The following is an 891,699-nucleotide window of genomic DNA, read 5'->3' as shown; positions in this document are numbered from 1 at the left end:
TAACAAAGTGTTCGGCAATCTTTCTTGTTCCCCTTCTTCCTGTTTGTATTAGAGTATGTCAAGAATCTCTTTTTCTGCTTGCTTTTTGTTGCTATGTAATCTACGTTGCCTGACTTGATTTCTTCTTTCTTTCTTTTTTTAATGCATGACTTGGTGTCGCCGATTTTTATCCTCTATTGGTGGATATGATCATTCCTGTATGTGATGTCGGGTTAGAAATTAGAAGGCCAAATGGCTGGTGGTAATTCCAGCAGCCATGCATCCGCGTGGATTATCTCACTCATCATCATGTGGTCTACGAACTTCTCTTAAAAAAGGCGAACAAATAAGAAAAGCCCACTCAGCGGGTAACTAGCTATTAGCGAGTCACGTAGCGAGAAAAAAAGAACAGGGAAATGAGCTCTGTTAATTTTTTAATTTTTTTTAAGACACCTGTTAACTTACATGTGGCAACTCGCCCACTTTTCTCAACAAAAATTTAAAAAAAAAAATAAAAGTTTATGTGGCTAACAGCTCACCTACTCGGTAAAAGAAAAAAAGGTTATAGGTATCGATATTTTTTGTTTGTCCTGTTTATGATATTTCACTAATGTGAGGTAATTAGTGGAGCATAATTCAATCAATCAAATTGGAAAAAATAATTAAGGTTCCAAAGACACCTTGGCTCGCAGTATTGTCGATCCAATTCACGTTACAACCCTCGGAGCTGATGTCGTGGAGCTACGGATTACTAACTATCCAATCCGGAGGATAAATGCTCGACACTCACAAGCTGTGTTTAAGATCAGGAATACGACAGCTTCACCTTACCCACTGCTCTATTAAGTGCGCTCATGTTACTCGTCGGATAAGATAACCATCTGCTTCTCCAGAAAAGATGCATCATAGGCAATCTATGCAGGACTGAAATAACTTTTGTAAAAAAAAAAAAATTAAAGAAGAAATCAAATTATATTGAATACCAGACAGCCTTTTTGGAAGCAAGCAAACCATTTTTCCTTGGCTTTGGATGTTAAATTATTTATCCGCTGCCTTAAGTGCAGGGCTAAACAAAAATACATGAAACGTTTGTGGGATGACAATTCGATGTATGGTATCATCACATACTGTCTCTGCAGCTTACTTATGAACCACATTACCTATGACAATGAGCTCAGAAGCACAATAAGTTAAAAGGCTGGATGTAGAATCCTCACACTCCTGTCCAAGAAGATCAATAAGTTGTCAGCATTTAACATTGGTACTATGAATTATAATTAGACAGAAGAAGAAGCCCCACAGATTTGTATGCTAATCAGATCTGTGGTTCCCATTGCTGGTAGGTGACATGGATCGCTCCCTGCGCCTTCTATGTGATTCTCTTGCATATGGTGAGTGCGACCGCTCCCTCCGGCCCCTTGAACGGGAGCGATTCCTTTCCCTAGGACGATAAGGAGAGTAACTGCGAGAACGTCTGCGGTCACGACCTAGAAATTTTCATCATCATGTGACAATAAGATTAAAATTTTCCAGAAGTAGAGAGCAAACTATAGAATAAAAATACAAATACTGGACATATTTACCTAAATCATAACTGCAGAAGAAAAGGTAAACCAATTAAAAGGAAAAGCAACAATCAGTCGCACATATAGCTGCCACTAAGCGTGAGTTTTTAAGCCTAATCCAGAAAAGTTAATTCAACCTATTGCATGTTGTTACTGTATCAAAGCAAGCTGAGGTAAGCAGATCAACTAACATTAGTGTTGCACATAGTCTCATACCTCAATGATGTAGAATCATAGTTTCTTAGTAAAACACTAATCCCTGGTAACAACACTGTGTATTAGAAGAGCCGCTAGGTACATAACTCACTAGCAGTAACCATCCTAGACATCCAAGTTAGCTTCTCATTTGGTTAGCATAATATCAGATTTTGAACTAGTAGTAGATTTTATTGAATTGATGGATCCTCAAGACCTATCATTTGGTAGTTAATATACAGGTTCCTACTTTGTAGAAGTTTTTTAATAATTCAGACTTCTATAATATTCTTTGGGCCCATTTATCTTCTGCCTAATTGCATTTAAAATTTATCCAGAAAGAGAATGTTCAAAACACTATAAAGATGTAAAACAAGTTACATTCTTGCATACCTCTTCTTTCTCTTGCTCCACAGTACTTTCCAGGAGTTGGTGTCCTGCCACGTTTTCTTTTTGCCTGAAGTAATTGTGTAGAAAGAGATAATTTGCAGAACCACCACCAGCATATGACAACAGATTATAATGCCACAATAGTAAGAAATATTTTCAAGGGTACTATTGTCATATTCAGGATTACATCAATTTAGTCAGGGTTTGCATTATCAAATGAAGTTGGCAATGGTTAGCTCAGGTAGTTAGCCTTGTTGTGGCAAGGAATTCTATTTGCTTTCAAGAATGACTGCCAAACAAAGAATAGATCCACTAATTTCAAGTTAATGGCCACAATAGGTAGGAGTTTTACAAGGCATGTCATAAGATCTTACTTAGCAGGAATGGAAGGAAAAAAAAAAGGAATACAGAGCATACAATCATCTGTAATATAGTCGGATTTTGGTGACTTTGGTATGTCGATGCAGAGCTCATGTCGAGATGAGTGAGGTACAGACTGTTAAGAGCATAGATTGAGATTTCGACGAAGCTACAGACACGGAACCTGATGCCAAAAGTTATCAGGCAACATTCATACACATTAAATAAACTACCACACAAGTGTATGATATTTTGTGCCATAACCATTTTCACTTTTCCCTTTTAGATCAAACAGATCTTTACCTTCTCCACCGTGATTAGGCGACCTTCAAGTACAGAACGGTGCAGATACTTAATGCAGCGATCAGCATCTTCCATTGTCTCCATTGTTACAAAGGCAAAACCACGAGATTCTCTTGACCGAGGATCCAGAACCACATTGCATTCTTGAACCTGCAAATAAGATATTCTTATAGGCAACCCTTTATTTACAAGAAATACATTAAACAAATATTAAGATATAAATCAGAGCGACCAAATATATAATCTAGCAACTTCTACTTGCACATATACTTAATGAAAACTCCATATCTAGTGATAAGGCATGCATAGCACTCTGTATTCATGGTATAAAAATCTTAATCCTAAGGTGTTTATATCTCCTTTGGTTATTATGTCGGAGTGTTATCAACTTCTCATTCCTTACTATTGTCAGAGATTGCTCCAAGTAAATTATCCCGACATCTTTATCTAATTAACATGCAACCTAATAAGAAAACCACCCAAAATATACCCCAAGTCAGTTGATCTCACAATTTTAGTGCTGTTAAAAAAATCTTCACTTACATAGTTTCAGAACAGCACAGGCAAATGAAATGAAGATCTTTAACAATGAAACAATATTGCTTAACTTTGAGAATGAAAGTAACTAGCAGCTAAGCAGAAAGTCGTACCCGTCCTTCTTTACTGAAAAACTTTTCAAGATCACTGCTAGTAACTCTTGTGGATAATCCTGTCACGTACAAGTTATTTCCAGGATTTTTTGCTTCTGGGCTCCTGCCTCGCATATGCAAGTGTAAAGGTAAATAAAAGAAAGAATTTAATGTGGTTACTACCTGACAGTCATTACAATTTTGAATAAATCCATTAAACAAGGTTGCAGTCAACAAACTAATAATTAAAAGATGTTTGCACCGAAAAATAAAAAATAAAAAAAGAACAGAGTTTAGTGGACATACCTAGATCGGCTCCTATCCCTTGATCTTGATGGTGACCTATCTCTTGATCTTGATGGTGACCTATCCCTTGATCTTGAAGGTGACCTATCCCTTGATCTTGATGGTGACCTTGATCTGCTTCGCCTAGTTGGAGGAGGTGTAATGGATCGAGAAGTATACCTGGAGACATTATCTTGTGAACAAAATTCTATAGTTGATACTTACAGCTACTAGAAATGGTATTGGAGACCACAACTAACCTCACTTCTTTTGATTGTGACATCTATCAAGAACAATAAAATCATAACATCAGAATCTTGTTAAATAAACAAAGAACAATGGCAGTTAAATTGATCTTTTATGATTTTATCTACACTGGCCGGTATTATATCAATAATGGCAATGTTATGCAAGTCAATCGGGCAAAACAGAAAACAGTTGTTGCATACTAAACAAAGGACGAAGGAGAGAAAAACATGAATGCAACCAAAGAGCCCTGATTATAGAAGTTGTATATGGTATTGCCTAATGAATATAAGAACTTAAAAATTCCATGTAATTGGACTTGAAGACAAGTCCTGGATACGTTATATATTCATGTATGAAGCATTAGACAAGAACTCTAGGGGGATCTCTTGCAAGAGTATAGAGGGAAGAAACAAGTACATTAAGGAAAACAATGAGAAAGAGTTAACTAAAAGATTCTGATCTTTCATATTAGAAAAAGGAAGATGAAGGCATAAGGACAATGGGGCAAGGTGTACAGAAAAGAATCAAATACAAGATAACTTGAGCTAACAGGATGTGTTGCTTAATCAGAAATAAAGAAAAGACTTGTATAGCTGGTTAAAACTAAGTCGTTCAAAAATAAAAATAAAAAGAGGCTGTTAGATAAGATAATTAGCTTTTAGTCAATCACATCAAAGCCAAAAAGGAAGGGCTGAAACATGAAATTTCAAACACAAGCATCATTTATAGGCAAAGGAAGTGATTTGTGTAACATAACAAATGTTGACTATAGGTGGTTTTCATGTTCAAGAAGACATTACTTTTGACCAAGATAAAGATATTTACAAAATCAAATAAACATAATAGATAATGGATAATCACAGACATCGTAAGAAACATGTAGATTAATAAGAGAGAAATAGTAGCAGCACATCATCATACTCACAGATGACCAAAAGATTAAGAGGTTCAATGCTACCTTAATGATTCTAATGCATTATTAAAAAATGATGAAATCATTATAAAGAACAAGCATTTATGGAAGCAAGCATCATGAGGGTAGAACGCTAGAAAACACATGTACAAGGATCATAGTAGAAGGAAATGGGGAGAGAGTAACTGGATAATCTCGGCAAAAACATGTCCTCAAAGCAGAGCGCCTCAATTACCCCTCTAGTGGCCATGGGCTGAAGTTCCTCTTGGTCAATTCCCTTTCCAACCGATGGGCGGGTTTGAAGAACCTTACTCATCTATTCCATTTCTAAGCTAAAATTCCCCTCAACCCAAGGTACCAAATTTCTAAGTCCATGTTGCCGCTAACAATCCACTGCTTCAATGGACTAAATATGCTTGTCTAGACTATGACCGTCCATTGACCCAAATAGTTGAGAGTAAAGGCTCAGTTGTTATTCTTGTTGCTATTGTTAAGACTGAAGTTTTACTTCTTTTCTTTATACCCAAAACTTCTAAATTTTCCCCTCAATTTACAAGCCCATTATCACCAAATGAGTGCTAGTTAATGATCATTTTTTAACATGCGATCTTACAACATATACTCGTTGAAATTGACCAACAGAAAAAACAAACAGTAATAACACATCAAGCAGACTACACCCTGAATTCTCACATCAGCCACTTCCCAAGTAAATGAAAAGTTAAATTTTAATCTGTCATTTAAAAGTCCTTTGGCAATAATAATTTACTATCCCTTAGAGATCATAAGCTCCGCTCCGATGACCAAAAACAACTTAATAAGGGGGGGAAGACTCTATCCACCGGATAAGAGAAGTTACAGCTAGGATACCGATTCCAGCAAGAGAGATTCAAGCAAAGGAGCTTTAATTTTAGAAGAAAAAAAAAATGCTCACATAAATTCCATGCTCTCTACAATCACTCTAGTGTTACATCAAAGGATTGGAAGAACTACCAATCGACTAGTAATTCGACTAAGAAAAAGGAAACGATAATATCGGGCGAAAACTTTACTATGATTTTAAAAAATAAGGAATTCTAAAAACAATTGATGCGATCATGCGAGGTAGGAATCGAGGCGATCGGTGGAACAGATGAAACCCTAACCCTAGCTGCAAGGGAGATGGGATCGGAGCCTTACCGCTTGGGGTCGGGAAGAATAGGGATCGATGGATCTGAGCTCTCGAAGCCGACGAAACCCTACACGAGCACTTCTATCAGGCAAGTCGATTCGAGTTTGGCTCGTCGAAGTCCTAATAAATTCCTAAAATTATTTTTTAATCCTTTTTTATGCGTTGGATTCATGCATCTCGTCACTTCACTCCTCCTGGGGGTAAACCAGCGTAGACCTATGGAAATTTACATATAACACCCCTATGATAATAAATTTGTGAGTGGAACATAATATTCTCACTATTTGTCTATTTCCGACAAACGTTTTGTTTTGTTTTGTTTTGTTTTTTTAATAATTTTCAAAAACAAATTATATTGTTTGGTCTTATATGGGCCTTTTGGGCCGTAGCGCTTATTTTGGGCCTGAATTAATGCACCTTATTCTAGGTTTGCCTGAGAACTGCTAATATGTAGGATTTTCTAGGTACCAAAAATAAAAGTATAATAAATAGAAAATTATGATTAATTATTGAAATATTAGGTATAATCATATAGACCTTCCCATTTGTTTCTTATGATAGCTAAACTATTTAATACATCTCATTCATCTGACAGGCATAGATAAAAAAAATGTTGGGAGACACTAATTTATATTTAATTTATATTTCTTTCTTTTTTTAAAAAAATAAGAGTAAGACAGTTATCAAAGTACCTAAATTTAATCATGTGATAGTCACATAATATGTATTAATCAAAAGAAAATAATTAATTAATTAATAAAAAAAATGTATTCGGGAGATCTTACATAGTTAAAGGGGTTGAAGTGTCGAACAAAATAAATAGAGTTGTAATAGTTCAAAAAAATCTAAATGTAATTATTCTTAAAAATATATATATATATATATATATGTTGTGTTAGTTAGGATAAGAGTATAATACTTGAAAAGAAATAATTATTGCTTAAACTCAAGAAAAACAACTCTTGAAAGAGATTACGGATTGATAAGAAAAGACTCAACTCTGTTCTCTTTCCAACCTTCATGGTTTAGGCTCAAACACCAAGCAAGATGTTAGGCACAGTCATTTAAACTGCTTGTAGTCCATTTCAATAAATTGATCTAATGTATAAGATTTATAGCTTACCATGAAGATATTAGACAGCAAATTAGCTCAAAAATAAGTTTTTAGGTACTAGACCAATTATCTATAGCATGCATGTACCTTAAAAGATCATAGGACAGGGCCTATATTTTACTACTTCTAACTTAACATAGCAGGTGATGAAATAGAAAATATTATGTTACTTGTAAAAATATATATACCTCTCCATTAAGTTGTCTAACAAAGGGGTAAATAGGCTAATAGGGTTGTACTAGTATGATTAGTGAGTGCCTCTCTCTAATCACGGTGAACAGAGCTCTCTCTCTCTCTCTCCTGAGGTGAGACAATTTTACGAGTATTATGAGTTTGAATTATAGTGGTATCAGTTTAATTAGATGTTATTAAGTTTTAATATTTTTTTATTAAACAAAACTACTGCAAAAGTGAGTATGACAGCTGACTTTATATAAATTTATTACAGTCCCTTTTACTAACCCAAGCAAAATATACGAAGAAAATATTGAGCACTTATTTTGCCAAAAAAAAAAGATAAAAAAAGGTTGAGCACTTACTTAGTAAATTTAAAAATCAGGTATGTTTTTATAAGGTTAAATATATTTTATTATTATATATTTATGCATATAATTACTATTAAATTTACAGTCTTATTTTAATTATAAATATAGATATTAGTTTTATAATTTAAAAAGTGTATAGAGATAAAATAATTATGAACATAAGTATCGAATAGTAAAATATATCTAATATATATTAAATGTAGTATCGTCCTAATGATCTTGGTTCATTGAATGCACTGTGGTTTGTGGAGTACGTATTGATGTGTCGTCCTTTTTTTTTATATCCTTTTTCCTATGTTGACGTTCAAATCAGTAGCCATGCATGATGCTGATGCATCTCCAGGGGGACAGATGCATGAATGGCCTCCAGAATATCATGATAATTTTGTTGGCTACTACTTGTACCAAACGCAACAAATCCTCAGAAATTTCCTGTACCTATAGCCAGTGCTCAAACTCTATTATTGGCTGCACAAAGAAAATAAGTTCAAAGTGCTTCATCTATTTTTGGGTCTGGTCTCATTGCGAGGGTAAACCCCAAATTTGATTAGTTAGTCTTAATTTTTTTTAAAAATAAATTTTGTTACATATGAAAAAAAATAAAAAGATATTTAGTTACTAATCTAGATTAGGGGTCCTGAATCAATTCAAGAGGAATCCCTAAAAAGACCGATTATGAACCAAGATCATTAGGAAAAAAGACCGGTTAACACACCCCTTTGGACGATTAGCATCTTGACCTAACCTAGTATGTGTGCTCTCTAATATATAATCTATTTGGAAGAGATATATACGATGGTTTTAATCTAATTTTAAGTAATCTTATCTATTATATTTTGGAGGCTATTGACAAATATCTCTTGGCTTTGGACCAAATATGCTGAATTAATTTTTTATTTATTATTTCTATATCATCTCAATGCTCTCAAAGAAAGATAAAGTTATTAACTTTAATGATTACTAAAGTTAGGAAATAATTATAGAAAGTAGTATTTCGTGAGTTTGAGTGAGCAATATCTCATGTACATAATCATGGATATCGATAAATAATTTACAAGTCATTCCTGTCATCATTATAGTTACTTAGAGTTTGGGTCTGTAATTTTTTTAATTTAAATTTTAAAAAAATTCAAATATTTATTTTTAATTTCAAATTATCCCTCTACGTTTGTCGTTCCGTATATTATTATCAATCTATAGTGCGGATCCTGGTAAATGTTGGTCTCCAAATTTTGTACGAAGGACACGTGGCGTCACAGCGTAGGTTGAAGCGACAATGACACCGGATAAGGCAATATGTCTGCATTCAGACGTGGCAGTCTCGGGCATTCCCTGAATCTGGTTCATTTTTGCCAATAGGATACATGTTCTCCATGCACCTTTCTTTTGAATAAAAAGAATAAATAAATAAATAAATATATTTGTTTATTCCTAAAAAAGGAGTGGGCGGTTCCAAAAGTGTATATGTCACTGCCACGTCACGTATCATCCAAATCCAGTCTAGGTTCTCCTCATGTCCTCGTTCAAAGGATTTGGTCCCAATAATAATCACCTGCCCGTGGGCCCGCGAGATGTGTCCTATACTCATTTAGCCCAATAGTTTATCTCTCAGTTAGATCATAAAGTGGAAATCAAATCTTTGTCAGAAAATTTTCTTTTTCCTAATCCTAGATTCGTCTGCTCTCCCGAGTAGATAAAATTTTTTCTTATTATTATTTTTTCTATTATATTTAATACTTTGAATAAAAACAATAACGGTTTCAGTATAAATTTTTCCCACACAAGAATTGTGAACGTTAGAGGGATGGAAACGATGGAACTCATATATCTCCTTGTGGTTGCTTGCGTCACCACATTCTCGGATAAGAACCCAAAACGCATCGTCCAACAAAGGACGAAAACAATGCATCTCGATAGAGAAGAGAGCAAAGGTTTTGGTGTCTTTTATTTATTTATTTATTTATTATTAAATGTTTTGGTGCATTGAACGTGACAAGGAAGTGAACAAAACTGTACGTCCAACCACGCACGTGGATGTGTATATTTGCAGATCAACCTTAAAAAAAATAAATAAATACTATTCGTGATTTGCCGCTTGTCTCACTACAATAATCGCTTGCATCCCAAGTTTAATAGATGATGCTCAAACTTAACTTTTTCTGGAAGAAAAGGAGCATAACATATTCAAATCATAGGCATATAATTTATCCAGTCAGGTTTTGAAATTTTTTTATCCATCTTAATATTTATCATTCATCACGATGCTATAAAAAAATTAATGATATTTATTGTTTTATATACATTAATGACATAAGTGGGTCATACTAGGCCACTAGATACTGCACTCTGCCTATGCTCAAAGTAATTTAGCAACCTTAATATTTAGGCTATGTTTGATTGAATAGAATAAGTAGGTTGTCCTTGAATAAATCTCATTTATTTCAAAAAAATTGATGTCAAATGGGATCTCTATTGAATTCTTTTAGGTGGGATATTTAAAATATCTCACCCACTTATTCTAAAATATAAATAATTAATTAATTTGCGCTCACTTATTTATGTGTTACTTATAATGATATATTGTGGATCAAATTTATGTTGAATAATCTAATGTGATTATAATATATTTAATGATATATTAGAATACATTGATAGTGAAAAATATTGTGATATAAAATATTCATTTGGGACGCTTTTTATAAGGGTGTTTATACTGTGTAAATTATGTTGAATTAATTTGAGCAAGAATTGTAAAATAGCCATAAAAATTATTTACAGGTATTTCCTATCTCAATAATAATATATTCTATTTTATGTTAAACTAGAAAAAGGTTAGATTTTTTAACTCTAACTATAACGCCTAGACATTATTTTATCTTGTATTTTTATTTCAGTACTTAATACTTGTTTTTTTTAACAATCACGCGCCAAATTATAATTAGAATAAATTATTTCTTATAATACCCCTGTAAAGATGCGTACGGGTCGCAGGGACGACAAATGGCGACGTGACTCCTAGGATTTAACTCATAAAGAGGCAGAGAATAGAAGGGGCCCACTTCTTTGGTGGAGGAATGGGGACGGCGTGGACCACAGCAAGCCTGTGGTTGTAACGGGAACTGCAAAACTCAACGGCTACGAGTGCCCACAAGTGAAGTTTTTCTTTTTTCTACGGTCACAGTAATTACGGAGAGTAAAGATGGCGAATTTATTATAATTAGGTATACAGTTTCTGTTGCTTTCTTGTAAGTTCTTCTGTTATTTCTCCTCGAATCGAAGGAAACTGTAGCAAAGGAGTCAACTTTTATTTATTTTGTTTCTTGTTTCTTTTTTTCTTTTTTCTTTTTTCCCTTCTTTCTTTTGCAGGGAATTGGAGCTTTTTCAGGAAGTGGGTCAGTTGGTTTTTGCCGGAATTCCTTCTGGTTGACGTGCGACTGGGAGATCCACACACTTGATATCACGGGGTTTTTTGTTGTTCTCAGGCTTGATTCCAAAGGTTTTCATCTTTGTCATTGAGTCCCTTTGTGTTTGTTCATCTTGTTTCACATTTTTTTGCGATGATTTGAAGAGTGGATTTGATAGTTAATAGAATGATTCTTTTTATTTGTGCGTAGTATTTTGGTGGATTGATGCCGTCGTGCTCAAAGAAGTGATGGATTCTTGTTCTGATAACAAAAGGAGAGTAGAATATATCCTGGAAAAGACGGGGGTTGGTTCTCCTTTGCGATATCTATTGCCTGGATGATGCCTCCATGTCGAAATGGTAAATGCCTTGTGCCACGGGCTGTTGATACTATCTCTGCTCTTCTTCTTTTGTGCCGCTGAGATCGAATTCCCGCACTGCAACTGCGACGGAGAAGGCTTCTGGAGCGTCGACAGCATCTTTAGATGGCAGAAAGCCGGCGATTTCTTGATCGCCGCCGCCTATTTCTCGATCCCCCTTGAGCTCTTATACTTTGTGACATGCGCCAATCTCTTCCCCTTCAAATGGGTCCTCTTCCAATTCGGCGCATTCATCGTCCTCTGCGGCCTGACCCACTTGCTCAATGTGTTCACCTACGAGCCCCACTCCTTCCTCTTGATGCTTAGCCTCACCATCTCCAAGTTCCTCACGGCTCTTGTCTCATTCTTGACAGCAATCACACTCTTAACTTTGATCCCTCAGCTCCTCAGGGTGAAGGTGAGGGAGAATTTGTTGCGGTTGAAGGCTCGCGAGCTCGACCGGGAAGTAGGCTTAATGAAGAGGCAGGAGGAAGCGAGATGGCATGTGCGGATGCTGACTCAGGAGATCCGTAGATCGCTAGATAGACATACCATATTGTACACCACTTTGGTTGAGCTCTCGAAGACGCTGGACCTGCAAAATTGCGCCGTGTGGATGCCAAATGAGGAGAGGAGGGAGATGGATCTTACACACGAGTTAGTACCGAGATGCTCTCGGGGTGAATATGAGCTTTCCATTCCGATTGATGACCCCGACGTAAGAGATATCAGGAATACTGAGGGTGTGAGGATACTCCTATCGGAATCGTTGCTTGGCTCTGCAAGCAGAGGGGAAAAGGATCACTCGGGCCCTGTGGCAGCAATTAGGATGCCTATGTTAAGAGTTTCTGATTTCCATGGGGGAACACCTCAAGTAATTCAAACGTGCTACGCCATATTGGTTCTGGTTCTCCCTAGAGATGACTCTAGGACTTGGAGCCCCCATGAGCTAGAGATTGTTGAAGTCGTCGCTGATCAGGTTGCTGTCGCCCTATCTCATGCTGCAGTTTTAGAGGAGTCTCAGTTGATGAGGGACAAACTTGTAGAACAGAACCGGGTGCTGCTGCAGGCAAAGCAAAACATGATGATGGCTAATAATGTGAGAAATGCATTTCAGAGGGTCATGAGCCACGGAATGAGAAGGCCGATTTACTCAATCCAGGGTATACTGTCCATGATGCAAGAGGAATGTTTGACTCCTGAACAAAAGCTTATTGTCAATACGATGGTAAGAACTGGAAATGTGGTTTCAACTCTGATCAATGATGTAATGGAGATATCTACTGTCAAAAGAGAACAATTTGCTGTGGAGATGAGGCCTTTCCGGTTGCAATCGCTGGTCAGGGAAGCTGCTGCTGTTGCAAGGTGCCTCTGTGATTTTAGGGGAGTTGATTTCAGGATCGAAGTCAAGAATAAGATCCCTGATCGAGTTATTGGTGATGAAAGATGGATTTTTCATGTTATATTGCATATGGTTGGTAACCTTTTGCACGGTTGCGATAAAGGATACATCACATTTCAGGTGAGTACTGATATGGAACCAGAAGAATGGCAAGGCCGGAGATGGATTCCGTGGAAGAAGACATTTTCAAGTGGTTTTGCTCATGTGAGGTTCGAGGTCGAGATAAAAAGACCAGAACATTTTGATTCCATTTCATCAGTTCATCTGGCTAGGCGACCAAATAGCGAGGCTTTCAGTATGGGCCTAAGATTCAGCATGTGCAAAAACCTTGTGCAGGTAATTTTTTTAATTTATATCTTACTTATGATTTAGACATCAAAGATGATTATTAAAAGGTTCCGGGCACACTATCAAATTGTTCCGCCTGGATCACGCGAATACTTGTGATCTCAGTTATGAAGCTACCTCCTATTGTATAGGCATAGTATGTTAGAAGTTCTGTATATTTGGAATGAAATCTTAAAGCTTTGATAGGTCTAACTTCTATCCTGGAACCTTCAAGTAATGACGGAAACTCTACTCTTAGTATCTAGAGTGATTACATTCTTTTCTCAAGCGTATTCTAGCATATGTTGTGTAAAGACTTGTAAATTGAAATGTAAGGAGTCTTCCCTGTGGTAGTTCATATAAGTGATGGCTGACTGTTCAAATGCACCTGGTCTTTCATATTAATGTAGGTTCTATACTGTGAAAGTTTGTTTAAAAAGTTGAGGATGATTTACAGCTAAAAAACAACCTTTAATTGGAAATAATGGATTTATGCGTATTCTAGCAAGTACTTCCTGAACTCGACAAAATAAAAGGTGGTATACTTCAAGTTATGCCAACCTAATATTGGTTTCTATGGAAGTCTGACAATTTTTGTTGTCTTGTTTTGTCATTGCCATCTAGTAGTGGCTTCTTCAATACCATCCATAATTTTCTTTTTCTTCACATCAACTAATTGTGCGTGTTTGTGTGTTTTTTTCAGTTCCTATTTCTCTTTGAACACATTCTTTTTAGTATATCACAGTAATGCTGTTCACAATTTTATTTCATTGATTTAACGAAGTCCAGAGTGAAATTGAAGAATCATGTCAAATTAGAAGCTGGGGAAACCTCTTATTTCTCTCACACAATTCTTTGTTGTTATGTGCAGTTGATGCAGGGTAATATTTGGGCAGTTCCGGACTCCCAAGGCCTGCCAGTAAGCATGACATTAGTTCTTCAATTCCAACCGCAACCTCCAACAGCAATCTCCAATCCAGGAGGAAGCTTTGAGCACCAATACGTATCTTCCTCTCTTTTGAAGGGCCTCAAAGTTTTGCTCGCTGATGACGATGAAATTATCAGTTCTGTGACACAAAAACTCCTTGAGAAATTGGGTTGTTGTGTCTCCACTGTTTCGTCTGGATCCCAATGTTTGAGTTCCCTGGATGCCTCTGTTATGCATTTTGAACTTGTTATTCTAGATCTCGACACGGCCAAGACAAATGGCTTTGAGGTGGCCATGAGAATTGGGATGTCAAGAGATGGGCGCTGGCCTTTGGTTATTGCTTTGACTGCTTGTGCTAAGGAAGATATGTGGGAGAAATGTATCCAGTGTGGCATTAATGGCCTGATCCGTAAACCAGTTATGCTGCAGGCAATGAAAGACGAACTCATTAGACTCCTGCATTAAATAAACGGCTTCCTTGCTGAGTCACTCAGATAAAATGCAGCAGTTTTGCTTGGTCAAATTCCTTCAGTTCTGGTCGCCAAATTTTGTGGCATATGAGAGACTGACCTTTTTCATTCGACCGATAAGAGAATAGCCCATATGAAGTATGATTTTATAAGTGGTCTGACTATGTTCAAGATATTTGTTGTGGCCTGAGCTTTTGATATGATAAAAGCCCTATTTACTAGATAACATTATCAACCACCACCATTGAAGAATCAGAAAATGGTGATCTCCATATTAGTTCATTTTGCGAGCAGTGCACTGAGAAATAACATTGAAAGGTAGGTTGTGTTTCTGAAATCTGGAAATTGGTTGATGAAATAGAGGGCTCTATACCTTGAGGCCAGACCAACTTCTTTTTGAGTATACCAACTAAATCTAGAGTTCCTTTACGGCAGGTAAATTTCTACGGCCTTCCTGACTTCCTTACCATATTTGTTGACAGAAAAGAAGGCCATACCTGAGAACTAGATCACATAAAACGGCATTTGGTGTTGGAGGAAAGTTTAATCGCGAAATGTAATTCCAGAAAAGTTAACATCGACTAATTTACTTTCATTTGCAGCAAGGAACATAATTCTTGTTCTATATATTTCCAATGTCTTATGATTGATCTTTATCTATTAAAACAGAGAACTCTGTAACTGATATCTGAAGGTATTATGCAGTGTTTGTTCTTTTCAGTGTCAAACAACCAACAGCAGTGGTAGTTTAGTAGGAGTTTGAGTGAGATTACAGAACATGGGGTATCCTACAGTAAATAAAAAATTTGTAAGTGCTCTGCCAAAGACTCATATTTATGATGCCAAGATAGAGTTTGATTCTCTAGACTTTTGTGCAGTTTATCTGAAGAAAGAAAGGTATCATCCAATGCAAGTTAGTTCACGAGGTGCAGGCGTCTTCTCCGGACCCACTTGGATGTAAAAAGATATAATTGTTCCACATGAAGTGATGCTCAGCTCTCCAATCACTGGAGGCTGCTCCCAGACCATTCAATTGGTTGGAGTGGAGAGAGTTGAGTGGGATTGTGGTGGTCAATTGGTGGATCTGGTTGACTCTTTTAGGTTCAAATAAGGATGGTGATACTATATAAGAGCAACTATAATATCATAATTCTGTATAAAATTGATCTTTGTGTACTGGAAAAATGCTTCCTCTTTTTAATATCACAACCATGAACCATCTAAACTTTTGGCCTTGGGTGTTTAGTCTGCAGATTAGTCTAATATCATGAAGTCCACAAGCAATGCTGACATTATAATGCTGAACCAGAACCTTTGTTTACACATCTCTAGCCTATTTGATATGAAACTATCATAAAGTTTGACAATGTGAGGCATAATATCAGAAAAAAAAAATTTGTGAAAAATAATGTACATTTCACTTTTTAATGTCTCAAAAGCATCTTGGGTTAACTTTAGCCTAAAATATTCCTCAGTCGATTTTAAAATCTGGTTTCTTTCTCTTTTACGTTTCTAATAAAAAAAACTTACTATAAAAGCATTAAGATTATTTTCTAGTTTACAGTTAATTTAACCGATCTATATAGGAATTATCTGTAACGTATTAAATATGTATTTAGTACGGTGTGAATAATAATAAAGACAAAATATAGTGCCTTTTATAATATTATTGTTGAATAGGATTATCCGCACGTAGAGATAAAAAATATAATATATAATATATTAGTAATAGGGTTTTTTGATATAGAAGAAAAATGGCATTGGGTCTCTCGTTGAAAAACTTAAATATCCACATAAAACTTATGACTTCTGTGATTAACCACAAAGCATGATCTTAAATGGCTTAATATATGTATTAGTTAATACTCAACGAGAGTGTAATGCATGAGAAAATATTATGTGGTATTTAGATTATATTTTAGTAGGGGAATCTTGCACGTGCATACTCATCCCACTTTAGGAGTGTAAATGACCTTTTAAGTCAGGCTCAGCTCAAAATTAATTTCAAGTTCTACTTTGATGTTTAAGCTCAGCTCAGTTCAACTCGAACTAAATTAGACCGAACCCGAGCTTTATTAGAGTAGGAGGCAAGTATGGCGGTGAAGTGAACTATGGTGAAGAAGTCTGATGCTAAAATCATTTTTAGCTTCTCCCTCGAAACATCATCTACAAAGCCAATTAATCAAACTAAAATACCAAATACTCTAAACTCACCATCACATAAATCACCAACTAAGACCAAAGAGATCAACAAGTCACAAGTCCAAATAGCAGATCCTCCATGGAACCCTCGACTCTCTTCTCCTCGTGTTTCGGTGGTGGTAGCAGCGGCGGCGATGGTGGATGAGGGCAGTGATGAAGAGCTTGGAGCATACTACTTCTGCTTGCTCCTTGCTTAGAGGGTTTTCGTTGGCGAGTTTCTCCTCCATCGGGATGATACGCGGCTTGCTAATGGAGGACAATCGTCGCCTGGATGAGGAGGCGACGACGATTTGTTGAAGGAGGAGGAGGATGAGGTTTGCCGACGGCGAAGGAGGAGGCAACGAGGATGAGATGACGGCTTGAGGAGGACACGGCGGCACGACTGAGCGAGTATAAGGAATTGAGAAATTTAGAAATAGAGATTTAGATTGTGTGAATACTAAATAGTGCTCGGTTATATATACTTAGCCTATCGAGCCGAGCATGAGCGAGCTGGCTCAAGCTTGACTGAGCACACGGTCGAGCCGAGCCCGCGCGTTAATTTATTTTGACACCCCTATCCCACTCTTTGTACGTGATACAAATTGATCTCCACGTGTCCAATCGTCGTGGAGTACGAAATAATTTGAAGAGCGTCGTATGCAAAAGATCTCTCACCGGATCAGGACCCAAAAGAAAAGTTATTTCAGAAGCCGATGGAAGCCGAAGGTGACGCGGGGAAGGCGTTGGGAAGCGATGGCGCGCTCGTTTTCGAAGCTTCCGCCATGGTGTATCGAGTTCCATCTCCTCCATTGCAAACTCTAGCCCTAGATCCACCTTCCTCTGATCGCTACGATCGCCTTTCCAGGTTCGTCTGCTCTCTTCTGAGAGTCCGATCTATTCCGATCTCGATCGAGATTCTTTGTCCCCTTCTTTGATAATTCTTGGATGTTTAATCGCGATCTGCTGGTATTTAGAGAGGGATTTAGAGATGGCGGAGGTGGCGAAGCTACTCTACATTGTGGTGGTGGATGATGGAGAGGAAGGAGGAAGGAATGGGGAAGAGAGCGTCTCTTTCCGGTACACGCGGCCAGTGCTGCAGTGTACGCTGCAGCTAATGGGATGCAAGGCTCGTCATGCCTTCAAGGTTCGATCCTCCGATCTCTGGATTGAGTTCGACTACTTGGTTTTGGTCGATTTATGCACTAATTTAGCATGTTTTTACTTCGTAATTGTTGGTCTCAATGTGTCGAGATTGATGGATGGATCTACCTGCGCGATTGTTCTGCTTGTTCTATTCTCTTTCTTTCACCATGGCAATCTTCTTCTGGTGTTGGATGTTAGAAGATCTCAATCGATTATGAAGCTACTAATAAACATCCATCGCAATATACTTAGATACAACATATTCGGGGTCTTGACTTGCAAAGGCTTTGCTTCATTCATTTTTTGTTCATCTATGCAAATTCACTTGCTATTATTATTTTGCTTACTCTTACAGTCTCACGTTATGTTTCGTTCTTCCACTCATAGGTCATCTTGCATCTTAATCGAGTCCTCATTGATTAACCTCATAATCCTTCCATTCTCATGTCATGCTTGTTACTCAGCTTTTGCATAATTTGTTTTCTAATTGCCTAGTATTTTGATCCATAAACCATGTCTGATCTTAATGGGTATATGATGATTCACCAAACACATGAAAAATACTTGCCCCATTTAAGCAATCCGGATCTAACTCTATGCGTAATTTCCTGATGGATCTCACCTTCGCTGAATTGGCAACATACTTTGCTATTTTCAGTGAACTAGATCTCTTCAGAGATTATTGTTCTATTGTTGTGTTATATGTTCAGCTTTTTGAAGGGTGAAGATGTAATTGAGTTGTCATTGTGGTCTTTAAAATATTATGTACACATATTTTCTGTCTTGCTGATTACAGAAAGTACTATCCTTTTCTATAGTTCATTTCTATTTTCTCTACTTTTTAATCTAGGAGCTACTGCCGATTTAATTTTTCTCAGATTAGCCGAAGGGTTTTTGAAGTAATGAGGAATGAACACTCAGCTAATGAAATGGCCCCTTGTAAATCAAGAATAATGGCCAGTCCTTCTGGTAAAGAAAATGCTTCTGATCAGACTGGTAGCTTGGATGGTGGAGAGGCCAAAAATGATCTTGATCAGACTGGTAACTTAGATCATGACGAAGTCGCTGAGTACTTACCTCGAGAGAATGTAGAAACTAGTGTGATACTATTCGAGCTGTACAAAAGACTAACCACTATTGTTGTTACAAGGGAGAAGTTCCTCAATGTTGTTTGTGATGCCCTGTCTGTATATAAGTATGTGGGTCCAAATCAGAGGGCTGACTTGCTTTTGGCATGCAGGTAAGAATGTTTTCTGTTTCTTCCAACATCATCTCTACTTGATATCTATCATCTTAGAATAGTAAGTCTATAACCTTGATTTTTGGAGTATCAAATTGACCTGTTTCTCTGTCCCTCTAGAATTCGAGAAAGAAAGGAGTCTGTAACTATTCTTTTGTGTGGCACAAGTGGGTGTGGCAAGTCTACACTATCTGCCTTACTGGTACTTAACCCCCATCACTTTCTTTTTAATGAATATAGGGTTCTATGATTTTACTCATGAATATATCATTTATCTTTTATGTAAATATCTGTGGAAGTGTAAAGGTTTCATACTTCTATGCCACCATATTTTAGTTTGAACAGTTTACCTGGCAATGGGTGTAAAGCTGAATTATTTTACCTAGTACCTATCTAGACCCCGTTTTGGTGGGAGCCATGGGGCTTCTAACACTAGGAACCCATTGGTTGCAGGACATGCTTATTTTTACAGTGGTTGGACCTTTTGTAAAAAGAAAAGGATTCCTATAACTTGCCCATTTTGAGATATAAATCTTTCGTATTATCATTGTAGTGATAAAATGGTATTTTCTTATTGGAGTAGCTTGTTGAGGCCTTTAATTATAAATTGCAGTCTTATAATGTACTTTGAGTTATTTGCCTTTTGAAATGGTATTATTTCTTTTTGAGAACTGCATTGCTTTTATTTTATGAAATTTTCTATCACATGGAAAGACACATAGTTGTAAGGTGGTCTGTGATCTATCATCATCTTTATGCATTGTGTTACTTCTCCTATTTACAAATCCTTGACATAAGAAGTCAGTCAACTTCATGTAGGTCTTGTGATCAATTAAATATTTTTAGTTGTTTATTTTCATTAGCTGTTAACTGACATGATAAGTAGAGAAAAGAAAAGGTATATGGACTTTGTGTATGCCACATATTTTCCAAATACATATTGCAGTTTCACTGCAGATGTCCTTATATTTCCGTGGGTTTGACTGTTAATTATTTTCCAAGCAATTCCACTAGTCCATTTTGCATCACATGCAGCATGATATAAAGCAAGACTTTTGGCATGTCAATCTCTTTATCTAAAATATCTTTCTGGTTTATAGCTTTACTAGCTTTGTAATAACATTATTTTTAACAGGGAAGCAGATTAGGCATCACAACTGTAATTTCTACCGATTCAATACGCCATATGATGAGGAGCTTTGTGGATGAAAAGCAAAATCCCCTCCTTTGGGCTTCAACGTATCATGCAGGAGAATGCCTTGACCCAGTGGCAGTTGCCAACGCAAAGACTAAGCGAAGAGCAAAGAAGCTTGCTGTTGTTTCAAGCTCCACTATCAAGCAAGAGATAGAAACAGATGTAAACGAGAAATCTAATGACAGATCTTCAGATCTAATTCCTGAAATTGAGTTGATCAGCAAAAAGCAAATGGCTATAGAGGGGTTTAAAGCACAAAGTGAAATGGTCATTGACAGCCTTGATCGATTGATTACTGCATGGGAAGATCGAAAAGAATCTGTGGTTGTTGAAGGTGTTCACCTAAGCCTCAATTTTGTGGTGAGTACTTTCTCATTTTCTTTAATATGTACTTTTGTTGTTAGAATGGCAATGGGATTTCGTGGAGAATTACTTGTACTTCCCTATTTTGTTTTAATGTTAAAGCAGTTTGATAATTCTTTTTCTTTTTTTGATATGTTGCATTTGTTAGATGGGGCTAATGAGAAAGCATCCTTCAATAATACCTTTTATGATATACATAACAAACGAGGATAAACACATGGAACGATTTGCAGTGCGAGCAAAATACATGACACTAGATGCTGCAAAAAATAAGTATGTCAAATACATCCGCAACATCAGAAGTATCCAAGATTATCTCTGCGACCGAGCTGATAAGCATCTCGTGCCTAAAATAAATAACACAAATGTTGACCGGAGTGTGGCAGCTATACATGCCACAGTTTTTAGCTGCCTGCGTAGGCGGGAGGATGGAGAGCAGCTGTATGACCCAACTACAAATACCGTTTCTGTAATATATGAAGAGTACCGAAACCAGTGTGCCGCAAACTCCCTGAGCTCCAAGGGTATGTTCCAATTAATTCAGAGACAGGGGTCCTCAAGGCATCTTATGGCTCTCTTCAATAAAGATGGATCTGTTGCCAAGGCTTGGCCCATTGAGTCTGTTGATGGAAATGGGAGCAATCCTATGTATGGTCCCTTACAGATCGGAAAGGCTGAGCCAGTAAATCTTCAGTTTGGTAATTTTGGGATTAGTGCTTGGCCTAGTGATACATGTAGTACCAGTCATACTGGGAGCATTGATGATTCAAAAGCTGATGGTACAGACACAGATAGTAGATGCTTTTCGTCTTGTTGCAGCTCTCCGAAAATGTCAGATGCACCTGCTAAAGAGGTACGTCTTTTCTTCTTTATGTAAAATTTTCAAGTATTATGTTTTATTGGGGAAGAACCCTGCATCTTGCCACAAGCGATCTGCATGTGCTTGGACTTTGCTGAACTTCCAAATTTCTTTCTTCATTCCAATCATAATAAGTTGATCTCATATGTTTTTTACCATCCTACAGTGACCCACTATTGACTTGTCTCAAGGTACGGTAATATCTGATGGTTTTGTATTTTAATGTTGGCTATTTGACCTGAAAGATAAGGTCGCTAAGACAGTTGACCTAGGGAGGATGTAAAGGCTTCTGATACTGTTAGTATGACTTGTTTTTTGGACCATTAACCATGTTCTAAAAATCTATGATTACTTTTCATAAGTTTGCACACTGCTAACAGACTAAACTGCTGCAATGCTGGAACTTAATGTCAATATTCTGTTCGACATTATCTACCCTTGTTTGCCAAATGTTGTAAATCTACATCATACTGTGGTGAATTGCATTGAAATTATACTTCTCTTTCTAAGTTCTCAAGAGCCTCACTGAAATCTTAACGAATGACCTCCATGTCTATCTCATTTATACCTTGCCATTTCCAGCTAAAGGAGGAGGTATCAGTATCTGGAAGTGAAGAAGAAGCTGATCTTCCACCTGATGCAGATAGCGAAGAGGATCTAAGTGATACAGGGAACAAGGAAATCCATGAGGAGGTAAGAAAGTGGACGGATTGTCAGATCCTTCGTCGCATAAATCTTTATCCCTATCTGCTTCTATATTAGCCTTTGATGTTCATCTGAAGTTAAATGCAAGTGCTGATATGGACATGCCACATCAGTTCGACATATATCATTGGAGATTTCCAGGTTTTATATTGGCCAATTGCAAGTTAAGACCTTAGATTGTATTTCCTGGCAGTTCACTGATGATGCTCTTTTCTCCTTTCCTTTCCGTTTTAAAGAAGTTATTAATCTTAACCTGATTTTGGCTGATGTTTGCTTTTGCAGTTGGAAGGATCTGTTGATGAGAACTCAACCAAATCTGATGAGGAATATGAAGACTTGGCCATGCGAGATTCCACAAAGGATGGTTATCAGACAGATGATGAAGAGTCGACAGAAAGAAGAGCTTTCAACTTAAAGAGTAAGGGATGATATCATGGCAGAGAAGTCATAAGGATAAGCAAAAGTGATATCAAGACTACGCTATGTTCTCTCTTATTCCCAATCGATTCCTAGCTCTAGTGGAGTGTCTTTAGAACTCAGGGAGGCAAGTTACCAGTAAGAGCTGCAGTGTCAAACGGCCGAGATCTCTCTCTCTCTCTCTCTCTCTCTCTCTCTCTCTCTCTGCTGGTTGATTAGGAATATAAATAGCAGGGGAAACAGCATGCATCTACGTCTTTAATATTGGAGAGTTTTTTTTTTTTTTTGGTTGAATTTTGAGACGGAAGAATTCATTTGTTGACGTTTTCGAAATAAGATCGTGTGTAATGCCCCATATTCCTTCGTTGGCTAGATTTCAACTGTAAATATCTTTAATTCATACAAGCTATTTTACTATTTATTATACCTGAGTGACGTCTGTAACACAATAGAAGTCAAGGCTTCCTATTGGCTATTGCTTATTCTAAATAGTGGTCATAGTATGCGCCGACAGGCGAAGGGCCAGCTAGTTTGAATTTGACTTTGTCCTGTTCTCATTCCCGGTACTCGAAATTTTCCTACTTATTACGTGTGGAAAGTCAAAAAGTCTTCGGTCGGCCAGTTACATACATAGATCCAGATGAATTGAATACATTTTATGTTTACCTTCTTCAAAGCGATAAAACTGATTCAATCGTCATTCTCAATCATCTTCCGAACATCATCAACGATCAGCCATGCTTTATGTCCACCGATAACTTCAGCTTGCCTTTTAGAGTCATACCATAACTGTCACAAGCATCCTGTTTGTCAGTGAAGATGCATGTAGGTATACAATTTACAAAATTCTACATTACCTGAACTGTCGGCATCCTCTGCTCAAATTCCATGTTACATGCACATAGAAAATACAAAAGTAAGCCTCAGGACTTTCGCAATAGTACGCATGCTTGTTTTAACACTCCACAAATGGAAAGCAAGTGACAATAATGAAATAGCCCATATCAGGACATCAAGTTCCAGAAGAGCCGACATAACAGGCATGCTATTGGTTAATGGCATAGTGATCAGATGGTTTAAGGGATTCATATTGTATGAGTGTTCCCGAATTTAAATCCCAACATGATCGGTTTAACTAAAATACCATTAAATTCTCTTCTTTTTTTTATTTATTAAAAAAAAAGGCATCCTATTGAATTTAACTGGACAATAGTAAGTACTAATAAGGTTGGGGATATTAATCCCAACCTGAGAAGGCAAATAAAATAGAAAATTGAGTATATATATTGCCCTTTGGATCCAAAAGGGCAAAATTAATAAAGGAGAGTAACTCAGTATATAGTACAGTTGTGGAAACATGGATACTAAATAGCATATAGACCCATTTTCATCCTGTTCTGCTTCAAAATATTACTGAGAATTACTCTACCACCACTCCTCTACATGTTAGTGTGAAATCTCTTCGAAGTGTAAGCTGCAGGGTGACCAATTATAACCAGAAGAGCTGTCACAGACTAGAGGAACGAGTTACAATCTTGGAAGAGAACATGAAAACTAGCTGTCTTCAGATTTAATTGTCGATAGCACACTCCATGTCGCAAGCAGCAGAGGGAGAGGTTGTGAATACTGTGGAGGTAGAGATGAGAAAGAGGAGGAAGTCCTCCACGGCAGCAGGAAGGGGCCAGGTCAAAAAGAAGAAATAAACATAAAATAAGTACTGCACTATGAATTCTAGTTAAAAATGCCTACATAGAAAACAGACTTCTGCGTCTACATTTGATGGCTCAATATAGATGATCAGAATCATCTAGATTAGGATGTCTAAACAGTCAGAATCTCACTAAAACTTCCACAATAAATGCACTTAAAAGAATCAGCATTAATGTCTCTTTACTTTCAAAGATAGAAATGGGCAAGAGGGTGTGTTTAAGATTGGACTTACAGTGATTCCAGCACGACTTACAAGCCGTTGGGAAACTGTGTTCACATCAACACAGTAGAATCTTAATCTGCAACACATTATAGCATTTAGAACATTAGAACTATCTAATGAAGCACTATTCAAGAAAAAACATCAACAACGAAAATAACTATAATCATAGGTGCCATAAAGTTTATAGCAATGATATGACAAGGTCAATCTGGAAGGAAACCATTTCCCTACCTTGGATAATAATCTGCTGCCAACTTTTTCAATTTGGGTTTCAAATATATGCATTTTCTGCACCAGTGTGCCATCCTATATTCCAAGAAAAAAAAATAGATATATCATTTGCTGAATTAAATAACATCCTTATGAACACTCTTCTATAGGCTATCTCAAGGTAGGTCCAAACAAGGTATAATTTGCTGGAAATACAAGGTATTGAGAGATAAAACACATGCGAGAATATAGTACTACATCAGTAGATAGAAGGCAAAAATGAGTAATTAGCTTTCCTACTGATAGGTTCTAGAAGCATCTAGCTTTCATGATTTTAAGTCTTTGACATATTAGCCAACCTTCTATAAAAAGAAAATGAGAGAAGATCACCAAACACAAAATATTGAAGGTGAAGTGTCATCACCATACATCATGCAGGCCTCGTAGGAGAGGTTGTGAAGCCAATTTACAATTCAATCATGTGCAGGTCATAGATGTCGTGAAAAATACAAGCAGTTCTTGAAAGTGAGCAAACACAATTCTGCGTTTAATTAGATCCATTAATCAAACCCCTCTAAAATTATCTAGAATATAGAGCTCTGAGGTTGTATATTTAGGCTTTAGGTTACTATACATGCACATATGAAGCCAGCCTAGTGTCTATTCTACATTCTACCACCGTAGTAATGTCTTTTTTGCAAATAACTAGACAAGCAGAAAAGGGGGTCAAAGCAACATTGATGCATGCCAAATAGGTAATACGTCGTAGGAACATGTATATCCCAGCTCATAACCATATATCTGGTGATGCCAACCTTCAAAAGCTCTTTCTTTTGCTGCTGCATGATATTCACATAATGTCCCCATTTGGGGCATATCGCTAATGAGGTGTTACAAATCCTTAGTGTTATAGGAGATTTGTTGAGCTTTCCAGCCTGAAACACAATGTCCTCTTACCACTTAATCTCTCAATGCGTACTGCTGACTGACGCAGAGACTTGATATCTAGGTTGACCAACATACCTCTAATGCTTAATCTCAATTCCTCAATTTCATTTGATTCAAATATCTTATTAGTTATTTATTCCATTTTTTGAGTGATTCTATTCATGCCGATCAGGCTTAAAAATTAGGTCTGAAACAACTAAAACTACTCCTAGAGAGGGATCTAATTTTTGGTCGGCAAAGTTAAACTACTCAATTAAAATGGCAATACTAGAAAAGTTGAGCAAGTGCATATCATATCAGGAGTAAACAAGAGTAACATCAAATGAAGCATAAACACAGAAGGAGTTGCCCTAAATCGAACCAGAGCACGATGACGGATTCCTCGAGCTGCTGTGCCTCGGCAACGATCCGATCAAACTGCTCCTCGCTTGCGATCGGAATGAGCTCGATCGAAGTCGGCGCATCGTCATCGAACTCGGCACGATTCTCCGGCCGCGGCGCCTCCTCCACGCCGCTGCATGCCGCCGTCGCCGCGACAATCGCCTTCGAGAGCCTTCCAGAAGTAGAGACGGAAGCCAAGCAAGAGGAGGAGGGATTCTTGGAATCGAAGCGGACATAGGGAGAAGAAAGGCGAAGAGATCTCGAGGAGAGTGGTGGGAGACGAAAGCGACAAGGGGAGGTGAGAACAGCGTCGTACATCGCGAAGAGCTTACTTCCTTCCGTCTATCCCTACCACCCACCGTTACTAATCGTACCGAGGGAGGAAGTAGGTGAATACGTGGCACCGGCACTTTTGCGTTTGGGTATGCTTTCTTTACAATGTCGCCCCTGACTATAACAAATTTATATCAGCCTATATAAACAATATATATTAACCGAAATGCCCTCCTTTTACAAGAGAAACATCGATCTATTTAATTTCAAAACAATAATAATGGATCGAAATACCCTTCTATCACCGTTCTTTCCCTTCGTTTTCCTTCTCTCCCTCCATTCTGTCTTATTTTCCCGTCCTTCTCTTCTCTCCTTTCACACCCCTCCTGATGTTTACCTTTCCTTTTTGTTGAACTGCTATCTTTGAGTTGTATATGGCCCTCCACCTTTGTCATCCAGTTTCGTAAAGACGAAGCTCAGATCTTTGCATTCTTCCTCTACACCTTTTTGTTGATTTGGATTCTTATCAAATCTGAACTCAAAAGGAGGATACATGTATTTCAAACTTCCTTCAATCGGAGAGTCTATGAACATTTTTTGCAAGGACTGGAGATCCATGATCTCCTTTGAATTATGTTCTCTAATGTTTGGAAATTAACATGTTTTCTACTAAGAATTGGTTAATACCATCGAATTGAACAAACAAGGAGAGCAGATGCCAACAGAGACATAATTTTAAAATAGATGAATTTCTCTCTCAGAAGAAATAAAGCATCAGAAATATCCTAAGGTAACATTTTTGAACCTGTCTAGATTTTATGGAGTATAGCAATGCATCAGGCAAAGCTATCTATGATGAAAGTGATACCACAACCACGTTTTTGCCACCACTTACGGGCAAAACACGAATAGAAACCTAGTTTTTCTTCTTTTTTTTGGATAAATCGTTAGAGTTTAACTGTATAAGTCATCATCATCTGCAGCAGCTCCAGATGTAGCAAATGGATCAGCTCCAGTAGTCGCTGCACCTGTCTCGGACCGCTCTGAGAATCGGAATTCACTACCAAACCCCCTCGACTGCTGCAAAGTCTGTGCAAATGCCTGATATTTGCGGATGTCAGCATCACTGACACTCCTCCTAGCAAACTTCATCGATTCTTCAAAATGACCAGCTTTGATCTCTGCAACTTCATCAGCAACATCTTCCTCCATGGCTTCTGGGTTCTCGCTCCTCTTCCTCTCCCTTTCTATATCCTGTAGCATAAAATATGACACCAAATAAGTTTTCCTCGAGAGAAATGTATTCAACAATACATCATACACCAACTTGTAAGCAGTAAATCTCATGCAGATTTCATTCACGATGTCCATAAATTATGACAAAAGCATGCAACAGCCTTCTAATGAAGAAAGGGGAACACGATTGCGAGAAGAATTTAATCAACAGGGAACCCAGAGAAAAATTTCTATGATTTGAGTGAAATGTGTGGACTTGTAAATATGCAAGTGGCAATTTAGGATCCAACCAACATAAAAATTAAGGAATGAAGCTTGATTCATAATTCAGAGATAACGAATCAAGAAGAAGAAAAAAACTCCACTAAAATTCTAGTATTCTTCTACAGAATAGACACTGACTTGTGGAAAATAACTTCCACGCATATCTCATGCCTGAGGTTCACGTATTCTAAGGAAAAGCTTGCAAGAGTGTGGTAATTGGAAGTCTGGAACAGGATTAGGAATGGAGAATCAACAGGGCAAGATCTGAGTGAGACATGGATTAAAAACAGTCGCAGGATAAAAGGCAACATCAACAAACTACTGGAGTGAAGCTATAAGTCAGAAAGCCCAGAATGAAATTGAATGCAATGACCCTGAGGTGCCAGAACACTAGCCAACTGACAGAAAAAATTATATCGAGATTAAGATATAATAGACCTCTCTAAGCATATTGAAGTGACTCCAGTAAAAGCCCAGGATCAAACTTACCTTCTCAATATTTTCTCTGATAGCATACTTGCAAGCACGTTGACAAATTTCAGTAATATCTGCACCACTAAAGCCTTGAGTGTACTTGGCAAGAACTTTCAGATCAACATCTTTTGCAACAGGGGACTTCCTTAGGCAAGCTTTGAATATCTGGTGACGAGAACCCTCATCCGGCAAAGGAATATAAATTAGCTGGTCAAGACGGCCAGGCCTAAGAAGTGCTGGATCAATAATATCAGGCCTATTAGTAGCTCCAATAATGAAAACAGTTTTCTTAGCTGACATGCCATCCATCTCCGTCAGAAGTTGATTGAGAACCCTATCAGCAGCACCTCCTGCATCTCCAACACTGCTGCCTCTCTACAACATCGAGTACATAATTACAACAAGAAGAGAACAAAATGTTACAAGCTAATAGCGTCTCTTGGTCTATGCGTATCTTGCTTGTGTATATAAAACTTAAACCAAACCTGAGTTGCTATGGAATCAAGTTCATCAAAGAAGAGGACACATGGTGCAGATTGGCGAGCCTTGTCAAATATTTCACGAACATTAGCCTCGCTCTCACCAAACCACATCGTGAGCAGTTCAGGACCCTTCACACTGATAAAGTTTGCTTGACATTCATTTGCAATTGCCTTGGCCAACAAAGTTTTTCCACAACCAGGTGGGCCATAAAACAGAACTCCTTTAGAAGGTGACATGCCAAATTTTTCGAACTTCTCAGGATGCTCAACTGGATATTGGACAGTCTATGAAAAAAGGATCACATACAGATACAGTTAACAATTGCACCACCAAAAGTCAGGAAAACAAATGCCAACAAATGATGTACCTCTTGCAGTTCCCTCTTAACATTGTCGAGACCACCAATATCATCCCAACTTACATTAGGCACTTCAACAACCTGCACAATGAAGGCAATAATTTTAGTCAGATTATAATCAAGTCAAGAGAAATAAATACTAAAGCAGAAGCAGGGAAAAATAAAACTTTTAACTTACAGTTTCACGAAGTGCGGAGGGGTTGCTGGTTCCAAGTGCTGTCTTGAAATGTTCATTTGTAACTGCCATAGAATTCAGAATCTCAGCATCAATAGATTCATCTTCCAAGTCGATTATGTCCATTTTCTCTCTTATGCACTGAAGAGCAGCTTCAGTGCATAGCGCAGCCAAATCAGCACCAACGTAGCCATGGGTGTCCTTAGCAATTCTTTCCAAATCAACCTGTATAGACAAAACAGGGTTAGAGACACTGTGTGATAGTACAAACAGAACATAAAATATTCTAAGAAATAACAAGGGTTCTTTTTAAATTTTTACATCCTCAGCTAGCTTCATGTTCTTTGTATGAATGCGCAGAACTTCAAGACGTCCAACTTCATCTGGCACCCCAATATCAATTTCCCTATCAAACCTCCCAAACCTTCTAAGAGCAGGGTCAATACTGTTGGGGCGATTTGTAGCTCCAATGACAATTACATGTGCTCGAGATTTGAGGCCATCCATCAGAGTTAGGAGTTGAGAAACAATTCGCCTCTCAACCTCCCCATTTGTTTTCTCTCTCTTTGGAGCAATGGAGTCGATCTCATCAATAAAAATGATTGATGGTGCATTCTTTTCTGCTTCTTCAAAAGCTTTCCTAAGATTGCTTTCACTTTCTCCAGCTAACTTTGACATAATTTCCGGACCATTTATGCAGAAGAAGAATGCACCTGTCTCGTTGGCTACTGCTCTAGCAATAAGCGTCTTACCAGAACCAGGAGGGCCATATAGTAGAATCCCCTTTGGTGGTTTTACACCAATTGATTTGAAAAGTTGAGGGTGCCGAAGTGGTAGTTCAACTAACTCTCGTATTTGTGCCATTTGCTTGCGCACACCACCAACATCATCATAGCCTACTTCGTCAAGTCTATCTTCATCTTCTCTTTTCACAGGCTCACCCTCACAAAAGATTTCTGTGTCAGGAGCCACAACACAGTATTCCACTGGATCTGTCTCTATAACTTTGAATTCGACACTACGCATGCCACCTCTTACAAGGAAAAGATCGCCTTTCCTTACAGGACGATATGCCTCTAGGAAATAAGCTATAAATCATATAAAAGCAGAGGTAATGGTCAGCAGAGGATCTTAATGTTAATAGTATGAATAATGACAACTGTTGATGTCTAATAAAACCATACCAGAGTATCTTTCTACATTACAATCTGAGATAGTATAATGCCACGATTTAAAGTTCCAGAGGACAAATATCCACACAATCTAGATAATTATAATTTTTGGAGTTGCTGAACTTTCCATTCTTTAATAGAAGAAAAGAAAAGGAAAACATAGAGGCGGATCAACTTCATTTAAAAATCTCTTTTAAGTTTCATCCATGTTCAATGCAAGAATTTCACAGAATAAATATGATGGGCAATATTACAATAATTTTATTCTACAGAATCAATCCAATAAGCTGTCACCTTTTCTCATCATTTTCTTGTACTTTTTTCTTTTGGTGCTTGGCACGTGGGTAGAAATCATTCATTTGCCTACCCAATAAAAAAAATGCAAAATCCTCCAAAATGTATTGCAAATTGAAGGCATTGCATTTCCTAGATTTTGTTGTCAAACAATACTTAAACAACTTATTCTTCTGCAGTGGCCATCATAAAAGTTAGAAGAAAAAACAATGAGAATAAATAAATGTTACATTTGTCTATAATGAAGAGTGACTAACAATGATATATGCACATCGTTACAGACCAAGCATTCAGTCCAAGTACTTGAAAAGTAAAAAAGAAAAACCAGCTTCATAAGTGTTTTCCACTATCAAGTATCTTGTCACTATTGAAAAGTATCTTGGCACTCTTAAATCAAAGAACACTAAGGTCAAGCACTAAACAGGGATGAATCATGAATGTTCCCCAAGTTCATAAGTGTTTTCCACTATCAAGTATTTATCTGTCAAGTCCTTGCAAATTGCATCTACACTGAAATGCCTATTTACTACTTCGTAGTGAGCAAATAATTCTACCTCCTAGGGCTACAAGTCTCTCCTCCTTTCTCACAATATTTACTTATTTATTTTCAAGAAAAAAAATGCAAACCTCAAAATAATATGCCTATTCATATACCAAATTTGAGCTCACTTCTGCAGAATCTATCATCAGAAAAAAATAATATATATCTTTGTTTGATGATCAGTCAATGCAACATCAATGCAACACAGAAACAGAAAAGCACACTCACCATAATCAGTTGATCACAAAAAGGCAGAGCAAGCCTTGCTGTTCTTAAAAGCTCATCAGGTATTGCTAAGTATCATGACTAACCTATGAAGCCAACATATAAAAGAAAGAACTTCAGAAGTTGACAAGGTTTTCTCTTACTTTAAACCTCCCCGGTCACTATTGCCATGTAAAGCCCCAATTTCGTTTAGATGACACTCATGAAAAGGTGATATGTTACTTTCACTAACAATAAGGTCTCATCAACTGGAAGTAAATGCAATGATTCCACCAGGAAAACAATAATAATCATCAAAATCAAGGTATTCATTACTTGGAAATGAACAAATAAGAAAGTGGTATAAACTGTGTGCAGATGCATCTTCCACCCTAGTGTAGATTTTATAAGTTATGATATATAGAAGTCTTAGAGTGCTTGGTTGATCAGCAGGAAATCGAAAAACAAGGAGAAAATAAACTAAAATATCAGCATGAAAAAGAAATCCATCTAGGATCTGTAAAGCATGGAGGACAAAACTTACGCTTCAAGTATGCATCAAACAAGTTCCCTGTGACACCTTCAATGGTATCATCGATAGGCAATATATGCACACGCTTTCCATACTTAACATCTTGGCACTGATGGACAGAGACCACATCACCAAGCCTCACCCTAAGATTTGACCTGACAACTTTATTCATTCGTATTTTGGGCTCCTCACATGTGTCATCAGCAAGCGCAATGCAGATCGTATCTTTCCGTTTCTTGCCCTAAATTTGCCATGAGTTAAAAGGAAAGCTTAGAACTCATCAACAAATTAAAACATCTTCCTATTTATCAAAAATTCAAATAATATTTTTGAAATAAATTTAAGTGAAGGCAACTCAACAAATTCTTGTGCTCAGACTAGATAGCTAAAGCCATTCTACTATAGCTTAAGCTTGAGATCTAAAGTACATAATAATTGTCAAGTCTCATAATAAAGGAACCATATGTGACGATAATACCTAATAAGATCCATAGATTCAACTAAAGGCATTAACTACGATAAGCTTCCATATGAAGTCCGCATAGTCAACACTATATGATATGATCCAAGCTATCTATAATTCCATTAAAAATTAAAATCCAATACCTTAACCAAACCTTAACAACATATCACATCAGAAACCAGGAACAGTCAGCTTACCTTAATCAGGATCGTATCACCACGAAAAAGCTGCAGCTTTTCCATAGTCTCCGGGTGCAAAGCCACCACAGAATTATCATCGTTTGTGGCCTCATCAACAACCAACCGATTCGGTGCCTTCTTCTTCTCCAAGATCGCCGTGCTAAAATCCCTCTTTGTGCCCTTGCTGCAAAGATTTTGCCCCCCAAAATCGAATCAAGGAGATCAAATTTAGAACCCTAATTCCAAATCCATTTCAAAAATCTGGGGCAGATCGGGGAACTTACGGATCGGAAGAGGAGGGAGCGTCGCTTTGGTTCGCCATCAGATCACAAGAGTAACGAATCGAAGAAGAATAGAAGGGCAAGGCAGAGATCCAGGGATAGGGGAGATACTTATGCCAGTATTGCTTCGCATTACTCTCCAAGTTAGGTCGGAGAGTTTATAGAGAGGGGATCGTCTGCAAACATGACCGCAGGAATTTGATGCAGTCGGTTAGTTGGCAGATACAGTCTAACTGGTTGGCCAATTATAAGTTTTTGTTTTAAGTATTAAAGCTAGATATGTGCTGAAAAATAGCCAACCCTTCCTAAATAAAGAGTAACTTGGGCAATATATTAAGCTGTCTTAGTTTAGACTTTAAGTCGCGTACGTCACACCACCGAACCATTAACTGAGCGAAGCCATTAAGCTAGATAATTTTTAATATAATAATTATTTGAGATTTATAGTTGGTCTAAAGACCTCCTTATGAACAGTCCAATAAAGAACGGAAGAGTAAAATAGTTAAGGTGATTTGCATCGAAAACAAGAGAGAGATGTGAAATACTTTAATACCCCTCTAAAATTTATAATTCAAATCTAACTATTATAATAGTCAGTTTTTATAATCCGTATTAATTTTTAAAAATTATTAGTTAAAAATAGACATATTATTTAAAAATATTAAATTAAGTGGGCCTAATTTTAGGCTCCATTCTTTCCATTAAGATCTCTCTTAGATATCATTATGATATATATGATTAGACCTTTAAGATATCATTTAATACTAGACAATTTAAATTTAATTATTTATCTTTATACGAGATAGATTTTAATTTAAATTTGATTCTTTATCTCTATATGTTATTAAAGTTTAGTATAAATCAATCTTGAACTAATGAAAGATATATATAAATAATTAAAAAATTATTAGAGAGATATAATTTTATTTAACCTTAAAGCAAGTTAATTATAAAAGATATCCATTATATATATATATTACTTTGATATATTATTAGAAAAATATAATTATTAAAAAATAACGTGAAAGATAATATATTTTAAAAATAAATAATTAACTAGTGAATCGATTTTTTACCGTTTAAAATCTTAACCATTAGATCTCTATAGCTCTGCTTCCATACTTGTATTTTTCTAAGTTCTGCACTAATTTATAGTTATTAAACAATTGTATTTTTTGAACATTTGTATTACCTATTTCGTAGTTTTATTATATACTTCGTAGTAATTAAATACTTATGTTTTACAAATTTTATTGTTAGTCTAGTTAGTTTTAATGCGTAATGGTTAGTGTAGGTTATAATTAATATAAATAATTTATATTTTTAACTCTATTAGTTAGTAATTGTCCACCCATAAATTATTATAATAACATTATATCAACCAAAGTGTGACGTTCATAGTTCAACAATCTAGCCTGGCCATTTTAATAATGTTTCAAGTACATCAATGAGGTGTACTACTGTCTACTGCATCTGGGTATGGGCTTATATTGTTTAATTGATCAAAAATAAAAACTTTCCAGTGTTAATATTTTTCTAAGATTTTTTTTACTATTCTTACTTTTTATATTTAGTGTGTAAAAAATTTATCAAAGATTTTTATCTTATATAAAATACATATTTTTTTTCCTTAGACTATGATATTTGTAAAATATTTGATAACTTTTAAATTATTTTTAAACAATTTATACAAGCGTAAAATAAATTATGTTATTTAAGCTTGCTTTCAATAATGATTAATTAGGTTTATCTAATATAATGCCATTTAAAAGAGCATATTAATTTGGTGGCTATTATTTTTTTTTAGTAAACTCTATATTTTCACTATTTTTTAATTAATACTTATCTTTGAAAATTTTATAATTTAAACCTATATTATTTTTTTCTATAATTTCTATATAACATTTCGAGTTAACCTCCAAACTGAAGGGTATAAACAAATGAATATTTGTTAAAATATATAGAGTAATTTCTAAAATATTTTTTTTCTCATCTTTTAATTTCATTCCAGGGCTAATATAAAAAAAAAGTATTTTGTTAGGATGGAGTATAATTGATTTAGAAAGGACTTAATCTAGTGTAGTTCTAGATTAAAAAAAATTTAAAGGTATCTTAATAGTTTAATTATAAATCATATAATAAGATTAAAATCAATTAGTCAAATTAATGATAAAATATTATATAAAAATTATAAGAATAAAAAAGAGTTAGAATTACAAAATTCACGAAGACAAGAAGCAGTCAAAGTGTAATATTAAATGAAAAAAACTAAATATAATAAAACTGTAATAACCCGTGCATAATTTTGTAATCCTCGTACTTAATATAATTCGTTAGCTTAGTGGTTTAGGACATTGTTTTTGATAAATATAATTACTTAGTTAGGATTTATAAATTAATCATAATCATAAATATTTACCCACATAAATATTCTGATTTTAATCGTATATATATATAAAGTATAATTCGAGTTTTATTACCGTGAAGACTAGTTCTAGTGCAAAAGAAAAATACTACCAAACAACGACTGCCCCCATTTCTCATTCGTTTACTTTTCTCCGTCGTCGGCGAGAAGTTCTCTTCTTCAATTCCTTTCTCTCTCCTTCCTCTGCTCCTCCGATCTCATTTTCTAATTCCACAACCAAATCGATCTCCGCGGTCTAATCCATCCCCTCCCACTGATCAACGTGATGAGTACGACGGCGGACGAGGACGAACCGGTGACGTCCGCCACCGCCGCCACAGCCGCCGCGGTGGATGCGGTGGCGCGGATGGTGGGGGAGATCTCTGGGCTGCCGGAGAGCCGCGGCCCTCTGCGGAGGCTTTGCGGCGACCTGGCGCGGCGGGTGAAGCTACTCGCGCCGCTCTTCGACGAGCTCAGGGACGGCGGTGCCGCCTCGCTCGGCGAGCGCGAAACCCTAGCCATGGAGGCGCTACGCGAAGCTTTGGTCTCGGCCAAGGAGTTCCTCCGCTCGATCCACGATGGTAGCAAGCTATATCAGGTGTGGAATTATTCCCTTCGATGAGAAATTTTGTTCATTTCCTTGCTCCGCTCCCCCATGATCCAGCGAGCTCGAGTTTGGATGCAATCTACAATAGGTTTATTTACTGTACTGGAAATTGAATTTATAATGGAAATTTGGTTCAAAATGGTATTTTGTTTTGGATGGAGAATAGCGAAGGATTCGCGAAAGACAATTACTCCTGAATTGATTGTGATTTGGTTTACTGAAGACAGTTCGATTATGGAGTTGTGTGTATCGGTCTATAGATATCTTAGTCGGTCCTATGTGTCTCGATCTCTCGGTTAGCTTAACGGTGTGTCTGAAATTTTTCTCAGCACTCTCTTAGAATTTGGCGTGATTTGTCATCAGGCATTTTAAAGGAGTCGAACCCCCATAAAAAGTTCTCTAGAAACCATAGTTTTCTCCTATATATATATATATACTCTACAGTAATTCGCGTTATGCATGAGGCTTCTAAAATCTTGTAGGAATGTGATCTTGCCATAGCAGTACTATCAAGCTGGGATTTCCAGTTAACATGCTGATAAGCCAAACCTGCTATCATTACAAATTGATTTATTTTAGGCTATCCTAAGCTAACATTTCTTCATGATATGGCATGACTAAGTGAAACCTAGAATAAGCATTTATCAGCTAGTCAACCATTATAGGTCATTGGTTGCTTATCTAATGAAACCTCTGTTCTTTCCTCATAGTGGGCTAATTTATGATTGGAGAAGATGACTTTTTGCAGTTCAAAGCAGATTATTAGAATGATTTTGAAAAATAGGAGTCTTAATATCCTTAGTTGTATATCTGACCGTATGTTCTTGGTAAAAGTTCAGTTAGATAGCCATGAGTTATTCTAGTATGAGCAGGGGCCTTTTAGATGTGTCTAGACAATGAAGACGCTGAACCTATATCCTTTTACATGTTACATATTGCTTGCTACATTATTTTGCTTCCTTTTTCTATAAAAAAAACTAAATATTCTGTTGCAGGCACTACGTGGAGATAATTTTGCTGATAAATTTTTAGAGGTAAATGAACAAATTGAGAAGGCATTGAATGATTTGTCGTATGAGAACTTTGATATTCCTGAAGAAGTTCTAGAGCAGGTACGTCAAGAAAATTTTCAGATTTATAATTTTTTGGCCACCATGCTAGAAACAAATAATTATGTTCAAGAGTTAGTAACTAATTGTTTATGTGTCGATCTGAGCTGATCATATGCGTTTGCCTTGGTATTATACAAAGTTTTCCTTTGTTTTTAATTCCACTGTTTGACAAGCTTGATTTTGCCATGCAGTATCATATTATAATCCACATTTATGATGCTCTGTTTTTTCCGTTCCCTATTAACGCAGACTCGTTGAACGAAGAAGCACCTTAATTATGCATGAGTGAGGAATTTAAATGTAAAATAGTTGGCCTGCAAGAAAAGAAATATTTATCTATAATTTGTTTTTTAAAGTGTATATTTTGGAACAAGATATCGAGACCTTAAAATTCTTTTAAAACATACATGGCTCTTTTTCATTTTATATGAATGTGGATCTTGGATACCAAGATGGTAAATAAGTGGCCTTTATCCTGGCTTGAAATAAAACCGGAATCCTTGTACCATTTCTTATTGTAATACACTAATACTTATAGTCGTCCTGCCAAAATCAGGCATCTTTCTTCAAAATCTTTGAAGATCAGTAGTGCACAGTTGTGTGGTCCTTGGATTCAGCCCTTCAAAGAAAATGCTATTGTTGGGGATTTCACTGCTTGAATTTAATATGCGAAAGAAACATCCTCATTGGTTTCATTTTTCTTTAACAATGTGATTCATTAAACATGTCGACTGTTCTTCAATCCTCTTCACTTGTTTGTAGTTTTTGTAGAAAATACATGTTAAATTGGATGAGATGCAGCAAAACCCATCTCATTGGTGCCAAATAATTACTAGAGACATATCCTTTAAAAGGTTTTCGGAGCCTTTTCAGCTACAGCTTTATGAAATGGTTTTACTGGCACAGTAGATCAATTACCGTAACCGCAAGGTGCCTAGGGAAAATATACTCAGAAACACCTTGAAAATGCCATTCCATTTGTGGCTTGTCTTTAAATAAAAGATTGGTGGGATTTGCTGTCCATTTTCTTGCTGCCTTGGTGAAAATTGGGATTCTTTAGTTTTCACAGGGGAAAGGGTTTGGGGGCCTAGTGTTCCTTTTCTTGCCTTGCTGTGTAGAATGGGATCATCTAATTTGACTAGGAAAGGAGGCTAAGCTAAAGAAACAGTTGTTTCTCAATTGCTTTTCATTGTTGTTGCCATTGAAACAGAAAGAAGATATAAAGTAATCTTAGAAGAATGTGCTTCCTTAACATGATATCAATCAGACAGTTTATTGTACCAGTAACAGTGATCTTAATATATGATAACTTAAGTGGCATCATTCTTTACATAATTTAGGTATTGTGTATTCCATCAGTTTGTAGAAATCCTACACCTATTCCTGGCTTCTGCATTAGTCACTTATTCCACTGCATAACTCAAATTGTTCATGTTATGCTTAATGTGATTTGAACTTTGATAAGATGACTGAGGGTGATTCGAATCTTTCAAAATTTTCCAGGTGGAACTTGTGCATGCTCAGTTTCGAAGAGCAAAATGGAAAATGGACTCACCTGATACAGTATTTCCCAAGGATTTGGATAGAATGCTGAGAGGAGAGCCATGTGACCCTGCAACCCTGAGAAGGATATCTGAGAAATTGCAACTAAGAAACATGAACGACATGACTAGAGAATCGGTGGCTCTGCATGAAATGGTAATTTCAAGTGATGGGGCGCCCGATGACTACCTGGAGAAAATGTCATCCTTGCTGAAGAAGCTTAGAGACTGTGTTCTCAATGAAAATCCAATTACTGACACAACACAAAACAAAATAAGCTCGATAAAACATAGATCTCCTGTTATTCCAGATGATTTTCGGTGTCCCATATCTCTTGAGCTGATGAAAGACCCTGTCATTGTCTCTACTGGACAAGTAAGCTTTTCACAACCTTAACCACCTTATGGAACTCTATAATATGATAATGAGTATAAACTTTTTGCAGACATATGAGAGATCATGCATCCAGAAATGGCTTGATAGTGGACACAAGACCTGTCCTAAAACACAACAGAACCTTTCTCATACTGCTCTGACACCAAATTTTGTCTTAAAGAGCCTAATAGCACAATGGTGTGAAGCTAATGGCATTGAACTGCCAAAGAATAAGGTAAGCCGAGACAAAAGATCAATGAAAAATTCTGACTGTGATCGTGCTGGTATCAACATGCTAATGTTAAAACTAAAAAATGGAAACCAAGATGAACAACGAGCATCTGCAGGAGAGCTCCGACTGCTTGCAAAAAGAAATGTGAATAATAGAGTATGCATCGCTGAAGCAGGTGCTATTCCTTTGCTTGTGGATCTCCTGTCATCTGCAGATCCAAGAACTCAGGAGCACGCAGTCACAGCACTTCTAAATCTCTCAATTCATGAGAATAACAAGGCTAGCATCGTTGACACTAATGCAATACCAAAGATAGTAGAAGTGCTAAAAAGTGGGAGTATGGAAGCAAGAGAGAATGCTGCGGCTACCCTTTTCAGTTTGTCAGTTGTTGATGAAAATAAAGTGACTATAGGTGCTGCTGAGGCAATACCTCCACTTATTGATCTTTTATGTCAAGGCAGCCCAAGAGGTAAGAAAGATGCAGCAACAGCAATCTTTAACCTCTGCATATATCATGGTAACAAGGTCAGAGCAGCAAAAGCAGGGATCGTGGTCCACTTGATGAAGCTTTTGGTGGATCGTAGTGGGGGAATGATAGATGAAGCGCTCGCCATTTTGGCAATCCTTGCAAGCAACCAGGAAGGTAAGGCTGCAATTGCTCAGTCAGAATCTATCCCACAGTTGGTGGAGGTGATGAGGACCGGGTCCCCGAGGAACAAAGAGAACGCAGCTGCAATTCTATGGTATCTGTGTACTGCTGATGAAAAGCAGCTGAAAGCAGCGAAGGATTCAGGGGCAGAGGAGGCACTGAAGGAACTAGCCGAAACAGGCACAGATCGTGCCAAGAGGAAGGCTAATAGCCTTCTAGAGTTCATGAACCAGATAGAAGTGGCCTGAGGTCATTATTTCACCAACATGTAAATGTCTGCTACATTGATTCCTTACAGAACACGGTGACCTAATATATGTATGTTGTGCACATTTGTGTAACACGGTAAATTGGTTCGTAAAACAATCATCCAATATCTCATTTGAATATGCTGGGTAGTGCTGTAATGGATAAGTTTGCAGAATGAATATGTAATCTTTCTGAATTAAGTTATTATACAAATTAACTATGTGTCAATAGTGAATCTAACGGCTCTAGTCTTGCAGCTGACCCATAATCTTTTTACAGTTTAGACCAACTGGTGTGTCTTAGATGTTCTTAATCAAATGGGAAGTATTAATCGTGCAAATCGCCCATGTTTCTGATTACATGTGAATTATTTGCCCGCAGCAAATTTAGGAGAAGTGATACTCCATCCTTGCGACTCTCCAAGAATGAGTAGTCCAAATACGGCAATCTACAAACTGAATGATATGGCAACAAATCAACCTTGATTTTTCTCTTTCACCTCACAACCATCTCCATCAACATACATGATGGTGCCACATAAACACTCTTTCTAAAATTTTAGTAGGTCTGGAGGGCTTTATTCCTCCAAGAATACTTCTACTTTTCCAGGTAAGGCCATAACTCAACCACCTTCATTGGTAAAATGCAACTGTTAGAATTGAAGATGCATTAAAGGACCCGTAGCACTACACTTATCAACAGGAAATACAAGTCTTGATTGCAGCATTTGACCATCTGTACCTGACTATCAATATTCAATAGATAAGCTATGAAGATGACAGAACCTGCCAATGTCAGGGAACCACGTTGAACAAAATCAACGAAAATATGATTTGTAGCGAGACTGACAATAATTTTTACTCATAATGATAGACAAAATAAAATAAGACCGACAGAATGCAGAGATATCAAAAAAAAATTATAGACTTTCTGATCATAGTGTAAGAAAGTATTAGGCAGTTAACAAAACAAATATCTTAAATGCGATCATCACGATCAAACAGAAGAAGCATAGTAGTATAATAAATTTAAACTTAGACAATACTAATTCTCCGCAACAAAAATACTTAATCAGACAAGCCAGCCTTGTTCCTGAGATGCACCTTGAAGTCCATAATGTCACCCTTCCACTTAGTCACTGCTTGATTTTCGCAAACCCAGATCTCTTCAGCCACCTGGTTGATCAGTCTGAAGTCATGGCTCACCAAAACAAGGCCTCCATCCCACTCGTTCAGCGCTTCTGCCAGGGAATCAATAGTCTCGATATCCAGATGGTTTGTCGGTTCATCGAGCAGCAGCAAGTGTGGAAGCCTCCAAGCTAGCCAAGCGAAAATAACTCGGCTCTTCTGTCCATCCGAGAGGTTCTTCATAGGCATAACCTGTGCCTTCCCTGACAAACCAAATTTTCCAATTGCCGCCCTCATCTTCTCCTCCTCATTCCCTGGATACTCCCTCATCATGTACTGGAGAGCCGGCATCTCCAAATCAAGCTTCTCTGTTAGGTGCTGATGATACTGGGCAATCCTAAGGTGATTGTGCCGTCGGACCATACCATCCAAGGGAGCAAGATCACCTGTCATCAGCTTGAGCAGTGTGCTCTTCCCTGCCCCATTAGGGCCAACTAAAGCAATCCTAGAGTCAAGATCAACTCCAAAATCAAGGTTCTTGTAGATAAGATTATCTGGTGTATACCCAAAAGTAACTTCCACAAACTGCAGCACAGGCGGTGGGAGTTTTCCTACATCTGTAAAGCGGAAGACTAATATCTTGTCCCTGACCACTTTTTCTGTAAGCCCACCCCTCTCCATCTTAGCAAGGGTTTTCTCCTTGCTCTGCGCTTGGCGTGCCAACTTAGCAGATCCATGACCAAAGCGGGCAATATACTCCTTCATCGAAGAAATCTGCTCCTGCTCCCACTTGTATTGCTTCATCTGATTTTCTTCGAGCTCTGACCGTGTCTGGACATACTGGTCGTAATTACCAGTGTAAAGCTTAAGCTTCTTGTTCTGCATATGGATGATGTTCGTACATACACCGTTGAGAAAATCTTGAGAGTGTGAGACAACCACGAGTATCCGTTCAAAGTTCTTCAGTGTCTCTTCCAACCAGACACATGCTTCAAGATCTGTACAAGGGCAAGATATGAAACTAAGCTTGACTGACTCCAGAAAAGAAACCACTAACAATATTTGATTATTGTTCCCACAATGCTAAGAAATATGACACAAGGTATCACTCATATCAACAAATAAGCAACAAGGGAAAGAGAAGAGTCTGAAAATCTATTAAACATTGACACCACAAAATTTACCAGAATGACCAACAATAAGGTACGGGGATTTCATCACGAGCTTGCAGCATTATGGTTTCTGCAAGTAAACCATTTTCATGCTACAATAATTACTCTACCATGATAATTGATCATTCTTTATCCTTGAATGAACAAAGACAGCATCATGTACTATGATTAAAAGTATTGTGATAATCAAGCCAATAAACATTTCACGGTCAGTTTGGAGTGATAGAAATCACGGTTACATATCAATGAACTCATTACCATATTTATTGTGCCATTTCTACAGCCTGAATCTATGTACATTCATCATAGCCTTCTATCGCAATTCGCAACATCCAGAAAAGGCAGTTTTAACTCATAACCAAGCCCACCTAATGTAAGAGGATTACGGTTGTACATTTCAGCCTTAAAATAATATATTTTCCATTAGACCTATACCGTTCAGTTGCTTCCAGCTGGGGGGTAAAGTTTAACGAATATTTTAAGAATATACAGAATTATTTAGGTGTCAATGTGATTTGACATTCATCTACCTTTCTTTTAATAGGAACAGAGATTAAGTGAATAGGGCCCCAGATAGCCAACAGCCCAATAGACATAAAATAGGAGTATAAGAGTATTAACTAAAGTTTAAACTTGTATGAAATTCTTTTTAACTATGAGATTATTAGATTTCAGGGAAAATTTCAATCTTTCCCTCTTTTCAAACGAAATCTCCAAATTTAGACCTCCAAATTTCCTGAGTTCCTTCCACTTCTATACATGGTCTCATGCCCGCTACTATTCAAGTCTCTTTTTATGAGAGTCAATGGGTTGATATCCCCTTCCAAACTATTAAAATTCACATATGACCTATACAAAGCAGAATGATTCCAAAATATGATACCAATTAACACCAACAGGGAAATTAGAGAATTCGATTTATTCCGAAGTTAATACTCCTCATTTCTTGGCTTAGTTAATGAAGGTTATAATTTCTATATCTTATTCTGCCGTAAATTCAGTATATTCTCAAGCACAATATCCATAATGGACAAGTCAACAGCAACCACCTCATCAGCTTGTCCTGAGAAAATCCAGATCATAAAGCACCTAAAACAAATATGAGCTGACATAAGGTTGGAGCCTCATTAAACTTGCTCAGTTTTTCTCAGTCAATAATGCCAATTCAGCAAATAATATCTATATTTCGGAGACCAGATGGTAGGAAGATATATTCAAAATTGCATAGTTAATGATTTACTAATATCTAGATCAAAGGACAGAAAAATTTACCAAGATGATTAGTAGGTTCATCAAGCAAAAGAATGGTCGGGTTCATGAATAGTGCCCTTGCCAATGCAATCCTCATACGCCAACCACCAGAAAAATCTCGTGTTTTCTTTGCTTGCATTTGCTTATTGAAACCTAATCCAAACAAAATTTCAGCTGCACGCTTCTCAGCAGTAGATGCATCAAGAGCATCCAACCTCTCGTAGATACGTTCCAAAGCCTCTCCACCACCTCCATCCTAAAATATTATTTTCCAACTTTAGTCAGCACGTATCTGAATTATATATGCAACAAAGAGGAAGAGAATGGGTAGAGGAATCTGAATTCAGTCCTAAAATAAGAATATGATAATAGGCTTTATACCTCAGCTGCTAATATCTCTGCTTCTTTTTCCAACCTCACCCTTTCTTCATCACAGCTGATAACTGCCTGTAATGCTGACATGTCTGAAGCTTCAATCTCCCGGGTGAGGTGATAAATATCCATGTGATCAGGAATTGGGAGTTCTCTGCACCCTATAGCTGCAAGGAGGGTAGACTTCCCACAGCCGTTCAAACCAAGAAGACCATATCGCCTGAACATGCCAGTGCTCAGCTAAAATGAATTCATTATATACAATAAAATTATCCATCAAAAGGTAATGAGTAAATATCAGGTATACCTCCCATAGTTGAGCTCCAGCTCAGAATCTACTATGAGGTCATGTCCATGAAAGGTTAATGATAGAGACTCTATCTGAAGTAGTACAATGTGCAGACGAGATTAGTATAATAAGAAAACAGAAGTATTGAGGGAGAAACCACATAATACACATGGTAAGTGAACTATCACGTGATGTCTTTAGATCAAGATTCACCAGATCTTCTTGACTACTAAGCACAAAACAGACTAAAAAAGGTGTTTCTCTTCATGAATTAATAAAACAAGTGTTTTGACAGATAGAAAGCTGAAATTTCCTAATACAAAACTCCCTTGTTCTATATTGACCACCAGAAAATCATCTAATTAGACACACCAACTTTACATGTAGAATCTCACAACTTCGTTGGAAAATTTTCATTGTTCCCAACAGTAATTTTCAATATTTCTAAGAAGATGGTTTTATATATCTAATTACATACAAAACTAAGTTATTCCCACTTCCATATAAAGGTATCAATATACACACTGAAAGACAATCATATAGCATCCATTGCCAAATAAAAGCTATCTTCTTTAAGCAAGGAAATAAAGGATCAGCCGATCACATAAACTGCAGTAGCTGAAATTGGAGCAAAACAATAACTTTTGTAATTAAAGAACGGAATTGGCCTTGTATTCTAATGAGCAAAACAATAACTTTTGTAATTAAAGAACGGAATTGGCCTTGCATTCTAATACAGTGCTTTAACTCTTTAAAGCTGAAACAAAGAAAGAAAAAACAAATCCATTTTACCCTCAGACGCGTTAACCAAATAAAGTTGGAAAAACATCCAATAGATCAGATCCCTAATTCTCGTTCATCATTGTATCGCAATCAAGATTTTAATCCAAATGAAAGGAAAATAAAATAAGTAAATAAATAAATCAAGCTCCACTTAATTTGCACGCAATAGATTCAGATTCAGATTAAAAATAGGAAAGAACAGCTACTTACATGGATATCTCTAGAGAGGGGATGCGAAGCAAGAACTCCAGTGCAAGTCCGATCCGATAAATGAAGGGATCCGACTCCATCGGCTACCTTCTGCGCCTCTGCAGCGGCCTTCGACGACGAAGTCGCCGATGACTTCCCTCCTCTCTTCACCGCAGCCGCTGCTTTCTTCGCCGCCGCCTTCTTCTTGCTCGCGTCCGAAACCATTCTCCTGATCACCAGCAACCAAAACTAGTACCAGAAATCCTAGAAGACTAAATCGAAGAACTATAAAACCTAGATCGCGGAAGAAAGGAAAAAAAAAACTTACGAAGATGGAATTAAAATCCGAGAGAAATTTGGAGGCGAGTGTCTGTGGGAGATGGCGAGCTAGGGTTTGTGACTAACCTTGATTAGTATCGTGTTGGCTTTATTTTGTTAAGAGAAAAATATTAGATAATACTAATTTGTTATATTTCCTTTCTCCGGCAAGAGAGGAAAGGAAGTACCCTGAAATATAGGGTTCGAGGGTTCGCAAAGAGAAGAGAGGGTCAAGTATTTATAGGCGGAGAATATTTACTTTTACTTTTTAGCCCCTAAAATTTTTGTTTTTGTTTCTTGGATACTTTATTCGATTAGACTTTGGAGGATCCTATTGTTAAAATCGATCACATATGAAAAAGAAAAAAAAAACACCAGTGGAATTTGATTAAATCCAATCACTTAACCACGAATAATTATCGAAATTATTTGGTTAGTCTCCCAGCTTAATAATCAACCAGCTCATTCTTTTGCTACTCTAGATAAATAAAATTAGCTATACGAATAGCTAGTTAATTTCATACAGTAGTCGATTTAACAAGCAAGCCACTCACTAGTTCTTTTACGAAGCATTTATGGACTTTTATTTTTCTTTAAAAAAGAAAACGAAATTTACATTTAAGACCCTAATTTCACCCATTTGTGATTTACACACACTGCCTTAATATTTACAAATCGAGCGATTTATTTTATGTAAGGAGATCTAAATTTACCTGAACTCTTAGATTAATTTAGTACATTAAAAATATTACTAAAATACCCTTTTACTTAACCCAAAAACTCAAAATGCATTTATCAAAATATCTTACCCGAAAATTTTTATCCAGAGTTAAAAAGATGCTCGAAGAGAAGAACCCAGTTTAAATTTTGGCCGGATCTGAGATGCTCTATTTTATTTGAGATTTAAAGTTTGGGAAGAAGTAAGTCGATGGAACGTTCTACCCAAATAGTGTTAGTATTAATCTAATTCAAAATATTTTTCACACATATATTTAATAAATAGACGGCTCAATTTACAAATATAAAAAATGTATAAAAATTTCTCTGAGGAAGAAAAAAAAAAAACCCAAAACTTTGTTCTTGCTTGTGAAGTTGGGCCAAACTTTGATCTGAATTAAGAAACTCTATAGGCAATTTCTTTTGGGCCGGACCAGTTTCTTTACATAAAACTCTGTTTAATCACAGGCTATTTTATTTGTGATAGTAACAATAATATGTCACTAGGTGTACGAAATAATACGTGGAGAACCTCGTAATGTAATTTATGCAACTGAGATGATAGGAATTGTAATAAGCTAGTATCCTCCAATCTACCAACTAAGCTAAAGAAGCCAAGTTACGAAAGCATACCTTCAGTTTTTGCTCCATGGTCTCGAACGGGTATGAAACCTTCCCCCGACACACGAACTACGCTTAAAGGGGCACCATTCATTGTGAATGTTAGTGTTGATGATCATGCTGCCATATTAAATGTGATGTTGGAGACCACGGGGAAATTAATCTGATAAACTCAGCATAAGCCCCAAGCAAGTGTCAACAAGTTAATCCAAGTGATTCAAATGCACAACAGCATGGATTGCATTGAAATTAAGCAAAAAGCTGCAAAAGAAAACCGCGAAATACACGAGAAGATAATTAATACTGCAGTGACATCTAAGGAAAGTCCTCAGTTTGAAATAAACTGCTGAAAGCTATCACATAAACAACCTGAGAGCCGCAGACTAGTGCTCCAACTTTCTCAAGCAAAGGGTGGAGGAGTAATTGACTCATAACTTTGTAAGAAAATATTGCTAAAGACGCAATTTTTCCATCAGCAATGCAAACTTGTTACAAACAGATCACCAGTTTCATAGACTTGGCAAGTGCTATTCCTAGAGGGGAACATATTCCCTCACAAGATTTTCATAGAAAGAGTGACATGGTTAGTACGGCGCAAGTGTATTGACATCGAGTACCATTTTGTTGCTAATACTAGCATCAAAACTTGATGACCATTTCATCTTCACATCTTCCTTCTCAGTCCCATGAAGCTTCAATTTTTCCATAAGGTCCTGCCACCAGAACAATTTTAACTATATCAGAAAGCCAAAAGAAAGTGGAAGCAATCTTGTTAAACAAGAAACTCCAAACATAACCCAACTCAAGGTATCAAGGCTTAAAAGGACCCTGTAAGGATGAAGGATGTAGCCTTATCATCGGCAGGTCTTATTTGCATGGATCATCTACCCAAAAGGTTTCACGATAAACAGATCTTTCATCATAGCCTATGCTTTATCATTCAGTCCAGCTTGTCTAGTCAGCAAGTTCAAAAGCATAGGCTATGACAAAAGCTAATAAAGCCTGAAAAGCCTCATATTCTCAGGTTAGATAAATTCAAACTTAATCGAGTTCACCAAAGTTGCAACAATAGAGAGATTCTTCAGAAATCCATTCATGTAGCATGCATGCTGACCTAACATCTCCTAGTTCTCACTTCTCACTCAAACCCAAAACTGTTTGTGTGAAGACTGAAGATGCAAGTCTTACCGTCACACTAAGTAACCTTCAATGAAGGGCTTGCTCAATATGGTGAAGCATGAATATGCTCTAAAGACCTCTTTTAGATTCTAGCACGGAAAATAGAACACAATTAATTTGCTGTATTTTTAGCTTAACAGTTAACATGCAGGATTTAACATATATAGGCCTGTAAATTAGCAAGAGTGTTAGCAGAAAATTAGTCTAAACAACATAATTGGTATTATGTAACAAGTGAAACTGTAGCAAATAAAAGGAAGAAATAAATAGGAGAAGGACAGTATGATCAAGAGAAGGAAAAGAGACGAATTAATTTCACTGCCCAGAAGATGGGGAGAGGCCCCATTAGAAACTCTTTCGATCTACAGAGATAAAACAGCCATAAACTCTAATCATAACAGGAAACGAAATTCTACATATAAAACATGGATTACAGAAATAATCAATTCTATTCCACATTCCATTCTTGAAACTAAAACTCATTCAGTATTAGTTCAGCTGACCAAATTTGGGCCTCGAAAAGTATATTATAACTTCCGTTTGGAGCAAAATAAAAAAGTTTTCTGGGGTTTAGCAACAAGGCATCAGGTTGGTGTTGTAAAATCCAAGAGAAGGAAATATGATTCAGCACATCTATAATATTTTGATGTCAACTACAAATAGAAGATCCCGAACCCTATCACAGACCAATTCATGATAACTTCTCCCTTCGATTCCAATCACCCGGAATGAACAAATTCCTAACAATAATAGATTCCGAGCACTTGGAACTTCAAAGACTTGTTTTTCTATAGTCTTCTCCATAAGAAAGATGAGAATTCAGCACATAAACAAGAGTGAAAACATACCTTCTCTACTCGTCCTCGCCGCTCTCGTCGCTAAAATAGCTCACTTTCTTCTCCCTCTTCCTCTTCCTCTCCTGCCCCTCACCTCCAACCTCCTCCCTCTCCCTCGCCTTCTCCTCCGCTCCTCTCGTATCCACCACCGACGCCCAATTATCATCATCGAACTCAAACCCCGCCGCCGCCTCCTCCTCCTCCTCCTCCTCATCCCCCCCGCCATCCGATGCCACCACATCACCGCCGCCACGGCGTCCTCCCTGCGATCCCCTCCTCTGCTTCTTCTCCACGGGCCTCTCTCTCGGTCCCAACTGGTTCCTAGGGCACTCGTACGACAAGTGCCCCTCCTCGCCGCACTCGTAGCATCTGGACTTGTCCTTGTACACGCGGCGGCGGATGAACTCGGAAGCGCGGCCGTTGTCGGCCGCGATGGAGGCGGTAAGTTTGCGTCCATTGAGGATCTTCCCGTTCATGGCGGCCGCGGCGGCGGATGCGTGGAGGCGGGAGACGAAGAGGACGAAGGCGACGCCGCGGCTGCGGCGGGAGTCGCGGTCCTTTAGGACAGTGACGCGGGCGACCTTGCCGAAGGTGGAGAAGAGGGTGTGGAGGTCGGAGTTGGTGAGAGAGTAGTCAAGGTTGGAGACGTAGACGGTGGATTTGGATGGGGCGAGGCCGCCGGAGCCGGTTTTGGACTTGGATTTGGAGGAGGAGACAGGGTTGGTGGCGGAGGTGGAAGGGAGAGGGTAGCGGTAGAGGAAGCCGTCGTCGTCTTCGTCGTCGTCGTCGTCGGTTTGCTTTCCCCGGCGAACCATCTCTCGTATTCTGCCAATCGACCGACCGATTGATCCAATCGTGCTGGGGATTTGTTTTGTTTTACAATTTACATCCTTGGGAGCACGTGAGAAGCACGCGTTCATGCAAAGAGAAGCCGCTGTAATTTTGCACTTGGAATCTTGGATGGATATATTTAGACTGGAATCAGGATTTGGTGCCGTGCGGGACCGACTGGTGCCGCTTGGATATGCGCCGATGCTTCGATGTCATCGTCTCACGTATTTAATATTTTTAATGATCTCGATATGCTCAAATTGACTAGGGTAAATTAGCTTGCATCGAACCCCCGCCCAATTAAACTGAGCTCAGGTTTGGTACCAGTGCACCATGTCCATGTCTAGACAAATAGTTCCGCTCTTTCGACCCTCACAAGGAACAGCAAGTTTTTGAGAGAAAACAGCTTGGTTTCGATCATTATACCTATATAATGATTTAGGAGCCAAGATTAAAATTAGCAATCTTGCTGGTTTGGATCGATATAGATTAGTTTTGATTTAGTCAAGAGTACCAAAAGTCCGTCTTTTTAGAGTCCGGGCTTCTATCAGACTAGGCCAGAAAATCCAACAAATCTTAAAAGCAGCGTTCTCAGATCTTAAATGATAGATTAAAAGCAAGCGTGGGCTGATCGCCTCTCTTAGTTTTGAAAATATTTAGCTTCGATTACGCATTAGATCATCATATCACTCATGAGCCGATCACCCCGAATTTTCTACATTTAACCCAACCATATTCCAAAGTTATTTACCTATTTGAGCCTTCAAAAACTACAGTCTGCAGGCAGTAGTTGGACTGCCATTGTTACCAGATTCAAAAAGGTGCTCACTTCACTTGAAACAATCAGAATTCGATCTAGAAGACCAAAAGTGAACAAATAGGCGCTGCTTCGGAAGAGCTTGAGCTTTAACTGGGCGGGAATTGTACAGGTAAAGGATTTATAAGCATGAGCATATATAACTCAGCCACTCAGTAAAGATGGTCATCACGACAAACATACTAGATGCACTGTTGGACGTATAAAAAACATCCAGATGAGCATGGCAAACATAACATTTGAGTTCAACAATATCCACCATATAAATTGTTTCAAATCAACATTTTTAAGTTTGTAAAACCCAATTGGACCAATAAGATAAATACCGACCAAATAAATATTACGCTCAAGTATCATTGACTACATAAACCCCAAGCCCCGACAAGCTTTCACTCAAAGACCATCCACAGAAAGAAGGGAGGGCAGCTTTACACACCAGAGAGGATTTTACCTATATGACTCTGGACGCTTGGGTTTGCTTTGCACTATTGACTCAATCTTTTCAAGCACATCAGGTGTCAGCAGGGGGATAACATCAATAGCCTTCATATTCTCTGCAATCTGTTTCAAAAATTGTGAAATATAAGTAGACAGAAACATTGTACTAAGAGCATGTAAATACTGCTAAAAGCTATGGTTTTAACTAAGGAGATGGTATCAGGACAAGGTAAAATATATCTACTAAACAAGCTATACAAGCATGCTGAACGATTCAATTGACTGACAAAAACCAAGATGCCTTCATCTCATAAGATAATAATCTAAAACCACCTAGTAGCACCTTTTCTTATTAAGCAATTTTATTTTTTGCTAAAAAACACCAGAAAAGCAATTTATCAAGTTTCAAATATATTAAAACCTTGAGAAGTAACTTTGTTTTAAAAACTAAACGTTCAAATAAATAATGTAAAATTTCAAAGTTTGACTCAACATTTCTTGAGATGGTACGTGATTAAATCTGTATACCTGGCTCTCCTTAGTGGCTCCAGTAATTACTGATGAAACATTGGGATTAGATGCACACCAAGCGATGGCAAGTTGAGGTAATGGAACACCCAGTTCATCAGCAATTGGCTTCAGTCCATTCACCTTTCTAAGTACATCATCAACTAGTGATCTGCTTGCAAGGTTCTGCAAAGAGATATGCTAGTTGTTAGTAACATACTAACAACATGAAAAAAAGTATATGCCAATATATTTCCACTGATACTAGAATTATGCTATTAAAACGGTGTCTACATTTGAGACCCAATCAACCTTATATGCACATCAAATTTGGAAAGGTTGACAATGTTCATATCTGAGCATTTTTCCATTGCTTAGCATGTGCCATTAACTAAACTTAATCCAAAGGGGAGATATAATTCACTACTAGCATCACAAAAGATAAGGTTCATATCATTATTTGTCCATTATGTGCTCATGCACACATGATCAAACCAAACAGTGTGTAAAGAAAGACTACAGATAGATGGTGTATCATCATGCCCTTGCCTTCACCTCCAACATGAGACTATAATTCAAGAGATGAACAGGTGCTTTTACCAAGTACAAGATGAATTGGATGACTTTGGTTTGTTTGGATACACCGAAAACCAAGATTAAGACCATTTATTCCTTGGCTGTAGCTAGCTTTTTTCACCCACTCCTAAGTAATAGTAATCATGCTTTTTAGTCAGATGAATCAATTAGTTCTTACAGAACTGAAATGAAAGGAAAAAAGAAATCCATCACACAAGCTGATCCGGTTAGCATCAAAATCATTACAAGTGTCTTCTCTAAAACTGCCACTACAACATTGTTTCGATTGACATGCAAAATTTGATACTAACTAGTGGATGTATTTTCTGTTTTTTGGACACTTGGTAGGTAAACTAGTTAAATCACTATAGAATCATCTAATATCCAAAAATTTCCCATTGTTGTGATTTCACCTTCAATTAATTTCTTAAATAAGCCACTAGTATATGGTAAATCCGATTTAGTTAATGGCAACATAGTCAGCAAAAACATGATGCCATAGAAGTTATACCCTAGTAGTCATAGCAAAGGTCATCCAGCAATTAAGAAATAAAATCATCCAAAGACATGGAAAAGGTGGTTCGGTAATATTGATTAGCCAGAGGACATAAAATGGGAATCCTTCACGACATAAACAATAGCAAAAGAAACAACAAGCATACAATTGGACGCTAACGGATGATGACATAGATTCACATTTCATGATAGTCCGAGTTTGCTTTGCAACAAAGAACTATAAAGTGAAGTTCACTTGAATACAATTTGATGTGCATCAAAACAGAATCTCAGAATTGGAATGGCCAGTCAATCAATTGCGTATCACAGCATATTGAACCCTGAATTTCTGGATTATAAAAATCCATTTTGGTTGTGGCAGAATTAGGAAGCTTGGAACAACAGAACAAGAGACCTAATTCTCATTGTGGTTGTATCCTTGATTTTTGGTTGAAATTTTGGTGATTGTTAGAAGAATATAAATGGACAAAATAGAGAATAAAATAGTAGGGTGATATAAATAGGGCTGACACAGTCAAACACAATTTTGAATTTTTAGGTTGGGAGACTAATTCAGCCTGCAATAATAATCATCGCCTTATGACCAAAAATAATTCCTATTTGTATGGATAAGCTTTTAATGCATGCCTTCTCCTGCCTAATAATCCAAGCAAAGAGAGTCAAATGCTTGCAATTGATTAAATAGGACGCAATGACAACCATTCACTGTTAATGAAAAAGACACCAATAAAATATGACCTTAGATTTTATTACATCTACAGATTACCCATAGTGCACGCCAATTGGCCTCAAAGACTTACCTAGATGACCAATTGATTGACGATATGGTCAATCTCTGAAAGATACATGTTAGCAACAAATTTGTAGGAAATTAAACTAACATATCTGGGACTCTTCAAGACTGATTGATATGAATTTTCTAGTAACTAGAGCAACTTGCTTATAGATCAATACTACTGGTGAAGTCTGTAATAATAAAGAAGTGTTGACGGTGACATGAGGAAAATTATGGTCTAAGTACTAAAAACTAGTATAATACAAGTAAATCTCAAGAACATTGATAGAAGCTCATAACCAATCAACTCTAGATCACGTGTCAAACATTACTATTACATCATGAAAGTTGAGATACCCAATTAAATGCTGACTCAAGTTGAAAGCCACATAACACTACATTACCTTATAATTTTCCAAGGCAAACCTACTGTCAGGAGGTATGTTTCCCTTGCTATATTTCCCTGTCAGAACCCCTGAAGCGAGAGGACTCCACGTGGTTAAACCCAAACCATAGGTGCTGTAGAGAGGCAAATACTCCACCTCCACCTGCAGCAATGCACAAAAATCACAACCAGATCCAGATCAAAGAAAGGAGGATGCAATAGATCAATCATCAGATCGAGATCCCAAATCAAGAGATCTGGATCCAAAAGTGAGCAATCACCTTGTGCCGGGAGAGCAGGTTGTACTCCGGCTGCTCGACGATGGGTCCGACGAGATCGAGCCTATTGGCGACCCCCCAGGCCTCGGTGATCTGCTGCGCGGACCACTCGCTGGTCCCCCAGTAGAACGCCCAACCCTTGTCGATGACGTAGTTCATCGCCCTAACGGTCTCCTCGATGGGCGTGGCGGCGTCGGGGCGGTGGCAGTAGATGACGTCAACGTACTCCATGTCGAGGCGCTTAAGCGAAGCCTTGGTGCCTTCGACGATGTGCTTCCGCGACAAGCCCTTGTCGTTGGGGCCGGGGCCGCCCCAGAAGATCTTGGTGGAGACGACGAGGTCCGAGCGCCGCCATCCGAGCTCGCGGAAGGCCTGGCCCATGATCTCCTCGGCGCGGCCGTTGGCGTAGACCTCGGCGTTGTCGAAGAAGTTGACGCCGTGGTCGCGGCAGCACTGGAGGAGGGACTTCGCCTCCTTCACGTCGATCTGGTTGCCGAAGCTGACCCACGAGCCGTAGGAGAGCTGGCTCACCTTGAGCCCCGACCGGCCGAGGTTCTTGTACTGCATGCTCGCTGCTGCTGAGCGATTCGACACAGGATCTGAGATTGGAACGGGGAGGGGAAAGAGGTTGGAATTTTTTGGGAAGCTTTGGGATGTATTATTTAGGAGTGTTTGTTTGGGGGAAAACAAAAAAAAGGGGGCGAGGAAATCACGTGAGGAGATTCTCTGGGAGGGGGAATGGGGAAACGTGGAGATCGGGTGGCTCCGCCAGCTGGGTGTGGCCACTTTCTAGGTGGGAATGGGGGAGGGAGGGAGGGGTCGGTCGGTCGGTCGGCGGCCGCTTTAGACGGTTGGAGTTACTCTTGGGTGCTTTAAGATTCGTAAACGACGGTGGATGAAATTTCCAGATGCTCCCACTCCCACAGAGCTATACCAATTTCCATTTTCTTTTAATTATTTCTAGAAAGCAGACCTATTTCAATCATAATAAAAGAAAGATATTTTTACATAAATTTGTCCCTAAATATTTTAAACCATCAATTGTCAACAGATCACTGAGCACAGCTAGTTAAACCTAACTAATCAAAATTAAAACTAAAATTAACCAAAAAAAAGATTATTTTATCCTTATTTAAACTACTCAAAATAGTTCGAAAACTACCTAATGTTAACAAATACCATATTACAACAAGAAAAAAAATCTTTCTTTTTCACATTAGAAAGTAAATTATTAAGATATTTTACTCATTTACATATGTTTGTTAACTTTTACAATTATCATTTAAGTATGAATATTATATTTAAAACTAATCATAATGACAATCTCTCTTAGTCAAACAGAATCTCAATGCTGAGTATGATATTTTAAAAAAATAAAATAATGGCAATTAGATATTTATTAAAGTCTGCAATTCTCATTACTGACAGGAATTATTAATAAAAATAAGCAGTTATAACAGAATAAATCGATTTATACAACAAAAGGACTTACTAACCCTGTAGTATATCTCACAAACTTCTTACAGGTTTGTAATGTAGTAATGAAGAGAGTATGGTAAGTAACAGGTTGAGCTCCTCTTTTTGTTTCTCTTTTTCCCCTTCGATTTTAAAACTGGATGTATCAACAAAAGAACAAACAAAAAAAAAAAGATTCAAGAAGTTGAAATATATCAAGCTTAAATCACCAATAAAATCCCAGTTGCCTGATCTTTCTTCCAAAATTGGCTGCATAGCTAGCAGCTGTACGACATTGCCTATGGACATCATAAAGCATGGAGCACTAAAAGAGCGAAAACTTCTTACATTCTCAAATGATGTTCTTGTTTTGCCATGGCCGTTTGCCTGCCATCAAGAATCTACTCGAACATAGGAAATAGCTCTCCAACAAAACACTTAACATCCCATTAGTTCACTGCTATTTCTTGAGGACTGTTGTCGCTCTGAAAAGAAAACAAAATTGAATCAATTTCCTCGGCATCTTCAGATACTGCAGGTCCATCATGGAGAAGAAATCATTTCTGCTCCTATATTCAAATAGGAATCTCTTCTTACATATCCAAGAAGGACCATTCTTGACCAGTGAGTTGGTGGAATTAGCTAGGAAAACTTCTGAGGCATTATAAAGATTGGCACATACGACCTCAGAGAGTAAATAAGAAGGCAGGATACTTTTATTCACTATGTCAACCCATGCTTGCCTGGTAACATCTTTATGGACCTTCAGCAAACCAACTAGCTTTTTAAGGTTCAACAAGAAAGCATCAAGACTGGTATCCTATTTGCTGCATCTCTCAAAATAATACTAACTGGCTTAAACAATAGCACAAGACATTTTGGACAAAAATGGTAAGCTATGACATTTGCATGTGGCAACACAACTGCAAAGCCATTCTATGAAATATGCTACGGCCTACTGTTCCGATCATCTGATATCGTCTCCTCAGAAGATGCATCGCTATCAATAACAACCAAGTTAGTCGGTTCATTGGGAGCTGAACTGTTCTTATTCAAATCCAAGACATCATTCAGTCCAAAACCTGCACTGACAGAGACAGGTTTCTGAGAATTCACATCTGGAGTAGGAAGATCGAGTAGTGATTCCATCGATGGTTCACATATTGAACCGTCAATAGCTTTCACACTACTGATCCTACTGCCAGATGCTGTGCTCTTCCTCTTCAGTATGCCACGCCTCCGAGTGTCCTTAGGTGGAACAGGTGATTCTCTATGATCAGGAATAGAAGTGCTACTTCGTGGGTCACTGTTAAGCAAACCCCTAGAATGCCCAGGCATAAGTGTTGAATTACTTGGCCCACAACGCTTGCCTAACACCTCTCTGAGCCAATGTGGAAGATTATCAGTTGCTGATTGAGTATCATTATTTTTACCAATTTTTTCCAAAGCCTTCTGGTGTTCGATTCCTGCACAGGGGTAAGTGGAACCAACTGGCAAGCTGCTTAAAAATGGATTTGTCGATGAACTTTCACTAGCAAATGAACTGGGTATGCTCAGGCCTGATGGACGATCCCAGCTTCTATTTGGGGCGTGATCATTCTGCAGGTATACATCTCCAAGAGAAAGTTTAGTCTTGTCTGTAAATTTTGGAAATTCCAGGTTTGCAGACCACGCCCCATTTCCACCATATTGGCTATTGGTTGCTCGTTTCGCTAACCAAGCATCATGTGAAACAGGAGGCGGGGAAAGATTTAGTCTAGATGGTCTTGTTGGCTGAAATAGGGTATCGCTCAGAAGTTTTCTTTGCTCAATCTGCCACCTTTCAGCTAAATCTTCCGCAACTCTTGCCTTTGAGAAGCACAATCTTGGATCCGCCAACATCGCATTCCAATTATTTACGCCATATCTTCTCACGCCAATCCAGAGAAAATCCAGTTCATCCTCTGACCAATCATTTACAAACTTCATATCTGACAACCCATCTAACTTTTCTTTCAACGTCAGGGAGCCACTTCTAACATTTTCGAGTAAATGTTTGTGCCTTGATGAAGATACATTATCAAAAGTGCTGTTCCAACAGGGGCCAATATTATATCCACTAACAATGTCTTTGCCAATGCAATGGGATGGTGGTGGCATGCTATAAGAACCCTTATAAGAGATAGCATGGCCTCCAGAACTCAACGGCAAAGATAGATCAGGAAAATTACTACGAGAAGACAAATTTGATCTCTCTACCTGCTGCTGTTGTTTAGAGACAAAATCTCCTAAATCTGTCAAAAGTACTCTTTCCTGGAATGACTTTGATTGGTTCAGAAAGTCCTGAGAGCAATTCTGGAAACAATTAATGATGACATTATAAGATTCTAAACTTTCACAATAACCTACATAAGTACACTTAATGCTTGATTGTTTATCCTATATCTGTAAAAGGATTAATTAGCAGAAAACTCCTAAAATGATAGGCACACACACATGGAACTACATGTTCAGGAAGTTAGAAATGTTCTCAGATTGCAGAGAAATCTACAATATCAGGGCCAACCTAAAGAATTGCAATTATTCGAGAGAAAAAATAGAGTCGAAGCCTAGTCACCTGGTTCAATTCAGTTCGGACAGATGAGTTAGTTGGGAAGGTAGGGGATGGCCTTTCATTGATATTAATCTGCTCTTTGAACAAGCATGTTTTCTCTCTCTTTTTCTCTTGTAATTCTTTATCAAGCGTTTCCAACCATTCCAACTCTTTGTCAGTTCCATCAGCATACTCATCACCCAGAACTATGGGATACCCTCCTGCCGATGAACCTTGGGATTCTAGAATATTTTCTGCTGCTGCTGCTGGTTTACTTGAATCCATCTCAGTTGATATGGGCAGGCAAACAGATAACTCCTTATTACTTGGTTGTTCCATCTTTTCTGGAACATTATTTAGTGAAGTAGTTTTCTCGGAGTTATTCACAATGTCAGCCAATTTATTTCCTTTCTCCTCCCTAATAATGTCTGTGTGACTTGCTTCATGAACTAAACTAGGATCTCTGCTTAGATCAGATGATGGTGCAGCCACTAACTTATTCAATGGACTTTCAGTAACATCTTCTACAGATCGAGAAGGAACTGGATGATGAGGGGCAATATTCACACTTTGTGAGGTAGGAGGACATTGAAGAGGTGAATCTTCACATGCATGTGCACTGCTGTTAACAAAAGAAAGAGCATGTCATATCTCCAGAACCAAAATAAGTAAATAACTACTGTAATAGGCCAAAGTATTAAGTATGCATACCTTTTCGGTTCAGGAGGGCCTTCGGCAGGTCTGAATCCAATTACAGCATCTTTTCCAACATTAATCATCTGTACAGCCATTCACAAAGTAGACAATTTCTTTCATTAGCTTGAAAGGCACTTATTGAAATATATTAGATAAAACATAGGTAAGAACATGAAGTCTAAACACTAAAGTTCTAAATAGAGAGTAACATATGAAGTAAACTCGATAATGAGTCTTAGCATAAACAGAAAATCTTATGCCAGTTTGCTCATGGCTAAGGAGACATATTGGAATGCCTAACTAGTACAGTTTATCAAGCACAAAGAGCCGTGTCCAACTTAATCAATACAGGGCTCAATCGCCTTCAGGAAGATTGCATAGCTAATCATCCCCAAAGAGTCAGTAAAGCAGGAAATACAGAAGCATGGTACATTTCTAATCAGTAGTACATAGAGACAGAGAAAGCAGCATGAGGAGAATTCGTAGCATATGTGAACATTCCTATTGGCTGGCAGACAGTGTATAAAATCCAGCATAACATTACAACTAGACACATGAATCAGAAGCTAGTAAGTTGCATCCATCAACAAGTAATATTTCTCACATATGTGGACATTTCACCTTGAAGACAATGAATTTGGGTAAAGTTATATCAGATTCTGCATGGAAATTCCAAACTGCTCCTCCACATGTTACTTCAAAGACATAATACTAACTGAATGGCATTGAAGTGTTAAAAAGAAACATCAAGGAAGGGCAAATTAGTAGTATGTTCACATGAAGCTTGTAACTAGGTCGCTTCTTGCATGAGCAGCATAGACTTTGCATTTCTGCTGAGATAATAATACATTTATTTTTTTTTAAAAAGACAAATAAATGTTTTTGATTAGATATATATGAACAAAGAGAACTACCAATCTGAATTTCATCAAGAGAGAGAAAAAGGACTAAAAACTTGCAGGACTATTTAGTTTCCTCACCAAGTTATCTTCATCAAGCTGCTGATTTTGGGTTTCAGATTTAGTTTTCAGACTTGACCTCTTCGGAGATACCTCGCTTGGAGACTTTGAAGATGAATCAGCTAGCATATCATTTGATAAATAGGGCTGTGATGAGAAACGCTTTCGCTTGTAAGTTAGTATCACCTTATTGCTCATCTTCTTCACTTATGTAATCAATCTCTACCAATCCACAAACTCTGTATTGACACAGTCCCTGCATATGGGAAGTTAAGCATCGGATGCTCAATATCTACTCTCACAAACACACCAACATAAAAAACTCTTTATTGAAAAAAAAAATAGAACAAAACAATAAAACTAACCCCGCAAGGATAAAATTCCCAACACCACAAGAAACATACTTGTAAACATATCATGCATGCTGAAGCAGATGAACAAACTTTTTTTCTAAGCCTTTTCCCACATTCATTCATTCCAAACTAGGGTTCCATCATCTACTAGCATAAACTTCCTTAAAAAAAATTTGACAACATTGTCATATTACACTCCAAACCCATCAGTGAATTAAGAAAAAATAATCTGATTAATCCCACTACTTCCAGTATCATTTCAACAACAAGTTACTAAAAGAAATTGCAATCACTACATATATACTACAGGCTACAGCTTAGAAATCAGTAACAGCTGAGTAGACTTACCATCTCTCCTTTTCTCCATTTTTCATATTATCATTCAAAAATAATGCTAAAAAGAATGCAAACGAGCAGGAATTATTACCGAGCATGCCACTTAAACTACGACCGCCTCCCCATTTGATGAATTAAAGACGCAAGGCATTAATCGGATAAAATAAGTGAGATTAAACCGTCGGAATCGAACAGGATGGAGAAAGTATCTACCCGAATTTCCAAAATTTTCCAAAGAAATAGAGGAGAAAAGACGAAATTTTTGGGGGAGACTCAGAGAGGGAGAGAGAGAGATGCCTCTGCTGCCTCCTGTCTTCTTTCTTTTCTAGTAATATATTTTTTTCTTTTTCTTTTTTTTTCTGGAGTGAGAGGGAAATAAAAGCTCCACTGATTGACTTATGTACCCTCATCTGTTTCGCTCAGGTCGCTTTAAAAAGGGGGGCTTTTTCGTCATTTAGAGCCGTCGATTCTTACGAGTCTCCCGAGGCGTTGGTGGCTGTGCGGCTCCTCGCCGGAGTCCTCGCGCCTTTCCGTCGAACTACCACGCGCACAGCACGTGATATTAGTACTCTACACACACGTATAAATTGTTTCCAATATATGGAGAAGGATTTGGACATTATACCCTGCCTAACGTTGCCTTTTATATTTACTTGTTTCCGGAATTAGTTTGAATTACTGGATGTGCTCAAAGGATACACTCAATTCAATTAAATGGACAATTCAAAGGGTAGTAGTCTCTAGTATTATTTCAGCGTAGTGGCTGAACACATTACTCTGCGGTGGCTGAACAAGTTACTCTGCGACAGAATGTTCTGAAGTTGAATCCCACACGATATAGAATTATAGCTTCTAAATAATTTAAACACGCTACTATAAATATCCGTAGGTTCACGCTTAGCAATAACCTTTGCTACGTGTTTGATCATCTTAAGACAGCCCATGCATACATCTCACTAGTTAATAGACAGGCAAAATCTATTAAATATTTGTCGTTATATGTCTATTAAGTATTTGTCGTTATATGTTGTTGATCAGACAAGAAGACTTTCATATTTCCAAACATTATCAATTATTTAAAATTTTCAAAAATTTACTTTATTATCTTATATTTTACTTTTATTATTGTTCACACAATTACTATATAGTATTTATTGTTCATCTCCGTATTTTAATTTTATTATCTTAAAAATTATATGAATTAAATTTAGCTTAATAAAGATTGACGACAGAGTGACTATTCAAAAATAACGTCTAACACTACTATGGACTTGAGTGCGACAAATTTATCCGTAGAGATATAATTAATTTAACTCATCTATATAATAAACGTTCATTAACTAAACTAACTTAGCAGTTCTTTTTATATAGTAAAAGCAAAATATCAAAGTAAACAACTAAAATACTTCAAAGCAAAAATTGCCTTAGTATATACCAAAAAGAACACCAATACTATAGCAGTGCAAGTGTGACAAGTTTACCCTATGCAATGATATAATTAATTTAACTCGTCCATATAATAACCGTTCATTAACTAAACTAACTGTAGAATAATTTTTATATAATAAAAGTAAAAGATAAAGATAAATATCTAAAATACTCAAAGTTGTCTAGCGTCTTAAAAGTGTTACAAGTTTACTTATGGAGGGATATAATTAATTTAACTCATCTATACGATGATAATCGTTCATTAACTAAACTAATTATAGGGTGTTTTTAATGCAGTAAAAGCAAAATATTGGGTTAAATAATATTTACATATGTTAGGGTATGAACATAAGTAAAAATAAAATATACGATGTTTTTAAAAATTTCCCAAAATTTCTTAGATATACAAACCGTGTTACTCCAAATTCGGATCTAAATCTCCTGGTAACCCGAATCCGTAAATCTATCCACATTATCCACTCGAAGAAAACAAAGGATTGGAGACGACTACTCACCACCGTCGAGCAAAAAAATGGCGACGCTTTCGTCTCTTCTTCCCTCCTCTCTCTACTCCAATTACTCTCAACTTTCTTCCCCTTCTCCCTCCTTCTCTTCAATCGCCTCACTTCGATTCCCGCGATCCCTCCCTTTGCTTCGGCAATGGAGTTGGAAGCCATTACCAACTCCTCGTGGAATAGTGAAGGCAGTCGCAGCGGAGGAGGAGGGCCCACCTGCCGGCCAACCCGTTTCCGTCCCCATTTCGCCTTCCGACATGCTCACCATGTTCTTCAAGGCACGTTTCCCCTCCCTTACCTCTCTTAGGTTCCTCTTCATTTTTGGAATTTTCTTATGGTGGTTTGGTTCGTTGGGTTGTTGGTATGAAGGCCGAAGGAACCATGGATGAGTCCGCAATTCATGCAGTCGCGAAGGCTCTTGAGGTTTGTTTGGCAATTACCCAATTGTTGTTGAGATGATTGTTTTCTCAATTGGGTTTTCGGTCTTGGTTCAGGGAACAGAAGGCGTAAGTGATTTGATGGTTCAAGTTACGGAGGGAATCGCTAGTGTGGAGGTGAGATCGGCTTATTTCCTTGCATTTTTCTTATGCTTGAATTATTTGAATTGGATAGTCTTTTGTGTCAAAATTTGTTTCTTTTACTTTAGGACTTTGGATTTGATTGTTTATTCTTAAATCATTTGAATTTTGTTTAGTTATCTATTCAGAGTAGGATTTAAGATGTCAAGTCGTATTAGGCCTTGAAATTTACTAATATCCGAGCAATGCTGTTGCCTCAACGTTCACATTCTATATCTATATTGTGATATCTTTCATTCCAACCAATTCCTGTGAGAGGTTTCTTCTTTGTGTTTGAGCAAGCCTTCATTTAGAAGTCTCACATAGCTTTTAAGATATAATATATATATAGCATGAATCTCAAAAACTATTATGAACTTCTTGACAATTGATGCGAATGGGGATTGACAATGTCTTATTCTCTGCCTGTCTACCAAGTACTGTCAATTTTTAAGTTATAGGAGCCCCTCACTTCATCTGGACAAAATGGTTCAATCATCAGATTCAGAGTTCAACCATAAAATTCAACTTGCAACTCTTCAGTTGGGAGTATTAAAAAAAAAGCTAATGGTTTAACTCTGGCAACTCATTCCACACCTTTCACTTTTTCAAGCTGTTGAGTTAGAGAAGACCTTGTTCTTTTGTATAACCAATTCCTTGCCGATAGGCATTACATGCTTACAGAAGACCTTGTTCTTTTGTATAACCAGTTGTCATTGTAGTTAAACAAGTTAATGGATTAAATTAAAGAAACATACTTAGAATTATGTGTTGCCTGTTAATTAGCATAATTTGTGTCATGACTTCTACTCAGAGTATGTAACGGAATCCATGTATTGTGACACTGCAAGTCCAAAGCTATATGAAATCTAGAAAGAAGAAGCAAATATTCAAAAACCTTGGATATACTTGTGGGCTTTCTTGGTAGTTACTCTTACTCTTTCATGGTTAACGAACAGATTGCCCGAGATAAAAGAAAAACATATAAAAAGATGCAAATTCTTTTTTCCATGTAACAGTGGCATTATAATTGGAATTGATCTTCTTGGTGCAGTTAACTAAACAGACTACCGTGCAAGCAACAGGGGTGGCCTCCAATTTGGTTGAGATCATCCAAGGTTCAGGATTCAAGTTGCAGAATCTGAATCTGAGTTTTGAAGATGAAGAAGATTCCATCAACTAGTCATATACGGCGATGGATATGCCTGTTGTTGATTTTAGTGCTAAGCATCTCCCTTTTTCCTCCCTAATTTTCCCTCTGCTGGTCTCAATGTTGTCATCTAGGATACAAGTAAAATCTCTTGCAAGGATCTGATGAAGGTTTGAAGGATGTATTTGGTGCACTTCTATATGTAATCTGTGGTACTGGTATTCAATGTGATCAGAGGAGAACAATGCACATTCTGCTGAAACTAGATTCTTCTCAAATCTTTTCCAAGAAAAAAGAGTATTCAATGTGTGATCAGAAGATAGCTCTGCACATTCTGCTGAAACTACATTCTTCTCAGTTCTTTTCCAAGAAAACAAAAGGACAAGAGGAAGAACTATTAGCTGATTCATCACATCATCCAAGAATCACTGTCTCTTGTTGACTGGAAATGTGATGTTTTAATAGTTATTTTACATATGATAAAGAGCAAACACTTCTTATTTTCGAAGCAAAGTTCTTACTCACTAAAATGGTAATCACAATTAGATTTTTCCTTGGCCGCTCAATAAAAACAAAGTTGAAAGAGAGAAAAAAAAGAAAGATCTTATATACAAAGAAAAGGATAAATCTTTGGCAGTGGATCTAATGATCTTATTTTGTGGTTTTTGGTCGCTGCAATTGATTGCTTTTCTAGTTTTTCTTAACCATTGAGCGAGAAATCTGGTCCTACTTATAGTTAACATTTTAAAATAGCAACTCCTGAGTCCTGGCCTGGAGTTTTGTTCTTCAACTTAATATATGAGACGAATAATACAATGGTGATTGGCAAGCGACTAGTTATCTATAGTTACTAGTTACTAATATTTAATAGTAACGGGTCAGGCCCATTAACTAAATCGGGCTAGGTCTCGTCTCACCTTTAAAAAAAACCACTACAAATATAGTTGTTGAGAGTGGGATTTGAACCCACGCCCTTTCGGACCAGAACCTTAATCTGGCGCCTTAGACCAACTCGGCCATCTCAACAGTTGGAAAAGATAATGAGATGTTGGGGATAGTTGAAGTAATTTATAAATACTAAATCAAATATTCCATAATACTGGGTCAAACAACCTGAATATTCGCCATCAAACCATTTACATTAATAAAATCATGTAAATCTATTGAATAATTAAAAATAGTCATATGTCTGATGAAATAGATACATCTTTCTCTTTCTCTTCACCGACTTTATTCATCATAGAATTTAGTCGTCATCTGTCGCATTCTTATTTTTTCTAGAAGCGACCTCTTCTTTCCCTTTATTTTATTCTTTTCTCTAATCGCAAGTATCCCTATCCCCATATCATCTATCTTTCATCACCATTATGAACTCCCTTCAATTCAAACACCCAAGCTAACCCTCTTATTAGTTCGGTTCGTAACATATTTATTAAAAAAATATAGAAAAATAACTATTCTATTTTCCCAAGATATTAACTATTAGTTTTCTTTTACCACATAAATCTTTCTAAGGTCTTAAATAAGAGCGCTCTAATTTAAGATCTAATTTAGCTATTCCAATAATTGTCTCTCTAAAATATAATCCTAGCTCCACCACTGCTCAATGCACTAGTAAATTTTAAAATTATGTGATGCCTCATGTCATCCTGCCACTACTTTTGCCTTGCCTTTCTTACTAAAAGAATTATTATTCATTTGCAAGTGAAGTCCTAACAAGTTCTAGTTCCCCACTACATGAGCAGAATTAGGGATCATATCCTTTATTCAGATACCAATCAAGCATCCTTGCCATGTTCTCCTGGATATTCCCTCTGGATCTCTTTAGCTTTTGCTTTTCCAATTTAAAAACCTCTCTGTCTACTTAGTTTACTCCCAAATGGCTTTGTAATGCTCTGCATATATATGCACAAGTAGATGCACAGATGCAAAGGGTGATACACTTGTTCAACTTGCTTGATTTCAAGGCCCACAAACAGCCTTGAAATATCTTCCAGAAAGTAGGCAAGTCACTTAGTCTTTTTTGAGATGTTTGGCTGAATGCAACTTTAATAATTAACAATTGTTTCCAACTCCAAGTGCAAGTAGCTGAGGAACAAAATCCTAAATCAAATTTATTTATACAGTATGCATTCTTAAGGTGATTTGGATCCCAATTAAATGTCGTTGGAATCCTTGTGGAAAATTGATACAGAGTATAGAAAGTGAGCTACTGCATGGCTATAGGTAGCAAATGGTCATGAAGAGCAAAAATACAAATTTGATTCCGAGAGTTCTCATTTGCATAAAATGTCAAAATTATTTTTAATTTTATTAGATCACTCTAAAGATTCGGCGAGGGAGTAAGATATTTATTAGAGATAAAATTATAAATAATTAAATAAAATTTATCGCACATTATAATAGTATATATCATATTTCAGATATTAAATATATATATATATATTATTTGCTATGTACAATTTTATTTTTAATAAATATTTTTAAATTCGATTTGTAAATTAATTAATACGATGTAAAAGATAATAATTTTAGTATAAATATAAATTTTATTAGGAGATGAAGTTAATTTAGGTGTCTAATTATATATAAATTTTCATAGTTTCCTAATTCAAACTCGAGGTGATGTCACGACTCTAATAATGCCGTATCTTGTAGCCTGACTGTAGTAGAGAGGAGGGATCAGTGTGGGCCCGCCCTGCTGACTGCCAGTGTGACTTCCGGGACCGCCGGTCCCTCTATCGCGCTTGCCCATAGTATAAAGCTTTTGAGTAGTTTTCGGTGAGAATAAAAAGGCTCACCCCTACCAAGACGAAGGGGTGACAATCGGGATCAAGTCAGATTCGGGTCGAGTTAAGATAGTACTAACACGAACACGACCCGTTTAATAAACGGGTCAATTTTTTTAAACACGAGCACGACCCGTTTATTAAACGGGTAACACGACACGACCCGTATAACTCATTTAATAAATAAATTATATTTTTTATATAACCCGTTTAACTCGTTTAATAAATATATTATATTTTTTATTCAACTCATTTAACCACTTGTTTAACCCATAAATACAACCCATTTAAATTTACATCCATTTAACCTGTTTAGAGTTAATCGGCGTAATACATCACCCACACAGATAAACTATCACAAATTTACACAAATCCAGCATAATTTACAATATTGTAGGAAAATTGAGTAAAAATAAATTCAAATTGTCTCAAGCTTCAACGTTGGTGTTGACAAAGCACAGCGGTGGAGGCAAGGCTCTAGGAGCTGGCTCCCATGGCGCGAGCTCCGGATCTGCCAAGGAAGACGAGGTGGTCGGTGCGGCTAGGGACGGAGAGGCGGTTGGAGGAGAGTGAACGCAGCAAAGAAAGGAGAGGAGGGCAGGCGGAGACGAGGAAAGGGATAGAGGCACTATGGCAAGCAGATACAAGGACGGAGGCACCGTGGCAGACGGTTGTGGCAAGCGAAGAAAGAGCGGGGGCGACAGGCGGAGATTGCAGCACGGCGGCAAGCGAAGACTGCAGCACAGCGAAAAGCGAAGACAGGGAGAGAAGGAGAGGAGATGCGGCAAGCGGAGAAAGGGAGCGGGGGCGGCAGGCGGAGATTGCAACACGACAGTAGGCGGAGACTGCAGCACCGCGAAAAGCGAAGACAGGGAGAGACTCGGCGGTGGGCGGTGGGCGGTGGGCGGTAGGCGAAGACAAAGAGAGGAGACGGCAGGCGGAGATGCAGGAGATGGGGAGTGCAGATGGCAGGCGGAGACGCGGGAGACACGGGAGACGCGGAGTGGAGACAGCAGGAGGTAGGCGGAGATGCGGGAGGCGGCAGGTGGAGACGCGGTGGCAAACGATCGCCGTTGGAGAGAGAGATTAGAGATGGGGGCAAAAAATTTAGAAAGGCAGAGGCGGCTAGAGGAGTGGAGAGTGGAGAGGGTTAGCTAGGTTAGGTTACTTTATAATATATATATTTGAGAGAGAGAGGGTTAGGTTTATATATATATATATATATATATATATATATATATATATATATATATATATATATATATATATATATATATACGGGTTGGCGGGTTGACCCGACCCAACTCGACCCGACCCGTATAATTAAACGGGTCAAATGGGTCAAAACGGGTCGGTTGTATAAACCCGAACACGACCCGTTTATTAAACGGGTTAGGCGGGTTGACCCGTTTATGACCCGAACCCGATTATACCAAACCCAAACCCGATTAAATGCCGGGTTATCGTGTCGGGTTATCGGGTCGGGTCAAATTTTGCCACCCCTACCAAGACGACAAGAGACCATCGAGGACGGTTAGGGGTGCGTCGCCGTGTCGGCCAACTTAAAGCTCACGTGCTGTGAGCATAACGCTTGAATACTTTTATTAGTTATTTTTTTATGTTTTTTTTATAGAAATTTTTACTGGTAATTTGACTATGAGACAATTAAGACCATTGCTATCGTTACTAGTATTATTATTTTTTACTATTTTTTTCTAGTTATTTGCTGCTGCAAGTTAAGAATATTATTTCTCTCTCTCTCTCTCTCTCTCTTATCTTTAGTTTTGTGAAAAAATTAGCTTACCCAAGCTATATTTATTTAGGAAACAGGAGATAGAAAGGCAGTAGATAAAAAATAGAGGAGGGAGAAAAAGTCCTTCAAAGACTTTTACTATAGCTCGAGAAAGCTAATCAAGGAGCGACAGGGGAAGGAGAGCTTCCAAATCTTCCGATAGGGAGATTCAAACTTCAAAGGTCTAACAAAATGATTTTCTACTGTAATGTTGTTTCCAAACAAAGTCACCGGAGCGCTACCACTGTGACCAATAACCATTAACCGACAGCGAGGTCGATGATGGCACATCTAGCTTTAGCTTGGGAAGCAATTGAGAAGGAGATGGCTGAGCGTCACTGCCAAGGGGACATAGAAAAGTTCTTTGACTAGCTCCCTTCCTCATGAAGATATCATCCAACAACAGAAAGTCATTATTTTTTCTCGAGTTAGATAGAGCTAGGGAGAAGAAAGAAGCCCCGGAAGTTGATAATATTGGGTAGAACAAACAATAACATCCAAAAAGTAGTGTCCTTTTGGGAAGTCAAGTGTTCTTTTGGGAAGTCAAGTGGCTCATGATATTTTTGCTGGGAGGAACTGAACTTTACTTCCCCACTAATGTTTTTTTTTTTTTTTTAATATTATTTTTATAATGAACAAATGCTTGCTCCCCAAAACCTATGGGTTTCCATTTATGGTGTAATTTTACACAGGCATAGCATTCTGTAACCGTCCCATCAACCCGGGAAAAACCTAACCCACTTTAGCGACTTTTTACGAATCAATATTCTCTGCCAAAATAATTTTGTAAATTAAATCCACTTGTCGCTCTATCCTTCCCTCCTCACCTTTTTCATGTCTATACCCTCAAATATACAATCCCGTGAGGAATTGGTGCGGACTCGATTCTAGAATTCGGTTAGATGCGTGCATAACATAATTATCATCAACATATATCCATCCAACTACTACACACACATCCGCTTAAGATGCAATCAAAGCCGTAGGATGCAAGTCGATTGATGCGTTGGACCTCATCCAACGGTGCTGAAACCATGCTCAACCCAATTTCACCCTCTCCCTTGCTTTTAAAACAGCCCTTCTCCCTCTCTCATGCCCTTCAATTCCTTCCTCACCAACCATTCTCTTTATCCTCTCTCTCTCTCTCTCTCTCTCTCTCTCTCTCTCTCTCTCTCTCTCTCTGAGCTCAAGTTACCAAAGAGTAGGATGGATCGGGAGTCAGCTTGGGATCGGCTCAGCTGGGATCTGACGGAGCTGATTCTAGCTCACCTCCCCCTCCGCTCGCTCGTCCGCGCCGCCGCCGTCTGCAAGCAGTGGCGCAACGTCGCCAGCCACTCGTGCTTCCCATCCAGGGCGGAGGCGGCGCGGCGCCGGAAGCCCTGGTTCTTCCTCTACGGGCAGAGCAACGTGGTGGCGCGCAACAACCGCGCGTTCGGCTTCGACCCCGACGCAGGTGAGTGGGTGCTTCTCCCCCACGCCGGATCCGACTGCTTCTCCGGCGCCGGCGGCTTCTTATTCGCCTCCATGTCGTCGTCCTCCCGCATCGCCTACGCCCCCATCCTCCGCTCCCTCCCTTGGACGGCAACCCCTCCCCTCTCCTTCTCCCGATGCAACCCCCTCGTCGCGGTCTTCTCCTCCGGCCGCAACCAGCAGCCGAACCTGATCGTCGTCGGCGGTGCCCGCTACGTCGGCGGTCTAGTTGACATCGAGGACCGCCTCGCCGTCGAGATCTACGATCCGGCGGCAGGGAGCTGGGAGCTCTGCCCCCCTCTCCCCGTCGACTTCAGATCTGGTAACTCCTCCCAGTGGCTGTCGTCGGCGCTCCTCCCGAAGCGGCGGCTCTTCTTCGTGCTCGGGATCTACTCGTGCTACGTGTCGGCCTTCGATCTGGGGCGGCGCGCCTGGACCAGGGTCCACACGCTCCGCCCCCCGGGCGTCCTCTTCGCCTTCCTGGTCGCGTGCGGCGGGGACCGCCTGGTGCTCGCGGGGCTCTGCAACGCCGCCGATGGGCTCCCCTGCTTCTCGATCTGGTCCGTGGATCACGCCACGTTGACCTACACCGAGATCGGCGTGATGCCGAAGGAGCTGCTCGGCTGCCTCTTCGAGAGCGAGGACGACGACAACCGGTTCGCGAGCCTCAAGTGCGTGGGGCTCGACGGGCTCGTCTATATCTTCAATGAAGACCACCACAAGGCCTACCCGGCTTGCGTATGCGAGGTCGTCGACGACGGGTGGGGCGTGAGCTGCACATGGAGAAAGGTGCCGTCTATGCCCGTCCCGGTGAGTCGATTCCACAAGGTGGTCGCTTTCTGCTCCCCTGTGCCTTTGAATTCCGTCATCGGCATCGATGGATTCCGCCAGTAATTAAGCCTTTGATTCCGCCGTCCTTCGCTCTTGTAAACCCCCTTTTTTTTTATATCTTTAGAGGCGTCGGATCCTATAACTCTTTACCATAACCTTTTGAATTCATGACGGAGGTTAGACTTACTAGCCTGTGGACTTCTTGCAGTTTTTTGGTTTCTGTTTTTTTTTTAAAATTTATTTTCCTGCTTCTTAGTATCTAAATCTATCGATCAAACTTTTCTGTTTAAACGTTCATAAGATATTTTAAAAAAATTGGTTTTATAATGTCTGTCCACAAACACTTTATGAATATTCTAAGTCGTCACGTTAATACTCACAAAATATTAGTATAATTTTTTTCCCTTTTAATTTATCGTATGCTGCTCGAGTTCCGAGTGGTGGAGTTGGATGTTCATAAATGCAGTGTCCCCAAATCCTTGCCCAGATGTGCTCTTCCAGAGGAACCATTTCTCTACTCCTTGACGATGGGCTCTATATCCCAAAGGAAACGCCCAAATCTGCGTTCCATATGAGCTTGAGAGGAGATCGTCTGCACGCCCAGACAGATGTAGGATTCTTAAAATGCCACGCTTACCTGGTTGTTGAATAAAACTGCAGCAAATTAAATTCGTACGTAATAGGTGGCTTATATCCATCCTAAAAGGAGATCGGTCAGCATGGGGAGTGGGCCAATCGTGAAAGAAGATATTTATATTATGTGCTTGTCGTTTTCCTTTGTTCGCGAGCCACCATCTTACGTAGATCCTTTTAAGAGTCTTCTAGATTTAACAACATGCTTTATCCTAACAATTCTTTTTCTCTGCATTTATTAACGCAATGGGATGCCTATCTCGGAAGAATGATAGAGAAGCGGAAAAATGGCCAATAAACCAAGATATAAACCATAAACAATTACCATTAGGACGACTCTTCTTACAACAAAGAAACAAGAAAACTTTTATCCCAATTTTATTTGAATATTTGGTTGGAATAAATAAATAAATAAATAAGGGACCTGTCTTTTATTTCGGATAACCAAAATGAAAAATATTAACCCCATTAAGTTTGGAGACAGCAACGCATATCTACTAAACCTAGAGGTGCAGTTGCTATTAATCAAATTTTGCAAAACTAAATCCGTTCCTGGAGTGGTTGGATGAGAGCATAAATGCGTGCATGGAAGCATAGGTGAGTGGTAAAATGATCATGAATCAAAAGAGGAGATTGCAAGCAAAAGGTGTCATGCTTGAAAGGTGAGTTGGTGGGTGGCAACACCGTTTAACAAACACTGAAGGATATCATTTTAAAAACGATACAAGAAGAATTTAAGTTAATTATTCTTTATTACAATAAGAAAGGAGAGTTTAAGCACGCGATCATTTTTCCGTTAAAATTACTCACGCTACCCGAACAAAAGGTTACTTTTATGACGGCTAAAATAGTTTAGGGGAGGTGTTAGTGTCTAATTTTTTTTATTTTTTTCCCTTCTTTCTGTCTCAGGTGTAGTTTAACCTACAAATTAACATATGGAATGGATAATTGAAGACAAAGAATTTCCAATTTGTAAACTAAGCAGAGTTACCATGTCAAGAACTTAGCTGAGAGTTGGTAGTTTAGTCATTAAATAATCGTCTGAGGAATTTAATCAAACATCTGATACTCACAAAACAACGCCGCCGCATGAGCCAAGGCAGCAAAACGCTCAAAGGGATCTCCAAAGCAGGAGACGTCAAACCGCGCGATCGAGTCGTGAGATTTGGATGAGTATCAGATGAACATCAGCTGTTTGATTCTTTGCACCAATGGGTCTCACGGAGTCGGCCGGGCCCAAACACCTAGCCTACTCCTCCGTCTCCTCCCCTTTCTAATGAGAGAAGCTTAGTTAGTCCATGGGCTTAGCGTAGTAGTTACCTATTGGTTGTCACAGGCTTAATTATTACGCAATTCCTTCTGGGCCTATTAGGAACTCAATTGCTCCCCCCGCCCCCGGGTAATCATGAGTGAGGTAATTTATATATCACACATTATATTAGGATTCGCACCCTATCTTTGACACGTTTTTTTTCTTTATAATTCTTGCTTAATAACCTAACATTATTTTAACTAAGTAATATTAACTAAATTACTAAAATACCCCACGTTACTATTTTTCCTCTTTCTACCTCTTCTTTGAAGAGGCATGAATAATTTAGATGTTTAAAAAATATTTTGTATATTATAACGGAATATTTTTTTGTCGGTACCGTTTAAATTAATAGAAAGTTCTAAGTGAGAATTATAAGAAAAAAAGTAACGGTCATATAAATATTTAAATTATAAAATATAAAATAGATAAAATATAAAGTATAATTTATAAAATTTCATAAAAATATTATAATTATTACCGCATTGTTTAAAATGTTATAATCGCTATAGATATTATTGAGCTATTTTGAATATTTAAATTGAAAAACAACTATTTTCGTTGTTTCAAAAAGTATCTTGTGTTAACCAAATCATAAGGTAAAAAAAGAAAATTATTTTTTTTACATAAAGAAAAATCGGCAATATATGTTTTACACTCTAAATTTTAAAAAGTAAAAGTATTATAGGTAATTATATGTATTTACTAACTTTAACAATTATTAATTATGAATATTATGTTAAAATACTAACTATAAAGATAATTCTAAATGAGTTAAAATATTTTAATGTCAATTCGTGACAGTTAAAAAATATAGGGGCAATTATGATATTGAGAAGTTTTTAGTGACAGTTGTGTAAAAGAAAGCCTTGGGTTATTAACACCGAGATCCTTGAACTACATACATTTTTATATCGACCTTATTATTACTATATTATTATAATATGTTAACCTTTTAACTCTCTAATATTTTTTATTAGGGCCAAAAATAAATGAGCAACGTACTGTGCTCGGCTCAAATCGAAAGTAATTGAGTCCGAGTCTAAACAAATGTTTAAATTCTATGAGGCTCCGAATCTAACAAATAACTAATAGAATTGACATTTGAAAGGTTTCACAATGATATGAATTTGACACGAAAAATAAATAAAGAGATCTATATAATTTAAAGAACTAGGAGTAATTAACTAATTATCTCTTTTATTGTATGATCTAAGGAGGAATGTTGACATGTGAAACATTAGGTTGAGGAAAGATTCCGTAATGGACATGAATTGTTTTAAACTTTTAATTAACTACCATAAACCCTCTTTTGTGAACCAACACTTAAGTTTTATTAGATATGAATTTTTGATATCACCATCTTTGTATTCGTATTCATATTAAAATATATATATATAGAAAAGTGAACTCTGATATCTAATAATATAGCAATCAATTCATAAAACAATTTCTAAACACATGGAGGGAAGGAGAAAAAAAAAAAACGAACCCTTAGTGGTTGACATGAACTTAGACACAGCAAGGCATGACAAAATGCGAATCAAAATCAAATCAATCTCTCAGCCTATGATTCCAAATGGACAGCAGAGAAAGCCAAGAAAAGGCCCTTCACATGGGAGGCAAAAGAATATTAAGCTTGTAAACAGGCAAAGTCATGCCCAATAATGGCAGATTAACATCTTCTTCTCCTCCTCCTCCTCCTCCTCCTCCTCTTCCTCTTCCCATCTAATGGATGGAAGGTGCTGAGTAAGAGGCCTTCACATGCAACTCCATGTGTATCCATGTGCCCTATAACTATCCATCTTTTTAATACTTTTGTTTAGCTAACCATCTCCATGATTAATTGCATGTTGATGCCTCTCCCTCCTCTCCTTTCTTTTTTATTTTTTTATTTTTCCCCTTTGTTATAGAAGATGTGAACAGAGATGAGGTGTTATCTTTGTACTGACACCTCAACCATAACATGGAAAGATTCCTAGATGAAGCCAGTTGAGATATGAGATTGGTCTCAAGAGTGCTCCTCCCTCACTCCTTGTTTAATTAGCTGCCAGACAAGTGAGCATAAAACTAGTTGAGGTTGGAGTTTGGAGTTGGTTGTGGGGGTGGGGGATTATTGACTTCCATTCGGGGACAAGGGTCGTGGTAGTTCTTTGTACTGTAGAAGACTTCCTCCTTCCTCTTTGGTTGTTCGACAACTTGAGTTAAAGTAAAGGGATTACAATTAGAGAGAGAGAGAGAGGATTAGGTGAAGGTCAGAAGCATAATGAGATGGCATGTCGCAGTGGAATTTATAAATTTTTAAAGGATAATAGAAAGTGTTAATCATTTGTTGTTAGACCGCCAATGATGCTTAAATATCACATTCCACTTTGGCAATTCGATTTGCTTGCCATCCAGGGGATTGTTCGAAAAGGAATGGCATAGGCTCCAATACTTCAAGGGCTTGTTTTGGAGCTCCCTGAGAAGAATTCGCAACTGTTGTTCGGAGAAATTGTGATATTTGCAAGGTGCTCAGAATTGGACGAAACTCGGTAGGCGAAGAGAAAAAAAAAAGAATGAAACAAATTTTGATATGCAATTTTTTTTTTTGATACAATTTTTTCTTTTGATATGCAATCAAAGAAATTTAGTATATTCGTTCCCTCTTCTTATATTTTGTCTGATTTTTAAGCTTTAATGCATTTGATGTTGTCTTCATACTGAGTCGTCGTATAGAGAAGAGTTTTGTACCCAGCAATCATTTGCCAATCAAATGGAATTCAAGCTTTGGTTCTCAGTCGTACTTCGTTGCATGAGATTGCTTCTATGAATCATATAATTTAGCTTTTAGTTTCTTATTTAACACTATAGATCGAGCATCTTAAGATGCAAAAGTTTCAGATCCAGGTAAAAGCAATTGTACAGTGAAGGTTATAATTTAAACCCTCCTCTCTCTCTCTCTCTCTCTCTCTCTCTCTCTAATCAACTCTGTAATGCCAAACAGCAGATCTATTTAAGAGCTCGCTTAACTTGGATTTAACTCAATTACTTTACTTATCCTCTGTTCAATTCCTGTCATAATAAAACTAACTAAATAACTAACAATATCTTAATCTTGCACAAGTGATGTATTCTCATCCACCTGAAGCATTGTGCTTGCTGCTATTTCACCTATTCCCAAAAGAAAGAAAGAAAGAAAGAAAGAAAGAAAGAAAAAAAAACACCAAAAGCAAAAGCTTAATTGGTTCATGCATTCCTTCGCTTCAAAGCTACATTTTGGACGTCAATCTTTAACCCTCCTCCGGCCCTCCCTCAAAGAACCTCCATCACTTTCCTCTGAGCCCAAAAAGGCGATAAAAAAACAACAATATTCCTGTGATAGCCTCCCATCACATTCTTGATTCTCTTCTCCCCATGCCTGATGTCGGCCTAAGTTTTCTAAAATCCAAAAACCCTTCCATCCAACACATCCAATCCATCCAATCCAAAGCTTCCCGTCATTGAACACTCTCATTTAACAGCCTGTTGGCTGTTGCAGAACCCAAGAGCCCACGAGCCAACTCTTAGTTTTTTTTAAAAAAAATTTTGAAAAACAAATCCGGTTGCCAGTTTTTATTAGCAAGTGCGCTTAAACATATAATAATATAGACTTTTCTTCTTCTTCTTCTTCTTCTTCCATCTCTGCTGCTTTCCCCCACTGCTCTCCTGTTGTCTTCCAGAGGAGCGAGATATGAGACTGAGCTAAGTAAAGGAGAGGAAGAAGAAGCGATGCGGCGAAATCTTGTGTTTCTCTTGCTAGTTTTGGTGTCTTGTATTGCTTGCATTGCGAAATGCAATGCGGCTACTAGTTCCAGTGATGAGGACGAGATGTCTACGCTTTTGGCGATCAAATCTGGTTTCGTTGATCCTTTGGTGGCTCTCGGCGATTGGCGAGCCGCCGCGCCGCATTGCAACTGGACGGGAGTTGGGTGTAACTCGCTGGGCTCTGTGGATAGTCTAAACCTCGCCCGCCTGAACCTTAGCGGAGTGATCTCGGACGACCTCCTCCGCCTCCGCAGCCTCGCGCGCCTCAACATTTGCTGCAACGCGTTCTCGACTTCGCTCCCTCGGACGCTTGTGGGTTTGTCCAAGCTCGTGGTGTTCGACGTGAGTCAGAACTCCTTCACCGGTCACTTCCCCACCGGGCTCGGCGAATCCCCGGAGCTGACCACTTTGAACGCGTCTGGCAACAACTTCCTCGGCCCCCTGCCTGAGGACATCGCCAATGCGACGTCGCTCGAGATCGTCGATCTCCGAGGGGGTTTCTTCGGTGGGTCGATCCCGGCGTCCTACGGGCGCCTGCAGAAGCTCAGGTTTTTAGGCCTCTCCGGCAACAACATCACCGGGAAAATCCCAGGAGAGCTCGGCGACCTTGCGGCGCTGGAGAAGCTCATAATTGGGTACAATGAGCTCGAGGGGGTTATCCCGGCGGAGTTCGGGAACCTCGTGAATCTCCGGTACCTCGACGTGGCTGTCGGGAACCTCGACGGCGGTGTACCGCCGGAATTGGGGAAGCTGCAGCTATTAACGACACTATACTTGTACCGGAACAATCTCGACCGCGAGATTCCGAAGGAGATCGGAAACATGTCATCATTAGCCTTTCTTGATCTATCCGACAACCTCATATCCGGTTCTATTCCGGCTGAATTAGCCCAGCTCAAGAATCTCCAGCTACTAAACCTCATGTGCAACAGGCTAAAAGGGGTAGTGCCGGCCGGCATCGGCGAGCTACCCCGGCTCGAGGTGCTGGAGCTCTGGAACAACTCCCTGACTGGACCGCTGCCCGCGAGCCTCGGGCAGAACTCGGCTTTGCAGTGGCTTGACGTGTCGTCGAACTCGCTGTCCGGCGAGATCCCCGCCGGGCTCTGCGACGGCCGCAACCTCACCAAGCTAATACTTTTCAATAACGTATTCTCCGGTGCGATCCCGGCGGGGTTGTCGACGTGTCCGTCGTTGGTCCGCGTGCGTATGCAGAACAACCGATTCAACGGCACGATCCCCGCCGGCCTCGGCCGGCTGCCGAAGCTACAGAGGCTGGAGTTAGCAAACAATGAGCTTGAAGGAGAGATACCAAGTGATATCACCTTATCTACCTCGCTCTCCTTCATTGATCTCTCCCACAACCACCTTCAATTCTCTCTGCCTTCTACTATACTAGCCATTCCTACGATCCAGAGCTTCATGGCATCCGACAACCAGCTCTCCGGAGAGATCCCCGACCAATTCCAAGATTGCCCGACGCTCGCTGCGCTCGACTTGTCCAACAACCGCCTCTCCGGGAGCATCCCGGCGAGCTTAGCCTCGTGCCTGAGGCTAGTTAGCATCAACTTGCAGCACAATAGCTTCACAGGGGAGATTCCCAAGGCGATCGCCATGATGCCGGCGCTGGCCGTTCTCGACCTGTCGAGCAATCTCTTATCTGGGTCGATCCCGGATAACTTCGGGAGCTCGCCGGCGCTCGAGACGCTGAACTTGGCCTACAACAACCTCTCGGGCCCTGTTCCCGGAAACGGCATACTAAGATCTATAAACCCAGATGACTTAGCGGGGAATTCGGGTCTCTGTGGTGGAGTACTACCTCCGTGCTCTGGGCTTCTCGCTGGTGAATCGTATACTAGGCTAAGGAGTACGCATTTGAAGCACATCTTAGCTGGATGGTTGGTGGGCATTTCTGTTGTCATAGCCATTATAGTTGCTCTGTTTGGTGGCCACCAACTATACAAGAGATGGTACGTGGATTGCAACTACTGCGGCGGGGGATTTGGCGAGGAGAGCGGTCCGTGGCCGTGGCGCCTCACCGCGTTCCAACGGCTGAGCTTTACGAGCGCCGATGTGCTCGCCTGCGTCAAGGAGGCGAACGTGATCGGAATGGGCGCCACCGGGATCGTCTACAAGGCAGAGCTGCAGAGGCCGCACACAGTCGTCGCCGTCAAGAAGCTGTGGCGAGCCGCGGCGGACGCAGACGCAGGGAATTCGACGCTAGATTGCGACGTGGCGGCGGAGGCGAGCCTACTTGGGAGGCTAAGGCACAGGAACATAGTCAGGCTGCTCGGCTATCTGCACAAGGAGTCTGAGGCAATGATCTTATACGAGTACATGCCTAATGGAAGCTTGTGGGAGGCACTTCATGGCCCGCAGGCCGGCCGGACGCTCGTCGACTGGGTGTCGCGGTACAACGTGGCGACCGGCGTGGCGCAGGGGCTCGCGTACCTCCACCACGATTGCCATCCGCCGATAATTCACCGCGACATAAAGTCTAACAACATACTGTTGGACGGCAACATGGAGGCGAGGATCGCCGATTTCGGGCTGGCGAGGATGATGGTCCAGAAGAACGAGACTGTGTCGACGGTCGCCGGATCATACGGCTACATTGCTCCAGGTCAGTTATTATCATAGTGTCGTTTGAATCAACTTAAGCTTTTAATTCAAATCTACGTACTAAAGGGAGTTGTTGTTTGCATGACAGAGTATGGCTACACTCTGAAGGTGGACGAGAAGAGTGACATCTACAGCTTTGGAGTGGTTCTCATGGAACTTCTCACTGGGAAGAGACCAATAGAGGCGGAGTTTGGGGAGAGCCAAGACGTAGTAGGATGGATCAGAGAGAATCTGAGGAGCAGCAGAGGGCTGGAGACGATACTTGATCCGAACGTCGGCGGGCAATGCCAGCATGTGCAGGAGGAGATGGTTCTGGTGCTCCGGATTGCGGTCCTCTGCACCGCGAGGCTCCCCAAGGACCGGCCGTCGATGAGGGACGTGCTCACTATGCTGGGCGAGGCGAAGCCCAGGAGGAAGAGTGGGAGCTCTACGGCTACGAGCAATGTGGTGGACAAGGATAAGCCGGTGTTTAGTACATCGCCGGTCGCCGCCTTCGTTTAGCCTCCTCTGTTTCGGTGCTTAATTATTCTTGTTCTGTATGTAGCATTCCTGTTCCAACTTTTGGACTGTAACATTGTTGTAAGCATGTATCTGATAGTCTGTAGATGATGTAATGATAATTTCAGGAAGAAAATAATGAGAGAAGTGGATGTTAAATTAAGTTATCTACAACTAAACAACGATGACGCTGTTAATTGTACACACACAAAAAAAAAGCAAAGATATGGGCAGAGTAATCTTTCCAAAATAATGGAAGCAACTCCATGGAAAGTCTTCTAGAGTACGGAGGGAGAAATTGAGTAATGCAGCAAATTTCTACCGAAGTTCATCCTGTTCTGCCCAACATAAGGTATCATCAGGCGTGGCATCGGCCCCTAATTGCCAGCACTGTCACATGAATAACCGCACCAGGTAGAATAAAATTAAAGAAGCAAAACCGAGATGCAAAGCCAAAACAGAGAACTGTAGAGCATATAATTTGATATGCATATATGAATTCTTCGTTCAGCACAAAAGAGCAGAAAACAGATGGGATGTGAGTAACAGAAAGTAGCTGAAATCGTACCAATACATGACAGGATCAAATTACACTTTCAAGGCAAGCTTGAAGAGAACAATTGACCTGTGGCTTTTGTAAAAGTGGCCACAGTTCCACATTGTGTTTGTATACATGAATTGTTTGTACTGCTGTTCAAGAGAAAAAGAAAAGGAATACAGTGATAGGAGCAATCAACAATTAGTGTGCCCCGTAACAAAAGCTTGTATCTCTGCCCAGCTCGATACTGTATAGAGAACACCAGATGTCCCCTTCCAGATAGGCGAGTCCTGTCTGTCGAGTTGCCGTTGCTTATTTATTACACCGGGGAACAATGGAACAAAGGAGACACCGAAATGCTTTCCTACCCTCCTCAAGCTTGTGCTTGATCCAACCACAATCCCTATATCTGCTTCGAGTAAGCAAAGCAAATCTCCAACGGAGTCCCCGATATAAATGGACAAATTCTTGCCACTGCTACCATTACTGCTGATGATACTTTTGAACTTTTGAACTTTATCCAATGGAGACTCCATCTTTCTGACAATTTCTCCCGTTGAAACAGCTTCTTCGTAGGCAAACTCATTTGAATGTATGATTAAATCATCAAGGCAACCAACTGAACACATGATATGGAAAATAGGAAGGAAAAGGAGTTACTAACAGCATCTGGAAGAAAAACATTATAACGGTTCCATGTAATATGCCTAAGGAACTATCAAGTTAATTCTCGAGGTAGGTATCGCTAAAAATATCAACCCTTTGAACAAACTGTTACTTTTAGATGGGCATGCAAGATATCTTCTCACTTTTTAAAGAACTATTAGATAGCAAAGGGTGTTACAATGCACATACTGGCAGCTAATAGCATATAATCTATTGATGACAAAACTAAACTGTAAACATAAACTGAGCACTCCCCAGTGGGAGCAATCAACTGATTTATAGACCATATTGTCTTACAGTTGCACTCTCCAACTGATGCGACTCTAATGGGAAAGAATTGGATAATGGTGCAAAAGTTAAATAGTTGCTGAAATAAGAAATGAAAGGAAAAAATACCAATTTGTAAACTAACCTTCAAAGTAGGCACAATTAAGGTGGAAACACGTCTCCACTTTACGGAATGGTATGAAAGTGGACTTTTGCAATCCTCTAAATTACATTAAACAGTGCAGCCTATCAATATAGATGTCCAGTCACATGGTTTTCCCACAGTGAACAAGAAAATCAATTATTAAGTGGGCACCATTAATGTCCCACTGTTCCAGGCAAAGAATATATTTTGTGCAACCCGTAGAAAGAGCAATGCCATTATGCCAATCAACCATTATAGCCACGTTAAGTCATGAAGAAGCAATACTTTGAAAAGTTGACAAAGATTATATGAGATATGTAATACCCCAAAAAATAAAAATAAAAACTGACTGACTAGAGAACTACTAGACCCCTAAAGTCAAAAACAGATTGTCAAAGACTCAAAGTTTGCATAACAGGGACCACTTAGTTGTTCCAGGAAAAGGACAGCAATACTTTCATGTTTGTGTATTTTCGCCAAAAATCCAGCGTAGCAGAGAACATTCTATACGACAATAAGAATATGTCAAGAAATACGGGAAAACTTGCCTGATGAAAAAGCTGATCTTATGAGATCTGCACACCAGCAATACGAAAGAATGTGGAGATCCACGTTCATCTTTTCCTTTAAATTTATGAGTGCTTGAAAGAACTTTTTACAGCCATCTTGAAGGGCCATACGTTCCCCAGCTCTTTTTATGTCATCCAAGTTCATTCCCTTTAGCACTCCTGATTCAACAACTCTAGAATTTGCCTTTTTTTCAAAATCAGAAAGCAGCTGCAAGCTTTTAAATAGGCTTTCATAATCAAATTCCTTAGCTGAAAATAGGAAAAGAAAGAAATAAAAATCATCAATATGAAACTTAATGTTTTCGACAATCCTGACTAGATAACTTTGTTACTCATCATATAAATCTAGCACATATATAATACAGTTACCTTCTTCTGATAGAAGTAGGCTTTCCATGCATTGCTCATACTCCTCGGTATAATGTCTAGAGAGAATATCCCATGAGTTTTTCATATCTGATGATGAACTCCGAGTAATCAATCTATCACTCCCACTCTGATCAGCCTTTGCTGCAGTTAATATTGCAATTTCTGCTAAAATTGAACAGGAATCGAGTGCGGTGCATGTCAAGTCAAAGTCAGAAAAAAGAATGAGTTGAATTTCTGGATTATGTAGCTTTATCAATGGAACTACTACATGTTGCACTACTGGTTGGGCAGTGAAAAACTCAATTTCTAGCTTCATAGCTTGGTGATAAAGCTTTCCAATAAGTTCAAGCTCCTCGCCAGTTAAGGAAACACTAAGTTTATCAAGCAACTCTTCTATTTGTGTCGCAGTATCCTGTATGGAAAACACAAACGTACAGGTAAATGAAACTTATAAATGCTGCGGTAGAATATGGTTCAAGTGATTCGGAAAAGAGAGAAGTTCTAAGATTTGGACCTTAAATAGAATACCTCAAAACTACTAGAGGAGTAATTCTCAATCCACTTCTTATAGGGATGATCATTTGCATCCTGTTTAAGATACATTTGAAGCTCTTTACCCAAGTGTGCATAAAGCCTCATGCAAGGGGTCATAGCACCTATAGTATATGCAGCAACTTTCGTCCTTTCAAAAGGAGTTGCAATTTTTCCTGGACCTTTCTCTGTATCAACTTTTCCTGAAGCTGTTGCAATCAAGAAATCTATATACTTTGTTGTTGTCGAGTTAGGAATGATCTCCTTGGTTGGATCAATTCCCCATTCCTACATATTATTTCATTTAAAGAATTTGATGGAAAAGGTACATCCTCAAGTCAAGTAATATATGGTTAAATGAACAAACAAGGCAATGCAGCAAATAATAACAGTCATAGAGCAACAAGGAAACGAATTTTATAACAACAAGAACTTACTTTTCAATCACAAATATATCAAGCTATGATTAGCACGAATTAATTAAGAATAATTGCATAAATAGGGGCGTAAAAAGGAATAAAATAGAATGTGAGTTTCCCATGGTCTTCACCACGGCATCAATAGTAGCAAGAACTACTCAGAACTCAACAGCCCTCTGCTGATCTAGCTGGTAAAGAAAGGATGTCCTAATGGTTAAGAAAAGCTCGGTATGGTACTAGGCTGCAAGATATGCACATTAGATAGGAAGACTAATCATTTAGATTACTAAAGAAAAATTGGCCAATGGTGGATTTCAAGTACTAAGAAGATTTATTGGAAGGCAAGGGCATCCCAAGTAACCCTAGTGTCGCCTAAGCAAGACAATCCAGACATCTTTTTGCCATGAGACAATGCGGTATTAAATATAGTGAGAATACAACCAGCTAATTCTTAGTAAGCAATTAGATCAACCATGTCAAGTGCACATACTGATTTTGAATAGTATCTTCTACCATTGACATTAGAAAAATAGACGGACGGCAGTATCTACTTCACACATCTAAATATAGCTCAACTTTTTCCCTTACAAGTATCAATCGAGAACTATCTATGACTTCAAATGTCAACAACCTTCTACTAAGTTACGGTATCATCAAGCAATAAAAATATTGAGTTATACAAACATCAAAAAGAAAAGTAACAAAAATATCTTTACCACATCCCTTCGAGATGACAAACAATTAAGTATTAATAACACTCAGATATGGCAACAAAAATGATTTTGCAGAGATGCTGACATAGACATCATCTTGCTCTGAAGATCTTACTTGGACGACCAAACTGTGCATTTTTAGTTCATCCAAAATCGCATTCCTCAGCTCAGTGATTGCAGCCTTGGCGTCATCATCATCGGCACATTCCTCCGCCATCTCATACCTAAAATGGTCACCGAAGAAACAAGAATTGAGACAGAAACATTATACTACTCCACCTCTAGATTCCAAAACCCTAATATGGAACCAGCTAGAACGACCAGAACAAAACAAAAAGGCACTTACGCTTTAGCGAAGGCTTTGAGGAAGTGAACGTCCTGAGCTACGTAGCTTTTAAAGGTCTCCATGTCCAGTCCCCCCGCCGCTAAGCACACGACAAAGGGGGTGTACTCCGCGAACACCGCCTCCTTCCGAGACTTGTTCCAGAACCGCTTCGCCGGAGATCCCTCCTCCACGGCCGCCGCCACCGACACAGGCATGGCTCCTCTCGTCGAAGAAGGAGACGAATCCGCCGATCGGAACCTCCGCCGGAGTCGCAGCTTGAAGCGATCTCGAATCGAGGCGACAGAGCCGCGGTTGAGGTCGAGGTCGAGGTCGGCGAGGGAGAAGCTACGGTTTAGGAAAGGGCTTCCTCGGCGGAGGAGGGCGGAGAGGAATCGCATCAATGGCGAGAGAGACGAAAAGGTGGGTATTTATAGGCGGGATTAGATTGGGTGTTAAGTAAGAAGAAGAAAGCCAAGCCGGTCGCCGGCGCGATTTCTCGTACATTTATCGTTAAAAAATCGCGGCACGGGAAGTCGGACTCGGGCCGGGTCGGTGGTTGGAAATTGGGCCTTTTGTGAGTACTTGTCACTGTTCTATTCCTCAGCATATCCTATTCACACTTTTACAATTTACACCCTATAATTTCAGTACTGCATTTCTATTTCGAGGCAATTATCTGCTCAAAATAATATCAACCCGCCCGAAGAATATTCTATAGATATTTCGAGAAATACTCACATCTCTCCGAACATAGATACTAAAAAGATAAGGGTGTGAAGTGTAAATTTGTAAAACAGTAATGTGCGAGATATTATTATTCCCAGCTTTATCCGCGTAAACCGGTATGAACAGTGCATGTATAAATGTGCATGTGGACGGTTGTTAATGACGTTATTAGTGAATGAATTGAGATATGCGGAATATAACTTAGTGGATGCTTTACGTGTAGACCCATTCATTCACCCCTTTCGAATGAATGGACTGCAAGGTCTTGGAGGTCACGTAATCTTCCTTTCTCCTTACGCCGTTTACTAGAGAGTTAATTTACACTTAATCCCATTGAATATATTCTACTCGAATAAAAGAGTAAAACTTTGCCATTAACTAGTTTTCCAAATTAACGGCATTTTTCCTGTTCTAAAGCATGATTACCCGTTCCAAAACCTCCCAAATCCGAACACGTGGCAGTCTCTTCCACCTTTATTATATAAACCGGCACGCACAAAGCGAGAGTAATTAATTAGCAACTACGTTAGCAATTCCGTTTATCGTAATTAAGTCGAACGAAGATGTCGAACACTCAGCAGATGTTCAACTCCGGGAAAGCCCACGGGGAGGGCGAGGTGAGCTGCCTCGCGGCGGAGGGGAGTAGTAGGTTAAAGCTCTGCTTGCCGATGCGCCGTGCTTTTATAATTAACATGTGTGTTTTTTTTTCCTCGTGATTCAAGCAGGGTAAGGTGGACCAGTGGACCCAGTCAGCGAAGGACACGGCGAGCTCGATCAAGGGAGGCGCGTCCCAGTCAGCGCAGGAGAAGAACGAGCACGCCGCCGGCATCCTTCAGCAGGTTGGTAGTATCACTGTATCAGAGTTTCTGACTAATTGAAGGCATTGCCATTCTTCTTACTTACCTCTCTCTCTCTCTCTCTCTCTCTCTCTCTCTCTCTCTCTCTCTCTCTCTCTTCTCCCCGTTTGAATTGGTTGTTAGACTGGAGAGCAAATGAAGCAGATGGCCCAAGGAGCTACAGGTGCCGTGAAGAATGCTGTTGGGATGGGGAATGCGAATACCGGCGGCACTGCTGCTGACACCACCACTGTATTCAAGCAATAGTTTGAAGCAATTTCCATATATTTTGGTAATTATGTGAGCAGCAGTAAGAATTGCTCATGTTAATAAGCTAGCTGTGATTCTAGCAACTGTGTGTGTGTGTGTAAGAGAGAGAGAGAGAGAGAGAGAGAGAGAGAGAGAGGTCGTGTCTTGCTTTCTTTTTTGTTATGTTGATAATGGTTTCTTCCGATTATTGTAAGAAATTTTGCTGATTTAATACAGCATATATTCTTCAAGTCTGGTTATGTAAACTGAAACTAGTGATCATTGAAGTTGATGCATGCAATAGCACCAATAACATGGTATGCTCTGACTCAATAACATGGTATGCTCTGACTAATATTGCACAAACGAGTAGCTTAAAAAGTTACTCCATTATAAAGTCAAATAAAATCATTCCATAAAGATGAATCAGAATTGTTCTTCACTCTTAACAGATAATTCTTCACTTTATAAAATGCTCAATACAGATAAGTAGCAAAATCCAATTGGTGCCTAAGGCCAAAAAGGACAGAAGAACTAATAGGAGTTTCAATAAAGCAGTTTAGTAACCACCCTTGAGATCATTAACCACATCATAAGGAATAGGAGTGACTGTCTCCAATGTAGCTCCCTTAACCATGAAACCAGGTTTCGGGCCCTCGGGTTGGCGCTTTGTGCTGATGACTTCCCCACGCGCCTTTGCTTCCGCCTTCAGCTGATCGTTCTTTTTCTTTCTCAAACGAAAGTCTTCTGTGCACCGCGAAGGGATGACATGCTCCACTCGCACATGAATCCTCTTCCTGATAATTCTGTTACCGACCTGGCCATAGAAGTATTCCGAGCCAAATAAGCCAGCAAGTTCAGCAAATAGGTAACTAATAATTAATATGGATTACTATCCAATATCTGTAAGCATCATGAAGAGTAGGAAATCTCATCATAAGAATACAAAAGCTTATGAAGACTACCAATGATATGCTATTACAGCTAACAGTTTACATATTTTTACTTTTCCTCCAAGGGAGCCCCGACCGGAGGGAGGGCAAACTGTTTGAGCGAGAGGGAGATCGGACTCGGCCCAAGTGAGTCAAGTGTTCATTAACATTATCCGTTTAGCAACATCAGTTGTTTTCCACCTATTGGACATACAAGTGTAAGGAAGACCACAAAACAAATTCTTTATTATTGTGAGAAGGTGCAGTTTGAGTCTGTTGGTAATTCCAATTTTCTCCCTTAAGGTAAAGCATAACTCATTGTGGGTTGAATTCTTCCATACTTCTTGAGATTTTCTTCATTTAATTTGTGTTTGTTTATCCAATTTATAAACTAACATGCTTTAAATATGAAACAAACACTGTAGGAATACGCCTTAGCATTTGCAGCTAACAGTCCTACAACCCATACACTATGTATCAGGTCGCCACATTACAGATTTCCACACCTCAATCAACTTTAACTATTCTAAAAAATAATTTCCCATAAAAATTTCAATACAACATCAGCTTTTGAGAAGATTAAATCTTAGAACCTCAAGCATCTATTCTACTTTCCTTTTTCTTTTTCTAATAAGAACTTATAGAAGTTTTTCCTCAATAAAATCTACAACTAGCATCTTGCATCTGCATGCCTTCTGAGATATGCAAATCTTTCGCAAGCTACCTAGTGAAAGAGATGCGAATTAGTAGTTGTACAATCCGAATAACATGAAGTCTGGATGAATCCAAGATACCTTTGGTTCCACCTAAGAGAAGCACAATCCTGATCCAACTATATTTCACTTCTTTAGCTCTAGAAAAGATTGCAACCTTGCGTGATGTAACAACAGTAGCAAGTAGTGACAAGTTTCAATATCATCCAGTTGTGGTGGATTTCCATACTCTAGCCACTAAAATATCTCAAATAGTTACAATAAACTACAATGCAATCAGCTGATCGGAATGTAAAAACCAAAAACAATAAAATACAACACTAATAAATATACGTATATATACCTGCTTATTGATCTCAACGCCAATGGCGCGCTTGGTAACGTTCCAAACTTGACCGGTGCGGCCGTGGTAGAACTTGTGGGGCATCCCCTTGTGGACGGCGCCGTTAACCTTGACGTCGACGTAGTCTCCGATCTTGTACGTCCTCAGGTACGTCGTCAAGGGGATGTAACCCTTCTTCCGAAAGGGGCGTGCGAAGAGATCTCGAGTTCTAGACCGCAACCCATGGCCCGCCGGCATCTTCGCCGCCGCCGCTCGTCTCCGGCTTCGGCTAGGGTTTGAGAAAAGAAGAGAGGATCCACTGAATAGTCTGTTATGCCCCTCACTTGGGCTTTAGTCGGATCCAATCCTATTGGACTAAAATCCGATTTAGATTTTCTTTTTTCCTTTTTTTCGGGTAAAGAATTGGGATCGCTCGGCATATGCGGATACAAATAATGATTAAAAACGATAATAAATACTGGGGTTAATTACACCGACACCGGACCTATAGCCCATTTTTACTGCTATCTTTTTATTTATTAATTTTTGTGACATTTTAACCCTTCTCAATTATCTTTATATCTCTTACACTTGTAAGAGTATTAATAAAAAAAAAATCAAACAATTACTATTCGCTCAACTTTTTTTTTTCTCTTTCTTTCCTCTATTTTAAAGATGATAAAATAGTCTATAGTCCTTATAATGACTAAATTTAATCACATGATATTTTTTTAATGAAAATCTAATGAAAGATACATTTTGGAGATTTTAGTTAAAGAGGCCAATGTGTCATGAAAGATGAATTCAGAGGTTCTACGTGAAAATAAACAATAGTTTAGGAGTCAAGTTTTAATTATTTCTAAAAAAAATAAGAACTATTAGACCAAAAAATATATAGAGATATGCATTAGTAAGGCATCTCTCCACTTCAATTAGACCACACCAAAAATAAATAAATAAAAAATCTCCCTGTTCTCTTAGCAATAACTGCCATATTGCATTATTGGCTTGATAGATGAAAGCCATCATAAGGCATTACATTACATATAACCATGATATCTCTTATTGGAAAATAAGAACGCCACAAGAATAGTGTAATATTACATCAGCAATCATTTGAGAATCTAAGAGTGAAATTCATCGTAAAGGCTCCTTTGTTGACTTTGGATGGAAGTGCCAAATGAATGCTAACTTAATATAAATGAGTGACGGCAAAAAAAATTATTGTCATGAAACAATTACTTCAAGAGAAAATTGTTCGTAGTTATTATGGAAAAACAACTTGCTACAAAGAAAGATAGCAGCACCAGCCACCAGGTCTTGATTGACAAGTTGTCCTTAACCTGAGTAAAATTACGGGATTCTTCCAACATGACTACTTAAGAGAGCAGGGGAATAGAACTTTAAAGACAAATCCAGAGCACCATTCTGGATGAAATCTGATAGTAAATGAAATATTCCAATCAGGCACAAAAATCCTAGTACAAATGAACTCCTATATAACGTGTACAAATAGTTTTCCAGCATAGGTTTACATTAACTGCTATTAGATGGTACAGATAGGTAGCAGAATTGGCATTTGACAGATTAGGGTCCAACTCAACATTTAGCTAATATATTGAAGTAGCAAGTTTCAATTAAATTATGAAATGAAAATATATAGAACTTAAAAGTATAAGACATAATTTGATTCCAAGTGTGATGTCTCAGACCACCGCTCAAGCTTCTATAAAATTTATAATCATCACAGTCATAGGTGCTTATGTAAAGAGCGCAGATATCAGTAAGAACTCTCATTTAAGTAGTGCCAGACATACTACTGGGAAATAAGAAAGGAATTGATAGAAAGGAGGCAAAAGGTAAATACCAAGGAATATGAGCACATGGTTAATACGATTGTAATGATCGCTATATTTCAACATTCCATGGCATATTTTGATATCTACAAAACAGAAGGTGAAGATTAAATAAAATATTTATCTCTTGAACAACACTGCAGCCAGAACATGACATGGACCGGTACTACAACATTATGCAATCAGGAACGAACCAACGACAAACAACTTGCACAGAATGTGATCAAGATAGGTAAAAGAAATGCCAGGAACATGAGCAACATTCCAATGCGATGGAATTTAGGATGATATAAGCAGTTAAGCATGAAATGTCACTGACTAGTTAAGCATTTGGCTTATCTAAAAACAAAATATATCCTATACAATGCCGGTGAAGACTTATGTTATTAGAACTGTGTGTAACCTAATTAAATAATCAATCATAACATCAAAATTCAAAACAGTTAATTCATAAGAAGAAACCACTACTTGACATCTCAATTTTCTTGATTTTCTATTCCGTAAATTTGTGAGGCTCATATTTTATGCCTTGCACTTGCTTAATGGATCCTCAACTGTTATGCCGCATATGTTGGTTTCAGTAGATATGGATATTCTTTTGTTTCATTACACTATCTAAGAAACATGATAAATTGATAACGCCAATGCTGCATTTTTCATCACCTAGACATGCCAAAGAAAGAGACTCAATTTGCATTCAGATGTTCGCATAATGCATAACTAATCCAAATATAAAGACTGACAAATATGCCCTTTTAATGATTATTTATGGAGCACGTTAATACATTATATCTTAGAAGGCCTAAGCATATCTGATCAAATGCGCACTCACTGATTAAAAAGAACCACACCTTTTATAGTAAGTTTCAAGAAATAATACAAGATAAATTTGTTGCAATCTAAAGGAAATGATAGTGCAAGCATCTGTTAGTATTGTAGTCGTGTTATCAATATTGAATGGGCACAAACAACAATCAGCAATGATCAGTTACTACATCTTCTGTGTTCCTTTTCGGGAATAATCTCTTCTATCCATCCAGTTAAATCCTTTTAATGGGAACATAATTATGATTATGTTCCTTATTTCTTTGTCATGACATTTTATTGCAATGATAATTCTAGAATATCATTAGGTTAGTAAAGAGATTCTGACTACGTCTGCAAATGAACTTTTATGACTACATGAACACAAGAACAAATAAGAGATTGATAATCTCATATTAGAGGGTAAAGGGGAGAATAAATAAAAATTCCTGGTATGCAGAAAGGCAACCTAAAATGTTTACCTCAAGGAAAAAGTTTGGCCCTTAGCAGCTTGTGTCAGGTGAGCCATCATACTGAAGAATCCTGAGCTTCCCTTCCTGCATTTTACATGAGAAAAAATAGGAAAGTCAAAAAATGAAATACAGGTTTATCATTATGATAGCTTGATACTCAATTGTCACCTTAGTTCCATAAACAAGACCTCCTCCAGCTAAAGGATGAAAGCAAGCAACATTAACCTCATCTTTGGCACTAGGAAGAACTTTTACAAGCGCCATATCTGAAACTCTATATACCTGGAATCAATTTTGACCAAATAATTGTGAAGCAAAAATGCCAACTGCTAAGAAGAACTCATGCTAAACTAAAAGGGATCCAGAAAATCAATATTAGACCTACTTCAATATCTTCCTTCTAGTTCCCATTTGGAGAAGAAAGTAGAGTATTATATCTTACTAACAGAGAGCTAATCAGTTTGGTTTTGGTCGCAGTACATGTGCTTTAGGAAAGATCAAGCATTTTCTAGCTTAGTTTCTCAAACAAAAATTATGGCAAGATTTGTAGAAATATTTAATAATGATGTGCAATGCGGAGCTGGACACCATAGAATTAAAATTTTGGTGGATAAATTGTGATAAAATTTTCTTATCCCTGATGCTTTTATAAATTAAAATATGGTTCAAGTATTTCAACAAAATCTGATCAGTGTATTATTACAGAAAGAAGATCTGTGCATTGCACATTTGGAGATTAGTCAAAATATGATAATTTAGTGATAAAAAACCGGCGACCGTTTACCTTAGTATCTACAAACATCTAACTTTGTAGTTTCTGGTTAAAACATAAAAATGCAACTACAATAGAAATAAATTTTACAAACAAAATACAACATATTTAAATACACAAAACTTATATGAAATGATCACAGGATAAACGGAAGTCCACTGTTAAAATTATAAACCAGATAATGAAGTAACAGGATGGAAGAAAATATGGTACTCTCTCCATATGATGATAAGCATTAGTTACACTATCCATACAAGTGAATATGGCAAGTTAATAATATCTACCTCCAAGATTGTGTATATATGTATTGCAGTCTCCCCTTCAAAGACAATACTCCTAAGAAGTGAACTTTGGCGACGACCATATGCTAGTAGTATGTGTTCGGATGTAGGAGAGAACTACAAAGTAAGCATGAGAACAAGATAAAGTTAAAAAAAAACCCCAAGGAAGATAGCATGGAGTATTAATAATAGCAAGAAACAACCAGAAATATATGTGTAAATTTATAATAAAATCAAAATATGAAAAGATGCTATTAATCTAAATCTATTGCCACATGCCATGGATGAAACAAAAAGCACATTCATTTTAATAATGTACCTAAGCACAATAGCCTCTAAACTCCCTTCACTGGTGGGGTCATCTACCTAGGCAAAGTTGATCCTGATATATTAAATTATTCTAAAGCTTCTACAATTCATATAGACTTCTTCTAAGGGCTTGAATTGTAAATCATGGTAAACTGATGCATTGATTTGTCTCTAGTATATCTCCATCTTTAAATCTGATTGAAGAGAATTTTAGGCATAAAACCCTTATACTCCATAGTCCATACCACATTGCAACTGTTAGATGCCCATTAATAAAGATGTCAAAAGACCAAATTATTCCTTCCAATTAACTTTGAGATAACTGCATCTTTCCAATCTCTCTCTCTCTCTCTAGCATGCATCTTGCTGGTGTACAATCCTTGCATAAGAAGAAGAATGTGCTGTTTTATGGATTCTAAGGGCAGTTTGTTCTTTGTTGTAAGGCTTTTGGGAGGAAATATTGGCACCAATGTACCATATTGATTCCAGTTGTCGCACCATTACATTTGGATGAAAAATCTAACCATTGAAAAGTGATATGGAAGATAAACGGGTTACATGCTTAAGTTGAATGTATAGAGGTAACTTGCAATCAGGGTTAACCACATGGAGGTAAAATGTGTCCCCAAAAATAAAATATGCAAAAGCATATGCTCATCCTTTCGACATTATAACAAGGCTAACCTGAATGGATGTCAAGCAATGAGCAGCCTTAATTACTCTGGAAGCAAGCACCTTTCCAAACCTATAAGTGACGGAGAATATCAGGCAGAATTCTCTTTAGCATAAATCAGGATAAAAACTCATGCTGATATATATGACCAATTAAGTAGATGTTGTCTTACGTTGCCTCTTCAAGAGAATATATGCGAAGCTCATATATAACTTTGTGAGAGGAAAGCGGGTGGCGCGTGGGAGATGTTGAAGACACTGTAACATGATGTTGAACTTGTGATTGAACTCCAGGATCATCTTCTGTATGAGGCAGCAAACATGCAACACAAGCTACCAAAAATCGTCCACATGGGGAAAAATGGGCACCCATTTCACTGTCGTCATGATGCACACAACTTTTAGCATAAAAAGTTAAAAACCATTGTTAACCAAAAACAACATATCAATTCTGAAATTAGCTTCATTCTAAGCAACATGAGAACAATCAAATATTCTATTACAGACTTCCATTATATCCATCAAACATAACTTCTAAGACATGTGAATTTGTAATAACTTATCAATAGGCTGCTCGTCTTAGCATTGAGTAAAACTCAGAAAATGCCAAACTCTAACATGTTTATCATACTACAACCATGTATGAAGGTCTCAAGATCAAGTAAAAGTTGTAAAATGTTACGGAAAATAAATATTCTCCAAACAAATAGAGCAACTGTACCTGCAAAGGACAGCATGTGATATTGTTAGACGGCATGTCTCTGGATTTAATGAGGCACACGGATCTTCTACATCATGCGGCCAAATTCTAAGCTTCACAGTACAAGGTATTTCAGAAGCTCCTGTTGCAGCCAAAGATGTGGGAAGTTCAGAATCAACAGCCCTGGAACCAAAACGGTTCTCAGCTTCATCATTTTGAGTACTCCTAAATGAGCCTTCTCCAGAACCCACAGAAGCTCCTGGATGGAAACGTGACAGCTGGTGCAAGTTTGATCGTCTAGTGGCCCTTGAAATGCTAATAGCAGTTACCATCGATGAGGAGGACATCAGATCTTCAACATTTTCTGTCCAGTAATCAGATCCGGTCCCACGATGATGGGATGAGTTCCCCTGAACTGTAGTGTTGACAGGTATTGCCGAGCGTGAACCAGCATTACTTTGACTCACTAACCAACCCTGCAGAAAGGGAAGTTCCCAACATGACGGACCGCTGAAAGGAATGAGCTGATCAATTTGTTCACCATCTACATTTCTTAGGAGCAGTTGAAGTTCAGAACTGTCAAAAGTGGTCGAAGGACAAGTAACAGGAGCAGCATTGGCACCAGGCCTATATTGTGCATCAGGAGTTGTTGTTGCCATCTCAGGCCGAAAAGAACTGGGACCTGCATTTTCTGTTATCATATTAGAGCCAGAAGGATCTTCAAGAGAATTTGCTAACCGGTCATGCTGGTTTCTTCCATCTGAACTTGTTCGATGCTGAGTTAAAGATTCTGCTCTCTCCTTCCCATTGTTGAAACCATAGTCCCTGCCACTCCTCTGTGGATATATTCTGTCATTGTTATTTAAAAGAGTCGGCCAGAACAAGTAAAGGTATAAGAGACAAACCTCTGATGGATGACGGCGATTTAAGTTGGGGTTTGCAAAAAAGACAAATGGAAGAGGATAGTGCAAATAACCAGAAGATGTTGCATGTGTCAATGGCGAATCTGATGAGTCAAGATTATTAATCTGCAAATGAAACTCTAAATAATTCTGCTGATAGAGTAAAAGAGAGCAGATATATGTAAATTAAAGTTGAAAAGCTCAACCTCAGCAGTCAACAGAAATGGAGCAGCAAGGGGATGAAAATGAACAGCTCTCAATGAACGGCGAGTTTTCAGTACAATCATTGGCGAAGAAGCCTCCCCTCTCCTGTTGTAGTCCCATATAAATAGCTGGGACATAGATTTATTTCAAATTTTGAACATCAGATTAAGTGCATAGAACTTTCAGATGGAACCAATGCATGCAAAGAAACTACTGAATGATTTTCCACATATACGTATATCATGAATAACTCACTGTAACACCCCAAAATAAATAAATAAAATAAAATAAAATAAATCCCTCTGACTGACGCACGCGCCGAGCACGTGCGTCAGCCCTGCCACCCTGCCCGCGTCCCCTCTTCTCCTTCTTCTTCCCTTTCCCTTGCCGTGCACGCCACCTTCCCCACCTCCTCTATCTCCTTCTTCCCCTCACCGCAGCCATCCCACCCCGCCTCTCATCTTCTCCTCCACCTCACCTCTCTCTCTCTCTCGCGGATTGCCGAAGCCGGAGTCGACGAAGTGCCGTTGCCGCCGAAGCCAGACCGAGAGCTGCCGGGCCTGCCAGCCACCCCCCCTCGGTAAGCCTTTCCCCCCTGCCATTACTTTTGATAGTGTAAACCCCCCTCCCTCACCGTCATCGGAGCCCACGGCGGTCGACGACCTCGCGTCTAGCCGCCGATCCGAGAAGCCCCGATGGAGGGAGAGAAGCCATCTCTGGGCTTCGGGCCCTTAGTGATGGGGGGACGATGGACTCCCCATGGCCGCCGGCCATGGAGCGCGGTTGTCGTCGTCGAGTCCACCTCCTTCCCCTTTTTTTTTCTTTCCCTTTTCCCCTATCACTTGCCCGTCGGTCTCGTGGCTGTCGCCGGCCTTGTGCTGCGCCGCCGGCCTCGTGGCCGTGTCGCCGACCTCGTGCCGCGCCGCCCGCAGCCCCGCAACCCCGTGGATCCCTCTCGCCGCCTCGACCTCCTTCCCTCAGGAGGAGATGGAGTGGTAGGGTGGGGGTTTAAACCCCACTCATTCCCCCTTAGTGGGCTGCAGTGGTCTGCAGCCCACTAAGCTAGCTTTGGGTGGGCTGCGGGCCGTAGCCCACCAGCTCGGTCTGGGTGGGCTGCAGGGCGCAGCCCACCTAGCCTTGGACCCGGATGGGCTGCAGGCTGCAGCCCACTAACCCATTGTTGGGCGAGCTGCAGTCTGCAGCCCACTATTCCAACCTTGGTGGGTTGGGCCCCCAGCCCACCAAGGCCCTCTTGCTTTTTGGGTTGGGTTTGAGCCTACCCATTGCCTCTAGCCTAGCCTACCCTATAACTCTGATTATCTTTTTCACCCGATTTAATTAGCCTGATCCCTCGTAATGACAATCTAGTATCATGTGAATTTTATGATAACATAAGACTCGCCCTAGGAAACCCTTGACTCATGTATTTGCCAAACATAAATGCGCTAATAAGATAATTAATTCTATTAGTTCGCTAATCTTACGTATGGCTTACTTGCGTGAATTAATAGGATTGACATCGCGTGAAGAGGATTTTGGGATTCCGGAGGAGCGAGCTGAGGAGTTTTACCCCAGGCGAGTAGAGTTATTATACAAATCTAGAATAACATAATTAACATAATTACAGTCATTATACCTGTCATGACACTGTAGGAAATGTCGGTATTAATGCATGCAGTTAGTACACCATGTCATATCTTTTGCATATGTAGTTATTGATAACCTGCTCATCATAATATTATGAAAATGTTAATGTAGCATAAACATTAGTGTGAATATGTTTTACATGTGTCCTGTAGGGTATACTATTGCATAGATGTATGATTGCTGTGAATATAGAATGGAATGATCATGATGACTATAACATGCTTTATACACTCATAAACACTGCACCACTTCCACCTATCATTAGTAGTCGAATTCTGACTAGGCAGTACCCTTACTCACTCAGCCCAGGGTTAAGGGTAGAGTGTATCTTATATGACTATAATATTAGCGGCCTACACCTGAGGTCGAAAAGCCTGTGTGGCATTCAGGTAGTTATACTACATAGTTAAGACTAGATTATGATGATAGAAGAACATAATTGTGAGACGGGGATACAACTCTAGCGGTACCCGATGACGCAGGGTTAGGGCGTCTGATTATGAGCCGAGGGCTCCTGATTCTCCCGCCGAGGGCGGTGATGATTTAGAGAGAGTGAGATATGGGCTTACGACCGGGGTCCTTAATCTGATGGCCACAGACAACCGGTCACATGTAGTGTCGTCATACACGTGTAGGTGACATTACCGCTAGATGTGTATATATCCCCCCTCGATGTATGAGATGATGAATGATTATGTGATGGATAATTGTTTCTTAATAGTACTTACCCTGTGTGGTGAATAGCTCGGTGAGCGATGATAAGTATGATTAACGCTTTGGTAGGCATGAGATGACTAAACTGCTATTTTAATTGCTATGCATAACATGTGAAATCTATGATTGAGATGTGTACGAATAAGAGATTGTATCAAGCTTTATATCTGTGTGAACTTATCATAATACGTTTAGGAACTAGCATGTTCCAGGATAGTGACTGGTAATCTTAATCAATTGCATTGACTTAGTAAATTATGGTAAGTCATTTCAACAAGCATATCGTTATTGCTAGCAAATATAGGCATACATTGGATATACACATGTGATTTCATTATTTTAAATTGTATGGATCCTACTCGCTGGGCTGTAAGCTCACAATCTCGTGGTGGCATTATTTCAGAGCTAGGGGACGTAGGTGTGAGTAGCGAGGAGTAGTTGCTTTTCCTTTAGCATTGTATTTTTGATGTATATTTGGAAGGCTTGTTATGGCCTGTGGAACTTGTATCCAGACTCTTATAGTGAGTTTATTTATGGTGAAATTGTGCTGTTGTGTGCCTTGTGAAATCCTTGTATTGACAGGTCATGTGAAACACTGCGTGGGAGGATTTACCCACGCGGTTTACACATGTATTTGGAGGTTTGGGGTGTTTCACTCACCTTATGACCTGAAGCTACTGCAAGTAGTTCTCCTTGTGCATGAAAAGCAATAGATGCAATTGGACGATCTGCAATGGGAAGAATGTGTATTTGATATCTTTCACAAAGGTCAGAAATAGCAAAACATAAGGTAGGTAAATCAATAACTATTATTGATTTAAAGTATCATGCTATACAAGATATAATGTAAGAGATTTTACAGAAATCATGTGACCCGATGCAATTTGCTCTAAGAGCATCCCAGAGACGAACTTCATGATCCAAGCTGCCGCTAACAAGTATTTCCGAATGCAGAGGATGAAATCTGACCTGCAGATGATCAAGCACATAACACACCGTCTCCAATATCCCACAATAGAGGAAAAAGTAATGGAAAACATCCAAAATTAATTATGCGAAGGCCAAGAAACAAACATCAGGAAGTGATGACCTTTTCTAAGCAAACAAATATAGAACAAGAGATGCTTTTAGCAAGAATTCAAGTTTGAAAATCAGAAGTGGCAACAAATATTAGATTTCTTCAAATGTAAAGAAAAATAAATACTAAAAGACGACATACTGCCATGGAAGTACAAAGCGGATAAGTGTTTGTCTAAGGACTTCTTTGGGACAACCTCTGAAGAAGAAGGTTAAGAAAAGATTGAGCTATATGAAACCCTGATCCATCACCCAATCCAGTTAGGGCAGCAACTTTAAAAAAAAAAATTGGTCGGGTGAAGGATTAAGAATCTTAAAGTTGTATACGAGCCAATGGAAATGAATGAATGCATATAGGAAGCTCCACATTCAGGCATGTGAAACTTCTGACATTCTTACAGCGACCTGTAACAGCCCCACAAGAATAATTGAAGTCACATGTTAATTTGAAATAGATGTAACACATACCACCCAAGGAGTGCGCCTATGGCCGCTCAGAACCTTCAAACAGTTTCCAGTTTGGCAATCAATTATCTTCACAGTGTGGTCACCACTGGATAAATCCAGTTAGGTCAATCATTAGTCAGAGAAACAGGTAGAGCAAGACAGTCAACTTACTGTGTTGAAGCAAGCTTCTTTCCATCAGAACTAAATGCTGCTGCAATTGTAGATCTAGGTGGTGGCAGAAGGGGACAGTACTTTGCAGACAAGTTGCGCAATGACTCTGACTCAACCCTGAGAGAATGATACTTCATATAATCAGCCATTCTTTTTCTTAGTAACATACTATCCAGTCACAGAATCAATAGCTCAGCATTTGCTATCACAACATAACTCCCAATTACAAGTACAATTAACAAGGATTCAAGAGAGAAGTTCAAGTTTATACATCACTATGAACAGAGGTGCCTGTGGTACTAAGCTGATTTTATGCAGAAAAGTTCTGGTGTCATTCATCATAATAATGTGTAGTAGGAAGATTCCTTACCAAGAAAATAGAGCATGTTTAGCATCTGTTGTTTCAAAATTTAGCCCAGTGAGATCTGCTCCATTATTTGAAGTTCCTCCCCAGAGACTTTTGCTACAACGGTCGGCTCGAGGAGAAATCTCCCTCCAAGCTAACAACCGAAAGACATTTCTATCACAAGGGACAAAAGCATCAGCGGTCAACAGCAAGAGAGGGAATTATGCAAAACAAAAACATTTATAATATAAACTAATTAAAAGAAATCAGTAAATTGTGCAAAGTATAATGCATAAATCCCATCATTGCAATATCAGCTCTTGGAAAAGAAAAACGAAACATATGACTGGATCAAGAAAGTGACAAAACCCTCAAAATGCACGTCTACAGTCACATAAAGAACCAATTGAAGTACTAAACAATGTTCCGAGGCAAGCATTCTTTTTCACCTGCGCTTCAAGCTTGCACATGATGAAGGTTGTGGAAATGCAGGACGGGAACTAGAATATGAAACAGATTCTAAGAAAAGCTTGCCATCATCCACCTGCGCCTGAGTCATTTCATACTTTTAACATGCTGCTCCTGAAACTATTTGAAAACAATAATGTCAAAGTTGCATACTTGAAAACATAAAAAATTCTCTACATTTGCAGCAACTTCTTCGGAGACTGGAAAAAGGAAAATGATCAGAAGAGTAAAGCACAAGATTCCAAAAATCCAGGCATGCTTGTTATTTTGTTTACACTAAAATAACTCAGTTCACAATTAGCAAGGATTAAGGGGATACCTTGAGAAGATATTGGATTTCTTATAACAAACATAAGACCTTGGCATACCAAGGACCCAATAGAATGGATTAACCTAAGCAGGAGCACTTCATTAAATGTCAAATGTGGGGCGACCGTGCCAAGTAACAGAGAGAATACACCAGTAGCAGGCAAATAGATCGCATATTCTTGCCAGTAGAAATTTAGAACAAGCAAAAGAACAGTTTGTGGTAAAAGATAAAATAGAAGAATTGATCAAGAAAAAACACTAAATCATCTGATTACCTTTAGAATCTGATGCAAAATCCGAACAAACCAATGAAGTAATCAGTCTACGAAATAATATATCATTCAACGGAATGGAGCTTCTAGCTTCTTACTCGTCAAGGCCGACAACGCAATTCCGTTGTCTCATCCACCTAATTCTTCCACGTGACGCAATTTAACACACCAATTCCAATCTCTCCTCACACGAACCCAATTTTAGAAACACAGAATAATCACAGCCGGAAAATGATCAAAAAGGTAGGAGAAATCATCGTAATTCGAATAAACGACAAGTGAATCCAGATAAGGAGCAATTCTATCAATAATAAAAGAAAGACACAAAGCGATTACCAAAAATTGAACGAAAAACAGCACATGGTGCTGGATCACGGGCAGGAAGCACGGAATTCTCGCTCCTTCCTCGTCTTTCAGGAGATTTAAGAGATAGCCGTGATCCAAAACGACATTAATAGAGAATCCAAGGAGATAGGGTTAGGATTCTATCGAGGTGAAACGGCTCCGCCCTCCAACCACAGCAGTAGACGGATTTGAAACGGAGGAAGAAGAGAATGGAAGTGAGAGTGAGAGGGAGAATAAGAAAACCAGATGTAACAACCGTCGGATAAGGATCGCGATAAGCGGGCAGATATTTTTGACCGTCCATCAGAACCGGATCACCCAGGTGGCCGTGACCATCGAAGGAGGTTATAAACGAATGGCATTTTTCCGTGTTTACACGTGCGTGTTCGCGCGAAAAATACGTGTTAAAGTCGAATTGATCAGCATCTAAGTATGGCAGTAGTATTCTCTGTGGTAGAGCTTGGGAATTATTAAATACTATTCCTATCGTCTTTTTTTTTTTAAGCTACTTAAGCCACCCGATGGAAGAGATTAGCAATTAGATCATCAGATGTAAGAAGTGACTAGAATATATTACTACCATTCAACTTAATGTCCAACATAGTCACCATAGATGAAACTAGAATGATGGAGAGATGATACCAAGACTCCCAAGATGCAAACATGGTACAGGGTTCTATCCAGCAGTAGCATCCAAGCAGAAGTCTTCAGGTAGATTAAGAAACTTGCAAGCAAAACATACAAAAGCAGATACGAGTATCAATTAGAATATGCATCACCGTTTCATCAAGCTCACTTAGATGGTTCGCAGACCACATCCGTAAGGACAAGCAGAAGGATCCCTCATTGAAGTTGAATAACATGTCGCAGATCGAGTCGTCCACATTGCCAGAGAGATTGCCTTACTCGTGCAGTGAAAGCACACAGCGGAGGCAAACTCCTTCATGCATTAGATCAAATGCTTGGTTTATCGCTTCAAGGGTCATGGTGTGGGTAATGTACTCGTCCACCTTAATTTCCTGGAGCAGTAATTGTGTCATCAATTGAGACCAACAAAGAGAAACTAGTTAATATGCAGATAAATAAATGTGAGGAGTACCTTATTCATGTACTTGTCAACAAGCCATGGAACTTGAGAACGGCTCTTGAAGCCGCCAAAAGCAGTTCCCTTCCAGACACGGCCAGTTACAAGCTGGAAAGGCCGAGTTGATATCTCCTGGCCAGAAGCTGCGACACCAACAATGACTGAGGTCCCCCAACCCTATAGAGCCAAAGTACAGTCGAGAAGGAACTTAGGTTAGTTCTACAAGGAGATAACAAATCATTTAAATAACAATTAGTAACTATCATAAGGAAAAATATCATCCTATAACTTTGGGGATACTATGGAAATTTGACCATGTTAGACAATAAATGTGGAAATTGATTTACTTTCTCACTGAAGTCTTAGAATCTAGGGGAAGAGGGAAAGATCTTCAAGCCCCTAAAGAAGGTCATTCTTCATGAAGCTGACAAGTTACAGTAACAATTTTCATAAGAACAATCTAAAATAGACTTTTTGAAGACTACAGAGATTAGTTTACCGGGCACAGGCAGATATGAATCATGTTCTCAGACAAAACTTTTAAGATCGAATTGATCAATAAAATGAATAGCAGCACTTAAGCAATGCTGCTCAACTTAGATGGCATAAATTCTGTGTCAATAAATTTGTTCTCCATCGTCCAACATAGACTAGCAGTTTTAGATCCTGACACGTCAAAGCACAAAAGTGACAAAAGAAATATCAAAGGAATAACTCACCTTGTGGCAACATTCTAAGGCTGCCCTCATAACACTAACATTACCGATACATTCAAAACTGTAATCAACACCACCATCAGTGAGGTCCACGATGACCTGCTGTATCGGCTTGTCATAGTCTTTTGGATTCACAAACTCAGTAGCTCCAAAGTTCTTCGCTGTGAACATGATGCATCATAAAATGGCATCAGGAATCCAGTTTGTATGAAGTAACAAAAGCCTCCTCAAGGACAGTGCTTGCAAAATGTAAATTACCAAGTCGAGGATATATTTGTTTCCTTCTTCTTACTTAAAGGTAGCAGAGAAATAAAGCTTCCAAATGGAGATTCAGAGTACCAACTATTTATGTTGTGCAGACCCTAACAGAATATAGCCGGTCATAATGTACTCTGTCAATATATTCTGTGTTCCATAGCATAAAAGACATCATGCCCTATGTCCCACAATTTGGTGTCTGTCTCTGTGCTTCACATGAAGGTGTTGTCCCGCTAAGACATAAAGATCTCATAAAGAAGCCTAGAGAACTTTTTAACATATGTATGAATGAGGGGAGATAAGGATGACAGAATACACAATTGGTAAATGTGAAATAAAAATTAGTATCTCAGGCCCATAGATCTTGAATACAACATAATTTTCAAAAAGACAACAAAAGAGAAGCATGTATCCAACATTTCAATATTGTTAGCTTATTTGATTAAAGAGCATCCTTTTAGCGTACTACAAGAAATAAAATGGTGCAACTTACTTTTCCATAACTTATACAAAGATTTCCTTACAGAATGGCACCAGAATTCTCTTGAAAGAATACACTAAACAAATTTAATATTAAAAGAGTAGCTATTATAAACTATCTTTCTCAAGTGTAAGGCATACCAGTATCAAACTTTTTGCTGTCAATATCTATACCAATAATACGAGAGGCGCCGGCAGCCTTTGCTCCCTCTGCAACCTACAAGAAAGGTTTTTTCTTAACTACCAAGACATGGTCAATTTTACAAATTTACAATAAATACCATGCAACAAAAATATGTCAAATAGTTAACTTACTGCAAGTCCAACGGTACCAAGGCCAAAAATTGCAACAGTGGAACCTGCTTCCACCTTTGCTGTATTCCACACTGCTCCAAGACCTAAAGAAACAGTAACTTGCAATATCAGTTTAGGAACAGAAAATCACATATATTGATGTACACTGCAAAAATGTTCTATGATACAAATTTATACCTGTGTCAGTAACAAAAATGAAAGACTGGTTGATTGACTAATCCAATCAACCGGCAAGAAATCACATGATCTATCTAATAAAACCATGAACTACATTTGTCGTAAGATACTAAGAGTAAACTTAGAGAACAGGTTTGAATAAATATGTAGACCACAAAATTAAAGTTTGAAAGTGATTAATTGGCTAAGAAATTATTAAATGAATGACTTTTTATATATGTTGCTCTGACGCCTGAATTTTTTTTCAAATTGAGGCAGGTTAGCATGAATATATAGAATCAAATTAGCAATTATAGTATCCACATGATAAAAGTTTACCTGTAGGAACACCACAACCAAGCAAACAGACTTTCTCCAAAGGAGCCTGTGGATTTATTTTTGCAACGCTAACATCATGTACGACTGTGTATTGGCTGAATGTTGATGTTCCCATGAAATGGTAGATTGGAGTCCCATTTATGGAGAAACGACTCTTGCGGTCATTCATCATAACACCAACACCAGTAGCTGCACGGACTTTACCGCAGAGATTTGTCTTTCCTGATTTACAGAACTTACATTCTCTACACTCTGCTTGGTAACAAGGTATGACATGATCTCCGGGCTGAACCTCAGTTACACCTTCACCAACACTTTCGACAATCCTGCGCACATAAATTGCATGAGAGATCACTCAGTTATATTAGTTAAAGAACTGTTAAATCTTCATTATGTAATTTGTGCATACCCTGCAGCCTCATGGCCAAGAATGCAAGGAAAGAGACCCTCTGGATCCTGCAAGACCAAAAGAGTTGCTTCAGATATAAGCATGAGCACAAGGAAAATAAACATTAAGCAACAAATGATGCATACTACATGCTAGTCCGAAATTGTATATATTGACTATTCAATAGTCTTATCATTTCAATAACACAACATTTAATAAGAGAAACAGATTCCACCATTTAACCAATAGATCATTTAATACTATTATTGAAAAAAAATGTAGAGAGTCAAGTAGAAGGCATACAACCCCCGCCCCCCCAAAAAGTAGAAGGCGTACATGGTTCTTTTTTACCTAAAATAAGTGTTGATCTTTCCAACAAACCGATTTAAATATGGCCTAATGATTCAAATTGACGGTTGAGTCAATCAACCAAATATTCTGAAAGCAATTGTAAACAACTAACCTCATAATGTTCCTGCTAAGCGAGTGGATCGGTGTTAACATATACATCTGTCATCTCAAAGGCAAAATGCTACCACTACTTGGATCTCAACTAAGCGACACATAAGACTACTAAAGAAATAAATAGAATAAACCAATAAAAAATTTCAAGAATGACGGAACAATATGATGGCCATACCTTGCCGCTCCAAGTATAAGCATCGGTGTGGCATAAAGCGGTGTAGAGGACCTTGATCCTGACCTCGCCGGCCTGAGGCGGAGCCACCTGCACATCCTCGATAACCAGCGGCTTGTTCGCCTCCCACGCCACCGCAGCTTCTCATTTCCAATCAAAAAGGAGAAGAAGAAAAATCCCATCGTATAAGAGATCGGACAAAGAGAGCCAAGAAAGCCTAGAAGAGAACTTCGTTACCTTTGCAAGTGATGACCTGACCCTGAGTCGCCATTAGCACAAAGGAATGCCGTCGCGGTTCCTCTACTTCTATATTTCTTCTCACTCTATGACTATGAGCCCTGGGTAGATAGAACAGCAGAGGATATAAGAAGGGGGATCTTTGGGATCTGATCACACCCGGTGAGTGGTAAGTGGAGTCGGCCACTGAGCGGTCTTGGTTCGTGACATGATTATCGTGTAATAAGGAACTAATAATTAATAGGACCACAGTAGGCAATCCAAGACCTCGTGGGCTGTCGTTTTCTTTTTCCCAGGTCATTAGGAGGATTACGCCCTACGGGGCGATAGGATAAAAAGATTAGCTATCCTCAATAGATACGGTGAACAAATTAATAAGCTAACTGGAATCTATGTGGTAACTTCGGACTGTAGATCAATTGAACAGCAGGGTATGTTGGGTTCTTTGGTTCATATTGTTAATATTATTTTCAAGTTAATAAACAAGGTAAGCCCTCTATAAAATCCAGTTTCGATCATTGGATAGGTCACGAGACTCCAAAAAATTATTTGAGGCTTAAAATAGGGGATTGTCCCGTCACGTGTGATTAAAATAACAATACTGATCACACTGCCTTTCAGTCTAGGCATCACCGACCGCTTATATTTGGCAGTGCAGAAATATGCTATGATAACACTAGCCAAGAGTAAGTTTGCAACTGAAGAAAATTGCAGCTCAAGCGTGTATCAATCATATGGAAGATTGGGCCTGTTCAAACTGGAAGTCCAAAATTTTCTCCTCATTTCAGATGAACAGAATTCAATGACAAAACAAAATTCAAATGCCAGAATAAAGTTGCACAATGACAGAATCAAAGTATGCTCTCTCTCTCAACCTAACTCAGCAAGAAACAATCCAGACTGATACAACCAAGATGATGCTCTACTTGATGCCAAGTCCAAGGTGGCACAATTGCTAACAATGTGAATGCTTAATTTGCCGCAGCAGCAGCACCTTTCTTTCTCGGTGCAGCCTCAGTTCCTGCAAGAAGTGGCAAAAGGAAAATCACAATTTTGTTCTATGATGAATTCTCTTACAAATAAGAACACATATCGCATCAATACCGCCATTAATCAAGCAAACAATCATGCTTATGCTGCATACAAAACCATTAATACCAGACAAATTTTGACAGTAACAACTAAGAAGTCAAAGCTGCAATACATCAATTCAATAAATAATTTTATTTTTTCAATCAGACCGAAGTTTCTCAATGGATTAAACATGTTCTGGTCTTGAGACCAACAAAAGAAAAGCCATTTATTAGGAAAAAGTGTGACCAATACCTTCTCTGAAGTTGCTCTTGAATCTTCGAGGTACATGACGAAGATACCTCATCCTTCCAGTGCCAGTGGTCTTCCTCCTGATGGCCTTCACACTCCAGTTATCTGATTCAACATTTAGGATATAGTAAATCAGATACAAGGTCATAGAAAGATTAAACTAAAGTAGATGGAAGAAAAAAAAACCAACTACGCAGCAAACCCTAAGTACAGCATTTCCCACTGTTAACTGTGGATAGCATATTGTCATGCAATATATTACAATAAAAAATTTCCAAACATCAAGCATGTGCATCCAATTGTCAGTTCCAAGTCATACAACAACCTACAAGTTTGAGCAAATACATGGTCTCTTCAAAAACTAAGCAGTACAGTGGCATATACATCCAGTCCCTATGGGTTCACAACTTAGCAAAATAACTATGAGACTTATATATTGACTAATACAAAAAAACTGAAATCAAGACTATTTCATGACATTTGCATGCCACCCATGAGAACCTCAAAAAAAAAAAAAAAAACAAGAGCCAAAAGAGCGTGGTACAATTCAAGACTAGCAAAATTCGAGTGCATCAATTTTCTTGACAGATAAAGATCATATCTATATGGTCAACATGAAATGTCCCAAAAATTTATTTCATGGTATGCTGAGATAACCTACTTTACATGAAACATAACATCTCCAACAACTCATCCTTGATAAGGTACTATTTGATCACTAGATATCATGTAATTTCAGAACTTTAACAGCACCTACTTATGGTATTTCTTTTCGGTCTATCAATAACACATCGAACAAACTAATCTAGATTGTCGAAATCAAATCAGCTCACAGGAACACCCTGCATAGAGGAACATTATTTAAGAGCATAATTATAAGAATTACAGTATCCAATATCAAATTTTCTGAATTATGATAGACCACCAGTAATCAAAATAGACTAGCTGAAAAGGCTGACACTACTCAAACCCATGATATCAAACCTTTGCATCCATCGATGATCAATGCAGGAAATGGCAACCTCCACAAAAATAACAGCCTTAACAAATCTACAGCAATGTTTCAGAATAGAACAATACGCTAACTTCATCTAGAATGAAAAACATAATAGATTTGCAACAAAAGAACAGCGTCGGACTACAACAAGCCCAAAAAAATGTCAAACATAAGAATACCACCTAAATCTGAAGTAAAACTAAAGGAAAAGAAAAGGGAGATGGGAGACGCTTACACTTGCGGATGCGAGCAGCAGGGTAACCGCACGATGAACAGGTGCTTTTCTGGAGGTGGAAGCTCCTCCGGCCACACCTCACGCATAGTGTGTGGGTCTTGTTCCTCCTCTTGCCGAAGCTCCCCGTGCCCTTCCCCTGCAAGGAGTGGACGAAACCGATATCAGGACCCTTAGGGTTTCCAAAAGAGGAGGATGGAGATGGATCAGATACTTACCATGTCGGCCCAGTCCTCTCTTCGCTTGGATACTCTGATCAGAAGGAGCGGCGAACGAAACCCTAGGGAAGAAGGAGAGCTTATATACCGCCTCTTACGCAGCCTGTGAAATTACCTCGTCGCTCAAGCGTGCTTGGCACGTGGGACATATTTGGATGATAACTCGAACGACTTTTCTAATCCGATTATTAGTGATTATATTTGCTCTTTAAGTTAAACGGGTCGGATCGTGTGTCATCTTGTTTATGATCCGATAATTAATTTATAATCAACTACATAACTATTTGATTGTGGGGAGTATGATCAGCACGTATAGTGATTACTACGAAAAAAGCACTTCTACAATGTCCCTATGAAGTATGCTGTGAGAGAGTGAATAAGTCATGGATAAAAAATAATTGCAATATTATTTATAAATTATATTATTCTTTTAAGTAACTGAGGCATGAAATAGTTAACACGAGGATTTCCTCTTATTTGAATATATATAATTTTAGAATATAACATATAAACGAGAAAGAAGAGCTAGAGAAGGATAGAAAGATAAATATAACAATATTCTTACGTAGACATTACAATAATTATTTGACTCAAGCCTAATTTACCTTAAATAAATGTAAAGCCTAAGAACACTGACAGTTTAATATGAAACATAGTTATGGTAAATTCACATGTGCAAGAAGCCTCGAGTTAGCTTATGATTTCATTTCGATTCAGGAGCTTAAAATACAACATGGCGAATATTTTAAGCCTAGAGAATCATAACTATCAACCCGGGAGAATCAATAAGGATACACATAACACTCACTAACGAAGGCTCGACGAAGGAGTGGGGAAGAAAGACCCCCTCCCCTCCTAAAGGAGGAGTTCCATAGGATAAGAAGATTACATAAAACCTCACCTTCCTTGCTGCACTACTCACAACCAAAGTCTAAGGTATTCATTCTTGTTATCCTGAACTGTGAATGAAATCTTACGTGCTTACTGTAGGTTTGGTGGCGCGTCTTTCCTTTCCAAACAAAACTGTGTACATATGTACGTATGTTTCTTTTTCATGTTTGGGGTGCTTGCGTGTTGAATTTATGTGATGTTAATGATTTGTCTAATTTCACGCTTGGCATCGTATGTGTGTTTTAAGTGGAATTTCTGTTCGAACTTGGTCAACTATTTTGCATTAATGAAGCAAAAGGTAAAATCTAGGTTTTAGTGAAATTTTAGAGCATCAGTTTGCATCTTATCTGATTGTCAACAGGTGCAGGTACCTCGGATTGATTTCGCTATTTTATAGAGCTTCTTACTATATCTCCAGAAAGATGTAGTAGTGCTTTCCTAACTTGAGTTACAGGATACATGGAAAAGAGGAGTGATAGCAGGGATGCTGGATTTAAGATATGAACTCGCTAATAGCTTATTTGAGAGTTGCCCATAATTGGATTCAAAGCTAATTCTAAGAAAAGTGGCATATATATCGTTATGTTCATGGTAAAGCTTCCTTCTCTTTCCCATTGCTTGCTAACTTCTTTTTTCCGATTCCTACACTCAAGAATCAGTGACGTCACTGAAAGAGGATTAAATGCACTTCTAGCCTTCTATGCATGGTATATATTATTGTTGCTGTGACCATCCACTGCATAAATCTTTCAGGTTTGTTATTCGGGACAGAGCATCCATAATGGAGTCTCCAGTAATATCAGCATATGATGCTGGCATCCAGAGCACTTTAAAAAGCTTTGGAAGAGAAGGTGGAAAACCTTATCAAACCTGTGACATATTTATCCAAGTACAAGAAGATAACCAATTGTTCTGTCCGTATTGTGGAGGGAATAAAAAAACTAGTCTTACAGTAGGAAACCCGACACCGGAATCGGTATCTGACAGAGTTTGTTTCACTAAGAACTCATCTATCATCAGTATCTTGGAGCTGCACAAAAAGATCGACATGCATTTCAGATGTGGCAAAACATTATGCAATAATAGTAATTAACTAAAAAGATAGAGCAAATTGACAAAAGAAATCTATCATAAATTAAGCCAATCTAATCATTGGAAGGTAAAGCCAAGAAAAACCTATAAAATGAGTTTAAAGAACGAGCCTACCTCCACCAAGAGTTGCTTCAGGTAGCCGTTCTATTGAATATTTATGCTGAGTAATATACATGATAGGCACCCCAGGAATCTGTCAAACAAAAAATATAACAATACTAAGTCTTGTAGGCAAAATTACAGAAAGTTTTCATGAGTACATATAATTGAACTAATCAGCCTACCTTGCGTATCCTTCGTTTTAAGTCTCTATCACATGTAGCAACAATGTAGCACTTGTGCTGTTTAAGAAAAGATACTTTTAGATAGAAAAAAGAAGACACTTGATAAAGGACGTCCCCAAATAATTATCAAGGGTGATCCAGGATCTTAACTTGATTCTTCTATTATGTTAGCACTTAATACTTATTTCACTCTAATTAAATACTATAATGTGACAATTTATTACAATGACAACAAAAATAGAAAAGGAAGAGAGGATCTATGTTGTTCACGAAAAAGAGAATCTTATTACAAGAAACCCCTGAAACATTAGGAATAAACAAAAATAAACTACAACTGTAGCCTAAAATAGCTTTAACTTCCATCACATCAGCAGTCAATATCTATATAAGAGGGATGCTTGCAAAGGGGCAAAATAACTGGAGGTTCTCCATAGGCCAGGATGTCAAAAAATAAGTGACAGTCAGGAAAAAAAGATTTACACACACATACATGCACATACACACACATACCAAAAAAAAACATGAAAGCATGGGTATTAAATATTCCACAGTGAAATAGGAAAAGGAGAGGGAATGGATAACAATGAGGGCAGCAGCAGTAAATATATTACGAAGGTGAGTTTTTCTTTTGGACTTTCAAAGTTTCAAAGATAGTGAAATATTCTTGAATGCTGTGGCAAGTTGGGTCAACCTTTCATTTGGAATAAAAGGTAAACGTATGAGTGACTCTGGAAATATAATGTTGGGATGTTTCTACCTTATGAAAGCTAGAAGCTGTATATAGAATTCTATGTGATCTCAAAAAAAAAACAAAGAAGGGCGTCCTCAAAGATCCAGACCAATTTTGAATGCTCCCGCCAAATTGGGGTTTTAAGCGGAAAGATATAGGCAGTTGTACCCTCTATACAAAGAGGTAATTTTCATGTCTTGAATCACAACATCTTAAATGCAAGGGCAAGCCTTACCATTGTTATAAACCAAATGATAGTCAAAAGAAATCAAAATAAATACTGTTATATAGTAAAAATGAAGTTTTGAATGAAACATAAGACCACAAACAGATAAACAAGAAAAGGGTAAAACCTGGGTGACCCTTTCGACGATGCAATCATCTGCGTATGTTCCTTTATGTGTGCATGGTAGTCTCTCAAACCTAGGATCTTTTGCAATCCTGCCATATAAGCACAGATAACAAGGTAGAGGAGGGAAACTATCAGATTCTAGAAACCATACATATATCTAAAACCATCATAATAGGGAAGACAACATTAGTTGAAATGGTAAAAAAAGAAAGAATTAAACAGGAAGTTGACAGATGGATATTAAGAAAAAACACGTTACACTTGCATAGAGGAAAAAGCATTTGCACTGTAAGATACCTTAGAGCCACACGGTACTTCTGCCCCAGTTTTTCAAGCTCGGCCATGACACAGTCAGTGATACATGGAGTGCCTTTTTAAGCCAATAACAAGGAGTTAATTCCAACATCACCGAGAAGGAACAAATAAACAGCCAAGAGTAAGTTTAACTAGAATCAAAGATAATATGATAACTACTGACATTTTGCATACAGGCAGTCCATCATTCCTTTCTCCAGATCCAACTGCATAAAAAGGAAAGAAATATAAGCCATATAAAATCAACTTTGTAAAGCAAAGAAAGAATCATTCTTACAGTTAGCTCTCAAAATGTTAGCAGTGCTTCAAGCATGAAAGGAATCATTAATTTTCAATACTTCTTAGACTTTTACTAAGTAATCAGAATCTAAAAAATAAAATTTATTGTCAGATAAATTCTTTAGACCTTCATGTCTTATTAAATTAAGAGAAACGGTTGCATCAGCTTATTCAAATAAAGTTCTACTAGCTTACTGAAGAGTCTTGCTAAATTTGGTAGTATGGAACTCATGTAACAGCTTGACAGTTCTATTATACATAAAATGTATATTTATATTCTTTGAACACATATGTATACTCATATTGGTCGACAACACGTCAAAGAAATCTCTCCAAGACCAATAAATCATAAGAAGAATGTTATAGACAAACTCAAGTAAATAAGATACTGCCAGGCTCCAGCCAAAATGAAGCAGCAGCCAACCCATGAAAAAAAAATTCCCCAACTGAGTTCAGTTTTAAGAAGCCAATGCTGATTCTGATTCAACCTCTTACAAGAAGGGATTATCAAACACTTGCTTTCTTCAGATTTCTCACTTAACTTGCATGCAAATTCTTTTAAGATCTTTGATAATATGTAAAGATCTTCATGATTTAAGATAATCTTATTATGTTACCCAACTTCAAATAATGTAATGTAGTAATGCACATGTTGTCCAGAGACTTTATTTGTTAAGGGAGAAACACCAAAGATTAACAAAAACACTTCTCATTTCCCAGTCTTCTGGTTCACATTATGTCTCTTTATCAGTAAACTGATTACTACATATGTTACAACTGGGTATCATCATTGGTTTAACTCAACTATTTTAAATTTGTCGTATACTGTTCCCATAAATTATACAAAAAATAAACAACTAAAGCAACTGAAAAAAATATATCTGCCCACTTTATTACACATTATAATTTCTGAGAAGAAGCCATTAGTTGCTTGGTTCTATAACCCAGTTCAGGTGATAAGGTCTAGAATGTTCAGGAAAAGAGATCATTATAAGAAAACAAAACCAACTTGTAGAAAAAACAGCATCCTAATGCACTTGGGCAAGCAAGTCGGATGCAGCCTTATCTCCATTGTTGGGGGGGTTCTTTACATAGTGTGGACCAAAAAAATTAACCACTTCGATGCAAAAAAAAAGGAGCAAACCTTAGCATCACACTAAGTGAAACCTTCCTAAAAATTATTAATGAAGTAATGAACTCATGCGCAGTACACCTTTAACGCGATTATAATTTATAACAGCCAGTGCATGAAAAAAATAACATTACAAAACTATTAGTAGGGTCTAATTTCCAACAAAAGAATCAGTTTAAAAATACAACCACACATTATGCTGAACTGCTGATTGTTTCTCCCTTAAACTATATAATTCAAAAGGTGCACATCTGGTAATCATCAAATGCTAATAGCACCTCCTATCGCTCAAAGCCTGTATAACAGATGCCTTAATACTACAGAAACCAGAAGGCTAATAAATTTGCCGACAACTAGTCATTCATCTACCGTGAAGACATTATAGGGCCTGAAATAGGAAAGGAATGACCGAACGCAGACACTACATAGTCACTGGGAAGGTAGCCAACCTGATTAAACTTGGTAATGATCAGAATCACTATCCGCATGAATAGAGATACAGAAGCTAGATTAGCCGCCAAGTCGAATGTCGAGCCATCTTAAGATTATACAATCAGAAGATATCATCCTTTTGTTTGTCTGGATTCATAAATTTAGTTATTTTTGCAAATCACTGCCAATACAGAGATGGACCTTGTTATGGTTAGCCCTCCCCAATACAAACCTCTAAGAAACAGAAGAACGAAAAGTTAAGATATCTTCTTCCCAAAACCGTGATGGTTCATGAAACCGACAGCTAATAATTGTATTTCACTATACCAAGTAATCTCCGCGATAACTTTTCAACTTTTTTGCACCTAATATTAGGCTATCCTAGATATATCAAATCATCGATACAGAAGTCAATAAAAGCACAAATTTGTTTATCAAAACTCGCCTTATTCTGGATGGAGAAGTTGATAAAGTTGGTATCCACGATAACCATATAAGGCGGGCCTAGAGCAGTGTTGTACTTGAAGAAGAGCGCCGAAGAGACGGCCGGCCTAAAAAAACCAACCGAAATGTTAGACGCAAGCGATAAATCGAAGTAAAGCGATGAAAAGAGGGCGACATAACAAAGAATACTCACGCATTACGGGGGAGCTTCTCCTTCTCGAGATCTTTCTTCTTAGGGTTCAGGACCTCCTCCTTATACCTGTGAAATACGATGATCCTGAAGCTTAATCACATTGGACGAAGAAAAGAGGACAGGAGGAGACGAAAGGAAACTCACTTTTTTAGGGTTTTGGAGCTCACGAGCTTCTTAACGACAGCAAACTTTGGGGTCTTCTTGGCCCTTCCCATCGATGTGAAACCTTACCGAATCTTCTCCCCGATTTCTATGTTGGATTTGAGAGCAGCACGAGAAAACTAATATTGAAGACAAGGGAGGAGTAAGAAGTAGAGACCGACGAGGACGAGACAAGACGCCGCCGCCTCAAAAGAACCAAGCAGTGATCGAACCAGTCATCCGACAGTGAAGCACGAATATGGATTGGAATACAGCAATACGGATACAGATATACGGAAAAATATACAACTATATGCCAATAACTAATAAAAAACAATATTTGCAATCAATTGTCAACCAACATAACATATAGTAAAAAAAATGCATATCATTACATCCACATCATAGCGCCAAAAATTCATAAAAAAACTCACTAATCAAATTCTATTGTGAGTCAAATTATTTAGTTATTGATAGTTCGGCTTTATATAGCTTGATTCGGCTCAGTTTAATGGCTTAGTATATTGTGTAGACTTGAAGGAGCAATCCTCAGTGGCTTTCGTCGTAGAGTTTATATTTAATGATTATATCTGTTGGCTAAAAACTTAGTATACACTTGAAAAATGTGAATAAAGAACACGGGCATTTCTTCATCAATTGTATTTTGCATTTAGCTCTTAAACGAGTAGTACAACATGCATTTATCTATTATTCATCTCTAGTAACCTACATCTATAGGAGAATATATCTCTGGTAGAGATAAAAATGGGTCAAATTATATCCAACCTGACTCGATTCTGCATCCTCGTAAGTCTGAGTACCATAGCAATATTGCTATCTACATATGGATCTGGATCCATAAACAGGTTACATTTTATTTGGATTCGGAATCAAATAAAGGATATCCCTTTATTCGAACTCTAATGTTAGTAATTGGATCCAGATGCAGATCCATATCTATGCGTTTTCACAACTAATAATCAATTGTTAATGAAAACATCAAATAACTATTTTAACTCAAATTTTTTTTATAAAATAAGGGATAAGTTATCTATAATAAAGGATCTAAAATTATTCACCTGACATCATATAATATTTTTTAATAAAAAATCTAACTGAGAGTCAATGGAAATGACATTTTGAAGGTTTTCTATAATTAAGGAATCAATGTGTAACTTAAATTAAACGAGGGGTCTATGTGCAAATATACAATAGTAGAGGGCTTAGATGTAATTATTCCAAAAAAATTTAATCCTCACATATAGATGGTCCAGTTATATATGTTATATATGCCATAATGCCAAAAGGAAAAGGTAATTTATGAAGCCATTGTCCGGAGCACTTCCGTAGCACGTGACCACCTCAGAGACCAAATCGGAAATCCCCTTTCGTAACCCTACTCGACTTCTCCACCGTCCGATCGCTCCATCTAACGGTCTAACCCCTCCATAACAAACGAACGAAAGCATCCTTATCTCCCCCCCCCTCTCCACCTCGAGATATTTCCTCCGCCGTCGCTGCCTTCTCCTCCAACCTCTTCCGTCTGCTCTCCTCTCCTCTATAGAGAGAAGAGTTTTTATTCGAGATCGGAAGGGAGAGAATAGTTTAGCTATCGGCGGCGATGGATTCCGACCAGGGGAAGCTATTCATCGGAGGGATATCTTGGGAGACGTCGGAGGAGAAGCTGAAGGAATATTTTGGGACGTACGGTGAGGTAACGCATGCGGTGATCATGAAGGATAAGGTGAGCGGGAGGCCGAGGGGCTTCGGATTCGTCGTCTTCGCGGATCCTGCCATTCTCGATCGTGTTCTCCAGGACACTCACACCATTGATGGGCGCACGGTCTGTTCATCTCCAGCCCCCCTTCCGTCGATTCTCGCATAAATTGTTTTTTCTTTTTTCTTTTTTTTTGTTTTTTTTGGCGATTCTTCGATGTTTCGGTTTGGGGGTTTTGTTGGATTTTTTTATTTGCCTTTTTTGTAAAAAAATTTATCGATCTTTTGGATTGTGCATGTTTTTTCCCCAGTTCCTGCATCTGTTTCGTTTATCAGTGGCAGTTCTCTTGATTGATAATCATAGGAAGGAATGAATTGGGGTTTTTTAGTCCTTTATATTATTTTGTCTCAGTTGTAAGTGTAAGTATACCTTTTGATGGTGCTACTGTTGATCTCTAGCACGTTAGTGGTGTTTAGGTAACGAGATCAATTGCTAGTATGTTAACTTGTGATGAGATCCAGTTTGTAACGGTAATTGGAGACCTATATATATTTTTTAAGGTGATCTTCATTTTGATGCTGTGATGCTTGCTCTTCGGTTGTGTTTAGTTGCGTGTAATTATTTTCCATGGGTTAGTTGCAGTTTTGTTAGATGGGTGACGAAGCATTTTTACTGTAAAGCTAAATTCTATACCAAGTTGGTGTAGTAGTTTTAGATGCTCATATGCCCATGTATTATTTCTTTTTGTATGCTTCAATGTTTTTGCTTGTGTGTGGATGGAAGGTTTCTTCCCTTGCACTTTTCGTTGTGTCCAGGGAGTGTCAAAACTTTTTAATAGTGCGTCAATTCAGTGAACTTGTGTATATTTTGATAAGTGAGATTGTATCATTTACTATGACATGTTAATGTATGTTGTTAATGGGAGTTCGGATACAAGGTTAGAAAAATTTAATGGGTCAATGTATTGCAATGATACATTTCACATTGTTTTCTCAAATCATGTTTTGCATGAATTCATTATACATATGTCTTGCTGTTTTTCTTCTTTATGCTGTAATGCCTGCATTTCATGATTAGGTTGAAGCTAAAAGGGCTCTCTCTAGGGAGGAGCAACAAACCTCTGCCAGGTCGGGAAACCCCACCATGGGGAGAGCAGCCGTGGGAGGGGCTGGTGCAAACATAAAGACCAAGAAGATATTTGTGGGAGGATTACCCCCAACTCTTACAGAAGATGGGTTTCGCCAGTATTTTCAGAACTATGGGAATGTAACAGATGTGGTGGTTATGTATGACCAAAATACCCAACGCCCTCGAGGTTTTGGATTCATTTCTTTTGACACAGAGGATGCAGTTGACCGAGTGCTGCACAAGACCTTCCATGAGCTTAATGGCAAACTTGTGGAGGTCAAGCGTGCTCTTCCCAAAGATGCAAATCCCACCAGTGGAGGCAGTCGATCTAGTGGTGGAACCTATCATCCTTACGGTGGTTCTGGTGCTAATACTAGTTCTTATGATCGTAGAACAGATGGAAGCAGGTACATGCAGCCACAAGCAGGAGGTGGTGGTGGGTACCCAACATATGGTTCTTCTGGTTATGGTGCACCAAGCTATGGGTATGGAGCAGCAAATAATAGCGTAGGTTATGGAGGTTATGGTGTTGGGGGCTATGGAGGTCCTGCTGCCGGCTATGCCGGACCTGCGGGAGGCTATGGTTCAAGTGTTCCTCCTAGTGGCTATGGAAGTGGCCCTCAAGGTGCTCCAAGGAGCCCTTGGGGTAATCAAGCTCCAAATCCTTATGGCTCTGCAGCATATGGTGGAAGTACAGCCTATGGAGGAAGCGGTAATGGTGCTGCTGCACCCACCGGTCAATCGCCAAGTGCAGCAACGGGGTATGGCAATCAAAGTTACGGTTATGGTGGATATGGTGGTGCAGAAGGACCATATGGTAGCCAAAGTGGATATGGTGCTGTCGGGGGTTATGGTGGTGGTGGTCCATCTAGTAACCCTGCTACTGCTACAGGAGAACAAGGTACTGGTTCTGGTTACATGGGTGGTCGTTATGGCGACACCAATGGAAGCTCAGGTTATTCAAACACTTGGAGGTCAGAGCCTTCACATGGAGGGCCTTATGGAGATGCTCAGGTTAATGGGCCTCCTGCTGGATCAGCTGGTTATGGCAGTGGTTATGGCGGAGCTGGCAGACAGCAGTAATCATGAGAAGGTTATTTTAGTTGTTTGCTGCTGTTGTCTGATGTAGTTGGTTTTACCTTATTCTGAGGATTGTCTTGTGTGAATGGAGGCAGATCTTTTTGACTAGTTGTAATGCTCGTATCCCAGTAGTAGTATAGCTGCAGTTTCTACTTTGCTTAGCATATTTATTAGTATCTCTCTGAGGGTTACTAGGACCTCATATTAGTATTTGCTTTTAAAGTTCATATACTCTTAAATGTTTCCCGCAGCTATATGTTCTAGAGCTTGATTCTAGCTTTGCCTCTTGGAAGAAGCTAGACTAGCTTATCTTAGACATTTCATATGTGGTATTGATCTTTATGTTTTATGGATTCTATGGTTTAGTATAATATTTGCAGTATTGGCTTACATAAGCTTATCACTAATATCGACAATGATGATTGATGATTCTTACCTTGTCTATTGCTACTTCTTTTGTTTATTTTACATGCTAAGAACTAGTACGATCCTGTCATAGCTGGATGATATCTGTGGTGATAGATCTCGTCGCAATAACATCAATTTGTTCTAGTCATTTAGGAGCAGAGAGTGTTTTTGTAGTTCTCCATTATCACATTCATTTTTTAACAGAGCAAAGTAGATGTACTCAGAATGCCTATTAAGCAATATGTAGTATCGAGAATGCGTATTAATCAATGGAAGTATGGAGAATGTCTCTTACCATTGGTTGCTAGAGTTTCTCTTATTGCACAAGGAGAAAGATTTATGATCTTGCTGTAGCTGCATAGTATCTTTCAGTTCTGACATCATTGCAGTAGAATTAGTTATATTCGGTTTAAGATATGAGTTAGAGATATAATGAGTAATGGTGACTTATTTTGGAGATGGAGTAACTGTAGGGCAGTCTGCCATTCGTAATAGTTTAGATATTTGTCAATGGCATAATCCTTTTCTCATTGTACCTTTTGCACAGGGGAAGCTGCTCTTTCATAGTGCCCTCTCACTTCGCCCATCATTGAAACTTTTTACAGGATGAGGCAGATGCATCAAATGGCATATGATTTTCTGCTTCATAGTTGCAAACAGGGACTTCAAGTACTGGTGTCCATGAGTTCCTCTTATCTCTTTGAATAACCAAGCGCATTTGATCTTGCATATGATGACATGTGGTACGTAAAAAAATGAACCCATTTAGAAGTAAAAGATCTATGATGTCTCATGATAGATAGCTCAAACTTGGTCTCTGACACATCTTTTGATCAGTAGTTCCATCCTATTACTGTGAGGTTCAGCTAGATATATTTCTTGATGCCTAGTATAAATTTGAGTTGGATAGAGCGATATGGGACAGTGAAGTATACTTTCATTAAGAAATATGCCTGATCTTTTTGAGGAAATGAAGTTATTCTTGATGTTTATTCAATTTGCTGAAGATGCTAATGATACTAGTAAGAAGATCTACATAGAGCTTGAAGTCTTTTATCAAAAATAAAGTATGGTTTGATTGTTCATAAAGTTTTCTAGGATGATGACCTTTTCCTATCCTCATGTAGACCATTGGAAAGTTTGCTTAGAGGTTCCAACATGTCTAGTTAGTAGTAGTATTGTTCTTTTAAAATACTTATTCCAGTATAGGAGCAACCTGGTATTTTCCTGCAGGTAATTTAAGCAATGGGGGAAGTTCTGGCAGTTGTTGATGTTGTAATAATTTTCAGCAAAATCAGGAGCTGCTTGTTGGCCAGAAAGGAGGTCAGGGCCATCAATTGAAAGTAGTGCTTTGAAAGATCCAAAGATCCAATAGGCATATGAATGATGTGTGCTGTGTGAAATGCACAACCAAAATTTTGTTAATCAGCAAAAAGGTCTTAAGCTTCTTCCTGCATTCTTACTGTGAGTTTGGAAGAGAAACTACTTGGGTGATACCAACAAAACTCAAATGCTCAAACAGCAGTGCTCTTGATCTACATGTGGATTTGCAGTACACTTTGTGAATGATATTGAAGTGTATCGTGCTACAATGCTTGTTTGCTTTTTCTATATCCAACTGCATTGTGCTGGTATTCAGTTTCTGATAAACTTTTCATTAGTAGGCGAAGTGAAAATACAACGGATGTACAAGTGATTGATCTCTTTATTGCTCAAACTTTTTTCTTCTCTTAAATACTAGATCGTATAATTCCAAAATGGGAGGTAAGAGGAAAAGTATTTAGTGGGTCTAGGACTTGGATTGCCTTTCAGGATGGCGAAATGCTATCCTTTAATCTGTGGAAAAAGTAACCGAATGACCTTCCACTATGGCACATAAATTATTTTTGTTAAAAGTTTGTTGTAAATTAAGACCTGGGAGAGAATCATGCATCCTATTCTCATGATTTATAAGCACACTCTATGCCAGGAAATTCCTATACACGTTGAATTATTACCAAATCATGGGTACATCACTTTTCAGGTGCTTTTAATACTATGTACAAGGAGACAAGTAGTACTGTGCCTTTGCCAAAAGTCCTCTGAAGCAAATGTTGGACTGAGAAAGTTCCCTACCATATGGAAGAGATCCATCTCTTATGCACCACTTCTATTTAGAATTTACTAGTAAGAAATTCTCTCTACTAATGCAGCAAATGATCAGAAGTCCAGTCCAGTGATCTTAGTTTAGTCACAAATTATCAAAAAATGGTCAGAAAATTGTTGTTATGGAGGCTTCAGAGTCCTTTCTCCAAAGCTCCCTTTGTGCAAAATGAAATAAAATTTGTCCATCATATATACATCTGAGTAGTTAATTCATTGCTGAGGAGACCACCAAAACAAACACACATATATATAAAGAAAAGGAGATGCCCAATGAAAACAAAAGAGCTCAATTTTTGCAACAATAATACAAGAAATAAAAATCCTGATGATCATGCTAAAAAGGAGATGATGAGGATGATGACAAACACCCAGCAAAGTTACCTGTTAGAGTCTGGGTTTGGGCCACTGGGGACTTCATGCTTGCTTGCATTCAACTTGGAGGAGGAGATGGAGTTGGAGCTCTGCGGTTGCAACTTCATGGATTGAGATGTGGAACTGTAAGTGGGCATGGAGGGCTTCATCTCCTCTGCTGGGTGAGCTAAAAATGGGAGCAGGATGAGGCAAAGGAGAACACCATATACAACTACATTTGACCTTCCAAGGACTTGATCTAATGCCATGCAGGCTTTCCCCTCAAGATACCAGAAGAGATCAATTTCCATAAACCACTCGAACAAATCAAGAAGATTAGAGGGCATGAGAAGAAGAGGACATTGATGAACACAAAGAAGAGATGAGAGGAAGAGGCCAAACCTTTGAACTTGAACGCAAAATATCACAAAGGAAGACATTCCACAAGGATATATGAAATTACATGAGTACCCTTCTCTCTCTCTCTCTCTCTCTCTCTCTCTCTCTCTCTCTTCTCTCTCAATTTTCTCTCTTTTTTAATGGATGGGTTTGGTTGTTAAGGCTCATTAAATGTTTCTAGATGACCATGTGCCTCTAAAGTATAGCAGCAGTCTGCACTAAAGAGCTGACACCTTCTACTCTGTCAACAAAGTATGAACCATTTGAAAGGTTTTAATTACTATTAAAATGCTAAGGATGTTGAATTAGTCTTACTTCTATTTAAGCACGTCAGCATGGAAAGCGACACGTGTCACGCGTGTATTGAGTCCCAAAAGAGGAAAACTGGATCCATCCATGAAAGCACAGTGGAAGATTTGCTTTGAAAAAAGAACCCAAAGCTCTATTGAATCAGAGCTCATTTCACTTTACCTTAATTGGAGGACATCTATGGGCATTGTTGTTAGCCTTTCCTAATGGAGCAATACAAAAGCCTGACCAAATTAGACCTCTTTACTGACTTATTGATCCAAATGACTTATCACCTAAATTTATTATCTAAAGATGTCTATTTTGAACACATTAGTTGTCATTATATAAGCTCAGTAGAAAAATGCATATAAGATTTATTGTTTTTTTAACGTTGGATATAAAATATTAATCTCTTCGGCATTCTATCTCAAACATAAAAACGATGATAATATTTGTCATTACGTAAGAATTACATGTTTACGTAAGAATATGCGAAGAGAGAGCGAAGAAAGAGAATATTTTATTTGTATTTATTTTATCTATATTTGAATTCAATAATTTTTAGTTTAACTGTAATCTCTAGTTTATCTAATTAATAAACACATATAAATCAGAAAACAATATTCTCATTCTCAATACTTATTCTTAAATAGCAATAAAATATTAATTAATAAAGTACTGATATGTTCAACATTTTTCAACTGAGACTATAAAATAATAGCTAATGTGTCTATAAGTTTATAAAGAGGTCCAGTTTGGTCAACAACCCATACAAAGCCTCCCAAACTGGATTTAACAAAGAAATCAATCTAGTCTTCTATCTGTCAACACTGTGAGAATCTAAAAAAGATCTCCCTCAGCTACTTCCTCTCTCTCTCTCTCTCTCTCTCTCTCTCTCTCTCTCTCTCTCTCTCTCTCTCTCTCTCTCTCTCTCTCTCTCTCTCTCTTTTCCCTTTTTCTCTCTTTTTCTTTCTTTCCTTGTCTTTTTTCGAGCCTCAGTCACTTCATCTAAATATATAATCTAGTGTTTAAGATAGTAAGGGCAGCAAGTAACCTGCAAACAAGGAAGAGACAGGAGAGTTGAAAAATACTGGGCAATTAACTGCCAAAGAGATGCATGCTTTGGAGTTGTGGGGGTAAACCCTACATGGGAAAGATGATAGGAAGGGTTAAGCATGCATGCTTTTTCCAAAGACACAAAAGCAAAGGGTCCTATTCAAAGTGCTTTTCTACCACAAATCTGTCATTCTCCAGGGGTTGTCTCTTCTGGTGGGGTTGCAGATGACCCTTCTACATTTATCTCCACATATAACAAATAGTGTGTAAAGCTGCAAGGCTATGCATTGCAATATAATTGTTGGTTAAGTTTAGGTCCATTTTACACCTGGCCAGCCCTACCACCTTTGGATGCCTTCTATGTATGCCTCCTCTCTGGTCAATTTCTGGGCCATGTAACAACTTTATTTATTTTTGGAAAACTTGGTAACTATAGTATGGCATCAATCTTAGGTCTAGATGAGTTTGAATATAAATGAATGACATCAATCAGCTTTACTAACGTAACTTTTTAGAGTAGCAGGTGAGCTAATATATTGTTAGAGCATAGAGTTCTGAATTCAAATCCAGACAAATTTATTTCTATATAAAAATCTCCGTCCAAACATCAGTATCCACATATTAGACCTATTAAAGCATATCGAGTCTAAATACGAGAGAATTTGCTAAACATGAGAGCGCATATTAGAGATGATATATTTTGCTTTGCTTATTCATGGAATAAGTTTATTCTAGCATAAACCTATTTATACTATTATAGCTACTAAATAATAACTAATTTTAATATTAGTTTTACTTGCTCTCTTTCCCTCCTCTTCCATTCAATTTTTATTTTTGTATATTTGTCAATTACCAGTCACTCTTCAAAAGACATCATTTTAATCAATTATTATTTTAATTATACTCTCATTTTCTTTAATCTTTCTCTTCTCTCCTCTTCTCATTCATCCATTAGAAAAATATATTTTGGTCATTTATCAAAATATCTCTCCTTTTATATCACATTAAGAGTTATACCATTATACTGGTTTATAACTATTAACTATAATAATTTAAACCGACATAAAGTTTCTTATGTAACTATTAAAAAAAAAAAGTAAGTTCCATGCACACAAATGAACGCCCCTCTGTAGTTTGTTCTGTTTTTCCACCTTTCTTCTATTTCTTTTCTTTCTACTCGTGTCACATGCCTAGGGTGTTGCAAATTCCTGCAGCTTGGGCTGCAGAGAACCCTGCAGCAGTAGGATACCTGTTCGGACTTAAATCTTGCACGGATCCAATCCGAATCCGATAAGATTCTAAATTTAAGTCCCCGCTGCCTTCCCCTCTCAAACCTATCCCGCCCTTTTGGTCGTCTCGCATGAAAAAGTTTCTTTCTTTAATCATTTAAGAGCCTCTGCCCTTTTTGTTTTGAGATTAGGAAGTCTGAACTAGTATAACTTTAGATTCAATAACTAAATATTTTTTTTATTTTTCTCATATCTAATTAAGTTTAATTTTAAAAAAATTAAGACTAACTAATGAAGTACAGAGCTTAACATAAGGATATGGGTCGAAAAAAAGATCAAGCTTCTTTTGATATAAATACACTTAAATCTCGCTAAATTTTTAGCTAACAAATATAAATATACATTCTATATGCTCTAGATCATTGTACCAAGAGGTAGACTTAGAACTCATTACCTTTTAATATCCTAATATCCTAAAGTTGGGTGTTTGTATGAATTTTTTTTTTGATCATTCATGAGCCCGAAGGCTAAATATAGGCTACACAAAGGGCCAACCCTCTTTAGATACAGAGGCACTTTAGGCCCTACCGAGCTTTTAGCTGTTTAGTCTAGGCTTTAAGCCATATGCGTCGCCGATCCAAGCCGTTGCGTTGTCAAGCTATTCTTCCAAGCTAACTGTACTGCCGAGCCATCAATCGAATCGAGCTAAGCCACCAAACTTACCAACCACCAACCACCAAATAATTTCTCCACAATATTGCTTAGGACAAAGTATCTACCAACTCTAATAATTTATCCACAATATTGCATAGGACAAAGTATCTACCAACTCTACTAGACAAGAGGATGAACAATTTTTTTTTAAATGTTACGGAGCTGTACCCAGCTATGTATTAGTTAAAAGTCGACATGTAACCGCGTCGACAGCGATGAGATTACATAATTTTAGGGGAGCGTGGCTTGTCCGCTCGATAGAGCTAGTGCGAGAGGCCACGCTTGCCTTAGCAGCTACCTAGTCAGCTACTTTGTTTGCCTCTCTACCTACGTGAGTAAGCCTTACATCCATACACTTGTTCGCTAGCTCAACACATTCCTGCACCAGGTTATGAACGCGCCAAAGAGCTGAGCTCTATCCTCTTTATGCATTTGATGGCCTCCAGGCAATCAGTTTCGATCTCCAACCTGCATTCTCTTCCGACCGCCTTCAGTCCCAATCTGATGGCCCATAGTTCTGTTTGTAATGCCGAGCTTCCCGGACATGGCTCCCGTAACGCCTGGACAAGCTCCCCATTTTCGTCGCGGAGGACGGCCGCTGCACCACCTTGGTAGGCGCCGGCCCTTAGCGCGCCGTCCGTATTGACTTTAATCTACCCTGGTTGCGGTGGTTCCCATCTCTTCCTACTCACCTCTTTCTGTCAGTAGGGGGATGAGATTCCCTACAGAGGAGAGTGTAGAAGAATTATACAACCGGGGTACTTAACAGAACCTGATTGGCTGACGGGTGTCTTCTACCGCTCTTCTCATCCTGCCCCCTCGCCTTTGGAAATCCTTCGTCCCTCCCGAAACCCAACCTTCGACATCCTAGATCTAAGCGACGACCTTAAGGTCGCTGCTTTCCGAGATCCTCCATCATGGATGTCCGCGTCGTTCTAAAGCTCAATCTAGTGATCTTGGTGTCGTTCTCAAAGCTAGGGTTTGTCTTACCTACCGTTACCTCTCCTCCTCGATTTCGCTATCCATAACGGACTTTTAATTCGATTCCCAATTCCCATTTCAGCTATTTTAATCCGCGGAGTCGTCATTAGATATTATTCAATCTTTGAGGATTTTGAACGTCTAACACGTGTTTTTAATCCAGGCAGAGAACTGCCGTTCTGTAGTATTTATCGACGGAGCTTCTAATAAATATATTCGGAATCAGCCGTCGGATGGAGCAGAGATAGAGATTTATCGAATATGTTGCTTTTCCGGATAAAGTAAATCTCCTTTTCTATTATGTGCTGGATTGGAGAATGTCTTCTTTCTGTGATTTTTCTTTGTTTTCTGTTACAATCCAATGGCCTTGGGCCTAGTAATTGATATCTAGATCGATCACACGTTATGCAGCTAACATAAATGTGGATCCATCTCTGCTCATATTGGAAATTTTCTTTCGTTAGACTTAAGTTTGTACTGAGAACGAACCTAACTATACTGCAATCGATGATGCACTGTTGATTACAACTGACCTTCAAAATTTGAGAGAGAACAACATTTCGTTGAGAGTAATGTGGCAGCGAATGCCACATATTTTTTATTCATCCAAAAGTTGTCTGTTAAATGCATAAGCTTTGAGAAAATAGAGCATAATCTGGATACATGCTTGTAGTGTGGATAAAGTTCTGTATAGGCACAGCTGCCGTGGTTTTTCTTTTAACACCAGCTTTTTAAGAATAGCAAAGGCAGAAGATGCAGTATTGTAGTTAGGTATGAATGTGATTTTCTTACAGTAAATCTCCATCTGGGACAATGTTTGCAGAACCCGCAAGGAAGGGTATGAAAGAATTTGGATGCTGACATAGGGATGCATCAGTATTCAATAGTTATAATGATATCAACATTAGTGATGTAGATCTGATAGTCACCTTACTTGGGACATAAAATTATGTCTCTCGCCTTCAGCATAAAAAAATATCTTTTTTAATATGGACCATAGATTGTTTAGATTCGTCCTGTGATTTCTCATAGTTATATTACACATAAATGGTATTAGCAGATCAGTAGTTCTTTCTGAACGTCGTATAAAATGACATTTTGGGAGTTGAGGCTTATTATCAGGTGATACTGTTCAAGATAAAGTTAAAGTTCAATGCTGTTATCCGTGTGAGCTTAAGATGAACAGACCAGTAGGTAAATAATTATATACCTTCTGCCGTTGTGCATAATATGTATGGTTATTAAGCCAGGCAGAAAATAACTTTGAGCAATGCTCTTTCGTCGCTTTTTAAATATCTCCAGATTACTAACAGAGTATGTTGAACAATATAGAGAAACTTTTGTCTATATTTGATCACTGGTTTTAGATTATACAAGGCATGTCAAAGGTCAAATAAGGGAAAACAACATGAGTGCTGTATTTGCATATCTCCATTGACAATTTGACTATGTTTTTGTACAACTTGAATGGCTTGTTCTTTTCATTCTCTCTGCTGTTTTCTTGAACTGACTTCTGCTATAGTTTTTCAAACTTTTGCTTAACGGTCACTATTGTATGTGGTTGTCTTGATTGAACCTCTTTTCTTGTTTCAGACAATTTCAATTTCATTAAACGAAGTTGCTGCAGCTGTATCAGTCTTACTTGGTTTGGCACCCCCTCCCTCTCTTGCCACTGATTCTTCATCTAAGGTGCTTGCTTACCCTAGATACTTATATAATTGTATTAATACGAAGCGCTGACAACTTTTGATGGCATATGTCTGACAATTAAATGAGGTTCTTCTCCCGAACCCTTTTGAAAGGCCCCGTTCCATTTTTATGCTTGAAGTCGAAGGATATGATGGTATCTTTGATTTTTATGCTTAGAGTCTCTAACAAGTTACCTTTGTTAATATGCTCATATGACCGTGATATTCTGTGAGTTGCAGATCCATTGCTGCTTACTGACAACTCAAAAGCCAAAGTTGGTAGTGTATTCAAGTGCAGGGTTCAGGATTCCATTAAAGCTGAAATACAACTTCCAAGTAAATGATGCTCGGTAGTCTTCAGAGTGACAAATATGAAATACCACATGCTACAATTATCTTCTATATTTTTGGCTGTTAATGTCAGCTGATCCCAAACAATCTACACATATGGTAGGTGAGGATGAGGTTTCTATTGCTCCTCTAGATGAATCTCTAACTGCTGAATGTAATGTTGCTTGTCTTGACAAGGAACTTGGCAATCTTGTAAGCTCGTTGTTTTTGTTTTCTCAGCTACGAGTTGTTTGATGCTCTAGTTACCTATAAAGTTAATAAGGATTTTGTGTTTGATACAGGCAGACTTGCTGGGGGGATCATATGTTGGAAGTCTAGAATCACAAGATGGGAAGTTGACTCTTCCTGTGGCCAGTGGTAGTGCCCTCAAGTTACATGTTAAAAAGGTCTTATCTCTCTCTTTTTAGGTGTGAAACTTAGCGCAATATTTATTTGCTCTTTCTGTTTTACCTGCTATTGCCCTAAAGTCTGGTATTTGCTAATTATTCTTTCTCATATATTCTGTGGAGAAGGTATTTTGCTGTTAAGTTTTTATATGGATGTATGACACACGTATACATATACTTACATGTTTTCATGAATGTAATCTATTCATGTAGACAACTATGTGAAACAATGTAAAACTTTGTCTATCCAATTGATCCTCTTCCATTGTGAAGACTGATGTTCTCTCTTACATCATGTTGCAAAACCTCAGCTTTTCAGTCAAAAGGGTTAAACACCTAGCTGAATGAGAAATCATGGCTTAACAAATTGTTCTCAAGTAATTGTTGACTGATGTAGATCATGATGAATGGTAAGCTAAAATTAAGAGAACCCAAAATAAATTCTCTTGCCATGAACTTCTTATAATGATCTACACTTCTAGACTTTTTTTGGTCATTTGGATCGATGTCATTGTTATAACATAACAGCTGCACGTCGAAGTACTGACAGTAAGAATGGAAATGTCTTACAGGAAGCAGACAAGATTTGCATCCAATCTTATCTCCCTACTTAGAAGTATTAAAAAGGGTGCGGAAATTCATGAAGATTTTGCTGGAAACATTGTGAGTCCTGCAGAACTATTGATAGGCCGTTTCACAGGCATCAAGGTGATCTTACTTCTCTTTAGTTTTTAGCTGAAAATTAAATCTGAGTATTAAATATGGCCTGGCTGATATCAGAACACGTATGTTTTTGCAATTCACTGTTACTGCTCTATCACTCGTATCCTTTTCCTTCTTAATGATATTTGATGAACTTTGACAAAGTTAGATAGGCCTGTAAGTAGACATGTAAAGCTTAAGTTTTATCTATTGTTTTGGGCAGGGTAGTGTTTGTTATAAGTTGAATGATTTACAGCTTTTTTCGCAAGCTTATGTATTTGAATTGCCAATATATATAAGGGCATGATTCTGTCAGAAGTAGATCTTGTTAGGTCATGCTGTCTACAGTAAACATATGTTACAAATATACAACTTACATTAGCATTTTCCTTTCAGTTGCGATCACTAAAAGCTTATGCCATCTACTTTTTTCTCTTTATATTCTGATAGTCTGATGAATCTAGTACAGACTTTGGAAGATGAGTATGGTCCAGGGGACATTGTTAGTCAAGGAACAGAAGTACTTTGTGCAGCACTTACAAAGGCGTTTGATCTATTACAGAAGGCCTATGAAGGTCAGTGGTAATTATAAACTTGTCAAATCTAGAGCCAAAATTTCCTCAGTATAAATTTGTTTATTTACTTTGTAGACTTGCAGACTAGATTTGTAGAGCTTTCTAAATTCTAATTTCAAACTTCTAGTTAAGCTAGTTGGGCCATTGTTCATAAATTGTTGGATGCTTAACTAATAGTCCAAGTTATTCCTGATGATTATAGGTTGGGCAAGGTTAACCATTTTATCATTGCCCTCTAGAGATTACCTTAGCATCTCCAAATGAATGGGAGTGAACTGTGTTCTTCCTAAAGTTGAAAAATGGTAGTGCCACTATAAGGCTTACCATAATGTGCCCCACGTGGTTTGGATCATAAAAATAGCATCGCCAGTTATGGGTGGTGAAGTTGTGTATAATTTGCATGCTTTAAGAATCATGGATTGTCATGCCCATCGGTACAGGTCGATACATATTTAATGAATTATGGACACAAATATGGAGAAAATATCTTGATACTCCATTGTGGTCAACCATGCCGATGCGTGCTTCAAGGAATTGAGTATATCTCAATTTAAACAGATCTAATTTAGGATCTCTTTGAGGATTTATCTTGTGTGCAGACCTTTTATCTTCTCCCACTCAAGAAGTGGAAAATGAAAGGAAGATCTAAGGAAGTGAAAAATGAAAAGCACCTTTTTTGCCACTTGAAAAAAGAAAAGCAGTCAGCCAGTCATTAATAATGCTCAACCTATATAAAGTTTGCAATTCCTGTCCACTGACAAAGGTGGCAGTTGAGTCGCAAGATACGACTTTACAGATTATATTGTTGAATTTGGTTTCAGCTTATTGATTCTTTATAATTAATCTTTTTGGCTTATTGATTTTGGTTCTGGTATTTATATTGTGAATGTAGGAAAATTTGTTGGAGTTGTAATATACAAAAGGGATCCTACTGCATTCTCGAAACCCATGATAGATGTGACATATCCATCACAGGTTGCAATTACGGAGGTTCTATTGGTTAGACGGAGTTTGGCCTGGATTACAGGGATTATTCTTGTCATCTCAACTCTCATTGGGGTGAGGACTATTATTCATAGATTTCAGTTAAATTTTCATACTTGAACATGGTTCAGTTGTCCTTATCTCTGAACAGTGAGTCTTTGTAATTAGATTAATTTGATGTAGTCATTATTAATACTTAGTTTGGAACAGAGGCAGAGTTTGGAAGTTTTAGACAGAAACTCGTGATAGAAGATTGTTAGATCCTCTATGAACCACTTCAAAATTCCCAAGAAATGTTATTCATAATTGTAGCATTAGAAGAAACTGTCCTTTTTTCTTCTCCAAGGCATCCAATATCATATGATCCTCTATTATTTTTCTCAGTGACAGCAATAACTTTGCATGCCTTACTCTGTTGATTTTGCCTTTCTCCCTTTGACGCAATTCTTTGCATGACTTTGATGATTTTGCAGGTTTATCTACTGCTGAACATGCCACTAACGAGGGACATCCTTCTCTATTCAAATGTCAAGCTTGATTAGTCACTAAAGCTGGAAGAGGGTTCCTGAGATAGAAATTTCGAAATAAACTTTTGGTTTTCCATTACAATTATCTTTTGGTCAGCCCTGGCAAAATTGGACAACTCCATCTGTTATATAAAACCCAACCTTATTTATCTCTTGCACAATAGCTATATAATTGCAGCTTTGTGCATTCGACCTGTATATAGAGATGGGATTTACCTTACTGGATAAACAGATTTTAATCTGCAAATTATGTCTCATATTGCGACTTCCTAGCTGTACAAAACATGGTATTGAGATTTGTATTGTGGTCAATTAATATTCTTTTTTAACTTTCTGAATACTTTTAGGGGGCCACTCTATTGAGTAGATTGTAGTTCTGAAGAACCAGGATGTGCACAAATCGTAATATGAGCAAATTTGGAACAACTTTCAAACTAGTTTAGTTTAGAGGATATTTTTGACAAATAATCCAAATGCACTCCATGTGAATGGACAAAAAGAAAGAATAATTAAAAATAATAGTTGATTAAAATAAAGAAAGTGTCTGAAATTTACGAGTATCAAATATAATAGGCAATTAGTCTTGCTACTTTCGAAAAATAAGGATTGAAAAAGTAAAGATCAACTACTGTTTAAATAAAGGGGTAAATATATTTCAACTCTCTATACTTTGGACTAATATCATCAGTCTAATTTTTTTTTTTTTGTATCACTAAACTTTCTTTACACGTTTGACTAAACTATGAATACGAATGCCATTAATAAAGATGAGAACTTAGATGACCGACCCTACTTAAGATAATTAACTCTGGATAAAAATTCCAACAATTGCAACATCATTAAAAGTAAATTGGTATGTAATGCAAATCAAAATTCAGGGAAGTATAAAGAGATGAATTATATTTAACCCTTAACTTGAACATATCGGAAATATCTCTCAGATCAACTGCTGCTGCTGCTATTACTACTACTAGTAGGGCAGCACTCCAAAAAGCACATAATAGGCATAAATTATTTCGAAAATCTACTGATGTTAAAGAAACAACCCAACAAAGAAAAGAAAAGAAAAGAAAAGAAAAAGAGCCACATACAATACACAAACAAACAACCCAAGACTAAAAAGAAAAGAGACAAGCCAAGGTTTCAGGATAAATTACAGGCTTTGTCGTATTCTAATAACTAAAACAAGTACCTCCAAAACGCAGGGCGATCTCCTGAGACGACGAGAACCCTTGATCCCAAGTAATCAAACGTAGGGCAGTACAGATCATCTGGCCCAATACTTTCCTTCACCCCTACGGTGCTTCCCCTATCCACACACAAAGCTTGGGATCCTTCGTCTTTCTTCGCATCAAAAACAAACAGTCCCATCCCACAGATACCCATCACGAGGTTGGAATTGCCCCACACCTGAGTGACGCAAGAGTGGTGGAAGTGGGTGTTGGATTCTGGCAACTCGTAGGTCGTAACGAGCTTTCCTTTCCGCAGGGAGTAGTGCTGCACTCGCGAGTTTGGACCACCTTTTATTGGCAATCTTCCCTCGGTGCTACCGATGTAGATGGAGTCCCCACGGGAGAAGATGGAGTGTGGTATTGCTCCTTGCCTCGATAGTTTAACTCCAACACCAGTAGGTAGACGGAAATCGAGTACGTTGACACTCTCTTGAGTGCAGAAGACACCATCATTGCCTTCAACTTCAGATGAACTAACTCTGGCAGTGAGGATGAAACAAGTATTAGTGAACTCGGCTCTGATATCATGTTAGATAATCGGTTGAAAGGAATCAGGTAAATTCGAGACAGTTTTTGAGATGATATTATACTGAGCAACTTCAAACTAAATGATGAACATAGAAATGGAATTTACCTTTGACGAACACCACCACCCAACTCAGCATCAGTGTTATTAACATGAAGAGAATACACTCTCTTACCAGCGGAAGCAACAGACACAAGAGGCTGTGGGTTAACTGAGTTCACATCCCATAGACTGATTGCATCCGTTCTTGCAATGATCATCTTCCCCCTGCTTCGCCATTGAATAGGGCTCGAGTATTCCATTCCCGCGACAGGGCTATTCACTTCCCACTTCATTACTTGTTCCCCGTCGCGGATATCATAAGCAGTCACTACCTTTTGCCCGCTTGCAGTGGAAACTAGTAGAGGCCCACATGGCCTATACCACCATTGTTGTCTTTCCACAACAGGCATTACGCATGAAGCACTTCGTCGTAGTAAGCCTGCATCAGGTAAGGGGCCAAGCACCATCCTGGATGATGAAGTCGAGGAACAATTGGAGCTTTCATCCTCGACATGGAATGCTTTGACATCTCTTGTATAAAAATCCCATGAACAGAATCCTGAGTCCAGAGTATTTCCCGCTGAAGCTGCGACGACATATCTTCCAGAGCAACCATCTGCACCGGGAGCGCGAATCAACCAGCAATCGCCCCATAAATTAGTTGATACTCCTGTTGGAGGCTTGTATTCTGCCTTGATCTGTAGTAGAGCAACCAAAAAAAAAAAGACATTGAATTGGGATACAAGTTGATACTAGTGCGGGATACCGTATGGGTTGTATTCATACACGGTGTATGAATATCTAGAGGGAGTATAATCTGAATAGCATGCAGCTAAATTATTGAAGACAGTAAGAAAACATTGGTTACCTCATAGTTTGCAATGTCGTAGTAAGAACAGGAACCATCATCATGAGCAAGAAGAACAGCTTCTCCTTCAGAGACAAACCAACCACCAGTTGATGTCTTGCGTCCTATCTCATGTAATTGTTCTTCACAAATTTCTTCTGACACCTCTTTTACCGTCATTGCGGCTCTGTTTTCCTGCTCGTCAAATTCCTCTAGTTTTTCCGTCGCCAAAAGTTCAACTTCCCCCTTGGAGTAACCACCAATTTGGTCCGTGGAACCGCATTTTGCTGCTACAGAAGTCTTCTCTGCTCCCCTCTCCAAAACAGAAGCATATGTTGACGTCAAGATCCTACCGCACTTGCCAGCCGCAGCTTGTTCTTCATTAAGAGAAGCCAAAAATTCCAAAGCAATGGGATTCTCATCAACGGAACCATCTTCGACCCCTCTGTCGCCGTCATACTTTAAAGTATCTAATTGTTGTTCTCCAGCAGATCCAGATGGTCTCCGATTCCTTAACAACTTGTGATGTGGAAAGAACCTTGCTTCTAATTCTTCATTGTTCATGTCTCTAGCTGAAGATTTCATCAAATCACCAGGTTTCCCAAGTAAAACAGTCTCCACGTTCATACCTTTGTCAGTTTCTTTTATCTCCGACAGACCCAAATGAACTTTGGTCCCATCCATCACATGCCCCACAGCTTTCTCGATACCGGATATTTTGTTCTGGATGTCCGAAAGAATAAGCTTTGATTCGTCTGGGTTGTTATTGTCCAACAATTCCTTGGTCCGCTTGATCTCTGAAGCAATCTTTTGAACCTTACCTTCTAGCATTGCCAATTTTTCATGCAACTTGCTTGAGCCCTTGTTGATGATAGCAACACCTTTAGCCTCTTCATTCGCCCTCTCAAAAACCTTTATCTTGTCTGATATTTTCTCACCAATCTCCCCTCTACTCCCGCCACGAGCCGGCGCCGCATTATTTGAGCCATCTGAATGGGAGGCCAATAAATCTATCTTTTTGTGATCAACTGCAACATCTACAACTTCTTTAGTCTTTCCATACGCACCGCTTCCGTCCTTGACATGATTAGAAACCTCGGCACATCTCCCATTAGAAGAAGCAGAACATGGAACCAGAAAGACTTTTTCTTTAGCTATCGCTAGACTGTTCACCCCGTTGCTATCTTTCTTATCATCATGGCCTTCGGTGATACCATCACCTTCTTCCGCATCAACAGCAAGCAGCTTTGAATAAAAATCCTCCTTTTTACCGGAAATTTCCGAGGCACTAGTAACTTTCACAGCCTTAGCCGCAAGTTTTCCCATGCTTACATTAGCCTTAGATCTCTGAAACACTTTAGCACTGTTCACCAATTTCCCATCTTTTTCCTTGCAATTAGAATCTAGAACCCCCTTCCGCTGCTGACACTTTTCCAAACCCCTAATCCCAGTGACGCTTCTCCTCACGTTAGCGTCGGCATGGAGATCCTTCCCTACGATTCTCGCCATACGGTCCGCGCCGGAGACCCTAGCCAGTTGATCACCCCGTAGACCAGAGATGAGCTTAGAGAAATCTGACGGGTTCGGGGCCTTACCTCTCGGCATCGACGACGTCGACCACCGGACTCCGCCGGGAGCGGCGTCCGGTTTGTCCGCGAGCTTTGGGACAGGGTTCAGACGGCCGGCGGAGATCTTGCCACAGGAGAGTAGTCGCGCGTTCTCCTTGCCGGAACCGATGGGGGTCCTCCGAGCGGTGATTCCTTTCTCCTTGGGAGTCGATTCTGGGAGCGGTCTGTGGGACTTTGAGGCCATGATCTTGCCCCCGCCGCCTCCCCGCTCCTTAAGCTTCGAAGACATCTTAGAGGAGAGAGAGCGACAGAGATGAGAGAAAGAAAAGATAGTTTCTTGCTTAAGCTTTGCTGCGTTTTGGTGATCTAGCCAAGAAATTGGCGGGAAAAGTGGACGGGATTTGAAATTCGAAATTTGTTCTTTTTTTTTGGAGGGAATAGTTTAGACTCTAGAGACGTGGAATCTCGCGAGAGGCAACTAAGCATATCCACATATGCTCTCTGGAATCTCGTGGTAGAATCTTTTGCAGTCCAGAACGCAGGAATTTCCTACAATCCGTGTAATTGATAATCCTCGTTAAATAGTCTTTTAATAAATTATTAATATATATGTATGTATTAGTAGTCCAACGATTTGTTTTTTAAAAAAAAAAAGTAGTAATAGTCCTTCTTCACACTTAATTGGTACAAATTTGAATGAAAATATACACATATCGATACATGCAAACTCTTTCAGAAGATCATAATTTAGATCTCTCAAATCTTACCAAACTTATTTTTCTCTTAGCTTTATCCCTATAGACGTCTAGAAAATTTACTAAACTGAGTTGGCCAAGTCCCGTCCAACTACAAGTTTACACGTAGGGTTGTGTAAATTAGGAAATATGCACCCGAATATTATAACCATGCAAAACTAATACTTTTGTACGATAAACGATAATGATGGTCTACCTCGCACTGGTTCAGCGATAAATGATAATGATGTGATTCCAGCTATAGAGAGACAGAAACTTCACTTAACGTGCGTAGCGCGAAGAACTATAACCCGAGTCTAAAGTACTCATAATAATTTATATGGGGATCTCCAATCTGAACCGTAAACCAGTACAAGGTTAGATGTATGAACGGTAGATCCCATAGCTCGCATATGACTACTATGCAGAGGGACGGATAGGAAAGGGCTTTAAACTGCTCGCCAGTCGGTACACAACCCGTCGGCTGTGGCATCTGTGCGAATCGATCGTATCAAAATCTCGATCGTATCCTTGGAAGCCCAATGTTACGATCTCTCTTTTATCTCTCTAAGTTTCTTATTAGGCCAATCCTAGTCGATTTCGGAGAAATTTTTATCTCCGGATCGATCTCTATCTCGATTAATTTTCGGAATTAAATCCCCCGCAGCTGTTGGGAGTGGTGAATCGAATCGGAAGAGAGCTCTTATGATTCGATCCGGTAGTAATCTGGATATCTTGTTAGCTTGTGTCGTGTTCCGGAGCAGAGATTCCTCAGTTGTTCTTCGCTCAAATAGTTTGAAGGAATCGGATTATGGCAGTGGATTTGATTTCCTTGATATAATCACCGCTCGGGAATCGGTAAGACTTGGTGCTTTTTGATGGTGGTGGAGGTGTTGATGCATCTAATGTAGCGATTTAAGATCTGGAATAGCTAATTATAGAAACTTTTGAACCTTGGATTGAAGGGAAGACTTCCGGAAGGGATCGGTTCTGCTTCGTGGAAGTAAATTCATACTAAGAAACTTGACGATGGATCACATAGTCGTCGGCGGGATGTTCAAGCTGGGGAAGAAGATTGGAAGCGGATCTTTCGGAGAACTCTTTCTTGGTGCGCTAAAATCTGAATCTGTTTACATAGATCAGTTTGATCGATTTATGGTCTTCTTGGAACTTTTGGATTTTAAATTGGCTCTTGATTGTCCTCTCCTTTCTGCTATGTGGTTCAGGTGTTAATGTACAGAGCGGAGAAGAAGTGGCTGTAAAATTGGTATTTTGTTTATTTTGATTATTGAAACATATTCAATTTTAGCTTCTTGCTATATGCTATATTGGTCAGTTGTCACAAGAGATTGGAGGATAAGAAAATTGATAAATTGAATAAAGGTGTTTACTACGCTACTTGCTCAACCACCACGACACATTCCCTACTATAGATTGAAAACATCTACTATACGGAATCAGAAACTTTGGGAATATGTGTTAATTTTGTTGAAGAAATCCATTTTTTAATTTGAAAATTTTGAGGATGCTCTACAACCTTATTGCTTTGATTTTGTCTATTGAAAGTTTGAAACATTTACATTTAGATTGCGGAGGTCTATTTGAAGGTTGTTGTATTAATAATAAGCTGAAAACCTTCTGTCATGGAAAATTGGAAACTATAACTCTGTTCCTTGTTACATTCCTTCTCTAATCTGGCAGGAACCTGTGAAGACGAAACATCCTCAACTTCATTATGAGTCGAAGCTGTACACTCTACTACAGGGAGGAAGTAAGTTTGTAGCTTGTGGTCTGAATGTTTGTCTATTTACCTCTTTTATGGTTATTTACTTTTTGAAATTTTAAATTGAAGACGGAATTCCCCATCTGAAATGGTTTGGTGTGGAGGGAGAGCACAATATCATGGTTATTGATCTTCTCGGTCCTAGCCTTGAAGACTTATTCAACTATTGCAATAGAAAGTTCACGTTGAAAACTGTGCTCATGCTTGCTGATCAGTTCGTAAGCACATTGTTCTTTTGTTCTTTTTTATTCAAGTCTTCCTTTATTCAAACAATTAACGACGACACACTAAAGATGTTACTTTTTAATGCTAATGTACTTGTAGTTTTACAATGTTTTACACAACAATATTCTTGCTGATTCTCATTAGATAAATCGAGTTGAGTACATGCACTCAAGGGGCTTTCTTCATCGAGATATAAAACCAGATAACTTTCTTATGGGTCTTGGTCATAAAGCAAATCAGGTACATCATCTTCTGTTAAGTGTGCTTTCATACTGTTTGGTCCACATCATTGATCTCATTTGTGCAAAAAAACCTGCAAATTCATGATTGAATTAGGTTGGAATTTATCCCTTATTAGTGTTTAAGAGTCATTTTACATGTGTTATGTGCTGATGCAATTACCATCCATGAAGTCTTTGCCATCAGATTTTGTTGGATTATATTGTTGCTTTAGCAACAACTGAAGGTAATAGGAGAGTAGGACTAGGGAATACTGCTGTCTTGTTTTAATTTAGTTTGCGACTGCAACAATCATAAAAGAAAATTGATGCTTCTAATTTATTTCAGTGAAGTTTCTAATCAGATGCATTACTAAGCTTAATTAGATGTCTTTGTTAACTTGTTTAGAATTTCACTAAGAATTTGTATAATTTCTGTTCTTGTAATCTCCAAGCCTATACACAGCTAACAAGTGATTAATGTATCTAGCCAGCTTAATTAAAAAGTGAAAGTTTTATAATCAGTAATTTGCTGAAAGAAGTTCTTGAAAAGTTTCAAACAGATTGGAATATGTGGAGGCAAAGAAATTCTAAAATACAAGAAAGACAGAATCTATTCTTGCCTTCTGTTTCATTCTTATTAAAAAATGCTCAGGTTAGAAAACTTTTTTTGTTGTGCATTTGCTTTTGTTTTCTTTTCTCTGAATGGTAGGTTGTGTGCTTGCATGTTTGTCTAGAATTATGACATTTTCTGTCAATTGGATACAACTGCTCCTACTTACAAATTCAGTCAAAGGTTGCTTTGTTGAAAGTTTTCTCTTCGTGACAGGTGTATATTATTGATTATGGCCTGTCAAAGAAATATAGAGATCTTCAAACTCATACGCACATACCATACAGGTAAAGCAAGAGTTTCTTTCATGTGTTATCAACAGCCTCAGAATGCAGCATATCTTGTCTGTCAAATTTTGTCCACCTTTGAAGTTTGAAATCAATAATCCCTAAAGGCCAGATATCAATTGATTTTTGCGTCACAGATAAATTCCTGGTTGCTCCTTTTCATCTTCATTTTTTGTTTTGTTTTGTTGTATACAATTATCTCATTTCAGTATCTGTGAATGCATCCAATTTGATATTTTTTTGCTGAGGATATATAAGTTTGCTTTACAGGGAGAATAAAAACCTCACAGGAACGGCACGTTATGCAAGTATCAATACGCACCTTGGTGTTGGTGAGCTTTGTTGCTTTAAGAACTATTTATTTGGCAATAATCTACGTGCTCTAATATGACCTACATCTACTTCACTTCTTACTGGAGCATTTACTGTTTTCATGCAGAGCAAAGTCGCAGAGATGATTTAGAATCTCTTGGTTATGTACTAATGTATTTCCTCAGAGGAAGGTTAGAATCAACATCTATTGCTGCTATTTTTTCCCCTTTTCTCTAGATAAAACTTAATCATTCTGGTCCCATAATATATTTTTCATGTTTTTCTCTGGATGTTTGTTCCATGCACCAGCCTTCCTTGGCAGGGACTACGAGCTGGAACAAAAAAGCAGAAGTACGATAAGATAAGTGAAAAGAAGATGCTTACACCTGTGGAGGTATATCCCTTTTGTACTTTATTTATCTCAAGGTTGTTATGGAGGCTGTCTTTAGGAGGGACCTCTAATTACTTGATAAGTTTCAAAAATATAGTGCTCATAGCCTTATTTTACCCAAAATACTCATAAAAGTTAGCATGTAAGATATTATTTACCACTATAAGAGCTAAAATTTAAAAGGGTTAAATGCATTTTATTATCATGTACTTATATTTAAAATCACTTTAATCTCAGACCAGTCTATGTACTTATGATTAAAGTTGGACTGTTAATTTTTCTGTCAAAATTAATTAGTCACCATAGTCATTTTGGTCATTTAGGGGCATCATCTAAAAAATCTGCATATCTTGTATAACAAATACGATATGATATTTTGGTCATTTTGACGTTTTTCAATTAAGTTTAACCGAAAAACTAACGGTCATATTTTAATTATAAGTATATGAACTGGTTTGATACTTTTTAAAGTAAAGAGAGTAAAATAATTTTGGGCATAAGTACACTGTAGTAAAATATATTTAACCTAATTTAAAAAAACAAACAAGAAAGCATGATTGTTGTCATATTAGAAATCTAAGATTATTATTTCATCTAATTCTCATTTTGAAATGCTATTTAAATTGTCGACACAACCCACTTTTCTAACCTTTATTCTTTTTATCCTTTTTCTTTCTTTCTTGGAAATATATGGCCATAAATAGGTGTCACTAAGCCAAACTTTTGGCTTTTTTTTTATATAAACATCACCAATTGCTAAGTCATTAAACCTTGCCTAGAACGCTGGTTAATGTTCTAGTTCTAGGCAGCAGGTGTACTAGGAATTACCTAATTTGTGAGTGTCTAGTAGCTTTTTTGATTAACCTTACATTGTCTACTTTGAAAGAGAAAAATTAAATGTCTTCTTTTTTTTTTCTTATCAACATTTTGCACTAAAATGGAACTGTACTATATTTTTTTTTTGTAAATCAGGTTCTTTGCAAATCATATCCATCAGAATTTGTATCTTATTTTCACTACTGCCGATCCTTGCGGTTTGATGATAAGCCAGATTACTCTTATTTGAAGAGACTCTTCCATGAACTCTTTATTCGAGAAGGTAGATTTGAGTATAATGTTGTCAGACATGCTTCAATTTTTTCTATAATTTAAGCTTCACATAGTATTCCATTTTTTTTCTGTGGAAGAAGTACCAAGTCTGTGCTTTCAGGCTTTCAATTTCTCTATGCCACATTGACTACAGCATTATTGCAGGTTATCAGCTTGATTATATATTTGACTGGACAGTCTTTAAGTATCCTGAGATAGGGCCAAATCCTCGTCTGCGGGTATGCCATTTCTTTTCCTATTATTGTTGCCCTTATTTTTTAGCCATCCTGTTCTTTTTATTGTTCTATTTTTTCTGCTTCTAGCAGCCCAATGGAAGAAGTGGTGCTGTTGGACCCTCTCATGAAAGGGCAGAAAGAACTTCAGGTTCTCTTTTTCCCCAAAAATTCTTGGAGATAGTTGTCATCTTAATAGTGGCCATCATGCAAAAATTTACATGCTGGTGATTGACAGATTGAACTACTTTTGTTTTGTAGTTGGGAAGGAGATTCGTGAAAGATTCTCAGGTGCAGTTGGAGCATTTTCTAGAAGGAATGCCTCTGGTTCTGCTCATTATGGTAATAACTCCAAGTACAAATCACCCAATGAAGCAGCTGTCCCATCCAAGGAAGCTGTAAGTTATATATTTCTTAAGATGCAAAATATTCTGTTTACATCTGGCAGAACTTGACATGTACCATACATCTCATTTAAGCTGTTGAAAACTACATAAGTACCTTGAGTCTTGATACCTTGTCATGTCCTAGACAATGTTTCTACTCATCAGAGCTGTTTAGGCATTAGAGTCGGAATTGTGAAAACAGTTGCTTGGCTGCCATTGCAAATTTACATATTTTGGGATTCTATCGAACTTAGGAAGCATAATGAATTTTTCTTACGACCCAAAGCTTGTTGTAGGAAGCCAATTACATTAGGACTTATGACCTTATTCATTAGCTAGCAATGTTGCCATTACCAATCTCCAACAATACAGTTGGGACAAGTGGCTGTGGTAATGGACTAGTCAGGGTAGCGCTGATGGTCGTGGAGTAGATTGTTGCCACCAAAATTGACTCTGCCTCCAACACCATCTAATGCACCTTCTAGTTTTACCACCATGCTCCACCTCATCACCTATGCTACCTCTGTTATCTCTGCCAGTCACTTTGTTGTTGTGCCAAATTCATTTCTCATTGAAGCAGAGTAGGTGCTGGTTGAAATGATCGTGTCATAATTTGAGGAGGGCTGGGGAAAAGTGTAAGGGGTCAAATGGAGGCTTTGAGCAGGGTGGCAAGATGCTTGGTGTGGAGCCACAAAGAGGCACTGGAGGCAACAATATAAGACTAGCTTTAGAATCCAATATTAGACTTAGCTTTTGGAATCCAGTCAATCTACGGTATTGAAACTCATTATATATATATTAAGCTTTTGGAACACCCCCATGATGAAGTACCATTGAGAGCTAGACAATGTATAGGTGCCTGCCTGGATTCTGGTTATAGATCAATCTATATTTCACTATCTGTCTAATCTGTGTATTAACCAATTTAACCAATACATATCTTCCTTTGAACTTTCTATTTATCGAACAACAATGGTTCTAGAATTAGTTGTTCCGAGAATTACTGATACCAGCGTGAACCTTGCTTTTTAGTTGGAACTTAAAAGCAGTATGCAGCAATAGATGGGAAGTCGATCCTTGCATTCTTATGCCTTGACTGCATAGCTCATTAAATAGCTTCTATCTACTTTTACTGATGAGCATTGGCTTCATCTAGGCTTCAGTTCCTAGAGTTCAGTTTAGTTTGTTGTCAGTTCATGATTCATAAGCTGAGTCAGGTATGCATACTTTACCAGGCAGATAGATTTCATCGATAGGTTGTCTCAAGCATGCACACAAATCAAGTGGGGAAAATCAGGCATCCACACAAAGTGGAAGCTTCATTAAATATTTTCCTGCTCATGTTTCAATGCCTATATCATTTTCTTTCTCTATCAGAAAAGTGGAAGCTTCCCATTATGTTTGTGCTCAAATTATTTCTCTTGTGGCACTAACAATTATGCAATTGATATTAGGTCCACAATTCAGAAAGGCCACGATCATCCTCCCGTCACACAAGCACCTCAAAGAGAGCCGTTGTCTCAAGCAGCAGGCCTAGTTCTTCTGGTGGGCCTAGCGAGCAGCAATTCAGCAGAACAGGCCGGTTGTTTTCTAGCAGCAGCAGCAGCCGCCCATCCAACTCCCAACGAGTTAATCTGCCAGGGTTTGAATCCAAGGCGTCATCTCTCTTCTCTCGAACTGCAGGGGTTAGAAGCTCCCGTGATGAACCCCCTCTCCATACATTCCAACTCCTGTCAATTGGTGCTGAGAAGAGGAAATAAGAGGAAAACTGTACAAGTGATATTGCTGTTCTATGAAGGACTATATATCTTTTGCCATTTAAATCAACTTCGATGAGTGCCTCATTACATGGTATGCTCTGACCATGTTCTTGTCCGCTGATGGTGATAATCTGTGTTAATAAGCAAAAAAAATCTCAATCATGCCCATGGCAAAGGCAAGGCCTCATTGTGATCACTTGTAGGTAAGCCACCATAAAGCAATTCTGCTATTATTTTCTAGCTCTCAAACTTTGTGTACATCTGAGGCTAAAGGCAAATGATGATAATCTTTTGGCTGTCTTATTGTGTGTCACTGGCTTGATAAAATCACGTCCTGCTACTGTGGACCATAGTAGCTACTTTGTGGTGGCTTTGGATAAAGTTGATGCAATATCTTGCATACGAGTACATTTTTCAGTATTTTCTCTGGCTCTGGCATCACAATTCCTAACCGTGCAGCCAAAGAGAAACTGCCATCCAAATCTGCTTGCTTTAGTGTCGTAAAGATCAATTTCATTGACTAATTGTTTAAGTTTCAGGTGAACTGTGACAACTATTTTCCCTATGCATTTAAGATTAGTTCATACTTCATACTGTGGTCTGTTTCAACAGGTGTTCCACCAGACTGATCACAAAAGTGGTTGGTTTTTTTATAATAGAAATAATTACATCAAGAGAATTATTACTTATTTTTCACATGCATACTCTCTGCCTTTTTATTTTGGTATATATTGATCTTCTAAATTATTAAAAAAATCTCTCCTGTAAAAATTAAAAGAACTATTTTGCCCTCAATTTTCCTTTTCTTTTTCTATTTTAAAACAAAAGTAAAATAGTCTCTAAAAAGAATTTAAATTTAATCATGTGGCAGTCACATGACACAGTTTTTAACTAACAAATAATTAACGGAGCAAATACTTTAAAAGTTTTATATAATTAAAGGAGTCAATGTCACAGAAAACAAATGAGAGCGTCTAAGTATAATTATCCATTTAAGATGCTAAGATATCCTCTTATTGGATTGGATAGAAGCAAAAAAATGTTATACAGAAGAAAATAGTGAAGGCCAAATAATTCTCTTGTTCAATTATAATCCGTCTTGTGGAATATTCTAATCATCGACTCCAAGTATTTGGACTCGAAATACCATAGCCTTATATTCGGCGTCGCAAGTGGTGTTCTGCCAATCTGACATACACATACTCCAGAACCAAAGTCTGCAACGGGAGGAGCTTCTGCACAGACACCGACACCGGCACCGGCTTCTGGTCAATAAACGCCGCCGCGCTTTGCTCGTTAAATACCCCCCTATCTCTACGCATTCACAAGAATCTCGGGTCCAAAGTAAAACGTCAACTGTTTCAACTTTGATGGATCCGGACCTGTCGGTTTGAATCCTTCCTCTGCCCAAAATTAGCTCCCTCCTAAATGCTTTTTTACGTTTCCTGATCAAAAACCAAGAAGAAGAGCGTTTCTATCTTTCTTCTTTGCTTCACGTTCATATTGGTTTCTTCTTCCTATTCTTTTCCTTTTTGTTTTGTTTACGTGATCGCCAAACTTATTCTGAGCAATGTTTCTGAGTGAGATCAAGAAGCAAACATCCTATTTCCTTCGAGACAAGTACAAGACTGCAAGGCTGGCGTTGACCGATGTAACGCAGGCCGAGCTGTAAGCTAAACAAAAGACTTCTTCTTCTGAGATCTCTACGCTTATTTCAATCCAGATTATTACGTGATTTGCTCTTAATACTTTCTTTTATCCTCGAGAATCTCTTTAGAAATTTATAAACTGATGAATTTTGAAACTTCAAACTGTTTTTGGATGGAAAAAAAAATAATAAAAAAATTCAGATTGATAGAAGAGGCTACAAATAGTGACCCTTGGGGTCCTGATGCTAAGACAATGACAAGAATATCTGAAGCAGCATTTGATATCGATGATTACTGGAGGATTGTCGATGTTTTGCATCGAAGGTGATTCTTAAATCTTAGACAACTTCAGATTTTTATTTTATTTTATTTTGATGGTAGATTTGGAGAAGGGATCTCTTTTTCTCATGCATGGCTAATTGGCTATCCTACTTATTATTGATTTAGTCATAGAGTACAAAATCGTGAAATATGCAGGGATGATATATTATTCTGCATACAGAGTAAGGCCAACATGTTTTCCTGGTTACAATGATCCTTCTTAATGCATCAGAAGCACCAAGAAAGTCGTCGACGATCACGATGTAGTCTTTTAGATTGAAATATATATATATATATATATATATATATATATATATATATATATATATATATATATATATTCAGCAAGTAATCGAAACAAACGTGCTGACTTGAAATGGTTTTTCTTACAGGCTGCGCTCTATGAATTGGAAGGAATGGAGACAATTATACAAAACTTTAATAGTTTTGGAATTTTTTCTAACACATGGACCAGAAAGTTTTTCTGAAGAGTTCTGTCGCGACATGAATGACATCCGAGAGCTAGGGAATTTCAATTATGTCGATGAAAAAGGGTAATATATTGTGAGCGAAATAATCACTTATATCAGCATGATTTGGGTCTGAAGTTTCAATGGCAGGAAATGAAACTATTTTTTCCCTTCTTCAGGTTCAACTGGGGATCATGCATGCAGTTGAAAGCTGAAAGGATATTGAAGCTGCTGGGTGATAAAGAGCAGCTAAAAGAAGCCCGTTCCAAGGCACAAAAAGTTTCACAGGAGATTCAAGGATTTGGAAATCTTATAGTCTCTTCCTCCTCTTCTTCCTCTCAAATCTCTAGAACCTCATCCTTTGGCTCTTACTCCTTAGATAGTCCTACATGGAGTGCACAAGATGAGCCACTTAAAAATCAAGAGCAATGTAACAAATCTACTAATGAACTTTTTGATGATCTTAAACAAGGACCAGCAAAGAAGTTCGCCAATGACACTATGCTTAAGGAAGAAGTGGAAGGACTACATCTTTGGGACACTCCTATTGCGGAGAATGCCAATCTCCTTGAATCATCAGATGAAGAGGAAGACGAGAATTCAAATGGCTGGTCTGCTAGGACTTATTCACCAGTTTCCACAACTAACAATCGAATTAAAAGAGATAACAGAGCAGTGGCATTACGAAGTTTATCGAATACGGGAAAGACGACGAAGAAGTTTGAGAGGCAATCCTCATGGGGCTTTTGATTTGAATAGATTTTATATATACATATATTGGTTTAGTTCCAAGTCTAATATTTTCCGTGCATGTAACGATGTATAGTATGAATAAGGAAGTCTATTTGGAAGTACAGCAAGTTGTTCAGTAAACATCAGACTTATACTACCATTGCGAATGACAGCAAAGGTTAAGGCATTTCTTTGTCTTTCTGCGTACATTCTTTTCAGGATCAATGAGTTAATAGAAGATAAGCAATGCCGCTCCTTTTCTTGATGACTTGATCTTAGTCTTTGTACCAAAGAGTAGAGAACAAGAAGATGAGAGTAGAGAAGCAGAATAGAGTTTTTTTTTTTAGGAGTTTAGGGCTCCTATTTACGAGAATATATTAGGAGAGCTCATCTATCACTCGCGTAAATATAAGTTAGAGAGCAAGTTTGTCTTTTTCATTTCCTTTTTTTGTCTACTGATCCAGGAGTGAGCTTTTCAATTTTCTTCTCACTTCCGAGCTCGATGACATACGTACTTTCTTCTACGGAGAACTCGATGTCGTTCGTACCTTTTCCTACTACCTCGCCATCTCCAAGTTCGTTCCCTCTCACAAAAGGATATGTCGCTGTCGTAAGTTAAAAAAATGGGCAATAATTTAAGATTGTCAGTGGAATTATCCGGAAAAAAGTAGTCTAAATGTAACTTATCCACCTTTAACCGAAAGCAACGGATAAACGTTATCGAGTCTCTCTCCTCTCTCATCAAGGTGGGTCCCTGCCTGCGGCCACGTGGCTGCCTCCTTCGGACGCTCAAAATCTTCCTTTTCTCTATTCGAAAAACTCTAATCCAGCAATCGTATTATCTTCTCTTCTCCTCCCGATCCACCTTATCCTCCATATCGCAACCTCGCCGGGATTCTCCTCAACTAAGAATCCAGCATCTCTCTTTGGGTCTGGTCACCGATGTGTGGTGGAGGTGATTTGAAGAGATCCGAGGCTTGATTCTGTAAGGTTTTAGGAATTTTTTTTTTCTGGTGTGTGCATCGGATTTGATCGGCGATGGATTGTTGCGGCGCGAATGCGGTGGATATGGGAGAACCTGATTCTTTCTACGAGATCAGGGCCGAGTACCGCGATGATGTCCCAAAGATTCGGTTCAAGCCCAGGGTCGGTTTGATTTCTTTGTTAGATCTCACGTTTTATCTCTTCCGCTCTAATTTAATCTGATTCTCTGGGTTTTGATGGTAATATTGCTTCAATGGATGGCGGCGTAGTAGTTTCAATTTGTGATTAGACGTCCAATAGGATGTCGACCCACATTGTGAGACATAAGTCATAAAGATTGATTCATGTGATACCATGACATATTGCTAGCTAATATGGGGAATTGAGCAGTATTTATACTTTCTTTTCAATATAATTTTAGCTTACATTTAAGAGGGAACCAGGATTTAGCAAAAGAACTGAAAGAAGAAGTAGCTTCTCTTCTTTTTTAGACGATTTCCTCTTTGGGACTATTATATTCGTTTTGTAACTTTTATTTTTATTTTTATGGAATACAATCATTACTGAAGCCCCTTATTCAACTCTGTGATATAATGGCTTTGAATTTCCTAGCTGTATTGAAGCTAAATTTCAGTTCATTTTGTTTGACCTATGATTATCAATGAGCAACATCATATTCTATCTATTAGTTGGAAATCTTTGGGATTTCTTCATCTAGTTGGATAACCTTCTTTCTACTAATGTAGCCGGGCAAGACTCTTAGCGCAAGGCGATGGCATTCTTCATTCTCTGAGGAAGGTTATGTGGATATAGCCAAAGTGCTTCAACGAATACAACGTGGGGTAAGGGATTTGTCATTTCGTCTTTCAATATAATTAGTCTATGGGGAATTTCGATATGCCAGATATAACACAAGCTAAATTATGGAAAGAAATGATTCATGTGACATGAGGACTCCCTAATAATTGGAAATGATGCTTTGTTGTTTTCCTAATTGGGAAAGAGGGAGAAGGAAAAATAGAATATTTCATAAAAAAACATTAGGCATTGCATGAAGTTCTGAGCTGAAGAAAATGGGAGAAGGAAAAACAGAAAAATGTTTAGAAAAAGCATTAGGCGCTGAATAAAGCTCTGAGCAAAAGAAATCGAAGGAATAATGCATTTAAATAATTTTCTCATATCAGTATATGCATGATTGCATAAATGAATTCTTTCTTGCTTATTTTTGTCCAAGTGCCAAACTCATTTTTCCTTTGTTTTTATTTTAAGGCTGTGTATCAGTGCATGTGATTATTTTGTATCTGTTCCATGCATACATTGTGTCAAGTGAGGAAGAAACATTGTCTAAATTTGGTCTTGTGTCAAATGGTAAATGTTGAACCCGGCTAATGTCGACATCTCATCAAATCATAATAGCCATGTCAATGGGCTGGTCCTGGGTCTGTTTCAATTCTAAGAATCTGGTCTGAGCCTTGCAGCCTACATAATACTATGGCTTGGCGGGGCCAGGTTAAAGCCAGATTGGCATTTCTAGCATTGCATTTTCAGCCAGGCCTGGTTTGTTTCCTTTCATCTAGTAATTTTGGGCCAAGTTGGCCCTTGGCAGGAACTATATGGGTATGATCAGGCCAGTTTGGCCCTTTCACACCCTAATTTAGCCTTGGTTTACAGTTGGTTTTAGGCAGGCAGAGATGTGGACTCTTGAGCCTGTCTTGCTCAGAGATGTAAATTATCGGATCTCAAATTTTGTGGTTCCTGCAAAGGTAGGATACTGTAACTGATCTGATTGACTGCTAAACCTGCTGTTGAAATTTAGTAGCCAATAACAGAAAGACAGAAGGGAGAAAAAAAGTGTAAGTAAAGAAAGAAGAAGGATGAGGAGGTAGATAAACCACTAAAGCCAGTTTTACTCAGTCAGCTCACTAGCACTGAAAATTAAGCATTGAACATTAAACAAAGTATCAGAAAATAATAAGGCATTGTGGTAATCTATCTTCGCAGGGTTTCTAGTTATCCCAGAATAACCCAATACCTTTATAAGGATATTAAGTAATTAAGGTACCAAAGAAATACCATAAGATCAGCTTTTACAATTCGTGGTACTAAAGTTCGAATAGTATCTGAAATAATTCAGGTGGCAATATGCCAAATTATACTTCTGCTATAGAAGCTCATTCTTTAGCTCCTATGTGGGTGGGATGAGGATTTTGTGGACTAAGGAAACAATCTCTTAGTATCTAATATAATAAGGAATTATATTGCATCGTATATGCCAAACCTCCAATTGTGTAGAAGAGAAATCTCGCTGCACACCTGCAACAGTTTGGCACCTTCAGTTTGCTGAATTGGTTAGTGAAGAAGTCTAGTTTTTTAACTTCTGCACATCCTATGTATATAAAGCTGAAACATAAGCATGAAACTCTTTTTTTGCATCAAGGATGTGGTATTTTTGGCTTGATGCACCGAATTCATTGATGATAAAGCGAACTGATGGACAACTTTCATCCGACAACACTTCAGTTTTTCTTTTTCTCATGTGTATCATCTTTAATTGATAAATTCTTTAGCGAGGGAACCTCCATGATCTTGCTCTTCTCTTTTTGAATTATTATGACAGGGTGTTCATCCAACAATCAAGGGAGTGGTCTGGGAATTTTTGCTTGGGTGCTATGATCCTAAAAGTACTTTTCAGGAGCGAACTAAACTAAGAGAACATCGAAGGTAGTATTTCCTTTCACATCAGTAATCATAATATTGAGCATATGAGTAGAGACTGGACTGTCTCTTGGCCACACATCACATCAACATGCATTGTGTTCATATACTTTATATGATGTTTCTTTCTTGGCAGGTCAGAGTACGAGAAATTAAAATTCAAGTGCCAAGAAATGGAGAAGGCAGTTGGTAGTGGAAGGATTATTACAATACCTGTAGTTACTGATGATGGTCAGCCTATTGAGGACCCTGCTAGTGCTGCTTTGCAAGAGAATAAGCCATTTGATACAGCACATTCCCCAATAGAAGAGCAACAGATCAATAATGCACCTCTGCACAAAGAAGTCACCCAGTGGAAGCTTACCCTGCATCAGATTGGTAAATGTCAATGGCAATAATATTGTGCCATCCTTGTTGATTTCGTCCCTACAAGCAACTGCAGATTATTCTTGTAGTACCTCATCTACTTTTCATCATGCTGCAGATCAATTCCTATACATGCTTCCTTATAGTAAATTTTCTGGATATGTTATTAATTTAATATTCATAGGCTGAAAATGTACTTAAAAGTTGCATGTTGGGCTTGGCTCTCAGTTTTAAACATCTTTGTTTTAAAGCAAAATCACATTGAACCTCTGTAAGTATCATTCGAAACCCTAGGTAAAGGTCAAAATTGTATTCTTCCTTTTGTATTAATATTTTCTTCAGTTTAGTTCATCTCCTATTACACTTGCAGATCTCATTGATAATTTTGTTCATCTTCCTTTCATGCATATCTCATCTTTACTTCAATAAATGTGAAAGTATAACAATGCAACTCTTGAATAAGCCACTGAACCATCTTTACACGACTTTCACTCACAACCTCACATAACAGCCTATAAACACCATGAAACAGAGCTGCATTAGAAACTATTGCTTTGTAGATTTCACTCACTTTGACCCTAGCTGGACTGTACTGAAAAAGAATAAATATCTTAAGCACATATCAGGCCAGAATGTTAGTCTAATCCTAACAGATAATGGAAGATGAGTTGTTGCATGTGCTTAGACAATTAGGTCTCATTTACTTGGTGCTCTGATGGTAAGGAAGTATGCCATATATCTTATGCACACATTAGGCCAGAATGTGCTTGTTTTTTTTAGTTTTATACTTGTGTCTTCAGTACTGGTTGTGACTTTTTGGTGAAGTCAACTAATCAATCAATCATATATTTTTTCTTAGCACTCCGCCCTGGAGAGAACACTAAGCGGATTTGCTTAATAGTTCTATGGATCTTATTTGTCATGGTAACAAGCTGCTCTTTCACCCCTCTTACTGGTGGTGAATTTCTCAAAGAATAACTGACTAGAGATGAGCATGCATGATTTCCAAATGATAGGGTAGCAGCTAGAAGGAAGCCTTAGTCAACTACTTGGCTCTAACTTTACTTTGCTCATTCCATGGATATAATGGGTCTGGAGCACTACCAAATTGTCTTAGGTATTTAATCTGATTCCCTAATCTAACCATAGAATATTGACTGACCTTATCTTCTAAACTAGACGTAAGTTTCAGTTTCAATCAAACTTAAACAAGCACCTATGGCAGAGCTAAAATTGAAAGCAACTTGGAGAAGCGAGCATCTCCAAAGCACAACCATGGAAGTGCCAAGGTAGCTGAAGAGATATGTCAAAAGCTATGCCTGAAATCTCTAATATGGAAATCCTCTATCACGCCTGAGCATCTAATATATAGTGAAAACTGAAAAGTGGAAACAACAAAACAGAGCATGACTAACATTAAGAAGCAAAATAGAAGATATTTGGAAATAGAGGTTATGATTGCTGATCGGAGTTTTACCTGCTTTTAGAGCAAAATGTCTTCATAAACATCTTGTTCACAGATGTATGATTGATCTTCATGTGTAATTGGTAACAGGATTGGATGTAGTTCGGACGGACCGGACACTTGTATATTATGAGAACCAAGAGAATCAGGCAAAGTTGTGGGATATACTCGCAGTTTATTCATGGATTGACAGAGATATTGGTTACTGTCAAGGTGGTTAAGCTGACAAAATTAATGATCAGAAGAATATGACTTGTCTATTATTTGGATCTATCATTCTGATGTAAAGTTCTTAAGCAGGAATGAGTGATCTTTGTTCACCAATATCAATCCTTATTGAACATGAAGCAGATGCTTTTTGGTGTTTCGAGCGTCTGATGCGTAGACTGGTATGCATCATTTTCCTTTGACTCCTGTTTCACTCATGATTGCACGATGTATATGTAATTTTAACTCTCTTCTCCTTGTGAAATCATCTCTCCTGCTAAGGTTATAATGCTTGTTTTTCTTGTGACATATTTACTTGACAGAGCAGCAAAGCTTAGGAGGTGAAGTAGAATTTTATGATCTTGAAATAGAAGTCTCTCCATGAGTACAATTTCAAATGTGTCTAGATAGAGCAAATGAGCAATAGGGAGTTTTGTTTCCTTTTCTTGTAGAGGTATAATGTTTTGCTGGAAATGTATCAGGTAGCCATTCACATTGTTTTCATTTCATCTCTCCTTTCAGTTGTTCAGCCATAAATGGTTAGATTTTGAATCATACTATTAATGATACCTACTTTATTTTCCTGTCATTGCAAAGCGAGGAAATTTCAAAAGCACCACAACTTCTATTGGAGTCCGGACTCAGTTGAGTGTATTGTCATCTATCATAAAAGCTGTTGACCCAAAGCTGCATGAACATATAGGTATAATATCCTATTACTTGTATTAAGCTAAAAAATTTAGATAATGTTGCTTTAGTTATTTATTCAAAGTTCTAATTTGTTGCACTTTGGTAATCTGCATCAGGATAGTTCTTTCAGATCCCTGGGTTCCTATTCCAAGAACATACTGTTGTGAACTTTCTTTATTATGCAGCATTTGCTCATGACCATGTTTCCGCTACGTTTATGTTTGTTTCATTTTTCACTAAATTGTCCTGATAAGTCATTATGTGCATAGTGGCATTAACTTATCAACTTATCATGAGTATCAAATACTAAGTTTCAATTTGGTAGTGTATAAATCTAGAAGTAGCATGAGTTTCTGGACCTTCACACTACATTCTTATGTAGAGTGTATGTAGAGTGTATGAGTTTCTGGCGTTAACCCCTCTATTTTTGGTAAAGTTCTGATTTTTTGAAATGCATCAACTTATCTTTTCTGGATGAACGTTAATGATTAGAATGCAATGAATCATTTGAATTTTATCTTTTGGAACATATATTTCAAAAAACCGTACAGTTTCAAAATATATGTAGTGATAAATGAGCAATTATGTGCTTGAGAAACTGAAGATATTTCATCTTAATGACTTGTTCACTCACTGTTTCAGTAAAGTATCTTTTTATGTTTTGTCCAGACATATTTAAAGAACTAAGGAAGATAGTCAATGTTAATTGTTAAATATTCCAATGATGCTTCCATTGAGATATTTGCTTATATTCCATACAGAATTTTTAATAAGCATAAAATATTTTGATCAAATGATGGAAGTTCACATTTCTAAAATCAAATTTTCTCTTTGCCATAGATTACTTTGATATGTGTTTCTCCTTTTCATTCCTTCTTTGGAGTACTGAATTTCCCTTCTTAGCCTCTCCTTTCCTTCCATGCTTTCTGCTGAGAAGTTGAAAATCATAGAAGCTAAGGCAGATTATCTAACCAATTATGTGGGTGGTGTAGCACCAGCTAGTAAGCTAGAAGCACCAAAAGGTCATATCTTTTGTTCTTGAGGAGTTCTTCTGCCAAGAAAGTTGAATTCGTCATCTTTTTCTTATCAATCCAATCAGTTCCTGAGTAGGTTTTTGACGTAGAAAATTACAGAAAAATATAGAAGAATCCCTTTGCTTTTTGGATGCAAGGTTGTAAGTTACATTCACTGTCAAATTTCAACAATTATTATTTCTGGCTTCAAGCAGGTCTGATGCAGAAATATCTAATGTTGGTCAGAAACTTATAGCGCCTGGTATTTTCTGCATGAGTGCATCAGGTTATGGGTTGCCTCATGCTTTATAAGAATCAAGAAGTGTCAAAATATTTATAACTGGCTGGTTAATATTGTTGATGAATAATCTTCAGTATGGTTGTCAAATGGAACCATGTCCATATATTTTATCCTGCTTCTTAGCAACTCCATTGTTTGCATCGCTATTTGAACAACAGCCTAACTCATGCTACTGAAATTTATCTTTGCTCATCCGTTTCTTCTAGCATTACTCTCATGTCTAAGAAAGAAATCAACTGATATATCATCTATTGTCCAAGAGTACCTGATTTCCTGCTCTATCTACTTCTGTATCTGTGCTCCATCACATCATCTATGAGCAGACAGAAAAAAGTAGCGTGTGGAAATCTTGATATTTCTGATAGAAAATCATTAACGCAGAAAATCTAGATGGAGGGGAGTATTTGTTTGCCTTTCGCATGTTGATGGTCCTTTTTCGCAGAGAATTCTCATTTGTGGACTCATTGTACCTTTGGGAGGTAAGATTTCTTTGTGTAGACACTTTTATATTTTAAAAACAATTACCATTCATAGCTAATTTCCAAACCTTGAAAGTTAGTAGTCTGTAGTTGCATATACTCAACATCTATCTCTTTTCTTTTATTTTTTTTCCCTTTCCTCAGTCAGACAAACTGTAATCAAATACCGGAAAAAGATTCATGTAAACTACCTCTAGCTCTCAGTTGTTGCCTCCTTCATTGTTGTTTGTAATGTAATTGTCATTGTTGATGTTGCTGCTGCTGTTCTTATTATTCCTGCCTCTAGTTCACAGTTGTCACTACTCAGAAGGTTGTTTATCTCCTAAAATTTCAGCTTATGTGGTCCATGGAATATAATCCCAACCTTTTCTCGATGTACGACTCTGATGCATATGCTAACAGAAGGAAGGGAGCAATAGGAGACAAAAAAAATATGCTGGAGGAGTGCGGCAAGTTTGAGAGAAAGAATGTCAAAGCTGGTCAGAAGGATCATCAGGCTCCTCTATCCATCTTCCTTGTAGCCAGTGTTCTTGAGGCCAAGAACAAACGACTATTAAAGGAGGCTAAAGGTCTAGATGATGTCGTAAAGGTTCTCTCTCTCTCTCTCTCTCTCTCTCTCTCTCTCTCTCTCTCTCTCATGTGTATGTGAGTGGATGCACATGCGTGTTTTGCTTGCCTGTTCTGTGTTGTTTTTTAATGTGTTTTAGATGTTGTGTAAAGATTTGCATATCAGAGTACAATATGCTAGTTGTAACCATTAAAGCAAGAGGTCTTTGATTTAATTATTGTTTAACTCATTAATTGATAACTTAATGCATGAGTTGATAACTTGCTACATATCCAAGCACTTCAAATCTAGCATGTCAGAACTTGTTATTCTAGGCTAAAATGAATGTGCTTGCTCCAATCTTATGGTTGCTCTCAAGGAACAATGTAGTTGTCTGCTTGCAACTTATTAAGTCATCCCTCACAAACGTATACTGTATGCATTTTATTTAGCTCGTCATCAAATCTGTAACAGATCTTGAATGACATTACTGGAAATCTGGATGCAAAGAAGGCATGTGACGAGGCGCTGAAGATTCATGAAAAGTACTTGAACAAAGTAAGTCTTTTATGAATCTCCGTTTAATTCCTTATGATCAGGAACTTGTGATGAATCTACTAAAGTGAATAATATTCTCTCTTGCAGACAAAAGTATCCTAGTCTTTCTTCTTTGTATTTAGATACATAGCCAGAAGAAGCTTGAGGATTGCCAAAGTGACGTGCCATTTGGAGGCTCTCCTCTCATGTTTCTTACTTTCCTCCTTGAATTACCTCACAATTCATTCATTCTTTTTATTCTTCAGACACCCATCCGTGATGTAATGTGGTTGTATCACAAAAGGGAAAGAAAAATGTAATGTGGTTGCATGCCTACCTTGTTATAATACAATGAAGGAAATCATTTTGAGTGTAACCATCTCATGTAAACTGATTGTGATCACTTATCTTCCTCGTTCTCTTCTTTTTTCTTCGTTACAAAGAGAGTTGACACAGTTCGTTGCTAAAGCTATACATATATATCCTAAAAAAGCAGCACAATATTGTGGAAATTCGTGCAAGTACCACATATTTGCAAGCTATGTTTTATACAAATGTGATGATGCGACGTTCATTGAAATCTATTGATGGCTTAACATAGAAGAAACTATTGTTGCATGAAGTATAGCCCACAATACCCTAGAGATGGCAACCAACTCGATTGGGTATATTTAACGATTCGTCGGACGTTGATGTCAAAATTATCTGGCCGACTTGTGAACCCAACGTGCTCTCTGGTTTTAATCTATTGTTTGCTAAAATAGCTCCCTTTGGACCTTCAAGTTGATGTGGTCTGATGAGTTGCTGTAAAGCTGACCATCTTAAGCTAAACACTTCTATAAAAGCAAGCACTTCGAAGCGAAATACTCATGCTGCTGATGTATAAGCTGTTCTCTCACCAACCAAATCCTATGGAATTATTTCATAACAACTTATTCTTCTCAATTAAAAATCGTCACTTCCTTCCTATCTTAGATTATCTCCATATCTATGGTTGATTACACTCGCTATCCAGCTTTAATTTTTTTTTCTCAATAAATTAACAGTAATTTCTAAATAATTAACATCATTCGATAATGGATGATTAAAAGCTGTCAAACGTTTGCGGTCCTTTTATCTTTGAGTCGTGCGCTAAATTATCCCATATTTTCTAAGAAAATGTTTGCATGATGATATGCAAGAATACAATTTTCTAACTATATACAACCTAAGACACTCTGGAGTACATACGATCCAGATTAAGGGCGGCAATTTTAAAATCCAACCATGTAGCCCATCCTGACCTATCGAAGTAACTTTACATATATATATATATATATATATATATCTAAAAATGGCCCATTGGAAACTCAATACTCTCTCACTATTACCCTCCTACCCCTGATAGAGCCATTCCGGGACTCCCAATGGCTCAAGCTAGAGGGCCAATTTAGACAATTCGGTTGACCCTTTGGGGCCTCCTCAACTGTCGCCCTTCAATTATCCCGTCCGCTCCTTCCCGCCCTTCACGCTTAGACCCGTTAAAAATAAAATAAAATAAAATAAATAAATAGTACATAAAAAAAAGAAAAGAACAATGTTGAGTTAAATTAATTAGAAGGAAAATTTCACATCCTTCCATCTCTCACGAGTTTGCGATTGCTGTGGGCTATCCCCGTCGAAGCCGGATTCGGCTTTAAACGGGCGGAGAATCGCAATTGTTGTTTTCCCTTCTTTCCCTGCTTCTAATTAATCCATCGGACATTTCTTCCAAGATTCAGGAGGTCGTGGAGGAAGATTAGTTTAGGTTTCTCTCGATTGAAGCGGAAGAGAGACCACCCGATGACGACACCATCTTCAATGGAGTTGATGGAAAGAATGGAACAAAGGAAGGTGCTTTGAGCTTTTCTCAGCATTGGAGTTAGATTAATATATTGCCAAAGGTATTGGGTTTTCTTTTAATGATAATTTCTGCACCATAGTTGGACCATTTTGATAATTATAATTATGGCTTTTATTTCTCTTATAATTTTGTAGCGAATCCTGAGGGAAGGAAGGGGAGGTATTGATGGGGACCAAGATGAAGGGCCTCCTCAAGGGCCTTAGATACATTTCACAAATCTTTGGTAATTAATTCGTATTCCTTTATGTATGCAAATGCAATCTTAAATCGAAATCTAATGGAGTATTACCGTTTTCCTAAATTATGATGATTGATGCAATTTAAACTAAACTGACGTGAGAAGCGATCGGGAAACTTGCCTGGCAGACAACAAGGAGCAGGAGATGCAGATCGGATATCCCACCGACGTCAAGCACGTCGCCCATATCGGATGGGATGGTCCTTCCGTAAATAATGCACAACCCGCCTGGGTAATATAGACCAAGTCTTATCCTCTCTCTCTCTCTCTCTCTCTCTCTCTCTCTCTCTCTCTCTCTCTCTCTTTTCTCATCTTTTGCACGATCTTCACCATATGATCTCCATCTGACGGCTGTAATCTTCTGATGGTTGTGTTGAAGCAGATGAACGAATTCCGATCGGCCACGCTCAGCGCCAGCCTCAGCGGAGACGGCGGGGACGTGGCCGTACGGCTTAACGGAGAGGGCGGCGGAAGTGACCCCGTGGCACGTGATCTGCAGGAGAGGAAGCCTTCCCGAACGTCGCGGCGCAACTCCTCGAGCGGCTCGCCGAACGCCGAGTCGCCCATTAGGGAGCGGGAGCACTCCTCCCGCGGGATCCGGCAATCGCGGCGCCACGTCTCCGCTGGTACCGAATCTCTCGACTCGCCGGACGGATCCCGGCGCATCCGGACGAGCCGTAGCGTCGCCGGAAGCGTTGGATCCCCCGACTCCCTCTTGCAGGACGGACCGGCGTTGCCGAGGCAGTCGCGCCGCCGGAAGCCGAAGGGATTCTCTTCCGCCTCCGTCATCGCCGGTGGTGGATCGTCTCGGTCGTCGCGATCTAGGGCTCTCGCCTCCGTATCGGATCCCGGTTACGAGGAGCGGAGCCCGAGTTACCCGCCGCCATTAACTCCCGCAAGAGAAGAAGAGGGATTCTGATTTGAAAAGCTAGACTTAATTCTTTTCTCAAATTTTTTTTCAAGTATATATTTCCCACCAATCCCGTCGTGATCCCATGATCTGTACAAATAGAGAGTTGCTATGTACTTCGCCGCTCTTTGATATATATTATGTGATGATCTGCTGTTACCAAAGAATAAGAAATGAGAAAAAGAAAATTTTCATTTACCAACTTGCAATACTAAATACCTCTACAAGTTTCATATTTCCCGGGTTTCTTTTTCCTCTACTATGAACATAAGTAACGCTCACCTAAACCGCTAAAAATTAAGGAAAAAAAGAACTGGAATTAAGAAGAAACATGAGGAAGAAATAGGTGAGTCGTTGAGAGGGGAAGCTTCGGAGGAGAAAAGAACAGGATGGGGAATTTCTGTTTTGTTGCACGGGGCAAGATAGCCGAGATTGCCCTTCGTACTACTACTCGCGGGGCCCACAAGATCCTCTCCCAGGCATAGGTGAGGGTTACCCCCCAGCTTAAGCTTACCTCCCATCCGACCCACGAAGCCGGCGGAGAACGGGATCCGACCCTGGAGCGCGTTGTTCTCCAGGTTAATCTCCCTTGCGGACATCTCCAGTCGCTTAAACTGGTCCGGCAGCTCTCCCTCGAGAGAGTTGTCGTTCAGCGCCAAGTAGCTCAGCCTTTCCAGGAATAACCCCATCGATTGCGGGATATTACCGACGAGCCCGATGCCGGACAAGCCTAACCCCAAGAGCGCCCCAAGCTTCTTCCAAACTTCCGGGATTCGCCCGCCGAGGTGACGGTTACCGCTAAGATACACCTCCTTTAAGCTCGTCATCTCGCCCATCGCGGTCGGGACACCACCCGTGAGGTGGTTGTAGCTGAGATCTAAAAACTCGAGCCGCTTCAACATAGCCAGCTCGGAGGGAACCGGTCCGACGAGCCGGTTCGAGCTGAGGTCGAGCTTTACTAGCTGAACCAACCGGCCGACCTCGACCGGGATCCGCCCGCCGAGGCGATTACCGCTCAGATCCAAGATTTTAAGCGTAGTAGAACAGCCACCGATCGAGGTGGGGATGTCTCCACGAAGGCGGTTTCTCGACAGGAGTAGTTGCTCCAGGTTCCGTAACTTCCCGATCTCGATGGGGATAGAACCGGAAACCCCGGTGCCCGTGACGACGAATCGCCGGATATGGGGGAGATCGCCGATGGAGATGCCAATCCGGCCGACGAGGGAGGGGTTCTTGATGAAGACAAGCTCTTCGAGGGAGTCGGGAAGGCTCCAGGGAGTAGTAGGGAGGGGAGCCTTGGAGTCGGTGAAGCAGTTGTAGAAGAAGAGCTTGCGGAGGAAAGGGAAGGAGGAGGCGTAGGAGAGGAGGAGAGGGGCGACGGTGGCATTGGGGCCGCAAGGGGGGTTGGGGGAGAAGTCGGAGACGTAGCCGAAGTTGAGCTCGACGATGTGGGTATCTCCGGCATCGAATAAGTCGCAGACGAGGCCATGGGGCCCGGAGAGGCAGAGGTCATCGGGGTAGAGCGAGCGCCATGCGACGTCAGAGTTGATGGACTCGAGGGCGAGGTAGGCAGCTTCCTCCTCCGCCGGAGGAAGGCGGACGGGTGGCATCTCCGCCGCTTCTTCGAAGGCGGAGGAAGGGATGAAGAGCAGGAGGACGAGGAGAGAGGAGAGATGGAGCCCCATGGTAAATGAAGCTTCTAAGACGGCGTTGCGAGGTTGGGTTTTAAAAAGGCAAAAAGTGGAAGGTCTTATTTACACAAATGCCATCAATAATGTTCCAAATGACGAGTGGGTCCTAAAGGGAGGAGAGAGTCTGCGGCGAAAGGCTGCAGAGGTATCAGGTGGCAGCGGCGTAGAGTAGGACGGCAGGACAGGAGAGTAGTGGAATGCTATATTAAATGACCATTTTAATCCTAGTCCTTATGGTCCGGTAGAGAAGAGCGGAAAAAAAAAACCCCAGAGTGATGCCACAGGGAGTCTACAACTTTCTATTGGCACGCTGCAACTTTCCCATTCTCTTGCTTGCAAACCGCGATGTCTTTAAACCTACTACGTATTTGAGAGCATTTAATGGTTTTTGGTTCTCAGATTGCAGCATTAGAAGAAAAGGAATATATAGTACCCATTGGAGTTCACGATTGTTGTACCTTTCGAACATTAAGTCTAACAGAGCTTCAAAAAGAAACAAATCCGAATGTTCTCTACGCTTTAATCAATCTATTTTCTTTTGTCTTTGGAAAGAGTGCGCCTGCGCCTGCGCCTGCACCTGCCTAATTTAATTGCAATAGACGACGAGCTTTTCCCATAGCACCTCCCTCGAGGGCATTGTTGGATATTAGAAGCTTTTTCTCTTTGGCAGCCATGGGGACCACGGCAAGCGAACAGAGTACGCAGAGGAAGAGACAAATACTTAATCGACTCACGCAATGTTTGTGAAGTTCCGGATTTGATTAGTTGGTGACTTTTAAGATGCGACCGGGGCTCAAGGGGACGACGGTTAAGCGGATGTCGGGAAGCGTGATCGGAGAAGACACGTGGCGGAGAGGGAGAGGCCCTCGGGTCGTACGAAGGGTAGCTCGTAGCCGCCGACAGCCAGAGAGCAAAATCTGCCATTACGGATCGGTCGGGGGGAGGGAGGGGGGGGGACCACACGACCGCCGTACGAAGGCGAGGTCGCTGTCGTTCATGATATCGTTTTATTCGTGATGCGTCGACGTTCGCACGTTGTAGGAGGGTAGAGCGATACCTGGCCGTGTGATGGGATGGGAGTGGGACGGCTGGGATCGACCTGGTGAAATTGACGTCCTTTGGGCGGCTTCTTTTTTTTTTCGTCTTCTATCGTTGGATGGAATTTAATGATTGCATTTTTTCCGGGGTGGGAATGGCTTCAGAAGCACTCATCTGGACAATAATGGAAATTAGGTGGGTGGATAAGAGCGATGTGATGTTTTGGAGAGGTGAAATGTAGCGATCAGTGCGGCATTTATAAGTCGTCTGGGGGCTATTTTTGTTGTTTAATTTTCTTCCACTTTGGGGGGAAATCAGAAAATTATGAAACAATTATGAATGAGAAAAGAGATAAGATTGGTAATAAGGGTACAAACTGCAAAGGTAAACACCTTGACAGCAGCGATGATAGGAAATTTGCCAGAACAGGTATGATAAACATTAAAGATCAATCATCCAGCACCTAGTTTACAAGTTAAACACTCAGGATACATACATGCATATACACTTATAATGTGTGTGTATATATACAGACAAATAGAAGCAGAAAGAGAAACAAATATAGCACCTAGCTTACAAGCTTGCAATATACTGCAAGAACCAAATTGGCAAATAGATAATTTGTATTGCCATTATTATTACAAGGTGGGAGAAAATCTTTTTGAGTGTATTACAGATTGGATGAACATTAAGTGGGAGTATCTTTTGAGCGTATTACAGATTGGAAGAACATTAATTACGAAGGTTAACATTTCATCATAACTGACTGTTTAAGAGAGAAAATGAATGGATTAGAAGGTAAGAAAACAAGCTCAAATATAGCACCCCTGAAACTTTCAGTCTCTTGACAATCGGACGAGTAACCCAGTGGGAGTTTGCACAGTTTTTAGATGACCAGACCCTATTAGATCGCGAAGGTGGAATCGCATGTCAAGTGGTGAAAATCTTAATCGTTTCTTCTCAAAAGCAGCAAGCATCATCTCTTTGTACTTCGTACGTTTTAAAAATGAGAGTATCTCCTTCCTTCCCTGGCCATTACACAAATGATATATCAAAATATATACTTGGTTCGCCAAAAAATGGTTGTAAGCATCAGACCGATTTGTCAATCATCCATGAAATACATAAGACAAGGAGAAAGATTCATTCCCCTCTAAAGTTTAAAACATATTCAAAGCCAATTGCTAAGAAATGCAAGGATATTTTGATTGAATTGGAGAAATGAGAGACTTTTCATTCATCTCTAAGCAATTGCTAAGTCTATAGTTCATCACTAAGCATTTCGCTATGTCAAATATTAGGCTGGAATTTCACCTATATTAAATGAAATTTTGCAGTTCAATGCCACATACCTGTGAAAGACTCTTCCATATGGACCCAATATTTGGAATTGCAAACCAGTACATATTTGGATCAATCAGTTGACGAGTCTACATTAAAAGGTTATTATGTAAGAATAATTAAATAAGTAAAACATTATTAGCTGTCCAGTATAGAGCAAGTCCACTAGATGAGTTTAAACATCAAACGTTACTGCATTACAGTGGTGGACTATTTGGAAAAGTAAGAAGAGATGGTCAACATCCAGAAATAACATATTGATCTATTTAAATTCTAGCAATGAGTATAAGTAATATTGTAGTTCATCCAAGAAATAATCCAGATATTCATAATGACAGAAATTTCTTCTAGCAAAGGAGTTATTAGATGCCAATGGAAATCACGGGAAAGAATATTGTATGCACATAAAACACATCCAGTTTTTTATAATAAAGATGAGTCATAATGAACTACAAGTGGCATGTGAATGCCATGCACAAACTAAAGACATGGAGAATCCAAAAGGAAACCTGATAAAGTGGATGCCAGAAAAATATCCAACCAGCATGTGACACTCTCAATTGTAACAGGGTGGCCAATTAAAATAAAATTAACCAACACCTTCACTACTTTGGTTAAGCCATAAGAGTACATGGAAATATAAAGTAATATTTGCTCCTTTAGAATCATGTTTCCATTAGCATCAGAAGAAGTATGGGCTTGTAGTTACTTCTGCTGGCCTTGACTTCTTGATTACATTTATCTGATTGTTGTCACGTCAAAGTTGGCTAGTAAGAACATGATAGAATCAGAATATGAACTTGAATACATAGATTTTCTCTATTTTCTCCTTTAATCTTAACCTTTAATTTTATCATAAATAAAAGTACAAGTGCAAAGCTTTCCAGCTAAGCTTTTAATTCTAGCACCAGAATGACTTTGGGCAGGGTTGTTTGTCCAAAGTGTACCTTTTTATTTATAAGTAAGACCGTTCAAATCCTTGTCTAACAAAACTTGTCATTAAAACTTTGCTAATTTTGTATTTCTCTGTCATCTCAAAATTTGCGTTCTTCCTTACACTAGACATGTGGTGCATATTCTGCACAGTAGTCATGGCACTATACAATTTACAACTTTAGAGAGAAGTTCCAGTTATAAATAGTGCAACAGTTAGATTTATCCCTCCACCCATAAAATTTAACTTTCTGCAATATAATGACTTCTCTTAGATTTCTATTATTTCTCAATATCTAAATTTTTTTCAAGCAGTTAGATGACATATTGAAACCTTAATTGCCTTCTCCAGAGAACATTGGAATATCTAGTTCAAGATGTGATGCAGGTATTATGCATGTCAATATAACCATACATATTTCCTAAGTAAATATAACTGGAGATATCAATAGTTCCATCTTTTTCTTAATCAATCAGAAAATAAAACCTCAAGGTTATACTTACAAGAAGACCCGCATTGATTAAAAGTGTGACATGCTTGTCTGTCACATCACCTCCATATGATAAGAGCGAGAACTGCAATGCAGCAAAGGGTACCAAACTGTGAAGGAAAAATACCAAGTGAATTACAAGTTCACCAGAAAAAGAGGTATAAAATTATCAATATTCTTGTCTCTCAACATTTAGGAACTACAGTTAGATTTCAAATGAAAATGCAAAATCTACAAATGTGATGACCCCGCTTAAAAGTGAAAACTAGTACATATATTATCATCTCAATAATGAAAAAGATATATCAGATATCCTAACTGCTAAGAACAAAAAAATAGTTGGAGCATGCTTATATTAAAAAAGGCTACATGAACATATCAAGCAGATAACTGTGACTGGTTCAGTGACCTGCAGCTATGATGATCCAAAGTCTCCCTTAACATTGCTTTTTCTGTTCTGTGAGATAATGATTCAAAAGTGTAATTGGAACAATGACTATCTAGAAGAACATAATTGATTGAAGTACCAACTCCAGATATCATTACAATTATGAACTTCAAAATTGAAAGAAATACATAATTGATTGAAGGACCAACTCCTAGATATTTCTACTCACATGACTATCTTGAAAAAAGCAGAATGACCTGTCTAGAAGAACATAATTGATTGAAGTACCAACTCCAGATATCATTACAATTATGAACTTCAAAATTGAAAGAAATGCACACATAAGAAATAAAAATGAGATACACCCACATAAAGAATAACTCACCAGCTCCTGATGATGTATACTAACATCCAGCTTGGAATCAACAACGTATGCCTTGAACCACTCGAAAATTTCAAGATCAAGTTTGTTTGGGATCTCTAACCTTTTCACAGCAATTTCCATCTGTAAATATTAAAAAAGAGTCATCTAACCACTAAATACATCACTTAAGAAAGAAGGTAGCACACAACTACTAAAGTTGCAAAGCAAGAACGAAAAATTATTCGTGACCAAGAACAGAGTTGTCTTATAAAAGAGTACATGCTTCTTTTGCACAGTTACCAATAAATAATCTGATTTGCAATTTCTTGAGTTGAGCTAGTCAAGTGCAACATCAGACAAAGTTTAACTTGCAAAAATGTTGCCTACATATCATTAATTAATTTGACTTGAGTTTAACACAGGTGATGGATACCTAAGTTACCTGTCTTAAATAATCATCCATGAACATTATGGCATGATCATCCTGCCCAGTGTTAAGTTTAAACACGCGCAAAATTTTGTCTTTCTTCAAGGACTGCAAGGAAAAGGATTAGTATGAGCTGAGACAAAACCAAATGAAAAAGCAAAATATCTAGAGAAAATAAAATTGACAAGGAGCCAGAAAATTTTAACTACAGAACACTACCAATTAACTGGGATTGATCTCTGTATCTCGTGATAGGTCATTGCTCGTAGCAACATTACATGTTTAACTAATTATCCTGCTTTTCCTCAAGGTGAGAAGGATAAGAGGAGTTCAAAAATGCCAACATCGAATAGCAAGAAATTTCTTTGATTGCTAGCAAATGCCAGAGGCATTTGCAGACCATAAAGTGTGCAGAATAGATTTACTTTAAGCAGGAGACACAAATGAGGAAACAGAACAGAACTTAATAAAATGAACTGATGTATTTATAAAGTGAAAGAAGGGCAGTCAACACTCTTAAGTAGAAGTATCAAAACCAGACCTCCAAATCTCTATCAACTTGTGTCCTGTCCTTCACGCTACTGTATAACTGTGAACGTAAGATAAAAGGCTGCACTACAACCTGTAACATACAGTGTAACTCATCATGTCGTATCAAATTCTATGGTCAGAAAAAATTTCTGCTCGCAAGAGCAGCTTAACTTTACACAAAAGTAAGTTGAGAATTGAGATAGCATGTAAATTTGGTTTAATGCAAATTAGAACTAGAAGTAGAATTTGCAAGAGAACTCCCGAAGAAATAAAAATGAACCAAGCGTTGGCATTATGCCATCAATAGTTATTTACTTATTTTCATGGACAAAATCAGTAAGCATTCACAAATTCAGATTTCTTTGACAGAAAAATAATTTACTTGATAATGCCAGAATGGAAATATATAAATAATTAAAGTCGATATTTCTAAGTAGCCCAAGGCTGAGGTGTCAAAAACAAAACTACGTATTAGTAAATCTACACAAAAAAATGAAGAAAAAATTGTAATGAGGGTTTATATATAGATAGAAAGTTTTTATGTACATAAATTTGGCTATACGAGAAGGGAGATCAACAAGAAAACCAAGCTTGAAATAAAAGCAACATAATTGAAGTGGAGCTAAGTGCTTCACTTTTTGTAGAATGAACATCAGATACCACCTAAGTCAAAGGGAAGGTCATATAGGGCTTCTATCATGTCAGTCATTGTTTGTGATTCAATTTCCGCAACTAGAAATAAAAAATTCGGAAAACAAGTATGATTCAGATCTAATATCTTGAGCATTAATTGCAGAGTTACCTTCTCTACAATTGGAAACTGTTCCCGCATCATTTGAAGAGCTATCAAGGTATCACTGAAGGTAAGATCGTGCTCTGCATATTGATAATAGCGAGAAAATTACATAAAAGTAATTTGCAAAAATGAAGGATTGGGATAAAGATATCTATCCAATTGAGCAATAAATACATCTATGCGCATAAAACACATGAACACAAACCCTAACAACTACAATCACTTGCATACAGAGACATCAATAACACATCGTATCGATCGAATTAGCAACTAGAGAAAAAGAAATTATAGGAGAGGAGGGTACCTAGTCCTAGGGTTTCTCCGGCACCGGCGCCGGCGCAGGCATCTGCATCGATCACTTCGACGCGAGCTCTCTTCCTTCCGCTACCTCGAGAAGTTTCCGCCATCGTCGTCGACTTTAGGAAGAAGGGCGGAGAGGGAGAGAGGAAGTACCAAAGAATTCCGCGGCAGCGATCAAGCCAACTCGAGGATTGGGCGCGCGCTTGCGCTTCGTGTCGTCAATTAAAAGATCACGATGACGAGGTCACGTGCGGGGGGATAAACGGGTCGGGTCCGTATCCTTTTACCCGTTAATCTTATCCGCTTTTATTTGTACCAAGTCTACAGGAGACCCAAGTACCCAACGCAGGCTTCGACTATTACGAGAGCCCACCAGTAAATTTTGGGAACATTTTGTCCAATAAATAATTCAAATTTACAATTGCTGGACTAGTTTGTCTTCATTCCAACGGTAAAGGAACAATGAACAATATAAAACCCAGGAGTCCTGGGCCGGCCCATCTCGGGGCCCACGTAGTCATTCCTCTGATCGACGGCTCTGATCGATGTACTTGATACGCTCGTGGGAGCGTCCTTTTGTGTCGCGAGATCTCCATCATCGCAATCACTGGGGGATAAATCATGTGGGGGTGCTCACGGACGTACGACTTGGTCAAAGCATGGCCCCAAAAATAGTAAGGAGGTAAAAGAGGGGAAAAAAAAGAAAAGAAAAGAAAAAGTAATAAACCATCAAACAAAGAGAAAAATATTGTTTGATACCCTCACCCCAAGATGTGAATGGCTTCCAAAAGTGTACGACTTAATCGAGAGTGTGTGTGTGGATTGTTTTCAAACATGGGGGGAAAGGGGAGTGAGAGTATCGAACTCCACCCCACGAGGAGGAACGGGAGGAGGAGAGGGGAAGGGAGTGGGGGCACGATGGCGAAGTCTAGTCACTTCTCGCTCTCGAATTTTGGACGATGCGACACGAGACGTTCTCCACTCCAGTACGGATGCCTTTCATCTCGCGCCACGTGGACCCCAGCCGACACCAAGGACGTGGAGCCACGTGGTACACTGGTACGGCAGAGTGCGCGATTGGGTGGCATGTCTCGCCCAATGAGATGGGGGATGTGGGGTTGAGATTTCAGGGTGGGGTCACATCACTATGTCCTTTCACCTTTTCATCTTTAATAAAAACATTTAAAAGTGCTTCGAAATTTTAAATTTAAACCAGCAAAGGTACTTCGTAGAAAGCACAGTTATCGTCGATAACGTCATTCACCCTTCTATTGATGGCTTTTCTCAACAAGAAAAGAAGAAAAAAAAAATGTTTTTATTATAATTAATAAATTTAAATCTTAGCCAAGAAGACACTGTTGAGGTTCTACTATCCTCAAAAGGGAGAAATAGAGTATAATTAAAGAAAGATGATTCACAAAGGCGGAGATTTGAGCGAGTTATTTATTACCCACGGACTCTCTAACGTTGGAATGAATATGTATTCCTTCTGTGAGGATTAGATGAACCATTTGGATATAAGAATCTCAATCCCTGATGCTGATGCTGATGCTGATAAAGATCAGCAATGGAACAAGCATACGCATCGAGGGGTTGAGGGGGTATTCATGGAAACTTAAATTTTAGCTGTTCGTTGTCGTCTATAGTGTTTGATCTTGGAAAAAGAATGCATAGTGCCACGCGAATTCTCTATTTCTATAGGTTGGTAAATAAAAGTGGTGAGAATCTCCAAAAAGAAAGTGCATAGCAGAATACATATAGTCGAGCTTATTATGATCATAAGAATTTAAAATTTTAGTACTAAAGTTATTGTTTTGTTGTTTGATAAAATCATTTGTTAGACTTATATGTTTATCTATACACTATATGCTGAGCTTAAACTATATATCATAGGAGATCGAACATTAAGTTTACTAATAGATGTGATATAGGCAACCTAACATCAATCGTTGTGCAATCACAAAGTAATGCAGTTCTGTTCTCTATCATGTTAAAATTAAGGCAATTAATTGTAATGGATGATCAAATCATATTCAATATCTAGAATTTTAAATTGTGAAATTTACACGAACTTGAAGTGGATGAAAGGTTGTTAGTTCCAGTCGAATGTGTATCACAGGGTACAGATTATAATCTCATCAATCCAAGCTATAATGCCTATATGCCTGAGTAGCTACAGAAAGCTATACATGCAAGAAGCCATGTCCAATTAAAGTTAAACTCCATTTCAATCTTTAATATATAGTAGACTCACGGAAGGCAACAATTCGAATGCCTTGAAGGAGATAAAGTCCAATAACTACTGACATGATATATATATATATATATATATATATATACGACCACTTAAAGACAGAAGGACTCGAAGGGGAAAAGTGGGAACTGCTTACATGGGTGAGAAGCAGCGAGAAGTTTCTTCCATGCATCAAAATTTCATCAGCTTTGCGATACTCCGGTGGAAAATACGGTTCGCTTCTTTTGTATTTATCTCAATTATTCTTCAAGAATTTCTAAGTTGCTTTTCAGAATAATATCATAAAGCTTCTCCATGGCAGAAAGATGTTCGACCAAGCACACTATAAAGAGCTCTCAGTTCAGTATATGAAGCTCAACACATTCCTTATCCAATTCAAGAATGAATACTGAATAGTTTTTAGATTAATCGGATCATCTACTACTCTTCAGGAAGATTTACTTGTATCTAATATGTCTAAGTGTATCTGCAAATAAACTTAGCACGAAGAACATGCGATGCTGATGCGAGTGATAGTTAAAATCATTACTGCATGCTATGGAGGTACCATTGTTACCAAGTGGTGTATCATACTCCACCCAAATCATCAAATCATAGATCTATATAAATGTAGTATAGAGGAGAAAAAGAAAACATCAAACTGTATTTTGCTTTGAGAATTTTCTTTTAGCTCATTAACCTTAGCCACATATTTCTTATATATCAAACTTAATGTCACATTTATTGATGATGAGCTCTCTAAGATATTGATCTACTGCTCTAAGATAAAGCGAGACAAATCTGTGTACTTATTCACGAGATCCCGCTGATTCTTTTTCAATACAAAAGGCGAAGATTGATAGAAAGAAAAAACACACTCATTGGGGGAAGAACAAAATTCTTTATCTAATGCAGAAAGTAAAGAAAATAGTAGAATGGCAAACATGCAAGATAGCAGTCAGTGGAACAAGGATAGCAAGGCTGAAATGATCCTTATGAATGTTACTAGGATGTGGTACTCCAATACCTCAGTTGCAAGCATACACAAGATGACTTATATTAGTCCAACATCCAGGTTTAAGGAACCTGCTGCTGCTGTTTTACCCAGAAGCATTAGCATCAGTCAGATTAATCATCAAACTAATTCGAGGAACTGTCAAATCCTATATTGCATCTTTCACACCTAAGAATAGATTTATATGATCGACTACCCTCTACTCGTTAAACTGCATAATTGAGGAAAACTTCACATTGCTATATTCAAGAGATGACCAAATAAAAATAATTAACAGACAAATTTGAGAATGTGCAGGACTTTTATCATTTCAAAAGAACATCGTACTATTTTTATATGTTCGGAAATTCATAAAATCTGCATATCTGGATCGTCCATCATTTGGCTTAGTTGAAAAACCCTAAAAATCTTAATGATTTATGAGAAGTATGTCACTTATTTCATTGGCATGCTTTGAGTTCATGTCATGATTATCTAAAAATTTCACAGACGATACACCACACACACACACACACAAACATATATATATATGGATGGCCTCTTAAACAGCCAAAATTTACTTATCATTAATTGAGAATTTGATAAGGCAATAATCAGAAAGACATACATAATTTATTGATGGTGTCATCTTGCACGTGTGCTACCTTTAAGAAAAACTTTGGAAATGATTGAACGATTAAAAAAAGGCAGCAAGGTGAATGTTACTGGATTTGCACGCATACATGTGCATCATAGTTTTGAAGAAATATTAATATATACCCATTTCGATTGACATTCTACTGAACATATTGACATGCATGCGTCTCTATGTTCCTATATATGATCCTGCACAGGTACTGCGTTTAAGACAAACTTTGGAATTTGTTGAATGCTAAAGAACAAGTGTTTGGGGGCTTTAAACTTTCCTTTTTTCCTTTTTGGTCAGGATTAAGTACTGGACAACATACTTTAACACGAAAGTTCAGAAGAAAATAATTGGTGAATGACACATTGAATTAACCTAGCAACAAGAAAAAGAAAAAGCAAAACACCCACTTACTTAATTGCTTTCTTTTTCCTTGGCGACAAAATTGAGGACTCTGATAAAAGTCCAATGTAGCACTCCAATGCAATCTATGCCATCACACTCTATAAATAGTAGTGATAAGAATTCTGACATGATACACTTGGCAAGAGTTTCCTTAAGAAGCTCAGTCCTTTCTCACAAAAAAACCAAGATTGGAACAAGGTTGAATCTGAAATGCAAAATAGCTAGACATGCACCAAAAGATCTAGTAGCCAAAAGGGGTTTCCCCAATCCAAACTATATAAAAACATCTAACAAGTCCTTACACTGGCTCTCATATATAGATAGATATATATGGCCTCAGTACTCATATATATAATATATAATATAATATATATATATATATATATATACCATAAAAAGAAAGTAGAAGTATCCTGCCAGCTGAATTCAGATGTGAAGTACACTGCTGTAAGCAATGAACTATCAGTTCAAACCACAGTAGTACTACTAGTTTCTCCATTTGTCCATCACAAAATACTACCATCCATACTAAAAATACTACTACTTGCTAGCTGGTAACATAACACTAACTTCTGCTACTACGTAAAAGAAGTAATTATAAGAACTAACCGGAGACAATATACCATTAAGTAGATGGGGATGGGGTAGTAATTAGATTGGAGTTGCACCATGAGATGATGTGCCGGCGCCGGCGCCGGCGCCCGGTAGGGCTGGTTGCTGCAGAGATAGCTTCTTCCTCTTCTTCTTACCATAGGTGACGCCCCGCGCCTTGGCCTGCATCTCGCGGACCTCGCGGAGGTAGAGGCGGACGGCGCGGGCGCCGAAGGGGTTGGCCTCCGGCTTCCCGCCGTTCTCCTCGAAGGCGGCGCGGAGGCGGCCGATGAGGGCGTCGAGGGATCCCCAGGCCTGCCGGAGAGGACACGGGCAGGGGGCCGGGGGGTTGGGCTGCCCGAAGAAGGGGCACATGGGGAGGTGCACCTTCGTCTTCCCGAATTGGTCGAGGTATCGGAGGAATTCCAGCACGTGCGCGCCGCTGCACCGGGAGAGGGACAGCGGCGGCCGGTGGTTCTTGAGGTACTGACCGAAGGTGTGCCAGTCGCGGCGCTTCTGCGACTCGTAGCGGCTCGGGGAGGCGACGGAAGGGTTAGCCATAGGGCTAGCAATAGGGCTACTGGGAGTCATGTCCATGGTGGTGTAGCTCAACACAAATGCCTACTTATATGTTAACAATAATCTTGGTTGTGTATAATATTGCAAACTTGCACTAGTTGAGGTAGTGGTGTATATATAAATATATGTGTGATGGTAATGGTTGTTATATTTGGGATCTGGTGCTGATGAACTTACTGCATGCTAGCTTAATTCGTACTTGCCATGCCTATATATGTCGTTAATTTCTTGGTCAAGATCAAGGATTTAGCTAGCTTCCCGTTGGCTGTAGTAACCTTCAGTTAGATCGTCTTCCTGGCTGCAAGATTATAAGCAAAAGTTAGAATCACATAGTAGTAACAACAACAACAACAACAACAACAACAACAACAACAACAAAAGATGAAGCTTTTAGTCCCCAGTATTTGGGAAGAAGTTGAAAAGAGGAGAGAAGATCTGGATTGGTGAAGAGGGATCCAAGTGGGGGACATCTTACACTTGCCTTTTGTGTTGTTCTTTATCTGGTTACTGCTCGAAATCATGGAGGTCACTGGGAGTATTATGGTTTGCCCTCAAAAGAGTGGGGGAGATGAGACTGCAACTCTCTGTAGCTTTGATTTCACTTTGGAGAGAGAGAGAGAGAGAGAAAGGGTTTCGGTGGCAGTGGAAGAGAGGTTGACAGTGTTTACAAGATATCACATGATGGTGACAGGGGGAGGGGAGAAGTAAAAAATATCAGTAGTGGATGCAATGAATGCAGCTTTAAAATGACCAAAAAAACCCTGGCCAAACTATATACCAATCATACTTGGAAAGTGATTCAAATGTTCTTAAAATTTTCTTTCCACTGACCTTAATTAGCAAGATTAAAAAATATATATATACTAAGTTACTAACCTAGTGATTAGTATTAGGAGCTAACTAATAAGGGAGGGAGGGAGGGCCATATGCACTTGGTACTAACTTCAAGCTAAAGACAAAGGAATTGCATTAAAGTCCAGATGCAAAGTTACTTATGCTACTAATCAATGTAAATAAATAATTAAGATAAGCAGAGTGCTCCAATTCTATTGGACATGGCAATCTTTTCTGCAAAGGGCATATATATATATATATATATATATATATAACTGGATTCACTTCCTTTTTGCTTTAGGTAAATCAAGATATGCTTTCGAGTCTCCTGCCACGTTTGATATTTGTTTGAATCCAGCAATCGAAAAAGCAAAGGCAGTAAAGCCGGCGCCGAGGCAGCTCTGCTGCCGCCTTTAGAATGAAATCGCGCTGCGAATCCCCTGCCGATGCCGACGATAGCTTTATACGAGTCGTAGGGCAGGGTCTCTAATCCGAAGTGCCTCGGAAACCGTGTTGACCCGACCCTTTATCCGGTCGTCATCCAATTTATCGGAACACCCTATACCTTTTAGAACCGTATAACTTCGGAAAATACTGGATCCTATTCCATCCAATTTGTATTTGTTCCCTTCTTCCTCCACCGCCGCCCCAATCCCGACCACACCCTAAACCCTAGAATCCCTGAAATTTCCACAACCATGGTGTGCATCCGGCAAGCGACGGTGGAGGACCTCCTTGCGATGCAGGCGTGCAACCTGATGTGCCTCCCGGAGAACTACCAGATGAAGTACTACCTCTACCACATCCTCTCGTGGCCGCAGCTCCTCTTCGTCGCCGAGGACTATGGCGGAAAGATCGTCGGATACGTCCTCGCCAAGATGGAGGAGGACGCCTCCGAGCCCTGCCACGGCCACATCACCTCCCTCGCGGTCCTCCGCACCCATCGCAAGCTCGGCCTCGCAACCAAGCTCATGACCGCCGCCCAGAACGCGATGGAGTCCGTATTCGGCGCCGAGTACGTCTCCCTCCACGTCCGCCGCAGCAACCGTGCCGCCTTCAACCTTTATACCGCCACCCTCGGTTACAAGATCCACGATGTCGAGGCGAAGTACTACGCCGATGGCGAGGACGCTTACGATATGAGGAAGCAGTTTAAAGGGAGGCCACCGAAGCTGCAGCATCAGCACCATCATCACCACCACCACGGTCCGGGTGGATGCTGCTCTGGGGAAGTGAAGACTGGTTCGTCTTCGTCCGCTTCTGCACCGGAGGAGAAAAAGGTCTAATCTTGAAGCGATCTTTTGAATTGCCTGGAGAAAGATTGAATATTATCGCAATTACTGTGTTTGTTAAAAACCTATAATTTATCCTGTCTACATGGTTATCAGAATGACTGGTTTTGGAGGCTTACTATTCACGGTTGGATCTGACATGTGGCTTCGATTGGATTTTGGAACTTTGTTTTAATAGATTTAAGAGTTTTATCTTGTGTGCGATGAATTGTTCACCTTTCTACGCATAGGTAAAAGTTTCAATTGTTCTTTTTTCACCCCTTTGTTCGCCATTTGTTATTTTAGGGCAGCATGACTACAACTATTTTTTTTAAAGTTTGTTGTTATAGAACAAATATCATCTGAATGAACCTGAATAGCCTAAGACTTCAACTCTGCAGAATCGAGTGACTAGATTTCTTTTGTTGGAGTTAGCATTGATCCCTCTGAATAAACTCAAATTTTACTTGTGGAGATTGTTAGATAGTTCTCTTAGTAGCTGTGAATTTTCTTAAGCTTATTTGATTCTGTTTCAGAACTTTGATTTCTCTTGTTACAGTGAACAAGGTAGAGTTTTAAAGGCCATTGTTTCTTTATTCTGCTATCTGGTTATCAATATGACTGGGACTGAAGTTACTCTCTGTGGTTGGAAATTTCTGATATTTTGATCGTAGTGTTGATTCTGTTTGCATACATTTCTCATGGGTCGATTACAGATGTTAGCTACTTTGTGTTGTTGCATTTACTATTGATTATTATCATAGTTCGAAGTTTGGGTTTTGGCTTAGTTAAAAAAATGAAATGTTTCGGTTTATTTTGATCTGTTTCAGTTCTAGTTTCATTGTATTGGTTTCAGACTTCTTTTGATAAATAATCTTATTTTTCAATGTGTTACACACAATTTAATAACATTTAAACAATGGGATTGATATTGAGTCAGGTACAAGTTGGATTCAAGTCAAATTCAGTTTTGAAATTTAAAACATTTATTAAGAAAATGGTTATTATGGTTGTTTCGGTTGGACGCTAGTTTCGTGAGAGAGTTTCAGATTGGATAGGACTGAAATACAAAACGTTTCGGTGAAACCGTCTTGGCTTCCGATGAAAGTTCATACCATGCTTATTATTGATGAAGGATTTGGTACTACAAATCGTTTTAGTATCTTCCTTTTTGAGATTATGTAGCTCTTTTCTTTGTGTCTGTTAAGACATATTTAGTTTCTGGCATAGATGTTGATTGTTGTGCTGCACCTTCAGAAGAGTATTGGCTTTTTATTGTCTATTTCTTATAAAATTGATATTTACCTGAGCTAAGCAGAAGATAAGCCTTTTTATCGGCTTTATCCCTCCTCTTTGAGTAGCTCTGCACCTCCTTATGTAGACTCACATTTCTAAACCAGATGGGAGAACACTTAATACTTGTGCTACTCACATATTCATGCTTTGCTCCCTTTTCTTATTTTCTTTCAAAGTCTTGATCGAAATCGCATTTGTATATATTGATCTTATGAAACATTTGTGCACAAGTGCTTCTAAGTCTTTTAAGATAGCATTACTAGGACAGAATGTAGAAGCAAATCTTTTGCAATTACTATTGTCGTACTGTTTTAGCAACGCTTTTTATTCTTTACCAACTTCTTGTCAAGGTTTTTCTTGTGGATTCAAGACATCCTCTTGCGAAATTCAGGTTTTTATCCTGTGGCTGACAGTAATTACCTTGTGCTGTATAAGTTACATAATTCGGACAACTTACTATGTGAATATCCATTCTAAAGTTTCTATTTTCTGTGCTATGTTAGAATTTACTCTGTAATTAGAATCCATGTGAATGTTTTGTGAAATGGCAGATAATCCACATTGTAAATTTCGTATCCATTTGTTTTGTGTTTTGCTTATCTGGATCTTATGCGTGCAATCTGCTTGCCTTTGTGAATTTATAACCAGATAAGTTGCTGTGTTTTTAGTTTAATAACAGTATTTGCCATCAATGCAACATATGGTCAGCAGCTTAAGTCGCAGAACAATATGTCTAGCAATTAGAGTTAGTATGCATATATCTCGTCTTCCTAAAATCCCTTGTCATCATAAAGTGATTAAGTTGGTTGCTTGACCCAAAGTATCTAACATCACTTGTGGAATAAGCATAACTTATTCTACGCATAAACCTCTTTATCTTAGTACATAACTAAACAATAGTTATCTTTTCTTTTTATCTTTTCTCTCCTCTCATCTTTCATCCATTATAAAAAGTATTTTATAATTTGTCAAAACATCTTTATTTTTTATGTTACATTAAGTGCAATAACTGTATTACTATATTGAATTACAACTAAACATCGGAGTAGCTTAAATTGGTATAAATTTTCTTATACAAGTTTAGAAAATTAGAGAAATTTATTCTGCAAACCTCCGTTCATTTCATAAGTTACTTTTTCTTTATTTTAAAATACAATATTAATTTAGAATGATACTTAAATATTAGAATATTTCTATTTTAAAATATAAATATTATTTATCAAAATTATATCTTATACGGCACATTAATCTCATTACTAATACTCTTTATTGTAATTTTATAAAAGACAATACATTTTTCTCATTCTCTTTTATTTTATATTATATTAAAAATAATTATTACATCATTATTTAAAATACTAGTGAACATAAAGAATATTTTTTTCTAAAATAAATGTGTTATTTTAAGAGTAATAAATATGAATACCTATTCTAGAATTACAAAATAAGTGAATGAGCTGATGGAGTTCATTACCGTAAAACTGTAATTTATTCTCACATTCCTGTGAAGAGGAAAAGCTTCCATCATGTTTCATTTCAGCAATAAGAAAGAGCAAGACATTTTAAATGATCATAGTATAGATGGAGAAAAAGATTGAATTCGCTGAACTAGGAAACCTGCTTGAATCTTGGTACCAGAGCCTATGAAGTTTGCACAAAAAGATGCTTAATACAAGAGCATGCGAAGTTTTGACATGTGTTTGCAGGCTGGACAAGTCTTTCGGCTATCCAGTAGGATTTTTCCTCTTTAATATCAATCAACAATATCAAAAGTTGCATGAGAAATTTACCAGTCCACAAGGATATAACTGAAACAAGGATATCTATATTACAAACTTTTTTGACAATTCAAAAACTAGATATAGACTAGACAAAATGAAATGCCAATCCCCTCTAGATGCAAGAAGACAAGTGCTATAAGAGTAGTATTAGGGATCCTTTATGATGTCCCTCTTAAATGCTACCCTTTTTATGTGCACTACCGCTCGTGGGATCAGACTTTCTACATCTCCATTCAAAGAGTAGAAGTAAATTGAAGCCAAAATTCGATATATAACCTATTTAAATGATTGCTGGGTCTTTGTATTTTTTGAAAATATTCTCGATGCCATCAGTAGCTTCAGGTGATAGCGGTCGTGTGGTTGTAGTAAATGCATCAATGTCCTCTTTCAGCTGATCCACAGAGGTAGCGCCAATTATTGTGCTCGTTATGAATGGACGATCACGCACATATCCAAGCGCAAGTTGGACAGGAGTTAGGCCATGCTTCTTGGCCAGCTGGATATATTGATCAGTTGCCTCCTGAACAATGGAAGCAGTGTATATAAGCTGAAATCAACGAGATGCCAGACTATATATCAGTAGGACAAGCTTCTGCAGAATCTTTCTTATGAAGTTTATTTGCAAAGTTACTTCTTTTGATAGGTGCAAGCCTCCCTTGTTTGCTAGTCAAATGAACAAGCACAAAGATCACCAAAACCTCTCAAGAAACATATTCGAAGATAACAACCCAGATATCCAAAAATTGAAGAGAAAAATGCATCAAGTATGGCACAAGAACCGAGTCCGTCAACGCTTTCACCAATTTGAAATAACAGAATTGAATGATCGCAAACAAAAAGAGCTACATGTAGTGAATGTGTACTCTGTCCATGAGCATTTACTCGCTTAAAATAAAAAGTGAGGAATTCAATTATGAAAAAATATACCTTAGCTAAGGACCTGTTGTATCTCTCCATGTATCCTGGGAAAATGCTTAGCCTACTTTTTTTTGCAGCTTCAGCGTTGGCATTTAGGTACTTCCCTGTGAGTACCCCACCAGCCAATGGGGAATATGCAAGGAGTCCAATGTTGCAGTTACTGGGATGACATACTTCGACGAGATCAACTGTCACACATAACATTGATGGGAAATTAATTGTACAAAAGGGGACCAACAATATCAATATTGATAATCTCTGGACATCATAAACTCCATAATTGATAGTTTCTTGCGAGAGATTTACGTATGCATGCTCTAAAGATCAGCAGTAAGGAGTAACCCAAACTGGAGAAGATTCTAAAGAATAAGAAACTGCAGAAGCTATATGAGATAGATTATTTTAAGAATAACAATATGCCTTCCCACCTTTCTGATATTGATATTCTGCTCAAAGAAGCATTCCAGGAGTTAAGGGTTGAGGTTTACTACTTAGTAGCCAAAACAATACTTTAAAGATTTGCAACATCACATTGACAAAGGATTTAGTATAGCAATTAGCAGTTAAATTAGGTCAAAATCATGTAGGTTGTACCTTCAAAACGGCACCTAGTGATCAGATTATAGCTGTTTTGAATGCTGATAATCTTCGGAAGCCCTTCAATCTTTGCAGCATGTACAAATTCCATTACTCCATAAGAAGTTTCATTGGAAACTCCAATGTACCTCACCTGGAACAGAGAACAGAATGATGATGCAGGAAAGTATGATCGAGGATTGGAATCCTTTTCAGAAGTCAGACCAGCAAAAGGTATGAAACAGAGAATTGCTCGATGAAGAGCTGCATACTTTATGGATGACTCTTGTTCATTATTATTATTATAAAAGAGGGGCATACAGGAGTAAAGCCCAATGCACCATAAATAGTAATGCCACAAAAGTCATTTATGTTTACAGCAGGTCAAAAATCTATAGTGAGACTTTTTTTTTAAAAGTTATCATGACCAGATCCCTTCTGCACCTTCCTATCGAGGGCTAATTTTAATTTTATCTAGCCAGGAAAGGACTCCCTACCACCTCAGTAGCCTTTTATATTTCATGAATGTCCTTTTGCCTAGAGCTTATCTAGCCAAAGCTCAATTCAGACTATTGCTGGCTCAGTATCTGAATTAATTCTTCTCCAATCAGATTCTGAGCTGCCACCGACCCACAGTTCATGGAAATGCTTAAATGAAGAGATTCATTCGTGTCTGCTCAAATAGAAGCCCACTATGTACTCCCATTATCTATGTTATGCTTAAAATGCCTAAAAAGACCTCCACAGAAGAAAGAAAGCATACACCAATAAGGAGTACAGCTGTCAGCCTCTCATCTTGTGACAGTTAACCCAACTTAGGAATTAGAAGTTGATTGATTGCCTGTGATTAAACATCCTTCCATTTGCATTTAATGATTCAGAGAAATCATTAATTTTAAGTTTAACTAAATGAAGGTTTCCACATTTAACAGCTACAACAACAGCTCACGGGGCATTACCTTTCCTTCATTGATGAGTTCCTGAAAAGCCCTGAGTTGCTCAGCAAATGGCACACTTGGCCTCCATTTTGCTGAATTATATGAGAATTCACCAAATAGCGCCACATAACGATCTGGCCTAAAGAAATACAAACAATTTTCAGATATCCATATTATCAGAAAATCAGGAAACTGTAAAAAGATATTTATTATTTCAATGCGGTTTTTACTCGACTAAGTGAAGCACGAGGGCTTCCAATCATAACAGGAGAACATGAATCGTTTCCACAATCTGAACCTTCTCCACCAAAGCACGCTGGTGTTAGTCCAAGAGTTACCGCCGCACTAGGTAATGCCCTCAAAATACAATAAGAGAACAGGAACAATATTAAGAATATTGGTTGTGACCAGGGAAAGGGTAAGATTTGTGTTTGGTCATGAAAGATTGGAGAAGTGAGAAGGTCATTGACTAAACAAAATGACTCTTCTACAACTGGGGGAATGTTCAGTGATTTGCAGTTTGTCTGTCTCAAGTTATCTCATTTGCCGAGAGGAGTTGATCTTCTTGAAGAGCTAAGTCGATTTTCAAGACTAAAACAGATTAGTCATTCAATCAATATTTTATGAATAAAGCCATACTGTTTTGTTTACCACCTCACCATAAACTGATAAAGCATTTCAGAATGAGCCCAATCATGATGCACTTGTTACATATTGAACAAAGAAGCAGAAGTATAATACTATCAATTAGCATGGCAAAATTGAGGTGATAGGACACAAATCAAGAATCAAGATAACCGTGTAAAATTGAATTCCTATAAGGATATAAAAGATGATCATTGAATGTTGCCTGCTTAACTGTATTAAACAATGTGAAAGTTCGTCCAAAATGTATGCCTAAATGGACTAGTGTAAGTTGTTCGTAGATAAAGGAATACTGACCAGTGTATCTGCAGTAAATCAATGTAGTCTGTTGACAGGCGCATAAGACTCTTTTCTACGCTCTCTTTTATGTTGGTAGCATCAACACGAAGAACTTTTGCATTCTCGCGTATATAGCTAGATCGCTCCGAGTAACCACAAACTTTTGTAGCCAATATTACCTACAGCATGCAGTAAAACTATGAATAATGATATAGTACTCTGGAAATCCAAATATCCTGCTCCATAACTTCAAAATGCTCTCTAGCGTGCATGCTTTAAGATCTAGTTTGTGATTCAGTTCACAGAATAAATGGCAGAATTGTGACGAAAAACATCAAACTACACTTCTTTGAAAAATTATAAAGTAGAATTTACATATCAACTTGCTATATTTCCTATTCATTCACACTTTTGGGAAATTTAAAGCTATAACCACGGACAGTCCAGGTCTATATGTTCAAGCAAAGGTCAGTAGATATCTATCTCTACAAGATAAAATATTAAGACATATCTATCTCTACAAGATAAAATATTGCGTCTATAGGTTCAACTATAAATCGATGGAGCATGTCCTATAACTATGCTCGCATACTCTCAGTTAGCTAGTTTGCCTTCAGTGTATTTTGGCCCCAAGATCCAAAACAAGTGAAAAGCCAATGACCAAATAGGTTCAACTGAAATGCAGTAAAATTCATCACATTTAACTGCATGTTTTAAGAGAAACCATTCAGGAAACTTAGATAAACAGAAAATCAAGCTTTACATAGATACCTTATCACGGGGTTTAGACTTCATCCAGCTACCTATGTAAAGATCGGTCCTTCCCTGAGTTTCCTTTTCCATTGGAACTGGGTACTTCAAAATTGAAAAGGAAAAAAAAAGCAGGGAAATCCACAGTGTTAAAATAGTGCAATAATGTAACATTAATATCTGGAACAAAAGGATTCACAGGAATTAACAGAAAGTCAAGAAGGAATAGTCAAATAATCAAATGAGTTATAATAACTTTATCAGGTGATCCTGCAACAATGGCAGGTCGCCAACATTTTCCGATTTCCATAATTTCTGAGGAGGCTGCTTCCAAGATTTGACACTATGACCTCTCGGATGCATGGGTAAGCATTAGTGCAAGATACGGATCAATTTTACTACCTAATTACTAGTACCTAAAAGAAAAATGCAGCAGTCCAATTAGAAAAGAAGTTAAAGGCTCACTGCTTCCGCTGTATCTATGGCATTAACGCCGTGCTCGAACGCATAATCGAGCATGTCATGAGCTTCCTTCTCTGTGTTCTGTTTCCCAAATGTCATCTGAGAGAGGAGTAGCAAAACGAACCCAAATCAAAATCTTCGACTCATTTCAAAGCGCAAATCCATTATTCGCAGCTTCCTCCTCTTAAAGATCAAAATTTTAATGGGGAAGAGACGGAAACCGTACAGTTCCGAGGGTGACTTCGCTTATAAGGAGATCCGAATCGCCGAGCTTTCGATACTGCAGCTGGTTATCCCCAAGCTTTGCTCTGATCGGAGAAGCGGCGAGACGCCTCCTCCTCTTGCCATGGACGTCGGACGGGAGGCAGCGCCTCGAGATTAGCTGAGCAGATCGGGAGTGTAGGCGGAGGAGGAGGAGAGAGGAGATTGGCGAAGGAGGAGCGCTCGTCGATGACGCCATTGCGGTTGGGCTGAGGCGCGCCGCTCCTTTCCCTCTATATTTCGAAGCCCAAGTCTTATCCTTGTAATGTGGCAAATTGCGAGCCAGGTTCCGGAGGGGCGGGGGTAGAAGTTTTAGTCCCACATCGGTCAACTTAACAATAACTACTTCGCCGTAGTATTATATAATGACCTTCGAGTCCATAGAAATAAGCACGCAGCTGCGTCGTGGGCACAGAGCGAACTATTCTTTCGCCTTTTACTAAAGAATACCGTGCGCCCACGACACACAGCAGCATACGCCTGTTTTTGGAGGGTCACTTTTCCTTTATTGGAGTCGGCCCTATTAATTCTAAGATTATAAAGCTTTTAATGAGAAATGGGCTGCTTTAAAGTTAAAAGGTACCGCTTGGTTTACACACGAAGGATGTTTATTTGTAAATTAGGATTTTATTACACATATTTTGGTTAAATTTTATATAAGATGAGCTTTATTTATAATTAGTAATTAAACACAAATTTCTTGTATAAAATTATTTAAAGTAATTATTATATTTTACAATCAAATAATAAGATATAAGTAAAATTATAGACTTAATTTATATTTAAAATGTGTGCATAAAGTTAATTTTTTAAAAAAATTATGCACGCAAACTAGACCTAAATCTATTATTTATGAGATCATAAGAGCCATGGTAATCAATTTGTATCTTTCTCCTACTGCAGACCGAATCTAATTTATGATAGTAGTGATTCTGAAAAGATCATCTGAGAAATAAACCATAGGGAGAGCAAGAAATGCTCGTAAAAGTACGGTCCAGGAGTTGTATATAGCTTTCAAATCCAATAGTGCATTATATCATCAGGTTGATGATTTATAGTAATCAGAGATATCAGTAACTCTCAAACGCTGGCAATCTTTATAAGCAAGAAAGGCAATTTAACAATGGACTACCAGCTTCTTCATAATACTATTTTGTTACAAGATGTGCTAGCTAAATAGTTTTCTTTCAATTATATCTATGGATATAAACAGAAACCACCTTTGGCAGCTTCATTTATAAACACAGACTACCTACACAAAGTTGATGTTCACTGTAAGTATTGATTCTTTTCCCTCCATGAAACCACGGGCACACCTGTTTCAGACAATGCTGGCGGGCAGATGACGGTTCAAAATTGGAGAAACCAGACGGTCTCTGCTCCATGTCAAGAGTAGCTGGCATCACGCTGTAAGGAAATAGGCCAATTATTAGCTGGTAGATCTATATTTCTCTAGTACCCTGCCGATGACTAATAATTTCATGGTCACAAAGTGCAAGATCATCTTACCAGCTTCATCTGGATTACTTGATGTATCTTGCATTTGAGAAGTAGAAATCTCGGGAAGATTTTTTAAAATGCGCTGCAGATAAAGAAAAAAGAAAAATATATTGGTAAGACAAGATAGCCAGCGATAACCATAAAAATTGAATCACCAAGTATTATCATCTTCATGCAGCCTATAAAAAGCAATAGTAGGTATGCTATGATAGCTAGGTTTCAGCCCCATATTAAAAAAATTCCATGAATAGTCCTGCTTCCAAAAACTCTATCACAGTAACAACTTCAATGGAGGTTATGCTTCACTGCCAGGCATTGCTCAAGATTTGTGAAGCATCATTGGCAAATGATGTTGGAGATAGAAGACACCACCTTCCAGCACAAGGGACATCACAACTACATTAGTTCAAATTGCCAATGCTGTGGGGCAAGTTATGAAATTTTCCGAAAATTGTGTCCTATACTTCCTAGGAAAAAAGAAAACTCTAAACACAACGTGGACAAAACTAGACAGTACAATACAGGGTGAAACCGAATAATATCTATATATACCTGCTCCTAGAATTATATACTCCAATTAGTCTAATAAGCTTATAATATATTGCTTCCCCAACTATTTCTGTAAACTGGCATTATGGCAATTAGACCTTATTTGGAGTTTGCTCTGTCAGGGAGGCTGCCCCCTGTCAAGGATGAGTTCAAAGAAACAATCAGATAGTTCCAATACTGCCTGCCTATGCACCATTGACTAGAAGGAAAATCAAATAATTTATATATTGCATCGTTATAAACAATATTACAAGTAGCTCCTAGCAACTCGGATCCAAGGGTTATTTTTTAGAGGTTTTCTGGCAACTGCAACCTTAAAGAACTAGAAGATGATCCAGGTTTGCTAAATGATAGATCAATTTATGAGCAAGTAGACTATCCTGAGTATCTTCTGAATGAAGTGATTGCAGATTTTTCATTGCTGATTACCGATTGATCTGAAGATAAACAGTAAAATGAGGAAAAACCTTATTTGCCCACATTAGCCCACAAGCATTGCAAAGTGTTCTTGGTCCACTTGGTCCTCGACGCATCATAGGAGTGGAATCTCTACTAATTCCACAGTGCAGGCAGCTGCATGAATCTTACCAATTAGTCTCAGCAAAATATAGAACTGCAAATTCGATATTCTTAAAAAAAGAATAAAATTGATAAGAAGCTATTGATCTTGTTGATTATTTATATTCTTTCCTATGGCAGTTGTCTTCATTTATGAAGCACTAGAAGTTTTAAGTTATTTGTTCAACCAACAAGACACCTGTGATGAGCCAGGAACTTACAAAGGATGCTGACTCGTCTCTTCTTGACAGTTGCCAGAAGTAGGATCCCCGCCTAAGGGGTTTGACACTTCTTCAGGAGAATTCACCTTAGATGATGCAAACTGACCTTTATTACGTTTCATCCTGTATTATCATCGCATGAAAATTAGCAGGTAGGGCTTAACAAGTCAGGAAAATTCCAGTACAAATGTATAACTATGTTATCTGACAAAGTTCCCAGTTCTCAAAGCTTCATGGATGAATTGGAAGAAAGGAAAATAACCATTGGATGCCCATCTCAGGATTTTCTGTGGTTAGTTTATATCAGCATTTCGTAATCAAGTAGAGACCATTGCTTAAAATGTTCTGACTAGTGATGTTGGAGCATAGAAGCATAGAATATATTCATTCAAAAGAAGGAAAAATACACAGGCAGTTTCAGAAATAGCAAGTGATGTTCCTGGAAAATGTTTCCAGCTTGTTACCTCTTAGGAAACAGTAAGTGGTTCATATAAACAAAACTCATTACATCTAATAGGTGCAACGATGTGGTGCCAGGAGCAACAAAGAAATGGCCCTTCAATAATAATCAACTAACGTTCATAGGCAGTATATCAAAAAGAAAAAAAAGTATGAAAAAACTGAGCAATCATAGCACTGGCGTGCTAAATCACACCGCCACAGCAGATGCAGGAATCCAACCTATTCCATATCATGAAGATCATTAGATTGTTCTGTGCTATTCACTAAAAAGGTCACTTCGGGTGAAGTTATAGGAGGACCAAATCCACAAGATTATAAAATATAAGTAATTTGATTTAACAACATTTATCCGATGATGCATTTCAGTGGAAGTTATAAGTCTCCTTGGCTAATATAAAGATGGTCGGTACCTTATACCCAAGATCAAAGACATCGTATAAGATATACCTGGAAGCCACCTCCTTCCTAACACTATAGAGTACTCTTTTATCAAAGTTGAGGTTTTTCTTCTTTTCTTTGTACCGCATTAGAGAAGCATGCCTGTGAGCATTTGTAGACCGTGGAACTTCACTTTGCCCCTGTCAAACAGAAAGATAATATAGAAATCAATCCGCCATCAACTGATATGTAAGACAAAGAAATTACTGAAAAAGATACCCTCTGAGTTAGCTGGTAGGATGAGACAGCACCAGCATCATCAGAAGCTAATTCTTGCCCACCTAGCAACAATAAGGCTGCTTGGACCTGTAACAGTGTAACAGATTTCCTAATTAGAGAAACAGCTGTTCTGTGAAGTCTAATAGCTAAATAGCAGTATGTTTCAGCCCAAGAGAAAAGTCAGAAGATAAGTTAAGACGTAAGTTTCACCACAATAACTGACAATCCCAGCTACTTGAATTTCAAGTTAATGTTACCGCATACCTCTTCCTTAGTATTAATAAGGTGAATGTGAGTAAATACATGTGTTCTTGAATATTAAGGCAAACAATATTAGCACCTCACAGAGAATAACATGAAAACATAATACACAAAGTTACAGTCATAAATTTCTTGAGAGTTTCATGCTTTTGTTTTACCTGCATTAGCAGTATATCTAATATTATGTGCCGCTTTGGTTTTCCCCAAGTGATTTACTTCAAGAATAAATAGGATTCAATGGTTTCATTATAAGGTTACAATTTCTAGTGGGAAAGAATCTTAGTTTATCAGGTTTGCAAGCTAACTTCGTGTTTTATACTTTTATTGCTTAAGAAGACACTTTTGGCATGAATAGTTCAAGGGGTGTGGTCCTCCCCACCCTACCATCTTTAAACAAGAAGCTCAAGCCCAGATTGAACTTAAGGAAGATCGAACGGCTATAGCTGGAGGAGAGAGCAACACCTCCCATAAAGGAAGAAGCTTTTGCCACACCTCCAGGCTTCATTCTCTATCCCCTTTTTCCTTAATTTAAGATAATCTCCCATTAATTCCCCTTCTACTGGATGGTTCTTGTTATCTATTTCCATGTTATTTTCTAATATTCACAAAATCCGCCATGACAAATCCAAGTGTACCGTGCAGACGATTATGGTTGAATACACTCCTATATTTACAGAGACAATGCAGTCACCATAAAAACAGAGAAGAGGTAAGAAGGTATCTAATCTGGTTACTCTTTGCCCTTCTTTTTTTATAATTTATACTGATAATTCCTTTCTTGCCTCACCAAAGTACCAGTATAAGGTACAAATTCCTCGGTAAACCCTTTCCTTTCTACCCTCAATTTCTTTTTGCACTAATCACACTAACGAAATTAAGACCGTAATAACAACATGAACACATAATTTTAGATCGTCTGATTCTATATCACAGCGTACATAGTAAAAGTTAATAACTCAAAGAACTATACAGTAAGAAGAAGACGAAGAGAAGACCAAAGTGCAAGATCATCAAGAAAATAAAATTGCAGATACTTCGCATGCAATTGAAAGCCAAGCCAACTAGTTACCCAAAAGAAACAGAGGGAACAAGATTTAAACATCGACCTTCTCCGGGGGGACGGAGTCGAAGACATACACATTTTCCCCATAAGATAGCGTGATCTGATTCGAACCCGGCGCCTGGACCTGCGGCGCCTCCGGTTCCGGCGAGACCCCTTCGTCTCCGAAGAAGTTTCCGTGCCCCGCAAAAGCGTCGTCGTCGCCGACGATCTCGCCGGGGAGGTGTGGCGGCTGCATGAAAGGATCGTCACTCCGATGCATCGATCGCAACCCTGACCTGAACCCTAATCGCGGATTCCTTTGTTTTAGTCGGAGAGAAAAAGGAAAGAAAGGGGTTTTTTTTTGCGACTGTGACGAAGAGGAGGGGGAAGAGAGAGAAGGAGCATGCGTGGAGAGCGACGTACGGCGCTTATTTATAAGAAACAATCTCGACGGCTGTCTTGTAAACAAAAGAGCCTTCTTGACTCCGAGTGCAATTACAATTTTGCCCGTTGAAAGGGATGTCTACGTGGAGCCGTACCGATGATGTGGAGGGAGACTTGTAACATCGTGGACCGTGGAGCACGCCAGATTGCATACGGTCAAGTCAAGTGAACAGAGGAAATTTTCTACATGCTTGCTTTACTTGTTGGCTTTTCTTTTTTTTTTTTCCTTTTTCTTTTGTATTTTTTGATTAAAACTTATTGGTTTTGACTAGTACTCACTGCCCTAATTTATATATTGCCGGAGTCTAATCATATCTCCATAGCTTGGTACCCATGCATGCTTGCAATTACCGAGTAGGAGTGCAACAAAGTTCATGATATTATTTTACTAATAATGCTTGTAAATTGCAATACTTTTACACTTCTTGGAGATGGCTTATCGTTAAACCAGGACGCCATAAGTTTCCATCATCACTTAAACTGCTCTATAATCAAATCAGATTATACGTATATCAAAATTGAGCCAGAATTCAACAAGCTTCACAGGATATTACGTTATTTGCATCCTTTTTCTTTCAATTTGATGAAGAAAATGTGAATAAGTTACCCACTTTATTCAAGAATCTTTGAGTGATACAGCAAAAAACTTCTCATCTAGAAGTACTGGTAGTATCTCAACCAAGAGAATTCAAATCTACAATAGACCTTAAAGACTAGTATACAAGTGACCATCTTATTGTGTATGACCCTTTATTCCAAAACAACTATCCTACATTCCACAATTAGCTACACCAAAAGATACACAAAACCACCACAATTCTGGAGAACACCAACATCATTCCTCCTGCAGGCATACGGGTTCTTCGATCTCTGGGCCATGGTCATTGTCGTCTGCATCTTCAAACTCATGTTTCTGCTATCCTAACCAACAAGCAAAAAAGAGCTTCAGTAAATCTGTCAATTGCTTTCATTTAGATCCTACTTGAGATTTAGCTTCATGTTCCATAGATGATGCATCTAACAGTTGGATCACTCAGATACAAATCAGTTTGAATTCAGATTGGACTGTCAAACCAAATTAAATGTAAATCAATTCCACAAATAATAACATAAATTTCTGATCTATGTAATCTAACATGTAACTGATGTGCATATATTATTTAACAGAATATACATGAAAGTAACAAATCACAAGATAGTGCCATGAGTCACATCCTTTTGAATAGCATTGAGGATGCCTAAGTGGCAAGGATAAGCATAGGAAGATGGTTTAGTAGGGGTAAAACTCTAATACATAGGGAAGCGGTAACCATTGAGTAAGCTACATTCTCAATTATAAACCTGCTTATAGCCAATCAGTATGATTTAAAAGGATGTTATAAAGTACCTCAAGAAATTTACTTGACATAATAGAACAGATATTCTGCAGATAAAGCAAAAAAAGATGATATAGATAACTTCATTGGGAGTGCAAAATATGGAAGTTCTAACGCTGACAATTTTAATACTTCCTCAATAATCTTTCAATAGATTTATCATGCAAAAACACATTTCACATTACAATGCTATATGAAGCCCCAGCATCTTGCAATTATCATATTTGAATACGTATGATTCTTCCACTTGCTTAACAATTTGGCATATAAACAATTGAGAAGACGCAAAGCAAGATTCTTTTTCTGTCGAACTTGGATTAGAAAAACATTCATGCTTACAGGAAGGAATTAGTATAAACTAGCAAAATGTGGCACTAATTGATGAAAGATGCCAACCAAAATCTATAGGAATCACATACTGGGAAACCTACAGACTTGGAATCAAACAAAATTTGCTTTACTACAGAACATCATGTAATGGAAGTTATTTGACATACATTACTTAGTTTTGGTTTGGCTTCCCTTCATTAGGTCGGGGGATCCTCTTGTACTGATAATTGTCTATGTCAACCTTCTGTTGCAAAGCCTGCAGAAATATATAACTCCTCACTGAGCTAAGCAAAGAATAACTGCATCACAAGGATAAACTTGAACTACCAGATAGAAAATCCAGGTACCTTTAGCTCTTCCTCCAAAGAAAGCTTCTTCGGTTTATAGCCTTCCATGGGTCCAGTTCTACTCAGTGCTTTCGTTGTTTCTATGATCTCCCATTCTAGATCATCTTTCTCTTTTGTCACTTCTTTACTGATCAATTAAGCCAATAGAGAATCAGACATACATAGTAGTGCTTAACAACACGGATAAGAAATGTTATAAGAACAGAAAGAAAGTATTGCTCCTAAATGGAACAAAGAAGATATTTAAAAAAGTATGATAACTCACCTGCCTTGTATAAGATGAGCAAGGCCTAAGGACCCTAAAACTGTGAGGGAAATAAAGGGCAGACCATATCGGACAAAGGGATACTTTTTGCCCCACCGTTTGAATTGGGATGCAATATAAAAAAAATTAACTGGGGGAGGTACCGGATCAACTTTCTGCGCCATATTATCTAGTTTATGTTCAATTGCCATCGCTCATCAGAATCAGAACCTCAATGTCATTTCCACTGCTGTAATTCATACCATACAAATAGTTAGAAAATAATAAGGATTACCACATTAAAATAAAATAAAAAACTTGATAAAATAATAATAATAATAATATTTGTTTATGGTCATTCATCTGGTAACCAATGTAGGCTCACAGTTTGCATACAGACTTGATGCAGAGGCATGAGATCAAATTACAAGTCTAATAAAACTATTGCAAACTATAGAGCAAACTAGATCTCTTCGTAAATATTTCAAATTTACTTATTTTTCCACTCTCACAGATGTTAACATGCAGATGGTTAGAAGTAATCAACATTCGAAAGCTGGTTGAGATACAAATTACAGGCATTTCCAGACTCACGTATCAATAGATAAAAGTCCTAGCTGCTCTCAATAGATTTTAAAAACAACTCCAGACTCATACCTCCTCAAAAAAGAGAAATCAACACATACTGTGGAGAAGGGAGGGGATCGTCGCTCGCTTGCGCGCACAAGACAAATAGAGCAAAAGATAGATACCTCTCACTGTTCGCACTCACGAGAAAAATGGAGAGAAACCGCTGCTCGAAGAGAGGCGAGGATATCACAATTAGGAATATTTCTCTGTAAGATTTTGTTTTGGGTTTGATTAGTCATTAATGTACGATTAACTTGTGGCCTGCTTTACCAATTACCTATCCAACCCGCTAACCAAGCACCAACATGGCCTGCCAAAAGGCCCAAAAGGCCAAAACCAACTAATTTGGCCCAATCGCATAATAGGACGTTGATGGAATTAGTAAAATAAGAGTAGTGCTAGTAGGATGTCCAACGTAGCAAAACTAAAAATGCAGTACATCAAAAGGTGGTGTTCTAGTAGGTTAGGTGCGATGCATGGAAAGATAGTGGCTACTTTTTAACCAAATAATTTATTAAATATCTGACATGTGGGGCATCCAACTAATCGCGTTCATTTACAAGGAGATTGAAAAAGATCCAAACCATGTCCCTTATAATCAAATGAGATAAAGTCGAACATTGTAACGTAGTAATTAGGTCCTATCAGCCTCTAACAAAAGGTTGTTGGTTCGACTCCCCTCATGGGCATTAGAGTTGATATTTAATAAAATTTTTATTATAATAGTATAGTATATGCACATAGTTTGGGCTTATTCTAACTAGTTTTTTAAAAGGGTTGATTTATTTGTCCAAACTATATAGCTTGTTTGGCTAACCTCTAATTAGCCTACGGATCCATAATCTTAGAATATTATCCCTAGAACTAATATGAGTCCATTGGAGTTATATATCTTAGCAATCACTTCACTTATTCCATGAAACATGTCACCTAAATGATTAATGCACGACACAGTAAGCAATTTAAACTCGGTTAAAATTCCCATATTCCAACTTTTCATTCCAATATTGAAGTCATATTCTATTCTCCTAGGTAGAACTAGAGTCCAGTTGTATGCACTTGCATGCCAGCCCACAACTCCCAACTCCTTTAGCTTACGAAAAAGAGAGTCTATGGATACCGTACCGATGTACATAGGTTAATTAAGTAATTCAATAACAAAATTGAAACCTGGAAACATTTGAGATATATAACTTTTCACTCAGTAGCTCACCAAAATTCTTGATAGAACATTCTAACAAATACATCGAATAAACTTATTTTATTGGAAGAACGTGTCATTGGTTTGGTTATATGTAGTTGTCTTGTTTATTATCTTCTGCAATGATGGATAGTCTACTTTCAGTTTTTAAATAGACAATAATTGTTAAGATGGCAATGCAACTAAAAAATACAAGACATATAGATAAGAATGTTAAGCATTACAAGCCAAATCTCAAATTCTAAGTAATATATCAATGCTAATTCAGACTCAAGCAATGAAACATAAGGAAGCCACTGAGAGGCGTACTCTGAGTAATGGACCTGCAGAATCAATGTAACAAAACCCTGAATTTCACTTCCGACATATGTAAGTTTTGTTGACAATTCTAATACAAGATGCGAAAGAGATTAGAAACAGAAAAGGTATGACCTTACAAGAAAACTCAGTAATTTAATTTAAGAGATTCGCATAATCGGTTCATTCTAAATAGGATTGCGACTGAGAAAAACATCATATCATGAATCATATTCCTTTAACAATGAACTGGAAATTGAAAATCTTCCGAATCAAAATATTTTCAGCTTAAAAATCCAAGTCCCTATCCACATGACCGAGAAAAGGAAAACCAGGAAATCAGCTAATTTCTTCAATGAATCCGTCCAAGAAGAAGGATCTACCTAGATCGAGATGCGAGTCCTCACGTAAAGATACGCAAAATAAAGAGCAAACAAGATTGAAAAATAACCCAATATCTAACGAGCCGGGAGAGAAATCAAACTGACCTAATAAGTTAGCTATATCCGACCGGCGAATGCTACGAGAGAGTTGGTTTTGGCGTCAGTGGGAAATGGTAGGTCGCCCTTCTCTCTTTTGTGTTCGTTGAGAAGATAACCAGGGAAGGTAGTCGGTGCGGATAGCTAATTTATCATCATTTTAATGGTTCAAAATTAACTGGAAAATATGGTAAATGAGAGAGTGAGATTTTGAGTGGGAGGCGGTGACCGCCGGTGGGGGTAGCGAGAGAGAGAGAGAGAGAGGACCGACCGTGCGCCGCTCGCAACAGCCGCCGTGCGCCGTCCACCTTTGGAGAGACGAGAGGATCGAGAGAGTACTAGAGCACGAGGGTGAGATGTTTCTTTTACTAACCCTAAACCCGTTAGGCCAGCCCGACCCGGTAGCCTGCTTATGCGGGTCTGGGCTGACACACTGTACCCAGATTGAGCCCTAAATCCTCAGCCGAAGAAAAAGGCCCAAAACCAACTAATAATAGGACGTTGATGGAATTAGACTAATGACAAATGTTTACTGGTTAAAAACCTTCCATAAATATTAGAGTTGATACTTGGTAAACTTTTCGCTAGATCATTATATACATATAATTAATTTTTAGTTTATATATCTTAAGAGCGCTATTTTTTTAGGTTTAATTACACTTTGCTCCACTATACTTTGACTCGGTATCACTTTACTTCATTATATTATAAAAACATATAAATACCCTCCTAAACTTTTGAAAATCTACAACTAAACTTATGTGTTAAGCCTTCGGTGAGTTAAAACTCACATACTAAGTATATGAAAAGTATATTTTTTTTAGTTAGATTAAATTACTCTCATGAAGGTAAAAAAATTAATTTTTAAATAATTTTGTCCTCATTCCCTTCCTTATGCTCTTCCTTTTTAAGCCATCTCTTTTCAATTATTTTTTAGTTAGATTTATACTTTTGAATTTATCTCTTATTATATAACTTTATATATAAACGAAAATATCTTCGTCAAATTAAGCTTTCTGCAACTAAAAAGTAAAACAGAAATGCATAAATAAAATACCTACAATTTATAAAATAACTTTTAAAATTACTATTAGATGTTGTAGCAACTAGGTAAGCAATAGATCGAGCTTAGTTTAGATTCCATGAGATTGAATGAGCCGAGCCTGACATTAAACTAAGCTTGAAATTAATTTTCGGCCAAGCTTAATTATAAGATAATTTGCTCAAGCTCATCTCAATAAAACTTAGATTATATATATATATATATACACAAATAATCTGTGACAATTAGATCATGATTTTAAATTAGTTCATATCTATCTCTAATTTGATTTAAGCTTGTTTAAGCCCCGCTGGGAATTAAATGAGTTTAGACTTAAGAATTAATTTTGCTTCGAGATTAACGAGAGCAAGGTTCGCTGAAGGCTCCTTTATTCCACGAGCATGTGACCTAAAATGGTGCAATTTATTATAGCAGGGTCAAAATTTCCACGTTCCAACTTTTGATTTCCATCATTGAAGTCATATTCTATCTCACACCCACACCCAGCTGTACGCACTTGCACGCCAGCCGACGACTCTCAAAGTCCCCAACTCTTTTATCATCATCATCATTATTATTATTATTATTATTACGTTTATTTTTACCTAACTCCTTTTATATTCATAATACTAAGCTCTGCCACATATATTATATATCAAAGTTTATTCTTCTGGGAAACATTTGAATTGGATAATATTTCACTCAGAAGTTAAAATTAAAATTCTCGATGGAACATTCTAACGAATAGTAGTAGTCTTCTTTTATCAGCGGAACGCGTCGTCGGAGGTTTGGTTATACGTAGTTGTCCAACCTGGTGCTATGGTGGATAGTCTAGGCCCATCACTTGGCCCACTCATCTCTCACCGTTGGATGCGATGCGCCTAATTTATATTATTTATAAGCTATATTATATTATATTTCTCACCGTTAAATTAGATTTGATTGGGTTTTGGCAAATATATACACAATCATTTAGAGAAGTTTTCAAATGACGCCCTATATTTTAAATGATTTTTAGTTACTTTAAATCACTGCTCATAATATTTTTAAACTCCATAAATAAAAAAGTACATAAATAACTCAAGAGACAAACTTTCTCTTCACACTGTAGTAGTGTCAGATTTTCTATCTTTCTTTCTCTTATTTCATAGTCTTTTTTTTCTTTTTAATTTTTTTTCCTATATTTATATTTATCTCTCTTTTTTCTCTTGTATTCTTTCGCCTTTCTCCTCCTCCGCCTTCTATCTCCGCAATCAGACTTGCAACTATCGGTAGCAATCAACCAACTAATTAACTAATTGTAATGTTTTGGTTTGAAATAAATATCTTATTACCTTTGGGCTTCCTTAAAATGAAAGGATTATCCTATTTAGGTATCTTTTGGTTAGAAATTGGTTAGTTTAAATTAATGTAGGGTGTGTGATATTATAATTAAAGGCAGAAGGTGAGAGTGGGCTACAAATAGCTCAGAGATAGGTCTTAATCATAAAATCACTAATATTCGGGGTCCTATTTGAAAATTTTATTTAAATTTATTAATAATTTCCAGTTAATTTTGGTCCATTAAAATAACATAATTACAAGATTAGCTACCTTCCCTCTTTTTTCCTCTATATTTTTTCCGCACCCCCTACCTTCCCTAATAATATTCTCAACGAACACAAAAGAGAGAGAAGGGTGACCTACCATTCGGACGGACGCCAAAACCCAACTCTCTTGTAGAGCATTCGCTGGTCGGATCTAGCTATCTCTTTAGGTTAGTTTGATTTATCTCCCAGCTCGTTAAAGATCGGGTTATATTTCGATCTTCTTTACTCTCTATTTTGTGTATGCTTACATGAGGGCTCCCATCTCGATCTAGGTAGATCTTTCTTCTTGCACGGTTTTATTGAAGGAATTAGCTGATTTATTGGTTTTTTTTCTGGTTATTTGGATAGGGATTCGAATTTCTAGCTGAAAATATTCGATTTGGAAGATTTTCAATTTCCGGTTTTTTTTTTGTTAAAGGAATACAATTCTTATGATGTTATGATTCCGATTGAGACTGACCCAATTATGTGAATCTCTTAAACTACTGAGTTCTTCTAGTAAGGTCATACCTTTTCTGTTTCTAATCTCTTTCACATCTTGTGCTAGAATTGTCAACAAAAGTTACATAAAAGTAGAATTTTACTCTTTATCTGATGATATTATCTGTATATAGCAATTCATGGTTTTGTTGCATTTATTCTGCGGATTCATTACTCGGAGACATAAAATTAAGAGAAGAAAAAGAAATTGTTGAATCTTATTTTTTCAGATCTCGTCACAATAATATACATAATATGCCTTTCAGCAGCTTCGTTAATGTTTCACTGCAATGTCTCAATTACCATTGATATATTACTTCTTAGAATTTGACCAACATTTTTTGACCAACTATTACTTAGAATTTGAGATTTTACTTCTAATGCTTAACATTCTTATCTATCAGTCTATTATTGTATCTCTTGATTGCATCTCCATTTGTATGATTATTTGCTTTCAGCTTTCATAGTTGCCACCATACTAGTAGAAGAATTCACTAATAATCCACATATCCTCTTATCATGGTGTCATTTTGATATGCCAGCTTCTAGTATAGGGCATCTGGATCTAATATTGAGTTCCCTTTTGCGAAGTTCTTTCACCTGGTCTCTTTCTCCTGTGCTTATACTGCTACCCAATTTTGTATAATTTTTTATCCTTATGAAGTTTGTGAAGTTGTACCATTTTCACACCATATAAGTGGCATTGCTAGTATCTGACATTGTTTTTTTTCTCGTGACTATCTCTTTATGTAGTGGTGTTCTGGACTCTTTTTGAAGGGGGGTAGTCGCTGATCAGAAAATTACACGTGCTCCAAGGGAATCATGAAGAAAGCTTTTGACCAAACAGTTCGCGACCTGTATGGAACTTTTCTTCTGGATGCTTGCTGTCTTATTTCTTACTTTTAAGTTGAATTTATCTCATTATACAACAGATATTTGGTTATGGCATGTGGGTCTACTGTAAATTGGTTTTGATGTTGTGCAGAAAGCGAGAGGTGAATAAAAAGGTTTTGAAGGTCCCTGGAATGGAACAGAAGGTAAACTGTTTGAATTGTATTATAATTTGTTCGTTCATTTTTTTCCAGAAACAATTTTCTTTTCTGGTCGCATCACATGGTGTGATGTCTTTAGTTATTGGCTATGCACCTTGGCGATGCATGCTCTAGTCACTGAGACAATGTATCCATGAACAGCAGTATAGCTATTTACAGTTTGCCAGTCTCAGGCTCTTCATTGGCAGAGGCCTTGTGCTCTAGTTTCTTTGTCTTTTTCTTTCTTTGCCATTTCCCTAATCACCAGTTTTTTGGTAGTTTTAGCTGCATTGTTCTTTACATGTTAGGCAGTTGACTTAGGATTTTTATCTTTTCCTTTCCGTGATGCTCTATTAGATTCTTGATGCCACAAGCAATGAACCATGGGGGCCGCATGGCTCACTTCTGGCAGATATTGCAGAAGCAACTCGAAATTAGTAAGTTTACAGTTTTTTAATCATAAAAATTTATGATGTTTCTTCATTTTGAGATTAATATATTATGTACATGTGCAGTTATGAATACCAGATTATTATGAATGTGATTTGGAAGAGGATCAATGATACTGGGAAAAACTGGCGTCATGTATATAAGGTGCAGCCTGCAACATATATATATATATATATATGTATGTATGTATATATATATAGTTCTTAAATTCTGGACCTATCTTTCATTAGTTACATTCAGTGCACTTGGAATGTGGAATCTCTATGGTTTCTGTTATTTTCTTTAACATTTCATTGGAAGTTTATTTACCATTTCATTAGGAGTTTTAGTTCTTAATTTCTTTATCACCCCTTGGTAACTAAGCATTCATTCCATTGAACTGCAGTCATTAACTGTTCTGGATTATCTAGTTGCACATGGATCTGAGCGTATCATCGATGATATCAGGGAGCACGCCTATCAGATATCGGTATTATTTGTTGTCTAATTCTTATCTATTATTTTCTCTAAACTGTATGCTTCACCTTGTTGACAACATCAATTACTATGTAAAATTTGATTTTATGTTTTCTTTAATTTCAGACCTTATCCAACTTCCAATATATCGATTCTAAAGGCAGAGACCAGGGAAACAATGTTAGAAGGAAATCGCAGAGTCTTGTTGCACTTGTCAATGACAAAGAGAGAATAGAAGAAGCTAGGCAGAAAGCCTTTGCTAATAAAGACAAGTGAGTATACTACATGGAGTTTAAGAAAGAAAATAAAACAATTACATGAGTTGCCATGCGTAGAAAATCATAATATGTTGTTGTTCTATAGGTATCGCAGTAACTTTTCAACTGGTGGAACACATAGGCCTAGTTCTTATTCCAGCAGAGGTGGCTATGGTGATCATTACGATGATGATCGTTATGGTAATAGGGATGGCGATCGAAATGGGTATGGAAGGGAAAGAGAATTGGGATACAAAGACGAGGATAGATATGGTAGAGATAGAGATTCATATAGTCGAGAAGGAGACCGTTATGGTAGGGAATCTGATGAAAATTATGGGAAAGACAGTTATAGAGAGGAAGAATATAGAAGATCTAATGGCAATGATGATTATCCGTATCGGGCAAGAAATAGAAGCGTCAGTAGAGAACGAGACCGTCCTTTCGATGATGAGGACCGGTATTCATCAAGGTTTGTTTTTCGTCCTGCCCATACCACAAATACACATTATTGCCAATGAAAACTGTTCATTCTTAATTTATGTAGTTATTCCTCTTCCTCTAACCTAGATGTTTCGAGGGATACTAAAAACTTTATTGATGCAGAGTGATTTATATTTTTAGATTGTCTATATTCTTCTATTCTGTAGTTGTTGAACAGACAAGTATTCATCACAGTAAATGCCTTGATGTATATGCTTTTAACAAATATACCACAGATGATTTATTACCTAAGTATACATAGCTGCTTCTCTTTTTTTGCAGAAGTGGTGGTGCCAGAGCTGATGACCATTCTCAGGATGGAAGGTGGAATTTTAACTTCCTTTGCCTTTGTAAATAGCATAGTGGTTTTATTCCAGAAAGTGATGACAAAGTTCATTATAAAATTGGAGGTGCAATTTTTTTCTTTGGGACTAACATAACAATGCATTACCAGGCGGCTTGAGCACAAGCTTTCTGAGCAGAATGTGGATGCGCCGCCCAGCTATGAAGAAGCCATTAATGATGCGAAAAACCGTCCACTGGAAGAAAGGTAATTTTTTGTCTCCTCCTTTTATATACTGTATCAAGGATTATGCAAACTGTTCTTGACAAAACTTCCAATTCAAGCAATGGAGGAAATGGATCTACGACTGCCAGAAAATCCTCTTCACCATCTGTACCCAGATCAAGCTTTTCTGGAAATGTAACTCAAGGCCCTCAAGGCCCAGAGACAGTTGTGGCTAGTGTTTCTGTACCAATACAAACTGAGGAAATTAATAGTTTTGATGAATTTGATCCACGTGGCTCTTTTTCAGGTATTTTCTATTCTGGATTTTCAATTACTACATGTTAAGCTATATATGTAATTGCATAGCTTTCCATTCCTGTGCAACCTAAGGATAGTGGCAGAAGTGTTTGATCATTCTCATGGGTCCACTAGAATAGTTTGTATCTCTAGCCCTTGATGTGATGTTAGGTGAATTCTCTCTGATTGCAACAACATCTGAAAGAACTCAGGGTCTAACTAGAAATCCGAATTCTGGAATACAATTTTATTAACATTACGCACGAGAATTAAATGTCTTGTACCTGACGTGCTGTTCTACCATCCTCCAGTAAGATTTGGAATGATGTCTCTTATCATCTAAATATATCTGCTTGTGCATTATCTCAATATCTTTTTGTAGTTTGGATGGTTTAAATGTGTAGGCTCTTGCACGTTGGCCTAACAAACTTAATCTACTTAGTGGAGCTTGTGAACACTACACGACAAATTTTGATGTTAACAATTCTCTTACTTTGTCATAGAAGAAAAATCTTACAATGAAAAATATATTTACCCTAGTTTCTTTCATCAAGCAACCCTCAATTGAAGGTTTGTTAGCTTCTTGTATATTACTTCAAGCTGATTGCTTTACTTGCATTTAAAATCCTCTAGAAGAAAGCCCAAAAAGGTCTGCTGATATTTATTATTATGTTGGCAACTTAAAGAAAAACTCCACAATAGGGCAACGATTTCAAGCTCATTCTGTTAATTGCACACTTAATTGGTGGGCATGAATGATGTGTTGCATTGCAGATGGTATACTTGGGAGCAATTATATTGGTTGAGACAGACTAATTGTGTCTGTAGATTAGATTAAAATAGACCGCAGATGATACGTACAGGTCCAACAGATATGATGTGATGCTTCACAATGCAGAGTTCTTTAAAAAGTAACATATGATCAAAAGAAAGGAAGAAAGTAGAGAGTGATTGAGCATAAAACTCAGTAGCAATAGTGAAAATAAGCACCCACACCCAAATCCCTAAGAAAATTTTGCAAGAATAATTAGTGTCTATGATAATGATTAATATAATTACTGGGAAAAAACAGCTGTGCATGATTCAAGTTTTGGTACTTTACTATTATCTGCCATCTTGCTGTTGGTCCTTGGTAGTACTTAAACAGTAACATATATCAGTCGGTAATGTGAGTTTATTCTTTTTCCCTTCAGCTTCAGCACCAGCTACAAGTAATCCGGAGATGGACTTGTTTGGGTCATTGACATCATCAGATCCTATTAATTCGTTGGCTTTGGTCCCTGTGGATTTCACAAGTACCTCCCCCGAGGCTGAAATTCCAGCAAATTCAAGCTTTGGGACAACCAATTTTGTAGCTCTGTCATCAGTGTCCAGTGCAATTAGCCAGGTATGGTTGGCCATTTAGTTGCAAGTTTTTCCCTTTTTTTTTTCTTTCTTAAGGCATATGATGCTTCCATGTTTGCACCTTCTCATGTAATCACATTCAGTTGATTTCAAGCATCAAATAATAAACAATTAAAATCTAAGCCATATACATCCTCTAAGATATATAAGTATATATTATGTGGAGCTAAATTAATTGGAAGGTTGTTATGTAGCTTTATCGGAATCTCATTGTGGTTCATGCGAAAATATAGATTTGACCAGGGCTCTGCCATTTTCTAGTACATCAATACATCATGTACTCTGTCCAGTAACTAGCGATATTTTTGTTGTCAGTGGTGGTCAACCAATCATGACATCTTTCGTTTGATCTTTGATGCAGCCTAATGATAATCCTTTTGGAGATCCTCCTTTTAAGGCTACTCAAGAAGGTATATCATCTCAGCGACAAAGTTCTGCACCTGCCTATTCCTTCCAGACTCATGATTCAACTGGAAGTGCTGAAGCTCTTCCACCCATGGCTCCAAAAATTGAAAAAACCACAAGCTTGGATTTTGGGGGTATTCTTGGTGATATCACTTATACTCCAAGTATATCAAGTGGTCTGCATCATTCATTTTCAAGTCCAGCATTTTTGGCCCCAGAAATGCCTATTGCACACACGGGAGTTTATAATACTGGTTCACTTCCTCCACAACCAGTATCTGCAACCAACGTTCCTTCACCAGCAGCTCAACCTTTCACGACTGCAAATTTGCAGACAGGCCATTCTGACTTTCTTCAGCATTCAGGTCCACCAGCTCCACTAGCTTCACAAGAAACTACAGTTATTTTACACGCAGCTCAGCATGTTTCTTCGACAAATGTACAAAAATCTAATGTGAACCTTCTCTCAGATCCAGGGTTATCCAGTCCATTTTCCTCAGAAACAGCTGCTATTTCAGGTTTGCAATCTGAGAAACCTCAGCCAATAAAAAAGTTTGAACCAAAGTCTACAGTCTGGGCTGACACATTGAACCGAGGTCTAGTCGATCTAAACATTTCTGGACGTAAGTGCTTTCTCTTCATGTCTCATCCCTGTTGTCTGATTATCATTTTAACATTCTTGTTGGTCAATGAGAGCTCCTCTACAGCTGCATTATTTTGCTGATTCTTTAATATTGATATAATTTACAGCTAAAATCAATCCACATGCTGACATTGGAGTTGACTTTGACTCCATCAATCGGAAGGAGAGAAGAGACGAGAAGAAAAGCTCCACAGCTCTTGTGACATCCACCATTACCATGGGCAAAGCTATGGGGGCTGGATCTGGTATTGGTCGTGTTGGTGCGACTGGCCTGGCACCGTCTTCAAACCCCATGATAGGATCTAACATGGGCATTCGAATGGGTGTTGGAATGGGCATGGCTGGCGGTGCTGGTATGGGAATGGGTGCTTATGGTGGGAGTATGAATCAGCAAACTGTGATGGGCATGGGGATGAACGTTGGAATGAGCATGGGGATGAACGTTGGAATGAGCATGGGTCAGGGAATGCCTATGAGGCCGCCCAACGGAATAATTCCTGGTGGAGCTGCAACGCCTGGTGTTGGCTACAATCCTATGATGAGTACAGGGTATGGTTCACAACAGATGTACGGAGGCGGGTATAGATGAGCATATGAGATAACCTCTCAATGAAGAAAGTTTGAGAAGTAAACCACTATTAAGATTTGGTCATGTATATTAGTTTACATTAGCCCTTTTTTCAGTATGATTCTGCTGTCTAAGTTGGGTCTGGATGTAATTATCAGTTTATATGAGTAAGTGTGATATCAGTGTGATCTTTGATTGGTACAACTGGAAGGCAGACCTAATTAGTGGAGCTGTCTGATATGGTGGTGTAATGGATGACCAGCAGACTTGCGCTGCTTGTTTTGTGATCTATTGGTATGATTTATTACAGCATGTTTGCTGGATACCTAATAAAGATGTATTATTCTTTAAAAAAATGTTGAAGAGGGAATGATATTGTCTTGTTTAAGATGATGCCTTATTCTTTATCTATGCAGGACAATATCTCCTGATTCTTTTGCTGACAGATTAATATCTGCAATTAGTCTCTTTGACATTTTACACACAATGATGGCCATTTTGAACATGATTATTCTAGAAACTTAGTGTTTCCTACACTAGCATCAATGACCTCCCTATGTTAAGTTGTTTTATGGCTGGTTTGAAGTCAAGGTTGAACATTTTCAATATATTGCACACATCACTTAATTGTGACTTTTTTTCTCTCCTCTTGATTGATCACTAACCTTAGGATACCCTCTCTTATACGCATATAGTGTCATAATAAAAATTTAGTAAGATACCAACTCAAGTAACGATAGGGGCTACTGAACTCATCCCTTATCAAACTCACAATCTCGTATTATAAATTAACAACCGATACAGATAATTTTTCCTCTCTTTTCTCCTTGCTTCTTTCTCTTTTCTTTCTCCTCTTCTACTTTTATCATTCTTGACCACGGCCTTGTCGAGGTCACCAAGGCGATCAACGTCGCGGTGGTGGGCAGTCGCCGTGATTGCTGCTAACGTTCATTCACTATGGCCCCTCAACCTCCTCCTCCCACACTGTTTTTTTGGTTAATTTATAAAAATCTACTCAAGGCTCTCAGCACATTCGCAAGGGTCATGCTTTATTTTTATTATTTATTTACATCCTCGAGTTTATAATATTTTATTTTATTAGTAATAGTTTTGTCCGTTTCTCTCTGAATACGTATCAGATTGACCTTATTATAATCTCCGTAAAATTAGTAAATCGTCTATGGGCTTCCCTAGAAAGCATTTTGATCTGACAAGAACCTTGTGAATCAGAAAACCTTTCCAGATGATAAGATTCGGAGTGTGACTTTGATTGGATCTGACAAGGATCCAGCCGCATGGAGTATAAAAACTCTCTTCTCCATTCCAGGCGTGAACCAAAAAATACACCTCAACTAGTCAACTTGTAATCCTTTTTCCAGTCCACACCCGCTGTCGTCTGAATCACGTTACTTTCGAGGCTGGCTTTAGCTGCTCATCCATCCATCCATCCATCTGGATTCTGGAAGAACAATGAATGACGAACACGAATCTTCCACTTCACATGCATGAATCCCACCGCTACCTACTTGTACCCATTGCTTTAGTGACGTCATCTCTACCTTTACACTGACGACGGTGTTGACGCCATGTGTGGAACTTCTACGACTCTCCAAGCGACACGGCAGCGAATCCTCTGCAGCTCCGACTGCACGAATTTTGTTTTTATTCAAATACAACTTTGTTCCGGTATGGGCCGATAAGTACTTGGGTTGTAGGAAATTCGTGCAGTCGAAAACAAATGTGAAGCGCTGATTAAATATCCGAATTATTCCCTTTGAGAAAAATAAAAAAAAAGAAATATCTAAATTATTGGACAACTGGACGCAGATCCGCCGTTAGTTAACCCAAACCCGGGGTTTAGACGCCCACGCCCTATAAAAAGTCGCTTCCTCTTTCTCTTCCACCATTACCATCTCCTTCCTCCTCCTATGCTCACATGGAAGTGGGATACCCTGCCGACGACCATTCCCAGCCGTCCGATCTGTGCTCCCCCGCCTCCTCCACCGTCACCGACGCCTCCGACGCGGCCGGCTCTTGCCTACCGTTGAACGAGAACGACTCGGATGACGTGGTCTTGTACCAGATCTTGAGGGGGGCGAGCTTGAGGGCGTTGGAGCCGATGGCGGCTCGCCTCGATCTGGAGCCGAGGAGGAGGCCTGAGCCGGTGGCGACGAGGACCAAGAGGCGCTATCGAGGGGTGCGGGAGAGGCCGTGGGGGAAGTTCGCCGCGGAGATCAGGGACTCGGCGCGTCGCGGCGCGAGGATCTGGCTCGGCACGTTCGAGACGGCCGAGGGAGCCGCCTTGGCGTACGATCGGGCCGCTTATAAGATGCGCGGCTCTCGAGCGCTCCTCAACTTTCCGCTTATAGCGCAGACCGGAGGAGCCGACGGCTCAGAGCCACCTCAGATCGCCTGAGTTGTTTATTTCGACTGCCCCATTCGTTGCTGACGTGTTCTTCTTTTTTCTTTTTCTTTTTCTTTTATTTAACAACCATCCACGTATAAAAAAAAATCTAAAATTCAAAAAGAGTTTGGCTGCCTCTTTGTATTTATCAACATGAGACGTATTTTTCCGCCCAAAGTTTGCGAGTTTGTAACCTAATACTAATAGGTTATAAGTTCTAAAGTCTACTTGTAATATGAGCTAATCTTTTCAGATGCAAGTCTCCCGTGTACTCTATTCTATTCTTAACGGATCTCGACCCGATCTAAATCCGGGCCTGGCCCATTTAGGATCGGCCTACGTAGCTTAGACCGAGCCCTTCAGGGCACGTGCAGGGCTCATGTCGGGACCTTAGCCCAGCCCAAGCCCGTACATGGCCCATGAGCAGCGAAGTAATTATGATATAACCTAAAATTATAATAATTATAACATGCGGAAACAAAAGACAATGGCGCAATTCTGATCGACGAGACCCTAGTTCTTCTTCTCGTCCTCCTTCCTCGAGCCCTTTGTTTCCTCGCATAGATCGCAGTTGGAGAGAAGGGTAATCTCATCTCGTCTCGTCTTTGTTTTGTTCTCTTTGATTTCATACGGAAGCATATATTAGATTATAAATTCGAGTTCGAGTTGTTGATCTGGATAAGTATATTATTTCCCATTGCAACGTTTCCCTCTATATGCTACTTGAGTTTGGAAAACGTTGAAATCAGAGATCAAAAGAAGTGAACGGAGAGCGATTCTCTTTCTCATGATTGAAAAGTGTATGGTATTAATCAGAGTAACTAGGTCATCATGCATTATTTGCTAAGTAGTTTTATTTTTGTTTCTTATTCTTATTTGAATGTGCTTTTAATTGCTTCACTGATTCGATCGTAATGAGGTATTGCTCTTTCACATTGTTATTAGGGATGCAAGTTCGATGCCTGGAGAGCTATTCATAGCTTCTTGCACTTGGGAGGATGACAGTGGTGCTTAGAAAGCAACATGAAGTACTAGATCAGAACATTCCTTTTCAGGTGATTTTTTTTTTGCATAATTTAAAATGAAACTTATGAAATACCTTGTTGTCGTTATAAATGCATCTTCTCTCTTTGAATCCCATATTTGAACACAAAAATTTGTCAACTTTTTTTCCTGGGATCAGGATAATATATTTTCCGTCATTTGCAGATATCTACTCTTTCCACATTCTTTTTGTATGTCTAAATTGACTTTATGCATGCCATTTGCTAATTCGGCCCTGATAATTTTTTAATATTAATGGATAAACACTAGGTTTCATCGTTGAAACTTTTCTTTAAGTATTCATTCCCCTGATTTTTGTGACTCTGCCATTCTTACTATGATTTCACTCCTATTTTCATGCTTGCTGAGCCCTTGATGTTGGTGTCTTCAGTTTTATTCTTCTTTGTTGCTTGCATTGCTTAATTTTTTGCGGTGACCAATCCATCAGAAAATTATAGTAAGTTTGCCTGCAGGTAGACAGAGCACACAGAGGGTAGGGCATGCACTTTTGTACTAGTTTATCAAATCAACTGTGCTTATTTGAACTTCAAAAGACTTCCTGGATTGCCACATTTTGTAGTGTTTAAGTTAGGCTTGGGAGGGATGGTCTCTAATCTTTTGTTGCAGAACTTTAGTTAGGTCAAATCTTTGAGAGTGGGCTAATGACATTTTATTTTCCAGTTTCACTTCAAAAGTTTTATTTTTCTGTATAATTAGCACTTCATCTAATTTCATGATATTAATGCAGTGATTTCATAGAAGCTAGAGAAGCATTAACAAAACTGAATCAGGAATTGCAGCAATCACCTATGATCAGGAAAGATCAGAGGTGACAACAGTGACTAGTTCTTAGGCCCATGCTCCATTCTTGGGTTGATTTACCATTTTAGTTTCCGAATGCTAAAGATTGAGTGAAGCTAAATTTCAAGAAACATAGTTGTACTTAAATGTCACTGCTTACCTCCACATGTTTTGCCAAAAGCAGAAGAAAAGGGAAACAAGCCCAAGTCTTAGTCATTGTTTATTTGCCCAATTCATGTATATATTGGAGTGTGCGTTCTCTTGATGCCAATCAAATGACTGTTGGCTAAATTATGTGTCAATGAACTTCGAGTAATTAATGCAAGATGACTACGTGTAGGTCTTGTGCATGAAACCACTTCAATAAAAATATGCATCTAATTGTTTGCTTCAAAATATCTCTTCATTGGCTTCAATGAAGAGATATCCAATCCAAAGCTAAGCAACTTTGATCATTTCGTCATGGTAAAGTAGCACGATATTATTGTGACAGTTTCTCTTTTTAAAGTTTAGATATATAAGGAGAAAAACTTGACTATTGTTAAAGGTTTGAAGATTGGGTGCACTATGATGATCATCTCTGCAAAAGTTAATGTCTTTCCTCATGAGGGCAGGGGAATGCTATTCCTGACAAGCCAAACTCTATTTATTTGTTGTTAAATTAAAGTTAACATTTTTATTTACTGTTTATCATGGTTAATTTAGTGATTAGTGTATGATTCTATAAAACCAACATTGTTTCATGAATAGAGAAGCGCACTTTTATGCCCAAATTTATGATAATAGTGTCAAAATTGATGATGTACTTTTTTTTTCCCTTTCTCCTGCATGCAGAAAACAAGGTTACGATGATAATTTAAACTCTGGTCAGCAATGTTAACCGAAGGATTCAAGTAAAATGCATTCAGGTAAAGTTATTCCTTGTCGTCTAATGGTAAAGTAATAATGTAGGTAGCTGTAAAAATGCAAACTCCTTTATTAGAAATCAAACACTACCAGACTACCTAATAATGAATTAAACTGCAAAAAGAATACAATACACTGAGATCCAATATCAAACTAAACTACTCCTGCTAAAACTGCTACTAATATAGCCCCCTTTTCCCCCCCTCATTACTCTTCTAACTAAGACGTCTTCAATGTTCAGCTCTTGTCTTCAACTAATTCTAGTGCCTTGCCTATAATCTGCCCCATCCTCACCTTCCTCTGTACAAAATTAAGGGGGAAATGGATCCAACCAAAAGAATGAAATTTTGAAAGAAGTCCTACGAGCTAACAACACTATTATATATCTTATTCCTCCTGAATCTGAATGTACTGGAGTAGGTCACAACCGCTCCGAGCCGAAGACTGGTCCGCTTTGATCCGCATCTCGACGACCTTCTTATGAGAGTTGGAGTGGAGTGAAGGCACGAAGGTCGGGCTCGCGGCGGGGCGGTACTCCGGGAACAGCCGCCCCGACTTATAGCGGACGCCGCAAGCGTTGCAGAGGGTCTTCGGGCCCATCGGCCCCGCCCTCCACTGCGGCGTCTTCTCTATCCCGCAATGCATGCACTTCCTTATTCCAGCAGGTTGCACCTGCAACCTCGCCGCATCCAGCTCCTCCCCCGAGGCGACGGGGGAGGCCAAATGGGCCTTCTTCCTCTTCTTCATCTTCTTCCTCAACTCGCCAATGCTCTCCGGCTCAGAAGACGTGACTAGCGGGTTCTGTTGCGCGTCCGTGGAAGGGGGGAGGAAGGGGGCCGTGACGTGGGGGCGCGGAGAGAAGGTAGTGGGCCTAGGCCTCTTGCTGCGAGCGCGGGCGGGCACGACAAAGATAGGTTCTGAAGCCAATGTGCTATCTTTGCTGTTCCCTTCAGAGGAGTTGGATGACGATGATGCAGAAGAGGAATCCGACCCATCTCCACTGCTGTCGCTATTTGGCTCTAGCACTGAGAGAGGACTAGAGGCGCGAAAGAGGGAGTCATCTTCCGCACCGGCGATGGTGTGGGTGGTGTCGGCGATACCAGAGTCAGAGCCTTTGAAGGTGAGGGAGAAGGAATCAGTGGTGTCTCCGAAGAAATTGGACCACCATTGAGCCAATTCAGCATCCTCAGGGCCCTGAAGTAGTTGTATCACATTATTAAACTCAGTCAACCATAACTCTCAACAGAGAGAAATTAGTGTAATACACTTATAAATGATCATCAAAAAGTTGCACCAAAAAGAGCGTCATGTCACAAATTGGTCTTTGAGACTTACGGGCTCGTGCTCTTCTTTGTTCAAGCTTGCTCCAACGCTAGTGTCGCACGAGAAGGCATCGGGCAGGGGAGGTGCAAACAAGGGCTCGGCAAGTGCTGGAGTCGAATCCATTTTGTTATCTATCAGCACATCCTCTTCGATGAACAAGTCGACCAGGTCTTCGATGTTGTCGAAGAGACCACCGCACGGTCCAATGTCGCCTCCCATGAACTTCTTGTTGTACATCCACGGCGGCGGCAGCAGTAGGCGTCGTCTCTTTCTTCACCTGATCCAAGTATGGACTTCATATAACTACATATCCCATCAATATCTCTAATTAAGTTGGTTAAACTTATCGCCTTTATCCCTTAACAGAAACGATGACGACGATTTCACAGGGGTCAAACTTTATCCGAACCAAACGATCCGAGCGGCGATAAAGATGACTATCTTTTAGCGCTAATTACTGACCAAGAAACCATCGGGAGGGCGGCATTTGCACCGCAGTTTCTTGAGTTGGACATCCAGCAAGAGCGAATTTTGGAAATACCAAGCAATTGTGAAGAAAATTAGCAAGAGACGGAGCAGTAGGTATACCTGATACTGCGAGCTATTGAGAGAAGAGCTCTCCTCTCTCTCTCTCTCTCTTTCTCCTTGCAGCTTGGTAGTGGAAGGGAGTAGGAAGGAAGTTAAAGAGGTGATTCTAGTTGAGAAGCTTCTACTCTACTTATCTCTCGCTCAATTCTACTCTCCTCTTCCTTAAGGGAAGCTTTAAACCATTGTGGCGATGGGTTGTCAGAAAAGGAAAAGAGATGGGATGGAAGAGCCAAAGTGAAGAGGCCTCTCTGGTTTGGGGGAAAATTGGGGACGGGAATTGGAATTGGAATTGGAATATGAATGGGAATGAGATGGTATTCCAATTCTACAAGTAGCCAACTTATTTTATTTTTAAGGTCTATTACCCACCCATAGATGCAAAATGCAAAACGGTAGGTGAGCCTTCTTCTCTCATTGCTAGCTGTCCTTGCGATTAATCCACACTGTCGTCACGTTGAAGTCTCTCGCCCCCCTCCTATTTGTTCAAATTGGGTGGGTAATCGACGGGCCCCACGCGCCACCGCTCTTCCTCTCTCTTTACGGGCGTCCAGGTTGGTGTTTTTTTGCACTTTTCCCCCCTCTCTCTGCCACATGATTTCTTTCGTCTCTCTCTCTCTCATCGGGCGACGTAAGTAAAAAAAAGTTGAAATGGTTGTTTGCTTCGTATTTTTGACTTGTTCTATAGTCGACTTTTAGAGAAGGAAAAAAGAAATGGCAAAAGAAGAAGACGTGATCTAACTCCGGAACAATCTTTTTCTTCCGTGGGTTTTGATCTCGTCATCGAAATATATTCTATAATTTTACTTTTGTTACGTTGGTATTTTTTTAACTCCACCTATCATTGGTTTTTAAGGGTAAATTTGGAGGGGCAATCGTACCTCTTGCTCTTTTCATAGAAAGTCTCTTCCACTGCATATAGATTTAATTCCCCTCGGTGGACCCACCTGTTTCCAGTCCCACCTTTGGGAAATTGGAGGGCTTTAAAATAATACTTTCGGAATGGAGTGGGAAAACGGAAAAGAGAACTAAAGAGCAAAAGTGACCGCACAACCCATCGTTGTTTTCTGCCCCCTTAAAATGATGGCCAGTTTCCTCTCCTTTTTTTTAACTAACTTGAGTTGCACTCCTTGCTTCAATGATCAATCTCTCACTCTCTCACTCTCACTTTCAAACTTTCTCATTCTCTCACTTTCTCAATTCAATAAATGTTTGTTGGGATGCCATAGACTATCTTGGGCACTTGCTTATGAACTCAAGCATTAGTGAGATAAGTAGCTTGAGGTGCACTTAGTTTTACTTAAGGGGCTTCTCTTTTCTTTTTTTTTCTTTTTTACATCATCAACAGAAGTTAAATAATAATTCCAACATTCTTAAAAAAAAAACTAAAAACCTATAAGCTAGAATGACTCAACCACTAGTGACCTCTTATTAAGAAAGAGGATTTGTAATTAAATAAATAACACTAAAACTATGGCTCTGTTTCATTTCAAAACTAGACTCAAACCCCTGTACAAGTGTACCACCAACCAAAATTCAGCAAACCGTATCAACACTTAAATAGTTAAATGCCAACTTGTAATTGTCTAGTGTGGAGACTTGACAGTGCTTAATTTTCTACCAACTTAACTAATTGTTTGCTATTATTCTTTAATTTAGCCCGTAGGTGGAGGATTTGGAAGCTAATCAAAGGCTACTAAGCAGTGATCACTTTTATTTCAAAAATTAAGACCAACTCCAAGACAAGGAACGCCAGGTCCCCTTCTCTTCTTTGTCCTTTTACGAAAGTCATCACGTTGTAGCACCGACAAGATTCATTCCGAAGCACGCTTGTTCTAAATGCCATAAAAGTTTATAACCTAATCCTCTTAATTCAATCAACATTAAGATCGTCTAAGTAAGCTTAAATCTAACGCAACAACTCATGCTCCCAGCATGCAGCATGCACGTGCAGCCACCCTGGGAGTAGTACGATTAATGTAACTGTTCGGTGGAGCCACATGCATCTGCTTTTGTTTCCAAGTGTATTGTTATTACTTTCGTCATCTTGCCTTAGATTTTCCATTACTCAAATTAACAACACTTTTAATTTTTACCGTAATTATTGTTAGTTTAATAAATAATAATAATAATTAATGCTTTGCCTTTGCGCCATGTGGTTGCAAGCTCATCTTTGGCTGTTGTTCGTCTGCTGCTGTTCCCCCTTGCATTTTACCAGACTACCCTTATCCTCTGATGGAGGAGTCGGGGCGGCAAACAGCTCGTACGAGAGCATTTCGGTCTAGTCGTTATCCCCGCAGCAAGGGGGTTATGCCGTCACATCACAGCCGTTCAGAAACAGGGGATGTTGTCTGATCAACCACTAAGCGTGATCACGGGCGTTCGATCTCCATCCTACCGCGATGCGGGCGGATCACAAGGACGCGTTTCGGGTAGGGTCACCAGGCACGTGACTCTAGCGTGAGTCGCGGCACGCGGGTCCCACGGATCATGTGGTGCAGCACGACGTGCCAGCTCGGCCGCGGTTCGAGCACGTGGTCCACCTCTCGTGGGTTCTCGATGCCTTTAGATTCTCGCCAAAAAAAAGAAAAAAAAAAAAGCGTGGATCTTTCACCAAAGGATCATATTAGTTTCAAGCTAATTAACGTGCGCTGGTATCCTTTGTGATATATTAAGTAAAAATAGTTAAAGTCATCCTATTTTTTAGTCATTTTATATCATACGTTAGTGCAAAAATAGCTTTCAATGCAAATCATAGCTTATTCTTCCATAGTTTGACTCTATCTAACTTCAAAATTAAGCATTTAATATCGGTATACCCGTTAGATATTCTATTCAAAATAAATAATATAAGTGCTAGAATCTCTGTATGTAGTGACACTGTTCTAGCTGACAGTATTTTTGTGTGGATAATTAATTCTCTTCATATTTTTAACTGAGAGGTGCGTTAAAGTGTCATTTACCCTAGTTTTTATAATAAGGAAACATTTCATTCAAAGAGGTAGAAATTTCTAGAAGATAATTAGTTAGGTGCAACTTCTTCTATGGGATTAGGTGTAACGTAATCTCGCACCCTGGTGATGGAGACGCACTACTCTTTTCTTTTCCTGCTTGTAGCACCGACGTGCTACCAGATTTGAATCCGACGGTCCCAGATTTTTCTGAATAAAAATATATTATAAATTAACAAATGCGATCTCTTGGATTCGACCCACTTTCTGTCAGTAGGTTTATTACATGCCTTCCTAAGCAGAGGAGAAAAAAATATTTATATCAAAAGAGAAGAATGCTCGTAGAGAGCGTCGGTGACCGACACGATAAGTGCCGACAGTGTTACCGGCATCAACCGGTCACGATAATTTAATGCCACACCAATTATTTTTACTTTTATTTGAGAAAGAAAAATAGAGAGTAAAATTATCATTTAAAAGTTGAGGAGATTAAACTGTGGGAAAGAAGAAAAAAATTTAAATAAGAGAGTCTTTTTGAAAAAAATAATAATAATATCACAATAGTATAATTAACCTTAAAAAGTGGTAAGTTTTTGATAAATTAATAAAGGGTGGTTAGATCCGAGAATAAAGCTGAAGGCATTCATTTTTAAGAATACTAGCATACGATAGGAGGGGAGGCAAGACATGCATGCCCCTAACCATGTGACATGTTCCCTTCGACCAGGCAACTTCTCCCCTACGCTCATATACCTTCATACATACATACATACATAAATATATATATTATAGTTCTTGCCCCCTCAGACTTGGATCAAGCTTAATTTGAACTACTTTATGAACATTGAGATTAATATTTGAGTCCGTTGTGATTCGATTTCTTCAAATAAAAAATAATAATATATACTTACTATGAGTAGACGCACTGCTTTTAAAAATTAAAGTACTTGCCTGCAGTAGTTTTGCTTCCCACTTTTTGGTTATATTGGGCCAGGATTGCTCAAGGTTGGCCCAATTTATTTTGGGCCTACCTTGGTCATTCAAATTGCCAAGGTTGGCCCAATTTATATTGGGCCTAATATATAATTGTTACGGTTCCAGAACTCCTTTTTGCTTCTTCTAAGTTTAACCCCAAGATTGTCCTCTCTGGATTCACAAAATAGACAAGCATCATGGATATGCACACTAAAGCAGTGAATGAACTAAAAGTGAGCCCTTTATTATTATTATTATTATTATTATTATTATTATGGTTTTTTTAGGTGTATACTCTTTAAAATTCACTCGTTTACTTATATTATCTGCATAGATACTTACTCGTAAGTCTTAATAATTTAATATAAAGAAGATAAAAAATGCCTTTAATTAAGAAACTTTATTAAACGTTAGAATAAAGATAGTTTTGTGTTTTCTGTCTAAATTATATAATTTATATATTAAAGAGAATTAACTTAATTTCTTATGATTAATTTAGTCTCATTATCTATAAAATAATAGTCGTCAAACTCTAACTCCTCGAAAATAGGGAAATTAACAATTTCTTGGATGGGACTTTTTTTTTTGGTGGGATCCATTGTTCAATAAGGAATTATATTCATTTGGGGAACAAATCTTTACTAAGTTTTCTAGTAAGGGTATGTAGAAAAGGATTAATTTTTGGTACGCACTAAGAATAGTTAAGTTAGGATGAACAATTCATTTATGCCATCAAAATATTCCGATCTCATTAAGAAAGTTCAACTCAAAGACTTGTCCAAAATAATATTTTAATTTGCGTTCTGTTTTCAGATTATGATGGTCTTAAACCCAATAACTTTTCCTACTTGTACGTGGTCATCTCTTTCTTTTGGAGTTGTTGACCATTATAGATATTTTTTTAATAATTTATTAAAATAAATCACATTAATATTTAAATATTTAAATATATTTATTTTAAATAATGCTTCATGTTTCTAGGAAGCTTTTTGCTTTAAAAAATGCTTAGCTGTTAAGCATTTTTATTATGTCTAGAGTCAATTTTTTTTTTATATTTGAATTTAAGATTAATCTAACTTGGTAAATAATCTTTAAATTAAATGTAATTTGGTCAAAAACTCTTTCTTTTGGGAAAGCTCAGGTTAGTTGGAATTTTATTTTATTTATTTTTAAAAAATCAAACTCTCCCTAAAACATAATAGCAAAATTGGGAAAAAAAATTTTAGACGGATTAAAACTGATTATTTCTTAAGCTACATTACTGGTCTGAAATTTTATTATATCACTTTCTTAATCAGCGATTTATCTAGGCTTTTATCCACTGGCGTGGTGTTTACGTAACGATAATTATAATATTTTCAGTAAATAGTTTGAGGACTATTTATATGAGAATACTAGATTGGTCAAACACTAGTAGTTATGCAAAGGCCCTTTACGCAACTATCAATGGTCCACAAAATTAGTTCTTGCCATAGATAAATTATAATTTATAATTAATTTTAAATCTAATATTTTATTTGTGGGCAGCTCAGTTTAAGTTAAAGCTCAGCTAAATAAGATATGAGGTTGAATCGAACATATTTTCAAGCCAAATTCAGATAGAGTTAGTCCGAAATAAATCTATTCTTAACCCGAGAACTTATTCTTGGAACCGAGCCTATCAAGGCTATGTTTACATTAAAGGAGTAGATATTCAATACGAACCTAAAAATTTGTTTTATTTTGACACCCCTAACATTATTCGAGATATGGAGACATGAAGTGGATTTTTGGGACCATATTATTCTTACCAATATATCTACTCCCTAATAACCTCCTAACTTTCTTGTTTGAAATATTTAGTTAGTTAATATATTTTCTATTCGCCTCTCGCTTTCCCTGCTCTCTTCTACCTTTTTCCCTCTTTCTCTTCTCCGATTTCTCTCTCTTTTTGCGTTTCTCTCAGCGATCACTTTGGCGATTCCCGATCGTTTCCATGGTGGGAAGAAGAAATTAGGGTTTCAGTGAGAGCTCCGAGTCGTTCGTGACTCGGTGCTCTTCGTCGGGGAAGAAGAAGTGGAGATAAGAGGATATGATTACGATCTCGTGACTCGGGATTTAGGGTTATGATCTGAAGAACCGAGGTGTAGAGAGAGAGATAAAGAGAGAGAGAGAGAGAGAGAGAGAGAGAGAGAGAGAGAGAGAGAGAGAGAGAGAGGTAGCTAGATGTTTGTGAGTCGGCCGGCGGTGCATCCCGTGGAGGCGCCGCCTCTGACGGATGCCGCCGCCGGCGAGAATCCGCCGCCGAGGGTGAGGATGAAGGATTTACAAGGCATGCCGGGGACCCCTGGCGGCCTCGCGCTTCGGCTCTCGCAGTTCGTATTCGCGGTCGCGGCCCTCTCCGCCATGGTCTCAACAAACGATTTCACCTCCGTCACCGCCTTCTGGTAACTTTCTTTCCTCTTCTCGGCAACCTAATCCTTTTTTTCTTCTATTATCCGTTGCAGAAAATTTCGCACTGTCAGTGGTGTAATTGACGAGCAAGTGAATGCTCTTGAGATTTGTCTCAACTTCTTGGTGATCAGCAGTGAATTACACCTACACCCGCAGTTTTCTTTTCAAATTTCCACAGAATAGTAGCAATCATGGCATTAAGATGTCCTTTCTGCTGACGCCCATACTAAGTTAGGACCCGTTAGTGTTAGGGCATGCTCTTTTGTTGCTAATTTCAAGAATAGTAGCATACAATAACTTTGGGTAGAATAAACACCACGAAGAACATAGGAAAACAATAACCCATTCAATTGACTGCAGTATGACATAAACAGTCCAGAAACTTCACACTTGTTTAGCTGCACATAGAGACCTTCAAGTGGAATAATTTGGTCCTCGGGTAGTTATATACATCTGTGTCTCATTAGTATACATTTACACCCCTGAATGCTAAGTATATTAATTGATCCTCATGTAGCTATATGCTTTTATGGCAACAGTTTGGTGTTTAGTTTTCACGATCCATTTAGATTTGCTTAATGGGTTAAGCAATACTATTATAATTTTATGTATCTAATTCAACTTCATTTACTGTCTCACAAGCGCTCGGTTAATCTTTCACTAGAACCTAGTTTTTCTTCTTCTTAGATTTGTCGAAAGGATTCCTATTGTCATTTGATATGATTTTCCCTACATGATGCGGCTGTTTTGATTCTCTGAGTTATGAAAGTATTTCCTTCTTTTTTAAAAAGACTTCAAGGTTGACCTTTTTATCTGTTGTGCATTTGATTTATAAAGTAGTTTGTAGATTTAATTGTTTTAGAAATTTTTTTTATAGACAGGAAATATGTGATTGGGACATTTGAAATTTTGTTACTAGGGGCATAGACCTGTCCAATATGATTAGTTAGGACTCGTGGTTGAAGGTAACATCCTACCTGAGATGTTAATCTTCTGAATAATCCTCCCATAATAACCTTGTTCATTCTCTCTGTCTTGATAAGACTCTGCAAAGCTTTCCATTCTAACGGTGCCTCCATTTAATTAACAAGGTAGCTCTAGTACTCTCTTTCATGACCTTTATCAATGCTACAAGGAGATGCAGTATGCAGTTAATTCTACATAAGAAGAGAGTCAAAGAATTTTCAATATATATATATATATATATATAGTTATGATGGTAGCTGAATACCGTCAATAGATTAAGATCTTCAAGTAACTAAATCACTACTTATGCTCTTGAGAATGCAATGTTGTGGACTTAATTCATTAGAGTTCCTCTGAACTTTGTTGTTCATCTTATCTTTTTGCAAATACTATGCTACCCTAAATGATTTTCTCAAATATTAGTGAACTCGGTCTCCAACCTTGAGTGAAATAAGTTCAATTATGGTTCATGTTTGGAACAACAGTTCTAGGATTATGAAGATCTTATGCAGCATCTTCTAGGTAAGAATTTACTTACTTATGGGCTCAAAATATCCAAGTAAAGATTTGAAGGAATAATTTTATTTCCTAATTCATAATGTTGAATAGGTGGACATTTTCGAATGTCAACAGGATGGAAGGGAATGCCACATTTTCTAAAGCTTTTCCTCCATACCAATAGAGTAGAGAGCAGCCCCATATCCAATTCGGATCTGCACTAGCAATCCCATTTGGACCTGCTTGCCTGAACGGGATGAGAGGCATATCAGGTCCAAAGGTGCAATTCTAGATTATTGGAAGTGGCTTAGTATCACAAATATTGCACTATTCTTATCATTAAACCAAGTGTGTGCAAGAGAATCTAATAGTTATCGTTAGGAAGGAATGATTTCAGAACAGTGAGTTTGGATCTAAAGGTCAGGTAATTGAATTTCATAGCTCCTTTAGAGGTCGTTTGGTTCACGAATAAATGACAAGGTTTATTGAGCTTTTATCTGCCAAAAGGCCTCAAACTGGAAGCAAATGAACCTCCTGTCCTAAATTACAATGAGAAACAAGTCCTTACTACCCTTTCCTCTTTTGCCAAGTAGACAAATTACCTGTTTGATGAACAGAATGAATTAGTAATCTTTGATATGCAGCCTATCTTGGAAGAAGAGAATTGAGCGAGAAAGTGTTAGTATTCGATACTGCATTATTTTGACATCTAGGAAGCTTCACTTTAGCAAACGTATAATTTGGAATATTCTGTCTTTTTTTTTGAACTCATGAACAAGTATCCATTTACTCTTTATGTAACAAGATTTATTTGCCATTCAATAAATTAATGTCCGTTATTTAGGTTAGTGAATTATTTTAATGTAGTTAATAAGTCAAACAATTGTACTTGTACAGGAAGACCCACTTTATTCATTATTTTTTATTGCTTATTACATTAATGATAAATTGGATTTTTGTTTGCTCTTAGTATCCTATCTCTAGGGTAGAAAAATTATTTGGAAGGTCTTTTGCTTAGGATTTCAACATGATCAATGTTCTTTGATGCAAGTACCGAACATCAAATTTTCTGAATATGTCCACGGTTATATTCCTGTCTTTTTGTTAATAAATTGGGACCATGCATCTGTGTAGTCGGCATTCTAATAGTTATAAGTATGTGTATTCTAACTTCCATCAAGAAAACGTTTACAATAACTTTTACTCACTATGTAACTTTTCCTTAATATGATCCTGCTGTTGAATAACACATGCTGACTTCTGTCATTGCCTATCTGGCCTGAAGATAGAGCTGACTGACACATATGTATCAAGGATCAATATATTAACATCCATCAAGATACTCACGGATTTACACATAGTTTCCAGTTTCGGCCGATCCTGAGTGGGATCGGCCAAAACGGATCAAGATCGGCTATAGCCGATCCCGATCCGGGCCAAAACCAACCAGTTGGCTGGTTTCAGCTGTACAGGTGGCTGCTAGCAGCCGCCTACAGCAGGAGCTGTCTGCTGCTGCTGACAGCAGTAGCTAGAGAGAGAGAGGAAGAGAGGGGGAAAGAGAGAGAGAGTAAGGGAGAGAGAAAGGGGGAAAGAGAGAGAGGGAAAAAGGAAGAGAGAGTGAGGGAGAGAGAGGGAAAGAGAGAGAGTGAGGGAGGGAGAAAGGGAGAGAGAGTGAAAAAGGAAGAGAGAGTGAGGGAGAGATGGAAAGATAGAAAGAAATAGAAAGTATAGAAAATAATGGATATTTCAGGCTAATAGTTAAAGGGATAGAAAAAAAGAAAGGGAGGAAGAAATGTTTTTAATTTTTTAGTTTTTAGGCTTTATATGTGAGTAATTATTATTTCTTATTTTCTTATAATTTTTTTGAAGTTTTTAGGAATTCCTCAACATTTTTAAATAATATTTAGAATTTTATTTAATTAAAATAATCCAATCCGATACAGGCGGCCGATACGGCCAATACGTATCGTTTTTCCGGACGGCCGATTCCGATCCCGATACTAATTTTTGGAACCTTGGATTTACATGATGGAGAGCTTCTATCATTTTATGTGACTTTGATGTTCTTCTTATGATCTTGTTATAATAATTTTTGTAACTTGCATTAATTTATTCTGGAAGAACTTCTACTTGTCCTCTGCAAGTATATATTGTTCTACACAAACAGTTTATGAAGCAATTCATTAGCCATAGAAAGAAAATTTATGCATGATAGCATCATTTTTATTTTTCATGCAATGAGTATTTGTAAAGTATCCCTTTTTGTTATCACATTATTTACTGTTGATGTTCACTTTAAATTGAAATGCAGTGATGAAGCTAACATAACATGTCATGTTATGTTAGTAAGACATTATAAATTCATGTAATTGATTATTTATTTGATTCTCTTGCGTCAGTGTATACTGATGCTACCTTTGTTTGATTCTCTTCATACAATAGTTTATACTATTTCTAGATGCTATTTATATGCCTAATCTTTTATTATCCATGCAAAGCTTTAGCATTTGCAGCTTTTCAGGAGACAGAACTGATGCTAACTTTATTCTGCAGCTACCTCGTTGCAGCAGTTATCTTGCAGAGCTTGTGGAGCCTTTCACTAGCTTTTGTGGATATTTATGCACTTCTTGTTAAACGCTCGTTACGGAATCCCGGGGCGGTCTGTTTATTTACTATTGGAGATGGGGTAAGGAAGATTTTACATGCAAATATATAAGCATGAGATACGCAAACAATATTTCAGGCATCTGAATGATCCTTTACATTAATGGTGGCTTCCCATTTCGTTGACCAGAATTTTTGTGTTCGTGTATTTCTCAGAGATGAATAAACTTTCTTTTATTGCACACACAAGCTTGCTTTCTTAAATTTAATTGGTAAATGATATGTATTTTATCACTGCAGATTACATACTCTCTCACCTTTGCAGCAGCGTGTGCATCTGCAGGCATTACAGTGCTGATTGGTAATGATCTAAATATCTGCGCTGAAAATCACTGTGCAAGCTTTGAAACTGCTACTGCCATGGCTTTCATTAGCTGGTTTGCACTTTTGCCATCATTTCTTCTCAACTTCTGGTCACTTGCTTCCAGGTGAAAAGCCGAAGAATAACTACTCAGAGCTGCTTGTGGTATGGCTTGATTTCAGTATTTGATTGTTATCAACGGTCAAATTCTCGTTATTATTTGATTGTTATCATGGTAACTAGGATAAGTTATGCCACAAATCAGGATATTGGAATTTGGAACTAGCCATCAGCCAATGCCTGTACGTTGTGGGTGTTCTGCATGAAACTTTGAGCTGTTCCAGTATTGGGGATTCTCTTGTACATAATTTGTTTTGTCAGATGCTTTCATGTGAAACGTTCATTATTTTTGTAATGGTCATATAAATATATGAGGTTTTTTCTTGCCAACTGATTCTAAACCCAACATTATCAAAATGATGCTATCTTATTTTGCCGTTTAAGTAAGGCTACTGTACATAACTAACAATAAACTGAGACGTACATAGTGTAACACTGAATTATGAATTATGATTTGTGAGGGATGAAAAGTTCATTTTGCGTTTATTTATGGAATAGTTTCATACTTATTTAGCTATGCTCAATTTTTGAACTTGATTCCGGTTGTAATTATTTGGTGCTGGGTTGTAAACTAGTATAATTGTGCGATTATTATATTTAATGTGATATAAAAAGTAAAGATATTTTGATAAATGATTAAAATACATTTTATAGTAGATATGGATGGGAGCAAAAGAGAAAGAGGAAAGAGATGGGAGAAAATGATTGAAATGATGGGTAATTAAACCGACAATTTTTTAGGATAAATAATTAAATAATAAAATACAAAATATTGGATGGAAGAGGCTAGTATTGCAATAAGTTGTTATTTAGTTACTATATTAATGTTGAGACTTGAGAGACTCATACTGAAATAAGCAAATTAAATGGATATCTTTCAATTTTAAATTATAGGTAGGCCTAATTGGTTCAATTCCAGCTCCCAAATTATGCAGTATAGATACTTAAAAAACCCCAACACTGCAGCTAATGAACTCAGATAGGCATTCTCTATGTGCGGATTGAGTAAAACGGAAAGGCATCATCGTATTGAAGGTTTTAGCTAGCATCTGGGTCCACATCGGATCCAAATGTTAAAGCCATTAGATCTGGATGCTGACATTGGACCCAAACAGAAGAAAACTACAGAAGAATAATCATTCCAGTTAAAGTTGAATATAACCTGTTATTTGCAAGTAGCGAGAGACTATCACATATTATATTATTTTATTCCTTTAATTGAACAAGCTCAATTTTGCTAAAATGCTCACAACCTAGTCAGCCGAAAATGTACATAACAAGCTTCTCTCAAGCAACTTTTAATTTGAAAAATTATAATTAAAGATAATACCAAAATATGATACTAAAACAAGAATTGCACCGTATTTTCCAAAAACAAAAGGAAAGAAAAAGGAGAGAGAAAGGAAGTAAACAGGCATTGCACCACTCTATCAATCATCTATATCTGCATATCTTCAGCTCACTTCATTAAATTCTCCATCAAACTTCTTTAACAACCAACCATCTTACTAGTCTGGTGTTATCATTCATGCAAAGAGTTGCGCCTGCACCGGCACACATATTCAGGTATTGGTCCCTCATCTCCTATCACCCAAGGATGCTTAGCCACAGCTTGCAAAGTTATACGGTTTTGGGGATCTATCAGCAAGCACGGCAACAGAAAAGTAAAACAAACAATTTGGTAAAATGGAAACAGTTTCAAATAATAGCCGGCGAGTTATAATTCAGAATTGCTAGAATTTACTTACCTTTGCAGAGAAGCCTTTCCAGCAAGTCCTTCAATTGGGGAGTGATGTCATCCGGTATGAGCAAAGGTTTTTTTACAATCTACTAGAAAGATTCGCAAAAAGTTAAGCATACACAATTTTAAATATATAAATATGTAGGAATTCTTAAGAAATACCACTAAATAGACAGCACCTTATCATAAGTATCGTGCAGAGTATCTCCAAGAAATGGATATTGACCCAAAACCATACAATGTAAAGTAACTCCTAGAGCCCAAGTATCAGCAGCTCTACCATGGTAGGTCAAACCTGCAAGAAGATACATAGATAAATTGTTGAAAGCATCGTTTAGTCAGTGGGTATTAATGATCCCCAGCAAGCAAATAAGCCCCACGACCAAAGACCTGATGACTCACCTAAACAGCATTCCGGAGCAGTGAAAACAGGAGTCCCTGGAGATCTCCTTAGTACGTCATTATCATCCTGCAGATGAGAATGAAGTCAGGTGGGTACGGTGCACCAGCAAATTGAGAACTTATTGCATGTACTCTAGAAAGTAGAAACTGCCATACTTAAATGAAGTACAATAGGATTTAAAGTTATATGGGATAAATATATATTTGACTCAAAATTAGATGGGAAAGAAAAAGAAACCATGGCAGAGAAATAGGACCAATCATAACAAAAAAATATTGCTCTATCAGCTAGTTATGAAATTTTCATCATTTTTGTTTGAGAGAAAATACATGGGAGACAGATATGCTCTTGAATTTACACTGATGCCTAGATTTTGAGACACCAAATTAAAAAAATCTGAAACCTGCCCATTTTATTTGAGGGAGAAAATCCTTAGGGTAAAAGTATTTACTACATAACGCCGTGGTAGAAACACGTATTCATTTACTTAGAATACTGTTTTCAAAGAATAGAGTGCAGAATATCAAAATTACCTCAAACACCTGGCTGACACTGAAATCCCCTATTTTCACCATACCGCTGCTTGTTACCAATAGGTTATCGGGCTTAATATCCCCGTGAATAATATTCTGTAGAGAAGAAAAACAAAAACCAAAAATATAATAAAATTATGGAATGCACAAAGAAAGAACCTTAAGGAGGAATAAGTTACTTTTATCAATGACGTCATTAACCACTAACAGACATGAACAACACTCTTTAATGAATATGGAGCAGCTAGAAATAGAACCCTTCAGAATACCTCAAGGTTTATCAGTATTGCAGTCAATTTTTTCAGCAGACCATATATTTTACATAGATTCAGGGAAGAGAAACCCATAGATTCAGTAAATGGTTACAAATCAATCAAAGCACTGTTTGGTGTTTTGACTTGCGACCTTGACTAGCTTTGACAGGGTTGGAACTTATCCAACTGCTTCTAACACTTCTAGAGGTAAACATCCAGAAATTCTAGATTCAAGTCTAGGAAGCACTGATAATAACACTCTAGTAATATGTGTTCCATGCACCATGCCAGATACCCCATTAAAAAAAAGAAAAAGAAAAAGAAATAGATAAAAAAGAAAAAATAAATGAGAGGTGGATTTCAACTTTCAAGGACTATTAAATTATGATTTACAGTCTGATGAGAATTTATAGATAGAATTTGCTTGGATAAATTTGGTTCTTAAAAATGTGCTGTCAGCTTCTTTGATTCTTTATGCCTATGATTATTTATTCTTTTTTTTTTTTTAAAGTTGTTCTTTGGCAATGATGTGTTATCTACAAAGTGTACACATTGTTCTGCATTAAAAAATAGCCCATTCAAGCAGTTATAAGGTGATCTTGATTAGAAAAATGCTACACCTAAAAACTATGAAGCATCGACACAGATATATGATACAAGTGTGATAAAATAGAGATAAATCAACATGTCAAACTTGAAGAACAAAGATATGATACGTTGTATAATATACACATGCTTATTTATGCTTATACACAAAGTGATATGGTTGTACAATAAAATGGAACATAGATCTAAGTGAATGACAAAGAAGATATCACATGGTGAAATATGAACTTATGATATACTCGCCAACTATAAAGAAATTCAAATTTACAAGTTGATGCATCATGTGCATCAGCAATCTTAGTTCAAGTATTTAACATAATTCCAGATGTAAAAAGATGAGAACTTGCAACACTAATATAAATTGAAACTATAACTTCCCTCCAAGCTTAATAATGACATGAAGCAACACATGTAATAAAGATAATAATATTTCTTTATTAATATCTCACATGGGAATGGAGATACATGAGCCCAGCAACTATGTCCCGGAGGTATCTTCTAGAAGTGTTTTCTCCTAAACCACCAGTTGGACCAGAGCCTTCACAAACCCATTTGCCTTCCACATATTCTAGAACTGCCAAAAAAATAAAAATAAAAGAATATATCCACTTGCAGCATCTTATAAAGAAAAATTGAATAATAAACTAGCTGGTGAATTAAAAAAAAAAGAATCCTGCCACCAGTAGGCTGAAAATCTGCAGTAAAGAATAAGTGTGTACATACCCATATAGAAGTTATCTGCGCTCGGATCATCAATCACTTCAACGAGGTTAACTATATTAGGATGATCCAACATTTTCATGATGGATACCTGTGAAAAGATAAATAAATGGTTATAAACTTTCGCAAATCACAACTATCTGATAATTGTCACACAATATAATTTTTGGAGAAAGGATACAAGAGTGGCTACCATAAAGGAAGGACGCAACTAAGTAGAGCAGAAACTCATAAGAGAATATCCTCAGCTATGAAAATTAATTACTTTATCTATTTATTCAGCAGAGAAAGTTCTGCTTCTAATATTTTGTTAGAGTAAACATAACTAATGTTACATGAAACTCAATTTTAACCGACGCCATTCCTCATCAAACAATCGTGCCATTCCTGATGCCTTTACAAAGCCCCAAAATCTTTTAAATCAAGTATATCTGGTATTTAACTGTAGCTCAGTACTGGCGGCTTGAAAGAAATTCATTGCTGCCGCATATGCTGTATCTTGTATCTGATATAAGGATACCAGCCAGACGGAAGTCCTTGTCTCTGACACTTTCTTTTTCTTACAACTTTTTTTAACATTTGACAATCGGCAAAAGACACTATTGTGATAAATGAAGTACAACAATGCAGGTATTTGAGTTGGTCGAGAGCATGACATAAGTCTACCCATTTACAGGAGAAGATTTTAGAGATCAAGTGTAGAAAATCAACCATTTACAAGTAATGTATGCCACTCATAATTTGTCAAAGATACTAAAAATCTAGGGTCAGTTCTATCCATTGGAGATATGCTCATAGTTCAGGTCCAGCATATTCACTTTTATGGTGAAAATCATGTCTCCTTTTATTAGCTATTCTAGCTAACATAAAGCTACCTTGACTCAGCATCCTAAACATTGCTTGTATATTGTCATGATGCTAAGGTCTAAACCCCTGTATTGTCTAGTATTGAAATGAGTTGAGCTGTCTCAAAGTGTATCAATTATAGGCCAGAAAACTGGTTTACACTATCAGCTCTTCTTGTCTCATGGGTACTTATGGTTTCGACTAAAATAGAGAAAAAAAGGTTGCTTCTTGCAAAAAGGAGAATAGCATCACACATCCAACTGTGAACATGAACAATCCATTCCCTCTTATTTCAGTATGAGTCACTACAGCATCATTCATGCAAAGATCCACAAAGAGTGAGCTAGATCAGTGAACCTATAGCATTGTTCAAATGAGGACCACTATCATTTATGTGAGGATCCATATATATATATATAATATTAAAGTGTCATCTTTGTCTGTTCTCCAACTCACTAGATGGAAATTTGTTTAAGCATAAATAAACAGATTGTGCAATCTAACCACAAGTTAATCACTGCTTTAACCGCAGGAGCTCGCATTGTTCAACCTATAGAACATTTTTAACTAATTGAAAAACTTAAAAGAAAAAAAAGACAAAAAAGCATAATGAAGAACACTTTTTGTTACATTACATAATGTGCATGTATTCCAGGGAACAAGTGCCCCTTGATTGAGACAATCACAAATGCTGGTATCATGCCAATAAGGAACCTATGCAACATGTATCGTTGAACTAACTCATGATATATACTAAGATGGAATTATCAAATACCTTTGTGTAGCTTATTACACCCCAAATACTATTGAAGTATTTGAGCATCAACTAACATATGAATAAAATTATAAAATGATTTCTACATGCCCTGCAGTCTTATTAAACTTATTAAAATGATTTCTACATGGTATTCCTAGAAAGCTCCTTGAGCCTTATTGTTGACATACTTTGTACAGACTGAGGAACAAAGTCCTTCCAAGGCACCATAATAGAACAATAAACTGACATATTTCAATTGCTTGTACTGCCCAAAACTTTGATTAAACTCATTTAATGGAATTTTCACTGGTAGGTTTGCTTATCCTTCCTTCTTCTGAGTATCTTCCAGGAAGGCCTTTTAATCTTGGTCCAAGGCTAGAAATTGGAACACAAATCTGCTTGTTCCTGTCCTTCAACGGTTCAACCTAAGATGAATTCTTCTCACTTTACTAGCTCATATTGATAGTTCTACTATTTATGCCACATTTAAATTCCGTGCAAGTAAAAAGAATAACCTACTTCTTGCAAAGGTAACTCCTAATCTAACATTAAACTTTCAAGATGACATTATAACCTTGCCAAGCAAGACTGGGATAGTAAGCAGTCTATGAAACCTATGTCAAGTAAAGCATCTCTTTGGTTAAGCACTTGTTTGATCAAAGAATTTCAGGGACTTAAAATTCTTAACCTTCTGAAGAGCCAGAGACAAGGAAAGGTAGTATATGTAAGCCATATATAAAAAGCCAAAATGTACTGACCTCACGAAGAACATCAGTCATGGCAGTTTCAGAAGGGCCCACTCGCAACTTCAATAAATATGGTTTATGGAAAACCTGTAAAGAATTGCATTAGCTACAATTACTTCAGCCAAAAGTAAGGAGTAATTCATAAAGTTGTCAGGATATTGAATAGAGAAATCAGGGTTATTCTAACACCTATAATTGCTGATATTAAAGAAATCAGAGTTAGCATGTGTCGTACCAAAGCAATTATTTTTAACAATGACCAAACCTGATAAATCTAACAATTACAAAATATGAACACAAGAAGATTGCTTATAAAAGAGTCATATGACCACAATAACACAATGTATCAACAATGTCAAAACTTCCACAAGAATATGTTTACTGTCATCAAGAATAGGTTGAGAAGGCAATGAAAAGCAGTAACGTCACCTTTATTGCATATTGCTTTCCGTCTTTAACACTTTGATACAAAACCTATTCAAAGGAAAGAAGGATTAATTCATTTATTTCAACTTCAGTATCTAATCTCAGCAGTAGCACTTACCACTTTACCATAGCTACCAGATCCAATCTTATACAGGCGAACATATTCGTTAATCATCTTGTTACCATTTTCATCCTGAAGCATGTTCAATGATAAAAGTTATATTATCACTAAACATGACATACATGTAAAGCAAACACACAATAGTTTCCTTTTTAATCTGTTAGAGAAAACTTAGATAAAAAGATACCTCTTCCACGAACGTAATAACTCTTAATGCATTCAATCAAATAATGCAACGAACTACAAATAACAAGAACTGTGCCAAGAGGATCTTTAAAGAAATTGGTAAACAGTCCATATTTCTAAAAGAAAGAAGTGGAACCTTGAAGGCTTGAACATCCAAAGCTGCTCATGTTTTAAATATAAATCATCCCCAACAGGCCACTAATACAAACATACCAAATGTTGACAGAAACCAAGCTCATCTGAACATCACCCTTCTATTACAGGCAAAACTGCTGATTCAGTTGTGAAAATTTATAATGCGCAAAGATTTAAGGTGCTAAGATATAAGAACTAGGAAGTACATCATAAATGTTCCTTCTTATCTCAAAGCTACTCTAAAAGCTATGCATAATTTGTTAGCAAGTTATAGATCCTAAGCAGTGACAAGGAGAAGCATTGACTATATCGGATTCAATTCCAACATAATCATCAGAGTATTACAGCCTTCCAGCACCTGTGCCAGCATGACTAAGCTTACAAGTCATGAAGACATTACATAGTTTTACATATACAGCATGTTGCTAGAGATGTATAGAGTTATTTATCTATGAAAATTGAAAAGTCAACCTACAATAACAATAAAGATCAATGCTGTTGATTATCCTCATTGGAAACAAGAATGCATCATGGCACAATGACAAATGCCACAGAGATATAGAAGATTTTCTCATTTACATGAGAGAGGCAGGACCTTGTACGTTTCAATGGACCATTCATACTGTATAGATAGATCAACAATTTCTACGATAGCCATATAAAAACACAGTAACAACCACAAAAAAAGAAAACTTTATATAAATTTCCCAAAACGATGAGAGAAGAAACTATTGGTGTACCTCAGAGACAGTACGTTTCTGAGTTTCCTTAACTGGGACTTCCCTACATATTAAGCCATTTCGAGCTCTAGCCAAGAGGATCTCTTCGGAACGCTTAACAGACCGTCGGGAACCATTATCACTCTCATGCAGCAAGCTTAGATTGTCTCCACCGTAGAAGCTGCTGTCAGCATCCTCCGTGCCTTCGGGCAGTAGGAAGTCTCGAGAGAAGGGGGCAGTAGGGCTTCGAAATGAGCCTAGGGATCTTCGGGGCTTCCTAAAAAACCCGAAGCAACCACAGCAGCCCATGTCTGTCAGGTCTGACATGGAAAACAAATCCCCGCACATGCAGACCCTCTGAAATCACAGAAGGCATGGGAATTAAGAAGAAACCCCTTGAGAAATACCAAGATTTTCCATTGTTGAAAGGCTTCACATCAGATGAGAGATTCCTTCTTTAAACCCCATTATTTGAGAAGGGGCTAAAAATTGTTCCAGCTCAAAAGATTCCACCTCTAATCCCTTTTGCTTAATAATTGGTGGAATAGAACAATCGAACATAATCAAGGCATCAAATCAGACAATTACCTCGGCGCAGGAAAGAAGGCAGCAGCGGAAGGACGGCTGGGTGCTATAATCCCAGGAAGAGGAAGAGGGGATGCCACTCGGAAAGCGGGAGGAAGGATGTGATGATAAGATTAACGCCTCGGCTATCCAACTCCACCATCTCAAGAAGAAGTTCCCCTCCTCTCTCCTCTCCCCTCCCCTCCCCTCCTCTCGCAGATTTCTTCGTCTCCTTTCCCGACCTCAAACCCTTATAACGCCAAACAACATCCACCTATATCAAGACGCATACCTCGTGGGAGGAGGTAAAAACCCCCCAAATTGCTTGATGTATTCGTGCGAGAAGCAAAGAATTGAGAATCAAATATAGACGAGGAGGAGGAGGAGAAGCAGGAGAAGGAAGAGGAGGAGAAATTGGAAGCTTAATCGATTAATTAGGGAGGATTCAGAAGGGAAAGGAGCAAACAAAGGAAAGGGGTAGGAGGAGAAGGTAACCCTAGATCTCGAATACGGGGATTCCGTCGAACGCGCGAAAAGCGAGCGAGCCTGACAGACGGACAGCGGACCGAGGGAGGATCGGTTTGTCCAACGAGGCAGGAATTTAACAACCCTACTATAGCGTATCTTGTCCTCCAGTATCAATTACATGGAGTCCATTATAAATAACTCTCCTTTTGTTTTCTTTAAAAAAATAGTCCATTATGATAGATATAGCCTTTTTAATTACATTATTGAAGTGTTCTTTAATATTTGCCACTCAAAACTTTTCAAATATTATAGTTATACTTATATTCGTCAAAATATTTCTGGCAGGTTAAATACCAACCATAACTAAAAATTACAATATTAATGAGGTTCTATTGTAGATTTATTATTTTTTAAGTCATAACATTCTGCAACCTATATCGAGTATACTATTTGTGTAAATGATTTGGGAACTTGTAGAGTAATTTAAGATTATTTATTCGAGATCACAAGATTCACAAAACAACGTGACAGCTATGATAGTTGACTCTTTGGTCAAGGCTTTTGAAATATACGGGCTGGATTTGGGCCTTAAATTTTAGCCCAGATAAAGATGAAGCCCATGTGGCCCAAACTTTAGGCCCGGGCCGACCCATCCCGTGGATAAATCTCAGACTATCCATCCCAATTCCCGATAAGTGAGAAGGAGGAGAATAAAAAACTTAAATTGGAGCACACCTCGTTGGAAATTATTCAGTTCATCCGACATCGTCGGCGAGGAGGAGTGTGGTAGGGAGCCAAGCAATGCACGGCGGCAGTAGCAGCCATCTCCCAGCATCCGTGAGTTGGATCGATTCGCTCTTGTTGATCTCTTCTTCTATCTATTGTCTCATCATCTGGATCTCAGATCTTTGATCTTTCTTTTTCTTATTCATTCGTTCCGAATCCTCGTAAAATGGATGAGTGTTTCGCTGGGGAGCATGGGAGATTATTGCGGTGGCGGCGTTTGTTCTAACTCTGAGCAAGATCGAAGTGTGGTTTTGGAGTACCCTAGTATGGAACTATGGGTTCAGATCTAACGCGCCAAATGGTGGGGAGGAAAGACAATAGAAATATGAGATTTTAGTAGATGTCATAAAGAACGAAGGGAAAAAGAAAGATGGATTAGAAAGAGCGTAGGATAGCATAAGCACCGAGTTAATACAAATGCATGTACATATGAAGCACAAACACTGAGTTGGCTTTGAGATTGCAAACTTTCGAGTTTCAATTTGGCATGCTTGTAATTTTTCACAGTATCGTCATGTTTGATTGGGAAGTTGCTTTCTGTCAACTTGTGAAGTTTCAATGTGGATCGGACTTGAGTTCCTTAAGCGAGGTATATGTTGATGAGGATAGGAAGGATGGGTCCCATGATAAGTGCTTAAGCCTCGAGTTGTTTGAATTTTAATTAGAATTTGATCAATTAAATTATGAGGCAGAGCCCCTGTTCCTTTATCTAAGCATAATATTTTTTATTTATGTATGTGTGTTTGTGTGTATGTGGAAGTCTTAAGCACTTCCCTATCTTTCATTTTGCTCTGCCTTTTATTTGCCCGTCAGTGTTAGTGACTTTCAATAAGAATAGAAATTCATGAAATTCAACTATAAATGCTTGTTCCATGTGCCATTCATTCTGTTTTTCTGATAAATAATCTTGTGAGCCTGCACTTAATCTTGGATACTTGTGAAGTGTTTGTTGCTCATCAAATCTTCTACTCATAATGTTCACACTATTTCATTGCAGGGAAGTACCTTTTTCGGATTTACCAGACTGTGTAAAGGCCTCGGGGTCATACTTCTTGGTGGATATGTTTTACTGCAAATCTTCCCTTGGGCTTCCAGTTATCTTGCACTTATTCCAGCAAAGTTCAGTTTACTTCTTAAAACATGACTAAAATGCAGCTTTTATAGCTACTTTATGCTTCTGTTATCACTAATGAAAGTCTCTTCATCTGTTAGTGCATCCATAGATACTCTGTTGTGTTTAGCTACAGACGGTAACAAATAATTTCAACTTACAAGGGTTGAACAGTAGGTTCCAGTTTTGACTGTTTCAGCAAATCATTAGATTCGAGTTTCAACTAAGTGGGAAAACTTATGAAACAGATAAAATGAGAGAAAAAACAATAAAATTAAGCATATAACAGAGTATAGAGTACCATTTTGAAGTTCATAATGCTTTTTGTGATAGGTGCCGTTTTGAAGTTCATTATGCTTTTTCTGGCCTTTAGGTGTTGTTGTTTTCATTTTTGAAACATCAGCTCTCTAAAGAAGTCACATTGCAAACTGATACTTCTAGGATCCCTTTGGATGCTTTTGAGAGTTCAAATGTAAGTCAAATTGAAAATTTTCTGTTACATCATAAACTTTTATTTGTAGTATAAGTAGGCCCTAGATGTTATCCTATTGGGCATGTTCTTTGAATTTGTAGGAGACCCATATTACGCTTTCATATTAGGCTTTAAATCAGATTTCTCTTCTTTGATTTTGATATTATTAACTAACAGTATTGTTATAATTTGCTATTTTTGCTGGTGACTAAGAGATGGGTATATACTCACAATTAAAATAAAATACAAGCACAAACAAGTAGATTCAATATAAACATTCAAGAATGTATCCATAGCATCATTCTCACTTTCCAAGCTTTGCTACATCGTGTCAGACCTAGTCAAAATACTGTTAAACATCAACTACCTCAATTTTGTGTATAGACATTAGATAATAACATGATAATATAATTTATATAAGACCTAATTTTATCTATGCAAGATATAATTTTATTCTCTTCTGTAAAAGAGCAACTTCTAGTATTTTAAATACAAATACATATTTCTATCTGAGTTGTCATCATCAAAATCTTATCTTCTTTTGTTATGCTTATGTTGTAGAACTATCCCATTTGCATGGAACCTGATCACTGCTGGTTACATCGAGCAATCTCTTCCTGGGGTATGTTTTTGTTTGTTCCTGCTTCTACTTTAAGATATATTCTGTCTACTGATTCTTTTATCATCTACTTATCTACGTTTCATGAAAAATTTCATTACGTGAACAAATGGGTAACCATATCAATGTGGTATTGATCCTGTATGATAATATTAACTTCTATTCATAATGCTCTTGCTCTAAAGACGCAAGAAATCAATCTTCTACAGTTCTACTTTCTGGAGGTTCTATTATAATTTGTGAATTAAAGTATATTGTAACTTGTGAGTTGTGACTGCATTTGCGATAATCTCTCTAGTTTGATTTCAGTATACATGGATTAATTGGAGCTGTGTAAGAAAAGAGTCTCTTAGTATAAGAGGCTCTAGTTGATGTGGGGTATAGCAGCTTACATTTATTCAATCAGTAAGGATTGCTGTGCCAATAAGCCATTGCAAAGTGGCACAAATCTTAATAAGATCAACTTTTAACGTTGCCATGTGGTGGTTTGCAACACAAGAGCAACATTCCCATCATGTTAACCTGCAGGACAATTTATGTCCTTATCCCCCATTACTGGAAAGGTTGCTTCTGTCACTTGGACCCAGATCACCATAGTGCAAGGCGCTATGTCTTACTATCATAGAGGATTGGTATGATAAACAACAACAAGAAACTGAACCATTTGTGCAATTTAAAATGAATCTGTCTTACTCCTTCAGATTATCTTGGGAGAAACTTGATTGATTAGTATGGTCTTTTAATGTTATGTACTCGAATGCTACAAATTATCAAGTATTTATGATGCAGGTTGCAATCAGCACAATTGGCCTTCTTTTCTTTGGGAAATTGTTGGAGCCATTGTGGGGTTCGAAGGAGTTTCTGAAGTTCATATTTTTCGTGAACTTTTTAACTTCGATCAGTGTTTTTGCCACTGCTATTTCATTATATTACATCACAAGACGAGAAAGCTACCTGTAAGTATATAGTGTGCATGAAGAATCTTCTTTTTATTTATTGTTCCAACTTCTTTAGGATGCATACTTGTCACATTTTGTGTTTCTTATTGTTTGTAGAACCTCATCATGCATTTTGCTATGGCATCTTTAGATTTTTGGTAATTCTTCTAGAGGCTACTTGTTGTAGTTGACCATTTATATGGTTATGGAAATGAATCCATACTGTTGATAGGAAGAACCAGAGCTGTGATCTGAACTTTTTATCTTTTCTGGTTCTCATTTTTCATCCTACGCTATCGTTTGTATGCACATTCAGCATTTGACATCCTGTTAATCTTACTTTACAGTTATACACCTCTTTCTGGTTTCCATGGGGTTCTTTCAGGATTCCTGGTTGGCATTAAGCAAATTATACCAGATCAAGACTTCAGATTATTTTTTCTGCTAAAGATCAGAGCGAAGGTAACCTTCCTATGTATGATCTCTTGACTTAAGTGCCAAATAGTTTTATCAGAAGTACGACTGAAACACAATTACATTCTTTTCTATGATAATTCCCAGTGGCTGCCTTCTCTTGTCATATTGTTCTCAGTGGCCATAAGCTTCTTTGTAACAGAATCTATGCCTTACCTTCCAACAATATTATTTGGCATTTACATGAGTTGGATTTACCTTCGGTACTTCCAAAGCAAGCCAGAAACGAGCCTTAAGGGAGACCCAAGTGATGAGTTTTCCTTCTCCAGCTTCTTCCCAGAGTTTTTGCGGTAGAGTTCTGTGCCTTTAGTATTGCTTAATAAATATTCTAAGAGATGACATTAATTAAGGCTGCTTGTTTTTGTACTATATTGTAGGCCAATTCTAGATCCTATTGCTTCAGTATTTGATAGGCTTCTTTGTGGAAGATCTGAAACTTCAGGTGACTCCAGAGGCTACACGTTAGGTGGATCACCCCTTCCTGGTTCAGATCCCATTGAGGCATCCAGAAGAAGGTATATTCTTGGTTGTAAACACTAGATTCACTTTCACTAGTATAACTCTTCCTTGCTGGTAAGAGAGGGTATTGCTAAAAGATGAACAATTTCTTATGGAGATAGGTTTTCTGTTTTTTTTTCCTGTAGAAACTTGGTTGATTCAATTTTTTATGAGCTTTCAAATGGTTAGTAGGCGGTGGCATATGGATTAAGTAAATGTATTCACTATTTCCTGATTGATCATATTTGTCTTTGGCTATTCTATTTGGTTCCTTCACCAACTGTTTAGTAACTTTAGTTGGCATCCAGTTAAAGCTTGTATAGGATGTGTTGTTTGGTGAAAAGAGTTGCTTTGGCATCGATATAGACTTTAAAATTGCATCACATAAGATGGGTCAACTTTGACACACGTCTATAAATAGTCTCAATCAGAAACAATGTAACCAACCAGGGCGAACAAAGACAGAAACACACACACATGTATAGATAATGGTGACTTGGTAGTTTATCCAAATATTACTTTACTACTAATCCTAGAATATAAATTGCCTTTTTAACCATGCTGCAGGGAAAGGGGAGCAAGGGCATTGGAACAAAGATTAGCAGCTGAAAAATTATCTACTACTCCAAGCCCAGAAGGAAATGAAGATGCCACTGAGAATGTCTGAAAGCAATTTTGCTTGGAAATTATGTTTGCCTTTTCAAACAAATCAGATTGTGTTTTTGAGTACTCACTTTGTGACGAGTTCCGATATCCCTGAGGATGTCTCAGAATTTTTCCTCAATGTTGTCTGGAAGAATACCTTATCAAGTAGACTTTTCAAAGATATGCCGAAATTTCTGTAAGACAGTTGTTGATGCAGTTACAGTTACTAAGTACGAGCATTTGCTCTATCAATCTAAAAGCTAATCATGCTAACTCTTTCTTGGGGTCATTAAAAAATTGTATCATGTGATACACATTCTTGTTTTCCGAGTATCTTGTGTTGTACTTCAGTAAATGATAGAAATGATGCCAATCTCGTGTCTTTTCTTGTGCCTCTCTAGCACTTTTGAACTTTTGTCTTTTGATTAACTTGTAGTTGTATACCACATGATAAAGATTCCTGCCAACAATCAAATAGTTATGCTACTATGGGATTGTTGCTATTGTCGTACGTTTCAGAGCGAGCCATTTGTTCTCTCTCCAAGTAGCAGCATCACGAAAATGAATAGAATAAATCATCATTGTTCGTATTTGCCTGGTACAAAAAAAAATGAATTTCCACTCCTCTCTACACATTATTCACTGCAGCGATTGCTGCAGTGAAATATCTAATGAAACAATAAGCACACTTGTAATACATATAATCTTCAATTTTATTGTTGGACATCATAAATAAATCAGTTCGCTGCACTCCATCACGATGATTTTTAATGGAAAGAGATTTCACAAAAATTTCCATCTAATCCACTAGCTCAACAATTTTAACAACCGAAGCGTCGCCTACTTTTTGGCACACAACGACACGGTCATGTTCCTTTAGTATTCCGGTTGCCTTGCCATAATCAAGGGTAACTCTCAAAACGGACTCATTGCTACCACTTGTAGACTCAGCCTGCCAAATCATCAAATGAGTGTATTAGGAGAAAAACATCTATTGACAAAGTCATTCTGAATATGGGAACAGTAACCCTCTCAGTTACAAACTAAGCAAATTCTGGGCAAGTTATTTAAACAACAATTTTCAAACTAGAAAAAAGAAATGGAACATCTAGAGAAACATGTATCAAAATAAAACTAAAACAGCGCATTCTGGATAGGATTGTTCATCGAAGTAAGCATCTATGCAAATATATACCTTAGAAATAGCATCATAATTATCTAAAACTCATTAGATCACAGAGCCAAAGGGTTTAAAGAATGATAATATCCACTTACAGGATGACGAGGATCAGCGAGCATAGGGAAAAGGCCTCTGACAATGAGTGACTGCCTGGCCTGCATTTCATGAAAAAAAAATATTGTCCTCAAGTGGATACACATGCATAAATGGAACTTCAAAAACAATACAGGAAGACCAAAATAGTAGCCTAACTTATACAGGTCGAAAGTTCACTTACTTCAAAAGCACCACTGAAAGTCCACCGAATTTGGTTTGATTTCACTTGGGGGATGACAACAGATAAAACAGGCATTGTAGGACGGTACTTTGCGATTAACCTACACCGTGTAGATATTTTTAGAACTTAGGTATATAGTATGCACTATAATATGGGAAGAACCATTTCAGTCTGATCTATATGCAGTACCTTGCAGCTCTTCCAGACGAAGTAAAGCAAATTATGAGAGATGCGTTAACTTTGATTGCAGCACGTACCTAGACAAGGAGCATCAACGGGATGGAAAAGATGAATATATGGATTAGATACAGCTAAAATGGTGGATCAAAAATGAAAGCTTATGAGTATGGACTATTAAAAAGGGAACTGGATAAAGACGCACAGCAGAGGAAGCAATAGATTCCAGGTGTGACATTGGTTCTCCAACATACTTCACTGTATTTTTGAAGTAAGTGTTCTGATTGAAAACCTTCTCTGCCTGTAAAAGTGATTTTGAAATGCCTGTCAAGTAAAATATTATAGAAGACCAGCGACATGCACTATGACTTGAGAAACTAACATGATATTAACAGAAGTCAGACTTCCTCTAAGTTGACAAGTCATAGATGGTAAAGAAGGTATTTCAACTACCAGAAATCAAGATTACAATTTAAGTTGGCTTTTTCCCAGATAATTTAACTAGATCTATGATATATAAAGAACTATGTGGATTCTAAGAAACTGAGGTTTCCCAATAACTGAGACAGAAATAAATTACTGAAAAAGAGAATATTTTGTGATTGAGGACTACATATTCCTTATATTTTATTTGGGAAGCCAACAACACACAGAAAATAGTCATAAAATCAAGTATAACATGATAAATTTTTCCTTAACCTAAGAAAAAAGTTTATTTTATATCTGTAGTTTTAGTGCATAGATGCATTGTTGACGCTTAGAAGAACATCTTGGCATCTCAAGCAAGTAATTTGAAGCTCTGAGAACAGGTCTCTGGATAAGTGAAAGTACCTCTGCACAAATTTTGCCCACAATTGAAATAGTTTCAACTGGGTACAATCCTCGGAGTGTTTCAGCACCTAGAAATACCGCATCACTTCCTAAAATATTGTATGGAGTACATCAATGAAAAATTAGTTATAAGTACTTCCAGTAGAAAGGATGAAACTTGACAAAGGGATAGACAAACAGTACCATCAAGTACTGCATTGGCCACATCAGTTGCCTCTGCACGAGTTGGTCTCAGGTTGTCAGTCATACTATCAACGACACGAGTAACTACTGCAGGCTTCCCAGCCATGTTACACTTGTAGATAGAAGCCTTTTGAAACAAGAAGACCTGTCAAATGCAAGAGATTATGTGAAGACATTCATAACAATCAGAATATGACAACAAGGAAGAATATAATTTTATAAACTGAGATAATTTTTAATTGAATTACATAACATTTTGTATTGCAATAAGATTGAAAGTCCTTCCAAAAACTCATATGAGAAAGTCATTTGGTATGATTGCAAATTCTTCAATTTCAATCTCTCATTGGTCAGATAAATTTTGCCTTTAACAATGTTTCTAATGTTGTATAGACATTTCTCCAGATCAATTCAACTATCTTAATTATCTACTTCGCCAATGGAAAAGCAGCAAAAGATAATATTTGGACGACAATGTCCAGAAATAACTTCCGCTCTTTTGGAATACCATTTTTATCTGTCAACTTTGTTGAAAATTTCCTCACCTTTTCAGGAGGGAGATCAATTCCCAGATTCCCCCGTGAAAGAATAATTCCATCTGCTTCTTGTAAAATCTCATCAAAATGGGTCATACCCTGCAACACATTAAAAAAAGTTATAACATTAAATCATGGAAATTAGTTCTTGCGACAATATCTTCTCATTTTTCCTTTCTAACTTGCCTCTATGTTCTCAATTTTAGCAAAAATCTGAGTCTGCCGAAGATTACGAAAATTTGCCAGAAATTCACGTGCCTGCATTCAACGATGAGATTCACAATGTTAATATAAAATTAATAATAGAAAAAGATTCTCTTGCACTAGCTCAACAAAGTCTAAACAAACTATCATGTAGATAACTAACCCCCACGAATAGCAGATAAAGCAACACAAAGACAAAATGCATGCAGAAAACAAAATTGAATTAGCCTTACATGTCGTACATCCTCTGCATGCCTTGTGTAGGATAATGAGAGGAAATCAATATTATTACGATCACCCCACTTACTAATAACCTGAAATAAGAAATGAGTGTTCAAGGGAATAGTAAGTATGATGATTATTCGATATGACAGTCTGAAACAATAATCTGCAAAGAAATCAGTATTTGCAGCAAAGAATAGCTGATGTGAATTTGATAGTCCTTCAAAGAGATTTAGCCGGATCATCAAGCACATTAATGGTAGAAAACTATAAAATTTGGAATTCAACATTGTAATGTAATTTACCGAAATCCAATGCAAAAAAGTAAGACAATGAATGAACAACTAATCCTTGCATAGTTAATTTTGAGTTTTGAAGAAAATAAAGCACTATTCAATTGAAGCAAGTTTCATAGGCTAAATTATTAGGTTTATAGACGAATTATTAGGCTTTGACGAAAATGAATGAACAACTAATCTGTATATTCCCTACAAATTATTAGGTTTGTATACAAATTTTCACCTATTAAAATAACAAATTCAAGTGAAGTGTTTCATAGGATTTAAATAACAAAGGACAAACAAGGATTTGAATATTCCAAATGCCAATGATAAAATCAACTTCAAGAATATAATAGTTACATCTTTGTCCTTGTCAGAAAGTGTAGGCAAATCAACATGCATTCGAGAAATATGTAGAGTGAAGAGTGAGCCGGCCAAAGTAGCAGAATTGTTTATCCTACAAACGACATCTTCCCCATTAATGGCAGTGACCTGCAGCAAAGAGGTGAAGTGATCAATAAGGAGGTCATGTCATGGCAATATGAAGATGATGTTTATGAAGGACATGAAAACTCCTATGGAAGGATTTGGATTACAACTTCAGAATATTCCAAGCTCTGATTTAGCTCGTATGAGATAGAAATGAAACAACTAAAAGTAAATCTGGTTGAAGACAATTAGATTCAACAGCTATTGCCTACTAAACAAGCCAAACTTATCCGCATGCAGTCTTGAACAGTGAACCCAGAGAACTATTAAGAAGCTATTAAAGGTTTAAGGTGCTGATTATAGTTAGATCTATCAATGATCTTACCTCCAGCCAAACTGAAGTAGTTTCACTTCCGGTGAATAGATACTGACCAATGAATATAGTGTCTCCAGGCTTCACAGACTGCAAGGTACAAATTAGATGAATATGATAAGATAAATAGAACAACTGAGCCGTAGGTAATATAAAAATGTACGACAAAATTGTGAGCATCATACTTACAACTTTACCATTTATAGAGGGAATGGTAACAATCTAGAAATTATTGAGTTTTATAATTTATACATTGCTTAATTTACAGAAAAATTTTCTCACCATTTTTGTCTCCTCAGTTTACATTTTTTTATTTCCGGAAAAAAAAGGAGTATTCGATGTCTATAAAAGCATTAGATTTTCTTAAACAATTTAAACAAAATATTGTAGTCTAGCTTCATATATGTATGCAAGTATGTATGTGTATTTGAAGGTTGAGATGGCTTGCCTTGGACAGCCCACCAAAGTTTACAGGTAGCAGCGCAGGAGAGGCTTCCTTGTCTTGGTCCGGAGTGAGGACGACAGATGCATTATTCTCAAGTGAGATTGCACGTTCGCTTTTATTAACAATCTGCAGCTCTGGGCCTACCGTGTCTAACATGAGCTGAAAGAAAGAGATGAAACATACATAAGAACGAACATGCAAAGGGGTTCAATTTAATGAACAATTGGAGATAAGGAGACAAATAGTTTCTTGGTGATAATCGATCAACTTACAGCGCAGAGCTTCTTGGTGCTCTTCACTGCCAACCTCAAGTTGTCAACAGTCTGTTGGTGGTAATCGATGTCTCCCCACGAGAAGTCCAAGCATGCCACTGCCACAAGAACATCAAGCTGCATTCTTAGGATCAATTCATCAAGCAGAAGCTAGACACACACAAAAAATCTCAAGTTTTTTCAAGTTTAAAGATCTAATCGTACCAGACATTCCAGCCCTGAGGCAAGCGGAGAGCACATCGACGCTACGGGACTGCGGGCCGAGGGTGGCGATGATCTTGGTCATGGCCGGGAAGAACCTCTGCATGCGTAATTGGTAAGAAACCCAACGGCTTAGTCTAAATAGAGCACACGTGTTACCTACCGGCTTGGAATGCTCGAGGATGGAAGCCATCCTGATGGGCTCGTCGAACTGCACGTGATTCGAATGCATCTTCTCCTTCGATCGATTGCTCGCTGCTCTGCTTCGTTGCGTTGCCTAAGGCGGGGAAGAGGGGAGAGAGAGAGAGAGAGAGAGAGAGAGAAAGAGAGAGATCAATGCCTCGTCCTGTACTCTTCTGGTGGTGAGATGGTGGTATATTTAAAGCGAAGTCGGAAGCAAAGAGAGAAGTTGATCTTTTTTTCCCTTTCATGAGATTCTACTCAAGTAGCTCTTAACTCTATGTGCGCGTCACGAAGTACATGAACGTGCCGAACCCATTTCCCCAGAAACCAGAGGAGTAATAGTGGGCGGTTTGTCCCCCCATTCCCCCCTGTTTTTAGTTTTTTTTTTCCTGTAAAAAGGAAAATGCGTGTCCGACTCGTAGATGCCCACGTATAAAATTAGTTTAGTTTACTTTAATTTTTTAGCCTCGAAGAGTCCCGAAGCTGAGATAGATAAAAGAGACATTCTTTCTTTCAGTACCAAACACTTGAAATTAATCAAGTTTTAACCAACATAATAAAATCCCTTAGTATGTGTTTTAAAACAATTAATACCACCGGCCGTGATAACGTTGTTCCTCCTCTAAGCCACTACATCATATCATGGAACCAAGCCACCACACCTATTAATTGGTACTGTAACTACAGTCCTTTCTTATTTATTTATTTTATTATGTAAATATTTATCATTTTAAGTCTGTTATAGAAAAATTACCTAGAAGTAAAATGAGTATTTCAGATAGATATCTTTTTATCTGAAGGCAAACCTAATAATTGATAGTTGGGCTCAAATGAGTTACGGAGGCCCACTGGAACGGAAGGAAAACTAAGACGAAATCGCAATCTATTGTTGAGATAGATTGATAGTTGAGCACCTACACTATAACATACACACACTACGTTTCCTTATAGTTGAATATTAGAGACTATTATAATTATATAAAGAAATCGCAATCTATTATTGAGAGACGAAAAATATCACAGCTCGATCTTATACAACATTCTCGTCAAAACAGGCCAAATCTAGATTCCAAACTTTGACCATGCCCGTTGTAATTTACCTAGAGCCAAATCTGAATACGAATGGAATTTCCACAGATTCCGTCAACAAAAAGAAAAGCATAGAAACTAACGGCTATCAAACTTGATTAAAGGCGAAGGTCCAGAGCAAAGGAATTTACTCATCCGTATTAGGACCATTCCACTATTAGTACAGAAGACAACCTGTCAGACCACCACCAGGATAACGAAAAATGAGACAGAGATCTACTATCACAATCACCAGTTTTGTCAATCAACTTTCATGTGAAGATTTTTCCCGATGAACTACTTGACATCCGGAACACAGATTTCATCAGCCATAAGCATCAACAACGAATAATAGAACCAGAGAAATAAAAATATATAACTTCAGAAATAGAACATCTCAAGACCATCACAAAATCATTTACTAAATCCTAATCAACAGAAAGACCCAATCCTTTTCTAGTTAATAGTGATGAAAGTCAGGTTGCCAGATGGAAAATCGAAAAGACCCAAAAATACCACATGATAATGACACCTTTAATCAGGTAATCATTTCCACAGGCACAACCATGCAGAACTAACCAACTCTAACATTAGCTACCATCCGTCGTAGAGCTGATGTTCAGAATCTCACTTAGCAGCGCTGTGCTTTGCTTTTGAATGAGCTTGAAGAGCATTTTCACTGTTAAAAGACCTGAAATGAGAGGGGCGCATTACCAATAATACCAAGTATATTCCAAAATACAAAGTGGAAATAGAAGTGTAGAAACATACTTGGTGCATGACTTGCAGGTAACAGAACCACCAGATTTTGGGGTCTGCTGCTTAGATTTATCATTGTTTGCAGGTGTCTTTCCAGCCTGTTTTGCAGGGTGAGGGGTCGCAGTATGGCCGCCTTTCTTGCCATCACCACCTGTTAGTACATCCTCATTCAGTATGCTTATGCCGGTGATTTCTACTAAAAGAGCTTAATACAGATTTAACTTTATACGGAACGAAGTAGAGGTCTTCTTTTATGTTAATTTCCACAAAGTTAAGAAAAGAGCACCTGTTTTTTGACCTGCAGGAGACACTAGCTTTGCCTTCTTCTCTGGAAGAGGTGTTTTGGAAGCAGAGCCAGCTGGTCTCTTGTTGCCAGCTCCAGCCTATAATAAAAGGAGCACCTCTATCAGAATATATGCGGGAAAATTTTCATCAGAGAGAAATGATATAAGACTATGGTAACACCTTTTTGGGAGTGGGAGTGGCTTCTTCATCTTCATCATCAGAACTGTCATCTTCATCTTCGTCATCACTATCATCCTCTGCTTCAATCATATCCTGCATGAATGTATTACAAAACTGTTAGGATTCCACATCCAGGGACAAAACTGGAATGCCACTAAAAATCAGACTCAATTTGTAATATGGCCCTTCAAGAAGGCCCACTATAAGCATCATGGAAGCAATCTGCATCAACTAGGAATTGACAAGTCCAACTTTGGAAGATGAATATATTATTGGAACCAGATAAACATAGATAGTAAAATGATGTTAGAAATTAAAAAAAAAATCTGAAAACAAAATAACAATAGGGCATAAGTAACATGCATCTAGATGGCCTAGAATATAACAAAATATCGTGCACCAACTAGGAATTCCCAGTAAAGAGTACCAAAGACGAGGCATCAAGTTAGTGCCTATCAAGATGGTCTTATTGTAGACACCAAATAATTTGCAGTGAGTAGAAAACCTGAACAAGTATATCACATACAATCATAAACAAAGATACAAAATATAAGAAAATGAAAAAGACCTTCACATTGAAATGTCAAAAGCAAGAAGCCTTGTATTAAGAAGGTAAATCCTCAGGTGAGAGGGATAGTGAGACTGCACTCATGACACGAGGGGGAGAGTTTAAGAATGAGGGTCAAAAGAGAAGAACCAAATATTTTGGCCTATAGCATACCTCATCACCCTCAGATTCATCTTCTCCAGACTCTTCATCATCATCCTCGTCAGATTCTTGTTCATCAGCCTTGATTGGTTTGCCTACTTTGGCTTTTGGCTTTGTTGCAGCCATATCTGCATTTGCAGTATTATCCTTAGCTGCTGCAGCCTTTTTCTTTTCATCCTTCTCCCCAGGTTTGCCTAAAAAACATTAAGATAATGAGAAAATAGCCTTCTACCAAGTAATTGTTGATATCAAACTGTACTGTTAACATAAGAGCTGCTAAAAATAACTGAAGTCATGGCATATGTAAGGGACCACAGGCGTGTTGTATTCTACTAAATTATGTACACGGAAACACTGAATTATGACATTATAGAGCTGAAGTTCGTAAAGGCCTACTGGTTTACAAGAGAAATACCATTTGATTTGAGATCTAATGGAATCTCCTCCTCCTCAGAGTCAGTATCTGGTAATAAGACATCATTTGAAAGGTATTATGATTGACAATCTAAACGATTAACTACGAAGCTAAGAGAAGAAAATATTGGTAGCAAAAATTTACCTGAAAAATCCGACGGCGTGAAGAAAATAGAAGGGCAGAGTCAAGGAAATCATCTGAGACAAGAAGTTGCAACAATGGTATATATTGATGTAAAATTATTTAAAATAGGAGAGAAAAGGATATTCATTATCTTCTGCAACTATAGTCTTATAACCGCAGAAATGGACACTAGTATTCTTTGAGCTGTGAGATAGTTCAAACTCCTTTTCAAATACTAAATCATATTGGATTTGAGCACATTTCTCCATGGATAATGTTCCAAGGACTAGCTTTTGGTTGTTGAATTTCACAAAAACTGGTACATTCTCATTTCCTTTGTCCTTCTTTGTTTCCCCTAGAGATGCCTACACAGTTAAATAGAGAACTAGTTAAGAGATAAAGATGCACTAGCATGGATATACATGAATAGGCCGATTAAAAAATGAACCTGTGAAAGATGCAAATATCTGTCCATGCCCGGTTCACATTTGACAGTCTCTCCAGGTTTGACTTCCACACCTGAACAATAAGTGCAGCAGATGAGAGACAATTGATATGCAGCTTTTACTTAGAATGAAGGCTACAAATGATATAAAAAAAAGCCTTGGAACGCTCAATATGCATAAAAACCAAGAGAAATATTTTAAAAAATAAAAAAAATGAACCTTTAAAAGAGAACAGCTTCTAGTCATTGTTTTCATTTTCATTTCTACAGTGCCATAAAGATTACCACCATTAAGTTCAATATTGTCATCTCGATTCTCTCTAAAAGGATGCAGCACAACTAAATGCCTACTGAAGAAGATTCTTCGTACGAGAAGAACACAAAAGGAGAGCAATCTGCAAATTTTTACGATTTCCATTTAGTTATCTTGGTTATCCTACCTAGTGGCATAACAGCAAGTTGCTCCTCTTTGTCTTATCCGTTCTGGTGATGCAAAGATTTCTAATTAAACTTATCCTACATGATGAAACTAGATACATACGTCAACATACCATATCCACTGATGAGATGATACCATCAAGGAGTAGGAAACCGAGTAGAAAAAATAATTTCTTTAAACCACCATCAAGGTGTGAAAGCAATCACGCAATCATTTGCTAGACTAACAATAAGCAGGAAGAACTTAATGCTTGAAACACGCACAAAATGCTTTGGTTCATCGATCACTCGAAAACAGCGAAAAAAACGAAACACCTAAAAATGATAAGTAAATCACCAAAACGACCACGAAGTGAACAGAGAAGAAGGAAACACGAAGTAGTGGAGGGCAACGTTTACCCCAAAACTCCATGGCGAACGAGGAGAAGAGGAGGCTGGAATCACTGAGAAGGGGCGGCTGGGAGAGAGGAGACGAAGAGAGCTTGAGAGGGTTTAGGGTTGAGGCTTTGGAGTCCCTTTTAAAGACATTCGAAACCCTTCGTCCCTTTCCATAATGAGCGCCGAGAGATACTTAGCGGGCTAAAATCTGATCCGTTAATGGTGCCTTACGTTCGGTTGATGGATGAGATTTCAGCCCATGGACTTATCAAAATGCATCTAGAAGTTTCTTTTTTGATTATTATTATTATTATTATTATTATTATCCCATAGAATTACCATAGGATTTCTTTTTTTTTTTTATTTAATTTGTTTTTCTTGAGTTTAACCAATCTCATGTCCCCAAAATACTACCTTATAATATTATTTTTAAATTATTTATTAAAATACTATAGTTGTTGTCATACAAGCGACCACATCAGTGAGGTAAATTTAAAAAGCCAGTTACCAAATTACTTCTTAGAACAGTGATTCATATAGTAACGTATTTAAAAATACGGCATTTTATTGTCCTAATGAAGTTGTTTTAAATCAATAGAAGAAGTTACTAATTGAGAGAGTAACTTTATAAATCGCTTTATATAAAAGTAATTTTACTTTTTTTAAAAAAAATTATGTGGTGGCTTACTTGATAAAACTGTGGTAGTTTGGTAAATTATTTTAGAATTATAGTAAAATGGTGGTAAGCTTGAGGAAGAATAATAGTTTGATCACTCTGCATTGTGTATCTCCCCTCAAACCCTCTACTCCTCCACAATATTTCGTAAACAAAAATAAATAAATAAAAACCATAGCTCTTTTCTTGAAGACAATTCCACACTTAATAAAAAGAAAAGAAAAGAAATATATGAAGAAGAGAATACCGCCTGAGCTTTTCTGGAGGCATATGTTTACTCAAAGCAAAAGGACATAGCAGGAGGAATACAAATGAGATTATTCATCTAAATTCAGAGCATTTAAGTTAACATGTTAATTAGAACACTAGCTCTCAAGAGTTGGAGCTCAAGAATTTCATCTAAACCTTTACACCTCCAGTAAATCTCAAGCTTCCTCATCATTATATAAGCTTTGATTTCTTTTTTGTTTCTCTCAACATTAGCAATGAAGGGATAGGGCAGCTGCAGTTTTGTTGACATGTTTAAACTTCCATAACTACTCAGAAATGGATCACAGCATAGTGAATTATCAGAACAAATGCTACAAAGTTGCATGACTATAAATCATACAATTCTGAAATATTATCACTTGTGGTCGATGGATAGCATCTATTATTAAGAAACTCTCTGTAGAATCAGCACCAAAAGCGAGCAGAAAACCTTACCTGAATTTCAGAACATTAGCGAGCTTTCCAAGGGTATAAGCATCTGAGAATATTAGACATCATTCCATATCTCCTTCTCATCTCCTTATGCAAGGATCAGCAAGGATAACAACATCACATACGCAAGGACAACAATGGCACCTATATTCTGACTTGCTATAGGGTACACCAATGCCTTCCGTCTTTGCAGCAGGTAGTTTGCAAGGAGTCTTGCTGCCAGATCCAGACTATACATCAAAAGGGAACGAGCACTTACATAAGAAGAAATACAGGATAATTCTGATCAGAGAGAAGTAATATTAGGCTATGATTTTCTGAGATTTGCTCATTCATGTACCTCTCAGAACTTCCATGTTGATCTATACCATCACTATCATCCTCTGCTTCACAACTCCTGCATGAAAATAAATATACACAGAAAAATGAGCATCCAACATGCAGCAGCAAAACTGACCACTGATCTGAAATGCTAACCAATGCAATGATTCAATTTCTAATATAGCCCCATCATCACGAAGTAATCTTCACCAACTAGGAATCCCATTAATCCATTTGGAACATAAATATACTGTTGGAAATGAAAAAGATATGCAAGCGTGGAAAAAAGAAAAGATGTTAACATAAGATAACAAGATATTTGGTTGGAAAGCAAATGCATGGAGTTGCATCTCTAGATATCTATATCAGCACTTGCATATTTTGACTATCTAGATGGGTCTACTTTTAGAGTTAGATATCACCATGTATTTGGCAGATACTAGGAATCCCCAGCGAGTATATTTGAGATAGGATATACTTATCAATGCATTAGTTTGAAAAGGTAAATTCACAAATTAGTGCATGTCTGGATGGTCTATTATAAGAATAGCCAAGTAAATTACGTAAGTACTAATCCGCAACAAGTTTATAACATCATCTGGAATAAATAGACAAAACAAGTAGATCTGTAACACCTTATCATTTTTACCGTTGTCATCTTTATCTTATCAGCCTTGTTTGGTTTGGTTTGTTTCTCTGTATTTTTGTCTTGACAGCTGCCACATCTGCAACACCTGCTGCTACATTTTTCTGTATCCTTCAGCTGCTTTAGGTATTGCCTGTTCATCCTTTTCCCTCGATTTGCCTGAAAGATCATTAGGAAAATGAGAAAACTACCAACAACAAACTATTAAAGATTCACATACCAGCATGACACCTGAATTCTTAAGGCTCCCAAAAAAACCCTGGTATCATGAATACGATAAAATATGTGAATTTTCATAAGTTTAACGTTGATGATGCATAGTCTGAATACTACCGGAATCCCTGGTATTGCACAATGTGCAATTAGCAAATTGATGAACACATTTAACACTATTGATTAACATAGCCTGAAGAGTACTGATGCGCAGCGGAACACTGTCAAGATGCATTTATGCATCAACGGCACCACTCAGTGACAGCAGGATACTTGCACATATATTACATGCACGTCTTATCGCACCAAAAGATCACAATAGATTTGCTCAATTACATGAAGGGGGCATGCCCATTCTTCATTACATGCTAACAAGCCAATATATTCCCGAAATGATAACAAGCAAATATATTCCTAAGACACAAAATGAGGGGCTATGGACATACAAAAGCATCTAAGAGCCAGATGTTTCTTGATCGCAAGATCTCTTATTGTGTCCAAAACCATGACATTTTGAGCATTGCTTTTGCCTTTTAGTTTCAACCTCCCCAACTGATGGTTCCCTACTTTCACTCTCGTGAACTTTCTTCCTTTTAGTTCCGACCTCGATGACCGATGGTTGGCTACTTTCCTCCCCACGAACTTCCTTAACTGCTTTTGCCCATGCACGATAGGCTTTCCAGTAGGTAATAGTCACGCCATACTTGTCTTGTATAAGTGTTTGAATCATCTTTGGTGTAAGTTTCTCATCAGCAATAACTTGCTCATGGACTTCTTCCGAAACAAAATCACTCGTCATCTGTCTATGGCTACGTCCCACTACTGATGTGTTACATGTGTGTCGATCAATAAACTTCTTTATCCCAAAAGTTGCAACACCAAGTATTTTTCTAGCTTTTATCATCCATGGACATCCGTGAGAGCTACAACGAGCTACAACCTTATCATACCCAGATTTCACAGGCTGATACTCGAATCTGCGTGTAATAGCATATGCTCTCAGAGCCCTCTTGAATTCATACATCCCTTGAAATTGTTGGCCAACATATAAATCTGTGGATGAATTATGTGCCTCACTCTCTGCTTCTGTCGAATGAAATTTGACAACATACTCATCGCGCAAGTCCTTAAAATGTGCCTCCGATGTATTTGGACCATTGCTTGCATCAATGCCTACGGATAGATTCCCCTGCCCTCCTTCACAATCATGCAAAGGATCGAGCGAATCAAGAGGCACAGTCTCGGGGATTGTTCCTTCACAAACTGTGTTGTCCGATCGAGTTTCGGTGTCATCTCTTCGATCCTCCGACCCTTGTCTACGAAAATTACGTCTAAAACAAATAAAAAGTAAGCACATTGCATGACAATTTATGCATCAAAGCAAGAAACGAGGCAATAAATGGTTGCATACCTTACGATCGGCCTATTGAGTCTTCTCGCGAACATCCGGATCACGGTAGATGCCTGCGAGCACAAAGAGAACATCGCAGCCGCGTCCCTGTCATCTTGCACGTCGACGAACGATTCGAATGCCTCGGTCGGATATAGATATCTCAACTCGACATCAAAATCCTGCTGATCCCCGTGCATCAACTCGCAGAAATGCGATTTGAGCTGCTCGTACGAGGTGTCCCTCGGGACATCCAAAAGCTTACAGGTTCCCCCAATGTAGGTGACCTTCTTCTCCTTCGATTCCACCTTTCCGTCGAAATGGCAAAGGAGTTGGACCGTGCCCATGAAGCAGGGGAGACGAATGAGCTTTCTTGCACTGGGCGGAGTTAGGTCAAAATTTTAAGTGCCCGACCGTCCCTTTTCTGCAAATTAAATTGGAAAACAACCTGTACTTGTAATTCAAAACGAAAAATAGAAAAGAATTAATGGCGACAGATGAAGGGAAGAAGAAGCGGCAGCGGAGATGGGAGGTAGAGAGAGAGGAGGCGGAGCGATAGAAGGGTTTTTTTTTAATATTTTGTTTTGTCTTTTAAAGAGACCGGTTTAATATTAACTCATTTATATTTAACAAGTCACTGTTGTACAGCTTAAACCGGCGTGGGTTCTGACAGCAATACTTTGCCATTCGTTCTAATCTAATTAGAGTGAGTGAGACGGGAACCGAGATCAAGATCTAAGTTGACGGAAGCGAGAGCGAGAGAGAGAATCGATGGAGGTGGAAGCTGCTACGCTCGCTGCGTTGGTCCCTTCCTGGAACTCTGTAAGTGTACACATAGCGAAGAATCCCTAGCTTCCTCTCTTTGCGTCACGGTTTCTTCTGCATCGCTCTATGGTTGCAGGTTCTCCTTTTGGTTTCGTACCTTGGGTACTTGGCCTTCGCTGCCTTGGTCCTCCCAGGCAAGGTTGTTCCCGGAGCAGTTCTAACCGATGGCTCTCGTCTCCGCTATCCTTGCAATGGTGCTTATATATTCTTTCTTTGAATCTTGTTCTTTCTCATTCGGCTTCCCTGGCGCGTATTGTTGTGTATCTTGACATGCTCGGTTAGTAATAGAATTGAAAGACTCCACTGAGGTGCCCGTCGCTTGAGTACTAAAGGTAGCGTTACCTCACAAGGCGTGCTGACTTTGGTGTGTCGGAGAGTGCCCACCAAATGTTTGTGAAATTATCCAAAAGGTCCCTCGACTGATGGTCGATCAATTTCAAGTTTGTGACTTCCGTGATGAAATAAGGCTGATATAGTTGGTAACAGGTTAGATATCGAATGAAGTTTCCAGAAGGGCAGAAGGGTGTGCTTTTTGTTACTTTTCACAACTACCGTTTCAATTTTGACTTTTGAGGGCCTTTTTGGCAGCTAAAGATCCCACAGGATCACAAAGGAGTCCCTCTTTCCTTGGGAAACTCCTACATGTGGGAATTTCTTTTTTTAATACCGAAGTGTTTGGATGACCTTTTGTGGGAAGACTTTCTCATGAGGGACAATCTTTTCCTAAGGAAATGAATAGTCCACTCTCAGCTCATTTGTTTTCCTATCCTATGTTTTGGGTTGAAGAAACCTCATACCTTCTCTCTTTCTATCTCACCCTCTCCTTCTCACCCCCACTCTCCACCTCTGGTTCATAATGAGAAAGCACAATTATGATGTTTGGTGATTGTTAACATTTATTTAGAAGAGTACTTCTCAATTGTATGTTCTGTGTATATTTTGAACCTGAAATGTGAGAGTTCTAATTTCACAGAATCTATTTCAATTAATTTAAGATTGTTGTTGACTTCTTCTTTTGTGACGTCATAATTCAAGTTCTTCTATATATAAATAATGTTTATAGTTTTCTTGCATTAATTCAGTAATTTGTGGAATATCAATTCTCAACCTTTTACCCTCGTCCATTGCCTTTTCTCAGGACTACTAGCGCTCTTTCTGTTGCTGGCACTTATAGTCACTGGAGCTTATATGGAATGGATGTCTATTACGGTATATCTCTCCTCACTTACCCAGATGTTTGAAAGTTATGGAGAATTTAGTTAATAACAGACCCTCTCCAGCGTCATCAAAACTTGAAATTGTTCCTAGTTCTCTCTTGGAATTCATTTCTTTGAGGCTATGTCCTACCTCTAGATATTCAAATGTAGATGCAGACAATCATCTACTAAAGATGTTTCGCTACACATGTTCCCTAATAATCCGCATACCGAGCTTATTCTTCATTTAGATCCATGGTTAAATAATGACAACGATGAGCACTTAACCATACCGGTAATTTTTGTCTTTGAAGTTCAAGTCTTACAAGTCAACATTTAGCTGAAGTTGTCTTGTTCATAAATGCAGGTCATAGCTGACAAGGGACTCGAGCTGTTATCGTCAACTTTTATCTTCAGCCTTTTTGTGAGTTTTCCACAGGATCAGAATTCTGGTTTTATGAAATATCATTTGGGTCATTTAGGCAAATTGATTAATATATATTATGGAGATTCTAAATTAACCTCTATGATGGCAATCTCATATCTTTTTGTTCTACTGAGCCTGATAGACAACAAGACAAATCTACCTGATCATCTGATATCATGCTAATGGCTAACCATTAGACTTGAGGAATAGAAGTGCACAGTGATAAATCCATAAGGATTCACATATGGCTTAGCATATTGGTTCATACTCTGGGATAAACATTATGCGATGCATTAATTGTTGTTATGAGTGAAACATCCTTTAAGGTTTAATTGTCACCTCCAGATTTCTGGTATGTTTCCTGGCCTGCATGCACTTAGCAATCACATTGAAATCTTGTTCAACTCTACATACTAATTAATTATGGATCTGTAGCTCAAAGGTAATCTCTCGTGATAAATTTTAAGATTTTGACATTCATCTTAGCAGCCCATGTTTGGTCTTCACTATTAGGCCTGCCTATATCTACTTGACTTTCAGAGATTTAATTGTTCTGGGAATAAAGGACTTATAGGGATGCATTTTGATGTCAAAAGATATATGAAGGGAATAGGTATAAAGGTAGGCACATATCCAGTTAAGTATATTAGACCATTTGAAGTTGAACACTTGAATGTATTTGCAAAGAAGCCCATCAAATGAAAGGAATTAAATCTCAATGCTACTGTACCTAAATGTTGGTATGTTAACTGTTTATGTCATGAGTGCTGTTGTGTCATGTTTGGCAGTATCACATAAGCAAGATTTGATATTTGAAATCCAGCTCCCTATGCTGTTTAATGCATGCATATTGACACAATAAACTAATGATATTCAAATGTGAACCAAGTTAGTTCCATTTATTACAGGTGAACTATTTTCCTTCTAGGTAAGAGCTAATCCTCTTAAACAGCTTAACTATCAACGGTCTTATATGATTGATAAACTTGAATCAGGTTTCTTTGGTACTTTATGTTGCTGGCTCCAGTTCCCGTAGTCAGAGTTCCTCTTTAAGGCCACATGTTACCGGAAACTTCATACACGATTGGTACTTTTAAGAACTGTATGTCTTAATTTGTTCTCTTACTGCTTACGAACCTGTTAAGGACCATTTTCAGTCTCTTGATGAAAAGGTTGGTTTACTTCCCTTAGTATCATGTAACATATTCTCATTGCAAATTAGCAATGTTACAATGTTTTGATTTTGTCCCTTGCCATGCCTGTTATAGTTTCTGCTGATGGTAGAATGTGGCCTTCCTAATATGCCAAGTTGTTACTTGTATATCTAGTTTCTTATTGCAATTTCTGGAGTACCCTGAAAGTTGTAGTAAGTAGGACCTGAATGTTGCGATCCGGACTTGATGAGGAGGGTGGAAGGGGCTTGGCAATAGTGGAATCGATTTGGGGCTGAGATAGATTTTGGGTAGAACTTTAAACGTTGATTTTAGACAATTTAGCCGTTGGATGGACCTAAAATTTGGGTTATTGTCGCTCTCGAAGATAGCTTTTCAATGAATCCAAGATCGTGAGAATCAGATGGATAGATAGTGAGATATTGATCAAACAATGGACGCTGGTCGGAGATGGCAGATCAACTTGAGGTGATATCTAGAGTTTCTTTGAGGATTTCATAGTAGAAGTAGTAGAAGGTTGGCTTAGGGGAGAAAGGAGGAAGAAGAAGGGGGATGGGGTCCAATCCTCGAGGGGGGGAGAGAGGGTTCAGACTAACGAGGAGGGAGGGCGGCGCCTCGGTGGTGGCCAATGGCGGTGGCTAGGATGAAGGAGGAGGGGTAGGTGAGAAAGAGTGAGAGAGCTGACTAGTGAGAGCTTAGAGTCATTGTCAATATCCCTAATGTGGGTGCTCATCACACTATTTAATGGCAACCTTAGATCCAAGTCAGTTAGGCCCATGACTAAGGAGCCTAATTATATAATGCAGAATTTAACATAATTTAACCCAACAAGTGTAGAAAATAAGTAAATAACAATGCAGGAAATAAAATAAAAGTGCTCGATTGAACTAACTAGACCCCTCCAAGTTGGGTCATAACATTGAAGAAATGATCTTCTAATTTATGCCTTTAGAAGACTTGAATAAAGATTCTTTTGTCTATGTTATATGCAGGTGAAATATCCATCAGTGTCATTTGCTTTTGAGCCAGACATGGTTAATTTCTAATCATTTTGTGGAATTTACTACAAAAGCCTTTTGTTTTTACAAATGATATTGTTGTGAGGATGAATCTGACAATTAAGATTGTTATAGTTTTCATAGAGAAGAACTTTAACTTGATACAAATAGGATTAGATATTATGTAACTTGGCATCACACACACATACACTAACCATCTTTCACAACTCTAAACAGAAATTGTATGTGCTACTTCAGTTACTTTTGTAGTTCTTAATCTACTGAAAGAGGAGACATATTTAAATGTTTCTACTTGTCCTCACCTCTCTATCTCTCTTTCTCACACATACACATGCAAACACTCTTTTCTTTTTTTCATTATGATCTTCTATCTCATTTATCCAACTTCTCCCTTGTTTTTTAGAAAAAGAAAATCTAGAATAGCCAAACTGGCCCACAGGACATCCTTCGCTTGGATCATTTGTCCAACAAGGTTGACTATGCTACTTCCATCAAATCCACGATATTTCTCATCTAATATTCATCATCCTTCTTCTCACTTTGCTTCCCGCTGTCATTCCTCGTAATGGTTCCATTTGTTCCCTCTCATCTGACACTTGCCTTTTGCTACTTGAATGAAAGTTCCTATAATGTTGACTATATATATATATATACACGCGTGCGTGTGCGTCTCAAGTAACTTTTTAGTTATCTAAGACAGTGGTCAAGGGACAGAAGAATCTTTTCCCATTTGACCAATATTTCATGATATCATTAAGATTTCTTTCTACATCTCCAATAGGGGAATTCTATGGTAAGAGATGATGTGATGGTGTCAATTTTCTTTAGTTTCTGCATGCATGAAGTTTCAGAAGATTGTTGCTAATTCCAAATTCGACATTGTGTTTCATAGGTGGTTTGGGGTACAGCTTAATCCTCAATTCATGGGAGTTGACCTCAAGTATGTACTCTACTCTTTTCTGTAAAGAGGCCTACTCTTTTTATCATCTATTAAGATTTGTAGTAAGTGACGAAATTGGCGATCTCCATCAATAAGCATGAGTACTGTAGCTTCTCTATTCATGGAACTTTATACTGTTAAACTTTAGTGGACAAGTAGTGATGCAAGCATGTGAGATGATCAGCAAGACTGGTACTGCATTAGAGTCTTTGACCATTCTGATCATGAAAGTTTTGGCACTCCTAAACTTAGAGAATCCTCCATCTCATCTATGTGGCATTTTGACAAGCTGTCTACCTGGATTCTGACCTTTCATGAACTCAACAAGTAGTTTTGTCCTAAGTATGATGTTAAAAGTTGGGGCTTGTGGCATATGTTTTTTGATTGGCTTGAATTATATATAGAGCTGGATATATAAAAGATATAATTCGTTTTCCTGTTGACTACACCATTCGGCTTGGCTTTAGGCCCTGACTCACTTTCTGTGGATGAACCTTGTATATATATTTTTTTTTATTTTTCTTTTTCTTTTTCTTTTTCCTACTTCCATGCAGAAGATAACCACAACGGGTTGTGTTTTTTCTAGCTTTTGTTCCTTCAGAAATGGTAAGATCTTTGGCACAAGAAGAGGCTAAAACTTCGGAATTCCTCATCAGGTTCTAGGAAGCCATTCATATTGCTGGCTTGATTTGGTTTATAGGAAAAATGAAAATTGAGTATGTTTATCGAGCTTAGCTAGTTCTGGCCTATAATAGATCCAAAAGTTGGGTTCTAGTGCCTCATATTTAGACCTCTGCTTTTTGTTTTTTTTTGTATTTAAAATTATTATAGAAGTCAAATTAGAGGAGTCAACCTTTTTATCATTCTGGCTAATTCTATTTTCCACAAGAACTCCCCTACAATATCGTCATTGTCTGGAAATCTTGCCAGGTCAAACTTGGTTTGACATAAGCCATGGCCCTGCCAGCTAGGGAGCTTTTGATTTCAGTGCCTATTTTATCTTCCAAGTTTAATTTTGTTGATAATGTTACAACTAAAGCGGTAGTGTAGAACCTTCAAATTGTAGAGATGCTTTCCGAGTTCCAACTTGATTACTGAAATAAACTTCGGATGCCTTAATTTCTAACTATTGTCATTTCATGCCATTTATTTACTTATAATCAGTGGTAGCCAAATCTTTCCCTTACCTGTATGGGAGCAATAATAAACAACAGAACAAGGAAACCCATTTTGGTCTACCTTTTGTGATAATATATATTTATGCATTCATATTTTATCTCAGTAACTATAGCTCATCTTTTGTAGGTTCTTTCTTATTAGAGCTGGGATGATGGCATGGTTATTAATCAATCTTTCTGTGTTGGCAAAAAGCTATCTAGCTGGCACTGTCAATATCTCAGTCATTCTCTACCAGATTTTTTGTGCGGTATTGCAGGATCTACCATTTCATGTTGTTAAAAGATTATGTCACCTCAATTTACTAAAACATTACTTTTCTCTTTTCCCTTGTAGGTGTACGTGATAGACTACTTCTACTATGAGGAATTCATGACTTCCACGTATGTGCTTCTTGTTGGCTTTTTTCCATTATAAAGAAGTCCTAATCACTTGCTAATTTAATGTTTCTGCACAGTATTTGTCCATGTCCTATCAAGAAATTGAACCAGTATTTGTACTGTTCTTACCTGTGGTCTAATGTGGGATAGTGGTTGTCCATTAAAATATTTCCTTCAGGTTTATTTTTTTGGCATTTAGCAAAGGTTTCTTCTGAAAGTTGATGGGTTTTCTTTATTTTACTTTTTCATTATTAATAGTGATAAATGATAATGTTAAGAACCCTGAACATTTAGAGATACTAACTAGATCATCATTTTTAAGTTCAAGAAGGTTCCTATTAAATATGGAAATAGACCTAGATAAACAGTAAAGAGTTATGAACTTAACAACTTGCATTTACCTTTTGCAGATGGGATATTATTGCAGAAAGGTTGGGCTTCATGCTGGTGTTTGGTGATCTTGTTTTTGTTCCTTTCACGTTTAGTATACAGGTACATTTGTATTCACTTTGCCCTTTTTAACAGCTTTGAACATCTCGATGATTAATTTGTTTGATTTAGCTGTTAGTATATGCTACAATGCAAATAATGATTTAATTCAACTGGATATTGCATACCCTCGGACTTGCATCAAATAACTCCTGTAGCTTAATTATATGACGATGGGCTTCAACCTTATGTTGCATCTTTTACTTGAGTATGTTGTAAAGGCAATTTATTTAGCACTAATTTGCTATCCCATGAATCACTCTGCTGGTCCAGGGTTGGTGGCTTTTAAAGAACGAAGTAGAGTTACCAAAAGTTGCTGCTGCAGCCAGCTTCTTGGTTTTTGTGATTGGGTAGAATCATACTGTTTCCTTAGTTAATATACTTGGTTTTAAGTAATACATCTCCTAATATTCTTTTGTATGATCTTGTGTTTCTTCACATGCAACACAGCTATCAAGTGTTTAGAGAAGCTAACAAACAGAAGTATGTATTCAAGAAGAACCCCAAAGCTGACATATGGGGCAAACCTCCCAAAGTTATAGGAGGGAAGTTGCTTGCTTCTGGTTACTGGTAATTTCCTGAACAGTGTTATCTAAGGTCCTCTTAAGCAGTATATGTTGCCTTTACTGTTTAATTATTGCAACCATATTGAACATGTCATTTGAGGAAAGTTAGAGCTTATAATGTATCCCATGGCATCTCTATTTTGTGAAATCTTGCTCATTTAGAAATTGACATCATCTTTGAATACCCCTGTTCTAGACCGTTTCAGTCATTTTTAGGGCGTAACTTGTTTGTGTGTGCCATCGATGTAGTCTGTATAGAACTTTTTTTTGTTTTTGTGAAAGGGGAGGTGTATTAATTAAGAACCAGGATTACAGTCAAAATCACTGGCCTCAGCAGTTAAAGCCATACCAAAGGGTCCGGAAAGACCATCATTGTAGTCTGTATAGAACTTGGAACTCCTGTGTTGTGTACTTATATATCAAGTGTTCATGGATATACTCGTATTTGAGGGTTCATATTGTTCTGGTTTTTATTCTGGATGGTATACATTGCTAGTATGTGTTTCCTGATGGTTAAAAAGGTAGTTATGTTTTTTTAATTATTCTTTGATATCCTACCAAGTTGGGACGTCGGATTCCAGGAATACAAGGAAAGCGTAACAAAAGTGCTTGTGCTAGACAACAAAACCTACACATGTTCAGCTGAATAAGCAAAATCAGATAGGTTGAGAAAATTAGACTCATGTTAAGGCTTGAATATACAAGTGGCTGAGTCTTATCATTGTAAAATGAGCTGGGTTGGGATATCCTAAGTTTTGCAAATGGGTCAAGCTATGAGTTTGAGGATGTTTGACATGACCATAACTTGGGCCGACTTAACCTATTGCGACCTCTAGTTATCAGTTTTTGAGAGAATACTCTGCTCGCGGTTTATTACTAGGGTTACGTGTTGATCATTGATCATTGTTTGGCCATGAACTTGTTCATCTGATGTAGGGGAATTTCAAGGCACTGCAATTACCTTGGAGATTTAATTCTAGCTCTTTCATTCAGCTTGCCATGTGGAGCAAGGTGAGTCCTTCACCCATTTTTCATATTTCTCAACTTTGTGACAATATAAACTATAAGATTAACTATTGCCTTCTTGCAGTTCTGTGATTCCATACTTCTATCCAATCTATCTTTTTATTCTACTTATATGGAGGGAGAGAAGAGACGAAGCAAGGTGCTCGCAGAAGTACAAGGAAGTCTGGGTAGAATACTGCAAGCTCGTCCCATGGAGGATATTTCCCTATGTGTATTAGAAGCATTATCTTGTTGCTCATTTGTTGAGAAAAAATTGTACCGCTGAATATTCAGCAAAGGCTTCCATTTATTGGCATTTTAGAGATGAGCAATGAACACTTATTAATAATTAGATCGTGGCTAAGAGTTTCTGACCAAACTAGACCTATTTTAAACTTTATTTGTCAACATAGATTACACTCCAAACTTAATAATAAATAGAGTCTATTTTACTATAACTTTGTTTAAAATACTATATTGTTAATTGTTTTATCCAGTCAAATGAGAAAACACCGTTCATATAAGCATTTTTTTTTCAAGTAAAATGCTGACATAAATATGGAAAGTTACGTATTTTATTATTAAAAATATTAAACTATTTAATATTTTATTAAGATGCTGAATTATTTATTTTTGTAGATCATGATATTATAATTGATAATTTATTTTAGTTATAAAATATTTATAAGTTGGAATTATCTAATCATTCTTTGTAGCTAACTACGCTTAACATCATTAAAAAAAAATATAGCTCCTTTAAATTTTACTTTTAAATTCTTGTTCAGTTTTTCCTAATAAAATGCTCACCTCATTAGCATTTAATTTTAGTAACATTTTACTTAGAGATTTTTTTTGGTATTAAGTTTAATATAGAGTCTATTTAAACATATAAGTTTTGAACGAGGGCTAGTTTGGTCAAAAACTCGGTGGCTAGGTCAGAACATTCACATCAAGAACAGATGCAGGGAAATAGTTACTTTTGATAGAAGATGCATGGAAGTCATTATTATTATTATTATTACGCTAGGCTTGCTTGACTACATCACAAAATTGTCATCCTTTATGATTAGTCGTCTTCGATTCTTTTTCTTTCCATGTGCCGATGCCCAATGCATCTGATACGTTAGAAACAAATACTAGTGAAGGCTGTCACTAGTTTGGACCCAACCACGTCATAGCAGCAGTTACGTTAGCTGTAAACTATTGACCATGATTACCCACCCGAGTAAATGTTCATGAGTTTGCATAACTTACGAGTTAAAGCAAACTTTTAATTTGGTTCAAGACTTTAAGACGGGATTCAGCCTTTAAAAAATAGAGTAATGGGATTTGGTAATCTTAAATTTTTTTTTTTTAAAGGATAAAATTGTAAGTGTTTCGTCCATTCAAATATATGCTTACTAGCCTAATCCATATATATCTGTGAAATAATAATATTATAAGAAGAAAAAAAATGAGGGATGGAAGAATAGAAAGATGAGAAGAGAAGAAATGATAAATTCTATCTTAAAAAAAGGTAATTAAATATATAAGAAGAAGATGTGGGTCAAAAGCTCCAGTTCAGAACCAAACTGTAGGTCATAAATTCCAGTCCCTGAGTCCTTTAACTACGCTTTCTATATCATCATCATACGGAGCCGTCTCTCATTTTCTTTTCTTTTTCCTTCTATTTCAGCATCCATAGCTGCTAGTCTACGTGTGGGTTTCCAGAATCAGATGAGTGGACTGGTGGGGGTTAGAAGTCAGAAGTGCGTACAGTTTGAGCTCAATCTAATCTAACTCGGAAATCTTTTATTCCGATTAGTAGTTCCTTCGAGTCTTCGATCGATCCCACCACCACCAAAAACATCACAAAACACGACACGACAAAATGGATGGGTGTGGTGGTAGGTAGACGTGAGACTTTCCTTTCCTTTCCTTTTTATCTTTTTTATTTATTTATTTTTTATTTTTTAATTTTTAATTTCTCCTCTCTCTTGTCTTCTCTTCTCTTGTCTTCAATTGACTGTTCCTCCTAACTTTGTACATTTTCTTTGTACCACCAACCCCCACCTCTCTCTCTCTCTTCCTCCTTCCTAACGCCCCCCTCTCTCTGCTGCCGTATAAAATTCTCATCAATCCCCAGTCCCTACTCTTTTTCTCTCAGCTTGAAAGGGCTCTTCTCAAGCTTGCCAAAATCCACAATACTAATAACAGGGGAAGGAGAAAATATATTTTAGTAACTTCTTCTTCTTCTTCTTCTTCTTCTTCTTCTTCTTCTTCTTCTTCTTCTTCTTATAGTTATAGTTAGCTGTTCCTTAATAAGTATTCTTCTCATGCGGATGTCGCCGCTCCTATCCTCTCCGCCGAATCGGGCGGCGGCTCTACCAGTAGCGGGTTTGTGCAGCCATAGAAACCGAAAGATCCGCTTCCAACAAATCCGATCCATCTACCATGCCGACTCCTCGTCCTCGTCGGCTTACTTCCCGGGCGCCGCCATCGGCTTCAACCGCATCCAATGGCAGACCTCCTGTGCCATCCTGGCGAGCAAGGCCATGGTCTCCCAGAAGCAACACGAACACGACGGGAACGGGAATGGGAATGGGAATAACAACGACAAGGAGGAGGAGGAGGGGGAGGAGGAGGAGCAGCAGCAGCAGCAGCAGCAAAACTTGAAGACGATTCCGGCGAATTCGATGATTAATGGTTCATCGTCGACCTTAGATCTGGTGCCGGTTTCGAATCTTCCTCGTCCACTGTCCATCGCCGACCTCTCCCCAGCCCCGATGCACGGTTCCACTCTGCGCGTCGCGTACCAGGGCGTCCCCGGGGCCTACAGCGAGGCGGCGGCGGGGAAGGCGTACCCTAACTGCGAGGCCATCCCCTGCGACCAGTTCGAGGTCGCCTTCCAGGCTGTCGAGCTCTGGATCGCCGATCGCGCCGTCTTGCCGGTGGAGAACTCCCTCGGCGGCAGCATCCACCGCAACTACGACCTCCTCCTCCGACACCGCCTCCACATCGTCGGCGAGGTCCAGCTACCCGTCCATCACTGCCTCCTCGCCCTCCCGGGCGTCCGTAAGGAGTACCTCACCCGCGTCATCAGCCACCCGCAAGCCCTCGCCCAGTGCGAGCTCACCCTCACCGCCCTCGGTCTCAACGTCGCCCGCGAGGCCTTCGACGACACCGCCGCCGCCGCCGAGTACATCGCCGCCAACGTCCTCCGCGACACCGGCGCCATCGCCTCCGCCCGCGCCGCCGAGCTTTACGGGCTCCAGATCCTCGCCGACGGGATCCAGGACGACTCGAGCAACGTCACCCGGTTCGTGATGCTGGCCAGGGAGCCGATCATACCCCGCACCGATCGGCCGTTCAAGACGAGCATCGTCTTCGCTCACGACCGCGAGGGCACGTCGGTGCTCTTCAAGGTCCTCTCCGCCTTCGCCTTCCGGGACATCAGCCTGACCAAGATCGAGAGCCGGCCGCACCGCCACCGCCCCATCCGGCTCGTCGACGACGCCAACGTCGGCACCGCCAAGCACTTCGAGTACATGTTCTACGTGGATTTCGAGGCGTCCATGGCCGACGTCCGAGCCCAGAACGCGCTCGCCGAGATCCAGGAGTTCACCTCCTTCCTCCGTGTGCTCGGTAGCTACCCAATGGACATGACCCCGTGGATCACCACCACCAACAATAATGGCAATAATAATGGCACTTCATCATCCCCTTCATCCCCCGGTTGATCGATTTGTTCTTCTAATTTGCTTCTTAAATGAAGTATTAAAAACTTTAAAAAAAGAAGAAGAAGATAATTTATGGGCCGCCGATTCCAGGATTTCGTGGGATCGGCGAAACGAGTTCTATACTCTGTTTTTCCTCCTTGTATGCTGCTGATGTTTGTATAATACTTTTGCTCGCAAAATTTGATAAGAAGTGCATCAATAATAGTTCATCGTTTTTTTTACTTCCTTCTTTGAATCCGACTGGTTGAGTCTATTTATTTTTCTACTTGAAATTTTCTCTCTGACAGAAGTGTGTACTTCCAAATTAAATTTAAGAGATAATAATAATAATAATAATAATAATAATAAAGAATGGGAGAAGAGGAGGAGGATCACACCGAGTGTGGTAGGTGGTAATTTGGTAGGTAGCAGCTGCCTCGTTGTAAGAATTATTAGGTGGAGGGGGGGGGGGGGAGTTGCACGAGCTGATACTTAATTAACCATTTACAAGAAAGCTTAGTGCAGGATTAGATTGTCATCCACGTCATAGCTGACGTAGAGGTTAGCTTTAAACCCTTTCTGTTTTTATTTTTTTAATCTTTGGTTTCGTTTTATCTGTTTGTCTTCTACGATAATCTTGACGATGTTGCTCGCATATGACTAAGAGGATGTTGATTATTTTAGAACTCAATCAGTCAACTTGGAGGTGAACTTCCCATCCCACTAGTTAGTTTTGCTTCCGGCCGTGCTTTGTTCTTAAAGGCCACTTTAACTTCAAGAAGTTGCAGTGCGAGATTAACGGCTACTGCTCAAAAGGCTTTGTGAAGAATAAAGTAGGACCATAGAATAGAAGCAAACGAATCCTTGCACATTAAATTTGTGACAAAAAGTAACTCTTTATACCAAGAATATTACAGCCGCTGCGATTCTCAAGCACAAGTCCTATGCCACCAAATTGATCAAAAAGAAAAGATACTGAAGTGGCAGGTATCTATCTATTTTACAATGTCAAAATTTTCTGGCAAGAAAGTGAGGCATGAACATACATTGTTTCTTCTTCTTCTTTTTCCCCCATGCCTGACGTAGAACTGGATCAATGAACACAAAACACGCAAACTACATCAAACACCTTTGGCAAGTGACTGGAGAAGGCAACAATTTGACTATAGATCTCTTCCAGACATAGACACATACACGTGGGGGGTGAAAGACGACTGCTCATTTTCATACGCAATAGAATATCCCTGTTGCCATGCAATGCCATAGGTCAAGAGTGTCAAGAGTAAGCAAAATCTAGTAGATTTGATTCCAGTTCCTGGAACTACTACTACATAGTGGTACACGTCTCTCCGTAAAATATCAAACAGAACTGCAAGGAATAAGAAAGAGGGAAAATATTATGATCAATAAAAACTTAAAGAAACAAGAGTATTTTTTTATATTTAGAATGACCATCCATCCTATTGGTCAAAAGTTCATGATATTAGAGGATAAATTGTGAGCTTTGATCCTTCCAGTAATGATTCTTTTTTGAGAAAAGCTTTCTGTTATGTTTCTTATGCAGTGAAAATTTGTAAATCATAGACAGTGGCATGAGAACATGCCAATTAGTCAATTGTAAGGTAAATGCTGGCATGGCACAATGGGGACACTGTAATCGGCAATTTTGGCGAGCACTCTCAAATTGTCGGCATGATTGCGACATGCCACTGCACAATGACCAGGGCATGTCGTGACCAACATTGCAATCCATGACTAGAACAATCTTAGTTACAGGAGCCAGAGAATCCAATTTGGCGTGCTCTGCATAAGCTTGCTTAAAAATGTGCCAAAAGGTTGAGCATTTTTTTCCCAAATGAGAAAAATCTGAAGGATGTAGAACAACTAGATACTCCATAAATGTGACGAGATGACAAGAAATGTAATGCAAGATCAAAATAGGGTAACTAATATAGAACATACCGCAAAATCATGCTCCCACTTCTTCCATGACAAAGGATGAGCTTCTAGATATACACTTGGCATGCACAATAGGTACCTGCCCTTCAGTCTCATCCATGTCTGCAGTAATATCTTGCATAATTTGTAACTTCAAGAAAACAGCATCTTTATACATCCATTCATCCCTTTCAACAGAATAAAAATCTTCAAATGGTTCTCCACATAATGCACATATAATCTGGTTTTCATCTGCAGGAACCATTCGTTCACAATGTTCTTCCAGAAGGCCTACATCGTCCAGAGATGCGGTCAACTCCATCTGTCCATTTTTTGGTCCAACCAATCCAGCAATCCACTCATGTGTATCCATATACCATCTTCGGCACACACTTCTAAAATTACTCCCTTCAAGCTTCTTATGCCCATGCCATTCCAAGTGGCTATTAAGCTGCTCATCAAATCTGAATCTTAGACCACATATACTACATTGATAATTTAGGTTATCAAACAGGCTATATATTACTTGGGGATGGTATTCTCGCAGTGTCTCTGACTTGAAGTCAAAGCCAATGAGGCCTGCTATTTCAGTTGAAGCAGACTGTGACAAAGCAGCATCTGCCAGAGAGACTGATTCAGAAGCCGAGGAACCTCTTTCTGTAAACGACTCAATGCTTGTGGTAGTTGAAGTTGGAAGAACATGCTTTGAGGTGCAATGAACAAGGCCACTGCTCTGGTTTGGAAGTTGATCAGGCTGAGCTGAACTTCCAGCTTTAATTTCCGATGCTGCTGAGGATATTAATCCTTTTGCAACTAAAGAACTTAGAAGACTTGAAAGTGGATCTACAGTGGAACTGGAAGTGTTAGAGATCTGACAGGTTGGAAGTACCAAGGATGATGGCGGCGGTGGACCAGGTGGCAAGGGTGGAAGCACTGTGCTCATTAGGGGCAGCATCAGAGTTGGTATCTCACCACGGGCTGTTGACAGCAATACTGATAAAGGAGTGACTGCAACAGATGAAACTTGAGTAGGAAGAGGTCCACTTGGCAGGGAATGCTTTACATTCAAGTTCTGCAGACTGCTCACTTGATTACTAGGCAGAAGTCCACTCCTAATAATAGCAGCCAATAAATCACTTGTGCTAGGTTGTCCTGAGGTTTCAACAGCAGGATTATTTAAATCACCTCTTCGATCTCCTATTTGTTGTGCTCCACAACTCCTGGGCAGAGAGAACTGAACAGAAGGTTGACACTGCAGGGTCTCTTGCAGTGCTAGACTGGACTGTGATTGATGAAGGGAGGGAATATGTGGCTTAAGGTGTGCATAGTGTTCTGAAGATGCGGAAGCAGATGGGTTTTGCACGTGTTGAGAAGGCTGTGGCAGTGTTGCCGTTGGATTTATCAGACTGTTAGGATTCTGGACAACATTTTGAGCTGGATTAGAAAAAGAATCCACAGCAACACCTGGTTGCTTTCCTTGATTCGACTGAGCTTGAAGATTAATTGGTTTTTGACCCATTTGAGAAAAAGAGTTGGAATGAAGATGTTCATGTTCTGCAACATTTGATAATTCAAGATGAGGAAATGGTGAGGAAGATGGAGGTAGATGAGTGGAGTGTGATGGAGGTAGATGAGTGGAGTGTGATGGAGGTTGCAAATCATGCTGCCTTTGTTGCGCAAATGTTTCATCTGGTCTCGACACTATATTACTTAAACTTCCAAAGTTTGAAGATGTACTAACAGATAGAGACCCTGTAATAGGTAAAGATGAAGATATACTCTTCGATAAACTACCACCAAAAGATTTGGGCCTCACCTGTGATTGACTAGAAAACTTTGAGGTTATCTTATCCAATCCAATATCTGTAAGTGGTGATGCTGATGCACATGGGACCCACTTTGAAGAGGTATGAGGCTCTGAGACATATCGTTCAGATTGTAACTCTGCAGAACTTTCTCTATCAATTTTTGAGTTAGCATCATGCTTAATTTGGAGATCTGGAAGATTAACTTCATGGTCCTGCACAAACAGATATACATCAACCTCGATGTATCAGCTGTCGTCAGTGATAACACGATGATCAAGTTAAGAAGTGAAAGTTACCATATGCCAGTAAAGTAATTGAAATGAATATCATCGGTTACCTTTATTTAGGGGTGAAAGCAGGTCGGATTAAGTACGACCCAACCCGAAACCATATCCGGTCTAGTTACCTTTATTTAGGGGTGAAAATGGGTCGGATTAAGTACGACACGACCCGAAACCATATCCGGATCAGACCGGATATGGGTGCAAATTTGCTGCCTGTCCCGGATCTAGATCCCGATAGAGAGGAAAAAAATCAGATCCGGATATGGTTTTATACAATTTAGTCGTATTCGGGTTCAGGTATCTGTTTACCTGTTTATATATAAACAATTAAAACTATCTACCCCTAACCTAGCTATTCATCCAACATACCTCACTCGGCCACCACGAAAGTTCCATGGTCTCCTTTTGCCAAGTGTCCACCTATCCCGAATGCCTCGTTCTTGCTGATGTCAACTCCAGAGAGTCCCTCTCCTTCCTCTTCCTTTGCTCTGACGCGCTCCATCTCCTCTCGCTTCTCCATCTCCAAGGGCGATATTGTTCCCTTCCTCACCCCCAACTCCCTACATTTCCCCATCTACTTCCTTTTCATCCTTTCCCTCGAGATTGCTTTTGTGACAAACGTGCTTGATGCTTCTTGTTAACAAATCATAGTAGGCTATCATTTGATCTGTGTATTTTTATTTTGTTATATTTAATGTGTTGCATAAATCTAGTATTTGGAGCACTTTGGATGTAAATCTGATTTATCATCAACTAATTTGACGTCTCTCTTGATGAAACTGAATTGGGATTAGTGATTGTCACATTGGTAAAGCCATCGACAAAATCTTATCCAAGATATTGAAGCTCATTAGATGAATGGAGCTCATTGAAGAAGCTCATTCACCATTGTCACATTGCTAAAGCCATCGGCCTATTAAATACGGAGAGCTTGTCTCGTACTTCTTCTATTGTTCTTAATCTTTGTAATATTTATGAATCAATGTCTTCATTGCAGAAAGGAGGTTCTGACCTTGAACCATTTGCATTTGTGACTTTAGGTCCTTAAATTTTTGTTTATTTTTAAATTTTAGACATGGGACAGTTCCTGCGGCAATTCTAAATGTAGAAAATTAGGACTATAAGCTCTCAATTGTTGATCTCTTCTAGGAGTCATACTTCTTAATGTATTTGTTTTAGGAAAATGCTTATACTATTAAACTTATTAGATCCATACTTTGTGATTTTGATTTTAACCAGCATTTGGCATTTTCAGGACATATAATGGTTCAGATCTACAACAAGCTTTCTAATTCTAGTGAAGGGTCACTGCAGAAGATGATTCCATCTGTCCTTGGTTCTTCGCCCTCTTTTAACAAGACTAATTTTGGTTGATTAAATTCACCTATTTGACAAATATGAGCAGTCCAATTTGGAGTTATATGCACTAAAAATTTGTGTTATAGTTCTTTGTTATATGCTGCAACTCTTATCTATAGGTGTAGTATGTCTATAGACTGAACGAATTATAGACAAAAATGTATATTTGTGTAGATTCATCATTTCACATCAGCATACAAAATTGTATATGTGCAAGTGCATTTATACTTGTGTTTCAAAAAGGAGAATTCCTTATCTATTGAGCATTGTGTAATTTTATTTAATGACTCGGTTCATATTCGTGTCCGGTTAATATTTGATCCGTATCCGTTTGATTTGTATCCAACTAATATCCGTATCCAATTAGTTAGGATATGGTTTTAATTTTTGCTAACTGTCAAATATCTATGTCCGGATAAAAAATATGGATTCGGATGTTGGTTGAGCACTATCTAATCCGTTTTCGCTCCTACCTCTATTGCATTCATTATCTTTGTAGTTTGGTGCAATTACGAAACCAATTACATCCAATACAGTGGAAATTTTTTTAGCAACCTACGTCTTTTCTGCTTGTGTTTCTCTAGAATGTACTCAGCAGCTTCGCTAGCATATAAAATGCATTCTATATGGAAAAATTACATGCAAAGAAGAGAAGAATAGCTTCTACTACAGCTAAAAATAGCTAGCTAGTATGTGATTCAGATTTAACAACAAGAAATTAAATAAGAACTTAAATAGATATATACCTTAAAAGGTGGAACTTTTCCATCCTTTCCTGTGGCCTTCCCAGATCTAGAAAAGCTCTTGACATTGTTCAGATGTGATTCTAGGTGCTGAGTAACTGGAGGCATCCACTTGTTCCTTTGCAAATTTGAAAACTTATTTGCATCTTCACCGTTCCATTCACCTTTCTTTACACTGCAATCTGTTTCTTGAGAATTCATCTGATCCCACACATACTCTTCTTCTTCAGAATTCTTCCATGTTTTAGATGACGATCTGCTCCTTCCTGTATTGTTTAGATGACCCAAAGGCAGATGGCTTTCAGATTGTGCAGATTCCAAAGACTTACTTATTCCAAAATGGTTCCCTCCGATCACTTGTGTTTCAGAAGAATCTATACCAGTAACATAATATGGTTTTTCATATCCATCTCGCTCTCTTAGTGTCTGGCTAACCCTTCCAACTCCCAGGTCTGACTGCTGAGGGATCTCAGAGGAAAATTCAGGACCTCTGAAATCGCTTACTTCTTTTTCAGGTATGGGATTATTTAACAGATCCCTCTGAGGGCGTTGCACATTCTGCATTTAATCTAAAACATAAGTCAAAAGGGAAAAAAAAGGACTTCCACTTTTAAAGAAAAATGTAAGTTAAACCTTCCACTTTTAACTAGAAGTGGCTTAAAGGGAAAGCTACAAAGGAAAATTGAATTTAAACATCTCTTTCATGGTTAAATATGCAAAGAATCAAAGGAGGAGCAAAATGCATACAGGTCTATTGCTCAAAATATCCGCCCACGGCCGTGTACTTCTATCAATGGCTCTCCCATCAGACCTCTCTGTGACAACACCATAATTTACCTTGGTACTGAGGTGATCATTTTTTCCTACTGGTCCCTTCATAAATAAATAAATAACAGAAGCTGATCAGCAAACCAAAATGACATTGAACTGCAAACAAAAGAAAGTTAATGAACTACCTTTAGTAAGGATCTCATCATGCACTAAAAGAAATAGTAGAAACAAACTTAGAGATTTCACTCACCTTAGTTGACTGTTGAAGCCGCTGTTTTGCTTCTAAATATTTTGGATTCACATGAATGCTGTTGGGTGTACTTTGCGACTGAGAATCAGTTCTCGGGATTGCAACTCTTGATGAACCATTGATGATTGGTTGGAAATTCAATTCTTTCTCAATCTCCTGAAGCGATGAAGGACGAAAAACTCCTTTCCATGTTCCAAAAAGGTGTCTCATACTAGAATGCATAGAAGGATCAACCTGTTTATAAGCCTTGCAGAATACCTACAATGTTGCAAACAAAGGAAAAGAAGAATATAGACTTCTGAACAAAGGAAAGAAAATTAACTTGAAATTCAAAGTAAATCAAATTATATGAAAAAAAAAACTGTTCAAGAAATATATATTAAGTTCTTAACTATAATCTCGTAAAGATAATCAAAGTCAGAAAGTACATAGAAAAGAAACAATAAACTCTCTCTCTCTATGTATGTATGTATGTATGTATGATGTTTTAGGTAGTCCTACCTCCGGCAGTCTTGCAGCAAAATATTTAATATAATCTCTTCCAATATTCTTGACAATACTATCAAGAAGATATAGAGACGGCAATTTTTTATCACAGGGGACCTGCAAGTAAAAGTCAACATTAGATAAATGCACCAGAAATATTGCCACAGAGGGACAGAAAACAGATGATAGTCACTATCCATGCTTAGATCTGCAGAGAGCATCCTATACTGAACCGTTCATTAACACTTCCAAAAATACTGAACTATTCATGGATGGTACAAGTTTGAATACAACTTATCATCACAGAAGAAGAGTCTAGAAATCCTGTGGTACCTAATACTTTGACAGAAGTAGAAATGAGAAACTGCAGTTTCTTACCATAATCCAGATATAATATGCAGTCCAAAGCATTACAACCAACTCGAAAACCCAACACCAAAAATTTAGAGAAAGAAGGAAAAAGTCAACAAATTTCAGTGGAGATAACGGTGTTCCACTACAATTTACAAGTACTTGCATATCGGCACAACTCAGAAGTCATCTGTCCAGAACTCGTTTAATTGGAAAGGCGAATTTCTCCAAGTTCACAACTTACTTAGTAGACAAAGAACGAGTGCACAAAATAAGCTGCCTTTTTTTCCTATTACAACAGAGGATTGCCTTCCACTACTAAAACGAGAGATATTACATCGCAATCACTCGATTGCAGTACTAACTGCTTCAAGTACAAAAGAGAAGAAAAAGGAATCGAACTTTACAGAAGCTTGAGTACATAATTGATAAGAAAATTCTAGTAAATCATGTCACCTCAAGAACATTGGCGCAGATGGTGGCGGCGATCCCCTTGGCAGCGTGGACATTCTCCCCGGCGATGATGGTGAGATTCGTAATGATGGGCTTCGAATTGAACGTAAGCTCCGCAAGCGCCGTCTTGTACTGCGCTACCAGCTCCTGCTGTTGCTGGTAACTTCCTCCTCCTCCTCCTCTCACTGAATCCTCCTCTCTTGACCTGGAGAGCAACGCCTGAGCCGTGGCGGACCTCGACGACGACGGCGGCGGCATCGGGAACTGGCTGTCACGGTTGACGGCCGCGGTGGGTCCTTGAGCCAGTCTAGGCTTCTTGAGGCTGGGTTCCCGGGCGGTGGTGGATCTGCGTGAGCTCTCCATCTCCATGGGCCCGAACCTCTCGTTCTTGCCCTAATTCCCTCAACGAGATGGGGGGTTAAAACGGGTAGAGATCACCGGTCCGACTCGCGTATGGATATCCGTCTCCGTGACTCGTTACTTTCGGAGTCCATAAAAAGTAGTTGCTCGTATTGTATACTATTAATAAATAAAAAATCCTATTATGCACATATATAAATTGAGAACTATTGAACTATTATTCAAGGTCAAACAAGAGATATTCTAAATATTTTAATTTCTTTATATTCAAAAGAAATGTAATATTATCTATTATGTTAACTAATATTATGGTAAAATTAACCCCGGGTGTAAACGATAATAAAAATAAATGGCACGGTGTCTTAAATGAATTTACTCGTTATATTATTGAAGAAGTGGAAAATATATATGGAAGGGTAAAATCATATAAGGTCTCAAAAGATACTCGAAAGGAGGAACTCTAATCTTTCTATATCTCGGAGAAGTCGTTCAGGTCTCTATCCTGAAAACACATTGATTCTTCTTATTCCATAATAACCATCGGAACAAACCAAAAAGACGTTTGTGGCTTACCAGAGCCTCAAGCATAGTGAAGTCATCCTTCAAAAAGATCAATACTATGAGATTAATGGTGGAGAGCAAAACAACCACATACTAGGAAAGAAAGCATTCCAAAAGGGTACGATAAAATACGCTAAAAAAAATGTTAAAAGAATCCCAACAATTAACCACAAAAAGGCTACGAGAATGGGCATGAAAACCCCTTACAAAAAAGTCTTTATCTTAATGGGTAGGAAACTTTTTCGAATGCCGGCAATCCAACTAAGGCCATAAGAACCCCAGAGCAACAAAGAATAAACGAAGTGGAAAATATATATGGAAGGGTAAAATCACATAAGGTCTCAAAAGATACTCGAAAGGAAAAACTCCAATCTTTCTATATCTCGAAGAATGGAATTTCATAGGCCTATAGTCGTCCAGGTTTCTATCCTGAAGACAAATTGATTCTTCTTATTCCATAATAACCATCAGAACAAACCAAAGAGTCGTTTGTGGCTTGCTAGAGCCTCGAGCATAGTGAGGTCATCCTCCAAGAAGATCAATACTATGAGATTGATAGTGGAGAGCAAAACAACCACATACTAAGAAGGAAAGCATCCCAAAAGGGTACGATAAAATGGGCTAAAGAAGATGTTAAAAGAATCCCAACAATTAACCACAAAAAGGCTACGAAAATGGGCATGAAAACCCCTTACAAAAAAGTCTTTATCTTAATGGGTAGAAAACTTTTTCGAACGCTGGCGATCCAACCAAGGCCATAAGAACCGCAGAGCAACAAAAAATAAAAGAAGACCTTTGAGAAAGACCCCAGGGTTGAACCTTCAAAAGTAGCGTTGGGAGTGCTGCCCAGTGTGCTTATGTCATGATAAAGCAGTGAAGCACCCTTACTTGGTTAACCTTGGCTGAGATATTTCTATCTAGGTCACCACAAGCTAACGGTGCCCCTAAAAAGAGTCAAGCATCTATTTACTTGCGGAATAAGAATTGATTTTTTCAAAAATAAGCATAATTATATTGGTATAATAACTAAGCAATCACTTAGACTTATGTTAGTGTAGTAATTCATATTTCTCTCTCCTCTCATTTTATACCACCAAATTAATAATTTAAAAAAAGTATATTTTTTCCCTTGAGAGGCTAACACCTAAATTAACTATTATTTTATTATTATACTTCCTCTCTCAAAGTTCGTATTAGTATACTCTCCTCTCTCTCTCTCTCTCCCTTAAGTACAAAAAAAGTCCACACTTCTCTTATAAAAAAGTATACAAGTAAAAATTAATTAAAATATTATTTATGTATTAGTGCTTATTTCTATCCACTAAAACATATTTTAGTCATTCAGTACAAAATATTATTCTTAATACAATTTTACTATTCTTAATTATTTTCCTATCAATTTCATATCACATCAAATATCTCCCACTGTACAAGGTCTAGCCGAAAAGCACCACCCTAAGAATTACTCTCCAGAACAGCGATCATCTTCCCAATTGTATTTGATAACTTGAGGATCATATTCATGAATATATATATATAAGAAAATTGTCATCTCTAGTAGTATTCTTCGGTCATATCAAATCCGTTTGGACTCTACATGCCCCCATTTAGAGCATTATAACAACAAAGAAACAAACAAGTAAAATTATAAATGGCTTTACGATCAAGTGTAAGTTCATCTTATTCGAGTGTGCAAAGTGGTTTCCGCAAAAGCATTGGTCCCTATTAGTATCGGAAACACATTGCAGGCCACTGCATCTTAGCAACACCGTTGGAAAAATTACTCGAATAGTTTAAGGGAAAAATATATTAGAAATATTAATTTTTATAATGTTATTTTAAAATAAATAAATAAATTTGTGAATAAATTTTTAGATAAGACTCATTTTCATAATTATAAATAATTATTTATTATTTAAAAAGCATCCTCTCAACTGCATCTTTTAGTCTTCTAACTATTTTTTAATTATATAACAAACTTTTCGGTTATGACACCTTTTAATTAGTGTCCATTTATTTTTATAAATAAAAGATAATATTTTTGTTTTGATATATAAAAAAGAGCTTAATAATTACTGTTTTAATTACTCTGATTTAGATCAAAGTTTAATATTACGAGTTCAGCTTAATTCGTCACGGTATCGTATCCCAAAAATATATTATTTTTATAATTTTCAATTGCAACAAGTGGATGATAAATTTTTTTAAGAGATATTTATCTTCACCCTACCATTGCAAAAGCATAATCGTTGATTACATTTATCACCACTTTTTAACGTTCCAACTAAATATAAACTTGAGAAGAATTGAAATGAATAGCAAAATCATAGATCATGATCCTAAAGCTATCTACCTTTAGCATCATTCAACTTATGGTCAACGAACTTTTCTTTTCTTATCCAAATAACTCTTACACTACCATTCATGCAACATTGTATCAAACTATTGCCTATCTTTTATCACTATTCTGTGTGGCATTGATACATGTATACATAGAGCACGATAATGTACCTAGAGAAGTGATTTATACAAATTAGATTTAAACAATAATAATCATCGCGGGAAGATGAATCCCTCTATACCCGCTCCAAACAAATATTGACGCTAACATCGGTGTTGTTGATCGCATATTAGCTCATTTTCAACAATGATTTGTTTTGGCCAAACAAACTGTACATGTAGAATTGACAGGCAACTGAATTTCATTGGCAATGGAAGGATCACTGAGGGCCATTTGACAGCAGTGCTCAAATCATCAGCAGCTTGCCACTCGCTTTGAGACAGCAGGAGGAGAGCAATGAACCTGGAAATACATGACACGGTTTTCAAAAGGATTCTAAAATGTAGCAGTTGCAATTACATTCCCTAAGTTATTTATGTTAATAATTGAACTGATTACATGCACCAGATATTACGCAAGATGAGAATCATATTTTGATTTTTGTCTTCTAACATGACTTCAGTTGGAGCACCACATGATTAATGGTAAACCCATTAAAGGGTCAAATGACTACTCAAACATAAGCAGGAACCCAACTATGATAACCTCTCACACAAGTTATAAACTTAATACTATTTAGACCAATAGATCAATGAAAGTGAGTTTCAGTCAGTCCACAAAAACAAGACCAAAACCAAGACAATAACATGGAGTCAACCTAGTGAGTTTTTCCATCCATTTGCCATCATTGAGACTCACCAATAGCTCTCTGGAAAACAAAACTGTTGAAGGTAACAATCATCTTTTGTGACATCTTTACTTCAAGACAAACCAACTTGGAAGAATGGGTTTAAAAGCTGACTACTCGTCGTTTCATTACAATGACAGTTGGGGGGAAGTAAAGCCTCACTAAAATTCAATTATTCCTCAAAAAGCAATAAACTCAAAAAGAAAATTCTAGAACTCCATGAGTTTAAAACTGATAGCATACTTAGCTAACACAAGCATAATTAAATGAAGTTGCACTTTACAGTTATAATCAGCTTATCCTATTTAAAATTAGCTATTTATGGTAGTTATAACACAGAAATTCAATCAAAATATGGAGGAGCATTTAGTGGCCATTGTTTTCATTATGAGGCAAATTATAGCTGAATTACTTGAATAGTCTTGCAGATTTGTACCAGCTTATTTACCTTGCAATTAAAGGAGTGCAAACCTTAAATCTTCATGAAACAGATGCATCTTTGCTTAGTAAGAAACTGTTATAGTAGCATTTTCAGAATCTGGAATATAGTCGTGCCACTAAATGAATATTTTTAACAACAGAATGTAACTTACCTGATCAAGTTCCAAATACTGTGGCCCTGGTTCAGGTTACTCATGCATACCAGAAAGGAAGGAGGTTGCTGTTCTAGTGGAGCAATTTAGGAAACCTGTGGCATATCTGCACGAACTTTCTGGAGTATCGGAGACTTAATCAGAGGCTTCAAGGATTCCATGATACTGGAGAATGATGGTCTTTTCCAAGGTTCACTACAGTATAGATGGTATGCCATTATCATAAAGCAGAACAGCAGAGCATAGCAAGACAAAAGAGAAAACTACAACACCACTTACTTGGCCCAACAAGACTCAATGATAGCAGCTACCTGAGGATTCAGATCAGTTGGAACATCAAGCCGTCTTCCTTTGAACCCTACTGCAGCAACCACCTATAGAGGAAAGAGCGCTATAACTAAATCTGCAGCATGCTCCAAGAAAAATTATCATCTTAAAGTCGAGCGAATGAATTAATTTTTGCTTGACCATATTGGTTGCTAATGAAAGCCTGAAGACAGATAAACAGGCATAGGATACTGCTTGGTGAGGATATTCAGTAATCAATTGTTCGAAAAATCCAAAATGAATAAAAAATTACTAGAGTACACACAAAGAAACTTTTCTCAAGGTGCATTATCTTCAAGTATTGTCCACTAAGTGCAGAGTTCTGGCACACAGATGAAAAGTGCACACATGAATTCAATGGACTGTCACTATATCCTGCACAAACAATTATGAACCTTTGTTGTCTACAGCTTTTGTTGGATCTATAGGCAGAATTTTCCTTCCAATCTACTCAAGGATCCATGATTAAAAAAAAATTCCCTTATCCACACAGAAGAACTATTTATCAAGCTACTGCTTAACATCCAAATGGATTTAGGAGCAAAATAATTCCGATTATCCCCTTCCTGTGAGCAGTAAAAAGGAAAAAAATATAGTCCATGGGATATGTGCACTGACTGTTGATTAAAGTGATTTTAGAATATTAAGCAATATTAGGATTATCTCCTTAAGAAACCTCATAAATGAACTCAATTTTCTTGCAAATTACAAGTCATAAAGTAGAACTACTTGCCATCAACTAGTGGCCTTCACCCTTGGATGTAGGAAGTTAACTACAAACCTGAGCTGGATTTAAGTTAGTCCACGGTTGTTGCAATGTCATAAGTTCCCATAGGATAACACCAAAGCTGTACACATCAGACTTCTCATTTGATGGTTCATCTCGTAATACTTCTGGTGCCATCCATTCAGGCTAATGTCGAAAGAAAGTGAAATTTTAGAACCAGAGAGGCCCATAGTGTTCTCAATAAATTGAAGATGCAGGCAAGCAACAGATTGAAGCAACTTACAGTTCCTGCCAGAGACTTGGAGGATAAAAACGTACTTGCCTTTAATCGTGAAAGCCCGAAATCACAAACCTTGAAAGTCATAAAATAATTTGCAATTAAAATTGATGGAAACCTAAATACTTCCTAACTATGATATAGAAATAAAATGAATGAAATATAACAGATGTAATAACCAGAACTTTAAAAAAAACATAATAAATTGGAAGGTGACGTGCAGTGCATATGATTCTCCTTCCCTCCCTCTCGTCTGTTACGCAACGAGGGAGATGATGACAGCCTTCTCAGCCGATATCACCAGTTTGCAAATCAACAAAACCTAGAAAAACCTTATCTATAAAAACTAGCTCTCCTCTTTCACCCACCCCACCCCAAACCCCATCATCTCCTTTCCCCCTTCTTCTTCTTCTTCTTCCTTTCTCGCCGAAGCCACTGTCGTTCGAGGCAGCCGTCGGAAAACCGCCGAAGCAATTGGAGACTATCCGACGACTTTTTTGTGAGTCCTCCTTCACCTTCTTATATTTAATTTGAGTTTAGTAGAGTAGATAGTTGTGTACCTTCATTAATATGTTTGAGGCTCCATGGGGTGAAATGCATAGGCCAGGGATTTCAAGTTGTTGTCAGATAATCGAAAAAGCTTCGCATGGGAGGCCTAACATCATTGATGCCTTTAGTTGGTGCTCTCACGGCTCGGATCACCGAGGCGGTGATCTCCATGGCCGTCAACCATGGAGGGAAGGATAGTTCACCATCGACCACTCTAGCCGACAAGCTAGTCCTTTCTTCTTTCCTTCCTCGACTCTTTTCACCTTCCAGCTTAGCCCAAGTGGGTTTTGTTGTGGGTTTTGACTTATTATATTTCAAATTCAGTTAGGTCAAAAAAAGAACCAACCCAAATCAATAGGTGTTTGGTTGCGACTCTACGTTTGTTCAAGGAAGTTGGGCCGCATAACCCATTTATTTAGATAGGTAGGCTCAATTCGGCGTAGCCCTAATCTTTGGGATCAAATTTGGCACAAATTTAATTTGTTTTAGTTTTAAAAATTATGTATATCATTAAATTAAAGTATAAATTTATTTATGGATAAACATAACATTTTTACTCATACATGGATTATCGATTTGAGTTCTTCCACATAGATCACAGATGGATTAACCTATATTTTTATCCGTCTCGTACTTTAAGAATATATGTATATGTTATTATGCTATCAAAGTTACCTTTGAGCAATGTTATACATCGTGAAATGTTGTTTTTCGTGCATCAAGCGAAACCTAAATTATGAGTAGGTCGGATGTCTCGGCTAGATCAGAATCTCCCTGTGGTGATTCAAGACTATCTTAATCATATACTAATCAATTTAAGTGACTTTAATGAGGTTAGAAAACAATTTCATCCTAGACCAAAAATCTCCTTTAGATGACTCTAACCAAATCAATCATAAAAAAAAGAACCGAACGCTATCTCGCTAGTGACATCTAGTTGATGTGGATCAATAGGCTCAAGGCTGAAATGAGAAATGACATTTTAGATTGAAAAGCTCTGCAAAATGAAACTTAAGCATACTATCAGTTTATGATAAAATTTTAGATGATAAGATTATATTTACGAGAGAAGATGGCACCCAACGATATCTAATTTGTTGGAAAGGACAACCTACATTTGATGACACATGGCTCAATCACTGTGATTCAGAGCGACATGACCTAATATCCTAGAGCAATATAAGAGCAGTAGAAGGACATATTCGACGGAATCGAGTTCTCTCCCATTCGGGGAGAATGATGTGGAAATCACTGACAGGACATATTGGCATATGTAGCAGTACAGGAGGCACTGCCAGTTGACGATACCTCCAATAGAGATTTTGTTTTGATTAGATATAATATCCTTTTTTATTATGTGGTGGTTAAGGCCATATTTATTTTTTATTATTTAGAGTGTTTTTCGCTTATTGTCATTGTAGGCCTATGTTAACACCAATCGTTTTCCCATTTGGGGTTGATGAATAATTTGAATTTTGTCTACATTGTGAGATTTGGTATGAAACCATTGTGATGAAGGTGTGAAACCTTATTCCCACTTTTCTCACATCTTTCATCCACCACCTCCCCTAAAACCACATCCAACTCATAGTTTTACATCGGTTAATTAGTTGCATTATGAAGTATGCCATTTATTTTAAATCTGATCAGCATGGCGAAGAACATGGTGCACCGAGATTCGGTCACCTCCTCCTAGGATTTGATTTTTTTTCTCTTTTAGTTGCATTAATTGTTGCTATAAAGACATTGGTTGTCTAACTTGAACATCTTTATTTCCTTGAGAGTTTTTATTTATTGACTTAAAATTATATTACATTTAGCTTTTTTATATTGTGGATTTTGAAAAGTTAATGTTAAAACTTCGTGAATCTCAAGTTCTGTTGGGCTACATAACATTCTAATTCTAGTCGTGACAACAGATAAATATGCATGTAGAATTGAATCCTAAGGGTGTGGTGCACAAAAGCAAGAAAAGACAAGCAAAGCACATCAAATTTGAAAATTAGTAAACAAATTTTTGGAAACAACCTCCTACAGTTTTCATCACAAAGGTGTAGAAACCTTTTATGGAGCACATAGCTGTAACTAAAAATTGCTTATGCAGGAGCAGGAAAGTGTCAAACAGATCACACCATACTTGAGATTATGAAAACCAATAAACCTGTGAAACAACCTCTTAATTTTTTAAAACCTAAAGGTATGGAACTCTTTTATGGTTCATGAAGCACATAGGTGCAAGTAGAATTTGCACTTTTACTTTGCTTTTGCAATAAAACTCCTTGGATCCACTAAACATTTAAGTAAAATTAGAAAGTCTAGGCCTCACAAATTGATGTTTGTCTCTTACAACAATAAAAGCATGGACACCTGCATCCAGCCTTCTGTAAAATTAACCTTAAATCCAAGATAACCTGGCAGATTTGCAGGTCTTAGTGCAGTTGCCACCTGCTAATAGGAATCTAAAATTGAAGAAACATATTTAACCAATTAAAAACTGCTCTACCATTTAGATTATGCCAAACTCACTGGCTTGTATCTGCTAGAGCTTATATAATTCTGCCAGATCAAAGAATGTACAAGTAGGAAGTTTGGAAACCTGAATCATGCCAAGAGATGCACCTTATCTGTGGCCTAATGTGTTTGTCAAATTGTTGAAAATAAAAATAGCTTCATCTTCTAATAAATGCCAGATGAATAATCCATAGGAATGTAAGTAAAGCTCATATCAACTGTTAAGATACGAAAATCATTAAACCAACAAACTGAGCAATTAAGTCAACCAAGAGGTGCAAAAATTTCAATGGGAAGAATGGAATGCAGAGGCATCAAAGAAATAACCAGTGCTAACCAGTCCCAGCAACAAGAGACCAGGTACTAGTTTCAATATGTTAAAAGGAAATTATGTATCTTACTTTCACTGTGTACTTCTTGTCAACCAGAAGATTTGGAGATTTCAGATCTCGATGAACAATAGGAGGATTCCGTCTATGAAGATAGTTCATTCCCTTTGCCTAAAAAACCAATTGTCCATTACTCATGTATTATTGAGTTCAAGAATGGCTGCATGCAATATGCAACTCATTACCACAGAAAATTCCTTAAAGCAAAAGACAGATAGATATCACAACATATACTATGTCAACAAAGGCATACCACATCAAATGCCATATTTAATCGACGTCTCTCATCTAGAATTTCCCTTGCACCACTTCTGTGTAACAGCCTATATAAACTGCCTCTGCAAGTCAAAGGAAAAACATCTAGACATAAAAGGCAACAGAAGCAGGGCATCCTCTGTTTAGTTTTGCAAAGAAAAGATCAAAAGGGTTTAAAAAGAAGATATAGGAAAAACCTTGACAAATATTCAGTGACAATGGATAGGTTTGGACGTTCAGTAACAGCACCCATGAAAAGAACGATATTTGGATGCCGCAGGCTTTTCATTATGGCGACCTAACATACAACAGAACAGCATTGAGATTAAGCCTACATTTGAACAATAAGTAAACCAAATTCCATGAATTGCCATTACATATATACTCCCAAAACATGAACAAGATTCTCCTTCTAGAGGGACATTTTTCTCACAATCCTGAACAGTGAACATACGACAATTTATCGGCTTATAGGAAACAAATAATTTTCTTGAAGTAGCAGGTTGCCTGGTTATGTATCCCAGTAAGACTGAGATCAGTAGTCTTCAACAAATTTAGATATCCTCTTATGATTATTATGTTTCTGTCAATAGCTTTTGCAAAATATTTGAACTTCCAGAAGAAGCATATCACCAACGGTACTGTGCCATTAATAGATAAAACATTCACAAGGTTTGGTTCTTTCATAAAACAGTTTCCCATACTTAGAAATATATTACCATCTGGAATATCAGTAGAGTTATTGCTGAATGCTGAATTGCATACATCTGTACTTTGTTTACCTCCCAAGTATTCACTTTGTTTCTGTACATAGTAAAATATGGCCTAGATGGCTGCCAAGTTTTGTCTCATGACTTAACATGACCCTGTATATATATATATATAAAACCTTTCCAGGAGCAATTAATAGTTGTCATCTGATTGTACTACCACTTCAAATATATAAAACCTAGCAACATCTCAATCTCTATCTCACAAATAACTTACCCTCTGCTTATAACTGAATCAATTGAGATATTTGTAGCCCTGTAAGGTTCAGTTGTTCAGAACATATAACTACAGTTCTAGAAATTGGCCTAGTAATGTTATGCCTGAACGGCTGAACCTAAGTGTCTCCCAAGGATGTCCTTCAAAGAACCTCAGCTTGAAAGATCTTATTCAATGATGCACAATGCAAAGGTTGAATGGACAAGATCTTTACTCCTAATCTCACTCAGATCACTCTAATCTGGCATTGGAGAGCCAACCTAGAAAGAAAAGCTATCAAATGGAGATTCTCATCTGCTGTGGAGGAAGATGAGGGACAAGAGGCATGCACTACATGCTAGTTTCTACTTTCCAGGATAGGAAACCATGGAACAATAGCAGACTTATGACCGCACCATATATCAGATTATCAGAGAAAATGTCAAATGCGTGTACCAAGGGCCTCAACAACATGACCTTTAAGCAAGCAACATAATTATTCACATCATATTTCCAGCTTGATTATTCATAAAATCCATGTACTCCACAAATCAAAACTCAATCCCAACACAATTAACGCAAAGATTAACTTATATATGCTTAATCACAAGAACCTATAAGCAAAAATGGCTATGCCGATAGTGACACGACACTTAGCACGCGGACTCCTATGGAGCTTTTTTTTTTCTATCTCCATCAATCATCATCAAATCAACTATAATTTCCGTGCATGTTTAAAATTCATGTCATATCATACGAGAATATTCGTATGAAATATGTAAGACGTTGTAACAAGCAATACTATCAGTGGATGAGTTTTAAAAATTATCGACAGTATTTAATACAATATTCTCGTGTTATTCTTGTGCCGGCAAATAAAGTATTTGGTTCTCCTCGTCATGTTATACTCAACTAGACATTAGTTTTAATTATTGAATTATTATCACTTAATATTATGTGTTCAATTATATTATGGATTGTTCAATCATTAATATTAGTTTTGATAAATGTATTTAATCATATTATGTGTTGAACAATATTTATATTTAACTATTATTTTATCTTTAATAAAATAAAATATTTATAAAAAATAATCTAAAGATAAAACATTACAATGTAGGTTTTAATACATATATTTAAACCAAAACCCAAAGCCTGATACGCCGAGAATACAAAAACATCTCTAAATATCCTAAAAAATCTACGGCCATCATTGCCTATAAGAATGAAATCATGCATAAAGTTGAATGATCAGCGATTAGTTAACTATCAGCTACTTGGGATCGACAAATCATCTAAGATTCCAACTAATATAAATCCTTATAAAAACTTGAAGAGATGAATACAGCAACAACAATAAAGAATGGCCAACAAAAGATGTCTCCTTGAGCATACCTCTCTCAAGAACTCCTTAAGGTGCTCTGGATGGAAATCTTGTTCCATGAGTATTTTTACAGCAACATCCTGAAGATATCATGCATTACTAAGTTAAAAAAAAGACACTTACAATGCTAGCACACAAATCAGAAATGATACAACTTCATTCAAAATTGACAAAGCTCATGAAAGAAAAGATCATGAACATAAACATGATGATGATTATGCTAACAACTTATAGACATAACAGGATGTAAACAATTTTAAGTTTCAAAAAATCAACAAAAAGAGTAACAAACACTAATGCAACGTCAACCACTTAGTGTATCTATTTGGGATCACAATAAAATAGATCCTAATTTTCATCAAAATAAAGCGCTTTTTCATTGCACCTTCTGTCTACAAATCTACATCTATTATCTTGAAAATATGAAAGGTTATTGTCAGTTGGCGTCTTTTCAAATGTCATCTAGCCGTTCTTCTCTTACATATTGTTTCCAAGATGAGAGCCAGTTGATACAGATATCAACTTGATAGAATAAAATCAGTGTATTGAAAGATTACCACGGATTGCAAGTGGTCACCTCATTGCCTAGCGCCTAGGCAGAAGGCCCGCCAAGACGATATAGTATTTTATTATATAAAAAATTAAAAATAATTATATATAATATATTCTAATATAGCTAAAAATCAATACTAAGATTACAAGTAGCTAAAATAGAATCATAACTAATCTTTTTTTCTCATTTAACAATTACTGAGATTCTAAAAACCTAGAAAATTAAAAAAATCCCCATACTACCCTTCAATACTACTTCAAATGCTAGCCTGTCATCCATTTATAGCAGGGGTAAAATTGGAAACATAGAAAAAAAAGCTCAAAAAATAGGGAAGTAGAGAGAACAAGAGATAGTTCAACATCTCATTGCCAAGGAGAGAAGGCCGCAGCGGAAGAGCGGGATGGGCAAGAGATGCAGATGAGCTCATGCTATCGCTTGCCGCCGCTCGTGCTGCTGTTGCCGCTTAGGGCAGAAAAAGATGATCGAGTTAGAGAAAAGACTGAGGAGATCGATGTCAATTTCTTTTTACGTTAGCAAGAACTTGACATGTGTCTATCGACTAGACTTGCATCTAGCAAGCCGCCAGGTGCTAAAGCGGCCTGCCCCGAGCGCTAATGCGGATTGCCTGCCTTTGGCAGGCCGCCAAGCGCCAAAGCGGCCTGCCCCGAGCGCTAATGCGTCTTGCCCGCCTTTGGCAGGTCGCATTGCTACTTTGCGAGGCAGCCGATGCGTCGTCCCGCCATGGTGGCTGCCATTACCGCTTTTCAAAACACTAGATAAAATTGATTAGAGCAGTTTGAGACTTGAGAAAACAACCGCTTGGGTTAGAGTTTGGGAGTTTGCAATTGCAATTCAGTCTCTTTAGGAGTAAGTCTACCAGTAGCAGCTGACTAAAATCGCATCTAAACAAGGCAGATATAAATGTTAAATATTATACACAAAAAAAAAAAAACAACTAGTGAGGACCAAATGTATAAATCTCCCTTCTTTCGATCCAACCAATTCATTCAACTTTTAAAATATTTAATTGTACAGATTTGTAAATTGTGAGTTCCCTATCATTGTTGAAGGAAGACAGACGATATATATTTCAGTAATAGGCTGAATCTTCATATTAAGACCTGTGACATGGACTTTGGTATGGGTAAGATGTAGGTTCATGTCCAAATGTTGGACACTTCATGAGTCATAACCAAAATACTAGAAAAACATAAATAAGCATCACAGAGATAAATATCTAACTGTTAAAACTTTAAAAAAGTAAATTAAAATCAACTTTAAGCTGTATATTATTGTTTAAATAACAGCTGCAAGAAGCTTTAGGTGTTCCCTTGAGAACAAGAAGAAATTCTAAAAATAATCTAAGAAGCAATCACACTGCTAGGAAAGGAAGGAATCTAGTCCTCCACATTCTGCACTTCTAAAAATATTGTAACTGAAAGAAATTAAGAAAGATTTGAAAGCCTAGATCGCTTATTAGGCAAACCCATTGAGCATGAAGGACTAAAGATTGTACAGTCCTGCATTCTGAGTATAACAATGAGAGAATTCTATTATTAGAAAAAATGAACTTATGAAAGAAATATTAGGAACCCACAAGAGCAGTTCCAGGCGATAAAATATTAGATATTAGGCGTATGAAGCAAGGATAACACTTTAGCATGAAATGGAATAAACATACCGAGCCATGCCAGTCAGCACGATGAACAGTTCCAAAAGAACCTGAAAATTAAACCACCCGATTTTTAACATGGCCATGAGAGAAAGAATATCATATGTATTATGTTTATGTTCTCTGAACAAATTATGCTAATAATTTGTACCCAGATATCTCCATGCATGTATCTTTGCATAGGTATGTATAATGTAGTGTATATCATAAGCAAAGAAATGACCTGTCTTACTAGTTCTTAGTTTTTACTAGTGAAATACAGAACAGTACAAATTGTGTTCTCTACATGAAATTACCTGCTCCAATCTTTTCCTTCAAGACCAACTCGTTCCATGGAATATCCAAGTCATCGACAGCAAAAGTTATATCACTGTTGGATCTATTTCGTCCTCGTTGATGATCCTCCACAAACCTGAAATCTTTCTTTTTATCAGACTTTAGATTAGAGGAAGGGATGAGCGGCAAAACCTTCCCATGCCCATCCAGTGGACTAAATTTTACTTGTGCTTCATCCTGTCTCGTAGGTTCAGAACTCATCAACTTCTGTGACAGGTCATGCTTTTTGGGTAAATATGAAATCACTTCTGGACAACTTGGTATAACAATCTTTGGAGCATCTATTTGGGGCAGGTTAGAAATTTTTGTTTCGCTATTTGTTCCTGGTGGACAGTAGTTAACACCTTCATACATTTCATCTTGACACTTAGCAGAAGACTGATCATCTTCTCCACCAACACCAGCACCTGCAATAACAAAAGATGTGATTGTCCTGTAAGGCACTCAATTGGCAAATATCAAATTCATTTGAGGTACTATAAATAACTGAGAATACACTGTCATATTATGGCATGATCAAGAACCAGATTTAGTTCCTACATCTACAAGATCTTACGCAGAAGTAACTTATATAGTTAGTAAATGTGATTCCTGAGCATGTCTCTTGATTTTTGTTCATTCTTGAGATTTCAAAATGGTCAAACCTTCTGCTAGAGCAACACTCACATTTGAGAAGGATCCTAGGGGAATTTACAACTTCTCGCAATGGCTATTAAACATAAATCAACTGTCTAGAGTCTATATTTGATGACAAAAGCATCACAAACATTATCAGGCACAGGAGACATTAAATATAGTTTCTTCAATGGAAAATGTTGAGGAATACAATTAAGTATTTTGCAGCAAAGATTGAACTTTCATATTGTAACCTGAAGAACTAATCAATGAGAACATCCAAGAGAATTGGAATTTCAGTAAATGAAGGGAAGTTCACAAAGAAATGAAGAATAGAAAAAAGAACATAACGAAACATGCAAGTGCAAGCTGAAGTTGTAAGAGAGTGAAGGGCTTTCTAAAACTGATCACCTGCAGAAGCATCATCAAATATGAGATTAAGTGACTGGCAATCTAAGAAGTATTGCTTGGCCAAAGAACTGAAATTCTCAGTAGTCTTCACCGATTTGAATTTTGGAGGTCGCAGAGGTGATGATATTGAAATAGAGTAAGGACCATTGAGGAAGGAATCAGGATCAGACAAATGTCCTGGATCCCCAATCAGATCAACTAAACACTCCCTGTCAAAATAGAAATATATGACCTTAGAGATTCATGATCTTATAATGAAGAAAAAAACGTAAAAACAAAAAACAAAAAAAGATCATAAAAACTAGTGCATGCATAGCATCTGCAAATGAAGAGGGGCAAAAGACTAGGTCATAATGTATCGCAAGTCGTAACTCCAGTATGTAGCGCACCTTTCGAGACCGAAGCGCACAAGACAGGAGGAAGCATCATCATTTTTACAGTACTTACAGCCCTTGGCAACACGGCATGGCAGATTCACTGCATCCGCTAGCATCTACAAATCAGAACAGCAGGTAGGTAAATTTTATGAAGCAAAAGAAAATCATGATCAAATTTGAAGTGATCCTCTGAACCAAGTTTCCAGGAAACAAACAGAAAAGAGGTCTAGAAAATCTGGAAGAGAGAAAAGGCAAGCCAAACAAAACTTGATAGAATACTGTGGCGGAGTTTGAATGTACTTGTGAAGAATCAAAATTTCAGTAAGTCATGTTCTTGCAATAAAACCAAGAAGCTGGAAAGAATTAAAAGATGAAGTAAGATTTACTTTAAATAGCACGGAACGATGCCTGCAAAGACCAGCAGATAACTTTCCCATCTGGAGTACAACAGAACTAGTACTCGACTTGAGAGAGTCACTGCATTCCTTCCAGCGGGGGAGCAGCTCTTCTTCGTTTAAAGCTGCATCCCTTATAGCAGAAATGGGAGTTTTGTTAATGAAGCGAAGAGAAACTACCTTTCTGGCCACACATAAATAAATAATGTTGTACTCACCCCAGCCTAGTACAAACTAGTTCTGCAATCTTATCCACCATATCTTTTGTTGAAGGACAACTGCATGAAAAGCTAGATACTGTACTTTCTAGGTGCCTTAGATTAGGATCAATTCTTCTATCTATAAGAGCTACTTCAATTGATGAATTGTTGGGGTAGACAGTTCTTAGTGACTCAATTGATGGTATCCGACTCTCTTCTTGCACGTCAGTGCAGAGTGTCCATACAAAAGGATCAATTCCTTGAATCATGTAAAATCCATCTGGAATCTTATCATTGTACGACAAAGTACCATTCACCTGGTAGAGAAAATACGAAAAAGATAAGAATTATGCAGATTATGAAAATATCAAAATCACTATGCAAAACAATAAAATATTTTCTTGCGTATTATGAACATAGATCTCTCAGGTAAGTGGCGGTGACAGATTAAACTTGCTACATACATGAAGTATCTTATTATAGGAATAACGAACTTCTACAAAGAAAGAAATGTAGCACAAAGACCGTTAAGTAAAGTTAGAGGAAATCGGCAACGCAATCTGGAAAGATCACAGTGACAAAAGGAACTCATTTAATTCCATGCTAATCACCCTAAATCTCTAAAATTATGCTATAAAGGATATCTTTACTTAAATGAGAAGTCAAGAGCAGATCTAAAAGGCAGATGCTTGTTAAGACAGAAAAATTCATGTGCTCAATGAAGCTTTGAGACTTTCCTGAAGCTCCTCCTTGAAACTTCTTATGTTTCCTATCTGAGGAGGTTTCCTTATTCTCCATGAGATACGTCTTTCAGGAGGGTTAATCGTCCTCTTGTCAATCCAGTCATGAAAAACTTGCAGTGACCACAGCAAGCAACCCATCATTTTATTGAACCACAAGACCATACAAGATTTGAGATAAACCTGCCACTAGCAACATTCAAAACAATGAAGGACGTATGACTTTTCTGAAGACCCTTTCACAAAGAGAAGTCCTTCCTGATGTGACAATGGAAAGAGGAGAATGAAGAAGCTAAAGTGCTAAAGATATCACACACTACATGTTCAACCACATACGTCTCCCAAGATTTTCTTCTGCTATTTAACCTCTGTGCTGCCTCCTCCTTCCGTCATAAATATTATCGTTCTTCTATAATTTGCATCATGCACCAATGAAGTTATCTCATGATTGGCATTTTTAATATGTCAATACACTCATCTCTGTTATGCATAGTACAATTTTCCTTTAGCTATTTTTAACTTCAGAGTAAGGATGTTATAATCTTTGTTTTGTAATTTGAAGCTAAAAGAGAAGCCAGAATTAAGAAAGAATCCACCAAAAGTTTATTCTTCTTCAACCTAACGTAAATGTGGTCTAATAATTGACCTATGAAATGCCTCATAGGAGCATATTCTACAGTTTGGTTCAAATGTTGTTGATGTGCAACAAAGGAAATGGCACAAAGCCACCTACCATTCATGAGCATATATGAATTTTATCTCTTTGTCATCCAGAAAGTTGCTACACAATAAGAAGAGTACCAACAAAAAATAATAAAAATGGAAGCACTTCTGAAGAAAAGTGCAGATGTGAACAAGAAGATGAATATGCGGTAGGAAGTTGAAACTTGAAAATTAATTTAAACTGAAGAATACTACAAGTTGAACAATTGCCTATATTTCTAAGTATTTTAAAGATGATTTAAACTCCAAAAGACATTGAAAAAGAACCGGACTAGAAAAGGTAGGTCAAAGCAATGCAGAGAGGAAAGAGGGAATAAATATAGATTGGTCTACTTGGGAAAAGTATTCCATAGCTTTGCATAACTGACTAATTGATGAATACATAAGAAGGATCTAGTTAATCAGTGCAAACCCAAGGTTCACCCGCTATTCAAGACTATTTCCTGCAAATCTCAATATCCCATTCAGAAGCCTTAATTGGATATGTGACAATATGTCAGGGTAAATTTAGTGTGATAACGTCTTTCTTTGTACAGTTTCATCGTCTTAGATAATATGTAGTAATCTCTTTGTAATGTATTATAATCTCTCTGTAATGTATTAGAGGCTTCCGGCTCTAGTTATTGTACTTCCTCATTCTCCAATGCATTATTTCCACTGTCTACTTTTTTCTCTTTTGGCTATTTGCTCGACTATGCAAGTAATTCCCATTACGGACACTATCAGATTCCAACACAATTGACTATGTTGCCTCCTCTTCGCCAGAAAATTTGTCGCCCATATATGCATAAAATTCTCAAATCAAAGGGAATGGAGCAAATTTCAAAAAATATGATGCGTACCCAGAAGCGATGGGAGAGAGACTCGGGCGACGATGAACCCGTGGTCGATGGGCCCATCTGGCTCCCGAGGTCCAAGAAATTGGGATCGACGGCGCAGGTGGCCTCGGAGCAAAGCCGAAGGGCCAAAGCAAGCTGGAGCTGGTACGTCTCCTCGGCCTGCAGCGCCCAGCTCTTCGACGAGGCCGCCGACCCGACCCGCCCCTCCGCGGCCACGGCGGCGGCAGGAGCCAACCCCGGATCGATGCCTGCAAGCGACGAAGAAGGGATGTAGTGCCATCCGTCGCCGGAGAGGGAGGAGCTCCCCCCATAGCTACTTCCGCTCGACTGGCGCTGCAGCACCGACGGCAACGGCATCCTCACCCCGCCGCCTCCGTCCCATCCTCCGCGGCTCCTGTCGGACGGCGGGGAGTCGTCGGCGAATTGGCTGAGGAGGGAGTAGCTCGATCGCCCCCCAGGCATTTCCATACGTGGATAGAGAGAGCGAAGAAGAAAGAGTCAAACCCTAGAGCCCCTTCCTTTCTCTCTCCCAACTTCTCTTTCTGTCCCTTTCTCTCTCGTGTTTTCTTTTGCGTGGGGGTTACGTGTAAAAACGTGAGGGAAATTGACGACGCCGACGACGGACGACTTTAAAAATAAAAAATAAAAAATAAAAAAAAAGCTCTCACGCTCGTATAATCTACATCACTACATGGAAGGATGAGGTTTAAAGTTTATACCATTCTTATGTCTGCTTGCTAAATATTATATTATTCTTATTCTATACTTAAAAACCATGACTTATATCTACCACACTTATATAGTCCACGTGGGAGTGAGGGAGTGATTTTCTTTAACAAATACCCACTTGATTTATATAATTTTTTAATATATATATCACGTAAATTTAAATTTATAATTCATTTGATTTGAAAATAATGTTTGACGAGAAGATTAAAAGCTCCAAGACAGATTGAAGCGCTGACTTTTTACTCGATTATTTTCTAAATTTAGCAGCATAATTTGTGCCTACAAGACATGCCACGCGAACCGCGGCGAATTGTAACGGAAAGGGTACAAAAATCTAATCTATCAAAAAGGCCATAACTTTTTCTATTATTATAATTTGCACCCTCCACCGATAGATAATTGGGCTAATCTTTCTAAGAAACGAGCCTTAGGGAGTTTCTATAGGCTGGACCCATGATTAATTTTAACCTAATAATTGTAGAAGATAAAATTTTATTACAAGCCTAAAATCAAATTATCTAAAAAAGAAAAAAAAAATACCGATAAGTTTATCATATTTTTCTTACATATAAGACCGGTAATTTGATCAGTGTTAATAAAACTTACTTAAATTTATCGATGTATCATTTGAAATATTTTAAATAAACTATCGATAGCTTAGGCTTTTTAATATTTTATTTCATTAATTTATAAATATAACGTTGAATTTATTAATATTTTTATTTATCATATAAATTAAGTTAATTATACTAAAAAATATTATAAAAATACTCTCAGTCAAGTGATACTATGAATATTTTAGTTATTTTAGAAATAAAATATCTCTAATTAACGAAATATTCTTATAATATTAGTTCAAATATAATACAAGATATTTTCTGCACGCATTCGTTAAATCATATAACTCAATTTGTAAATAATAAAAATGTAGAATATAAACTATAATTTCGTTAAAAAAAACAGGATGTTAGTTTGATCAAAAACTCTTTAAAAGTGCAGTGTTTATGTGTTCTCTTTGGAGATTGACCTTTGCTGACTCATGTGAGGAAGAGAGCGACCAATACTAAAAGATTCTTATCAAGACTTAGAAGATAAAAGATAAATGGTTATATATTTTTATTTTTTATTTTGATAAATTAATGGCTCCCGGTAAGACAGATGATGTCAGTTTGCTCTTTTTTATAATTAGATTGGAGAAGTGAGTCAACTCTTTAATAGAAATAGGTTAATATTTTTAACCCTTAATTACGGCCTTAATGGTTATAAGTTACAAATCTTAACATCTCATCTATATGAAAATGGGCTAACCCTTTGTGAGGAACTTAGGGCCCAGGGCCCATCAAGGCCCATCAAGGGAGCTCAAAGATAGAACTCCTCTCTTTTATTTTCTTTTTTCTCCCCTAAAGATAGAAGATTAGAAGGCTTAGTTGGTGTCTTCGAACTTAACAATTATTCTCAAGTGTGGATGAGCAATCGATGTTGGGTGAGCGAGCTTATGTTAATTTGAGTTTACGTAACTTGTGAATAACATAGTTTAGGTTAAGTGAAAGGCCGGCATAAGAGAGAGTTTGACTTTTTATCCAAACATAAGAGGATTGGTAGGCAAAAGATGATCTCTCTTTTGTTCTCACTTCTGGGAGGGTTAAAGCATTGTCCATTCTTATTTGGGCCGCTCTATCTAAGTCAATTCCAGCACCCGTCAAATATACACGAATACAAGTGATGCAAATATCCTTATCCGAATTTGGGGTCATATGATAATTTGTATATATACTAATTTGTTCAATTAATATTGTAAAGAGAGAATTTGTCAAGTTCAACTTATCGGTCAATAATATAAGGAGACTACTACATTTTTTTTCATAATATCATATTTTAAGAGAGAAATAATATACTTAATCTCCTTGATATGATATGTAGTAAATATCCAGCATGTACTCTCATGATTCTTGGTTGCATCTCTCAATTGCAAAAAAAGATACTTCTAAGAGGAAATTACCATCTTACCCTGTCATTTAGCTCAATTTAATTTGCCAGCTTCTTTAAGTCCTCTGTTCTTCAATTTTAAGCATTTAATTCACTTATAGTCTACATTGAATTTTAATTGTTATATATATATTTTTTGTTTCATTCAAAAGTAACATTATTTTGTTGGCATCAATATGAATAGATCATAAAATAACTAAATTATATCTATAATTTTCAAATTAGATTATACTTATGTGGAGTTAATGAAGTCTTTTTTACATCGTAGTTACGGATTGACTAACAGTTACAACTTAACCAAATAAATTATAATTGGAATTAATTTAGATGCCAATTTGCTAGTGCCTAAGTGGTGGTCAACACTTCGGGTCGTGGTCAGCTTGGATCTTTGAGATCACAATGAATCTCATTTCTCATAACCTTTGAAAGGTGCAACTTCCTTTTGAGATGGAAGGTATTCTTATTGACTATCTATAGACTTGGCATGTTGATTTCAAATTGTGGATGCTGCTTTTGACTTAATCCTCTTATAATTGCTTGATATATATATATATATATATATATATATATATATATATATATAAAACTCATTCTGCATGCATCATTAGCATAAATATTAATAAAGTTACTTAATGTGATCAAAGGGGTTGGTGTCACGAATTATCTTCATGATAAGAATATATATGATTCACAGTAGTGCTGGACATGTTTGATCTAAGTTTGGTCATTAATTCCTCGAAATTTTTTTTGTTAAAAAATAATATTTGAGTGGGCACATATGTAATCAACTTCAGGCCATTCTGGGATCATTTTACTCTTATTTAAAAAAAAAAGGAGAGAAAAATAATTTAATTTTACGTTAAACTTTTATAGTTTAGGGGAATCAAAGTGTTGATAACAAAGAATAAAAGAATTTGTATGAGAAAATAGACAATAGTCTAGGTATTTTAGTGTGATTATCCCTATTTGGTGTCAAGAATTTATAATAATGACAACAATAATGTTGTTCTTTAGTAAACAGTGTTCACCAACTAAGGTAATAATTAGCAAGAGTATAACTATATACCGTCAGGCTTTTCCTTTTATTTTATAAAATCACCAATGCGGTTATAAAAATAAGAATTTTGAGGTTATACGACAATGGTTCGTTACCTAACGCATTAATTTTCTAAGGTAACTTTATGAATTTAAGATGATTAATTGATGCTACTAAGCAACTTCCTATAGATACTATAGTGCTTGTCATTTTCCACCAACAGCTTAAATCCACCGAAGAAATCAAAGTAGCCGAACAAAGATTGACTCGAACTTAGTCTTACCACCACTTACGGGACTTAGTCAACGTTGTCAACTATTATTTTAACGAGTTAGTAGGAGGCCATTAATAACCACGTCATAATATTCATTCCCCTCACGTTTGTTGTTCCTGGGGGTTGAATGAATTGAATCGATTTCAATTCTTTGTGACGCACATGAGACGCCACCTCCACTTTCTATGATCCTATCATTTAATTTACCAACCTGAGAGCCATCGATCGATCGATAGATCCAGAGATGTTCTTTGCCTCCCTATCCAAATCCAATAATCCAGTCTAGTAACTGATATACATGCATGTTGAGCGAAAGGAGAACTACGTCTCTGCAAGCGACGACGATGAGAGACTTCGCCTCCTGCTTCCCCGACGTCTCCTGCTCGGCCGCCGGCGTGATCGGCGGCTCCTTCGCCGTCGTCCACACCAGCGTCTACAAATCCATCCTCTCCACTCGCAAAGAAGTGCACGTCAAGATCTCTTGGTCTAAACCTCACACTATTACTACTACTGGTGGTAGTAGTACTATTGCTGCTGCTGTTGCTAGTTCTCCCTCGTCTCAGCTCGCCGTCGCCATTGAGGACGGCATCTCCTCCCGCCGCTCTTCGAAGCCCAACGAGACACAGGTCTTGAATAAGAGAAAGGGCAGCCGGTCGTTCGTGACGGAGAACTCGGTGGTGGGGCTGTACTGGGACATCAGCGGGGCCAAGTACGGGTCGGGACCCGAACCCGTGAAGGACTTCTACGTGGCGGTCATCGTCGACGGCGAGTTCAGCCTGCTGCTGGGCGACATGAGCAGGGACTTCGTCAAGTTCTTCGAGTCCGCCATCCCGATCGCCAAGTTCTCCCTCCTCACCCGCAAGGAGCAAGTCCGCGGCGCGACCACCTACTCCACGACGTCGCGATTCCGCAGCGACGGGAAGGAGCACGAGATCTCGATAAGGTGCAAGGGGGACGAGATGGACTGCAAGGACTCGGAGCTGTCGGTGAGCATCGACAAGAAGAAGGTGGTGCACGTGAGGAGGCTCAAGTGGAACTTCCGAGGCAACCAGACGATATTTATCGACGGCTCCGTCGTGGATATGATGTGGGACGTCCACGACTGGTGGTTCGCGAATCCGGCGGCCGCCGGCTGCGCGCTGTTCATGTTCAAGACGAGGGTGACGGCGGAGACGAGGCTGTGGCTGGAGGACGAGCTCGCGAGGCATGGCCAGGGGAAGTCCGGCTTCTTCCTGCTCATCCAAGCCTTCAAGAAGCAGCTGGGAAATGGCCGTTGACCTTTCGTTCTTTTTCTCTCTCTCTCTCTCTCTTTTCTTCTTGTCGTTGACTTCTCCTCTTCTACCGCAATGCATCCATGAGCAATCGTTGACTTTTGATTTACGGTGTCATCTTTTGCGAGCTTAATTTCCTTGATCCCTCCTGCGACTGTATGAAAATGCTATTTTACCGTTAGATCCTTACCTTTGGATAGAACTATGTACTTAAGAATCAAGAAGTGCATCGAAATTCTCAAACTATGGAATTTCGCGATTAAGTACAGATAACTGTCTTTAATTATTGTACTACATAATAAGCTTGCATGTTTGATGTTTCACGTACGTATATATGCAGTTGGTGGTGCACAGGTGACTTGATTGGACATCGCATCAAACAAGTGGGAGAAGGAAGAAGATAGAGGGATGAAATTATTCAAGCTACTTCATAGCATAGCATAGCATAGCATAGCATTTTTTTTTTCTTCTGACATGCACCGTAGAAGAAGCTTTATATTTTACTGTTTGCCGCCTGAAAAGTATAAAGTGAAAGTAAACAATGAACAGTGTCTCAGTATAGCTCTCAAACAGTGGCCGAATAGAAGAGATAGATGGTTCCAAATTTGTTGATACGTTGGGGTTCTTTTTTACATTTTGCACTCTGTATTTTCAAATTTACTAAAGATAGGGTGTGAATTATAATTTGTTCTAAATTAGAGAATAGTATGATTCCGTTTAAACAGTTGTCGTCGTCTCCTGGGAGCATATCACGTGAGGGCACGTGAGATTCGCGTTCGAACCACCGGGGCCCGGTTCGTCCCCAGGACGGTGGGGCCCACGTGCGGCAGATGTCCCCCCGCCCCTTCTCGTGCGCCTCGATCTCTGACAGCCCCCCTGTCACGTGACGCTTTTTTGTTAGATTAGGTGGAGTTACGACCACCGGAGCTGCAGATAACACACGGAGGACGCTCGGATCCGCTGCTCCTCGCCCAACACGGAACAGCATCAATCCATTTCACACTCTAACTATTAGACTAATCTTCTTTATTAAAGACTACCGACATATATTAACTCTAATTACTTTTTTTTTTTTTGACAAAAATAAATTAATCCATACATATTGGACTATATACATCAGCAGCAGTTCAAATACATATAGATATATCATATCTGTAAAAAAAAAAAGAGAAAGAGATGGATCTAAAGAGGTCAGAGTGAAGGGTCACATCAGGATCTGGTGGTGTGTGTGAGCTCATCACTCTTTGACAACAAACAATGAGATGATGATGAGGATGGATGGATGGATAGACGGGTGCATGGGGTCCTCTTCTCAGAACCTTTCTTTTTTTAAAGTCAGAACGACGTACTCTTTCTCCTCCTCCTCCTCCTCCTCCTCCTCCTCCTCCACCCCAAGATGTGAAACCTCTCCAACCCAACACAACTCCCAAAGCCCAACAACTCCTCGTGCCAGAGTTCGTCCCTCTCTCTCTCTCTCTCGGAGTCACTGGTCAATGGTCGATAAATGCATGCCACCTGGGCAATCCCCCCCCGTCTTCTTCCAGATGCCTGCGTGTCCCCCTCTACATATATATGTATATACGCACGTTAATATCTCGAGTCCTGATAGTTATTAGAAGTTGCAGAGGAAATGAAGCTAGCTCCAGAGTCCAGATACTGGAAACTCTGCATGTTGTCTACTTCGTACGTACGTTAGCAAATCTAAGCAGCATCAGCATCTAAATGGGAGAGATCCCGTTTTGGAATTTGTCGGCGCGCCGCACAGCTCTCAGCTAGCTCGATCGGCTCCGGCAAAGATTCCATTTACAAGGAACTTTTTATGTTCTCCTTCTTTAGAAGTGAGTCAGACTCGGACATCATAATTACTACTATCTCTCGCTAGAAATCATCTCTCTTATGAATAAAACATCTAGTATTTGATGATTCACAAACTGTGCCTGACTGCCTACTCATGGAGCTAACCTCAAAAGGCTAGGGAATGGACTTAAAGATGAGACACGGACTTTTTCCAATCTAGGGTAAAGTCTCATAGCGTCCAAAGACAGAAAAAAGAAAGAGGAAAGTACTGTATGGTTGTAATTTAGTTTTTGACCAATTTGACCCGTTTCTCAACTTTATTTATCACCGTAAATCACCGTTAAAACTTAATGCTAAAAAATAATCTATTTTACTATAGCAGTTAGTGAAATGATAGAGTAAAAGAGTTAGAATAATTAAGACTTTTATTATTTAAAATATTAAATTATTTAGCATTTTATTAAAAAGCTGAACTACTCAATTTTGAATCATAGTTTTCTAACAAATAATTTATTTTAGACAAAAAATTTATCGTTCTAATTTTAATCAAAACTTAATTCGACCTTAAATGAGAAAGATATAAGTAAAACTAAAAATAAAGAATTTAAAATATCGTAACTTTGTGCTCAATTTGTTATTTTAGTTATATAATATATTATTATGAAAATATTAAATTTTTTTTATGAGTTATGGTTATTTTCTACGGCAAACTGTTTAGATTCTTAATAAAAAGGCTGACAGCCATTCAAATTATTTAAATTTTGTTCAGTTTTTTTGTTAATAAAATGCTAGATTATTTAATGTTTTTAAAAGAGTAAAATGTTAAATAGCTAAGCATTTTTTTTTTTTGACATAATAAAATACTGATAAATTCAATGTTATGCTGATAACTATTATAAAATAGTCCCAATTTAGTACTAAATTTAGAGTATAGTCTATTTTGATAAAGCCTTGCTTGAGTTCAGACTATTTGACTGGAAATTAAGTACTAGTTTTATTTTATAGATTATGAGCTCGTATACTAATATTAGGCTAGACTAAAGAGCTAATATCTTCTAATATACAAGTTAAATAGCAAGGTCAATCCTCTTAAAAAATAAGCAAGAAGAGACTCAAATCATACACAAAAGTTCACCAAATATCAATTCCAACTTACCGTAAACACAACCAGACTAAGATATGGCTTCAGCTGTTGGGTTTTCTTTTCTAGAAACATGGGTTTGTTTGTTTTTCGCTTGATAAAGCCAGCCACCTACAGCTTTCCACCCAGTCCTCCTCTCCTTCTCTCCTTCTCCCAAAGCTTCCTCGCAATAAAGAAGAAACCAACTATCCACATCTCTCTCTCCATCGCATTATTGTAACAATTACAGTTGTTCACTTCCCAACAAAGGAGCAACAGGTGGCAGGAGGAACTCTCTACCTCCCTCCTCCCCTACATGATAGGTTTGTCTGTCTGCCCTGTCCCTATCCCAGCTCAGGTGCAACAACTCACTCCTCCCCCCTCTGCACAAATGTAGTAGAAGCCTAACTAGATAGATAGAGCTTGGTAGGTTACCTTGGCTGAGCAAGAACAGGAGAGAGAGAGAGAGAGAGAGAGAGAGAGAGAGAGAGAGGAAAGAGATCCTTCTTCTCTTCATTCTTGCAGCAGACTCCCTCCCATCCCATCAATAACAAGAAAACAAAGGCATACAAAGGAAGCAGTTTGGCTTTCATGGACTCCCATCAATGGAGAGACCAGCAGCAGCCACCTAACTCTGCTCTTACTCTGTTTGCATGTGAGCCAGGTAGCAACGCCAACACCACACTCCAAAGTCCAGCACCTGCAGCAGTTCCCAGTAAGCGATTTTGCTCTATTAGATAGTTTCTTCCTCCCATTTCTGGCAATGTTCTCACTTGGTATTCTCTTATCTTGGTTTGTGTAAGGAGTAGGGGGTTACTTCAGTTTGGCACAGTGGCAGGAGCTGGAGCTGCAGGCTTTGATCTACAAGCATATGATAGCTGGCGTCTCTGTCCCCATGGAGCTTATTCTACCCATCAAAAGGAGTATCCTCACTGCGTCTCAGTACTACCACCACCAATCCCAACTTTTCCAGCATTACCAACCATCCTGTGAGTGCATATTAAATCTTCTTTCCAGCTTTATAACCCATCTCTAGTGTCTCTGCTTGATTTATAATAAAGTTTCTTGAATATCCTGCCTGTTTTCTTGCTCGAGTATCACTTTAGGAAGCTTGTTGGTTGGCACTTCAGAACACATTCACTGTGTGTCTCTTCATCTCTGAACTCGGTTTTTTTTGCTAATTCGAATGGCAAACTCATCACTTGCATTGCTGCACGGTTGTTGTTGTCGACAGTGATCCAGACAGGGTACTGGGGGAGAAGCGCCATCGATCCCGAGCCGGGGAGATGCAGAAGGACGGACGGAAAGAAGTGGAGATGCTCAAGGGAGGTGGTGGCCGGGCAGAAGTACTGCGAGCGCCATGTCCACCGAGGTCGAAACCGTTCAAGAAAGCATGTGGAAATCCCCACGCACACCGCCGGCGGTGTGAAGTCCACCCTTTCCTCGCCTCTGCCGCCGGTGATGAACAAAGAATCCTATGCCACTCATGCTGGCTCATCACCTCCGCTAAACATCCCCCCCCTTAATCAGAGGTAACATGCCACTTGCTGAAGTTAAGCACCTTTTGAAACATTGCCATTGGTTGGAATACTCATTAATGGATTCTTATATTGTTGTTTAGATCCCCAAATGGCAAAACTGCTGATCATATTATCCCTGAGAGCAAGGGGAAAACTGGCAGCCATGTGCTCAGGAGATTCTTCGATGACTGGCCGAGAACACAAGAAGAAGAGCACAACACTAGTAACAGCATGTCCAGTCCTTCAACTTCCACCACTCAGCTCTCTATTTCCATCCCCACAAATCCATCATCAGATTTCTCCCTCAAGCTATCAACAGGCAATGCTGAACTACATGGGTTGGGCAGCGGTTGCAGCAAAGATACAAAAGATGAAAGGCTGCAACCTTCTAACTGGTGTGGGTGGGTACACCATGGTGAGGCATCCATGGGCGGTCCACTCGCCGAAGCACTCCGTTCATCAACTTCGACTCCTTCCCCTGCAAGTGTGTTACAGAAGCTTAATGGATCAGTATCTGAGACTAGTAGCATCAGCACCTGAGAGGCTAGATATTTCACATAGCTCTGGAGCACCAGTTTAAGTATTCTTGGTGTGCTCTTCAGGTCTACAGAAGATGATCAGATACACCGCCCCTCGTCTATTCTCCAGTCCAATCATTCTGTGCTTTGTGAAATAAGAGTCTTCTTCTTCTTCTTCCCCATGTTCACTGTAGAGTAGTAGCTAAGGTGCAGATTTGTGTTGGTAAAAATCATGAAGTCAAGAGTAGTTGTTTTCTAAGAGTGTGCTGCTTGGCATGTCTCATGTATGTGAGGTCTCAGGTTCCTCGAGTACTATCAGGTCAGATCCAGTTAGTCGTTTGATTTCAGATCATGGTCTTGTATTCAAGCTTTCAAGTCTTGAATTTAGCTTTCATCCTGTTATAGGGTCATAGTGTACTATACGGTAAAAAGAATGATGTTAATCATTAGAAAGTTGGAGATCAATCAAAATCATGACTTCTTTCGTGTCAAACCAGTTCAATCAGCATACTCTAATATCTAATATACTTATTTCAGGAAAAAGAGGAAGAACACGGTTACAAAAAGCACACTTAACATTAGATATTAAGTGGATCTTGAGAAGGCTTAATATCTAATAATATACTGAGCACATCAGAGAATATGTTATACAAAAACCATCACCTTTTATTATATTAAACAATCATAGATTAGCAGATATGAAAAGTGAAACATAATAAAATTGAACTATGCAAGATCTTCACTAAATGTTGAAAGGAGCACCAAATAGTAACCATTTTTTTCTTATTATATTAGACTAGTATGACATTGGACTTGGTTTTCCAGGTTGTAAGGTTTATAACTCTTTATGGAATAATATTGACCTTAAACTTGATGTACTAGTTATAAATTATTTGATACATTGTGTACTAAAATAAATCTGACAGGATCTGGAACTCTGATATTACAGACTCATCAGACAGGATTTTCATGTTCATATGATGTAAGAGTTTAGAAACAATGTTTCATGCTTTAGATGTAGGTTGTTTAATCCTCTGCAACATGGCACAACCTGAAATTTCATTTAACCATGCATCTCTGGATACATGGATTTATGAACCGCTGATATGATATAATCGAGAAAGTCGAAAGGAATATATGTTTTTACATGCTCTGTTAGGATTTACAAGAGAAGGAACTCTAAACAGAATTATTACAGTTCTCCACGAGGATGCTGTCGAGTAATTCCCCACAAGCATCTTCTAGTAGATCCAAGACCTGAAAAACAAAGAGTCTCTCAAACAAATAAACTAAATGAAAAAAAACATTTCCCTCCATATATCAAATTATTTTTATGCTGGCATTTAGGGCATAAAGTGCATATTAGCATGGATCTATCTCAAGCAGCAAAACTATTCTCCTGAGTAGCAATAAAGAGTTTCTTTGACAAGGCATAGGAGGGTAAGAAAGAAATGAAATGGATGTATACCCTACTCAATACAGTATTAGACTCTCTTAGTGTATTGGAAAAATAAATGAATGCCAATTAGGTTATACAAGTCACTGAGGAATAGATTGAAGAGATCCGACAACATTTCTAACTTACGTTTTCAAAACCCTGTTGGCCACCATAATATGGATCTGGAACTTCAGTTACTTTGTGTTTCTTGCAATAGGAGCATATCAGCTTAACCTGCATGGCAGAGAAGTGAATTGCTTAAAAGTCCAAAGTCATAACTGATATCCAACCCCTCATCCTATGCCATGGCAAGTAGTATAGACAACATCTATCATATAGTAACCCATCCTACCATAAGACTGTAAGAGATGTGATGCAGAATCTAGAATCTTCCCAAATTGTATGAGGCAAATGAGTAAATGATTTAGGAGGAACTTTGCTTAGTCCAATATCTTGATCTGGTTGGGTGTAAAAATTATTGATCTAACGAATGCTATAACACAAGAATAAAAAGAGCAGCAGAAAGATATCTATGGTCATATTTAGAGTTCCAGCACTACAACATTTGGAGCTTTTGAAACCCAAAGTTAATTCAGAAGCAGATGAAGATCCAAACTACTTCATTCTGATTAATGTTTTCACCATCGAAAGAACCAAAATTTCCTCTAATTTTCAAATTTTGCTTCTTACTATCTGTTCTATTTCAATTGAATTAAACGCTCTATTTCACATATGCACAGCCTCCTTAAGATCCTAACATCTACTTGTACATTTAAGCAATAACTTCTGAAAACACAAAGCTAATATATTTTTGCCATGAGGGCATACTTCTAGCGCAATAATACAATAAGTGGTACAAATAATACGATAGGATAAGCAAGAAATTCTTGCTGAAGTAGGAACTATATGAGTTTTAGTTCACCAATAGCATTGTAGCACTATCATTTAAAACCACATATTAAGCAGAAATTTTACTACTTGAGAATGCAAAAGCTAGATTTAGTAATTACTAACCTTCTTCGGTGCATCATCTGGGAGGGGCTCCTTGAATCTCCACCTCTCAAAGGCACTCAATATGTCATCTAATTAGAAAAAAATAAAATATTTATATGCTACCCTTAAGTTCATCATATACTGAAAAGAGAAACGAAAAAGAAAGGATTAATCCGGTGGCACCTTTATTTTGCATGTCCATGGCAAGAATGAGATCAAACTCACGGAAATCTGATGGCTTTATCGGTCTCGATACCGAGGTCACCTCGATCCCCCGCCTCTTCGACGCAGCCCTCATCCGTGAATCCGCTGGGTCACCCTTCAGAGAAATCATAAAACCAATTAACCCATCAAATAAAGACCAAAAGCTATCCAAAAAGAACAACCTCATGGTAACCAATGGTGCCGGCGGAGTCAATCTTGAAACTTGACTCCAGATTTCTCCTGCGGACAAGGTCTCTGAACACGGCCTCCGCCGCAGGGCTCCGGCAAATGTTCCCTAGAGGATATTGCCATCAAATTGCATCCACATTTCGCGGAAAAAGAGCTTCCTTTTTCGACACAAGAGTTGGAGGATTACCGAGGCAGACGAAGAGAACGGAGAAGGGCTTGGGTTTCTCCGTAGCCTCCATGGATGCTGCTGCTGCCCTTGGTACAAATCGAGCGGGAAGGGGAGAGATGGAGATGGGCGTCGGAGAGCGGAGACGAGGGAGAGGGAGAAGAGACTTTCTAAAGACGAGAAGGGATTTGTTAGTGGTAATGAGGCACAGGAGAGGAGAAGGAACCGAGTGGCAGGATCGTAAATTCGAACAAGTCGTGGCTTTGCAGAGGAGTCCACTCATGTCCGCCCTCAGCCAAGCTCGCACCACCGCCGATATCCGATTGGCTAGTAACAGCAACCTCCAAACGAAAGAAGAGACGAAGCCGAAGGCAAGATTAGATCCGATCCGTTTATTCAATGCACCGTAATATATTATATCTATCCATATCCACTTTATTCGGATCCAAATGTCTACCCGATCCATTTCCAACACCACGCAGGTCCGATAAATATCCTACTCTTCCTTCCGAAAGGCAAAAACCCTCAAACAAAACCCTAGCCTCGTATTCTTCTCCAAGCTCGTCTCCTTTACATCAATGGCAGAGCACGTGAACGAGAACGAGAACTCAGCCGCGGATTCAGTGGAGACTAACGACGGCGAGGAACCGTTGATAGGGCCGGGACCGGTCGTTCGCTCGCGGCCCAAGAGGCCTCTCCAGTTCGAGCAGGCTTACCTCGACGCCCTCCCGTGCGCCCACATGTAGGCCAATGCATTGGATTCCAAAGAAAAATTGGGAGTGTCACTATGTGATTCGTAGTATTTGTGTTTAATTAGAGGTGCCTTGCAGGTACGAGAAGAGCTACATGCATCGGGATGTGGTGACTCATGTTGCTGTGTCGGCGGCAGACTTCTTTGTCACCGGAAGCATTGACGGTGATTACTTCTGATAGTCCTCTCTGATTAATTTTCACCTGGGTTGACATGCTAGGTAGTAGTAGTCAGTGAGTTTTAGCAACAATTTTGGTTCATGAATAGTTGAGTAGGCCCTTTATTGATTTGAGGATCAAAGCTACCTGAATGAGTTAGTCAAGGTCATTTTTCACATCCTTTTTTTCCCTTACCTCTTTCAGTTTAGTGGTATCAAACCTGTTGGATTTTAGCAGTTAATCCTGCAAAGCTGTAAGTTGCAAAACTATTTTATTTTTGGTTCTTATATTTTGCACAAATCTATAGTAACAAAAGCTGAACTATCTGGCTAAAACAAAAAAGAGAAACGAAGGAGAAAAGGGAAAAATGAGGGAATTCTTGACTTATAATTTGATTAGAAGAATTTTTTGTACCTTCCCAATAAAAAGCTCCATCTTTGACCTGCAGTAGTTCTTGCATCAAGGACTATGTACAGGAATTTGTCCATTATCTTCAATCTATAATAAGTATTCAACTTTGTAAATTCCAGCTATAAAATAATTCATGTCAACTGATTTGACATCTGGAGCTCCTCCCCTCTACTCCCTCTTGCACAGTGATAAAAATGACAAGGAAAAGGAGAAGGGAAAGAACATTTTCATTGCTATATGTGATCACAAATTTTCACTCTGTTGTTAGTACGTTGATTTACTCAGTGAAATACATTTTTCTGTAGGGCATCTTAAATTTTGGAAGAAGAAAGCTATTGGAATTGAATTTGCTAAACATTTCAGATCTCATCTTGGTCCCATTGAAGGCCTAGCTGTGAGTACCTATCTTGTTGTTATTCTTGCACAATTGGACTCATTTAGCTTTCTGGGATTTGTCATAATTAGTTAAGATTTTATGTACACTGACATGTTGAGGGTGCAAAGCAATCCTTGCTTATCAGTCAACAATTTTCTGGCCTCCATAATGCCTACTTCATCACTTGTTAAGATTATTTATTGTTTTATTGATAGATTCTGAAGATTTAGCAATTCCTTTTGCTATTTGGTACTGTTAATGTAATATAAAAAGTACCCAATTCTGAGGATATTACTATTAATGTGTTGTTACATGCTCTTGCTTGATCTTTCAATGAATTTATTGACACTATGAGAGAGATGTTTTATTTTGATAGTCCTTCCATGCATCACTATTGAAACATCGATTTACTGTATAACTTAGTAACTCATGAGTATCTTGTGGATTTTCTTTATGTCTCAAATATTCTATAATGCGTCTAATTGATTTCTATTTTTTTTCTAATGATTTGTTAACCTTTTCTTTGTTCTCACATTATTCATATTCAATACATGCCCTTTGACAGAAATCTTTTATGTATATATATAACTCATGAGAATCTTGTGGATTTTCTTTATCTCGTAAATATTCTATAATGCATCCAAATTGATTTGGTCTCACATCATTAATATTCAATACATGCCCTTTGACAGAAATTTTTATGTATATATATATATATAATACACAATTTTTATGAGTTGTAGTTTGATGCACAGGAATGTTTGATATGACAGTGACATATGCAAGGAGTTGAAAAAGTGGTTGAAACTAAAAAGTGTTGTTTGAAATAATTATGTTACGATTACTTGCCTCTTTTTGTACACTTACAACTATGTCTCCAGCACCATATTAGATAAATTTCAGTCCGAAGTGTCATTTACACATTTATTTGTTTCAAAATTGCCAGCACTATTCCTTATCGCCTGGTTTTTCAAGCTTTACAGCCATATTTTATTCAACATGACTGTCAGCCTGATTATATAAGTCCCATGGTGATGCTTCATCATGGAACAGCATCAGAAGTCATCTCCACCAAACCATAGAAGTAATTGAACTGCATAATACCAGATAAATGACAGGAAAGAGTTACTCAGATTGTTTATATCTATAACTCTATTTAGTTCTCTCAAATCTCGCTACATACTCTCTCTACTCCTTGTAATGTGAACAACTGCCAATTATAGTGTAGTTCAGTAATGCAGGTCAGTGGTGATGGCTTACTTTGCTGTACAATCTCTAACGATCGGTCTGTGAAGATATATGATGTTGTTAACTATGATATGATGGTCATGATGCGCCTTCCGTTTGTTCCTGGTGCAATTGAGTGGGTCTATAGACAAGGGGATGTCAAAGCGAAGCTTGCCATTAGTGAACGAAATACATCGTTTGTTCACATATATGATGCACATGCAGGTTCAAATGAACCAATCATCTCGAGAGAGGTTTGCTGTTCTTATTTTATCTTTTTACTTTGTCTTTTAAGAATTGCCTATGTTAAGCTTATTACAGTGGAAGAATTGATCCTGCATTCTGACTGAAATACTGAAATTGCTAGACGTGGTAATGCTTGTGGTTTCCTAAGCCTTCTACATATGAATCAATGCATTTGTTTTTTTTACTACAGATTCATATGGGTCCTGTTAAAGTCATGAAATACAATCACATTTATGACATTATGATATCCTCTGATTCCAAAGGGATCCTGGAGTATTGGTGTCCCTCGACACTAAATTTTCCAGAGAACGGGTATGTATTCATTACACAACATTGTGAGAATCCCTATGTTTTGATTTTGAGCAATGCATGAATTTAATTATTTTTGAAGTGATCAAATAGACATTGATACCCCTAATTGAGTGTTTTCTATTTTTCCTCCGTAGTTTGGGTGATTTGGATCAAAACCACAGTTAAAGAGATATCTATTCATCAAATCCGCTATCCCACTAGCTTTACATGTTTAGTGTCTACCTTATGAGAGAGCTATCTGCAATACCATTGCCATTTTTATCCTATTCGGGAGTACGAGATCATGTGAATCAAGAGTGGGAATGAGTCAAGAAAATGTATCCATACATGAGAAAATTGACATGACCGTGTTGTTGGATATAGAATAGCTCAAATTCAAAAATGCTTTTGCTTCTGAGATGCACTTGGTGCTGATGGGACAAAAAATTAAGCAGTCATATGTTGTTATGATATATTTTTTTTCTTGAAATTTAGCACTCAATTGATAATTTATCAACATGCAACTCATTCTGATGTCCTTAATAAATATTTGATAGAGTTCTATTTGTCTTTCTCAGGTAGAGATAAAGGCTTTGTTATATCTTTTGAAATTGATATTTACATTGGTATATTGTATGCAGTGTGACTTTCAGGTTGAAAACAGATACCAATCTCTTTGAAATTGTCAAGTGCAAGACAACTGTCTCTGCAATTGAGGTAATATATGTAGATTGTATTCTGGCTTTATTGTCCTTTTTTTTTCCTGAATGTGCTGGAAGTAGAAATATATCTACCAATTCCACCTTCATTTGTGCTAGTTTTGGCATAACCTAACATGCATTATTTCCTTTCTGGAATTGTCCAGCAAAAAATTGACTGATAATTATTGAGAGGGAACTTCCGTATGTAGTTACTTTTGTTGTACTCTATTTTGCACTTCTTTCCCTTAACACAATTCCTTCGATAAGTTGTCATTATGAATTCCTTGACACATTCTTAGTAACTGATCTTTTGATAGTTGATATTATCACCTTTATGCAGCTGTATAATAAGCTGAGTACTGCTAGAAAATTTATGCTAGTTCTTTATGAGATTCTGAGAATTTCTCAAGCTACTTCATGCATTTAAATCTATGACAGTTATTATAACCATGTGACCTTGTGTTCTTTTGGTTATCAAGTATGAAAAAAGTTTGATCACTTTCATGACTTGAAATTTATGGGATTCAGCAACATGCCATAATGGAACTTCTATTTGCCAGGTGAGCATTGATGGTAGTCAATTTGCAATAACCTCTCCTGATCGCAGGATCCGTGTATTTTGGTTTAAAACCGGTAAATTAAGGCGTGTATACGATGAGTCTCTTGAGGTAAAACGGAAAAAGGTTTCTTTTTCCACTGAAAAAGTTCATCTTTGATAATTCAGATTCAGATTCTTCTAACTTGCTACTATTTCTAATAGGTGGCCCAAGATTTACAGAGAAGTGATGCTCCACTGTACCGGCTTGATGCTATTGATTTTGGGCGAAGAATGGCTGTTGAAAAGGAAATAGAGAAAACTGAAAATGCTCCACAGCCTAATGCTATTTTTGATGAGAGCTGCAATTTTCTTATTTATGCTACCCTCTTGGGTATAAAAGTAAGCATATCATGATAGTTTTCCACCTTTCCTCTTCTTTCTTTGCTTTCATTTCTAGTCTGATTATTTATATCTGTGTGTTACTCCGGTCACAGTAGACTGAATATTCCTGCCACCATATAGGTTGAATATTTCAGCATCATACACTTCTGACACATGGAATAGGATAGGATTATCACTGTATGTACTTAAAGAAGCATGTGTACTACCAAATTCCCCTTGTTTTCACTCTCTCTCTCTCTTCCTCATTATCTCCACTTCCCCCCCAATCTACACACACAGAAAAATCTCTCTAAGCCACCTTATTGAGAAATTCAGCCACCACTATTCTCATGGGGTTGGTAGCTTCTGCTGGCCCGCTCAACTGCTGCTACAGCTGCTCATCATACTTTTACGTGAGGGTCCTTGATTGCCCTTCCCTCCTGCCTTTAGTCTCTCTCCCCCAACATGCGCGTAATTTCTTGTGTCAAGATGAATCCACAAGGCATACTTCATTAGTGGTATGTTATAGACTTATAGCTGTTAGATAAGCACTTTTTTTTTTCTCTATAGTGAGATTGTTCCTGATGTATTGCTCTCTTGATCGTGCCTCACTATAACTATGAATAATTCACGATTAAAGAAACTATCCTATACAAACTTTCCTTTTTTCTCTGTTGATTGTATAAGGTGGTTTTATGATCAATAACATGCATCATATATTAGTGTCATAAGTTTGTTGATTTATTCCACATCTGCTGTAGTGATTAATGTTTTTCATTGCTTTATTGCTGCAGATTGTGAACTTGCACACAAATAAAGTTGCCCGAATACTAGGAAAAGTGGAAAACAATGATAGATTTTTAAGGATTGCTTTATACCAAGGTGACAAGAGTAATAAAAAGGTTAGGAAGATACCTGCAGCAGCGGCAAATGTCAATGAGAGCAAAGAGCCTTTGATAGATCCTACACTTCTAGGCTGTGCTTTTAAGAAACACCGTATCTATTTATTCAGGTATGAAGTTTGAAATCTTGCATGAAGGGTTTTTTGATTAATCACCTCCATGTAAACAATATGTCATCAATAGTCCTTCCTAAGTGCAGTGCTAATTATATGTCATGAGACTTGAAGTATATTCTCTGGTTATCATTGCATATCTCTAAAGATTTTTTTTTCTATTGTCTTAATCCTTAAAACAGCCGTAGAGAACCTGAGGAACCTGAAGATGCGACCAAGGGGCGTGATGTTTTCAATGAAAAACCACCTCCTGAAGAGCTATTGGCGGTATCTGATTTAGGAAAAGCCACCACAACATCACTTCCTGATAGCCTGGTATGTTATTCCCTTCTTGATGACAATGAGCTGATACAGAGTTATACACAACATTTTATATTTATATTTTTACATTTATATCCTTTTACACAGTTACACACACCCTTTTCATGGATGTAAAATGTGGGAAGTTACTTTCCATTAGTATTTGACATTTAAACCATACAAAGAAATCTTTTTCTTATTCTTGATTTGCAGAGCGTGTATGTGCTTATGGTAAGTTTGTCTAAGAGACCTGGAATAATTAAATCTTTTGGATCATTTTATGTATCAAAGGGGAAATTATGCATACATCTGCAGACACTGCATTGCAATATAATTGTGCATTAAGACTCCTACTTAATTTAGGATCTGATATCCCTTTTGTTATAATGATGTGCAACCCCATTGCTCAAGTTTTCTTGTCTCTTAGACACTTAACAGGATTGCTTTTTGTTGTCAGGTCATGCACACGTCGCTGGGTGATATTCACTTGAGGTTGTACCCGGAAGAGTGCCCAAAAACTGTGGAGAACTTCACAACTCATTGTAGGAATGGATATTATGATAATCTCATCTTTCACCGAGTAATTAAAGGTTTCATGGTTCAGACTGGGGATCCTTTGGGAGATGGCACTGGGGGACAATCTATATGGGGAAGAGAATTCGAAGATGAGTTCCACAAAAGGTAAAATGCAAACAAGATATCTATGTGTGCATTGTGTACATATGTATCTGCAGAATGTTAATGCAAGTGTGTGTCTAAAATAATATAAATGTATGTATGCATTTGTGTTTATTGTGTAGCCAACTGTGTCCATGTTGCCATATCTTCCATGTCTCATGGTGGCCTTGAAGTAACTGCAATACTTTTTGAAGTTTTCCATTAGTAGGGGTGGATATTGGAGGGGATGCATCCTTCTATCTATAACCTAGACCGACATTTTGTCTTCTACTTGATGTGCTTCTTGGTACAAATTGATAGGACTGTTTACCATCTATTGAATGTAGTTGCTTTCCTGCCTGTCTTGTGGTAAACCATTTTGTCTATTATGGTGATGTCGTTCTATTCTTGTAAAACATGTGCATTTCTCACAACGCACTCTGCATTCTTGCAGTTTAAGACATGATAGACCGTTTACACTGTCAATGGCAAATGCTGGACCTAATACCAATGGCTCTCAATTTTTTATCACCACTGTGGCAACTCCGTGGCTAGATAATAAGCATACTGTTTTCGGTAGAGTTGTGAAAGGGATGGATGTTGTTCAGGTGACAAGCTTCTGGAGAACTTATGTAGAAAGTGATTATTTCTTCTATTATCTGATGTTGTGAGACTTAAATTATGATGTGCAGGCAATAGAGAAGGTCAAGACGGACAAGAATGACAAACCATATCAGGATGTAAAGATCCTGAATGTTACAGTTCCTAAGTCCTAAATTCTTTGTTGCTCAGTTATCCAGGTGTTGTGCTTTATAGAGGTATAATTTCATTTTTCTCTATTTCCTGGTTTATATGTTACTTTTCCTTTTGGAGATGAATATGATGCACATAATCATTCGTCTTACCTATGATTTTGTGAGTAAATTCTTCTGCTTTTTTTGTTCTGTCCCTATGAAAACTTTGATGTCATCCACATGCTAATACATAATATTGTGATTTATTTAATCCAAATAATTTGTTGGGATCCCAATCCACAGTTCAGTGAAGCTGATACTTGATTCAATCTGTTGGCTTTAGTTCTGGCACAATCTCTGTACCTGTTAACCTTCAAAGCACACATGCCAACAAGATCGTCTTGGCACACTGCAGCACATGCTATCATGCATAAAGTGCTATTGGCTCGAATGGCACGTACCAAACTGACATTAGTCAGTATGGGATGCTATGAATTATCAGATACGATATAGTCTAGTAATACATTGTTGCAGTATATATTGACTAATGATTCTGGACATGCCAGCTGGCAATCAACCATGCGCACTGATCAAATGTTTGTTGGGTTGGACTTGAGCTTTTATAATGGTTGCTCTCACATGGAAGTCAGTAAGATTATTTCTCTGTGTATGTGTTTTTAAATAATGTTCTTTATATGACTGTAACAGTGGAGGCCATTTTGCTTTACATTTTCTAATACATAGTAACGATAGGATTTAAGCAATTTTGATATGAAGTTTCATAAAATGGTCTTACATTACTACAGTTTTGCATGCTAGATAACAGCAGCTATAAAGGAACATGGATGATTACACTGATCATATATCTCATAATTAGGATATTTGTACTTTAAATGCCATAAGTTCATGATAATAGTCGTGGAGAATTTCCGACTTTTTTTTCTCTCAAGCAAATTTAACTTGCTATTTGATTTTTTGTTGCAGAAGTTGCTTATGTACCTGCAAACCTTGCCAGCAGAAAGGGCATCAATGTAGTTCAGACTTCAGACATCTGGTGATACAAATTGTATCCACTTCTGTCGCTTGCAGCAGTTTATCTCTACTTGTTGTCCTCCTGCACAATATGATAACCTCCTGGCATCATTGCAGTCACCTTCTGATTTGGCATTTCTTTAGCATAGGCAGTTTTCCAGTTTGAATAGTGTATGAATATGTATCTTCATAATTTGTTGAAGGATCTAACTTTCCAACTTGTCATGGAGAAATAATGTGGTTGAGCAAATTATACGCTGTTTCTGTTTCGGTCTCAAAGTTGCAATACGTTGCAGGGCTTTGATAACACAACAGATAAGCAATTGCTGATTATTGTGCTGGTTATACGGGTACGACCAGAACTTTGAACTTTGATCAGTTATCTTCACTGTCAATGACCGGTGATTGAGATGTGTTAATCTGAAGATTTTGATTGGATGCATGTGATGTTTGTATTGGCTAAGACTGCTCTTGCTATTAATCAGGTGACAATTGCGGATTTTTCAGTTGGACTTTTTGGATTTTTGTTGTTGTTTGTCCTATGAACTATAAGTACTCCTCACTTGTTTAAACTTCTGAAAAGTTTATTAAAAAGTTTAAAATTGATTCTATTCAGACTAGATGGGCTGTTGGGACCTTTAAGCTCTCTTTTTGTTGGTGTGATGTAGTAGTGGATGTCTTGACTCCGACTGGCTCGGCTCATTGCTGACGTAGGACAGCAAGAACTTCTAGCTCTCTCCTGATTGTTCCAGAAGATGACCACAAAATCACTGCCAGAAGGTCATCCAGAGTAGTCAAATTTTAAATTTTCTTCTTAAATCTATCTGGTTCTTGTACTTCCTTCTATCTTTTTGACCCTTTTTATCATCTAGCACTCTGCGTTAGGTAAAAATCGACCATCATAATGGCCGTTTAAGTTCCCCCTTGTCTCAAGAAGAATTGACCATCATAAAATACGCTCGACAAATTCCGATATGTTTTGTATATATGGTAACTTGGGATACGAGACGTGGCCCGTGATCCATCATATCAGCTAGACGGTTCACATAGCGCCACGTGTATCGACGCTACGAAAATTTGGGCCACCCCCGGTTCCCACCGTCCCTAGCCAATGACGATCTTTCTCCCTTCATATATATATATATATATATACCATCCATCTGCTCTCCTAACTCTCTCTGCTTCCCCTCTTTCTTTTTACCGTACGAAGAACATCTCAATCTTCTCTCTGTGGAGATCATTTCTCCTTCGTCTTCTTCTAAACCATCCATGGCGGAGAAACACTTCAAGTACGTCATCCTCGGTGGAGGCGTTGCAGCCGTGAGTTTTCGATCGCCCATCTCATCTCTCTCTCTCCCCTCACCGTCTCCCTTTCTAATCCATTTCTGGACCTTTTTTTCTTTCTTCCTCTCGAAATCTAAGAATCTGCATCTATTGGATACCTCCTCCTTTTGACTTGTGCTCGAATTCGACCAAGTCAGCGCCTATGACTTTGGATCAAAAAAAAAGCTTGCAATATTCTTTAGGCTCGCTCCATATTAGGGGGTCTTGCTGGTAGCTAAGTTGCTGGATTCCTCTTCTTTTTTGTTTGAGCTGGGTTGGTGATAACGAGATTCTGGTTTTGCATTTGCAGGGTTATGCAGCAAGGGAGTTCGCCAAGCATGGAATTAACCCCGGAGAGCTGGCAATCATATCAAAGGAGGCGGTATGAGTAATGCGTTTATCAATTGTAGAGATTGCTGGCCTTCTCGTTGTTTTTGCACTTGATGTACTATTCACATTAGCAAGTTTGGCAATGATATGTTGCGTCGCTTGCTATTCTCGCTAGATTCAAGAATTTAGTGCTTAGAAGCTTCAAAATTGATTAATTTTGATGATTGTTTCAAACGTCAATGACCATGTACTAAATTTGGTCCTTCAGTTACCACCATAGACATCAGCATTACATGGCTGATCATGATGCTTTAAGTAGTCCACTACTGTAATGATGTTATTCTTGGTTCCTTTTCCCACCTGTAATGCCATAAATTACTTTAAGTGCCATAAGAAAACTTACACGTTTATAAAGCCTGTTACTTCATGCTGTAGAAAGATTATTTATTGCAACGGAAGTATATTGCTTTTCTAAAGTCTATAGCCTGCATTAGGAAGATACTATTTCATGTCTTCTAATATCTTATTCTCTCAACAGGCCAAAGAATTTAGTAAGGTTTTTCCCTTTGAACATTTATATAAAACAACTAAGATGTTTCTTTATAAGCTTCACAGTATGGAAAAAAAAGTTTTGCAGAAGACTGTTATTACAATGTAACCATATTGAGCTTGCTTTATCAGTATATTATGACTATTTTATTCTGATATCAAATTTCTCGATAATCTCATGACAACTGGAAAACGTGACCTAAAGATTCAGTTGATTTTTCAAGTTTAGGAGATTTTATATGATTGGTGATTCCTTGCCATATAATTTGGAACGCTGGCGATGCATACCATGATCCATTGCACTGATGTTTTCTGTCTTATCTTATTCTTCTTAATTTCCTTTCATGCCTTCTCCTCTGTATCTTCATTTGCACTGAAGATAAAAGATGACTATAGAAAAGAAGAGTGCAATGAATTTTTAATGAGCCCATTTTAACTTCTGTTCTCCCATTTCTTTCTAGCGTGTTTTCCTCAGAATTATTTCACATTTCAGGTGGCTCCATATGAACGTCCAGCACTTAGCAAAGCGTACCTTTTTCCTCAGGGTAAATCCTTCTTTTTGTTGGTTGTTCTTAGAACATATGTAAATGGAAATGGTTTATCTAAGGGAATTTTACAAACAAACTCTACATTTTACCTATTTTGTAATTTAGACTCCGTCTTTGAAGATTTTGTAATTTGACCCCCTTTTTTTTCTTAATTCTTATTTAACACCCTGGGTTAAATTGGACGGTACCAGCAAAGAAATATTTCATTATAATGTACGAAGAATTTATAAATATGTAAATCGCCCCCGTCTTCTTCAGGAGAGGGTTAGAGATGAGTGAAGGTAGAGGTAAAAGTATTTTAGTAATTTGATCGATGTCGGTTAGTCAAAATAACGCCGGGGTATTAAATGAGAATTATAGAGAAAAATAAGGGGTCAAATTATAATATTTTCAAATACGGAGTGTGAATCACAAAATAGGTAAAATATAGGGTGTGCTTTATAAAAATTTTTTTATTTAAACCATATGAACATATGGAAATTGTTTATTTAAATTTTATGTCAGTTGTTCATTGCAAGTGCTTGAAATTACGAGTTTTGCCAAGCAGGTGCTGCAAGACTTCCAGGCTTTCACGTGTGCGTTGGTAGTGGTGGAGAAAGGTTATTGCCCGAGTGGTATTCAGAAAAGGGTAAATCATGTGTTCTTAATTAGTTGCGACAGTCCCTTCATCCAGTCAGATGAGTCTATATTTTTATGTTATCAGAATGTGGTCAATACGAAGATCAATTGTCTTGAATTCAATGCCTCACTCATATTACTTACATTTTCTTTTGAAACTGGCTTCCACAATGAATTGATTTCATCCTGGGTGGCTTGTTATTTGTTGTGGCAGGCATAGAGTTGATACTCAGCACTGAAATTGTGAAAGCAGATCTCAACTCAAAGACTTTGAGTAGTGCAGCTGGAGCAACCTTTACATATGACATTTTGATCATTTCGACGGGTTCTTCAGTAAGAAAGATCTTTCCCCTTACCAAGTGTGCCTTTACATTTGATATATGTGATGGTGGAGAAAGATTTTTCCCATTATGTCTTTTCTAAAATCCAAGACAATAGTCATTCCTTCATTCCTCATATTGTTTTAATTTCCAGGTCATTAGGCTCTCTGACTTTGGTGTTCAAGGAGCAGACTCTAACAATATATTCTATTTGAGGGAAATTGAGGATGCTGATAATCTTGTTGCAGCAATCCAAGCAAAGAAGGATGGGAAGGCTGTGATTGTTGGAGGTGGATACATCGGTCTGGAACTTAGTGCAGTACTAAGAATGAACAATTTTGATGTCACAATGGTGTACCCTGAACCTTGGTGCAGTAAGTTTTATATATTGCCATGACTAAATCCATTCTAGACCACAACATCACAACTCAGTTGTTGTAATTAAATTATTAAACTAGTTACAAGTTGATATATGTGATGGCTCTTGAGTGTCCTAATATATTCCTTGTTTCCTCTAGTGCCTCGGCTTTTTACAGCTGGTATTGCTGCTTTCTATGAGGGTTACTATGCCAACAAAGGAGTTAAAATAATCAAGGGTACAGTAGCTGTTGGATTTGATTCTGATGCCAAAGGGGATGTAAGTGCAGATAGATATTTGAATTCTGCATTTAATCAGGACTCTTCCTTCTTTCACATTATCTGGTTCACTTTGTACTTCTCAGGTGACTGCTGTTAAACTGAAGGACGGAAGAGTGCTTGATGCTGATATTGTTGTTGTTGGTGTTGGTGGGAGACCACTAACAACTCTCTTTAAAGGCCAAATTGCAGAAGAGAAAGGTGGAATCAAGGTCAAATTTTGTGAATTTTTTCACTATATTTTCCTACGTATATACCTTTTTGACATACATATTTAATCATTTTGGAGCCTAAGAATATAGAAGCTCCACAGAAATTGACATAATTACTGTCCACCATATCTGTGCCTGAAAAAGCACTCTAGTGAAGTGGCAGCGTGTCAATTAATATTACTAACCATGGACTGCATAATTCCAAGATTTTCTATCTGCTTGTTATAGAATCTAATAGATTACTAATACCAGTTGATGGGATCTTATCAGAAAGAACAACTAAATAGTTGTTCTTATCTCTTGAAAAACAAAGCAGCTGTGGTTCATCACAAACAATTGAGGATGATCGTGTTCTGCAGTGAGACTTCTTCCCATTTCTTGAAGTAAATGAGAAACATTAGGAGATCTGAGTGAATTATTCCAGAGCACCTTAGTTTGTCTACATTATGCATCATTCTATCCTGTGAAGCTACCAACAATTAGTCCTCCTCAAACACGCTCCGGCAATCAATCAAGTTTAATATCAAATTACAGTCTCGTTGGTCTCCTTCGCTATTGTTGCTTAACGTTTGATCAATCTTATGGCAGACTGATAGTTTCTTTGAAACAAGTGTTCCTGGAGTATATGCTGTTGGTGATGTAGCTACCTTTCCAATGAAGATATACAATGACATGAGGAGAGTTGAACATGTTGATCATGCCAGGAAGTCAGCAGAGCAGGCCGTAAAGGTAACCCCTTATACATGATATCTTTTAACTATCATCGACAGTATATTATATCTTTTGACCAGCTTAGCTAATCATAGAAACTAGTACTCACCTAATACATTTGGTTAATTCAGGCAATCAAGGCTAGTGAGGAAGGCAAAACTTTAGAGGAATATGATTACTTGCCCTATTTCTACTCCCGTGCCTTCGATCTGTCATGGCAATTCTATGGAGAAAACGTGGGTGACACAGTTCTGTTTGGTGACAGCGATCCTGCATCAGCTAAGCCACACTTTGGGTCTTACTGGATCAAGGACGGCAAGGTGGTTGGTGCTTTCCTCGAAGGTGGGTCTCCAGATGAGAACAAGGCTATTGCCAAGGTAGCCAGGCACCAACCAGCAGTAGCAAACTCGGAAGAACTCGCCAAGGAGGGCCTTCAATTTGCATCCAAAATCTCGTCTCTGTAAAGTTGCTACCTATCATGCACTATCGCTAGGATTGCCATGCACATTGTAGTGGTGCTTATCTTTCTCTTGTGTCAATCTCACTCTGATGTCCTATTGCTTGTGAACTCTAAATTGAACAGATTGTCTGCTATGGTTTAAAATAAATAATGCATAATTTGTTTCAGATCAACACCATAAATTGGTCTTTGGTTAGATGCTTTTTTTTTTCCTTACATTCGCCTCTACCGCAAGGGTTATAGAACCGATTTTTATCATCTCGTACGTATCACTTGCTTTGTGATCCATGAGCTTCAGTTCTTTTTTTTTTGTCTTTCGATAAAATCCTGCCTTCATTCTGATCAGACAGCGACATGCCATGTTGGAGAAAATGCTTGAATTCATCTGTTCTTCCCTCAATAAACGAGGCACAGCAAGCAGCCCAAAGAGCTGACAAAGAATAGAAAAGTCTGCAAGTGTTCAGCATTTCAACTCCGGGTCTCATTTCTTAGTCTTACTTTTTAGAGAGTGAACTTAGATAAAAATATATATATTTAATTACTAAAACCAGGTTAGAAATCCCAAAATCTGTTCACGGAATCATTCCGTTAACTCAAAAGCAAACGCGGCTTTAGATGCCAGCTTCATGCTTTTTAATCGTCAAAGTAGTCAGTGGAAGATTTGCCGACGCAGCTATCTGCAAGCATAATTTTAGAATAATGTTCCACTCACCTGCAGATAATCCAGGCCTTTACAAATACAAGAGAATATGGAGTGAAGAATATCCAGCGATGGTTATAGGAGCTAGTTGAACTGTTTCTCACTTAGCATGAAATTTTTGAACACACATTCCCGCATAAAAGACTAGAGTTAATAAAAAATATAAAACATTAAGCAAAAGAAAACTCAATTAAGGACTTATAAATATCGCCTGGTTCGACCAAATGAAAACAATAATGATATGAAACCCTCCAGAAGTTATGTTTAACAACTAGCATGCCAGACTAGAAACTACACGCTTCCTGGGGGCACAACACGAAAAAAGGGGATCCGCACCACTCAGTCAAACAAACTGAAGCCCATATCCTGCAGCAAATTTAAGAAAAATAAATGGATCAGACATCATATTAACAATAAAAATACTAACTTGACCAGATACTATCTTCCAGTTACCTAAAAGTATAACTGTTTGACCACCTTTCATGGTGTAGAAAAAGAAATAATCCTCCATATAAGAAAGAGTGCAAACAATTTTCATGAAAACAAAAATAACAAAAGTAAAAGGATGCTCAGCAATAGGAGTGCAGCCAACCACCATTCTGATTAATCTTTTGTGTCACACTGCAAGGGGCTTAACTGCTTTCCGAGCTCAAGCATGAATAGATTTTATCCTTTTTTGTCGCATGGTAAAACTAGATTACCCAATTACATCTGACTGAAGTGAATTGTGGTAAAACAACTAGTGAACGGCAGAAAAAAATACTACATGCAGTCAAAAATAGTGGTAACACTAACACCAGCAGAATACTTGGTGAGATCTGTTGAATACCAATCTATCTATGCTCTGATGACTATAGAATAAGCTTGGATGTATGCATTAACAGGAATGCAATGCATGGGCAACTTGTAGGTGCTCTATATCTGGATCTAAGAGTCCAACATAGGCCAAAGGATGGTTCAAAATATGATATCTCAAAGCTATGTAATATGCCAATATGAGTGCACCGAGTTTATATGGTATTTCAAGTGATCTTACATCGTCAGATTCCTCCTTCTCTTCAACTTTCTCTTCTTTCTTTGGCTCAGGTGCAGCAGGGGCTGCAGCACCACCACCACCTCCAGCAGGTGCAGCCACCGCAATGGCACCACCACCAGAGGGCACAGAGGCAAATTTCTCCCTCCCAGATGCAATAAGCTCTGTTATGTCCTTACCTTTAACTTCAGCTAAGAGGAACTCAATCCTATCATCATCAACTTCAGCCCCCACTACAAAAGAGAAAAGAAAGTGTTATCTTGTTGATAGCAAGAAATCCAACATGAACAAAATCTTCTCTCCTCTCTTTCATGATATGAAAATTGTTAAAAAGGAAGATAAAATTCCAACACAATCATAATCGTAAAATTCAGGCTCTTGACAAAAATGAGACATCTCTCTAGGTGATGTCAAACCGTTTCATCCTGTTTTCTATGTATTAGGGGATTAAGAAAGTAGGAAACTACTCCATCAGCATATGTGAGGAGCAAAATCCTATAATTTGATCCGCTGAGATCTCTCACAAGTTTGCACCTAAAGTAGATGCAAAAGTGCCAAAACTTATAAATGACTACATGGATTTTAAGAAAAGATCCTATAATTTGATCCGCTGAGATCTCTCACAAGTTTGCACCTAAAGTAGATGCAAAAGTGCCAAAACTAATAAATGACTACATGGATTTTAAGAAAAGATCCTATAATTTGATCCGCTGAGATCTCTCACAAGTTTGCACCTAAAGTAGATGCAAAAGTGCCAAAACTAATAAATGACTACATGGATTTTAAGAAAAGATCCTATAATTTGATCCGCTGAGATCTCTCACAAGTTTGCACCTAAAGTAGATGCAAAAGTACCAAAACTAATAAATGACTACATGGATTTTAAGAAAAGATGCTCGAGGATCAAAATGAAGTACTGATGAATGACAGATCCATATGAAGCACTTAGGAATGTCAGATGGTTGAGGAATTTAGTCCCATTCTTCCATCAGTTAAAAGTACTAAAAAATTTCAAGCAATAGCCCAATTAACATATCAATTATACAGAGAGAAAATGAGTGAAATAGAACATTAATCATTACGATTGCCAAAAATCAAGAAAAAGAACTAGATAGCAGTAAGAAGCAGTGCATACCTGACTCTAGGATATCCTTCAGATTTTCTAATGACGGGTTAGTGTTTCCACCAAGAACCGCAAGAAGATAAGCAGCTATAACCTTCATTCTGGAAACAATAAAACTCTATCAGGCGAGAAAACAATTTATCATCCATTAAAATAATGAGACTGGGAAGATAAAGATCATGCCTTAACCCTTCATGCAATCCTACATGTGCATGATGAGGAAAGTCATAGAACAAATGTAAGAATGATTCAGAGAGGAACTCAATGAATATAACCGAAACACAGCCATAGTTTTAGCCTAAAAATTTAAAAACCACTGATATGCTACATAGCCATAACTATAGATTACAAGCTATAAATTGGTTTTGATGTCATGATGATTTGGATCACTATAATGCCAATGCTGCAAGTGCAAGTCGTGATCTTTCCAAGATTAGCACGTTCTAAAACACGAATCACTCCACAAAAAGCATCCGTTGCAGATCAAAAAATCAACAACTTAAAAAGAACTATGTATCGCGTAGATACATATCTAATGAACTAGAGGCGTAAAGATGGCAGAAAGTACCTTCACGATGGTGGTGTAGAGGAGAAGAGATCTCGCAGCCACTCCGATCCGATTCTATCGAAAACTTCTTCTTCCTCTCTAGGGTTTTAGAAGAGAGGCGGGTGGCCCATGCATTTATATTTACTGAAGTTGCATCTAGACCGTCCATAGTGGATCTGACGGTGCCCAAAGAATAGAGCGATCGATTTCGAATCCGTCCGCAGTCCGCACCCAATAAGAGAAGTTGGGCCGGCCCAGTAACAATTTAAGCTTTTTAGACCTTTTTTAAATATATATATATATATATATATATATTAAGTTGCTAATTTCTTTATGAACGACGCTCGGCCATTCATTTGTTGGGGGGCTCCTCCTCCATAACTCTTCTCTCTATCCCTCCTCTAATCTCTCCAAAATCCAAAAAAAAAAAAGATTAAAAGAAGAGAAAAGGAAGATAAAAAAGGCAATGGCTTCAGCAACGGCGGCTTGTCGTCTTCTCTACTCGAAGAGTTGCTCTTTTCCATCGAACCTTTGCATTCGGAAATGGCGGGTGGGAGCCATCCGATGCGTGGACACGAAGGAGTACTTGGAACGCCGGGTCACCGTCGGCGACTCGCTGGAGATATGCCGAGTGGTTAACGGGATGTGGCAGACCAGTGGTGGATGGGGACGCGTCGACCCGGACGGCGCCGTCGACGCCATGATTAGATACGCCGATGCCGGACTCACCACCTTCGACTTGGCCGACATTTGTAATCTCTCTCTCTCTCTCTCTCTCTCTCTCTCTCTCTCTCTCTCTCTCCTGTTAACTTGGGATAGTGAATGCTACTAACTGCTAAGACGACGTGTTATCTCATGTTAACACCTTTTTTTCGTTCCATTGCTGATGAACCATAGCTTACAGTAACGATGGCTTCCTAATTTTCGTGCATATTTTTTTTCTTTTATCTAGTCTATAGGCTAAGCAAAAAAAAAAAAAAATAATATAAATGATACGCATATAATACTTTAATAAAAATCTATTAGATATCAGATACACACACACAAAAAAAGTATGTGGCAGCATTCGGACCGCTTATACTAACACTTTGCGGAGTGAGTCCAAATGTTTCTAGAATGTTAAGATTTCCAATATATAGAAAGAAAAGGAAAAAAGAGAGACACTCTTAGCTTTATCCTCCTCGCGCGCGCGCTCTCTCTCTCTTATCCTCGGGTCCGTTGAGATTGTGAAATGTCGGCTTTCGCGGCCCATTCCCGCCTCCTCCTCTGCGGCGAGTCGGCAGTATTCGCCGATAGACGGCGGGGGCGCCTCCGCCGCCACTTGAGGCCGGGGCCGGTCCGATGCGTGAGCACGGCGGAGGAGACGAGCGGGCGGGTGACCACGGTGAGCAACGACGGCGACTCGCTTGCGATTTGCCGCGTCCTGAATGGGATGTGGCAGACCAGCGGCGGCTGGGGCCGTATCGACCGCAACGCCGCCGTCGAGGCCATGCTCCGTTACGCAGACGCCGGTCTCACCACTTTCGACATGGCCGATCACTGTAATCTCCTCCTCCTGAATCTAATATTTCCATAACCCTGGTCCCCAAAATATCCAATTTTATCAAACCCTAGACTTCCATGGTCACTCTATTGAGAAATAGGGAGAGTGCAAGGTTTAGAAATGTCAGCAGTAGTTGTGTATGCATGTATTGTTACTGAAATGGTTCTTTTCTTTTTGGCAGATGGACCTGCAGAGGATTTGTATGGCATTTTCATCAACAGAGTTCGACGAGAGCGTCCTCCGGAGTTGCTTGAAGAGGTCAAGGGGTGAGTATCTCTTTGCATCAATAATTTTATCCCTCATGTTGTATTAGAAAACAAACGATTTTCTTTCCCTCATTTCTAAATTGAAAATTAGGATTACTCTGCAACTTTACACTCATAATTCGTAAGAGGGACTCCGTGTGAAATTATATTCCGATTTAACAAGACCATCTCGTTGCTGAAGGTCATATTAAGCATCAGTGATAAAAATGTCTTTCTTTTCCTTCACGGAAAGGAAGGGAACTTAGTTTAGCATGCAATGCATGATCTTCGTAGATCTCCTGGCGTTCTTTTTATTAATGGTGTACTTACTTTATTAAGAGATTTCTGACAGCCTTACCAAGTGGGTGCCGCCTCCAGTGAAAATGACCAGCAGCTATGTGCGTGATAACATCAACATTTCACGGAAGAGGATGGATGTTACGTCCTTGGACATGTTGCAGTTTCACTGGTAATGTGTACATTCCTACAGCATACTTTTAACTTTGGCAATGGGAAGACCGACAGATCTAATGCTTCCTTGAAGTTAGATACTTAAAAAGAAAATTGAAAGAAAAAAGTAATTTATTTTTATAGGCATCACAGTTTGGTTTGAAGTTTGTTGCTCTTAGTGTTTAGTCTTTTGTTATCTTGCTTCCTCCATTGGTAAGATGTTAGTTCTTCTTCCGTATTTTTGTCAACATGCTCCTGTAGAATTTAAATGATGGTCAATGAAGACGAATCTAATTTTGAAGATCAATTCGTGGGCGATTGCCATGCTGCTCGATAATTTGAAAGCATCCAAGAGAAATTCAACCTGATATCTCCTGTTATTTAGATACACACAAGGAGTTTAGATTCGACGACACCAATTTTGTTTGGCATTATATAAACTGAATTAACTATCTGAAAGGCTCTGCGGAGATTGCTACTTGCCTCATTCATAAATTTTCTCAACTACTCCCTGCCATCTAGACGATTTTCAAGATGTTTGTGGTAATTTGAGATGCTTTGACTCATTACATTGTGAGGGTCCACAAAAGAGAAAAATCTTTGAGGGAACTTGTTGTGGATATCAATTAATAACCATGGCTTTCATTTTGAGGACACTTATTTGTGAATTTTGATTGATAATTAAGCCAGGTTCTTCTATAGGACCTTGAACTTCTGTGAATTCTCATATACTAGCTTGTATATTATAAGCACAAACATTTCATGAACTTCTAGGATTTTTTGGTTGTGGAAAATAAAGGCTTCGCAGAAAAGAGTTGGAGCATTACTTTGAAGCATTCTTCTTTTTTAAGGGATTTTAGAATCTGCAACATTTAGCCTCACTGATACCCTTGAGAGTTCTCAATCAGTGGTATAGTACCATAGGAGAGAATGGATTTTATCCAATTATGTAATAGCCATTGATCATGCCAAAATCCTCAATGAAAAAGTTGCTTATTAAAGTTCATAAAATCTTTTTCTTACTGTGTTTAAAGTTTGTAACCTTTTAGGTTACTTTATTGAAGGAAGATAGATTACAATATTGAATTGCTCATCATAGAATTTTGTATCATCTCAAGGTTTTTGTCAAAAAAATCGTTCCTGAAACAGGTGGGATTACGGAAATTCTGGATACCTGGATGCCCTTAAACACCTTACTGACCTAAAAGAAGAAGGTTAGATTGAACTTTTCTCCTAATTTCAATGACAAATATTTCATTCGTTCTTTCAACTCTTGATACCTTCTTAAAACCATGACCATTATATCCTGATCTCACAATATCTTTTTGCTGAAAAGTATGCAGGTAAAATTAAGACGTTGGCTTTGACAAATTTTGATACTGAACGATTGCATATAATACTGGAAAATAAAATACCAATTGTTAGCAACCAGGTACAGATCCTAGGTTATGGATGAAGCTTGATTTGCTTTCTCCTTTTGTTTTCCTTAAATCCATTGTTCATTTTTACTGTAACCAAATGGTGTTGGCAGGTTCAACATTCTATCATAGACATGCGCCCACAGCAAAAAATGGCAGAACTTTGTCAGCTTACGGGAGTTAAACTTATAACGTCTCTCTCTCTCTCTCTCTCTCTCTCTCTCTCTCTCTCTCTCTCTCTCTCTCCTCTCTCTCTGATCAGATCAACTGGATACAGGTATGGAACTGTGATGGGTGGTCTGCTTTCTGAGAAGTTTGTAGATACTAATCTCTCGATTCCCTTTGCTGGTCCTCCTCTAAATACTCCCTCTCTTCAGAAGTATAAAAGAGTATGTTATTTGTAGATAACATGATTTAGATACCCTACTGCTAAATTCTGAGGACACCACACTAACGGTTCTTTATGCCTGTGAGCATATTACAGATGGTTGATGCTTGGGGTGGTTGGAGCCTGTTCCAGGGATTGCTCCAAACACTCAAGAAGGTAGCTTTAAAACATGGGGTTAATATCCCAACTGTTGCTGTTAGATACGTACTAGACCAGGTACCGATGACCATTCTCTAATTTCTATAAATCTTAGCAATAAGATAATAATCCCCGTGGAGATTAATCTTCTCTGGTTTGTTTTTGAACGAGCAGTCATCTGTTGCTGGGTCAATGGTAGGTGTTAGACTGGGTCTTGCCGAGCATATACAGGACACAAATGCTATATTTTCACTTAAGTTGGATGAAGAAGACATGAAGAACATTACTGAAGCATCGAAGAAAGGGAGAGATTTGATGAAGATAATTGGCGACTGTGGTGATGAATACCGTGCTTAAAGCTGTACAAATGTATAATGCATTTTGAGTGTAATAATTTATTGATACAGCCGTACTAGCACTGGACCAGGATCTTTCACGGTATGCTTCCAAAAATACACAGCCTTTCTGAACTTTGCTCCAAAACTTAGCAACTTTTATCTTTCCGGTGAAGCTACGGAGCGAGGTGTTTTCTTGTATAATTTATAGTGAACATGCAAAACATTGCAACTCCACCAAGTTCCAGAATAAGGCCACATTTATAGAGGGAATGGTTTTGATCATTCATGTGTTCATAAAACCATGAAATAATAAACAGCAGCTAAATGAAACGTTTGGCAGACTCACGAGTTCCTGATCAGTTAGATTAGCTTACAAAATAACAATGCACAAAGGTGATGCAGCAAATCCTCTGTTTCAGGAAAGTTCAATTAGTTTACACCAGTAGAAATGCCAAATCAGAGGCAAACTACAGTTCTTGTCTCGAAATCCAGGAAATTCTAACTTAATTTAAAAGCAAGGTACTTCAAAGAAACGCCTTGCATGTATAGACAGATACAGTTATTACAAGGTTCAAACTGGATGTTCTACAACTTAAAAGGAGCTGAGACACCATCTGATCTCATAAAGAGTCAACTTTGTAACTTCTAATTTTGCTGTTTAGAGTCATAAGCTTGGATTCTCTGCTCCAGCTGCATTACAGCAGAAAATATTATGTCAGCAAACACTTTTATGAGCTGGCTGTCATAGACAATCTTAAAAGTGGCATGCATCAGGGCATAATAGCAGTACAAAAATATGCTCAACATATGTACTGTATAAATATACAGAATTTCTAACTGTATTGTCAAACCACAAATTCCTGCCTTAAAAGTGTGGAAAAGTGCTGAAGTGCGAAACCATCAAAACAGCTCAGCAGGTCCCAATTCCCAACAATCTAAACTGAATATCTAAAATATGCTAACGATTAGAGTGCCAGACATCAAAAGCTAATGACTACATAGAGAAGGAAGTAATGAACTATCATATATATATATATGTATGTATGTATGTATATGAAGAGCATATCCTTTAACCTCTCAGACCACTTGTGCCAATACAGTAAGGCTTTCATCGGCAGAAACTGCGCAGTCAGAAACTAACCACCTAACCGTTAAGCTGGCAGCTAATGAGCACTATATAGTGGCCAGTTGGCCATGTACCATCACACCATATATGCACACATTATTAACAGGTGTGCACTCATGCACATGCCTGAGAGGCAGGTCACATGAAATCCACATTTTCCTGACAAAACGATATGACATCTTGGCACTATTCACTAAACTAGAGATGAAGTTTATCTCACTATAAGCAATCTATAAACAACATTATGATGCTCCTGTATGCACTACCCTTTCTTAACCAGATAGACTTACGGACATCCAAAGAAAGCGTGGGCTCTGGAAAGTTCTGCACCCTAAATGATTCAGAACTCAGAAGTCATGAACTGCGATAAGCATAGGACACTATCAATCAAGTTTATTATAGTTTTAATAAGCTCATACTTCATACTTCTATTAGGCCACAAACAGAGCTACTAATAAAATTAGCTAATCAAAGCAATGCAATAAACCAAAAGTAGTCAATGTCTCTATCATGAAATTAATAGTCAGTTGCTGCCCATTGACAAGAGTTCATTTTGCTATATCACCATTTGAAATGTCTCAGCATGACAATTTCCAGATTGTTTAAATCAAATGGGATTATCTAGAATTATTATCTCAAAAGAAATAGCAATTATTTCTCTTTGGTCAAGATCATGATGCATGTAATTCCATTATGAATAAAAAATCAAGCTAGAAAATTTCCTTTGGCCTCAAATGATTCTGAACATATGATGATAGTAATGTAATATACTACAAATGAATCGGTAACCCCAAAAGTTCAAAGAATCAATAGTCTTCTCATCATTTCTACAGTAGGCAAGAAAATACTATATTCAGGATTCAATGGCTATAAGCGTGTTTCGGGTACAGTTGGCTAGAAATTATATTGTTTAATCTTCAGCAAAGTTCCAATTAAATACATTAGCTGGCTCTTGTTGCAGACCAGTAATTATACCGGATTAAAGAAGAATACTAGCCATCACATTTCATCAGGATAGCTTCACATTACATCTCCCTAGTAGAGCCTGTATGTGATGAACTTTTATCCAAATGAGAGCTAAAACATCCAGCTTTGAAGTCAGCTGAGACAATGAATGTCCACATGAACTAACCCTGAAAAGATGAATGCTCCAACTTCCATGTGTGTATTGCTTGAAAGATCAATATAAATATGAAAAAATTACCTGGAGCATTTTCTCAAATTTGTTTCGTAGATGATAATATTCATGCTTGACCACATTCAAGGCCTGGATACACCTGGTGAGAAAATCATTGCTGTCATCATTGGTGGAGGCCCTCAAACAAATTAAGAGGGATAGCAAGACTTCCATCCTAAGCAAATTTCAACTTATAATATCTAGAATTTAAAGAAATTTACTTTTCAGATTGAAGGAAGGAAATAGAATCTAGCAAAAGAAAAAAGTGAAATGCAGGGAAAATATGATTAAGAAGAACACAAAGAAAGGAACAATATAAAGGCCCCTCAATTGCAACATATATTTCGTATCTATATCACTTGGGATTGTGAACTCACCAACTAATCTAAAAATTTAAGTTGTTAGAGAATAATAGTTTTATATTTATATTTTAACATTCTCAGTCACTTTTTATCAGAGATATTTAAAGTGGACTTGATTTAAACGGATAGAGGTTTATAAATTTAAATAACAGGTTTTGTTTTGATAGGACTTAAACTCAGGACTTTTGCTTTATGTTAACTTATCAACTATTCTAAAAACATAAACTTTTAGAAAACGATGATTTTTATATTTAATATTCTAATAGGGATTACATAGAATAATAGTCTTCTTCATGAATATCTTAAATTATCTCTACCGTCTCATATAGTTAAAACAGTATGGCAGCATATAGATACATCAATGTGGGAACATTACAACTGACGTCATTCTTCCAATTTATTTCAGAAGCATCACATGAATGCTGAGAAACAAACTCAATTTTCCTAACTAATGCAATTTTGACAAAAACACCAGACATTTAACAAGGGTTAATGAATCTATGGCCTATGAGGTCAATGAGTCTTTGAATTATAGAACCTTTTGTCAAATAGATTAAAACACACTCCATAATCTGTGTTTATTGCGTATTTATATGAATAGTATGGCATTACACAATAATTTGGAGGAAAAAAATCCATTGCAAGGCCACCCACAACCAATAACTAATCTGGCAATTTTGGCAAAATGACCACAAATATACCTATATCAAGAAGAAGAAAATTACCATATGCTGAAAGCTACTAGAACTGTAAATTCTAAAATAGAAGAAACAGTGAAGTACAGAGGAAAATGCATATACAATTTTTATAGAATATCTAGAGAACAATGATGTTCGTAGACATTTGGCTTAAAAATGAAAATTGACTAACCCTTCTTTATTATTCTCCTCGCAGAACTGCCGGAATTGAACACAAGCAAATTTTACATTTTGAGCTCCAACACTGGGATATATAAATGCCCAGTCAAAAGGTAGGATAAAGCTTTTGAAATAATAGATAATAGACGAATACAAAGCACATTGGAATATTCACAGGGCTTTTAGGATAATCCAACTCGACAATATAATCAACGTTATTCGACTATCTAAAATGGTCCTGCTTTAAGTCAATCAATACATAACATATTAACATGATATAAGAATTAATAGAACTATGCCAGCACCAAATAAGAAAATTCTACTGACTTAGACTATACAATTTTTAGAAAAAAAAATGCTTAACCTTTCCCTACTTTATTTTGTAATGCCATACATGTTCAAGATCCTTGAAAGAAAAGAAGAATAAACAGAACAGCCTACAAGCCCAAACTTAGTAGTTGAAAATACTAAATTGGGAAGTCATTATGATCGTAACAATGCATGTGTCATTTTTATTTCATGAAAATACAAGTCAGATCGCTAAACTTGATAATGATTCTATTTAGTAAGAACTGCAGAAGGTAATTTTCTGATGTTCCTTCAAGCATTCCCTAGTGTGCTAACATTATTAAAAATGCCCTTGTAAAATCTAAGCATAACAGTTTCTAGTTCTCTAAATGACGTGACTGTAGAAAGCCAGGAACTTCCATATGCTGGTTCACTTGAAATGAATGAGATTTCTTTCCAAATGCAAAATTAGACGCAATAGGCAACCTTGAGCTGCTTCCCTTCAATTGGTGAACATAAGCATCCAACTTTTGGTAATCAACGATGGTTTGTTCCCTGAACAAAGCATAAAGCCCAATTCAAGGTCACTGAACAACATAAAGAAGCACACAGCCTATTAAAAGAAAAGATCACAGGGGATATAATCTAGCACATACAGTACTTTCGTCAACTCAGTTAGTATCCTCTCAGAATCCTCACAGAACAAGGTGATCACTTCCGCGACAAATCCAGGACTGCCACTATCCTGCAGCATCTGAAGCTGCTGGAACTGCTGATCCAACAAACCCTGCGGATAATACGAGTCTTCAAATCCTAAGTTGATTCCACTTCTCTAAATAAAATAAATAAATGGCTCCTAAAAACAATTTGAAAGCTTGGAGATCTGAAACATTCTCAAATGAGAACTAAAACAACCGTCGAAACAAAGAAGTCAAAGACAAAACACGAGCAGTAGAGAGAACAAAGAAAAAAGGCCTTTATTCAACAAAATCGAGTATGTTCGGGAGGATCCGGAGTACCTCGGTGAACATGGAGGTCAGCAACTGGTTGAGCTGCTCCCGTAGAGCCACTGAAGCCATTGAGAGACGAGTCGTCGTGGGAAATGGGAGGGGCCAAACCCTAAATAGAAGAGGAGAGGGAGAAGAGAGTGGTGGTCGGGAATTGGTGAGGGGAGAAAGACGCGGAGAGGAGACGAGATGGAAATCCTCGCCTGCCTACTTGCAAATTAGAAGGCCGCGATATTGAAAGGAAACAAAATAAATAAATATATATATATATATATATAGAGAGAGAGAGAGAGAGAGAGAGAGAGAGAGAGAGAGATGGGTAACATATACGCGATGTTGGGATAATGCGATTCTCTTCTCACGACATGCAAGGAAAAGTCAAAAGGTTCCGATTCTTTTTTCTTTTCTTTTTTCCTTCTCATTTTCTTTTTTCTACTTTGGAATTAAACATTTAATTCGATTATAAATTTGGTTAATAATAAGATAATTTATAATTATATTCTTATTATATAAGTTAAATATTATACTATTATGATTTTAAAATTTATAATTATGTATAAGTATATTCAAAAGTATTATTTAATAATAATACTACTTTTTAAAACGTGCCTATTTTTATGGAATATTGAAATTAATAGACATTAGATTATAAATATATTTTTATTATGTCCAATTAAATATAATAATATTAAGCAATTTGTAATATATATACTTAATTTTAAAATAATAATATTTTCATTTTCATTTTTATTATATGAGGTGGTATTATATAATATAGGTGTCTAAGAGCGAGATGAGTGATGAATTATAATAAGACATTGATAAAATATTTAAGAGATTTAATAAATAAAATTATAATAAAAACTTGTAGTCAAATTAATAATTAGGTTAGTATTTATTTTTAATAAGATTATTTTAATATTTGAATGAGGTTGTAGAAGAAGAATAGGTGACTACTTAGGCTTATACTACTATAGCAATACCTACTTCTCTCCCATCTCATCTTTCATCATATATTTTTATATTTTCTAATTACTTTTGTACCCTCGAAAATACTATCATTTTAATCACTTTCTCTCGAGTCTTATCTTCTCTCTCTTCTTCTTATCAGTCTATTATAGTATTTTAGTCGTTTGTTAAACTATAATTTTAACTATTCGACTAGTTTATTATCCTATGGATGCATTACTCCGTAGTGTTATTTGTTATTATCTTTCAAATTTTGTTGTCTCCTTTGCATAAGACAGAATCAAATCAATTCATCGAAAATATTGTTATAAAAAATAATTAAAAGACCCACAATGAGATAGTAAAAGTAGGGATTAAAAATTTTAAAATGATAAGATTGAATCCTTATCCGCATCTTATAGGGACTATTATTATTAATATATATATATATATATACATGCTCAGTTTCAAGAGCCTTTACCACCCCTAGTGCATTTAAATTTTGCTCCTAAATTAATATCCATTGTTAAGAGTAAAAACTAAGCAACCCTTTCCATCTTGTATTCTATTCGATTGCAAAATCGCACATTAGATTCGCTCTCCATTTTCTAATATATATATATTAGTAGACAAAGGGCACAGAGCACAGGCATTTATTTATTACAAGGCAATGTATCAAGATTCAAGAGAAACTAGATGCATGTATCTACATAGATAATATTTTATATATTGATAGATTACGATCTCATTGGCTAATAATAGATTAGATTAACGTCTTTTCCGATATAAATATTGAACATATGAACTAAATATATCATGAAAATGGACATATGCACACAGTCACAAATTATTTTAATTTTTTTTTAGAGATAATTATATTTAAACCCCCTAAATTATCATCATTTCTCACCTATCTCTTCTTCTTTTTGAGGCCTCAAATCTACAGCATTGGTGGGCTCTGGGCCACTGGGCCTTTATTGGGCCTAAGCCCAACCCATATCATGGTTACTACTCAATTGGGAACTTAACATTGTTAAGAGGATTCCAATTTGGTCATTCTATCAGGCACAAAATTAGGAATTATTTTATTTTATTTTATTTTTTCGAAGCATCTTGAGAAATTCTTCAGGTTCTATCGACCTTTATAAATAAATAAATATTTCTTAACACATAACTATAATTTATTAATATTTCACCCGCACATTTTACTTTAAATATCTCAAAAATACTCGTTAAGTTAATTTTAACCTAATAAAAATTAACAAAAAAAGAAAAGAAAAAGTGAAATAGCTAAAATATTTCTTCATAATTTATCTCAATAATAAATTTTAAAAAAAAACCTATTAAGGTCGTTTGGTATTTATAGTCAATTTACCTCTATATGTAGTGTAACTTATCCATGAAAAAGAACTAATGCCAAAGAGTATTAGTACCAGGCCATAGTGGCAAAACGCAGAGTAATTTTAATAAAAACTCTCTAGTGTTTGACCCTCCAAAGAGAGAAAAAAGATATGGTCATGAGTGACTCATGATGACATGGCAAAATTTTGTCTTCTTTGTAGTGGCCCATGAACTCATATGGGTGTCATTGGAGGTGGACCATCATCTGTTCTTAGATTTTTAATTTTGTCTCTACTCCTCCCTCCATCTCCCTTTTAACTTCCATCCCACATTTGGCACATTTGGTTCCAAATATATGCACTCATAAAGATCATAGACACTTAGGCCTAGTTCCTAGTTTGATTCATGATATAAAGTTTTGTGATAATTCTACTCAGACTTTTTGAACTATCGTTATATTTTAAACTAAAAAGAATATCTATATATACCCTTTTAAGCTACGAAAAAAAATGACTGTACGGATCTCTAGGCTAAAAAATAAAATAATTATCTATATTATCCCTAGAGTTATTTTAAAGATAAATTTATATATATTTCCTAAATATAAATTAGGAATATCTATAATTTTTACTCATATATTATTTTTTAAAATAAAATAATTACGTTGAATATAGTTAGTTACTAACGGTAAGTAAATAAGCATGTTAATTGTAATAGATATCTTACATATTAAATCGCGTAATCACACCTCTCTATCTATCATAAAATTTGTACATAACTTGTCACTTACCTTATATAAGTAGCATTTATGCATAAATCAAACGCTATTTTAAACTACATGTTAATATATATAAGTAAAAAAAAAACTAATTGCATCTCACTAAATATCAATATTATTGGAATTTGAATTGAAAACTTTAATACAATATAAGCCTCTTTTAACTAATTGATCATTATCCAATTAGTATATATATATATATATATATATAATGTATTGCCTCCTTCCACATGTTCTTGTAGCTTATATTACTATTTGATATTTTTTTCCCTCACCTATTGAGAGATGGTCCCTTTTTAAGTAGTTTAGGTAGCACAATCTAGTCAGGCATTTGCAAGATTCGCTTGTACATATATTTAAATGCATGTCATTATCATAGAAAAAATGCTGCAATGTGCTATGAGAGATCTAGTTGTATATATATATATATATATACATATAACATAGTTTATTTTCCCCTAATTTGGAACTTAGGGTCATATCAAAAGAAGGTATTCGATTAGTCTTTGTTGCTCATCAACTTCTAATAATTCAATGCAATCCCAAAACAAAAGAAGAAGGAATCTTAGCTCTACCTATCTCTTGTTTTTTTTTTCTTTGATAATATTTTTTAAGGGATGATTAACGAAAGCTATTTGTAACCCAATCCTTAATTTTTTTTTCTTTTTCTTTTTTAATTTCCTATAGCTAGTTGCACTAAGTTTACATTTTTAAAATATCTTAAATACTCTCTGCCTTCTTTTACCCCTTAGGGATAATTTTATTTAGAGTCATATATCACTGTGTTACATGTATACTCTTCGAAATTTTTTATTATCGAAGAAATATATTCATATATACCTCTTGAATTAAGAAAAAAAATTTATATAGACCTCTAAATCAAAAAAAAAAATTAGATCAACGGGTGTACGTGGTTTTTTTTTCCTTTTTTTGCAATTTCAGTTGTAGAGTCAAAAAGATTTTATCTAAGAAATTTGCAATATTGACTTTAATCCTAAGGAATTATTATGGAAAAAATTATTTCAAATCCAGACGAGAGACGGCTTAGTATGTTTTAAAATTCGGTGAAGCCTAAGTATTTTTATATTAAAAAAATAGCATTTTGTTCGGACTATTCAACGAATATCTGGTCTTCTAAACCATTAGTTAAAAAATGAGAGATTCGAATGATAAATAATTCAAAAGCACTAAAAAAATATGACAAATGATTCAATATAAATTAACCCCGGGCTTCTCTCTCTCTCTATAATTATTAGTAATAAAATATAAGGTGTAATATAATACTGACTACTTTTAAGAAAGGAAAAATAATATTAAAAAAAACAAAAAATTATCATCTTCTTCTTCTTTTTTCCTTTTCTTATGATGTGTTTAAATATATTTGAGCACTTTGGAAACACTGAGGGACACTTCCATCAACTTGTTAGGTTGACACTCCCACCTCAAAAACCATGTCCACAATAAGTGCTCATTGCGACAAAGATCGATAGGCTCTGATTCAAATTTTGACAACCCCTCGTAATCCAATTTTATAGTATTTTTTTTCTCCTTTTTTTATTTATTTTTTGGTCCGAACAAATCACTATGATCACGAGAAAGAAGACGTCACTAAGTTTGCCCTTTAAATTTACGTGATCGTCATCTATAGGAGAAGGATGGTGATTTTTTCCACTACCTGCATGATGAGAATGGCATCTCATGCGTAGTAGATCATGCAGAGGAAATTATTATTTTTCTTAAAGAAAATCTTAGGCTGAGTCATATTCCATTATGGTTGGCCAACTTTTTAATTCACCCATAGAAAATTATAATATAATAGAAAATCTAACAAAAAGAGAGTTTAAGATATTTTTAATAATTTAACGGATCTAAATATAGTTTTTTTTTTGTTTCTCTCTCTTTAGAATATATCAATTAGTGTAGGCAAATCTAGAGATCACTAGCTATAAGGCTAAGTTCAAGAGCTCGACTCCTACAATTGCATACAAGCATTAATCATTGACAACTAGATTGAACCATTGCTTAATTAGTGGCATATCTTTTTATTTTATGGAGGTTGTTTAAAAGGGAAGATGTGTACATGCAATCTTATTTTTTTTTTTAACAAATTTATGGTTTACATTCTGTATCTTAGCTACTTGCAAATTAAATACTATAATTTAGCGAAGATATGCAGAAAATTCTATGCTGTTAGATAGTCATTCATAACCTTCGAACGATATTCATGAGCGGGGGTGCATTTAATATAACTTTAATACTTCATTGAACATTATAATATTACACCGTACTAGCTCAAAGACATTGGTGGGCTCCTTTAATTTCACATTGATGGCCAAGCAATGGCTCTCAGCATAGTCCTCCAATCTATTTTAGACATTAGAGTGTGACCCATATTGAGATTAAGATGGACTCTTTTCTTCTCGTCAACATCATAAGAGTCATCAATCTCTCTCCTTGGTTAGTGGACAACATCATTTAAGGCTGTCTTTACATGTGTCTTGTGTTAAGTTCAAGCATATCTACCGCGAGGCTAACAAATCTATGAATCGATTAGCCAATTAAGATAAAAAATAAAAATTTGGTTGCACTTGAGAAGGGTTGGTCGTGGAGCCTCTGCATTTTCAATTAAAGTGAAACTGTCAATTTTTTAATCAAAATTAATACAATGTGCTTAAATAATTAAAATGTCTCCATCTTAATTTAATGATCTCACTTTAATCGTACCGTAAGTATAGAGACTGATTTGAGATTTATAAGAGTAAAATAATTTTAGACATAAATACAAGAAATTAAAATATATTTTATTAAAAAAAATAATACAAAGGAATCTGAGGGTGTTAATAGCACGTGCAGGACAGTTGTATGCTAACCACTGCTGTATATATCGACCATCATAAGAAACTTGCATGATCCCTATCATAATATATATATATATATAGAGAGAGAGAGAGAGATAGATATGCAATGCATGAGAGAAAAAATTAATATTAAAGAGAAGCAGCCCATAGTAACATTGCCATTGGTCCACAGTCTCAGAGGAAAACTCCAAACCTTGATCCCCATAACACATGCCGCACTGCTATTGGATTAGATATACCACTATATATATATTTATTTATTTATATATTCTCTGAGTGCTATTATCTACGTACTGTTATCATGTTATAACTATGCGTGTAGAATGGATGACATATTTTGAAGAAATTAATTAGAAGAGACTAGCTAGTTTTGAAATCTTAATATAATTTACATTAATTAATCAATTATATATGAGCTAGCATACATGAATATGGATTCATACATTCTCTATACACAAAAGCAGGAGATAAGATTTGAGTAATTCCGGCGATGAAGTATTAATTAACAAATGCATGCAAGCTAAAGTAACTGACGTCGTTCCTTCGGCGAACGCGAACCGGTAAACCGCCGCCGAGAGACGCAGTGAGCCCGGGCGCAAACTTGGGCGATCGGCGTCCGTCTACGACGTCGATGTCGAAGCTGCTAACGACGGCGGTGATGACGGCCTTCATCTCCATGAGAGCCATCTCCTTCCCGACGCAGATGCGCAGGCCGGCGTGGAACACCGGGTACTTGAACGGGCTCACCGGTACGAAGGCGCCGTTCTGGAGCCACCTCTCCGGCTTGAACTCGGCGGCGTCCTCCCCCCAGAGCTCCTCCATCCTCCCCATCGCGTAGGCGTGGTATGTCACCCTCGTCCCCTTCACGACCGGCGTCCCGTCGGGGAGCACGTCGTCGGCGAGGCAGAACTTGGAGTCGAACTGTACCGGCGGGAACAGCCGCATGCTCTCGAAGATCGCGGCGTGCAGGTAGTGCATCTCCTTCGGCTTCTCCCCGCCGACGCGGCGGATCTCGTCGCGGATGGCGGAGGCGACGGCTGGGTTTTGGGAGAGGAGCTTGAAGAAGCAAGTGAGGGCGGAGGCGACGGTATCCCGGCCGGCGAGGAGGAAGCTGACGACGATGTCGCGGAGGAGGCGGTCGTCGTCGACCGAGCCCATGAAGTGGGAGAGGAGGTCGTGGCTCGACGCGAACCCCAGCTTCCGCCGCTGCCGGATCACCTCCTCGGCGAGCCGGTTGACCAACCCGATTGCCTCCCGGAGCTCCCTCTCCGACCCGACGTTCAGCAACCTCTTTATCTGCCACACAGCTGGCACCGTCGCCGTCGCTCGCCACGCCGACAGCATCGACGCCTTGTCGAACGCCGCCGCGAACTCCGACATCGGCAGCGACAGATGGAGGCAGCCCGGATCTACCCCGAATGAGATCTTACAAATATTATCGAACGCGAACCGGCGGAATACGTCTTGGAGATCTAATATAACGTCTTCGTCTGCGGTGGCGGCAGAGTCGAGGAGGGGGAGGAGGCGGCGGCGGATCTCTGCGTCGACGATGTGCGAGGCGAATGCCCGGACGGAGCCGCCGGCGAGCTCGGCGAAGGCTAACTTCCGCTGGAACTGCCACAGCTCGCCGTCGACGTTGAAGATTCCCCGGCCCAAGAAGTCGCCGAGGATGGCTGAGAAGGGCTTTCCTTTTGGGTAGTTGTCAAAGCGGGTCTTGAGCATGTGCTCGACGTTGGCCGGTTCGGCGGTGATGACGTTGCCTAGCACGTGGACGTGGATGGTACGGGTGGGGGATTGCTTGAGGAGGTGGGTGTACCAGTCGCACAGGTTGTCGAACTCCGACGACCACGAGGAGGCCACGTAGGACTCACACACGGCGCAGTTGCACCACCCGCAAGGGCGAGACTTGAGAAGGCGTACGATTAGGGAGAAGAGGAGGAAGGAGATGGCGAAGGAGAAGAAGAGGAAGGTGAAGTGCGACCGGAATCCCTCTACTTCCATGATCTCCTATCTTCTTCTTAGTAATTTTATTTTTTAATTTCTTTTATATATAAAAAAAAATCTCTCTCTCTTCTCTTCCTATGTGTGTGTTTTGGAGATAGATAAGCTTTGGGTAATGGAGGAGGAGGAGAATTATATATAGTGGGGGTGGAGAAAAGGGTTGTTTTATTTTAGTTACCGCTGTTCTTCTGTTAGTGGTGGGCTACGGACATTACGGAAGGCTGGTTGTACTTTGTTTTCCTGCCAAAAGCTTGCGTTCTTCTTTTCTTCGCGGTAAAAATTAATGAATTCCTTTTTCTTTTTCACGTAAAAGACAGCACTGTTTGAAACTGTGTGCTCGGTTAGATCGAATACAACTTCTTCTTTCTTCTTCTTTTTTCTTAAATAAGATAATAAAATAAAATAAAATAAAAGTTATTACCAGCACTCCAGCAGTGCAGTAGAGTTAGCTAGGAACAGTGAGTTAAATTTGCGTTTGAATACGAGTCGGTCCAGGTCCTGCGCAATTTAATACAAAGTTTCAGTCCCAATCCCGCAACGCCATTATTGTCACTGTGCAAGTGTGAATGCACAATCGCATTACCGTGGTCATATTAGGATTAGGTGGATGGACTACAGGGGGGTGGGGCCCAAGATGGGAGAAGAAAGGGATTTCTTTAATACTCTAACTAAAGCCATCCCAACAGATAGACACGGTTATATCATGCTCCATTTATATATATATATATATATTAAGATTAGGAGAGGGGGAGAGAGGGTGAGAGGGAGAGAGGTATTGGTAAAGGAGTCACGGGTCTCAACTTGACACTTGGTGGGATTTATCCGTTTTCAACCCACGTGCGCTCTTTTTCCGACCATTTCCTCTCTTCTGCATCTAGAACGCCCAAGCCCAAGTAGGGAGGTCCGTGGTATCTTGATTTCCCACCCTATGTAAGGTAGCTCCTGGAATAAGGACAGAAAAAGCTAAACCTGCGAGCCGGGATTAGAGGACTAATTATGGAGTCATGACGGAAGCTAGTTAATAGGGTGAGGGTTAATCATGGAAGCATCCGCAATATAATAACAGGAGCTGGTGGTGTGCTGCGTTGGATGCATTCTGGCATCATCTAATAATGCAAAACAATTAACCCCAATATTTGTATAATATAATATAATACTATGTATGTGTATAAAAATACCGTAATTAATTGACATACTTTTAAGGGAACAGGGGAGCCCACCCATGTGGATTTGGATGTAGCTAAGATTGTGGGGGATGCCTAATAAACTAAAACGGATCTATCGTGGCTTCGTGTCACTTACCCTGTCAGGGCTAATTGAGCTCGTGCGTGACGTGTCGAATAAATGGGAGAAAAGAAGAAGAAAAAGGGGGGGGAGGGGGGAAAGGAACTACTATTTTGTTTTATTTATTTATTTGGGTAGCAATGCAAAGTGTCGGGTTGGTATATTTATTATCTATCTTGGGTTTCTGAGTTCTATCTAATCTAATAAAGTTGGGGGGTTGGGATTAAATATATAGTTATTCGCTTTGACTGATGGGTTACAGGGGCAATTAACTACCGCCGTTGTCGTTAGTTAGTAAGTTTTGATTCGGGTTTATTAGTATAGAATCTTTCCCGGATACTTAACCGAGGTAAGGATTTCTAGTCCACACACATACACTGTTTGATTATTCTCCCAAGTGGATGTCTCTGGCAGTGAACAGGAATGCTGGGAGGAGTCCTCTTCTCAGATTGCAGATTCCAGTCACAGAAAACAATTTGATTAAGCCATTTGATGTCGGCCAATGGAAATTCTGCCAAAGCTTGGAAACTAGGCTTTGTAATGAAGTATTAGTAGTAATAGTAGTAGTATCTGGATGGATTTAGACTCAAACGAAGAGAAGAAAGACAAGGGTGACAGGAATCGTATGAAGGCCTGCTGGCTTTATGTGCTATGGTCCCCCACTTTGTGCCGACTACTCGTCCTGGCAGGCATATTGACAACAAGGACAAGCGTCAAATATCAAAACCCTGTGCCTCCACCTCTCTGGGACATTCTGTTTTTGGCATGCAAAAATGCAATCTATGCCACACAATCAATCACGATAGGATCCAGGAGGAGATTAAATCTGTTGTTTAATCCGTTGGTCCAACTAGGAGTGAAGAGCCTCTCCTCTCCACCTGTACGTTGTTAATCTCATCGTCGAATCGGACCTGCGACAGATTTTTTTTTCGTTATAAATTTTTGTATTTACAAAAGTTATTCGTACCTACAGACAAGAAATATGACAGCCAAATCCTGGTCCATAGGAATGCTATGAGCTCTTCAAGATAACATCTTTCCAATTATTTCATAGTAACAGGATTATTTATTAGAAATTTTCATACACGAGTAAAGTATTAAAAGAAGAAGAAGAAGAAGAAGAAGAAGAAGAGAGAATAATGAATAGAAGATTATCAGCCCATTTCAACCCCAACTGTGACCAATCTCGTATGAGATTTAAAAAAAAAAAATAGATGATCAGGATAAGATTTCTATCTAAAAGAATGACCAAGGAGAGCAATTTGAACAAATTCAATATTATGAGAAATAATAATCATAATAAACATAACTACTATGTAATTTCCTAAGTACTATATCACCAAAAAAACAGATTTATCTATAGCAGTGTATCTTGCCGTATGTATGGTAACCCATAAGCTTAAAGGTCAATTGAAACTTTAACTTATGCCTTTGGCTTCAAGCTTGTTGGTCTAATTCTCAGAAAAACAAAACATGACTATGCCAATTACTAGCTTTGTAGCCATGTATCTCTATGCCCATATCATAAATCATTTTGAGCCTGATCAGGGAGAATACTTGCCTTATTAAGAAGCTAAACAGAACTTGAGTTTGGGAAAACCAAAATTCGACTAGCAAATTAAAGTCAATTCCTTGGCTTATAATGATGTCCTTTTGATAGTAACAGAGATATGTGTTTTTATACGGCAGACTACTTGCTAGATGCCAAGTATGAAACAAGGAGATAACTATCACACAATAAAATAGCTAACGACATCTTAAAGAAGATAGTTAAAGATGGGTAATAATGTCACTGTAGGTTTTCAAGGCAATTGCAGATTGCAGATTTTCTCACATGTAAACATAATAGAAAGTTTTTTTTTTTTTGGCATATTTTTTAAAGGTTTCGAATGAAAACAACATCATGTTTGTGGTAGTTGATTAGTTTTCTTCAAGTAACTTACGTCGGCTCCACTTCATAATGTTTCTGCTGTCATGAACTTGAGCTGATAGTGGAACGATTTACATAATCTTTTACCCCATGGAAGGGGATCTGAATCTTTCCATAGACGGGCAGTGGTGCAGAATATATTGGAGATTTGGACAATCTTTAACCTCATTCTCCTTCAAGCATATCTAGCTACCAGTTGCTGCCAAACCAAATGCCTGTACTGATTGAAGTAATTGCTTTCGTTAGAGATCATATATAGCTCCACTAATAATGCAGGAAAATGGCAAAGATAATTTTTTAAAGCAACACAGTGGTTTTAGAAGTCACCAATAAAGACAACATATAATGAACACAATGGGGATAAATAAAGGTCTTCTGCACTGGAAGATTGAATTCAGATGCTAAACAATTCTAGCCACCCATCACATGACAAAAATCTTTGGATATGCTCATGCGACACGTCATCTCCTATCATTGTTGCTTGCAATATTCATGATTGCAGACATTATGCCTCAAAAAGTAGACTCTGAAATGAAGGACATGGACATGGGCCATCCAACATCCTGATAGCGAATGATTTTGCTATTGGCTGCAGTCTATATCTGTTGAAATGATGATTATATAGCTACTGAAATCACTGAGAAAAGCACAACTTGACTTCAAAGAGAACATGTTTTTGATAGACAGCTTAAAATTTCATCAACTACTTTGGATAGAGGGATACATGGCAACTGTAAATTATCTGCTGATAATAATCAAGACCTACCAGTCTTTTCTTTATCTTGTTCCAGCTTAGTTCAGCCAATATTTCTTTGTTCACTCTCTACGCTTTTTTCCTTTAATCAGCTACCAACTTGCATCCACTGCAAGATCGACCAGATATGGATTAGACAACAAATATTACTTTGTGCAAGTTGCAATATTAAGAATACATCTAGAAGACCCATATAAACCTTGACATCTACCAAAAACATACACGGAAACTCTTTGCAGCATTCTTTCCTATTGTTTGTAACTAGTCAGTTGCTCTTCAAACTCATGTCCTAAAGAACGATATCTGTGAACTGCTTTCCATGTCCTACTGAAAGGAAAAATAGAATGGTTTGTTGAAGTGCACAGAAAGGAAATTTTTTCATACATGTATAAAATACAATTACTAGTAATTTGTAACATTTACCTCCAGTAGTGAGGGCCAGCAATTCAGCATCTATGTTAGAAACAAGCTACAAAATTACAAGTGGCAGGAAGAACATGACAGGCTTAGCGCTTATTATATAGACAACTTGGCAGCATAAAGTCTACCTAAGACAGAAACTTTAATTTAGTCTTTGGAGAGGATAACAATCCACCACCTAGGAACATGCATATAGCCACATACACGAAAAAAAAAAGATCCTTTATCAGGTGCTCAGGTTTCTTAAGTAAGCAACCTTCATGAAGGGATTAAAAACACAATGCTGCTAACAATGCTCAACTTATAATATTTGTTTTCCTTTTCTCGGCCGAGGCTACTACTTATTATAAGATAGCTACTTGATATCACTGTGGTAATTTGATATTTGTTTAGGGGACAACTGGTTCAGAGGTTACCTTGGTTTATCAGAACTACAAAGAGAACTATCAAATTTAAGGATAAATAAGGGGTCTTCATGCAACATTCCAGTGTTACAAAATGGTCTCAAGACCAAAGGTAACCTTATATATGACAAATATAAGGAAGAGTTTAGAGTTTAGAGTTTAGAGGGATATGAAGATGTCTATCAGAGGGTCAGACACATGTCCTAGAAATTATTTAAGTTAAAATTAGTTGATTTTTACTTAAAGATTGTTCACTAAATTCAAATGTATAGAAAGAAGAAATTAAACTTAAGAAGCCAATGACAATGCATGAAATAAACTTTTTCTTAAGAGAGATTCTTAAATGCATAAATCTAGCAAGAAGCCCCTGTAAATTCTACACAAAAAATAAATTATGTGATCAAATCTCCACCTCTCTAGGTCCAATCTGATTCTGATAGATAATAAACATAGAATATGGTGGCATTCACAATTGTCCCAAACTCATAATAGGCTTATATACGATAGTTCTTTTTTATTCTTCTACTTTATTTTTCTTCTTTGAGGAATCCAAAAAGGTCAGACAAGCTCGAAATGAAGAAATTCATAGATTATCAAACTAATCTAATTGAAGCAGTAATCTCAATGCCAATGCTGATCAACTTGGTTTTGAGTCCAATTATGGCAGATCTAGAGTTTTGGATCTTCGAGTTTATTGAGGCTATTGTTGTTGAAAAAAAGATAGCAATCTAAGGCAAAGATGTTTTACTAAGGCAAGAGGACCTGCAAGACATACATGTCACGTAATCTAAGGCAAACCTGATTGCATAAATCTTTACTTGATCAATATGTAAGATGGGAAGTTCTTAAACCAGAGAATTATAAAAGTTAGGAATAGGATGCACTTAAGAAAAGTTAAAGGCCGTCTTTCAAAAAAAGATGTTTTACTAGTCAAGATTGCTTTTAACTATTCATATTATTGGCTTAACCAGTAAACAGAGCTGATTAAGGAATACTCAAATGCCACATACTGTAGAAGTAGAACCTTGTTGATGTGTTTCATGAAAGAAAATGAATTTCATAACCAACTTAATGAGTGCATTCATTAATAGTACTAGATATAAATAAGTAGTAAATCTATAAATTGAATGCATCTGTATATTATTATCAACTCTAATGCATCAATAAGCCTTAATCGCTATCGACTCTCAATGTCAGGAAATCCAATAAATCTACCTTTGCACCAAAAACATCTTACAAACTTCCTAGTCCCTTCCACAAGGCAATATCATATCTGCTCATCAACATTACACTTTGCAGAAAAAAAAAATTATGTGCCATACTGGCGACAGAATATAATTAGCTTTCAATATCTAGCCCCTTCGTGATTCCACTCGTTGATACCACTCACATTCCACGATCAAGTAGAATCTGAATCCTATCTGAAATTCCAAAGAGCACCAATTTGCCCTGATTCTAATCGAAGAACAACCAAACAAGTGGCCTTCATCCCACACAATATCTAAGGAAGAGGCCACCCTTTTTTAATCTTGACAAAAGAGTCTCAGCTTCATCAAAATTGAAAACATTAATCTGAATCATAGAGTAAGATCAAACACAAAACATATAATAATATCCCAGAAACACTTTGACCCAAGACTAGAAAACACAAACACCTACCAGCAACATACCGAATCAACCAAAACCTTTTCACAACCAAACAAACTATAACAACATAATAACCAAAAAATTCTAACAGCAGTCCACATAGAACTGAAACAAAAAGAAAAATGTCACTTACAGACATCCATACTTACCATCAAAAGCAACAAAACAACACTACTGAGCAAACAAGAAAAGTCTACATGACAAGACATAATCAGCTTCAGTTCAGACCCAGAGCAGCAATCAATTGTCCTCCAGAATCAACATATCTACCGATACTCCCTACATCAATCTCCTGGCCCTCTTGAGCGCAGCTTCTCCCTGAGCCCTTGCCAAGAAAAAGAGATGTTGCATTGTGAGACAAACTCTCCCAGGTCTTAGAACAATGTTTAAAAATTCTATTATTCCTCTTAAGCCAAATGTTCCAAATCAAGGCCGCAAGGCAAATCAACCACCATTTTCTCATTTCTTTGTTCAGATTTTTTATCAACCCCAAGAACCGATCTTTTAAATGCTTTGGATTTTCTTTTTAAATTCCAAACATCCCTTTTATTTTCCTATAATCTTTTTCACACGACCACATTTTAGAAACATGTGTTCTACTGATTCATTTGTCTAATAAAACATATGTTGAGAGCTCCCAGACCGCTCTTTCTTCAGCAGGTTATCCTTAGTTAAAATCCTGTTGTGACATACTAAGTTACTAACCACAAGAAAGCTCTCACCTTTAGAGAAATATTCATCTTTTATAACTTAGGTATACTCTTATTATTCAAAAGTTTGTAAAGTGACTTCATAATAAAAATCCCATTTGTGCCAAATCTCCATTTTACTCTATCCAAACCACTCCTTTTCTGCACCTTACCAGTCCTTTTCTGCACTTGATTGTTCACCACAAGATTCACCATGTGCAACTCTTCTAAATGCAGCGTATTAGAGGCAAGGTTCAAAAAATCAGGGATAGACATCGGGATTGGCCTCTTGAAAAAATAATACGTATATGCCAAATCGGCCGTATCGATCACTCGGATCAGATCGAGCTATTTTTAATTACATAAAATTCTAAATATTATTTAAAAATGTATAAAATTTCTAAAATTTTAAAACAAAAATAAAAAAATAAAAAAATAATAATTATTCACATATTAAGCCTAAAAACTAAAAAAAGTACTAATTTACTTAAAATTGCTGCAACAAAGGAGAGAGAGAGAGTGGAAGAAACGAAAAGAAAAAAAACTCTACCATAGTAAATGAGAGAAAAAAATTATAATGAAGAAAAGAGAAAAGAGAGAGAGAGAGAGAGAGAGAGAGAGAGAGAGAGAGAGAGAGAGAGAGAGAGAGAGAGAGAGAGAGAGAGAGAGAGAGAGAAATAAAATAAAAAATTCACATGGCTAAGGTCATCGGAGTTGGATCTACGTCGGTAGAGTTTGCCCGAGCTGGATTTTTGCGTTGAGAAGCAATAGCTTTGATAGGGAGAGAAAGAGAGTGAAAAATAGTGAAAGTGAGAAAAAGTGAGAAATAGTGAAAATAGAGAGAAGAAGAAATAATGAGAGAGAGGAAAATAGTGAAAGAGGATCGGTGGGGATCGGCTCAGACGATCCGGATTGGGATCGGCTGATCCTTCAAACCATGATTAGAAGTTTTCTCTCGTACTACAAATTCTAATTATTACCATCCCAAATATCAGCAATTGAGATTGCCTCATCCCAAACAATCTCGAACAAACTAAGAATCTTGTTGCAAGATTGCACTCGTCTAACCATTTTGCACAGCCAATTTAAACCAACTTAAAAAACATCCTGTCTCTAAAGTACCCCTCAAAAAAGAGGAGAAATTCTAATAGAATTCACCAACTTAAATGATTCAAACTTAACTCTTTTTTAATATCTTTGTATCACATGAGAGTTTAAAAGCCTGTACCACCATTTCACAAGAGGGGCTTTATTAATCTTGCAAATTGACAATGCCCATTCCACCAAACTATTTTCTTATATACACATTCTTCCAATTAAAAAGAGGATAACCTTTTTTTTCTTCACTTGTGCCTTTCCAAAGAAATTTTTCCTTAACTTATCAATTTTATTTCCGACCCACACAGGAAAGTTGAGGAAAGACAAAAAGTACAGTTGAACAACACTAAGTACAAAATTTATCAAGGTTATTCTATGTCTCAAAGACAGCATCTGGCTCCTTCACCTCACCGATCTCTTTTCAATTTTATCAATCACTGACAACCAATCTTGCTTTTGAAGATTTTTATCATGAAAAGGCAGTCTCAAATATTTAATAGGCAACTTCTCTGCCCTACAGTTCAGAATTACTGCCTGCTCTTCACCTCTCAGAGGCCTCCCCTTTAGGAGAAGCTAATCTTAGTATCTCCCATCAACATGCACATAAACGATACCCCTCGGATCAAAAGTATCTCTGAGCAGAGGGTAATATAGACCACCAATTGGGGAAAAAAAATCAGGAAGAAATAAACCAGAATGCGAGCTAATAGATACCTGGTGGAGTGAACGTTGAAAGAAGGAACATTGTTGAATCACGCGAGTTGGACATACTGTCGAACAGAAGAAGGGCATTGAATCTCGCGTGGAAAGCAGAGCGCGGTAATGATGGAAAACAATGGAACAAATGTTGAAAAATAGAGAGGCGCGGCGGCCGATGAGTTTGAAATAAAACAAATATTTAGCGGGGTTCGAAGTAGTCGGCCGGGGCCTGGGGCTGGGGCCTGGGGGACGTTAACAAGCTAACGGGCACAGTGAGACCAAACCCGACCCGATCCGCCCAGTGATCACACATCTTGGAGTGCTTATTTTTATAAATGAAGTTCCTTTACAATCGGACGGTTAATTTTGGTTATCGCAAGATCAAACGGCCAGCGCTATCGCCTAAACAAGTTAATTGATGCACGTTTGCAGAAAAACCCCCTTCAACTAGATATATTACGAATTTTACCGAAGTTTTCATTTCACCCTTCCCGTGTTCTTCGCATTCTTGCAGTAAATCGAAGGAAAAAAAGAGAGAGAAATTTGGCTACTCTCCTGTGGAAACCCGTGATCTCTTCTTTTTCTCTTTACATTTTTGTTCCTGTTGATCTCCTACGCTGATTTCTTCGAAGTGCCAGTTCACTTCGTGATCATTCTGAGACCAGACTAGGGTTTCCCTGTAAACCGTTACTTACAGATTTCGTCGTTGAATCGAGGCGAGTAGGGTAGATAAATGCAGTTGTGTCCCCCAGAGAGCAGTGGAAAGAAGAGATGATCACAGAGAAGCCAAATTGGATTAGGCATGAGGGTTTGCAGATCTTCTCCATTGACATCCAACCAGGAGGTCTTAGATTTGCAACTGGTGGAGGAGATCAAAAGGTGGTCGAATTCCCTTGTCTATTCTCAGTTTTAGTTAAGCATATAATTTAGCTCATGTTTCACGTGTTCCCACTATTCTACCACCTGCCTACTTGATTTAAGTGGTAATGCATTTCTTCAATTTTATCTGTGATTTTTAGAGTAAAGTTTGTCTCCTACTGTCATTGTTTTAAGTTTTAACTTGGTAAACGCAAAAACATTTTCTATTACAACTTTTCCAAATTATGTTAATGCTGCATTCTCAGTATTTACCTTGTGAGCATGCTCTTAGCTGTCCAACATTTTGTCTTTGCCGTCGTTTTCTATCTTTTGTTGTGTTTGATTTTTGTTTACAATTAGGATGAGGAAGCTTCTTAACTTTGAATGTTTGATTGCACTGATCTTATAAAATACTTTCAATTTTTAAATTGCATGCCTTGATACTTTTGTTAATTATTACGTCAGTATCACATTTGAATGTCTGAATTGGATGAGTTGGGCAAATTTATGTGATTTGATGCAACAGAGATCACAAGCTTGAGAAACTTTTCTTTCATAATGTCTGTAGCTAGTTCCATTATAATGTTTTTAGCTAAATCCATTGCCTGCTATCTTACATTCATTACATGTGTGTATATCATGTGCAACTGATATTGTAACACTAGATAAATTTACATATCATTTATTAGTAAATCACACTTAATTGACAGTTCTTGTTAAAGTTGTAACAAACCGGCAAATTAACTGCTCAATAGTTTCTTGTTCTGCTCTACTTTTCTCATTAACACAAATTCTTTGTGCAATAAATTACCCATCAGAAGTTTGATAATATGATGCACAAGCTTGTGCATGTACATTTCTATTATGTTTGGCACATTACATCCTAAGATTCTTCGATTGGCTAATTCCTAATATAGGTCCGAATATGGAATATGAAATCAGTGGGAAAGGATCCCGTTAATGACCACGCAAGCCAAAGGCTGCTAGCTACTCTCCGTGATCATTTTGGATCAGTCAATTGTGTGAGGTGGGCCAAGCATGGGCGTTTACTTGCTTCAGGGTCTGATGATCAGATGATTTTAATTCATGAAAGAAAAGCTGGATCTGGCACGTCAGAATTTGGCAGTGGAGAGCCTCCAGATATAGAAAATTGGAAGGTGGTTATGACTTTAAGAGGTCATACAGCAGATGTGGTAATTACATGCCCACTTTTGTTTCCATATCAACCTATTTGTCACTTGTTCAACTTATAACAATCTATCGAAATAATCTCCCCTTTCTCTTGAATATGTCTAACTGAGAATTTTCTTTCTTTTCTTCCCAATGCCTGAAGTAGGTGGATCTTAATTGGTCCCCCGATGACTTAACTTTGGCTAGTGGCAGTTTGGATAATACTGTCCATATCTGGAACATGTCAAATGGTATTTGCACTGCTGTCTTGAGAGGGCACTCTAGCTTAGTTAAAGGGGTTGCTTGGGATCCTATTGGCTCTTTTATTGCAAGCCAGTCAGATGACAAGAATGTCATCATCTGGCGCACCAGTGACTGGAGCCTTGCTCATAGGACAGAAGGGCATTGGGCAAAATCTGTATGTCGTGAACCATTGAGCTTTTTTAGCTTTATGTTATTTGCAATAAGAACTTTTTTTGCCAAATTCTTGCTTACTGAAAGTGGGCCTTTTCAGATTGGTTCGACATTTTTCCGACGACTTGGTTGGTCTCCTTGTGGCCACTTTATCACTACAACTCATGGCTTTCAAAAACCAAGGCATTCAGCTCCTGTGCTAGAAAGAGGTGAATGGGCTGCAACCTTTGACTTTCTAGGCCATAATGCGCCTATTATTGTGGTAAAGTTCAACCATTCAATGTTTCGAAAGCATTCCTCTAGTGGTCAAGATGAAAAGCTTGCACTTGCTGGATGGACCAATGGAGCATCAAAGGCAGCAGCAAAAGATTTACAACCATATAATGTCATTGCTATTGGAAGTCAAGATCGGACCATCACTGTCTGGACAACAGCGAGTGCTCGACCTTTATTTGTTGCGAAACATTTCTTCACACAAAGTGTTGTTGATCTGTCATGGTAAGAACTCTCACTATTTCCCCTATTCACGATAATGCATCTTTATATTAAGTGATCTTGATCTTAAGCTAATTACATGTGTAATAGGAGTCCGGATGGGTATGCACTTTTTGCTTGTTCTTTGGATGGAACAGTTGCTACTTTTTATTTTGAAGTGAAGGAGCTGGGACACAGGTTAAGTGATGCTGAGCTAAATGAGTTGAAGAGAAGTAGATATGGTGATGTTAGAGGAAGGCAAGCAAATTTAGCTGAAAGCCCTGCACAGTTGTTGCTAGAAGCAGTTTCTGCAAAGCAATCATCTAGCAAGAAAGAAACTTCCAGTATCCAGCAAAATATTTCTGTGGATTTGGAGAAACCAGTTGTTAGTCCGCCAATTCAAAAGGATCCTGAAGTCCAACCTGAAGATGGGAAGAAGGCTGGAGGGGCTGGTGCTGATGCCTCGAATAAAGTTCCATCTGTCCAGTTAAGTAGTCCTGTGAAACAGAGAGAATATCGTCGTCCGGATGGTCGGAAAAGAATAATTCCAGAAGCAGTCGGATTTCCAACTAATCAGGAAAATCTCTCTGGCGGACCTCAGAATCAACTGGTGGACTTTTCATCATTAGCCTCGAGTCAGCAAACGGATGATCATGGAATGCTTCTCGGTGATAATAGATTAAAAGAAGCTTTTTTAAAGAGACCATTTAGAGGAAGTGCTGATGCGCATAATCTTGCTGGTAACTGTAACAATTGTGGGGTTAGGGAGTGCTCTGGTATCACAGCAAGGGCTAATATCATGGAAAGTCTTATTATTGAGAAGGCTTCAACCTCCACTAGCATTGATGGAAGGATGAATATAGTACACTCAGGATCCATAGGCATGCTAGGATCCTTGAGTTCCTGCAGTTCTCTTTCAATTCGTGTGTTTGATAAGAAAGATAATGAGGATACCTCATCATTTTATTTGGAAGCTAAACCTGTAGAACGTTCTGTGAGTGACATAATTGGTGTGGGTAATTCATTTTTATCTAAAGAAACTGAAATTAGTTGCATAAAGGGAACTCAAACACTTTGGTCTGATCGTATATCTGGAAAAGTAACTGTCTTGGCTGGCAATGCAAATTTTTGGGCTATTGGTTGTGAAGATGGCTGCCTACAGGTACTTAAGAAGATCTTGTGTATCAAATTATATTTACAAAATTTTAGTTAGCTCTTTAAATTTCTGATTCAAGCTCTATCTCGTCTGCTAAAGAGGATTTATTAAGTTTTTTCTACTTAAGGATTGAGAAGTGCAGGATTGCTGATTATTTATTGCCCAAGTCATCTAATGCAATGTGCACTGAGGAAAATGGTGCCATAAAATAATAACCTTCTTTCATCAAATTTAGTGTTAATATCACTCTTTTAATCTGTTAACTTTTACAATGACTTGGCTCCCAGATTGGGTGTGGAACCTGCTTGACTGCCTAACTGAAATGCTTAGGCTGTAGCATGAACTTCCCAGTGCATTCATCTGACCTTATAAGAATTACATCAAGCATCAAGTCTGTGCAGAACTGCAGATGCAGATGCTTCTTTAATATGTGGAAAGCGATATACATGGAATGATAGGTAATAGCAGCATGCACTCTATCATGTATTTTTTTAGGACCCCTCACTAGTATACCAGTTCATCTTTCTTTAGCTGCTCATACCAGATCATGGTATTTCTGCTTACTTTATAGAGATCCTTTCGTCCATCTCAAGTGGGTTTTATGATTCAATCTCAACAACAAAACTCAACATAATTTTGTAGAGCTATCAAGAATTTTCTAGACAAACTTCTTCTCTTGTAAGTGTTTCTCATTCAAATATTTATTCAGGTTGATAGTTTCTCCTTCTCGACTATTCTTATATAGACATCCACCTTCAACTGAGACTGTAACGATCGCCTTCTAAACCTCATGATCACTGCAAGTCTAAATCTGAAGACAAAATTATATTCTGACTCATGTAGAGAAAGTTAGGGTTGTCGCGAATCTCCAAAGTTAAGAGTGAGCTAGAGATCCAACGACTGGATGGTAGAGTACTTTTGGGATTGCGATAGATTTGGAATGGAGAACGAATATATTGGAGTGGATCGTGGAAAGGAAAGGCCCATGAGGTGTGGTGGTGAACAACCTGGGGTTATGGCAAGATGATGGAGATGACAATGATGGAAACCGATGAAATCGGTTGAGAAGGGATAGAGAATAAGTAGTGTTGCTCCTTGGAGTTAAGGAGGGGCGGCTAGATGAAGAGAAAGACAACAATGAAGATCCTAGATTCCAAAGCTCCTTGGAGTTAAGGAGTTGGCTAGGATTCCAAAGCTTGAAGGTGGTCGAACAAGGAGGAAGAAGACGATCTTGCAAATTAACTTCAATAATCCAAGATGATTATTCAGGCGCACACCATATTTATTTATAGGCGACTTTCTAACTCGATTAGACTTGGTAATAGGATCGAACATGTTTGAATTTTATTGCCTAACATAAGCAAAAACACTTAAAATAAAACACCTAAACTAGGATTCCTTGCTGTTGGGTGTTCGAACGCCTAATTTATTTTCAGGTTCTCGGGAAAATGCGTTTGAAAGCCTGTAGGGCCATTTGAACGCCTATTTAATCTTCTTCTCTCGAAAATTTGCGTTCGAGCGCCTGAAGGACCGTCCGAATGCCTATTTAATCTTCTGCTCTCGGGAATTTGTGTTCGACCGCCTGAAGGGCCGTTCGAACGCCCAATACCGAAATTAGTTCTTTCGGTTGCTGAAACTTTTATTTCCTTCATAAGCAACTACTATCTAACCATTACAGATATATTCCTGATTTTCTGTATCTACTCTCCTAATTTATTTGCTTTTTTTATCTAATTGATTTTTGATGGCTCTCTTCATTGCTACCTATGCAAAATTCCTATTCTATGCTGCACTATAATTTGATATGTTTTACTAAGTTTGTTGTCCCTATTTCGACAACATGTCTGCTTCAAGATCCTCCCACCCCATGTACTTCATTTTCCATGTTTCCTGCAAGTGCCGAGCATTTAGATATAGACGTAGGAATGCTTTAAGTTGAATGACTGAGCATCAGCTTTTTAATGCCTTCTACTATACCAAAACTCCTGTAACTCATCCTTTGATTGCATTTGTCCTATCGGTTCGTCCCCACTGGAGATGTTTCATTCATACATTATAGGGGAGAATCTTGTCTTCCAGCTGTTTTTAACATTTGTAGTGTAGGTTATGATGCCAAAAGTTGAAGGTTTTATTGGTGGATGACATGCCTATTTGTGGAGGTAATAAGCAGCAATATATACTTACTGGTCCCTTTTCTGATCTGAGCAAATGGCTTGCATTTAAGTTTTTCCATCATCTGATTAGTGATTAACCTTTTTGGTTCAAAACTTGGTAAAAATGTTCAATTGTATTGGCATATTATCGGATCTACAAAATGTAACCATCTCTATAGAAAATAAATTGTTATTTGGCTGACATTTACTGCTTCCCTTGATATTTTGGTTGTTTTAATTTCCTTTGTCATGGAACCATAATATTTCCTTCTCAATTAATAAGGTGTACACAAAATGTGGAAGACGAGCAATGCCAGCAATGATGATGGGGTCTGCAGCAGTTTTTATAGACTGTGATGAGTGTTGGAAGTTACTTCTTGTCACAAGAAGAGGGCTGTTATATGTCTGGGATCTTTTCAAGAAGACATGTCTTCTGCATGACTCTTTAGATTCTCTAGTCAACTTACAGGAGGATTTGTCATCAAAGGATGCTGGTATGAAATAACTAATTTCTCCCTTGGTGTCAATTAATATAACTATACTTAATTCTGGGCAAATAAAGATTTATCTCATCTTTGAACCTGTAAAAACTGTTGTTCTTTCTATTTGAAAATATCCTTATTGTGACATTGTCAGGCACAATCAAAGTTATATCTGCAAGGTTCTCAAGATCTGGTTCACCATTGGTTGTTCTTGCCACCCGACATGCTTTTCTTTTTGACATGAGCCTGAAGTGTTGGTTAAGGATAGCTGATGATTGTTTCCCTGCATCAAATTTTGCCAGCTCCTTTAACCTGGGTTCTGTTCAAAGTGGCGAACTCGGTAAATTGCAGGTTGATGTAGGAAAGTTCATGGCTAGAAAGCCAAGTTGGACCAGGTTTGTGCATTCCTTGTATTGTGAGTTATCTTATGAAAACATGTGGGGGACAAAGTTTCAGAAAATCAGGGAACTGATGTAAAAATGTTACTGTGGGTATTTGCTGTTTTAGAGTGGCGGATGATGGGGTGCAGACACGTGCTCACTTAGAAACTCAGTTGGCTTCATCATTGTCTCTGAAGTCACCTCATGAGTATCGCCAATGTCTCCTATCTTATGTGCGGTTTTTGGCAAGGTTACTGCATCAAAACTTATTCTGCTTTACTTGCTTTATTTTATCACTCAGCTTGACAGCTTGTCACTGCATTTACTATTTTGCAAAATTATGGACGATGCTTTTGTGCATCTTAAAGTAAAAAAATTAAAGTTAAATGGAATTTACTGAAGTTGCTAGGATACATATATTGAGTGAAAGATTCCAATTGAAATGAAAGAATTCATTGAGTAATTCCTCCAAATGGTTCTTGTTGTTCTTTTTTCATCAAATGGTACAGTGTCCGCTAAATCAAATGGTACAGTGTGCTCTAACACACTATGTTGCACTAACACGGAACTTCAAATGAAAAATCTCTTAAAGAAATAAGAAAGCTACAAGTTTAACTCCTAGATGCTTTTATGCCTCAATTCTTTCCAGCTATTCTCTTCCTTATTATTAGGGAATATCTATACTCTGGGGCTATGTTGTGAAGTGGAATTGTTGGGGCAATTTATCCTTAGCTTATTTGTTTGATTGGTAAAAGAGCAAGATTAGCAGGGAATAAATAGGGGGATGAAGCTAGTTCTGCCCATTTGGTTGAACTATTTGTCCCAGGAAATAAGGATAAAAACAACTTTTTGTTATCAAAATGTTGACTCTGTCCTTATCCTGTTCTTCTCAGTAGGCATCTTTTTGTAAAAAATTTAGGAATAAAGGGCGATAAAGGTACTTATTCCCCTTACCGGAACAGCTTGAGAGTTCCATGATTTTATCCTGCAATTACAGGGTTGGTCTTAGACTCAGATTATTGACACTAGAGATTTTAATCATGTATATCACCTGTACTTTGTTATGTGCAAAGCTGCTAATGTTGCTCACTATCCTCAATAACCTATGGCTAGTTTTGTCTACTTTGGATGGAAACAAGGACTCCTTTGACAGACACTAAAGCTGCTTCTGAAATCATTTGTGTAGGCAACTAAAACATTCTTATTTTGTTGTGTCGCAGAGAAGCAGATGAGCATCGTTTGCATGAGCTTTGTGAGGGCTTTCTTGGCCCTCCAATGAGCATGGTTGAGGCTGCTTCTCTCGAACCAAAAAACCCAGCCTGGGATCCCTATGTTCTTGTAAGTCCCTCCCCTAGTGCTTTTCTAAATATGCTATCTTCACTACTTGAAATGGCAGCAATAAGAATCCAATTTATAATCATTTTCTTGCTGCATTATTATTTCAAATTTCATCTGACAATACATTATTAGGAATCTGATAGCATGCATCGTGTTTCACATGGCAACAGAAAGGGAAAAAAATTGTTCCATTTCCCTCAAACCTTGAAAACAAAAACTGAGAGCAGTGCTCATTTTGCAAAATATGGTCTATACTCTTGCACACCTTAAAGGAAAGTTTGAAGTTAAATTGGAATTTATCAGCAATTCATAGTTTGTGACTCTTTATGTATATCACCATCTGATTGAGAGAGATAGGATAAGCATGGGTGTATGTTATTTTTGGTATCAAATATCAGAGTTGCCCTTGTTGAGAGCACAGAAAAGAGAAAAGGTGATGCAATTTATGGCCTTTTGCTTTATTACCCATCTTACCATGATTTTGCAACCAAACAGACCCTTCATTCTGCATAGAACAGTAGCATAAGAGTTCTCTTGTTTGGATGATTGCCAACCACTCTGGAATGGACTACGAGTGCAATGCTAGTCTTCTAGAGACATGCTATTAGAAAGTCTTAAACACTACTCCCACTATTGCGTTAACCTTTTATTATTATATCCTGGTTATGATTTTCATCTACCCCCTCACATCTCAACTTAAGGATTTTCGGATGATCATAATTGCAGGGCATGAAAAAAAATAAGCTCCTCCGGGAAGATATTTTCCCAGCCATGGCGTCAAACCGGAAAGTCCAACGAGTGCTTAATGAGTTTATGGACCTTCTATCAGAACGTGATGCCGTGGAAACAAATGCAGCTCAAATGGATGTGGTTCAACCACCAACAAATGCTAACATGTGACAGTAGATGTCTTGCCTATATGATTACTTACTTTTTGACTTTGATACCGGAGAATTAGTAACACATGCCAAATCATAGCAAGGAGAAATATCAAACAAGTTCGTTTTGTCACCACATGTAACCCGCAAAACAGAGAAACCACTTTTAACCTGCACAGCTCTCTGTTCTTACCAATGTGCTCCATCAATTGTTGTCGCTGTAACAGTAGACTGAGCCGCAGGATGATTTGCATGTAACAGAAAAAATTTATAGTAACTCAATAGACCTGATATTACTAGGTACTCTTTTGTGGAAAGGAGAAATATTTAACAATGGAAGGAAGGTGTATACTCTTTTTTGCTGATCTATGTATCATCTCAGCATGATTAAGTTAACTTGAATCAGCAACTGGATTTTCTCATTCCTATGACAGAAAGTTTAATAAAATTACTCCACTTCTCTTGCAATTTTGTATTAGATTATGCTCAAATTTTGGAGGACAATGTTGCTTTAAAACTCTCATACAAGGAAACTATTGAAGCTTTTATTTTCGAAAGTGCAATTGAAGAGAGACAACCGTGAGATAATCTAAAGTCTTTAAACATGGCAAGCTTCTGCATGCAGAATGCCAATGTTTATTGACTCACAAGCACATAGTTGAGCCTCCTAACAATGATAAACCATTAAAACCAACAAATGTGAAAGAATAAACTGAGGTACAACTTAGAGGGACAAGAACTGGGTTATTGGGCCCTTGAGGGTCTCAAAAACTGCAGCCCATCCAGCCTGAGTGATATGGACATCATCCCAATAGAAATGCTCCTCTGGATTGCTACAGAGAGTGTACTTCGTATTCCCATTCTCATCCATCTGCCCACAATGTCCATCTTTGCTAAAGCTCTCACAGCATGGCCTCTTAGGGCTCTTAAACTTCTTTGCACCACTCACTGCAGAAAGAAAGAAATGATAGAAATTCAAGAAAAGAATAATGAGCTGATAAACAAACACATATAAATGAGCACCTTGATGTACTATGCTTTGGAATGGATCATTGATATTGAGAGAGAGGAAGGTCTTATTGCTTGGGTCTAACACCTTCATCATGGATACAAGAGCAGAGTTGTGATTCCATGAACCAATATTTGCCATGGCATTGCAGTCTGTGTAATTTAATTCCCTGGCAAAATAAGGGGTGCATCCAAGAGGATGCATGTTTGTAACCATCACCTTGGGCACTCCAAGATCATGCAAACGCTTCAAATCTACTTTGATCTGGCCAACAACCACTGGAATATATTTTGCAGCTGCCTGGGAGCATTGATTATTTTTAAACTCTACTCAAAAGTTTATGTTCTCTTAATGTATATGATTCATTTGATGATCTGTGAAAATGACTTGGATCTATACATGTTCTTCCTCTAGCTTCATGACTAAGTTATGCTTTTTTAACTTTAGAAAAAGTTTAGCTTCCATAACTTTTAGAAAAGAAGAAGAAGAAGGTGGTAGCTAATTGATAAAGATTATATGTAACACTCACCTTAGTGCTATTACTCTTCTCTGTTACATAAGAGTAGTCGTTACCAGAAACAACCACCAATGCAACAGAGGACTTAAGATCGAATCTCGAGAAGATCCCTTCGTTGATCAGACCGACAAATGCATCGATCTGACTGCTGACATTGCGCTGAAAGTTCCCGGTGTCGAAGATTCCAGCCCCACCGACGGCGAAGTTCATGCCATATGGTAGAATTTTGTAGCCTACCTTCCTGTACTTGTAGGGAATTGGAGATCTGATTCCCAGAAAAGAAGCTGCCACAGCATAAGGATACAAGAGCTAGTGAGCAATTGTGTGCTGGAAAATGGATTAGGTTAAGGGTTTGAGTTTGAGCCAGGGATTCAAAAGAACCAACCAAGCTTAGTTTTATATTCACAGACAAAACTTTTTTTTTGTTAAATTAAAAGTAAAATGCATTAGGAAAGGGAGGGGTAGTCAGACGTGGAAATATTCACAGACAAACTTAGGTGGTGAGCATACGCTAATGAGAAACTTTCACAGATAAAAAGTACAAGTTGTAGAAGTGCAGTGTCTAATGCCTGGATATCTTTATGTTTAAATTTCAAGGGAATTTTTTTTAAATACCGTACCTTTTTTGCTTTTATTATTATTCACATCCTACTTTATAAATATTTATTATTCGACACCTTCATTTTACTTTTAGTATCTTATAAAAATATTATGAGTTAATTTTACAGAAATAGAAAAATATTTCATTATTTTTAAAAATAAGAAATGAACATGTTCCTCATTTAACTCTAATCTATTTATATCTTTTTTGCCCTACCAAAAAAAAATTATTGAAGGATATTAAAATCATTTTATATCGTTAGTTATTTTAACTCATTTATACAGTAGTATATCATTAAGAAAACTAGTGGTAGAACTTTTTATTTTAAAGCATTGCAAGTGAAATATAAAGTAGAGTGTGAATGGTAATAAGACACAACATAATCAATATCCTTAATTTGAAAAAAAAAAAAGGAAAAAGAAAGAAAAAGTTTGATAATAAAGGTGATCACATATTGTAAATTTTAACATGTCAGACTGAGAGATCCTCAAGAGTAGGTAAGATGTGCATAAAAAAAAGAGATCTCTTTACCACTTTTATACCATAGGATATATATATATATATATATATATGTATATAGAAAGACGTAAGTAATATCATAATTAAAGAACAGCTTTAATGCTAAAGATAAAGATCAAGAGAATCTAAGATCAAAAAGCTATGCAGTGCGATCATACATCTTTTACAAATATAAGGAGAGAGTTAAAGAAGAGATGAAGATCTAGTACTAGTGGAGACAGACGTACGTACCGACGAAGTCCGTGAGAAGTCTACCGTCGGAGAAACGACCGGTGGGTCTCTTGGGGAACGTCGAGCCGTAGGGATAATACCATGAGCGAGTCAAGTCTCTTCCGAGATTGCCGAGGTTTCCCGTGTCCGCGTAGGAATCCCCAAACACGAATAACTTGGAGAATAGAGCTGCATGTGCATTGGGTCGTCGACTTATACGATCATATTCATATCCATCCACCTTGGATCCTGCAGTAGTAGTACGTAGTAGAAGAATAAAGGAAGTAAGCATATGTAAGAGAGATGGCTTGATGCATTAGAGGAGATAGAAGAAGAATATATAATGAGTTACTTGGGTACTTATCACGAGTTTATCCGTGGTTTTATCCACGTACCTAGAAGAAGAAAAGCGAAGAAAATGGTGTGGAAGTGTAGATAGGAAGAGTTGGTGTCATCCATGGAAGAAGTAATCGTGTGCAGAGAGAGAGAGAGAGAGAGAGAGAGAGGGAGAGAGAAGAGAGATGGTTATAAACAGCCACAGGGAGGTAAAGGTATCGTCTGGGGAGGATTTGGGTGGGGAACTTTTCCTTTCTATAGGAAGATTCTTGCTACTATAAATTGTTTCTTGAACCGTGGGTGATGGTTATGCGGTCATGGCATCCAAATTGTCAAAGCTATTACTCGAATCTAAAGAAAAAAAAAAAAGAAGAGGATGAATCTATTTGCGGTTTACACCCTCAATATTTTAATATTTTCAAATTAAGCCTTATATTTTATCAAATGTGTACTTAAAATAACTAAAATTTCCTCCCTGTTTTTTTCCTCTTCTTATTCTTTTAGGGCACATAATTGATTTTTTAGTTTTCATTTAGGCAAGAGATCTCAAAGAGAGCAAATTAACTAAGGTTGGATATAGTTTGGGTAAGAGTATTTGTATAATTTTATTAGTGTAGTTAACTTAACTTAGTCTAGGAATTTTATAAGTTTAGTTAATAGATTTAACAATAGCATGTTTCTAAGTATATTTTAATAAAAACTTAAAGCTTGATTTAATAAATATTAAAAATAGAGAGTGTAAACTGCAAATAGGCTAAAAGGAAAGGGCTTAAATGCATATATATATATATATAAGGGTATTTAGGACATTTCATGAATCAAATACCTTTTCTATTTACGCCCCTCACACATATGCTCTTTCATCTTTTGGCGACTTTACTAACGCATAATTCTCTGCGCATCACAGCCGTCCATTTTTACCTTGTAATATTTATCGTTTATCTCTCTACACAAATAACGATCACAGCCGTCCAAAATTACTCATCTCAATTCTCACGCCATTTTTATCCGCAAATAACTTCCCTCTAGAATGAAGATGATATCAAGGCATCTCGCAAAGCAGACGCCTCCCTGCCAAACGTTCGATAAAATTCCCCTGAGAAGTAGTGGTAGCCAATGCAACCACCTTTTGTTCCAATTTGCACGAAACAATCATAACCGAGAAGCATTGAGTCTCTTCCTGCAGACCTACCGCTTGGGCGAACCCATTGATGACTCCACTCTCTCATGCATCGTTAAAATTTGCGGCTCCCTATCGGATAGAATTCTCGGTAAGCAACTGCACAGCCTCTGTGTCAAACATGGATATGGAACGTCTGTTAGCGTTGGAACATCTCTCGTAGACATGTACATGAAATGCGATAGCATTATGGATGGAAGGGGGGTGTTTGAATGTATGCCTGAGAGGAATGTGGTCACGTGGACCTCGTTGTTCACAGGGTATACTCAGGGTGGCTTCCATGACATTGTGCTGGAACTTTTCTTCCGGATGCAGATTGAGGGAATTTGGCCGAACCCGTTCACTTTCGCCAGTGTTCTTGCGGCGGCTGCCGGACGGGGAGCGCTCGACCATGGAAGGCGAGTCCATAGCCAGCTTATTAAATTTGGGTATAAGTCGACTGTATTCGTGTGTAATTCCCTTATTAACATGTATTCAAAGTGTGGACTGCTAGAGGAATCCTGGGTGGTCTTTGAGAAGATGGAGGACAGAGATGCTGTGTCTTGGAATGCCATGATGTCAGGTCTTGTGCTGAATGGGCATGATCAGGAAGCACTGGAGCATTTCTACCGGATGAAAACTGGTGGTGTGAAGCCAACTCAGTCGAGCTTTGCTACGGTGATTAAGTTATGTGCCAATCTCAAGCAAATGTCTTTCGCGGCACAGCTTCATTGCTGTGTTGTGAAAGATGGGTTTGAATTGGATAGCAATATTATGACTGCTTTGATGGTTGTCTATAGCAAATGCAGCAAACTAGATGATGCCTTCAGGATATTCTCTTTGATGCCAGGAGCTCAGAATGTGGTCTCTTGGACTGCAATAATTGGTGGATTCGTACAGCATGGAGACACCGCTCGAGCTGCACTTCTCTTTAGCCAAATGAGGAAAGACAGTGTTGAGCCAAATGATTTCACTTTTTCGATTCTGTTGACAGCTTCGCCATCCATATCACCCTTTGAAGTCCATGCTCAAGTAATTAAAACCAATTATCAGCATGTCCCTTCTGTTGGAACAGCTCTTCTAGCTGCCTATGCTAAGCTTGGAAGTACCCAAGATACCCTCTCTGTATTTAAGGAGATCAACAAGAAGGATATAGTTGCATGGTCTGCGATGTTGACATGCTATGCCCAAGCAGGAGACCCTGAAGGGGCTATGAAGCTGTTCAGGGATATGGCCATGGAAAGAGTGAAACCAAATGAGTTCACCCTTTCAAGTGCAATCGATGCCTCAGCTAGCCCAAATGCTGCTGCAGACCAGGGTAGGCAATTTCATGCCATGTCAATCAAGTACAGATATCAGGACGCAATATGTGTGAGCAGTGCGCTAGTCACTATGTACTCGAAGAAGGGCAGCATAGAGAGTGCTCAGAGAGTATTCGAGAGGCAATCTTCAAGGGACTTGGTCTCATGGAACTCAATGATATCTGGATATGCTCAGCACGGCTATGGTAAGAAGGCTCTCGAAATATTTAGAGAAATGGAAGCTCTCGGCATAGAAATGGATGGCATCACATTCATCGGTGTCATCACTGCATGCACTCATGCAGGCCTCGTAGAAGAAGGCCGCATATACTTTAATTCGATGGTCAAGGATCACCAAATAAGTCCTACATCAGAGCACTATGCTTGTATGGTCGATCTATATAGCCGAGCGGGTAAACTTGAAGAAGCCTTGGACCTGATACAAGGGATGCCAACTCCAACTGGTGCAACTGTATGGCGTACACTCTTGGCAGCTTGCAGGGTTCACCGTAATGTTGAACTTGGAAAGCTTGCTGCAGAGAAGCTGATATCACTTGAACCGCTGGATTCTGCTGCATATGTACTTATGTCCAATATTTATGCAGCTGCTGGCAGATGGAATGAGAGGGCTAAAGTAAGGAAGCTGATGGATGATAGGAAAGTGAAGAAGGAAGCTGGGTGCAGCTGGATTCAAGTTAAGAACAAGATACACTCATTTGTAGCGTCTGATACATCACATCCTTTGTTGGATAAGATATACACAAAACTCGAAGAGATGACAACCAGATTGAAGGAAGAAGGATACTGCCCAGACACAGATTGTGTGCTCCATGACATGGAAGAAGAGCAGAAGGAAGCCATGCTAATTCGGCACAGCGAGAGATTGGCCCTTGCTTTTGGATTGATAGCCACACCTCAAGGTTATCCTCTCCAAATTGTGAAGAACCTTCGCGTCTGTGGCGACTGTCATACAGTGATAAAGCTGGTATCAGCTATCGAGGGAAGGGAGATAGTTGTTAGGGATTCAAACCGTTTCCACCACTTCAAGAGTGGGATGTGCTCATGTGGAGATTACTGGTAACTGGAATGGCAAAGTATCACTGGTTCACATGACTTAAGGTGATTGAAAGCTTTCAGAATGTTGCATGTTTGGTAATTCTATTTGACTACCAAATGCTGAGAGGATCAATCATTGAGGATAATGTACTATCTGCATATTCAGGTCTTGGCCAAGTACATCTTAGGAAGAATATCATTTTCAAACAATGGAGTTCTCTTTGCAAGCCCTTACTATCACTCACTATGGTGCCATTCCTCTGGAAGTTAAGAGGCTTCTAGCAATTTCATTAAATAAAGAGGAGACAGAGTCACAGAGGGGCTGGATAGCTGCCACAGTTGCTAAATGCCGAAATATAAGTCCTCTCTGCAGCCTATAGAAGGATAATCCTTTGGATAAATTGGCAGTGCAATGGGATCAGCATTGTGCTGTCATAGTCTCATAGGTAGGGATAATCTTGATTTCCATTGTGGATACTTTATCAGAAAGTTGAAGATCCTCATCTTCCAGCTGCTCTGGTGCATGACCAGAAAGATGATTAATTTAGCTGTCAGTTCTCTCATCTCTCCCTCCTGATAGAGTTTTCATCTTTACGAACTAAATGAACATATCCCCTTTTTCTCCTTTACATTTTAACTGTTGGCCTGATCTTGGAAGACAATTTTCATAAACGAGGACTGAAATGGAGTTTTTAACTGATCGAATTTTATGCTGGCACTTTATCATAAGTAATAACATGTAGCAAGATATATGCTTATGGAAGTAGAAAGTGTTCTAAGAAGACCCTCGGTGATTTGCTAATGAGACTCAAGATTCCAATTCTCTAACAGGATGAAGATGGCTTGTTCTATACATAAAAGATCTGTCAAACTGAGATATAATTGGACATCAACTAGTGTTGTTCTGGTTACTGTATTTCACGAAAAGAAAACCAAATCATCATATTCCATGTTCCGAAAAAATAGTTAGACAACCACTGGCGTGAGAAGTTCGCCTTTCATGATTTCATAAGTGGCTCTTTGACAAATGAAAAAAATCCTAGGCAACCTCATAGTCTATGCAACTGAGGTTGATGGATAGCTAGACCAATGGTTACTTGTATTCTACCTACGACAAAAGTGTTCTTGGCAGTGCACACAGTCAACGTAGGAAAAATAATATCCTCATTTTATCTATTTAGCCTACTCCATCTCACCATATCTTCATAGAGATTTTTCAGTCATTTTAGAAAAGAATTTTTTTTTCGATAGTGCTTTCGTTTGAATGAACAGCGCAATAACAAAAGCTGTACTCTTTTATGTTTCCCTATTTGGAGATACTTTATTGCAGCTAATTGATATGTACTCAACCAACAGGATAAGATTTTGATATCTGTTCTGACAGCTGTCCTTACACTGTGGGGATGAACAAAGCCTCAGTATTGTTGTTACTGGTGTCTTGGTTGATGTTATCTTTAGCAATTCACTGAATATTTCCTCACGTGTCATCTGTGTGCTGCAAACCATCTCTCGGAATCCACTGAAAGCAAACCACTAGACTAAGTTCAATTATGAGGGAAGAAGAAACTAATCAAGCAAAAGGAACAACGATGTGAGAAAGATCCTTTCTTCTCAAATCCTCAATTCAGACTGAGCTTCTGCATAATGGACAATATGGTAGAATAACTCTTGTATTTGTTAATAAATCTTTGATATAACAAGCAACTATCCAGATAACAATTACTGCTGGATAGGTTTTTGGGTCAAGTATCAGTGATTTCTTATCGATAACTAATGTAAAAGGATGAGCTGCTCTGGCTTCTATATCTTCTTGAGCTTGTTGACTGGACTTGTACATGGAATATGGCTGGGACTAAGAACCAAATGTAGGATTAAACATACTGCAGTCTCAGAGTCTAATAGTCTTGTAGGGCTTCTTTTGAGCTTTGCTTGCTTTCTGCATCCTCTTGGGTCTTTTAAAACAGCTCCTGCGGTGAATTTTCTTCTGTGAGCTGTTCATATTGGATGGTCACTTCCTCGCCATTAGTGGCTGCCTCAGTTTTGGAACCATTCTCACTATGAAAATAAGAAACATCATACAACCATCAGATTCAAATACATTTGAAAATCATATTAATTTTGTCAAAATAATTGCATTTGGATTTTCGCCGGCTGCAAGGAATCTCCTATTCATGTTCATGTATGAATTCAGAAGGATGTTGACAATTAAGTGTGAAGATGTCTTGGTGGAGCTTACTTCAGTGAGTAGATGATCAGCCCAATAGCCACAACCCCAAATGCGAGATAGTATAACCAATCTACCTGTGGTGGAGTTTAATTAACTGTGAGCACAATAATAACAGAACTGATGGTATTACTAATCTGAAGGTCCAAGTCAGTTTATTTCACCTGTTGATGGTAAAAGAATATGCGAATGAGAACTGCCCACATGTCAGACGTCAGAAGAGAAAGATTGAACAGAGTTGCTCCACTCATCTGTATGAGATATTCTCATAAATTCTCAGAGCAGAAAATTTTATCCTCAAAATTTTGTCTCTGGTGAGTTATACGGCCACCTAATTATTATTCTCATTCAATTCCAATAAGTACATGCAAGATGCAATTTTATCATTTTTAATAGGAATGGATTATCCTACTGATTGTAAGACACAATCTAATTAAAATGGTTACATATCTGTACAGTTTTTTGCTTCTATTAAATGATTGCATATGGTTATAATCTCTTAGAACCTATTATAAATGGAAATTGTGTGCTAGGAAGCAAACCTTCAGGACAAAAGGAACAATAGTATAGAACAGAAAAGTTGCTGCTGCAAAACCCACAAACAGAGATATCTGAAAAGAAAATAAAAACAAGAGCAGTTCTCATCAATTCTGCCAGATCATATGGTAATTAGCACATGAGAAAGAATAAAGAAATGGAATGACAGAGAGAAAAGAAATAAACTTGATAACAATTTGGTGTCTCCATTCTGCTTGCCAGACAACAAAAAATTTGGTAAATAGATTTACAAGATTAAAGGATAACATATCATAATACATTCCTGATTTGCAAATGAAACTCTAATTTTCAACTTTAATGATTGATATTCCATTCTGTGAATGTATTTCAAATATTGGCCTTAAAAGAAACAGAATGGTAAGGTTAAAGTTTCTTGCAGCCTTTTTAAACTTTGGCATGATAATAACCAGGATGTGCATGCTGTTGTTTTGTGTCTCTATTACAAACTAGTCAGAAAAATTATGAATGTGTAAGGATACAAACTGCAGCTTAGGATTGGTAGCATAGCAGCTATAATTTTCAACAATTTTCTGTTTATGGTTTTGGGTTCGCACTAAATACTCAATGCTATGTTACATAAGACAGGCTAATTTATCATGTCTTCATTTAAACCTTTCATTATCATGTTTGGATTATTCTTTTGACATATTTCTTTGTGATTTTTAGCACCATGTATTTCCAGTAATCCTATAAACATGAAGTATAGTCATAATCATAATATAAGCAAAGGACCTTAGTATGAGTTTTCTCCTCTCTTTTTTCTACTAAATTATTCATTAGTTCAAGCTCTTATCCTAGCTTCCGACATGGCTACTGCAAAATTTTGTCAAATCCCAAAATCTAGTCTGCAACAGTGAGCAGTCCGTATATATTTAATGCCGGCTTTAATTGATTGATTAAGTTCAATCAATGATCGAGTTCATAGTGTAAATAATCAATTAATTGATCTTATATTCAATCACTGATGGCCGAGGCATGTCATTTTCTAGATGTGGTACAGAGGAATGTTTACTACTATCCTAATTATATATATTTCCTGGTTAGGAATATGTTGATATGTTTAGATCACCAAAATTGTGATTGCTGAAGCTAGATCATGAAGAATTCACGAAACAAGATTTTACGAACCAATCCTGAAATAGGATTCAACAACTCTTCCATTTTTTCTAGGCTGCATTTTTGGCAACCTTGCTCCTCTTCAATCAACAATACAGTCATTTTAGGACTTCTAAATTCTACATAGGTCTTGTCAGATAACTGAGGTAATCATAGAAACCATATTTTGAGACTAGGAAAGTAGAGGAGGTTGTTCAGAGACTTGAACAGAAAAAAAAATCTCTGAAGAAAACTGACCATTGTTGGAGACCACTTCACCTCTTGAAGATCCTTCCTTTCAAAAACACATCTGTGAATGTTATGAAACTACACATTGATTGAGAGAATGTATCTGTCAAGATACCTATTAAAAAATAAACTACTGCATTGAAAATCTTCAAGTAGTTGGTGCTAAAAAGAGAACAACTACTTGTAAGCATCTACTATATACATCCACTTCAATGTTGCCCAAAGGATACATCTCAACTGCACTGACCAGCACACCAAAAACTCCAAGCATTGCAACAACTTCAACTCGGTCCTTCTTCTTAACGAAAAATTCCTGCAAAGTCAGCAGGAGAAACTCTTATGATCATGGGGATTATATAAATCTCTATTGGCAATTGCCAAAAGTAAGAATGCGCAAGTATTATAGGATAGTACTAACCTCTCCAACATTACTGAATGCATAGCAAAATGTCCCTGCAATAACAAGTGCATCACCTAGAATAGGTTTCCTCCCACCTATACGACAACCCTTGTCGTTAGTCCTTCTGAACATTATGAGGCTTATTACTTCATCAGCTTTATCACAGAAATAGAGAATTCCAGGGAAAGTCTGTTAAAGAGAATCATGATTCTCCATTTAATTTGTTTAGAGCAAGAGGGTAAAGTTCAAGAGCATAGCATTTATATCCTGAGGCTAGTTTCTAACCTTTGAGTGTTACATTACATGATACTGCCTCATTGTTAAGGGAAATCAGGAACAAATTTGTAGTGAAAGCAAAAGGCTACCTCCTCCAGAAACTCCAGCATCTGAAAGAAGAACTAAACCTAGCCCCACAACACAGATGCCTGCGCCCAAGAACTGCCATGGGGAGTACTTTGTTCCTAATGCTAACCAGGTTAGGATTATGACCCATGGGATAGTCCAACAATCCAGCAAGGTCACACTTGTAATTGAAGAGTACTGGTACGCCTTAACAACTGCATCAGAACAGTGATGTTCATGAGTCTTTATATCCAATGCTTGGAAATGAAAGAAAATTAGAAGCATTTGGTAGCTATTCTGCAGATTCTAGTCTTAATCAGCATTCAGCAGAAACAACAAAGAGTGAATTACAGAATATATCAGCAGAGGCCTAATGCCATTGAATTATTTCATATAAAATTTCCAACTAGCATTAAGCCATGGATGTTGTATGACAAACTAAATAAATTGCTTTGAGAAGCTTTCCAGATTCTTTAGGAATACTTCTCAAGTTCACTATGATACATCTCTAGGAGAATAATGCAATTTATCAGAAGCCTATGAGGGCTTTCCTTTGATTGAGAATCGGAACATTAGGCACTACATTATGTGCTAAAAATGATATAGGATTATGCTTCATATGGTATTAAATAATGATAATAATTGGTTCCTATATTATCTTTTCCAGATGGGAAGAAGAAAGGAAGCATGTAATACATCAGCAAGCAATGCTGATATCACTTTTTGCAGTCTTTGGATTTACTTTGCGGTCATTCCAACGAAACAATGTCTGGTAATGCAAATTTTTTAAACTTTTGGTTACTACTGCACACAAAATATTGAAGATTGGGAAATTCTGTTGCAGGTGGCTGGATGAGGACTTACCAAGAAAATTTCCCTGCACATCAACAATGGCCAAAGCAATGTACCAATACCAAGGAACCTGCAAAAGCCCAGTAGTTATCAACCTTTAGCACACCAAAATGCTCGATTTTAACTTTCGCTTATTACGTGGTAGCAATGCCAAAGCATTCAAATAATTAGCGAAGCAATGATCTGCGTACTAGTAGTTTTCGACGTCGATGGAGGAAGATTGCACCATAGACAAGAGCAAGAAAGAGGTATGTGAAGAAAGACTGGGTGAGAGGTGTATCAGTACCTTCCAATGGGCAAATACACAACAAGTTAACAGCACACTTCAAGGAATTAGAAAGGTTGCTCTGAATGCTTACCAAGATCTGCTATCAAAGAGGAAGTGAAGCTGGCAACTGCAAGGCATAAAGATACGAGCTGCCCCAGGAACAACAAGAACACCAACCTCCGTATCTCCTCCCTGCTCATGGCGATGGAGGAGAAGCTGAAGCGTTGAGAGAAAACCAAAAGTTGCTGCAAAAGAAAGATGCAAGAAAACTGAACTGGGAAAAGAGATGCATACCACTTGGGTTTGAACAGGATCTCACTCTATATTTTATTCTCTCTGGAATGCTTGGTGTGCAATATACTAGGCACGAGGTCCCAACTACCCAACATGTGAGAGTGAGAGTGAAATAGACTGGTAACAGAAAGCCCAGGGTGTTAAAATGTAAGTTTATGTAAGTTTTGTACCTACATTTCAAGGCTAATTCTTCTTATTTTTTGCCCACTTTTGCATAGCTTGTAACCAAACTAACTTTATTTTACTAAAGTAGGCAACACCAAAACTTAAATATAAGAAATAGTCTATTTTACTGTAGCTCTAGCTAAAATAATTAATTGTTAAGAACTCCTAGGCCAAGGGATATGAACTAATATCTAAAACGTTTCAATAAAAATACTGATAAAATTAATATTTTATTTTAAAAAATGTTGATTTTATTGGCATTTTACTTGTGAATATAATAAATTAAACTTGCCATTTGCCATTTATTTATAAAGAAAGCCATCTATGAGCTGCTTTCTTTATTGCAAGAAGGCCAGTCACGTTTGATTACACCGACCAATCAAGTATAGTTTATTAGAGTATATTTGACTATTGGTGGGCACCACGGCTTAGGCCATTTCTGTAAGTCTAGCGGTCTCGGTTCGATATACCAGCTCATCAGAGAGGTTGCTTATTAAATTAATTGCCAACTAATATTAGCACATGTTGTTGCCTAGTCGTCCGCCTCAACAACGCCCGCGTCGCTGGGTTCCGCTGCCACGTGGGCTCAAAGACCCACCTCTCCTTCGTCAACAACAACATGCTCCACCTATGCTCCTTCCGCGGCGGCTGCCTCTGCCACCCTTACGGGCCCGCCGTCCCCATCGTCCTCTATATCTGCCCTGCCGCCCCGCTTCTCGTCACCGACCCTCGCTTCGACGTCTTATGCTCCCGAATCGTAAATCTCTACTCCTTAAAGCTGTTCGTGGAGGAGACGGGGAGGCCGCCAGAGGAGTGGCGGGGCGGCGCACGACGCGATGATGTTCCACTACTCGTCGGGGCTACAGGCGGCGATGCTGGCTGTGGGGACCTGCGAGAAAGTTTGCGTCTTTGGGTTCGGGAAGTCGGCGGAGGCGAAGCACAATTACCATACGAACCAGAAGGTGGAGGTGGACCTGCATGACTACGAGGCAGAGTACGCGTTCTACCGCGATCTCGCCAAGAGGCCGGAGGTCTTACCGTTCCCTAAGGATTCCTGATTCAAGGTTCCCCCTGTCGTGTTCTACCATTGAGATAGGAGGGAGGAGGGAGGAGGGAGGAGGGAGATCATAAGTACCGGCAACGTAAATTTGAACTTTCCTGGACTGTCAACTTCTTTTAAGATGACAAGCCTGTAGGGCTAATAATTTCATTAATTTTAATTAAAATTTACAAGCTTGATACACTCAAATTAATTAGAGGGATATTTTGAAATACCTCGTTACCGCACAACACGAAGAATCTTAAAATAGTCACTGATCAGCTAACTGTGGCTTCGTCGTGGTCGTTATGAATCTTAAAATAGTGCAGCTATTATGACCTTGTAGAAACTAGAAAGAAAGCAAACCAAGGAAGCAAAGTGACTCAAGACGACCACCAAAAAGACACCTTCAATGTCAATCCTAGCTGAAGCGGACGGAAGTTGATGCGACAAGGGTAAAGATAGCAATTAATGACATTGATGCAGCAAAGGAGGAGTGGTGAGGGTTGCGTGGCAGGTGCGATGAGGACGACGTGGCGATGATGATAGAGTGGATGATAGAGGAAGAGACAACCGACAAAAGGCCGGACCAGGCTTAATCCACCACACCCGAAGCCACCAGAAGTAGCTCAACTAATGCCGCTGCAGGCCTATGGGTGGCATAGCCAAAGACTCCACCCTGAAAGCTACCAGTCTGTGGGTCGACGACCACTACCAATCCAAGACGAAGGAGGAGAAAAAAAAAAAAAGGAGATGGTTAGAACTTAGAATGATGGCGAGGGTGCAAGATCGGATAAGAAGAAGGGCAATTTGGCGGCGTCAACAAACGAGATGGGGAGGAAAAAACAAAGGAGAAACAAGGGAGAAAGGAGAGAGTAGATAGTTAGAAGAAGGAAGCCCACGGCAACGTAAAGAAACCTTACAGACTTATTTGGTTTGAGTTTAGAAACTTCGGTGACTTTTAAACTGATTCAGTAATCAATTTTATTTTTAATTTTTTATATCTAATTAATTTTATTTAAAAAAAAATTTAAGACTAACTAATTAAGTTTGGGACTTAGTCTCAAACTAAACAAAATTTTCATGATTCTTTTATCCAATTAGAAGTTTCACAGTTCTCCTAGCTGGTAACTGAGTAAAAATTATTAACTATGAGTGGAGATTATTTTGCTGTAAGCTTGCTAATCTATTGCGCAAAAATCAAATTAGAGAATAAGTAGAATTAAAGGGGAATATGAGCAAACTCAAGCTAACACACAAAGTGATCACAGCTAGATTGAGGTTGCAACTTGCAAATGCAACTAAAACCCAACTAGATTCGTATACAACTTACGTACGGCAAGAATAATTTGGATCATCTTCTACCCAAGATAGGAATAAGAGGATCCGAATCCGTTACTGCTAGTATTATTCGCTCTTCCCGAAACGCCCCTAAAGATATCCGAGTCCGTCTCGGATAAAGGCGGGGTTTCTCGGGATTTTACGAAAGGAGAACCGAAAGGCCACGGCGCGTCGCCCATACCTTTCTCTCTCTCTCCCTTCCACTGCCCTTGGGCCTTAGATTCGTTCCCTGATCTCTCTCCTCTCCTCCCCCCCACAAACCCTAGAGCTAGATCCCCTCCATCTCTTCCTCCGGCTCCTCGATGGATCTCGCAGCGATTAAGCTTAGGGCTTCTCTTCCCGTCCCCAAACCCTAGCGCGGTGTGCTTCTTCTCGCCATGGAGGGCTCCGCGGAGGATTTGGCCGCCCCCGACTCCTGGGAAATGGCGGATTTGGACGAGACCATGAGCCGATTGCTCCTCTCGTCTCGGAACACTCCGGTCGCCGTGTCATCGTTGCCGGATTTGTCAAATGAGGCGGCGCCGCAAGTGTCGCCGGCTCCATCGTCGTCGTCTTCTTCTTCTTCGCGGGAGCGCGGCCGAGAGGTCTCGGAAGAAGCCATTAGAGAGGTGGACCAATTCCTCAGGGAGGCGTTGGAGAAGCCCCGGGAACGTCTATCGAGTAAGTGCCTTGATTGAGCTCTTGCTTTTTTTTTTTTTGTTAAGCTGGATTTGCAACATGTACGTGATTGTAATACTTCTAATAGGGGTTAATTATAGTGGATTTAAGCTCTTGGAAAATGAATCTCATTTATGTTGCTAAGGGTGAATCAGAAGCCTGCCTCTTTGTCTTGATCTTCAAATCGCTTTCCTAATTTTTTTTTCAACTCGGGTTGAAATTTCGCATGCTGATGGAGCAAGGCTAGGATATTGATTCTGCTAGTACTATCATACCAAAGTTTAAACTTTTGTGAGAAAAGGAGAAAATATGACTTTTGCTACTTTGACTACTTTGTTTTGCAGAGGACAGATAGGCTAGACCCGTTGTTGGAGTAAGGTTAGTGTTGTGTGAGTAGAGAATTGAGGTTCAGACAATGGAATTTTTAGATGACACAGATTATAGAAGGATTTGATTGGTTAAAGGATTATCTATTTGCATGAAAAACAACATTTTGAAGAACAACGTGTGAGTTTTAGTTCATTCTTGCAGATATAATGACTGACATGATTGTGTTTAGACCTGTAGATTGGAGGGTAGCAGATAAGTATTTCTACAAATGATACATGGCTCTGAATTTCAGATATGTTCCTGTTGGGGATAATATCAGTTACAAAGTGGTTCTATATTTTTAATTTGGACAGTTCTTATGTAGGATGTAAATAATGAACACTAATAATAGTATATAACACTTGTAACCTTGAGGACTTACATGTGGTTGTGAATAATCAGAAAAAATTCCCACCTGAGGAGCATCAAATAGATTTAAGAAGACTGTCTTTACAATCATATCTGAAGGAAATAATATAGGCGGTGGACATGGATAAAGTTTGATGACTACTTGATCTCCTATATGTCCATTTGCATATGTATGTGCGCAACATTGGAAATATTACTAGTTAGATCAATGTAGCTAAATTGAGATGAAGCTGTTAGAGATCCTTATGAGAAGAAATAATTGGCATTTGAAGTGTGTATAATACTTGATATCTTTTTATTGGAATCTATTCTCTTGCAGTGATATTCAAGTATTCAACCAATTGACGTAGTCATTCTTTTCAGTGTGAACCATTTGGATTCTATTTTGAAAACTCAAACCTTCTTGATTTATTTCTTCCATTTTTACTATGATTATTTGCAATGAGTAGATAGTACATCAATTTCTAATTCTTTTAAAAAAAAATTTATGCAATTTAATTTTATTTTCTTCCTTTTTTTGAATGTCTGTATTGCATGCTAATGTAGTCTACCAACAAACACCTATGAGCTTTTACCATGCATATTTTCCTTTGATTACTGCTTAGCAATTAAGGAGATGCACTTTGGGTGGTGCTATGACTGTGACAAGGGAAATTATATTAACAAATCTGATAAAACGATCTTGAGCCATCAATGCATTTATTCTTCTGTTGCCATGCTAACTATGATATGTCTCTGTTCAGTTTTAAGGATGGAGCAAGACATCGAAAAGTTTATTAGAGATCCTGCTCAACAACAGTTAGAATTTGAGGCTCTTCCAACTTCCTATTTACGGTTGGCTGCACACCGTGTGGCACAGCATTATTATCTCCAGTCACTTGCATTGCCGGACAATAGTTTGCCTGATGGATCTGGTTCACGTATAGTGCTTCGAAAAACTTCCTATGAGTGTCGGTTTCCTCCAGTTCGTCTTGCTGATATTCCTGTCAACCTGCCACAAGAAGATACCAACAATGTCGTGAAAGTCGCAATTAAGCAAAGACCAGAAAAGCACTTACATAATAATTCTAAAGCAAATGCCCATTCTTCTAAGGCAAATCATCAGAAAAGTGTTGAAGAAAGAAAAGAAGAGTATAACAAGGCACGTGCACGGATATTTAGCAGTAATAACAGTAGCAGCAGTAGCACAATCTCGAAAGCAGATGATGAGCCAAAGTTTCCTCATAGTATCCGTTGCTTTTCCTTAGATTCGAGTTCAATTGAGAGCTCATCTTTAGAAGGACCTGAAATTACTCATGGGAGGGTTTTGAGTCACTCTTCTTCGGGTGGCAACTTATCGAATAGGAACAAGAGTGACCCAGAGCCGCAAGTTAGTAGACACAGAGCCAGCAGCAGAGTAGCTATATTCCGGGACCGTGAGGTGGATCGTAAGGATCCTGACTATGACAGGAGTTATGACAGGTTTGCTTTTAAGACTCCACTTTCGTGCTATTATTATGTTGGCAATCTAAACTTTTTGCTTGACATATTTCTGGAACAATTTATTTATTCCTGGAAAAAATATGAAAAGATTGATATCTATGTCCTGATACTGCAATTTTCTTTCATCATTTTTCTAGCTTTCTTGGTAAGGTTGAGTTTTTCTAATTTATTTCCTTGAAGCACTACAGATTGGTGACATTTAACAACTTATATGTATCTATTAGATGACAGGTCATTAGTCAAGCATCCCGTCACAGCTTCATTGTCACATTTATCAAATGCATGTTTGAATCATTTTCGCAAAGGGGAAACATAACCAGAAATAAGCATGTTTGATGAGTTCAGTCATATACATTTAATCTTTATTCATCAAAGAGAATTTCTCCATAAACTTCTGAAGTGAAATTCTATTTTGCATACATCAAGTTGCATCTGTTTACATCAGATTCATGGTCATATCAGCTCCAGTGTAATCCTACAGAGTCGTCCGTTGAACATTAACTTGCACGAAATCATGAATTTGTACCTTCCTTTTCTCTTCTTTGGGATGAAAGCATGAATTTGTATTCAGTCATCATAAAATGTGCATATATCTTCAGGTACGCACAAAGATTTGATCCTGGGTTTGGATTCAGTGGAGGGCCTTACACCATGCAGCCGCTATATTCTCCTGCTGTTAATTACAATACAGAATTTCCTCAGCTTGGATCAGGGCAGAGGCCTCAAATCACTATTGAGCAGCAGCCTCGGTCCATTCCTCAGCACCTGCATGGACATTGGCCAGCAGCCCAAGCACCTACTGCAATGGGTTATGGACCTCCAGAAGGCATGGTTTCACCATATAATCGTAGTCCTATTGCTGCTTCTTCCACATCATCTATTTACATGCCATCTTCTCAATATTCTGTCGCTCCACACCATGGAATGTCATTTGTTCGTCCACATGATCGCATGCAACCCTTTGTTCAGGTGGATATATCTTTCAGTACATTTTTCTCTTACCATTAGCTTTATATGTTATAAATTTGTTTATGCTGTGTATTTGTTTCTTTGTGGATTCATGTTCAGTTATAGGGTTAATGCATGGCATAACCATATTACTATTCCATGATAAGATATAGAGAATGTGTACATATTGGAGCTATATTATTATAATGTCCTAACTTTTTGCTTGCTATAATGTGGTGCTCCTAGGACAAGGCATACAAGCATAGAATGTACATGATTAGTGTCTTGTTTTTCATTGCCAGAACCAAGTTCTCGTACAGATATACTTCACTTTATTCTAAAAGGGGAATCTCAGATCTCCTAGTAATGATCTGGGTGAATTGAGTTAAGAATGATTTAATTTCAAGAATACTTTGTTTTCTTTCTTAGTAGCAAGATGGTGAAATTTTTAACTTGTGATGCCAATTCAGTTTGGAAGATTCAATTTCAAGGTTTAATGTTTCTTTATACTATCTATTTGTCTAGCTCTCTGGATTCTGTTACTTTTTACTGTTGGAAAGTTGATTTCAGGAAAAGCAGACAATCTAAATCTTGAGAATTTTCATATCAAAATGTTTCTAAATGTTGCTGATGTAAAACTAACTTATCATGCTCTGCCTTGAGACATCAAAATGACTGAAGTATGGATTTCTTGCAATATTGTTGTAATATTTGAATATTTGAATATTGTTCTTCTATCTTCCTTTGGATTCATGTTCAGTATAGCCCTGTGAGATTTTGTTGTAATATTTGAATATTGTTCTTCTGTCTTCTTTACTGAGTATGGATTTCTTGTAGACTCATCAACAACAACCTGAAGCGAGTTTTGGATTAGCCCGGCCCCGCTAAGGGGCCTGGGCATGCCTGCACGTGCCAGCATGTACTCTAAATCCTGGAGATATAGACAATCACAGATGCAATATTTGTTATCTGCTGGCAGGGCGATTGCAGGCATTAAAGAACCGAGATTGCTTGAGCTTTGTCTGTTGCTAAAAATTGTCCAACATCAGCTTTCTCGGAGTTGTTTCCTGCACCATGATAAGCAGGAGTGGCATCTTAGCCTATGGAGTGACCAATCGATTGTTGACAGACTCTATAAGTGTTTCAAGGATGCAGAAGATGGAGAAGGAGTGTGTACAGCCCGGATGGAAACGGAGAAGGAATGCGTACAGCTCGGATGTAAACGGAGAAGGAACGCGTACAGCTCGGATGTAAATAGCTTATCAAAATGGAGGTTTGATATGAAAAAACTCTATTAGCGTTGCTGCTTTCTTTTAAATGCTTGATACACCTCTGACTTACATATATTAACTCCTACAGAAGCAGCACAGGCCTCTGCCTCTTGTTATGGCGTACTACTGAAGTCTTGTGCCAAGAGGGCTTGAAATGAACTGAAACCTGCAAACTGAAGATAATATGTTATGCTGCTTTGCAAATTATGGTGCTCGACAGATAGGACTTTCGTCGAAACTTCGTAGTTTAAGATGCCCAGAGAACAAAATTTATCTCATGTGTTAATTACTGTAATCATCATATGTGACATTATACATCACATTGACATGGTTAGAACGGACATGATACTGATATTTCTAATCGTACGGTCGGGTATGTCTTCTCTTTAGTATTTGCCGTTGTAGTTTTTGTTATACATGTTAAATTGCTTCATGTAATATCACAAATGTTTTCGTAGTACTCCTGTGACGTGTTACGTGTATATGTTTTGTCTTTTTTTCTGGATCTTTTAGTGATCTTGTCTCGGTGTGTTCTAATTTTTTATTTTTTTTTATAAAAGAGATCAAAAATTGTAGTTGGGGTTGTATTGTCGTGCCCCCTATGTTAAGACTGCATGGGGAGCTCACACCTTGGTGTCGTGAAACTATTGGTGCTGGACTAATTTGTCAGATCTCTCTACAAACTCGACGACAAAATTCAATCTTACGGTGGCTGGCTGTAATCGTTTTCCATGGTTGGAACTGGAAACAAGTCATTTTGAATAGTTTTGTTTCTCGGGTTCTTTTACACTTCTACAGTAAACTAAGTGACTTTTCTTTTAAAAATAGAAGTGAAATTTACATGACACCTGTTTTTTTTTTTATTTACAAAATTACAAATATACCTTTTATATTTTTGTTACTTATAAATTGAGCTATATGATCTAGTGAATATATTTAAGTAAATACTCTGGGTTAGATTTAAATTAATACGGTAAGAATATTCTGTTAAGTAGAGATGTTTTATTTTTAATTAATTAAAATATTTTTATTTTTAAAATGACTAAAATACTCTTAGTGTATGATTTGGTTGAGAGTATTTTTATAAATTTTTTTCAGTATAGTTGACTTAATTCGTTTTCTACTCATTTGCTAATTTTCCTAAAAAGAAAGTTAAAAGAGTGAAATTTATATTTAGTAAGCAAAGAAGTTATTTATTTTTGTAATTAATTATAATATATATAATTTTTTTGGAAAGCGAGTATTTTCTTATTTCAATTTCTAGTAATGGAACACTCCACTTAACAAATAATCGTCGAAACTTCTAAGATTAAGTTCACGGTGCACACCAAATAATATACCTGAGTCAGCTAGTTATAAAACGTATTTATTGCACACACCAAATTATATACATGATAGATGTGTTATAAACTTCTTTATCACACGTTTTTGGTCATGGAAAGACCACATAACATAATATGTATGGATTTCTAAAAATTACTATCTGAGTTAGCATTAAATAATAAACAGATTTTTCTGTGAGCAATTTTCCGTTGCTCGTATGTAGTTTTTAGCATCCACCGGGAATAAAAGTCACCCACTAGCATAAATAAATTTATAATTCAACTATTTAAGTATAATAATTAGTGTGCAGACCGAGCCTATTATGGTCAAAAACTCCTCCTTGTGTACTAGTTTTTGTGCCAGAAAATATTCGATCTGTAGTCAATCCTTGGCAGTAGAAGATAGTCTCCCTGCGTTTGTTTTTATGAACCCCTGTCTTCATCTTGTTCTAAGAGAAATGCTCGTTCCAAATGCAATAACTTGGGATTGGTCCTCTTCCTATTTTACTTCTCCTGCTTTTGCTTCTATGGGCTATTACTTATTCACAAAACCTTTTATCTTATGGAAGAGCAATTACGAGAACGAGTCGATCCAGATGCATAAACTACTGGCCACTATTCGCCTCCTGTTTTCTTCTTTTGCTCACTAAAACCTCTCTACATGATCAGTTTATAGAATAATACAACTCTCTCTCTCTCTCTCTCTCTCTCTCTCTCTCTCACAGTAGGACGTTTAAAAAGTCTCACTGGCGTAGCCAATTAAAAGCTTGAAAGCTGGTGCTGCTGAAGTTGATGAATGTCTTGTAGTTCTGAGACTGTGTTACCGATCAAGCTCCTGCAACAAGAGACAAGCAAAATAGTCATTATCTGACACAAGGACGAATACCGGCATTAACTGGTAATCTATCAGTGTCTGAGAATAAATTATCCTCCACTTCGCATGATGAAGTGGATTACTCATGCATGATAATTTTGTCTCAGAAAAGTTTAGACATCAATGTAGAAATTTTACTCTTGTGGCCGAGAAGCCCAGAGAGAACTGAGAGCGCGAAGGCGGCTGTAGTATTCACCGATCGTTAGGAAAAATCTTGCTGCTTGTCGAATAGTTAAGATCCGGCGCATTTGATGCAATGTCTCTTGTCTCATTCTGTCAGCCTACACAATCACACAAGTCAGAGGCTTTGACCACAACTATTTTACTTGTTGTCCTCTTACAAAGATCACAAGGTTTGCCTTTCGCTCTTTTACTAATTGTACCTATTTATGAACAGGATTGACCCTTTGGGCTTTGGCACTCTACCAATTAATGTATATGCTTTTACTTATGGCCCATGTCCATGAAAGTACTGGAAAGTTTAGGTAGCTGTGACTGTCTTTATCTTACTGGGGATTGAACCGGCCAAACTTGTGGAAGGCATGGACCATTACACTAACGATGATTTAAGCACTGTGATGTTTGTCTATTGAAGTACCAACAAGAAAAGCAATGATAAAGAAGGCCAAGTTTTTTGTATCAAGAAAGCAATCAAAATATTATTATCTACAGAGAAAGTTTCAACCTTCTTCTTTTGACTATAGACACATACCATAGGTGTGACTCGAGAAGATTCAAGAATGGTGGAGTGGTACCGCTGCTCATAAATTCAACAATTTGCTGAAAAAGCTAAAGAACTTGCTTTTTTGTTATCTTCCTATCGACGATATTGTTTTCAGTAGAGAAGGAAAAGTTCCAAATTTAGCAGAGCTTACCATCTATAACATTAAGCTCTTCGGATCAGATGATTGAATTTATCTTGAGATGTTGTGTTTACCAGTTTTTATATAGCTCATTGTGTATTTATGATCATGAATTAAAGAAGAGGATAAGAAAATGACCTGTAGGACGAATCTTTCGATGTTTTCAAGCTTGTCGAGTGCCATTGCCATGTTGCCCATGTAGTTTCCAACATTAGATCCCTCGCCAATGAATCCACTTGCAACCATTTCGGCCAATGATTGGTGGAGTTGTTCTAGGCCTTGTGAGAGAGCCTCTTCTGCCTGCTGAGATGACTGCTGAAGGTTGCAGATCGCCATTAGCTGGTGCTCCCTCAATGGATCCATATGAGGCATTATTATCTGATCCAAATTTTTTGACAAGAAACAGGTTAAATTTCACTATGTAATATGTATAACACAAATGTTAAGGCAATCTACTAAAAGACTTTTATTCCACATATAAACATTAGGAGAGAGATATTTATCATCCCTAGTACTAATGCTGCAGGATGCAGAGTTTGATCAGCAGTATTTAAGCATAATTCTGTAAATCGAATATACGAGAAAGCAAAGAGGAAACAGCTCTGCAACTATAGTAATTGCATAGACCCTCATGTTATATGTAACCAGAACAGACTCACATTGCACTAGTCATGCATTCAAGATAGAATTCTTGATGTAACACAAGATGTGAGCAAAAGATGTGCAAAGGAGAGTTCAGTTTTAAGACCTGAAGAAGCTCAGATGGCCTAAATCCACCTATCCACATGAAGCGTCGTTCGACTGGACTACTCCACATTCCAGTCAAGAGGTGGAATACATCTGCTTTCGCCGCCACTGCTTTCAGTCCGAACAGCTTGTCATAGTGCAAGATGCACCTGTCTACTATTAGACCAAGATTTCTCTCAAGCAGGTGGGCCTGCAATCCCGCTCGGAGATCAGACAAGTGCTTGTTGTTATCGTCCAACCATCGAGCATGCTCCATGTCAAAAGTAGATGCACCTTCAATACATTCCTATCAGCAAATGTACTTCATAACTTGCCTAATTATAATGTTTGAGAAGGTAGAGGGACTCCTTCTTACCAGAACTGATTCCCTTAACTGTATCACATCCTCCTAGAGATATACCCTAAACACCATAAATCTTAATCATCTGACTGAATGCTGATACTATAAAAATTGCAAAATCTGTAACTATATGTATGAAGAAATATACTGTTAGCATATTTGAACCTGTGATCGCGCTCTTTGGAGATCTAGTTCTAGTTGTTGAAGCCTTACTCTACTTGATTCTAGTTGCTGCACATAAGCCTATGAATCAAATTTGAAAGGTTAATTGCAAAGATTGGAACATTCACATAGCCATCCTGTATATTAGAAAGTATCTCGGTCATTAAAATCTGGCATACCTTTTTCCTCAGCCTGCTCTTCTTTGCTGCCTCTCTATTTTGAGCTAAGCGTCTAAAGGTCTGATAATCAAAGACAACTTCTGTAATTTTTTGCTCAAACAACAGCATCATATAGTTTCTTCTTCTTTTTTTAAAAGAAAAAAGCAAATGGAGGAACAAATATACGTAGACGTTAGACATATCTAAATCAAGATGCAATTACTCATGACCATAGATAAATCTATAAATAGTTATAAGTAAGGATTCAACTTTGAAAACAGTTAAAATAGTTAGATCAGGTCTCTTTTTAAAGAGAAAATCTGTATTTAGTCCAATTGATTAAATAATTAAGACATAGTAGAACTGCGTTTTGGATGTATGACACATCTCCAATGATGTAGGCATGAGAGAGAGAGAGAGAGAGAGAGAGAGAGAGACCTTGGCATCTAGTAGTTTTCCATCTTTCCTTGTATCAGAATCAGCAATACTTCTCTGTTAAATAAGAAATGTATATTAGTATTTTAAAAGGAGAATAATTGATATATCTTCCTTTCCTAACAGCATCTGCTAAAAGAATGGAGAAAAAGGACAAAAGGTGTGTGACCGTAATGGAGACCAGAACTCAGAACATAAGAGTTTGAGAGAGTTTTCTTTATAAGCCAATAGAGTACATTATTATGAACCAGAAAACCAGAAAACCAGAAAGAATGGGATCTCTCATTCAATAGTACATGCATTTAGATGAGTGCTTTGGAGAAAAACACAATCCAATTAGATATGTAATGAAGCTTGGATTCACCATGGAGGCTTAGTACTGAACTGATCATTTGCACAGTTGCATACTTAGGTACTACTACCACGTACTTCGTACATATAAAAAAAGACATGCGTCGACACAGTGCACGAGACTCCCCCCCCTATGTGTGAGCCTGTGCTAATTTTGGATTGTTAGCTATGAAAGAAAATATAAATCAGTACCTTACACTGGTGTCTAGGTTGATGATTTGTAGCTGCTCCTGCCATGGAGGCATTATTTGCCATCACCTTGTGCTGCTGTTGGTCAGTAGACTGTTCCGAGGAGGTGTATCTGCTCACTAGAGGCTCTGACTCCAGCTTGGATCCTACGGTTTTAGCTAAGCATGAATCAGTGCTCCCTGCTGACTGTGAATTCCCCTGTTGGCATTAAATAAGGCACTATAAAGTCAGTGTGGGGACAATAACCATCCATATCCTCCTTTTCCTACACTACTCTACTCCCTCTCTCTCTCAAAATTTTAAGTCAAAAGTTAAAAAACCATACTCTTTGTATTTTCTCAAATCTCATTGGCCATGGGGAGGGGAGGATATCAAGCCTTGAGGGCTTGGAGCTGAAAAAGGCTGCAAGAATATGAGATGAAGAGGATTAGAAACAATCTTAAGCACCGGTAGCATGTATGAATTTCCTCTGCAAGGCAGTGAAGTGAATATATATACTTGGTAGTGCTGACATAAAGCAAATTTTGGTAGGTAATTTAGGTTGGATAGAAGGTGGAAGAGAGGAAGAAGGAGAAAGGATTACACTGTCTGTCTCCATCACTCCTTAGGCCACTAACTTCCTGCAGGAGAGACTCTTCCAACTCATCAAAACAAGCAACTTCTTGTTGGTCACTAATCAAGTAAACAAAAGTCCATATTAGTGGGTTGGATTAATACTTTACTAGTGTAAATAAAATAAAGGAGAGGAGTAAAGATAACACCCATGAATGGATCAGATTAAGCTTTATTAACTTGGTGTGTAGATGTGTAATCCAACGAAAGATTGGCGATTACATAGTGGTGATGCGTGAAGCACTTCTAATACGCGGAAAAGGAAATATATCCACTCAAGGATTTGAAAATTAATAACTCCAATCCACTAACTAATGGTCATTCGATCTCAGAGCCATTTAATGATCTATAATGCAATATGTAATTGTAAGCATGGCGTGAAATCTCCATAAAAGCTAAAGAAATCGAGAAACTGTACAAGATATCGGTAGCCAAAGGATTGGAGTCCTGGATTCCATAAACAAGAAGCTGGTTCAAAGGCGCAGAATCTGGAAAGCCAGTTACACCAACTCTATAGTTTGCCATCCAAGACTCCACTTCTTCTCCTTGCATCATGGTGAACATTTCAGCCAGTTAACCTTGTCTCCTCAGAACTTCTCTCAGCCTTCTTCGCCGCAAACTCTTCTCGTTGCTCTGTCGATCCTTATAGTAGAAGAAGAAGAAGAAGAAGCGATGAGAAAGCGATGAGCTTTATAGAAAGGTAGGAGCTGTCTTCCAAGTATATAAAAAAAGTATACATACAGTAGATAAAAGGATATGAGCTTGCGCAATATTTGTGGGTCTCTCTGCTCTTGTCAAGCTAGACAGTGTTCTACTTTTCATTTTCCTTCCTTTTTGCAAATAGGCAGGTGCAAATAATGGTGGGGATCCTCGCAATAACTGCGCCTCTTGCATTGGCTCAGTCTTGGTCTCTTCCAGTCTTTCAGATACATGAAAGCAGAAAGACAATATATATATATATATATATATATATACATGTATGTATTTATAGATTGAAGTGGATATGTTTGAGATAATTATCTTTTGTTTAAATCAAGCCTGCTTAATTGACTATGAGGTCCTTGTAGTTAAGCATTAATTGATGCTGTGGAATCCTTTTAGATTTAAGAAAATTATTTGTGGGTAGAGAATGTCAATGTAAATAGTAACTTGTAAAGTTGTAATAACATCAGCATTTTAAAGTAAGCATCCACTTAAAGAAGAATCATTTGAAATTAGTGTTTATAAACTCCAGTTTACCTTTTACTTTCTGTAGCTTAAGATCTATGTCAGAAGTTAGAACTAATCCTATCCTCCATTGTTAGGATTAACAGAAAAAAAAAATTCTTTTTCTGTCTTTCTAATATATATACCTATATATATATATATAGAGAGAGAGAGAGAGAGAGAGACTTGGTATGACTGCTAGATGCGTGTCCACACTGTCACCAAGTATCCCTACATCCTGTGCCACGCAAGCATCCCACTAGATCGGAAGCTTCCATCCCATTGGCTGAACTTTCCCAACCGCACACAGTATTAGATTCTCTCTCCAACCACAAGATTGCAAAGAGGCATGTGTCTCTCCACATACCATTCATCTCTCTCTCTCTCTCTCTCTCTCTCTCTCTCTCTCTCTCTCTCTTAGGTAGACGATATATAGAACCATTACCTTCTTCTCTAGTAGTAATAATAGTACTAGTTGAAGGAGATGCTCTCCCAGAGTTATCCTGATCCGGCGGCCCAGGCGAGCCCGATGGCGGCGCGTGCCGGGAACGGAGAGGGGCGGCGGGAGAGGTTGAAGAGGCTGAGGGTTGAGATGGGGGGCGGGAGGGTTTGCATACCAGAGAGCTGGGGGCAGGAGAGCAGGTTAAAAGATTGGGCGGATTGCGCGGCGTTCAGTGGGTCGTTCGCCGCGGCCGTGGCGGCGTCGGCGTCGGCTCGAGATGCTCTGGCCGAGGAGTGCCGGAAGGCGAACTCGAGTAGAGTTGAACTGGAGAATAGATGCTGATGCTTTCCTCTTCCTCTTCTATACATATGGAGTTGGGTTCTTTTTTATGCATCAATCTTTCTTTCTTTTTTGGGGGGGATACTTTTAGGGAAATGGATAGCGAAACATATGGATGGTTTGATATGTTGTATTACGATCTCTGACTCAAAAATTTTAAACTGCTAGTAAAAAGAGAACAATTACTTCTATAATGTGAGCTAAATGCTCTGTTCTTCCGGCCGGTTTGGAATCACAGGATGTGTGGATTTGGAATTATAATTTCATCAAATTCGTTCTTTTGGAAAATCAGGGTAATTACGATTTTAATTGATTCGGAAGATTCATTATTTTCTAAATACCAGCATTTATTTTTTAAATAAAATCAATTGAATTTTCTCTTAATAAAATTAATTGCATTTCAAAGCAATAATATTATCTCTATCATGTCCGACCCTTCCGTACGATTTAATTTTAAAAAAAAAATATTTCTCCCAGTCGGAATGAAATTTCTCTCCAAATAATTCTTTCCTAGTCTATCATAGGTTGGTGATTTTGAATCTCCCAACTTCTAGAGATTTATAAAAAATAGTGTCTCACTACATAATCGTAAGCCGACTCTGCGCCCTCAAACTTATTGTTTTGTTATATCTATAGTTCTATCTAATTTAGATCAAATACGAGGTTTATACCAAAGAGTCGTCATCCTGTCATCTCACATCCAAATATTAGATCTAGATGTTTCACCCTTTCTTAGACATGCTTCCTCTAAACTAGCTTATCAATTTCTTAAAGTAATTCTAATTTGACATGTTATAAATCCATTTTAGAATAAAGACTTTTCTTTGAAAATTAGCCTAGGGTCACTTGCTGACTAGATAGATCCCACCTCTCAGCCTTTGGGCTTGTCTTAATACTCGGCGTCCCGTCTACTCTGTTGATACTTGAGACCATTGACTATTTATTCTTTCATTGTAGAGTGATCACCACCACTCTTTGTGAATTTTCCAGGGAGACGAATTGCTAAAATTGAACAGAGCTTGGTTCAAAGGGATGCAAAGTCGTCTTACTTTAGCAAACAATTATATAGCTCAGTTATTTGTCGAAAGTATTAAGCCCACCCACCCCAACTATCGTTCTTGTTCGTTGGGAACTTCTCTCACCTTGATAGGTTAACATTAACCGGTGTTGTGTGGGGGCAAATTTAGACTACTGGTAGTCCTATCTTTGCAGGTTGTAGATGCGGGCCGTATGAATCAATGTTGATTGCAGAGCAATGAGAGAGGCGCTACAAAGTATTGCACATAGGAACTTATCCAAGGTGTGGATTGAGATTGACTCTACTTTTTTCATTAACATTTGGAGGGATAGTCTTAGTCAATTGACTCTATTATTAATAACATCAAAATTACATAATTTTAACAATTATAAAGTTACACATATTAGGCTTCGGGTGATACTCTTCTGCACATATGTCAATTTTGATCGCTAACGACTTCTATAATTAGTATATTTAATGACCATATGGACTATTAAAAATGTCTTATAAGTTATAGGGGGGGTTATGAACAAAAATTTCTGAGGGTTGAAAAAATAAAGGAAATTATCCTACAAAATTATCAAGCCCGAAACGAGTCTGAGGCTAACTTGAGTCGCACGGCCCAACCCGAATCGTTGCATATCTTGGACTTGGACTTGGACTTGGGTTTTTCTTTTGTGTTTCGTTGGAAGGAAGCGAACGGAACAATCGAGATCTCATGGGGTTGTGGGAAGGGCTCTACCGCGTCCTCATGCGCCGCAACTCCGTCTACGTTACCTTCGTCGTCGCCGGCGCCTTCGCCGGGGAGCGGGTTTGTCTCCTCTTCCTCCCTTCCTTCCTTCTCTCCTCCGTAGCCATCGATTAGGGTTTCTGACATCTCAATGTATTTTTTCTTTTGTGCCTCATATGGGTTTCTATTGGATGCCATGGACGCCTATGTGTAACTATTCCTTTTATTTTTATTTGGTTGCAGATGGTGGATTACGGAGTTCACAAGTTGTGGGAGTATAACAACGTGGGGGTAATGGTTTTTGAACTCGGTCTATTGTTGAATTTATTGCATTGATTTGTATGAAAATATTGGTCTCAAATTAAAATTATTGTTTGATGTGATATTTTGCTTATACTCCAAATCTATGGATTCTTCACTCGGATAGCTTTAGAATTACCTTACCTTGGAGCTCTTGCATTGAGAAAATATGCCCAAGCCTGCTCTTCAACTCACTTATTCTAAAAGGCTAAAGAGAACCAAGAGACTCTTGATGCCGTTGTAATAGCGTGCTCAAGATCAAAGTGTTCGTTTTATTGGGAAACTATCCCCGAGGGAATCGAAAATTGACCCAATTAACCAAACTACATATGCTAAAGTCCAGTAGAGGTTAGGGAGATATAAGCCCGAATTGGTCTATTGAAGTCCAGCAAAACTAGTCAGTTATTGACGAAAAAAGTGAATTTGCAACTATAAACTTTGCAGCACGATCCATGCTGTTTCTAAGCAGGAGTTTGCTTGATATATTGATTCTATTGAATCTTCCTTCACATTTCTTTCTTGTATCTTGTTTATTGGAGGGAGTTTCATCTGGTAAAGTGTGGATTACATCTCGAGAGCCATTATGAGCTGACTCAATATTCATAATCATTCTTCCCTCCACAGTAAGTCCCATTTTGCTTTCTGCTGTCAAGTGTCAAATGGAGCCATAGACATAATGGTTGCTGTTGCCCTTCACCAATGAGAAGAGTGGGAGAGCAAGATAATTAATTCATGTAAGAGGAGATGGAGACTGGAGGATAAAGGGATTAGGAATTTAGGAGATAAAATAACCTCGTTCACCAACCCAAGGTGATGGTATAGTTTTCGCCAATAAAGAAATTAAATTAGAAATTGGTGTTATTTATTGGAACATCCATTTCTCTGGACAATCCTTGGGTTTCATTTAATGGTCAACTACATTTGTTGTTAGCATGATGCCACGATCTGCTCGGCGATGTTTATTGTCCAAAGCTTTGAAGTCACTGAGGAGTTGATTTAGTTAAAGTAAAGACATATTCAGAGCAGTATCTTAGTGCTTGTTCAGACTTCCTGATATCTTTTGGAATTTTATGTCTAATTTATTATTCAAGATTGCCTCTGCTTCCAACAATTCATAAGAAACTTTACTTGAAATTAAAATAACAATTCTGTGCTCCATCCTTTGTTCATGTAATTAGCATAGGACCATCTGTTCCCTGGGTCTTGTTTTGACTTGAATTCATCTGTGATGCCTACCAATTTTATGTTGCCCAGAAAGCATTCCAGCTGCTAACAAAATTTTTGTTATGGTGCAGTGCTATATTTGCATCATTTGTAAGCCACCTCGAATGATGTTATTCATACAGTTTCTTTGTTTGAAATGCAGAAAAGATATGAGGATATTCCAGTGTTGGGGCAAAGGCAATCTGAATGATGATTGTTGGAGGTCTAGCTTTTTGCAGATCTTGCATTACATTGAGCTTAGAACAGCTTGTGGAAACACTTCTGTTGCGCAATAAACATTATAAATGGCATTGAGCCAAGACTCATTTATTAGCATGATTCTCACTTGAATCTTAAATTTAAAGGTTCAAGCGTGAACGGAACCTCTTATGTATTGTGCATCCATTTTTGGGTTGATCAAGATACCCCATGCAGCTACATCTCTTTTCTTGCCTCTTCAACATTTCTATGATCTTAAATACAGCTACGTCCAATCTGAGATTTTTCCAGGTGGGTTGAATACTTGAATCAATTCTTCAACATTCTGAACAGTCCCAAGTGGTTTAAAATCATTTGAACGACATCTTGTTCGTTTTCCAGGCTAAGGATCAAGTAACTGTAGTCTTTTCCAAATTTTAACCATAGATCATTAAATTTCTGTCATTCTGCTTACTGTGACAATGTAGAGCGTCTCCATCTGTCCGGCTGTAGTTTTTAACAATCAATGCCTGTCTGTTGGTAGGATCAACCCTGTTTCTACACCAAAGCAACACACTTGCTCCAGTTAAATATACCTTGTTGCAGCCTTTCATAGGTCCCCTGGATTACTAAAGTTGAGATAAGATATATATGCTGTTTCACACACAATTCCACGTGCCCTATACTACTTGGTTTTTTCCTTTTTCTTTTTAATTATTATTTTTATTTATAAAGAGAAGTCATAATATAATAATAGTGTCGTAGTAAATATTGATGACCCTTAAAATTCAAACTCGAGTGTCCTCGTACATTGACTACTTTGGTCTATTTTGTTTATTAGAGAAATGAAAACCACGCTATTTGCATGAAAAAAAGCTCATACTTTATGATAATTGATAGTTTCGGACTCTTTAATTTTAGAATATCAAATTTGGGCTCTCTTAGTCGTTTAGCCCTTATTAAAAGTATATATTTAAATACATACATTAGTAACATTAAAAGCGTACGCTTCACAAATCTTTTGAGTATAATTTATATAGGTGATGCATATCATTTTTTTACTAAATTTAAATACATACATAATAAAATTAAAAAAAATATTTTAACATACAATTTTAGGACATGACAGTTCTTTTTTTTTAATTTTGTTGGGGCTAAATGAAGAGATCCTTACTGGCTATTTTAAAACTAAAGTGCCCAATATTGTGAATACCATAATTAAGAGATTGTTTTTTCATGAAAATGTATTGATTAAAATATATTCTAGAAGAAAGTTAAAAGAGCTCTTGTATGAAAAATTCCTATATCCAAATTACTCCTGGTTATTGGGCCTCTGTGAGTTAGCCCATATCTTTTATCGTAACTAGTTAATTGGGCCGACTTAAAGCCCAAAACACCGGCCTCCCAGATCCAACGGCTGTGAACAAACGCGAACGTTTCTATGATGATCTAATCCACTCTCCTCGTTACCTATATATATGCATATATATGCTGCTTCCCCGATTCCTCTCGTGTTAGGGTTTTCGTCTATCTCGCGTGAGCTCTCTTCTCTGTATGAATCTTCTTCGCGCCGCAATTATTTCTCTCTCTTCTAACCTTCGTCACCCTCATCGCTTTCGTCTTCTTCGGACAACGAGTTTAAACTCCTGCGGTTATCTCTGTGATTTGCTAACGATCTCATCTTTATTTGCTTGTAGGAGGCGGCGGAGGAGGCAAAGTGAGCGGAGGAGGAACCGGACGCTACAATGAGGTATTATGGTTGTTTTGCAAACATTAGATGTTTTTTACTCTTGATCTGTTTAATGTTGGTGGAGAAATATATTCTGATCATCTGGTCGGACGGTTAGATTTTAGGCAATGATTAGCAAGAAGTATATTTTGAAACTCTTAATAATCCTCATTTTTAATCCGGGATTATCTATGCCGCTATAATTTTGCAACATTTTATTCCTTTTCTTGTTTGAAGATGGATTGATTTCCATGACTCTTTTTTTACGTTATTTCTTCACCAACCGTGAATTGTTATGGACTTCTGTGTCTCTTTACCAATATATACTAAAATATATGGCATGATATATAAATCGTTTCTTATGAACTCATAAATTAAGAAGTATATGTAAGTCTATTTTACATGACTTATTCTATTCCTGATTTACTCATTTAACATTAAATATGTATAATCTATATTATTTTCATGTTGCAGCAAGTTACAAACCGAAGTTCTGAAAGAAGCAATCACCCAAATTGTTGGCGAGTCTCGGGAGAAGAAGCGAAAGTTTACTGAAACAATTGAGCTGCAGATTGGGTTGAAAAACTATGACCCTCAAAAGGACAAGCGGTTCAGTGGTTCTGTTAAGCTGCCCCATATTCCACGCCCAAAGATGAAGGTTTGCATGCTTGGTGATGCTCAACATGTTGGAGAGGTAAAGAGATGGTTATGTGCATTTTTAGTTTTTACACTAGATAACTGTGTTAAGGATAGATAATCTCCAGTAGTCCTTCCATGCAAGGATCCGTTGTAGTGTGTGCTTTTCTTGGTGGTTTTGGACATCAGATACAATTGCTATTGGTATTTTTTTTCTTTAAATTTTTCACACACTGTCCAAATAATTTTGGTCATCTATATCTAACAACATAAAAATTGCTTAAAACTGTCTTTCTTATATGTAAGTATATGCCATCATTTATTGAATGTGTTTATTATGTTGATTTGATAATTGATACTATCTAATCTACTCTAATTTATTAAATGATGTTGTTGTTTTATACTTTTCGATGTCCCTAACTATCATAAGTCTTTAAGTTACTTATGCCTTCAATTTCTGGTTGGAAGTAGGCAAAAAATTTGTTGGACTCCATCATTTTTCCTGTTAAATTTCATTGTCGTATTGCCTGATAGCAATTAACATGCTCTTGCAGGCAGAGAAGATAGGGCTCGACTATATGGATGTTGAAGGGCTTAAGAAGATGAACAAGAATAAGAAGCTAGTCAAAAAGCTTGCTAAGAAGTACCATGCTTTCTTGGCATCAGAGGCTATCATTAAACAGATTCCCCGGCTTCTTGGACCTGGTCTCAACAAAGCAGGCAAGTATTTTTGTTCTATCTTGTGAGTCTTATTTTACTTGTGTAAGCATTTAGACTTGCAGTTCTTATGCTGTTTCCCCTAAGCTGGGATTACTGCCTAATGGAAAGATTTAGAAAGTAATGCACTAGATCCCGGAGATATACTTGTTATGATGCAAGCAGTGGAATTTCATGTCATATATTATTGTTTTGTTGTAGCATTTTGAGTAGATGATGGTTTTATATATGGAATCTGTTGCTTCCTCTGGGCTTTTATGTTGATCCACTATTAGTTTTTGGTGTCTACTGTCCTTTAATGATGATGTACAGGTGATAGATGTAGTATATGTAGATGAATGCCTGCTTCTAGTAGCGCATGTTAACCTACTTGCCTTTAATATTCTTTTACCAGTAAAAGGATATCCTATATAATATCTGTCTCTTATCTAATAGAAAAGATGGACACTGAGGATTACTCTACAGGACTGCAACTTGATGGGCAATTTCACTTTCTTTTGTTAATTTAAGCTCTCTCTGTGTGTGTGTGGTCAAGTGAAATGGCGAATATATATAATTATGTTATACATGCTTCTAGTATGCTTATTTGAATAGATCGGTTATGCAGGTAAATTCCCAACTCTTGTAAGTCATCAGGAATCCCTGGAGGCCAAGGTTAATGAGACAAAAGCAATGGTGAAATTCCAACTCAAGAAAGTTCTCTGCATGGGTGTTGCTGTGGGTAACTGTGGAATGGAGGAGAAGCAGATCCAACAGAATGTGCAATTAAGCGTGAACTTCCTTGTGTCTTTGTTGAAGAAGAATTGGCAAAATGTGAGCTTTTCCTTGATTTTCCATATAGCTTCTTGTTTCTTTCAATTTTTAGAAAACAGTTCCACTGTCTGGTAAACATGTTCAATTTAAGACATTTGTTACATCTGAACTCTGAAAGGTTTGAAACTAGTTAAGTAACTTATCTTTTTTAGCAATCTCTAATTAACTCCTTTGATGTCACTTAGGTGAGATGCTTGTATCTGAAGAGCACGATGGGAAAGCCATGTCGCGTATTCTAAGACTAATACTGTTCCGAGAGAGGAAGGTCGTAGGCTTGATATCTTCTCATTAGTTGCTGCTTAAATTTGTTCCGGTGCCATCCATCCGTCTGTTTATCAAGAAATTCATGTTTGTTTTAAATTTTTGCTACTGCAATTTTGGTCAGCAGTATCGATTATGTTTTCTTATGGAATGGACTTTGATCCAACTCCTCATCTTTACTTTCATATCCTGAATGTCAAAATCCATATACTTTGCTTGCTGCCTGTGAGCACATTTTGGCAAAGGCAGTTTACAGGTTGAGCTTCCCGCTCCTACAGTTGAAACCAAGCTGTGAGGCCAAATGATGAACTGTGTGTGTTTAACCAAGTTTATATTCTATCTTTATCCTTGATGCTTCGATTTATGAACAATGGATCAGCTCTATCCAAATTAATACTTACTGCGTCACTCAAATCTGATATCATAAAAGTTGCTATGCTCAAAACAGTGTTCCTGTTACTATGAGCCCATTTCTTTTAGTATGAGGATAAGATCACTTGATTTTGGATACGTATTGTTCAATTATATAAAATTAAAAGTGTATTTATCTTTTATAGTCAATATATATATTATATTTATAATAAAGTGTACATGGAACACATTTATTATAAAATATAATAAAATTGTAAAAGCTGATAATATAAGATGAAGAGTTTTGTAATTTAATTGTAGTAAAAATTTTTAATTTAGTATATAAAAATGAATGCATATCTTTTTTAATAGTTGATATACATTTTGTTAAGGCGAAGCCAGGCTCTATTTGCAAATAGTGAAAGTTATAGATTCTATATACAAAATGTGGATGTTATTTGCAAATTTACCTCCTCCCAATCTTGTAGAAAGAGAGGAGACTGAGTAGTTTTGCTTAGAGACGGAGACGAGGCGGCTGCCTTCCATCGTCTCTTAGGGCTATGTCGCCGGTTCTAAGCCTCCCCTTCGCTTTGCGGACGCCTCTACGCGTTTGCCGCAACGCTCTCCTCGTAAACCCTAACCCTAACCCTAGATGGGAAGCGCTCCAGAAGCAGTTCGCCCGCAAGGGTCGTAACTCCTGCTTCTTTTCTGACGGCCGTAAGCAAGTAATCCTCCTTCCCATCTTTTCTTTCTTTCGGGAATTTTCTTTCCTTTTCTTTTTAGTTTCTGATGTTCAAATTCCCTTTGTCAATTGAATGGTACCAAATGAGCTATTTTTTGGTGTCATAGGTGCAAGATAAAATGGGGGTTTAGGTTTTTGGAGGTGGAGAGTAACACGAATAGGAAACAATCACTTACTGTGTAAGTAGGTTCAGAAATCCGGAAATTTAAATTTCTCTATGAAATATAATCAGTTAAAGAAGGAGAGCAAACTCCACAAAAAGTGGACAAATTTATATTTTGGAGAATTCTCTTACAAATTAGAAGGGGAAGTAATAGAGAAGAACTCTTATGTAGTAGTCTCCTTGAAAGTGCAGTTGTAGGCTGTACTTAAGGGGTCATCGTTACTGATCCATGGAGGATACATTTCCATGTTTAGTCTCCATAAATGCTCATATAAACATGACAAATAATATTTATATGTATATAGTTCAGAAGTATGGTAGTGAGGAGCTGCGAGCATGGAAGCTTGTGTTTCGCCTGCATCTGGGTTCTGGCTCACATTGCTGCACTCAAGCCCTAGAGAATGGCTCCAATAGTAAGTGAGTATTACTCAGAGCTTGCCTCTCACCTTTATGACACAGAGGCTTAAGGGCCTTAAGCATTTCTACTAAGCTAAACAATGAAGCCTTTATGAGAATGCAATTAATGGCAAGCGTCCACATGGTTAAGTATCTACTAAAGGCATGCACTTTGTTGCCTGGTTCGCAACTTCACATCCTCTATTTTTCTAGTTTAATGTAATTTTTTGAGTCTTTTATCTTTTCTTAGAAACTTTAGGATGAAGAAGCTATTCAAATTTGTTCCATTACAAGTTGTATTAGACATGAGTGGCTTATGTTCACTAACCACTAAGGGAGTCTTTTAGCTTGTTGGTTAGTATGTATTCTCTTTTCAGCTACAGTAGTACTAGGCTGAAAAGAGTTCGCTTGTGGTGCTAATTGAGGAAAAGTTACATGGGCCAAGTTTTCTTTGCTCATGTATAAAATACTAGTGGAGAGAATTATGGTGATGTAATATACATATTCTTCTGAATAGTGTACAACTGTCTTCCAGGTCAGTTACAGTGGGTGTTTTGCAAGGCTTATTGGTTATTTTGTGGTGGGACGTATGAGATGCACTTGTTATCCTCCCTTATTCTGGTGATTGAATTCAGGATGTTGAACATTTGTTGTGTTTTGGGTCCACGAAATAAGGGATCTTGTCAATCAGTTGATCAGTTGCGTCGTAGTTAAGGTCTTAGAAAACTCGTGGCGGTCAATGTTTTCCTCAACAACTGATAATTTCCATGAACTCCTCTCTCATTATTGAACTCCTTCCTTGGTGCAGGAACAAGCTAAGAAAGCTCTAGAAAGTGCTCTAGGTACAAAGAAAACTGAGTTTGAAAAATGGAACAAAGAAATTGAAAGGCGGGAGCAAAGGGATGGTGGAGGTGGGGGTGGTCAGGGAGGCTGGTTTGGAGGTAGAGGATGGTTTGGGTGGCTTGGCGGTGATAACTTCTGGGAGGAGGCACAACAAGCAATTCTTGCTATCATTGGCATTGTTTCATTGGTAAGAAAGATTGCATTTCCCAACTTCTGGTTGTTCTTTGAGTAATCTGTATGATTTTTATTCATTCTTTTCCACAGTATCTCCTGATAGCGAAGGGCAATGTAATGTTCGCCATGGTCTCCAACTCATTGCTGTTCTTGCTGCGAAGAGTAAGGGATTGGTTCACTTTCCTGGCATCACGTTTTCCTCGGAGGACTATGGTACCTATTTCTGGACCTGGATCGACATCTGTAAACGATGCTTATCAGACTCCAATGTCGGCTAAGGAAAGGGTGGTGCGAAAATGGGGAGCGGATTAAAACTTTAAACGCCTTAAATATTCTTCCCTCGATTGAAGTAGGAGAAGGAAATGCAATTTTAGCGAGAATCAATACTGCAACTTGCAGTTATTGTGGCTGAAACCACATCTGCTGTTCTTTATAGAGTTTTGTGAAGTATGTAAAAGAAGAGATTCCCAAATTTTGTGGCTGAATTCAAACTGCAGTCTGAAATTGCTGAACCTCTGCATTCGGGATGTTGGTTTGTAGATGAATATTTTTTTTTTCCACTGGAGCATCGGTTTAAGATTGAAACAAGCAAATAACTGCATGCTTGTAGAATCCTCCTCTGCACGAATCCTAAAGTAGCAGAGAGACGTGGCTTTCTTAATGCAGGTTACATCCTTAATCAAATGCCACGTGGACTGTTCCACGTGGCGTCGCGAATTAACTATGACGAAAAGACGTTCGAGATGAGGCCATAGCCCTTAGAGATCGTTGAAAAGACGTCCCCATATGGCAACAAGGGCTTTATGGTAAATTTCCAGATATCCTCCGTGGCTTCTTTGTATTTATTTCCAACTTCCTGACCCCTCGCCCACCAAATAGCCGCCTAACTGCAGTCTTCATATAGCGAGATCGGGGGGAAGCAAACTCATCTCTTTGTTGCCATCCAAGGGATCGGGGGGTTACAGGATTGGTATCTATCTCTTGCTACTCTTTCTATTCTTTTTCTTTCTCTTTTGAATCGTTCTGTTTGATCTGATGTCGGAGCAGAAGTACCATAGTGAGGCCAACTTTTGTGAAATATTTTATTAGAGGGTTCTCTGTGTTGGTTCTTTTTATAGATGTTTGGATCTATCAATCATCGCATGCTTGACGTTTCCCTTGATTCTTGAAAGTTTTCTGCCTCTGCATCTAAATCTTATTGTACTTCATGAGCTTAGTTAGTTTTTTTTATTTTATTTCGTGTTAACAAGTTGCAGATGCATTTCTCCACTTTGCAGGGCAGTGATTTACCTTTCATCTACTCCACAATGATGCAGATTCTTTGACCTTATTGTTTAATTACTTGCAGAATTGTTTGCCTTAATTCTTTTCTTATTATGGTGGATTGCCTGTGCTATTCATTTGTCTCCAACTGGTATTATATATTCTAATATTTATCTTGCAGCTACTCTTTCAGTCCTTATCATGATGCTAATTGTTGTCTGTCTGAAAAAAGATAGTAACCAATTTTAATATGCTTGAAGCACATGCTGTTGCCATATCACTTGTCATTATTAACTAGTACATTCTGTGTTTGATTCTTTTCTTTTTCTTTTTGGTTTGAGGCTTTGAGCTTGTGTCAGTGGACTGCATAAAATGGATATCAATGAGATTATTGATATTAATCACATAATCTCCACCTAAAAAGATCCCACCTATATATATATTTTTTCCCTGGTCAACAGGTTACAAGATGTCAACTATTACCCTTCCAGCTTCCTACACTCTCAAAAGCAGCATAAGAATTCAGGCATCCCCTGTGCAGATTAGAAGCCCTTCCTCGCTGAGCTCACTAAAGCATATCTCCAAGGCATCTAGCCTAAAGGTTTCCAACAACTTCAGGGCATCTGCAATGGCTGTCTTCAAGGTGAAGCTAATTACGCCGGCTGGAAAAGAGCACGAATTTGATGCGCCAGATGACACCTACATCCTAGATGCAGCTGAGACTGCAGGAGTGGAGTTGCCTTATTCATGCAGAGCTGGCTCATGCTCCACCTGTGCTGGCAAAATGGAGGCTGGCGAAGTCGACCAGTCTGAAGGATCATTCCTGGATGAAGCACAGATGGAAAGTGGATATGTGCTGACTTGTACATCTTATCCGAGGGCGGACTGCATAATTTACACTCACAAAGAAGAAGAACTTTATTAGTTTGCGGAAATGTCAGAAACATGTCAGAATTTGATCCTTCTCTAAGTTTGATCCATTGCCTAAGGAAATGTCAGAATGATTAGCTAAGTCTGTTTGTTGTGATGTTTTGCATTCAATCTAATGCGGTTATGGAACATACGAATAGGATGTAATCTATGAAAATTTTTCCTTTTATTGGTTTTCAATCTTCTCAATGATACAAAGGAATCTATGATCTCAAAAATTGACTTATTACTTCAAGTAGATGCTTGTCACAATCATCATGCCTTTTAACTCTTCTATAGTGCCTGCTCATGGCGTATCTATTATAATCGTATTTCTCTCATGATCCATTCATGATGCATGGCATTACTTGTTGTTCTTATTCTCAACATTGTACCTGTGGCCAATTATCAATTGATTGAAAGTGCAACAGAATAAATGATAGTAGTGCTAAGGGTATCGACATTGAAAAACATATTTTCCAGAATATTTAGAATAGTTCATGGTCATTTATCAACTTCCATAAATCACGAGTTGATTTATGGAATGCATCTATCAAAATAAGACACCAGTTACAATCTATCAACTTCCACGATCACGAGAATTCATCTATCAAAATGTCTCAAAGAATATAGATGGAGAATGTTTATTACATGAACACACATCCATAAATCAATATCTCTATACAAATTCTTAGACAACAGATGAACAGAATCAAGAATATATATTACATGAACACACATCAATAAATCAATATCTTTATACAAATTCTTGGACAACAGATGAACAGAAAGCAGCATGCTGAAAAAAGCAATGACAACACCATACAGCAAACGATGAGTACAAAAACATGCCCAAACTATGGTACGATGAATGGAATGGTCATTAACATGAACACATCATATGTAAAGGTTACCGAACCACTAACGCAAGGGTCTTTCTCTTTGAATTTATCTGTTAATCCCTGAAAGAAAATTAAAAAAGTAAAATTCACAGAGATATCTATATATACTGTGTAATCTCACTAATGCAAGGGTCTAGGACAACCTATGTGAAAATAAATTATCTGAAGGCCAGTAGAGACAGATATATCTGTTTTACTGGCAAGTAACCCACAAACATCACAGCCATAACAAGTTACAAAGTCTCTGCCAACCGCCAATTTACAGGAAATTGGCTCAATGCCCAGTGAGGTAGGATGCAAATAATCATGCACACACGGCATGATACAAGAACATGTGTGTGCACATGCATACGCAGGAAATGGCTTCTCCTGAGGCTCTGGGTCCTATATTTGTATGTAGCAACAAAGAAATGTGATCTACCAACAACTTGATTTTGCCTTCAGGAGCCAAGTTTATACTAAGTTACTAACTGTGTGCACTATACCCTCAGGCACTTGCATCACAACACGCCAACACAACAACTGGGATTAGCCGTCCCTTAAAAGACATAAACAAAGATTCAGGTTTAATGCTGCCAACATTTAACTTGGGTTAGGTCTTTAATTCATTCAAGAGATCAGGAGAAAATTGAGACATACCTTTACAATTACCCCGCACCTATATATTCAATCAAGCAAGTAGTTAGATTATCATTCAATGAAGGTGAGAAACCTCACACCAAAAAATATACTTACTCGACAAAGTTATCAAAGTTTAGTCCACCCCTGCCATATCCTCCATCATTGTAGTTGGATATTAGAAATTGAAGAACAGAAGGTGGAACGGCATATCCAAGACTTTGAAGTGCTTCTTTTAACTCCTCAGAGTCCATTTTTCCACTTTGGTCCCTATCAAATCCATCAAAGATGGCCTGCATAAAATAACAGAAAACCAGTTAAGTAAAGACACTACAACAGCAACGAAAGTAGAAAGCAAAACAGGTAGAATGCAAAGGATAAGGAGGAAATATATTACATTCTGGAGTGCTCTCATGAGTTAATTCACATTCTTTCTCATTTTGAGGCTAACCTTAATAGCAATAATAAATTATAAGCATGATAAAAGAAACTTAATGCAAAAAAATTCTGATATAGACATGTATGTCTTAAATTTTCTTTACTTAGTTGCAGTATAAATTAAATTAAGCTAACTCAACGTGAGGGTTCTCAGTATCAGTCTTCTCTACCCTTTGGATCATCCTCTAAATGGCAAATTGGGTGAAGATGTGGTGAATAAGACCCTGATTAGATCCAAGATCTGAAAGTGTACAATATTGTAAATTCAAATATCCTAAGGCTAAACACTTTATAAATTTAGAGGATAAATCTACTACTATCACTTACTCGCCATTGCCCAAGACAATTCCAGAGAGCTGCGAACTCAGCAGGTCCTGCAACACCAGTTAATCAAGTCAAAAGAAACCCTTAATCAGAAACCAGCAGCACTTGCATAAACACAACTGGTGGGTAATCTAAAGTTAACATTTTAACTGTCCTGATTCGAGCATTTCAACAAGGAAAATGCAAGCAACTTAGAAAGAGAAAAAAAAAAGGACGACATTTTGGAGAAAAAGAAAGGAAAACAATGATCTCACGGACCCAATTTGGAGGGGTCGACGGGATTCTTGTAAAAGAACATTAGCATCCGAATGGTCCGAATGCTAAACCTTTCGTGGCCCGACGAAAGCGCCGCCTGCAGCTCCCACTCGTTGATGGAGCCGCTCCGATCGTGATCAGCGGCCTGGAAGCTGCGGATGACCTCGGGATGCGTGCCGGGAGGGAAACAGTAGCCGGCGCTGTCCCACGAGGAGTAAGAGGAAGAATACGAACGCGAATAAGGAGGCAGATGAGGGTGGGAATAAGAACGGTGATACGGGCGCTCTGCCGCCGCCGACAGGGGCGGGGCTGAGGGCGCCTGAGATGAGTATCGATTGAACTTCGCCATGACTTATGATTCCAGTACGGCGCTAGGGCTAAGGCTATATAGAAGGAGGAGGAGGATGAGGATGAGGAAGACGAAGGTCTTCGCTATCCGCCTGTAGCTTCCCTTGGTTTAAGTCTGTGGACGCGGGGTGGAAGAATTGGTTGGCGCGGCCCGTAACAGCGAAGCATGACGACATTACTACATAGGATGGTAGAATAAGGTACTTATTTAAATAGGCATTTACTTAGGTTAATATAACAATAACATCAGATTATACTTTAGCTCATGTGATTTAATTTGACTCGATTATAATTTTATTTACTTATTTGAACTTAATCACTAATATACACCGAGTTGTAATTAATTAGTCAATTATTAACGGGATGCGAAAAAATTACTTTCTTATTTAAAAGTATAATTTGATTTACATCGATAGGAAAAGTTTTAATCAATAATTTATTTATACAAAAAATATTAGTGGAATTAGGTGCTTAAATTTAAAATATAATGATAAATTAAACCTAGATTAAATTATTAAATACCAAAGAAAAAAAAGGCACCACGTCTCCTCTCCGATCATATATTTCGCGCCATGTAAAAAGTCGCTAATTTCCTCCCACCTCACACGCACGCTCCTTTCTCTATCTCTCATCAGATAGCGAGAGGACGACGATGGCCGGAGTTCTAGTGCCCCGTCCGCCTCTCCCCTCCCGCCCACTCCACTCCTGCTCCATCAGATCCAGTCGCCGGATTAGGGTGTCCGCCGAGCTCCAAGAGACAGTCGAGGTAGGAGGAGAGAGCTCGAAGCCAACCCTGACGATCTCTCCTCCGCCTGGATTTAAAGCTCCCGAGCCGAAGAGGTTCGCCGTGCGGCCGGATAAGTTTCTCGACATCCTCGGAGCTTCGCTTGCCTTGCCCTTCCGGCTCGGATCCGGAGTTTTCACTCTAGGGTTTGGGATCTTCCTCTCTATGTTTTGTATCTTACTAGGCTTCGATTGATTGAGTGTTTGCTAGCTGTGATGTTAAAAACTCAAAATGACAATCCATTCTTTAGTTTAGATGAATCTTTTAAGGTAATTCGGATATTTCTCCGTGTGTTCGTGGCCAAAATTATAGCGCCGAACTAGCTTCCGTTGTGGTCACATCAGTTTATATATTGAACGAAATGAAACTAAGGTTTGTGAAAATTTTAGTGTGCGCGAGGCCGCGAGCTAGTTGGCTGGAAGCTCATAAATTCAGCTAAATATTAGCCAAACTTATGAGTCACTTTCGACTTGGCTGGTTTGGGATATCTGTACTTTTATTCTTATAAGTACTATTGAGTGTGGATTTGATCAAAGTGGTAGGATTTTTTGTCCAAAAATTAAAATGTGTCAGACATAGAGTGGTACGGAAAATTCTCATGAAAGTTAATCATGCTAGCTAATAGATTCAGGGAACTAGCTCTATACTTCTTCAAGGCTCATTTTGTGCTATAATTTGTTACCAGAGATGATAGATTTAGTAAATTCTAACTTAAAAGGCTGTGCTTTGCTAATGCTTGCACTTGTAAGGCCTGTTTATGTTATGCATTTGAAGAGTTAGTTGCAAGCAGAGCAGTACGTACTAGAGTTCTGATTATCTTTTCATATTTATATATATGTGTGTGTGTTTCTGGCAGATATTCTGCATCCTTTGTATCCGAAGACTCGATCCCATCAAGTGAATATGCCCTTTCTATTGCAGGTGATGTATTAAATTCCTCTTCACTGTTTTTGGTAAATGTCCAATCCTGGCAAAGATTCAATATTTAGTCCAATCTTGAGTATTTGAGGGATCAAGGAATGCAGACTTAGTAACTTCCATCAGTCGATACATTGTACAAAAATATGATAGCTGAACAGAAAGGTTTTAGAATTATGCTGACCTGTCTACTTCTCTTATAGAATATTAAACTTCAATAGTGAAATGAAGCCAGACTTATTTATCCCTTCTATTAGCTAGTTTCTTAATCTTGAAGACCTGAAAAATTAAACTTTACCTTAAAACAATAGGTATGAAGCTGAAAGAGACATCAAAGTTAGGCCCCCGTCCAGAGAAACCAATTGAGATTTATGAATTTGAAAGGTACTTTTGTATACATGTCTGGTATCAACTCTTGATTTATTTGTCATTTTGTTGTGTAGGATGTAGTTTGATTTTCTTATAATGCATTATGTTTTAAGCACCATTGACAGATATACTTACTGACCTATGCTTATTTTGCTTTGTACATGAACTTTTGATTGGTGATGAATAAACTTCAGCTGTCCGTTTTGTCGAAAGGTAATGCTACTTCTTGAATCTTGGAAAAGATAAGCTCCTTATGAGAAAAGTCCTTTTTGATATCCTATTTCTTTCTGATGTGGTTTAGGTTTTCAGTTTTCTAGGCTTTGACAATTTATGAAATTAGGGTGTCATTCTGTTATGACTGCTGAGTCACTATTCTACGCATACTATATTATGTGACTTTTCCCTCAAACCAACTTTCTGGGAAGGAATATTTAAACATTTAGATTTTCTTGTGCTCTTACAATTGTAATAAAATATATTTCTTTTATATTGATTGTTATGTCATAAAACATACAGGTGAGGGAGATTGTAAGCATATTGGATGTAGATGTTCTGTTCTATCCTTGCCCAAGAAATGGTCCGAACTTCCGTCCTAAAGTCCTACAGATGGGTGGAAAACAACAATTTCCTTACATGGTCAGTAAGCATTACTTAAGTTTTCTAGTGTTGCTAAGATCAAGCATAGCAAAGGCTGTCCTCCTTATCTACCGGTGAAATATGGAGTAATTTGTGATATGAAGGTTCATAATTTGCTGTTTTCTTGACATCATTTTGTGTCCTCTGGTTTTCTTTCTTTTTGAAGGCAACTGTTGACTCAAGCTTTCTCAGTTTTATTAGTATCATAAAAATTACATTCCTATACATGTTGAGCTGCGATAATGTGAGATGGCTGCAATTCTTTTTCGAACGCATGTGTTTTCCATAAGCTGACTTCCAATGTGATGAACTTTTATTTTCCTGAAATTTATCATGATTTTCTGGAACACTATAATATTCCACCTGTTCTGTACCTTATGCCAAATAAAAATTGCAAAAGGCGTTTGCATTTTATCTTTTGATGTTTTATTGTCTTACACACCAAAATGAAGAAATAAAAATAATTATCCTTAATTAAGCTCTATGAAAGTCACAGATAGCTGGGTTTTGCTGTTCATTTCCATAATGGTTTTAAAATATCATATTTCCATTGCAGGTTGACCCAAACACAGGCGTGTCTATGTATGAGTCGGATGACATCATAAGATATCTCGTGAACAAATATGGTGCATCTTCTTATACCTTTCTGAAGTGTATTTAACATTTTAGTTGCCTAATTACAAGAACAACACATTACGGTGCTCTATTGCTATTGACATCTTGTCATATGAATATATAATGTATTCTTCCCTAGTTATTAGTTATTTCTCTTGAGCATGGCTTGGTTTAGGTTTTTCCCAGGAAAATCTTTGTTTAATCTATATGAACTTTAGGAAAGCAACAAGCAAAGACTACTTTTTGCATTATTTCTGAAGAAAACTTAGCAAGCAGTTGTTATTAAGTTAGAAAGTGAGCCTTACTTGCTGATCTTTCTTTGCAGGAGATGGAACAACTCCTCTAATGCTATCACTTGGTCTTCTTACTGTAAGCTCTGCAACGTAATTTATTTCGATAGTTGAACTGTAACATTTCCATATTACTCCCTATTGCAGACAGTTATCTTTATTGGTTGCAATTGACTGTCTTATTCCTTTTGTAGACTCTAACAGCAGGGTTTGCTATGATTGGTCGTATGGGGAAGGTAAAATTTTGGACTCTCAATTCCTTTTACTCTTATGAGAACTTTCTGTTTGTATCCTCTAAACATGTCTTGGTGCAACCCGGTCATATGGTGAAGGAGCTACTAGAATTATCCTTTCACATGAAATGGGCTTGCTAACATCATATAGTTTTATCAAACTCCCTCATTAGCAGCCTCTTTGTTTGACATGTTTTCTATGTAGGGTTCTTCTTACACTGCTTCAAAACTCCCATCTCTACCGCTTGAATTCTGGGCATATGAGGTCAACCATGTTTCTTAAAACTTATTGAATATATATATTTCTCATTTCTATTCTACATTTTTTTGATATAAACTTGAAATTTAACCGGTACATGTTTTAATTTGTTAGGGTTCTCCTTTCTGTAAAGTTGTACGTGAAGTGTTAGTCGAATTGGAACTACCCCACATTCTACGCAGGTGCTTTTTCTGATTCTTTTTCTGATTCTCAAAGTAAATTTTTCTACCTTCATAAATAGTTGAGCTAGTTGTATGGATTTGAATGAACCAAACCTCATAAGTTTGAAAAGTACTTCAATATCCATGAGAGTTAACAAAGCAAAATTTTGCTTAAAGAAACTAAAGTTCTCTTGTTTTTCTTTCGTCGATCATGTAGTTATCAGTAGTAAAGATCTATATACAAAATGTAAAGGTTGTGTAGGCAGGTTTTGGTACTTGCTTTGTGAAATGCTAGCTAGAGCAGGAAACGGAAGCCATATCTTTTATAAGCAACTGTAGTAACCTAGTTTGTCATTTCGTCACTTGTTAGTTATAATGTCTCCTACTGATAATTGACATTGCAGCACGGCACGAGGCAGCCCCAAAAGGCAGATTTTATATGAGAAAGCTGGACATTTTCAGGTTTTCAGCTTTGTTCTATTGTGATTTGCAAGCTCTGCTTTAATTTCTTCTTCTTTTTTCATCGTAATGACCATCTGTAATTTATTAGCAGGTTCCTTACTTGGAAGATCCTAACACTGGTGTGAAAACGTTTGAAAGCGCCGTGATTATAGACTATCTGAGAGCAACATATACAATTTAACGTGCTTTTGCCCCTTTCTCGACACTGCCTCAGCAGTAAGGGGTCACTCAAGCAACTTAATCCGCAATTCATCTCAATGCGTTGGCCCATACCTTCAATAATTTAGAATTTGTATGTAGAAATAACACCAATTTTTTATGATAAAATGAAACCTGAGTTTGCATTTGATCATACTTAAGCATGGCCTCCTTGAATGCAGCTTCTTTTACACCTACGACACTTCCGAATTTGAGTTATCCTAATATGATGGTATGGAAGTTACTAGAATACTTGTGGATTTTGAGATCAGATATGTGAATCATGACACTGAGGCAAGATTCAAATGTAGGGTGCTTAATTGATGCAAGATACAGCCATATATAAGCAAATAGATATCCGCTATTCATCAGATAAAAGCAATTCACAACGCAAGATTGAACTTTGAAACAGATAAAAGCAGCTAAACTTCCACGCTGAGAATCATTTATCAACTACACTGAAACAACGGCCACAAAGAAGCAATTCAAAGTACAATAATAGCCCTTTTGTGTTTTCTGGAATATAGAAGTAAGCAACGAACCACCAAGGAAAAAGAACAAGGAACAACTGTCCTAGAACTCAGATCTTTTAAGTAAATTCCCTAGGTATTGGTGGCCCTAGTGTAGATCTGCTGGCTGGAGTGAGCACATATCGCTCTGATTACACCCCTAGCCATCAAGTCCTTGATTGCCCTTCGAGCCAGTGACCCATTAATCTGGTCACAATCAAGTATGAACAAATCAGTATAAACATAGATAAAATGCATTACCTATGCATGCACAATGATAAAATTCACAAATCCCCCACCATTCACTAAATGCAATTCAGGTTCTAATATCAAACTACAAAATACTAAATGTACTTGATTTTGCCAACATAGGAGGACCAGAATAAAGCTATGCATTTTTGTGGCTACTACAAGATTGTACACAAGACAGCTAATACTGTGAGGATCCAGAGGTCCCTTTCGCAGGGAGGCTGACATCATGAGAGTTGAACAAGCTTGCCTTAAAAGAATAAAGGTAAGAAGCACAAAAAGATAATCTGAAGAAATAGAAGAATTCAAATGAGATCCTGTAAGAATATCAGAGATGCAACTCGTACAGGTTTCTGGCACAAGATGCAGTGGCAAAGAAGAGCACTGTTCTTGGCTTAAGCTCTCAAAGTACAACTGATGTCTAAAGGAAAAGAGCAAGCAACAAATAAAGATAAGGAACATAGAGCAACCATCTAAAAATACATGCAAAAGTGTGGGGGATGTACTCAGTACAAACAATCAATGACATGCAAAAGTATGGGGATGCAATCATAAAAACAATCAAGATTTTGCAATTATGATATCTTCTTAATAAATTCACGCTAGTAGAAATTAACAGATTAATACAATTCTGCAAATTTGATGCATAAGTAAATCCATCAGTATACTCACAATGATGGGAAGACATAATAAGAACCCACTCATGATGCTTCCTACACCAAATATTACTTTGCTGCCAGCATAATTATATTTAGAAATCACAATGACCAACAATGAAGAATATATGCCATAGTAAATCCGAATATTGCGCGCATCTTCCAAAGCATGAGGATCCTACAGCCTATCAAGCATCATCGTAGCAAAGAATAACAAATAGCTATTTGCCATCTTAGGCCATATAAACACTGCGCAAGGTGTTAATTGTCAACTTGGGGTAGCTACACATCAAGGTTAATCACTAGCTTCAATTATGATGAGTATAATCTTCTATCTGACACAAGCACCATGAGTAGTGCATAAAACCTAACAGACTATAACCTTGCAGACCATCCATCTAAAATGTCTTCTTTCCCTAAGCCTCGTCCTAATCTACAATTCCAGCAACAAAAACTAATTTATATTAAAAAAGAAATTGACTGAATAATTCCTCAAAGAATCTCTCTTTGAAACTATACATAATAAAGCGGATCAGAAGTCGGGAGCTCGTACCCTCAATCTCTCGGACAGCACCGAGGGAGTGATCTGCTTGTACTTGGGGACCTCAATGAGCATCTTATCGTAGGTAGCCTGATCAAAGAGCACCGCGTTGTTCACCTTCTCCTTTTGCTTCCCCTTGCTCCATTTCTACATTTAAAAAACCCTAGATCAACATCCATACTAACCACCACAATGCACTCCAAAAACCAATCCATAACCCCAACCCTAAAAGAAAAACATCAGTTTACCTTCTTCTTCTGCTTCCCGCCGCCAGATTTGGCGGGCTTCGAAGACGGTGGCGGGGCTTTCTCCTTCTTCGGGGCCTGCAGGAAAGAAACCAAGCAATTTGATCAGTTAACCAACGAAAAACCATTAGAGAGATGGAGAGTAGATTATTCCATTACCATCTGTTCTCTAGGGTTTTCGAGGAGATGAGAAGAGCCGCCGCGTCGAAAGAAATATAAAGCGATTACAGAGGTAGGGCTTTGCTTGCCTTCGACTAACGTGCGCTGAGGGTGTATGTTAAGTATCGAGACCCATCTACCGTACTATTCCAATATTATTATATTATTATTATTTCAGGCTATCATTTTTGTTCAAATTCCGTGTATATGAATGCACCATGTCCTAACGTGCGCCATGAGTAAGATGAGAATAATCTTCAATACTGTTCGTCGGATCACTATCGAACGGTTAGACTTAGATCGCTCTACGAAGCCCCCCGTTCTATTCCTTTGCTCCACCTATAAAGAAAGCTGGCATCGCAACCGCACAATTTGGGGAAAATTTCTCTACTAGCGATTGAGAGCGAAGTCGAGGGGCGAGAGAGAGAGGTAGGTCGTCTTCTGGGTTAGGAAATGGCGGCGAGGATTGCGGCGAGGTACGTGGCGAGAAGGCTCTCCACCGGCGGCAAGGTCCTTAGCGAGGAGGAGAAGGCGGCGGAGAATGTCTACATCAAGGTAGTATACTCCTCGCAATCCGATTTGATCACTTCTTTGATCTGCTTCTTGCTTTTGATTTCTTATGCTTTCGACTTTTCTATCTCTGTTGCTTGCTTTGCTAGGATTCGTCGTAAGGAAAATGGACGCTAAAATCTTGAGCTGTAGAAAAAGGAATAGGAAAAGAGTAGCCTCTTTCGAAGTAGAACATTGAGATCGATTGTAAGAATAATTTGATATATTATTATAGGAAAGGAATAAAATGATAGAAAAAGGGAAAATGAGGGAAATTGGAGAAAGAGGGTTGTGAATAAACTTACTTGTCATTTTGGGTTTACTAGTTTGAGTAGAATAACGAATTTGGGATACAGGAGAGAAATAAAGAGTGTAAGTGTTTCTGGTAAGTGAGGAAAGGAAATAGTTACTTGGTTGATGCCGAACAGTCAGCATACTATGGTTGATGCGTGATCATCAGGATGTGTTTGATGATCTTCTTTTAATAATGGAAATTTATTGCATCTTTTTAAGAACTCCTTCGTGTTGCTTCAAGTTGTAAGGTCATGTAAGCAAAAAATATGGTTATCGTCTAAAGGGAGGGTAGGATGAAAATGATCAATTACTGTGGAATTGATTTCTAAGGTATTGATGTTGGCCATTTATGAAAATATAGTTTCTTTCTCATGATGTTCATCCAGGTTTCTTGCTTTCCATATTCTAAGGTATTTTGGTGTTTAATTTCTAGTTGTAAAACTTGCCTCCACCAGTGCTTCTTTGCTATAAATTGAGGACAATAGGATACCAGTAATGGACTTTTATATGTAATAAAATGAAGTTCCTTGTCTATACTTGCAAAGTCCTGGCCCACCAAAAAATTGTACTTTTCTCCAAGTCCCATTTGTCACATTAATGTTTTGTTCATTAAGCTGAAGAGTCTATTCTTCGTTGATTTGCTATTTTAATTCTGTTTCCAGCGAGTGCACTTCTTTGTTCTATAAGAAATATTTGTGTATCGATCTATGTTGTATAAAAATAAATAAGAAACATATAACTAACAACATAGGGTGAAAATTCAAAAGGGCTGCAAATGGTAATAAGATGCAGAGCAGGAAAAGAATGCAAATGGTAATTCATGAGTGCTGCTTGGGGGTGGAATTATGTTTTCTATGTTAAAGAATGTAATTTTGCTTAACCATAAAATAATTAGTTGCAAAATTTTACTTGATGTTGCTTTCACATTGGCACTAAAACAAGATTTGTTGTTGCTGCAGAAAATGGAGCAAGAGAAGTTGGCGAAGCTTGCAAGGAAGGTATGAAAACAACTTTAAGTTTCACCTTTTCCTGCCATTCTTTGAAAGATACTTTTAAATCATTTTGTTTTTACTATTCAAGGAACTTGGTCTCTTAGACTGAAGACAACCCAAAATTTGGAGAGAAAGATAATTGTGAGCCTTTTCTTTCATTTTATGAATATCTATCTTCTTGTGCATCCTTGTGCGTCCTGCCAATAGTAAAGTGTACTTGGAGGAAGACATTAGAGTTCACTTGTTGATTCTGAAGAATAACTAAAGGCACTGCTTTCTAATGATCTTAAATCAGTGGAACATCGGCCAATTAAGTTCATTAAATGAAAGTAGCAGTTAGTTTTGTTCCAGAATTTGAGTGAGATGCATAAAGTTTGCTTTGAGGGGCTTATGAAGAATTCTGAAAGTTGGGACAAGTCACAAGATGTTGTCAAATAACACTCACCTAGCTGGCTAAAGTGGCAAATACATTCAATGTGATAGTTATCAAGTGAACATATTATCAAGTGAACATAGACAGTTGGCTTTAAGGAGCTTATGCATTTCAGAAGTTGCAATGAGATTTTCTTTCCTCTGATAGACATAGTAGTTAGTGTTCCTATATCCAGCAAAATGAATATACCTTTGCTGTTTACAGAGTTTCAACAAAGTTGTGTTTTCTGCAGGGCCCCAAACCAGGAGAGCAAACCCCATCTGCACCTGAAGCCCCAGTGAGCGATGCGAAGCCAGGCAGCCCACCAGGATCATCGTCTGGTGTTTCAACTGACACCAATCGAAACTATGCTGTTGTGGCTGGTGCAGTCGCTGCTGTTAGTGCCCTGGGTTGGTATATGTTATCCAAACCCAAGAAATCTACCGAAGTAGTGGATTAAGGGTAGAATGAAGATGTGGACACTACATGCATCTGATTTTCCTTGTTACTTGGCAGATTGCATCTGCAAGTTGCCTATGAAACTGTCTTTCCTGTTGAGTTGATCACTACTCTTTTCATTCATGTTGTGTAGTTGGTCTTCGATCATAGTGCTGGAAATAATTTGTGCACGACTACTTCTGGGTTACCTGCATCCATTTCTAATTCAAAGGACACTGATGTTGTTTGGACTTTTGGAGGTTTTGTTTTTATTTTTATTTTTATTATTCATACACAAGCCTCTCGAGGTCAGTTAGATTGGTGGTTGCAGTTTGCATTTCTCGCGAGAAGCAGCATATCTGTGAGGAAAATGATGCCTGTCAAGCATAACTCACTCATATTTCCCAATACGCTTATCAAGAGATATAAACGTTAATTTTTGCTAATTAATTGTGCTGCCGTTTCTTTAAAATCTCAGTAGCAAAATGGTGGATTGTGATCAGAAGACTACATGGTTTTTATGAGCCCTTTCTTTGAATTCATCTGAATGGATTTCTTCATATTGCTCATGACTGCGCTTTGTAGGCGCACACCCGCTCATTTATTAGAAGCTGCAATTCATTCATGCTTGTTAGGCTGATACGCAGCACAAAAAGAAGAGGAAAAGCTGACAAATTAATCTGATCACCCCCAAAAAAACAAAAGCAAAAATCTAGAAGAGAAGGCAAAACATTTCAATTAGAATGGAGATTATGCTGCTCATTGTTCCAGTCATATCTAATAATTCTTATGTCTCTTTCAACTTCTTGGTGACGAAGAAGGCTACTCCGATGGCGGCGACAACCACGCCTGAGATCATGAGAATCGACGTGATAGTGCCGCCGATGACACTCTTCTCAGCCTCTGCCTTTGTCTTTGCCTCGCCTCCTTCCCCCGCCTCGATCTCGATCTCGGTCTCGGTCTCGGTCCCGGCCTCGGCCTCCTTGATTGGAAAAAAGATCAACAGGTTAATATCCATGGGTAAAAACGTTTAGTAAAGAAATAGTAACAAAAAGTTGAAGATGGAAATACTTGGTAACTAACTACGTTGGATTCTTTGGCAGCAGCAACGTCGGAGGAGATGGGATCGTCAGGGAAGCTCTCAGGCGCGCCGTGGTTGATCTCGGAGTTGTCCATGGTTTCTTCGATGGTTGCCATCTTCTTCTTCTTCTTCTTCTTCTTCTTCTCTCTCTCTCTCTCTCTGGCCTCACGAGTCTCTTTTAGGAATAAGAGAGGGATCGTCGGCGACGGTTTAGGAGAAGAAAAGGCGGAAATAGTTGGGGCTTCCTGTGGTTATGGTTAATATCGGAACTCCACGTACATATGTGAATATATATATATGATCGTTCCCCTTTATGCGCTTAGGTTTATCACATCACATTATATCCTATCTAAAGCAACTAGAGTTGTTGATAATTACCATTTTCGTATCCCTGGAACTCCTCCAACAATTTGTTGGGACTTGAGAGATGCTAAAACTACATTAGAATTCAGTACGGCCAACTCCATTTAAAGCATGGATCAGGCCGCACTAAATACATGCTTGCATTGTTCATATAGGTCTCCTAGAACTGGATCAGAATACTTGAATTAGGAACTCATGAGCTCAAGAGGTCTTTGGTATCTCTGTTGCTCCTATGGAAATCAAACATGAGATAAATTTGACATAGGAGAGCACGACATGAAATTGCTAATCAATTTTGTGTAATGAAACCAGTTCCTGCCAGTGTCCATGCAGGAATTTACAGGTGAAATTAAGTAGCACTCATAATCCAAAAATAAAAATGTGTCATGTGGTATAGGCTTTACCAGGTATCCACACCCACAATTCATCAATAGACATGAAAATTACGCTGTCAATCACAAACTGAAAATGGACAGCTAGAAGAGTGATAACTTCAGCCATCACAAAAACAGCGTTACATTTGCAAGGTAAACTAACAGAAGGTCAAACCCCAAAGGGAGAATTAAGATTACACTCTCAGTTGGTTTTGCGTATGATCATACACATTTATTCTTCATTATTGCCAATTCACAAACAGCAACATAAGTGCATAAGATTGCACAGGAAAGGGACTCCTGATGTCAGGACTGCTGCATTAGCATTAGTGAGATTCATCCGGTTTCTGTCAACAATGAAATGCAGATAAAGTCAACTAGTCAGCAAATTTATGTAGGAAAAGGATGATAAGTAGCTAAGAATTAATTTCATCTAAAACAATACTTGAAAATGCTATTCCTTGCAAAGGTCACCAAGTTACCCGGTTTCATTAGGAGGATGCTCTTTATCACAACCGCTCTCCAAGGAAAGGCATTTTACATCAAACAAAATGAAATTTTTTAAGGTACCATCTGTTTGTGAATATAAACAGCTTCACATTCTTATTAGTTGTTTTAAGTAAATTATAATAAAATCTTGTAAGTTGTAGCGATATTGATAGTGACACAGATGATTGACTCCAAAAAAGCAATGACAGTGCGGAAAACATGCCTTACAAAGCCACTTACTTAATTAGTAAAATACCATAGAAATGATATTAAGATAGAAGCTCCACCTCCATATTTCTGACTAAATTACGCATATAAAGTAGCAACTGTGCCAGAATCAACTTTCTACCTTAGTTTTAACCAGCTTCTTCAAAACCCATGAAGACTTAAATCTAGCCATCTAATATGCAGCTGTAATTGGTTGTGCAAAGTTCATAATTAAATATCAATATTTTTGTACCACGTTCTAATCTAGATTACAAAGAACTTTGAAAGCTGACTAGATATCTAAACAAGTAATAGGAACACATCATGAAATGTCACCCACCCACCAGGAACTACTCTAAGATAGTAGACAGACCTTTTGGGTTCATACTTTTGTAGGAGAATATCCACATCTATGATGTCATGTAGCATGAAGAAATTTGAATTAATTGATGACATGACAGAAGTTGACATTAAGATTCCAACTGTTGCTGTTTTACAAGAGTATAGGTTTATTGTTTAAAAATGATTTCCAAACTCTCTAGATATAACTCATTGCAAGATATTTCAAATCTAAGTCCAGTACAATATAATTGGTTACTTCCTGCAAGAAGCATGAAGATAAGAAAAAGAAATAATAGAGATAATCCTTATGAGAATTTCCTAATACATAAAGCCTACTATAAAGCTTGCTTAACCTCATATTGATCAACAATGCACTAGGAGGAATTAGAAGTTGATTTCCAGAACCTCTGAAACTGTGAACCACATAAGCAGAACAATAGTAATAGTTTATGAGACGATGATGGTGCATATTATTGTTTTTGAAATGAACAAGAATAGCACCTAGTGAAAAATAAACTCGTCCCATGGTCTCAAATAACAAAGAGTAACATTTCAGTTATAATAGGTGTTAACCTTGTTAGCTTAGGATCCACTGACTAATAATACCTCACGATTGATCTAACTATAAGGCACATTAGGATCCCACAGCACAAGCTGCAAAAAAAAGTTAATTTCTAATCTCATGACAAGGTCACAAGAATGATAATTATAAAAGGCCAGTATGCCTTAAGATCCATGGCCTTAATAGTATCCTTTTTACAATTTCAATTTTTTTTTTACGCCAAGAAAAGAATGCTACTTCTTTTAAGGCACCTTCTTTTCTGCATTTTACTTGACTTCACTGACTCTTGTCACAATCTTATCAGACCCAACTTTCCAATCAAACAAGTATGTTAGATCCATCAGCACTTTCCTCCAAACCTCATATCAGGAGTCGTTTTCAAGCCATATAAATCTCAGAGGTTTCATGCAGAATGGGATACAATAAAAACTTCAAACAACCTAAATAATCATGTCACGTAATTGTTGCAATTCCTTTCCAATACAACTAAACTTTTTCTAAATCTTCTACCAGAGAAACAAGAAAACCGAGGAAAAAGGGCGTCAATTGATAAGAATTTGCTATCAGTACCTTCCCGGTCTTCTCCTTCTCTGTCTCCGCCTTCTCTTTCTCGGCCTTCTTCTTCAGCTTCTCCAACTTCTCCCTCTCCATCTTCTACTCACCAAAATAAAACCCTAAAAGATCAGGAGAAGTCCACCGTCCGAGAGAGATAAGAAACGAGGTTTTTGGGGGCGATCGGATAGGACCTGGATGTAGATGTTCTCCGCGGCTCTCTCCTCCTCGCTCAAAACCCTACCCTTGCCGCCGTCGCTGAAGAGCCGAGAGCTCGTCCGGATGACCCCTGTCGCCGATCGGGACAGTCGAGGAATTGATGCGAGCGCCGATCTCATCGCCATAGCTGAGCTCCGCTCCGTGGTCTCCTCTGCGAGGGAAGGTAGCTAGCTTGTCGGTTTAATAAAGAGGAGAAATATTCGGAGTATATGCGGGTGGAAGGGTTGGATCCGACCCGCTTATGCGAGTCGAATGCGGATCTTATATTTTGACCCGCACACCGACCCGTTTTGCCCCTTTCCCCTTGTTCTATAAACAGCGGAACAGAAGCCAAATCCAAATCGATCTCAGATCGACAAAGAGGAGGAAGAAGGCGAAGGCGGATAGATGTATCACCCTTCGAGAGGAGGCGTTCGAGGCGGACGAGATCGTAAGCTCTCTTTCTCTTCCCCCCTTTCCCACGTCTTCTAGGGTTTCTGCGCCAAAAGTGGTTGCTTTTCTTCTTCAATCTCATGTTTTCTTCTGTACTTTAGGATAATTTATTGAACCGAACGCTCCATTAGTTTAATATTCACTCAATTTCGGGTGTAAATTTGGTTGTCCTCCTATTTAGGTAGTGGAAATTGAAATTTTTTAGCTCAATAGGCCGCATAGGAAAAGGTTCAGGATAAGTACTTGATGCAATTTTTTGGATGGCAATAAACATTTAGTTGGGTATGGGGAATGGATAGTACTTAATTGAGAATTGTACAGAGCTGATAAAATTCTTCTTTATCTTCAAAGATATATCAGTTGTCATGAAGTGTAGGAAAATCTGTTGGTGATGCATCTTGGACAACTTATGGTATATCTTCAACTGATATGTAATGATCCACTTGTTTCTTTCTGGCTTCAAAACATGTTGGTTTGCTATGAATCCCTAGTTCCTTATTAAAGATTGGTACATACCTTTCTTCCCTTGCTCATTTGGATAAAGTTCAGATGCAACAGTGGCCCTCTTGTTTTATTTCAGTCTCCTTTTCTTCTTGAATTGTACTTGGATAGGAAGTAGGAACTCAATAAGATATTTCAGATATCTAATTTCAGGTTACAATTTGATATACTAGTGTGCCCCCATGATTAGTAGGATCATTTGACAGAGAGGTAGCCAGCTCACTCTTATGATGAATTGTACACGTCATTTTCACCATTAGATGTGTCTGCATTAGAAAGGTCTGTGTCGTGCATCTGTGCTTTCTACATCGTTATTATCCTTTTTCCCTTTGTTTTCATGTGAAATAACTTGTAAATTAGTAGAGGGCTCATTGGACCAAATTAACGGATCAATTTGTTTTTCATACAGAATTCAAGTGGGATGATGTAAAGGTTGACAAGCACCGAGAGAACTATCTTGGTCATAGCATCAAGGCCCCTGTTGGTAGATGGCAGAAAGGTATTATCTGTGTTTACATGTCCTACCTTGGCTTATTCTTTTATGAAGACTAGAATTCTTACATACCTGGTGCAGGTGTGCGTCTGTGTCTCTTTTGGTACTTGTAACTTGTTAGACTCCTGTTATTCACAATACGTGTTGAGTTATAGTTTGTTTGTGTTATTGTTCGTGCTGCCTATAAATAATTTTAATGATCCGCAAATGCCAATTTATTTATTTCTCATCTTAAATTTAAGATTCAGGCCTTAACTTCTGCCTTTAGCACCACCAGTAGCATCCGAATAGAAGCCATAATATCATTGATTTGCTTTTGCTATCTCACAAGTCACAAGTCACAAGTCACAAGTCACAAGTCACAAGTCACAGATAACTGGGTTGTGTCTGCACATTCTGGCTGTGGTCATAATAGGAAAGTTATCAAGCTATATTGTTAAATTATGCTAGTATTTGCTTATATAAAACTAGTAATGGTTATTGGGGTAGGATTTTTTTTAATCTTTTTCTGTTTTAGCAAAATCTGTTGGCTGTTTATATATGTGCAGGTGATGGATTTATTTTACTAGGTCTGTATAACTATTATATGGCATGCGGGAAGTTGCATCATAATGTTTTGCTTAACATCCTTCTTGCATCTGAAGCCTGAAGGTGTTTCACTCCATTCTAAAATAGTGATACTTAGCTCATTCAGCAAGATGGTGATTTTTCCCATACAAGCTGTCAAGATACTCTCTCTACTAAATGCAAACCCCAAGGTCAGATGCATCTCATCATCCAATAGGTTATACATATATATGAAAGAATTCTGTAATTGAGATCCATCTTGATTTTGTTAGAATGAATTCTCTCTTTCTATTTTCTAGATAACCTGGCAAGATTCTCTACTGATCACAAACTCCATGTATTCCATCAGGGAAGAGCTTACAAACCTTAAATAGTACATCTTCATGTATGTTATATGTAGAGAGACAGTAGAGGTGTCATTTAAAATAATTTTATGTCACATCTTCAGCTGCAAATTGATAAAGTTCTTCAATCCATCATTTTTTAGCTTTTCCTCCTGTTTTAATATTTGTTCCATACCGTGGGCAGGGTGTTTGTGCTTCCATGTATTCTGAAACCTTAGTTTAATATTTGATTTTGGTGACCTGTTCAACTATCCATTTTTATTCTAATCATTTCAAAAACCATGTCCCTGTTGCTGCAAAATTATGTTACACCAGAATATTGTTTACCCTTCACCTTCTTTGCCAGGGAAGGATCTATTCTGGTATACCAGGGACAAGAAGTCCGCGGACGCAGAAGCAGAAGCTGCCAAAGAGGAAATAAGAAGGATCAAAGAAGAAGAGGAACAGGCCATGCGTGAGGCTCTTGGCTTAGCTCCTAAACGTGCTAGCCGACCCCAAGGTAATAGACTAGATAAGCATGAATATGCAGAACTTGTGAAGAGAGGATCTACGGCTGAGGACTTGGGAGCAGGCCATGCTGAAGCAGCACAAGTTCAAGGCCTTGGCTTATACAAGTAAGATAATCACATAACAGATCCAAGATATTTATAAACATATGAGAATGCTTATGTAGTGTGGGTGGATATGTGGGTTGGGGAAACTTCAGACAGCGTCTTAGTTCACTAGCCTTTTCTTTTTCCTTTCTGAAGCATAAGCCATATGTTGTCTGTATGGTTGCAGGGTGCCTAACAATAGAGACGAGTCTAGTTCTTTCCAAGGCAAATTGCAGGAAGTAAAGTCAGATCTTCAAACTGAATCAGCAAGTGAGGAAGAATACACGGAGGAAAAGGAAAGCAAGAAGAAAAGACAGCATGATGAGGAGAAGATACGAGATGAGCATGCGAATTTGAAGAAGAGACGAGATGAGCATGAGAACATGAAGGAGAGAAAACGAGACAGGCATGAGAAAAAGCGGTCTCGAGATTCAGATGACAAGAGGAAGCGCCATCATAAAGAGAGAGATAAGAGGAGGCACGATTCTGATTAAGTGGAATCAATGGTTATTTGGTGTTTTGTATCTCTAAGTTCACTCTGATCAGGTTGGGAGGAAATAACTATTCATGACATAAGAACAGTGTACCTCTGAAATTACTGGATTGCCAAATGATTTAGAAAAATGGCTTGTTATTGAGGTCTGTAGTTAAGTAGTATTTTCTGTTCTGATGCTGCATCTGAGATTCTTTTCACCTTGAGGAAAATTGTAGTTTTGCCTAATTGTGGTTAGCCATATTCACAGTGACTAGATTCACTTAATTGTTTCGTAGAATCCAGTTCAGAAATAGCAAAAGGGTTGCTAATATTCATGCAAATGGACATGTAAATAAGGTAAGAATCTATGGCTGCAATCTTAGTCCAATATTGTTGCCCGGATAAAGTAATATGAATCCTCCAGATCTCAACGATTTATTTGATCAGGATACTTCACATCACTTGTAACATCATTATAGCACATTGATTGTACTCCTACAGTAGTTCAGTGATTGAATTCTATTATTCAGAACAAAAGGTCTCTCCTCAAAAATTAGAATTAATAATTAATAAATTTTATGAGGATTAACGTAGTTATTCAATCTATATATTTTATCTAACTTACAAGACTGAGTCCGTAAAGGAAAAAAGAAATGCTTTCTTAACCACCATTCCTACTTCCCCTTCGAGCTAACAGTCGAGTAATTTTTGGGAAACTCTTTATCCCTCGATAAAAGGATTATATCTTTTTATTTGATATTAAAATACTATTACTTTTTTTATAATAACAAAATTAAGTTTTATGCATATCTCCGGTCTAAATTATGCGTATTCTATCATTATAATATATTTAAGTTCGAATTTGATTAGTTAGTCTTAATTTATTAGAAACTAAATTTGATTAAATATAAAAAAATATTTAGTTTCTAAATAAATTTAGGAGTACCTAAACCTAAACCAAAACCAGATTAAGAATTTTTAAACTCAACGCCAAAAGTTTTTTCTTTCCTTTGCAAATGTCAACCTTATTCCCTGGCTTATTTCTGCCTTAAATGTTTCAGTATATTTCTAAACAACTAATTTCTGGAACTAATAGTCAAGATAGGACATATTTGTAATTTTAGTGGAAAGGAAACAATGAGGAAGTTTAATTAAAGGAACTTATTAGAAGTACATTATGTAAGCGTAGCATCTCGCCAACAAATTAATTAACCTACTCGAGAGTCGAGAGAGAGAGAGAGAGAGCTTCGAGGCGAAGCAGACCAAATTAGGGTTCACGCAGGATCGCCCGTCTTATAGATTCTGGTACGGGAATTTTTTATTCATGTGATCTTTAATTCTCGCAGTTTCTTCTTGTACGCCTCCTCACAGCCGAGGAATTCTCTCGTTTTCTATGTCTCATTTCCCCATTTGCGACGAGATCTAGGTCGTCGATGGCGAATTTTCTCCAATTTTGTTCTGTTCTGTTTTAGTGGAACTTAACTCTATTTATACAGGATCATGCTTTATCTCTTATTCGTGAAGATCTTTCATTTTGGATTCATTCAGAACTCCGGATTATTCGAATAGACGATTTCTGTTTGATGTTTTTTCCTCTCATTCCAATCGATTCAAGGAGTGTTTGCCTGATAAGATCAATAATTATGCATCTTATATTGTGAAAGTTTAGATCTTTACACCTTTTTCTCTTTAAATCTACAGATTAGTTGGAAGAAATTGATACTGAGCCTGTGAGCCATGAGTAAACAACCATTGGTGTATAGCTTTGTGGCCAATGGTTCTGTTGTTTTGGCGGAGCACACCTCGTTTTCTGGGAATTTCAATACCGTTGCCATCCAGTGCCTGCAGAAGCTTCCTCCAAATAGCAGCAAATTCACTTATGCATGTGATGGTCATACATTTAACTTCTTTGTTGATAAAGGATTTGGTACGAGCTCTCTTAGAAATTTGTATTTTTACTTGCTATTTTTCTTATTTCGAACCATGTTGATCCTTCCATCTGGTTTCTTGCTGCTTGTGTAGTTTTTCTCGTTGTAGCGGATGAAGCAATCGGGAGGAGCATGCCTTTTGTGTTCCTTGAGCGAGTCAAAGATGATTTCATGCAGCGATATGGATCAAGCATTGGTGCGGGAGGTCCACACCCGCTCGCTGATGAGGATGATGATGATCTGTTTGAAGATAGGTTTAGCATTGCTTATAATCTTGATCGGGAATTCGGGTATGTAAGAAATATTTGAGGTTCTCAAAAGCCTGACCTTCTGAAATATCAGATGCATTAAGTACTTAGCTTTCTGCAACAGTCCAAGGCTGAAGGACCACATGCAGTATTGCGCAAACCATCCTGAAGAAATGGGCAAGCTATCCAAGCTTAAAGCTCAGATTACTGAGGTCAAAGATATAATGATGGATAATATTGAGAAGGTGAGGATTACTATTGTTACTCCTTGTTGTGAGGATTACTATTGCCACTCTTAATGTTACTTTGCAAGTACATAATTATAGATTACATTTAAGCTTCTATAAGAAGGAATCAAAGAAGGCTCTATTGATCTTTGTTTTCCACAAACAGGAAGACAAATCAGGAAAATTACGGTCATCTTTTGGCCTGCTTGACCTGTGAAGAGAAGTTATTCTTATATTAGGGGACTCATTTTCTGCTGTAACATAAACCTTTTATCTTGTCATCTGGATGTGTAAATCAAGCACAAGTCATGGTGGGTAAACATTAGATTTTTTTGATGTTAAATTTTCACATGAAGTTGAGGGCTAGAGCTTAGGGGCACTTTTTAGCCTTTATGGTAAGTGGTCAACTTAATTCTTGAAGCACTTTGAGTAATCAAACTCGTGATATTGTCAAAGAGGGTGAACTACTTAAGGAAAATGGAATTACTGCTTTATCTGTTCTGTAAATGATCTCTTTAAGAACTAAAATTGTCTTAAGCTATAAGTCATTAACAACCAGTTAGAGGCCTTCTTAGTGATAAGCACAATGAATAAGTGAAGTGGCCATGAAGAGGTGAATTTTTTTCAGCCATAATGTTTGATGAGCTTAATGTTACTTTTTCCCTTTTTCATTAGAAGTCCCAAAAAGAGCTATAAATATTCGATGGTCCAGGATCTCAAATTTCCTTCGAAACAAAATCATTTGCTACTAGATGTGAGGACATGATATTTTCTGATGGATGCTTGAAGTTTAAACAGTCCTCATTCTGTAGTATTTTGACAATTTCTTTCTTAACCAATGTTTACACTGGAGAGGAGATGGCTTCCTCTTCTTGGAAATAGTATAATACAGCATGCTATGTTGCTCCATGATGGAGCTTTGGTCTTTAGTTTATAGCAATATTAGGGATTGATGAAATATTGCAGAATGGGGACTGGTCAAAATTCAAGGTTTATATTAATGAATGTGGTCATTTACTTAGGTGATGGGGACAATTTATTGTCTTCTACAAGCAATCTGTGAATGTTGCAGCAAACATATATATTCTAATGAAAACATCATCAGTCATCTGCCTTACATTTGACAGAAATCTTTTATGTTTCATCATCTTCCAGTAATAGGTCCTTAAAATGCATATGGAAATTGGTTGGAGCACTCAATGTAATGCTTAAATTTTTGGAAGTTTGTATACCTATTGGACTCTTTAAGCTAATTTTGTGAGTTTGAGTCGTTGCTCAGAGGGGGAAAGCACCAATTCTTCCATACTTAACCATGTCCTATAGGATGGTGAGTTCTTTGCTGATGTGTTTGGAGAGAGTATTGTCTCATGCGTTGCCTTGTTATGAAATGTCCTATACTTAACCATGTCCTATACTTAACCATGTCCTCTTGATCCTGTGTAACCAGTCTGTAGCTCTTGTTATGAAATGTAATTGACACTGTGTAATATCCGTTATAAGATTTCAGTTAGTTCGTTGATTGGATATTTAATGGAAAAGGAGGTGAAAAACTAAAAACTACCCTACTTCTGTAAGAAGTCGGACTGAGCTATTGTAATGTATATGTTAGAGGCTTGACTTGCTTATTTGTATAGAGGTTCTTATTTATGTATTGCTCTCCTTTCCATACTTTTATGAATTGGTGAAGCAGTTAAGCCTTTTCGTGGTGCAAGTCCTTATGATTCATCAAACATTTTTTGACAGAAATGACATTAATGCAAACTTTTAATCATTGGGAATATCTACTTGAATGCAAGGAAATAGCAGTACCAGGGAGCAACATTCCTTGTTGTATGAGAAATTTAAAATCTATTTCACCATAACTCCAATAGTAATTCTTCTTGGATGCCACCCCAATTCTACATCAACCAGAGAATTTGGAATATGACATCCCATGGTGTGGCTGGAAGGTTATTAGCTTATTCAATTTCTTATTATTACTCAAATCTGATCAGCAGTGAATTTTTTGTATATTGAGCATAAATAGTCTGTGGGATCACTGGATGTTCACTTATAGCTTGGTCTTTATTAGGTTCTTGATCGGGGTGAGAAGATTGAACTTCTAGTGGATAAGACCGAAAGCTTACAATTTCAGGTACTATCCGCCTTTGATATTTCAGTATCATTTACAGTTGAACTTCTGTTGCCTTAGTTTTAAAGGACAAAACAGAAATAAAAAGTTAATTTGAACATCCATAGTTGATCTTTTCTCTGGATTTTGTTTCAGGCTGATAGCTTTCAGAGACAGGGCAGGCAACTCCGGCGTAAGATGTGGCTCGAGAACCTCAGATTGAAGCTGATGGTGGCTGGTGCCCTCATATTGTTCATACTTATTGTGTGGTTCATGGCCTCAAGGGGTTCAAGCGACAACAGTAGGAAGACCTAAGTTCTTTCTTTTCTATATCATGAATGATGACATGTGCATAGGATATTGGTTATCAAAGCTCTATTGACATGTTGTGCTGCCACATATGCTGGATATAAATCTACGATATCATATTTTCTTTTTCCTCATTGTTGTATCTGTGAGAAGGAGGACATAGTTTGGCAGATAATGAGCCTGAATAGCAATGCCTAATAAAAGTTGGATTTGTCCTCATGAATGATTTGGTTTTCCGTGTATCTATTTGCTGGTGCTTTCTTTATTATAGGTGGAACTATCTTAAATTCAATCTACTTCCATTTGCTTATTTCTGAAGCACAGGTGGACACACCACTTCGTCTGATAACCTTGTTCATATATTAATTGCAAGATTCTCATTGTATCTGCCCTGTTGCATTGAGTGAGAGTTGGCATTCTTAATTGAAGCAGTCTCTGGCCCTCTTCCAGATTTACGACTAAGATTCTACTGTCAACGACATGGATCCAATGTTTGCAATATGATTGAAAAGCTTATGAATGATAAGAGCGATAAAGAGGAAATCTGCTATTATCACACACTATACCAGAGGCGTTGCGATTTGCGAGACGAGAAGCGAAATTGGCTTGCTTAATTAGCATAATTAAGACTAATAAATCACGCACATCGACGAAATCTTCTTACTTCACTTCAAAATAAAATATTCGGTTAGAAAAAAAGCGTTCATCGATAATGCCGAGGAATTCCAAAAGTCCAAGATTAATTAAGGGAACAATGTACAAATTGGACGGCGTTCTCAGGCGAGGTAGACGTGCGTCTCGGCACGGTTCTCCTGCTCGATGACGTCGAGGAAGACGGGGTCGACGACGACGTGGCTGTCCACGTGGACTGAGAACCTGTGCGCCCACCAGAGCACGTGCGCGGCGCCGGCGATGTCGACGGAGGCGTCGAGCTCCATCTGGCGGCGGGTGGCATCGGCGAGGATGGCGGCGACGTGGTGGGCCATCTCGATCCCGTTGAGGCGGGCGGGGAGCTGGATGAGCCGGCACGACATGGCCGGCTGGGAGCCGGCGTGGAGCTGGGCGGTGCCGAGGTGGGAGCCGGCGTAGGAGATGGAGACGGTGGCCGGGGAGTAGTGGATCGGGACGACGTTGGGGTTAGTGACGTGGACGGTGAGGGTGAGCTCCACGTCGAGGAGGGGGAGGTTGAGGTGGAAGGAGGAGAGAGCGATGGAGATGAGGTGGAAGGTGGGGCCGCGGGGACGAGCCCAGATGGCAGCTGTGGCGGCTGTGGCGGAGGCGGCGCCGATCAACACCGAGCCCCAGCTCCACCGCCCGCGGGAGTTAGCGCCTACGGTGCTGCCCATTGAAGTGCGCCGCCTCTTCTGCCGTTTAGGTTTTTTTTTTCTTCTTTTAGTGCAATTTTGGCGTTTAGCGAAAAAAAAGGGCAGAAGAAATAGCACCGAATGGGCAATCAGATCGTGTGCAGCCCCGACTGTAGGAATTTCCTGCAGAGCCCTTTCCCACTCCGACTCTCAATAACCAACAATAGGAGAATTTCCCTCTTCTTTTAACGGTTAGTATTCCATGTTCAAATTCAAAGAGTTAGGCCTCTCCCCTCATTCCAATGAACCCAACAAGGCCTTCTTCTCCTCAGCTCTTGCAGCACTTGACACCATTTTACCTCAGCAAGATCTGCACCAAAGGCCATTGCCAATTCACCAAAACCCAATTCCAGATACCCGCTTCTTTCCCATCTCCCTTGATCCCAGATCATTTGTCTCAGCCCTCGTTCAATGCCGCACTCCGGCACAGGTCAAACAAGTCCATGCCTTGGCAGTTACCACTGCAATGATAGAAAACCTTGGCGTCGCAAACAAACTCTTGTATATCTATGCACAACACAAGCAAATGGTTGATTCCCATGCTCTATTTCGTCGGATGAGACTGCGGAATAACGTCTCTTGGAGTGTAACGATTGGTGGTTTTGCTAAGGTTGGAGAATATGATACTTGTCTAACATCTTTCAGGGAATTTCTTCGTACTGGCTCTCAGATTGATAACTACACACTGCCGCTTGCTTTGAGGGCTTGTAGGGATACGATGTCACTCCAATTGGGTATAGAGATACACCATCTTGTGTACAAGGCTGGGCTTCAGTTTGATGTCTTTGTATCTGCGGCGCTTGTTGACATGTATGCCAGATGTGGGAGTGTAGAGGATGCTAGGAAGGTGTTTGATAATATGCCCAAGAGGGATATGGTGACTTGGACTGTCATGATCTCAGGGTTTGCAGAATGTGGCAATCCAGCAGAATCGCTGGTCTTATTTGATAAGATGAGGGAGGAAGGAATTGTTCCTGACAAGGTCACGATGGTGACGGTCGTTTTTGCCTGTGCAAAGCTAGGGGCTATGCATAAGGCTAAGATGATCCATGATTACATATTGAGTATAAATATGTCCCTCAATGTGTTCTTGGGGACAGCAATGATTGATATGTATGCAAAGTGTGGGAGCGTTGATGCTGCCAGGGAGATATTTGATCAGATGATGGAAAGGAATGTTATTACGTGGAGTTCAATGATATCAGCTTATGGGATTCATGGTCACGGAAGAGAAGCTCTAGAATTGTGTGCTCAGATGTTGCATAGTGGCATTCGTCCTAATCATATCACCTTTGTCTCCATCCTATCTGCTTGTAGTCATGCAGGGTTGATTGATGAGGGCCAAAAGTTTTTCCATTCAATGGAGAGAGATTACTTGATTAGACCTGATGTGAAACACTATACTTGCATGCTGGATCTTCTTGGTCGAGCAGGAAGACTCAAGGAGGCAATAGAATTGTCTGAGAGGGTAACGCTAGAGAAAGATGAAGGTTTTTGGGGTGCATTACTGGGTGCTTGCAGGATTCATGGCAATATCGGGTTGGCAGAGAAAGCTGCGCAAAGCCTTCTTGAGCTGAGACCAAGAAATCCTGGATATTATGTATTGCTTTCTAATATATATGCCAAGGCAGGTAGGTGGGAAGATGTGGCTAAAATAAGGGATACAATGAACAGCAGGAGACTTAAGAAAACTCCAGGTTGGACTTGGATTGAAATCAAGGACAAGATTTATCAGTTTAGAGTTGGTGACAAGACTCATCCTCAGTCAAAAGAGATCTTCGAAATGCTGAATGTCCTGAGAGAGAAGTTGGAGTTGGCTGGCTATGTACCTGATACAAACTTTGTTCTGCATGATGTAGATGATGAACTCAAGGCTGGGTTCTTATACTCTCATAGCGAGAAGCTGGCTATTGCTTTCGGTCTAATTGCTACACCAGAGAAAACTATTATAAGGATAACTAAAAACCTTAGGGTCTGTGGTGACTGCCATACATTTACTAAGAAGGTATCAGCAGTCATGCAGAGGGAGATTGTTGTCCGAGATGCAAATAGATTTCACCACTTTAAAGAAGGATCTTGCTCTTGTGGAGATTATTGGTGATAACCTGAATTACTGAGGTTTTTCTTTCCTTCTTCTGTTCTTTATATTTACATGTATCAGCTGATTCTTTTACATCCAAAGAAAATGCACAAGCATCAAGGTTATGTACTTGATCCTATTGTTTTCACAATGTATTAACTTCCATCTAACTTAAAAATAAACGCAGTCATAAGAAATACAATTTTTGCATGGTTGGAATGTTTATTTGGTTGTATTTTTTGGATATTTACTTTTTGCTTTGTATACTTGGAACATGGTATGCTGCTTAAGACAAAACATGCTTTTCTGCCATTTAAAATTTTTTCTTACTAAATTGTAAATAGATCTTCGGAACCTGGTCCCTCTTTAAAATCTAGAAGTTTTTCACCATATGCATCAATTTGTCAATTTTATCAATTAGTAGATATTGCTGTTAAGATGTATCATGTAAGGACATTTGTTTACCATAATGACACTCTTTTCATATCCACTCAAAATTCCATTACTAGCTTTAGAAAGATACATGATTGGGAGATATAAAATTACTTCTATCCCTTAAACTATTTTCTCTTGTTACATCTATGCTCTGCACTTACCTGTCTTGATATTTCTTCCTCAGTAATTCATTAATATTAGTTTATAAAACATCAAAGTACTTTTACTTTATACAACATGATCATATAAGTAATATTTGAACCATCTAACTTACTAATCCATTCGTTGGAAAACTTAGATTCTACTCTTGTTGTAAGAAGGTTAACATTATGGTGATCCAACAAAATATAACTAACACTAAGAGGAAAAGATGAATAATTGCAACATTTGAGATTCATTACTTTTCTTCAGCTCCACTTGTAGTCTTTCTCCATACTCTTTTTCTTGATACCAGCAGATATAAAACCATAAATAGACCCCAAAGAAAATAGACAGTTGTGTTAGAAAGTACATTAAATATTTTCTTAATCTAATTAAAGCTTATGAGGCTAAATTAATTTGCTGGCAACAGACGGATAGAATTTTGTTTCGTTGATTTTATCAGGCATTGATAATTCTTCGTTCCAGGGTGTGAAGTACAATGCTGGATATTCCTCTCCTTCACTGATGACACGAAACTAAGATCTGGTCATAATGAATTTATCAATTATTTTATCTGGATATCCAATTTCTCCTTTCTGTGCTCTTCCTTTTGATATCTGCAAATGTATGTTTGACCTGATTTCAAAAGACAAGCTAAAATATTTTTGGCCTCTTCCATCATGTGGCCCTCATTGGTGGTTTCACTAGGAAGGTGCCTCTTTTGGACCATAACTTCACAGGAAGCCAATGAGGAACATAAAAATTGCCTTTTATTTGCTTAAGCCAGCCACCATACGGTAATATTTCCATAGCATAAGGAAGGGTTACAAGCCACCTAATCATATATAAGTACCTTGATTTTACAAAGTTTTCTACAAGCCAAGGCTCATATCTGATACTACACATGTACTATGAGAAAATTAACAATGGCTTCCAATTTGTTCAGTCATGCCTTGGTTCTTTTTGCTACTAAGTTTTGCCACATCACCTTTGGCACTTGCCAGTGATCCAGACATCACATCCAATTTCATCCGACCAACAAACTCCACAGTTGTTGATGGAAACTGGAAACTTCTTCACCTTCATTGGCATGCATACTGTGGTCAAATCAGCCCTCCGAGTGCCTTCACAGTTCTATAAGCAACCATGGTACTCTTGAAGTCGGATTTGTTGACACTGCAAACAAGCTCTACACTCAGATACCCTGACCAGGGGGATATGTTTGTATATCCTAAGGGGCTTGTCCACTACCAGTTCTGCAGCAGCCAAAGTCCAGCAATCACCATTTCTGCCCTTGGAAGTGCTAGTGCTGGTACTGTGTCTGTTCCTCGAAGCGTCTTTACAATCGACATTGATGATACAATCCTTGCGAGATCTTTCATGACTGTTGCCACTATTCAGAAGATTAAGGCTGGTCTTGCACCAAAGAACTGATGTTGGATATCTTTGCTAGATTTTTTTTACTGAAGTCCTACTGACTAGCTGCCTCTGATCTATATTATAGAAAACATTTATCTTTGTATTCTTTGTCAACATTATCTTCTTTGAAAAGACTACCTTCTATGTCTAAATCTCCTTTTAGTTTATTACTTCCGAAATGCTATTGTATATGTGGTTACATGACCAATGCCGTAGCAAGAATCCAAAAAATTACAGATGATTTTGTCATATCTCATCCAATACAACTATCATCTACTAAATTTGATTCCAGTGAGAGTAGTAAATTTGTTAATCATTGTCATTGTATTCAATGTGGACATCTGGGATAAAATAGTATGAACGTATGAAGCTATATGCTTTCAAATTGATTGAGTTTTTCTTTGTATGAGTTGTAGGATGCCAAGAAATTTGATACGGATTATTATATTATCTAATTAACTGAAAACACATGAGGGCTGTAGGCTGGATAAGCAATATTTTGCTAAAATAAATTGGTGAAATGGCATTAGCTGTAACAACGACAGTTAGAGTTGATCAGAATTCTCAAAATAGCATCAAATAAATAACAGAGACATAAATTCATAACATAAAGCATCGAAAGCACTTAAAATCTTAATCATTTTAAGTAATGTCTACAATTAATCATCAATTTGTTATTGTTGTTTAGGTGTCTGAATTTAAGTATAATTATGTTCCCCAAAATGACAGAATGACCCTTGACTGTATATATTCAAGTTACAGAAGAAATTTTGTATATTGTGGCAGCCGAAAATTAAATATCAAATCTATTATTCTGTTAATATAGCCAAGGTACTTAGCAGCTATAATTGAATATCAAAATGAGTTAGGATTAACTTCAGCGTTGCTGTCTTTGTTTCCGAAGAAAGAAAAGGTAGGAGTAATTTTGTTGATAGTGCATTAAATATTTCATCTTCATCTCATCAGAATCTATGAAACTATACTATGTTGACTCTGCTGAATAAGTTTTGCTTCGTTGATTTTATCAGAAAATTATTACTTCTTCAACTTCAAGGTATGAGGTACAATACTGACTATGCATTTTCTTTTCTCATAGTACATAATTAGGGGATTCTCATGAAGCATTTATTAGATTAGTTTATATTGAATTATAGTTTCTTCATTCTTGCTGATCTCTTTGATATCTACAAATTTATTTTTGATTTGATGGTCTATGGACTAACTTGCAGTCCACTATGTGAATTATCTTATGTATGGCATTAGAATAGATGTTACATTTGGCATATGCTTTCTTGTGGTTTATACTTTGCTGGTCCTTATTGGTGGTTTCACCAGGAAGGTCCCTCTTTTGGCCCAGACTTCACACAAAGCCAAAGAGAAACGCACAGGCTGTCTGATATTTGCTTCAGCTGGCTACCGTATCAAATTACAGTTCCAAAGCATAGTCAAGGCCTGCTATAGCTTAATCATATATAGGTACCTTGCTATGTGAAAGTTCTGCAGAAAACAAAGGTTCGGATCTGATAGCACAGAATTATTCAGACTACCTAATCATGGCTCCCAATGTGCTCAGCAATGCCCTCCTCTTTCTACTACTAATCTTCGCCACTTCACCCATTGCCCTTGCTGGTGATCCAGACATAACTTCCGATTTCGTCCTACCACTGAATACCACGGTTGTGGATGGCAACTTCTTCACCTTCACTGGCATGCGCACTGTTATCAATTCAGGCCCTCCAAGTGCCTTCAAAGTTCTGAAAGCAAGCATGGCAGAATTCCCAGCTCTCAATGGCCAGGGCATCTCTTATGCTGTTCTGGTGTATCCTTCAGACAGTGTCAACCCCCCTCACACTCATCCTCGTGCTGCTGAGCTCCTATTCCTTGTTGATGGTACACTTGAAGTCGGGTTTGTTGACACTGCAAACAAGCTCTACACTCAGACACTCCAACCAGGGGATATGTTTGTATTTCCTGAGGGGCTTGTCCACTACCAATTCTGCAGCAGCCAGAGTCCAGCAATCGCCATTTCCGCCTTTGGAAGTGCTAGTGCTGGTACTGTATCTGTTCCTGGAAGCGTATTTACAACTGGCATTGATGATACAATCCTTGCAAAATCTTTCAAGACCGATGTTGCCACTATTCAGAAGATTAAGGCTGGTCTTGCACCAAAGAACTGATGTTGGATCTCTTTGCCAGATTTTCTTTTACTGAAGTCCTATTGACTAGCTGCCTCTGTTTTACTTTATGGAAAGCATTTATCTCTGTATTCTTTGCCAATATGATCTTCTTTAATGAAACTCTCATCTATGTCTAAATCTATTAAACTATCTTCAATATCTAAATCTACTTTTAGTGCATTACTTCCAAAATACTATTGTATATCGTGTTACATGACCGATACATTAGAAAGAATCCAAATAATTACAGATGTGATTTTGTCAGATCTCCTCCAACACAACTATCATATCCTAAATTTGATTTCAATGAGGGTATTTAATTTGTTAATCATTGTCATTGTACTTAACATGGATAACCGGAAAAAATTTAGTATGAATGTATGAAGCTATATGCTTTCAAATTGATTGAGTTTTTCTTTGTATGAGTTGTAGGATGCAAGAAATTTCTTACAGATTGCTATCTTATCTAATTGACTGAAAACACATGAAGATTTTAGGCTGGATAAGCAATACTTTGCTAAAATTAATCGCAGATACGGCATTAGCTGTAACTATGACAGTTAGAGTTAATCAGAACTCTCAAAACAGCATCAAATAAATATAGAGACATCAATTCATAAGATAAAGCATTGGAAGCAGTTAAAATCTTAATCATTTTAGATAATGCGTAGAATTAATCACTTAGTTGTTGGTGGTGTTTAAGTGTCTGATTTTAGTATATTTCTGCTCCCCAAAATGATAGAATGACTCGACTATAAATATGCAAGTTACAAAAGAAATGTCTTGTATTGTGGCAGCCTGGAATTAAATATCAAATCTGCTATTTTATTAAGACAGCCTAGGTATATAGCAGGTATAGTTTAATATTAAAGCAGTTAGATGTTCTTTAATTTAACTTCAGCAGTCCCTGTCATTGTTTTCCAGGAAAGAAAAGGTGACATCATTTTGTTGCTAGTGCATTAAATATTTTATCTTCTTCATCTCATCAAAATTTATGAAACTATACTATGCTGAATCCGCTGAATAAGTTTTGCTTTGATGATTATATCAGACAATCATTACTTCTTCAACTTCAAGGTATGAGGTACAATACTGAATATTCCTTTCCTTTTCTGATAGCACATAGCTAGTAGTTTACATTGAATTATAGTTTCTTCATTCCTGCTGTTCTCTTTAATATCTACAAATTTATGTTTGACCTGAGTCTATGGACTAACTTGCAGTCACCTATGTGAATTATTTTATGTATGGCACTAGAACAGATATTAGATTTGCCATATGTTTTGCTGTGGTTTTATACTTTGCTGGTCTTCATTGGTGGTTTCAGCAGGAAAGACCCTCTTTTGGCCCAGACTTCACACAAAGCCAAAGAAAAACACACAGTTTATCTGATATTTGCTTCAGCCGGCTACCATATCAAATTACAATTCCAAAGCAAAGCCAAGGCCTGCAACAGCTTAATCATATATAAGTACCTTGCTATGGCAAAGTTCTGAAGAAGTCTAAGGTTGAATTTTTTTTCCCCAAAGTACTGCTACTGGCAAAGTTCTGAGACAGTGATTTCTCAATTGAGCGGCGTGACGCTTAGCTGACAAAAATTATTAGTAGTTTAGAAAATAGTTTGAGTAGCGTTGTACTTTGAAATATATAATTTTTTGCAGTTTTTTGGGGGAAAAACTCAACAAAGGTTAGATCTGATGGCACAGAATTATTCAGACTAGCTAATCATGGCTCTCAATGTACTCAGCAATGAACTCTTCTTTCTTACTACTAACCTTCAACGCCTTAACCGTGGCATGTGCACTGTTATCAATTCAGCCTTCACAGTTCTGGATGCATGGCAGATACTTGGAGAGATCTCCATTGCAACCATCTTTATGTTTTGATTTGATTTCAGTGACAGGAAGACAAAAAATTGATTATGTCCTCATTGTATTACAACATGGTTTTCCGAAGAAGGAGATATTGGAATCATTGTATAAATTTTTTTAGCTATGTTTAATTTGTTAACATTTCTAAGCAGAAAATGGAGACTTTCTGAAAGAATAGATGTTAGGGTATAAATTAACTGAAAAATGGATTAATTTCTTCATTAAACAAAAATTTACCACCACAGTATTACTTCAAAGTTGAAAATTGATACGAAAATTGAAGACCATAGATTCGCAACTTGAAAGTATTGAGCACCATCCTGGAAAATGGAAGGCAATCAAGATCAAATCAATATTTTCTCCGTCCGAAAAGCAACACAAAAGTAGCATTAAAAGGTCGCGTTACAGGACACTAGTACTCCAATCCAACTTCTATCATCCCCGGCCATAGCCATTAAACAATTGCAGATTGCAGCTTGACATTCGAATTCCCAGCTGATCCAAGGTTAATTTCACCATCAAGCTCCAAAAGAACCAAATCGTATCAATACTTCACTTCATCTTCTTCTTAGGTCTCAGCTGGAAAGGGAAAGAAGACTCATCAGGTTAAGCAAAGAAATATAAATACAAGGTGCCGGAAACTAAAAGGTCAAAAGTAAATTATTCTCTTGTTATTTTAGTTTATTCTCCAATTCTCCTTGGCCATGCTAGAGAAGAAATGGAAAGGAAGAGAAGTAAATAGAAGATATCTCTACTAACGCCACCTTTTCTCTCCACAAGTGTAAAGAGGAAGGGAGAGAGGAAGGTTAATCTCCACTTGCTTTATCTTGTTGATCCAAACATAAGGAGAAAAGTCTTATCTTCTTTACTCTGCTCTTCTCACTTTTCCTATATATTCTTTCTCTTCCATTCTCGCCATCCAATTATGTAAGGTTCAATCCAAAAAGAAAAGAAAAAAGACACTTTGTCCAACTTTCATCCTATGAGAGCCCAAGGATCTAGATTCCTAGAACATGCCTAATTAACCAATTTCCAAAGTAATATAGCAAAAGAAAGTTACAGCACATAAAGCTTCTCCTTCAAATGAAATCAACTGCAACTAGAATCAGAATAGTCGAGAAAGTTAGTTATAGTCCCCATGCCTGTCTAGCCCAAGCGAAACCGCAAACTTGAAATCAAACAGTATCGAAGATGACAAAATCTCGACAGAACAAGCTATTTTCAGTCGCAAATACTAAAAACTGCCATTTACAAAAAGATGAAACATTTAAGCAAATAACAGACAAAATGAGATCGATCGATACTTGCTAGAGATCATCATGTCCTGGTTGTACTTCCTGGCGAGAGCCATGAGAGAGGGCTCTATGATTCCACCTCTCAGCCTCAGTACCAAATGCAGCGTCGACTCTGCTACTACCACAACCACCATCATTAAAGCCAATGCCGCAAAGATCTCAACAAACGCATTAGATCCAAACAAGAATACGATATAAAAGATGGACCTTTCTGGATGTTGTAGCTAAAAGATTAGACGCCGCTAATCCGGCTGGATCCCTAAGACATGGAAGGCGGAGAAAATGTAGAAACTAAATCAGATTCCACCAAAGCATCGAGTCGGGGGAATCGAGTAGAGAGGAGAAGGGGAAGGGGAAGGGGAATGGGAAGGGAGGAGACCTTCCTTGTCTTGGATCTTGGCCTTGACATTGTCGATGGTGACGCTGCTCTCGACCTCGAGGGTGACGGTCTTCCCCGTTAGGGTTTTCACGAAAAATCTGCATCTTTCCCAAACTTCGGCTGCTACCGTCTCTGTTCACCCCCGAGTGCGGAGACGACGACGCATTTATAGGCACGTCCGCTTGCTAGAGTTTCCTTCTTCCTGGAATAAAATAAATATACGTAATTGCCCTGGGATTTGCTCGATCCACACAAAATCTCTATAATTCAATAAATTAATTAGAAATTCTAGTTTTTTTTCAAAACTACTATATCTAACCACTAGGTTGAGATTTCACAAAAAAAAAAGGAGGAGGAAAAAAGAAATATGATGATTTGAGGCTCAAAATTTGTTTTTTAAATTCTATAAAAACTAACCCTCTTTTAGTTAATTGATTTTTTTAATCTCCGAACCAAACAAACCTAGGATGGAATGTCGTTAGGATTTATCCAACCCGAGTCGCCGCATCCGAGTTGAGAATTGCGATCCACCGCCCAACTCTTCCGCCACTCGGCGAAGCCAGCGGTTGAGATTCGTTGGTTACAGAAACCGACGGCAGATACCACCTCATCTTGTCACTATCTTACTGAATAAACTCTCCATCCGAACCTCTCGTCTCCCACTTGGCTGCCAGTCAACTCTCCACACGCTTCCTCCCATCTCTCCTCCGCTCGCGCCGCCGAGTCCAAGCAGAGCCAATATGGAGCGCTTCCTCACTCGCAGGTCTCCCGGCTCCGGCCGCTTCTTAGCCGTCTTCGCCTCACCCCAATCAAATGGCTCAGCTGGCTTCGAGCTCCACGAGGACGAGCTCTTCGCCGCTGCCGAATCCCCCCAGCCGGATCCTCCCTCCCCCCTCTCCTTCTTCCCCAACCGTAATCCTAATTCCATCATCGCCTCCTTCCGCAGCCCGGCGCAGGCGGACGGCATCCTCGCCGCTCTCCCCGGCGACGACCGCCTCCGGTCATCCTCATCCTCCGCCCGAATGATTCCGGCGGTCCCCAAGCCGAAGACGGAGCGCTCTGTTTCCGTCCCAGGCGGCGGGATCCGGCAGCAGTCAGCGCCGGTCAACGTCCCGGTGGTCCCCATGAGGGCGAGGAGGAGAAGAAACGCCGACGAGGTCGAGGAGGACGACGAGGAGGCAGGCGACGAGGACGAGATGCTTCCACCACACGAGATTGTGGCCAGGGCACGAGCGAGGGAGTCGCCGATGACGACCTTCTCGGTTTTGGAAGGCGCGGGGAGGACGCTCAAGGGGAGGGATCTGAAGCAAGTGCGCAATGCGGTGTGGAGAAAGACAGGTTTTCTTGATTGATACTACTTTGTTTCTTTGAATAAATTTTGTATCTTTTTGGTGATTCTGGATAGGATACTCTGCTTCATCTGTCATTTTGGTCATTTACTTGCTTGTCCAACTTGATAGAGAACTTGGAGCCTGGATGGAGAATAGGTATAATAAATGGATTAAGCTTGTTAGATGCTTTTCTAGTAAAATTCCTATGTGTAATTATGACTTTATTAGTGGCAAACTTGATGTATATTTGTCATGGTTAATGATACTGTATATCAAGCTTCTCTCTTGTGGAACTTCTAAATTGCATCTTTTTCAATTTGATATTCTCCTTTTAGTTTACTCTCTTTGAATATTATTTCAAGCAATAAAAGATTTGCAAATTGTATAAGGAAACTCGGTGGCTTGAAGTGCAAGGGCTTGAAAGATCAGTAGGAGGAAGCATATGGAATGCAACTTCAACAAAAATATAAATAACTTACTGAGTCTTGTGACAATCTATGAACTATTATGTTGGTCAATGGCTAGGTGTGAGAAGATATATGTGATGGAATTGAAGTAGGTGGATGAGGAAGAGATGTGCTCTAGGATTTTACGTGTCTGATTCAGATGTCAGCAAATTAAAGAGGAGTTGTCCAAAGACTGAAATAGTTGATGCATAGGTTTAAGCTAAAAAATGCGAACAACAAAAGAAGAATGTAGAGACTCGGAACAGTTTATAAGGCACAAAAATTCATATTCAATTTAGGCTTGTAAGAAAGGGAATAAAACCATTTGAATTGGTATTGGATGCAAAATTCAAGTTGGTTCTGTTAAGAAGGATTCATAGAATAACAACAAGAGCTGGAAAATGAAGGGAAGACCTAAGCTATTCTCTGAGGATGCAGTAATCCAATTTGAAAAGTTCCTTTTAGATCTCTATAAAACCCATTTCCTTTAGAGTTTTCTGCGCAAAGCTCTCTGTTACAATGTGGAGTCGAATTTGGGAATTTAGGACAATGCCGCATGATTTATCTGTTGGGATGTCACCTCTGAACACTTTAGGTGTTACTTTGTGAGAAGACTATGATTTAGGACTTAGGAAATCTAGACAAGGATTCCTCTTTTCTCATCAATTAACAATCCTTGTGTATCTGACGTTGCAAGACTTATTTGAGAGCAGAAGCACTACTGATATGCGAATCAGACATTCAGTAAGGTGCTGATGACAAGATGGTTCCTGATTAAGTTTGGAGATCAAGAAAGAGGATGCGAGAGGTCAGGTAACATGCCCAAGGTTGAGGGAGTTTTCAAAAGGCATATGGCAGTAGAAGCTGCAGTCAACCTCAGAGAAATTTATAAAATTGGTTGATGAGGATTCAGAGAACTATTTAATTCACTGGGATGAGACTTTGGGGTTATGGGCTTATGGCTACATTAAATACATGCAGCCTAGTGAACTCTGAAGCATCTCTTTAATTGCTTTTCATTTGTGACGTGCTTACATCATTTGTTCTGCTGGCAACAGCTGCAGTTTATTCTGTTTCTTGACTTCATAGTTTTTAGATTAGTCAGGTATTTCATGCAGCATCTGAAAATGAAATGTCTATGAAGTGTGAACAAGGAAATAGTAGTCTGTAATTCGAGTGCTATCACTTTCTTATATGAAGACACTGCTTAGGTGTGTGGTCCTGATGAGTTGCAAACAGATTTTCTTCTTCAGATCCCTTTCTGCTACCATCAACCGCAAAGCTACGAATGCTTGGTGAGGAATATAGCCTCTAAATTTTCCTTACCAGCTTCCATGCTGGCTTCTGAGACGATTTTCCTAATCCAAGGAAAAATTTCAATTTGAAGGCAACTGTTTAGATATGTGGTCCAGATTGAGTTGCAAGCAGAATTTCATCTTCAGATCCCTCTATGCTACCATCAACCACAAAGTTACAAATGCTTGGTAAGGAATATAGCCTCTAAATTTTCCTTACCAGCTTCCATGCTAGCTGTTGCCGATTGTTAGATGATTTTCCTGATCCAAGGTAAAATTTCAGTAGTTTCGCAATTATTAACTTGTCATGTTTGTTTGTTTTCCCTTATCGGATTTCTTCTCAAGGTGTGAAGGTTGTACTATGATCCAATTAACTAAATGTAAAATGGTACTAGAATCTATTTTATCCCCGTTGCATCTGTTTGTGCATTTTGTTAATACTACACATTACACTACATTTATCCATGTATTCTTGTTGGTAACTGTAGTTTAACTATGCCATATGTATGGTTCGTAGTGGTTGTTTTGCGTGGATGAGATTTTGTAATGACTTTTAATGTAGCATAGAATCTCCTCTTTTGAAAAAGATCTACTAACTAGACCGTGAATGATAATAAACAGTGTCCCAATGCATGAATCTCCCGTCTGGGAAGGGCAACAGGTGAATGACTTTACCCGCACACCAAAGTCTCAAGGTGAAAACTTCAAAGTGCAACACTAAGCTCTGTTCACTTGTGAAATAGAAATAGACTTTATTTTAAAATAAGCCTCCTTATTAGTAAATAAATAATATATTATCTTATTTTAGTATATTAATTCAACATTCTCTTTCCTTTTATTTCATATAAATTTTTAAAAATTATTTATTAATAATTTAATATTATTATTTTACTCTTTAAGATGACAGCATATAATTACTAGTCATATCAACTATAGTTATTATCTCGTCTCTCTTTTCCAAATGCAGCTCTACATACTTTCATAGTGTAGGATAATACCTCACACACCTGAGTGCGAGATTATAATCCTGCACAGTATGGGGTTATAATCCTGCACACTCAAGTGCGAGATTATAATCCTATATACTCATATAATGCGGAATATTTTTTGAAATATTACTTTCCGCCGGCTCAAGGATATTTTCGTCACTTGGATCACAAGAAATGTAACTATTACTCTTTATATTAGTATTGAACTAAATATTAGAATAACTTGTACTAGTATTAGCTCTCTTTTTTAATATTAAAAATTATTTTAATTATAGCTAAGCGACTATATTCAAAGTAAATAACAAGTAGTAGTTCATATTGTTTTTTACCTACTGCTTTGAAATTTGAAATATTCCTTCACATCTACAAACTTCCCCCACAAAAAACTAGAATTTCAAGAATTCTTTTCTTCTTGAATCATCTCATCCCTGTATAGTTCTGAATAGATTTTCTAATACCATATATTACGCGTGATACTTCCTCATAGATTTATGGGTATTTAGAGTTCCATCAGGAAAGGAACATTTTAGAAGCTTCATAATCCGTCCATATGTATCTGTTACTCGGTCCTATTCAATATCTTTCTAATAGATCGAATCTCTCTGCCATTGTATATTGCACGGCAAATCCACAAGTTATTTTTTTATTTTTTGAAATTAGATTATGAGTTTAAACCACGTACTCCGACGAAAAATCCGTCAAATCCATAACCCTTTGAGTCATAAGCTAAATAGTATGCATTAAAATATGTTCCTCTAAAAAATATTCATGATTAAGAAGTTTTAAAATAACATTCTTGACTTTTGATTACAGAGAGAAGGACATTCTTTCTCTCTCGTCTGATGAGCTGTGGGGGCACCTTGAGAAAAGACTGGGTCAGATATCCAATGCCGTTGGAAGAATTAATACTAACCGTGGGAGGTCCACTCTCTTTTGATCTTGGAGAAGGATATGGAAGACAACCGAATCCCTCAACACAGCTGCAGGACGAATCTCTCTCTCTCACTCTCCTTCCCCCACCCTTTTTGGACTCCACGCATCATTTGATTTGGATTGGATGTCTTCTCTTGGCCGGATTGATCACGAAAGCTACAGTACGCGGTTCTCAAATTGAAAAAGCGCGGAGGAGGAGTTTAACTTGGTGGGATAAGCAAAGATTTCTAATATATATATATATATATATAATATCAAAATGGGCCTGAGAATATCTTTTTTTTTTATCGTTTTAGTCTGTTTAGCGTTCGTACCCATTCTGATAAAAATAAAAAAACTCAAGATAAGAGGTGTGTTTATCCTTTTTTTGACCCGTTAAAAGTTTGCGAATACATCAGTGTGCCGATGGAATAGAGTGCATCCGTGCTTTTTATTCCGTGCGATGCGTCGATAAGTCTCGTCAATGCTCTCCTCCGCTTGGGAGTTCGGGCGATTATTTCGCTGTTACCAGTCACGCGCTTGCCGGAGGAAATGCGACAGGAGTACGTGGCACCTCCTGGTTGGCTTCAAACTTTTAAAAATTCAAAAGTTTCCAAAACTTTTTGCTCTTTTACTTTTAATAAATTTTTGGTTAATTACTGAGATATTAATAAGACTGAATATTTAAAAATTAAATGGAACTCTTCTTCTTCTTCTTTTTTGTCGGGCTTCCAGTTCATAATTTTTTGCACAACTCTGAGGTATCTTTATAAAGTTACTTTCAATGAAATTACTCTATATAAATTATAGTATGTCTTTTTCCTACACATCACCAACCTCGTCTTACTTCTTTTAATTTTTTTCTAATTCTCATGTATAGAGAGATAGTGAGTTCACTATCCAAGCTGACCTCTTTTAAAAATATATTTAAAATAAAAAATAAAAAAAGCTGAATCCATTGAGAGCCTTGGGGGGGAGGGGACTGACCAAGTCCTCTTCCTCCCCACTCATCAACCCTTTCCATTTTCCACAAAAGTCTTTGCACGCCTTTTGAAATTTCCACAGAAAGCTGCAACTCTCACTCATACCTATATATATATATATTCTCCTCTCTCATCTGCCATCTTATCAATAAGCTCTTCAAATCTTAATTGTCTTTTGAGAGAGAGTTTTGAGGGAAGGAAAGAAGATGAGCAATTTCCCACCGGGTTATAGATTCTATCCCACTGAAGAGGAGCTGCTGGGCTTCTACCTCCGCAACAAGCTGGAGAACAAGAGAAACGACATGGAGCGCGTGATTCCGGTCGCCGACGTCTACTCCGTCGATCCATGGCAGCTCCCTGGTATTAATCTATATGCGAGTGCGTTTGCATAATTGCATTGCGAATTAAGCTCCGCTCCCTCGTATATATCTCATATTATATTATAATTAAATGCAGATATAGCAGGAGATGCATGCATTAGAGACGGCGAGCAGTGGTTCTTCTTCTGCCCCAGGCAAGAGAGAGAAACCCACGGAGGGAAGCCGACTCGCACCACGCCGTCGGGCTACTGGAAGGCGACCGGCTCGCCGAGCCTCGTCTACTCCTCCGCGAACCGGGCCATCGGCATGAAGAAGACCATGGTGTTCTACAACGGAAGAGCTCATTCTGGAACCAAAACCAACTGGAAGATGAACGAGTATAGAGCGGCAGTGGATCAAGACCATATCACACCAAATTCCGCACCAAAGGTATCCATTACATGTATTAATTAATCAACAGCATATCATGCATCGATCAGTACGTACATTAACATAATAGCTTAGACTCTTTCCGTGCAAGTATATATATCTCTATCTCTCTGAGAAAGAAACCTTCTTGAATTATGAGAATCTGATCTGATTCTTTGTACGCAGCTAAGGAGCGAATTCAGCTTGTGCCGGGTTTATACGAAGTCCGGTTGCCCCCGGTTATTTGATCGCCGTCCCTGCGTGAATACTACTACTAATTATGGCAGCCAAAGATTAATGAATCCATCATCGTCATCGACTGGTGGAAAAGTACTGGAACAAATAAACACCACTATATCTCGTGATATTTCATCGGAGGAGGACGAGGGGGAGGACGGCGGCGGTGGTATCGGCTTCGCAGCTCGGTGCATCGCCGACGATCGAGGCTTCGATTCCGGCGCGATAGAGGGGATCGAATGGGACTTGATGGATTGGTAGTCGTTTAGTTCAGACGATTATGTAATTCTTTTTTCTTTTTCTTTTTTACTCTTATTATTTACATTAATTCAAACTATTGATTTTTTTGACATTAATTAACAAGTAAAAAAGAATTAAAGGAGAAGTATGATCGCTTTTTTTTTTTTTTCCTTTTTCTTGACTATCCGTGGAAGAAAGTTAAAAATCTCGTGCTGTGATCATCGGTCATATGGTCCACGTACGATATTGTCATTGCATACGATCTACCATTCCAGGTTGTCGTCATCTTTTCGTCACACCTCACGAAGCATCATCTAATATTTCTCAACTAGCAACAAATAAGCTCGCGAGCTTGAAATGGATTCAATCTTGCCCCAAAATAGAAGAGTTAGGATCAACATAAATCCTTGATACTAATGATATATATATATAGTTGTGTTTGTGAGTGGCTATAATGGCATAGTTTTATTAAGTGGTCTGATTCAAGTTAGACGAGGTGACTTGAATGATCAATTCAATAGCGTTCTAACTTAATATTGTAACTCAATATGATGATTAGCTAATATGACTCAATTTTAGGTTTATATGTCTTTTTTATTTTCAGAGGACTGACTTTTTTTATCTAGCTTACAAATTGTAATTAAAAAATAATAATAAATAAGGGAGTTGGAGGATAATATCCCGTATTGGTCAACAATTTCCTCTTAAAAAATTTGCCTGGACTAATGTTAATAGTCAACTACGTGCAATTCACCGAAGAGAGATGGAGATTGATATCATGAACAGTAGGATGAAGGGGGGGGGGGAATTGTGTACTTCTGTAGATATTAGTTTTTAATACAGAGCTGTTTGTGAATAGTTGTAGTAATAGTATGTAGGAGAAATTCGAGACTCAAAGTAAAGTATATCTTGAATCTTTTGCAATCTATCTATGAACTGAAAATGAAGTGATTTTATGTGGATTGGATGATGCAATTCATTTAAGCCTGGTATACGAGAAGGGTTAGTCTAATATTATATAATTCACCTATTATTTAGCTTCGAATCAATTCCAACAAATTTGATTAAATTATATCCCTTCCACCTTTATTCTAGATTCTAAGACTCTTTTCTAAGGTCAGAGACTACTATTGCGTTCAGAAAAGCTTTGAAATCAGGTATCATAAAATTTATTTTCTTTGCGCGGATGTCTTCCAAACTGCAAATTTATGTATTAAAAAAAAAAAAAAAAAAAAACTGATGTCCTACACTTGATTTATTCTCTAATGGATAGGATTAAAAAATGAATAAAAATTGATGTAAAATAAAAAAGATTTGCTAGCTTAATCTTGCAAATCAAAACCAATTCCAATATGATCATGCTGAGATTAGATTGTGAAGTGGAGTTTGGTACTATAATTGAAAGACAGTGGCATAGTAGTAAATAAAGTGAAATCAAGGGCCAGTAGATTTCAAAAGGGAGTATTAATAGGGAAAGCGAAAAACAAATAAAAAGTAAAAAGAAAAGAGAAAAGAATACATAGAGGAGCAGCAGCAGCAGCGGCAGTAGAAAGAAAGAAAGAAGGGGGGGGAGAAAGAGAGCACCAAAGAAGAAAAAGAGGGCAAAAAGAAAGTGAAGCCTCTCTCCCTCTTCTCTCTCTCTCGGTCTCTCCCTCTCTCGCGGTCTCTCCCTCTCGTCGAAGCCCTCGCCCGCTGGCACCTTCGCTTCCGACCTCGAAACCCTCGCCGCCCGCACCCGTGGCGGCGATCACCAAGCTCGCGGGCCTTCTTACTCCAATGTGAACCCCGAATCCCTAACTTTATCCTCCTACTTTTTTTCTCGGATTTCAGAGTTGGGTTTTTATTCATGGTTTTTTTATCGTTGGCTCTGTGAGTGTAGGGTTTGTAGTTTATTTTTCATGTATTTCCCCGTGTTTGATCTTCTTTTTTTTCCCTTGAAACTTTGTGGGGGTTTGATAGGGGTATAGTATGCGGGCGGTGGTTGTTTATGTAAATACTTATGATATTGGGGAATTTGAATGCTTAAGTTGGTTGGTGCGATTTGCTAGGGCTTTGCAGTTGAGTTATACTATTGCATCGATGACCTGAACGGAATGATGTTTGGGTTGGCGCGTTTCTGCAGTCTTTCTGAAGTAATGTTGAGTGAAAAGAATTGATTTTGATACTCGAACTGTTTGAGCTCTCTTTTAGGGCCTTTTCGGCATTGAAGGTTTGATGATGAGAGTGTTAATTATTTTCTACGAAAGCCTCCCTTTATTGACTGCAGTTTAATTCATTCAATCTTGAATCGTTGAAGCTAGGTGAGAGTGTAAAATGTGAATTGTTTTATAATTTTACAGATAAGATTTTAATTGACCAACAAGTTCACATTATGTTCGTCGCCCTAATTTCAGGAAGGAACTAGGCAGTCTGTAACCACTGGTACAGAGAGAGGCAGGCATAGTAGAAAGAGGAATGGTGCTGTCTTGGGGAAGGACTGAAGGACCGCATGAAAATTGATTGATCACCAAATTCTCACTCTATCATCTCTCATAAATTTTATAGGGGAAATTGGCAGTTGATTACCAATGGCACGGACGGAGGCAGATGCTTGTAATGGGAAGGAAAGGGACGGTACAGTCTTGGAAAATGACTGCTCAAAAGGAGTGAGGTCATCCTTAGATGCAACCACGCCCACAAGCCAAGCCACATCAGTTAAGAAAAAGTACGAAGGGAAGGATCCCCTCTCATATGCCAACATTCTTCGGTCGCGTAACAAGTTCATCGACGCTCTGACACTGTACAACAGTGTCCTTGAAAAGGATAGCACCAACGTTGAAGCCCTGATAGGCAAGGGGATCTGCCTTCAGATGCAGAACCACACAAAACAAGCATTCGAGAGTTTTTTGGAAGCCATTCGGCTGGACCCTCAGAATGCATGTGCTCTTACACATTGTGGAGTAATATACAAAGACGAAGGTCACTTGTTAGAAGCTGCAGAGGTAGCCTTTTCTTTTCCTCAGTGACTCACAACGTCGGTCATGATTGATAACTTTCTTGGATGCTTTTTAAAAAAATTCTTCTTTAACTGGCAATGATTTTAGGACTTCACCTGTCCTTTCTGATATTTTGTCTGCCGAAATATCTGTGTTTTCTGTGGATGACCCCATCATCGCGCTGTAGTTTATTCATAGCTATGATTCTCGAGCACACAGGCCTCACAGGCAGGTTTTTTAATATAAATCCTAGAAAAATTAGTTCATGCTGAGTCATGCATGTCAATGGCAAAGTATGTATATATAATGACACTCACGATGATGATGCTTTTATTGATAGTATCCAACTAAGGATATCTGATCTTCGATATTTCTTTCTCTTATGTAATAGACTGCAAAGAGATAAGCAGTTGAGAGGATGTATGTTGCTTTTTTTACATTAGCTCAAAAAGAACTTAAAAGAAGCATGACTAAAAGGGCTTATATGAGATTTTATTTATCTTTGAGACAATCACGTCTTTCCATATTTGTACCTGACAAGTGGGATTTTGCTTCAATACATTTATTTTCCACCATCTTTTATTGCTAGTTTACAAATTAATAATGATGCTGATATTGATATTCTCTCTGATAATCAAACCTACGTGGGATAATTGATGCAGTCTTATCAGAAGGCTTTAAAGGCAGATCCTTCCTACAAACCTGCTGCAGAATGCCTTGCTATTGTATTGACAGATTTGGGCACCAGCTTAAAGCTTGCTGGTAATACAGAGGAGGGAATTCAAAAGTATTGTGAAGCTCTTAAAATAGACAGTCACTATGCGGTAAAGTCCTGGATGCAAATGCTGTCCTGATAACATCATTATTTCTTCTTCTTTTCTCCAATTGCGGACTTATAATCGTGATTACATGTCAACTTTGGAGCGCAGCCTGCATATTATAATCTCGGAGTGGTTTACTCTGAAATGATGCAATATGATTTGGCTCTTAGTTGCTATGAGAAGGCTGCCTTGGAGAGGCCACTGTATGCAGAAGCTTACTGCAATATGGGTGTCATATATAAGAATCGTGGGGAGTTAGAAGCAGCCATTGCTTGCTATGAGAGGTATGTTAACTATGTCTTGCTCTGTATTGGCCTATACATATTATTAGTAAATCATCGTGCGAGAAACAGCTGTTAAGGTCTTGTCCTAATTTCATGTTATACCAGGTGTTTGACTGTATCCCCGAACTTTGATATTGCTAAGAATAACATGGCGATAGCCTTGACAGACCTAGGAACAAAGGTGAGCAGAAATAGTAACATCTCTGAAGTAGTATTATGAACATGTGCTGATTTGTTGTGCATACTGTACTAAATTTTGTCGGTAGCCCTATTGATTGATGAAAAAGTTTATACAAGTGTTTCTTACTTAATTAGATCTGCCATGCAGTTTTTATTGGTATTGTGGCTCCAGTTCAGTAGTGATCGTATCTATTGTGTTGAAGGAAAATTATGTCAAAGGATCATCAACCATTTCTTCATAAAGTAATAATTCTCTTTTGGTAATTGTATTTGTTTTATTTAAACATTTCTCATGAGTCTAACAATGTTCTAAGTGGCGACTATCGTAAGTGGTGAAGGTACGACTTAATCTCCTCTTGACATTGGAATCACCTTAAGCCCATAATTTCCTCGACCTTTTACCTCTACGGTAATCGTCTCTGATAATATCAATTGTTGTATTCCAATAATATAATGAAGTTACCAACATACACCTACAATTGTAATTGCTGAGCATTTTTCTTATTATACTTGCAATTTTTTTCTTATTTTCTTATTATAAGTTTCAACTATTTGATTCAATTATTGAATCCTTTCTAGCACAACAAACCACTAGAAAAGTAAAATAAATGACAAATTTTTCAGAAGAGACGGTGTGATCGATGAGAGATTTTTACGGGAGATGAGAAGTTCAATGTCATGGAAGGTCTGACAGTCCCACTATACGAGTTTATGAATTACTTATTAATGCAAAGAAAAGTCCCTTTATTCATTTTCTACCCTATGAATAATCTCTGCATTACAGAAAGTCTATGAGCTGAGGTTGTTGCACTCATTTGCACTTCCACTCTTATCTTTTGTTATATTCTTATATTTAATTTGTGGAGTGGGGGCACTTTTCCTCCTTTTCTCTGTTGTTAAAGGGTTCTGCACCTAAACTTTTTACCTGTACTTAAACCCTTTTGGCACTTGAGATTGAAACACATTCTATCTAATATTTTTCTGATTGTATTGCATGTTTATTAGTTCTCAGTTCTCACTTTATCTCTAGTTCTTTTTCTGTGATAGCCACCCAATTGACATATTGGGTATTTGGGTGGTCAGCTGTGGTGCATTTTTTGATCTTATATTGTTATCTAAGTTCCTAAAATATGTACTTATCGTTCAAGTTTAATCCGTTCTTATGTTGCTATAAGCTTATTTCATTCCATTATTTTTCTTCTTGCTATCTCATGTCAGTAACTGTGATCCTTTATATGCCTAATCTCAGATACTCCTTTTATCTTATGACTTCTGTGGAGATCTTTTTCTTTTCCTTTAGGTGGATATCTGCATCTTTGGTAACATGATATTTTGTTCAAACTTCACTTTTGCGTCTTTATAAATTATAACAGACTACCATGAACTCTTTCTATCAGTTTGGCCTGAATAACTATATGCTATGTCATGTTTCAGGTAAAACTTGAAGGCGACATCAACCAAGGTGTTGCATACTACAAGAAAGCTTTATACTATAACTGGCACTACGCTGATGCGATGTATAATCTTGGTGTGGCGTATGGTGAAATGCTGAAGTTTGAGATGGTCAGTTGAAGAGAGATCTTCTGAATTCTCTGAAGAAAAATAAAATTAAATCAAGCTTAGTTCTCTCATCCAGTAAAGGATTCCTATTAAGATGAGGACTTTCCCTCCATATTAATGGACATATTCTAAAATATTCTCCTCGGTCACACCAATCTGCTATATATTTTTCTTGCTTCTAATTGCAAAATATGGTCTTCATCAGCTTTTAATTTTGTTGAAATTTATGTATCTCATCCTTTAGCTGAAAATAATGAACTATTTATGTAGGCAATAGTTTTTTATGAACTTGCGCTGCATTTCAATCCTCATTGTGCGGAGGCTTGCAACAATTTAGGAGTAATTTACAAGGATAGGGATAATCTTGACAAAGCTGTGGAGTGTTATCAGGTGAGTCTATTGATTAAGTAGTGTACTTTGGTCGGTATGATTTCTGATGGGCAGTATGATGATTAGTTATTGCTGTGTATGTAGATGGCTTTATCGATTAAACCAAGTTTCTCTCAGTCATTAAACAATCTCGGGGTTGTTTATACTGTTCAGGTCTTTTCCTCTATTCTTATGTGCATCAGATTTAACAACTCAACTATCATAGTCATCAACTATCCCATTGGCTTACTGGAATTTATTTTACAGGGTAAGATGGATTCTGCTGCAAGCATGATAGAGAAAGCCATTGCTGCAAATCCTACATATGCAGAAGCATATAATAACTTAGGTAATGGTGCATTCAGCTATTACTATGTCATCATCTTAATGAGTTAATTCACCTCCCAATAGGTTATTTTCCTTTATCACTTTAACTGGTCCTCTAACTAAACAATTGAAAAAGTTCATTATAATACTCGGAAACTCCTCTGGTATTTTAAAAACAAGCAATTCTTCTAAGAGCCTGGTACTGGCTTGCTGATTTTCTTGACTATATGTTGGCACAAGGATGTTGATAGACAGTGTATACTATCTGATTTGACTGCTGAAGCATCTGTATGGTGTTCTGTGCATTCTTGATTTACATCTGTTAAATGGTTACTTTTTTTCGAATGGTTAATTTTAATTGACTAGAATAAGTTCTCTGCTAGAATTTTGGATGTGCCATGATTTCTCTATTTGACATTCAACTAGGCCCCACCAAAATTTGAACATGTGAGACCTCCAAGAATCGTTCTCGTCGTCTTATTTACCCTAAATGAATAACATTGCATAATATAATTTACTTCTAAAACATAATATCAGTTAACTGGTCCCTCCAAGGGTGTTACTGTGTATCTTGCTGCAATCATGTAATGAATGATAGTGATATATCATTTATTATTGTAATTATATAATGTGGAGTTTTATTTGTTATTGTAAGCAGAAGTGGAATGTTGAGTCTTTTGTTTTAATGCCTGTTATAAATGCTTGGGTATGTAGGAGTCCTCTACAGAGATGCAGGCAACATTACTTCGGCTATAGAAGCATATGAGAGGTGCCTGCTTATTGATCCTGATTCACGTAATGCTGGTCAGGTACTACTTTTTGTTCTTTTAATTTGATATTTTCTGTTTGTTACTAATTGCCTAAAGTAAGTGAGCTATGCTAAAATTTCTGGCCCTTCAGTCTCTTTGTAATTTCCCTTTAAATGTGATAAATGCCATCTAAGAGTCTCCATCTCATAGGCAGATTATATTTGTAGATTTCCCTAGTTTTTAAATACGACTAGGTACTGAAGAGTGCAAATCTATAGAAGCTTCATCTAGCCTACTGCTTATATTCATGGTCATGGGTACTTGTTATTATTGCCTTCTTGTAACTTACCTTGATTCTTCAGATCTTTGTACCTGAATACTTTTATTTGTTGTGCCTCACATGTTTCACTTAGTTTTCTCATGTATTTACCTGCCCTTGGCTGTTTATTCTCTTATTTCTATTGTGCATCATTCTGTCACCACCATGGCTGCTACCTTTGTATTAAAGGCGAGTAACATAGATCATGAGCTCTGTCTACTAGATTGCTTTCTCATATCTTTTATGAAATATTTTGATTAATTGTTATCTCATACTTATAATGAATTGAGAAAATATATGCTGCAAACATCATTCTTTTACCTTTGAGAAGACAATCGTTCTTTTCTCAATTCGCATAGACAATCTTACGAATTTATTGTTTTTTTAGTTCTCATTCTCTGCGAGTTAGTAGCTCAGACCTTCTTCTTGTTAAATACTTCTCTAATCTTCATTCTTCATCTCTTCATTGAACTGAACCTTTTCCGTCTAACGCCTTGGCCTCTTATTGTTACAAGTCTGGATTTTCTCAAAGGATCCATGGCTTATTCTTATTTGTCAAATTTCTTATCTTTGTTACTTGCTACCTTCTGCTTAACCTCTTTACTGCCTCTATCCATCATATTAGAACATACTCAAGTAATGAGTCTGTGTAGAATTTTGGCAAACAAAAGTTGATCAACTAACTTTGGATTTGGATATTCTTGTCCTTAATTACTCCAAAAGATGATCCAATCTCTGGATTCCTGTCAACATTCAGGAGGGTTTTAATCAGGATCTGATTGTTACTACTTTCTACATGCAACAGCTTGTATATTTGTTTTAATAGAGTTGATACTTCAATGTTGTGTTCTTCATGTTATACGTATTTTATAGCTTTCTTTAATTCGTTTATACTAATATAGAGAATTTCTTACAGAACCGATTGCTTGCAATGAACTATATAGATGAGGGCTTGGATGATAAGCTCTATGAAGCTCATAGGTACTCATTATTACATGCAGGAAGCTTGGTCTCCTATATTTATATATTTCTAGTTTGTAAATCTTATAAGTGGGTCAAATTTATTTGTTGTACTTTCAGTTGGCATCGTTAATGTAAGTTACTCTACAGAAGTTTTTTGAAGCTATCATGTCTTAGTCACTTTGTTGTAAAATGTGGATCCATGTCAATACCTCAGTCACTTTTCTTTTTATCAATTTGATTTTGACTTTCTTAAATGCCTTTACATACTATTGGAGCAGCGTTTTGAAATAAAAGTTGTAACGGTCTCCATGGCAGACTCGCCCTCTAAGCGCTACATTATAGCCGTTGCGGGTTGGAAATGCATTTTAAGACTATGGCGGCCGCCTTAGTGGGTAACGGATCAGCATATCAGACTAAACGACTCATTTTACTTCTTTGAGCGCCAAGAATAATAACTAAATTATTCTCCCCACTTTGTCAGTTTGTACTCTCTTGATTCTTAGTTTAAAAAAAATCAATTTTTATCTGAATTTCTTATCTTATGATAATACAATTCTCTGAAATCTGCAATTGGGATATAAGCTTATCTTAATAATGGTAATAACTGGAAATTCTTGTACGAAGGGCTGTAGATGATGGCAAAACTTTCCTTTTTTTATTTCTTTTTCCTTTTCATTTTGACTGAGATACAAGAGATGAAGACTAGTACATTCTGTTTCCAAATTTTTACACAATATGTTGACTATATCTATTATGTGTTGGATATTGATAATTTGTCAAATCTGTCCTTTTTACCTGATTATATTACCTAGATAGCTTAGAAAAAAGAAAATATTTGTAAAGTTTTTATGTGAGACCCGTCTTGTCACCCACCATGTCATGAAACTCCTTGGCCTATATTTGTAAAGTTTTTATGTGAAACTCTTGGATTTATGTCACTTGCCATCCGCCTCATGCCATGAAACTCCTTGTCCGCTACATACTGCGCGCTTTTTAGAATGTTGTATTGGAGTACTACTATTTATGATGTTCCGAAATGTCATTATGTGATGTTTCCTATTTGCATTAAGCATGCTGCACTCAATGCCACTCATAGATCATAATACTATTGACTTCTCTTCTACTAGTTGTCTGTTTACAATATATCATGCTTTAGAATCTTTGCTTTCCTAAAAACATTTTTTATTTTTTATTTTTGCTTCCCAGGGAATGGGGAAGGCGTTTTATGAAGCTATATCCACAATACACTAGTTGGGATAATCCCAAAGATCTTGATAGGTCGCTGATAGTTGGTTATGTATCGCCTGATTATTTTACTCATTCAGTATCGTACTTCATTGAAGCACCCCTTACCCACCATGACTACACAAGCTACAAGGTTATTGTGTACTCTGCGGTTGTAAAGGTAGAGGAGATCCTCACATTTTCATCACAAGTTTGCTCTTTGTATGTTTTGTGAATTGTTTTCCTTGTCTATTTTTTTTTCCGTTTTCTTTTAATTTTCCTTATCGTCTGGGAACTAGAGAATAAGCTGAAGTTTGCAAGTGTCAATTTTTTTTCCTTCAAAAGTTTACTGAAAAAGCTCATGCTTTATGCGAGACAGGAACTTATTTTTCTTCTCTAGTTGCATAGAGTTCCTTTATTTTCTGCTCATTTTCTTCTTGATAAATATTTAGGCAGATGCTAAGACCCATAAGTTCAAGGAGAGGGTTCTGAAGAAAGGTGGGTTATGGAGAGATATTTATGGTGTAGATGAGAAGAAGGTTGCCAGCATGGTAAGAGATGATAAAGTTGACATATTAGTAGAACTTACTGGTCACACAGCGAATAACAAGTTAGGGGCAATGGCATGCCGACCTGCCCCAATACAGGTACATTTTTGCCATTTCATTTTATAGCAACGCTTTGCTAGGTTTTGTGCAAGTATGTTTGATTCTATGTCCATAGTGTAAAAGTTGTGTTTTTCATTTTTAGTTTTTGTTAGAGTGTGATAGCTAGGTGCTTTCTGTGTCTCTTAATATTACTATTCTTTTCCTTTCTTCCTATAATAATTTTGTTTTTGATTGTTTTCTTGTTACAGGGTTATTTTCTGATTTTTTGGACATTAATTTGCTTTTGATGCAATCTGCATCTAAACATTTGAAAGGATAGGAATATTTTGCCTTTTGCGATAATTACAACACCTTCCTATTGTATTGGTGAACTGTGCTTATAGGCTGGTAACATAGACGTCAGGTTACATGGATTGTATTATTTGTTGATGTTCACTTAAATTTGTTGGTATGATCTGTTGAATTATGAATAGTTTATGTAGATATCAAACATAACCTATTTGAGATTTTCAGCCAGGACTAGGGCTTTCTGATACCTGCAAGATAGGCATTAATGACTCTTCTGCTTATTCTTGCTTTTGCTAAACTAACACGATGTTTGATTTTCTTCTACTCACAGGTAACTTGGATTGGTTACCCTAATACAACTGGTTTGCCTACAGTTGATTATAGAATCACAGACTCATTGGCTGATCCACTTAATACGAAGCAGAAGTAAGCCTTCACTCTTGTTCAAGTTTACATATGTCCAAGCTAATCAGCTGTTGCAATTTATTTTATTGAACTGAGCACTTGACAATGGCAATTTTATGCAGGCATGTTGAAGAGTTTGTGCGCCTGCCTGGAAGTTTTCTATGCTACACCCCTTCCCCTGAAGCTGGGCCAGTTACACCAACACCAGCTCTTTCTAATGGTTTTGTCACTTTTGGGAGCTTTAATAATTTAGCTAAGGTAATGGAATATAAATTAGATATCATTTTTAACGGTTATTATATTTTTCTTCGTCAATCTTCAATCTTCTTTTTACAGATTACACCAAAAGTTCTGCAAGTTTGGGCGAAGATACTATGTGCAGTCCCCAACTCCAGACTTGTGGTGAAGTGTAAACCTTTCTGTTGTGATAGTGTCAGACAGCGGTTTCTTTCAACACTTGAACAATTGGGACTTGAATCTTTACGTGTTGATTTGTTGCCATTGATTCTTCTCAACCATGACCACATGCAGGCATACTCTCTAATGGATATCAGGTTAGAAGTAATATTGAATTCCTCCTTTTGGGTGATTGTTTTGTTGTAATTTATGTTTACTTTTGAAGTTTCGATGCATCTCTGCATATTTTATAACTTTTCATAGCTTATAAGATAGATGGTATTCATACCTTTTCTTAGATAAGGTTTCTTTCCTTAGGACTGTGCTTTCAATTTCTCAAACTCTCCTCTGTTATTGGAAGTTATTGTTCCCCTGACCAAAATCAGGGTATATGTGCTTGCTTTCTGGCCATGCAACTTAATCTTCTTTTTCTTCTTTTATATAACTGGACCATTAATTAATAACAATATGACCTTTTTAAGATTAGAAACTCCTAGTGAACCTACTGCCAGGGTGTATTGGCTCTGTTATTAGGAGGTTTTCCCTGACATGAATCCATGTGGGGTGAGCCTTAACTGTCATGTGAAGTGAGTTTCTTTTTAATTAGATAAGGTTAAGCAAGTAGTTTTACTTATATTCCCATATTCATTTGGGTTAGAGTGCAATGTTCATTTTTGTCCAGATGTTCCTTACATGTGGTACTATTACAGCAAGTTCCTTTTAGCCATCAGGGAAATTTATGAATTCCCACCAAATTGGGAAAAGTAAAATGGTTTGATAAGAAAAAAATTTGGAATCTGCTATGAATATTCTCCATGAATCAAGGAAAACTGATACCTTTGATGAGTTTGATCTGGTGGAGATCTATTTAACTTACTGTTCCAAAGTGGAGCTGTAAACTGATTAGCATATCTTATGTCATGTTTGTCTTTGTAGCCTTACTATTATAGTATGGCATGCCATATAGTTAAAAGTCTCTTCCTCCATGGTAACGTCAATAGTCATTAAACAGACTAGCTGTAATTTGACATCTATCTTTATAAAGTTGGTTCTTCTATTGGGCATAATTAGTGATTACTTTTGCCCTGTGTAGCTTGGATACATTTCCATACGCAGGAACAACCACAACTTGCGAATCTTTATATATGGGAGTTCCATGTGTTACAATGGCTGGTGCAGTACATGCTCATAATGTTGGCGTGAGCCTTCTCACAAAAGTTGGTACGTGACAATTTAATATCTGAAGTTCTGAACTCTTTGATCCCAGCCCTGATTATATATTTAACTCCACATCTTTGTTACCCTAGTTCTAATATCTAATCGCTTGCTCCCTTCCTCCCTTCCGTTTCTTGGACTGCCATCATAAATATTGGTTTTTGAGGCTATCTGTGATTCTAACATCATATTTTATATTATTTTCTTTCCATGTTCACCATATGATAGTGAATTTACCCTATGGGATGCTGCTTACTCAGCCTAGTAATTTTATCCAAGAAGATACTTCATAAACTATAACTTCTAGTGTCTCCATTTCTGATTATTAAAATTGAAGTATGTAATATAGTAGATTCAAACACCTCGGGTATCTAGTTTTGCCAAGCTTTGTAAATGAGAAGGGAAATAGGTAGATTCATATTAAAAGTGGTTGGGGAAAACTAAAATTGAGCCACTCATGTATATTTATTGCATATCTTTACATCCAATGAACTTGCAACTATACTAATCAGCCATTGCATAAAAATCAACTGAAAGCACTCGGATTGTATTTACGCAGGATTGGGACATCTGATTGCCAGAACGGAAGATGAATATGTCCAATTAGCATTGCAACTAGCATCTGATGTCTCAGCTCTTCAAGAGCTAAGAATGACTCTTCGAGAGCAAATGTTGAAGTCCCCAGTCTGTGATGGAGCAAAGTTTGTATGCGGGCTGGAGTCTACATACAGGAACATGTGGCACAGATATTGTCGTGGTGATGTACCAGCAGTTAGAAGGATGGAGTTGTTGCAGGAACAGCAGCCACTTTCTGAGAAGCTCTCAGTAAAGTTTACTGAATCCAAAACAAGCACTGCCACAGGTGAAAATCACTTTCCACCATTAAAGCTGAATGGTATAAATTCAGTGCCATCGCCAAATATTTCCAGCCGTGAAGATGACGGCCACTGAATTACATATAGAGGAACATTTAAAGTCAATTACAAGTAGTTGGTGAATACTAATTTATACTACACCAGCAATGCACCATTGATTGCTTGCAACTGGTGACATTTGATCTCTTTTCATCCACACCAGCAGCTTAATTCATGCCAAATCTGCTGCTGCTGCTGAGGAGATGGCAGTTGAAAGAGGTCTTGGCCGATGTAAAACTTGTACTGAGAAGGGTTCTGAGGAGAAGTGCTTCTAAATATTAGTTTCAATTTTTACTTTTGAAGCTGAAAATGAGTCCCTGCTGGGTTTTAGCAATGATGAAGGGATGACTATTACGGTGCCATCTCCAAATTGAAGTTACCAGCTTTGTAAATTCACAAACAGATGGAAAAGAGATCTTCTAGAATGAATGAATGGAGCCATTTTCGACCTTTCGGATTTTTGTCATACTTTTGCTTTCTATATGATAGTATTTTTAACTTTATCTTACGTTGATCTGTAACCCACAAATTTCTATGGCAGAAAGAAGAATCTCATGGTACTAATATATTGAAAGGTGCTCGGTTGAACAATAATAGTAAATCCAGTTTCTTGTGTTAATAGTAGTAAGATTGAATTATTAAAATGAAATATATTTATTTTTTTATATTTGATGTATATATTTTATAATGAAATACACGCGATTTTATTTTTTATTTAAAAAATAAGATGTGCATAAAATATTATTTTTACTATTTTAAAAATTAAAGAGTATTTTTATGTAAATGTCCATACTATAGGCAATTGATAATCATCTACTGGAATAAAAGATAAAACTCGATATAACTCTATTAATTTCGAAATATACATATATACATACGTATATAGCTTAATCTAATTTTATGCCATCTTATAAAAATTAAAAAGCCATTATAATGCTCCAAATTGTATGCGCATATTAGAGCCCGTGGGCGTGGGACAATGCGGCATTGACTCCATCAACTAAACTGCTACGGCACCGACTTCATAACTAAACCTCTACGGCACCGACTTCATCAACTAAACCGCCACGGCACCGACTTCATCGAACGTGCGACATTAATTTCCATCGTTGAAAAATTGCTGCTGATACCAGCTCCTTCTCACTTCACCTCTGCTTCCATCCTCCGCTTCCTCCCTCTCACCCCTCTCTCCGAGCCGTTAACTCCGTAGCCAGATCCCAGAAGAACCCCGCATCCATGGCGGAGGAGGGGACCGTCCTCCTCGAGCGCACCGCTCGACAGACCAGAGGCAAGAGGTACCAAAACTCTTTTTTTTTTTCCCTTCCAATCCGAAACCCTAAGACGTATACCAGATGTGTGAGGTGGAATCCTGGAGATGTACTTTTCGTTGTGGTTAGAGATATTTTTCCGCTATATGCTGGAGTTTATGGTCTGAGCATTTTGGCCTCTATAACGGTAAGGGAAAAGATTCTAATTTTTTTTTATTGTTCTTGTGAATTTGGTAGAATGAATAAGCTTCTGGATGAAGAGGTTGAGCAGGATGAGATGTTTTGGAATCAGGATGCTCTCAAAGAGGTATTAAGGATGCCGTATTTCGTATATATATTTTTAGTTATTCCTGTAACTCTTTCCAAAAGAACGAATATATTTTTGATTAGCATTGTTTGGATGAAGCAACTGGTTTATAAGATCGTATTCCTGTAAAAGGAAAAAGAGGAATGGTATTCCCATTTGGAATGACATTTTAGTGTCTTCGTGTTAGATATAAAATGTACAATTCACATCTTTTGATTTAGTCTTTCCCCTTTTTTCTCAGGAAGAGGACGACGTTAATTATGAAGAAGAGGGGGAGGTTGCTGATGAATTTGACAGTGATTTTGATGAGGACGTGAGATTTGCTTATCTTGGTTTTACTTGCTGACACATGCTAAATATAATAAACAATGTTATGCTTTTTCTTCTTTTCTTTCCTTTCTCCTGATATACTCGGAAAGATGTTTAGTCTTTTACTTCACTTACTGTTGTCATCAGGAGCCTGACCCTGATGATGAAGCTGAAAATGATGCAGAAGAGAGGTACAAGTTACATTAGTTGAAATGCATATACTATATATCTTTGATCTGGTGTCTTATTTCAATATTTTTCAATTTTTGCAGGTTGCCAGTTAAGAAGAGGCTATTTTTTCCAGGAAAGCAAGCTACAAAGAAGAAAAGCAAGAAGAAAGTTCTCTCAAAACTAGAGAAATCCCCTAAAACTGAGACTTCTGATAAGGCTACTGGTTCTGAACAACCGGACATTCCTGATGAGTTGGAGGTAGAGAGAACAATAAGGAAGTCAACTAGAACATCAGTCATTGTGAGACAAGCAGAAAGAGATGCAATACGTGCTGCACTGCAAGCAACAATGAAGGTAAATTTTCATTGCTATAATCTGTTGTGGTCCTATAACAACTGATTTAAGAATGGAGAGAGGAACCTTTGGATTGTACAATCAAAGAGAATCTTCCTCATAAAGCAATGTGAGGAAGATTGCCTTTCACAACATCAAAGAGAATCTTCCTCATAAAGCTATGTGAGGAAAACACAACAAATGAGGAACCTGATCTTTCTATAGTGTTGACTTTCAATTGGATGTGAAGTAAATTGCATGTCTTCTTTTCAGAAAAATGTTAAATTTCTGAAAACATATATATGAACATGTGATTGAGCTGCTTCTTCTACATCCATATTGCTCACTCTTCTCAATTTTATATGATAGATGCTTCCACTGTAAACTAGAATAATACATTTGGATTTCCTAAGCTCTCATATATTTGTTAGAAGTGCATTCCAAATATAGAGAATTGGTTGATTATTTTGATTCAGGAGTTACTTATGTTAGAAAAACTTGAGAACTATTCTTACCGTTCTTTTGTGTGCTAACATATTTGCAGCCAATTAAGAGGAAAAAAGAGGGGGAGGAAAAACGTATAACACAAGAAGAAATGCTCCTAGAAGCAGCTGAAACAGGTTTGAAACTTATTGCTCGGTTCAAAGGCATTTATAAGGTCGTTGGCCATGGAACAATTCCGGATAAGCTGCAGTAATGTTTTTTGCCCTAGAAATTATGAATTTGCGAAACTTGGAGCGTGTATTGGCAAGAGAAGAAGAAGTAAAAAAACGAGCTATTGTTCATAAAGCAGTTTACACTGGTCCTCAGATATGTTTTGCTTCAAAAAATGGCAAGTATTTGTCCCTTATTTACACATATTTCATCAGCTGTATTTGCAGTGCAGCATTTCCATATTTTAGTTCTCATTGTCTGCTTGATTGATGCCAACTGCAACATAAAGAAGCATCCAAACTTTGTTCTATTTCATTGAACTTTGTGTGCCAATGGATACTTATCTAAATATTTAAATAATCTCTGCACCAGGAAAATCATATCTAGAATTTAGCAAGGGGGCATCATTCGAATCAGAACTCTGTACGACATCAGTTCCCTGTAAGTATATCTGAGATTTTATAAATTGAATTTCATGCAAATATTGTATCTAATTTATTTATTTTGGTAATTATTTTTTATGATACTGTAGTAACTTGTAAGCATTTGGATGATAAACTTGTCCCATTATTATGATCGATCAGTGTTCTTCATTCTCTTTCAATAATTGTTTTCTGTCTTTTGCATAATTATGTGGAATGTTGGCTTTTAAGGGCTGCATATTTACTCTTGAATAGAATATTTTTACGGGGAACCGGTGTTCCTTGGGCATTCTAAATCTCTAGTATTTTGCTATTTGGACTTTGAACACTTGGACTGTTTGACATCCTGCAGTGTTGGCAATAAACCTCAATGATGATGACATGATGATGATACATATTTAACATCATTAGTTCTGCCTGATATTTATCTTGTCTATAGAATCTTTTCTTAGCTTCAGAATTGAACAGGGAATCGAATTAGAATTTAGAACATTGCCTACTTCTCCATTCTCTTTTTAAAATCCTTTTTGCTCTTTTTACAGATCCTCTTACAATCTTACCAACTTGTCTCATATTGATCAGTTGAAGATGAAGACTTTCCCACATAACACTACTTCATATTGCAACTAACTTGTCTATTGATCAATGAAGAGAAAGAATTGCGGATTTCATTATATACTCACTACAGTGCGATATACTTGTCATAGTTCATGCTTAAATGCCATAATTGCATCTCTAACATTCCTGTGTCCTAAATAAATATGTATTATAAACATATACTGTAAGCAAATTTAGGCATGGAAAATTATTTTCCCAAGTTCTAATGTTAATTGCAACATTAAAATCTTAAGCCAACTATTTATGACAAATTTTAGTCTCTAGGCACTTGTTAGTAGTTTTCTTTTATGTATTTGAATGTGCTTCTAACTCCTGGCTTTCTATTTCTCTAAAAGCCAGAATTCATTCATAGTTGATGCATTCTTCGTTGTACTTTTTAAATTTATACTATTCTACTTGGGTATATATACAGATCCAGAGAAATCCTTTTGTGTGGTTACTGGACTTCCTGCCAGGTATGCCCTCTGAAGCCTTGTGAGTGGTATTCTTTTACTAATTGTTGTGAGATATGCATCAGCTCCCTGTTACTGATTTGCTCTTCAATACTGTTAAAACTGAGTTTCTTGACAATTTAGAAATAGATTATGCATATAATGTAGTGCGGACGATGGAAACATAGTTTGTTAAGATAATCTTGGGGTATATGTTAATCTTCTGCGTGGACATCATTGGTGAGCTAGTTTGTTGGATATTTATATCTGCTTTTGCTGTTAATTTTCTCAATTCTCAATTCTCAATTTAGATGACTCATGACTTTCTGCTCTCATGGCTATGGATAGGATGGTTGGTTGAAAATGTATGAGGCACCTGTTGGCTGTTAGACCTTGGTTGCGTAATTATTTTTTCTTCAATTAGCACGAATTTTAATTACTTCTTGAACTTTTAAACTAAGAAAATATAGGGAGTTTAATGTGTCCGTAAGCCAACCATAATCCAGGGTTTTTTTTTTTTTTTTTTTGGCATCTTCCACCCATGGTCCAATGGCAGAGAGCATAGCTAGCATTTTTCATGACTGTCTTTTAATTTATGCACAGTATATGTTAAAGAAAATTTTAAAAAAGAAATGATGTGATTTGACATGTTGTAGCAGTCCATCTTTTTAATGCTTAGATTATTGATTAAGCTTTTGGAACCGCAGGTACCGGGATCCAAAGACAGGACTCCCTTATGCAACAATGGAAGCCTTTAAAATAATTCGGGACCGGTAAATAGTTCTGCTGTTGCCTTAAGAATGTATATGCATATTATACATATAATATTTTTTTGACTATGAAATGACATTTATGCTTTTACAGCTCAATTATACCTCTGGAGTCTCCAGTTTGTACTATTTGGATGTTATTTGCAGGCATGAGTGTTAAACCTCTAGTTAGCAATTTCTTTTTCCTTTTATTTTTGTACTTGGAAAAGGTTAAATCCTATATCAGTCTCATGGATTGCTGTTCTGGGGATGTCGACCTATATGGGCCAGCGATCTGCACACTCATATACAGAAGCAAATTTTCTTTAAAAAATGATTTGTGACTAAATTTTGATTATGCCTTCTCTTTCATCCGTTGTAACTACATTTTGACTATGTTAACAGGCTCATTTGGTGTCATATGTTTCAGTTGATGTCTATACATTCTAGTTCGTTTCCCAATGCATCGAGGCTAAATGTTCTCTATTTCAGTCTTTGTTCTTTTCATCTTAGAACAACTTTTTTCTTGTAAGTTGTGGCATGGTTAGCTGCAGGATGTTAATTCTTCATTATGGGTTTTCTACAGTTTCTTGAAAGAGGAATCCGATAGGAAGAAGCCGAAGAAAATGGAAATGGGAGATCTTTTTGATTCTTTGTCTGGTGAATTGTTTTCAAGTAAGAAAAAAAGAACGGGAGCTGGGGCGACAAACAAATCACTGGATCTCCGATTGGGAGCCCGTTTTCGAAGAATACCAGCTATTGATGCTTTGGATGAGGATTAAAAAAATAAAATATGATGGTATATGTACATAACTTTAGTGCAAGACTCAAGTATTCGTCCTCTTTTTTGATGCTTTTTGTATTTGTAAATTTGGTAATTTACATTTTACTTTTGTTACTGATCTTTATCTGTCCAAAGCATAGCCTAGAAGTTTGTTCTCATGAACGTGCTTGCTATCTGTCTTTCCTGTTAATTGCATGCAATTCGTCTTGAGTTTGAATAAGGATATAATCCTCACAAGAAAACCTCGCAACTGTTCTTTGAATTGATTTTTTTTTAATTTTAAAAAAATGGTCTTGTTTCCTTTTAAATATCAGTTGGTATGAGCTATTTTACTTTGATAATGCGTAAATTACAGTCTATTCCTATGTTTGGCTTAATCTCAACTTCCTTCTATGTATTTAACTTCTATATAGTCTATACCAAATTACTATTGTTAATCAACCATCAATGGAGATGTACTAAAAAACTTATTCACTCCCATAAAAATATAGTTTGATTATTTAATATAGTCGTTTATGTCTCTTTTGATAAATGGGAACGTGCTATAATTTGTAGCTTGGCAAGAAATATTGGTACCAATGAATCGTATTGATTCTATGAATGCACAGTACTCATGACAATACTGGATGAAGTCTACCGATTTCTTTCCATGTTGAAACATCCTTCTCATCTCTTATCTGTGAGTTGAGCTGTTAGAATCCTTCAGGACCTTCTGCACATATATCTTTTGCAATATAAACGGTAAGACTGACAGTTTGATTTGGTCCGGATCTTTCTTTCTTTTCTTAATCTCAAACAATTACCTAAAGATACGGATATGTCTTCAATTCTATTTGAATCCAAATCTATAGAAAGATATGATCTCCAAGTTTCTTGACTGCATAATGCTCGTATCCATAGCAAGAACAGTAGAAATCGATGTAAAATGACACTCTCATTTCATCCCTGTTAACAGACTCCTTTGCACCAAATGTCCTTGCAGGGAAGACTGCTGTATTTTGTTGGCAAATGCAATAGTCTCGCTAAATGTATTCCTTGCATACTGGTATGTTGCAATACCATATTCTAAAGATTGATGAATAGGAATATAAAGCTCATTTCTAAATTGATGCTGTCAAAGTAGTACAGTTAGCTAGTCCAATGTTCTTCTTTCCAAAGAATGTACCCGGATGATATTAGTGCAGAATAATACATATTTGCTGCACGAACGTTTATATGCACAGTAAAAGTATGCCCATATATCGTATGGATGGACACGGAGAGAAATATGAGAATTTCCTATTTCCGCTAGGAGAAGTTTATTAAGATATTGAATCATATTAGGTAGAGCTGGCTAAAGGTAAATAAACAAACAAATTAATGAGATCATATGACATTCATCCCTGTTGTGATAAATATAAAGATGCATCGGAGATCAACCTTAAAAATAGAGAAATATGAGATTCACCAACAAAAACAACTTATTGACAAAAAGATCAGGTGCCAAATCATCAAATAGCAGATAGCAGAAAATAATGGGGAAGATGAAATCTTATGTTCCCATTTCATATCTCTTATAAACAAATGTTTATCCAGCTACAGTAGACCATAACAAGCTTCCCCTACGTATATCAACTTTCCAAAAGGGTTGTCAAGAAGGAAGAATTGCGCAAGCAAAGAGAAAAGGAAACTTAAATCCCAAGACCACAAATCATGATGACAGCACATATGCTGCAATCCATCAAGACAGCCCTCATAACCTTCAGGATCAACAAGCCTGCCTCCAAAGTTTTTCCAATAGTATCTGCCAAGTCAATTTCGCTCTTCTTCGTCTGCACTTTTTCATCATCCCTTTTTTGAATACGTTTGGTTAACATTAGCATTCCAAGGATTATGGTTGCATCAGTCAACAAAAGAACAAAAAGTGGCCTAGACCCAATGATGCCTTTCGCAGTTACACTACCAACACTATAATTGTTCAACAGAACTACTAGAAAGGCAATGGTAATGGCAGATAGCAGGCGGATATTCTCGGAAGCTGATATGGCACGACTGATTTGCTTTGATGAGAAATTCCAGGGATTCTTCCTTGCTGCTCTGGATGGGGCTGTTTCAGAAACTCGATCAGATGGGCGGTCAGCTACAGAAGTGATGAATAGTTCCACACTAGATGCGGCTCCATTGCTGGTCTCACATACGGGGTTTTCTTCTTGTACGATTTCATCGTGAGGTTTAGAAATTTCACTGGTGGCTCCAGATATTGGAAACATATCTTTCCTATCGCTTGTCATAACGCGGGCTACATCTTCATTCCTTATTTGTTGGTTGGGCAACTCAGCTCCAGTAGTATCATCCTCACAGACTGAAGCAACAGCATAAAAGGCATCAGTCCCGACATTCAAGGTGCTCAAAATCAACAACAAGCAACAATTACACTTATTTTTGCAGGTTATTATGTCTATATAGGTTTCACAATAAAAATGTGTTCAACAATCAAACCCAATTAGTCAAGTAAGGGGGATATCTACAGGAATCTGAATCAGTTCATAGTCGAATCCATTAATTAGTGCCATATACTATCCGATCATAGCATCTCGGCACATTCATCTAGCTAGGATCAAATCCTAATAGGTCGCACCAGATATAACATGAAGAACAACATTAGATGCAGATAGCCTAGATTTTTTTTTCAAAATCAGGTCAGCATGATCACTGATATTTCCAAGTCAACAGTATATAACCAATGCAAAACAAACTCCAGCTACATAATCTCTCACAGGAGATTCATAACGACAGACTAAATGTGGAAACTTGAAACAATAATATGAAGACACATCTGTAGAGGAGTATATGTAAGAAGTTGAAGCAAGCCAAGCACTAGATTTCAGGCAAGACCGAAAAAAATTGGAATTCTCAACAACTAGGTCAGTCTTGAATGAAGCAAACAGGCAAGATAACTATCTTCAGCATCATTTTAGAAAAAAAAGACGTTAACTTGTGGCAAGAAGAATAAGATAGAATGCAAGCTCCCTAGGATTGGAGACCTTGACCGGAGAAATTTCAAAGGATAGAGCTGTTTTATGTGTTACCGGCGGTGACGGGATTCTCGTCCCGCTCTGGAGGTAGAGTTCGGGCTTCCCCGGTGATGAACGCCAGCCGATCGGATCCCCTCTCGATTATCCGACGGCGTCGAGCCTCCCTCGCGCTCTCCATTCTCCCTCCCTCGCTCGCACCTCTCTTCTCCTCTCTCTTCCCTGACCTAAGGAAAGAGAGCTGGTGCACCGTTTCTTTAACCCGTGGAAGGGTATGACGTGGTGAAATCTAAGACGCTTGTTACATAACCAACGGTTAAGATCTACACAGGTCGACAAACAAGTCACGTTCGGCTTAAAACATTTTTTGTTTCTTAACGTGAACAAGGCCCAGCTTAATTTTATTAGCCTCGATATATCTCTCTTAATTATCTAAAATCCTCGACTTCTTTCGTTTTAAATTAATTATTTATTTTTCACCTCCTAAACCAAGGCTAAAAATAAAATTACGTAAATTACCAAATTACCCCCTTAGTTATGCACTTTCACTTGTATTGAATCTATTAACCTTTTATTCATAAATCATAATGCATTTTTAAAATTCTTCTATCTTCTCTAATATAAAATTACAAGCCTAAAAAAAAAAATTTGAATTATTGATACTAAGGGTATTATGATAATTCACACTTACATCGTTAGTTTTGATGAAAAATTTAACAATCCTATTATTGATCAGCGAGATAACATGATATTTTATATAAACATAATTAAATGGATAATAAATAATAGTTCATAACTCTAGTACGAAATAAGATTATGAGCTTGCTTTAGCTCGACTTGTGTTTAAAAGGGACATTTTGTTCTTAAAGAGATAGTTAATTACATCTTAAGTTAAGTTTAACATAAGCAATCAAAGTGTTAATTACATCATTTTCACATGAATATTTGTCCTACCAAGTTGCCATGTTTCTACTTCTCACATCTCCAATCTATTTCGTTTTGTTTTTTTTAAAATCCAATCCCATGGCATTCACCTACTTCTTTTAATAACAATTGGGATGTTTGGTTGGGATGTCATAGTTCTAACAGCAAAAGCTCATATATATATATATATATATATATATATATTTTAAGTTCTGGTATCCTAAAACTAGGGGAAATCTAATAAACTAATAAATGTAGTTAGATTAATTTAATAAAGGATAGGGGTCCTACCTGTCACATTATTTCCTTTGGAGATATTTTTATTTTCTTCACACAAAAACAAAGTTGAAATAAATGAAAATTTTGGTGGATTTTTCTTTTTTGTTTTGTTTCTTTAACTTGGAAAGTTGTGAGATTGAGGATTAGATTGCGGATTTATAAATGCTGACTTCAGCAATGACATAATCGCGGGATTAATTAGTAATAATCATGGAAAATTAAGGGGCTTGGTCTCCCCTCTGTCTCTCTCTCTGTCTCGCTCTCTCTCCATTCCGCGTTCGCTCGTTCGGTCAAAGAGAGAAGAAAAAGACGAGCCTTTTTTGGTTTTTTTTTTTTTTTCACTGAGAGACCGACGAGTTCACCTCTCTCTTTCTCTCGCCCTCTGTCGATCGAAGAAACCCTAAGATTCTTATTGTCACTGTCCGAAATTCCTGTCGGATTAGAAGATTAGAAGAAGGAGAGCCCGATCGAAGCGTAGGTTTTGCCCTCGATTCATCTCCGAGCTGGACGGAGGCATTCGTGGCGCACCGTGAGTTTTCTTTCGCTGCCTTTGTTGATCCCTTTGCCGATTTCTTCTATTTGGCATCCCGAAGTAAGTAGGTTTCTTTTCGAAATTTTGTTTGGAGTTTGCGAGTGCTTGATAGGGTTTGCTAGGGGAAGGGGTAGCAATTTAGGGGCTTTGAACTTGTGAGGATCTGCAGTGAAAAAAGAGAGGTTTATTGCAGTGTTGTGCCTTTTTTTTTCCTAAGCAAATGACTGAGGTTTCCTTGTTTCCAAGTTCGTGTGCTACAGAAACAAAAGAGTGATTTATAAAAAAGATAACAGTTTTTCAAATGATGGTGGAGATTTCTCAAAATTTATCTCCTTATGAGCCCTGAGATGGTGATTTTCAAGTCTTATCTCTGGGTGGATGACTTGATAATATTATTGGGGTTAGCAGGATCCAGTAATCAAACTCTTGGGAATCGTCATTGGCAGGTTATGTAACAGTTGATTGGCGATGACTTCACGGCCTATTGTTCTCGTTTTTCTATTGATGGTGCTTATCATCACATCCCAGTTTGAGTGGAAGCAGCAAATTGGTGAAACTGATGCAAATCCGTCCATTCCGAGGCGGCGGCAACAGATTCTGGACAAGGAAGAGGCTGTTAAAGAAAAAGTAAGTGGTACAGGATGTCATGTCGTGAATTTTGTGACTTATATCTTATATTCATCAAAATTCCCCTAGAAGCACTTCATTCATTAGCTAAACTTATGTTCGTTTGCACTAAAATGCACATATCTGACAATGTATCTAAGACTTTAAGTACCCAGTATTATCTCCTATCTCCATCATGTGGCAGACCATGAATTTTTAGTGTTTGTTGAGCATAGAATTTCTCATAAAATCAGAGTAAGATTTTATTTTAGTTGATTTCTAAAAAGTTTGAACATTTAATTTGCAAATCATTTTAGTATTTTTGAGCTCTATGCTTTTAGGATCTTTCCTTGTGGGCTGTGTTTTCAAACACGTCAAGCTATGCTTTGTGGGAATCAACTAAGAAAAGATCCAACGATAGATGGTCCTCACCTTGACCTGGATAGCTCTTGATGAAGGATCATACAATATGATAGAAGCAGTAATATAAATCTAATCAAATTATCACCTTCTCCTTGCTATAATCTACTGCTCAGAAATAGTGTAAACTACAATTTCTTATATTTATTCTGTATTTCCTTGAAAAAATTTCATACATTTATTCTGTATTGTTTGGTCAATGTTTCTAGATAGTTCAAACTTTTCTAGTAACAACATAGGTTAACGAAAGGATCTCGGACGGCCCATCAAAGCATGAAAATCAGGATCGTTTAGAAAATTGATTCCTATCTGAAGGAATCCTTCACAATATCTGGAGGCACTTCATGATCAAGGATGAAATATTCAACTTGTCATGCACAAATATTCTCACAACATTACATGAGAGAAAACACTCACCAAGCAATCTGAATATTGTTAGGTGAAAGTTCTAACTGTTGGTGAAATACTCCAAATACATTAGGTCATCTGGAACTTAGAAAATGAAGCAAATGTGCAATAGTGTTCCATATGAGCAAAGTGGTTTTTAGTTTCTTCCATTAAATGCAATTTCAGAGCAGATACTGTAAGCTCCATTATTTAAGATATTTCTTCCTTTGAGATTATGTAATTAATTTAGGATCTGACCTTTCAATTTGAATCTTATCTATACAAAGATCCTTTCTTGCAGCGAAGGATGCAGAAAAACACTATATTGACTTCCTAGTCTTTTGAACCTTCAAACTAGTGATGTAAACATTCTTTCTGGAGAAAGTGTGAGATAATAGGCAATTTTATGACTCGTTCTTCATCCAACGTCATAAAGATGGTCCTGGTATATTTGTTCCTTCTAGAAGAAGCTTTATAGTGTGTGAATTGCAAATTGGTGATAGATGTTGGAGCATGTTGAATTAGTCTACCACTTGGTATTCTGCTGACCAACTCATGACAAAAATTGATCTGGTCAGCCAAAGAGTTTCACTTTTGTAATTTTCAATTTAAAAAAGTTCCTGCACTACAAGGAAGAACCTACTTCAGAAAAGTGATGTTAGCCTTTGGATTCCTCGTAGAGTTGTTGATCATATATCTTTTTGAACTTGACAGCGTCTTACTTATAATAACTTAGACCTTACTATTCCGGCTAGTGAAGATAATCCTCCAATATCCTATATGATACTTCAGGTTCATTTTACTACACCTTGAAGAATAATTGGAAGGATGAGTTTGCCTTTAAAGCTTCAGAAATATTATTCCAGTTGATTTGACTAACATATTGTACAGTACTACAATCTCTGGAGTACCTTCTTATATGTATTACATTAAGATGTCTTCTACTAGACATGATCTTTTTTGTTTTTTATTGCAGTAAATGTTATCCTACCCAAATAGCTTTCATGTCTATTTGAATGAGAAAGCTATCTATGTGACTTGTTGACAATCTGACATTATTCATCCAATTAGATTTCGTGTCATCCAAAATGTATAAATATAATACATAAACCGGCTCTTTGAGTGCCACTATGTTACTCTCAACTATTTATTTATGAAGATTGGCAGTCAAGTTCATATAATTGTATTCTTCTGGTGCAACAAAAGCTAAAGTTATACCCCACTGGTTCAACGACAATTCATTAAAATTAGACTGCTTTATATATTTGTGCAGATAATACTATCTCAGGAAAAGAATATTCAGCAACTTAATGAGCTTGTGCAGAGCCTCCAGCGGCAGTTGCTGCACTGCCGAGGCATGAACAACTCAATACGTGGCTCTGGGAGCTCCTTAACTGAAGATTCTAGTGATATGAAGAAGCAAGTAATTCTTGAAGATTGATGTCTGGACTTGCAAAAGATCTTGATATCTGATATACACCTTGTGGACTCAAGCAAAGCATTGAGAGCCTATGAAACACATCGTATATAATGATCAATTGACCACTTAACATGCGATCTCGGCTGTTCTATAATCCTGCATTTGTGCTCAATGTTTTCAAGTCCTAATCCCCTGAATTGTTGTAGTTTATTTACCGTTCGTTAAGATCAAGTTGCAATTTATTCTCCAAAATATGACTTCAGGGGCTTGCATTAATTATGCCTTTCACCCTTGTCAGGCTTCAAGTAATTGTTAATTCTGATATACTCTGACTTTGTGGCACACTTAACACCATGGTTAATCTTTTTATTTATTTATTTTTATTTTTTATTTTTTATTTTTTTATGTGAGAGAAGGTTGATCAATTAAATTCTGGCTATGCAGTATATTGCTGACCACAATTTTTCTGATCAAAGAAGTCTCCAATTCACTCAATTCAAATTTGTTGTTAATGGATGCATCGATAGTAACATAACTAGAGAGTTGTTATCATGCGCAAGCAAAAAGGTGGCTGTTCTGGTAACCACTGCATTGTGATATCCTTGTTATTTTTAGAGCTATACATGTTCTCTCAAGAGGAAGTCCTTTTCTTTTCTTCTAATATTCCCTCTCCTCTGCTCTTTTTTTTTTCTCTTTCTCTCACGGTGTCGTCGTCCATCCTTTCTCTTTCTTTTTCTTGTCGTCCATCCTTTCTCTTTCTTTTTCTTTCTGCTTATTTTAAGCTTGATATACTGTGCTATCATCCTATCTTGCTATGATGTGATTAGACTAAAAGAGATGATGGTATGTTAATGTTATCCAGTAAGTTCTAGTGCTCTATTTAATTTGTAATTCAAGAAACAGCTAAGAAATGATTAGCCATTCCACACACCTCTCTTCAAGGAGATGATTTGCCATGTTGGAATAACATTTGATGGAATTCCAAGTTCAAGCCTCAAGTATTAGGATTTTGCCATCCCTAATGCTGCATCTTGGTAATATGCTGAACCGTAAACTAACCAATTCCATAACAATACAAATTTGGTATTATAATCAAAGCAACAGCAACTTTTTTTTTTTTTTTTTAAGTTGTGCAAATTCTTGTATTATTTTTCTTCATCATAATGGAGTTTGGATTATGGTGTTTGTTATTCACGAATCACAACCCAGGAGGAAATGGACGGCTAGGATTATATCTGGATAGATTCCAGAACTTAAACACACAACCCCCCACCCCCCTACTGTCGTCTTCTTTGTTATCCTCGAGACCAAAGCTCTATCGCACTCCCTTCTCTCCTCCCATGGAAAATACCACCAATTAAAACAAAAACGATAAATTAATCCATGGATTTCCTCTCTCTTCCCGCCTCTTTCTCCTACACAAAACTCCCACTAAAATCCCTCAAGCCTTCCCCTTCACTCATCCTCTCCTCCCGGAAAGGCTCGCCGGAGACCGCCGCCTCTCCGCCTCTCTCCGGCGCAGTCCGACGACCCTTAACCCCTCCCTCTCCTGCCTCTCCTCCGGAACCTTCGGTTTCCTCAGGTCCCCAAAAGAATCCCCCAAAATCCCGAGTCCCCAATCCCCTCTCCTCGAAGCTTTGGCTTTCGAGCAAGCTCTCCCCACCACCACCACCACCTCCTCCTCCTTTTTCGCTAGAAGAAGAGTTAGAGGAAGAATCCCCAGGAGTTGATATTGGCGAGGCGAATCCCCTTCCTGATCCCGCATTGCCAAATGCTGATTTCCGGCAAAAAGGCAAGATCTTTGTGGGTAATCTGCCGCTCTGGATCAAGAAGAACGAGATTGCCGAGTTCTTCCGGCAATTCGGGCCTTTGAAGAAGATCGAGCTGATAAGAGGACATGAGGATCCGGAGCGAAATGTCGGGTACTGCTTTGTGATCTATGGCGGCCCCACTGCTGAGGACTCAGCTGCAAGGGCGGTGGAGTTGGACGGCGTGGAATTCCATGGGAGGGTTCTCACTGTTAGGATGGATGATGGGAGGAGGATGAAGGCGAGGTCAGAGGAGAGGGAGAGGTGGGTGGCAGGTTTCGAGCAGAGAGAGTTCCGGTCGGAGTGGCACGAGGAGAGGGATAAAGCTTGTCGGAGATTTCGGAATACTTTGGAGACTCAGCCGGAGAATTGGCAGGCAGTTATATCTGCCTTTGAGAGAATACAGAAGGTATAACTTGTTCAATGTTTTTCTGAGAGCTTTTTGCCAGTCTTCTTTTAAATTAATTGCTGCATTTGTGATACCTATATCAAATATTTGATTTTTGTTCTGAAATAATTGGCTTAGTCATTAGATGATTGTGCTGAAATTGCCATTATGTTTTATAATTTATTTTCAATTTTGTTGCATTCTGGAACACGTTTGCCAAGTTCAGGGGAGAGTAATGAGATGATTTATAATGATGGATGGAGAGGAATTAGCTTCGTAAACAAGATCACCTTGAAGACGTTAGAAGTTTCTTCCCCGCTTCAGCACTTCTGTAATTCTTAGAAATTATGGATGCTAATTTGAACTTTCAAGTTAGTTATGGGACATAAATATAGAATATTGCAACAGAAGTTATTTCCTACTCTGGGTTTCTTGTGTTGAAAAGAAAAAGAAATGAGCTTGGAGATACTCATGCTGTGTTTCTGTTAATGCATATGTAACATTCACATAAATTCAAGAATCCTCCTCTTCTATCACTTTTTGATTTTATTCAACAAATATTCTACATCATCTCCTTGAAATGCATTGTGCAAACCTAGTGTCATACATATCTAGAGACTAGAGACTTATACTGATTTCTATTAGATACAATTTTACATCATTTATGTTAATCCTATTCTATACTGCTAAAATTTTCTTTTTTGATTCAGCCATCTAGGAGGGAATTTGGCTTGATGGTTATGTACTATGCAAAGAGAGGGGATAAGCATCATGCTCGTGCTACCTTTGAGAACATGAGAGCGAGAGGGATAGAGCCGAATTCATATGTATTTACGAGGTTAGGATGTAACTATTCTGCTATTTGGTGTGTCTTACAGTTCTTATCTTGATTTACCTGTGCACTGTTGCTTACAAGTTATCTAAGTTGGAGAACGTGCATTGAATACCGTTTGAGTACTGTAACTTTATGCCCAAGGTGGATGATTGGATCTAGTATCTAGCCAGGGTAACAAATATTTATTAGAAGTTTGTGAACCAATATATATATGTATGTATGTATATGTATATATGCGCTGATCAGAGAGCCTCAGGGAAATATTGACCATCACAGGTTTGAAGAAGCGACATCACTTGATGATTTCTTTTTAAAATATGACAATGGTTTCTTTAGATCCATAATTAATCCATGTGATAATTTCTTTTAATCCGTGAGAAAATTTTCTTGAGCAGTTATAGGACCCTAGGTTTCTTTTAATCCATGACAATGATTTCTTTAGATCCGTGATTAATCCATGAGAATTTTTTTTGAGCAGTTATAGGACCCTAGTATTCTATTGTTGGTATTTAGCTGTTAGCATCACAAATGTAAATCAAGGAGAAAATAGATAGAGCATAAAGAAAACAACTGTCAATTTGAGAAGATTTAGCCTATTTACTTCCATAGAGTACCATGGCCCATAGTGCTGTACATATAGATAGATTCCAGTGACTTGTTCTACAAGGTTAGGGAACTCAAATTGGAAATGAGGATAATAAAACTAAGCTAATTAGATTTAACTAGCCAAACACACTATTAGCAATCTTGATAGGGCTACGGAACGATTCCTTCAAGATCTGAATTTATTGCAGAAAGCAGTCCACGCAACCGAGGGAAAATATTCATTAGATATTCTTTCGTAGTCAGAAAATTACGAAACTAAGTGAAATTGATCCGCAGCTCCCTGATCTATGTTTTTCGTATTTACGCCCTTCGCAGATTCGAACTGCAACTGGGATGAAAATACAATATATTGCGGATAATGGTGGTGGTGACGGGTGGAGTGGAAGTTAGTGTTATGGATGATAATAGAGATGAGGATGGATGCGTGATGTTGTTTAAGGGATAAAGACGAAGGGGAAGAAGTGGTCGAGATCCCAAAGAAGAGGGAGGACTCGACAGACGAGGGAGATTAGAAATTAGGAGAAACCTTGCCAACGGTAGAGGTGGTAGGTTGGTGAAGAGGGAGAAGAGAGATTAGGTTAGAGAGAAGATAGAGAGACAAGAAACCAATATTCCAATAGTATAATAATTTTGGCCGTTATCCACATCTTTATAGAAGCTAGCCAACAAGCCCTAATAACAATAACTAATCCTAATCCTAGTGGAATCCCGCCGATCGCGTTCGAACGCACTCGATAGCGTTCGAACGCATAAAAGGCGTTCTCTGTATGTGCGAACGTGATGTAGGCGTTTGAACGCACCCCGCGGCGTTGGAACATGCCTTTCGCGTTCTCTGTATTTGCGAACCTGATGCAGGCGTTCGCAAGGGCATTTGAACGTGACCACTTTCGCGTTCGAATGCGACCTACATAAATTTTATTTTAATAAAAATAAACAACTAATGCAATAAGAAAAGATCCTAACGAAATGTATCAAACCCTAATTTAGATATTCCTTTGTAGTGCTAAGAAGGAATGCAAGAATACTGAACTAATCTAGTTATCTCTACACCTAATCCACTTAATCCATTATAAACATTTTCTTTTTGGTGCATCCATTTGATGATTTGAGCTTCTTCAAACCACACAAAGCAGAGATGCTTATTTTGTTCATATTTTTCAAATTTGGTAGCAAATTAGAAAATTGATATTATTCTAGATTCTTTTGAACCGAAACACTTAGTTTTGCCTGTAAAAATCTTCCTCAAATCCTAATATAGAAACTAGAAAGAGAAACTGGGAACCTTTCTACCTTTTATATGAACATTGATCTTCCAAACAGAAAATTCTAATCTATTTTTTTTATCTCCTCATTATTTACTCCTCTTTTGTTTGTCATCTCTTGCTGATATGAACTGATTTGTCAACATCATACATCTATCATACTGTCTTCATTAACATGTCATGCAGCCTTGTTCACGCTTATGCAGTTGATAGAGATATGAGAGGGGCATTATCATGCATTGAAGAAATGAAAGCTGAGGGCCTTGAGCTGACTGTAGTGACATACAGCATCCTTATTGCAGGCTTTGCCAAGGTTAATGATGCCAAGTGAGTAGTGTTATACATTGCCTACAATTTCTTTTGTGTGCTCCTCTTGCTTGCTTCTGATGAATTAATATCGCTGCTTCTACATATAGTTTGATGTTTATATTCAGACTGTCGCACAAATAATGGTAAACGGTTTAGGTTACTAAAATGATCTAAATAAGCACATGTTTTGGATCATGTTTCATGTTGCCTTGACCATGTGTTTATTGGAATTTGAAGAGATAATTACATTGTTAAATGCTCAGACAATGAGTAGCTGCTAGGTTATATTGTCTTTTGAGTAACTTTCTGAATGTTATTGGTCCTTTTATTTCACACTCTTGAATTATAAAAGGTAGTCACTATTGTTATGTAGATGTTGCTTGATAACTATATTAGAATATATTAGTCCTAGTGTATCTGCCATACTTTTCTAACAACTTTATGTTGCTTTGGAAGATCTGCAGATAACTGGTTTGAAGAGGCCAAGAGGAAGCTTGAATCACTGAATTCCATCATATTCTGCAACATTATATATGCTCATTGGTCAGTATATTAAGATGACACTCATTTTGTTTTAAGTTGTTTTGTAGGATGTAAGCATGACTCCTTTCTAATAAAGTCTAGACCAGGAAGGTACAATTTTAGTTCTATCATTTCATATGTTCTTCGTTGTACAGAATACAGATAGGCAAACTATGAGAAGATTTCCTCTTATAATTAATATGGAATTTTTAGTAATGGCAGCAACATATGTAGAATGGAATTCTATTCATCAGGTTGAAACAACATCAGTTAGCAAAATAATTGAAGTTTTTTAACCTATGCAGTCAAGCTGGTAATATGACTCGAGCTGAAGATTTGGTCCGGGAAATGGAAGAAGATGGGATAGATGCTCCTATTGATATATATCATAGTATGATGCACGGTTACACAAATATTCAGAATGAAGAAAAAATTCTAATTGTTTTTGAAAGACTAAAGGTATGTTGATAAATAAAATTATTTCTTCATATTATTTGTAGTTTTAATTACATTACTTCTTCAAGTACTAATAGTCTAATACTATTTACAAAGAAGAAAAGATGATAATTGTGCCTTTCATGACAAGTTTAATATTTGGAATTTAATTGCATGTTATTGTCAACATGTGATTAATTCATGTTGCCTTATTATTTTCCTCAACTATATGTTAATTGACTTATAGAATGAGTGAGTGAAATGGCTTCTTTTCCATGTAGTTACTTCAGTTACCCAGCATATACAGTCAAATGACACTTTTGCTAGTCTTCTGCCATCTTTAATAAGAAAGAACAACAGAAGGATAACTAGAAAATCTCTCTTGACTGGTGTGGTCTGTCTGAAGATTTGTGTTAGTGGGTTTCGTACACCCTATATAAGCTATCTTGAAACTGAAATTATGTAAATTGGAGATTTCTTACTATGCATCGTCTAAAATTAATTTAATTGGTACCTTTATTTTATTGCTTGATTCACAATTTAGAATTTTCAAGGATTTGGGTTCTATTTCTAAATTATTTGAGATGTTTAGAATTTAGATTTGAGATCAACTGTTTGGAGTCTTTGGATTTGCTATCAAAATGGTATATAGCAGAATTTGGCTAATTAGTTATATTTAAACCATATTTTCTGCATACACTGATCTCCGACAGTTAATGCAAAATTTTGAGGAAGATTGGAAGATGATATTTAATTCAACTGCAGTGTTAGATCTTACTTGTTTGTTATGATTTTGTATAGGAATGCGGATTTAAACATTAATTCAATTGCAATGTAGATCTTACTTTGCTTGCTATGAATTTGCACAGGAATGTGGATTTACACCTTCGGTGATCAGTTACGGGTGTCTCATCAATTTCTATGTAAAGGTAGATATTCACTCTGTCCTGTTGCATTATTTGTAGATCGAATACTCTCCTTTGTTATGGTATATTAATAACAGATAAAAAGATTGTTTTTAACCTTCTGTTGATTAATAAGTTCAAGATGCACATGCATATTGGATTGAATTTGACCCCTACCTGACCTATCTCACAAATATCTAGACTTGGTGAACCAACCAAATTAAGAAAATTAATGTTCAAGAGGAGATTAGCGAAGGACATATTATATCATTTGAATGCTGGAAACATCATATAATTTTCTTCTGATGCTAAACTCTGTAACTGTGCTCCATATATAACAATCATCCATATAAGGATCTTACTCCTAGTGTAGCTTACTTCGAACTTCTATTACATTTTTCTGCCACTGCCACTACAATAATAATAATGTTTTTCTCATCTTTTCAGATTGGAAAGGTCTCCAAAGCCTTAGAGATTAGCAAAACAATGGAATCATGTGGCATCAAACATAACAGCAAGACTTACTCAATGTTGATTAATGGCTTTATCCAGTTAAATGACTATGCAAATGCTTTCAGCATTTTTGAAGAAATGATAAAATCAGGGTTAAAACCTGATCGTGTCATTTACAATATACTGATAGAGGCATTCTGTAAGATGGGTAACATGGAACGAGCAATTCGTCTTGTTGACAAAATGCAAAGGGAGAGATTACGACCTTCAAGCAGAACATTCAGGCCTATTATAGATGGCTTTGCAGCTGCTGGAGATATGAAAAAAGCTATGGAAACTTTTGATCTTATGCGACAAAGTGGTTGCATTCCAACTGTAGAAACATACAATGCTCTTATTCATGGGCTTGTTAGGAAACGTCAGGTAGTTTCAAAATTTGAGTAATTAATATTTACTTTAGTCTTCCCTTTTTAACATTAGTGCACATACTCTACCTGTTTTCTAGCTGGAAAGAGCTGTTGATGTTATTGGGAAGATGTCTTTAGCTGGCATAACTCCAAATGAGCATACCTACACAACTATCATGGGAGGTTATGCTGCTGATGGTGATATTGGGAAAGCTTTTGAATATTTTACAAAAGTTAAAGAAAATGGCCTGAAAGTTGATGTTTTCATTTATGAAGCATTACTGAAGGCATGTTGTAAATCAGGGCGAATGCAAAGTGCTTTAGCAGTCACAAGGGAAATGAGCGCACAAAAGATACCGAGGAACACATTTGTGTACAACATCTTAATTGATGGGTAATTGTTGTTTTTAATGATACATCCCAAATAATATGAATTTAGATTCTGTCATGTAAAGATTTCTTAACTTTATGCAACATGGTTTTCACATGTAGCTCTTAAAAATATCAATGGCACAGTGAATTCAGTATTCATTTACACAGAAATGAACAAAAGTTCATTTGGAGGTTTTACATTCAAATCTGAAACCTTGCTCTCATATCCTTACTATAAGGAACATGTAGTTCAGTTGGTGATATCTTTATGTGATTCAAAGCATACTGGATTTGAATATTTTATCTGGCATTAAATTTAGAAATAGGGAAAGATATTCACATGGCATTGAATTACTGAAGGTGTGTACTGATCAGTGTAGATCTTTCTTCTATTGTATACATTATGTATCTTTGGACCTTAAGTTATAAATTCTGTCATTTTCTCATAAAAATTGTATTTATAATGTTATCAACTCCTTCCTAGAGGGAAGTTAAGTCATTATTTCTTGGTTTATCATGCAGATGGGCTCGAAGAGGAGATGTTTGGGAGGCTGCTGACTTAATGCAGCAAATGGAACGAGATGGAGTTTTCCCTGACATCCATACATACACTTCGTTTATAAATGCCTGCTGCAAGGCTGGTGATATGGCGGTACCCATTCTTCTTTAATTTCCTTGATATAAATTTACCATCTAACTCAACAGCATTTACTTTCGGCAGACCATTATATGTTCTTCTTGTAAGTTTGACAAAGATCTGGATGTGACCATTTGTTTTTTAATCGTAGAAATTTGAGATCACTTGTGCAAAATCTTTCTTAGCACTCATCAGATTAAACTATCTTATTAGCACTCATCAGATTAAACTATCTTTGTAAGGCCTTTTAGCTGTAAATTTTTCATGATGTTGAATGGTGGCTCTCTGCTTTTCCTTCTTCTTGCTTGATGTTACTCTGTTGATGGTGTGTGAGACCTTTAGAGTATTGGTGTCAACCTAGTTCAACAATAATGGTGGGACTCCTAATTAATATTATTCCAACTCTTAGTTTAATACTATCTTGATTGCTTCTACTTTTTGTATATTTAGGATGCTTATTGATTATGTAGGTTGAGACACTCTAAGGCCTCTCTCTTATTAGTAGTCCTTTTCTCCATTTCCTGTTTACCTACTGGTTTTCTTTTATTAATACATATAAACCTATAATACAGTCTCATTTTCATCCTATCATCTTTGCAAATTTATATGAACCGATCCACAATGAATCAAAACTTTTAGAAGGGTCCAAAAGAGCGGATAGACTTTCTACCACTGTTTATCAACCTGACATTAACTCCAGTACATAGTTCCTGGTAGAGGTAAAATCAGACGAGAGGGACAGTTGACAGGTAGATTTATCTACTTTCCTGATTGCAATTTAGGCTCAATGTAGTCATGAACAACCCTCTGAGAATATCTCACCATTAGGAATGCTCTAGATGAATGAATAAGAAGACAGTCTAGATTTAGGGATCTATTTTCATCTCATAACAAGACAAAGAATTTAAGTTGAATCTCTTGTACCCAAAATACAATTTTCTGAATATATTTCTAGCAAGCACATGCATGATTTAAATCTCTTTTCTAGCCTTTTATATTGATCTTTCTGTTTGTAGAGAGCAACAAAGATGGTAGAAGAAATGGAGGCTGCTGGAGTGAAGCCTAATGTTAGAACGTACACTACCTTAATTAAAGGTTGGGCAAGGGCTTCACTTCCCGGGAAAGCTTTGAGATGCTTCGAAGAGATGAAACTAGCAGGATTGAAGCCTGACAAGGCTGCATACCATTGTCTGATGACCTCTCTTCTCTCAAGGGCTACTATAACTGAGGAATATATCTACTCAGGAATTTTGAATATTTGTAAGGAAATGGTGCAGAATGATTTGACTGTTGATCTCCGTACTGCTGTTCACTGGTCTAAATGCCTGCACAATATTGAACGAACAGGGGGTGAACTCACGGAAGCACTGCAGCGAACATTTCCTCCCGCTTGGAATTCACATGATGCAATTTCTGATTCTATGAGCAGTAGTCATGATAGTGACAGGAGTGATTCTGATGTTACTGATAATGACGAGGATGATGATGTAGACACTGAAGCTACTATCGAAACATTTTGAATTTTGTCTGGGAAAAGAGAACAAAGATCGTGATTCATATATATATATATATGAATGTTGATCTGTGTACTTCTGTTCACTGGTCTTAAATGTTGAGACAAGAGGGGATGAATTCACAGAAGCAGCGCATTGCTCATTTAATCTTGCATGGAATTGACACGAAGTGCATGATGCAAATTTTGATAGTGTGAGCAGTAATTGTGATAGTACCAGGAGTGTTTCTGATGAGGGTGATGGTAAAGCAATGGAAGTTGCTATCTGAATGGATCGACTTTAATTTATAGAATGAGCAAAAGGATCATGACCCCATGTTGATTGATTGGTTTTGCTGCACCGCATCATTGTGAAAGCTAATTCAATTGAGGTCTGAAGGTAGATTTGAGCTATAGGTGTTCTGCGAAAGTCTTATAATTGACCATTCCTTTAGATAACAAAAGTATGGTGCAACGATATCCATTTTGTTCCATTGTAAACTTCATGGGATTCACTTTCCAATAGAGGTTGCTGTCTTTTTTTTTCCCACTTCATCTGTGAATGCCAGTGTCCTTGTAATTTTAGAAGCGCATCGCCAACTGGACAATGCCTCTCTTTTTTTGAATGTTATGAATGACAGAAAGAGAATGTAGATCTATGAAATGGTGGATCTTGGATGGTTTAAACTTTTACACTTCTATATAGTTGACCCTGAGGTCAGTTGAGTAGTCATAAGACAGGTAAAAAGAATTGAAGTCTGTTCTTCCATTATTTCCCCAGTAATAGGTTGCAACAAGGATTGAAGTCTGTTCTTTCATTAGTTCTGCAAATTGATCTCCTAGTTATACCAAGGTTGGTCCATGCCAAATGGCAATACCACCAAGAATTGAAATTTGTAACTCAAAATTTGCTTGGCCATGCATCATGAGGACACTATATTAGGACATTAAAGGAGGAAAGAGATCTGGAAATCTTTAGTAGGTTGACAGGAGATCTCCTGGACCTGGGTACTGGGAGGATAGTGAGGCAAAACAAGTTATTGGAAAAAGCAAATTGATTGTTGTACTTAAAGTAGTAATGGGCATTGAAATGAGCTCAGATGACCTGGGTCCAGATTTACAGGGAAGAGTAAAACTAGTAACAGTAATTGCACAGATCTGATCAAACATCTCAAATAAAGGAGCCTTTCAATGCTCATAAATAGATATGTTTAATTCTTATAATGTATGACAAACAAGTTGGGTTGGCATCAACACATCACCCTACATCATTGCCTTGTATCAAACATATGTTTTATCTGTGCACTGCAGCTGTGTGTATTTATCTGTCACTGATTTAAGTTTGTAACATGCGTGTGAATTATCCTTCTTGAGTATTACTGGACAAAGAAAAAGAGAACCTTTGGAAGTTATTATCCATGATTTTAGAATCACTCATTTCAAAAATCTTACTATCAGCTCAGAAGTATCCTACTCCCCTGATGATTTCTGAAAATTTTCTGGGCATATTTTATTTTGAGAACGTGAACTTGTCTCCTGATGGTGGTAGTAAGTGTGATGATAAGATTTGCCATTACCATGTTATCTGATATCTATTAGAGTCATGGAAACAATCTCATCAGGTTCTTTGCTTTTCTTTCTTTCTTTCACCTCCTTCTTTCCTTCTTTCCTTTATTTTTTGTTTTTGTTTTGGAGAATGTATTTTTCTATGCTGTTCACCTCAAAAATTTCATAGCTTCATTCAATTTTTTTCTTTCAAATTTGAGGTGTAGTTAGTTTTCCATTTCTTTAGCCCTATGCAGTATTTACTAGTAGCATTTATACTTCTCAGAACAGTATACCAAGGACTTCTACTATTGGATTGTTTGATTTAGTAGTATCCATCCTGTTACTTTGTGTACAACATTATTGAAGGATTGCTTTGCTTCATTGACCATATTCTACTCTTGCTAGTATCCCCTACTACACTCTTCCTCTCAAGCACTGTGGATCTCCCTATAATTGATATCATCAATCCTGCAATTAAATGGATACAGACTTCTCCAATTAACTGGTGAGGATATCAAAATATATCTTGTTAACTTTACCTTTCATTTCATTAATCTAATTACAATAATCGCAATCTAAGATTTTAACTCAACCTTGACGTAAAAGGGTTCCTTTTCTTAATCTTATCTGATAAGGTACTGCTGTCTTTGACGTATTTTTTTGTCGATTAATTCCTCTTTTCACGTATATCACTTTTTCACTCATTAATTCAATATAATTTATGAAAATATTATATATTTTAAGTACATGTACATCGTCTGGTTCTTTTGCCAGAAAAAGAAAAAAAAAAGAAACAATATAATGAGAACGTTCCCTCCTTTGCAAAGCTTTTGCTATTTAACATTTAACTTTTTTTGATTCACGGTATAAAACTGAGTGCATATATATATATATATATATATATATATATATATATATATATATATATATAGTTGACGCATATTATATTATATTAGAATACACATATTTTACATATACAAGTATACAATGCATACAACTGAAATTTCTTTGATAGCGCCGGCCCTAGCAGTTCTCTTCTAGGATTTGGCGATCTCCTCCCCACTTTTTTTCTTTGCTAAAATTTTTCCTCGTCAATTGTCACTGACATTTTCTCCCTTCTCTCTCCCCCAGTCTGAGGGCTAGGCGGAGGGGAGGAGTTTTTCCTCTGCTAGTTGTGATTGGTGTTTTCTTCCTGGAGCTTTTCTCCGCTGGTCGTCACTAACATTTTCTTCCTCCCTCCTCTACCACTTTAGCTAGGTAGAGAGGAGTTTTTTTTTCCTCCGTTGACGCTTGAAGAGTTATGCGTTCTTCATCCTCCCTTTTGTGTGGATTTCCTCCGTCGACCTTCACTAGGTCTCCCCTCCCCTAGTCGTTCGGCTGGGAGGGGAGGAGTTTTCTTCGTTTTCTTCCTCCTCTCTCTACATCCATCTCTTTTCTCCTCCCTCTTTTTTTCCCTTTTCACCCGATGCCCTTGCTGTTAGTCGATGCTTCCTTTCTCCCCCACCCATCCTTGTTCTCCTCTTTCCCTTCCTCTTTTGCTCTCGATTGGCCTTCATCGCTAGCATCGTCAATACTGCCCTCCTCATAGTGCCAAAGCTCATTTGTGAGATCGCCTCTCTCCTTCAGTCGTCGGAAGTCGTCGAAGCCCACGGTGGCCAACCCCTTCTCGCCTCACAGAATCTCATCGCTGTCCTGATGGGCTATTCTCACTGACCCAAGCGAGATGAGTTCCACTCTCATCTCTGGACTTGGCCTTTGCTGTAGTCATCACCAACACTACCGTTGCTCTCCTCTCTCCACTAATAGACACCACAATCTCTGTCACTACCGTCGCCTTCATTCTCCCCTCCCTCAGCTTACTAAAGACACTACCTCTATTGTGGTTTTCCTGTCACCCGGTGGTTAGGGTGGTCTCCCTTTTGTTGAGCAAAACTTTGTTTGTTAGGGTTTGTTATTCTTTGTTTTCGTAAAGCATTGCTTGTTGTGGGTTCTCTTGGTGGGAAGTTGTTCTTTCACTATTAGACATTTTGGCTTAGACAACATTATCTCTTTATTATTTTGTGTTGCAGTTTTTGTTGCTAGTTTGCAGGTTCGTATTTCAGGTCTACTATAGTGTTGATTATGCTATAGGACATTGAATCACCTCTGCATGCGCTACCCTTTTAAGCTTCTTGATGCTTTTCTTTGTGGTGCTGCTAATCAAGTGAGAGGCTTATTTTCAAGACTATTATCTTATCCTCTCTTTTTTATAAGATAGCTTGTATTATGCTTAACTTGATACCGTGTTTTTCGTAGTTTAGTCTATTTATCGCCAAGAGGACTTGTAAAAAGGTTGTCACTCTATATTTCTTTTCTTTTCATTGTATCAAATTGCACTTGCTAAAGGGAATGAATAGTCAGGAAAAAAAAAAGTATACAACACATACTAAAACCCATTATTATAAATTAAAAAATTTAATGCAATTAAATTATAAAAGTCCCGATGTTTTCCAAAAATATCTTAAAAGGAGTAAATATGCAAATACATAAAAAAAAGAAGTTTTTTTTTCACAATAAGACTAAAACCCTAGAAAAACAAAGTATCACCACTAAACTTATCATACACATACACATAGAAACTCTCTTTGTATTCTCTGCTCCTAATGAACTAGTTAGATTTTTCCCCAGTTGTCAGAGCTCAAGTCTCCTTCAAGCACCTGAGCAGAAATAAAGATGTGCACATGGGCTTGAGCACAAATACCAACTAATTGCAACTTATTTATGTAGCTCAATAACTAGCTACATCCAATTTTTACCTGCCTTGGTGCTTGAGTTGTGACAACACCAATTGAATACCATTTATGTTGGTAGTTCTAATCAAACTTTAATACTTGGTATTAAATTGTTCCGCTACGGAATCAAGACTGGGAGGTGGGGATTTTAAAACTTGTATCCAATTCTGCAGCTCAATACATTGACTCCAATTGGGCTGCTGTCATTTGGTTATGCAATAAGCTTCCTGCAATATAGAAAAGATGATAAAAGAGCTCCCAAATGGATAAGATCCTGAAACAAGTGCATCTTGTAGTCCTGGTGTTTGAGTCATTGAAACATCCTCTTCAATTGTGGAGATAAATCATTGTACACTTTGCGCTAAGGCTACGGAATTCCTCTTCCCTGTTTCTCAAAAAGAAAAAAAATGAAAAAATAAAAATAAAAATAAAAATAAAAAGCTAAATTACATTTTACGTACTTTTACTTTATATCGGTTTGCTCCCCTTAAAACATAAAAGTGTATATATAGCCTCCTACAATCTTTCAAACACTGTTAATAAATACTGTGAAATGAACTTTCCATCCCTCTATAGCTTGAGAGAAAATTTTAGATTTTTAGGCTTAGTTGAGAAGTTAAATTTCCAAACTACCGTTACATAATTTTGATTGATCATGTAGTAGCCACTCTCATCTCTGTAGACTCCTCTCATCCCTAGAACATTGCACAATCATCTCCCCTTTTCTCTCCTCTCTTTTCTTATTTCTTCTCCTCTCATCCTAAAACATTACACAATCTTCTCATCTTCTGAACCCTCTCAGCTTGAAGAATACCAATGTTGAAATCACATAGGAGAAAAAGAATGATGCTGGGTTGGAGGACCATACGGGGAAGTTTAGAAAAATCTGCTGTAGAAATCTGAGATGGAAAAATTGAAAAGTAGGATGGAAAAGTAGGGGATAGTAGACTATTTTTTAAGTAGGAGAAAGGAGAAGCCAAAATCGTCCAAAAAGTGCTTTTCTACTTTCATGAAGATAATTTAGTCTGTATACACAAAACTTAATATGCAGATACCATTACCAAACATCTGACTTCTTTAGTTAATTTAACTCACAATAGACTAACAGATAGATTTAGCTGTAGATTTTCAAAAGTGTAGAGGGTGATTTGTACGCTTTTATCTTTTAAGGGAGCAAACTAATACTGAGTCAAAAAGTGAATTATACTAAAATAAAATAAAAAGATAAAGAAAAGAAATATGCTTTGCTCTCCCTGGAGCCTCAAGCATAACACCCTCTTTTTTTTCTAACACAAAGTTAAATATATAAGAGATTAGGAAATAAGAAATTGAAACAATAACTTCTCGTAGCTTAATGTAAACCAATTGCAAAGACATCTTTGGCAGTAATTATAAATTAAATAAAGTGCACACATAATGATCTGGACAAAGATTGGAAATTTATATATCAGCAATTGATGCACCATCATAAACTCACTCAAATTTCAAACCAAAAAAGCATGCTCAGCTTTAACTGGCTTACACATATATACAGTGTTGCAGATGCCATGAAAAAGCTAAGAGTTGAATTGCAGATGTGCACACATCTCTGAATCTTACTATTAGCAGAGACATCATTCAATGTGTGAAAGAATCTGACATTAATATGTGCTTATTAGTAATAATTTTAAAACAAAGGGATATGAGCTGCAAATCTAGCTGGCCTGTATCATTCATTGAATCAAAAGTAAAGTCCATTTACTATAAAGTAGCTCCATTGAAGTCCCAACTACTAGACAACAATTGCTTCATTTACTACCCAAAATCAAGTCATTGAGAAGACAAATCCCTTAAGGAAATTGAGATGATAAATTCTCATATTTACTAATGAAGAAACATAACCATTTTTGTAAGAGAGATTAGGATATTAGAGGTGAAGAAATGGAAAAGGAGGGGGTTGGGGTCTTTATGTCCCCATCATTTAACTCACGAAGTCTTGCATCCAAGCCAATACGCACAAGGCAGAGGAAGAAGAAAGCTGGATTGAGAAAAGGTTTATCTTCTAACAGAAACAGAAAATGATTAATAGAAAGACAGCATCCACACTTTGAGTCTATTTTCCTACAGTCCATACATTTTCCTAGTCTCAATTTTCACTACTTATCCATTAAATCCTTCAATTCTATCTAGCAAACACCTCTCAACTTATTGCCAGCATCATAAAGAAAATGGAAATGAGAGAAAAAGTAAAAACAAAATAACAGAAAAAATAATGAGACCCTACTAAGACTCTTGAACTATTGCTCATTTCCATATGGACGGCCTAATTTATTTTTCATGAAATATTAATTCTCTTAATTATAAAAAATCTCTGAAATATTAATTCTGTTAGTTATCTACTAAATTTTTTTATTATATGCAGTCTTGCTTCTGATGCTTGGGTTGTCTTTCCGGATCTCTGCTTCTTGTTCTGAAATAGCATATAAGTGTCACATGATCAATGTTAAGCCTCGTAGAGATCAATTTATTCTTACTTTAGAGAAAAGAAAGAGATTAAAATTGAGGATAAAAAAAATTATTTGATGCTTTTTGTTAATATCATCAGGATGAGAAATTTTTTATAGTTTAGGTCTTTAGGAGATTAACATGTACAAAAAAAAACAGAGAGAGGGTACATATAGAAACAGATAACAGTTTAAGGGTCTTAGTGTAATTATTTCTAAAGAAAACCTTCTCTTACCCCACCTCAATCCGCTCACTATATAACAATATGGAAGGTGACACACCATCACCCTAACAAACCAACCTACATGCTTGTAATGGTGAAGCTTCAGCAACTCACATCCAACCCATAGAATTAGCCTTCTCAGTTGCTATGCCACCATATTCAACCTGAAAACACTGCTCCCTCCATTTCGTTGCCTTAACAACGCAGTATTGTCTTCTTCCTTTTCATGCAGTTCCAACATTAGTCTCTACTTCATATCAGATGAACATTATGCTAAAGGTCTTATTATAGCAGGGAGGAGATGAGCCGAAGCAATGGAAAAAGTTCAAGGCTGGAGCTGCAGTTAAACCTATCACGGGTAAGAGGGGGGCCTTCAACAAGAGCTGCAGCTGACGGGGAGTCATCGTCGCCATCATCAACCTCACCATCACCACCGAGCTCCTGCGTGTCATCAGATGGCGAACAGAAGCAGTCAAGCAGCCCAGAGGCAACGTCGATGGTGTTGGTTGGATGCCCTCGGTGCCTTATGTATGTAATGCTCTCTCAGGAGGACCCCAAGTGCCCCAAGTGCAAGAGCACTGTGCTCCTGGACTTTCATAGGGATAGCAGTACTAACAAGACCAGAAGAAGCTAAAGATGGTCTTTCTCATTCCTGATTCTTAGCTACAAGTTCTACTTTCTAGATTATTTCTAATAGATCTTGTTGTTTGTGTGCATGTGTCTTTGTGACTGACCAACCCAAATTTTCTCAACAAGGTCATATAGAAATAAATCACCTTCTCTACTTTCCTCTAATCGCCTGATAAATAGGGGGAAGCTTATCAGAGATGTACTTTATATATTACTCAAAGTACATCAAATTACTGAAAAAAAGGAAGTCACTAGGAAAATGAGAAACAAAAGCTTGATGTAATTGTGATTGCCTTACGTCTAAGATGAAATTGAGGTGAAGTGTACAGTTACCAGTTTAAAAAAGAAGAGTAAAATCCAAAAGATACAAATTATGCTTCTAAATACCCCACATGCACCTGCAAGTTATATGAACATATACACACTGTCCTGTATTATAAGAAATTACACTTCACAAGTCAACAGCGAGTCAGGATATAAGGTCGCCATGCACATTTTTCCAATAACAGGCATTATGTTCAATTAAGAAGCCGTCAAGAATCTTTCCTCAAGAAAAGGAGGGAAAAAAAACGTGTTGAGACTGTTGATGTGTTTAAAATTAATTGGTTAGACAAGCGAGTAGGGGTGTAATCGAGATGAGCTTGATTGAGCCGAGATATGATCAGGCTTGATTTGAAATTAATTTTGAGCCTGAATTCATAATCAAGCTTGAATTGATCCAATTTTAATTTGAGCTAATTTTGAACTCAAGTTAATTCAAGCCTAAATCAAGTTTGGATCAAGCTTGAATTAGGCTTGATTCAGCAGTTTGTATGCAAATAATTTAGCCACAAAAATGTAGAGATTACAAAAACCTAAACTAATAAGCAATAAAAAAAATGATTAAATGCACACATGGATCAATATTTCCTCCTATTGTAGTCATAACATCACTAAAAGATATATCCTTTCTAGAAAAACATTGCTAAAAAATATAGCCCTAGAGTAACTAATATTACGAGCCTTTAGATCTTGATCAAAAAGTTCATATTAATTATATTATTATATATTATATAATTTTTAAATATTATATTATTATTCTCGAGTCCTATCAAACAGAGCTTGATTGACATAGCTCATGATCAAGCTCAGCAATTAATTTCAAGCCTGGCTTAGCTAATCAAACTAGAATCGAGTCAATTTCGAGCCGAGCTGGATCAAGCCATAACAAGTCAAAAAACTTGAGCCGGCTTCACTATTCTGATTAGAGAGAGAGAGAGAGAGAGAGAGAGAGAGAGAGAGAGAGAGAGAGGTGGTTAGAGGCATTAAAAGGACAGGTCTATTTTGGATTAGATATAATAAAATCAAATAAATGCATGAGTAATTGAGATGGTTGAGAAAAGAGGAATAGAGATGGTGAAGAACAATTTATGAGCATCGTCCTCTCTCTCTCTCTCTATTTGTGTGTGTGTGACCTTTCTCCTGATTTTATACAAACATCAAATTACTATTGTATTGCTCCATCTGGGCAGAAGCCAAAAAAGGAGGCCCTCACAGGGTCCTCTTCTCAAACAATGCCAGCCCTTCCTATTGATAGAAACTGATCATATTGGACGAAAATGAGTAGAAGAAAATGGGTAAAGGAAACAAGAAGAGAATTAACACAGAAAGCTGCAGGACATGATCAGATTGGGAAAATGAATAAATATTAACCCATAAAGAAAGGAGAACTGTGAGATAGGATCAGATTCTAGAAAACATATAGTTTGTAATGCTTTTCAAGGTTCATTCTAGCCCTGCCATGTAGATGAATATGAACATTTCACAACTACAAATCAACTAGTTTCTGATGTCAAAACATATAGAACACTAATGGTTGTCATTCCTCCTCAGTAATTATCCTTGTATGCTTTGCAATATCCTTGAGGCACATCCTACAAGCAAGCCACTCAAGCAAAATGCTCGGCTCGATTATGACTCACCCAATTATTTCAAATAGCATTGATTTACAACTCGGTTGACATCTTTGATTGATAAATTACCTGAGCTTGAGCCTTGAGCTTGGCCTTCACCTAGCTAGCTATGGTCTCAGTAAGCTTAAATATGGAAATGAACAGAGATAATACTTAGAATGAAGTATCTTTTCATACTTAGCTTATAGCATTACATCCTTAACTGTGGGGACTTTCTAAGTTAGGTTCACCTTGTGAGTATTATGGAAATAAATGGACTACCAACCACTTACCTTAAACTTTTGTCTAGAAAGATCAACTTGGAACATTCGCAGCATTCAAATATTATGCTCCAGACGGAGAAAGGACAGAAACTGCTCATGAGTTCAAAGTTGGTAACAAGGATCATTGGTTTTGGTTGGGCAACAAACAGGCTGGAAGATGAAAGAGACTAGAGAAGATGAAAAGTGAAAACATTCATTGCGGGTGGTGGATGTGTATGTTTAGCTAACAACTGTATGTGATATGGAAAAGAATTAATTATGTTACTTGGAAAGGTTTAGATATTAAACAACAAAGCAGTCAGAAAAGCTCATTAATACGATCAAATATGAAATTAAGATGGTGGCTGCAACAACCAAATAAAAGCTTGTGATTCAGTTGGCACTTACACATCCATACTAGGTTAGCTAGTATTCATTGATTTGTAGATTTTTAGCACACTCGGTACAAACCAGAGCATCATTCTTCTAACTTTATATTTTATAATATCCAAGGGCTGTAAGCTGTAAGAACTTCAGAGATCATTATATGTGAGATCAAGTTTGTTTAGCATCTGTAGTGCCAAGAAAGATAAACTTGTGAAAGAACAACACTTTACGCAGCATAGTTACAATACTTGGATTTAGAAAAAGATTGATTATAAGAAATTCTGCATTGCACAGAAGCAGCAGAAAATAAGTAGATGGCACGGCAATGGCATTGTACTTGAATCATGTTTGAATTTAAATTGTTACTTTCAGAAAACATGACCGTGCATGCACATTCCACATGTGGAGATGTGGTGCAAGAATCAAAAGACATCATCATTGAAGAATTGCGCCCCGACAGTTTATGAAATTGGATTTTGAGCACAACAGAAAGTTCAGAATGCCGCATAAGATGACTGCAAATCTTTGACTAGATATCAACCTATACCCGAGCATCTAGAATTTGATCCTATTGGCCTTGCACACAGCTGATAAAGCTCAAAGGATTCTAATAAGAATATTATTTCTTTCTTTATTGCATAAAATCTAGCTATCAGTAATCCTACTATAGTTTTGGAGCCAAGTTCTAAGGCATTGACTGATGAGTCCTGAAGATCTGAAATGGTAAAAACCATTGCAAATAGGTTTCTTTAGGTAATAAAAATCACAGCTAAACCAGAAGTTCAAGATCATCACTACTTGCTTGAGAGCCAATATGAAAAATAATTACCTACTCTGTGCTGAATTCAATTTCTGTAAAAGTGCCATCAAGATGTACTGAGTCCTTGCACAAATTCATATAAATGCCCTAGTATTGCTAACTGCTGAATAATTTCCACGATATATCCTCAAACAACAAAATAATCATTTCATTTTTCCTATTAAGTATGAGAAATTAATCAATGTAATAAAATAGCAGCAGGTATGTACCTTGCCAGTGAAGCAATGGACAAAAGAATGTGGTAAAATATAAGAATTGAGATACTCGATGATCCAGGGAAAGAGATTACATTGAAAGAAGATCACCGATCTCAATCTAGTAAGGATAAGAAAGAAAAGAACAGAGTGTCTTTTCATCTTATAAAAGATGTGCATATCTGCACATTATCCAACGTAAATTCCCTATAAATGTTTTATCAAATAGCCATACCAAGAGGACATCCAATCTCTAGGTCTGGAGCCAAGTAACTTTGTTGAGTTAGTCCACTGCCAAAACAAATAAAAGGACAGCACAAAGAGGGTAGAGGCAGTGGAAAAGGGAAGGAGCAAAATTTCAGAGTGGCTCCTAAACTTTACTTTGATTACATTATTGGAAATAGTTCAAACAGCAAAGAGAACATAGTAATAGGCAGATTAGGCAATCCCACGCAATACCGGAGATCAAAATTTTCTCGTAGTTAACAAGAAGATATGGCTAAAGCCTGAAGGTATCATCAAAGCTACAGTCAATTCAACTGTAAGCTAACAAATAACCTTCTAATTTGTGCAAACTACACCGAATCGTACCAAAACCTAATATCTAAAGCATTGTACACTAAATCAATAAATCATAAAACAACTCCCCAATAAGCTCAAATCTATCATGGATTCCTCATTATTCTGAATAAAGCTAAATTGCTCACAAATAAAGGGGGGAAAAAAGATCAACTTGAAAGATTTAGCATCAGGGATTCCCATGCAATACCACTAAACGAATTCATTGTGCAATAGCTAACAAAAGCAAATAGTTCATTGGAACCCTACCATAAAAGCAATAATATTTGTTAACTACTCAACAAAGATTGGACTACAGAGGAAACGAGGGGACTACCTGGAAGAACAGTGTATTAGAACAGCAACCCCATTAACTTTTCTCTTCTTCTTTTTTCCCCCTTTTTTTTTACTTCCTTCGTAACCTCTTTTTTTTTTCCCTTTTTTCTACAGTGGACGAAAACCAGCCGTTTGATTGAAATCAATGGGTTCTAGATGGATCTCTGTATACACGAGTGATTCCTTTAGCCAATGAAAGGAAGCCAAGTAATAGAATGTAGTAAATCCCTGTATTATATGCTGCAGACGATCAGAGATAAAAGATGGATTCGCAATGCTCTGACTTCATTTGGACTCAATGGTGGATTACTACTTTATTCTATTCCTGTCTCGATAGTTGATTGCCCTTTATTCCTACTCTTCTCTCTCTCTCGTTTGCTGAGATATCTGTGAGCTATGACGATCGGCTCAGGGGGATCGAGTATTGTTGGTAATGCAGTGATTCTTTTCTATCAATTTTTAAAATTTTGCGTATAGTGGATCATGCTTTGTTTCTTTTGTTGGCTAGTGAGATCTATTGCTATATGTATGATAGACGTTTTAGGTGAAAATGTCTAGTTTTGGCCAGTTGTTGATTGATCTACAAATATACACAAGATGATTTCATGGATTTTGATATCCAAGTGCTGTTTTCTTACAAGGCAGTTTAAATTGCTCATTTTTTCCTGCCTTGGTTTATAATCATTTTTCTATGAATTTACGGTGAGTACAGTTTGGAAGTTTTATATGTTGAGTTTGTCCTGAATACTTAACGAATTGAGCATGAGTATTATCGTCGATTACATTTTTTACGGATAGTTTTGCTCATTTAATCATGAATCTCCTCATGGTACCCACAAACATAAAAAGCCCTGAGGCTCTTGGCCTCTTGGGATTGTGAGGATTTCACACTTGCATATTGAGCTAACACATGTGCCTAACAATGCAATATTTGATGCTTTGGTTGATTCAGATTAAGATGTGATTTTGGACAATTAACTACAATGGGAATTGGGAACAACTATGTCTTCCACCCTTTTGTATGTAAATCCAACAGTATAGTTCAGTACATAAAATGCTGAGTAAATGTTTGCTCCCTTTCATTCATGAGTCAAACAGCTTACATTACGAGTTGATGCTTTCAATTTTACTCCTACTTTTTCCACGGCTTATTGTTCAAGCTTCCAAGTGCGTCTCGTTTCATGTTGAAGGATGATACATCTCTTTTTGGTGATGATAAACAAGAAAATAAGCATGTTTGACCTGCCTTATCTACTAATTGTAAAATCTTTGAGCAACCAACGTTATTCTGGAAATATGAACAGAAAAACTGAATGCCTCGAGAAAGTAGCATCAAGATAGAGCTATTTCTATGCCTAGAATGTCAAGTTCATTTAGTGTTTGGATCAAGTGTCAAGATGCTCAGTATTTGCCAGGCTAGAGCTCCATGTGACTTTGCATATAATGCATTCTTTTCTGATAGGGTGGAACTTTTATGTGGCTTAACTTGTTATGCAGTACCTCGAAATTTCAGATTGTTGGAGGAGCTTGAACGTGGAGAGAAGGGTATTGGAGATGGCACAGTTAGCTATGGAATGGACGATGGAGATGACATCTACATGCGCTCTTGGACTGGGACCATAATCGGCCCTCTGAATGTAAGGTTCATTTTCTTGCTGTACAATTGTATCATACTCTGTAAATAGTTAAATACTCATCTCTCTCCTTTACCTCCTTTGTCCTACATATTTTGAAATCTGAAATTCATGCCTTGATTGTGCTCAGTTCAGCAGGATTGTTTTGTTATCCTTTTAGATATGAAACAAGCATGTGACTAACTTCTTGTTATTTACCAACTTTAAGCAATCTTACTATCCTTGAAGTTTGGAGTTCGGACAAATAGATTATTTCTATAGTCATTTATGATTGACTTGAACATGGAGGTGTCACTCTGATCTGGTCTTCCTTTTTTTTCTTTTTCTTTTTGCAAGTGTGATAGTTGGAAGTTCACGCAGTGGACCATAAGATTGTCAGTCAACCAAATAAATTTATCTATGTTTAGTTGGCGAAATGTTATCATGTTGTATGACAGTGCCATTCTTATTTCCGACCTCTCTCAGTCCTAGCTAATTCATTGTAATTAATGCTTATATTTTCACATGCAGCTATATTTTTTTTATTACTAATTATTTACATATGCACTAGAATGACTCCCAAGATCTTCTGGATACAAGTTATCCATACAGTTTCTTGTAGAAGTGTACAACTGAGGGTGTTCTCCCTGATAGAATTGTGTTACTGACTAATCTAAATAATAAATAGAGAAATCTAATACTGCGTAGCTTTTGACAAAGATGAACTAGTCCATGAAGTTCGATTATTCTCTAGTTATTTATTACATTTGTGAGGTGAATGATTTTCTTTTTGTTTGTTTGGTCTTCCATGGTTCTTTTTGCATCTGCTTGTTGTTCTATGTTCTGATGTGTTATTGTTCAGTGCACTTATCCCATGATCTTCACCCATAGATTCTTTACCCATACTTATTCAATTGGAATAGGTCATCTTTGATCCTCAGTAGAAACTATTTAATGATGAATTTAGACGCAATTACTTCTGTATGCAAGGGTGCAAACATGTTTTTCTGATATAATTGCATGGTAAAAGGGCATCATAAGTAAATATACGGACAAGATAGTTCCAAAATTATCTTATAAGTTATATTGGGCAGTCCTACTGGAGTGAATCTGATATTGAAAAGATATATAATTGATTCTGACTTCCAAAATTTTGAACTCTGCGAAAGTAAGAACTTTTTTGGTTAAATTTGCAAAACTCTCTTCTTTATCATTACTGCAGTCTGTACATGATGGGCGGATTTATCAGTTGAAGCTCTTTTGCGATAAAGATTACCCTGACAAGCCCCCGAGCGTTCGCTTTCATTCTCGGATCAGCATGGCATGTGTTAGTCCTGACACTGGCGTGGTAAGTGGTAACCATCCTAATCCTGTACTTTTACTAATAAGCAGTTCCAGTTAGCAGAATACTGCTGACGCAATATAGCTGTTTATTTTCTTGTCATGGCAGTCTTCCTCCTAACTTGTGGGTTTTCACATTCACCAATTGATTTTCTCTTGAACTTGAGAGTTTTACTATCTATTTCTGATTGGACACTGGACCGACCTGGACATCTGATCAATGATCTTGATCTTGATCTTGAGTAGATCTTTTATCTCAACAATGGAACAATTTGATCCCTTTAAACCAAGTGAAATATTTGAGATGCAAGTTGAAGATTATTCTAAGAAAATGTCATCAATACCAAGTGGGAAGAATCTTATCAGAAAATTGATAGTGTTCCAATTTTTCTGATTATTTACTGTCACACAAGTAGAAGCTAAGCTGTTGTGCACAAATCTTAGACAAATAAAAATATTATGCTTGTGTTTCTGGAATGATACCTTGAGGTGGTGAATTTTCCAGGTTGAACCCAAGAAATTCCATATGTTGGCAAATTGGCACCGAGACTACACAATGGAGGACATTTTGATGCAGTTGAAGAAAGATATGGCAGCACCGCTAAACCGCAAGGTTGTTCAGCCCCCAGAATGTACCTTCTTCTAGTAGGTGGAAGCTTCGAAAAATAAACGAATCTGTCATAGTAGTAGTAGTAGTAATATATATAGTATGTTAGACGGCCCTAAAAGAGTAAGAAAATTTGGGGCAGTCAACGCTACCCGATATATTGAATTGCTGATACTGTCTTCTCTTGGAAAATAGTGTCAGGTGTTTTATCTAATCCGGATTGTTTGTGTAATTGTGAAATTTACCATAATGTTGTTTCTGGATGCTTACAAGATATATAAGTGTGTTCTTTTCTCAATGAATTATTAAAAGTTCATGAAAGCTTTTACCCAGGTCTGGTTCCGAACGAAAGTTCTTTCTGATCTTATAAGGCTGGGAGTCAATGCTCATTCTTATTCTTTACTCTATATATGGAACTAAACCTCACGTGTGATTACCATTATTCAATATTATATCTACTTTGAATGTTCTGGACCAATTGGAGTTTGTTCGTTCCTTTTCTCGTGGTTGACTTTTTTTTAGCGGAGTATTGAACGGACACGTGGATAAATATTTGGTCAACATTAGACTGTTGAACGGTTCCTCCATGCGACCGCTAATCTTGGACCTTTATATGGTTCAAGGCAGCAATCATTTAGGAAATGAAGAGTTTGATGACTAAAACCTTGGTTGACCTGAGCCCCCCCCCCCCCGTATCTGCTCCACGGTTGAGTTCTCAGTCAACGGTTTACTCTCCGGCAGGCAAGCCGTTTGACTGATTTAAAATGGATTAGGAGAAAGTAATTTTTAGGAAAATAAAAATACATGTTGACTCCTCATAATTGTAACTTTTACATATTCGTCTGACAAACGTTGATTTTAATAGGAAAGGACACAAATATTCTTTTATTTTTACAAAATCAATTGGAAACATAATTTGTTTTAAGTTCTTTAGTCTTATATATATTTTTTTTCTTCTAACTCTTTTTCACTCTTTTACATTTTGGATATTATAAATCTTTCAGAAAGATATAACATAAAAAAGGCATCGCCTAACCACGGGGTTATAAATTAATTTATAATAATAATAATAGTTATTATTATTACTATTATTATAGACGTAAATACAAAATATTAAACCGCACTATTTTTGTTACTAATTGCTTACATCTATAATCAAAACTTCACTTAGTTGCCTTGTAAGATGACTAGATGATGACACGACTACTACGCTTGAGGACTACTGCCTAATCGAGCCGGCTTGGCTTAAGATCAAGCCTAACTCAAGGACTATTAGTAATACATTAGTGCTTTGAGTTTTATGGAGCAGAGCTGAGCTAAATCAAGCCGGTTCAAGATGAAAGCGTTAAGCTCAATTCTGATAAACTTGGATTGGCTCTATTTGGAGTCGATCTAATTCGAGCCGGCTCAACTATTTTTGACGGCGTAGCGGCCACCAAGCAAGGGTGAGGCATCTCCCTCCCCCTGAATGAAATAGAAATAAAAAGAGAGAAGACCAAGTCCCTTGAACAAATCATCCACCACTATAGTCAAAATTCACCCCCCCACTCCCATACAAAGAACCGAACCCGTCACTACTACTCTAAACTACTCATGGGGTCCCACCTCTAGTCTAGTGATCGCTAGTGGTGAACACGGCACACGCTTTCCACGTTGATGCCGACTCCCGTACTCTTATCCTTTTACACCAACCAACGGCCCGGATCCCTCATTCGCCGACATGGGCGCGAATCTTGAGGAGCCTTTTAAAATGGGCCCCACCTGTCCAGAAATGGAAACTGAAGGCGGCGGTGGCCCGTGGGAAAGGAAGCCGGGTCCTGGTCTTCTCCCTCTCTTCTCCGAAACATCCCCCCCTTCCCCTTCTCGATCTCTGTTATATATAACTCCACCTCCTTCTCCACTTATCCTCACTACTAAATCCTAGGACGGAATTCTACAGACCAAAATCGATGCCTTCCCTCGACGATCCTAAGCCGGCGGCGATCCAGGTCCGGTCCGTCTGGGCCGACAACCTCGACTCAGAGTTCGAGCTGATCCGCGACGCCATCGACCGGTTCCCGTTCGCCGCCATGGACACCGAGTTCCCTGGTGTCGTCCACCGACCCCGGAAGCATCCTTTCCACCTCTCCCCCGTGGAGCGCTACGCGCTCCTCAAGGCCAACGTCGACGCTCTCAAGCTCATCCAGGTCGGCCTCACACTCTCCGATGCCAACGGTAACCTCCCTGACCTCGGCGGCGGCGACGGGACCACCTACGTGTGGGAGTTCAATTTCTCTGACTTCGATCTCAGCAAGGATCGCTACGCCCCGGACTCGATCGAGCTCCTCCAAGCCAACGGGATCGATCTCGAGAAGAATCGCGCAAGGGGGATCGACTCGCGCAAGTTCGCGGAGCTAATGATGTCGTCTGGATTGGTGTGCAATGACTCCTCGGTCACTTGGGTCACCTTCCATAGCGCCTATGACTTCGGATATCTCGTCAAAACCTTGACTTGCCGCAGATTGCCCAAGTCAATGGGGGAATTTTTGGATTTGGTGCGAGTTTTCTTTGGTGATCGGGTGTTTGACATGAAGCACATGATGAGGTACTGTGATTGCTTGTATGGGGGATTAGATCGGGTGGCGAGTACGTTGCAGGTGGATCGGGCGGCGGGGCGGTGCCACCAGGCCGGATCGGATAGCTTGCTCACATGGCAGGCGTTTCGGAGGATGAAAGAGATCTACTTTGGGAAAGATGAGGGAGAGAGGCATGCTGGAATTCTCTATGGTCTAGAAGTTTGCTAATATAAAAGAAGATACTTTTCTTCATCCTATTTCTTCTCTTCTTCTTGTTTAACCAATATTTCATTCTTTTAATCCACTATGTGAAGAGAAGTTTTGTGAATACTAGTAATAAATAGAAGGTAGATTTTGTTAATTGATGGCTAAATTTGCTGATTGTCTGAATTATGGATGTTTAATTCTATAACATCAAACATAAAAGAGAATTTGATAAGAAAAAAGAGGCATCTTTGATAGAACAAAGATTAGAAGGAATTAAACATCACCGCTCCCTGGTTGGGATCAGGAGGACAGGAGTAGAAATCAGAGGAGGCTTTCTGAATGAATCACAGAGAATTCTGAATAGATTGTTTAAACTGAGCTGAAGAGTATACACCTTACTCTAAATGGGGGAAGCAAGGCATCAAAGTACAAACAAGCTCAATCAGAGGTATTAAAAAGGTGAGCTACCTAGCAAAGAATCAGTTGCCGGTCATTGATTTGCTTCACTTTTTTCCTTTTTTGGTTAGTGAAGCTTCTCATTGCTAAAAGTTTGGATAGCATGAGACCAGTATCACTAGGTTTAATAGGTAGTAAATTAGTTAGTCTTAAGATTTCAGACTTAAATAAGATTTACTACATAGATGCATTTCCCAAGCTTGCAGTAAGAAGAAACTAGTTGATTGTTATTATATATGTTAAAGTTTTTTGTGGAGTACCGTTTTGTTAAAAAGTTGGTACAGCAAGAGGACAATCCATCTGTAGTTCTGCAGGAAATTGGAGGAACTCCATTATTTCCTGCTGTTAATTATTTGAGATTCAATGCATGGACTCCTCAGAGAGCAGGTTAATTTCTCGGTTCAGTGCATAGTAAAAATCCATTCTTTTGTCGAGTAACTTTGTGCTTCTTCTGAAAAGCTTTAAGGATAACCTTTCTATCTTTTGATGTCAGAGCATTGATATGTCTGGTTTTGTAATTATCTAACTGAAACAACTCAGCTATCTACATTTTATTATTGCATCTTATAACAATTAAAAGCTTCAGTCTTTTTTCTTTTTGCCCTTTCAGCGTAAGAAGTTAGAGCTTGAAATCAAGGTCTGGATCATTAAGTGCTGGATTTATTATGCTCACATACCAAACATTCTCTTGATCTTAATCTACTAATATTTAGATTCTGTACCACTATCTAATCTTCATAATTATTTGATGATTTCTCTTTTTTTTTTTTCTAAGATATTACTATCTTACTAACTTATTAACTTACACAGAGTTTGATGGAGCTCTTAACGAACAACTTGCCTTCAGGTGAATATCTGATAGAAGTACAGAAAATATGCTGTATGTTGTATATTACCAGGTATGAGATAAGTTATTATTTGACAATGTTAGGTAGGGGTGTAATTGAGCCGACAAGCTTTGATTGAAATTATTTTTAAGCCTAACATAAAATATCAAGCTTGAATTTATTAGATTCATTTCGAGCCTAATTCAAGCCTATATTGAGCTCGAGCATACTTGATTATTTTGACAGCCCTACTATCAGGTGGATATTTAGGAATATGTTTACCTCGAGTTCTATCTGTAGTCTCTGCAAACATGACTGTTATTTATATAGGTTATGTTTCAGATTAGGAGCTTAAACCCTCTGTAGATGAATCTGAGTTACTTATCTTTTCTGAATTGCAATAACAAGAGGTAAGCTTGCAACGATTTCAGAAAATAAGCTAAATAAAGCAAAGGAACCCTTTAAGTGAGTTATACGGATGAATACAGTGTATGCTACTGAATTTATGACTTTTTGTATCTTCCTGTACATGGTTACAAAAAAAATGCAGCATATTGGTCATAAGTTATTACATGATGTTCAAATGAGAAGACTTCAAAACTTGATTAGTTGTAGGATGCCTGTCATAACGAGGCGTCGGAAGTTTGACTTTGCAGAAGAGAAGGCAAAAGATATCATGAAAACATTAAGCTACTTTTTTTAATCTAGTTGCATAACTATGATAAATTAGGTTCACAGACAAAACTTGATTTTAGAAGAATTAAGTATATGCTGTATCAATTTTCTGAATGATATTAAGCTTAACTGCAATCAGTACATCACATCTGATTGCGACCCAACAAGTGTAGGTTGCTCTTACTTCACATCTCTTGATTAACAGCAAGTACTCTTAATTAACCTATAGTTATGAGCTCTGCTCATTTATATTTAATAATCAATTTGATATCTAAATCTTTCCGTTGTACTATCTTGTCCCCCTTCAACTAATGAAGATGCTCATGTTGCCTTTATTTTATCTGATTCTATAATAAAAGATTGGGCCTCCTTGTTTAGGTTAGGCAGCATAAAGGAACTATCCAAAGATAAATCCAAGGCTATATAACAGGCACGACTTAGTCAATAAACAGCATGTGCAGTTGAGACACCGCAGGAGATAAGGACATAAATACTGTTTGTTGAGACATATTGAATTATTGTTTCGATGCCTTTGGCTGCCTTCATAATCCATGGTTAATCATCAAATAGGAGCTATCTGTCTTCTTTTTATCTTCTTTTATATTTTGTCTTGACTTTTTGCAACTCAGAGATTAAAAAGCAGAGAAGATGGTTGTGATGTCTAATGTCCATCAGTTATAAAATTCATGTAGGATTTTGTAATCTCCTCACAAATCATACCATGCTAGTAGGTAACAACTAGAGATAGGCCATTCTTAGAGGATACTGGTGCTGATATTAAATCTGTTTGACAGAATCTCTGTAATGTGTAACAGAGACAAGATTGGCTCCTCTGTAAGCTAGGTATTTTTCTTATGGGGAATAGGGATTGTATACAGATTGATTAGAGATATACAATAAACAGCTCTTGGTGTGTGAAATGTGTTGCTGCATATATGATCTCAACTGCAATAAAACTGTAACAAATGGATGATAAAAAGCTGGTCACATGAAGTTGCACTAATTACTAGCTTCCAGAATTAAGAGAAGATTAGAAGGAAGTGAGCATTAATGATCAGATAAAAGAAGTACCAAAATAAAGGAAAAGCTATTCAAGAGGGCAGTCTTGAGTCTACTCCAATAATATCAAGAAGACATGACCACTGTAGCAGCAGCAGCTATTGGTACCTCCACTGCAGTAGCAAGGTAGCCACAATTCAAATGATTGCACATGCAGGAACTGTCACTTACTGTAGGATTGATGTGTGATATGTTTCATGGTAGAATTATAGTAAAAAGGGTGTTTATCTTCTAGGCATTACATGAGGGAGGACACAAACAGAAATTAATTTCTTTCTTTCTTTCTTTCTTTCTTTCTATAAATGTATTCAAGTTAGGTGTTTAATTATCTCATTGTTAAAATTACTCCTTGAGCTGAATGATCCACAAGATTCTTCCGAGTATTTTGTTGGAAATTGGTCAACTCTTATTTCAGAATATTCTATAGTTTCTCTTTTACTAGTTTTCTTGTGCCTATATAAAAGTGAAACCTTGATTTAATACTGCAAACAGGAAAACAACACTACACCTACCAAACTTGCACATACATCCCATGGGGGGGAAAAAAATTAATGCAATCAAACACCCTGACATGACAGGCAGCTTGAGTTGCATACTTGCATGTTCTTAGTATACAAAGTTGAGCAGGCCCTATCACAAACCCCAAATAGAAACTCTTTTGAGTGATACACCACAACACCCACAACTTGCACAACCATAACCAACCTCTCTCTCTCTCTCTCTCTCTCTCTCTCTCTCTCTCTCTCTCTCTCTCTCTCTCCCCCTCTCTCTGCCTCTCCCCTTTTGCTTTTAAGAGAACCAAGAAGTGTAGTCCTCATCCAACAGTTGATAGCACCTCACATTGCATATCGACTACTACATCCAACTCTGACTCTACTCTCTCACAACCTCTCCTCCCAGAGGAAAGAGCCAAAGGAAAGATGATTAAGAAACTAGGCTTTACGTCTCTCTTCTTCTTCTATAAGAGTAGAGATAGGAGTAGGAGTAGGCATCACTCTTCCTTCTCCTCCATTTGTGCTCTTCCTGCTTCATGGCCTTCAAGCAGCAATGGTGCAGCAACTGCTGAACTCTACAAGACCAACTCCAACGACTCATGCTTGACCAATTCAGTGGTGGCTGATTCGGAGAGCTTCTCGACGGTGTCAGAAGTCTCCGTGGATGATGCGGTCGAGGCGGTGGTGGTTCGCGGGCTTAAGTCCGACCGGCTTTTCTTCGAGCCAGGTTGCACAAGCTCTATACTGGAGGATGCAACCAAGGCGGACTACTCCACAGTGCCGCTGGAAGGCAGCGTCGCCATGGCGGTCGACTCCGAGGACCCTTACCGGGATTTCAGAGCGTCAATGGAGGAGATGGTGATGGCCCACGGGGTGGCGGACTGGGAGTGGCTTCAGGAGATGCTTGGTTGGTACTTGAGAGCCAATGGCAAGAACAACCATGGCGTTATCATTGGAGCTTTTGCTGATTTACTTCTAAATCTATCTTCTCCTCCTCCTCCTCCTCCTCCTCCTCCTCGTCCTTTCCCTTTTGAGATTGAGGAGAAGATAGGATCTTTTTAGGTAAGTACATGTGATAATCAATCAATGATACTACTACAATAGTGTATGATATATCTATCTATCTATCTATCTTCATACTTCTAAATCTTATAAAACTCTCTCTCCATATATATATATACATTTCTCTCTTCAACTCTTCTAGGCGAAAATAAACAACAACAACAAGAAAAGTCACAACTTAGTTATATTATCTTCCGAGTATAAGATGTAAATTAAAACTAAGCTCTCGTAGTTCTATTTTTTTTTTATTCATTCTACTACCTATTGTTGAGAAAAAAAGAGAGAGAGAGAGAGAGAGAGAGAGAGAGAACAGGAAATGAGAGCAAAAAGGAGAAGAAGGATTTCAAGATTGGAAGGCGATCATTCTTAGCTCATGGATTTGGCGAGTCAAACAGGGGAAATTAGATGGAAACTATTCGTTTTGCTGACACTAACGGCAAGTCTTATCACAGCATAGCAAGCCATGTTTGTCTGCTTCTTGGTACATCTACTGTCAGGGTGAGTACATGCCAGCTTAGAATAGTATCATATAATTATATAGATATATAGTACCATCGTCCTACAGTGATCCAAACCGTTAGATTAATAGAGTAATTAGAAACCTAGTTACTACCAAGAAGTCTCCTAGATGATAAATTCTATGGGCCGGATAGGTTAGCGAAAACTCAACGTCCGCTATGAAAGTGTACAATTTACCCCTTTTATGCTTATTATCTAAAGTGTAATTTTATAAGGTAGATATTGTAAAAATAAAATTAACCTAGTAAGACCTATTAATTAACCCAATGCAAATCTAACATCTAATAATTGCTTACCTGTGTGTGTGTGCAGGGCTGGGCCTATTTAGAGTTGAAATATGTTTCTCTTCTCTGGGCCTACTACTAGTACCCTCTCTCCTCCTCCTCCTCCTCCTCCATAATTAGAGTAATAGTATATTTGGATGGAAGAATTTATTGACTAAATTAACCCCTATTTAAGTACCTGATAACTAACTAACTAACTACTTCATGGATTTTTTTTTTGTGTCCAGTTGATAGCTCTTTACCCTATTGGAGAAATATATAAATTATTTGAAGTATTTTGCTTGAAATCTAATCAACCTAGTCTAGCTGAGACACTATACATGAGGATTCTGTTTAATTCACCAGTCACAATTATATCTTTCCCCACTCTATGTTTTCTACACCATTTTATTTTTTCTTGAATGATTAGAATCTTTTAAGGCCAAACCCTGTCAGATTGTAGGAGTATTCTTGAATTTGACCGGTTTAACTGGGACATTCATTAAATTCTCATTTATGTAAAAGAAAATCACCATCATCACAAACACCAAAGTAAACAGTCATACACATCGTAATCAATCCACAGTTGCCACAGCCCTCCTCAATATCCCATCACCTTGGGTGAGATCTAGGAAGCGACAACGAACGTAGGCATTAGAGACAAGGAGAAGGAGGCGAAAAGAGGCTATTCCATAGGTCGGCAAAGGCATGGAGGATAAGCTTATGATGGCGAGGGGAGTTCAAGGACAAGAATTGGTGCAAGAGATCGTTGAGATCATCCCATGCATAGATCTCCTTCTCCACCACCATCTGAACCATCGACTCCCGGAAGTCTTCGTAAGGCTCGGATGACTCCACTGCCACTGCAATGCTCTCTAAAGCCACTCTCCCTTCTTCTTCTTTCTTGTTCTTCTTCTTCTTCTTCCTCTTCATAGTACTACTGCTTCTGCTGTCAATTTTCCCCTCGTTCGGTACTATACTTGGCGGCGGCAGCGGTGGGGGTGGTGGAGTGAGTTCTGAAGAGGAGGTAGTGATGGAAGAAGAGTTGGAAGTTTTGTTGCTTTTGGTACGAGAAGAGGAGGAGAAGAGAGAGGAGGGCTTTCGCCTGCCGCAGCTGCAGCCGACGTCGACGGCTACTGGGTGACGAGCGGAAGACATGGAGAGGAGGTTAAGGGAGGAGAGGAATGAGTAGAAGAGGAGAAGGATGGAGGGGGTGGAGTTATTAATGGGGCATGTGAGTGTTAAGAGGTGGATGGGGAGGAAGCTTAAATGATGTGTGAGGGATAAAGATGGAAAAGAAGAGTAGAAGAGCATGTGATGTGAAGAGAAAAGTTTTTGGATCTTGGATCAAAATTGGAGAGGTTGTTATGTGTGTGTGTGTGTGTGTGTGCGCGTGTGTGTATATATTTATATATAAGAGGGACGTCGGCTTTTGGAGTATTGAGTTAATGATCATGTGAGGGAGGTGAACGTAGGAATGGTGCCAAGTAGCAGCTTTTCCTGTGTGGGTTTTATGAGCCTCAACCTCAAGGTAGGAGTGGAAAAGGATCAGATGCGAATCGAATTGATGTAAAATTATATGTATTTTCTTTAAATAGAACGAATATTAAACTTAATTATCATGTCTACTAAGTACTGTACAGTACATTCATAGATATGTCCAGATGTCGGATATTAATCGTGTTAATGTTGTTAATCCATAAGAACTTGAGATATAATGCAAAATTAGTGAATAACTGAATACATACTATAAGAAGATTACACTAGATTTCCAATAAAAACTGGAAACAATATCTTATATCACTATTTTAATAAAGTTTTAAACTAGACGGATATAAAAATATTATTGGGTGCAAAATTTTACCTCATCCGCATCAACATAGTAATCTGATTTGTGTTCACCCCTAATCTCATAAATAAGCTGGTTGATATCTAGACACATCTAGCAATATTCATGAATAACAAGGACAAGGGGTTTGTAATAGTAAGACAAATATATTAGAAATTTTTTAGTGACTGGAAACATCTTTTGTGCCGAGATGGGGCTGTCATGTGGATCCATTTAACCATATATTTGAACAGCTCAATGTAGTCGCTGCAAGTTGGCACGGAAGAAACTGAATTGAAAGCACTCATAAGCCCTCTAGTCAAGTGGCAGAGGAATCCACATCTCATAAACATATTGAAGGTTCATGTACTGACAGCTTTTAATAGACCTAAATGTATAATAACAAAGATTGATATATGAAACTGGGTCTATAATCTACAACCCTGAGCTTTTAGATTGGATAAGAATCCATATAGGTAAATGAAATCCTAATTCCATTGACATATTAGTTGCCACCCAAAACTAGTAATTAATAGCACAGCCACATGCCACAGTCAATGCCTAAGCAGTGCCAGCAGCACAAAAGCATGAGATGTTGAGGAAGCTGACATACAATGAGATCACAAGGAAAATATTAATGACCATGTGGATCCAGAAGAATTTAACAGCTAAAATAAAGAATTTAACACTAACAGTAAGATTCACACGAGCTTAGCATCGATATTCCAATCAAGGGGTTTGTAATGCATTATTCTGAAGCTATTAAGAAGTTGTCATCTCTTACATGTGACAGTACAGAATTTAGTCTTCTCCTGAGTTCTCTGTTGTACCACCTGTAGTATTAACTGTTATAAGTAACTAGAACTATGATATATAAATAATATGAATGACTAAGATCCATATGGTCCAGAGTAAAAGATATCAAACTAACAGTTACCCAACTCCAGTAACTCACAAAATATATCTACTGAAAAGTATCTGCTTCATTTTTATTCTCAACCCCAGGTGTAACAAGACAATCTGTATAATAGCTGTTATTAACCTGTACGATTTGGGCTCTGTAGAAGTAGGTTCCATTCTTTGGTGTGCAACAAAAAGATATACTGGAAGTGCAAACCCACATGAAATAGGAAGTGGACTACAAACTATATCTACAACAATCTATTTATATCTATACATATATGTATACAGATATAGCAAGCGGACTTTAAGCTATATCTCACATGGAGTTGATGTTCTGAAACAATTCTTTTACACCCATTTAATCAAAAGACCACATGACACCCACAAAATAGATATGATATGCCAGGTAATCATCTTTCCAATTTCCACAAACTTATGCAGTAATGATGAACTAGGGCAAATATAAGCAACAATCAAGTATTTATCTCAACTATTTGAGGTTATTTATATGGATTCTTCGCCTTCAATCAGTTCTATTTAGTATGCCAGCTTCTCTATCAAATCAAGTTTCAGTATATCAGCAAAAGTTTGTCAACTGCTAATAAATGGATAGTGGTTTGTCAGGGTGTCACATAAATTTTTGACATAATTTCTTGTGCTAGTTTCTGCTAATTGTTTGTGAATAGTAGAACAGTACAAGCATTCTTCATCATATTTTTCCATGCATGTGCTAGCTTGATATTTTCTTTTTGTACTAATGGTAGTTTGATATCACTATTCTTATTTGTTCCACATTTTGCCAGTTCTTTTTATAAGGTTTACAAATACTTGGCGTGTTGTACATTACATATCACTTGCAAACTGTATGCTTTTCCATTATTTTACTTTCCTAGTGATACATAGCACATCACTTTCGATGACTCAATAAATATTGGCGTTCATTATATCTATGTACTATTTTCCATTTGAATCATATTTCATTGACAGTGCAAAATTGCAATGCCACTAATCTCAAGAAATTCTCTCCGACTTTTCTCAAACTTCGATCTGCAGGTGAAAACTTGTAAACAATATATGATTTCAATAGTTTTCACTTTCCAAATTAATAGTTGTACCTGCAGTCATCACTTACTGATGGGAAAGTTCAATGTCACTCATTTGCCTCATCCTATATTATATTTGTCCCTAACCAGAATATATACTAATCCAAGAGTAAGATATACAACAAAGAATAAATCTCTCCATTAAATTGTTCAATTTTGAGAAATACTATAACCTGTATTTCCATTTTTCATATACTCACATTGCCATATAACATTAATATGCAGTCCAATGCATATGCTAAAACAAAAACAAAAAAAATATTGAAGCTGTTACCAATGATTCAGGGAAATTTGCTCTTATATTAAAATAACATTGTGCGAGATGTCTTGTAGCAGACTTCTACAATATAATATTACGAAGAGAAGCTAACCTTGAATTAATCTAAAAATACAGAAGACAACAGAATGCAGTATTACTTGCCTGATGCACTTGAACTTTAGAGAAGCCTCAAAAGTGTCAAAACATTAGAGAAGCCTCAAAAGTGTGTTTTTTTTGACAGCTAGCTTCGAAACTTTGCCCACCTCATATAGCTAAAGACATGGAGAATCTAATGTTTCTTCTTTATAGATTTTTTAAGAGGCTTCTTCTTTGCCTTCAATTTACTTGACGCTGAAGATGTTTCCTTTTCTTTCTTGCGTTGTTTTTCCTTCTTCACATTGAACATTGTAACTGCCTGTTTCACAACTAACTCGAGTTAAATCACAATCTTGCCAGTCAGCTTAATGAAGAAATAAATCAGAGACCAAAATTAAGCACAAAATCATATTTGACTTGATATTTATGAAATGGAAGGCTTGCCTTGTTGACATCAAGTATGTCATGAGAGCTTTTGGACATAAGCTGGTTAAGAATTTTATCTGTTTGCTCTCTCTCTTTTGCCCCCATCCCTTTTCCTTCAACAACCGGGAGAAACTATGCAAAAGAAAATTAAAGCAGTGTTCATCATTATGAAAAACATGATGAGCCAGCAAAGAGAATTTTGGTTTCATTTTTAGTTTTAAACCTTTCTGAACTTCCCAGTATGCTTTGGAGGTTTCTCCCCTGGTAATTTTTTGTCAAATTTCCCACCACTTGCTGTAGCTGCTGCAGCCATCCCGGCTACATTCTCAAGATCAGTTTTGCTAGCCTTCTTTGATGCCTCTTTCTGAGTCCCTCTGATTGGTAATGCTGTTGCAGCAAGTTGTATATGACTGCATATGGAAGAATGTAAGTAGAAAACTGAATGTTAGGAAAAAAAACACTGAAAAATTACCAATAGCTTACATAACAAGGTTAAGAGAATTCTATTGTTTATACAAATAACATAATATAATTCATTCACGCTATGGATCCAAGATAGTAAGGATGCAAATAACACTTGTTTAAACATGACAAGGAATGAATTTTCATTAAAAAAAAGGACATCACATTTATGTTTCATGAAGTCTATCTTTTGCTGATTGTCATACAAGGCTCTGATGTCACTGTCGCTGTTGGAAAACAGTACATCATACTAACATATATGAATAATATAATGATGTTCTTACAAAAGTTATATGAAGCTAATGGACAAAATAGACAATGGACCTGAACAGTGTATGATACATATGATATCAATTATCATAAAGGAGAGTAGAAGACTGCACAAATATGCAAGGTTACAAATTGTCAACATTGTCTCACCAATTGTTCTATGGATATTACAGAGACAAAAATGCCAGCAAGAAAATAAGACATGAAGCTTATGACTAAAGATAAAACAGTGTGCCACAAGGTAGAGACAACCTGGGCAAAGCACCAGCTTTTGCAGCTTGCTTTAGATTCTGCAGTCTGTTCTTCTCTTGCTTCTCAACTTGTTTCTTCTTTTCAGCCTTCCTTTTAGCAAAAGGATCCACTCCAGGCTCTGCAACAACAGAAGCTTTCACGTCAGTAAGAGGATGTAAAAATAAAGAAACCAAATACCTAAATCATTTACATCTTTGTACATCCCAATATAAAATCACACTATTAGAGATTTGAGAAACAGCACTTTGTTAACTAAATGTCGTTCCCCAAGAAGTCAAACTTCTACCCAACTCTATCAAACAATTCCATCAGAAAAACAAGCATGTACTTAATAACCCATCGAACAATCACGACGGAAATATGCCTACTCTTTGTACACCACGGAACCTATCTTTAAACATATAGACCACCATTAACACAGTAACAAATAAGTACTTTGAGAGGATACTATCTATCGAGAATAATGCCAGCAAAATGGAACTGGACCAAAGGGAAGATATCCAAAAAGGATGTAGAAGTTGCGTTTAGAGGAAATGTATCTATCAAGTCCAAGCTAAGAGTCTGAGACCATTTCAGGCCTTGATAATAGCAGAATAGGCTACTGCATTTCAGAACAAAGAAGACATTCTGTTAGATCAGCTATTGACAAGATTTACGTCCACGCTGTGTATACCAACTACCCACCAGCATGAATCAGAATGTAAATTACCAATGCCTTCCAGAACCAGCACAGAGTAATACCTTGATGCTCCAATGTGGAGACTGCCAACCCATGTAGCCCTGTGCAAACCCCTAGTGCCTTGTGTCACACCAGCACCACCAAAGTATATTTTGACATTGGAATGTGAGCACCAGTTGGAACATATCATGGTGCTGGTTTTGACATGATCTGAAGTTTCTGATGAAACTGGTAAGCATCAGCCAGACCAGTTATGGAGACATCAGACCCCCAAAACTAAGATCCACTATATATGCCCACCATAGACTCAAATTGTAAAGTGATGCAACACAAACATTTTTATTGGCAGGGTGATCTCTTTTCATATCTCAACAATACAATGACCACCAATATTCCACTAATCATTTATCTATGTTTGCCTAAGTTTCCCATTTCTCTTCTATTTATGTTAAAAAGGAAGACCCAAAGCATTTTGCTTTCTCAGAGGACTGGAAGGTTTCAGGGAAGTGTTGTGCCATGAAAATCAAGTCTTTATAATAAAAAGGATTTCTTTTTAATTGATAAAAATGAAAGGAAAGAAATGAATCACAATAGGGGAAAAAAAGAAATAAGAGAAGTAAAAGATGGGGCTAAAATAGCCATAAGATCAATGACTCCACCAGTCCTTTCACATTACAAAATTCATACTAGTTTTGTGCTAGTGACAATCGGTTTTCCTTTGGTAATCAGGAATCTAGAAGGTAAATTAAATATGAAATTATAAATTCACAAAGTTCAATAAACAAAAGATTACCATCAGATGGTTTGGCCTCAATGATTGGTATGTCCTTATCATCATTAACGCGATCATAGCCATGGGTTCGCTTCCAAGTACCACTTTGTTCATCAAAAGCACGCTTATTTTTATTCCGATTCTTTATTCCTGTAGGGTATAATATAGTTAAGAATGTTACAAGCATATCAATATAATGGACAAAAAGTTAAAAGCAGGCAAAGGTCACTCTAATAGCCAGAGTCAACTCCACTGGAAAGTATCCAGAATGGCTAACCTTTCATTTTTGCAAATAGTTCCCACTTAGTAGGAGGTTTTGGCTTTGGAAGCTGTGAAGAGGGAAAAAATTCTGTTATATACATGAATGAAACAATAATGCTAATTTCATAATAAAAAAGGATAAAATTTAAGTTCCTCAACGTATGTTATTCAAGAATATGATAAAACCTCCAGTGTAGAAGTCAGCAGAACTATCAGATAGAGTAGCTAAGACGAATGATTGTTCATCTTCTTAAGAAAGAGCAAAGGTAAGCTCAACTAGACAAATAAAAGTGCCAAATTTTGGAAGTAAACCATAAATTCTGACAGGAGAAACACATTAATGACTTTATCAAGTGAATACTTTTCCCTATAAGTGGACTTATATAAATTTGCTAGAGGGATAAAAAAGCAAAGAACAATTATTAGGCTCATATCAATAATTACACTCTCAGAAGAATATGCTTATAGCAACTTACTGAAAAAAGCTACTTAGATGCAGGTCGGGATATCATGATAAAAGTTGGAGATCAAAGACAGACAAATATTAACTAAATTATTCGAGAAGATTGATATACACATGCTGGATACTTACAAAGAAAACCAGCTTAAAATTCAAGATATTACTGGCAATCAGCCTTATTAGTTTTAGAGAAAACCAAAAAGAAATTTTTCAATGCAATATGTACATTTAAACAAGCTTATGATCTATTAAAACCACATCACATTTTTCATGCACAATGATATAGTTGCATATAGTTGAAGATTAACTCAACCATCCAAGACAACAAGAAATTGGAGTCCAAGACGTACATGCTTCTCCCTGGGAAGTCTCGTTGACGGCTCCGGCAGGCGAATGATGGGACCGTCCGGGTCATCGGTGGAAGGCAAGACGAAGAGTTCATCGGCAATGGCTTGCACCATCTCCGTGCCCTTCTCTAGGCACTGCTTCTTCAACTCTTCCCTTAAAAAAAAGAAAGCATCACGCAAGAAGCAACCAACTTCAGATTCAAGTAAATTCGAACAATGAGAAAGAAATCGATTGAAGGAAATATAATAACCAAAAATCAAGAAAAATCGTTTTTTTGTTTGTTTGTTTTATATTGGGTGAAGCACCTGGAAGCAGGGATGGATTGGAACCGGTGTGTTGGATCGTAGGCCATGAGATTTCCCAAGTCGATCTGACACGCTCCGCCCTCCATCTGACGATTACTTCTTTACTCCGCCGCGGAAATTTCACAGAGAGAAAGGCGACAGCGAGGGCTGAGAGACGATTTGGGGAAAAGGAAGGAGGGGTTTACGGCTTCGGCGTATATCTTAGGGTTTATTCAGATTGACGCCCGCCAACCCGAAGCCCACCCGTATCCGGCCCGAGCCCGAGCCTGAGCCCGAGCCCGATCCCGATCCCGATCCCGAGCAGGCTTAAAAGTTAACCTATGACTGCAGTGCAGTGCGATGAGCAGTAAGTATATAACCGAAGAAAGCATATGATAATTATACAATTAAAGGAGGCCGCGGTAATGGAATACTGTTGGGTACTTGCCTTGGTATTGTGTCATCCGTGACCTATCCAGCTGTAGACTATAGTTTGGTCCATCTGATCCTCATCTGGTTGCATACCAGCCATGGGAATACCGAATATGGGATGGGATCTAGCTTGCTAGGCCCCCTGGGTACCTACCTGCTTTCAATCGATATTTATCTCATAATTAAGAAGGTTATAAAATAAACTTTAACTCTAAATAATTATTATAATTTAAATTAGTTGATAGCTCAATGGAATAGTTAATTTAAAAGGAGCTGCTCGACAGCGTATATCAGCGATATTTAATTTAAAATAATTATTCGTATATTTACTCTTCGAGCTCATTAATTTTATATATATATATATTTAGCTGCTGACGTCGCGGATTGGTTCTAACGGCTAGTAGTAGTGGTTTTGATTGCGGGTCCCGGCAGTGATGGTGCTTTGCTTGAGAATCCGTTGGATGGATCGATGCTTTCTTTCTTCTTTCCGCAGCCTGTCCACCGCCCCAGCTACTCTTCTTCTTCTCTGCTAAGCTTTGCAATCAGAGATTCTTCCTCCTCTTTTATTTTTTTTCACTCTCTCTCTCTCTCTCACTCTCTCTCTCTCTATATATATATACATATACATATTCTCTTAAATTTTTTTTTAAAACTAATTAGCATCAGCTGTGAGTTCGTAGGAAGTCTATGTAGACAGAGTGAGGTGCTGCTCTGTTAACAGACAAATTAGTCCTAACACTAACAGGTGGAGAGACAAAAGCTCCAATCATCCCACCAAGCCTCTTCCCTCAAGTTGATAATATATGCTTTTTCCGGGACCCACCGTCTTCCTCCTTTCTTCTGTCACAAAGAGCGGTGTGTGAATGTGATATTGTGATATCCACCCATTTCAAGCATCAGCATTGCTTCTTTCTCTAGCCATTTTTCCAACCATGACTTTAATTCTCTTCTTCTTCCTCTTCTTCTCATCAATACCTCTCTCCACTTCCACTTCCACTTCCACTTCCACCACCACTTCCCTCCCGCTCCGCCACCATTTACCCCACGCCGGCGACGACGGCAACTTCCACCTCCGCCACGTCGCTGCTTCTTCCCTCCTCCGGGCGGCGCACCTGAAGCACCCCAAGAAAAAGCTCTCCAACTACTCGGTCTCCCTCTCTACCCGCACTCCTACGGCGGCTACTCTCTCACCCTCTCCTTCGGCTCCCCTCCCCAAACCCTCCCCCTCCTCCTCGACACCGGCTCCCACATCTCCTGGCTTCCCTGCACCCACTCCTATTCCTGCCGCCAGTGCTCCACCAACAACACCCCCATCACACCCACCTTCCTCCCCAAGTCCTCCTCCTCCTCCCGCCTCATCGGCTGCTCCAATCCTTCCTGCCTCTGGATCCACCCCCGAAATTTCCTCTCCGATTGCCTCAGTTGCACCAATTCTTCTTCCTCCTCCGATTGCGCTAGGGTTTGCCCCCCTTATGCTATCATCTACGGCTCCGGCTCCACCGCCGGCATCCTCCTCTCCGATTCGTTGATCCTCCCCTCGAGATCCGTCCCGGGGTTCGTCTTTGGCTGCTCCGTCTTCTCTGACAGCCAGCCCGCCGGAGGAATCGCCGGATTCGGCCGCGGGGCTCCGTCTCTCCCGGCGCAGCTGGGGTTGAGGAGGTTCTCTTATTGCCTCATTTCCCGCCGGTTCGACGACGACGCCGCCGTCAGCGGCTCCCTCGTCCTCGGCGGCCGCAAGCAGTCCGCCGCCGCAGACGGTCTCCGCTTCGCCCCCTTCCTCCCGAACCCTTCGGTTTCCGACCCGTTCTCCGTCTACTACTACGTCGCGCTGCGTCGGATCACTGTCGGGGGGAAGAAGGTGAGGTTGCCGGAGGAGATTTTCGTTCCCGGCCCATCCGGCAACGGCGGCGCGATCGTCGACTCCGGCACGACGTTCACCTACATTGAGGCGGCGGCATTTGAGCTTCTCGTGGCCGCATTCGTCAACCGGGTCGCCGGCCGGTTCAACCGCTCCAGCGAGGCGGAGGACCGGACAGGGCTGCCGTTATGCTTCAATCTGCCGCCGGGGAAGGCGGCGGCGAAGACGGAGCTGCCGGAGCTGGCGTTCCACTTCAAGGGCGGAGCGGAGATGCGGCTACCCGTCGAGAACTCCTTCGTCCTCGCCGGACCCTCACCGGCTGCGGCGCCGCCGCCGGAAGCGCCAGTGGCAGAGGCGGTGTGCCTTGCGATCCTATCCGACAGTGGCGGTGCCGGAGGCGGCGGACCGGCCGTTATAATTGGGAGCTTCCAGCAGCAGAACTACTACATGGTGTACGATCTGGAGCGGGAGCGTTTAGGATTCCGGCGGCAGTCGTGTCTCGCGTCGTAGCGGGAAGATTAAACGATAGTAATAAATAATATGGATTAGATCTTAATGATGCGAATCATTACTAACTACTCATTTGTTGGATCTATCATTTATATGGGGAAAGAAGAGGGAGAGGGGAGCCGTTGGTCGTAAACTGGATGGATTCGATCGATTGTTTCGTTGGGTGTTTAAGGTGGCTTTTCCTTTTTGTTAAAGCTTTTGTATCTTTCTTTAATGGACGAAACTTTGGGAAAGAAAAGACCTACGATTACGAAGAAGGTGGTTCGCTTTACACTTTTCATGGGCCAAAACCCAAAAAACTATAAAGTCTAAACTGTAAACATAACCTTTTTGTTCTTTACGTCCACCGAATAAAATACCGTTTATTCGCCTTCTATTATTCACCTCAATCCGTGATCTTAGCCGTTGTTTAATGTCGTGAGGATAGAGAGAGAAATCCACACCGCGCATTTGTAAAGGATTCGTGTTGACAACTTTGAGGAACTTAATTTGGATTAAGAAAGTATGCAGGAAATATGTCAATGTTATATATAAGTATTTTTCATGTTCTAATTCTAACAACATTAATTTTATTGAAACACGGCTAAATTCTTTCTTTTTTTAATCCAAAAAAAAGAGTATTAATGGATACAAATAAGCAAGCAGTCGAGACATTTGAGACCCTATCAATACTTTGACATGAGAGCTTGGTAAGATATGAAACGGATTGGATTCTCTGTGCAGCCCTGCCCCTAAAATCACTAAATGAGCCTGCTATAAGAAAAGTAAAAAGGTTTGGAAAAGCATAATTAAACTCAATCCATATATATTCTCTCATCATCATCCGGCCAAGCCACCTCTTCAAAGCCTGCCAAGTGATGCAGCGATATGCCTCGCAAGTCTTTGGCGTTGGTTGTAGCTGGAGCATCTACCTCTCTCTGCATGCACCAAAAAGAAAAAACTCGAAAAGATGATAGCCAACCTGAAGGGACAAACGGAGAATTATGTCATTCAAGACCCAGAAGTGTAGGAGTGGTACAGAGCAAAGAAGAAGTTTTCAAGGAATGTTATATTCTCAATGTTTGTAAAAGATGATAACCAAGCTGCAGATTGGTCAAAAACTAGTTTCCTGCTGACCTTGTTAAACTTGTAAAACTATTGGCAGAGATGTTCTTACCCAATACAACTCATCTTTTTTCTAGAAAAATAAAAACTATATCAAAAACTTTGTCCACATTTAATTTTTTTTTTTTTTTAAAAAAAACTCTGTCCACACGATGACGAGCATAGTTGACCTTAGAACCCTGTCAGGCAACAAATTGTCAGCTAATTGGCTGTTTATCATTTGCCATTTTCAAATCGTAGCCAAGCAGAAGCTGCCAGGTTGCAAAAATGCATGAAGTTATTGCAATCTAGGATGCAGATGATCGACTAGAATATTAATTCTCCTTGCACCATTAACTTATAACCTCTCCAACAACTCTCTATATAAACACTCCTTCTTCGACCATAACCATATTAATTATTTGTACTCATTCAATACCTCCCTCAATCCAATCATCTCTTCCTCTCTCGAGTGATGCCTCGCCGTGGTTCGAGCTGCGGCATGCGCTGCCTTCTCTGCACCCTCTTCAAGTACATCTTAACCTTCGTCGTCACCTTCGCCGTCGTCGCTGTCGTCCTCTGGCTCGTCTTCCGTCCCGGCGACATCAAAGCCTCCGTCGACGCCGCCTCCCTGACACAATTCACCCTCTCCTCCACCACCGCCAACAACCTCAACTACAACCTCACCCTCGACATGAGCATCCGCAACCCTAACAAAAGGACCAGCATCTACTTCGACTACGTCGAGGCCCAGGCGCTCTACGCCGGCTCCCGCTTCGGCTTCACGACGCTGCCTCCGTTCTATCAAGAGCACAAGACTACTAAATCCATACATCCTGTGTTCCAAGGGACTCAACTCGTGGCTGGGGGTTCAGTTGTGACAACGTACGAGAGGGAATTGGGTGAGGGCTACTTCTACATCGACGTGAAGTTATATACCAAGCTCAGGTTGAAGGCCTGGATAATTAAGATCCACCGTGTTAAGCCGAAGATCCACTGCGCCCTCAAGTTACCGGTGCCGGGGAGCTCAAATGCGGCGTTCAAGGGGACCAAGTGCGACGTGGACTTCTGATCATTATTTGCATGGATTAATTGGAAATGGATATATATAGTTCATTTGCATGAGACTTGATGGTTTAATTTGTCCTTCTTCTTCTTCTTCTTCTTCTTCTTCTTCTTTTCCGTTGGTATGTAGCACCGTACATATATAGGCTTTGGTGCACTTGTTTTTATTATTGCATGTATACACGTGTGTTTAATATCTTTTATAGAGTCTACGTACCTTATATTCTACTTAGAACTATTATGTAACTCCGAACTAATACATTAGATAGAATGCGAGTTAAGCCGTCCATCTAAACCGATTAGTGTTGACTGTTATAATGTTAGCAATATTAAAGCTAGAGAGCTTGATCTTGAGCCAGACTGCAGGGAATTGAATTCTGAATATGAACAAGATCGAAAAAGTTTGACATCATATATGTATTATATATGCCTATAGGGTGTGGCATTAGTGTTCTCATTAAAATAATTCCAAGTGGGAAAGATGTTATTAGCCAAAGAGCTAGCTCTTCTTCCCTACTCTTTCAACCTATCTATCCTTTTACGAAGAAAAGAGATATAGCTATTGATTTATGTAAGGGTATTATAAGAAGATTAACAAGTTAAGTCCTACAACTGGTTCAATAGGTGACTGCTTATTTCTAATCTTTAATTTCCATATTAAGCTAAAGTTTTTATTTTTGTGCATATATACATATTATTTCTGAATCTAGTCTAATCCCATATGTCTAAGAGTTTATGATTGATTCAAACTAAAATTGGTTAACAATGCATGGCCGAGTAAAGTTTTACTTACCAATATCTCCTATTGCAAATTTAACGATGCATGGCGGACTTCACCAAGCTTAATGTCGTTATTTATTAGTGGCTTAATCTAGGAGATAAACTTTCAGACTTAAATTTGCATCCTACTCCTGTGATTTAATGCGCAGTTAACTAGGGCAAATAAGTATGATCCATCACAAATTATGCTGATTTGGTAACTGGATTTGCCTAACTAACTTTTGGCAATCTATGGCATAGTATTCTCCTCGCATAATCACTTTGCAAAAACACTAATATGCCCTTAGGTTGAGCATTAAGGGCTATTAAACCGAGCACTGGGAATAGAGATAGGTCTCACCGGTTTTTATAGTTGTTATATTAGAATTGAAATTTATATGGGTTATTGAAATATTTTCCATATTAAACTGCATAAAAAATAAAATAAACAAGCAACAGAGGAGCAGCAAGCAATTGACCGTCTCCGTGAAGTTTGACGATTTCTCGCAGGGGCGCATGCCGGACGATATTCTAGCCAAGGTCAAGGGTCAAACAGATGATTATGTTATGCCGGACCTCGAGGTGCTAAGGGAGTCCAGAGAAAAGTGGAAGCTATGTTTGCTTGGCAAATTCCTCGATAGAGGAATCCCCATTGTTAGACTTAAAAGCATTTTAGAAAGGCTATGAGATGATATAGATGGATTTTTCGTATTAGGTATGGAGGATGGTTTTTTATGTATTCCGATTGGTGAACTCTAATTTTGATCATATTTGCATGCATGGAAATGGATATATAGTTTGCATGACACGAGATGATGAATTTAATTTTCACCATTTACATAGTGTAGGCATTCGTGTTCTTGCATATATGTATGTATGTGTGTGCCTTGTGACTACACTTATTTAGAAACGAAGTTACCCTACTATACAAGCAAATAAAAAGAAAAATAATAAAATTTAGAATGCTGGAATTAATCGAAACACCAGTAGTCGAGTCGATCAATACTTGACAACACTGCACTTGGTCCTCTGGAAGTCCCTACCGGCGTTCCAACTGATCCCCGTTGTAATCAACTGCAACGTCAACGGACACTCGACTCTCAAGGAGTGACTCTTCGTCACCACTGCGCCAAACCTATACCGGACCCTACCTTCGAGCCGTACCTCGACGTTAGACAACCCCGTCCCGTCGTCATACTTGAACTCTTCACTCTCGATCGGCATGTACGTGTGCCGTTGCACGATCGCCGTCACGATGTCCGTGTTCTTTTGCTCCTGTTGTTAGGATCAGGATTAGTTGACTCAAAAGCTTAAGTTGTTAAATAACAAGCTAAGTGATGACACACCTGATAGAAGGCGGGTAGCGTTGTCCATCCAAACGGCTCGTTGTTGCGGAAAGCATCAGCCTCAAGCCTGTCGTAGTGGATGCCGACGAAGTAATTGGGGTTGCGGAGGGCGACGGTGAGGGAGAGGTTGAAGAAGGTGCAAGAATTCGGGGTATCTGAGACGAGGGTGAAGCGGGTGAGGGAGGCGGTCTCGACGATGACTTGCATCTCGTCGGGGTGGTAGAAGAGGTACAGTATGAGAGCGACGAAGCCGAGGACGATGAGGACGACGATGAAGACTTTGACGAGAGTGGAGAGGAGGTGGAGGAAGGAAGTGCGTGGCGATGACTCCGTTGGCGTTCCACTGTTGTTGGTTTCATCCATAGTTGAGGAGAAATGAAGAAAATTAACTCTAGATAGACTAATAGAGAGAGAGAGAGATAAGAGAATTAATATACATGATGAAATGCAATGATCTCAATACCAAATAATAAATTTCTATTTTATTAATTATGGTTCCTTGATTTTTTTTTTGATTTGTTCCTAAATTAGAAGAACACGTAGATGTGAATCTCTTTAATCAATAAGAAAATTATTTGAAAAAATTTAGGGTTTACAAGGCCCATAAAGAGTACCTAGTAGCCCCTGGCCCACCATTGAGCAAGCCCATTAGCGGAACCGCCGTTGTATGACCGCGTCCCGTTCCGTTCTCGAGAGACAACCGTTTCATCTTCCTGGCCCGAACGATCGCGGCCGTTGGTTTCATCCTCCTCCCTGGATTTTGACCGCCCACTGCTAGAGGTCCAGGAGTGCCTCGACATTCGTGGAGATGACAGCTCGGCCTCAGCTGTTCCACCTCACATCCCAAAGAGTTCGTCCATATCTTACGTGGCGGCTACTGGGTGGTTGCATTTTATTATTATCCACTACAAAAGTAATCCGTCGTGGCGAAGAAAGAAGTTTATCCCGCACGTGCCCCGAAGCTGTATAAATTTGATCCTGATAATTATATTATCCATCCAACAACCGCATAGTTCTCCACGAGTTTTATTCTCGGTCAAATCACGTTTAACGTTGTCTGGGCCGTCGATGCGGGTAATACGGACGGCTGTGATCTCACATTATTGAGTCATATTAGTCGGGCGACGCCTAGTTTTCTCCTCTGACGACGGTGTTAGGTACGACAAAGGAACCCAATAAGGCAAGGTCAACCTTATAATAAGGCGACTTAATTAGCCCTTTTATTACTAGTTTAAGACGAAAACTATCTTATAATTTTTAATAAATAAAATAAAAGTGAATTACGCGAGACTGTCCGCCCACCAAGTACGCCTAAAAAAACCATCGGAAAACGTGGTGTCACGAATTCCACGTCACACCGACGCAGCTGTTGCGTGGACACGTCATTTCCAGCTGGCGTTATCCATCTCATCCAGTGAGGCTCCGTCACGTCTCCCACCGGAGCAAGTTCGTGTAGCCAGAGCTGCAGGAGAATCTCTCGGCGCGTTCTTTTTTTTTTTTTTTTTTTTTTTTGAGTCAAAGACCCAACAAAGGATAGGAAAGGCTAAGGAGGGAGGGAGGGGGGGGGAAGGAGGACTTAATAATAATAAGTCGGCTGGCCAACCTTATCCTGTTTCCTCCTCCTTTCCCTCCAACTATCTCTACACATCAATGCAACAGCGCATAATCGCATATCCCTCTCTTCCTTTATTCACTATCTTCCTCTATTATTCCTTATCCTATCCGTTCCTTTTTATTCCACAAATATCAGAATTAAATCACGCAACTTATCCCTCCTTATTCCTCCTCTCCTTATTCACACAAAGCAGTTACCGGAAGCTCGTCTCCGCGATCGAGCTCCTGGGTTCCGATCGGATCCGAGAAGTCCGAAGCAAACGATGATGTCGAGATCGTATACGAATTTGCTTGATCTCGCCGCCGGGAACCTGACGGCGCTTGGTGGCGGCGGCGGCGGTCTGCGGCGGATGTCGCGGGTGATGACGGTGCCGGGGACGCTCTCCGAGCTCGACGGCGACGGCGACGGCGACGAGGTGTCCTCCGACGTGCCGTCGTCGCTGTCGCAGGATCGGATCATAATCGTGTCGAACCAGCTGCCGATCCGGTCGAAGCCACGGCCCGACGGGCATGGATGGAGCTTCTCGTGGGACGACGACTCGCTCCTCCTCCAGCTCAAGGACGGGCTCCCAGCCGACATGGAGGTCGTCTTCATCGGCTCCCTCGCAGTCGACGTCGACCCCGCCGACCATGATGACGTCGCCCAAACCCTACTCGACCGGTTCAACTGCGTCCCCGCCTTCCTCCCCGATGACCTCTTCGACAAGTTCTACCATGGGTTCTGCAAGCAGTCGCTCTGGCCGCTCTTCCACTACCTCCTCCCCTTCTCCGCCGACCACGGCGGCCGCTTCGATCGGTCGCAGTGGGAGTCCTACGTCCTCGCCAACAAGCTCTTCTCACAGAAGGTCATCGAAGTCATCAACCCGGAAGAGGACTACGTCTGGATCCACGACTACCATCTCATGGCGTTGCCGACCTTTCTCCGCCGCCGGTTTAACCGGCTTCGAATGGGATTCTTCCTCCATAGCCCGTTTCCGTCGTCGGAGATCTATCGCACTCTTCCCGTTCGCGAGGAGATCCTCAAAGCCCTACTCAATTGCGATCTGATTGGGTTTCATACCTTCGATTACGCTCGCCATTTCCTTTCTTGCTGCAGCAGAATGCTAGGAATTGAGTACCAATCCAAGCGTGGGTACATCGGATTAGACTACTACGGCCGCACAATTGGCGTCAAGATCATGCCGGTAGGAATCCACATGGGCCAGCTGGAATCGGTTCTCCGGCTCCCGGATAAGGAGTGGCGTGTCGCAGAGCTCCAGCGGCAATTTGAAGGAAAGACTGTTCTTTTGGGCGTTGACGACATGGATATTTTCAAGGGGATGGATCTCAAGATTTTGTCTTTTGAGCAGATGCTTAGATTGCATCCTAAGTGGCAGGGGAGGGCTGTTCTGGTCCAGATTGCCAATCCTGCGAGGGGCCGCACAGGGAAGGATCTTGAGGGGATCCAGTCTGAGATACATGAGAGTTGCAAGAGAATAAACGATGAATTTGGTCGCCCTGGGTATAGCCCGGTTCTGTTCATTGATCGCTCCATGTCGAGTGCAGAGAGGGTTGCATATTATACAGTTGCTGAATGCGTGGTGGTTACTGCAGTGAGAGATGGGATGAACTTAACCCCATACGAGTACATTGTCTCTAGACAGGGGATATCTGAGCGGGAACAGGGTATGGAAAGTGATGGCCCCAGGAAGAGCATGCTGGTCGTGTCGGAGTTCATTGGGTGCTCGCCGTCGTTGAGTGGTGCAATTCGTGTCAATCCGTGGAATATTGAGGCGACAGCTGAGGCGATGAATGAAGCCATCTCACTGTCTGATGTGGAGAAGCAGCTGCGTCATGATAAGCACTACCGGTATGTGAGCATTCATGACGTGGCCTATTGGTCAAAAAGCTTTCTGCAGGACCTGGAGAGAGCTTGCAGGGACCACTCCAGGAAGAGATGTTGGGGGTTCGGTTTGGGATTCGGATTTAGGGTGGTTGCCCTTGACCCCAATTTCAGTAAGCTTAATGTGGATGCCATTGTCTCAGCTTATAAACTGTCTAAGAGCAGGGCTATATTACTTGACTACGATGGGACAGTGGTTTCACAGACATCCATTAACAAAGAACCAAGCCCTGAAGTTATAAGGATTATCAATACACTGTCCCTGGATGACAAAAATGTAGTTTTCATCGTTAGTGGGAGAGGAAGGAGCAGCTTAGGTAAGTGGTTTTCTCCATGTCGTAAGCTTGGCATTGCAGCGGAACATGGTTACTTTTTAAGGTATATTTCTTCATTTTATTTGTTCTGTTATTTCTTTACCTTAGTTGTTTACAATTCATATGATGGGCGTTGAACATATCCTGTGTTCTCTAAGTAGAAAAATTTCATGCTAAAATAGTGGGATGTCATTACACCGAACACATTTTACCTAATATTCATGAAAGTATGAAATGCTTAAAGATTATTTTTTGTTGTTGTTTGCATCTGCATATATCCATATCTATATTGGTTTTTCTCATCTAATGGGAAAAGTCAAGAATATGACAGCCATCCTTGAATTGAGAGACTGAGCGACACGAAACAGCAACCTCGACTAAAATAGAGATGATGCCTGAAGAAAAGAATAATTGAATGGAGACTGATCCTGTGTTCGTCAATTTTCGAATCTGTTTTTTAGCAGTTGTGAATTGATAATGATAACTGTTACATGCTGATTCAATCTCTTGCTCCTGAGAATGTGTACATTGCCAAAGGGAATGGAGGAAAGCTATGTACTAATATATCCTCCCTTACTCAACATTTGCAGGTGGACTAGAGATGAAGAATGGAAAACGAGCAGCCAGAACTCTGACTTTGGATGGATGCAGATGGCAAAGCCAGTAATGAAACTATATACAGAAGCCACGGATGGGTCATCTATTGAACCCAAAGAAAGTGCTTTAGTGTGGCACCATCAAGATGCTGACCCAGGCTTTGGATCTGCACAAGCAAAGGAAATGCTTGATCATTTAGAAAGTGTACTCGCTAATGAGCCTGTATCGGTGAAGAGTGGTCAGTTCATTGTTGAAGTAAAACCTCAGGTGTGTCTTGCTTTGACATTATTCTTCATTTCATATCATCTGTCTCCATTTGATTACGTTGGTTTCTCTATCTCATTTCTACTGAAGTTGGTCGCTGTTTCCATAAACTTAAGCTATTTATATTTTTAAGCCATCTGCGATCTTCAAGAGGCTACAATTTTTTTTAAAAAAACTTTTGGCCTTAGTTGTTTCCCCTATAAAATCCATTTGGTTGGTGCCAAACTACTTCTGCAGAAATACATCATCTAACATACACATTAATTTTATTGGTATAGCTTTTACAGCTGTTGTCTTTGCTTCTTCTTGGTGATGTGTTGCAGGGAGTTGGGAAAGGATTAGTAGCTGAGAAGATCCTCTCAACAATGACAGAGAATGGGAGGCAGGCAGACTTTGTGTTGTGTATCGGAGATGACAGGTCAGACGAGGATATGTTCGAAGGCATTGCCGACTTCATGACAAAGAGCTTGGTCACACCCAACACGTCGTTGTTTGCTTGCACGGTTGGGCAGAAACCAAGCAAGGCCAAATATTATCTGGACGACACAGCTGAAGTCGTAAACATGCTCGGAGCACTTGCAGATGCCTCTGAACCCTCCCCTTTGATTGAGGCAGGAGCAGAGCCATCCCTGTCCACTGATGCAAAGAGTTAAAGAAACATAGTGATATAACATATTCACAAGTCTAACATGGAGAAAGTTTCTTTGTTCTGATGGGTCTGGAACTAGCAGTATCAACTAATTGTTCTGGAGCTATCAAATGCTTATCTGGTAAATAGCTAACATTTTGCATTTGTTGTTGAGAACAAATTCAATCTGAAAAATGGTATACATCATTGGGAAGGTTGGTAAGTTGGTGGTAGCTGCAGCAAATATGTTCGTGTTCATAACTAACTTGGAGCTTTTTGCCCCTTTTTATTCTTCTCTATATTGACATGTTGAAGAAGTGATGTTTACTAACAAAATCTTTGCAACATGAAAGGTGAAATTTGATTCGATTGTTTGCCATTTTGTTATGTCTGTTCTTCAAGCATTTTGATCCCATGTGTTCTCTGAGACACTTCCACCCTAATCTCCAAGCTTTCAATGAAGACTGAAGGATCATTTTAGGTTTACAGGTTGGGATACATAGGCATTCAGCTGCATAATGGTGGTGTGAAGCTGATGTTCTTGAATTATCTGGAGAGCAATTCAGTTTTGAAGCAAAAGCTGGTACTCAACAAGCAAATCAGTTTTGATTCACATCTTATCAATGTGTCAGCAATTTTTTGAGGTATGCTTAACATGTAATTGAGTAATTGAGTGCCAGACTTATCTTATGGCTTCTGAACCTAAATACAATTGTGTTTAATGCCTTGTTGTCATCTTAGCCTGTACTATCTAATTAACTTTGTAAGGTAAATATATAACTCTCCTCATCTATAAGAATTGTTCATGGCTTCTGCATATGGATTTCACTTTTATGTTATGCCCTCTGCAGTGTGCAAGTATCCCCTTTCCATGAAAATAACCAGTAACTTACTTTTTGTTGGCGTTGGTCAATTTATTGAAAACTATTTGCATCTCCTAATTTGATATATCTCAATGCATCTTCAAAATTAATTTCTTAATTGCGGATGAAACATGATACAGGGTGAAAGGATTGAAGGAAACCTGGGATGAATGATAGGGAAGTCACCTTGTCAAAGTATTTCAGATGTAATGGTGATATGAGAGAGTTTGGAAACAAAATATCAGAATACAATTGGATATATATGCTCCATTCTCTCTCTCTCAATTAATTAATTGATCCTAGGACTAATTTTTGTAGTCATTAATCTCCACAAGGTTGCTTAACGTGTAATCATCTAAATACAATTTGAAAAGCTTCCGAGCTTTGGAAAGGTTAGTCATTGAAATCATCACTCTCCCACAAGATTCCAAGCTTTAAAGAAGGCGGATAAGAAAGTCGAGATAGCTTTTCTTTTTCTAAAAGATCTTTTTCACCACCCCCCCGACTTCGTTTCATGTACAGCTTTTCTAAAGGTAGTTCAGTTTTATCCATTACACTTTGCTAATTCATTTCATGACATCTAGCAAGGTCGGCAACCTTCACTTTTATGGCACTATCTTAAATAGCCAATATCGATAACTGTATGCATCTCTAAGAGCTACCTGCAACTAATGAAAGAGAAAGAGAGAGAAAAAGAAAAAGTAAAGGAAAAAAGAACGATGAGAAAGGAAAACGCACACAGTTTGAGCAGAGGAAAGAGGATTCCTTTTTTTTTTTTTTTGTGTGTTAAAAAGACGAATGCATTACCTTAAGAAAGGGCACAAAAATACTTCAATTATCTAGAGTGATGATACCTAGAGCATCCGATTTTAACAAGGGCAAAGCCACCCAAAAAGAAGAAAAACATTGAATTCTCTCTATATTAGCTAAACCATTTGCAGCATGATTTACCTCCCTATAGCAATGGGAGAAGGAAGAGATATGCATAATATTAATAAGGAAAAAAAAAACATTCAGGAAAAAAGTGATGCCAACTCCAAAGGTAATTTGACTTGTGCATAAGGACGTGAATGAGATTTGTGGAGGCCGATTCGATTAGAAAATCAAGCAGATTATATTCGTGCACTTTTTTTTTAAAGCAATCAGCAACGCTTCGATCTCAAGCTTGGAAAGGGTCTTGAAAAACAGCATCAAAGCACCAGCGTAGATTTCTAGGACAATAACTTATCCTTTTCAAGCAGAGTCATCCACAATTACATTTATACCAATAATTCTCAAGAAAGGGGATTAAAAGGACAAAAGAGAAGAAATTTTTTTTTAATTCTAGACTAAAGTCACAAACCACACAGTAAACCATCCAAGGTCATCAGGCCATCTAATCAAAATACATACTCGGTGACACTTCAGGTGGGTAATCACAACAATTACCTCCCTATTGGCAAAGTTTTATTAAGGCTGATGTAAGGAGGAACAACTGCAGAAAAGTGATAGCCAAGAAATTTCACCACCAAAATAAAATATGCACAAAATTAGTCCTAAGGCATGAATTACTCCGAGGAGTTTCTAAAATAATTCCAAAAAGCATGAGAATCAACTTAGTCAATCCCTCATGATAGCCAGAAAACCAGAGGAATATTGCCTATCTTGCATGGTTATTCAGAAACAGTGAAGCACGACAGCCATCAAAGTTTACACACCAGAGAGAATATAAAATAAACATGGAATGCCTATGTACATTGATCTGCGGCACAACCTTCCCAACACAAATGCTACAACACTTGCAGTCATCAGGAGTGGCCAAAATAATGGCAGGCAGCATCATAGTACCCTAAGCTGAGCAAGGAAGTTGGCACACAAGTCCAGAAAGAGGAACTGTGGCCCATTGACCCTCTGCAGGTCAAGGAGATACTTCTCGTCTCTCGTCTTGTAGAGCTATATGAAGTGAAATAATATCATCATTAGATGCGTGATCAGAAAAGTAAAATTTTGTGCAAACTGAATATGATAAATATCACAAGTAAATATCATAAGTTCAACTCAAAAATATCATAACTATCCGAAACAACAATTTATATTTTAGAGGAAATTGCAGAATAATGAAAATGCCTCTTTGAGCTGAATGAAGCAAGTTTCCTACACAAATACTAGTAGGCACATGCACAATATGTCAAAACTACCAAATCAATAATGCACATCGGAATAACAAAACCAGATTAAAAGTAGACTTATCTTGCATACACTATATGCAGATTTTTGCAGAAATTGTCTTGGCAACATTTTAGCACAAAGGACCCTTTGTTCTAATTTAGGAGAACTTTTAATCTAATAATTTTTAATAGAAACTTGTCTAATCCTACAAAGAAATTATACATATGATTGCAAATTTGTAAAATTCTTGTACTATCACATATTGACTACGTCCAGTCAAATTAGATCAGATTGGCTGTTGCCTTCTCTGAAATTGAACTAAGTGATAATAGAGAGAAGTTATTTTATAGAGATGCAGCCAAATGCAACTTTTAGCAAATGAATTCAAAAAGATCAAATGTAAGCAATAGATAAACCAGAAACAAAATAAACTTTGAATACGTTAGCCAGTCTATGCATTTCTAGACCAGGAAACTTACAAAAACCAAAATAGAAACAAAGAATAGGAATTTTGCATTCTCCAGCCAAAGGTTGAATTCAGAAAATGCTTAATGCATGATACTATTGTATGAAATAAAAAGAAACCTTGCAAATTGCATATTGCCATCCTAAATTAGATGTGCATTAGAACAAAAGATCCAGCAACTGTAGTTTTATATCAAAAGGTTATAAAGATAATTAAGATATAGGGGAATAGATACCTGAATTTCAAACTTGACTATGTTAGATGACTTCTCATCAATGTCATCATTTTCGACAATGCCAGATTCCTCACTGAAGCCATGATTGAAATGAAGCACGCTTTCAGCATGACCTGGAAAACCAGGAGACCATCTGCATTTCATGTTGTAGTGTCCAATCTTTTTCCAACAAATGCTTAATTCTTGCAGTGCTTGGAGGACCTCCGTCATTATTTCACGAGGATGAGCTCGAGACTATAAAGTCAATGAAGCAATAATCAAAGAGAGAGGGACAAAACTGACAAAAAGAAACAGAATCAAAATGAAAGAGAAAATTCAACAAAACAATTAAATGACCTGAAGTCCAAGAGCCCATTTTCTTTCAACAGGAAAATGTGGCCTTAATCCGATCCCTTGAGGATCCATATATCCTGTCATATGATGTGTGCTTGCTGAAGTCGGTGAATCATATGGAGTCGTATGAGAGAAACTAGAATCCTAGATAATACAGCCACTTATACTTTTTAGACAATGAAATTCACATGGTTTTAGGGGCAATATAACCTAATATCCAAATTTTCATCAAAAATGGGTATGTAAAACTCACCATAGCTTCTTGATACTCGGCTCCAAGATAGCCACTTGTGGCACGAAATCTATTGTCCAGAAGTAAATAATATGCAACAGTTGCCTACCATGCTTTTGCAAAATCAGTTACAATTCCAAGGAAAACATTGTTTAGAAAATTTCCACACAAAATACCTCATTCTGCAGTCTGTTATGAAGAGATTCAACCAACTGGTTCTTGTCGAAACCCATCTTAATTACATCCTGAAGAGTTTCTTCATCAATCTACAAGTGACAGTATATTGGAAAAATTATTTTTTGAAGGTACAAGTAAAATAGCAAATAATCAATATCCACATTTCAGAGCATTAACTATGACTCATTTATAGATGCATAGAAAGAATATTGTCCAAATCATCCTTCTAAATAATGCAAAAATTAATGGCATAGCCTTACTAAAGTACAATGTACGATGCAAAAAGCTCATCAACAAATATATGGCTTTAGCATACCAATCTGATAAACCACAAGAAAACCAAGGGCAGAAAGTTGGACTGCATACTCATGTAGAAACAACACTTCCACATGCATAATAAGATCAGACACCCTATGGAGATGAAAGAGATAACAGACATGGAAAGGGCCAAATCGAGCAACTATGTCCAACAAAAGCATCATACCTTTTTAGCTTGCTGTATTGTATTAGGTGGGGGAACAGCTAAGTAGCGTGGAAGTCGAGCTTGGAACCATGGATGTTCACGAATTTCACGAATTGTTATTCGTTTCATGGGATCAACAACTAGCATCCTGGGAATCAAATCCCTCGCTGAAGCTGACAAATGGCTGGGAAGGGTATAAATCCCACTCTAAAAGTGACCCCAAAAAAATCAGATCAGATTTCTGAAGAACTTTCCGCTTAAACAACTGCAACATCATATATACCAATATAAATTCTGGCAAATGCTACCTCACCTTTATTTTTTTAAACAAGTTAGGGATGTTCTCATCATCAAAGGGAAGAGTGCCACAAAGAAGGGCATATAGAATAACACCACAACTCCAAACATCAACCTCAGGACCAGCATATAGTTTACCAGAAATCACCTACAGAGAGGAAAATCTGGTATGTTACTGAAGCCATCTTCACACAAGCATTTTTAGTGTACATCAAAACATGCAGAAACAACATTTCTCAATATGTGGTACTAATTAAGTACCTCAGGAGCAGCATAATTTGGGCTGCCACAACTAGTCTTCAGAAAATGACCATCACGCATAACATTGCTTAAGCCAAAATCTGCAATTTTAACATTACATCTGGAATCCAATAATAAGTTCTCTGGCTTTAGATCACGATGAACTACCATATTCCTGTGGCAGTACTCAATACCAGATATGATCTGTTTCAAGGAAAAAATTAAAAATCTATCAAGAGAGTGAAGAAATCATATCCTACATTTCTATGTTTTCAATATATATTGTATTTCACATGCAAAGGAATGACTAGGAAATAGGAAACATTAGCTAATGCAAAATGCATCTAAAACAGTAACGAAAGAGAGCGGAACCTCCGTGCAGACCTATTAAGAAATATAGGATATGCAAATTCCTGCCAATCTAAGAGAACCAGTACAGTAATTTTTCAGACTTAGGAGTGTAGAAATGCATATGCAGAGAAGAAGGAACGGGGCTGAATTGTTATAAACATACCTGCTGAAAAAAACGGCGAGTCTCATCCTCTTGTAACCTACCCCTCTCTACAATGTAATCAAACAGCTCCCCTGACTTGACGTACTCCATCACAACAAAAATATCTGTATTTGTATCTATGACTTCATAAAGTCGTATTATGTGGGGATGCATGAACAATCTTAATATCTTGATCTCTCTCTTAACTGCAATACAAAGAATTAAAAAGGTTAGATTCTACATGTTAAGGGCCTGACAAACAGATACATTCAATTTCAATTTAAGTGTCTTGGTGTCAAGTTCTCAACCACTAATAGTTAAAATATCACTGCTAGAGGGGAAAGTAAGGCAAAATCTCACTGGACAATTTGGGTATGTAGCAATTCACACTAAAGTTGTACAGATCCAAAAGCAAATGCAAGTCTACAAGTAAAACTATCTACAGCTATGAAGTATCACAATCTAATGCTCAAGGAAACATTTATTCATAGCAGTTGAATGTATATATGACCAACCCGTATAGGAAATAACACTACAAAATGCTATATTAAGAAATAAAATGCTAAGTAGCAAACATCAAATTTGTTTGAAGACAAAAGATAGATGCAATTTCCCAAAGAATATACTTGCTAAGTACCTTTTTCCTCCATTTCCATTTTTCTTATTGTACGACGGTTGAGGATCTTGATAGCAACCTTGTGACCCGTCAATATATGTTCGGCAATTTTTACCTTCCCAAAAGATCCAATGCCCAATGTTTTTCCAAGTTTATAATTTCTTAGCAGCATGTCAGCATTACCACCTCCTCTATTAGATCCCTCCATTTTCACTCTAGAATATAACACGAGGTCAATTAGAATAATAGACAGCATGACAAAATTTGTGCGCAACAATCACAAAGTCAACATAAACGTAGTTATGTCCATGCTCAAAAGAGTTACAAAAGCACATAAAGCTGTGTTAGACAGTCTACGATTTTACTAAGTTTATTATAGATTACAGGGAGCAGCTATAGACACCAAAATCCCATAAAACCAAAAATATTTTTCCTGTCTAATGAGGAGAGGACGGCAGCGTGATGACTTATTTGATCAAGTAAGCACAACAAAAAATGCTGCTAATTCTTAAAACTCCATAAAGAAAAGAAACAAGTCCAATCAACAGAAGGTTACTAGTTCAAGTTTTGCAAGCTCAGAGATCTAAAAACACCTCGAAGAGAGAGAGAGAGAGAGAGAGAGAGAGAGAGAGAGAGAGAGAGATATCAAAATGAATCCCCAAAACTACAAAAGGTCGCAAAGCTTCCGAATTCCACACCGGGAACCAAGAGTACTACTAATTAAATTTGATATGCGATCCAGATCTAAATTTCAATCGCCCTTGACGAATCCGAGGGCTTCTTCCCGGATACAGTTACAATCAAAACAAGTACCCGATGCGCAGCCGTACAAGAGTAGAGAGGGAAAGAGGTGATGGGAGGAGAACCGGCCTGATGACCCGGCGAACGGCGACAATTCCCCGTCGGAGAAGGAAGGGAAAGAGGGTAGTTGCGGGAAGACGGAGATACGATGGCGAAAGCAATCGAGGTCAATTTTGTCTTGTGGGGGTGGGGAGGGGGTGTGAAAGGGGCCTATCTTTTTCATGGCCACGTGCTCACATTTGATTGGCTTCCTGAAAATTCATGCGCCCGGTTCTGCAGACGATCCGACTCCCAACTATGAAATATTCGGCTATAAGAATAAGATACACGAGAAACCCTATAGGGTTTTCTCCGCCCCATTCTTCCCTCTTGCTCTCCTCTCTCCTCGCCGAGCCTTAGTGGATGCAATTGGTGTTTAATCTTATCTGCTACGTTTGCTAGTGGAGTTCGATGCGCACTTTGGGGTCTTGTGGTTACTAATGGAGTGTTACCCTCCTCCTTGGTACTTGTTTTAGTTCTAGTATGCATGCTTTAAAAGCCCTTGTTTTTCAATTAAACTTCATGTTATTGATTTGGGAGTACTCGAAGTATCACATTGGAGTTTTGATGTTGTAGATAAAGGAATACATAAATACATAAATAAATAAATAAAGCAAGTTTCTTGGTGTTTCTTGAATCAAGTAAGCGCATTTTTTAACATGGAGGAATGTCAGGGAGGAGGTGGAGGCTACGAGCAACCAATTTGGAAGAATTCTTATAGAAAAACCAAATCTGGAAGATTTTGGGACATTGCTAGTAAATATCAATAGTGGAAATTGTGTTTTTCTTTTCTAAATTTATTTTTGGTAGAAAAATAGCCAGATGATGTTGGGACATTGCGCAAGGGCTTTGAGCAGCACAATTTATTATTATTATTATTATTATTATTATTGAGCTGCTACGAGATAATGTCATTACAATCCCTTCTGATGGCAGTTGTGTGCTGTATTTATATAATTTTGATGTACTGTAATCCTACCGTTTTCTCTAATTTCTGTGCGTATTTTTCCTGCATCAGACTCTTCTTTAGCATGACACTTGCATGCATTAGTAAAATGGCTATGTTTATACTGTTGTCTGTTTTCCTTCTAGAAATAAGAATGTTTCCATTAGAATGGTTGAAGAGCAGAAAGTTAGCAAATTTCATTGAACAATCAACTTAGAAAGCAGGGCATGACGCCAATGGGATAGTGTTAAGTCAGTTATAGGTGCTCACATTGTATGGATATTCTTGAGTTCGAATCCCAATGGCATCTTTAATTGGAACACTGTTAAATTCTCATTTCTCTCAAACAAAAAAGAAGGGCATGTCATGGTATCCCCCCTCTATAATTGCAAGTTTGCCAGGTGATGTTGGGATATTGCGCAAGGGCTTTGAGCAATGCATCTTACTTGCCCAATGCAATGAAATAATATCATCATCCTCCCTTCTGATGGCAGTTCTTAATTATGGTAGCATTTACTTATTTAACCCTCTTGGTTTTACTAAATTTAATGGGTTCTTCCCTCCTGAAACTCTTGAGAACTAATTTTTAGCTCCTCTGGCTTTTCATATTAATGATTCTAGGTTTTAGTGTGCTTCAACATCTGCAAACATGCCCTCCTTGGAAGTTCTCAAATTGATTGCAAGTTTAAATTACATAAGTATGTCTCCTGTTGAACAAGGAACAGAAGCTCAAATTAAGATTTGTTATTCTTCCATTGCCTTGCTGCAATTGGGATTTCAATTAGGACACCAATATTTTTTTCTTGTTTTATCCCAATTTTCTGTTGTATAGTATTATTGATGTTAATCTTTAATGCAAGTTGGAGATTGAAGTAACATAGAAGGTATTCTCCATTGACTTAGTTTTTCATATGGAAGACTAATGCTTGTTTGATCATTCTTAAAACATCGGAGTTGTCACTCACACTTGCAATGTTAAGAATCTTCCTTTCTTTTTTAATATGTTTGTTTTGATCTTAATTAAGGGCCTCAGGAAGGAAAAGACCAGCAAATTTGGTTGGATTGCCTGGATTCATCTTTGCATCTTCTTCATTGATGGCTGGTTTTGCTCAAGCATGCTTGTGGATGTTTCACAGCGATCTCAAATTTAGAGTGAAATAGTTTTTATTGGTTGCACTTGCAGGCAGTACAAGTTCATGTTAGAAAGTATGAGAATTCAAATGTATCAGATATATGTTGCACTGCTTTTCCAAAATTATGAAATTGTTGTGCTGCTTAAGGTTGTTGTGATTGATCATACTTGCCATATCTGATTTTAGTATACTAGAGTGGTGATTATGTTGGTCCTGCACTTATTAATGTCTTCATGCAGCAAATGGGATAATATTTTGTGGGGCTAAGGTTCTTATCCCTTTATCCTGGAATTATCCCAGGGGAATCCAGATTTGCATTTATCTATTGTTATTGTAGTTTTTTTGAAGGAAAAGTTTGCAGTAGTATGAGCTTGAATGTGTTGAATATATTTGTTTTCACATGGTGTTGGCTATGCATCACCCTAGAGATTTTGCATGACTGAATGATAAAAAAACAAACTACTAGAATTTGTTGTAATGGATACTAATTCACTAGAAATGGTGCTGAATTGGCTCAGATAGTAAAACAGGAACATGGAAACTACAATGCAAGCAAACCAGTAGTGTATTTACTTTACAGAGCACCGCGAGGGAAGAAATGCAAATTTTTGAGATCAATCCTGATACAACATCAAATATACATTCATGAATAAAGCCCACTCACATAAGCAATCTACCTGGAAACAGGGAAATTTCATAAGAATGTTTTCTTCTAATACAAATAAAGAGAAGCCCGTGAATGAGGCCAGCTTACCCTTGTTGTATATGGACAAGAACATCAAGAAAACTCAGCAAGTTGAGATGCCAGGACACTTTGAGAGTTTCCTAGATTCATGTTATAACCTTTTTGCTATGTATCTCTTGCTAGCGGTGAACACCAAATTGTGAGCTCTTACAGAAGGTAAGGAGAGTAATGAGCACAACTGATGCTCATCTAAAACTTCTCTGTTTCCATTGCAGAACCCAAAACAAGGAGAGTACAAAAGGTTTGCATTATCTATCAGCAGCATACATAAGCAAAGTATGAAGCAAAAAAATTAACATGCAGTGGTTTCATTATAAGCAACAAACTAGGTTAACAGCCTGTGAGGCAGAAAAACTTTAAGAATTGGAGCCTCTGTTGATATCTCAATTATATCTCCATGCTGGATTGAGTAAAATACATGCGAGCCATCAATATAGACAACCCCTTCTTGACTATACCATGCAACATGCATTGATTGATCTGGTTTAACTAACCCATGCATCAGCGGAACATCTGTAGCCCTAGGAAAGATGGGTTCTCTTACCATATACTGAAGGTCATGACTTGAAATAGGCATGGGAAATCCTCCAGCTGAAAGCATGGCAGCTGTTGATCCTGCAGCTGTGGAGACCCTGAGACCACTTGATCGACAGTTAACCAAATGCAGGCTCCTTTGACATTCGCTCTTGATTCTGAACATAGAAATGAAGATGTTACAAGGAGATAATTAGTAAAGGAAAATTCCCTCACATTGGCATATACCTAGATGTTACAAGGAGATAATGTACCTAAATGAGAATCGCGAGACTGACGCTGGACAAGGATGTGACACCAAAATATCATTCAGAGCAAATGTTGATAACTGCTGACCATGTAAGTTCACTGATAGCCTTGCTAGTTCAGTAGGATGTTTATGGCCCTCAAGGATTTCATCTAGTACCTGGATAGTACCATATGGCAGAAGGTGAAAATTAAAGGAGGAAAAGAAACTCCAATATTCTAATATTATATAACAAAGATAATTAGCATTTATGTAAAGTAATTTTCATTAATGTAAGATGACAGATTAATTTCCAAAGTGGATACCTGCTCGAAGTTTCCTGCAGTAGCAGCACAGAGATAACCTGTGCTTCTTGTTGCATCAAACTCATCATTTAACTCATCAACCTGCAAACAAGAACTACAAATCCTTACGATAAAGTAAGAAAGTAGAAAATCAATCATCAAGCATGTCTTTGTGCTGGACAGAATGTGGAACAGTAGAGGAGTAAAGGATAAAAAAAGAGCAATTACTGCAGTTGATACAACCACCTAGAATGGCTATAACTCAAATACCTCTTAATGATTGAGTTGTAATTGAAATTCATGGCTTGGTTATACTGACCTCTTCGAGACGTGTAGGGTCTGAATTAACTCCTAAAACTGGAATTGAGCCATCCAAAAAGTGACTGGCTTGTAGAAGAGTGCCATCCCCACCAACAGTAATCACAAGATCAGCATTGCACATTGGATGAGACAAGTGGTTACGCAACAAAGGCTTCCAGTCAAGAGATTTTCGTTGCAGAACACTCTGACAGAAATTGATTGTATCCTTATGAACTCTACATCTGTCGTCTAAATAATTTAAGACCTGACAAAACCAGAAGAAAGAAATTGATAAAATATTGAAGTGATGCAGGGGAAAGATCTGCAGCATGAGGGAGGGATAGCTTCACGAAACCGATCAAGCATTTAATGGAGTGCATGTACATCCCAACAGTTTAATGCAGTCTGCAGCTAAGGGCATCAAATCAGAATTTACTCTCATGACTATCTTTTGGAGGGGCCTTTCCAGACAAGCAATGGTAGCGTGCCTCTCAGCCATCTATTCCATGACATTCATCTGGTATATATGCAATATGGAATACAAAATTATCAAAAGGAAAAAAGAGGTGGGCATAATTGGATAACCTGTATACCTAGAAAGTGCTAAATATATATATGGTCAGACCTGTTTCAGGAAAGACTCAGCTCTTCCAACCTCAGGGTGAAAGATGCAAACAATTTGTCTTCCAACTTTATATTCACATTCTTGCATTTTATCTTGTGCACCAAAGATTCTGTTTGGTAATGAACTCCAGAACAAAGCCAAAGGTTGTCAATTTGGCTAGATGATCCATATAGTAGTGTGGACCCTTAATATGCAAGAGCTGGAAGCACCTCAGAAGAAGTGTACTTTAGTGTACTAAGCAAGGAAGACTGAATTTGATAAAAAGAAGATGGAGGAAGAGGAAAAAGGAGAGCAGAGCAAGAGTGAGTGTGAGAAACTAAAAAGGAAGCAGAAACGGCATTTTATAAGTTTTATAAGTGAAAAGGAAAACAAAAAGGAAAAATTAAAGACTAAAAACTATATCCCACCAATCTAATACACGAGACTACAGAATACGTTAATACGTACATTACCCAGTATGCTGTAAACTAGTATAGGGATAAGGATCATCCCAAGTTCCTAATGATTTTACCACCACGCATTCCTTCTAGTAAGCTATCCTAAAGGGAAACATGTAATGAAACACAAGACAAGTAGTCTACTTTATTGGCGGGTGGCGAGGTGCTTCATTTAAATCTGGGCATAAGACTCAACTCAGCATGCCTAAAATGTTTTTTTTAATCTTTTTGGGATCAACAAAGCTACACTAAGTGAAAAAGAAAACAAATAGGACGGTCCAAGGAAGCCTAATAGGAGGTAGCTGCACATGAGTATCAAATGTACTAGTAGTTACAAGAATAATTGAAATCTCCCCAAGCATACTATATATATGACCATGCACTTATCGAAAGTTAACACTTTTTCTCCCCTCTAACTTCAGCCCTGAACTATATGAAAGAGTATGGACAGCATCACACTGGTGCATCAATTTTTAAGATATTACTACAAATTTTGACGAAATTCTAAGAATCCTTCTTAAATCTAATGTAGAATCGAAGTGAGTATCCAAGATTTTTGCTAGTTCCCAAGATCAAAGAAGTTCGTCTTTCACAATGAAGAGCTTGCGAGAGCGAGCGAGAGAGAGAGAGAGATGAGTACCTTGGGATTGGCGGCGCGAGGTGAGGAGGAGGATGGTCTCGGGGGATAGACGTCGAAGGGCTTCAGCAACAGCAGCACTCGGCGCCGGGCCATGGCCTTGCAGGTAGGAAGAAGAAAGCTTCGTGGTGCGGCCTGCCTCCGACCCAAATCCTACTTTGATCTAATACCTATTCTATTCCCCATCACTATTCGTCTTAGCTCTTAGGCCAGAAATGCCATTTTCCGATATTGTAGGGGCCGACCTTACAATGGGCCTTGTGGGCCTCTTCCACTCCTCTCATCAATTTCGTTTAGATAGAAATTTTGAGAGCGATTGGGGGAGAGAGAGAAGAAAAAACTTCACTCTTTTTTCTTCTTTTTTTCCCTCTCAAAAAGTCAAGAAAAAGGAAAAAAAAATTTCTTCATTACTCTACTGTTTTCTTCACCCAAACATAGCCTAAGTATTAATTTAGTCCAAATATATATAATTATTCGATCATCAACAACATTTCTAAGGGATTCCTCCAAGCAAATCACAGTATCGAATAACAGAGAGGAAAAAAATGTGAAGTTTAATTTCGTAAATATTGAAATTAATATAACTCTTTAATTTATGAGCTCGTAATATATATATATATAAACCCACAGCATAAAAAGGTCAAAAGCCATGGTGTGGGTCCCGATCCACGTCTACGACGATAGAGTCGTTAACCTTTCCCTCTTCCAACGGTATTCTCTTTTCAACTCCCCTCGACTCACAGCCAAAAGGAGGAGGCGATCGACCCTTCTAGAGCTTCTCTGAGTCCGGGTAGGGAGATGGAGTCGAAGTTGACCCACCGCTTCAGCCTCGGGAAGCAGTCATCCATGGCGCCCGATCGCGGCATTGCGGATCCCGAGGATGCGCTTCTCGGCGTCCCCGACGAGATCGGCGATGACATCCGCCTCATGTACCTCGCCAACGAGGGAGACCTCGACGGGATACGGCGGCTGCTTGGTTCCGGCGCCGATGTCAACTTCAGGGACATCGACGGCCGGACGGCGCTCCACGTGGCGGCGTGCGAGGGATTCGCCGATGTTGTCGAGTTGCTGTTCGAGAAGGGGGCGAAGGTGGATCCGGAAGACCGATGGGGCAGCACGGTATGTGATTTACCCGTTTTCCAATTACTATTTTGCTACGTTTACTATACTCTTTTTTTTTTTCTGGAAAGAGAGAAAAAGAAAAGTTTAATTGATCTAAAATGTGGATGATTCCGTTTGTTTTGTGCTCGATTTATGATTTCTTCGATGAACTGTGGGATATTCTTAGATCAAGCAGGGAAACTAGAAGAACTAAGCGGAGGGTCCTTTTTAGGAATAAAACGAAAATATAGGGCTTAAAGTAGAGATGTTGAAAAGATATTTATTTGTCTACCTTGATTGCAAAAGAATTGGTTCGGCCGCGAATATATGGTCAGAAGGTAACTTAGTCTTTTTCGTATTTATTAATTATTTTACTGTTAAGCTGGCTAATTGAACAAAAGAGTTATAAAGTATTCAACATGCACAGAGTATCTCCTGAAGTGGCATATGCAATTGAAATTTTCACTTCACTTTGTTAGATCTACCACAAGTTAACTACGTGAATTGTATGTATTGTTTGATCCTTTAGAAGCTTGCATAGAGTAGAATGATATCAGGTGATTTTAGACCAAGATTTTTACCATTGTTAAATTAACAGCCACTTGCCGATGCAATACATTACAAGAAACATGAAGTAATAAAGCTTTTGGAGAAGCATGGTGCTAAGATTAAGGTATATCCTGCAACTTTCTTATGTATCTCTGCTGGATGAGATATTGGACAGTTTCACCCTGTTCTTTTATTGAAGATACAACTTTAACTTTTCTTGTTCTGACATTAATATAGATTGCCCCTATGCATGTCGACAGCGCCCGCCAAGTCCCAGAATATGAGATAGATCCCAGTGAACTTGATTTCACCGATGGTACCAATATAACTAAGGTACTTATGATCTTTTCCTGTCATTACTGTGTGATTTAGAAGTAGCTATTTTGGAAATTATAGTCTGTATTTCTTGCTTGTCTGCTACTTCCGTAACTGGAAATAATATACATAAAGGCACACACAGGAACCATTTAACAGCAGTTTGATGCTTTTAGTTACCCTATGTGACAATACACCTTCTTGCATCAATTATTTGATTAAGCCTTTAATCAGCTAACAGAACAAGAGTCTAGAAGTTGAGACAGAGTAAGAAAAAAAAAGGAACATCCCCATTCTCTTATATTAACTTTTCATCAGCAGAAAATCTATATCATTTCAAACTGATTACTTACTATTTCTGTTCAACCGACTGAGGAGCTTAATCTTTTAGACCTACTCTTAAATTCATTTTGTGTTTGATCATGTTTAGTTTTTCTTTTATTCTTCAAATTTGTCAAATAACACTTCCTTACCTGTATGCAACGTATTCTTGGCCTAAATTGATTCATGAATTTTAATTTCTCTTTCCCGAATCAACTGTAACTTTTCGTAAGGCTTCCAAACACTTATACAAATCTTTAAAATGTCAGCCATTATAGTTTTGCTTCATAAATTGATTCATGAATTCTAATTTCTCTTTTTCGAGTCAACTGTAACTTCTCATAAGGCTTCCAAACACTTATACAAATCTTTAAAATGTCAGCCATTATAGTTTTGCTTCATATCTAGCTAATGTTGGGATTTCTTTAATATAGTAAAGTAAATCTAAAATTATTTCAAGCATAAAATATAATTAGTTTCTTTAAAACCACCAAAGTTCCAAAGGATAAAATGCAGTTATTTATTTAACTTTTCTAACAAGTTGATAATATAATCACCTTCATTGCATTTCATGAATTAGAAGAATTGTCTGCTCTCGTACTGCTGAAATCCTGATTTTAGATGCTACTCAATTAAACTCTATTTTAGGTTGCTATGTTCACTGGCTTTCATGTGTCTTCTGTAATTTATTTTCTCTTTTTATTTTTCTTTTTATTTTGGCTCCTCTCTCCACAGGGAACATATCGTATAGCAACATGGCGTGGAAGTCAAGTTGCTGTTAAAAAGCTTGATGAAGATGCAATTATCGATGAGGATAAAGTGTGGGTTGGGTTTCCCTTGTTGTTACATCTTTTTGGCCCAATTAATTTTTACCTTTATTTCTTCATCATCTTCGATAAGCCAATTAAAACATGTTTTCTGATACTGCAGAAGGGCTTTTAGAGATGAGCTTGCCTTACTTCAGCAAATACGGCATCCAAATGTTGTCCAATTCTTGGGTGCTGTCACTCAAAGTAGTCCAATGATGATTGTCACAGAATTTTTGCCCAAGGTTGTTGAATGTCTGAGTAATTGTTTATATTGAATGCAAATAGCTTTACTCTAGGTACCATAATTTCTGCCCGAGGTTGTTGAATGTCTGAGTAATTGTTTACATTGAATGCAAATAGATTTTCTCTAGATACCCATAATGTTACTCGTTCCATTTTAGTGGCAATATATAATTGCATTTCATTGTCTTCCTTGTTGAAGTTTGGCTCATATCAAGCGTTCCAAGCTCCATGTGCCAAAGCATTCGAACAAGCCTTGGGGGCATTTAAACGCCAAAGCCTAAGAAGATTTGCTCATTGAAGAACTCCGTGGGTGTTGAGATTGTTTCCGCACCTTCCACCCATTTGGGTTTAAGCACAATAGACCTTTCTTCCCATTATCTCACAAAATTTCATATAGCTAAGTCACCTCTTCGAAAATGTCATCCTTGAGGGATTAATTGTGTTTGGTCATCACCAATAACTGCATATAGTTTCTGTTGCACCATCGACCTGACAATTTGTCATCTCATTAAAAGGGAGCTTTTGTTTATTGCATGGCTTGGCAGAACTTAGTTAATAATCCATATTGCATGGCTTGGCTGAACTTAGCTGATAATTCAGCATGCATTTGATGACAAGAGTTGAGATCTTATCATTCTTTTATTTCAGATGCAGCTCCACATGTAATTTTGCTTTCAGCAATGCATTCTGCAGTTTATCTGTAGATTGTGAATTTACAGGCACCTCTTATTTTGATTTTTGACTTGCTTGTATGAGTGTCCTTAACTTTCTGTTTACAGCTTGCCTTTTCTTTAGAGACAACTTATTTTATCTAATGCATGAGAGAAGTATGTAGAACAAGTGTTTAATGGAGGTTTTTGCACTTTTACTTCAGATATCTGATTGTCATCACTGTCATTAATTTCATGTTTTTATAAAAAATTTCATCAAAATTTAGTTATGTTTCTTAGTTTTGTTGCAAATTGCATCTGACTCTTTGATTTGGCTTTTTGAATTCCAATGGTACGATCCATTTAATTCTGATATGCAGGGCGATCTTCGTGCCTTATTAGACTGTAAGGGAGCTCTAACGCCAACATTAGCAGTTAGATATGCACTTGATATTGCAAGGTTTCACATAAATGTTTACAATCATTTCTACTTTTCTTCGTTATCGTGAATTTAGCAATTGGTTGTTATAGTTTGCTCACTTAATTTCTGTTGCATTCTATTAACCAAAAGTTATTTTCATCTTGTAAAACATGCCAGAGGAGTGAATTACTTGCATGAGCATAAGCCACAAATCATCCACCGCGATCTTGAGCCTTCGTAAGTGTTCGCGTTATATACTTATATCTCATTCCTTTTCTTGGTTCTTCACTGATGAGTTGAAACAAACTTCATACTCTTGCTGTATGAGCTAACTGAATAGTGTGCATTTTCTTAATATGAGTTTCTTTGCCCATTGTAAGGTAACAGAAATATATTGCAAGACGATTCTGGGCATTTGAAAGTTGCTGACTTTGGTGTTAGCAAATATCTGAAGACGGCAAAAACAGTTAGAGAAGATAGACCATTGAGCTGTCAGGACACAGCCTGTAAGTTCATCTTTGTTTTTTCTTTTGCTAGATTGATTGACATGTAATATTTGGACTTTCTTGTTCTGCACTAACTGATGATATTGGAACTTAAAAATAGTAACAAGTGATGCTACCTGAGAATGTGATTGTCTATAGAAGGCAATTTTCTAGGTAAGAAGACTATCTTTTGGATTTTAAATTGTATTACAAGAAAAATGTGAAGATGAAAACCTACTGGTTTCAGTCTCCATATTCCATGGTATGGATTCCAATGAATTTCTCAGAATGCATAGAATCTAGTAGCCAAAATTTAATAGAAATCTGGCATGTTGTAACAAAATGGAATGTCTTGCTGATGTATATCCTATTCAGTAGCATATCTTTTGAGATGTAACATAAATTTTACATGATTCTAGTAAAACATTTCCATAAGGAGCATAGGAAAGAATAATGTTGTATTGGGCAAGATATGGCCATTAAGAGGCTAGCATGATGGTTGACTTGAACTATGGTCTGAATCAATCGAGGGAATGCAAATTAGCAGAAGCAAGAGTGCAAGAGTGCAAAAAGCTCTATCTAGGATCCCTTTTATCAATTTCTTTATCACAATTCATGCATGATAACCTGAAAGATAATAAATTTAGCCTTAGTTTCTATCTTTTTAAAAGTTTCTGCTCTACAACTGTATGAAGGTTTCAGTGCATTTTTTGCCTAATAGTTTATGTTAGATGACGATGCCTGATCGTCATCGTACATTTTCACATTCTAAATTGTAGTTTCAGCCAATACATTTATAAGTTTATAACCAGGCAGGTATGTGGCTCCAGAGGTCTTCCAAAATAAAGAATATGATGCAAAAGTGGATGTCTTTTCATTCTCTTTGATTCTGCAGGAGGTAAACCTTGAGACTTTCACTCCGTGACTAATAACTATGTTTTCTTAGGTTCATCTGAGTAAATATATTTATTTATATAAACGTATGTAGCTATCAGTTGATTGCTGTGCAAAAGAAGAAAAATGATCATGCTGCCCTAATGTTGATAGATGCAAAATTTACAATTTTCTTTTCAGCTACTGTGTAAAATGATGTGAAGCTTGAGTTTAGTTATTGCTATGTATACTTCTGATCAGCTATCATTATGTAACTTACTTTCTGCAACTAGTTCTCTCTCTCTCTCTCTCTCTCTCTCTCTCTCTCTCTCTCTCTCTCTATACTATATATATATATATATATATATATTGAGTTGGTTGGAAGAAGTGGTGAGAGGTTCTCATATTTAATTTATTGCAGTTGATGGGCACATACATGAGGGTGGTTTTTCGACGCCATACCTTTCTTAGCATCCTAACATACAGAAAAAGTAGTGATGTACATTGTGGCATATCTGTCCATAACAACATTTGAACATTATATTACATAATAATATATTCACGTCAAACTTACCTTAAAGTTTTGACTTGATTATCTGCTTGATTAGTATCATCATGTACTTAGAACACATGTACACAATGCAAATAAATGCATGCCCACTAAACATGAAGCAGTTTTTCAGTACAGGACCAAGAATGGTAGATTCTCTGATGGAACATATGAGCTGGATTGGCAGTTCTGTTGTGCTTTCATTTGCCAAGATAGGTAGATTCTCTGATGGAACATATGCGCTGGACTGGCAGTTCTGTTGTGCTTCCATTTGCCAGTAGATGGTTTTGTTAAAATGAAGTATGAAAGGGAAATTGTAGTTCGCGGCTTCACACTTATATCTTTTACTAGTTTTAGTGCATGTGTTGTAGTTTCTAAGGAAAAGCTCTCCTTGTTCCTTAAACCTGGTCCAGTCTTTGTCCTATTACTTGTAGCTTGCATTTCTGAATGTCATCATCATTACATCTACATGTTTTCCGTGGTAGTGTATGTAGCTAAGTGACCATTAACATTCACTTGAAGTTCTTTTGGTAATATCCAGATGATCGAAGGGTGCCTACCATATTCTCAGATGCCAGATGCTGAAGTTCCACAGATATATGCTTCTAATGAAAGGCCTCCTTTTAGAGCTTCACAGAAACTTTATTCATATGGATTGAAAGCGTAAGTTGTTCGCCAAATGCGGTGCCCTCACATTTTTAACAGAGCTCGTCTTTGTCTATTGGTTTGGTTCAACACACGCAATTGCCCATTTTATTGTTTAATGTTTAACCGTTAGGGATACAACAATTTGTGTGCTACCATAACAGTGACATCTTTAGGATTCTAATTATTATAGGCATCTATCATGGAAAAGTATATCTTTTTTCCTATTACATGGAGCCAGCTTCACTTTACTGTATGTATGAACTACAAAGGCCAGAAACTTTTGTCACTTTGCAATCAGGGTAAGAGAATATGTGCTACTTTGCAATCAGGGTAAGGCCACATTTTCTCTGTTATGTATGTCACTGCTTTCCAACTAACTTGTATTTTCTTATATAGCTTAATGTTTACAATTATTTAATTTAGGATTCTTTGGGCACTTGCATCTTTCTATTGTTTACAAACATACTGATTTCCTGATGTGCACAAGGTTTTGCCTGGTAAATAACGGCATTGATTACCCATCCTGTTGTTTAGCTCCAATTTACCTTATATCTCTTTCTGCCATTATAATAACATGTAGCTTGCCTTGAAAGGGTCTGTAATTCTGTATAACATACTGGTAGCAAATCTGTAACCAAGAAATATAATTTTGTTGTCATTTCATTGTACATTTTAATTGCACTGTTTTCCTATGTCTGCAGCTCATAGCATATATATATATATACATATATATATATATTATATTCATAAATAATTGTCATGCTTTCTTATAGTCCAAGAACCTTGTTACTGCTATATTATGTAGAGAATTCATGTGCTTTCTTTACAGCTGTTAAATTTCAACTTCCTTTCTTTCATTCATTTAGGAGTTCATGTCCTAGATGTCATACTGTGCAGGTTAATTGAGGAATGTTGGAGTGAAAATCCTGCTGACAGACCTCCTTTTACAATGATAATTGATCGATTATCATTGATCCACTCTGAAATTGCTCGGCATAGACGCTGGAAGGTATGCTTCTATATTCCTTATGATGATTCACTGCACACTTTTGAGTACAGCTCTACTTGAGTTTGTTGGTTCTTAGATGGCCTTGTGCTGCATAAAGTAGCTCAAGCATGAGCACTAGCTTCCATGCTTGAAATGAGATGTACCATAATTTGTATTCCAGAATCTAGATTCTAGAATTTCTTTTCATTTAGAGAGAAGTACTGTAGTATCTAGATTGAAGAAGAATTATTCACTCAGAGATGCCAGAGATTGTTTTGTTTTATATTTCACTAGAAGTGATCTACTGATTGATTAAAAAGGTGGAAGATTTAACTCCTTTCTTTTCCTACAGAGTAATATGTTCAATACAAATGTTTACCTGCTGATTATCTGCAATGGACTTGGTTCCCTATGATTAGAAATTTAAATGTGAAGTTGGTTCTCTATGATTAGAAATATGCATTGGAAACTGCAATGCAGCTAAAACTGCAGCATGCCAACATATAATGGTTCAATGTTGCTTTCATCCAGATAAAGATGCAAATACTGTACTTATCATTTTGGCATGCCTCAATCAAGAGGTGCAATAAAAAAAATATTCAAAGTTTGATTGGACAATTTGTTCAGAAATGCATCACATAGATGTACCAATCTTAGGGCTTGTACTAAGAATTCCTTACTAGATCACCATGGAATCTTTAATAAATCTCAGCTGTTTCACTAAATGTGGTCAAATGTTTCCAGATCAACATTTCGCTGATGCTCCCTCTTATGTGCTTTCTCCAGGAGAGAGCCTCAAAATTTCTCCAGAAACTAGAATCCATGTGGAATAAATATCACTACAACCTTAGCAGCAGGCCATCTCGATCATCATGCTCCTATATCTGAACTGAGGAATTTTCCTTATCAGAGATGAAAAGATTGCTGATTTCAGGGAGAAGAGCTAATCCAAGATGCTAGATGGGGAAGGGCTGTATTGTCTTTGTTGCTACAAATTTGTCAGCATATCTTATTGCAGGTTTCACTGAGAGTGGCTGCTTCTTATTACTTTCAGATCGTCCATTTGTGAACATTTAGATTAGTGTATTGAAGATGTATATTCCAAATGTTCATATACCGATATCATGTGACAAACATGTGTGTTTGGGAGCAGCTGGTGGCTTTTCAAAGTCTAGTAGTTTTGTCCTTACGCACTTCAACAAAATCTGATATATGTGATAAACATGTGTGTTTGGGAGCAGCTGGTGGGTTTTCAAATTCTAGTGGTTCTGTCCTTAGACACTTCAACAAAATCTGATATTCATCTCAATTGATTGTCCATGTCCACATATTGTTCATACTTGATATTGGATTACTATTTGATGCACATATCTTCTGCTACAATTGACCCTTCTCAATGTATGTGATGGTGCAGGTCTCATGTCATGCTCCTTTTGAGAAAATATTCTGGATAGCTCTTATCAAATTATTACAGCCCCATTGAACCACAGAATCACACACAAAGATGGATGCAAAACAAATCATAAGTTTCATGTAGCAAAGATCATGGGAGACTCTCATGTTTGTTAAAGATAGAGAGATAGAGCCACATAGTAGCATCTAGGATGCCAACTTTGGGGTTCTGTGGTGATGAAGGAAGACAAAATTGATACTTGATAGGACTCTGCTAGGTGACATGCAGAGGCATCCTATGCTCCTTATGTCCCTCATATGTTGGCCTAAAAGGCCAGATATCCCATTTGCTCCTCTCCATAATCTGGAGCTCTTTTTACCTTGTGATGCTCCTTTTAATTGATTTGTTTCTAGAAGGATTCTGATGATCTTCTACTTTCCTCCTCTCTTCTTTACTCTTCTCTCTTTTAATTTTCAAGCCTTTTCTTCTATTATTAAAGTTTCAAATGAAGGCCCTTCTTTGGTAAATTTCTGAGAGTGTTATCCTTAATTTATTGTGATAGCCTATGAAGTATGAAAGCCTTTTCTCACTTCTCTCAACAACAACAAAAAAGAGCCAGCAAGATGCACATACGGGTGAAGGGAGTGATACATTTATTCATGGATGCACACAATAGTGATTAAAAGATTGTATCTGGGAAATTTATATATATTAAAAATTGCAAGAATACACAATGCATATGACCAATTATATAATCATTAGCTATGAATAATGTTGCAAATCATCGAGATAGTTGATCTCATACTGTTCTGCCATCAAATCTAATAAGAAGGGGGAAAAGAAAACATAAAAGAAGAGATAGAAATTTCAACAGTTAAAAACTACTGCTAGTGATGGTGGCAGCACCATGCAGTAGTGACATATCCACTGCCTTTTTTGCACCACTCTGTAACTGCTCACGTATATATGGATGGTGAAAAAAGAAGAAGAGAGTGGTGATTCACGTTTTTTTATATATTTTTATTTGAGGGAAAGAGTGGTGATTCACACGTTGGGAGAAAAGAAAAAGCTAATGGCATTTGATTTGGTGGATGACAGTTCATCCTCTCAACTTGCACTAACCATACCGAATCTACACAAATCCTTCCTCTGTCTCTCACCATTTGACTACTTTTTAGTCAAAATGAAAGACTTTTTATCTAACTTTTATCTAATCCTTAGGCTCTAAAATGGTTGAGTTTATCTTCATTCTTCAGAGGTCCCATGAATACTCCTCCAAAGTTAATATTTTGCAGGTATGTTTTTTCAAAAACCTTTTAGTTTTTGTGTAATAAGTTTTAAACCCTTGCTTGATTCTATCGAATCTAGATAAATATAATACTATAACTTTTAGATAAGTTGGTGAGTTAATAAAAACCGTCCGGTTTTAAAAAGTGACGATATATGTGCAAAACAAATCCCTAATATGGTTTAATCTCTACAAGCTACTGTGTGCATCTTATGCTAACTCCTTGTTAAGATGATGATTAGTATTTGTTGTAAAGTTTTTGAGATTATTCTTTTGGATGGTAATCAAAAGATGGGCTAAAAACTTTAAAGATCCATTTGAGGCAACAAAGTTAGAGCCTTTTTGCAAAGACAACGAATGTGATGAAAGGCTTTGGGGGGTGGCATCAAAGCCTTTTGGAAAGCGTAAGCAACAATTAATGATGGCCAGCTTCTGCACCTTTTAGTTAAGCTAACTATGGCGAGCCTAATGCTCATTAAAGTATAATTAACTATACACTAATGACACCATTAGAACCTTAGCTACAAAGGAAGAGGAGCTACGGCTTCTCCTTGCTTACATGTGATTACTTAAATAATCTTCTCTTCTCATGTAATCCAATCAAGAAATTAGTAACTAGTATCTTTGGCTTTTCGCAACCAAAAAAAAACTTATATAGTTCATATGTTAATTAACTCTATATGTTAAAATTACTTGAACTTAGCTCTGATATCAATTGTTATGCAAATAGGGCGGCTAACATATATACACATGTCCGATTAATTAAGGTAAACCTTTAGGGATGAGATAATGATGCTTAATTTCCATCCTTAAGTGTGATAATTTTCTATAAAGATAGCCCATATATCCCAAAGCGATGAAAGGGATCTTTTAAAGATGATGGTCCACAATTCCACATACAAAAAAAAGTTTACATATATAACACATAATTTTTCAGTATCAGATTCTGGTCTTTTCATTCTCTCTCTCTATATATACACATACTTATTCTCCTATTCCAAAATAAATCTATTTTATTCTAAAATAAACATGAAAAACACGGGATAGGGTGGCGGAATAGGAACATAGAATAAAGTAGTATCCTTATTCCGAATATCTCTCTATTCATTAGGATAGAAATTTTAGAGTAATTCACTCACTTATTCTAAAACCCAATTGACTTATTTGTCCTCTTGATAATATATTAGAATATAGTGATATATTATAGTTTAAATTTGATTGAATATATAACGTGATTATAATATACTTAGTAATGTATTCGAATATATTTATAGTGAAAAATATTTTGGCATAGATTGTTCATTTTTTATGTTAGTTATGATGGTATTGTATTTTGTGCAAATTATGATGGATTAAGTTATATTATTTTTAGCCAAAAATTATAAAATAATAATGAGAAGATAATATGTAATAGTTGAAAAATAAAAATAAAAATTCTATTTAATTTTAAACCTATTTCCTATAGTTCTCAAAATAAAAAAATAATAATAAATACTTTTTTCACATTCAACTAGAAAGAGAGCAATAAGATCAATGTAATCATTTTTATCCCTTATTCCAAACTATTACAGCCAGCCACTATCTTACCTTATATTTTTATTCCTGCATTTATCCATCTCTTTGCAACCACCAAATTAAAATTAAAATTAAAATTAAAATCTCCCCTGGAATAAATCCTCTTTTTCTTCCAATTCTATTTTTATTTACTCTTATTTGGCAACCAAGTGGCCCTTAGTCAATATGAAAGGCCAGCATCTCTTTCTCATCTTCCAAATTAGCCTCTACGCATTTATATATCCATCCTTATCGTTATAAATATAATTATTAATTCCAAATGGCACGAATATTTTATCTTTATCCTTGAAAAAATAAAAATAGAAATCATTTTACTTTCCCTGGTGGTTGATATTATTTTTGCAGTCTCTTTGTGAGAAGAAAGAAGAATTTTACAGCATCTACATGGTCATATTATTTGATATGTTCTCATTAATTGCATGCATGTCATATCTAAATAGGTGTTAAATATTAAGATATTTATTTAGTCAATATTTTGTATGTTAGATTTTGTCCAGTTTCACAACAAATATTTGAAGATCTTTAAATATTTTTTTTTCTCAAGGAACTGTGCATGGGGATAACTAATCAAAAGGTAAGTACAAACTTTTTTATCCTTCTCCTTTTAAGCTCAGCCAAAAGTTTCATGATGTCAAACATCAAGGAATAAATTGACTGTGACAACTAATAAAAGTATAGGAAAATATCCAAATTTATTAATGCCATTGCAAAGGTTTTCCAATATGTCTACTACTTTGTATTAATTAATAAGAAATGTTATTCATCAACAGTATTTGTTTTACGACAAGCTTCTATATTTGAAGAAAAGAATTAAGAACAAAATTCATGACTATTAAACAACTTTGTATATATATATATATATATATATATATAGTTGGCCTTTGTGCTGCTACTGGCATAGCTTTTTATATAGATGTTCCATTAGCTTTCTATACTATAAGATTTTGTTTCTTGAGGTAGACTCTTGGTACAAAAATGACCAGTCATTGGTAGTGGGCATCAAAGAAAAGCAAGGTAGCTATGAGAGCATCAAATGTATATCCATCTGCTGGTCTAAAGTCTGCCAAATAGTTCAGCATTAATTCACTTCTATCTATAAAATCCTCAAGGAATAAAGCTACTTAATTCCTCCACTTTCCTTTCCTTTCCTTTGTTTTTGTTTTATTTTTATTATTTAAAGACAGTCATCACTTTCCTTAGTCACTACTACTTCTTTGATCTTCTAATAACATCAGAGAGTGCATGCAGGAGACTTGAATGAATTCAGCCTCTTGAAGAGAATTAATTCTCAACCCGATTAAATTGTCTGATGAATAAGAACAAAAGTATAGAGGAGGTGGAGAAGAGGAGATATGAGTTAGAGACAAAGACTGATATGAATGAGGAGGAGTGAGTAATAAATGAATGAGTGGGGGGAGGGTAGCTGAAGTAGTAAAGTGAAGCGAGCAAGGGGTGTATCAAATCTTCCCTTGTTTATATTATTATTATATATGGTGCCTGTCCTCTGTTCGCCAACTACGCACACTTGTTTGGCGTTGTCTTGGACTTCCATTCCCCATTCCCCATTCCCCATTCCCCATTCCATCTCTCTCTCTCTCGCTCTCGCTCTTTGGAGTACAGCTGTGTTTTTTTATTTATTTATTTCAATTTCACCCCCAATTTAATCAACGAAACGAGCTGCTCTTCTTTATTTATTTATTTATTTGTTTGGTTTTTTTTTTTAAATTCACACTCCGGAAATTCATAGTCCCACTCCTCCGGGACGCCCGACTGCTGCAAGAAGTCGACAGAGCCAGCCAATCGGGTGGGGGCAAGTAGGTGGAATGCAGGGTCTTCCTGCAGGTGAGGGTTGGAGGGGATCCGATCAGGTAGTGGGAGTACGCGTTGCTATATTTTTAAGTCGGGGCCTGGAGTTCGAGATATGATGCTATATAAAGGCGTGTGGCACCTGCATGCGTTCTTCGCAGCCGGTGAGAGCTATAAAAGCGGGGAGTTAAGAGAGAGAGAGAGGGAGGGGAAGGAGGCTTCTCTCTCACTCTCGAGTGGAAGACGAGGCGGTGATCTTCTCTCTCTCTCCCTCTCTCTCTCTCTCTCTCTCTCTATTTTGCTGTCACTCCCTCTTCTAATTTGTTTATTTGGAATTTGCCATTTGCTGCCGTTTTATATACGCGTTTGTTAGGGTAAATTTGACGGCTAGATCATCTTGATCCGAATCTAGGTGGTGATCTCCTTCGATCCGAACCCTAATCCGTTCTTTTTTGTTGGGATTTCGCAATGCCGATGTATAGTTGTTACGATCTGCTTGCTTCTATTTTTTGTGTGTGTGTGTATGTATTGTTCTTTCTTGATGTGATTTGTGAAGTTTAGTTTGATCTGGTTTATTTTATCATAGTGCATGGATTCGTTCTCAAGTCGGTTCGTTTGTTTTGAAATGCAGAGGAGCTGTTAAATCAAGTGGTGGACGGATTGCATGAATCAAGACGGCGATCGCATGCCGGGGAGCAAGTACGGGGGACGCAACCCGACGAGGGTTGAGCGATTGTTGCGGGATCGAGAGCTCAGAAAGTTCAACAGGGTGTTCCAGAGCGATGACCCCAGCAGCAGCGGCTCTGGTGCCGGCGGTGATGGCCCTGGCAACGATGCTGACGTGCCTGAGCCGGTGGTGAATGGTGTCGGGAGTGCCAGGTGGGAGGGCGACGTGGCCGGCAACGGGAGTGCCGCTGAGGTGGCTTTGACGACGGTGAGGAGTTCGAGGGAGGGGAGTAGGAGATCAGGAGCGAGGATCATGAAGCAAAGGTTACTGGTGGTGGCGAATAGGCTGCCAGTGTCAGCGGTCAGGCGGGGGGAGGATTCATGGTCTCTTGAGATTAGTGCGGGCGGCCTAGTCAGTGCTCTTCTTGGTAAGTGCTAGATTTGGACATTGTTGCTATTTCTATAGTCAAAAGATTGCATTATTTTTATGTCAAACAGGAGTGTATCTATAGTAGCTGTAAGCAAAATGTGATACCAATTGATGAACAGGGTAGGTCAGCAATTTCAAATTTTGGTGCTGTTTTGTATGTCTAAGGAGAAATAGTTTATTGGTTCTTATCGTTCATCATGCAAACTTGAGCAATTGTTTAACACTGCAACTTGTAGTTGCCATTCTCTGTATGCATTTTAATTAGAGAAGTAAATAATTAAGAATTCTGATTCCTTTCCCCAGGTGTGAAAGATGTTGATGCCAAATGGATAGGATGGGCTGGTGTAAATGTGCCAGATGAAGTAGGCCAAAGGGCACTGTCAAGAGCTCTCGCTGAGAAGGTCTGTCGCAATTAGAATTGTCGTTTGCCGAGGTGTCTCTATTTCATGCATTGAGCATTTCTCGGTCAATCCTCTATGTTTTCTTGTTCAATGTTAAAAGCTTATATTCACACGTTTTCTGAACCATATATTGTTATGTTGTCCTTTGTGCGAAAACAGAGGTGTGTTCCAGTTTTCCTAGATGAAGAGATCGTACATCAGTATTACAATGGTTATTGCAACAATATCTTGTGGCCACTTTTTCATTATCTCGGGCTTCCACAGGAAGATCGACTCGCAACTACTCGAAGTTTTCAATCTCAGTTTGATGCATATAAGAAGGCAAACCAGATGTTTGCTGATGTTGTGAACCAGCACTATCAAGAGGGAGACGTTGTTTGGTGTCATGATTATCATCTCATGTTTCTTCCTAAATGCCTCAAAGAGTATAACAGCAAGATGAAAGTTGGTTGGTTTCTTCACACACCTTTTCCTTCTTCAGAAATTCACAGGACTCTGCCATCTCGATCAGAGTTATTAAGATCTGTTCTTGCTGCTGATTTAGTCGGGTGAGAAGATCTCTTGTTTAGATACTATAGCATAAACAGTGCATGTCTTGGGATTTCAGAAGCCATCTCCCATTCTAATCGCAACATGTTGATGTATAATAGTGAAGTTTGAGAGAGAGAGAGTTAGCACCAACATTAGTCTCTTTCGCTTTCTTTCTTCGAAAAGAACAATAAGAGAAACGAAAAAGAAGGCATTATTTTGTTTCTAGATACACTTGCAACTTTGTCATACATAATCTGTTACTAAATACGACATAGAAGGATTCTTCTAGCTTACTTTCTTCTTTTATGATAAATCAACTCCTTTGTTTCTTTACTTGTTTGTTCCCTGGCCTAACATTCTCCTGGAATATTTTAAAATTCCTCGTTGGTTATCTGCATATGTTTGACAGTTAGATTCTTTGTTTTATATTGGTGAGATGTTTGCTTATATCCAAGTTAATTACTTCTGTACGTTGTCTTAATTGCAAGTCCCATCTCATTTCTATGTTTTTTCAGGTTTCATACTTATGATTACGCAAGGCACTTTGTCAGTGCTTGCACCAGAATTCTTGGTCTTGAGGGCACACCAGAAGGAGTAGAAGATCAAGGAAGGCTGACTAGAGTTGCAGCAGTATAGTTTCTGAATCTGAATAGTTTATTTGGTTCAAATGATTACAGTTTTTAGTATTTTTCTATCATATTAAGTTATTAACGTCAAACTCTGAAATTTTCTGTCTCACTTCCACTGAAGTTACAAATATTGTTTGATGCTCTCAAGAACTGTTCTCCTTTCTTATATTTATTACTTTATACTCCATTTTGATCTAAGATTTGCCAATGTCTTGCACTCATTTTTGAAATAAAATCTTCAGTTTCCTATTGGTATAGACTCTGAGCGGTTTAAACGAGCAGTTGAACTTCCAGCAGTTAAAGAGCATATCAATGAGTTGACACAACGATTTGCTGGCCGGAAGGTAAAAGAATAAAATTATTTTATATCTTATGCAAATTCCTTCTTTAATGAAGTTTACTGTAACTTTAGAATTAGCAAGTAATTAATGGATAAACTATCTAAGTAAAATATTTTCTCAGTGGAGGAGAAAAACTGCTCATCTGTAGCATTAAGCAGTCCTTACATTTTAGAAAATGTCAAATATTGATGTATATAACATCTAAGATTATGATCCTCATGCATGTACCATATTATACCCTTTTATATAGGTTTCCTTTTGAAAAACTTCACAATCTTCAAATGGTCCTTTGCCCATGGAAAACCTTTTGCCTTCCAAAACATTATCACTGTTCCAAAGTTCCTTGGCAAGAGGATATATTCTCTAGTAAATGGTTCATTTAAGAACTCTACATTTTTTTCCTTGCACATTTTCTGTGTGTGATCTGATCTAGACATAGTATGGCTTCTTTTGTAGAACTATTTTGAAATATCCCTTGCTATCTGGAAAATACAACCACGATTCACAGAAGCTAAGACTTATAAAGTATATTATGTGCTTTTGTGAAGGGTAAAATTTTTTGTCAGTGCATAGATATGCATGCATGTATATATTATGTGGATATAGTTATCATATGTTGTCTGCCATGTATATTTTAGGGACTATAGGTTCTGTGACATCTTGATATTTTGAAAGTTTTGTAAGTCATTTTAACGAAATGAAGTGCTTGACTTTTGTCTTATATGCATCTAGTGGAAGAACAAAAGGTATACATGTAGCTATTGTTAAATATGATCTACAATTCTACATCACCTAAATTGCATAAGACCTATAAATGAAATGATTGTGTTTTTTCTGATATGCATCAAGTGCAAGGATTATAGGCCAGGATTCTAGAACATAGATCTTGACAGATCCAAATATTTCTGAATGTAGATCAATTGTACATGCTTCATGCTATTAGAGGTGTCTATTTTGAAATCGTATTCATTAATTTTTTGACATGTGATGTTGGGATTATAAGCTCTTTTGGTGGAGTAAGGGGGTCATTTTGTGTGACGGTTAATGCTTTCACTATCTTTACCAGTAGTATGTATTTGTGGCATCAGAAGTCCTTTTATATAACGGGGAAAAGCCTATGTACAATTTCTTGTCTGCGGATCCTGAACTGTCGGAAGTAGTTTGTGACTAAGACCCCTTTTAAACTTTTTAGATGGCGTAATAATTTTTTTGGCAGCAATATTAGATCCTCAATCAGATGTGCAGACTGCAGACTTTTGAATTTTGATTGAGAGTCCTAAATTTCCTCAAAGGCAATATAAGCTTAACTCTCTCTTGCTATACAGACACACTTGTACATATGTATTTAAACATTTATAGACTATTAATAAAAAAAACCTAAGTATACATACTATGATATCTGCCATAAGCCCATAATTAGGGCATTCATCGAGATGATTTTGGATGTTTTCATTAGGGAGATCAGTGGTGTATTACTAAATTCCCACATGATGGTGGTACTTTTGGGACCTCCAATGTAAAAATGATTCTGTTTGTGACAGTTCTCGTGAAGCTTCTGGTTGATGGTTTTGTTGTACTTGTAGGAAGGCGGAAAAGCTAGTCTCACGAGGCAGTTGACATCAGTTTTTGTACAATTGACATAATCTGTATGCATCACCTTGTCAGCCATGATTGTGTTGATGTCAATAACCTTAATAAGGCAAGGCATGCTTCATCCTAAGTCTGACTGAATTTGTTAACTATTCTGGTTGTGTAGCATCCCATTTTATTACATACCATGATGGATTGGTTTATATAAACGTGATGCTTTATATCATTCCTCACACAATTGATTTTAATACAACAATTCCTTGAGGAACATTCCGTTTTGGGAGTTTCCAAATAATGAGTGGATAGTTAGGTTTTAAATTTTAACCATTTTGGATATGTTGAAATCCTTTTAATCTTAAATAGAGTTAAGTTATTAATAGTATTTAGTTTGAAATTAGGTTCTTTTCTTTTCTCAACTTCATGAGTTATCTATCTTTTTTTTTATGTATTATTCATTTTTGTAATTCGTGTTAGATTATCATTTGCTGGATATGCTTTTTTTTGTCTCTAGTATTGCTTCTAGCCTGCACCTTTTAACTTAGTATCTTGCATATGTCTGCATTCATCATTCTTTATCAACATTGTTCTCTATTTCCTTTGCGAAGTGTTCTACATACCGAATGAACTTACATGATCTACATCCATCAGGAAATAACTGCTCCCTCCCTGTGAGTCGTCATATTGTTATTTTAATTGGACTGAAAATTCCAATCTCATTTGATTCTGTGAACTTGCATAATTGATCTACTTTCCAGGATTACTTGAAGAAACTCTATAATTATTATATTTAAATTTTGGTAGTACTGTGGATAATGGAAGTTAATTGTTAGTTGTGAACTTTACGTATTTACATTTTGTGTAATTGATTTTTCTTCTTCCTGATTAACTTTTTCTCCTTTTTCTATTTTTCCGAATATGATAGGTTATGCTGGGTGTTGACCGTCTTGATATGATAAAGGGGATACCGCAAAAGATATTGGCTTTTGAAAAGTTCCTTGAGGAAAACCCATCATGGCGTGACAAAGTAGTATTGCTACAAATTGCTGTACCGACAAGAACAGATGTCCCTGAGTGTAAGATCTACCTCTATAGCTTTTGTGTCTATTTTCTATAGGATTCATCTTTAATGAAATAGTATTGCACAATATAAATCATTTGATTACGTAAGCATGTAACTCTATTAAATAACTGCATCTAATAGTTAGACAAAGAGTTTTGAATATGTACTGAATATGGGTAACCCCTTGAAATAAGAAACATTTTAATTGAAATTTTACCATACATACAGTTTCAGTATTTAAACTTTGGAAAGATAAATATTGTTTATTGCGTTTATAATTGACCAGAAAATGAAACCTTGAAAATCTTGTATACAGCAAGCCTACTTAGAATGAGAAATCTTTCTTTCATTTGCCCATTTTTGTAGCTTTTGTATCCTTCAAACGGTTCTCACATTCGGGAATTCATCCTTCCCTTGTTGAAAGTTGAAACAGTTCCAGTACCTATTTTAATGATTCTTAATTCTTATAACTGGTACATATATAGTGAGCAAAATCACATCTATTGTTAGTACAAATTTGTCTAGTAGATACTCGTAAATTTATATGCTCCTTTCAGAAGATTTTTGCTTCTACAGTGGTATAGTTTCCAACTTAGATTATAACATAAAATTTAATGGTGGAAAATTGAAAGTAAATGATACAGATAGCTATGAATTTTTTTTTTAATAATTGGTTGAGATTAGATGGTGAACATGATGCAAATGTAATAAAATAGCAACATACGCTTCTGAACATGATGGGCTGCACATATGATCCTCATTTACTTCTTTTTTGGTAACCAGATCAAAAGCTTACTAGCCAAGTCCATGAAATTGTGGGACGGATAAATGGCCGATTTGGAACACTAACTGCTGTTCCAATACATCATCTGGTCTGTAACTGTGCACCTGCCCTGAATCAAGATTTCTATGATGCTTATGTCTTATGTTCTCAAGTTTTCTAATTGTTGTCCCTTTTTCAAGAGAGAAAATTTTATTATTGTTCTTTTACATTCTTGAGGATACTTACAGTGATTTATCACTTACACTGCTTCTTCAGTTACATGGTCTAAACTCTAAAACTACCTGAAACATAATCTGAAGCGCTAAATTAAAAAAAAAGGGCAATGTCTAGTAATTTATCTTTTTCTGATTTTAGTTTTTAGAGTACAATAAAGTAAAAAGAGATTGGAAGAATGGAACATCATTATTGGCTGTAATATATCAACATATCTTTTTCTTATTCATATTAAGAACTACTACATGCTTCATCTTTTGTAAATTGTAATAATTTATCCAGTGTTACTGTCAATTTGGGCACTCCCAATTAGTCCTATGATGAACTTATGACACTTGACAATGAATTGGATCAGTAAAAACCTTCTTCCTAAAATGTTATAGAGTGCCATGAATTAGCTTGAAATATGAACGCTTAAGAAGGACTGTTTAATTAGATAATGTTTCATCATAATTGAATCTGACAATATTTTACAAGATTTAAAATTGTAACAGAGTTGAAAATAAATAAAAGTATGTTTTGCGACTCGACCTATACATCATAGTAATCAGGCAAGTGAACTTGATTTTCTTAATTCTCACACAACAAACCTTAATGATTATGAAAGACCCCCAAGATAGGAATGAATGCATGAACAGGATCCCCCATGTACCTGGCCCCAATTAACTTGGACATCTCTCTCTCTCTCTCTCTCTCTCTCTCTCTCTCTCTCTCTCTCTCTCTCTCTCTCTCTCTCTCTCTCTCTCTCTCTCTCTCTCTGGGTTGTGTGTGAGTATCTATCTGTCTATCTATAAATATATGTGCATGTGTGCGTGTATAAAGTTGCAATGAATTCCTTCTTAGATGCTTGTCCAAAACCTTTAATAAATATAAAACCTATATAGCCTTGTTGTATTGTTTTCAGGTTTTATCCAGTACAAGTTATTCCAATAAAACTCTATTAACTTCAAAGATGTATATGTTACTTTAGGATTTCCTATGGTGATCACATAGCTGTTCTCAGTTTGTTTATGTTATGTTCTTTCATTTTAATTTTCAATCATTAGCTACTTCTTGTTTTCTATTTCTGACCTTGAAGATATCAATTTTTCTTAAAGATAGTTTCTTACAGGACCGATCCCTGGATTTTCATGCGTTATGTGCTCTATATGCTGTAACCGGTAATCTTCTTCTGCCTTCTATTTTCTTCTGTTTCTATTAATTTCTGCTAGAAATTTTAATGCTAGTATTCTGTCTTACTTTAATTTTGTTCAACAAGATAAATATAGAAGTAATAGGAATTCTTTGAGTTAGAATTAATCACCCTATTGTGGAACAACTCGGCCATGTCCATGGATTTTTCAGTTTCCATTTTTATTCCTCCCGACAAGTATGAAAAGATGAAGTGTTTGAGAGGATGTTCTTTCAATGCTTTACTTTCTCTCAGTGCTATTGACAGCGATGGCCTGGCTCAACTTATATCATTATAGAAGCCCCTTTGAAGAGCCCCAACGGATTAGAACATACGGTTGTGATGATGTTGTGGGGAAAGGATTTGCCTGTGGTAAAGAAAATTGATTTATTGGAAAAGTAGAACTTAATCTGTCTGAAGTGCTATCAAAATTGTAACCTTTCCCATTAGCTTACTGTTTATATACCAGCATTTTCTGTATTTGTAGATCCTGTAGAAAATTAGAGTTGATGCATTTTTTATATATCGTAAACTGCTTCTCTACTTACATATAGAATTTAAAGTTGCCATGTGTTGTAATATTTGGTGTCTACTTTTACACCGCCACTTCTGTTTTTAGTAATAGTGTGTGCTCTTATTATTTGACTATCATTTTTATTGTTCTTATCTAAATGTACTCTTTTTCTCCCTAATTTAGATGTGGCTCTCGTAACATCACTGAGAGATGGGATGAACCTTGTAAGCTATGAGTTTGTGGCATGTCAAGGCTCAAAGAAAGGGGTTCTTATACTAAGTGAAGTAATCACCAAGAACATTGCTTATTTATTGCTTAATGTTTTCTTGCATTTGTGGACTTAAAGTTTATATTCTTCCTAGTCATAATTTTGAAATATGGCTGTCATTTAAGTGACCACTGACTAGCATGCTTTCATTGGAAATCCCTAAGAGCTTTTCTTGTACATAAAGTTTTGCCAATATGTATCTTTATAGTCCTTGAGCTGGTTTGCTTAGCCTTAAATCATCTCCAGTCTCGTTTCAGATGAAGCCTTTAAGTTGTGTCAGATTCCAACACCTTCATCCTTTGAAATCACCTTTGTACTTAAAAGCTGATAATCTATAGGAGCATTGCCAGGATAAGACAAAATTAGCTTCATGTTTTGATGATTTAAAATTCATCGGTCTTGAAGGTTGCACCATACCAGTTGAGGAGGCAGCTAGCGCTTTTGTGCCAGGAAGTACAGACACTTCCTTGCCCCATGTGTATTCCTATTGTGCAATTTGCTTGTAGAATACTTCCAATACATAGTAATACTTCCTTATCAACAGAATATTTGTTGTATGCTTTCACGTACACATGTGATACTTCTTTTAAATATCTGATTTTGTAAAATAAGAAATATTGTGTACTATGAGTATATATCCTTGTGAGCTTGATCTGCTTAGCTATTTTGGGTTTCTATGCTTGGATTATGAGTATGTGTCAAGCTTGTTATAGATTGCCTTTTGTTGTTATTTGAATTACGATAGTTCACAAGTTTGTTAGTGTAAGAGGTCATTCAGGCTAAATAGTTGTAGGCCATATCCATCAGCTTTGGTAGTTCAGTAGACACTGTTATACTTGAACTGTTCTGTAAGTCGTCTTCACATATTACCATTATAGTATAGCGATCTATCCACAAATTAGATGTCGGTTTGTAACTTAATTTTATTTTAATTTTAGTTTGCTGGAGCAGCACAATCCCTTGGAGCTGGTGCCATTCTAGTAAATCCATGGAATATCACTGAAGTTGCCGCCTCAATAGGCCAGGCTTTGAATATGTCTTCTGATGAAAGAGAAAAACGACATAGGCATAATTATGCCCATGTAACCACACATACTGCGCAAGATTGGGCTGAAACTTTTGTAAGGTGATCTCTGGCCTCAGTTAATTTGAAGTTTGATCTCCTTATTCTGGTCTTGCAACAAGCATGCTTGAAGTCGCCGCATATTTTTTATTTAAACTTCTCTCTTTGTGATCCTGTTTATGACAAGTTTGAACACTGGAAATATAACAACCATCACTCCTTGGATAGTCATCCAACATGTGCAATTAGTTTTCCAAGTCATAGTGACAAGGAATAATGCTTGTTGAAATTCATAACATGAAGAAGATAGCATAAAATTAGGAGAAAGAAACTGTATGAGTGTATATCAGATTTTAGTTGAAATTCATAAGATGGAGAAATAATATATTCACATCAAATTGCATAAAATTAGGAGAGAAAAACTATATATTAGATAAATGTCTACTAGTTCTCATCTGGGGTCTACAACAGACTTTTAAAGTCCTCTTTACTTTTTCTTGCTGGTTGCTATTTTGCTATTTTTTGTCTCCCTTCAAAAACTTTTTAGCAACCTGTCTGTAATGCAAGTATGCAACACAATATAAAAAGTAAAACTGCTTCATTTAATCATTGTATTCATTTTTATGTACTTCACTTTTGAGATTAAGAAGCCTGATCTGAAGAATGTGGTATCTTTTTCAAGCTTATATTTGCTTCACTGATTGATCTGGTGTATACTGCTTATTTCATTAACCCTTTTTTTCTGTGTTTTTGGATAATAACTTTCTTTATTTCTTAAAATTTATCTTACCACATTCTTTTGCCTGTAGTGAATTGAATGATACTGTTGTTGAAGCACAACTTAGGACAAGGCAAGTTCCACCGTTACTACCTTCTGAAACAGCAATAGAACGATATTTGCAGTCCAAGAACCGGTTGCTCATATTGGTATTCTCATCCCTTTATCATCGTTGGTTGTATGCTAATTGCAAGTTTCACTTCCTTCCTTTCCTTTTCTGTTCTATTTAATGGATCATAAACAGAGGCACTGAGATATGGTAGTACAACTTCAAAATATTAAACGTGTCTATTGCTTATAATATTTCTTATTTGACGCTTGTTTAAAGCTAAGCTGCCCTGACTAGACACGCAGCCAGCTCAAAACTCAGACAAGAAAAGCACTTAATATAGGAGATCACTTTTTTCCCTCTTCTTCCCTTGGATCCAAAACTTCATTCCACGTTCATTCACCTCTCACTTATTGTTGGGAATTCCAATGGATGAGATCTTCATCCCCTAGCTTTCCCTAATGCTGGAATTTCTAACAGATGAGAAGTCTCTTATGCAGTTATGGAACAGAGATATTACATACCGGGCATTTGTGTTACTGTTCATTTGATTGGAGAAAAGATAGTCTCTGAATGTTGATATGCTAGATTAAAATAACTGGCCTCCGATAATTGTTCTTATTTTTCTTGAATGTGCAAATCTTGTTTTTGTAGCACTCGAAACTGTTGATTTGTAGTACGAGTTCTTGATATCAAAATAGTGATGCATGGGATTATTAATTAGGTAACAGATTCTCTTGAGATATCATGAATCTCTAAGGTAGAAGATATACAAGGAAGACTGTTGTTTCTAATGAAGCAGACACAAGCTATGAAGTCGAATCTCACTCGAAGGATGGAGCCATAGCGTGGGGAGGAGAAGTTGCCCTCCCTGGATCTAAAACTCTATTAGATATGCTTGCGTTTAAAGAGTTCTTATCCCCTGTCACTCAGAAGTTAAATAGAACAAATTATTAGATGCACAATATTTCAGTACCTTTCCTTTTGCAGATTTTATCTCCAATTTGAAATTGAGGACATGTTTGTTACATTCATAATAATTATTAAATAAGTACTATACTACTAGGTTGTTATTGTATACATATGGGTACAGTAACAAAATTTTAATTCATAGTTGCCATCCCTCAAGTCTTCATTCTTCTGAAAAATAGTAATGCTTGATGATTTTACCAAGGATCATGTGCCTCCCTATGCCAATATTTGTGTGGGATGTCACTGTCTGTTGTGTACAGCGAAACAGATCCCATGCCAATTTTAATGATCCTCTCACAGTTTAGTCCTAAATTTTTTATCAGACGCTCTGTGACTTTACCTTGCAATTGATTATACCTCAATTTGGAATTATCGAAGCAGCCTTGCTTATCTATGAAGAACTGTTTGTATGGAAAGAGTCAATTGTTAGTGTTCCTTCCATTTCCATATCCCCTGGTGTGGTGAACATTAAAAGAAGCACAAATTGTCAAAACTTAAAAGTAAACTGCTCATTTTTAAAGATCAAAGAATTAGTGGAGAATGATAGATCAACTTTCAGCCAGTTAGCAATTGCATGGATGTATTTCGTACTGATGGCCTATACTCTATGGTTTGTCAATATGTCCTCTTTATGTGATTCTGACATATTTTCTTTATCTGCATGTTGCCAAATATTAGGGTTTCAATGCAACATTGACAGAATCAGTTGAATCCTCTGGAAGAATAGGGGGTGATCAGATCAAGGAGATGGAACTCAAATTGCACCCAGATTTGAAAGCATCTTTGGCAATTCTTTGCGATGATAAACAGACAACTGTTGTTGTACTCAGTGGAAGTGACAGAAGTGTCCTAGATGATGTACTATTGTATATTCATTCTTTTGCAGTCTCCAAAGAAATATATTCACTGCATTTTTGCTTTTCCACAGAACTTTGGAGAGTTCAACATGTGGTTGGCAGCAGAAAATGGGATGTTTTTGCGTCTCACAGATGGAGAGTGGATGACGACAATGCCGGAGCATCTAAACATGGATTGGGTTGACAGTGTCAAGGTGATTATATGTTTCAGGCCTTTTCTTTTCAATTGCAAAATTTTGATTTATTATACTTCTAATATTAACTGAATTTTCCAGCATGTGTTCGAGTATTTCACTGAGAGAACGCCTAGGTCTCATTTTGAACACCGTGAGACCTCACTCGTGTGGAATTATAAGTATGCAGGTAAGCTTCTAGCTCATAATGGAATACTCTGGTAACCTTGTTATACTGTATGGTGCGCAAAGTCAGGATTCTAGACCCCCCTCCTCACCGTTTCAATCCTCTATAATATGACTTGTGCAGATGTTGAATTTGGAAGACTTCAAGCAAGAGATATGCTGCAGCACTTATGGACAGGCCCGATTTCCAATGCAGCTGTTGATGTTGTTCAAGGTAGCCGATCTGTTGAAGTTCGGTCCGTTGGTGTTACCAAGGTTTGCGACATGCTTACTCTTCAAATAAAAACTATCAGAAGATTTTGTCTTCATGTAGGTGACATTTCTTGAGCTGATAATATTAGTAGTAGTATTTGAAGGATTGGATCCGCAGATAAATTGTTTTTAGGATCTGCAGAAAATGTGGACATGAAGTTTATCTTGAATATGGTAGGAAAACTTCTGCACCATTTGTAGGTTTGGTTTTGCATTCCCATTAAGCAATGACATTGATGTGCAACTAATATTTACAAAGGAAAAGCTCCATTGGTATGCTCCTCACCGCCGATCAAACTTCGATGCTGCTCATGATAGGCTCACCTTAAGCTGCTAGCATTCAGTTTGCATAAGTAAAGTCCCCTCAGTCGGTTCGCTCAGGTGGTCTTCTGAAGGGGAAACAAAGCCACAGCATGCACATTGTTTCTCCAATAATGACTACTTTAGGTCATGCTACCTTTGTCATACAGAGTCCAGATTTGTTGTATCATCTCTCTTGATTGCTGGATGTTTAATACATGTCCCATCTAGTTGTTGCTATTTTATATGTTCCTTCTTCGTAGCCGAGGAAGCGGTTATATGAAAGCACTCTTAAGCATCTCAAATCTTCAGTTGATCAGCCTGGTAGAACTTCTTTAAATTATTTCTTTATTTTTCATTCCATCTTTTGTTTTGATATCTGAGAGAATTTAGAAGATTAAATGCTCCTTTTATTCTATTCTGATAGCATTTTCATTTAAGTTTCTTGTAAAGCTACAAACTATCTGCTTTGTTTTTATTTTTGATTTCCAAGGTTCTTTGCAATTGCTCCCAAAATTTGCTACCTGGAAGTTTAATTTTTAGATGTAGCTTAAATCTTAAGCTAATGTGCACTTATCCTGCGAGGTGTAGAATACGACTTATAAGAAAGGGCTTATTTTTGTGTGTCTATTATCTGTGCAGGGTGCTGCAATTGATCGCATTTTAGGGGAAATAGTTCATAGCAAATGCATGGTTACTCCGATTGATTATGTTTTATGTGTTGGCCATTTCCTTGGAAAGGTAATCGCAGACAACTTTAAGCTTTTTGAAGATACTCTTTTTCTTGCTATTTAAGAAATTAATAGCAAATCCAAGCACAAAAAGTGTGAAGTGGGGGAAGAAATGTAAGACAAGAATTGATCCTTGACTCCTCCAAATGCCATGGTCTATGATAAGCTGATGATAAAATAGCATTGCTTCTGCAATTTTTCAAGGTTTCTATTATTTACCGGCAGATTTTGGAGAAATCATTGCAATATATGATGGTAGAGCTATTGAACAAATCAAGCTTTGCATGAATAGCTCAACCTCAGTCAATAGTAAGATTCATTATGCTCGACTCGAAACTGAATGAGCTGATCTTGATTATAAAAGTTCCACTGAAAATAATTTTGGGGCTGAGCGGACTCCTGACTCTACCAGGCTTGGTAACTGTTAATTAATAGCTGTAAAAAGTTTGTGAACATATTCATATGCATGCATATCTTTTGGATTGACCTATATAAGTGTTCATTTATGGAAAGATATGAAAACATATCAAGTTATGTAGTGTTATATAGTTCCTATCAACCTCTTATTCTGTTCAATTGAGTAGAAAGGCCAAATCTCGGTATACTTGAGCTAAACAAGATGAGCTTGATTCTAATTTTTAGGTTCACCATAAGTTTCACAACAACCATAATTAGTCTTATGTTTGACCAATATCAGCTGACTCAGGCCCCTAGCTGACAGTATTTCGTGATGTTTCAGAGAATGCTAATTGCCTTTCCTCTTGGTTGTCTGAAATACATTTACATAGCCATGACATACAACTGGAGGTCGTTTTAGAGAAATATAATCAGAATTACATCCTACCTTTACATGCACTTTGCACTCGTCAGTGTACCTCCATTCCTCTTTTGCATATTGTTCTTGATGATATAATCTGTTAGGTGCTGGAAACATTTCTTTGCTGTGCTAAATGGTGTTTTTAATTTATTTGAAACATGAAGGGGCAAACATATCCCTGTTTAGAATGTTCAAAACATTAGAGTGATCTTTTATTGCTTCAGAATGCTCTCATCCTCTATGCTAATTTTGGCATTTTTATCCTTAGGAAGTGTTTTATGTCCGTGAAATAGTAAAGGTTTGTAGTTTAATATTTTATTGATTTATTTTACATTACAAGTTTTCCTTGTAAATTAGTACTCACAAAAGACCATGCAGTAAAACTTTGCTGAAAATCGTTGCTTTCCTAGTGTTAAATTACAAATTGCCCAAGTAATTTCGAAATCCTCTCCTGTCTTACATTGCCATCTTCAAACTATATTCTTTCAACATGCACCTATTGTAACTCTCGAGAACATAGGATTTTTGAATTGTGTAAAGCATTCTTGATTCATTGTTTGAAAATGAAAAATGAGAGATGCTGCTCAATTTCAGCGGCAGACTGATGAAAGGCGTGTCTTTCTTCTGCAATGAACTCCGATGGCATTCAACAAAAACATGATATTGGTAAATTTTGTTCAGGATGAGGACATATATACATTCTTCGAACCAGAGCTTCCATCAGAACCTGCAAATTCTTCAAAAGGTAAAGGAACCGAGGGAGGAAGGCCATCTCCTGATAGGAGGTGCGGAAGGTCGTCATTGAGCAGGAGTAACTCAAGAAATTCACAACCTAAGACTCAGAGGATGCCATCTGGATCAGAAAGGAGAGCGTCAATGAACCATAACACCTCAACTGGATGGAGACCTCCCCAGGAGATCATGTCGTGGCGTGAGGGATCTTCTGTCCTTGATCTCAAGGGTGATAACTATTTCTCCTGCGCCGTTGGGAGGAAGTGTTCTAATGCAAGGTATCTGCTTAACTCATCTGACGATGTGGTCACGTTCCTCAAGGAGCTCTCGAAGGCTGCAGGCCATGGTACCCCTGCAGCAACTTACCACGACGACGCCAATCATAGGTTCCCAGGTTGGCAATAAAATCTAGCTGACATGTTTATCAGAGGAGACCCACAAATTTGTCTCTCCGGGTTGGCTCAAACTCCAGCTCTACGTTGTTAAATATGTGTAAATGTTATCTTTAATAAGGATCAAGATTTATCAGACGGACATATTTATAACAAATGTGACGTCGTATTAGAAGTTCATTTTTCTTTGCTTCCATACATATATATATAACCTGCATGTTATGTAAAGAGGCCGTCCATTCATTCTCTAGCTCTTCTGCTGTTTTCTGTTCCTGAATAAGGTAAGTTTTTTTTACTGATCTTTCTGTATTACCAGTAGCTTTTTGACAATGCAATCCTTTTTTTTTAATGATATTGCAGCACTCTCTGTAGAACAGCTATTGAGGTATCTATAATTTCATGTTATTTGTAACACAGTCACACAATTCAGTTTGAGCTATATATTATTAGTAACTTAAAATGTGTTGGTCTTCTTATTATATTTGGAAAATAAAAGGTTTTGTAGGCTTTTTTTGTTTCCCCCGAATTCCTTGCGAATATGTTGACCAAGTAGCTTTGGTATTTCCCCACATACTGCATAATTGAGTCAAAGAGTTTGAATTAGACCACCATGTTAGCACTAATCGTTGGCTTCTATAGTTATCATTCCATTGGTTGGTAATTAAGCTTAGCATAAGCACACGGTTCTCTCTGCACAATTACCATTGACCCCTAACTATCTAATTGAACACCTTTGCCCAACCACACGTTTCTCTCGACGGCATCTTCTTCCTGCTAACTTTGCATCAACACTAATCTACACTTTCTTTTAAAAACTCGTCATTAAAATATTGCCTCCTCTCATTAACGTGCCTAATTGTGCTATCTCAACTTCTATCCAACGTGCAAAGCAAACTAAATAAACCTGGTCCGTTTTCCCACAACCAAGGGCTTTTGGGGGCACCGGGCACCGCATGATGATATCTCATTGGGCCACGTCGCCCGTGTGAACCCACCTATGCTCATGTCTGAGGTCTCCGTCCCGGCCTCCCCCATTCTCCAAGCGCCTGGTATAAATCCAATACGATTCGTCTCTCAGGGCTTGGAGACGGTCGATAGCTTCATTTGAAGGTAAGTGGTGATGCACAACCACGGCCGTCCGGTTGGACCCCACGCCTCATCGTCCACCCGATCGACCCCGATAGATATCCCGAATAGCGCCGGGATAGCGAACAAAGGGAGCGGAGTAGTCGTGGAGGAGGAGCCGGAGCGCGAAGGAGAGTTTATTCCACCCCATGTTGTGGTATCCCGCAGGTGGACGGCAATAGGGGAAGTGATGGCCTTCTCGGTGTGCACCGGACAAGGGAGGACTCTCAAGGGCCGGGATCTTAGACTCCTCCGCGACTCGGTGCTCCGAATGACCGGCTTCCTTAATGACTGATTTGGGATTGCGAAAGTGCAACCGCGACCGCGAGTGATCAGACCGTGTGAAATGGAGCGAGATAACCTTTCGAAATATGTCTTTTTGGAAATATTAATTCAATATATTAAATGCATAGAAATAAAAATAAAAATAAAAAATTTCAGAGCGATGCTATACTTCTTATGTATCACGATGAGATCATCTTATACACATCATGCTACCATGTCATCATGCCCGATGGATGCATACGTATCTACATATGCCGGCCTGGCCCACTAAAACGATATTATAAAAGCCGGGACATGATGGGCCATAGCCCCATACGGCCTGTATTCCATTTCTATCAAATTTCCACCGTCTGATCGTTATCGAGATCTGCGTGGGCCTGCACGGCCTTTAATAGAGAACCCCCAGCATCTAAGGCGGTTTAATATGCCACGCGGACCCAAAAGCTTCGTTCCTGGAACCTCCACGTGTCCGTTAACTGTAAAGTAGTACAGCCGTGCCCCATGGATGATCCCTCTTTTAGTTGCTTTTCTGTGTGTTTGGTGGAGATAGTGATAGAGATAGGGATGATGGCTTCTAAAGCTACGTTTCTTCTCATCTTCATGGCATTAATGGCTTCCGCAGAAGCTCATGTCTTCTACGTTGGTGGGAGGGATGGCTGGGTGGTTGACCCTTCTGAGAGTTACAACCATTGGGCTACAAGGAATAGGTTTCAAGTCAACGACACCCTTGGTATATATATTAATTACAGCTACTTCTAGTTTTCTCCTTACCTCTTTAATTATATCAAGGATTTATAGTTCAAATAGTTTAGATATGTAAAAAAATTATCTCGAGTGCAGTATTCAAGTACAAGAAAGGGGAGGACTCGGTGCTGGTGGTCAACGAAGTAGACTTCGACGCATGCAACGTGAGCAATCCGATCCAGAGACTAGACGGCGGCGACTCGGCGTTCAAGTTAGACAGGCCGGGTCGGTTCTTCTTCGTCTCCGGCGATGCCGACCAATGCCGGAAGGCCGAGAAGCTACTGGTGGCGGTGATGGCTGTGAGGACTAAGCAACCAATCATACCTCCATCTCCCAGTACTTCTCCACCTCCATCTTCTTATGGTGGTGGTATGACTACTTCTTCTCCTCCATTGCCTCCATCCTTGCCTCCCTACATTGTGGGCCTCTCGCCGGCGCCTTCTGCCTTTGTGCCGGAAGCGACCTCCTCTTCCTGTGCGTTGAGTATGGCAGTTGGACTGCTAGTTGTGGTGCAACTCATGTTAGTTGGTTCCATGTCGATGGTTGTTTGATGTGTTCTTCTACGTACAAAGGTTGTAACTTGTAGTTAAGTATAGTAACTAGAGACATACGGTGTTGATACTTAGCTTCTCATCTTAATTTATCTTTTGTTTATATTTGCATGCATGGTTTACTGGTTCTTTGCAGACTGTAGGATTATGTATGTAAATTGATGATTAAGATTGGGAGTTATTTTTTGATATATTTGTGAATAACAAGGTGCAGGTCACTTGTGATCAAATATATATATATATATATACCTACGGCCAAATACGGTAAACATTAGGTAAGATTATATTACCGTCTTAATTTGAGTCATTAAATCGAGCGTTATTATTTCTACCTCTTAATTTTGTCGATAAAAACTAGATGAGCCCATTCCCTTCGTTAATATCGCTCTTTAATTCTGTTCACATGGTACCGACACCCACTGCGGAAACCCCCATCCCGGCACCCGCATTCGACCGAAGCCTAAATCCTCGCGGCCCCACGCTCTCATCTCAGGTACGTTTAATTAGTTCTTAGTTCTAGTGCGCATAAATGTACCCCTGAAATTGACCGCCACGTGGTACTCTGCGGGGCCCACTTTCCTCTGCGGAAACGCCTCGCTATAAATGGCTTCGGTCACTATCTCTTCTTCCCCGATTCAAAAGAGCAAGAGAGAGGAGCTTTCTTTTCTCCGATTCTCTACTCCTTCCGCGAAGATCCCCACTCCTCTCCCTCAAAGATCTCGCTTTGTTTTTATAGCTATACTTTGAGAGAGTGGACAGAGATAGAGAGAGAGAGAGGCGAGGCATTTGACTCGAGGTAAGGATTTGGTTCTCCCATTGCTTATGTTGAATCCTCGATCGTTTCTCTTGTTCTGGTGTCGTACTTGTTCCTGCATGCTTGGATTTGAGATTGGATTGTAAGTTAGTGGAGCTGGGGAAGATACTAAGGCGTAATTCTTGTGGATCCAATCGCGGATCTTACTCCTTTTTGTCGGATCGGAGCTGGATTCTCCGTCTCAAGTATTGTTTTGTGGGCAGAATGTGATCTGGATTGTTATTTCTGGATTAGAATTGTTGATTTTCTGGTGATCACATGGCTTCTCTATAAAATTGTTGCAAAGGTTCGATCTTTTTTGAATCCTGAGATTGGGTTTGGTCGGAGGATTTTTGAGAAATTAATTAACCTAATTGTTTCTGTTTGGGGGTATCGTGCAAGCTGTAGGAGCTAACGTTGTACAACTTTGACTGCTCGATTTGACTATTTGGTACAAGATTAACCTACTACCGTGTAAAGGAGAGTAATTGTTAAGCCAGATAAATTTTAACAAATTTCCATCTGAACCATTTCCTGGTAAAAGTAAGGAGGGCCCATTTGATCCCTCTGCTGTGAAATGCTACCTGACATGTATAACAATGTGCCTCACAAGTATTAGTTTCAGAATTCTGATAGGTTATATATAAACATGCTACTATGCTACATAACTCCTTATAAAGGGGCTTGAGTCAATAGATGAAAGGAATTCACTGCCCTATTGAAGATCTTAATACACCTTTGTTATAAAAGGAAGAGAACCAAGATCCTCTTACAAGTCCGAGATCTTAATATTAAGGGCAGCTAGCTATCTTTATTCCCTTGCTCTTTCTTTTCTCAGGAATGCCATTCCTCTTTTCTGTATGTTTTTCCTTGATACTTCTTTGCATCTATGTGCCTTTTCCAGCTAGTACGTGCAACGCATGCATGTTATTCTGTTCGCCATCACTCTATTAACTCAATACTTTTTCAGAGGCCATGGTTGTGGAAGTTCTTGAAGCTGATGTTACTGCAGAGGTGGTCGAGGTAGTCAACACAGAAGGAAATCACACCCCTGAGATGGAAAGTAAAGCTAAATCAGATTTGGTTCAAGACAGCAAAGAGTCTGTCAATTTAGTTTTGGTTGATAGCATAAACGAAACAAATGTAGAGACAAAGGAAGTGGATCATACTGGTAATGCCAATTTCCCAACAGATGTTGTGGATGAGTGGCCTGCACCAAAGCAGATCCATACGTTTTATTTTGTTAAGTCCCGGTCTTATGAGGACCCCAAGCTGAAGGCAAAAATTGACCAAGCTGACAAAGAGATCCAGAAGAAGAACCAAGCTCGTTACCAGATAACTGAAGCATTAAAAGAAAAGAGGGTATGCCATGCTTTAATGCTGTCTGAGGACACTGAAACTCTTTGCTTATTGTTACTTGCTATGGTCTGAAAGATACCATATTAAGTTCAATTTTTCTAATTTTGCTATAATGTAGTAGTCTGTTCAACAGCATCCTAGTTAATCTGTAAAAGGAAATTGTCATCCATTTGATAACAAACTATTTCTCTTATGCAGTCTGAACGAGCCAATATTATTTCACAGCTAAAGCCTTTGACTGCAGAAAACAAACAATACAATGAAGCTGTGAATGGGAAGATAAAGGAAATGGAACCTCTTCAGACTGCTTTGGGAAAGTTCCGTAATGCAAATAATGTTGTGAGGGAGAAGGGCATGGGTTTGTGCTATTCAGAAGAAGAACTTAATGACCTTGTAAGCCTGAATTATCTCATTGTTTGGGTATTCTTTATTGTGGTGTTCTATACTTCTTGATGTGATGACAAATTGCCTCTTTGGACCAAACAGATTAAGAGCCTGCATTATCGCATCAGTCATGAAAGCATGCCCTTGGATGAAGAGAAACAGTTGCTGAGGGAAATTAAACAGCTTGAAGGAACAAGGGGAAAGGTGATTGCTAATGCTGCTATGAGGGCTAAGATACAAGATACGGTGGGTCAGAAAGAAGTTATTCAAGACCAAGTTAAGGTAAACAATTTTTTTAATGCTTTTTTCCTATTCCTTGCCTTCATAATATCAATATGTTCAGCTAGAAACATTCATTATTTGCACGTATGTTCTTTCAGATAATTGGTGCTGATATTGATGGAGTTAGAAAGGACCGACAAGCAGTTAGAACAAAAATCAAGCATCTAGAGGATCAACTAAAGGTCATTGATGCTGGGATTAGTTCTTTACAAGAGGAACTTGAATCCGTGAATGAGAAAAAGTACAAGGCATTTGAGATTCTGAATGAACTGAGAAAAGCACGCGATACAGTCGTAAGTAAATCTACTATAAAGATAAAATTTTACGGTGATAGACTGGTATAAGATGTAAATTGTGTATGGATTAATAAGCTCGAATATGGCATTATAGGTCACAACTTACCATTACAGCCGTCATAGCCGGCCATGTTCCAGTCTGCCATTTTCCATCGGGCAGCTGTTATGACCTTTTAACAGGACAATGACTATAAGTAAGCCACCTTCTCATAGATGCACATAAAGGTTATTGTACACCCAGATATACCTTTTTAGCTATCAAATCTGAGAATCATTGCTAGAAAATTGCTGCTGCCACTTACTAGAAGTACTTCTATGTCTTTCAGTATATCTGGAAGAACCTTCAACCAATGCGTCTGGTTGTTAAAGTGGTGAACCTCATTTTTGTCGCTAGAAAGTTAGGTTAACCTCATTATTATACACCCAGAGGTACCTTTTTTAGCTAACCAACTCTGAGATTCATCTGTAGAAAATTGCTGCTACAGGTTACTAGAAGTATTTCTTTTTCTGTCTTTCTACATATGTGGAAGAACATCCAGAGCGATGCTTCTGGCTTGTTGAAGTGGTGAACCTTATTTTCTTCTAATATTCCTGCTATATTGACTTGCCACAGTGCTTAAAGGGTTCATGGGAACCCCTTTAGTAATCTGATTTTTCCTTCACCACAAGTTCGCACTGAATTTTAGATGGTTGATGTCTTCTGGTTGTGGGTTTGTCATTTTTCTTGGTGTATCCCTTCCTACTTTGAGTTGTCTGCTAGCTAACCATGTATCCATTGGAGAAGACTTCGATGATTGTTGTCTTTTTATTCAATTGTAATCATAATTGGGTGATAAACTGTTAGATGTCATTACCAAAGACTTGAGTCCAAGATTTTTGTCCATCTTACACTTCCAATTCTTAATAGTTTATTTTTAAAGCTCCAATTATAAAAGATCAAAATGAAGTACATATTATAGAACTACCATTAATGCCCTTGTTTGTTTTCTGAATAATTCAGAATGCATGTTATTACCAAAATCGTTCACTCTTGAACAATGCCAAGGAACTTGCTGCAAAGAAGGATATAACAGCATTGGAAGGGCTCTGTCACAGCGAGGTGTGTCTGCAATACTTTCATTTGGAGTTTATCCAGCTTTTTAATATTTGTATGTAAGTTCTCTCTTTTTGCATGATAGGTAGAAAATTTCATGTCAAAATGGAGCAGTAATAAAGTCTTCAGGGAGGACTATGAGAAGAGGATATTGGCATCACTTGATAACAGACAGTTATGCCGCGATGGTCGGATGAGGAATCCTGATGAAAAGCACATTATGGAGACACAACAAGCCTTGGTGCTAGAGACTACACCAGCAAAAGTGAATGTGAAGCAAGCAAAGAATATCGTCAATCCTATTTCAAGAGCTGACACTGCCTCTATTGACAAGATTCATGACCAAGAGATTGCTAAAGTTGCTGAAGCTGACCTGAAATCAAAGAAAGCTCACTCAGATAATACAGCAAATAGCCATGATACTGAAAATTCTCAGAAAGAGTCAAGAAAATCTAAAGAGATAGATGCTGAAAAGTTGAGAGAGATGAAAAGAGAAGAGGATATTGCGAAATCTAAGTTGGGCATGGAGCGGAAGAAGAAGTTAGCTGAGAAATCAGCAGCAAAGGCAGCAGCGAGAGCTCAGAAAGAGGCTGATAAAAAACTAAAGGTTAGTGGTAATTTTGCAACCTCCAAACCCCCCCCCCCCTCAATCTTTGGATATGAGGTCTGACACATTCACAATCTTAACAAAAATAAAAAATAACAGGACAAGGAGAAGAGAGCTAAAAAGAAGGCTGCTGTGTTAGCACCTACTATGTCTGATGAGCAGGTCGAATCAGAGGTTGTGGAAGTTGCAGAAACCGATGGAAAGGTGGATGCTCCAGCTCCAGAAGAAGGTAAACAACCAAAGGAGAACATTAGGCATAGAAATTTCAAAAAGGGTCAGAATCAACTTCCAAAGGTCATACTGAAAAGAAAGAAGTCTCGTGCCTATTGGTCATGGGTCGCTCCTGCCGCAGTAGTTCTTGGGCTTACTCTGGTGCTTGTGGGTTTTGGATACTACTACTTGCAAAAGGGTACTTGAAATGGTTAGTGGTAATGCTGATGGTGATGGAACAATTTTGCAGCTGAAGAGCACCATGTCACAATGATACGTGTTACCCGTGTTTTGTTGCTGTTTTATTTCTCTCAGAAAGATCAAGCTATTCTATGCATCTTTAGAGTAGCAAAGTGCAGCAGTCTTGTAATCTTATAGAAATTTCACCATCTTTTTAAAGCCTGTAGCTCATGCACCTGATATTTATGAACAATTACATTGTCAAAGACAGAAACTTGAGAATTATCCTAAAATACTGTTGGTGAATAATATTTCCTACTAGTTCAGGTGTGAGAGTGCCGCGAAGGTGGTTGGTCCTTGTCAAAACCCTACTCACAGTTTTAAATCTCTGGTTACAGATGAAACACCAGGGATCAACAATAATTTGGATGAATTCCGAGGTAACCCAAGCATTATCCTTTCAATCATAACTGTTGCTGCTGATGCTAGTTACTTGGACTGCTGAATGTGAGCCTCAGAATGATCTGCTGCATTATCCAGGTAACATTTATGAAGACTACTCCAAAAGATAACGTGATTCTACTTTGTTTTAGGAAGATTAATGTGTTTGTCACATAAGTTTAATGTTACATCTGCCACTTGCTCTCATCTTTACATGCGTGGTTGATTGTTATATAACATATTCCAGGTTGATACTACTTTAGTGAAATCCATATAGTCCAGGTTGGTCTTTTTATCCTCTTCTTGATTAAAATCTGATCCAGCTGCCCAGGTTGTTTATCACTCCCTCTTTCTCAGGGAAAAGAAAAGGAAGTCAGCAATTTAAGTCTAAATCGTGAAATGTCGAACTAAAGTTCTATTTGAGCACATGATTGGTTGCTTCTCACTTAGTACTGGAACAGCCACCAGAGATCTGCGTTGATGGCAATTATGTGCTTTGATAGCACTTTTGTGTGAATTTAAAAAATAGTAAGTACCTGCATTATATTCTTTCCATTTAATGCTGTCTAGCTTGTCGATCCTAACGAAAATTCCTCACTTTTCTCAAAAGAAGAATTAAATATATGGATTTGCCTCATAAATTTCTCTACTCAGCTTTTTGACAAAATGTGCAGGTTGAAGACATATCTACTGCAGCCTAAAGGTAAGGCAACTGAATCTTTTTCTGGCTACTCATCATCAACCCATGATCCCATAATTCATGGAATATACTGCAATGAAAGCTTGATCCCCATCTTTTGTGGCAATGTTTTATGTGTAATAAATGAACAAGTCAATTCTAATGAATTGCACCTAAGAAGTAAAAGCCTGAATCCTGTCTCATATTCCTAATAATATGCAAGAAACAGGAATATATTCTTGTCAGCTCATAATTGGCTGCAAAATCCTGAGCAACAAATAGTTGAAGTAGAACAAAACAAAAGAAGTCATCTCGCAGAACTGGAATTACTCATTTGGTCTAATAGCAGACAGTTTTCATATGACCTCTTCTGTAAGGCAACTGTCTCTGTCCCACCCATTAAGCCAATTTTTGAGTAGGTATCAATAGGCTTAAGGGATTAAGGATAATATTCTCCTATTTGGTTCTCTGCATCAATTACAACCCATCATCTCTATGACATACATAGTAGAAAGGGAACATGCCAACTTGGGATTGAGGAAAAAATATTATGAAGAGATAAACTCTTCATAATATTTATTCAAAATATTTAAATGGATAAAAGTCTCCTTATCCACATCGCCTTACCTAAGAGATCCACTTTGGGAAGAAATAGATCATCCGCATACCCAGACTGCAGGAATTTCATGCAATCAGGGTGCAATTTACCTGGCATATAATTTACTTCTTAGTTTGAGTTTTTTTTTTTTAATCAAACTAGCCAAATTTTATTTACTGAAATAAATTATACCCGAACTTAATACTAAATGTAGTGAATTGTTGTCAGCTTAGTTTTTCATATCATGGAGTAAATCAAACCTTAAACTGATCACATTTTATTACTTATAAAATGAATTGCTGATAAATTTAGTATTTGCTTATCAAATAAAATATTAAAACGTTCAACATTTTTTTTCTTGGGATGCACTATATTCAATTTTAAAGTTCAATATATTAAGTCTATGTCTTATTAATTTCTTTTAGATAGTTGCCTTACGACTTAAGAAAAATACTGATCAGTTTCAGTGTTTTATTTATGATCTTATAACATAGAAGTTGAGCTAGACTCATTTTTTGACATTTAGTTTGGATTGCGGTCTAATTTTGTTTGAAATAATAGACTGTGGTCTAATTGGCTAAACAAAATTTGGGGAAGGACGAGATTGGCATACCTGAGTGTAGGAAATTCCTGCACCGGGGGGGGTGCAGATGATCTGGTCCTTGCGTGAAAGGCACAGGTGTTGTCAAAGGAGCAGTCACGGTCTGATGGTACAGCTACTTGCCAGCTAATGCCAGAGAGAGATTTCATATTCTCCCATCCATCCATCTATCTATCTATTATTACTTTCCCTATTAATTTTTCAGAAGAATTTAAGTTGAATACGTCTGACTCCTATTTTGAATCAAACCTCAAGTTTTTTAGTTTACTAATTATCTAACACAGTCAATTCTTTTAAATAATAGCTTATTCAGTTTTTTTTTTTTTTTTTTTTTTTTTTGGGTTGATTAGTTATACCCAACATCCAATTACTAAATTGACATGAGAGAGAGAGAGAGAGAGTCAGCAAACAGTTGTTGTTATGATCCTTGAACACAACACGAGCATCAATGGAAAGTTGCAATGGAACATACCCAATTTCTCTCAGAAGTTTCCAAGGCTGACAGCCAAACATGCCTCTGGATCCAGCAGGGTTCTGCCAATCTCTGGTATGCTGATTGCCAATGATTGATTGGCTACTATATATATATATATACTATTGATAACAACTAGATTTTTCTATAAAAAATAAAATCTATAATTAACTTATATTTATTATTTTTGACCTTCAAACTCCTAGAAAATTAAAGTCATCGAAACACATACAACAACCTGAGATTAATATCTACTCGCACATCGAAATATAAGTAAGAGAAATAAATTTATGCTATTATAACGACACCCCCACCCCGAAGTTAGCCGCATGGAGTCTCTATCTAACCGCAATCGAATCTCTCGCACCTGGCTATCTATCGTTTTCACCACGTAGGAAAAAAAAAAATAATAAATAAAAAAGGAAAGCAGCACTTCACCCGTCTGCTCCTCTCTCTTTCTCGAGTCTCTCTACCCAGTAAGTAGTACCCACCATAAGATAGATAGATCCTAAACCATAAAAACAAAATAAGCCGAGGGCTAAAAGGAAAAGAAAAATAAATTAATAGAAGAGAAGAAAAGAATCCTCTTCTTCTTTTCCATGGCTCGCCTCTTCAAGCGAGACACCAACGGCGACTCCCTAAGAAGGCTCTCCTCTGGCGGCCCCATGGCGTCGTCCTCTACTCTCCCGTCCCCCTTCGGCAACATATCCACCTCCCTCTCCGATCCGGATCTCCGTGAGACCGCGTACGAGATCTTCGTCGCGTCGTGCCGCTCAACCGGCGGCAAGCCGCTCACCTACATTCCCCAGTCATCGTCCTCCTCGTCCGGCGCCGGCGAACGGTCGCTCTCGCCGTCGGTCTCCATGTCTCCCTCGTCGTCGATCTCGCCGTCGCTCCAGAGATCGCTCACCTCCGCCGCCGCGAGTAAGATGAAGAAGGCGCTCGGGCTGAAGCCGTCGTCTAAGAAGAGCCCGGGGAAGGATGGGAGCCCTTCGAAGTCTTCCCCCGCGAAGAAGCCCGCCACGGTTGGTGAGCTGATGAGGGTGCAGATGAGGGTTTCGGAGCAGACGGACTCGCGGATCCGGAGGGGTTTGCTTCGGATCGCTGCCGGGCAGGTCAGCTCTCGAGATCTTTTTAGGGTTTCTTTCAGTTTCCTTTAGTGTGAATTTATGTGAATTTTAGTTTATCTACCGGTTTAGATGGTTCTGGCTTAGATCTAGCTTGGACTGGGTAACACTGAGTCATGACCAGATCAATTTTGTGAATTCCTTTGAGTATTAGATGTGAATCGCATTGTTTTAGAATTTTGCCTATTTTTCTCATTTAAGTATAAGCTGTGACTTGTACTGCTTGGATTGTTATGGATTCATCTGAATTTAGTTAAATTTCCAGTGTAAATAGTGTTCCTTTAGATCTAGCCTTGAGTCTGCGTTTTCTTCTAGATCTTGTCTTAAAATATGCTGAATTGAGCTGGATTATGTGAATAATTTTCTCTATCAACTGGTCATGGTTCTGTGCTTTTGTACTATCTTTTTTTTTTCAATATACATGTTAGCTCTTCTCCTGCTTCTTGTATTCTCCTACATATGCATTCAGAAGTGAATCAATTGAGATCTTTTCCAATATGAGATACCCGTGTCTCCTATCAATATTTTTGCTTGGAAAGCTGGAAACCATCACTTGGACTTGCTTCTTAAAACATTTAGGTAGTTAAGAACTGTGCGTCTGTGACAAAATAACAATTTCTTCATTGCCTAAAATGAATGTCCGTTTCATGAATGGGAAATTATAGAAACTATACTGGAGTGAAGAACAAACTGCTGGTATATGATTATTCAGGGGTCTCAGGATTTATGTTTTGACTTCCCATTTCTATCTTCCTCCTCCCATGATAACAGCTTGGAAGGCGCGTGGAGTCTATGGTTTTGCCTCTAGAGTTGCTACAACAGTTCAAGGCATCCGATTTCCCTGATCCACACGAATATGAAGCCTGGCAGGCTAGAAACTTGAAGCTACTTGAAGCTGGATTACTCCTACACCCTCTTGTTCCATTAGAAAAATCGGATGCTTCAGCACAACGGCTACGGCAAGTCATACGTGGAGCTTCAGATAGGCCCCTTGAAACTGGAAGGAACTCAGAATCGATGCAGGTTCTACGCACTGCTGTTATGTCTCTTGCTTACCGATCCTTAGATGGATCTTCTTCAGATGCATGTCACTGGGCAGATGGTTTTCCGCTTAATCTCCATCTGTACCAGATGCTTTTAGAAGCTTGCTTTGATAACAGTGAAGAGGGCTCGATAATTGATGAGATTGATGAGGTTTTGGAGTTGATAAAGAAGACTTGGATTATACTTGGAATAAATCAGATGCTCCACAATCTTTGTTTTACTTGGATTTTGTTCCAGCATTTTGTTTCCACTGGTCAAGTGGACAATGATCTGTTGTCCGCAGCCGATAATCAGTTAGCTGAAGTTGCAAAAGATGCTAAAGCAACAAAAGATCCAATTTATTCTAAAATATTGAGTTCAACATTGAGTTCAATAATGGGTTGGACAGAGAAAAGACTTCTAGCTTACCATGACACCTTCAATAATAGTAACATTGAGTATATGCAAACTATTGTGTCACTAGGAGTATCAGCTGCAAAAATTCTTGTGGAAGATATATCTCATGAATACCGTCGTAAGAGGAAGGAAGAAACTGATGTTGCTCGCAGCAGGATTGACACATACATAAGGTCGTCACTCCGTACTGCTTTTGCTCAAGTAAGCTCATCAACTTCATGTTTAACTCCCTATTATTCATCAACTTCTATTTTTTTTTTTAATTTCTTCTATCTTTGCTTGATTAATTTTCTTTGCCAGATCTAGTAGATTTAGCTGAATATGTTTTGGAGTTTTCTCTTTTAAGTATATTGAGTTATCTATGTGCAGATTTGTACTGTCAGTATACAAATAGTTCCTTTAGGGCTTTACCTATTCTTTTTTCTTTGACATATTTATTAGACCTTTTCAGATTGATAAAATAACATAAAGATGATATCTTGATTTATGCAGAAGATGGAAGAAGCAGATTCAAACAGGCGATCGTCAAAATCCCAGACTACTACTCCAGTTCTTTCCATTCTTGCGAAGGACATTGGTGATCTAGCAAGCAAAGAAAAAGAATTGTTCAGTCCAATATTAAAGAAATGGCATCCTCTAGCTGCTGGAGTTGCTGTTGCAACTCTTCATTCTTGTTATGGAAATGAGTTAAAGCAATTTATAGCTGGTCTGGCAGAGTTGACGCCAGACACAGTCCAAGTGCTTAAAGCTGCAGATAAGTTAGAGAAGGATCTTGTGCATATTGCTGTTGAAGATTCCGTTGATAGTGATGATGGTGGTAAATCACTAATCCGTGAGATGCCACCTTATGAGGCTGAATCTGCTATTGCTAATCTAGTGAAAGCATGGATTAAAACAAGAGTAGACAGACTTAAGGAATGGGTTGACCGGAACTTGCAGCAAGAGGTGATTCTTTCCTATACTTTTGGCTTCCTTTTAGCACTCATTGTACATATGTCAGATTACTTCATGTTTTGGGGGCTTCAGTTTCCTTTCTTTATTTTGGACCATGTAATGGTCAACCCATAGATAATATCAGTTGGTGATGAGTGTAGGTGTATGATGACGGAAATCTTTAGGAACCATTCATGTGTGGCTATACTTGCGTCATAGGGTGTTGTGTGTGGTTACATGCCACACTTTAAAATTTAAATATTACACAGTGATTTATGCATAACGAATCAGCTCCACAGTTTCCAAGATAATGTGGACCATTTTCCATTTACACTATTCTAATATTGCTGAGCTTCTGGCCTTTAGAATGCCTAATCATCTGAATCATTTTAATAAATTCTATCATGTGTCCACACAAGTCTTAATGTTTTTACTTTAAATATTTGTCTATGGAAGCATAGTATTTTCTTCAAATACTCATTATCTTCTGTCACTTTCCACTTCATGCAACTTGCAGATAGAACCCTAGCTCGATATCTTGCTGAAGTTTGATGTAATATAATTATTATTTTCATACGTTTCTTAATCAAGCAATTAAGGCCAATAGTTTGCTTTTCTCACGATTTGTTCATCTCTAACTGATGTGATTACCTCTACTTTAAATTATTCTAGCGCATACTTCCTCTTTCTAGATCTGAAGGAAACCCCAATACATGCATGCTATGCTCTGCAAAATTTTGCAGCTTCTGCACTATCCTTACTCTTTACTCACCGCTCACCATCCTTATTTGATTATTAGTTCCCAGATATACCTCTCCATATTCTCATTACATAGGTTCATCTCCACCCAGTATTTGTGCCTACTGCGTAGTATTGATCTGTTTTCTATTGTTTTAGAACTACCACACAGTCTCTCGTCATCCTGTTTCATTATTCAGCCCATTTGTTGCAGAACCACCATTCTTGCCTTCTATGCAATTCTCCTACCTTACATTGTAGCCCGCGTCTCTATGTCTATTAGTTGTAACCACATTTTCCTGACTTTCTTTACTGTCTTTATTTTTTTTCTGGTATTATTTTTACCTCATCAGTGATTGCCAAATTCTGTGCCTGTTTTAATACAAAGTCTATATGCCTCATAGTTCACATTGCAAGATATTTTCATTTACCCTTCTAAAGTGGAGTAGGTTCACTGTTGGCATTGTTAGCAGTTGCAGTTTGGTTTTTCCGTTGAGACCTTCACTGAGAAGTAGGAAGAACATGCCACTATGAGCATTAGACTACATTTGAATAGATGTTACAAAAAGCTAAGTGCACCTGCGCCTTCTCCTACTGGCTTGCAAAGCAAGGAGAAACTTGAGGTTTTAAAGTCTGTTGCTACCTGCAGTTTTTTCCCCTAATTAGGAGTTGGACGGCTTCTGCCTTAGACACTGACTGTCTAACCATCATATCTCTGAGGAATGTTCAGATTGTGATTTGCATAGATGTATGCTTTTGTCTGTTCTTTGTGAAGTTTCATCATGTATATTTATCTTACCATCTTAAAATTTGTTTGGTGATCTCCAATTATCTCACACAACTCCAGAACTTACTCTTTGTACCTTTCTTGTCAAAATGGTTTATAGAGTTCTCACTGTCATGCTCAGAAGAATAAGAATTGCTTGTTTCTTTATGCAATTTATGTGTGCCAGAGTTTAGCTTTCCTTGGATAGCTTGTATTAGTGAGATCATGGCCAAGTGGTATCATTGTTACAAATATTTTTGTTCCATTTATCTACTCAAGGTGACAACTCTCCATTATCAATGAAGAGGAGAATTGATTTTAATTCATTGATGGTATGATATTATTATCCATTTTCAAGAAATTTTGGATTGGTACTTTGCAGAAATGGAACCCAGGGGCAAATAGGGATAGTTGTGCTCCCTCTGTAGTGGAGGTTCTGCGGATAATAGATGAGACTTTGGATGCATTCTTTGAACTACCTATACCAATGCATCCTGCCTTGCTTCCAGACTTAACAGTTGGACTCGATAGAAGTCTGCAACATTATGTATCTAAAGCTAAGTCTGGCTGTGGTATGTTTGATTAAGTTGAAATTGGTCGTTGCATTATATTGCACAATAAGTTGTAACTAATGATTAATCTTTATTTCTTAGGAACACGAAATACTTTCATTCCTTCGCTGCCTGCATTAACAAGATGTGAGGTTGGTTCAAAGTTATGGAAGAAAAAAGAAAAGTCAAACAATTTGCAAAAGCGAAGGTCACAGGTTGGATCAATGAATGGAGGTGATTCTTATGGATTGCCACAACTATGTGTACGGATGAATACGCTCCATCATGTCCGAGCAGAGTTGGAAAACCTGGAGAAGAAAATTGTTACTTGTTTAAGGAATGTTGAATCTGCTCAAGCAGATATAACAAATGGATTGGATATCAAGTTTGAGCTTTCTCTAGCGGCATGTCAAGAAGGAATCCAGCAGCTGTGTGAGACAACAGCATATAAGGTTATCTTCCATGATCTGAGTCATGCTCTGTGGGACAGCCTCTATGTTGGAGAGACTGCATCTTCCAGAATTGAATCTTTTCTGAGAGAACTTGACCCGACCCTAGAGACGATATCCAACACTGTGCACAACAGAGTGCGTAACCGTGTAATAACAGCGTTAATGAAAGCTTCATTTGATGGGTTCTTGCTAGTGATTCTTGCTGGAGGCCCTTTGCGTGCTTTCTCTCGCCAAGATTCTCAAATAATAGAGGATGATTTCAGGTCTCTCAAAGACTTATATTTGGCAGATGGTGACGGTTTGCCAGTGGAATTGGTTGAGAAGGCTGCAACACAAGTGAAAAATGTTTTACCACTACTTCGAACTGATACAGAAAACCTCATTGAGCGGTTCAAACGTATGATTGCAGAGACATATGGGTCCGCAGCCAAATCTAGGTATCCACTACCTCCTACTTCCGGGCATTGGAGCCCGACCGAGGCCAATACAATCTTGCGAGTTTTATGCTACAGGAATGATGAGGCTGCCACACGGTTCCTCAAGAAAACCTACAACCTTCCGAAAAAGCTGTAACTTATCAAAACAGTAAATGTGTGGTAGATTGATCAGTTAGTGCTTGCAGTGTAAATTACCAGGTTAGACTTGGTACTACTTGGTCTTTACTGATTGCACTATGTAACGTGTCTTTGTAAAGGTATTCAGAGGAGTCTCCTTCTCATGGGAACATTTTCTATATGCCAGATCACCATTGCAGCCTTGGAGATGTATCGAGTTGGTTGAAAATTCTAACGAATGGTGAATTTGGTTTGGTTTGTGGTTTGGTTTGTGTGAGTTGCTGTCAGTAGAAAAGGAGGATGGGCATCTGATCAATCTTTCACGCAACAGGGTCTGTTGGAGGTTAAGATATTACTCTACGATATTTAGAAGCATTCTTTGGGTTAGCTGGAGCTTTTGGTTACTTTATTATTCTTATGTTATCTAATCGAGTTCTTTTTTTGTCTCCTGACCGAATACTGTGTGCATTGGATAAGTTAAATGACATCTGCTGTGAATAAGTTCCTTTCTGTCGTGATAACCTTTTACCTGTTACTGCATCATTGTATTAAATTCTTGGGTGGTCCTTGATATTATTAGTTGTATGTTAATACAAAACTACTGATGTAGTAGTCTTCTACGAGCTATATCCTTCGTCTTATACTTTTTGGGAATCTTTTATACTTTCAGGATCCTCAAGTCTTTCAAAGGTTTATGTAAAGCTTTGGGTGACGAGGGCCGCGAGATTCCGGTTTTCTCCTTCCCTACCAAATTTATGAGGTTTCCTTTGACTTAGGGGCATCGTAGCTGGCATGCCAGTCTTTTGCAAATTTATTTATATTTAAATTTTTTATTTATAATAACAGACTAAATTATGTGCATCCTATTATAACAAAACTTATATCAACAATAAAAAAAATATTTAAACCCAATTTTATATACTAAATTATAAAATCAAGGTCCTAAACAAGTTACCTACACCATGTATATAATTAATTTGCAAATGCCCCCTCAAGGTCCTAAACAAGTTACCTATATGTAAACTATAATTAATTTGCAGTAAAAGGCCGACTTTGCAGTGGTGGTTTAACTCTTACTTCAAGAACGAGATTACACTCTCTCTCTCTCTCTCTCTAAAATTGAAACTCAATACCACGCATCCTACAACTATCCAATCACTCAATCCAAGCTAATGCCTTTTTTCTCTGTTGCCCGAAAGAAGGATGCTTCCCAATGCTGGTGAACAGAACAGGCAGGGCCTTTTATATTACAAGTACTTGAAAGAAGTGAATAATCTGTTGGTGAGATTTCCAGAGCACCTTGCCAAGCAACTCTCCAAAGAAAACCTGCTGAATAATCTCCATAGAGTCACTCAGGTTCCTGTTTTGTGGTTTGGGAGATTAAGCTACTCAGCAATTTCGGATAAAACTGATCAACAGCTTGAAAATAACTAGCTGCATGGGAGAACATATACCTGCAATGATTTCAAGCCTCTAAAACATGAATGCCTCAATAATCAAGGGTAAGAGCACGACTCAAAGATCAAACAATAGCAAAGAGTTAAAAGGGACATTAAAAGCAAAGAAATACTTTTGCCCAAACGCAAAATATGCAATTAGAACAAATTAAATAGTTGAGAAAGTTATGAATCGACACAAAACATACCTAAAGGATGTTTCACTGGTATCTTTCTCATGGACAGCTTTCACAAGCTGCATTCTTCAGCCCCATCATCATTTCTTGAAATTGCAAGCGCTTGGCATTTCTAATACTGATGATATCTTGCGGCATTGGCTCAAGATGACCATTTTCTTCAACCAGCTGAAAGAACTCCTTCTTAGTAAGACTTTTCTTCTCAACTAAAAGATCGACCACAGAATCCATAAGCTTTCTATTTCGCTGAAGAATCTGAAAGAGATAGGTGGTATAAGATGAGTTGGACATTCTGGTTAGGAATTAGCAAAAAGAAACTAGTACTTACAGTCACCATATACCTCTTTTGCTCGTTCATAGCAATTGTTTAGAACACGGAGTGCCTCCAAATCAATTTCCTGATGGAACAGACAATGTCATATACAGCACAGAAAAGAGAGATGCACATTGCAGAAAATAACTGCGAACATAGTAGCATACGTTAATATGATCTGATACCCAGAAGTCAGATATTCCATAAAACTTCTCAGAAAGACCACCAAGAACATAGTTCCGTGCAGCTGACCTGGCATTATCTGCTGTTTCTGCCCAAATTGTACTCAGCTGCAACACATTCCATTTTGTAACCATTAAGGTAGCAGTACATTTGCTCCCAAATAACAGATGAGCCATAATGATAATAAAAATGGTACCAGAAACATTGTGTTACACACCTGACCCTCACCATACCAAATTTCATCAGCAGCACGAGGAGCAATCTGAACAGTAATGTGGTCAAGAAGAGACTGCCGGCTGTAATGATATAAAGATGTAGACGAGTATTTATATCCTCTTTGTTCAAGAGAGTGCAATTTAACTTCAAGACTCAGCATGAAAAAAGAAAATATCTAAAGCCCACTCCCTTCTGAACGTATAGAATATCTTCAGTCTAAACTAATTAATGATTCAATCAATAGACATTCAGTTGGAGATCTTGATCAAAGAAAGAGAAGAATTCAACAAAAAGTGGTATAAGTACCTAAGCATTCCTTCTGTAAACTTCATGTGATCCATTTTCACTCGCACATAACCCAACTCCCTGCCAGCTCGAGGTGCAATTGTGACCTAGGAAGATTGATCAAGAATAAACATTGTCACCAAAAGTTTGACACGGAAGAACCAGAGAGGCTCTTCATTGTCTCATTGATGAAAAGAAAAGGTAAGCTAATTAATTATCATGATATGTTGCTATAAACTACAGAAAGGATCAAGCAACTCGTTTTGATGTAACCTGACCTGGAACTTTGATAAGATTTCACTGAAGGAAATCCCATTTTGTCAAGACTTGAAATGAAGATTATCTAAGTGGACTGGCGATGTCAACCAAAAGGAAAATAATATAACTATTAAAAGGAAATCGGATAGAAGTGTTCTATTAATGAGGTTATAAACTAAAAGATAGCAACACAACTTCCATACTAACAAACAAAGTTAGTGAATACATTATGATTATATCATCAACTCCCTAACAAAAGCCACAAAACCATAATAGAAAGTGGGAGAGAAAGATCAGTACAGAACCAAATGACTAAAAGACGAGTTTGTTTTATTCTACTTATGATGCCTTTATAACCAAGAATGAAATGAACTCAACCAAGTTGAACACATGGACACAGTAATCTATGACTGACAACAGCAATGTATCATTAGCAGCAAAGATGAAACACATTATTTTGTTAAAACTCAGGACAAGTGAAAGGAGATGCTACTTGACTTAACATCATAATGCAGTAAAAGTCTTTAGCTATTATGAAAGACCCAACAAGAAGAATCTCTTGCATATTGTGACATTAAAAAGGATACTAACACCTGAAGTGCGATTACATTTTATTGTTACCAGATATAACATAAGCAGAAGATAAGTTGGTCTAGAGATAATGTATCAAAGAGATGTACAATTAAACAAGCAAGTTTAAAGAGAGGTACTGGAAAAACTGGATAAGATTCTTAAGATTGAAAATAAATAAATCAAAGGTGTTATGCAAGATTGTATGATTATGTCAGGCCGCAGAGTATTGCAGAGAGGGAACTAAGCAGAAAATGATTGACTTGGCACAATACTGAGAAAAGTAAATGCAGCGAGTGCTGGGCAATACAAACTCAATATTCTTGATATCAGGAAAGTTCACAGCTACAACAGCCATGGCTGCCTCGTTAAGAGCCAGTCGTCTCCACATATCCAGACTTCTATCCTTTTTATCAAGCATTCCTCTTTCTTCTATTTGTGCAGCTTGCAATAGGTCGTCAGTAGTTATCTGTACTACAAAAGTCATCTTCATTACTATCCATATGTCATGAAACTAGTAATTATTATAATAAAGAGAAGGTATAAGCAACACCATGGAACTGATGGAAGTTGCACAGCTAAAATTGTTGATTCATCGGTAGGATAAAACTTAAGGAAACAGCATAATGTCTAGCTAGTTAAGAAAATAAAGATCTGCTGCATTATGCAAATGTTTGATCCATGGAGCTATGGAAATTCTGCACAGCTAATGTATAAACTATCTTCTAAAATCCTTGTGATGTCAAGAATCATCTCCAAATAGTCAATCTGTCTTACAACAAAAAGTGGAGAAAATGGCAAGTAACCAAAAGAGTAATTGCTACTCCATCTATTCAATTGAATCAAAATTCCACACAGCTTTTCTTTACTTCTTTAACTTCCGAGAGAAACAGCTAAAGAAAACTTTAGATCACTCATAGAAGACAAAAGGTGGCTTACCTCAGATCTCCCATCACGCATCATATTTATTGCAGCAATCTCTACTATATTTGCTAATTCAGCACCAACCATTCCATCAGTCATACTAGCAACTGCCATATAATCTACATCATCAGCCATTGGCTTTTTCCGAGCATGGACCTGTTAATGGCAATTTGCAAAATGTTATTAAAATGGAGGTTAACTTTATTGCTATGTGTACTTGTAAAATTATATAATTAGTCACTTATATGCAACCTAAATCATCATATAAAAGTCCGTCGCTGTGCACAAGGCTCCTGCCAATGGGATCTAGAGAAGAAAGAAGTATGCAGCCTTACCCTCATTATATGAGGGCCAGTTCAAGCAGCTCACAAACTTTAATTATGAGCTTCTAAAAATATGCTCAAATAAGAAGATATAGTAGAAGTACAAAATTTCATGCTTTCCAAGCAACAACTATATTGTTAATGGCTTAATGCTAGCAGCTTAAAGCATATACTATCAAATTCCAATTTTGAGTCATAATGAACAATCAAATCACAAAACCAGATAGTAAGTTTTAGAAACTAGAGAATTACATAGGAGAAAAAGGAAGGACCAGAGGACAAAGGGACAAATATAGTAGCAAGACATCAGAAATTAAAAAACTTTCCCTAAATCTCAGCAAAAATATCTGTAGGACAAAATGGTAATGCTTAAAGCAATTCTAAACCAGTACCTTGAGAATCTCAACACGACCGATGAGGCTAGGCTTTGGAATATAAATTTTCCTGTCAAATCGCCCAGGTCTCACTAGTGCTGGATCAAGAATATCTGGTCTATTGGTTGCAGCAATGGTGATTACATCTCCTCTTCCTTCAAAGCCATCCAAGCACACGAGGAGCTTCAATGAATCCAGTGAAGCAATACGTCAAATAAAATGAATATTGTGGACACACCATAATGTTACTCCTTACCTGATTTAAGGTAGCATCTCGTTCTTGTCCACCAGAACCCTTAATAAGACCACGTTCTCTTCCAACAGCATCCAACTCATCAATAAAGACAACAGAAGGGGCCTAGAATATGTAAAATACTATCGATGATTATACATAATCTGGAGAACTTTCTGGTGAACACACATTATTATGAGTTCACAAATTAAGACCATTGCAAGATATATGATGCGGCTATTGTTTCTTAAGATGTAATTAGCGTTATCCAATTTTTGGAAACAAACAACTTCTCCAAGTAAACCATCAAAAGTAAAGTTAGCAGAGGAAATCTAAATGGAAGTAATAGCAACTTGACAAATCTTACATTCTCTTTTGCTTCTTGATAGAGTGCACGAACACGAGATGCACCAACACCAACATATATTTCCACAAATTGCGATGCCGAAATTGAAAAAAAGTTTACACCTGCCTCACCAGCAACAGCCTTTGCTAGTAATGTTTTTCCCACACCAGGAGGTCCACAGAGAAGTATACCACCTAAATGAAAAATAATTATTCAGTATGTAAGGAGATTTTAATGAATCCTTTAAGAAATTAGGGGGAATTATAAGGAAAAGCTTAATAGGACATTTGATGACAACTGTTAGGAATGTGCATGCTTTTGAGCACAAAAATCAGATCTTCTCTTCTGGACTTTCTTTTGAAGCACTAAGCTTTGACTTATCTTCTAGATGTTGACAGGATATAGCAAATAAACTCATCGAACAATGCAATTATGATTACAACTAGACAATGAAATTAAGTTTCCCTTTAAGCACACGTTCCACATTTGGTCACAATTTTCCTTTCTTACTTGTACCTATTGTATTTCTCTGCTGATCTTATCTTATGCTTTCTCTAAGCCAATAAGAATCATATGTAAGCCTCTCTTTCCTGAATATTCCCATTGACTTCCTCCATAATAGGGCCATATGGTCAATCTCCCCGGCATCAATATAAGCATACTTGCAGGAACAGATATTAAAACAAAGACGTCAATTTAGCTATCATTTTCTGATTGTACCAAATAGAATGAAAATAATGTAATATTTTTGCTAGAGTAGAAAATTTGGTTAGTTTTGCATAGTAAGGCTCAAGTTGTTAAAACTTAAAACATGTATCACAAACTGGATTAATCAGATGACTGTGGATAAAAAGAAGGTAAGGTGTAGTCAGCTCGTTAGTTCATCAGAGTAGCACAAAGATGATTTTATGGGAATATGCTTTATTTGATTTATCCAATCCAAAAAGGCTGAGCTATGAGAAAACCAAACAATCCACCAAACAATGGAGGATGTAACTATGTTCTCAAGAAATTTCTTGTTACCTGACCATAATTAAAGATCAGTCTTAGTACCTGTTTATGGGTTAATGCTTCAAGGACAGCATCTGACTTCCAACGATATCAAATGTAGCATATGATAGTAAAGAAAAGTTACCCAAGGGCATTGTATTGCCTACTCTCATGTTACCCTAAACCTAATTCATTCATAGTCAATTAAGAATTAAGAGAAACTAATCATGGAATAACATGTGCAAGATATTGACCTGGAATTTTCACTCCTCGCCTCCGATACATCTCCCCCAATGTGAAAAACTTAACAATCTCCTCGAGCTCCAGTCTTATGTTCCCAAGACCAGCAACATCACTGAACTTGACATCAACACCCCTCTCCATGTACTGCGGCAGCCTCTTGCTGTGTGCACGCCGTACCCGGGCACCAGATTGCATAAACTTCATAGCCATCTTAAGGTAAGGGTTATCCTCACCTCCTTTTTCCTCACCCTCGTCGCCCCCGCTGCCCTCAAGCCCCGCCATTTCCCTTTCTAACTGTCTTATCTTCTTCTGCTCTTCCGCCTCAGCCTTCTCAATCTTCAGCCTATCTTCATAATCCTTCTGCTGCTTCCGGTAATTAAGCACGACCGTCCTATAAAAGATGTAAAATATCAAAAGCCCAATCCCAGTCGCAACATTCTTGTCCCTCGCCATGTCAGCCCACATGTTTGCCATCTGCTGATAGTTCTTCCTCGCCTGCCGTAGCGACAGCTCATAATTGGCTTTCCTCATCTCAAGCTTCTTCCTCCTCTCATCAGCCTTCTTCTGAGCTTTGAGAGCCTTCTCCATCATCTCCCTCTCCCGCCTCACCTTTGCAAGCTCTGCCCTTCTCCGCTCTGTGAGCTCCTTCCTTGCCTTCTCAAGCTCCAACAAACGCTTGGACTTGGGCTTCGGCTTTAAAACCGACAACAAATGGATCGGCACATTCGCCAACAAACCCAAGTATGGTGCCGGAACATCTGGCTTTTTGATCGGTGGCGTGTAGGCATTAATACAGACAGAATTCAGCTGCATTCTGTCCCAATTCTCCCAAAATTTGGCATCCCTCTCTGCAGTGGGGAGCACGGCTCGGAAAACCCTAGAATCTTCCAAAACGACCAAGACCGGGTCTGCCCGCTGCCGCAAGCTAGAAGACGGGAGCTTTACAATGTGCTTGAGCTTGCCCTCTTCCTTAAGGATCAAAAGCTCCGTATAGGGGATCCTATCCCCGACAGTAGGGAGACCGCGGGACCAATTCTTGAGGTCTTCCGCCGACAGGGTGGCATCGGCAGAGGCGGTCGATCGCTTCGCCGCGCGCTTCTTCTCCGCGACCTTGGCCTGCGCCGCGGATTGCGGGAGAGAGGAGGAGACCACGGTTAGTGTCACGGAGAGTTGCAGCAACCTCGAAGAAGTAGATCTCTTGGATTCGGACTCCTCCTCTTCGTTCGATTCGTTAGAAAGTATCGAGTTGCGAGGAAGGATAGGTTTAAGGCTAGGGTTCCGTTTGGCTGGGTGGGTTCTTGATGGTGTTGGGACGAGGGAGAGCGGACAGAAGAATAAGGAGCTCGAAGCAGCGAGCTCCATGGGAATAGGAGGAGAGAGAGAGAGAGAGAGAAGAAGGAATCAGAATAGGGTTTGAAATGGGTGTTTGAGAGGAGAGGAAAGAGAGGGGAGCTCAGAATTGGCGCTCGCCATGGGAATAGCTCCGAGAGCTCGGGCGGGGGATATGGATAGAGCAAAGTCGTTTTCCCGTCCCTTAAACTACAAGGCCCATCCATTAGTGGGCCGATAGTTAATTACTTGTTCCAATTTGAGATCCAACTCCAATGTCATCCAAAATTGCCACCAAACCCACGCTATATTAATTAACATTGCTCATGTGTGGAAAAAAAAAAAACACAACAAAAAAGATAAAACGTTAAAAAAACGCCCACCGTGGGGCTCGAACCCACGACCACAAGGTTAAGAGCCTTGCGCTCTACCAACTGAGCTAGACGGGCTTTTTAGGGACGAAGCAATGTAGTCAAATCAGGGTAAAGAAAAAAAACTACACCGAAACCGAGGTAGCTTCTCCGAGATCCAAAGTAAAGTAGCGAATAAAGTAGGTCGTCCACAGACAGCCATATATGTCTTAATCGTCGCTACAATGGCTTGGTGGATTTGGGCCCTTTCTTTCGAAAGCTGCACTGCACTGCACTGCACAGTACACAATGCCAATGCCAGTATGAATGAGGCCGAGAGAGTGTGAAAGACAACAAATCACGCAATGATTTAGTGGGATGTTTGCGTTTTTTAAAAGCGCACTAAGGTCGAAGGAGGAAGGACCAAACCCCTTTTTCACTTTCTCCGCATCCAAAAAGTTCCAAAGATTTTAACTAAAGCACTACTCTCTGATCAACTTTTTATTATTATTTTCTTTTTTGTCTCCAAAGTTTGTAGTTTTTTTCTTCTTTTTTTCTTTACCTACTCTCTCCAGTAGTCCATTGATGGACTCCCTTATGAGTTATGACCTGACTTATGTTGCTGTATTGTATTGTAGGAGTACTGCACTGACGTGATAGGTAATAAATAATATATTAATCTTACACTCATATCGCCGCGTTAAAGCACCACCTTAAAATACATTCGTTGTTAATCCACACATGTATCATTAATTAAACGTGTCTGTGGCCGTGTTCGTTGTAATTATATAGCATATATAACTTAGATTAAGCATGTGTACTGCGTGGATAATTTGTAGCAATTTCTCCAAGTTACATAGACAATAAAGAGACTCATATATTTTATATATGTCATGTGAATATTTGACCAAAAGGAAAGAACTTGTTAGATCCTTCTCAAGCTTCAACTCAGGCCATTTGGCTACCACCCACTGTTTCATAGTAAAGTGGCAGCATATGGAGACTGCTTTAGAGGAAAGAAATGAGATATTTTGAAGTAGGAGAGCTATCAATTTTTAGTTAGAAACTTTTTTTTGATTTTGATGGATGAACAAATATACCGTTGGTTTGTTCCGCAAACTCATGATTAGGAGGTGTAAACGAGCAGAACTGATCTGACTCTCGACAGTCATATTTTTTTTGACCTGAGCTTGAGTTGAGTTGGAAAAACTCGGCTCGGTTTGGCTCGCCTTCGGCTCTATTAGGCTCGACCTCTGCTCAATAACTCGAGTTAAAATATCAAATTTCTCATAAATATGATCAACTTAAACTAAATTTCATATATTAGAGAAAGTGAATTAGCTTATAAGGGCATATGAATATGAGACTAAAGACTAAAGATATCTTATAAAAAAAATTAACAAAAAATATTGGAGTATGCTAGGATTCAAACCTAGGTTAAGTTGCCTAAGCAACCTTAACTGACTATATTAGATAAAACTTATAATATTTATATGTATATATAATATATATATATATATATATATAATAATTTTATATATTATATATTGAGTCTATTTGAGCCGAGCTCAAACAAACTAACTCTAGCTTGACTTGGCTCAATTAAAAAATTTGAGCCCCATAAACTCAACTTAGCTCATTTAGAGTTTGAGCGAGTTTGGAGACCTCACGAACCGACAAACTTTTTTGACAGCCCTATCAATAATTACTTTTTTTAAAATAAAATTGATGATTAATTTTAATACTTTCAGAGAGTTAAAGCAAGAATATATTTACCATTTGATTTAGATTCCTTTTTATCAAAAAGATATTTTACTTTTTGTTTACACTTGTTAATGTAATATTTATGTATATAAAGTATGATCTAAAATCAATTGTGGCCTTGCTGTTAACCCTTAAGCACTAGACTAATCCACAGGGGCCAGTACTTGTTGGGTATCTTATTTGGATCTTGTATCCAAATGAAGATAAAATACAAGGTGGGGTTATTATATATCTTTCCACCTTTTTAAAAGATAAAAAGAAGGATACCATCCCCACAATATAAAGTAGAAAGTATGGTAAACTTCTAACATGAGAATCAAACAGAAAAACTTTTTGACTCTCTATCAAAATAATTCAAAACTAGGAAAGGACTTTAGGTATGGAGTGAACTTATGACAAGTATTTAAGATAAGATAGCTACACTTCCCTGAGGTCCAAACCAATAATTTTGACTCCACTATCACTTAACGGGTAACCCGTTTCCCGATGGATCCCCGCTTTGTTATTGAGGTAGGGTACCAAAAATTTCGACTCCGATACTTAGATATCGGATCAGATTTAATGTATATATCTAAGTTCCAATCAGATAATCAAGTATGAGAAACAGAGTAAAAATACATAATAAGACACAAATTTATGATCCGAACCCGACCCGATAATTGCAATATACACATGTGCATCAAAAGTTAATTGTTTATATAAGTCTATTGCCATTATAATGATGCCTAATTCTCTCCCATGGTAATTTTCTTAATTTTTTTTCCTTCAACTATATATTATTAGGACACTTTGGAATCCTATTAGTTGGATTTGGTCCTTGCCTAATCCCAGTGGAGGACCCATCTAACTTTTCTTTTTCTTGTCCTGTTAGGCAATTGAGTGATAATAATTTAATTCGTTATAGATAGGATGGCCAGCCAAAAATTATATTTGAAAAATAATGCTCCAATATGTTGTTAAAACTATTTCTTTTGATTTGTATATTTTTTTTTGTCATAAGGAAGTTACCAATTCTTAGTTAATTTATTTCATTCTTTAATTATTTTTTTGTTTGATAATAAAATGAGTATATTACTTTGTGAGTTAGTAAAGTATTAGCCACAATAAGATTGCATGCACTCATATGATCATATCCTTTTGTTATATCAATTAAAATTAGTTAATATTTTTCTTTCAAATCAATCATATATATATTAGTATCATTTTAAAATCGAAGTACAGGAGAAAGGGAGATAAAAAAAAAATGATGCCAAGGTCTCAAAAAAGATTGATATTTTAGTACAACCCTTCCACAAAATTTTTTTAAAAAAACTTTCCGTATAAAAGTTAAGCTAGGATTAGCCCAAAAAAAAAGAAAAAAAAAATCCTACTTGTCCCTCACTAATTGCAAACAGTGGACACATTGGTTGTCTAAATGAGGTATGTTATAGGCCACTCTAAATCAACTTTCCATTGTGTGTTATAATTTTATCATATGGATGGAGACTCAATGTTTTAAGTAATATTTACCCTCGTCTGAGGGGCACCAACCCTACTAAAAAGACCTGCCATTATTTAGTGCAAGGTTCTCACTTATGAGGAGCCATGCAAAGACAAACTTGTGAAAGCTTTATTTACACTAATGGAGAGGTTATTCTCATGACTCAGATCCATGATATTGGTGTATCAGTGGCAAGTCTTATTGTTCACAAAGTGAAGCCCTCAATAATAAACTTATTAAAATATAGAATTTATTATTTTCTAATAGTTTAATTTGTTGGAGTAGATGATGAGTTAATAATAGTATCGGCATTTGAATTTTACTAGATATATTTGTTATTTAAAATATAAAATCTTCACCCATTTAAATAAAATTTATTTTCTGAGCTCACTAAAAATGAGAAAAAGTGTTATAATATAAAAACTATTATTATCTTATAGCTTTAACTTTTAGAGCGATGATAGCAAAACTAACCTAATTAATTTTGAATATAAAAATAAGAGATACAATAAATTAGTGCATCTTTAGTTCTAATATCTACATCACAATTCACCATATAATAGATGGATATTATATTAACTCACCGATTACCAAAAAGTTGTCTCTTTAGATATTCAATTCCATCACTCTCCAAAGCACATATCTATCTATCCATCGGCCATCTGAGGTCAAAGAAAAGTGTTTATTTTAAAAATAAATAAATTGGAAAGCTTAAAAAAGAAGAAAAACCCATGAACTCCGTGGAAAGTAATAGGAAGAAGGTGTTGTAAAGAAGGACCATCTTTAGTACTAACTTTACTTGTAATAAATTCATGGGCATGTCCAAAGTCCATTGGAGGCCCCCATCAGTCAATTCAGGCCAGCGTTCGCAAAGGCCACTGGTTGGCTATTTATACCCATGCTAGTGGGGGTTCTAAAGCCTCTTGTGTTCATTCCTTTCATCTCTTGCCGCCTTGTCAACCTAGGAGAAGAGATGGATACTGCTCCAAGGAAAGGAGAAGAAAGTAAGAGTAGGGCGCATGGGATGTTCAGGTTCGCCGACTCCGTAGATGTTGTTCTGATGCTGATGGGCACCATAGGAGCTATTGGAGATGGGTGTTCTACCAACTGCCTTCTGCTCTTTGCTAGCAATGTCATGAACAGCTTAGGCTATGGAAGTGCTCAGAACAAGGATGATCATTTCATGCATGAGATTGAGAAGGTTGAAAACTAATTGCATGCCGGCGCCGTCGATCGGCTGCCCTTCCAGTACTAGATTAATCTTCTGTGACTGAAGTTTATCTTAATTCTTTGGTTATTTTTGCAGTCATGCCTCTACTTTGTCTACTTGGGATTAGCAGTCATGGTGGTTGCTTTTATGGGTAAGTTCTGATGACCCAAATATTAATCTCCTTCCACTGTACATGTAGTTCGTTTTGGCTATGATCGATTTTTGACGAGGTAATTAACTGTAACTGCAGAAGGGTATTGCTGGAGTAGAACAAGTGAGAGGCAAGTGCTGAGGATTAGATACAAGTATCTTGAAGCTATCCTCAGGCAGGAAGTTGGTTTCTTTGATTCACAGGAAGCAACTACGTCAGAGATCATAAATAGTATATCCAAGGACACCTCTCTCATACAAGAGGTCCTAAGTGAGAAGGTATGAAGCATGTGTTTATTATCTTATCAACCTTTCTTTTTTCCTTATACTATCATGATAGGTCACTGCCTATAAGTGTAAGGTTTTGACATAGCATTACATATACTTTTGTCATATCAGAAGGCAACTTCTTTTAAGAAAATATATATTTGGAAAGCAAACAACCCTTATGATCGAATTGTATAGGTGTTAGAGTGGTAGATCGAAGGGAATATGAAATAATAAAAAGGGAATAAACCATAAACTTATGATATGACTGGAATGTTAAGTCTCCTAAGATATGCATGCATGTATAATGTTTCAGAAAGAAAGAAACTTTAATGGCTCATTTCTGAAGTGAGTAATATATTTTTCTTTTTGACATGGAGAGAAAGAAGTGCTCGATGACAAAGGCATTTCATCGCTCTCTGAAAGAATTTAGAATCATATTTCTTCTATGAGCCAAAGGGTAATTTGAAGTTAAGATTCTGACTAACCAACTTGCGTACTATCTCTTAATAGAGAACAAAGTCATGATTCCCCGCATGTTTCAAACATGGGGAATCGTTACTAATTTTGGATGGGAATCATGGATACTGCTGTCATTGAATATGATTCCTCGACATATCATACGAATTTGGCTGCAAATTGTTAGGAAAGGATATAATAGTAATCGCTTTCACATTCTCATTCTTCCCAGGACTTGACCAAGAAATAAACTAGTCTAGAGAAAGATGAAAGAATAAGATTCTGCTAAAGAATAACGAATTCTAGTACCGACACTTTGTTTTGGGCAATCCATAGAACGCGATGGAATTTATGCTGGCTGATTAATAAATTCCAACGTATAAAGCATTAGATTTGCATTAGTTATGTTGAAGGAAAGCTGAAATGATACACACTCATTTCTGCACTGGAATCACTTTGTTTGAAGAAAATTACATATGACACTTTATTTGCAAATAGGGAAAATTCTATTTCTCGCTCTAGCTGTAAGTCTGTCTAGAAAGCTTATGGCATAATTTGTAAGCAGTGAAAATATAGCGCGTGGACTCTAAATAATGCATTAGACCACGATAGACTCAATATTCTCTGCACAATAATAGTTTTTCATGACTATGTCACCCTTTGCAGTATACTGAATTCCTAATTTTTCGCTTCCTTTGTAATATTTGAAACAGGTGCCAATATTCCTCATGCATTCTTCAGTCTTTTTCTCTGGCCTTGCCTTCTCTATGTACTTCTCATGGAGACTCTCCTTGGTAGCCTTCCCACTAGTCCTCCTCCTGATAATTCCTGGCCTAATTTACGGAAAATACCTTCTCTACCTCTCGCAAGAATCCCGCAATGAGTATGCGAAAGCAAACACTCTTGTAGAGCAAGCTCTTGGCTCTATCAAGACTATATACTCTTTCACTGCAGAGAAGAGGATTGTCGATGGATATGCTGCCATTTTGGATAAGACCATCAAGCTGGGGCTCAAGCAAGGCATTGCGAAAGGTCTTGCAGTAGGCTGTACAGGGCTCGCGTTCTCCATATGGGCTTTCCTTGCTTGGTATGGCAGCAGATTGGTGATGTATCATGGCGAGAGCGGAGGGCGCATCTATGCGGCGGGAATCTCCTTTGTCTTGGGTGGCCTGTATGTAGTTTTTATTTTTGCTTCTCTTCTTGGCTTAATTTATGCTTATGTAGATTATTTTGGTATTATTTACATTCTCAAGAATAGGAAACATGTCTCATGATCAAGCGTTTGAGTTCACAGGGATTCATAGCAACCGTGCCATGCTTTATTTGTACCGTTAGTCAATTAGAATCTTAGATATGTTAGTCTCTTAATTGGATACTGGGACTCACTAATAGTAATATTATAAAAGAACAGTCTGAAAGTTTCTGAATTTGATTCTTGATGCAGATCTCTTGGAATGGCACTCCCTGAGATGAAACACTTTACTGAAGCATCTGTTGCCGCCACTAGAATCATCGAGAGAATCAATCGCACTCCACTGATGGACGACGAAGATCCAGAGGGCCTCATGCCAGACGAAATCCGTGGTGAAGTAGAATTCGAGTCGGTCCGGTTCACCTACCCCTCAAGGCCAGACTCGCCAATCCTCAATGATTTCAACCTTCGAGTTCAAGCAGGACAAACCGTCGCGCTCGTCGGCTGTAGCGGTAGTGGGAAGTCGACAGCCATCGCATTACTACAGCGGTTCTACGATGTTGATGCAGGGACCGTAAAGATCGATGGCGTCGATGTCAAGAAACTGCAATTGAGATGGATCAGAGGAAAGATGGGGCTAGTTAGCCAAGATCATGCTCTCTTTGGCACATCCATAAAGGAGAACATCTTATTTGGAAAGCAAGACGCAACCATGGATGAGCTATACGCAGCAGCCATGACAGCAAATGCCCACAGCTTCATAAGGCAGCTCCCTGAGGGGTATAACACAAAGGTAAGGGTAAAAGAGTAAATGTGACAGTTTTGAATGGGCAACGGTCAAGTGTTTTTAAATGAATGGACGAGGGAAAGTATACCGGTTAAGCTCTCTTGACGAAATTACCCTCATACTACGAGTTAATTTCTGTATGTCCTCTGTTGCAGATTGGCGAGAGAGGAGCCCTTCTTTCCGGCGGCCAGAAACAGCGCATCGCCATCGCCAGAGCCGTCATAAAAAACCCCGCGATCCTCCTCCTTGACGAAGCCACGAGTGCGCTTGATTCAGAGTCGGAGAAGCTGGTGCAGAATGCTCTGAATCAAGCATCCATGGGAAGAACAACTCTGGTATAATAAAATTCAACACATCCCATTCTCGATTCCTTCTTGTAGTACTTCTTGACATGATTATGTGATATGGAACCATTGATCAGGTGGTAGCTCACAAACTCTCCACCGTCAAGAACGCGGACCAGATCGCGGTAATGGACGCCGGCGTGATCGTCGAGATCGGTACGCATGATGAACTGATCAGCAAGAATGGCCAGTACTCTAGATTAGTGAAGTTTCAGAAGTTATCAAGCTATAACGATCAAGAAGCCGAGCTCTTTCGGCCTTCTTCCACCGCGAGGAGCAGCGCAAGCCATCTTAGCTTGACCCGAGCCAGCCCCTTGTCCTTGTCCTTCCACTCGCCGTTCTGCGACGAACCGCCTTGCCCCGTCTCTCATCCTGCGCCATCCTTCTCTAGGCTCCTCGCCATGAACTCGTCGGAATGGAAGCAAGCCACCATAGGCAGCGTCTCCGCCGTAATTTACGGCTCCCTGCAGCCAATCTACGCCTTGTCGATCGGCGGTATGATCGCCGCATTCTACGTCCAGGACCACGACGAGATGAAAGCAATCATCCGCCACTACGCCTTGATATTCTCATCGCTGTCGGTGGTCTCCATCCTTGTCAATCTCTTGCAACACTACAATTTTGCCTACATGGGCGAGCATCTAACCAGAAGAATCCGAGTTAAAGTGCTGGAAAAGATCCTAAGCTTTGAAACAGCTTGGTTTGATGAAGAGACCAACTCAAGTGGAGCACTATGCTCTCGGCTAAGCAATGAGGCGTCTCTTGTCAAGACTTTAGTTGCAGATAGGATCTCCCTACTGGTTCAAACTGCTTCAGGGGTGGTGATAGCAATGACCATGGGCTTGGTTGTGGCGTGGAAGCTTGCTCTGGTCATGATCGCAGTGCAGCCATCAACAATGATATGTCACTATGCCAAGAAGATCGTGCTGTCGAACGTATCGCGAGACTTGGCGAAAGCGCAGCATCTGAGTACTCAGATCGCCATCGAGGCGGTACACAATCATAGAATGGTTACTTCCTTCGGGTGTTCGACGAAAGTCCTGCAGCTCTTCAACGAAGCCCAGGAGGGGCCGCTGAGGACTGCGAGGAAGAAATCATGGGTGGCCGGAGTTGCGACAGGGTGCTCGCCCTGCCTGTCTTTCCTGACATGGGCTCTCGACTTCTGGTACGGTGGGAAGCTGGCCCAGTCCGGCGAAATCTCCGCCGGCGACGTGTTCAAGACCTTCTTCATCTTGGTGAGCACCGGGAAGTTGATTGCCGAGGCGGGGAGCATGACGTCGGATCTCGCAAAGGGGACGAACGCGGTAGCCGCGGTTTTCGAAGTGCTAGATAGGGAATCAATGACTCCACAATTCTCCAAGGTACAATATTAAATCTCCATTCAACTCACTCTTAATATATATATGGTCACATTAATAAGTCATATACTCAAACATTAATTCGTTGATGCAGATGGATCACCACAACAAGGGATCAACTAAACCGCAGAACAAAATACAAGGGAAGATAGAGATCAAGAAGGTCGATTTCGCATACCCAAGCCGGCCGCAGTGCCTAGTCTTGCAGGAATTCAGCTTGGAGGTGAAGGCAGGCACAAGCATTGGACTCGTCGGCCGAAGCGGCTGCGGTAAGTCGACTGTAATCAGCTTGATTCAGAGGTTCTACGACGTCGATCGAGGGGTTGTCCGAATCGACGGTACCGACATCCGGGAATTAGACATCATAAAGTATCGCGGATTCACCGCACTCGTTAGCCAAGAACCAGTGATGTTCTCAGGCAGCATTCGCAACAATATCGCCTTCGGTAAGCCTGAAGCCTCTGAGGATGAGATCATGGAGGCCGCAAGAGCAGCCAACGCGCACGAATTCATATCGTAAGTTCTCTCAAAATTTAGAATCACCATTCTCTAATATATTAAGCTTCTGGAGTAATTTATAATAGCATTAGATTAGAAAACTATACTAATTTTTATATTTTATGTTGTAATATATATATATACACACACACATCAAAGTATTAACATCTCTTTCCTCTTAGATCTCTGAAAGACGGATACGACACCGATTGCGGTGAGCGAGGACTGCAACTATCAGGAGGCCAAAAACAAAGGATTGCAATTGCAAGGGCAATCATAAGGAATCCAACAATACTACTACTGGATGAGGCGACAAGCGCTCTAGATGTGCAGTCGGAGCGAGTAGTGCAAGAGGCCCTTGATCGGATCATGGTCGGGAGGACGACCGTCGTGGTGGCTCACCGCCTGAACACGATAAAGCTTCTGGATTCGATCGGTTTAGTCGGCGAAGGGCGGTTGGTGGAGCGTGGGACTTACGCGCAGCTCATGAACAAGAAAGGGGCCTTCTACAACCTAGTAACTCTTCAGAAATGAGATGATCGTATGAAATAGTAGATATATATTTATATATATCTAATGTAGTTGAATACTAATGCCATGTCAATCCTCCAACCTTGTTAGAAGCTGAAGTATTGAAAAATTGTATTATGTAACTAGTTACTATTATCTAAAGCCGAATGTATATGCATCCAAGTCATGAACATTTTGGTGAACTAGTTACTGATAAGCGGTAAAGAATAAGGCTTTCGTAATTTAATTATAATTATTTTTTAATTTATAAGATTAGATTTTTAAAAGCTAAGTAGATATATTTTCTACGATAAATATATATTTTATTATAATAAAATGCATATAATTTATATATGTTAATAAATTTAATTACTAGTAAAAATAAAATAAAATATAATTAAGTTGCAAAAAGCTTGTAACGACAGCAACAATAAAAAGAGGTTGAAAACATCTAACTAATTCATTTTTTTGAAGTCAAGGAGCTGTTTCTAGCTTGGTATTGCTACGCTACCGACCCATTAGTTGCGTCGAACGCAATGAGGTTACAAAACTCTGGGGGCATGTCCTAATTGGTTGAAACAAACAGAATCGGAGGATACACTGGCTCTAGCCGCTGCTCAGTCAACAACAGCATTATAATTTCTTCCTACGTGTACAAACTTAACTTCCAAACATTCCTTTCCTAGCTTAAGGCATTCATGCACTATGTTTCTAGTGTGCCAAGGACTATATTCCACGCTCTGCAGGCATTTGATGGCCTCCAGACAGTTCGACTCTATAACCACTCTCCATTCTTTGCAGGCCACCCTCAAGCCCAGTCGGATCGTCCACAGTTCTGTTTCCAACGCCGAGTTCCCCGGGCACGATTCCCACATTGCCTGAATAAGGTTACCATTATCGTCCCGGAAGATTGCCGCTGCACCGCCTTGGCTCGCTCCCGCTGGCCACGCCCCATCAGTGTTAACTTTTATCCACCCTTTTTGAGGTGGTTCCCACCTTCTTTACTGGTCTGCCTGTGCTCTTTGGCTAAAGCTACAACATCTAACTAATTCAGTAGGCTTAACAGTTATGTGATTTAAACATAGAGATGGTTATTAAAAGAGTAACGCCTATATTAATGTGCTTATATTGTGGTACCCGGAGAATAATTTAATTGTATTGATTTTTTCAATTTAGTCCATGTAATATTTTATTATAATAAATTGTACATAATTAACGTATATAATACAGACGAAACCCCCACATCACAGCTGACCACCGCCTTAACGGTATTGGCAAAATGCATGTAAATTGTAGAATTGATTTGCAAATACACATAATGCAGGGTGTCCTACGCAATATTACAATATGGCATTGGCAGGGAGATGTATTTACAAAAATACCCATACATATATTCGCGGCCGTCTCATCTCATAGTAACGCCGATTTCTCGCGTTCAGCAACATTGGCGGAATCGGCCATGAGGACTCGCGCGTCCACGACCAACGGACAATAGTCTCCTCTCTCCCAAGCAATTCGTGAGCTCCCAAAACCCTAGATAACTCTTCCTCCACAAAACCCTAGCTTTATGATCTAATTCCACGATCTCTTTGCAGGTCATCGACATATTCCTTAAATTAAATTTCTAGGTTTTGGCGGAGTTTTTGCTTCTAAAAACTCTATCAATGTGCTAATAAGTTTTCTTGTTTCGCAGAGCAAAACCGGGGATGCTGCAAAGGCTGGAAGAAGAAATGAGCATATTTTTCATTTGCTTTTGTTGTACCACCCTGTCGGATTAATTGGTCAGGTAATCAAATTTTAATTTACCCCATCTTTTAGCCTTTGATGTTTGAGTTCGATATGGTCACCCTAGTCCATTACCTAGGCAATGTAATAATAACTCCACACTTCATTTCACGATTTATTAATCAAATGGATAGTTTTAAAAGTATAACTGTCCAGACAGAGTTTTCTGCTAAGATTTATGCTCTGACCGATTTGTTGATTTCTTGTTGATCATAAAAATTAAGAAAAAAGAATGACTACTCCATGCAGTCTAAACAAAGTTAGGGCTTAACATTTAAAAAAAACTCAAACTATCTTCCATATATTGTAATGATAAGTATTCGAATCCATAGCTATTTATTATTCACGTTGCCACATTACCCTAGTAATTGTACTTCTGGAGAATCGGACTATTCTTTGCAGATACAAGCTTATGAGCTTAGGTCCTATTCTTCACCGCATTCTTTAGCATTGTCGATGGGAGAGAAGAATTTGGAGTGATGGCTTTTCTAATCTTGAATAGGTTCCAAGCTGTTCCAACAGCATGGCCTGCAGTGGCGAATACATCTTCAGTTGCCTCTCCTGCACTCTCTCCAAACCTATTAAACATGAAGAGTAATATAACTATCAATGCAAGAGAGAGTAACTGACACTAGATAATTTAGTAGTTTTAACCAAGGTTTCGAAATTCGGTATAGGGATCGGGATTGTCCGTAAAAAACAAATGATACGTATCGGCCGTATCGGCTGTATCGATTATGTCGGTCGCTTGTATCTAACCAGACTATATTTAATTACGTAAAATTTTAAATATTATTTTAAAATACAAAAAATATTTCTAAAAAGTTATAAAAAATAACTTAAAAATATAAGAAATAAAAATTAATCACATATGAACTTTAAAAACTAAAGAAAAAATCCACTTAAAACTATAATGAATTTTAACTTGAATTAGACAAATTTTTATGTTCATAAATTAAAAACTAAAGAAAAAATCCACTCAAAACTATAATGAATTTTAACTTGAATTAGACAAAATTTTATGCTCATAAATTATTACCGCAGAACAATATGAAGAGAAAGATATCTCATATCTTTTCACTGTTGTTTTATGGTAGTAAGAAAAGAGAGTTAAAAAGTGAGTGAGAAAGAAGAGAAAAAAATGAGAAAAAAAATTCATTCGAGTTCACCAAAGTGTGGATTAGCCAAAGGGGCTCATCGGAACGACCGCCAAATGAACTCGGTGAAATATAAGAGTGAGAGGAGAGTGTGCATGAGATACAGAGAATAAAAACTGAAAAAAAAAACAGTTGATGACATCAATTATTAATGTCTTTTATGTTAAATATATTTTAGATTCAGTCTGGAATCTTAAAAAGACTAATTTCAGCCAATACGGTCGAGACAGATTGGCCGATATAGCCGAAACTGGCCGATACTGGCCAATACTGGACCGAATGGCCGATTTCGATCCGGATCGTCCGATTTTGGGATCCATGGTTTTAACTAGATTGACGTTATTAGGTTGTCATGCTTAGAGCTCAATCTTTGTCTCGATCTTGTTTAAATGTTCCTATATATATATATATATATAAGTAAATGGATAGGATACACCAGGGTGTGCTACTGGTTTGTGTTTATCGTGTTACGATAAATTTAGTTAACAATTTTGAACAGTTTACCTCTTGGAGACTGCACCTGCAACAACACCGGAAGTAGCAGTAAGAGTTTGTCTTTCAGCAGCTTCTACTGCATCCATAACTTTGTCTGCATTTACAAATGCATGATCAGATCAAGGAATAATGTGAATCTCCACATGAGAAAATTTAAATCTGAGAGATTTTTTTCGTGTTTGTATTTTGTTGAGAAATTACAAGATAATATTTTTTGATACGTTGCAGTCCTTGCTGGTTTAATTAGGTTGGTAGTCAGAGTGAGAGCTTGATTACATAACAATGCAGTGCTCTTAAGACTTGGTAATTAGTAATGGAATGCTTACTGATGGCATCCAAAGAAGCCAGGAGAACTTGTCCAGGGACCATAGATAGGAAGGACTTTCCAGTTTTTGATTGCAGCAGTGGTACTGCAATAGATCCAGTAACAGTTATGACGACATTGAGCAAAGATTGGCTCATCTTCTCTGTCATCTCCGATATCTTCCTCACCCTGAATACTCCAAGATGTTCAATTCTAAATTTTGTCACCAGGTTACACTTATGTATATAAAAATTTCTGGTGCTCAATAGCATTTCATGAGAACTCTTGGATGATTAGTACCTTTTTATGCTATTATTGATTTCTCCCCTCTTCCTGTTGGCTTCCTTCCCATCTAATCCAGTAGCCTTTCTGCCAGCAGCTTGAGGCTGAATCAGATCTGCTCCCTTACGAACCTGCAAAATTCCTAGAACTTCTTGTATCTTATCTTAGAAAACTATTTATGGACAGAAGACCAACACGAGGTAAGAAGTTTGAACAGATCCGCAGTTGTCAAGAGTCTGTTTCACTTGTTCAAGTTCTTGAAGAAGAATATTTGTTTAACCTGTTTTGGCTATATTCTTTTGAACCTAGATGTATGTATGTTACTATGTTTAAATTAGTTTAAAAAAACGAAGAGTAAATTAATACGTTACACATCCCTAGAATTTTTTTCCTTTTAATTCTCAATTTGTCTTCCTATATATTTCCTTAACTTGAGATGACTAATTGACCAAACAAGTGCAACAGAAGAACTCTCACCTGACTGCTGTAGGCGTTGCTGCACATGAAGATCCCTTTTACAATCTCACCTGTCCCCCCAGCAATTGCCTTCGCCAACAGTCCATTATAGTCTTCGATCTTAGGTGCGTAATCCTTCCATTCAACTCCATAAGAAGAAGACTTACCCTTAGATGACGAAGACTTGGCAGTAGCAGTAGGCAAAGGAGTAGAGAAGCATGTATTATCTTTGAGGAACACATCAAGAGAAGCTAAGTCGCCATGGCCTGCCATGAATGAGACCCCATAGTTCAAGAACTCGCCATCCTTGTCGGGCAAAGTGAAGAGGTAGTGGAGATCATCTATCTTGACGACAGGCTCATCTTTGGTCAGAGGCCATCCAAGGTCATGGCGGACTCTTACAACAGTTGCAAGTACTGTGTCTTTGTCAGTGATCCTTACGACGGTAAGATCTCCTCGTGCAAGCTCAACAACATCACCATCATGCATGAGGTGGACTACCGCTCCTGGTATTCGGAGAAGGGTGACTTCGTTGATGCCTTTTGGCTTTGAGAAGTTCTTGGCTCCGCAGCAACCCATGGCTTTGTTTTCTGGTCTAAACTGTACTTTAGTTCTTCCTGCTGATGCTAAGCAGATAGTTGCCAGTTATAAGGGCTCCTACCTTTCCTGTCGAAGAGATGTTATAATTGTAATTTTCTTCTTCTTCTTTGCTACCCTGTACAGGCCCTTATTTGTATGCTAATCTACCCCCTCTAAATTGGTATTTCTTTGTGCCCTAAAAACTATATTCTTCAAGTTACTTTCTTGGTACTCAATTGTTAAGATTTGATATACTTAGCACTAGAAGAACAGAAATGATGTTTTCCTCTCTTACTTTAAAGCAATATGAATGATATAATAATTTTAGACTCTTGTAATATTTTTTTTTTCTATTCAGGTTTTCACTGTTCATTAGTGCATTAATTCTGAAGGGATATACACAAAAAGAGAAGGTGAAAAAACTATCTTTTATAACCCCAAGAGGCCTGCAAGGTATGCATATACTTGAAGGAAGCTTGCACTTCAGAGAACTGGGAAGCATCTTTGGTTGTGTAGAAAGAATGAATGGAATAATTCCCTTGCCGATAACCCTTCCTTTAGCTTTCTTTTCACGGCTGGTGCCTTTATTCTCTTCTTTGAAGAATAATGTCTCTATGTTAGAGGGATACAATATTTTTGTGGCTTGAGGAATGAGGTATGAGAAGGATGTTTATTTTAGAAGTTGCACATGAATATGAACACATATAATGGAGGAAAAGATGGATTATAATTTAGAAATGCAACTAGGAACTATAGGCGTTACCAAAGTGCCGACATGGAGAGTTCAAAAGATTTATATGTTGATAAACGTTTAACTTTGTGATCTACACTTCTCACATATCAAAGATTGTAAATGAACAAAACTAGCCTAAATATAAGAGTTTAGATTCACTGTTTTCAACTGCTAGAAAGTAGAGTTTAACAAGATGCCTAACTTCAGTAAAGTAACTATCTTATTTTTAAAAAATAAATTAAAAATAGGACATTGAGCTATTTTTTGGTAGGTAAAAAAGTTAATTCTAATTTATATTTTGCAATCAAACATTAAAAGTTTAAAAAAAAAAATTTAAAAGTGAGGAGCCAATGGGATGGTGGTCGAATGGTTAAAGAGTATACCAAATTTTAAATCCTAACATCACTGGGACTTTATTAATTTCTCATAATTTCTCAAAAAAGTTTTTTAAAATGGGTACTTTCTTCACCCACATTCAAGTAATTAAAACATAATATACATTTGGAAGTTTTAGTAGGGTCTTAAATTTTAAGCCCGGCCCAGCCCAGATCAGCCCAGCCCAGACCAGCCCAGCCTGGCCCGATAAAAGAATTGAGCCTGACGGTCTGGATCGGATCATGGCAGTGAGTATGTTTGGATTTTCCAACGTGCCCTAGAGCGAGCCTAGAGGCTAGAGATAAGGTTGTGATCTGGATGACCCAATCGACGGCTGTGAAGAGAACCGCGACGACGGTTCTTTGACCGAACGCATCAAGATTCGCGCAATCGACCCCGATGGACTACCTTAACAAATCCGTTCCGCGGGATACGTGAAACGGGGAGAGGTCTCGCCGCTATATATAGTTTCAAAGGTTACCTAGGGTTCTTAGCAGCTTACCGCGGCGGCACTCATCTTTGCTCTTTCTTCTTAGGTTCGGTTCTTTATCTTGATGCCGTATGTAATTTATTTCTTTTGTGATTTATGTCACATACTTCGGTTTAGAGTACAAGCGAGGATGGGTTTGATTAAGTATTGTAGATCTGGTGTTAGTCCTGGTGGTTGATTAGATCTCTGAAGTGGTACTGATTCATCGCGATCTTCTTTTTGGTTGTTCTTATCGTTTGTTATCATCGTCATAGTTCGTCAATGATTTCGTAGCTTAAAATTCACTTCTCTTTTAGAATAAATAAATATAACACTGGAATGATTGTTTTCTGATGATTTTGGTCCTTATGTTGATAGATCTGTTCATATTAGATGTTCTTGTTGGTTCCATCTATTGTACTTACAGTTATGATCCATTTGGTAAGTTACTTGTCTGGAACCGTGTTTTCTATATTATCTCTTGGTTGGTAAAGAGATTGCTACGGGGACGAATTAAGAAGCAATATTTCTGTTTATTTCGAAGTGAAGCAGAGTATTCAGGTAAGTACTTTGATTTCTTTTCTAGGTTGATAAAGGGAAAAGAATAGATTATTCATGCATGTGCTAATTGTCCGATTATAGAAAAGCTTATTGTGGGTCTCAAAGGAGTTCTTGAAAAATTATTATGCTGTTATCACACATATGTATCCGGGTTCTATAACTAAACAAACTCGGTAGGGTATCAAATTCTATCCGTATGTCGTCCTGGTACTAATCATTTCTCTTTTCCTTTCCTTGTTTTTTAAGAAAATGTGAACTTGTATATTCTAATTAGAAACAAATGCTTCCTAGGTTGTTTCCTGACCCCCCTGGTCAATAAGTGGTTATGTAAGTTATACCTGGTTATCTGTTGCTGCCAACCATGGGTGCTAGAGGAAGGCTAATGTTGTATAGATGCTGAATTGCTAGGCGAAATTAGAATTATCACCTTTCTTTTTGCAAATTGCTTGTTTCATCTTTTTTGTATGGTGTTTTTTGTTTGATACACTGATCTTTGTTATTTAATTTTGCTAAATAAGATGCTTTTGAAATTAGCAGGAACATCTTTAAGGTCTTTTTGTGATCTCCCAAGGCAGCCAAGATGGTGAAGTTCACAGCTGAGGAGCTCCGCAGAATTATGGACATGAAACACAATATCCGTAACATGTCTGTCATTGCACATGTGGATCATGGTATGAGAGTGTACAATTTTCCATTTCATCTAATTTATGCAAAAGTGAAATATATAGTTCCAAATTTCTTGTCTTACTTTCCTGGCACATTAGATTATTGTAAATTACTAGAGATGTACTGTGTCTGGAGATAGGACTTATTTTCTGCATTCACCATGCTAGCTGGCTTTTCCTCTATCTTTTTATCTGATGTATCTTTCAGGATTTTTATGGTGTTGTACTGTTAAATGCTGTCAGATTAGTTAAATCATCATTAAACGTTTTGTTTGCCATAGTAACAACAGAGAAACTTATTTTCCTCCAGCCCAGCCTTTTTCTTGGTTGTTCTTACAAAGAAGTTCCAGCAGTATGATTGAGTTAGACAGTGTTCCATTTAAAGATAGAAACCGGGTTTTTTTGTGGAAGCCTCTTAGCATTTCAGAATTTGATTATAATATCCGTGGTTTGTTAAGTTTGGTTTTTGTATTATAGGAAATATCTTCTCTTCACACATTCCTCGTAGGTAGTGTCCTTTAATTTGCTTTGTGTAGATTAGTTGAAGGAATGAAGAGCCTCTATTAGTTAAATGCTGTCCAGTTGTCTTAAACTAAGATATTGTCTGGCTCATTTTTATGTGCTGAAGATTAATGTAACTTTGGGTTCCTATGCTTTAGGTTTCCTCTCTATTATTTGCAATATAGAAGTGTAACATCCAATTTTTCATGGATTTTGCAGGCAAGTCTACCCTCACTGATTCACTTGTGGCAGCAGCTGGTATTATTGCACAAGAAGTCGCTGGTGATGTTAGGATGACTGATACTCGCCAGGATGAAGCTGAACGTGGTATTACAATCAAATCTACTGGAATCTCTCTTTACTATGAGATGACAGACGAGTCACTGAAGAGTTTTAAGGGCGAGAGAGCAGGAAATGAGTATCTCATCAACCTCATCGATTCACCTGGGCATGTTGACTTCTCTTCGGAGGTTACAGCTGCTCTTCGTATTACTGATGGAGCACTAGTTGTTGTTGACTGTGTTGAGGGTGTATGTGTCCAGACTGAAACGGTCCTCCGACAGGCTCTGGGAGAGAGGATCAGACCTGTGTTGACTGTTAACAAGATGGATCGCTGTTTCTTAGAGCTTCAGGTTGAGGGTGAGGAGGCTTATCAGACCTTCCAACGTGTCATTGAGAATGCCAATGTCATCATGGCGACCTATGAAGACCCCCTTCTGGGTGATGTCCAAGTGTACCCGGAGAAAGGAACTGTTGCTTTCTCTGCAGGGTTGCATGGTTGGGCTTTCACCCTCACCAACTTTGCCAAAATGTATGCTGCCAAGTTTGGAGTTGACGAGTCCAAGATGATGGAGAGGCTTTGGGGTGAGAATTATTTTGATCCAGCCACCAAGAAGTGGACTTCAAAGAACACAGGCTCGGCTACCTGCAAACGAGGCTTTGTTCAGTTCTGTTATGAACCAATTAAGCAAATCATCAGCACATGCATGAACGATCAGAAAGACAAGTTGTGGCCGATGTTGCAGAAGCTCGGTGTGACCATGAAATCTGAGGAGAAGGAACTCATGGGTAAAGCTTTAATGAAGAGGGTCATGCAGACTTGGCTTCCTGCAAGCAGTGCCCTTCTTGAGATGATGATCTTCCACCTTCCATCTCCTGCCACGGCACAGAGGTACCGTGTGGAGAACTTATACGAGGGCCCACTTGATGATATGTATGCAAATGCTATCAGAAACTGTGATCCAGAAGGGCCTCTCATGTTGTATGTTTCTAAGATGATTCCAGCTTCTGACAAGGGCAGGTTCTTTGCATTTGGGCGAGTCTTCTCTGGAAAGGTCTCGACAGGTTTGAAGGTTAGAATTATGGGACCAAACTACGTGCCGGGTCAGAAGAAAGACCTATACGTGAAGAGCGTACAAAGAACTGTTATCTGGATGGGAAAGAAACAAGAGTCTGTGGAGGATGTGCCCTGTGGGAACACAGTTGCTATGGTTGGATTGGATCAGTTCATCACCAAGAATGCTACACTAACTAATGAGAAGGAAGTTGATGCCCATCCAATTAGAGCAATGAAGTTCTCTGTCTCCCCAGTTGTGCGTGTTGCGGTACAATGCAAAGTTGCATCTGACCTTCCCAAGCTTGTGGAAGGTTTAAAACGTTTGGCAAAATCAGATCCCATGGTTGTATGTACTATTGAGGAGTCTGGTGAGCACATTATTGCTGGAGCCGGAGAGCTTCACCTTGAGATTTGTCTGAAGGACTTGCAGGAAGATTTCATGGGTGGAGCAGAAATTGTCGTATCTGATCCAGTCGTTTCTTTCCGTGAAACCGTGCTTGAGAAATCATGCAGGACTGTTATGAGCAAGTCACCAAACAAGCACAACCGTCTCTACATGGAAGCACGGCCATTGGAAGAGGGGCTTCCTGAGGCCATTGATGATGGACGCATTGGCCCGAGAGATGATCCCAAAGTACGAGCAAAGATACTCTCTGAGGAGTTTGGCTGGGACAAGGATCTCGCTAAGAAGATTTGGTGTTTTGGCCCTGAGACCACCGGTCCTAACATGGTGGTTGACATGTGTAAAGGTGTTCAGTACCTTAATGAAATTAAGGACTCTGTTGTGGCTGGGTTCCAGTGGGCATCGAAGGAAGGAGCACTTTGTGAAGAAAACATGCGTGCAATATGCTTTGAGGTGTGTGATGTGGTTCTACATGCTGATGCTATTCACAGAGGTGGTGGCCAGGTTATTCCGACAGCGAGAAGGGTCATTTATGCATCACAACTTACTGCAAAACCTAGACTTTTGGAACCAGTTTACCTGGTAGAGATTCAAGCTCCCGAGCAGGCACTAGGAGGCATCTATGGTGTTCTTAATCAGAAGAGAGGTCATGTCTTTGAAGAGATGCAGAGGCCAGGCACTCCCCTTTATAACATCAAGGCTTACCTCCCTGTCATCGAGTCTTTCGGGTTCTCGAGTACTCTGAGGGCTGCAACATCAGGCCAGGCATTCCCTCAGTGTGTGTTTGATCACTGGGATATGATGTCCTCTGACCCATTGGACCCTACTTCTCAAGCAGCTCAGCTTGTTAAAGACATTCGCAAGAGGAAAGGCTTGAAGGAGCAGATGACCCCACTCTCCGAGTTCGAAGACAAGCTCTAAATTTTCTCTTCACTGATATTTGCGCTGGTGCTCTTTAATTATCTTCCGTTTCACTGTCTTATTGTTGAGTCTGCCCTGTGGGATTCGAGAACTTAATTTATTTTCAATTTTCAGAAGTGTCGTCTGAACGAAGTGATGATAATGTCGGATTATGATATTTTCTACGCTCTATCAGCTAGGTCTCTCATATTGCTTAGCTTATGAACTATTTTAGTTGCTTGGGAGTTCTTTTTATTAATCCTGCTTGCTCTCTGGTTGTTGTGCTTCTTTTGAAGTCCATATGTTGCAAAACTAAGAAATGCTTTTTGTTTCTATTTCGCTTTGCCACAGAGCTTGATTTTCCGATTCAACTATATTTCTCCTGGAATTAAGTTGTGGATGAAATAAATATTATTTCACAGAAGTTTCTTATGCTATTTATCTCTTGTATATTGAGTTGATTCTTTTGGTAGCATCACACCAAGGCAACGAATCTTTTGATTGCTCTCAGAAAAACATAGCTCTTAAACTTGAGCATACAAGTTAAAGCCTGTCTTATTTTTATTATAGACAAATAGCTAGAGCTGTTTTAAGTCTTAAACCATATACATATAATCTCTTAATGAAAAATTAAATTTATAATTTTTCTAAGCCGATAGAATTCAATTATTATGCTACTCGAATAAATTAAAAATAGATGGGAATGGCTCTTTTGTGCTATAATGATCTATTTGTGGTGTAATGTTGTTTGAGAACTTCCAAATTGAGAGAATCATTGGATCAAGTAGCTTTTGGGATTCTGTTCTCAAATCCAGGGGTATAATCAATTGAAAAGAGATTTATCTCCATTTGCTTAACCAATTCAAAAGCAATAAAAGGCATGATAACAAGTAATTACTCAAGATAGCTATCCATAACCGTGAATAAAAGATTACCGCCCTAACCGGGACAGGTACCTCCTTATCCATTGCTTTCTTTTTCCTTATCCATCTCTCTGAACTTTTCGACGATAATGGACAGCACAATAATTGCCATGGCCAAATAATACCAAATTATCTGGACACGGATAGGGTTCTTCTATCCGGATAAATCTCGACCGTTCGATCTCAGCGTGCATTCACCTATTCGATGCCAAGTGCCGTATGACGAAATTGCCCTTACCTCGTCACGCTTCGTTCGCAAGACGCGAAGGATAGCTTCGTCATTTCAGGCAGGAGGAATAGATTAGTATTCCCGAGATGGGAAGGAAGGGATTAGGTCGTCTGCAACCATTGCGGCTAGGGTTTCTCCGTTGCCTCCTTTTGTTTTCCTCTCCTATATTTCTAATGGGCGCCGCCACAAAACCCTAATCCTTGTTTTGTTTTCTTCAGAGAGGCGCCTCTCCGCCGTTGTTTCTAGGGTTTCCATGGCGATCGAATCGCGGAGGAGCTCCTTCTAGTACTCGTCTGGCCTCCAGCCCCCCACGAAGCGCGGCTCCAGTTCTTCTCCTCGGAGATGGCGACGGCGAACCCCTTCGATCTGCTCGGCGACGTCGATACCGACGATCCGGCTCAGCTGATCGCCGCTCAGCAGCAAAAGATCGCCACCAAGAAGCCTGCGCCGCCGGCCGCGGCGGCGGCGCCTGCGGTGGCGAAGCTTCCGTCCAAACCGGCCCCTCCGGCTCAATCTGGTGAGTTATATGCACCTCTGCTATGCATTTACCTTATGCTGTTAATCAATCCTTGATTAGTGTGTGTCTGTGCCGATGAAGTTTTTACATTATGGATCTTTCTTAATGTCTTATATGTCTTTTTATTATAGTTTCTTCTTTTGAAGGAGTTGTTATTTTGATGGGAAAATGCAAATTTTTATATATTTATCTCCTTATTATTTGTGTCTTTGTCAGTGAGGGAGGGTCGGGGCAGCACTGCACCGGCTAGAGGTGGATCTGGCCGAGGCGGATTGGGTCGTGGTAGAGGTGGACGAGGGCAAGGCAGAGATTTTGGGAATGGAAATGTGAATGGATTTGCCGGGGGATATGGTGGTGGTGCTAGTGGAGGTACTGGAGGAGAAGATGGTGACATGAATAGAACTCAAGACAGAGAGCGTGGGCTACGTCAGCCTTACCGTGGTGGCCGTCGTGGTGGATATGGAAATGATGAGGCTGGAGCTGAATCTGAAAGGCCGCTGAGGAGGACGTATGAGCGCCGGAGTGGCACCGGTCGTGGCTATGAGTTCAAGCGTGAGGGTTCAGGACGTGGGAACTGGGGAACTACTAGTGATGAGACACCTGCCCAGTTAAGTCATCTCTTCTTTTCCCTTCCTGTGATATAAATTTGTAATAAACTGTGATTTGAGATCAATGTTGTGAAAGTTAAACAATGATAATTGGTTAATTGATTAGGGAAACTGAAGGAACAGCGAAAACTGAAGGAAACATTTCAGTGACTGAGAAACAGACAGAGCAGGAAGATGTGCAATCATCAGAGGTGACTAAAGACAAGGAAGGTGCTGCTAATGAGACAGAAGAAAAGGAACGAGAGGAGAAGGTACACAAAATTTGCTTCTCTGTTAGACGGTGCTTTGAATATATGTTGGTCTACTGGCTGTGAGGTGGCATATCTAGCTGCATTTAGATTAACTGATCACTTCTTTCTTATGTCCAAAATAGTTACTATATTCTGAAAGTTATCATCAGCAGCATGCTGTGCAGTTTTCATTGTTTGGAAGAGAAAAAAATTGACAAAACATGAAGAGAAAAATGCTTGTCATTTTTTTTTTCCAATGTTATTTGTATGACTCGTGTTTGTAGTTAATAGAATGACAATACACGCCGTCAATTTGTGTTTAATTTATGTTTGAATCATCGTAAGTACTTCCGCACATAGCTTAAGTGTTGCATATATAGGAGATGACTTTGGAGGAGTATGAGAAAATAAGGGAGGAGAAACGGAAAGCCCTACTTGCATTGAAGGCTGAAGAGAGGAAGGTTGTAATTGACAAGGAGCTGCAGTCTATGCAGCAACTGTCATTGAAAAAGGGAAATGATGATGTCTTCATCAAGTTGGTAGGTTCACTTAGGCAGTTTCTATTTTCTTATCATTACTGCATGTAGGGTGAGATATTTCTGCTGATCCTTGCATTATTATGTCATTAGGGTTCAGATAAAGACTCTCTGAAAAAGAAAGAAAATGCTGAGCGTGATGAACGTGCCAAGAAGGTACATAGTATATATCTTTTCTGTCATCATTTTACCATCCTGCTTCCTAGACGATTTTAATCATGACCAGCACTCTCTTTGCTAGTCTCTGAGTATCAACGAGTTCTTGAAGCCAGCTGAAGGTGAGAGATACCAAGGAGGCCGTGGCCGTGGCAGAGGGCGTGGTGACCGTGCACCATTCCGAGGTGGTTTCGGTGGGGGTGCAAGAGGCCCAGCTGCTGCCCCTTCAATCGAAGATCAAGAACAGTTTCCTACACTTGGTGGGAAATGAAGGGCATGTGTGATCAAACATTGCTTATCTTTGCAGTCTCTTAATTTTTGTCCGTTTCTAATTTGTGTCATGACGAACCTATACAATAATTATGCCTGTTTAATTTCTTTCTCCTCGACTATGTATATCTGAGCTAATGTGTTGCCCTTAGCAATGCTTAATTATATCTTAGCACATCTAACCAAGAGAATGAGTGCATGAATGTATCGTCTGATACATCTCGTGCCTACTCTTCTAAATAACTCAGTTGCCATCGGTTCAGATGCAGTATTTGTCTGCTGCTTCATAATTTTGAATTTTTCCACAGTACACGGTTTGATATAAATGAAGTTGGATGAACATATCTTGCATTGTGATGTTATACATGTCAGGTGTATTAAAGGTTGGAAAGTAAATTTTGAATCTGGCTAGCAGGTGATTTCAGGATTGGTTTAGGGTTTTGGAGTGAGAAGGTGATCAAGGAGGGTCAGACATGGTTATGTAGCATTTCTCCTATGTGAGATCCAAGGTGCAGGACACATGGAAGATTGTAATGTTAAATGCTTCAGTAGGTTTATCAAAATAAACAAAATTTAGCAGAACTGGATATGCCAAGACGCAAGATTGAACTAATTTCTTTTTTCTTCTGAAATTTGATAATAAAGGCATTTCGATGCTCAAGAATAAGCTATAGACAATCTAGATATTCTGTCGTAGAACATAATACGATTAACACAGTTGCTTATGTCATCCATGATGCAGATCTTGGAAACGTCAGTCTGCAGTTTCTCCTAATATTCATCAAGCTTTAGTTCGCTACTTGAATGGACAGGAAAAGATTTCAAAACTATAACAAATTGCAGCAGAATACAGTAATATGTTTCTTGAAGCACCATGATGTGTGCTAGTGATGAATATCCTCCAAAAATAAAGTATGAATCTGCATAGTGGGAATTTTCTACTTTTCTCAACAGAAAAAGAGATTTTCCTACCCCTCTTCTAGCAAATCATTGCATCTGTTTACCGCATTTTGTAGTACTGTGTTCTCGAGACCTGGCAATGCTGGCCATTTAAGGAATACTTGAGCATTATATCTACGTCTCGCGGATTCTTTTTGTTTTGCTCGACAGTCATACTCCCTGTCAGTGCTTCTCCCTCACAGATAGATAGAACTTCTTCAAGGTAGAGAACTGTCTGCTTCCAGTGAGTAGTTTTTGATCTTGGTCCTGTGGAAAGAAAACATCAAATATTCCAGAATACAACATGGATGCATTTCCATTACATGCTTGGGGAATAAATTTACAATGACAGGAACATAAGCAGATGTGATAACAACTACGGGGATTTTTATCATAATTCAAAAGATGATGGTAGATATTTATCATATATTCCACAAGTTAGAAATTCTGGCAGTGGGGAACAAAACATTTATGTATTAATGAATATGCAAGATAACCTTACTGTATTATCATTGTCATTCTTCTCAACGACATGTGAAATCATATCTGACCGAAGGAGGTGAACGATAACAAAGAATCCTATGTTTACACAATAAAACCTACTACTACAAGATATTCTACCTATAACCCACCAACTCCATTTACTAGACAAGTTGGTAGGTAGTATGCCTACAGTACAGCATATCCCCTTGGCTGCAATGCTGGTTCTCTGATGCGATTTAAGAGGAACAAAGCTAACTGTATCAATACTACCACAATCATTGAGGGTCACTGGTACCCTAATTTTGTTTCGAAATAATCGGATATGTAAAGGAAGTACCCGTACCCATGAAGTATCTAACAAGTATTGCAGAAACAATGATCTTAAGCCAATGAATTCCTATCTTAATTGCAAAAATTATGGTTCGAACTTTCAGTTTTGGTTTTGACCCAATAGAAAAAAAATGAATATCTTAAGCCAAAACTATTGTGGTACAAAATAAATGGCAAGACCAAAAATCTTGATAATTTCTGCCTTAACCAATGAGTATAGCTTTATTTTGCATTAAGTTTCAACTATTACTGTTTCATCTGGGTGCAATTACAAAACCATGCCAGAAAATATGTTATACTCAAGATCTAAGTCTATTTCAGTCAACCGAGTCCTTAAGCATGAAGACCTATAAGTAAAAGCGTTAGGAGGGAAATATAAAGTTCAATAATATTCTTAATGTATTTGAAATAAAAATATGAGATCAACAATATCACTTACCGTTGCTCAGTCCAATCTAAGAATGGAGTGAGAATGCGGGATATCCAAATGTTCCATTATAAATTAAACAATGTTAAAACCACTTCATGCTGAATATCATATTCCCTACAGATGCAAGCTTCCATGCAAGCCTTGTAAGCCATAAAATTGAATAATGGAACAACATAATGCCTAGAAGAAGATAGAGAACCTGTTGAGAATCCCATCAATTTGTGACATCTGGTGAATGAGACATCAAAGTAAGCCACAAAAGCATGGATATAATCCTTGCGCTCTGCCACAAGTTTAAATGGTGCTGTGAAGGAGGCATCGCCAGGATCCATTTTTGAAATATCCATCATCTAATTTTAATTAGAGAAAGCAATTGTTTAACTATATCTCATTTACAGCCAAGGGAAACAGAAAAAGAAGCTGATTGAACTGTTCACCTTGAGCAGCTGGCAGTTGGTGACTATTTGTTTTTGGTCCACAGTATCTACAAGTGGTTCTATCAAGGCCTGTTTCTTGATGCAGCCCATATCAAAACCATATACGTCATTCCAGACTACAAGAGGACACATGATTGTCAGAAGACATCTGGAGTATACACAGAAGATGTTGGTATAAGAAAAGTTGGTAGGTTGGCAATGAAGGATCTGGAAAAACATTTTCAGCCTCAAGCAAAAGAAAGAAATGGTGCTTTGTACAAACCCAAGTGCAAAAACAGTGCGAATAAAATCTCACATTCAATCTTGTCTTCTTTGTATTCAGCATCCTCAATTGCGGTTAAATACAGGGATGCCTTGTCTGGTAAGACAATTCCATCATTAACCTACAAGAGGAAAAATGAAAAAGGAAATATGTTATCCTCTTTTAGAGCTTCCCTTAGAAGGTTCATAAGAATTCAGGAATCAGACATCAAAATAAGATATTCATACGATACCTCTAATACCACTCAAAAGAATAAGAAATCAACTTCAGGAAGAATCAACAGGTTCTCAGTTATTTAACAAGCTACATGATAATCACCTCGCTTTATCCGAACTTTGGTTTCCATCACTAAATTCATCACTTCAAATCGCTCAAGTACTTTGCAGGAACTGAGGTTGATGAGGCTAACACCAAAATCAACACCAATATGACTGAGCCAGAGAATGTCTCTGAACTGAAATTTGTGTCTGAAGGTGTGCTCAGTGCTTGCTTACAAAACTTGTTAGTACTTAGTATGGACATTGTAACCATTGTTAGTACTTAGTTCGGACATTGTAACCATGATCACTATAGGTTATTTGTATTCCATGCATGATTTGCAGCTTAGATATCCTTGGCCCTGTATCCTTGCTGTCTTATACGGTCTATTCGCACAAATTGTCATAATGATGCATCTAACAAAATTGCTAACAGATGCACCATATCCCAATAAATACATATGACAAAGATAGATTGAGAAGGCCTTCTCATGCAGAAGATAGTTAATTTGGAGTATGACTGATGCTCTCCTGTGCCGTATAAACAAGTTCTCACCTATTCTTGTTTCTTTCTTGCCATTAGACCATATCATATAGTCACCGACATAGCTAACTATCTAGGAGTAGTTGGGTTTGACTTTGTAATCTGATTCCATTGTGCTAATCTTCTTCTTGAAAAAAGAAACAGAAAATATCTATAAAAGGTTTTATGGCTCCATGTTGCATTACCATGATGGTGGGATGTAATTATTGGCATCTGTATATTTTAACAAGAGTTAGTGTAAAAAGGTTCTCTTGAGGTACTAGATTTCATTATTGAAGTGCTCATGCAATTTTTGCAACATATACCTAAACCACAGTATTCTGCACTTTAAATGAATGACCATCTTTTCCTTATAATCTGCTATTAGCACAGAGATAGTTTTCTTACTATTGGGGCAAGCTCTACAGTTGTAGTTAAGCTCTTCTAGAAATCGATAGAGAAACTTAAGGAGTTTCATGAAATTTCTATGAAATTGTGGAACTCATTTATTCTCATGGCTGACTAGTTTCCAGATATCTCTCCTTGTGGTATAGTCAGGGAGGCAAGAGCACGTTTAACTTAATGTTTACTGCATGTTTGGCGCTGTCGTAACCCTACAACAAAAGCCCACATGATTCAGGCCCACACAAATGTTAATATTAGCAGGTTAATCCTGTCTAAGCAAAACATGACAAACAAGACAAGTCCCAAGCTAAAATGTATTAGAATTGCTATCTCAATATATGCATTGTGAAGAATCACTTACAAGCCACTTGTCGCGTGCATACAAAACTGTGTTCAACATATTCTCAAACAGGAGGAAGTATCCCATCCACTCAGAAATGATGACATCTACGTGAGTGACTGGAAGTTCAATATCTTCAACCTTCCCTTTCAGTACTGTTATCACTGTAGAAATAGCAGAACATAGCTACAAGTTTATGACAAGCTAATAAATACAGAAACATCCACTAGAGGAAAGAGAATGTAATCACCACTAGAAAATCCATTTGTTTGAACAATTTCTTTTGCCATGTCAGCCATTTGGGAGCATTCTATCTGTAGAAAGGTTTTGATATTACTAAATCAGTATAACAAGATGATCACCAGCAAGTGACTAAGCATAAATCAACAACATTGTGCATAAGGGAAAATGGACACAAGGTCCATGAAATATATAGAAAAGACAATCAAGAAATGAAATCATAAATTAACAAGGAGCATTTTATCTGCACAAATGTTTTATAATACTAATTCAGCATAATAAGATGAATTCATCAGCAAGTTACTAACACAAATTAAGGAAATTGTTTTGAAGGGAAAATGAACATGTAAGATCCATCAAATATCTGATTGCTGAATGCAGCATACTAATATGAAATTAGTGGGCATCTTCATAAAATACGCTGACTGATAAGACCAGAAAACTTGACAATTAGAGAATGAATATCTAATTAGATAGACGTTCTTCAGCTATGGATTATTATGGCCGATGTTGGAAGGACCTCTTGACAGATGTAGCTGTGGCAAGCTGCTATAGAACTCCTATTCACGATATATAGGTAGAGAATATTCAGTTATCCACCGCAGTTTCCTGGGACATTTGATCTAATATGAATGAATACAATTGCTGATAAAAAAAAGACTCATCAGCAAGATCATTGGCAAAGAGGAAAGATAAACATTATAAAATGCTTCTTGGAGAAGTCACATATAATCAAACTTATGTGTCATTTCTGCTAGCAGTTCAGGTGCATATCTTGTTCAGGTCATAGTACTTGTTACTTGCTAAATTCAGATTCCCTCATCAATAAAAAAAGCTAAAACCATAATAAAAAGGAAATCTTTTCATGACCTTAGCAACTAGGAACAAAGACTGACCGCATATACATGTTTTGCTCCTGCTTTTGCACAAAAAAGAGAGAGGATTCCTGTCCCCGCACCCACATCAAGGACCACCTTGTCCTTGAAAAGAAAGTTATTATGGTATATAGCATTTTGATATGTCCTTGTCCTAACAACATCTTTCAACATTTCCTGCAAGATGGATGCAATATACAAAGTTCAGAATCTTATGTTGATTAAGGGTGCACTGTTATATGAAAGCACTTAAGCTTATCCAACACTTGGAGTATCATTAAGAAGATCAAGAACAACTCCCAAAAGTAACTGAAATCAGAAGCTCGGAACATAGTTATTTAAACATAACAGTCAAAACAAATAGCTTTTTGACATGATAGATTTCTCCCATCCCAGCAGTGAGATAATATGAAAACAAGAAAAGGAAATTAATAAATGATTGGCACTACATATGAAACCAATGTGATTCCAATGCAACCTGGATTCCAGTGCGATGATCAAATTTTTACACTTCATGAAAAAAATCTGAGTAGGCATACTTATAAAAGATAGGCGGCTCCCTTGAAGGAGATCTGGTTAGGCTGTAAATATATCAGTATCTATAATGCAATGTAAAATAATAGTTCTAGCAACTGGGTGAGAGGGAGAGACATAATATTTACAGTTCATGAGGACCCCCTCCATTATGAAGGGTTCCAATAAGAAAAACAAAATTAATCTTTTGAAACAAAATATAGCGCTAAACATTCAAGGGAAGGATAGAAAATATCTCCTTTCCTGACATGTTTATGATTCCACGGAAGTTTGTACACAAATTACCAACCATAACTACCAGCAAGGCCTCCGAAACTTGATAGCAAATTACTTACTTCATGAATTCCTGCAAATTTGAAGGAAAAAAAAAGGAAAGCACCATAAGCTACTGTGGCAACAATCGCATAAAATAAAGACAACAACCCAGTGTCCATGAAAAAGGTACCATCAAGAAAAAGAAAAAGAGCAATATACCAACATAAATCATAAGAAAATAAATTCACAGGAGAGTCCGAATGATATAGTTGTTTTAAAAAACACAGAATCAGCCAAAACACAAGAAAACAACTTTTCTTTTCTTTCCTTTCTTTCATATTTGGAAGACAACTGTGATTTTTTTGTCCAAAGCTCTGGTATCTTACTTCATACACTTCAATTAAGTTATATACTGATTCTCCAGACCAAATAAATCAGTACGAGAATGCAAAAGGTTGAATTTTTAGTAATGATCATCAGCAGAAACACTCCAAAACACTCAACAGACCACTCTAACAGAGCCAATAGCAAAAAGAACAAGGAAATCGAGCACAAACGAGTCCATACCGAAGTGTGAGTAGGAGTCAAAGTAGTAGTCGGCGCTTGTCTTATCACTTCCGACTAGGCTTGGTTCCTCCTGCAAATCCTCGAGGTTGGAGCTCTCGGTCCTCGCCTCCATCACCACATCGACCCCCTCTTCCTCCTCCCCACCGACACGTAGCCTTGTCGCCATCTCCGGTAGGCCATTGCAGCTCGAGCTGCTCGTCTTCTGCCATCCCATTTCGCGAAGGTGTGAACAGAGGTAGGATTAGGGTTCGAAAGCAAGTCGATGTAAGAAGGCAGCTAAAGAGAGGGAACGGCCGAGAGGTCGAGAAGTTTATATACGAAGACGGCGGACGCTTTTACGAGGGGAGAACGTTAAGTAGTTTTTGGATTCGGATCTCCACGAGGTTGGTTAACGGGTTCGGGCTAGTGGTCAAAATGGGCCGGACCCGTATTGGCTCGCGGTCAACCATGTATAAGAATATAGTTTAAAAAAATTATAATAATATTTGTAAATAAATTGGATATGAATAGAATATAGTTTTAAAAAAATTATAACAATATTTGTAAATAAATTGGATACGAATAGAATATAAACTGAAAACCGACCAAATCTATCCAATACCAATAGATTTAAGTTAGATATTTATAAAAAAATATATTTGAATATGTATCCATATAATCATATGGATCCAAAATTATTTTTCAGAATACTATGCTTGGTTAAAGTTCGTGTGATCTATTTTTTGAGAATAAAAGTTTCTGTTATTTATTTCAAGCTGCGAAGCAGATCAAAGCACACAATCCTATAGATAAAACTGGATAGTCATGAATAGTAATACCACTCGGTAGCCCCTATTGTAGACTTGTAGTTTACTTATCCGCAGTTTATTGGATTAAGGTTTATTTTGTTCATTTTTAGATTAAATTATGCAAGCTATATAGTTTAAATGGTCCTCGAAGCAATCCAAAGTGCACAAATTTAATTGGGGCTGCGGAGAATATCTCCTGTTGTACATAAACAAAGAAAGAAAGAAAGAAAAAAAAAATCCATAATTAACTATCATTCAAATTGGAAATGTGACTGACAACTGAGTATAAAAGGGCAAAGCATCAATCATATATGAGATGAAAAATATGAGAATAATATCTGCAAGCCTCAAAATGCATGTCCTAATGATACAATAACATGATACAGGAAAACCCTTGTGAGCAAGGAGACAGCCCTTCCATTTGATTGTAGGAGAGCTACAATCATGTCTTAAAAACCTGAAAGAAGATTGCAAGGGGAGAAGGTGGATCACCCCCCCAAAAAGAATCAGAGCCAAGCTGCCCTCCAGGGAATAAAATATGAAATACTTCCTCGTGGATTTAGACAGATTTCTCTGGCCGCGAAAAGAAGAAGTGCCATAATCTAATGACACACCCTCCAGCATTTTTCTGCTCGGTCGCGAGAAAAGCAAAATGCTTTCACCAAAAGCGATCACTCAAAAATTTGTGTATCATTGATCCTTGTCCTTTGATGCCACCCCTACGCGTAGTACATGTACAGGCTGTTGGCAGCAGCACAGGCAATGGAATTCTCGGTTGGGTGCCATGCTAAATGGAGCAACTTTGTAGTGAAATCGTATGAGTTTCCATTAGTGTCAACTGCTGGGCTTTCTGATCCTGCAAAGATGTCACAGCATGACAAGATTACCGATACTAACTAGAATTAGGGGATAAGAGCAGTTCAAATTAAAAAATTTATAATAGAGTGATAACATCTATTAGGCCTACCTCGTCTGACAGCACGTGTCAAACTGCTCAGGGATCTTGCAGGCCTTGCAGGGTTTTGTACTTGTCTCCTAAATAGCGAATCAGACGAACTGGTCAATACAATGAGCATGGATTTTCAGGATATAAATTTCTGTAAGCTAGTAGTGAAGATATTATCCATTTCTTAGTTATACCACACGAAGTAACCTGTTAAATTCAAGTTAATTCACAGAAACACATCAGCTGATGAGTTCACAAATAGATAATCTTCTTTTAATTTAACATTGATACCTACAGACATGCTGACACATCATTTTATGAGTTCCCAAACATACAGTGATCTTACTTCTTTTAGAATTAATAATGATCATTAATCAATTGTTCAAGACTATCAAGGATCATACCTCATAGGATTTTTAATCGCTTCTAGAGTTGTTGCCTCATTGCTTCCGGCAACACAACCAAACACGCGGAAAAGGTTGCTAGCGGCAAACAAAGTTGTGGCATTATTATTAGAAGGACAAAATGATAAAGCTGTAAGTAGCCAAATATGAAAGTATACCTGTAAGAACCGGTTGCTACTCGTAAACCATCTCCACTTAGGCAGCACTCAAATTTGTCAAAGATTGAGTCATTTTCATACAAATCACAAAGCTGGAAAGAGAAAACAGCATTACTGTGAAGTGTAAACAACATATGCCATAATTGTGCTCCTAGTGACAATCAAAGTATGCTCATTTAATCATGAAAGAAAGCAACTCACCCTAGGCCTTAAATACTCATGGACCTGGAACGTAGCAACAGGACCAGTATCCATGTTTATGTCCCATAGCTGGATTATCATAGGGAAATAAGCAGGTTAGAAAGAGAACACTTAAAGGATAAGGAAACAAACATATCCATATACATGCTTGACAGGAATTTTGAAAGATCCACAAGAATGCAGAAAATTCCTACAGAAAGATACCACAGCAGGTGTGCTGGAAAATGTTAAGAGTATTTAATTAAAATACTTGTGTATAGGACTGGACAAATAGAACAGCAAAGATACCATAGCACATTAGCACATTCTCTCATCGTGTGTGGGCTATCAAGGGTAGATTTTGCATAATAACAATAGAAGCAGTGAAATTACTGAAACCAGCTGAATTCAACCAGATTAAACTAGATCCAAAGGCAATATAGGACTGGACAAATGCAAGTATAATTCCATTATTGCAGAAGCAAGCTTGACAGCTGGCGCATAATTCGTCCTTAAGCATGGCTAAAGATAAGAAAATTGCAGTTTATAATTTTATATAAGAAGCAAAAACTTCAGTTCTGGGTTATATGTTTGGCAAATCAGCATAGCCGGAATCAGATGATACAGCAAATTAGAGAAATAAAAAGTGGACTGTTTTTCAGATTTAATACTATTTTAATAAAAACTTAAAATAATAGCATCTTCTAACTATCTACAGAAATAGGTCTTTTTTTCTTTCCTTGTTATTTGCCACCTCATCAATCTCTGTCATGTCATCATCTTCTCCACCCTTTCCCATCTCTCCTCTTTCTCACCCAACCAAAACCACCCTCTCCTAATCCCGCCCAAACTCTCTTTCTCTCATCCTTTCCCCACTCTACACCTACCTCTCTCCCTTCCTCCTCCTCCCCTTTCCCATTCCAGTACAGCACCACCACCGCTCTCGTCATTCTCCTCTGCCGCACTTGACCCGGTCGGCACTGCCATTCCTCCACTGTCTCACATTGTCACTCTCCATAGAGTGACGATGGTTGTCATGAGATTAGAGAGAGAGACACCTAAGTGTTACTTTGGAGGGGAGGGGAGGGGAGGATGAAGAAGAGACGGTTTTGGTTGGGCTGGATGAAGAAGAGGAAAGGAAGGTGGAGGGATAAAGATGGAGAAGATGATGACATGGCAGAAATGGATGAGTTAGCAAATGACTAGGATTGAGAAAACCTAGATCTGTAAATCATTTAGAAGTGCTACTAATTTTGAAATTTTATATTAAAATAATATTTAATATAAAAAATATAAAAAAAAGGTGTTACAAGAAAATGCAGCATGATATGCGGATAAATTCAAGATTTATTCTTAATAGGATGCATGGGCTTTGCAAAAGGTTGCTGTAGTTTTGAGTGGTTCTAACTGGAACCAGGTGACATGACAAAAGTAGGATTCCATAAACGATTAGAAGGACCAACTGTTTTGCAATTGCTTGTCAAATAATAATAAGATTCAGCCCTGCATGTGTATGAAGAGTAACCCATTAGAAATGACATTGTATTTACAAATATGATGATCTTACATATAGGCATAATGCCCTACAGGTCCACGAACCAACATCAAGACATTTTCAAAGTATGCCAAAAGTATTATTGCACAAGGTGATTTCCACTTCATAAGTTGGCTCAGGAGATAATTCTTAGCTTTCATCTCCCAACAAATATTCTTGCTTGCGAGGTTGTACCCATTGCAGCCATTAGAAGATTAATTTTTTTAAACTGCGAGTAAAATTATTAACAACAGATACCACTTCAATATTTAAGTTTTAACCATCAAATATTTATGTCTTTTATTTGTTTCTTCTTGGAGGAGAAAAAGTTTGACTTTTCTCTTCACGTATGCCCTTTCCATGTATACAGGAACTTGCAGATGTTTGCTCCAGCTAGTATGAACAAGAACACTAATGGACTTGTGGGTTCCATGGCAACCAGATTTCTTAATTCAGCTGTGGAACTAGGCACCAATATCTAGGGGTTAAACCCAAAGTACAAAACTCACCAATTTCTTCTGTGGGAGGAGGTGAGGGACCACCCCCGTTACTTCCCTCAAGCTTCACAAATAACATCCAAAATTCAAATAATGCCTATTGCCTAGGTGCCTCTCCTGAGTCAACCACTTCTTTGCTAACCGTACATCAACCACCTCTCCAAATACCATTCCAGATTATATATACAGTGAGCTCTAGTTCATCATGATCTTCATTTCTTTCTCCATGAAAAATCTAATAAAATTCTGAGCAGCACATTCATCCGAAAAATTTCTATAATATCACTTTGGAATCAACTTAATCTCATACAAGAATAGCCATTCTGCACCTTGACATTGTTTAACTGCTCAATAAAGCACCAATATAACCTAACATGCATGTTACCATGCAAATTTGCATTTCATTAACCATGAATCAAGAACATAACTACCAAAAACATTTCAAACGACACAATGAGCATCAAAATAATGTAATATTCAATGTATCTAGCTAAACCACAATTAGGTTCAAGGGAGATGGATTTTCTCCTTTTTATTGATAAGAGATGTTCCTAAACATGAAAGATATTAAAAATTCAGAAGGCAAGCATAATCAAGTTAACTGAGATTGACAGAGTAAAACCTGAACTAGTTAAAACAATATTAAGGATGGAAACTACAGACCTTAAGAGTCATGTAATCGCGACTGAGAATATGCCTTCCGTTCTTCGCAAACTTGATATCTGAAATTGAGGCAATAATCTCAGTGAAAAAGGACCTCGAACCTGGTGCCTCATGCTCCTCAAACCTGTGAGGACGTGATATTAGCTATTACATAAGACACAAACAAGACTTTATTAAGCTATATGTACTTATTTGAAACAAGTAGTAAAATACAGAAAGCAGATCTAAAATACAAGATTCTTATTGGAGTGCAGTACAAAATAGACTACTTACAGCTGGGAATGATTATCGCATAAAGCTGATTGCCTCAAATCGATAAGTCGTATAGACCCCTTTGAACTACTATAGGCCAACATGTTACAATGAGTAGGATGAAACTCGGCGGATGTTATCACCTCTGCAAATTTAAAAGATAACTTTTATTTTTCTTCTGTCCATTCAATAAAATGAAAAGAACTTATCGCAATCTAAATGTAAAATTATCAGGAAGAAAAAACTTATGGCAAGGTACTTAGGCGAGGATATATCTGACCCAAAGTATGTTCCAATTGTAATGCAGATATATTAGTTCACAGACAAAACAGTAAAGACGCCAACTTCATATAGCAATGTGAAGGAAGAAGGTTGGTGCGGATACCAACAATGATTGAGCATATCCATAACATCCAACGAAATGCAATAAGCAATTCCAAACCTTTGGCCACAATAAATTTGATCCACAAAGGCTGTTCAGCATGAATCTCTTTGTTTATAGTCCTATAAACAGCATAAGTATCCGAATCAAGGAAAACCAAGCTATCATTAGTCTTTTTTGGTTCCTCCTAGAAGTAAATAATAGTAATCCTAGAAGTAAATAATAGTAACTCTTGACATATTTTAGCTCACATGAGATTGGCCACAACATGGATAGAAAACAAGATACCTACTTTCTGCATAACCCTTATCTCGAGAAATCATAGCATGTTATTTAAGTTCAAGTTTTGCAAATATTAGCCATGATACATCTGCCAAAACACTTAATCTCCAATATGCAGCATAGCTTGTAAACTAACTTAATCTTCAAATTGATACCATCTGACTTGGTCAAATCTAAGAAAATTTCAGTCATTATCAAAACAATCCTGGATGTCAAGGTAAAAGTTGTCCCTTTCAAGCTTTTTCAATCCAACAAAAAGTTATCAAGTTCATATACCATTAATTCTCCTATAGTAGGAACTTCCATGACAACACATCTAAAGGAGAATAAAAGTGCAGAACAATTTGAGACAGGTAAAGCTAGAAAATAAAAATGCTCCTTCAATATTACTTCAAATCTAACTGGATTGTTCCACATCTCACATATTTGACATTGGAGATCATAACAAGATAACTGTACTTGTCCTTACCCATATGTAACACCAAGCGAAAAATTAGTCATCTGCTTTTCCTCAACGGAAAGATGAAGAAGATGGGCAGACTATAAAGAAGACTAGCAATTCATATATAATTTAATACTGAAATGAGGATGTCTAGGCAAATGCCTAGAAAACAAAATTTGAATCACATACATAAAACAAAATTTTATTGTATTTCTAATAAGAACCATATTCGCCGTTGGAATCTATAAACCTAGCAACATTTGCCAAAGTTTGAATATCAAGAACAACCTACATGCTTTAACATGATAAAGATTTCTTATCCAAGCAGAACAAAGTGGGCCAAGGCATACTCCGTCTAAGGCAAGTACCTATGTGATAAGGTGGTCATTAGTTTCCAAACAAGGTTCATAATTGTACTTCTTTCTTTTTTACTGCCTTGACCAGGCATCTTTTAAAGAATCAATCTAGCACCAAAACCTGACTACTTGTCTTCTCATCTACTTATGATAGTCTTCTGGAACATTGGTGGTTGTTAGACTTGAACAACTATTTATTGTCACTAATGGAATAACAAATAAGCCAAAAGGTCAATAGCGTATAAACTATTGCCATGTCAAATGCATTACAGTAGTTGCAGGACTGCGTGCAACTTATTCATCTTAATTAATCCAGTTCTGTCATTGGTGTAGATTAAGAATATGCACCTGTAAGATCCTCCATGTTTGCAGGCTTAACATCAACAATGTTAAAACTCTGGTTGCTTATTTCCAAGTTCCAAAGATTTATACGCAAATCATCTGCCGATATGAAAGTCTCATCATCACTGCAAAAGGAACAAAAAAATATCAGGACAAAATAATTACAAAGAAACACTGTCTTGACTGATTGAGATGACAGCAAGAAAGATAATCAGTTAGAAAATTTTAAGAACATGAAGCTGATTATAAATTTGTATTTTGGGTAGACGAATTAATAATAAAGGAAATAAATGTAGACCACGATCAAAAAAATATTATGAATGATGTCAAGATTCATCCTTGCAATGATGAAAAGTAGTACAAAGTTAACAGAATTATCTTATGTCAGCATCAAAAAGTAATGTATCTTCACCTAAGGCTGTAACCATGAAGAAACATCCAAATTAGCAGAAACCTATCTTTTCTGAAAGGATCAATCCTAGACGATTTATTTGGGCAACCGATGGCATGGATTGTGATTCACCACGAGAGGGTTTCCCTTGCTCTCACGTTCGAGTATTTGCTGGGGACGGGGAGAAGCAACATGCCCGAGCTCCTCTTGGCTCTCAGATCTTAGTCATTGAATGAATTGAGGATTAGACCCTGCCTGAGAATATCATAGTTGAAACAAAATATCCATCGCGCTTTCCAGGTCCATCCAGAATTGGGTCAATAACATTTGTTAGAAGTTGACAAAACATTAATTCTCTCTCCGTCCCAAAAACCTTGTGGTTACAACTTAAAATTTTGTATTCATGGTTTGAACTGTGAAGTGGTGTGACACTGGATCGTGATTGCAGGTACACTATATGTTGGCAATAGAACTTGTGCCTCCTCTCCTGGAACAGCAGCAAATGCTCAGCCAAAAATTATAGAAACTTCCTTTCTCTTTTCTTTGCTTTGTGTGCTTATTTGCAATCATCCCACCCCTTCTTGTAGTGAGCCATGTTTTAGCCATTGCATTTACAACCGCTGCAAATATCTGCAAAAGTGGTTGTGGCCATAGTTGCAGCCGTGTATCACATGTTCCACCATGAGATGGAGAGGTCATTTTAAAACCTTTTTGGCAGATGTTGTTATGTTAAATTAACAGGGGTGATCTAGGAGCATTCTCCATAAAGGCAAGGCTCAATTTAGAAAATTTGAAACAGTAGGGCATATGGCCTTTTACTGCTATATATATAGCTTGGAAACACAATTGTTTGCTTTTTGTTTAATGCAAATCATAATTTTCAATATCACATTAATTTGAAAAAGGAGGTTCTAAAAAAATACTATCTCATTGAGCAGTACTTTAACGTAAATGATAGACATGTCCAACATAATTTTTTGTTATTTCTAAATGAAATTCTTATTAACTACTTATTCTTCCCACTCCCTCCACCCAATAGAAAAAAAATCATATCCTGCATAATTGATGTCATAGTAAGTTCATGGTGACTCTAACTTCATTTAGATAGAAATAATAAAAATACAAGTAAATGTACTTGTATGATTGAGTATGACGACATCAGTAATTAATACTTACTACTGCATGTAGCACAAAATATTCAAACATATTTAAAAAACTAAAAAACTCCAGATAACACAGATAGCATATGTTGTTTTAAAATTAAAACAAGAGAAATAAACAGTGTAAGGAGTGTGGACCTGTTGTTTGAAATGGAATTAATGTGATAATCATGTGCGTGAGCGTATACTCTTCGGCATCTAGCTACGAGGCTTGTTTCCTGGCTTGCTACCTGAACATACAGAACACCATGCAAAATATATAATTAATCAGAACATACGAAATTAACTATAATTAAACAATCTCTCAAAAAGACTATGATTAAACAAAGAAAGAAGTACCGCATAAGACAACTGAGATAAAAGAAATATGCCAACAATGTGACAAGGTAATCAATTGAAGAAATTAAGATGTTAAACAGTATGCGACATTTATCTAATATCTACTGGGCAAGCTTAGACTGATAAGTATCATCTATTCATCACTGAAACAAATGAAAAGTAGAGCTGAATACAACTACCACTGGCAAGTGTAATGATGAAAATCCTCCAGGTGGGAATGAAAATTCATTGCTTGTGTAATTGCATGGCCTTTCCGAACATCCACCATTTGGAAGATATACCCTAGGGCTAGTTGTGCTGGAGCTAGCGGTGGTACCACTTCTAGGAGAACGTGAAGAATCAAAGTTCATCTCTGAAATCTTTTTTATCTTCTTTTCTTGCACCTGTATATGAATGACAAACTTGCAGGTTAACAAAATAACAACCATGTGAAGATAGTTTTGACTTAAATAAGGCACAGACGTCAACATAGAGAGAGCATCAAAGTGCTCCAGCTCTAGTTTCCTCGAGCAAACATAAAAGATGAGAGGTACTTAAAGAAGTACAGGAGAAGATGAGGCTAAAAGAATGCGACAGAACTGAAATATCATAATAAATCAAACTAAAGTTTACTTGTGATCACTTATACATAACTTATGCAATCTACAGTAAAGGAAAGCATTTTTTTATCCCAACAAAGGCTCCTGCTATCTATTACAGAAGAATATTACAACTTTATGGAGATCAATCCCCATAAACAAACTATGGAATATCACAAGTTAAAGGAAACAGAACTCAAAAGTGCATTCAAAGGAAAAGACCATCACATATCATAAGACCATAAAACAGAAAGATTGACTTCTGTAAGCTTCTCAAAGGTTTGACGAATACCATTTAAGCAATAACAACATATAGTATAGCATGACAAAAAATGTTTGAATCAAACAAGATCGCCTTGTAATTTTCGGTCTAGTGATTGTAACATTAGTACCAGAAGACGTTTTTGGCACAATTTCTAGTTATAGACATTATGAAATATTGAAATTCAAAAGAAAGGGCATCCATGGGTCTTCAATCCATGTGGTATCTGAGAAGGCCAAGATGTTTACCTTACCACCATTAGAGAGGCTATTTTTCAACCTTGAACCCATGGCAACTTGGATGTGCAAGAGGCAAACCTTACCATTGCACTAAGTGACTCCCTTATAATGAGATCAAAGGATAAATAAGAATATAAGGTACATAAGGATAAACTGCAGACCATTACTATGCACATTTTGAACATACAAAGCAAGCAAGAAAATGTACAACTTACAAAATATTATGCCTAGTAAGCAAAAGTGCTTTTGCATCTCGATCTCAATGGTGGTTGGAATTAATCACCATAGCTCACTAAAGGTGTCATGACCAAGAGGTAACTGACGCATCAAAGGATCTGCCATAAGTCTATAACTGTTTGAAATAGTTTTACGAGCTAGAAGCAATAACCCAGACCAATAAGTCCTTTTAAACATAAAAGATAATATAAAAATTAAAAAAAAAATAAGTGCAACAAGGTACTTGGGAAGGGGGGAATACATCACCAACAACTACTAAAGAAAAAAATTCCAATCTGGTTGTTCTGTGCAAATATTTTACAAATTCACTTCTCAAATCATCATAAGAATTGTTTTCCATTTTTCCTCCATGAGCAATAAATATGAAACATTTGATGTATAGAAAAGATGCAATCTGATATTGTACTACACAGAGTCATATATACTGGGAGAATGAAAGCTGACAGGCAGTTTATTGCAATAATGAAAGATCTATAAGATACACAATGTAATACAGATAAATCATTACCTCAAATGCTTAACATTGAGGCTTTCATAAGAAAATATGAAACATTCACCATAATACAAAGAATAGAAAAGGAAAAGTGAAAAACAAGATATAGTTTGTATCTGATATCATGAAAATACTTATTACCACGACAAAAGGAAGTCAATTGTGAGTACATTGAGTACAATATTCCCTTCTAAGGATACAGGAATAGAGGGAAGCAAAAGCACCATATTACAAGAAACTCCACGTAAGAAAGGAGGAGAGACGGAAGTAGCTTTATACATTCAAAATATGCATTAACAGACAAAATGAAAGATGATCAAGAAAGTACAAACCACCTTCCAGAACTTGATTGTTTTGTCATTCGTGGAAAGAAGAAACAATGCATTATTGGCAGTTTGACACCAGCGTATCTTGTTAATCTTCTCTTCTATCTCCAAGCTCTTAAGGTAGTCAAACTGATTCCAAAAAGTGAAGCTATATCACAACATAGGAAGATAAAAGAGACCTGGGTTAGCATTCACAGAAGTTTGGAGATACAGTACCTCTGGTTCATGACTTTGAAACTCGGTTCTGTAACGGAATTCAGGGTGCCTGCTAATTGCGTAATCTTCCCTTTCTAGATCCCTTCTTTGAACATGCTAAAAAAATAAAGAAAATAAGTAATAACTTGGGATAAAAATATAGGAAAAAAATGTTGACAATAGATTTTAGAACTTGTGAGTTGCATCCCCTACATCCTTATGATCCGTCCTTTCAAATAAAACTACACGCCCTCCTCTATCTCCAGTGGCTAGATGATTTCCAGATTTATCAAATTCTATCGCTGAGATAATGTCAACTGCAATCAGAAAAAAAGGTCATGGAGGTCAGCATAATAAGATAGTCCGCTAGAAAGTTAAGAAAGATAACATGTAGATCATGAATAGTTGTGCCAGTTTGAACCATTGACCCATGCTTGATTGCACCAAATACCAATAAGCTACAAACCAACAAGTCAAAGGGGCTGCAGTGTTGAGCAAACCCTGTTCTGCAGCATGCAAAGGTGATATGCTGACAGCCCCATGGCAAGACTGTTTTGTGGCAAGCTGGCAGGTAAATCTATGTCTTAAGGTAACATGTATGAGCATCACAGTAAGGTAACACTAACTTGAGAAAAGGAACAGTACAGAAAGGTAACGTCGGCCAAATCCAGTCAAAAAATTAAGAGTTTAAATAAAGTATATACGATATTCATACGTGTAAATTTTGCCATGTATCCTCTGAGAATATTGGTTAAACAAAAGCATATGGACACAAACTAACTTGCTATTTGGGATCACTTAGAATGGTATCACGTGTAGGGGCAAGTGCAAGGTGACATCAGCAGTGTAGAGGACTCTGGTTGCCATCTACAGTTGTACTACTAGCTATAGTTGTAGCACCACAGACACACCCACCACCTGTGACAGCAAGGTGTTGCTGTTGATGCACTACCACTCCGCAGAAGCTACAGCTACTACTCCAATGCCACACTTTTCACTTCATAGAAAAGTAAGAGATGATATGTCCATTCTGTGGAGCACATTTCTCTTATAAAATAAGTGAAGTTCGATACTACTTCAAAAAGGTTCATTTATATGCTAAAGATCAGCAATTTACCATAAAATTAAAAGCTGCAAAAGTGAAAAATACAACATCTAAACCCATACAGTGAAAACTTTCCAAAAGACCGTGACATGCAACATTTGAAAAAAAAAACACTCAGCTGAAGTGAAAATAAGTACATTTATGATAAATTTTAGTGCACACGACTTTGAGATAATTGAATTATACAAAGATCCAAATACAAAAGAGTATTTTAGTATCAAATTCTCATCGAAAGATCTACAATAAAAGGCAATTCATTGCAGGATGACTAAATCTTCTAAAACGTAATCCTGTTAATCTGGTTGAATAGAGTTTGACATAGTGTTGCTTGAAAATACTACAATGAGTTACTGCTTCTTCTAAGTTACATGAAGTGACAAGTTGGCACATGAAAGCTACAAAGATTCCCGAAAGCATGCAAAAGAAAAAAAAAAGACAATATATATATATATATATATATATATATATATATATATATATATATATATATATATATCGCAGACTAATTAATGCATAAATTAACCTGTTAATTAAAACCTATGTAGCAAAACAAGAGGAAACTTAGGAACTACGAGAGTGACACGACACACACCAATTCAAACAGATGACCCAAAAAGACAGTAAATTTCTTGCTTTAAAGGAAAAAGGTAAATAAATAATCAATCTAACACTCGATTTAAGCGAACAGACAATGAGAAGCCACGGAGCCCTAATTATCTAGCGGATCTATACCAGATCAAAAGGAGGGGCAAGAAAGAAGGGAAAAAAGATCGCACCTTCCTGTACTTCCTCTCCCGCAGTCCGCTCGCCGAAGACCTGCGAGAATTTCCACTCGAGCGGTTCCGCCGCCGCCGGATGCGCGACGTCCTCGGCCGCCATCGAGCTCATTTGCGGTGAGAATACCGGCGAGATAGAGATCGGCAGCGGAGATCGGAGCTCCGGGAGGCGAAGGAGGTCACCTGCGGAGAAGTCTGGCTCGGTTCGCAGCGGCGACAGCTAGGGTTTCCGCCATTTGAGATAGAGGAGAAGAAGAGAGTTTGGGGGCGAAATGGGGGAATACGGTGAGAGGTGGTGATTGACACCGGAGGTGAGGGGAAGGAAATGGTTTCTTTCTCCTCTCTTTGGACCAAGCGAGGGGTGACGATTGCCTGCAACCCAAGTCGTACGAAATGCCTTTTATTCGCTACGGCATCCATTAAAAAGCTACCGAGTATCCGATACATCAAATTCCTACAGCTAGAATAGACACAATTTCTCGCTCGTAACGAGTATTCTTCTCCTTATCCCCCCTCCCCCCCCAAAAAAAAGTCTTCTCTCTTCTCTGTGAATAATTTTTCGGGCACTTAAAACTTTACCTAGAAAGTCGAACTAATTGTTTCACTATATTGGACGATATATTAGTATACATTTACTGAGTACCCGTATCAATGCCTTTTCATTTCTTTCTTCACTTTGGCGTAGGTGGGACTTTTGGAAACTGACTTACCTGGTGAAAGTGCTAATTGGCCCTTGCAGTCACATAGGATAGAACAACATTGCTCATCTCAGGGAATGTTGGCTGGATTTCATATGAAAAATATATAATTCTTATTATTTGGAGAACATTGCCAAGAAATATATAAATGTAGTTTGATATGTGAGTGACTATATATACATATAATATATAAAAAAAATGGTTTCATATTTATTGGAATAAAAAGCAGTATCAATTACTGGCCACCCCCTGAATTTATTATGTATTATAGTGGGCCTATTTCATTTTCTCTGCAAGATGGCATTAGTTTGTCATTTTCTTTTTTGTCCAGAGAATGAGAGGGCTAAAAATTAAATTTAATTCAAATCGTGTCAATCTTTTGCTTGTCTAAAGAATATCAATTATATACTAAAAGAAAATGTGTGGATTATGCTCTTATTTGTACATTATAAAAGTAAGTTTATTATTTTTATATTAGGACTTGGGCTTGGGCTAGAGAGTTTGGATAAGCCCAGACTGGCCCAGCCCATGAACATCTCAAGCTAGTAGCAGCACCAAGTCACCGACCCCCACCCCCCCCCCCTGCCGCTCATATCCCCTCCTTTTCTTTGCCAACGTCTCTCTCTCTCTCTCTCTCTCTCTCTCTCTCTCTCTAAATCGGGCGACGGAACCCTAACGGCCTAAGCCTACCGAGTCCATGGCTCTCCTCCCGCGCACCGCTCGCCTCGCGCTCCTATCTGCGCAGAAGACCGCCTTGATCCCGGCTGCGGCGACGCCGTACTCGTCCGCGGCGGCCTCCTCGCCGTCGCCGGCCCCATACTCCCGCCCCTCGCCTCCTTCGGCGATCTCTCCCGCTGGGATCTCGAAGACGGCGGAGTACGTGATATCGAAGGTGGACGATCTGCTGAACTGGGCCCGTCGGGGTTCGATCTGGCCCATGACCTTCGGGCTCGCGTGCTGCGCGGTGGAAATGATGCACGCTGGAGCAGCCCGCTACGATTTCGATCGGTTTGGGGTCATTTTTCGTCCTAGTCCTCGCCAATCGGATTGCATGATCGTTGCAGGAACACTCACCAACAAGATGGCCCCTGCCCTCCGCAAGTAGGGAATCCCTGGCCCTATACTTTTACACAATTATTCATTTTTAAGATTGATGTTGCTGTGGATTTCATGGTATTGGCTGCTTTCCTTGTAAAAATAGTTTTTGGTTGCAAAATGGTTCTTTTGGAAGGTTTCCGGTTACTAGATTTGAGAACTCATTTCCATAAAATTTGTTCAAATTTCATGCTCCCTTCTAGGCAATAGTTTCACCACTAGGTAATCTTGTGCCTGTCTATAGATTCCTTAGATGGATATTCTGCTGGCCTTTCTTATGCTGTCAAGTAATAAGCTGAGCTATTACTAGCTAAATTTTCCTATGAAGGAAGAATCTTATAGGCTGCTCTCTTGTGTAGTTTTTTTTTGGGGGGGTCTCAAACTTGCGAAAAGAATAATCTGTGGTGAGAGTTTGTTTAGGAGCAGATGAGATATCGCCACTGACTAAAAATTTAACGGGTTTCACCCCTTCAATAGTGGAATTTTCGTTTCATATCTATGGTATATGCTGGGTCTCCATGAATCTCCTTCCGAGCTCATGAATAGCTGCTGCTTTGATTTTGATTCTATCATCCGCCATCCAAGACCTTGCCAATCCAATTGCATGGTTGCTGTAGGAACACTCTCCTGCCATTCACAAGAATCTCTAGCCTGTTATTTTCTCTAATATCAATTATTAAGAGTGCTGTTGTTGTGGATATGATGATATTGGAGGACAATGCATGCATGAAGTCAAGAAGGGGAAGGAAAAATTGTGTGTCTGATGGAGTTAAAGTTGAGGAAGTGGGCCAAGTGGAGACCAAAGATGATTCAATTTTGAAGGTTCTTGGTTGGAGGTGGTGAGGAAAACAAGAAACAGATGGTCTTAGGGGGTTTGGTGATAATGGGAGTAGTGGATGGGGATCAGACATATGATGCTAATGAGTGATGTAATGGTGCATGCACCCACATGTCCAGAAATTGCCCTTGTACACCCCACACAAACTGTATCAGCGCAGGGCCTAGACACAACAAAGTTAGATAATGCGTACATTGAGCAGGACATCCTGCTGCCATACATTTTGGGTAGATATAAGCAATGACTAGTTACTTAAGTACTTGGATATTTAATTATTGGAGGTGATATCAAACTGTTGTTCAATTTTTAGTTCTTGTTTGGATATTTATTTTAAATTATATATCAATAATTTTATTTGTAAATTGTATTTGCGCCCACATATGCACCCACCTACATATGTGCGCAATGTGGTGACTTGACAACATACTGCATGTGCTTGTCACAACATTATGACAAGTTTTTCCGCCATAAAAGAAAAGGTTCATTCAAGTTGATGTTTATGTATCTATGTTCCAAATAAAATTTAATAAATCAAAAAGCTCTTGTATTTACAATCTATCCAACAAGTATTTGTCACACAAAGTTGGCATCCAAAGCCTTTTCTGCCCTGCAACTTAAATGGGATAGGTGTTGTCCAAAAAGGTCTTCAACTATTAACCGGATTAGAACTCAATCTGCACCAACAAGGACAAAGAACACAAGTTCCTTCAAAACTATGCAATATGGCATAACCTGTTTACTTTAACAGCTTTGCCACTTAGTATGACTTATATCTTTAGCTTGTCCTAGATATATACGTCCTTTGATATTTACATAGATGAATTACTTCTGCCAAGTTTGGGTTTTGATGGTCATATCTCGATTATTTTAGAAAATATCAGAACATTTGTTAAGATCACGAGGAGGAAGAGAGAACACTGATAAAAGTAGCATGCAACTGAAGATAAGATGCTATTATCTGGCAGCATTTGTTCTTTGTTAGTCTGTATCACATTATATATTATTTATCTTTTTGTTGAGTTTGATCAGTCCATCTCCGTTATTATGGACTGCCACACACATGTTGAAACTATTGAATTTCACGAAGAAAATTGTTTGTCAATTTGATTACTGTAATATCTGGGATGTGTTCTAGAAGACGGGCTTATCTTTGGTTCATATTGTATTCCCACTGATTAGAAACACCATCGAAACTTTATTTGATCTACGCAGGGTTTACGACCAGATGCCTGAGCCGCGATGGGTCATTTCAATGGGCAGCTGTGCAAATGGTGGTGGTTACTATCACTACTCATATTCTGTTGTTCGTGGCTGCGACCGCATTGTTCCTGTTGACATTTATGTCCCTGGATGCCCACCCACTGCAGAGGCTTTGCTGTATGGTGTCCTCCAGCTCCAGAAGAAGATCAATAGGCGCAAGGACTTCCTTCTCTGGTGGACCAAGTGAAACCTATTAATCAACTTTGTTCAGTTAAATGTAATTGTTTCCTGGTTTAGTTGTGTTTGCCCAGAATAAAATTCCATGTGCTGGATGCCACAAACTTTTTTTATGCTGTATTAAAAATCACTTTTAGATCCTTGATGTCTTGTATCTGAACCGGTTGTTTTGTTTTGATGTTCAATTTATGAAACTGATCTGGTATAGTGTATTAGATTGATTTAAAAGGAAAGATATCAGAAGGATGAAGACCATTCTAACCACGCTATCCACTGCCATCCTCAATGATGGCATGATTATGATCAGCATTATTAGGCTCCATGTTCCCGGAAATTCTATAGTTTTTTTAAAGTGTATTTTTGCAAATTATTCCCCAGGCTGATCAATTCTTCTGAGAAGGCTCGTCCAATTTACTCTCTTTGTAAGTAGTAGAGATATAGCTGTTAAACGAATGCTTCTTTTAATTGTCTGTAGGGGTTCATTTGCATCAAAAATTTCAGCAAGTTTTGGTGAGCAGTCTTGGAAATGCTGTCCATCTTAGAGGGATATATATATATAAGAGATTTTGAAAGTTATACATATAAAAAAAAATAACAATATGCATTGAGATACGTGATGTTTTTAAGTCGTATAATTTATACAGGAGTTGCTCATAGAAAAACCCAATCTTATATTATTGGTTTGTACTGGAGGTGCGCATAAGAGATATTAGATTAAGTCCACACCAGTTGGTCGATTCACCCAACAAAATAAACAAATATGTAAAGAAGATTAATGGGGTTATTTAAATCCCAAAATATTCTGATAATAAGAATTTCACAAACCTCAGGCAAGGTATAATACCTGAAGATATGGTTGATATTAGTCATACAATTAGTTATAATTGGACTTCTTTTCTTACTTAACCTAATTAACCTGGGGCATATGATATTCGCATGAAAGCCCTAACGAACGACGCAAATGACGAAACTACCCTCATCCCACCACCGATGAGAAAAAAAAAAAAACTCTAAGTAGCCTACCCCCTTTCTTGTTCTGCCCTCAAAACTCCTCTAAGCTCTACTTCGATCGCCTCTTCCCTTCTCCTCCACGCTTCTTAGCTCTGCCCCAACGAGGTAATATCGTACCTTCTTCTCAATCCATCTCCGTGTCTCAATTTTCTCTCTCTTTTCGCTTTAATTTCTCGTCAAAGATGGGATTTTTCGTCCTTTTTTTTATCCATTACTTTTAATCCCTCACGTATAATTGATGGGTGTTTGTGTTGATATGTTTCCAACCCCCCTTAGATCTCATGTTCTCTTACTGCAAATATTTCTTGATATAGATCTAAGATTTATTAGTCTTATTGAAATGAAAACTGAAATAAAGGAGCGCTTCTTTTTTTTCCTTTTCTTTTTGTGGCGGAATCGATTTTACCTAGTAGATGGCGTCGAAGCTGCACCAGCTTCGATCCAAGGCCGGTCAGGCCTCCCAATTTGTGGCGAAGCATGGATGCACGTACTATAAGGAGCTATTGGAGAACAACAAGAAGTACATTGTGGATCCACCCACCATCGAGAAGTGCCAGGAGTTGTCAAAGCAGCTCTTTTACACCCGTCTTGCTAGGTCGGTATCCGTTTCAATGCCTGATGTAGATTTAGATGCCCTAACTTTTTGTTTTTTGTCTGTATGTTGTTGAGTTCACTGGCCTAATTTAAAATTATAAGCGGATTGGGATTGAGAGCATCTCAGTTGGCTGTAATAGTAGTAAACAATAGTTTCCGAAGCCTATTCCGTGGAGTTTTCTTGGTGAAGAACAAATTTAGGTTAATTATGTTGCTTCTAGAGATATAGATCATTTTGACAAGTTGTGTGTTTCCATGAGAAAAATCTTCTGGGTGTATTTCCTTTTCTTTTCTTTGGCTTCTAGATTTGGATGTTAATCTGCTTTAGTGTATTGCAGTTGTTTCTTATGTTTGGAAGCTCCTCCTAGTTGTTAAGTTCTTGTATTGTCCTCTTCTTTCTCTTTTTACCTCTTTATGTTCTAGTACAACTTACTTGGGTGTCTCAATATGATCCTTTTCCATGGCGTGCATTTTGTAATATAATTAATTTGTTTCAGATTTGCTCTTCAGATGCGATTTTATGTTGTCAAGTTTTTCTTTGCTCAAAGTAGAATATATCTCTTATGATTTTCCCTGAGCATACAGATTTGTTTATGATGGGAGAGAGTAAGAGGAAACTTCTTTAATAGATTATGTCTCAACATGTATTAATATGCTTATAATTTATTTCTCTAGATAACTTATCATTTCTTTCTTTCTTTCTTTCTTTCTTTCTTTTGTTGCTTTAGTTCAATATTTTGATAAAATTTCGTGTAAATCAATTCCATGGAAAATATGATATCATTGGCGTTTTGTCATGTTATGCTCTGAATGCATTTGACCATTTGTTTTTTTGAGGTGGGTAATGGTAATAATCATTTAGCTTTAGTGAATCTCATTTTTTGTAGGCATTGTTGTCAAGATTGCTGCTTGTTATTTCGGGTGTGAAAAACATCATAATTTTTTTAAATTAGTTGTGGATCTCATCCCCAGTGTGCAATTTGTCAAGACATTGAGGGGGAAAGTATCAGGGATATGGTCCCTGAATCCAGCATTGTCTGGGCTGGTAGAATAGTGCTTTAGAATCAGAAAATAAGATATAGAAGGAAGTTATCTTCATTAAGGTTTTCATTCCTTTTCCCGTGAGAAGTTTTATAATTGTTTTCTGCATGCTCTAAGTAGGCACTGTTTAAATGAAAAGTTGTTATAGGGATGCATTGGTAAAAGTCAGTAAAAATTATCAACCTAAAACAGGGAGCCGAATTGTAACCTAATTGGTGCACCAACTAGTGCCAGCTTCCACTTAATCTTGGGAAGCTACTGGAAGTAGTATTTTAAGACACCAGCTGTAGCAAAAGTCTGGACATGCCAATTAAGTGAATTTCTTGGATGAAACAAAAGTTGTCATTGACATGTGAATGGATATGATTCCTGTTAATCATGCTACTTCCATGGATTGTGAGATCATATTGAGCTCAGCAATTATAGTATTTGAAGTTCACCTCTCATTTCTTGTGAACAATATTATCCAAACTTCTTGTCAAATGTAATTGGAAATGGCATAGTTCGTTTATGATATATATGTCAGTTACTCATTGTGGTGATTGAGTGCTTAAATTTGATTCTCTTTTCTTTTCAACAACAGTCCGAACATCTTGAGTAGTATCTTTGAAATTTCGTAATTAATATGTCAGTTATTAACTCAAATGTCAATAATCCAGTTTTTATTTGCATTTTGTAATTGTTAGTTGTGTCAATAATAAACTTCTTTCACATGAATGTTTGATAAAATAATAACCATGCTTAGTTTGTCTAGAGTGAGCAACAGAAATTAGTTCTCTTTCGCAAGAAAACTTATCATCGCAGCAAGAAGTTATGACTGCTTTACTCTTTTGCATTCTTTTACAGCATTCCTGGTCGTTACGAGGCATTTTGGAAAGAAGTTGATGGCGTGAAGCACATCTGGAGAAACAGGAAGGATCTCAAGATTGAGGATGCTGGCATTGCAGCTTTGTTTGGGCTTGAGGTGTATGCGTGGTTCTGTCTTGGCGAGATCGCCGGAAGAGGATTCACTTTTACTGGCTACTATGTCTGAACAAGTACCCTTGTGGCACTGATTAGAGTCCTGGTATACAATTTATATCTATTTAGTTTCGTTGGATGATCAGGTATCCAACCTCATGCCACATTTAAAATTTTTGTTTCCCTAAAATTTTTGAAGCTGGTTGTCAGCGAGACGAGCATAATTGCCTCAATAATTTGCCGGCATGTCTCTTGTATTCTTGTATCAAGCTTGTTTATGTCTTTGGCTTCTCATTCCAATAATCCCGTCTTTTCTCTTCATTTGCTAACATAGATGAACAATTGGAGTTGATCTCCTCCATTAAATATTAGTTGCCAATATTCGGTATATGATAGCTTGGGCTGGGGAATTGTTGTGCTGAGAACTCGATGCTGGTGGTATCATATCAGTTTTTGTTTTCTTTTCTCTCTCTTTTTGTTATTTTTGTTTTTTAATAGATGAAACAGCAACATGAACTGGGTGTTTCTGGATATGTGAATAGACATCACAATATATAATTGTATGTCAGATCATTTAAATTATCCAAATGAGACCAACTTGCCACTGTTTCCACAGTATTATGCTAAATGTTAAGCCTCATATACAAATGTTGAATTAGTATAACAATTGAAACTAGCATCCTAATAGAGGCCCACTATGACCTCAAACATTAATGAAAAGAACTGACCATTAACAATTAAGAAGTAACATCACAACAGTTACTGAAAATTTCTGGTCTGATATTGCAACGATAATTCTTTGAGTAACATTAAGAAAATATAGGAAAACGTAATATTTAAATAGTATAGGAAATAGAATACGTAATTTGATGTAGACAACTTTAAAATATAAATTATTCTCTAAAATAGAAAAATAAATTGTCAAAAAAATTTAAATTAGAGAATATGACAATAGAAACTGATGCAGATGTTCTAAACATCTTAAATGGTCTTTTTTGCTTCTAGATTCGTAACTTTACAAAAGTCACCTACAATAAATATTGTCAGCGTTTTAGAATAAAAAACAATAAGGTAGAAAACTTTTTTTTTCCTGAGTGAATAGGAATATAGGATTACGTACTTACATCGGTTGCATATAGATATGAAAAAAGAGGAAGCCATTTGTGGAGGCTTCCCTGGATTTTGGTCACTTCTAATCTATCTATTGCTATATAATATTCTTAATGAAGAAAAAAAAAGCCATAAACCTCTCCAAAAAATATAGAAATTATAGGTTCTTGTTTCCTTAATTTTAAAGAGAAAGAAAGAGAAAAAAAAGTTGCCAGTTTGTAATAAATGTATCAAAGCAAATGGAATAATTTGGATATTTGATAGTCACGACTCACGTGTTGGGCATTTATTATGTAATCTGAGATGGCAAGGCGGAGTAGAACAAGCAGCAGCTTTAGATCTCTCTCTCTCTCTCTCTCTCTCTCTCTCTCTCTCTCTCTCTCTCTCCGACTCTCCGTCCTTGTAGAAGTCTTAAAGTGGTTAGTTGTTCTTTCCTCACTCTTTAGATTTCTTCAGTTTTGTTCAATTATTTTTGAATTATTTTGCTTTTTGCTCCGTTTCTCTTCCTTCTTCGTCGGGGAATTGGGTAAACTTGATGAATTCATGGGTTTTATTCGTTAATTTCGTGTACAACTTGCCTTTTTTGTTACTATCAGAGCCCATTAGTACCCAATTATGTGTGTAGTTCTTGTTTTGTAAAGTTATTCTCTTGTGATGATTTCATTATGTATGTGCAGTTGCGCTTATGTAGGTAAGCAAGATGTATTATGTTTGATGGTGGTCAAATTGCAAGTGTATAAAAGATAGCACCTTTATATCATTAGAGTGGATTCATAATTGACAAGTTGTCTGTACTTTAAAAGATAATGAGGGAAACTTGTTTATAACACCGTATGTGGTAAAAAAAAACAAAGCAGAAATGTTGTAATATTTCTAAATTTTAATTTTCTTCGCTGGTTCTGTTTGAACTTTGTTATACTCACCTGTGACAATTAGTTTTCATATGGGAAGGATTAACATGTGGCAGAGATGATCTAAGATTTGTAAACCTAGTAATAATACATGAAATCTAAAGACGAAGGAAAATCTAAGCAAGGATAATGATTTTGCATCAGCCCCTCAAGAGAAAGAAACTTACCAACTCGTCCATGTTTAAAGCATTATGTTTTGCAAATGCTTAAAATACAAGGTTTGAACGACAAAATCGCATAGGAATAGGGCATGATATGCAAATTCTATATTTTATGGTAAGAAGAGGATCTGCAAAATAATATTATTGATTTTAGTCTGTCTTGATTTGCATGCTTTTATTCTTTCTGTGGTTGTGAAATTAAACATATCTTGTGGAAGTCCTAGATTAATAGGCAGTAAATATAAATTTTAAAAACTTTTGAGGGTTGAGACAATTACTATGGTTCTATAGCCTGCTATCATTGACAACAGTTTTTGTTTATGATAAGTTATAACTTTTGCAGAATTATTTCATGATTATCATTTATTCGCTATGAGAATCCTGCTCCTGGACTGATTTACTAATAATTGAATGTAGGGGAAGTAAGATTGTTTTGATGTCAGAATGATATTGCTCCATGCCATTGTCCAAATGCAGGATGCTCAACACCTACTCAATTGAGTTTATTCGGTGCTAAACTTTTATGAGCATTGTTGTATTTACTCTTTACAGGTTTACATGTCTCAGATATTATTGCATCAAATGGGAATCTTGTGGAGGGAGAAACTACAGAACCTTAGAACGAAATACTATCCAGGTGACGACATGTTACTCATATGAAATGACATCTCTCATAAAGCATTTCAATATTTCATCTTTTCAGTTTTCAATATATGAACAGGTGATCATTATCTCTAAGTGTAAGCAAGTCTTCAACTGCTGCACCATCAGCTGTAATGATCTTTTCTGCTGCTTTTCCAAAATTTTCCTCTGCATCGTAAAACTCAAATAGTTATATTCTTTTATAGCCTGAAATACTCTTGATTGCTGCCAAGTTTAACCTTAACTAAGTTCAGTTATTGATAAGAAAAGGTAGTTGATAAACTCTTGAAGGCTGAAGCATTATTTTGTTTCGACTTTCGTATAATATCCTTGGTTAATGTGTCAGTCAGAAATTTGCTACAGTAATAAAGAATCATTGTTTATTACAATGAAGGCGCATAAACCCAATGGGACTAACTTATATTTTCAAGGCATATATCCATATGAAAGTTTTTCTTTTCTAGAGTGGAAAAATAGTTGATAAATTTGTTATGTCTGGACTTCTATTTCTCTGTCATTTCTTGATCAGGTTGTAGATCTTCACACCATAAATAATCTTAAAAGTAGTCAAGCACTCAAGCCAACCATTATTCCTAGCATATGATGTAGCATTTGAATCACAAAATGTTCTTGGCTCTTATAAGTAATGCATCTGAATTATTCTAGTGAATCTTTTTGTATACTTCCTCTAACTCGAGAACTTGAGGCCTTGCAGATTTAGCCACAAATAACTGCAAGGTTTTCACTCTATTTGTAGAAAAAGGTATCAGTTATATGATATCTCATGGTTGTAACATGGTAAAAAATCTCACATGCTTCAAACATCCAGCAAAATACAAAATATTTTCATAATACATATGTTGAAATGTTGGATAGTATGTGTCATATATTTAGTGATAGTTGAAATGTTGGATAGTGTGTGTCATGTATTTAGTGATAGTTGATGTCTTCTTTGTTGTTATCAAGATTCTCTAATCTCTTAAAATGGAAAAAGAGAGACTCCTAAGCAATTGTTTGATTTTAAGCTTCAGGATTTATTTTCCATATATGGTTGATGCATCTTAAAGGTCATTAACATTTTGATATGACAAACAACTAGTCATTGGCTTTAGTATTCTTACAACATATGTTTTTCTCTGTGTTTACTGAGGAAGAATCAGAGAACATTTCGATAATAGTATATGACAAAATATACCATATTGTATGAAAACTTTGATCTCAACATACCTGCCACTTTCATTAGTTCTTCAATTGAATCAGGTAGATGGATAACTTTTCCTGGTGTATGGTCTTCTATTTCATGATCTTCATGCGGTTGATGTCCATGAATTATCAGTCTCATGGGTAAACTGCTTGGAAATGGATTAGATGCAGTCTTTTCAGGTCCTGCAGGGTAAAACATGAATGGGGCATCAGTAATGTGTAAGTTTGATGCTTTTATCTATGTTAACTCCTTTAAACTGTTAATAGTCGGAGACCTTCTAAGTTCAACTTGTCAGTTGATTCAATTTTATAGTGGTTAACTACCAGCATTTCTATACATAGAAAATGCATGAGTTTTATACATACTTCTACGAACAAATGCACGTCTCTTTCTGACTTAGTTCTAAACTAGGTGACTATTCTGTGAAAGCTAAATGATGAAATTCTTTGTATGATTCATACCTTCATAAAAGTTATCTTCAATATTGGTGTCCTTTTCACCGGAAATTGACACATCATAGTCTTGTAACCCTTCAGTCATCATAAGATTCTGCTTAACAAGAATAAGTACTGTTGCTATGAAATTTTTTGTAACAGTACCAAATTAAAAGCGAAAAGTAGTGTACTGGGGCTATGTGAAGCTACTGAAATAATGAAAATGGTACTGTAAGTTCTGGTCATAGTGTTTTATGTATCTTTGCTTGTCAGAGATTTACTCACAATAATTTTTTTATTGAATTTTAGGTCATTCAATATTCTGTAATTCAAATTATTTTTTGTAAACTCGCACCTTATTTCCTTGAAACATGATATTGAGAAGCCACCCACAAGTCTAACATTCAAGTTGCCATATGAGGTTCATCAAATTACTTTTGATTTCTCTTGCCCCAGGTATTGTCACTGAAAAGTGAACCCTTTTAACTCCAAAGAAGTTATGCTGTTTAATGCTGTCTATTATCTCGTTATATAGAGCTATTGCTAGAATATCGCTGAAGATGCTTTGATGATTGCAGGTTATCTCAATTTAGGTGTAGTTTCGTTGGACAATTTTATAAATGCCTTAGCTTTCAGGGTAACTAAAGAACCAACTTGCATCCTGGCATCTTCTTAAGTTGGATCAAGATAGTGGCTATTACTAGGTGATTGGCCTGGGAATATCTGTTGTTTTTTCTGTGTGTGATCGCAGATATAGTCACGTATGAGCTTCTATTGTGGTGTTAGAAAATTCACCTCATTGATGTCGCTAAGCAGCTCTTTTATAAATGGTATTTCCTCCACAATTTCCTCCTTTTGACATCTGAGGAACTGGAAAAGCAAGAATCATTAGTAGGATTTTGCAAATTGTTGTATGTTAGAATATGTAGGAAGTTTCTCGTGCATCTGATATATTGAAGAAATGATGACCTTGTTTGATACACATTAGCTTCTTTTTTATTTCTTTTCTAGGTGGAATCAACTTTGGAAACATGGATTTTTTATGTTTGTTGGAGAGTGCGAGACTGTTGATACTTTTTTATTTCTGGGAAACCTATCAATCTTGCAGTTATTACTATTTTGTAGTGTGTAATAAGACACAAAATGCTGCAGTTCCATACAAATTTGCAGTCACAAATCTCCATGTGGACATAATGTTTACAGTAAGGTTGTTTTGAAGAGGAAAGCCACCTATCTGCCGAACCTATTAATCTTGGAGGTACTAATATTTTATAGTGTGTAAGAAGACACAAAGTGGCCTAATTGAGTACTATGAATATAACTTTGCCATCATAGGTCTCCATGTGGACACAATATTTACAGTACGGTGGTTTTCTGCCATTACCTGTTCCTAATATGTCTTCTCCTGACAGATAGTACTAGGATTTTCATTTCATTATATTTTGATGTTCATAAAAACAATGATAGTCCATTTAGGCATATGTTTCTGACTTAGTGGATTTTAACAAGATTTTTTCTGTGAGTGCTCAAGTTTGGTTCCATACCTGAAGAAAGTTTGAGAGGATTAGTTTCCCGTCTGCGCTGTGTTGCTGAACAATCTGCATAAGATGATGATGGCTTATCCGAACAACTTGAGAGAGTTTCTTGGTTCGTACTGTGAAAGGCTGCGGAATATTGAAGATTACCCCAATCTCCCCTGCCATATCAGCAGGACCTAATTTTGATAAAAACTGAAATTTTACCTTGTATCAGTGACCTTGGTTTTATGACAAATGCTAAGGAGAAGAAAGACAGTGCTAATAATGTTTTCTTATAGTTACTTTAGAGTGGTATTATTTGAGTTTAAGTAGCATGTGAACTAACAAGCTATATGCGTGGAGACAAAAGTTCCTCATTTTCTAAACAAAGGAATAGAATTTACTTGTTTCCGTATTTCACGATTTTTTGCCACAAGAGAAGTGTAAGGCCATGTAATACATTGAATGCCAAAAATAATGTTTATATTCTGATATGTATTGTTTATGTTGGCTTTATTAGTATCTTCAACTTTATATATTTCTTACACCAGCATGTATCTGCATGTGTAGGGGAAGTATGTCTTTTTGTCAGTCTTAAATAGCTGATTGGTATTTAAGCAGTTCATTGCACTTTGTTTCTTTATATTGTTTGTAGGAAAATTGTCAGGTAAGATTGTTTAGAGATACCTTCTCTGCTCCGTTCTTGTTAGTCAAGATGTCCTGCAAGATTCAAACAATTCCTAAAATTAAAAAGAAAAATGTAAAGAAACTATAAGATGTGATGGACAATAATGGCTTCATATTTTTACCACTGTCCCTGATACAATGATATAGCAGTCTGTTGGGATCTCGTTCTGTAGAATGATGTCCACTTTAGGTGGAAAATATTCTGCTTTTATCTCAGAAACCTGGAGGGAAGAAAAAGTAGTCAACAAATTAAGCTGAAAGACCTAGAAAGTTGTTCTTGTCCAGCTTACTAAAACAAGTTGCAAGTCAGCTATTAAGTCTACTTCTGATATTTCTTACTTCCATCTATTACATGTTTTGCCAAATTTGCATAAATGCCTTCCCATTGGGAAGCTTTCTAACTGTCATAATAGTACTCCATTTTCTTTTATTTTAGTAAGATGTTGTAAGATTTCAATTAACCATTCTATTATTATGGTAGATTCATGTCGGAGGTATATGTGTGAATAAGCATGAAAGATCTAAAGCATTTATATGAGAAACATTGAAATTCTAAATGCTTAACATTCATGTTTAGGTGCAACCTCTTCGTAGTTAATGTATTTATGAATAGGAGGTTTGCAAAGCTTTATCATGTAGTAATGAAAATGGTTACCAAGTGGACCATGAAGTCTTCAGAGATGCCTTTGAAGAGGTATGTTGTTTGAACTGTTTGTTGAAACAGGTGCTGCGCTATGCTTGATCTGACTGCCTTGGGCAGGTCAGTGAGTATTTCCTCTTGCTGCAGCTCCATGGTCTTAAATTTGAGCTGCATGTGTGCCATCATCTGTTCTCTCAGCCCATCAGGAAGTCGGTTTTTGCTTGCAAAACATGAAACTTGATTTATTGTATCCCTCTGCAAGGCTCAATCATTTCATGAATTTAATCATCAATAATTACTTGCAGGGTTGATGTGTTGATAACAATGAGAACATGACAAGTACCAGGACAAAGGTCCGGATTGCTCCGTGGACTATGAGGTTGGTCATGTTTCCAATGATGTAAGCAGTGAGGCCAATGTTGAATAGCATGAAGAAGATGTTAAACACCTTCTCGCCAGTGTTCTGTGAATGCAAGTCTCCATAACCAACTGTGGTGAGGGTGGTGATGGACCAGTACATTGCATAGGTGTAGCCAAGCCAGATACTTCGGTCCATGAAGTTGCTTATCTGGCTGCCAATCCAAGTATGCTCTTTTATCCTATAGTGGACAGCCATCCAGAAGTACACACAAGCTGCTGAATGCAGTACAAAAAGTGTTACCTGATCCAAAATAAGGTAGCCTTTTTATTTGTTCTTCCAATTTTCTAGTTATTGACTGATAAGAACTAAATTAGAATTAGTAGGTTTGATGCTACCAAGTAGGAATAATGATCTTTTGCAAATTCTAATATGGAATTTGCATAAGAAGGAATCTGAAAATTATCAGGTGCCTGTGCTTACACAGATGAGCTTCAGGTATCTTGTCCAGAAGTAGCTGATACGAATATCTTTCTCCAACCTGCAGGGTTTAAGAATCTCTCTTAGCTTTTGAGTTGAACTAAGAACATTCTGAAGTTGATATTTATTAATCATGCTCAAGCTTTAATGAGGTAAAAAAGCCTCCATTGTTTTGGTGTGATCATGCAGTGGAGTGTCATTATTAATGAGACCTTATTGCTGGATTGCTAACAAGCAACTTTAATTTAATTATGTAAGTATTTTGTTTGAGGAATCTAAGCTGTTGGTTGTTGGTGGTGCAGGTGTTTGGAGCAATGGAATGGAAGGAATTATTATTGTTATAAATTATATTTGCAGATTCTGATGGTACTAGGAGATCTGATGATTATGATAGGAGATTCGGAAAATTCAATTGGCGTTAAGAGGTCTGATTAAACGAGATCCAAAAATTCCATGAATGACGACAAAAAGTCGAAACATACTCAATCATCTAAAACATCAATGGTTATTCATTTATTTGTGTTTTCAATTGTAACTCGCGGGAGAGATTAAGAACAAAAGTTCTTCCATGTAAATATTACTTGATTCATCAAGGAACAAAGAGAGGGTTCTGAAAAATAAGAAGTTTGAGATTTGGCATCAGAATAGCATATTTATCGAATGGCATTCATCTAAGATATGCACAGGAACTGATCTATGGTCTTCATTGTGGACTATTCATAGGCCAACAGCATTGTGAGGATGTTAACTATTCTATGTCCTGATTCATGCAACTTGATAGATCAGTTAGAATTCTCTACAGCAACTAGAAAGCAATGGATCCTGTTTCTTGTCACTTGATCTGAGTCAAAGCCTACCCAAATAGAATGGCTATCTAGTTGATCTAATATTACTTTATAGTTATTAGATTGAGATTCAGATTCAGATCACATAATTGCATTTATTTAATCATAATAATTGATCCTTATTTGTCTCTTCTAACTAATTATCATATAGAATAATGATATCATTATGGCCTCCACAAACAGTGAGAATTGATCAATATTCCCCTCCAACTAAATAATCGATCCTTTTTTCTTTTCCTATACGACCAAATGGTGATGTTGCTGTCCTTATCTCTATAGTCTATAATCTATATTCATGTCGACCAGAATGATCTATTATTTCTTGAATAAATCTCCATAGTAGTCTCTCTTAACAATCTTCTCTCTCAAAACAAAAAATATCCCTAAGAATTCATTAACCGTCAAAAGCTAGTATTGGTAGTCTAATTATTTAGCTGCCTTGGAAATCGTGCACTAAGTACCCACCTACACTAGATACTTTTTAATTCCAATTCATTATCTTGCATTATGATATTTGGGAATTACACAAGTACTATGCCTATGGTCAACACATCTAAGGGGCTCTAATCTCCTATATTTTCTTTATTTTTTTCCCAATGCCCCTCTACTTCCTTCCTACTTTCTATATATATTTTTATCAAAAAAAAAAATATTAATACTATAGCATGATACTTTATTTTAATTTGGTGCCACCAAACACTCCCACCAATAAACAAAATTCTTTATCCAACTTCTTTTGTGTTACTATAGAATTCACATTGCATGTGATAACATGGCTTAGGGTTCGGTGCGCACCGGTTCAAATTTTACGACTCAGATATTTGGACCAACTTGCATGAGTCAGCTCACATTGAATTCCATAATTTAACGTAGCTGGTCCTAGGAATCTTAGGAAGCCCTTATTGTATGAGAAATTAAATATCTTAATGATTTTATGAGATGTTTACATTATTCTCACTAAAAACTATCAAAATTTTATAATCACTGCTCAGGTAGTTAAATTTAACTATCATAGTTAAAAATTGGACTTAGATTCAAGAAAGACTATTTTTCTTTTGCATAAATTATTTAAATTAATTTAAAAGGTACTCAATGTTTATAACACAGAAAATATCCATTTTAATAGAGAAAAAAGTTATCAGCAATTATGTAAAAAGAATTTATGAATTAAATATGTACCTTGCGAATAGACTGCTGACTCGTCTGAGCCGCCACAAACGTAGCAGATTAATGAACCCGAAGACTGAACCCCCGTTCCGTTTGCCCGACACGATCCGATATATCACCTGGAACGGTATCGTCGACGCTACGTCCATCACGAACCAAGGACTCGTCGCGTACCTGCATAAAAAGAGGAGAAGAAGAAGAAGAAACCACGCACGCACGCACGCTACGTACGTGTGAAGGAAACCCCGCACGTGTAAGAAGGTATATATAAGATAGTAATATACCTCATGCTTATCTTTCTTGGGTCGTCGACTAGGAGGTAGGTGGAGGTGTCCAAGTAGGCGACGAAGAAGGAGATGACGATGTCGATGGCGAAGAAGATGTCGACGACGAGGTCGGCGATGAGGAGGGAGCCGGAGTCCACCTTCTCGAACGCCAGCTCGAACGGCGATACCCAGGCTGAGTAGATCACCAGCAAGATGAGAAACATCTGCCACCACCTGCATGCTCATGAAGTAATCATACTACTTCACTATCTAACATATTTATGATTGACATATATTTGACTCTCCTCAGTGATGGTTTAATGATTTAAGCCTTGACTTTGAAATTTAATTTGGATCCTGAGCCAAAAGTTTGAGACACTAACCTGTAGCGTTGGTCATATGGGGCTATGACAAATCTCCTTAAGTCATAATGGTAAGCTTGCTCCATGCCAGCTCCAAATGAAGGGAGGAGTCCACTTGAAAGTGCTCCTAAGTTCCTTATCCGGCCGCTCGACGCCCGTCTCGCAAACACCTGCGGCGTCGCCGGCGGCGGCCTGTCATCTCCTCCATCACCCGGCATGGCTTTTAGCCTTTTCAGGTATTACTTGTGCTCAAAGAGAAAGAGTGAGAGAGAGAGAGACAGAGAGACGTAGAGATGTATTAGATAGAGAAAGAGAGAAATAAAGAGATTCTATATCTAGTTGATTGGTCCAGAGGAGGATGAGGGGGGGTACAATAATGATAGTTTTATAATCCCATTTGGGCATTCTAATATTTAATATTAACGTATTATTATTTTGCGATCATCGTTATCTCTTCTACTTCTTTTTTCTTTCCTAAGATTCAAAAAGATCTTTTTTCAACTCCTCTGCAGAGTCAACGCCCACCAGCCTCAACTGTAGCTATCGTGGGCATGGTTGACTTCAGATTCATTAAACCCCAAATTAAGGCCATCTTATTTTAAATTATTCTTTATAATATCATGAGAGCCAGTTGGTTAATTGGCTATATATATAGGAGTGTCGAGACCTATATCATTCCTATGAGAATTACATTACGAATTAAGATTGTATCCATCTGCCGACAAAGCGATCTGATAAGTTATTTGGAATTAATTTATTTCTACCATCACGATTTCTGGCTTCCAGGACTTGAATGCTACTGTGAACGAGAGTCCAAAACCATGCATGGCATGCACGTAGTTAGCCTACTATGTTGGCACGTGGCGAGTTTAGGGATGTATAAAGATGTGGTGCCCAACCTAACCTAAAATTGAATCTAAGAGAGATGGGTCTATCTTTTACCACATGTGTACTGCTCAGTGCTAGGTTTTTAGACCGTTTTATTTTCTGCGCACCAATGTATCGATTATATTATATACTGTATGCATGTTCGACTGATATGACCATATCTAAAATCGAATACAAAAATGATTGCGTGCAGTTATGTAGTATGTGAACATGTAATTAGAGTCTGCCGATTAGAGTTGGCAAAAATTGACTCGATTCAATAACCCGACACGATAATTTAACTATTAATCAAGTTTACGTTTAGTCTAATCGGATTCAAGTCATAAACATGTCAACTTGTCTAACCTGATTATTAATTGGATCGTATTCGGAATTATACCTCTTATCTGCTTGACCCGTTTAACCCATTTAAATAAACGGGTCGAGTTGGGTTAACCCGCCAACCCGCTATATATATATATATCTAAGTTTTTGTCGATTGTCGCCCCCTACCCCTCACTCCTCACGTCGTCGTCCCTTACGCCGTCGCCCCTTACCCCCACTCCTCATTCTTTACTCCTCGTGCCGTCGCCCTTTACCTCTCACTCCTCACTCCCCATTCTTTACTCCTCATGCCGTCGCCCTTTACCTCTCACTCCTCACTCCCCACACCGAGTAGCGCCGTCGGATCTCCCCCTTAATCACACCGTCGGATCTCCTCAATCGGTCACTGCTCACGCCGATCACACCGTCAGATCTCCCCTTCACTCACGACGAAGAAGGTTATATGGTTTTGCTGAACAGTGAACTTATATGGTTTTTACTTCTTTTAATGTTTTCTTCTTCTTGGAGAAAATCTTGAGGAAGATGAAGTGAAAGGAGTATGCATTGTTTGAGAAAGTCTATGGAAAACATGGCCAAATTTTGCTGTCAATTTCAAGAAATATAGGTATGTTTGTTTGCTTTTTTTTCTTTCTTTTTTCTTTTTGATAGATTTGAAAGCTGAATCTTAATAGCTCCAGTTGTAATTGTAACCTTTTTTCTTTCTTCATCAATTATTTCCAGATCTAGTTGAGAAAGATTTGGACAGTATTTAAAAATCCTCCATGTCAATTTGTTTCTTTTACTGGTTTCTTCTCCTTCGAGAAAATCTCGAGGAAGAGTAGGTAAGAGGAGCATGCCTTGTTGTTGTTGGCTGTCAAAAAAAATTCATGGAAAGCCTGAGCAGATCTTGTGATCAAATGCAAGAAATATAAGGATGTTTATTTCGATATATTTGTATTTAGGCATAAGGAGAAAGTTAACGTTGAATTTTGGTAGCTCCAGTTGTAATTGTTATTCTTCAATTATGAAAGATACTCTTTTTCCACGTTCATCATCGATTGCTTTCAGATTTGATTGAGAAGAATTTGGACAGTAGCAATTATACTCCATATCAATTTGTTTCAAGATGGGAACGATGTGAATATTACACTAATGATTCAATTAAATAGTTGGCATTTTATACCCTCTGTCTTTCCTTGTTTTTCCCTCCTAGTGATTTATGGATGTAATTGTGAAGATATATTTTTTTTTAATTGCAATTACCATTAAGTTGTTACTTCCTAATTAATTGTAATCTCGCAGAGATTTCTGCATACCAATTTACAGCTTGCTTAAATTAATTTAGCATGCTCGGTAAATTACAATAATTATACAAAGTTTTCGATGTATATTAATCAAAGGCCCAATATAAATAAAACGTTGGAATATTATTTCATTCTTTTATGTGATAATTAAGTAAATATTGAATTTTATATATAATTTGTATTAAACATGTTAGACGGATCATGTTAATGTGTCGGGATTAATACGGCCATTTTAAGTATATGGGTTAGATGGGTCGTGTTAGCGTGTCGTTTTAACTCAACCTGTTTATTAAACGGGATAGGCGGTTATTAATCGGATCGTGTTCGTGTTTACCAAATGCAACATGTTTATTAATCGGATCGTGTTCGTGTCAAGGTAAAATTGACCCGACCCGAACCCGCTTAACATGACCTGATTGCCACCCCTACTGTAGATTAGTATCTAGTGATTGAGATATTGGATTTCGATTTCATGAGATTCCGACATCCAATGGATCCATATAAGAATGCCTATCAAATAGTTTTTTATTAGATGGAGATTCCCAAACAATCATAGAATAATTATCTTTCTTTCTTTCTTGCTTGAATATAATCCTTCTCATAAACCCTAATGGACCTCCATTTAGATGGGGGCCCAATAAATTCTTCTAGAACACACTAGTTCTTGTAATATGAAAATAAATTAAAATTATATTGCTATCAATGTAAATCACTTGATTTTTTATTTTAAAAAGAAAACTATTTAGGATAAATTACATTTTTATTCTTATGGTTTAGTCTGATTTTAATTTACCCTTATATATTTTAGATTAAAATACTTAGTGGTACCATGTACTTTAAACTTAAACACTTAGTTGTACTATGTACTTTAAACTTAAACACTTAGTGGTCCTATGTACTTTAAACTTAATCACTTATAATTTTTAAATTGCAACACAACATATAAAAGTAAATTGATTACTCCAACAAAAGATATTATCTAATTTAATGATAATAGAGATATTTTAAATAGTTAACATCAGCCAACAGTTTGGTCAATTTATATCGCTTGTTTTGAACGAAAATTCAAATTGAAATATAGCAATATAAGTTAAAATCAAATCAAATCGCAGTGGATAAAATGTAATTTGCCAAAGTAATTAAATTTTAAAAGGGCCATGAGATGGTTTTGGACTATATAAGTTACTGTCTTGATAGTAATTGTCAATCAATTGGACTCCTCGAAATCAAGTCCAATAGCCATCTTTAATTACTTTGGATCTTGTGTTGAGGTGTTCAAAAGTGGCACCTCGATCACTTCAAATCGAATCTTTTATTAACACTTCCAAGACAAAACATAATAATAGAGTGCTAGAGAATAGCAACGTGGATTTTGGTGAAAGATGAACACTTTATAGTACTATAAAGTTTTTTTGATAAGAAAAAACTTTCTAGTATTTTTTTTTTCTTTATAAACAAAAAACTTTATAGTACTTGATGACCCTTAAAAAGTTTAGAAAATTTTATATGATATTTATACTTAAAATACCTCGAAATACTCTAAATTAAAATCTAAATTACTCCTTATTTAACTTTAAAAATATAGTTTTTCATTTAATTTTATCTTAATCTAAAAAAAATATTTAGAAACACAAGGTAGAAAGATAAAAATCCATAAAGTAAAGTGTCAGTAATAATGAAAGTAAAATTTAAGATATTTTTGATCAATTTTTCTTTCTTTCTTTTCTTGGTTGAAAGATTATATAAGTACTCTATCAAAATAATACTTTTATTCTGCATATATAGTATTTCCCAATTAGGGTTAATCTTATTTTCTCATATATAATATAGTCATCTGATATATAAAGCCACACCAAAAAAATTTTAAAAAAAGAAGAAGAAGAAAGAACGTCGCTTTATTTGCATGTCATAGTCAACTTTCACGTAAAAAAAGTATATCTACGACGAAAAAGTCAGTATTAATCTATTCCTGGGGCGCGATTTAAGGAACTATTGACCCAACCCGAATCCAACGAACCAATGCATACCACACGTCATCTCTCCACCGGAAAAGTACGCCGCGACTCCACGGCCACTTTCCTCCTCCTCCTCGCCTCCGTCCTCTTGCTCGCCGGAACCCTAGTTCGGTCGGCCGGAAACCTCCGCCGGAAACTAACGGTCAGATCCGTGAAAGCTTTTAGTATATACTTATGAACCTTCCGGTCGTTGAGCTCCAGGTAGCAAAACAGTAGCTCCTCTATGAAGTCCCAATCCAACGGCTGAGATGGATCAACGTGGCGCGCATCTACCATGTCCTGCATGGATCGGTGGAAGTCCTCGTACGGGTCCTTGGAGAACGTCACCACCGCTACCCCGTCGCCGGCGACCTCCGCCGGCGAGGTCGAAGACGTGTCGGTGGTCGTCTGGGACTCGTCGACGAGGGTCCCGGACGTGGAGGGGGACGCGAAGAACCGATCGGACGACCGGAGGTCGGCAGGAGGCGGCGATGTCTTGCCGCCTCGGCCGCCTTCGTCATGGAGGTAGAGGGAGTGAAAGTTCTCGGAGAGGAAGCGCTCAACGTCGGAGAGGGTGGCGGCGGGGCCCGGAGGGGCGTTAGGGTCGTCGAGGCCGACATCGGGGCGGCGGCCGTCGGCAGGGAAGGAGAAAGAGGTGGTCTTGGGGTACTTGCAGGCTGAGAAGAGCCAGTTGGCGGCTGCATGGGTTTGAGGTGGAGGAGTAGGGAGGTGGATGGTGGGGACTTTCTTGAGTTTCTTGGAGATGTAGAGTTGGAGAGACTTGTGGAGCTTCTTCTTATTGCCCATTAATCTCCTCCTAATTAGATAAATTCCTGGTATCACTTCTATAGTGAGGTGGCTGATGGTTCTTGTGGGGTTTTTATATAGGAAGAGGTGGAAGGGTATAAATGGGATTTTCTGTATCGTTTTAAAGTCTTTGTTATGTAGCTTCGAGGGTTAGGAGTAATGGGGGATTAAATATCTTTAATTAGCAGATATTTGGAAGGATTAATGGAAAAGGTATTAATGTTGGAGGGACATCTATCAGTTTGATATATGAACATTAGTAAAGTGTAGGTTTCTATGAGTATTTATTAATGTGGAGGGGTGGCTTCTAGTGTGGGGAGCCAAGGAGTAACTGATGATGAATTAAGGTGACACATTAATGTCTAATTACTTGTCACTCTTTGACTGGGAAATATAACCACTGAAATATATGAATGAAGTCAAAGCAGCCAGTCTATTGAATTAGGTCCTGGATGTTGCAGAACATAGTATACATAAATACGCATGCACTGGAGTTCACATAAGACAATGAGTTTACTTAAGTACACTGTCTTAGGAATTGCATGTCACTTAGAAATATGTCAGAGAGGAAGAAAGTTACAAACTTCATATGAAACACAGGAGATAGAGAAAGATAAAACTTCAATGCCTCAGAAGGCTTTCTTATACAGAGATTTATCAACCCTCTTCTTGCACACAACAGAAGTATGAGTGAGAACAGGAAGCCCCCATTGCAGAGAGAAGACGATGGCTGGACTAATCTCCGGCACCGGCCATAAGATGGACGACAACTGCCTCCGCATTGAATTCTTGAAGGAGATCAATTGGAACACAATTGTGTTACTGCTTTGAGCAGGCAGGTATCGCCTCTCGAGCTTAGTGGCCCCGTTGTTGTCGTCATCGTCGTCAATCTGCAGTCTCTCATAACCCCCTGAGCATCCTAGAATGATTTCTTGGAAGCCCATCTTGGAGCTAGGTCAAGAAAACTGGAGGACAATTATAGAGGTATAGATCAGGAAGATAACAAAAAAGGATAGCAAGGAAAGCACCTTGACATGTCGGACCAAGCACATGGAAAGAGTTAGATGCAAAGAACAAGAGATGGAAGGAATGAGACAAAGTCTGTCTAGTCCATGATTCCTTTTACCACATGGCTAAGATGATATTTTTCTACTCCAGATATTCCCAGTGCATAAGAGGGTCAGTGACAATCCAATATTTCATAATTAGCCCAGTCATCACTCTATGTGAGAAAAGAAAGAACAAAGTCCCTAGCACACTGTTCATTTCACATGACAACTTTGTCCAACATCCACTGGCAATTAATAGAAGGGAAACTTGAAAGCAGAATAAGATCATTTCACATGTCAACTTTGAGTGGCTTCTACTCATTCCAACAAAGGGAATTGTTGAACTACAGCATATGTAAATCATAACTTTGAAGACAAAATGTGGGCTTGCAACTGCAGCACAAATGACGCAAGTATTACCATCTTCATAAAGACAAAACTATGTTGGGGAATATCCTTCAGACTTCCATCAAAACCATGTGTAGAGGTATATTTGTGAACTTTTTGCATGATTCGGGCCATCAAAACCATGTGTATATAGTGTATGAATGTGACTTGGTGCTTATATTGCATTACTAATGTGTAACTGCTGTCATAAGCTCCTTTAGCATAATGGATGAAACTATTTAGATCATGGATAAGCAACAAGAATATGTTCTCCTTACTCTTTTTCTTTGAGAGAGAGGAAAATGGGAAGAAACCTTTGCGCAATCATTTCAATTAAGCAATATAACATTGGAAATACAGTTAATACAGAATTAGACTTATAGACTTAGTTGAGGAACAACAAGAAGCTGATAAATGATGTTCTGCAGTGAACAATAATACAAAAGCGGATGAGGAATTCGACAAGGACTCAAAGAGGAAAGCATGCACAGAAAGGTAAAAGTGCAAATATATACTGCTCATGTAAGCTATTTGCTAAGTGAGAAAGTGTACTATTCTCTTGCCAATGCACGCAAATAGCAGAAAACAACATATACTTTCATCACCTCTCTAAATAAAAATTCTCTCAAAAAACATATACTTTCATTGCCTTGAATAATAAGATTGCATTCCATTTCAAGGACTAAGGAAATGACAAAAGATAAAATTTGAATTGCTTGGGAAGAAAATTTTACAAGTCCAACAAACTTATTGCCAAAGGGACAAGCACTTTGTAGCTACTACATTACCTACATTTGAAAATTCATTTGATTCGAGTATATCTCACCATTATCTACTTGAATGAGAGCTTCCAGACCTCCCTAACATTAGATGACCCATCAGCAACTTCAGCAAGTAAGCAAGCATCCATGGCTCCTAGAGGAGTTTAAATTCTGTTAATAACCATGTGCTTGGACACAATTAAGCACAAAAAAGCATAAATTAGATACGCCAGACTCAAGTCACAACCACTGTTAAATGATACATTACTGAAGCACTACAGACTTAAAGATATGCTATAAGGAAAGCACAAGTTTGAATGCATGAAGATAGCTTCACAAATAGCACTATAGTAAGAGTGCCCGCATCATAGCAGGACTGCATGCTTATCCATATGAGGTAAAGGTGTTCCTATCCACATATTAAACTACAGTTCATATATCAGTTATGGTGAATGGATTTACATACCAAAGATGTTAATGCCGTCAGGCTATCAGCTCGTATGACTAATACACTCAAATGCAGTAATGCAGGAGAAATATCATGATATACATATCAAAAGGAACATCCACTGGATTCATCAAAGTAAAGCACTGCTCACCATCTTCTTCAACCAAATTTAAAAATTGTCTTGTACCACCACCAACTCCAAAATAATACTTCTTTGCTGCCATGTAAACTACTCCATGAGGATAGTGCAGACACTGCAACACATGTTGTTTGTCTCAGCAAACAGTAATACAAACTTCCAATAGTATTCTTAAATACAAAGAGGAATCCTTGCACTATTAAAGCTGACCTTCTTGATAAGACTGTAGAGATTATGAAGCGAAGATATTGCATACACAGTTTCTGCCATCAAAATTATATCATAACCATTACAATCCCTCTGTTCTGAGCTAACATCTGTAGCCTTTTCTTGCTCAGTATTTCCAGAAAGGAGCAGCTTGTGAATTTCACTCCAGTCACCAGCAAAAAAGCGAATATTGGAGGAGATGGACATATCAGCCCCATTCATCTTCATCAGGTTATTCTGAGGTGATTCTTTCATGAGGTTTTCTTTGACATTTGGCATGGTGAGACACCTAAGGACCTCAGCATTGAAGTCTTGGAAATGGATAAGAGCTGCACCCTAATGGTCAGGGATTACATGCTTCAGGTAATTGCAAGTGAACCAAAACAAAACAAGTTAGGAGTTCAACAAGCAACTCATACCTCACGGCCTGTGAAAATGCCAGGAAGACCATGTCCACATCCAAGCTACAATAAAGTAGTAAACCAAAATCAGCAACTTCTAGAGAAAGTTTGCTAACATACATTATTCCGTGCAGCTTAGAGTTGACTATTAAGCGCTACAGATGTTGATATGATGCAATAATATCACCTGAGAACAAGCAGCCCACCTCTAAAACTCGTTTTCCTCTTAGCAATAATCGATCTTCATGTACCTCCGAGCATAGGATCTTAATCAAATCAATAGAGCCTTCCCACAGCTTCAGTCCTCCTAGTAAAGAGAAAAGCAACCATATGCTATAAACCACTTACGGGAATATTCAAGAAATGAAGCATCAAAACGACATTTTTCGCTCACCTTCATACTTTCCGGGTACTAAATCCGAGTTTTTGAGCCCAAAAACCTCAGCAGTACTTACTCTCCCCTTAAAAAAGAAGAAGAACCCAATCAACACCAATTCAAGAAACCCCGCACAGATGAAATCGAGTTGAATACCTTGTAAAGTGTTAACGAATCATTAATAACAACAGGATCTGCATTTAGTGTCTCCTTTTGCGATCCCTATGAGCACAGAAACAGGATTCACTCGAAAAGGGTAACAATTTTTTAAGTAAGTCGTGAAGGAAAATTGAGAAGTGGCGCTTACCTCCGAAAGGAAGACTTCGACGCAGGGAGGAGGAGGTGGAAGAGGTTTCTCCTCTGAGCCGAACATCCCGAATCCAAACCTCAAGTTGTTGGAATTAGAAAGAGAGAAGAGGGAGTAGGACGGCTGCCAGGAGAAATAGGAATAGTCAGAGAGAGTGGAGGGGAAGAAGAAGAAGAAAAGATGGAAGAAGACTTGGATACCTTGGGATTCGAAGTGATCGTCTTCTCCTCCATGGATGAGCTTCGAGCCTTCGACGCGGGAGAGGAAGGAGACGAAACGAAGGGGGAGATGAGGTCGTAGAAAAGAAAGCCCTAGGGCCCAAAACGGATCGAGCTTACAAGATCCGGCCCGATAAAATCCAAAATGTTTGGGCCCGAAAGGGCCCAAGCATGCTAATGATGCATTACAGCGTGCTAATACTTGTCGGTCTTTGATTGGTTTATAAGTGTTAGTGCTGCATTAAATATCTAAAGTCGGTGCTGCAGAGGATCCACTACCTTCTTTTGTATTGTTCCCGGTCGAACTACGAAAGTGGGCGAGGGACGCGAGAGTAGTATATATAGAGAGAAAAGGAGCGGACTTTAATCCCTCTTTGGTTTGTCTCGATCGATCCTTTGATCGATTGCTTCTCTTGTTCTTGATCGAATTCGTCGCCGAATCCATGGGAAGGAAGAGGAAGTCGGAGGCGACTCGTCTCGACGAGGTGGATCGGACGCTGTACTCGACCTTCTGCGACGCGGCGAACTCGCTTTCGCAGCTCTACACGCAGGCCATGAACCACCAGAAGTTCTCCTTCGAAGCTGGAGAACTCCACTCTTTGGTTCGCCTTCTCTCTCTACTATTCATGTCTAAGCGCTACGATTTCTATCGATTGATCGGTTAGGGCTTTTGCTTGTGGCGTATCTGCGAGCTTTCTCTGCTAAGGATTGCTTCTTCTTCCTTTTTTGTACAATTGGCATGCATCTTTATCCATATTTTCTTAATGCGTTTTACTTAATTAACATAAGTTTAGATTGAGTGGGTACTCTTCCCATTCCCCGGCATCACGCAACACTTGGGGTTTGGGAAGCTTCGGGTTTGTTCCCTGAAATTCGCAGTGCCCCCTTATCTTGGGATTGGTACTAAATGTCTAGGTTAGAAAGATTCAAAGGAAGTATCTGCACAGTTGCTTCATGGAATTTTTTTCTGGGTACTAAAAGGTTTACAATCATTGCGATGTAGAATCCTAGGTCCAAGGATTTTGTGAATTTTGATAAAAGCTAATCGATTTAAACAGGGATGCAAAATTTAGCATGAAAAATCGTAAAAATTGTCTACCTTAGCAATTTAAGTTTTTTGCCCCCCCTTTCTGACCTCGTGTTCGAGTGTGCAATTCTTATTTTAATAAGCATGTGATTTTCGGTCCCGAAGCAAAATAAGGCGATTATGATCCGCCTATTCATTTATGTGAGCATAGTTGCTTGTCCGAAGGGTCAAATTTAGCTCATTATTAATTGCTCCTGTTTTTGTAAATGTTCTGTGATATATTCTAGCATATTAGCACTGTGGTGTAAATCATTTAATGCCAAAAGAACCTTGTTATGTGTACTTCTTCGGCTTTCACGTTTACTTTGGATGCCCTAGATCATGATTAGATGAAGATCTTCATTTGGATGTGCAATATTTGACTGTTTAATTGATAGGATTGAGCACTTAATCCCACTAAATATGGTTTTCAGGCGTGTCATGGTGATTTTCTTGTTTGACTATGAGTGTGGCATGTAAACATTAGATAACCAAAGGCAGGCATTGATCCTGTTATTCTTGTTTCATGTCTCACTGCTTGGTCAGCTTATCATTGCTTTCTGTTTCAATCTCTGAATGTTACCTTCCAGAGATACTAGTGGCATTAAAAGGCCTGTGAGAGATACTCTATAGAGGGTACAAAATCCTTGCCTAGCTTACATCTTCTGTTAGCATTGTACTGTTGCTTTCTTCTCTTCTTGTGTGACATTGCATAAATTGTGTAGTCTTGTATCATTGCATGTATCAAGCTGATTATATCTTAATTATGCAGGAGATGCTCTATGAATGGATCTTGAGAGAGCTTGAACAAGGGTCAAGGGTGAGCATAACTGATATAGTTGGTCATATTGAGCTCTCTCTCTCTCTCTCTCTCTCTCTCTCTCTCTCTCCTGAGTGTGTTCGTGTTTTATTTGAGATACTTATAATGATGATCTTACTGACTCATAGTACTATTTTCTTAAGGCAGAATGAGATTGATTACAGAGGAGAGGCATCCTCACAATTCCAATTACCCCACCAGCATTCAGGAAGCATCAACGGTCACTCTGATCAGGCAAGAAACACGATTTTCGCAAATGCTCTATCCGGTCCTGTTTGCAGTAGGAGCCTTCAACCTTATCATCTACAACAGGGAAGCGGAAACAGTGGGAGGAATCAATATTCGAGTTGTCCCAGTCACGATCGAGATTCCAATTCCAATGATTCGTCTATGGACACGCATTGACATGGCCAGTTAATGAGCCTTACTGGTAGCACTAGTGCAGACAAACTTGCTTCAGCACTGCCTCAGCAAATCTGCTCCATGGTATGCAACTTTAAGTGAGATGCTATCCATAATGGATATATGTGTAGTCTCAAGTGGGCATTTGGTTCTCTATGCGAATCCTTTCAGTTTTCTCTCTCTCTCTCTCTCTCTCTCTCTCTCTCTCTCTCTCTCTCTCGGTGTCTTCTCTTATGACAGTTTGTATATTTACTTTGATCATGTTGATAAACGAAGTCTATATTGGTTGTTAGATATCTTGCTACTTACGGCAGATATATGTTTTTAGCCCAAAGTCTTTCTTTGTGCTCAGTCAAATGTAATGTTTGCTAGCTAGTACGACGAAGGTTATCAAAATAAATGAGAAGCTCCGACTTTGCTCGAATAAAACTTTAGTTCAAAATTAATATGGACACAAACTCGATTTGATTCGGCTCAAAATTATTAATATATTATATTAAGCTTGGCATAGAAATGCATTCAAATTAAGCTCGTTTACCGCTCAACCTCAAATTAAACTTGGCCCGGGCTTAGACTCAGTTTAGCAACACAATCATTTCTATTTTCAGAGAAGTGGGAACCTAATAATTTCCTAATTAAACTGATGCTTAATAAAAGTTAAATCTATCCAGTATGAGCATATTAAACCATGGGAGCACTTTCCCTCTCCTCCAGTAGTGGCCTGCAGGAAAATATAGACTGCAAAAGGCAAATTATAAGTAGTAATGAGTAAAGGTTATAAAAAGTCTATAAAAAATCTTTATTACGTTGCACTTTTGAACTCTTTCCTAGGGATTGGTACATGATAAGCCCAAAAAGACGAAGGCTCCCCCACACCATTCTACGAAGCAACCAAACCAAAAAACACGCTCAACGTCTTCCATCCATCCATCCCTCCTTCAATGCCCATCTCCTTTCCGATCTCTTTCTCTCTCTCTCCCTCCCTCCGTTTCTGTTACTACGAGTAGCGCAAGACATCCCCACCTCACTATCGTTAAAAGAGAGTGGGGCGTGACGTTGGACGGCCAAGATGGGTGCTGCTCTTCGCGAGTACCAGAGGACTGGGGCGTGACGTTGACAAGTCATTCGATAGATTCACCGGCCATCGAAAATGACCGGAATGACCCTCGTTTAGCTGTAATTATCCAACCGAGGGTATTTACGTGAGAGAAACTAAAAAAGAAGCACCACGTGGCCGACCTCGACCGCACGCTTCGGGTCGGATCTGATCAAAATTTTAAGACACAGAACTCACCCTAAGATTCCGCACGCTCGGACCGTGACGCCGTTTCTGTACCGTACTATGATGGCCAAATTACCCCTCTGCGAACCCTTTGGACTCTCTGCAACTGACCCCTTTAGTAAGGGCATTTTGGGGATATCCGCAGACACGTGATCCATCCCACCTCGGGCAGACCACTCTTAGTTCAAATTTCCTGACTGTTGGATCCAGTAGGGCCACTGATCAGGACAAATCCATCCGTCTGATCAGGAAAACGAGCAATTTGCATATAACACCCTAAGTTCAAGAAAATTGCGGGACTCCGGAAATATATTTTCACTGTTTGCAATTTTAGTTAGGAGGAGGAAAAACTAAGCTTGAACAAAGAATTTTCCTAAAAGTTAAGGTGTAAAAACGTTAATGTCGAACAGAAAATTTTCGTATCACGTAGAAGGATATTATATGCAAATAGCTCACCAAATATTATTTAAAAATTGGAGCAAAATATTAGCTGGGTCACATGCCATGTGACCCCACCACTTCCACAGCTGTTTCCTCTCCGCCTTCTCCTCCTCCGCTTCCGGATAAACAAACTACTTACTCCCTCTCTCTCTTCTCTCTCGCTCGCTCGCTCGCTCGCTCTCTCTCTCTCTCCTCTGCAACTCATTCGAGTAGCTCTCTAATGGTGGAATGCGAACCCTAAAAATTTCGAGAAGAGATCGAAGTGAACTCCGCTACTTGGTCGATGGATTTCCTCTTATTTCTTCTATTACTCTCCTTAGGGATCGGATCAACCGCCGCCGGGGACTTGGAGCTGCTGATGTCGTTCAAGAACTCGCTTCCGAACCCTAGCGTTCTTCCGAGCTGGAACCCTGGCCAATCCCCTTGCTCCTTCTTCGGCGTCGGCTGCAACACCGGCGGCCGCGTCGCCTCCCTCGTTTTCCAAGGCGTCGCTCTCAGCGCGGACTTCCGATCCATCACCTCCTCGCTCCTTGCTCTCGCGAGCCTCGAGAAGCTCTCCCTCCGCGCCGGGAACCTCAGTGGGACTGTAGACTCTGCCGGCGGCGCCAGGTGCGGTGCCCAGCTCGCTGAGATCGACATCTCCGGCAACGACCTCCGTGGCTCTGTCTCTCATGTCGCCGCCCTCGCCGGAGCTTGCTCCGGCTTGAAGTCGCTCAACCTCTCCGGAAACTCCCTCGGGGTTTACCCCGACGGAAAGGACAGATCGAGCTCCTTCTCCGTCGGATTCAGTGGCCTCGACACGCTCGACCTCTCTTTCAACAAGATATCCGGCGAGAAAGACCTCCGTTGGCTCCTCTCCAGCGGGATCCGGCAGCTATTTCTCGCCGGTAACCTTCTCTCCGGTAGCATTCCGGCGATATCCAGCTGCTCCTCCCTCCAGCACCTGGATCTTTCCTCGAACGGCCTCGCCGGAGAGATCCCCGCAGGTGTGTTCGGAAGCTGCCGGAGCCTCGCCTTCTTGAACCTCTCCGCCAACCACTTCACCGGCACTCCCCCCTCCGACCTCTCCTCTTGCTCTTCTCTACAGGCCCTAAGCCTCTCCAACAACAACTTCTCCGGCGAGTTCCCCATCCAAACCTTAGCCTACATGCCTAACCTTAAGATTCTCGAACTCGCCTTCAATGCCTTCAATGGCAGCCTCCCCAACTCCATCTCTAAGCTGGCGAGTTTGGAGCTGCTCGATCTCAGCTCGAATAGCTTATCGGGGTCGATCCCTTCAGGCCTGTGCCAAAACCCTGGATTAATTAGTTTGAAGGAGCTTTATCTCCAGAATAACTTGTTCACCGGTCCTATTCCGGAATCTCTTAGCAACTGCTCTAGCTTAGTCTCCCTTGATCTCAGCCTCAACTACCTCACCGGAGCCATTCCCGCCTCCCTCGGATCCCTGTCCTCCCTTCGAGACTTGATCATGTGGCAGAATTCGCTTGAAGGCGAGATACCAAATGAGCTATCTAACATCCAAACCCTAGAAAACCTCATTCTTGATTACAATGGCCTCACTGGTGGCATTCCCCAAGGGCTTAGCAATTGTACCAATTTGAACTGGATCTCCTTGGCTAGCAACCATTTGAGCGGGCGGATTCCGTCGTGGATCGGCCGCCTTGGGAACCTCGCTATCCTTAAGCTTGGGAACAATTCGTTCTCCGGCCCCATCCCACCGGAGCTTGGGGACTGCAAGAGCTTGGTTTGGCTGGACTTGAATAATAACCAGTTGAATGGGTCAATCCCGCCGACCCTGGCCAAGCAGTCGGGGAACATTGCTGTGGGGTTGGTCACCGGGAAGAGGTACGTCTATCTGAGGAACGACGGGAGCGCCGATTGCCGTGGAACCGGGAGTTTGCTGGAATTCGGAGGGATTCGGCCGGAGGATCTGAACAGGTTGCCGAGCAAACGGCTGTGCAACTTCACTAGGGTTTACATGGGGAGCACCCAGTACACTTTCAACAACAATGGATCTATGATCTTCTTTGATCTTTCTTTCAATCAGTTGGAAGGGACAATCCCAACAGAGATTGGCAACATGTTCTATCTCATGATCTTGAATCTTGGCCACAATATGCTCTCTGGTCTCATTCCTCTAGAGATGGGAAATCTGCATCATGTTGCAGTCCTTGATCTTTCCCATAATGCTCTCGAGGGTCCTATTCCGCCGTCTTTCTCTGCCCTCTCCTTGTCGGATATTGACCTCTCAAACAATAAACTGAATGGGTCGATTCCTGAGTTGGGTTCGCTGGCGACATTTCCTCCGTCCCGGTATGAGAACAATTCAGGTCTTTGTGGCTTTCCACTCCCATCCTGTGGAGGACGCTCGGGTGCTAACGAAGACGGCCATCATCAGAAGTCTCACCGTCGCCAGGCTTCGCTCGCAGGGAGCGTGGCTTTGGGATTGCTCTTCTCCCTCTTCTGCATTTTTGGTCTCATCATCATTGCTGTGGAGAGTAGGAAAAGGCAGAAGAAGAAGGATAATTGCAGTAACTCCTGGGATATCTATATCGACAGCAGATCTTATTCGGGGATCGACTACTCCAATTGGAGGTTGACTGGCACAAATGCCTTAAGCTTAAACCTAGCCGCATTCGACAAGCCTCTTCAAAAGCTCACTCTCGCCGACTTGCTGGAGGCCACCAATGGCTTTCACAACGACAGCCAGATCGGTTCGGGTGGATTTGGTGATGTCTACAAGGCACAGCTCAAGGATGGTAGCGTTGTCGCTGTTAAGAAACTGATTCATGTCAGTGGCCAAGGAGATCGGGAGTTCACAGCCGAGATGGAAACAATTGGAAAGATCAAGCACCGCAACCTAGTCCCTCTACTGGGCTACTGCAAGGTTGGAGAGGAGCGAATCTTAGTCTACGAGTACATGAAGTATGGCAGCTTGGAGGACGTCTTGCACAACCGAAAGAAACTCGGGATCAAGCTAAATTGGGCTGCAAGGAGAAAGATTGCAGTGGGGGCAGCCAGAGGTTTAGCATTCCTACACCACAACTGCTTGCCTCACATAATCCACAGAGACATGAAGTCCAGCAATGTCCTTCTTGATGACCATTTGGAGGCGAGGGTCTCAGACTTCGGAATGGCAAGGCTCATGAGTGCAATGGACACTCATCTGAGCGTGTCCACTCTTGCAGGCACACCGGGCTACGTCCCACCGGAGTACTACCAGAGCTTCAGATGCACCACCAAAGGGGATGTATATAGCTACGGTGTGGTCTTGCTCGAGCTGCTCACAGGGAAGCAGCCCACGGACTCGTCGGACTTCGGCGATAACAATTTGGTGGGGTGGGTCAAGCAGCACACGAAGCTTAGAGTAAGCGATGTGTTCGATCGAGAGCTACTGAAGGACGACCCAACTCTAGAATTGGAGCTCCTGGAGCATCTTAAGATTGCATGTGCCTGTTTGGATGAGAGGCCACATAGACGCCCGACGATGCTGAAGGTGATGGCAATGTTCAAGGAGATACAGGCAGGTTCAACAGTGGATTCCTCAGCTTCAGCCCCTGCAGCCTCAATTGAGAGTGATTTTGGGATGGTGGAAATGAGCCTGAAGGAAAGCAAAGAGGAGAAGGATTGAAGCCCGGTATAAATCATTTGGGGGGGCAGCAGAGAGTCCTTTTCATAAGGATGAAAGCCATGGGCATTCCTTGAACATCCTCCACTCTCATCTTACGCCTCCACATCTTACCATTTCAATGGTATGAAATTTTCCTTGTAGCTCTATCATTCAATGTATTATGCATCTATAGAAGCAGTTTCTACTCCTTTTTCTACTTCTCTATATACACTAGTATGAGTTGTATGCTGTACATATATAATGATTTTTCTTCAATTCCAGATCCATGTTCAGAAGTGTTTTTTGAATGCTAAATCATTGCAAATTCAAATCTTTAACCTCTTCCCTTGCTTGTTTCTAAATCAGCTGATGTGGTTTCAACTCTTTCTATTATGATCATTGATTCGATCAATGTGTCTAGTACTATGATTTGTTAGAAGGAATTTCATGGCTTTGATGATGGATAACCTCAACTATACTAGTGAGTGTTACTCTGACCATCCCTGAGCACACGCTTCCCTTTTTCATCCAGTTCCTTTCCTTTAAAGGACCCCTCGTAAATCCCAGAAACCCTAGGAGGCTGTTCTCTTGTAAGGACTCCCAGTTTAGACACCAAACAGCAAAAGCCATCAAGGACCCAACCATGGCCTGACACCACTCTGTTCCCATGTGAGGTTGCATGTCCTCAGAGATGCACCAGTCCTTTGCCTACTGCCCCTCTTCCTTCAGCCAGTTTGCTGGTCAAAGTCATTGTCACCTTCCCAATATCTATTTTAATATCCATAGTTGGCATGCTTCTCAAGATCACGCCACTTATATTCTATAAGTTGATAAACCCCATAGTAACCCACATGAGACAGCTTCTTTCTCATTATAAAACAAGATCCATGAGGGTATCATGTGCACTGGTTTGATGAGGCATTCATTAATTAGAAAGGGGAAGATGGATATCATATGCTGTTTTTGAGTGCATTAGAGATATATAGATAGATGGTAGGGGCTTAGGGTTAAAGAAATAGAAGTACAGGATGGGACTGGCTAGCTACTAAAAGCTTCCTTTTATTGATGAAAGCTCAGGGACATGCATGATTGTTTTGAAACTACTGTGCCTCTGAATTGGAGTTTCTGATACCACTGTGAGTAGGTTGGGGACAGTGTTTTGAGCCTCCTTAGCAACAACTCATATGATAACTGAGTGCAGTAATCTTTCATGGAATAGTAGTATGGAGATAAACTTTGAGGCTTAAAAGGAAAGCCATCATGTGGCGTAGGACCGCCCCCCTGTGAAACCTCTTAGTGGCAGGAGTCAAATAAACACAAGAATTTTCTACAATTCATGCATATCGTCATCAAGTATGATGATGCAAATCTAGAGCTCCTCGTGATGATCAATCATAATCATATGATTCCTACAAATACAATTGAGTACTCCCCTACGATGTGATTATCTCAATGGATCGAATCCAACCCAACACGCACCCCAAAAGTAACTTGAAAAGTTGCCTCTAACTACATCTTACTCTCGTTATTTACTATGAAAAGAAGAAATAAAAAATAGCATTGAAACTTAGTACTATATTATTCCTATCATATTCTGGGCATACGGTTGGAAGACACCCATCCATAGCTTTCGCCGTGCCCAAGGGTGGGAAGCACATGGGGCCCTTGAGAGCTTGGCTTGCTCCCATGTCCACTCACCAATGTCTTCCTTCCAAGTAGAGATGCACTCCTGTGCTTCTCCATCACGTATTGGTGCAATTGATTATGATATCTTCATCTCATTCCCTTTTCACATATGTAAATCATTTTGTCACATTCCCTTCTCTCTCTAGCTAGTTCACTTTTAGGGCATGATCTTTGTGTTGCATGTCGATATCTTTGTTTGTTAATAACCAACTTCGATGGTTTTTTGTTTTTTGTTTTCAAACAAGGTTCAGCTGCATATACTATGAGTCCACTACCTACTACTTGGTTTAGATTGATTGCAGTGTGCTACCCTAGGGTCAGGGATATGTGTTTTTCCTTTATAGAGCTTGGGCCTTCGGACAATGACCCAGCCCGGTCCAAGTTTGACTTCACCCAAAATAGATCTCATAACGGGTCTAGGGTTTCGCGGTACCTAATGCTCACCAAATACTCACGGCCCAAGTTTGACTCACTCAAAATGAGTCTCATCTGGAATTTAGGGATTTGAAGGTCGGAACAACAGCTATGATAGTGCGGTGCTTTCTGAACTTTGATAAACTAAGATACCATGCTGCACATGGGAGGTTAGGATGCTCAAAGTCTTATATTATGCAAATGCAGCAATATATATCAGTATCCATACCATATATATATATATATATATATATATATATATATATATCTACATAGCTTTGTTCAATATGAAGGATGTGACAAGCTACCTTACATAATATGAGGAAGATAATGTAAAGAGACATAATTAGCTGCCCTAGATGACAAGTCAAACTCAACTCACACAGCATAAAAAAGCCAGCTGTGTCTCCAGCTGTAGATGGGCTGCTTAGCTTCTAAGTTCATCTTTTGTCACATCTACCATTAATTAACGTGAGATTTCGCATTAATTTGAGCACAAAACAAAATAAGATACGATGCCCTCGTGCATGCTTTCACACGTGCGACTCCTACCAGCCATCAAGGTGGTTGGCCCCCACGTGTTAAGGGGAACAGCTGGCATCCACTGTCATCAGTACACATTCCAAGGGACCAAAGTACGGCAGCCAACCACTTGACCCTGCCACTAATATATATAAAAAAAAAATTTAAGAATTTTCTTTTAATTACTTTATTTTTGCATTTCGCCGTCTTTATTATTTTAACTCAATTTCGACAAAGCAACCACCTATTTTAACATTTATAAGTCAACTCTTAGTTTTCTTTTCTTCTTTTTTTTTTTTGCACGTCTACCCCTCTAAAAGTTTCTTATTTGCCGGATACCCTTCAGTTTCATGTTAGCTTGTACACTCTTCTTATTCTTTCGTTCGATGTCTTCGACATTACTCTTTGATACCTATAAGTTACAAAACTTAGTAATTTAGGGCAAGAAAAGACAGAGAGACCATTGACTAAAAAGATATACTAACTAGGAACAAGAGTGTATTAATCTTTTTATAGTTACCTAGATAAAATCTTAACAGATAGTAATGTTGGGTGTCCATGCAAAATCGACTTCTGAGATGTAATACGTGTACATAAGAGCATGCAAAAAAACCCTAAAAAAGAAATACTCTTACTATATGTTCAATCCGACTAAAATGTCCTTTCTTGATTTGATTTTTTAAAGAGTAAACTTAATTAAATATAAATTAAAATTAAAAAAAATATTTAATTACTGGACCAGTTTAGGGGGGGCCGCAAACAACCACCTCTCGAAGTTTTCTTTTTCTCTTGTTTCTCAAGAAAGTAAAAAAGTATGTATTGTAGGATACAAGTACTTAAGAAGGATGTATAATCACAATAAGACTAAGATATAGTTCTGATATGTAATCACAACTTTGCTGTTTGGCTATTTTCCTATGTAGTTATCTTTGATATGAAGAAAATCCTAATTATCAGCAATATTTTCGGTACAATTTTAGCCTAGTTAAAAAGTGAGGTACCTGATGATGCCACGGTCAAAACCTGCTGGAAAGTATTGAGTGCGCTTTGACGAGTCATCTTGTTTGGTAAGCCACTTCCCATTTACAGGTGCTTCTTGGCATTTTGATCATCATGTACATTTCTTCTGATCTCTTTTATTGTTTACCACCGTACCTGCAGGAGGATGTCAATGGCAATGTTATTTATGAATTATACTACATGGAGTATGCAAAGCAGATGCTCCAGCAGCACTGGTTGGAGCAATCTGCAGCTTTACCTTCATGAATTCTTCACTAATCTGAGCTTTAGGTGTTAGTATTCCGAATCCCTTGACGGGATGCTCCAAGTTCTCATCCTGGTTTAAGGCATTCTGGATATGTCGAAGGAACCTACAACTTTAGATGCAATAATTCTTCAAGAAATTCCATCTCCAGAAACCAAAATATAGAAATCAAAAGTGGTAGATGTAAAACATAGTTGTCGTCAAAGTGTTGTAAAGCAAGACGTGCTACTAGGTTCATAAACTTATGCTCCTCTCCCAGTATATTTAACTAATAAAAGTTCCAAGAGCAGAACATATTTAAATGAGGAGAACATATTCATCTGGATAATAAATTAGAGCACAAAAGAAAGATTTAAATCCCTTATACGGAAAAGGATAAGAAAGCCCAACCTGAAACCAAAATACAAGAGCAGCCCATCATTAGGACTGCAAATGGGCCAAGCTGAACAAGATCAGCCACCTTCGTGTTCAGCTAGTTCAATAAAAGAGCTCAATTTTTAATCCATGCCTGGCCCATTTTATGAACCGAGCAAGTTCAAACTGAGCCAAAATTGAGGCTAACATGAGAAACTTGTGATCTACCTTAATTATCCTGACACCTAGTGCTTATGGGTGTACAATTGGATCTAGCACTACTATCTCCTTGAAGATAATAACCACTTTTAGACATAAATGAATGTGCATTTAACTACAACCGTTGAACCAAGTTATCACATCCAGTGTCATAAGAATTGAAGAGGTTATAATATTCACTATTTATATTCTCCGAAAATTTCCACAAATGCCATAAATTCAGAAACAGGATGAGTAAGTACCTGACAGGAACTAAGATTGAAACTGCTCCAGCATATGCCATAGAAATATTATGAAGCTATTATAGGGATCAACTTGACTATTGGTTACAGTTCAGTACTATATCATTCTAGTATGCTACTAGAATGGGGAATCTACACAGGCATCAAACAAAGAGGTCAGCCCTTTTAACAACATGAATTGAATCTCCCAAACTTCATTATATACCATCGCAAGTGCCAGTAGGTTGAAACTCATCTAACTTTATCTTTCTCCTCAAAACACAATTAAACTATGTGTTTATCTTCTCTGCTGGAGACCATGTCTGGCTCTTGGTTTCAATCTTACAATGCAGATGTGAACCCTTAGGAATTCCCAATGGTGGATTGAAACATGAGCAATTATCAACAGTATAAAGCTCCCAGTTCTTAATACTACATTTCTCCAAAGCAGAGGCTAGTCTCTGGCTTTCAGTACCAGGAGGATGCATCCCATCTGGGCTAACAAGCACAGCCCCTGTATATGATATCCCGGCAGCCTGAGCTGCCCCATTATAGTGAAACAAACCCCAGCTAAGATCATCTGAAACATCTACAATTGTCCAAAATTCTTTTGATACTACACCATTGTCTAACACACTGAAATTAAATGTACCAGGAATGCTTGCCCTCCTCACCCTATACCTTCTCCGCCTCCAAATTAATTTCCCTTCAAGGGTTCTCACTTGGAAAACTGGCTCATACCAAAATGACCCCTTAGCTTTTCCCCTGTAGAACAATTGGTACTGACATGGGAATTGGTCATATGCAGGATTTTGCCCTGCTACTACACGCCAACTCCATTCTAAATCACCTAGCCAACCAATAAACAAATCTTCTGCAGTTTCATAACTCAACTTTTCTCCCCTGAACATAGACAGAGGAGGTACAGATGGCTTACTTGGGATATCTGCATCCAAGTCAAGACAATTGTTCTTCTGCAAAACACAGAGAGAGAAAGCCTCCAGATATGGACTCTCATAAGAGGCAATACAACGATAGTTGCAAACTTGATCTGCTGGAGAGCAGGCATTCAAGCATTGAAGTGCTTTCCTACAGTTGGGATCAAATAAACAATTTAATATCTGAGAGCCACAGTTTTTTATCATACAATTGAGAGTGGACAACCCCTTGGCCCTCAAATTTTTGAGTATTGGAACAGGTCTTATGTAGGAATTGATGATCACTAGCAAACAGAATCTAATATCATCTGAGTTGTGCCTCTCCCAAGCATCTGAGACAGTCTTAACCACCTCCATGGATTTATCACTGCTGCTTAGTTTTGAGACATTAGCTAGTCTGCTAAACATGTTCTTTTCTCCTCCAAATTGAATGAATGATCCTCCAAGTTTGTTTAATAAAGCTGGCGATGATTCAAAGCAGATGACATTTGGAATAAGTTCACTATTTTTCCTGAGCCAATCAATCGCCGCCTGATCTGTTATTGCAACATTCACCAACATATTAGAACGGTCTAGTTCCCGTCTGATATTTTCATGATCTATGCCAATAGATCTATCCGTATAGACAAGCATTTCAAATCCTTCATCCACCCACTTTAGCCTACTGGCCTACAGCAAGAAGGCAAGATGCAAGTGAAAAGATGAGGAATCAGATAAATCCATGATGCAAAAGCAGCAGTAGAAGCTAAATTCCATAGGATCACCTTTTAATTAATATGTATGTTATGTCTCACCAAATACTTTACATGTAAAACAAGAAGCTGAAAAGTCTTCACCCTTTAATTACATTGATAATATAATCAGATCTTTGGGAAACCATAAGCATCTGTGCAAGTATTAAAGCAGCCACATCATGACAGATCCAAAAGTGATGTGAGCGTCAATACAGCACTACATTCTTGGTGATCATCAAAATTGTCATACTATTACGTTAGATATGTACACTTAGGAAAATAGTTGTTATAATCTCTCTAAGGAGTAGCACTGACTGCAAACAAAATGATCCAACCAAACTTTATCTGTGGATAAAGAATAACACACTTGGAAGTAAATGAATAACCCCTCAGTTATCAATTCTATGGACATTATAGCATACTATTCCTCCATTTCCTACTCGATCAAATCAATAGCCATAAGTGAATCCTTTAGGTCCTTTAATATCCATAGACATAACACCAGATGACATGAAACAAATCTAATCAAGTCCACAACTTTAGCAACAAAAACCAAATCTTGCTTCGTTTCCCGCTCACCGTGTGACGCATGACCTCCTCCCATGTAGCATCCTTCATCGGGCTAATGCTCCCTTCGCCGACGACGGCCACTATCCTCACCGGGTCGCTCTCCTCCTCTCGCGCTAGGGCTCGAACCGGAGCGTGGGAAGATGTCATCCGACGAAAGGGCGGCTTGATGCGGAGAGGAAGGGTCGCGCCGGCGCCGCCTCCAGGGTCGGAGACACGGGGGAGGGCGGAGAGGAGGGAAGCGGTGTAACGAGGCGGTCGAGGGAGAAGGGGATGAGCGAGATCGAGGAAGGAAGGAATGGAGGAGAGAGAGATAGCCATTTCTTGCGCCAGGGAGAGGGGACTGGAAACTTCCGAGACTTCGTGGATGCAGGATGCCCGATAGATCGACGATATATAATAGGCGGCTTTGGTGAGGTTTACTGCTTGTTGGCTCTGTTCGGATAAGCAGGGTTTATCCGTACAAGAAGACCCCGATAACTTCTTACTTGCGGGATATCTATCCGTAGGTTATCTACTGAGACAGAAGTTATGAGTTTGATTCTCTATTAACATTGTGGTTGATATTAAATTAATTTTTCATTAGAGCGTTATGCGTATTATTTCCCTATTACACAATTTATACTTCTCTGTTTTACCTCCTAACCTAATGCTGGTAATGGATCGATGATGCCGGAGAGACATAAACGACTCCCATTATTCACAGACATATATGCATATATGTACACGTGTTTTTACTGCAGAGATTTTTTACTTACCAGTTCTGTATTAAAAAAAAAAGGAAAAGGAAAGCAGTAGCAAATATTGGCACAAGAAAGAAGTATAAATAATTACTGAACAAGTTTGTGTAAAGGTGACTTGAGCTCAGAATCTTTCCCACAATATTGACAAGGAAATCTACAAAGAGTGAAACAATTATAAAAAAAAAAGGAGAAGAAGAAAATGAAAATTATAGAGACAAATTACCAGCTTCAGATAGGTGATAAAATTACACGAGAAGTATAATGCATACATACATCAAATAAGAACATTCATATTACATTAGAAACTTGGTCGGGGTTGATCACAAATCCAATAGGTGCAGACCTGCCGCGGGAGGCTCTGCGGGATAAGGACGGATTCCTACTTAGTTCAACATTAGGTGGTATGGAAGTTTCAGGTGAGTGGCCAGAGATGCAGAGTGCTCCAGTCTCGTCCTGATTCCAGTAAACTTCAACCATAAGACCTCTGGGATTCTCTGATGACTCTGTCCCAGGAATTCCGACAAACTGGGCTCCCTTTGGAATCTGTATAAACACCAAAGACGGGTTTTAATCCATGGAACAATAAAGACTCATTGGTATTACAATTTGGACAAAATTTTGAAAAAGAATAACAACTTCTCTTAAAAAATTTAATGAGTAATCTAACTATATAGATTGACAAAACACGAAAGTCATGAAATCATCAACATATCTCAATTTAGTAAAAGTAAGTGAAGACTCCACCATGAGCAATACCGTGGCCCAGGACAGGCGCAGTTCAAAGATATACAGTTGAAAGCGTTCTAGATCAGCAAATTATAATTAAATGATTCACATAAATGAGTCAGTCTAACCTTAATTGAAGATCCTGATGATAAGTCTAACGTCACTAGATTTCCCTCGGCAGCAGAGCTTTCCAGCTCTGCTTGTTTTGCAATGTTTAAGAATACCTCTTCAAGTGTGGCGAGACCAAGTTGTATGTCTGAGATCCCAAATTCTCTTTCCCTATCTTGGAGTTCCTCAAAAAAATTCTGTTTTCAAAGACAGAAAAAAAAAATCATGCTTATACTTCCTTTCAAAAGTTTGTACAAGTCCAAACTAAAAGCATAAGGTATTACTGTTAAAAGAGGCTCCTTCTCATGTGGGATGACAAAAGTTAAAAATGTCTTGTTCTCCTCTTTAGGGCCAATGTCAAGACGCTGTGGAGTAAATGCTGTTAGGCACTTTCATAAAAAAAAGTCTTATTGATTTAAGATTATCAACACTAGACGTACATCTCGAAAAAAGTGTATCACAGGCTCAAGATGAGGTTCACTTGTGGCTGCATCGTTAAGGATGTTTGGACTTTGCGCTGGAGCATTTCCAGAGAAACTTACATTAGCAATATAGCCAGTTCCGAACCTTGATTTTAGGCGTATTGAGGTTCCTATGCACCGCAATTTCCCCTTGGCCATAATAGCTATTCGGTCGCTTAAAATGTCAGCTTCCTCCATAGAATGGGTTGTCAATACAATAGCTCTTCCCTTCTTTGCAGCTTCAATGATGTCCCACACATGCCTCCGAGTTATTGGATCCATTCCTGTAGTCTGAGTAGAATATGACTTAATCAAAAGTTGCATCTGACACTGAGAATGTAACTCAACAGCATGAGTCATACTCCATGCAGTTTGAATCAGATACTTTCCATTTCAAGCTCCATGGAGTATGAAAAGAAGTCCATCTCTACCAATTAAACAGTCTTTAGCCGCTATGTCTATTGATGTCTAATATCAATTGAAGTTGCAAACTAAAATTTAACAAATATTATATTTCTATCAGAATCTAAAAAAGATAAGCTTAAGCCTCTAATTTCCCTTTATATGTGCATGAAGAAAAACTGGATTATTCAAATTCACATATCATGTTCAATACTTCTGTGTCTAGAGGGCTGCAGTTACAGTGAAAGTAATTGCAGTTTGGATTCAGGAAAATCTTTAGCAACGAGGGTAGCTGTTACATCTTGCCCATTCTATATCGAGCGCAGGCAGGAGCCTAGTGCAGTTTGACACCATGGAGGAAACAAAGACAAAGTCGTGCTAATCTGATTATAAACATTATTGCTTGCCGCATGCTAGGAAAATCCAAAATAGTCTTGGGCTTACAGGCTAGGATTCCTTAAATATAGAAAGCAGTATTAATTATGATCGCCGACTCTTTATTCTATTTCCTTGCACTACTTTCCTATGGTTGAGCATGTGTTATATATTTGACATTTTCCTACAAATCCTGAAGGTTGGAGCGAGAAAAAGAGCATGTCATATATGTTAGGTTCTGCTTGCGAGGATATGGGATTTGAACAATTGGACTTCTCAAGTTAAGGTATTATGAGATAAATATCAATCAGGCAAATATTGATACATATCTACATAGTAACTTGTCCTAGGAAAATATGACAGCTACTCACTAAATCAAATGAAAAGTTTCATGTGGATTATATAGATGCAAGGAAAGAGAAGTTCAAGTATTTCCATACTGGCTCATCCAGAAAGACCATCTTTGGATCACCAATAAGGGCTATGGCAACACTGAGCCTACGTTTCATTCCTCCACTGTAGCTCCCTGCTCTTACTTGAGCTGCATTAGTAAGTTTCACCTCAGCTAATGATTTTTCAGCTACCTGCATGTATAACAATCTAGGTAATTACTCATTGCAATGACTACAAGAAAAATTAAACTAAGGTGAAGACAATTGGGATGAAAGTGAGCACCTATGATTCTATGAATCGCAACAATCAAGTAATGAAATGAAAGATCTTGGCAAGATGGCAATACTAAATATAACTTTGGAAAATAGCAAATGCAAAATAAGGTCAAATGCTCACAGGATGTAAAGCACCTACCGATTCGATTGTAGAAGGGGGTAAACCTTTAATACTAGCAAACAGCTGCAGGTGCTCTTTAGCTGATAATGCATCCCACAGAATATCAAACTGCGAAGAGCAAAAAGAATTATGAGATCGTTACTTTTGTACGGCAAATAAACAATTCTTTAATTAATGATGATATGAATGGTGGAACAAAACACAAATACCTGCGGGCAAACTCCTATCATCCTTCGAATGTTTGACATGCCCACGGAGCTTCGAACAGAATATCCATAAATCAAAGCTGTAAGATGGTGCAATGGATTATTGTAATGTTCCTTCTCTATATCCTGATCAAATTGATGTTGATATTATACTTTTAAGATAGAAAGCTTTTACCATCTCCTCCCGTGACCGGTGTAATACCAGTCAAACAATTAATGACGGTTGTTTTTCCAGCTCCATTGGGTCCGAGAAGACAAAATAGTTGATCTTTTGCCAGGTTTAACCATATGCCCTACAAATTATCACGCTAATAAAGATATGTCCAAGGGGACATCTGCAGTTCTATAGATCCTGATACAACCTGACAGGAAAATAGGATGAAATGTAATACCTTGACAGCATGATAGGGCGGAGACCTTCGGCATTTGCAGCAACCAATATTTGTGGTGCCAGGGTATGTTTTTGTTAGACCACGTATATGAACAGCAACACCAGGATCTACCTCACCGTTATTTGCTTGTTGTTTCACAGTGCCTTCCTCTGCAAGAACATCCTCATCACTTGGAGCAGAATCATCTATTGGCGGAATTGAACCAGTGCAGCTACAGATGCTTCCCTCTGAAAGATAACACATAAATATTAAAAAATGCGTAGAAAATCACGAGTGTAGAGAATTTTAACTTATAAGGATTGTAGCTAGGTGATGCTCTTTAAATCACAACCTTCAACCTTGCTTCCACCTCTCCCTGTCCAGTATGAAGGATTCAAAAAGTAAATCATTGATTTTCTCACACCACTAGAATTTGGAATTATGTTGTCCAAGTAAATCGCCAGGACAATCCATAAAAAGAATGTTGAGATGAGCCATTTGTAGATAACTTCCTGTTAAGTACACATCCTCAGTATCAGATATGAGAATCATCAACATTTTCAATAGCAAAACTTCTCCATGAGCTGAACTTTGGACATACAATAGTTATAACACAATCTGGTTCAAACGTAGTACATTCTCCACGCCTACTCCAGCTAATTCCTTTGTCATCAGAAGTGGCTGTGGCATTGCCAAGCAAATCAAGAGCTTTGGCAAGAAGGTTGGGAGGAAAGAAGGACCAAATAACTCGATAATACTTTTCAAAGCTGCTATCATACGGGAAGCCAAATGTTGTGACAAGCTGCAACAACCAAAAAAGTTGATATTACCTCTTACTATTTGGAGAAAGCACGATATCTATGATTTTTCTCACAAAATAAATTTACCTGGGTCAAGAAGCCAATTATGAATATCGAAAATCCAACAGTAGTTGCTGATGCAGATTTGCTCACAAAAGTTGATATCATGAAAGCAAAACTAAGCTGCAGAAGATTACCTATGTCAGAAATGGACCTTTCATCCAATGAAATGAGTAAAGTAAACCTCATATCAATAGGAAATATATATGAGATCTAACTATATTAGAAGAACACATAAAATTAGATGTAAATCTTAATTGAAATAGAATTTCATGTACGTTAGACAAAAATAACAGAAGATAGATAAATGAATGAGAAAGATTACCATATTAAGTTGGAAAAGGAAGAAGACAAGGAACAGAACAGCAAAACTGTTATGCAAGAAAAAGTTGAACTGAAACATCATCCCAAATAGAACAGTGAATAGTGCAGCAAGAAGTGTGAGAAAGGCTTCCCATGTAAGCCAAGACAGCCAATAAGCAGATTCATAAAGGCCCATTATAGACATGGCCTGCAAATGTTCATCAAACTTCCAACAATCAGCAGATATGAAACATTTTTGATAATGTGCAATAGAGTGCAGAGCAGATGAAAGTTCAAACCTGACGAAGTTTAAGTTCTTTCTCTGCTACTAAGGAACTGATCTGGAAAACAAAACCAAACATGGCAATTGCAAGAAAAAAAGTCGGTCCTGCTGTTCCAACGGCAGAGAAAGTTTCTGTTGCAGGGTGAGCAAATTCCTTTAACCCTACAACCCAACTAAAAGATGGATCTGCCACTCAGAAAAGTTAAAGTAAGTCGCATATTTAATAATTTATTACCAAAGAAAAAGCATCATTATGATCATTAAAAATTAGAATGAATTGTTCATACTTAGTTGTTTTATGAGGCATTAATAATGAATCAGCTAAGTAGTTCACAATTTTGTCAGCATGATGCATCCAAGACAAGGAGACCTTAAGCATTTACGTTACTTCTAAATTTCTGGTAATAATCTCATAGACAGGGATTTACAGGTAGAAAACTCGCAACAAGATCTCTATATATATTATTTGGTGTCGTCTTAACTGGTATTACTTTGTGATCAAAGAAATAAAAACCTTAAACTTGTCCAACAACTTCACCAGCTAGAAGCCAAACATGTTGATTTGTCATCCTAAATTACTCATCACATGTTTCTGTGTATGTATAAAATCAATCAAGATTACAATGCCAATCAGCATCGCCTGCCAACACATGGCACAAGGGTTGACAATGGACTCTCCTATGTCGAGGAAGGTTCCAAAAATCGGTATCGGGATCGGGATTAGTATCTGCTGTATCGGCCGCCTGTATCGGATCGGATTATTTTAACTAAATAAAATTTTAAATATTATTAAAAATGTTGAGAAATTTCTAAAAAATTTAAAAAAATTATAAGAAAATAAGAAATAATAATTACTCACATATAAAGTCTAAAAAGTAAAAATTTCTTTTCCTCCCTCTCTTCTTTCCTATCCCTCTAACTGAGTATCCATTCTCTCCCACACACTTTTTTTTCTATCTTTTTCTCTCTCTTTTTCTCACCCTTTTTTTTTATCTTTTCCTCTCCCTCACTCTCTCTTCCTTTTTCCCTCTCTCTCTCTCTCATACCCTCTTTTTTTTTTAATCTTTCCCTCTCCCTCACTCTCTCTTCCTTTTTCCCTCTCTCCCTTTCTCTCCCTCACTCTCTCCTCCTCTTTCTCTCTCTCTTTCTCTTCCTCTTTCTCTCTCTCTCCCTCTCTATCTCTCTAGATGCTGCTGACAGTAGCAGTTGCCAGCTAGGCTAGCAGTAGACAGTTGCCTGCTACAGCCGCCTGTAGTAGCAGCTGTCTGCTCCTGTATAGGCCGAAACCGGGTGGATCGGGATCGGCCGAAACTGGAATCCTTGGTGCCAACGTGTATCGTTGCTTGTATCACTCAGTACAGGTAGGGTATCAAGCAACACGTTTGTATGCTTATTTAGTGGACCAAAAAGAATAAGAGGACAAAGAGAGATGTATAAGAGAAGGTCGAATCAAGGATAGGAACTTCAAATCTCAACAAAGATATTTTTCTTATCTTCTCTTTTTATTTTCTTTGGTTTAAAACCAAATCTGAGATTAATAATCTTAGAAGTAGCAAAATGAGGCTAGATCTATCATTTACAAGAGTTATTCTAGATAGATATGTAAATACTCTTCAAACATAGGAATCAAAGGAAAAACAAGATTTTCCTCAAATTTTGCCCTAAATTTTAAAAAACTATGAAATTATTTGACATTATGTATTAAATCATATTTTTAGTTTGTTACTTGACTTTTTCTATATTTTTAATTAAAATAGGCCTTTTATAAACATTATCTTGGGATAAAATATTATAATGCAGGCTCTACTACATATATTAAAACTAAAAATATGTATAAAAACTCCTTAAAAACCTATTAAGAGTCATGCCAATATGATAGTGGCACACTGCAGCATGCCGAGTCAGCATAGCATGCGCCACTAGCTTGACTTGAAATCGATCATATATATTTGCATGCTAAATTCCGGATCTAAAATTGGAATTAGAAGAAAGTTCTAAAAACAGAAAAACATATTAAGATGCTCAAAAGAAATTATAAAAAATGAATGCTTTCTCAACCATCATTGTGATAGGATACCTGAAAGAATGTCACAGCATCTTAATGAATGACATGCGTAATGCCATAACAAAGTGTAGGCTAACTTTCTCGTTAAACCAGCTAGAAGATGCAACAGGTATGGAAAGGCATAGACCAAATAAGTGTAATATCGGAGATACAAGCTTAACTTCTTCCAATTTCCAACATTTTGTGAGTGAGATTTTCACACAAGGGTAATGCCTGAAGTACAAATTGTTAAAACACAATTTTTATTCAGATTCATTTGATGTTGGTAAATTCAGCATTCCAGTCTCAGCAGAAAGCCTGAAAATCTGATATAAAGTATAACTAACAGAATATGCAATACCTTCCTCATCATTTACAGTTTTAAATAAGTGTTACATCATCACTAGGATCTTTCACATAAAGTCCTTTCAATAAGGGTATTTCTATGAATGAGGTTTGAGCTGCCTCGGTACATAGACAGGCACATTCTAGTATTTGCCTCATCCCAGTGGATTAGCTCTAGGACTTTCAAGGTTAAAGACGCTCCTAAATATAATCTTAGATTTCAACATGTGCTCTTGTAAGTCAACCTTAAGTAGCATTGTTCTTCTCAAGAACAAACTTTACTCTGATAAGCCCCATTCCAAAGTGTCTAATTTACATTTCCTCCTAGGCATAGTAATTAAGCACAAAGGGAGTTATTATACTTGACTCTATAACTTGCAATGCTAAAGGCCCCTCCATGTATAATCTCTTAGATTTCAGCATGCAGTCCAGTACCGTCAGCCTTAAGTAACATAGTTCCTCTCAAGAACAAATATACTCTGATAAGCCCCATTACAAGGTGTTTGATTTGCCTTTCCTCCTATATGATGAAACAGTTCTTATATATTATTGACTTATAAGGCCATTTTTTTATTTTGTGAGAAGGAATATAAAATGTGCATCTTCTAAGTGTTGAATGTATATTGGAAACAGTCCAATGTGGCATATCATACGCAAGCAGCGGTACATGGATAAAAACCAGTACCTCCAATCAGTGACCTTGCAATTTCCCGCTCAGCAGCAATTTGAAGTGGAATCTGAAACTTAAATGTTGGGTCTTCAAATGTCCCTCTTCTAGCTACCGGAGTGGAGTTTGTCTGTATGCCATAGCTTATAACAGTGGAATTTCTTTCGGTAAAATGCAAAGCACCAGGACAACGCATAGGATCACTTAAGAGCCATACGTCCACTTCATCAGGAGTTCTAAAAGATTTCACCTGTGAGAGTCATAAGCATAGACATGTTAGGAAGTAATCAAACTTCCCCTCAATTCTAACTAAGACGAACCATGACATCAAAATTATGCACTTCTTAGAAGCTATTGTGAACATCAAGATTCTCAATTTTATCTGAGACAGAAAAGTAAATAGGAATGAAAAACCAAAAATGGGAGACCAAGATTATGGCTTTTCGTAATGTCAGCTTGATTAGCAAACTATGACCAAGAGACATGGTATTTTGCATATCACCGCCTAAATTTAGCCTTATTGTAGAAAACTTCCTCTGTTTAACATATATGCAAGTCGACTCCTATTGTTTAGATAAATCTTTGAAAGAGCCGCAATAGCTAGTTTATAAGGAACTAGAGTATCTTATACTCGTAACTCGTACAATTAATAATGCCACACTCGTCCATTTTCTAAATGACTCAAAGGGAATTTTAGTTAGAAAAACATAATATACTCATAATATTCCTTTATTAATTACTAGGAGGTGCGTTTTTAAATATATCAAAAAAGCTGTCAATTTACAAAAAATGTAGGCCGACAGAAGTACCCAAACAACCACAATATTCCAATTGAAAAACAAATTGAGGAAGAGGAAGCGAAACGACGTCCTTTTATGATCTATTTTGAGAATCGATCTCTTTGTTTTTGTTTTTTTTTTTTTTTGTGTTTTTCTGTTTAACTACTTTTTGTAAAAGGGAGATTTTGCTCAATAAGATTAAACTGAAGGTAATTATACAAAATTAAAAATTTAAAGACAACTTAAACTGGAGATCATGGTCATGTCATTTCCGTTCTCTCTGGTCTTAATTATAACTACATAAGCTATTAAGGTTGCATAGAAAATGAGAATACGTACAAATTAAACCCTATCCTCTCAAAATCCCCAATGTTTCTAATCTAACGTACAGTTGACCAGATCCACTCTCCAAACCGTAAAAAACGAAACTAAAACAAGGAAGGAACAATCCCTAACCCTAGCCTAACCTTTTCCGGCGGAATAGATCTCCCTGGATTATTCGCCATGATAGCCTTAACAATGGTCGCAATCCGCGCACTCGAGTTGCCGCTCCACACGAAGTCAAAGCAAGGGGTCTTGACGAAGTACTTATCCTCGCAGGGCGGGATCGGCGGCGACACCACGGCCTCGGGATCGTAGACGTTGTGGTACGCGGTGGTGGCGGAGAAGCGGGACCGCACGGCGCGGTCGATGCAGAAGATGAGGAAGATGAAGAAGAGGGAGGAGAAGAGCTGCAGGAAGGCGGAGCGCTTCTGGCGCCATGTGAGGATCGCGTTCTTGCGGAGGAGGGCGGTGTACTGCTGCGCCATTAGGCGAGCCCCGTATTGGAGTTCCATCTCTCTCTCTCTCTCTCTCTCTCTCTCTCTTGGGAGAGACGCAACGTTATGCCGTTATGGGAAGAAGAAGAAGAAGACGATAAAAAGGAATCGGTATATTTATAGGGCGAATTAACACCAAGGTGTAGTGCTGTTACATGTAACATGTCACAGTAAAATGTCCTTTCAAATACTACCGATCGATAACATATACTGCTTGACAAGTTTATAACGAGTTTTTGACCAAATTAGCCCTCTTTCAAACTTTATTTACTAAGATAATCCTAGGCCAACTTACTACTAAAAATGATTTGCTATCGTTATCAGTAACACGCTAATAAAATCAGTACTTTTATTTTTAGATAGAAATATCAACTAATTTAACATCTATCGCTCTAAGTTAATGAAATAATTAGCTGAATTTTTCAGTGGTTTATTTCTCTAAATCACCGCACTTATTTGGATAACCAGCTTCATTTTTAATATGAAATACTAACAGATTCAATTAAGTCTATCTTAATTTTTATATTGCCACGTACGAATTGTTGATAAGTTTATTATTTTATTAACAGCTATGGTCAAATAGATTTTTTTTTTGTTATTAAATTTGACGTGCAATCTATTTTGATAAATAAAATTAATTAATGATTATTATCTTTCTATATATTATATTTTTATTTTTATCAAATGCTAGAATATCTATCGTAGCAAAAGGCTTTATAAATATTCTAAAAATAAATATTGCTATAATATATTAGTATAGTAGTTAAACAAAAACTTATCTCTATACTAGTAAATTAATACATACTTCTCTCTAATCTCCTCTTCCGGTCTAATATTTTATATTTACCAGCAAAATCTAAAATGTTCTTTCCTCTCCTCATCTATCCACTAAAATATTTTAATCATTTACTAGAATATTTCTTAAATTTATTTTTTATATTATATTAAATATAATTATTATACCACTATAATAATTTACAACCGGTATATATATAGGGGCAAAAATGGACCGTATTTTCTCTCTCTGTCCAGATTAAAAAATATTATTAAATTGTTCTTTTAGAAAAATTCTCGAGTATATTTGAGAATATTGTTGATGCGTACTCGAAATATTAAAATGTAAAATAGAGGGTCTCTTTTGCAATAATACTGAAATGTACGTGAGAAGAGATGTGGTGGATACTGTGGGATCGTGGATAACAAAGCGAGGATTAAAGAAGAAAATTATCATAACTTTATTATTATTATTATTATTATTATTATCATAACTAATTAAAAGAGCATTCAATCAAAAATATTGTTCACATTTTTTACATTTGCATGTATGTTACTGTCGGTTTTATTTAATGGTCTGTATTCTTAATTAGTAATCACTGTCTAATAAAAATAATTAATTTAAGGAGTACTATAAACCCAAAAAAAAAAGAAAAAATAATTAATTGCTCTATATTTTATGAGAGAAGTCCTCGACTTAAATAATTTTCTTATCTTATTTTTTTAGATCTGAATAACTTTTGCTGTTATTTTATTTAGAATGCAAATCCCAAGAATTTCCTTGTTTCAAGAAAACCATTCGCTCCTCTAGTTAATTAATTATTGGTAAACTTTAATTATTAACAGCCTAACCAATGGAAGATGGACATTTAATCTAACAAAATATCGTTAGTATATACCATCAAATCCTCTGTATAAATTAATCAGAATCCAAGGGTTGGTAATTTCGTAGAAGATGTTTTCTTTTTCTTTTTCTATTTTGTGCATAAAAAAATGTTTAATTACATTTTTCACCTTTTGTGTGGTTATTGAGCTTGTTGATGAGGGCAATTTGGTCATGCTAATATTAATAGGCATTTTTACATAATTGCCTCTAAAAACTTTCAAAATATTATAATTATCACAAAAATTATTGTGCTATATTAAAAATATCATTATGATAGTTAAATTTAAAATCATAATTAAAACACTACTTAAATTTAAAAATTAATTATAAAATAGTGGTAATTTTAATATTTTAAATAATGTAATGACAATTGTGATATTTTGAAAGTTTTTAGTGGCAATTATGTAAAAAAAGTCATTAAAATGATAAAAATTCTAAGGGCAATTTTGGAAATTTGAGTTTTATTGGTCAAATTGAATTATTTTTTTTTTTTGGACCATTGAGTTGTCTTACAGAGTTGACAAGAATTATTATTATCCATAGCTAACATAATGGTATACATGTCATTAATATTTATGATGTGCACAAAGATGCCCAAAGAATTATAATTTTGAAATATATATGTATTTAGTAGATATGAAAGTCATGTGGAAGGAAACTTCATGGAAACTATATGCTTCTATATTTATATTTCTCAAACTGTGGTACCAAGTCCACTGAATTATACCACACTAGTCCACATTAATTCTCAATGTTAATTCCACTAGAACTACCAGGAAAACGACTTTGAATTAATTTAGCTTCATAATTCACTCACTACAAAAGTAGTAGAAGTATGCTTGGCATCCAAGGAATACAGGTAACACTCAAGAAATTCAGAGAGAAATTTTGAAGATTAATCAATTTATATTTCTGGGATAAGATAAGACGAAATCGACGATCAAAGTCGCCTTCTAAGAAATTTCGCATATTATGTCACCTTACGAAAATTTATATAGTTGTCGGTTTCGCTACGAAATTTAGAGAGTATACCAACAAATAAGAAGCATTTGAGAGATATAACTACCATTGAACTGCATCTGAAGAAGAGTATGGGAATTAATATAATAATACTTCCAAAAATATTTGTGATTTCTTCATTTACTAATGAGTTAGTGGAACAAGTCTGAAGCTTGGAGATGAAGTTAGAGTTATAATATTACCAGATTCATTTATTAATGTGTTAATATACATCATCTATTTCCAATCCCTTGTGGCTACATGCAAGACTTTGGATTCTTGTAGATGAAGTAAAGGTTTAAAAGACTAATAACTGGTAACTAATCCAAGCCACAGATTGGTCAAACTAATTCATTCGTTGAATAATCTCCAAACTACGTACGCGGCGAGGATGGTGATCGCTTATTATTATAAACATAATGGGAGGGCATTATTGTCATTTTGACAAGGCACGTAGTTTGGGTTACGATGTGTTTCATCTTGTCTGTTTGACTTTGGAATATATCACCTGCAGCTTTCCGTGTAATAATTGAGACGTGGCGGTCTGGCAATCCACTGGATTTGACAGCCGGTTGGAATAATATGAGCCAATCACCGTTGAGTGGACGCGGTATATGTTTGACTGATGTGAACTCTCTTTTTTCTTTTAAACTTTATTATTAAAAAAAATGAGAGGCTCAAAAGACAACCCGAATTTGATTTATTTGCAGTACTATTTGTCTCACGATTTATATGTTGGACAGTTATTTGATTGCTGGTGTAGAAACTGAATCAGAACTTGAGAATCAGTTTCAAAATTTATTTTTTCTAAGTTATGCTACAAAAGAAATCTCAATAGATAGCTTATGAAATTTCTCCCTTTCAAATCTCACGTTTAAAATCTCACAATCAGGTGGACTTTTGGATATATTTGCAAACAAATTTTTATATAAATCCTCAAACTCAAAAATAATGTATATAAAAGTTTTTTTTATAAAATCTTAGAAATTTAAGATCGCTAATTAGGACAATAATTTTTAAAAACACATAATTTTATACATTTTACTATAAATTAATATTTAAAAAAAAAATTAAGAACCGATTTAAAATAGTCCATATTGATTCACATGAATATGCTTAGGTAGAAGGAGAAGCGGTGATATGCTAAACTTTTTATTCCATCACATAGTGGGAGTTGACTTTTAGTTGCCCCAGTTAAATGCATTGTTGAGTTCAAAAAAACTGGATAACGATGATAACGACAACTTGGCAAGTACCGTTGACCCTTTAAAAACGTGTTATAAATAATATCTCATATCCAGAGTTGGGGCCCACTCTTGCATATCGACCCTCCGGAGCAATTTACGTGGGGCCCATTCTAACTTCTGACCAACTTGGCCAGGTTCATGATCGTAGCTTCTTGGTGAGCAATTATATAATCTACAATTTTAATTAAAGATTGGATAATTCGCAAACCAATTATGGCGTGCCAATATCATGGGTATCTTACGTAGCAGAGGTTCCTAAATCATTATGATTTTTGGGAAAGATGGCGATTCTTTTTATAACTAAAAATAGCCATATTATATACTTTATTTATTTATGAAAATAGATTAGACACCAAACTTAATACTAAAAATAATCTAATTTAGCTCTAGATGAGATCTAAGATTTTATTTTCTAAGTAACACGCCTATACGTTCTGTAATTTTAGACATATGATATGTTGTTACGAAGATGAAAGAAAATTAAATATGATACTTTTGATTAAAATTTTATTGGGCCACAAACGATAAAGATATAGATAAAAATATTTAAGAAAAAATTTAGAGTATCGTAACTCTGTGTTCGATTAATTGCGAAGATATAAAAAAGATATAAAAAAATTGAAAAAAAACAACAAAGATAGCTTATCTAAATTTTAATTTAAAAATATTATCTAATTATTTGATATTTTCTAAAAGTTAAAAAATTGAATAAGTTATGAAAGAAATTTTTTGGTTTCTATCTAAAAATAAAATGCTGATAGATTTATTTTAGTATTAAATTTGAGATGCAATTATTTTGGTAAATAAAGTTTAGCTGAGGGCTACTTTTGGTCAAAAACTCAAAGGAGGCCCAAAATGCATAAAGATTTCATGCAACTAGGGTCGTAACGAATCCCCTCCTTAATTGGCAAGCAAAGGCCACAATTCACACATTCTTTATAAGGTATTTTCATAAAAAATAAAATAAAAATATAATAAGGTTATAATAAGGTGCCATGTTGTTGGTCATTATTGTCTTTGCCTGAGATAAAAACTCTCTCGAGTCCCTAGAGAGAGAAGAGAACCAAACTAAATAACCGAAGCTTCCTCTCCCGGGAAGCAAAGGAGAGACAAGAGAGAGAAGAGAGAGAGAGAATATTTCCTCTCTCTCTCTCTATAGGAGGTTGCAAGAGCTTCTGAGTTCTGACCCACCCTCCGATGGATCCTTCTTCTCGAGGGCCGGCCAGTTTCTCCACCCAGGCCAATGCTCTCCTAAGGAAGAATCTTACATTCCAGGTCCTTCTTTTCTCTCTCTAGAACCTGTACAGTTGCTTTTGCAAAGCATTCATACCAAAAACTCCATCTTGTCCAATACCCAAGTCTTCAATTTTGAGATTTTTAAGAGTTAGGTGTTCGATTACTTTGCATACCAAAACTCGATATTTTTCAATGCCCAACTCTCGAATTTGAGATTTTCAGACTTTGGTGTTTGATTTCTTTCTATTGGTATATTGTTGATCATCTAATTAGCTTCGCTGCCAAATTTACAGAAGAGGAATTTGAAGACAAATATTGGGATAATTGCCTTCCCTGTCCTTCTCTGTGTTTTGCTTGTCATCATCCAAAATTTGATCAACAGTGAGCTCGACAAGCCCAAGAACAGGTGTGGTTGCGCCTGCGTCGATACCAATGGAGATGGAAAGTGCGAGACGGTGTGTGGGATCGAATACTCAACATTGGATCAGGTAGGCACCTGCCCAATTCCTAGCCCTCCCAAATGGCCAGCTTTGATGCAAGTTCCTCGTCCTGAGTACCGTGCTACGACGGGACTGCCAGATGCGGCGTGCAAAGATTCACAATCTTGCCCTGCGACGGTGCTCATCACTGGTCGAAATCGATCTCTTGCCGAAAGTATGTTAAGGCCTTCTAACAAAGATGTTTCTTTTATAATGATATTCTTAATCATTCTGCTTTTAAAGCACCTTAGTCAATGCTTCTTCTTTTGATAGGCCTTGCGGGCAGCTTCTTTGCAACCACGTTTTCCTCATTAAATTTCTCAGATTATCTTGAAGTCCTGTCTAAAATTGTTCCTGTGAGTTTGCAAATTGCTTCATTTTCTCTTTCTTTTACTTATTTCCTTATTTTCTTTTCATTCACTAAGACAGTGATTAAAATGGTTAGTTGTTAAATTCTTCCAGGGTACTGACACGCCCACCAGTGGTTCACAGTTCATAGAGCCTGCTTTTATCTCTGACGAACCTCTATACTTGATCCAGCCTCAGTGTCCCCAGAACTTCACGCGTTCAGCTTCCATTGATACTGGTACCATATCACTTAAGCTAGGTAAAATACTTGTTGACTTCAGATAGGATCTCTCTACTCTTTGAGCAGTTTTCGTTTTAGAGTTGTTCTGATCTGGTTCTTCATGAATGAGTTTGTTACTGAGAGTTCATATTCAGAGTAGTTGTTGTTTTGGAAATGGAACAGATATAGAATGTGTTCAAGGTTCATCTTTATGGCGTGATAGTTCGTCAGTGGTAAATGATGACTTATTTAAGGGTTACAGACAATCTAATACTGAAAGGAAGATAAATGAATTCATGACAGGTTAGTTTGTCTAAACTTACCTCTTGTTATCCTTTACTGTTTATCTACATGTCTTGCTATGCTAAAGTTTCATTCACCTCTGCAGCTTATGACTTCTTGGATACAAGTGAGAATGGTTTCAATGTAAATATTTGGTACAACTCAACCTATAAAAATGACACTGGATATGTTCCCATCGGATTGGCACGACTTCCTCGCTCTTTGAATGTGGTATGTGTGCTTGATTTCCCAGTACTTTAGCAATAGAAATATCTCATCTATGCCCAATTCTCGTTAACCACTGTTATGATCTCGTAAGGGGATTTAAACATTAGCATCAAAACTTTCATTAGATGAATTAAATTTTCCGTACCATGGTTGGTTAAATATATTCCTTTTAAGATTGAGCAAGATGGTGTTCGTACTTCCTTTACGACCACAAAAAGAAATTTTTTTAGGCTCTAACAGACTGCTAATTGTTGGCTCGATCATCCCCAATTTTGTTCATACTTCCGCATCTTCATGCAATAGATTAAAGAAACTGAGGATCTTATTTTTGTTCAAAAATTTTACAGATCTCCAATGCATATGTCAAATTTCTTAGAGGCGCTGGCACAGAAATGCAATTTGGGTATGTAAAAGAGATGCCTAAACCTGGAACACAGCTTAAGCTGGATTTTTCTTCACTTCTTGGTGCATTATTCTTCACATGGATCATTGAGCTGCTTTTTCCGGTGAGTATGATAAGTAACAGGTGATCTCTTAATGCATTATCAAAAGTGCACCTCTTATTGATAGGCGATATAGTATAGAAAAGTTGAACACGCCTGTGTGTCGAGTCAGCATACATTTGCATGTAATAGTCATAACGTATGAACTCGTCATTAATATAGTATTTTTATGGTCTGTGTAGGAAAAATGCTGTAAAGTCTTTTGATAGAAATCCTGATTAACAACTCGTTATTCCTCGTCGGCTAATCTTAACAACCTTCTTCTTACATAGGTTATACTGACATATTTAGTCTACGAGAAGCAGCAAAAACTAAAAATTATGATGAAAATGCATGGACTAAAGGAGGGGCCGTACTGGATGATATCTTATGCTTACTTCTTTTCTCTGTCAGCAGCCTATATGATCTGTTTTGTGATTTTTGGCTCTATTATAGGTAAGGCCGATTGTGATCTTTGTTGAGTTAAATTCATCTTAATGTAAACCTCACTTTAACTGAATTTCAATATGTGCAGGTCTAAAATTCTTCAAAATAAATGACTACAGTATACAGTTCGTGTTCTATTTCATTTACATTAACTTGCAGATTGTGCTAGCCTTTCTTGTAGCGACTTTCTTTACTTCGGTAAAGACTGCTACAGGTGAGATTCCATTAGTTTGTCAATCGCCAATAAAAAACTTAAGCTTTCTTCACATGAATGACATTGTGATGATGCTACATCTTACTTGTGCAGTACTTGGGTACATATATGTATTTGGTTCCGGACTCTTGGGGTCATTTCTTTTGCGCTTTTTTGTTGAAGATAATACTTTTCCAAGTAAGATGGCATTGAAATTCTGTATTGGCTACGTTCTTTGATTTCCATATTTATCTTCAATTTAATTTATTAAATACCAATTTGATGTCTTTCTTCAAATCATTTGAATGAAAAAGGGAGCTTCTGTTTTTTCAGGAGGTTGGATTATAGTCATGGAGATTGTTCCTGGATTTTCTCTGTATCGAGGACTATATGAGTTTGCACAATATGCTTTCATAGGAAATTATATGGGGACTTCTGGTATGCGATGGGGAGACCTAAATGACCATATCAATGGAATGAAAGATGTATTAATAATCATGGTTGTTGAGTGGCTAGTATTGCTTCCAGTTGCTTACTATTTGGATCAGGTCTCTTTATTAGGAGGTGGAGTCAGGAAAGACCCTCTATTCTTTTTAAGATATTTCCAGAAGAAGCGTTCAGTATCCTTCCGGAAACCTAGTCTGAAGCGCCAGGGATCCAAAGTTTTTGTTGATGTGGAGAAACCTGATGTCTCACAAGAAGTAAGTTTTATGTCTCCACTAATTGTGCTTGATTTCAATGGTTTGCAGGGTGCCAATCTGCTTATAGTTCATAATCAGCAACTATGCTTAAACATTAAGTTCAAATTTCCGCAGCCACTCTTGATATGTATTCTGACAACACTGGACTGGGTGCAGTATAGACATTTAAACTTTCTCAAGTATCGGTTTTTCGTTTACAGAAATGAAGTTATTACATGAGCTCTCCTTGAAACATAAGACTTCCCTATGATTTTTCTGTGTGTGTTTGCTTTTTCTTTCAGATTAGTTTCGTTCAGTAAGATTGTTAGATGATCTTAAAATAAAGCATTCATAATCGCAAAATGCTTGTTGTTCAATTTTTGGATTCTGAACTGTATGCATGAAGGGATTGAAAGGGAAGCACAAAAAAATAATGGAACAAATACTAAGATAGTGTTCTTTTTTCAAGAAAAAAAAGATCAGCAGCTTATATCAAAGACTAGATGGATTACTGATTGTTCTGTCCTGATGGACCTTTTCTTCATAACATCCTATACTTAGCAAGCTACTAAGTGTACGGGATCTCTGAATCTATACTACTACTCAATTGCCTTCTCTACTTTCATCTGGTGGTGGGCCATCAAAAGTACCTTGAAGAAACTAAGAAATAATAACCATCATAAAAACTTTCTTGTGGAAGGTGTTCCAGAACTTCCTGACATACATTCTAGGTGCCAGGTAAGTTCTAGTAAATCTCATAAAAATTAACTTATTCATGTCAGTTAGACTATTATATCACTAAAGTTGGTAATAGTTACCTTGCAAACCTTCTTGCTTCTTCATAATATTCACAATTTGTATGCACTTTCATTACTGTACTATTTCAGAGTACATAACTAAACTGTTTCTTGTTTTACTTCATAATTTATTACAGCGAGAGGTAGTTGAGCAGCTACTGTTAGAACCTGATAACAATCATGCCATCATCTGCGATAACCTCAAAAAGGTTTACCCAGGAAAGGATGGAAACCCAAACAAGCTTGCTGTTCGAGGATTATCTCTTGCTTTGCCTCAAGGGCAATGTTTTGGAATGCTTGGTCCCAATGGTGCTGGCAAAACCTCTTTTATAAATATGGTTAGTGTCTTGATATTGCTTCCATCGAGCATCCTTGTACATTATACTGGATAAGCTTGAATATATTAATACTTAATAAGTTTAATGTGCTATAGGTTACTTTGAATATATCTATGTATCATTTTGTCTTTCCTTCATCATTATTAAGATACTCCCTCAACGTTGGGATACATTTTGTTTGGACATTTATCTGAATTTTGATATTAACAGAGCAAAAAGAGACAGTATCTAAGGACAGAGCCATCACAGTTCTAGCTAAATTAAATGTAAAAATTACACGTGCTTTATCCCTTGCAATCCTAAGTCCAACACTCTTGCATAACGTACTTTGTCATTTTAGGAGGATTTCTCTGGAGATGCTGTTATTTTACTCTGTAAATGCCACTACTTTTTTAAATCTTTATTCTTTTAGTTGAAGCCTGTATATTGAATCTTTTCCTGCTGAAAATTGCTGTTCTATATGCATATGAAAGTGCTGGAAATAAGTTTTCCATCTTTTTGACAGATGATTGGGCTTATTACACCAACATCTGGCACTGCATATGTTCAAGGACTGGACATAACAACGAGTATGAATGAAATATATGCAAGCATGGGTGTATGCCCTCAGCATGAGTAAGACCCTGAACTCTTTATCTTCTTTTTTTCTTTTTCATTAAAAAAGGAATAACCAAAACTGTTATTCTCATTTGTTGCTAAAAAAAATTTAGCCAGTTTCTAGATTGATAAGGAATCCATGAGTAGTGGAGGAAAGGGGACATTACTTTTGTGTGTGTGCAATCCTTCTCGTGCACTTCTATCTTGAGAAACAGAAGCTTGTTTGTGGTTGAAAGGGCATGATAAATTGGTACAAGGGCTACCCTGGATACAGTTGAGGAAAGGTTACTTTTCTCTTTAAATGACCTTGTATAATGAATGCTGAGAGAGAGTGTTTAAGGGGAAGTTGTCCTTTTACCTTAAAATCATAGGTAGCTATCGATCTCATCTCTTATCTAGGTAGGGGTTTAGATAATAAAACCCCTAAAAGGATGTGTTTGACCCACATTTATCATCATACTAGAGAAAGTGGAGAAAGATATGTTTGATTGCTATTTTGATATAATGGATCCTTTATTCATCGATAAGGAGGCCTTAATGATGCAACCAGACAGGAATGCAAATGGTACATATCTCTGAAATAATACTCATAAAAGGTGCCTGCAAATATAAACTTTGACTGTATAATCTGTGATCTCATGTTAATCATTTGTCAAAAAAAATGCAGCCTACTTTGGGAAACATTAACGGGAAGAGAACATCTATTGTTTTATGGCCGCCTGAAGGATCTTAAAGGTGCTGCATTGTTGCAGGTATTGTTATCTGTCAATTACACATCTTCTTTGCATCTGATTTGAATTTTTGATTAATTTTATGTTTTCAAAATTCTTGATCAAAAGTAATGAACTTCGACCAATTAACAAAATAGGCCATCCTCAGTTAAGTAGAAAATCTTAAGAACTCGATCAAGGCTAGAAACACACCATTTTCTTTCTGTTTGTTTTACTTCAATTGATTCATAGAGTTTAAAGGATCCACATATGATCTGATGTTTGGATGGTTATAATATGTGCTTCATAGTGTATAGGGATCTTTTCCTCAAATATAACGGACTAGTAGCAGTACCAAGCATCTGCCATCTTTATCTGGATGCAATTTAATCCGTTGTACTTCCAGGCGGTTGAAGAATCTTTGAAGAGTGTAAATCTGTTTTATGGTGGTGTTGGTGATAAACAAGTCAGGAAATACAGCGGTGGCATGAAAAGAAGGCTTAGCGTGGCGATTTCACTGATTGGTGACCCTAAAGTATATATCAAGCTGTTATTCCTTTTAAGCCACTTAGTTGAGTTTTATTAGTTCAAGAAATTTAACTGCATTCTGCATCTGTAGGTTGTCTACATGGATGAGCCAAGTACTGGACTAGACCCAGCATCAAGAAACAACTTGTGGAATGTTGTCAAACGTGCTAAAAGAAATCGTGCGATTATCCTTACAAGTACATATTCCTCTCTCAGCAAAATAATCTCTATGCAATTTGTTACTACTGCATAATGACTTGCAGTACTTAAATGAGCAAGGCATGACTTGCTGTATTGCATGCATTTCTTTTCCAACCTTTTGTACCTAACCCATGCATAATTTTCTGCTGAATTCATACTTTGAGCCTCAGTGAACTGTGAGATTATATAACCAAAAAAACTTTTGCATGATATCACTTGATTGACAAAGCTATTTTGATTGTTTCAGCACATTCAATGGAGGAGGCAGAGGTTCTATGTGACCGTCTTGGTGTCTTTGTGGATGGAGATTTCCAGTGCTTAGGAAACCCCAAAGAGGTAAACTAACACTCTCAAAAGAGACTCTTGGTGTTCCTTAGCTTCAATACTGTGATTATTCTCAAAAACTGCAATCTTTTCATTGTAATCCAATGAAGTTAGTGTAGAATTAAGTGTTGAACTGATGCATGATGAGATATGTTAATGTTTTTATGGTCTGCAATTGAGCAGTTGAAGGCTCGATACGGTGGGTCTTATGTATTCACCATGACAACATCTTCAGACGAAGAACAGGAAGTTGAACGCTTAGTTCATCGACTCTCCCCAAGAGCAAACAAGATATATCACATATCAGGAACCCAAAAGTTTGAGTTGCCAAAGAAAGATGTTAGGATAGCTGATGTTTTCCACGCAGTTGAGGTTGCAAAGAGCAAGTTCACCATATATGCTTGGGGTTTGGCTGATACCACCTTGGAAGATGTCTTCATTAAGGTGGCCAAAGGAGCACAGTCGTTTAATGTTCTCTCGTGATCGCCATGACGTCTTGTTTGATATTCTTGTAGATGATAGTTCAATTAATCTTCATACGAACATGGGTTGTGTTACTGTTTCTAAAATTAATCCTTCCTCTCTGCTGTTATAAAACGATTTATTACAATCTTATGCAAATTTTGTAATTGTGGAATTGTGCATATCTCGTTTCCAGCGATCCAGTCTACAATGTCCAGGGAAAAACGGTCAACAGTTTACTTTTTTTGTTCTTGATTCTAAAAGGACATGTTAAAGAGACGTCACAGGGTACAGTACGAAAATTCAAGTCATGTTGAGGAGAATTAGATGCATTACTTCAGGTTAAGCCTTATCTGGATGGTGCAGTGCGTTAAATTATCCGGATAATGGACTTTTCTGTGAAATAAAATGACAAACACAAGACGTGAAGAAGCCTTGAACCTATTTGAATTCAAGAAAACCCTAATGATGAATCTTCATATGATACTCAAAATCATAAACAACTTATGTTGCATCTTTTACTTCTTGCCAGAATGGCCTGCCACTGCAGTCTTTACAACAGAGCATATCAAATCATGCTTCATTTTCAGTGCAACGGTTAATCAGAGCTAAGAAATAGAACAAATACCTACAGTTGATATATGCTACACAGCATTTGCAGAATCACTCACTCTCATCACTATTGTAATTTTGGCAAAGAGACTGAAGACCAGTTTCCATCTTGCTGGCTTCCACCTGCTTGTTGCCTTCTCTGCCTTCTGAGCCATCAATTTCTACAGGTCCTGTCCGAGGCCTTTTAGGAGGAACATCTGTAGCAGGCCTTGGTTTCAACACGAATTTTGGCATGATAAATGATGAGCCACTTCTAGTTCCTGTACAACATATATTTGATGGTAAGTAAGAAATATTTGAAGTAAAATGAAGAGCTAATCATTTCTGCAATATATGAAATCTTAAATACCGCAGGCAGTCGCTAAAGAACAAAAGATGCATGGCTAGATTACTTCCTCAATAAGAAACCATCTGGTACTTTAAGATGGAACCATATTGTATGCTGTGCTGTCTCCAAGGTTACCAGCTAGACCTACTTAAAAGCTTGAAGAGTTGAGGATCAACTTCATATTTCTTTAGATTAGCCGGGATGCAGCGCTAAGTCAAGGCAGATTATCCATTTTAAAAAAACCTGAATACTAATATGTACTGATTTAATATGAACTCTCCCAGTATGACTGCAGGAAGCTTGTAAAATTCTTTACATTAGACGTAGCATAGGTTTCAAGCATTGAATAGTAAATAGAATGATTAACATAACAGATTTATTCATATTTGCACCATTAATTACTCTTGCATTTGACATGAGACCATTCTGTGAATCTACCATCTATTTGTCTAAACTCTGTTTTACACAGCCATCCGTCAAAGCTTCTACTTATCTAGAGAAAATTGAAACTTATAAACCACCGGTAAAGAAAATCATGAACACCATTGCCCTCATTCCAGATGGAAAACAGTATATCTGGTCTAAAAAATTTATAATGGAAGAGGTCATGAGCAAGACTGCTGAATGTGGTGGCTATGTGTGTGTGTAATGATGAAAAGAATTTACAATGCAGCAAAGCAGCAAAGAATTTCTTCACTATAATAGCAAAATTAGTTCAATGCAAAGGTCTGAATGTAATCTTTAGCATAAGACATACCTCCACTCTTCGAGCTGGCAGAAGTACTTGCTTTTGTTAATACATCTGTTGGATTTTGAACCTTACTTGGAAGTTCTGCAGGACTGATTTTCTGCAGAAGACGATAACTTTATGAGCTTCAAGCAACAGAAAGCAGAAGCTATAAGACTAAACGGTGTAGCAAATAAGACAGCTAGTAAAGAAATATTTGTTAAAATTTTTAAGCATTCTCAATCCTAAGGGTGTAAATTGCTTGTGTATATTGAACTAAAATTTTAGTGGATAAAAATATGCTTAAGGTATCCAGTATTGATCCCAACATGGATTCATGTTCCAATAATGTATCTAGATCTGGATACAGAAAAACAATACAACAAAATAAAACAAAAAATTTATAGATTTCTATGCATAAATGATTCAGTTCAAGAAACAGAGGAGAAAATTAAAAAGAAAAGATTCCAAAGGTGTACTTTAGGTTCTTCCTTTTCAGCAAGATCTTTCTTTGGAGGTTGAATATACAAAAGAGGATAATTGCAGATTAGTCAATATGGAAAAAAAGTAATTATCTGCAGTCAATTCTTTTAACTGCAGTGCATCATCCCAAGTGAACATAATGAAGGAACACTATCATTGATGGCTCCTCATACTTGGGTTACTTTTGACTTTCACATCTCCGAAATGTCCTGCTCCAAACTAAACAATTACTTATGACATTAGGGGCTCCTAGCGTCATAGCTGGAGCATTTCAGACTGACATAGGCGGAGACATGCTACTTGTAATGATTATGGCATATCACCTTCTAAGAAACTAATAATGATAATGTCCTTATCAACACCAATCAATCAAACAGTATAAACAGCTGATTTCAAGGCTTGAAAGTACAACATATAAAGTCACTTCAGAAACTAAATTACAAGAGATGCAACCAAGGATCTTTGAAAACCAGATGACAGTGGCTTGATTACAAGGAAGATGGTAGGATTTAAAAATAAGTCATTTTAGATTTTCCAAAAAAACGTCGTGATCCACAACTTTCCTCGTACTTAGAAAACTTTCCAACCAATCCACTACAAAGTTCTGAACGGACAAATCCATAAAAAAGAATCAAGACAAATAAACATGCTAGGGATCTTCACCCTTCTACATCACCTAACAAGGCTTTAAATATCTTATTATTACAGAAAAATAATTTACCAGATAGCAGAAACTAGATGCTTTGTGATTGTGGTTGTTGATTGTTGCATAGGACAATAATTTACTTCCAAATTATTCTATCCTAGGCAGTGTTTACATTATCCTCCTTGAAAAGATGACGTGAAACATCATATTCCATTCATGACGCTCTTGGTTACTCTCTTTTAGTTAAAAATTTCCATTTTTAGCCAACGAAATGACTCAATAGGAGAAAAAATAGAACCCAAGGTAACTTTTTAAATATTATACTAAAGTGAGATGAATGACTATTGCAATCAAGAAATATATTTAGAGGTAAATACCTTCACATTGTCTTCTAATGGTTCGTTTGAATTGAATGATGATTGACCTGGCTCTTCATCAATATCATCATCCTCATCATCACTCAACCGCCGGACATAATCCTTTGAACCCTGGACAAGATACTAGCTTATTAGCAAATGTATCAATCACCACAACAATTAACAATAACCTTGAAAGTGAAACAAAGAAACAACAATGACGGATAAAATGCTAACTTGAAAAGTGATTGATTTAATTAGCGCTTCATCTGCTTCATCCAGCTCTTCCGTATCATTATGCACCTGTCAACCATTGGTAGTTTATTAGAAAACCCCATACCAACGTGTACAAAATACACATAATCTATAAGCGCACCAAACTGAAAAACCAAGCAGGCAGCAACCAATCGCAAGAGAAGACGACCATATTTTCATACTTAACCAAAATCTACGATAAGTGTTCAACAATGCATACCTACACTGGATGGCTACTTCACCTAGAAGATATAAATGGTAACTTGGTTCTGACCTAATGCCATGGTGCAAGACTGAGGCTTATATTTGAGTAAAAACTCTGTACCTCACCTAAGATTTCCAAGTTTCTTCACAAACCTTCTTTTTCAATCTTCTACTTTATTCCGTACTTATAAGCCATAATTGCAAGATAAAAATCACACAACGAAAAAATGCTCATATCTAAAGAGGTAGAACGCCCTACAACCCAAAAACCAACTATGATCTCAAATCTGCTCTTACAGTCATCATAAGATAAAATTTCACTAAAATGAAAAAGGAAAATATCTATAAACAAATAAGACTAGCAAAGTATTACCGTCTCATGAGCTGAACGTTTCAAGGTCTCCAACATGTCCTCAAAACTGACAGTGGCATGCCTTGACTGCAAAATAGAAAGGAAAGATCAATCAGAATAAAAAATTGAGTAGTGAATAAAGGCCGCAGGAAAAGAAAATGAAAAAAAAAGTATTACCTTCATAGATCTCATTTCTTCCAGCGCAGCAAGTATATCCATGTCTTGCTTCGAATCAAGCGCTCTATTCTCCAACGACTTCATTGCATCCCCCATCTCTTCGGCATCCCTTTTCCTCTTCTCCTTGTCTTTTGCCTAATAAAAAAGAAGCCCAAGAGCATTAGCACAAGAACACAACTAATCCAGTCTAATAACTACACTAGTCCAAATCACTCACATCCTCTTCGTCGCGCCAAGGCTCAAAATTCCGGGCAGCTCCCGATTCCACCGTGTAGTCTGAGTTCTGGGGATCCGTTTTAAAGGTAATTTCCGCCGAACACCTGGTGCACTTAATGTAAAACCGGATCTTTTGGATCCCCAAGTACGCCTGGAGAGCACAGATCATATCAAGGTTACCTTTTTATACAAGAAAGCATTAATCTATTATCGATCACTACATATGAGAATATCCATAAAAAGATGGAAAAAAATCATCATACCTCGCCTACGGCGTCTTCCTTGCGGGAATTGAACTTTGTGCCCTTGTAGATGTAGGTGCCGCAGGTGTTGCAACGGATGCTCATGGGAAGCATCATCCTCACCTTCATCTGCTGGTTCTTAGGCTGCCGCCGCCTCGGAATCTTCGCCGGATCGAAGTCCGGCGGGTAGTACTTGTTGAGGACTTTCCGCTCACCCATCTTGCTCTCTTTCTGTTCTCCTCCGCCGCCGAATCAACTGCCGGATCAAACGCCGGAACCCTAATCCCCGCCGCCGTGGAGAAGAACCTCGCCGCTACACAAGTCGCAGCAACGCGAGATTACGAGGGGAAATTGAGACACCGGAAAAAGGGCCATGGTGGAATTGACAGGGATCGGATCCGCTTCACCTCTCGAGCCAGATCCGATTCCGGATCGGACCCGAGTCCTACAACTAGTAGGAGTAACAGGGATCGGATCCGCTTCACTTCTCGAGCCGGATCCGGTTCCGGATCCGATTAGTAAGAAATCCGAAGGAAGAGGCCCCATTGTATTTGGGCCGGGCTCAGACTTCATAATGGAATGCTCATCAGTTATCACTATTGCCACGAGGCAAGTTGAGCCGTGGGCCCCGCGGTTGTTTCGGGGCGGATCGAGGAATTGGATAAGATCCTGGCCACGCGACGCGGTTATCTTATTATAGTTGCCGAGTACCGTCTACGGTTCGTCCTCTCTTGCCGCAGTCGCCGACGACTTCCGGGTAAACTTCCGATGTAATTACACCGTTCCCTTTTGTCTCTAATCTCTTGTCCGGTTATAAAAGCCCTAGCTTTTTGCTTGTTCTGCGTGATCCTTCGGATCGTCTTTTGTCATTGTAAGGTGAGAGAAAGACTTCCCTACTTGTTTGAATTTAGATTGCTTTTCTTTTTAGTTTTGCTTCGAGTCGCAATTTTGTGTTTAGATTTGACGCACTTCAGTTTTGGGTAAGAATTTGACGCGCTTTGCTCTTTGATTCGGAGGGTTGGTGAGTCTTGTGATTGGTAGCTCCTTGGAATTAATTCTGGACCAGTCTATGAGATATTTTTGTTACGGAGAGGAATTTTCTGTTTCTCCATTAATACCGAACCACTTGAAAACTCATCTCGGATAAATTCTTTTTTGTTTTTGCTATTAGGAGAAAAGAGACAGAATCGTGATAATGTTGGGCAACATTGACAGGTTGTTGATTAGTTCGTGATGAAAATTCTTGGGTTTGTTGGAAGCTTCATCACGATTGCTTCACCACGTAAAAGCCTCAAAGCAGATAAAACTCTTGTTAGTGATGCGCATAACTATTTGATATAGTTTCTTATTAATTCCCACATTTAATGAAGTGGCTGTGTTTGATTCGATTAGATTTGACAATTCTGTCACTCCAGCCTGTAAATTCATTTGTGGTGTTCAAAATGAGAAGATTGATATTCTAAAAAGATATGGCTGGAACAACTGTAATTCTTTACTACTATTGATGGTGGATCTCCTAATGTCAGTTGTCTGCTCTTCTGGCTAGGTTCTGGAGACTAAAATTAAAATATTGGCAGCTCTGGGTCTTGATGTGGTTCACCCACTAGTATATATTATAGATTGCATCTTGCTGATTATTTGTTTATTCAAGATATCTGGGCCATACATTGATTCAAAAATATTGGCATGAAGTGGCCTTCCTGTCTGGACTTGGCATTTGGACCTTTTCATTTTCTTCTTAGGATATAAATGCCTGTAGGCTGAGAGTCCGAGACATTCATAACACTCTTTGTAGTTTCCAACATCCCTCTCTAGGATATCATCCTTGGATTTATTTCTGAGGTAATATTCATACACCATACTTTCCATATCTATGTTCATTTCTCTGTGTAATTCCTCACATGGATGATGGATCATTTGTCTGTGATTTTAAAAATTCTCTGCGCTATCTCAAAGAGTTAGAGTTTCTTAATAGAAAAGATGGTGCTAATAAAGTCATTGCATATTCTTTTTAGAGAGATCCGCAAATTTCCATATGGTGAACTTTAATTTTTTGCAAAGTTCTTGTTGTGATTTCTAATTTCTAATAGTAAATGATAGATTATCATTTTTCTGCTGATCTGATGAGCTATTGGCTGACAAAGTCACAAAAGTTTATGTGATTTACCTTTTAACTACATCCGTTTGTTACTTAGATTGATTTAATTATGGTGAAGGTCTAGCTTTGTATGATGTGGTATTGGATTTATTTCGCCCAGTCAGTGAGTTACTTAGATCGATTGAATCTTTTTTTAATTAGTCTTTTGGTTTCTTTTTTTTTTCTTTCTGCTGTCTTATTCTGCATCTTCTTTTCTTGGGTTATTAATTGTTAATGTGAGACTTCTAGTTCATATATAAGACCTTGGGAGATGCTCTATATGACAGTTGCAATTATTTTTCTTCCATATATTATATATGACAATGACATGGTTGTTTTTTGTGATTTGTACGTTTAAGTTATCCTATAGTAGGGCAATAATTTTATGTTACTTGGATTATCACCATTTGAATTCTGCGTTATTATTCTCCTTTTTTTTTTCTAATACTGCTGTTGGATTTTGACTCTGCCCAACAGTTTTTCTATGAAGTAACCTTAATAGAGAAGATAGGTAGACAGTTGCTAAACATGCCGGTTCTGAATCTTTCTGATAATAGCTGACAGAAAGTGGAATATAGTTTCTTTTTTCTCTTTAGATAAGACATGGGTCAGGCACTTGGTTGCATTCAAGTGGACCAGTCAACTGTTGCCATCAGAGAAACTTTTGGGAGGTTTGATGAGATACTTGAGCCTGGATGCCACTTTTTGCCATGGTGCCTAGGGAAACAGATTGCTGGTTATCTTTCATTGCGTGTTCAGCAACTTGATGTCCGTTGTGAGACTAAGACAAAGGTTGGCCTCCTTCACATATTCATCTCTGTTTAGGGTTCTATATTATGTTAAATTGTGGAGAGAGATTTTTAGGCAGGTTTATGGCAACAATGCTTTGACATCTTGTTCAGCATACTAGTGCTTCTCTCAATTACCATAGAGGTCTTCTTTCTAAAATGCTCACTGTATCTCTGTTTTATTTATTTACCTTTCATATGATCCAAGAAAACTGGCATTAAAAAAAAGCCATCTGATAGACTTTCTTCCTTGAAGGGCAGCTTTTCGAAGTGGGAGATATAAAATACAGGCTAAAGATATTATTTAGATTTTGTTTTAGAAAATGAACTTTATTGGGTAATAATCAACTCAATACATAAATGGACATTTGTTAAGCTGCTGATTTAGGTTGCACTTCTTACTTCTTATGACTTATTAATGTCAAGATGCAGCATGGATAATGTAGTTCTGAAGCTATGGACCTTATAAAGTTTTTTGCGCTGCAGGATAACGTGTTTGTCACTGTTGTTGCATCTGTTCAGTATCGAGCTCTTGCTGATAAGGCATCTGATGCCTTTTATAAGCTTAGCAACACAAGGGAGCAAATTCAATCATATGTTTTTGATGGTAGGTTTGCACTTGGATAAAGTCTAACAAAACCTGTTAAGTTTTCTCCAACTGAATTCTTAGGCTTATAGTACTTGACCTGAATATTCAATAACTTACTTGTGCATCTTGCCATGGTATAAAACACCAACTGCATATCCCTAGAGTACCTTTTATTTTGATGAAAATCTGTGGAGTACTTGATGTCCTTTTTTCTCTATGTATTGACATGTGTCTCTTGTGAGTGTGAATGAAAGCAATGATGCATTTGATTGATTTTATTCTTGCCATAACGTTTCCAAGTTTATTCACTTCTACTATAAATGCATGAAGATTAATACTATTAATACTCAAGAATCAAGATACATCAATTATCACTCTTGTAATCACATATAATTTCGAGCTAAGTGCTGCTATTAAGTGATATAATGGACGAAAAAAAAATTCCCATGAAGTGGGCACTCAGATATGCAAACAAGATTGGTAATGATATATTACTTAATGGCCTTGTTATACACTAGATAGAGGACTCTTTTAGGGGTAAGAGTATGTGGTTTGTAAAGTTTGATTCAAAAGCAATATATGCTAACAGAATTTTGTTGCTACTGTTCAGTCATCAGGGCCAGCGTTCCCAAGCTGAACATAGATGATGCATTCGAGCAGAAGAATGATATTGCAAAATCTGTGGAAGATGAACTCGAAAAGGTTGTCAATCTGTTCGTTTGTTATTAAGTACGAACTTACAACTATTTGACTGACCTAATTTCTCTGTGATATAGGCAATGTCAATGTATGGTTATGAGATTGTTCAAACACTAATCACTGATATTGAGCCTGATGAGCATGTTAAGAGAGCAATGAATGAGATTAATGCAGGCAAGTACATCACTACATTTCACTGCTTTGGAGTACATTCATCCAAGTTTTAGTTTCCCCCTCTATTTTATATGCATATATCTGTACATATGATTTTCACATAGTACTCATAAAATTTTCCACATAATTCTCATAACTCTCTTCCAAGTATCTGAGATTTTACTTATCTAGAGGAGCTTGTATAGACATCTCCTGTTAATGCTGTCAAATTTCAAAAGAGCACATGCATAAGTGGATTGACTGATGTATAGTGGGAAAAGTTCTTGCTTACAAAATATCATGTCTTCAATATATCCTATGACTTTGCATGTTCTTGATCAGCTTTTTAGGTTATAAGGATCCACAAGCATTAATTTGTCGTTATGTAGAAAATCAACTAAGCTGGTTGAGTGAATCAAATTACTGATTTTGGTTGAGATAGATGCTTTACACTCTTTTTACATAAATATTCTTTTTTCTGTGTAAGATACAAATAATATATTGTCGTATGGCATGTAGTTAGTTTTAACAGTGTTAATAAATGTCTGTGCAGCTGCTAGGATGAGGTTGGCAGCAAATGAGAAAGCTGAAGCTGAAAAGATATTGCAGATTAAGAGGGCCGAAGGAGATGCAGAATCGAAGTACTTGGCGGGGCTGGGTATTGCACGACAGCGCCAAGCCATAGTGGACGGACTGCGGGACAGTGTCCTTGCCTTCTCAGAGAACGTTCCTGGGACTTCAGCTAAAGATGTCATGGATATGGTTCTTGTGACCCAATATTTTGACACCATGAAAGAGATTGGGGCCGCCTCGAAGTCATCTGCTGTGTTCATTCCCCACGGCCCTGGGGCTGTCAGGGACGTTGCTGCACAAATAAGGGATGGTCTCCTCCAGGCTAATACTATATAAATGAGTTTGGTGAGAGGAGGATAGTTCTTTGGTGGCAGAGCAGTTGACCAAAATAGTGGGATTGTTTTTTCTTTTTTATACTACTGATGCTTTATAAGTGTGATTCATGTTGCGGGTATTGTGTACCTGTATATTTCATGTTAAATTCGCGTAAATTATGGGGTTTTTTTTTACTGTTGATGCTTTGAAGTGTGATTAATGTTGTGGATAATATGTACCTAGATATTTCATGTTAAATACATGTTAATTTATGGGTTTACAAATTTGAACCTTGATGTGTGGAAGAATGAAATCCGATAGTACACGAGATGTCCACATGGTGCTTTATTAATTTCTTTTGGCTTGCCATTATTGCCCCTCAATTTCAGTTATTTCTATCTCAAAGGACTATGGGTTGTTATTCGATGCCAAAATATACCAGGAATTGGAAAGATGCAATGGTGAAAAAGAGCTAACTGCCTGCTGTTCAAGGTTCTAAACTGATTAGGAAAAAATCCAATAAAAATTTGATTGTTGCGAGCAATTGTTCTAATTTTAACTCAGCTCGATGTTAATTAAATTGTATATTGGGGAACTCTTTTGAAGTACAGCAGGTTCTACCACCATCTATGATCCCATTTACTTCTTGTGCATGGTGTGGTTGGGCCTGCTCAATCACACCGTGAGCCCAGAAATCGCCCATTTGCACCCCTGAATTCATTGACTACAAAGTTGGCAGAGTTGAGGGAAAAAAGAACAGCAGCATCATGGATGCCTGATTTCCTTAGATTGGCATTCCAACTGAAAAGCTAAAGCATCCTTTGCAGTTGTGTATTTAAACTTAGGGAACAGCCATAATTCTAGCTCAAGCTCTTTCTATCAAATGGACAACTTATTTGATAAGGGATAAAATCCTTAAATCACATCAAATAATTCGAAAAAGAACTAGTTCCATCAACATCAATGCCTGAGGAAGAGTTAAGGGGAATAAAGATTAGAGTAGTGCACAGTATCAGAACAGTCTATGGATAACTTGCACTCCGGCTTTTTACAGGAAGTTGCATAAAGAGAGGAGTAAATGGGAGGCTTTACTAAAGAAGATGGATGTCATTTATAGGAAGAATTCCAGTTATCAAAGCAAGTTTCACCCAGCACTTATTCCATGCTTTTGCCCCTAATGAAGAAACAGTCTGTGCACAGTCGATAGACACCCTCCCTTGCTTCCTCCACAATTCACTCCTTTATTCTTGCCTTCTCTTTTATATATGTGCAAAGCCTAACAAATAGGAGGAAAATATTAATGTTAAGAGAATAAAAGTAATGGATGTGACAAGAAACTGAGTTTAAACAGTAAAGAACAAATAAAAAATATTGCTTCTGTTTATATGGTCAAAGCAAGTCGGCAAAAAGAATCCACACTAACAAGGTAGCAGAGCACGGAAAATCAGTTATCTACTGATAATTATGATTCAAGCAGACAACACCATAGTTGTAACAGATTAATTGACATTCTGATGCATAGGGGAACCTTTTAGGTAGCATCTACTCTTGTTTCAAAGGAAATTGTTATAACTAACAAATCCTGACAATCATATGACTAACTACCACAAGCTGATGAAAATTTTGATTTTGCAAATAAAAGTATATAATCTTTTAACATAGGGATGCAAGACAAACTACCAAGGCTACAAGAAAAATGTGGAAGGATATGTCAGAGAACCACTAAGTAACTTCTCTTATTCAAAGAAGAGAGGACTTAAACTGTTACAGGCTTACAGCATGTGCATTATGCCGTTAAACTCATGCTTAATAAGTTGGTGAATGTTATCAACTACCTATAGTTTATGAATTTACCATCCACAATAGTTCATGGACCCTACCACTGTAGTTTTCTATCTCCTGAAGGATACCTTGGTTAGAGACATCAAATTCTGACCAAACACCCTTTTATGATAGAGCCAGCTAAGGCAGTTCCTTTGCCCAAAAATGCCAAAATAACTATACGACAGAAACAAGCCTACTTATGTAATCATATTCCCAGTCATTTCCTACTTTCATTCAATCTCTGTATAAAGTATTCAAAATCATTAAATTATCAGCATCACATTAAATATGTAGGTAGATACCTATGTATAAGCACACAAGCAGAATAATACTGGTCCACGGAAATAGTAGGAAAGGAAAAGGCGGAATGTTTGGATATGATGCACTTTTACAGATACAACTTTGTATTTTCGATGCCAGATGTTTGTACGCGAAGATGAACAGGAAAAATTAAAAGACCAGGTTCTTTAGAAGCAACCGATCTCTCTATAAGTTTAATAGTATTAGATAAGGATCAAAAAGAAGAAGTTGAGTTATTAGACTTAAAAATATTAGTAGATTGTGCAAAGGTAATAGTTTTAAATCAAGAAAGTTCAATGATAGTTTAAATTCTAATACAGACCAGATTCATTCCAGTGTCACATACTTCTGAAGCTACAGTCAGATTTACTCCCCATGGGCATTTCAGACAATTCTCGAGCCCAAGCTAAAGCTAACTTGTTCAAGGAAGGTTGGTTTGGCCCTGAAAAAGGCTTTCTATAAGAGGCCAACAGTGAGTCCATGATAGGATGTTGATCCAACAGATCTAAGATTTTCATGTTCTTTCAGATCATACAACATGTTTTCTGCCACAAATGTCTACCATGTCTTTGAGGCAACAGTGCCACTCTATGTAACTATGATCCTGGCTTACCTGTCCATCAAATGGTGGAATCTCTTTACCCCTGAACAATGCTCAGGAATCAATAAGTTTGTGGCAAAATTTTCAATCCCTCTTCTCTCCTTCCAAGTCATCTCCACCAACAATCCTTACCAAATGAACGTTAAACTTCTATTCTCAGACATGGTGCAAAAATTGCTTGCAGTATTCATATTTGCAGTTGTCAGTAAAGCATGCTATAGAAATGCTTTTGACTGGACAATTACTGGGTTTTCTCTATCCACACTGCCCAACACCTTGATTGTTGGTATTCCATTATTGAAAGGGATGTATGGGGATGAAGCTTTTAAACTCCTGAGTCAGATAGTTGTCTTACAGAGTCTACTCTGGTATAACCTTCTGCTATGTCTCTTCGAGTTCCGAGCTGCCAAGGGAATTGCTGCTTCAACTCAAACTGAAAATACAGGTAAGAGCCTAACCTAAAGTTTGCTATATTCAGCAGATTAATCTCATAATTTCTTCTTGATCACACTTGCATAAATTCTTCAGCCAACTTAAAACAAGGTAACAATAGCCTCCCCAGAACTTCAGTAGCACATATGTTTCTACCAGATTCAAATGTATGAAATGTCACTTACAAGTCATTATCTAAATAACTAAAATCCTTGTTAACTTCACACCTCCATTCTAGGTTCCCCAGAAGTGTCTTATGGTTTGCATGAGTATACACTCATATGATCTTAACATCTTATGACTTTTGGAAACCTTATTTCAGAGAGTATACAGAGATTTCATTATTCCACTATCCCATGGAAATAGTATAAGACATCTTCACATGCAGATTAAAATACTCAAGTGTACAGAGATGTCCTCCTGTCAGAAGACTATGAAATTAAATATCTGGTCCTTAAATAAACTTTTAACCAGGAGTACTATGCTTTGCCATCTCTATTGATTTTTAGCTACAAATTTCTTTAATACAAGAATATGAATAGGATTATCCAACCTTTGTATGAATCTAGGCTCCTCAAACAATGCCTCACTATTAAGGAGTTTCTTCAAGCCTTACACAAGATATCAAATACATTTTTCAGTGCAGACTACTACTGATTTTCAAGAAAATACTCAGACACTTCTAGCAGTAAAACATTTTAATAAGGAACCAAATAAAAAGTTATGGTAATAGAATGTTCCTATGTTTGTTTAAAAAAGTGAGACATTTGTCTCCAAACTGATGCTTTCTAGTACTTGAAATCTTTGACTAGTGTTAGATGATATCATCAAAGTACATATAGTAAATCAGAATGACTAAATTACTCATATTCTATGTTGACCAGATTATCTACATTCTAAATTCTATATAGTAAGTGATCAAACCTCAGATGCATAATTTTCTTTATTCCAATGCATATGAACTTGCTATACAATGCCTGTTCATTTCCTCAAACATGTTTTACTTCTTTCAACATATTTTGGATGGTAAGTTCATAAAGGGTGAGTATTTGGTTTCTCTTTTGATGTTTAAGGAGAATCAGACATTTCTGTACCAATACAAGCAGGACAGCAAGAAGAGGAAGTCAAATCCCTGTCCATGAGATGTTCTGGTACCCTATTCTTTTTGTTGATGATAGGGAAGAAGCTTGTGGCTAATCCCAACACTTATGCAAGTTTAGCAGGTCTTGTTTGGGCATTGATCAGCTTTAGGTAAGAAATAAAGTGTAAGCATAAATCAGATTTTCTTCTAGCTACAAGGCATTCATATCATGTGACTGGATATCATAATCTGCAGATGGGAACTAAAGCTACCACTAGTAATTCATAATTCCATAACAATACTCTCAGATGGGGGGCTTGGCATGGCAATGTTCAGCCTAGGTACAGCCTGACAGTTGTACAGATAAGTTACTGCATATAAAGAAAATTTTCTGTCCTTAAATAATATTCTAATGATAATATTACAGGTCTTTTCACGGCATCACAGTCTAACATCATCGCATGTGGAGCTCGGATGATGGTCTTTGCTATGGGACTAAGGTTCATCATAGGACCAGCCCTGATGGCAATCTCTTCCTATGCTATTGGAATGAGGGGCATATTATTAAAAGTGGCTATAGTTCAGGTATATTCTTTACATAGTACATGTTCAGTACACCATAGAGCATCAGGTTGGTTTATCTGTATGCTATAAACATGTGAAATACTCTTGTGCACGACCATGGTATTATACGTACATATAATTCTACCTATATGCATACTATATCATGTGGTTAGTTGTTGGATAATTGATATTGTGAATTTATGCAGGCAGCTCTTCCGCAAGGAATAGTGACATTTGTGTTTGCAAAAGAGTACGGTGTACAACCAGATATTCTAAGCACTGGGTAATTAATGTTCCTATTTAGTTCTCATGCTGTTATGGTATCATTATTCTTAAAGCCACCTCTAAGATGGCTCTGAATACTTGTGTCTTTTTGCTAGGGTAATCCTTGGCATGATCGTAGCAGTTCCTGTAGCACTGGCATACTACTTCCTGCTTGATCCTAATTAACTGCCTAAAATGATAATATGCTGTTAAACATTCTTACAAAAAGAATGCAACAGAGGAACACAAAAAAAGGACTGAGGCAACAATTTCTGGACAACCTTACCTCTGCATCAGAAAGGACAGTGGCAGAAAGATACGAGGATACATTTTACAAGATTGTGCCAAGATAAAAGGATCCAAAAGTGTTGCTTCACAAAGAAGGTGTTGATGCACCTGTCTCCTCTAGTGGAAATGAAAGGACTGAATTGGACTAAGGAGAATCTGTATAATAGAAACATGGATTGTGTTTGGAAGTTTCTTGAAGATACTTTCTCTTAAACCAACTTCAATATAATGTATTGAAATAATTAAACTACTTGTTATCTTACAAGGTCATGCCTCAAAAGGGAAGGTGGATCCAGTTCTTACTTTAGAAATACAATCTCTAGCAGCAAGACTGGCCAGGTTATGTGTAGAGGTGTTACTACACCTGCTCGCATAAGAGACCCTAAGGTTGAGGAGAAGAGAAATCCACCTAGAGCATTCCTGAAGTATGGAGGAAGTAGCCCATTTCATGTGTAAATACTAAAGAGGAAGTGTTTGCATATGCATTGGAAAAGATAACTGTTTAACATCTGTGACCAGGAATTAGACTAAAACATACACCACAGTTGGCCTATTAGGCCAACTACCAAATAAGATGATTACAGCCTGATAATGAATTTCACAAGTAACAGTGAAGTACAATATTTTGTATCAATCATACCAACAGAATTGCATAATTCTAACTTACAAAATGAGTTCTGATCAAAAGTTTTGGCCTTTGGGTGTCCTTGTTTTACAAATAGTATGTGAAAAGTTCAACATCTATGAATAGAGAATATACATGATGTTATGAAGTCAAAAGTAATAAAGTCAGACTCACAATTTGTGCAAATTTTTCTGAGAAGAAAAGTTATGAGGTCAAAAGTATTCAAGTCAGATTTACAATTTGCACAAATTTTACTGAGAACGAAAGTTAGAAACCAGCAATTTATGCTGACAGATTATACAAATCATTAAAATTAATGACTACCACCGTGTTCACACCTCTAAAGATGAAAAACATCTTGTATCCCACTACCTACAAACAAATATTGAATCTACTCTATCTTTTTTCGTAAATGCATTATATTCTCCATTTCTATCAGTTTTCGCATTTATTCTCTCTTATGAAGATGTTAAATACATTGTCTACATATAAGCTTTTAAGTAATTTTTTTCCAGTCCCTTCACATATAAATTTGTTTACATATATAATCTACAGAATATTCTTCACAAGAAGTTGTAAAAACAATGATGGTCATGTACAAGTTTATTTTAAAAGCATAGGAAGCAATACATATTTCTTAGTTTGATACGTAATGAGACTTGAGTTTCTAGTATCATGTGGCAAGTAACAGAAGTCACATTGGTCGTCGTAATTAATATGAGATAAATGTACTCCCAACAAATATATACAAAACAATAGTATTCATTAAATTTCTTGATCAAGCTTCAATCTTACAACTTTCCAGCAAAGTTATCACCAGAATAACTAAAAAACAGGCAGCGAAAAATAACTAAAGCGCCATTCCTTACCCCAGGGTTAAGAGCTCATCCCAATCATCTTGCAGTATGCATTTCAAATCATGAACTCTAACAGTGGCATTCCAGCAAACAGGTGGTGGGCAAATCGAAAGCGCCAATTTAAATCGTAGGAGTCCACGCAATAACGCTTTGCGGACCGCGTGTAATAAACCCTTCTTTCCTCACCTTTTTGATGGCCCAAACTAGGCCGAAGGCCTGGCTAAATTATAATGCGGATCACCAAGATCGCTTCTTTGGGCCTTTTATTGTACCAATTAAAACTCGGGTTACCAATTCATTTTTTAAGGAAAACAACGTCAAAATTGAGATTATTTATGCACTCGTATTAATTTTCTTCCATGATTTATTCATATCAGTGACTAAAGTTGTATATTCGTATTTAATACAATCTCAAATAACACAGGCCTTGTCACTTAAGTAGATTAATTTATAGTCCAATTTGATCCAAGCCAAAAGTAGCCCACTAGAAATAATGGGCTCAAATATTTGTACAACGACTCTAAATCTCTAATTTCGAATCCTATTTACTCCAATCAAACTTCAGCTCCAAATTTAGAACTGCACTGTAACTAGCTACAAATTTAGAGCACCGAGATAATTTTAAATACCAAAATTATGTATACAACATATATTAAAAATTAATTAATTTTTAATAAAAATACTATAATTTGAAATATATCGAGAGATCTTTAAAATAAGTCTAATATTAAATTATTTTAACTTTAATATTTAAATAAAATAATAAATATATATTTTTCCTAAAAATCTTCAGACAATGCTCAAAATTATTCTCCAAAGTTAAACATAAGATGTAGAAATATTACACAATAAATACATAAAAGAAACATTGTACTCAGGTTTTCTTATTTATTGTACTTATGTATGTAATTTCTTATTTATTAAAAAGTCTCATTTAAATGGACTTGTCACTGGGCCCAGAGTTCAGTCCATACAAAGCCTTTATGCATGTCGCTGTGGATACTTTCCAAAGCCTGGCCCAACTGGCCCACGCTGTGGTCTCCGGGGGCCCAGACCCAAAGATCGCCGTCGCCGACGGCTCCTCCAGCACCCTGGTTTCTTGGCCATTGCCAATACTCATGCGGAACCCCTCCCTCAAGTCGGTGGCAGCCTGGCAGAATGCTCTCCACAGCCATGGAGACTTCGATCCCGGCTTGGCATCCCGAGAGTTAAGTGTGCCATATTTACTTCTAACAATGCTCACCCATGGCGTAGCTCGCCCTCGTAGGACACAGAGAACATGCTTACCAAGGAGGGCTCGCCTTGCCGTGGGGAGGCAGTACCCTCCTTCGCTTTTCGGCTTTACCAGATTCTCCCAACTAATAAGGTGTAGCCCCCGCCGGTTTCTCCTTTCTCTCAGATGAAGGAAGTAGAGTTCGGGTGGTATGCTCCTTCAAATATCTCAACTACAGTAAGTTCCTGCATTTTGGGATCGCAGACGATCAGATGTTAGTTGGAAACTTTTGCCATTTATTTTCTTGACTTTTGCTCCAAGAAAGAGTCGGTTTTATTTTCCTCTCCATCTATAATCTCTCGTTTGCTGGTTGCTCTTCGATCTCGACGTCGGATATGATGGGTCCTGGTCTCTATTCCGACATCGGCAAGAGGCTAGAGGTAATTCCACGTCTCGAAGAATCCGATCCATTAATTCGATTGTTTTCTACTATTTGAGCTATCTTTGAGCCATTTTTTTTTGGGGGTGCTATTTTTCTCCTATCCCGTAGATCTTATTTACAAGGACTACAATACGGACTAGAAATTTACACTCACGACGTGCACCTCGAATGGAGTTGTGAGTGCTCCTTTAGTTGCTTCCGCTTGTTCTGGTATTTATGCTAATAAATGGGAATAGATGAACAATAAGAGTCTTAAGTTATTCCAAATATAGTTCTTTCCCAATTGGACTTTTGGATAGTTGGGTACAGAACGTTATGAATCTGCCATGCATTCTTTTTTTTGGGTGCAAGAAATTACCTACTTTACTTTGTTTTCTGAAACTATTGTTATTGGTAGGAATTCAATTGATTTTGCATACAGGAATGTGTGCGATATGCTATATGCATATGTAGTATCATTCACATGACATGGTTATGCATGTCTTGGAGTCCAGTATTCAGCATATTTTGCTTCAATGATAGATGAGCTCTATTTGCATAATGGAAATAGGCGCATAGCTATGCTGATGTAATTTGCACACTCTAGCACATTTTCAATGCCCAATTTATTTGCGATACTCATGAGACCCATGATTTAGTGAGACTTGTGCCTCTCAAGGACATCATTAGATCAACCAATTGAAGTAATCTTAAGCTGTTAAGTAATGGACCGACAATGTTTAGCATGCCTTAACACATACCCCTCAGGTGCAGTAGCTTTGCACCATAGTGGATAAACAATAGTTGATGAGATATTTGGTCCCTCTACACCATAGTGCGGTAGCTTTGCACCATAGTGGACAAACAATAGTTGATGAGATATTTGGTCCCTCCACACCATACTAAAAGAGATGATGGAAATAATGATTGACATGGGGTTTGGTGAGGTTTATATTGATGACTTTCAGAAATCTGGCTCTGCAACTACCTTTAAACTTCTTAAAGTTTAAATTGCCAGAGAATGGAGGTTTTAATCCTTTATATTCTAGCAAGCGACTAATACATTCTAGTGCATACTCTTAATGCTGCCAAAGCTGCATAGTTTTTTCCTTTTGGCATACCTTGCAGAGACATCATTCTGTTGTTGTCCAGGGTTGCTTTGGTGCTGCATCATGCTGCAGGCAAAATGTAGCAGTAAAGATGAGGATAAGCATAATCTTATTTCTGTTGCTCTCCACATCCACTTTGGTTACAGCATTTTATGTTATTTGATGTCCACATCCCCTTTGGTTGTAATCTATGCATATGCATATTGAAAGATGTCGAGCAAAGTGAATTGGTTGTTGCCTTTTGGTTTCCTGGTTTAAATTTCAAAGATTCCCTTTATTAAATTATTGAAGTTTGTAGGTTTTGCATTTTTTTTCCACTTTATACTTAATATTTGTCCGATGGATGTTTTAGTTTACCTTTGTCTGTTATCTACTACTTTATATGTGTGGAGTTTGGTTTTTTATTCTTTTATATCTTGCTGCAGGCTATTACAGCCTCAGGCACAAAGAAATATGAGTTGCTTTTTGGTGAGGTTCAGTCTCAGCTGAAGAACAAGAATGTCACAGACTCACAGTCAATGTGAAAGGAAACTCAGATTCAAGTGTAAGCTAATTCAGTATGTCTAATTCCTATACTCATTTGCGTGGCACTTTGGAACATCATTTAACAATATGTTCTTCAGTAATGATATAATATATTTGTGCATACTAATCAACTCAAACATACCATGTACACTGGTAATAGGTATTATACATGGTCACATGCATGCATAGCCAGCCTTTCTCTGCTAAGTGCTGACCTTTCTAGATTCCCAGGTTTTAACAACCATCACAGTTGATGAGCTCGGCATACCGGGATTGAAGACAATTTTTAGCTTTTCTGTTCCAGATCAGAGGTCTGGGAAGGTATATTGACTTTCTGATCTCATAAATTGGCCGCATTAAATTGAATGATGTAATGGGTTTTGCTGTAATTTTATTCTATCTTGATCTCATGTTTGCAGGTTGAACTTCAGTACTTCCATGATTATGCAGGTGTTAGTGCAAGTGCTGGACTAACTGCCAACCCCGTGGTTAACCTTTCTGGTGTGGCTGGAACTAAAACTCTTTCTGTTGGTGTGGACATTTCATATGATACTGCAACTGGGAACTTTTCACCAAGTATAATGCTGGGTTGAACTTAACCAATGCAGACCTTATTACAGCCTTGACTCTGTTAGTTATTCCTCAAACTGAAGTAAGAAATATTTAGGAAGCTAAAATTATGTCTCAGATTTAAATTGCTAAATATGGACTATAGATATCTTGACATATTATGAAAAGTGTCGAAACAGTTGAATTTAAGCATGTTTTTGTTGTTGGTTTTCAATTTGATGATGGATTTGCTTTCAGGAACAACAAAGGTGATACCTCAGTGCCTCCTACTATCATTTGGTGAAACCTTTCTCGAGCACAGCAATTGGAGCGGAACTGACCCACAGCTTCTCAAGCAGTGAAACACCCTTACCTTTGGGACACAGCATGCTTTGGACCCACTTACCGCCTTGAAGGCATGCTCCAACAACTATGGCAAGACCAGTGCAATATCCAGCATGAGTTTAGGCCGGAGTCATTATTCACCGTCTCCACAGAAGTCGACAGGAAGGCAATCAAGAAGAGCTCAAAGGTTGGCTTGTCTTTGGTGCTCAATCCTTAATCGAACATTTTTGGACATTGGGGAAGTGCTTCCATTTGAACTGTTGCAGAATGAAATAATTTGAAAAAACAACTAGGCTACCACTTATGCATGGGTAGCATCATTTTGATTTTCATGAACTAATGTTTTATTCCCTGTATAGCTGGATCATTGTGACCCTATCTCAGTATGAGTGCCTCACACACTCTTTTTCCAAAATATCCCATGAATCGCTGAAAGTGAGCAGAGATGAGCATTTCAGTATGATCTTTAGCTGTTTCGATGGCTTATTTGCGATGTTGCTACCTTCTTAGCTGTGTGATAGATTTGGCTGCCGCAACCAGATGGTGAACTGGTTCCGCACTTTTGTTAATTTAAATGGCTTATGCTTGTGTATGTCTGATAGCAACTATAGGAGCTACGGGAGATGGTTTTGGGATTAAGATCTGCATTTGAGTAGTGAAATGGCTTGTGCTTATTTGCTTCCAGATGGGTACAGAAATTCTTTATCACATCTCCACTGTAACTGCTGAATTTGATGAGCAATCAGGAGCTTCCAAGTGTCCACTGTAGGAGATTCTTGCAGTAGGGGCTGCATGCAACCTGCTGCCCTGGAAATGGTTGATCGTGCCAATTTGAACAAATTTACGCTATCTGTAGCTGGAAGTGCAGCATCCAATGTTCTCCATTCCCTGCTATCTTACTGGCGGAGGGAAGAGGAGGTCATCGTTAGAAGATAAACTATGATGTGGGTGACCTGCAACTTGACCAATTTAATGGCTACTGTGACAAGACACAAAAAAGAAGATAAAGAAGTTAGCATAACAACAAAAGAGACTAATAAACCAGTTCAATGGATGGATTGAATTTTCTTCCAAAAAAAAAAAGAGTATCAAATAGATAGATCAATTGATCAATATTAGATAGACAGTATCAAATATGCAACTTTTTTAGTTTCTTTCACAAACTAATAGAACCACTCGCCGACTGCCAAGTGTACCAGGCGCCGGAAAATTCCTCCAATTGCGTTTGTAGGGAATCAGCTCCTCCCTTCATCTCCTTATCTCTTGTATCAAAAAAAAAGCTCTCTCTCTCTCTCTCTCTCAATGATTAAAAAAAAGAAAAAGAAAGCGCTCTCTCTCTCTCTCTCTCTCTCTCTCTCTCTCTCTCTCTCTCTCTCTCTCTCTCTCTCTCTCTCTCTCCATTCCTCCCATGTCAGAACTCAGCTCATTTTAACCAAATCGTAGCCGCCCAAATCACCTCACCGTTATCCTCCTCCGCCTCTCTTTCCCAAAGATGTCCACCGCTAGCCTCCCAACTCCACACTCCTCCTCTACTCACCGCCTCCACCGAAGCGTAAGTCTCCAAACTCTCTCTCTCTCTCTCTCTCTCTCTCTCTCTCTCTCTCTCTCTCTCTCTCTCTCTCTCTCTACTTTCCATAAAAATAAAACTCTCCTCCCTACTTTCCATTCAAGGAAACTCTGCTTACTTGGCAGCGGCGGAGGTGGTGGCGCACGTGCTCCTTATCCATGAACGGCTGCGGCGGATCCGACCGTGCGCCTGTGGGGATCCACGAGACGCGCACGCTCCCCGAGGTGGCTGCCCCGGAATCGGCGGTGCCGCAGCTGAAATCAGCGATCGCCGCGTTGAATGCCGACCCACCGCGCTGCGATTCCGGCATCATCCGACTCGAAGTAATGCATCCAACTTTATCCGCCAGATTGCCGACATCTTATTCGGCCTCATATTGTTAGGCGGCGGCTACGAATTCGATTAGTTAATGCATTAACCCACGTGTCCTCGGTCGTATATCTAAAATGATGAAAGTTTATTAGATTCTTCAGTCCATCCTTCTTTGGTTCTTGAGTTTTTGACTATTTTAAGTCTGCCTGCTTTAAAAATCTAAATACAAAACTATATACTGAACTAGGATGGTGGTTTATAAAGATAAAGTTGTTTCTCAGTTTAATAACTTCGAAATATAAAAATGCCGAATCTAAAAGCGATATTTCTTCCCTGGCTTTCAATTTTTTACATAAATCGCTGACCAAGAAAGCTGACTTAGATTTAAAAGTTATCGTCTCGATCAGCGATTTTAGTGACGTTCAAAAAAATATATATATCAAATTAACACCCTTTTCAAGTAGCAAGACCACGTCCTCTGTTTTAATAGAAATCGGTGAATATAACTCCTGCAGGTTCCAATTCGGCAACGAGCAGACGCCATCGAATGGCTCCAAGCGCAGCGCCCGCTCCCACGCTGCTTCTTTTCTGGTCGAGCTCAGAGGGCGGACGCCGCCATGTCTTTCCCGGGCAACGGAGCTGTCGCCAAGCGATTGGTCAGCGTCGCTGGTGTGGGTTCCGCCGTCTTCTTCCGAGGATCCGACCCCTTCGCCTTGGAGGACTGGAGGTCCATCAAGAGGTATACTCAATATTTTGTAACTTTTCGAATTGGTCCATGTTGTTTTCTTTTTATCCTAGAGCTTCCTAGTTTTCACTTTAAGATATTTATTACTATGCCATTTTATTTATTTTGTATATATACATATATGCATATATTCTTTGGAAGCAACAAGATTTTTCACCGTCTTCAGAGCTTTCAGAGTTCTGAGGTTTATGTTATTTGGATATTATAAATAGAAATTTGTTTGTCTTGTTCTATGAAGATTTCTTTCGAGAGATTGTCCGCTGATTCGCGCATATGGTGCCATCCGTTTTGATGCAAGGAGTGATGTTTCTCCTGAATGGAAGGATTATGGTTCGTTTTATTTTATCGTTCCACAGGTACATTATTCCTACTGTCTAACACTTCACGTGGTTCCAGTTGCATTTCCTGTAGTGTGGCTGTTGAAAGATAATTGTCTGGATTAAATTCTTTTCATGGTAGCTCATTAACTATCAGATAAATCAAATGGCAGGTTGAGTTTGATGAGCTTGAAGAAAGCTGCGTTCTTGCTATGACTGTTGCCTGGGACAACTCTCTTCTTTGGACATGGCAGAAAGCAATGGATGATCTCCAAGAAACACTGCATCAGGTCTAAATCGGTTTTTTTTTTCTTTCTTTTCTTTCTTTTTTTATTGCTTGGCAAATTGTAACATCTCTCATCATCTGCTACATACTAGCTCTGTAATTACTAACTTGCTGATCTTTATGCAGATCTCCCCATATTTTCTTACATTCAAGGAACCAAGCTCAAGAACAACTATTATCAGTCTTAATCATGTTCCGACCAAAGCTTCTTGGGATGTTTCTGTAAAGAAAGCTCTTCGGATGATAAAAGAAGAAGACTCAGAGCTAGTAAAGGTATTAACTGGCTTTGTTCTGCCTCATGTTTCAATTTATTGCAAATGCTTTGTATTTCTTTTGATTATACTTTCTTTCAGGTTGTATTGGCAAGATGTAGTAGATATGTTACTGATGGCATCATTGATCCTGTAGCATTATTAGATCGCTTAAAAGTACGATCCTTTTGTTATCTCCTTTATCTCATATTTTTAATTTTTATTATGAGATTGGTTATGGATTAAGAATTCACTTTTATCATAAGCAGGTTGAGGGCCAAAATGCTTACCAGTTCTGCCTTCAGCCACCTGATGCACCAGCATTTATTGGAAATACTGTATGTTGTTTAGATTGAGAAAAGTAAAGCTAAACAATGAAGATAACATGCTTAAATTTGGTGAATAATTGTCAATCGTCATGCTTTGTAGACATGCTTAGTCGTTTAAACTTAATATATACTGCTATTGATTATGAAGCCTAAATGTGATATCCTCACCTTCTGTAGGTAGAATGTGCTACTCAATTTCTTTGTACATTGATTATCATTATCAGTAGGCTGAAAGATTCTCTCTTTCTCGGAAATGTAGTCATTATGTTTGCTTTAAGTGCTTATGTTCTAACTAAAGGTTTCATTGTGCACAAAATTTCTGAATAGCCCGAGCAACTATTTCACCGAAAATACTTGAACATTTCCAGTGAGGCTTTAGCTGGTACACGGGCAAGGGGTGTATCCAAGGTTGAAGATCTTCAAATTGGTCGAGATTTACTCTTCAGGTTCTATTCTTTCCTTCTTAATTTCAGTTAAGTTATTGATGAATTAAACTTCTGGTAGTGACTACCTTATCATCATCAATCTGCATACTACTATACTAGTCTTGCAGAAGTGATTCTGCTCGACAAATAGTTATGATGCAAACCAACTAATTTGGTATGTTATTGCAGTCCTAAAGAAAATATTGAGTTTACCATAGTAAGGGAGAGCATTAGAAAGAAGCTGGAGGCAAGTTGAGTTTTAAAACTTCAGCACACATTTTAAAACTTCAGCACACCTTCTGCCTCCACTTTATGGTACTGTGGTTGCTTTGATTCATTTCTAATGCAATTTGGTGCAGATCATCTGCAATGAGATACTTGTTGAGCCCAGCAAGGCCTTGCGGAAACTTCCTAGAGTACAACATTTGTCTGCTCAGTTATCAGGGACAATAAGAAATGAAGATGATGAGGCAACTATTGTTTGATTTCTTTATGCGTAATTGACCGGTCTGGTATTCTGTCTATCCTTGTCAAAGCTGAACCTTTGCTACTCTTTGCAGTTTGATATCCTAAAATCTCTTCATCCGAGTCCAGCTGTCTGCGGATTACCTACTGAAGAAGCCCGCCAATATATAGAAGAAAATGGTATATATGTTAGCTTGTATTTCACTTGTATTTCAGTTTCGGAAGCAAATATATCTCCAAAAACTTGTTGAAATTGTCAATAAATTCTAAGCCATTGTTCAGAAGAAAAAAAAAGTTAAAAGGTAGATAGTAATATTGTCTATAAGAGGGGAAACACTGGAGAGAGTCCAGACCAATCAGATAGACCAGAAGTATGTATAATTCAGTTTGTTAGTCCATTCTATTATTATGAGCTGTAGCAGCTAATGCTTTGTTTTTCTCATTTGAGTTTGAAGTATGGTGGTACATATTCTTACTAGTGTGAGAAATGGGAAGTAGCAAGTGAAGTATAAAAAGCTGAACGAGAGACAGCAAAGAAAGTCAAACTGTAAATAAAGTGCAAAGTAGCATCTGCCAGCTATAGACCTATAGTTGAGAAGCAATATCCATTTAGTACTACTTAATCAAAACTCAAAGGGCATTGCAGACATAATTTTCTGGCAAGAAAGGATATGCAAATGCTTCTGATCTGTATAGTCAATTTAAGTTGAGCAACTAATTTCCATGATCAAAATATTCAGGCCCGAGCCGAGACTTGTTCCAGCACGAAAGGACCTCAGCCTGATACTTTGGGTTGGGATGAGACCTACTAAGCTTGGACCAGTTTCAGGATAGATGATTGTGTTGTGATGAGATATAAATTTAGGTCAATCAGACTTTGAGTCCCACATATCCCATTGATACACTTATAAGTTTGAAACGTAAGTAGCTATTGGTTTATGCATTTCTTTATCTTCAGTAGTTTCTTATCATCTAATTTATCAAAAAAGGTCAGGATTCTAATATTTGAAGAAGAAGACACTCCATTATAATTAGTGCTCTTGGTTTGAATTGCGTTACTAATAATCTTAATAATAAAATTTCTCTTATGTTGCTTACTGTGTACTATTCCCTTGTTCTAGAAATGTTTGACCGAGGAATGTATGCTGGACCAGTTGGTTGGTTTGGTGGAGTAGAAAGTGAATTTGCTGTTGGGATTAGATCAGCTTTAGTGGGAAAAGTAAGCGACTGACCTTTCAAAACTAATTCTTTAGTTTGGACAATATAGAAACTCTCAGATCTGTTAAATGTTTTTCCTAATATATTGGCTATATTTCAGGATCCTTTTTGAACTGTCCCTAGTTAAGAATCTATTATCGATTCATAAAGCTGCACATAGATGAGATTTCTGTTGATTATATTTCTAATGACTTGCCGCAAGGTTTTACTTTGAGAAACTATAATATTCTTAAATGACTTCTGACATTAATTAGAACATAAAATTGTAGAAACATCACATCACTGGCCATATAAAGATAGATGTTTCTGTTCACACATTAATTTCATAACTGTAAAGTGATCAACTTTGATTAAATTTTTAGAAGGTCGTAATATTGATGCATGCTTGTTTTGTCGTCCCTGATTGTTTGCCATGTGTCACACTCACGTATATGACTATCTCATGCATAGCTAAATTTCCTATTTTTTAGTGCTTCAAAATGAGCATAAAAACTCATAATTTTATCAAGAAAACTATTATAATCTTGTATCAGAAATTATATGAGAAGTTTTCTTGCCTCTTCATCATTGTGTCATTCTCACCCTACTGACAGTTCCAAGCATGTCCATCTAGGATTCAGCTATGTTTGTTTCGTCGTATGGAAAATTTTCAGCTGCTTTTATGTAAAAATGAACTGTTAAAATTTGTAGGGATGCAACACATTAGTGTATGCTGGTGCTGGGATTGTTGAAGGAACTAACCCATCTTCCGAGTGGGAGGAACTTGATTTGAAGGCATCCCAGGTCTCTCTCTCTCTCTCTCTCTCTCTCTCTCACGATATTCAGTTTCTCAAATTGTCCCGTTGAACTTCTTTTCTTTCAAAGTTCCCCTGCACAATCAAAGATTACTTATCTGTACCTCTTCTCCAGTTCACAAAGTTGTGGCAGTATCAGGAGCCTCAAATTTATTATTGGGAGGCAAAAAACATGGGAACTGCCATAGTGCCATCTGAATAGGCAAGTGCTGAGCAGTCATCTACTTGTATGTAAAATCGATGTAAGTTGCTGACTCTTTAAGTTGCATGTCTGCTGTAACAATCTTAGGGGACAAATAAATGATCGGCCTGTTTGTGGTGATGTTTTCTTTTTTTATTTTATTTTATAAAAGTATACATGCAAATGATGCAGCAATTGTGACCATGAATTCTGTATGCTATCAGAACTTATATTTTGTAATCTCTCTAGTAGTTTCTCAAAAAGAATTTGTGATTACATTTCTTGTGTAGATCTTCTCTTACTCTTAACAGTGCACTTGTAATTGGGTATGATAATTTTCATATCTCGTATCATTCTGAATTGAAGATCAATCAACATTTTGTTAATTGATTAAATGAATTACGGATTATTTGAATTTTACTTATAACTTTGAATGGTAAAATATGGATGACTCATATTAGACAACTCTGTTGAAGGGCCCGTATCCACGATGTAATCTCCAGAGTGCCATATTTTGTGTTCCTTGTACTACTTTTTCTTTCTTTTCTCCGTTCCTTTCTATTTCGTTTATTTTCTTGAATTACTCGTCTTCCTGGACTACTCCTAAACAAACTTTTGTAACTTCTCTCTGCAATTTTCAGGATACAGAAACGTTTATATCAGGGCCTTGTTATAGTTTGGTGTTTCTCAATAGGGGATTATTAGAGATCAGATCAAACTCATTCTTTTGCGAGGTGCATGCTTCAGTAAGAGATGCACCCAAATTTTGAAGCCAATACATGATAAGATACCTCATTGCAGATTACCATGGTAGCAATCAGAATTTGAAACAGATTAAGTATTAGCTGAGGACTACAAAAAATTCATATTGGTCCGACACTGCAGCTCTTTATCATTTGTAAGAGTTCGAATATTTGTATACATATTTGCTTTGTGTGTAAATATCCATCAAGTGTTTTACTTTTGTTATTGGACAATTGCATTTTCTGTAAAATCTAATCTAGACACTCAGATAGTGGTTTCAATGTTTGACGGTGCCTACCTCTCCTATCCTTTACCTCCAATAACTGTGTATTCCTCGTTTTGCCATAAATAAGACTGAGTAATTGTATGGTTAGGGCTTAGTGGTTTTCTCCTTATTGGCACAGCAAGTTCAGGGTAATAAATCATCTTGTACCAGGATGTTTTTTGTAATTCTGCTTTTTTGTTATACAAATCTTTTGTTAAATAAAGCATCTGTTAGTATATAGAAGATCTACTGATCATTTTCAGATTGCTCTTCTTTTACCAGCACATTCTTTTTTCTTATTAATAGAGGGAAATTTCTTGATCCAGCACTCAATGCTGCAAAAGAAAAAACCTTTTGTCCAAAGAAACAGGCAAATTGCAAGAGAAACTTATGGTACAGAAGAGAGAACTAAGCCAAATTGTGTTGTTAATTCTCTTTCAGTGTCATCCTTTCAATTTACTATCTTCTCTCCTCAACTTACTACTCCATATTGCATGTAGAAGCAGCACCATCCCAATACAACCTTTCCCTATTGTCATAACAAGACTTAGGTAACACTGGCAGTTCAATGCTTTGAACATAACACCCTGAATCCTACCACATATTTTTATCTTTTGTACCTTCTCCCTCTTCATCACCTGCAGCTGAGTTCTTTTCCATGAGTTGCCTAAACATCACTGACTTCAACAGGAGGCTGAGTGCAGTTGGAGAAGAGGATTTGCTTCTTATGCCACTGGAGCTAATTAATGAGGCGTAAATTCCTGCTTACATGGTGAGATACCATTTATCATGAAGGGGTTGTGCTGAAAGAGTGTTTCTCTTTTACTGGCATTTGCATGGTGTTCCTGAATCCTATCTACAGCAGTTGAAGCACCTAGTCTTAGCCATCTGATGTATGTGCTCAGATCAAACTTTGTCACGGCGTTGATCCCTCTGTACTCGATCGCAGCAATGTCATAAGCATGAGCAGCTTCCTCTTGAGTACCTGAAACAAGATATAACTTCATTTGATCTCATTGAAGGATTATATGTAGGAAAGTAGAGATTATTTTGAGTTGAGGTGCTAACTAGTGATATTTGTTTCCAAATACTCTTCCAATCTTTGCTTCCCACCTTCCATTGTGATGATGCCTACAATTTATTCTGTCCTCTTGCAAACTATTGGTGGACAAAGTAAAACATATTCTGTTAAAGAAATAGTACCTTGCCACTCCCTGATACTTGGAGATGCCTCTTGAGAAGCCACTGCTTTTTCTAACATTAGAGAAAAGTAATGTTGTGTTAGTAATTCTGGATATGCATCTTGAGAAGTTTAAGAAATAATCAATACCTCCTTAATGAAGAAAGGTATTCTTCTTTCATGATGTTCTTCATCAATTGTAACTCTTTTTCATAGTCAGCTACCTGAGATTATATCCAGTCATCTACAAATTGAAATGCAATTGCTTATGTATGATGTCACAAGCTGAAGATTAGAATTAAGATCAACTTATTCACACATACAGGGAAGTTTGTACAGGTGGTAGGTCCCCAGTACTTGAGTGCAGCAAGATCATAAGCTCTTGCTGATGCCTCTTCCTGATCATATGCTCCCACATAAACTGGTCAGATTGATGAACAGCTCCAATTTAAATTAACTTGATTAGAATATAGCCTGTATGGTAGAGTAAAAGAACAAGTTACAGGACAAGTGGAACTCATGACAATTGCACCTTGTTTTCCCTTCTTCCTTTGTGTTGTATTTCAGGAGTCTTTGGTCGTGATATTTGATATGTTGTTTAAGTTCTTGAAAGATTTCACCAGTCCCATGAACAGAAAAACTTCTTCTATTTGTCTAATGTGGTGGAATTTTAACAAGAGGAGATTTAATAGACCAAGAGTTAATTGGATACAGGCAAGTCTGATTTCTGAACAATAACCTCATCAAACTTACTGTGGACTAAACCCCTGCCACCTTCTTTATTTTGCAGCATTAGTTCTAGGTATATATGAACATACATTCTGTTATATTATGATCTCCACCTAGCTGATCAAAGTGAAGGCCTGCATAATATACTTTCACTTATGTGAACATCAAGAAACTGAACTACCTGCTTATAATTTCAGTACCTGCTAACACCGCGAAACCTTGAACCCTTTTTAGTGGTGCTCCTGGTGCTAGGTGAATCAATTGCATTCCCATTGTTAGTGTTACCAACCATCAACTCTCTTCTCCTCTTTTTGGTGCACTTGACGACCTCACGGGCATCTAATGGAGCCATTGCCGCACTCTGAGGCTGCTTTCAGTTGCTATCAACCTCACTCTTCACCAAAACCATATGTCCATATCCATGTGGAAACATGAATGACACTGGGCCCTTTGATGCTATATAAGGTATACTTGCAATTGCTTGTATGTTTATTTAGTGATCACTATAGTTTGCAACTTGTTTGCTGATGAGCTGAGGACAAGATTAGATGATGATTTCAGGATCATTTGAAGCTAAAACTTGTTGTCCTATAAGTCTTTAACTATGCAAGCCAAATCGTCAATATGTTTGTTTCATCTGAATGTGGGCAAAAGATTATTTGGCCTGTTTGATTTGTGCAATTCAATAGATGTGTTTCATTCTCCTGAAATGTTTGTTCCATGGACTGCTAGGGGATCAAGTGAGACAAAGTAAATAATTATTAAGTTTAATAATGAGAAGGAATTCTCTTAAAACATCAAAATGTCTAGCTCTCCCACGTCTTTGTAGAATATGGTAGCAGATCATATTGTAATCGGGGTACTTGGCAGCATATGATTGGTTTTCAAACCCGTTAATTATCTTCTTTTTGAGTTACATTTTTAACCGGTAAATAGTTCTTTAAAGTCTTGTTTGGTTTGAGTTTAGAGACTTTTCCTAAACTGAGCTTGAATGCTTGAATCTTGATAGACTTTTAAGGATTTGTCTTTTGGGATGCAGATTGGTCTTAGCGCATGTGCATCGATTAGTACGAAGGCATGAACAATTAAATGTGATTGTTTGCAAGATGAGAATATCTAAACTGTAATCTAGCAAATAAGATTGCGGCATAAGTATTAAAATATGACCGTAATGTTTGACTTACACTGGGGCCGCTTCCGAAATTAGATAGAAGATAAACATAGTTATCCATAGCAGGAGAAGTCTTTAAATTAATCAAGCTACTAAAAGAAACTAAGAATGGAGATCAAAACCCAAGTCAAAGCTTAAACCTTCTTCTTCGGACCTTCAGGAAGAGAGGGACGAATCGGCATGCATGGTTCGTCCAAGAAGGTTCCTAGTGTTGGATTTGGATACGACTCATCCGTTGATTAACCAACGTGTGATTTTCACGTGGCGAGCCGTGACTGGAAGTTAGATATCATGATGCAATTGAGATCCTGTGGCGGCTGACACACAGACGAGTCAATCATAGCCGCATGGAGTACTAAGGACCTTGTGACGTTTCACGCAACAGGATTGGCCATGAAAATGGCGGCGGAAACTAAGCAATAGCAGAGAAGCTTCCACTGATTGTGAGGAAGCTCACCGCGAAGGTGATCATCCATCAACTATGCCACAGCCAAGTATTAATATGATCACAATAAAGGTATGATCGTCATTGAGGGATCGAAGAGAGACCATGGCTGCAGTGTATGACATGAGTGATATGGCATACTTCTTCCCCCAAGGACAAGGAACTACCAGCTCTTCTTCTTCTCCCACATGCACACCTTACCACTATTTCAACTCAGATCAGACCACCGCCACTACTGCTACTTCATTTGATCTGTCTGACTTCAACTTGTTCGACGACGGACTGGCACTGGCACTGCCGCAAGCTTCATTTGGGCAACCTGTGGATAGTGCAAGTACTGCCCCTCCATTGATGGAGAATAGTGGAAGGTAAGGAGTGAAATGAGAATTAAGCTTCTTCTGTGTGAGATGTATGCTAATGGTTGGAGGAAATGTAGTGGGGAGATGGAGAGGCCATGGACAGGAAGGATTGCGTTCAGGATGAAGTCTGAGGTGGAGATCTTGGATGATGGATTCAAGTGGAGGAAGTATGGCAAGAAGTCAGTCAAGAATAGCCCTAATCCAAGGTATGTAAACAAGCTCATGAGATCAATTAAATTGGAAAAAAAAAGGAGGTAATACCTGACCATGCTAAGAAATACCAGTGACTAACATCTCCCTTGTGGATGGCTTGGGATGAACAGGAACTACTACCGATGTTCGACGGAGGGCTGCTCGGTGAAGAAGAGAGTGGAAAGAGACAGGGAAGATCCAGGCTATGTCATTACCACCTATGAAGGTGTTCATAACCACATGAGTCCTGGAGTAGTTTACTACACAACCCAAGACGCCACCTCGGGTCAGTATCTTGTAGCTGGATGCAAAATCCTTTCAGGTTCATGAGCATCAAGTGCTAGATTCTAATACTCCACATGTCCAAGTTTTCTCCTGACTACAACTTGCCTGAGATGCAATGTAAATGTTGAACTCACTGTAGAAGACTGCCAATTCAGAGGAGAGGATTGGATTTCCTTTTCTCTATGCTTTCTCCCCATGTAACTAATATAGCAGTTTGCAAACAAGCATTGAATTATCAATTACATACTTTACCAGTGACGAAACCAATCTTTCTTGTGGACATGAAAATTTTCTGATTTCATTTGTAGGACAGTGTCAGAACTATAACCTCCAAAAGCTAAAACTAAATGTAAAAATAGCAGCGCAGGGGTTTGCATAACAATATTATCAGTCAAGAGTTTTGGAGAATTTTACAAGAGTTAACAATTGAGGGGGGGAAAGAGGAAAAAGAAAAACAATGAACCTCGCTCTTTAATTTCTTGTCAATGGGAAGTGCCTTCGGCTTCAGATGATGAATCAGAGTCACATTTAATAGAATAAGTAGAGGCTTCTGACTCTTGTAATATCTTTCTCAGATTCTTGTCTTCCAAATGTTGCTGCAAGCAGAAACTGAAATTCAAGCTAAATTTTAAGACCAAGGAGATTGAAGACATCAAAAACTGATTCTGAAAAGGTGAAAATTTGGCTAAAAGAGAGAGATTTCCGTAAGTGATCAGAGCAAGCCAATGTCAGTTTAATAGAACTTGCACAAAAGATCAATGCAAAATACAATTATAAGGATGCTTAATAGGTTGAAGAAGAGTTGCTTCCCCAAACCAGGTTGTCTGAAAAACTTTGAAGACACAACATTGTCGCATAATTACGATTGACTCGAAGAAATTTCCATCATAGACATGCAGTTCACTTGCTAGAGAACATTTAGAGTAGATCGCTATAAGATGGGCTCTGGCGGAGGCTTATCTCTATTATGATATTACCACATCCTACTGCCCCTATACTATATGCAAAATTAGGACTGATTTAAGTAACAGATCTCAATTCTTGCAAGTACAATTTTACTATCATTACAGTGTAAGAAAACATAGCAAACTTAAGGTCACAAGGGGCTAAAATTTCTGGAAGAAAAAAAAAATCGTTCATGATTCAGAAACAGACTAAAAGCCTGAGTCATTAGACATCCAACCTATAAGAGAGGCAACATTATAAAGGATGAAAAACGTGGGGCCACTGATTTGGGCCTTAATCCACAAGATGGTAAATAAACTAAGAACTTTCAAATTTCAATGTTAAGAGAAGTTGCCATTCACACTGGTGAAGTACAGGAATATGCTCTCTAAGAGTCCTTTGGAAAATATGTTAATGAAATTATCGCATACCTAATAATATATAGAGAGTTGTTACATCCACCACATGTTCCTTCCTACATTTGAGGTTGATTCTCAGACAAAAAAGTTTAAATCATTCTAAGAGAAATATTGATTGTTGCATCAACACTTTACCCATGCTGGTAAATGAACATGTACTGTACTGTCTCAGATTGAGACAACACAAACAGGTCCTAATGGCACGAAACTAATAACTGTTGCCAACTCTGGAAAAAGGATGACAATATTACATTTATTTTGCAGGATTTAGGGTACATTGTTGAACAAAGGACAAATATACTATTTCATTGAAGTAATTCGATTTTCCACCCAGTAAATCTTGGTAAAGCTTATCATTCTGCTGTGCCGGTGCGCAAAGCAAGCACGCTTAGACTGCGATGTGCAATCTTTAGTCTGCCTACCATTAAGGGCTGACGGAGCTACACAAGAGGACTACTACTGGGACTAGGTATAATTATCGCTAAATTCAATAGCACAAACCCACACCCAATCCTATGTGAAGATAAAAAAACTGAAAATTCTCATGTGTATCATGGACCAACCAAATTTTATCCATTACAGTTACTCATTGTGTACTTGGCAAATTTTAAACTAGTAGCACATTATAAACCCTAAACCTAATGCAGATCTGGAGACAGGCTTCCTATTTTTTTTTTCTTTTTTTTTCAGAGAAGTGACAAGTTTCCTAAAATATAAAAGATGGAACTTTGAGAAAATGGTGAAACATAACCCAAAAATTTCCTCTTGCTTTTGATTACTACCTTCTTCTAATAAACCCAGTTTAGTTTAAATACATACAAAAACAGGCCAAAGAGATCTCTAGCATGCAACACTTTAAGAACAACGAATTATAAGCAGGCCTGCAGAACCTTACCTTGGTGATTGGATGCAATGTGAATTTTCCTGCCTTACTGGATTTAAGAAAAGGGGAGAGATATCACGAAATCTTACATCCAGCAATTCCAGGAACAAGAATTCAAAAATAAACCCCCCAAAAAATAACTTTTTTACGCTAATTTCGTCAGACTTAAAGCTAAAAAACAAATAGCCATCTCAATTCTCAACCAAGGAACAAAGTACTCAAATCCCACAAATAAAGTAGCAGAAAAGGGGTTAAAGAGGGAGCTCACGGCGAGACAGGCTCTATACTTGTCCCACTCGACGACGCACTCCTCCTTGTCCCACTGCCCCTTCGAGAACTTCTCCGAATACCACCTGCATCGAATTGACCCCCCCTCCATTAAAAACCACTAGAATTAGAATAAAAAATAGTTCCCGATGCAAGAAGAGAGGAGCACAAGTGCACAACCTATTGAAGCAATTGTGGTATGCTGCTCTCAGCTCAACGCAGGGAGCAGCCGCCGACGCCGTCCCCTCAGCTTTGATCCGGCCGATCCCCATTTGGGATTTCCGAGATACTCCGAGCTTGACGGCTAATCGAAGCTTAAAACCTCCATTTTTTTGTTGTTACATCTGCGAACGCGACGTTCCCGAGCCGAGTGAGTCGTTCTTCTACTCCGGATGTGAATGGATAATTGGCCCATGAAGCCCAATATTCAAGCCAAATTTCCAGCCCGATCTAGCTTGCATTAAATTAAGCTTATTATAAGCTTGAATCAAACTTCAAATAAAACTAATTTAAAAATATACATAACAATTCACTTAAGTAAATATTATAATATAAAAAAATTATAGTATATATATATATATATATATATATCGAGTCTTATCGAGTCTTATTGAGCTTATTTGATCAAGCCAGCTTATGATCAAACTTGGTTTGAAATTATTTTCAAGCATATTTTAAAGATCAAGCTTAACTCAACTCAATTTTAAATTGAGCTTGATTGAGCCTTATCGAGCAGAGCTCAAGCTGACTCGATTATTTTGACAGCAATATTCTAAATAATTTATAAAAAAATTAAAGCAAAAATACCCTCTCTTATTCTTATATATGGCTAATTAAGGGTCTTTTTACATTTTAATTAGCAAATGGTTCAAATTTTGAGTTGTCAAAGTGCCGTGTGAGAAAAACACATATAAATACAATTTCTAAAAAATATGCACGAAAATAAGAAACTTTAAAAAGAATAGGCCCATTTTAAGTTTATGGGTCCCAATCCAATCTACTGGCCAGATTGCAAATCCCATTTCGCAATCTTAAAAAGGTAAAATTTTGTCAACTACCTTGCGTAAATAGTTTGAACCCATTATTAAAATGTTATTAAAATATTAAATTGAAAAATAGCTAAATATTTCTTCAACCTTAATAAGAGAGTGTTTGTTGCATTTGATATATAGTAAATGACGATGGGCTGCTGTTGGATAAGATCTCGATCTTGGATTAACTCATTTAGAGCTCGAGTCGGGCTATAAACAAGTTGACTCTATAAGCTTTACAAGTCCACAAGCGTTTATCTACCACTCTAACTAGAGTTACTCTCAACTTAAATCAAACAGAGAAAAAATAATTAAAGAGGTTTATATTATAGGAGAGTTATCGAATTCAAATTCTAAAAATATAGATTTAACTAGGACATCATTAAAATTTTAAGATAACATAAGAAATTTTTTTAAATAATAATAATAATAATAGGGCGGAGGCATGATGACATAAACTGATAAAAGTCCTTAAATAAAGAAAAAATTATCTGAGCCGTGCCCCAGGAACAGTTCTCACGAGCTGTTTCGCGAACTAGCTGACGTGGCAACGATATATCAGGTTGTCGAACCAGATGCTACCAGCTGTCCGTCGGACGCCATTTCCCCTATAAACAATCGCCCAACAGGGGACCATAAACTCGCAGGGAATTATTTGAATTCCCTCGATGTCTTCGTTCCCGTCTCGAAGACGAGCAGCTTACGCGCGCGCCGCTGGTGTGCAGCCCACTAAGTCTCCATCCAACGCTAACCCCTTCCATTACAATGAGAGGAATAGACCGGAAGCGGTCAGAGGAGAGAGAGAAAGGAAGACGAGATCAAGGAGTAGAGAGAGAGAGAGAGAGAGAAGAGGAGGAGGAGGAGGAGAGAGGCCAAGGAGGGAGGCCAGGCCGAACCGTCGCAAGAATCCCGTCAACTCCTTCCTCATACTTCTCTCTCCGATCTCCGATCGAAACGCATCAGTTGCGATCGAGTCGTACCCGTCGTCTATTCGGATCGCCTGCTCTTCGTCGTATAATCGATGGTAATCGTATCTAATTTCTCTAACTTGGAGTCGCATTGTGCGTTGTCGTCGTTATAAATTATCGACCGGAATAAGAAATAGGGTTATCGAATTTTAGATCAATTTCTGGACTAGAGATCGAGGGCCGGCAATAATCATAAATTCACCTGCGAAATTTATTTGTTCTTCTCATGCTGTTAGGTATTTTAGTTGCGATTTGGTTTCTCCATAGGGTGATGCATGCATACCGGGTTATTGTTTCTAATTTCTCTGTCTTGGAGTTGTAGTTTCACGGTTGAACTTGATTTCAGTTAATTAACTTACGCTGGATAGGTATGTAGATTAAGTGGATCGTACTCAGAACTAGGGATTTTTATTTGAAGAACTTTTCTAATCTTAGGACCGTTTTCATACATATAAGTTGTTCATCAGCAAGTGATTATTGTGCATTTATTGAAAGTAAAGTTATGCTTGTTGATACAAACAGTTTTCTAAAGAATGAACAATTCTCATTTGATTGAAGATGTTATAGCATATATCCAATTAAAGGCACTTTTTCCCTATTGAAACATTTAACTAATGCCTATAGGTGGTATATTCCTGAAGTACCAAAATGTTTTATATTCATGAATGATGGAACTTTTAAGTTCTAACTTTTACTTACTTTGCAGGGAACACCAGTTAACATTATTGTAGGTTCTCATGTATGGGTTGAAGATCCAGTTTTAGCTTGGATTGATGGGGAGGTTTTCCAGATTAAGAATCATGAGGTCCATGTGAATACAACCAATGGGAAGACGGTATGGTTTCAACAATTGACATGATATATTTTACACTATAGAGTAGAGTTTCACAAATCTCAACTCTGTTGCTTCCTGGATGAGGAACAATATATTTTTCTTTTGAAGTGACATGTTTAAATGTTATACTGATAGAAGCTGATCGTGTATCTTATTTTCTTATAACAAAGGGCTAGACTATAACTTTAGAACATTAAGTAGGTCTGTACGCACAAGAAATGATGGTCTTGTTGGATTAGTACTCCACCACATTCTCTTAAGGAGACTCTCACCTGCTCACAAGTCTTATATGTTCAATTTATGTCAGCTATGATTAAGTGGATTGTCCAACTCATACATGTTACAGATTCATATACATTGGGGTCACGTAATAAATAAATAGATACAGTCATACACACATAAATATGGATACATTGTACATTTATGTGACATAAGATATGCTCGATTTGTCTTACTTTATACATGAATGTGCAAATCACTGTTGATGCTTGCCGCATTGCTTTCTATGGTTGATGGACTTATACATATTTGGATCATATGTCTTGATATTTGTTTCCATCATATATCCCTTTGTTTTTTGTATCAAATCTTCACTTTTGTTATCATAACCAGAATTTTTTTGGACAGAATTTTATCTACATAATTAAATCTGTAGGGTGCAACTTTGTATAAAGATTTGAGTTAATTTTGTGCATAGCATTCATTGCTTTGACCAGTTGGCAAGCTTCTTGTAGACCCTCCATGCATGTTCTGTTTCATACTTATATTGTTAAATCATGTTATCGTTTGTGGGGGATTAGAGGAAGAGATACATGGAGATGCTGGAAGGAATATTTTGTTTTTGCCTCCTTCCATGCCATAGTGGTACTCAAGTAGGCATTACAGTTGTCACATTCTGAATTTCAGTTGGTGGTTCTGCATAAGCTCTAGATTTTGTTGGGTATGTCAAATAAATCCTGTCAAAGTTTCTATAATTCACCTGTGATCTACCGCCATTGCTGAGGGAGTTCAAATGGAAGGTATTGGGTTATCAACTTTATCTTAGGTTAGTGGAGGGATTGGCCTGGCTGTAATAGAAGAGAAAGGGCAGTGATGAAGAACAAAGATTTTTCATTTGATGGAACCTGTCCCACAAAAACTTAGAGCTTCTTTAGTAAAGTTCCCTCCTATAAGATGATTAAGAACACCCCTTCTGGCTTCCACTAGCAAGAAGAATATAAAATAGAAAGGAAACAATTTTAAGCATAAAAACAATACTTTCCCTATTTGTTAATGACTTGATTGTTGTTGCGTCATTGATGAGCCCCAAATGTCAACATAAATAATTATCCATAGAATAAAATTCTAAGTTTCTAACCATCCTTGATTAAAATTTACTGGACATAAACACCTTTCCTTTCACATGTATGTGCATTTCCAAGGCACTTATGTGGGGTCAAAGAGAAACTAATAGATTTGATGGAGAAGAATGTTTATATCCTCTCACAGCTGGAGAAACCAGATAACATAATCAGCAGGCACATTAAGGTCTCTAGCTCCCTGCACACCGAATAACCAAAAGTTACTCCGACTATAATGTGTTCGCCAGTGACATCTATTGTAGGCGAAAGTCAACCGAAGAATGCAGAGAAAACTGAATTAGCTAGTGACTTTAACTAGTATTTTAGTACTTCAAATAAGAAAGTTCATAACTATGAATATCACACCATTTGAACCATAGAAATTGCAACTCTTGGTACTTTGGACTTTTAGTACGCCTACTATGAAAGTTATGCAGAATTATGTAGATTGACACGGGTCCTACTTGATTTATCATCATAGGTTGTTGCAGATGTATCGAAGGTGTTTCCAAAAGATACAGAAGCTCCGCCAGGAGGAGTAGATGACATGACAAAATTATCATACTTGCATGAACCTGGTGTTCTAGAAAACCTGGCTGTCCGGTTTGCACAGAACGAAATTTATGTGAGTCGGTTTATTTCAGCTTCCCTTGACGCTTAAGGGAGTAATACGGATATTTGCATAAACTGTGTTGAGAATATTCTCTGGCATATGCAGACATACACCGGCAACATTTTGATTGCAATAAACCCATTTCAAAGGTTGCCTCATCTTGTTAGCCAAGAGACTATGGAACAGTATAAAGGTGCAGAAATTGGAGAGCTGAGTCCTCACTGTTTTGCAATCGCAGAATCTGCTTACAGGTGATCTCTTATATGTCATTCATGACTCACAAGTTGGCGTACTTCAACCTATTTCTAAATGAGTACATGAATAAGATAATAGGGCAATGATACATGAAGGGAAAAACAACTCCATTTTGGTAAGTGGTGAAAGTGGTGCCGGTAAAACCGAAGCAACAAAGATGCTCATGAGATATCTTGCATTCTTGGGTGGACGATCTGGAACTGAAGGAAGGTCTGTTGAGCAGCAAGTTCTAGAAGTAAGTTAGGGAATTTGTCTTAATTTTATGTAAATCCTAAGTACCACTGTTATTCTTTTCCTTGATGTCTAGAGAGAGGTTTTGTTTGATTGATCTGTTCTGGTTCTTAATTCAGTCTAATCCAGTTCTTGAAGCCTTTGGGAATGCAAAAACTGTCCGGAACAACAACTCCAGGTAAGCCATTCCTATATCATATTCGTCATACTTTTCTTTTATTGTGTACTTTGATTAGACTAATAAAAGTTAAAATAATAGTTGTCTAATCCTGCTTGATTATCTCCAATTAACTTGTGGATTTTCTCATTTCATCTTTGATATTTTGGTGAAGTCGGTTTGGTAAGTTCGTTGAGATCCAATTTGATGACTATGGAAAGATATCTGGTGCTGCTGTTAGAACCTACTTGCTTGAAAGGTCTCGTGTTTGCCAAATCAATAGTCCTGAAAGAAACTACCATTGCTTTTACTTTCTTTGTGCTGCACCCCCCGAGGTATATTATGCTGACTAGTGCTCAATCTTGGGCCTTCTAGCATTTATCTTTTTCAATCACTATATCATTCTCAAGTGGAATATTTTTTTAACAAACATGGAATCCATCTAATTGGCAGGATATCAAGAAGTACAAACTGGCAGACCCCAAATCATTTCATTACCTAAACCAGTCCACTTGCATTGAAGTGGAGAGGATAGATGATGCTTATGAATATCTAGAAACCAGAAGGGCCATGGATATAGTTGGAATCAGTGAGCAAGAACAGGTTAGCAACTTCCGTCTCTTTTAATCATAAGGTAATACTTGTTTCTAAAATAAATAATTGTTTTCAAATGATAAATTAATTTTTCAGGAGGCTATATTCAGGGTTGTAGCTTCCATACTTCATCTCGGAAATGTTGATTTCACAAAGGGGCAAGAAGCAGATTCATCTGTAATAAAGGATGAGAAGTCAAGGTTCCATCTTGAAACGACAGCAGAACTATTAATGTATGATCAATTTCTTTTAAGACGTGTACTTAATTTATTTTTTCTCTCTTTCTGAAAGGAAATGCTTGTAGTTCTTTCATGGCAAACATGTATTAGATAATGCTTATTGCAGGTGTGACTGCAAGAAACTGGAAAAAGCACTAATTACACGATTAATAGTAACACGAGAAGAAGTTATTAATAGATCACTCGATCCTGCTTCAGCACTTGTCAGCAGGGATGGATTTGCAAAAACAATATATTCCCGATTATTTGATTGGTAACTATTGACTTCACGTGTTATCTGTTCTGATGGAACGTATTAATGTGGTTCCTTATTATTCTGTAGTCATTTTATTATTGTTCATGCAATGCAAGAATGATTTTGCCTGATTGTATTGTCTACAGGCTGGTACAGAAAATTAATATGACAATTGGACAGGACCCAAATTCTAAACAATTGATCGGAGTTCTTGATATTTATGGCTTTGAGAGTTTCAAAACCAATAGGTAAGCCATCAATAGAAGAAGATAATAAAATATTACATGAAACAAATAATCATTAAACTTATGTCTTGACCTAAGTTTGCACATCTTGTGGCTAACAGTTTTGAGCAATTATGCATTAACTTTACAAATGAAAAACTACAACAACATTTCAACCAGGTATGTCTGAAAATAAGCTTGATAGTTAGCTATGATTCTGGGAAGTTGTCAATTCTATGTCTAAATTTGTCTGTCTTTCTCTACCAAAAGAAGAAACATTAACATGTATTTGTGTTGTCAGCATGTTTTTAAAATGGAGCAGGAGGAGTATACCAGGGAGGAGATTAGCTGGAGTTATATTGAGTTTGTTGATAATACAGATGTTCTGGACTTGATTGAGAAGGTATACAATTCATTTGTTGTTAGATGGATACAGATTCTATTTCTATCATGATATATGGATACTCTTATTCTCTATATCCAGCTTCTAATGCACTATGAACGATACATCCATCTATTTATTTTATTTTTATTTTATTTTGTGCAGAAACCAGGTGGTGTGATTGCACTTCTTGACGAAGCTTGGTAAGTGGTAAATTTCATTGCCTCACTCTGCTTGTTTCTCCTTTATCTATCCCTCTTATGTTTGTAAGCTGTTGAGTGATAACATTATGTTTGGCAACTACTGAAGAAGCTTAATAATTGTTTCTGGTTCGTGTCTATCAGCATGTTTCCTAGGGCGACACATGAGACATTTGCTCAGAAAATGTATCAAACATTTAAAAACCACAAGCGTTTTAGCAAACCAAAGCTTTCTCGTACTGATTTTACGATCTCACATTATGCAGGGGATGTAAGCATTTGTTAACAACTCTAACAATATTTTTCAGTCACATGAATTCTTCATGTCAATTAACAGTAATATCTATATTCTCTGCAGGTAACATATCAGGCTGATTATTTCCTGGACAAAAATAAGGATTACGTAGTGGCAGAACACCAGGAATTACTCAATGCTTCTAAATGTTCCTTTGTATCAGGTTTATTTCCACCACTTCCAGAAGAGTCATCAAAGTCTTCAAAATTCTCTTCGATTGGGACACGCTTTAAGGTAAGAGAGTGTATATTTCTAATCACATGCAACCTCAGTTCTGCTATTTCACAAAATATGATTTTAGTTATAATAGATCATTGTTTGTTTACTCATGGATTGTTGGAAAAAAAATTCTTAGATGCAACTTCAATCTCTCATGGATACTCTGAACTCTACGGAACCTCATTATATTAGATGTGTGAAGCCTAACAATCTCCTGAAGCCTTCAATATTTGAGAAGTTCAACATTTCCCAACAGCTACGCTGTAATGTAAGCATCCAATCATATCTTTATTAGCATCATTTTATACAAATATTTCTATTATATCTTTTAAGAACATCAATCCCATTATAATTGCAGGGTGTTCTTGAAGCAATTAGAATTAGCTGTGCTGGATATCCTACAAGAAAAACATTTCGAGAATTTATTCATCGTTTTAAAGTTCTTGCTCCAGAATTTTTAGAAGGAAAGTAAGTCTTTAATGTGGAAATTCAAATATCGCTGAGGTTTCAATTTCTACCTTTCATTTTGTTTGACTTTAATTGGTCTTTCTTTTTCTATGGATAGCTATGATGAGAAGATTGCGTGCCAAAAGATTCTGGATAAAGTAGGTCTAATAGGTTACCAGGTAAGCCATGTTATGAGGACACCAACTGATTACAATTATCTGCTGTATTATTCATGGAAGCAACTTGTCTTTCTTCCTCACTTACACAATCTGATTGCAAGGAAGAAGACAAGACATGGAGCATGTTCCTGTTTAGGGTATATAAGAGGTGATAAAGGCTTTAAGATGGACAAACAGAAAAGTGATAGATTCGTCCCATATATCTTGTTATGCACTATTCTAAAGATCTATTCACAATTAAGTACACCAAAGCAGCACACCTAAAATGAATACACATGACTACATGAGTGATAACTTTTTTAAGATTTTGTTGTTGTTTTTCTTTTTTAATTTATGAATGTATCTGGTCAGTTCGAATTATTTCTTTGCAAGTTATTTCTTATGCCAATATTCCCTGATCTTACATTCTTGCCACATTGTGTGTCATGTTAGATAGGGAAAACTAAAGTGTTCTTGAGAGCTGGCCAAATGGCTGAACTAGATGCCAGAAGAACAGAGGTACTAGGAAGAGCAGCCAGAAACATTCAGAGACAAGTTCGCACACATATTGCTCACAAGGAGTTTCTTAAGCTGAGGAGACTTTCTATAATTGTGCAATCTCATTGGAGAGGTAAAGTCCTATTAGGCAGATATATGAACTGAAAAAATTTACATAAGTTAGCCTAAACAGTATGTGGCCTTCATGTTGTGCTGGCTTTCTCCAGCAACAGCCAGTGCAACAGTGCAGGCATTTGTATAACTTTATATAAGTAAATATCTTACAAATCTGCGAGGTTCTGTCTATTTCTTCATATGCAGGAAGATTGGCTTGTAAGTTGTTTGAATTCATGAGACAAGAAGCAGCAGCAGTGACAATTCAAAAAAATTTGCGTCGACATTTTGCCTGGAAATCCTATTCACAACTTTGGTCAAGTGTAATTACTTTGCAGACAGGCTTAAGGATGATGGCTGCTCGCAAAGAATTTAAATTTAGAAAGCAAACTAGAGCAGCAACCTATATGCAGGTAACATTATCTCTCCATATCAGGATGCTGCTACTTGAATTTCTTACCAAAAGGGTATTGATAGAGTTCTTCTTTGTTTCTCTATTAGTCATGGCTTAATTCCTACTATATGCTGTATACCTTTAGGTAATTGGCATTTCCAATTTTGATGTGAAATTATAAGTTACAAATCTGAGGCTAGACAGTTTTTTGGCTGCAGGCCCAATGGCGGTGTCACAGAGATTATTCATATTATCAGGCTCTAAAGAAAGCTGCACTTACTTATCAGTGTTCTTGGAGGCGAAGGCTTGCAACAAAAGAGCTCAGAAAGCTTAAAATGGTAGTCTCTCTTTGCTTGCTTTCAAGTGTCTCTGATGCATTTTATATTCTGTAATGGGGTACATATTGCAAATTTTTACAGGCTGCAAGAGAAACAGGAGCCCTCAAAGATGCGAAAGACAAACTTGAGAAACGTGTGGAAGAACTAACTTCACTGTTAGAGTCGGAGAAACAATTAAGAGTAATTACTATTTTTTTATGTTGGATTTCTCCTATTAAATGTCCTCGATGCTGGGATCTTCTCTTCAACATAGTGGCCTCAAATGTATAATCTGCCAATATGACATGAACAGTTAGACCATGCAGAGATGTAGTAGTTTGAAGCCTAATTTTAGTTGATTCCAATTTGTAGATAGACCTGGAGGAGACAAAAGCACAAGAAATTGCTAAGTTACAGGATATGTTGCGCGAGATGCAATTGCAAGTAGACGAAGCAAGTGCCATGGTTGTACAGGAAAGAGAGGCACCTCTAGTGGCAAAGGAAGTCCCTGTAATTGTTCAAGATATGGAAAAGATTGATTCATTAACTGCTGAAATTGAAAAGCTGGAGGTATGTCCTCTTTAAGTTCAGTTAATGCTTTTTTATATATGCTAAAATTATTTTGATTTTTAATCTATTATCTGCTGGTAGATGCATAAATCAGAGATAAAGGATGATTCTAACTGGTCGGAACATTCAGTTAAAAGTATGTAAATCTTGGTAAGCAAACATGATGGACTAAAATATTTTCACATATAGCCTTGTCCCATTGACTAAAATTGTTTGGTGTTAGCTGACTCACAGAGGCACCTTTCAAGTATGCTCTTTGATGTACCACTTGATTGATTTTACCTCTATTTTCCATGATAAGAAACATCATTTGCATATACTGATATTGATTTGTCCTCATGCATAAAGTATAAAATCTGGGACAGGAGAGAGATGGAGTGACTGGAAACACTGATAGAAATATGATGAGGGTATTCTGCTCTTTAGACATCTGGAAACCTATATGTAGGAAATGGGAGCTAAAACCTATGCTATACAAATAAACATGATTTTCAGCTTGAAATTGGGTTCAACTCTGCACAGTTTGTTAGAATATAAAAGATAAAAACCAACGTTATAGCCTTTTAGAGTAGTTTGTGAGTTTAACACACTTTCAATATCTAAGTCTACAAACAAATGAACGAGATGCTTATGTTTTCCGGTCTATATAGTGGATTCTGCAACAAATCCTAGCATAGAACAGATACAGTAGAATGGCAAACCAGGTAGGTGAACTACTGTACTAAGAGGCTAAGTGCTGATCTATTGTGTTAAGTCATGAGCACGGCATGCTTATCAACATCTCACTTTCATGACAGGGTTTGTTACTCTCAGAAAGACAAGCTACTGATGCAGCCAAGACAGCGGTTGCTGAAGTTCAGGAGAGAAATGAGGAGTTGCTTCAGAGATCAGAACTGGCTGAGAGAAAGTTTCATGAGCTTGAAGTGAGAATGAACTAATTAAAAAAGAGTAATGTACCAAGATAAGTAGTGAATATATTGATCTTATCTTGGCCATGCTATCATGACAGGCTCTGTTATCAGAAAGACAACTAACTAAGGCTGAAAAGAAAGAACTTGCTGAAGCTCAGGAGAGAAATGAAGACACAGAGAGAAAAATAGACGAGATTCAGGTAAGTCTGAACTAACTATACAATAAATGACATTAAAAATAAGGCATGATTTTGGTGATTCTTATTAAAACACTTGCTATCTTGACAGGCTCTTTTCCTAGCAGAGCGACAATCAACTGATGTAGCCAAGAAAGAACTTGCTGAAACTCGGGAGAGAATTGAAGAATTACTTGAGAAATTTGAAGATGCTGAGAGAAAAGTTGACGAACTTCAAGTAAGGCTAAACCATCTAGACAAGAGCTTATTCATCAAGACAAGGCACTAAACTAAATATAAAGATGCTTATCAACACCTTGTTATCATGATAGGGTTCGTTGCTCTTGGAAAGACAAGCAACTGTTGAATCCAAGGCAGCACTTGAAGAATTATTTGAGAAATCAGAAGATGCTGAAAGAAAAATTGATGAGCTTCAGGTAAGACTGACTGGACTTGATAAATAAGAGTAGTCCTTTTTTATCTGCCATTTCTTTCATTTCCGGAATATTGTTTTTCTTTTAATTCTAGAATACAACTCATTATTGCAGAATAACATTTAAACATCATAATAACTATATTCCAGAGTACAAACACTATTTATTAAAATTACATTTTATACCACACACTAACATACTTACCAATTTACTTTTAATTTGACTACAAGTTCTCTCAGATATCTTAATATAGTTTATCACTCATCTTTCATCTCTCTCAAATATCTTACTATAATTCATCACTTCTCACTCTTCTTTCTTAAACATCTTATCATAAATCACTTATCTCTCCTGGGAGCTAATCTTTCAAGTTAAGGTATGATTGTGATGATGTGCATCAAAATGTTGCTATAATGACAGGCCCTGCTACTCTCAGAAAGACAAGCAACTGATGTGGCCAACAGAGCACTTGCTGAAGCTCAGGGGAGAAACGAAGAATCCCGTGTCAAATATGAAGATGCTGAGAGAAAAATTGATGAGCTGCAAGTAAGACTGAACTAACTAAACAAGAGTAACCAATCAAGACAATGCCCGAGTATAGAGATGCTTGTTAACATCTTGCTATCATGACAGGCTCTTTTCCTATCAGAAAGACGATCAACTGATTCAGCCAAGAAAGAACTTGCAGAAGCTCAGGAGATAAATGAAGAATTAATTAAGAAATCTGAAGATTCTGAAAGAAGAATTGAGCAGCTTCAAGTAAGACTGAACTAACTGCTGAAGAACTAACCTATCAAGATCAGTAATTATTAATGAGCAAGGTTATGCTTATTAACTCCTTACTATCATGATAGGCTTTACTGCACTCAGAAAGACAAGCAACTGATGAAGCCAGGACAGCACTTGCTGAAGCTTGTGAGGGAAACAAAGAACTGCTTGAGAAATTGGAAGATGCTGAAAGAAAAAATAATGTACTTCAAGTAAGACTTACCAGTTATCAATCTAATTAATTGTAAATTGGAATCTCGAGAGAAAAGGCAAAAAATTGATGATGGTCAGTAACACCTTTATCATGACAGGCTCTGTTACGATCAGAAAGACAATCAACTGAGGCAGCCAAGAAAGAACTCAGTGAAGCTCAGGAGAGAAATGAAGAATTACTTAAGAAATCTGAAGATGCTGAGAGAAAAATTGGTCACCTTCAAGTAAGGCTGAACTAACTACAGAAGATCTATTTATCTAGATAAGGCATTAATAATGAATAAGGAGATTTTTTTTCTGACTCCTTGTTATCATGATAGGATCTGTTGCTCTCAGAAAGACAAGCCACTGATGTGGCCAAGAAAGCACTTGTTGAAGCTCAGGAGAGAAATGAAGAATCACGCATGAAATCTGAGCATTCTGAGAGAAAAATCGATGAGCTTCAAGTAAGACTCAGCTAATTAGAAGAGTAACCTATCCAGATAAGGCATGAATTTGTTGATTCTTATTAGCACCTTGCTATCATAACAGGCTCTCTTCCAATCAGAAAGACTATCAAATGACGCAACCAAGAAAGAACTTTCTGAATGGCAGGAAAAAAATAGAGAATTAAGTAAGAAATCTGAAGATGCTGAGAGAAAAATAGAGTACCTTCAAGTAAGGCTCAACTAACTGTATAAGAGCTAATCTATTAAGATTAGGAGGTGATTTTTGTTAACTGCTTGCTATCATGACAGGCTTTGTTACTCTTAGAAAGACAAGCAACTGATGCTGCCAAAAGATCGCTTGCTGAAGCTCAGGAGAGAAATAAAGAATCATTTGAGAAATTTGAATGTGCTGCAAGAAACTTTCTTCAGCTTCAAGTAAAACTGAATCAACTAAATAAGAACTAATCTCCCAAGGCATGAATATAATTATTCTTATCAGGATGTTGCTATCATGACAGGCTCTGTTGTTATCAGAAAGACAATCAACTGATGCAGACAAGAGAGAACTTGCTGATGCTCTGGCTAACAACAAAAGATTACATGAGAAATTTGCAAATGCTGAAAGAAAAATTAATCAGCTTCAAGTAACGCTCAACTAACTATGTAGAGCTAAATAGTAAAAGAAATATATGTCATAAATATAGTGACTAGTGAGTCTTATCAACAACTTGCTTTCATGACAGGTTTTGCTGCTATCAGAAAGACAAGCAACTGATGCAACCACGAAAGCACTTTCTGAAGCTCAGGAGAGAAATGTAGAATTACTTAAAAAATCTGAAGATGCTGAGAGTAGAATTGATCAGCTTCAAGATGCTATAAAAAGGTTCAGTTTTATATTTCAACATTTCCCTTTTCAAGTTGTTTTGTCACAGTCAAGGTTCCAAAAATCGGTATCGGGATCGGGATCGGCCGTCCGAAAAAACGATACGTATCGGCTGTATCGGCCGTATCGGCCGCCTGTATCGGATCGGACTATTTTAATTAAATAAAATTCTAAATATTATTAAAAATATTAGAGAAATTTCTAAAAATTTAGAAAAAATTATAAAAAAATAAGAAATAATAATTACTCACATATAAAGCCTAAAAAGTAAAAATCTCTTTTTCTCCCTCTCTTCTTTTCTATCCCTCTAATTGTTAGTCTAAAGTATCTATTTTCTCCCACATTCTTTTGTTTTTATCTTTTTCTCTCTCTTTCTCAACTTTTTTTTTAATCTTTCCTTCTCCCTCACTCTCTCTTCCTTTTTTCCTCTCTCTCATACCCTTTTTTTTAATCTTTCCTTCTCCCTCACTCTCTCTTCCATTTTCTCTCTCTCTCTCACTCTCTCTTGCTTTTTCCCTCTCTCTCACTCTCTCTTCCTTTTTTCCTCTCTCTCATACCCTTTTTTTTAATCTTTCCTTCTCCCTCACTCTCTCTTTCATTTTCTCTCTCTCTCTCACTCTCTCTTGCTTTTTCCTCTCTCTCTCTCCTTTTCTCTCCCTCACTCTCCCTTCCCTCTCTCTCTCTCTCTCTCTAGCTACTGCCGACGGCAGCGAGTAGTTGTCATTTCTTCTTTGTCGTCGGCGGTGAATGGTGACAACAGATGGCCGTCTCACCGCAGTGGTTGCAAGCGGCCGCTGCAAAGCAGCCGAAACCGAGTGGTTTCGGCCTGGATCGGGATCGGCCGAAACTCGAATCCTTGGTCACAGTTATGCAATTTTATTTTGAATCCTAAGTTGCGGGCCACCAACTATAATTTTAAACTCCTATTTTATCCTTATGTTAAGGACCGGGCCGAGATGGGGATGGGTTAGTTATTTGGATTGAAAGGAGATCTTGATGGTCATGAAAAGGAAGAAGAGGATGATATGTGGATGAGAATATTAACGAATAAAGATGAGAATAGGATGAAGGAAAAGAAGGGGTCGCTCTTAGAAGAAGTAGGGCCGCGACAAACGAGAAGGAAGGTCTAACCAATGGAGGTTAGGGACGATGTGAATTTAGGGCAAGAAGGAAGAAGGAGAGAAAGAGAGAGAGAGATAGAAAGAGATAGAAAAAGAAAATATGATTTCATAGCATAGCCCAGCTAGGGTGCACTCCACAATACTTAGAGGCTACCCTTTGGACTCAAACAATAGAAATAAAACTCTAAAAACAAAGTGTTCTCGTCGTGGTGCGTTCGAACGTGCCCGAGGCCGTTCGAACGCGGATTTTCCATTCTCTGTATTTGTGAACGTATGTAGGTGTTCGAACGGGCGTGTTCGAATGGGCTCAAGGCTATTCGAACGCACAATTCCCATTCTCTATATTTGTGAACGCATGCAAACGTTTGCACAGTGCGTTCGAACGCGGCCCTGACAAAAACTTTATTTTTCTTCCAAAACAAATTTATTTCAATTAATACAACCTGATCCAACTCCAGTTGTATCACCTTATCTCAACATTATGAGGTAGAAGTTGCACCTGTTCTTCGTAAACACAGGCTTGAAGAAGAAGCCTTCAATTTGGAGCAAGAGAATGAATCAATTCATCAGCAGCAGGCAACCTCAGTTTCACCAGCTGCTAAATCATCAGCTACACGTCCTAAGACAATGAATATCCAGGTAGGTATCATATAACAGGGATTGCTTCATTATGTTCCTCTACATGTACTGTTCATACTTATTTATATTTATGAATACAAGCTGGTCTGTTTTGCCTCAACAGAGAACTTCAGAAAACAGAAATATACCAAATGGCAAAACTAAGCCTGATATTGTAAGTGCAATCAATTATTTGGACACACATCTGGTCTTTTATGTTGAGAAAGTTACTTGGTTAGTTGCTACTCATTTCCTTAATGAAAATCAAATGTAGGATATAACTCCAAAAGATCATGAAACAGGAGAGAAATCAAAAGGATCACTTAACGAGGTGCAGCAGGTATGGTATTTGATTTACTTGCTCTGTCCCCAACACCCAGCAAAGTGAAATAAATTCATGTCATAATTACCTGTGATTCTCAGGAAACTATAAGCAATCCTTTTCAGTAATTAATTATCTTTCTTAATTTACCTATGCAGGACAACCAGGACTTGTTGATTAGTTGCATTTCTAAAGACCTTGGGTTCTCTGGTGGTAAACCTATTGCTGCTTGTCTCATATACAAATGTCTTCTCCATTGGGGATCATTTGAAGTTGAAAGAACTAGTGTCTTTGATAGTGTTATTCAAACAATAGGCTTAGCTATAGAGGTAATAAACACTCAGTCTTTATACACTTTTGTTTTTTCTCTTCTTATGTCATGAAGGAATTAATACTTTGCCTTTTCATGACTGAACTTGAGATAAATTTTACTGGTATTATCAATACTTCTTTTAACCTGATATAATAATGAACTAAAATTGCCTCTTAAATTATTTGAACTTTCATTGACTTCTTTTTGAAGGCCCAAAATAATGCTTCTACTTTAGCATATTGGCTATCCAATTCATCTATATTGTTGCTGCTCCTGCAATGTACAATGAAGAGAACATCAGCTTCTTTGGTTGGGAGAATGTATCAAGTAAGCATTAACATTGTCCTTCAATGGTATTAAGAACTACGAATATATACATACATATATGTTCAGATGCCACACCAACTTTCTTTTGATTAAGGGCAATCGAGTTTCTCTACAAAGTACCGAGTTTCCTTCTCGTGGTGGTCGACTACATAAAATTGAAGCCAAATATCCAGCTCAGATCTTCAAACAACAACTCACAGATCTCCTTGAAAAGATTTATGGAATCATAAGAGACAACTTGAAGAAAGAGATAACTCCGTTGCTTAATTTGTGCATCCAGGTTTTGCCAAATTCTGCCAAATTTATCATATTTTCTTCGAGAAGCTTATCAAATTCTTTAAAATTTACAGGCACCAAGATCATCTCGTGCAAGCTCATTAAAACATTTTCATGTGAATTCCTTTGGTCAACAAACTTCAAATGCAAACTGGCAGAGCATTGTGAAAAGCTTAACTAAGCACTTGAAGACATTGAGAGCCAATTATGTAAGCTCTACCTAATAAATTCCATGCTATACAATCCTTAAGGAAGAAATTAAATTCAACATTTTTATGCTTCTGATTTCAGGTTCCTCCATTTTTAGTGCGTAAGGTGTTTACCCAAATATATTCATTTATTAATGTCCAAATATTTAACAGGTAGGTGTTTTCTCCCCTCTATCGTACATCTAAGGTTTTCTTCATTAACTTGAATCCCTGTGATAAGACTAGGATGATACCTCTTTCTGTCCTGCAGCCTTCTCTTGCGGCGTGAGTGCTGTTCATTGAGCAACGGGGAGTGTATTAAAGCTGGGTTGTCTGAGTTAGAATGCTGGTGCTATGATGCAACTGAAGAAGTAATCATACTTTCTTTAGTCTCAAGAAGTTCTTTCTGAAGGCTGTTGGCTAATACCTATGTAAATGATAAATACAGTATGCAGGTTCAGCAATGGTTGAGTTAATGCATATCAAGCAAACTGTTGGATTTTTGGTATGTTATTTTGATGCATGACTCCAAAATTTAATTGAATTTTCTTCCGATGAAGCAAGCAGTTAATTGTTTAGCAAGTACTTGAGCAACAAATCCAACTCTTCCCACTTAAACAGGTAACTCATGAAAAACACATGAAGATGTTGAATGAGATAACTAATGATCTTTGCCCAGTAAGTACCATTTATTTTAGTCAAGTACTCAAGCTCTTTCATTTATCTAGACCCATATAATCTCATGCAATTTTCTCAGGTGCTCAGTAAACAACAATTATACAGAATCTGTTCTATGTATTGGGATGACAAAGACGGCACAAATAATGTTTCGGCAGATGTAAGTTAGTTTGACTGGACTGAATTTTTGTTTACAAATGCATTCTCAGATGGTCTATTGTACTGTGTTCCTATCTTTAGAGTATCTAAGTTTGCCTACATTATATAGGTCATTTCGAGCTTGAGAGTTATGATGATTGAGGAATCAAATAATGGAGTCAGCAATTCTTTCTTGTTGGATGATGATTCGAGGTTAACTTTCTTTAGAAACTATGCTGCGATCAACTCTTGATTCAATAACACTGGAAAAACTAAAGTATGAATGCATGCTTGTATTTTTGAATTCAGCATTCCATTTTCGGTGGATGATATTGCCAAGTCAAGCAAATATACTGGGATAGCAGATGTTGATCTATCACCATTGATTCGTGAAAATCCAGCCTTTGCATTTTTGCTGAAGAGGAAAGAATAGTGATTCTCTACAATGAGTTCTACGGCAATTTGTCCATAAATATGAGCTGCTTTCCATTATGTACACGCTTATATGACTCCGTTCCTCTGAACAGCTTATCCACTAGTCTCACATTTTTGTGATTGAATTGATTGACTTTTTTCTATCCTGGTCGATGAGTCTTTCTGGTATTTGAGGGCCATAAGTCCCTGCTCTGCTGTGAGCTGCAATTGATAAAATCTCAGGTTTTTAAAAACTCTGTTTCTACATATACAAGTGGAACTCTTAGTACTGCCTATTTTGTATTGTAATTATATAACCACATATCAGCTTCTCATTGCGCTGGGCTTTTCTTTTTCTTGTTTCCTTTTTATTTAAACTTTTTGAAGTAATGTTGCTCCGACACGTGGTGTTATGTCTTATATGTTGATGTAATGCCACTCTATTTTTTATTTTATTTTCTTTGAGAAAACACTTTATTGGCATATTTTTAGCCAAAGGCAGTTTTGATCGCTTTAAAGTTTGTAGAGTTCAATATGTGATCCAGTGTGATATCAAAGATGATCCAGCGATTCCTCAGAGTATGTTATGATTTAAATCTTCTAATACAGTATAAAGAGGAAACTGACCAACAAGTTCAAACGCTACTATATATTCAAAATTTTGTAGTCAAAGTACTTATTATATTTCAGCATTCAGGATAATTGGGACTTTCTTTTGGTTTGTGACAAATGGGGGTTTGCCTCCATTTATATTTCCATGAGGATCATGAAAATGGAGTATAAGAAGATAGACAAGCAGCAAGGGCAGGAATGAGATGATAAGAGATTACAGATGGAGGAGAAACAAGAAATATCAGTTGCCTATTTGTAAGGCTGGCTGTCTCCATTCTCTCCATATGATTGGTGGGTCAAGAAGCTCAATTTACTACATCCTCTTTTATAGCTTATTATAGTTTTCAAGCTACTCTTAAATTTTCAAACCAATCAACATTGATGGATAGATTTGCCTGAAAAGTAGAAGAAAGTGGTGTTCCAAGTATTTCTTTTCAATTCTTTCAATCCATACGAAGCATTTCATTCCGGGTACCCTAGCATTGCCCTTACAAATCCGAAACAGCCGGCTGTCGGATCCACACAAATATTCGACCCGTATTCGATTCGCCCCACCTGGACACCAAATATAAAGTATAAACCGCGAGAAGAGAACGAAGCCAGCAAAAGAGATTGACGAGCTTGGAACAGTTCAGGAACCAACTCCTCCTCAACAAAGCCCAATCTCGTCGAGAAAGTCGTTCTTCTACCCGGGATGTGAATGGGTAGTTAGGCTCATGAAGCCCAAAAGCCCATAAGCCCAACAATAATTTTAATTGGGTCCTTTGCCATATAACCTATTTTATAAGGATAAAGTAAAAGTACCCATTTTGTTTTCTTAATATTTGGCTCGCTCAGGATCTTTCTAAATTTTAGTAAATAAATGGCTCAAATTTTGACCTGTCAAGAGGTCAAGTGAGATTTGATTTCCATTCATAAATATAAATTTTTCGAATGGTTCGCACAAAAATAAGAAACTTTAAACAATACATCCATCTCGCAATCTTTAATTCTAATATGAAGAAAGAAAAGTATTCTCACTTTATTTTATCTTATTTGAGTTTCATGCATTAACATAAAACTTAAGTTTTACCAAAATTTTAGTCTAAAGTTAATTTGTTGTCTAAATCTAAAGTTAACAATTATAGCATTTTACAAGCATTTTGCCCTTGTTAAATGAATGGCAAGAGAGATGGTTTTGACCAGTTTTATAATACTTATTTTTTTATAGAGAAAGTGCAAAAAATCACATTTGATTCCTATCCATGAGTAAACAATTCCTTATTATGTAGCCTATATGGGATTGTATTTTTAATTAAAACCCTTGACAATAGAGGTTTCTCTATAGCTCAAGCTCTTATTAAAGTTGTTCTTTTTTTTTAAAAATAATAATAATAATATTTTAGCTTTTTAACAAAATAATTCCAGCCAACATAAAAACACTACTCTTCTCCAACGAAAAGAAGCATAAAAAATAAATCATTATACATAAAAGATTTTTAATCAATCCTCAAAGTCTCGATCCTCAACGTCTAGTAGTCTCGAACTCTCCATAATTTTTTTTTAGATTAGCTTTATGATCGGATCCTATTTTCATAGGCAACAATAGATCTCATATGCTCAATTCCCTGGAGTTGATATTAGGAGTCTATGGTTTGAATTTAGTATAATTCATTTTTTTTTATAATAATTGATGTAATTTTTTAACTTATATATTATGTCATTTAGACCGTTTTTAAGATACACCAAAGGAGTAAATATTTTTGCCCTTTATATAATATAATAATTATTAAAATAATAATAAAAAAAGAGAAGAATGACAGGGTGGGGGGTATGATGACATAAAAATGCTTTTTGACAGTAATAAATAATAATTATAAAAAAGACAGTAATAAATAAATAAAAATTGCAGAGCCATGCCCATGAACAGTTTCAACATGCTGTTTCGCGGATCAGCTGACGTGGCGGCGTCCGATCCAAGGTGGTCGAACCAGATGCTGCCAGCTGTCCGTCGGACGCCATTTTCCCATGCAAAATAATCGCCCAACAGCGAACCATAAACTCACAGAGAATTATTTGAATTCCCCTTGACGTCTTCGTTCTCGTTTAGAAGACGAGGAGCTTACGCGCGCCGCTGGTGTGCAGCCCACTAAGTCTCCAGCGCACGCTACCCTCTTCCATTACTATGAGAGGAATAGACCGGAAACGATCAGAAGAGAGAGAAGGGAAGGCGAGATCAAGAAGGGGGAGAGAGAGAGAGAGAGAGAGAGAGAGAGAAAGGCCAAGGAGGGAGGCCAGACCGAATCGTCGCGAGAATCCCATCGACTCCCTCCTCACACTTCTCTCTCTGATCTCGGATCGAAACGCATCAGTGGCGATCGAATCGTACCCGTCCTCGATCGCGATCGCGATCGCCTGCTGTTCATCTTATAATCGATGGTAATCGCATCTAATTTCTCTGTCTTGGAGTTGCATTGTCCGTTGTCGTGGATGTAAATTGTCGATCGGAATAAGTTTTAGGGTTTATCGAATTTTAATCAATTTTTAGACTATGAGATCGAGGACTCGCAATAATGATAAGTTCATCTGCGAAATTTCTTTGTTCTTCTAATGCTGTTAGGGAATATTTTTTTTCTTTCTAATTCCTCTGCCTTGGAGTTGTAATATCACGGTAGAACTTGGTTTCAGTTAATTAAGTATTGGCGGTTGCGGACGTAGATTAATTGCATCGTACTCAGAATTAGGGAATTTTATTGGGGTAATTTTTCTAATCTTAGGACTGATTGGTACACATATAAGTTGTTCACCAGAAAGTGGTTATTGCACATTTATTGAATGTAAAGTTTTGTTTGCTGATGCAAACAGTTTTCTAAAGAAGAGCAATTCTAATTGAAGATGGTATAACATATGACCAATTAAAGGCACTTTTTCCCTATCAAAAAATCCAACTAACGCCTATAGATGGGATATTTCTGAAGTACCAAGATGTTTTATATTCATGAACGATGAAACTCACCAACACTAACTTACTTTGCAGGGAACCCCAGTTAACATTGTTGTAGGTTCTCATGTATGGGTTGAAGATCCAGTTTTAGCTTGGATTGATGGGGAGGTTTTCCAGATTAAGAATCATGAAGTCCATGTGAATACAACCACTGGGAAAACGGTATGGTTTCAACTACTGACATGATATAGTTTATACTACAGAGCAGAGTTTCATAAATCTCGACTGTGTTGCTTCCTGAATGCAGAACAACCTTTTTTCAAAGTAATGTATTTGCTTATCCTGATAGAAGTTGATCATGTTTCTTATTTTCTAATACGGTCAACAAAGAGCTAGACTATAGACACTTAAGAAGCATTCGCTTTGTTGGGCTAATACCCCACCACATTCCCTTAAAGATAACTATGGACAGTATTACCTGCTCACAAGTCTTATATGTTCAATTCAATGTTAGCTATCTTTGAGTGGATTGTCCAATTGAGACATGTTACAGATTCATATACAATGGGTCACATGAATAAAGATATAAGATATGCTCAAGTTTGTTCTGCCTCTATGCATGAATATGCATATCATTGTTGATTCTTGCCAGACTGGTTTCTATTGTGTGATTGGTGGACTTGTACGTATTTGGATCATATGTATTGATATTTGTTTTCCATCACATTCCTTCTTTTTTTTGTTTCAAATCATGTTATTGTTTCTTATAAGAGGAAGATAAGAGGAAGAGGTCTATGGATATGTTGGAGGGAATCTTTCGCTTTTGCCTCCTGACATGCCATAGTGATGCTCAAGTAGGTATTACAGTCGTCACCTTCTGATTTTCAGTTGGTGGTTCTGAATAACTCTAGATTTTATTGGGTATGTCAAGTGAATCCTGTCAAAATTTCCACAGTTCAGCGAAAGGGCAGTTATGAAGAACAGAGATTTTCATAAGAGAGAAGGGATGTGGAACCTGTCCAATGAAAACTTAGATCTTTTTTAGTAAAGTTCCCTCTTTTCTGCCAGATGATAAGGTGATTAAGGAAACTCTGTAAAATATTATAGCTATGATCTACCATTCATGTTTTTCCATTTTTCTGTATACACTACGTCGCTACACCAAAAATTTTCACGTCAAACTTGCTCCCTCACTCTAACATGACTGAATTCGCCTACTATACCACCACTTCCACTGGCAAGAAGGACATAGAAAGGAAATAATACTAAACGTAAAAGTAACAGTTTCTCCGTCTGTCAGGACTAATGGCTTGGTTGTTGTGTTGTTGTTGTTCTCTTACTTTTCAAAGAAGTTATTCAGTTGTCTGCTGTTCAATCATGTCGACGATTCCTAAATATCAGCACGATGTATCTGCAGACGAATTCTAAGTTTCTAACCATCCTTGATTAAAGATTTGCTGGAAATAAGCACCTTTCCTTTCACATATATGTGCAATTCCAAGGCAAGTTTTTGTGACAAATATTTCCAAGGCACTTATGTGGGGTCAAAGAGAAACTAGTAGATTTGGTGGAGAACGTTTGATATTCTCTCACAGATGAGGAGACTAGACAACAATGGTCAGTAGGCACATTAAGTTCTCTGCCTCCCTGCACACCAGATAACCTAAATTCACTCTGACTATAACGTGTTCTCCGATGACATCTATTGCTGCCAACAGTCCTCTGCAACTAAAGAATACATAAAAAAGTGAATTAGCAAGAAAGGGAACTCTGTTAAGGGCATAGTGCACAACCGCAATGCATATATACAGACACGCATGCACACATATACATGGACAGTATATGTTTGCATATATACATACGTTTACAGATACTTCTTGTAAAAACTCCATGGATCCTTTGTCATTATTACCAATGAACTACACATACATTAGGATACTAGCATGTTAATTTTATTAGGTCCTTAACTATATATATCTAACCATTTGAACTGTCGTTTACCTAGGACTCCCTTTCATGACTTCTCAAATTTCCTCAAGCTTGTCTATGATGTAATTTCCATATCTAATAGAAAATGAGCGATGTCTTGCAATATGTTTTCCAGATGATTTGAGATGTAGGATCATTGTTCGAAAAGGTGGCCACATATTCAGGAAGTCAGGGGTTGCACAGGGCATATCTGTATATGCAGTATGTAAACCCATATGCGAGCGGCATACATATGTGGTCAATATTTGCTAGTTAAAATCATGTTTGAAATTGTTAAAGCTATAAAGTTATGATATGCAATTATGCATAGCTAGTCTAGCGTGTAACAACTTAAGCCTTTCAGTTAATTGATTATCTAACATGATAATAAGCCAGATTTTCTAGAGGGTCATGAGTTCAAGCCTTGTTTTAGCCTGATTTATACTCAATTTTTATTTTCTATTTTGATGTAGTGTGGAGGGGTCGCATATCGTCGTGTCTTTCATTTGTATATGTATAATGTATGAGGGCTGCATGTGAAGGGGCATGTAATGCATTGTTGGTCTGTTATGTTACAGCTTGATCCTTTAGGTTAATTGGTTATCTAACAGAAACCAAGGAAGCAAAAGTTCATAGGGCGAATTATGGAAGATCGGCACTTCTGTCTTTGAAAAGGCCTACTATGTATGTCTAGCAACAGTTGTAGTTAAAGATAATACATTTTGTCTTCAACAATTTAATAGGGGTTTCTATGCGGGTTGTTCCTTTTGACGATAAGGTTGACCCTCTACCAGTTTAATGCTATTTAAAACCTATACTATTAAATTTTTTTACTAGGTATAATTGCACCAAAAGGGTATGAATTTGAGATAGATATGTTATTATGACCGGGTTATTGTAAATAGATCTCAAATTCCTAAAAATAGAAAATGCGACTCTTGGTATTTTAGTACCTCTACTATGAAAGTTGTGCAGAAGTATGTAGATGTTGACACTGGTCCTACTTGATTTTTCATCATAGGTTGTTGCAGATGTATCAAAGGTGTTTCCGAAAGATACAGAAGCTCCGCCAGGAGGAGTAGATGACATGACAAAATTATCATACTTGCATGAACCTGGTGTTCTAGAAAACCTGGCTGTCCGGTTTGCACAGAACGAAATTTATGTGAGTCGGTTTATTTCAGATTCCGTTGACGCTTAAGGGAGTAATACTGAAATTTGCATAAACTGTGTTGAGAATATTCTCTGGCATATGCAGACATACACCGGCAACATTTTGATTGCAATAAACCCATTTCAAAGGTTGCCTCATCTTGTTAGCCAAGAGACTATGGAACAGTATAAAGGTGCAGAAATCGGAGAGCTGAGTCCTCACTGTTTTGCAATCGCAGAAGCTGCTTACAGGTGATCTCTTATATGTCATTCATGACTCACAAGTTGGCGTACTTCAACCTATTTCTAAATGAGTACATGAATAAGATAATAGGGCAATGATACATGAAGGGAAAAACAACTCCATTTTGGTAAGTGGTGAAAGTGGTGCCGGTAAAACTGAAGCAACAAAGATGCTCATGAGATATCTTGCATTCTTGGGTGGACGATCTGGAACTGAAGGAAGGTCTGTTGAGCAGCAAGTTCTAGAAGTAAGTTAGGGAACTTGTCTTAATTTTATGTAAATTCTAAGTACCACTGTTATTCTTTTCCTTGATGTCTAGAGAGAGGTTTTGTTTGATTGATCCATTCTGGTTCTTAATTCAGTCTAATCCAGTTCTGGAAGCCTTTGGGAATGCAAAAACTGTCCGCAACAACAACTCCAGGTAAGCCATTCCTATATCATATTCGTCATACTTTTCTTTTATTGTGTACTTTGATTAGACTAATAAAAGTTAAAATAATAGTTGTTTAATCCTGCTTGATTATCTCCAATTAACTTGTGGATTTTTCTCATTTCATCTTTGATATTTTGGTGAAGTCGGTTTGGTAAATTCGTTGAGATCCAATTTGATGACTATGGAAAGATATCTGGTGCTGCTGTTAGAACCTACTTGCTTGAAAGGTCTCGTGTTTGCCAAATCAATAGTCCTGAAAGAAACTACCATTGCTTTTACTTTCTTTGTGCTGCACCCCCCGAGGTATATTATGCTGACTAGTGCTCACTCTTGGGCCTTCTAGCATTTATTTTCACTACACTACACCATTCTCAAATGGAATTCATCTAATTGGCAGGATATCAAGAAGTACAAATTGGCAGACCCCAAATCATTTCATTATCTAAACCAGTCCACTTGCATTCAAGTGGAGAGGATAGATGATGCTTATGAATATTTAGAAACCAGAAGGGCCATGGATATAGTTGGAATCAGTGAGCAAGAACAGGTTAGCAACTTCTGTCTCTTTTAATCATAAGGTAATACTTGTTTTTAAAATAAATAATTGTTTTCAAATGATATATTAATATTTCAGGAGGCTATATTCAGGGTTGTAGCTTCCATACTGCATCTTGGAAATGTTGATTTCACGAAGGGGAAAGAGGCAGATTCATCTGTAATAAAGGATGAGAAGTCAAGGTTCCATCTTGAAATGACAGCAGAACTATTAATGTATGACCAATTTCTTTTTGGATCTGTACTTCATTTGTTTTTCCTAACTCTTTTCTGACAAACATGTCTTACCTAATGCTTATTGCAGGTGTGACTGCAAGAAACTGGAAAAAGCACTGATTACACGATTAATAGTAACACGAGAAGAAGTTATTAATAGGGCACTGGATCCTGCTTCTGCACTTGTCACCAGGGATGGATTAGCAAAAACAATTTATTCCCGATTATTTGATTGGTAATGACTTGAAATGTCATTTGTTCTGATTGAATCGATTAATGTGGTTCCATATTATTCTATAGTTATTGACTTATTTCATTATTGTTCATGCAAAGCAAGAATGAATGTGCCTGATTGTACTCTCTACAGGCTGGTACAGAAAATTAATATGACAATTGGGCAGGACCCAAATTCCAAACAATTGATCGGAGTTCTTGATATCTATGGCTTTGAGAGTTTCAAAACCAATAGGTAAGCCATCAATATATATATATTTTTCTAATAAATGAATAATAATTAACCTTATTTCTTGATCTAAGTTTATCATCTTTGGTGAACAGTTTTGAACAATTATGCATTAACTTTACAAATGAAAAACTACAACAGCATTTTAACCAGGTATGCCTGAACATGAGCTTTATATTTGGCTATGATTCTGGAAGTTGTCAATTCGATTTAGAAGTAGCCTGTATCCTATACCAAAAGAAGAAACATTAACATGTATTTCTGTGTTGTCAGCACGTTTTCAAAATGGAGCAGGAAGAGTATACAAGGGAGGAGATTAGCTGGAGTTATATTGAGTTTGTTGATAATACAGATGTGCTCGACTTGATTGAGAAGGTAGACAGTTCATTTGTTTTTATAGGGTTATCCATTGTGATATATGGATATGCTTATTCTCTTAATCTCTATATCCAACTTTTAATGCAATATGGATGACACATTTGCTCGTTCTGTTATTCTCCCTTTTGTGCAGAAACCAGGCGGTGTTATTGCACTTCTTGATGAAGCCTGGTAAGTGGTAAATTTCATTGCTTCACTCTTCTTGTTTCTCCTTTGTCTATTCCTCCTAGATTTTTAACTTGTTGTGACTGACTGATAGTATTAGCTAATAACTGGATTATGACGATTTGCCATGTAATTTGATTTAGATAATGATAATTTTATTAATTGCAGCTACTGACTAAGCTTAATAATTGTTTCTTATTTTTGTCTATCAGCATGTTTCCTAGGGCGACACATGAAACATTTGCTCAGAAAATGTATCAAACATTTAAGAACCACAAGCGTTTTAGCAAACCAAAGCTTTCTCGTACTGATTTTACGATCTCACATTATGCAGGGGATGTAAGCATTTGTTAACAACTCTAGCAATCCTTTTCAGATGTGAATTGTTCAGGTCAATAAAAACTAATATCCATACCCTCTGCAGGTAACATATCAGGCGGATTATTTCCTGGACAAAAATAAGGACTATGTAGTGGCTGAACATCAGGAATTACTCAATGCTTCTGAATGCTCCTTTGTAGCAGGTTTGTTTCCACCACTTCCAGAGGAGTCCTCAAAATCTTCAAAATTCTCTTCAATTGGGACACGCTTTAAGGTAAGATGCTTGTACAATGTTGATACTCCTTTTATTAGTTTCTTCTTGAAATTAATGTAATGCAATAATTCTCTTCAAAAATCAAGAATTCTTTTTCTTATCTCATTATCCTCTAGTTTTGCTTTATGTACTTTTATATTTTAGATTGCCACATTGCCACGACCCAAAATTGAAATCATGATTGGCTATGTACCTCAATGCACCTGAGATACACGAAGCCTTAACTAATATTTTTTTAAGTCCCAAAATAACAAGAATTTAAATAATGAATAATTAACTCCAATAATTATAATCCAATAATAAAGAAGCACCAATGTCATCGATAATGTGACACCAATCAAACTAAATAACTGATGTTTTAGAGTAAAATGTCTAATACAACCGATAGACAAAATAGTAAAATCCTAAGTAGAGGTGGGGTCCCGATGCATCTCGTTTAGTCGCTACGTGGATCATCACTTGAAATATTAAAAGAGGGAACCTATGAGCCAACAAATATAACTCAGTGAGTGAAATCTACTCAAAAATCAAATAAATCTGAATCAATAACATAACTTTAAAAAAATACAAGTTCAATAATATAAAATGAGAATCTTACTAAGCTTGCTTATGATAACAATAGTAATAACAATACAAGTAATGATAAAGCAAATCATATCTCATAATATGGTTTTGTGTCCATATGTTGAATTTCATTTTATAATATGCCTTAACTTGGGACTGTTCCTAAGGATCCATATCAATTACAAGTCAGCTCGATATGCACTCGAGTCTTTTCCTTATAGTTAATCTAGTTAGGGTCATCAGGAGGTGTCACTATATGATAAACTCACCCTATCTTTTTCCTAACCATAGAAAAAGATTAGAGTCACCTAAGGAAGATTTCTAATCTAGTCTGAGACTGTTCTCTAAGAGCGCCAGAGTCACCTAAACGGATCTAGTTAGGGTCACCAGGAGGTGTCACTATATGATAAACTCATCCTATCTTTTTTCTAACCATAGAGAAAGATTAGAGTCACCTCAGGAAGATTTCTAATCTAGTCTGAGACTGTTCTCTAAGCACGCCAGAGTCACCTAAACGGATTATATGCTGCTCAGTTATAGGACTGTTTCCTAGACTTCAAGGTAGTCTTGAGTCACCACAAGGAGATGCACGATAAATATCTAGCCTGTGTCTGTTTTTAAAGTTCTACCACTTATCAATTATATTTTTCCATTAATATTATCAATCATATAAATGACTATATGTACTATGTACAGCAATGCAATGGGTCTTATATTTTGCACACAGAATATAATAATACACAAACATAATAATGTATTTGCACACTGAATTTTATGCGATCTGATAAAAAGCACAAAATACAAGACGAATAAATAAAATAAATACGTAAGTGAACCCACTCATCTGTGTCTAGCTGAAACGACTGAAATCTCTACTCCATAGGTTAAGAAAAATCACCACATTTAATAATAAATAAATCATATATTTCAATTTAACTAATATCATGATTTCTAAATTTTAAAGCTAATTAAATAGCTAAAATGGGTTGGTTTAAGCCCATTAGATTTGGCTAGACTGTGGCTGGCTCACAACCCATAAGATTTCAATTAAACGGGCTGGGCCAAGGCCCAACAAAAATAAAAATAGCATTGGACTGGTTGGATCTTGGATCCAAAATCCAACCCGAACCCGCAACTAAAGAAAAATGAAGGGGGAGGGGTTTGACTCGATCTAACCCAAGCCCCACCCCCACCCTTATTCCTCAAAAAGATCGACATGAGAAAGAGAGAGAGAGAGAAGGAGGGAGAGAGTCCACCGGCAACCACCGCCGTCGGCGGTCACCAGCCACACCCTATGCTCCCCACCACGATCGCGGCCACGGCAACCACATGAGGTAGAGGAGAGGCCGCCGCTCATGACCAATGCTCCTAACTCAAGGTCAGACAGCGGCGATCTGAGCCACGAGGGCTCTAAAGAAGCACGCCTACAACACGAGGCCAACGGCACGACACTCTGGCACACAAGCAATGGCAACCCGAAGCCGCCGGCCAACTCGATTTACCGATGGCACCACTTCGCCCCAAAAATAGGCATTTTTATTCTAACTTATTAAACTTAAATTAATTATGAGGGATGAGAGAGGGGTTACCTGCGAGTCGTTGAGTGGTCTCCGCTCGCTCCGACAGTGCTTCGGCGATCCAATTTGACGGTGGGTGCTCCGACGGGAAGGAAAGAGAGAGAAAGAAAGAGAGAACCCCTTATACTAGGGTTAGAGTTTTAATTTATAGGATATATTTTTAAACCGAAATCTGAGATCAGCTTTGGATTTGGAGTCCGTCGGCGTAACTGCGAAGGAGAAGTGAAGGGGCGCGCATGTGCACTATACGTGCGACCCTTTTTTTCTAGTTCTCACACCAACATTAGCATTTTAAGTTGTTATTGAAGATCAACCTCAAAATGGAACTATTTACAAGTATTTATTTTTACTTGTAATTAAGGTTTAGGGTTGTACTGCTACTAATAGTAATTTGATCTCATATCTATAAAAAGCCAATTTTGCATATTGAAAAAATAACGTGAATCTTTAAGTATGTTATCATATCAATTGAAAAATATAATAAAGCGTGAAAAGACAATCTCAAACACAGATTTTTAGGTGGAAAAATCCAAAATTGAATAAAAAACCACAGATCCAACCTCCGATTGAAACCAATTACTAGCCCATTTACTTTTTATCTCCAAGATCATAAGATGATATAATTATTTGTCACAGTTGCATTAATGTACACTGCAATTAGTCGCTTTAACTCTATCTGCAATGAGATTTTGCTGTATTTTCACTTCTTTGGCTTAATGTACAAGTTGCATCCACTGAAGTTATGAGTTTACTGTGTAAATGTGAACACATTGTCTCATGACAATTAAACTTATCCATTCTCCTGTTTCATAAAATATGATTTCAAATTTTCAATTTTAATATAGCATTGTTTTCTTTACTAATGGTTTGGAAACAAATATTAGATGCAACTTCAATCTCTCATGGAAACTTTGAACTCCACGGAACCTCATTATATTAGATGTGTGAAGCCTAATAATCTCCTGAAGCCTTCAATATTTGAGAAGTTCAACATTTCCCAACAACTACGCTGTAATGTAAGCATCCAATCATGTCTTTATTTGCTTCATCATTTTGTACAAATACTTCTTGAATAATTTTTTAAGAAAACAAATCCCATCATACTTACAGGGTGTTCTTGAAGCAATTAGAATCAGCTGTGCTGGATATCCTACAAGAAAAACATTTCGAGAGTTTATTCATCGTTTTAAAGTTCTTGCTCCAGAATTTTTAGAAGGAAAGTAAGTCTTTAACGTGGAAAATCAAATTTCACCGTGGTTTCATTTGTGTGATTTTAACTGGTCTTTCTTTGTTTCTGAATAGCTATGATGAGAAGATTGCCTGCCAAAAGATTCTGGATAAAGTAGGGCTAATAGGTTACCAGGTAAGCCATGTTATGGAGACATCAACTGATTAAGTTTATCTGTTGTATAATCTGTAGAAGAAATTTGTCTTTTTTCCTCATTCACAAAATTTTATGCCAAGGAAGAAGGCTAGACATGGAACATGTTCCTCTATAGGATATAAGAGAGTTGATAAGGTCTTTAAGATGAGGAGTGAGATTTGTCCCATATATCTCATTACATATTATTCTCAGAGATTGATTCACAATTAAGTACTCCGAGGCAACATCCCTAAAATGAATGCACATGAATAATCTTGTACTCTTCCAGAGAACTTCTTTAAGATTTATTTTGTCTCTTTTATGGATGTATTTTGAGTCAGTTCGAGTTATTTCTTTGCAAGTTATTCTGATTCCAGTAATCCTTAATCTTACATTCTGTCTGCATGGTTTCTTGTATTAGATAGGGAAAACTAAGGTGTTCTTGAGAGCTGGCCAGATGGCCGAACTAGATGCCAGAAGAACAGAGGTACTAGGAAGAGCAGCCAGAACTGTTCAGAGACAAGTTCGTACACATATTGCTCGCAAGGAGTTCCTTAAACTGAGGAGACTTTCTATAGTTATGCAATCTCAATGGAGAGGTAAAGTCCCATAGGTGGATACATGAACTGAAAAACTTGGCATAGGTTAGCCTAAACAGTGTGGCCTTTTTGTTGGCCTGGCTATCTTTAGAAAGCGCCACAGTGCTGGCATTTCTGTAACATTATATAAGGGAACTATCTACAATTCCGTGAGATTATGCCTGTTTCATTATATGCAGGAAGATTGGCCTGTAAGTTGTTTGCGTACATGAGACAGGAAGCAGCAGCAGTGAAAATTCAGAAAAATATGCGTCGATATTTTGCCCGGAAATCTTATTCACAATTCCGATCATCTGCAGTTACTTTGCAGACAGGCTTAAGGGCAATGGATGCTCGCAAAAAACTTGGATTTAGAAAGCAAACTAGAGCAGCAACTCATGTCCAGGTTACATTTTCTCTCCATATCAGAATGCTGTGACTTGACTTTCTAATGGAAAGAGTATTGGTAGAGCCCATCTTTGTTTTTCCACTAATCATGGCTTAATTCATACTATATGTCCTATATTTTCACGTAATTGGCATTTCCAATTTTGATGTGAATTATAAGTTATAACTCTGATGCTAGACCATTCCTGGATGCAGGCTCAATGGCGTTGTCACAGAGATCATTCATATTATCAGGATCTGAAGAAAGCAACACTTACTTATCAGTGTGCTTGGAGGAGAAGGCTTGCAACAAAAGAGCTCAGAAAGCTTAAAATGGTAGTCTCCCTTTCCTTGCTTTCATCTGTTTCTGATGCACTTTGTATTCTGTAATGGGGTTGCGAAATGGTGTACATATTTAAACTTTTATACAGGCTGCAAGAGAAACAGGAGCCCTCAAAGATGCAAAAGACAAACTCGAGAAACGCGTGGAAGAACTAACTTCACTGTTGGAGCTGGAGAAACAATTAAGAGTAATTACTGTTTCTTATGTTGGATTTGTCTTATTAGATATGCTTGATGCTGGAATCCCCTCTCCACTAGTCATCTCAAATGTATAATTTGCCAAATATGCCATGAACAGCTAGACCATGCAGATAGATGTAGTAATCTTTGAAGTCTAAGTTGATTTCCAATTTGCAGACAGACCTGGAGGAGACGAAAGCACAAGAAATTGCCAACTTACGGGATATGTTGCACGAGATGCAACTCCAAGTAGCAGAAGCAAGTGCCACGATTCTCAAAGAAAGAGAAGCACCTCTAGCAGCACAAGAAGTCCCTGTATTTGTTCAAGATACAGAAAAGGTTAATTCATTAATGGCTGAAATTGAAAAACTGGAGGTATGTCCTTTTTAATTCAGTCAATTACTTAATCCCATTCTATTATATGCTAAAATTACTTTAAGTATTGCTCTAATATATGCCAGTGGGTGGATAAATCAAAGATAAATTTCTAAACTGGTAGGAACAATCAGTTAAAAGTAAGTAAATCTTAGTAAATCAAACATGTTGAATTAAAGAGCTGTTTGACATGGAAAAAGTATTTTCACATATGGCCTTTGTTCCATCGACTGATACTATTGAGCGCTAGCTGACTCACAGAGACATCTTGAAAGTATTCTTTTTAATGAATCAGTTGATTGATTATTATTTATTTTTACCACTATTTTCCATGATAAGTAACATCATTTTACGTGTACCGATATTGATTTAAGCCACGTCTGGATGAAGTGGAAAATCTGGGAGGATGAGAGAGATGGGAGGAATAGCCTGTATGTAGGATTGTAGGTATTGGGAGCTAAAGCTTATACTACACAAATAAACATGATTAAAGACTTGAAATTGGACTCGTATTATAACTATTTCCAAGTCTACAAACAAATGACAAGCTGCTTATGTTTATTAGTCTAAATACTAGGTTCTAAACAAATCCTAGATAAAATAGATGCAGTTGATGGCAAACTAGATAGATGAACTATTTACCTAAGAAGCTAAGAGCTAATCTATAGTGTTAAGGCATGAGTACGCTGATGCTTAATGCTTGTATACATTTCGCTATCATGGCAGGGTTTGTTACTCTCAGAAAGACAAGCTACTGATGCAGCCAAGACAGAACTTGCTGAAGCTCAGGAGAGAAATGAAGAATTGCTTCAAAAATCAGATGAGGCTGAGAGAAAATATCATGAGCTTGAAGTGAGTCTGAACTAATTAAATAAGACAGGTAACGTAGATAATGATCTTATCGTGCCCGTGCTGTCATGACAGGCTCTGTTATCAGAAGGACAACTAACTGAGGAGGCGAAGAAAGAACTTGCTGAAGCTCAGGAGAGAAATGAGGAATTTCTTAAGAAATCTGAAGATGCTGAGAGAAAAATCGATGAGATTCAAGTAAGACTGAACTGATTATATAAGAATTGGCATATCAAAGATTAAGTATAATTTTGGTGTTGCTTATTAACACCTTGCTACCTTGACAGGGTCTTTTTCTAGCAGAAAGACAATCAACTGACATAGCAAAGAAAGAACTTGCTGAAACTCGGGAGAGAATTGAAGAATTACTTAAGAAATTTGAAGATTCTGAGAGAAAAGTTGATGAACTTCAAGTAAGACTAAACTAACCACAGAAGAACTAATCCATCAAGACAAGGCACTAATAGTAAATATAAAGATTCTTATCAGCACCTTGTTATTATGATAGGTTTCATTGCGCTCAGAAAGACAAGCAGCTGATGAATCCAGGGAAGCACTTGAAAAATTACTTGAGAAATCAGAAGATGCTGCAAGAAAAATTGATGAGCTTCAAGTAAGACTGGACTTAGTACATAAAAGTATAAAACTATCTTTTATTTTGGTGTACCATTTCTTTATATGATTTATTTTCACTACCAGTCATTTATCTGGCTTATTTGCCTTTTTTCTCATTGATTGGCCCTCAAGGCACTTCTTCCTTCTCTCTACTGAACTCTTGCTGAACTTTGTTTACTACCACTTCTTTCTTTGCAAACTAATAGTCTAATATTTCCCAAGTAAAATTTCGAATTGGGTCTGAAAATATGCTAGACATGTCCAGCTATTTCAATCTTTGAATTAGATTGCATAGTTCATACAACAACATTGATTTTTATTAAAGATGCATTTTAAGCAGATGTCAAGATAGGGCATTAAGATAGTGCACATTTATGCTTTTTGGTAACTTGCTACCATGACAGGATTTGCTACTGTCAAAATAATAGGCTATGCCAACATCTTTTCTGAATTGTTAGGCTTTTTCCCTACATACTTGGTCTAGTATTAGCTGATGGATTCACAAATCAGAGTCATGATAAGCAGCTAAAAGCATGTAGATCTAGGTCAATTAGAATTTAGAAATGAAAAGTTGCAGGTTCGTTTCCTTGTTGAGGACTAGAATTTCCCCTTCCACATGTGGCCTCATTTCTTAGGTTGATACTGTAAAATGTAGATCGACTCCCACAAGAACCTTTTAAAGTGAGTTCATGATTTTGGCCGCTATTTTCTGAACTAAATTACATAGAAAATCTCAATTCTGCCCTCCCAGCATAAAGTAGAAAATCTGGATAATAGAAAGAAGGGAGAGATGACTGGCAATAACTGAAAGAAATTGAGATGCTTTTATTCTGTAATTTCTAACAGTGGCAGACCTATACGTAGATATTGGGAGCTAAACTCTTACTACAAAAAGACAAACATTTGTTAAACTTGAAATTGTTCTTGGAACCATTTCAAATTCCAAGTTCATGAATAACTATTTGCTCATCATTACAGTCTATGTAAAATATTCTGAATAAATCTCAGTACAATACATATTCAGTAAAAGGGTGAACTAAGTCACTAATTACCAAAGAGCAATTTGCCAACCTAAGACATGAAAATAGTGATGCTTATTATCACCTAGTTATCATGATAGGCTTTGTTGCTCTCAGAGCGACAAGCAACTGAGGAAGCCAAGAGAGCATTTGCTGAGTCTCATGTGAGAAACAAAGAATTAGTTGAGAAATCAGAAGATGTTGAGGGAAAAAATGATGAGCTTCAAGTAAGACTGAACCAACTAAATAAGAGTAATCTCCTCAAGATAAAGTATGAGTTTGGTAATTCTTATTAACGCATTACTATCGTGACAGGCGCTACTTTTATTAGAAAAACAATCAACTGACTTAGTCAAAAGTGAACTTGCTGAATCTCAGAAGACAAATGAAGAATTACTTGGGAAATCTGAAGATGCCAAGAGAAAAATTGATGAGCTCCATGTAAGCTAAACTAACCAGAGAAGAGCTAATTATTACGGAAGTAAGGTGGTGCTTATTAACTCACTTGGCATCATGCTAGGCTTTGTTGCTCTCAGAAAGACAAGAAACTGATGAAGCCAAGAAAGAACTTGCTGAAGCTCAAGAGAGAAATGAAGCATCACGTATGAAATTTGAAGATGCTGACAGAAAATTTAATGAGCTTCACGTAAGACTGAACTAAATAAATCAGAATGACATACAAAGCTGAGGGATTAGCATAATGCTGCTTATCAAAACCATGCTATCATGACAGGCTCTGTTTCTATCAGAAATACAATCAAGTGATGCAGCCGAGAAAGAACTTGCTAAATCTGAGGAGAGAAATAAAGAATTACTTCAGAAATCAGAAGATACTGAGAGAAAAATTGTTCAGCTTCAAGTAAGCCAAAATTAACTAACTATGAGTAGTCAATGAAGATAATTCATTATTAATGAAGAAGGCAGTGCTTATTAACTTTGTACTATCATGATAGGCTTTGTTGCTCTCAGAAAGACAAGCTACTGATGCAGCCAAGAAAGCACTTGGTGAAGCTGAGGAGAGAAATAAAGAATCACATTTAAAATACGAAGTTGCTGAGAGAAAAATTGATGAGCTTCAAGTAAGAATGAACTACTGAGTTAGAGTAGTCTATCGAGATAAGGCATGAAGTTTGTGATGTTTATTAATACCTTGCAAGTTGCAACCATGACAGGCTCGGTTCCTATCAGAAAGAGAGTCAAATGATGCAGCCAAGAAAGAAATTTCTGAAGCTCAGGAGAGGAACAAAGGATTAATTAGCAAATGTGAAGATGGTGAGAGAAAAATTGAGCAATTACAAGTAAGGCTGGACTAATTGCATAATGGTAATCTATCATATAAGGCATCGAATGAATAGTGTGAATGCTAATTAATGTCTCACTATCATGGTAGGGCTTGCTGTTCTTAGAAAGACAAGCTACTGAGGCTGCCAACAAAGCACTTTCTGAAGCTCAAGGCAGAAATAGAGAGTCGTATGAGAAATTTGAATATGCTGCAACTAATTTTCTTCAGCTTCAAGTAAGACTGAATTGACTAAAGAAGAACTAATCTCTGAAGGCATGATTGAATTGATGCTTATCAACACCATGATATCTTGAGTCTTGACAGGCTTTGATTCTATCAGAAAGACAATCGACTGATGAAGCCAGGAAAGCACTTGCTGAAGCTCATGTCAGAAACAAAGAATTACTTGAGAAATCAAAAGATGCTGAGAGAAAAGTTGATGATCTTCAAGTACGACTGAACTAACTATTTAGGAGTCATCTCTCAAGCTAGCGCATATATTGATGATGTTTCCTATCACCGTACTGTCACCATAGGCTACCTTACTATCATAGACTCATACAGACAGACTACTGAGTACTGATACATCCAAAATCTTCCTATCATTGACAAGATTTTGACTATAATTCATTTAGTATAAGCTGGTGGCTGCAGTAATTAGAACCAGAGAACTTTTAACTAATAGAAATAATCAGCTCTAAGTATATGAGTCTAGGTTAATTAGAGATACAAAAAGCAGCTTCCTTCCTAGTTGAAGAGTAAAATTTTCTCTCACATGTAGTGTCATTCCATTGATCTATTTTTGTAGGTATTTGGTTCAATTAATTAGTTAATTGACTATTTTGAATGCTCTCTTCCATAATAAGGAATATTGTTGATGTATAGAAATGTTAAGAATTTAAGATTGTCATCCATTATGTAAAGTAGAAGATTTGGGAGAAGAGGCTGGTAGAAAGATGCGAGAGATGACAGGCAACACTAGTAGAAAGTATAAAGAGGTTTTTATTTTGATATTTGTAGCAGGGGCAAATCTGTGTGTAGGTATTGGGATATAAATCAGCATTATAAAAGCATAAAATATTTTGAAGTTTAAATGGAGCTGAAGTCTTTACAAGTTACAACCATGTGAAATTCGAAGTCCATGAAGGTAGAACTGTGAAGCTGCTTATATTTTACCAGTCTGCAATAAAATATTTGCAACTAATCTCAGTATAAGTCGGATCACATGGGAGGGTGAATTGACTACCTAGGAGCTAATTTATCAATTTAAGGCATGATTTCAGTGATGTTTATTAATATGTTGCTCTCATGACAGGCTTTGCTATTCGCAGAAAGACAAGCAACTGATGTGGCCAATGAAGCACTTGCTGAAGCTCAGGAGAGAATTGAAGAATCACGTGTCAAATTTGAAGATGCTGAGAGAAAAATTGATGAGCTTCAAGTAGGACTGAACTAAGCAAATAAGAGTAATCTATCAGGATAAAGCATGAGCAGATAGATGCTAATTGAACTTTGCTATCATGACAGGCTCTCTTCCTATCAGAAAAAGAATCAACTGATGCGGTCAAGAAAGAACTTACTGAAGCTCAGGAGATAAATGAACAATTAATTTATAAATCTGAAGACGCTGAGAGAAAAATTGAGCAACTTCAAGTAAGGCTGGACAGACTGCTGATGAGCTAATGTATCAAGATGATTTATTAATAATGAACAAGGTGATGCTTATTAACTCCCTACTATCATGATAGGCTTTGTTGCAGTCAGAAAAACAAGCAACTGCTGAAGCCAGTACAGAACTTGCTAAAGCTTGCGAGAGAAACAAAGAATTACTTGAGAAATCAGAAGATGCTGAAAGAAAAGCTGATGAGCTTCAAGTAAGACTGAACTAATTATAAAGGGTAATCTCCTAGGATAAGGGATTGATTTTGTGATGCTTATTAACACCTTGCTATCATGACAGACTCTATTGCTATCAGAAAGACAATCTACTGATGCAGCCAAGAAAGAACTTGCTGAAACTCAGCTCAGAAACGAAGAATTACTTATGAAATCTGAAGATGCGAAGAGAAAAATCGATCAACTTGAAGTAAGGCGAATCCATTACAGAAGATTTAATTTGTTAAGACAAGGCTTAGTAATGAATAAGGTGATTTCTTTTTAAGTTTTAATTCCTTGCCATCATGATAGGCTTTGTTGCTCTCGGAAAGAGAAACAACTGATGAAACCAAGAAAGCTCTTGCTGAAGCTCAGGAGAGAATTAAGGAATCACGAGTGAAATTTGAAGATGCTGAGAGAAAAATTGATGAGATTCAAGTAAGACTGGACTTACTGAATAAGAATAATATATCAAGATAAGACATGAATATTGTGATGCTTATTGACACCATGTTATCATTACAGACCCTATTTCTATCAGAGAGACAGTCAAATGATGCAGCCAAGAAAGAACTTGCTAAATCTGCAGAGAGAATTGGAGAATTACTAAAGAAATCAGAAGATGCTGAGAGAAAAATTGATGAGCTTCAAGTAAGACTGAAAACTAAATAAAAATCATACTATCAAGAAAAGACATGAATTTGGTGATGTTTATTAACACATTGTTATTGTGACAGGTTCAGTTGCTATTAGAAAGACAATCAACTGATGCAGCAAAGAAAGAACTTGCTGAAGCTCAGGATAGAAATAAAGAATTAACTAAGAAATCTGAAGATGCTGAGAGAAAAACCGAACAGCTTCAAGTAGGCGGAACTAACTGCAGAAGTGCTTATTATCAACATAAGGTATTTATAAGGAATAAGCTGATGCTTATTTATTTCCTCCTATCATGGTAGGGTATGTTGCTCCTAGAAAGACAAGCAACTGATGCAGCCAAACAATCACTGGCCGAAGCTCAGGAGAGAAATAAAGAATCGTATGATAAATTTGACTATGCTGTGAGAAACTTTCTTCAGCTTCAAGTAAGACCGAATTAACTCAATAAGAACTATTCTCTCAAGGATTTGATATAGAAATGCTTATCAACACCATGCTGTCCTGACAGGCCTTGGTTCTTTCCGAAAAACAGTCAACTGACGAAGCCAAGAAAGCACTTGCTGAAGCTAATGTCAAAAACAAAGAATTACTTGAGAAATCAGAAGATGCTGACAGAAAAATTGATGAGCTTCAAGTAAGACAAAACTAACTGAACAAGTATACTCTCCCATGGCAGGTTGTTATTGTCATAAACAGGCTACTGCTGCAGCCAACACCTTGCTATCGACAGCCATCTCACTATAAGAATTGATCTAATATTACTTGCTCAATACACAAATCAGAGCTAAAAGGAGAAATTTAGCTGATAGAAACAAATATCTAGAAGCCTGTAGATCTAGGTCAAGTAGAGGTGACATATTGCAGTTTCCTTCCCATGTTGAGAAGGGGTTGAATTTCCTCTTTCACATGTAGCTCATTTCATTGATCCCTTTTTGCAAGTATTTTATTTAGTGAATAAACTAACTGACTATTTTGATAACTATTTTACTTAACTAAGATTGCTTAAGTATATAAATGTTATTCTTTTTCTTCCCTTGCATAAAGTAGAATATCTTGCAGCGGAGGTCAGTAGAGATGGGAAAGATGGCAAGCAACAGTAAAAGAAAGAAATAGGAGAGTAGGAGGATTTTGTTCTGTACTTGTAACACCCTTTTATTTAGGCATTGGGAGCTAAAATCTACATTATAAAACATAAACATAATTTTGAATTCGAAATTGGATTAAAGTCCTTACAACCATTTCGAATCCCAAATCCACAAATAATTGCCGAGCTTGTTATCTTTACCAGTCTAAATAAAAGATTCTACAATGAGTCTCAATATAATAATGATACAGTGTAAGGGGGTGAACTAACTACCTAAGCATTAATCTCAAGTTACGGCATGCTTATAATGATGCTTATGAATATCTCGTTCATGACAGGGTTTGTTACTCTCAGAAAGACAAGCAACTGATGCAGCCAAAAAAGCGCTTGATGAAGCTAAGGAGAGAAATGAAGAATCACGAATGAAATCTGAAGATGCTGGGAGAAAAATTGCTGAGCTTCAGGTAAGACTGAACTAAGTAAGAGTAATCTATCAAGATAAGTCATGAACATGGAGATGCTTATTAACTCTTATTATCATGACAGACTTTATTATTATTAGAAAGGCAATCAAATGAGACAGACAAGAAAGAACTTTCTGAAGCTCAGGAGAGAAATGAAGAAATAACTAAGAAATACGAAGATGCTGAGAGAAAAATTGGGCAGCTTCAGGTAAGGTTGCACTACTTGCAAAATAGCTAAACTATCAAGATAAGGCATTAATAATGAATAAGGTGATGCTCATTAATTCCTAACTATCATGTTAGGCTTTATTGCAATCAGAAAGACAAGAAACTGATGAAGCCAGGAAAACCCTTGCTGAAGCTAATGAGAGAAACAAAGAATTACTCAAGAAATCAGAAGATGCTGAGAGAAAAACTGATGAGCTTCAAGTAAGACTGAACTAACTAAATAAAAGTAACCTCTTAAGACAAGGCATAAATTTACTTCAACACCTTTCTATCATGACAGGCTTTATTTCTATCAGAAAGACAATCAACTGATGCAGCCAAGAAAGATCTTTCTGAAGCTCAGGTGAGAAATAACGAACTACTCAAGAAATCTGAAAACGATGAGAGAAAAATTGATCAACTTCAAGTAAGTTTGAACTGACTACAGAAGAGTTATCTATCACGTCAAGATTGATATGAAACATGGTGATGCTTATGGACTCCTTGCTATGATCATAGGCTTTGCTGACTTCAGAAAGCCAAGCAACTGATGCAGCCAAGAAGGCACTTGCTGAAACTCATGAAAGAAATGAAGAAGCACGTTTGAAATTTGAATATGCTCAGAAGAAAATTGATGAGCTTCAAGTAAGACTGAATTAATTAAATAAGAATAAGTAATCAAGAGAAGGCATGAGCTGATGATGCTTATTATTTATTAACTTGCTATCATGACAGGCTTTGTTCCTATCAGAAAGACAATCAACTGGTGCAGCCAAGAAAGAACTTGCTGAAGCTTGGGAGAGAAATAGGGAATTAATTAGAAGATCTGAAGATGCTGAGAGAAAAATTGAGCACCTTCAAGTAAGGCTGAACCAACAGAATAAAAGCTAATATATCAGGATAAGGCACCAATAGAATAAGGTGATTAATGTTAACTTCTTACTATCATGATAGGCTTTGTTTCTCATAGAAAGACAAGCAACCGATGCAGCCAAGAAAGCACTTGCCGTAGCTCAGGTGAGAAATAAATAATCATCTGAGAAATTTGAATATGCTGCAAGAAACTATTTTCAACTTCAAGAAATAGTTGAAAATAACTAAAAATAAATTTCTCATGGCATGATTATAGTGATTCTAGTCAACATCTTGCTATCATGACAGGATATGTTGCTATCAGAAAGACAATCAACTGATGCAGCCAAGAGAGAACTCACTGAAACTCTGGCACGAAAAAAACGATTGCACGAGAAATCTGAAAATGCCGAAAGAAAAATCAATCAACTTCAAGTAAGGCTGGAATAACTAAATAGGAGCAAAACCATCAAAGGCATGTATAAATATGGTTATGCTCATCAACAACTTGCTATCATGGCAGGTTTCATTGCTCTCAGAAAGACAAGCAACTGATACAACAAAGAAAGCACTTGCCGAAGCTCAACAGAGAAATGTACAATTACTCAAGAAATCTGAAGATGCTGAGAGTAAAATTGATCAGCTTCAAAATACTATAGAAAGGTTTTTTTTGTTGTACTTTAACATTATTATTTTCGTTTTTGTTACAATTATCCAAGTGTCATGCTGGATTGCTTGTCACCTAGATAAACCAAATTGTGTGGCACCAACTATAATTCTAAATCCTAATCTTTATCCTTCTTAAATTGAGGTAACAGTTTTCATCTTTCCTTCATGAACACAGGCTGCAAGAAGAAGCCTCCAATTTGGACTCAGAGAATGAATTACTTCGTCAGCAGGCAATCTCACCTTCACCAACTGCTAAATCATCAGCTGCACGTCCTAAGGCAACAAATATCCAGGTACTTTTGTATATTATAGGGACTTTTTTTTATTCCTATGTGCTGTTCTTGCTGATCTATATTTATGGATACAAGCTGCTATATTTTGTCTTAACAGAAAACTTCAGAGAATGGAAATGTACCAAATGACAAAACTAAACCTTCTTTTGTAAGTTCAATCAATTAGTTCTATTCATTTTTGGTTTGTTACATCTAGAAATTCAATATAATGTTTCGATACTCTCTTGTCATGAAAAACAATTGTAGGATAAGACTCCTAGAGGCTTTGAAACAGAGGAGAAATCAAAAGGATCACTTAATGGGATGCAGCAGGTATATCTATCCTCCCCACAACACACTGAAAGAAGTCTATATCATTATCACATGTGATTCTCAAGAAACTGTATATGATCCTTTTAGCCATTTATCATCTTCGATGAGTTTACTACTGCAGGAAAACCAAGACTTGTTGATCAGTTGCATTTCTAAAGATCTTGGGTTCTCTGGTGGTAAACCTGTTGCTGCTTGTCTCATATACAAATGTCTCCTTCATTGGGGATCATTTGAAGTTGAAAGGACTAGTGTCTTTGACAGAATAATTCAAACAATAACCTTGGCAATAGAGGTATCAAACATTCTTTCCTTAGTGCTGAGATTTGTCTTTGATATCTAATCACGGCATTGACTAAAAATTGACACTTCACCTTTTTATTACTGAACTTGGAATAAATTTTATCAAGTAATCTCAATAATGCAATACTTCTTTGGAGCTAATGTATAAAAGGTCACTATCTGCCTCTTGATGCTGAAACAATATAAATTGACTTCTCTTTGAAGGCCCAGAATAATATTGCTATATTAGCATATTGGCTATCCAATTCATCTATATTGTTGCTGCTCTTGCAACGGGCGATGAAAGTTGGTGGCACTCTACAACGGCTGAGATCTTCAGCTTCTATGGTAGGGAATGTCTCAAGAGCATAAAAATTCTCATTTTGTTAGTGCATAAGAACTATATATACATATGTGGATATGTATATGCATATGTAGATATGTATATGCGTATACTCAGCTTCCATAATTCACTAACCTCCTTTTACTATGCAAGGGAATTGGAGTTTCACCTCAAAGCACTGAGATTCCTTTTCGTAGTGGTCGACTAAGCAACTTGCACAAATTTGAAGCCAAATATCCAGCTCAGGTCTTCAAGCAGCAACTTACAGATCTCCTTGAAAAGATATATGGAATCATAAGAGACAACCTCAAGAAAGAGATATCTCCATTGCTTAGTTCGTGCATCCAGGTATTGCCATAGGTCCTAAATATTCATGAGAGAACACACAATGACAGAAGGATCCACAATTATTTACAGCTTTCTTGAGAAATTTGTCAAATTTCGCAGAATTTGCAGGCACCAAGAATATCCCGTGTAAGATCATTAAGAAGATCGCAGTCGCATGCGAGCGCCTTTGGCCAACAAACTTTGACTGCAAGCTGGCAGAGCATTGTAAAGAGTTTAACCAACCACTTGAAGATACTAAGAGCCAATTATGTAAGCCCTAAAGTAATAAATCCCATATTTTTATAGTCCTTGAGAAAGAATTAAATTCAACGTTTTAATGCCTTCAACCTTTCAGGTTCCTCCTATTTTAGTCCGCAAGGTGTTTACTCAAATATTTTCATATATTAATGTCCAATTATTTAACAGGTACATGTTTACCCCCTTACCTTACGTCTCCATAGTAATTAGATACTTTTGCGTTAAGACTAGGGTAATACTCTTTTCTGTCCTGTAGCCTTCTTTTGAGGCGTGAGTGCTGTTCATTTAGCAATGGGGTGTATGTTAAAGCTGGACTGGATGAGTTGGAACGTTGGTGCTACGGTGCAACTGAAGAAGTTAACATCTATTCTATAATTTCAAGAAATTCATTCTGAAGGCCGTTAGCTAATACTTATTTGGATACAGTATGCAGGTTCAGCCTTGGTTGAGTTAAATCATATCAGGCAGGCTGTCGGGTTCTTGGTATGTCATGATTATTCTGTACACCAAATTTAATTGAATAAGTCACTTTATTATTAATCTAACACTACTTGAGCAATAAATCAACTCTTCCCACTTAACAGGCAAGTCATCAAAAGCCCACAAAGTCTTTGAACGAGATAATTAGTGATCTTTCCCCAGTATGTACTATTTCGTCTAGTAAATAATCAAACTCTTTCATCTAGCTACGACCCCGATAACTTAACTGACTGTACAATTTTCTCAGGTCCTCAGCGTACAACAATTATACAGAATCTGTACCATGTATTGGGATGACAAATATGGGACAAATACTATTTCATCAGATGTAAGTTATACTAAATGAATCTCCTTTAAGAATGTGTTCTCTTTAAAGTGCCATGTATTCCTATCTAAGTTTGCCTCTATATACAGGTCATCTCGGGCATGAGAGCTATGTTGATTGAGGAGTCAAATAATGGAGTGAGCAGTTCTTTTATGTTGGATGACGATTCCAGGTTAAACTTTCTTTAGAGATTACGCTAAGATCAACTCTAGATTCAAGACCACACGGAAAAATAAAGTACAAATGCGTTCTTGTTTTGTTGAATGCAGCATTCCATTTTCGGTGGATGACATGTCCAAATCAGTCAAAGATACTGAGATAGCGGATGCTGATTTACCATCAGTGATCCGTGAGAATCCAGGCTTTGCATTTTTGCTGAAGAGAAGGGAGTACGGATTCTCATAATTGGTCCTCTCTTCACTTTTATACGGTTGTCCCATTATGTACATGCTATATGATTCTATTCCTCAGGCCAGCGTATTCGTTAGTTTCTCCTTTTCTTTGTTGATTTGATTGATTGTTTTCTTCCCCCTTTTTTGTTTTTCTTGTATTTTAATTTAGGGTCATAAGCCATGAGCTACTATTGAGAAAATCCCAGGTTTTTTTTAATCACTCCAGTGGGTTCTGCATGCACAAGTTTAGTCTGTTTACTGCTTTCCATTGTATTGTAAAGTAATTAAAGTACCAAATAGTGGCCCTCATTAAAGTTAAGCTTTGTTTTGTTATCTAAAATTTTGATGTTATAGTAATTGAGTCTGAGTTATTTTGTGCCCAAAATTTGTTGGATGTAACATACACTCTCATATTATCTGATTTTTTTTCTGATAGAGATCACCTGTGGGATTTGAATATCTGATGTGCTGTCTAGATAGATGACCGTGGGACTCTTTATAGTATGTAATACAGATCCTACCTTCTCCTCCTCTTCCCAGTTTCCCCTCGTATTCCCTCCTATACGTACGTCTCTCATTTTTGGGCTTCCTTTCCTTCAACCCCACAATCCCACTTCCACTGCTTGGGCTAATTACCTCAAGCCCGGCCCAGCTCGAGGTTTTGTCCCGTTGGTGGCTTATTTTTTTTAGTCCGAACCCAGCTCAATGAGCACCCCTAATTATAGACAATCTATTATTTTTTGGCAACACCAAGATAGCCGTTATTTATAAGGAAAATTCACTTTTGGTCCACCGCTTACAAAGCGGAATATTTGCAAATTATCCCTCAACAATAGTGTCAACATTTTGTGATACATCTTGAGATAATTTTTGCCCAGAATAACCTTATTTTTCCTTTTTAAGGAACAATCCATAGTCGAAAGGTTTTCTTTTTTTCATTTCAAATATATATATATATATAAACTTCATAGGTAAAGAAAAATAGGAGACATTTTAAACTACTTGACGAACATCAAAACTAAAATAAAGAAATATTGTATCAAACTTTAAAAAATCACATAAAATATAGCAAAAGTACTGCTAGGCGATGACAGTGTGGATTAGGCAGTGAAGCACACATACATAATTCAATGATTTAGTAACAAAAGTGAGATTTTTGGGATGGCTATCCTACAAAACTCCTCCATGGCTTCCCCCATTGAGCCTGTGCCATGACCTCCTCCTCAATTGCTTGACTCACTGTAGGCAGAGAACACTCTCAAATGGGATCACGAAGCTCAGGCCCTAAAGGGTGCATTCCAGTTCCCTCTTCCAAAAGGTCTGGCACAGCTCTGCTGGCCCAGCCATCATCGACAAAGAACACTTACAAGCCAGTAGAGCCGAGTGGCGGTTCTCACTTGAAGATATGAAAAAAAGGTTATTAGATGGAATGACAAAAAATGCGCTGAACCTATGAGAACGATTTATGATATCTTAAAGAAGGCAAAGTTGTTAAAAGAAGGAACTTTGAGTTAATCAAAGAAAAAATGAAATTAAAATTAAAAAATAAAAAGTTAGGGAGGGTAGTGATTTTCATCGTCCAACTGCCCCGAATTTTAAAATAAAGATCGTAACTTCTCCAAATTTTTTAATTTTAAATAGATTATATAATAATATATAAATAGCTTTCTCAAAAAATAATAAAAATATCTATAAATTGCATGTAAACCGCTTTCTCGAAAAGTATTTTATATAAAAATAATGGTGAAAAAAAATTCTTTTTCGAAGACAATAATTTTCATAGCAGTTTTTAAATGTATTATTAATTAATCTACTCGTACTACTTAGAAAATAGTTTTACAGTTCGGGAGAAATAATTTACTAGTTTGGTCAAAAACTCAGTAGTTGCCAAATTTGAACACGTAAAACCGAGGAGTTCCACTGGCGGAACACGAGAAGCGAAGATAGCGAGCGAAACAAGATGGCAATGAACGAGAGCTGGGAACAATTCAAGAACCAAGCTCGCCTCCCCAAGTTCGCATTCCCTCGCCGCTACGATCTCTTCATCAAGCCCGATCTCTCCGCCTGCGTCTTCTCGGGAACCGTGTTGATCGCCGTCGAGGTTGTCGCCGAGACGCGCTTCCTCGTCCTCAATGCCGCCGATCTCGCCATTGATCGCGACTCCGTGCGCTTCAAGAACCACAAGTCGGATCAGGTAATTGAGGATCGTAGCAGATTGTATTCGTCTTCGTTGTGAAATTTCTATCTTTGAAGTTTTTTCTTGCAGGAGATCCGGCCTTCGGAGATTATTTTGGTGGAGGAAGATGAGATTTTGGTCCTGGGATTTCTTGGAGCTCTTCCGATTGGAGAGGGGATTGTGACGATTGAGTTTACGGGAACCCTAAACGACAAGATGAGGGGATTTTACAGAAGGTTTGATCGTTATATATATATATGGGTTTCTAATAGCACCAACTGCATATTTTAGTTTCATTTTAACACAAAAAAACTGTATTTCATATATTTATTAAAGTGCACTGTTATACTCAGAAACTGGAAAGACAACAAATACAGGGACAAGATGATGAACCGGCTTGTCGAGGAAGCTAACCTCTACGGATAACAATAAAAGCTCGATTGCCTTCAATTGCAATCATATTCGTGGTTAAATGCAAAAAGAAATTAACTAAATGATCCAGAATAATCTAATTACTTTGGCTAATTCCATTTCGTCTTTCTGCTTTCACATATCCTCCACGCTAACGAAGTTAGTCAATAAGTGTTCCTACTTCTTTCGTCGAACAAGTCAATAAGGTTTCCTACTTCTTTCGTCGAACATGTGACAAGCTGATCATGCAATGCCTTATCAATGAGCTAAAAGGCAAAACGTGGCATATGCAAATAGAGAGAATGCAAGGTTCAGACTGGTAGGTGCTCAAGTATAGGATGCTATATTCATATTATAAAAAATAAAAGGGCAGATGGTTCTTTTTTATAACAAGCACACTTAAAAGGGTTGAACTCCATCTGTTAATATATAAAAGGAGGTTTTCTGCAATAAGGCTAACATATAGGCGGCGATAGCCAGAAAAAACTTTTTTTTTTCTATTAAAAGTTTGTCTTATGCTTTTGGTTTGATGCTGTGATTTGTTATGCAGTAAGTATGAATACAATGGGGAGACTAGAAATATGGCAGTGACACAGTTTGAATCTGCTGATGCTAGGCGCTGCTTTCCATGTTGGGATGAGCCTGCATTTAAGGTCTTCATTTTACTTATTTGGGAATTAGTAGAATGTTACAAAATTTTCAATATATTTGCTTGTCCTTGCTTCTTTTACCATAATTTAGTTTTAGACCCCTTTGTAACCATTTATTATTTCTTTTTTTTGCAAGTTATGATGTGCGGATCATTTGAGTGATATTCTTCTTGAAATGAGAATTGTCAAAGTCAGAATTTAATGGAATGGAGAACCTTTTCCTATTCAGAGGAACCATAATTTATAGCAAATGAAGAATTCATGTAAATCATTAGAAATGGCTCTCCATTAGGTCTTGATTAGAATGTAAAAAATGAACTATAAAACTGGTTTATCACAAGTATATGTGTTTACTTTTTTTTGTACTTGTAGCTATTGAAAAAAATTAAGTGGTCATATATTGGCTGGAACTCTGCTAAAAAATAAAAGCAGGTTCTAACTTAAAGTAAGAATCCAAGTATTATGGCTTGATGATCATGTACATTTGCCCTTGATTCTATCTTATTCTTCTACTTTCATGATGTCTTCAGGCTACATTCAAGATAACAATGGAAGTTCCGTCCGACCTGGTAGCATTGTCTTGTATGCCAATTGTCCACGAGAAGGTTGATGGACTTGACAAGATTCTCTCTTTTGCTGAATCACCGGTTATGTCAACTTATTTGGTGGCTATTGTTGTTGGTTTGTTTGACTTTATAGAAGATATAATGCCAGATGGTATGACACTATGACTGGATACACCTCACCTATTCTTTCGACCTACTTCCCTTTTCTTCCTTCAAAATGCAGTCATCTCTTTAGTGACCATTTGCTTGTGCATATATTGTCAATTTTTTAGGCACCAAAGTTCGTGTATACACTCAGATTGGTAAGCGTGATCAAGGAAAATTTGCATTGGGTGTTGCTGTCAAGACATTGGATCTCTACAAAGAGTAACCACTCGTATTTGATATCCTTTAGCGAGAATAAATTTTATTTGCACAGCAATTGACGTAATTCATAATTTCTTATTGCACCAACTACACCATAGTTATTTTTCTTCATACTATTAAAATTGTTTCAAAGAATTTATTTAATTTAGATTTTGTTATATGGTAGAATTGTGATGTTTAATTATCGAGAAAATTACAAACAACACTCTACATTTTGACTATACTACAAATAAAGCCTCCCTTTTCATTGTTTACAAATAAAGCATTCTAGTTGCTAAAAATTACCAAGCCACACCTTACCGTTTGATATATAGATATAATTTAACTTGACTATCAGGCTAGCTTAATTATAGAAGCGATTAAGTCTGCAAAACAGCTTGGGGACAAACGAAATCACTAATTTCCAACAACATAGATCAAATGAAAATTTTAAAACACTAAAACCGCATCCAAATACCGAATCTCACAAAGTCAACAGATCTAAAATTACTGTTGTTTTATATTAGAGGAGTGAGATAAGAGTAATTTAGAAAATATAAAGATATTTCTTAAAATGGACAAAATATTTTTATTCCATTCTTTAGGTTCTAGTTAACTTAGACTTAACTCAAGGTGTTGCGCAGTTGGTAAATAGGAGTCTTTATTTATAAATAATGAAAAGAGAGGATTTTATTTATAAGAAAGCTTAAATGTAGGGTGTTATTTATAATTTTCTCTTAATTATCTTATTCAAAGTTATTTTGTTTTCTTTCCATTGGATGTCGCTGACCACTGGTCACTAATTCAAATGTTTATTCTATCTCCCAGTTATTTTGCTGTGCCTTATCCACTTCCCAAGTTGGATATGATTGCAATTCCTGATTTTGCTGCTGGAGCTATGGAAAACTATGGATTAATCACTTATCGAGAAACATATTTGCTTTATGATGATCGCCTGTCGTCAGCAATGAGCAAACAATCGGTGATCTATACTGAACTATGATTTCTTTCATTTCATTTCTTATGCTTTCTGTGTAATCAAAGTATCTATCTTTTTAATCTTTTCAATTCTTGCTTTAACGTTATCTTATTAGCTTAACAATGAGCAGAAATTTTCAGGGTGTTGATCAACTTTGATATTCCTTGTTTAGGTGGCAATTACTGTAGCACACGAGTTGGCCCACCAATGGTTTGGGAATCTTGTGACAATGGAATGGTGGACGCATTTGTGGCTAAATGAGGGGTTTGCGTCATGGGTAATAAATTTCATCTTTTTTTCATCATTAGAGGTTGAAATGGCTTCATGAAAGCTTATATGTAGTTCTGTGTTTTCCAATTCTTTGGTAGGTGAGCTATTTAGCAGTAGATGCTTTGTTTCCTGAATGGAATATATGGACTCAATTTCTTGATGAGACATCATCGGGCCTCAAGCTGGATGGACTTGCTGAATCACATCCTATTGAGGTAAATCTTCTGATTGTATGAAATTAGATATGCTAACAAGGTACTTCAATTAAGAAAGGGTTTAGTTGCTCCAGTCATTTGTTCCTGAAGATTGCTTTTCTTTCTATGCATATTTTAAAAGTTTAAACAGAGAATTATTGGGAAAATAATGGGTAACTATTATCTGTAAAGTGTGACACAACTTGTAAGACATTGCTATACAATATTGACCTTGAAGATGATCGTGGGGTATTCTTGTTCTAAAGTTTAGTTATTTTTAATCATTAGAGATATTAATCACACTCTTTAAAGGGATATTTGTATACAAAATGCTGAAAGATACATTTATATAGCTACATGTTATAGAACTCCTAAGGAGTGAGGACCATTAATTTATCCTAATTCCTGTGTGACATTTAGAAGGAATTTTCCAACTTTTTTCACTTGTGCCTCCATTAAATTATTGTGATCTTTGGTGTTTATTCATGTTCATTGATTTATTCTATCTGGTTTGATCTAATCCTTTTTTGCTAGGCTTTATATTAGAATGAGTGCTATCTGCTTAGTCACGGAGCTCTACATATTTCTTAATTTGACATGATCACTACAAGCCTGACTAATCTTAACAATTATATTGGAGCTTAAGCTTGAGCCATGCCCCAAATGGAGCAAAGAAAGGGATTATTTTAAGAAGTTTTGTTATACTTGGCTTTTAGTTTTCCAGAGGATAAAATGAACTTACACTATCACTTTCATTGTTCAGTCCTTTACAATGTGCAGTAAGGAAACCTATTTGAAGCTTGAATACTTCACTATGCTTGCGCTACTGAATAATTTGTATTGGGTACAATTTTCAAGTATGATATGGATACTCATACGAGTATTTAATTGTTTAAAATAAAATAAAGGTCATCGTTTGGCTTTGATACTTCACGGGAGGGTCTTGTGATATCTTTATCTGTGATGTCTAGGTACCATTCTTCTATAATAATATATGTAACTCTATATACTTGGCTGTATACTTGCATACGTCCTTTTCCTCCATTCAGCTTTGCTAGTGCAAGGTTTTCTGTTAAATTAATTTATGAAATTGGTGACTATGGTGACAAATTTTCTAGGAACTGACCAGTCCTTCAGCCACACATCACTACTAATTTAGGCTACCATGAATCTATAGACAACTGAAATTAGTACCAAAAAATTGCACAAAAAAATTGTGAAATTCCATTTCCATTCAATGTGGGATTATTTACTAATAGCCATTATCTATACAAGTATATACGTTGCCTTATCATTTTTCATTCATAACTAATGACACTTTATGGTAGTATAATAATTGTACTTAAACACATCTTCCAGTTAGTCTCCTAACTATGATTAATTAGAGTTAGTCAAGCACCAATCACATTAGCTTTTGGTAAATATTAATGAATTTCTAATCAAGTCTTGTTAGCTCTAGTTAATTAGTCAGATGTACAAGGTGAATTTTCTTGAGGAGTTAACTTAATGCTTCAAAACTTAGTATCGGGGTCGGAATTGGCCATCCAGAGAAATGATACATATTGATTGTAAAATATCAGACTATTTTTTAATTACGTAAAATTTTAAATATTATTTAAAATATAGAAAATTTTCTAAAAATTTAGAAAAAATGACAAGAAAATAAGAAAATAACAATTACTTATATATGAAGCTTGAAAATTAAAAAAAAAAATTAATTTACAAAAAATATCGATAAATACTAAGTTGGCTATTATAAATTCTTGTAGTTGTCATCATCATAATCGTAATAAGTTTTTAAATAATGATGTCTAGGGGTGTGGTGCTCTAAAAAGTGATTGCATCATACTAGTCATATCAAATGGATCTTATTGTATTTAAAAAAATAATAAAATAATAATCAGTACATGGATCTTATGTTTGAGGATACTGATGATAATAACCATCATATAGATCTTGTGATGGCTCCAAACAATAAATACTTGATGTATCATAATCATCGGGAGCAACATCCTCATAACAACGTTGTTGATATGTATGTACACTTTCAATTTCTCTACTATCAATCCTAATCTTGACTTTCTCAGCAAATGTAAAAGAGAATCTCACCACCAAGTGTATCATCAGAGTTATCACTAGTACTAGTAGCTATACTATCTCTCGCTGTCTAACGATTCGTACTAGTTTCTGCCTTCGTTTTGGTCTCCCCTAATATTTCATCTAATCATGAGTTATTATTATCATCTAATAATTGTTATCACTTCTATAATTCATGAAATTAAGTTGTCTTCTTCATTAAAAATATGATTTAAGTCAATTAGCTGATCATTTTTTTGCATTCCTTCTTAAATTTCTTATTATGATCCGACCACTGAGATGAGTTCGTCGAGTCAGCCAAGTCAAATTGAGTCAAGTTAGTTAGTTAGATTTGTTTATTGTTTTTAAATTCAAATAGCCAATAATTCGCATATAGATCCAGTTCGCTAGGACTTTACTCCTATAAATAGGAGTTGTCATGTGTTAATTAGAATCGTGGAATTGATTATTGAGTTAAATTATTTTCTTATTTAGTCTTTATCTTTTATTATAGCCGTTAGATCGCCTTTATTTTTATAGAAGTAGATCGTAATCGTAGAACCCTTTCAAGCTTCCAAATCCTAACCATATTTTACTATGAGCCATCCTACCTGTAATGCTTCCGCCCGGCACAGGCACGTGCACGCCCACGCGCCCACACATCACGCGCGGCGCACGCGATACTCCTGTGCACATATAATCATGACATCATCAAATAAAACCTGCTAACCTATCTATGATCATATAATCCATCACGAAATAAATCATACTAATAATCAAATAAACCTGTTAACATAAGAATATCCAAGTCCACAATAATATACACTAGACCACTACATAATCTGGCAGGACCCACATAGGCCACAACAAACAATCAAGATACAACTAAAACAACTAATATAAAAGTACACTATGATTCGTCATGTATTATACAAATTATCGTCTAATACAAAAGAGTACAAATATTAAATACTGGTACAACTCAATTTTTATATAAACTATCATCCATACCATCTCGCATCTATATAGCTCACCTCATCATCGCTCTAAAATATCTTCTCAAGATATCTCAAGTCACTATCACGTACCACATATTTGAGGGGTTAGGAAAAGAAATAAGATAGTCATGAGCAAAAGGCTCAGTGAATAGACCTTACCTCGAATCAATGATACCAAACAGAGAGTAAATCATGTACTGGATAGTATGAATCAGCAAGAGCATCATGTCACGAATGAGTATATGAATGTATCTTCAATAATATAAATAAAAAGTAGATAATGTCATAACTGATAAAAGTATATAATCCTCGACAATGAGTAAACAGATCTCCATGTTATACTATTATCACAACTCTCTCTCAAATATGACACATAATGCATGTCGACCATGACCATGCTATGATATTAAATGCAATCATATATAATGCATATTGACCATTCGATAATCAGATATAACAGATGATAATAAAATCATATGCATTTTTCAACATCATGATCATCGCTGACATCTTGGTATAATATCATCATACTAGACCACTGTGCACAGTCAACACCCGGTACCCGGTCTCAACATCATGTCCGAAGGTTCAGAGCATACTCCGCCACCCGCAAAAGTATCTCAAATATAACTATACCCCGCCACCTGCTAGGGTATCAACATCTATTCAGACTGAGCACCCTTTCTAGCTGATAGAAATCTCGCGAGGATAACTCGCCACATATGCCCTGGCGAACGGCATGTGTCCGAATGTCTGCTGCACATACAGACTAACGACCTCGAACGTAAGGCCAACAGGATCGCGACTATGTCGAGCGATCAATCATCCACCAAGCGCGTCCTAACCCTCACGCCCACTCGAGTATTCTCACGTTTTCTATCAATTATCCTATCAATCACATTTCATGCTTTCCTTTTAAATGACAGATCATATACATATATCCAGTACGATAACAAGTCAATACATAACAGGAATTTAGGTGGAATAAGAATCAAGAGAAAAATAATGCAATATAGTCTCTGATCATGTAGTCAACATATGCATACTCATGCTAATTTATTACATGCATACTCATGATACAGATCAACTGGACATAACATTATAACAGTATAATCATCTCTCATGATCTCTATATATCACCAATGTGCTCATATTCTAGATCAACCTAATCAGATGTATGATAAAATATGCTCGACTATAATCATCTCTAGATAAAGTCATATAATCATACTGGAGGTCAAAACATGCATGTACATAATATATAATATAACTTAATTTGAGAAAGACGTCTAGGGGATAAGACTACTCACAGTCTAATTAGAGAACATGAACCACGCATCTCTCACGTCTATCAGTCCAACATCAACTCATCGTCAGGGTCCACAGGGTCTCAAATAAGAGGGTTCAGAATCTGAAAATATTTAAGTAATATAAGGTCAGTTATTTATCCAATTAGGATCCGTTTGTGTAACATATGATGATTTAGTAGGTTTAAAATTCCTTCTTTTGTTTTTATTAAATAATTTGATCTATATCATATATTTAATTATAATAATATTAGTATGTTATTATTCTAATTGTAGATTTATTTATAAAACCATAATTTGCTAATTATATATTAAGTATATAATAGTCAATCTCTTTTGATAAAAAAACGTAAAAGAGCTCCATGTACAATAATATAATTTAAGATAGAAGCACCTATATTATATAATATTATATAATTATATTTTAATTACTTTGTCACTACTACCCTTACTAAACAAATTAAGAGTTGCATATAAAATAATCTTTACTTAATCATGTAATATAAACATTAAGTAAGCCTACTATTATATTACATGTATAATAAGTTATATATATATATATATATACCTAATTATAAAGACATGTATTAATCTAATAAAATATATGAAGTTAAAAATATATTTATGTACAAATATTTATAATTATAATTAACTGAAATTACACTAATGACACTTACCATGTTACTAGATATATCTATTCTTGACAAATTAAATTAAAGATCTAATTTAGATTAACTAAATAACATAAGTACTTTACACGTGTTTTATTACCAGAGAAGGTAAAATGAACAGAGGAAAAAGAAGTAGAGGAAAGGAAGAAGAAGAAGAAGAAGAAGAAGAAGAAGAAGGAGAAGAAGAGAAGGGAAGGGAGGGAGGCTCACCTCGATCGTAGCGGCAGCGGCAACGGCAACGGCAACGGCGACGGCACTGCCGGGCCGGCGTCGATAAGCGAAGGAGAGAAAGAGAGAGCTCGAGAGAGAGAGAGGTGATTGAGAGAGAGAGAATGAGTCTTTAGACAGAGAGAGCTATAGAAAGAGACGGTGAGGGTGGTGTTGCGGCGGCGACGGCAGCGACGGCGGCGGTAGGCCGGCGTCGGCAAGAAAATATGTGAGAGAAAGAGAGAAAGAGAGAGAGAGAGAATATGTGAGAGAGAAAGAGAGAGAGGGAAGGCAGTGGAGGAGGGAGAAGGGTGGCGGTTGCGGTGGCGGTGGGGCCCACCGCAGCCAGCTAGCCCGGCCCGATTGGCCGGGCCGGTGGTTGTGGGTGCACTTGGCGCCCTCAACGTGCGCCCACAAGTTGCATGGCACGAGCTCGTGCCATGCAACGCTAATTTTTTTTTTATTATTTCTTTCTTTTTGTCTCTTTTTTATATTTAATTTATACATTATTATTATTAATAATTATTTTTGGGTTATTATTATTATTATTTTTGGGTTATTATTATTATTATTATTATTTTTGGGTTATTACACTACCTTATACCCATCCACCATCACTCTTGGCCATCTACTGCACTCCAATTACACCCGCAACGTCAAATATTTTCAATTCTGTCTCATTTGGACCTCTCTTCACTCTTTTATTTTTAAACTTTTCACCTTGATATCAGATTTATGTGAAACTAAAATCATTAGATTTGTAACTCGTGAGGCTACCACCACAAAAATTCTCATTAATTCTTACTTTCAGATTGGTCCAGATCTAGTTCGTAATATTTCTCTCCATTAATCTCATTATAATAGCAGAAAACTAACTTTTTCAATCTCTCCATTGTCAATCGGTTCTTTGTTTTGATGTGGATTAAGAAGAAAATTATTCAATTTATTTCACACTGTGATGAAGATACAATTTGACTTAAGATTTTCTTTGTTGTTATTTGGTGCCTCCTTCCATCCATAAATGGATTATCATTCAACTGGATTGTAATACGATATAGCTGCAACAAGTTTAGTAGTATTGAGTTGCTTCACTCTCAATTTATATTTTTCTATCTAAAATCTATTATTACACTATGTTGAAAATTGAAAGTTGAAACATAAAATAATAAAATTATTTAATTGAATCATAACTTATTTCTTTGTCGTAAAAAAATTGTTTATGCATGTTGGGCTCTAGTTTGCTGATTACCTTTCTAACTCATAACAAGATTTTAGCATCATTATTAACATTTGTAGAGAATTAAAATTTTGAGTTAAAATAATATCATGTATAAATTTATAATTTAAATCCGTAAGCATTTAAATTTTAAAATATTTATAAATAAAAGTAAATTAGTAAATTAAAAATATGCCTCTCGCAGCGTGTATATATATATGTAGTTGTCTATTGCATTTGGAATTAATCATCTTTGACTTCTTATAACTTTTGTTCATACTTTTTTTTTGGTTAATTCCTTCACTATCTCCATACCATCATATAAGAAATCTTTCTCAAACTTGTCACCACTGACTACAAGTCATAATACTTGACAAGATGCTCAAATATAGTCATATTCTTTAAAGTTTCATCTAAGCTCTGATCTTAAGGTTTTATATTCTTAATTTTTATATACCACTCCTGTGAAATAAATATTCACATAATATCATTCTTGTAGCATATGATGCTCCCTAATACTAAAAATGAGTTGCAAATCTAGTAGGGCCAGATTAAATCTTTTTATTATGAGTTATCTGTCTAAGTAAATTAAAAATTTATCATAGTTATATATAAACTTTATCAATCTCTGATCTTAATATATGACCATATTAATTTCAGTATCTTTGGCAATATTATCTAATATGAGATTGATACAATGTGTAGTACATAACTTCCAATATAAATAATATCTTTTCATTATAAATTTCCAGCAACCTTATATTTTGCCCTATTATTAGTAACCATTTGGACTATTATTTTTTCATCAATATTTTTTACTACCTCGTTTATCAATGAACAAATATAATTTGCATATTTGAAATAAGCAGTATCGTTCATAGACTTCAAAAATATTATCTTCATGGCCGAGTATACTAAGAAATTAATTATACTTCTATTTTGTATAGTCTATCCATCACACTTTAGTGTAGAACCATATTTATCCCAATACATTTAAAATGTCTTAATATAAGTGTGTAACCCATTTATCTTACTCAAGATATTTAATGGAATACTAGAAGACCCGACTAATTATATAGCATCCACTATAGTGTAAAAATAAAGACTATTGGCTACATTGAAATGAATATGGTTGTAGAAGAAAATTTTAAAGATATTTTAGCAATGAGTTTCTTTATATTTTTAATTCTTTTTTTGAGAGCTAACTTGATAGTGGTCTATATATGACCTATTTTATCTAAAGATTGTATCCATTGATCTAATATTTTCAGACTTCATTATAACATCAAGAGTCTTACGGGTAGAACTGTTGCTCCCATATTTTATTTCTCCCTACATGTGAACTAATCTAGATCTTTAAAAGCTACCACTACTATTTTTCATCTCTTCCTCCTTTATATGTGTATTTTTGCTCTCAATCATTGTATTCCTCATTCGTCTCTTTTTATCATACTCTTTACTCTGCTTTTTACTATCATCATCAATGTTTACAGGGTTATGCATCAATTCTTGATGAACCATTGACTCTTTTTGTTTTGGAGATTGTTTATTCTTCTTCTTGCCTATTAGATGAGTCAACATCTATTTTTTAACTTTCATAACTATTTGAGTGCAAGTTGCTATATTTTCTTATTTTCCAGCTAAATATTTTTTCAAACAGCATATTGTCACTCATTTTCTTTTTTACATCAGTTGCATTTGACACATTTTTTATCTTGCACAATAATGCTGCAATGTTGTTATCCTATATTGATATCGCGGGACTTTTCTTTTGGAGCCATTTCAATTTTTAGTATAAACTAAACCTAAACGAAGATCAAATTCAAAAAATAAAAGCTAAAAGTATTTAAATTTAAAAAAAATGAAGCCTTCTTTCTTTCTTGCTCCCTTCTCTCTCTCTCTTAGAGCTGCAAGGCATTTTGTTTTTTCTTTGATTTTTTTATTTCTTCTATCTGTCCTTTCTCTTTCCCTCTCTCTCTCTCTCTTTCTCCCTCTTATCCCTCTCTCTCTCTTCCTCCCCCTCTCTCTGTCTTTCTATCAAACTCTCTTACTCTTCACTCTCTTTCTTTTTCTTAGAGAGAGAGGGGGAAGAAGAGATTGGAAGAAAGAGAGAGAGAGACTAAAGAGAGTGAGAGAGAGACTAAAGAGTGAGTGTAGAGAGAGAGAGAAATGAGAGAGACGGGGCATCGGAGAGAGAAAGAAAGGAAAAAATCAAAAGAAAACAAAAAAAAACTAACCCAAGGTCAAGGCTGCCGGATCTTGGTCAAAGGACGTTGTCGGAATCTACGTTGGGTGCCGCTATAGGGAGGGAGAGAAGGAGAGAATGAGAGAGGGAATTAGTATTTTATATTTAATACTTATTTAAAGCATTGTTGTATTAAAAAACTTGACATTTTTTATTTTTTTATTATTAAGCATTTTTACATTAATTTTATTCTATCATTTCTATTACCTTTGGTTTTAATTCTGATTATTTTTAATTAAACGTGATAAATTTTGTTACTTAACATGATATATTAATTTTTTTAATTAACATTTTTATATTAATGATTTTTTATGATATATTTTAAGTTTGTGATAATCAACAAGTTTAAAATAGTAATTGGCATTATTAATTTTCTTTATCGAGAATAATAATATAATTTTATTTAGTTATCCCATATATAGTCATAACTAAACAGTAGATTAAAATTAGAATATGAGATTAGTAATCCCTAGAGACATATTATCTCTTGTGATAAGCCTAGTGATGACTTATCCACCTTTATCAAATCCTACAACTAAATACACCCTAAATGCCTATAGATGTCTTGTATCACGTTAGTGCCTTTAGGCATCAACATTTTACATTATTATTCTAACTCAGATTGTATCTTATCTACATATTTTAAGTATGTTGTTCTTTTGTCAGGTTGAAATAAACCATGTGAGTGAGATTGATGCAATTTTTGATTCAATTAGCTACGAGAAGGGTGCTTCTATTATCCGAATGCTACAAAATTACCTTGGTCCTGCATGTTTTCAGGTTAGTTATCAGCTTTTTCCTGTATCTTTCTTCAGATTTCTTCTGTTACTGAATGTCTGAATTATCTTAGGTTTGTTTATTCTGATGAATTGTATAGTTAAAAAAAGAAAGAAAAAGAAACTCTATGTTAGTCATGCTGGAGCTTTCTTTTTCGGTAGAAATTTGATATATGTAATTCCATCTAATATCCTTTTATGGGACCATAACTCTATTCATTTGCTCCTATTGGTTGTGCACGATTTTATGATGTGTAAGTAGTTATAATTTATAAGTGATCCAATAGAAGAACAGCATGCATTTTCTTTCAGGAGTTTACTGGACAGCTCATTTCTTTCACTTTGTTATACAAAAAATACAATCAGTTAAATTTAGGTTAAAATGGTTTTAATTCTTGTCATCTCCTTTATAGAGAGCCTTGGCTTCATACATAAAAAGATATGCCTACTCAAATGCTAAGACTGAAGACCTCTGGGCTGTTCTTGAAGAGGAGTCTGGTGAACCTGTCAGGGATTTGATGAACTCATGGACAAAGCAAAAAGGATATCCTGTTATCAGTGTGAAACTAAATGAACATTCATTGGAGCTTGAGCAGGTGTGTTTTGACTGTTTTACTAGAAAATTTTCACTTCAGTTAATGCAAGGCACTATTTTGTGTTGCAAATACTGTATCAGTGATGTGATCATTTATACTTGGTTATAGCTAACTCATTCTTCTTTTTTTACAGACAGATAATATTTATTTCTAATTCAAGCAAAAGAGAGAGTGGATGCACTGCATATATATCTTAATAATGCATAAGAGTCCACATTATCAGGAAGCTTCACTTTACATAGATTGATCATTGATCTTCATCCCACACACATTCCAATCTCTCTCTCTCTCTCTCTCTCTCTCTCTCTCTCATGGCTGACTGATCCACATACACAAAATTCTTTACTAAACTTCATTTTGGCTCTTTTTCACCAATGTCCTTTCACAAATGCTTTTCCCAAAACTAGGAGAAAGGAAAGGTACCCAGGGTCATGCAACTCTCTACCTATTGTTCTGTATATTCCATAATAAAAATGCTATACATGGTGAGTACACGCGCATTCTTCTTCTTTCCTGTTTCGTAAGGGAACCTTTTATTACTATCTTTTCATGTAATATCTTCATTAGTTTTTTTTTCAGAATGTGATTAAAACTACAACATATGAAAACTTTGACTTCCTTTTAGCCTTGTGACTTTTAATTCTCTCATGTTGGGTCTTTACTACCTTTCTCACTACCCTACTCTTTGCTCATTTCTATTATTTCTAAATGTGTCCATCTTGCTATTCTCATTGTTTACTTTTCAATCCCTATCTAAGAGTACTTTTTAACATATTTGTAGTCATTGATTTTATGTTGGAGACTGTGAACAGGTAAACTGAAGGTGGAGAGAAAATGATGATCTACTTCATTTCACGTTGGATATGTTGTGTAGGTCACCCTAGTGTCTGTTTACTTGTATAAGATAATCAATGGTTTCCCAGATTCATGGCCTTGCTTGTCCAGGTCAGTTTAGGCTGGGCCTTGAATCTCTTCCTATCTGGATAGGCTTTGGTTTATCATTTAATTCTTAAGCGTAGCTTGTTATCTGCTCAAAGCTTGCAGCTTCCGGTCAATTATCTGCTTGTCAAAGGGTACCTTGTGTGGGTCATCCTAGTGTGAGTTTTGGTGACTTGTATAAGATAATTAGTATTACACGTTGATCTTAGTGCGCTTAGAAGGTTATAAAGGAAAACATTTTACTCATTAATGATGTTCCCAGATTTATTAAAACACAATAATTATTTTATCTGATAGCCATTTAACAACTGCCAAATCATCTGCAGACACAGTTTCTGTCAGACGGATCCTCTGGTAGTGGGATGTGGATTGTTCCTCTGACATCATGTTGCTGTTCATATGATTCCCAAACAAAGTTTCTACTGAAAGCAAAGTTGGATATAAACAAACTTACTTGTCGTCGCAATGCTAACAAAGAGTGTGGTGAAGGCTTTTGGATCAAACTGAACATCGATCAAACTGGCTTTTATAGAGTGAAATACGATGATGAACTTGCAGCTGGACTTAGATATGCTATTCAGGCCAATAAGCTCTCCTTAATGGATAAAATTGGTAACTTGACTCTAGTCTCTAGTAGTAGTACTAGCTAGTTGGCTCATTATTAAAATTTTCACAGCTTGTGTCCTTTGTTAAATTTTGTACGAATGTTCTTATATTGTTGAAAGAAGTTTTTGATGGCAATTTATTATCTTATATTCTTATTCTTTTGAATGCAGGTGTTATAGAGGATTCATATGCCCTTTGTGTTGCTTGCAAGCAAACATTGTCATCTTTGTTATTTCTGTTGAAGGCTTATGGTGAAGAGTTTGATTATACTGTGCTTTCACACATAATCTCTGTATGTGTTCCTATATTTCTCCTACTTTTAACTAAAACCTTCAAGCATAACTGCTCTCTTTTGGTCTGATAGGTCAGTTGTGCGATTGAAAATATCGTAGCTGATGCGATTCCTGAGTTGTCCAATGACGTCAGACTTATTTTGATCGATCTTCTTCAATCTACTGCAGAGTATGCTTATCTAAGTTGTATGACTATTTACTATTGATTGTGCTTATGTTCAGTCTTGTATATCATATATTTTAAATTCCTAAGGTGAATCATGTATTAGTTTTGTTTCTTTCTCAAGGTATAGATATTTATATCTGATATCTTTTGGGCTTTCAGCAATAGAAAAACAAAAAAATATATAATTTCTAAGTTCAGACAGCTTATCCTAATATCATTTTAGATATGATTAGTTAGGTATAACTTAAGCTGGTTTTCCATGCATTTCTTTGATATGAAGGATATATGATGATGTCTAAGCCTCTAAGGGATAGATCCAATTATTTAACTTCCAAGTTTTGTTGTTCATAATTGGTTTGATTGATATGGAACAAGATTTACACATGATATGCTTACTTAGAACATAACAGCTGCATCTGCGTAGGGTTAAGAGGTGGGTTCCTTTTTTAAGAAAACAGTTATATACTTCTTATATTATAGTTGCTTTTTAACATATTATAGATGCTTTTTAACAGATTGTTGGGTGACCTTCTACCTTCTCATACAATTAGTCTCCCTTTGTACTTCTTCAGAAAGTTAGGTTGGGATCCCAAGGATGGTGAGAGCCACCTGGACGTGATGCTTAGAGCTGATATTTTGACTGCTCTAGTTAAACTTGGGCATAATAATACTGTGCATGAAGCTCTGAGACGCCTTGAAGCCTTCTTAAATGACAGCAGTACATTCCTTTTGCCTCCAGATACTAGAAAGGTTGACACTAGACATATATTTCCAGTTTTATTTTGCTTCTTTTCTGTGTATATACTTATATAAGTTATGTTATGTAGGCTGCATACCTTGCTGTAATGCAGACTGTTAGCACCTCAAATAGATCAGGATATGAGTCGCTTTTAAGAATATACAGAGAGGCAGATCAAAGCGAGGAAAGAGTGCGCGTCTTAGGTAAGTCATTTTCAACTTGTAGTTGGAAGTCAATTTATAATGATTTTCTGCAAACTGCTCATGAAATATACTCCTGTGTTTCTAGGAGTTTTGGCATATTGCCCAGATAAGGATATTGTCCTTGAATCCCTGAACCTTTTGTTGACATCTGAGGTAGCTATTTAATTACTTTTGTGAAGTTTTCGTACGCAACCTTTTCCGAAGGAGTCTAATTTGTCCTGATTCTTTTCTTAGGTCCGAAATCAGGATGCTTTTTATGGCCTTCGAACTAGCAGGGAAGGACGGGAAACCGCATGGGGATGGCTAAAGGTACGTGGTTGATGGCTAAAGTCAATCATATTAATCATATTAATCCAACCCCTAGAAAAAGTGAACATTTTAGACCAAAATGAATTGACTTATCTTTATTGTGGTCCAAGGTAAATGTCAAAACTAGAAATTTTGATATTTTCGGCCTTAACCGATGAGTTTCCGATTTAGTTTTCATTAAGTTTTGATCATTACTATTCTGTCTCAGTGAAAACTTCAAACCATTTGAGGATCTGGAAATTATAGAAGTATCATGAATATGTTGAACAATGTCTAGCTGAAAATTTTACTCATGAAATACAACAAAGAATTATCTAGTAAAGCATAGGGTTACAACCAGATCTCAAGCTAGCATACGTTAGGCTGCTGCCATAGGCAAAAATGTAGATAATAGAATACAAAATTCTATTGTACTTGTCTGCAATATTATACGCTACTATAGTATTATGTATTAATAATGTCTAGAATTCTATCAGAAGAAAATGCTAGTTAACACCGCCAAAATGCTAACAGTGTCTAGTAAGGGTGAAAACAAATTCGGATACGAATTAAATAGTGCTCAACCCACATCTAAATCTATATTTTTGGTCCGAATATGAATTTGGACATGGATATTTAACGGATAGCAAAAATTAAAACCATATTCTAAGAAAATGGATATGGATAATTTTCGGATAAATATTAAATCTTAAACAGATTATGGCCTTCCATTTTTCAATCCTCTTTTCTCCTAATACTTACATTTCTTCATGGCTCATTTTTTGCTATCTATTATCAAATTAAATGTCTAATTCTGCAATCTAATTGTTAGCATATCTAGAAACTCTCCCCTACTATTATCAAAAGGACACATCACACCCTTTTATAGTGCAAAGATCAAATTATCCACAACCAAATTTGGACTTCCAAGAACTTTGAGTCAACCAAACCATTTTAAATAGAAGTTGTGCTTGAAGACTTATATATAGGGTTTAACAACAACACTTGCATTAAAGCAAAGCTTAACTTTTAGGTACAAAATAAGGGGATCAAACATAGGTTCAGTACCTTAATTGTAACATCCAGATTTGATCAAAACAAGTCCTCACTACTTAAGCTACAAGCAAATGGGCCACGTGCTTCTTCTTCTTCTTCGTCTAACTCCATTTTAAATATTTGAACTCAACCAAACACCTCTCAAGTTTTTAGTCTTGCAGCCAAACCTAACAAGAGAGATCTATGGCATGAGCAAGTTCGGATGACAAATCAGATCAACAACTACCTCAACGTTAGCCAAAAAGAAAGAAAAGAATAAAGATCTTAACAAGATTTTACTCTTGGAAGTTCAACCATAACAATTACATTTTGTATTATGAATCAGACTGAGGATGACCAAAAAAAGAGATTGGTGAATAACTACAGCATCACTGTGAATAAATGAATAATAGATGAATAATTACTCGAGGTGGGAGGACTGGAAGAGGCGGAGCTTGATGATGGCGAACTCGAGGAGGGAGGATCGGAGGACCGGAGGAGGCGGAGCTTGGTGATGGCGAGCTCGATGAGGGAGGACTGGAGGAGACGGAGTTTGGTGATGCTAAGCTCGAGGATGGAGGACTGGAGGAGACAGAGTTTGGTGATGCCAAGCTCAAGGAGAGAGGACCGGAGGAGGCAAGGTTGGTGACGCCGCGACAGGAGAGGTGATGGCATCTGATAGTCGGTGATATCTAGGAGAAATTTCAGAATAGGGGGTGGAGGCAGCTACGAGCTATTGATTGGGATTTGAAAGAGATGGAGAGGGTAGGATTAGGTTGTTTAGAAATTTAAATGAGTTGGGTTTATATATAAACGGATAAATGGATATCCGTTACCAAATTCGTATCCGATAAAATTAGCTATACTCGTATCTGTATCCGGATTGGGTAGCGTGTCAGGTCGGACTTACGACCCGTTTTCACCCCTAGTGACAGGTAAACACTACTTTGAGAAGCTTTGTTTGATGTGTTGTCACTACCAAATTAGTTTAAGAAGATTAGAATGAACTAGGAGGAGGGGGGTGTAGAAGAAGAGGTCAAGAGAAAAATTACAATCAACGGAGAGTGGAAAAGGCTTCAAAGGAGGAGCTCTTACCAGGAAAGTAAGATTCCTATTTCCTCCAAATGTGTGACAGTTCAAGGAAGAAGCCTGAGGCGTCACTACCACAAAATGAAACTTTTTTCTGTTTCTTGCCCTCCATAGCTTCCAGCAGATAACCATTAGCATAATCATAATCACCAAAACACCTTTTGATTCAAAAAAACACCTGTTAATTCACAAAAATAAAGCAGAGATATGCTGCTTCACTGCTCACCCGATTTCAGGCTTCTGATCTTAAGTTCCTCGTTTGAGCATTTGAAGCTCCTCTATAGTAAAGATGACTCCCACTCCCCTGGCTAGCTATGAGAAGGGAAGGGGCACTGTAGTGTTTGGCTCTTCATCAATCTAGGGATCACGCAATGGAAAGTACCACAGTTCCCATTCGAAGTGCGGGCTGACTCGGAGACCTGAGACCTTGGCTTAGTAACGAATGAAGGGAAGACACGGACAAAGTAAGGGAAAACCTCTGAAATGATTTCGGGGACATATACTGACTCGGCAATACTGGAAGTGCCCCTCCAGCCACTTCAGCACCTTGTGATCTTTGGACATGAAGAGATAACGAATAGGCTAACTCTATTACTCAATTGCCTATCGTGTGGCCCTCTTTTTGTCATCCCTGTTGCTTCCCAGAGGCTTTTTTTGGTACTCAAATGAACATTCCGAAAAGACTTCATTGTATTAAAAAAGGAATTAGTGAGTTCTCCCAAACTGTACAAGCTTCTTCCGAAGCATACGGCCGCCGTCGAAGCCTAAGCTACCCCACTTCACTTGGAAAGCTTGGCGAAGTCAGTCTGAGACTTTGCTGGATCAACTAACGCGGATTCAATAGAAATCACACAAGGGGGCGCGGTTAGACTAAGAGAAAAATTTTGTGGGACTAGGCTAGGCTTGCTTCTTAATTATGGGTCCCAGCCCAAAAGGGTCTGAGGATGATGGCCTTGTTGCAGAAGGCCCAAGAAAGATAGGAGTTTGGAGGGTGGGAGGTTAGAAGTCCCTGACCCAGGGACTAAATCTGTCTGCATTCTGAGATGACAAAGAAAATGAGATAGGTAAGGAAGTCAAAGGGACTGAAGTAGAAGCAAATTCGACCTTGGTACAAGTAAGTCTGATGTAGTTGGGAATCGGAGTAGTTCCTTGTGTTTTTAGGTAGGAGTCCCTGTTTCCTATAGAATCTCTGTCAACTTGGTCTTCATGATAGAAGGATGTTGTATCATTGATAGCTATTGTTTGAAAGGAGGAAGAAGATATGATGCAAATCCTTGCCCGTTCTAGTTGGCATATTGTAGCTCTTCTAGGATTGGGTCCATTTGTCTCGTGGCAAACGTGGCTTCCCAAACAGGGTCAGGTGGAGGGGGGCAGTGAGTGGATTGCCGGATTCACATCTGCGACGGTCACCGCTTCACATAAGGTTCTGCCAGGAGGAAGTGCCATTAGGCCTGGCCACACCATAGAGGAGGATATTTTCCTGGATGATAATTTAGTCTATCATGGCAAACTTGCATGCTGGCCTCTCTACTCGCCTTCTTCTCCAAGTATTCTCCCAGTACCCCACACTCTCTTGGGAATGTGAGCTAGGTCTTCACAAGAGATGATGACCCTAAACTAGTCTCTTTCAACTAGCAATAATTAGACTCTGAAGTTTGAAATAATCTCACGAACAAATTTACCTCTAGGATCTCCTTTGAGCGCCGGCAAGCATGGCATGCGCCCTAGTCTACACACTAGGATCTCCTTCGAGCGCCAGGAAGCATCCTCGAATCATTGTTTCCAAAAGAAGTTCACAAGAAAGAAAGGTGACAACAAAGCAGACATCCTCGATCTTCGTTGCACACCATCTCCATCGGTTAGTATGCACATACTTGAGGAGTGCTAGTTCAATGCCTCTCGAGGTGACTAGGTAGCCAGCAAGAAACAGTGGCAAAGCGGGAGAGATTTTCGTAAGTCTACTTGATCGAGAGAGGTGTTGAGAGTATACTGTGGCTTTCTCGGCCCAATTCAGGACATCCATTACCAGAAGAATGACACATGAAGCTTCAATACTTGAGTTTATCGGCACTTGAAGCAGCGAATATGTTTCCACAGGAGGAAACTTTGTGGCTTTTCTCTCCGTATCGAAAATAGGAATTTTGAAAGAGAGTAGGAAGGTAGTTTACTAGAAAAGAGAGGAGGAAAGGGAGAGGGAGAGAATGGTTCGTCACATTACTTATGCCACTTTGCAGATGAGAGAAAAGATCATACTGAAGTGAAGTAGGACAAGGAGAGGGGCATGTAATGTTTTTTGCTTAGAAGTGCGTCTTTATATGTTGAGTTAGGTAAAATGGCGTTCAGTATTCGTTGGCTCGTCCCATTAGGAGGGGCCTACGATTTCCTCCATTGAGGAAGAGGAGAAGAGGGCGGTGGGAGGCTCGACGATTGGGATTATGCATGGGCCTGCCAAACATCCCTATCGCCATTAATGCGAGGTGTCGCATAATGGGCGGCATGAGTTGGTCCTCCCGTGGTGGTTTGAGGTCTCCGGGAATTCTGCCCAATTGGATCAAAATGGATCGGACAGATCCTTTCCTTCAAGATTGTTTGCTCCAACTAGTTGCGCCACCACTCCGGTGGTGGGGCAGCTCTCCGTCGGGCCATTTTCATATTAGTCTTTGCTGCCACTACATGATTAATAAAGGGTACAAAACCTTAATCATCGTTCTTCACTTTTATATTTTTTGTGAGGTCCTATATATGTTGGATTCTCTCAAAATGACTGCTCCTATGCTGATAATGCAATGTTCTACCTGGTTATCTATGTAAGCAAAGTAGAAATTTAGGAGTTTCAGATACTACACACAGTAGGTACAGAGCCATTTCAATGACTTCTGTTTTTTCAGTGAGCCTTTCCAGTTATCGAAGCATAGCAAAACACCCTGCTCATAAGTTGTCTATACTTGACACCAAGCTTCTTTTGCATATTTGCTTTGGGTTGCAAGGATTTAATACTTGAGCTCATTGAGCCCAAACAACTAATAACCTTTTATTTTGCGTACTGCCTCTAAATGCTTGTTTTGGCATTGTTGTGACCCTAGCGTGGTGCATATAATAACAAAATTTGTTCTCAACCTGCATATTTCTCATTTGATATTTGCATCTAGTTTGTATTTTACTGCCATTGCTCTATTTCTGGTTTTGCACTATTTCTGTTGTGATAAGGAAAGTGAAAATTTCTAGTATAGATATAGGAGAAGAGATAAAGGAGATAGATTAGATAAGACAACCTTTGTCATTAATAGGATATTCTTTTTATTTAATCATGTTACATGGTTGAATTACAGGATAACTGGGAGTATATCTCAAAGACATGGGCTTCCAGCTCTCTCATATCTAGTTTTGTCCATGCTATTGTGTCGCTGGTATACTACAGATTTCATGATTTTTGTTTTGTGTCACCTATAGGATAATATTCCATGTAACTAAAGTTGCTCCTGGATTATTATCAGTTTACCTCTGATGAGAAAGCCGAGGAAATTGAGGAGTTTTTCGCAAGCCGGGTCAAACCTTCGTTTGAAAGAGCTTTGAAGCAGAGCCTCGAGGAGGTCAGGAATAAAGCAAGGTGGATTCGGAGCATTAGAAATGACCGATCCCTTGAGGATGTGGTCAAAGAGCTATTACCAAAAGCATAACTGCAAACTGAAGTACTCTGCACATGAAACTCGATGGCCCACTGGCATGCATCTTTTAAAAACCTTGCATAAACTAAGCTTGTATTGCTGTTTAACAGAATCCTCCTTATAGTCTTTATGTTCTACAAGTTTCTCGCATTTGTAGTTATAAATACACGTTTTGTTACTGGCATGGTTGTTTTGTTATTGTGTCGTGAGATTTCTGAAATGTGGCAAGGATGACTTTACTTCTCTGGCAGACTATAACAAAATATAGCGCTGCTTGCGAAACTATAGAGCGATGCTGCCTTTTTCTTTTCTTTTCTTTTTTTTGTTGCTGCCAGCCTATTTGGGACTTTAAGAATAACACAGTTCACCAGAGGAGGACAGTGTGCTTAGGCAAGTTCAAGTTGGCCAAGTTGGTCCTTGTTGGCTCATAAAGGAGGAGGTTGTTTGGTCATAGCAAAACTTTTATCAAAAGAATTCATAGAAGTAGATCCTTAAATCATTCGGTTTTTAACTTTTTTGGAACCAAATTTTTATACTTATAAAAGAGATTCATTCATGTGGTTCGCAACTATAATTATATATATATATATATATATACACGAGATCTTTGTCGTTTAGCCTAATATAAAAGTCTGTGATATATTACCTTTTTCAAAATTATTCCTTGCGACTTGGCTAAGGTATAGTGAATGCAGTAAGTCTTTTATCTGAGTTTTTGACTAAACTAGCCCACTTTTAAAACTTATTTTTTCAAATCGATTATACGCCAAACTTATTACTAAAATAGATTTGTGGTACTACAGCCTTACATTAAAAATGCCGATAAATAAACATTTTAATTTTATATAGCCCAAAGTAAAACTCTGATTATATTAGTATTTATATTTAAATAACGTTGAAGTGTTGAATATTTTTTCAGTAGAAAATTTAAAAAAATAAATAAATTTGGAAGAGCTTAACTTTGGAGGATGACTATATGATTTCAATTTCTAGAATTTTAATTTTAATTTATAGAACTTCTTTTTATCTAAAGGTTAATTGAATATAAAGTTATGAAATTATAAATTTTTTTATATACTTTTACTTTTATATTTTTGTTTAGTATTTTAAATAATAAAATACTTAATTTTTTTAGCGTTTTTTATTTATCAACGTTTTTTCTTTTAATAAAAATGTTGGTCATGTTAGTGTTTTACTTAAAAAAATATTAAAATTTGTAAGCCGGATAAATCGCTTTTACAATTTAGTATTTTATTTTTAAAAATTAAAAACAGGTCTCAAAAACTCTCTTATCTTCGCGGTGGTTGTCTCGTCACGACTCTCAGAAGATCGGTGGTCCGCCATATATTAAAGAGTGAGTGGGAAGTGGATTTCGCAGCGACGCGCCTTTTGGAATTTCACACAATTTCGTGCTCCCCTTCCCATTCTTCGCCCTTCACTAACGCCGAATCGCTCCTTTCGCAGGTTTCTTATGAGCTCTATCTAGGTTTCTTTCCAATTTTCTTGATTTCCACCTGTATTTTCTTTTCTTTAATTTTATTTTTCTCTCTTTTGATTCTGGTGTCACTGAAGTATAGGAAAGTTTAATTTTACTGAAGGTTTGGCATTTGCTCGATGCATTTATGAATGTTCACAATATCCTTCAATATTTTCGAGTGACTTGCTGTTCGAACGAGCAAATCACTTTTTGCAAGTCTCATACAACTTTTCTGTAAAATGAGCAAAATCAACCCTGCCATTGCTAAGAACTATTCTGGAAAAGGACATAGAAAAATAGAGATCCTCGAACAAAGAACTATCCACCTTCTAACTGGATGCATGTCTGCTTAACTTTAATACAAGCATTACCAACTATTGTATTGGCTTAGTACCAGTTGTTCATGAGGCCATGATGTAATTTCTTTACCCCTTCCTAATACACCATGTGTCTTCCGGAAATGTTTATAAGGTGTTCAGAAATGGTTTGTTTCGTACATTTATTTATGATAAAATCAAGGAACCTTAATTTTACTTTACAGGAGATCTTTATTTCTTACTGCATGAACCATTACACAAAGTAGATGCCCAGGCTGAATACCTTATATACATAAATATCAAAGATGTGCAATCAAACCTTATTTTTATGGTGGAGATAGGATGATACAATAAAAGAATTATTTTAATGATATCTCTTAGCCATTTGAGTTAATCTCAGCATTCTAAGGTGAAAATGGCGGACAAACACTAATCATTGATATATGCTAGCATAGTAACTAGTACCACAGATATTGCACGTGCAAATTTTTGGCATCTTCATTAGGAGAGATTACTCTAGAGATAACAACAAACAAAGACAATAAATTATTGTCACCTAATCCCACCACATTAATTAAAACTGCCAACCTACATTTATAGGAGAAGATCCTCAAAAAATTATATATATATATATATATCGATGTCTTTGATGATGGGCATGGATTATTGAGATTTAAGAGAAAAGGATTAAAGCAACTATTAGGTCACTGCTGTAAATTCCACATAGAGTTCGCTACAGTCAAGTGAGGTAGTTTGGCTTAATGCGCTATATATTTTCTGAACAAATATTTATTTATTTATTTATTATCAGAAAAACAGTATAGCTGTATGGATCCTTCTCTGCCATTCAACTCTAAATTTATAATTACAATTCACAAGAATGGTATGGCTGTATGGATCCTTTGCTCCATTCGACTCTAACAAGGCCATGTTCTGCAATTAGTCCATTACTTGTAAAATAATTGTGAAAATAAAAGACACTAGACATTATGAAGACAAAAGCTTTCTGATCATATCGCTGAACTCTTCGTCAATTGTAGAACAATTTGATATCTTGATTCAAGCAATTCAAGAAGGACAAAGTGTATTCTATGCTCCATCTCAGCTCCTCCCATTTCCATGAATGTGGTAGTAGACATCTTATGGAACTATGATGAATGAATCTATCAAAGGTTAACAAAGTTATTCGTCTTCACTTTGTATTGTCTGTGCGACGACATTGGTGAAGACATCTTCAAGGGTGGCACTGGTCAACTCAAAAGCATGCACAGGTATGTGCGTCTTCAGATTTTCTATAGCTTCAAGTATCTTTGGAACTCTTATATCGACTTTTGGCAATTGAAACCTTTGGGTCCCAATGACATCATATATCTTGGTGGCATTGCTAGAGAGTCTAGTCACCATGCGCTCAATGTTCATCTTGTAGATAGGATCAGCTGATATGTTGAGTAGATACAGTCCTCCATACTTTGCTTTAAGCTGAGGGACAAATAAGCTGCTGTATCAAAACCAAGTTTGGAGAAAGTTCATTTTCTTGAAAAAAAATTCTCGCTATTATTTGACCTTGATACTCGTAGATCTCGACACTCCTTGTATAGAAAAGTATCTACATGTCATGGATCCAGAACATACTTTTTATTTTAGAATATGAGAAGATGTTCTCCCTTGAATGCCTCTAAGCATGTAATGTGTTTATTAACTATTCATCTATTCTCAGATTTGTTTTGGAACAGCTGGAAAGTAGAAAGACTTCTTGAGAGTGATATTAGAATATGAGGAGATGTTCTCCCTTGAATGCCTCTAAGCATGTAATGTGTTTATTAACTAATCATCTATTCTCAGATTTGTTTTGGAACAGTTGGAAAGTAGAAAGACTTCTTGAGAGTGTTAGTTGGGTCAGAACGTGTTAAGTAATTTTGGCCAAGTAATAGTATTTTATTAGACAGCAGGATTTATTTAGATTAAATTGTTGATTAAATGCTGGTTCTCTTTTTTATACAAATGTAATGAGCTAACATATGACCCTTCTGTAATCTAGGTTTTGCTGTTGCGGACTTGATCCAAACTCCAAAGTTTGTAATATCTTGAAGCATTTTTTTCTGATAATTAGCGTATACGCTTCATGTTGGGGTATGATTTGTTTGCAGATCATTTATTTGTAGGCACGTTTTAACTAGTAAAGCTTCATCTTAGGTATTCTTTGCCAGTTTGATTTACCTCTGGCTAGGACACTATGATTTGGATATTCTTGTGCATGTTGATTGGACATATAAATTGTGCCGAAAACATTACAATGCTTAGGGCAAGGTGCTAAAGAAGCATAGTTCCCAATTTCGGCCGATCTGAGCCGAAACTAGCCGGTTGTTGTAGGCCAGCTGCAGCAGCCGTCGGCAGCTGCAGAGAGAGAGAGAGAGAAAGGGAAAGAGGAAGAGAGTAGGGGGAGAGAGAGAGTGTGTGTGAGTGAGGGAGAGAGAGGGAAAGATAAAAAGAAAGAGCGAGTGAGGGAGAGTGGGATAGCTTTGACTAACGGTTAGAGGGATAGGAAAGAAGAAAGAGAGAAAGAGAGATTTTTACTTTTTAGGCTTTAGATTTGAGTAATTATTATTTCTTATTTTCTTATAATTTTTTTCTAAATTTTTAGAAAATTCTCAATATTTTTAAATAATATTTAGAATTTTATTTAATTAAAATAGTTCGATCCGATACAAGCGGCCGATATGGCCGATACATATTGTTTTTCCGGACGGCCGATCTCGATCCCGATACCGATTTTTGGAACCTTGTAAAGAAGTAATTTTCATTGCATTTTTGGATTTGCTATGTCAAAGCTGAGTAATTGATTTCCTTTTTTATTGTTTAAGATGCAATAGTAAAAACATTTCTAGACTTCCAATAATTAAGCAAGAAAATAGGTATTTCTTGAATTTAAAATTTACCTCATTTGAGGTTCCAAGACATTGTAATCTGCCATTGATGACAATACCTACACGATCACATAGTAATTCTGCCTCTTCCATAGAATGTGCTGTCATTCAGACAAATTTTCCTGTTCAGTTTCTAATTCAATTGAAATAGGGAATTAGATAATTCACAAATGTAGACCACTTCACTAATGGCCTCATTAAATCAATTCTCTACACTATTTCCAGTGCATATAATGCTCGTCAAACCTTTTGGCAAGAAAGAGATGGAAGTGTCTTTTGTAGGCAGATATCAGTATCTTTTGTTTATCATCTTCTTATATCACAAGTGTTTCCAGTTCTGCTTATTAAAGATTTTAATTGATGGATACTATATTTCTAATAATTTTCTTTTTATGAAGATATCATTTTTCCTTTATAGCTTCTACCAGATACACATTTAAAAAAAAAAAATTCTAGTTCATGCATATGAATTCAAATATCTACTTCATATATATTTGAATTCTTCCTGCTCCCTTCATGCAAATCCACTGTTATTATGAACCCTAATACTAGTCAGTATCAGGTTTAGTGTGAAAATAGAAGTTACTGGGTTCTTTAAACAATAGAGATTAGAGATATATTTCATCCTCCTTCCACTTTTCCTCTCATTTCAATCACTTTACCTCGGTCCCTTGATATGGCAATCTGAGCAATCTATTTTCATGATTGTTTTGAGGAAATGATGAAAAAAAATAACTTTTTGTTAATTGTCAACGGAAGCAATAATCAGTAGCAAAGTCTATAGTTTGTACCTTGTTTTAAAATTTTGATCCTGAAGTTATCGATTTTAAGATTAAATTGCATTTTTTTTCTTTTTAGCGAATTTTTTAAGAACTAGATTTAAAGATACTCCATCTTACTTGTAAGAATCATTGCTCGATCTCTTTTTGCCAACTTAATGGCCTGCCACAATTGATATTTTGATGCTGGATCCAAGCCTGCCGTAGGCTCATCTAGAAACACGACCTGCAAGTGTAGTTTACTTTCTTCATCAATCTTCAGCCGAACATTTGTCTATAATAAAGAAAAAAAATTGAAACTGAAAATTAAAATTTAAAATTTTAAAAATAAAAATTGTAATTTCAATTTCAATTGAAACAAAAAATTGAAATTGAATATTGGGATTTAGGGTTAGGGTTTAGGATTTAGGGTTATGGATTAGGAGTTAGGGTTTAGAGTTTATGGTTTAGGTTTAGAGAGGGTTTTTAGGGGTTAGGATAATGGTAGAAATTGAAACTGAAATTACATACTTATGTATCTTTGATAAGAGAAATTTGAAATTAAAATTAAAAGTGGATTTGAATTGAAATTACATACTTGCGTATCTCCGATAAGAGAAATTGCAACACTGAGTCTCCGTTTCATACCTCCACTGTATTTTCCAGCAAGCTGATTACTTACATTGCCTTCATAAAGATCCAAGCTTTTCAAGGTATTATCAACAGCCTGTTAGCTCACAAAGAGGCAACAGGCAAATTCTTTTTCAGTTGTAATAGTTATAAGAAAGAAATAGAAAACCTCACAGGCATAGCATTTCATTTCTACTCTCAGGAGAGGGAGTTGGTTTGGAACAGGAAAGAATGGAGATAGTGTGCGAGATCTTCACTTACATATTGTAGTGATGTACCTCTAAGATTTCTTAGTCTACCATAAAACATCAGGTGCTCCCTTCCAGTTAAGAATTCCCATATCAAACTGCAGTAAAATCCACAACAGATGCATTATTAAATTATAATTTTAGTAAATGAATTTTATTGTATGCAGGGAAAGTAGGTACTCTGCAAATGAGGAATACATACTCCTTTTGGGGGCAGACGCCTATTTTTGAGCAGATCATATCTCTGTTTGATTTAATGTCCTTGCTATTGATGAAGACAGTTCCTGATGTGGGAGGAAGAAGGCCAGTGACCTAACGCACACATATTCCAAGATGAGTTTCTTGATCAAATGAAGATTGTTCAAAGTAATTGTAGTTATTTACGTTGAATGATGTTATATGACAATGTAATCTGCAGTAATGTAGGAAAGCATATATATACATACAATGTTAATTAAGGTTGTCTTCCCTGAACCATTTGGTCCAAGAATGCCAAGGCATTCTCCTTGACCCACAGCAAGAGATAGGCTATGGATTGCATGCTTCTTGTTTGGATTCCCATCCTTTCCATAGTAAACCTTGTCCAAGTTCCAGCAAATAATAGGATGATTTCTGCTAGATACGCTCAACAAATGCTCAACCTTTTGAACCTATAAAGGGAAACATGAAAGACTAAAATATATGATGAATGTGATAACTTGCTGATAGAAAGAATAAATAATTGCATAGTCTATGAAGCTGGGGGATAAAATACCTCCTTGTAAACATTAGAATTCTCATGATCCGCGATTATTGTTGAATGCAGAATCCTGTTTGATACAGCAGGTTCAATACTTCCACTTCTTAGGTTCCTAGGAATATGTGCTCCATTCCATCTGTAAGCGACTTGTTCTAGGTGATAAGAGATGAAAAGAAGAATCAGCCATTCCAGTGTCATGATGATCATAGTTTCTTTTATGCCACTATTTTGGTTGATCAACTCTTGCCAGTTTATGCCAGAAGTTCCTTTATAGTGACCATCTAATGCAAATTGTGAAAGCTCATAGAGTCCCCGGTATAGTGAAAACCCAGGCAATATCTCCATGATCATCAGTCTCCTTCCTGAGTGTAAAATCAAATTACCCTGGTGGATTTAAATATACTGTTCATATCTTCTGTTTATGAAATACTCTTACTTGGAAAGATTGGATCCTCAATATAGTTCTGAAAAAGGAATGCACCAAGAAGTCCAGATGCAAGCACATAGATATAGCCAAACGCTGCAAGGAGAGTCCTCAAGTAGTCTTAGGATCATTAACTCATCATATGCGTGAGTAACAGTAATATATTGTGCCGATTGATAGTATACCTGCAGCAGCTTGGACTTCAGAAAGTCCTATGCTCACTGTAAATGAAAGTGCAATTTGCAAGTTTAGATATAATGTGTAGAATATGAGTTGAATTGAATAGCTGTTCAGCTTGAAAATTTCCAGACCTGAAGATGGTCAGATAAAGAATGAAAAACAATTATATCGTCAAGTCATGTTATACTCTCAATACTATACAAGAGTAATGAGAAGCATACCTACAAGAGATCCGATAGTGGCAAACCATATCATATATAGAGATGATACCAGCAGAAAGTAACAATAAGTAATCAGCCAGTAGGGTCCATTTCCAAGTCCATTCACTTTCATCATACTACGGCACTTTTGTTGCTTGTCGTATACTAGGAAAATCAAGAAGAACTGCAAGACAGTTGAGGAAATTCTAACCATCACATTGTTACTATTAATAAAAAGAAAAGAGATGATGGGTGATGCCATATGAATTATGTATATGTTTGAATGCACATATATGTATATTCACAGATTAGCCTGGCATGGAGTACTCGCTAAGAAAACTTTCCAGAACGTCTTTTATTGATCAAGAATCTTTAGCAGCATTTCAGAATCAAAATTTAGATACAACCTAAGGGGACAAAACTTGGTCATAATTTCTTAATTTAACATTGCTAGCAATTTGGGAATCTACTATTGAGAAAGATGAAAAGTTTGATTTAGGCATTTGTCTTCTTCATCTCTAAGGTACAATCAGGCTAACAGTAAAATGAAGATTAATTCCATCGTTATTAACAGAGAGTAAAATAAATTGAGTATAGCTTTTGAAGTTTTCAATGTCTAGAAAGTGTGGTTAGTAGAATTTCCTGACTAAACAACCGAAAAGGCCATGATTTTGTACTTTGAAAACCTGCAATTGAGGTGAACACAAGTATTTGCGACTTGCAAAATATAAATGATTCTGACTTAACTGGTAATAGCAATTGGATGACCCATGCATAAAGAAGTGGACCAAGCATAACAGACAAATCCAGGGACACTTTAGCTCCTTGCTTTGGCATTTCTTTGACAAAACTAAGTAAAATTCTCATTCTTCTAGTCTTTATTTGGTGTAGAAAAGCATTGGAAACCTGCACAAATGTAAAAAACGTGAAGTATTGTGAAGGTGGTTTTTTGTGTGAAAATAATACCTTAAATGCACTACTCTCAATTGGAAGGCACAGCGATATTCATATTTCTTTGGCAGAAGTAACATTTTCAACGCCAAGAAAGAATTATTATGGACTAGTGTAGCATATTTTTGGGAGACAATAGCAGTACAGGTGATTGAAATGTTGGCAATAAATCAGCTTAGTGCAGACTTTTTACATGACAAAATTACACTAGGGGTTAAGTTCCAGATGGAGTACTTGTAAAAAGGTTAAACAGATTAATTCATGTATGAATGTTAAGCTTCAAACCGATCTGGATTTCTTTTCACTATTTAGAAAAGTTGTAGTACGGTATTTTAAATTCTACCGTTCATTAGGGGTATGATTTTAATCCCTCATTCCATTAAATTATTATTTTACTCAATCACCTTTTTTAAAATCCTTTTCCTTGTCTATCTTCTGATCAATTCTGGTATTCAATCAAGTAAATTTTGAATCTTACTTCTGACAACTACATATAATCCACTAATTCTTTGTTATTTGACAAAGCGGATACTGGGACATTATACTTTCTTGAATCTGAATGTGAAACTGTTTTAACTTTTAAACAAGTGATTCTCTTTTATATGAGGAGCTTGTGAATGAGTTCTTGAATTCTTTCTTATAGTATTGGCATGTATTACATAACTCTCGTGTTAGCAGGTCATTAGGAGTTTTTTTTTTTCATTTCGTTGTGCAATTCCATACAAGTCATAATATGAATACAGTGCTCTCCTTGCTAGAATCATATTGCAGCTATATTTCTCTTGCTATTGCATAGTAGAATTTGTCCTCATTCACCATTACTTGGTTGAGTTTTCAGAGTTATGCAGGTGTTCTTTTTTAAAGAAGGCAAGAAGTTATATAGGTGTTATAATGGTAAATTCAACTTAAAAACTTACAGAGGACTAAATGTAATAATGGAACGATTGATACTTCAATAATTTACCATATTCAGTGATCTTGATATCCGCAATACCCGGGGTCTCTTAGCCAAATTGCTATATGTGGAATTATACCACATATGTAGATGGAAATTCCTCTCACTTGTGTTAAGAAAATCATAAGCTGCAAGCAAATTAAGGCACAAATTTGTTGGATGCAAAATATGTAAGAAAAAGCTATGAAATTATCCATAATCTCACCACCAAAAAGTTCATGGATCTCGTGAGGTGGATTTCCACCACTATACCCTTGAAATAATTCTTTATTAATGGTCAATGAATTATCACGCCATAGAAATGAACTTCTAATACAGTGAACCTCTGCAGTGAAAGAAAAACTAAAATGTCATACTAAATACGTTCTTCCACATAGAAATTGTGCATACGTATAACATCTAATTACCTTTTTGAATTGTATGATTTCCTGTAGTTACTGGAACAGATAGGTTGAAGTTTATGAAGCACTTAGGTAGAATAAGATATATAGGAGAGTGAGATACCAAAGCACTCTCCACATAATTGGTTGAATCAGGTTTGCTGCTGGTGCCCTGCAAAACAATTGTCCATTAGTAGAAAGACAATTAGGTTAGTTTGCAGAAAAAGCTTGTCCTAGAAAGATTTATACCAAATAAGATAGAGAAATGAAGTCTGAAAGATCTGCGACATTTGCTGGAATCATATTGGAGAAAATCCTCCGTACAAGACCTAGAGAAAAATACAATTGACAGCCCATAAATATTTCATGTAACAGGAGAAATTGCGAAATATATTGTGAGTTTTGATTAACATACTCTTGGCAATGACTTTGTTTTGCCCGGTGAAGAGTGATGTCATTGGGCAAGAGAGATCCTTCAGGCAAGAACTATCAGGTAAGCCTGGAAATGTATGGGCATCCGTTCTAACCGCTCTATTCTGAGCTTTAGGTACTTGCATTAGAAGCGGCCATGCTTGTGGTCTTGTTATTGGGCAGGCAACTGCTTGCCTGGAAGTTGAGAACTCCAGTCCACAGACATTATGGCAGGTACCATTTCCTTCTATAGTAATACATTTACACCCACAGTGATATCTAGGGTTGTCTAGTTGGGAGTTAATTACTGATTGGATGGATATGATCAGCAGGCAAAAGAATGCTGGTAAGATGGTCAGAGCTATGTTCTGCTTGATGTTTCTTCTCTGCACACAAGTAGAAGCATCAGATGAAGTAATTAGCAAGTACAAACATGTGAATTTATACCTTTTGAGAAAGTTTGTAGTTATGAATTAACACTAGAGCAGTGAAGATTTTTTTTTTCAGAGTTGGTCTTAGTGATTATGTATGTGTTGCCTCATAGTTGAGCCTCAAAAATCTGTCATAGAACTAGCATAACCTTTAGTATTTTGTCAATTCCATATGTGGGTCTTTGGCAGGAACCATCTTTGGTTTCTTGAACGCTATTTTGGAATTAAAATCGTTTAGTAGATGCCATGCTTTATTTATCATATAGGACTCTTGTGTTTCAGGTTCAATTGAAGGAAACCAGTCTCCTTGATGACAAAGGCAACACTGTGTATGTCTCATCTTCCCAGCCTCCACAGAGGTAGGAATCTGAGTTCAGTGCAATATTTCTTTAAGAAAATGGAGGCTAATTATGTCAGCCTTTTGCACCTTTAGACTCTTTTGGTGTATAAAATAGAAATATATGGTTGGTACGAGAGAAACTTTAGGCGCATTCCAGCCTTCTCTCTTTTAGCATATACATTCTGTTTAAGCAGCAAAAGAATAGCTAACTGCGTTAGTTCACTGATGAGAGAAACAGAGACACAGAGAAGTATAAAGGAATGCACCTGACAAGTTAGGTTCTTCCTGAGCAGTGCACCTGCTTGCATCATGAAAGAAGACATTTTGGTTGCTTGGAGCTACTCCAGAAAAGGAGGAAGTTACTGATCGTCTCAGCTGCAGTCCGCTGTCGCTTACTGCTTTTTCTGAGAAAAAAAGGTTATACCCAATTATATTAAGGAGATTAAGATGTACAAAGAGAGAGTTACAAAAGATAGGTACGGTTAGAAGAAATTACAGTTGACAGATTGCAGAAAAGGCTTTGAAGGAGAGGAGGCTCTTACTAGCGAAGAAGAATCAATTGAGGTACTTCTACTAATTAGCTCAATGTTGATGTTGCCTGCCAAGGCCTGTATTTGTACTCTCTACTAAAGTAAAGTGAGAGAATGGAAGTTGAGCTTTCTGCTCTTTCATCTCAAACTAGCTCAAAATATGTCAATATGATGTTCAGAAAAAGTTAGATGTATATGTATATCTGTTTCTGCCCACTACCAAAGTAACACAAAAGTAATGGAAGTTGATCAGCTTGACGGTATTCTACTCAAAATCTTGTAGCATGTCTTAATGATAAGAAAAATAAAATGAAAATAGATAAATATTTTTTGTTTGTGAAGGACAACCTTGGGATTGCTTTGATATGCATGTGATCCTTCTTAATTTGGGTCTTGAAATGAGTGAGCTGAGCCATTATAATGGTGCTCTTAATTTGTAGGTTGACCTGATCGCCTTCTCCCATTAACTTCATGGCTCCTCGAGATTGAGGTATTAACTTGACTGTCTAGTTAATTTGATATGTTTTACTAATCCATGCCTTATTTCCCGCTAACCTAAATCCATTTTTCGAGACCGCATCTAAGTTTGGGCATTACCAAGGATAACAACGCTTTCCCCTTGTTCTTTTTTTCTCTTTTCAATGTTAGGTTTGAATTTTTTGCACCATCTTGCCAAAAGAAATAATAAAGCGAAAATATAACTAAATTTGGCACTTCACTTTGCATGGAATTGCTAACGCAAATTACTAGTAGAAGCGTCAACAAATTTTGTCACATTACTTGATAGCCATTGGCGTACTTTATTCGTAAATTAATGTGTTTATTATTTTTATTTATAATTTTAGAAAGTAAGAATTTAATATTGTTTCATAATTGTTGGATCGCACACATACAAATCAGGTACTGATCTCATTAAGGTAGCACTAAACAATCTACCCATCTACTTTATGGCATATCCTCTTTCAAAAATCACTCCTTTAAGTCGCTCGATTCTCTATTTTTGGTGGGGGTTATGCAAATGATAAGAATAATCGTTATCTAAGGAGATGGAGCTTAATTTGTCGCCCGATTATGTGTGGAGGGCTCGGCATACAACGCATGCAATTTGTCAATCAAGCACTACTTGCCAAGCTAACACAGAGATTCCTCACTAAGGAGGATAATGTCTGAACCAATCTCTTGAAAGAAAAGTATCTCTCCAATTGCTCCCTCTAATCAGCTAAGCTTCCAACATTTGCCTCCTAGATATAGCACTCCATTCTCAACATAAGATCAGCTCTAAAGTAGATTCTAAGATATGAAATAGGCAATGGAGAATCTATCGTGACACTTTAACCTCAATGGCATCTCTCTCCCAAGCCCCGTAACAAAGGTGAAGGACCTAATCATAAGTCATGAAGCAAGATGAAACTCCATGGTATACCAAATCTCTCCACTTAAATTTTAGAATTAATTGTCAAACACTCCTCAGACAGGCATCAATGGAAAGGAGGGACCAGCTTCGCTAGATAGCTTTAGACAATGACATATTCAGTGCAAAGTTAGCATACGTTGCTCTCACAATGGGGGACTGGGAAGCATTAGCATCTACCTCGAAGGTTGCCAGCATTTGGATGAAAGTGTGGAAAGGTGCCAAGGCCATTCCTAGAGTCAACATGTTTGTTTGGTGCTACTTAACAGGTGTAATCTCTATCCTAACTGCTCTAGCTAAAAGACTGCCCAACATCAGCGTGCAGTGTCCTTTCTGCCATGACTCTTCAGAGACAATTGGACACCTTCTCATCCACTGCCACTTTTCTAGAGTTGTGTGTTTTGCTGGCACCCTAAGCCTTCGCCTGTCTTAAGAAATGGCCAGTATTGATGATTGGGTACGCAATCTCAGCACCAAGTTAATTAAAGATAAGGTGGGCTATGCGTTCAACACAATGTGGCATATCTGGCAGGCTAGGAATGTAGCGGTTTTCGAGAACAAACTGTAGCCTCCACATTTGGTGGTCTCACTAATCAACGGCTCTACTTTGCTATAGACGCCCATCAACATGCCAAACTATACGCATACACTGGACCTGCGCAAAAGACCATGCAATATTTAGACCCCAAAAGAAGGGAAAAGCTTTACATGCTGGGTGGATGCGTCATGGAGGGGCAGCTACTATGGAGGGGTAGGCGTATTCATCTGTAGCAAAATAACAAAGCTAAGATGGTATAAAAGATCCTATCTTAGCAACTGCACAAATGCTCTCGTAGGGAAAGCTCACGATTTACTATTCCGTCTAAAAGAAACTCTAAAGCACGATAGTAAGCCTAGTGGTACTATATATATAGTGACAACATGTATATATAGTACCACCAACGATGACGAGGAGACAGATTGGTAGATCTCTTCCATTACCTAAGAGTGTCGCAGCTTAATCAAACAATTTTCCTCCATCAAGGTTCTCTATACTAGTAGAAAAAAAAACAACTTGATAGCTCACAATTTTGTCAATCTAGTTTATTCAGAACAAATGTTGTAAGGAATGGACCGATTATGATTGTCAAAATGTAACCATGCTTATGAAGTGAATCGTCTATGGACTTTTATTAAAAAAATTAAAAAAAAGGAGATAAGAGGATTAGGGAATGATATTTACAGGACAAATATAAAAGGAAATGATAATAATGCACAATTATGCACATCCTTGTCGTATTATAGGCTCATCACTTTTTAGGGGTGTTGTCGTCATCAGATAAGTTGCTCACTCATTAGTAATTCTTGCTAAAGTGGGCCTTTAGAAAGTTCTAGCCCATTGGGCCTGTGAGACCCATGACACATATTCCTAGAACTCTCTCTGTCTCTCTCTCTCGCCTTCTCTACCATTACCACCGTCTGCCAACCTCCTCGATTCTCTCCTCTTCGGGGTTGTTCTTGCGAATCTCTCCTCTTCGAGGTCAGGTCTTGCGACTCTCGCTCTCTCTCGCTCTATCATATGTCATCTAGGGTTTCCTTTCGTTTCCTTTCTTCTTCGATTTAGTCATGTCTCGCGTAAAGTTCAATCCGCGGAAGGTTTCCGCGATTCGGACATGGCCCAAAGGCTGCGGCCGATTCCCTCCTCTCGCGGAGGTATCCATGGGTTTAGAGTTGGATTCTATTAAAATTCCTGAATCCGATGGGAAGACTCCCCCTTCCCAATGCCCCGTGGCTTCGCCTAGGGTTCCGAAGCAGGAGGCAGAAATGGAATTGGATCGGTCAGTTACGAAGGAGAGCTTGGAATCCGAGAAGACGATGGAGGTATCGTTGTCGTGGTTTGTTGTATCAAATGGTTCTTTGGAGCATGGGGGAAGTGAGTCTAAGCACTCAGAGGTGGTCAGGGAGGGGTCCTCCGAGTTGGCTGCGAATGGTATGGGGTGTTCTGGAGTTGAAATTAAGCTGCAGGAAGAGGTAGCTGTAAAAGTGGAAGCTTTGGATGGTGAATTTGGATGTGTTGGTGTTGGAAAGCGGTGGTTAATTTCGAAGGTTTACCCTCCTCCTAAGAGAAGAGTGACGTCGGCTGTCCGCCACTTTCCTGTTGGGTGTGGGAGGAGTGCTCCCCCTCTTCCTATGAGCAGTGAGGAGTGTTTACCAATCGTTGCTGTCGACGATTTGGACGGTGGTAAGAAATCTGAGGCAGATCAGCAGCTAAACACAGAAATTTCAGGGAAATTTTCTTTAGTCAAGAAGCTGGAAAGCAAGAGGTTTGGCGCCTATAAGGAATCTGAAGAAGATCGACAGCCAACTGTTGAAGCTTCAGGGGAAGTTGCTTTAGTCAAAAAGCCGGAAAGCAAGTACTACGATGGTAATAAGGAACCTGAGGCAGATCGACCATTGTCTTCAGTGGCTTCCGCCAAAGATGTTTCAGCTGAAAAGATTGAGGACGAGAAGTTAGGTCGTGATAAGATTCCTGAGACAAATCATTATCCTGAAGCAGAAAGCTTGGATGGAACTACTCTTCCTAGGGAAATGGTGAAAACTAAGAGCTTGGATGGTGAGAAGAAATTTGAGGCACATCAGCATTTGCTTGTGGAAGGTTCAGGAAAAGCTTCTTCCACTGAAATGGCAAAAAATAAGAGAATGGACCATGAGAAGAAATTAGTGCTACAACAGCGGCTGCTTGTGGGAGGCTTGAGGAAAGCTGTTTCTACGGAAAAGGTGAGAAACAAGAACTTGATCGACAAGGTAAACTCTGTGGTACCTTATCAACCAGGGACAGAGAAATCAGTTAAGGTTCCTTTGACTGGAAATATTGTTGGTAAGGTAAAGGAAAATATTGGTACAAAGAAGTTAGAGAAGAGTATTAAATGCAAGCTTCCAGAGGAGGTCCAACAGGAAGGTCATGCTGTTCTTGATCAGTGCAAAGAAGATGCTTCTTCGGATTCTCACAATGATAGAGTAATTGTGCAAGCTATGATGGCTGCAGCAAGATGCCCATGGAGGCAGGGCAAAAGGTCTGCTGCCAACACTTCACATCCCACTCCATCGAAAAGCAAATTGAAGAAAGAAAGGAAGATACTAAACAAGAGCTTAGCCTTAAAGGTAAGCTCTGATTCTGTACCAATTAATGAAGTGAAAGTGGAGGATGGTGAAGATGCAATGCTGGAGGATAATGTAAATGAAAAGGCACTAACCATATACCAAGGAAAACATGAATTGAGTGTCAACATTACCCCATGCGTCCCTCCTGGATGGAATAGCAAAGGAAGTGACAATAAGCATGTAGATGCCCGTAGCAGAGTCCGGAGAATCCTCAGATTGTTTCAGTTGGTTTGCAGGAAGCTCTTGCAAGGTGAGGAAGCTAAGTCAAACGAGTCAGGTAAGATTAAGAGGGTTGATCTAGACGCTGTTGCAATTCTGAAAAGGTGCAATGACTATGTGAACCACAGGGAAATCTTCGGGAACGTTCCTGGGGTTGAAGTTGGGGACGAATTCCACTACAGGGTGGAACTGTCTATTGTCGGCCTTCACCGTCCTTTTCAGGGAGGTATTGATTCTGCAGTTAAGAATGGCATACGTCTCGCAACAAGCATTGTTGCTTCTGGGGGTTATCCTGATGACGTGGATGCTTCAGATGTACTGATATATTCTGGTGCTGGAGGAAAGCCTGCAGGTAAGAAACTTCCAGAAGACCAAAAGCTCGAACGGGGCAACCTGGCATTGAAGAACAGCATTGATGCACAGATACCAGTCCGAGTCATTCATGGACTTAAGGAACTCAAAGGAAGTGATTCACTTGATGTGAGGCCTAAGATGGTCTCCACATTTACCTATGATGGGTTGTATCTTGTGGAGAAGTACTGGAGCGAGATAGGTCCTCATGGTACTTCTGTTTTTAAGTTCCAGTTAAGAAGAATGCCAGGGCAACCGGAACTTGCTTTACATATAGTTAAGAAGTCGAAGAAATCAAAAGTGCGTGAAGGTCTTTGTCTGAGTGATATATCTCAGGGAAAGGAGAGGATACCAATTTGTGCAATCAATACAATAGATGATGAGCGGCCACCAACTTTTAAATACATTACCAGGATCATATATCCCCCGTGGTATGTCAAGACTCGTCCAAAAGGTTGTGACTGTAGTGGTGGCTGCTCAGATTCTAGCAAGTGTGCTTGTGCAGTGAAAAATGGAGGGGAAATTCCGTTTAACTTCAATGGTGCTATTGTTCAAGCAAAGCCCCTTATCTATGAGTGTGGCCCTTCCTGTAAGTGTCCTCCATCGTGCCACAACAGGGTCAGCCAGCGTGGTATCAAAATACCGCTAGAAATATTCAAGACCAGTTCAAGAGGTTGGGGAGTGAGATCCCTGAGTTCTATTCCATCAGGCAGTTTCATATGTGAATATGTAGGTGAGTTGCTTCAGGACAAAGAAGCTGAGAAGAGGAGCAATGATGAGTACCTCTTTGATATTGGTCATAACTATGATGATCAATCTCTTTGGGAAGGCCTCCCAACTCTAATACCAGATTTGCAATCTAGTTCTTGCTCTGAGGTTGTGGAGGATCAGGGTTTCACCATTGATGCAGCCGAGTGTGGAAATGTCGGTAGATTTATTAATCATAGCTGTTCGCCTAACCTCTATGCGCAAAATGTTCTCTATGACCATGATGACAAGAGAATGCCACATATAATGTTTTTTGCAGCTGAAAACATTCCTAAGCTGCAAGAGCTAACATATCACTACAACTATATGATAGATCAGGTCCATGATTCAGAGGGCAACATAAAGCGGAAAGATTGCTACTGTGGCTCGTCTGAGTGCAGCGGTAGACTTTATTGAGATTTCTTCTCTCTGAATGCAAAATTGCCAACTTTAGGCATTGTTACTTTTCTAATGGATATCACGTATCAAAAGCTGAACTGAAAGATCATGGTCGTATTATCCACTGACAATAGTGACCGTGCCAAAAGAGCTTGTGGTGTTCATTACATCACATGACCTGATGTTACTGATCTCATTCTCTGAGACACCCAGAAGTGATATCGCATTTTTGACATACATTTACTCCATGCTGTTAGTCAAGTCATTGATAAACTGTTGTGTAAATTTTCTTTACTGTATCCAGTTACCAGAGTTAATGGAGGAAATGATATACACCTAAGTTTTCTTCTGCAATCTTGGCAATTGCACAAACGTATGCGATTTCATTTACTCGCCGTTGATTGGAGATTTCTCAAAACTCTTTCTTCATTTGCTTTTGGATGGCCTTTCTAATAGAAGCTAAAATTTTCTAGTAGTGCAGTTGTTGTAGGGAATGAGACTTATCTTTTCTGCATTCGTTTGTTCTAATTCTCATTGTCAGTTATGTTTTGCTTCTGTTGGAACATTTTTTTTGTCAGCTGCGTTAAAAACAGTCTTCCGTTCTTCTGTCTCATCTTCGTTCGTACATCATTACATGTGAAGTACACAATATATATTTCGTGTGACTGGTAATCAATATATATGCTTCATCGTGAGCAAATCAGGAGATTTCTTTTTGTTAAAATCCACGTATGGCTAACTTGGATGTGCATCAAGCTACAGAAACTATTGCAAAATTTGTGTTTCGTGATTAACACGCTTATTGCGTTTATTAGCTAATAAATTCGAGGCGCAAATTTGTCACCATGTGGTGCTGGTGTTTGTGTATATAAGTAATTGGCACACAAATGTTTTTTTTTTAACAAGGAGCTGAGAACAGCTAGGCCTAACCTCTTACGAGAGACCATGGCTTCTACATAAATAATACTATTAAGAGCTGTGGGCACCAAGTCACCTAGGCTCCACACAAAACAGCAGGCCTCAGCCTTGCCCCACTTAGCCACCTAGTCTGCTGCTCGGTTTCCCTCCAAAAGGATCTGACAACAGAAATATGAACAAAAGAGCTAAGCAACTCAATCTTGTACCCTCGAGAGGCAACCAACCCGTTATCCAATATATTGACCAACTCCAGAGAGTCCGACTCAACAACTAGGTAGTCCGACCCTTTGGCCAGCCGTAGACCACACTTCCGCATGCAACGATGACTCCCTCGGGCAAGGCTTCCAAGCGGCCACTAATAGCAACCTATACGATACTCTAAGAAGTGCATCAGCACCACTCTAGTAGTCATTCTAAGAAAATATTCTATCCACGCTAACTTTGATCCATCCAAGATCAGGAGGTTTCCATTTCCTCCCCCTCATCCTCGCCGGTTTAGGTTTCTTTCTGACTTGCATTGCATAGTCTTGTGTGAGATGAATAGCTTTGCGTATCACCGCCCTTGGCAGTTCCAATTACCTACGAAACACCTTGGTGTTACACTGTTTCCAAATCATCCATAAAGTGTATGCAATCATTGCTTTGCGGACCAGGTTTTGTGCTTGGTCCTTGGCCCGCATAAAGCAAAGCCACTCTAAACTGAGCTACCCCACCAACTCAACTATCTAGTCTTGATTTGCCACAGGTTCATCCCAAAATTGTTTTGACATTTCGGCAAATAAAGAATAGATGGTCCACACTTTCACAATGAATGCCTTACATGAGGCAGTTTTCGTCCGACTCGATGTGATGTGCAGAGCATGCAAGTGTGCTCTCCTCAACAATCTGTTTTACTCTCGGTGACACCAACAACCTTACTCTTGACGCCACCGGCAGCCTCCACTAAACGGACCACCCAGCCACGCTACTTGAGCTGGGGGGAAGGAAATCATAGATGGACTTTGCCTTTAGTTCCCCTCGAGGATGTGGCCTCCGGATCCAACAGTTCCGTTGATGACTCTGTCGAGACCCACAGATCCGCCGCAGCTCAGTTAGAGCAACCTTTGCCAATGAACTTGCGGCAGCCATTGGCAAACAGATGATTTCTAATCTCAATTTAATTGGGTAGATGTTTGAGGAAGCAGATTGGCTGCTCCGAATGCAGGAATTTCCTGCAGTAAAATCGAGAACGCATGAAAGCAAAGGTTGGGGTGGTTTGTGTTAGTCAATCAGGGGTTGTGGAGCACGTAAATTTAGGAAGTTCCTGCATCCGAGGCAGCAGACGATCCACTGCCCTTGTTTCATGAAGGACTTCTTCGTTCTTACGTATAAGATGACCGATGCTAAGCACTTTCCTGTTCCAAAAATAATAGAAAAAAAAAACCGATGCTAAGCACACAGGATTAATTATTAAAAGCTTAACATGTGAATCAAATATATAACAGCCAATGCCAAATCCTTTTGATATGGCAAATTATTATACCTGGCATATGCATCATTAACATGGTCATATCACAGTTGTTATTAAGATCTCCGCCGTACAAAACATAGTGAGATTAATTGTCCTGCATGAATTCAAATCTTAAAGCAACAAGTCTTCTCTTCTTTCATGTGTTTTCGACCAAGTGGCCACCTACTGTGGATATTTATATTGGCTGGCAATAGATCATTTGGTCTTCAAGATGAGCAATATTTTTTTTTTCTCTTGATCTAAAAAGCTATAGGGCCAATATTATAGTTATTAGGTAGTTTGACTTACTTATTAAGGCCGTGATCATAAAAAATAAAAATAAAAATAAAAAAATCTATGTGCTATGGAAATCCAGCTCGTTTAATAAAAGACTTACTTTAATTTCTTATTTCCACCGTAGCCATTTGTAACTAAATAAAAAATGCGTCTTTAATGAAGCATTCACTTAATTTAACCAAAGTTGAGAAATGTTGGAAGATAGTAACTAGTAGTTGAGCAGGTCTTTATAAATAACGAATCATCTGCATATATTCATATCTTATTTGATCTTTTTTTAATAAATAATTTTGTCCTTTTTATTCGTTAAATGAAAACATTATTATGATTAATGGGCATTTGATGGCTAAATTCTGGAATGGTCTCCGTTCCGTGATCTCCGCCATACCGCTTCTGACTCCAAATTCGCCACGCATTCCAACAGCAAGCAGCCACAGGAACCGAAACCAAACAAGCCACAGGGATAAATCTTTTGAAGTCAAAGACTGCGACAGAATAGATTGAGGGAAAGTCTTGTCAACCAATCAGGGGCTCCCAGGTACGCTTTCGGCGTTAAATTCCTACATCTGATCTGCGAAGAATCCACACCGAAGAGAGAAACTGTCCACTTTCTCTTCTCTTCCCTTCCCTTCTCCCTAACCAAGTAACCATCCTCCTCCCCTCCTCCTAATAATGACTCCTCTTAAGCAACTCTTGTTGATCTCAAAGGGCATGTAGAGCAAAATGGAGAAAGTATGAGGGGGTGGGTCTCCTTTCTCTCTTGAACAAGACCCACCTTCTTCTTTGTCTTCTGTTGTACTTACCAGAAAGCCATGGAGGAGATGGAACCTCTGGTTCAAATGGGTGCCGCCGTGGCCTTTTCCTTTGCAGGATACTTGGTCTCTAACATCCGTTCTCGGCGCCGACTTCCTCCTCACCCCCAATCTCATTCAGGTTTGTTTGCTATCTTTCAGTCGCTGTTATATTAACTCCCTTTGATCTATCTATCTGTTTCTAATGGCAGGGAAAGAGTTTGCAAGCAGTAGAGGCTTCAGAGGCATTCAAGATGGGCTCAGAATTCTATCAAGTGTAAGAACTCCGATGCTTTGTTTCTCCAAAGATTAGATCTCTGTATGAATGTTTAATTAATTTTTCAACAGGAAGAAGCTCCTATAAATGTCATTCATGGCACTTCGATATGTAGCGCACCGTCTACTCCAATTTGTAGAGACTTGGAGATTAATAGGGAGAAGAATTTGGAGAGCAGAGATGTGGAAAAGGAGCAAGAGATGTCATATTTGCGCAACTTGGCACAATCTTTGATTGAGAGAGAGCGCAGCCTCGAGACCGAGATGCTCGAATACTACGGATTAAAAGAGCAAGAAGCCGCTGTGCGAGAGCTGGAGAACCAGCTAAAAATGAACACATTCCAGACCAAGTTCTTATCTCTCAAAGTTGAGTCTTTGGAGGATGAGAACATGAGGCTCAAGAGCCAGGTGATGGAGCACGCAAGGACGAAGGCAAAGCTAGAGTTTACGAAGGCGAAGATCAAGCTCTTGAAGAGGAGATTGAGATCGGATGGAGAGCATGCGAAGGAGAAGATCGCTTCGCTTCGCGAGAGGATCACCATGCTAATGGAGGAGGAGCACAAGGATGCGGCGGAGGATGCGGAGCTCGAGAACAAGCTGAAGAGGGTGAAGGAATTGGAAGACGAAGCCGCGGAGCTACGAAAGCTGAATTCGAGGCTCGAAGAGGAGAATTCAGATTTGGCTCACAAATTGGAGGCTGCGAAATTGGTTGCCTCTTCCACTCTCAGGGCCCCTGAGGTAGTCACGTCTACCTTTCTCTTGATTCATATCTGCAATTTTCTTCATTCCAAATTGTTACTGGAAATTTAATTAAATTCTGTTTGATCTCCATTAATTGTCTACCTAAAATTTTTATCTGCATGAGTTGTAGCAGATTATGTTATACAGAATTTGAATTGGTACATATCTCTATTCAAGATATTTTAGGACTGAGATAGACTTAATAGAAGAAAGAGATTTGTTGAGATACTTGTAGTAATAATACTGAGTTCTAATTCACCTTCCACTCTGGTACAATACCATATTTGATAAGATTATCAAGATTATTTAGAACAGTGAATTTATCCTATTGAACATTATTTTTCGCTGTTTCACCTAAATTTTGTTCTTCTCCATGAAAATATACTCTTGTAGGCAGAGCCATTGGGGGAAGTGGATCGGCTGAAAGAAGCTAATGACAAGTTGATGAAGGAAGTCGAGCGGCTCCACAGCGATCATTGCACTGACGTCGAGGAGCTCGTCTATCTCCGGTGGCTCAACGCATGCTTAAGGTATGAGCTGAAAAATTGCCAGCCCCCTCCACGAAAAACAATAGCAAGAGATCTTAGCAATACCTCTAGTCACAATTCAGAGGAGAAAGTGAAGCAGTTGATATTTGAGTACACAAATACATACAGCGATGTGGATGCGGATACAACAACGGTCACCGATTTGTCCTCCGACGTGTGCTCGTCGTCGCAAGTTTCCTACGATGAGATTAGTACGATTTCGAAGAAGAACAAGCCAGGCAAATCAAAATTTATAAGCAAGCTCAAGAAGCTGGTAGTGTCAAAAGGCAACAAGAGTAGTAATAATAATAATAATAATAATAATAATAATAATAATAATAATAACAGAATCTCTCTAAGAGATACAACCAGTTCTCACTGGGAGTCCTCTAGTAGACTCGAGTCGGCATCGAGTTATTCCATAGATGATGTGCTTGGGAGGAAATCCTTTGATAGTTACTCTTCATGCTTTTCCCTTGATCAAACTTCTGCTAGTGCTGCTGCACGTTGCAAGAGTGATGTAGGTGATTGCTACTCCAGAAGGGTTTTTAATAGCCGGATTAGTACATTTGATCCTGGAGACTACTATGTTCCTGAGAAGGTTGAGCTCCAAAAGTTTGCAGAAGCTTTGAGGGGATCTCCAGCAGCAAAAGAGTTAGATAAAAGATTGGAGATTTCTTCCATTGATTAGTTGTAATAGATGTTAATAGTTTTGTGAATAATTATATATATATATAAAAAGCCTCCCACTTTGGAGGTAATCCCAATTAGAATTAATCACTTTAGAGTTTTTATTTGCATTTTATCTCATGTCATTGAATTCCTTTGTCCGAATCCTAGCAAACAAAATAGGGTGGAGGCCCTAACAATTAAATCTTTATAAAAGACTGGAATCGGCTCTAATTTGAGACCCTAGTTATGATTAATTTTTTGTCTGCCAAAAAAAAAAAAAATCTTTCTCAAAAAATGATCATATAACAGTGTAAAACTGTAAAATTATTTATTATGATAAATATATTATTTAATATGCGTTGGACGCCTCGACCGATCCTGTTAGCCGTCCATCAACATCACCTCCTTCTAAATGAACGGTGATGCCCGCACTTTGATAAGTCATCCAACGCCCCTTCGCGCCTGTTCTTGAACAACGCATCTAATCTAGACGGCACCTATAGAAGTTCCTGCAATATCTCATTACAACCGTTGGATCATACATTCAAGGATCTAGATATTTTCGCATGCGAATTTCTATGCAAGCGATAGCTTGCAGACCAAGCTGGTTGTTATTTCTCGTACGACGTTATAACGAGACGCCCATAACCCATTCGATCATATTTCCCGCTCAAAACCCTCTCTCTATCTTTCTCTCTCTCTCTCTAAGCTCTCTTGGAGAAGAAGGAATCGAGCAATGGAGGCGCCGCCGTGCGCGACTCTCTACGTTGGAGACCTCGATCCCAGCGTCGACGAGCGGGACCTCATCGGAGTCTTCGGTGGCTTCGGCCCCACCATCTCCTCCGCACGCGTCTGCCGTGATCGGTCGACTGGTGCCTCTCTCCGCTATGCCTACCTCAATTTCATTTCCTTCCCCTACGGTAATCCAGACGAGCCCAAAACCTGGTTCTTGGATCCTTTCTCCTCTCGTACTTCTCCAGTTCTTGATACCCAAAATGTTTAAATCGGTTCTTGTAGCGGAGAAGGCCCTGAAAGAGATGAATCACGTATGTCTCAAGGGGAAACCCATGCGGATCATGTGGTCGCGGCGAGATCCCATTTCGCGGAAGACTGGAGTCGGCAATCTCTTCGTGAAGGTGATAACGATTCACTTATCTTTCCAAATTTCGTTTCTTTTTTTATGGTTTTTAGTTTAAATCTTGGTTTTCGGATTCCAGAATTTGGAGCAATCTGTTGGTGGGGCGGAACTGGAGAGGCTTTTCTCGGAGTATGGTATAGTGGAGTCCTGCAAGGTGGCCACGGATGAGAAGGGCAGGAGCAAAGGCTTTGGCTTTGTTCAGATGGGCTCGGAGAAAGCAGCCCAATCAGCCGTTGCTGCTCTTAATGGCAATGCCTTCAGTGGCTTGAGCAAGAACCTGTGAGCTCCTCTTCTTCTGTTTCCTTATTTATTTAGTAATACGCTCAATAAATGTGGCAGTCATATGTTTGTTGATTTGCCTGTTAGATATGTGTCCAAGTTCGTCAAGAGGAATGAGAGGCAGCCATCACTGAAAGAACCCAAAGCACCGGCATATACAAACCTTTATGTCAAGAATCTTGACTCTGTTGTCACCGATGATGTTCTTCGGGAGAAATTTTCTGATTTTGGGAGGGTCTGCAGTGCTGTTGTCATGAAAGATAAGGTTGGGAGGTCGAGAGGATTTGGGTTCGTCTCTTTCGAATCGGCAGAGCATGCCAAGGCAGCGCTGGATGCATTGAATGGTTCCATGCTCGGTAATGGTCGATTGTTTCTCCTAACTGTTCTTGTTTAGTCTATGTTAAGGAGATCCTCTCTGCTTGTTGTTTCAATCTTCTACGTTCTATAATCATTATGTGGTCAGGCTCGATGTCAATATATGTGGGACATGCTCAGAAGAAAGCAGAGCGCGAGCAGCTACTGAGGCTTCAGTTTGCAGGAAGGCATGGCCAGAAGAACTTTAAGAAGTTCCAGGTACTAATATCTCGTTACCAATTATCTACATTCCAGTCATTTTTTTGCAGCTATATTTCAAAGCAATGGATGAGACTCCAAAGCAATGCTGCTAAAAAGATGAGACACCAATAATAGAAAAGAGTATTTTGATCAAAAGATCGCTATATGCTTAGAATATGTCTAAACAAGCTGATGAAGTTAAAATGAGGTGCTTTTGTAAGTAAATATTATTGAAATAGAAGATTCGGATTACCGATAGTTGATTCTAGGTTGTTATCTGCAATAATTCAAATTTCTTTTTATGCACCACATCCTTGTCGATATCCTGCTATGATCACACATAGAAGTTTAATGCCTGAACTCTTCTCTGGATTAGGGTTGTAATGTGTACGTGAAGAACCTCAATAAGTCGATTGATGATAAGGCTTTGCAAGAACATTTTGCTGCATGTGGGAAAGTAGTTTCCACAAGGGTGATGCTGGACAAGAACGGACTAAGCAAGGGATTTGGTTTTGTGTGTTTCTCCTCCATTGATGATGCAAACAATGCTATCAGAAGATTGAAAGGTATCCTATATATCTAGCCTGTGTATCTGTTTAACTTATGGAGCTCTTCTTAACCCGAATAGTATCATCTGTCTCCAGGGACCGTCTTCCGTAAAAGGCGTCTCTACGTGGCAATTGCTCAGTGCAAGGAAGATCGTCGTCAAGCTCTGCAGCTTCAATTTGCCCAACCCATGGCGGTGCAGCATCCTGCATCTTATGATTACTCAGCGGAGCACTATGCACCAGACTATAAACTTCTTTCAAACCCAGCATACTTCCTTGGCAACCAGGGCTTTCAGATTTTTTCTCCTGCAATGGTAATCGATGACGTTTATTTTGTTGATCATTTCTCACAATAGATTCATGGTTGTTTAATTATGAAATAGTGCATGTTTTTGGTTTCAGCTCCCTTATCAATTGAAGCAGCCACCTTGTGCAGATGGTAGCTTGGAAAACTATGTGCCTGTCCCTGTGCAGACAGACTACATTCCATATGCTCCTCAGGTGATTAAATCTGTTCCTGAAGCCTGCCCAATGCATAATATTCAGTATATGCAGGTACTTCTCTGCTTCTTTCTCGCAGACTTTTGCTACATAAACTTTTTAGTTTACATGTTTCTAATTCGATATGAATGAAATGACAGTAGTGGATGCAGCACAATCGGCGGCTTAGACAGAGAGTCTAATGGTATCTGATTTAATTGCAGCCTACTAGCTATGGAGGAACGGACACATGCTATAGTAATAGGCTACCTTATGCACAAGCATTGAAGATGGACAAGGGAACCGCACCAGTGAGACCTGGGCGTCAGAAGGTGGTGATCAGGAAACTCACTCGCTATAGGTAAGTCCCTCCCTTTATTAGAATTCAAGTCCTCTGACATTTGAGAAAGCCGGCCCATGCGACATTGGAGTTTACCTAATATGAAAAGGAAAATGAGATTATATACTGAAGCTTCCGCTTAGGCTTCGTCCATAAATGTACCGATGATAACCTTTTGCTTTGTTTCAGCACATAAGGCTAGCTGTTCTCTGGAAATGAAGAGCAGGTTTCCCAAATGAGCCAGAGGAGGAGGAAATGCCAAGTTTTGCAATGTCAGAATTGATGAAGCTGCATACATGTTCTTTTTTGATTATATAAGAGTAGGCAGGGGTGATTGTTTTTGCTGGCCCAAAAGGGTTTAGCTGAAGGTTTTCTTCTCTCTCTCTCTCTCTGCCGGCTAAATCTTTCGATGAAGGTTGTGAGAAGATGCTTGTTCTGTTTACTGTGGCATGCTTTACTTGTTCTGTTAGTTGAGAGATTAGATATTGTGTTGATGCTCACCCGTAGCAAGAAGTCAAATTCTTTGTGTTCCTCTTCCATTTTCCTCTTTTCATATGATGATGAAAAAAACTAAAATTCCAGGAATTCAACACAGACATGTTTAAGTGAATAACAAAGAACAGTCTTAACACTCTAAGCATTCCAATTTATGAAAGTAAGAGACAAATACTGAAGCAAGGAGACAAAACTCACTCAAGCGCACGGAAAAGCAGAACAATCACTTTGTGATAATTATTGTTAATAGGTCTCCTAATTTCCTCTCCAGGGAACCAATATTCAACTTCAAAATCTTTATTATTGATATTTTCATAACCTAAGGTAAAATTCTGGAATATGCACATAAAGAATTGGAGATGCCACAGTTAATATACAACAAGAATATCTGCTTTGCGTTGCAGGCCACTTATAAATACTCTAGAGCATTGGCTCAGCACAAAAAAGACTCAAAAAACTTTATTTTACACAAGACCTAGTGTGAAGGGACCTAGACAAGGCAAGCCTACCTCATCTTCAGATTTCCAGGAAGCACTGAAAAAGTAAAAACATTTAGTTAACAGTACCATCATAATAAGAAAGAGAAATAATCCAAGATCACCCTGACAGGTAGGTAGATTAGTTAATCTTTTCGAGACAAGTTGGGCAAGAAGCAAATGATCAGATTTACCTTCATGTCGTCCTCGATTGTAGCTACTTTGACATGAATGCTGTCCACAATCTCCCTCAAAGGTGACATTTTTGGGTACTTGTTTTTCGTCGCAAGCAAATCTGACATCGTAATAAACAGATCATTCACCGATATATTAAATAGATTCACTGTAAAATACTCTAAAGCATCAACCGAAACGGCATGATCTAGCATTCACCCCGTAATGTAGGTCTCCACAGGAACCCCATCCACCGTATGCGCACCACCTTCAGCGCCAGAAACCCTCTCCAACTCCTCAATCTAACGCCGAATCTTATGCATCACTCCTTTGATAAACGTACTCGACTGCAATCTCCATGAATCAAACATCAAGCAAAGGAAAAAAATTATCTGTACCATCAAAATATTAGGAAAAAAAAAATGCATGTTGGCGACATCATCGCTAAGGGAGAGCAGAGAATCGAGGGTTGAGTTCGTTATCGGAGGAACGCTGACGAAGGAAGGCTTTTTTTTTTTTTTGAGGTGAAGGAAAGCTTAGTTGAGACTCGAGAAACGAGCGCTGTCGTCGTACTGGGAGATGGTCATCATACGCAGCTCCGACTGCTGGAAAATTCATACGTGGCAGTTTCTTATTGGCTGAAGACCAAGCAGCCGTTAACGTGAAAATTTGCAGAATGCACCTGCACATATGAACTAATTAAATCCACAGCATCTGCCATTCTGTCGTCTTCCCGGATACCATAGTTTTACTTCTAACTCTTCTTATAAGAAATCTTACAAATTAATTTTTTTTTTTATTACTTATGATTCCGAAAGTTAAATATGAATTAGATAAAAAGCTAATGTGAACTTAGATCATATTATCGAGTTATTTCTTCAAATTAATCAGACTGTTAAACTATTAATGGACTCGAGCCATTTGAACTAAACTATCAAACTATAAAATAATATTCTCCTTAGTATTATTTAGAATTAAAGTTAAAACACTTTCTTTGTCACGGGCAATTACCTACCAACTCTATATTAGCGTTTGGTTGATAAATCGATTTTATTCTTAGCTCAGGCAACACGTCCGCATAAAAAACGGGGAAAATGCACGACCTCTCCCACCGTCGTCTTCTCGATTCCCCAAACCCAAGACCCTGACGGTGATACCAGATCGGCCATCGGATCTGGAATAAGAATCGGGTAGCGGGGGAATAAGAGGAATAAGGAGAAGAAGAAGAAGGAGGGAATTCCCTCTATCAATCTTCATCCGCCGCCTCCGCCTCCGCCTGATAAGGGCGATCGGGGATCGGATAAGAAGATGTCATCTCGAATCTTCGAGTATTTTGTGGTGTGCGGGCTCGGGCCGGAGATCCGATCTCTTGATGGGAGTAAGGGTTTCCAGGGGACGGGGATGATGTATATGCCCACATTGCTCGACCAGTTTCCTCCTTCGAATCACTCCCTCTACCCTCCTCTGCCACCGCAGCTTCCCACCGTAAGCATCTCTCTCTATCTCAGTCCTCTATCCTCTTAGTGAAGTCTAGATTTAGGGCTCTTTGTTCTTTTGGTATCTCGGCTGGAACTTATTCGTGGGTTTTGAAATTCTAATTGAGCTTCGATCTCCGTGATGTATTTGTAAATCTCGTCTCATTTGATGCCCTGAGATGAGATCCGTTGTAATCCTTCGGCACTTACTGAGAAATTAATCTTCGTTTTCTCTCATAAACCTTGTTTTCTTTTCCTACTATGAACCTTCAAATTTGCTCTCATGTAGAGTTCGTCGCATTAGGTATCTTTAAATAGCTCAATCCTTATCTTTCCAAAAATATCGTTCGATGGACAGCACAATTCTATTTGAGGTGCCTAACTGTTACTAATGTGAAGTATTTCTTCTCCTAATACAAGTTTATTGCTTCTACTATTCTGTACTTCTATCAATTATTTAACTAATCTGATTCTCTGCAGCCTATTTTTTTAGATTCTTTTCTACAATTATGCCTACTCCATTTTTATGCTTTCTCTTCCCTTGTATGTCAACCTATCAATTTGGTTTCCTGTAAGTAAATTGATTACCGTCCTAATCATCTTGTCTACTAACTTCGTTCTTTCTCCAGTATGTGTTCCTATACTCCGAATCACTATCCCAATTCTTTTCACTTGGACTAATTTCTTTGCTTGCACTAATAAAAAATGGTGTTGAGTTTCCGTGATTAAACACCACCTCAGTTTGCTTGTTGTTGCAACCCGGCAATGTTGCTGCAAGGCAGCTACAGGAGTGACTACCCGGTGAATGTCTGTAGCCTGATCTGCACAAATATGGCCCATAGTTGAATGCACTAAATATAGATGTTGGTGAATGCCTGTATCCTGATCTGCACAAATATGGCCCGTAGTTGAATGCACTAAATATAGCCCAACATCTAGTTTCAATTTCATTGCTGACTGTCATTATGTGGAATCAAATACTGGATACTGGCCAATTGCAGTATTTTGAATTACAATGAGTGAATTATGTGCAGAAAGGGAATTCTAAGTGTGAAAGAAGTTTTCCCTGTATCAAAATTGGGAATAGATAGAAAAGATGTAGTTCAAACCACCTCCAAATAGAGTTAGTCTGGACTGGAATTCTGCTAGATACCTTTCATCTAAACAGGAATGTAATTTCTAATATGGCATTATCTTGTTTATGAGGTCCAGAGGTACTTATACTCTCCATGTAGTTACTTGTCTATTTTTTTCTAATGTTTGGCCACAATTGCAGTGTGTTCTCCCTGCAGGAGTGGCGATCTATTCTTCAGGGCTTGAGACAAATGATGTCTCAACATACCCACGTAGTTATCCAATAGTCCTAACAGGTACTCCCTGCAGTTTCAGTATAATTTGACTGATTTGTACTGCAGCGTCTCTAAGCATTTACTAGAAGATATTTCTTACATTATCTTCAAAATTTATAGTTACCTGTATATCTTCATTGGCTAACATGTTTTTGGCATGTCAGTCTTGACAAGTCTAATTTCCTTTCTACTTACTAATCCTTAGATCCTCAAAATGGTCATTTTCCTTGTGATGTCATTAAATGCCTACGCTATCCATTTGGAATCAGTCCCAAGAGCATATTCTCATTGATTATTCGGAATATTATTATGCAAAACGATGATCTTAGTTTCTCCTGAAGTGACTTAAAATGCACCGATTTTGTCTAAAACTCATGTCTCATGGAACTCTGCGAAGCCTATTAAGCTTCAGTTACCTAACAGTCATCTAAGACAATGCAATAATAATTTTTCCACTTCTAGGTGGTGCACAATGCAGGAAAGCTAAATACATGCATTTTTCTGATGGAAGCAATTCGTTGGGTTGATATTAAAATTTTTGATATTTCTCTTAGGATGTGTAATATACTAAAATGTTTCATAGCATTATAACAAATCATTTAGAAGGGACTATAGCTAATCTTCTTACTTCTAAAATAATCCTTACAGCTGCAGAACGATAATATGATTAATATCTTTGTGCTCTTTTGTTGGTGGGTAATAGGAAAAGTATAATGATGGACAAGGTCTAAGTTATCAAAGAATGTTGTGATACTAGTAGGAACTTTCACGAGGTTGTGGTTGGGGAATATATCAGAAAAAATGACATTGTAGTTAGTAGTAAGCAGGCTAGTATTAGACTATTAGCATGATAATGCTGTAATTTAGATTTAAGAGTGTCATAGGTAGAGTTTTTGGCCAAACTAGACCTTTTTTAAATTTTACACCCCAAACTTAATACCAAAAAGGGATATATTTCAGCATTTTTATTAAAAGGAAAAATGCTGAAAAGTTCGCGATTTAGTAGTAAAAGAGGATACACATAAAACATTGAACTGTTCGGTATTTTCTTGTTAAATACACTAATTTACTCAACATCTTATTAAGACACTGAATTGCTTACTTTCGCAAATCACAACTTTCTAACTGATAGTCTAATTTGGACATATGATATGTCATTATGAGACGAGTATGATGATTTTGATCAAAGCTTAATCGAATAACAAACTAGGAAGATATAAGTAAAAATATAAAGAAAAAATTGTAGTGTCATAATTTTATACTCGGTTATTTATTTTAGTTATAAAATATATCGTTGTGAAGATATAAATATGATCTATAAGTTGGAATATGTAGTTCCCTGCAGCCAACTACGCTTAGAATTGCAAAAAAAGAACAATAGCAATGTATACAACTCTCTTAAGCCAACTGAATGTTCTCAATTAATTCTCTTTATTTAGATATTTTAGCATTCTTCCTTGATTTCTTCTTTCATTCATTGCAGAGGGAGATGGTTCGAAAATTTATGTTAGCTGCATTGCATTTCGGGATCCAATTTGTGAAGATATTGTTGAAGCCTATCAGATCCCGACAAATTCTTTTGCCGATAAATGCATCTGTCTTGTATCACATTCACCTAGTTTCAAAGTCCTTCGGGATACGCTAGAAGAATTGTTTGTACTTTGTTTCTCCCCATCTGGATGTAGGTAATATTCACACATACATTTGTTGTACATTTGTTTTCTTTGTTCTACGTTTGCTATATTGAATTCTTCTCTACAATTCTAGACATGTCATATACTGAATATACATGCTGTAGGACAACAAATTCTTGAGCTCTCTGGTTTTCCAATGCCTACATTTTTCTTGTTTTGTTCATCTAATCTGTTATAAGTTTACACGACATTCAGTTATATAGACTATATCAATGGGCTACACTCTCCAAGATATATTCTTTACTGATACGAGACGTTAGACGAGAAACATTAGCTTTGTCTAATAGACATTCTGTAAGGGTTTCTCAGTATATTTATTCTCATAGGTTGAGTTCTTTTCATGATGATTTTGTTATAAGTGACTTTCATATATGTATAGCCAAAAATGAGTGAGGGGTTTTTATGGTATTTGATTATTGGGGACAGTTGGCATTTGCTTCTTTGTTCCTTTGGATTGAATTATATGCTTTTCACAAAGTTGTAGTTGATAATATCTTTAGTAAGAATTTTGTTATTTTTCTCAATTGCTTAATATTACTGTTCAGAGCTTTTGCAATGGTGTTCCTTTCATGTGCTAACTGTACTTAAGGATTTCAGCAAGCCTTTGTGGGAAATAATATCTTATATGGTGTCAAATGTTCCTTTACCAACACCTGGGAAAGACCGTGTCTTATTTGCAATTGAGAACTGCCTTCTTTCTGTGGACGCTCCGCCAAAGGAAGGATTTCCTCATGTAGATGTATAAGTCCTCGTTTCCTTCCATGATTTTGGAACTTCTAATTGAGCTTTTCTCAAGATTTATTTTCATCAATTTATGTATATCATGAGATAAATAACACAGATCTTTTCATGGTTCTCAGATATCATTTCAACCACTGGTTCAGTGTTTGGATGTGGATAACTTAATTCAGCTTTTTACAGCAGTTTTGGTTGAGAGAAGAATTTTGCTGCGATCAAATAAGTAAGTTCAATATTGTTCTGTTGTCTTCTGTGACTATTTTCCTTGATATTACAATCTCTTGATTGTTGTTCATGCAGGGTGCAGATAGAATCTTCCTGATATAATGCATAGATAATAGAGGATCAACAAAATAGAATGTCATCTTTGTTCCTTATAAATTAATATGCAATCTGTCATTGATATGTATACATTCTTGTTATTATGCTTCCTATTTATTTTTGCTGGCTAAATGAGAAATACTCATGCTAAGGGCAGAATATAAGCAGTTATTAGTTTGTGCTTTTCGTATTGGAGAATTTTTTTAAGTAGTTAATACTTAATAGAATGCTAGAAGTATATGTATACAGGGGGTTAAGTATAGGTTTAGTTTGGGTAGCATGGTTGTATATGTCTGAAGTTCCAGTATGTGCCTCTTTTCTCATTTCTGTTCTTGTTATCCAATAATGTTTTATCACACTAACTGAAAAATTAGTCACATGGTTGACCAAAATATCTTGTGTCATTCTGATTGATGACTCACTATAGCTATTCCAAAATAAACAGTTAAGAATCAATATCCAAAATTATAATATGCATATTTGGACGAATCATTTGCTAGTTATGATGTCGAGATGGAAATGCTAATCATTAGACCTATTCCACAGGCTTACTGTCTGTATACTATATCGTAAAAGCTGTGTCTTCTTAGTTGGAAGACCTAAGATCACTTTGATGGATAGCTAATTTGTCTTGGAGCTGTTTTTTTTAAGGTCCATCTACCATGAATGGCTTTCCTTTTTTACCATTCTTATCCTTTGATTTTCATTTTCTGGTGCTGACAGAAGAACTATGTAGTAGCATTTGACACAGATACTTCCATCGTCAAGTGATATATGATATATCCACATTTGACATTTGACATATTGGTGGTGAATGCACAAATGAATTGATTGCAAGTATTTAATTTCTGGTGTGATTTTTATTTAAGGTTGTAAACATTTATTTGATTATATTTTCACTTTCAAGATTGAGGCCTTTTCTTTTGGCTTTATTTTGAGGAGTATAACATTTAGTTTCAGCATATTGTGCATCTAAGTTTGAAGAATTTTCCTTTTATTCTTGCAGGTATACACTATTAACTCTAGTGTCAGAGGCCATCTGCCACTTAATCTATCCTTTTAGGTGGCAGGTTTGTCATTCTCTTTTAGTTATTTGACTTATTTCTTTTTCTAAAAGAACTAATGTTGGTGGATAACCCATTTGATCTTTAATAAGTGATCTTTTGATCTATAATATTCTTTTCGAGTGACTATTTGATCTTATAATATTTGTTTTACTCTTTAATATATACTTTCTTGACCTGATCTTTATAATATCATTGCCTACTCCTGAGTATATGAGTTATGCATGGACTCATTTTTCATTAAATTGAAATTGTTGCGTACCGTCTTAAAACCAACATTTCAAAACTCGGGATCTGGATCAAGATTGGCTGCCCAGGAAAATAATATATATCGTCCATATTGAATTGGACTATTTTTTAGTTATGTAAAATTTGAAATATTTTTTAAAAATGCAGAATTCTTTTCTAAAAATTTAGAAAAAATGACATTACAATAAGAAAATAGTAGCTGGTCGCATGTAAAACCTAAAAAGTAAAAAATTATAAAAGTGTTCACTTACTCAAAAAAAGTTAAGAGAGAGAGAGTGTAAGAAGCGAAAGAGAAAAACAGAAAAAATAAATAAAAATCACTTTTCTGCTTCAACTGTGAAGAAGAGGAGAGAGAGAGAGAGAGTAAAAGAACCGAATTGAAAAAGAATTCTGCTTCTGCAGTTAAGAAGAAGAGAGAGTGGAAGAACTGAAAAGTAAAAAAAGTTCTGCTACTTATGCAGTGAAGAAGAAGAAGAGAGAATGACAGAGAACGGAAAAAGCAAACGATAAAAATAAGGAAAAAAACCACAATTTTCTACTTTTGTAGTGACGAAGAAAAGGAGAGAGAAGAAAAAACTGCAATGAAGAAGAGGAGAGAGAGGAAGAAAGAAATCTGCGCCGGAGAAGCATTGACTTTGGTTGAGAGAGAGAGAGAGAGAGAGAGAGAGAGAGAGTGAGTGAGTGAGTGAGAGAGAGATATGACAACGAGTTGGATGCGGGTCAAATCTGTTATGGATCTGACCCATTTGACCCAAATCGATCGATATGGATTGGGTATTAAGCCCGGATCAGCCGACCCGACTTGGGATCGACCGATTTTAGATCCATGCATAAAACCACAATCTTAGTAAATCAGGGTAACCTACATGAATTGTTTTTCTTTATTCCTTTCAGAAATCGTAGTAAACCAGAGTAACCCACATGAATTGTTTTTCTTTATTCCTTTCAGAAATCTTAGTAAATCAGAGTAACCTACATGAATTGTTTTTCTTTTTTCCTTTCAGATTTTCAGTTGTGCATTTTGATAATGTCCTCAGTCAATAAGACAGTCGTCGTAACTTTCCACAGAGTTTTTAGCTTAAGTCTTTTTGGTCTTGCTCTGCCCTTGCAACGTTTTTCATGCTTCTGATCTGAATTGATTTTTTCGCTTTATCATCTCACTCAGTTGTGTTATATATATAGATCATTTTATATAAATTTGTTTCTTCTCGAAACTTTGCAACTAGTCTTGACATGCTGCATTTGATCTCATTTTCTATTTTGCTTCTGTACTGGCACTGCTAATCCTTGTCAATGTTCTTATTTTTGAAATTATGTTATTTCCTAATGGTTTAATATCAAAACGATGCATTCTTGGCCTTACAGACACCCTGTACTATTGTGACAAGTGAAGTTGTATGTTGCCTCACTTTTCTTCCTTTCTTGTAAATGATAGGCCAACAATTATTGCTAACCAACTTGGATATATTGCATGCTCATGACATAGTCCATCAGTTATGTTTTCCATCATTATGACCTATGCTAATTCTTTTTTATGTAGCATGTGTATATTCCATTAATATTTTTTAGTGGAGTAGACTATATCGATGCCCCTACGCCATATATGATGGGACTTCATTCACGTGTTGACACATCCGGATTGACGATGGATGGTGTAAGTTTAATAAGGTTTTTATTCTCATTTAGTAAGGTTTTTCTTTTTCTATCATTTCTATTCTCATATTGAAGTACACATCTAGACTAATAGAATGCCACTTGCTAGTCACATGATGTAGTGGAAATACAACTTCTTGCATTTCCTTTTTCTTTGACATATTAAAGCGTTTTAAACAATTTATCGTGTAATGCGTTGTACTCAACTCCCATTTATATTTTATGATGCTATCATCAAATTACATGCATTTGAGTGGTCGAAAGTGACATTACAACGAAAGTTAATAGTGGAAATCATCGCATTCTACAGAATCAAAAGATTCATAAAAAGTAGATGTATATTAACACATCTAGCAACGACGGTCGTGCCGAAGACACGTGCCTTGTTGTGTCACTGCCATGCTTTTAACATATTTTAATAAAAAATTTAGAATATTAAGAGATGCTTTTGAGTCTTCAGTACGTCAATATTAAGTTTTTATATGAATATATATCTTAAAACCCACATTATAGTCTTTTATCTTTAGTTTATTTTTTAAAATGACATATTTATTTAAAGATATAGCAATAGTCAAATATAAATATTATTCAACACAGAATATGATTGAATTATTAACTAAAACTAATATTAATGGTTGAACACTCCATAATATTATTTGACACATACTAACATTCAACACATAATATTAATTGATAATAATTTATAATAAGAGCTAACATCTAGTTGAACGTCGAATAACAAGGAGGATGAAAGACTTTATTTGTTGGTGCAAGAATAATACGAGAATATTATATTAAATACTGAAATTAATTGATGATGATCGATAAAAATAGGAAAAAGTTACAAAAAAAATGGGCTCTACATCAGCATGGCTTGGCATGGGGTGTGGCACTGGCACACTTCGTGCTAGGTGTTGTGTCTACCATCAGCATGGGGCATGCCGACTGGCACGACCATCGTTGACATCTAGATTGCTAAAGTATATATATGACACAATGGATATATTAAAGCTCAGTATGTCTAACTTAAGCTTAAACTTGAATGGCTTCTGCACCTCTTGGTTATCTCATTATCATTATTCAAATATGCTTATTTATTTTCATACATGGGCCTTAACATTTTATAACCTTGATTCTGCGAAAAGAAAAAGTCTATGATTTTTGCAAGTGTAGAGAGTACATATGAGGAAAATGCGATACGAGATGCTTTTAGTTTCAGAGATCACTTTTATCAGGGCAGTGCATGGTCAGTAGGGTAGTCAACCCCAGAATACAATAGTTTTTTCTAAACTGAAGAAATAAGCCAGTGAGGCCCGACCAGCTACTCACCATAATTCTCTAACACGTCTAATTCATGCTTTTCGATTTTATTTCCCTACCATTACAATAGTATTTAGACTATTTAAACTATTTTTCAATAGTACCATTTTTTGTCTGTGGGTCATAGTATTGAAACTTGAAAATATTGGATTACTTGGCTCTGCAACATTATTATACAGTATGAACAATGAAATTTTTTAAAAATTCTTGGGAATTTTTTTCCCGGTAACTATGTCATCACCATCATGAGTAAAGAGTGATAACAAACAACTTTATGTTAGATACTAGAAGAAGACAAGAACTCACAAGTCCTAAGTCCAAACTCCGAACAACTAACTGTATGAGACTATCTTGAACAGAAGTAACAGCCTGGGATTGCGAGGGCTTATATTAATGAAAATAATCACTGGCTGTAAAGCAATATGAGACTGATAGATTTAATTAAATTTTAGTGCTCAACCTTGTCACATGTATTTACACTGGCCATACTTCTCTTGAAGCCATTAGGCCAACCCAAGGCCACCCTTATCCTTTGCCTAACGTGAGCCGGGCTAATCAGGCAATATAGGCCTGGGGTTTTGTTGCCTGGTTCAGCCCAAAAAGCCTAACTGTAGATCTAGGGACATGGCTCTCCCCAAAAGCAAAAAACTGCTCCTTTCCTTCAATTATCCCTTCCCCTTCTCTCCTGTTTTTTTTTTCCTTAATCTTTTCCTGTTTCCTCAGCTTTCTTTCCTTCTAATTTTCCCTTCCTGCTTTTTGGTTTGTTTACACCTTAGTGATGAAGATATTTCCCTGCATAAAGCTATTAATTTTTGTATATTCTCGGAAGGGTCTTATTATGTCTAAAAGAACTATTATTTTTCCCCCCCTTTATCTTACAGTTGGAGCTGAATGGCTAGAGGGCTTTCTCTTAATGTGCCTATTAGGCTTGCCCCTAGCATCCAAATGGTCATGGTTTCGGGTCATGAAAACAAGTAATAACCCCTTACTGTCTAGTGAAAGTAAGGTTGTGCACTTCATGCCTTCCCTAGAAACCTCATTGGTGGGAGTGCACTTGGACCCCCAATTCGAGCGCCCAAAGACAAATAACAAGGGGCCCTCCAAAGAGAACTAGCCATGTGGTACTACTAGACGACTTCAACTAGCTGCAAATCCAATAACTCTTTGCTTGGCAATTCCCCACTTACTGCTGGAGTGGCTCAAGTTGTGTACCGCCTCTCGATGTCAGCTTTCATCTATGGGCAACCAGCAGGGACGAACGGAACAAGTATCTCGCACAATATAGCATATCCTTTGTATGTTAATGTGATAGATGGCTGCTTATAGTAGTTGTTATGTCATATGGTTGCCGAGTTTGTCCTCGACCCCCTTTTCAATTTTGATGTTATAAGATGCTGAGACTAATACTGCAATTATCCAAGTAACATATTGTCAATTTTAACAAGTACAGTTTTAACTTGTAGGTAGTGGTGGTGGATCTTGAGTATAATCGCATTACGACATCTGAAGAAATTCCTCCCATACCAGAACCTGAATTAAGCTTCTTGCGGTGTGAGATACTAAAACTACTCCACCCAAATGTCATGGGGATTGATCACATGAAGGTCAATCTTGGCTGTATGTCCGATCAATTTATTAAAACTGGTACCAAATCTTGGGGGACGGAGCATGATTTTCAGCTCAGGTGATACTTTTTTTCTTATGAGACCATATCTAGGGCATCATACTTGCTGAAGCTAAAGATGGTTCATGGTTTCATCCTTGCATAATATAGCCTCCCATCATATAATATGTCTCTTGTTCCTATATTTCTGTAGTTTTAGAGCTAAAAAGTTGTGGATTTTCTAGTTTCCTTAAATTTTGGGTTATAAGTAATTGAACAAGATAGAATCAGATCTTTTGATTTTTCTAGGATACCTATAGTACACTGTAATGTCATACAAAATTACAAATGCAATAATCATCTGAAACTCTCTTGCTCTGCTTGGTTCTTAAGTATGGTAAAGAAAAGTGTATATAAATATTTGTTTATTTTTTTATGTTGTGCCATTGATGATTGAAATTGATTGCAAACTATTCATATAAGCGTATAAAATGGTCACTGCTATTTGATAACCTTTATTTTCTGACCAATCAATTGGAGCAAGTGCTTGCAATTTAAAAGAAGTATGATATGTGGGCTTTTAGCTTTTCCACTTGTATATGTATAAACGGCATGTCAGATTTCCAGTTATGTTGATCTTGTCCATTTCTGATTGGACTAAATAGACAAGACTCCCTAATGAAAACTTACAATGCTCTCATGTTATTTATAAGTTTTTAACGAATTTATTTCCATAACAAATAACAAATTTAGCACTTTGATGCATTGATGTTGTAAAAGGATATTTGAGGTTTACTAGAAATACAAGATGCAGCGAGCTTTCTGATTTGTTTTCTTTTTAAAGCATAAGTAGGTATGTTTTGAACTTTTGATATATTATGGATTACATTTCTTTTCCCCACTTATGATAAATTCATCCGTTAGGCTAGCTTGATAATTTGTTTATTTTGTTTATTCTGCAGGTTAATATTCTTAAAATTTTTTGCATCAATTTTGAGTGGGTACCGTAACTTCATTGTAAGCTATCTAGAAAATTTCTTTCTAGCTCTTCCATTGATAATATTCTCCAGCAATGCATTCACAAGGCATTTCTTTGTAGGACAATGCTGCACCTAATGGCTTTAATGTCCAAGCATTTCTAAAGAAGCGTTCTCGGTCGAGTAAGCAACCTGTTGAATCTATGCTGATGGTACCATTCTAACTGAACATATGATTCTTAATACTTCGATGATCTCAAATCATGTTCTTCATTCATTTTAATTTATATTGATCTGGTTTTATTTCCAAAATACAATCATGCACTTAAACTGGGAAGCAATTAATGGGAACTCTTGATAAGGTCTTTAAATGAGTTAGCAAATCAGATTGTGCAAATCTGACACTGACATAGACTAAATTTTGATCATGAATGCAGTCCCCAACTTTGCCCACTAAAAAAATGTCTGATTGGGCCTATGTGAAGATTTCTTCTAGAATTCAATCTTATACAAGGATCCAAGGTGGCAAGACCATACCATCCACAAAGTTTTGTTACCTTCAAAAACATTATAGGAGTGTTCATTAGCTTTTAGTTTTTTTCTGTTATTAGCTGTTGTTTAGAAGAGTGTTACATCATCTACTCTTCTTTGCAAAGATTCTTATACTTCATGGAAGAATTATTTGTGCTTGTTTTGTTTTGGCTTTTGATACGTTCCTCAAGTTTAACTCTTACGCCTATCAAAAATTTCTTCTTTTTTTCCAGATAACAGAATTTCTAGAGACTCATGGTTTCCTTGATTATTTGGAGAGATGCACAAATTCAGAAGAAAACAGTAATAATCTTCTTGACAAATTACAAGATGCAACAGGGAGGGGTCAAAACCCCATGATTATCTTTCCAAATCAATTTGCTGAACCCGAAATCATAACTATAGCAGAGTCCGATGCTGGAGTTGCAGGTCTTTGTGATGTTTCTTTTGAAGTTCTTGGAATATATTTTATCTTATTTCTGGTTTTTATTCTGTAATCATTTTCGTTTACCTTTTGGCCACCTCTATGGGCTGGCCAAGTGTTAATACAGGACTGAAGAGCTATTCATATTTAATAAAGTTTTTCACTGGAACACCATGTTTCTTAACTTCTTCAGTAAGAAAATTTTTGTTTAATATGTTTCCTTTTGCACCTCAGGACCAGGTTCTAAGTTCACATATAAACAGTTCCCTTCAAATGTTAGAACTGAGGAACAGGAAGAAAAGCGTCAGTCAATTCTGGCATTAGCAAGTGGAGCTCATTCTGGGAAACACGTCTCAAGGTAGAAGTGCAGATGTGTTTTTTGAGGGCTCTTCTTTCTATAACTAAATTTTTCATATTTTATCTTGTCAGCTCACCTTCCGTGCCAGTTGATCCAAAGGCGGAAAGCTTGAGTCCTCGAGAGAGAGCTGTTAGTTCTTTCTGGCCTATATTGTTCATATTCTACTTGGTCAGAGCTTTTCTCTTTAATTAATTCTATCATTTTTGATATACAGGCAGAAAGGGAGCGGATGGTCTTGGACATCAAAGTGAAGCTGCAGGTAAACCTCTAAATCTGCAATTGCTTTCATGTTCTCTTAATAAAGTCTTTTCATGTGAAATAGATTTATGTGTTTTTTATTCAGTCTAGATAGCATAACCAAGTCCATGAAGATAGTTAGATAGATGCATTTGAGAAGCAATATATTATGTCCACCAAGTGATATAATGATTTTCCAAGTACTACATTAAGAAAAGGGATCATAACATTATCTATCAATTGCCACAGCAAGTGGAGAGAATAAAGACTAAAGACATTCCATTTTGAAATTGCAATTAAAATTTAATCCATAGAAAAAAGGAAGTTGTTACAGAAGAATGATACACTTAGTTAGGATCTTTTCTTATTACATTAGTTGTTTATTTTTATTAAAATAAAATTTCTGTAAGTCACGTTCGAACGCAGGTGGGGTTGCGTTCGAATGCCCTTGCGAATGCCTGCATTAGGTTCGTAAATACAGAGAACGCATATTGTGCGTTTGAACGTGGTCGGACGAGTTCGAACGCCCGCGTTTGAATGCCTGCATCGCGTTCGCACATACAGAAAACGTCTTTTGGTGTGTTCGAACGCGATCGGCGAGAATCTTCTAGAATTAGGGTTACATATTATTTTAGGGCATGTTGGCTAGCCTCTATAAATATATGGATGGCAGCCAACTTCATTATGCTATTGGAATATTGATTTCTTGCCTCTCTATCATCTATCTACCCTAATCTCCCTCCTCCTTCTTCACTATCCTTCCACCTCTACCATTGGCAAGGTTTCTCTTAACTTCTAATCTCCCTTGACTGTCGAGCCACCCCTTTTCTTTAGGATCTCAACCACTTCATTTTCTTTGTCTATATCCCTTAATCACATCCACCATTCATCTTTATCTCTATACCTATATATAACCCTAACATCCACACCACCATCACCCACGTTATTCTGTGTTTTCGTCCCTGCTACAGTTTGAATCTGCGAAGGGCGTAAATACAAAAGTTGTAGATCAGGAAGTTACGGATCTAATCCAATTAGTCTCGTAATTTTCTGACTACCGGAGAATATCTGACGAATATTTTTCCACGGTTACGCAGACTGATTCCTGTAATACATTCAGATCTTGAAGGAATCGTTGCATAGCCTATCTTTGGTACAAGAACCTATCAAGTGGTATCAGAGTTTATCAAAGAGTCAAGAAGGAAAAAAAAGATATCCAACTCTTTTCTTTCCACATACTATTTCAAAACATTCTCTATATTAAGATACAGTTTTGTTGGCAATGGATTCCGATTAAGAGGTAACTCTCAGCTACCCACTCCTTCGTGGTAGCAAGGTCTTTAATATAGGTATCACATGGGCAATGGCCACATGTATAATGCACAATGTAATACATGCGTAAAGAGAGTCAAATTTTAGTTTCCTTTAATCAGTCACTGTGGCATGGTAGGATGCACCGGTGTCAACCACCCAAATTGTTCTTTGGCAATTTGTCTCCAGGTGGCTATTTGTGTCATAGGCATGCTAGCTGGAAACTAGACATCTACACACTGCCTAATGATACAAACAGAATTTACATTGTCTAGGACCTATATTAACAGCATTTTGTTAATGCAGGGATTATGGCTGCGCCTTCTAAGACTTGGAGCAACTGAAGATCCTCTTTCATCATTTGAATATGGCACAATACTTGGTAAATATACAAATGCTACTTCAAACAGTTTTCATGAAGCTGTCATTTAGTTTGCTTAGAAGTGCTGTGGTCCTGATTTTCTATATTATGCCCCAGTTGTTACAAACATCCTTTTATTTGTCAGCTTTGATTGAGTCGGATGCAGAAGGGATTGGAGGAAGTGGGTTTGTTGAATGTATAAGGGAACATATCTATTCGGTATGACTAGTATGATTTCTGATGTCTTGGAAAAACTTGTGAGAAGTTCATTTCTGACTTTTCTGTTTCATTCTTATTCTATTATCCTTTTTCTCTTTCCTAGGGATGGCAATGTCGTTTAACTGATGAGCAGTTCATTGCAGTAAAAGAACTGGTGAGTTTCTCATATTGGAACTATATGGACCTCAAGATTTGAAAATTGGTCTTTCCTCCATTACATGTGGGGTACTTTCCTTAGGAGACTCAGCCCTCACCACTGTTCTAACTCGTCTATTTGGAGGTGCAGGTTGTTCAATAGTTGATTAAACATTTTGTGTAGCTTGATGTGGTCAGCCACCAAAATGTTAAATTGATCATTTGTAGTGTTTGTGGCTAGCTAGAGGCCACGTTGATGACACTATGGTGGTAACTTGTGCTGGAAGCAGCAGAAGAAATAAAAGGGAATGAGGAAGTGTGGGAAAGAGATGAAGTTTAGAAAAGTGGAGAACCCTTTTGACAGTTATATAGTCTAGCACGTACACAATTACATAATCTAGCATGTGAACTCGCCAATAAATCAAATGCATCAAAGCTGACCAATTCATGCCAATGACAAAGGACACTAATTTCCACTTACAAGAATTGATAACTAATTGTTGTAAATATTAAGTTCTTCAACATTACAACAGAGCAAACATTATCATATGTTACGAATGGCTGACCATTTCTTGTTAGTTAAATGAGATAAATAGCATTAACACTTCTAATTTCTAATGAATAATGATGTGAATGACTGAAGGCTGTCTTCACATGCTCAATTTATATTTTGGGGAGAATTATTTTGCACTACCTACGTAGGATTCTTCTTTATACTTCTCGAACTACTGCCGTATTATGTTTGCTTTCCTTCAATGTAAATTGAAGTGTAATTTCTTATTTGAAATGATTTTTTCTTTATATGAATTTTATACCCAGCTTAAAACTGCAATAAGTCGTGCTACCTCCCGCAATGACATGCCAACCATCAGAGATGCACTTGAAGTATCTGCTGAGATGTACAGAAAAGACTCCAATAATGTGCCAGATTATGTCCAACGCCATCTTTTATCTCTATCTATATGGGATGAACTACGGTATGAGATGTCAATCTGGCATATCTATACTTCAGTTTGCTTTATTTACTTTACACTCTTAAACTATGATATGTTCTATTTTAGTGGTAATTTAACTTGTACTTAGCTCACAATTTTGGTCTACATAAAGAGGCGAACTGCTAAAATGTTTACCTAAAGGTTGACCCATTATATCATTTTTATTGTGTTTCCTGCATGCAAAATGACACTGACTAGTTTGAACCATGGATGGCCATGCCGGCGGCGTACCGGCACATGGCACGAGGGGTGCCGCACGGCACCCTTCCTAATAATTCTGCCGCTCGTTGTCGAGCTACTCGTCGCCGATCGCCGTCGCCGTCACCGATCGCCGTCGCCGTCGCCGATCGCCATCACCTCAACCGATAACCTTATCTCTCTCTCTCTCTCTCTCTCTCTCTCTCTCTCTCTCTCTCTCTCTCCCTCGGGCTAGGGTACCCGACGCGCTCGGGCGACGACAACGGCGACGGCAGGTGAGCGGCGAGCGGTGGTTGGTGACGACGAAGGTGAGTATCTCGTTTTTTTTTCTTCTCCTCTTACGGCACGGTCCGTGTCTGTGGCACGACCATCGTTAGTTTGAACCATGCAATTTGAAATGACCCATCCATCCGATATAGTTACTTGCATTAATGTAACTGTTATCAGTGAAGTACTGAAGTATTAGCATGATAATCGCCGATTTTGGCACCTCATCTCAAAGTCAGCATTTGTGTTACTTGGTTTGGCAGTTATGGTGGATGATGCAGATATGTATTTATTGATGTACAGAATCAAGTTCACTCTTGTTGTTTGATAATGTAAATGAGCATTAATAGGGGTGGTTTTTTTCATTGTGGACAAAAAAATGTGGAGCATATTGTATGTATGTATGCCCTAAGTTGATTGTAGGATATTGTCTTTCTATTAGAACTAAAACCGTGATTCCACTGTCAAGAGAAGTAGTAAAGTGAAATAGTATCTTGTGAACTCATATATATTTGTAGCAAAAGTCTTAAAAGCTTTTTAATGACAATTAACATCTAGAATTATCCCCTTTTATATTATATGGATGACTTTTCACTGGGTATTTACAGAGATGACTCGAAATAGCTGGGAGCATATTCCTTGCTTCTGGTTATGACTTATTTTAGGCATCATGATAGTATACCTTTGCATTTATTGCAGATATCTTTGCTATACTCCAATCTGAAGATGGACCAGGGTTTATTACTGATTGATTGTACAATTGTTCTGCAATATAATGTTTGCTTTTCTTGCAGATTCTGGGATGGCTACTTTGAGTACCTAATGGAACATTCTTCCAACAAGTAGGTCCAACTCTTTTTCATGTTTTCTTGTAGTAGATTATTCTGTAGCATTTACTTAGATACTACAATTTCATCCATTTTAATTTAATGCAATAAATTTACTGAATTAGCTGAAACAAGCACCATCCAATTTGTATAGAACACAGGAAAATAGTTTAGACAAGGAGAAATGACATAGCACTCTATATCCTTCTCTAGACTTTTTTCATCTCTACAAGAACTTTGAGATCATTTGCCTTTTATTTTTACTTTTTTCGTGAACCTTAATTGCAATTAATAAGATAAATATCTCCACCTGCTAAATGCCTTGTTAGCTTCATGACAAGCTACTGTCTTTCCAGATATTCTCTATGGTCAGGACTTCTTTGGTTATTCTCTGAGGCATGCTTTGTGAAAATGCTTTGTTGTGATGCTTCTAGTTAGTTGCCTACTTAAACTTTAAGATTACACATATCTCCTTGTTTAGATAGCTTGTTTGGTACATGTGGAAAGTAAAGGCACAACAAATATTGTGTTGAGTTATCATTGCTATAACCATCACTATAATACTGGAGTGCTTGATAGGCTGATACAGAATTTGGGTTGGCAATCTGGTTGGGCTAAGCGAGTTTAGGTTGGGTCAACTTTACCCCGACACGAACACGACTCAATTAATAAACGGATTGTATTTGGTAGACACAAATATAACCTGATTATTAAACGGGTAACATGATATGAATCGCCTAATCTGTTTAATAAATAGGTCGGGTTAGCACGATCTGTCTAACCTGTTTAATAAATTCAATATAATATTTAATATTTATTGATTTATCATACAAACAAAATAACTTATTTCCAACTCAAAACTCATACAACGTAAAAATTACAATTCTAATAATTCATTAGAGAACATAATCTGGAAATATATTAAATGACAGCAATAATCAATGCCAATTCTAGCTCAGAGAACCAGAGAACATAATCTGGAAATACTACATTCTGCATGCAAACAGTAGGAACACAGCAGTAAAATATCAATTTCTGCAGTGATTACTTAATACATAGGTAGTGTTTTGTAGCCTTGTATAATGCCATACAGGATAAGCGGCTTGAATCTAATAGATTAGCTTTGCATATCAAATATAGATGCATATACAACCAAGTAAAAATGTCAACAAAGAATTTCAGGTTATAACATCTGAAAGGATTAGCTCAAATAAGTTCAAAAAAGGTATGACTACAGTCCCACAAGTAGCATAAATTATATAGCATAGCACATGGAGAGGAGATGGGATAACTTTCCAGTGAAAATCTCATCAAGTAATATTCTCATGTTGTTACGTTAGTATGCTGCAATTACTCTCTCTCTTCCTTTTTTCTCCACACCAGGAAGAAGAATCCATTTCACCTCAATCTTGAACAATCAAGAGCTGAAGAGCTTCCCAATATGTAACCCAATACTGGACTCATCTTTCAGTGCATGAAACTCATGCATAAAACTTACATGTGTATCAACAAATTCAACCTGTAAAATTAACAACACCACTTATAGGCCAGCTGCAAATGCATGCTTCTGCTTGCTGACCCTTTAAATCACTGTGAAGAAGAATCCATTTCACCTCAATCTTGAACAATCAAGAGCGGAAGAGTTTCCCAGTAAGTAACCCAATACTGGACTCATCTTTCAGTGCATGAAACTCATGCATAAAACTTACACGTGTATCAACAAATTCAACCTGTAAAATTAACAACACCACTTATAGGCCAGCTGCAAACTCATGCTTCTGCTTGCTGACCCTTTAAATCACTGTGATGAAGCATGTCCTACATATGATGCAGTGACGCTTGAACCTATCCCATCTGCAATTAGAACTATGAATAGATTAAACTACATTTTATAATTTTAACATTTAAATAATAGTGTAATAAACAATTAAGCAATGATAATTAAACAGATAAATGCAGTAAAATGTAATAAACATCTAATCAGCCCACCATTAGTGTAGATGTCCTAATACACAGCAATTTCCAGAAAGATGTAATAAAATTAAACAGATCAATGCAATAAAATGTAATATTGTAATAAACATCTAATAAAATGTCAACTAGTCCACTACAATAGTGTAATAAATAATTAAACAATGATAATTGGTTATACAACTTCACAATGTAAGAACCTGAGATATATGTTCTGTAGCTGCAACCCTTGGCCGGTGAGGGCTCGGCAGGCAGTGGCAGACGTGAGGAAGAGGGCGGCAGCCGATTGGCGTGAGGTGGAGGGCTTTTGACAAGAGTTGAGAACCTGAGACATGGACGGTGGTCGGTGGAGATGAGCGAATATCGGAGGCGGCATGAAGAGATAGTGGATAATGGAGGGCTTCCGACGAGAGTTGAGAGCCTAAGACAGAGGCGGTGGCCGGTGGAGATGGGGAATATCGGAGGCGGCGTGGGGAGATAGTGGAGAATGGAGGGCTTTCAATAAGAGTTGAGAGCCGGAGACAAAGGTGGTGGCCGGTGGAGATGGGGAAATATTGGAGGTGGCTGGGTGAATCAGTGTGAGGGTGACGTAGTGAGATTGTGTGAGAGGTAGGATTAGGTTTAGAGTTAAATATATATGGTAAGGGTAGGTGGGTAAGAAGGTTGGCTAGTTGACCTGATCTGTATATTTAAACGGGTTTGAACGGGCCAACTATATAAATTCAAACACGATCCGATTATTAATCAGATTAGGCGGGTTAACTCATTTATGACCTGAACCCAATTAGACTAAACCTAAACCTGATTAAGTGGCAGGTTATTGTGTTGGATTATCAGATTGAGTCAATATTTGCCACCTCTATACAAAACTCATGTTACAGTCTCAGCATCTTATCAATATAGTATAAGAATCATGATATAGCTTGAGTCACAATCTATGACTTACATTGACAGCAATTAATAGTTGATTCTCTCCAAGAAAATGTAATATTATAATATTATTATCTCCTCCCCTGCTTTTTGAAAGAGTTAAATTGATATGCCACCTTAACTTTTAGGCCCTTGTGATTATGAGCTAATCTTCATCTCCCACATTACCTAGGAATAGATAATCAAAACTGTAAGCTTAGGACCTTGAGGTTGGATAGACCTTAATTCAAAAGTGAGAAAGCTCCTAGTCCTAAGTGTCTATCAACTTGGTAATTATCATCGAATCCCTTGAAAATGATGCCTACATCCTAAGTAAAGCAAAATCTATTATGAAAAAAAATGCAGCTAGTTATCTACCTTAATGGCTGAAGTGTTAGCTTACTGAGAAAGAACTCTCTTTAGCAAATATTAATTACATGAATGGTAAGAAAACATTTCTGTACTAATTATTGTATATGTTGTCTGATTGTTTTTGTCAGGTCTATCAATTATGTAACTCTTGTGACTGCGCAGCTCATTGTAATGGCGAGTCACATGGTACCTACCATACTTGCTCTTTTTCAAGCTATGTTACTACCTTTCCTGTTCTAACCCTTTCATTTCATCATGGAGGCTGGATTAGGCCTTCCTGATACTGATTCTTGGAGTACGATTGAGAAAATTGCAGAAAAAAACAACTTGGGTTACAAGCAGCTTGTAAGTAATATTAGCTATATTCAGAAGATATTATCTTGGAAAACATGCTGAGTTGGTCCTTCTTTACTTGCTTCAGATTAAACTTCGGGCATTACTTTCACATATTCAACAACTTCGGGTTGGTTATTGGGGAATATCCACTGGAAAAGCCCAATCTTTGTCATCATATGGTATGCCTTCACCACGCCCACATGATGCACCAGATGAAAGTCAACAACCTGCTGAGGCCTCTGGTTTGGGCCGCAGTTGGGTGCACAGCATGTTTAGCAGAGACAGAAGTATAAGATCTAGTTCTTTTAGTCTAGCTCGTAAGTTGATTCATATTTCATATCTGAAAATATTGTTAATATACGACTGAATTAGTTTGTTCTGTATCTTCTTATTATGTACTTCTTGTTTCCATCAAATACTATCACTTATCACAGGTGCAGATGATAGTGCAAAGTCTGGTGCTGCTTCTAGCAAGGTGGACACTCCTCCTGGGCAAAAGAAACTTCAAACCAGCATGCGTATACTCAGGGGTCATGCCGGTGCTATTACTGCTCTTCATTGTGTAACACAAAGGGAGGTGTGGGATCTAGTTGGTGATCGTGAAGATGCTGGCTTTTTCATTAGTGGAAGCACAGATTGCTCTGTTAGTTCTCTTTTCTTGAGAAATTTTGGTCAGCTTAAATATAACCTGGCTATATGTTTTACACTTTACTCTTGCATTCTTACACAAATTCTCTTGTGCTGTCTGTTTTATGATGTGAATACATAATCTACCAAATGCATAGCGGTTTAGCTATGTAAAACCAAAGGAACAATATTCATGAGAGAAAAGAAAATTACAAATTAGTGATTTAAATATATATAAGCGTGTACGTATGTTTTCAAATCTATTATTCTGCTCAGGTTTCCTTCACTCCTTCATCCTAAGTAATGATTTTATCAATTGATGTGCTTTAATAATTTCCAACTGTTGCATAAATCTAGATGAATTATTTTTGTTGCTATAATAGAACCTTTGATGATTAATTATTTCTTCCCAATTTATTTTATTTGTTGTCACAAGACTCGTTTACTCAGTGGAAGACAAGAATAGTTAATACTTAATAATGTTGTTCTTTTCATACAGGTTAGAGTTTGGGATCCTAGTTTGCGTGGTTCAGAACTTCGGGCAACACTTAAAGGTCATACTAGGTAAACAAATGACCCGACTCCTAGAGCATTTTTTATGCAATTCAAAACTATATCCTGAATTTTGCAACTTTTCTTTTTCTGTCAAACTATGGCTGTCTTATGAAGGATTACTACTGATGTGTCAAAACAATCTTGGCTGTCAGTAGATATTAGTCTCTTGGTTCAGTTTTGCTCGATATCTAAATGCATCCCAGCTTTCCTTGGATACTGAAATAGATATAATTGGTTTCTTTCTCATAGTCTGCACATGGTTGCATTTATTTAATATAGATCAATTGGTCTTAGAATGGGGAACAAAAGGTGTGTAGCTTTCTTTTCAGCTCACTTCTATGATCTTGTAGGATAAAGTTTGCACCATGTTGTGAACTTTGACACTAAGAAAACTAGATTTGCCAAATGGTCTTTAGAACCGACATGTTGTGTTCGACTTTCTTGAAGCTCAAAAATGCTTTCTGATCTTGTTCTGGATTTTATATTTGTTCAACTAATTAGTAAATCTGAATCCTACCTTCAACTAGTGGAGATTAAGGCAAATAATTTACCTTTTCCGCTGTTCCTTTTTATGTTCAGTTATAGTTCATGGAAAAGCCTAAGATCCAAGATTTTCTTTTCTTGCAGGCCTGTTCGTGCAATCAGTTCTGATCGTAGTAAAATTGTATCAGGATCTGATGATCAGTCTGTCATTGTTTGGGATAAGCAAACTTTCCAACTTCTAGAAGAACTGAAGGGCCATGATTCACCGGTTTGAATCCTATTTTGTTTTCATTATTTGAATTTTCTATGGTACCCCTTCCAATTAAAAGTACCTCATACATTGTGTCATACATCTTTCTTTCCTCTTATTTTCTCAGTTATATTTTCCTTTCCCTAGGTTCCAGTAACGAGAAATTGTATGATTGTATTTCATACTCTGATCATGACCTGACTAAGTTAGAATAAATCTGTACTTGATTGAGTTTGCAAGAAGCTTGATTTGATTATGAAACAAGAACATACAAATGGAGCCACGTTTCAAAGGTTGAGGGTTAAATTTGCAATTTTTGTAGGTCAATAGACTACTTGTTAGTGATGCTCTAAGATAAATGCACAGATCACTTGATAGACTAATCTTTCTCGTATCTGTCGTATAGAGCTTGAAGATATGAGGTCATATCATGCTTGATTCATCAAATTGATCTTGACCAATGATAATCTTAAGAGTTTATGTTGGTTATGTATTTTAACTTGAATTATGGTGCAGTATTAAACTTAACAGAAGCCTTCCATCAATCACATCTCAGATAAAGATTAAGGGATTTTTCATTTCAGACCCTTCTTTATGTGTTTATTGCAATTTATACCCTCTACTTTACTATTTTTAATCGACCCTGCATTCACACATAAACAGCCTACTTGGGGCCTTTCCAAAAAAATCTACTGACAAGTACTAGGCCACAGGTTGTCGTTTTGGAATTTTATCCGTAAAGCCTGGTTCCATGTAAAAAATAGTAAAGAATTGGGCACAAACTTCAATAAACACAATGTAGGTACTAGGGAGTGAAATGGAAACTTGCCAAAGATTTAACTTGTCCCCACCATTACATGATAAGTGGATAGACAATCCTAAATAATTTTAAAGAGACAAAATGGTAGATTCTAGAAATTGATGCATTAGTCTAAGCCTTAAAGACAATTTGAAAAGCAAAACTATGAATTACTTGTTTGTGAGTAAAAGTAAATGGTATGCCAAGAACACCATTTGCACAAGTACATTAAAGAATCTTATAGGGAGTAGGTTTTCCAAATGTCCTTTAAGGAACTTGCAGCCCTCTTGACAAAGGCCACATAGGTGTTTCAAAAGTTTGGGTAAGATGAGTGGAATTAAGGGTTCCTGGGACTTATTCTATCATAGTTAAAAATTCTATAAGATTTTTTGTAGTATCAGATTTAGAAAATTGTAAAAGTTTGCATATGTTTAGGAAAAAGAAGCTAAGCTAGAAGGTGGTGAGTTAACTTTTCCTCCATTGAATACAAACTATTAACCCCCGTTCATTTCAGGAATATTTTTTTTTAATTTTAGAAGACAATCTCTTATTTTATAATAACAGCTAAACATCATAATAGTCTTATTCTAACATATAAACAATATTCATCAAAATTACATTTTATACTAACACACTAACTTAATTACTAATTTACTTTTAATATCTATCTCATCAATCTATTTTATATCAAATCAAAAGATATTTGCCATAATTTTACAAAACATAATTTTTTTTTTTTACTTTAGATCACATCAAAGATAATTATTACACTATTATTTTAGAATACAAGTGAACATAGAAATAGTTATTACCAAAATAAATTCCTCATCTTGGTAATAACAAATAGGAATTGATATTCTTATTTCAACTCTATTCTACATGCGAACGAGGCCTAAGTTCATGATACATTGACTAACAAAGCACCTTTTGAGACATGCTTCATCTAATAAGGGCACATATATGGTTCAGGTTGTGCGTGCATTTACAAATTAATTTGGAAAATGTCAATTATTTTATAAAAAATTGAGATGTCATCTATGAAAATTAAATTCAACAAGTAAATTTGTTGCCTACAAGTAATCATAGAAAAAGTGAAAAACCACCACTAGATCATATGAACAATTGAATGATTGGATCAAACAATATCGCTTAGACATGTCTACACCATGTGTCTTGTATGTTATAAATAGATATTAAAGCCTCATAAGGATGTCATGATGCATCATGCAGAGTAACATGAGACCTCTTCTTGACTTGGAAGTACTTGGCTGAGGTTCAAGTTTATTTGATTTCCTCTTGATTTTTTGTTGTATATAGTAAAGGATTTGCCAAATTTCATCTTCTTTTTTCTCCTTTTTTTTCTCACAAAGGATGTCAGATAGTGCAACAAGAAGCCTCCCTTTATCCCTCTCCCTCCTCCAAGAAAGAGATAAAGATAGCTTCCTTTTAGATTAGCTACATTTTGTATTAGAATTTAGAACATCAGTTAGTAAGCATTCAAGTTATATTAGCTGGACAAATCACGCCCCACATTTTTCCTATTTTCTTATTAAATCTTCTTGTTCCCTATATTAATTGAGTATTTTGTTATCCGACCCATTCTTTTTCCTATAATTTTTATATAAAATTCTGAGTTAGCTTAATCTAACCATAACCAAATACATGAGTATCAGCAAATGAACATTCTGTTAAAATGCATTAAATAATTTATAAAATACTTAGATTACCTCTTAGAGAAGAGGGGCTTAGTTTGGGGAAGGGGGATTGATTTTGTTTGATAATGTTTCGTTTTTGGGAAGAGGATTTAGATTTAGTGGGGTAGGATTTAATTTTAGAGAAGAAGTTTTCGATTTGGCTTGTATGGGTTAGATCAAAAGTTTTAAGGATATTTGGTAATTTGATCTGTAGAGTTACATAAACCATATATTAGGGTTAATGTCAATTAATTAAAGTAATGTTAGGGTGTTATATAAAAAGTATAGAAAAAAATAAGATGCTAGCTTACAAAATCTTTAAAGATAGTGTTAATAAAGAAAAATTGAAAAAATGGAAGATGTGATTTGTAAAATTCCCTATTAATTGTATCTAAGGCCAAAACATAATCTGCAGACATGCACAACAGGCCAAAACATAAACCTTATTGTGTGGACATTTACCCCTCAAGGAACACTAGAAAGTAACTTTAGTGTATGAACCTTTCCCCCTTAAGAAACCCTAGTAATTGACTTTTATGTGTGAACCTTCCCCCCTCAGAAACCCTAGTAATTATCATTCTTTACTCCCAATTCAACTAAAATGCTATTAAATTGTCAAGATTCATAGAAATATTTGTTTGTTATCAATTATTTCCTGCGAACTGATCAGTATATACATTTTGTTACATTCAGATGACATTCATTTTGTCAAGCTGAGCATATTGTGGGGATAGAACTTAGATTTTGAGGTTATATATATATTTAATAATTGACAATTTGATATTGTTATAATCTTCTTATAGGTCAGTTGTGTTCGGATGCTGTCAGGAGAACGCGTCCTTACTGCATCTCATGATGGAACTGTGAAGATGTGGGATGTCAGAACTGATACTTGTGTAGCAACTGTTGGTCGTTGTCTGAGTGCAGTTCTTTGTATGGAATATGATGACTCTACTGGAATCCTTGCAGCTGCTGGAAGAGATGTGTATGCAACTATTACATCTTGAAGATCTTATCATCATTATATTATCTTTGGTGCCTCTAATATTACTACTAGGAAATTTGAATGCTGATTGTATTCTCATTATTAGGGTGGCAAATGTTTGGGATATCCGTGCAGGCCGACAAATGCAAAAGCTTCAAGGGCATACAAAATGGATCAGGTAAAGTGAAATGATGAGATAAGGGGAAGTTGCATTTCCTCGTTAGATCTTAGAACTAATGCAGATTGAATTGCTATCTTGTTGATCAAGATCTTTGAGGATGACCGGGGACACTATACTTACTGGAAGTGATGATTGGACGGCTAGAATGTGGTCTATTTCTCGAGGGACATGTGATGCTGTTTTAGCATGTCATTCTGGTCCAATTCTCTGTGTTGAATATTCACCTTCAGATAAAGGAGTTATCACTGGTTTGTCATCATCTGTTATTGGATATTATATAGGCTGTTTACTTTAGCATAGCTGTATCTTGATAGTAGTTGAACACTAATAAGCTATAACTGACTTTGTTACGAAATATCATTTATTTTTTAGCAAAGCACTATGTTCTGAAACATGATTGATAGTTGATTATCTATCTCAGGTTCTTCTGATGGCCTTATACGGTTTTGGGAAAATGAAGAAGGTAATGTGCTTTTGAACTGTTAGAATGGCATCTATTTTTTTTACTGTAAATATAACAACCGCCAATCTTATGCATTTTGAATTGACGGTATATCCTGCTCAGAAGTATGAGTGAGTGTATCTTCTGTGACAAGTTTTGTTACTGGAAAGGTTAATGCATATCAAGATCGTATTCAAGCCCTTAAATTTACATTTGATGTATCTAAATATGGTTGTGGAATTAGTATAATATTATTATATTCTCTTACAAAACTGTTTGCTTAAAAAAAAATTTTGATATCAACAGCAAAGTTCTAAAAATCGGTATCGGAATCGGGATCGGCCGTCCGAAAAAACGATACGTATCGACCATATCGGCCGTCTGTATTGGATCAGACTATTTTAATTAAATAAAAATTTAAATATTATTTAAAAATATTGAGAAAATTTCTAAAAATTTAGAAAAAATTACAAGAAAAAAATCTCTTTTACTCTCTCTCTCTCTCTCTCTCTCTCTCGGTGTGCAGCTGGCCTGCTGCAGCAGCAGCACTGCTACAGTGTCGCCTGGATTAGGATCGGCTATCCTGATCCGTTTCGGCCACTCCCACTCGAGATCGTCTAAAACTGGAATCTATGGTCAACAGTAATGGGAAATTAGCAACTAATCCACTTATTGTATGCATTAATTTCTGCAGGAGGAATAAAATGTATCAAGAATCTTACGCTTCATTCAGCTTCAATTTTGTCCATTAATGCTGGGGAACACTGGCTGGGGATTGGTGCAGCAGACAATTCCATGTCTCTTTTCCACCGGCCTCAGGAAAGACATGGTGGCTTCTCTAGTACCGGATCAAAAATGACAGGATGGCAACTATACAGAACTCCTCAAAAAACTGTTGCTATGGTACGGCTTGCTTTCTTATTTTATCTTATATTGTCTGTCTATAGTGCTTGTTTTGCAACTGCACTTTTTATATTTTTTGACTTACATATTTGTTTTTTATTTAACCACACCATAATTCATGAATGAATTTTCCATGAAATGGTAGTAATTTATTTGACGATCTTCACCATAATGCATGAATAAACTTTCCATGAAATTTTGGAGATCTTAATCATAAAAGTTGATTGTGACATATTGATTCTTCTTTGATAAGTTGTGAAGCACATGGTGAATGAAGAAAAGGAAATAGGTTTATTTGAATGTTGCAAACCAATAGTACAGTTCTTCAAGAGAACCTTATGGTGTAGATCCTAATATTTTTAAAATAATGAGACGACCTTTTTTTTAATTCTTTAATTGGCTAACCTCCTAGTTTTTGAGGAATCCTAAATAGCATGGGGATATTTAGGAGGGTTAAAATGGTATGCAAGCAACCTATAGCTTCTAACAAGGCTAAAAGTTCAGAAACATTTTTTTCCTAAAGAGGTTGTTTATTCCAAGTCCAACTTGAATGGCCAATTTTTTGCACAATAGTTGGTGGTATATATGCCAATGTAGCTGTAGTTATTGGCATTGCATTTTCACGTGTGAAGTTGCTAAAAAGCCGTCTTCTTTTGTGTTGGGTGCTAAAATTCTCAAGATTTAACATCTGTCCTTTGTTGATGAATTATTATTACAGTTACAGGCAAGTAAGTAGTATCTGAACTCTGAAGCAGAGTTTTGAGAAGGCACAAGAAGTGGTCTGCTAGACTGTTACACCTCTCTTCCTTTTCTTTTTTAATCTCTTTGTGCATGTCTGTGTCAGCTTGTCCCTTTAATTTACCTAGGCATTTATTGCCCAATCATCAGTAGGCACTGAGTCCTCACAACCCAGCACTTGTGGCCCAGCCAAGCAACTAAAGTCCCACATTGCAGAATACTTATGCTTAGTGATACCGCTAAGATTTGAAACTTGATTATTTATACTTATGGCCCGTAACCAACTAAGACCAGTTGTCAATGGGCTGTTACTTGCTTAATTTTAGCATCTGCAGGCACCAAGAGATCAAGGTGGTCAAAGTAATTTAAGAAAAAAGAGAGTACTATAGAAGAAATAGAAAATTGACTAGTCCAAAATGAAAGAACTGTTTTAACTGTTGCCTACTTTCGCAGCATGTTTTCTATCCTATTTGAGAATTTAAGATTCTCAGACTAGTTCTTGGTAAGATCCCCATTATTGCTAGTTGTCATGTATCAAGAAATACTTGCCTGCAACAGAACATATATGTATTGCATTAGAAACACTGAACTTATGCTCTCTAATTAGTAAAAATAAGCCTAAGTTATTATTAGCTATTGGTGCTGTGGATTTAATTTACTTGATACTTGGTTCAGACACTGAGAATGTGCTAATAAAGTAATAAAAAAAAGAGTGCATTAATGCCAGATTTATTATTGTAAGGCACTCCATTTTTACTTATACATAACTATTTTCACCATAGAAATTATTCAGAATCTCAATAAAATGTTAGTGTAGGCATTATTACTTATTTGATAGATTTCTCTTTCGCATGGTACATAATAAGTAGATGGTTTTATAGATTTCTGTCTGTAATCACACTACTTTCAGTTTAAGAAAGACTCAAGTAATGCTGTAAGGTTTGCCTCATCAATTTTCTATAGGCACGACGTGTAGCCTCTGACCTCGATAGGAAGAGGATTTGCAGCGGTGGCCGCGATGGACTTCTGCGGCTCTGGGAAGCTACTATTAATATCTAGTCCGCATTGACATATTCTATATGAATTGCCTGTAATTGTAACAAACATCTGTGCATGTTCATATATATGGGTATTCTCTTGTCTACAAGTTATGTTTCATTTTCTCCATTTTGCTGTTGTGATATCAGCGGATTATGGTACACTGAAGCTCAATTTTATATCTAGTTTTATAAAGTTTCTTGATTCCAAGATTGTTCCAAGAGTTACTCTTGTGAAGCTAATCTGATGTATTGTTATCCTAAATCTCAATGATACACCCTCTCTTTTATTTTTCCTATCAACTTATTCTTTGGGTTATTATGTATAACTTATAACCCCTCATTAATTAAACTTTCGTCCCCGAAACTTGCAACATATAGATTTAGTATTATTGATAAAATTCTGGTTTCATAGATATAATCCTATAGTTAGAAGGGTAAGCATGTAGGTGAGTTTATAAACTACTAAAGTTGTTTTCCTTTGTAGAATAAAGACGGAATAGATATAATTATTCTAATTTTAATACTAGAAGAAGAGAGTTAACACTTAGTATAACTTATTTTATTATTTAGCTCAATATTAATATGAGGAGTAATAATAACTTGAAGTATTAAAAATAATGAAATTGTATTGAAATTGGTGATGTTTAATATCAAATGATGAATATATCATTGATTATATGTTAAAGTAGTAGTAGTAAATAGTTTTTTTTAATAATATTATTTTTTATTAAAATTGTAGACTTAAAATACTCTATACATCCATACTATAAAAAAATAACTATGTATTATAAGGTAATGTAGGATTGTAAGTTTGCACTATAGGAAAATAATCTCGTACTCTTTATATAAAATAATTATGTACTTGATAAAGAGACATTGTGGAGTTATAAGTTTGTACTAAAATAATGATACAATGGAGAATATAAAGAGAAACTACGAGGTAATGTGAGGTTATAAGTCTATACTCTATGTAAAATAATTATGCATTAGAGAAAATAAAGAGACACTATAAAGTAACGTGGGGTTATAAGTCTGCACCTTATGTAAAATAACTATGCATTAGAAAAAATAAATGGGTATTGTGGGTTAATACAGTGTTATAAGCTCGCACTATAGTGTAATATGGGGTTATAAATCTACACTACAGTGTACTGCCAGCAATTTATATAAAATAACCATACACTAGAAGAAAGAAATATATGCACTGTAAGTTGATACATAGTTATAAGCTTGTGCTGCGGTATAAACAAGGTTATAAACTCACACCATGATGTAATGAGATGATTGATATTTAATAGAAGAGATAGTGAAGAGACTATAGTTAAGGTGATATGTAATTAAATATTATCTAATCTAATATCTAAATAATAATTATGGGTTATTATTAAATTTATTTTTTAAAAGTTGTATGAAATAAGATGATAAAAAATGTAAATTACTATATCAGACTAAGAAGACTTATTCTAAAATAAATTTATTTTTATTCCACAAGTGAATGAGCTAAAGATTTCCATGTCTTATTTTGACAGACCGGATTGGTCCGTTTGGGCTAGAACTTCTTTTAGAAGGCAATTATATTGTCTAAAAAAGAAAGTGTGAAATTACATCAGAGATATTTCTCAACAATTCTACTTTCCTGATAATTACGGGCTATCAAAAGAAATTAACATTTCTAAGAAATACATATTCCACATCATCTAGATGTATATATACTATGAATTCATATTAGATATGCTGATATCTTTCAGCGTATCAATATAGGATATGGTAACATTTTAGGGAAGCTGCAGCACTGCTCTTATCCAAAGTACATTCTTTCCGAAGATAAGAAACCTTATCTTCTCAATGAATACGTATTAACCAAGCTTTTGTCGTTATAAAGAACGTATAGGTAAGAGTATCATGCAGTGAGCACTACTATATGCTCCCACGCCACCTTAATTGACTATTAAAAAGTTCACCTTTTCTTTTGGTTTTTTAAAAAAAAAAAATTTGACGGATTTTTTTTTTTTTTTTACAAATTATAATTCCTCCATTCTTCTTGGAGAATCACACATACTTCAATAGTCCATGAGACACCTGTAGGGTGCTGTCGTTTTATTTATTCAAGTGCTTTTTATTTAATTTTTATGAAATTTAGTTTATAGACTTAAAAAAAAAAACATTCCCCCCCTTTTTTTTATTATTATAAAGTTGATTTGTTCTAGGTCGACCATTTGGGCACCCACATGCTCCCCAACATTTCCACTTGCTCACGTGAAAGCCCGGAAAAATTAAGTAATCTTCTTAGCTTTATCCACTTGATATCCTAAAATAAACACTTCTTTGGTGATATATCCACCTCCTTCCCTCCCATATAGTGTTCAATAGTACTCCTCCCACCCTCACTACCCTCATATCCATATCCAGATACATACATATATGCCCACCATGTCTCTCCTCCTACACTCTTTCATTCTTGTAGTTCTCGTCTGTCTCTTCTTCTTCCTCCTCTTCTTCGCATCCTTTCAGTATATCTATGGACATAACAAAAATTCTAAGCTTCCACCGGGATCTTTCGCTGGATGCCCGCTCATAGGCGACACACTATCTTTCATTAGCCCTCACATCTCATCGTCCAAGGGAAGATTTCTGGATATTAATATCAAGCGGTATGCATCTCAATTGTGCATGCCATTGATGAGTACTGTTATAGAACGATGATTTTTATTTTTTATATTCTAACGTCAATGTTATATATATATATATATATATATATATATATATATATATATATATATTCTTATTTTTGTTCTATGTGAAGATATGGCAAGATATTCCGTGCCCATCTCTTCGGTTATCCGACGGTAGTGTCGTGCGACGCGGAGTTTAATTCGTTCATCCTTCAGAATGAGGATAGACTATTTGTGGCAGGCTATCCGAAGAACATCCCCGGAGTTCTCGGCGATCTCACGTTGCTCGTCGTGACTGGAGACACCCACAAACACATCCGAGGGGTAGCGCTAAACCTCTTCGCCGCCATGAGGACTCGGAGCAGTTCATTCATCTCGGATATCGAATGCAATGCTCTTCGGGTTATGGATTCATGGAAGAACAGGGAGAAACTAGTGTTTTGTGCCGAGATTCGTAAGGTTAAATTTTTGAATGTTCTCATTTAAAAATAATAGAGTATGATATGAGAGATAAAGAAAGATCCAGTCTATTTAGATGTAGGAATCTCGTAACCTGATAGTACATTAAACGAGTATTATATATATATAGTGCATTTATTCTTATCTGAACTAATATTCTAGAAAATCTTAATTGGAGGGATAGGTATGCGTTTTTTTCTCTCTTCTTTTTATGATTAGTTGGAATAATTCTTGGTTTTTTCTTTTTGAATATTTTTGCAGTTTACTTTCAGTGTGATAGTAAAGCAAATATTGAGCTTAATGCCAGAAGATTCTGAGAGCACACAAATCCTCCAAAACTTCAACACCTTTATGAGAGGATTGGTTTCAGTTCCTATCAACCTCCCAGGGACACCATATGCTAAAGCAATACAAGTAATATATATATATATATACTAACTCTTGTTTTGTAACATATGGACTATATAATATAAGAATTTTGCGATATTTTCCGCGCAGGCTAACTATCGGATAAAGGAAATTGTGCGAAAAATTATACGGCGGCGAGAGAAGGAAGATGGCAAGGTGGAGGAGAGGATGGATTTCCTTGCCATTTTGCTACACCAAAATGAGCTCTCAGAGGAAGAGATACTGAGTTTGGTTCTTGATCTACTTCTTGGTGGATACGAGACAACTGCGATGCTGATTGCCATCATCGTTAAATTTCTTGGGAGTGACCATAAGATGTTAGCTGAACTAAGGGTAAGGTCGCTCTCGTGCATGGGTTTTTTTTTTTTTTTTTTTTTTTAAATCTTTGAGAAGATCTTTACATATATACATATAGCCCATATGTCATTGATATCATGGCTTCTAATGTATATCTGGTAGGAAGAGCATCTCTCAGTGAAGCAAAACAAAGTTGGAAAAGAGAGCTTGTCGTTGGAGGATTACAAGAAGATGGAGTTTACTCAGTGCCTCATCAATGAAGCACTTCGCTTGGGGAATGTGGTGAAGTTTGTTCATCGTAAGGCTATCAAGCCTATTCAATATAAAGGTATATCCTGTAACCATTAATTTCTCATTAGATTGTTCTTATAATAGGAACTAATTTTGAGGAGATTAAAGCATACATTCATCTGAGATTTGGCTTTCCTAAGATTCAATAGTACGAATCACCTTGGTATAATTATTTTAATCCGTGCGTGTGTGCGTAGCCACATGCAAATTAATCAACTCATCAACTGCAAGTTAAGTACATTCTGAGATGTATACAAACAAGTGCAAGAATGATGGTACTACTACACATGCAATAATGCTATAGGCAAGCTAAATTATCTTTAAGCATGCCTTTTTTTTTATTGATAAAGAGCATGTAGACTAATTATAGGCTAATCATAGGAGTTACCACTCCTCGTTGTACAAGTTAGATATATATGTAAATCCTTCTAAAAATGAATTATAAATAGACTAAACCACAAGCTATATGCGCAATCCAATTTAATTTCTTTCACTAATTTGGAAACTTGTTTTCACAAATACTCAATCTATGGTATGCTTTTAATACTAAGTTGCAATGGTGGTCGTTACTCGAGGATGCGTTGAATTGTGTTAGATACTTTTGACCATAACACTGGTGGCTTCTTCCAGCGTGCATGCATCTGATAGATCTCCTGCAATAATATATTGTACGGATATGTATGCTATTCTGGCCATTATAACATGCTACGTTTGATTACTAACTCAGCCTTTTACATTTGTTTGTTTATTTGTTAAAAGGTTACGAGATTCCTGTAGGCTGGAAGGTTCTCCCTGTATTTAGTGGTGTTCACTTGGATCCTTCTCTCCATCCAGATCCCTTCCATTTCAACCCATGGAGATGGGAGGTCTCTCTCTCTCTCTCTCTCTCTCTCTCTCTCTCTCATGCAAATTCCTTTAATTTTGAAACTCTTTTATTTAATCTTCCATTGAAAATTTTCATCATATTATCTTTGTCCTTTAATTAATCCATAATCATTAAGTGTACCTAAATTGTATCATAATATTCTCTATTTTGCCGTCTGTTGCATGTTAGCTAGGTTAAAGTTAACTTATGATGTTATTAAAGCATTAAAAATAAAATATAGGAGACTATGGTGTAAATGATTATAAAAGTGATAAGCTAGATGTCGAATGTTTTTCATAAAATATTCAATGATAGTCCTTAGTCCTTTCTTTTCTTTTTCTTTTTTCTTTTTTCTTTTTAGCAGGTGACCACCTAAATTTTATCCTTAATGTGAGAGACTCCTCTTTTTTATACCTTTACAAATTGATTCCTCCCTTGAGAAACTGTTTGCTAATGCATCAAAAATAAGACATTAATTATGTTGGTACCAATGTGATGCAGAAATATGACCTTAATGGCAACATGAGAGGTTTCATGCCATTTGGAGGAGGCAAGAGGATGTGCCCAGGCTCTGAGCTAGCAAGGTTGGAGACCAGTCTCTTCCTTCATCATCTTGTTCTCAAGTTCTCATGGACTCCACTAATGGATGAAGACTTGCCCATGTCCTTCCCCTACCTCGACTTCAAGAATGGCCTTCAGATTGCAATACAACCTCTACTCCAACTAAGGCCCTGATGAGATGAGACTCCATTCAGCTAACTTGTGACAAAGACATATACATATATATGGGGAGAAAGGATGATAACTTTATTCTTGCACTTTAAAATAAAAGATTGTTATCGTTGTCGCAATTATTTTAAATAAAAGGAAAAAAAACGGGTTAGTTAATACTTAATACCCCCCAACTTCTCTACTCATTTTGTTTCTGAATTATTCAATATATATATTGAGTAGATAAAGATTGAATACTGTTGATATGAGAGGTTTTGTAGCCTTCCTTTTTGAGACAAGTTGATTGTATTGGACACAGTTTTGTTGGAGGGCAGGATTTCACATGGGCAGCAAATATACCGGGTGCATGCCAAAGAGAACATTGTGGTGCAATTTGGAGTTATAATAGAGTACTTGGGTTAGGTCCACTAGGCATGGGATGCTTTGCCCAACTAACACCTCAAGTTTTATCACAAGTAATTAAGTAACTTAGAATGAGCTATTTTTTCTTTGAGAGTAAGTGGCTAGGCCATGTTATAATTAATTCAAAATTTATCAGGGAGAAAAAGAAAGAGAAAAACTCGAAAGTCTTCTGAGGGGAGAGATTTAAAACCTAATGGAAACTTGATTATAGTATTTATTTGTTTTCCCCCCTTCCAAATAAGCCACTAGAAAAGGCCAAGCATGAATTCAGCCTCTCTCTCTCTCTCTCTCTATCCATAGAGTCTTAGAGATCTCTCTTTCTTACTCACATAGCTGCTCAAGAGTGTTACTCATCATATATACAGTCAAGTTGATGTATATAGCACAGGATAATTCCAAACACTAGCATCCATGTATTTGCATTCCTAACTTAAATATTTCAGGCTATAAATTGAACAAGCCACCTCATCATTGCAGAGCAACCCAAATCTAGCCAAACCTTCGCCAAATCTTAATTGGCATTATCTACTTCTAACTTGCAGTCCATAAATGATCAAACATTTTCCTTTTGGTCGGATCAACTTGACACAGACATGTTGGGTACGTTACGTACGGCCAGATCGGGGTTGAATGTAACGTTTGATCTCCTTTGTGGTTATTTACTACTGGGAGTCAAGATGGGGACTTGAGAAGCTAATTTTGAGAAGTTATAGATTGATTCTAAAGATTATGTAAATCTAGGGAAATATAACCTAATCCACGACGAACCTAAGTAAGGTCCTGGCCCAGCTGACATTTGCCAAGTCAAAGAGAAAGTTAATACTGGGCTAGCAAAGTTCAGATTGAGCCCCAAGTTTCAGCCCACAAAAACTCTGGGCTTTAGAATTTAATATCAGCATCTCTTGATGAACTTAATCTCGCAAGCAGTGGCATCTTCAGATAAAGAGGAGGAGGACTCAAAAGACTGAGATCCACCACTTCTACTCCCCCTTTCCCTGATATCCTCAACCATCTTATACACAACAGCCATTCTTGGCCTATCCTTGGGCTCATGAGCAACACAGAGCAAGGACACCTGCAACAAAGCCACCATCTCATCCTCTACCTCTTTACCACCGCCCAGCATCTCCATATCAAACACCTCTGACGTCCAGTCTTCTCTGACCCTCAGAGTCTGCACCCACTTGGGCAAATCTTCTTTGCCATCCTCCGAGGATTTCCCAGTCAGGATTTCTAGCAGGATGATTCCGAAGTTATAGACATCGTGCATTTGGTTGTCCTGTTTTAGGGAAGGAGGTGAGAGGAGAGGGAGGAGGGAGAAGTCGGAGATGCATGCGTTGCCATGGGCGTCGATCAAGATGTTCGATGAGGCGAGGTGGTGGTGGGAGTAGTGCTTGGATTTGGATGCGTTGTGGAGGTATGCGAGCCCTTTGGCTGCGTCCACTGCCAGCTTCACCCTTGTGCTCCACTCCACTGGAATCCTTCCAGGTCCTCTGTTCCCTGTTCAACACAAGCCTACCATTAGCATCATGCAATTAAACCAACATTAGCATAACATCAATACGTAATTCTGCTTCTTTCTTTTCAAAAAAAATAAAGTTCAAATGGTCCAAGCATATATGTATGTATATATATATATATATAATTCTGCCACATTAGCTTGGCAAGTGGACGTTGCTTAGGTGCCACGTGGCAAGACAATAGGAATGGCAAAAGAACGTATAATTTGTAAGTTAATAACCAACCGTGTAGAAGATCGTGAAGGCTGCCGTTGGGTACGTAATCGTAAAGCAGCAGCAGCTCGTCCTGGCCGGAGTAATACCCTCTAAGGCTCACCACATTTGGATGCCTCCATTCCCCCATCTCCTTCAGCAACGCCGTCTCCATTACGCCTTCCTTTCTCCTCCTCTCCCGCTTAACCCTCTTCACCACCACCCACTCCTCCTCTCCTCCTCCTTCCATCATCACCCGGTATGTTGACCCCACCGCTCCTCTCCCCAGCATCTCCGCCGACCCCTTCATCAGCTCCTCCATCTCGAACTCCGCGCACCCTTCGAAGACCACCGCCTTCCCCTCTCCTGTCCTTCGAATCGGGTTCGTCTTCTTCTCCACTTCGAGTGTTCCCCCTTGTTTCTTTCTCCGAACGATCCGCCTCTTGAAGCACAGGACAGCCGCGATCGCCGCCGCAGCCGACGAGATCGATGCGGCTCCGGCGATCGCCGCCTCCGCGTACTTCCTTTTCGCCGTGCGATTTGGGCAGGATCGGGCGATTGGACGGCCGCAGAGGCCCGGATTCGCGGCGAACGAAGACGGATCGAAGGAAGTGAAGCGCATAGGAACCTCGCCCTCGAGGCGATTCGAAGACACGTTGAGATCGATGAGGCCGGAGATCGCGGCAATAGAGATCGGGATGGCACCGGCGAGGAGGTTTCCCTCGAGTCGGAGTGTAAGGAGGTTCGGTAGGCGGATCCCGATATCCGGCGGAATCCCGCCAGAGAGGAGGTTCCCGGCGAGGTCGAGGCGTCTGAGACGGCGGAGGCGGAGTATTCCGGCGGGGAATCGGCCGGAGAGGCGGTTGTGGGAGAGATAGAGGAGCTTGATGTGGGGAGAGAGGTTAAGAGGGGCGACGGCGAAGGAATTGTTTTTTAGGCTTAAGACGGAGAGGCGGCGGAGCCCGGCGAGGGATCCGAAGCGTCCGGCGAGGCGCAGGCCCTCGAGGACGACGCGGGTTACGTGATTCTCGCGGCAGGTGACGCCGCGCCACGCGGTGGAGCAGGGATCGCTCTGTGGGGTCCACGTGGAGAGGGCATTGCCGGGGTCGGAGGCTGTGGACTTGAAGGAGAGGAGAATGGAGGCGGCAAGGTTAGGGCTGGGAGAGCAGAGAGAGGTGGTGGAGAATAGCACTACGAAGATGAGGAAGGCGAAGGGGGTCATCGATTGCTCAAGTTTACGGTGGTGAATAATAAGAAGGTTGGGTGGACAAACGGTAAGTGGAGGAAAAAAAAAAACTACGAAAATAGGAAGGTGGTGATGATAGTAACCGATAGGGAGGTTATTTATTATGGTAGAAGAGGAGGGGCGTGAGGTGAGGATTTTGATTAATTGAGGGAGGAAGAAGAGGGTGAGGAGCGGGTCTGTCTGGGTGTAGGCGCGGGAATTTGTGCATGCGCAACAACAGCTTTGGCAAGGCACCCATATACATCAGAAACATTAGCCATTTATGGAGGTAGACTAACTCTTAGAAATTTTGAAATTGGCCTATTTAATATTATATCATGTTTATATTTGTATTCGTCATTTTAACTCTTATTGGTCTCTTGAATTAGTAAGAGTTTTATTTCGAAAGCTGTATTTAGGGTAGGATATGCATAAGTATATATGATTGATTCTTCAATGGTCTATGATATACTTAATTCCTATGCAATTCATCAAACTCTCTTTGATCCTGAATATTTCTCAATGGAAGCACTTAGCGATCATTTTCATTTACTGTTAAATCTTTATATCCTTTTGATATTGTCACGTCCTTATTTACTTCCATGAAGACTATGCTATCGAAGACTGGTATGCACAATGAGAAGGTGTACACATTTGAGCAAGGTATCAAACAGAAGTTGGTTTTCAACCTAGATAAAACTTGTGGCTCTTGTAGTCTATGAAACCTCCCCCGTCAAATTCCTTTTGGTACTGTTTTAGTGATTATTCTTGCCTTCTTATCACTTTGTGACAGTATAGTTAACTGTTAGTAGGTGAACTTTTTGTGCATAGGATAAAGATTGATTCTCTTATCCCAGAACATTGATACTAAGATTGGCCCCTGCAGCCATTGGAAAATATTTATGACATGTTGAGAACTAGATTCAATGGTCATCAATCATCTGATATGTTATTTCTTTTAATCTTGTTATTTTGCTTTATCATATTAACAATTTAGTGTGAAACTGTTTCTGTACTTTATACAGCTATATGGCCAAAAATTAGTCCGAGCATGTTAGAATTTACGTGCAGCTTTTGTCGAGAATGATATACAGTGAACATGGATACCTAGCTCAATCCTGAAACTTACATTATTTTTATTTTGTATTACAGTAATAACCATGATCCTTATTTATTTTCTTATGTGAAATGCAAAGTTATTTCTTGCTTAGTCTCAAGTTAAATTACACGGTAATCATTTGCGTCCATTGCAATGCTTATATTTAGAACTCTGCATTTTTAGATTTAATTACATATAAGATGTCTCTGACATGCTTTGAATTTATACTTGTTTGAAGCAAGGTATGATCAATGAAGGTGAGGAGGCAGCCCTAGTGCAGAGTGCCAGACAACCCATTTGGAACTTGCAATCCACTCATCCTATCCAGGTAGGATGTTTTATAGTCACAGTGGCTTTATATACATTGAGGTTGTCTGATTATTTCCTGCTAAGTCCTAGTATCAACTTTGTAACATTTGAAAATTTTCTATCACTTTCATACCAGTGCTTTATCACTAGTATATTCAAAAGAAAATTTAACAACAGCATTTGGATCATTAACCTCTTTTAACTGGCCATGGGGATGGTAACTTCGCTGTGAAATATATAAGAATTGCTATTGCCTATTGAAACTGAGCGGGGAAACACTATTAGTTGATCAGACACTGCTGAATATGAGCAGAGACCATAAATGGGGGCAGTCAACATCTTTATTCCATACAATTGCTATGTAAAATGGAAGTCTAACATTATGCTTCATCTATAGATTATAATCCATTCCCCAGCCGAAAGGTAAAAGGAACTACATAAACTGGATTTACAATGATTATTGAAGTAATTTGCATATAAACAGAGGCTAGTGTTTAAGAAGGTAAATTTATGGTTACTGTGCTTTCTTGATGAAGTTTTAAATATTTGTCAAATTATTATCTTCTTGTTTGATTTCTTCTTTTCTTCTGACATGAGGTGGTAAAGATATTATATAGTTATGACCTTTGGTTGTTCTTGAACTCATCTTTTGCTGGACTTCAACGATAACATAGAAGTGCAATCATTTTAATGCTGATCAATGGACAGTCAGAATAATCCTATACAGCATCCTATCATGTTTTCATTTTAGGTAAAACCGTTGATCCGTGGTAATATCGAGGAGAATTATGTACTGTTAATTTACAGCTAGTTTCGTCTTTTATGACTACTGTTAATTGAGTTCAAGATAATGGGCATGAGACATAATTTTCCAAGTTGAATTGTGTTTCACTATGCATATTTCAAATAATTGGGGAAAAATGTCTTCACTACACTGACCTGGCCTTCCAAAAGGACAAGGAGCGGGAGATGGGCGGTCATTGTCATCACAGACTACAATGGAGAGTTAGTAAGCGAGGTGGAATTAACCATCCTGTGCTTTTGATAAATTTAGCTTATCAAGAGGTGGAAAGTAAAGCACAGGGAGATGGAGTAGTCATCGTCATGAATGCAAGGAATTAAGAATAAATATCGTACTTTGTGCCGCCAATCGTTCTACTCCATCTGTGGATCCCACTTCTTATCAAAAATGCCTACCAATCAATCTGTATCCTATCCTGCAACAATCAAAGGTATCTCCTCTTTCTCTCTTCCTTCCAATCTCTCAACGCAATCCAATCCCATATCCAAAATTAAACATGTCTAAGGGAAGAGGAGGAGGAGGAGAAGAAGCAAAGAAGTCCAACCCTTCATGGACCGAGCTCCTCGGGTCGAGCCACTGGTCGGGCCTCCTCGACCCCCTCGACCTCTCCCTCCGCCGCCTCATCCTCCTCTGCGGCGACCTCTGTCAAGTCACCTACGACTCCTTCAACAGCGACCCGCATTCCAAGTACTGCGGCAGCTGCCGCTACTCCAAGTCTTCCCTCCTCCAAAGAGTCCTCTTCCCTGCAGCCGCCGACCTCTCCGTCGCCTCCTACCTCTACGCCACCTCTGAGGTCTCCTCCCTCCCCGCCGGCTTCCTCCTCTTCTCCTACTCCCGCGAAGCCTGGAGTAAGGAGTCCAACTGGGTCGGCTACGTCGCCGTCTCCACCGACGCTGCCGCCGCTGCTACCGGCCGCCGCGTTATCTACGTCGCGTGGCGCGGCACCATTCGCCCGCTCGAGTGGGTCGACGTCCTCCAACCCGAGCTCGTCAACATCGAATCCATCGTTTCCCCTAAAGACGGCGAGGGGGAGACGCCTAAGGTCATGAAGGGTTGGTACATTATGTACACCTCAAGCGATACCAAATCGCCCTTCTCCAAACTAAGCGCCCGAGATCACCTCCTTGGGGCAGTGAGAGAGCTCACGGCGAGGTACAAGAACGAGAGCCTCAGCATCGTCTGCGTAGGCCACAGCCTCGGCGCCGCCCTCTCCATCCTTAGCGCGTTCGACATAGTCGAAAATATCGTCAACGACGAGCTCCCAGTCACCGCCGTCGTCTTCGGCAGCCCTCAAGTCGGTAACAAGGAATTCAAAAGGAGGTTGGCAAACCGCCCCAACCTAAGGGTCCTCCACGTCAAGAATAAGATCGACGTCATCCCGCAGTATCCGAGCGGGCTGCTTGGGTATGCCTTCATCGGGGATGAGCTCGTCGTCGACACCCGGAAGTCGCCGTTTTTGAAGGATTCCAGGAACCTGGGAGACTATCATAACCTGCAGGGGATACTGCATTCAGTGGCCGGGTGGAATGGAGAGGAGGGAGAGTTCGAGCTCAAGGTGAAGAGGAGCGTGGCGTTGGTGAATAAGTCGTCGGAATTCTTGAAGGACGAGTGCTTGGTTCCGGGGTCGTGGTGGGTTGAGAAGAACAAGGGCATGGTGCTCGGGGAGGATGGCGATTGGCAACTCGCGCCTCCTGCGGAGGAGGATATCCCCGTGCCGCCTTCCGGGATAACTGCAGCGGATAACGGAATAAGTGGTGGGAGTTTTGATAGTGGCAACGGGAAGCCGGTTGCAGGAAAGAAGAAATCGAGAGGAAGGATTGCTTCGTTTGCTTATTGCTTCCGAAGAGCTAATTAGTGAATGTGGATGCCTTATACTTATTTCATTGTACGTACTATATGGTACATGTTTGAGAATATATGAATGCATGCATGTACACAGTATATGTCGTTTTTTTTTTTTTTTTTTTTTTTTTTTTTTTGGTGCATGTACGAGTAAATTCATGCCTGTCATAGAGTACCACCACTAGTTCCGAGAGAGAACAGACGTCTTTGAGAAAAGAAAGAGTACATTATCAGGATGCCTGCACATATAACATCTTTGTGAGGAGAAAGATCGATTCGATACATTTGATTGAAATTTATTTGGAAATCAAGAAGAATCTCACAACGAGAAGACAGAATTTGAAAGCTAGATCAACAAGATGACTGTCATGAACGTCTATTCCTTATTGTCCTTACTGCATTGTCAAGTAAAACATAAATAGATGTCTACATACAATAGATTTTACTCGCTTGCAGTGCTAACTAGCTCAATATCAATTTCCCAACTCTGTCAGCTCCTAGCTGTCTTTCAAATTGTAAAATAACCTGCAGCATAGATAAGTATACATAATTCTCAATATCTACTTAGCTGCTACGATCCCACAACTGGCTCTGCAACTCCTTTAGCTTTGGCCGCTGCTTCTGCAGCAGCAGATGCTGCTGCTTGTGCTGCTGCAGCTGCAGCAGCTGCAGCTTGCGCAGCGGCAGAAGGCGTTGATGGCGTAGATGGGGCAGTTTGTGGGGCTTCTACCACCTGCAGTTGTTGCTGCAGTTGATGATTGTTCAGCTGTGCCAGTAACTTCTTTATTTGAGCACCAGTCAATGTCTCGTGCTCTAGAAGGGCATTAGCAAGGGCATGGAGCTCTTTGTTGTGAGTGGTCAGAATAGTTTTTGCATTATTATATGCCTTCTCGAGGAAGTCCTTCACCTCCTCCTCAATAAGTAGCCTCGTCTCCGTGCTCATGCTCTTTCCATTGTCATCATAGTTGTGTGCAACAAGACCCACCTGCTTGCTCATCCCATACTTTGTGACCATGGCTCTAGCCAGGGATGTTGCTTGCTGGAGATCTGAGGAAGCACCAGAAGTCACCTCGTTCTCTCCAAATATAAGTTCTTCAGCCACTCGTCCCCCCATGCAAACATCCAACCTTGCAAGCATTTGCTTACGTGAAATACTGGTCTCATCCTTGTCAGGCAATTGAGCAACCATACCAAGGGACATCCCTCGGGGCACAATGGTAGCCTTGTGGACCGATAGAGCACCATCAGTGTGGATGGCTACAAGGGCATGCCCACCCTCGTGGTAAGCAGTCAGTTTCCTACTTTCATCTGAGATAACTGCTGATTTCCGCTCGCTGCCCATCATGATTCTGTCCTTGGCATACTCAAGATCAGCCATGGTCACAGCTTTGGCCCCATCCATAGCTGCCTTAAGAGCAGCAACATTCACCAGGTTAGCAAGGTCTGCTCCAGAAAAACCAGGTGTTCCCCTGGCGATGATCATCAAATCTACATCATCTCCCTTCAAGACCTGCACGACATTAATGTCAAGTATTTATAAGAGCTCAAGCTTGCCTTCAGAATCAGCATGCATTTTTTATTTATATTCCTTAGGATCCTTTTATTTCCGCAATAATACTAACCACCTGTGCTTTGTCTAGTTGTACAAGAACTGCTAAAAAATGTTGATATAGCTTTTAATTCAACGGTTTCCTTTACTCAAAAAGAAAAAATGAATTGGTCACCCTAAATTAGATGAATCTATATGAAATTCAGGACAATACATATCAGCCCTTTACCTTTGACATGTGGGCTTCCATGATTTGCCTTCGGCCCTCAACATCGGGATTAGGAACAGCAATATGACGATCAAACCGTCCAGGCCTGACAAGAGCTTTGTCCAGCGATTCAGGGAAATTGGTTGCAGCAATGACAATAATCCCCTCATTCTGCTTAAAGCCATCCAGCTCAACAAGCAACTGATTAAGCGTCATCTTCATATACTGTTGATCCTTCGGATTGCGGCTCCCACCTATTGCATCAATCTCATCAATAAAAATTATACAGGGGGATCGCTTTTTTGCTGCAGCGAAGAGGTCCCGGACTCTCCTAGCTCCAACACCCACAAACATCTCCTCAAACTCACTGCCACTGCATGAGAAGAAAGGAACACCTGCTTCTCCTGCAATAGCCCTCGCTAACATAGTCTTTCCCGTGCCTGGTGGACCAACAAGCAAGACACCTTTTGGGAGCTTTCCACCAAGACGAGTGAAACGCTAGAAAGACAAAAAAGAACAACTTATTATTTTGGGTGAATACAAGTATTTTTCACACGAATAATGTAGCTCAACATGAGAAGAAAAACTGACTGAACACAGGATATTTGTTCCACAGAGATGAATAAAACTTAAAAGAAAATTAAATCAATAAATAGGTGTTACAGTGATGTGTTAGAGAAAATAAATGATGAGCATGCAATTCCACTTCAGCTAACCCCCTCAATTCCTCTCAGGAAAGCATGTAGTCCAAAATCCAGATAACTCATAATCATAAGAAAGCTCTTTACGTAGAATAAACAACATATAGATAAAGCGGAGGTCAAGTCACTCTTCTAGGATGAGCCGATGATAAGAAACCTGGTAAAGATTGAAAGCGATTCTCAAAGTCACTTTATCACCTCAAAATGTAACTTTCGGAATAGAAACAAATGATAGTCTCTCACATATTTGTCACATTGCAATCCAGTAGCTACTAAATATTAGTGTACTGACATGAGATGACAAAACAAGATAGGAAAGAGGTGAGATTATTACTTGTCACCTAATCAGCAACCTGTGAAGGCTATTTTTCTTCAAAAGAAGACCTAACTATATAATTGTATACCAGCAGGAGAATATCATAAGCAGAACCTCCAGCAACAAAATATAGAATTCCTTAAGAAACTTTGCAAAAACATGGAAGGCACAGACACAAACAAATTTCCTCGCAGTAAGTCAAAATGAATATAAAATCCTCTTATTTTTGAGAAATGAATATGAACTTGTAAACTCTCATAATATAATATGACATATTCCAATGAGTTTCCCTATACCTTAGGGTCACGTAGATAGTGCACAATTTCCTCAAGTTCAGCTTTAGCTTCATCAACACCTTTTACATCGCTGAATTTTGTTCCAGAATCCATGCTTGGCTGAACCTCTTCATGTAAACCAAGGCCTGTAGAAAATTTCAACTAGAAATTTATCTTCCGTTGACTAAAATTAAACTCAACCAACCAAGTTTCAACAATAAAGTAGATAATTGTAGCTTATGAAAATCAAACCTTTACTAATTCCTCTATCCTCAATTAGGGCTCCAACTCCTGATATTAGAAGAAAAGTGAGTGCTATTGTACGGAAGGTACGCCACAACTGGTCCTTGAATTGACCAGTTTCTGCTGTCACCATGTGAATAGGAGCACTTGCAGTACCAAGAATTCCATCCTTTGTCATTTGGCCTACATTCTTCAAAACTGGAATACTACTAATGCTTTCTTCTTCCCTTGGTGAACTAGCAATGCCTTCATAAACATTTATAACATGATCATCCAGGTCTCATAGAGCAAATCATAAATGTACATGAGATTAATAAGTAATAACCCTATGAAAGAACATACTAACCCAAACTCAAGAGGCAGTAATATTGACAATATGATAATGAAACATGGAAATGACCAAAATTAGTAAACCAGAAACATCAAAAAGCCCAAAGAGATGCTACTGTCCAAATGAGAGAAATGAATATAACTGACAGAGAGACACATGAAATGGAACATTATGTACATCATTTGATAATATTTTTCTATTTATGGCTCTAAAATCTAAATGTTGTAGGAATAAATTGATATCTGACAGCAGTTTAGACCAGAGACCTCATATTGGCTATTGGCAAAATTGTGTACATAGTGCAAGTGTGCAACGTAAAACAAAACAATTAATGAAACAGAACTGGACATTATAGACTTATAGTACAGAATAATATCACAAAAAAGTGATATCAGAATGAAAAAGCAACCAAAATTAATAAATTGAGAAACAAGTAAATCAAAAGTAGACTACTGATCATTCCAATGCATATTGAAATTTTGTTTGTATCTTTTTCTTATCTAATGTAGCATTTCAAGAAGGAAAAAAGATATAGTGAACGGCAGTTCTAGCATGGTTAGTAGCTTCCTAAGATAACCTCAATACCAATATCCTCCTAAAAGTTGGGCTGTTGGGCACACTATTGGAATTTAGAACTCTATTACTACCTACATAAACTGTGCAAACCTAAGAATTAGTTTAAATTCCTGTTAAAGCATATTTGAGAAAGGGAGAAAAATATCTAACCATTAAATCTACATACCAAGTACTACATATACATATCTCATGGATGATTAAAAAAAATAAGAGTATCATTAGACAACCTTAAGAACCACACAATCACAGTCTTCTTACAGAATATATGAGACAACAACAGATAAATTGAAACACAGAAATTATGTGTGGCAAGTTGTCAAGAAAAAGGAAACACAATATTCTACAAGATTCTGCGATTCAATTTGCCAGCAAAATTCCTTCCATAATCTACAATAAAACTAAACTTGTAAACAGTGAACCTCGAATTATGAGAAAGGTCTGAAATTAGGTAAAATGTCACGGGGCCACATGACTAATTAATTAGGTTCTTGAACTTATAGCTAAGCCATGGTCTAGACTATTTGAAGTGTCCTATAAGGTCAATATAATATTATGCTTTTAAAATAACAAGATCATAACACACAAGATATTTTCTAGACGACGTATTTGTGACCAGATAGGTATATCTTCTATTACCTCTTTGCAGTGACTTGAGCAACGAACTTTCATCCAGCCTGTCAACCTTGACTAGAGCTTTGACATACTCAGCTAGTGCAGAAGGATTAGAATGCAGTGACGGCTGACTTTCAAATAGTCTTATGACTCTTTCTGGATCACTTCTATAAAGCTCCTTCAGCAATGATATGTCATTTGATCCCTCCACCTCCCTTGATCTGCGAGCAAAATTACCAACATAGCTTGACTGGTATCTTTCATGGAAACCTCCAAGTCTCTTACCTATAGTCAGAAGCATATAGAAATCAGTATAATAAAGAAGAATTATTTCATCAATTAACCCGCTATGAGCAGTAGATTAACCAAAGCAAACAAAAACCAAGAATGTGATACAGACTTGTGTAGAACTTGAGCTCAAGTCACCTTATGCATCATAGTATATATGGATTACATGGTTATAGTTTCTTAGCAAAGAAAGAATTGCGTAGGGATTCTATCGAAAAAGGTTAATTTGATTATCTTCAAGTAGCACCACCTAATGATAATAGATCAAAACCTGCTTGAATTATAACTTAGGATCCCAAGAAAATAAAGCAAGCTTACATATAGAGAGAGATAGGATGGTAATATTTATAGAGCAAAAGCACTATAGATAGAGCAGTTAAAACTCATTTAAATTAATGACAAATGCACCGCTACTCTATCCCTTAAGACTTTCAAACTCTTAACACCTCTTTATAGGATACTCTTGTCATTTTAGGATTCTGTCTGATAGTACTTTCTGCTCTTTAAACATCAGTACATCACCACCCAAAAGGGAAATCATGTTACAAAATATACAAGCTCAGTACCACCAATAACCAGATACTTATGCTTAAATAATCTTCAAATGACAATTTCCAAATCTAACATCACACAGAAATTTAAAGTATATCATGTCTTTAGAACACTATGACCACCCCAGTTAAGTGCACAACTTCAAAATTAATATTTCAAAGCTAAGATCAGAGAAAAGCAGAAATCAGGGAACGAGATGTGCATACCCCCACCACCCTCAGTGGTGAATGTTGTAAGACGAGGGCGGCCACCTAAACCATAAAAATGTGAATGCTCCAGTTGGTTCTTTACGACCTATTATAAAGCAAATGAAGTTGCATTATCGAGCTAAGAAAGTGATGAAAATAATCATACTTCACAAAATGAACTTGAATTCTTCATAATAAACAAATGATGACATGATTGTATATAGTATATAGTACATACCAGCATCCATCAGGGGTAACATAAAGCAAAAATATCTAAAGTGCCACTACAATGCATCTTTAATATGGCTCTAGTACTGATACTATAAGATAAAGTATCAAGATGAAGTTGTTCGTTTCCTTCCAGCACTGATAAAAGGCATGACTAATAAAACCATAAAGCAAAACCTAGCGCGTAAGGGAGTTCAGACCTTCAAGGTCATCTATTACATAAGGAAGCAACGAAGCATTAGAATAGCTATGAAGCAGTTATACTAGATGTTCGGGAAATAAACATCGAAAGTAGGTTTTTATTTTTCACATGGAATTTCTTCTATTCTTCTGCTTCTTCGAATCCTAATCAATCAAGATTCATCGAACTAACAAGGTGCTTCCTTTCTTTCGTACTACGACATCGGACTACCGTGAGACGCCACAAACCCTAATGTTTCAATTAAAATGGTGCTCTCGTGGACTACAACGTAATCATCATTAGATCGCTCACAATAGAACGACTTCCATACATATCGATTGATCACATGCGCGCAGAGAAGGTTCAAAAGAAAATACCCATTTCTCATCAATTGAAAACTTCCACCGATACGAAATCGCATCAAAAGGAAAAGGAAGAGGAAATTGGGGAATTGATCGTGTACCTTCGTGATAACGCGCCTCCAAGCCATAATTTCTCCTTCCCAACGAAATCCCTGCTCTCCTCCCCTCTCTCCCCCCCGAAACGGTGAATTAAATCCCTCGATGGATCAAAATATCTTTGGAACCAAAGGATGGCCCGAGGTCTGAGTCGGGGCACGAAGTAGACCGTCAAAGGTCACTATCCAACCCACGGGGATAAATACATGACCCGATGTATTGGGTCCCACCCAGTAGAATCTGTAGCGATTACGCGATTTGGGTCACAAAAGCGGGTTGCTTCTTTCGGTGTTCGCACGAGGAGCGTTGCATAAGAACTTGGGCGTCGCCGATCTGCCGTTGAGAATGCATCGAGATCTCAAGTTGTTTTTTAAAAAAAAATTAGGGAGAAATTTACATTTAACACGCTACCTTTTACACATTTTCGATTTACAACCCTGCAACCGCCTCCCACTTCTGGGCCCATTAAAAGCCCACTATATTATTTTAAGCTCCCCAAGATTTGGGCTTCCAACTTTTATAGCACCGTTAGGCCGAGCTCCTCATGGGTTTAGATCCATAACGGTGTAGGTTACACCGGGATTTGTGTGGCCTCTCCTTTCTTCTCCTGGAACTAGTTCCTAAGAAGTGGAGGATATTGTTTGAAGATTTTTACGCCTGTCAATCCTATGCATTTTAACTATCGGCGACTATTAAGTTGGAGACTTGTTTCTAGAGTCTAATTTCAATCTTATCTCCTTCGCCCCAGGTTATGGCTTAGTGCTTATATCTGTTGTTTTATGTTTGATACTACTATATTCTAGTGATGTTAGTCTATTTCTAACCAAATGTGGGGAACCGTTGTCCTATCTCTTATATCTCTATTTATGTATCCCGTTATAATTGATTGATGATTTCTAACAATATTTGCTTATAGACTTTTCTCATGAAAAATAGTATTATTTTTTTCTTCCTCCTTTGCAAGGTACTGTGATTCTTACTATGACATTTCCAACCGTTCTGCATGGGGCCATTAACATCAATACTATGACATTTCTAAGCTAAGTAGACACATTTGTACCCCATAATTCAATTCATATATAATATTACATATGTCTAATTGTACATATACTGTGACCCTCATAAATTCATCATAACTAATGACTTCAAAGTAGGTGGATTTTTTTATTAACCTACACCTAACCATTGATTACTTTGTGGTCCTCGAAAGGACAGAGCATTTCCTCACAATATATATATATATATATATATATATATATATATATATAGGGCCCATTTCTTTTTCTTTTTGATTACTAAAGAGCCCAAACCAAGTTACAATTGCAAGACCTTAGGGGTAGGATTCCTATCAAAATTATATTAAAAGACATCATTTAGTTCATGCAGAAGATTTTTTTTTTAGAACGATATGAGAAATGGGATTAATAAAGTTGGGGATGTAGCACGAAAACAATCTACCTACTTAATAATAATAATAATAATAATAATCTTTTTGTGACTTCTTTTTTGGATATATTTTGTCACTTGAGGAGATTGTTTTCCTACGGAGAGACATACAAAATTTGAATTAGGTTGGTATATGAACTTTAAATCCACATGTGGTGTCCGAGATGAGTATCCTTTGATTCGGTATCCCTTTTGATCTCGGCATTGGTCCAAGTCAATAATTAAACTATTAAAGGATAGATTGATATAATTTTAGAAGGGTAAAATAGGAAATACGATAATTATCTGGTGCTAATTGCATGAAGCCTCTTGATCCATGGAGGCCCAGTTCTGTTTTTGGACAACATGTAGTTAATGGGGATCAGATCTTCTGTAAGCTTTATCTGCAGGAATTTCCTCCAATTGGGTGACTGCTAGATAGATCTAAATGACTGAGTTAAAAAATTATTATTATAGTTAGACTCTTGTTTATAAATCTTTCGTTAGTTGTTCGTTTGATTTTATTATTATTCACGGATTGTAGTTAAGCACCATCAAATCTAGTATTAACTAATATACTATGGGTAACATTCTCACAATATTAATATTATTCTTAGTATTGCAACCGAACGCAAAAAAATATAACTCTTTTTATAAGTATAATATTATTTAGAAATTATTTTATTCTTCAACTAGAGAGAAGATGCCCCCTAATTTATTTTCTTTGTTTGTTCTATTACTAAAGGAGATGTAGGAAGGATGCATGGTACTATAGCAGTAACTGCATACTGCAAGGAAATTAACTATAACCCTAGCATTAATATCCACATGCAATAGTTCCTCTTCCAGGTCCCATCCACATCCTCATTCACATCAAATGAAAATTTTGAGAGAGAGAGAGAGAGAGAGAGAGAGAGAGAGGGAATCCTCTAATCTTGAATTGAGGTGGAGTGGCAGCAATTTATGCCTGACCACCATAACTCCCTTGAAGATTCCAACCTATGAAATTAATTTATACTACTAAGAATAGCTTGTGAATGACTTCCATAACTTTTTAGAAGAAGACTGCACATATATCCATGGCAAGCACTTCGTGTAATGCTAAATAATCAATTAATCTCAAAGCTTATAACTATATAAACTGTGATTTAAAAGTTTAAACCGTTAGATAATAATGATATTTATATTTTTAAGCAGTTAGAGAACGATAAGACACCCTTTTGCACTGCATGCTAATATTAGGTAATGAACTAATGATGTATATTATACGCGTTTCGGACATGCAATAGAATAGAAGAGTGCAGTTATCCTTGGTGCATTTGTGGGCCTTCCTCCATGCCATTTGCACCAGGGAAACTTTCAATTTGCTTGCAGAAAATGGATCAAATTAGCCACCTCTCAATCCTCTTAAATTTACACACCACTCATGCTCTGAGTCCATGTGGCCTTCTGCCATTCTTTAATGAAAAGACCTACAGAGGTAAACTGGCTAGTAGGTTTGTAAGTAATAGTGCACAGTGGCCATCTATCTACCAGCTGGAACTTTCATTGGATCATCTACTACCCCATTTCACCTCCTCCAGTATTGCAATCACAAT

General features: G+C 37.7%; 133 protein-coding genes, 14 long non-coding RNA genes, 3 other non-coding genes and 1 pseudogene across 275 annotated transcripts; 86 read left to right on the top strand and 65 right to left on the bottom strand.

Annotated features, from left to right (window-relative positions):
- Positions 1 to 971: 971 nt before the first annotated feature.
- LOC140782539 (uncharacterized) lies at positions 972 to 6,183 on the bottom strand. The gene is made up of 8 exons (XM_073129159.1): positions 6,048 to 6,183; positions 3,967 to 3,989; positions 3,728 to 3,886; positions 3,443 to 3,545; positions 2,793 to 2,942; positions 2,133 to 2,196; positions 1,280 to 1,466; positions 972 to 1,200 (listed from the first exon to the last, which is right to left on the bottom strand). Exons 2-7 carry the CDS (start codon positions 3,987 to 3,989, stop codon positions 1,291 to 1,293), a joined length of 675 nt encoding a protein of 224 aa, XP_072985260.1. The 5' UTR covers positions 6,048 to 6,183; the 3' UTR covers positions 972 to 1,200; positions 1,280 to 1,290.
- A 4,693-nt stretch (positions 6,184 to 10,876) lies between these two features.
- Positions 10,877 to 15,812, top strand: LOC140780416 (ethylene receptor 3-like). Of its 9 annotated transcripts, none has more exons than XM_073125969.1 (6): positions 10,960 to 11,194; positions 11,313 to 13,198; positions 14,061 to 14,905; positions 15,070 to 15,143; positions 15,309 to 15,395; positions 15,466 to 15,812. In XM_073125969.1, exons 2-3 carry the CDS (start codon positions 11,459 to 11,461, stop codon positions 14,580 to 14,582), a joined length of 2,262 nt encoding a protein of 753 aa, XP_072982070.1. In that variant the 5' UTR covers positions 10,960 to 11,194; positions 11,313 to 11,458; the 3' UTR covers positions 14,583 to 14,905; positions 15,070 to 15,143; positions 15,309 to 15,395; positions 15,466 to 15,812. The 9 variants fall into 9 exon arrangements, with proteins under 9 accessions (XP_072982062.1, XP_072982070.1, XP_072982068.1 ...); XM_073125967.1 differs by having other exon boundaries at positions 15,293 to 15,395; XM_073125961.1 differs by adding an exon at positions 10,877 to 10,919 and having other exon boundaries at positions 11,065 to 11,194; positions 14,061 to 15,395.
- Positions 15,813 to 17,457: 1,645 nt separating this feature from the next.
- On the top strand, positions 17,458 to 23,048 carry LOC140780425 (P-loop NTPase domain-containing protein LPA1-like). The gene is made up of 8 exons (XM_073125978.1): positions 17,458 to 17,636; positions 17,746 to 17,915; positions 18,793 to 19,154; positions 19,275 to 19,356; positions 20,290 to 20,709; positions 20,861 to 21,565; positions 22,154 to 22,264; positions 22,559 to 23,048. The coding sequence occupies exons 2-8, from the start codon at positions 17,760 to 17,762 to the stop codon at positions 22,703 to 22,705; spliced, it is 1,983 nt and encodes a 660-aa protein (XP_072982079.1). The 5' UTR covers positions 17,458 to 17,636; positions 17,746 to 17,759; the 3' UTR covers positions 22,706 to 23,048.
- A 209-nt stretch (positions 23,049 to 23,257) lies between these two features.
- Positions 23,258 to 26,835, bottom strand: LOC140780427 (thioredoxin-like 3-2, chloroplastic). Of its 3 annotated transcripts, none has more exons than XM_073125980.1 (6): positions 26,733 to 26,835; positions 26,146 to 26,616; positions 24,858 to 24,932; positions 24,636 to 24,702; positions 23,551 to 23,568; positions 23,258 to 23,496 (listed from the first exon to the last, which is right to left on the bottom strand). In XM_073125980.1, exons 2-6 carry the CDS (start codon positions 26,481 to 26,483, stop codon positions 23,425 to 23,427), a joined length of 570 nt encoding a protein of 189 aa, XP_072982081.1. In that variant the 5' UTR covers positions 26,484 to 26,616; positions 26,733 to 26,835; the 3' UTR covers positions 23,258 to 23,424. The 3 variants fall into 3 exon arrangements, with proteins under 3 accessions (XP_072982081.1, XP_072982080.1, XP_072982082.1); XM_073125979.1 differs by having other exon boundaries at positions 23,258 to 23,482; positions 26,733 to 26,825; XM_073125981.1 differs by lacking the exons at positions 23,258 to 23,496; positions 23,551 to 23,568 and adding an exon at positions 23,955 to 24,319.
- Positions 26,836 to 27,168: 333 nt separating this feature from the next.
- LOC140780424 (cell division cycle protein 48 homolog) lies at positions 27,169 to 33,258 on the bottom strand. The gene is made up of 9 exons (XM_073125977.1): positions 33,098 to 33,258; positions 32,832 to 32,997; positions 32,184 to 32,412; positions 29,750 to 30,516; positions 29,432 to 29,653; positions 29,263 to 29,334; positions 28,898 to 29,179; positions 28,428 to 28,787; positions 27,169 to 27,692 (listed from the first exon to the last, which is right to left on the bottom strand). Exons 1-9 carry the CDS (start codon positions 33,133 to 33,135, stop codon positions 27,393 to 27,395), a joined length of 2,436 nt encoding a protein of 811 aa, XP_072982078.1. The 5' UTR covers positions 33,136 to 33,258; the 3' UTR covers positions 27,169 to 27,392.
- Positions 33,259 to 35,572: 2,314 nt separating this feature from the next.
- LOC140798639 (U-box domain-containing protein 12) lies at positions 35,573 to 40,499 on the top strand. The gene is made up of 4 exons (XM_073152598.1): positions 35,573 to 36,096; positions 37,101 to 37,217; positions 38,721 to 39,134; positions 39,205 to 40,499. Exons 1-4 carry the CDS (start codon positions 35,785 to 35,787, stop codon positions 40,261 to 40,263), a joined length of 1,902 nt encoding a protein of 633 aa, XP_073008699.1. The 5' UTR covers positions 35,573 to 35,784; the 3' UTR covers positions 40,264 to 40,499.
- A 673-nt stretch (positions 40,500 to 41,172) lies between these two features.
- On the bottom strand, positions 41,173 to 45,978 carry LOC140789086 (ABC transporter F family member 1-like). Its single transcript, XM_073138691.1, has 6 exons — positions 45,776 to 45,978; positions 45,469 to 45,676; positions 44,494 to 44,567; positions 44,196 to 44,406; positions 43,836 to 44,070; positions 41,173 to 42,389 (listed from the first exon to the last, which is right to left on the bottom strand). The coding sequence occupies exons 2-6, from the start codon at positions 45,670 to 45,672 to the stop codon at positions 41,332 to 41,334; spliced, it is 1,782 nt and encodes a 593-aa protein (XP_072994792.1). The 5' UTR covers positions 45,673 to 45,676; positions 45,776 to 45,978; the 3' UTR covers positions 41,173 to 41,331.
- Positions 45,979 to 47,316: 1,338 nt separating this feature from the next.
- Positions 47,317 to 50,089, bottom strand: LOC140786730 (uncharacterized). Of its 2 annotated transcripts, XR_012108696.1 has the most exons (3): positions 49,131 to 50,089; positions 48,292 to 48,371; positions 47,317 to 47,816 (listed from the first exon to the last, which is right to left on the bottom strand). XR_012108696.1 is itself a non-coding variant. In XM_073135356.1 (2 exons), the coding sequence occupies exon 1, from the start codon at positions 50,036 to 50,038 to the stop codon at positions 49,136 to 49,138; it is 903 nt and encodes a 300-aa protein (XP_072991457.1). In that variant the 5' UTR covers positions 50,039 to 50,083; the 3' UTR covers positions 47,317 to 47,816; positions 49,131 to 49,135. The 2 variants fall into 2 exon arrangements, 1 of the variants encoding a protein (XP_072991457.1); XM_073135356.1 differs by lacking the exon at positions 48,292 to 48,371 and having other exon boundaries at positions 49,131 to 50,083.
- Positions 50,090 to 51,004: 915 nt separating this feature from the next.
- Positions 51,005 to 55,203, bottom strand: LOC140786720 (probable voltage-gated potassium channel subunit beta). The gene is made up of 4 exons (XM_073135346.1): positions 54,245 to 55,203; positions 53,983 to 54,126; positions 51,733 to 51,897; positions 51,005 to 51,327 (listed from the first exon to the last, which is right to left on the bottom strand). Exons 1-4 carry the CDS (start codon positions 54,806 to 54,808, stop codon positions 51,214 to 51,216), a joined length of 987 nt encoding a protein of 328 aa, XP_072991447.1. The 5' UTR covers positions 54,809 to 55,203; the 3' UTR covers positions 51,005 to 51,213.
- Positions 55,204 to 55,692: 489 nt separating this feature from the next.
- On the bottom strand, positions 55,693 to 60,983 carry LOC140800645 (uncharacterized). 4 transcript variants are annotated; one of them, XM_073155531.1, is made up of 5 exons: positions 60,826 to 60,983; positions 59,945 to 60,179; positions 58,980 to 59,047; positions 58,293 to 58,890; positions 55,693 to 58,030 (listed from the first exon to the last, which is right to left on the bottom strand). In XM_073155531.1, the coding sequence occupies exons 2-5, from the start codon at positions 60,119 to 60,121 to the stop codon at positions 56,645 to 56,647; spliced, it is 2,229 nt and encodes a 742-aa protein (XP_073011632.1). In that variant the 5' UTR covers positions 60,122 to 60,179; positions 60,826 to 60,983; the 3' UTR covers positions 55,693 to 56,644. The 4 variants fall into 4 exon arrangements, with proteins under 4 accessions (XP_073011632.1, XP_073011714.1, XP_073011549.1 ...); XM_073155613.1 differs by having other exon boundaries at positions 58,293 to 58,887; positions 60,704 to 60,919; XM_073155448.1 differs by having other exon boundaries at positions 60,704 to 60,837.
- A 1,545-nt stretch (positions 60,984 to 62,528) lies between these two features.
- Positions 62,529 to 64,524, top strand: LOC140794661 (uncharacterized). 2 transcript variants are annotated; one of them, XM_073146789.1, is made up of 4 exons: positions 62,529 to 62,833; positions 62,925 to 62,978; positions 63,050 to 63,109; positions 64,167 to 64,524. In XM_073146789.1, the coding sequence occupies exons 1-4, from the start codon at positions 62,573 to 62,575 to the stop codon at positions 64,293 to 64,295; spliced, it is 504 nt and encodes a 167-aa protein (XP_073002890.1). In that variant the 5' UTR covers positions 62,529 to 62,572; the 3' UTR covers positions 64,296 to 64,524. The 2 variants fall into 2 exon arrangements, with proteins under 2 accessions (XP_073002890.1, XP_073002898.1); XM_073146797.1 differs by lacking the exon at positions 62,925 to 62,978.
- Positions 64,525 to 65,207: 683 nt separating this feature from the next.
- TRNAL-AAG (transfer RNA leucine (anticodon AAG)) lies at positions 65,208 to 65,288 on the bottom strand. The gene has a single exon. It is a non-coding gene; the product is annotated as a tRNA-Leu (tRNA).
- Positions 65,289 to 70,049: 4,761 nt separating this feature from the next.
- On the top strand, positions 70,050 to 71,207 carry LOC140800466 (F-box/kelch-repeat protein At3g24760). Its single transcript, XM_073155280.1, has one exon. It carries the CDS (start codon positions 70,050 to 70,052, stop codon positions 71,205 to 71,207), a length of 1,158 nt encoding a protein of 385 aa, XP_073011381.1.
- Positions 71,208 to 76,590: 5,383 nt separating this feature from the next.
- On the top strand, positions 76,591 to 80,155 carry LOC140785221 (uncharacterized). The gene is made up of 2 exons (XM_073133352.1): positions 76,591 to 79,495; positions 79,583 to 80,155. The coding sequence occupies exons 1-2, from the start codon at positions 76,840 to 76,842 to the stop codon at positions 79,993 to 79,995; spliced, it is 3,069 nt and encodes a 1,022-aa protein (XP_072989453.1). The 5' UTR covers positions 76,591 to 76,839; the 3' UTR covers positions 79,996 to 80,155.
- Positions 80,156 to 80,531: 376 nt separating this feature from the next.
- LOC140798128 (bifunctional TH2 protein, mitochondrial-like) lies at positions 80,532 to 85,114 on the bottom strand. 2 transcript variants are annotated; one of them, XM_073151880.1, is made up of 6 exons: positions 84,556 to 85,114; positions 84,325 to 84,433; positions 83,075 to 83,365; positions 82,547 to 82,958; positions 82,157 to 82,426; positions 80,532 to 81,149 (listed from the first exon to the last, which is right to left on the bottom strand). In XM_073151880.1, the coding sequence occupies exons 1-6, from the start codon at positions 84,930 to 84,932 to the stop codon at positions 80,725 to 80,727; spliced, it is 1,884 nt and encodes a 627-aa protein (XP_073007981.1). In that variant the 5' UTR covers positions 84,933 to 85,114; the 3' UTR covers positions 80,532 to 80,724. The 2 variants fall into 2 exon arrangements, with proteins under 2 accessions (XP_073007981.1, XP_073007991.1); XM_073151890.1 differs by lacking the exon at positions 83,075 to 83,365 and having other exon boundaries at positions 84,556 to 85,052.
- A 665-nt stretch (positions 85,115 to 85,779) lies between these two features.
- On the top strand, positions 85,780 to 86,611 carry LOC140784316 (uncharacterized). 2 transcript variants are annotated; one of them, XM_073131650.1, is made up of 3 exons: positions 85,780 to 85,877; positions 85,986 to 86,099; positions 86,241 to 86,611. In XM_073131650.1, exons 1-3 carry the CDS (start codon positions 85,824 to 85,826, stop codon positions 86,361 to 86,363), a joined length of 291 nt encoding a protein of 96 aa, XP_072987751.1. In that variant the 5' UTR covers positions 85,780 to 85,823; the 3' UTR covers positions 86,364 to 86,611. The 2 variants fall into 2 exon arrangements, with proteins under 2 accessions (XP_072987751.1, XP_072987743.1); XM_073131642.1 differs by having other exon boundaries at positions 85,781 to 85,877; positions 85,983 to 86,099.
- A 104-nt stretch (positions 86,612 to 86,715) lies between these two features.
- LOC140784308 (large ribosomal subunit protein eL21z/eL21y-like) lies at positions 86,716 to 88,679 on the bottom strand. The gene is made up of 2 exons (XM_073131630.1): positions 88,334 to 88,679; positions 86,716 to 87,162 (listed from the first exon to the last, which is right to left on the bottom strand). The coding sequence occupies exons 1-2, from the start codon at positions 88,568 to 88,570 to the stop codon at positions 86,905 to 86,907; spliced, it is 495 nt and encodes a 164-aa protein (XP_072987731.1). The 5' UTR covers positions 88,571 to 88,679; the 3' UTR covers positions 86,716 to 86,904.
- Positions 88,680 to 89,055: 376 nt separating this feature from the next.
- Positions 89,056 to 101,489, bottom strand: LOC140784285 (uncharacterized). Of its 4 annotated transcripts, XR_012108241.1 has the most exons (17): positions 101,073 to 101,489; positions 100,137 to 100,275; positions 99,712 to 99,861; positions 99,342 to 99,458; positions 99,192 to 99,276; positions 98,507 to 98,615; positions 98,307 to 98,374; positions 95,288 to 95,413; positions 95,085 to 95,207; positions 94,201 to 95,015; positions 93,653 to 93,856; positions 93,492 to 93,552; positions 92,502 to 92,615; positions 91,614 to 91,727; positions 91,455 to 91,529; positions 90,180 to 90,254; positions 89,056 to 89,751 (listed from the first exon to the last, which is right to left on the bottom strand). XR_012108241.1 is itself a non-coding variant. In XM_073131602.1 (16 exons), the coding sequence occupies exons 2-15, from the start codon at positions 100,244 to 100,246 to the stop codon at positions 91,476 to 91,478; spliced, it is 2,250 nt and encodes a 749-aa protein (XP_072987703.1). In that variant the 5' UTR covers positions 100,247 to 100,275; positions 101,073 to 101,489; the 3' UTR covers positions 89,056 to 89,751; positions 91,455 to 91,475. The 4 variants fall into 4 exon arrangements, 2 of the variants coding, with proteins under 2 accessions (XP_072987703.1, XP_072987690.1); XM_073131602.1 differs by lacking the exon at positions 90,180 to 90,254; XR_012108243.1 differs by having other exon boundaries at positions 89,353 to 90,254; positions 91,614 to 91,719.
- A 143-nt stretch (positions 101,490 to 101,632) lies between these two features.
- On the bottom strand, positions 101,633 to 105,894 carry LOC140784302 (alcohol dehydrogenase class-3). The gene is made up of 9 exons (XM_073131617.1): positions 105,692 to 105,894; positions 105,458 to 105,594; positions 104,839 to 104,885; positions 104,430 to 104,755; positions 103,935 to 104,017; positions 103,761 to 103,836; positions 102,885 to 103,042; positions 102,181 to 102,342; positions 101,633 to 102,100 (listed from the first exon to the last, which is right to left on the bottom strand). The coding sequence occupies exons 1-9, from the start codon at positions 105,723 to 105,725 to the stop codon at positions 101,984 to 101,986; spliced, it is 1,140 nt and encodes a 379-aa protein (XP_072987718.1). The 5' UTR covers positions 105,726 to 105,894; the 3' UTR covers positions 101,633 to 101,983.
- A 555-nt stretch (positions 105,895 to 106,449) lies between these two features.
- On the bottom strand, positions 106,450 to 109,092 carry LOC140784919 (large ribosomal subunit protein eL37x-like). The gene is made up of 4 exons (XM_073132551.1): positions 108,462 to 109,092; positions 108,247 to 108,382; positions 107,018 to 107,119; positions 106,450 to 106,712 (listed from the first exon to the last, which is right to left on the bottom strand). Exons 1-4 carry the CDS (start codon positions 108,462 to 108,464, stop codon positions 106,663 to 106,665), a joined length of 291 nt encoding a protein of 96 aa, XP_072988652.1. The 5' UTR covers positions 108,465 to 109,092; the 3' UTR covers positions 106,450 to 106,662.
- A 1,098-nt stretch (positions 109,093 to 110,190) lies between these two features.
- On the bottom strand, positions 110,191 to 115,007 carry LOC140784915 (uncharacterized). The gene is made up of 9 exons (XM_073132536.1): positions 114,750 to 115,007; positions 114,606 to 114,671; positions 114,414 to 114,519; positions 112,289 to 112,331; positions 112,108 to 112,180; positions 111,812 to 111,899; positions 110,729 to 110,785; positions 110,559 to 110,637; positions 110,191 to 110,382 (listed from the first exon to the last, which is right to left on the bottom strand). The coding sequence occupies exons 1-9, from the start codon at positions 114,818 to 114,820 to the stop codon at positions 110,369 to 110,371; spliced, it is 597 nt and encodes a 198-aa protein (XP_072988637.1). The 5' UTR covers positions 114,821 to 115,007; the 3' UTR covers positions 110,191 to 110,368.
- A 1,030-nt stretch (positions 115,008 to 116,037) lies between these two features.
- Positions 116,038 to 120,814, top strand: LOC140789356 (heterogeneous nuclear ribonucleoprotein 1-like). 4 transcript variants are annotated; one of them, XR_012109158.1, is made up of 4 exons: positions 116,057 to 116,589; positions 117,541 to 118,684; positions 119,627 to 119,822; positions 120,313 to 120,814. XR_012109158.1 is itself a non-coding variant. In XM_073139030.1 (2 exons), the coding sequence occupies exons 1-2, from the start codon at positions 116,368 to 116,370 to the stop codon at positions 118,672 to 118,674; spliced, it is 1,356 nt and encodes a 451-aa protein (XP_072995131.1). In that variant the 5' UTR covers positions 116,038 to 116,367; the 3' UTR covers positions 118,675 to 119,042. The 4 variants fall into 4 exon arrangements, 1 of the variants encoding a protein (XP_072995131.1); XR_012109162.1 differs by having other exon boundaries at positions 120,289 to 120,814; XR_012109156.1 differs by having other exon boundaries at positions 117,541 to 118,782.
- A 22-nt stretch (positions 120,815 to 120,836) lies between these two features.
- LOC140800370 (uncharacterized) lies at positions 120,837 to 131,715 on the top strand. Its single transcript, XM_073155118.1, has 11 exons — positions 120,837 to 120,843; positions 121,567 to 121,757; positions 127,839 to 127,934; positions 128,022 to 128,088; positions 128,174 to 128,269; positions 128,388 to 128,476; positions 128,566 to 128,670; positions 129,199 to 129,378; positions 129,842 to 129,947; positions 130,840 to 131,006; positions 131,405 to 131,715. The coding sequence occupies exons 1-11, from the start codon at positions 120,837 to 120,839 to the stop codon at positions 131,471 to 131,473; spliced, it is 1,173 nt and encodes a 390-aa protein (XP_073011219.1). The 3' UTR covers positions 131,474 to 131,715.
- Positions 131,716 to 132,461: 746 nt separating this feature from the next.
- LOC140783310 (KIN14B-interacting protein At4g14310) lies at positions 132,462 to 136,101 on the bottom strand. The gene is made up of 3 exons (XM_073130194.1): positions 134,127 to 136,101; positions 133,325 to 133,956; positions 132,462 to 133,169 (listed from the first exon to the last, which is right to left on the bottom strand). Exons 1-3 carry the CDS (start codon positions 135,960 to 135,962, stop codon positions 132,638 to 132,640), a joined length of 3,000 nt encoding a protein of 999 aa, XP_072986295.1. The 5' UTR covers positions 135,963 to 136,101; the 3' UTR covers positions 132,462 to 132,637.
- Positions 136,102 to 136,811: 710 nt separating this feature from the next.
- Positions 136,812 to 144,124, top strand: LOC140785262 (casein kinase 1-like). Of its 7 annotated transcripts, none has more exons than XM_073133100.1 (16): positions 136,812 to 136,951; positions 137,075 to 137,265; positions 137,373 to 137,515; positions 137,634 to 137,674; positions 138,109 to 138,178; positions 138,260 to 138,408; positions 138,560 to 138,655; positions 139,463 to 139,533; positions 139,804 to 139,865; positions 139,973 to 140,036; positions 140,155 to 140,239; positions 141,209 to 141,335; positions 141,491 to 141,564; positions 141,652 to 141,709; positions 141,820 to 141,956; positions 143,399 to 144,124. In XM_073133100.1, the coding sequence occupies exons 3-16, from the start codon at positions 137,437 to 137,439 to the stop codon at positions 143,702 to 143,704; spliced, it is 1,419 nt and encodes a 472-aa protein (XP_072989201.1). In that variant the 5' UTR covers positions 136,812 to 136,951; positions 137,075 to 137,265; positions 137,373 to 137,436; the 3' UTR covers positions 143,705 to 144,124. The 7 variants fall into 7 exon arrangements, with proteins under 7 accessions (XP_072989201.1, XP_072989177.1, XP_072989168.1 ...); XM_073133076.1 differs by having other exon boundaries at positions 136,821 to 136,951; positions 141,649 to 141,709; XM_073133118.1 differs by having other exon boundaries at positions 136,887 to 136,951; positions 137,378 to 137,515.
- Positions 144,125 to 145,274: 1,150 nt separating this feature from the next.
- On the top strand, positions 145,275 to 146,894 carry LOC140800314 (ENTH domain-containing protein C794.11c-like). The gene is made up of 4 exons (XM_073155039.1): positions 145,275 to 145,372; positions 145,555 to 145,677; positions 146,067 to 146,228; positions 146,324 to 146,894. The coding sequence occupies exons 1-4, from the start codon at positions 145,275 to 145,277 to the stop codon at positions 146,892 to 146,894; spliced, it is 954 nt and encodes a 317-aa protein (XP_073011140.1).
- Positions 146,895 to 147,699: 805 nt separating this feature from the next.
- LOC140780706 (rab GTPase-activating protein 22-like) lies at positions 147,700 to 156,556 on the top strand. 2 transcript variants are annotated; one of them, XM_073126420.1, is made up of 11 exons: positions 147,700 to 148,022; positions 148,607 to 148,702; positions 150,478 to 150,581; positions 150,712 to 150,953; positions 152,497 to 152,619; positions 152,707 to 152,795; positions 153,211 to 153,316; positions 154,999 to 155,096; positions 155,431 to 155,685; positions 156,118 to 156,201; positions 156,289 to 156,556. In XM_073126420.1, the coding sequence occupies exons 1-11, from the start codon at positions 147,915 to 147,917 to the stop codon at positions 156,301 to 156,303; spliced, it is 1,320 nt and encodes a 439-aa protein (XP_072982521.1). In that variant the 5' UTR covers positions 147,700 to 147,914; the 3' UTR covers positions 156,304 to 156,556. The 2 variants fall into 2 exon arrangements, with proteins under 2 accessions (XP_072982521.1, XP_072982522.1); XM_073126421.1 differs by lacking the exons at positions 147,700 to 148,022; positions 148,607 to 148,702 and having other exon boundaries at positions 150,717 to 150,953.
- Positions 156,557 to 157,859: 1,303 nt separating this feature from the next.
- On the top strand, positions 157,860 to 159,408 carry LOC140798275 (CRIB domain-containing protein RIC6). Its single transcript, XM_073152085.1, has 4 exons — positions 157,860 to 158,102; positions 158,197 to 158,285; positions 158,429 to 158,532; positions 158,683 to 159,408. The coding sequence occupies exons 2-4, from the start codon at positions 158,228 to 158,230 to the stop codon at positions 159,217 to 159,219; spliced, it is 699 nt and encodes a 232-aa protein (XP_073008186.1). The 5' UTR covers positions 157,860 to 158,102; positions 158,197 to 158,227; the 3' UTR covers positions 159,220 to 159,408.
- A 92-nt stretch (positions 159,409 to 159,500) lies between these two features.
- LOC140800195 (uncharacterized) lies at positions 159,501 to 160,895 on the bottom strand. The gene has a single exon (XM_073154865.1). It carries the CDS (start codon positions 160,893 to 160,895, stop codon positions 159,501 to 159,503), a length of 1,395 nt encoding a protein of 464 aa, XP_073010966.1.
- A 1,460-nt stretch (positions 160,896 to 162,355) lies between these two features.
- Positions 162,356 to 167,709, bottom strand: LOC140781848 (uncharacterized). The gene is made up of 8 exons (XM_073128115.1): positions 167,515 to 167,709; positions 167,217 to 167,290; positions 166,425 to 166,505; positions 165,899 to 165,991; positions 165,478 to 165,597; positions 164,718 to 164,789; positions 163,292 to 163,369; positions 162,356 to 162,967 (listed from the first exon to the last, which is right to left on the bottom strand). Exons 1-8 carry the CDS (start codon positions 167,615 to 167,617, stop codon positions 162,776 to 162,778), a joined length of 813 nt encoding a protein of 270 aa, XP_072984216.1. The 5' UTR covers positions 167,618 to 167,709; the 3' UTR covers positions 162,356 to 162,775.
- Positions 167,710 to 172,191: 4,482 nt separating this feature from the next.
- Positions 172,192 to 173,647, bottom strand: LOC140780750 (protein LIGHT-DEPENDENT SHORT HYPOCOTYLS 3-like). Of its 4 annotated transcripts, none has more exons than XM_073126496.1 (2): positions 173,440 to 173,647; positions 172,192 to 173,256 (listed from the first exon to the last, which is right to left on the bottom strand). In XM_073126496.1, the coding sequence occupies exon 2, from the start codon at positions 172,974 to 172,976 to the stop codon at positions 172,440 to 172,442; it is 537 nt and encodes a 178-aa protein (XP_072982597.1). In that variant the 5' UTR covers positions 172,977 to 173,256; positions 173,440 to 173,647; the 3' UTR covers positions 172,192 to 172,439. The 4 variants fall into 4 exon arrangements, with proteins under 4 accessions (XP_072982597.1, XP_072982596.1, XP_072982595.1 ...); XM_073126495.1 differs by having other exon boundaries at positions 173,434 to 173,644; XM_073126494.1 differs by having other exon boundaries at positions 172,192 to 173,252; positions 173,436 to 173,617.
- A 480-nt stretch (positions 173,648 to 174,127) lies between these two features.
- Positions 174,128 to 175,286, top strand: LOC140780668 (N-terminal acetyltransferase A complex catalytic subunit NAA10). Its single transcript, XM_073126365.1, has one exon. The coding sequence runs from the start codon at positions 174,491 to 174,493 to the stop codon at positions 175,076 to 175,078; it is 588 nt and encodes a 195-aa protein (XP_072982466.1). The 5' UTR covers positions 174,128 to 174,490; the 3' UTR covers positions 175,079 to 175,286.
- A 2,878-nt stretch (positions 175,287 to 178,164) lies between these two features.
- LOC140782052 (uncharacterized) lies at positions 178,165 to 183,262 on the bottom strand. The gene is made up of 8 exons (XM_073128407.1): positions 182,935 to 183,262; positions 182,712 to 182,807; positions 182,268 to 182,351; positions 181,515 to 181,675; positions 180,594 to 180,711; positions 179,653 to 179,788; positions 179,068 to 179,246; positions 178,165 to 178,660 (listed from the first exon to the last, which is right to left on the bottom strand). Exons 1-8 carry the CDS (start codon positions 183,166 to 183,168, stop codon positions 178,421 to 178,423), a joined length of 1,248 nt encoding a protein of 415 aa, XP_072984508.1. The 5' UTR covers positions 183,169 to 183,262; the 3' UTR covers positions 178,165 to 178,420.
- A 103-nt stretch (positions 183,263 to 183,365) lies between these two features.
- LOC140780804 (U5 spliceosomal RNA) lies at positions 183,366 to 183,484 on the top strand. The gene has a single exon (XR_012107567.1). It is a non-coding gene; the product is annotated as a U5 spliceosomal RNA (small nuclear RNA).
- Positions 183,485 to 184,085: 601 nt separating this feature from the next.
- LOC140802699 (GATA transcription factor 20-like) lies at positions 184,086 to 188,665 on the bottom strand. The gene is made up of 7 exons (XM_073158249.1): positions 188,284 to 188,665; positions 186,917 to 187,003; positions 186,707 to 186,837; positions 185,798 to 185,920; positions 185,486 to 185,591; positions 184,479 to 184,551; positions 184,086 to 184,376 (listed from the first exon to the last, which is right to left on the bottom strand). Exons 1-7 carry the CDS (start codon positions 188,497 to 188,499, stop codon positions 184,372 to 184,374), a joined length of 741 nt encoding a protein of 246 aa, XP_073014350.1. The 5' UTR covers positions 188,500 to 188,665; the 3' UTR covers positions 184,086 to 184,371.
- Positions 188,666 to 189,258: 593 nt separating this feature from the next.
- On the bottom strand, positions 189,259 to 193,941 carry LOC140780368 (uncharacterized). 10 transcript variants are annotated; one of them, XM_073125864.1, is made up of 6 exons: positions 193,839 to 193,941; positions 193,577 to 193,745; positions 190,982 to 191,210; positions 190,717 to 190,843; positions 190,537 to 190,625; positions 189,259 to 189,584 (listed from the first exon to the last, which is right to left on the bottom strand). In XM_073125864.1, the coding sequence occupies exons 3-5, from the start codon at positions 191,170 to 191,172 to the stop codon at positions 190,542 to 190,544; spliced, it is 402 nt and encodes a 133-aa protein (XP_072981965.1). In that variant the 5' UTR covers positions 191,173 to 191,210; positions 193,577 to 193,745; positions 193,839 to 193,941; the 3' UTR covers positions 189,259 to 189,584; positions 190,537 to 190,541. The 10 variants fall into 10 exon arrangements, with proteins under 10 accessions (XP_072981965.1, XP_072981970.1, XP_072981972.1 ...); XM_073125869.1 differs by having other exon boundaries at positions 189,259 to 189,579; XM_073125871.1 differs by having other exon boundaries at positions 189,259 to 189,576.
- A 2,280-nt stretch (positions 193,942 to 196,221) lies between these two features.
- On the top strand, positions 196,222 to 203,536 carry LOC140802338 (clathrin interactor EPSIN 2-like). Of its 4 annotated transcripts, none has more exons than XM_073157863.1 (15): positions 196,226 to 196,365; positions 197,432 to 197,535; positions 197,664 to 197,715; positions 198,067 to 198,146; positions 198,225 to 198,303; positions 198,545 to 198,628; positions 198,742 to 198,887; positions 198,979 to 199,344; positions 199,638 to 199,679; positions 199,810 to 199,905; positions 199,983 to 200,170; positions 201,354 to 201,547; positions 201,926 to 202,334; positions 202,446 to 202,592; positions 202,720 to 203,536. In XM_073157863.1, the coding sequence occupies exons 2-15, from the start codon at positions 197,501 to 197,503 to the stop codon at positions 203,199 to 203,201; spliced, it is 2,400 nt and encodes a 799-aa protein (XP_073013964.1). In that variant the 5' UTR covers positions 196,226 to 196,365; positions 197,432 to 197,500; the 3' UTR covers positions 203,202 to 203,536. The 4 variants fall into 4 exon arrangements, with proteins under 4 accessions (XP_073013939.1, XP_073013964.1, XP_073013955.1 ...); XM_073157854.1 differs by having other exon boundaries at positions 202,440 to 202,592; XM_073157838.1 differs by having other exon boundaries at positions 196,222 to 196,365; positions 201,926 to 202,592.
- Positions 203,537 to 205,116: 1,580 nt separating this feature from the next.
- LOC140799988 (pathogenesis-related genes transcriptional activator PTI5-like) lies at positions 205,117 to 205,596 on the top strand. Its single transcript, XM_073154599.1, has one exon. It carries the CDS (start codon positions 205,117 to 205,119, stop codon positions 205,594 to 205,596), a length of 480 nt encoding a protein of 159 aa, XP_073010700.1.
- Positions 205,597 to 206,025: 429 nt separating this feature from the next.
- Positions 206,026 to 208,443, top strand: LOC140802369 (uncharacterized). Its single transcript, XR_012111640.1, has 3 exons — positions 206,026 to 206,167; positions 206,530 to 206,639; positions 208,264 to 208,443. It is a non-coding gene; the product is annotated as an uncharacterized lncRNA (long non-coding RNA).
- LOC140802360 (GATA transcription factor 11-like) lies at positions 208,382 to 210,708 on the bottom strand. The gene is made up of 3 exons (XM_073157875.1): positions 210,247 to 210,708; positions 209,671 to 209,935; positions 208,382 to 209,529 (listed from the first exon to the last, which is right to left on the bottom strand). Exons 2-3 carry the CDS (start codon positions 209,893 to 209,895, stop codon positions 208,723 to 208,725), a joined length of 1,032 nt encoding a protein of 343 aa, XP_073013976.1. The 5' UTR covers positions 209,896 to 209,935; positions 210,247 to 210,708; the 3' UTR covers positions 208,382 to 208,722.
- Positions 209,804 to 210,577, top strand: LOC140802376 (uncharacterized). The gene is made up of 2 exons (XR_012111644.1): positions 209,804 to 209,944; positions 210,025 to 210,577. It is a non-coding gene; the product is annotated as an uncharacterized lncRNA (long non-coding RNA).
- Positions 210,709 to 215,994: 5,286 nt separating the features above from the next.
- LOC140780291 (CASP-like protein 5A1) lies at positions 215,995 to 221,481 on the top strand. Of its 4 annotated transcripts, XM_073125725.1 has the most exons (5): positions 215,995 to 216,595; positions 220,620 to 220,752; positions 220,971 to 221,031; positions 221,159 to 221,196; positions 221,297 to 221,481. In XM_073125725.1, the coding sequence occupies exons 1-5, from the start codon at positions 216,375 to 216,377 to the stop codon at positions 221,315 to 221,317; spliced, it is 474 nt and encodes a 157-aa protein (XP_072981826.1). In that variant the 5' UTR covers positions 215,995 to 216,374; the 3' UTR covers positions 221,318 to 221,481. The 4 variants fall into 4 exon arrangements, with proteins under 4 accessions (XP_072981826.1, XP_072981824.1, XP_072981825.1 ...); XM_073125723.1 differs by having other exon boundaries at positions 220,971 to 221,196; XM_073125724.1 differs by having other exon boundaries at positions 221,159 to 221,399.
- Positions 221,482 to 222,335: 854 nt separating this feature from the next.
- On the bottom strand, positions 222,336 to 230,542 carry LOC140800230 (serine/threonine-protein kinase GRIK1-like). Its single transcript, XM_073154910.1, has 12 exons — positions 229,933 to 230,542; positions 229,366 to 229,701; positions 228,302 to 228,376; positions 228,187 to 228,231; positions 227,770 to 227,844; positions 225,412 to 225,499; positions 225,138 to 225,262; positions 223,829 to 223,924; positions 223,295 to 223,361; positions 223,072 to 223,187; positions 222,900 to 222,978; positions 222,336 to 222,789 (listed from the first exon to the last, which is right to left on the bottom strand). Exons 2-12 carry the CDS (start codon positions 229,690 to 229,692, stop codon positions 222,674 to 222,676), a joined length of 1,209 nt encoding a protein of 402 aa, XP_073011011.1. The 5' UTR covers positions 229,693 to 229,701; positions 229,933 to 230,542; the 3' UTR covers positions 222,336 to 222,673.
- A 524-nt stretch (positions 230,543 to 231,066) lies between these two features.
- On the top strand, positions 231,067 to 236,311 carry LOC140780689 (rhomboid-like protein 19). Its single transcript, XM_073126397.1, has 8 exons — positions 231,067 to 231,213; positions 232,160 to 232,281; positions 233,307 to 233,367; positions 234,154 to 234,320; positions 234,650 to 234,764; positions 234,864 to 235,066; positions 235,154 to 235,291; positions 235,842 to 236,311. Exons 1-8 carry the CDS (start codon positions 231,178 to 231,180, stop codon positions 235,939 to 235,941), a joined length of 942 nt encoding a protein of 313 aa, XP_072982498.1. The 5' UTR covers positions 231,067 to 231,177; the 3' UTR covers positions 235,942 to 236,311.
- Positions 236,312 to 236,472: 161 nt separating this feature from the next.
- LOC140792335 (pyruvate kinase 1, cytosolic-like) lies at positions 236,473 to 242,060 on the bottom strand. The gene is made up of 16 exons (XM_073143284.1): positions 241,694 to 242,060; positions 241,534 to 241,630; positions 241,330 to 241,427; positions 241,061 to 241,216; positions 240,625 to 240,702; positions 240,171 to 240,302; positions 239,541 to 239,621; positions 239,290 to 239,361; positions 239,113 to 239,202; positions 238,568 to 238,712; positions 238,385 to 238,473; positions 237,759 to 237,854; positions 237,566 to 237,633; positions 237,377 to 237,476; positions 237,195 to 237,254; positions 236,473 to 236,871 (listed from the first exon to the last, which is right to left on the bottom strand). The coding sequence occupies exons 1-16, from the start codon at positions 241,760 to 241,762 to the stop codon at positions 236,719 to 236,721; spliced, it is 1,584 nt and encodes a 527-aa protein (XP_072999385.1). The 5' UTR covers positions 241,763 to 242,060; the 3' UTR covers positions 236,473 to 236,718.
- Positions 242,061 to 243,130: 1,070 nt separating this feature from the next.
- On the bottom strand, positions 243,131 to 246,687 carry LOC140800780 (histone deacetylase HDT2-like). Its single transcript, XM_073155631.1, has 10 exons — positions 246,535 to 246,687; positions 245,701 to 245,771; positions 245,397 to 245,617; positions 245,274 to 245,290; positions 245,130 to 245,177; positions 244,727 to 244,908; positions 244,006 to 244,098; positions 243,827 to 243,923; positions 243,553 to 243,691; positions 243,131 to 243,472 (listed from the first exon to the last, which is right to left on the bottom strand). Exons 1-10 carry the CDS (start codon positions 246,545 to 246,547, stop codon positions 243,409 to 243,411), a joined length of 945 nt encoding a protein of 314 aa, XP_073011732.1. The 5' UTR covers positions 246,548 to 246,687; the 3' UTR covers positions 243,131 to 243,408.
- A 1,039-nt stretch (positions 246,688 to 247,726) lies between these two features.
- On the bottom strand, positions 247,727 to 251,117 carry LOC140792982 (uncharacterized). Of its 2 annotated transcripts, XR_012109855.1 has the most exons (5): positions 250,483 to 251,117; positions 249,518 to 250,402; positions 248,862 to 249,017; positions 248,232 to 248,288; positions 247,727 to 248,121 (listed from the first exon to the last, which is right to left on the bottom strand). XR_012109855.1 is itself a non-coding variant. In XM_073144270.1 (2 exons), exons 1-2 carry the CDS (start codon positions 250,806 to 250,808, stop codon positions 249,526 to 249,528), a joined length of 1,203 nt encoding a protein of 400 aa, XP_073000371.1. In that variant the 5' UTR covers positions 250,809 to 251,117; the 3' UTR covers positions 249,369 to 249,525. The 2 variants fall into 2 exon arrangements, 1 of the variants encoding a protein (XP_073000371.1); XM_073144270.1 differs by lacking the exons at positions 247,727 to 248,121; positions 248,232 to 248,288; positions 248,862 to 249,017 and having other exon boundaries at positions 249,369 to 250,402.
- Positions 251,109 to 260,035, top strand: LOC140792991 (delta(14)-sterol reductase). Its single transcript, XM_073144287.1, has 13 exons — positions 251,109 to 251,283; positions 251,363 to 251,480; positions 252,425 to 252,495; positions 252,850 to 252,906; positions 253,905 to 253,996; positions 255,993 to 256,040; positions 257,346 to 257,466; positions 257,553 to 257,599; positions 258,007 to 258,088; positions 258,359 to 258,435; positions 258,536 to 258,655; positions 259,588 to 259,662; positions 259,742 to 260,035. Exons 1-13 carry the CDS (start codon positions 251,233 to 251,235, stop codon positions 259,893 to 259,895), a joined length of 1,113 nt encoding a protein of 370 aa, XP_073000388.1. The 5' UTR covers positions 251,109 to 251,232; the 3' UTR covers positions 259,896 to 260,035.
- Positions 260,036 to 261,579: 1,544 nt separating this feature from the next.
- LOC140796820 (arogenate dehydratase 1-like) lies at positions 261,580 to 263,596 on the top strand. Its single transcript, XM_073149955.1, has one exon. It carries the CDS (start codon positions 261,972 to 261,974, stop codon positions 263,373 to 263,375), a length of 1,404 nt encoding a protein of 467 aa, XP_073006056.1. The 5' UTR covers positions 261,580 to 261,971; the 3' UTR covers positions 263,376 to 263,596.
- Positions 263,597 to 264,230: 634 nt separating this feature from the next.
- On the bottom strand, positions 264,231 to 291,370 carry LOC140799889 (uncharacterized). The gene is made up of 23 exons (XM_073154414.1): positions 290,749 to 291,370; positions 288,462 to 288,760; positions 288,235 to 288,376; positions 287,861 to 287,964; positions 287,472 to 287,680; positions 286,406 to 286,852; positions 286,119 to 286,159; positions 283,896 to 283,964; positions 281,732 to 281,832; positions 281,533 to 281,617; positions 281,292 to 281,390; positions 277,837 to 277,905; positions 277,608 to 277,739; positions 276,779 to 276,873; positions 276,595 to 276,694; positions 272,731 to 272,811; positions 271,801 to 272,190; positions 271,009 to 271,110; positions 270,508 to 270,765; positions 270,234 to 270,359; positions 269,490 to 270,044; positions 265,317 to 267,312; positions 264,231 to 264,723 (listed from the first exon to the last, which is right to left on the bottom strand). The coding sequence occupies exons 1-22, from the start codon at positions 291,211 to 291,213 to the stop codon at positions 265,324 to 265,326; spliced, it is 5,958 nt and encodes a 1,985-aa protein (XP_073010515.1). The 5' UTR covers positions 291,214 to 291,370; the 3' UTR covers positions 264,231 to 264,723; positions 265,317 to 265,323.
- Positions 291,371 to 295,114: 3,744 nt separating this feature from the next.
- LOC140799791 (uncharacterized) lies at positions 295,115 to 296,047 on the top strand. The gene has a single exon (XM_073154259.1). The coding sequence runs from the start codon at positions 295,115 to 295,117 to the stop codon at positions 296,045 to 296,047; it is 933 nt and encodes a 310-aa protein (XP_073010360.1).
- Positions 296,048 to 297,063: 1,016 nt separating this feature from the next.
- LOC140799409 (uncharacterized) lies at positions 297,064 to 299,122 on the bottom strand. The gene is made up of 2 exons (XR_012110994.1): positions 298,995 to 299,122; positions 297,064 to 297,603 (listed from the first exon to the last, which is right to left on the bottom strand). It is a non-coding gene; the product is annotated as an uncharacterized lncRNA (long non-coding RNA).
- LOC140799383 (growth-regulating factor 3-like) lies at positions 299,107 to 301,489 on the top strand. Of its 3 annotated transcripts, none has more exons than XM_073153712.1 (4): positions 299,107 to 299,673; positions 299,762 to 299,947; positions 300,193 to 300,490; positions 300,580 to 301,489. In XM_073153712.1, the coding sequence occupies exons 1-4, from the start codon at positions 299,550 to 299,552 to the stop codon at positions 301,016 to 301,018; spliced, it is 1,047 nt and encodes a 348-aa protein (XP_073009813.1). In that variant the 5' UTR covers positions 299,107 to 299,549; the 3' UTR covers positions 301,019 to 301,489. The 3 variants fall into 3 exon arrangements, with proteins under 3 accessions (XP_073009813.1, XP_073009829.1, XP_073009821.1); XM_073153728.1 differs by having other exon boundaries at positions 299,185 to 299,673; positions 299,768 to 299,947; XM_073153720.1 differs by having other exon boundaries at positions 299,305 to 299,673; positions 299,765 to 299,947.
- Positions 301,490 to 302,038: 549 nt separating this feature from the next.
- LOC140799403 (uncharacterized) lies at positions 302,039 to 304,370 on the bottom strand. Its single transcript, XM_073153737.1, has 6 exons — positions 304,008 to 304,370; positions 303,814 to 303,926; positions 303,611 to 303,746; positions 303,449 to 303,516; positions 302,582 to 302,668; positions 302,039 to 302,253 (listed from the first exon to the last, which is right to left on the bottom strand). Exons 1-6 carry the CDS (start codon positions 304,267 to 304,269, stop codon positions 302,176 to 302,178), a joined length of 744 nt encoding a protein of 247 aa, XP_073009838.1. The 5' UTR covers positions 304,270 to 304,370; the 3' UTR covers positions 302,039 to 302,175.
- A 139-nt stretch (positions 304,371 to 304,509) lies between these two features.
- LOC140802713 (peptidyl-prolyl cis-trans isomerase CYP71) lies at positions 304,510 to 313,246 on the top strand. Of its 6 annotated transcripts, none has more exons than XR_012111699.1 (15): positions 304,510 to 304,728; positions 304,817 to 304,902; positions 305,612 to 305,700; positions 306,924 to 307,163; positions 307,346 to 307,467; positions 308,088 to 308,163; positions 308,708 to 308,815; positions 308,908 to 309,084; positions 309,861 to 310,078; positions 310,264 to 310,396; positions 310,839 to 311,062; positions 311,493 to 311,646; positions 311,731 to 311,856; positions 312,339 to 312,421; positions 312,757 to 313,246. XR_012111699.1 is itself a non-coding variant. In XM_073158270.1 (14 exons), the coding sequence occupies exons 1-13, from the start codon at positions 304,565 to 304,567 to the stop codon at positions 311,812 to 311,814; spliced, it is 1,875 nt and encodes a 624-aa protein (XP_073014371.1). In that variant the 5' UTR covers positions 304,510 to 304,564; the 3' UTR covers positions 311,815 to 311,856; positions 312,757 to 313,246. The 6 variants fall into 6 exon arrangements, 4 of the variants coding, with proteins under 4 accessions (XP_073014371.1, XP_073014372.1, XP_073014373.1 ...); XR_012111700.1 differs by having other exon boundaries at positions 312,339 to 312,417; positions 312,757 to 313,151; XM_073158270.1 differs by lacking the exon at positions 312,339 to 312,421.
- A 718-nt stretch (positions 313,247 to 313,964) lies between these two features.
- On the top strand, positions 313,965 to 318,693 carry LOC140783675 (monodehydroascorbate reductase 3, cytosolic). The gene is made up of 10 exons (XM_073130633.1): positions 313,965 to 314,124; positions 314,438 to 314,509; positions 315,500 to 315,551; positions 316,102 to 316,182; positions 316,387 to 316,505; positions 316,647 to 316,866; positions 317,011 to 317,129; positions 317,215 to 317,340; positions 317,929 to 318,069; positions 318,183 to 318,693. Exons 1-10 carry the CDS (start codon positions 314,074 to 314,076, stop codon positions 318,513 to 318,515), a joined length of 1,314 nt encoding a protein of 437 aa, XP_072986734.1. The 5' UTR covers positions 313,965 to 314,073; the 3' UTR covers positions 318,516 to 318,693.
- Positions 318,694 to 319,381: 688 nt separating this feature from the next.
- LOC140783679 (large ribosomal subunit protein P2-like) lies at positions 319,382 to 322,072 on the bottom strand. The gene is made up of 4 exons (XM_073130647.1): positions 321,936 to 322,072; positions 321,380 to 321,468; positions 320,248 to 320,477; positions 319,382 to 319,577 (listed from the first exon to the last, which is right to left on the bottom strand). Exons 2-4 carry the CDS (start codon positions 321,465 to 321,467, stop codon positions 319,551 to 319,553), a joined length of 345 nt encoding a protein of 114 aa, XP_072986748.1. The 5' UTR covers position 321,468; positions 321,936 to 322,072; the 3' UTR covers positions 319,382 to 319,550.
- A 960-nt stretch (positions 322,073 to 323,032) lies between these two features.
- On the top strand, positions 323,033 to 326,579 carry LOC140790574 (uncharacterized oxidoreductase At1g06690, chloroplastic). Its single transcript, XM_073140707.1, has 9 exons — positions 323,033 to 323,455; positions 323,639 to 323,723; positions 324,055 to 324,171; positions 325,302 to 325,366; positions 325,496 to 325,584; positions 325,684 to 325,763; positions 325,848 to 325,959; positions 326,055 to 326,174; positions 326,271 to 326,579. The coding sequence occupies exons 1-9, from the start codon at positions 323,146 to 323,148 to the stop codon at positions 326,451 to 326,453; spliced, it is 1,161 nt and encodes a 386-aa protein (XP_072996808.1). The 5' UTR covers positions 323,033 to 323,145; the 3' UTR covers positions 326,454 to 326,579.
- Positions 326,580 to 326,828: 249 nt separating this feature from the next.
- On the bottom strand, positions 326,829 to 331,599 carry LOC140790577 (histidine-containing phosphotransfer protein 2-like). Of its 2 annotated transcripts, none has more exons than XM_073140713.1 (6): positions 331,264 to 331,599; positions 330,901 to 331,031; positions 330,731 to 330,799; positions 329,970 to 330,041; positions 328,765 to 328,912; positions 326,829 to 327,124 (listed from the first exon to the last, which is right to left on the bottom strand). In XM_073140713.1, the coding sequence occupies exons 1-6, from the start codon at positions 331,321 to 331,323 to the stop codon at positions 327,080 to 327,082; spliced, it is 525 nt and encodes a 174-aa protein (XP_072996814.1). In that variant the 5' UTR covers positions 331,324 to 331,599; the 3' UTR covers positions 326,829 to 327,079. The 2 variants fall into 2 exon arrangements, with proteins under 2 accessions (XP_072996814.1, XP_072996819.1); XM_073140718.1 differs by having other exon boundaries at positions 328,765 to 328,837.
- A 5,945-nt stretch (positions 331,600 to 337,544) lies between these two features.
- LOC140780462 (cytochrome P450 94C1-like) lies at positions 337,545 to 339,530 on the bottom strand. The gene has a single exon (XM_073126041.1). The coding sequence runs from the start codon at positions 339,175 to 339,177 to the stop codon at positions 337,675 to 337,677; it is 1,503 nt and encodes a 500-aa protein (XP_072982142.1). The 5' UTR covers positions 339,178 to 339,530; the 3' UTR covers positions 337,545 to 337,674.
- A 1,469-nt stretch (positions 339,531 to 340,999) lies between these two features.
- LOC140800952 (uncharacterized) lies at positions 341,000 to 343,755 on the bottom strand. The gene is made up of 5 exons (XR_012111331.1): positions 343,569 to 343,755; positions 343,368 to 343,472; positions 343,158 to 343,254; positions 342,405 to 342,611; positions 341,000 to 341,372 (listed from the first exon to the last, which is right to left on the bottom strand). It is a non-coding gene; the product is annotated as an uncharacterized lncRNA (long non-coding RNA).
- Positions 343,756 to 345,542: 1,787 nt separating this feature from the next.
- LOC140800946 (uncharacterized) lies at positions 345,543 to 348,311 on the bottom strand. The gene is made up of 2 exons (XR_012111329.1): positions 348,118 to 348,311; positions 345,543 to 345,941 (listed from the first exon to the last, which is right to left on the bottom strand). It is a non-coding gene; the product is annotated as an uncharacterized lncRNA (long non-coding RNA).
- A 271-nt stretch (positions 348,312 to 348,582) lies between these two features.
- On the top strand, positions 348,583 to 357,873 carry LOC140802716 (protein HIRA-like). 2 transcript variants are annotated; one of them, XM_073158278.1, is made up of 10 exons: positions 348,583 to 348,981; positions 349,878 to 350,153; positions 350,297 to 350,548; positions 350,645 to 351,042; positions 351,130 to 352,180; positions 354,611 to 354,821; positions 354,964 to 355,204; positions 355,317 to 355,439; positions 356,410 to 356,527; positions 357,254 to 357,873. In XM_073158278.1, exons 1-10 carry the CDS (start codon positions 348,874 to 348,876, stop codon positions 357,425 to 357,427), a joined length of 2,952 nt encoding a protein of 983 aa, XP_073014379.1. In that variant the 5' UTR covers positions 348,583 to 348,873; the 3' UTR covers positions 357,428 to 357,873. The 2 variants fall into 2 exon arrangements, with proteins under 2 accessions (XP_073014379.1, XP_073014380.1); XM_073158279.1 differs by lacking the exon at positions 348,583 to 348,981 and having other exon boundaries at positions 350,013 to 350,153; positions 350,294 to 350,548.
- Positions 357,874 to 357,928: 55 nt separating this feature from the next.
- LOC140802717 (GDSL esterase/lipase At5g03610-like) lies at positions 357,929 to 360,759 on the bottom strand. Of its 2 annotated transcripts, XM_073158281.1 has the most exons (5): positions 360,657 to 360,759; positions 360,283 to 360,510; positions 358,944 to 359,215; positions 358,429 to 358,714; positions 357,929 to 358,353 (listed from the first exon to the last, which is right to left on the bottom strand). In XM_073158281.1, the coding sequence occupies exons 1-5, from the start codon at positions 360,718 to 360,720 to the stop codon at positions 358,130 to 358,132; spliced, it is 1,074 nt and encodes a 357-aa protein (XP_073014382.1). In that variant the 5' UTR covers positions 360,721 to 360,759; the 3' UTR covers positions 357,929 to 358,129. The 2 variants fall into 2 exon arrangements, with proteins under 2 accessions (XP_073014382.1, XP_073014381.1); XM_073158280.1 differs by having other exon boundaries at positions 357,929 to 358,714.
- Positions 360,760 to 361,628: 869 nt separating this feature from the next.
- Positions 361,629 to 365,495, top strand: LOC140780505 (pentatricopeptide repeat-containing protein At2g27610). Of its 2 annotated transcripts, XR_012107523.1 has the most exons (2): positions 361,629 to 364,663; positions 365,470 to 365,495. XR_012107523.1 is itself a non-coding variant. In XM_073126116.1 (1 exon), the coding sequence occupies exon 1, from the start codon at positions 361,634 to 361,636 to the stop codon at positions 364,136 to 364,138; it is 2,505 nt and encodes an 834-aa protein (XP_072982217.1). In that variant the 5' UTR covers positions 361,629 to 361,633; the 3' UTR covers positions 364,139 to 364,750. The 2 variants fall into 2 exon arrangements, 1 of the variants encoding a protein (XP_072982217.1); XM_073126116.1 differs by lacking the exon at positions 365,470 to 365,495 and having other exon boundaries at positions 361,629 to 364,750.
- A 272-nt stretch (positions 365,496 to 365,767) lies between these two features.
- On the bottom strand, positions 365,768 to 370,386 carry LOC140780504 (uncharacterized). Its single transcript, XM_073126115.1, has 11 exons — positions 370,193 to 370,386; positions 370,025 to 370,119; positions 369,846 to 369,903; positions 369,005 to 369,196; positions 368,658 to 368,734; positions 368,470 to 368,552; positions 368,249 to 368,300; positions 366,880 to 366,948; positions 366,502 to 366,588; positions 366,350 to 366,414; positions 365,768 to 366,168 (listed from the first exon to the last, which is right to left on the bottom strand). Exons 1-11 carry the CDS (start codon positions 370,299 to 370,301, stop codon positions 366,069 to 366,071), a joined length of 987 nt encoding a protein of 328 aa, XP_072982216.1. The 5' UTR covers positions 370,302 to 370,386; the 3' UTR covers positions 365,768 to 366,068.
- Positions 370,387 to 373,083: 2,697 nt separating this feature from the next.
- Positions 373,084 to 378,496, top strand: LOC140789919 (uncharacterized). The gene is made up of 5 exons (XM_073139830.1): positions 373,084 to 373,600; positions 375,079 to 375,796; positions 376,417 to 376,786; positions 377,603 to 378,038; positions 378,125 to 378,496. Exons 1-4 carry the CDS (start codon positions 373,318 to 373,320, stop codon positions 377,651 to 377,653), a joined length of 1,422 nt encoding a protein of 473 aa, XP_072995931.1. The 5' UTR covers positions 373,084 to 373,317; the 3' UTR covers positions 377,654 to 378,038; positions 378,125 to 378,496.
- A 1,401-nt stretch (positions 378,497 to 379,897) lies between these two features.
- Positions 379,898 to 384,993, bottom strand: LOC140789903 (transcription factor TGA2.1-like). 2 transcript variants are annotated; one of them, XM_073139812.1, is made up of 13 exons: positions 384,831 to 384,993; positions 384,508 to 384,731; positions 384,061 to 384,149; positions 383,803 to 383,879; positions 383,481 to 383,675; positions 382,941 to 382,994; positions 382,524 to 382,583; positions 382,348 to 382,425; positions 382,198 to 382,243; positions 381,844 to 382,115; positions 381,234 to 381,473; positions 380,371 to 380,513; positions 379,898 to 380,193 (listed from the first exon to the last, which is right to left on the bottom strand). In XM_073139812.1, the coding sequence occupies exons 2-13, from the start codon at positions 384,651 to 384,653 to the stop codon at positions 380,118 to 380,120; spliced, it is 1,476 nt and encodes a 491-aa protein (XP_072995913.1). In that variant the 5' UTR covers positions 384,654 to 384,731; positions 384,831 to 384,993; the 3' UTR covers positions 379,898 to 380,117. The 2 variants fall into 2 exon arrangements, with proteins under 2 accessions (XP_072995913.1, XP_072995921.1); XM_073139820.1 differs by having other exon boundaries at positions 384,508 to 384,722.
- Positions 384,994 to 387,759: 2,766 nt separating this feature from the next.
- LOC140794880 (cytochrome b-c1 complex subunit 9, mitochondrial-like) lies at positions 387,760 to 389,765 on the top strand. Its single transcript, XM_073147154.1, has 3 exons — positions 387,760 to 387,905; positions 388,068 to 388,115; positions 389,491 to 389,765. Exons 1-3 carry the CDS (start codon positions 387,813 to 387,815, stop codon positions 389,536 to 389,538), a joined length of 189 nt encoding a protein of 62 aa, XP_073003255.1. The 5' UTR covers positions 387,760 to 387,812; the 3' UTR covers positions 389,539 to 389,765.
- Positions 389,766 to 391,026: 1,261 nt separating this feature from the next.
- Positions 391,027 to 393,901, top strand: LOC140789939 (large ribosomal subunit protein uL1). Of its 2 annotated transcripts, none has more exons than XM_073139870.1 (6): positions 391,027 to 391,061; positions 391,223 to 391,275; positions 391,729 to 391,948; positions 392,445 to 392,610; positions 393,215 to 393,420; positions 393,606 to 393,901. In XM_073139870.1, the coding sequence occupies exons 2-6, from the start codon at positions 391,271 to 391,273 to the stop codon at positions 393,657 to 393,659; spliced, it is 651 nt and encodes a 216-aa protein (XP_072995971.1). In that variant the 5' UTR covers positions 391,027 to 391,061; positions 391,223 to 391,270; the 3' UTR covers positions 393,660 to 393,901. The 2 variants fall into 2 exon arrangements, with proteins under 2 accessions (XP_072995971.1, XP_072995964.1); XM_073139863.1 differs by having other exon boundaries at positions 391,027 to 391,077.
- Positions 393,902 to 394,465: 564 nt separating this feature from the next.
- On the top strand, positions 394,466 to 396,910 carry LOC140789952 (uncharacterized). Its single transcript, XM_073139882.1, has 3 exons — positions 394,466 to 394,757; positions 396,142 to 396,363; positions 396,441 to 396,910. Exons 1-3 carry the CDS (start codon positions 394,593 to 394,595, stop codon positions 396,660 to 396,662), a joined length of 609 nt encoding a protein of 202 aa, XP_072995983.1. The 5' UTR covers positions 394,466 to 394,592; the 3' UTR covers positions 396,663 to 396,910.
- Positions 396,911 to 397,017: 107 nt separating this feature from the next.
- Positions 397,018 to 398,710, top strand: LOC140789962 (ferredoxin, root R-B1-like). Of its 2 annotated transcripts, none has more exons than XM_073139904.1 (3): positions 397,018 to 397,156; positions 397,230 to 397,320; positions 398,075 to 398,710. In XM_073139904.1, the coding sequence occupies exons 1-3, from the start codon at positions 397,154 to 397,156 to the stop codon at positions 398,536 to 398,538; spliced, it is 558 nt and encodes a 185-aa protein (XP_072996005.1). In that variant the 5' UTR covers positions 397,018 to 397,153; the 3' UTR covers positions 398,539 to 398,710. The 2 variants fall into 2 exon arrangements, with proteins under 2 accessions (XP_072996005.1, XP_072995996.1); XM_073139895.1 differs by having other exon boundaries at positions 397,044 to 397,156; positions 397,244 to 397,320.
- Positions 398,011 to 401,544, bottom strand: LOC140789928 (probable calcium-binding protein CML48). 2 transcript variants are annotated; one of them, XM_073139843.1, is made up of 5 exons: positions 401,063 to 401,544; positions 400,808 to 400,854; positions 400,160 to 400,335; positions 400,064 to 400,082; positions 398,011 to 399,484 (listed from the first exon to the last, which is right to left on the bottom strand). In XM_073139843.1, the coding sequence occupies exons 1-5, from the start codon at positions 401,406 to 401,408 to the stop codon at positions 399,380 to 399,382; spliced, it is 693 nt and encodes a 230-aa protein (XP_072995944.1). In that variant the 5' UTR covers positions 401,409 to 401,544; the 3' UTR covers positions 398,011 to 399,379. The 2 variants fall into 2 exon arrangements, with proteins under 2 accessions (XP_072995944.1, XP_072995951.1); XM_073139850.1 differs by having other exon boundaries at positions 398,011 to 399,474.
- Positions 401,545 to 401,950: 406 nt separating this feature from the next.
- Positions 401,951 to 406,486, top strand: LOC140780381 (uncharacterized). Its single transcript, XM_073125891.1, has 12 exons — positions 401,951 to 402,337; positions 403,048 to 403,112; positions 403,421 to 403,493; positions 403,673 to 403,691; positions 403,995 to 404,114; positions 404,671 to 404,740; positions 405,055 to 405,098; positions 405,214 to 405,255; positions 405,458 to 405,517; positions 405,626 to 405,693; positions 406,077 to 406,134; positions 406,226 to 406,486. Exons 1-12 carry the CDS (start codon positions 402,060 to 402,062, stop codon positions 406,313 to 406,315), a joined length of 987 nt encoding a protein of 328 aa, XP_072981992.1. The 5' UTR covers positions 401,951 to 402,059; the 3' UTR covers positions 406,316 to 406,486.
- Positions 406,487 to 406,728: 242 nt separating this feature from the next.
- On the bottom strand, positions 406,729 to 408,812 carry LOC140780380 (small ribosomal subunit protein eS25w-like). Its single transcript, XM_073125890.1, has 4 exons — positions 408,692 to 408,812; positions 408,536 to 408,610; positions 408,300 to 408,434; positions 406,729 to 407,048 (listed from the first exon to the last, which is right to left on the bottom strand). The coding sequence occupies exons 1-4, from the start codon at positions 408,692 to 408,694 to the stop codon at positions 406,935 to 406,937; spliced, it is 327 nt and encodes a 108-aa protein (XP_072981991.1). The 5' UTR covers positions 408,695 to 408,812; the 3' UTR covers positions 406,729 to 406,934.
- Positions 408,813 to 409,015: 203 nt separating this feature from the next.
- Positions 409,016 to 411,629, top strand: LOC140780379 (uncharacterized protein At2g27730, mitochondrial). The gene is made up of 3 exons (XM_073125889.1): positions 409,016 to 409,246; positions 410,494 to 410,532; positions 411,192 to 411,629. The coding sequence occupies exons 1-3, from the start codon at positions 409,145 to 409,147 to the stop codon at positions 411,396 to 411,398; spliced, it is 348 nt and encodes a 115-aa protein (XP_072981990.1). The 5' UTR covers positions 409,016 to 409,144; the 3' UTR covers positions 411,399 to 411,629.
- A 275-nt stretch (positions 411,630 to 411,904) lies between these two features.
- LOC140786369 (uncharacterized) lies at positions 411,905 to 412,742 on the bottom strand. 2 transcript variants are annotated; one of them, XM_073134749.1, is made up of 2 exons: positions 412,448 to 412,722; positions 411,905 to 412,358 (listed from the first exon to the last, which is right to left on the bottom strand). In XM_073134749.1, the coding sequence occupies exons 1-2, from the start codon at positions 412,571 to 412,573 to the stop codon at positions 412,164 to 412,166; spliced, it is 321 nt and encodes a 106-aa protein (XP_072990850.1). In that variant the 5' UTR covers positions 412,574 to 412,722; the 3' UTR covers positions 411,905 to 412,163. The 2 variants fall into 2 exon arrangements, with proteins under 2 accessions (XP_072990850.1, XP_072990856.1); XM_073134755.1 differs by having other exon boundaries at positions 412,090 to 412,358; positions 412,463 to 412,742.
- Positions 412,743 to 413,190: 448 nt separating this feature from the next.
- LOC140786379 (uncharacterized) lies at positions 413,191 to 415,763 on the bottom strand. The gene is made up of 3 exons (XM_073134767.1): positions 415,541 to 415,763; positions 415,365 to 415,448; positions 413,191 to 413,541 (listed from the first exon to the last, which is right to left on the bottom strand). The coding sequence occupies exons 1-3, from the start codon at positions 415,688 to 415,690 to the stop codon at positions 413,521 to 413,523; spliced, it is 255 nt and encodes an 84-aa protein (XP_072990868.1). The 5' UTR covers positions 415,691 to 415,763; the 3' UTR covers positions 413,191 to 413,520.
- A 93-nt stretch (positions 415,764 to 415,856) lies between these two features.
- On the top strand, positions 415,857 to 419,133 carry LOC140786365 (uncharacterized). The gene is made up of 4 exons (XM_073134740.1): positions 415,857 to 415,995; positions 416,908 to 416,997; positions 418,249 to 418,516; positions 418,683 to 419,133. The coding sequence occupies exons 1-4, from the start codon at positions 415,953 to 415,955 to the stop codon at positions 418,987 to 418,989; spliced, it is 708 nt and encodes a 235-aa protein (XP_072990841.1). The 5' UTR covers positions 415,857 to 415,952; the 3' UTR covers positions 418,990 to 419,133.
- Positions 419,134 to 420,144: 1,011 nt separating this feature from the next.
- On the top strand, positions 420,145 to 424,015 carry LOC140789100 (vesicle-associated membrane protein 727-like). Its single transcript, XM_073138711.1, has 6 exons — positions 420,145 to 420,275; positions 420,672 to 420,897; positions 420,993 to 421,188; positions 421,271 to 421,391; positions 423,445 to 423,507; positions 423,640 to 424,015. Exons 2-6 carry the CDS (start codon positions 420,708 to 420,710, stop codon positions 423,796 to 423,798), a joined length of 729 nt encoding a protein of 242 aa, XP_072994812.1. The 5' UTR covers positions 420,145 to 420,275; positions 420,672 to 420,707; the 3' UTR covers positions 423,799 to 424,015.
- Positions 424,016 to 424,438: 423 nt separating this feature from the next.
- LOC140789121 (uncharacterized) lies at positions 424,439 to 425,194 on the bottom strand. Its single transcript, XM_073138732.1, has one exon. It carries the CDS (start codon positions 425,136 to 425,138, stop codon positions 424,569 to 424,571), a length of 570 nt encoding a protein of 189 aa, XP_072994833.1. The 5' UTR covers positions 425,139 to 425,194; the 3' UTR covers positions 424,439 to 424,568.
- Positions 425,195 to 425,248: 54 nt separating this feature from the next.
- LOC140789093 (pentatricopeptide repeat-containing protein At4g33990-like) lies at positions 425,249 to 430,674 on the top strand. Its single transcript, XM_073138699.1, has 2 exons — positions 425,249 to 427,274; positions 430,567 to 430,674. Exon 1 carries the CDS (start codon positions 425,359 to 425,361, stop codon positions 427,255 to 427,257), a length of 1,899 nt encoding a protein of 632 aa, XP_072994800.1. The 5' UTR covers positions 425,249 to 425,358; the 3' UTR covers positions 427,258 to 427,274; positions 430,567 to 430,674.
- Positions 430,658 to 431,573, top strand: LOC140789110 (germin-like protein 9-3). The gene has a single exon (XM_073138721.1). It carries the CDS (start codon positions 430,785 to 430,787, stop codon positions 431,406 to 431,408), a length of 624 nt encoding a protein of 207 aa, XP_072994822.1. The 5' UTR covers positions 430,658 to 430,784; the 3' UTR covers positions 431,409 to 431,573.
- A 1,899-nt stretch (positions 431,574 to 433,472) lies between these two features.
- On the bottom strand, positions 433,473 to 435,554 carry LOC140781291 (uncharacterized). Its single transcript, XR_012107697.1, has 4 exons — positions 435,416 to 435,554; positions 434,954 to 435,155; positions 434,584 to 434,833; positions 433,473 to 433,858 (listed from the first exon to the last, which is right to left on the bottom strand). It is a non-coding gene; the product is annotated as an uncharacterized lncRNA (long non-coding RNA).
- Positions 435,555 to 435,693: 139 nt separating this feature from the next.
- On the top strand, positions 435,694 to 440,256 carry LOC140781276 (protein S40-7-like). Of its 2 annotated transcripts, XM_073127211.1 has the most exons (4): positions 435,694 to 436,291; positions 437,970 to 438,025; positions 438,118 to 438,214; positions 439,828 to 440,256. In XM_073127211.1, exons 1-3 carry the CDS (start codon positions 435,694 to 435,696, stop codon positions 438,127 to 438,129), a joined length of 666 nt encoding a protein of 221 aa, XP_072983312.1. In that variant the 3' UTR covers positions 438,130 to 438,214; positions 439,828 to 440,256. The 2 variants fall into 2 exon arrangements, with proteins under 2 accessions (XP_072983312.1, XP_072983303.1); XM_073127202.1 differs by lacking the exon at positions 439,828 to 440,256 and having other exon boundaries at positions 437,970 to 438,748.
- A 395-nt stretch (positions 440,257 to 440,651) lies between these two features.
- On the top strand, positions 440,652 to 442,259 carry LOC140796319 (NAC domain-containing protein 90-like). The gene is made up of 3 exons (XM_073149304.1): positions 440,652 to 441,269; positions 441,366 to 441,658; positions 441,824 to 442,259. Exons 1-3 carry the CDS (start codon positions 441,116 to 441,118, stop codon positions 442,133 to 442,135), a joined length of 759 nt encoding a protein of 252 aa, XP_073005405.1. The 5' UTR covers positions 440,652 to 441,115; the 3' UTR covers positions 442,136 to 442,259.
- Positions 442,260 to 443,610: 1,351 nt separating this feature from the next.
- On the top strand, positions 443,611 to 456,161 carry LOC140790675 (probable UDP-N-acetylglucosamine--peptide N-acetylglucosaminyltransferase SPINDLY). 2 transcript variants are annotated; one of them, XM_073140877.1, is made up of 19 exons: positions 443,667 to 443,892; positions 444,163 to 444,414; positions 444,508 to 445,095; positions 445,752 to 445,913; positions 446,019 to 446,194; positions 446,300 to 446,375; positions 447,809 to 447,937; positions 448,205 to 448,324; positions 448,409 to 448,477; positions 448,571 to 448,652; positions 449,345 to 449,439; positions 450,615 to 450,679; positions 451,868 to 452,066; positions 452,338 to 452,532; positions 453,113 to 453,207; positions 453,309 to 453,444; positions 453,523 to 453,740; positions 454,676 to 454,803; positions 455,357 to 456,161. In XM_073140877.1, exons 3-19 carry the CDS (start codon positions 444,682 to 444,684, stop codon positions 455,746 to 455,748), a joined length of 2,751 nt encoding a protein of 916 aa, XP_072996978.1. In that variant the 5' UTR covers positions 443,667 to 443,892; positions 444,163 to 444,414; positions 444,508 to 444,681; the 3' UTR covers positions 455,749 to 456,161. The 2 variants fall into 2 exon arrangements, with proteins under 2 accessions (XP_072996970.1, XP_072996978.1); XM_073140869.1 differs by lacking the exon at positions 444,163 to 444,414 and having other exon boundaries at positions 443,611 to 443,892.
- Positions 456,162 to 456,795: 634 nt separating this feature from the next.
- On the top strand, positions 456,796 to 461,915 carry LOC140780311 (SWR1 complex subunit 2). 2 transcript variants are annotated; one of them, XM_073125762.1, is made up of 12 exons: positions 456,796 to 457,006; positions 457,217 to 457,286; positions 457,528 to 457,599; positions 457,743 to 457,786; positions 457,868 to 458,120; positions 458,644 to 458,719; positions 458,812 to 458,931; positions 459,126 to 459,194; positions 460,206 to 460,248; positions 460,932 to 460,997; positions 461,089 to 461,141; positions 461,560 to 461,915. In XM_073125762.1, exons 1-12 carry the CDS (start codon positions 456,948 to 456,950, stop codon positions 461,565 to 461,567), a joined length of 933 nt encoding a protein of 310 aa, XP_072981863.1. In that variant the 5' UTR covers positions 456,796 to 456,947; the 3' UTR covers positions 461,568 to 461,915. The 2 variants fall into 2 exon arrangements, with proteins under 2 accessions (XP_072981863.1, XP_072981862.1); XM_073125761.1 differs by lacking the exon at positions 461,089 to 461,141.
- Positions 461,916 to 463,259: 1,344 nt separating this feature from the next.
- On the bottom strand, positions 463,260 to 465,010 carry LOC140784808 (uncharacterized). The gene is made up of 2 exons (XM_073132412.1): positions 464,826 to 465,010; positions 463,260 to 464,098 (listed from the first exon to the last, which is right to left on the bottom strand). Exons 1-2 carry the CDS (start codon positions 464,947 to 464,949, stop codon positions 463,428 to 463,430), a joined length of 795 nt encoding a protein of 264 aa, XP_072988513.1. The 5' UTR covers positions 464,950 to 465,010; the 3' UTR covers positions 463,260 to 463,427.
- A 1,183-nt stretch (positions 465,011 to 466,193) lies between these two features.
- On the top strand, positions 466,194 to 469,713 carry LOC140780786 (uncharacterized). 3 transcript variants are annotated; one of them, XM_073126543.1, is made up of 3 exons: positions 466,194 to 466,500; positions 466,950 to 467,130; positions 469,190 to 469,713. In XM_073126543.1, the coding sequence occupies exons 2-3, from the start codon at positions 466,972 to 466,974 to the stop codon at positions 469,355 to 469,357; spliced, it is 327 nt and encodes a 108-aa protein (XP_072982644.1). In that variant the 5' UTR covers positions 466,194 to 466,500; positions 466,950 to 466,971; the 3' UTR covers positions 469,358 to 469,713. The 3 variants fall into 3 exon arrangements, with proteins under 3 accessions (XP_072982644.1, XP_072982645.1, XP_072982646.1); XM_073126544.1 differs by having other exon boundaries at positions 466,230 to 466,563; XM_073126545.1 differs by having other exon boundaries at positions 466,269 to 466,500; positions 466,912 to 467,130.
- A 735-nt stretch (positions 469,714 to 470,448) lies between these two features.
- LOC140802402 (uncharacterized) lies at positions 470,449 to 480,431 on the top strand. Its single transcript, XM_073157921.1, has 10 exons — positions 470,449 to 471,553; positions 472,243 to 472,370; positions 474,422 to 474,562; positions 475,001 to 475,087; positions 475,372 to 475,525; positions 476,371 to 476,430; positions 476,854 to 477,282; positions 477,365 to 477,660; positions 478,161 to 478,290; positions 479,292 to 480,431. Exons 1-10 carry the CDS (start codon positions 470,720 to 470,722, stop codon positions 479,793 to 479,795), a joined length of 2,763 nt encoding a protein of 920 aa, XP_073014022.1. The 5' UTR covers positions 470,449 to 470,719; the 3' UTR covers positions 479,796 to 480,431.
- A 3,410-nt stretch (positions 480,432 to 483,841) lies between these two features.
- On the bottom strand, positions 483,842 to 492,021 carry LOC140780420 (uncharacterized). Its single transcript, XR_012107511.1, has 2 exons — positions 491,914 to 492,021; positions 483,842 to 484,471 (listed from the first exon to the last, which is right to left on the bottom strand). It is a non-coding gene; the product is annotated as an uncharacterized lncRNA (long non-coding RNA).
- A 172-nt stretch (positions 492,022 to 492,193) lies between these two features.
- LOC140780571 (ubiquitin-conjugating enzyme E2 variant 1D-like) lies at positions 492,194 to 495,771 on the top strand. The gene is made up of 4 exons (XM_073126210.1): positions 492,194 to 492,342; positions 493,410 to 493,549; positions 494,748 to 494,873; positions 495,372 to 495,771. The coding sequence occupies exons 1-4, from the start codon at positions 492,309 to 492,311 to the stop codon at positions 495,510 to 495,512; spliced, it is 441 nt and encodes a 146-aa protein (XP_072982311.1). The 5' UTR covers positions 492,194 to 492,308; the 3' UTR covers positions 495,513 to 495,771.
- A 1,480-nt stretch (positions 495,772 to 497,251) lies between these two features.
- LOC140782335 (probable CCR4-associated factor 1 homolog 11) lies at positions 497,252 to 498,389 on the top strand. The gene has a single exon (XM_073128852.1). The coding sequence runs from the start codon at positions 497,423 to 497,425 to the stop codon at positions 498,254 to 498,256; it is 834 nt and encodes a 277-aa protein (XP_072984953.1). The 5' UTR covers positions 497,252 to 497,422; the 3' UTR covers positions 498,257 to 498,389.
- A 3,221-nt stretch (positions 498,390 to 501,610) lies between these two features.
- Positions 501,611 to 502,903, top strand: LOC140798779 (transcription repressor OFP13-like). Its single transcript, XM_073152823.1, has one exon. It carries the CDS (start codon positions 502,173 to 502,175, stop codon positions 502,806 to 502,808), a length of 636 nt encoding a protein of 211 aa, XP_073008924.1. The 5' UTR covers positions 501,611 to 502,172; the 3' UTR covers positions 502,809 to 502,903.
- Positions 502,904 to 506,052: 3,149 nt separating this feature from the next.
- LOC140787452 (ribosome biogenesis regulatory protein homolog) lies at positions 506,053 to 512,374 on the bottom strand. Of its 2 annotated transcripts, XR_012108852.1 has the most exons (9): positions 512,015 to 512,374; positions 511,712 to 511,862; positions 510,918 to 510,969; positions 510,662 to 510,790; positions 509,190 to 509,307; positions 508,429 to 508,615; positions 508,224 to 508,337; positions 507,846 to 508,098; positions 506,053 to 506,251 (listed from the first exon to the last, which is right to left on the bottom strand). XR_012108852.1 is itself a non-coding variant. In XM_073136371.1 (8 exons), exons 1-8 carry the CDS (start codon positions 512,098 to 512,100, stop codon positions 507,973 to 507,975), a joined length of 963 nt encoding a protein of 320 aa, XP_072992472.1. In that variant the 5' UTR covers positions 512,101 to 512,374; the 3' UTR covers positions 507,699 to 507,972. The 2 variants fall into 2 exon arrangements, 1 of the variants encoding a protein (XP_072992472.1); XM_073136371.1 differs by lacking the exon at positions 506,053 to 506,251 and having other exon boundaries at positions 507,699 to 508,098.
- A 928-nt stretch (positions 512,375 to 513,302) lies between these two features.
- On the top strand, positions 513,303 to 515,031 carry LOC140799466 (probable aspartyl protease At4g16563; the record flags this gene model as incomplete). Its single annotated transcript, XM_073153815.1, has 1 exon — positions 513,303 to 515,031. A coding segment is annotated over one exon (1,491 nt), but the record flags the coding sequence as incomplete, so codon positions are not given.
- A 1,320-nt stretch (positions 515,032 to 516,351) lies between these two features.
- Positions 516,352 to 517,003, top strand: LOC140799370 (NDR1/HIN1-like protein 3). Its single transcript, XM_073153685.1, has one exon. The coding sequence runs from the start codon at positions 516,352 to 516,354 to the stop codon at positions 516,946 to 516,948; it is 597 nt and encodes a 198-aa protein (XP_073009786.1). The 3' UTR covers positions 516,949 to 517,003.
- A 1,696-nt stretch (positions 517,004 to 518,699) lies between these two features.
- LOC140799331 (NDR1/HIN1-like protein 10) lies at positions 518,700 to 519,409 on the bottom strand. The gene is made up of 2 exons (XM_073153627.1): positions 519,047 to 519,409; positions 518,700 to 518,975 (listed from the first exon to the last, which is right to left on the bottom strand). Exons 1-2 carry the CDS (start codon positions 519,407 to 519,409, stop codon positions 518,700 to 518,702), a joined length of 639 nt encoding a protein of 212 aa, XP_073009728.1.
- Positions 519,410 to 520,636: 1,227 nt separating this feature from the next.
- On the top strand, positions 520,637 to 525,162 carry LOC140798374 (probable alpha,alpha-trehalose-phosphate synthase [UDP-forming] 7). Of its 2 annotated transcripts, XR_012110831.1 has the most exons (4): positions 520,637 to 522,920; positions 523,447 to 523,720; positions 524,041 to 524,487; positions 524,827 to 525,162. XR_012110831.1 is itself a non-coding variant. In XM_073152181.1 (3 exons), exons 1-3 carry the CDS (start codon positions 520,924 to 520,926, stop codon positions 524,368 to 524,370), a joined length of 2,601 nt encoding a protein of 866 aa, XP_073008282.1. In that variant the 5' UTR covers positions 520,637 to 520,923; the 3' UTR covers positions 524,371 to 525,162. The 2 variants fall into 2 exon arrangements, 1 of the variants encoding a protein (XP_073008282.1); XM_073152181.1 differs by having other exon boundaries at positions 524,041 to 525,162.
- Positions 525,163 to 526,737: 1,575 nt separating this feature from the next.
- LOC140788178 (serine/threonine protein kinase OSK1-like) lies at positions 526,738 to 531,935 on the bottom strand. Of its 3 annotated transcripts, none has more exons than XM_073137334.1 (11): positions 531,739 to 531,935; positions 530,930 to 531,123; positions 530,314 to 530,498; positions 529,821 to 530,003; positions 529,576 to 529,707; positions 529,284 to 529,469; positions 528,799 to 528,888; positions 528,644 to 528,727; positions 528,394 to 528,534; positions 528,058 to 528,291; positions 526,738 to 527,140 (listed from the first exon to the last, which is right to left on the bottom strand). In XM_073137334.1, the coding sequence occupies exons 1-11, from the start codon at positions 531,930 to 531,932 to the stop codon at positions 527,027 to 527,029; spliced, it is 1,737 nt and encodes a 578-aa protein (XP_072993435.1). In that variant the 5' UTR covers positions 531,933 to 531,935; the 3' UTR covers positions 526,738 to 527,026. The 3 variants fall into 3 exon arrangements, with proteins under 3 accessions (XP_072993435.1, XP_072993452.1, XP_072993444.1); XM_073137351.1 differs by having other exon boundaries at positions 531,779 to 531,887; XM_073137343.1 differs by having other exon boundaries at positions 531,722 to 531,875.
- Positions 531,936 to 532,050: 115 nt separating this feature from the next.
- LOC140788194 (uncharacterized) lies at positions 532,051 to 533,973 on the top strand. The gene is made up of 2 exons (XR_012108982.1): positions 532,051 to 532,211; positions 533,720 to 533,973. It is a non-coding gene; the product is annotated as an uncharacterized lncRNA (long non-coding RNA).
- Positions 533,974 to 534,312: 339 nt separating this feature from the next.
- Positions 534,313 to 537,842, bottom strand: LOC140788149 (probable NADH kinase). 6 transcript variants are annotated; one of them, XR_012108974.1, is made up of 7 exons: positions 537,640 to 537,842; positions 535,957 to 536,202; positions 535,659 to 535,739; positions 535,361 to 535,512; positions 535,117 to 535,264; positions 534,582 to 534,772; positions 534,313 to 534,504 (listed from the first exon to the last, which is right to left on the bottom strand). XR_012108974.1 is itself a non-coding variant. In XM_073137298.1 (7 exons), exons 3-7 carry the CDS (start codon positions 536,434 to 536,436, stop codon positions 534,898 to 534,900), a joined length of 909 nt encoding a protein of 302 aa, XP_072993399.1. In that variant the 5' UTR covers positions 536,437 to 536,454; positions 536,563 to 536,761; positions 537,640 to 537,804; the 3' UTR covers positions 534,730 to 534,897. The 6 variants fall into 6 exon arrangements, 4 of the variants coding, with proteins under 4 accessions (XP_072993419.1, XP_072993399.1, XP_072993407.1 ...); XR_012108977.1 differs by having other exon boundaries at positions 534,313 to 534,447; XM_073137298.1 differs by lacking the exon at positions 534,313 to 534,504 and adding exons at positions 536,374 to 536,454; positions 536,563 to 536,761 and having other exon boundaries at positions 534,730 to 535,264; positions 537,640 to 537,804.
- Positions 537,843 to 538,372: 530 nt separating this feature from the next.
- LOC140797230 (serine/threonine-protein kinase 12-like) lies at positions 538,373 to 547,436 on the top strand. 3 transcript variants are annotated; one of them, XR_012110599.1, is made up of 13 exons: positions 538,373 to 538,755; positions 539,336 to 539,410; positions 539,524 to 539,619; positions 540,658 to 540,743; positions 540,853 to 540,973; positions 542,005 to 542,084; positions 542,223 to 542,282; positions 542,433 to 542,551; positions 543,343 to 543,428; positions 544,495 to 544,616; positions 545,499 to 545,610; positions 546,334 to 546,607; positions 547,004 to 547,436. XR_012110599.1 is itself a non-coding variant. In XM_073150530.1 (12 exons), the coding sequence occupies exons 1-12, from the start codon at positions 538,435 to 538,437 to the stop codon at positions 546,475 to 546,477; spliced, it is 1,380 nt and encodes a 459-aa protein (XP_073006631.1). In that variant the 5' UTR covers positions 538,373 to 538,434; the 3' UTR covers positions 546,478 to 546,915. The 3 variants fall into 3 exon arrangements, 2 of the variants coding, with proteins under 2 accessions (XP_073006631.1, XP_073006619.1); XM_073150530.1 differs by lacking the exon at positions 547,004 to 547,436 and having other exon boundaries at positions 546,376 to 546,915; XM_073150518.1 differs by lacking the exon at positions 547,004 to 547,436 and having other exon boundaries at positions 546,334 to 546,915.
- An 821-nt stretch (positions 547,437 to 548,257) lies between these two features.
- On the top strand, positions 548,258 to 567,779 carry LOC140797189 (alpha,alpha-trehalose-phosphate synthase [UDP-forming] 1-like). Of its 6 annotated transcripts, none has more exons than XM_073150476.1 (18): positions 548,258 to 548,277; positions 552,283 to 552,745; positions 553,051 to 553,148; positions 553,308 to 553,696; positions 554,195 to 554,309; positions 554,551 to 554,652; positions 557,162 to 557,312; positions 558,083 to 558,171; positions 559,408 to 559,456; positions 560,165 to 560,265; positions 561,188 to 561,375; positions 562,122 to 562,239; positions 563,790 to 563,969; positions 564,040 to 564,162; positions 564,244 to 564,331; positions 564,452 to 564,582; positions 565,522 to 565,620; positions 567,109 to 567,779. In XM_073150476.1, the coding sequence occupies exons 2-18, from the start codon at positions 552,316 to 552,318 to the stop codon at positions 567,562 to 567,564; spliced, it is 2,907 nt and encodes a 968-aa protein (XP_073006577.1). In that variant the 5' UTR covers positions 548,258 to 548,277; positions 552,283 to 552,315; the 3' UTR covers positions 567,565 to 567,779. The 6 variants fall into 6 exon arrangements, with proteins under 6 accessions (XP_073006577.1, XP_073006584.1, XP_073006607.1 ...); XM_073150483.1 differs by lacking the exon at positions 548,258 to 548,277 and adding an exon at positions 550,403 to 550,419; XM_073150506.1 differs by lacking the exon at positions 548,258 to 548,277 and adding an exon at positions 551,059 to 551,902 and having other exon boundaries at positions 567,022 to 567,779.
- Positions 567,780 to 569,528: 1,749 nt separating this feature from the next.
- Positions 569,529 to 570,263, top strand: LOC140799216 (early nodulin-like protein 1). The gene is made up of 2 exons (XM_073153409.1): positions 569,529 to 569,691; positions 569,802 to 570,263. The coding sequence occupies exons 1-2, from the start codon at positions 569,529 to 569,531 to the stop codon at positions 570,254 to 570,256; spliced, it is 618 nt and encodes a 205-aa protein (XP_073009510.1). The 3' UTR covers positions 570,257 to 570,263.
- Positions 570,264 to 570,885: 622 nt separating this feature from the next.
- LOC140780719 (proton pump-interactor BIP131-like) lies at positions 570,886 to 575,769 on the top strand. The gene is made up of 8 exons (XM_073126439.1): positions 570,886 to 571,052; positions 572,020 to 572,411; positions 572,607 to 572,801; positions 572,895 to 573,074; positions 573,173 to 573,367; positions 574,371 to 574,469; positions 574,549 to 575,070; positions 575,170 to 575,769. Exons 2-8 carry the CDS (start codon positions 572,025 to 572,027, stop codon positions 575,485 to 575,487), a joined length of 1,896 nt encoding a protein of 631 aa, XP_072982540.1. The 5' UTR covers positions 570,886 to 571,052; positions 572,020 to 572,024; the 3' UTR covers positions 575,488 to 575,769.
- A 529-nt stretch (positions 575,770 to 576,298) lies between these two features.
- Positions 576,299 to 576,766, top strand: LOC140780720 (uncharacterized). Its single transcript, XR_012107555.1, has 2 exons — positions 576,299 to 576,429; positions 576,576 to 576,766. It is a non-coding gene; the product is annotated as an uncharacterized lncRNA (long non-coding RNA).
- A 1,975-nt stretch (positions 576,767 to 578,741) lies between these two features.
- Positions 578,742 to 585,322, top strand: LOC140780718 (protein unc-13 homolog). 2 transcript variants are annotated; one of them, XR_012107554.1, is made up of 6 exons: positions 578,742 to 579,366; positions 580,150 to 581,019; positions 581,311 to 581,763; positions 583,638 to 583,827; positions 583,909 to 584,893; positions 585,000 to 585,322. XR_012107554.1 is itself a non-coding variant. In XM_073126438.1 (5 exons), the coding sequence occupies exons 1-5, from the start codon at positions 578,851 to 578,853 to the stop codon at positions 584,829 to 584,831; spliced, it is 2,952 nt and encodes a 983-aa protein (XP_072982539.1). In that variant the 5' UTR covers positions 578,742 to 578,850; the 3' UTR covers positions 584,832 to 585,322. The 2 variants fall into 2 exon arrangements, 1 of the variants encoding a protein (XP_072982539.1); XM_073126438.1 differs by having other exon boundaries at positions 583,909 to 585,322.
- A 380-nt stretch (positions 585,323 to 585,702) lies between these two features.
- Positions 585,703 to 593,208, bottom strand: LOC140800170 (probable inactive ATP-dependent zinc metalloprotease FTSHI 2, chloroplastic). Of its 3 annotated transcripts, XM_073154849.1 has the most exons (13): positions 591,714 to 593,208; positions 590,491 to 590,663; positions 590,148 to 590,249; positions 589,910 to 590,074; positions 589,210 to 589,350; positions 588,581 to 588,739; positions 587,464 to 587,549; positions 587,159 to 587,237; positions 586,926 to 587,048; positions 586,787 to 586,843; positions 586,458 to 586,700; positions 586,267 to 586,285; positions 586,030 to 586,172 (listed from the first exon to the last, which is right to left on the bottom strand). In XM_073154849.1, the coding sequence occupies exons 1-11, from the start codon at positions 593,062 to 593,064 to the stop codon at positions 586,485 to 586,487; spliced, it is 2,652 nt and encodes an 883-aa protein (XP_073010950.1). In that variant the 5' UTR covers positions 593,065 to 593,208; the 3' UTR covers positions 586,030 to 586,172; positions 586,267 to 586,285; positions 586,458 to 586,484. The 3 variants fall into 3 exon arrangements, with proteins under 3 accessions (XP_073010939.1, XP_073010943.1, XP_073010950.1); XM_073154838.1 differs by lacking the exon at positions 586,267 to 586,285 and having other exon boundaries at positions 585,703 to 586,266; XM_073154842.1 differs by lacking the exon at positions 586,267 to 586,285 and having other exon boundaries at positions 585,764 to 586,172.
- Positions 593,209 to 593,407: 199 nt separating this feature from the next.
- TRNAK-CUU (transfer RNA lysine (anticodon CUU)) lies at positions 593,408 to 593,480 on the bottom strand. The gene has a single exon. It is a non-coding gene; the product is annotated as a tRNA-Lys (tRNA).
- Positions 593,481 to 597,509: 4,029 nt separating this feature from the next.
- On the top strand, positions 597,510 to 603,591 carry LOC140780734 (putative ABC transporter B family member 8). The gene is made up of 9 exons (XM_073126461.1): positions 597,510 to 597,826; positions 597,932 to 597,986; positions 598,086 to 598,264; positions 599,425 to 599,882; positions 600,156 to 600,696; positions 600,846 to 601,025; positions 601,112 to 602,395; positions 602,487 to 602,908; positions 603,073 to 603,591. Exons 1-9 carry the CDS (start codon positions 597,524 to 597,526, stop codon positions 603,422 to 603,424), a joined length of 3,774 nt encoding a protein of 1,257 aa, XP_072982562.1. The 5' UTR covers positions 597,510 to 597,523; the 3' UTR covers positions 603,425 to 603,591.
- Positions 603,592 to 604,803: 1,212 nt separating this feature from the next.
- On the top strand, positions 604,804 to 608,215 carry LOC140801400 (uncharacterized). Of its 3 annotated transcripts, XR_012111439.1 has the most exons (4): positions 604,804 to 604,917; positions 605,094 to 605,186; positions 607,889 to 608,004; positions 608,077 to 608,215. It is a non-coding gene; the product is annotated as an uncharacterized lncRNA (long non-coding RNA). The 3 variants fall into 3 exon arrangements; XR_012111438.1 differs by lacking the exon at positions 608,077 to 608,215 and having other exon boundaries at positions 607,889 to 608,026; XR_012111440.1 differs by lacking the exon at positions 608,077 to 608,215 and having other exon boundaries at positions 604,856 to 604,995; positions 607,889 to 608,026.
- LOC140801389 (senescence/dehydration-associated protein At4g35985, chloroplastic-like) lies at positions 605,459 to 608,591 on the bottom strand. 2 transcript variants are annotated; one of them, XM_073156490.1, is made up of 5 exons: positions 607,901 to 608,591; positions 607,442 to 607,554; positions 607,164 to 607,354; positions 606,847 to 606,931; positions 605,459 to 605,763 (listed from the first exon to the last, which is right to left on the bottom strand). In XM_073156490.1, the coding sequence occupies exons 1-5, from the start codon at positions 608,456 to 608,458 to the stop codon at positions 605,604 to 605,606; spliced, it is 1,107 nt and encodes a 368-aa protein (XP_073012591.1). In that variant the 5' UTR covers positions 608,459 to 608,591; the 3' UTR covers positions 605,459 to 605,603. The 2 variants fall into 2 exon arrangements, with proteins under 2 accessions (XP_073012591.1, XP_073012600.1); XM_073156499.1 differs by having other exon boundaries at positions 607,164 to 607,330.
- A 1,445-nt stretch (positions 608,592 to 610,036) lies between these two features.
- Positions 610,037 to 614,660, top strand: LOC140798990 (elongation factor 2-like). 3 transcript variants are annotated; one of them, XM_073153088.1, is made up of 3 exons: positions 610,037 to 610,102; positions 611,134 to 611,267; positions 611,982 to 614,660. In XM_073153088.1, the coding sequence occupies exons 2-3, from the start codon at positions 611,177 to 611,179 to the stop codon at positions 614,420 to 614,422; spliced, it is 2,532 nt and encodes an 843-aa protein (XP_073009189.1). In that variant the 5' UTR covers positions 610,037 to 610,102; positions 611,134 to 611,176; the 3' UTR covers positions 614,423 to 614,660. The 3 variants fall into 3 exon arrangements, with proteins under 3 accessions (XP_073009189.1, XP_073009197.1, XP_073009204.1); XM_073153096.1 differs by having other exon boundaries at positions 610,060 to 610,102; positions 611,131 to 611,267; XM_073153103.1 differs by having other exon boundaries at positions 610,060 to 610,125; positions 611,131 to 611,267.
- A 674-nt stretch (positions 614,661 to 615,334) lies between these two features.
- On the top strand, positions 615,335 to 617,984 carry LOC140790357 (RGG repeats nuclear RNA binding protein A-like). Of its 3 annotated transcripts, none has more exons than XM_073140402.1 (7): positions 615,335 to 615,683; positions 615,772 to 616,070; positions 616,287 to 616,677; positions 616,785 to 616,929; positions 617,289 to 617,447; positions 617,538 to 617,600; positions 617,686 to 617,984. In XM_073140402.1, the coding sequence occupies exons 2-7, from the start codon at positions 615,896 to 615,898 to the stop codon at positions 617,869 to 617,871; spliced, it is 1,119 nt and encodes a 372-aa protein (XP_072996503.1). In that variant the 5' UTR covers positions 615,335 to 615,683; positions 615,772 to 615,895; the 3' UTR covers positions 617,872 to 617,984. The 3 variants fall into 3 exon arrangements, with proteins under 3 accessions (XP_072996503.1, XP_072996520.1, XP_072996513.1); XM_073140419.1 differs by having other exon boundaries at positions 615,657 to 615,691; XM_073140412.1 differs by lacking the exon at positions 615,335 to 615,683 and having other exon boundaries at positions 615,692 to 616,070.
- A 631-nt stretch (positions 617,985 to 618,615) lies between these two features.
- LOC140790344 (probable protein arginine N-methyltransferase 1) lies at positions 618,616 to 625,071 on the bottom strand. 2 transcript variants are annotated; one of them, XM_073140381.1, is made up of 9 exons: positions 624,748 to 625,041; positions 624,261 to 624,271; positions 623,413 to 623,568; positions 622,527 to 622,590; positions 622,298 to 622,440; positions 620,785 to 620,872; positions 620,490 to 620,605; positions 620,252 to 620,402; positions 618,616 to 619,076 (listed from the first exon to the last, which is right to left on the bottom strand). In XM_073140381.1, exons 1-9 carry the CDS (start codon positions 624,959 to 624,961, stop codon positions 618,871 to 618,873), a joined length of 1,149 nt encoding a protein of 382 aa, XP_072996482.1. In that variant the 5' UTR covers positions 624,962 to 625,041; the 3' UTR covers positions 618,616 to 618,870. The 2 variants fall into 2 exon arrangements, with proteins under 2 accessions (XP_072996482.1, XP_072996490.1); XM_073140389.1 differs by lacking the exon at positions 624,261 to 624,271 and having other exon boundaries at positions 624,748 to 625,071.
- A 750-nt stretch (positions 625,072 to 625,821) lies between these two features.
- On the bottom strand, positions 625,822 to 638,654 carry LOC140794778 (serine/threonine protein phosphatase 2A 55 kDa regulatory subunit B beta isoform-like). 2 transcript variants are annotated; one of them, XM_073146968.1, is made up of 14 exons: positions 638,075 to 638,654; positions 636,407 to 636,510; positions 636,215 to 636,310; positions 636,008 to 636,127; positions 634,043 to 634,246; positions 633,663 to 633,754; positions 631,980 to 632,098; positions 630,191 to 630,314; positions 629,918 to 630,041; positions 627,245 to 627,313; positions 627,044 to 627,135; positions 626,886 to 626,963; positions 626,503 to 626,570; positions 625,822 to 626,391 (listed from the first exon to the last, which is right to left on the bottom strand). In XM_073146968.1, the coding sequence occupies exons 1-14, from the start codon at positions 638,184 to 638,186 to the stop codon at positions 626,255 to 626,257; spliced, it is 1,539 nt and encodes a 512-aa protein (XP_073003069.1). In that variant the 5' UTR covers positions 638,187 to 638,654; the 3' UTR covers positions 625,822 to 626,254. The 2 variants fall into 2 exon arrangements, with proteins under 2 accessions (XP_073003069.1, XP_073003059.1); XM_073146958.1 differs by having other exon boundaries at positions 634,040 to 634,246; positions 638,075 to 638,409.
- A 702-nt stretch (positions 638,655 to 639,356) lies between these two features.
- Positions 639,357 to 642,336, top strand: LOC140802755 (uncharacterized). The gene is made up of 2 exons (XM_073158350.1): positions 639,357 to 639,873; positions 641,918 to 642,336. The coding sequence occupies exons 1-2, from the start codon at positions 639,470 to 639,472 to the stop codon at positions 642,150 to 642,152; spliced, it is 639 nt and encodes a 212-aa protein (XP_073014451.1). The 5' UTR covers positions 639,357 to 639,469; the 3' UTR covers positions 642,153 to 642,336.
- Positions 642,337 to 643,069: 733 nt separating this feature from the next.
- Positions 643,070 to 646,051, top strand: LOC140788123 (uncharacterized). 2 transcript variants are annotated; one of them, XM_073141044.1, is made up of 3 exons: positions 643,070 to 643,258; positions 643,567 to 643,748; positions 645,635 to 646,051. In XM_073141044.1, exons 2-3 carry the CDS (start codon positions 643,567 to 643,569, stop codon positions 645,819 to 645,821), a joined length of 369 nt encoding a protein of 122 aa, XP_072997145.1. In that variant the 5' UTR covers positions 643,070 to 643,258; the 3' UTR covers positions 645,822 to 646,051. The 2 variants fall into 2 exon arrangements, with proteins under 2 accessions (XP_072997145.1, XP_073004833.1); XM_073148732.1 differs by having other exon boundaries at positions 643,122 to 643,258; positions 643,564 to 643,748.
- Positions 646,052 to 647,170: 1,119 nt separating this feature from the next.
- Positions 647,171 to 654,537, top strand: LOC140786523 (uncharacterized). 2 transcript variants are annotated; one of them, XR_012108649.1, is made up of 5 exons: positions 647,171 to 647,277; positions 648,498 to 648,567; positions 649,833 to 649,994; positions 653,360 to 653,730; positions 654,195 to 654,537. It is a non-coding gene; the product is annotated as an uncharacterized lncRNA (long non-coding RNA). The 2 variants fall into 2 exon arrangements; XR_012108650.1 differs by lacking the exon at positions 649,833 to 649,994 and having other exon boundaries at positions 647,198 to 647,277; positions 648,483 to 648,567.
- Positions 648,469 to 656,836, bottom strand: LOC140786511 (potassium channel KAT4). Of its 2 annotated transcripts, XM_073134996.1 has the most exons (13): positions 656,554 to 656,836; positions 656,189 to 656,404; positions 655,917 to 656,078; positions 653,896 to 653,953; positions 653,398 to 653,715; positions 653,070 to 653,309; positions 652,537 to 652,635; positions 652,415 to 652,447; positions 651,755 to 651,940; positions 651,006 to 651,080; positions 650,238 to 650,325; positions 649,800 to 649,958; positions 648,469 to 648,740 (listed from the first exon to the last, which is right to left on the bottom strand). In XM_073134996.1, exons 1-13 carry the CDS (start codon positions 656,748 to 656,750, stop codon positions 648,637 to 648,639), a joined length of 1,935 nt encoding a protein of 644 aa, XP_072991097.1. In that variant the 5' UTR covers positions 656,751 to 656,836; the 3' UTR covers positions 648,469 to 648,636. The 2 variants fall into 2 exon arrangements, with proteins under 2 accessions (XP_072991097.1, XP_072991106.1); XM_073135005.1 differs by lacking the exon at positions 651,006 to 651,080.
- Positions 656,837 to 661,060: 4,224 nt separating this feature from the next.
- On the bottom strand, positions 661,061 to 661,828 carry LOC140799140 (transcription repressor OFP14-like). The gene has a single exon (XM_073153297.1). The coding sequence runs from the start codon at positions 661,826 to 661,828 to the stop codon at positions 661,061 to 661,063; it is 768 nt and encodes a 255-aa protein (XP_073009398.1).
- Positions 661,829 to 662,242: 414 nt separating this feature from the next.
- Positions 662,243 to 666,236, bottom strand: LOC140786486 (uncharacterized). Of its 3 annotated transcripts, none has more exons than XM_073134962.1 (10): positions 666,104 to 666,236; positions 665,904 to 666,026; positions 665,753 to 665,818; positions 665,615 to 665,681; positions 665,427 to 665,527; positions 665,239 to 665,283; positions 664,823 to 665,155; positions 664,625 to 664,727; positions 664,091 to 664,179; positions 662,243 to 662,793 (listed from the first exon to the last, which is right to left on the bottom strand). In XM_073134962.1, exons 1-9 carry the CDS (start codon positions 666,134 to 666,136, stop codon positions 664,097 to 664,099), a joined length of 954 nt encoding a protein of 317 aa, XP_072991063.1. In that variant the 5' UTR covers positions 666,137 to 666,236; the 3' UTR covers positions 662,243 to 662,793; positions 664,091 to 664,096. The 3 variants fall into 3 exon arrangements, 2 of the variants coding, with proteins under 2 accessions (XP_072991063.1, XP_072991075.1); XR_012108644.1 differs by having other exon boundaries at positions 662,387 to 662,793; positions 664,091 to 664,213; XM_073134974.1 differs by lacking the exon at positions 662,243 to 662,793 and having other exon boundaries at positions 663,885 to 664,213.
- Positions 666,237 to 666,444: 208 nt separating this feature from the next.
- LOC140786500 (uncharacterized) lies at positions 666,445 to 668,549 on the top strand. Its single transcript, XM_073134985.1, has 3 exons — positions 666,445 to 666,723; positions 667,960 to 668,040; positions 668,155 to 668,549. Exons 1-3 carry the CDS (start codon positions 666,565 to 666,567, stop codon positions 668,410 to 668,412), a joined length of 498 nt encoding a protein of 165 aa, XP_072991086.1. The 5' UTR covers positions 666,445 to 666,564; the 3' UTR covers positions 668,413 to 668,549.
- Positions 668,550 to 669,193: 644 nt separating this feature from the next.
- On the top strand, positions 669,194 to 674,038 carry LOC140791869 (brassinosteroid LRR receptor kinase BRI1-like). Its single transcript, XM_073142561.1, has one exon. It carries the CDS (start codon positions 670,416 to 670,418, stop codon positions 673,761 to 673,763), a length of 3,348 nt encoding a protein of 1,115 aa, XP_072998662.1. The 5' UTR covers positions 669,194 to 670,415; the 3' UTR covers positions 673,764 to 674,038.
- Positions 674,039 to 678,478: 4,440 nt separating this feature from the next.
- LOC140791891 (uncharacterized) lies at positions 678,479 to 681,074 on the bottom strand. Its single transcript, XM_073142611.1, has 2 exons — positions 680,674 to 681,074; positions 678,479 to 680,029 (listed from the first exon to the last, which is right to left on the bottom strand). The coding sequence occupies exons 1-2, from the start codon at positions 680,980 to 680,982 to the stop codon at positions 678,713 to 678,715; spliced, it is 1,626 nt and encodes a 541-aa protein (XP_072998712.1). The 5' UTR covers positions 680,983 to 681,074; the 3' UTR covers positions 678,479 to 678,712.
- Positions 681,075 to 681,465: 391 nt separating this feature from the next.
- On the bottom strand, positions 681,466 to 691,023 carry LOC140791875 (ABC transporter A family member 2-like). Its single transcript, XM_073142575.1, has 16 exons — positions 690,591 to 691,023; positions 689,363 to 689,594; positions 686,305 to 686,474; positions 686,028 to 686,213; positions 685,730 to 685,825; positions 685,444 to 685,644; positions 685,195 to 685,354; positions 684,864 to 685,090; positions 684,647 to 684,764; positions 684,475 to 684,551; positions 684,284 to 684,373; positions 683,917 to 684,060; positions 682,679 to 682,990; positions 682,523 to 682,603; positions 682,259 to 682,435; positions 681,466 to 681,947 (listed from the first exon to the last, which is right to left on the bottom strand). The coding sequence occupies exons 1-16, from the start codon at positions 690,957 to 690,959 to the stop codon at positions 681,693 to 681,695; spliced, it is 2,895 nt and encodes a 964-aa protein (XP_072998676.1). The 5' UTR covers positions 690,960 to 691,023; the 3' UTR covers positions 681,466 to 681,692.
- Positions 691,024 to 695,860: 4,837 nt separating this feature from the next.
- LOC140780489 (ABC transporter A family member 7-like) lies at positions 695,861 to 703,581 on the top strand. The gene is made up of 18 exons (XM_073126081.1): positions 695,861 to 696,122; positions 696,377 to 696,737; positions 696,836 to 696,918; positions 697,025 to 697,169; positions 697,314 to 697,433; positions 697,519 to 697,643; positions 697,988 to 698,146; positions 698,416 to 698,578; positions 698,658 to 698,783; positions 698,877 to 698,960; positions 699,096 to 699,463; positions 700,377 to 700,577; positions 701,083 to 701,192; positions 701,842 to 701,926; positions 702,291 to 702,419; positions 702,504 to 702,609; positions 702,861 to 702,949; positions 703,121 to 703,581. Exons 1-18 carry the CDS (start codon positions 696,045 to 696,047, stop codon positions 703,418 to 703,420), a joined length of 2,832 nt encoding a protein of 943 aa, XP_072982182.1. The 5' UTR covers positions 695,861 to 696,044; the 3' UTR covers positions 703,421 to 703,581.
- A 314-nt stretch (positions 703,582 to 703,895) lies between these two features.
- On the bottom strand, positions 703,896 to 708,420 carry LOC140790590 (splicing factor YJU2). The gene is made up of 8 exons (XM_073140730.1): positions 708,019 to 708,420; positions 707,757 to 707,906; positions 707,540 to 707,674; positions 707,384 to 707,449; positions 706,789 to 706,854; positions 706,573 to 706,683; positions 705,097 to 705,187; positions 703,896 to 704,271 (listed from the first exon to the last, which is right to left on the bottom strand). The coding sequence occupies exons 1-8, from the start codon at positions 708,214 to 708,216 to the stop codon at positions 704,063 to 704,065; spliced, it is 1,026 nt and encodes a 341-aa protein (XP_072996831.1). The 5' UTR covers positions 708,217 to 708,420; the 3' UTR covers positions 703,896 to 704,062.
- A 207-nt stretch (positions 708,421 to 708,627) lies between these two features.
- Positions 708,628 to 713,535, top strand: LOC140791553 (hypersensitive-induced response protein 1). Of its 13 annotated transcripts, none has more exons than XM_073142239.1 (7): positions 708,691 to 708,767; positions 709,213 to 709,308; positions 710,713 to 710,926; positions 711,409 to 711,529; positions 712,122 to 712,213; positions 712,288 to 712,384; positions 712,917 to 713,535. In XM_073142239.1, the coding sequence occupies exons 3-7, from the start codon at positions 710,738 to 710,740 to the stop codon at positions 713,270 to 713,272; spliced, it is 855 nt and encodes a 284-aa protein (XP_072998340.1). In that variant the 5' UTR covers positions 708,691 to 708,767; positions 709,213 to 709,308; positions 710,713 to 710,737; the 3' UTR covers positions 713,273 to 713,535. The 13 variants fall into 13 exon arrangements, with proteins under 13 accessions (XP_072998333.1, XP_072998334.1, XP_072998340.1 ...); XM_073142230.1 differs by having other exon boundaries at positions 708,719 to 708,767; positions 710,612 to 710,926; XM_073142229.1 differs by having other exon boundaries at positions 708,726 to 708,767; positions 709,169 to 709,308.
- Positions 713,536 to 714,166: 631 nt separating this feature from the next.
- Positions 714,167 to 720,321, bottom strand: LOC140800509 (uncharacterized). Its single transcript, XR_012111236.1, has 2 exons — positions 720,100 to 720,321; positions 714,167 to 714,527 (listed from the first exon to the last, which is right to left on the bottom strand). It is a non-coding gene; the product is annotated as an uncharacterized lncRNA (long non-coding RNA).
- On the top strand, positions 715,762 to 718,847 carry LOC140797307 (probable auxin efflux carrier component 8). Of its 3 annotated transcripts, none has more exons than XM_073150668.1 (6): positions 715,762 to 716,421; positions 717,515 to 717,659; positions 717,745 to 717,830; positions 717,917 to 718,074; positions 718,260 to 718,336; positions 718,434 to 718,847. In XM_073150668.1, the coding sequence occupies exons 1-6, from the start codon at positions 715,914 to 715,916 to the stop codon at positions 718,501 to 718,503; spliced, it is 1,044 nt and encodes a 347-aa protein (XP_073006769.1). In that variant the 5' UTR covers positions 715,762 to 715,913; the 3' UTR covers positions 718,504 to 718,847. The 3 variants fall into 3 exon arrangements, with proteins under 3 accessions (XP_073006769.1, XP_073006761.1, XP_073006753.1); XM_073150660.1 differs by having other exon boundaries at positions 717,491 to 717,659; XM_073150652.1 differs by having other exon boundaries at positions 715,771 to 716,421; positions 717,482 to 717,659.
- A 704-nt stretch (positions 720,322 to 721,025) lies between the features above and the next one.
- LOC140799014 (mitochondrial outer membrane protein porin 1-like) lies at positions 721,026 to 724,709 on the top strand (annotated as a pseudogene).
- An 819-nt stretch (positions 724,710 to 725,528) lies between these two features.
- Positions 725,529 to 732,168, top strand: LOC140791879 (isochorismate synthase 2, chloroplastic-like). Of its 2 annotated transcripts, none has more exons than XM_073142590.1 (16): positions 725,529 to 725,801; positions 725,921 to 726,139; positions 726,644 to 726,867; positions 727,112 to 727,229; positions 727,364 to 727,480; positions 727,603 to 727,749; positions 727,830 to 727,904; positions 727,997 to 728,065; positions 728,384 to 728,502; positions 728,671 to 728,728; positions 728,841 to 728,951; positions 729,042 to 729,126; positions 730,068 to 730,165; positions 730,855 to 730,947; positions 731,074 to 731,200; positions 731,781 to 732,168. In XM_073142590.1, exons 1-15 carry the CDS (start codon positions 725,742 to 725,744, stop codon positions 731,158 to 731,160), a joined length of 1,680 nt encoding a protein of 559 aa, XP_072998691.1. In that variant the 5' UTR covers positions 725,529 to 725,741; the 3' UTR covers positions 731,161 to 731,200; positions 731,781 to 732,168. The 2 variants fall into 2 exon arrangements, with proteins under 2 accessions (XP_072998691.1, XP_072998699.1); XM_073142598.1 differs by having other exon boundaries at positions 725,603 to 725,801; positions 725,942 to 726,139.
- Positions 732,169 to 735,743: 3,575 nt separating this feature from the next.
- LOC140791898 (probable WRKY transcription factor 24) lies at positions 735,744 to 736,772 on the top strand. Its single transcript, XM_073142621.1, has 3 exons — positions 735,744 to 736,041; positions 736,110 to 736,238; positions 736,356 to 736,772. The coding sequence occupies exons 1-3, from the start codon at positions 735,779 to 735,781 to the stop codon at positions 736,552 to 736,554; spliced, it is 591 nt and encodes a 196-aa protein (XP_072998722.1). The 5' UTR covers positions 735,744 to 735,778; the 3' UTR covers positions 736,555 to 736,772.
- A 6-nt stretch (positions 736,773 to 736,778) lies between these two features.
- LOC140791905 (uncharacterized protein At4g33100) lies at positions 736,779 to 739,419 on the bottom strand. Its single transcript, XM_073142633.1, has 3 exons — positions 739,204 to 739,419; positions 739,025 to 739,109; positions 736,779 to 737,105 (listed from the first exon to the last, which is right to left on the bottom strand). Exons 1-3 carry the CDS (start codon positions 739,293 to 739,295, stop codon positions 736,992 to 736,994), a joined length of 291 nt encoding a protein of 96 aa, XP_072998734.1. The 5' UTR covers positions 739,296 to 739,419; the 3' UTR covers positions 736,779 to 736,991.
- A 1,520-nt stretch (positions 739,420 to 740,939) lies between these two features.
- Positions 740,940 to 757,714, top strand: LOC140791859 (myosin-17-like). Its single transcript, XM_073142550.1, has 51 exons — positions 740,940 to 741,078; positions 741,729 to 741,857; positions 743,679 to 743,822; positions 743,916 to 744,061; positions 744,144 to 744,300; positions 744,416 to 744,474; positions 744,629 to 744,788; positions 744,907 to 745,056; positions 745,144 to 745,280; positions 745,393 to 745,539; positions 745,668 to 745,769; positions 745,868 to 745,925; positions 746,047 to 746,148; positions 746,293 to 746,330; positions 746,472 to 746,598; positions 746,686 to 746,856; positions 746,978 to 747,109; positions 747,200 to 747,309; positions 747,407 to 747,467; positions 747,900 to 748,077; positions 748,266 to 748,471; positions 748,671 to 748,790; positions 748,872 to 748,970; positions 749,142 to 749,339; positions 750,137 to 750,262; positions 750,349 to 750,450; positions 750,539 to 750,664; positions 750,759 to 750,863; positions 751,281 to 751,406; positions 751,494 to 751,619; positions 751,715 to 751,840; positions 751,940 to 752,065; positions 752,162 to 752,287; positions 752,373 to 752,498; positions 752,579 to 752,704; positions 752,788 to 752,913; positions 753,013 to 753,152; positions 754,792 to 754,912; positions 755,016 to 755,066; positions 755,166 to 755,231; positions 755,372 to 755,542; positions 755,737 to 755,853; positions 755,948 to 756,133; positions 756,204 to 756,338; positions 756,421 to 756,491; positions 756,589 to 756,688; positions 756,766 to 756,822; positions 756,939 to 756,995; positions 757,075 to 757,155; positions 757,264 to 757,346; positions 757,443 to 757,714. Exons 1-51 carry the CDS (start codon positions 741,076 to 741,078, stop codon positions 757,564 to 757,566), a joined length of 5,961 nt encoding a protein of 1,986 aa, XP_072998651.1. The 5' UTR covers positions 740,940 to 741,075; the 3' UTR covers positions 757,567 to 757,714.
- A 2,513-nt stretch (positions 757,715 to 760,227) lies between these two features.
- LOC140794738 (myosin-17-like) lies at positions 760,228 to 785,584 on the top strand. 2 transcript variants are annotated; one of them, XM_073146891.1, is made up of 67 exons: positions 760,228 to 760,577; positions 761,176 to 761,304; positions 764,072 to 764,215; positions 764,309 to 764,454; positions 764,537 to 764,693; positions 764,809 to 764,867; positions 765,023 to 765,182; positions 765,277 to 765,426; positions 765,514 to 765,650; positions 765,739 to 765,885; positions 766,018 to 766,119; positions 766,209 to 766,266; positions 766,387 to 766,488; positions 766,625 to 766,662; positions 766,869 to 766,995; positions 767,081 to 767,251; positions 770,277 to 770,408; positions 770,503 to 770,612; positions 770,695 to 770,755; positions 771,177 to 771,354; positions 771,534 to 771,739; positions 771,937 to 772,056; positions 772,152 to 772,250; positions 772,420 to 772,617; positions 773,344 to 773,469; positions 773,542 to 773,664; positions 773,754 to 773,879; positions 773,975 to 774,079; positions 775,416 to 775,541; positions 775,621 to 775,746; positions 775,834 to 775,959; positions 776,054 to 776,179; positions 776,273 to 776,398; positions 776,491 to 776,616; positions 776,707 to 776,832; positions 777,698 to 777,823; positions 777,910 to 778,035; positions 778,131 to 778,256; positions 778,343 to 778,468; positions 778,570 to 778,695; positions 778,783 to 778,908; positions 778,995 to 779,120; positions 779,214 to 779,339; positions 779,423 to 779,548; positions 780,337 to 780,462; positions 780,545 to 780,670; positions 780,766 to 780,891; positions 780,971 to 781,096; positions 781,189 to 781,314; positions 781,405 to 781,530; positions 781,624 to 781,686; positions 781,831 to 781,956; positions 782,045 to 782,184; positions 782,366 to 782,483; positions 782,581 to 782,631; positions 782,730 to 782,795; positions 782,917 to 783,087; positions 783,300 to 783,422; positions 783,571 to 783,765; positions 783,865 to 784,014; positions 784,100 to 784,170; positions 784,259 to 784,358; positions 784,429 to 784,485; positions 784,587 to 784,643; positions 784,730 to 784,810; positions 784,897 to 784,979; positions 785,077 to 785,584. In XM_073146891.1, the coding sequence occupies exons 1-67, from the start codon at positions 760,575 to 760,577 to the stop codon at positions 785,210 to 785,212; spliced, it is 7,974 nt and encodes a 2,657-aa protein (XP_073002992.1). In that variant the 5' UTR covers positions 760,228 to 760,574; the 3' UTR covers positions 785,213 to 785,584. The 2 variants fall into 2 exon arrangements, with proteins under 2 accessions (XP_073002992.1, XP_073003002.1); XM_073146901.1 differs by lacking the exons at positions 775,416 to 775,541; positions 775,621 to 775,746; positions 775,834 to 775,959; ... (2 more) ...; positions 776,491 to 776,616; positions 776,707 to 776,832.
- A 1,485-nt stretch (positions 785,585 to 787,069) lies between these two features.
- On the top strand, positions 787,070 to 810,187 carry LOC140802683 (aminopeptidase M1-B-like). The gene is made up of 19 exons (XM_073158229.1): positions 787,070 to 787,393; positions 787,466 to 787,611; positions 788,337 to 788,439; positions 788,967 to 789,153; positions 789,275 to 789,368; positions 790,176 to 790,329; positions 790,499 to 790,603; positions 790,695 to 790,811; positions 800,177 to 800,290; positions 800,700 to 800,882; positions 802,148 to 802,433; positions 802,598 to 802,719; positions 802,792 to 802,889; positions 803,459 to 803,636; positions 803,714 to 803,828; positions 803,914 to 803,981; positions 804,063 to 804,137; positions 809,570 to 809,647; positions 809,735 to 810,187. Exons 1-19 carry the CDS (start codon positions 787,160 to 787,162, stop codon positions 809,915 to 809,917), a joined length of 2,640 nt encoding a protein of 879 aa, XP_073014330.1. The 5' UTR covers positions 787,070 to 787,159; the 3' UTR covers positions 809,918 to 810,187.
- Positions 810,188 to 811,217: 1,030 nt separating this feature from the next.
- LOC140790471 (uncharacterized) lies at positions 811,218 to 821,994 on the top strand. 7 transcript variants are annotated; one of them, XR_012109412.1, is made up of 6 exons: positions 811,218 to 811,369; positions 812,740 to 812,970; positions 813,738 to 813,829; positions 816,214 to 816,336; positions 816,427 to 821,289; positions 821,564 to 821,994. It is a non-coding gene; the product is annotated as an uncharacterized lncRNA (long non-coding RNA). The 7 variants fall into 7 exon arrangements; XR_012109406.1 differs by having other exon boundaries at positions 816,427 to 821,994; XR_012109408.1 differs by having other exon boundaries at positions 813,417 to 813,829; positions 816,427 to 821,994.
- LOC140790460 (ABC transporter A family member 6-like) lies at positions 812,882 to 816,212 on the bottom strand. Its single transcript, XM_073140579.1, has 4 exons — positions 815,980 to 816,212; positions 815,523 to 815,628; positions 814,636 to 814,724; positions 812,882 to 813,178 (listed from the first exon to the last, which is right to left on the bottom strand). Exons 1-4 carry the CDS (start codon positions 816,025 to 816,027, stop codon positions 812,882 to 812,884), a joined length of 540 nt encoding a protein of 179 aa, XP_072996680.1. The 5' UTR covers positions 816,028 to 816,212.
- Positions 821,995 to 824,612: 2,618 nt separating the features above from the next.
- Positions 824,613 to 828,422, top strand: LOC140780352 (uncharacterized). Its single transcript, XM_073125835.1, has one exon. The coding sequence runs from the start codon at positions 824,817 to 824,819 to the stop codon at positions 828,084 to 828,086; it is 3,270 nt and encodes a 1,089-aa protein (XP_072981936.1). The 5' UTR covers positions 824,613 to 824,816; the 3' UTR covers positions 828,087 to 828,422.
- Positions 828,423 to 831,370: 2,948 nt separating this feature from the next.
- LOC140796627 (uncharacterized) lies at positions 831,371 to 833,884 on the top strand. Its single transcript, XM_073149701.1, has 4 exons — positions 831,371 to 831,705; positions 831,776 to 831,840; positions 831,912 to 832,577; positions 832,974 to 833,884. The coding sequence occupies exons 1-4, from the start codon at positions 831,585 to 831,587 to the stop codon at positions 833,796 to 833,798; spliced, it is 1,677 nt and encodes a 558-aa protein (XP_073005802.1). The 5' UTR covers positions 831,371 to 831,584; the 3' UTR covers positions 833,799 to 833,884.
- Positions 833,885 to 834,515: 631 nt separating this feature from the next.
- LOC140798920 (polyadenylate-binding protein 7-like) lies at positions 834,516 to 837,620 on the top strand. Its single transcript, XM_073153015.1, has 10 exons — positions 834,516 to 834,699; positions 834,797 to 834,915; positions 834,997 to 835,196; positions 835,284 to 835,552; positions 835,660 to 835,769; positions 836,128 to 836,317; positions 836,396 to 836,613; positions 836,702 to 836,854; positions 837,004 to 837,140; positions 837,309 to 837,620. The coding sequence occupies exons 1-10, from the start codon at positions 834,516 to 834,518 to the stop codon at positions 837,313 to 837,315; spliced, it is 1,587 nt and encodes a 528-aa protein (XP_073009116.1). The 3' UTR covers positions 837,316 to 837,620.
- A 1,696-nt stretch (positions 837,621 to 839,316) lies between these two features.
- Positions 839,317 to 869,063, top strand: LOC140787128 (DENN domain and WD repeat-containing protein SCD1). Its single transcript, XM_073135903.1, has 31 exons — positions 839,317 to 839,749; positions 841,016 to 841,109; positions 842,572 to 842,773; positions 843,380 to 843,521; positions 843,643 to 843,743; positions 844,848 to 844,911; positions 846,695 to 846,808; positions 849,591 to 849,811; positions 850,693 to 850,747; positions 850,830 to 850,919; positions 851,472 to 851,667; positions 851,897 to 852,020; positions 852,092 to 852,149; positions 852,235 to 852,279; positions 853,875 to 853,950; positions 854,075 to 854,148; positions 854,252 to 854,302; positions 855,103 to 855,260; positions 856,538 to 856,585; positions 859,951 to 860,008; positions 860,084 to 860,167; positions 860,244 to 860,475; positions 860,593 to 860,801; positions 861,285 to 861,349; positions 861,968 to 862,091; positions 865,370 to 865,551; positions 865,658 to 865,729; positions 865,820 to 865,980; positions 866,154 to 866,195; positions 866,869 to 867,077; positions 868,779 to 869,063. The coding sequence occupies exons 1-31, from the start codon at positions 839,573 to 839,575 to the stop codon at positions 868,872 to 868,874; spliced, it is 3,624 nt and encodes a 1,207-aa protein (XP_072992004.1). The 5' UTR covers positions 839,317 to 839,572; the 3' UTR covers positions 868,875 to 869,063.
- Positions 869,064 to 871,285: 2,222 nt separating this feature from the next.
- LOC140798883 (cytochrome P450 724B1-like) lies at positions 871,286 to 874,582 on the top strand. The gene is made up of 7 exons (XM_073152969.1): positions 871,286 to 871,506; positions 871,659 to 871,986; positions 872,248 to 872,400; positions 872,485 to 872,727; positions 872,854 to 873,019; positions 873,742 to 873,848; positions 874,349 to 874,582. The coding sequence occupies exons 1-7, from the start codon at positions 871,286 to 871,288 to the stop codon at positions 874,580 to 874,582; spliced, it is 1,452 nt and encodes a 483-aa protein (XP_073009070.1).
- A 1,241-nt stretch (positions 874,583 to 875,823) lies between these two features.
- LOC140785095 (probable leucine-rich repeat receptor-like protein kinase At1g68400) lies at positions 875,824 to 878,026 on the bottom strand. Its single transcript, XM_073132829.1, has 2 exons — positions 876,727 to 878,026; positions 875,824 to 876,481 (listed from the first exon to the last, which is right to left on the bottom strand). The coding sequence occupies exons 1-2, from the start codon at positions 877,913 to 877,915 to the stop codon at positions 875,874 to 875,876; spliced, it is 1,797 nt and encodes a 598-aa protein (XP_072988930.1). The 5' UTR covers positions 877,916 to 878,026; the 3' UTR covers positions 875,824 to 875,873.
- On the top strand, positions 878,017 to 879,492 carry LOC140785110 (uncharacterized). Its single transcript, XR_012108381.1, has 2 exons — positions 878,017 to 878,207; positions 879,256 to 879,492. It is a non-coding gene; the product is annotated as an uncharacterized lncRNA (long non-coding RNA).
- A 917-nt stretch (positions 879,493 to 880,409) lies between these two features.
- Positions 880,410 to 882,069, top strand: LOC140785104 (phospholipase A1-II 5). Its single transcript, XM_073132841.1, has one exon. The coding sequence runs from the start codon at positions 880,625 to 880,627 to the stop codon at positions 881,981 to 881,983; it is 1,359 nt and encodes a 452-aa protein (XP_072988942.1). The 5' UTR covers positions 880,410 to 880,624; the 3' UTR covers positions 881,984 to 882,069.
- Positions 882,070 to 882,225: 156 nt separating this feature from the next.
- On the bottom strand, positions 882,226 to 888,849 carry LOC140785090 (ATP-dependent zinc metalloprotease FTSH 5, mitochondrial). Its single transcript, XM_073132817.1, has 7 exons — positions 888,682 to 888,849; positions 887,828 to 887,915; positions 886,806 to 887,066; positions 885,272 to 885,508; positions 885,041 to 885,165; positions 883,749 to 884,225; positions 882,226 to 883,480 (listed from the first exon to the last, which is right to left on the bottom strand). The coding sequence occupies exons 1-7, from the start codon at positions 888,706 to 888,708 to the stop codon at positions 882,542 to 882,544; spliced, it is 2,154 nt and encodes a 717-aa protein (XP_072988918.1). The 5' UTR covers positions 888,709 to 888,849; the 3' UTR covers positions 882,226 to 882,541.
- Between the last annotated feature and the right edge of the window lie 2,850 nt (positions 888,850 to 891,699).

This window comes from Typha latifolia, chromosome 1 (genome assembly GCF_019914945.1).
Source record: "Typha latifolia isolate L0001 chromosome 1, TyphaL0001v2, whole genome shotgun sequence".
NCBI classification, from domain to species: Eukaryota; Viridiplantae; Streptophyta; class Magnoliopsida; order Poales; family Typhaceae; genus Typha; species Typha latifolia.
This window is presented reverse-complemented; position numbering and strand designations above follow the sequence as displayed.

Excerpts from the sequence above, each read along its gene's own strand:
- LOC140780786 (XM_073126543.1), top strand. The coding sequence starts at position 466,972 with ATGACTTCACGGCCTATTGTTCTCGTTTTTCTATTGATGGTGCTTATC. Across the intron at positions 467,131-469,189 it reads AAGAGGCTGTTAAAGAAAAA|ATAATACTATCTCAGGAAAA; the intron begins GTAAGTGGTACA and ends ATATTTGTGCAG.
- LOC140784316 (XM_073131642.1), top strand. The coding sequence starts at position 85,824 with ATGTCGAACACTCAGCAGATGTTCAACTCCGGGAAAGCCCACGGGGAG. Across the intron at positions 85,878-85,982 it reads AAGCCCACGGGGAGGGCGAG|CAGGGTAAGGTGGACCAGTG; the intron begins GTGAGCTGCCTC and ends TCGTGATTCAAG. Across the intron at positions 86,100-86,240 it reads CCGCCGGCATCCTTCAGCAG|ACTGGAGAGCAAATGAAGCA; the intron begins GTTGGTAGTATC and ends ATTGGTTGTTAG.
- LOC140787452 (XM_073136371.1), bottom strand. The coding sequence starts at position 512,100 with ATGGAGGGCGGAGCGTGTCAGATCGACTTGGGAAATCTCATGGCCTAC. Across the intron at positions 511,863-512,014 it reads CAATCCATCCCTGCTTCCAG|GGAAGAGTTGAAGAAGCAGT; the intron begins GTGCTTCACCCA and ends CTTTTTTTTAAG. Across the intron at positions 508,338-508,428 it reads ATACTGGGAAGTTCAGAAAG|TTTCTCCCGGTTGTTGAAGG; the intron begins GTTTAAAACTAA and ends TCTTTTGCATAG.
- LOC140784808 (XM_073132412.1), bottom strand. The coding sequence starts at position 464,949 with ATGGAGAGCGCGAGGGAGGCTCGACGCCGTCGGATAATCGAGAGGGGA. Across the intron at positions 464,099-464,825 it reads CGAGAATCCCGTCACCGCCG|TCTGTGAGGATGATACTACT; the intron begins GTAACACATAAA and ends CTGTTGCTTCAG.
- LOC140789928 (XM_073139843.1), bottom strand. The coding sequence starts at position 401,408 with ATGGCGAAGTTCAATCGATACTCATCTCAGGCGCCCTCAGCCCCGCCC. Across the intron at positions 400,855-401,062 it reads CGTCGACCCCTCCAAATTGG|GACCTGCTGAGTTCGCAGCT; the intron begins GTCCGTGAGATC and ends CTGGTGTTGCAG. Across the intron at positions 400,336-400,807 it reads ATTGTCTTGGGCAATGGCGA|GCCATCTTTGATGGATTTGA; the intron begins GTAAGTGATAGT and ends TATTTTATGCAG.
- LOC140798779 (XM_073152823.1), top strand. The coding sequence starts at position 502,173 with ATGATTAAGAAACTAGGCTTTACGTCTCTCTTCTTCTTCTATAAGAGT.
- LOC140800170 (XM_073154838.1), bottom strand. The coding sequence starts at position 593,064 with ATGGAGCTCGCTGCTTCGAGCTCCTTATTCTTCTGTCCGCTCTCCCTC. Across the intron at positions 587,550-588,580 it reads ATATCAAGAATATTGAGTTT|GTCACAATTGCACCTCGAGC; the intron begins GTATTGCCCAGC and ends CAATCTTCCTAG. Across the intron at positions 586,701-586,786 it reads GCTATGAACGAGCAAAAGAG|ATTCTTCAGCGAAATAGAAA; the intron begins GTATATGGTGAC and ends TATCTCTTTCAG.
- LOC140798275 (XM_073152085.1), top strand. The coding sequence starts at position 158,228 with ATGGGGACCAAGATGAAGGGCCTCCTCAAGGGCCTTAGATACATTTCA. Across the intron at positions 158,286-158,428 it reads ATACATTTCACAAATCTTTG|ACAACAAGGAGCAGGAGATG; the intron begins GTAATTAATTCG and ends CTTGCCTGGCAG. Across the intron at positions 158,533-158,682 it reads ATAATGCACAACCCGCCTGG|ATGAACGAATTCCGATCGGC; the intron begins GTAATATAGACC and ends GTGTTGAAGCAG.
- LOC140780718 (XM_073126438.1), top strand. The coding sequence starts at position 578,851 with ATGGCTCGCCTCTTCAAGCGAGACACCAACGGCGACTCCCTAAGAAGG. Across the intron at positions 579,367-580,149 it reads TTCGGATCGCTGCCGGGCAG|CTTGGAAGGCGCGTGGAGTC; the intron begins GTCAGCTCTCGA and ends CCATGATAACAG. Across the intron at positions 583,828-583,908 it reads TAAAGCTAAGTCTGGCTGTG|GAACACGAAATACTTTCATT; the intron begins GTATGTTTGATT and ends TTTATTTCTTAG.
- LOC140801389 (XM_073156490.1), bottom strand. The coding sequence starts at position 608,458 with ATGGGTTGCTGCGGAGCCAAGAACTTCTCAAAGCCAAAAGGCATCAAC. Across the intron at positions 607,355-607,441 it reads ATCAATAATAGCATAAAAAG|AATTGAACATCTTGGAGTAT; the intron begins GTACTAATCATC and ends GACAAAATTTAG. Across the intron at positions 606,932-607,163 it reads GGCTTCTTTGGATGCCATCA|ACAAAGTTATGGATGCAGTA; the intron begins GTAAGCATTCCA and ends TTGTAAATGCAG.
- LOC140782052 (XM_073128407.1), bottom strand. The coding sequence starts at position 183,168 with ATGGCGTCATCGACGAGCGCTCCTCCTTCGCCAATCTCCTCTCTCCTC. Across the intron at positions 182,808-182,934 it reads GCGAAGTCACCCTCGGAACT|ATGACATTTGGGAAACAGAA; the intron begins GTACGGTTTCCG and ends CTCCTCTCTCAG. Across the intron at positions 179,247-179,652 it reads CACTAGGTGCCGTTTTGAAG|TTGATCTCGTCGAAGTATGT; the intron begins GTACAACCTACA and ends TATGTGTGACAG.
- LOC140780425 (XM_073125978.1), top strand. The coding sequence starts at position 17,760 with ATGGCGGAGGTGGCGAAGCTACTCTACATTGTGGTGGTGGATGATGGA. Across the intron at positions 19,155-19,274 it reads GACTTGCTTTTGGCATGCAG|AATTCGAGAAAGAAAGGAGT; the intron begins GTAAGAATGTTT and ends CTGTCCCTCTAG. Across the intron at positions 20,710-20,860 it reads ACCTAAGCCTCAATTTTGTG|ATGGGGCTAATGAGAAAGCA; the intron begins GTGAGTACTTTC and ends TGCATTTGTTAG.
- LOC140780750 (XM_073126496.1), bottom strand. The coding sequence starts at position 172,976 with ATGGACATGACTCCCAGTAGCCCTATTGCTAGCCCTATGGCTAACCCT.
- LOC140780571 (XM_073126210.1), top strand. The coding sequence starts at position 492,309 with ATGACGATCGGCTCAGGGGGATCGAGTATTGTTG. Across the intron at positions 493,550-494,747 it reads CCATAATCGGCCCTCTGAAT|TCTGTACATGATGGGCGGAT; the intron begins GTAAGGTTCATT and ends TCATTACTGCAG. Across the intron at positions 494,874-495,371 it reads TTAGTCCTGACACTGGCGTG|GTTGAACCCAAGAAATTCCA; the intron begins GTAAGTGGTAAC and ends TGAATTTTCCAG.
- LOC140794661 (XM_073146789.1), top strand. The coding sequence starts at position 62,573 with ATGGCGACGCTTTCGTCTCTTCTTCCCTCCTCTCTCTACTCCAATTAC. Across the intron at positions 62,834-62,924 it reads TGCTCACCATGTTCTTCAAG|GCCGAAGGAACCATGGATGA; the intron begins GCACGTTTCCCC and ends GTTGGTATGAAG. Across the intron at positions 62,979-63,049 it reads CAGTCGCGAAGGCTCTTGAG|GGAACAGAAGGCGTAAGTGA; the intron begins GTTTGTTTGGCA and ends GTCTTGGTTCAG.
- LOC140786500 (XM_073134985.1), top strand. The coding sequence starts at position 666,565 with ATGGGAAGGAAGAGGAAGTCGGAGGCGACTCGTCTCGACGAGGTGGAT. Across the intron at positions 666,724-667,959 it reads CTGGAGAACTCCACTCTTTG|GAGATGCTCTATGAATGGAT; the intron begins GTTCGCCTTCTC and ends TTAATTATGCAG. Across the intron at positions 668,041-668,154 it reads ATATAGTTGGTCATATTGAG|AATGAGATTGATTACAGAGG; the intron begins CTCTCTCTCTCT and ends TTCTTAAGGCAG.
- LOC140785090 (XM_073132817.1), bottom strand. The coding sequence starts at position 888,708 with ATGGCTTGGAGGCGCGTTATCACGAAG. Across the intron at positions 887,916-888,681 it reads GGAGGCGCGTTATCACGAAG|GTCGTAAAGAACCAACTGGA; the intron begins GTACACGATCAA and ends GCTTTATAATAG. Across the intron at positions 883,481-883,748 it reads TGGAAGCCCACATGTCAAAG|GTCTTGAAGGGAGATGATGT; the intron begins GTAAAGGGCTGA and ends AATGTCGTGCAG.
- LOC140786379 (XM_073134767.1), bottom strand. The coding sequence starts at position 415,690 with ATGGCGATGAGATCGGCGCTCGCATCAATTCCTCGACTGTCCCGATCG. Across the intron at positions 415,449-415,540 it reads CGGAGAACATCTACATCCAG|AAGATGGAGAGGGAGAAGTT; the intron begins GTCCTATCCGAT and ends TTTGGTGAGTAG. Across the intron at positions 413,542-415,364 it reads AGAAGGAGAAGACCGGGAAG|AAACCGGATGAATCTCACTA; the intron begins GTACTGATAGCA and ends CATTGTTGACAG.
- LOC140789100 (XM_073138711.1), top strand. The coding sequence starts at position 420,708 with ATGAGTAAACAACCATTGGTGTATAGCTTTGTGGCCAATGGTTCTGTT. Across the intron at positions 421,189-421,270 it reads AATCTTGATCGGGAATTCGG|TCCAAGGCTGAAGGACCACA; the intron begins GTATGTAAGAAA and ends TTTCTGCAACAG. Across the intron at positions 421,392-423,444 it reads TGATGGATAATATTGAGAAG|GTTCTTGATCGGGGTGAGAA; the intron begins GTGAGGATTACT and ends GGTCTTTATTAG.
- LOC140789939 (XM_073139870.1), top strand. Across the intron at positions 391,949-392,444 it reads ATGCTCAACATGTTGGAGAG|GCAGAGAAGATAGGGCTCGA; the intron begins GTAAAGAGATGG and ends ATGCTCTTGCAG. Across the intron at positions 393,421-393,605 it reads TGAAGAAGAATTGGCAAAAT|GTGAGATGCTTGTATCTGAA; the intron begins GTGAGCTTTTCC and ends GATGTCACTTAG.
- LOC140785262 (XM_073133076.1), top strand. The coding sequence starts at position 137,437 with ATGGATCACATAGTCGTCGGCGGGATGTTCAAGCTGGGGAAGAAGATT. Across the intron at positions 138,179-138,259 it reads CACTCTACTACAGGGAGGAA|ACGGAATTCCCCATCTGAAA; the intron begins GTAAGTTTGTAG and ends TTTAAATTGAAG. Across the intron at positions 141,710-141,819 it reads AAGGGCAGAAAGAACTTCAG|TTGGGAAGGAGATTCGTGAA; the intron begins GTTCTCTTTTTC and ends TTTGTTTTGTAG.
- LOC140798374 (XM_073152181.1), top strand. The coding sequence starts at position 520,924 with ATGATGTCGAGATCGTATACGAATTTGCTTGATCTCGCCGCCGGGAAC. Across the intron at positions 522,921-523,446 it reads GAACATGGTTACTTTTTAAG|GTGGACTAGAGATGAAGAAT; the intron begins GTATATTTCTTC and ends CAACATTTGCAG. Across the intron at positions 523,721-524,040 it reads TTGTTGAAGTAAAACCTCAG|GGAGTTGGGAAAGGATTAGT; the intron begins GTGTGTCTTGCT and ends GATGTGTTGCAG.
- LOC140785221 (XM_073133352.1), top strand. The coding sequence starts at position 76,840 with ATGCGGCGAAATCTTGTGTTTCTCTTGCTAGTTTTGGTGTCTTGTATT. Across the intron at positions 79,496-79,582 it reads ATACGGCTACATTGCTCCAG|AGTATGGCTACACTCTGAAG; the intron begins GTCAGTTATTAT and ends TTTGCATGACAG.
- LOC140800645 (XM_073155531.1), bottom strand. The coding sequence starts at position 60,121 with ATGAGCAATAAGGTGATACTAACTTACAAGCGAAAGCGTTTCTCATCA. Across the intron at positions 59,048-59,944 it reads AGCTTGATGAAGATAACTTG|ATGATTAATGTTGGAAAAGA; the intron begins GTGAGGAAACTA and ends ATGGCTGTACAG. Across the intron at positions 58,891-58,979 it reads GGCCCTCCTGAACCGAAAAG|CAGTGCACATGCATGTGAAG; the intron begins GTATGCATACTT and ends TTTTGTTAACAG.
- LOC140802402 (XM_073157921.1), top strand. The coding sequence starts at position 470,720 with ATGGATTTCCTCTCTCTTCCCGCCTCTTTCTCCTACACAAAACTCCCA. Across the intron at positions 471,554-472,242 it reads CCTTTGAGAGAATACAGAAG|CCATCTAGGAGGGAATTTGG; the intron begins GTATAACTTGTT and ends TTTTTGATTCAG. Across the intron at positions 475,526-476,370 it reads TTGTTTTTGAAAGACTAAAG|GAATGTGGATTTACACCTTC; the intron begins GTATGTTGATAA and ends GAATTTGCACAG.
- LOC140783679 (XM_073130647.1), bottom strand. The coding sequence starts at position 321,467 with ATGAAGGTTATAGCTGCTTATCTTCTTGCGGTTCTTGGTGGAAACACT. Across the intron at positions 320,478-321,379 it reads GAAGGATATCCTAGAGTCAG|TGGGGGCTGAAGTTGATGAT; the intron begins GTATGCACTGCT and ends TCTCTTTTGTAG. Across the intron at positions 319,578-320,247 it reads AGAAGGAGGAATCTGACGAT|GATATGGGCTTCAGTTTGTT; the intron begins GTAAGATCACTT and ends AATTTGCTGCAG.
- LOC140780380 (XM_073125890.1), bottom strand. Across the intron at positions 408,435-408,535 it reads GCGGGAAGCAGAAGAAGAAG|AAATGGAGCAAGGGGAAGCA; the intron begins GTAAACTGATGT and ends TTTTAAATGTAG. Across the intron at positions 407,049-408,299 it reads TGCTGTCCGAGAGATTGAGG|ATTAATGGGTCACTGGCTCG; the intron begins GTACGAGCTCCC and ends GATTGTGACCAG.
- LOC140791898 (XM_073142621.1), top strand. The coding sequence starts at position 735,779 with ATGGCTGCAGTGTATGACATGAGTGATATGGCATACTTCTTCCCCCAA. Across the intron at positions 736,042-736,109 it reads TTGATGGAGAATAGTGGAAG|TGGGGAGATGGAGAGGCCAT; the intron begins GTAAGGAGTGAA and ends GAGGAAATGTAG. Across the intron at positions 736,239-736,355 it reads AAGAATAGCCCTAATCCAAG|GAACTACTACCGATGTTCGA; the intron begins GTATGTAAACAA and ends TGGGATGAACAG.
- LOC140780504 (XM_073126115.1), bottom strand. The coding sequence starts at position 370,301 with ATGAGCAGGGAGGAGATACGGAGGTTGGTGTTCTTGTTGTTCCTGGGG. Across the intron at positions 370,120-370,192 it reads CTCTTTGATAGCAGATCTTG|GTACTGATACACCTCTCACC; the intron begins GTAAGCATTCAG and ends GCCCATTGGAAG. Across the intron at positions 366,415-366,501 it reads TATTCTTTTACCATCAACAG|GTAGATTGGTTATACTATCT; the intron begins GTGAAATAAACT and ends ACTCCACCACAG.
- LOC140782335 (XM_073128852.1), top strand. The coding sequence starts at position 497,423 with ATGCCTTCCCTCGACGATCCTAAGCCGGCGGCGATCCAGGTCCGGTCC.
- LOC140783310 (XM_073130194.1), bottom strand. The coding sequence starts at position 135,962 with ATGTCTTCGAAGCTTAAGGAGCGGGGAGGCGGCGGGGGCAAGATCATG. Across the intron at positions 133,957-134,126 it reads ACGACATTGCAAACTATGAG|ATCAAGGCAGAATACAAGCC; the intron begins GTAACCAATGTT and ends GCTCTACTACAG. Across the intron at positions 133,170-133,324 it reads GGTGGTGGTGTTCGTCAAAG|AGTTAGTTCATCTGAAGTTG; the intron begins GTAAATTCCATT and ends CCTCACTGCCAG.
- LOC140780368 (XM_073125864.1), bottom strand. The coding sequence starts at position 191,172 with ATGGCAATTGAACATAAACTAGATAATATGGCGCAGAAAGTTGATCCG. Across the intron at positions 190,844-190,981 it reads GCTCATCTTATACAAGGCAG|TAAAGAAGTGACAAAAGAGA; the intron begins GTGAGTTATCAT and ends TTAATTGATCAG. Across the intron at positions 190,626-190,716 it reads CTTTGGAGGAAGAGCTAAAG|GCTTTGCAACAGAAGGTTGA; the intron begins GTACCTGGATTT and ends ATATTTCTGCAG.
- LOC140796319 (XM_073149304.1), top strand. The coding sequence starts at position 441,116 with ATGAGCAATTTCCCACCGGGTTATAGATTCTATCCCACTGAAGAGGAG. Across the intron at positions 441,270-441,365 it reads CGATCCATGGCAGCTCCCTG|ATATAGCAGGAGATGCATGC; the intron begins GTATTAATCTAT and ends AATTAAATGCAG. Across the intron at positions 441,659-441,823 it reads CACCAAATTCCGCACCAAAG|CTAAGGAGCGAATTCAGCTT; the intron begins GTATCCATTACA and ends CTTTGTACGCAG.
- LOC140780291 (XM_073125723.1), top strand. The coding sequence starts at position 216,375 with ATGTTTGTGAGTCGGCCGGCGGTGCATCCCGTGGAGGCGCCGCCTCTG. Across the intron at positions 216,596-220,619 it reads ACCTCCGTCACCGCCTTCTG|CTACCTCGTTGCAGCAGTTA; the intron begins GTAACTTTCTTT and ends TTTATTCTGCAG. Across the intron at positions 220,753-220,970 it reads TATTTACTATTGGAGATGGG|ATTACATACTCTCTCACCTT; the intron begins GTAAGGAAGATT and ends TTATCACTGCAG.
- LOC140802755 (XM_073158350.1), top strand. The coding sequence starts at position 639,470 with ATGGCTCTCCTCCCGCGCACCGCTCGCCTCGCGCTCCTATCTGCGCAG. Across the intron at positions 639,874-641,917 it reads ATGGCCCCTGCCCTCCGCAA|GGTTTACGACCAGATGCCTG; the intron begins GTAGGGAATCCC and ends TGATCTACGCAG.
- LOC140780379 (XM_073125889.1), top strand. The coding sequence starts at position 409,145 with ATGGCGGCGAGGATTGCGGCGAGGTACGTGGCGAGAAGGCTCTCCACC. Across the intron at positions 409,247-410,493 it reads CGGAGAATGTCTACATCAAG|AAAATGGAGCAAGAGAAGTT; the intron begins GTAGTATACTCC and ends TTGTTGCTGCAG. Across the intron at positions 410,533-411,191 it reads TGGCGAAGCTTGCAAGGAAG|GGCCCCAAACCAGGAGAGCA; the intron begins GTATGAAAACAA and ends TGTTTTCTGCAG.
- LOC140780719 (XM_073126439.1), top strand. The coding sequence starts at position 572,025 with ATGGTTGTGGAAGTTCTTGAAGCTGATGTTACTGCAGAGGTGGTCGAG. Across the intron at positions 573,075-573,172 it reads TTATTCAAGACCAAGTTAAG|ATAATTGGTGCTGATATTGA; the intron begins GTAAACAATTTT and ends ATGTTCTTTCAG. Across the intron at positions 573,368-574,370 it reads GAAAAGCACGCGATACAGTC|AATGCATGTTATTACCAAAA; the intron begins GTAAGTAAATCT and ends TGAATAATTCAG.
- LOC140797230 (XM_073150518.1), top strand. The coding sequence starts at position 538,435 with ATGGAGTCGAAGTTGACCCACCGCTTCAGCCTCGGGAAGCAGTCATCC. Across the intron at positions 538,756-539,335 it reads AAGACCGATGGGGCAGCACG|CCACTTGCCGATGCAATACA; the intron begins GTATGTGATTTA and ends TTAAATTAACAG. Across the intron at positions 542,552-543,342 it reads GAGCTGTCAGGACACAGCCT|GCAGGTATGTGGCTCCAGAG; the intron begins GTAAGTTCATCT and ends GTTTATAACCAG.
- LOC140791869 (XM_073142561.1), top strand. The coding sequence starts at position 670,416 with ATGGATTTCCTCTTATTTCTTCTATTACTCTCCTTAGGGATCGGATCA.
- LOC140802683 (XM_073158229.1), top strand. The coding sequence starts at position 787,160 with ATGGCAATGAACGAGAGCTGGGAACAATTCAAGAACCAAGCTCGCCTC. Across the intron at positions 800,291-800,699 it reads TTGGTCCTGCATGTTTTCAG|AGAGCCTTGGCTTCATACAT; the intron begins GTTAGTTATCAG and ends TCTCCTTTATAG. Across the intron at positions 802,890-803,458 it reads CTTCTTCAATCTACTGCAGA|AAAGTTAGGTTGGGATCCCA; the intron begins GTATGCTTATCT and ends GTACTTCTTCAG.
- LOC140800195 (XM_073154865.1), bottom strand. The coding sequence starts at position 160,895 with ATGGGGCTCCATCTCTCCTCTCTCCTCGTCCTCCTGCTCTTCATCCCT.
- LOC140794778 (XM_073146958.1), bottom strand. The coding sequence starts at position 638,186 with ATGAGCTCGATGGCGGCCGAGGACGTCGCGCATCCGGCGGCGGCGGAA. Across the intron at positions 633,755-634,039 it reads CATTACACTTGCCAGTGGTA|GTAGCAAGCCAGGAAACAAG; the intron begins GTTGTATTCAGC and ends CTGTATGTTCAG. Across the intron at positions 626,571-626,885 it reads GCGATTAAAAATCCTATGAG|GAGACAAGTACAAAACCCTG; the intron begins GTATGATCCTTG and ends TTCGCTATTTAG.
- LOC140799216 (XM_073153409.1), top strand. The coding sequence starts at position 569,529 with ATGGCTTCTAAAGCTACGTTTCTTCTCATCTTCATGGCATTAATGGCT. Across the intron at positions 569,692-569,801 it reads TCAAGTCAACGACACCCTTG|TATTCAAGTACAAGAAAGGG; the intron begins GTATATATATTA and ends TCTCGAGTGCAG.
- LOC140789962 (XM_073139895.1), top strand. The coding sequence starts at position 397,137 with ATGGCAACAAGGGCTTTATG. Across the intron at positions 397,157-397,243 it reads ATGGCAACAAGGGCTTTATG|TCTTCATATAGCGAGATCGG; the intron begins GTAAATTTCCAG and ends GCCTAACTGCAG. Across the intron at positions 397,321-398,074 it reads ATCGGGGGGTTACAGGATTG|GTTACAAGATGTCAACTATT; the intron begins GTATCTATCTCT and ends CCTGGTCAACAG.
- LOC140800466 (XM_073155280.1), top strand. The coding sequence starts at position 70,050 with ATGGATCGGGAGTCAGCTTGGGATCGGCTCAGCTGGGATCTGACGGAG.
- LOC140791905 (XM_073142633.1), bottom strand. The coding sequence starts at position 739,295 with ATGGGGATCGGCCGGATCAAAGCTGAGGGGACGGCGTCGGCGGCTGCT. Across the intron at positions 739,110-739,203 it reads TACCACAATTGCTTCAATAG|GTGGTATTCGGAGAAGTTCT; the intron begins GTTGTGCACTTG and ends AATTCGATGCAG. Across the intron at positions 737,106-739,024 it reads AGTATAGAGCCTGTCTCGCC|CAACATTTGGAAGACAAGAA; the intron begins GTGAGCTCCCTC and ends TTCTGCTTGCAG.
- LOC140802713 (XM_073158270.1), top strand. The coding sequence starts at position 304,565 with ATGGCAGAGCACGTGAACGAGAACGAGAACTCAGCCGCGGATTCAGTG. Across the intron at positions 304,903-305,611 it reads TGTCACCGGAAGCATTGACG|GGCATCTTAAATTTTGGAAG; the intron begins GTGATTACTTCT and ends ATTTTTCTGTAG. Across the intron at positions 309,085-309,860 it reads CTACCCTCTTGGGTATAAAA|ATTGTGAACTTGCACACAAA; the intron begins GTAAGCATATCA and ends TTATTGCTGCAG.
- LOC140792335 (XM_073143284.1), bottom strand. The coding sequence starts at position 241,762 with ATGCATTCGAATCACGTGCAGTTCGACGAGCCCATCAGGATGGCTTCC. Across the intron at positions 239,622-240,170 it reads TTTCTGACAAGGACAAAGAT|GTTATTAGTAAGTGGGGTGA; the intron begins GTAACTATTATA and ends TTCTTATTTCAG. Across the intron at positions 239,362-239,540 it reads ATGCAGAGGATGTACGACAT|GCACGTGAATTTCTGGCAAA; the intron begins GTAAGGCTAATT and ends CGTTGAATGCAG.
- LOC140790460 (XM_073140579.1), bottom strand. The coding sequence starts at position 816,027 with ATGAAACGGAGACTCAGTGTTGCAATTTCTCTTATCGGAGATACGCAA. Across the intron at positions 815,629-815,979 it reads CTCTTATCGGAGATACGCAA|GTCGTGTTTCTAGATGAGCC; the intron begins GTATGTAATTTC and ends CTACACTTGCAG. Across the intron at positions 814,725-815,522 it reads TCGAGCAATGATTCTTACAA|CACATTCTATGGAAGAGGCA; the intron begins GTAAGATGGAGT and ends TCTGAATGACAG.
- LOC140783675 (XM_073130633.1), top strand. The coding sequence starts at position 314,074 with ATGGCGGAGAAACACTTCAAGTACGTCATCCTCGGTGGAGGCGTTGCA. Across the intron at positions 314,125-314,437 it reads TCGGTGGAGGCGTTGCAGCC|GGTTATGCAGCAAGGGAGTT; the intron begins GTGAGTTTTCGA and ends TTGCATTTGCAG. Across the intron at positions 316,506-316,646 it reads TCATTTCGACGGGTTCTTCA|GTCATTAGGCTCTCTGACTT; the intron begins GTAAGAAAGATC and ends TTTAATTTCCAG.
- LOC140789919 (XM_073139830.1), top strand. The coding sequence starts at position 373,318 with ATGGAGGGCTCCGCGGAGGATTTGGCCGCCCCCGACTCCTGGGAAATG. Across the intron at positions 373,601-375,078 it reads GCCCCGGGAACGTCTATCGA|TTTTAAGGATGGAGCAAGAC; the intron begins GTAAGTGCCTTG and ends GTCTCTGTTCAG. Across the intron at positions 376,787-377,602 it reads GCATGCAACCCTTTGTTCAG|ACTCATCAACAACAACCTGA; the intron begins GTGGATATATCT and ends GATTTCTTGTAG.
- LOC140789110 (XM_073138721.1), top strand. The coding sequence starts at position 430,785 with ATGGCTCCCAATGTGCTCAGCAATGCCCTCCTCTTTCTACTACTAATC.
- LOC140786369 (XM_073134749.1), bottom strand. The coding sequence starts at position 412,573 with ATGGCAACCATCGAAGAAACCATGGACAACTCCGAGATCAACCACGGC. Across the intron at positions 412,359-412,447 it reads CCAACGTAGTTAGTTACCAA|GAGGCCGAGGCCGGGACCGA; the intron begins GTATTTCCATCT and ends TTTCCAATCAAG.
- LOC140792991 (XM_073144287.1), top strand. The coding sequence starts at position 251,233 with ATGGAGGTGGAAGCTGCTACGCTCGCTGCGTTGGTCCCTTCCTGGAAC. Across the intron at positions 253,997-255,992 it reads GGAAACTTCATACACGATTG|GTGGTTTGGGGTACAGCTTA; the intron begins GTACTTTTAAGA and ends TGTGTTTCATAG. Across the intron at positions 256,041-257,345 it reads TTCATGGGAGTTGACCTCAA|GTTCTTTCTTATTAGAGCTG; the intron begins GTATGTACTCTA and ends CATCTTTTGTAG.
- LOC140786365 (XM_073134740.1), top strand. The coding sequence starts at position 415,953 with ATGTATCACCCTTCGAGAGGAGGCGTTCGAGGCGGACGAGATC. Across the intron at positions 415,996-416,907 it reads CGTTCGAGGCGGACGAGATC|AATTCAAGTGGGATGATGTA; the intron begins GTAAGCTCTCTT and ends TTTTTCATACAG. Across the intron at positions 418,517-418,682 it reads CAAGGCCTTGGCTTATACAA|GGTGCCTAACAATAGAGACG; the intron begins GTAAGATAATCA and ends GTATGGTTGCAG.
- LOC140780706 (XM_073126420.1), top strand. The coding sequence starts at position 147,915 with ATGGATTGTTGCGGCGCGAATGCGGTGGATATGGGAGAACCTGATTCT. Across the intron at positions 152,796-153,210 it reads AGCGTCTGATGCGTAGACTG|CGAGGAAATTTCAAAAGCAC; the intron begins GTATGCATCATT and ends GTCATTGCAAAG. Across the intron at positions 155,686-156,117 it reads GTCTAGATGATGTCGTAAAG|ATCTTGAATGACATTACTGG; the intron begins GTTCTCTCTCTC and ends AATCTGTAACAG.
- LOC140798128 (XM_073151880.1), bottom strand. The coding sequence starts at position 84,932 with ATGCGATTCCTCTCCGCCCTCCTCCGCCGAGGAAGCCCTTTCCTAAAC. Across the intron at positions 84,434-84,555 it reads CTCAAAGCCTTCGCTAAAGC|GTATGAGATGGCGGAGGAAT; the intron begins GTAAGTGCCTTT and ends TGACCATTTTAG. Across the intron at positions 83,366-84,324 it reads TGCACAGTTTGGTCGTCCAA|GAATGGGGAATTGATCCAAC; the intron begins GTAAGATCTTCA and ends AATAATATGTAG.
- LOC140786720 (XM_073135346.1), bottom strand. The coding sequence starts at position 54,808 with ATGCAGTACAAGAACCTCGGCCGGTCGGGGCTCAAGGTGAGCCAGCTC. Across the intron at positions 54,127-54,244 it reads ACCTGCTCTCCCGGCACAAG|GTGGAGGTGGAGTATTTGCC; the intron begins GTGATTGCTCAC and ends GCATTGCTGCAG. Across the intron at positions 51,328-51,732 it reads GAGCCACTAAGGAGAGCCAG|ATTGCAGAGAATATGAAGGC; the intron begins GTATACAGATTT and ends TTTTTGAAACAG.
- LOC140799370 (XM_073153685.1), top strand. The coding sequence starts at position 516,352 with ATGCCTCGCCGTGGTTCGAGCTGCGGCATGCGCTGCCTTCTCTGCACC.
- LOC140802699 (XM_073158249.1), bottom strand. The coding sequence starts at position 188,499 with ATGCATCGGAGTGACGATCCTTTCATGCAGCCGCCACACCTCCCCGGC. Across the intron at positions 187,004-188,283 it reads ACTCCGTCCCCCCGGAGAAG|GTCCAAGCAGCCTTATTGTT; the intron begins GTCGATGTTTAA and ends ACACTGTTACAG. Across the intron at positions 185,921-186,706 it reads AGGAAGGAGGTGGCTTCCAG|GATGAAACGTAATAAAGGTC; the intron begins GTATATCTTATA and ends ATGATAATACAG.
- LOC140791875 (XM_073142575.1), bottom strand. The coding sequence starts at position 690,959 with ATGGAACTCCAATACGGGGCTCGCCTAATGGCGCAGCAGTACACCGCC. Across the intron at positions 685,645-685,729 it reads TAATTGGCTTCTTGACCCAG|CTTGTCACAACATTTGGCTT; the intron begins GTAAATTTATTT and ends TGGTTGTTGCAG. Across the intron at positions 684,061-684,283 it reads CCCCTTCTACAATCGAATCG|GTAGCTGAAAAATCATTAGC; the intron begins GTAGGTGCTTTA and ends TTATACATGCAG.
- LOC140800314 (XM_073155039.1), top strand. The coding sequence starts at position 145,275 with ATGTTTCTGAGTGAGATCAAGAAGCAAACATCCTATTTCCTTCGAGAC. Across the intron at positions 145,373-145,554 it reads GATGTAACGCAGGCCGAGCT|ATTGATAGAAGAGGCTACAA; the intron begins GTAAGCTAAACA and ends AAAAAAATTCAG. Across the intron at positions 146,229-146,323 it reads AATTATGTCGATGAAAAAGG|GTTCAACTGGGGATCATGCA; the intron begins GTAATATATTGT and ends TCCCTTCTTCAG.
- LOC140791879 (XM_073142590.1), top strand. The coding sequence starts at position 725,742 with ATGTCCACCGCTAGCCTCCCAACTCCACACTCCTCCTCTACTCACCGC. Across the intron at positions 728,503-728,670 it reads GGTCGAGATTTACTCTTCAG|TCCTAAAGAAAATATTGAGT; the intron begins GTTCTATTCTTT and ends ATGTTATTGCAG. Across the intron at positions 728,729-728,840 it reads GCATTAGAAAGAAGCTGGAG|ATCATCTGCAATGAGATACT; the intron begins GCAAGTTGAGTT and ends AATTTGGTGCAG.
- LOC140780462 (XM_073126041.1), bottom strand. The coding sequence starts at position 339,177 with ATGGAAGTAGAGGGATTCCGGTCGCACTTCACCTTCCTCTTCTTCTCC.
- LOC140784285 (XM_073131602.1), bottom strand. The coding sequence starts at position 100,246 with ATGACTCAGGCGCAGGTGGATGATGGCAAGCTTTTCTTAGAATCTGTT. Across the intron at positions 99,862-100,136 it reads TGTGCAAGCTTGAAGCGCAG|AAATGTCTTTCGGTTGTTAG; the intron begins GTGAAAAAGAAT and ends CCCTTGTGATAG. Across the intron at positions 95,016-95,084 it reads ATCGCCGTCATCCATCAGAG|AGGAGTGGCAGGGACTATGG; the intron begins GTTTGTCTCTTA and ends ATATATCCACAG.
- LOC140799140 (XM_073153297.1), bottom strand. The coding sequence starts at position 661,828 with ATGGGCAATAAGAAGAAGCTCCACAAGTCTCTCCAACTCTACATCTCC.
- LOC140802338 (XM_073157838.1), top strand. The coding sequence starts at position 197,501 with ATGAAGAAAGCTTTTGACCAAACAGTTCGCGACCT. Across the intron at positions 197,536-197,663 it reads GACCAAACAGTTCGCGACCT|AAAGCGAGAGGTGAATAAAA; the intron begins GTATGGAACTTT and ends GATGTTGTGCAG. Across the intron at positions 199,906-199,982 it reads AACCGTCCACTGGAAGAAAG|CAATGGAGGAAATGGATCTA; the intron begins GTAATTTTTTGT and ends TTCCAATTCAAG.
- LOC140788149 (XM_073137290.1), bottom strand. The coding sequence starts at position 537,732 with ATGGCCCGGCGCCGAGTGCTGCTGTTGCTGAAGCCCTTCGACGTCTAT. Across the intron at positions 536,203-537,639 it reads CTCGCGCCGCCAATCCCAAG|GTCTTAAATTATTTAGACGA; the intron begins GTACTCATCTCT and ends TGGTTTTGTCAG. Across the intron at positions 535,513-535,658 it reads CTGCAGGAAACTTCGAGCAG|GTACTAGATGAAATCCTTGA; the intron begins GTATCCACTTTG and ends GGTACTATCCAG.
- LOC140798639 (XM_073152598.1), top strand. The coding sequence starts at position 35,785 with ATGAGTACGACGGCGGACGAGGACGAACCGGTGACGTCCGCCACCGCC. Across the intron at positions 36,097-37,100 it reads ATGGTAGCAAGCTATATCAG|GCACTACGTGGAGATAATTT; the intron begins GTGTGGAATTAT and ends ATTCTGTTGCAG. Across the intron at positions 37,218-38,720 it reads CTGAAGAAGTTCTAGAGCAG|GTGGAACTTGTGCATGCTCA; the intron begins GTACGTCAAGAA and ends AAAATTTTCCAG.
- LOC140788178 (XM_073137334.1), bottom strand. The coding sequence starts at position 531,932 with ATGAAAAAGATAGGCCCCTTTCACACCCCCTCCCCACCCCCACAAGAC. Across the intron at positions 529,708-529,820 it reads CAAATTATGCTGCTCCTGAG|GTGATTTCTGGTAAACTATA; the intron begins GTACTTAATTAG and ends TCCTCTCTGTAG. Across the intron at positions 528,728-528,798 it reads ATAACAGACTGCAGAATGAG|GCAACTGTTGCATATTATTT; the intron begins GTATTTTGTGTG and ends AAAGCATGGTAG.
- LOC140789121 (XM_073138732.1), bottom strand. The coding sequence starts at position 425,138 with ATGGGCAGCACCGTAGGCGCTAACTCCCGCGGGCGGTGGAGCTGGGGC.
- LOC140798920 (XM_073153015.1), top strand. The coding sequence starts at position 834,516 with ATGGAGGCGCCGCCGTGCGCGACTCTCTACGTTGGAGACCTCGATCCC. Across the intron at positions 834,916-834,996 it reads TCGGCAATCTCTTCGTGAAG|AATTTGGAGCAATCTGTTGG; the intron begins GTGATAACGATT and ends TTCGGATTCCAG. Across the intron at positions 836,855-837,003 it reads ATAATATTCAGTATATGCAG|CCTACTAGCTATGGAGGAAC; the intron begins GTACTTCTCTGC and ends ATTTAATTGCAG.
- LOC140786511 (XM_073134996.1), bottom strand. The coding sequence starts at position 656,750 with ATGCCGGGTGATGGAGGAGATGACAGGCCGCCGCCGGCGACGCCGCAG. Across the intron at positions 656,079-656,188 it reads CCAAGAAAGATAAGCATGAG|GTACGCGACGAGTCCTTGGT; the intron begins GTATATTACTAT and ends CTTTTTATGCAG. Across the intron at positions 652,636-653,069 it reads AAGACTTCATGGTCCACTTG|GTTTCTGAGATAAAAGCAGA; the intron begins GTAACCATTTTC and ends TCTTCCCTCCAG.
- LOC140789356 (XM_073139030.1), top strand. The coding sequence starts at position 116,368 with ATGGATTCCGACCAGGGGAAGCTATTCATCGGAGGGATATCTTGGGAG. Across the intron at positions 116,590-117,540 it reads ACACCATTGATGGGCGCACG|GTTGAAGCTAAAAGGGCTCT; the intron begins GTCTGTTCATCT and ends TTTCATGATTAG.
- LOC140784919 (XM_073132551.1), bottom strand. Across the intron at positions 107,120-108,246 it reads TGCTGCTCGCATCCGCAAGT|ATAACTGGAGTGTGAAGGCC; the intron begins GTAAGCGTCTCC and ends ATGTTGAATCAG. Across the intron at positions 106,713-107,017 it reads CAAGAGCAACTTCAGAGAAG|GAACTGAGGCTGCACCGAGA; the intron begins GTATTGGTCACA and ends CACTTCTTGCAG.
- LOC140800370 (XM_073155118.1), top strand. Across the intron at positions 127,935-128,021 it reads CCACTGATTCTTCATCTAAG|GTTCTTCTCCCGAACCCTTT; the intron begins GTGCTTGCTTAC and ends CAATTAAATGAG. Across the intron at positions 128,477-128,565 it reads ACAAGGAACTTGGCAATCTT|GCAGACTTGCTGGGGGGATC; the intron begins GTAAGCTCGTTG and ends TGTTTGATACAG.
- LOC140791553 (XM_073142232.1), top strand. The coding sequence starts at position 710,738 with ATGGGTCAGGCACTTGGTTGCATTCAAGTGGACCAGTCAACTGTTGCC. Across the intron at positions 711,530-712,121 it reads TCAATCATATGTTTTTGATG|TCATCAGGGCCAGCGTTCCC; the intron begins GTAGGTTTGCAC and ends GCTACTGTTCAG. Across the intron at positions 712,214-712,287 it reads TGGAAGATGAACTCGAAAAG|GCAATGTCAATGTATGGTTA; the intron begins GTTGTCAATCTG and ends TCTGTGATATAG.
- LOC140790577 (XM_073140713.1), bottom strand. The coding sequence starts at position 331,323 with ATGGCTTCAGTGGCTCTACGGGAGCAGCTCAACCAGTTGCTGACCTCC. Across the intron at positions 330,800-330,900 it reads ACTGAGTTGACGAAAGTACT|GGAACAAACCATCGTTGATT; the intron begins GTATGTGCTAGA and ends TGCTTTGTTCAG. Across the intron at positions 328,913-329,969 it reads GAGGAGAATAATAAAGAAGG|GATGGAAGTCTTGCTATCCC; the intron begins GTTAGTCAATTT and ends AAATTTGCTTAG.
- LOC140802716 (XM_073158278.1), top strand. The coding sequence starts at position 348,874 with ATGATCACAGAGAAGCCAAATTGGATTAGGCATGAGGGTTTGCAGATC. Across the intron at positions 351,043-351,129 it reads AGTGTTGTTGATCTGTCATG|GAGTCCGGATGGGTATGCAC; the intron begins GTAAGAACTCTC and ends CATGTGTAATAG. Across the intron at positions 355,205-355,316 it reads AGAAAGCCAAGTTGGACCAG|AGTGGCGGATGATGGGGTGC; the intron begins GTTTGTGCATTC and ends TTGCTGTTTTAG.
- LOC140780311 (XM_073125761.1), top strand. The coding sequence starts at position 456,948 with ATGGCGGAGGAGGGGACCGTCCTCCTCGAGCGCACCGCTCGACAGACC. Across the intron at positions 458,121-458,643 it reads CACTGCAAGCAACAATGAAG|CCAATTAAGAGGAAAAAAGA; the intron begins GTAAATTTTCAT and ends ACATATTTGCAG. Across the intron at positions 459,195-460,205 it reads CTGTACGACATCAGTTCCCT|ATCCAGAGAAATCCTTTTGT; the intron begins GTAAGTATATCT and ends GTATATATACAG.
- LOC140790344 (XM_073140381.1), bottom strand. The coding sequence starts at position 624,961 with ATGGGATGGCAGAAGACGAGCAGCTCGAGCTGCAATGGCCTACCGGAG. Across the intron at positions 622,591-623,412 it reads GAGCAAAACATGTATATGCG|ATAGAATGCTCCCAAATGGC; the intron begins GTCAGTCTTTGT and ends ACCTTTCTACAG. Across the intron at positions 622,441-622,526 it reads AACAAATGGATTTTCTAGTG|TGATAACAGTACTGAAAGGG; the intron begins GTGATTACATTC and ends CTATTTCTACAG.
- LOC140800230 (XM_073154910.1), bottom strand. The coding sequence starts at position 229,692 with ATGTGCGGGGATTTGTTTTCCATGTCAGACCTGACAGACATGGGCTGC. Across the intron at positions 228,377-229,365 it reads AGAAACGTACTGTCTCTGAG|GATGAAAATGGTAACAAGAT; the intron begins GTACACCAATAG and ends AACATGCTTCAG. Across the intron at positions 225,263-225,411 it reads CGCAGATAACTTCTATATGG|TTCTAGAATATGTGGAAGGC; the intron begins GTATGTACACAC and ends TTTTTTTGGCAG.
- LOC140799403 (XM_073153737.1), bottom strand. The coding sequence starts at position 304,269 with ATGAGTGGACTCCTCTGCAAAGCCACGACTTGTTCGAATTTACGATCC. Across the intron at positions 303,517-303,610 it reads CATGGACATGCAAAATAAAG|ATGACATATTGAGTGCCTTT; the intron begins GTGCCACCGGAT and ends TTTTCTAATTAG. Across the intron at positions 302,669-303,448 it reads CAGATGATGCACCGAAGAAG|GTTAAGCTGATATGCTCCTA; the intron begins GTTAGTAATTAC and ends TCTGCCATGCAG.
- LOC140784308 (XM_073131630.1), bottom strand. The coding sequence starts at position 88,570 with ATGCCGGCGGGCCATGGGTTGCGGTCTAGAACTCGAGATCTCTTCGCA. Across the intron at positions 87,163-88,333 it reads GCGTTGAGATCAATAAGCAG|GTCGGTAACAGAATTATCAG; the intron begins GTATATATACGT and ends TTCTATGGCCAG.
- LOC140798990 (XM_073153088.1), top strand. The coding sequence starts at position 611,177 with ATGGTGAAGTTCACAGCTGAGGAGCTCCGCAGAATTATGGACATGAAA. Across the intron at positions 611,268-611,981 it reads CATTGCACATGTGGATCATG|GCAAGTCTACCCTCACTGAT; the intron begins GTATGAGAGTGT and ends TGGATTTTGCAG.
- LOC140790574 (XM_073140707.1), top strand. The coding sequence starts at position 323,146 with ATGTCGGCTTTCGCGGCCCATTCCCGCCTCCTCCTCTGCGGCGAGTCG. Across the intron at positions 323,456-323,638 it reads TTTCGACATGGCCGATCACT|ATGGACCTGCAGAGGATTTG; the intron begins GTAATCTCCTCC and ends TCTTTTTGGCAG. Across the intron at positions 323,724-324,054 it reads TTGCTTGAAGAGGTCAAGGG|CCTTACCAAGTGGGTGCCGC; the intron begins GTGAGTATCTCT and ends GATTTCTGACAG.
- LOC140789952 (XM_073139882.1), top strand. The coding sequence starts at position 394,593 with ATGTCGCCGGTTCTAAGCCTCCCCTTCGCTTTGCGGACGCCTCTACGC. Across the intron at positions 394,758-396,141 it reads TTTCTGACGGCCGTAAGCAA|GAACAAGCTAAGAAAGCTCT; the intron begins GTAATCCTCCTT and ends TCCTTGGTGCAG. Across the intron at positions 396,364-396,440 it reads TCATTGGCATTGTTTCATTG|TATCTCCTGATAGCGAAGGG; the intron begins GTAAGAAAGATT and ends TCTTTTCCACAG.
- LOC140802360 (XM_073157875.1), bottom strand. The coding sequence starts at position 209,895 with ATGTACAACAAGAAGTTCATGGGAGGCGACATTGGACCGTGCGGTGGT. Across the intron at positions 209,530-209,670 it reads ACAAAGAAGAGCACGAGCCC|GGCCCTGAGGATGCTGAATT; the intron begins GTAAGTCTCAAA and ends CAACTACTTCAG.
- LOC140780668 (XM_073126365.1), top strand. The coding sequence starts at position 174,491 with ATGGTGTGCATCCGGCAAGCGACGGTGGAGGACCTCCTTGCGATGCAG.
- LOC140791859 (XM_073142550.1), top strand. Across the intron at positions 756,339-756,420 it reads AGACATTGAGAGCCAATTAT|GTTCCTCCATTTTTAGTGCG; the intron begins GTAAGCTCTACC and ends TTCTGATTTCAG. Across the intron at positions 757,347-757,442 it reads TTGTTGGATGATGATTCGAG|CATTCCATTTTCGGTGGATG; the intron begins GTTAACTTTCTT and ends TTTTGAATTCAG.
- LOC140799383 (XM_073153712.1), top strand. The coding sequence starts at position 299,550 with ATGGACTCCCATCAATGGAGAGACCAGCAGCAGCCACCTAACTCTGCT. Across the intron at positions 299,674-299,761 it reads AGCACCTGCAGCAGTTCCCA|GAGTAGGGGGTTACTTCAGT; the intron begins GTAAGCGATTTT and ends GGTTTGTGTAAG. Across the intron at positions 299,948-300,192 it reads CCAGCATTACCAACCATCCT|TGATCCAGACAGGGTACTGG; the intron begins GTGAGTGCATAT and ends TGTTGTCGACAG.
- LOC140782539 (XM_073129159.1), bottom strand. The coding sequence starts at position 3,989 with ATGTCACAATCAAAAGAAGTGAG. Across the intron at positions 2,943-3,442 it reads TTTTCAGTAAAGAAGGACGG|GTTCAAGAATGCAATGTGGT; the intron begins GTACGACTTTCT and ends TCTTATTTGCAG. Across the intron at positions 1,467-2,132 it reads TGGAGCAAGAGAAAGAAGAG|GTCGTGACCGCAGACGTTCT; the intron begins GTATGCAAGAAT and ends GAAAATTTCTAG.
- LOC140780689 (XM_073126397.1), top strand. The coding sequence starts at position 231,178 with ATGCACGGCGGCAGTAGCAGCCATCTCCCAGCATCC. Across the intron at positions 234,765-234,863 it reads TGCTAAAGATCAGAGCGAAG|TGGCTGCCTTCTCTTGTCAT; the intron begins GTAACCTTCCTA and ends GATAATTCCCAG. Across the intron at positions 235,067-235,153 it reads TTCTTCCCAGAGTTTTTGCG|GCCAATTCTAGATCCTATTG; the intron begins GTAGAGTTCTGT and ends ACTATATTGTAG.
- LOC140781848 (XM_073128115.1), bottom strand. The coding sequence starts at position 167,617 with ATGGCGGAAACTTCTCGAGGTAGCGGAAGGAAGAGAGCTCGCGTCGAA. Across the intron at positions 164,790-165,477 it reads GTATACATCATCAGGAGCTG|TTCTCGCTCTTATCATATGG; the intron begins GTGAGTTATTCT and ends GCTGCATTGCAG. Across the intron at positions 163,370-164,717 it reads TAATCAATGCGGGTCTTCTT|ACTCGTCAACTGATTGATCC; the intron begins GTAAGTATAACC and ends CTTTTAATGTAG.
- LOC140789093 (XM_073138699.1), top strand. The coding sequence starts at position 425,359 with ATGTTCAAATTCAAAGAGTTAGGCCTCTCCCCTCATTCCAATGAACCC.
- LOC140780427 (XM_073125979.1), bottom strand. The coding sequence starts at position 26,483 with ATGTACGACGCTGTTCTCACCTCCCCTTGTCGCTTTCGTCTCCCACCA. Across the intron at positions 24,933-26,145 it reads GAATCCGTCATCGTGCTCTG|GATGGCACACTGGTGCAGAA; the intron begins GTTCGATTTAGG and ends CTTGGAATATAG. Across the intron at positions 24,703-24,857 it reads GCAGCAGATTATTATCCAAG|ATTAAGATTCTACTGTGTTG; the intron begins GTAGGGAAATGG and ends AATGTGTTGCAG.
- LOC140799889 (XM_073154414.1), bottom strand. The coding sequence starts at position 291,213 with ATGGAAATGCCTGGGGGGCGATCGAGCTACTCCCTCCTCAGCCAATTC. Across the intron at positions 283,965-286,118 it reads GTGCTGACTGGCATGGCTCG|GATGTTGCTGTAAAAATACT; the intron begins GTATGTTTATTC and ends TGATATCTTCAG. Across the intron at positions 272,812-276,594 it reads TTCGTGCAGATATGCCACAG|TATGTGGTTGTTTTGCTCTC; the intron begins GTTTCCTAAATT and ends TTTCTTTCCTAG.
- LOC140787128 (XM_073135903.1), top strand. The coding sequence starts at position 839,573 with ATGTCATCTCGAATCTTCGAGTATTTTGTGGTGTGCGGGCTCGGGCCG. Across the intron at positions 839,750-841,015 it reads TGCCACCGCAGCTTCCCACC|TGTGTTCTCCCTGCAGGAGT; the intron begins GTAAGCATCTCT and ends CCACAATTGCAG. Across the intron at positions 844,912-846,694 it reads TCTATCCTTTTAGGTGGCAG|CATGTGTATATTCCATTAAT; the intron begins GTTTGTCATTCT and ends TTTTTTATGTAG.
- LOC140786486 (XM_073134962.1), bottom strand. The coding sequence starts at position 666,136 with ATGGAGGAGAAGACGATCACTTCGAATCCCAAG. Across the intron at positions 664,728-664,822 it reads TCTACAGTCTTATCAAGAAG|TGTCTGCACTATCCTCATGG; the intron begins GTCAGCTTTAAT and ends CATGTGTTGCAG. Across the intron at positions 664,180-664,624 it reads AAATTTGGTTGAAGAAGATG|GAGCCATGGATGCTTGCTTA; the intron begins GTGAGCAGTGCT and ends AAACTCCTCTAG.
- LOC140786730 (XM_073135356.1), bottom strand. The coding sequence starts at position 50,038 with ATGAACGCGTGCTTCTCACGTGCTCCCAAGGATGTAAATTGTAAAACA.
- LOC140790357 (XM_073140402.1), top strand. The coding sequence starts at position 615,896 with ATGGCGACGGCGAACCCCTTCGATCTGCTCGGCGACGTCGATACCGAC. Across the intron at positions 616,071-616,286 it reads GGCCCCTCCGGCTCAATCTG|TGAGGGAGGGTCGGGGCAGC; the intron begins GTGAGTTATATG and ends TGTCTTTGTCAG. Across the intron at positions 616,678-616,784 it reads AGTGATGAGACACCTGCCCA|GGAAACTGAAGGAACAGCGA; the intron begins GTTAAGTCATCT and ends TTAATTGATTAG.
- LOC140797307 (XM_073150652.1), top strand. The coding sequence starts at position 715,914 with ATGTTTTCTGCCACAAATGTCTACCATGTCTTTGAGGCAACAGTGCCA. Across the intron at positions 716,422-717,481 it reads AACTCAAACTGAAAATACAG|GAGAATCAGACATTTCTGTA; the intron begins GTAAGAGCCTAA and ends TTGATGTTTAAG. Across the intron at positions 718,337-718,433 it reads CCAGATATTCTAAGCACTGG|GGTAATCCTTGGCATGATCG; the intron begins GTAATTAATGTT and ends TCTTTTTGCTAG.
- LOC140780416 (XM_073125961.1), top strand. The coding sequence starts at position 11,459 with ATGGTAAATGCCTTGTGCCACGGGCTGTTGATACTATCTCTGCTCTTC. Across the intron at positions 13,199-14,060 it reads TGTGCAAAAACCTTGTGCAG|TTGATGCAGGGTAATATTTG; the intron begins GTAATTTTTTTA and ends TGTTATGTGCAG.
- LOC140802717 (XM_073158280.1), bottom strand. The coding sequence starts at position 360,720 with ATGGATGACACCAACTCTTCCTATCTACACTTCCACACCATTTTCTTC. Across the intron at positions 360,511-360,656 it reads CTTCGCTTTTCTTCTTCTAG|GATCCAAGGTGGATGGATAT; the intron begins GTACGTGGATAA and ends CTACTACTGCAG. Across the intron at positions 358,715-358,943 it reads AGAAGAGTAATAGCACTAAG|GCAGCTGCAAAATATATTCC; the intron begins GTGAGTGTTACA and ends CAATGCTCCCAG.
- LOC140780381 (XM_073125891.1), top strand. The coding sequence starts at position 402,060 with ATGGCCGGAGTTCTAGTGCCCCGTCCGCCTCTCCCCTCCCGCCCACTC. Across the intron at positions 402,338-403,047 it reads TCCGGAGTTTTCACTCTAGG|ATATTCTGCATCCTTTGTAT; the intron begins GTTTGGGATCTT and ends TGTTTCTGGCAG. Across the intron at positions 403,113-403,420 it reads ATATGCCCTTTCTATTGCAG|GTATGAAGCTGAAAGAGACA; the intron begins GTGATGTATTAA and ends TTAAAACAATAG.
- LOC140780734 (XM_073126461.1), top strand. The coding sequence starts at position 597,524 with ATGCTAGTGGGGGTTCTAAAGCCTCTTGTGTTCATTCCTTTCATCTCT. Across the intron at positions 597,827-597,931 it reads TCATGCATGAGATTGAGAAG|TCATGCCTCTACTTTGTCTA; the intron begins GTTGAAAACTAA and ends TTATTTTTGCAG. Across the intron at positions 597,987-598,085 it reads CATGGTGGTTGCTTTTATGG|AAGGGTATTGCTGGAGTAGA; the intron begins GTAAGTTCTGAT and ends CTGTAACTGCAG.
- LOC140785104 (XM_073132841.1), top strand. The coding sequence starts at position 880,625 with ATGTCTAAGGGAAGAGGAGGAGGAGGAGAAGAAGCAAAGAAGTCCAAC.
- LOC140796627 (XM_073149701.1), top strand. The coding sequence starts at position 831,585 with ATGGAGGAGATGGAACCTCTGGTTCAAATGGGTGCCGCCGTGGCCTTT. Across the intron at positions 831,706-831,775 it reads TCACCCCCAATCTCATTCAG|GGAAAGAGTTTGCAAGCAGT; the intron begins GTTTGTTTGCTA and ends TTCTAATGGCAG. Across the intron at positions 832,578-832,973 it reads CCACTCTCAGGGCCCCTGAG|GCAGAGCCATTGGGGGAAGT; the intron begins GTAGTCACGTCT and ends ATACTCTTGTAG.
- LOC140785095 (XM_073132829.1), bottom strand. The coding sequence starts at position 877,915 with ATGACCCCCTTCGCCTTCCTCATCTTCGTAGTGCTATTCTCCACCACC. Across the intron at positions 876,482-876,726 it reads CCTTCACGATCTTCTACACG|GGAACAGAGGACCTGGAAGG; the intron begins GTTGGTTATTAA and ends TGTGTTGAACAG.
- LOC140788123 (XM_073141044.1), top strand. The coding sequence starts at position 643,567 with ATGGCGTCGAAGCTGCACCAGCTTCGATCCAAGGCCGGTCAGGCCTCC. Across the intron at positions 643,749-645,634 it reads TTTTACACCCGTCTTGCTAG|CATTCCTGGTCGTTACGAGG; the intron begins GTCGGTATCCGT and ends ATTCTTTTACAG.
- LOC140780505 (XM_073126116.1), top strand. The coding sequence starts at position 361,634 with ATGATATCAAGGCATCTCGCAAAGCAGACGCCTCCCTGCCAAACGTTC.
- LOC140790590 (XM_073140730.1), bottom strand. The coding sequence starts at position 708,216 with ATGGGTGAGCGGAAAGTCCTCAACAAGTACTACCCGCCGGACTTCGAT. Across the intron at positions 707,675-707,756 it reads CTTGGCGCGACGAAGAGGAT|GCAAAAGACAAGGAGAAGAG; the intron begins GTGAGTGATTTG and ends CTTTTTTATTAG. Across the intron at positions 705,188-706,572 it reads CATTAGAAGACAATGTGAAG|AAAATCAGTCCTGCAGAACT; the intron begins GTATTTACCTCT and ends CGTCTTCTGCAG.
- LOC140794738 (XM_073146891.1), top strand. Across the intron at positions 781,957-782,044 it reads GAAAAATCAATCAACTTCAA|GTTTCATTGCTCTCAGAAAG; the intron begins GTAAGGCTGGAA and ends CTATCATGGCAG. Across the intron at positions 784,486-784,586 it reads GGCAGGCTGTCGGGTTCTTG|GCAAGTCATCAAAAGCCCAC; the intron begins GTATGTCATGAT and ends CCCACTTAACAG.
- LOC140789086 (XM_073138691.1), bottom strand. The coding sequence starts at position 45,672 with ATGGTTTCGGACGCGAGCAAGAAGAAGGCGGCGGCGAAGAAAGCAGCG. Across the intron at positions 44,568-45,468 it reads CCCTCTCTAGAGATATCCAT|ATAGAGTCTCTATCATTAAC; the intron begins GTAAGTAGCTGT and ends GTACTACTTCAG. Across the intron at positions 42,390-43,835 it reads TGAACCTACTAATCATCTTG|ATCTTGAAGCATGTGTCTGG; the intron begins GTAAATTTTTCT and ends GCCCTTGTACAG.
- LOC140799331 (XM_073153627.1), bottom strand. The coding sequence starts at position 519,409 with ATGGATGAAACCAACAACAGTGGAACGCCAACGGAGTCATCGCCACGC. Across the intron at positions 518,976-519,046 it reads CGCTACCCGCCTTCTATCAG|GAGCAAAAGAACACGGACAT; the intron begins GTGTGTCATCAC and ends TCCTAACAACAG.
- LOC140791891 (XM_073142611.1), bottom strand. The coding sequence starts at position 680,982 with ATGGCTATCTCTCTCTCCTCCATTCCTTCCTTCCTCGATCTCGCTCAT. Across the intron at positions 680,030-680,673 it reads AGGAGGTCATGCGTCACACG|GCCAGTAGGCTAAAGTGGGT; the intron begins GTGAGCGGGAAA and ends TTCTTGCTGTAG.
- LOC140797189 (XM_073150476.1), top strand. The coding sequence starts at position 552,316 with ATGAATCAAGACGGCGATCGCATGCCGGGGAGCAAGTACGGGGGACGC. Across the intron at positions 559,457-560,164 it reads TGCTCTATATGCTGTAACCG|ATGTGGCTCTCGTAACATCA; the intron begins GTAATCTTCTTC and ends TCCCTAATTTAG. Across the intron at positions 560,266-561,187 it reads GGGTTCTTATACTAAGTGAA|TTTGCTGGAGCAGCACAATC; the intron begins GTAATCACCAAG and ends TTTTAATTTTAG.
- LOC140799791 (XM_073154259.1), top strand. The coding sequence starts at position 295,115 with ATGAGAGACTTCGCCTCCTGCTTCCCCGACGTCTCCTGCTCGGCCGCC.
- LOC140781276 (XM_073127202.1), top strand. The coding sequence starts at position 435,694 with ATGGAGCGCTTCCTCACTCGCAGGTCTCCCGGCTCCGGCCGCTTCTTA. Across the intron at positions 436,292-437,969 it reads TGCGGTGTGGAGAAAGACAG|ATTTTCTTCTTCAGATCCCT; the intron begins GTTTTCTTGATT and ends AGTTGCAAACAG.
- LOC140799988 (XM_073154599.1), top strand. The coding sequence starts at position 205,117 with ATGGAAGTGGGATACCCTGCCGACGACCATTCCCAGCCGTCCGATCTG.
- LOC140784915 (XM_073132536.1), bottom strand. The coding sequence starts at position 114,820 with ATGGGAAGGGCCAAGAAGACCCCAAAGTTTGCTGTCGTTAAGAAGCTC. Across the intron at positions 114,672-114,749 it reads AGCTCCAAAACCCTAAAAAA|GTATAAGGAGGAGGTCCTGA; the intron begins GTGAGTTTCCTT and ends CGTATTTCACAG. Across the intron at positions 110,786-111,811 it reads TCGTCGAAAGGGTCACCCAG|CACAAGTGCTACATTGTTGC; the intron begins GTTTTACCCTTT and ends TTTCTTAAACAG.
- LOC140794880 (XM_073147154.1), top strand. The coding sequence starts at position 387,813 with ATGGGGTTGTGGGAAGGGCTCTACCGCGTCCTCATGCGCCGCAACTCC. Across the intron at positions 387,906-388,067 it reads GCGCCTTCGCCGGGGAGCGG|ATGGTGGATTACGGAGTTCA; the intron begins GTTTGTCTCCTC and ends ATTTGGTTGCAG. Across the intron at positions 388,116-389,490 it reads GGGAGTATAACAACGTGGGG|AAAAGATATGAGGATATTCC; the intron begins GTAATGGTTTTT and ends TTTGAAATGCAG.
- LOC140780352 (XM_073125835.1), top strand. The coding sequence starts at position 824,817 with ATGTCTCGCGTAAAGTTCAATCCGCGGAAGGTTTCCGCGATTCGGACA.
- LOC140790675 (XM_073140869.1), top strand. The coding sequence starts at position 444,682 with ATGGCACGGACGGAGGCAGATGCTTGTAATGGGAAGGAAAGGGACGGT. Across the intron at positions 448,478-448,570 it reads GGGTTGTTTATACTGTTCAG|GGTAAGATGGATTCTGCTGC; the intron begins GTCTTTTCCTCT and ends TTTATTTTACAG. Across the intron at positions 449,440-450,614 it reads ATTCACGTAATGCTGGTCAG|AACCGATTGCTTGCAATGAA; the intron begins GTACTACTTTTT and ends AATTTCTTACAG.
- LOC140796820 (XM_073149955.1), top strand. The coding sequence starts at position 261,972 with ATGCGGATGTCGCCGCTCCTATCCTCTCCGCCGAATCGGGCGGCGGCT.
- LOC140780424 (XM_073125977.1), bottom strand. The coding sequence starts at position 33,135 with ATGGCGAACCAAAGCGACGCTCCCTCCTCTTCCGATCC. Across the intron at positions 32,413-32,831 it reads GTGATACGATCCTGATTAAG|GGCAAGAAACGGAAAGATAC; the intron begins GTAAGCTGACTG and ends TGGCAAATTTAG. Across the intron at positions 30,517-32,183 it reads GTTTGATGCATACTTGAAGC|CTTATTTCCTAGAGGCATAT; the intron begins GTAAGTTTTGTC and ends TATGATTTATAG.
- LOC140789903 (XM_073139812.1), bottom strand. The coding sequence starts at position 384,653 with ATGTTCACCATGATGCAAGGAGAAGAAGTGGAGTCTTGGATGGCAAAC. Across the intron at positions 383,880-384,060 it reads GAGTGATGGAGACAGACAGT|CCTTTTTCAGCTCCAAGCCC; the intron begins GTAATCCTTTCT and ends ATATTCTTGCAG. Across the intron at positions 381,474-381,843 it reads GGCCATCTGAGCTTCTTCAG|ATAATAATGCCTCATATGGA; the intron begins GTCTTAAAACTG and ends AATTTGGATCAG.
- LOC140784302 (XM_073131617.1), bottom strand. The coding sequence starts at position 105,725 with ATGGCGACTCAGGGTCAGGTCATCACTTGCAAAG. Across the intron at positions 103,837-103,934 it reads TTGGTACCGTTGGACTTGCA|GTTGCAGAGGGAGCAAAGGC; the intron begins GTAAGTTAACTA and ends CCTTTCTTGTAG. Across the intron at positions 103,043-103,760 it reads CAGCAAAAAGTTTGATACTG|CGAAGAACTTTGGAGCTACT; the intron begins GTATGCCTTACA and ends TCATGTTCACAG.
- LOC140792982 (XM_073144270.1), bottom strand. The coding sequence starts at position 250,808 with ATGGGCACGGTCCAACTCCTTTGCCATTTCGACGGAAAGGTGGAATCG. Across the intron at positions 250,403-250,482 it reads CTCAATAGGCCGATCGTAAG|ACGTAATTTTCGTAGACAAG; the intron begins GTATGCAACCAT and ends TATTTGTTTTAG.
- LOC140780489 (XM_073126081.1), top strand. The coding sequence starts at position 696,045 with ATGGATCCTTCTTCTCGAGGGCCGGCCAGTTTCTCCACCCAGGCCAAT. Across the intron at positions 696,738-696,835 it reads AAATCGATCTCTTGCCGAAA|GCCTTGCGGGCAGCTTCTTT; the intron begins GTATGTTAAGGC and ends TTCTTTTGATAG. Across the intron at positions 702,420-702,503 it reads CACTGATTGGTGACCCTAAA|GTTGTCTACATGGATGAGCC; the intron begins GTATATATCAAG and ends CTGCATCTGTAG.
- LOC140800780 (XM_073155631.1), bottom strand. Across the intron at positions 244,099-244,726 it reads ATGAATCTGAGGGTGATGAG|GATATGATTGAAGCAGAGGA; the intron begins GTATGCTATAGG and ends ACATTCATGCAG. Across the intron at positions 243,692-243,826 it reads TCCTGCAGGTCAAAAAACAG|GTGGTGATGGCAAGAAAGGC; the intron begins GTGCTCTTTTCT and ends ATGTACTAACAG.
- LOC140798883 (XM_073152969.1), top strand. The coding sequence starts at position 871,286 with ATGTCTCTCCTCCTACACTCTTTCATTCTTGTAGTTCTCGTCTGTCTC. Across the intron at positions 871,507-871,658 it reads CTGGATATTAATATCAAGCG|ATATGGCAAGATATTCCGTG; the intron begins GTATGCATCTCA and ends TTCTATGTGAAG. Across the intron at positions 871,987-872,247 it reads TTTGTGCCGAGATTCGTAAG|TTTACTTTCAGTGTGATAGT; the intron begins GTTAAATTTTTG and ends ATATTTTTGCAG.